The sequence below is a fragment of the Stegodyphus dumicola genome, chromosome 4 (genome assembly GCF_044657685.1).
Source record: "Stegodyphus dumicola isolate Sdum_Otavi_A_Nest chromosome 4, ASM4465768v1".
Classification (NCBI taxonomy): domain Eukaryota; kingdom Metazoa; phylum Arthropoda; class Arachnida; order Araneae; family Eresidae; genus Stegodyphus; species Stegodyphus dumicola.
In genome coordinates this window covers 228,848,893-230,002,325 of record NC_140771.1, presented here as the reverse complement: position 1 = coordinate 230,002,325, position 1,153,433 = coordinate 228,848,893, and the positions used below count along the sequence as shown (strand labels likewise).

Here is a 1,153,433-nt window from a genome sequence, read left to right as displayed (position 1 = left end):
CTCTTAGCACAGATGGTAGGGAAATGATCTGACAATTTTTAAATTATGAAATATTATGTATTATTATGTAATATTATTTTAAATTATATTTTTTTGATTCTGAAAATAATCTTTTAAAAAAATCGAGTGTTCGCCAACTGTAAAATAAGTCCAGTTATTTGGTGCTTAACAATACGAAGCGTTAAAACTAAGAATATGTTTTTTAAGCTATGAAAATGAAGACAGTAATCTGCGAAGAGAGTGAGATTGTTCAGGAATGATCGAGAAGACGCCCGTGACGGATGGCAGGAGATATATACTTGGAATATCCGTTCGAATTTTCACAAATTGCAAGGTCAGTTTCGTTTTGAATAGTGTCTAAGAAGTTAGAATTCAAGAAATTGCGCTCACAATGTGCTATTGATAGCAAAACACAAACAGAAAAAATTAGCAAGTGTTTTAAAACTTTTTACCTTCTTTAACAAGAAACATGATCATTTCTTGAGTTCTACTGCCACAGGACATAAGGCATAAGTATCTTGCTTGACTTGAGTCAAACAATCAACCAAATAGGTGACGGCATATGCTGCTGGTTGGAGGAAAAGCAAAAGAGAAAGTTTTAAAGCGCGAAGTCATTTAAATGTGCTTTTTGGACAGATAGGGAGCATTTTAGTAAACGTTTTGCCACAAGCCATGTTCATACCGTGAGATGCTAAGAAAACGTTATCGATCTATCCAAAACCAAGCATTCCTTAATCTAGATTAAACATCTTGCAAATCAAGGTCTTCAGGATCATGATAAAGCAAGACTGTGGCTCAAACTCAAGATTTGATCAGCTTGTTTGTCTGAGAATTTTTCGATCATCCACCATACTGTTCAGACTTGAGCCAGATATTGAATAGCTGGCTTTCATCCCAGGAGCCCATTCTACGATCTAGCGGATATAGTATTGACTAAAACAAACCGGTAGCGCCTATTACCTCCAACTTAACGGAGAAAACCGTCCTGTGGTCCTCGGTAGATACGCGGTCATGTCTATTTGATTTCATTGAGAGGGGAACGTCTTTACGTAGTTTTAGACCAATTATAGTACAGACAAATGACCAAGTTTATAGTGCGCGGCTAAAGTTATAGGAATATTTGTTTGAGCGCGTTTCCCATCGTTTTACAGTGGGCAGGTAGAGGTGTAACTAGGCATATTGTCGCTCGAAGCGGTCCCTGAATTTACCGCCTTTTTTGATATACAAACAAATAACTAAAAAAAATTATATATTCGTAAATAAATTAACGTTTATTTTTGAGGAAAAATTGTAATTCTAATATTTTAAAATTATAACATTATTTTGCTGTTTTTTTGTTCTCGAAACGCTCTACGAAGTCGTACAAATATACTTGATTGCTGAAGTTTCTATAATGGAGGCAGAAGAAGGATTTCTTGAATGCGTAACATTCAATGCGTAGCTAGAGTGGGACAAGGGGGGGGAATCTCTCCCCGGGTACAGCTTTCAAGGTGTGCCAAATTGATGCTACAAAATTTTAGAATTAAATATTTTCCGTTCTTGACAAGCATTATGGAGCGCGAAATCTGTTTTCACTAGGCGCTGAAAATCCTAGCTAGGACTCTGTAAACATTTATAGCTTTTGAATACTTCTTACATGCAAAATAAGCAGTTTGTTCGAAAATACTTTGAAAATTGTTTTTATTTAGTAAATTCTTCTCACAAGCATCAGCGCTTATGTGACAAATGTTCATTATAATATTTCAAAATTTGGAACTTATTCTGGAGATTGTATTTTAGAATAAGCTGCAAAACTTTAATAGGACCACCCTTCCATGTAACACGAGAAATTGCTCTGAATTAAGCTGACTAACTGCGAGGAAAAATTCATTTGTTCTAGACTAGTGACATCATTTACAAACAAAATACCATATAGCAAAAGATACCTGAAATTATGACAATTATGTATTACTTAATGAAACGGTATATAAAATTAGCAATAAAATTATTTGATATATTCATAACCGCACGGGACCTAAGAAGTCCAATGAATTGAAGTTGATAATATATGGGATTGGTTTGTTATGCATAAGTTACTTCAAAGAAATTTTTTATATGACATATTGTTCATGTGATCTCATATATTAATAGTTTCAGAGAATTATTGCAGCCCTCTACGCATGGTATGAGTGGTTATCCCATCCATCTAGCAAATGTGATATCTGCGCTTTTAATTCCGACATTAACCCATTGATTTCTCTTATGACAAAATATTTAAATTAACGGTAGCACCCGAACTAAAATGTGAATCAGATTTGGTAAAATAAAGCTAATGGCTTTAGCCGGTCACCCTTTAACTAGGGAAAATATAAAGAAATTATCGAATTCCCCCATTCATACTCTTGTGGTTAGCATATTCAACTGGAAAATAGAAGATCTTGGCTCGAGTACCAACAAGTGAATAGTTAAATTCTCTAGTTTCCCAAATGAATTATTTATTATCAGATAAATATGTTTATTAAAAGAATATCTTTATTATTATTCATTTACGTATCCACTAAAGCTAGAGAAAGACGGTAATCTTCGCCTCTGCGTTTTTGACTAATCTTTATGAAATTATGAGTTGGAGAAAAGGTAAGCCACTTTATTTTCAAATAAAATTATTAGATAATCAATAAATAATTCTAAAATTCCACTAAATTTTTCTCTGGCTATGCAAATGAATAGAAAGACACCAATATTTAAATTCACATTTTATTTTCATATTTGATTATCACATCATGTTAAAAAGTATGGAATAATCAGCACTTTTGTAAAAGAGGATAAATGCGCAACCAGCGTTTTATAATGTCATATATACATTAAAATGTCATATATACATGCATGTATGTATACATATATCTAACAATAAACAAAAAACTGTAATAACAAACTAACAAACAGCATCTATTTTACAATATAAAATTGATAAACTGTGCTATAAACAGTAAGCTATTGTATTTTTTAAGTCTGTTGATAAAAATTATTATGTTTTAATACTAATTAATTAGGAAATACTATTTTATGAAGAAAAATTCTGTCTTATTGTTACATTATAATATAATACTAGTCATAGCAGATATAATATAATACTTGCTAAAATTCTTAGCGCCTAAAAATAAATTATGCAGTTAATCCATTCAGTTTCAGTATATGTTGTTTAAGCTTTTGTATCATCTGCTACCCCTTTCTTTTTTCTAATTTTATTCCATATTATTAGCAAGCGGAAAGGGTATGGTATATGTATTATTTATGAAAGCTGCTTTAAAGGTTAAATCAGAGCAGATTAAAAAGTATATATAAAAAACATACTAATACTACTGTATTAAACACGTCAAAAAGATCAGTTCTGTTTTTGGTTTCAGAGTTATTCGTTTTAGTTGCACATTATGTATTCTTACTCATCCGACAGACTACTTGCATCGAAAAAATTGTCCTCTTGGGCTATGCAATTTGCACTTAGAGGTTGTTATCTGTTTAAAATAAATTTAAAGAACTTAAGAAAAAGAAAATCTGCAATATTTTTAACTTATGATAAAGATCTTGTATACCAACCCTTAGTCCTGCAGTACTACAAAAGTTTATTTTTCAAACTAACTGATCCAATTCTTAAGCTATCAAACTGGACTATCCGCGTCAGATTTTGCGTCATCTGTATCGCAATCTTCGGTACTACAGATTTCTTTCTCGTAAAAGTTTTCAGAACCTTCATGAGCTATTGCTATTACAAATTTCCTTGAAACAATTCTCATTGCCCAAGAGTGCATGCCAAGAGTGCAAACAATCATGCCAAGGAATTCAGCAGAGGGCATTCTTCCAATTTAGATTAAATTGCTGCTTCGAAAACATCCATTCATTGCAAAAATACAAAACCAGTTTTAAATTTATGAATGACCGTAATCGATTTCTGAAGGTGAAATATGTATTGTTCCATAATAACTACTGAAATAATGTTTGATCATCTCATTGCTTTCTTTATAACTTCGCAAAATATGTATTAAATCACTTTTAATTCTTTTCTGCTCAGCCCAATTTCAATATCCTATAGAATTTAGAGAACCTCCGCCATTTATTTAGATTGTGAGATTCATTTAAAAAATGTGAGTAACCAGTTCGTATTATCACCCCTTTCTTCATCCTCCGCCTCATAGAGAAATAACTTCAACTTTTTGTATTTTAAACATTTATTGCACAAACACAAAACTAATACTAAACTGCAATACTAATAACTGAAATATATAAAGTAATACAGTTTCGGTTTCATTAATGTCTCCCACGAGCCATCCTTATGACATCTCTCTCTCTCTTATGAGTACCAGAGCATTAGATGACGGTAGAGAAACTTCAAGAGAAGCAGGTAGGAAGCTTTTGATTTTATTTACTTAAAGTATAGATGTATTGAAGATATATATATATATATATATATATATATATATATGTATGTATGTAGGATATATATATATATATATATGAATTGAAATGTATAAGAATACTAAGAAAGAAGATTTAGTAAACCTTCTTGGGGATTTGAAGTTACACCAACCGTTGGCTTAACAGTGGTTCAATTTAAAGGTAAAATTGAGGACAGTAAAATATTTAAAGATGATTCAGAATTTGTAATTGGATTATTAAACTCAGTAGTTGAGGGAAGAAAATTAGAGAAGAAAATGAAATAAAAGCTAGAGATACACAGTTAGCCCTAGAAGCTCAAAAAATTGAAAATGAAATAAAAGCTAGGGATGCACAGTTAGCCTTAGAAGCTCAATAGGTTGAACTTGAGAAATAAAAATTAGCGCAGCTAGAGAAAGACGGTAATCTTCTCCTCTGCATTGACTTTAGATCCCTTAATACAGTAACGAAACCAGAAGACCTTCCCATGGAAAATCCCAAAGAGCTCTTATTCCACATTGGAAAAGCCAAAGCTATCCATCATTGATTTACTCAATCAAAGGCTATTGGGCCATACCATTAGAAAGAGAAAGTCAAGAATTAGCATGTTTCAAGACACTAGAGCGTGTAATATCACCTCTTTCTTCATCCTCCGCCTCATAGAGAAATAACTATAATTTTTTGTATCAAAATACAAAAAATTATAGTTATTGCACATTTATTGCACAAACACAAAACTAATAACTGAATGCAATACTAATAACTGAAACATATAAAGTAAGACAAGTTAATTTCAGTTTCATTAATGGCTTCCAAGAGCCTTCCCTATTACCTCTCTGTCGGTCTCCCTCTCTGAAACTAAACTTTTGGAGCCTTCAGATTGAGAGCCAGTGCCTTCTATACATCTATTTGGTTGGCGTCACCCATACATCACACAGTTATTTTATTCTTTGCTTTTGTATTGCTACTTTTATCTCTCCGCTTTCCTGCCAGAATACAAATTAGTTCAAATATATTTATGTGGTGGTTTAATATTGTTAAGATAGTGCGTGTTCTGCCACTTGTAACCACATTACAAGGTTTGCTACTTTACGTAAGGATTCCTCTCTTCGTTCTTGTATTATAAATGTCGATAGTTGAATCCGCGGCGATGAAGTTCTGAGTCAGCTTCGCGTAAATTGCTGTGTGCAACCTTCGCTATTAATTTCTTTAAATTTGAGCTTTACATTTGTATTGATTGATTTTGTTTTTCTCACCATAAAAGCTGACGAACAAGGCGTGACTTCTGTCCATCATATTTAGTTTTAAATAAAGGGTCCCTTGAACCCCAAGTTTCTCTTATATACAGACATAGCGACAAGTCTTCTAAAGGCTGCATAGATTTGTAACTATAGATGTTAGCCATCGTTTTCTTTATGGGCTTTAAATATGATAACTCTCGATAGTCTATGATTTGGCAGCGGCTTTCCTTTCAAAATTATAAAATACAAAATTTATCATCGGCTATAGCTACCAGCATTGTCGTTCATTGCAGCATATACAGTGGTGGCCAAAATTGTGGACACTTTTGGAAATTTTTATGCTTTTGAAGTTTGTATGCTTATAGAAAACGTTACGTTTCGCAAAATCCAAACTTGTATCTATCATTTTAAAGAGAATTTATTACTGAATTCAATATAAAACACAAAATTCTATTATTTGTAATACAAAGAAAGTTAAACGTTAATAGCTATCAATATACATTAGATAGTGATGACTGCAGTGAGTTATCAGTACTTAGTAGGGTACACTTTATTTTTGATTACAGCTTCACATCGACGTTTCATTGAGCTGACAAGAGTTTTAAGCTCTTCTTTCGTTATTACATGATGCCAGGAAACAATTATAGCCTCAATTAGTTCCCTTTTATTTGATGGGCGCCTTATTCGTACAAGAGTTTTCAAACGTTGCTACAAATTTTCGATAGTATTGAGGTCAGGACTGTTCCCTGGCCATAACAACAATTTAATGCTCTTTGTACGAAACCACTCTATCGATATTTTGGTCGTGTGGTAAGGAGAAGAATCCTGCTGAAAAATAAACGAAGCATTGTTGGGAAAGAGCTCTCTGATGGAAGGTAAAATTTTTGGTTCTAGAATAGTGTCAATGTATTTTCTGGCATTCAGTGTCCCATCGATGACATAAAGGCGCCCAATGCCATCTGCTGACATGCATGACCAAATCATAACACTAACTGTGTTCTTCACAGTTGCTTGAATGCAGTCAGGATGTAGCTCTTCTCCTATTCTACGTCTTACATATTTTCGCCGATCACTACCGAATAACTATATCTTAGTTTTATCACTCCATATAACTTGTGACCACTGATCATCTGTCCAATTAATGTGTTCCTTTGCCCACTGTAGTATTTTTTTCGTTGATGAAAATTAAGATAAAACTTTTTCTGTGGAATTCTAACTCTCAGTCCAACATCTGCTAATCTTCTCCTTATTGTTCTTGAACTGACAGAAACACCAGCATCATTCAGATCACTTCTAATGGCCGCTGATTACATTTTTCTATCTTGGAGACATAGTCTTTTTATTCTTCTATCATCAATAGATTGGTGCACCTTTTTCGGCCTTTTCCTTCTTTGTTTTTTATTGAATTTGTCTCCTGATATCGTAAATAAAACTTTCGGACTCCAGATGTAGTCACTGAACCCCCACCTGTCTTGCAATTTCAGCATAGGAAAGACCACTTTCTCGTAACACAATAATATTACATCTCTTTCTAGGTGTCCAATCTACTTTTTTATTTGACGTCATTGCTTCTTGACTAAATATTAAAAGTTTTTACAAAAATTCCTACCTGTAATTGCAGTGTATAAGAAACAGGTCCTCCTTTTACAGAACAAAGCAAAATAATGAATTGTTTCAACTGTAAACATGATGTCAGCTTCTACTGGCAGTCACTAACATTTGATTGGTTCTCAGAACAAGAACAGTGATTGGCCAGGAAAGCTAGACATTACAAACCACTTCGTAACTGCGTTCTTTATTTATATTAAAGTACATATAACGTTTTTTGTATAGCAAATAATTGAATTTTGTGTTTTGCATTGAATTCAGTAATACATTCTCTTTAAAATGATATATACAAGTTTGCATTTTGCGAAACGTAACATTTTCTATAAGCATACAAAGTTCAAAAACATAAAAATTTCCAAACGTGTCCTATACTGCTCTGATATGTTCAGAAGGCACCCTTTTGAGAGTTATCTGGATAATTCGACGAAAATACGGGATTTTGTTCATTGTTCTTTGATATGAGAGACATTGAAGAGGAGATAGCAAAAATGGCCTGATGAGATGAAATATGATAGTAAATATGGAACAGAAGGGAAAATAAATTCTTGACAGTCAGACTGGTCATGGAATTAAAGAAATTTTAATAAAGCTGTAGTCATTTTTACTTATATGCCAACCGGATAGTAATTTACAACCAATATATGGCTTTCATCATTGTTTGATGATGTGGCAAATATTGCACTTAACATGTTTGCTCTGCGGGACCCAAACAGAGGTGTAGCTAGGGTAGGGCAAGAGGGACATTTGTCTTGATTGCAGCATCCAGGAGGCGCCAAATTGATGTTACAGAATTTTAGAATGAAACATTTTCCATTCCTGGCACACAGAAGGAGGCGCAAAATTTCCATTTAGAAGAATCATATCGTTGTTTGTGAAGTGATGGGACAATCCCTAAATAAACTACATTTCTTAAATTTCGGGATAGTGTTGAAAATTGTTGGACTCATCCTAAGTATCATGTACTAAAGGAGACAGCAAGAGATTCCTGATGACATTAAATATACGAGTAAATATTGCGCAGAGAAGAAAATTAATTATTTACAGTCAAATATATTTGATTATAATATATATAAGATTTTATAATAACATATAGCCTTAATATAAAAATTAGCAAACATTTAGTTATTTTTACTGACATGCCAAACGGATAGTAATTTATATTCAGGAGGGAAATAAGATTTCACAAGAAATATTTAGTTGCTACCAGAAAGAATCAGAAATGCAAAATCAGTGCACATCGAAGAAAGTTAAAATATGAAGGGAAGGTGCATTATAAAAATCTATATACCTTACGAATTAATTATTGAGTTTTATAAATCTCTTGAAAAAACTCTGATATTATTTCATTTATTTCAGGAAAAATAATACGCATCGTATAGTGATAAGTTGCTTATGTCGCTGATAATGATTGATGGAAATTCATATATGTTAGTTTTATTTCGTTTTGAGCATAATCGTTAACTCGAGATTCTTTCTACCAGCAGGAATGATTTACCAAAGAAAGTCAAAATTATTTTCAAGAAATCAAACGACGTTTAGTCAAAAATGGTAAGATAAAGTAGAGGTACAGAAGAAATAACATCTATATCAAAACCCAAATATTTATCCTAAATATCACACATTTTCGATAAGATGGTTAAAATATAAAATTAGATTATGCTGTACTATTCCAAGAAATATCCCATGATTTTAAAAATTAAAAAATAATGTTCTGAAACTGAAAAAAATGTTTGTGAAAATTCTAGAGAACATGGTTTCAACAATCAAGAAAATTTCTTTTTGTAAAAATTCCGACATTCATTAAGAGCTCTTGAGTAAAAGTAAGTAAAAGAGTAAACCATTTTGCAATGATTCTGTTTTTTTTCCTATTTTATGCGAGATGATTTAATTTAAAATCATCATTACGCTGACGAAAGAAATTTTGAAGTATTAGAATATGAGTAAAATATCTTAAGAGTTTGTGAGTTTGTAAAGCAGAAAAATAATTTTCTAAGTTCATGAATAAATTCTACTTAAAGTACTCTAATGTTATTTTTAGTTCAGAGTAATTAATCCAAACTACGAATTATTTTCACGTAATTAAGCAGTTATGAGCCTTGATATTCTTAGTTATTATGGTAACTTGAAAATGTTGTGGCCGCTGCTGATACTGAGTGGTTTCTAATTTAATTGCTAAGAAGTTTTTCTACCTTCTAATAATATCCTGTTTCCTAATAAACTATTATTACTATTAAAATAAAACATTAAAAATTACATGATATATAAACTTCTAAATTAATTACAAAAGAGCTTTATTTGATTTGATTTCTTCGAATAAATATTAATTTATAATTAATTTAATATGTAATTTCGATTTTTCTGCTTCAGCTATTTTGCACCATTTAAACACATATTATTTTCACAAAAAAAATGCACAGTAGAATCCAAATTTTCTGTCATTCATTTTTATGCAGCATACAGTACGAACCAAATTCTTGATAGAAATTGCTCGAGAGGTCCGCGGTTCGAGTCTCAGCAAGGGGGAATTTTTCATCTCTCCTGCTTCAAAAATACCTAAAGTCTCTACAGCATAATCGACAAGGCAGATCGTTTTTGTTTTCTCGAGTATCAAAAAAAAAAAAAAAAGGCTAAAGAAAGTACGCTTCATTTTACTGAACTTTCCGGTTGAAAACAATTAGTTTTGATCTTCTTGGTGCATTTAATAATTATTTTCGGTGGCATGGTTTTGAATGGAAGAAATAGGCAATTACAAAAGTCAGAAATGTGAGTCATCTTTTATCACGGCCTCGGTGCTTATTCTTTGTGAGTACTGGTATGTCGATCCTGAGGTACGCTAGCCCTTCAAGGGCATCTTGGTGAGACGTTAGTCACGATTCTGGAGCCATAACATTCTTTTCTTTACATCTCTTCTTATCTATACCTTTTATGATTTTTCTTCCCTTGCTATTTCCATTTCGGTTGTAGTGGCTCAAAGTAAGATGCTGCTACATCCATCTATTTCTAATTTCTTACGAAGAGAAACCCACTTACATGTTTTCCGTGCAATCTGATCCGTACGGCTAGAAAAAAAGGGTTCTGATAATTTAAGTATCTCAACACACTGCTTAGCCTCTGTTTTGAATTAAAACGGAAGGCACTTAGCTGTCCCCAGTAATGTCAATCTTCTGATCGCTAGTGCTTAGTGTCAGTCGCTTGGGAAAAAACGTTCATGATTTTCTTCTTCTAGGGAACCAGGTTACGAAACTTCAGATTGCATATAAAACTTTTTAACCCACAGGGAGGGACTTGTGGACTTTTCTTGTTTGACTCACGCCCGGATCCGCATAATTTTTTCTCTCAAAAAGAGCTCAATTAAACAAAACCTTTGAAAGTTATTTTCTAACGTGTTTTCAGCAAAAAGGCAGAGACACATTTAAATGCTGATGATACTTCGGGTAAGAACCCTTCTCCCTATATTGTTGCAAATAATTATCTATCCAGGCGAGTTGCAAAAAATTTCCCCATTCTAGATAAGTAAATAAAAAGGTCGCACGCTAAAGCACATAAAATGGCGAACAACAGAAAAGACGTCACCTCTGAAATGGACCGCCTATAGGTGTTAAAAGACGAATTAGTGATGAAATGTCTAAGCAGAATGTGAGTGTTGCTACAAGGACCAAGACTGACAGTTAGTTGATCTACGCAAAGCACGTGATCTTGATTTTCAGTTCATCGGATCTCTGAAAAAGTGTTGTGATGAAACCAAAGTACATGTCTGCCTATTAAGGCCCTATACGCAAAACCTCTTGCGATGCTTTCAGTGTTAGTGCTTTTACCACTCAAGGATATCATGCCCCAGAAACCGTTCATGGGCATCCTACTCTGCGAGTGCCATAATTATGATACTTGCAGTGCCGCACCACTTTGCATAAGCTGAAAATGAGAGCACACTACATTCTCGAGGATATTCTCTAGATGGAAAACATAGAAGGAATTTGAAATACTGAAATATACTAGGAACATCAAAAATGTCGAAGCTAGAAGGATCGTTAGGGTCTCTCATTCAGGAAATAAAAGTTCCTATACGAAAGTCACAAATCCATTAAAACAGTAAGTAATCAAACTGCACTAAATATTCAGAATAAACAAATATCGTTTTTTGTAGGAATTACCTCCTATCAAAAACCAAGCTAATAAATTCTCAGAGGCAACAAAAGAAAGTAAGAACACAACTTTACAAATATTATTAAAATACTCAAACTTCATTAGTCCAGGTAACACTTCAGTGTGTTCTTGGATGAAGGTGATTCCGAAATTGGCGGGATTAAATATTTACAAACATCTTCTTCGCAAAGCAAAAGAAAAACAGCACGATTAAAACTAAAAATTCTTAAATGGCCACACTCATATCTTGAAACTCTAGTGGATTCCATCAGAGTCTTACGAGCATTAAAATAGTTTAATGGGCATCATCCAATCTGTTTTGCAGTGCAAGAAATGTTTCTCAAAGCAAGTGATTTTCCAGAGTTTCGAAAGTACTCTGTCCTCCACGAAGGTTAATGTTAGTAATGATGGTGCCTGCGGAGGTATTGCTTTTTTCGCCTTCATGATCATTCTTCTATTGTCCTTCCGTTAGCAACATACCTTGAAATGGCTGTTAATTTAGGATAATGTAAAAAGATTTTCTTTGTGGTGTGTATCCGCTTCCGAATGGAACCTTAGATAGTAGAGACTAGGATGATTTAATAAAGCTAGTGCCATGATTTTTTATAATAATTGGGGAATTAAACAGAAATAACCGGCTCTGGGGTAAAAATGAATACAAATCCGCGACTCGATCATGACTAAGTCGCGTATTTGCATTCTTTCTGTCTTCTACAGAATATCTAGGATTGGGGAAACAGTAATAGATTGGATAAGTTACTGCAGTTAGTTTAGACTTTAAGTAGAGCTTTCAGTAAAATACGCGAGCCTAACAAAATTGTAGAAACTGGCAAAAGCTTTTTTACGTAGAGCCAAAATTAAGCGCTTCTAATATTGATTATTTTTACATAAAAAGGCGTCAATTCCTTCAGAAATCCACAGGATCGACTAGCACAGCCTTCGCCGGATATCTGCCAAATTTTATGGTTCGATGATTACCAACATTAATGTTCGACGGAATAATATGTAAGTGCTTATTTATTTTGTGATTTATTTACCTATTATCTATTTTATGAATATTTCATCCCAATTTTTGGACGCTATTTACATTGGACTTCATGAAACTTATTTTTAATACAATACTATTTAAGATTTTACTGCATGTTTAAATAAAATATATATACTTATTTATATACTTATTTTTATATTTTTTATATTAAAAACTTAATCCTTTTAAATTTTGTATTACAATATGAAAGATTTAATTTAATTTATTATTATTATTGAAAAAAATAGTTAATTATGGATGTGGGATAATACCCGCTAACCATTGATAAAACGCAGGTATCTCTATTCCTCGTCACCTGAACTGAACTGCTGCTACGTTGCATTTTAAAATGTGTATATTTGAAGAACATTCTTTAAAACCATTTTAATATCCCTGTCTTACACATTTACCATTTATTCAGAAAAGAGATCAGTTTTAATTTTTTCAGTATCTGACGGAAACTGATTTCTGTTGTTTTATCTGAAAGGTTTTAAATAGCTTAATTCGAATTTAGTTGTAATAACTTAAAACTCAAATATCATCTCAATATAATATATATATAAATATTTGAGTGATATCTGAATGTATATTTATATTTATCATGTTGATCTGTTGTAACTAATTAGAAAATGAAGTAAATGGACCACTAAATAATGTAGTAAATGCAGCTATAAATTCCACCAATCAAACAATCGTTTACGTCTATATCGTGGGCATGTTATAAGGAAAAGATTTGAACTTTAGATTCAGAAAAGAAATAGATTAGATTTGCAGAAAGTGCTCTTTGATAAAACTGTAAATGAAATTCGACCCAAAGCTCGCAATCCTTCATTATTCTAGACAATTTGGAAAGAAATGAACTCTCAAAACATTAACTTTCACCTTCTTGCAGAGGTGAGAAGGTTATCAAAATATAATACATTAACTCGATCTTTCGACACTCGACAAGAAGCCAGGTTATTCTTCTAGGAGCAAAATATTTCCAACTTCCAAAGTTTCCTGATCGTCGATCAATGGCTAACCAAATTGCGTTCCACACAGATAAGTTCCCACTAAGTACATTCTTGTAACGGCTATTACCCAACGTATTTACACATAGAGGTCAAATGCACGCAATTCAAAGCCTACGCAATACAGATCAGTGCATCTGTGGTAGCATTTCAAATCTACGGACAATACAGATGACTAAATCCCATACCAACGCAATATCTTAAAGGAAAAAGCACTCATTCATAAAACGTAAGTCTATCTTGGACATCCTGGAAGCACAAAATCTGGATCTGTGAGTTGTCACTTAATTTTTCTTCTTGTGCAGTCGCACGGCATATCCTCATATCAATATGCGGTATCTTTTAACATCACATACACTGTTACTATTTCATACTCATTGCCAAAACGCAGTGTTGGATGCTAGCACAGCGTGAAACTTGGGTTTACATCTAACTGTTAAATATGATGGCAAAGTACTCGTGTTCCCATCTCCCGTTACCTGTTATATGTAGCAAACTTGGTTGGCCGTAGACGGACTGAACATTTTTCTGAATCTTGAAGAATACGGGGTAGGTAGCAAAGGGTACTCAACAAGAAAAAATAACAGTTGTTCAGCAGCATTTATGTTCGCTCAGAGAATGTGTAGCCATTATTTGCGAAGCTAAGAGGATCCTGGACATGGTAATATGTGGTAAATAGATTCATTTGCAGCGACAGTTGAAGATAACAATTTATGCATAAAAGAAAACAAAAACCTAATCGATTTAACCTCTGAAGACAGTTTTCAACGCTAATTTCTACTAGATCTAATCCAAGCACTCACTCTTAACTCTCAGTAGAAAGTCAATATATAGATCGCATTAAGAAAACCAAGAAAATTTCAGTTAACAACAATCTATTTGTGTGAAATGAATTTCTTACCTGTCACTGCAATTCAAAATCGGTACTTCTATCACCTTCAAAAAATCGAGAAACTTACCTATAACTATCAATAATTGGTACACTGAAAATTTTGTTATAATGAATTATTCTAATAATTTTTATAATTAAATAATGAATTTTATTTTGCATTAATATTTGGACATTTTTAAAGTATTTTATAGATATTCGTATTATTTTTTATTCCAAAGGGGCTTTTTCCCTGAAGGACTATTGTTTTCGTTTTGCGATTTTGCGTTTCTTTCACTATAAATGTCCGTTTCACTTTTCAAACTGTTGCCACAAATGGTTAGAGTCCTGCATTATATTTGAAGAAATTAAATAATGAAAAATCTGCATAAATAAATGTGTGTATATTTCTCGCACTATGTAAAAACAACGGTACATAGAGCTGTCTAATTTCGAATGACGTAATCCTACTGCAAATATGGACATCTGGAAGCCCAGATTTGAAATTTGGAATTTGTTTTATTATCGATTTCATATTTTAAAGAATTTTAACAAATTCAAGGATTTCAAAGCAATTAATGGCAACGTTGTACAGAGAACATTATCCACAGCGCGCTATGGTCTGTATCGGAAATTCTAAAAATATGATCAATTTAAAACTATTTTGCGATATTGCTCTTGAAATGAATTTTATGGCTTAAGTGCGAAGAACGTGATATTTATTAAATAAAGGTAGCAGACAAAATGTTAAAAAAACGCCCCTTTTGGACGTAATTTAAAATCTGAAACCTTTCAGAATTTTTATTTCTATTTATTTATTTATTTAGTGGCCTAATATATTCAGAGCTGTGATTTTAATAGTCCTCAAATTCCGAATGTTTGACAGCTGCTGCTTTAGATCATATGTCTGTGTAGAAGTAGTGAACTAAACATACAGTGAGTTGAAAATCAAGAAGTGTGTACTGGACGGTATAAAGGAGATATAATAAAAAAAGCACAGCAAATAAAGCACAGCATGGAGATGCTGGAAACTAAATTTACTGTGGATACATTTTGAGACAACCATAGTGGAAAAATATATATCTAAAAGGGATTGATCTGACGATGTTAATATAGCGATCTCATATGTTACCATAAAAGACCGACGCACTTAGCCTTGATTTTCGGAACATACTTCTATTCAAGTCATTATAGCAGGCATCTGTCTGTCCAAAGATTCGCATTTCTGTTCTTAACATGGCGCCATACCATAAATTATGTTAAATCAATTTTATCGGAACGCTAAATAAAGAATCATGAATCGGCGTGAAATTTGGCAAGAACTGAAACAAGAATTGAAAAATTTGAAATTTTAGCTAAATAAATTGTATATAATCTATATACTTACCATTTAAACCTGATTTCCGTTTCATTAAGTATTTGAATTTATACACTGGTTATCACTATTTAAGTAAAACCAAGAAAATGCCGATCAGTCAAAAAGTTACATGTAAAACTTAACGAAACTGAACAACACAGATTGAGGTATAAAATTATATGAAAAGAAATTAGCAGACAGTTATGGTGTTCCAGAAATCAGCATATACATAAGATGAACAAATCGGTTATATCAGTTTGATTTAGGGCCACTCACTTGGTATTGTGATTAGGAAAGCCGACTGCGATACCGAAGTGCCCGGGTAGTAACCATGGTGTAATCATGATTGTAACTGTCCGTCCCTTTATAAGAGGCAATGTTGGCCGCCTGTTAGGTGCTTCTGGAATAAAGTGGCCACCACGTTCGGCCTTAGGAGTGGCTAGTGTCGAAACGACAAGTGCCCACTGTCTGACAAAATGTTTGAAACAGGAACATTAACTTAAGTTTGATCTCTTATAGAGACAGTACAGCACATAACAGAGATGTGTGATGCAATCAATTATGCTGTTTATCAGTTCCGTAGGAAATGCAAGCGATTGCTTTTGCGAAGGAGTGAGAGCAGTTATGCATTTTCTAAGTCACCGCAAACATGCTCAATAGTATTCACGTCCGGTGATTGAGCTGGTCACTCAAAGAGTTGAATTATTTGATGCTGAAAATAATCGTCCAAGATGTGAGCACTGCGCGGTCTAGCATTGTTATCTTGCAGTAGGAAATCGTCTGCTATTGTCCCGGAATACGGGTGCACGTATGCATCAAGAATGCATCTTTATAGACGTATGCATACACGCTCCCACATGTAACGACACTGAGGTCTCTGCGTCCACCCAATGAGATACCACTCAAACACAGACACTGCCTCCTCCGTATGCGTCTCTTTCACGAATGTTTAATGCAACATAACGGATCTCAGGTCCTCCAGATATCAAATAACGCTTACTATCGCTTTAGAAGTTAAACCTTGACTCATTCATGAAGAGGAAATCCCTCCACTATTCAGTTGTCCAGTGGATATGTTGACATGCACAAATCAAATGTTTCCTTGTATGATGTGACGTGAGCCGCAAGCAAATGGTTGGCCGCCTTGCTTACAGAACCCCTTCGTGAAGCCTCCTTTTGGTGGCTGCAGAAGGAAGGATCTGAATTGAGTCGGAAATACGGTTCTATACCTTCTTGCGCATGACAAGAAAATATGGGTCATCGGCGCTCATCGTAGCAGTTGGAGTCCTTGGCTGAAACACTTGAATCCGAATCTATGGTTAGCAGTTATTACCAAAGTCCACGAATTACCGTAAGGACTTATATTCTGTCTGACTTTTTCCTGCCTGTACTCTCCCAAAATATCGCCATTGCAGTTGCTCGGGCAAATAATGCCTGGAGCTGGCTCAGTATCACAGAGAAATTTAATGGCCTTTCACTCAAACATGCAATTCTATGGTCTTCATAGATGACGCATTCTGATTGCAGCGCCTTTAATTTGCATACTGTGGTTTTCTTCAACAACTCTTATTTGACAACATATTCAAATTGGATACGGATTGGCTACAAACGTGAACAAATGGTGGCTTATTGACCCTTAAACAACTTTTAAATTGTTAGTAATTCTACGCCTGTTGCATGTAGATTTACCTAAAAGCATAAAAACTTTAACGGGAACATAAGAACAACATTCAGTCACTTTTAAAGCAAGAAATGCACACTTTACCAATATATAAGAATAAAAAACTGAGCTCACTGAGCGAGCTGACAGAGCGGGTATATATATATATACATACATATATATATATATATATATATTTGTATATAGTTTTTTACTTTTGGTGCGGCCAATTGCACCCAAAAAGGGAAGTTCACAACTACATGTTAAAGCTTTCCCATATGCAAAATTCCAAAGTTCTGAGGTTTCTCGTTTCTGAGGTTAGCGATATAAATACATACGTACGTATACACGTCCCGGAAAATAAATCTGTCCTAAATACATTTTAAATCCATTTTACATTCCGTTTCAGAAAAGAGAGTCCTTTATTCTGCCCTTACGTACGTAAGGGCAAAAACATTACGCAAAAACGTCATCCAAATGGATTCTAAAGCGTCCGAAATGAATATTTTTTTAAATATGATACTCGAAAATTTTCGCGATTAAAGTATTTTCTTTACTTCCTATAAGGATGTAAAAAGATGAATAAATTTTAATAGAATTTAAAGGTTTTAAAATTAGTGCGAAATGTACCTGAGAATACTTCATAACCTTTTTAATACTAAGGATTTAAATACAAAATTTATAAAGATGCAACATAAATAATTTTTGTTCATCAAATCCTTGTAAAAGAAATGCTATGTTTGTTATTATTTCCAAAGATATGCTTCAGTGCAGGAAGTTTAAAGAAAGAATTAATGAATATCACTTATTATCTTTGAAAATGTTATTAATGATGAGATTATTTAACTATTAAATTTTACAAGACTTTATTAAATTAATGAGAAATTTACTTAATCTGGAAGTCGAAGTTTAGTTGCCCTACGAGTTATGTAACTAATAGTCGGACTTAGCTAGAAGTTAAGAACTTTCAGACGGTGTCTCAAATATTTGTTTAAGTGTTTATTAAAACTGCGTCTTAGAGATAGAAATAAAATGTAATTAAATTTTTCCACCACTGCTTAAGTGTTTCTTAAAGTACAACTACTTAAAAAGTAAGTAAGTTCACTGTATAATCAGTTCGAATAGAACTATCTGAAATTTTTAGCTTTGGTACTTAACTCAAAGAATTTACTTTCGAAAAATGAAGTGGTGTGCAGGTGAATGAATCTGAATATGATTTGCTTTTTGTCTCGTTGTCGAAGTCATCTTTTTAAACTAAAAATTCGCTTGCTGTGTCAGCTCAACTTAATTTGCATTTTCAGGAAATCAGAAATCTGAGAGATATTTAAGTTGAAAGAAAGAATTAAGCATAGCTGAAATGAATATAAGTTATACTTTTAACTAAGAAATTTTAGCTATTACACTAGTTTTCAAAATTTAAACCCGCGATGGTAAAATCAACAAAAATGGAAAAAGCTTTGATTAACACCATATTGCATACGACGCTGCAGCCAGTTGGAGTGGGAAGAGCAGGAATGATATATGTAGCTTTAATTTGACTGAAATGTAAACTGTGTGGCCATACATAGCAGTTCCAGATACGATAGTGTGCATTAAAGTTTCCACCTATAATTATTCGATTGTTAAATGCAAATATTGACTGAATATTTGCTTTGGACCAGAATGAACTTAATTATTAACGTAGTTAATACATTAATTCTCTTTAAAAACGTAACAGTTTAACTGATAAATGTTATACATGTTTGCAACTGACTGCTGAATCCACTGATATCTAACTCATGTCAGAGCCAATCAGAATAATTTGTTCGAACGCAAATGGCCTATCCCACTTTACAAATGAGTATGACCCTGATGTAGTATTCATACAGGAACTCATGCTTGGACCGCATCTCACTGTTCGAATCTGCAATTAAGAATTTTATAGAATGGATAGACGAAGTAGAAGTCATACCACTGCAGGAGGATTTGCAATTTTAATTAAACGTCCCATTCCCCACTTCCAAATTCATTACCTCAGCTTTCAGCTGGAGAAGCCATTTCTCTCACAGTCGATTCACACACTGCACGACCAGTTATCTTAGTCTCCATCTATGTAGCCTCCAAAAAATCCAGATGTGGTATTGAAAATGATATACAATCAATATCCGCACCTACCAATTGAATAATTATAGGTGAGGTTCACACAACCGTAATTGAAACTTCAGTATAACTAACACATATGGATATGTAATTCATAAATTGGCCAATCGGGCAAACTTTACTATTGCAGCTCTGCCCACCCTAACACGCTATAACGACCGTTAGACTAGTATTATTGATTCCTTCTTAATGAGAAGTGTTAGCTACCCGGCTTATATTGCTAGTGAGGATTAACTTTCATCTGATCACAATTCTTTTATTACGGTCATTACAATTAGTCGTTATAGCACATCAGTCAAAAGAGTGTTTTTAACCAATTGGTGTAGCTACACCAAATGTTCCAACAACACACAGAACACTAAACCCACGATACAAGACCGGGAAAGAGTTAGATAACTTAGTTAATGCATTCACGGAGAAACTTCATATTGCACTGAATGATAACAGTAAAAAAGTTCCTAGCTGAAAAAGATGGAAAAACGCTGAAGTTAAAGATCTTATACGTCAAAGGAACGTCGCTCCCCGTGTATGGCAACGTTCAAGATGTGCTGATGATAACGCCACGATGAATCGACTTCACAATGAATTCAAAGCCCTTACCTAAAAACATGCACAAGAGAACTGGTTGAGGTACCTAGGGTCATTACCTCAAGACGATAACTGTCTGTGGGAGGCGACTTCTAGATACAAGAGAAGCTACACTTCTATTCACCCCTTAAAAGGCCAAAATGGGATTGCATGCGTTAAGAGGACTCATACACCTTAAAACCCATAAGATGTTCGAATAGGTAACTGCTGCAAGAATTGGGAAAACTTATTTAATTTTAAAAGCAATTACTACCAACTTTTTACAACTGACTACATAATATAGCTGTTTTCTGAAATAATAATCAGAAAGTTTGTGTTGCCACAAATATTTTTATAATTTAATCCGCTTTGTGACAAAATGTTTCGTCATGTTTCCAACTTGCGCGCACAATTTAAAACATTCTGTTTCATAATTTAACTCCATATTTAATATATAGCTTGTATAACATTTGGAAACTACTGTGAACCTAAAATTCTAAAACTTTCATGTTAAATTTTTATTTTGTTTTGAGTTGAGTTTATAAAATGTGTTTTATTAAAATAATTTAATGTTTTCGCCCATAAAATTTTTCAATATTAAAATATTCATCAGATTGTTGGTTCAGTTAGAAAATAGTGCCCATGTAAAGAATTCTATCAAATTTGAAGTATGTACCATTAGCCATTTTTAAAATATCATGCGCGCAAGGTGGAAACACGGCGAAATATTTTGTCACAAAGAGGATTAAATTACAAAAATATTTGTGGCAACACAAATTTTCTGGTTACTAGTTTCCAAAGCAGCTATATTATGTAGTCAGCTGTAAAACGTTGGAAGTAATTGCTTTTAAAATAAATAAAAAATATTCCAATTCATGCAACAGTCACATATTCGAAGATCATGAGGGGTTTAAGGTGTATGAGTCCCCTTAAGCTGGAGAAAGTTGAGTCCATAGCGGATCACCGTGTGTGTCCCAATTAACCATAAAAACATATCAGATTTAGAAACAGAACAGGTGTTTCAAGTATACTTACAGAATACTTTTCAAAATCACCCACATACAACATCATCCAGTGCAACCCTCCGAGATTCTGAGTTTTACTGAGAAGAGGAAAACCAAGAAAAGCTCTGGAACAAATTAAATATTTTTAGCCATGACCTGGCTATTTCCTACACTGGTTAATTCGTCCTCGGTTAATCTCTATTTGAGTGTAATAAACATGACTTTTGCATACTTTTCATCATCTTTACAATTGTAAAACATAACGTAAGTTGCATATGGGCCACATCACATATGCGTCATTATATTATAGCATAGTCACTATGCTGATTTAAGCATAAAAACTCATATGCGATGCTTACCGTATTATGGATCATGTAGTGTTTGTTATAAAAATTTTATCGCCTGTTTATTTGAGATCAAATTTTAGTTCATTTTAATATGAAAAAGGATAACACATTAACAAGTTAAAAATAGTTATAAACCTTATAGGCAATAAAATATACCTTAATTAGGCGATAAAATATTTAAGATGAGCAGGTTATGAGTCATACTACTTCATATATGTCATTATGCTGTTTTACATAAATTTCATTTAAATCAGCGTAATGAGGCATATGTTATTATCCCCAGAGTATGGGGCATATGTTGCTAATGTATATTATTATTGCATCTATAATAGAAATCTCATCTGAATAATTCAGTTTCTAAGACAAATGAGTTCTTATTTAATTTCATCATATGGCAGTGTAAATGTGTTTTTATTAATATATCCATTATCTGAATGTTATGCATCAATGCTTCGAATGGCTTTATTCTTATAGAGCTTAATGTATAGTTAGTGTAAAAGGAATTGAATTAATATTTTTGTTATGATAATGGAAATGGAGGAATCCGATTTATTTCACTTACATCATTTTGCGTCTAAGCAGGAAGAATAATATATTTTCTTCTATCTTGACAAGTCCAGCGACTCAAAAGCGCACAGAAGAAAAATTCCAAAAGCACCGCTGAAAAAATATATATTCTCCGATACCAAAGTTGTCAACTTGCTCAGGAACATGACAATTCTCCTCTCAGATCTTCAATACTCGACAGTAGGAAAAAAGTATCCTTTTCTGCGTTTCACTTTTATTTAAATCCCCAGGTACCAGGACGATGCGTTTCTTGCGGAACGAAGCGCTGTTAAAGGTTCGCTTGTTTCTATTTCGACTCAAATTCGATTTTTCATTTCTTACCATCGGGTATTTGTTAAAAAAGCATTTTCGTGAAGCCATTTTATAATAAAGAATTTCCAATCCGTTAAACGTTCTTGCCTTGCTTCTTTGCTTTCGCGTATTTGTGGATATTTTTTTGCCTCGTTTCTGAAAAGGGAGAATCTAATGTTAGGATATGAAATGGAAAACTGATACATGCATCGCAATGGTGTATAAGTTTTTCAGATAAATTTATTTCCTTTTTCAGCAATTTCTATGAAGATTTTTAATTAATTCTATAATTTTATTTGCTCAGTGATCAGATACTAATAGGTAACAGAACATTCGTAGATATTTATTAGATAAAAAGATTCTGATTCAGAGAATAGCCTAAAATTTTATTCGTACCCCTCTATTTTAAGCACCTATACTTTTTAACGCCTTGTATGTCACTTATGTAATGAAATCTACTTATTTTTAACTCATTTGCATAACTCTAAATAGATTTAGCGTTGAAAATTTAATATACTCTTATTTATGCTTAATTATATACGTATAAGTTCCATGTTCGTATGGCGATACTGCTTTGGGCCGGGATTCGAATCGTGGAGAAGCAATTAATATTTGTAAATGTACTATTTGTTTTGACATGGAGGTACTTAAAATACTCTCAAGCCGAAAGTCCTCTCGGGAGGTTGATGGAACGGAAAACGAGTGAAATAGCCTCAGATTCTTCCTATTGGGGATTCTCCTTCAAAACTAGGACGCAGCAAAGCATTTCATATTGCCACATATAAGGTGCTCAAGATGTAAGGCAACCAGAGCAAGCTTTACATGATGGTCACATTAAATTTGTGGATGTAATCCGATCCTAAAACGGGCAAGTGAGAAAAATAACAGCACACACTATAAGTACAGAAAAGGTAAAGGAATAAATAAGGATTTTTTTTCTTCAATAATCTCTGTATTTCGAATTAGAAAAAGGGAAAATTCTGTGAAAAATAACAGTACAAGAGTCAAAAAATATCTTTCATTTTTAATTTTAAGTAAGTGGATATTACCCCTTTGATCAGGTAGTTTGCTCTCAAATTTACAGGGCCAGAAAGTTATCTCAAGATTCCTGTCTATGGGCTGGCATTAGAGGATGAAGAGTAGCATACATTTGAATTCACTCTATAGAACTGTTCTCGATTAAAACTGGAGACAGACTGTATAAAATCTTGCATTCGTTCTCAGACCCACACCTAAAGACGAAAACAACTACGCTAATGACGAGACCTACATGTAAGGCTACTATTGATAATTCGAATAACCCAACGTTTCTTTCACAAACATAAACACAAATATAAATAGAAGTGAGTGTGTGTGTGTGTGTTATTATGGCAAAGCTTCGTTGGCTATCTGCCTAACGGGAGGGATGCCTTCGTGGAGGGCTTTATAAGGGAAACTGGCTCGTATACACGTTACACATGGGGAAAACCACGAAAACACCCATGCAGCCAGCCCGTTCGCGGGATTCGAACCTCGGACCGAACTACCAGTGTTCAGCGACTTTACCGCACGGCCGCTGGTGGGCAATATAAATAGAAGACAATTATATTATATTGTCTATCGAATTATGTTTTGATAACTGTTTAGTTTACTTAATTCTAATCTCAACTTACATTGAATAAATTCGGCATCATTGAACACTGGGATTGAAATGATACTGTAGAAAACATAGAATAGCAAGCCGTTTATCAGATATGTGAGTCAAATATAAAATGAATGAATGATAAGTGCAGTGAAAGTAAACGAAAATAAAAAAAGATATTTTACGATTGCTTTAAGAAACATTTCTCAGAAGAAGGATGCACTTAATCTAAATGATATTTTTTTTACGATTTTTAGAACTGGATTCCAATAAGTTACATATTATAATAAAAATAATCGTAAAAGAAAGTAATCAAAAAGCGCTTTTTAAGTGTTTTTACTCTCAACATCTTTTTGTTTTCAGCCCAACGGAATGAAAACAAAAAGAACAGAAAAAAACAAAAAGAACAGAACAGCTATTAATATCGCTTTGACATTTTGCATTAGTTCACTATAAAGGTCGGTTCACTTTTCGAATTGTTGCCACAAATATTTGAGTCCTGTATTATATTAAAATTAAATAGTGATAGACTATAATTAAATAGTGCAAAATCAGCATGAATGTATGTATGTTTCTCTCATTTGATAAAACAACGGTACCTAGAGCCATCAAATTGTGAATAACGTACGTTTCCACCCGAATATGGGCATCTAAAAGCCCAAATTTATATGTTTTATTACCTATTTCATACTTTGTAAAACTTTAACGAATTTTTGATTAACATACTTAACGATTTCAAAGCGAGGAATGGCAACAGTGCAGCCCCCCCCGAAAAAAAATCCAGAGCGCGAGAATAAACTTGCGAATCCGATAAAAATTCCAAGATTAGAAATTCTAAATACATGCAAATTTTAAAACTATTTTGTGATATTGCTGTTGAACTGAATTTTATGGTTTAAGTGCGAAGAACATGATATTTAATAAATGAAGGTAAAACACAAAACGTTAAATAAACGCCCCTCTGGGCGTAATGTAAAATCTGAAAGCTTTCAGTTTTTTATTTTTTATATTTTATTTTAATTAATCTATTTTGTGACAAAATGTTTAAAAGCTTCCTAGCAGCATATGTTTATAATTTCTGATGCTGTGTTATGTTTTGGTGTAGCATTTTTATATTTTTTCAGTTTCTATCTGATCTTATCAAATTTCAATTTCTCTCACATCATGTCAAAATTAAGTTCTTCTTAGCAAGTTGGCAAGCAACATTTGTTTTTTCATTTTAATTATTTAATTTTTCTGTGCTAACTTTATTTCTTAAACAACACTTGCTTCCCACTTCCGCCGCATAAAATGAGATACATTCCGATGACCTCATTGATCACGTGACTTATGCATACCTTTTGTAAACAAACAATGCAGATGACGTCAGAGATAACGTGACTTATGTACAGCTAATGTAAACAAGCAAGGTCATTCTTCCTCTTCTTCTCTTGCGGAATGTATCTCATTAAATTCAAGAGCAAAATCAAGAAATAGTATTTCAAAACTGCCTGTATTTGAATTCCTGGTAGAGTGTTACAGATTGTGATATATATATTTTTATATTCGCCATTATTACGAGTATATTTTCAAAACCTACCTGCTCAGGCGACCAGCTGACTAAAATATTTTTCACAAAAAAGAAAAAGTATATATTCATTTTAATGAGTGCATTTCCATAAAAATATTGAATATTTCTAATTAGACATCTCGTTATTTTAACGCATGATTAATTAAATGTAGAAAAACATATTCTTAAGAACTATGTTTTTTACTTTTAAATCGTTTAGTTTATTACTCAGTAACCTTCCAGATTAAATTTTTAAAGTATTTTATCTTTACTGAATAGCAACACGTTGGCGCGTTGAAGATTAAAGTATTTTATTTCTAGCTTGCAACGCAATGTTGTTGCAGGCTAGAAAACATACCTTGATTAAAACTGAAAGCTAAAGATCTTACATTTTGGCAAAAGTATTGCGGGCTGGAGATAAAAATGTTTCATTTCGAGCAGTGATCCTTGAGTTTGTTATCCAGAAATTCATTAAAGGTTTACAAAACGTGAATATAAATATGTAATACATAAAAGAATAAAAATAAGTAATAAAACAAAAGCGAAATTCAAAATTCGTGCTTCCAGGTGCACGTGTTCGGGTGGAAATTTGACGGTTCTAAGTAACTCAGGTTTTCGTAATGCAAGGACACATACGAGTGAATTTTTCATGTTTTAATTTCTTTAAAAATTGTACAGGTCGGTAATATTGGCAACAATTTAAAAGTGATACACCGATTATCGTGAACCAACGCAAAATCCAATTTCAAGACTAATATAGCTCCTTTCGGGCTAAAACTCCTTTTGATTTTTATGTTTTATTATGGAGAAATAGTGCCGTCACAGAACTTTATGCAAATATGAAGTGTATATATTTGCACTCTTGCTCTAAACCTTTTCCTGAAGCTTGAAGTTACTTCTTAAACATTGGTACAGAAGGAAAAGAATTAAAAGCAAAACAGATTATGCTTATTTTTGACTTGAATGTTTTGAAAAAATTGAGCTCAATTTTCAGTAAATCAGCAAAAAATATTATTGCAATCGGGAGCATTTTTGTTATTGTAGAGTATTGCTTATCATTAAAGTTTAGAATGGATTATACGTACGTTGATGAATAATAAGGCATAAATGGATGTATTAATGGAAATAATTGACGTGAATAATGATATAAAATAATTAAAATATGCCACATAAGTTAGTAAGTATATCGTAATATCTTAGCTAAAGCAAGTCTAAAACCTGTACACAGCGAAAAAAAAAAGTGGGACAAGTCTATATATCCCTTTCCACTGGGCAGATTGACGAAATTCAACGTACCTTTTTCATGTCTCAAAAGCGCGACTTAGGATATGTATTAGATTTATATACAGCATTGTTATAATATAGGTATTTTGAGACAAAGTCGAACTTTTTCTGAAATGACATGCCAACGTTTTTATATATTTCGATTTTACGATTCAAATTATGCCAAACTGCCAAGTTTTGTAAAAACCACACGAGTAGGTTTTTAAAAAATTAGCTCTCAAAATTTTACCTCCTCAATGTTAGTTGAATTTGGTATATTTATTAATATTTTTTTTATTAAATTTATTTGATCCTTATTTCTTATTTCGAAATTTAGGTTCATTTCAATTAAAATTCTCTAATTTTTTTCTGATTTATTTTTAAAATTTGCATTTTTAAATAATTTCTATAAATTTTTCGTTAAAAGATTTTGAATTATAACTTACAAAATTTTTGCTATCATCTTAAATTAGATGTATTTCTAAACATACCAGCAAAAAAATAGAGTTTTTTATTCAAAATTTCCTAAGATATACTTGAATTTACATTTTGGCACGTTTTCAAATTGGACGTATTTATTATAAGCGATAATAACGATGTACGATAATAACGATAATAATATATAAATGTGGTTTAATTCTGTTAAAATTATTTGAAAGCATGAACGCTGATTATTTTTACGCTCCTGTATAATGAAAAATTACATTTAAAGAAACTTTTCATGCACAATAAATTATGCATCTAGTACTTAGAAAATGGCTATAATTTAGACATTATAATTTATTCTTGCTTAAGATGGAAACAATTTCAAAGAAACAAATTGGATAAGAAATTTTATTAAAAATTCGTTTGGATGAAAGTTCCACAACATATCAGTCACAAAGATTGATTTCTGTCTATTCGAAGAGACACTTAAGTAGGCACCGACTTTAGAGACAACTAAAATTAAATTTGTCAGCACTGTTTCCATTTTTGCAATAGACAACTTTAGTGAAATTACACGTAAAATTGTATTATCTCTTGTGTAACGCAACATGAAATGCCTCAAAAAACGAAGCTCCGCCGGAAAAATAAGGATACAGGAGTTAAGTCCATTTTACATTCAAGTAAATGTCTACCTCGGCAAATCTGCGAGGTAGATCCAAGCTGGCGATGGTTTTAGCAACTGGTTTTGGTCGCCAAATTTGGTGAAAAGTTCTGAAATGTCACCAAACGGGACGAAATCTGTGTATAATTGTAACTGGTATTGTAACGGATGCCTATATATTATACTTGTATATGTCTTCAGCAATTTCGAGAAATCGAAACCACTGGAAATTTCTCGCGGTAATATAAAAGTACATAAGACTGGAGAGAGAGCATCAAGTCTCAGTATTCACTTCAGTGTAGATTTAGGAGTTTTGAGAGATTTCCGTACGAGCTTTGCTGTTTAGTAGATGCGCTTTGCATTGCTTTGTGTTTAACATTCTCAACAGTTTGAAGTGATAACTACAAATTATGCTCTGTCACACTGAGGAGCAGATATTTACGAGTATTTTTGTTTGAAGTTCGTAAAGTGTTTCTTTTGGGAAAGTATTTTTTTTTATCAAGATATCACCGGTTCTGTGTGCATTCATTTTATTACCAACGCTTACGTACGCAACAATACGATATCATGGAAACAAAATGTTTTACAAAAAACCACACGCACCATTAACGAGAATGAAGAAAAGCATTTATAAAAATAGCGTCACACTGAAGCTCCGTTTAGTGGATAGGAAATTATCCTTATCTGATACATAGTTAGTTTTGAGTTATTTAGACATTTCAATTTATCATTTTGACTATCAGATACTTCCCTACATGGCAGCGAACTTGTGATTAATTATATTTCAATTTCTGTAATAAATGAACCTGTCTGCTGATTTCCATATAAAGCATACGCTGAAAGACAACTTAAAGAGTGTCATAAATTTAACATAATGATTTTAAATGTCAATGTTCATCGTGTATCTTCATACCGCATTCTACGTCGGAAGGATAATTTTTTTCAATAGTAATTTTCTTTCAGATCCAGAACATTATCGTTCATTCACGAAGACGAATGTTGCTATTATTTGATAATTATGGCCTCCGACCATAACAGTTCGCGAATAATAATGTAACTTAACAGAGTTATGTTACTTCGCATAATAAGATAGTTATAATTATCGTCTTCACACTCTAGGGAACTGCAAAGCACAAGGTAATGTATTATAGCTCTCCGAAATTTCTTTCCGTGGTTAATTATCTTCATATTGTAAACAAGTCACGAATACAAAGCAAGCGGCTGTTAAAAATCACACGCTGAGCGCTATGTCCTACTGTCGGTGTTAAGAATCAAACCGCAGTTAAATGTAAAAGGCGAGGGGTTATCTCCAAATATTCAAAAATATTTTTGCAATTAATTTCAGAATGTTACTTTAAGTTACTTTAACTATGATATTAGCTATATTTATTGAATAGCTTGAGTACGCGTAAAGAATTCGAGAACTATTGACTACCTTTAACGAGTTTTTTGAATGCCTTTACAGTGCTGTATAAACCAGTGATGACTCACAAGGTGAGCGCTTGCAATTCTATTTGAATTCTATTGAATTTAAAAACTATATTCTATTGAATTTAAAAACTGAAACTGTTAGGATACTGAATTGTCTGGCTGAAAGTAAACAGCATCTTTCCTAGATATATTTCAGTCTAAAATCTTCATCTTAAGTGAACTTTGTAGTTTTTTACTTTTATTTTCTAACAAACAGCTATTTCTATTTGGCACAATCTATTCTTTACTTTCTAATTTTCCACCTACATTTTCCTGCCAGAATGAGTTTTCACTTTTACGATTTATGCAAATAAAGTAGAAAAAGGAAGTATTTAATCTGAGGTCTGAGTTTCGTCAGTAGGAAAGCGTGTTCTGCCTTTCGGTAACGTTGTTGCTATTAGGTAAAGTTTGATATTCTACGGCAGTATTTAATAGGTGCTTGCTAGTATACGCCTGTTATTCTTAATTAAAGGCAAACTCTGCGAGTTGGATTCTGTGCAACTTCGGCTGATTAAATTTATCTAGTATTAGTTTAGTTTTATATTTTCTATTCGGAGTTAAAGCCAAAGTAGAGGTTTCTTCTACGCCCAAGAGCGACCATCTGTAAATATATTTTGAGTTGGAATAAAAGGGTAGTTAATCTTTCACCAGTGTTGTTACTTACCTATAAGAATTGAGCGGATAGTCGCTATATAGTTCTTCAGATTTATCTAAAATATTACAACTTAATTGCCGGCATCTTTAAATGACCATCGAGTTAAGTATTAAATGAAATAAATTAATGATGTTCTAAGGAATTTTCTGAATCATTTGAAAAAAAAAAACTTTTCGTACTATGATGGTTAAGAGATCCACTCAGTTTAAACGTTATTTCATCTGATCACATATTTAAATCTTGAAAACCGTTCCTTTCTTAGCACATGTTTATGAGTCTCTCACAAAATTCAAATCACTTACCGGGAGAGTTCACATTTAAGGCATATAGAAGGTTTGTTATATAAAAATTTAGACATTTTTTCTTAAAACTTTAGACACTCTGTTTTTACCGATACAAGGTCTGCAAGCACATTACCTCACAAACCTGGAAATTTTATGAGAGCGTGATACATCCCTGCATCAGTCCTTTCTTTACGTATCTCATTTCTCTTTCTTCCTCATCGTAACATCTAACCATTATGACCGTTCCATCGACTGGTCCCGGACTTCTGTAATCATTAATCGTTGGGTGATAGCGCTCCAGTTTCGAATATCCAACGTCGTCGAAATCGCTCACATTCTCAGTGTTACAGTAAAACTTAAGTATCTATTTACATTATTCAAAAGATAACTGAATTCTATCACGTCAGTTATGATCCTGCAACAAAAGAAAATGGCGTTAAGTATACATATATATATATATATATATATATATATATTTTTTTTTTTTTTTTTGCTTTCTGCAGTTTGTTTCTCAAAAAATAATGTGTACTTGCTTACTAATATATTAATTAGTGATATATTCTGTTTTAAAGAGCATATACATTGTGCTTTCCTCATTATTTAATTAGTGAATTTAAATGAAATTTTATAACCTGTACTTAAATAAATGTCCATAATTTGTTGAACATTTCCTGTTCATGATGCATTTTTTTCAAAGCATGCTTATTCTCGAGCGATATTGTTCGCGTATGAAATGTACAGAAAAGTAAAATAGGGGCAAAATAATCAAATGGACAACATTCAACATATACACGCTCCGCAGACACTGATTTGTTTACCAAATAAGGTTTAAATGCAATGATTATAAAAGATTGTCTGAGCGTTTATATTAAAAGTGGTGTACTTATTTTTCCCCTGATGTGTGTCTTATGGATAAGTGATAAATCAAAATCTCTTCTGTGAAGTTTCCTGCTTTTGTTAATAAGAGCTTATAATAACTACCATGATGTGAAAAAAGACTTGAATAATTATGGACAAGTAAAAATTGTCACATTTAAGCATTCGATATAAATTGCTAAATTTTTCTCTTTTGTAGTGAAAATTAATCGAATTTTTCTATTGTGTAGCAATGATTTATCTACTTAACATTTATCACATCACTGATTTCTGTAGATGGAATTCACATATAAGGGGCTAATGGTCTTCTAAGACATGGATTCCGCATTGTCAGCAATGTCTGTTGGATATTACAAAAATTATTGAATTTCAGCTGAAAACTATTATTCGAGGATATTAAGCATCAGTATGTTGCAGCGGTACATTGTAATCTACAATACTTTAAGTTAAATTAAGTTAAAGCTTGACAGCACGAAATCATTGGTTAATTATAGTTGCTAAACCAAAACGTGCTCATCTTTGCCTTTATTCTAAGTCGCTCATATTATTTTCAAGTCGGTCATCTTTGCCTTTATTTTAAATGCGAAACTTGCTTCTTAAGGTGGCTCATACACCTCAAACACCTTGTGATCTTCGAATATGTGACTGTTGCAAGAATTGGGATATTTTATTTAATTCTAAAGCAATTACTTCCAACTTTTTACAGCTGACTACATAATATAGCTGCTTTAGGAACTAGTAACCAGAAAGTTTGTGTTACCACAAATATTTTTATAATTTAATCCGCTTTATGATAAAAGTTTTCATCATGTTTCCACCTTGCGCGCATGACATTTTAAAAATGGCTAATGGTACATACTTGAAATTTCATGAAATTCTTTATATGGGCATTATTTTCTTACTCCAAAAATCTGATGAATATTTTAATATTAAAAAAAAATTATGCACGAAAACATTACAGATTTTTTTAATAAAATACATTTTATAAATTCAACTCCAAATAAAATAAAAAAATTAACACGAAATTCTTAGAATTTTAGGTTCACAGTAGTTTCCAAGTATTATAAAATTTATATATTAAATATGGAATTAAATTATGCAACAGAATATTTTAAACTGTGCGCGCAATGGTGGAAACATGACGAAAAATGTTGTCACAAAGCGTATTAAATTATAAAAGTATTTGTGGCAACACAAACTTTCCGATTACTATTTCAGAAAGGAACTATATTATGTAGTCAGCTGTAAAAATAAATAAGTTTTCCCAATTCTTGTAACCGTCACATATTCGAAGATCTTATGGGTTTTAAGGTGTAGAAGTTCCCAAATATGCAATGATTTTAAGTTTTTACCAAAACATTTCTTTCTGTAGTATGCACAAATGTGTAATATACTTAGAATTTGCATCCTTTCCTGCTAAAAAGTATAATTAGATGGCTAATTCCTAATAAAAGTGTTACTTAAAATGCGATAAGTACTTCAACTTTCACTCTTCATCATTCTGAAATATTTTTTTTTCCCCGCTGTAAAAATACATAATGTAATAAAAGATTTTTTTGTAGTGACAGAAGATTCCTTAATTAAATTTATACAAAAGCCTATGCTGCCTTCAATATGCGCATGATTTTTAACTTTTGGATATTCTTCGTCACATTCGTCAACTTCTTTGTCACAAATATCATGTATGCGACAAGTTCACTACCTGATAAAATTATGCCGGGGATCAATTTTAATATTTAATATTTATTAATACCCAAAATAAAAAGTAAATTGTTATCGCGTCTTGTGAAGATACATTTGCTTTTTGAGAAAGTTACGTTTATTTTTAAAACCATACGACCATAAAATTTTAATGAGAGCATTAGGCTCGATTTGTGAATACATAAAATGGTAGACGGCTTGTCTGGTGCTGATATTGATTAGAAATTTTACCTTTTTACTTTATATTTTAAGTATTCATATTCAGAAATATGTTGTTTCTAAATGTGTGCATGTTTTCAAAAAGAGATATGATGAACAGGGATTATTTGCTTCGCATTCTTATCCGGATAGGTCAAATTAAAAATTTTGCTTACGTAAATTATTTTTGTATTTGCGTATTAGACTTTAACTTTGTACTATCTGTCTGTAAATTCACGTGTACATTTAAGGCTAACTAGGAATGAAATAACAAATATATTGAAATACAACCGACTAGAGTTTCTGGAAATTATTTCAGATTCGTCTGAAAAATTGCAATCAGCTTGCATATTTTTGCTTTATCCTTATCCAAACATATTTCAAGAACGAATTCAGTCGTTGCACTGTCAGACTATCACAGTTCCAGGCTTATTTCGAATGCTACCATTCTATCAAGCATTATTTATCAGTTATATTAAGATTAAAGATACATACTCAGTTCTTTAAAATAAATAGTCAGATCCACTATTAACCTGATTTATGATAATTTGAAGCAGAATTTTAATTTCAATAGTGCTATAACTGTATTATGCTAAGACTGTATTAATGGAATTGTCCCCTTCACTGATCTTCCTCATCCCGCTTCTTTAGAACCTATAAATTTCTGCGATTATAAAGAGACTGCTGAAATAAGTTTTCATATGGTTTACTTTACAGATGGCAGCAAGATGAACAACAAGGCTGGCCTTGCATTTGTTATTTTTGAAGGCCATTCCGAGATTTGGTTTCTTAGACACCGTATACGGAATGAATGTACAGTTTTTCAAGCAGAACTTCTGTGCATTTATCTTGCCGTCAAGTGGATCCAGGATCATGGGACAACATCCTCAAAGTACCTTATTTGTTCTGATTCTCTTTCTTCTCTTCAACTTTTGAACAGTATTACCAGCTGCGATAAATTAGTTATCGAAACCCTAGTAACTGTTACTTCACTTAGAATTATCTGCTTTGCTTATGTGCGGCTCATCATGGTTTCTACGGAAATGAAAGAGCTGATTTCTTAGCTAAAGATGCCTTAAATTTACCCATTGATATCAACATTAGCATTCCAAAGAGTTATTGGAAGTCCTTTCATTATAAAAAGCTTTTAGCTATGTGGAATGAGGAATACATTTCATCTTGTAATGCTGAAGTCACCAAAAAGTTCCTTCCTTCTATTTACCATAGACTGAATTCCGAGTCTTTCCTCTCGTTAAATTTAAAAGTGTCTCAGTTTTTATCTGGTCACGGTAAATTTGCAAGTTACCTGTTTCGTTTTAATCTACGATCAAACAATTTATGTGAATGTTCAAAAAGAGTTCCTCAGGATGTGGAACATTTGATTTTCTTGTGCCCTACATTTGATGGCCCTAGATTATGCTTACAGAACGATTTGAAAATGTTCGGAGTGACTTGGCCAGTGAACTTATCTGTTTTCGTGAAGTCCAGACTGCTGTTCTCTGCTTTTGTTCGCTTTATTTATGCATGTAATTTTTAGTGTTTATTTATACATGTAACCGTTAATATTCTAGTTAACTTACTTCTGTAAGCCCTGTGTTGTACATATGTGGTGCACGGGGAGTCTGTACGTTCTCAAAGGAAAAAAAATAGTGCTACAACTTACACACAGCAAACTATAACTCTAACCCTTTTAAAATTTGCCATTTTTAAAAGCTAAATATTGATTAATATCATGAAGATTACAATCTGGAAATTCTCATAAACATCCGATTTTGCATTGTAATAGCATAAGTATTTCTTACTACTAAGTGCTTTTTCCTTTATTTCATAAAATGTAACTGGTTAATCAAATGGTAAACATATGTTGAGTACTTATGAATAGTTTTATCAAAAATTTGAGAAACAATCTTTTGTTCTTTGCTTGAATTTGAAATTTGTTACATCTTTGGAAAGAAGCTCACTTCTTTTTTATTGCATAAACCGAATAAAAGAAAAAACAATAACGGTATGAAGTATAGGATTTCCACCGGAAAGAGGCTTCCAGATGGGCGCCTTTCGTGATAGTATACCAGTTGCTTCAGTTTTGATCGAATAGTTTTCTCCCGCAGGCCTTTCTTTATTCCTTCTTTTGATATTCGTTTTCGACCGTAAACATCTACTAGGCTCGTAAAATTCGTGCAGCTTTGAAACATTGTTGAAATATGTACTTCATCCTTTTCTTTCCTTCGTTTTCTGAGTGTTTGTCGTTTTTATGGGAAAATATACAACTGCATGCCTGCTGTCTGAAATGCGTGTTTTTTGTATATTATATTCTAGAAACAAGTTTATTGTCGGTATCTTCAAAATACAAATTTTGAGCTGTTCCAACCTTTCCCGTAATATGCTCATATACAAGAAATTATACTATGTGTTTTATTACAAATTGTACAATTTCCTAACTAACCTTAAATGCCACTCATTAAGAATTAGGCTAATCAAAACACTAATAGCTTAATAAATTTGAGCTTGGGAAATAAAAACTTTCATAATTGTCAGTGAAATATCTGTTGAATGACACTATCCCAACAAAGGTAACACTTACAAATTAGGATAACTAGAAATTCATCTCCGATAAAATATGTAAATAAAATTGTGCAGGCATTAGGTTATTTCGAAGCAGGAGAGATGAAAATGAGCAATGTCCTCGCTGGGACTCGAACCTCGAATACGCGCCGACCGTGCTGACCACTACACCACGGAAGCATGTCAAGAAGACGGGACAAATACCTTATATACTACCCATTTTAAGAAGCGACTGGAGATTAGTGGTCCCAGTCCCCAAATCCTGGTGATGAAGAATCATCATCCACAATCATTTTTAGTTCGGGCGCCACTGTAGAGACATTAGGTATTTTATGAAAACAAGGGACAACTACACCACAAACGCATGCTAAGAAGGCAGGAGAAATACCTTATAAAATATGCTCTCTCTCAACTTCTATAAAACGTAGCTAAAAAAGAAAAATGCATCATTTTTAACATGTGCTTCATGACATGTACAATTATTTACAATTTTTAACCCGTATGTAACAACTGAGAATCTGCTTTCACAAAGTTAAAGTAAAAATCTAAAGTGTACACCACATGACTTACTTGTACGGAACATTAAATGTTTCTCAGCAAATTCCAGTATTTACCAGTTATCGAAATGTTATAATTGTAATGGATTTGGACAGTTATCTAAGCTTTGTCCCGACAAGCATCGCGGACCCAAATGTTCATGTTGTGGAAATTTCGGTCATAAATCCTTTACCTGTGTTAAGAAAACTCAAAAGCAGAATTCTGACAAAAACAACAGTCCAACATCTCAAAAAACGAATGCTGTCACATCAATCAACTTTCATTAGCCGAACTTACTCTATAAAGTAATGAAAATGAACGGTATATCACTCACCGCTATCATTGAAACCGGAAGCGAAGCAACGGTTTTGTTTAACGACATTTATAAACAAATGGGGAATTCCTCTTTAAATGTGTTTCATAATATGTTGACTGGCTTTGGTAATGACAAAATTAAACCAATGGGTTATTTTACAGCTGACATTTTAATAGATACGGAATTATTTACAACTAATGTTTATATTATAGACAGTAATGTAATGCCATTTGACTCTATAACTGCCATGGATATTCTTAAACAAGGTAAAGTTAACATAAGCAAATATGGTGTTCATATTTCTAAGCATGTTTTTAAACAAAATGATCCAGAAGATGTGTACATCAATAATATTTCCCTTAATCAAACATTTGAACTAGAACTAGTTCCTACTGCTACAAAAGAACAAGGTAGAATTATTGAAAATCTTGTTTCCGATTACAGACCTCTCAAAACCAAAACTACGAACTATTCAAGTAAAAGATAAAACATCTACTTTTCACAGATCTGGACGATTACCTTTTGTCGAGAGAGACATTGTAGACAAGCAAATTCAATCTTGGTTACCCTACGGCATTATTGAACCCAGTTTTTCCGAATATTCTAGTCAAATTGTAGTAGTGCGCAAAACAACCGCAACCCTAGCGTTTGTATTGACTGTCGGAAATTAAACAAGAAAATAGTTAAATATCGGCATCCCTTACCCTTAATAGAAGACTTATTGGATAAACTACAAGATGCTCGTACGTTCACCACATTCGATTTAAAAAATGCTTTCTTCCATGTTAGTGCTCACAAAAACAGCCGACCTTATCGCAAAATATTGAAATTTAAAACAAATTTCTTGAAACTGGAAAACAATGGAAAATAAAGTTCAGTAAACCATAAGAACATTTTTCGGACAATCAAAACATAAACTTAGCAGGGATCTAAATGATTCTTTCATGTGACGATCTTCAAATTATTTATATTAATCTGCTTCGAACTGTATTAGCATGTAAGAAATAAAATGTTTAAATTTATATGCATGTGTCATTTATTATTACCCATGGTTTAGGTTCCTATTAAGCAACCATATATTCATAACATTGAGAATAAACGACCCTCTAAAACACTCTAAAAACCACCAACGGTGTTGACCCTTGAACTCTCGCGTCGCCAGGGGCATTCCGGTGTACCGGTTGAACATTTGAGAATTGTTTACTCTAAGTATAAAGAAATAAAACTCATTGCTCAAGTGAAAGACTTCATTAGATTTGAATTTTCTTGCATTATCTGCACACATGAATTTATTTACTATTATATACTTCAGGTTAATAATTAAAAGTTTTTAAGATGGAAAATACAGCAGTCTATTTAGTTACTCTGTTGAAATAAAGAAGGTTATAACTGAATGTTAAATTTGTTTAATTTTCAAAACTTTCACTGCCCGTATGATTGATATCAGCTGAATGCGATGGATTTCCATTGGAATTCACTGGAATTCATTAAAAATAATTTCCATGCAATTTCAGTTTCTTAAGCTTTTAATTAATCTTTAAATTTCCAGTCGGCAGGATTTTAACAACGTTATGTATTACTATAAATAAGGACAATCTCACTGATTTAAATAGAAAACCCTATAAATATGCTTGATAGGTTAAAATTAACTTTCAAAATCACTCAATAGTAGTGAAAAGGGCAAGAAAAAAACGAAAGATTTTTAAATGACTTCTTCCTATTATTATCATATTAAAATACCTAGATTCCTGTCATCCCCACTGAAATAAAATAGTAATTTTTTTTTCCTTTTTTTTTTCTCATGTTGTGCTCATTTTATGTGAAAGTCTAAGGAGTTATATTTCTCGTTTAATCAAGAAAATAAAGCTTGAACTTTGAAGTCAACCCTCCGCATACAGCTCCTGCGATTTCCACGGGATACGAAATCCGTCTCGCAATAAAGGTCGCGTGAAAATAGCGTGCGTAAGTATTTTTCTTTTAAATTAAGAAGAAACTATTAAAATTTCTGCATTATACTAATTTTGTTTATAAAGATATGAACAGTAATATATGAATAGAGATAATAATAATAACAATACTACTAATAATAATAAAAAAGCTTCGGATTTCAGAACCAGAATGTGTCCAAATCGCACCGTACGCGGAGGGTTAATATAACTACCATGTTACTACAATTTAACTAATACTGAGGAAGATATTAATCTTTATCGCTAAGATGTCTCATAATGATAACTGCACACTAAGTATTTTAATTGCTCTTACAAGTTAGGATGCATTGATATTGTTGTTGATTCTAGATGCGGTATAATCTTGAAATATTCTTTTCAAAAATTAACAATTGATTATATATAAACTTAGAAAATAATGAGCTCTAGTTAATTTTCTGGCATTGATAAGACATACATATATACGACGGTGTTAAACAAATGATCATCCTTTTCTTCGCCAGAAACCTTAGAGAACAATATAGTTACTCTAAATCGAGTTTCCTGAGATCTGTGTGTACACAACCGTTCTTCTGCTCAGTAACTGCTCTTCAGATATGCCAATTTAAGTAACCAAAAAATGTATTATTTAGATCCATACAGTACAATGTGAGAATGGCTATACTTGTAAAGTCTTTTGTTCTAAATAAATACTATTTGTAGAAAATTGCTCAGAATCTACCAAAAAAAAGTACCTATTGCTGATGAATTAAATTTTTACTGACGTAAATAAAATTATCGTTCATTACAATGCAATGCTATAAAAATATCACAAGGAATGTGAATTAAACAAAGACACTTCTATTACACATTTTGCAAATAAATTTAATTTAAAGATGTTAATCTTGAAACTGTTACAAATGAATGGCTATTTTTCTCAGTAAATAATGCGTAACCGATGAATCATTGCAAATATTCCTTTGCTAATTTTTATTGCAAAGCTTATTCTATGTCGAATTAAATTTTCTTGTCTATAGATTTCCATGTAAATAAACTAAACTACGGTATTTACCGTTAAAAGATTTAAGCTAGAAAAAATATTTAGACATGTATTACCATTTTTATATTTATACATGAACATATTTAATTTCAAAAATAATCTCAAAATTCTAAACAGTACGACAAACTGTCTTCCTCTTTAAAATTAAATATTATTCACTTCACTTCATGGTGAAATTTAGAAATATCCCACAGGTATGAAAAAAGTACTGTTAAAGAATATTTAACTATTAATTCGTAAAACGTCAATCGAAATGAATTTCTGAACATTAAGGTACTTGGCATTTCTGTCATATGGATAAATTTAGCCTTATAACTGTTATACAAATTATTCAGTCTTACTTTTCTATAATTTTGTAATACATACCAGCATATAAACCTATATATATATATATATACGTATCTGTTGTAAAAAACCTAGCAAAATATAAATCATGTATGAGCAAGTCTTCGAATATTAACAATGTTTGAACATAAATTTCAATCATTTTTAAATGAAATTTGTTAGAAAAAATTACAAGTTACAGTTTAAAATGTATTTTTTCAAATAATAGTTTCAGAGTAAATTATACATTCTTTCAGAAGAAAATATACATTTGTCAAAATTTAAATATATTTATGTTGAAAGCAATCTTTAACTATTATGTATAGAAAAATATTAAACATAAATTTTACAAAAGCACATTTTTACATGTATCACCATTTTCCCCCGTTGATTAAAGCCAAACTATTGAATTTAAAGCTGGATTTGTGAAAAATTAAAACATTGATGATCTCACCTATTTAAATGATCTATGTTAATTATTTTAATTATTAAGAATGATCTCATCTATTTTGCAACAACTATTTCTTTTATTCATGGTTACATCTTCCAGAAAAGTAAATCTCGTGTCTTGATTTCCTGGAATTCACTAAAGTGATATGCGAAAACTGTCACTTTTTGTGCGAAAAGTCTGCCCTTTTCGAACCCTGGAAGATACGGGCAGGCATTTAACGCATTGTCATTTGGTGGCATACTCCCTTCCTTACATTCTCAAACAGGCCCATGTCTGGTAAGTAAGCTGGCTAGTCTATTCGAGTGATATCTTCCATGTCCAAGTATTCTGACACCACAGACGCTCAATGTGGAAAATTATTGGCACTCTTAGCAAAACATGTGTGCCAATAGCGACACTATTCAGCGTTACGTAAGTTCCCAAGACCTCTCACATATATCTGTGACCGGTTACAGAATGCCTATTAAAGTATGCAGATGAGTGCTACCATTTTTGATGATTCTAACTTAAACCATGGACTGCTTCCTTGGGACCAAGGTCTTTCATAAGCAAGAGAAATAAAGCTCGTGTCCCTTGCTCCCTCTAAATGACAGCATGGATATGATCACAGTCCAGTTTATATCTCGACTCATGAGTAAACATCGCATGGTTCCATTCTTCTCGCTTTCTCTGAAAATGATGACTTATGGATTCTTATGGGAGACGGGATGAGTGGCCCACAGCCACTGATATTCGCGTTTAAAGTTCAATATATGAGCCGCCAAGACGGGAAAGTGGTTAGTGACACTAACTGCCTTACCGAAGGGTCGCGGTTCGAATCACTGGTGTAAATTGTCTGTCATTACATCACATAAGAGGTATATACAGGTTGTACCGTAAATGTTGCTAAAAATTTCTAGGGGAGGTATGGCACATCATAAGGATTAAGAACTGCTTATGAACCTACACCCTGTAATGTCAGGGGTAAGTGGTAACAGAGGTAGAAGATGGAAAAAGCAGCAAGAGTGATTAATTTGAAACATTTATTTGACATGAATACAAATCGTGTCCGTCTAATTGAATGTTACAATAGATGCTCGAGGACCACCAGCAGAATCAAAACATACCTCACACCGACGTACTATTTGAATGCCGCGAATTATTTGATATTTCTGGAGCAGATTCTTCCTTATTTGTTTTACATTGTTCCACCAAATGTGAGGCGTAACAGGTGATTCCGACATGATGAGGTCCCTGCTCATTTTGGACTGGATGTTCGTAGCTATTTGAACAGATTATTCTCGCATCGCTGGATTGGGCGTAGTGGACCAGTTCCCTCGTCCCCAATGCTCACCGGATTTATCGAGCTTTGACTTCTTTTTGTGGAAAGCCATCAAAAGTGTCGCGTATCACGATCCTGTTGTGTCTGAAATGGACCTCATGGCAAGACTCGCCTGCGCAGCTGCTAAATAAATAAAAAAAAAAACTTCTGCTGTGTTTGAACATGTCCAGCAACAAATGGTTCTTCGGTGTCAGGCATGTTTGACGTCTGATGGTGCCAACTTCGAGCATCTGTTCTAACTTTCAAGCTGTCGTATACCATTTGTATTCATGTCCAATAAATGTTTCAAATTATTCACCCTTGACTCTTTTCCCATCTTCTACCTCTGCTACCACTTAACCCTAACATTTCCGGGTATGGCTTCTTAATTCATATAATTCTTAATCCTTATAATGTGCCCTACCTTCCCAAGAAGTTTGTCGCAACATTTACGGTACAACCTGTATATTACGGTAGCCGCCTATTAGGTGCCTGAATAGTAAAATGACCATTGTCTTAGTAGTGACGAAAGCCTAAAATGGCTAGTGCCCACCGTAAAAAGCTAGTTGAATATCATGAAGCTTTTCTGCAGGAGGTAAGGCAGTTAATTCAAGTTACTGTGGCAGTAAGCCTAAATTATTTCTGTCTTAATCGTTTTACGATTTCTTCGAATAGCTAGAACGTTCTTGTTTCTCCCGGCCGCTATTGACAAAGTTATGTACTGATTGATTCGCTGCCTAAAATGCGGTATTTTGCCTTGACACTTTAAGGAATGCTTAGGTCTTGGTTGACTTCCATTTCAGTTTGCCTCTCTCTAGCCTATCGATCTATCACTGCTTATGTCTTCGCTTTTGAATGATAAGTCATGAATATCACTTTAAACAACAGAAGCTACACTGACTTTCAACAACACTAGACATCTGATTTGTAAAATCCGCCTGTTTTTCATGATGTTATCGATCCTCTAGTTTACATATTTCATTTCTGATATATGAATATAAGTACAAATCAGTTGCACATAATTTACATAAGTAATTACATCTTTATAGACTTGTTGAAAACTTTAATCAATGACCATACTTTTATATTTATCTTTTAATTTTGGCAGGCAATGTTCGTTTTGGAATACATCCAAAACAAAGGATATTTCCATTGGTTGTTTGTTCTACTATTCCTATCAGTTACTTCAATTCCAGTTTTATTCCATTCAATTTGTAAACACGGTGTACAACATAAAGCAAAGCAATTTTATTTAAATTTCTTCCTTGGACTACAAGAATTGTATTAATCGTAAAACTAATATGACAGTTTTTGTGTTTTTTGCTACTCGATGTATATTTATCGATTTAAAAATAAGCGACAAAATAAATGGTTCTTCAATTTTGAATACAATAAAATGAAATAAAATTTAAAAAGTATATGAAAAAGAGAAAAAGAAATGGTTCTGCATCTAACCGTTCTACTGGACCGGCTGACTAAATTCAGCTATTCAAATACGTGTTTCATGCCTCGAAGGCGCAACTTAGGATATGCATTACATTTGTAAATAGCATTTTTTTCATATAGGTATTTCGATTCTACGACTGTAATTATGCCAACCTGCCAAGTTTTGTAAATATCGCACCAGCAGGTTTTACAATCCTTCAAAATTTTAGTTCCTCAGTGTTAATTGAATTTGCTACATATTTATTAATATCTCTTTTTTATTAAACGCACTTGATTCCTTCTTAAAGAATTCGAAATTTAGATTTATTCCAAATACAATTCGCCTATTTTCTGTGATTTATTTTTAAAATTTGTATTACTAAATAATTTATTAGAAATTTTTTGAAAATAAATTTTGAATCATAACCTCTAAACTTTTTGCCATCATCTTAAAGTAGATGTATTTCTAAGTAAAACTGAAAAAAAATTAGAGCCTTTTATATAAAATTTCCTAGGATATATGTGAATTTACACATCAGCGCGTTTTGAAATTTGGCATAACTGTTATGAGCGATAGTAACGCCAAATGTGGTTTACGCACTTTGTTAAAATTATTTGAAATAATGAATGATGATTTTTTCCCTCTCGTTTAAAATGTAAAAAAGAACGGAAATTAGTTTGCTATAAATTATGTTCTCTAAGTTACTTATTCTCGGTGCAAACTGAAAAAAAATGCGCCAAGATAAATGTTTGAATTTCTCCGTAAATTCCACATCACATTTAATATTTAGGCATACATGGAATCGTAGAATCGAACTAGAAAAAAATTCAGAATGTCTTTTCTGAAAGTGGCGGATTTTTTGTCAAAATGCCTATATTTGAAAAACGCTACATACTATAATTCTAATACTTATCCTAAGTTGCGTTTTCGAGAACTGAAAACACGATTTGAATTTCGTTAGTAGAATGGGAGGTATAGAAATCCTCCCCTCCGCAGTGTCCATCGAATTTCCTCCATCCTTTTCATCCGATTTATGAAGAAGACATTGTTTATGAGTACCAAATTTAAACAATCACGGATAATATCTGATCCCATTTACGATTATGCCCTTTGCTAGCCCTAGCTCTCTTTCAAGGACTCTCAACATCAACTTTACATATTTTTTAAAAAGTGAATAAACATGATTGCGGACCAGAATATTATGATTTGGAAGACCTCTGTAACCGGGGATTTCAACCTACAGCCTTGTAAACCTAAGCGGTAGTCAAGTACTAATTGTGATCTTTATAATACATGTATGTATGTCCTATCCCTCACGAGATATGACCGAAAGAAGTGATGAATCACCAAAATTATACCATTGGGTATATATGTGGATCTCTCGCTTTTTACTTATCCTCGAGAGACAGTTAGATGTCTGCTGGGATGTGAGCAGTCATAAAGAACCTAAAACTTTAAACGTATTTCTGTGGTTTCCGTACACGGTCGGATTTATAGAGCTTGTGCGATAAAGAGAGGCCTCCATTTCTTCCGGTATAAGAGAACATAAGAATTAAAGTACCTCTTAACTGCACTTACAAGGTGATTCTCCCACCTTCTTAACATGCTTTTGTGGTGTAGCGGTCAGCACGTTTGGCGCGTATTCCGTGGTTCGACTCCCGGCAAGGGCATTGCTAATTTTGCATCTCTCCTTCTTTGAAAAATAACCTAATGTCTCTACACATTAGATTACGAAATTCACAAAACATTTCTAAGTCTTCTCTCAAGCCCTCGAAACAAGCAAACCAGCAATGCTACGAAAGGCTAAATGCGATACATTTCAGTTTAGAAGTAAGACTAAAACAGTAGTGAGGTAAGAGCTTGCTGCCAAAAACTCCCTTCTAGTATTAGAAAACTATGTCTGTATACATTAAATAATTTAGGGTAAGTAAGTAAGGGTCGATAAGTAAGGCCTAATAACGGTCGGAGAAAGTAGAAACGATAGTACAGGTAAAATACTAAAGAGTTAATTAAACATAAAATCTTACACATTACCGCGAAGACCTGTAGGTGCGTTTAGAAAATATTCAGAGGTTTGCCAGAGTCAAGATTATCGTTTTCGAGACAAGATGTCTTAAACAAATAGTCTCTTTTTCAGCGACCTTAACTTACTTCTTTATGTTTTGAGGATAATTATTCTCTCTGTTATGATCTTTAATAGTGCTTTTGATTTCGATAAAAAAGTCTATTAACTATCGACTGATAACCAGCACAACGGCATTACATTACTGATGAAGCAAATATTTAACAATTACTTTGAAAGTAATAGTCCATTCTTAACTTCAGTAAAAGTAATGCACGTAAAATAGTGATTCTGAATGAGGATGATGCAATAATGCCTACTTTTATCTGGATCAACTGGAATAAAATGTATGAAAAACTTTAAAATATCTGAATTCTGATGTACTGCATATATATTACTGTACTTTATTGCTTTAAACATTTGGGAAGAAAGCCAAAGCAAATTTCACTTCAAAAATGACTTTCTACGCTTCTGTGTAATTACAGTCATTTATTATTTTATCACTTCAGTCAGATACTTTTGTGAGGATTCCAAAGTGCTTTGCAACAAATAGGAAGATGGAGTTGCTATGACATAATTTTATGTAAATCTCGAGATAATTTCTCTGCGAATTTGATTTAGGCTAATAATTTATTTTCATACTGCCGTGGCGGTAATAAAGGGATTGTAAAGTTGCAGAAAATGTGAATAATAAGTAAAATATTTGATGAATACTTTCTGAAGCTCAAACTAAAGAATAGGCATTTAAATGAAGATTTTTTTATTTATTTTGAACTTTGCATTTTATCAGGACAAGTCAAAGAACGTTTCTAAGTTTCTCTCTCGAAATACATTCAATGCTTATTTAATAAGAGAATAATGTTTCAAGTAAATTAATTTCTCTGCATTTAAGGCTGTGGAGTTACTTTTAAGATACTTAGCCATATTGCATATCAATACACATTATATAGTCACGGTCAGATTTTGTTAGAAAGGCATCAATTACGATAATTTACTAACATAATTCAATCATCTACTTTCAGTAAGTTGAGGCTACTAAGTTGGTGTTTATTACTAAATTCGAGTCGATAGAATTCGAAAATTGTACATCTAGGCTCTTATTTTTGTAAACCTCTTTCCAAATCACATAATTTTTAGAAATTCTCCTCGAAATCATTATTTATAATAATATAGGCATTTTAATGGAGAAAATATTACAATATGCGATTTTGTTTTCATAATGCATGTAGTTTGTGATAACGTTCCTGTCCTTGAGCAAGGGATATGCAAATGAAAGAATTTTATTCCCATTACAAACATTTTAACATTGAAAGTCTTGTATTAAAAGGCTGAAACACATTTTGATATCTACGCCAATAGAATTTTATCAATTAATTTTTCTGCCAATTATTTACTAACAAAATTTTCAATTAATATTTACGGTCTTAAAAACGATACATTATTTGCTACTATCTACAAGTTAGCATTTATTTAATGAAAGTTAAATTTTAGAAGCCCTATTCAGCCCTTTTGGAGAAATATAAGGCGCCAACGTGTGCTCCGATACATAAATGTGCGCAATTATTTGAGAGAAATGCAGAGAAAACAGCATACAGTTTTTCAAAGCAAAATAATTGTGCATGATTTTGAGTGGAACTATATTAACACTAGTTCAGAGAACGACATTTACTCCTTTTAAATAAAGGTTTTGTAAACTTTTAAATGAAGGTTAATGTAAAGCTCTCAAATATCAAATACAGTACATTGTTGAACAAATTTAGCATTTTATTTGGTAAATGAAAGTGAAAGTTTGATTTATACAGACATCATCTTGATGATTTCAAATCTATGCGTAACGTTTTCCTTCACCCAGATTATTTGAATAATAGTACTTATTCTAAAAATATAAAAGTAATGAAGTTATAGCTATTATTATATTATAATATTTTAAATGAAATATTATTTGCATATATAAAAGGAAACAGAAATAGACGTTTGGCTGTATTTCGTTTGGAGAAAATCCATTTGAGGATCTGTAACAGTCAGCCGACATGTTCGGACTGCCTTTACCTTTGCGATCGAAATATTCTCCTAATTCATAAAACAAAATGATAAGGAATTCTGGAAAAAGCTAAGTATGGAAACTTTAAAAGTGTATTTAAAATGCATTCTTTTTTAGTTCTGATGGAGGTGACCGGTTTTTCTCGTAATTTCCAAGCCTGTTGTTTTCTAGAACATTCGTGATAACGTTTTTGAAAAATAACCACTTCGTGCATTTTTAGCCCAAATAGCTTTAGACCAGATTAATTTCGTTTTGGCATTTGGGGTTGGAAATTTTAAATGCCTTTCAAATTGTTGCCCCCAAATATTATGGTCCGGTGTTATATTTAAAGAAATTAAGAACCTGCATAAATGTATGTATTGTGATAAAACAACGGATGCTAAAGCTATCAAATTCTGAATAACGTAATACTCCACCAAATATGGGCCTCTGGAAGCCCTAATTTTGAATTTTGAATTTCTTTTATTATGGATTTCATATCTGGTAATGCATTAAACGAATTTTTGATTAACAAACTCAACGAATTCAAAGCAAGCAATGGCAACATTGTACTGAAAAAAGAAATATTTTTAATAAGATATGCTCATTTTAAAATTATTTTGCGATGTTGCTGTTGAATTGAATTTTAAGTTTTAAGTGAGAAGAGCATGATATTTAATAAATAGAGGTAACACAGGGAACGTTAAGAAAACGCCCCTTAGGGCATTATGTAAAATTTGAAAGCTTTCATTTTTTTTTACTTGTTTTCGAACATTATATATTTTTCATCAGCTCATATGAGAACCTAAAAATGTACCTTTACGGTTTAAGTTTCATTAACATTTTAAGTTTTTTTCTTCCTGGGGTATAAAAATGCATTGCTTTTAAAATCCATTATTCCACAGAATTCTTATGCAAACTTTGTTTAATGTCAAAGAAATCGGAAAGATGTTTTAAGATCTTAAAATAAAACGATAAAGCCCTTTTTCTAACACGGAATAAATGATTTTTCTTGGCCAGTTCCTTTTAAAATAGGTTTTTCTTTTATCTAAGTAATATCGTGTACATGAGAAATATCAGAAATTAGTGGTTCTTATTGATTAGTAGTAAACAGGAAATTGGGCTATCTCATTTAAATCTCCATATGTCTTCCAAAAATAATTTCATAGAGGGTTACTGTTAGAAGAAAATTCATATTTTATATGCTTCTTCACATCAAAAGTAGTTACTACAGGAACTGCTGGATATTGGATCGCTTTCCGAAACAGCAGTTGCTTTGTAACTATCGCTTTTACTTTGTCACTATTGTTTAGAAAACAGATAAGTAAATTATTGACTTAGTCGAAAGAAAATGGCTTCCATCTACTTCAGTTGCAGATTTACGCCTTTCAATATTTAAGCGCGTTGTTCTGCTTTACACTTAGATAAAAAAATATGAACATAAGTCTTTATTTCTGAAACTGACACTAAGTGAGGCTTAGAAGGATAAAGAACGTTTTCTGAAATTACTGGGTCACTTAATTCATGAGACATAACTGATTCCCAAATTCAAAGTTTACTAATCTGATCATCCTGCATTGATGATTTTGATGATATTCTAAATATGTAATTCAAGCAAAAATAGCAGCCGGTTAAAATCCTCGGTTCTTTGTTTTGTATCAGAACTGCAAAAAGCCATATGACGGAGTATATTCATATACCCAGTCAATAGTCCAGAAACATAACACATGTTAGGCGTCCGTTTTTGATTCTTGTCAGTTTGCAGTCAAACCTATAACTCATTAGTTTTCTTCAATGTAAGTAGTTCCATTAAGTTTTGTAATGTAAGTCATAATTTTAGAATGAGTTAATGACTTATAACATTTTATGTAATAATATTTACACTCTTTGCTTTGAAACTCTAATCACCCAATATATCAGAAAATATATTTGAGAGGATTATTATATGGCTGAGAATATAACTTCCATATAATATTAACATAGGCATCTATATTTTGGCGCAAATATATATATATATATATTTTGCATCGAAATTTGCGGCTGAAGAAACCTCTCCCGGTATCATTTTTAGCATCACTTTACCTGTCAAACTAGCATAACTGCAAGCATAGGTATATTGCTGAAAAAGCAACAAAAAGGGTAAACGTAAATTAAAAAAAATCCTATTGTGGGGACATTGCTGCTGTAGGGAAAAAAAAAAAAAAAAAAAAAAAAACATGGGTTTCATTTTCTGAATTTTGAGAGAACAAATATTTTTAAATTGTTGAAGAAGTGCACACACTTGGTTTATTAAGCTTGGCTTTTCGTTTGCTCAGATTCATTTCTATTGCAACTAGTTTTAGGTGAAGCCTATTTGTACCAAATAAAGAGAAAATTTTTTACAATCTAGCATAATTTTAAATACTTCCATGATTGGAAATTCTCAGTTTCTTTAGCAACTACAGCAGTCATTAATGTTTTGTTAAAGTAAAGAGTGCAATAATTCATTACCATCACCAAAATTTTGGAGAAGTTTATTTAACCAGAGTTGCACAGTTATTTAGATTTTTTACTTTTTTAAAAGCACGAGGAATCTTCCATGCCCTAGGCGGGACTTTGAATCTTTGACACCCTTCGACAGGCCTGATTGAAAGTCTCTCGATTGCTAGCCGGACTTGCTTTTCAATTCCTTCGCGAAGGCACGCGGTATGGATAGAAACATGTGTTACATTGTTACACATGCATTTGTTTCTACATATACGGCGATCTTATTTTTTTTACTAAGCATTTTCTGTGTGTATTAGACATATGAAAAATTAGACGTAACAGTTTTCACTATAATTTACTGAATCCTGTCCTTAGAAAAATACGTATTGTTCACTTTCAAACCCAAGATTATTCCTTGCTTGGCGCTTGAACAAGCAATTCAGTACAAACGTTTCCAGTGCAAACAAAATCAAACAGACAAAGAAACTGGATTGTTTACACAATTCAATACAAAATATCGAGTACAAACAAAAGTGCATATCTTGAGTAATTAAATCTTTTCCTTTAGTAACAAATGCAACATTTCCACAAAGCTTTGCCTTGGATGGAATAGTATTTTAGTAAAATTTGGTTTTGTTGTAGCAAAATTTGATTGGTACATTTAATGGTTTTTTTTTTATGTATATGTAAGATGTTCTCTGGCTTGACTCTACAGAATGATCTCACTGAACTATTTCTTTCCGTTTAATTACAGAATTTATACTATACATATGTCTAATCAGCTGCATGCTGGGAGGTCACTTTTCAAACCAACTCAATGTGATTACACTAACTTCTGATCCTCATTCACTTCTTATTTGGAACAATTTGATTGCTACTTTTTATCTCATCTAGCGGCGGAATGATAAAAACCGTATGAAATATCTGCATTACCTCTACCGTATGAAATATCTGCACTACCTCTACCGTATGAAATATCTGCATTAAAACTGATATCTTGTCTGCTAATATAAACCACTTACAGTCAAGTTACTTTTAACTAGTTATTAAATACCTGAATTACTTATGCTCATAGCCCACCAGCGTCAGAGCGATAAAGTCAATGAGCTCTGGTAGTTCCGTGGGAGGTTCTGTGTAACGTGTATACGAACCAGTTTCCTTTAGAAAGTCCTCCACGAAGGCATCGCTCCTTTTAGACAGATGGCCCTTGAGGCTTTGCCGTAATTGCATAAACCAAACCAAACCAAATCTACTTATGCGCATATAATCAAAATGTACTCTTAGTTTAATTTTAACTCATAACGGAAATTGGGAAGTAAGAGATTTGGTCAACTTACTTACTAAGTTTGGTCAACTTACTTTGAAGAAAGTGTTATACAAAGTATTTCAATTAATACAAACTCTGTGTCTTAAATAATCATTAAATCACATGTTACTAAACCCTGCAAAGTGCTTGGTACCAAGACTGCGGGAAGCATCCTGATGTCAAAGAATCTTCAAATGTTTGCTAAGAATAAGCAATAAATGTCTAACACATAATAGTTATTTATACACATCAGGAGAAAGGGAAAAGTCCAAATCATTATTTATTCATCTGTTTCATCAACGAAATACAAGAAGTAATTGAAACTCCTACGTGAAATTTATAAACAGATTTCAAAGTTTCATCAATTCTCTAATACTATTACAGATAATTTATCAATTGATGGATCCGTCCTAGCCATATATAATATATATTAATTATTTATAAATTATATACATTATTCGAAAAAAATATTAATGTTTTCAAGCAGTTGTTCATTCTTAATATAATGGATGTTTCAAATTTATATTGGGTAAACTTGTATTATTTACTATTTTTATCATTGTACAGCTTTTGAAAAATTTAGGAACTGAAAATTTGATTTCAAATATAAGTTGTAAATTCTATTTCTATTTTATATTTCCGATAATCTCTTATTTTATTATTTATGAAATTATTATTTTTTCTAATAAAACTATAATTCTAGGGCCTCCAAAATTCTTTGGAAAAATTCAGATTGCTTTATGGAGGTTTTACATTGTTTAATTTAACGTATTTTTTTAGAATATTATTTAAGTTTCTTTGCCGGGGAAATAATTAAATGATTAGACAAGATGAACAGCACCTGAAGATTGATGGTGTCTCTGCAATTTACACCTATTCTTACAGACTTTTACATTACCGTCACGAATTTCTCGAATATGGTTCTTAAATTTATAGATTAGCCCATCAGCGGCAGAGCGGTAAAAGCCGCTGAATACTGGTAGTTCGCACCAGAGTTCGAGTGCCAGCGAACGAGCTGGCTGCACGGGCGTTTTCGAGGCTTTTTCCATGTGCAATGTGAATAGTTTCTCTTGAAAAGACCTCCACGTGGCATCCCTTCCTTTCAGTGTAGTGCCTAAGGGCGGTGCACTTGATAGGTAAAAAAAATATAGATATTTTGTATCTACCTGTATTTACTTAAAACAATTAACTAGTTCATTTTTTAAATTAAAAACGGAATACAAAGATGAGATTCCATGTGTTATAAAAACAATGTACATATTATTTTGTACTTCTTTCTACGTACAAAGAAATAAAAATTAGGATAAAATAAACGAAGTGGAAAAATACTTTATTTTTTTTTATTTGCAACAGATTATCCATACCACAGTTTATTATACCCGGCAATACTTTAATTCGTATTTAAAGAAAATGTGAATGAAAATAGGTAACGTTTCGTAATGACAGTCCCTAATTACAAATGAATTATGTGGATATTTCGTTAAATTATCCAACAAAAGAACTCAAATAAATGCTTCGTAGAAACCTTTAGTTATTGGATTAAACTCACATTCAGAAGGTTTTTCTGTCTTTGAAAAGAAGCGGAAAAAGAAATTCATTGAATGTTTTATTAAATAACCTGTCTCAATCTAAATAACAGAAATTCATTGCCCATTCTGAAGTATTTTTACTCATTCATTTGAAGAGTTTTTACCTACGAAAATTGTATAAAAAAGAGATGAATATAAAAACAAATTTAAACAAGTGGGAGATATTTTAAGTATTTTAGCTGCACAAATAAATAAAGCAATTTAGTTTGCGCTCAAGATGCTAACGAGTGTTTTTATTGATATCGTTTATTGTCAAAACTGTTGTTATTTTCTTACTGCGTAGTAACTTTTTTATTTGCGAAATGCTTGTTCTTAAGCAATAATCGTTAACTTTAAATAATATAAGAGTACTTAATAATTTTCTGATGCGACAAAAATCCGTTTTTACATTTTTGCATTTGATGCAGTAAAGAACGACTAATATGTGTTCTGTAATGCTTTTTATTTGCTGTTTAAAGACATTATTCCTCCTCGACAGAGCACTTGAAAAAATTCTCAGAAGATGTTTTTAATGATTTTGAAGAAAAAAAAAAACCTTTCACAAAATTTGCTGAAATGAGGATAGTCAATTTGTTACGGATGCGAAGACATAATTATTCTCTATTTATGTATTCCTTGGTTAAGTGTTTTGGGAAACCTTGGTAAAAATTTTTCAGATACCTGTACAATAATATGGTGATTATGAATAATGTCTTTCAATTCCCTCTTATATTTTAATATTTGCTTATTACTCTTGTAAGCAATATTTATAGAATACGCTTTTATTTCACCTATGACATACGTACTGAACTTTATTTTATGGATATGAAGAACGTAGAATGTTGCTTTTGAAGAAATTAGAACATGTAGCTTTTGTCACGAAACTGTATGAGATATCTCATTTTGAACAAAACCTGCATTTTATAGCATCCAAAAATAGAGATTTTGTTTTGCTAATTATAAAAGGCGTAGCACTGAAACAAGCAGAATGGCATCATTCTGAAAACAAGAGGGGGTTTGAGGCGTGAGAATAAAAAATACCTCGATATACTACTCCAATTAAATGTTAAATCTCTGTAGACACTAAATCTAATTGGAAATTCGAATTTAGTGTTATGGATAGTGAAAAGGAAGATTATTAACAAAAACAAGATTGCCAACGAGATGTGAAACTTGATACACATTGAGTTAATTACAGTGTATCTTTACAGTGTAATTACAGTTAATTACACTGTAGTGGTGGACATCTCCAGTTCCTCATCACTTAACACATTCGTATCATCTTGAAGTGTGATTGTTATTCTCGTTCACAGAAGTCTGTTTGTCTGAACGTCTGTACTCATCATTATCAGAAGCATAGAGAAAGGAAATGTTGTGCCGCTTTTTAACAGTAAAGGAAAAACATTTTAATATAAAAATTAAATATTGATGCGTATCGGAATACCAGTGGCTTAAAGTTCTGGAAGGCAAATAAAACGCGGTAAACAGGTAGTATACTTTGAAACATACTCTAATTTCAGCTAGATTTTAACACTTAGTACATCTGTTGACCAATAAATTAATAAAATCTTGTTTTTGACAAATGTTGAAACAGAAAGATTTTAATTACAATTACGATCACCATCAGCTTCATACATCAAAAGAATACACTATAGCTCCGTAATAAATGCTGAATATCTGAGCTATTATAATTAAACACTGCCTGAAAAACAGTGATTGTAATCAGCAATCTTTAGAGACTGTCGGTCGCGAACATCTCGAGAATTATAATATAATGTTGAATCAAGATTTTTGGATAATATTTTTATTTATGTATTTAGATTTTGGGTTTGTGATTTCCAAGACAAATTAGAAAAACTTTTTGATGCTAATCTATTAAAAATAATTTTAATAATTTAAAACAATATTATTCTTTTATTTCACTGGAATGAAAAGCATAAACAAAATAAATATAAAACATGCAATAAATTTCATTTTTTTTATTTCCCATGAGTTTCATTATGTCTTTTGCTTTCCTGCATAAAACAACTCCTTTTTAAACTATATTTTTTCTGCAAGCTCAAAATTTCTGAGGATTTCCAAAGGAAATCTTGGATTTTGAGAAATGAATTGCACACTATTAAACATATTCACGAATCTTAAGAAAGCAGAACTTTCTTGAAAGAATAATTTCTGTTAATTAAGATGTGCTGCTGCAGAAAGATATATTTACAGGAAACATTGCCACTTTGCATCGCGAAACGTCATTTCATACTGTCAGAGAATCTGGGTACATTTTGTACGTATGTCCATGACGTCAAATGACGAAGAAAGATATGTTCACTGAAAACATTGCCACTTGGTGTCGAAAAACGTTATTTCATACTGCCAGTGAATCTGGGTATCCTTTGTATGTACGTCCATGAGGTCAAATGATCCTGTAGTTCTTATATCTCATGGGGAGTTCTTATATCTCATGGGGAGAATTTAGTTCTGAGTGGCCATGCCAATCCGAAGTAAACTTTTACTTCACTGTTTCCGTTAACAATTAAGAATTAGTTAGAAGCAATGTCAAATAATTCTCCGTCTAATATGCATTTAATTTCCAAAAGGAATCTTGAATTTTGGGAAATGAATTACTTGATAGTTCACAACACTCAAGAAATCAAAATTTTCCTGAAAGCATAATTTCGATGCATTAAGATGTACTACTGTAAAGAGGTATGCGTATAGGAAATATTGATACATACAAGGTCTGTTCAGAAAGTAAAGAGACTGAATGTTTTGCGCCAACGAGAAGGTCAAAGGGGGAGTGTTTGTCGGCGGTACGGGTGGTGAGGGCTATCAGATATCTGGTGAAGTGAATTGGCCTTGAACCTTTATAGCGCACGGATCGCTTGCGAAGCAGGCATGCATTTGAATATGGCGTTAGGTTTTTAGAATGCAGAGGAATGATGAGCAGCGATACCTTGTAAAGTTTTGTGCAAATTAAAACATCGGCTACTGAGATGCCTGTCATGTTACAAGAAGCCTACGGGAAGGATTATTTCTCCAATGCAAAAGTGTTTAGGAGGCATAAAGCTTTCAAAGACGGAAGAGAGGACGTTGATGGCGAACAAAGCCCTGTGCCCAAGAAGTTTTGGAATTTCAGACAATGTGGCTAAAATTAAAGTACTTTGGGACTCTTATCATCAGATAAGTGTTTGAATGATTACAGAGACCTTGAGATTTATAAAATCAACTGGAAAACATGCAGAAAACGCGGAAGTGTACAGAAGAACTCTTATTCACTCAATACAATTTCACTGATAGCGCTAATTGGGCGTACATAAAACCAATACTTTTGGCTTTCATCAAGCAAGTAATTTAACAAAACAGGTGACAATGATCTTAAAATAAAGTGTATTAAGTTCAGTCTAACAGCTCACAAAATATTTTAAAGCGCATGAAGGCTCTAACTCGTAGAAATCGGCATAGAAAAGCTTAACCCGCGAAGACGCGCGCTACTTTTAGCTACACGAGGACGCGCGTCGGGCTCCGTAGGCCCGAAGCGTTTTTCTCATCAAAACAAAAATAAAATTGCTTGTGTAATTGAAAAAAAAAACATCTAAATAATAAAACCAGAGTGTATAAAATATAAAAATATACGTTTAATTTAATAATTCTAATAAAATTGTATTTTAAAACAATTTTAAGACTGAAATTATTTTTATCATTAACAACAAAAATAAACTGATTTCTTTTAGAGCGCATGGGAAATTTAGTACTAATTTATGCAATATTAAATTTTTACAGCAATAATTTCAAAATAAAACTTTCATTTCACATTTTTGTTTGCAAATAATCGCGCTGTGTTTACCGCAAATATTTTTCTCGCACATAGCACAGCAAATTTGTGATTTTCGGTCCGTTAGGCCAAGACTGTAAACTTCTTTGCCATTTTCAACGAACCTTTCAAAGGCATATCTTATCGCAGCCAGTTTATTTATTTGCCTTCTAGACAAGCGATCTCTTTTGTCATCAAATCTCAAACATCTCATTGTAAATACAAAACGTTGTTAGACATTGTTCGATGAAAAATGTCAAGCATTGTTCCGTCAGTCACCCAAAGGTCGAGAACATTTACGTGAGAAGCCTTGTGGAGTCCTCCAAAATAAAGAAGACCGATATATGTTCTGATTTCTGTAATATTTGTGGGTCGAGCATATCTCTATCTTCCAAATTTGACGGCAATGGATTTGATATAAATGTTTGCACAATCTACTAGAACTTTTACTATTATTTCATCCATAAGTAGTTACCAAGAATTCATAGGGGAGGACACAAATTTTGTTTCACAAACATTTCCGAGCAATTTTCTCACAATGTTGTGAGCAAGAGTTCTCACAGCAAGTCTTTTTTTAAATTTTTATTTCATTTTGTCACATTATATTTGCCAAGGTAACAATTCGCTGACGGACACAAAATTACTTAATTCATTACTAGATTCATCGCTTGAGTATAATGCCTCTTCAGAATTCGATTGGTTATCACTAAACTGTTCTTCACCATCTATTTCTTCGTCCTCTTCATTAGTCGTATCTTTATCGGTCGACACTTCGGCTAATAGTTTCTGTAGTCTTCTCATTTCATCGTCATAACTCAAATTGCAACACCTTTTTGCAACTGCCTTATCTCTTTCATATTTTTCACAATTTTAAATGACAATGCGAGCGAGCGCCTCGGACCTGGGAAGCCCGGTTACTCAGTTTCTGAGAAAGGATAAAGGATTCAATCACGGAAATGCTTGTGAATGACAAGTACATGACTTTAAACGCAGCTACCGAGAAGGTCGAAAAATTTCACCAACGGCGAAAACGTTTTGTATTACGTTTTCGTAACGAGCGGGCCTCGCAGGCCCGACTCGCGTTCTAGCAGGTTAATGGCTAGAAGCGCTCAATGCCACAGAAATCTAATTCCTAGTAATTCAAACTAGCAGGTATAACACGCTCTAAAATCAACTTTTCAAACCTTCTCTTAAGTACCACTTCTTTCTATCTCATTTGAATACACATGCGTGCTAGTTTGCTAACATTCTGTCAAAAAAGCGTGGATGAAATCGAGAGTGAAATTCCTTAAACATATTACGTTCTTAAACATTTTATACAAGTAAGAATACGTTTGCATAAAATAGGCATTAAAAAGCACTGCTTAGTGATTTATTCAGTGATTTATTGTTTCATCATACATCATACCATAATCAATTTTAATTAATTAAAATTACATAGTATTTGCCGTTATTACAGTATTTTACTTATTTAATAAATGGGGAAATTTCAGCTATCATTAACCTAACTACTAATGCTAACGACTGCAATATACAAGGCATATAACCTTCTTAAACTATTTAATCTGAAATTTTGTAAATGCCTAATAATTTCGTGTGAAAATGGTTGTTATGTCGTTATGTTTTTATTGCAAATAATTTCACGAAAAAGGATTATATTTTAAAGTATACGCCTTGATGTGAAAATATTTGTTAAATGAGAAAGAAATGTACAAGCAAAAGAAAAAAATACACTTAAAAGGATCCGAATTTCATTATCCAAAGTAATTATAAAAAATAACAAATTATTTAAAGTTTACCACCTGGAAATATCAGGAAAAATATGCCTAAAAGGCAGCTACAGCAAAGTATTTACTTTAATGAACCAAAGTGGAAATGCATGTACAAGTGTCTCTTTGGTGCAGGATTTTTTATGATGAGAGACACTAAAATTTCATAGTTTAAAGCATCTTATCTTTTATCTTTAGAATCTTGTAAGGAAACATATTTCCTATAAAAAGTAAGATTAGGTCCAGCGATTATGTCGGGAATAATGAATAGAGATGCTCACAGCAGGTGGGTCTGACGACATATAATTAGCTGCCGTCTCAACTCTGAATATTGATCCTTAATTATCACATTTTTAAACAGGTTTTTCTTGTTTGTTACCACTGCTTTTTATTTATGTTTTCGGTTACCAGAGTAGGTGCTAATTGTTTACCCAAATCTGGAGCTAAAATTACTTTCCGATGACATCCGAGTAATTAGTGCACATCCGTAATATTGATCATGTTACATCATCCTAATCGTGATTAATTACTGGTTATATTTATTTTTTTAGAAGAAAAGATTGGAGATTTTCCTGAAAGATATTTCTAATCAGAAAATGTATGAAACCGTGTTAAATGAAAAATTAAAATTTTCACCCATGAATTCTAAATAGAAAAATTAAACGTTTAATATTTTCCACGCAACTGGAGACTTACTGTTTATGTATTTCATACGATTTCGTGTTCACACGTAATGACGTGTTATTATAAGTGTTATGATAAATGTTTGTGTACCTGATGTGTGAAGTTTATCTGTAGGCAATGATGTGTAAAACTCTGGTACATGCAATGGTATGTAAAACTCATCTAGTGACATGTGAAATTCAGATATTGTAATAATTGCCGGTTTTATAGCTTTTGTGCAAAATGCGTACGCTAGTCCTGCTCATTTTATAAAATAACGAATCGACGTTATGTAAAAGACTAACATAATGCTGAACTTTTCACGTTTTTCAATAGAGTTTATTTCCGCAGATAAGACGACCTTCTGAGAAGAAGTGAAATAATCAGTTGAAGCTGCAGAGCGATATTTAACGCATAGTTGGCTCTTGGCCCTATAACTGACGTAGACTGACCGACAATCAATATGCACGGCCGTAAAATAATAAGCTTAAATAGAGGAGAAACAACGTGGACGACACCAGCTTGAATAGTTCCTTTCTACCCTATTCTACATAGCACACGAAACTGAAATCTCATTCTTGCAAGAAAGCAAGGATTTGAAAAGAAGAGGAAAATGTGCTTCAAAATAAAATTATGTGGTAAATAAATTACATATATCCCTACAAATACTCTATGAGTACATCTTTCCTAAGGAGCATAAATCTCGTGTGTTATGTCATGCTAAATGATGCAACCAGTCTAATAACTGCCAACTTGTTCGTCGTGTCAAATCGGGTGGCCTTTCTAATGTTGCCTTCGTGGTTGATTCCAGTCTCATCCCCAGTGACACAACGCGCATAATAGACCAGTTATTCAGATTTTTTTAACATTCATTTTACGAAAGCACTCAACTTGATTCATATTTATTTCAGATGTCATAATGTAGGATATATACACTGACTACCAATAAGTATTTGGAAACCTGTGATAGAAAAGAAAAACTAACTTTATTCAAAATCAATAGTCGGTAGAGCCTCCACGAGAGGTAATTACAGCGTGGACCATCCGGGCCATACTTTCCACAAAGTCTTTGTATGACAGCTAGTGGTATTTTCTTCCACTCGGCTTGGAGAAGACATAGAAGTTCCTTCACCGATTTTGCACGGGTAGTGCACCCCTGAATTCGGTGGTGCAACTCGTCCCAGAGGTTCTCGATAGGGTTCAGGTGTGGACTCTGGACAGGCCAGTTCATTCGATGAACTCCATTGGCACCATACCAAGCCTTGGTTAACGTCGAGCATGACAACCGACATTGTCGTCCTGAAAGTAACAGGGGTCCAACCCGTAAAACTGCCACAACGTAGGAAGCACATTGTCATTCGAAATAGTGCAGTAGGCATCGGAGTTGAGCTTACCATGAATGGGGACCAAGAGTCCCAGCGCATACCAGGAGAAACACCCCCAGACCATAATTCCACCTCCGCCGAACTTGACTGTTGGCACAATGCATTCTGGCAGGAGACTTTCTACAGGTAGACGCCAGACCCAGACCCTGCCATCCGAACGGTAAAGGGTGAACCTTGATTCGTCACTCCAAAGAACCCGTTTCCACTGATCTACGGTCCAATTTCGATGTGCTTTGCACCACATTAACCAAACAGCGAGGTTGGACTTTGTGATTAAAGGCTTATGGGCAGCAGCACGACCATGAAAACCAAGCAGATGTGCTTCCTTACGGATGGTATTCTTTGAAACAATACTCCCGGATGCCTGTTGAAGCTCCTTGCGGATGAGGGCCATCGGTTGGGTGCGGTTCTTCTGAATTTCTCTGGACAGCACTCGTCGGTCTCTGTCTCCCAGTTTCGTTGGTCTGCCGACTCGGGGAACATTCCGACAATCACCTCTCACCTTCCACCTCTTAATCACATAGGCCACTGTCGATTTTGGGTACTTCAGATCGCTAGATATGTCCCTTAAGGATCGGCCACATTTGTGAGACCCGATAATTATACCTATCTAGAAATCAGAGAGCTCCGAACTGCAAGGCATCTTGCATGCGACTAAAGCCGATGCTGTTTCCTACACGATATATACCAGCGGAGTCCGTGACGTACCTTAGGACCACAGATATCGTCATTTGCATAGGTGTCCAAATACTTATTGGTAGTCAGTGTAGAAGCCTATCTCCAGTATACATTACTTGCAATGAGTATGTAGAGACATTAGGTTATTTTTAAAGTAAGAGAAATTGAAAAATTAGCAACACCTTCGCCGGGAATCTAACCTCGGACCTCTGAAATGCGTGCAGACCTCCACACCACGAAGGCATGCTACGAAAGGCGAGAGAAATACCTTATTAATCCAAGCTATAATTTCATTAATCAGAAATCTGATATCACATTAATCTTAAGAAGTCCAATCTCTAAAACTCTCTCATTTTTCTAACTTCATTAAAATGCATCACAGAAGTTACCGAGAGCAAGCAATTAATCACTGTTAGAGTGATAAAGAATAGTCGTATAATAGCCATATTAAATATAAACTACTGAATTATTCTTTGAATTATTCTTGGGCTCACATGACAAAAAATTATATTTAATATACATTTGAGGTTAAATAATTTGCTTAATTTGAGAGCTCCACCAGTGATCGACGTTGATTCCTTGATCTGAGTTCGAGTCCAGGCAAATGGGCTGGCTGTAGGCTTGAGCTTCGTGTTTTCTTCATGTGTAATACGAGTACGAGCTTATTTCTCTTGGAAAGTCGTCCGCGAAAGCATTTCTCCCCTTACGCAGATAGCCCTCTTGTGCTTTGTTGTACTCAAACATAATCTATTGCTTAATTTGGGTTGAATAGTTAACATTAATTGCGTTTCGAAAAATAAATAAAACTTTAAAATGCTCAAAACAGTGAATCTGACCATGCCAATGTATTTGAGTGTCAAAATTTCGATAAAAACTGTTTTATTGTTGCACGTTTGTTTTTGTAAAAATTTGAAATACACAATGAGAAAAAACAAACTGCAGGAGCAATCATTATTCTTATTCTACTGGTAATATCAGATGTAGTGAGGAAAAATATTAAAACTGAATTATTATATAGTAACTACTATTAGCTCCATTTAAATGAGCCATGCTCCAAAACAACTATTGCTTGAAACATTTATCTATTCAGAAATGGTTAAATATACATTTAGATCATAGAGATTAAAGCGATTATCACTAGGTCCATTATATTACGCAAACTTCTCTGTTTATTATTAATGCAAATTATATTCAATGGTACTTATTAAATTTAATCTCCTTTCCCTAGCAAATTATGTTTAAAGCTCTACGTTAACTACAGTTAGCTTATCGTTACAATGATTATCCATTTTTCTGATCTTGCACAATATTAATATCTATAACCTTGGATATTATAATGATTTGGCATAATTTCGAAGTTAATTCTCACTATTTTGATTTCCTGCGATATTAATTCATGCCAAACCTTATTATTGAAGCCATTAAAGCAAATTAAGAATATTATAGCTCTCTAGGTATTAATTCATGGAATTCTTGTTACAAATACAGGGTTATCCAAATTAAACTTCCCCAACTCAGAGGCTTGTGCAGAGTGTTGTGTGGGTCATAATGTGATGAAATTTTAAAAACAGACACTTCAGATCATGCGCTCGAGATTTATTAAACAGAAAATATTAGTATAAGAAGTTGCCGATAGGTGGCGCTGCAGATCAACAAGACATTCTACAGATGTTCTATATGTGTGCCGTGGTTCTCCACAACTCTTTCCATTCGCAAAGCAGTGTGTTCCACAGCGGAACGCAGTAAGCCCACATTAATTCCACGAACATGTCGAATAATTGCGTCTTTCAGATGTGCCAAGGTTGCTGGGTGTTCTCGGTAGACACTATCCTTTAAGAATCCCCATAACCAAAAGTCGCATGGCCTGAGATCAGGCGAGCTGAAGGAAGCTGTAGGGAAACAGCGGCTGGCCACACTTGCATCGGTAACACTTGTTGAACGCCACCAAGAATATGGGGAGGTGCACCATCCTGCATAAATATCGTGTTCTGGAGGCGGCCATGTTGTTGCAGTTCAGGGATCACAAACGTTGTCAACATGTCCTGATACCGTTCTCCTGTTATAGAGCAGATTTTGAGCCCTGTTGGGGTCACCTCTTCAAAAAAATATGGCTCAATGACGAATGTTGCAGTGAAACCGCACCATACAGTACCTTTGGAGGGTTAAAGGGCATCTGATGGATTGCGCGCGGGTTTTCACTTGCCCAAATGCGGCAGTTGTGCGTATTCACTTGACCATTCAGGTGAAAATGGGCCTCATCCGTCCAAAGGATGTTCCACGGCCAAGCAGCATCGACTTCCATTCTGGCAAGGAACTGCAACGCAAATGTTTACCGAACTACAGGATCCCCTGTCTTCCAATTTTGTAGGGCTCGTCTTTTGGATACGTTGCGCAGAAGCTTTATTTCTGCAAATCACGTTGCTGCAATATGCACATTAATAGTATTACAGCGCTACCTATCGGCAACTTCTTGTACTATTTTTTTTTTTTAATAAATCTCGAGCGCATGATCTGAAGTGTCTGTTTTTAAAATTTCATCACATTATGACCCATACAACACTCTGCACAGGCCTCTGAGTTGGGGAAGTTTAATTTGGATAACCCTGTATATTATATAGATTACGTCAGCTTTTATATATTCTCCACTTTATTTGCCTGACAATTAAAACATCACTGATGAATTCGATGGTTCCCTGGATGACAAAATGTATGAAACGTATAATCGCAAAAAGTTCCTATAACTGGATTGATTGTCCCTCATCCCTTTATAGGCTAAATTCATATCTACTGGAATCAGCTGAGGATGTTTTATTCATTTTTGATTTTTTTTTCATTTGTACATTTATTTATTTATTTGTTTATCGTTTTTTATGTCGATGGTTTAGTTAGTTAAAATATGTAGTCCATCCAAAAAAAAAACATTTTATTCTCTGAAAAATATTTCACACATAAAAGGGAACGACGAACACTAAATATATAAGGATATGTAACAGTCTATATTTACTTTACACTGCAAAAAACATTCAGTAGAAGAAAATAGAAGACACAATAGAAAAACTGTTTCTCTGCATTTAGAAAATAATCACTTGTAATAGGAAACCAGTGATTTGTTAAGAAGGCAAAAGGACACAGATTTCATATGTAATACACGTTAGCTATTCTGTAAATTTTGTAATCTACTTACTTGCCAAGTAATATGTGAGGAATGCTGAGTAAACCATAGAGATTGTCGTTGTTCCTAATTTCACTTGTCTGGCAATAGTCAGCACGATTCAAATGCCTCTGTCGTTAGCAAGAACCTTGAGCACCATGTAGGAGACAGCCCGATTTTAGCTGACATTCAACCCCCAGTTTTCAGAGAAATCACGCTGACGCGTACGAGGCTGTCCCACCTCTCTTCGCTAACCAGCAACCTCTCAAGAGGACTTTCTGTTCGCCACATGTGTAAAGTGCTCCATGCTGCACAGACGCTATACATTTGCAAACATCAATGAACCGGGCCCTACGGCAGTCAGAGTCACTAACCAATATCGCAGATGGGCGGAAACCTTAGAACCTTGCCTAAAAATATATGGTGATATATTAAAAATAGATACATGCATATCACACATAATTATTTATTATGCTAATTAAAGTGTTTCTTAAATCTGTATGTGAGAATATCTTATATTTTCGCATTATTTTCTAGTAAGTAAATGTACGGAAAAGCAAGGTAAACCATACGTTTATGCCTTATCCAAAGATGCTTTACTAAACAGTATTTGTTCTTTATAGGTATCATACAAAAGAGTTTGGTTTTGTGATTGTAAAGTTCTCCAACTTGCAGAACTTGAAACTGCTTTCATAAAGGTATCTCTAATTACATAGGATAATTACTGAAAATGCGATTTAATTGTCTTTCAAATTACCTTTCTTGTTAAATTACGATAAAGCCTTTTTCAGGAAGTGCAAAAAATAAAAATACCTATTAAAGCTTTTTTAATCCTTTTCCTAATTAGTGCCCTGTTCTTATTTTCTCTGTTATATTTATGCATTAAAGCACTCACCCTCGCTTTAAATAACATGTGACATCTTAACTGTGACGATATAAGCCGTTAATCTCCACTGACTGCCTAATATTTCTATCTAATATTATGCAGTAAATCTTCATAAGCAAATTTGAAAAGCTATGAGCTTGTAATCGAATTTCCTCCCAATATAGGAGTTGTTACGTTTAAAATCATGCTTACTCTCAACTGGTTTAAATTTTCTTAAGTTTTCAAAATATTCAAAGCTCGTGCCTAAACTTACACTTATATGCTTTGCATAAACTTAAGATGAAGCTTTCGTCTCTAGAGTGCCACTCAGAGCTAAAGCGTCCGCTTTCATATATATATTCTATAACGAAAGCTCTCTCATCAGTGCACTTAATTTTAAAACATCTGCCAGAACTCTAAAATTGTTCCCATGTAAAGTTTCCGTATCTTGCTGAAAGTACTTAGCAGTATTGCGCCTTGAGGTCATCCAAGACACTGATTAATTATGATAGGCAAAACTTACTCACCTCTTGGGTCCAATACTAACAACACTCGATAACTAAGTAAAGCATTAATTAATAAAATTTTTGGCGGCACAAAATGGTAATATTGAAACTTTGATCGAGAAGGAAGATAGAAAAGTTAATTATAAGGAGACATTTTAATGGTTCTCCACTTAAAATGTGTCACTGAAGTACAAAATTAATTATCTGCTTCTAGAGTAGAAAGTAGTGTAGTTGTTGATATCCGATGAAAACTCTTCCCTTCTGGAGAACGTACAATGCGGCATCGCATAAACTCTTCAGGGTTTAAGATTTCTGATAACCCCACTGTTAATGTGACTTCCAGTAACGTGGGATGCGATCCTAACACGCGGCAGTTATAGCCATAGGGCACAAGAAGATAAATTGATTCAGCTGCATCACTTGATCGAAATGCAAATGAAAAATGTTACCATTATCAGAAATGAAACTCAAAACAAACTTCTCAGCACCTTTTTAATATGAGGATTCTTTGCCTTATTTTAAGCGTAAAAATTTCTATTCTTCAGAAAATAAATTCCCTTTGGGCTATTTATAAAAGTTTACTGTCGAAGAGTTTATACACTTATCCTTTTTTATGCAAAAATTAATGGAATACATCTCGTTTCGCAGAGGAATGTATATCATATATATCTGGTGGTGGTGTATTTAATTACGGCAAAGCACACGAGGGCTATCTACCTAAGGGGAGGGATGCCTTCGTGGAGGACTTTCTAAGGGAAACTGACTCGTATACACGTTACACATGGGGAAAACCACGAAAACGCCCATTCAGCCAGCCCGTTCGCGGGATTCGAACCTCGGACCGAACTACCAGTGTTCAGCGCCTTTACCGCTCGGCCGCTGGTGGGCCTCATATATACGTATGTAATCTTTATCAGGGCTTCTTAAACTTTTTTCTGTCGCTACCCATTTTTATCACTAAGACGTTTTGGCCACCTCTGGCCCCCTAATATTTACGTAACATTTGTGGGACCCCGTAAGCATTTTGCAAGTCCGACACACGCGCGAATGAATCTGTCAATGTTTTCAGTTGCACACTATACACTACTGCAGTTTAAGGTCATTAATTTCTCATTTTAAGACATAGAAGACTGTGAAAATTGTAAATGAATAACAGAGGAAATGCTAGCGTCTTTTGCGAAGGAAGTAAAATGAACATTTACATTATAAAAATAATGTGTCGGAACGTTTTCCTTTTTTCTTTGCCTGTATTATCTTATATTTATCTATTTTCAGATACATGGTGTCAAAATATTTAGTAATTGCAAAATTATTATAATAAGTTAAAAAAGTATCGAAACTGTTGAAATTTTTGGCGATCCCCAGCTGTAGGTCCCGCGACCCTCAGTTTAAGGAACTCTGATCTACATTATACTGAAGAAATATGATAATAATTGTGACTAGTATAAGGATATGAAGAAAATGCTGGAGCTTCCTAGAATATATTGATAAATATAAAAAATACGTTTATATATTAAATTATTATATGTACACAAAATTGAGAGATTTCAGATTTTATATTACGCCCAATAGGACGTTTTTTTAACGTTTTGTGTGTTACCTTTATTTATTAAATATCATGTTCTTCGCACTAAAACACATAAAATTCAACAGCAATATCATAAAAATGTTTTTCTTCCGTGCAGTATTGCCATTGCTCGCTTTGAAATCGTTGAATTTATTAATCAAAAATTCGTTAAAATTGTACAAAATTTGAAATAGATAATAAAATAAATTCGAAATTTAAAATTCGGGCTTCCAGGTGCTCATGTTCGGTTGGCGGACTACGTTATTTGATATTTGATGGCTCTAAGTACCGCTGTTTCTTCACAATGCGAGAAACATCCATGCATCATGCAAATTCTTCATTATTTAGCTTTTTTAAGTATTATACTTGGCGATAGTATTTAGTGCCAACAGTTTGAAAAGCGAATCGGTCCCAAATGCCGTTTTGAAATTAGTAGCTCTTTTGGGTTAATGCTCTTTGGGATAAAAATACGGTTTTGTATTAAATTATTACATAAATATATGTTTTTATTTTAAATACTATTCATTTAAATACTTGATATTTAATGTATAGTGCAGAGATTTGTTGTGATGTGAAGGGAAAAAATATTTTTTATGAGCTTTATAGAGATTTTATTAAAGATTATCAAAATTTCTTTTGCATAAATCAGCTTCTTATCTTGTCATGTTATTGAGTCCAGGATATGTACAAACATTTAGAGTAAATACAAAATTTCAGAAGGAAACTACATTTTACATTTACTATTTTCTGTGATAGTTTCGAGCCCTAATGAAATTAGATAGAGAGATGCTTCTTAAAGTATGCTAAGTTAATTTTATTTTATATACGTACTAATTGTTATGAAGATAAGCAGAGACATCAAAATTTAATCGAGACGAACGTTGGTTGCATAATTTTTATCTTTTTAACAATTTATGTAATAAAAATGCGCTCTTTAAACATATGAGGGTTGTGGAAATAAAATAGTTATTTTATATTAAGGAATTATTAAAAAAATAATGACAAAACTCTTGAAAAATTTGATGTGAAAAACGTAATTTACGCAGGATATAATTTTTCATTGAAACATTAGTTTAATATTTCTAAAAATGTAATAGGACAACGCAATGCGCAAAATATTGCAGCATGCAGCGTGCTCCGGTTTTCTAGGTGTAGCGGGATTTTTATTTTTTTCACAATGGGCAAATACATACAAGAAAGCATTTTACTGAATTGCCAAATCCTATCATTACCTAGTCGTCTTATCACCATATACCTTACCACTCAAATTAAGTAAGTGATCATTTTGAACGCGAACGAAAGAAATTGTTCGTATTGTCTTAATTTTATTTTTAAAAATTTTGATATATATATTTTTTTGCTTTTCCTAAATGCATACCAAGATGACAAAATAATTTATTTGACCTGTTTGAATGATTATTTTATACGTATACACACCCATCTTGAATTACTACTAGAGGTCATTTTCACTGTCCACCTTCCTGTTTAGAAGAAAGCTAACACGGCTTGGTGTAGCAGCATATTGACACCATTTGTTCAAGTTTTCCTTTTGAAATGAGGCTTTCCTTCGAAAACAAGAAATATCCGAAACTAATTTCGTCTTTTTTGTCTGCCTGAATGTTTCAGCAGGTTTTTTTCCCCCTTGTTCTGCATCACATTGCTCTCTCCATTTTGTTTGCGATTGTTTGAGGCTTCTGACAACATTTTCTAATCAACAAATTATTCTCTGTGAGAATTAATAAAGTCGAGAAAATTGTCTATCAAAAGAGGAAACGGTAAAAGTTTAAATGAATTGTTCGGGTCCAGTTTGGAAATTAGTTCTTATGAAAATTGAATATAGAAATTTAATCTGTTTTTTCTGATGAAGATGGGAAATACGATTCATCAAATTATGGTTTTATTATCCCTTAAGAAGTAAAGTGCCATAAAATTTCTCCGTCTGGTTTTGAGAAAGAACAAAGCATTCCTTCATCGTTACTGTATTGTATCGATTTAAAAAATGAAATTCTAACGAAAGAAAGTTGCCAAGGCAAGGGATCTAGACTTGAACACTAATTTAGTCAAGGAAGTAGTTGTGGTTCGAAAAGCCGACAAAGGACCATAATCCAATAAGCAAGCGAAGATAAATATTTTGTAAATGAATAAAATCAATCAAAAGACAAAGATATATTAAACCATGGCACACTGTGGAAAAAGGAACTAGTTTCATCAAACGCACTTGGAAGATTTCGAAATGCCTTGAGAAAAGAAGGTGGGCCAGCTACTTTTGCGAAGAGAAAAATAAATGATGGGGATATAATTAGATCATGGAGCTCTTTTAACAAATATTGGATCTTATGGAGCAATGCACAGAAGCTGAGGTACGTCCAAATCTAAATTTTAGCTTAAAACTTGATGAGCTTGAGGATATTATTTCTCAATTGTACATACTCGTGGCATTTTGGCTGTTAAATCGACTTAATTAAGGTCAAACTCTTGGGGCCTAAAGTTCTTCAGCAAAACAATGTATAGTGGCAGATTTTTGCAAATGATGAAATACTTGGGATTTCACTTGAAGTCAACAAGATCGCAAAGATCACACTGAAACTAATCCCTTTGCTCTTTATTCAGAGATAGAGAATACTTTATTGAGATTGTTTGTTGTATCACAAATAGATGAAAACATTACATTTGCTGAACATTTGAGATTGGGTTAAATGTTCCACTGAGGTCCGAAAATGTAGTCCCCCTTTTCATGTGACATGTAATGTTTGTATATTACAAAATTGCAGCAATTACTTCAAGTAGTTGTGACTTAACAGTTGTAAAAATTGCTGCAATTTTGTAATAATGAAAACAAATTCATAATAAAGCTAGAAATTAAGAAATATTAAATAAGAAGTTACCTATCTATAAAATAAGTAATAAATAAGGATGATTTGCGAAATTGTTGAGAGTGTGCAATAATGTAGCTTGCTGGTTTAGAATGCGTTTGTTTCAAATCAATTTTCTCCTTCCTCTTGACTCCGTAACCACTATAAAGCTCAGCTAAGGAATGTGATTGAAACATTGTTTTTTTCAATTTAATTTCTGTCTAGGATATTAATATTCGCGAAATACGTGCGAATACATCCTACAAATTTATGACTCTTTATTTACTATATGCTTGAAAAATTTGGATAAATTTGGCATAAAAGCTTGATTTTAGCTAATATAAAAACACAATGTTTTAGTGAAATGGTGCCTTTATTCAGAAAAGGATTAAAAGGAAACACGAAACTGCTTCATGCCATTATTGGTTGCTGGTGTCCTTTTATAGCAGCACAAGAAATTGTTATGTAGCGAATTTAAATTATTAATATGTGTTTTAAATTATTATTATTCTAATATTTTTATTTGTATTCATGTGTATTTTAATCTGGAAAAAGAAGTATTCTTAGGCTCTTAAGGTGTTATTTAACTTGTTGTTCTTGAGTAGGAATTGTAACAAAGGCGAGAGACGGTTGCGAGGACACACATCTGGTTTATGGCCTTTTCACTAACAATGTCGCCCTTTTAGCTCATGCGTGTGAAACGGAAGTTGTTTTCTTGTCGCTTTGTAAGTTTGCAGTTTTATTACTTCAAGACAGTGGGGGTGGCTGGTAACTGGAATTTCGTAAAAGCTTAGTTTCACTTGTTAGTTGGGGGGTCTATTTCTTTTCTCACGTTATGAGTGCAGATGTTTTTCGGATTGCATTGTCAGATTTTCTGGTGTTTGATTCGTCATGGGTGTGTCATTTTCTCAATTTAGATAACTTAAAATTCCGGGATTGGTAAGATTTAATTTTATGTTTTTTTGAAAGCCTATGAACTCACAGAGGTGGAGAAACCGAGTTTTCCTGGGTGCTTGCACCAGGCTAGAGTTCATTCTGTTTTCTGATTCTGATTTTCAAGAAGAGTAAGAGGAGAAAAAGCGGGGGCTTGACCCTTAGCCTTAACAGCCGGCAAAGGGTATGATTTTTCTCTCGGCTTTTAGCTGGCGAGAATTTGCGTTGGTATAAGGCATAGAGCTCAGCAGAAGAATTTCGATTTCTCTTATCCCAAGAATTGTTCGGCAGATTCTCTTGGTGATCCTGACATCCTGATGCGGTATTCCTGTTTTTACCGGCTTTGACTTCCTAATTAGATTTTGTTCCAAAGGTGCTCTACGCTTATGGTGAGTTTCGGGGCTTCCAGAATGAAAGAGACTCGTGTAGGACCCTTCTAAGGTGTGCATTGCTGTTTATTCTGCCTGTGCCAGCTGCGTCGTTTTTTTTTCATCATTCCATGCTCTGGAATTTATTTATTGTAAGGACAGCTTCAATGGTGTTGCAACCAAGTCATCTTTAAAATTCGCAAGAACTGTCTGCCTCCATTAACGATGATTTTGTGAATAAAGGACAGCAGGAATAATGTGGTGCTCGAGTAAACTTTGGACGCGGGACGATCTGTTGAACTCTCTAAAACTCCGTATTAATCCGTCGATGATGGCATTCTCGATCTCTTCGAATGGTCAACGCAATGAGTAGGACGATCTGTTGAACTATCAGCACTCCATATTAATCAGTCGATGATGGCGTAGGAGTTGAATGTATGAACTTCACCCTGTGAGTGAATTTTTTTTCTGTCTTTTGTATTTAAATTGTAACCGAGTAATGATACTATATTAATATACGGTACAACCGCCTAAATTGTGAGTTATGTAATGTTAAAAAAAAATTTAGTACACCTAACATGAGTATAAGATTTAAAATGATATATATGTTAATTTACATCTTAAGGTTAATTTGTAGGGGACTGATCAGTTTACCTAGTTATCATATGTTTGAATATTCTAGAAATTAATAAATGTGTTTGATATGTATTTTATGTTTCATTTGTTTAATTTAGTGTAGTTTCTGTGGTCTGTCATGTCCCTCCATTTGTTTGAGCCGGGGGGCTTTTAAGAAACATGGAGTTTACTTGAATTTGGAGTTATTGATTTTCCCTTTACATAGGTTACTCACAACGCAAACCTAAAAGTAAATTGTACTATACCACTATACGATTGATTGATAGATATGATATACGATTGATTGATAGATTTACTATACGAATATTTTTAAGAATGTCGAAATGATATATGAATATTATGAATTAGATTTTGAATGTTTTGAATTATTTGATATTTGATTTTTGATTTTGATTTTTTTTTTTTTTTTTTTTTTTTTTTGTTAATTTATGTGGCACCACAGTGAGTCAGTTAAGTTTAAGTTATAATGGAATAAAGTATTTAAAATTACAAACATAGAATTTTTTCTATATAACAAAATGATACTACGAACAATTTCTTTGCTTCTTTGAATTTATTCAAAAAACGAGAAATAAAGGAATTAGATATGTAGGCACAGTCAATCGTGGGGAAAAATAGTCCACACTTTCTCTTTGGCTTTCAATATGATGAGAACAACAAACAAAAAAATTCACCTAGACCATTTTACATTAGTACGTGTTCAACCGATTTCACAAATTAGAGAAATTACTGCGAAGGACTAGAGCAGAGAACGCCATCACAAAATTTTCTACATTGAGTACAACCTGATAAAATGATTTACCTAAATTACCTTTACTGTAAATTAAATTCATAGATGGATCATAGTAGATTCTCTAATCCTTCTTGATGTTGATTGCAAGCATTTCTTTTCAACAGATCATCCATACTTAGATCCTCCTTGAATGAATCTCTGGGATGAGAAATTTAAATTTAAATTCATTTCCCGATCAATATTGGCACCAAATTCTTGATGAATATTCCTTTATTTACTATCATTTAAAAAACGTTAGACATTCCTTTATGATGCCATATTTGAATGACATAATATATGCATTACCCGCCGGAAATAAATCACTGCTAATTTTGTACCAAAGTAGTGGCCAAATTTGATAAGAAATTACTAAAAGTCGTAATATGTGGCGACATTTTGGTTCCATCCCTGTATAACTGTAATGGATATTGTAATTGAATATCTGTATTTGATTCCTATATTAGCTGTAATCTTATCCGGCCCTCATATGCTTTCCAGTAATTTTGAGAAGCAGAAAGTTAGAAATTTCTCGGCGTCCGGAGAAAGCTGTTTAAGACCCTAGACAGCATCAGTTTCTTAATTGTTAGTTGTTAGTTCAGAATTAAAATAGGAGTATTGAGATATCTGAGAGAGCTTCGCGTTTTAGATGCGCTTTGTATTGAATTGATTTTATCATTCTTAGTACTAATTTGAAATGTAACTACTAATCGTACTCCGTGGTACTGTGGAAAGCTGTACGACTATTTTTTGTTCGAGAACCATGAAATATTTCTTTTGATAAAATAAATTTTATCAACCTATCATTGGCTCTGTGTGCATTCAATCTTTATGAGCCGGTACGCAAGCAACATCATTATATATTATTCGAAGAATGATATATTGTTTGACTATTGTTTGACTAGAATGATATATTGTTTGTTGTTTGACTTCTGAATTAGTATTTATTCGGCGTGTTATTGTGTCTTAATATAAGGTGACTCTTTAAAACTTTTATTTATATTTAAAGCTCGTCAGAATGGTCCATTTCAAAGCACTTGTTTTCCAACCTTTTATTATATAATGTAAGTTGATGAAACGTAGATTAATTTACACAATATATCTATGCATCAGACTTTTCATTTTCTTACTCAAACCATGCCCAAACTGTGTAAGGATTGGGATCCTTTCTACTCGAAATACCCGGAAATATCCCAATATTCATTAATGAATGAAAATAAATATAAATTTAAACATAATATTCATTCAACATTAAGGTACACATTATGCGGCATTAGAAATATCTTTTATTAATTAAAATAGTTTCGAAAGATTTTCATTTTAGTGTATCATAAACTTAAGGTTAGACTACATCAATTAAATATGAAAAATATAAATTAATAAGAAAAAATAAGTTTATTAAGCCAATGAGCTTAAACATTTAAAGACAGAAATCACATGAATTGTGGAAGGGAAACTTTCTGAAAATTGACTATTTATAATAAGTGAGAGATCTCTTAAATTTAGCTTTAAAGTTATTATGTATTGTGTGCTGGCAACATTATCCATTTCACTCTTGGCGTGGCGACTTAATGTGATGAAACATAGTGAGAGAACTTTGGAAAGTCTCCTGAATGCGCAGTTCTAATGTGAACTATAATTAATTCAATACAGTAGAATTTACTTATTAATAAATTAAATTGCGTAAATTTTCAATCAACTAAAGCAAATGGTTGAACTGAATCTTACAAATGACAATAATATTCAGCTTCGTGGAACGCGAAAATATCTCAAACCAAATTGTTGTCATAATCCTGTTCAATTATTCTCGATTTCTTGGATGTGTATTTATTTCACGAGGAAATAAAAGATTGATTTTTAAACGTGGAAAGTTATAAAAATAACTGTCATTACCATTTAATGTTTGTGTAAGAATTTCAATCTAAAAATGTCAAAATATATATTATTACTGTTTTGTTTCCTTCTGAAACGTTGTTGCTTTATCTTTCATGCGTGTAGAGAGATAAACATTTAAACAGAAGAATAAATAACCTTTTGTTTGTGGCATTATCTCCTCCGAGACGGCGGGGAGTTTGGTTTCAAAATGGATATACCCCCTCCCTGAATCCAAAAATTCTCGAGAAGCCAGTTAGACCATTCTCCTTGACGCATAGTTTAATCAACCCAGATATTAATTAAAAACTCTGAAAATACTAATTTTCGTCATTATTTTTCCGAGTGGCAACACTGTCGCAAGCTGGATATAATAATCTTATTTATTTGGAAAATTGTTGCCACTGCTCGTTTCAAATCGTCGAGTTTGTTAATAAAAAATCTGATGTGTACACCACATGACTTCCTTATACGGAATATTAAATTATACGTATTTTTTCTTGCATTTTATTTAAACTTATTAGATTGAATTAAACCTACTTCGCCGACAGTGCATAAACCCCAATAGAATAAATGCATTCTTTAAATTTCACTTTGTTTATCATAGCGACACTCTGGCGCTAGGTTTACTTAACAGTATTATATTTCGTTCATATCATAACTCAGAATTCACAAAATTTATATCATTTAAAGAATTATCTGATCGTTGCCACATATTCTATTCAAATACTATAATAAAGCTAAAACGATGTATAAAAGAAATTAAGCAAACAAAACAAAAAAAAAAACAGTTTTTCACAGACGATTGAGTATTTCTCATTCAATTGATTGAGTTCTCACTTCGCAGCAAGGCAAAAATACATAAAAACTTTAAATATCTGTATTAAAAATTACGAAGTAAATCTTAAACGCTTATTTCCTCGAAAAATTCCAGAAAGGATTAAGCGTGATTTATTGGCAATAATAAATGAAGACGTTATCTTTGTTGTTGCGAACCTAAGTTTCTCTAGATTGGCAACAAATCCATCCACAAGTCTCCTGTTTCAAATGTAAACATCAATGGCCGCCATTAAAAAAAGGCTTAGCGGCACTTAGACAACTTTAAAATTGTTAATAATTCTAAAAATATTGCATACAGATTTTACTAAAAACATAAAACCGTTAACCGGAAGATAAAAACAACATAATACAATCATTTTTAAAGCCAAAAATGTACAATTTACAAACATATAAGAGCAAAGAAACTGAGATTACTGAGCCGGGTAACAGAGTGGATATATATATAAGTATATTTATATATGTTTGGTGCTGCCGATTGCAACCAAAATACGAGCTGCACATCTACATGTTATAGCAGTCCTATATACAAAATTTCAACGTTCTGAGGCTGCTCGTTTTTGAGTTATGCGAGATACGTATGTACGCACGTACGTTCATACGCTCGTACAGACGCCACGAAAAATTCTCTTCAGAATTCATTTTAAAGCAGTTTTATAATTTTTTGAAGGAAAAGATATTTTATTCTGACCTTACGTACAGATATCACGCAAAAACATCGTTAAATTGCATTCGAAAGCGGTCAAAGTGGAAATATGTTGTCTGAAGCTTTTCGCGATTACAATACCTTCTTTTTACTTCGTACACATATTATAACTCAGAATTCACAAAATTTATATCATTTAAAGAATTATCTGATCGTTGCCACATATTCTATTATATATTCTACTATATATTCGTACAAGGAAGTAAAAATTGTAAGTTTTACAAAGTATAAAATAAAATTAGCCATCTCAAACATTTAATATTTTGTTAGTGAAATAAAAATAACCTTCTCAAACGAAAGTCTTCTCGAATGAAATTAATATTCTCGAAATATATTATTTAATGTTTGTTTTTATTAAATATTTTATAAAGTTGAAGGGCCATTAGGAATTTTTGGAAGCAGGCAAGATGAAAAAGTGAGCAACGCCTTCGCCGGAAATCGAACCGCCGACCTCTGGAATACGGGCCCAGCGTGCAGTCCACCACACCACGAAGGTATGTCAAGAAGGCGTGAGAAATATCTTATAAGGTTATGTTACTGCTTTTGAAGAAAGCATACTATTTCACGTGACATCATTGCATGTCGAACATGTTTCGTTAATATCTGCATTTAAATAAATAGCTGCTGTTGGCAACTGTTTTGTTTCAGATTAAGATAGTTAACATGGTATGTTACTACCATGTTAATTATTTTATTCATATTAAGAAAGAGTTGTTACATTGCATTAAATTTTAATCATGACGTCATACGTATACGTATTAACCTGAAGTGTCCAATGTTGTTGTTTCCTGGTTTGGCAACAAAAAATATTTACGAATTGGTTGTTGATTGAAAAGAATGAACTGGCTTCATTCATAGTGAAATGCTTTTATGCACTTTGTTTTCAGGTGTACATAGAACTCATAAATTTTGCTTTGGTCATAGTTAGTAACTTGGTGTACAGTACGTTTAATTAATAGTTCATTTTATTTTTAGTTCTTCAGTATATAGAACTTATAAATATTGCTTCGGCTGTAACCCGCTAGTCCTATTTTAATACATGAATATGCGTAAGTTTTAATTATCATACTATTCATATTTGATCATGTTAATGTTAATTACTTTCTTATCTTTGAAAGGGCATCACTAAGAGAACCCTCAAGCAAATGAAAAAAAACAAAACAAAAAAAAAAAAAAAAAAACAATGTATATATAACTCAGGGTAAGGTGCGTCATTTGAAAGAGATTAACTGATTTAGATTTACTGCTTGTTCAGGTAAACATGCTAAGAGATTAAGAAGCATTGTGCTAGTAATATAAATGTAAACTGGGGCAGTGATTTCTGAGTTAATTAACTGTTGATCTCAAATTTAGCCTGATTCGGATTAAAATTACAGTGTAACGAAACGATTTAATTTAGGGTACGGTAGCGATTGTTTCAGATTAAAATTCCTCCGGGAAGGAAATTCGGTTCATCTGACTTAATCAAATCATATTAACGCGTTTAACTCGTCGAATGTTGTTTTTAAATTGATATTTTATTGTGCGTTCTATTTATATGTTTATATTTAACACTATATACATTCTTTTTAATTTATGTGGGATTTAAAATACTTTATGTATTAGCTTTACAATACTTATGTACTAGCTTAGCTTGCATTAGCTTATTGTATTAGCATTTATTTAATATTTATATTTGTATATAAGTTTTGAACTACTTAGAGTTTATTTCAGATTATCATGATAATTTTTTGAATAAACGTCATAGAATGCATTGATAGAATCCGAGAGTGCATTATACCAAGAATACTTCATTAGGTAAATAATAATAATGTGCTTAGTTTCTTAAAGAACGTTTGAAAGTTGAAGTTTCAAAATGCGAATTTTGATCGTGCATTGAAAATTGAAGTTTCATTTAAGGGGGCTTATACACCTTAAACGCCTTATGATCTTCGAATATGTGACTGTTGCAAGAATTGGAATAACTTATTTATTTTAAAAGCAATTATTTCCAACTTTTTTTAGCTTACTACATAATATAGCTGCTTTCTGAAATCGTAATCAGAAAGTTTGTGTTGCCACAAATATTTTTATAATTTAATCCGTTTTGAGACAAAAAATGTTCGTCATGTTTCCACCTTGCGCGCACAGTTTAAAATTATCTGTTGTATTATTCAATTCCATAGTTTATATATAGCTTTTATAACATTTGGAAACTACTGTAAACCAAAAAAACTGTGAATTTCATGTTAATTTTTTATTTTATTTGGAGTCGAGTTTATAAAATGTATTTTATTAAAAAAATCTGTAATGTTTCCGTGCATAAAATTTTCTAATATTAAAATATTCATCAGATTTTTGGTTCAGTTAGAAAATAGTGCCCATATAAAGAATTCCATCGAATGTCAAGTATGTACCATTAGCCATTTTTAAAATATCATGCGCGCAAGGTGGAAAAATGACGAAAAATTTTGTCACAAAGCGGATTAAATTACAAAAATATTTGTGGCAACACAAACTTTCTGGTTACTAGTTTCCAAAGCAACTATATTATGTAGTCAGCTGTAAAAAGTTGGAAGTAATTGCTTTAGAATTAAATAAAATATCCCAATTCTTGCAACAGTCACGTAATTCGAAGCTCATAAGGGGTTTAAGGTGTATGAGCCCCCTTAATCAAAAACCAGTTTAAAGATAAAGTAAAAGCATCATAACTTTAATCGATATAACAACATCATTAAAAGCAAGCAAGCTTCACGAGCTGGAGAACTATTAACTTCTGAATACATCAGTTAACTCTTCCGCAGTAAGATTTATATGGCAGTTTGCTGTCCATTTCATTAAACAAATTAGTATTTTACCTGTTCGTAAAACGCTTAGTATATAAATGCTCCAAATGTAAATGGGCATTTTGCCTGCAAAATTGGTTGACGAATGGCGATCAATCAACTGTTCTCAAGGCAAATGAATAAACACCACATATATTTTCTAAATATTTGTCAGACGACCGTCGAATTAATTCTGGCATGTATCCGGAAATTAAATTACATAAATGCTGAATTGGATTGCATCTCGTAATTAAACTCATGCTACGTATTCTGGGATTTTCCAGTAATAAATAACTAATTCATTATATTCATTGTTTATCTGAATCTTGTTACCGCATAACCAAACAGTAATATACTATTAAAAAAACGCAATGTTTCATTATATATATTACCTAGTTCTTCTATAAAACATTAAATAACAATAACAGTAGGTACTTAAATTATAAATTAAAAAATATATATATTATTTTGCCTCTTAATCATAATGCTTCCGAATATATTGATTTAACAATTTTTAAATATTTTTTAAACCTTAATTTTCCAATTTTCCTTCGTATATAAAACATAATTTGAATTTTATTCGCATACGTTCACATGTTTCTGTCTCCATTTTTAAAATTAAATATTTAAAACTAAACTTATTACATCATTATTCCATGCAATTAAGAATGTAGTAGAGTTCATTTGTTTCCATGCTGAAACTCGGTGCAAATTTTTCAGAGTAGTATAAGTCTGGAGACCTCCGATGAATAGGTGAGCCGATCCGAATCTTTTCTATACCGCGTTGGCCTAAGACGTTAAAATCATAATACGTCTCACAGAACGCTTGCTACTATAATTATTTTAATCATTTATCTTCGGATTACCTTTAATATTTTTAAAACTAACAATCTTTATCTTTTGATATTCAAGTTGAGCAGGTTTCTTAACGTCAAATAAAGTTTTTTACCCCTTACAACTTGTGCTATTCTTCTTTACCTGTGTTACAATTATCAGCGCCCTTGTAGCAAACCTAGCAGCTTCTTAAAGCATGCATAGGAAGAAATTTTATTAAAGACTTTTAACTATTTGCGCAGAAACTGCGCCTAAAATTAAGAGCTTTATGGTTGCTAGTTCATTTATTTTCATGCTCTTATTTTTCTTGAATTCCTTTGATGCTTCTAATTTGGTACTTTTGGAATAAATCAAGAGAATCAGTCAATTAAGAAAATTCCATTGAAAACGAGTATTTAATGGCATTAAGGTAAGTAAATAGCAAATAATGCATTAAAATAATAAATAAATATGCAATACAATCAATATATACTCTTTTGCAAAAACATCGAAGCACCATGAACGAAGTGGTTGTTTTTGATGAAACTGAATATGTGTATATCTCATACACAGATAATAAAATGAGTAAAAATTCAAGGTCATAGTACAAGTTTACGGCTCACAATCACCCACTGAGTGTTTCATGGAGGTAGGAAAGGGAGGAGGGGCCATTCCGAGCTAGAAGTGAAGCACTGCTTTGAAGCTTGGGTCACCAGACGGGGTGTTCTTTGTTTACATTCAGAAGCTCGCTTGACAAGATTCTGATAGTATTTCGACACACGATAGTTCCATAGAAATCGAAAAAGGGACACTCTCGCATGAAAGAAACATTCATAGTGTAATGGATAATAGCAATTTGTATAGTTTACTGACATTTACGCAAAAATCACATCTTGGTTATTTTTCGATAACTAACAACAGCGATTTTGATTATGAATTTGTTTTATAAAATTCTACAAAAATATAGATTTTAAGAAAATTGCTAAAAGAGATCTGCCAAAATTTATTTTCTAGAAGATTTGAAAAGTTTGAAACTTGATGGCTAAATGTAAATATAAAATTATGTAAGTTAAAATATTTGTAATTAGGCACATAGGTCAGATTGAGTTTTTATTAAATAGAGTAACGCATGCAAGGGCTATCTGCCTAAAGAGAGAGAGATGCCATCGTGGAGGAATTTTGAAGAAAAACTGACCTTTGAGTGGGTATTAAAAATAATACTTATAATTTTCATTCAAATTATATTCATATATATTTTTTATGTAAAACTTTCGGGTGTATGCTAAATTAGTGTAAATTATTTTACACGAAAAATATAGTGAATGCACAGAAATTAAAGATTTGCGCATGCCGGAAATGATAAATAGGAAATATGTATGGGTATTTATGCATGTGCTTGCAAAAAGTATGTATCTGCCTTTGTCAAAATACTTAAATATTCATTAAATTATTTATAAATGTATTTGAAATAAAGAATTTATTCACTTATAAACAACTGTGAAAGTACTGTGAAGAAATCTAATGATTAAATGTATCTAATTTATAATGATTATAAGTGTTATCTAAATATATAATAACCTTAATATTGAATTGTAAACATAAATTGAAATCCTGTGGACAAATACGTTATAAAACTATTTAAGCATACCTATTTAATTATTAGGAATTAGCGAAATACTTATTTAAAGTATTCCTAATAATTCTCTGATTTAAAATGAACCGAATAGAGCATTAATTATAAATTGACTTACATTTTTCGATTTAAAAGAAGCCAAAAAATCATGTCATATTTAAGAAAGTATTTTAGGAAGAAGCTCTATAAATAGAAAAGAAATAATGCATAATTTTAATATTAATAATACAATAAACTTTGATCTTAATTTTTGTACCTTAACCGAATAAAATCGAATTACCTTAATTTTTTTTTCTAATGTAATTAACGAAAACTTGTGAAAATATTTCATTCAAATTAAACCATTCTGAGAAAACTGCCCTGTGAAAAGTATAGCATTTAATTCCGTTCAGAATGAAATGTTGTTTAAAAATATGTTGTTTTCACATACTTAGGACTCTGAAGTGTTGTAGAAAAAGAAAATATATACATTTATATGTATATTTGCGACGTAATTACAAAATATTTACACCCGAACGCGTCAAATCCCATAGAACTCAATGGTGTGGTGTGGTGGTGGTGTATTTAATTATGGCAAAGCACACTAGGGCTATCTGCCTAAGGGGAGGGATGCCTTTCGTGGAGGACTTTCTAAGGGAAACTGGCTCGTATACACGTTACACATGGGGAAAACCACGAAAACGCCCATGCAGCCAGCCCGTTCGCGGGATTCGAACCTCGGACCGAACTACCAGTGTTCAGCGTCTTTACCGCTCGGCCGCTGGTGGGCTTAGAACTCAATGGTAAATGACCCAATGTTTTGGTCACCACGTAGGGATCGCCGGTGCTTCAGAGCAGGGTACGGAGAAACTTGTTTAGGGCGACTCCATCTTACTTCCTACCTCCATGGAGTGTTTAAATTGGTAGCTGGTCGAACCGCCCCTGGAGGCAATGCGTGCTTGAATTCATCGAGGCAAGGAGTGGTAGAGGTTTCTAATGACATCCTGCGACACATTCTGCCAGGCAATCATCAGTTGTCGCTCTAAATCTGCGATATTTTGTGGTGCCCGAATTTGGCAGCCTACCATGCTCGAGGCATGCTAGATTGGTGAAACTTTTGGTGTCCTTGGCCAAGGAAAAGTATCAAACGCACGGAGACAGTCCAGAGATATGCAAGTGGTATGTGGATTGGCATTATCGTGTTGGAAAATGGCCCCAGGATGACGTGCCATGAAGCCTTCTCCGGGATACGAACACGGGCCCTTCGTTACGAGAATCGGCGTAGCTAACCAGTATACCGGTTGGGATGCTCAACTTTAGTCAAGTACTTAAAGATTCAGATCTCTACGATTGATAAAATGAAATCAAATTTCATAACAGCTGTGATTTTTTACAGTAGATGCTTTCAAATTAATCTTTTCAATTGGTTTTTAATGTTTTTTGTCGAGAAAGGCAATCTTTGCAAAACGATTGTATAAAACTATTTTCAAAATATTTATGATCAAAATTACTCAATGCTAAAACGGCAACACTGGCAGATAAATTGTGTTTTTTGTACACGAGAACTCTTGGTGGAAAGCAAAATGATGTGAGAAATATTTTTTGTAATTTACATATAGCTTATAATCAACCATTTCTAATTTACATTCCACAAATGGATTGTAAATTTGAAATACCCGTCTTTGGGTAAAGATTTATATTTTATATGCATATAGCACTTGCGGTCGAAAACAAAAATTAAATATAAATAAGACTGGCAAAAAAATCTAACTGTTGCGAAAAAAGATAACTACTTCTTATATTACAGAAATTTTAATTTGAAAGAATTTTATTTCAAATATGATGATAAAAATCAAGTAAATACCAAGCGCTCATTAAATAAAAGAGGAAAAGCAAATGAAAACCCAACTGGTGTGGTGTGGTGGTGTATTTAATTATGGCACACTAGGGCTATCTGCCTAAGGGGAGGGATGCCTTTCGTGGAGGACTTTCTAAGGGAAACTGGCTCGTATACACGTTACACATGGGGAAAACCACGAAAACGCCCATGCAGCCAGCCCGTTCGCGGGATTCGAACCTCGGACCGAACTACCCGTGTTCAGTGACTTTACCGCTCGGCCGCTGGTGAGCCCGAAAATCCAACTGGATAAGAGATAAAATAAAGCAGTCTTCTCGTTAGCGTGCCACTTTACGTAGAATTTTCAATTCTAAGTGCGCATTGCAGTATCGCATTTCTAATCGTATAAGAACTGATTTGTTCCTTTGATAAAATAATTAGCAGAATATAATATTATACAAAACTTGAATATTAATTGTCTTTTTCTACTTTTTCTTAGAAAACTTCTGAATTAAGTGAAAATATATTTTTATAAGTGTGTTGAATTTATGGAATATGCATATGATTATATAAAATTAAGATTAATTTATTAACAGTTCAATATATTTTTAAGTAGCTCTTGAATATTCTAATCTATGTTCTTTATATGATTTACATTATACGTTTTTTCTTCTAGTTCGGGTTTTGTAGTTGTCCTATTATATGAAATTTATGGATATTGAGTATATATATGAGTATCGAATATGGCATATGGAAAATTGAATATGGAATTATTAATGGATATGGAAAATTATTAATGGATGAGGTAATGCATAGTAAATGTCTTATGAAATTTAGTAAACTTGAACATTTGGAACATCTTGAAGCTTCCCATTTTAAAATATGGATTGAATGTTCGGAACGTTTTGCAAGGGATTTAAGAAGACGTAAGAAAACACACGTTGTTGTTTTTAAATAGAGTAACTGCTCAAAACATTTGAGTAGCGAAGATGCTTTCAAACAACACGATGCTTCTTCTGTTAGAAACTGCACTCAGTATGCACAACTTTTTAAAAGAAAAAATGGTCTTTTACATCATATTCGAACCGAGCACGGTTTAACCCGAATCTCGGAAAAACGAAGAAATGATGACCCTGTCAATGCACGTAAAGCTGCTAAAAGTCACAGGTCTCAAGGATATGTTCTAGAATTCAGGGAATGATCAAGAATTAGATGTGTTTATTAAGTATATAAAATTGCAACTTGCAGAAAAGGTCAGTAATAATATAACTAAAATCGATGTCCGAAATGGGATGCAATTGTTACCGTCATGAGTGTGAAAATTACGAAACTGAATATATATTTACCCACATTTTCGTATCAGCTGTTTGCAATTAGTTAAATGGTACGGTATAGAAAGAGAAATTAAGTTTCGAATGAAAATACAAATGAGCTATGATGAGTAAATATAACATGGCTCAGGATAGATTCTGGAAAAAGTTATTGAATTTGAACTAAATATTATCATTTTTAAATATATATTTATTTATTTTGCGGAGAATCTTTCTAAAGGTCGTTTTATTTAACTCCAAAACCATTTTTAACTTCAAATTTGTACAGTGTGGATAAGTGACATGAAACAGTTCATGTTTAATTCGTGTTCTTTACTGCTTCCTCAGGCTGGTATGAGATCATGCGCCATTCTTATAAAAAATTTTAATTTAAAATTAATAACAAAATTTAATTTAAAATTAATAACATAATTTAATTAATAATTTAATTTAAAATTAATAACAATAAAATTAATTTTAATTTAAAATTAAAATTTTTATAAAATTTTGCTAGAGAGAATGTGTTGGATGATACTTAAAATTCATACCAAAAAGGTATTTGACATTCAAACCAAGAAGGCATTGGAGTTTTGTATCATTTTATAAAGACCCAAAATTAGAGAAAAATTATATTGTTATATCATAGCTCATTTGTTATATCATAGCTCATTTGTTATTTTGGTTATTTTAAATTCCGAAACATTTTGCACTTCACTACGGTGAGTGCTCTGCAAAATTTAATATTTTTTATGTAACGTGAATTCTGCCTAATTTTTATTAGTTCAGAACAATTCCACTTAAAAATTTATTACGATATATATCCGCATAAGAAGGGAGTTGCAGCTGATAGAATGATATGTGGAAAGAAAGTTTATATTTAAATTTATAAATTTATTCTTCCCAGTTAAAGTAAATGCGAAGTTGGTAATTAAATAAACTTTTGTTGATTCTTTAATATTGAAGCTTTTCTTTGAGAAGGCTGTCCATCAAGTAATTCAGTGAAGCAAAATAAAGCCAAGTCTTTTTACACCGCATTTATTTAGCCTCAGTTAAGGCACGAGAATAACACCTCCCATGTGTTAACCAAACTATTGTCCGTCGAGAAATATTTTCTGGCTGCGAAAAATAATCGAGGCGTTATCTCCTCGCCAGATAGTCATTTGCGATAGTGAAGTTTTAATGAAAAGGTGCAACGAAGGTGAAAATCCGGGCTCCGCTTAAAATCCGTTGTCATGGTGATAGAGTGTTCTTCACAGACAAGCAAAGAGGCAACTAACAAGTCCATCGGAGAGAGTTACAATACTTTTTCCGTTATTTCATATGTGATGCTTTTGAAGTGGTTCAGAGTTTATTAGTTCCTTGCTTCATGGAGAGAATATTAGAGGAGTGCTTGCGCAGGTTTATTATTATTTAATGTTCTGCCTTCAAAGACGTTTTGTAATATGATGATTTCTATTGATCAGAATTGTGAAGATTCGTCTTGCAATCCACTTCCTGGGCCATATTTTAAGCGTTTTGAACTACTAAGTGCGTGATATATATTTCTGAACTTCGACCTCTGCGGTTTCGACTACCTTTATATTCTAAAATAAGAACCAATAGTTGCAAAATGACATTTCTATCACCCTAATTAAATAAAAGTTTTCAGGTTATTGTGGTATCTTAATTCCCATCCCGTTATCTTAATTTTGATCAACTGTCAGTAAAGACAAGCGACATGCGACGGGGGACGTGGGCACCACCCCTTTACCGTCGGTTAATTGGTGCAGCACCACGTCCACCAATATCTAGAGTTGAACCTTGAGTCTTTCAAAAGAGCAATTACATGGCCATACAAGGGCTGTTAATATTTAGTATTACATTCTTGTTTGCTGGTTAACATATTCTATGGATAACGTGATTTACAGAGTTACATACTGACTTTGTCTCTCATTTCCGGCATACAATGCATATGCATTACCTGAATTACATTAATCTTACATTGCGTTGGATTACTTTTGTGTACAGTTACAGTTTTTAGCTGTACATTTCAATAAATATACCTACATTACTTGTAGATTGCATATAAATACAGTTTTCATGTACAGTTACATATGCCAATATTACATGTGCCTTGCATTACATTATTTTTATATACATACATAGTCAGGCACGCCTGCTTCACATATTACTTAATTTTACCTACACTGCTTAACCTTAAGTTACATATACTTGCAGTTGCATATAGATACATGCAGATACATTCTGATTAATTTTTTTAGATACAAATATTTACAAACATAATAGTCTTACAGGTTACTTACATTGCATGTTATTTGGGCACTTATTGCATAATTTTCCAGTACATTAAATAGACATTCCAATACATACATTGCTTTGCGTTAGACATCCTATATCCCTTATTCATAATACAAAACATATATGTTACCCATGCATTTTTATTAGACATTTCTGCATTTATATTGCATTACTTTAAATTGCATGACTTACTTATACATAGCTTACTGATACACAAAAATATTTACATATATTACATTGCTTACAGATATATGCACTTTCATACATTCGTTATGCCTACATTATATATCGGTTCATTATATATGGTCTTACGGTATAATTTGCCGAAATTTATTTACACAGTACATGCACATTGTTAAATGCAACTCACTTTCCAGGTATGAATACAGGCAGTCTTTATACTGTGAGTTTCTAGTCTACATTATAGTTTCTTACAATTCACTTGAATGACAGTTTTCCTACATTGCAATACATGTCCTTTTTAAAATGCTTGAATTGTTTTTACACGCTGGGTTGTTCTATGGCTGACACAAGTCTGTATCTAAGTCGGACAGTCTGTCCATCAACTGTACCAGCTTTTTAATAAAGTGCCGCTGTTTTATCATATATTTACAGAACGGCTGGCGATTTGTTTCAAGGAGATTGATATGCAGTCCTTCGGTTAATGGGCATGACGTTAGATAGTGCTCTGGTGAGCCTGAGTCGCCGCATGCACATTGACTTGTGTGACTTATGCCACGCTTGAAGAAATATTCCGGGTAGGGCCCATGCCCGGAAATGAACCTTACTAACTGTGCGTTCGCTACATTTCGGCTAGTGTCCACATAGCCGATGAAGTAGCGGGTCCTTCTCCCTGTGGTGCTTTGGTCCCATTCGTTCTGCCACATGCCAGTAGCCCTTAGGCGTAGTGTCTTCTTTAAATACGAATGCGGCCATGGGATGATAGTAGATTCATTAGATCAAAGAAGCAATTTTCCCAGAAATGCAATTAAATTCTTTCAGCATTTTGCGTTGACTCACTATCAACGGCGCTCCACTTTTCAGATTGTTGCCACCAAATATTAGAGGAAATATAACATTATATTTAAAGAAATTAAATAAAGAAGAATCGTCATGAATGTATGTATGTTTCTCTCATTGTGAAAAATCAATGACACCTAGATATATCAAATTCTGAATAACGTAGTCCTTCATTCGAATATGGGCATCTGAAAGCCCAAGTTTGGAATTTATTTTATTATATATTTCATATTTTTCAAAATTTTAACGAATTCTTGATTAACAAACTCAGTAAGTTTAAAGCGAGCAATGGCGACATAGTATGAAAACAAAATCTGATGTGTACACCACATGATTTCCTTGTACGGAATATTAAATTATACACATTTTTTTCTTGAATTTCATTTAAATTTATTGGATTGAATTAAATCTACTTCGTCGACAGCACATAAACCACAATAGAATAAATGAATTCTTTAAAATCCACTCTAGTATTTGTCTACCATAGCGATACTCTGGCGCTAGATTCACTTAACAGTATTATATTTCGTTCATAACTCAGAATGTACAAAATTTATATCATTTAAAGAATTATCTAATCGTTGCCACATCTTCTATTCAAATAAAGCTAGAACCATGTATAAAAGAAATTAAGCAAACAAAACAAAAAAGAAACAGTTTTTCACAGACGATTGAGTATTTGTCATTCAATTAATTCACTTCTCACTTAGCGAGAAGGCAAAAATACATAAAAACTCAAAATATCTATATTAAAAATTACGAAGTAAATCTTAAACACTTATTTCCTCGAAAACATTCCAGAAAGGATTAAGCATGATTTAATTGGCAATAATAAATGAAGGCGTTATCTTTGTTGTTGCGAAGCTACATTTCTCTAGATTGGCAACAAATCCACTAGTCTGCTGTTTTAAATGTAAACAATCAATGGCCGCCATCAAGAAAAGGATTAGGCTTAGCGCACTTAAACAACTTTAAAATTGTTGATAATTCTGAAAATATTGCATAGAGATTTATTAAAGGCATAAAAACCTTAACCGGAAGATAAAAACAACATAATTCAATCATTTTTAAAGCAGAAAATGTACAATTTACAAATATATAAGAGTAAAGAAAACTGAGATCACTGAGCCGGGTAACAGAGTGGATATATATATAAATATATTTATATACGTTTGGTGCAGCGATTGCAACCAAAATACGAGGTGCACATCTACATGTTATAGCAGTCCTATAGACAAAATTTAAACATTCTGAGGCTACTCGTTTTTGAATTACAGAATACCAATAGTATACACAGAGTAACAATATAGATCACAACACATATATCCGTATCAGGATGGTACTTGGTAATATATAGTAAATCAGATAATTGCTTTAAGGTAAAAATAGCAAATGCATGTCTTAATATTTAGTGCTACATTTTAATGAGCAATAAAAAAAAACAACAGCATTTTATCTAAAAATTCAGAATTATGTACTGAACTATGAGCCAAATAGAGAAAGAAAAATCTGATTCAAAATATTGAATGATATAACAGACTCAGGAACATTTACAAGACAGTAAACTAGAATTTAATATTTTTATGGAGCAACTATCTACATAAGAAACGAAGTATACTGTTTCATTAAATGGAGCTACATAGGAGCTCCATTTAATGAACTTTCTGTGGAAAATTTGTAAAGCTCATGATTAATGTTTGAGATTTAAGGTGACATATTTGTGTCAATTAATGACGAGTTATCAGAAAATAAAGTAATTTAAGATGCATTTTATACAATCCGATTGTTTCATTTGTGACAACAACATATTCCACTGAAGCTGTAAGATGACGTCTAAAACGAAGATAACAGGGGATATAGTCATTTATAAAAATATACATATAAGCTGATATTCATCATCGAATTAACGAGACAGTTGGTGAGCTCCTGTATCAGCTGCGCTAACTCCTGAGCCAGAGCAGTGCTTTTGGATGGTTGTCGGAGGCATTTGGTAAGTTATGCCTCCGATATATGCCTCCGAATATATCGGGAGCCTCCGAATTATGCCTCTGAATATATCTGGAATGTCTTCCCATACTCATTCCAGATATATTTCATCGCATTCAGATCTGGAGATGTGACTATTGAATCTGCTCGCCGAGTACATTTACTCTGGAAATATTCTTCCATCAACTGAGCTGAAAATAGACGAGCTTTATCATTCCTAAAAAAGAACTGACAGCCAACTGTGTCCTAAAAATTTACGTACAAAGTTGTAAGATGTCTTCTAAGCAGTCCGTAACAAGAACCAGTTAAATACATGGATGTTTGTGCAGCTAATCTATTACGATGACTGCCCAGAACATAATACCTCCATACACAGCGGTCCTTTTACCTGATAATGGAAGAATATTAGTGAGTTCTAGGTTTGCTCCAGACGGAGATACATTGAGAGTCAAGCTGAATACAGAACTTTTACTCAAGAAACCGTTGGCCCACTGAAGTTTGGAAGATGTGCTTTGTACACTCTCTGGCCTGCTGTCTTATATAAGGTTATGAGAGCCATGCGAATGGCAGTCTTTTCCTAAAATGCCCTCTCTCATGAAGACTCTGGTAATCAGTAAACCTTAATTAAAGTACATAAATATTTCATTCAGGCTATTAATTACTATTTGATATTTCTGTTCTGCCAAATAATCGATTATAAAACTGAATAATATTTCATGCCTGCCCCTCAGCTCTTATAACGCATATTTACATATACACTGTAGCATCGCCTTACATATTACTAATATATTCCATATCATACATTACAGATCTTAACCTCTTATAGTACCAAATTTTTAAATAAATATTTTTTTTACATTTATATTGCCAAATGTTTGCGCTCGTCTAACATACACGCATGCCATATTTTCATACAGTCAAATATGCTATCGTCTATTTTGACAGAGTCCTCATCACTATACATTGGTCTAGTTGATGTTTTCTGCATTATTGGAATAATAATATACTGTACAGTACTAGATAAGTTACTTCTATACTTTTCACGACGTTCTACTGAATGTAGCAATGTATGTTACACTAACTTTACTGTTGAACTAATGTAATACTCCATCACAGTATCTCTTTATATTGTCTAATAATACATTACTCTAATACTAATACTACATGTTGTTCCACTCTTATGTTATTTATGTTTTTACTGAACACTCTTAAAATTCTTACTAATTAAATGCATAAATGTTATTTATGTTTGTACTGAACACTCTTAAAATACTTATTAATTAATTGCCTACATGCACGTTGTTTCTTTGCATTCTTCTTGTTTTAAAGTTCCTGAATTGTTATAAATAATGCTTATAGTGTCATTAGGGGTTTTGTTTTGGGGGGGAGAAGTAGAAGAAATGAAAAAAATGGGCAATGTTTTCGACGAATTCGAACTCTGGACAACTCAAATACGCTTGGAGTGTACTTCCAGTTATACCACGAATGAATGATGAAAGAAGGGAGAAAATACCTTATGCTATCAATATTCTAATTGTGTTTATTGCTACAGTTTCTTATACAACAAGTACTAGCTTCATGCTATTGAATTACCTTATAAGCATGCTATCATATTTCTTCCTTCTGATATTTCTTTTATACTCATATATTCACGAACAATCGCATTATTCAAAATAGTTTGTGGTTCGTAATACCTGAAACTAAAACTTTAACACTTTCTAGTACACTGACACTATATATGTATATATATAGTGTCAGTATATATATATATATATTGCCTGCTTTCATTAAGCTCTTGCATTAATTATCTTATACATTATTGTATAAGCGTCCTAATTTTTGTATGTCATTACATTATAAGTATTTTTTCTGTACCTTACACAAAATTTTTAATTCGTAGCACAGTACGAACTGCTTACAGTGTAGAGACATTATGTTAAATTAAACAGGTGATGTGAAAAATGTTCAATGCCCTCACCAGGACTTTCGAACCTGGACCCCTCGAATAGGCGCCGAATGTGCTAACCCTTACACCATGAAGGCATGCTGGAAGGAGGTCAAAAAAACCTTATATACTTCCCCATATAAAGTACGACTGGGGATTAGAGGACCTAGTCACAAAATCCCAGTGGTAAAGAATCATCATCCACCACCTTTTAGTTCGGGGACCAGCGTACAAACATTAAGGTTATGTTAAGCAGGAGATGTGAAAAATGTGCAATTTCCTCGCCGGGACTCTAGCCTGGACCTCCTGAATACGCGCCGAGTGAGCTAGCCGTTACATCACGAAGCCATGCTGGAAGGAGGGAGAAAGTAATAAGGCTCAATCAAACCCTAGTAATAAGGCCCTTCACAATATGTTTCTATAATTCCGATCACCTGGCGTGAAATTCATGTGTTGTTGCAATCAATACTACAAGAATATACCATGGTATACTCTCTAGGTTCTTATTTTATACATAAAATTTTACATTTTTTAAATGTACTACAATATTGCAATTTTGCAGATCCTCTGCTTCTGAATCAAAAATTATCTGAGCTTATTTATTAACTGTCATCACATGTAGAAAACTATAACTAAATCATAAACAAAATGTGACAGCTGTCTGTATTTTTGATACCAGAATTTTTTCTAAATTAACATTGCTCAACTTGTCTTTTAAAATTTAGGAGCAACATACTTTAGTATTTGCATGACACTTAAAGTTCCATTTTCATCGGCACTTTAATGTAAAATCAAACTCAACAACAACTCATTGCATCGAGCCTTTTTTATCTATCTTAGTTTTTAAACATTTAACATGATAAGCGCACTTTAAATGGCCTTAAAAAGCATTTGACTGAAACGAAAAAAGAAAAAAAAATAAGATTGTTTTTGAAAAGGAAAAAAAATCCTTCTTCGTTTTATCTTTTCTTTCTTACAATAAGATAAATAGAATTTCTAAATAAGAAGTACGCCCCGAAAATCTTGCATTAGATGACTTTATAAATATGAAAAGAGAAATTTGGGAAAACATTTAGGGATATAAAAGAAATGCAATTTCAAAATTCATATTGAAAAAAAGATAAAATAAGTGACTTAAAGGCTTCTTTTGATTTGTTTAGAAATTTAAAAGATTTGTTGTATTTTCGTCAAAATAAATATCGACATTTATAGTGCCACATGCAAGAATGGTACTGGGCGTACTAAGTACTGGGATTACGTCATTTTTATAACCTATTATAATCCCGTCAGATTAAAGCAAATATTACGAAGAGATTTGGGTAGTGTAATTAACATTTTTGTTATCATTATTATTATTTTATTCTCTTAACCTATAAAACTACTTTACAGCATATTTTGCATAGGAAAAAAACAATTTCTGCCATACTTTAGATGGAATATTTACTATTTATTTGAATTCCTAAAATATTTATTTATACACTGACTACCAATAATTATTTGGAAACCTATGCAAATGACGATATCTGCGGTTTTAATGTACGTCACGGACTCCGCCGGTATATATCGTGTAGGAAACAGCATCGGCTTTAGTCGCATGCAAGATGCCTCGCAGTTCGGAGATCTCTGATTTCGAGAAAGGTATAATTATCGGGTACCACAAATGTGGCCGATCCTTAAGGGACATATCTAGCGATCTGAAGTACCTAAAATCGACAGTGGCCTATGTAATTAAGAAGTGAAAGGTGAGTGGTAATTGTTGGAATGTGCCCCGAGTCGACAGGCCAACGAAACTTGGAGATAGAGGCCGACGAGTGCTGTCCAGAGAAATTCGGAAGAACCGCACCCAACTGATGGCCCTCATCCGCGAGGAGTTTCAACAGGCATCCGGGAGTATTGTTTCAATAAATACCATCCATAAGGAAGCACATCTGCTTGGTTTTCATGGTCGTGCTGCTGCCCATAAGCCTTTGATCACAAAGTCCAACCGCGGTGCTCGGTTAATGTGGTGCAAAGCACATCGAAATTGGACCGTAGATCAGTGGAAACGGGTTCTTTGGAGTGACGAATCAAGGTTCATTCTTTACCGTTCGGATGGCAGGGTCTGGCGTCTACCTGGAGAACGTCTCCTGCCAGAATGCATTGTGCCAACAGTCAAGTTCGGCGGAGGTGGAATTATGGTCTGGGGGTGTTTCTCCTGGTATGGGCTGCGACCCTTGGTCCCCATTCATGGTAAGCTCAACTCTGATGCCTACTACACTATTTTGGATGAAAATGTGCTCCCTACGTTGTGGCAGTTTTACGGGTTGGATCCCTATTACTTTCAGAACGACAATGCCAGTTGTCATGTTAACCAAGGCTTGGTATGGTGCCAATGGAGTTCATCGAATGGATTGGCCTGCCCAGAGTCCAGACCTGAACCCTATCGAGAACCTCTGGGATAAGTTGCATCGCCGAATTCAGGGGTGCACTACCCGTTCAAAATTGGTGAAGGAACTTCTATGTCTTCTCCAAGCCGAGTGGAAGAAAATACCACTAGCTGTCATACAAATACTTGTGGAAAGTATGCCCTGGAGGGTCCACGCTGTAATTACCTCTCGTGGAGGCTCTACCAACTATTGATTTTGAATAAAGTTAATTTTTCTTTTCTATCACAGGTGTCCAAATACTTATTGGTAGTCAGTGTATCGTACTATCTATAACTTACTATTTTTGTAATAGGCTTACTATTTTTGTAATAGAACCTTAAATGAAAATTGAAATTGTAAAATAACTTCTTTATTTTCATTTAACTTGGCGCGTATAAAGTTAAAACCATCCAATGTGAGCTACAGAAATATACAAATAGTGTCACGTATTAAGTGTCTTTCACATTCGTAATCTAGAAATTAAGCACTTTTCCTTGTTTCTGATTAATAATACACTAAATGGAAAAAAAAATCATCCTGACTTGAAAAATATGAGGAAAGTTCCTCATCTAAAAACTAAAGGAATACTTCAGGAATTTAAAAATAGTATTATGCACAAACAATGTTAGAGTTAAGACACGACGTGCAAAAACGTTAGAGTAACAATATATAATGAGAGTTCTGTAATGAAAAATACAATTTTAGTACATTCTGTAAAAATTATATGTGTATTTAACAGGGTGAATATGGATACAAGCCTTAGAGAAAGTACTAAATTATTAGAATCTAGTTTAACGTTTACATCAGCAAATATTATATTTGCAAAAGTAAGTTCAGTGTCTCCTGTCCAAGAACTCGTATAACTGCATTTCTTTCAGAAATTATATTAAATGTAATAAAACATTTTCTGCATCAACTTGAAGTTTTCATTAAATTCTAAGTAACACTCATTTTGTTTTTCAGAATAAATAATTCACTTTGAGTTTGTTTTATTTATTTTTCTAAAGTAATTAATGAATAAATAAATATAATTGAAAACGTTGTATGTAAAGGAACAATGCAAAAGAATTTTTAATTAGAAGTTATGGCATAATAAAGAATTTTAAAAGATTATGGAGTTTTATATACTTTTTTCGTAAAAGATTTATTTTAATGGTACTTTAATACTAGTGTCTCTCAGAGAACACTTAAGTTATAATAGCAAGTTAATGAAGAATGATCAGATTACATCCATAAAGATAAATTTTATGAGAAATTATGTAGTTAATTTTCCAGTCAAGTTCGGCGGAGGTGAAATTATGGTCTGGGGGTGTTTCTCCTGGTATGGGCTGGCACCCTTTGTCCCCATTCATGGTAAGCTCAACTCCGATGCCTACTGCACTATTTTGGATGAAAATGTGCTTCCTACGTTGTGGCAGCTTTACTAGTTGGACCCCTGTTACTTTCAGGACAACAATGCATTTAACTTACGCTTTCTTCCATATATTCAAGTGGCATAAAACCTTGATAAAACAACAGAAAACTTGTACTTTTATTTTTAAAGTCTTCATGTATTTTTTAACCTTATTACCTCTTTCACACATATCGTAAAATTAATGGGCTTGCCGGCTTCTATAGAGCTCTTTTGGAAACAATCGTGATATTTGTAACCCCGATGAGCTCCGAGATAAAGATCAGTAACTACTTAAATAAATTCGATCATATACACTTAGATATTCATGCGTATAACATGTATTAAGTTTATTCATGAGAACTATTCTGTTTGATAAACAGACTTGCTGTATGATAATGAATAATATTTGGAAGGCTTTAGTTATGTCAAACTGTATTAAACCGAAAGATCGATTGTAATTTAGAGATGTAGCGAATGAGATGTATGCCACCCAACACATTTTCGCACATTTAAAATATACACAAACAACATCCCTTATCTCTGGAAAACGTTTTCCCAAAGTAGATTAGCTAGGAAGACAACTGACCGTGATAAAACATCTCATCAAAAATGGTCATATAGATGCATTGGTAAAGCCTTCTGAACTCATAATTTCTAATAGATTTTCTTAGCTAGTTATCTTTAATTATCTAGTTGCTAGCTGAAGTACCCGATGCCAGTTAAGTTAGATTAAGAGTAATGTATCTAACAACAGAGAGAACGATACCGCTAGAATCTTTCTCTAATAACGATGCAAAAAAAAGGGATTCTTCTTTTTGTATATATATATATATATATATATATATATATATATATATTATAAAACTGACAAATTTTTGTTAACATTTGATATAGATTTGGAAGCAAGCAATAGCAACACTTTTAGAAAAAGCATTTTTAACTCTAAAGAGCGAGACCGTTGGCACTCAGAAAAATTAGTGCAAAAATTAATGTTTTTAATTAATACCTCGGCTGACTAAAAGCGTATGATAATGCGAATAGTCAAAATGGCTTGCCACGAAGTTTTGAATCCGGGAATAATATATTTAGTATTTGGCAATGCTATTTTTATTTCATTGTAAACCTTCGAAATATTTTATTAACAAACGCTATGATTTGAGAGCGAACAGTAGCAACACTTCTCGAAATAAAGCAGATTTCTATATCCAGCCAGAGACTGTTGCCACTCCGAAAAATGGATTACAGCCAAAAATATCTAGGCAAAAACATCGCGGACGAAAACTTCGCGGAGAAAACATCGCAAGGCGAAAACGTCATGATACAAAACATCGTGGGAGAAAATAAAGCAATGAAAAAACATCGCAGATCTAAAATATCGTGGTCGAAAATAAAGCAGTTCAAAAAATTCGTAGTTTAAAAACATCGTCGTTGAAAATATCGTGAAATAAAAACAAAATGCCTATAAATGATCGCATGACGATAACATCTCACACATGCGTTATTCAAATCCCATACTGACATATTACATAACTGACTTTCATAAATAACAAATTGACATCCAAAAATATTTATTAAACGCTATCCATGAAAATGTTAACGACACTTTAAGGATAAACGAAAACAAAATAAAATATAATTTTTGCTAAAAACACTATCAGACTAAGAAATGTGAAAGAAAATAATTTGATAATTACATAAGCAATTTTTATAGAGGTAACCATATGCAGTTACTTAACTTCCTTTTTCTAAGCATTTTTAGACTGTATTTTGCATAAACGTTGTCATTAAAACTGTATAGAAAAAGGTTAATTTATTACTGATATTTGTTAATTAACTATGTAAATTTAAAATTCTATAAAGTTGTATAAGTTGTGCTGATTTTCTACTCATTTTCAATTTTTAAATGCTTAAGTTTCTTTCTTATTTGTTCAGCAAAAATTTATTAATTTATTCAAAAATATGAAATATCGAAGTAAAAGAATCCTTCTTTCCTTCTTGCGCTCCCAAATAATTAGCAAACATTACAACTTTAAAACCTGAAAACGCATGTGTGCGATGTTATCGTTTGCGATGATTTGCAGTTAATTTATTTTTTACCACGATATTTTCGACGACGATAATTTGTACCACGATGTTTTAGAACTGCAGCGTTTCCTTTTTGCTTTTTTCCCTCCCACAATATTTTGCCTCACGTCGTTTTCGCATTGCGTTGTTTTCTCCGCAACGTTTACATCCGCGAGTTTTTTAGCGGACACCGAAAAATGAGGGCGAAAATTAGCGTTTTCTGAGTGTTTAATTAATGTCTCTGATTTTACCATATTTTTTTGAAACAAAAAGTGTACTTCGGCCTCTTCCAAGATCCAGAAAAGAATCGTAGAAAGTTTGGTGACGATAGCTATAGCAGATAAGAAGCTTAGTAGATATCCAGCTATCAAAATCTATGTCAGAAACTATCTTAGGAGCTTTAGTTATCTTAATAATAAAAATGCTTCACTCAGGCGTTGGCCATCTCTGCTAGGACAGACAGCATCATGTCGTTTGAATCAGGCTGTCTTCTATGCTTGTAAATTGATACAAATCCATTGACACCCCAAACCGCAAAATAAATTGTTATCTTTAGTTTCACAACTACTTCATCTGAAGTAATGAGCTATTGACCAATGTTCTTTCAAGAGCATAAATACTATGCCTAGTTTAATTCCAAAAGGCAATGGATTTTATGTGAGCACTGAATTATTTATTGCCACGAAAAAATTATTGAAGTTGATTGCGTGTTGAGATAATTATCTAGTTACTCGTGTCATGACCTGTTGTTATTCTCAGGAGCTTGACGAAGTACACATGAGGAATTTTAACATGGCTTTTCGAAGTTTATTCGAACTTTATCTCTGATGATGCCCATTATCGAACTTAATTATGGACTGTCCTGATGGGTAGTAATTGCATTGATTAAAACTATCATTCCACATATACTTCCAACGCATAAAATATTCATAGGATCGTCTTACAAAGCGCATTAACGTGTAAACCTAGGTACAAACAAAGATTCCAAAACACGTTTTGGAAGAACTAGAGAAACTCTGTAAAATATTTTTAATAACGTAGGATATCATACATGACGAAATTGCGAAACAGGTATGAAATTTAATTAAAATGAGACCCGATAAAATGATATCTTCGGGTTAAAGGTAATTTTTATGAGCCCCTTGATAATCGTTAAGTAATTCTCATATATTTAAATATTGAGTGTAATATAATCGCAAATCCAATCATGAGGATGATAATAATAACATTTAGTAGTAGACAATATCAAATTGTCTTGAATTCATATTAAGTACATAAAATTTATCTTCTCAACGCCATACTCGTTTTCATACTATTTCTTTTTTAGTAAATGAATCGATTAACGGGATTCATAAAACTATTTTAAAGCATAAATGTCTTAATTATAACTGAGTTCACCAGACGACCTCATCCATAATGAAGCACAAAATGCATTATGCTGATAATAAACTCTGAAAATGGCAATTATCATTAATGGTCCTGTCCTAAAGAGAAGTTAAAATATATCTACTCCATTAACATCAATTGTTTTAAAATCGATGATATTTCTTTCTTTCTAGCGTCTTAACGTATTGCCAGTGACATTCAGTGGTCTTTGTATACTCGTGATTACAGGTAATTCGTGTGCTCGTAACTTCATAATAAAAAGTCATAAAATCTTAGATATGGAGAGCTAGTCGGGCATTCATACTGAAAGTGACTGTTTATGAATCCATTTTTGCAAATTTTGTAAACGTTAAAGCAAGCGAGAAACTCTGCATACTGCAATGAATACCAAACATTTAGTGCTTACTTTTCTTCCAAGTTAGAAAAAAATATTATCTCTCTGCGGGTCACCAAAATGCTCACTTTTGGCACTGATAGTTCAAACATAAAGCGATACAATCAAAATTACAAGGTATATCAATATTTGCTAGACATTTTAGTTGTAAATATGATATTCTGCCTGTCATAGGAAACATCACATCATGAAGGAATGCTCAAAAATAGAAAGGAACCTGCACTGAAAGCTAGTCAAACTGGAATCAGAAAAATTATTTGATTTTCAAATACATATAAAAGTTCAGCGGCCTCATATATGGAGTAACCTGTAAGAACTGAAAATTTTGTTTTTAGATATGTATTGCTGAATTTGACATTGCATCGATTCGTTAACTATGCGAATAATATCCAGAGGTATTATGGACCATGTGGTACGGACTGAAGGTCAGAGTTCACCTTCATTTTGTGATAATAAGAGGAAATTCAAAATAGTATTGAAACGAAGAACCAATTTTGTTCTTCAGATTTACCGTTAATGAGATATCAGATAACCAGACTACACAAGAAAACATCTGGCTTCTTTAGAAAAATTGAAGAGAATTCCAGTTGTCTGAAATTAGCCATTTAAAAATTTGACTTTGGGACTTTTTGTTGATATGGTAATGCATGAGCCACAGCATCAGCATGGCATAATCACATAATTAATGTTACCGCCATTCATACTAGAATTGAGTAATTCTGGAAAATTGGTCGGTGGACGCATTGCCTCCAGACACTCACACAGTAGTTATTATCGATGAGACAGAAAGCACGATTATCGCTAACGCTTAACTGTTCCATGCTACACCATTCTAAATGTTGTCATACCATTCTAAGCGATGACAATGTTATGCTGTTAAGAGTACCCTTCGAAAGTGATAGGTGGGCAATAAATCCTCTGTGAACTGACTTAGCTCTGCAGTTTTGATATAGGAGCATCCAAAACTCCTTGCAGTTTTCTCCAAATTATCGACATTCAAGGTTTGTGTGCATGTTGCTTCATGGCAGAGAAAACAGTATCTGCACTCTGAATATTCGGTTCTGAGTCCCATTGCATTGCACTTCCCTTCCTGGGATATCGAATCTAAATGAAACCGAAGCTATTAATATTGCAGTTCCTTTTTCGACAACGAGCAGTAAGAACCAGTTGACGTTAGAGAGTAAGGCGAGTACGATAGCCAGACCGTCAAAATAAATCGCCAGCTATTGTTTTCACTTACTAGCAGCTGATTGTGTATTGCATCGTTCTGCTGACCAGTTGACGGTACGAAGATCTACGAAAATCCTCTAGTGAACGCAGCCGTTTAAAAGAAACTGCTTGCAGAGATGTCTTAAAAATTACTACTTCTGGTCGTCAACTCTAAATTCTTAAATGATAGTTTCAAATACCAGTTATCTATTACATATTATTTTATTTTTTGACTTCTAAAGTAATACCAGTTATCTGTTTATGTTACGAACCCGTAATAGTTAAAACTTTTTAATCATTTAGACTATTTACAAATATGAATGCGATATGCAATCGGTATAGTACAGCTTAAATTTGTATACCATTATGTAAAGTGCTTTGAAATATTTTAATTACGTCCAACAGGTAATTGTAAAATCTAATGCTTATTTCTAAAAACTATCTCAAAGATCCTTTGTATATGTCAGTAACAGTGTGATGCAAATCGGCCCGGCACTCAGTCTCGATTTACGCTCAAATTAATGTCAACTGTTTGCTCTTTAATAGAACATAATAAAATGCACGAGGGCTCTAGCAAACAGAAGGGCTTATTGAGGATTCTGTAAGGCAAGTAAGTTCGCACACAAACTACACGGAAACAACCATTCAATCAAGTGATAATATTATATTTGTATTATATTAAACTATCATTATTAAAAGGTCGTATCCATTCAGTTGATGTAGATATTCTTCAATTATAGCAGCATTTATTTCTCATGTATAGATAAAATTCAGAATTTTTCCATTTTTAAATACTTAGTAAATTAATACTTTCACATGACCACAAACGAAGCAAAGATTAAAGTGGTTTTTGTTCCGACGACATCATTGGGCCAGTTTTCTTCGAAAATGAGCAAGGGACCGCCGTTACCGTCAACAGCGAACGTTACCGTGTCATTCTAAGCGAATTTTTATTTCCAAAAATTTTAAGAGAATGACACAGGTGACATTTGGTTTCAACAAGACGATAAGTCTTGTTTGTCAAGTAGCCCCCCCACTTGCCACACAGCCAACGTAACTATCGATCTTTTGCGCACTGTTTTTGGTAATCGAATAGCCGAAATATTGATGTCAATTGACCACCTTGGAAATGTGATTTGACACCGTTGGATATTTTTTTTTTTTTTTTGAAAAACCTTAAGGATAGGTGTTACGCTAACCACCCATAGAAGATTGATGAAAGACGAAATCTAAGTTCCCATTCATACGATTGGACCCCAAACAATCGAAAATGTACTGCAAAATTTGGTTGATGGGACGGGGTACTGTCAAGTTAGCAGTGGCAGTCATTTTAATGGTGCTGTGTTTCATTATTAAATGAATATATCCAATCTTTCTAATGAATTCATAATTAAAAAAAATATTCATTTTTTAAATAGCCGTTTCAAATTCCAAAAGTTAGATTTTCCACTCTTTATTAGCTCTATTAGTATATAAACATGTGGATAATTTACGTATAAATTTATATTACCACGTGCTCAAAATTATATTATTAAAATGCATAGTAGTAACCATAAAAGCTATTTAAATATTGATGAAATTTCATTATCATTTCTTATTAATTAACTTATATTCCTTTCCTCACTTCAAAAAGCACGGATCCTTAGACACCCCTGTTCTTTGGGCACGAATAGTCGGACAAAACATTATATTGCTTCCTGAAGACACCTGTTTTTAGGCAGGTAGAATTGAATGCTTTCTCAGCCATTAAGGCACATTTTGAATGAAACTTATGCCCATTGCTTTCTTTGCAAACTGAATTTAGTTATATTCCGCAAATAGTTCCGCAAATATATAATTTATATTTTAAATAGTCCCATTGAAATGCGTTATAGCGAGCATAGTAGCGAAGAATTTCCATGTACATAGTTTGCTCTATATTTAATATCATGACTGCAATTAAGATTAAAAACAATGGCTATATCAATAGCATATATTTCGTGGATAGTTGCAACAAAGATATAAATACTAAAACTCAAAGCATTATTTTGTGTATAATTTGTTTTATTTTTAAATTATTTATTTCGTAACTAGGGTCTGAACATTTCTTTTCGCAAACTGGTGTCGTAATATAGCTGATTTTGTAACTAGCCGAAAATTGCATTCAAGTTTATATTTTCCTGAGAATTCCAAAATGCTATACATGCATTCGCTTTAAGCATTGGTTTAGTGATTGGATTTGCGATTGAGGATGTTGAACTGTATTTTCTACGAATTTATGTGTCAATTTTGCGCACTGCCGTAAAATTTTCCCCTGAGAATTCCTTTATGGACAGCTAGAATTAAACCTTGACGCTGCGTTTTATGTAATTAGTTGGATATTATAATTGCTCCATACAGTGAGTATGAGTTGGTTATGGAAAGGGACTAGATAGATGCTAATTTAATTTTCAGAGAATGCAATTCCGATCCTCATGTGGGTTTTTGAATTTTATTTAAAGTATAATTTGTTTTTGATGCAAAAAAAAAGTATCTTTTTCTCACATTTACAAATTATCATTCCACGTCCGTCTGCTGCATCTACGTAGTTAAGCATAAAATAGTTATCACAGTTAACTAAATTGATGCTAAATTTTAACGATGTTGTAAAATTTGATTTAAAAATGATGCCATTTTCAAAGAAACAAATCTCGTCACTCTAAAATTACTTCAGTCTGATTTAATATAAACTCTGCAATATTTTTTTCCGCTAAAGCTTTCAAAGATTTTTTTTCTTTCACTATATTTTAATGCTGAATTTGTTGTCTGCTTAAGGATATATGCCTCTTTGGAACACCCTATTAGAGAAAGTATTTTTTATATTTAAATTTCACATAAGCAAAACTCATAAACTCTCCTGGTTATCAACTTTTACAAGTTTTACAAGTAAATTACCAAATCTTCGTAGCTTAAACGAGCCATTATTTACTGAATCGCTGGTCTCTAGAATGATTACTAAAATACTGAGCACAGCTTTTTTCAACTTAGGCATTTTATTAACTAATTTCTAAGTAATACATACTTGTGTTGCATAATAATTTCGATTGTTATGCAACACTTCCAGTCATAATCATTGCAGAATCGATGCTATTGGTGTTGGTAGAATAAATAATTGCCACAACATAACAACGTCAGTTAGGCAAGCTTTCTATCACATGTCTGATGATTGACCTTTGTTGACAGTGTTTGGTTGCGAAAAGATCGTGCTACAAAGTATTCGCGTAATAACAGGCAGCTTGTTTTCTTACTAGGTTCTATTTCCTTACTTTACTACCATACTGTTACTTACTTATTACTTACTTTCTTACTACTGCAACGAGTGGCCAGCATAAACTTCCGATTTAATGGCTCAGAATTCTATTTCTTGGGTTGCGTGAAGATCAGCGGCTGTGATACTTGATCTCTTTGCATTCAGGAACTTTCATTGTTTTTGAAATTGAAAATTGTATTGCTGAATTGCAAAGCTTTATGCAGAACTGCTACGCTAAAATACCAACTTGTATTAATTCTAATAAAAACCACATTTGTATTGTAATTTTTAATATGTGATTACGTCCCTGTAAATAGTAATAAAACCTCTGCAGATTTACAGAAGTGACCATGTATATTCCTAACCAATTCTCGCATTACAAGTAATCCTACCTATAGCTATTATTTTATTTTTAATGAAATTAAAATTGAATTCAAATTTATTAATATATTATTTATAAATTTATCGCTAATATTTTGATTATTGAGAAATTTTCTCAGAGTTATGTTTCATTAAACTAAGGCATATTTCAAGATCATATAGATATCTGTATGCATTAGAGACTTTTGGGTATTCTTCATAAAAATAGTTCTTACTGTAGTATATAATTATTCCGCCAAACATAAGCATCCATTAACGCTAATCAATAACGTCAGCCACTTGATGTCACGTGTATCCGGAGCTGTCATTGAAATATTTTTTCTCAGGTTAAACACGTTATTCTTTTCACTTAGCACATTATTATCAGATGTTCCTGCAAGCATTATGGTTTCTTCCATGTGTAACGTAATTAGAGTCGGTTTTCTCAAAACGTTTCTAATGAGAGCATCCATCTCTTTGTCTACTGTGCTTCTGTGGCTACTCGTTCTTGAGTTATGCAAGATACATACATACATACATACGTACATACAGACGTCACGAAAAAATTCGTTTAGGGAAAATGAGTCCTTTACTCTGCTCTTACGTACAGATGTCAAGCAAAAACATCGCTAAATTGCAATCGAGAGTTGTCAAAATGTATATTTTCGTTGAAATATTATACCCGGAATTTTTCGTGATTACAATTCTTCCTTTACTTTGTACAAGAAAGTCAAAATGAGCCATTACCTCGAGACATAACACTTATGTGAAGTGAAATGTAAATTTTACTTTTAACAGATATGCTTTTTAAAATTTTATTTTACCTATTTTATTCATGCCGCTTAACCAATGAAGAAATTCATAATTTCAGAGCTTTTTCTCTAGAATCAAGTAGTAAACAGGGGAGATGGAAGATGTAATTTGTTATGCATAGTGTTAAGAGAAATAAGTTTTATTAGCATTTTATGACACTTCAAAAATAATAGGAATCCTTTTCTTCTGTCTCATTGAAATTAGATGTAATCCGAATAAGCAACGTGCAATTTCTCGCTGAATTCGAAAGCAAAATAGTTATCTTCGCAAAGTTGACGTTACGTATATGTTACCGTGAAAGACCGAAATTGGAGAATGTCGACTTACACAGGGGAATGTCAACATTCACCAAATACGTCGGTGAAAGATCGATTATTTCTTTACATTCTTGTACTTTCGGACCCTCACCAGTGTATGTCGACAATCACAGATATGCTCCGGTTGTAGGTCGAAAAGAGAGGAGTATATGTACACGCTGCCATTCCAAAAGGAAGTGTTCCGCAAATAAATGCAGTTGTAAAAGCAAGGGCCTCTTGTGCAATTTAAAGTGTCATAATAGTTTAAGTTGTTGCAATAAATAAGATTTGAATCACATAATTTGGTAAGTTTATAACTTCTATTATTTTCCTTTCTCATTTTCAATGTACTGTGTGCTTTAAGTTCTTATATTCTGAAGTTCTTATTCTGAGTCTCAAGTGCGTTTTTTCGCGAATGAATTACGGAGAAGGAAATATAATATTCTTATATGTTCAACATTCACCATTAGTACATGGTGAATGTCGACATTGACCGGTGGAATTCAGAAATAAGAGTATTTGGAAAATACTTCGGACATACATCAAGCGACTATGTGAATGTTGACATTCACCGGTGAAAGTCGACATTTTCCAGATTTCGGTGTTTCACCGTAACATATGTACACAACATCTTCAAAGATTAAAATGATTATATCTAACAAAAATCAATTTTCTTTTACTTGCATAAACCTGTTTATGCCACTAGCATTTTAGATAACTTCTATATATACTTTTAAATTCTATTCAAATTCTGTGGTAAATGGAGTGTTCATCAAAAGTGATAAATTAATGATCTAAATTGTGGTAGAATATGATATATAGGTGTAAAGCAAAAATAATGTTAATGTGCACAGAAACGCATTAATCATTTTTATTGTTATTTTCTCAATCTGTCTAAGAAGTAAGATAACTTAATTATTGGTTGGCTAATTCATTAAGGAAAACTCTGGTCTGGAATTATATTATGCAAATATTTTTCTTCAGAAGTCTAAATTACCTTTCGCTCATTGAAGAAAACTGCACGAAATAATTACAATTTTATATATTTGGAAGTCAATTTCCGGAAGTGATGCTTTTATAAAGAATCATAATTAGTTTTGTGTAAGAAGATAACAACAAAATACGTTAAAATGCTACGAAACAGATTTCAAGGAAACAAGTTTAATATTCATAAAATGAATTTAAAATGAAGTTTGATGCAAAGTGGTGTATGTTCGAACTTTAATCTAAAGTTTGATTAATAATCCTGTACAGTCACTATTTAATTTAAAATTTGATTAATATTGTTCAATTTTTAAAACTTAAATCCTCAGCTTGAAACAAATAACCTCATTAGTTTTTAATTTATTATTTTCTAGTTAGTTTACTATTACGAAGAAAAAAAAACAAATCTTCAAAATCAGCAAATTATATGTAATAATAAATTGCCTTTAAAATTGCTTTCGTTTTTTTACTTATTTAGACCGCTTCGCTTTACAGTTTCTGAGATTTTTCGTTACTCATTACAAAACTTAAGAATCCCTTTTACTCTTTTTGCAGCTGACAGGCGTGATTTTGATTTTGAACCACCATACTGCACATAAGAGAAGTATGCTAACTGAAACATCTTGATGCAGATGCATCTTATCATGCCATGTATCGTGTCATGTATATGATACGAGTCCATAATGCAAAGCTATGGACTCATATCCTATACATGATACCTTTATGAGTTACCGCTGTGGGTAAGGGGAAACAGGTTGAATTTGACTCCGTATAATGATTAGTACATTTGTAACGCTGCGTAATACTTATTTAATTTTAAACTCAAAACATATTTATTACAATTACGAGAAACTGTTTACAAATATGTATAATTCATGAATAGGGTAAAACAGTTATTGAAGTGAATTATAGTCCTCGTGTTGTGAGGAGCCTGCTACGAAGTTCCCTCTAGTCAAGAGTCCAACAGCATTCTGGGACTCTCTATTCGAGAGTTCAAGAGCATTCTGGGACTCTCTATTCGAGAGTTCAAGAACATTCTGGGACTCTCTAGTGGAGAGTTCAGGAGCATTCTGACGTGTTGTTCCGATGGAAATACAACTTCAGATTGAATTAGCCACGCCTCCTTAATTTTCAATTGTATTTTATACCCTCTAATTCGTTATATCTGCAAGGTTATCAGAGAAAAAACAAGATCATTCGTTCGTCAACCCTCCTGAATTAAGATGCTTTAAAGACAGACACAGTGCAGAATCCTAAAATCTCTTGACATTGGTCGTGAAGTTATGTCTCTTGCACTGTCAACTGCAACGAATTAATGCGCCTGCGATGTCAGAACCATGTCGTCTGGCACATTATAAAAGCTTGAAAACTATAACTTGAGGGGAACGCACGCACTATTTTCTCATCCCTGTGGGGTCCGTCGGTCCTTTAAAGTCTGCAGAATGGCCAACTTTTAAAGGGTCGAGACTATTTTTAGATTTTTAAGCCTTTATTCATATAAATACGAAAGACTTTTAGGACCCAATTTCTACGGTTTTCGTAAAGGCACGTGTCTCCTAACCAGAGAGACTTAAAATATTTTCCTGTAATTAATTTTAAAACAACTTAAATTGTTAATACTAAAGGTAATTATAAAACAAGATCTCAGATTACTGTTATATTTAATTTTAGTGACAAAAACAAATTTGCCCAACTCTCTAATTCAAAATACTAAACTATTAGAAAGGTAATGACAGTCAGATTACTTATCTTGCAATCGTTACTGACTGATCTTATCGTCTAACAAAAAAATTCTCAAATTCAAGTCGAAGTTTAAAATGAACCTATTTCTAACAAGTTAACCTACTTACTAACACGTTTTGATGATCACGCAGATTTGGAAATATAAGGAAAACAACCATCGCAATTTGTGTTGCGATGCAGAATTCATGTTCAAATCGAATAAAATGTGAAATACAATTTGATATGCTTTTGAATGACCCTTGGTTTGAGACTTAAGTTTTCGTGAAAGAAATGCAGCTTCCCGAGGCTTAAGCTGATAAAACAATTCAAGCATCAACGAAGCGTAAAAAGTGCTACTGAAGTCAGCCAACACTGCCAGAAGCTTTTCATCAAATTCAGCAATTCTGCGCCTATTTATTCTTTAATTAGTTTGCATTCTGGCTATAGGACAAAAGTAGAAAAAAGTAAAAGCAAACGAATAAAATAATTAGGTTAAATAATATAAAACTACTAGAGTTAGAAACAACATGGAGGTAAATGTGTGGGACAAAAATATTTAATTTATGTGGAATGAAATTAACAGTTGTCAAAAAATATGCAGAAGTTAAAAAGCCTATGTTTCCGTAAATCAGCTGATACAGAATGCAGCGGAAATACAAATAGTGAACAGAGCAGAATTAAAAGTATATTATATTTTAATTAAATTTATTTATTAATTTTGTTTATTTTTATTATTTATTTTAATTAATTTTATTTAAATAATTAGTACATACTGCAATCTTCTCAGAAGCGTGCTTACCGTTGTTTAGACTCAAAAGAAGGAATTTTACATTTTTTGACATTTTTGAAGAAATTTGACTTACAAGTAGAAACGCTGTCTGAGAGACAGCTCAAATGTGTTTGGTAAATGTTCAGCGGTATTTAACAATCGACAGAAGTCAAAATCTGCTCTCCTCAGTCATCTGAAACGCCCTTGTATACTAATTTATAGTGAAATCGATTGCTTTACCCTCTAAAGTAGAATTGTACTGCTTTAAAAATAAAGTGATTTCTTCTTTCTTGAAAATCGTTGTGCGGTTTCATCCCCTGTGTGCAGTTTCAACTTATGACAGGATTGCATTTGCGAGCATCAGTAGCTAAACATTGACCTTAAACAAAAGACAGGAAAAGTACATTCAAATAAGACAGCTACTTCAGTCTCTTCAATAGCATGTCATTTAAAAACTCTCGAAATCAATGAACCATGTACTAACGGGATGCGGGGAAGTCTCCCAGGCAGAAAATGGACGCAGGTTTCGGGTCACTTACCGAAGTTTGAATGCACGGGTGGTATGGGCGAATACGCTGTGAATGAGTTAAATCCGACTATTAAAACAGTTGTCTAAATAGACCACTTCACGATCATGTTCCACAAGCCATAACATTTTCTTTGTGAATGAGAGATTTATTCAGTTGAAATGCATCTAGAAGAATAAATGTTAAAAAATGAAGATTTCCACTTATTAAAAAACAAATTTTACATTCACAGTGGCAACATTCACTGTTCAATAACATATAGATCTAAGCTATGTCCGGGCACATTACAGAGTGCAAAATCCTTCACAATTGGAAACGAAACTAATCTATTCATTCAGGATTCTATCACATAGGTGCTATATGGTTTACAACAAAATTCAGACTACGTAACATACCTTCAATATTATATTACCCTCTTAGTGTGATCATTGCATGGTTGAAAGCAATGGTGTGCGTTGTCGAGAACTTTATTAAGTAACTGCAGCTGTATATGTTCTCAACGCTATGCTTTCTTTGATGACCGATGTAGAACATTCCAATCTAACGCAATTTTGCAGAATGATTCTTGCTTATTATGTGTAAATTCATCTTTTCTGATCACTAGAAACCGACCACTGTCTGGCTTCTGCGAGCTTCTTGCCAACAGTTCACCATGTAGAGTTTATTTATTTGAACCAGTTATTTTAGTTTAAGGGACTTTACTGTCACTTCTCACTTTTCATTTTCCAGTCAAAATACAGATTACTATGCGTGTATTTAAGTGAAGTTTTGAGATGATTTAGGCATGGCACGTTTTGCCTAGTGAAAGCGCGTTGCTATTTTCTGATAAGAGATTCTGTCTCCGACCGTGCATTAGAATTGCCAATATTATTTCACGCTGGTGAGAGCCAATTTCAAGTTTAAACTATTTTGCTTGTGCTTTGCCTATTATATATTTACATTCAGTTTCGTAAACATGAGTAAGCATGAGATGTGTCTTTTGGTCATGTTTACTTAATTTTAAAACAAAGGGTCTTTTACTTCCTTCTAAAGTCTCTGTAATTTGAAGATTCATCGATAAGTCGTTGACAGCCTTATTAAGTATTTATCATAAGTTGAAGTTAGTAAAAGGTTCATCCCTTACAACCTTTCTTCAAATTCAGTAAAGTCTCTTTTCAGTTTCATTCTCATGCACAATATCCAAAACATCTTCGATAACATTTATATATATATACAAGTTCTTGGACTATAAGGACTGCAAGTGTAGTACTAATCACAAATGGCATTTCGTATCAAATATACCTATGATTAGTTTATCAAGCATAATTAATCACGGGTTAATTTATCACGAATAAAGTGACAAAGTGTTTGGTGTTTTATTTTTTTTTTTTTCTTTTTTTTTTTTTTTTATAGCGAAAATGGTGTTAGCCAGAAGGGCTATTAATTTCGTTTTGGTATTTTGCCTCGAAACGTTGTCCGTTTCACTTTTCAAATTGTTTCCGCCAAATCGTATCATCCAGAGTTATATTTAAAGAATTTAAATAATGTAGAATCTGCCTGAATATGTGTATGTTTCTCGCATTGTGATGAAACAACAGTACCTAGAGCCATCCAATCTTGAATAACGTAATCCTCCACTGAATATGGGCATCTGGAAGCCCTAATTTGGAATTTGTTTAATTATCTATTTCATAGTTTGCAAAACTTTAAAGAATTTTTGACTAACAAAATCAACGATTTCAAAGCAAGCAATGACAGCACTGAATGAAAAAATGTCCTTCTTATCTCCAGCGCGAGATTGTGTATCGGAAATTCTAAAGATATGTCCGTTTTACAATTATTTTGAGATATTGCTGTTGAATTGAGTTTTGTGGTTTAAATGCGAAAAATATGATACTTAATAAATAAAGGTAACCGTTCAAAATGCTAAAATAGGCTCCTTTAGGCGTAATGTAAAATCTGAAAGCTTTGAATTGTTTTAATTTTTTTTTTTTTTTTAAAGCCCAAATGGTCGTTAGCCCAGAAGAGCTATTAGTCTTGAAACAGCATTTTGCGTCGAATCGCTTTTCAAATTGTTTCCATCAAATATTATCGCCTTATCTAATATTTAAAGAAATTAAATAATGAAAAATCTTCATGAATGAATATATGTTTCCTGCACTGTGAAACAACAAATGTACCTAGAGTCATCAGACTTTGGATAACATAGTCACACTTGAACAGGTCCACCTGGGAAGCCTGAATTTGGAATTTGTTTTCTTGTCTATTTCATATTTTGTAACATTTTAAAGAATTTTTGTTAAAAAACTCAACAGTTTCAAAGCGAGCAGTGTTTACAGTGCAAAGAATAAATAATTTTTATGTCCAGCGCGCAAGACTGTCTATCGGAAATTCTTAAGATATGCTGTTTTTAAATAATTTTAGCCAATGGAGCGTTAACTCAAAAGCTGTTAAAACGCATATCTACGTCTGTAAATGAAAAAACACCCTTTTGGGAGTAATATGAAATAGCAAATCTTTTAAATTCCTTTTTCTTTAATATTTCATTGTAGCCCAAGAGGGCGTCATCCGAAATGGTATTTTCATCTCAAAACGGGATGTTCCTTTGAATTTCTCTAAGAGGTTGCATCACTATTTAAACTGCTGCCACGAATTACTATCGCATTGCATTATTTTTAAAGAAATTCAGTAATGAAGAATCTGCATGTATGTATGTATGTATATTCGTGGCTTTCCGAAATAATGACGGTATCTAGAGCCATCAAATTTTGAATAATGTAGTCCACCATCCCACCTGGAAGATCGAATTTTGGAATTTTGTATTTTATATTTTATAAAATTTTAAAGAGTTTTCAGTTAATAATCTAAAAAGATTTGAAAGAGAGAAGTGGCAACACTGTGTGAAATGAAACATTCTCATCTCCAGAGCCCAATATTTTTATCGGATGTTCTAAATTTATGCTGTTTTAAAATGTTTTGTAATTTTGTTGTTGAACAGAATTTCATGCGCAGTAATTACGAAGAAAGTGATACTGAATTGCGCAAAACGTTAATAACAAAAAGACAAAAAAATAATGTTTTCCAAGCCATCTTACTAAGAAAACTGAACATTGATTTGATGAACTAAGAAACTATTGATAAAAATATAAAGATATATGACAACACTTAGCACTGCATCAGGAAATCTTAAACAATGTTGCTTTGCTGCTTTTAAAATTTTTTGAAAATTAGAAAAAAGCGTAGAAAACTTTAACAAATTGTTTTAGGCCATCGTTAAAATCTGAAATCGTTCTTTTTTTTTCCTTAATCAAGCGGTTTGTGTGATTTCCGTTTTTCCCAATTCAAAATAATTTGTGTATTATTACCTGAAGATAGGTTATGAACTGAATCTAAGACTTTTTCCTTACAGCTAGATGCTTTAATGACCTCATCTACTGAAAGCCAGATGATTTCTACACACCAGATAATTCCTACGTAATCATTTATTGAAACACTGCGAGGACGAGGAATAAAATTTTCGCCCGGGAATCAAGTCCATAAAACCCTTAATTACGATCATGTGTGCAAACATTTCCCCACGGCATTTATTTTTCAAGGATTTTGTGTTCATTTGAAATTGTGCACAATACATTTCAAGATTCATTTTATACGTTTATCTTATTTCTGTAATGTTGCAACCTTAATTTCTTTCATACTCTCTTAAACAGTTACGAAGAAGGTATCGCACATTAATGATGCTTAAAGAAGTAGCATTAACCTTCCAGCACGCGCGTATTGTCAAAAGTTACGACAAATTCAGTTTATAATGCACATTTTTCGCATATCGAAGCTGAGACGTCTGAAGGTCATTTCTATTCCTCCTTTATACCATTTCCAACATCAGGGAATGTGCCAAACAGGAAGTCATTTGACTCTTTTTTAACTGGACTTTTGTGCTACATGGCAGCTTTCTCATAAAAGTCACCACACCCGCGTAGTCGTGTTTTAAAATTCGGAAAATATTTTTTCTCTCAAATATTTTGTAATTTTCTGTTATTAATTGATGTGAAATATTTTAATTTGAATGCATTTGGCTCTGTAAATTTTATATCGGTTTTCATGGCCAAAAAATATGTGCAACCAGCTGATTTTGCTCGGATTCTTCAAGAATTAGCTGATGAAGAAAAGGAAGACAAGAAAACCTTTGGATGGGAGAACAATAGCGATTTCCATTCCTTATTTTCTGTTATTTACATTTTTCAGAAATAAATAAAAACATTAAAGTTAGTTTTAAATGCGTTTTTGTAACCGGTAAGAAGTAAATTTCCTTGCAGAAGTAAGTAATAATAAACATACTTTTTCTCCTACCAAGGTGTTTTCCTTTTTTATTTGTCTATACTTGTCTTTGATGAATATTAAAATTAGCTTCGATTTTAAAATATAATTAAACAAGTAATAAATTTTTAATTTTCTATAATGAAATACATCATTGCTATTCCATCTCACTAACATAAGACCTTAAAATAATTTACTTATATTTGAATGTGATATCATTTGTGTTTTGCAATAATAAGATTAATATTTTATTTCTTAACAAATTTATTATCAATATTCACTCATTTCTGCCGTTTTTGGTGCCCAAAACGGTAAAATAACAGATGTCGTAAAAAATAAGACGCGCGTGCTCATGTAAAATTGCCAAGCCAGCGTGCTGGAAGATTAAAAAGATTATAAGACATTTCTCTTCAGTTTCTTGTAAGCATGATTTTAAATGAATGATAAGATTTATCATTAATTTTTAAAACATAAATGAACACATTATTGATATAAATATCTCTAATAAGACACAACGCTTAGCTGTCATTTTAATAGAATGAGTGATAGGTTCTCAAGAACCTAATGTGATCACCCTTTTTTATTCTCTTTTGTCTTACTGATGTTTTTGTGCTTAACGACACTTATGCTACTCTTCTGTAGTTGGCCGTTCAGGGACCATAAACGACAAAAGGCGTAGAAAAATGGTCTTTTCCAAGGATTCTTTCGTCTTATAGCTTCGCATTTCCTTTGATTTGCGTTGAGCCGTTTCGCAGTCCATTGGGAGTCTCGGAAACTCTCTTGTAACAATGCACTGTGGTGAAGTATAGGTCTTTGCATTTGATTGGCTAATCCCTTAGCTGCACTTTCGCAAATGGTTGAAAGACTCCTATTGTTAAGAGGTTCTTTCTTGTTTTCTGTCTCCAGAAGTTAATTGCTTTCGACCATCTTGCTTTACCGTTTTAGGTCGAAACTTTAACAGAATAATTGTTGGAAATGATTACTTCCCCCAGTTCTACAAAGAGTGGAAGACCTATTCTGTGAAACATCTGATTTCCTTAGTAATTAAAAGTTTTAAATGAAGCTGGGGAACTCATTTCCGAAAAGATTTTTCTTACAGATGCTAAAAGAATTCTTAAGAAATGGGAAAGTTGCTTTGCGTTCGAAATTTTATTTGAATCAAATGTCCTTAACTTTGGTAAACAATTAATGCTGCAAGCCTCATTATTTTGTTTTAAAATATCTGTTTCTGTTGTTTGTCTGAGTTTTATAGCAAATTACGGAAGACAATATTTCCATTTCTCTCTCCTTCTATATAATACTGTTTTAATATATTTTTGAAAAATTTATCGAACAATTTAAGATAGGATATTCAACATTTATTTGCATAATTTTGTAAATATATTAAACTAAGTTGCTGTATATTTTCGCATACTGTACCAGGTATAGATTATTAATAAAATATGTTAATATCATTCAATGTTTATTTGGAAAACTAACAAAAAATTAACGTAAAATAGTTCACAGCTTTTATTAAGCTACCAATTAAGGGATTTGCTCACTCATTTCCGCTTGCCCTCGTGGTGTAAATGGAAGCACTTCCAGCTAGCAGCATTTCTCTCTTCCGTTATTTTCTGCTCCCAAAGAAGCCAAATTATCATACAAGTGGCGCCAGAACTAAAATGTAATTTACTGTAACTCTTCATCACTAGCGTTTGACGATTGGATCCCTTCTTCCCAGTCGCCTTTAAAGTCTGTGCGTGGTTGTATGATATAAGGTATTTTCTCCCTCTTTGAAGCGTGCCTACGTGGTATAGGTGAAAATATGTCCGTCTAGCGATAAGAAGTTCACGAATTTGAATCTGGGCCAGGGCACTGCACAAATTTCCTGCTTCTACAGTATAAATGTAATGAATCCACAGTCTCACTTATCTAATTAGAATCCAATTGTACACTTCGAAAGTAAAATGTAATTAAAAAAGCTTTTCGACCTTGCGTAACTGGCCCATTACATTATGTCTGCTTAAATAAGATTGACACCCATTGTCTGAGTCTCTTAAAATCACTCAAGTATTCTAGCAGATAAAGTCCAGCCTAAAGGAGACATTTTGTGAACTTTTTCAGTTAGTTTAAGAATGTCTCTCTTTCTGTGTTTTTTTTTTTTTTTTCCTTTTGATGATTGGGATTGTTTTTTTCTCTTTTGGTGAAAGATTGATCAGTGTTCAATTTGCTTGGCCAAGAGGAAATTTATTTTATCTGCATTTAGTTCAGATTTTTTATTTATTTTAGTTTTAAAGTTTAAATTTATTTTAGTTGCATGTCATAAATACGGCTGACATAAACGTTCGCACTTCATAGAAGTTGTACTTACTATACTTTTTCTTTCCTTTAGTCTCGACGTGTCGAAATTCTTCAATCTCGAGAATCTTGTCGAAATTCTTTAATCTCGACAAGTCGAAATTACACTCGACGTGTCAGAGATACGTCGACACCTCGACGTATCTCTGACAGTTTCGAGTGCCACTTACGTATGCGATTTGAAAAAAAAATTCTAATCTGAAATCTTAATTCTTTCATCTGTAAGCGTATTCACAGGAGTTATTCAATTTCCCAGCAAAATTTTAAATATTTATGAAGCATGTGTGATAAATTTAATAAGTTGAGTGTTGAGGCAAAAAAAAAACTAAGCAAATATGTTTCTACTGAATAAATAAACTGAGAATAGTCTTCCAGTGAGAAATATTTTGCTCATTCTTATCTGTATTCAACTTTATCTTTTACTCTCTTTCTCTTAGAGGATCTCTTACGAATATTAATAAATACCGAGATTCTCCTACAATCGGAGATCAATTATGATCTCTATTTTCTTATCCTTACCAGATCTCGAGACGGCATACCAAGTAGCATATTTCTGGGACCTTTTTTTAAGATACCATTTATCATAAGCATGCTCATATATAAAAATTATTCTCCTCAGACTTTCAAATAATTTGGTTTTCTTACTAATGCATTTTATTATAATAATAGCGAAGTATTTTTAGGTTATTTTCTAAGGTTTACTTTAATTAATACATTAATTTTTAAGCAAAATTATCTCATGTAATCTAACTCTCTCGTCTACTTCATTATAAAATGTAAATGAAGACAATTTAAAAGAGGAGCAAGAAATTAACTTTAAGACAATGCGTTGGCAGCTTTAGTCGATCACATCGAAATTTCACTGCTTCTATGGCGTCTGCATGGTGTGTGTGTGTATTTGGTATTTTCTTTAAGTCATATAAATAGACGAGCCAGGCGTTAAGATTTAAATTTAAACTTTCGAACTTTAAGTAACGTAATGTATAATTGTGTGTGATTACCGACATAAGTGGAAGTGAATTTGTGTTTCTTTAATTATCAAGTTTATGATAAAATCAAAATAAATCTTTAGTCTTTTTTAATTTATTGTACGATGTAAAAAGGAAATACAGTAATCGCGAAAAATTTTGGGTACCATATTTCAAGGAACAAATCAATTCTGACCGCTGTCGAATGCAATTTAACAATATTTTTGCGGGCCATCTGTACGTAAGGACAGAATAAAGACCTTTTTTTTTCCCGAAACGACTTATAAAACGGATTGCAAATGCATTCAGAAGAAATTTTTTCGTGGCGTCTTGTACGGACGTATATACGTATGCATGTGCCTCGCTTAACTCAAAAATGAGTAGCCTCAGAGCGTTCAAATTTTTTATAGGACCGCTATAACATGTAGTTGTGCGCCTCCCTTTTTCGTTGGAGCCACCGCACCGAAGGTGTGTATTATATATATATATATGTACCCGTTCTGTTATTCCACTCATTGAGCTCAGTTTTTTATTCTTATATTTTAGTAAATAGTGCATTTTATGCTTAAAAATGATTGAATTTTGTTATTCTTCTCTTTCTGTTAAACAATTTTGCGCTTCCTGTTAAGCTTTATGCACTGCATGCAATATTTGTAGAATATACAATAATTTCCATGCTGTTTAAGTACGGCTAAGCTTAATTTTCTTTTTAGCATAGTTGCCATTTTTGTTTACATTTGAAACATATTAGAACAGTGAGTTAATTATTTCTGCACCTTCAGTGTATTTTTGCAGAGTGGGCCCAAAAGGAAACTTTAGTTTTGTGCTCCGAAAAACCTGCTTTCGTGCCTGTTGGTCAAATTGCTTCTTTTTGCCTAAAAACTGTAATGTTAATTGTAAAAAATGCTTTTTAATTGTTTTAATTGTATTTGGTGTTTTATGTTTTTTGATATCTTTCAATCTTGAAGGAAAATATTTTGAATTTTTATGTATTTTGGCCTTTCAGTGAAGCGAGAACTGAAATAATTTAATTAGAAATATATCTCTAATTAAAGTCGAGAAATAATATTAAATAAAATGCAGGAATAAAGCGTATAATTTAATATTCATTAAAAGGAAGTCATGTGTTGTACACATCAGCGTTTTTAAAAATGAAACAAAAGATTTGAACAAGATTCTATGTATGTTGTAAAATATGATTTCTTACAAATAGTCTTGATCATGAATAAAAAAATATCAGACGACATAATCAAACAATTCTTATTCATATCTAGACGGTATAAAAAGTGTAACTAAGTTTTCACCAAATGATACAGTTAATTGAATTATATTGCCTTATAATAATATTTTCAGGCAAATACTAAAACATTTTAGATATATATATTAAACACTTTTCTATTTTTTTCTGCTTCTTATATGCCATATCCACGAAAATATTTATCCTGCTTTTACTTTAACAACCGCTGGACGTAGATTACATTGCCAATCACACAAACCTTTCGAATGATGCAAAGTTTCATTTTGTTATATATTTAAAGTTCAATGTATATATATATTCTTTAGTATAATCTAATTTTTCATACATTACCCCGATCCCTAGACTTATATAAAGTATATGCTAAACATGCTAGATAATAGAAAGCTAACTTATTAAAATACGTTTTAGAAAGTCTAATTTTTTGTATAGAGATCTGATCAGGCGCTTAAAAATATGGAGAAATTCACACAGGAATATCACAACGTCGCAGAATAACTTTCTTCCGAATTCAAAAGTAATTTTTGACTACACTGCGCATGTTCACAGGCATTTCTGATAAGCACTGAAGTATTCTCAACAGTTTTCGTAAGTAATTTGACTTCGGAATATTTTAGATTTGGAAAGAAAAATTGATGAAACTGTTTAATTTTTCGTTGAACTTTCTTATCAAATAATGCGTTTGGTTTAACATGTCTATTAATTAACGGCTGAAACTTGAATTTTGAACACATTTTGATTATTGCAAGCATTATCCACAATCAGTAGAGCATGCACAAAGACTTATAAGTGTTTATTAATAATGAAATATATATTAATACTTTTAAATTGCCAACGAATTCATTTGGAGAGTAATATAAAGTAATAAAACAATGGAAAGATAAAACTTCTATTACTAATATAATCTCTTTATTTCGCATGCTTGGTACAAGATGCCGGTTTATTTACGTAGCTTTCTGGGGGAGCAGGTGGTTATATTAATCTCCTTTCATCTTTACATGAGGAAAAGATGTGGATTAGGATTGTCTGCCATGTTCGTTATCGCATTCGAGCTAAAATAAATGCATTTCATTAGTGGTAATGCTTTTTTGTGATCAGAGATTTCATATTTAATTCTGCGTCATATGAAATAGTTTTATCATATTTTTAAATATTTCTTTCCCCTTGTACTTAAATGCATTTTATAATTTGCACTGGATACCGTTTTGCATTGGATTGCACTAGATGTGCATTTTCTGTTTTATCTGAAAAGTAAAAACTGAAAACAAAATGGCAAAGAAATATTTATTCAAATTGTCATTTATGTCATTCGTAAAATATTATGATGACAAGGTAAGAGTCGAAAAAATGAGGAAACCGGTGATGGGTATGTTGTTAAATAAAACAATCAGCTTGCTGCTTCCAGGATAGACCATAAAATTTGAGATAAAGTATATGAGATACGTGCATGGAAATTCCATAATCCATTATCATCTATCAATCATAATATTAAATTAGCAATAGTATCATGAAAGTAATAAAATAAAAGATATCAAGGTATCTTCACTCATTTTTGACAGAATTATATTATTAGTTACTAGGGCCTAGCTTTTTAATCACAGAGTCCTAAAAGTAACGAAACTGGGATTTAATGACAAAAAACTTGACTATAATGCTCATATGCGTTAATAAGTGATAATGATTTATTAATATGAATTAGCGAACAACAAGTTTATACACCTACCTTAATTCTACAGCTGATTTTTAAATAAATATTTACCAAATTTCAGCATAATCAGACACATTAAATCGAACAGAATTTGTTATGCTTGAATTTGCTATGGTTGTCTCAATGATTCAAAAAAATATTGACGTTGTACGGTATTTCTCACTTTCCTAGCGTGCCTTCGTGGTGTAGTGGTTCTGCGCACTGGGCCGGTATTCTAGAGGTCCGTGGTTCGATTCCCGGAGAAGGCGGTTGCTAATTTTTCATCTTGCCTCCAAAATGCCTAATGTCTCTACAACGTAAATTACGATAGTATGCTAAACAATATATTTGATTTTGAATTTAAAAATTGTGAAAGTGTATGAGTAATTATAAATATATTAAGGAATATATTTATGATTGCTTGCCGCTTTTTTCTTACAGAAATAGCTGCTGGAAAACGCTAGATAGAAATATAAATAATAGCTAATAATATAATAACATAAATAAAAAACAGAAATAACAGCTGCTAGAAATAATTAAATTATTGAATTGTTGATTAGACTGATTTATTGAATCTGGTGCAAAGACTGTGAAGTTTGAACTCTATCATACTAAACGGCCTTTTTAAGGTATTTTTCCCTCAGCGCTTTATATTTTCTTAAATTTTATACATTTTACTTTTTTATATTATGCAATAAATAGAAATTAACTGTAATTCGACTGAAATTTATTTAAAAAAAAGGTTTTTTTTTTTTTTGTGATAACATCTGAAATTGGGTTTTCTGGCATAAGTTTTTCATGTTAAAAATATATATAAAAAAAAATATTTTCTAGGAAAAAAAGTGCAATTTTAAATTATATATATTGAATTAAAATATGAAAAAAAAAAAAAAAAAAAAAAAAGAGCCCAATTTTGGAAGCGATTTTGGGCCACAAATTGAGCAGTAAATTTAAGAATGCAATTTAATTACCTTTACTTTGCGTTGAGTTAAGAGTTTCATCAGTTTCAAAATAATGATATTATAATAACTGATACCAAACCTTTGAGAAGATAAAAGTTGCTTTCGTGTAATTGGAAAATTTAAAAAAAGACAATGTAAAATGTTTCATGGTCATTCTTCCCGCATTTCCGAAAGGTTGGAAAGGAAAGTGTCTGTAAATAGACAAGTTATCTATAAATGGGACCTAGGACTCTTCGTCATCGCGACTTTTCCATGGACCTTATAATAGACTAACCCAGTGGAATAGACTAACCCAGTGGGCGGGGCGCGCGTCACCGACATGTGCGTAAGAAAGAGTAGGGACGATCTGGTTTACTTTAATACTGAAACCTATGGCGTTTGTACCACATAACTGTTTTTAATTATTAAATGTGATACGTTGTATAGTGATGAGATTATGAAAGGCACAGTTTTTTCCAAATAAGTTTTAATAAATCTCATTAAAGCACTTTTTACTATATTTCGCGCATTTTTTTCACGCGTAATTCTTGTACAAACATCTTTACTTTGGTAAAATGGTAAACACTCTAAACACAAAATTTATGAACTTAATTTTGCGTAAAAATAAAGTAAAATTAAATAATATGGATAGTACGTGATGCTTTGAAATAAATAAGGTAAAATTAAACAAGATCTGATATATATATATATTTAAATTTAAGGAATATTTTCAGGCAGTGAATTTAAAAACTATAACATTACAAAACAATTACTTATTTGATATTATATCATCATTAAATTATTAACATTAAAGTGGATTATTTATTTTAGTAATTTCTAAAATTCGGAGCATAAAATATTCTGAGTGTAATGAAGGGGAAAAAAAGATAAAATAAAATCTAGATGCACTCAGATTTTATATTAAAATAAAAAAAAAAAAAAAAAAAAAAAAAAAAAATTTAACGTTTTGTGTGGTACCTATATTTATTGAATATCATGTTCCTCGCCCGTAAAGCACATACATTTGAAAAAAGCATAATTTTAGTATTTCCGCACTGGAGATAAAAATGTTTTTTTGCGTGCAGTGTTACCATTGCTCGCTTTGAACTCGTTGAGTTTCTTAATAAAAATTCATTACAGTTTTACAAAATATGAAATAGATTAAAACAAATTCGACCGTCCATATGCCCATGTTCGGGTGGAGGATTACATTATTCAAAATTTGATGGCTCTAGATTCCGCCGTTTTTGTCACAGTGCGAGAAACATACATGTATTCATGCAGAATCTTCATTCAATTTCTTTAAATATAATACAGTGCTGTAATATTTGGTAATAACAATTTGCAAGGAGACACGGACATTTATAGTGAAACAGCGCAAAATGCCGCTTCGAGCTAATAAAGTAAATTAACAGTAAATAAAAAAAATCTTATGTAGAACTAAAAATAAATTAAAAAAATAATCACTATAAAATACAGGCAACATTAATTATTACGGTTAAATACAATTTTAATATTAGAATTAAGTGTATAGAAATTAACTAACGTTATTTTGAACTCTAAAAGATAAATTTATTTATCTTTAAGATATTTTTATTAGTTACTTTTAGATACTTTTAGATATTTTAGATATTATTATTTTATTCTTTTAGATATTTTTTTAGTTATTTTAAACTCTAAAAGATTTTTGTTAAAAAAGGAGTCAAAAGGGTTTATCACTATGATGTATAAGAAATATGATTGAAATAAAATTCCTTAATAGAAATTGTGCTATAATACTCATCTATAATTTTAACAAAGCAGCACAATTTAGAATATTAAACAAAACTTTCAAAAATTCATTTTTAAATATTTTAGTATTTTTTATTTATTTCCAACAATAAAAAGCATAAAAATTGCAAGAGAAAATTGCTTGTTTTAAATTTTTTGTTAGTTAAGATTTAAAATAGTATTTTCTAAAAGAAGTAGTTACAAATTTCCGTACAGCATAGGAAGAGGTAAAAAAAATATCCAGCCCTGAAAGCATGCAATGGCTTTATAATTATTTGGAAGGATAAATATGCTCGATAAATATGCTAAAATTTTTAAAATCAATCTGTTTCAAAAATAAAAATATGGAGAAATTCTAATTTGTGAAATGAGGCGCTACAACCAGCTTTTTCTTGACAATTATACACGCTGCAATAGGCAATCACTGTTAAATTTCTGCAAGTCGTCCCTACTCCTCCGGATGTGATCAAGGTGACAGCCGGGAACGCGTAAGACGAGGGAGAAAACCCATTTGGATTGGTCTATTTCTTATAAGGTCCATGGACGTTTCGTCGTCGGGATGTTTCGCCGTCGGTACGTCTCGCCGTCAAGACAGATATTTTTCTTTACATGACTGTACTTTATCTTGTGTTAGTATACTCGTATTAAATTTATTTAGTTTAATAATTCTGTTTGCCTTTTGTATGCTTAGTAAAGGTTGCTTTTATTATATATAGTTATTTGCAAGTATGAGATATAAAGAAATTACACATAGCTGGAAAATTATGTCAGTATCAAAGAGAACTGAGGTTAAATTTTTGATATAACAGAAGTTATATTATCGATTTTAAAATTATACGAGTACCATGTATACATGATTCATCAAAATTTCTAGAAATTTAATCGGGTAGTTCAGAGAAATAACTCATACAAGTTGGAAATTTACATTTTTATGAAAAATAAATGGAAAACTGATTTATTTTGGCACCTTACTCTGCTGTCAATCAGCAACTTACTCTCTTAAAATTAGTATGTCATGTGTAACGGCGGATTTGTATTAAACTGTACTCAAAAGCATTTTATATATTATTTTACATAGAAATACTTATTAAATTAAATTAAACTATTAACCTAAACAGAGTGGTTAATTTAAATTAATTAATATAATACAGCAAGAAAAGAAATTTATGTCTAAATTAAGAAAGAAAATTATGTCTTGACGGCGAAACGGCCACGTCGAGTTCGAACCCGTTCGTAATTTCACATATGTAAATGCATTTGTAAATAATATTTGAAACCAGGATAACTCTTTATTATGTATCTCTACAGTTAAATATTATTGTGTGATGCCTTAACAACCCAAATGTTTTGCCAGCCGAGAATAGGAATCTCACAGAAACTTCCATCATAAAATATCAGTGCTGAAGGTAACACTGGTAAGAAATTAAAAAAAAAAAATTAGATTGGAAAATCAAAGGAAAGTGTGAAGAAAAAACAAACGTATTCTCATAAATAACTCCTAAAGAAGATAAATTCTTTTATTAATTTTTAAATTTTTCACTTTTTCATATTGACACTTTTTCTGCTTTAGACTGAAATGTTGCTGACTTTAATTTTTTCTATTCTGTAGCGTTAATTAGGAAATATTAAGTCTTGTGCTTTTATAAAAACTAATATTATTTTTAAGCTAAAACTGCTATAGATACAGACATTTTGCGGCTAAGACACAGAGGTGGTCGCGCCAATATTCTAGAACTGCGAAACTGCTTATACAGTTATTCTTCTCCTTTTCAGTACTTCCAAGTTGAAATAAAGTATAAATAATCCTAAATTTTTATTAAACTCTATCCATTATTTTTTTTAAATATTTTTTTAAATTGGGCCGCGGTCATATAGGCCTCACCTCCGCGTTTATGTTACTTTTTTCTCGCTTGAGGGGGGGGGGACTGCTTGACTCATTTCAGCAGCTTTCCTGATAAGAGTTTGTTTACCGCTAGAAGTTTGACATATGTTGGTACTATGAAAAAAAAAAAAAAAAAGAGAGAAAAATAGTTCGACCGCCACATCCGCGACCATGAGAGCAAACACGCATGCGCCATTCGGAGCAAATTATTCTCAAAATGGGGTGGAAGAATAGGGACTTTCTTTTCCTCCAGCATATCTCTTTCCGGAGAAGAGAAGACTTTCACATGACCTTTCACGTCACAGCAAGTGATAACGCCCCTTTTGGAAGAGTCTATGTGTTTTGCCATTCTGCCAAAACACATAGAATGCCAAAACACAGAATGAATACACAGAACACATAGACAGAATCTTTAAACAGAATAGACAAATAGACAGAATTTTTTAGCAGAATGCCAGCCAGGGTTGCGTTTGAGACGGTCGAACTATACCAGGTAAATGCTTGCCAAATAAAATGAAAAGTGAAGGATCTTTCCTTTATGCATTCACAGATAGGATGACTCTCGTTTCATATGTGCCTCAAAATTTAAAATGTGTTATCCTCCTTTCTTCAATGAATCATTCGAAATAAGAAGATTTTGAAACTGGAAAACCAAAAATAATAACGTTTTACAATTTGTCTAAAGGAGGTGTAGATGCGCTAGATGAAAAAAGTTCTAAACATTCTACAAGCCGAAGAACAAGACGATGGCCAATTGCCATATTCTTTAGGTTGCTTGATGTAAGTGAAATTAATGTACATGTAGTAAATCAATCATTAAGAGATAATACCAATTCGGAAAAAGCTGATTTTTTGATAGAATTATCGTCAGAATTAGTGAAATCACATATGGAACGGAAGCTTCAAAAGCCAACTGTTAACCGAGAAAAAAAAGTGCATTCAGAGAACGCTAGGAGTTTCCACCGGAATCTATTCTAGGCCATATATAACTGATACCCTTAAAACGCATACGACATGCTCTCTTTACCCCCTTAGACTGAGTAGAAAAACTACCTATCTAAATTTAAGGGGGGTCATACACCTTAAGCCCCTCATGATCTTCAAATATGTGACTGTTGCAAGAATTGAAAATTTTATTTATTTTAAAAGCACTTACTTCCAACCTTTTACAGCTGACTACATAATATAGCTGCTTTGGAAACTAGTAACCAGAAAGTTTATGTTGCCACAAATATTTTTGTAATTTAATCCTATTTGTGACAAAATATTTCGCCATGTTTCCACCTTGCGCGCATGATATTTTAAAAATGGCTAATGGTACATACTTGAAATTGGATGGAATTCTTTATATGGGCACTATTTTATAACTGAACCAAAAGTATGATATATTTTATTATTTTAATATTGAAAAATTTTACGGACGAAAACATTACAAATTTTTTAATAAAATACATTTTATAACCTCAACTCCAAATAAAATAAAAATTTAACACGAAATTTAGGTTCACTGTAGTTTCCAAATGTTATAAAAGCTATATATTAAGTATGGAATTAAATTATGCAACAGAATATTTTAAACTGTGTGCGCAAGATGGAAACCTGACGAAAAATTTTGTCACAAAGCGGATTAAATTCTAAAAATATTTGTGGCAACACAAACTTTCTGATGACTATTTCAGAAAGCAGCTATATTATGTAGTCAGCTGTAAAAAGTTGGAAGTAATTGCTTTTAAAATAAATAAGTTATCCCAATTCTTGCAACAGTCACCTCTTCGAAGATCTTATGGGTTTTAAGGTGTATGAGTCCCCTTAAGCTGCAAGAACTCTCGAGAAAAACCTATGATGCTCTTGACTAGAGAGAACTTCGTTAGCGATCTCCTCACACTACGAGGACTGTAATTCATTTTAACACCTATTTTAAAGAACTGTGAATGGCAATGACTTAACTGAGTAATACGCATGCGGAAAGAGAAGAGACTTTCTGGTCAGTCGCCTGTCAGAGAGGAAAGAGTTTGGGAAGCTCCGCCAGCGAGCTGAGGTGTGGAGACTAAATTTGTCCAGTGATGACGAGTGCTATCTTCATTAACGTCTCTGATCGTGTCACTAACTCGGATATGTACTCAAGTTTTTCTAAATGTACTAATTAAATGTTGTATCTGTGGTATGTGCTGTAATTAAAGTGATGCATCACCAATACCAGTGTTGATTCCGTTCCCACTGAAGCATTCACGACGTCACAATAGTTTAGCTTGTACTCTAGCGTTTATTTTATTTATTTGATTAAGTGTTCCTCACTTTTTCATATGTGATTTAAAAATAAATTTTTAATGCATTAATTTTAGAGTTTTAAAAAGAAATAATTACTTCAATGTAACAAGCAAAGTGTATTAATGCTTATATAATAACAATAGTACATAATTTTAAAATTTTATGTGTTTAAAATGCATAAAATAAAGCGCAGTCTAAAAGACCCCTCCTCTGTGTTTTTGTAACAGAAAATGAACGTTCTTACTCAAGGGTTAAATTTGATGCTCTAATTTTCAAACCTCCTGAAAAAGTTTATGCATGTTTACAAATTATAGTCTAATTTATTTTATTTTAACTAATTGATGTATAATGAACTCTTTGTAAACTTTTTTTAACCAATACAATGGACTGGCATCACACTACTATTCTTATCACAAACTTACAGGATCAATATCAATAGAGATATAGGAAAACACCACTCACATTTATAAAAAACAAATTTTTTTAAAAACAGAATCATGGTTTGCCAAGTCGTGAAGGGAAGAAACCGCTGCTCTCAATTTAAAAAGAAGTAAGTAGCGTAAAATTGTTTTTCAGACGTGGAGGTATTTGTGCAAGGCTTCGCTCAGAATTTTAATCATTTTCTAACTTCGAAATGACTTAACAGTGCTTCTCTCCTTCTGTAGTTGGCAGCATAGTTTTATGGAAGAAGATCATGTTTTTGATCCATATCTTTTTAAACCATGTAATGTACGTTACCATGCTTTTTATGTGGGAAAAATAGCTAACTTGGAGCGGAAACCAGAACCCTTACTGCTTTTCTTTAGCAAGCTTTCGCCATTGAAAAATGTCTGCATCAGATAAAAAGAGGAGGGGGGAGAATAAAAAATTATCTTTACCAAACTTAGTTTCTTATAAAGACGTTGCATTCTTTTTATTGCTGTTCTTTGAAAGACGCAAATATTCTGTCTCGGGTATGTATTTTTTTAAGTAGCAAATTTTTTGATGTTGTTTGAATGCGTTAAGAGATGAAACTAGTAATTGTGTTTAAAGACAATTAAATTAGTGCTAATTCATTAAAATTATATCAAGTATTACCGTATATATTATTTTAAATTTTGACTACACAACACTTATCTTATTCATTGAGTTGTTGGATATGCAATTTTGTAAATTGCATTATTGTAAGAAAAGTTTAAAAACATTTCTTCATCTTTTGTCAGATGCAATAGTTTCTTAACTGTATGTTCTTTACTAGTCCAAAGTGGCAATTTTCCCAGAAGTATTATTAATTTCCTTTTGGCATTTTGCACTGATTCACTATAAGCGTTGTTTCACTTTTCAAATTGTTGCCACCAAATATTCTCACCCTGTATTATATTTGAAGAAATTAAATAATGAAGAATCTGCGTAGATGTATGTATCTTTCTCGCATTGTGATAAAACAACGGTGCCTAGAGCCATCAAATTTTGAATAACGTAATCCTCTTGCGAATATGGGCATCTCGAAGACAAAATTTGGATTTGGAATTTGTTTTATTATCGATTTCATATTTTGTAAAGCTTTAACGAATTTTTTATTAACAAACTGTAGTACTTCAAAGCGAGCAATGGCAACGTTGTAGAGAAAAAAAATCTCAAGCGCGCGAGACTGGGTATTGGAAATGCTAAAGATATGCTCCTTTTAAAATTATTTTGCGATATTGCTATTTTATGGTTTAAGTGCGAAGAACATGATATTTAATAAATAAAGGTAACACACAAAATGTTAAATAAACGCCACTTTGATTGTAATTATAATCTGAAACCTTGCAGATTTTATTATTTTTTAGTATACTGCATTCTGTTGAAAGCTTACTATTAAAAGGCCACAAACAATACTTCAGTATTATGTTGAATTTATTTTATTAGTTACTTTAATTTTCCTCCGTCTTCCTGTTCTTTTTTTTCTTTGTGATTTGTATATGATTATATCTCGACACAGTACCTCAATATTTATGCCCGGTGGATGATTAGCCCAAGCGGATTTATTGTCCCTTAGGTTGCTTAAAAACGAAGGTGGAATTTAACTGAATCATTGTACAATATTGAATCCTACAAACTTGTTTTACCGGTTAATTTAATTAAATGAATAACTGAAATACAATATAATAGTGTCTGATATGAGAGTCGCATTAACCTAAATTCTGATAATTATGCTTTTAAATTGTTAATAATTATATAACTAATTGCATGAAAGAAATATATTATAAGTTTCTCTGGTTTATACTCTTGTCTAAAAAAAATCAAAACAAGTTTACTAATTTTATGGTAGCGAAGATTTCGAGATTGCACTTGTCGTTGGCAAGACTTCCGGTATCATACAATGCGATAGTACGACTTTTCCTAGTTCCGTTCCAGTTTCAATAGACGAAATCTCTAGGACTGTGTCCGATGTTATTGACCCCTCTTCCCCTACCATTAAACCATTCGAGAGGATTTTCGGCTCACCGTATGTTTTGAGAGCTCCTATGTCGCATATACATTTATACTTACAAACATCCATGCGTTTTCGGGATTTGAACTTCATCCCAACAAGAGATACAGCAGCCAGGAGCACAAACTACTGTACCGATCAGGGTGACATATTATTTTACTAGTTATGCCATTAAAAAACTTGTCCTTTATACACTGCATTGAACATAAGGGATAACAGAAGATTTTAACCGAAATAAAAACTAAAAGGTTTTGATTATATATTTTGCTTAGTTTGAGTCAGATATTATTTTATTCAGAGCACTTAATCCCATTTTAAATACCTACATATTAGACTTTATGAATTTATTAAATAGTTTATTCAAGAATAAATTTTTGAGTATAAGATTTACAAAAAAAAAAAAGACGGCTCATGATCTAAATCAGAATATTAATACCCCATAGAAGACTATCATGCAGCTAATATGATTTCTGTAATTATAATTAAAATATTGTCACTTTGCAATAAGTATTCAATGGAACTTCAATGGATGTTTTTTTTTCAATATTCAAAGGAACTTTTGTTAAATAATGATTTGTATATGATTCTGAAAGTAAGTTTCCTTGTTTTTCTTATTATTTTATTTATCAGTTGATAAGCTAATTCTTGTAATCTTATTATTTTATCTATGAGCTGATAAGATAATCCTTGTTTTCTTATTAATTTAACTGTGAGTGGATAAGGTGAGGTTAGATCTTTGTATGCTGACTTGGGATTTCGTTATATAGCGAGACTCATTCAGAAGAACGCCAGAGAAAGCAAAAGTTATGATGAGAAATTATTAACGTTTCACCAGTTGATAAAAAGCCGCCCAACCGGTATAGTGGTTACTGTCGCTGACTGCTGTGCCGAAGTACATGGTTTCAAATCGCGGAGAAGGCATGGATGTTTGTAAATATATAGGGTGGGGTGCGGCATGGCGGCTTTCTAAATATGTATTCGGTGTATTTATTTATGGCAAAGCACACTAGGGCTATCTGCCTAAGAGGAGGAATGCCTTTCGTGGAGGACTTTCTAAAGGAAACTGGCTCGTATACACGTTACACATGGGGAAAACCACGAAAACACCCATGCAGCCAGCCCGTTCGCGGGATTCGAACCTCGGACCGAACTACCAGTGTTCAGCGACTTTACCGCTCGGCCGCTGGTGGGCCTGCTTTCTAAATATGCGGCGAGCCGAAAGTCCTCTCGTGCGGTTTGTTGGAAGGGGAGAGGTGGTGGAGACCATCTTCCCCTTTCCTCCGGGATACTCTCCATCAAAATTGGGGGCGGAAGAGCTAAATCGCACTGTCACCTGTAAAGTGCTCAAACTGTTGGCAACAACGACAGGCGTTTCTTGCGTTCCTTACCAAGAGGAATTTCATTGGCTTTTGCTGAAGTTACTGTTAGACAAGTGAGCATAAGTAACAACAAGAATAACACAATTCATAAAAATATTCTACTTGAGTAAACAGATCGCTGCTATCAAAGCAGGTAACGTAAACCACCGGTTTCAAATTCAAATTCCGTGTGTAAACAGCAGACAAGACCACAATTTTTATAGCAAAATTTTTAAATAAATTATGAATAAAAAAAAAAAAGAAATATAAAAGGTTTCAGATTTTAAATTACTTCCAAAGGGGCGTTTTTTTAACGTTTTGTGTGTTACCTTTATTTATTAAATATCATGTTCTTCGCACTTAAATCATAAATTTCAGTTCAATTGCAATGTCGCAAAATAATTTTAAAATGAGCGTATCTTTAGCATTTCCGATACACAGTTCCGCGCGCTGGAGATAAAAAGGCTTTATATTCCCCGATAGATTGTTGCCATTGCTCGCTTTCAAATCGTTGAGCTTGTTACTCAAAAATTCGTTAAAGTTTTACAAAATATGAATTCGATAATAAAACAAATTACAAATATTAAATTTGGGCGTCCAACGTGCCCATACTCGCAGTAGGATTACGTCATTCAAAATTCGATGTTTCTTATGTATCGTTGTTTTATCACAATGAGAGGAATATACTACATACATTTATGCCGATTTTTCGTTATTTAATTTCTTCAAATATAATGCAGGACTGTAACATTTGGTGGCAACAGTTTAAAAAGTGAAGCGGACATTTATAAAGGTTCAACGCAAAATCGCAAAACGAAAACAATCCTTCAGGGACAAAGCCCCTTTGAATTAATAAAAAACATATAAAATGATTTTTAAATTTTTTATTAAATATTTTCCAAAGCACCAATAAAGAATAATAATACCACGAAGGAAAAATATTCAAACTTATGTTTATTTTCCATCTGAAATGTTCGGTGCTTTCAAGACATTTTTGTTGCTTACACTTTGCAACTGAAATATACAAACAGCTAAATATTAAATTTTAAAACTGCCGTTTATTTAAAATTGTTCTAATATATTTAAGTAATCATTAAACAACTTTGTATTATTTAAACTAAAAGGAAGTATAAAAACTTTCCTACCTTTTCAGGGAAAAGTTTTTAAGTAGGAAAATACTTGAGAATAAATAATGACAACGTAATCTCTTTCTTTTATTTATTACAGATTTTTATGCATAAGTAAAAATAAACATCTCTGTATGCCATTAATTATAAACTTCTTTATCCCTTACAACAGCTTGACAATGAATGGCGTTTTGATTTGGATAAAGTTTTTAGCCTTTGAGAAAAATTATTAAAAATTATCTTTATCATGGAATGTTGATAATCGTCGGTCAACAAGGATTTTTTCTTTTCACATCTTTCAATAAAATGATATTTCACGCTAAAATACTCTTCCATTTATAAATTTTCTGATACTTTATTCGCGTTAGTTTTCAATCGAAATGAAAATAATGCAAACTTGTACTTAAAATAATTAAAATCTTGTAATCTTTGTGACACTTGCAACAAATTCATAATTAAAATAGCTTCGTGGGCTGCTTAAAATTGCTTCGAGGGCGACCACTTTGAAATCACTGACGTAAACAATCATCCGTGATACAGTCAAGGATTGAGTCACAGATTTTTAATTAATTGTTGGATGTGTTATCCATTAAAATGCATGTCTTGATATAATGCAGTGATTCCTTACACTATTCTCCTTCTAAACAAAGTTAGGTTAATGAAAGTGATGATCGAATCCAGATGATTTGAAGCATACCACGTTTTATTTCAAGCGCTGCTTCAGAAGCACATTTTTTTAAAGTTGAGAAACAAGTAAAATGTATTGCATCTTCAACCGGGAATCAAAATGGAAATATTTGGATTGTGATCTAAATGTGCTAACCAGAAAATTAGATGGAGACGTAAGAAAAGAAAGTGTTACTTTTTTTCACATCAGTTATGTTGAGCAACTGTCCTTTTCCATTCCAAATTATGAATGAATATAAATTAAATATGAATTTAATTATGAATGAACATGGATCAGATATAAATAAAATTATGAATGATCACGAATTAAGTATGACTTAAATAAACATGAATTAAGAATGAAACATTAATTAAACATGTAAACATGAATTTAATAAACACAAAAATATGTTCAGTTACAAAACAAAAAAGACACAATATTTTAAACTAGAACTAGAAAAGAAACACGCTAATGTGACACTCAAAATTGTAAAAAACAATCTTGTATTTAGCGTAGGTATCATGAAACACTCAATCGATTTCGAGGACAGCTAAAGGTCCCTCCTCATCAGGAGAAAGAAATGCATAGAAAGAAGAAAATAGGAGAAGGAGTCACAGAAACACGTGGTCCTTATCAGCACTGCATGTGGTTATAACTAGATTTTTAATCAGAGTTGCACTGGTTGCCTACTTTTACTAAGCTACAAAAATCTGCAAAAATCATCCAAAAGGCTTCTTCCATAGGTGAATTGGATTTTCTTGAGACTTTTCCCATTCACAAAGATTTAGCAAGTTTAGTTAATGATTTGAAGTCCAATCCAATCCTTCCTAATGCCTTTAAAATTCTACTATCTTAATTCAGTTATTTTTGCCGATAGATGGCGTTACCTCCTCGCGTTTGGTACTACCAGAGGATATAAAAATCCGTTCAGTGGTTGCTTTCCATTATTTGAAGTTCAGATTTTGAGCGTAAGGTGCATTTACCCCTCGCTCCCTATTTTAACTTCGCTAATATTTCTATAAAGGAATATCAGATATACTGGCTCAGTAAAAGTAGGCGGCCAGTGCAACTCTGATTAAAAATCTAGTTATAACCACGTGCATTGCTGATAAGGACCACGTGTTTCTGTGACTCCTTCTCCTATTTCCTTCTTTCTATGTATTTCTTTCTCCTGATGAGGAGGGATATTTAGCTGCCCTCGAAATCGATTGAGTGTTTCATGATACCTGCGCTAAATACAAGTTTTTTTTTTTTTTTTTTTTACGATTTTGATTGACACAATATTTTACTCATCTAGCTATCCACCTATATATATATATATATATATATATATATATATATATATTAGGTCATCACACTCTGCAAATTGCTGCCATTCCAAATTAACAGCATGATGTGTGATTATTTGGTAAATATCTAAATCTAATACAATAACAACCCGGTAATCTTTCTACTGGTACAGTAATTTTCTTCTACACTCATGGGAAGATAAAGAATAAGGATTCACAAAGGCTTAAGAAGCTGTTCTGGACAATTCCATTCTTTCTATTCGTTTACTCTAATTTCAATCATAGTACTAGACGTAGCCGATATGTCTTTATATCCTATTTTGGCAGATATGCAACAAGGCACACCAATCAAATATTGAATTTCGAGACAATTGCTCGAAAAGAGGGGAAACGAGTGATCACGATGGAATTAGGCCAAGACGGGCGTCAAAATTCGCAGATCGATTCTTTTGACGTATGTAGTAATGGTATAATCCATAATAGGAGATATTGCACTGGACGTGTGGCAAAATCGGTATACCATCACTGGTATTCACGTCGATTAGTTAAGTCAATTTTCCAGATAAGCTCTTCTTTGTAAAGATTATCACTAAACCTCAAGCTATTCTTACGAAAGCTTGAAGTAGTGGTTAACAACATTTAAGATTCTAAGGTCACAAATTGCAAAATGTATATATTACTTTTCATCTCCATTCTATCTCACAGATGTTATCACCGAAAAAGCCCTTGCAACTTAACTGTTCCTTATTCCAACATCGCACTGTCCATTAGAGATAAGTGATTGTGTGGAATGGTTTCAGCAAAATCTGCTAGTAAAAATAAGTAACAGTTAACATAACAGGAGTAACGATGGCATGCCATACTCATCAGGTAGTGCAACCCATTGTACTATGGAGTCTTTTCTGCACGCACATGTACGGCCGTATAAGACTAACATCAGAAAACATAATATTTGATGAGTCTAGATGGTGGTTTTGACAAATAAATTCTTTAGATCTTGTTAATCAAGTAGTTATAGGACACGATTTGTGGTTGAACGAATACTCTACATTTCCCTAGTGATAAGAATTAACTAAAGGCATTCTTCAAGAATATAAAAACATAGTCTAAGTCAATAGTCACTGAAAACCAGAATTAGAGAATTTATTGCATTATTACAACTACCGAGGTAATGATTTTTAGTCTTAATTTGGAGTAATGGTTTTATCTCCTGCTGATCACCTTATAAGAAGTTTTCTCCCTCCTTCCAGCAAGTCTTTATAGTGTAATGGTACGCATATTTCACAAGTGCACATCAGGTTAGCCACTGAGGGAGGGGTTTCGAAAATGGACCAATGAGCTTCTATTGCTCTTTTAACGTTAATTCTTCATGCAAGTGAGCGGATGTTGTTTATGTTTTAATTTGTATTTGTTTCGTGGTTATAAATAATACAATAGTACAATATCTCGTAGTGCTTTCGTTTCATGAGTTTAATTAATCGCTGACATTTCACTTTCACGATTTTTATCACGCCTTAATATCTGGATTGATGTTCACTGCATATTATCGCTCTCGAGAAAATGAATCAAGCTACAATTAGCCTCAAATATTATGGATTTACTAACATCTGCGGATTAAGAGAATTGAATTCAAGTGTATAGTTTTTGTTTTAATTCAACTGAGAAAGGCTGGAAGTGTTACAATGAATCTAGTGTTTTCTTGTTTCAATGCTTGCATTCTTTTTATTTGTTTGTATTTATTTCAAATTCTTTCAGCCAGGTAGCGAAATGTTCACAATTGCTTACATTTGATCTAATTTCGCAATGAAAATTTTCAGAAGAAATCGACGATGCTATAATTATTTTGTACAGAAAATTGCGTGGCAGAATATTTTCAACCATCTTGTTTAAATCTTAAAGCAAGCGAAAGATCGTGACGGAAATATTACTGGATGCCCATTGGTTCATCCTAAAAGCCACTCCCTCGGTGGCTACGCAGATGTGCACTTGAGAAATATGCTACCGGTACCATACTCGGCGCATATTCGGAAGGTTCACGTCCGAATTTTGGTGAGGGCACTGATCCTTTTTTTATGCCAGTCTGCTTAAAAAATTGACTCTACAGTGACTCCATAACTAAACTGTGGTGGACGATAATTCGTCACCACCAAGACTTGGAGACAGGGTCCCTTAATTCCTCAGTCATCCTTTATAAGGGGAAGTGCATAAGATATTTTCTTTCTCCATCCAGCACGCTTTAGTGGTATAACGGTAGCGCATTCAGCGCGTATTCGGGAGGTCCAGGTTCGAGTCCCGGTGAGGGCATTGTTAATTTTTTTATTTATCCTGCGTCAAAATAACCTAATGATCCACATCCGTGAAAATGGCGGCTTTATTTATTACTGATTATTTTGTGAAATAGGTTGTAAAAGAGGTATTATTGTTTGAGATTAAAATCGTTTCTAAAACTCCTTTATCTCTGCATCAAATATCCTGTTTGAAGCAGTGGACACTCTAGAAAGCACGACTAGGGATGGAAATGTAGTAAATTGAAGTTTTCAGAGTTTATAGATTTCTTTATCTTCATGAGAGTCACGAAAATATTTTCATTCTTGTTATTCAAGATGTATAACTAAAAGCATTAATTCCACTAGTTGCTTTAGTTGCTGCTATTTATACTGTAGTTATTTGATCAAGTGTGATTTTTATTTACGTGATGGAGAAGCTTATTTTGATACAGTGTGTGTCTATGCAAAGCAGTTGCAGAGTTAGAGATTTTAGAACTAAGCAATGAAGTCTTTATTTGGATTAAAAAAAAAAAAAAAAAAAAAAAAAAAAAAAACTCGTTGAATTAAATTATGTATGTCTTTTACTTTTATAATTAATATATGCGATACTTTAAATTATTATACTATATTATGGTTTTATAATTTACAATATAATATGTTTATATATTATATTTTATAATATGTTTTTATTATTATACTTTTATTTATATTTTAAATGCGAAAAAAATTAAATGTTTTTAAGTCTAAAACGTTTTTAGTTTAAAAAACACATAATATTATATAGCTGTTTCCTTTTACGTAAACACTTCGTATACTTAGAGAGCTGTAAATGTAAACCAAACAATAGTCAAAATATAACAGAATTTGGCAGAGTGTTATTGAATACAGAATTCTTGTAGCAGTCATTAGATTAATAACAAATAGATGAAAGGTTAGAAACTTGATTAACAACTCATATGGATTTATCCCATTTTAGAATTTCATCACCATAAGCTGATTTCGAACATCAGGTAAACCTTTTGAGTCTTATGTCAAAATTCCTGGTTATTAAATATACGAAATCCCAACACTTATGCATGATAGGCTAGAATTCTCGAATTTCTGTCTAACTTAAACCTATATGACGAAACTCTGTTTGCCACATATTCATTAGTGAGATATTTCGTCATTAATTTAAAATTTGTTCAACATTTAATACATGCTAGTTTCTGAATCCATTAAGCCTGATTGATGCGTGCCCCTTGTTGCATTGATCTATTAATCAACTCTGTCACCATTCATTTTAAAAGTGAAATGGTTATATTATCGTTTGTGTTCAGGCTACTTCATAAAAAATATTATTCAATACACAGATGGGTCTATAATGAATTCCTGATGTGTACATGTAGCAAGCAGTACTTGATGATAAAAGACTTCTATACGTTTCTATAGATTTATATATGTTTTCAGAAATCGTTAGCAGAGAATTTTCCATCAGTCATTTGAAAGAAATTTTATAAGCGAGTGGAATTTCTGCGTGTTATTGATGTTTCACATACTTTTCATTGCATTCATATTTTCATGTTAACTGTATTTCATAGGTATTGACAATTTACAGGATATAAATTATAAAGCTTTTCATTGTTATAACTATTTTATCTCTACACCCACCACATTGCCTAAATATAAAATACATTTTCTCTGCCTTAAATGGCCTTCTCAGAATTGCTGCAATCTTACAAGAGCAATATGACATTTAAAAATATATTAAGCTGACTCATCAAATACATTTTTAAATTTTAAAATTTAATATACGTGCGTAGCTTTGCATCCGAATCCGGAACCTGAAATCTGAATTGTGTATACCAGCTAGTTTTCCTTAGAAAGTTCTCCACGAAGTCGTCCCTCCCTTTAGGCAGATAACCCTAGCAAGCATTGCCATTATTAAATAAACTAAGCCGAACCCAATCGAGACCTAAAATATCCTTCATTCTTCCAAGTTTGAATCTGTCATATAAGATCCCCCCCCCAAAAAAAAAAGAAAAGGATGGGAAATTATTTATTTATCGTTGAATCTTTAATTAAAGAAATATTTTTAATTTACGTTTAATGGAAAATTCTAAGAACACAGATATTTCAAAAATGCACCTTTCAATTAAATTTAGTAGATAGAATAAATAATTAAAACTCTTGAATTTCGAATTTCATTTTCAAGATATTTTTAAGTGTAATACATCATATTTTCTAGGAGTTAATGTTTATAGGAGTTAATATGCTAAATACTGGATACTTAATAACTTTTGTGATTCGAGTACCACTGAAATTATAACTCTTGCACTCCATTTTAATGAACGCTGTTATGAGAATCACATGTAACTAAACTTTCCTATGTTTTCAATTAAACCATTTAAAGTTATTTTAACTTACGACATGAAACGTTCAAAGAAACGAATAAGAAAAAATATTGTAGTTTTCAAATTTGGAAATTTTAGCAAGGTCAATGGGGTTCGAGTATACGAATCCCGATTTAAAATTTAAGCCATTTAATTATCTTACCTGTAAATAATTTTCAGTATATCAAACCGATATATCAGAGACCATATTGTTGGTAAATCATTTGCTTTTCTTGAGAAACACTTTAAAAATACAAGGTCAACTTATTCGTCAGACTACCTTATTCGTCAGACATATTCGTGAACTTATTCGTCAGCCCACTGCAGCTGATAAATTAGATTAATTTTTGTACGAAATAAAAACCATCTGATGTACCACATGATTGCCTTGTATGGCCTATTAAATTATACACATATTTTACTGCATTTCATTTTAGCTTTTTATTTCCTCGAATTTCATTAGAGATATAATTCTCATTTAATTAATACAGTTCTCACTTTGAAGTAAAACAAAAATACATAAAAACTCAAAACATCTTCATAAATAAACTGTAAAATACAGAAAACGTAAAATGCAAATACAGTGAAAAGAATTATTTGTTTTCAATTAAAATTAGAGTTTCTACTGAAAAACAGGTAATATATTTTTTAAAATCAGTTCTTACTTAGGTTAAAAAAAAGAAATTTAACGGTCATTATTTGTACGTTTTTACTATAATATATTTGGAAACGGAATATCTTTAGTTCTGATAAACAGGAATAAATATGTAGGAATTAACTTTAATGTGTGAGAAAATTATATTAACATCAAGTGTCATCCACTATAAGTTTAAAAAATGTATTTGAACTTGATGATTAAAAAGTAAAATCATATATATGGGAAGTTAAAATATAAGCATCATGTCTGCATGTGCCGCTTGAGTCTAACAGAAACCCCAGCTGCTGAATCCGGTCGCAGGACAAGTTATCATTTAAACATCAGCTGATAGAGACCCCAGGAGTGACGAAGAAGTCAGGAACAGTTGGAAGACGGCGACATTAAATCCATAATTGATCTGAAGTCTGAAGTATACTGGAGTGACCTAAGAATCGAGCTCCTCTTACATTATGCTAAGAAACTAAATAACAAATTTAAAAAAAAAATCAATTCAGAATTCTCTTGGAAATTACTGATTATATCTTCTCCCTCAGAGGAAATCTCGAATTAAAGCAGCTACCGTACTATCTCTTGAAGAGTAGGGAACAGATTCATATAGGTGTCAAGAGCCCTCCAAAAAGCATTACAAAGAAATGATGCAGGTCTTTAAAATCAATTTTTGTTTGCCGTATTTATAAAGTCGCAGTTTTTGTAAGTGAAAGTAAAGAACTGGGCAACCAGTCGTTCATTTCGTCGATCACTCCTGCACTAATGAATGACAGATGATACACGGTTTATATCAAATTCTATTTGTTACAACAATTATTGAAATTAATAGATCACAATTAAGCCTAACGCAGTGCGTAAACTTCCAGCATTTCGATAATCTTTGGTTAGATATTTCTTTCCTGTAAATTTATTAAATGCATTGGAGGCTACACTCCATATGTCTAATTTCTGAAAAGAAGTAGGAAGCCCATTTGCTGCAAACGTAATCCTGAAAACTGCATTTTCTTCGATAAACTTTAAAGTAAATAGGCTTGCTTGTAAGTTAAATCTCTAGAAGCTAAAAGAAAAATCTAGTGAAGTTGCAGAAGGTGTTTAAAGGCTTAAATCATTTGCTTGACTTACTTCATATACACGTTTAAAAACGGAGACTTGACAAAGAATTTGAAGATATCTAAGTCTCTCCTTGACCAAAGGAGAATTATTTAAAATTGCCAAGGTGATAATAAGAATGACAAAATATTTTGATGAGAGTGATTAATTAACGTCTCTCTTATTTTTCAGACTTAAGATAGTTCGAATTTTTCTATCGTTGAGCGGTATTTAATGCACTTGATTTCTGAATGTCCGAGAAAGTCCAATCGACGATTAGAGATGCAGACTCCGTTAAATACTGTATCAATGGGTCCCGTACTGTATCGAGTGATCAGATTATAGGTAAGTGGCAAAAACTTTTGATGATTAAAGTAATTTCTAACTCCGTAAGTTTTTATTCTTTAATTTCTTCCTTACTACGATTTAAAATGTTTATACAAATTTTATAGGTTTAAGTATTATTATTTTTTGCGTTATTCAAATAGGAAGATGCGCACTGATATGCCTTGACTACCTAATTTCGAAGTTGGTTTTGGGGGGGGGAGGGGTTTAAAGGCATTTCTTTACATTTCCCATAGCCGGGTGCAACTGTCGCCAGCAGACGATATTTTCGTTTCTGGACAGCGAACCTTACCACCGTTGATTAAAGAATTCAAACGCCTGTATCAATAGGGAAAATACAAGGACATTCGAAGACTAAAATGTAGACAACCTTCACTTATTTAACGTGAAATACGAAAGAGGAACAATTGTTTTTATGAGAAATTACGTCAAAACTGAAAACATCAAATTTAAAGGCAAAGCAACGTTTGTGATACACAGATTTAGAAGTAAAGAAGCAATTCTTTCTTACTTCAAATTCAGGTTTCTTACACCAATCCCCTGAAGCAATTTTCGTTGCTGCAAACATTAATAAACGCAGGAACGTTAGAAAATTCTTCTGGATGAGTCGACCCCTGTTTGTTAACAATTTTTTTTTTCCTGTAACAGGCAAAAACATGGCACGACAACGAATGCCATTTCCAGAATACAAACTTATTTCGGCTTTTCTTTTGTCAATAAACGCGTTAGTGGGTAAAACACTTTTTCTTAAACAAAATTGTACGACGTTTTCGTGCGCTGTAAGCATGTCCCAAATTTTCATCATATCAATATTCAAGGGTTAGTTTTGATTAACAATACCAAATTACTAAAATAACGTAAATTTATGAGTAGGGTTTCCTTTTACAAAAGTGTCATCATATAGGTTCACAAACACTATATGTCCTACATATAGGTCCACAAACATTTTAGGTCCTACATGTAAGTCCACAGCCATTTTAGGTCCTACATATGGGTCCACAAACATTTTAGGTCCTACATATAGGTCTACAACCATTTTAGTCCTACACATAGGTCCAAAACCATTTTAGGTTCTACATATAGGTCCACAACCATTTTAGGTCCTACATATAGGTCCAAAACCATTTTAGGTTCTACATATAGGTCCACAATCATTTTAGGTCCTACATATAGGTCTACAAATATTTTGGGTCCTACATATAGGTCCACAACCATTTTAGGTAGTACATACAGGTCCACAACCATTTTAGGTTCTACATATATGTCCATAACCATTTTAGGTCCTACATATAGGTCCACAAACATTTTAGGTCCTACGTATAGGAACAAAACCATTTTAGGTCCTACATACAGGTCCACAACCATTTTAGGTTCTACATATATGTCCACAACCATTTTAGGTCCTACATATAGCTCAACCATTTTAGGTCCTACATATAGGTCCACAACCATTTTAGGTAGTACATACAGGTCCACAACCATTTTAGGTTCTACATATATGTCCACAACTATTTTAGGTCCTACATATAGGTCCACAAACATTTTAGGTCCTACGTATAGGAACAAAACCATTTTAGGTCCTACATACAGTTCCACAACCATTTTAGGTTCTACATATATGTCCACAACCATTTTAGGTCCTACATATCAGTCCACAAACATTTTAGGTCCTACGTATAAGAACAAAACCATTTTAGGTCCTACAAATAGGTCCACAAACATTTCAGGTCCTACATATATGTCCGCAAACATTTTACCTGCTACATATAGGTCCACAAACCGGCATTGTACGAGTCAGAAATGTTGGTCCATAAATGGGAGGAATATTACTAGGAAAATAGTTGTAATTGTCTCAGCTGCCTAAGAACTAACCTATAGTAAGTGAAACAATTAATAGAAAATCTTTCACCTGAAAGAGTTATTACATGTTCCGAATTTAAAAACACGGGATTTGATTTTTTTGAACTATTTTATACGAAAATTAAAATTTCAAAGACAGTGCAAATGCATAATGTGCAAGATACCTGGCCACCTATATATATTTTCACATATGTTTATATACCATGATCCAAATGTTGCTATTTTTTATGCCGAATTTATTTGAAAGATATCTTCTTTCCATATAATAACAACCTGCCTAGAAAATTGTTATTATTTTTGTAAGAGCATTGCTATTTTTTTTCGGAGCGTGAGTGAGAATAACTTTAAAACAATTTACGTTCTGAGTTAAAAAAATGCGGTTAGGCTCCCTGTTTTAATTTTAAGAGCGGCTGGTGTGCATAGAATTACTAATCGAAGCGTGAGGTTGTTATAGTGCATATAAAGAAAACGAAAGATTTTACACACAGATTTATTTTATTTTATTTTGTTTTTTATTCATTAAAATGTTTTATTCAAAATAACCCTAGGTATAATTGATCGATGATATGAGAAATAAGACACATAATTTAAGACGCTGGCAGTTATATTCGTATAGATATTAAATCTATAAATGAATTGCCAAGTGTACATGGATAGTCACTTGGCACCATACTGAGATTAAAATGATGTTTCATAAAACCAAATGCCTTTTCATTTCGTTTGGTACCTACATTGAAATTTCCCATCATAATAATAAGAACAGCTACAGACTACTTGGCAAGGTAACCACCCGCTGTTTACGCGTTACTATGTACCAGACGACCTGGCCACACACAAGGAGCTTTAACGTTACCAAAATTTCGTTATTTTTGAAACGCTGTTATGCGTATATCTTTGTCCAATTTAAGAAATGTTTTTGTTTGAAAATGTGATCTTCCGTATATCTACTGATGACTTTAGATTGACAGTAACATTCGTACTCATTCGAGCACAATCCAAATAACGTCTTAAATTTTGTTTCCCATCGGACCATTATGGAGGAACGTAAACCTACGTTAACCCGGCGGAAGGCGCACCAAGAAAAGTTACTAGAACGGGCGCGTGGGGTATCACATACCCCAATATTTAAAATACAATAAAATAATATTATTTAGTTTTAAAACTGTTTCTTTTTTTGTTCTCGTGTATTATAAATAAGTGAATAATAATTGGGTTTCAAAAAATTAATTTCCGAAATAATCTTAGAGTTAAAATTAAGATAAATGAAAATAATAAACATCATGCCTCTAAGTTTCATTGCATCTCTAATACACCATGCTTTTTTTTATTTCTTCACACTTTGAAAGAAATACATTCACGTGTTCTTGGCACAGAATGTTTTCACATTTTAAACATTGCATTCACGTTCTTCTGTCCTTGGCGCGAGGGCAAAAAATTTAACACATCTTTCATACTTAGTTGTTTCTAATTTCATGTATTCGTTTTAATTCTTCATCGAAACTTCTGCTTTTGTTTTGCATGCAGTACGTCAATTTCTTGGAAAAGTATTAATCTCTGATCTTTGTTCAATACTTTTTTTTTTCATTAATTGTAATGCTAAGTCCTTCAAAAACAGACTTCGTTTTCTTGTTGGTGGATTAGCAGTTGAATGTAATATAATTCAAGCATTTATTACGGCAACATTCAGTGCAGGAAAGAAAATTACCATTGGGAACCTTCTCGTTATTCTGGCAATTGAATAATTGGCTGACATTTCATCCCCCATATCCACTGCTCCTTTAGTCATATTATTAAAACATATAATTCCCAACGTTTTATTTTCTCCAATAGTATCATCTATAGTATGATCGTTATATAATGTTATAATGTTATAATGATCGTTATATAAAGCATACGAACAGTTTTTCCTTTTTTAGTAACATCAGGAATTAATGTTTTATCTTTTCCGAAACCAAAACATTGTAGAAAATATTCTTAGTTTCATCTTCAGTTTCCGAAATGCAATCTTCATCGCTTTCAAATATTTCTAATAAATCTCGCATGCGTTGCATCTCCAGTTCATAGGGACTCATTCTTTTTACCATAATGCAGTTAGAAATTTTTAAGAATTTAATGTCAAGTACTTTAAAATCACTTGCGAGTAGAAATATTTACTGTTACACTCTAGAAATAAATTTCTGAACTAAATATTCAGTCAGAAAAACACTTACACGGACAGGCGCGTGGGGTGTGTCATACCCCAGTTCCAACAAAATACCGATAAATATTTTTGTGAAACACACAGGCAAAGAAAAAGCGGTTCTGAAAGTCAACCACAGCTAGAAACTCAGCTACTGAAAGCAGCACAGAATTTCAGTTTCACAAGTTAGAAATATTCCACTTTTATGTAGGGTTGGGGTATGATACACCCCACGCGCCTTCCAGCGGGTTAAAATAGAAATATCTATTACAATAAAATCTATGCATGTCTGTCTGTTTCTTTGTTTGTAATATCATCTTCTCTCGAACCGTTCACTTCTGGGCTTAGCGAAACACACCGTTGGATTCCAAAAATTCCTGATATAGTACGAATTTTCGTTATCTATAGGCTAGCTTTTGTGTTTTTGTATTTCCCTGAATATCGAAGTTTTGTTTTCTCTTAGACAGATGATGGCATTTTGGTAATACAGAAGAGATACTTTAGGTAAACTGTGATTTTCTAGATTCAGAATTTTAAGGGGACGGTGGCCTCTAAAAAAGCTAAAGGGCAACCAAAATATTGAATTTGTGTTTTAATCTCATAATATTCCATATACATCGTATGCCAAAAACCGAGTTCAAATATTCTAATTTTTAAAGAAATTGCAAGCATTTGAAATGTGTAAAAAACGTAAACTTTGCCCTTTAAATTTTGGAGAAAAATCTAAAAAAATGTATTTCAGCAGTTATTTACTGATGTAATAATTTATATACTTGCCCCAAAAAGTGTTTATTTCTGAAAAAAGGCTAAAAATGTCAAAAGTATTGACAACTATGAATGAATTTAACTTTGGTTATGTGAATGTTATGCGCTTAGAACAGGAAGAAAAAAGCGTGATCAACGTCGCTTGAACCAAAGCAAAAAGAGAAGTTTACTTGCTTGGAAAAAAAAAAAAAAAAACAGAAATAGTAAAAAAATCTATTGTAAAGCATTAAAAGATAATGTAAATGTAGAAAATGAAGGTAAAACGTATTATGCGAGTGATATAATGCATAATTCTTTGGATATAATGCATAATTCTTTTTCCCTATAACTTGGAATCACATACCAATTTGCGATATGTTTATATTTGTCATATTTAATATTATGAGATTAAAAATAGTTAAATGATACGAAAATGTTATCTAGTGCCTACATATGCATATTAAAGTTAATTTGCTGTTTCTCATGACCATGTATTAAAGGTAAGTTTGAAGAACAACTTTAAAATCGGTTTTCTCAAAACACAATTTTCCGCAGTTCGTATGTCTTCAAAATGCTCCATGCGTCTCATTTTTGTTTAAAATTAAAGGTATCTGGAATAAACTATCTTGTTACATATTACAATAGATTTGTATATGCGTTTTGGAATATGAGGTTTTTAAGAAGTTTAAACTTGTGATAATGTTTAACAAAAGGTGATATTTTTCCGAAAACAAGGTTTAAGTCCACAAAAATTCTTTTTAAAAATTTATGATTCATCATATTCAATAAAAGATGCACAAAAGCTTTTGTCAAGACTTTATAACAAACTTAAAGGAAAAATTAGGAAAAAATATTGAAAATTAGCACCCAAGGAGCATTTTAAATCTTTAATTAAAATAATTAATTATTTGTTTTAAAAATGTTTAATTTAAAATGAATTAAAATTTTGAACATATATTTTATAAACTGATGTTATAATACGTATATGTGTAAAATTTCTTGTTGAAAACACAAAAACTTAAAAAACTAATTTTTAAAGTCCACCGTCCCCTTAATTACATTTTAATGAAAATTATTTGTTTATTGACGTTTAAAGAAAATATTAACATATACTTAGTTTCAAATTTATTTTCTAATGACTAGAAGAAATGAAGCGCATGGTGCGACGAATAATTATTATAGGAAACGACCATTGCTATGTCTCGAAAGTTTTCATTTTTTTCATGTTGTATTTATTTCAGCCGCAGTTAAAATGTCTAGTTTTTAGAAAATGCTGCGGTAAAGAAATGAGAAGATACTATAAAATTTATTCACATTAAACTTGCACTTCTGAGCATTTTATTTGGGGTAAAAATGAATACCGTGGATTACATTCACAATACTATTACAAATACTTGTGTGTTTATGTGAAGATAGTCGAGGTTTGTTAATCAGAGCTCGTTCTATTACGGTAATCTTGATTTTCTGCAAGTTGATTTCATTTTCATGAGTTAACATGCAAGAGGGAATAATTACAGCAAATTTGTTCATACATGAATCTTTATGCGTTTCTATTATTTAGGAAACCACTTTTTGTAGTTCTTTTCTCTTTCACTGAATTACATCTGACGCATTTTAAGAAGTTTTTTTCACAGATATCTTCGCAGTCTCGATTTTTTCCCTTTTTCTCTCCCTTTAAAAAAAAAAAAAAAAAAAAAAAAAAATACGCATTTTTTTTTGCTTATCTGGCATTCACTTTTTATTTACATTTCGTGAAAGCTAAAAGAGCAAGATTTCCCCTTTAGAGCACTCAGCGGGAATTCAGGGAACTTTTTTCCTCCTTTCAACGTGTTTTTCCCTATTCATCCTGAAAGAATATTATATTTACATCTGTGGCTCACGGCATTATTTTATTTTGACTCAGTAATTCCTTTACTTTATTAAATAAAACTCTTTGCGCATCGATTAACTAATCTAATTATTTACATTTCCTGTAAGTGCATTTCTTTGTAATGAACAGTTATGAGGATCAAAACCGAATTCAACATTTTGCTTATTCTTATGGTAATGAAGTTACACCTTTTCAGAAATCCTTTTGCTCATAGAAAACTAGACTGTTCCTGTTGTTCTCGAAACGAAAATTGAATAATCTGCTTCTTCATTTTAAATGGATTTTTGTACACTTGGTGGAGCTTCCAAATCTAAATTCCATGTAAGATAATCAGTTTGGACCAAAAGATAAGCACATCCATGTGACGAATACAAATGTTTTAGTTTTATAAATATTTGAAATACTTAACAGAAATTATGCCATAGACACTGGTCGAAATTTGTAATAAACACATTAAACAATTATTCAACCATTGTTCTCATCGTTTAATTGGCGAACAGCTTTTACCAATTTATGAATTTTCGTTACTGTGTCATTAACAATGTAAAAAAGAAAAGGAAGCGTATATATGAACGACAAAAAAATTAAGAAGAAATTAAGTCTCAACTAGCTAGCTTTACAGCTTGGAAAAAGCAGTTTTTCTTCAAAATTTAAAAGAAACGTTTAGGGGAAAAATCAGTCCCTCATTTTTCAAAGATTTTCAGAGTAATATTTACTTTTTTGTTCTCGTTCCAACTTTTATAAATAAGACGTAGAATTCATTGAAAATAACGCCAAAAGAAACATTGTCACGTGTATGAATAATAAACATGACAATGGAAAATATAAAAATTCTGCTTTGAATACCACATAACGTCCTTGTACTGCCTATTAAATTACACACATTTTTCTGAATTTTACTTAAACTTATTTTCTCGCATTTCGGATATATATTTCTCATTCAATAAATTCAGTTCTCATTAAATTACACTTTTTTCTGAATTTTACTTAAACTTATTTTCTCGCATTTCGGATATATATTTATCATTCAATAAATTCAGTTCTCATTAAATTACACACATTTTTCTGAATACTTAAACTTATTTTCTCGCATTTCGGATATATATTTCTCCTTCAATAAATTCAGTTCTCACTTCGAGGCAAGACAAAAATACATAAAAACCCTAAAACATCTTCATTAAAAATTGTAAGGTACAGAAAAACAAGAAACACTAAAACCGTTAATGTTTTACTATTAAAATTAGAGTTTCTACGCAAAAACAAGCCATTGGGTCAGCGGGCAGGAAAACATATTTTTCGGTGCACAAAACTAAAAGTTTACTTTTGGTCCCACTCTGCAAAAAGACACTGAAGTTGTTGCAGAAACTAATTTAATGCACTGTTCTACTGAGAGTTTCAAATGGAAACAAGTGCCAGCTTCGTTGGACTTACGAAGTAGCGCGAAGTAGAACTTACGAAGTGACTTACGAAGTAGCGTTTAAACAACGTTTAAATTGTTGACAATTCTATAACTATTGCATGCATATTAACTAAAAACATAAAATCTTTTATCGAAACATAAGAACAGCATAATTCAATCACTTTTAAAGCAAAAAATGCACAATTTACCAGCACATAAGAGTAAAAAACTAAGCTCACTGAGCCGATTAACAGAGTGGATATATATGTTATATCCATTCTGTTAATCGGTTTTATGTATATATATATATATACATACATATATTATATACATATATATATATATACATACATATATATATATATATATACATATGTACTTTTGGTGCGGAAGATCGCTAAAAAGGCAGGTTTTCAACTACATGTTAAAGCAGTCCCAAACACACAATTTCAACGTTTTGATTGTTATGCGAGATACATAGTACATACGTAAATAATTACAGAAGTCACGAAAAATTTTGTAGCATTAGCAATTGATTTTTTAAATTCTACTATAAATTAGTTTTTAGTTTAATTTCATTTTAATATTCTAATTCTTTCAATTTTTACTGCTCTTGTTATACATTGAACCTCGATATTTTGATATTTCATTCTACATTACCCATTACTATTGTTTATAATTATATATTAATTGTTTCTAAATTGAATAAAATTACATTAATGTACTTTTTTGTAATTATTTATGCATATGCGTCGATACCATTACTTTGATTAAGATTATAAGCTGAGGTTCCATCAAGCCTTATTACAGGTCTAAGTCTTCCACTAAGTTTCGTTTTAAGCACTTTCCATATTACCTTTCTTCTCACACTTGTGAAAATGTTTTTTCAAAATTCTCATATAGTAGATTTATTCTTTTGGAGAATTTGAGCTCGAATTGCCTTTCATATATCGCATTTTGCATTGCATACATTGCATTGACATACACTCATGTCCGTAAATTAAGGATAACTCGGAGTCACGCGGAAATTGAACTCTAAAATAAATATATCACCTGTAAAATCACTACACACATCTTCAAGAATCATATGCAAATTTCAAGAAGTAACCAGATGACACCGATGGTAAGTCACAATGACGAGAGTGTAAGAGAATGATAATATAAGGATTACAGGCAAAGAAGTAAACTTGTTCGCAGGCGCTTTATAAGCATTTCGGTGCAATAACCAAATAGCTATGACACAAAGGACGCATTTGGATGATTTTTTACGTGGTAGAAATATCGGCCGTCTGGAATGGGGGCGTACCCAACTTGAAGTATCAGACGAACTTGGAATTGCCCAGAGTGTCATCTCCAGGCTTTGGCAACGATTCTAAGATGATGGTAACGTGAGTAGACGTTACAGCACAGGTCGCCCCAGAGTTACAACGCCGAATGAGGACCGGTATTTGGCAGTTACTGCCAAAAGAAACAGGCGGAACACAGCCTCAGACATGTCTAGTCAGCTCTCTTCAGCCACTGGTACGACAATTTCAAGGCAGACCGTGTACAGATCAGATTGGTCTATATGCTCGTAGAACTGTCAGACGCGTTTCACTTCCTGCAACTCACTGTAGCCTGCGGTTATTCTGGAGTAGAGAGCATGCATTGTGGACACCGCAACAGTGGACTTGTGTGATGTTTTCCGACGAGTCCAGGTTTAACTTGCAGTCTGATTCTCTCCGGACTTTCATATGGAGAGCTCCAGGTACCCGTTACCCCCAAGAAAACATCATTGAACGACACCGTTATGGTGGTGCAGCAGTGCTCGTTTGGGGTGGAATTATTCTGGGTTCCAGAACTGACCTGCATGTTCAAACTGGAACCATGACAAGCGAAATCTATCGGATCGTCATTCTGGAACAACATGTACGGTTGTTTCGGGGCGCAATGGGCGCACAATTTGTGTTTATGGATGACAACGCCCGTCCTCAGCGTGAAATATCGCAAGCGAATGCCTTCAATCGGAGGATATCACCCGTATGGACTGGCAAGCATTCTCACCGGACTTGAATCCAGTAGAGCACGTGTGGGACATGGTTGGCCGACGAGTTGCAGCCCGTCAACCTCATCCTACATGTCTACCGGAACTTCGGAGAGCATTGCTTTTTGAGTGGTGTAATATCTCCCAAGATCAGATCAATAATTTGATACTCAGCATGCCTAGGTGTTGTACGGACTGTATTGCATCGTCTGGGAGACATACAATGTATTAACAATCATATCAACCATGTAATATTGGTTTTTTGTAAATAGGTTTTTTTTTTTTTGTAATTTGCTCCAGGGAGAAAAAATCGCTCATTTTTTTAATAATATCAAACATATAGCATCTTTCTTTGCTCTTTACCTTTTGTTTAATAAATAAGCTTTACAAATAAGTCAAATTTGTTTTGCTTCTAACTCTTCCTTTGCCTGATTTCGCATTATCCTTAATTTAGGGACATGAGTGTATAATTGCATTGCAGACGTTTACGTTACATTTATACTTTATTTATTTTGAATCTGGTATATATTTACATTATACTGATCATTTATATTACTATAGTTTACTACATGTTGATTATTTAAAATACGGCAAAGCACACGTAGACTAACTGCTTAAGGACAGAGATGGCCTCGTGAGCTTCCATCGGTTGCAATTTAGAACTAGATTACTCAAAGTTCTTCAAAACTATACACAAACAGAATATGGTGATGATTTTCCTCGTAGTACTATTATCTCGCTTAGCTCTGCTACGTTAGTTATCCGACTTTAGCCTATCTACTAGCTTAAGTAGACAGCTCATTTAGCAAATGTAAGTCAACGCTTAGTTAGACTATTTACACTTGTAGTCATTTGTTTCAGAAGTCATCATCTATGGTAAGAGCTGATTTAAAATTTGGATTTCCCGATTGGTAGCCGGACGTGCTTTCATTTACAAGACGAATACATGTGGTAAAGAGTAAAACCTTAGACAACTAGACTGACACTGAATACTGCTAAAAATCATTAAATTTTTCATTTCCCTTTTCAAATTTTTTTCAGCTTCCAAGTTTACAAAGTGAAGCAAAATTCATGTTAATGGAAATTTTGATGAAGAAATGGTTTATAGGATCACTTACATATCCAGACTTAAAGATACCATTCATGATATCAATGTCGGGGCACATCCGGTGTTCCTTGCCATTATGGCTTAATACATTGGTCACATTAAAAGACCCTGAAATTTCGCCCTAAGGAACACAGATGTATGTTAGGAGAAAAGAAATATGTAAATTCCTTATTGCCCAATATTGCTGGTTAAAACTTCACATCTTCGCTCTATCTGCTGTCGAAATTACTCAAAAAATATCTTCTGTTGGCGAATTAAGATTGCAAAAGTATGTTTCATAGTTATAAAAATATTCAGTTTAAATTAATGATACCGATTAATATTCTTCTTTACTCTTTGCTTGTTTTAATTTTTTGTCAAGAGATTGACCCAGTAGTTTTTCCTTTTGCTAGATGGAACATTCTTGAATTTATTCTCTATTCTTAAGGCTTGGGAGTCTACTTCTTCATCCTTTTCATACCCTTCGAAACTAGTCTGCGAAATTTGTACAGGAAACTCTGATTTTTGTTTGTTTGATTTAGTACTTTCAGCAAATATTATTGATATGTTGGTTAATTAAGCATTTTCGCAGACCTGTGGTAAAATCAAATTTAAGATAAGATCAGCATTTACTACTATTGAGAAAACGGATTTACATGTGATTCAATTCTAGATCATGCTTAATTTTTATGTCTGTACGAATGGGTTGCACTTAGTCATTTATTTTATTTCATGATGTTTAAATATATTTAGCTATTAGTACCAGCTGCTTTTGAGGAACTGAGCTATGGTTTACCAAGCCTGGGAATTTTTGATGAAATATTAACTTGCGTTTCAGTTCCAAATATTGATGTGTGACTAACTTTTAAGACTTGTGGTAAATCATTTCTTGTTCTGATTAATTGATTAATGCTTTCTTAAACTTTCTAAGTAGTAAATAGCTGTTGTGGTAACTTTCAGAGTTTTGTTTCTAACTTCCTGCTTGGATTCATTCGAATGACATCTGCTTACATTAGAAGATTCTGGTCTAAGATTTTAATTTCCCAATATATAAGGACAAGAATATTCATAATTCCTGACTTTTAGTAAATTCTAATATATCTGCTGTCTGCTCTCAAGAATTCTTTTGAAGTTTGTGCATAACATTAGTTCAGAATTACGTTTTTTTTTTCTTTCTAAGAATTACTGATTATTTTTTAATAAGTATTTCTAAGTTTAGTACTTTTGGTTCTTAATGAATAAATGATGAATACTTTTACAAATCTTTCATCATATGTAAAAGTGCCTTTGTTTTATAATTGAGTTTCTAAACTGGTTGCTCACGGGATTTCTTTGGCTACGCGCATTTAAGTTCGTTGTTTGACTTTGATGTTCCTGGGAACATCAAGCCCATCTTTCCCCAACTCCCACAATCCTATTCCAAGTTTAACAAGATTTCACTACGGCAGCGTCGCTTTTGCTGGCTTTTCCTTACGAGATGTAAGCAATTCAACAAATATCAACTTTCCCTCCCATGACTAGAGCTTTGCAAGTCTTACCACGTAATCTGTATATATTCGCTATTAGATTATTTTCTTTCATCTGATCTATGATGACAAGTTATACAGATCTAGATGAATTTAGTTGGATACTCACACTAACAAAGCTTCGCCCTTGGTTATTCAGCTTCCTTTAAAGCAAAATAGCTACTCTGATATGAACAGTAAAGTGAAAAATTTATTTGAAAAAATTTCGATATAGATAATCAAAACAATTTGGAGATAATTTGAGAATTTAGGAATAGACGTGGTTCGAGGTAACCACGTCTTACAAGTACTCACATCTAAATATTTGGTGCTAAAAAAGTATTACGTCAAAATTACTTGTCGTGCTTTTTATTTGCCAGCGCAGAGCAACTCTGCCTGATTAAACACAATAAAGGTATCTCGGATAATCAAGATGAAATAAAGCTAAAAAAACTTTCTAATTTCTAATTACAAAAAATGCAAAACTTAAAACCTGCTTCTAAAGTTTCATTTCTGCGTGAAATAGTTAGAAACTAAAATGTTTTAAAATGAAATATCTGGTTCAGTTGAACTTTGCTAATGCTAAACTTGTTTTCTATTAATTTACTTTCTCTTTAATTCCTAAAATTATCATTATCAAATTATTCTGTCTTACATACTAGAAAATATATTAGAACTGCTAGAAAAAGATAGTCATCATTGGCAAAATTAACTGAATATTCTGCGATATTCTACGAATACATTGCAGTAATTTTGGAATTATAAAAATCTAAAAGCTTCCCAAGAGTTGAATTGAGTCTTACAATTAGGCAAAATTGATTAATGCTTAACAATTATCAGAATCTAAACACGTTGCAATTAACTTCCAACACGCGCGTATGCGCAAAATTTACGACAAATTCAGTTTTTAATGTACATTTTTCACATATCGATGCTGAGACGTCTGAATTTCATTTCTATTCCTCCCTTCTACCCTTCCCTACATCATGGAATGTGCCTACAGGAAGTCATTTGACTTTTTTTTTTACTTGGTATTTGTGCTACGTTGTAGCTTTTTCGTAAAAGTTACGACACGCGCGTGTTCGTGGGTGAAAATTCGGAAAATATTTATTTTTCTCAAATATTTTGTAATTTTGTGTTATTAATTGCTGCGTATTACTTTAATTTGAATATATTTGGCTCTGTAAATTTTATATCAGTTTTCATGGCAAAAAAAATATGTGCAACCACCTGATTTTTCTCTCATACTTCAAGAATTATCTGATTAAGAAAAGGAAGACAAGGAAACCTTTGGATGGGAGAACAATAATGATTTCTATTCCTTATTTGCTTTTATTTCTATTTTTTAGAAATAAATAACAATATTAAAGTTAGTTTAAAGTGCGTTCTTTTAACCAGTAAAAAGTAAATTTCCTTGCAGAAGTAAGTAATGCTAAATTTACTTTTTTCCCTACCAAGGTGTTTTCCTTTTTTATTTCTCTAGACTTGCCTTTGATGAATATTAAAATTAGCTTCGATTTTAAAATTTAACTATTCAATAATAAATTTAAAATGTTCTATAATGAAATATATCATTGCATTTCCATCTCACTAATATAAAAACCTGAAAATAATTTACTTATATTTGAATGTGATATCATTTGTATTTTGTAATAATAAGATTAATATTTTGTTTCTTAACAAATTTTTATCAATGTTCACTCATTTCTGTCGTTTGTCGGGCCAAAAACGGTAAAATAACGAATGTCGTAAAAAATTACGCCTGACGGCTGCTCATGTAAAATTGCTAAGCGCGCGTGCTGGAAATGTAAATAAGAAAAAAAATGGCAAGACCAAACTAAATTTGCTGAATTATATAGCTAATTCTCTCAACATGAAAACAGCTAGCTATTAAATTAACATTGCTTTTTAATAAATAATACCGAAAGGTTTAACTGAAAAGGATGAATCTCGGAATAGAATAGGGATTCAGAATAAAAAACTGTTTTCATATGCCTCAAAAAGGAAATTCTTTGGACTCGTATGCTCGTCTTATCATTTTGAACTCATCAGTGGGCATCTGCTAAGTAACTCAAGTGAACCAAGGAGTATTGTTTTACCTATTTAGCATATTTTAATCAGTTTTATGCTTTACTTTTTGCTTTTGCATATTACCTATTCTTTTAAATACAGATCTTTCCCTATCTGACTTAACTTGGGTAACTAATTGCTAACATTCGCAAATTATTAAAAGATACTATATTTATCCACTTCCACTTTTACTGCAAGACATAATCATTTAAATACATATATTTCATAGCTTATGTTTATACTTCACATTATTTTATATTATTTTATAATTTAAAGATTTTTTTAATTTAATTGTGTATGAAATAGTTGGCCTAATATTATTTTAATAAACCTATTGGATATTAATATGCTATTACAATCAATAATATGCATAGAGCTCAAATATTATAACCTGAGTTTTCCCAAGCAAATCTAACTGACCAATACTAGCAGATATAAATACTAATATAGATGTCTTTTATCATTAACAATGCAAACTTCAATTAAAATTAATACTTCATGATTTAAATTCGTATACAAAAAGATAAGAAATACAAAGTTAAGAATTTAGCGTACATTTAACCTCAAAAACATAAAACTGCGAATTGATGCCAATGTTACATATCAGTGAAATAAAAAAATACTTTCGTTCCAAGACTTACAAAAATCTATGTCTAAGGAAGAAATAATGTCTCTCTTAGTATACTGTAGCATAAAAAACGCCCTGCGGTGGCCCACCAGTTCCCAAGAGGTAAAGTCACTGAATACTGGTAGTTCGGTGCGAGGTTCGAATCCCGGAACAGGGTGGCTTGCATAGGCATTTTTGTTATTTTTCGCATGTGTATACGAGTCAGTTTTTCTTAAAGTCCTCCGCGAAGGCATCCCTCCCCCTAGGCAGACAGCCCTATTGTGCTTTGCTATAATCAAATAAGCCAAACCAAAGCAAACAAAGCCCTTCGATGGAATATACTAGTGTGCAAAATTTAAGCAACTTTTCTGATTTTAGATATAATTCCGCAAAGGATGAGAAAAGGTACAATAGCAACAAATGAATATAATGATTACAGTACATGAAGAATAGGAAATTCTTTATTGGAAGAATGGTGTTGGTACAAAAATCTGTCTGGCAAGAGGACGTACAACACACCTCAATATAACAAGGCAGTCAGTAAGCCTCAGACTTTCTGTAACTGCAATGGTTGCGGTGTACCGTCAGTCGACAATCAACACCAGATTATGTATAAGTTACTTAGTGTAATAGTTCTGTTCTTCAAACAGCATCGGTCTTAGTTGTCTGGTGTTATCCGAAAGGTAAGATGGTGCCGCCGAGGTTCTCTCTGAAGTATCACTCACACATCCAGTGGGATTTTAATCAGGGAAGCATGTTAGCCAATCTATTCTGTGGATACACTCATTTCCCAGGAGCTTTCCATAAGCATGAATCCCGTACCGCAGTGCACTGTCTTCCTTAAAAACCAGTTCGTGACTAAAGACACACAGGAAAAGACTCATGTGGACTAGGATACCTTCATCACAGAAGCATTCTTCTGATATCTGAACCTCTTTCCAAAATGTGGAGTTCCTTTTGTCCGCATTCATCATAATGTATCCGCATACAAGTACTCCGGAGGGAACAACCTCAATGGCCTCTTTCTCCGACATCATTATGGATGAAAGCGTCTCGCTCCGTGTTAACTAACGCACGAGATGTCAGACTGAAGTGACTCTCATCGGGAAAGAAGGTGTGACTCAATAATTGAACTATTCAGCCTTTTTTTTTTCCGCTACTATAAACAGTGCCGCTTATAGGTTGATGTCATTGGTATGCAGTTGCGAGCACTGGACGAACATGCCACCTTTATGAAGTCATCTGGACATAATACACTGCGTCACGTGTCTTCCGATTTCCATGCGAAACTGCTGAATAATGTTACGTGCTCTCTGATTTCTTTCTCGTTTCGCCTGTAGGTTGATGTATCGGTCATCGGTCGCTGCAGTTTTCGTTGAATGACTGTCAACAGACTTTCTTAAAGCTGTACCTGTCGCTTGAATGGTTTTCGAAGCTCCTGAAACAACACTTTTTCCATTCCAAAATCTTTGGCTACAGACGTCAAACTACGTCCCTCATCAGGCTTGCAAACCACTCTAACCCCCCCACGTGCGCAGGTGTTCTGATGTTTTGCTGTAGCTATATGATACGTACTGTCTCACTTTTACTTGCAGAAGGGTGCCTGGGAAGGGGCCTTTCTTTCTTCTTTTTAAGTTGCCTTGCACAGAGCGAGCTTACTCCTTTTGCGTGCTCTGGCGTACCCTCTGGTCTTATGATGCCATACGCGTCCTCTACCTATTTAGATTTCCATTGAGCTGATTACGAAACTCCCTTTTCAGCAATTTCATGGTTGCAATTTGGAAAAGGTATTTGTTTTTTAAGTTTTGCACATTAGTGTATGAACATGTTTACATCGTAACATTAACGTCATGAAAGCAATGATTATTAAGGTACGTAGGCAGGAGAAAAACTTAAAATATGATTTTAAATAATCATCTGTTCAGATATCTTACAAAACCTTCATTTGTGTGGGAAATGCGGAAAATATTTTAATCTTTGGAAAATCTTAAGCAACATCTAGCTGATTTGTAGTGTCAAATCTCTACAGAACCCACATTATAAAATAATTGCTTTTTCTCTAATGAAAGCTGTACTTTATTGTGCTTATAGGTTTCTCACGAACATTCCGCGTAGGATATCTTCAAAATTTATATGAAATATATTTTTTAAAGAAATCTTTGACACATGGATTAACAATTTGCGTATCTATAATCTGAATAATCAGTCAGTCCATATGCTCAGAAATAATAAAAAAACAGTGGTAAAAATCACTTAAGCTTCCGGATGTTTTGCACAGATATCATTCATATAGCTAGTTTGAAAATCTCTTCCGTGCCTTTAAGGATTTTGAGGGTTCAGAAATGTTTGAATAAGGGGAATATTGAACTGTTGAAGCTTTAACTGGCAATGATGCTTCCAATTTAAATTCAAATCTGAGTGAAGATAACACGCATTGAATCTTCATTCTGAATTAAAGTTCTCCTGGAATGAATTAATCGTGCAGCGTCATAAAAGCCACGAGAGGCTGGCCGATCCCGATGAACGCATTACAACCGTTAAGCGTTTAATGGGGAGAATGGTTACAGCAATTTGTTAATGTTGTGGGAATGGGAATCCTTAAGAATACAATTCTAAATCAGACGAGCCTTCTGGAAGAGATGGAGAACTGTTTGATTATTTCGAAAATAACTGAAGATTTAATGATTGGAAACTCAATGTGAAACTTCAAAAAGATTTATGAACAGAAATTACAAAAAAAGAAGAACAAAATAGCTTAGAAATGTCTCCTATACCCAACGAAACTGAAATTTGCTGAAATATAAAGATATAATTCAGAGACAGTATCAAAAGAGGTTTGTGGAAGAATATTCTCTTAACTAATTTTATAAAGAAAAGGATTTGGGGAAGCTTATTTTCTATCAAAATTACTGTTCTTTTTGATGCACCGCCATCGAAAGAATACTCGTATATTGCCAATAGTGTTTACTGAATTTCGTTTCGATTCCTTTAGAAAAGCGATTTTGCACTCCTATTGAAATTTTGTTGATAGTATTACCCATAATTAAATTCAATCTATATTGATCTACATCTAATTTGGGTATTTTTAATATCAGCCATTAATTAATCACTGTTTACTATATTCTGATGGGTTTTTGGCTTATTTAAAAACGTAAAATGTTGCTATTTTGCACTGCGTAATGATTTATTTAAAATTGTCATAGAAGCCTAAACATAAAATAATAATGATTCGTTACCTAAATATTATGTTTATATGAGAGAAATAAGAAATGCAAATTTAAAATGATTAACTTGTTTGCTTATATTTTTATTTAAAATATTTGCACATTAATAATTAGATAATTGCAATTCTGTTAGCATCTGACAATTTGGTTACTAATTTCAATGACAATGCCTATTAATTTCATTTTGGCATTTTCACTATATAAATGCCGGCTACTTCCCATTTTATTTTCACATAATATTATCGCCCAGTGTTATATGTAAAAAAAAATCAAATAATGTAGAATCTGCATAAAAGCATCTAGGTTTCTCGCATTGTGATAAATCAACGGTACATACAGTCAAATGAATTCTGAATAACGTTATCTTTCACAGAATATGGACATCTGGAAGCCCTATATTTTGGAATTAGATTTTTTTTTTATTATCAAATTCAAATTTGTAACACATTAAACGACGTTTTGATTAACAAACTCAAAGATTTCAATGCAAGCAATGGCAATAATGAACGGGGAAAAATATCCCCAGAGCGCGAGACTGTATGTTGGAAATTCTGAAGATAGGCTCATTTTAAAATTATTCTGCAATATTTGTTGAACTTAATTTTATGGTTTAAGTGCGAAAAACATGATATTTAATAAATAAAGGTAGCACACAAAACGTTAAAAAACGTTTCTGGGTGCAATATAAAATCTGTAAACGCTCCGGTTTCTTAATTTTCTTTTTGTTTTTTTGTGAGGCGTTTCAAAATACGTAAATTCGTGAAGAATGTTTGGTATTACCTATTAACATTAGATATCTGTTATACTAATTTTCATGTTATAGAAATATTTACTTTATGATGAAGTGACAATTATTCTCTTATATTAGACAAAATGTGTTTTTCAAAATCTATGCTAGTGGTACTCACAATATTTTCTTTTCATAGTGTTCTTGGTGTCTGAATTTTCTACGTAATGGGAAAATAATATATATGTCTATCTAAAAATTTCACAATAGATAACTAAATTAAGAAATATATTCGCCTTGTGCGGCCTATTATATTATACGCACTTTTTCTCCACTTCATTTTAACTTGATTCCTTGAATTATTTTAATTTAATTAACCTAACCCTCAATGACAGATGAAAATAACATCAAAAACTGCAAATTTTGAAATTAAATATTCTGGTCAATTTTTACGTTACAGGATTTTTGCCTTTTTATAATTGTATTTCTTCATAACGAGTGTAAGACGTTCCTAAATATAAATACAGGATCCGGAAGACCTTATTGAAATTTAATTTTACTATTTGTCGATAACTTATCTTTTTTAAAATTTTATAGTGCCAAAACATAGATATTTTTGTCTTTGAGTACTTCTATAATTTCCAAATATATGACAGCGACCTAGGAGTAAGAATGTAAGATCCGAGTAAGGAATTTTAAGTAGGGTAAGGGGTTTGATATATATATATATAAAGATGATAGTGTCGGGGACGGTTACTCGAGTTTTACAGCATTTCTCTACAGTAATTGATTTTTACTCCAAATTGAATTGACTAAAATGCTTCATGAGACTACTCAATACTGTTCTTTGAGTAGCAACTATTCGCGGAAATATTTGGCCTGACTAGAATTGCCGGTTTGGCTTTAACTTATAACTCGAGTAAAGACGAAACACTTTCATATTTACGCACTTTTATCAATTATTGTTCATTGAACGGGAGTTGGTTTGTTCCCCTTGAAAAGTCAACTAATTTCCGATCAATGACAATAATTACATGTTTTAATTTTCCTTTTACAATTGAAATATTATTCTTCGTGATGCTTTAACTCCAGTCCCCGTTAAAACATTATTAACGTTTTGCTTTCAAATTACTTCAAAACATCTTTCAAAATATAACTTACCAGTATGGATGCACACTTTTAAAATAATTCTACTTTAATTAAACTTAGGAGATAATATAATCAATTAATCAATACTGTTTAGGAAATAAATTATTATTAACTAACTTTGCAGCAATTGCGCAAGTAATAATAACTTGTATTCGCACTAAATGGATTTAAGTTCATACAACATTATATATATATATATATATATATATAAGTAGCAAGACAATATGAATTAGAAAGACCTTAGTGGTCAAGTATTTTGCGCACTGAGATGCAATTTTTTTTTTATATATTAGAAGTAAGAGGAACGTTTAAAAGCTTATGCTAAAAACGTACATGTAATAAATGTATTTGTTAGCATAAGCTTTTAAACGTTCCTCTTACTTCTAATATGGGCCCACCAGCGGGCAAACATTAAAGTCGCTGAACACTGGTAGTTCGGTCCGAGGTTCGAATCCTGCGAACGAACTGGCTGCATGGGCGCTTTCGTGGTTTTCCCCATGTGTAACGTGTATACGAGCCAGTTTTCCTTAGAAAATCCTCACGAAGGCATCCCTCCTCTTAGGCAGATAGCTCTCGAGGCTTCGCTATAATCACACACACACACACACATTACTTCTAATATATATACGTATATACAAGGGGTGATCAAATGAAAAGGTACGAAACGACACGGTGGGTACAATTATAGACTTTATTAAAAATATACACCATAGGTCTGAGCCCACTGATGAACAAGCCGCAGGATCATTGTTCCCAGAATTCCTGTGGCTGTGACGAGACCCAGTCCTTCACAGCGTCCTTGAGTATGTCGTCCGAGTTGAAGCAATTTCCTTTCAGGTGTTTCTTCAGTAGACCAAGCACATTGAAATCGCAGGGCGACATGTCCGGACTGTAGGGCGGATGGTCCAAAGTCTCCCACTTGAACTTGGCCAGTTCCATGTGTGTGACTCTGGACACCTGCGGGCAGGCGTTATCATGGAGCAGAACCACACCCTCCGTGAGCAGTCCCGGTTTTTTGTTCTTGATGGACCTGCATAGGCGTCGAAGTGTCTCACAGTACACATCAAAGTTAATGGTTTTTCTGTTCTCCAGGAATTTTACAGGTAGTGGACTTTGAACGTCGAAAAAGACGGGGAGAAAAACCTTACCTGCTGACGGCACGGCTTTGAACTTTTTAGGGGTAGGTGACGACGCATGCTTGTCTGCTTTGTCTCTGCATGCTGTCCCGCTTTGTCTCTGGCTCGTAATGATGGCACCAGGTTTCATCACCTGTGACGATCCGCTCCATGAAAGCGGGGTTTTCCTGATTACCGAAACAAATGTTGCAGTGTTAGCCCCATACGCAGTTCCTTTTGCTGGTCGGTGAGCTGCTTCGGAACCCAAGCGGCACACACCTTCCGATGTCGCAACCTGTAGTGAACAATTTTTTCCACCAATTTCTCTCTCTCTCGTATACATTCAGATCACATTTTAAATCGAGTCTTGACAAATCATGGTAACTTCCTGCAATATATGCAAATATTTCATAAAAAGAACACAAGATGTGGCTGCGGGACAAGTGGAGAGCTTGCAGGAGCTCTCCATTACATCACGTCTTGTCCAATAACAGTAAAAGAAAAAACAACTCTTTTTCCATCGCCATTGCCTTCACTGGAAATTTTGGCAAAATGCAATTCTACTCTTAATGCCATGAAGTCAATTATGCAACTTATACATGTAAATGACTCAGACTTTATTATTTATCGTTAATCCTACAATGTTTATATCATTCTGATTGTTATTTTTCTTCCATTCACTTCAATGTAATGCTCATTTATTTAGTCACTGTAGTGTTTACTGTAGTGGTGTAGTGTATACACCTGCAGGAAATTGTATATCTGTTTTTAAGTTTCTTTGAATTTTTCTATTATTTTGTTATTATTGTTATTTATTATTTATTTTTGTTATTATTATTATTTATTTGTTATGATTATGATTATTTATTTATGATTATGATTATTTATTTGTTATGATTATGATAATTATTTTATTTGTTATGATTATTATTTTGTTTGTATATATGTTTATTTTAAATTTTACTCTGCTTTAATTAATTGTTCATTTATGTAAAAAGTTTTTTTTTCCCCCTAAATTAGGCTAGCATTGTAACTTTACTGGATGTCCCTTCACTTCCTGTTTTAGACGTCATGACTTCCCCCCTTTTTTGTTTTAAGTTTACAAAGCTTTCTCTAAGTTTAGCCTTTCCTTTCAGCCCCTTTTAGTCGATAGGCTTTGCTTCATTTCGCCTGTTCCCCTTCTTTTTAGCCGTAATAGCTCTCCCCTTCTTAGACTAGTTTTTGGCTTTTTGTTTTTTTCCTTTTAGCCGAAAGGCACCCCTGCTCTATTAGCCCCTTGGATGTTTTTTTTTTTTTTTTAAGCTCTTTTGCTTAGTTGACATGCTCTGCCCAGTTTTAGCCTATTGGCTTTTGCCCACTTTAGTAGTTAGCACCTGTCTCCTCCTGCCTAATCCGGAGTCAGATAACGGAGTGGTTAGAAACGTGGATTCCAATCGTTACACTTTAATAATTGTTTTGTAACAATTAGAATAGTTACAAAACACCGCAGTTGATTCAGTAGCAGGATCGGTTATAAGAGTTTGTTGTTGTTGTTGTCGTGAACAATTGTCCACACGGTTCCATAGCTGACATTCACCTTCACCATTCGCATTGTCACATTTGTCACATTTGCAACGTGACACGCCGATCACTTCTCACTAGGTCGTCCACCTTGTCGAGATCGCTCATGATGACAGTGTTTGCCTGGCCTGGTCTTTGATCATCCCCCACACTCTCACGGCTGCACGAAAACGGGCACTCCATTTTCTGACAGACTTGTCAGAGACACATTTCTCCCCGTAAACTGTCACCATCCGACGATGAATAGCTGCCGGTTTCTCACCTTCCGCTGTCAGAAATCGGATAACATCTCGTTGCTCCTCAGTCGTCGAATTTTGCAACGCGAACGCCATCCTGTCCTCATACGGACTGCCGCATCATTTGGACGCCTCTTTTGGTAAGAGCTTTTCTCTCTCTTGCGCATGCAGGCGTCAGCGCATGCTCCGATCCCAATCAGAGATTCCTATCGCATACCAAGATGTCTCGCTATGTTCTCCCATGGCAGAATATGCAAATATTTATCTGTTACGTTTCGTACCTTTTCATTTGATCCGCCCTTGTATATATCTTGATACCGCTGATTGCAATAGAGATGGTTGTTACACAAGTAGATGCTATAGCCGTCCCATATACAAAATTTCATCCTTCTACGGATAATTATTTTTGAGGTTTGCCAGATACATACATAGTTACATATTACATACGTACAGAGGAAAAGAAAAAATGTTGGATTGTAAATTGAATGGCAAAATATAATCAGATGGAACAAGTCAAATAAAATTCATCAGTAAAATGTTCGAAGACTAAAAACTTCTCCTTTCTGTTTTAATTTGAAATAAATATCATTCCCGACGTCTATACTATCGACAGGCAAATGGAATTCAGACTTCCATGCGGTACTTGGATATTCTTACCACTAAAACACAACGTCGTAGATAACTTGTTTCTAACTACTTACTTAAATGTGAATTCAGAGAAGATCTGCAAAACGAGTTGTTTTAATAAAGAATTAAATTTCTTGAACAGGCAGAATAACTCCATTATTGCGATTTGGTGATAATCGAAGTCGGTTCATTTTATTAGCTATTTGTTTGAAACCACCTCATAAAATATAAAATAAAAATGGAGGAACATCACTTTAAATAAACGATCCAATTTTATGACAATATTGAAAGTTAAGGAATTTGCTAATCTGCGGAAATCGTTAAGATGTTTAAGGACACAAGAATGAAACTGAGAAAATGTAAGATTAATTATTATGAAGGTCGAAAAGCTATAACAAAAAAAATATCTGAAATATTAAAATATATATATGCTTTAGATATTTCAGCCAATTCTTTATTAACTGCTCCAATGAACTCCTGAGAGACTGTCATTTTGCAACTCTATCTTCTTCTTCATCGCTTTTACGTAAGAACTTTTAACGGTCGATTTCTTACCTGGTTATTGCTTATGGCTTCGTGGTTCTTAACTGATGCAGATGGGAATGATTCTTTGCATTTCTAATTACATATTATATTGACGTTTCGAGAATACACGTTGCTATTACGACGTCTACACTATCGACAGGGAAAGGGAATTCAGGCTTCCACGTGGTAGTAGTTCTTTCACTGTAGTTATTTATTTTCAGTTAACTCTCTAGTACACAATCAATAATATGAATATAAAATCATTTTGTGAATCTGGCATGAAGTCGTGTTAAAAGATGGTGCTATGACGAGCTTTACACTCACTATCTCCTTCAGTTCAGACACATGTTCTTAGATTAGCTAGTTAGATACATCGTCAGATTATTTGTTTTCTCTACATCTTCTTGCAATAAAAAAATTGTAAGCTTCCTCTAAGCTTATAAATTTGTTCAGTGTCCTGTAGTTCCTACTAGACTGGGAAACGAGTTATCGCTTTAGTCTGAAGTACCTGACCAAGATATAAGAAAGTTATAATAAACTTTTTTAATTTAAATCGTAAGTGAACTGAAGATGCTAGTAGTGCTAAATATGAACCTCTGCTACTTGCAGGTCTTCAAATTAACGTAAGATAAAATTAAATTGAAATGTAGGTAATGCAGACAAAAGTATGAACTCAAGATAGTTTACGGCGTGTAACTTAAACGTCGGCTAGCAGAAAACTGAATCCATAATAACTTTGGCAGAGTTGGTGATAATACTTAACTGTAAGGAAGCAGTAACAAACTCTAACACTAAAGCATTCCAATCCTCGGCAGGGTAAACATTAACCAATCTGCATTTGAAGACTGAATGAATAAGTTACAGTAAAGTTCTTATCATAATAATTGGATAGTTAACATAAAATCCTAAACTCTTCTCCATTGGAATTTAAAAAGAAAGCACAACACGACTTCTTAATGACCTTGGATATGATTTTGAATTCTAAAGTCTAAAAGCATGATCCAACTCTTATAAAAACTTAATAAAATTCCTAAATTTTAAATTAATGTTCTACAAAATTTTATTTGATTTTCATATTTTTAGGATCCATCGTTGTCAATCAGCGCATACCATCTTACACGTTCTGGAAAGAAAAATAGTTTAGAATAGAAATATTTAAGCTGCACAGTGTGCACCTACAAAAATATCTTTTCACAATTTATTTTTCTTTGTGAAAACCCCCTTTCAGTTTTGTGTTCGGTGAAACAGTGTGTTAGATTGCAGTATTTTGATAACTAACTTCTAACAGAATTCGAAAATGGCCATAAACAATAGACATCCTAGACCAGCGTTTCTCAATCTTTTGACTAACGCGTACCATTTAAACCAAAATTGAAAACCTTTAGTACCGCCTCTACAAAATACTACTACCACCACCACCACTCTTAAACAAAACTCAGATAGCATAAATTTACAAGAGTTAAAGAAAAATACTCAATCAAGTTGTTGGAGTTTTTAACTTTTGAATTTAATAGTTAAAAATACTTTGCTTCTTTGCATACCACTTATTTTTCTCTTGCGTACCACCAGTGGTACGCGTACCACCGGTTGGAAACACCTGTACTAAACCTCAAAGGCACACTGTTTCAAAATCTTTACCTGGTAATCTAAACTTTGAATTTCATTTAACTTTATTTGTGTTGACTGAAGAGTCTAGCTTTAAATCCGTCGTTAGCTTTTACAATACACATTATTCAGAACACAATTTGCCTTTACACTGCATTAGTTTATATCATATATATTTATGCACTCAAGGTACTAAAATTCATTGAAAATACTACAGTTAAAAATGTTAGCTTTGCTTAATTTTAACTTTACGTAGAAATGTAAGCTAATTGCTGTAATTTGATTTACATTCGCGTCAAGTTTTTCTCGTTACAGTCATTTCAACTGTAATGAGTTGAAAGAACTGTAACGAGCTTAAGCACCACAACTCAGTTTTTCAGGCTGAACTGATTGCATTAAAAGCTGCACTTGTCTACGCACTGGAAAATAACTATTCCAGTATATATTCAGACTCAGCCTCTAGCCTCCAGGCAATCCAAGGCACATGTAGTAAAAATCCACTCGCTCGTCAGGGCCATACAAAAACTCTTACTAAGAACACCTAAATACTATAGGCCTGAACCCCAGTGGGTACCTGCCCACATTGGAATACTGGGTAATGAAATTGCAGATGCAATAGCCAAAAGAGCAGCAACTGATCCCCACGTTCGCACACTTGACGTGCCTCTCCCGGGTTCGTTCTTAAAAGCTGAGCTCGACAGAGAATTACTCAAACGTTAGCAACATGTGTGGCAGACGGAGACCACCGGCAGAAGAGTTTGGCTTCTAAAAACTGGCTCGTCTCACTTCACTCAGTATCCAACAGGACATGGTCTCTTCATGACTTACCTGCGTCGCTTTAGACGACGCGAAAACGAGCATTGCTCATGCGGGATGGTAGGAAATCCGGACCACTATCTGTTCGCTTGCAGAGAGACCGCCAAATATCATCTTAGGCAACCAGTAGCAAACCACATCCATGCATGGGCCAAAGCTATTTCGAAAAATCGCAATGAATTAAAACGCATATGCGATTGCATAAATATTGCACGCAAAATCTCAGACAGGCTGGAGTAATTCTCAGCTACCATCCTCGTCACCAGCACAGCCCCTGTATGCTCTGTACCTGTAATGAATTAATTTTATCTTAAGTTAGCTTATTCGGCTTTTCTTATTCCCTGTATATATTTATTTCCATGAACTATAAACCTTGAATTATGTATTTTGGCTTATTTTATGTATTGTTTTCATTGTTTTGCCTTTTTTAATTTTATGCATTATATCACTTTTTAGTATTTTACTTCTTATTACTTTTAGTATTTGTAACCACCTATCAATTACTCTGTAAATATGTAATTGAAATTGTTCTTCTCACCCGCAATGCACCTTTCTTCCATCACTGCACTATCGTCTTTGTCCAGCATTTGTTTGCTCTGCCCCCAAGCAGTCGTCTTGAGCACAATATGTATTTATAAGTGTGTTATTTTGATCAAGTTATTTCCGTCAGCGGGGCTACCTGGCCGATATGCTAACTACCCAGTGGCCCGGCTGTCTTGCTGTCGGTGGAAAGAAAGAAAGAAAGTCCTGTCAACTAAAATGACATAATAGCGTTTAACACAGAACTACAAAATTCTTAAAGTAAATGAATGCATTAACTAAAAAGAAATCTTTCTCACTGTATTTAATTTAGATATCATGAAAAATGATGAACTTATTTCATTTATGGTATAAATTGAAACTGCTGTATGAATAGTAGATAAACATAACTGAAATAATTGATAAAATTGGATTTTATCCTAGAACTGACACTGAAAAATAAAGTCAAAATATAAATTTGTAAAGTTGATGGCAAACGCTGATTCTACATCTACAGTTGCATAACAACATTTTGTTTTATGAAAGATTTTTTAATATTTAGAAGCATTACACTTCGCAACTAAATTTCTGATCGGGATTTATTTGAGTATCAGAACAATTTTCCATAATGATTGTCTTGTAAATTTAAAATTTCTTTCTTTTAATAGTTTATCTAATGTCATATTTATTTCCTGATTAAGATGCATGGAATTAATTTCAATTCCCATTTCTGAAATCAAGGTACGTTTTTACTAATTAACTAGCCCACAAAGATAATTCAGAATATAATATCTTAAAAGTAACTACTTCGTACATATTAAGCTTTACGTTTCTGGAAGAGAAATGCATGCTCTTTCTTTAAATCTTCTGCGATAGTGTGATTAAGGTGGAATTTAATGGATTAGAGTGGAATTCCTCTCTTCAGAATACAAATCTATTTCTTATTCATTTAAAATTAATTCCTTTGAAACTCAATAATGATATATTTTTAAATGAATGCATATATGTAGTTTTTATTTCAAAAGTCTTGCACAGAAAATTTCGTTTTAATAACATAATATGAATAGTTTTATCTTTCTCTCAACTGCCTTTGAAGTAGTTATATTGTTTTCTTAATGTATATAAATCAATTTGAAAACTTAAATAAATATCGAAAATGGTTTTCCCATTAAAAAGAAATACATCCAAGGTTTACAGCTCAGAAACGTGATAAGACATTCATAAGCAACTGCCTGATCACGGTGATAGTGTTATGTTCGAGTTGACCCTTCATCTGGAAAAGCGATAAGTGTGCACTTTTCAGAAATGCTAGCCTATCGATATGTATCACGATCGTTAACTTTGAAGCCCGATAGCTATTTCAACTATAAATTTAGGAAAAGCAATGCAATTATGATAGTATAGTTAATGGCTCAGTGAAATAAATGGCTTTTCAGTCACAGTGGTGTTACTGACTAGTGGGAATTAATATTGCTTCATTTGAGTCCATTAGGAGGCATTTACGTTGTTAAAATATTCAATTACTTTAATAAACCTTTACATTCATGGATGTTTGGGAGGAAAGCCTTTGATAATAGCTATTTTTTTTCCCTTTAGTGGTAAAGATACAGATGTCTTCAATGTGAGATTAAGTAATTGTTAATCTCTTATCACGTTTCGTGCTTAGTTGCGTATTACCTTATTTTATTTTACTAATTTTGCTATTAAACACCAAGACGAGAAAACCGCTATGTGTACTTCGTTTGAAGAAAGCAAAATTTCACCTTTGTTGTTCCTAAAATGCTTAAATGGGAAGCTAAAGTTGCATTACTTTTAAAATACTCTAACTGGCAGCATGTAAAATTAAGAAAAAAAATTATTGTTTACTAAATTTAGGAGAGTGTATGTATAGTGATGTGACAAATTGAACTGACTGCTGTGTAAATATGTTGTTTAAAGTCTTAAAAAAAGGATTTATTCTCCATGAATAACTTTCATAATAATGAAAGAAAAGGAAATACGTACAGAAGAGTATAGTTCATTCTATAAGGAATACTGTTTGTAAGTCATGATTACGTTGAAAGTTTTCTTTATAGTGTGGTATAGAAAATTTATTTTGAAAAGTGTTTATATTTTTATTCTCCTGTGCAGCAACACATCGAACATTTATTATTTGCAGATGATTTAAATTCTAAAGAAACAACACTATTTGGAACAATATTTTTTTTCAAGAAGAAAGTTATCACGTCCACCAAATGTTCTGGAACTGCTTCACAAACTCTAAGTGTAATAAAATTTGCAAAAACATAACCGTTTTAAATGTTACAAGCTACAGTGAAATGTTTAGATATTTGAGAAAAAGCACTTTTTGTGCATCAAAATATTTCAACGCCAGTTACAATAAACAGACGATTCTTTGCAAGAATCCTCAGTGAAAGATCTGCAAAATGCAAAACGCTAAAATGATTACACAGGCACAAAATTTAATTAGAATATAAGCTAGGAGCGTTCTGCTTCCGAAAACGAAATATGGAGATAAAATGGCACTACTAATTCCTTTTACTCCCGAGATAAGTGATCTTCATAAATAGTTTTTCATAACTTGAACGTCAATTTCCTTTCTTCAAAATAAACACCCGACAAATTACAATTATTTTTTTTTCTTTTAAATATAATATAAAAGGAATAGCAAGCGGAATATTACAGCCCAAGCTCATATTTCATAATATTATGTAATGGCGCTTCCAGACGACCACCGCGCAAACATCCTTTTCTTTTGCTGTCTATCAGCAGTGGAGCAATCCATTTTCATATGTGAGGAAGGAAGGAGAGTAATGTATCTCCAGCAAGTTCAACCTCAGAATGAGGGAAGAATAGTTAACAGTTTTCGAATAGTTAATGCATGTAGCCCCAACGATGAACCAGCAGTAGGTTTCTTAGCACGTCCTTATCTGCAAGGAGGTGATGAATTTGAGTCAAAGTAAGGTCTTAGGTTGAAGAATGATGCTCAACTAATGGAGTAGCTCGTTCACTTAAGTTTGAAACTTCATAAGTAGTCTGTGAACTTTGAGTCATAATAACGTAGTGGCCGTCTCAATGAGGCATAAAGTTGGAGGTTTTCTGTTCAGCCGATTCGCAATTGGTGCTTAGGATGTAGAGCTATTAGGTTATTTCGAAGCAGGAGAGATGAAAAATGAGCAAAGCCTTCGCCGGTACTCGAACTACAGGCCTCTCGAAGCCTCTCGCCGAGTGGGCAGACCACTACACTACGAAGGCGGGAGAAATACCTTATAAGGATTCCAAACTCTATCTCCAGCTTTAAACTAGTATCCAGGTCTTTGAGCTGTATCAGCATATTGTGTTCGGTACTCTTGTTTCTTTTCAACGATTTCCTTTACCTGGTTGATTGTGGTGGCAAAACTCTCCAAATATGGGTGAATAATCTTCTACAGAATTATCATTGGAGATAATATACCTAAGATCATGTTTAACATCGTCAGCTCTAAGTAGTTCTCTTCTAAACTGGAGGAATGCAGCAGTTCGGCTGGTGGTTTTGCATGAGTATTCATTGTAAAACAAATTGTCAGAAGGTTTTTCTGCCCAAGAAATTGTTTATCGTGCACAAGTATGGGCAACCTATGTTTCAAATGTATTCTTTCGCTCTACTGGATTTGCTTAGGTTTGATACTCTAGAGTGAACACATGGCCAATGTTAAGAAGAAAACACACTTTCTGCCTGGTAGCTTTAATGAACTTAGTCCCATTATGATTGATTACTTTTCAAAACAATCGATATCCTAAGGAAAACTCTTCGATTAATGCAATTGGACTTTACTTTGTAGGAGAAAGGAGTAAACCGAAATGTTTCACCCATTTCGCGTTGCAAACTTTAACAATAATAATCCATTTTTCCCCATTAGTACTTCCAGGTAGTGGACCAAATAAATCAATGGCAAGCATTTCGAAGCTTCAGCCACATGTTGGTGTTTGGAACAACCCGGATGATTTCTGATTCCAAGGTGTGTAACAGTTACACTCATCGTAATTTTTATGCAATCTGCAATGTATTTGCGTATTTCTGGGGAATACTATCTTTGGGAAATTCTGTGGTATATTCCTTCAGTACGATAATGTTCTGCTGTAGGAGCAATATGGAAGATTCGGGGATATTAAGATAATAAATATGCTTTGCAAATAAAAGTTATTGTCTTAGTTATTAACTTAGGTAATCAACTCTAACTTCTTCTTCAGGAAGACAATACCTACAGAAATTAATATCTTTCATATATTTTTCTATCTTGCGTGTATTTTAATGCTTCAGTAATGTATTTATTAAATTCATTACCATTTGCCGCAGAGAATTCTTATTTTATTTCGATACTATATTAACAGATTCGTTTCAAGAATTCAATTTCCTGAAAAAGTTACTTTTAAAATAAAAGTTCAATCACATAAAAAAAAACTGTTTTGTTAAATTGTTAAGCATTGAGGTTATTCCATTGCCCAACAGAATATTTTCCCTTTGCTTTGCAAGCATGTAATTTAAATGTACGTAGAATGTAGAAATTTATTTATAAAAATATTTTACTTTATTTTTGTGGAAATATATTAAATCTGAAGTCTACTTTAATTCTTATATATCGCATATTGATGCGATAGTTACCGTTTCATTGATTATTACAATGCAATATTAAAATTTTTCTAGTAACTTCAGTTTCGCCATAAGCAGCTGTATTTGTTAGTAAGAAACTGCAATCGCAGAATAGTATCGCAGTTTCTTTGTCCATCAAATCATATTTCAGTGCCATAATGAGAATGCCCGAATTTCAATAGAAGAGTTTAACTTCAAGGTATGAAAGAAAACATTTATTTTCTTGATGAATGGGTATGTTATATTGTGAAGCGCATGTGAATAAAAAAATAACTTGATAAGGAAGGTGTATGCTGAATTATTCCTTCTAAAGAATGACCTCGATCTTTTGAAAGAATGCCGTTACGAGGCTAAATTTACCTGAATCTTTGTCACCAGAAATTGTACCTTACTCCATTTACTATTCTCGTTTTCTTCATGCTTCCTTGACTTCATTTACAGCTCGTTAAACAGCCTAATAAGCGGGTTCTAATTACCACGTACCAAGGAAATGTGTAAAATTAAGACCGAAGTGCCTTTCTCTACAACCCTCTTGGGATACAGGTTGCATAGGAGCAATCCCGTATACTTGTTTTCTTTCAATTTCAGTTTTCAATCAAGACGTAACGTTACAATATAGGACAGTCATTTCCCCCCACCGAACAGGAAGAAGGAAGGCGTCATAAAATGTTGTCGTGGAGGTACTTTCATTGCGGTTATAAAAATTTTATTGCCTTGCGTTGTGCTGCCAACCTCCTCCATTCACTTAGTGAGTTGGGTCCTGATTTGCTAAAATCCAGTGTTGGGAAATACTGCTACAGCGTTGAGGCGGGGATGAGAGGAACTAAGAACGCTGTCCCTGCCAAAGTCATAAATTATCTCTTTACTCGCTATTGTAAAAAACAAGCGCAGCTGTTATATACACAAAGACATTAAAACGAAAATGACTTTAATGCGAAAGGAATTAGGAAATAGTTATTTCGCAAAAAGAATTTAATTTTAAAATTCCGTGCTCACACCTTTTACAACTCTTTAGTATTTGTGGGAGTTTCGTAAACAGCTGTAATGTATCATATATTGCAGCTGTAATGTATCATATATTCTTTAGAACTGTTATGTATCATATATTAGTTTTGTTTCCTTTTGTTTCAGGCGAAATCAATTTTATACCGCTATAGAAGAATAACAGCAAAGGCTACTTCATGAAGCTAAAAACTACTACATGAAATTATCGTAACATTGATATCAATACTTTATTTATATCCTTTTGTCAATTGTTATAATTGTAAAGTTCCAATTGTTATAATTGAATGTTGCAAGATCATGAACTTCGTATTTATAAATCATTGTGTTTCGCAAAAATTAAAATTGAAATATGACATGAAACTTTTGTTTACAATTTTTCTCTTAGCACTTTTAATTAATTCTTAGCATTAATTTACGAAAGCCTATTGTATTATCTAATTTCTAAAACTAAATGTAACTCCAAGTGGCCAAATGTATAAGAGTTATTTAAAAATAAATTCATCTTCTTATTAATTTTTATATTATAATAAGAAATGTTAGTTTGGGTATAACAAGATTTTATCGCAAAAATTTCAAAATTACTTATTATTATGTAAGATTCCTATTAGTTTACTACTTTAATTAAGGCACCAAATTCATGTGTAAATTAATATTTATTAGTTGTATTTAAAGATATATTTGACATCTATTCGTAAGTCTCCTTAAATCCTAAGTGCTTGATGTAATTCATTGTAGATGGATATGCTGTCCAGAGGATTACACATTAATTTATAAAATATTAAAAAAGGGGGAAATGCATGATACACCGTGATACTATTTATTCATCTTAAAGACTTAGAATTGATTTTTTTATAAAATGGAAGAAAAGGTGCAATTCTAAATATTTCAAAATGTCAAATGCAAGACCGGTCTGGAAATTCAGTACCATTCATCAAATGATTTAGAGTGACAGTTAGTGCCAGTTGGATTCCTCACAAGGCAAATTGAAATTTCTTCTTTGGTCACAGAGGAAAAGTGAAGTTTTAAATCGCATAAATGCTTTTAAAAAAGATGGGTGGCTCCTTTTAAAAACAAAGAGAATTCAGGTATAGAAAGGAATCACGCCGACCATAGCTCCACATTTTGATCTTAATGCCACAAGATTGTGGACGTGATAATAAATCATCTCCCTTCATAGAGGAAATAAAACAAATAAAACAAAGTCCAGTCAGAGAAAAAGGGAAGGAAAGAAGAAAACATTAAAAATGTATGCCTAAATGTATTTTTCAGGCATTGCACTTTGTGAGAAGGTCTGAGAGCGGCAGAACCTTCAAAAGACATGGTGGTAGGGAATTGTGTAGGCTTTATACATATACGACAGTAAAGAATCTTGAGTTAGAATAAATATTAATGCTAATGGCACATAAAAGCAACCTCCATTTCATGTATTTTTGCTTGCCTTCGATTTGTTGCTAGTTGCATTTCGATGTCAGAATTGAATGAATGCGATCGATGAAGAATAATAAACAAAGGGAGAAAGATATTTCTTCGATAAGTGACTTTCCTTCTCATATATTTTCCCCTTAAGTTTGATGTCTGCATACGTGACTTGTCTTATTGCAACTTACTCATGAATTATCTCTTTATATTCATGAATAAATCTGATCACTATTAAGAGCGGTATGCATAAACAACACACGTGTTTACGATTTATCCGCATTTTCTACCGCTAAGCTATTGTAAATAATGCAAGCACATCCCACATTACATTCAAATATTATATGTGTAACTTAAAATGTAATATGATGCTTGGTACCAGTCTACCCTGAAGAAATGTTATGAGACATGAAGCGAGATATTTTACTGGTTGATACAGAAATAAATATTTAAATTTCTTTGGTATTTTGCATCACAAATTTCGATATTCACGAACACGCTCTTAGAAAGACAGAAGATATACTTATATGTTATGTTGTTTAGTTTCCCCAGGTTAAACATGTATTATGATGTTAAAATGAAGGATCTTTTCCCCTTTCAGTATTTTTTTCAATAAATATTATAATAAATATAAATGAAATTCGTCTATTTCCGCATAATTTATGATAGCATATTTTATTTTTATTTAAGTTGCTGATAGCACACTTTATGTTAGGTTTAGAAAACGAGTCCATGATTTAAATTTTAAAAAAGTCGAAATTACGAGAGCAAATCGGAAACAAACTTCCGTTTCTTCGTAAAAAAAAACCACCATAGATTCAGCACATTTTTTATTTACGTCTGAAAGGCACACCTATCCTCTATTCTTCGACATAACCACCATGCACATTCAAGTTATTATCGCATTGTTTTACCAACTAACCTATGACTTCTGAATAAAATTCAGCCGCCTTCGACCTCAATCAACTTGTCACAGTGGTTTGAAGATCCTCCTCGTCAGCGAAGTGCTGTGTACCAAGCCAAGTCTTCATTGCAGGGAGCAGATTATTATCAGAAGGATCCAAACGCGGGTTGTAGGGAGGATGGTGAAACATGTCCCATTTGAATTGGTGCATAAGATCTTGTGTTAGCTGAGCGCTGAAAGGGCAAGCGTTATCGTGCAGGAACACAACCCCTGATTTCAGAAGGCCTCGACTTTTTTTCTGAATGGCTCTTTCAGTTTTCAGTTTTCTCAAAGTCTTGCAATACTCTTCAGAACCCATTATCGTACGAAGATTCCATTATCACGCCCAAAACACCATAACTTTCCTCGGGGACAAAGTTCGATGGGCTTTATTCAGAAAAGTTGAAAAACTGTTGTGCCCCCACTCTTGTTTCGTCTCAACAATTGCATGCGTTACCTAAGTCTCGTCACCTGGCAGTGTTCTTTCAAAACCTTCTTCCCCTTCCACTTAGTACCAGCATAGAAAGTCTAAGTCAGCGTCCGCTGGTTTTGTGGATCTTTTTGAGAAGTTTCGGTACCCGTCGAGCACAAAGCTTCCAGTAGCTTATTTTTCCGGTTACTGCCTCGTATAAAACAGTCCGAGAAATGTTTGAAAATTTTTTTCTACGAGCAAATGCGTGATTCTTCTATTCACATTGTCAGTGTGACGGATGCAAGGTACACTGATATGTTGCAGAATCACATCATACCTAGTCTGGCTGATAAACATCTGTTGGAAGGTATGACTTTTATGAAGGATAGCGCTCTCCCCATATTGCTCAAAGTGTGAAAGGTCTCTTGTGCACATTGGTGAGAATCCGCGTGCTGGGCCGCCATTTCCGTCATGTCAGGTGTCCTTTCAGGTCACCAGATCTCGATCCGTATGATTATTGGCTGTGGAGTTATTTGAGATTCCAAGTCTACCGCTACCATTCTACCTCATTAGGTACGCTAAAGGACAACATCCTGACGGCAATTTCTCACCATACCTACAGATATGCTGTACAACGCTGTATTCAAAATTCTGCAGGTATTGTTAATGAATGACGGCCGACATGTTGAAAATTTGTTATAAAGAATATAGTCTTTGCTAAAAATCAATTATTATGCTAATAAATTGCTTTTACTATCATATGAAGTGCCATCTGTTAAGCATTCTAAGCACTTTTTTTGCTTTCAACCCAATGACATTTCAAGCGTGTGTGTCAGGTTTTACCTCTCTACCTACATTAGTCAGCAAAATATTGAATTTGCAAATGTTAACGGACTTTTGGGTCACCCGATATTAGTCTTAGAAAAATTTTTATTGGTACACTTTATTGGTGTCTATTAGTACAACTGTTTATAAAATTATATTATATTTTGTTAAAATTACAATTAATTTGTTCAATACATTTTTTTTCCACCCCAATAAATTACATTTTGCTGCTATAGCATTTATATGCGCCCTTAAAAATTTGAGCTACAATAGTAAAACCCACTGAGTTGCAATAGAGATACCCGATGTATAAGCGCAATTTTAAAGCTATATATTTGATTAGAATTTCACAGCAAAAAAGTTTTAATAAACGTTAGAAAGATTATTACTGTCATTTTGGCGCCTTCAGATTTACTTTACAGGTCTGCATCTCTATTTGTGAGCTCAAGCTGCTGAATTTCTCTGAGTTTCTTAATTTCACGTGATATATATGCACATATTTTTACAAACTTTATTCATTTAATAAAGTGGGCTAAACGTGTTGTATACCTACTCAGTCTAGACCAGTCGTTTTGACAGCGTTATGGGAGCCAAAAAGAAATATTTAACAACTCCTTAAAATTTATTTACATACCAATATCCCAACTAGGGAGTTTAAATATCAAAATATATTATCCGGATCTACTAAAATAATGACATGTGCAAAGCTAAATATGAAAGATGAAGAGGATTTACATGTTAATTACAATTATTTACAGGTGTCTCAATAAGAAAAATAATAAAAGAATAAAAAATAGAAAATGTTATGTTTAAAATAATAGCAATTCGGCTTCATTAGATAAACTCGATGGGTCTTTTAGCTCCTTTATTACACTTGAACAGTAATACTTGTTGTCAGAGTCTTGACGTTATTGGTAATGCCAAGAAATTCCACAAAATGCACGTTTTATGTCTCTAAAAACATATTCTCTAAAAATATTTTTGACAAAATGGTTAAAAAGTATCGAGTAAAAGCAGTATCGAGTAAATCCTGGAAGTCACAAATCGCCGATGTGCGAGTTCTATAATATTTTAAATTTAGCTATAATCAGTGCTTGGATTGTGTTCAAAGAAGCTACAAAAAAAGAAACACAATTCTTTTTCTGCAACTTTCCGATAAGCTTTTACAAGAACTTGTGACCACCAAACCCATTTTACGCGTTATTCCGTAAGTTTCTGTCCATAAATCTAAATTAATTTTTATGTTCACGGTCCTAAATCGGAAAGTGGAATAAAAATAGAACTGATATATGCTACAAACGATAATGTTAAGAAATATAGAGAAAAGTAGTAAAAATATAATTTGCACTGAATTTAAGTTGAAAGCATAAATATCACTTATTTTAGTGCTTTATCAATGAAAAATGATCGTTGAATCAACCTTTTCTCTTATAATTGTGCAATTTACAAATATTTTTCATCAAATTAATATCTTTTGTAAATTCTATTTTATCCGTATTAACTATACAATATTTCATGAATTTACGTTATCCTATTCATACATTATGAGAAATAGTGTCAGTTATTACTATACTTAGAACCGGTTTTCGGGTTTCATTGCACATGCTTATATTGATATTATACCCAGATATGTTACAGCTTAGTGCGTTTTGCTGCAAAATAATTCTACATTTAAAACTGTTACTGTTATTATAAATTTACTACTGTTATTACACATTAAAAAATCTTAAGTACATTACATTCTCGATTTAAATCCAAGATTTCAAAATGATGGCTTTAGACATTTTAGAAGTAAAGAAATCCTGTCTTTGTAGTATTAAGGGGGATCTGGGACAAAAAAAAACCTTCAAACCTCTTTTTATGGGTAATTTTTTATCAACCATTAAAAATATCACTTCAACTAGTTATTCTGTCCATATTTTATAGTTTCTTTAAATTTAAGAAATTAAAATTTAATCCTTTCATTTCGGACATATCTAAATGAATTTTATTAGTTAATTTTCATTTTTGTACTCAGAAAGTAGTACTGTCAGTTTATCTTAGTTTCAAGATTCATATACAGTGTTAATTACACAGTTTTGTTTTTTAAACTAAAGCATGTGTAGCTTTGCAAATCATTACATTTCATTACCTTTGCAAAGGCATTAGAGTTGTAAAAATGTGCAATATCCTAACCGGGATTCGAACTCCGAACCTCATATTTGGTACCCGGACACCATGACGGCATGCAAAGGGAGAAAACACGTTACACCTATTCATTTTCACTCTCAAAAAATTCAATCTATTCTCTTAGATTCAAAAGTGTTGAAGGCAATTTACTTGAAACAGAAGAAATGAAGTCCTTAAAATTTTCTAGGCTTATCCAAGACTTTAACATTTTTGCTACTTCAAGTAATACTTTTATATATAAATTCTGTATTTGTAATTCATTTTATGTAATTTGTGAATACTTTTATATACGTTAGCACTTTTTATATGTTTTTATTTTATTATTAATTATTAATTATTTATTTTTTATTTGTTTTTGGTTAGCGCTATGCTCCTATATGTCACGGGAATTTCTTTCGTTCGCGCTTAAGGCCTGATAAATCTAAATTCTTATTCGAATCCTATGCTGAAGTGTTTGTATGAGTTTATATTTTCACAAACTTGTTACATTAAGGTATCCGACCTCGTTCGGTTACCATTTTTTTAAAAATGGTTTTTATTTTAACTATAAACATATTAATTTGAAGATAAGCATATTAATGAGTGAAAACAATTTAAAACGTAATGCTAAGTAATTTTAATTTTGGAAAATAATGAAAAAAAGGATAATTTTTGCTTAAATTTTGCCTTTACGGCAACAACCACGGCGAACAATGTATATATAAATATGCAGTTTTTTTAATTTGTATTTATATTTACACTTATTTTGTATGCAATGAAGTAAAATAATTAAGAAATATTCATATCTTCTTGAGGATATGTCAAAATGTATAGTATTTACTGTATATTTTCCTATTATTGCATCCAAAATCTAAAAATAAAAAGTAACTATTCAACTTCTAATTAATATTTCTAAAATCGTTTGCTTCAGAGCATGCATCAGATTATATGAAACATGTATAGAAAGTACCATTAAATTTTATCCATAAAATTTTGAGTTATGGCTGTTACCATTGGCAATATTTACAGAAAAAACATTTTTCAGAAAACAGGTTTAAAGTTTTCATAAAAAAATTTCTTAGTGAAAGAAGCATCCCTGATAATTAAAATTCCCCTGCTTTGTAACTTAGCACCTTGTTTTTTTCTTCCCACACTTTGCACCTTTTCTTTCGAACAAAGCGTAATTTTTTCTTTGGGTTTTTGTAAAACTTGTGGAATGCCACCAAAAGTCATGATTTTGCACTTTATCATATTTTCGAATTCCCTGCTCAATGTAAAATTCAGGGCACATACCTAACCTTGAAAATGCTTCAAGCAAACCTATAAATCCATCATTAAATAACATTAAATAACCCAACACTTACATTTGCTCCAAACATTAATATTCGCAAGTTTATGAATGTTTCTTTCAAAACAATTTGCAATAAAATGCCATTAAAACGTTCCTTGATATTTTGACTTTTGCCATGTAGACACTTTTTAATAACTCTTGTTTACGTAGTCAACTCCATATATGTAGGTTTAATTAAATTCAAAATATATATTGATATACCAGAGGTTTTTGAATTTTTTTCTTTCTGATTTTTTTCCTGATTTCTGCAATCACACATTCATAGTTGCGCCAATTCATTGATTATTGAGGAGGGCATTGGCTTCGAAGAAGAGCTACAATGGAACAAGCAGTTAGTACAACCTGCTGCATCTCAATTAAGTTTCAAACATGACTTCTAATTGCAATCCCTAATTCTGCAGTTTATCAATAAAAGAGTCAGTCAGTTTACCTTTTCCTTTCAATTCAGGAGCGGAGTTTTTACTTTTCGTAGTCCACTACTAACCCTTTTCTGTACATGTTCAATGCATTCCACTTTCTTGACCGAATCTTTACCATATAATATCTTTCAAAATTAAAAACCCCTTAGAATCCCCGTCCTCGTAATACTCCGTGTCGTAATGTAATAGATCATTCAAACAGGGAATAAGCACCAACTGCTTCCATACCCAAAGCTGCTTCTTTATAATTTGCAGAACAATTATATTACGCTTTACATATGTCGTGCTGAAGATTGCATGCCATTCTGTTTATTTTGTTGCAAATAATGCAAAAATGTGACATAGCTTTCAAATCAAGCCCTTTGCCAATGATAATCGACACAGCAGCAACACATACATTCAACATCGAATACCCTTTGCGTCAAACTAAATACGAAATTAAGGGAAAAAACTAACACGATATTCTTAAAATGTATTACAAAATATCTAAACTTAGTACTCAGGTTTATAATTTAGAAAATCTTGATGATAAATAAAGATTCTAAATAAGTATATCTATTTAAACGCTCACTTCCGGCCCAGAATATTGGAACTTCCGGTTTATTCAGTTACAGAAAAATGCTTATAACTTCAGTTCTAATTAACCTATCGACAAGCAAAAACTTGTATTTGATAGCTAAAGATGTATTCTTTAAGATAATGTAATAAAGTAAAATTCGAAATTTTGACCGAAAATCGTCTTTTGTACGAGCTCGGATACCTTAATACAATAATTAAGCGCTATTCCATGCTTATAAAATTTTCAGTTTTTCAGTTTAAGTTTCAGTCTTATTTTTTAAGCTAATTTGCGATGTAAATGTTTTTAATATGCAGTTATAAAGCGAGCACTTTAACCAGTTTATTTTAATATATTAAAATGCATTAATAATGATTATTAAGGATTGTATGTGCTCCGAGCCTAACTTTAATACATCAGTTAATTTCGTATAAATAGAAAAAATAAATAACTTCAGAAAGTTTATAAAATATGTATTAAAAAGTGGGTTTTTTTAATTATTCGATATTGCATTAAGGCATCCTGGGAATTTATAAGTAATTAACGCAATAATAAATCCCCTGTAATTATTAGTACAGATACCTAAAAATTATTTTTAAGATTAAAATTCCACATTAATTAATCTTCCGACTTACAGTACAAATTAATATGCTGATAAAAAATACTAATTACAGACGTCAAATTAAAAAATACCCAAATTCTGTATCAAGAGATTAATTTTAACCTGTCTTATACTTTGAGACCTATGATCATAATACAATCGTCGAAGCAAGTTGTGAAGCATTTTTTTTTTTTTTTAATTTTCTTGCTTTTTTTATTTTATTATATTAACATATTTTATAGATGATTTATTGTTTTTGTGACAATGTTTTGAATGGAAATTTTTTATAGTTTCCTCAGCTGCATTATTTTTTGGACGTTTTGTTTACACTTGAAGTTCTTTTCTCTAAAGCATTTTTGTTCTGGGAGTTTTTATCTGACAGAAACGTGAGTAATTATTTGTCGATTACCTGATTCGCGAATTTCCACACACGTAAAAAAGTATTTTTTATGTATTGTATTGAAAAATAATCCAATCTTTCAAGGGACATGTAATATCGTTGTTTTTGTAAGGTTGCTTAAATTTGTCCTGAAATTACGAGAACTTCTTGAGCGCAAAACTAAATTATGTTGTAGCGTTGCGCGCCTCCAACTTGCACGCAACCAAGAGGTGACTGTGAAAACTGGATAAAAGACAGAGTCTTGTTAAGGGTTTAAGTCCCTTTTTATTCAACGTAATAAATTACAAGTGCGTACTCTTGACGCTCACAAACTGCGCCAACTCGGCGGTCAAATAAAAATAATAACCTGGAAAGAAACTAAAGACAAGACTCTAACTACGAGGCTCTCTAAAAGTAACTAACCTCACCGCGTTTTACAATACCGGTGCTAATTCAACAAACTTGAAGATCACGTTGAACGATTAACAATACATCCAGGCAAGCACACAGGCCGAAACGCGGGGTTCTTCAATTTCTGGCCAACTACCTCCGCGCTCGTGAAGTAAGAACAGCACACCTTGAACTCGTTTCCTTTCTATTTAACTCAGAATACTTCCGCTGATAATTTGAATCCTTGCGCGTTCTACTAAAATTTACATACTCTGGCATTGGCAGTTCCAGGGGAAAGTAAGGCTTGACAGGAAAGGTAGTTTAAACTTAAAATAAATGTTAGTTAAAATAAATATAAACCCTACAATGTATTAATTCAGAACAAATTAATATAAATTAAACTTTTAACGAGACGCATTTGTAGGCAAAAATTTTCCTCAGTATGTGAGGATACTGGTGCAGTATGTTAAGATATTCAGAAAGTGTATTTATAACTCAGTACATTAGGAAAGTTTCTCGACATTTGTAATTTATACTGAAAGTTTCTGGATAATTTTGGAATTTTCGTTGACGTAATTTTTATTTATCTTTACAGAAATTATATGAATTAACGCACATTCTTTCTCTAATTGACAATAAGAAAACCAGCAAACAATCATGTTGCTGTTGTTACTTATGCTCACTACTCTGATAGTAACATCAGACCAAGCCCACGAAATTCCTCGTAGCAAGCCTTGAGCAGCTCACAGCTTCTTGCTGCTTTTTTAGAGTGTCGCCATGTCGCACCGACACTATACATTTAGAAACATCCATGTCTTCTCCGTTATTCGAACTCGATCCCTTAGGCACAGCTGTCAGCGACTCTAACCACTTTACCGGTTGGGCGACACAAACAATTCTAATTCACAATTAACGAACAACATGCACCTTTTTTTTTTTTTTTTTTTTTTTCATTTATAATTCTGCCATTGCATTTGAACTTTCTCTCTTTAAATCAATGCATTTTTACATCCTTGTACGAAGTAAAGAAAGTACTGTGATTGCAAAGAAGTTTCGGGTATCATATTTCGAGAAAGGTACTCATTCAAGGGAAGTGTGTCAAGGCGAGAGTGCTTGAAACTCCAAACTGCGCGACTAAAGAGTTCCGAATACATGTTTCGTTCCTCTAGACCATATGAAACATAAAACCGTTCTAAACAAACTTTGGTTATGATAATTAACCTTTTGAGGCCGGGGCTTTGGTAGCAGTAAAAGCTACCAAAGGACGGGGAATCTTGAACCGAATGCTTTCCCAACTTTAAGAAATCACCTGCTATTTGCAATAAAGATTCTTGTATTTAGTTTAATGGATTCTCAGAGGGGTGCATCTATGTCGCAAAAGGAAGACCTTTGAAATAGATAAGTGGTTAAAACCGCAGGGACGTCAAATTTGACATTTCTCACCAATTTTCAGCCTGGAAAATGGGGGAAAAAGACATGGTCACTAAAGTGGACAACCCTGTCTTTTCAAAGAGAGGACTCTATGGCCACTATAATGGCCATCCCGTCTTCAAAAGGTTAAGATTACAGTGAGTTCCAAATGAGTCTAGGGCTTTCCCTACAGGCATTTCTACTCTTAGATAACTCACAAGAGGAATAAAAAGAGCAAATACCTAAGTACTAATCATGCTCCAAAACTGAGCAAAATATTACTAATTACAATAAACTGAAAAGAAATAAAGTTCCAAATGAGTCTAGGGCTTCCCCTACAGGCATTTCTACTCTTAGATAACTCACAAGAGTAATAAAAAGAGCAAATACCTAAGTACTAATCATACTCCAAAACTGAGCAAAATATTACTAATTACAATAAACTGAAAAGAAATAAAGTTCCAAATGAGTCTAGGGCTTCCCCTACAGGCATTTCTACTCTTAGATAACTCACAAGAGTAATAAAAAGAGCAAATACCTAAGTACTAATCATACTCCAAAACTGAGCAAAATATTACTAATTACAATAAACTGAAAAGAAATAAAGTTCCAAATGAGTCTAGAGCTTCCCCTACAGGCATTTCTACTCTTAGATAACTCACAAGAGTAATAAAAAGAGCAAATACCTAAGTACTAATCATACTCCAGAACTGAGCAAAATATAACTAATTACAATAAACTGAAAAGAAATAAAGTAGAAATGTACTGGTAACCTAAAAAACTTTAAAAACGTAATGAACTAATCGAAGTAAACGATATAGTAAAAAACTTTAAGTCCTTTCTACAAATAGTAATTGGCCATTCTCGACCACTTAAAGTGTGAAATTTTTTATTATTAAAATTTAACTAAAACTGAAAAGAAAAAAAAAATTAAAAAATTGGTTTTATTATCTAAAAACTATAGGACCAGCACACTGAAAGAAGCTGAAAAAATTTTCAAAACAGAAGCTCATTTTTCGTCAAAATGGAGGTAAACATTAAAACTGAAATGCGCGAGGAAATTAGGGTTGCCAAATCCTGCGGCTCTTCTTTGGCTGGGTTAGCACACTGGAAAACATGAACCGATCTCTGAAGAAAGAAGCGAGAAGAGACAACTGGGGTGAAACGTACAAGAAAAATGCGCGTCATCGTTGGTCGGAGACATATATTTCCAAATACATAAGTGTTTTAAATGACGAAAATATTCATGTTTTGCCAATGTCAAATTAATAAAAAAAAATTATTTTCGCCAAATAACGAAATTTAACATTCAATATAGTCTCTCACTCCCTATACCTATATTTAGAAACGTTTTGTATGTGTTACGACAATATAAATTTAGAAGTTTGACTCCCGTACGACAAAAGTTGGCCGTAAGATTTAATTTTAAAATAAAAAAAAAAATAAAAAAAAAAAAATTGATGTCATTATCAACTTGCCTTGACAGATCGGTTGGCAAAGTCAAATAATTCGAAAAAAATAAGTTTAATGGGACTGCAGAAAGAAATGTGTATAATTTAACAGGCCGTACAAGGAAGTCATGTGCTATTCCCATCATTTTGGGGGGAAGTGTGGGGGTGCTAGTTACCTTCCTCTTCCCTCAGAATATTTGCAGAAATGGAAAATCTGAAAAACATCTTACATAAAAACGCTGCAGATCCTTAGGTTAAAATATGAATATAGATGACTGATAAAATATCGTGGTTATTGGAGATTGAGTAGCATACCGATCATAACGAAAATAGCTATTGTGAACCTCGTAAGTTCTCATCTTCGAAAAGAGAAAGACTTAAACTTCAATGGAACATTCTCAGAAGTAGAATGGTGCACTTAAATTTGATAGATTTTGTCGTAAAGAAAAAATATTCTCTGACTAACAAATACATGGACTGTTAATGGCCTCCCATTTCTTCATTCCAAGTATTCGAGCACGACACTGACGGTCTGTAAAGAACTGTAATGTCATAGATCGATCGCAGCGCCCTCACCTGAAAGACATTATGGTCAATTGATGCTACATACTAGACGGGAATGGAATATTAAACCATAACCTTTGATTTATATATATCATATACGCAGATTAATCTATTGTTAACCACTATATAATGTATGAATAAATATCTACCTTGACCAAGTTTTGAATTAAGCATAAGTTATGTTAAGTAACTTAGGAACAGTGCTTACACTTATAATTTGAAATACGAGGGGAAATTTGGAAAGGAACAAGTTGTTTCGCTTTTGAACTGCCTTTTGCGTGTTTCAGCACAGCACTAACGGTCAAAGAATAAAATACCATCATTATAACGGCTGGATTTCCATATCATGTTTTGGGCGTCTTCAAGAATTTCGATGGATCTGTCGAAGATGGATATAAATCCCACCCAGTACCTATATATTTTATTTATTGATATTTACCAATTTAGAAGTAAACAACCTTTTAATTAAGATAATCTTGCAATCGAACGTCATAGGTTACAAATCGAATACATTCTGTGAACTAGAAGGTTTCTCTGGATTGTCGTGATTTGGCTTTAAAATAAATTAAATTATCTGGTATGACATTTGTTTGTAAGTAATTATCATCAAAGCTAACTGCAGCTGATGCCGATTTTTCGAAACCGTACTTCTATGAGAATTCCCCACTGAAACAGCCAAAAATGCAAGTTTCATGATTTATTTATGACTAGACTTTTCCAGAGGTTTTCAGGGTGTATTATCACTGCCAGTGTTAATAAATTGGCTACCATACTCATTTCTTGACTTATATAGAATCGCAACTTAAAAGGTCCTGCCTTCTTAGTGAGCCTTCGTGGTGTAGTGGTCTGCATGCTCAGTTTGATTCGCGGTGAAGGCGATGCTAATTTTTCAAGTATCCTGCTACCTAAAAATAAGCTAATGTCTGTATAATCTTATTTACGTAAATTGGCAACATAACGCGACATAATACACGAGAGCGAAATAAATAACATTCAGACTGAAAACAGTTACAAATAAGGAATTCGCATCTTTGACTGTAGAAGTAAGATCATGAAGAAACAAATCTATGATCATTCTACGATTATTTTGAAGGAATCGTAAGTGTCAAGATTTGAATTCTGTTAAGTAGTTGAGTATACATCTGAACAGATAAAAAAGTAAGAGCTAACGAAAGGGGCTCTATTGCAAAGCTTATCAGTAAAATAGATAAGAATGTTGAAAAAAAAATATAATTCTGTGAGTAATGCAAAAACATTATTAAATCAGTTGAACGCTAAAATTGAAATTATAAAATTAACTAATAATTCTACACTGAAAGAAACAGATTTAAGGTATCTGCCTACGTTCGGAGCACTTTTTTTTAAAAACATAGAATTCTGATGAAATATATATTTATTTAGTCAAAATATGATATCAAATCATGAAAATAGGTAAATTTTTAGAAATATTTTTATAAATTTGAAATATATGCAATTTTATGCAAATTTTTAGGAGAATTTAACACTTACGTTAAATGCCGTATATTTTTTCTCACAGCATATATTTCAATTTTTTTTATACTGTATACTACTACAACACTTATCTGTGTTATGAACTAAAATGTATATGATATTTCTAAAATTTACTAAAATATGTGTAATTACATGAAAAAACACAGTTTTTTGTAAAATATTTCTTATCGTTTTATATAGAAATACTTATAAAACAATTAAATTAATAAATATTACTTAGATTGTAGCTTAAAACCTAATAAATAATATAGAAAACATTTTAGTGAAATTTAATAGAGATATCTTTAGAACATTTTGAGTAATTACATTTCTTGTATGTAAAGACACTAGAAAAATTAGTTTTTCAGAAAACGCATTTAAAGATTTCACATTAACAGAAAAACTGTTCTGTTGTATTTACACACTTAAAATTCTCCACATTTGTACATCACACCCTCCATATCTTTATACTTAAGTAATTTTGATTTCCTATTTGATTTTAATTTTTTTCTGGCTATTTTCGAAATGAGCGACGAATGAATTTTCGAGTTCTTTATTCTTTCGTTATCAATTCCAAAGTAATTTTTAATCATTTGTTGTTCAATTGATATACCTAAATGTTCAAACACAGGAAGTAATCCAAGATACCCTGAATTAAAAATTAAAACGGCTATATATGCACCCAGCAACATAGTCTTTATACCTAATCGCAATGTTGCCAAACCCAGTTAAAAAAACCGCAATGTTGCCAGTCCCAGTTCAAAGAATTAAGGCAAATAATTATTGCCAGTAACAAAAAAAAAGTACCCAGAATTGAAATGAAATGTTTTAGCACAATTTTACACACAAACAGTTAAAAAAAAGCACGGATAACAACATTGTTTATTTTTAAGTTGAGCCTTTTAAATGGCACTTCCGGTCTTTCTGCTTTCAATTCCAGTGCAGTTAATTGGCTATACCTTCTCTTCTAATTATCACAAACGTAAAAATGAACCATTTTCGGAATCCTACAAAATTGACCTTTCAAATTGGGCCATAAAAAAAATCGAATTTTTTCGCCGAAATCGTTTTTTTAACGTAGGCAGATACCTTAAGAATTTTGATGAGAAACTTAATTCCGTAGAATCATATCACAATAATCTATAATACAAGTGTAGTCTAATTGTCTAAACAGAAGAGTATTAGAAAGTACTACAGTAGGTAACAATTAATAAAATCACTACTTTATAAAATCAACAGCTTATTAAAATTAAAGCCCAAGGAACGGGTTCAAATAAATACAATATAATTATAAAATAACCGCTTTATAAAACCAATGCTATAGCCTTTAAAAATAAAATAGCTTTTAAAACTGTAAAGTCAAAACCCCAAGTTTGTGTCTCAATTTTAGTGATTTTGTTCAAAGTCGATTCCCTTTCGCACGTGGAGGCCCAAACGCTACAATTTTCTTATCTGGAGCTGTCAAAACCTCCAAGTTTGTGTTTCAAGGTCAGTGATGTCAGTCAAGGTCGATTAACTTTTACAAGTGAAGCTGAATATGCTAAAATTTTCATATCTGGACCAAGCAGGGGGGGGGTTACAACAGAACAGTCAAACCTGGCTCAGAGCAGTGGCAGAAAAGGAAAAACATAAAAAAAGACGTGAGAGTGAATCTGTATGAAAATTGTCTTTTTTGCTCACACAATTCGTTCCCTTCATCGGAAAAAAAAAAATATCGTACATTTTTTCTTGTTTGGTCGTACCTCAAAATATCCAAAATCAAGGATAAAGAAAAATTGTTGAAGCAATAAAATGATTTACATAATGCATCCAAAGCGAAGCTTCCGTACAACTTAGAATTTCACATTCTGCATTAAGTTCGTTGATGAAAGAAAGAAGACAGTTTCGCATGAACTGTTGGGAAGTGCAAATGTCTCATGCAAGCGAAAACGAAGTATTTGTCCCTACCATTGGATGGCTCACAAGATGGAAAATAAGAAACAATATTGCTTTCAGAAAATTACATGGAGAGGAACAAGAATGCAGAATTTTATGAAGCTGATAATTGGATAGAAAAGAATTTAGCCGAACTTTTGCAAGAATATAAACCGCATCACATTTTTAACACTGATGAAAATAGTCTTTATTATCGAATCCTACCTAATCACACTTTATTGCTTAAAAGTGAGTCATCAACTGGCTGTGAAAACATGAGACATCTTGTACTGTAAAATTAAAAACTAATATAGACGGAGGAGTTAAAAAGACTCCACTAGTCATCACTGCAATCAAAAACCCTGGTTGTATGAAAAGCCTCAAGTATTTGCCTATGACTTATTGTAGCATAAAAATGATTGGATGACAAAGCAATATTTGAAGTGATTATTTGACGAAGGGGGATAAAGAACGTCAGCAAGGAAAGGTGGCGCTCTTCTTAGATAACTGCGCTGCCCACCCAATTGATATCTCGTTGAAGAAGATAACATTAGTTCTCCTTCCTCCTAATAACACTTACATTGTTCAGCCATTTAGGTCAAAGTATTAAAGAGTCATTATAGAAAGGAAGTGGTTCAAAATATAGTTAATGAAATTGATACTACTGCTACAGTTTGTTCTGAGGAAATTAAGTCGATTTCTCTCTTAGATACCACGCATGTTATTTAAAATGCATGAGAAGAAGTAACTTCGCAAACGTTTTCAAATTGTTTTAGAAAAGCCAGATTACATGCAAAGCAAATTTCTGGAAACTCTCAAGAATTGCCAGAAGACAAGAATGGCAATGAAGAAATGTATGATGAGACCTTCCTCGAATATTTGGTGATCGATGAAAATATCTAAACTTGCTGCGAATAGAGTGACGCTGAGATCATCGAAGTTTTTAGAGAAAACAAAGGAGTTAGCTAAAATGAACTTGGGTCCGAAGGTGAAACTTCCGATCCTATACCAACAGCAGCGGAGTCTCGACAAGCATTAAAATTTTTGAAAAGAAGCCTCGAACTTAAAGGTGGAGGTACGGAAAGTTACAAGCTATGTCATGTCTTGGAGACTACCGTTGAAAAACTACTAATCTCTACATATAATAAAAGGAAGGGTCTGTATGTGTGTGTCTTTTCTTCGTACTGGGCATTCGTGCTAGCTAATAGACATAGGGCTACGGAATTTGGTACATAGGTGCATCTAAACAACAGCCAATGCACCTGGAAGAGATTTTGTTTTCAAAATTCGAATGATATATTTTAATTTTTTTTTCGATGAAATCGCATCAAATCGATAGTTCTATCTCATTATCTGATTATATCAGCAACAATGGTTCGCAGCCGTTGTTAGTGATATACCACTTGCTATTGTTGCTGATATCAGCACTGCTGCCACTCGAAAAAATTAAGGCAAATAATTCTGTGCAGTTTTTAAATTTAATGTTTCTCTTGGATACTAGACGTTTGTCGAGAGAAGGCAGCGGGAAGTCGATTAATTTATTTAGTAGGATAATTAATAGTTGTATTAAGGGATATTGCTTATTCCATTGCAATGTTTTTTGATATGTGATACATTTTTATAGAAATTCATCTTTTATCTACTTGTCTTATTTAATAAATTTGTTCTGCAGAGTAAAATTCTGATCAGTTTTTAAATTTAACGTTTTATGTTCTCTTTAGTCATTTTACCAGTACATTTAAAAGGCAGGCGAAGGCATTCAGTGTAGCAGCTAGTAAGAAATAAGCAACAAACTCGAATGGATGAATTTTAAAATAAAGTTTGATATGCTTACGTATTGTATTGATCTGCGTAACTTGTTGAAATAATTACAATTTTTCTGAATGAAGCTGGCTTTTGTCAACCACGGAAAATAATTAATAAATATCTTTATTAAGAGATATGTATAATTTGTATATTAAACAACATATCGGAAAAGAATATTAATTTCAATAGCGTGGACATATACCAGGTTTATGCACATTTTCAGGTTTATGCACATTTCATCCATTAAAAATTAACTCATATATAAAATAAGTCTATTAAAAAAAATATTTTTTGTATCACCCCGCCTGAAAATATAGAACCGTGTATCTCAAAACAAAACTAAATCCTGCATATGGCTCAGCACCATATATAACACTCAACCGCTTTATACAATCAAATAAGATCCGAACGTACGTGATCATACTAAGCGGTATCCACTGCAATTCTAATGAAGGAATAAACGTGTCAAGCTCTAATTATATTCCGAATCAAAGTACTGAAACTTCATTAATAAAATTACCTAAATTGACAATAAATAAATTTTATGGTGATCCTTCGAAATGGGAGCTTTCTTGGTGTCTTAGCTAATTCTGGATTCTTCGTTGTTATTGAAAATAATTACTGCTCTTGAACTGTTGCCTTGTAAATCTGAACAAACGAAAATATCTTACTGCCTTTTGGGACAACTCTTATGTAATATTTCCCCTGTTAGAAATCCTAATAATGTAAACGAACTAAGGGAAATTCTCGACCCCACCGAAGTGCGGATAAAAAATCTTGAAGCATTAAAAATAGACTCTAATTCCTACGAAAATATTTTAACGTTCTTAATTTTGAAATTGCTTCCAAAATAATTCGCTCTTGATTCTAACCGCAAAATTAAAGATGGATTTAAAAGATTTATTACAGTTCTTCAGACGCTAAATATTCACTAGGGAAGACGCGGTTTTTCTCTATTGTAATTATTGCGATTACAATAGAGAACGAAAGAAGTTCTTGCGATTAGAAAAGCGTATTATACCACTACCTTTCAAACAGAAACTTTTCCTCCGTGAAAATAAATAAACTGTAAACAGTTGAATTTTTAGCAACGTTAGCCGATTTTCAGTGTCTCTTTTGTGACGAGGGAAATCATAAATCGGCGGATTGCGAAATTTTAAGTTTGGAGAAGAAAGAATAGCTTCTGAAAAATGAAAGCAGATGTTTTTTCGTGTCTGGATATAAAGTATAGAATTGAGAACTGCAAGCAAAACGAAAAATGCAGTTTTTGTAATAATAAACATTCGAAAGCGATTTCTTATTCATTTCACCACGGAAAAGCTAATGATAAAAGTGAAACGAAAATGTCGGATAGAACTTACTTTCGCAGCTTCGTCATGTAATCAGATGCAAACAGATCTAATAAAATTTTATTACAAACTTCTTCCGCGTCGATTCGGAATAATTGAAAATGTGACAATTCTTTTTCATAATGGCTCAGTGAGAATAATCATAACTAAAGATGCAGCTATTAAAATTAATCTATTAGGAAAGAATCAATTAATGTTTATTTATTTGGAGATAAAATAGCGCTAGAAGAGAAGTTTGATGTCGTTAAAGCAAAACTAGAAAATACCAGTGATCACATATTTGTTGTTGAGATACTAGACTTATAAATGTAAAACTGCTAGAAAAGGAAGTATCTCCAGTACTTATATGTTCCTCGCAAGATTTAAATTTTGCTACAGAAAAATTCGTTTTGACAAATTTACAATTATCTGACTGTAGTAAACAAAAATGACAAAATTGGTATTCCATTAGGAATAAATTTCTACTATTCGATAACAGGTAGAATTAAAATAATTTCAAAAAAAATGTAATAGTCACAGAATTATTAATTAGATGGTGTTTGTAACTTAAAATAAATAACTTTAGTGAATTATTTAAACTAAGAAAATAATAGTAAATGCATTAATAACTAAAATTCTGGCAGTTGAAAAACTTAGGTTTAGAAAGTAATTCTCAAAACAGCAGAACTGTTGATTTAGAAACTGTGAAGTCTTTCAAATCAAGTTGTGGGTATTCATTTAATTTACTTAACAATTAATTTTATTTTTAAGCAGCCTTTCCTATCGTTCTTGCTTTGAACACACGTTTTCTTGCTAGAATATGAGTGAGAGTTAACAAGCATGGATTCAAATGAGGTACAAAGAAGCTAGTATTTAAGGGAAGTTTTTGGAAGGTGAATTTAGAGTGTGTTCTGCATGTCGGAAGACCACGTTGCTATCTTTGATTTTGATGTTTTGTAATCAGTGATTAGATTTTGCAGCCTTGAACAATTCTTACCATTAGGCTTGAATACGTCGTCTCCTACGAATGAGAGCCTGCCTCTAGAAGGTAAAAAAGAAGGGGAGAAAAATCTTTCTGCGCAGATCTAGCGGCTGAGTGGTGTTGTAATGAGCTTAATATTTTCCAGCCCCATCTTCAAATATTTGTACCAGTAATCGGTGCAAAATTGCCAAGCATACATACAATGGTGCTGTCTACATAATTGAACCGCATATGTTTTTCGATGAAGGCGTAAATTTTCAGCTCTACACACTGATTTGCATTTCTCAGCTCACCTTTAGTTATCAGGCAAACTATACATGGGTGAATTGTAAGCGATCTGTAAATAATTGAATAACACAAGTGACTACTATGAATGTGACAAGCAAACACTACACAGAAACTCTGCAAATATGTGAACAGCATATATGATGTACATTAATTTACTCAGTTAATAATTGTTCAGTATTTTATGCATTTGAATAACTTCTTATATCTAAGTTACCACCGACTTCTAGAGTACATTTTATCTGTAAACGCAGAATCGCAATGCCTAAAACTTTGCTAAAATACTCATTCAGCACAGTCAAAGTCATCACAGAATCGCTTTAATAGTTTTATTAATCATAGTTCACAAATACCTATCGTCTCCCCAGGGGGTCGACGAAGAGTACTTTGCGAAACTACTGGCTGGGATCTGTACTTAGGCAGGTTCGGTCACGAGGGTATGTCATTCACATAATGTCATTCAGGTGACGAGGAGCGTATAAAAAACCGCTACTGTTACCCATCTTCCGAAGTAACTTTATTAATTACATTACAAATTTTAATATTCCATAGAGAATTTTGGCTGGCCCTAGCGACAACAGAATGCTATACCAACTAAGCACAAATGCTAATAGTCTTCTAACAGCCGGTGGTTGGTAAGTAAGTAAGTAAATGAGAGTCTGCCTGCGGGATAAGTAAGCTGTGAAAAGCCGTTAGGCTGACTTTATTCTATTTAACTTTAAGTTACTCGTTTTTTAAGTTAAGCCAAAAGTGTTGCCTTTTGTGAGCACGAGTGGGTGTCACCTGTGATCATATTGAATAAAATGAGTTCTTCGCATCATTTCTCTGGACTTTGCGCCGTACTTATTAATAATTATCTACACAGTCTGATAACGTCTAGTCTTCTCGAAGTGGAAACCAAATTTAAAGCACTTAATACGAGTCGCATAGAAGACTATATAGACATTTTGCAGTAGAACGAAGGAAATTTAAAATATAGCATTTTGACGTATTATGCAAAATGTAAATGTGTTCAAAAGCAGTATTTAAGCTGCATTTTCGTGAGGGGTAGGAGCGGAGTTAGTTCCTAGTTTATGCTGCGTGTATTGAAATAGCTCTGTAGTTGGTGTTAGTCACCCTCTTCTGATTATATTTATATTTTAGGCTCGGCTTTGCTGTGAGCAGCTGATTTAGCGGTTTAGATAAATAAGGAGCCAGACTTTTAGCCATCTTAGATTATTGTGATTTTACATTCTTTATTTTATGTTCCAAAAGTGGTGGAAATTGTGAACACCAAGTGAGTGCAAACTTTGTTACGTTTAGTTCAAATAAAAAAGATTATTTTAACCTTCTTTTGCAACATCTATTCTTCAAAGACATAGCGAGAATTCGCTGCGCAGTCTTTTTACGTAGGGTCTATTGTAAATGCTCTTGAAAGGAGCACGAAGATTCTCGAAGCATTTTGAAAACAGAGTTATATGAAAAAGACAGGGACGTTTAACGGTTCTTTTGGAAAGATTCTCCTTATGATAAAACGAAAATTTGGAATATTCTTCGAAGTATAATCTGGTTCCTTTCTGTGTTTTGATATCATTAAACATCACCTTAAGCAATATATCTTGAAATAGCACAAGGCTTAAGAAACTGCTTGTGTGTTGACGATATTATTGGTAATATCCCTAAATTTATTAAGACTGAAAGAAACCGGTTACGCAGAAGCTACAATACTACCTGGGATCCGAACACGAAAGCCGAGCTCAATAGAATAAGTAAAAGACTCAGGAAGGAAATACAGGATTTCAGGCAAGAAAACTGGAAAGACAAAATCGCTGAGCTTGAGATGGATTGCGATGCTTTCTCTGGCGCTTCACTAAAATGCTTAGTAGCAAATGGTATAACAGCCTACACTTATAATGATAAATGTAAAATTTTCTCAAATCACTTAAAGAAACAATTTAGTCCCAACATAACACCATGCAATAATTCGTTTGCACAGCAAGTTCAAAATGAAGTAAATGAGTGGCTGAAGATGCCTTCTGCACTTAATGCTAGCGGGCTCACTACTCCAAAGGAGGTTACGAAGATAGTCTCTAAACTTAATCTAAAGAAGGCGCCAGGCATTGACGGGATCACGAATCTCATGATCAGGAATTTGCCTAAAAGTGGCATTACAAGACTCACAGGCATCTTTAATGCTTGTATTGCGTGTTGCTACTTCCCAAAAAGCTGGGAATGTGCAAAAATATTTTTGCTTCCCAAACCCGCTAAAGACATCACTAAAGTAGAAAATAACAGGCCGATTATTCTTTTATCCAATCTTACCAAGATATTTGAAAGGATTAACTTACAGAAATTTCAGCCCTATTTGCAATTCCTACCTGATAAACAGTATGGCTTTAGGAGTGAGCTGTCTACTGCAAAACAACTAATTAGACTTGTTAATAAATTGGATCCGCACTCCATCATAAAAGCTGCACAGCACTGCTGATGCTAGACGTGGCCAAAGCATTTGACCGCGTCTGGCATGAGGGTCTAATCTACAAATTAATCAAGTTTAATATTCCCAGAGAGCTTATCTGACTGGCACATTCTTATATCACAAACAGATTCTTCACTGTGAGCTGCAGACAAAGTCATTCTGGCTACAAGATGATGTCAGCAGGGTCCCACAGGGGTCCTGTTTGGGGCCAATTCTATATTTATTCTATGCGACGGATTTTCAAGGGACAAATTAAATTGGAACACGTTACTCGCTTGCTATGCGGATGATACGGCGGCAGCAGTTAAATCAGTAAATCCTAACAGAGCCATTAGCGTTTTGCAAGATATTGTCCTTGGTATTGAAGAATGGTGCTCCAACTGGAGGATTTCTATTAATGCTGATAAGTCTCAACTGCTTATCGTACGCAGGAAGAAATTAAAAGTTGTTATTCAGCCACTGTACCTATTCGGTCAGCGGGTACCCACAGTTGACAAGGTCAAATATCTAGGAGTTTATCTAAATCAAAGGCTAACCTGGAACACCCATATCAACTATGTAGCTAACAAAACTAAAATTGTTGCGCAGCAGCTGAATCTTCTACTTGGTAGATGTTCTCAATTTTACGTACGCAGGAAGCGACAAATTTATCTTTCCATTTTGCGACCTATCATGTGTTACGCCTCGCCAGTTTGGGCTACGGCAAAGAGCAATGAACTGCACAATTTACAAGTTGTACAAAATAAAATCTTGCTCACCATTACAAACGCACATTTCTATATTAGGAACAAACTACTGCATGATGATTTGAAGGTAGAATACATTGATGAGTACCTCCATAGATTAAACAGTAAATTTTATGATAAGGATTTAAAATGCACGGCTGGCAATTTTAATGCTTTCTTTAAACAACATATGCGTCCCAGAAGATGTTACACTAAGGCTATTTACTGCTCACAGAATGCAAGACCATAATTTTGTCACTTATGCATACACTTTACTACATTTCTCATTGTAAATATCATTAATTTACACTTTATTTGTTTATTTGTTCATTTTTCTGCAACTTGATATCGCTACATTTGCACATGTATATGTTTTGGTTAAGAATTTTTTCCACAACCTCTTCAATAAGTGGTAGTTATGTAACGATTATCTTAAACGCTTCGCGGCCAACGCGCCCTCTTTCCTACCTTGATCCGTTTCCCGGCTGGGATTTAGTTGATAGTTTACATTGTGATGGTCCCTAGGGATTAAAAGAACAGAGCTTATAAAAGCCGCAAGGCTACATAAGCATATGCAATTCGCATTTAGCATTTAGGCATTTGGTACCTCCATAATTGCCTGGGTCCACCTTCGTGGGTTCCATCGAGGAATCGAGCTTAATAACTGGTCAGTATCTTGGACGTCGTCTTCGTCATCATCATCATCAGAGATGGCATCGCATCTCCATGGTTTCATTTGGTGCACATGAGCACTGGTGGTGAAGTATAGCAACTTCGATTCTTCGCTTCATTCGGCCTCGATTCTTCGCCGATCAAACTTGTCAAACTCTGACCATAGAATAAGTGTCTCCTGTTGTTTGTGATAAGGTATCTATGGGCTAATAACTGTTTATACATTTTTCTTCTGGTAGCGAATTTGCATGATGTGTATTACTGTTCATTAATATCTTGGAAAATTTTACTTTCCTGTAAGAGATCTGTTTATTTTATGGCAGTAGATGATGAAACATACTTGCATCCATGTTATATATTCATGAGGTGTCTTACCTAGTTTCCTTATGTTTTTTGATATTTATAGGCCATGTGTTAAAGTTTACTAGCTCTTTCAGAGTAAATATAAATCCTCTAACGAAAAAAATCCCTTTTATTAAAAAAACTGTTCCACTCTTAAGCAGACATTCCCAATTATGTTCCATAAAATTTAAAATGATGCGCTGAATTTCTTCTGTATATTTTATAGATAAATTACAATATATATGTATATATATAGGAGAGAATTCTTACTTGAATTTTCAATAATTTGCAGATTGACTAATCCTTGCTAATATCTTTGACTAATCCAAACGTTCGCTGACCTTGATTGCTATGTCATAGCTGGTAGAAATATTAATTAATTTACATTTTTATGTATATGCGACATTAACGCAATTAGATAAGATCTAATTAATATAATTCATACTTTTCACATCGAGATCATGAGTTATGCATTTTTGCATATGCCCAATTTCCTTCGGATGCTTTTGTTTCTATGGGAGTTATCCAAGCTTAAATGAGCAATAAATTTACTGGACTGATTACAGAATTACAACACCTTAATATAAAGCTGCAACGATAATCGATACAGCTTAAAATATCTGTATAAACAAAGAAATTATAAAACAGAAATATCGAACGACAATAGAAATTATGTCCGAATATGTCTGTAAATTAAATGTGATTATTTGTAAGTTTTTTTATATGATTTCTTTTACATACTTGTCATCAATACATTATATAAAAAGGACATAACGCCATTACATTGACCTATTGTAATTACCCATTATGTTATAAATCTCAGCAGTTCTCAGTTTCAGTTATTAATATAGATAATAGTGTAAAAATGTATCTTTAATGGTGTGGGAGAATCTCATCGTATACTATTTGACTCTGCCCTTCAAAGCATTCATATATTTAAGTTTCAAGAATTCAAATACGAATACGTAACAGCTTTCTGTCTGCCAAACATCGCCAGGGAATGGATATATTTCCTACATTAGGTATACAAAAATATAAAGCCCCAAAGTTACTTAAACCTGAATATTTCAATAACATACCAGGAATTCAATTATATTTTTACTCAAAAAATTTATATTTCATTCTGGTTTCCAGGAAAAAAAAGAGTACTTTATTGTATTTACAGCGGAAATTTACTTAAAAGTTTTTTTCAACCACAGACTGTATTTTCTTTTCGGAAGCATATGCATTCGAAAACAAGAAAACATACCCTTATTTCCAAGGTAAATACTGAAATGTTTTTTACTGGTATATTTTTATAATAGTTATTTTATTCACTGTTAGGAAATGCAACTGAGGCAGATCGCAACGCAGTCGAACGACATTTGCATGTTTCCTTCCGCTTAAATGTAATCCTTTTCATACCTTTTGATACTAACCTTCATTTTTAAACTTTACAAGCAATCTTTCTTCTTAAAGAAGTAACGTTTTTAGATCTGCAGTGCACAGAATTGAATGCAAAATTGCAGTACCAGGAATAATTCTAAAATTATTGTGATGTTACCATGAGCCATCATCTGTATTTTAAAACTAGTACAACGATTTTCTGTTTCATAAACGTAAGTGTATACAAATATTCAGTACTAAGTCTTTCCATTGGATACAGAGACGCTTATTCTATGCAAAGAAATCTCATTTTTAAATTCTCCCTCTTTGTACTGTAGAGTCATTAGGAATTTTTGGAAGCAGAAGATGGGAAAAATTAGCGATGCCCTCGCAGGGTCAAAGCTTTGTATAGTATTCGCTGTAGTTCGAAAGACTATTTCAACATAGCTCGAAAACGAGAATACATAACAGTAAAATGTTTTTAAGAACAAACATAAATAAAATGTGTGTTTTGTTATCATTTAAAATAAATCTTAATTTTGAGAGTAACGCTTTAATAATATAGTTTCGAAACGGTTACTGATGCGAGAAAAGTTAAAGGTGCTACCTTAAATTTAAGTCATGATTATCCAAAGTAATCATTCTTCTCCTCAAGCACTCCACTAAATGTTCAAAATTGTCTCATATTGGACTGCACCTTTTATTATCCTTCAACACTTATGAAACATTGTCTTTTACTGACAGTTTCAGTTTAAGAAGTCAGCAATACACAAGTTCGAAAAGATGGTTGAGCCTGAGAAGCTTGGGCTTAAAATGTGCTAAATGTACGGTGTAATGAATTGTTTACCGTTATCGCTAATGACTTTTATCGGTGCACCGTATTTTAAAATGTATCTGTGTAAGAATGCATCTGCGACTGTTTTGGCTGACGCGCATTTAAGAGGAACAATTTCTGTCCATTTTGAAAAATGAGCTACGATTACTAAAGGAAAACGATTTTTATTTAACTCACTCTGGGGGAAAGGACCAAGAAGATCTATGCCTAAAATTTCATTCGGAAATATAGTGCGAATGCTATTTAAGTACCCGGTCGGGCTGTAATTAATATCATTTATTAACTGACATTGATTGCAGAACCTGACATACGCAGTTACTATTTTGTATAATTGCGGGAAATATACCGCCTCGCGTACCCTTTTTAAAGTCTTTCTGACCCCTAAATGAAAAGCTGTTTTCGCGTCGTGTAATTCCTTCAAAATGCTTAATCGAAGCGAGGCTGCGATGACTGGTTTGTACTCGAGATTTTCGTTTGTTGTTTTCGTATAAAATACACGGACCTCTCGAATATGCTCCGAGTGTGCCACCAGGAAGGCATGTTAAGAAAGCGGGAGACATACTTTACTCTCACATTTAAAGGGCGACTGGGGATTGCGGAACCCAGTCACCAAATCCTGTAGGTGGAGAATCACCATCCACCAACCTTTTAATTCGGGCGCCACTGTAGAGTAATTAGGTTATTTTGAAGAAGACATGAAAAATGTGCAATGCCCTCGCTGGGACTCGGAAAGGCCATTACACCACGAAGGCATGCGAAAAAGGCGGGAGAAATAATTTATAATTCTAATTTTAATAGCTGGAACTTTCTTAAGTGTTTATTAATCAGACATCATTAATCATATTGATTAACAAATATGTAGGAAGAAAATAAGAATATGGCTTTTTGATGGGATGTTATTTTAAGGGGACTCATACACCTAAAAATCAATAAGATGTTCGAATAGGTGACTGTTGCAAGAATCGGGATAACTTATTTATTTTAAAAGCCATTACTACCAACTTTTTACAGCTGACTACATAATATAGCTGCTTTCTGAAATAGTAATCAGAAAGTTTCTGTTGCCACAAATATTTTTATAATTTAATCCCCTTTGTGACAACATTTTTCGTCATGTTTTTAATTTGCGCGCACAGTTTAAAACATTCTGTTTCATAATTTAATTCCATATTTAATATATAGCTTTTATAACATTTGGAAACTACTGTGAACCTAAAATTCTAAAAATTTCATGTTAAATTTTTATTTTATTTTGAGTTAAGTTTATAAAATGTATTTTATTTAAAAAAATTTAATGTTTTCGTCCATAAATTTTTTGAATATTAAAATATTCATTAGATTCTTGGTTCAGGTGGAAAGTAGTGCCCATATAAAGAATTCCGTCTAATTTCAAGTATGTACCAATAGCAATTTTTAAAATATCATGCGCGCAATGTGGAAACATGGCGAAATATTTTGTCACAAAGAGGATTAAATTACAAAAATATTTGTGGCAACACAAACTTTCTGGTTACTATTTTCCAAAGCAGCTATATTATGTAGTCAGATGTAAAAAGTTGGAAGTAATTGCTTTTAAAATCAATAAGTTATCCCAATTCTTGCAACAGTCACATAATCGAAGATCATAAGGTGTTTAAGATGTATGAGTCCCCTTAATTTCCTTAAAAATTGTAAATTGCATTTATACAAAAAGTACATACATCTATTTTTTAACTAACCCTCTCGGATTTTAACTAATACTTGAAATATAAAATATTTTGAAATTAATTTTTAAATGTTGTAACATCTGAAATAATAAAAATAAAATATGAATTCAAAATTTCATTTAAAACAAAGGCTATGAGAGGTTTGAAAGCTTTTATTAAGCATATTTGTAGGGTTTCCTTTTATTTTCCTAACAGTTAATTTTACTTTTGAAACAGCGTTTCTTTAAAACTCTCATTTACTATTTCGGTTCTCATTTCTCATTTCAGTTTCGGGCATAATGCAAAATAGGGTAGAAAGCCTCTATTTAAGCTGAGGTCTGAGTTACTTCTGACTTAGCGTGTTCTGCCTTTCAGCCACGTTCTGTTTCGCTGCTAGTTGAAGCTTGTATTTAACGGGCGTGGATATTAACTGTCGGTTAGTCTATATTGGTAGTATTAGCCAAGAGCCAACTATGCGTTAAAGAGCTCTGTGCAACTTCGGTCGATTATTCACATCAAATTTAGTTTTAATTTTAAGTTATAATTTTGAGTTACAGTCGAAAGTGTTGACGAGATACTTGTAAGCACAAGAAGTGCCTTTTGTGAACTGTTCTTGAGGGAATAAAAGTATCTTTTCGCCCTTCTTCGAGTATAACTACTGATAAAATAGAACTTATCGAATAGTCACTTTATAATTCTAAGATTTAGCTTTAGAGTAATTTTTAATTTAGCTAGAATCCTATATATAAATTTAAAAAATGGGTTAGAGCTTTTTAAGTTATCTTGCCTTTTTATATGTAAAATTTCAGACCTCTTTAAATTTGCCAAATTTACAAATATATATAAGCAACAAAGTATCAGATTTTAGAAATATCGGTTTGCTCTAGTCGTATTTCAATTCATGTAAACTCGTTGTATCACTTGCAATTCAAAATGAATTTGTATCTACATTCATATTCCAAAGAATTATTGTTACGAAGTTTAATGCAATATCTTAAATCAGAGGAAATTTTATCTCCTCGAATTTAGATAATATTTCGTTTCAGGTAGTCATATTTCATTCGTGCATTCATTCGCATTTAGCACGAGAACAATAGATATTTAACTTACATTATAAACGTTTAACAACAATAAAAGTATGAAAAGGGAGTTAAGGTATCTGCCTACGTTAAAAAAACGATTTCGGCGAAAAAATTCAATTTTTTTTAATTGCCCAATTTGAAAGTTCAGTTTTGTAGGATTCCGAAAATGGTTCATTTTTACGTTTTTGATAATTAGAAGAGAAGATATAGCCAATTAACTGCACTGGAAGTGAAAGCAGAAAGACCGGAAGTGCCATTTAAAAGGCTCAACTTAAAGGTAAACAATGTTGTTATTCGTGTTTTTTTTTTACCTGTTTGTGTGTAAAATTGGGCTAAAACATTTCATTTTAATTCTGGGTACTTTTTTTGTTTCTGGTAATAATTATTTGCCTTAATTTTTTTAACTAGGACTGGCAACATTGCGGTTTTTTGAACTGGGTCTGGCAACATTGCGATTAGGTATAAAGACTAAGGTTGGGTGCATATATAGCAGTTTTAGTTTTTAATTCAGGGTATCTTCGATTACTTCCTGTGTTTGAACATTTAGGCATATCAATTGAACAAGAAATGATTAAAAATTACTTTGGATTTGGTAACGAAAGAATAAAGAACTCGAAACGTCATTCATCGCTCATTTCAAAAATAGCCAGAAAAAATTAAAATCAAATAGGAAATCAAAATTACTTAAGTATAAAGATATGAAGGGTGTTATGTACAAATGTGGAGAATTTTAAGTGTGTAAATGCAACAGAACAGTTTTTCTGTTAATGTGAAATCTTTAAATGCGTTTTCTGGAAAACTAATTTTTCTAGTGTTTTACATACAAGAAATGTAATTACTCAAAATGTTCTAAAGGTATCTCTATTAAATTTTACTAAAGTGTTTTCTATATTATTTACTAGGTTTTAAGCTACAATCTAAGTTATATTTATTAATTTGATTGTTTTATAAGTATTTCTATATAAAACGATAAGAAATATTTTACAAAAAACTGCGTTTTTCATGTAATTACACATATTTTAGTAAATTTTAGAAATATCATAAACATTTTAGTTCATAACACAGTTGAGTGTTGTAGTAGTATACAGTATAAATAAAATTGAAATATATGCTGTGAGGAAAAATATACGACATTTAACGTAAGTGGTAAATTCTCCTAAAAATGTGCATAAAATTGCATATATTTCAAAAATTTATGAAAATATTCCTAAAAATTTACCTATTTTCATGATTTGATATCATATTTTCACTAAATAAATATATATTTCATCAGAATTCTATGTTTTAAAACAAGTGCTCCGAACGTAGGCAGATACCTTAAGCTATTGACTGTTTGGTGTAAATGCACAAGTTAAACGTTACTGGATATACAGATTAATTTATTTATAACAGATTGAAATATACATGTTGAAGAGAGCAGAATTTTTCATCGCTAATATATTTTTCATGTAGATTTTGCATGTAATACATTTAGAAATCCGTATTTTATTTACTTCCGTTTTCATGCAAACAAAACGTTAGCGTATTGTTCAAACCCTGAAAAATCAATAAAATGAATGTTATAAAATTTACGGACATCTTAACAGCGGGACCAAATAAAAGCCAGGAAGCGTTGATAGATTATAACCTATATTAAGATTTGATTGATAACGTCTACATCTTCCTTAAAATATAAATGTATTCAAACAGCGCAAATGACATGTTTCTAACACATTAACTCCATTCGTGATTTTGAACGCGGAGAAACTTGAAACTTCCCGAGACAAGGTTTCGTGAGTTCCTGGATTCTCAATAGCCCGTTCGCTCATAATACGCTCCACTTCCTCTTCATGACACAGAACGGGCCTGCTCCCTTAAAACGAGTATTGATTGGTCCATAGAGATTGCCTCTAACAACCCCACTTTATGACCTCATTTGCATAACAGTGAAGGCTCGTAATATCCTGCTCTGACCGCTACACTGTCCCCATGACAGCATGTCCCGGACGCAAAGCGTCGCAGATGGAATTAAACGTTTGTGACAAGGTTCATCTTAGGACGATCCGAGTGGAACTATCAATTTCTAGGGTAACATGTAAATATCAGCGCTCGCCATTTGCTATTATAGCATCTACAGAATCATTTCAAGAGTATCTAGTATAACAAGACAAGATTAAAGATACCATGGCTAAAAGATGTGTGCCCCATTTTTAAAATAGTCAACTCATCCACTGGTAGATCTTGCTGGTTTTTAACAATGCATAATAATATTTTTTTTTTTTTGAGAATAACTGAAAGTAAAATATGAAGGAAAGATTCTATTCACAGTCTACTTTGACGAACTCAATAATATCTCGAACTTTAATTAATCTTTATGAAAATATACTCTGTATTTTACTAGATATTTTGAAGATACAGTCGAGAAATTTCTATGTGTCTTTATCAGGAAATTTGAGATTTTAGTTTTAAAACATAGGATTAATCTGGGCTATTAAGTTCTTCCTAAACTTTTAAAAAGATGCTAAAACAAACACAAAATTGGATTGGATAAAATACACATTATTTAACTGATAGATATGTGCAAAAATATTAAACACTCATTCAAAAATAACAATTTCAACGTGGTTAAAATTAGTACGTGCAATGGGAATCGAAAAGAAATAGAATTATTACGGTCCTTTAAATCTAAGGCATTTTATGTGGATCATCTAACTACAAAAATGGAAATTATGAGCCTATTGCATCTGGCTCGCTTCAAAGAAATTCAGCTCGCTATTAATATTGGCATCCAAACATGATTCCGTTAATTCACTGATGGAATCCTTGTAAGAAGCTGTTCTAATGTGGTCAAACTATCAGCCTGTTTAAATTTCAGGATTCGTCATCAAATTTTCATGATTTGCATAGGTATCTCATATCTCAGACATGTTCCACCTATTAGAAACTGACATTCGGTTTATGGTAAAAAGACACTGATACTACATGGCATTATACAGTACATCGCTTCAAGTTTCATCAAAGATTACCTTATAAAAGTATCGTTATTCTGTGATAAAAACGGTAACAAAACCTGTCATAAAATCATGATACACAATTTGTCTTTCTCAACAAACTTTGATGCTGTGATAGTGACAGGGAATATGGTCAAGCTGTTTAACTAAATACACTAAAATGACCCTCCTGTTACGCCCTTACTTCATGCAAGATATGTCTGGTCTGATGGACATATTAGTATATGGCTCAGAGAGTCCCATTCTGGGACACATATGGGCACATCAGTATTCAGGGTGAATCATGAAAATCATATGATTGAGATCGCAAAACTGCCTCAGTGTTATTGCAGTAGTCACTCTTATAAACAATAGCGTATCAGTTGATAGGAGATATTTTATAACCAACAGATGAATCCACATGCGTAATTGCAGACTGTTAGGTATGGAAAAAAATCGTGAAAAGCAGTGTGATGGGGTCTGGTCACAAGAATCCTATCATATAGTTCTCTTGAAATTTTGGCTGCTAAGATTACTTTAGCAGCCAGAGTTTGTCAGCCACTACGTTTTACTGGAAGATGCAAAAACAATTTGAAAGCTACGACGAACTATTGAAACTCTGGTCCAAACTCAGGTTTCTGAAACTCAAACTGGTTCTTCTATGACTGTTTTCTACTTCTGAAAGGCTTTCGGCGATAGAGTAAGATATATATGATTAAATTTCTTCTTTGCTCTGCTGACGAAGTGTGCTACACAAAGAATGAATTATCTCGCCTCTTTCATCCTGATAATATGGCCTCCTTGCACGTTACTCGAATGGCTTGTATTGCGTTTTCTTCTGATGTCGAGATCTTTACAGCTTCCTTCTGATGTCGAGATATTTATAAAGTGCTATGAGTTTCATAAAACCGCGTTATGGTAGCCATAGTAGCTATGTTAGCTTCAGAGGTTTGCTCTGTAGGTCTTTGCATAGTTTCCTTGTTTTGAACCTACCTCAAAAATATTTGTTGATATTGATTGAAACTGTGAAGGAAGTATCTCAGGATCGAATGCAGAAAAAATTAAAGTAACACAGCAGGTGACTAAATAATGACATAATCTGCATTACAAATTAATGTTAAATTTTACTGGTAAGATGATGGTGTATTTGGTGGTGTATTTAATTATGGCAAAGCACACTAGGGCTATCTGCCTAAGGGGAGGGATGCCTTTCGTGGAGGACTTTCTAAGGGAAACTGGCTCGTATACACTTTACACATGGGGAAAACCACGAAAACGCCCATGCAGCCAGCCCGTTCGCGGGATTCGAACCTCGGACCGAACTACCAGTGTTCAGCGACTTTACCGCTCGGCCGCTGGTGGGCTCCACTGGTAAGATGAATTTCTTCAATTCAAAATCAGTGACGTTTTTCACATTGACACTAAAACTGTTTTCTCTCAGTAATTCAGAGCTACACTTTGTGCAAAATCAAGTCTCAGGTGTCCTTTTTGGAGCACATAAATGTAAATAAATTATAATTAACCTGTCACTTTAAAAAAATATTTTATTTCTTCTCACATGCTATAAAGATTTGTTTTTCTAACTGGACAAAACTGCATTTTGAAGAAAATCTTTGTTTTTTTTAGTACAGTATGTGCTTAATTTTGGTGTTGGTGTGTTGGTGTATTTAATTATGGCAAAGCACACGAGGGCTATCTGCCTAAGGGGAGGGATGCCTTCGTGGAGGACTTTCTAAGGGAAACTGGCTCGTATACACGTTACACATGGGGAAAACCACGAAAACGCCCATGCAGCCAGCCCGTTCGCGGGATTCGAACCTCGGACCGAACTACCAGTGTTCAGCGACTTTTACCGCTCGGCCGCTGGTGGGCCTATGCTTAATTTTGGAATTAACTGAACTAGATTTCCACGGATTTTTACGTTTATATAATTTTTCAGACGTTTCCTTTTAGAAATCAAGGTATCACGTTTAAAATATTGTTTATTTTTTGCATTTATTACATTATTTTTTCTAGTAAAATATATGTTCTCCAAAGAAATAGATTTATGAAATGCAACAGAACTATTTTATTACTCATTTTAAATATTTTGCTTTATAACTTTTAAAAGGAACTTCGTCTACATTTCTGCTAAAAACGTAAGATATCATGTTTTATTGCTTCCTTCAAAACTGCTTTCATCATTATCAGTACAGTAAAACTTCTTGTATCCGGCACTGACTTATCTGTTCATATCAAAATGACGACATTTTGATGGTCCAAATTTAAATTTCAAATTTAAACCTGCAAGATAAAAAAATATATATATAATGAGTTAACAGTCTGGAGATTTAAAGGGGAAAACATTTCTGTTATTGTTTTGAGGCTCAACGTAACATACCTTATCCAACGAATGCACGAAGGAATCATCCAGAATATAAAAATGAACAACCAGTCATCTTTTGCTAGTCCATGTCATCCTGAAAGCAGAGCGCCTGACTTTAAATATTTAGACATGAATTAAACGATTCACTTTAAAAGAGGGAATATTTACTTTGTTTTGCTTAGAAAAATATAAAGAATATTGCTTTATGTCGTTCCTGGCGTAAATTATGCTCTATGATCTTGTTAGCGAATCGAGAGATGAATGTTCCCCTGATGCTAAAGCACATTCAGAGGTCGTGCTGGACATTGTATTTAGTTACATTTTCAGAAAGGTTTAGTAATTGTATAAGGTATTTTCTCCCTTCTTCCAGCATGCCTTCGTGGTGTAACTGTAGCATATTCGAGAAGTCCAGGCTTCGTGCCCGATGAGGACACATGTCTTCTGCTTCAAAATAGGTGGCGCCAGAACTAAAAGATGTTGGACAATTATTCGTCGCCACTAGGATTTGGCGATTCCAGCATGCTTTCGTGGTGTAACGGTCGTTAGTACACTCGACGCATATCGAGAGATCCAAGCTGGAGTCCCGGCGAGGATCAACTCCTTTTTGTTAAGGATCTAATGACTCTTACGATCGAGAAAAGGAAATGCAGCGTTGGTGAATGTTAACAAGTGTCTTCCCGTCACATTATCTCAAGATAATTATAAAATAGTTGGATACGTAAGTGTAAGAAAAAAAATGAGGAGCAGAATGAAGATGTAGACGACGCGTAAGAATAACAACGTTATGTGAAACGAAGCTGAAGGAAGATTGCAAGATTTCTTAAGATTTGGTCAGAAATGCCCACCTTTATCAGCATATAATGTTATGAAACTTCACTATATACACAGATATTTTTTAAAACTAATGTGACAATCGTGTATGTAGGCAGGTAGTCAAAGCTATATGCTGTCATCCTAAGCAATTCGCAACTGCATATGTGCATACAATCCAACCCGAGTTGTAATATATATTTACAAACAGTTTTTATGTTTCGTTCAAAAGTAATTAATTTAAAGATTACTTGTCGAGTTTTTGTTATGAAGGAAGAAAACTTACATTGCATAAGTTTTTTTATGAAATTGTGAGGTTCACTTAATTTGTTTAACTGGTTATTTTTATGTTTGGAATCTTAACTATTCTTTCTCTTTTTCTGTGTTTTCTCCAGAATGCAATTAGTTTAGCGTTTATTTAAGTGAGGTTTTTGAGACTGTTAAGACTTTTCTGCCTATTCTAAGATAAGAGTTTGAGGCTTCGGTTGTGCATTATAGTTGCAGATAGTTAAAGTTACACCCTTGAAGTCCGAGCCATCTTCGCGTAAATTACTCTGTGTAGCATTTAAATTCTATTCACTTTTGATTTTCTGCTTTGAGGTTCTCGCCATAAATGCTGGCGGATTTGTAAGCATCAGATATACCTTTTGCAGCTCTATTTTAATTTAAAATAAAGGATTTTTTTACACCCTTTACAAGTCTCTGTTGCATTCTAGGAAACCTCGAATTTTAAAATTAGTAATTAGATTTTAAACTGTACTGAAGCTTTCATTTTTGCCGACCTTATTAAGTTTGTTTTGAAATTAAACAATGGTGTAGGATTTAAAACTATTTTCGACTCGTGGTGGTCACGTCGAAAAACACAATGACTATTCTTGAAAGTAAAATATGTTTATGATCTACAGTTTGGAATACTAATGTTATACAAAATTTTAACTACTAAATTTTGTTCTACTATTTGTGGTTATTTTTGTTCTACTATTTGTGGTAAATTACTCTGTGTAGCATTTAAATTCTATTCACTTTTGATTTTCTGCTTTGAGGTTCTCGCCATAAATGCTGGCGGATTTGTAAGCATCAGATATACCTTTTGCAGCTCTATTTTAATTTAAAATAAAGGATTTTTTTACACCCTTTACAAGTCTCTGTTGCATTCTAGGAAACCTCGAATTTTAAAATTAGTAATTAGATTTTAAACTGTACTGAAGCTTTCATTTTTGCCGACCTTATTAAGTTTGTTTTGAAATTAAACAATGGTGTAGGATTTAAAACTATTTTCGACTCGTGGTGGTCACGTCGAAAAACACAATGACTATTCTTGAAAGTAAAATATGTTTATGATCTACAGTTTGGAATACTAATGTTATACAAAATTTTAACTACTAAATTTTGTTCTACTATTTGTGGTTATTTTTGTTCTACTATTTGTGGTAAATTACTCTGTGTAGCATTTAAATTCTATTCACTTTTGATTTTCTGCTTTGAGGTTCTCGCCATAAATGCTGGCGGATTTGTAAGCATCAGATATACCTTTTGCAGCTCTATTTTAATTTAAAATAAAGGATTTTTTTACACCCTTTACAAGTCTCTGTTGCATTCTAGGAAACCTCGAATTTTAAAATTAGTAATTAGATTTTAAACTGTACTGAAGCTTTCATTTTTGCCGACCTTATTAAGTTTGTTTTGAAATTAAACAATGGTGTAGGATTTAAAACTATTTTCGACTCGTGGTGGTCACGTCGAAAAACACAATGACTATTCTTGAAAGTAAAATATGTTTATGATCTACAGTTTGGAATACTAATGTTTTACAAAATTTTAACTACTAAATTTTGTTCTACTATTTGTGGTTATTTTAACAATATCTCTCGCTTGAAATGAATTGATTCAGCTGAGCGAAATTCTGAATGATGAAACGTGTAACGGCTATAAACAATAAGCACCGTATCTTTTAACAACATTCTGCGAAAAACTGACCCACATACAGTACTTTGAGTTTTTTACTTCTGCATCGGAATTCTTAATAATCTCCAAAAAACAGCAAGCTTTAATTCATTCAGTAATTTGTGTATTATAATTTCTAAGCTTATGTTGGAATATAATTCTATAAAGTAATAAATAAGAATGTGATCTAGCAAACGGTATTAAATTTACATTCTTTTTTAGGATTCAAAAACAGTTGTTTTACACTGACATAAAAAAAAAGACAAGAAACCGTTTCTTGGGGAAAAATATTTTTGTTATAGAAAGGGGAATTTAAACTGAAAAATTTGACATGCGTTTCAAAAATTGTTATTTGCTGAGAAAAATAATGATCTAAAATTTATCCAGAAGAGCTTTATGTCCATAAATAATAAACTTCTTTAATACTCAGTGTTTGCGAACAACTTATGAACACAGTAAATATTAAAACCGAGTTCTTTTCGTAAAAATTCTAAATATTTAATACTTGCGTGGAGCAAAGTGTAATATATTTCAAAATTTGGGTAAAAAAGGTATAGCTAATAAATATTTGCCGAAACATGCTTCTCATTTTATTACAACCGCGTACTAACTCAACATGTCATTTCCAAATCCGAGTTTTGTTTAATTTTTGCTACTATTTTTTTCTTCCCCTCACGCACTTAATCCTGTTTCGCAGCTGCGCCATATACGAAGCCTGGCATCTAGCGGACCCCATTCAATTTAATCCTCTTGTAAATATTTGCCACTGCTCTTGCTATGTTTGTTTTGCCATTCTTAGCTGAGTTAGCGGATTTGGAATATCGCGACCTTTCAACGTTAAGACGTTAAAACGATGCAGCGATGACAGGATTATAATGCCTTAGGGAAATGTGCTCTACAAAGAGAATTACAGTTTATATCTGATTGCGTGACTACACTTCCAGCAATGAAGGCAAATCCATTTGGCGGTGCTTTAAGTAAATCAGAGCTGCAAGACATAATAGAAAATAATTCAGCTAAACTCAAACCATTTAACTTATCCACTGCATTTCTTAGCTACTGTTTTTCTTGTTTATTTTGGGTATAGAGCCGAATTAGATGTTTCTGAAGTAACTTGAACTACGAGAAAAGCGATTTTATTTTCATCCAAATTATTATTTCGTTCGTTTCTTGTGTTATTTACGCGAAAAGGTATTTTTGGAATGCTTATCCTCAAGCGTCTTCTTATCAAACTAAAGGTGATATAATTTATAATCACATTATGTCTACAGTTAAAATTGATAATTTTATATTACTACATGAGGAAGAAATCAATTTTACCTGCACAATTCATCGAAAAATTATTGTCCCTTGTTAAGGTTATCCTGTTGGTACATGTTCCTCTCTATGAAGGCTTGTCGCAAGTATGAAGATGAATAGTTATTAATTATTACATATATACTTATTAATAATTACATGTTACCTTTTTCAATAGGTAGGTGATATGCATGACAGATTTAAAAAAGTAGATATGTGATCCCATTTTTGCTACGCCTCTCTCTATATATATGTACGAAAAAAAAAGAATATATAAAAGATTAAATTAGCAACGTAAATTAATTTTCCTTCTGTATTCCAAAAATAGTAACCCCTATTTGCACTACGTTATTTCGAAACTAATCTATGTCATATGATCCTTACGTAATTCTGATGTTGTAAATGGAACTAAAACTTAAACAGCCAATAGTAATTTTACAGCAGCATTAACTACCCAATCAAAATGCACTGAGAACCGAAACTAACTTTACCTTTAGTTTGCAGCCTCCAATTTCTTATTCATTCTGAATCGAAACTTCTAGAACATTAAAATTCCTGCTGGTCATTACTTCTGAGTTTCATTTTACCACATATATATATATATATATATATATATATGTATATGTGTGTGTGTATATAATATATATATATATATTGAATAAATGCATTGAATAAATACAAATTTAATTAATTCTTTGCGCCATTGCTGCATGGAATGAAATTTAAATTTTAACAAAAATGTATATACGTAAAAAACCAAATTTAAAGTTAAAGTAATGTGCAAACATATAAAAGAATTAATTTGCGAACTAATTTACAATATCATTTAAATTCAGATTGCATAAGTAAATCAAGTGCAAAACCAAAACATGAAAATAAATTCACCAATTTAGCAAATTAAAATTAATCTAATTTTTTTAAATGCATAAGTGAATGACTGTTGACAGGAGACAGTCTTATCAAGGGGAAGTTGCCTCCTAACCTAACTCTTCAATCATTCAATTCGTGTTTCGTCATTCATGCAAGCAAGGGTAAAAGTCAAAACCAAAAGTAGTGAAGAATGTCCAAAACGAAATACCAACTAAGTGGTACCTTGAGTAATTAGAATTAAAGGTCTAAAGGAAGCAGCAATTAAAATTAAAGGTAATTAAAATTACCTAGCAATTAAAATTAAAGGTCTAAAGGAAAATACCAATGATGAAGTATTAAAAAAAAACAATGAAAAGTTTAGTATTAAATTAAACTTTTTTTTAAAATTAAATTTTCCAAAAAAAAATAATTTAGAAACCCTTGTTTACAGAAACCTCCCCGACACGAATATGCATATTGATCAAAAAGAAACTAAAAAGGAACTAGACAAATTAATATAAACCACTAAGTAACTAAAAAGATCTGTCAAACATTTAGAAGAAACTTCGATAACAAACCGACAATAATTAATCCCCAGTTTCAAAAACTCTGAAAAGGTGTTTGCTATAATACTAATTTCAAGAGTGATGAACAGAACGTTTTTGTATTATAAAACATTAATATTCTTTCAAAAGCTAACTAAGGATTTGAACATGTTGCAATATTCCTACAATTTCTACGCTGTGGTGGGAAATTTAAAAAGCATTTACAGGTCAACTAAACATGACTGGCGTTCACTAGATATGACCTAAACACTAGAAAAATTTGCTGCTTCAGAAATTCGAAAGATAAAAATTTATATATAAAATAAGAATTGACATGAATCTTAATAAGTAGAGTTTTGAGCAAGCAATGGAAATTTTCGAAGCCATTCCTGTTTCAATTGAGGCAATAATTACCTACAGTAAAGTGGATAAATTTTAGGAAGGTAAGCTAAATTTATATGAATGAGTGTGATATTTTTTCGTTTTGCCTTGTAGGGTTTATATTTATTTTAACTAACATTTATTTTAAGTTTAAACTATCTTTCCTGTGAAGCCTTACTTTCCCCTGGAACTGCCAATGCCAGAGTATGTAAATTTTAGTAGAACGCGCAAGGATTCAAATTAATTCTGAGTTAAATAGAAAGGAAACGAGTTCGAGGTGTGCTGTTCGTACTTCACGAGCGCGGAGGTAGTTAGCCAGAAATTGAAGAACCCCGCGTTTTGGCCTGTGTGCTTGCCTCGGAGAATTGTTAATCGTTCAACGTGATATTCAAGGTTTGCTGAATTAGCAGCGGTATTGTAAAACGCGGTGAGGTTAGTTACTTTTAGAGAGCCTCGTAGTTAGTCTTGTTATTATTTCTTTTCAGGTTCTTATTTTTATTTTACCGCCGGGTCGGCGTAGTTTGTGAGCGTCAAGAGCACGCAATTGTAATTTCTTAAGTTGAATAAAAAGGGACTTAAACCCTTAGCAAGACTCTGTATATTTTCCAGTTTCAACAGTCACCTCTTGGTTGCGTGCAAGTTGGAGGCGCGCAACTTTACAGCCTTAAAATAGAAAATTACTGCAATCCTATGAGCTTGAATTAAAGCTTTATGCTCTTTTATACCTCGAGTAACGTGAATAACATTATCCTCAATGACTCAACAAGCATATAGATAAAAGCAATTACATATTGCGTGCAAGATGTTTATTGCGTGTCCTTTTGTTTAATCTTCGAATTTATAAAAATGCCACCTTTTTTAAATTACATAAAATTAATGTTGACCTTATGTCTCTCCTTCTTTGAAGCAGAGAATATCTTATTATTCTCATTTTCTGTTAATTTTAATATACATTAAGGTTAATGCGGTATGTGTGAGTGAAACTCTTTTTTTTTCTTAAAATTTTGAAATAAAGTTCTACATTTTCTTTTCTTTAAAAGTTCGTTAAAAAGAACACATGAAATTTTGTATCCAGTTTTGTCAATAAAGATTTTTTTAAGCATATATGGAAATTTACATCATTTTAAGCCTGTCATCGTAGGTGGAAAAAGAAAATATGATTCCCTCACTAGTATCTCAGTAAATATTCATTTAGCTTTCAGGAAAAAATTTTCTCGATCATTTGCGTCAGTCGTTTCTCTGTCAGTCCAGGTAATTGCAGTACATCGAAGAATGACAGCAAAGGATATATGCTGCCATTATTAATGTAACCATTGTCTGGACAGTTAGTTATTAGTATAATTTTGCTCTTATTAAGTAGAAAGAGTTACCCTATACCACAAAAGAATTACACATCTTACACAACAATCCTGTAGTAACAGGCGAAGAAAACCTACAAAGTAACTTGAACTCTTTATGCCATCATGTGTGAATTCTTGGAAATAGTTTCTTAGTTATTATTTCTTTGCTATACAATGTCTACGTTTATTTAACTATAAACCATATTTTTTGCTTTTGTAATGATGCATACATATAAAATTATGCTATACCTTGATTTTTCAGTTGCCTTAACTTGTGTAAGTTTTCTAGGGTAAACTGAAAATATTTTAGGCTAAAAAGTTGAAAAATACTTAAGAAAGAAAATTATAATCACTGAAGTTTACCACATTTAAGATGTAAATTTAAATAGTAAATGTATTTGAAATAAAAAAAATATCTGTGCAATAGGCAGCTTTCAAGGAATAATATTAACAAAATGTATTTTATAAAATAATTTCACTCAAGGGAAAACAGTAATAGAAAAAGTGAACAAAGTGGAAATGGTACTTTGTGAAGGAAATAGTAAAAGGGGTAAAAATGTTGCAATTATTTAAAATATCCATAAAGAAATAGTGTAGAATCATTAGGGTTTTTAGTTAAAGGGGAATTTTTCCAAGGGCGATTAATTTCGTTTTGGCATTTTGCGCCGATTCACTACAAACGTTGTTTCAATTTTCAAATTCTTGTCACCAAATATTATCGCCCTGCATTATTTAAAGAAATTAAATAATGAAGAATCTGCATAATGTATGTATAAATAAATGAATGTATGTATGAATAAATGTATGTATGTTTCTAGCATTGTGATAAAACAACGGCACTTAGTGATAAAACAACGGCCATCAAACTTTGAATAAATAACCCTCCTGCGAATATGGGCATCTGGAAGCAGAAATGTGAAATTTAGAAGTTGTCTTTTATCGATTTCATATTTTGTAAAACTTTAACGAATTTTTGAGTAACAAATTCAATGATTTCAAAGCTTGTTGCCATTTCTCGTTTTGAAATCATTGAATGTTTTATCTCCAGCGCGCGCTAAACTGTTTATCTCCAGAGAAAAATGTTTTATCTCCAGCACGCGACACTGTGTATCGGAAATTTTAAAGATATGCTCATTTTAAAATTATTTTGCGACATTGCTCTTGAACTGAATTTTATGGTTTAAGTGCGAAGAAGAACATGATATTTAATAACTAAAGGTAACACACAAAACGAAAAAAAAAAAAAAAAAATTCTTTGGATGTCATTTAAAATCTGAAACCTTTCAGACCCTTTATTTTATTTTATTTTATTTATTTATTTATTTTTATGCGGGAGACGTGGAAAATGAGCAGTGTCCTCACCGGTGTTCAAGCCTGGATCTCTCGAATACGGTGTCCGCCGATAACATCGCGGCAAAAACATCGTGGACGAAAACGTCGCGGAGAAAACAACGCAAGGCGAAAATGTCGTGCTACAAAACATCGTGGGAGAAAACATCGCAGTTCTAAAACATCGTGGTACAAAACATCGTCGTAGAAAATAAAGCGGTTCAAAAACATCGCAGTTTAAAAACATCGTCGTCGAAAATATCGTGGTAAAAAATAAAGTATCTACAAATCATCGCATGACGATAACATCGCAGACATGCTTTTTTCAGGTTTTAATAATTGTAAATGGATATTCCTATAATGATTTGTGAGCGCAAGGTGTAAAGAAGGATAAATGTTACTTTCACATATTTTATTAACTAATAAATTTTTGCTGAAAAGGTAAGAAGGAAACTTAAGCATAGAAAATTTAATGTAACTTATAGATTATACTTTTCATGAAATATTATCAGTAAAAGCTTTATAAAAATGATTTATTAATGGCCTTTGTTAGTAACTATGTCGGTTTAAAATTCTATTAAGTGCTATAAGTTGCATTAATTTTTTATGCTTAAGTTTCCTTTTTATTTTCTCAGCAAAAATTTATTAATTAATAAAAAATATGAAAGTAAAAATTATCCTTCTTTCGATCTTGCGCTCACAAATCATTATGGGAATATCCATTTACACTTATTAAAGCATGCCTGAAAAAAGCATGTCTGCGATGTTATCGTCATGCGATGATTTGTAGATACTTTATTTTTTACCACGATATTTTCAACGACGATGTTTTTAAACGACGATGTTTTTGAACCGCTTTATTTTCGACGACGATGTTCTGTACCACGATGTTTTGTAGCACGACGTTTTCGCCTTGCGTTGTTTTCTCCGCGACATTTTCGTCTGCGATGTTTTTGCCGCGATGTTTTCGGCTGTAACCCTCGAATACGCGTCCACCGTTACGTGTCCTACCGTTACACCACGGAGGCATGCTTGAAACAGGGAGAAAATTCCTTATAATAGTTAAAAATAGCCAGAAAATAAATATTTCTTCATTTTAACTGCATTATTCACAATATTTCAAGAATGTGAACTTCCTTAAGAAAAGCGTTGCCATTTTTGTAAGGTCATAGAATTCGGTTCATCAGTTCCTTATACTTCAAAGCTATTTCTGTAACACATATTTTTTTTCCCTAAAAGCAAACACGAAGTCTAGAAAAATTTTAAGACTTCCATGAACAAATAAGACTAATAATAACTCCCTGAGTGGATTTTCAAAAGAAGTTTCCAATTATTTTGGAGCAAAACTTTGAGAGGAAATAAGATTTATATTTTTCTTAATCAAAAGAATTCTTTGCAGAGTTGGTAGTATACTTACATTTTTATGCTCTTGTTTGATTATATTTTTTGTACACAAAGTTGGCAACGCATGACATTTTTATCTTTTTTCTTTTCTACTTCTTTGGATAAAATTTTTAAAATATCTGTATTTTAAATTACAGCTATATCTATATAAATCATATGATGATCTTCATTTCACATTCAGTCATCAGCGACAATAACATTAAAAACCTAAACATTCTTTTCCGATTTCTAAATTCCATTTGTACGAAAGGTAGTTTTGTCTTACTTTCGCATTGCCTAAAAATTTGCATTTTTGCCTTATGCACAACGCGAGAAATTTTATTTCCTGTCATAGAACATTTATAAGCTTTCGCAACATGTTGCATTGAATGGTTTGCTTTAGCCCTTGTTAAATCATTAAATTTTGCCAGCTATACTTTATAAGGTATTTCTCTCGCCTTCTTAGCATGCCTTCGTGGTGTAATGGTCAGCACGCTCGGCGCGTATTCGAGAAGTCCGTGGCTCGAGTCCCGACGATTGCATTGCACATTTCTCACTTCTATATGTTCAAATAAATCCTATTGTCTCTACAGTGGCGCCCGAAATAAAAATGGGTGGTGGATGATGATTCTGCACCTTCAGGATTTGGCGATTGGGTGCCGTAATCCCCAGTCGTCCTTTCAAGAGGGAGTATATAAGGTATTTTTTCAGCTTTCTTATCATGCCTTCGTTTTGTAATGGTCAGCACGCTCAGCGCATATTCCAAAAGACTGTGGTTCGATCCCAGGGTTTGCTCATTTTCACTTCTCCAGGTTAAAAAAAATCCTAATGTCTCTGCAACTTAACTACTCAAATGTGCATTAGTAAACTTAATTAGGATTAGAACAAATTTAATATCTAGCCTGTTGTAGAGACCCGAAAATTTAATCACACAATTTGTACTATTTAATTCTTTTTCCTGTTGCACAACAGCAATTTTTTTACAATTAAAATGCAGACATTTAGATACTTTATTGCGATACAGTGTGGACACTTAAATATCAATAAATTTAGAACAGAAACTCCTGTATATAATGCAGATATATGTCATGTCTAGTGAAAGGAATAACTTGGAATCATTAGCTTAGTCACTTCTGATCTGTCAGAAGATCTGTGTCTTTTATTTTTCTTAATATTACCGAGCATTTTTGAAGATATGCATCATTTATTACTGAATTTTCAAAAATACTAAAGCAGTGTTCCTAAAAGTATCTTTGCACTGACTCGATGAGATTATGCGGTTGTGTTGTATATTATTTTCGACATTCTGCATGTACTTGAAAGTCCATCTGGATGTTACCTTGGATTGCTGAACTTCAGAGCCTAAATTGAGTCGCACACTTGCTTTTCGATCATTCAATCCTCAAGAAGTCAATTTGGTTACATTACTCGGCTTCTCACTCCGTAGTGTATCAAAAACATTTTCCATTATAAAAGCCTACTTCTTTACTCATATGATACTCGCAGGCGGGGTAAAAATTTTTCAGCTTCTTGGATACTCATTTGTTAACTGGCATTTAGATGCAATATACTTCGCAGCTGTTTCCAGTTGTAGTAGAAAATTGTCTCTTGATAGGGCTTGGTTCCTAAATTAAACTCCTTCGGAAAAAAGGTTTTTTGAAAAAAGAAAAACCTTTTTTTCCTTTCCTCTTTGATAAAGTAAAAGAAAAGAAGAGAAAACTGTAGGCACTTTTGCCTCTGAAAGTCTTTGTATATTGACAGGGTGATCTGGATAGCATTGCAGTTAGTTTGGCTGGAGAAGGTGATTTGCGTCGCTTACTAAGCATTTTACGATTCATTTTTATCTTCTAAAGAAATGCGAAGGAAGGAGGGCAGAAAATTCTCATATTGCATCACTTCCTAACTTAAGTATGGAATTTAGCGGTGTTACGTTACCTGTTCTTGCTTCACGGAAACATTTTCATCCATCTTGTGTAGGTATTCTTTTACTTACTCAATTTTCAGGTCTTTTTGTAGATTAGTGTTTCTTATGCTCCATGGAACATTCATGATGAGGTGATGAAACGTATTTTCGAAGACTTAAAGTTTTGGGATATTTCTGCCACTGGCATTTGCCCATGCAGGAGAAATATAAGAGAAAACTGGACCGATAATGGGCCTATAGACTCTGCATTTCCTCACCGGGCTGAGTGTAGAAGACTTAAAAACGGCGGCTGTAATTTCAGAAGAACGAACATCACTTCCCACCTTACTTGCGTGTGCTGTCCACATAAATGAAAGGTTCGGAGTTACTCCGAAATATTTTGCTGAAGTAACAACATGTGGAATATTTTCCCAACAGTTTAAACGGATTACCAATACTGTAATTCTGCTTGTATTTCCTTGTATATTGAGATTTGTCAGGGTTGCTGGGAATCTTCCAGATTGTGCACCATTTCTCAATGGCAGATAGATTTTTGCGGTCTTAAGTAGATGGTAAAACTCGGCGTTTTAGGTTTCATCAGAATAACCGTGCCGTCGGTCTAACACGCCAACAATACATTGCGATCCATGGAGACATCTGGAAGGTCATTCGCATGTACCAGGTGTAAAATTGGTTCCAGGATCGATCCTCGCGGAACCCCTGTTCGGATGGATTTTGGTTCAGAAATACAGTCTCCTTCGTTGACAGAAAATGTCCTGCACTCTAGAAACGAGATAATAATTTTAATTATTTTGATTGGAAAGTTTGTCATGGTGAGCTTGAATATGAGTCCACCATGCAAAACATGGTCAACAGCTTTGGCCACAGCTAGTATCACGATGGCCATACATAATTTATTGCTCAGAGCGGGCATTATAACTTATTAACTGCTTAGTTATTGAAAGTCCACTGCGCTAACCATATTATTTGTCTGGTAGAAAGAAGAGATCTCTTTTCATTTGTTGTAGATGAGACGCTGAAAAGGATTTTCCAGCCAGAATGGCAGGCTCACAGGTCTAAATCCTGAAAGTAATTTAGCAGATTACTGTGGTTTCGACATTATGAAAATATTTGCATGCTCCAACTTCGTCAGAAAATAGTTAATTCATAAACAGGCATTATAGATTTTATAGAGTTTCACTAATTATTTGTTACGGAGATTCTTTAGCATCGTATTCGTTATCAGCTTACTTTCTGCAGCTTTATTCGGAGATATGATTTTCTTCTATGAACGAAAGGAATACATTTTTTGGAAAACGTGAATGTTTCTAAGCGTCTAACGAAATCAGATATTTCATTTTTGATTTCCGTTTGCTGGAAAATCATTAGTTTTGAATCGTTTTGTTTAGGTGTTCAGTAAAGAAGGCTGCGTTCTCTTTATTTGTGAACGCAGATTTGTTTCTGATTAGCTGCGGGTAGCTGCGATGTGTTTTGAGTTGTTTGACGACGAATGCCAAGAAACTTCTGCTTTTGAAGTTTAGGTTTTCTGATCTACGGGCACCAGTTTTCATTTCTATTTTTCAGCTAAGCCTATTGATTACAGGTTTTTCTATCTCACGGTTTGTAGAAAATAATCCGGAATTTATTTCTGTGCTTGCTTTCCTCTTTGATAAAGCTCAGTGTGGGCCATGTGCGTACTTATCCTTTACGCTATGAATGGTTAACTCTAAGAAATTCCGGAATTTTTTAGTATTATTGCCATAGATTCATTCATACACTAAATATATTTGAGACCACCTAAACGGGATGTGCAGGTGAGGAAGATATTATGATATAGATTTCAACCAGTTATTTTCGTCTTAGGAGGAGGATCTTTGGAGTTTCTTCGTCTGACTGGTTCCTGGACAGGCACGTGATCCCAGGAGAGGGATTTTATCACTTCGATATTGAAGTGAAATTTTATCTTAAGATAAATAGTCCAGGATTTCATGTTTCATGTCGCCTATTCATAATGTTCGGCCTATTTATGACGATCCTAGCTGGCTGTGCTACCAGTTAAAAAAGGTAATGCGCGGGCGCAGTGATAACGCACCATAATTTCCTTCTTTAAAGATCCAATTGAGAAAAAGATCCAATTGGCCAAATAAAATTAGAGAAAAATTTATTCTTCGTCACATTTTAGTCGGGTGCAATGTAGAAATATTAGAGTTTATGGAGCTAAGAAGCATGAAAAATTAGATATGCCTTCAACCAGCTGTCTTCCTACTACTTGTACTAATTACGCACGTACGGTGAAGGCCATTCCTATAATTTTACTTACTGATTTCTACATCAGAGATGTCTGAGTCTATAATATATATAGGTCTAGATACATGGCCAATCCACTAGCTTCATCGAAGGCAGATATACAAACTATTGATTGACATTTTTCGAAGGTGTTGCTGCATGAATATTGTAGCTGGCATATTGTTTCACTTAAAAGACCGTCGTTCTCTGACTCAACTACGTCAATTCAGAAATTATCATGTATTGCATTGATTTTTGTAAACTGTATTTTTTGTTTTATTGATCGACATATATTTGAGAACTCCGAAGTATATCTAGCATAGAAAGATGCAACACGAATAGCAGTTTTTGCAAACTTATTAACATATTTGCAAACTTATCTATTACTTGAGGGGAACATTTTGCTATGGGATTTGTCCAATAAGAAAAGGAAAGTATATATAAAATCTACTCATTTTTAGAAGATATCTTCAAAGGGTGATTTAGAAAAGAAGCTGATCTGTGATCATTACGGTGTCCGCCGAAAGCATCGCGGACGAAAATGTCGCGGAGAAAACAACGCAAGGCGAAAAACGTTGTGTATAAAACAGTGTGGGAGAAAAGAAAGCAAAGAGAAAACATCGCAGTTCTTAAAACATCGTGGCACAAAATATCGTGGACGAAACTAAAAGCGGTTCAAAAATATCGTCGTCGAAAATATCGAGGTAAAAATAGCTTCTACAAATCATCGCATGACGGCAACATCGCGCACATGCGTTTTCAGGTTTCAAAAGTTGTAAACGCATTTTCGAATAATTATGTGGGAGCGTAAGTAGGGAATCTTTTGCTTCTATATTTCATATTTTTTAATGAGCTAATAATTTTTTGCTGAAAAAATACAGAAGGAAACTTAAGCATTTAAAAACTGAAAATGAGTAAAAGATTAATGCAATTTATAGAACTTAATAGAATTTTAAATTTACGTAGTTAATTAACAAAGGTCATTAATAAATTAACATATTTTTATAAAGTTTTATTGGTAATTTTTTATGGAAAATACAGTCAACACGCTTAGAAAAACGAATATAAATAGTTGCATGAAGTTACCTCTATGAAATATGCTTAGGTAATGAACAAATTATTCTCTTTCGCATTTGTTAATCCTTTATTTGTTTTAGTAAAAATTGCATTTTGCTTTATTTCCGTTTATTCTTAAACTGTAGTTAACATTTTCACGTATAGCGCGCAATCAAATTTTGGATGTCAGTTTGTTAGATACGACGAAAGTCAGTTACATAATATGACAATATGGGATTTGATAAACGCACGTGTGCGGTGTTATCATCATGCGATAATTTGTAGGTGCTTTACTTTTCACCACGATATTTTAGACGACAATGTTTTTAAACAGCTTTTTTTCGACCGCGATATTTTCTACCACGATTTTATACAGCTGCGATATTTTCTCTTTGCTTTCTTTTCTCTTACGATGTTTTGTGCCATGACGTTTTCGCATTGCGTTGTTTTCTCAACGATTTTTCCAGCTACACATTCATTACTCTGGTGAAAAAAGAAAAACTCAATGCGTTTAATTCATCCTCCTTGCTTTAGATAAGGATACAATTAGCTTATTTAAGTAATATTTATTCGCTTAACTCGTGATATATTACGAATTAATAGCGCTTAATGGGAAAGCGAAATGATGTCATTATTATCTACTTTATTATCATTATTATCTACTTTGAAGAAGAATATTTACAACCGCGTAACTTTAAATAAATAGAAAATGAAAAATAATTCCTATAACATAGATTGGGTGAAGAATTATTTAAAATGACTGGCACAATTCAAAATGGTTTTCTTTTTGACAGTTATAAATACAGAATAATAAATAGTAAAATAAATTAATGCAATAATATTCAAGTTTTACTGAGAGTATTCTGAGGGACTTTATTTAATAAAAAGGAAAACCTAAACACGATAATCCAATTCCAGCTAAATGTTGTCTAGTATATCCTTTATAGTTTCCACATCAATTATAATGTGGTTTTCGAGATAATGTAGACTTGTGAGCTAAACAGGCACCAATGCAACTAAATGTAGAACAACAACAACATCCAAAGGAAAATTTTCTTTGCATAATATTTACTGACTTAGAAGATCAGCTGGAGAAGGGCAAGCAACCGAATTTTCTACAACAAATACATCACACTCATTGACCAAATACTATTTTCAGCAAGCGTTGCATTTTGCTACAAGGTATGAGGATGGTCGAAAACTCACAGACATCCTTTCTTTATCTACGTAAATGAAATGAATGTAGTCTTAATATATACGAATCTTAACTACAAACAGATATGTCATTTTGTTTAATCCTTAATAATTTCCCCGATGTTACACGAGGAGGCATTCTATTTGTTATAAATAAAAACAAAAGCAAAAGACGATAAAAGATCTTTTATAGCTCGATCTACAGATCCCTTTTGTGTATTGTCGAATAGAACTTATTGTAAGACACACAAAAGCATTTTGTAAATATTTGATTTCTAACGCTTAATTATATTAAAGGATTATTTGTATGGCTTTACAAATATTTCCTTCCACTAAGAGGGAAATAAAATCTGTATGAGAAGTACATTTTAATAGCATGTTAATCTAAAACTCATGAAGGAAAGCCGAATCTAATTTATTTCTTCAAAAGCTATTGCAATTTAATTGATATAAATGGTTTTTTAGTATCTGGAAATAAATTAAAAACATCCTTGTTGAGCTTTGAGTATGTAGTGTAATTCTCTTTCATATATTTAGAAACAAGTTAATTATAGTTAAGCTACTGAAGGACTAAGTTTCAAATGTTATTTTATATGCAATTATAAATAGCTTCCCCCTGACATAAATAGCCGTAGATTACTAGAACGGTAGATAAAACGGAGGACAACCTAATGAGAGCAATTAGTGCCAAGTTTCAACTGAGCAGAGTTGTTTGCAGTTGGTTGAGGTTTTATCACAGCGATGTTATCAGGATTTAATGGAGAACTCCATTGTTTTGGGCGGAGAATCATTCTGTAACCTAGTTCAATCTTAATCTCCTGTACGATGGACTAGACTTGCATTCATTATACCATTCTAATTCCGCATTTAGAATTGTTTGTTAGTCGGTATATAACAAAATGTAGTCTGAGTTTGCCTTAATTGCGAAATTTATTGATTCTAGGGTATTCCATAATATACGTTCAAATTGCTAAATTACATTAATTTTGAAAAGCACTATTTAACAAGCGTGAAATTTAGATAAATCTACGGGAACTTCGTTAATAAGTCAGAAGTGTCGGTTTTTGTTGTCCATCAACATTTGAGGTAGTCCGAAGAACATGGAAAAGCAAACAATAAAAATAAGTACCTAATTAAATCCATTAAAATTTGAAACAATTTAATCTAATTTAATCTGTGCAATAAAACACTATTGCATGTGTATGGATTCATAATAGACTGATTCACTTAGGTCCAATGATAGCTTGATAAAATTTATTTTATCAAAGGAAACATTTGCAGTTCTGGAACTTTCCACAAAAATAGTTTACACCTGTTTACAGCATCACAGAGTTACACTTCGAACTATTTGGAACGTTAAACACAATGCAATGCAAAACGCATCTAAAGAGCGAAACTAATCCGGAGTACTCCGAACTAAAGTTGAGTTACCAACTACAACAACTAAGGAACTGTTCCAAGTTCCGTTATAAACCGAAGATATAACACAGGTGGTGCTGTTTGTTTCGAATCATTTGATATAGTGCCCAATGGTCTCATGACGGTGAAAACTTTGGATCATGGTTCTTCAAAGGAAGACGCATTGAAGGTGCAGAAGATCATGTACGTATCGCAGGTCTAAGAACTTATAGCATTTTGCCATGTGTTAACTGAGGAACGGATGCTGTCGCCGATCTTATATAGTTTCCTCCCGTCCACAGAGAAATTTCTAGTACTTTCTGCTTCTCGTAATTACTGGAAGGCATATGAAGCCAGGTACGGCTATACTTGCATATGAAATCAATTAATGTAATGCATATGAAATCAATTAATGGGGAAAGGCAACGACCATAGTTGATAATACACTTTTATTACTATTTACAAATATAGATTACATTAGGATTAGAATTAATGAAAATGGTACACGAGCGATCGAGCGACGTCTGCTCCGCTCCCCAGCTAATCCTCGTTTTCTCCCGAAGGCGGGAAACACATGCTGACGCAATGCATACGTCACACAGTAGAAGATTAGGGAATATCATGGCATAACATTTCCCACAATACTTATTAGTTTAATGCAGGGACAGGACTTAAATATCGCCAAATGGTCGCAAAGTTTGGCGACTTTCGGCGATAAAAACTAGTCATCAAAACAGTTGCCAGCTGAACGATATAAGCTGGCAACTGTTTTCAGCTGGCAACTGCAGATGATATTTTGTGTTCAGTTATGTTAGTGAGATGGTCATTTACTCAGCATTAATTAGATTTGCCCCTGCATTCTTGCTTTCCATCAAGCTTTTCCCCCCTCTATTTTGATGTTGTTGTTGTTGCTAATGCTTACTTGTCTGACCTATTATCTATACATTTTCATATTACATTATACAGAAAAATAAAACAGTTTCATATATAAATGCATTTAAATCATCTGTCTATGTACAAAATTCATCATAATATGATTCTTTTGCAGCTGCATTTAAAAGGTTAACATATTGTTTTCAAGAATACAGGATTGGATTGTGAAATTAAAATATAACGAAGGTATTTTTCGTTAAAAATTACAATGTTAAGTTCATAATGAATACATGTTGCATGCTTCTTGAATAAATTACAAAGCATTTTAAAAATAATTGGGGCATATTAGAAGTGCCTGCTGTGTGTTAATAAAAAAAAATTAAGTTAGTGTGCAGGGTTTATTTTTCTAATATTTATTTATTTAAAAGACAAACCTTTCCTTTCCCTTTTTATTTTCCTACCTACGTTTTCCTACCAGAATGAGTTTTCAGTATTATGCTTTATGCTAATAGGGTAGAAACTACCATTTAAGCTGAGGTCTAAGTTACTTCAGCAGGAAAGCGTATTCTGCCTTTCGACCACGTTGCTGCTATTAGTTAAAGCTTGCTATCCTATGGCCGTACTTAATACGTGCCTACTAGTGTACTCCGATGGTACTTAATTAAGGGCCAACAACGCGAGTTTAATTCTGCGCAGTTTCGGTTGATTAAATTTAATCTGTGTCTGCATTCGCATTTAATATCTTTGTAGTAAATAATAGTATATAGTATCTGTTTATCAATATTTTTTAGTATCTGTGTACCTGAATCAGTATTTAGTATCTGTGTAATATGAAGTAGTGTATTTAGTATCTGTGTAATATGAATTAGTGTATTTAGTATCTGTGTAATAGGAAGTAGTGTATTTAGTATCTGTGTAATATGAAGTAGCGTATTTAGTATCTGTGCAATATGAAATAGTGTATTTAGTATCTGTGCAATATAAAGCAGTGCATTTAGTATCTGTGCAATATGAAGTAGTGTATTTAGTATCTGTGTAATATGAAGTAGTGTATTTAGTATCTGTGTAATATGGAGTAGGGTATTTAGTATCTGTGTAATATGAAGTAGTGTATTTAGTATCTGTGGATTCGTGTCAAGACTTGGATTAGTGTATTCGTACTTACTATCTGTGTAATATTATATTTAGTATCTGCATAGCTGAGTTCTCTCGTATCTTATCGTATCTGTGTATATATTTGCATATATTTGTATATCTGAGTAATATCTTGCATTAGTATTTCGAATCTGCGTCTGCATCCGCATCTAATATCTGTGTATTAAGTAATAATGCATATAGTATCTATTTATCAATATAATATAGCATATGAGTATCTAGTATATGTGTATTATGTAGTAGTGGATTTAGTATTTGTGGATTTGTGTAATGACTTGCATTAGCATTTCAAAGTTGTATCAACATTCGTTTTTAATATCTGTGTAGTATGTAATATAGTATTTAGCATCTATGCATCTGCATAACGTATGCATTAATATTTAATATCTGATTCAGCATTCCTATTTACCTGCGAATTTTCATTACTTCCCAAATTAGCTAGCACAGTAGCGTCGTAAAGACGTTGCAAACGCGTCGCGGATGTCGTTGCAAAATGGTTGAAATATGTCATCTTTAAGACGCCCAGATGTCCACGAACATCCACATTTTGCAACCGTTCAAAGACGTCTTTATTACGTCTTTGCAGATGAGAGTTTTGTCGCATAGACGTCGTTATTGTGGCTTTCGCAGGTGATATTTTGGTTGTGAAAGCATCGTATCACGACATCTTAAAGACGCCTAAATGTTCGCCAAATTCCAACTTTTTGCAACAGTTGTGAAAATGTCGTTACTATGTCCTTGTGTTACATATTGATTTATGCAGAAAAATAAGTTTAATAATTAATATATTTTTCTTCTTTTTAAAATGTTTGTATTCTTTGTATTTTTCTAAAGTTAAATATTTTATCATTTCCTGAAAACCAGAAGATAAAACAACGTTTTCTCTTTGGACTAAATATGAATAATTAATAAAAGTCTTGATTATTTTCAGTACTTTAAACTATATTTTTTAAATAACTTAAATTCTAAGTTACGATTATTTAAGATCTCATATTTTTTTTTTCCTTTAAGTGAGAATAATTATGAAAGTGGTTATTATAAATATATAACATTAATAGTAGGTTTTAAAAGTAAATAAAACTCAATTATACATAAAGTAAAGATATATATGTATAACATATATGTATTCTGATAACAGCATTATCACATTTATTTTTGTTAAATCTCAGATACATTGAAAATTGCCGCTGTCATGATAAGTTAGGAAGCGGTTCTTAAGGTAATATAAATAGTATTTTACCTAAGCTCAAGTATAAATAAAATTATGCGCGTTTCAGAGTAAAAAAAATATAACCATTAGCTTCTATGTCTTCAAGATATGCAAATGAAAGACAGTATAAAGTAGTTAATAAATGTGATAAAAATATACCTAAATCTGATAAGTTCCCATATTCATATCTAAAATGAAATAATAACCTCACAAAAACACACATGACAGCACTATTTAAAAAAAAAAAAAAAAAAAAACATTAACTAGCAGTGTTTGAAAGTATAAATAGCAGAAGGAAGGTAACAGAACTTAAATTTCCAATTAATAAAAAAAAATATTTGTGTTTTTTAAATAGTAAGAAATTAAAACTGCAATAATTATGCATTGCAGTATTTACTAGTAATGATGACGATTCTTAACACCATTTCTTTCGATAATATGTTAATGCATTTACTTATTTTTAGTTTCTACATTTTACAATAGTGGTAGATTATAATCATAATTGCTTGCACTTTTTATAATCAATAATTTTCCTTTTTGTTACTGTACAGAAATAATTAAAATAATATAGTATACGATAGTAAGCCAAGTACGTTAAAGTAAGATCTTCGTTAACTAGCACACGATGAATCTTATTGTTTCTATTTATTATGAATTTCTTTGTTATCACAAGCACATAAAATGTAAGCGAAGAAAACAGAAATATACTTAAATTTAATAAAAAATAAAACCTGATTTCCAACATTCATTTATTGAGATAATCTATTAAACCTACATAACAGCAATATTTAAAAAAAAAACGCGAATTACACAGTTTTTGAAAGAATATATACAAAACGAAAAGTAATAAAACTGCAATTTGCAATCAATAAAAAATATTTAGTGTTTTTTAATATTACACAATTAAACATCACATAATTATAGATTACAATATTTCATAGAAATGCTAATGTTTCCTTAACACTAGGTTTTCGATCATACATTTCATACACTGTTTAAAATGATTAACCTTTTCTGCATACTGTATAAAAGACAATATACTATAGAATGGGTATTAGTATTAATATTATACATATATCTATTTCAACTTCAGCAGTCATATTAAGAACAGGTACCAGTCCATTAATTTGTTTGTATTTTGAAAATAATGAACATACCATAACAGTTTGAATTGTTGTTGCTACTGTATTGATTGCATTTTAAGCAAAACCAGAAAGTGGCTTACCGTTGTATGTTATTTTTGGTTTTATATGAATTAATTCTGAAAGCCAACTTTTCAATATGAACACAATAATCGATTAATATGTATGATATGCGATATAGCACTTAGGACGTTATAACTCAAGCACAGAGCTAGTAAGTTTATCCAAATATTGCACCGCTGGTACCACAGCGATTGGAGACAGATACTATTTCCACGGAGACAGTATTTCACAAACCACAGAGACACTATTTCACAAACACTATATTCCACAGACCACTATAGACCACAGAGACACTATTTCACGAACACTAGATTCACCATAGCAGATATTCACACACAAAATAAGCAGAAATTCAGCATTCTCACGATAATTTCACTCGCTGAAGTCAATTGAAGTAAATAGATACAGAACAATGAAAAGATTCACAATGCGTTCCTTGATTGACAGTGCATTACATTTACTTTTAATATAAGCAATATTATTTATATCAGCCATTGCTTGATTCAATTTCAAACATGAAGTAAGTCTTTTCAAGTGCCTTACAGATGGTAGCTTTACCCAATGACTTGAAGAACTGCTAGAATCTGAAATAATTGCGCAGTTGTTCGAATTTAGCAGCTAGCAAATCTCGAGATGTTCGTATATGTAAGTATCCAATAAATAACGTAAAGGTCTACTTCTCCTTCCGGCATATATATTGGACAGCCGTGAATTGGCCCTTACTTCTAAAATAAGAAATAAAGACATATTTCAGTAGTGAAATAGTTGCTAACACGTGATTTGAATTATTTTCGGTAATATGATGTTTTAACATGTAAAATGCATAACTCAATAACTTACTTTATAGATTAGTTTCATTTTTAAATATTTTGCTATAATATTTATAAAAAATATTTTAAGTATTAATTATTTTAACAAAATTTTAAACAATTATTTAGCACGTATTTTTAGTACTAATCAAATTTAATAAATCAAAAGTATTTATATTAAATTTACATTTCATTAGATGAATCTACCTTAGATTGATATATTTGGATGAAATAAAGTAATGAAACATTGCAAAGTAAATCTTATGCTGACTTCAGATTCTTGAAAGGGCAGATTTAGTCTCTTTTCATTCTAAAAATAATGCTGATGAACTAAAAAAAAATGCTAAAACGACCACGTCTAAAAGCGGTCATATCATGACGTTTCACCGACGTCGACAAATTGCCAAGATGCAACGGCAAATATTTTCGCAACAGTGTAAAGACATCTTAAAAGTTACCACGATCACTTTGCAACCTCTCGGACCAGTTTGCAACGTTGTGTGCTACTTGGATTAGTATCTACATTTTAGTTATTTAGTATCTGTGTGATAATGTGTAAAATGTATAGTCTAATGTCTTCATCAGCATATAGAACATCTTAATAAATTCCCCATGCGTTCCTTATGGGGCGCCGGGGATGCTGCACTAAAAATTTGCAGGACCCTGACAATATTCGTTAAGTCTCTGTGGAGCGCCAAGGTGTCTGGACCCGATTTCACCTGTAACCTGATTAACTTTGTTTAGCATTAGTTAGTTTTATTATATGTTTTCTATTTTGAGTTAAAACCCAAACCCAAATGGAGGCTTCTTGTATGCCCAAGAGTTGCCAATTGTTTAATAAATTTTTGAGATAGTGTAAAAGGGTATTTTTAACTCGTTTTTCTGGAGTTGTCATTTACGTACAAGAACTTAGCGAATAGTCGCTACATGGTACTTCAGTATTCTAGCTTTAAAGAAACTCTGTATTAGCTTATAAGGTTTTTTTCCCACCTTCTTAGAATGCCTTCGTGGTGTGGTGGTCTGCACGCTGGACGCGTATTCCTGAGGTCCGTGGTTCGATTCCCGGCGAAGGTGTTGCTCATTTTTCACATCTCCTGCTTCCACAAAATACGTAATGTAAATACAAGCTAGGATATTACAACAGCAAGGCATGTAATACAAGCTAGGATATTACAACTGCAATTAGTAAAAAAGTATTGTATCACTCTTTATTTTTAATTAAATTAATTTTTTTTAAATTAAATTTAAAATAAAACTATGCAAGAAAACAACATATATTTTATATGTTGTTATATATACTATATCGTGACGTGGAAAGTCTGCTATGGATTTATTTTAGTTGTATATAGCTCGGAATGTCTCTTAATTTCTTTAAGTATATACTAGACTAAACTTTTAGATCTGTTGATATAATATACCTAGTGATTAACAAGCAGTTTGTAACTCTCTGTGAATATTTTGTTACCTATCTTTGCGTATACAATACTTAATATAAGCAAAATACAAAATTATAAACTAACCGATTTCAGTTTTGGATTTCTGAGGCTGTAAAACAATGATCTTGATGCTTCTGCAAGACTGTAACATGTACTATGCTAAAGAAAGCTTTTTATTATCGACTCTTCGTATCTAAAGGTAACAATGAGAAGAGCTTTCATTATCCGTTTATCTTTTTATCTTACAAAATGGCTTATTCGACACCGGTACTTTCGAGTACTTTTATTTAAATGAAATAAATGAAAGTATATTCAAATAATATCGTATACAAGACCTCACCCAAGCTCATTTCTAATGCGTAAATATATTCAACTGTTTTAATCTTTTTAAAATATTTTATTTAGGACACAAGAACCATTGCTACAGAATGTAAAAAAAGAACAAGCTAGAAATTTATATCAAAATGAATCCTGAAATATAGAACAAAATTAACTTTTCAACTTGAAATTTCAAATCGGTTGCTCGAATAGTTTTTAGTTTTTTTTTTTTTTTTTTCTCTTTCTTTGATAAGTTGTAATCCAAAGCTTTCAAAGGTATGGTCACAGCAAGACAGAATTCAGAAAATTGTAAATGACAGCAGGAAAGAATGTGTTTAAATGAAAAAGATTTTTATAATAACAGTAACTGACAAAACATATGTTAAATAGCTACTGCACCAATGTTCTGTTTCTATACTTATATCCCATGCGTTCCTTATGGGGCGCCGGGGATGCTGCACTAAAAATTTGCAGGACCCTGACAATATTCGTTAAGTCTCTGTGGAGCGCCAAGGTGTCTGGACCCGATTTCACCTGTAACCTGATTAACTTTGTTTAGCATTAGTTAGTTTTATTATATGTTTTCTATTTTGAGTTAAAACCCAAACCCAAATGGAGGCTTCTTGTATGCCCAAGAGTTGCCAATTGTTTAATAAATTTTTGAGATAGTGTAAAAGGGTATTTTTAACTCGTAAAAATCAAAAAATCATGGGCACCAATGCAGTGTTACTACTTCCTCTTAGGGAGGAAACTAATGCAGAAACAGACAGGTGAAACCGCAACTAACCAAAAAAACAACTGAGAAACTAAACTCTTAAGAGTTTGCTAATTACCCAAACTTTTAGTGATTGTAAAGTGAATTTTTAATGCATTGCGTTGTGAAAATGCATCCGGGACCGCGCCGTCGAGACCCATCCGGGACCACCTGAGAGGATCGAATAAACAACATGTAAAATCAATATATATATAAGAAAAACACATAACAGATATAAAGAACACATCAGTAATAGGTTTCCAGATTAAATATCAGTTTATTCAAATTCCTCACAATAAAAATTAAATCTTATCCTCATCCGAGAGTCAAACTTCTTATTTTTGTTATAGTTACAATTTTCTTATTTTAGACACAGGGAATACATCAATTTGTCATTTTCTTTTGTTACATTTTAAATTCATTATTTGCAAATCTATTACATGACTCTTTTAATTTAACAGGTACCCGATCTATAATTTCTAAGAGGTTAAGGAAAACATATTATTTGCAATACACATCTGTTCTAAGGAAGATTACACAAACAACTTTATTATTACACCCTAATTCATATAAAAACCTTAAGGTTTGTCTCGGTAATTTAGAAGGGGAAAAAGGAAGCAATTCATTTTCAGTAGACTGAATTTAAGATTCAATTTTAGGTAAAATTCTAATTTCCAAAAGTTCTAAGGACAATTGAGAAAGCACTTATCTGTGATTTGGACGACTTGAAACGCACCCGGAAAGGTATTGGGCTGGCCTTGCATTCTGGGAGAAAATTCAAAGGATTATAAGTCCCACCATAATTTCTGGAAATTCATTCCGTAAGGGGAACACAGGCGTCTAAGGAGTCTCACGCTTTTCGGTGTCACTGGCCGCAGGTCGCACAGCCTTGCAGAAAACAAGCCCTCGAACCAGCACCCGAGCAGAATCTTCAAGCTCGCAGTCAGGATGTCGAGTATAAAATCTCACGTTGGCCGGGATGGAACTTGGCCAATAATTTTGGAAATTAATACTCGCTGGATCATTTTTTTTTCTTTTCGACAGCAAGGCGACGGCCGGATAGTGTCCGCCGTGATCCGCCTGACTCACCACTTATTCATCCACAGAAACTTAACAAATCCTTCAGCCTTGGAAGTCCGGCAAAAAGTCTTAATCCTGAAAGTCTTAAATCCTTCAACAAAACTCATCCAAAGTCGGGCAAAAAGTAACGTCCAAAAGTAAGTTCAGCAAGCAAGTACGTCTCGCCAAGTCTCGCACGAAATGTCAACGAAAAAGTGATTCAAACTCGAATTTTCTTCCTCTCGTTCACAAACGTGGGCTCCCACTATGGCTTCAATTATCGCCCCCTCAATTTTGGCAAAATTTGCGTTTTCAACCCCTGAATGCGGAAATAAGGGTGATCGCGCATGCACGCCCTTCTTCACTTAGCCAACAACCGGACCCTCAATCGCCAAAAACCTGAATGACTTACATCGAAAGTCAAGTAGCAACCTCTGACCCTTCTGTCACGTACTTCCTGTCTTAAGGTCAACGACACAATGGAATTCCTTCTAGAACATTCTAAAGGACAAAGCGCGCGAAATCATGACTTAGCAAAAATTGCTTCCCTTTCCCTGCTTCTTTTCACAATGAATCAAAGCTTGTACAAAAATTGCAAATAAAAGAAAAATAAATAACATTCTTTTAAACTAAATAATATTCCCAGAAGCATCTGTTTTTCCCAAAAATTAAAGCATTAAAATAAATAATTCAGAATCAAATAAAATTAAGATTTCCATAAATCAGAAAATCATTCACCTAGTTTTTAAAACCCTATCAGACAAATTCTCTACACAACACATATAAGGATCGTTGAAAAAGATGTTGAAAAACAAAAAGATGTTGAATCGTTTTAAAAGATGTTGAAGAGGACTGACAGTGAAGGATAAATGTCAACAATGGGACAGGAGTTCTGTGCATGTTTTATCTCTGACTTTAAGCTTCTAGGCGACTGGTAATACTTTCTTTTATAATGTGAATGTATTTTAGCAATAAAGATTTTTGGTTAAAATAGGAATGCACATACTTTCAGTAAAGTGTTAGTTTTAAAGGAGAAGAAAAAATAGTTAAAAAACTAATGATGCTTAGATTACTGACATTTTGGTTTTATTACTCATTTATTTATTTTATGATTAACATGAACTTTATGATTAACATTCTTAAATACGGAATAGCGGAAGAATGTTCTTTCATATATCAGGGATTGTATGCATTTCATTTCACTTTACTAATTCATTTTCAGGTAATATTTAAAATAGTACCTTAGGGCAATTTTTAGACTAAAATTTTCTATGTCGTAGAAATACATCCATTTTTACTTTGCTCTTAATTTGCGTACTTATGGCAAAGTAAATTAGGACTGTAGAAGTCTTCGAAGAGGAGAACTAAAAAAAATAAACTCAGTGGCGCAAACTGTCCTGATGGGCCAAGGCCTGCAGTGCCCCGAAATCTGCTTTCTTGACCGTGGGCCTCGGGGTGCGTAAGCATATGCCCTGAACATGTAGTCAGCCTGGTCGCAGAACCTCCAGTGTTTAGTCCCCAAGTGAACTTAGTACTCATTTTATTGACCCAAGGGATGGAAGGTTGAGTCGACCTTGCCCAGCATGGCGTTCGAACTCCGGACCCGTGGTGTTGCTGCGCGATGCGCTAGCTACTGTGCCATCGGGCCTCCTTCGAAGAGGATAGTCCGAGGAAAACTGGTTTGAATATGCATTACATATGAAGAAAGCTATGGGAAAACGCACGCATCCGGTTTGCAGGGATACAAACTCTGGTATAACTGCCAATTTTTATTTTCACGGGTCTTACCCAGTCCGCCGCTAGTGGGCTCTTAAACTCCGTTCAGACGGTGGTATAAATGTCATAGAGACATAGTTATATGTCAATACGGAAATTTCTCGGATGAGGCCAAATTTATAGATTCGATGATATGTTCTACTATTATTATTAAGAAACATTATTGACTTCTTACAGCATTTTTGCCGAGAAATTGTGAACTTTTGCAGACTATCCCCTTAGAAGTTCTCAACCAACTCGATATCTTCCTGCATCCACGTGACCACTGGTCACACCCCTGCCCTGTACTAGCCTGTCCTGCGGACTGACTCTGAAGCACTGAATACAGGAAGCGCTCATAGAAACAATATAAAAAAAGACAGAAAAGCATGCATAGCGCATGCTAATCGCGGCAATAATTTGGAACTTAAAACTAATACGGCATAAGATGCGGGAATTCCCTTCATAACTGCGAATAAGGGTCTAAGACACAGACAAATAGAGAAGTTAAATTTGGGCATGCATGGATGTGTCTACATAGCTTTCTTGCTGAATAAGTTTCGCGAGTTCACTCTGATTGGTCGACTTTTATAGCAAGTCGAGATAAAGTTGAAAACTTCGAACTTTATGCCAAAACCATTAAACCAGCTTTTGTGATATAACAAGGTTGGGTTACTTAGCAATGAGGCCTAATCCAGGTATGATATTTATGACACCGGGTCTGAAAGGAGCCATAAGGAATAGAGCAGATATAATCAAACTGTGTTTGTTATCATACATCATTTTCCTCTGTTACAGACTTATAAGGAACGACAAATAATTGGTAAGCTCTCTTATTATATGCATAAGCGCTTTAAATAACTATCTGTCTGGTGTGTTTCCAGCTTTGTGAAAGGCAAATATTTCGATCACATTCAGAGAAAGAATCTGTGTATATTTGACATAATTTACACATATAGTTATGATGCAGATATATTATATTATTTTCTGTGATGCTTAAAAGTACCACGACATATCTCGGTATTGAAGCATCCGTTCAATGACCTTTATTTGGAAAAGGTGAGCAAGATCTAACTGCTAGTGCCACTAGATTAAATATTCAGGAGTCCAACTTAATTAATGAAAGAGGTCCATTGGCCAGGTTAATGAGTACTTACGCAAATGCATGCAGATGCATTAACATTTTGTTGTTTATTCGATGTATATAATGCACAAAATGTATTAATAACTATTATTCTTAATTGCAAGACCATAATATTAAACTCTCAGTACAGTCTGGTAGCAGAGATTGTTGACATACCTTATATGCAACATTTTTGGTCACAAAAAATCAAGCAAGTAACTTCGTTTTCGTTTTCCGTGAAATAAATTGTGGTTTATGTATTTATTCTGGTTTAGATTTAATAGTTTCCTTGTATAATTTTTAAACATCCATTAAATAAATAAAATTAATCTCAAGCAGCAGGTACTAGGTTTAACAGCTGAACATGCAGAGCTTTCGCCGCATGTATAATATGTTGTACAAATTACATTATTTTCTATATGATGTTTACAGCTTCCTTTTTAAACAATTTATGCCATAATTTAAAACTCCCTTACAAAATTAAGTGTCCTTTGTAATGTTTTCCAAGAATTATTTCTATTATATACTTAAAGCAAAGTTATGTTATAAAATTTCCCCATATATTTTGTCATTTTATATCTATTTTTATTATTTTAGAATTAACTAGTCTACATCTCAATAATTTTTAATCTACATATTTTCCAAGTCCGAATTTTAATGAATCCTCTAGTGGGAATTTTAATGAATTCATTTTCTTAATTTAAAAATAACAGAAAATTTGAAACTGAAAAAACTGAAAACTAAAAAAATTGAAAAACTGAAAGTTGAAAAACTAAACTGAAAAAATTTGAAACCAAAAAACTGAAAACTTAATATAAAAACTGAAAATAGACAAAATTGAAAAACAGAAACTGATAAACTGAAAACTGAAAAAATTGAAGAACAAAGCTAAGAAACTGGAAAAAAAAGATTCCAGTGAATAGAAAAATATATTACTTTACAAGTTCCACTTTGTTTTGGCGCATATATTGTCGAAAATATATGGAAGATTTTAAAATTTTTCTGTGGAAGGAAGGGTTAAAAATAAAATTTTAATGTTATAGAAAACTTTGAAAATTTATACTGTATGGGAAAGATAAAGTTTAAACTTTACAAAAAATCTAAAGCCTTCCTAATTTTTTTATAACATTTAAAGTCACAAGAAAGTAAATATTAAAAACCTATGTAGTAATGTTTAACAAGAAAGTCAATCAAGAAACTGGAATACATAATCTTTAATTCAAAAACGAGTTCTGTTACGCACTGCTGGCATTTCGGTATCTCACTACCTGATATGCGTCTAATTTATATTCAGTTTAAAAATATGATCAGAATAAAATCGATGCTATGAAGATTTTCCAAAAAAATGCATTTTAGTTTTAAAAATTAGAAAACGTAGGATTATAAGACTAACCTTATAACGTTAGCACACTCAACGCGTTTTCAAGAGGTCTAGATTCAAGTCTTGGCGAGGGCATTGTTCAATGTTCATGCCTCTTGCTTCAAAATAGCCTTTTGAATCTAAAGTGGCACCTGAACAAAAGTGGTCGTCAGCACCAGAATCTGGCGATTGGAGGTCCCATAATTCCCAGTCGTCTCATTGCTCATTTTTCATGTCTCCTCCTTCATAGTAACCTAATGGCTCTACAATATAACTAAGTTTAAAAGAGAGATGGTGTTCTTTGAAAGCATAAACGGGTATCAAAACCCGTAAAAAACTTTGCGCTAATTATCACTCCTCTGAATATATCGACAAAGGCTTGAGAAGACTACAACATAAACATTCAATTAATTGAGAAACTTGAACATCAGATATAGTCCTTTTTTGTATGTTTAAAAAAAAAAAAACAGATTTGTAAAAGTAAAAATTTTAAAGAAAATAGCTAATATAACAAACAGCTTTCTAACAATAATACAAAGAAATAGTTTAGACAATATTACTTTTTATGCAGCCATCAAAAATGTACTTTCCGGTACATAGGACAATGGTAAAATATGCGTTAATACCATTATAATTAAAGGCTGAATTCTTTATTTGATAATAATGTTCTCTGCATAAAAAGAGAATATGAAATTGAAGTTTCATCTTTGGAAATGTGTTTTACGTTTCTTCAAATGACTTTCAGTTTAGAATTATACCATTCTAATAAACTCTATCGGAATAACTTTCCGAAAGCCCCATTCTAAAACGAAAAGCGAGCGAACGTTTATATCATCAATTAATCCAAAACAGCATTTCAAATATGTACGCAGAGCTTAATTTTCGAAGTATTCAATAAGGTGACTCTTTTCCAGTTGAAATCACAATAGGGCTGTTCTTAGATTTACACGAAGAAAGGAGCAAGATCGTATGCCTTTTCTGAACACGTTTGATTATCGTCGTCAATGTGTATTGGAGTAGAACCCATCCCATGAAATTATTTTTCAAGCGCTTTAAAACGTACGATTCCACCAGTCGCAGTTGCGTTAACCCTTTCCGGATCGCTACCTTTTAAAGTCGGATTTTGATTAAAAAAAAGGTAGGCAGTCTAATTAGGTCTAGAGCAGTGCTCAAGTAAAATTTTGTGAAGATAGCACTTATCGTTTTAATTCTGTGAGTGTGCCAAAAGTGGGCATACTGATTGAATAGAGTATCGAAAAGAGTGCTGAAACGAGCATTGTTGTCAATGAACTGACTGATGAGATGCAGAGAAACAAAGAATTCAGACTCTCAGTTGTCCTAAATTATCGGTGAGCCCGGTCTGGGCACACCTAGGGTTCGCCGTTTTATTTTAGGCAAGATTTCAAGGTAAAAATTTAAAACTAATATAGAATAAGGAGAATAGCATACAGCCAAAAACATAACATAGAAATTTATTTTCAAACAATTCCTTTTATAGCCTAAAAATTTCTGGAAGATTTCTTTGAAAAATGAGGGTCTTAAAAAACTAAACATGGCTAAAATATATGGACTGGTTTGTGTTGAGCTGCCATCTGTAAATCAAATATCAAATAAAGAAGGTTCAGAGTAACCTACAGCAACCTATAAATCCTTTTTCATTCAATTTTTCTGTGCATACAGAAGGAAATTTTTAGCTGTGTCCAGACCGGACACACTGTGCCGTAAATGGTTAAATTTTGTTAATAATTTGCTCTTGCTTTTACGTCCTTGTACGAAGTAAAAGAAGTATTGTAATCGCAAAAATTTTCCAGTGTTATATCTCAGCGAATATATCCATTTTCACCTTATTATTCTTTTATGTTGGAAAATTGTACATTTTTGTTTTAAATATTTTTTGATTATGTTGTTCTTATCTTCCGGTAAAGGTTTCTATGCCTTTAGTTAACCTGCATACAATATTTTTAGGATTATCAACAATTTAAAAATGTTTGACTTCGCTGGTGCTTGGAAGATCTGCATCACGAATGAATGATTACATGGAAGATGCATGACGCATGGTTCCTGCATCACGGTCCGGGTTGTAATTTCAAACACCTATGATGATAATCGTTGTCTCTATGTTGTTTTGACTTTGTATCTGTTGTACTCCGAATGATAAACATGTTTTTCGCACCCCTTTCAGGTCCTTTTTTTCTTGACTTTTGTGTTGTCACTTCTGCGCCAGGAAAGCGTTTCTGCTCATGCATTGCTATGTAATTTCCTATCGTCTAGGTGTACTCTGGCTCTCCTGAAAGTTTATCACAACTGTACTGATACACAACGTACCTAACATTTGGGCCCCCCTTAATTATTGTGTACCTAATGCACGTGTATTAATATCTTTGTACATAGATTAATGTACCTAGGAAACAGCACAAATAATCCGGTAGCAAGACCCTGTACCACACAGTACTAATCTAGGGTCTAACTTTTAATTCACCGTACTAATTACTTTTCTAGCATAATATTGTGCACCTAATGTTTCAGTATGTACATGTCTTGTGTATCAAATGATAATGCTTCAAAGGATCATAATGTAACCAACACATAAGTACACACACCATGTATATAAGCATCCATGCTTTTGCAAACACCTTGTAACATGGCAATGCATTATCTAGTGTCTAAGATTAATTAGCTTTAACACTCTATTAAGTACCAAATTTGTATGTATGTTTATGTCTCAGTGTATTAGCACAATGACTACGTATGGTTATCTAGATAAAGGTGGATGTGGAGCTATACCGATTAACCGTATTTGTGGAGGGGTGGTGCCTACGACCTCCGTCGCATTCCGCATGTATTAATACATCCTGTATAAGTCGAGATGGATATAACACACCCTTCGGACTGCAATGATTTCATTTACATTAGGGAAATTAAATTCTATGTTTAGAAGGAGCGAATATAAAATTTTAAATAGACTGCAAATAAACTGTTATCTGATACGCAGATCGTTAAATCTATCTATTCCAAATGCTAGTTTGAAGCCAAATTGGTACCAATTAACAGATTTTTTTAAACAATCACAAAACTCAATTATTAAGCTGCCGACAATCGACGCAAAATCTCATTTCGAGACTAATATCCCCTTTTGAGATAAAACATCAGATTTAAAATGGTTGTAGAACATGAATATAGTTGAATTAATGATGGGAAATAACTAAAATTTGGCACAGTTTATTTTTGTTTAAATAAACTTCCCTAAATGAAAAATTCGAATTTGTTAATTACCTGAATTAAGGTGATATAAAAGCATAAAAAACTTCATATAGACCATAAGTAAGGGACACTAAATATACTAAATACTACCTCAGCTTTTTTTTTACTAGAGCGGTTTGTTTTATTTGATACGACAAAGCACACTAAGGCTATCAGCTCAAGAGAAGGGAAAATCGTGGAAAATCCTCCAAGTGAAGTGGACTCGTACCCACATTACACATCTAAGAAAGCGCCCATGCAGCCAACCCGTTCACTGGGATTTGAAACCCAGGTGGAGTTACTAACGTTCAGTTTTTTTACCGCTCAGGCTATGGCGGGCCTTCTTCAGTTTGAATAAAATAACACTGTAGTTTATCCCATGAGCGGAGAGCTAATCTGTTAAATTACCGGCAAGATTATTTGCACACTTGCTGAAATAATGCTCCCTGAGTTTACGCTGTTAAGTAAGTCAGAAGGAAGAATTCTAGGCGAGACGGAAAGAGGCTAATTTATCTAAGCAATAAAATATAGTACTGTATCTGTTTATATTAATGTAACACAGAATAACATTTGTACAATATATTTATGTCACTAATAGCTTAGATATATTACATAATTTATAAAGATGAGATATCTGGCTGTAAACCTAGGAACAAAACCATACCCAGCTAAATAATCATTATAACAAACTGAGTAAACTGTGAAATAAATAAAAAATATAGCATGAAAATTTAATATTATTGCAAACATTAAATATGCAAAAGGAATTCTAAAACATAAATGTGAAACTAAAGTTATAAATGCATATACTATTTGCAGAGCTGTTTACAATATGTTTGTGTATAGCGGGAAGGATTGCCGTTAGTCTGACGTTACTGCGAGGCATATGCCAGGTTTAATTCTAAAAGAAAAGAACTTATAACGACCTGGCATGCAAGTGCATGGTGATGCCGCAAACATGCAGCCAAGTAATAAATATTTGATGTTCCTTTCTTCTCTTGACGTTTGCCCAAATCTCTCCGGGTATAGTGAACCCAGCAAATGCTTCGTGGAAACAAATGGAATATCTACTGGGACGATATATGATGGAGGTCTTGCATCTTTGAGAATAAAAAAAGGATTGAAATAGTTCATAGGCTGAATTTTTCAGAAAGTAAGAAAAATAATAACTAACTCGTCAGTATATCTCCGCGTGTTCCCTTTAAAATTGTGCAAGCATATCATTGAAAATATTTTAGAAAAATGTTAAATTTTGCCATTTTATGCCTTGGTAATATTTCCTCAGCTACAGAAAGCTAAACTTGCTCTCCGAATGACTTGCACATCACACCTTCTTGTTGCAGGTATTAATTTGACTGCGTTTTTATGTAAAAAAAAAGGCTATTGTTTCTCAACGACAAAATAGGTGAAAGAAACGTTTACTGTTTTTTATTTTTCAATATTATTCTGGGCTTGGCGACAATATGTATCTTTGAAAGTATCTGATTAGAATATGGTTTTTATTTGTGCTCTTTAACATCGTTGAATAATATTTTTGAGATTAAGGAACACATTTGTAAACTTTCTTTTTTTGCCTTAATATTTCCTTAGCTGCTTAAAATTAATTATTGTAAAGCTTTATTCCCACATGAGGTTTCATTATAGTTTAAATTTTGTCATGATTTTTAATCTACGCTTTAGTAAAGTACCAAATTCAAACCTTGTACAGATAACTGTTGGTCGATGACAGTGCAGTCGGATAAAGGATTATTTTCAAAGTTTGAAAGATTTCTTTTAATTTGATGTGTAAGCGACTGTCAACACATGTCTTCGTTTAACTAATAAGCTAAATATATCAGAATTTTACTGTTTGCATCATCGAATATAAAGAAAAAAAATCTTTTCAATCAAACTCGTTTTAAATTTTTAATTTATATTGTGAATTTTTGACGAATGTCTCAAAATCGCTCGATTTTTTCGATTTCGAAGTTTATGATTTTAAAATTTCAATATATAAATTTATCTCAGGCATTAAGTTTTAAAATTTCTTAAATTATGAAACAAATATTCAGCCCTCTTTTAAAATAAGAATAATAATAATGTAAGAATCAAGCGATTTTCTATATTAAAAAAATGTTTCAGTCTAAAGCAGCGTTTATGTCTGAAAAATTGCTTTTGAGTGGTGCAATAAAAGCGTCGGTCGTCTAAATAATGAAGTCTATTAATTTTATTGCATTGTTAAATGTATAAATTCATTATCTTTTTAACTTATCATGGGCTCTGTAACTTTTTATTATTCGCGATATGAAATTGTAGATGAGTTTTATAAACATAATTATTTATTTATTTATTGTTATCTTTAAAGTATATGATAAATTATTTTTTATTTGGGGCATTAATTATCATAAGCATTTTAAACAAAAGTTTATTTTATAAAATATTTTATTTCAAGAACTTGCGCATTTATATATAAAACAGCTGTAAAATTTCTTACTTTTTATTGCATTTTTATATATGTGCTGGTTAAATGTGTTTTCTTTTGCTTTTATTTCTTTTCTTAATGCAAATAGAAAAATTTTTCATAACGCAAGAGGGAAAAGAAAATTTGAGTAATACTTTATGCATTGCAAAAATTTGTAATTATAAAAAAGCTCTGGTTAGAAGAATTAAATCATCATTATTTACCCATCAATTCTGATCAGAATAATTACAACATCATTACTCACATACTACGTTATTTAATGCTAGCTAAATCTTGAATTATAAAAAAAAAAAAAGAATCTAAAATAATTTGTATAAAAATATCACCATCTTGATGTTAGACGCAGTGCAAAATATTTTTCTTCATCAAAGTATGCAATTCATTCAATTAGAAATATTTTTATTAATAACAGTGAAGGTTTAGAAGTTATTAATTAATAACGTTACGAATGACGTCAAATATATGTATTTATTATATGTTGTAGATGCCCTAAGGATTTTTTTACGCAGGAGACATCATAAATAAATAATGCTCTTGCCTGGACTTGAACCTGGACTTCTCGAAGACGCGTCAAATGTGCTACCTTTACACCACGAAGTCATGTCAGAAGGAGGGCGAAAATACATTATATACATCTTCTTTTAAAGGGCGAATGGAGATTCGGGAAGCCAATCGCCAAATCCATCACCTTTTGGTTCGGGTGACACTGTAGAATTATTATTATTATTATTATTTTGAAGCAGTGGACGTGAAGAAAAGGCACTACTTCCCTCGCCGGGTCTCGAACCCTGGATCTCTCGAATACGCGCCGAGTAGGCTTCCAATTACGCAATGAAGGCATACTGGAAGGAGAGAGAAAATACCTTGTAAGTTTTAAAAAAGTATATAAAAAATAAGATATATAATTTTGAAAATTGTTTGAGATATAAATTATCTTAATACATGCATACATATATAAATTAATATATACATATATACATATTTTATATATGTACTTTTGGTACGTATAAAAATTTAATTATTGTTATTTGAAGGTGAGTGATCGATATTTTGGTGATTTAAAACAATATAGCTCTCACGGTTACAGTTACAGTAAAAATAAATTTCGAAATTATCGAATAACAGCGCCAATTGTTTTCCTGTGTAAGCTGATTAGCACATTGGAAAACTACAAATGACGCTAGAACGGTACACATAGGAAAAAAATTGCTGGTCTAAAACATTTGCAAAGGAGAGCGTTGTAAATAACCAATCACAACACAGAGAGGAGGTGTATTGACTCACTTTGCATCATTCACATCATTAACAGGGATAGACATTAAAAGGCGTAATCACAGAACACCATACGCAAGGAGTTAATTATCCTTTAATAAATATCGCGGGAAGATTGTTTATTCATTCAGGTGTTCGAACATACTTACAAGATGGCACTTACAGGAAAACAACGAGGTCAATTGATAAAGCTGTTTCAACTGAAAATGCTGTCGATTCAATACTATTAAGCTGAAGCGAGGTCTATGCTTCGTTAAATTGTACATGATTTGGTAAAAATATTTGACGAAACTCAATGCATGTGTATTAGACCACGATTCAGACGACCATATATTCCTATTGAAGTCGTTGGCGATTACTGAAAGTCCATTGCATACTGCAAAAATTGTTGCCGGCAATTTAGATACACTGAAAACCACAACCCTCAAACTTCCACGCTCTTTCTTGCGGATATTACCTTCTTTAATTACTGCATATCCTGATACTGAAACATGGAGACGAAACAGTTTTTGGATTTTGCGAGCGGATTTTTCTTCATCAGATATGATGAAGATAGAAGGTGGTTATTACGCCTCATACCTCCATAATTTTGGGAACGTAAGCTCCAAGAACTGTATTCACTGGGCTGACGAAAATCCTCACGATGCATCACCATCGCCTTTATATAGGAAGCTAAACTGATTGTCTTGTGCGGTATTGCAAGTATATTCGTTCTCTGTTCGCAATTATCCAAAGAGGTTACTACCAGAAGTATGAAAACTTGCTCCATCAAGAAGTGCTAGATGTACAACAATGCTACTTACCACCAGCTGAATTGTTCTGTCGCCTGCATCACCATCGCCTTTATATAGGAAGCTAAACTGATTGTCTTGTGCGGTATTGCAAGTATATTCGTTCTCTGTTCGCAATTATCCAAAGAGGTTACTACCAGAAGTATGAAAACTTGCTCCATCAAGAAGTGCTAGATGTATAACAATGCTACTTACCACCAGCTGAATTGTTCTGTCGCCTGCATCACCATCGCCTTTATATAGGAAGCTAAACTGATTGTCTTGTGCGGTATTGCAAGTATATTCGTTCTCTGTTCGCAATTATCCAAAGAGGTTACTACCAGAAGTATGAAAACTTGCTCCATCAAGAAGTTCTAGATGTACAACAATGCTACTTACCACCAGCTGAATTGTTCTGTCGCCTGTTTGGCTGCAGAGTTACGTAATTCCAGAACTGCAGCAGCGAAATATCGTTAACGACATTGCATGAATGCAAGTTGGAGCTCCTCCACACTTGACCACATGTGTTCGGCGGGAGCTGCAATAGCCCTTTGGAGATATTGTCGACTCTCCTATCTTTTCTTTCTCGTGGCCTCTGTAATCCTCTAACCTCAATCCAATGGACTTATGATTCTCGGATTATATGAAATATAAGGTATACACATCAGATCCATGAGATTTGTCAGAATTAAAAGGTGCCATAAAACGTCAAGCTATACACAGATTCCTCCTGTGACATTGTTGTCGCATGTAATGCAATATCATCTGCAAAGGTTGTTGTTGCTATTGAAAAATTTCTAAATATTTCCACTGTACCCGCAACTGTGAAATCTCTGTTATTCTGAATCATCACAATCTCAACGAAATACTTTGAAATAGCAATGTCAGAAATTTCATTTCTATTGGTTGACTGGCTAGACTGCTTGAGGTTAGTACATCGGAGAATTTTTTTTTGTGACTCTGTATATACATATATATATATATATATATGCTTCCGTGTATATACAGGTTAGTTGCAATTTCATAAGGTAGGGAATTTTATTTAAATGTACACAGGTTGAGGTTTTAATTTTATTTTACTTTCTGTCCAAATTTATGTTATACTTATCAGTAGATATGGATAAATTGATTAATATATTCTGCAGTATTGCGAAGATTAATGCTGTTTTCTAAACCAGCACTTATAAAAATGATATAAAAATACCTTAAACATATTGCCTAGTAATCAAGTTTCTCACTGCATTCCTCATCTTTACTATACTTCAAAACATTACGAAAAACCTGAGGGTGTCACCCAAAATATTTCTGTGCAGTGCTGTTGAGATATTTTAACTGTATTCACAGGATTTCTCTATGAGGTTAACAAATTTCGCTAATTTATTTCTGAGGAAGCGAGACGCTTGAATGTTTAATGCAAGAGCCATTAGGTTTTTAATCTGACAGGATTCATTTTTCATGACTCTGTTCTTACTTCATTTACATACAAATGACGTACTTACGATTAAAAAGGACAATTTTAACTTAAGGCACGTGGTATATGCCATTATAAACATCTTTTGATAATTATGGTAATGCCGTAAACGTTCATAGAAATTCGCAGTGTACTTAGCAATTTATCGTATTTCATTATGTTTGAATCATAGAAATGCCTTGGATTTCAATATGATTGGATAAACATCTATGCAGATGATTTACATACTTGAAAATAAAGATTGGAAATTCGTCAAGTTCATGTTTTGTCATCTGTGAGCCTTCTTCCCCAGCGACGGCGACTGCAAGCTGATTCTTCTTCTATGCTTCCATAATTATTATATATAAAAATGAACGGTCATATGTGTTGAATTCCATACTTTTTATCAATTTTACCTGATATGTAACTAAACGATTTATTTTCTTAGTTAATCCGAAGAAAGCAGGTTATCAATTATGTTCACTGTAATACTGCGAAATTTAATATAAACGTATATTAAATTTCAAAATACTTAAAATATTTAGTTTTACTTCTAAATTAATAATATTTTTTTTTTCATTTCAAACTCTTTAATGGCACCGTTTCCAGTTTAACATGGGATCAAAAATTTAGTAATTTTATTGAACATCAGGAGCAATAAAATACTTTAATTTCATAAACAACAACAACGGAGGATTATTTTTGTTAGTCCAAAGAGACAATTTGCACAGAAGGGCTATTAATTTCGTTTTGCCATGTTTTGTAGATTAAATATAAGCGTTGATGTACTTTTCAAATTGCTGCCACCAAATCTTATCGCCCTGCGTTATATTGAAAGAAATTAAATTTTAAGGTTATTTTATTTTTATTAACAGTTTTAATTTTGAGCTAAACTTCTTTCCTATCAAATCTTATGGCTTCCGGCCAGAACGTAGTTTTAGAAACACGTCTGAATACTTAATGAGGAGGAGCTGTATTTAAACCGCGAAGTTCTACTTGCTGAGTTAGAGAGAATCAGAGTTTCTCATTTGCGCGCGTCTGCCATTTTTGCTATTCTCTCTCAAAGCTGTTATTACGCTCGGCCGTACTCAGGCCTTTGATAGCTTCGTAGTCAAATAGAGTTAAGGGGCCAGCTCGGTTAGAATCTTGATAGTTTCGGCTATATCTCTTTTAGTTTACAATTAGTTTTAGTTTATTTATTAATCTTTTAAGTTCAAGCCCAAGTGTCGGCTTTCATTGTACACTCCAAGACGGAGTTCTATTAAATGGTATTGGAATAATAAAGGGTTAGTTACCCTCCCACCTTGTTGTTTCTTGTCACAGTAATTGCTATAAGTTGGTACAGTCACTGCAGCGCAGACACTATGTTAGGCACTGAAATTACTGTGCCTAACATAGTGTCTGCGCTGTAGTGACTGTACCAACCTATAGCAATTGCATTAAAACTTAGTGACTGTGCCAAACTCCAAATTTAGTGCTATTAGTACCATAGTGTACACTAAACTTTAGTGTAGCCTGAACTCTTGCAAATTTGAACTATAGTGCAGACTGTACTTTCAGCGAAATCTAACACTAACTCCTGGCACCATAACTCGACATCCGGTACTAATAGCTTCATCTCTGTGTTTAAGTGCTCACAGCACATTTGCAACCCCAAGGATACCAGCAATACACATATGACTTTATAAGTATTTATTACTCTTGTTTTTACTCTTGTATCTTACATATGTGTCTCTCTTCATATATATCTTAATATCAATGCATCCTTATGTTCGTATCTGTTAGAATTTGTTTGTTTTTGCCTGTATATGTATCTATTCTTGTATTTGTTTTGTATAATTTTATGTATCTGTGTTATTCCAACAGCCATGCACACCCACAAAGTTATTGTCACGCAACCATTGTCAAACAATAATCCTCAGGCCCTGTTTGGCCATGTATTGATCTTTAGATCTGTATTATAAACTCCCGAGGCAGCCTCACGGGGCCCCAGGGAGTTGTTATTCCTAGATAGGGGAGGGCGTGGGACACACGCCTGTTTACCTATGTTAAACCCCGTCCTCCGTCACCTGTCACCTGTCACACGAACTTAAGCGATTATTCGCTTAGCACTTGAGATTCGCTTGAGATTCTTCACTTTCTACAATAACTGAGAAATACACAAGTGAGGATCCCACAAAATAATGAAGAATCTGCATAAATATATATATGTTTCTCGTATTCTGATGAAACAAAGGTAACTAGAGCCATCTAATTTTGAATGAAGTACGTTTCTACCCGAATATAGGCATCTGGAAGCCCAAATTGTGAGTCTGGAATTTTTTTAATATCTCTTTCATATTTTGTAAAACGTGAACGAATTTTTAATTAACAAACTCAACGATTTTAAAACGAGCGATAGAAACACTGTAGAAAGGAAAACTTTTTTTTTTTTTTTATTTCCAGCAAGCGAGACTGTGTATCGCAAATTCTAAAGATATGCTCATTTAAAATTAATTTGCGATATTGCTGTTGAGCTGAATTTTAGAGTTTAAGTGCGAAGAATATCATATTTAATAAATAAAGGTATCTGAAAGCTTTCAGATATTTTTTCCTTTTTTTTTTTCATACCTCTTTTAGAAGATTGCAAACATTCTTAGCTATATTTAAACAACAGGAAATATTAGTTATGAAATTGTGATTTATAGCGTATAAGAAAAGGTAATTTGATGAAATCTTGCTTTCCAGCAAGCGTATTCAAGAAATATTTTTAGAGGAAACAATATTCTTAATTTACGTTATTGTTCTAAAAAGCGGGAAAAAAACGAAACATCTAATTACTTTTCATTGTAACTTCTAAAAATGGCTTCCGCTTGTACTTTTGCATCCGTTATTTCAAAAAAGGCTAATGTTGTTAAGCTATGGGAAGGCCAAACCATGTTTTGCGTGAGAGTAACACCTTTTCTTTGCAGAAAATCTTTCAGTTCCATTCTGCACGCAATGAAGTGATGAGTTATCGATTTTGAACTAGTGCAGACGATAATTGATTGCATGTCTAGACCATAATAACACAGTAAATGTAACACGTTCCAAAAAAGAAAAAAAAACATAATAAACTAAAGGTTTAAGGTCACTACTTAACAGCCCGCACCTAACACTGAATATAATACTGTGACTTTCATAATTATAAACACTAATTAACTAAACCTATCGCTTGCGTGTTCTCCATTAATTTTAATTCATATAGAACATAAATTAAAATCGTTCTTAAGTGCTCAGAATAGATGCATAAATGTATGATCTGAATTTTATTTCATAATATCTCAGCAAGCCATTTTGGAAAATGTAAATTATAAATAAGAGTTAATGCAAAAAGGATTTTATCAGGAAGGATTAATACTCGCTTTTAGTTCTTAAAGCTTCTTTAACAGATAAGAGGGCATCTTTTATTTATTAAATTCAGGTAATCATTAGTGAGTCATACATATTTAAGTAATTTTAATTTCGCCATTGTCAGAATTATTAAATGATTTTATCCAAACTTTTATACTTCTTTAGACACAAACTCCTGACTTAGTAAGGAGACACAAACTCCTGACTTAGGAGACACATACTTCTGACTTAGTAAGAAGACACAAACTCCTGATTTAGTAAGGAGAAGCAAACTCCTTACTTAGTAAGGAGAAGCAAACTCCTGATTTAGTAAGGAGAAGCAAACTCCTGACTTAGTAAGGAGAAGCAAACTCCTGACTTAGTAAGGAGAAGCAAACTCCTGACTTAGGAGACACATACTTCTGACTTAGTAAGAAGACACAAACTCCTGATTTAGTAAGGAGAAGCAAACTCCTGACTTAGTAAGGACAAGCAAACTCAGTAATATTTCTGGTTAAAAAATATTTTAAAAGATTAGTATTAGATACGGGATAAAATTAACTTTAATATTAACCAACCTGCCTTATTTCTACTAATATCTAAAAAACATAGTGCTCTTATTTGCTGTTTTTCTGTAAATAAGTTCTATATGTATATATATATATATCTTTGCAAATAATTTCTGTAAATAATAATATCCGTTTTTCTGTAAAATAAATTAATAAATCATTTTTTACGTATCCGAAAACACTTATTTATTTACTTCTAAAAAAGTCACTTTAGTTAAAATTACGAGGGATCACGTAACTTAAATAAGAAAATCTGATGTGTACACCTCATGACTTCCTTGCACGGAATATTAAATTATACGCATTTTTTCCTGCATTTTATTTAAACTTATTTAATTGAATTAAATCGGCTTCGTCGATAGCGCATAAACCACAATAAAATAAATGCATTCTTGAAAATTCACTCTATTTGTTTACCATAGCGACACTCTGGCGTAGGTTCACTTGACAGCGTTATATCTCAATCATTTTATAATGCCCCAAAAATATATCATCTGAGGAATTTTCTAATCGTTGCTACGTGTTCTATTCAAATACTATAATAAATCTAAAATGATGTATAAAAGAAATTAGACAAATCAAATAGCAAAAGATGTTGTTGCGAAGCTTAGTTTCTTTAGTTTGGCAACAAATCCACTATTCTGCTATGTTTCAAACGTAAGCAAATATGGGTGCTATGGTAAAAAAAATTAGATTTAGCCGCACTTAAACAACTTTTAAATTTTGATAATTCTACAAATACTGCATGCAGGTTAATTAAAAGCATAAAAACCTTAATTGGAAGATAAGAACAACATAATTCAGTCATTTTTAATGCAAAAAATGCATAATTTACCATAATATACGAAGTAAAACGCTCAGCTCACGGAACCGAGTAACAGAGTGCGTATACATTTATATATATATATATACTTTTGGTGTGGCCGATTGCCACCAAAAAGGGAGGGGCACAATTACATCCTACAGCTGTCCTATATACAAAATTTCATCGTTCTGAGGCTACTGGTTTTTGAGGTATGCGAGATAATTTTATATATACGCACATACGTACGTAGAGACGCCACGAAAAAATCATTTCTGAATCCATTTTAAATCAGTTTCATAATATTTTTGGAGAAAAAGTGCCTTTATTGTGTTCTTGTGTACAGATGTCACACAAAAACATCGTTAAGTTGCATTCAATGGCAGTCAAAATGGACCTTTTGCGTTGAATTATGGTACCTGGAATTTTTTATGATTACAATACCTTTCACTTCGTACAAGGAGGTAATTCGTAATTGGTAAAAATACAATTTTTTTTTTTTAATTCTGGTGTGACCAACAATTACCTGCAGCCAATAATTTGTTTTAAATACAACGAACATTAAGTATTGTATCACTTCCGGTATATCATCTATAAATAAAAGATTTGTTTACGAATTTTATGGCTGAATGCTAATTATAAGTAGCATAGCTTCTGGGTATATAACTCTTCGAAATCAAAAATCTATACCTTAGCATTTAAATATTTTTAAATGTAGCGCATCACTGCAATTATCAGCAGAGTATTAAATTTTGCCATACAATTTTCAGTCATCTCTGAGTTCAAAATATCCATTTTCCGTTGTTTTAATAAGAGATCAACTTTTTTATTTGACATTTTAGCTTTTTATATTTATTAAACACCACCTTCTTATCATTCACGCCACATAAAATTCAACAAAAAAGGCATAAGATCGTATAAGGTGTATTTTAATTTTATAAAGGGGGAGTATATAAGGTATTTTTAACGCCTTCTTAGCATGCCTGCGTAGTGTAGTGGTCAAAACGCTCGACGCATATTTGAGAACAAAGTAGATGTTCGAGAGGTTCGTGGTTCCAGTCCCGGCGAGGGCATTGCTCATTTTTCATCTCTCCTGCTTGGAAATAACCTAATGTCTCTAGAGTGGCGCCCGAACTAAAAACAAATGGTGGTGGATGATGATTCTTCACCACCAGGATTTGGCGATTCGGTCCCCTAATCCCCAGGGAGAGTTTAAAAGGTATTTCTCCCGCCTTTTTAGCATGCCTTCGCATTGTAGTGGTCAGTACGCTCACGCGAACTCGAGAGCTTTGTCTTTCGAGTGCCGATGAAGGCTTTGCTCATTTTCCATGTCTCCTGCTTACAAATAACCTGATGGCTCTACAGTGAGGCCGAACTAAAAGGGTGGTGGATGATGATTCTCCAGCCCCAGAATTTGGCGATTGAATCCCCTAATACCCAGTCGCCATTCATAAGGGGGAGTATATAAGGTATTTCTAACGCCTTCTTAGCATGCTTTCGTATTGTAGTGGTCAGCACGCTCGACGCGAATTCGAGAGCTTCGTGGTTCGAGTGCCGGCGAAGGTTTTGCTCGTTTTTCATGTCTCCAGCTTCCAAATAACCTGATAGCTCTACAGCGAGGCAGAACTAAAAGGCTGGTGGAAGATGATTCTCCACCCCCAGAATTTGGCGATAGTGTTCCCTAATACCCAGTCGCCATTCAAAAGGGGAAGTATATAAGATATTTTTCCCGCCTCCTTGGGATACCTTCGTAGTGTAATGGTCAGTACGCTCGGCGCGTATTCGAGAGGCCCGTGGTTCGAGTCCCGGCGAAGCCGTTACTCATTTTTCATCTATCCTCCTTCGAAATTACCTAATGTCTCTACACAGTTATTTTTAATTTGGAGCCCTTCCCTTTCATCTTGTTTCCCACTTACAACTCCCTACCATAATGAGTTTTTATAATCTCGTTGAATGTAAATGAGTTAGGAGTAGTATTTACATTAAGTTTTACATCGAGATAGTTCTGCTTCGACTCTTCAAGAGAGATAGTGTTTAGGAGTTCTTTGTGGTGCGTGTTTGCCATCTAGCTATTTCATTCTTGAATCTATTAAGCTTCGTCGTATTTCACGTACCTGTTTATATTCGCCGACTAATTTAAATTTAAGAGCCAACTACGTTAAATATTTGCGTCTTGCTTTGGCTGAATCTATTTTAGTTAGTAATAGTTTAGTTTCTTCTTTTCTTATTCTGATTTAAAAGCCCGAGTTAGGCTATCCTGTAAGCCCGAGAAGGGGGGCATCTTTTATCATTTTTGCGAATAAAAGGGTATTTTAACCATCCTTAGTCTACGCTGTCTACTTGAGCACAGCGATAAGTCGCTACTTAGTTCACTAAGTTTCTCGACATTTTATTGTAGCCAGAGTAGTGAAGAACATGGCAATCTTTAAAAGCAATATTAAAATTTCCAATAGAATATTAAACTTTGCAATACCTTTTTTTTACATTCGCTATATAATTTATATTTTCTGCACTGTTTCATTGGAAAATAATGCATAGCAATATCATTTGGTGGTAACGTTGTTTTATTTGAAAAGTGATTTGAGACAAAACTGAAAGCAAAATCGGGGATCAAATTGAGTTTAATACATTTAATCGCTTCATAACGAGAGTTCATCTTAATAATGATATCTTTGTATATACCATAGTGGTAAGAATACATTTATAACTTATAAATGTAATATATTTTTCTGAAACACATTGTGAGTTCTAAGTGCCAAATCATTATATATATTTTCACGAAAATCTATTCAGATATTCAATTAAAGTATCATTTCCGGTTTATAAATATTAGCCAAAATATAATTCATTGTTCCTATTAATGAAGAAGTCTTAAATGCCTAAAATTGAAAAGTTTCGGACCATATTGTATATGGTTTTGCATTAAAACTTTTATGGACTTAATTACCATTTCTGGTTACCCGTTATAAATTGTTATGAGCGGAAGTACTATTTCCGGTGTCATTTAAAATCATTTATGAGCTTCATGTACGTTCCGGTTGTGCAGTTTGACACCAAATCTAATCAGATCTTCATATGAATGTAGAACGTTTAAATACGCAAAAGAAAAACTTTTAGATGCTTCATATGAGAGTTATATTAGACGAAAAATCCACACGCACATATACACGCATATTATTCTCATCGAAAAAATAGTAAAATCGTGTTACGCTTACCCTTAACAATGTATATTAGTTAGCAGAAAATAATAATATAATCTCCAATATAAATTATAATCCAATATAAATGATCTCCAATATAAATTTATGAATAAAAGTGTTTCAAACAGAAGAACAAACTGCAGGCTATTGTCTCAAAAGAGGATAAAGAACACGTAACACATATACCTATAAAATGATATTTTTAACATGAATCTAAAGCTAACGACAAAAATTCAAACAAATATATGAAAATATAAAATATTTATTCTGTTATTTTCAGAGAGAAATGAACTATCATCCTTCAGATATAGTCAATAATCAGTACATTTTTTAAAGCTTTCATTTTCCTTTCTGTTTTCCCACTTATTTCTAATCCGCAAATTCTTAAGAAAAATACCTTATCGTAAACTGAGATATTTCTTAGTGCCACATTTTAGATCCTATAAAGTGTTCTTTATAAAATCTAAAATGTGGACATAATCCGACATACAATTTGGATTATGTCCTTTGTAGAAATTCTTTATATTTTCCTGTTACTATATTTATATATTCCTTTATACTTATTATCCGACATACAATTCGGATCATGTCTTTTATACTTTCCTGATATTAAATACATTACCAAATTTGTATATTCAGTGTCTGAGTTACATATAAAGAAAGTATCCTATATAAATAATGACAAAATCTGGAAGATTTTAGATTTTACATGAAGCAGAAAGGGGCGTTTATTAAATGTTTTGTGGCTTATCTTCATTTATTTAATATCATGTGGTTCTCACATAAACCATAAAATTCAGTTCAACAGCAATATCGCAAAATAATTTTAAAATGAGCATATCTTTAGAATTTCCGATACACGGACACGCGCGCTGGAGATAAAAATGCTTTTTTTTTTTTTTTTTTTTTTTTTTTTTTTTCGTACAGTGTTGCCATTGCTCGGCCCAACAGCGGCCGAGCAGTAAAGTCGCTGAACACTGGTAGTTCGGTCCGAGGTTCGAATCCCGCGAACGGGCTGGCTGCATGGGCGTTTTCGTGGTTTTCCCCATGTGTAACGTGTATACGAGCCAGTTTCCCTTAGAAAGTCCTCCACGAAGGCATCCCTCCTCTTTGGCAGATAGTCCCCGAGGCTTTGCCATAATCACACACACACACACTATTGCCATTGCTCGCTTTGAAATCTTTGAATTTCGTAGTAAAAAAAATCGTCAAAGTTTTACAAAATATGAAACAGATAATAAAACAAATTCCAAATCTTTGCTTCCAGATGTCCATACTCGGGTGGAAACGTACGTTATTCAAAATTTGATGGTTATAGGTACCGTCGTTTTATCACAATGCGAGAAACATACATACATTTATACAGATTCTTTATTATTTAATTTATTTAAATATAATACAGGACTGTAATATTTTTTGGCAACAATTTGAAAAGTGAACCGTCATTTAAAGTTTTCAAAGCAAAATGTCGAAATGAAATTAATAGCCCTTCTGTGCTAATGCCCTTTAGCAATTAGTTAAAATATTTAATATGTGATAGTATTCAATTGTTTTTCCTATATGATAATATATAGCAAATGATAATATGATAAAACATAGTCCTAAAAACCATCGATTGAAAATCAAAATTCACGTTCAGAAACTGTGGTTATACATTAATCCAAACAAACAAATAAAGCTTCTTGAGAGTGGGTGCAAAAAATAAAATATTTATATAAAAGTCTATAGAAGATAACAGTAGACGTTCAAAAAATACCGCAAAAGTTATGCAAATTAAAAATAATAATAATAATAATAATAATAATAATAATAATAATAATAATAAAAAACTTCCAAAATTGACTTTACAGCAACGAAATGGAATCTGAAGTTAAATTGTCTACTCAAGTATTCTGTCGCCTTTGCTTACATGAAAATATCGAAATTATATTGCTAGAGATAATTTAAGTATTTCCCTGAAGCTAAAGAAATGTACTTTGAAGTCTCAAATAAATACCTTAAGCAAATATTGACAAAGCACCTGATAGGTTTGTTTTGATAGAGAATCAATTACCAATGTTTGACAGGCAGGAAGTTCATGTTTAATTTGTTAATTAAGTATAATGTATATGCTTGCACTAGTAGCAAACTAAATATATTTCACTTTAATCTAGCAAAATAAAAATGAAATACGTATTACAGACGAGGATTTCTAACATTGCTTGTATGTTTTAAAAATGTATTTCATTTCGTAATATGAATCGGTGAAATTAATGTACTAATTTCAGTAGAAAGATTAAAAAACCACAACAAACTTTTGAATATTGCATGCGTATGGGTTCGTAATATATTGAATGCACACAGAACCAGTGACAGCTTAATAAAATTTATTTTGCCAAAAGAAACGCTTTACAGTTCTGGAAATTTCCACAAAATACGCGTATAACGTTTCTCAATATCACAGAGTACAATGAGCAGTTACGCTTCAAACAACCAAGAACGACGTGCAACGCGAAACGCATCTGAAAGAGAAAGCTCGCATGGAAATCTTAATACTCATCAGTCACTGCTGAACTGAACAACACAATGCTGAACTGAACAACAGTCAATGCTGAACTGAATAACAGTCAATGCTGAACTGAATAACAGTCAATGCTGAACTGAATAACAGTCAATGCTGAACTGAACAACTAAGAACTAATGCTCTTTCCGGGCGTATATGTTTTTCTCCGGTCGCCAAAAATCTCCAACACCATTTCACAAAATTACTGTAAAGCATATATGATTAAAGCTACGTATAACTGTGAGATATGGTACAGTTGCATATAGGGATCAATTATAGTTATTCAATTACAGCAGCAATTACATTTATACAGGCATCGAACCGATATTTATAGTACTTTCTACTCTCAAAATTATTGGAAGGCGTATTAGGGTTGGATACGGTTACAGCTGCATATGAGATCAATTACAGTTATTTAATACTATACCTATTATGGTGACACAAAGATCCGAGCAAAACGGCGACAAAAATTAGCCTCTAAAATCATCGAAATCTTGAAGATACCGTGCCAATTTAGCGAAAGAGTTATTTATCCCAATGTTAGACTTGTTTCTGAAATCTTATTTTTCCGGCACATCTTCTGTCTCTTCAGATTTTTGCTGTTACATAATACAAAATATATTACACTTTCAAATGTAATATGGCTAAAATTACTTACATGGAAATAAAATTCATAACAGTATTTATTTTTATCACTCATTAATTAATAATACGTAATTACTAACTTTAAAATTAGCATTGAATATTCATGTAAATTGAATTGACTAACTAGTGTTATTTGGCAATCGAGGAAGAAAATAGTCATTTTAAACAAGAAATTATTCTAAGCATCAAATGTGTCATTTGATTTAAGTAAACGATTGATCATATGATTCTGTATCATTCTCTGCACTTACAACTATAATTATGGACAAGGAATCAGTAAAGAAAATATAATAATTACTTTCGCGAGACGTGGTAGCGTCACATTTTCTCATTATCTAGATAAAAAAAAAATGCTTCTTCACCAGTCATTTTACATACACGTTTTGACGTCCTTGAAACATTTGCAAATTTTTAAATGCTTCATGACGCTCTAAATTCACTGAAAGTATATCAGTTTAGTTTAAATCCTTAGTACCTTAGTTTTATGCAGCTTATTTTGTTAATCTGATTACAATCTTTCGTCATCAAAAGCTGAATTCCTTGTATAGAATTATTGTATATTTCATTTATGTTTTCCGATCTAGCTCATGTGAGCTTTACTCGTTCAAGCATCCTATCTATCTGCGATTTCACTTTTTTGATGTATGATTATGTACCATTTACTACTTCCTTATACCATGTAAAGGAAGTATAGTAATGGCGAAATATTTCGAGTATCATACTTCAATGGAAATATCCATTTTGACCGCTATCGAATACAATTTAACGATGTTTTTTGCACCACATCTGTACGTAAGGACAGGATATAGGACTCGTTTTCCCAAAAGCGATCATAAAATAGATTGAAAATGGATTCAGAAGGGATGTAGATACACATAAATCCAAAACAAGTAGCCTCAGAACGTTGAAATTCTGTATATGGGACTGCTATAACATGTAATTTTGTTTTTGGTTCCAATTGGCCACACCAAAAGTATATATATATATATATATATATATATATATATATATAGCCACTCTGTTACTCGGCTCGGTGAGCTCAGATTTTTTTATCTATATGTTGTTGAATTTTGCATTTTTTGCTTTAAAAATTATTGAATTACATTGTTTTGATGTTCTGGTTAAGATTTTTGTGCCTTTAGTTAATCTGCATGCAATAGTTGTAGAATTATCAACAATTTAAACCTTATTAAATTGCAACTAATTCCAACGGAGCAGTTATATTTGTTTACATTTGAAACTTAGAGAATTAAGCTATTTCCTGCTGTTTCAGTGTATTTTGCGAGTGGGATCAATTGTTTTAACTGTATTTTGTGTTTCATGCTTTTCTGTATTTTTCAATTTTTAATGAAGATATTTTAAGTTTTCGTTATTTTTGCTTTGCCGCGAAGGTAAAACTGAATTTATTGAATGAGAAATATATCTCTAATGAAATTCGAGGAAATAAATGGAAATGAAATGCACGAAAAATGTGTATAATTTTTGTGGACCGTAAAAGGAAGTCATAATGATGTCCACATCAAATTTTATCTACATGGTATTCTGTTTTAGTCCAGCTTCGGATTTTAGTTCATTTGTTTTTGTTTATTGAGCCAAATAATATTGATCGCTAGCTGGGGAATTTACCTGTTCTGTATGAAATATTCCAAGCCCATGTTAAAAATAATCCATTTAGTCTGTCCAGTGTGTTTTTCTGTTCTTGAGTTTAGTTGAATAACTTCCTTGATAAAATTCTATTGTATTGTTAGCTGTAAAAACTGGTTTGTTTCCTTAGATTAGTAGACTTTCTTATCTTTTGCCATTACAAAACAGAACTCGCGAACCTCGAACCATTCTTCTTATGTAATGCATGGCGCTGAGAGTTAGAATTTAGATAGCTTTTCGTACAAGCAAGTCTCTTAGCTCCAAATTAAATTTCCTAAGCTTCAATTTCCTTTCCTCTTGATTATCGCATCTAAAAATAGAATCTTCCTTCCTCTTCTGAGGTAAACCAATACTGTAGTTGCCATGGTAAATTGTATTGGTTTATCTTGGCTTATTAAAAGTAATAAGAAATCCTTCTGCTTATTTCATATCATATTGTCATATCCGAAAATTACTACCTGCATTACGTAATCACATTTTCTTTTATGTGGTACAAGGGGAACATTTCTTTTCAACATCTTCCGTATATAAGATCGAACATAAGGGTGAATTTCAATTCGTTCTAATGCTCTTTCAGTTTCTCCAGCTATGTCTTGCATAGCAGATTAATAAACAGTGTTCGTAAGGGCATTTTCTTACATCAGAAACGCTTTTTAATTAATGTAATTCTGATTCTTTCTTTACCTTCGTGATGTACCATTCGGTTATTATCCTGTTATTATTATCCACCTATCTGTTTCTTTCTTAGTGCATTTTCACCCCGGGTAATAGCAGTAAACATTTGTAATACGATGTATAAAGCATATTACAGCATTATGAAATATGATTTCGTTAATAATAAACTCAAGTCTTAAATATTTGTAATTTCTGTTATATGTTTGTCATAAGCATCTGCGATAAATTACTTCGTTCTAATTTTTCTGAATTGGTAATTTTTTTGCTATAAAATCTGACATTTATTTTAGTGAAGTGTATTACATTTATTTAGTGCATAGGCGCAAAATTTACGAAAAATTCAGTTTTTAATGCACATTTTTCGCATATCGAAGCTGAGACGTCTGAAGGTCATTTCTATTCCTCCTTTCTACCTTTCCCCACATCATGGAATGTGCCAATAGGAAGTCATTTGATTTTTTTCCTACTGGGCTTCTGTGCTACGTGGCAGCTTTTTCGTAACATTTACGACACGCGCGCGCTCGTGGGTGAAAATTCTGAAAATAGTTTTTTTTTCTCAAATATTTTGTAAGTTTGTATTATTAATTGCCGTGTATTATTTTAATTTGAAAACATTTAGCTCTGTAAATTTTATATCGGTTTTCATGGGGGAAAAAAATACATGCAACCAGCTGATTTTGTTCGGACTTTTCAAGAATTATCTGATGAAGAAAAGGAAGACAAGGAAACCTTTGGATGGGAGAACAATAGCGATTCTCATTCCTTATTTTCTTTTATTTCTATTTTTTAGAAATAAATAAAAATATTAAAGTTATTAAAGTCCAATATTAAATAAAATAATATATATAATATTATTTTATCCAATATTAATATTAAAGTCCAATCTATTAGACAATAACATTTACACCATAAAAAATTCAATAGAGTTTGTAAAAAAGGTTAAAAACATTTCTCCTCGTAATTTACTCATGGTTTCTTTTGATGTAAAATCATTATTCACCAATGTCCCAGTGGAGGGTGCATTAAGATGTCTAGAAACCAGACTTCGCGAATTTCATTTCTCTTGCATCGAAATTGATGAGCTAATTTCTCTCACTCAACTCTGTTTGAAACAAACACATTTTGTTTTCCAAAATAAATATTACAAGCAAACTGAGGGATTAGCCATGGGAAGCCCCCTCAGTCCCATCCTGGCTGATATCTACATGCATTATTATGAATCAAAATTGTTTGAAACTTTAAACTTCCCGGCATGGTTCCGCTACGTAGACGATACTTTTACCCTGTTTGAAGGTAATAAAGATGATTTAAATAGAGTTCTTTCAACAATGAATTCTATTCATCCTGCTATTCAGTTCACTTTTGAACTTGAGACTTGCAATTCTCTTCCGTTTCTCGACATTCTGGTCACACGTAACACATCCAACTTCAGTACTACAGTTTACCGTAAACCTTCATCGGTTTGCCTTCCACCACACTTTAAATCATGTCATCCGACTAAACAAAAGTTAGCTTCATTTTATTCCTATGTTTTCCGTGCTCTTCAAGTTTGCTCCTCCAAACTAGCCCTTGATGAAGAACTAAATTATTTAAAAGCAATAGCTATTGACAGGGGCTTTTCACCCAACATTATTAATCAAGCAGTTAAAAAATTCTCATCTCAACACACTAAAAGCTACACTCTTATTTTAGGAGATTATAAAAATTCTGTTGTCATTCCCTTCTTTCCATCAATTAGCTATAAAGTTGCACATATTTTGCAGAAATTTAACTTTCGGGTTGTTTACTCTCCCACCAATAAAATTCCAACTTCTATACTCAAGGACCCCATTCCGGATATGAATTCCTGGGGTATTTATAGGATTCCTTGCCAGTGCGGTTTAATTGACATTGGCCAAACTAAGAGAGCCTTAAAATTTCGCGTCAAAGAACACGAGGCATATGTTAGAAAAAAGGAAACACAGAAGTCTTCTGTTGCTCAACATTGTTGGTCCGAAAATCACACTTTCAATTTTTCTGCTGCCAAAATTATTCAAAAAACATCTTCCATTGGAGAACTGGATTTCCTAGAGGCATTTCACATTCATAAAAATCTTTCTGTTCTAGTTAACGATCCTCATTCCAATCCAAATTTGCCTTCGGCTTTTAGAGAAATTATGTTTTAGTTCTGGTTTCGCCGACAGATGGCGCCACTTGCTTATTCTTGTCCAGGCTTTCTTATATTATCTAAACATTATTTCCTATCTTGTTCATTTGCGGTTTTGCAGCTGAAGATGATGGTTCGGTAAAACCATCGAAACTAGTCCTGTGAAAATTTTGTAAATTAACGCTGATTTTTGTTGTTTGACTTCTGAATCAGTATTTATTCGGCGTGTTATTGTGTCTTAATTATTAAAGTTAGTTCAAGTGCGTTTTTGTAACCAATAAGAAGTAAGTTCCCTTGCAGAAGTAACTAATGCTAAACTTACTTTTTTTCCTACCAAGGTGTTTTTATTTGTCTACACTTGCCTTGGATGAATATTAAAATATTAAAATTACCTCGATTTTAAAGTATAATTATTAAATAATAAATTTAAAATTTTCTATAATGAAATACATCATTGCAATTCCATCTCACTAACATAAGAACTTAAAAATAATTTACTTGTATTTGAATGTGATATCATTTGTATTTTTCAATAATTAGACTAATATTTTATTTCTTAACAAATTTATTATCAATATTCACTCATTTCTGTCGTTTTTCGTGCCAAAATCGGTAAAATAACGGATGTCGTAAAAATATGACGCGCGCGCGCTCATGTAAAATTGCCAAGAGCGCGTGCTGGAAGGTTTTTGAATTTTGTTTCAACTCCTTTTTTTTCCAGAAAAATATGTTAACGGTTTGTTGACGGGTGAGTGTGTTTACTTAACTTGAGGAACTGAAAAATGTAAAAACAATCAAATACAAAAACTTCAATAGAAAATACCATATTTACATCAACAGAAGTATTTTACGTAAGTGATATATGCAACTGGATGCACAATATATCATGGCATTTTAAAATCATAACCTTTCAGGTCTTTTCTTTTTCTTATACATATTCTTCAAACGATGACATAAGAGTAAGGTACGTAATATAAGGTATTTTTTAAAGGAAGGGATAGATTATTTTACATACAAAAAAAAAAAAAAAAAAGATGGTAAAAGAAGTTTTGTGTTTAAGAATTTAAAAACTCGCTGGGCGCGTATTCCAGAGGTCCCCGTTTGCGTAATGGCAAACCGCACATTGAGTTGAACAGTGTTAAGCGAATTTCGCTTACTGCGCATGCTTGATGCTGTACCTTTGGCGCGGGAAGAAATATTGGCGACTAAAAGCAACCCTACGCTAGCTCATTCGTGATCTCCATGGCTGTCGAGTGTGGTCGAGTGATGTGTACAACTGCAATGTTGTGGAACTTTGTTTATTAGTTATTTTAACGTTCATACCGATTGCACTTGCTTATTTTTCTAATATATGTTTCATTTTAATTTGTCTAACAGTGCATTTAATAATTGTTACCATATATTGTGCTTCATAATTCGTTATTTAGATGTAATTTGTTTACATGTTGTAATTCTCAGTAATGTAAACTGGATTTTCCCGCTTAGTTTGTTAACGTATATTCGCGCTTTTATTTCTTAATTAAAAGAATTAAATAAACAGCATTAAGGAATTGTAAAATTTCTTCAATGTTATTTGCAAACACTTGCTATATTTTTTACGTATGTCCGTGTTTCTTTGCGTATGTACGAATGTAACGTATGGTAAATTCTGAATTGTTTTTATTCCTTAAAAGTGTAACTAATATATCCTGAATTTCAGTCTTTTTCTGAGCGAAAATTCGTACAGTTCCAAAGTGAAGTGCAGAATTTCATAAGTATAACATCTTACATTTTGAATGCAAACATTACTTCACATTATTTCGTAATAATTATTTACATCTCCTCCATCTATGCCTGTATCAATTTTTTCATCGGGTTATTTATCAATAATTCCTGATAGAATTAGAAGTATATTATTTGAAAAGGTTTTTCCTGTATCATCTGCAAGGAACAGAAATTTAAAGTGATGAATTATTGGAATGAATTTTAGCCAGCATTTGAAGTTATTTAGATTTCTGTTGCATTAAAAATTATTTAAAAGCTGCATAGAAATATTATTTTGAAATGCAAACATTTTAAGTGCCAAAATTAAAAGTATTTAAAAGGTAACTATTGTCATTGATGTTAGATTAATTGACTTGTCAAGGGAAACAAACCAAGACTTCAGTACATAAACAATATATTTTTTATTCTGGGGGGGGTGAACATTGTTATTAATGGTGATATAATCAAATAAATAACAAAGAATCTGCAAGTGAAACGTATTTTACCATTTCTTTGAATTTAGATATTTTTACGAATATTCCAAGCATTTAAAAGAAATATATTTTACATATTTTGTAACTGTGAATGTATTCGTAGTTCCGGAAGTTCTGAATATCTGCAGAAACACATATTTCGGTCTATGACTTAGCTGGCTTAGTTAAGTTAAGAAATAAATTTTTCTTTAATATTAACAAATGATTATATATTAATAAGAAATTGGTACATTTGTAATTCCCCCCAAAAATTCTTTAAGAGTGGCAAATACGTACATAAATTTGATTCCCCCCCAGTATGTGTGAGGAGTACGTTCCATTAGACTTCATGATTATTTTGTAACAGCTCTACTCATTGCCAAAATTGGGTCTTTATGCATATATATATGTATAATGCATACAACATACATGCAAAGTTATGATAGCTGTTAATATATCATAATTGACTAAACACTACGAATACTGTTTCTCATTCAAGACATGTACTTTCAAATGTTTTCATAACAACTTCTGTATTTATTTAGGAAAAATTCTACTGATAAAATACTACACACAGAAATATTTTTAAAATGGTGTTTAAGAATGCTGTTGATTTTTCAGAGACACAGTAACAATTTAACTGGTTATAACCTTAACAGAGCAGAGATGTCAAACGGAAAAAGAAATGCCATTAGAAATGCTCAAATGCCAAATTAAAATATTTGATCATAAAACAAATGCAATTACAGTTAACTTATTTTCGAACTTGAAGATTGATTATCAAGTATAAGTTAATGTTTAATAAAATAATTTCATGAAAACAACCTAAATTTGAAGTACAATGAAAATAGTAGATTTTATTTTACCAAAATAGCTTAGTACAATGATTTTGTCAATGTATTCTTTGTTTATTTATGGGAAATTAACAGAATGTAACCTATGTTATGAATATAAAGGTAATTTTTATTTTTAACTCTTGCTAATTAAATATAAAACAGTTACAAAAGTCTGAATATTTGGTGTAAAATTCGATTTTTCATTATTAAGATTAAATGCCTTTTCCACCGATTACTTTTCTTGATTTAATAAATCTCCTTTTGGTCTTTCTTACACCTTATACGAGTTAGTTTCACCCACTTTGGTAATATATACTGTGTGAGAACTCTGGAAAACTTAAGCGACTTCTCGTTATGTTTTGGAAATTACAACAGAGGTTTGGAATAGGTGTAAAAAAACCCTTTTATAGAACTCGCACAAATTAACAGAGTGCACAGCTTGTTCATACAGAATCAGCCAGCATTTATGGCGTAAATCAAAAGTAACAAAATGAATTCACCTCATTTGAATACACTCAAAATTAGCATTCTGGCAGGAAAATGGAAAGGAAGAAAGAGAAGCTAATTATCATAAAATAGCTGGTTAATAAAAATAAATGAGAACTCTACAACCTCAATTCACTATTTTAATTTAGCCATTTTCATTTTTATGCAGCCTTTACATCAAAGTATGCATTTGTTTTGGTGTCAATAAACTTAATTCTTTCATTTTTTACCCAATTACATAACATCACATGCAACAGCTGTAAATATGAAAAACACATGCATATATCCAGCAGCATGTTAATTTCTTTTGAATATATCGTGTCTGTCATCTACAAAAGAAAACTGTAAATTCAAAATATAAGATGTGAACATAGGTCTCCTGTTGGATAATATAAGAAAGTCACACTTTCTGGTATTACTATTATTTTTTATTATTTGTAGGACCTAAGGTCCTACAAATAATAAAAAATAATAATTAAAAATTAAACATTGTGTAGAGAGTAAAAAGCATAACGCAGAAACTTGTTGAAAAATTAACATGTATATCACTTTGCCCGAGTGTTATGGTCAGAATCCCATTCTGTATAATAATATATGCATTTGACATTATTAGGTATTGCTAATTAAATTAACATTTAAATACTTCAATGAAATATTAAGAAAATGAGAAAAATTATGACTACTTACTATATGATATGAATTTTTTAAAAGTGAGCTAATTAATAAACAAAGAGCAAAATATATAGTTCCATATTCCTTACACTGAAGTCTACTTCATGCTTATTATATCATCATTAGTTATGAGGGCAGAACATTTGTGGTCTTCACCTTGCAAAATCATGAGAAACATTTTAATAATATAGGAAAATTTCATATAATGGCCAGTAGCTGAACTGAATGAAATGAGTATTTTAAATTCACTAGAAATTTAGTGTCGTGTAATGTTTAAACATTTCAAGTTTTGGAAGAAACTATTTAAAATGTCTTCTTTTTTGGGGGTGGGTTGCTTTAACTGCTTTTGGGTTACAGATTTCAGTCATATAATCTCATAAATAGGATTTAAAGATTAATTTTTTAACCCAGGCAGATCATATTTCTTCATATGAAATTATTGTTCAAAATTTATTCACTGCCTTACTTATTCATTACACAGAATATATTCATATACTAATTAATCATATATTAATACAATATTCAAATACTAATAATTAAATCCTTAAAAAATGTTCCTCTATTAAAAGGAAAAACATTTTAAAATGTCCAATTGAGCATTATTTATTTTACCTCAAAATATGTCACTATTGTATTATTTTTCAAATTCGTTATTAATACATGAATTAAGTAAACTCAAATATTATTTAGAATTGAGGATTAGTGATATGGGATGTTTAGAATGTTCAGGGTTTTATGGAAAAGTACTACTGAATGGTAAAAAGGTTTATTAAAATTCAAATACAGTAATTCAATGATGTAATATACACATATAATTAATATGCACAACAAACGATTAGTATGAAATGCATGACAGAGCAAGAATGAAAACATACATGAATTTACAATAACATAAGTTGCAAAATAAACAGAATACAGGAAAACTCGCATAAATTTACAATAATATGAAACAATTAAGTGTTATGAGTAATAATATTAGTCAGATTTTTCTTTATAGTTAAATCTTCATTTTCATTGCTCTTTTAATATCTTGTGTTGGTGGTTGGCCTGCACGCATTCTTTAAGTGATAATCTCTGTGGCACTTCATCAAACCCTAAATTGTTGAAACAAACATTATCAAATGCTAACTTGTAATGACATTAATACATGCATCATAACAAATACACAATGAATATTAAGAAAATGTTAATGTACCAATATTTCTTGTTTCAGTAGTATCAATTATTGAAATATCATAAAAGAGGAATTAGACATTTTTGATTAAACATTCAATTATACATCTATCAATTTCAGTGTTATAGTGTGGCACCAGGGTAACTATGCGAGACACACTAATCCCCTCGAAGATTTCTGATTTACAAAATAATTCAAATTATTTACGAAATAATTTGAATTATTTTGTAAATAATTCAAATTATTTTGTAACAAGTACAAGTTACTGCCAAAATAATTTTGGCAGTAACTTGTAAAGGCTAAATAAATAATATTATCAAAAGGATACAATTCTTAAGTAATTACGTATATTTTGCAGAAATACTTTGGAACTGTTTGAGCTGGTATTCGTAAGAATCCTTGAGTAATTTTTTTGAATGCAGAATAGTTTAACTGAGAAACAACAGAATGCAGCCAAATGATATCCCTAAGTATTATTTCATTTCACTTTCTAATGCATGCATAATAGCATTAATTAAGAATTTAATAAAAACATTAAAAATAATTACATGAAGCAAGATCTCTAAAATTTCAAAATTGCATATAAAAATCTAGTTTAATATCTGCAATACATTTTTAACTCATCATATTTTCATAAATTTAACTTTACAACCTAAGACTAATTACAATAAAGCATACTTTATGACAAAAGAATATGAACTTCCAGATAATGTGTATCATTTAGTCTGAGATTAAAAACTATGCTAGGAAACATTCTGGAAAACCATGTTTAATACGTTTTAAACTATTTTACTCTCCTAGATAATCTCATCAAAATTATTAAATATTCATCAATCTTTTGATCGTCAGTTTCTGTTACCTGCCAGCGAGGTAGAATGTATTCACCAAGACACAAAGAATATGTATTATATACATGTAAAATATAGAAAATACAGCGGCTCTGCTCTGCGCGAGCATGCAACCTATAATTAACTTACTGCAGTTTCAGGATCTTATCCTAGACCAGTACTTTCGAGAACATTCTGGCATGTTATATAACCGCTAGTACACATGCTGAATACGTGCCATTTTTCGTCAGACTGCTTTCTTCTACCGCTGCTCCTCCCATCTTGTTCTTTCCTTTGTTAAAGCAGATATGACGTAAAGTCTAAATTTAATCTTACTTAGTTTAAATCAATATTGAATATGTAATTTTGAGAATTTCATCTAAAGGCAAAATGATCTGCTGGGAGAATTGAATAAAGATGTGGGATCTAAAAAAAGCTAAATCCTTCTTTGTCGTCATTTTGCAACCTTCTATCCAGCCATAACAATGCATGGCCTATGATGTAGTTATATTGTCAAGCTTTGGTCATTCCTGTGCCTGCCAAAATATTACATATACACGTATGAAAATTATTAACATAAGCTACATAATGTAATATTAATAATTTTCATACGTGTATAATTTTCTAATGATTGTTTTGTCACAATAATTAGAATAAAAGTCTGAAATATTGCCATGTCTTGCAAAATATCAACTAAATCTGTACACAAGATACAAAATATGAACTAAATCTATACACAAGAATTTTCCATTAAAAATTTCTGTGCAGACCTGATAATCATTATATATACTGACTGCTCTTTGTATAATGTACTGAACTGTAAAGCTCCAGGTATACAAAACATTTCAAGACACTCGATATTTATTCTGTTGCAGAAGCAAACTGTTTATTTTCAATATATATAATAATAAGCAAAGATGATACATGACAAATCTTTCAGTTCTATAATTTTTATATCTAATATTCAGTGCACTATTATGCTAATAAGCAATCTTTATTCTCAAATCCTTGCATTATATGTTGGTGATTATGGGTGGTCTATTATTCATCTGTTTTCTTATCCGTCATGGCGACTACACTAAGTCTGTTAATCAAAGGTCAAATGTATGCCTGTCTCGTGTAATTTTAAAGAAATATTTGAAGGAAAGATAGGTTAAATTACATAATAATTATACATACTTTGCCTGTGTGTTTACAGTCAGACATAATATTCAACAACTAATATGCTTGAAAATGCCCAAGTGGGATTTGAATGGCTTCAATAACATATACTGGAAAATTAAATAAAAGTATTATAAAAATATTGCGCCCATTTGGATGGCTTAAATAATAGTTGTGTAATAAAGGAACATTTTAGGTTTGATATTAACTAATTATTTTTTTTTGTTTTATCTCTTTGACCTTTAAAATGAAGAGGTAATGTTTCTAGTTGATATTATGTGAAAACCTGAAAAGCAAACAAAAACTACACTAAATCTAAAAATGTTTCCAAAGTTCACACATCTGCAAGAAACTAATAAGGTCAACAATGCCTGATTAACTGAATTTGTTGGCAGATGATGATTCAAATCTGAATATAGAAGACATGTAAACAGTATAAAAGCATATCAAATTTATATCGATGTACGAGTCATCATATGTGTGAATGAGTGCATACTATAAATTAAGTACAAGTCTTACTCTGAACTATTTAGTATGCTTATATACTAATTTTTGCATTTTCTTAATTCATATTTTTAATTAGCATTATTACAAAATTAAATAATATCTGTAATAATTGTAACTGAAACAATTGTATTTGAAATTTCACCTCTTTCATAATAACCACAATTGCCTAGTACATATTCATTAGCAAAGCATACAATTAAGTGCTTCACAGTATTATTAACAGTAAGGATGCTATCACACATCAGTTTGTTTCGGAAGAATAACTGTTTGGCACAATTTTTCTGCTTTTTCACAACAGCCAATTATCATAGATCACTTTGGGGTTAACATGGGAAACTGGTTCCCCATTACAAACAAGCTGATAGCTGATTGATTGAAAACGAACAATTTGCAATTTTTTTAGAAAGGAAGGAAAACACTGCATGTCTTTCTTTCAATAGTAAACCAGGCAGGAAAACTGTCCGAAACAAGTTGTTCATGTGAAACAAATGCCGTGTGATAAGGGTCTCAAACATCATTACTTACATCTAACATTTCACTTTCAGAAACAAGAGTCAAAATTTTTCAGCTGCCATTCACTGTGCCAATGCCTGAAATTAAAAAAAAAATCATTTTATAAAAATATTTAAAAGGATGATTCAAGTATTGAAAAATCTTAGATCATAACTTGGTCATACATACAAAATAATATGTTGTTCAGTGCTGAATGAATTATTTAACAATAGGAGAGGGTCAATGGTTGTGAAATCACATCATAATAATAAGAGAATTTATAAAAAATGAAATAAGGGGTTTTATTTAAATTTTATTATTTAGTTAAGAATAATTATCCTACTAACTTTAATTCATATATTCAACTCTGAAACACACTTTCTACAACTTATCTTTGGCTACTATAGTCTGTGTAGTCAGCTTGACAGATACAGTCAGCAAATGATGATTGACAGTCATAATTGTTATCTTGTCTTCCTGGTACATGTGCAGTACACGTACATGTTTTCCTACAACTTGCATGATTGCATGCATACTTTTTCACAGCAGAAATATACAATTTTATGGAGAACTAATTTGCAATAATATATAGCATACATGAAAACAATCCAAGCATACTTTATATTTAAGTGCAATGTTATGTAATCATTGATGAAAATTACATACATCAAAATATACTTTATTGTTGACTTTACTATTACTTTAGGGTTATTAAAAATCATCATCAATTCCTACATGCTGTACAATCATCTGCCTTTTAAAAATAGAACTTGTTACATTTAATATTTCAACAGGTTTTTCTATTCAATAGATATTTGATAATATAAGGAGTTAAGTAAATTTGAGCTAAGAATATTTTATTTTTACCAATTCTTTACAGTTATACCACAATTCATTACATTACGAGTTCATTGCATTATTTTATATTAACTTCAACCAAAACATTTCAGCACATTTTGAGATAAGACTCAAGTACCTTGCATCAGTTTTAGCTGTAATAAAATTACGCTAATAACTTTCTTCTTGAAGTTTCTCGAAAATGATGTTTCTTTTCGAAAAAAATTAAAACAGTAAGGAAACAAATTTCTTAAAACATCTTTCTTAATGCTACATTATATAGAAATTTAGGAAATGTTAAAAAATGTTAATGAACTGTATATGTGTTAAAATACAATATATCACATATTGCACATATAACATATCAAATTTACTGAAATGGGAAAATATATACATACCTGAAAGCAATCTCGCAATAGCATTTGGTTTGAAGCTCGCGCTATCTACTGGAGCATCTGCATTTCCGCTGACTTCCTTTACCCTTTTTTTGCACTCTTCAATCGAATTTAAACTTGATCGTATCGTTCAACTTTCCAGTTGTTGGAGCAGTACAGGAAAAAAATCTAATTTTACACAGTAATTCCTTTACATTGCACATATACTCTACGAAAGACTTAAACGCCGGATTTGTTTACAATCAGATGGCGGTACATCTACCACATACCGTATTTATCCTCTTTTCAAATCGCGCCAACATAATAATTACGCCAAATTTGTTTCTGGGCATGCGCAGTGTGCGACATTCGTTTAACACTGTTCAACTCAATGTGCGGTTTGCCATTACGCTCCCCGTTTCGATTCCCGGCGAAGGTGTTTGCTCATTTTTCATCTCTCTTGCTCCAAATCACTCTTGCTCCAAAAATTCCTAATATCTCTGCAACTTCAAGAAAAAGTTTTAAGATTTTGTTTAGAAAAAAATCAAAAAGGAAAAAAAAAGTAAAACTTCTAACGACATAATTTTATAAAATTTAATGCCTTGTGCACAAATTCAAATTTGTTTTCATTAATGTTTTTTTTTTTTTTTTAAACTGAATGTCGTAGTTACAGTAAGTTAATGTGTGATAAAAAATAAGCAAAAGCAAGACTGGATACCTTCTAGCACAATTTCAATTATATTTTAAGATTTAGTATTTAATATTATAAAATTGAATAACATTGTAGGTCAATGTCATTTATAGGTCTGACAAATAGAAGCTGATGTTTGATTGTGTTTGTCGAACAGTTAAAACAAGGAAAAAAATTGTAGATTAATAATATCTTTAACTGATTACAATTATAAACGTTCACAAACAAAAGTCTAAAACGTGAAAAATTAGTTTAAATAAAAATTAAATGTTTCTAACATCATGGTCTATCTTACGTAATTTACCAGTTTTCTGAAATACTATGTTTTCCAGGAAAAAAACTGCTAATTCTGTAAACTGCTAATTTTATATAGTTTTGGATAAGTATTTATCGCAGAGAAATTATCTGATTTTGAAGCTACGTAAATATAGTATAAATCTGGACGAAATTCTTTAACTGATTTTAAAAATTAATTCAAAACTTGCTTAGAGTTTAAACTCATTTTTAGTTTTCTAGAAAATAAGAAGGCAGTTTGGGAAATGAAAAACTTCAAAGATAACCAAAATTGAATTGGATTTCTAACATATTTAATAGAATTTGTCTTCAGTATAATCAGAAAGGTGGACTACAGTTACACAAAAAAGTTTCAAACGTGCATCTATATCACATTTTGAGGAAAGGTACGTCGAAAATCGCCAAGTTAACATGGTCGGAATAAGGGTTGCTGAATGCTTAATATTGTTAATAGTCAATTAAATGAATGGCTGTTGCATTTTGAGCAGAGTATGTTATCTCATTGACGATAGATATTTGAAAATAAGAGTAGAAATATTCGTTTAATTAAATCAAAGAAGAAAAGTAGTTTGAAAGGCATATTATAAATGTTTTTCAGCCTTTCTAAAAGTAACATAAAAGACAGCAAAAGAGGAGTTGTAGATCCACTACGCATCTTTCCTTTACTTTACTTATCGAAGGATTTGAAACCATTGCATATTCGTTATGCAGTAAGCATTTCTTCAAGTAAAAATATCTGCCTTGAAAATAAACTTGAGTTGAAAAATTTAATCTTATAATTATATGAGGAAAAGGGTGAGGTACGTTAAACTTGGAGATAGTGTAAATCACAAAATTAACGCATTCAGATTTCTGACATGAATTTAATTTATTTGGAAAAATCAATGTTGAATATTCCTCAGTGAAATATATTAATTTTGTCCTTCAAGCATCATAATATTTGCCCACTCCAGTCACATTTAATGTGATCACCATCTACTTTCGACGGGAATGTGAGATAACCAATAATGAAAATCAGGTCACAGAACACTGCAGTGGAGCGTTTGTAAAGGGTGTCTGAGAGAATCAAGAAACATACTGTACTACCGTCTAATAGAGCATGATCTTTGGCTTTCGGTTCAAGGGTGGAAGCGTTTCCGAAACGGCTGAATTTGTAAGCTATTCTTGTGCCTCCATGGTAAAAGTATACCGTGCATGGGAAAATGGCACTATCCAAAATCAGTGACGTGACAAATGCGGTGCCTCACGGGCCATAGATGACACTGGTGAACGACGTCTTCGGAGATGCGTTCGGGAGAATAAACGTGTAAGAGTTGAGCATCTGACCGTCCAGATAAACCAAGGGGCTACCAACAGTGTCTCCTCAACGAGGGCTTAGCGAACATTGCTGATTATGGTCCTCAGTAGGAGATTGCCTGGTTAAAGCACCTATGCTGACAGCAGTTCATCAGCAACGAAAGCTGAAATTTGCACTCCAGTACCTCAACTGGATGTCCATTGAGTGGCGACAGGTGGCATTTTCCAATGAATAAACGTTTATGCTGTCGGACAGATAGATATTAGCGTATACGACGTGAAATGTCCGAAAGCAAGGACGAAAGGATCTGTAGTTGTCACAGTGGATCAACAGAAATACGCAATTGTTCTTGCGGACCATGTCCATCCCTACATTCGAGTTGTTTTCCCTCAGAATGATGGCAACTACCAGCATGATAGTTTGAAGTGTCATACAGCTCGCAGTGTGCGTGCGTGGTTCCAAGAGCACCAGGATGCGTTTACCGTACTCCCCTGACCAGCAAACTCCCCGGACGTAAACCCAATTTGGAATCTGTAAGACCACCTGAATGGGATTGTTAGCGCCATGGGTCCTCATGCGCGTAACCTAGCGCAGCTGGCCATTGCACTGGATTCGGCATGCCTGAACCATTTCAGTGGACCTATTTTGAACCTCCAAGAACCTACTCTACCCTCTTCTTTCGCGTCTCTTCCTGCGAAAGGTGTTTGTCCTTGCTTTTTACAGGAGGTCACATTAACGTGACTAGACCGTGTAAATTGTTGAAAAATAGCTATATCTCTTTGAAATTTGATTCAAGAAATCTCCCTTTCTTCATAAATGTTTATCTATACCACCAGGACTGGATATTATAGTTTTAGTGTATTCTCTAGACACATCCCTGCTAAAAATGCCCCATAGAAACCATTAAAACTTTTTATGGGTACCCATAAGATTTTATAACTTTCTATTGACTTTTACTGGTCTCTGTGATTTTTTTCTTACTGGTTTCAAAATAACCCATATAAACCAGTAAAACTTTCTGCTGGTACTTATAGAATTTTTGTTGGTCTATACTGACTTTTACTGGTTTCTATTGATCTCTGTGGGTTTTTCATACTGGTATCAATTAATACCCATACAACCAACATCAATGTCAGAGCTTTCTACTGGTTTGTATTGGTTTATATTGAATTTTACTGGTTTTCTTACTGGTATCAATATAATAAAAAATCTGCTGTTGGTTTATATGGGTTTATGCTAACTTTCTATCTGACGTTAATAGCCTTCTTGTACACAATAAAATTAATAGAATGAAAATATGATCTCTTTAAGACCATCAGACCTGGAAATGCAGGTGGTCGTTTTAGAGAGAGTTTTTAATAAATATGCTTATTTATTTGATTTAAAAAAAATTGGGAAACAATAACAGTAATCATATACACCACACACAACGAGGTCTCTCTAAGGCGACCAGCCGCGAATAAAAATTCATCTTTGCAAGTGGTCACCTTAGAGAGGTGATACACAATATTAATATATACTCACGTTCTCAGAAATAAGTTTATCTTTTAGAGGTGGTCGTCTTAGGGAGGTTGCATCTACGAAATGAATCTCTCTAAGGCGACCAGCCACACTTGCAGAATTTTCTTTGTGAATGGTCGCATAACAGAGGGAATGTTCAATACGAAAATATACTTGTTTTCAGAAATACTGGTCTCTTTGAGAGGCGGTCGTCTTAGGGAGGTGTTTTGTGCTACGAGCTGGTCTCTGAATACACAGACATAAGCACTTACATTTCTAATATTACAAATAAACACCGGTATCAATTAACATCTCTTTAACGCGAACAAGTTCATTCACAATCGGAAAACTTTTCTCCCTGTTAACGCTGACGTGAGGAAAAAAATTCCCCTCCCTCCCTCACTCTCAGAAGTTTCCCAAACAAGCAGTATGGTGCCGCTCTAGTTATTGTTGTGCGATGGTGGTGTTATTTTCTTCGTGGTTGTAGTAATGCAATATATAATTTACTATGATTTACTGTATTACAAATTTTACTATGTTTTACTGTTTAGAAATTAGTAATAAATAATAAAATACCAGCACTGACTATGAATATGAAAGCAAATTCCACTAAAGCCATGCACATGTAATCGTGTATAATGTTTGAGAGAACTATGCGGATAGCTGATTAGTTGTGAAATGGAGTTTCTGTGCGTGAAATTGATATTCTATCTTTATTTTTATCCTGAAAAGCAGTGCTTAAAGACTGAAAAGTGATAATTTGGTTCAGTGTGTTCAGATCAGATGCACAAATATAATTTTTGCATCTACTGAAACTGTATTTTTAAAAATTTGTTTCTTTGATTACAGTTTAGAAATACTTTTTAAAGCTTGTTCATGTAGATGCTTTATCATTTGAATATTATGTACTAATAAATTTGAGCATACCTTACTTAAAAATGATCTTGCATGTTTCAATTTTTTGACTAATGTGATGTGGCCGAGCAAAAAGAATGTTTTTTTTTTTATGTCTTAAAAATTCTACTAACTTATTTCGCGAGCAAAAAAGGTAAGTTTTATTAATGAAGTAAACATTGAAATCTTTAATGTGTTTATTACTTATTGAATGGGGTAGACAAGACATACAAGCTTAAAGAATCTTTTTTCGATTACTAAAATTATGTGAAAATTTAGATGGTCATAGTAGCTTACATTGTTTTTTCTTTTTGGTCTATTTTTCTTTACAAGTATGAGACTAGAACCACATTTTTACATTAAATATTTTGTGTTAATTTGTTAAAACACATATAATCATTTTTATGCATATTTTAATTTTCATTATTATTAGTTTGATGAAGAAAATTTCAAATGTGGTTTTCATAAATTTCTTTTGAAATAGAAATAGATTTGTAAATAAGATTTATGTAATATTAAATGTACTAGTCTTGGGAGTATAAAAAAAGAATTATTTATTTGAAAACTTTTACATTAAGTTAAACCTCATATAGTGATTATTTTCTTAAATGACCACCTCTGACAGTGACACATTTGTTAGGAACATAATTAAATAACAGTACTTAAAATCACTCATAATTTTGTCAGGCTACAGGAAACTGGCATTATCTGGAATTGTGGAGTTTATTGTTAGTAATTTTTTGTGTGGGTATTAATTTTTCAGAAGTAATTGGAAGTTTTTACAAGACAATTAAAACCAAAGCTTTTCGGATCATGAGTCTCGTAAGGGCACTGGTTTAGCTTTGCTTTCATAGAGTAATATTTAAACATTATTTTCTTTCATTAGTTATACTGCGGATATGGTAGTTACGGTTTTCTGCACTAAATTTATTTGTTTGTATAGATATTAGCGTAAAACGTTTTGTAAACGAATGTAACTATATGTGCTATATCCTCTTAATTGCAAAGACTGTAATTTTAACTGCATTTGTATAAGGCTGTACGGAAGATTTATTTATATTGCTAAATACTGCACTATACAAATTTCATTTGGCATTGTAAATACAGAAAATGCTCAGCATGAGGTATTTTTATATTATATAATCTATTGGCGAAAACAATAGTTACCTTTTCAGTACTTTAAATTTTGCTATTTAGAATTTTTATGGTTCAAAATAATATTTCTATACACTTTCTAAAGTATTCTTTCTACAATAGAAATCTAAATAACTTATACCTAAAACACTGACTCAAATTTATTCCAATAATGCATCGCTTTAATTAAATTTATGTTCCTTTGAGATGGTATACGAAAAGCCTTTTGTAATAATAAATTATTAATATATATAGCACGGATTTTTGGCGATTTACATTGGCGCAATTGTTGGCGCGGTTTTTATAGTCATCAGCCATCTTGAAAAATGCTGTTTTTACGTATTTTACGCATATATAATAGTAAAGTATTAGAAACTTAAAAAAAGAAATATCGTTAAAAATAATGAATTCATTTTTTGTTGAAAACGTTGTGTTTAAGATGGTTGGCAAATGTAAATAAATACATTTACTAAGAGCATAAAATGCTAAAGTAAGCTTAAATTATTATTTTCATATAAAAGAATAAAAAAACCGCTATAAAAACATTGCGCGAACATTTAATTGGATTAAAATTTTGCTTAAATTGAATATCTAATTCAAAACATCATACCAACGTTTAAAAGAATTAAAATATTACTTAAATACTTTATAATAAGTTTTATAGGATTTAATTATTTAACATTAAAACATATGTGGCAATAAATATCTCAGGAATTTTTGAAAACATTGTATTAATTTTTTAATAAAAGTTGAAGTATACAATTATAAAGTAAAAGAAAATTATGTACTTACATTTTTTTAAAGTATTTTACCTGTCGTATATTGATAAGTACCAGAAAAAAACGATCTTCATCTGTGATCCACATCTCTCGCACTTCATTGGAGAAGCAATTAGCGAGGTTTTCTCCAAAAATTTAAAATAAATTTCCTCGTACGCTATTAACAATTTATAAATAAATCTTTGATTAGGAAAGCCAGGTTGGCCAAAATAAGGTCTCAAAGGGCAATTTTTTTATTCCGATACCAATAATTCTTGGTAATTACCAATAACAACATTCATCTTCGAAACGGACAAATCCATTCCATTTGAAATTTGAGGAATTCGAAGAGATGAATAATAAAATTTTAAAATGGCGCGGTAATGCACAAATATTCAGTAACCAATCAGGAAGCTGATTATATCACGCATAAATTTAAAATTATTTAAATAATCATTCATAATAATATTTTTAAAACAAATGCAAAATTAAATTGCATTTTAATATTTAACAGCCATAAATAATGTTTAAAACATTAGATTAAATTTATAGATATTAATAAAACCAATTACGTTTTAAGTAAGGTGACGTCATTGATTACATCATCCACAACATAAAATTATATAAAATATTATAAACAACAAAATTTTTATTCAAATAAAAATGCAAAATTAAATTGATTTTTATTATTTAGAAGCCATAAATAATATTTAAAACATGGAATTTATGCATAATAAAACGGGTTACTTTTTAAATAAAATAACAACAAAGTATCGGTTACCATAAATAACTTATCCAGCAATGGGTTTACCATAAGTCATATTACTCGCCAAAAGAAAAATTACCAAAATCCGTGCAAGCGTCTACCAAAGTAGCACCAAAAATTACAATGAAATAAGCTATTTCCCTTAATACAAATATTAATTATCCTAATAAAAAAACTTTCCGTTGAAGAAAAAAAATCATGCAAAACTTTTCAATATATTACAAACAGTGAAATAAGCAAAAAATAACATGAAAGAAACTCAAAAAACAAAAAATTCCGCGCACAATTTTACTCTGCAGAACAACTTTATAAAAAGCATCAATAAAACGTATTATATATATAAAAATGGCCATGAAATATGCCAATCTCTTAAAAACAGTGACATACGATGAAATACTATGAAACATTGTTGCCAAACCCATATTTCTAAAAGAATGAAACTATTAAAAAAGATGCGATATCATCAAAAATCTATCAACGACAATAAAAAAGGAAAATTGTTGCCAAAACCACATTTGTAAAGATGTGAGATGTGAGAAGTGTACTCGGAAGCTTCATTTAATTTTTTTTTTTTTTTTAAATACAAAATATTATCATTTTTCCAAAATTCTTTTTGTATAGGTAGTCGCAAGGATGAAAGTTTAACGTGTCCAAAAAATCAAAGAAAAATAAACTTTTTTAGAAAAAATCCCGTTGAAGGTGTTAATCTGACTTAAAAATTAAATAATAAATTCGTATTGAATCGATTTATTTTAAGTTCGTAAAATAGCTAAGTACCTACGTTTCAAGACGATGTGAAAATGCAGTGTGTAGAGTAAAATCTCGCTTTCCTATAGCCCATTATGTCTCAAAATGACGCGATTTCGTCACAAAACATAAAATAAAAAAAAAATTCGAATTCGAATTTCGAAAAAATCGCTTAGAGGTGCACTGGCTCTTGTCTAGATGCACCTATGTACCAAATTTCGTAGCCGTGGGTCTATAAGCTTACGCGCAGCGCTAACGAAAGACACACACACACAGAGAGACTCTTTGTTTTATTATATGTAGATATTTCATATTTTGATAAATTTCAGAATAACAAACTCAACGATATGAAACCGAGAAGTGGCAACACTTTACGGATTAAAATCTCTTATCTCCTGCGCAGGAGACTATCTACCGGTAATTCTAAACATATGCTGTTTTTAAGTGCTTTGTGGTTTTGATGTTGATATGAATTTTATTGGGCATAAGGGCAAAGAACGTGATATTTAATAAATAAAGTTAACAAACAAAACTTTAATAATAAAAAGACAAAGAAAAGGTTTTTCTAAGCCACTTTACTAAGAAATTATTGGTATGATGAACACCTTGAATTGATATCAGGAGCTGTGAAAAGTGCAGAAGTAGAAAAAATATATGCGAATACTTACCTCTGCCTACGTAATTTTAAATATATGCTGGCATGCTTCTTTTAAAAATTTGTGATTTTGCTGTTGAATTACAATTGTGGTAAAAGTGCGAAGAAAACGATGCTTAGTGATAAAGTTAAAACAGGAAAGAATGTGTTAGCAGGAATGAGTGCAACAGCAGACTGTGAATTCAGAAGAAAGCATAAGAAACCATAACAAAACCTGTTAGGCGACCATTAAAATATGAAAACTTTCAGATTTCCATACCCCTCATTTTTTTTTATCTTCATCTTACAGTTTCGGGAAACTTTGTCACTTCTTTGAAATTAAATTTTTAATTTATTTTTTTAAAATCTTATACATCGTTTGCGAGTGTAATAAACTGAGAGATTAGAAGCAATAAATAGATGTTTCGATATATTTTTATATAATATTTATATAATATACTGCTATAGCGAAAGACCCGGGTTCGAATCTCGGAGAAGGCATGGATGTTTATAAATATATAGTGTCTGCGCAGAATGCAGAATGGGGGCACTCTAAATATGCAGCAATCCGAAAGTCCTCTCGTGAGTGATTGATGGTAGGGGTAGAGGTTTGGGAGACCCTCAGACCCATCCCCCCCCCGCTGCGCTCTCGTTCAAAACTGGGAGGGGGCGGAAATGAGCGAAATCGTACTGTCACCCGTATGGTGATCAAGGCTTTGCCAATGATAGACGCAATCTTGCTCTCTTTGCCATGGCGAATTCCGTGGGCTTGTCTGATATAACTGTCAGGCAAGTGAGATAAGTCACAACAACACAATAGTATATTACTTATTCGTTTAACAAATAGAGCTATTTAGAAAAATAATAATTTTGAAGAAATTTATGTAAATATAAGTAACAACGTACTTATAAATATAATTTATTATGCTGCATAATATGTGCAACTAATAACTGACATGCACATTTCCGCCACTAGTTTAATTAATAACACACATTACTTTTACTTATCTCAGTTGCAGAACTGCATTTGTTGATGCATTTATATGCACGTATATTTTGGTATTGCTATGTACAGTAATGGAATGGTTTCATTATTTTTTTCAAATTTATTATATTTTTATTAAGCGTGAATATAAAGGAAGATAATGGAATAATTTTCTTCTGTGAATATTCGAATCCAGTAAATATTCATAAAGGAAAATATGTTTAAACCAGCCGTAAAATGTCTCTTAATCAGAGTTCGCGTGAAGCACGTGAACCAGTGTTTAATATAAAGTAAATCCATGCGACACGGAGGAAAAATAATGATCAGACATTGCGTGAGTCAATCCACTTCTAAGGTCAATCTTACTCTATAATTTGTTCCACAATTTCCCTCTCTCGATACATGATTTATTCATAAAAGGGACTGGAAAAATGCATCGGTTTCTCTACGCACGGAAGGTACTCTTTACTTTGCATAATGTTTCTATCTTATCTCTGCTTCCAGCATTTTACTAGCCTATCACTTACTTTTAGGAAAACATTTATATTTTCATCCATAAAGCTAAAAAAAAATCACTTACCGTATATACTCACGTATAAGTCGATACCGCGTATAAGTCGACCCCCCACTTCGACATAAAAAATTTGTAGAAAATAAGAAACTCGCGTATAAGTCGACCCCCCCCCACTTCCGAAATCGATCGAGAAACTTCGAAAAATTTCTTTTAAGTACTACATTTATTCAAAATCATCTGAGGAAAAAAAGTAAATATGCGATAAAAAATGCCTTGGTAAATAAATAAAACCAAAATCCCTCAACGTCCGATTCATGGTCAGATTCGCCAAACATTTCATTGAGCTCTTCTGTCGTCATTGGCTCGTCATGATACATATTTTCAGTCTCGAACTCTGTATTGTTACAATCACTACTAGAGCCTTCGTCGTCATTTTCAATTTCAAAAACAGCATCATCTTCCGTGCCGTCTAGTTCGTTGCTAATACAACATTTTTTAAATGATTTTATAATCATTTCACCAAGCATCTTTAACCCACTGAGCAATTAATGTAATATCGGGCTTTTTAATGTTGCCTCCCTTTGTAAATGTTGGTCGACCGGAACTAATCCACTCTGCCCAATATTTTCTAACATTTACTTTGAAGGGCTTATTGAGGCAGACATCTAGGGGTTGAATGACGGATGTTAATCCTCCCGGAATTACGTCGGTTTTAGGTGTTTTCTCACTTTTGTCACTTCTTCAGAAAAGTGTCCACGAAAGGAATCGTATACTAAAAGCGAAGGTTTTTTGAAAGCTGCTCCCGGTCTTTTATCCCACACATTTTTTAAGCCAATCGGCTGTTCCGTCAGCATCCATCCATCCCTTTTCATGGGCGCGAACCAGCACACCTGATGGAAACACAACGTTTTTCGGTAAAGTTTTCTTTTAAAAATGATCAACGGATGACCTTTAAAAATGACTATCTGCATTTCTCTTTTCTTGGCGTGTTGGCGAAACTTTATTATTGCTCGATATTGATCAGTTGTTCGGGGGCCGAAAATTTTTTGGTTTATTCGAAACGTACTCTAGTTAAAGTATCAAACTCTGTGATTAGTTCGTTACATAATTTAAGTCATGAAATTACTTCAACTAAGTGGCTTATTTGATAAGTCGTCCAATTTGAGCGCTGGAAGAAAACAACTGCATTATATAAAGAAATTTTTGAACTTCCGATTCTTTTAATTTTTTATGGCCCTACGTATAAGTCGACCCCCTACTTTGAAGTGTTTGTTTTTGTCCAAAATATCTCGACTTATACGCGGGTATATACGGTAATTTGAATTTATAATAAAAAAAGAAAATGAAAAAATCTGAAACGTTTCAAATTTTAAATTACTTCCAAAGGCGCAATTTTTACCATTCTGTCTGTTACCTGTATTTATTAAATATCACGTTCTTCGCACTTAAACCATAAAATTCAGTTCAAGAGCAACATCACAAAATAGTTTTAAATTGAGCATATCCCTTTAGAATTCCCGATATGAGTCTCGCTCGCTGGAGATGAAAATGTTTTTTTCTGTACAACGTTACTATTGCTTGCTTTGAAGTCCTCGAGTTTGTTACTCAAAAACTCGTTAAAGTTTTACAAAATATGAAATCGATAATAAAACAAATTCCAAGTTTCAAATTTGGTCTTTCACATGCCCAAATTTGTAGGAGGATTACGTCATTCAAAATTCGATGGCTCTGTGTACCGTTGTTTTTTCACAATGCGAGAAATAGCATACATTTATACAGAATTTTCATTATTTAATTTCTTCAAGTATAATGCAGAACTCTAACATTTGGTGGGAACAGTTTGAAAAGTGAAACGTACATTTATAGCGATTCAACGCAAAATCGAAAAACGAAAACAATAGTCCTTCAGGGACAAAGCCCCTTTGGACTAATTATATCTTCGTCATATATCTAGATAATTATTTAATCATACGCATGTTCTAGAATTTCTGCACACAGAACATATTCTTAGAAAATGAAAATAAAGGCAACATAGCCTCGATTAACAGAAGCAAGAAAAATTTTTTTAAAAAAATATTTTGTGAAATCGCTCTTTTGTGTTGTTTTAACTTTATAAAGCCAAGTTTAGGTTTTTGTTTAGACTCTCAAATTCAATTAGATACTTTAAAGCCTTAATTAAATATCCAATTCGGTGATATTTGTTCTATTTTTTTTTTTATTTTAAGCATTATGCATATACTATATGTGCCAAAAGGCATGCATTTATGCTTGCAAGGGCAAAACAAACCAAACAGCTTATACAATTTAGCCGCTAGTAAGTTGCCAGCTGTCTGTGTGATAATATATTTGTCCATCACTATCATCGAAAGTATTACGAGCGAATCTAAACATAGCCATACTTTACATTAATTTTTAATGTGCGTATTATTGATAAATTTAAAATGTTCATTCACACAAAGATTCGATAAAACGTCCAGAAAAGTATTTATTTTGATTCTATTCAAATCAATACAGAAAATACCTATAAAAGTATAGAATTACATTGACTGAATTACATGGTATAGAATTATAGTGTATAGAATTAATTATAATTAATTACGACTCCACTTATCTTGCGTTTGCCATTTCATTGTTATCATAAGATAATTAGAAATTTCACGCGGCTAACATCTTCTTCTATAGCTACGGATAGCCTAGGATCCTTAGCTATAGAAGAAGATGGCTATAGAAAATCCTTAGCTATAGAAGAAGATGGCTATAGAAAACCCTTAGCTATAGAAGAAGATGGCTATAGAAAATCCTTAGCTATAGACGAATAGCTTAGGATCGTTTAACTCTTACCTCACTAACATTTACTAACGTTCTTAAAAACCGGAAACTCCTTCTTTGTATTTATAAGATTAAAAGTATAGTCCTTATTCTATTCTTAAACGTAGTGAATTCATCTAAAGCTTGCTGAGTTTATTATAAGTAGTGTAAACGAGTTATAGCCTTGACCATAATTAGTATATATGCAAGCACAGATTTTAAATTTAACAAACTTTATTTAACAATTCATGTTACGTTAAAACTACTCAAGTAAATCAACCCATCGTAAAGACCTTGCAAAATGGTGCGAATGTTTGCAGTAAGGTCGTGGTAATTTTCACGACACCTTTCCCGTGCAGCTAAATGCGGAAAGATTTACGATTCTGTGTTAGTAATATATTACTATGCGCTAAGATATTTTTAGTGCGATAATTTTTCATAATTTGTTCTTCTATTAAATAGACTATACAAAATATAATTCATAAAGTATATATTCATAACGTATATACATACTATTCATAAAGTAATGTTTTCTTGGAGTTTAACTAATTATTATCATGTTTTCACATGCAACATTTAAGAAATTTGATAGAGATATAGCTGCATAAGAATATTAGTATAAATCTTTGAACGTTAAATTTATGACATTTACATTAACAGGCAAAATAGTATTTACAGTAGTGAGGGGCATATGAGTGGGAAATTGTATGAATCTTCTGAGCCAGTCAAGACAGTTAAAGCAATTTGGAAGTTGGAATATGGATACCGCAACTGTTGTTACTAAACTGTTTTTCTCTAAAAAATCAAGTGGATATATTAAATATTACATAAAGTTACTAATTATGATCTTTCATCCTTTTTGTTTTCAAAACAGAAAATCAATTTAAATCTTCAAACTAATTGTAAACTAGCAGCATAAAATGTGTTACCGATGCATTTGTGTTAATATGAACTGTCTGTTCTTTCAGGGATTAGTGATAATAAAACTGACTACAGAGGATTCTGAAGAGAAAACTAAACATATGTTTATGTCTTGCAAAAACTTTGTTCTTTGTTCAATTTGTCAAAAACAGAATTCAATTCAAACTGTGAAAGTATTAAGTTACTTAGTTTACTGATGAATTACAGTTAGACCAATAAATGAGTTTGAAAAAAATCTTTAATGCGTTTAACTCATACAATGAAGAATTATACGAAAAAGGATATTTTCTATTGATTTTTAGAGTTATGCCAATAATTTTTAAAATTATAACCTGGAACTTAAGACCAGATTTAAATTTACTTTCACTCAATACGCTATTTTAATTTTGCTTTGTAATTAACAACATCTATAATTATAATTGATTTTATTATCAGTAGCTTTAAGTTATACCATAATAATATTTCTAACATAATTATCTTTTTCTTACTGAGTTAGAAAGTAAATAGGAATATTTAATCAAACTTATGAAGTGAGTACTTGAATTTTTTGTGCACAGTATTATGCACAAAGCATTTATATACAGTTCTTTGTTATAAATAAGTAAAAAGATGATCTTTGTTTAAATGAACAATACATAATTTAACAAATTACACTTTTCTGATTCATAACCTTAAAAAGCATACTTTTACAGTACTATTTAATAATTCAGTATTCAATTTCCAGAAATATGCATATAATTTCACTTTTATTTATAACATATACATTTTAAATACCATAATAAACAAGTACATGTTCTGCATCTGAACTATGGTTTGGTGAGTACCCTTCCCATATCTAGTCTATAGCCCAACCAATCCATAGGCCTTGCCAATGTTCTACTAGTAGTGCACATGTAGTGATGGCTCCAGGTGTCCTTTTTTTTAATGTTGGGTGCCAAAAGTAATCCATCATTTCGTATTTAAATTAAATTTCTGTGACCTACAGTCACTGTTAAACGAGTTATCGCCCCGACTATGGAAATAAATACCGAGTCATGAAAAGGTTTAATCAAACGGTTTTTATTTAAAACTCAATAGCCGCAATGCTATTAAGTATTAAATATTTTGCTTCCAGTTAAATTCTAAGCAGCTGTGAGACTTCAGAGAACGCTGTGAACTTAAAACTCAAAGCAATTTTATGTTGGAAATTTCTGATTGCAAAAGTGTGCACTCGCTGGCCCTAACACGTGCTGGCTCAGTTTAAATTAAATGCGCGACTGATTTCGGGTAGGAAATAGCTGACGCTGGATGATTAAACTCTCATTAAAGCTGTCTGCTCGAGGGTAGGAATGTCTTCTTGGTGGACCTTCTAAGGAAAATTGGCTGTTATTCACTGTATATAATGAAATGATTAAATGTTGTGAGCCTAAGGAAGAATTAGGACTAATTTTTTTAAATTTTGCGGGATGTCAAATTTGAGTTATATTTATGACTCAGTGTGTGAAATTTTTATGAAACTGATGTGTTTTTTTTCTCTGATATTTTTCAGGAGAAACTGAATGACGGAACAGATAAAAAATCTTTCAAAGAGGTGTCACTGGAATGCAAATTCACCAGAAATGTCGTAAAGCTTAGAAAATAAAGCCCATCATTTGCAGAATGTGGGCCATTTCTGTCAAATGTAGCTGTGAAAAACATTTTAGTATGAGGCCCGAAAAAGACTTCCAGTGGCAGCAACATCGCAAAAAGTCATCAACACTGTGTCCGTTGTAATCATGGACGATAGTTGAGTAAATGCTAAAATAGTGTCTTAATGTCATCAGAACTCGACCAAAGGTATGCGACACATCAATAACTGTTCCTGATAAAGATGTGGTTTCGCTGGACCCTAGAAATCTATCCCTAAATAGCGAGAAACTTCAGTACAAGAAGCTAAGTGCATTGATATTGGAGGGGTTTATGTAAAGGAATCATAATGTGACACTGTAAACCAAAGCACTTTCTTCATTGGTGGGCGCAAACAATTATACCCTTTCCTCGTACATGAGCAAAACACGAAACCTCCCATGAAACCAGTCCATTTTTCGCGATATGAAATCTAGCTTTACTTACAGTGTTCCTACTGCTTCGTCACTCACCGGTCTACGGGTTATAACATCAGGCAACAATTCGTATATGGCCATTACAATTTAAACACATAATAGTGGAGAATTTGTTTTTTCTGCATAAACATTTTCATATCTGACAAATGTTAAAATATAAACTTTTCTTCTATGATGTGCGATTCCTAATCCTTTACGTATTTTTACCAATCAACATAATAAATGCAGAATATGCTTTTCCAGCTATCAAAATGCGGGTATGATATTTTCATCATTTTCTAACAACGGACCTCAAATATATTAATTCCGGTTCCATTCGCTTCCGATTACTATATGCAGCCTATGGGATATTTGGTTGACATATAGCCAAACGAACGAAAAACTGGAGTGACTTGATTAATTGTAAGAGATTCGATTTATGTTTCTTATTACTAAACAACTAGACAACCGGGTATCGCAGTTTACATTTTGGTGTCAAGTAAAAGAAATGCAGTTTAAATTAAATAAAAGGAACAACTTTCATTAAATATGCATGAAATATTTGCCTCAAAATACCAGGTGAATTACGTAGGCGGAATTTCAGTCGTCTACGTAATGTCTGCCATTAGGTAGAAGATCAGAAATTGATCTCTCACTCCCCAAACTGGAAATGGAATTAGAATTATTCTCGTAAGGAATAAAATATGTATGCTATAACTTCGTCTAGTAGTCTAGTTTTGAAAGATGAAGTATCAATGAGGAGAAAATGAATGTCTCGAATTACATGTTGTTTAAAGAAAATTAATATTTGTCGTACAGACCAAATATTCAACTGCATAAATTGCAGAATAAGCTCAGAAAGAAACTGTTTTCAGATAGGTAGAAGTTTAGTTTGTTTGAAAATAAAGTTTAGCGTTTATTTTTCTTAAGATTACCTTTGTTTTTACATTCTTCATTCTTTCACTATGAAATGTTTCCACAAAGACTGCAGAATGGTTTTATTTTGAAATAAGAAACTAAAGGAAGCTGAATTTTCCCAATCCAGTTTCACCCTATTGATAACAAGAAACTTTCAAATCTCTAAAACTTCTATAGGCTCTCCACAGAATCCAGAAAGCGAAAGTTTAGGGAGTTTAGTTGCGAAAGTTTAGGGAGTTTTTTGAAGGCCCAGTTTTATTTTCTACGTGCGCACTTTCTGGGTTTATTGTTTGTTCCACTGAATGACATGAAACATCTCGAACTGATTTAATTTTGTCTTGCAACTTTACTTAGATTGGTACTATGTTTTCGTTATATTCATCTACAGTGGTAATTTAATCTTTAATTTCGTTTTCTTCTTTCAACAATTCATCAATATCACTAGTTAGTATGCTAACAATCTCGATTTTGCTATTCAACGGTTATTCAAATATTTGTTTATTTTTCCTCTAAACTTTGTTTTTGATGTGTGCCCCGTTTAATTCGCAACTTTAACAATTCAGTCATTTTAACATAGCAGAACTACAACAAGAAGACAATTTTATACTGCCAAATAATACTTTAGTTCAACTTCTCAGAACGTTGAAATTTTGTATACTGCTATAACATGTAGATGTGCACCTCCTATTTTGGTTGCACTCGGCAGCATCAAAAGTATATAAATATATGTGTGTGTATATATATATATATATCCACTCTGTTACTCGATTCAGTGACTTGAGGATTTTTATTCTTATATGTTTGTAAATTGTGCATTTTTTGCTTTAAAAATGATTTAATTATTTTGTTCTTATCTTCCGGTTAAGAGTTTTACGGCTTTAGTTAACCTGCAGGAATTAATTGTGAAATTATGAACATTTTAAAAATTTTTAGGGGCTGCTAAGCCTAATTTTTTATTGCGATAGCAGCCATACTTGTTTACATTTGAAACTTAACAGAATAGTGGATTTTTTGCCCATTTTTCCCACAGAATTGTGGATGTTTTGAAAATATGCTTCGCAACAACAAAGTAACGTCTTTTTTCATTATGACGAGTTAAATTATGTTTAATTAATTCAGGAATTATAATTTTAGTTATTAGCTTGTTTTTGCGTACAAACCGTAATTTTAACTGTATGTTTTTTTAATTGTATTGCCTGTACTTGGTGTTTTATGTTTTTTTTTTTTTTTTTTTTTTTTTTTTTTTTATATTTATATATATATATATATATATATATTTTTCAATTTTTAATGAAAATATTTAAATATTTTAAAATATTTTAATTTTTATGAATTTTTGCCTTCCGCGATATGATAACTGAATTATTTAGTAGCGCATACACATTAGGTAAGCGGCGCTGAATCATCTGCGAAAAACTGTTTCTTTTTTTACTTGTTTAATTTCTTTTATACATCATTTTAGATTTATTATAGTATCTGAATAAAACATGTGGTAATTCTTCAGATAATATGATTTTTGTGCAATCGTAGTAAAAAATGAATGAGATGTGACGCTGTTAAGTGAACCTAGTGCCGAAGTGTCGCTATGGTAAATAAATATAGTAAACTTTAAAGAGTACATTTATTTTATTGTGGTTAATCCACAAAGTAGGTTTAGTTCAAAATTCGTTAACTGTTAATTCAATATGTTTAAATGAAATTCAGGAAAATTGAGTGAAAGTTAAAATTCCGTACAAGGAAATCAGTGGTGTACAAATCAGTTTTGTTTTTTGTTGTTGTTGTTATTATTATTATAAACTAATATTGCTTTTGTTAACAATTCCAATTTGTGGCAATCACTCTATAAATTGGAAGCTTACTCTTTTTGAGAGCCCCAGGGATAAACACACATTGATGCAAAATCAGAGCTAAACTTATATTTATTGAAGGCTTAAAGAATGATATACACGGAGACGAGATCAAGACAGTGAATACGTATACAGGGTGAGAAGAATTATAGCAGTACGTTCTTGGAATTCGTCGTTAAATCGGCATTTGCCTGGCTACGTTTTCTTACAACTTCGTGAATCAGCAGGAGCATCATCTGTGTCTCATAGATGCTGCCATTCCGAAATATTTTGCTTATCTTCTTAAAATAGTTTTAAATATGCATATTATATGTATGTTCAATATCATCATCATTTTTTCACCGCTTTTCCTGATTCATCAATATTTATAGGTGCGAAACCACACAATTTGATTCTAAGTTTTACATTTTCAGTTTGTTATTAAAAACTGATGGTATTTAATAATATTTTACCAAACTATTTTCTCCATTCAAAGAAAATATGATAGTAGACATTTTCTAGATGTATTTGATTTAAAAAATTCCGTTGTTCATGAAAATTTACCGTTAATATTGTTACGGTTTTTGTACTTATTTAGCTATTTTTAGTAGAATTTGTAATTAAATTCGTTTTATACTCCCGTGCAATGCAGCACGAGACGTATTTGAAGAGAAAATTATGCCGGAAAAATTAAAATACTGAAGCACGCTCATTTAACATTTAAGTGAATAGATATCTCGTAATTATACACTTTTGCTATCCGGAAAAATCGAGAGAACACCAGGCTATTCTCTTGTAGTTTAAAAAGCTTATAAAAGCTGGAGGAAAACATCTCAGTTCACTTGTTGTTTGGATAGCTGTAGTTGTTTACTTATTGCTGCTGTTGATTGTAGCGAATTCGCGGTCAGATCGGATTAGCTTCCTTAGATTGCGATATTGTACAAATATCTCTGAAGAAATTTAAGCATTTTAATTGATTTGTTGTGATAAAAATGAATTTTATTTATTTTTCATCGGACTTGTGCATTCAGTTTATTACGAACCCGTACTTACGCAACAAAATTAAAAGTGATCACATTAATACGTAGCGTATTCGGAAACTAAGTACCGTTTCATTCTAGCAACGTCGCAGCGCTGTGGTAGGCCTCCCGCGCATGCGCACTAGTCTTTCTTGTTCACCGACTTCCAATTGTCGCCATTTTGGTTGCTCTATGTAGTGTTTTCAGTTTGCTGCGCACATTCAAAATGTTTAAGACAATTAGTTCTCCCGCTGACTGTGACATTCATGCCGTGATTAAATTTTTGAACGCGAGGAATGTTAAACCGGCCGAAATTTATCGTCAAATGACAGAAGTTTACGGTGAATACGCGATAAGTGATGGAATTGTGAGAAAGTGGGTAAGAATGTTTAATGTAGGTCGAACAAATGTCCACGCCGAGGCTCGGATTGGTCGGCCTTGTGGTTGTCACCGATGATTTGGTAAGGAAAGTTGATGAAGCAATTCATGAGAACAGACGCTTCACAGTGACAACTCTTTCAGAGACATTTCCAAAAATTTCACGTACTGTTTTGCTCGAAATTGTGTCTGACCGCTTGAATTATCGCAAACTGTGTTCCCGATGGGTCCAAAAATGCTCACTGATGTTCACAAAAGAAAGCGACTTGGTAGTGCTTTGACATTTCTCACGCGGTACAGTGATGAGGGAGAAAACTTTTTAATCCAAATTGTGACAGGTGATGAAACTTGGGTGTGTCATTTCACACCAGAATCGAAACAACAATCGATGGAGTGGAGACACATTCTCCGAAAAAACAAAAGTTCAAAGTGACAATGTCATCACAAAAAATCATGTGCACTGTCTTCTGGGATAGGAAAGGCGTTTTGCTTACTGAATTTCTTCCCAGAGGTGAAACCATTAATGCGGCACGATATTGTGAGACTTTAACAAAGCTAAGGCGTGCCATTCAAAACACACGAAGAGGAATGCTCAGTAAAGGAATTGTGTTGCTCGATGACAATGCTCGGCCCCATACTGCTGGGGTCACTCAATCGTTATTTCGACAGTTTCATCGGGAGCAGTTCGATCACCCGCCGTACAGCCCGGACTTGGCGCCGTCCGACTATCACTTGTTCCTGCACATGAAGCACGAGCTTAATGGCAAGCGCTTTGGATCTGACGATGACACGAAAAATGCTGTGGAGTCGTGGTTATCGAAACTGGCGGGAAGTTTCTTTGACGATGGTATACAAAAACTGGTCACCCGCTATGACAAGTGTTTGATCATTGGCGGAAACTATGTTGAAAAATAGTTTAAGACATGTATTTTCATGTTAAAAAAATATTGGATTTGAAAAAAAATTGTTTTACTATTTTTAGTCCAAAGGGGCTTTGTCCCTGAAGGACTATTGTTTTCGTTTTGCGATTTTGCGTCGGACTCATAAACGTCGGTTCACTTTTCAAACTGTTGCCACAAAATGTTAGAGTCCTGCATTATATTTGAAGAAATTAAATAATGAAAAATCTGCATAAATGATAGTCTATTTCTCGCATTGTGATAAAACAATGGTACATAGAGCCATCGAATTTTGAATGACGAAATCCTACTGCGAATCATCACTGGGCATCTGAAATCCCAAATTTGGAATTTGTTTTATTATAGTTTTTATATTTTGTAAAACTTTAACGAATTTTTGATTTACAAACTCAATGCTTTAAAAGCGAGAAATGGCAACGTTATATAGAAAAAAAATACTTTTATCTCCAGCTCGCGAGACTGTGTATATCGGAAATTCTAAAGATATGCTTAATTTAACATTATTTTGCGATATTGCTCTTGAACTGAATTTTATGGTTAAGTGCAAAGAACATGATATTTAATAAATAAAGGTAACACTCAAAACATTAAAAAAACGCCCCTTAGGACGTAATTTAAAATCTGAAATATTTCAGATTTTTTTTTTTTTTTTTTTTTTTCAAAATGGTACTTAGTTTCCGAATACTCCTCGTAATACAGCAATAACTTATAAAGTGCTTTATGTGCGCATCTAAATCATCGGTTTGTATTTGCTGCAGAAAGTAACAGAGATGACGACGCAGGTAGAAAAGTAGAAAATTTATAAAACTTGTCAAATTTAGAAAATCTGCAAGAATTAAAGCAAAAATTTAAAATAAAAACTAATATGAATAAAATGAATCAAAAGAGCTTCTCTACAACTGCATATTTTTGACATTAAAATTTCAGATTATTTCTCATGAATATTGGAACGGCATATCAAATACTTTGAAAGAAAGGAAAACTTTCATTTCATTTTAAAAAAGATCTAAAATACGCTTACGACTTCAAATAGGAAATGAGCTCACATATGTATACTTAATAAGATTTTTCAAATCAATAAATTACTTCACACCATAAATTACTTCACACAAGTCTTACCGACTGATATAATTCAAAGCCCCCGCTGCCACTAAACATTTCTGAAACACAGATCTTCTGAGTCAGACGCGAAGAGAACACTTTGCCCATTCCCAGCTAGAAAGAACGTAAGTTAATGCTTTTTCTGGCCTTTATATCTTCATGTACAGTCACTTTTCTTATTAAATATTTTTTAAAAGATTTTTTTTTAATTTTGATTTGTTTTTACAAAAATTGCATTATTTTGCTTATATTTTGTAATTTTCTAATATTTATTTCAACTACTTTGAATTCTATTTCATAATGACAATTTCCAATGTTTAATTTTTACAAATAATATTGAACTAAAATGCATAAACACCAGGGTGTCGGGGGACAGTTACTCGAGCGATATCAATTTTACTGCAGAAATTGCTTTTCACTCAAAATTGAATTAGCTAAAATGCTTTATCGAAATGAGTTCTTTGGTTCTCTGCATTGGTTCTTAATCCCTTCTAGTCACGGAAATGTGCACTGCGGTACGAATTAACGTCTTACAACTCAAGCAGACATTCTTAATCATCAGTAGGAGAAACAAATACAATTAAATATTCACTGGGAAAGAAAGCTGTCACATACAAATTGTATCACATACAATATGTATCGCAGTAAAGTCAGTACGATTTGCTGTAGTTCTATGTATAAGTAAAAGTGAAGTTCCTTAATATTGTTTTCACAGTAGCAGTATATTTCTTCATCTTAAAATAGCTATGTAACGAACTGAGAAGAAAGTAACTTCGGGTTTGTGCAAATAAATAACGTTACACGACAATTAGCCAGAAATTAATTAATTTCCATTCACTAGTATTTTCAAGAAAACTTTAACAGACGGTTTCACTCAAATAAAACATACATACGTCCACAACATACGTCCACAACATACGTCCTTTACATACATACGTCCTTTACATACATACATACGTATACATACGTCCACAACATACGTCCTTTAAGAATTCCTAGTCCCTCCCACTACCATAAATTACTTCACACAAGTCTTACCGACTGATATAATTCAAAGCCCCCGCTGCCACTAAACATTTCTGAAACACAGATCTTCTGAGTCAGACGCGAAGAGAACACTTTGCCCATTCCCAGCTAGAAAGAACGTAAGTTAATGCTTTTTCTGGCCTTTATATCTTCATGTACAGTCACTTTTCTTATTAAATATTTTTTAAAAGATTTTTTTTTAATTTTGATTTGTTTTTACAAAGATTGCATTATTTTGCTTATATTTTGTAATTTTCTAATATTTATTTCAACTACTTTGAATTCTATTTCATAATGACAATTTCCAATGTTTAATTTTTACAAATAATATTGAACTAAAATGCATAAACACGAGGGTGTCGGGGGACAGTTACTCGAGCGATATCAATTTTACTGCAGAAATTGCTTTTCACTCAAAATTGAATTAGCTAAAATGCTTTATCGAAATGAGTTCTTTGGTTCTCTGCATTGGTTCTTAATCCCTTCTAGTCACGGAAATGTTTGGCCTAGCTTGAATTGCCGACTTGGCATTGCCTTATTGCTCGAGTAAAGGATGAAACACCTTCGTATTTATTTCTTAATTATTGTTCATTGAATGGCTGTTATTGATTACTTGCATTTAATTACTTGCTTTTAATTTATTTTTTTTTACAATTGAAATTTTGTTATTTATGATTTAATTCAAGTCCCCGTTAACATTTTTAACAATTTACATTCATCAAACAAACAACATTACATCATTACAAACATCTTTCGAAATAGAACTTACTAAGTATGAATTCACTCTTTTAAGATAATTCTACTAAAATTAATATCAGGAGATAATATAATCAATATTATTTAGTAAATAAATTATATACATAGGTAAGACATAATAAAATATGATAGCTGTTTTAAAAAATAATTGGCGATCTCAAAATTAACATTATAAATTTGGTAATCTGCCCCTAAATTCATCTCTTCTCACAGGTTCCAGATTTTCCTATTTTACGTAACGTTTTAATGCAGATACCTCTTGTCCAATCGAATTGTAAACCAAAACTCTGAACTGAAACGTTTCCTTTACCCACCCTTATTCCTCTGAAGGTACTGTAACTTTTTCCCTTTTCCGCATAAGCTCTCCTGCCGGCAAGATGCTTTTTATGTATGCTACTGCCGCTTACTTCTTTAAAATGACGTTGTACTTCAAAATGCATCTTACTATATTCAAATATAATTAGGAAACATCTTGTCTGGAAAAAGAATGATTTGATATACATAAAAAAACATAAAGATTGTGATTTTTCAAGATGCGTCGTGCTAAATTGCGTCATCATGCTTTCCACTCTGCCACCTTCAAGCCACTACGGTCTTCTCTGTCATCTACGCAGTATCGTTAAGTGGTTAAAGTTCCAGTGCCTTCGTTTACGCATTTTAAAATTATCATATATACATATATATATATATATATATATATATATATATATATATATTTCTTTTGAGATTTGACAGCCGACACTTTTAGGTTTCTATAGAAAGAAATTTGGTGTATTTTTGTTTACGGTCAATTTCAACATGCGGTGCAAAAATAAGCATTTTCGACATTTTTACTTTTCAGTTTCATAAAGGCAAGAAAACGGTTGAGCCTCGCAAAGAGATATGTGAGGTTTACGGTGTTTATTGCTTAGCAGAACGTATCAGTCGGAATTGGATTAAAAATTTTCATTCTGGAGTCTTTTCACTTGAAGATGACTAGTCTTGTTGCAAACATTCTGAAGTTGATGATAACAAAATTAAATCCGTAATTGATTCGAATATTCAAATAACTGTGCGAGAAATCGCAAAAAGGCTAACTATACCACACACATCAATTCAAAATCACTTGAGATGACTTAAACGCATCTTGAACTGAAAGAAATTCACTTAACTAAACAATTAAATATTTGAAATATGCATTTCGAATGAAATGCAATCGATGTTTTTTTTTAATTCATTGGTGATGTATAATAGATCATCTACAATACTCGGAAAAATATCTTGCGGTAAATTTGGTGGCATTACAGACGTGTTCTATATTTTGAGCTGCTTCCAGGCAACCAAACAATCAACTCAGATGCTTACAGCTAACAGCTTAAGAAAGCAATGAAAGAGAAGCCTCGAGGTCGATCTGCCAGTGATGGCTTCGTGGAGAACTTTCTAAGGAAAACTAGCTCTTATACACGTTGCGCATAGGGAAAACCACGAAAACACCCATGTAGCCAGCCCACTTGCGGGATCCGAACCTCAAATCGAACTACTAGTATTCATCAGTGACTTTACCGCTCAGTCACTGCCAGGGCAATAGAAACGCCATTTCCGCCATCAAAATCAAACAAAAATGGCCAGAGTTGGCAAATAGCAAACGAATCGTGTTCAACCAAGAAAATGAGAGTCTTCATACATCTTTAGTAACACGTACAGACTTATTCGAGCTTGGAAATGACATTGCATAATGACATTGCAATAATTCACCATTGGAATATCATTTATTTCGAAGTTTGAAAAACTTCTTAAGTGGTAAAACTTTCAGTAATAACGATGATCTCAAATCCACTTGGTTGAGGTTTTTGCTGATAAAGATAAGAAATTCTATGAGCAGAGAATCGTGAAGCTACCAGAAAGATACGAAAAGGTCATCGAACAGAATGGAAGATATTTTTTATATTTATTATTAATATTAGAATTAATTTTTATACATAAAATACTAAGTTTTATTTCACACACACACACACACACACACAAAAAAAAAAAAAAAAAAAAAAAAAGATATGGCAACGAACCGATGTCAACCAGATACCACTTCAAAATAGCTAAATTCATACTATGTGAACACAGTTCGATATAATGCAAACCTAATTTAATTAAAATACAAACATAGTTTGATCTAAAAAAGAATTTTTATAGGTTAGAAATAAATAAAGCCCAGTCTTTTCAAAATTTCTGGACTGTTACTTTATGTGTTTTTACGCTACGTTACGTTATTGCACATTTATCATCCATGCAGTTTTGCAAGTGTTGCCGTGTGATACATAGTCATTTCATCTTTCACATGCATGTCAAATAGTCATTCTTGAGTGTTGCCAGTCGATGTGACGTTATGGAATTATGTTTACGAATTTATATTTGAAATTATAATAATTTTATTAATGGAAAAAACACATTTCATAATACTAATTATTTTATTTTACGTTTTAATAATAAATTTTATTGATACAAATGGAGGCATGTTTATTTGATAATATATCTATATTTCCTAACATTTGTATATCTATATATTTTCACTGAATATGCTACTCATTTTAATAATTTTCAATATATTTATTATACGTTAAGCATATTTGAAATCGCCAGATAACAACATTTAAATGTTAAATTCAAGTTTTAAGTTACAGATGCGTGCATTAATTGCTAAGTTATTTCATTTGAAAAGTAATTTAAAACTCTGAGTGACACGGTTTTAGCATTTGCTAATGAAGAACTGTATTTGAACAACATTTGCTTGCTAAATTTATGTAATTATTTATTTTTGTATCTGTTTTTAATACGCTTTTATTCATTAAGATAATTAAAATCTATAAAGCTAATAAAACAAATATGAAACTAAATATAAGTAACTAATACAAGCTAATAAAACATATATGAAAACAAAATATTTTAAACAGTAACATAATATACCCCAAATGACAAAATATTTCATGAAGACGAACACGTCACTCAGATATCTAAAATTATCATGATTAGAAAAATGGCAACACTTTCACAGACACTTGGGTGGTAATACAAAGTAATACAAAGCTACGTAACGTCCAAAATTTTCACGATTACTTCTCTAAAGCTGTTTCTGATTTCGAACTGGGAAAATCTATGTGAGCATATTATAATGCTAGAAAGTTACAGTGCCAAGGTGATTAAATTTCGTTTTTATTACTAAGACACTGTCCAACATTTTCATATCTATACACAAAGAATTTGTAATACAAAGAAAAAGAATATCCAGCGAAATGTCTGGAGTAGTAGATAATGTGAAATGTGTAAAAAAGGAAAAGGAATTTATTTCGAAAATTTTATATTTATAGTTTCTCTCAGTTTTCATCAAACATTTTATCCAATATGCATCAAAAAGTTTTCAACCACATGTGACTAAGCGTGAAACTTACATTACGCTTTCTCGCAGGTTTCAATGATGGAGAAAATTGCAAGTTGCTGCTTTCAAAATTTAGTGTATTTTAAACTCTCACTTTGGCTATAAAACAACGATACATTGGCTCAAACACAGTGGAGCCTTAACCGCTGAATGCATTAGAATTGCTAAAAAAAGTCGCAGTTTAGGAGGAAGACGTGAACTCTGAGTTACTGTGACGTGTAAAAGAACGGGAATAAAGTGAAACGCTTTAAAGGAATGAAATATTTATAGAAATCGAAAAATGATGGGCTTTGCAAACTAAAAACTCATTTCTTATTCAGCTTTCAAAACCTGTTCCTAAAGTATCCCACTTTGTAAGGAAATTTTCTAACTAGATAGAGTTTTCAACTTTAGAAAAAATTTAAGTTAAATTTTCTACCCTCTTCCTGTAGATTTAGGTATAATAAATTATGCCTTAAAGGGTGAAATTGCAAAAGAATCGCTTTAATAAAAACATCGGTTAAAAAAAGAATTATGAAAAATGCTCAGCAAAATGGATTTTTAAATTTCCATGATATATATATTGACATCTAGAAAATCTTTTTGAGCATTTTATGCGGCACGAAAAATATTTTTCTATAGTTTGAAATATTCTGCTTGAAGTTTTTGATTAACCCTTAGCCTGTCGAGTTATTTTCTACAAATACCTTTAAAACTGTCACTAATTTTGGACCGAGCTTCCCTTAAAATGTCGGGAAAATACCCTAAACCTCTGAAAAATGCCAGCTATTGCTATTGTTATTTCTTTCCCCTCCCTGAATACTAGATCAAGGGTTCCGACTGTAAGTAAGATGGATTACTACCATAAATATTAGTACCTGTAGATGCGAGTTGTCAAGAAAGTTGCAAATGACTATAATAGCTTCTCCGTGATGACCGTCCGAATGCCGCAGGCTACAAGTGCGAATACTATCTTAAAGGATTTTCTTTCCTAAAAAGACTCTTATTTTGAAATAACTTGACTTTAAAATTTACCCGCTTTTCTTTTATTATTATTTTTCATGTTTAATCTAAGTTACCTAAATCGCTGGGTCATTGATTATCATCAGAATTTCAACGCAGATTGGTTAAACTGCTATTAATAAAATCCATATTAAAAATATCTGGTGCAATATTCATTTCTTCTGTGAGATTGCTGAAATATTTGAAAAGCAATGTTTATAGTTCGATTGCATTTGATATTATTTCTGAGTTTCCATGCTTTTGTCATAAATTAGAAATGCATTTACATGCAGATAATAATTATTTTAAATTTCTTTTTATTTAAATATTACCTTTAATTTAAGATATTTAGCATAATATTTGAATAATTACTATGAAAATATCTGTTTTATTATTTCTGGTAAATTTAATCAACTTAACTTAATGTGACTTTTACACTTGCTTTTAGAGAAACTATAGTTAAATATTAAGGAGATTTCAAAATTTAAACTTTTAAAGCATATTTAATGCTGAAATTTACTTAGTTTTTAAAACGGATGTTATTTTCTGAAAAGATTTCGTTTTTGAATGAACAATATATACTTAATATATACCAAATATGTTCTTTTAAGTAAAGTTAATTATTCAGCGAGCTAAGATTTGGTAACTGAATATCTTAATTTCAAGAGCGGAACAAGATTTTCATGATTATACCTGGATAGCTAGCTGATTTGAAAAAGGGATGGGTTTCAAATGTGACTTTTTCATTTGATTTATGACAACAAAAAATTAGGTGATTTCAGGATATAACAGAAACATTTGCTTTAAAATATCTTCTCGATCTCAAAGAAATTAAATTTGCCTAGGTATAAATAAATAATAATGCCCTTGTTTCTGCTTTTTCTTTAGCAATAATTTCGAGATTTTTTTTAATACAAAAATTATGGTATTAACTTTTAAACACCTGATCTGTTTTTAAGAGCAATAAACAAAACATTTAGGAGTTATTTAATGGCTGAAACAGTGATAATATCAGTGTCAAATTTGCATTTCACTTTTTTATATACGTTCAAGATATTCTGAAATTGAATTTTAACCTGAAATAGTTCTTCTTTATGAATTTTCAGGTGATCATAAATTTATTGACTAAATTTAAAAATTCTTGCCTTCCCGTCCTTGAAACACCAGTACACTTTGTCTGAAATAGGATTAAAAACATTATCCTATAACAGAAAGCTGAAAAGGAAAGATGACACATAGTTAATAAGAAACAATACAATCTTGTTATTTTATTAGCTTATAATATAATTGTTCAGTATATCATTTTTGTAAATAAAGGTTATTATTGTACATTTTGTAAAAAATAAGTAAGCTTTATATTTAATAATTATAACAATTATTCATTATTTAATAAGTCATTATAAGAGTATAATTCAATATTCTTTGTGGAATATACTTTTTGAGGATATTTTCTTCCCTAGGAATCCCAGCATTCAATTGTTTGAAGCATTAAGTTCTAAGAAATTGTCTTGCTTCAACGTAGAATTAATTATTCACATGAAGTCCCTTAACCAAAGAAAATGCCTTACAAGGGTGTATTTTTGAACAACAACTTTTATTAGAATAAATATTTTAATTTTAATACTATTACTAATATACAAACAAATATTTACGTTCACTAGAGTGAATAAGAGTACTGGATGTTGATGTTTGTTCTGGATTTGTCGCTAGCAACCAAACAAGTTAGCGGCTTGGTGTGTTTTTAATTTTTCCCATGCGTTATGCGAGTTCAAGCCAATTACAATTTGAAAATTTTCCAAGAAGGTATTCTCTTAAAACAGATAGTCCAGGACTATTTTTAAAACTGTAAAAAATAATCTATGTATATTTTTTGTTATACGGCAGCACGAGCAAAATGATTTTCTCTGCAAAAACATATGCACCAGCACTGATTATCGGCCGCTGTTAAGTTAACTATATCTCTTATTCTTTGCAATAGTTTTATTTTTTTCAAAGAAAGTTTTGTCAGTAAAATGCACTATTTATAATCTGTATTTTGTTTTTATGTTATGTAAATAACCAACTTAAAATACATATTTCGTAAGCTGAGAAAGCCCAATAGCGCGTGAGCGGTTTCTTTCTATTCAAAACTGTTTAGCGCATGTTACCTTATTGTAAAAATCTGATGTGTACACCACATGACTTCCTTGTACGGAATATTAAATTATACGCATTTTTTCTTGCATTTCGTTTAAACTTATTGGATTGAATTAAATCTACTTCGCCGACAGCGCATAAACCACAATAGAATAAATGCATTCTTTAAAATTCACTCTATTTGTTTACCATAGCGACACTCTGGCGCTAGATTCACTTAAGTATTATATTTCGTTCATTAGTATCATATTTCGTTCATTAGTATTATATTTCGTTCATTAGTATCATATTTCGTTCATTAGTATTATATTTCGTTCATATTATAATACAGAATGCACAAAATTTATATCATTTGAAGAATTATCTAATCGTTGCCTCATGTTCTATTCAAATCCTATAATAAAGCTAGAACGATGTATAAAAGCAATTAAGCAAACAAAACAAAAAAGAAACAGTTTTTCACAGACGATTGAGTATTTCTCATTCAATTAATTCAGTTCTCAATTCGCGACAATGCAAAAACACATAAAAACTCAAAATATCTGTATTTTCTTCTTAATGACTTATTTCTTCGAAAAATTTCAGAAAAGATTAAGCATGATTTAATTGGCAATAATAAATGAAGGCGTTATCTTTGTTGTTGCGAAGCTACGTTTCTCTAGATTGGCAACAAATCCACTACTCTGCTGTTTCAAATGTAAACAAGCAATGGCCGCCATCAAAAAGGCTTAGCGGCACTTAAAAGAACTTTAAATTTGTTGATAATTCTAAAAACATTGCATAGAGATTTACTAAAGGCATAAAAACCTTAACCGGAAATAAGAACAACATAAGTCAATCATTTTTAAAGCAAAAAATGTACAATTTACAAACATATAAGTGTAAAGAAACTGAGATCACTGAGCCAGGTAACAGAGTGGATATATATATAAATATATAAAATATGTCACGGTGAAACACCGAAATCTGGAGAATGTCGACATTCACCGGTGAATGTCAACATTCACATAGTCTGTTGGTGTATGTCCGAAATATTTTCCAAATACTCTTATTTCTGACTTAACCGGTCAATGTCGACATTCACCATGTACTAATGGTGAATGTTGAACATATAACAATATTATATTTTCTTCTCCGTAATTCAGTCGCGAATAAACGCACTTGAGACTTGAAATAAGAACTTAAGAACATAAGAACCTAAAACACACAATACATTCAAAATGAAAAAGAAAAATAATAGAAGTTAAAAACTTACTTAATTATACAGTACGTTCTAAATGAGAAAATAAAATAACAGTAATAAAAAACTTACTAAATTATGTGATTCAAATCTTATTTATTGCAACAACTTAGACTATTATGGCACTTTATGATCTCTCTTTTCGACTTTCACCAGAGCATATCTGTGATTTTCGACATACACCGGTGATTAGAATTGTTCACAGCACTGGAAGATTATATTCCTAAAAGGAGTTGCGTCTCGTAAAGGACGTTTAAAGGGAAAGAATTCGTATTCGTTCACATGAGGAAAAACGAAGAAACCTCCCCTGCAATAAATTCATTTGCCGAGATTTGAATTCCTTCAAATTACCAGTCTTTAACGAGCTTACCGATCTTAGCGCTCAGGGGTCACGCATATTTAAAAAATTGCTTATGTATTATAAGAAAAGGGGAACAGAAAATTTAGAAAAATTTAATAAGAGCACAATAAGAATTTAATTCACTTAAAAGAGCATCCTTTTTGTTGGGGGGGGATTTACAGAAAACAATAACGTGTTTTCAGCTGAGTTCATTCATCAGAGAAAAACTTTGCATGTAAAGCTGTTTTTTGAAACGTTTCACTATACAAGTAATACAAAATGAAGCATAGAAATTTTTTTTTTCTCACATGCACCCAAATGCACGCATTACCCTTTCCTGGATTTGAAGAACTCACAGAGAGAGAGAGAGTAGAAACACGAACAACAGATTTTTATTGGTGTCTGACTAATAGCTTTGGGAATAAGTAGTCTTTCAGTCACTCAAGCTCCGACGCATTCAAATGGGAACGGTTCTCAGAAGCTACAAACAAACAGGGCCAACGGGTTTAGTTATACTACATTACAAAGAAGATAAAAGTGGCGTGCACTATGTTAGAGAAAAGGCCTTTTGGTGGTGAAATCTGTCAATGCGTACATATAGGGTTGGCCTCTTATCTGTTGATCTACGTCTGTAAAGAAATACCGCAGAAACATGTGTTCAAAAAGACCACTTTTATACTTCTAAATACTTTCGTTCTGACAGCAAGATTTTTTAAAAAAATCAAGTTGTTTTAAATAAAAAAAAAAAAATGTAATAAGCTAATTTAAATTGTTTTCACAGAATCAAGTAGGAAGATAAAGTATTATTATATTTTCGTAGAGATTATTTTGCGAGTAATGTTTTTCAAGTTACGAAAATCTCACCTAAGTGCATGTATTTTCAAATCAGATTTATTTAATGCCTAATTTACTAAGTTGTCTTAATTTACTAAACAATTGCACTTTCGAACATATAAAATATACATTAATACATACATAAAAATGAAATAAAATTTGAAAATAATGCAATTTAGGAATTAGTGTATTAAAAATAATAAAAAATGTGTTGTGATATCACTTTTTACGTTATATGCATTTATTTTATTTTTGTAATATGCGTTTAAATTTATTTTATTTCGGTATATGCATTTATTAGCCTTTGTTGTCAAATTTTGTCCGATTATTTGAAATATGGCAAAGCAAACGGGATCTGTCTGTCTAAGGATAGACAAGTCGCCGTGGTAGGCTTTCTAAGTAAAACTCACTCATATCCATGTGACTCATATCCATGGGAAAAACTATGAAACCCAACTATGCAGCCAATTTGTTCGTTTTGGTTTCATTGCGAGTGGAATTAGTAGTAATCAGCGGTCTTAGCTAGGCGGGCCATTATTGGGCTCTGATAGAATTTGAAAACCTGATAAATCGTATTTAATAAACATAATATCAGTAAACGAACCAGATTTATAAAACAAAAATAAAATGCTGGTATCGGGCATAACTAAATCTCGATATAACACATAATTACACTGATAAAGTGAGGTGTTATATCACTGAATTCTAATACTAAGCGGAATATACATTAATTCTACATATAGAAAATTTTAGCAAATTTCGCGGGGAATGTCTGTCGGCAAAAGCCTTATTATATACATCGTTATTTTAAATTCATTGCATATCTCGTATTTTTACTCTTGCCTCAAAACACATTTAATTTACAAATAACTTTATTTTTTATTTAAAATTAATAACTTTATTTCCCTATAGAAATTTCTCTTGATCTTTTCAGTTATAGGATAACACGCGCGAAACAATTTTCTCTTTACAAATATATGCGCTAGTAAGAAAATGCACTTCGACAGCAACTCATTTCGATAATGGTAAAATTTTCTAAACATACGAAATTTGTTACTTAAATTCATTTTTTCATTAAACAAAAACAAAACAGAATGAGACATTATTAAAAATGTTTCATTGACATTTCCTATTCTGAAAACAAGAACATTGCTATAAAAGCAAAGAAAAAAACAGCATATTTCATTTAACGGGGACCAACTTTGACGCATAAAATTTTCAATACAAAATATTTTAAGCATGTTGTGCTGTAATAGTTTGGTTTATTTAATTATGGCAAAGCACTCGAGAGTTATTTACATAAGGGAAAGGATGTCTTCGTGGAGGACTTTCTAAGGGTAGCCGACTTGTGTACACGTTACACATGAGAAAGACACGAAAGCATCCATGTAGCTAGCATTTCGCCGGGATTCGAACCCCGGATAGAACTACCAGTATTCCATTGTGGGCTTGCTTCGATAACGGAAAAGATTAAAATCTCATAACAAAGGCAAAATGATAGCCTGTATAATACGAAGTTATTGCCATTTCAATAGCATAAAGTGACTTTCGCGATATTGTATTTTATTTTATTTAGCTCATGACAAAATATACGAGGACTATTTGATAGTTTGACCTGGATTGAAACCTCTGTGAACTGACTCACCACATCTGCGTTTTCGTGAATTTTACCTATATGTAACACCGGTACGAGATAGTTTCCCTTAGAAGGTCTTTCACGAAAGCATACCCTCTTTAAACAGATCGCCCTTTGCGAGCTTTGTCATTAATCTAACAGTCAAAACGTAATCCCAAGCGAGGACTCGTAGTCTGAGCACGTCTTCGTGAAGGACTTTTTAAATGAGATTGGCTTATATTCGCGTTAAAAATAGGCAGCAAAAATCCACGAAAACTGCCATGTAGCCTAGCATCGCGAACACATAGTTATTGGTTTTTAATTTGGTTTGGTTTTATGTGATTACGGCAAAGCCTCGAGGGCTATCTGCCTAAGAGCAGGGATGCCTTCGTGGAGGACTTTCTAAGGGATGCTGGCTCGTATACACGTTACACGTGGGAAAAATCACGAAAACGCCCTTGCAGCCAACCCGTTCGCGGATTCGAACCTCAGACCGAATTATCAGTGTTCAGCGACGTTTACTGATCGGCCGCTGGTAGGTGACAATTATTGAGTACCAACGGATTAATTAAGTTAGGAATTTAATAACTTTCATTCGTAGTGCTGCTATCAGCACTGACATTTGGAGAGGTTATTTTCTAACGAAATTCTTTTAATGTAATTAATTTAATTCGTTAGCTAATTGTTTTTCTGACTAATTTTTGTGCGCAGTATATGTAACTCTTTCATACATTAACTGTTTTACTTAACTTACACTCCATTGATTTTAAGCAATTTTATATCGGTAGATTTCTTTCCAAAAAAGTTCCAAGAAATGCATACTTTTCCCCTAGATTTTAAAACTAATTTGGATTTCAAATCTTAATAATAAAATTTTTAAAAACAAATATTTCTAGAAATTCCTGCGGCATATGAATTTATTCGATTTAATTGAAGTTTTCGAGTAGAATATCTTCCTTTCGACATCCAAGAAATTTTTATATGTCAGTTCGCGGTTACAAGGAACACACAGCCACATATTCGAATACAAAAATCAGACATACTGAAAGCCCATTTTTAACATTTCAAAATGTAAAAAGGAAAAATATACCATTAGAAATACCCGCACTTGAAATACGAGGACAAACAAGATAGTTTGCAGCATTTTATATTTTATCCTGTTCTTGATGTTGTAGTCAACTTTTAATACATTGTATAATATATGGTTTATTAAAAAGTACGTCTTACGTTACAATTGTTACTTTTTCCTGTTTCTTCTAAATTTCGGTAATGTATTATAACAACGAGCGATTCTGTTTAACTTTCATTTGTATAAATAACCACAAGGCAAACTGTTGTAAAACGATTTATCTTTATTCACAAGCTTGCAGTCGTTGGAAAGATAATGCACACCTGCTCTCTGACAATGATTCTTCCTTCTCAGGACCCATCCGTAAAGTTTCTTTTCAAACAGACTTCACACCCTATTAAGACTTTTGTGTCAACTGACAGCCGCCTGCAGAAAGGTAGGGGAAGGAAGACCAGATCGCGTCGTCTAAACACGTCTTAAGCAATCTTCGCGAAATTCGGGCTTCGTGTATACACGTCTTAAGCATTTTTCGTGCGATTTGAAATTCGTGTAAAGACGTCTTAAGCATTTTTAAAGAAACTCCAAAAACGTTTAAACATGTCTTAAGCAGTTAAAGGGTTAAAAATGAATCATGGAAGAATAGTTGTAATAATTATTTATGAGAAGTACATACAAATATTTGCCAAACATCAACATAGTACTAAATTAAAAGTGATAAGAGGGAAAAGATCTTTTTCTTTTTTCTCTGTCTTTTCACATTTGACTGAGATAGAAAAGCAAACAGACTGAAGCAAATCACGTAGGCTATAAGATCAGAAGGGCTATAAATTCCGTTTTGGCATTTTTCGTTGATTCATTATAAATGTTGGTTCAACTTTCAAATTGTTGCCACCAAACATTAGAGCACTGTATTATATTTAAAAAAAATTAAATAATGAAAAATCTGTATGAATGCGTATATGCTTCTCGCGCTACAAAAAAACAACGGTACCTAGAGACATCAAATTTTCAATATGTTGTCTTCCACCAGAAGATGGGCATCTAGAAGCCCGAACTTGGAATTTGGAATTTGTTTTATTAGCTGTCTCATATTTTGTAAACCTTTAACGATTTTTTTATTAAGAAACTCAACGATTTCAAAGCGAGCAATGGCAGCACTGTACCGACAAAAAATATCTCGAGCGCGTGAGACTGTATCGGAAATTCTAAAGATAGGCTCATTTTAAAATTATTTTGCCATATTGTTGTTTAATTGAATTTTATAGTTTAAGTGCGAAGAAAATGATATTTAATAAATAAAGGTAACAAACGAAACGCTAAAAAACGCCCTAAGGTGTAATATAAAATCTGAAAGCTTTCAGTACTTTTTTTATTCATAATAATGTATTCCCTAAGGCGACAGCTTCAGGAAAGATTGAATTATTCTGCAACCGTGTACGATCGTTTTAGGGTTTGGTCAGAGTTAAATAGAAAGGCTAGCTCATTCCTTTGTACGACTGCCCTGCTAAAACTGTCCCGTAGAAACCCATCCTTTTTTTTTTTTTTTTTTTTTTTTTTTACAGGAAATTGGTCTACGGGTACCCGTACTGCTCTGCGGTTATCCATAGGCCAGATCCCCGTAAAAACCCATAGAAAGAAACCAGTACAGCTAATACTGGTACCCGTAGACCGAATTCCCGTAAACACCCATTGAAAGGAACCAATACAACTATACAGGTACCCGTAGGACAAATCCCCATAAAAACCCATAGAAAGAAACCAGTACAGCTGTACGGGTACCCGTAGGCTAAATCCCCGTAAAAATCTATAAGCAGAAACCCGTACAACTGTACGGTTACGAGTAGGCCCAAGCTCCATGTAGAACTGTAGGCACCATAAACGAAATCCCAGTAAAAACCTATAAGCAGAAATCAGAGCTTTATGTGTATCCATAGGCCAAATCTCCACAAAAAATGGATATTCCGTAGGTCTATTACTCATAAAAACCAGCAGACAAAACCCGTACCTATATAGGTACCCATAGAGCAACTGCCTATAAAAACCAGTGCACAAAAATCTACAGACCAATAAGGGTACCTCTTATCAAACTCACTGCACAAAACAGTAGGCAAAAACTCATAAACAAAACCAATAGAATTATACCGTAGCGGAGTATCCATACACAGAATCGTACATACAACGGATATCCATATACAGAATCCCTATAAAAAACAATACACAAAAATAGAACTGAAGATCAAATTTCCATAAAAACCAGTATTTAAAAACATAAACCAGCAGTCCATAATTAGCATAGATGGACTAAATGGCGGTGAAAGCATGTAGAGTAATTTTAAATAAAATTCAATGCGAATAAACTTCATAAAATTTTAAAGGTATCTAGAATCCTATGAGCTCCTGTCCTTCTCAATGCATGTCAGCATTTATAAACATATTACAAAATATTTGTGTAATTTCGCTTTTCAAAATTTTAAACCCCCTTTATATAATTTTGAAAATAATAGAAAGATAATAATGAAATTCATAATTCACAATCATCGAATGATATATGTACATATATATATATGTAAGAAATAAAAAGAATATGTAAAAGATTAAATTAGCAGCATAAAAAAATAGTAATCTCTCTGTTTTGTGTCATGTCGATATTAATCCATGTGGTTTGCCTCTCGTATAATTCTGATGTTGTAAACTGAACTAAAACTCAAACAGCCAATAGTAATGTTACTGCAGTTTTAATTATCAAATAAAAATCTATTGAGAACCAAAACTAACTCAGTCTGAATTAAAATTTCACCTTCAACATAACACACTTGCTTTCCACGCTTTGGCCTAGCTGGACTGCAATTTGTCCGCTCCGTGTTTCTTGCTACAAATTTATGAAAAATGTAAACTTTTGGAATAGGCATAAATAATGTACCAACTTGTTTGCGGGTACAACATATTTGCTGAAATAAAAGTTGAATTAAATCTACCTCGACTGCCAAATTTCTTATTTATTGTGGATTAGAGTTTCAACATCTCTAAGCCATCGAAATTCTTGCTGTTCATTACGAATTCAACCGCCTGCATTCGACTACAGAATATATTACATAACTTTGATTATATATATATATATTATTGATTTGATTAAAAATATATACTGTATCTCATTGCATATATTTGTATTTCAGTTCTTTAATTGGAAAATTAAACAATGGCATTTAATCACACCAGCTTGTTTAACAATTTGATGCCTAATGAGAAATGTATTGCCAAGAGATGGTACTTTCTAGCATCTGCTTAAATTTTAAGTTAACTACAAAACACTAAACCAGATTTGAACAAAACTAGACAAAACCCTAATTTCCAGGAAAAGAAACACTATTACAAGTAAAAATATTAAATAAACAAACAAGCAAAAGAATAAGAGACTTGCAAATTAGAAACTTAACAGAGAGTTCAAATTTAGCATACTTGCTATCCCCTTACAACTCGCTTACCGCTGATAGCATCACCCTGCAACTTACTATGACACGCATGCACATAGATGTTTTGTGTGGAAGAAAGGATGAATCCTAGAATATAATGTAGTGAAGAAATAATAATATACAAACACTGTGTCGACCACCTCTTTACAATACTTTTAATCAGGGTTCCTTAAACCTTTTTTCAGTCGTGACCTCCTTTTATCACTGAGATTCTTTCGCGACCCCCAGGACCCCACAATATTTACGAAAACTTTGTGGGACCTCATAAGCATTGCGCAAATCTGACACACGCGTATGTGAAACTGCCGATTTTTTCCTTTGTACACTAATATACTTTTGCAGTTTTAGGTCATTAACTTTAATTTTTAATTTTAAGACACAGAACAATGTGAACATTTTAAATAAGTAACAGACGAAATGGCAGCGTCACGTGCAAAGCAAGTAAAATGAACCTTTCTATTATAAAAAGAATGCGTCGAAATATTTTCCTTTTTTCTCTGTCTGTATTGTCTTATCTTTAACTATTTTCAGATACATATAAATATTTGGTAATTGTAAAATTATTATAATAAGTTAAAATAAATATTCAAAACTCCTAAATTTTTAGCGACCCCCTGCTGCAGGTCCCGCAGTGTAAGAAACACAGCTTTGAATGTTACCTGTATCTCTCAGAATATAGATGAAACATCAGTATAAAAATAAAATAAACTTAATAATACCCACAATTAATTATATTGTAAGTCTCAACAAATACCTATTTTCAACCCACAGTTCGGGAATTAAAAAAATATCTCATACCTTATAATGTTTTATTCTGTATCTCACTTTTAGTGCTATATAATCTTCCACAAATTTTATATAAATAAAATCAATAACATAATAGGTATTTATACTATATGTAGTTCTCGATGTAAAAAAGATTAATTATTAACTTCCGTACTGTAATCATTCCAGCTCTGTGAATAAGTTAGAATATACTCATACTCTATACACGTAATTATAAGTATCTATTTATTAAATAAACTAATTTAACTCCTTCACATCCAATCCGCCCCACACGGCCCTACATTGAAACAACCAGAACCGCCCGAAAACGGCCGATATTGTAATCTTGTTTTCATCCCTTCCTCTAAGATATGCTGTAGCAGGTGCAGTTTCTCCAAATGCATTGTATCAGTTTACTACAGACAGCTTATCCTAAGAAATTTTTTATCTTTTGGTTGATCGTGACATTTGGTTGTTGATTCTTTTGTGCTACAGTGTGCTTTTAAGCTTTAAACAGCAATAAAAGAGCAGTTTAAAAATTTAAGGATTATATTCATTTTTAAACAATTTATTCCTTCTTATATAAATAATGGAAGTAAACAAAATCTCAGTCGTGATCATAACAAAGCCAGAAAGGCTTTTGGTCTGACCTTCATAATAGTTTTATAAAGAACGGGGTAAAAGGCTAATGGAATCTTTGTTAGAAAGCTCAAATGATGTCATTGGAAATCTTCACACTTCTTTCCTGGGTTAATGGACGGGGAGGGGAGGAAATTGCTGTGAAACTGGAAAACTATTTCGGGCGTTTCGGTATTTTGAGGACACAAGTTAGCGAAGGGCCTAGATTTCAAAGAGTTAATGAAACTAAATTCCTATAGAAAAATATATAAAAATACCATTTACCTATATATATATAAATAATTTATTATTACAAAAGGATTTTAACATATCATCTCCAAGGAACATAAATTAGAATGATGAATTATTGAAATAAATTTGAGTCAGTGTATTATTTTCCTGACATACGTGTCACTGTCAGAGGTGGTCATTTAAGAAAATAACCACTATATTAGGTTTCATTTAACGTATTTTTTTCAAATAAATAATTATTTTTAATACTTCCAAGACTAACACATTTAATATTACATAACCTCTATCAATTATTCACAAATCTATTTCTATTTCAAAAGCAATTCATGAAAAAAAAAACACATTTGAAATTTTCTTCATCAAACTAATAATAATGAAAATTAAAATATGCATAAAAATGATTGTATTTGTTTTTACAAAATATTGCAAAATATTTAATGTAACAATGTGGTTCTAGTGTCATACTTGTAAAGAAAAATAGACCAAAAAAAAAAAAAAAAAGAAAAAAAAAAAAAACAATGTAAGCTACTATAACCCATAAGAATGTATAATTTTTACGATGGCCCGAAAATTTAGGTATTATCTGTTGAAGCTTAGTCATCTGTAATTTTCAGATAGACGTCAAATAAAATGCATAGTGGTTCTTACCCTCTCGACTGGAAAAAATATAAACCATCATTTGTAACTCCAGGCACAAGTCCACCAGGTAGATAAAATTTGTTGCGAACCATTGTACGAATTTCCTTCTTTAATAAGCAGAAGCTGAGATTTTAATACACTAATGCGAAATTTTTATTTCCTGCATCAATCCTAGCAATGATAGTGTTAGATTGCAGGTAACTGTGATACCCATGTTACCCTGTATTATGGCCGAACTGCTGTTTGAGAAAGTCTGCTGCATACGGCAAAAACAGAATGGAGACCAGGGAATATTGGACAGACACAAGCCCTGTAAAAATACCACCAGTAACAGCCTTGTAAGCAGAGTTTGGAATTCATTTGATTACCAATGAATCTCAAATTATTAGAAATAAATTTTTTGTTCTCTACTAAAGACTGTTTTACTTAACTTTCAAATTACTCCCTTGTGCCACATAATATCGAGAATTATTTGGTGTAACTGAAAGAACTCAAAATATGAATAGTATATTTCTTAGAGGAGTAAAACAATTCCAATGTCATTTACTGCTTAGTAAAGGGGCAGATCAGCATTATTAATGTTATTTGGTTTGCTGCAAACTTACACAAAATGCTTGTCTACGTGATGGTGGAATAACTAGCCTTTCACCATGGTCCAAATAATATACGAAATCTGAAATTAGATAGTTTAATAATCGAAAAAGCTTGAAATAGAAATTATTTTTGAACAGAATGTTTGAAATGAATTTGATTATATTCAAATCATCTTGTCACCAAGTCTTGTCTTGTCAATCAAGACAGTTCTCCCACCTTCTTAGCATGTCTTCGTTGTGTAGTAGTCAGCACACTCGGCACGTATTCAAGAGGTCCGTGGTTCGAGTTCGAGCGAGGGCATTGCTCATTGTTCATCTCTAGTCTAATGCTCTACAACATAGATGCGGAAAAATGCAAAATGGATAATAAAAGGAAACGTAATCGGGGTTTCTTGATTCGTGTTGAGTCTACGCGTTTTCCACAGAAATAATTATTAATATTTGTAGTATATGAAACACACCAACTTTGTTGTATAATAATAACTATTTAAAAGTTTTAAGCTTTAAGAAATTTGACTGGAAGAATTTTATCTGTTTCTAACAATAATTACAGATCCGTTTAAAATTCCCTGAAATTCGTAATCACTCAGATTATTTGAATCATAAAACTTTGAAAAGAAAATATGACTGCAGAAAGAGTGTTAAAATCTAGGAAGTATTGATAAATGTTACTAAGGAAATAATCAATATTTAATTTGCGTGAAGAATTAGCGATTATTTATTGAATTTCCAGATAAGTAAGCTTCCTCCTTGATATAAAGTAAAATATTTAAATGTATTCTAATTTATTCCTGTTTGTTTAAAAGAGTGATTATAGGATTTTAGTTTATCCTAATCCTTAGAAGTCTAGGCTAACAAAAATATGGTAATGGACTTTTCGCCGTGGCCATTTCGCCGTGGCCGTTTAGCCGTCGGGACGTTTCGCCGTCAAGGCATATTTTTCTTTACACGACTGTATTAAGCTGATTTAGACTAATAACTCTTTAGTTTAAAAATTTAATTTAATTTAATAAATATATTACATAAAATAATTAATAAAATGATTTTGTGCACAGTTTTATACAAGTACACCGTTACATATTACATATTACGTTACACATGACATATTAATTTTAAGAGAGTAACATGGTGACAAGATGATTTAGCCGATCACAATTTCAGGAAATTTTGACGAATAATATAACATGTAAATATTGTACCCGCATAATTTAAAAATCGGTAATATAATTTCCTGTTGTAGCAGATGTTTAGTCGCATTTCTCTTTGACACTCACATAATTTCCCAACTAACTATGTGTAATTTATTTATATCTCATACTTTTAAATAACAACATATGTTACCATGAAAGACCGAACATGGAGAATGTCGACTTTCACCGGAGAATATCAACATTCACCAAATACGTCGGTGAAAGACCGAATATTTCACTACATTCTTGTATATTCGGACTCTCACCGGTGTATGACGACAATCACAGATATGCTCTGGTGAAAGTCGAAAAGAGAGGTCATAAAGTGCCATAATAGTTTAAGTTGTTGCAATAAATAAGATTTGAATCACATAATTTAGTAAGTTTTTTATTACTGTTATTTTATTTTCTCATTTAGAACGTACTGCACAATTAAGTAAGTTTTTAGCTTCTATTATTTTCCTTTCTCATTTTGAAAGTATTGTGTGTTTTAGGTTCTCATGTTATTAAGTACTTAATGTTATTAAGGACTGAATTACGGAGAATAAAATATAATATTGTTATATGTTCAACATTCACCATTAGTACATGGTGAATGTCGACATTGACCGGTGTAAGTCAGAAATAAGAGTATTTGGAAAATATTTCGGACATACCCCAAGAGACTATGTGAATGTTGACACCAGTGAAAGTCGACATTCTCCAGATTTCGGTGTTTCACCGAAACATATATATTAAAAGCAACCTTTATTAAGCATACAAAAAGTAAATAGAATTATTAAGCTAAAGAAATTTAATACGCGTATAATAACGGCAAGATAAAATACAATCTTGTAAAGAAAAATACCTCTTGACGGCGAAATGGCTACTTCGAAACAGCCACGGTGAAATGGCGAAGGCCAAAATTCCTAGACCCCAAAAATTATTGTCAAAATGTACAGTACAACATTTTCAGTAATTCATTATATTCGTTAAAAATCCTATACTATGTCTGAAATTGCATTAATACAATAAGCTTGTTTTGCATGTAATTCACGTAAATATTGAGCGGTTCTACGAAAAATTCTTAAAAAAAAAAAAAAAAAAAAGTCGAAGTCTTTTAAAGCCTTTAAGAGAAAGAAACGTTAACTGAAAAATGGCTGTAAAACAATGAAACAAAATCTTTAAACAAGAGCATAATGATTATCCACAAAGCATTAAAGCCTCATTTTTATTATTCTTGGCAAAGAAGTGGAGCGAACTGGAGAAAAACAATGCGAAGATGAATAACCCATCACTCGTTTGTTGACTGAAAGCTAATGACGAGTTGCATCTAATTGCTGTGACGTTGTTATCTTTCAACGTACCATCGTGCCTGGTGGGTCGTAGGAATAGGCTATTAACATGGAGCCGATTGTTAGCCAAGCAGTGACTAGTTGAAAATAAAGCTTTTGTTCAGTCCACCTTAACAGGAAGCTTTTCAAAACCTGAACAAAGAAAATATTGATTTTCGTTAAAAGTAACTTTTTTTGCCATTGCTGGTTCTGCTTTGTTATGTATACGCTTTTCTGAGCAGTTTATGGGTTATAGTTCTCCATTTTCTTTCTTGTCCAACTAGAGAAAGTAGGCATAGAGCCGTAGTCAGCTATCGATTTCATTGGTTATTTACGAGTTTGGTGTATAGCTGTAGCAGCAAACAGACAGTTATCCGTAATCGTTTTTATTAAATAAGATCTGTGTTATTGAGGATTCTCGAGAGCTTATTGTACATTCGAGTTTATTGCATCGCTAACAGAATTTCAAAGCCCTCTCCAACTTTTTTTTCTTTAACTTTATCCATTTCCATAGAAAAGAAATTTTTTTTCGAGAGTTTTGTTGAACACAGTTGTACAAATGTAGTACAGATGGGATAAAAATTTGCTTTCAAAAAGTGAAACGATATTTCTGTAAATTAAGAAAATAAAGAAATAATATGTAATATACGCATTTATGTATATTAGTATATTATCTTATATATATATATATATATGTGTGTGTGTGTGTGTGTGTTAACGATGTAATCCAGGTTATTATTTTTTTCCTTTTTACTTTTGCCAAAATTCCTTTTTGTTACATCATTTCTGCCACAGCACACTTAATGTTGCATTGGAGGTTTCTTTTTATTTTCTAATTATTTTTATTATGAAACTGTTTAAAATTCTCAGTTTGTCTAAATCTATTACTTAACACATTATATACTTAGCAATGGTATGTTGCTAACAAACTGAACGAATATATAATTTTCCTCTAAAACTTTCATTGCTGTAATGTTATAGATTTTAAGAATCAGCTCCTTCTTTTATTTCTGATTTTGATTTTTATTCTTATTTACATAATTTTAGATCAAAATTCATATGTCGGATTACTTCTGCTTTACATGTTTCTCCGACTCAATCCGTTAAAACTGAATTAGAGGAAGCCCGCAATGTGTATCATGAAAATGAGTTTAGTGGGAATCTTTATACACCTGCATATTCCCCCTTGTCAGAGATTAAAAACCCGCATTTGTGAGTGTCATTTCTTTGCACTTAACGAAAGTGCACCAAGGCTTTTTTTTAATGCAGAATATTTTAAAAGTAAGTTTGTCTAATTGCATTTTGTTTAAATTCCTTTTGGATTCTAAAAAATTTGCATATAGCTTAAACATTTTCATCTTAATACAAAGTATGTCATGTGTTTTAAATATACTGTTTTAAACTAAATTTTAAAGTTCTTCTCCTTGGTATATCGCAATCTCCGATTTCCAGGAATATTTTGTAAAAATAAATAAAGTTTAATATATTTGAACATGAAGCAACCTAAGAATAATATACTTGGCTATAACAAACTGATTCTTCAAAAGTCAAATGATTACGCCTGAAGTTTATATTGATTCTTGTAATATCGCTAAGGTTACGAAGACAAAATTATTACAAATCCTCTTCCACCGCCGAATGGACAATCGCCGAAGAGAAGCATCTAGCAGTTATTGTGCAACCAACAATGGATTAGGACCTCAGATTGCTCACGCAATAAACTTCTAAAATTTACCATATTTTGACATTATGTTGCATACATTATGTATAAATATTTCCCATTATATTTGCAACACTTCGATGTTCATTACATAAACGTGTTTCAAATTCAGTAGTTTGGTATGTATTGTACCTTTATATAAATTATTATTATGCATACAATTTCATTCAATACACAAGTCGTACATATTTCATATTACTTAGAAATTGAAATTACGACTGCCTTATATACTGATTAGTTGAAGTGGGTTTGATATGCATACGTCACATTATATTTGTAGTACCTCGAAGTTCGTTACACATGTTAGTTACAAATTCAATTGCTCGAAATATGTTCGTTTTAATATTATATTGCATATTCACTAGTTCTATTAAACATTTGTTAATTAATTCGTGCTACTCCTGCAGTGGCCCAATAATAGATTACTGAATTATGAATATTACTTATTTTAAAGGTATAGTATACTTTTGATAAGCAGAAGTGCCATACCTAGATTTCAGCACTAGCGGTGCTATGTGTATAATTCTGAGCCTTTGGAAATCTTGTGAACACTGACTAGATTCAATGAATTTTGCATGCTCTCCATGGGAGAGATGCGGGAAAAAGTAATTCTGAAAGCCCATAGATATTTTCAAACTTTGGTAAATCTGAGCAGCTTGTACAGATTCTGGAATGGCTATGTACTTTATTGTTGTTTTCTTACTCCCGGAAAGGAATATATAAAATGAGAGCGGAGTAAGTGTGCTCTTTGTCAGTCGAGGCCCTTGAAATATGCTTATCCTGATTTACTTCTTTATCATGAACTCGAGATCTAATGCAGTGATTGACCTAGAGCACTGTAGAATAGATTACAAAAAATTCAAAAACATCTAAGAAGAGAACTTTCGTCATAGACACGACCGATGGAAATCTGCTGTTGTACATAGATCGGTAGATTGGGTTCTATCTCTCGAAAGCCCGATGGCGGGGGTTTAGCTTCTGTCCTTTTTCTAAGTTCTATGTTCTATGCTGGACAGCTAACGGAATGCCTAGTGGCAGCTGCAAGCATGTTCTGTAAACGCGTCTTCCTCGGTAGCTAGAACAGAAAGACCGATCTGTATACTTTACTTTAAAAAAAAGGCTTAAAACAGCAAAGCTTTTATAAATTTAATCTCATAGCGGATGACAGTAGAAGACAATTACGATACATTTAAATCAAACTATTACGTATATGTTCGCAAATATGTTTTGGTGGAGTCTAGGCGTCTCTAGGATGACCTTGGGGACCTAGTGAACCAGTATAGTTCAACCGTCTCAAACGCAACCTTGGCTGGCATTCTGCCAAAGACGCGTCCAAAAGGGACTATATTACTTGCTGCGACGTGAAAGGTCACATGACAACCTCCAGATAAAGATAATTTTTATGCTCGGTATAGAAGGTCCCCATTCTTCCAACCTATTTTGAGAATAATTCGACCCGAAGGGCGCAAGCGTGTTTGCGTTCATGACCGCGGATGAGGAGGTCGAAGTATAACATCTCTTATTTTCCCCCATCAGTACAGATTGTATACTAATTATGGATTCCAGATCATTTAAGCCTGTCTTCTATAGCCTTTCTTAGAATAATTACTTTCTCCTGTATATTGCGAGTCATGAAAATCATTTGTATGCTGGCGGAATTATGGTTTGTGTTTCATTGACACAGGCCCACCGTGCTGCCCGCATAATGTGGGCGCAGGAACATCTCAGATGGGGATGAGATGAGTGAAGAAAACTGCTCTTCACGGACTAGTCCCGCTTTAGTGTACACCCTGACGATAGGCAGATTCTCATCTGGTGCACGGAATATTCCTGCACTTGTTCATGAAAGTGTCCAATTGGTGGAGGCAGAGTGTTAATCTGGATCGGTATTTCTATCAATGTCTGGACCGATCCGCACATTATCAGGAATGGAGCACTAACGGCTCATAGATACAGGGATGAGATCTTCAACCTTATTGTGATCTTTTATACTGCAGCAATCGGGGAGGAATTTATTCTCGTGGATGCCACATCGTGCTCAGCTAGCGGACAATTTCCTTTTCGACGAAGGAAACTTTCGAATGGGTTGGCTGGCATGTTCCCCAGATATGAACCCAAAAGAACATGTTGGGACATTCTCGAGGGAAGGTTTGTTAGTCGCTTATCACCTTAGAAACAGTTCAGCAGTTTAAAAGCTGTCTTCTACAGAAATGGGAAAGAATACAGCATTCCCTCATTCGTAACCTCATTTTTACATGCCTCCTAAGGAAGCGACATTTCTTTCGGTTGGGGTAAAGCATACCCTTTATTAAAACTCATTTCTATCTAAAAAATCACGTGTTTTGTTTGTTTGCATTATAAGGTATTTCTTCCGCATTCTTAGCATGCCTTCGTGGAGTAATGGTCAGCACGCTCGGAGCGTATTCGAAAGGTGGGTGGTTCGAGTCTCGGTGAGGGCATTGCTCATTTTTCATGTCTCCTCATTAAGGGGGGGAATCTTAATGTCTCTGCAGTGGCGCCTGAACTAAAAGGTGGTGAAAGAGGATTCTTCACCACCAGGATTTGACGACTGGTTTCCGTAATTCCCAGTCACCCTTTAATAGGTGAAGTATGTAAGGTATTCCCCAGCCTTCTTAACATGCCTTCGTGGTGTAATGGTCAGCATACACGGCGCGTATTCGAGAGGTCTGTGGTTCGAGTCCCAGCCAGGGCATTACTAATTTTTCATGTTCGAAGAAACTAATTTCTCTACATCATAATATTCAGAAATTGTGCATTTTTGTTCAATGACAAATATCATCAACACAATTTAATTATTCCTTGTTAGTTGCTTCTTTTCTTTTCAACACTCATACATCATATATCAGTAAACAAAACGTCTTCTCACCCGCAGTTTATAGCCAAGATCATAATAAGTCTTAACTGTTTTGAGCAGTTGTATATAAAAATGGTCTTAGAAATGCAATCTGTGAAATTGCAGTTTTATCAGTATTATGACAGTTTATCAGTATTATGAGTGATAACAACAGTTCACTGTATCAGTATATATTAGACGATACATTTTCATTGATTTAAAAAAAAAAAAAAACTGGTCTATTATTTTTTCAAATAATAAAATCATATTTAATTATTTTTTAATTAATTAATATAAACGCGAACTCTATGGGGGGACTAATTGTAATATACACCACCTTAAATGGAGCAATTCACATGAATATATAGAATAGTAATTTGATGATAATATTATTTCAAGAAAATTGCAAATAAAAAATAAATATTGCGATTTTTTTTTTTTTTTTTTTTTTTTTTTTTACCAAAAAAAAAAAAGTTTTTACTTATTTGTAACATAGGCTGAAACTTCAAAGAGAAACTAAGGCATTTAACAACAATAGTGATAATAGTATGTAATATGCAGGGAAAAGTTTCAAAAGTAAGACTTTATGGCTCATTTTTATTATGCTCCAATTTTGTAATTTTCGAATTGAATCTCTTAGTTCACCTTTCCGAAATAAGAATGCATTTTTTTCTTTAAATAATTTCTTAAATTCTTCATTTAAAACATGCCACGATTATTAAATTCCCTTCTTGCTCACTGCAGTGTTATAAAAGGTAAAACGATATTTTTCTTTCTTGAGTGAGTCGCCATCTTTTCCAAAATGTTATACCACTTGTATTTTTGTTCTCTTTGTTTAATTACTTACTCAAATACTCTACAAATATTCTTTCCGTTTAAAGAGCAGTTTTTATAATTAATGATATTCATGCTTTGTTACCTTTTGATACAAATAACTTTCAAACTGTAAGTTTAAAACTCCCGCCTTAAAGCAAAAGATTGTATTTTCTAAATTAAAAATGTGAGGAAACTAAAAATAATTTTTTAAATTCCATATAATGCACGTAGAATGTTTCAAGTTCTGCGTTCAGAATTTGTTTCCGCCTCAAAATTTTATAATTCTTTTAAAATTCTTAATCATATTGCAAAATGCAGTGCATTTTTAAATTCAAAACAGCGTTTACTTAAACCTAGGTTACACGATTTTATTAGCTTGCGTTACCTAGAAAAAATGTTTTGTTTGCATTCTTTGCCTCCCGATTGCAATGCAATAGCTTAAAAAAAACTGTAGTTTTGTTAAATGTGTAAGAAACTGCAGTTTTTATAATTATGAATGTTTAACTTTATATTTCTGCAGTACTTTGAGATTACAGGTGTTTTATTTGGATCTGTTTTACTTTAAATTCCAAAAACAACGATTTAAAAAATGCGTAAACACATATCAAGTATTTAAAAAAAAATTAGCGCATTTATGTATCAATTTCGTGTTGTGAATGCATTGCACATATTTTTCTGAAATATTGTTAGATTAAAAATTAATTTGAAGTAATAACAATGTTAATATTAATAAATAAAAAAAGGACTTAAAAGATACGTATACACTTTTCAAAGTGTTGCTACCAAATATTAGAACCCTGCATTGTATTTAAACAAATTAAATAAAGGAGAATCTGCATGCATGTATGATGTGTTTCTCGCACTGTGAAATATCAGCAGTACCTAGTGTGTGTGTGATTACAGCAAAGCTTCGAGGGCTATCTGCCTAAGGGGAGGGATGCCTTCGTGGAGGAATTTCTAAGGGAAACTGGCTCGTATACACGTTACACATGGGGAAAACCACGAAAACGCCCATGCAACCAGCCCGTTCGCGGAATTCGAACCTCGGACCGAGCTACCAGTGTTCAGCGACTTTACCGCTGGCGGGCCCCAACAGTACCTAGAGACATCATGTTTTGAGTAACGTAGTCCTCCACTCGAATATGGGCATCTAGAAGACCGAATTTGGATTTTTTTTTTATTATTATCCGTTTCATAGTTTGTAAAACTATGAAATGAAGGAATGAAGGAATTTTTGATTAACAAATTCAACAATTTCAAAGCTAGGAATGGCAATATTGCGCGGACAAAAAAAAAAGATTTTCATCTCCAGCGCGGAAATTCTAAAGATATGTTCTTTTAAAATTATTTTGTGATATTGCTGTTAATTTTAATTTTATGGTTTAAATGTGAAGAAAATGATATTTAATGCATAAAGGTAACACACAAACATCCCTTTGTTTGTAATATAAAATATGAAAACTTTTGGGGGTAATATAAGCCTTTGGTGGTAATATAAAATATGAGATTTTATTTCATATTTTGAAAAAGTTACAAATTTTCATATTTATTTTTATTTAATAATATTTTTCAGTTTTTATTGCTAAGAAGTGAAACTTCAGTTATTTTTTAAAATCAATAAAAGCAATACGACAACTTCACTATCTTTTTCTTTGCAGAAAATGTAATTATATGTGAGCAAAATGAAAACATTGCTAACGACCTATCTTGAAAGTCGATTGTAGTTTTAGCTCATATAAGAACGAATTGGCTGACTTGAGTATGCTATTCTTCCCTATTTGCAGCATGATTATTAGGGTCGGGATCTATAATTATAAGGACATGACATGACCAGATGCGGACTACGGATCAAAAGGACACATAATACGCAAGGGAAAAGTAATCTCCGGTCAACTCGCAGAAACATGAAATTGATTTGTTACGTTGCTAAGGAGAAAATCGTAGGAAAGGAAAAGAAGTTGCGCGCTTCAAATCACGACCCTCCCTTTGTCTACATCTCCCTTCTGAGTAGTCACGTGATCATGGTACCCGAGAAGGCAGCCAACTATTCTTTTCTAACTATCAGATATTTTGCTGCTATTTTTTCCCTTACCATCGCAAAAAAAGAGAAAGAAAACACATCCAGAACATCCTGAGGTTGGTACGGACAAGTACAAAAAGATATATCTGTATTAGAATGAAGCGTACAGAGAACTCGATGAAGATTTATTAGGACGAGAAGAACACGTTACGGCGGGAAATGTGCCAATCCATTTCCAAGCGCAGTTAGATGGCTTTCGTTAGCAGTACTTCAGGTGTGTTTTTAGAAATCAAAGAATTTGCTTCTTTTGGAAAGAGGCATTTTAAATATCCAGCATTATGTTACATTTCTCACAACAGTTTTGCCGGTAAAAATTATCACATTCTTTATGGAAAATATCATGAACTTCAAAATAAAATAGTTTATTTTACTGCAATATGGAAAATTAATTACGAAGAATGTTTGATAAGGAACTGCAGTATTTTTATGATTAGATGCTCACTGTGATCAAAGATTACATTTTGTTACTTACTGTTAAATGTACTTTAAAAAAATTAGCTATATTCAATTTAATCAAAATATTTGAAATAATATTTTGTAATAGTTAGGTCATTTTGTCTTAATTTTCTGGTTTATTTAAATAAAATTAATATTTTATTCACTAATAGCCTGCAATTATTATTTGAAACACGTCGTACATTTTTTTAAGATAATACAGAATTGAATAGAAATCTCATCTTTGAGAGACACTAGGACTTTTTGGAAGCAAGAGACATAAAAAATGGGCAATATCCTCGCCGGGACTCGAACCTAGGACCTCTCGAATTCGCGCCGAGCGTGCTGACCATTACACCTGGAAGACATGCTAAGACGGGAGAAATACCTTATATACTCCCCCCCCTTTAAAGGGCGACTGGGGATTAGGGACCCAATGGCCAAATCCTGGTGATGGAGAATCATCATCCACCACCTTTCTTAGTTCGGGCGCCACTGTAGAAATATTCGGTTATTTCGAAGCAGGAAACATGAAAAATGAGCAATGTCCTCTCCAGGACTCGAACCTCTGTAATATGCGCCGAGCTTGCTGACCATTACACTACGAAGGCCTGTTAAGAAGCCGGGAGAAATACGATAGTCTTCTTGCCTTCACGAACACTCAGGTTCTCAAATAAATAAAAAATGTTTCGAAATATTGTTTTATTGCTAAGCATTGCTGAAATAATAAAGGTAAGCCGTTCATTTCTTAAGAAGAAGTAGTTTTAAGTAAAGAGAAAAAAGCAAGTCCTACTACAAGAAACCATGTACGTGGTAATAAAATTTAGCATTATCCACACTGGATATCTACTTCATAGTGCAAACTTTAGGAGATTAAAATATAAGCATTTATAAAAGGCAACCTTACAGTTTTTGGTTAAATTAAGGGAAAAAAATAGAATAATAGGGATTTTTTCATTTCTTTTTTTTTTAATTGTTGAAGAAACAAGTTAGTAAAGAATTATACTTTTGAATAAAGTTTAAACATAAAAAATTAAGTAAGTAAAATATTCAGTTCTCTTATTCGTACCATATACATGGTTAAAAAACATTTACATGAATTTCTTGAAAATAGGGGACAATTTAGAACAGAAATAATAGAAATGATACATTAGCTTTTTTTTTTTATCAGATTTCCTTTTCCCAATAACTTCGTGACCCGAAGCAGGTAATTGAGCTATGATGCTAGGAATGCAAAGGCGATATTGCGTTTTGATCTCGGAATTCATAGTTTTGTCATTTGCTTATGCGCTAGAGAAAAGAATTCTCAGAAATACCTAATAAGACCTGAGGCATTTTTATTAAGGCTAGAATTTTCTGTTGTCTAATGTACGCGATGAAAAATTAAGAGATCGCCTGAAGCAATTTTTAGCTGAAAGAAAATATAGCAACTTTTTGTGAAATGCTTTTTAGTGTTCGAAATGTATTCGCAAATGTGAATGTTCGAAAAAATTATTTGTGTAATTAATATTTCTAAAAATAAAAATTTTTAATTTTTACTTATTATTCAATATAGAACAATTAATCTAGATATTATTGGTTACTAAGAGAATTTAATACTAGGAAATCTTGTCGAAGAAAACTGCCTATGTAAAGGAAAAATTAAAAAAAAAAAAAAAAAAAAAAAAATCATAAATATATCTTCCTGGAAAATTGGCCTTGGAAGACCATTGACGAAAGTTTCAACGTGGAGGCGAAGAAAGTGATCATCTTAACGCTAACTCGTTAACGTTCTACCTACCACAAATTAAAGTGGACCCGCTATCATAAGCTATGGTCCCTAGAACATAGCGCCTGCTGTGCGGGCAGTATGCGCGAGAGCGTGGAGCTAATTGTACCGTTCAACACGGCGCCTACGCACCCGTCCGCGGTTATCATCTGTCTCCAAAAACTAACCGGGATTCATCACTAGCGTCCCTATTCGTAATTTTATCCTGGAACGAATCAGTGTGCGATTCACGAGCACTTACCACTCGATTCTTTCGCCTTGTAATCTTCTTGGTGGTTCAGATCCGTTTCACTGTACGCAGGTACTATCTTGTGTCCATTGCTCCCAACATGCTCTGATGGCACACACCAAGCGATCCACCTGGGGCAAAGAACGGTGCCTTTGTCTAGCTTAAAAGGTATTTTTTGCCTGGTGACGGCGCGTCAACCAGTCTGTGCGTCGAACATGCCGATGATCAGGTCCCTCTCAAACTTGCTTAACTATGAGAAACGTCTTCTCACACATCTACCTGGCTTTCTTCACTTACTAAAGCCCTCCTAGAGTCGGAATGGGATAGTCACGTGTATGAGCATTCCAATACCAATACCAATAAATGAATTATTGCTGGTTTATCGCGCAAAGCGCGACGTTACCTGCTCTGCTGAAACAATGCCGTAAGAGCCGGAATTGCGATTGTAATCTGCGTGAAGGGTATTGTGTTCGTGGGACGGTGATTTGAGTCCGGCAGAAGAAGGGGATGTCGATGTTACACCATGAAGTGACGATCAGCGTGGCTACACCTATCGTCGCTCAGGAGAAACTGAAGCTCTGGCAAAGAAAGTCTAACAAATATTAAGACAGTTGAAAATGATTACAAATAAATGATAGAATGAAAAACTATGTACATTATATAAAGATACGTATGTATAAATTATACAGCAAACATTAATTTAGACATTAATTGTGTGGCAAAGTTTTCATTTGTCAGTAAATAGGCGGCGAAAAGTCAAAGTAATTTGTCGTTGTCAAGAATCTCATAACCGAAAATTTCTGAATAGCTGACAATCCGGCAATTTATAGCCTTGGTGAGAAATCTGTCATTCAGATCATTAAGTAGTGTATGCATTCTCGGGATCTTAAGATCTCGGTGCAGAATGTCCGTGCTTACTACGAAATGCGCGTTTGTGATTATTCTTAACACTCTATTTTGGAAGTTCTGCAGAATTTTTTCATTGGCTGGTGTGTGGGCAGCCCATGCTGGTGATGCATAATTAATAACCGGTCTGATAACCGAGATGTAAATATGACGTTTGCATTTCAGACTTAGGGTTGAATTTCTACCAAACAGGGGATATAAACTTTGGATTATGTTATTCACTTTTCTTCTTATAATCTGAATATGACCCGTCCATGTTAGCTTTTCGTTTAGGATAATTCCAAGATAGTTGACTGTTTTTACCCTTGGCACAGTTTCATCGAAGAGTTTGATGTCACATTCTTAGTTGCTTTTAATTTTATGTCTCTGAATGTTGATAAGTTGGGATTTTGCAGCATTTATGCTAATTCTCCTTTGCGTGCACCAGAACTCAATATCCGTGATCTTGTTTTGGAGCTTGTTAAGTGCAAATTTGACATTTGCAGACTTTATAGCAATCGCGGTATCATACGCGTAGCATGCGAGGAATGAGTTATTATCTGCTCCTGGTTTGGCGAAGTCGTAAATATAGTACAGATAAAGAATTGGGCCAAGGATTGAACCCTGGGGAATACCCGGTCTAATTGGTCGAAGAGACGAAAAGTCTTTACCTTGTTTGACGATGAAAGTTTTTTGCCTGAGGATAGTTCGCAAAGTTCAGCTTAATTAGTTTATATTTATTTACAAAGTTTCCTCGATTGTATCTTTTTGCTCCATCACGCGCTATATTCAGTGTTCCTGACTGTATTTATACATATAATAATATGCTTCTTTTAACCTATATGAATGGCAACGCTCTAACCAACGAGAAAAAACAAGATCACATGTCCACTTCTCCGAGACACGAGATAGGAGCAAAGATGAAGCTTTAAAAAAAAAAAAAAAAAAAAACACTGAATTGATATTATGATGATATTTCAGTTTTTTATGAAGCCATGAGCCGAATTGCTCTTTTTATTCTGTTTAATTTTTTATGCATCATATATATATGGCAAATATACAATTACAGAACATTTTTAATTAACATTATGTAATCATGTAATCATGCCTAGTATTTTCGCAGATTAAGCTGCTGAAAAATTATCATTAAAGACTTAAAGTAAGAAATTTAGAATGAATTCTACTCAAGACCAAAAACTGAAATTCATAAGTAATAAATTTTAAAAAATTCTGTACATCTAAAAACGAATTTAATAAATGTTAAAACTACAATATTTCAAGCAAGTAAAACCTTAATTTAAAAATAATTTAGATTTAAAGGATATATAAAGAATATAAAAGAAGGGGTATTCCTTCAACTTTAATGCCACTTCGTCAGGAATAACATTGAAATCAATTGAAATATCTCTTCCCTAAAAAATCCTTGTTTTGCTGTATCCAGAATTAGCTGATGAATTAGTCCAATATATTTTAATTATAATAGTTCACCCAAACATTCTGACTTCTACAGAAAGCAAAAAAAGTAAATCCATATCAAAATTTACTTTGATACAAAGAGAATTCTATCCAAAGTATTGAAATGTTCCTCCTTCTGACGAATTTGCACTATTGTTGATTGAACTCCTCTTCTTTTATATTCTTTACATCCCTTAAATTTCCTTAATTTTTTTACTTCGGGTTTTACTTGCTCGAAGTATTGTAGTTTTACCATTTATTAAATTCTTTTTTACATTTATAGGATTTTTTAAAAATGTATTACTTATGAATTTCAATTTTTTGTGTGTTTGGGTAAAATTGTTTCTTAATTTCTTACTTTATGACTTTATATATAAAGTCATAAAGTAAGAAATACATTTGCGGTGGAGCCTGGACACATCAACGGTAAGTTTACAACACTGATGAATTTTAGCAACTCAGTCAAGGATCAAGTCCTGGTGAACTAGCAGAAAGTATTCTCGATCAAGGATCAAGTCCTGGTGAACACACAGGAACTCTCAACTTTGTGTTTTTCCATGTTTGGCATTAGAATTAACCCCGACGATTTCTCTTCCATTAAGCTAATATCCATGATGTAATTTCCCATAATCCAGCAAGTTAAGCTGTCATGACATGTGTGTCTTTTTATTTGCTTTGGAAACATGATGTGTCCTGAATAGGAATAAGGAGCTTACTCAAGTTATGTTCAAATATTTGTGGAATAGATAACACCAGCAGGGAGGGGGGACTTTACCCTTTATTCTCTATAAGATCACAGGTGCTCCCGTACTTCGGGATACAGAGACCAACCACTTGTGGTCTGAACGTAAGAATATAAAACTAGTAACTAAAATTGCAAATAAGAGCTAACTTTGAATTAGTTTACAAATGCCAAACAATAAGACTGGCCTTTTAAAAGATAACGTATGTAGTACGCAAACTGCCGAAACTACAATACGTTTTAAATATGAAGAGGACTAAACCTCTGGCCTTAAAGGCAAGCAGCAACTGATTGAAAACTCACGTGTAATGCAGTGGGAAGGCGGCAGTGGGAAGGACTCCCTCTCTCTTAGCAAAAAGCCACAACTTAAGTACTTGGGCGTTAGCAAGTACAATTTGCATAAACAAGTTAACACATTTAATTTTGGCCAGAATTGGAAAATAAGAAGTGATAGTACAGTTTTAAAATAAAATAATCATTAGTAAAACTTAAGATCCTTACAAATCATTTATTTAAGAGGAAAAGAAATAGTATTTCCATATGCTTTAGAGTAATTTATTAAACAGAAAAGCCATTTCAGTGTGCGTATGCATTTTCTCAGTTTTCTGAGATGATGCGTTGTCACAATATTCCTGTATGGATAATATCATTCTATTTAAAATTTAAAAAATGAATCGCAGAAATAAAATAAAAAAATTATAATTCCTAATGCTGTAATGCAGTAAATAAAACTTTACTAGGAGATTTCAACGAAGTCATTCCAATGACAAAATCGATACAAACTATTCAGAATGAAGGATAATAATTACTTTCTTTAGCATTCCGAAGTTAATGTAGTCATTTGTGAGGAGAATAAAATATAAGAAAAAAATTCTGAAATTTGTATTCTTTGAGGATGAAGTAATATTTATTTGAAAATGGTTTTTTTGAAGGGTCTGCAAATGCTTTTTGAAAATTTTCTGCATAGTCTGTTATTAAAATGAACCGTTAAATTAAATTCTACCGTTTCTGAATTATTGCGTTCTGTCAACGTATTTAAATAGTGTTAACATTATGTTATCCTATATTACCCAAGTTATAAAACTAAAATCAGGCATATTAATTAATCAATAATGTAATTAGAAGTATTACGGAATTAGAAGTGGAACTTCTTCTTAGATGAGTAAGAATTACGTGTTTTGGTTACGAAATTAATTATATTAACTTATGGCAAAAATTCGGTATTTATTTTCTTCCATAACCTCTGATCACTGAATGTAAGTCACTGTAATACTAATTAATTTTTATCTTACTGTATAGAGATTTAAAATATATGTAAAAATGATCCTAATTCATTAATAATAATCAAATGTTGGCAACAATTTTTTTTTCGTGCTTGCATTTAAAATTAAAGAAAAAATATAAATTTCTCAGCAATTTTTTGTATTTAAGAGAAATCGGAACCTCTTACGATTGAGCTTGTAAACTGAAAAACTTTAAAATCATTCGGTTCTAGCAACAGATTAGTATATTTCAATGGCTGGAACATTTGTTTCAGGAATAAATGTGGACTGCTTCAACAGAAACTCTGATAATAATATTAACTGCAGTTTATTTCCAACCACAGCAATCCTGACATTGATTAAATTAGTTGTTAATAATTTTTAATTATCTTACAGCATAAATTTTATGTTGAAAAAAAATAAAGATAAAATATATTCAAATCTATATTTACATTGTTGTTGAATTTAGAAAAATTGTCCATATATTTCAAAAGAATCTATAACATTTTCTCTTCTTTCATGCACTCATAAATTGACCCTCTTCAGATTATCTTAGAATGAATTGAGCCTGTCACTCAATATAATGCTAATGTAAGGTAAAATAACATCCAATTTTAAAGCTCAAATTCTTATATTTTTTTCTTGTCAGAGAACAACGTTATAACATTGAAGACAAATTAGGATTTTTTTGGAGGAGAGATGAAAAATTAGCAACCGCCTTCGCCGGGAATCGAACCACGGCAAGCAGGCAACACGATTAGAATATCGAGATGAAATTCTGCATCCGCTTGTGCGTCCTTTTGTCGCTGCAATGGGTATTGACGCCATGTTTATGTATGATTACGTCCGCCTACATAGAGCTCGAGTGATGTGGAGTCATCTGGAGAGTGAAACCATTCCCGAATTTCCGTGACCTGATAGGTCACCGGAAGTGAAACAGATACAGCATGTGGGGAACATGTTAGGATGAAGGATAGCAGCTCGCAGTGTGCCTGCATTTTCACCATGCGTTACTTCGGGAATTGATGCTACTTCCACAACAAGCGATCAGCGACACTATTGCCAGCTTGCCATTGTGAAGCATGCATTTAAACTAGAGGGTATCATACCTGTTATTAGCATGATATTGCCATTGGAAAATTCTTCCAACCTATTCGGATTTTCGGGATGTGATGGTAGTAATACCTGTATTTTTATATGTCTTAGCTTTATTGTTTCCTGTGTGGTCCAGTAATACCACACTAACTTCTGTCAATTTTACACATATCCATTAAATGCATATACAGGCCAATGAATTAGAAACCTCTGAGACTTTAATTTGAATGCATACTGGAGATAAGGTATGCAAATTTTATTTTATGACGTGGGTTACACGTGGTTAGATTGTTAGTATAGGAAAGCTTTAAAAGATTTTTCATAGTGAATAACGTAAAAAGTGAAAAACGGCAGATCTTTCAAAATCTGAAAAATGGCTTATTGTTGGTGGCCGTTTAGCAGAGCTTTCGATTTCTAAGACAACATATTTCACTAGGTTTTCAAAAGCAGCCATAACCCTCAGTCCTTCTCTAGAAGACGTAACTGCGGTTCGACCACAGTTTTGCAAGAGAATGGTCAGCTTCGTCTCCGACGAATTGTACGGCAGAACAGAGATTCTACTGTGCTTCAGCTGACACAGGATTGTCAACCAAGGCTCTTTCCAAGAGATTTCAACTCAAACCATGTGCAGAGAATTGCAGAGGATAGGAATGCATAGTCGGATGCTTGTGAGAAATTCAGTCATTTCCTTTCGACATGTAAGTATTCGTTTGGAGGAGTGTCTGGAAAGAAGACACTAGACATCTGAGCATTGGGAAACGGGTAATGTGGTCGGACGAATCCCGCACTGATTTTGCACTGATGGAAGACGTCGAATTTGGCGAGAATTCCATAAAGCCATGAATCCATCTAGCCTTATTCTCACTATGCAAGGATCTGGTGGGAGTACGATAATATGTGGCATATTCTGCTGGCATGGAAGTAGTGCCTTAAGGTTCTTAGAGGGTAAACAAACACCCACGAGATACCTAGATATACTAGTAGATCAAGAGCACCCTGCAATGTTGAATTTTTACACTGATGGAGACGGGTACTTCATGGAGGGTAATGCAACTCTACATCATGTCAGAAGTAATCAAATTTGTTCGCTGAACATCAGTCTGAATTCGAACAACTTCCAAGGCCACAGCATAGTCCGTATCTTAGCCCCATAGAAAATACATGAGATATAGTGAAAAGACGCATCCGAAAGCACTCTCCTCTCCCATCTAATTTACAAGATCTAAAAAGTTGAATAGCCAATGCATGCATGCAGCTCTGGACGCAAATACACTTCAGAGGCATGTAGACTCGATGACCGAACGAGTCATCGCAGTTATCCGTTTTGGCCAGTGTGTGTAGTTTTGGTTTTATTCCAATTTTCCCTTTGTTGCTTAGTTTTTGAGCAGGAGTATAATTATGTATCATTTTGTTTGCATGTTCAATTCAACAACAAACTCACAAAATTGCGAAAAGCAGCAAAGAAACATGTCTTTAGAATTCTCAAGGTAGTGTTAAGAGTTGGCATACATTTTTTTTTTTTCAGATTTTTTCTGTGTTAATCGTATCAGTGTTCAATTGTCTTAGTAATGTGACTTACAGACCTCTTTTTTATTTGCCGTGTGTTTAATTTTTTATTTTAATTTCCGTGTGTTAACTTTGTTTATTAAATTTCACTTTCTTTGTACTTAAGCCACATGCAATTCTCAAAATGTTTAAAAACAGCATATTTTTAGAATTTCCTACAGAATTTTCCGAGATTTTCAAATCGTTGAATTTGTTAATCAAAAATTCATTAAAATTTTCTAAATAGGAAACAAATACTAAAAAAAAAATCGTGGTAATATTCCGTCATATCGAACCGACGCAAATTCGCATTTCAAAATCAACCCCGTTTTGAGCTAAAAAGGTTATGTTGAGAGTTATCATCCTTTAATTCTTTTGTTTCCTTCGTTAGGCATTGAATGCCGAGATAAAGTACGAATTGGTTTTCATTATTAATAAATAAAATAAGCACACGAGATACTTTCTATTTGATTTTCAAATGCATTCGTGGTATGACTGGCAGTTTGGATTTCGAATTTTTGCCAGGTAATTAAATAATTTTCATGTTTCCTTCTTCGAGAAACCTAACGATTTTATAAATGTGTTCAGTTGAAATCTATTCATTTGCTTTTAAGTATCTCAGAGTTCACTAAATACACACATATCTCTTATATGTTTAAAATATTAGCGACGATTTATATACTGTTTGATGAAATTAAATGCAAAATTCATGAAACTGCTCAACTAAGTATTTATTATTTTAAAGATTTCTTAGCTGAAGCAATTCTAAATATAATTTAATCATTAAAATACAAGACTATAACTTCTAAGAAAATATGGAATAATCCAAAACATGAATGTTTCTCGCTATATTAAAGTAACATTTATCAATACAGGGCACTAGAAATACCTCTTATGTCGATTTCCTACAGGTATTTCTTTTCAATTCTGGAATTTGTATATTATAAGCTGAAAGAGATGTAATAATCAAGTATTAATATTGTAGCTACCTTTAATTCGATATAATAAAATTAATTTGGTTTTTAATTTTTATTTAAGGAAGTAGATGAGCATAGTTAATGAAAGACATAATTTTTCCATCGAAACTCTTAAAATATAATTCATGTCATTTTATTATTTTTTAAAATACGATGATAAATACTCGTACATGATAAATGACTCAAAGCTTCCATGATCAGAATTAAAATACCTCGAACAGTAGCTTTTTTTATAAATAAAGTTAGCTTCAACAGAAGGTTGGTTCACAAAAATTTATTCTTATTTACAAAAATTTAATGTAATTTATATATAAACAAAATGTATCTTTGCATTTATACAAAATTTTCGTACTTGTTTTTACATAAACAATATTTTTAAACTAATGTAATCTGAACTTATTAATTGCTTCCAGATCAATGTTTTTAGGTTATACGGTGACACTTGATCTGGCAATGCCATTTCACTCTAATAATTCTAACAGACGACAAGGAAATTATCGCTATGTCTGAAAACAACAACAACAAGTTTTGAAAAGATTAAAATAACCTTTTGATTGAAACAGAATTTAGGACGTTAAATAAATCGAACAGTCTAGTTTAAATCCAGCTAGTAGTCAAGGACTAAACAATTTAATACTGTTAGAAGCTGACTCACTAATTCTACCAAAGCATCAGATAATAATGGTGGCAGCTATAGAAAGCCAAGCCAACTATTCGAATTCGCAGGAAACTAACCACATAGTGCTCACGCGATGTCAGAAACATTCTCTTAAATTCTGCTGAACATTTTAATATTCTATAGAGATTTTTGGCTATTTCTAGCGACAGTGGAATGCTGCACCAACAGAATACAAATGCTGATAGTCATATAACAGGTGATACAGCAATTCAGCTGATGGTAAGTAAGTAAGTAAGTAAGTAAATCTAAATTCCGAGTAACTTAGTTTAGATGCTCTCTATTAATTTGCATTCTGGTGAGGAAAGGAGAATTTAGAGTAAAGATTGAAATTATAACTAACTAACTAACTAACGTAAGATTCTCTGCAAGGTAGTTACATCCTGCTATATATAAAAATAAATTAAGAATTTACAACGTTAACTGACTTATTATCGTTCACCACCTTTTAGTTCGGGCGCCACTTGTAGAGTCTTTTTAGAATTTTTCGAAGCCAAAAAACAAAAAAAAAAAAAACATTCGTAATGCCCTCGCCGGGATTCGAACTCTGGAGCTAACGATTATGTATATCAAACGTTCTTTCAGTTAAGAATGAAGGTCATACAGAAAGGAAGTAGAAACAATCGTATAAAATTATTTTAACATGACTTACATTCTGTTGTTGTTGCATGGTCGTCGCTTTCTATACCGCACATGATATTTCTCAGAGAAAGCACTCAAAACTTCAATAGCTGAAGCTGATGCGAGCGGCGTTGCATCTCTGAATTATAGAATACCCAGCACATATTTCGAAAGACTAACTAAAATTTTCACAATGAGCTTGTGTTCCGAAAGTTACTTATTACCTCCGTTACTTGTGTAAAGCAACTGGCCTTCTTGAACTGCACTAAACATTCCGTTATATTAAAAAAAAAACCTCAGTTCATTATATGAAAAAATAAAAATAATTAGATACGAAAAAAAATTATATGTTTTCATAAGGCTAAAACATTTGAAGTTTATTTTAACATATTCTATCTTTGCATTATTAAAATTTTTAAAAGTTATTTCATTCATTTTTCATATCCAAAACTTTCTTAGAACAATTATAAAATTCTTAACAATGATTCAGAATTTTCAGCATAAATTCAAAATATATGTATTTATTTTAATTGCTTTTCCTGAAATAATTTAAAATTTTAAAATTCGTTACTTGATTTACTAAATGTAATGTATAAAAACTGAATTCGTACAAAGTAAAATTTTAGTTTGGTATTTCTAATGTACCACTGAATGGTTCAGTATTCAAACGCCATTTCCTTTACATTACCTCGAATGTATTACGCAAGCGACAATTTGAAGAGCTAGTTAAATACATTTTCCATGGGAACATGGTGCGGCGCGTAAACATCCTTGTCCACTAACTAAATATAATATAATTTCTGCAGACATATTGAGAATTAGAAAAAAAAACTGCTTCAATACATAATAAGACATAACGTTAAAGAGAAATTTTCAGACGTAACCTTTGATTCAAAATAATTTTCTAAAGCAAGCTTTGATACGCAAAAATAGCTCTACATCAACATGTATGCTTGCTCTCTGCACTCCGCAATATTGTACAGCTTTTAAGCAAAAGACAAAGCGAAACAGCAACGTCGCTACCAGGCGAAGCAGGGAAAAGCACCATCAAAGCGCAAGATGTACTGTAAAATGTTTACTTAATCTGATTGCATAAAATCCATCTGCATTGAATGCATCTGATTACATAAGAAATATGAAATGCATTAATTTGGGAAAACGCAGTCCAATAGACAATATTCTAATAATGTTATAAACACTATTACAAACAGTTTTTACTTTTAGAACAGAAATAGATGACAGTTAAATTAAAATGGTGAAGAAAAAGGACTGCCAAATTAATTATTCTTGAACTTTTTATATCTTACACACACTCACAGACATACATGGCACGACTGTGCTTATTCACGTTTTCGCTGATATAAAATACGAATCCATCCGACACAAAAACTAGACATGTAGGTCAGTGTTCGTCATTGAATAATACTTCTGCAATTTCTACATGAGCAAGTATATCTGCATCAAAAAGCGACTCCATCATTTGAATGCGTTACGGCTCCATTGTCAATCGAGCCGAAGGAGCCTTAAAATACTGGTCTGCGGAATTCCCGTTTCCAATAATAATCTCATACTTCACTTTCCTGGGCTCATGATCATTGTGCCTTGAACATTTAGGATGCTTTCTTCCTTTCGAATACTTCTTCGATGTCCACCGTTTCCTTTACAGTTTATGGTGGTAGATCCTGTGCGCACAAATTTCTCATGTCCTCGATGGATAGTTAAACGGCTTGGGGTATCCTTCTTAAACCATTCCCGAAATTTCGTCCTTACTATTGTAGGTGACCCAAATGCTTCCATCTAAGCTGCTATCTTCTTTCTCTCTTCCAAAGTCAGTCGGGCGGCCATGTTTAGTCTGCAACGATAGAAAATTAAAAATTCTGTACTACCATATGATTGGTTACATCTTTCGGACAATCTTATGTATATATATAGAGGGAGATATATTTATGGAGTAGAATTTTCTTTTTTGACATCCCAAAGTGGCAACACGGCAATCAGCGAGTCAAGTGACTTCTTCTCCAAAGCTGCGTGAATGAACACTTCCTTCTTTGCGTGAAAGAATTCCACCATTGAGACGCAGAGGAGCGTTGGAAGGCTTCGAAGGAAGCATGGATGATGGAGCTTGAAGAGCAAAGCAGAGAGACCTGTTAATCTGATGATACTCTGTTGTTATTATGCCACAGACTGAATTTCACATATTATTTTCTTTTTACTTCTATCTCTGTGTTAACTGTGTCCATGTGTGTGTTATTAAAAAAAGTTATAATATGCCACTATCATCCTCGTCATTAAGCCTAACTACATCTCATATATATATAAATGTGTGTGTGCATTTAACGAAATATTTCTTCATAATAAAAAATATACAATTACATTTAAATGACAGATATTTTACTGTAACTAAAAGAAATTAAAACCTAATATTTGAACAAGAAGAATACTAATTGAATTTTTCTAGACGTAAATGCCTGTTGCGTCTATAGTCAAAGTTAAATGTGTATTATTGAATTACAATTATTATTATATTTTTCTAAATAAAGAACGCTACCCAAAACAGTATTTTGTACGTGACAAAACACAATCAGTTTTAAAAACCGCAATGCTGTACACTCATGCTATGATTTTATTTTTCTCTAAATATATCTTTTCCTTTGAAACTTTTATAAATCTATTAAGAACTTTACAGAATGACTTATATCTGGTGTAAAAAATTCTACATTACGTATTTTTTTGTTGGTGATGGCGGAAGGACTTATATCATGTTTCTCTGTTTTTCCAGCAACGCATACTTATATCTATTGTCCAGATTCTTTGCTCACATATAATGCTGCAAGTATTATATGGTATTCCAAAGCCATGAAAACAGTTATTTTGAGAATGAATGTGCATTTTTTTAAAATAAGAATACAATTTCAAAAGATTTTCATGAAGAAAATTTTCAGATAATGTCGTGCATTTGGTTTCAAAGCGAAAAACTAAGAAACTGAATGTAGAGCTGTTTTTTTTATCAGATTAAGTTCTGAAAAAAGAACTCTACAATTTTTTGTATAGATTATGTTCTGGAAAAAAAAAAAAAAAAAAAAAAAAAAAAAAAAAAAAAAAAAAAGGTAAATTTTCGGAGAGTTCTTTGTAAAACAGAGCCGCTTCGGTTTGAATGGCTATTTGTAGTGCCAGGTTCAATTTAAACAAGATTTGCTTCAATATTCAACTTCAAAACTAAATTTTGTGTTTCAAATTTTGCTTCATACTGAAGCGGCAAATTCCGAATTTTTTAACTCTAATAGAAAACATACCCATCTTATATACGAATAAAGAGAGTTTAGAGATATAAGCTTGCGTTTTCTAAAATGTTACTAATGCTTCAGTTATTTATACTATTTTATTAAAGCATGAAAATTCAAACAAAAGAATGTGGATTCAACTAATTAAAATTGTGTTGATGTGTAAATTTTAAAAATAAGGCACAAGAACCAGCCTTATAAATTCCGTATAAATGAAGGGCAATCAAATTGGAAAAGAAATTTAATAGGTAAATACAATGCCCTTCATAAAAAATGGTGGTATACGCGAATTGGTTTCGAAGTTGAAATGCTTTTCTATATGTAGTATCATGTTTATTAAATATTACATATCGGTACACTAATGCCTGTGATGTGCGACGAATGGTGTATAATATTAAATCACAATGACTTTCAGGGCCCTTGAAGTGTTTGCTTAGTGCATGAAATTTGATGTGCAGAATCGTCTATGTGTCTGGCAGCTAATGGCCGTTATTCGGATACCTTGAGCACTATAAGTAATTGTTCAGGTACAGATGCATGAAGATTCTTTTGACTTAACCTAAGCTACGATATCTACGATTTCACTAACCCATGATTATATCCTTTTCTAACACACAATAAAGATATTTCTTCCGTTAAGTGTGTTAGAATGTTCTGACAGATACTTTATTACTCAAAGAACATGCTGCAAACTCTGCACAATAAAACAGCAAAAATATTCTCGCTGAAGCAGAGGACAAATTAAAGAATTCAAGTTATTATTTTTATTCAAACCGTCACAACGATGTCTGATAACTTCAAGGTAAGAGAGAAAAATGAGGTTTTTGCATAAATGTTATGAAATCATCAGTTAATTCTATACGGTTATTTCCAGTTAGCTTTTATCGAACTGATTTTATTATCTGAGAGTTCTTTGGCGAAAGCTGTTTTCTGTAATTCGGTCTCTTAATCCGTAAGATGCTGAGCAGTCCATTTGAACGATATTTTTCAGGTTTTATGCATTTTAGGTTCACTAATTATTTAGACGGGATACAGAGCCATCATCTCATACACAGAAATCTGAGACGACAATGTCTTGAGAAGTTTGATATAAAGTAAAAAAATCTTATCTCCTAGAAACTGAACTTTTTGCAAGTAGGAAGGAAGGAAGGAAGGAACTGAAGTAGTTCTAGGAACTGAACTTTTTGCAAAAACATGTTAAGTCAGAGAAGACTTTATAAAGTATCTTCCGATCTAACCAATCAGTTTCCATAAAAACTAGCTCTCATTAATATCTGTGAAATGTCATGAGTTCAAAGTTGCCCTCAGAGAAGTATTCGGCAAGATTTCATACTTCGAAATTAATCGTGATTCTTTCGAAAAGAGAATAGTTTCTGAGTCATCTGAGTTCTTCAGAAAATGATGTATGCTGAATCTTAAATTGAAGAAGTTAGTTGGACTATAATAACATGTCGCCTCGCGTAACAGCTTTCGCAGCCTAGAGTAAACAGTAAAAATATCTGCTTACTCTCGTTTCTGTTACTCTTTTGAAGAAGTTAATTAATTGGGCTAAAATAGCATGTTGCCTTTAGTAAAAGCTTTCGTAGCCTACAGTACACAATAAAAACATTTGCTTATACTCGTTTCTCATGTTGTTTCGGGCTTCATAGCTGTTGATAATTTATTCCAATATTCAAATCTTAAAATGTTGAATTCAGAAGTAATTTACTGGAAATGAAAAATCGGAAGATTTTCCATCGATATTTTATTTGTATTTGTCGTGATAAAGATGATTTATTATAGTGGGTAGAGTATACAAATTATAGTTTCGGCATTTAATGCGTTACATTTGTCTCTTTGGAATTATGGAGTAATATCGTAAAAAATATATATACATGTCAGTAAAAAATAAAATAGGAAATGATCTTGTAAAGATATGGTATAACAATGATCTGTTAGTAATTACAATGACCTGAATGCTTACAAAATTATAAATTTTATATAAAAAAATAAAAACGACTTATTTTACAGTTTCACCAGAGACGTTAATAATACCATTTAACAACCGTCTTTTTGCAAACAACATAACTAACATCTGCGCTAGACTTAGTAATGGTAATACTACTAAGCGGTACATGAAGGAATGTCCCTTCCAGGTAATAAACAGAGTTAGATGAAGGAATGTCCCTTTCAGGTAATAAACAGAGTTAATTTAATACACGTAAACACTGCAAATGATTGAAAAACTACTAGTTAGATATGTCACTGAATATACCGATTAGAGGGCTTATAAATTACATTAAAATGTTACTAAAAATAAAGATTAAATTATTAAATAGGATTCAGATTACTTTAAAGCTGCTCACTCAGCGAAGCAAAGTACCATCTATGTCCAAAGTTATGAACATAACCGTTAGATGTATGCAGTTGCCATTTGTCAACATACTCATATTTAATCATGTAAATCAAACCAAAACACAAATTTTAGTTTACTGCATAGTGTAACCAATTGGATACATACTGTTTACGTATATAGATTTGAATGTTTAAGTGTGGTGTAGTGATCATCGTTGTGAGTTCATGTGCATGGTGTGGACATCATTTGTGTTTACGAATGTTTTGATTTTGTTCTTGTTATTTTGATGTATTCAAGTTTTAAAATTATTTGAGCAAGTTTATAAGGCATATATTATTACGCAAAATTGCTATTTCACATTTGTCTATCATATTTTTTCTTGCATAATGTAGTCATTTGGCAAGAATAATATTTTTACAGAAATTGAAATAAGAATTTAGTTTAGATTTTTTATAGTATTTTTCCTATTTCATTTCATATCAGTTCTAATGTATTTTTGACTCGAATTAAAAAAAAATAAAATAAAAATAAAAATTCATGCATTTAAGGGTTAAGCCAGATAGAATGGCAAACCGTCTAAGCATGGCAATTTCGAAGAGAGCTAGGATCATGAATATCCTCAAGGAAGAAGAACATAATAATAGCATATCTGAACAAATATCTGGCAGTAACAATGCAATAAAGAGGGAAGAACAAATGACATATACGTATTTTAATGTCAACAGTATAAAGCAATAACCAATGAATATAGTGAACCATCGCTAAGACGATTACCCATGGTTCCAGATATCTTTTGTCTTTCCTGGATGTAGTCACCTTAAAGACATGATGTTCACTACCTAGATTTTATTATATTTAGGTGATATCTTAGTCAGGTGGCCTTCATGAAAGGTTTCACTACATAAGAATAAATTCAGATATATCAATAAGAAATTCAAAATGTAAAGTCTCTACTTAAATTAAATAATTTTAGAACCTTATTAAGCAAGAAATTCAAATGTATAATAAATAAGTACATAATGAGACAGTTAAAGCAATGTTACGTTATTATTATTAAACTTGGTACTACCTAAGAAAAACTAAATTTATAATAAACTAAAACTGCATTTGTATTAAAGAAGTTCAGCTAAAAGTGAATGCGAAGAACCATTTCGTACAAACCACCTCCCAAAATGAATATTCTTTCTAAGAATATAATAAAGATACACTGCAAAAAAAGGGGGGACAATCTATATCTATAATAATTCACATTTTCCAAAAACATCTTTTTAGGGTCTCCCGAAGCGGTAGACAAATTGTTCTTTAAAAAACGTATGATAAAAGTTGTATTTTATTTTTGAGGAAGGATGTTTATTCATGAAAAAACAGTACACTGCTTTATATATATATATATAAAGGGGGGCACAGTTTATCTTCCGTTCTACTGTGCCGATTGACAAAATTCAACTTGCGTTTTCATGTCTCGAAAGTGCGACTTAGGATATGTATTAGATTTATATATAGCATCGTTCCATCTGTATCACATCACTACCTGAGGTACTGTAACATGACTTTGTTATAGCGAATATCCAGTTTATTACACTGACTTTCAATATGTTGCTTTTTCAAATATATGTACTTGGCTATGCAATGTATCCCGATCCAGTTGTTAGTCTTCTGAATTCAGTCGAATTCTGAATGCTTTACGCATTTCCCATTTATCAGTACTTCCAGTCACACACTGAAGGCTATTGTATTCTTATATTTTTATTCCTTTTGGTATATCCTCTGTGTATTGCTGTAATCATTTACATTCATTATGTCACTATGTTCTCTGTTTTTATATTATATTGTCATTAAGTCTAATTCTACTGTCTATATTTTACTCATTGTATATTATTGGGCTGCCCAACATCAGACTGTACTTTAGCTTATGTATATTCTATATTTGTGTGTATTACACCTTTGTAAAATTTTTGCTTATTGTCAAAACTCGCCCTTGTTTGCCCTGTACGCTTTTGTTATTTTATTTAATAAATGTGTGGCCTGGGCGGTTGTTGGGACTGTCTTTCGTGGGCATTTGGTCTGTTGGACTGCCCTCGAGTTGAATTTGGCTTTGGGTTTGGGCGCCCGGTGCGTGGCGTGTTGCGATTCCTCTTTAGGCTCTAGATATAGATGGACGTGGTGCTATACCGATTAACCTTTTGGTAAAGGGACAGTGCCCACGTCCTCCGTTGCTTATCGCTTATAGGTATTTTGACATAAAATCGGTCTTTTCTAAAATAAAATACCAATTTTTTTTCCATATTTCGATTCTACGACTCAAATTACGCCAAACTACTAAGTTTTGTAAAAATCGCACGAGTAGGTTTTGAAAAAATATCTTTCAACATGTTAGTTCCTCAATGTTAATTGAGTTTGGTATATATTTATTAATCTCTCTTTTTTATTAAACTTACTGTATTCTTGCTTTCACATTTCGAAATTTAGGTTCATTCCAAAACAAATTCACCCATTCTTTATAATTTATTTTAAAATTTGTATTTTAAAATAATTTTTATAAAATTTTCAAAAATGTTGTAAATTATAATCTGTAAAAGGTTTACCATCATCTTAAAGTAGACGTATTTCTAAGTATACCTGCAAATATTTACAGTTTTTTATTCAAAATTTCCGAAGATGAGCGTGAATTTATATATTAGTTCGTTTTGAAATTTGGCATATTTGTTGAATGCGATGAAAGATAAAATGTGGTTTAGACACTTTGCTAAAATTATTTGGAAGTAGAAACGATGTGACATTTTTCCCGTTCATGCACAATGTAAAAAGGCAGGAACGAGGTGCCTTTTCCTCTGGTTCGGCGTAATGGAGGAAGAGGAAAATTGGTTGCCATATAGTAAGACGTTTGCCAAGTGAATTGTTCTTCGTGTAAAGTGAAAAAAATTATGCCAAGATCAATTTTTGAATTTCTCCGTAAATTTTACACCAAATTCTGCAAAATTTCATATCTAGGCATGATTTGAGACGTAAAATCAAAATATGAAAAACAATTGGTATATTATTTCAGAAAAAGTCAGATTTTGGGTCAAAATACCTTTGTTAGAACAATGCTATATATAAATCTAATACATATTTTAAGTCACGCTTTCCAGACATGAAAATTTGAATTTTGTCAATCGGCCCAGTAGAACGGGAGATATAAAACTGCCCCTTTTCTTTTTTCCGCAGCGTACATCAGTTTTAAACATTGCGGTCTAAGGTGAACTCGTCAACATAATTTTCAAATCATCTGGAAATGTGAGCAGTCTTGTAAAACAGTTTATTTATTTTTTTATTTTTTTTATTTAGAAAAGAAAAAGAATATGAATTGCGGTATAAGTTAATGTAAGTATTTCGCTAAGAAACAATAATTGGTAGGTTAAAATGTTTCTTTTAAGAAGTTGTAACTTCATTTTACTTATTTAATAACTTTTTAAATAAACGTTTATGATCATTATTAAGGATTAAAGTCTTTAGGCAGAAAGGAACCAGGAATTTAAACCTGTAGAACGTTTTTTTGAATGCTCTGTACAAGGTATCATACAAATGTTTTGCGGGGTGCGTTTAAAGAAAATGTATGAATGATTGTAGAATGATGTTATTACGAAAATCTTTTCCAGATTTACCACGTAACTAAACATATATTATCATTCTTTTAATTCTTGTAATTTATCTGAAAAGAGCTAAGTTGAACTAGCATGCTTCCAAGAAAGATGATCGAACGTTTCTGCCAGGACAAAAACCAATTATTCATCACATATAGTTTTACCTAATATTATATATTTCGTATTAATATTTGTAAATATAGCAAACTGTTGAAGTAATATACTCAGAGTCATGCATATAAAATACATTTTTACAAGATCAGTAGGAAAAATGCAACGTTAATTAAGCTTAACCTAATTTACTGTTATCAACTACCTTTGTGGTTATCAGATGCAGCGTTAATGTTTTATTATAATACAAACAATTTATAATGATCAAATTACGGAATCATATTTGAGGTGAGTAAAATTTGATGCTTCTCGCGTTAGCCAAACTCTGTGGGCAGTGTTAGTAAAGGTACTATGTCCTTAAAAGCAGTTTTAAACAAGAAATAAAAAGGGGATACGTCCTAATAGAATCTTTCTTTCTACACCAAATCTATTCTTACATTAGTAAATACTTAAAGCGTCTTAAAGATGTGCGAATGTGACTTGAATAATTGGGCTATCTAATTAAAGAAAACTTTTTTTCTGTCCTTAATTCTCTTTTTTCTCCCATGTGGACAAATGAACATTCTTAGAATTTGAATTTCAAATTACAAAGAATTTTGCTTGCTGCCGTCTTGTCTGGAAAACAATTAGCAAATTCAAGAAGGTCAACTCACTGTGTTATAGAGCAAAAGAAATTAAACCAAGAGTATACTAAAAGATCTATATACTTATCAATTAGAATACATTGATTCCACTACCCATAATGTTTCTTAGTGTAATGAATAAGGATTCCGCGAATATTCCATCAAACACTCAGAAGAGCCTTTTCGGGATGTAAACCCTTTTAACCCCTATTAAAACTACATTTTGAGTTTTGTATTATTATATAGGATTTATTTTTTTTTTGTCTCCACTAATCAAACCATCAAAAAATGGTTTTGTATGGTGCCGTTGAAGCAATACGTTGCATGTGATGGATAGGTTGGCTTTGTTCTTTTCGGACAGAATTAGGGGGGACTCAAACACCTGCTTTGCTTATTTTTCCATTCTACTTTAAATGTTCTTGGATGGTCGACCAAGGTTGGTTAAGAGTGCTTGACATGGATTTGCTTCCACTTCTGCTCTTAGCATGTTGTTGTCGACATGCGCAGAAATGACATTACTTTCCGGTCCCCTATTAGTTGGCCCCTAAACATCAACTGAGCTTGCTAAGCTATAAGCTATCGAGGGCCTTAAATACGGACGAGTATAGTAATACCTTAGAGAGAGTATAGTCAAATGGCAAACGGCTGCTAGTCAGAGTCTCTGGCACTATAACGAAGTCAGTATTAATTCCAAATTATGTATCTATTTTGTTAATCATCAATAAACGGATTAAGGTGGCTCATACACCTTAAAGCTCTTATGATCTTCGAATATGTGACTGTTGCAAGAATTAAGATATTTTATTTATTTTAAAAGCAATTATTTTCACCTTTTTACAGCTGACTCCATATTATAGCTGCTTTGGAAACTAGCAACCAGAAGGTTTTTGTTACCACAAATATTTTTGTAATTTAATCCGCTTTGTGACAAAATTTTTCGTCATTTTTCCACCTTGCGCGCATGATATTTTAAAAATGGCTAATGGTACATACTTTAAATTTGATGGAATTCTTTATATGGGCACTATGTTTTAACTGAACCAAAAATGTGATGAATATTTTAATATTAAACAATTTTATGCACGAAAATATTACAAATTTTTTTAATAAAATACATTTTATAAACTCAACTCCAAATAAAATAAAAATTTAACATCAAAATTCTTAGAAATTTTGGTTCACAGTAGTTTCCAAATGTTTTAAAAGCTATATATTAAATATGGAATTAAATTATGCAACAGTATGTTTTAAACTAAGCGCGAAACGTAGGAACATGACGAAAAATTTTGTCACAAAGCGAATCAAATTATAAAAATATTTGTGGCAACACACACTTTCTGATTACTACTTCAGAAAGCAGCTGTATTACGTAGTCAGCTGTAAAATTTTGGAAGTAATTGCTTTTAAAATAAATAAGTTATCCCAATTCTTGCAACAGAAAAATATTTGTGGCAACACACACTTTCTGATTACTACTTCAGAAAGCAACTATATTATGTAGTCAGCTGTAAAAAGTTGGATGTAATTGCTTTCAGAATAAATTATATACCCCAATTCTTGCAACAGTCACGTATTCGTAGATCTTATGGGTTTTAAGGTGCATGAGTCCCCTTAAGGTCACAAAGTGGGGAGACGGCTCTAAACCAATTACCAAAATGGTAAATGTGTGGTGCCCGTCTTCCCCGTTCCTAAACCTAAACCTAACGAAGTCAGTGGAACTTCCCCCTAAATACTGCTGTTCCTCATTTGCATTAACAGCCATTCTAAACACATTCTGGTGGGAAATTGTAAGCTGAAATTAGGAGAGATAGAAAAGTAGCTTTAACTAAAGGTAACTGTTAGAAACTTAGAATAAACTTTACAAACATATTAATGTTTGCAAAATTAGAAGCATATAAATCTAAGTTGTTTACAATATAATTCAATAATACTTTAATGCAGCCAAAACGGGATAGTGGTTTCTGACTCTGACTACTACGTCAAAGGACCTGAATTCGAATCTCGCAGAAGGCGCAGATGTTTTTAAGTGTATAGTGTCTTTGCTTCAGGTGACACTCTACATATATGGTGAGTCCTTTCGTGTAGTTTGGTGGTAGGAGAAGAGGGGTGGGAGACCCTTGGATCCATCCCAATGGGTGCTGTCTTAAAACTGGGCAGGAAGTGGCCAAAATTCTTCTGTCACCTGTATTATGCTCAAGGTTCTTGGCAAGGAAAGGTGCAATCTTGTACTTCTTGCCACGATAAATTTTGTGGGATTATTCTGATGATGAGGTCAGACAAGTGAGATTAGTCACAACAACAACATAAAATCTTAATATTTTCAGTAAGCTGTACACAGTTGTGTAATTTGTTATAGTTAAAAGATATGACACATAACTAATTAGCATTTAAAAACACCTAATGATATCACTAGCAGTATTTTTAACAACCTCTTCATAAATTGATTCATAAAATTGATAAAATATAATTCTAAAGTGTATCACAACAGTTGAAATAAATTAGCTTAAATTATCCTAGTCAGTCTCAATGTCAAAAATAAAAGTTCCAAAAATAATTGCTGAATGTTTCTTCAGCATCTTGAGAAGGTTACAGGTACAAGCTTTGAATAGTGTTGCATAAATCTAGAGTCTTGGAAGAGATATTTCAATAAACATGTGGCATTATTGAAAATGAAGACTGTGGAAGTGATTTGGTGTATTCAGTACTAACATAATGCTGATAAGGCATTAATCAAAACAGCACATCTTAATCTCAAACTGCAAAGATTTTCATATTTAACCACCAAATTTCTACGCATTCACAAGGAATTTTTTCCTTGCAGGAAGTAAAGGAAGTACTGCAATCTTGAAAAATTTCGAGTAACGTATTTCAACAAAATATCCATTCTGAAAGCTCTTGAATCCATTTTAAAGATGCTTTTGCATGGCATCTGTACGTACGGACAGAATAAAGAATAGTTATCTCCAAAACGAATTCTAAAATGGAGTCAGAAGAAATTTTTTCGTGGCTTCTCTATATACCTACCTATGTATCTCGCAAAACGCAAAAGCGATTAATCTCAGAGCGTTGAAATTTTGTACATGAGACTGCTATAACATGTACATGGGATATCTATAACATGTTTCCCCCGGTGGTCGGCGTAAAGAACTCTGCGAAGCTACACGCTGGGATCTGTACCTAGGCAGTCTCGGCCACGGGATATAAAATTTCTGAACTTCGGTGTTCTGAAGGCTTCTGAAAAGTCACTCATTGGCCGGCCCGGTGGTCTGGCTTTTCCTAGAGCGGCGTGGTTCTAGTAGCTCGGGGAGTAGGGTCCCCGGGTACGCTGGGTAATGTCCCGCTGCGACGGGCAGCCCGAGCGACTGGTATGTAGCAAATCTACGACCAGTGTCGTCTGATGATCCCAGGGGGTGAGACATGTTCCCCAAGGTGCGAGGGCGGAGCTTGAACTTCCCCGCCTCGCTCTGAGGGGACGGAAATTTGCATATGCGGTTAAGTCTCGCGCGCAGGGCAGCCCAAAGTGTTTAAGCATTTTGGCATGTAATTGTAACATGTAGTTGAGCACCTCCTCTTTTCATTGAAATCGGCAGCACCAGGACGCATATGAATATGTATATATATACATAATTTATTTACTAAAGAAATATTGATAGTATATATATATATATATAATTTATTTCCTAAACAGTATTGATTAATTGATTATATTATCTCCTAAGTTTAATTAAAGTAGAATTATTTTAAAAGTGTGCATCCATTCTGGTAAGTTATATTTTGAAAGATGTTTTGAAGTAATTTGAAAGCAAAATGTTAATAATGTTTTAACGGGGACTGGAGTTAAATCATCACGAAGAATAATATTTCAATTGTAAAAGGAAAAATTAAAACATGTAATCATTGTCATTGATCGGAAATTAGTTGACTTTTCAAGGGGAACAAACCAACTCCCGTTCAATGAACAATAATTGATAAAAATACGTAAATACGAAAGTGTTTCGTCTTTACTCGAGTTATAAGTTAAAGCCAAACCGGCAATTCTAGTCAGGCCAAATATTTAGACTGTCTATTAGCTCTTGGACAGCGAAAATGCCTTTTTACTTTCTTAAATTCTTAATCATTGCGACACGAGAATTAGCCAGAAATTAATTAATTTCCATTCACTAGTATTTTCAAAAAAATCTTAACAGACGGTCTCTCTCAGATAAGAACTCCACAAAATACATCCCTCAAGAATTCCAAGTCCCACCCACTACCATAAATTACTTCACTTAAGTCTTACTGACTGATATTATTCAAAGCCCCTACTGCCGCTAAGAATTCTGGGACACCCTACACTTCTGAGTCAGACACGAAGAGAACACTTTGCCAACTCCCCCACTAGAAAGAATGTAAGTTACTTAATACCTTTCTGGCCTTTATATCTTCATGTACATTCACTGATCTTATTTATATTATTTTCTATATTATTTTTATATTATTTTTATATTTTCTTTAATTTGTTTTTACAAAGTTTGCATTATTTATCTTTTTTATAATCTTCTATGTTTTTTCAACTTTACTTTGAATTCGATTTCATAATGACAATTTCCAATGTTTAATTTCTACAAATAATACAGTACTCAAATGCATAAAGATGAAAGTGTCGGGGACGGTTACTCGAGTTTTTTCTCTACAGTAATTGATTTTTACTCCAAATTGAATTGACTAAAATGCTTCATGAGAATAAGTTCTTTGAGTATTAGCATTGGTTCATAATTCCTACTATTAGCGGAAATATTTGGCCTGACTAGAATTGCCGGTTTGGCTTTAACTTATAACTCGAGTAAAGACGAAACACTTTCGTATTTACGTATTTTTATCAATTATTGTTCATTGAACGGGAGTTGGTTTGTTCCCCTTGAAAAGTCAACTAATTTCCGATCAATGACAATGATTACATGTTTTAATTTTTCCTTTTACAATTGAAATATTATTCTTCGTGATGATTTAACTCCAGTCCCCGTTGAAACATTATTAACATTTTGCTTTCAAATTACTTCAAAACATCTTTCAAAATATAACTTACCAGAATGGATGCACAGTTTTAAAGTAATTCTACTATAATTAAACTTAGGAGATAATATAATCAATTAATCAATACTGTTTAGTAAATAAATTATTATTAACTAACTTTGCAGCAATTGCGCAAGTAATAATAACTTGTATTCGCACTAAATGGATTTAAGATCATACAACATTATATATATATATATATATATATATATATATATATATATACCCATATAGAGAGAAATTGAGACACAAAGAAAGAAATTTAGAACAAGTCAGTTTTATTCAAATTTCTATCCAAAACGCGAAACATAGTGGAAGTGGAAGACTACTGAGAATCAGCTAGGATACCTGAAGCTAATCACTGAGTCGATACCCAAGCCCCGCATAAGATCTCATTTACCAAAATAAGTCTTAAAATATTAAGAAACGAGTACTTGTGATCCTCTAGGATCTTACTCCCTGTTGCTTCAGCATTGCTATTATTTGTTTTGTCACACTTGCTATTGAAAAGTATATATCATAACTTTATCCTTAATAAACGGCACTGACAATTTCTTTAACCTTCTTTCCTGCTGTGGTTTTAACAACATTTGTGAGTATCAGACAGAAATTTGCTGAAACTAGCGCATTCATTTCATCTTTTTTTTAAACTTGGATTCCAGGATCGAATTATTCTTCATTTGTAGAGTTAGTGAAGAGTAACTCTACTCAAAAATATTAATAATTATTAATATTTTGATTGAGCAAACTAGGAAAACTGCTATAACATGTACATGGAATATCTATAACATGTTTCCCCCTGTGGTCGACGTAAAGAACTCTGCGAAGCTACAGGCTAGGATCTGTACCTAGGCAGTCTCGGCCACGGGATATACGAGTAAAATACTGGTGACACAGTCGACACACAGTCGGGAAATCCGAGTTTATCCATTAATTTAAAACTGAATAAGAAGAGACTTACTATTTAGATTATCTTATAGAGACACTAAGGTTTTTTTTTCTTTTGCTGGAGACGTGAAAATGCGCAATGCCCTCCTCATACTAAGTGATTAATGCTAATCCACGAGACAGCAAGTGAAACTCATATCAACAAAGTTCTACTTCTACAAATATTTTTGATTTTAATTTAAAAAACATTTACCAAAGCTTTATTAAACTTTTATCATACTTAATAACACAAATGCAATAGAATGTATATCATGCATTACACTTAAATAACCTGATATGGTTGTATATCCGTGACTTCAGAATTATAAGAAAGGAAAATTGTGAACAGTAGTTTTGACATTACGATTACGCCTCCAAAATTAAATTCTTGGCAATCTACTGTCAGAAACAATGAAACATAAATGTTTTCGCAGTTAATTTATCTTCTACCGACATTAAACATGATATCTTAAAACTGTTAGTTGTAATGTAAATAAGTAAGAATTTTTTCTTACCCTTCCCAATGGCGGGTTCTAGCCGTTTATAGGCGTTGGCCACTATTAAAGTCGAAAGCGGTAGTCTCTTTGTTATGGAGGTACCTAATAGTTACGGGGGCTCATACACATTAAACCCCTTATGATCTTCGAATATGTGACTGTTGAAAGAATTGGGATATTTTATTTAATTTAAAAGCAATCACTTCCAACATTTTACAGCTGACTACATAACAAAGTTTCTTTGGGAACTAGTAAACAGAAAGTATGTGTTGCCACAAATATTTTTGTAATTTAATCTGCTTGTGACAACATTTTTCGCATTGTTTTAAAATTGGCTAATAGTACATATTTGAAATTTGACGGAATTCTTTATATGGGCACTATTTTCTAATTGAACCAAAAATCTGATGAATAATTTACTGTTAAAAATTTTTATGCCCGTAAACATTACAGATTTTTTTAATAAAATACATTTTATAAACTCAACTCCAAATAGAATAAAAATTTAACACGAAATTCTTAGAATTTTTAGTTCACAGTAGTTTCTAAATGTTATAAAAGCTATATATTAAATAGGAATGAAATTATGCAAAAGAATGTTTTAAACTGTGCTCGGAAGGTGGGAACATGACGAAACATTTTGTCACAAAGTGGATTAAATTATAAAAATATTTGTGGCAACACAAACTTTCTAATTACTATTTCAGAAAGCAGCTATGTTATGTTGTCAGCTGTAAAAAGTTGGAAGTAATTGCTTTTAAAATAAATAAGTTATCCCAATTCTTGCAACAGTTACATAGCTCAACAGTTCGAAGATCTTACGGGTTATAAGTTGTATAAGTCCCCTTAAGCCACTGTTGCCTTATATGAAGGGATGACAAATTACATACATGCCTTTCAGGTATTGGAACCCGGGCCTCTCGGTATAGCAGTCAGAGTCCCTAATCACTTTCGATTCTGAGCAGCATATAAATAAGAATACTTATAAATATATGCAATAGTTAAGAATAAAGTAGTCATAACGTTATTATACTTTTTTTTGAAGCTTTGAGAAATAGCAAACACATCAAAGACCAGTCATTAATTAGGCCGGAGTGTAATGACAATAATATGAAAATAAGAAAGTAAAAAAAAAAAAAAAAAAAAAAAAAAAAAAAAGATATAATTCCAATTATCCTTTCAAAATTGTCATGAATTATTTAAAGCTGAGGAGGAGAACTTTTAATACAGCTTGAGGCCTTATTCAGAATTAGGAACTATTGAATCATTAGTAGATACATTCAAATAATTTAGAGCTGAGAAATCATTCGATTCTTCCGAAGTAAGACGGTTAAATACATCAATGGACGAACAATGGATCCATATCACTAATTATCCTTTTATGTTGCTACAGGCAAGTACTGTACAGGCAAGTCATTTGTAAATTTAATTTTGAAACTCAAAATAGCAAAATATGCCCATCAGCGATAAATCAGGTACTTAGATATTGGTCCAATGATGAATGGAACTGTAGAATTCTGTTACCTAATAATGAATTTTTATTTGCACTCGAAAAGGGCAAGGTTGCAAGTAGATTTCCTCATCTCAAATAAAATATTCCAATTATAGATAATTATGGCAAATCAATTTAAGTTACGAAAATTTGAGAAATGCATTTCTCTTAGATGTTTCTCATCAAAGGTAGAGGAATCTCATTTGTATTCTGAATTCATTTCATTCAAATATTCGAAACAACGTCTCATTTCCATAATGAAGCCATTGTGAAATTGAATATATTGAATGATTTCATTCGTTAACTACATAACATAATAAAAGTATAAATTAATCAGGATGATTGTGTACATTAAAATTATTAATTAAACTGTAATAATTAAATCCAAGTTTGTAATTTTTTTATACTTGCACGACTGTCAGCTTCTACCAGAATGCAAATTAATTTTACGTGCAGTTTAGTAGTTAAATCCATAGTGTATCAGCAAATATTTGCCGGGTTAGTCAAACTGTCGCTCTGAATTTCGACCGTTTGTTAAGCTTGGTGTGAATCTTCATGAGTAATAAATCAGGGAAGCCAAGATTTACGTAGACTTTAGTATATGAAGGTCACCCTGAAGATTTAGAGATGCGCGCAGACGACAAGAGACAGAAAAGAACAGTTAGCTATGAAAATATAAACTATTTTAGCTTAGTACACGAATTTTGTTGGCCATTAGCAAGTAGTTTAACGTAGAATAAATTTTAGGCAGATGGAACAGAAAGATTTGATGAAAGAATATTATCACGCTATGATTTTAAAGGGGGATTAAATCAAGAAGATTGCGTTGAACGTCTACAATTAGCGTTTAAAAATAAAGCTTCATCTGGTGCTACTGTATTCAAATGATTTGCAGAATTTCCCAGATGTCGTAACTCTCTTTAGCATGAAGAACACATAGGAAGACCGTTGTCAGCAGTAATCCCGGATAATCTGCTTGCTATACGAAAAATGTCACTTGATGATAACCGCTGCATTTACCAAATGATATAGAAGGAACTTAACACTGAAACTACCGACATATATAAAAATATTCGTAAAGAATTACATACGAAAAAAAACTATTTTGCTGTTGGGTTTCCCTTAATTTAACTGAGCTCCAAAAAGAGAACCGTTTCAGAATCAAATAAACCCTTAAGATGGTGGCCAGAGCATTATTTCTAAAATTGCAACTGGTACTGAAACGCACATATTTTTTGATGTTCCAACCCGTCAAGAAAGTAAAGCAAGGGTCTTTGAAGATGATCCCACGCCCGCAATGCTGAAAAGACAGCTTGCCAAAAATGAAAAAGGTAATGTATGCCGTTTTCTTCATAACGACAGGAAGGTCAGAGCCATCAAGCTGGAAGGACAGACACACCAGACGAAGGACCTTCGTCCCAGATCCTCATCATACGGGACCCATTCAGAGTTTGGGGTATCCGACGTTCGTGAGACCTTCTTCTCGCGGGCGCAACCCCCGCAGTCCCCGCCCGGCTTTTACTAAGCATTGGGAAGAACAGTAACGTTTCTATGTTGAAACTTTGTCACCTTGCATCCGGGCACCACTCCATCGGCAAAAACACATTGTAAAAAGGTGTTCTATCCTCTTTGTCAGTCCTCGCCACGAGAACAGAATGGGGTCAAACCCCCGGGGACTTAGTCGACAAATCTTCCATATAGCTCCAACACAGCCGAAGGAACAGACACGACAGTACCAGTACGGTCAGTGCCAAGCCTGAGCCAACCTGAGTACAATACTCGGACTCTAGTCCTGTGAAGTCAAATTTTATACCCCCGTGGTTGAGACTGCCTAGGTACAGATCCTAACCAGTACTTCCCAGGCGTTCTTCTGAGTCAACCCCGGGGTGGGGTGGGAAGCGGAAAGGACAGAAGATAGTTACCGCTAACTGATACATTATTAAATGTCTTTAAGATATCCTTCAAGAAGTGAAAGTTAGGAGATTCATTCTTCGCCATGACAATGCATTTTCTCTTTCAGGAATATTGCATTTCTCATTCAGCAGAACAGTTGAGTTTCTGGAATAAAAATACATTAAAGTGGGAAAACATCCATTTAGCTATCCAACCCGATTTAGCTATGTGGAACTTTTGACTATTTTTTAATCTAAAAAAGAACATTCGTGGACGTCGCTTTCATTCTGAAGATGAGGTTGAAAAGGCTGTAGATGTATATTTTTTTCTTCGTTTCCAAGAAGGAATGTTTTGAAACACTTAATCTTCGGTAGATTCGCCTAAACAAATGCACTAATGCTGGAGGAGATTACTTTGAACACTCCCAAAATTTCGTCAGTATAACTTTAAAAACCTACGTGCATCTTACAAATTTTAGATTCACCCTCGTATTTGGAAATTCCAGTCTATTTAGCTCAAGTTAGCTTTGAAAAGAGTTATTCTACCCCCCCTAGTTACTTTCAATCTGTGTAACCAAGAAGTCGACGTGCTGATAAATATTTTTTATTTGACTTTTACTTTGAATAGAATAATTATACTTCCGAAAGTCAGACAGGACGGAAGGTCTCGTCCGACAATTTTTAATGGTAATATGTGATGAACTGAGACTTATATATTTAAAGCTTAATCGTATAAATTCGTCAAGATTTAAAAAATAATAAATATAAGTATATCTCATGCCTACTGAAAACGTGATGCAAAATATCTTTATTTTTCACTCTTTTGTATGATATAATAAAATTAAGATTTTATAACGTATTACTAGAAATTTCGTGCCTCCACGGCTTGAAAAAGAAAGTCAGTTTGTGCAGTTTTCCAATTAACATATCTTTGAATTTTATTTTATCAATATTGCTGTCGATTCCTACAACAAAAGTCAATAAAATTTAGAAATATTAGGAAAGATAGTAGATTGGACTGGAAATAAAGGAACGAGATTGAGAAAATATTTCCTTATTCGAAAAGAATTTCATTCACATGCAAAACAAATACACACTAATATCTTGACAGAATCGAAGAAAGCCGTTCCTTTTTACCGACAGAGTCCTACGTTTTATTTCAAATAATCTGAGCTATAATTACTAATCATTGATTCAGTTACTTATTCTGCGTAGTTCCTTGAATACTAATTGTTTGCAGTGTTGATTAACGCATTTAAATGACAAATGATAAAGTTACTTTCGGTTTGTTTAAGTTAAAATTTTATCTTTCACCATTTCAGATATTCAGAAGAGAATATAGATTGACAGTTAGCACGCTATTAGCAGCATTTAACCAAATTTCTAAAAATACGAATATCAAGCGAGAAAGAAATGTAATAATGCACACACTCTTCGAATAATGTACACGCGATGTTAAACGACCAAAAGTGAAATTCTGTTTCCTTTTTCCTTCTATTTATTTATTTAGTTTTAGTTTCTGGCTTTTGCTTTTTTAGATTTGACTGCCAAAATGTAAATGGATAAAAAGAAATTACTTTCACATAACACTAAATTAGATTTATTGAAATGGTGCGAAAATATATCAAAATTTGACTTCCGCTACACTCTTTAAAAAGTATACGTTTTAACTACAAATTACGTTTGTCACGTTCTCGTCAACTATAATTACAAGAGTATGACCAACAACAAAAAAAAAAAAGATCTTTGACAATTCTAAACCCCAGCATTGTGATGTAAAAGTAATGTACTACGTGTAATCTCTGAAAGTATTATAAATTTTGTGTTGTATTTACATTAATGTAGTCTTTCTATTTGTATTTGTGTTTATTATATATATGTGTAAATATGTTATTTACTGGCATTGGGTGATTAGCATTTACCTTATGAATTATGCACCAGCTTAGCAGCTTTCCTTTTCTCCTTCGCTCAGTTTAGTATTCTTAATTCAGTTTTGAAAATTATTAATATTTAATCATTATTTAAGATAATTGATCTAAATTATTGGCAGAATTTAATTCTTAACTTTCAATTTAATTAGATTAATGGCAGTGTCTCAATCAGCCTAGTGTTTGACACAGTTAAACTTGACTGACGTACTGATTTTTGCACATCAGCTTTTTTGTTTCTTTTGTATGTACATCAGCTTTTTTGTTTCTTTTGTAACCTTAAAAGAATATAAAAAAGCGTGATTAATGCTTTGCTAATCAATAATTCATAAAGCATTGCGTTTTACTTGAATTTCCAGTTTATCTCATAAAATATTTAAAGTCCATTTATATAAAAATGCTCTGATATTTGTCATTAGCAGAAAAACAACAAATTATCAGAACTTATTACTAAATAAAATTTTTAATTGAGCATATTTTTCATTAAAATGTAACAATATGAAATTAATTGCGCTACATTTAATAACTGCACTATTAACTTTAGCTTTGAGACAGTTATTTCTCTATTAAATCCTCTGCAATGACCATAAGATTTATTGCTATAACGAAATTTTATGGTGCAGTACTTCGTGATATAATTGCATTGATTCGCACGAAATCTGGGCTTAAAACTGAAGCTCAATCCCAATTATTAGAGTTTAGAATAATTCGCTTATTAACGTGATGTTACACAAAAGAAATATTTCAGTTATATATATATATATACATTATTTATTCGCATACTCTTCCGATCTCGTAATCCCCTCCTTTAGCTCTTCAGCAAATAGTTTAAAAACCTCTGGTTTAGGACAAAAATCTAAACTATATGAACAAATAAAAAAAATATTTTGTTCAAGTGAAAATAATGTTATTGAAGATGATAAGCCCTTTGAAATAATATTATAACAATGCTAATGTGTCTTTACATTATGTGCTTTCTTATCATTTAAGTCATCCATTCACAAAAAGTATGGACCAATTAATATTTCCTCCTTCCAGTTTTCAAGCAATAGAGTTAGCAGGAAAAGAGGAAGAATTCGCGAGTAAATATGGAATTTATATATATTAAGATCTAAATATTATTTCAAAGTTCCCTGGAAATGTTGGAGAGGCAAAAAAGTAACTTCTCTTCTTAAGAGTATATTATCTCTAAGTTTATATCTCGAAGTTTATTACTTTCATCTAGCAATAACCTCCAAGACTTTATTACTAGATGAAACTATCTTGAATACGATCGTCACCTGTACAAATGTATATATTGACACTATGACACTATCAGCGAGAACTTTCAGAGAGAACGCGATACAAAAAATAAATAAATAAATAAATAAAAAATTTGTTAAAATTTTACAAAATAAGAAATAAATAATAAAACAAATTTCAAATTTGTGCTTTCAGATGCCCATATTCGAAGTAGGATTACGTCATTCAAAATTGGATTTGTGTACCGTTTTTTTTATCACAATACGAGAAATATACATACATTTATGCAGATTCTTCATTATTTAATTCGTCAAATATAATACAGGGCGATCGTGTTTGGTGGCAACGATATGAAAAGCGATAGAACCTTTTAAAGTTTTCAACTTAAAATCGCAAAACGAAAACCAATAGTCCTTCAGGGACAAAGCCCCTTTGATCTTAAAATAAATAAATCAACAAAAAAAAAAAAAAAAAAAAAAAAAAAAAAAAAAAAATCTGAAATTTTTCAGATTTTAAATTACTTCTAAAGGGGCGTTTTTTTAACGTTTTGAGTGTTACCTTTATTTATTAAATATCATGATATCATGTTCTTTGCACTTAAACCATAAAATTCAGTTCAAGAGCAATATCGCAAAATCATGTTAAATTAAGCATATCTTTAGAATTTCCGATATACACAGTCTCGCGAGCTGGAGATAAAAGTATTTTTTTTTCTATATAACGTTGCCATTTCTCGCTTTTAAAGCATTGAGTTTGTAAATCAAAAATTCGTTAAAGTTTTACAAAATATAAAATCTATAATAAAACAAATTCCAAATTTGGGATTTCAGATGCCCAGTGATGATTCGCAGTAGGATTTCGTCATTCAAAATTCGATGGCTCTATGTACCATTGTTTTATCACAATGCGAGAAATAGACAATCATTTATGCAGATTTTTCATTATTTAATTTCTTCAAATATAATGCAGGACTCTAACATTTTGTGGCAACAGTTTGAAAAGTGAACCGACGTTTATAGGAGTCCGACGCAAAATCGCAAAACGAAAACAATAGTCTTTCAGGGACAAAGCCCCTTTGGACTAATAACATAAAAAAACTCTCCTAAATTAAAGCTATTATTGGATTACTATATTTATGAGGTATAAATAAATCATCCCATGCGCATGTTAGAGATTTATGGCGCAATGATGGAATGGAAATAGAAATATTTCATAGAACCATGGTCCCATAATCTTTTTCTGTTTCTTATGAGATGCATAAGATTTGACGATGTTAGAAACAGGCAAATGAAAAAGAGATGAAAAACATTCCCAAATAAAGTATGTATTTGATTCAATTTGGGCATAATTGTCAGAAGTTTTACACAACTGAATCATACATTACAACTGATGAAAAACTCGAACCCTTTAGAAAACGCTGTTCATTTCGACGGTACATGCCAAAAAGCCCAGCTAGGTATGGGATAAATATTTTCGCTCTTGTTGATGCAAGAACATTTTTTGCATGTAATTTATAATTTTATGCATGTACTATGCCCCAAGGTCCGTATTATGTAAATAATATATTCGTTGAAGTCGTCAAATGGCTAACAGAAATGTTGAATTCTGGGAATAACTGTTGCTGCGTATAACTTTTGCTGAATCATTCTGGGAAAAATGATGCAGCAAAAATTAGATATTTAATTTAAAATAAAATGCGCTACTAAGTCTTAAATCTTAATATTTTCACGAAGAAATGGTGACTAGTAAAAGAAAAAGCTGCTAAGTCTATTCAGTATCATTTACTTAAATGAACCGGCCAACGAGAATTGCAAATGGCTATAAGGTATTTCTCCCACTTTCCTAGCGTCCTTCGTGGTGTAGTGGTTCTGCACACTGGGCCGGTATTCTAGAGGTCCGTGGTTAGATTCCCGGCGATGGCGATTGCATATTTTTCATCTTTTATGCTTCCAATTAACCTAATTACTCTACAAGTGGCGCCCGAACTAAAAGTGTTGTGGATGATGATTCTCCGCACCCAAGATTTGGCGACTAGGTCCCCTAAAACCCTAGTCGCCCTTTCAAAACGGGAGTGTATAAGGTATTTCACCCACTTTCCTAGCGTCCTTCGTGGTGTAGTGGTTCTGCACACTGGGCGGTATTCCAGAGGTCCGTGGTTCGATTCCCGGCGAAGGCGGTTGCATAGTTTTCAGCTTTTCTGCTTCCAATTAACCTAATGACTCTACATGGCTATCTCTCGATATCAAAGGCTTTGTCTTAAATGTAACTGATTCGCATCCTCATGGAAGTGGTCGGAAGTTAGTAGTAAGGGAGTAATAATGGAATAGCTGTAATTATTAACATCACACTGTGAAAGTAAGGTGAAAAAACCAATAGAAATAATTCTGATGGCAACGAAACAATTCTTTATTTAATCATTTTTTTTTCCCATAAGAAAAAAAAATTGTTTCGTTGTCATCAGAATTGGTTTGTCGACAAAACGAAGAATCCAACTTAGGTAGTGGTGGTGTATTCAATTATGGCAAAGCACACTAGGGCTATCTGCCTAAGGGGAGGGATGCCTTTCGTGGAGGACTTTCTAAGGGAAACTGGCTCGTATACACGTTACACATGGGGAAAACCACGAAAACGCCCATGCAGCCAGCCCGTTCGCGGGATTCGAACCTCGGACCGAACTACCAGTGTTCAGCGACTTTACCGCTCGGCCGCTGGTGGGCCCAACTTAGGTAGCATAACCGATTGAAGATGGGTTTTGAAAAGTGCATAGAATGGCCAGAGTGACAACTGCATTTGGATCTGTGTGAAGGTAGTGGCAACACAAAAAGATGAATAATTTACTTAAACGATAGTCCGTGACTAGTTGGATTTTTAAGTTGGAACCTGCAGAGGAAGGGAATAAGGGAATAAGGATGCATATAAAATCCTCGGTAGCTCGCTTTTACCTCTCTAGACAGGGGGGATTTGGTTATAATAATTTAATGGGAACTATGCTTCCGCCTGGCTATGTTTCTGCTTAATTCTATTTCAGTAAAGCTGACTTAACTGCAAGGTATTTGTATAAAAACTTAAATAAATACATAAAATCCATTTATTTTGATTTTTTATGGTTTATTCCGTAATATAAATAGTTTTAAATAGTATTACAAATAGCTAGAGCACGCTACAGTAAAAGTAAAAGGCTTTAATTTATTTACTTTAATTTTCAAAAATAAGCTCTAGAATTTAATGGCAAACCAATACTTTAAATTAAGTAAATACGAATTTAGTACTTTGCTTCGTGACCTTTATTAAACTTTACGCATTCTTGCTATATACTTTCCACTAAAAATCTGGTAAAAGATTAAAGATAATAACTAAACGATCATGTAATTTGGCAGTTTGATCAGTTTGAAAAGAAGAATTTCGTATTCTCTCTGTTGTAGGAAGTTTTTTATTATTTAAAAATTCTCTGTATTATAAAATACATATAATAGCATATATTTGTTTAATTCTAATAACAAAACGCTTCTTTTTAATTCCTTGTACGAAGTAGAAAGTGAGTATTGTAATCGCGAAAAGATTCAGGCAGCATATTTCAAAGAAAATTTCCCTTTTAACCGCTATCGAATGCGATTTAATGATGTTTTTGCGTGATATTTGTACGTTAGGATATAATAAAATACTCTTTTTATCCAAAAAATTATAAAACTGCTTTAAAAAGAATTCTGAAGAGAATTTTTCGTGGCGTCTGTACGAACGTATGTACGTACGTACGTATCTCGCATAACTCAAAAATGAGTAGCCTCAGAACGTTGAAATTTTGTATATAGGATTGCTATACCATGTAGATGTGCACCTCGTATTTGGGTTGCAATCGGCCGCACCAAACGTATATAAATATATTTATATATATATCCACTCTGTAACCCGACTCAATGATTTCAGTTTCTTTACTCTTATATGTTTGTAAATTGTACAGTTTTTGCTTTAAAAATGATTGAATTATGTTGCTTTTATCTTCCAGTTAAAATTTTTATGCCTTTAGTAAATCTGTATGGAATATTTTTAGAATTATCAACAATTTTAAAGTTGTTTATGTTGTTGATGGCGGCCATTGATTGTTTACATTTGAAACAGCAGGATAGTGGATTCGTTCCCAATCTAGAGAAACTTAACTTCGCAACAACAAAGATAACGCCTTCATTTACTATTGCGAAATAAACCATTCTTAATCGTTTCTGGAATTTTTTCGAGGAAATAAGTGTTTAAGAGTTACTTCGTAATTTTTAATGCATATATTTTGAGTTTTTATGTATTTTTGCCTTGTCGCGCGGTGAGAACTGAATTAATTGAATGAGAAATACTCAATCGTCTGTGAAAAACTGTTTCTTTTTTGTTTTGTTTGCTTAATTTCTTTTATGCATCGTTCTAGCTTTATTTGAATAGAACATGTGGCAACGATTAGATAATTCTTTAAATGGTATAAATTTTGTACATTCTGAGTTATGAACGAAATATAATACTGTTAAGTGAACCTAGCGCCAGAGTGTCGCTATGGTAAGCAAATAGAGTGAATTTTAAAGAATGCATATACTCTATTGTGGTTTATGCGCTGTCGGCGAAGATTTAATTCAATCCAATAAGTTTAAATGAAATGCAAGAAAAAATGCATATAATTTAATATTTCTTACAAGGAAGTCATGTGGTTTACACATCATATTTTTTCACAAAGTATACCACGAGGCTTACATAAATTAGTTATAATACTAAGAAAATAGATAAATATGCGCACAATAGCGCTACAAAGCGGGAATAGCTTAAAACATAATTTGAAAGATCCAGTGGAAGATGATTCCATGATGCGTATATCATCATCATCACATGGCATTGATTGATGTTTTCTTTTAATTGATGTTAAAAGCCTAATAAAATCCAATGTGTCTTGTTGACTGAATTCTGAAATTTCAAGGTATAATGTGCTAACAGACAGGCTATCAGGTGGATAAACCACTGAATTTAAAAACCTATGAAATATTTCAAAACAATCAAAAAAGAAATGTAGTTGTTTCCTGCCCAATTTTTAGATCTTTACATAAGATTTAAGAGTAGATGAGGCACAGTACCTCATCGTCTTTTTCAGTTGATATATTTGATAAGCGACTGCATAGATATCAGATAACTGTGGATTCAAAATGTAAAAGTACAGATTTATATTTTCAATAACAGCATAACCTACATTTCTTCAATGCACCCTCGCAGGGAGTTTCCAGCAGACCCAACTGAGGAATTTTCAGTTGTCTTCTGCGTGTACTCTGCTATTCAAGAACTATGCAATTTATAAAAAGTAAGGAACTTTGATATTCCTCGTTTGTGTGCCAATGTGAAAAAGCTTCTTAATAGCAATTGATCCCCGCTTCGATTCACGGTACGGGCGCGAGTGATGTTACATCATGCTACAGCTTCAGGAAAACTTAACGATAATCTAAAAAATACCACACGTAATGTGAAAGTAACGTAACATATAAAAACATAGCCATATTTTACACAATTGTGCTAAATGTCAAGTTTTACATTTAATAAACCAAAAATTCTTTGTTCCTTAATTTTTGCTTACCTACCATTCAGTAGAAAACCTTATGACTGCGCTCTTTGTTAGAAGAGTCCACTAGCGGCTTAGCGGTAAAGTAGCTAAACACTGGTAGTTCGGTCCGAGGCTCGAATCCCGAGAACTGGCTGGCTGCATGGGCGTTTTCATGTATTTCCCCATGTGTAACGTGTATACCAGTCAGTTTCCATTAGAAAGTCCTCCACGAAGGCATCCCTCCTCTTATGGAGATAGCCCTGGTATGTTTTGCCATAATTAAATAAACCAACCCAACCCAACCATTTTAGAAGTTCTTCGCATAACAGATGAAATGTATTTACATATTTAAAAGTTTGTAAATACATTTATTTCTGTTACAAATTACTATGTTTAAAGTATCCCAGGTATTTAACTTTTTCGAATATTACGCTTACGCTTTTTAACATCGTTCAAAGGGTTAGAGGCATTTACTTTTTATCTATTGCTTATTTTTGCTAAGAATTCGGCAACGATTTTAAATTAAATAAAATGAAATTCCTAGGTATAGTCTGGGGATATTTCTATTGAAATGAATATACTAATGTTAATTCAAAGATGCGAACTGTTATAACAATTCGCATTCAGAGTTAAGGCAGGATTAGCATACATTCAAAAATTAAAAAAAAAAAAAAAAAAATATATATATATATATATATATATACTATTCTCATTCTGAAACACAGTTCTTACAACTATAAAAGACTTTGTATATAAGATTAGGTATTTCATAACATTTTCCTACCTCTATATGAACGGATTATGCGGGACGAAACTAAATCTTATCTAATATATGATGCATAATTTGAGTATTTGAAACAAATAAAAATCTTTCACAATAAAAGCATATGTTATGGAATTTTGTGGTGGCTGGTTCCCTAAAATTTACGTCCAATAAACATGATTAATTGATTATTGAATATTTTTCTGATCTCATCATTTTCGTGATCATTTGGGACGGCATTAAAGAATGCATACCAATGATATTTACAAATAACGTGAATATTTACAGGGCATGAAGCATTTTTTTAAACATATCCTTAAACAGGACACTGAACTGAAATGCTAAAATATCCTGCATAATATGAGTAAAAGATAATGTATAAACTCTCAAAAACGGGCTGCATCATTGAGCTAGTGTTTCAGTTTCTTTAAAAGCCATTGTTCTGGGATCAATAACAAAAGATCTAAAATAAATTAATATTAATCGATCTGATAATACAAAGTGGAATGAAGCTTATAAGGTATTTCTCCCACCTTCTTGGCATGCCTTCTTGGTGTGGCGGTCTGCACGCTTGGCGCGTATTCCAGAAGTCTATTCCCGGCGAAGGCATTGTTCATTTTTCAATTTGTCTTGCTTCCAAAAATACCTTTGGCACCGAACTAAAAGGATGTGGATGACGACTCTCCACACTCAGGATTTGGGAATTGGGTCCCCTAAAAGAACATCAATCGCCCTTTAAAAGGAGTATTTCTCCCGCCTTCTTGGCATGCCTTCGTGGTGTGGTGCTTTGCACGCTGCTATTCCAGAGGTCGCGGTTCGATTCCCGGTGAAGGCATTGCTCATTTTTCAATCGTTCTTGCTTCCAAAAATACCAAAAATATTAGCCAAACTTGAACCGATACATCACCATGCACTTCGTATATGCACTGGTGCCTTTAGAACTTCTCCAGTGGAAAGCTTATATGTGGAAAGTAATGAGACCTCCCTGCGGTTAAGACGAGAAAATCTTTGTTTTAAGCATTATTTCAAAGTCTTATCACAAATCGAAAATTCTACGCGGTCAAAATTGCTTAATGACCAATACTCCCGTTTATATCAGGCACGACCATCATGTGTCCCATCTTTCGGCTTGCGGATGAGTGCTTTGGTGGAGAAATATAATTTGTCTAATATAGATATACAGATGGAGGATTTTTTTGGAATTCCTCCCTGGGAGGATTGGAGAATCCATTCTCTGGATACTTTTCGACACTGGAATAAATCACAAACTAATGAAATCATTTACAAGCAGATGTTTTTTTCAGCATAGAAACAAATGTAGGAAATATATCCCTATATATACAGACGGATCAAAATCCCAGGATCATGTTGGTGCTGCTTTCGTCACAGAAAAAACAATAGTAGGGGATAGATTACATACAGTTTGCTCTGTGCTTACTTCTGAGCTTACTGCAATCCATCTGTCTTTGACTTACCTTTCAAAACAAAAGTACATAAAATTTATTATCTACACAGATTCCATGAGTGCCTTAATGTCATTGAAAAATCACGTTCAATGTACTCATCCAGTTGCAATCAGAATCCTAAAGTTGAATCATTCTTTAAAAATTCGGGGATACCAGATTCTATATTCGTGGATCCGTGGACACGTTGCCATTAAGGGGAATGAACTGGCAGATATTGCAGCTAAAACTGAAACCACAATGTACAATCTTCAGATTCCACTAGCAGACATCAAAGGGTTTGTCAAAAGCAAAATCCTCAGCAAATGGGAGAAGCAATGGGATGACAAAGTATATAACAAGCTGAGAAATGTAAAACCCACCATTGGATACTGGCCATGTATGGCTAATAGAAAGGAAGATGTCCTCTTGACTCGACTGAGAATTGGCCATTGTCGCCTGACCCATGAGTATCTTCTGAAGGGAGAAGAGAATCCCAGCTGAACAAACTGCAATGCAGATCTGACAGTCCATCATATCTTGGTGGAATGCCAGAGTTTTAATTATTTTCGCCAAAAACATTCAAATTGTTCAGAACTGGACTTAGGAAATTTAATTGGAAAAGCACATCATCGTAATTTGTTTCTGTTTTTAAAAGATATTGGCTTTTATAATAGACTTTAACCTGTTTTTTTTTTTTTTTAAAGATATCAGCTCTTATCATAGACTGTAATCTGTCTCTTGCCTAAGCTGGAAGTTTTTACAAATGACTAATTGCATTGTTACCATTTGTCTGGCGCAGATAACCTTGACAGGTTTTGTGCCAAATTACAATAATCCAATCCAATCCAATCCAAAAATACCTAATGCCTCTACAAGCTTGTGTGCACCTTTAAACTAGAAACAATAAGAATTAGCTTACTTATCATGTTAAAATTTAAATCAGCCGCCCAGTCCGGGTAGTAGTTAATAACTCTTACTGCCGCAACAAAGGGCAGGGTTTCGAATCCCAGGACATTCAAGGTTGGTGATAAATGCATAGTACCTGTGCGACATGGGAGAACTATAAATATGCGGGGAGCCGAAAGTCTCTCGATAGGCTAATGGTAGAGAAAGAGGGATGATAGACCCTCGGGCCCGTCCCCCGCGGGGTGATCTCGATCAAAATTGGGTGCGTAAATCGTCATGTCACCTATATGGTGCTAATAGACACCTGTATGCTGCCAACCACAGGCGCAATCTTGCACGCCTTGCCACGGTGTATTTCGTGCTTCTTCTGATGTTGCTGTTAGACAACTGAGATAAGGAACAGCAACAGCAACAAACTTAAATCTATATTTTCGGTTCCATAATCACTTTTCCAGCTTCGTAAATAACGTTAATTTTCAGCTTTGTTACAATTGGATTATCTAAGAAATTACAGAAATCTACTACTGTTGATGTTTCCCTTGCATCTGAATTTAAACTAATATAAAACGCATTCGAAGGAAGTACGTCATAAGTTTATATTTTTAATGCAATGTTTTTATAAATTAAAACGCTACTGAACGGTTATGGGACAGAGGTTCCTCGGATAATGTACAAAGAAATAAACCTAGGAAATAACTATCTAATGTCATGAACTCAAACATTATTTTCTTTTGATGTCAGTATTTGACTTTTGATGTCTTTATTTGAGGACTTTCATCAGGGGTAAGAATGAAAAGGAAAATTAAATCCTACTGCATTAGTAATCTAGAGGGATCATTTTCACGGCAATTAAGTTTCATTTAAATTCGTTAATAGATAAATGGTAATTAATTTAGAAGTCAAACAACAAAAATAAGAGTAAATCAGCTCAAAATGATTCATTTTACAGCTGAAGATGATGGTTCGGTAAAACCATCGAAACTACTCCTGTGAAAATTTGAAAATATAACGCTGATTTTTGCTGATTGACTTCTAAATTAATACTTGTTCGGCGTGTTATTGTATCTTAATTAGATAAATGGTAACTCTAGCAATACATTTTCCATCCATTCGATACTGGATTCACCTTTGACAATTTCTAAAATATACGGTTCCTGTTCGATATCTAGTTAGTAGTAGTATCAGCTGCATGGCATGCATGCCATATCATTCGTCAAGCTGATAATATCATACAAATAAGGTAACATGGCGAATGTAGTTGGAAGGTCTGGACGTAACTAAATTTCCCTGGTTACTTCATCAAATGTTTCCGGTCGGAACGACAAAATCCTCCGGCGTGAGCTTATCTTGCGCTTATCTTCCGAGTGCAAGAAGATTGGATTGGATCCAGTAGCGGAGCAGTCGACTTAATCGATCGAGCGTATCGTTTTCATCTTCATCGTTTCACGAGCTTATGGTACAAGTTCTATTTGCAGTAAGGGCTTAAGTGAGGAGGGATTACTCACATTGCTTTTTTACTTTGCTCCGGTATTTCTTGTAAATGTAGTTTATGCGGCTTAGGATCATTTGTCACGCGGTTTTCAGGATATTCTGACATTTCAGGCGGTATATTTACCGCTTCGTAGATCAGAGAGAATCTTGTTTTCTTTAGCGTATGCTCGAAATGCATTTCATATAAACGATTCGCTAACTTTCTGCTACTTCATGCGCGTTTTCCAATAAATGTATAGGATAGCGTTAAGCATCTTTTTTTCTGTGAATGACATTTACATAAATGAAAACGGAAATGTTTCATAAAATATATGAGAGTGTCTAAACAGGTGTATCTTATCATAATTACCTCTGGCATCATCATATGTGTTTCATCCTCAACATGCTTGACAACAAATCTCTGCATTACTTCTATAGTTATTCATATGAAAAAGCAGAGGTTAGCCCAATGTGATCTATATTCACTTTTCAAACAGTATATTTAAACAGTTAAAAATGTCGTGCATGCGAGAATGCTGTAATGCTGAACTGTTCTTTACGTGCATCTAGAGTTTTACAAAATGTTTCTGTACTTTGGGTTTCTTAGTAACATTTCACTAAGCTGAATTTCAATCTGAAATATACTGACTTCACCTTCAAGGACTTACCATTACACTGAAACTACCGTTAATATCCTCGAATAATAGGCAAAGGACTTACCGGTAAGATTTTAGAAAGCTGTAGGACTGAGCAGCCCCGGATCGAATAGGTGCGGGGCCCGATTAGATTTTTTTTCGGGGCCCTCTGTATATATTGAATATTTAAATAAAATTCAAATTCAGATATATATACTGAATTATATTATCTATTAGGATCATCAGACAGGTAAACTTCGACATAAATGAAAAAATAAAAATGTTCAAAATACAAAAGCATTTATTGAATATAAATTTATATCACCGAATATGAATACATGAATTTACATATTTCTAAGTTTTTGTTCTGTAAATTCTTCTAAATTTGTTTGAAAACTAATTTCCTTGCGTCTTCACTTTTAGTCGACATAATTGCTAAACTATTTAATCTATCCTGATTTATTGTCGATCTCAGATGGTTTTTTTTATTACTTTTAGTCTGCAAAATGATCTCTCTCTAGAAGCAACGTTTCCTGGAATTGTTAAGAATATTCGGACAGCAATAAACAAGTTTGGAATTGCCGTTGCTCTATCATTATCCGATAAAAATTTGAATATTTTAAACGGATTTTCAAAAAATTCTGAAGGAAAAATAGATTTCAAAGCTTTCATTTCTTCAACTAACATTTTTCCGTCTATATCAGCTTATTTCACCTTTGGTACATCATTTTCCGTTAACTTAGAATCTGTTAGAGAAATTTCTAATTCAGCTGCATATTTTTGAAGTACTTCTTTTTCCATATTTTGAACTTTCCAGAAACCCAAATAATTCATTATATTTTTTAATTGTTCAAAACGATCTGTTAATGATTCTGTAGCTTTATCTAAAACAACACTAAAAAAAGATATCTTGCATGCATTTATCGGGTCTTCAATAGGTTCATCATCGCCTTCATAATTGAAATGTTTCTTTCTTTTCCGAAGCCTTTTATTTCGAAATTCTGTTGATACTTCCAAATCTTCTACAATAGTTTTTGCCTGAACTAATACTTGTTCGAATCCAGTATTTCTGTAGTTGCTAAACAATTTAAAAAGTTTTTCAAATGAAGAAAGTGCAATGGATACGTCTACAGATTCACTTTGAAGTTCCTTGCTAACATAATTGACTTGGAACAGTAAATCGTACCAAAAACCCAGTGATACTAAAAATTTATAGCCTTTCATTGCATTTCCCAGAGATTCTGCTTCGTTTTTAATTTGTGAATCTTCGGAAATTTCTGATATTTCGAAAAGAGTATCATAAAATTCACCTGTTTGGTATCTCACTGCTTTTACGTTTTGAATTCGATATTTCCTCCTGGTATCGCAAAGCGGCTTCACAGTAAGCCCTTTTACATATTTGAGAAGTACTAACCATCTTTTCGAAGATGAGAAAACAAAACATACAGGCGTTGGAGAATACCAAAGGTTAAAGCTTCTGGGCAAATTTTTGCTACATCTCCCAATACTAGGTTGTAATTGTGACAAACGCAAGGAGTAAAAAATACCCGTGGATTTTCTTTTAAGAGTCTAGCTTGCAACCTGGTGACTTTGCATTTCATGTTAGAACCATTACCATAGCCTTGTCCTCATATATTGTTGATGTCAAGTCGTAAACTTTGAAACTTTGAATTTCCTTTTTTAACACAAAAAATATATTTTCTCCTGTGCTGCTCTCTACATGGATAAATTTTATGAATTGTTCATATATTGCAATATTCGATCCTGGTAATGTTTCATCCGAAACATATCTGATGCTAAGAGACATTTGTTCTTAATGACTGACATCTGGAGTAAATCCAGAATCACAGCAAAATATTTTCTATATTTTATTCTATCAATAATTTTATTTTTTAGTTTGTTGCCTATTAAGTTTATTATTTCATTTTGTATTGTTTTGCTTAAATAAATTTGGTGCATTGGTTTGGGGGCAATTCTCTGTATATGATCCTACATTACTGGATCAAATTTCCAAGTAATTCAAGTACACCTAGAAAATTTCCATTTTGTGTATCGCCTAGGTTGTCAATGAATCCTCTAAACGCGATATTACATTCTGCTAAAAACTGAACTACAGAAAATAATCTTTCAAATATCTTATACGAACGAATTTTTTCTTGGTTCAACAACTTCTGTTGAACATTATCTATTGTTTGCTCAGAAGAAAGTCTTTTTTGAAGCTCTGTGCATCTTAACATAGCTACCAAATGATTTTTTAATTTTTCATATGTGACTAATCTATGATATACTTGTATATCTGGCCAGTTATTAAATCCTACAGTGGCTAGTGCAATTCAGGCACCCATACTGAATAGCTCACAATAAAAACAAAATATTCTGTCTTCTGATTCAAGAATATATTATCCAAGGACGGCTTATTATTTCGCCATTCGTAAGCTTTCTATGCAGATGCACTTTTGAAAAGTGTGTTCTATCCTCATGGCGTTGAAACTCATTTAAGGTAATTTTTGCAGGACGTTTTATAACTAAATAATCTCTTATTTCTTGAGTAATAATATCGTTCCAAGACGCGGGATCATCAGTTATATTCTGTGATTCCATTTTCATTCCAATATTTGCTTCTTCCTGTTCCGGCTCCGGTCTGTGTAATTGTGTTTCTTGTTCATCTTTTACTTGTTCTTCTTGATCTTCTTCATCTTTATCATTAACTTCTTCATTTTTGTCATTTTCTTCTTCATGTTTGTCAGTACTTTCTTCTTAAACTTTGTCATTAGTTTCTTCTTCACCTTTGTCATCATTATCTATTTTTAAAAAATTGTTTAAAGCACCTCTGAGTTTTTCACTTTCCGTTTTCCTTTTTGCACTTAATTTCCTTTTTAGACTACCACTTTTATATTTTCTTCCCACATCTCTTTCTCGTTTCAGTGGATTCGACATCTAATGATAAAATTATATGTTAGGTATTCATTTTTAATTCCATAATACAACTTAAATTTTTAATTTTAAAAATAATTGTTTGTTAATAAAGATAAGTAAATAATTACGTAACATAATTATTTACTTTATTCAAAAATTGGTAATTGTAGTTACAAAATACGACTCTATTAATTTCAACGATTAGAAAAATAGCGAACTACAAATGCAAGAATCAATTGACATTTGATACTACCTATACATCCGCCACTGGCTGGTACGGTTGCGCAACTAGTTGCGCGTGCATATACCTGCATAGTAGTTTACTTACTCAGTGCAAAATCTCTCTAATATAGGACTATCCCGATTAAATTCAATGCATTTGACATGAACTTTTACTGGTATCAATTTTCTGTACTATAAAGTATATATTATATAATAATAAACACATTAATAAATCTCATCGAGCAATGAGAACTTAAAGCAAATATATTTTTAATTATTTGAATAATTCATAATTGATCCATTATTGTGAAAAGCAATTTGCTTTACATTTCGAAATTTTTTTGTTCATTTTGATGGTAACGCGGGGCCCTTTCAAATGCGGGGCCCGATTGGGCTCAATCGCTCCAATCGCCCTTTATCCGGCCCTGAGTCTGAGAGTTCCTCTTTAAAAGAACATTTTTTGGCTGTGGTCCATAATCAAAGAACAACAGCACAGATAATTAATGCTTAATTTTCTTTTAAATTTCGTGTTTGTAATTTTGTTTTCATGTGCATAGTTATAATTTTAGTACTTCGCGTGTGTCATTTATTTCTATTCTTGTGACATTTCTTATATTAAGGCACATTAAGAATTAGTATATTAAATACATAACTTCAAAAGTTGAGGTCATTATATTAAATGCTAATTTTAAATGGATTTTTGTTACTGTAAAATCAGGCTTAACTGCTGAAAATGCTTGGGACGAGGGCGAGGTTCCAATTCTGGGGTTTTCCTTCACGTGACTGCACTTCATTCTTCGCGAGGTGGTCCTGAAGTCTTTAATGGCATTATAAAACCCAAAAACGTAGTGATACTGCGTTTGTACAGACAAATGTGCAAAACTCAGTCCTCATGACCATATAATGATATTTCACGCAGAACAGACACATTCTCATATCTTTCATGTAATGTGAATATTCCGTAATCTATTTAAATGATCACAATTAAGACTGCTTGCTGTTTCGCAAAGATTAGACATTAACTTTAACCATTTTGCACTTCCATTAACTTTGACCATTTTGCGACATTAACTTTGACCATTTTCAAGTCGAATCTTCGAAGTTCAGCTTTCTAACTGTGTTTGAAAAATCTGTTGGCAATTCATGAGAGAGCAAAATCTCTTAGATGTGTCTGATTCATGTCTATTTGGCTGCTTTAAGCCAAGCACAAAATCATAGGCCATCACATAAAACTTTGTCTTATTAATTGATTTTAAAATGCCCTGCCATAATGAACACGAAATTGCATCACCAGTATAAAGCAATGTGCTCCAACTTCTTTTGCGTATACACCAGTACCGAATGTTCTAGAATCATTGAAACGCGTATTCCAGAAATTACATAGAACGTTTCCTGACGTTAGTAGTATATTGATAATAATCACGGTCTTACGTTTAATAGTACACATAATCTCAAATTATGTATGCACGTGTGTTCGTATGAATATAATTAACTGTATGGTGTCACACAAAGAAAAACTTAAGTAATTTCTGGTTTTTCAATCTACCCAAATTAAATACTTCAGATGAAAACGTGAACTTATCATACATGGACTGAAAAAATGTTAAACGGTTATACAAGAAGAAATTGAATTATTATTTTTATCGAGTTAGATAATGACAGCAATAAAAAACTTGGTTAGTATATTAAATATACTGATATGAAATTAATTAATATATAAAATTTTTCAGTTAAAATACTAAGACACCTTCAGCATCTGATAAAACTTTTTTGAGCACTTTAAAAACTGTTTGCCAAGCATTATATGTTAAAGATCACTTTAGTCTTTTTGTAGCGCAAAATTAAAAAAAAAAAAAAAAAAAAAAAAAAAAAAAAATTTACTTGAATATGTGTGGCAAAAGTAGTCTGCAATTCGTTTAATGTCAGTTAAGCAATAAAATTATTGTTGGTTAGACAGTCTTCGTTTGCGCTTTAATAAATGTTCTAATCAACTTCATCTGTCCATTCCACAATTATATCAAAACATTACCTTCCTTAACAGTAATCACACTAAAGAACCTCACAAAGTTCTTTGGAAGTGTTATAATCGCTTAATCTCTGCAAACCATTAAGAAGACATAAATCTTCCAACTAACACAGTTTGTAACTTTACGCAATCAAGCTTTCTATCCAGTCTTTCAGAATACAAAGGAAATGCCGTTTTCATACTCATTATTTTTAAATTCGTTTTACGGAAATGTTTCTTGTTTGATTGTCAGGCCACAAAATTGACTGCAGTTTCACATGTATTTGCTTTGTGATTATTTCCCTTTTTGATGGATCCACCAGGGACCAAGCAATCAAGTCCTGAATACTAGTAGTTCAACCTCGGCTCAACTCCCGGCAAAGTGGCTGGTTGTATGAACGTTTTAGCAGTTTTTCCGTGTGTAATATGCATTGGAACCAATTTAACTTCTACGAAAGTCCTCTACGAAGACATCACTACACTTTGGCAGATAGTTGTCGTTACTGTCATTTTTATTTGATTAACGGGGCATTTTGGGAGACCCCCGGATACCCCCCACCCACGAAGTGCTCTCCCTTAAAATTGGAGCTGGAAAATAGAAGTCTAACCTCTCTTCGGAGTAGGCTCTGGCAAACCATATAATATGGACACGACAACAAAGAGGGCATTTCTGCTACGGAGATGGTTGCAACAATTTGTTTGCAAAAGAAGTTTCACTCATTAGCCTGTAGAAACTGTAAATGTAACTCCATGTTGCCATTACATTTCATCAAAAAGGAGTATAATAATATGCTGTTCTGTTAAACAGCTTTTATGGTTGCAACAACGAAACATTCCTGTAGAATTTATTCTAAATGATAAACTATAAGCATTGGAGCATTGGTAATGTTTTTGCTGCTGTTTGAGGTGAAAGAAATGCATTTTACTACAATGAAATTATGCAATATTTTCCAATGTTAAAAATAATAGAAAATGCTTCGATAATAATCTATATTTGGATGCATTTCTTTATTCATAGAAGAAAATATGAGAGATCTCGTCACCCTATCAAACAGCTACCATTTAATATTCAGTTATAAATCACATTCTGGGAAACTTAATATTAGAGTTTAAACCAGACGTGATACATTAAAGTTATATTAGTGCTGAAGAATATTCTTACAGGCTGTATTATTATGCATTGTTTCATTATAGTAATATTAACTCATATCAGTAAACTGATTCAATCGATCTGACTTGTCAAATCAATGGTTTACGTTAAAAATTGCAGAATAATAAGCTCAGTTGCTACTAGTTCAAAAATTCCAAAAATAGATATTAAGCCATATACCATTTTTGAGTAAATGACTAGTGTTTTACACAGAAATTCTAATAAGCGGTTGTCAAAACATATCAAATCTTTCTTTATGAGGCTGGCGAGTCCATAATTATAGTGCAATAGTGAACTTCAAATCCTCACCCATGTATCTATGCCAATGCATACAACGCCCACTAATTCTCTCGCTTAGAAATAACAGCGTATTGCAGAGTAACTGAGACTTTTATGCAAAATGAAAGAAATATATGAATGTATAAATGGAGAGAGAAAAAAATCATTCGAAAAATTGTGCCAGTTCTCATTCGGAGAGAAGATAACTTTTCATGCCTTTAACTATTATAATTCGTAAGTGCTAAGAGTTCTAGAAAAGTTTATTTAAGTAATTATAACATTTGTTATAATGGAAAATAATAGTTTTATTTCCACCAACTATTTGCAGCTTACATTATAATATTCGTTAAATATTTTACACAATGAGAAGAAACACAAAAGCATACTATCATTCCCCTTAACGCGCATTCTGATACGACTCAATTGTGTTGTTTGAGACGTTATTATAAATAATTGTTTTATAAATGATAAACTTATTCCGTTATAATGCACATAATATCTATTATTCTGTTCATAGTATTTTATGAGAAAAACCAATCTTGGAAAGACACAGGCATGTTTTCCCGATGCAGCCTCTAAATTATCTTATCAACCAAGTTTGCTTGTATATCTTTCTTAGTTGAAATTTTATCATGCATTTAAACAAAATACGAATAACCAGTGAGCGATAATAATTTTCCAAGAACTGGTTTACAAGTAAAAACCAGACTAATAATCAACAAACTGATAAAACCCTTTACATTTCTTTTTCACATTTTATTCAATTAGCCGTAATAGATGTGATTTAAGGGGGCTCATGCACCTTAAACCCCTTATGATCTTCGAATATGTGACTGTTGCAAGAACTGGGATATTTTATTTATTTTAAAAGCAAATACTTCCAGCTTCACAGCTGACTACATAATATAGATGCTTTGGGAACTACTAATCAGAAATTTTGTGTTTCAGAAATATTTTTGTAATTTAATCCGCTTTGTGACAAAAGTTTTCGTCATGTTTCTGCCTTGCGCGCATGATATTTTAAAAATGGCTAATGGTACACACTTAAAATTTGATGAAATTCTTTATATGGACACTATTTTCTAACTGAATCAAAAATCTGATGAATATTTTAATATTAAAAAAATGTATGCACGAAAACATTACATACTTTTTTAATATAATGCATTTTATAAACTCAACTCCAAATAAAATAAAAATTTTAAATGAAATTCTCAGAATTTTTGGTTCACTATAATTTCCAAATGTTATAAATGCTATATATTAAATACACAATTAAATTATGCAACAGAATGTTTTAAACTGTGCCCGCAAGGTGGAAAAATGGCGAAAATTTTTGCCACAAAGCGGATAAATTATAAAAATATTTGTAGCAACACAAACTTTCTGATTACTATTTCAGAAAACAGCCATATGATATAGTCAGCTGTAAAATGTTGAAAGTAATGGCTTTAAAAATAAATAAATTATCCCAATATACATGCAACAGTCACATAAACGAAGATTTTATGGGTTTTAAGGTGTATGAGTCCCCTTAAGGAACATAGTTTATTTTCAATCTATGTACAGAAGATTAAAAGAAAAGATTGAAGATCATTTGATTATTGCCACTTATGAGATTAATTTGAAAATTATGTAAATTTTTAATATTCACTTTTATTAAAGATCTCATTGAATTGAACATTATGTAAATTATGTAAATTTTTAATTTTCACTTATATTAATGTAATCATATAATTAATATCACTTATATTAATGATCTCAAATGAAAATGTATTGTTTTATCTCAAATGAAAATGTATTGTTTTATCTCAAAGAAAATATATTACTTTCGCATTATCATAGAATAGTATTCATGGAAAATAAATCTGATGATATGTAATATCTAACATTTATATTATAAAAAAAATGTTGTTCGGTGTAGTATAAGGTAATCAATTAAAAATTATTTCACCTGCGTTTTCTTACAATATTATGCGACAAGTATTGTTTTATCATGTATATTATAAGTAAAAGGCGCTTTTTTTAAACATTCTATAACTAGTCAGGTGCCAAATATCTAATTTACTTTTGCGTGCGCTGTCCTCGACATCCAGTTTACAATATAATTATCGTAATAATATTCAGCCAGATATATATAGACTAAAAAGTTCTATATGAATATCTGCAACATTTTTTTATGCATAATTTGTACTACATTTTTTATTACAATTGTTTACGGTTCGTGTACATCCGTTTATTTTCATACCAAAGTGCAGAAAATAATGGAGCTTTAGTTTGAATTTTAATCAAAATTAAAGATTTAGTTTCATAAACTCATAATAGAAGGTTTTATTTTACTTAAGAAGAAAAATGGTATATTTACATAGTTTTTCAAATCTAAGTTTTTTTTTTTTTTTTTATTTTTATTTTTTTTTTAATTTATTTATTTTTTTTTTATTTAGATTTTCTAAAAATTAAATTCTTATTTGAAATGTAAGACAAAATTTTTCTTTCTTCTTGATGCTTCTAGAAGTTTATGTCGAGTTCTAGAGGCTGATGTCGAGCAAGAAAGTACCTATACATTATGTCACAGCGAAAATAGATCTAATTTCTCAGAGACGTGCAATGTTTTACTATATTACAGCTTTGCCTTTAACTCTTTGAAATCCAGACCTTTCGCTAAGCTGTATCCTCAAAATACCCGAACCGCCCTAAATACTTTTCCAGTTTCACAGCAATTTCCTCCCTTCCCCGTCCATTAACGCAGAAAATAGGTGTGAAGATTTCCAATGGCATCCTTTGTACTTTCTAACAAAGATTCCATTAGCCTTTGATACAGTTCTTTATAAAAATATTCTGAAAGTCAGATCAACAAGACTTTCCGGCTTTGTTATGATCACGACTGAGATTTTGTATATTTACGTTATTTTATAGGAAGGAATAAGTGTTTAAAAATAAACATAATCCTTAAATTTTTAAACTGCTCTTTTATTGCTGTTTAAAGCTTAAAAGCACACTGTACCACAAAAGAATCAACAACCAAATGTCACGATCAACCAAAAGATAAAAAAAAACCTCTTAGGACAAGCTGTCTGCAGTAAACTGATACAATGCATTTGGGGAAAGTTCACCTGCTACTGCATACCTTAGCGGGAGGGAAGAAAAGAAGATTACAATCTCGGCCGTTTTCGGGCGATTCTGGTTGTTTCAATGTAGGGCCGTGTCGGGCGGATTGGATGTGAAGGAGTTAATCCTCTAAACGGCTAGACCGTATATACATTTTCAAAAATATCAATATTAATATTTCTTGATCAATATTGAAATATATCCCAGAAATTAAAGTAGCATATACATTGCGAAAAAAATCAAGGCTCCATTTAGGCGGTTCATTAAAGCATTGTAATCAAGAAAATGCATATTACTCACAGTTTTGTGGAAATTTAGGAAATCTTCTCACCTGGGGGCCATTGCAGAATATTCTGTTTTTATATCATGCATCATTCACTGTAGTACATAAATGGAGATAGGTGAATTTTTATCTCTGTTATGTAATTTATTGCATTAATTCCTGAGTCTCCAGAGCAACTATCTGATTTGGTTAAAATTATTCCTGCGCAAATTTCAGAAACTCATTTTTAGAGGAAATTCGTTACTTTATCTATTTAAATTTGTTACTTTATCTATTACAAACTCCTACTATGTATCGCAATTATTTCCATTTTTGTAATACATCGAAAACAATCACACAACTTTTTCTAGTGTCCTACAAATATTAATATTTTTTATTTTGCAGTCAATTAACTATTCTGCCAGCAAAAAGTAGAGCAATAAATCCACAGGACCTGCTCTACGTCGTTTAAATAAAAAAGTTTAAAAATTTGTAGTAGATTTAATTTCTTTGAGCTTTATTCATAATGGCATGAGTCATGATGACATGATGACATAAGACATGATGGCATGAGACATATATTTCCCAGCCCGAGGAGAAAATTTAAGTATCAAAATATCAGCTGTTGCTGAAAAGTATTTACTATTTCACTAAACACTGCCTTGTCTTATATTTCATAAAACTTAAGTGATGGCTTTTTACTTCCTTGTACGAAGTAAAGGATTTATTGTAATAGCGAAAAATTTCGAGTATTATACTTCAACGAAAATATCCCTTTCTACTGCTCTTGAAAACATTTAAACGATATTTATCCGTTACATCTCTACATGCGGCAGAATAAACGATTGTTTTTGACTAACCGTTTTCTAAAATATATCCAGAAGAGATTTGTTTCTTCAGGTCTGTTGGTACGTAACTTCGTACGTATGTATCTCGTATAACTCAAGAACGAGTAGCCGTAATCGTTGAAATTTTCCTGCACCATATATATAAATATACATTCTATATATGTAAATAAATATATATAAATATACCATATATATATATATACAATATATATATATATACAATATATATATATATACATCTAAAATAGTTAATCTAAAATAGTTAATCTAAAATAATAATCTAAAATAGTTAGTTTTCATCTTAACTTTATTTTATTTTAATTACAGATTTCTAAAATATATAAAATTATAAATCTTTAAGCTTGCAGGCCCAGCCCGTATGTTATTGTATATTTTGGACTAATAGCAGACCGCTATTTATTTTTGTTTTTGTTTTTGTTTTTATTTTTATTTTTATTTTTATTTTTATTTTGATTTTAGTCTCCATTTTAGATGTATCGGAATAGTTTTTACATATTTTAACACCTTAATGTGTCATTTTGTGCGGACGCGTCGGGAAATTGGAACAGAGAATTGAGACTATTAAATTTTCCAAGACACTTTGTCTAAATTAAAAAAAAAAAAAGAATTGTAGCGAAAAAGTTTCAATTGTCTGTTTCGGCGAAACGCGTAATGGGGTTAGCTTGATTCGACGTTCAAACCAAAAAATTTCCCTTGAAAAGCCAGTTTGGAAGTCGAGTTCGGCTAATTTACCATTTTCCGCTTACTTTTTTATCTGATTTTTTTTTTTTTTTTTTTTTTAATGTTTTACCTGTTAAATGGTTTGATTTTCATGTGTATTATTTTTTAAAACGTGTTGAACTTTTTGGAGCAACAGCTCCTGGTAACTTTTAGGCGAGCTTACTACAATTTCTAATTTACTTATTTTGCAGCATATTGCGCAAGATGTTTTCTAGACCAAATTGGTCATTCAGTATTGTAATTACTACCTTACTTGATATATATATATATATATATATATATTATATATATATTTGTAATAATAAAATTCCATAGTCAAGAATACACTTAAATTTCTAACTGTATATTCTTTTTCATTTTTAATGGCGACGTTCTCTTATTAGAAAGTACGTGGAATTAAATCCACAGCCCCGTAGTCAAGTTATTTTTCCCGCCTTTTCTACACGTACAGTTATAGAATGTTCTGGAAATATTTAAAGCGAACTGGATTGGCTGACGTCATTTCTTGGAAGCTCCGCCTTTCCACAGGCTATAAAAGGACTCGCAAAAGAATATCGTGGGCTTTTTCTTAGATATAACGATGCAGTAAACTTCATACACAAAGTTATTAGTAATTCTTTTTTATTTACTCCGGAAATATGATTTTGTAACTGCTATTTCTCCTGACCTGCTATTCTCCTGATAAATGGATCCTGTTTTTTTAAACTTATCGTCTGATAATTTAAGCTACGACTACATTTATGATTCTTCACCATTCTATTTATTACGAACAAAAGCTGGCACATCACACATATATATATATATATATAAATATACATATACATTCCCACTGTGTTACCTGTCTTTGTCAGCTTTGTTAGCCCAAAGGAACAATTTGCCCAGAAGGGATATTAATTCCGTTTCAGCATTTTGCGTTGATTCACTAGAAACAGTGAATCGCTTTTTAAATTGTTGCCACCCAATATTGCAGCCCTTTATTATATTTAAAGAAATTAAATAATGAAGAGTCTGCATAAATGTATGTATGTTTCTCGGATTGTGATAAAAGAAAATTATTTAGAACCATCAAATTTTGAATAACGTACGTCTCCACCCGAATATGAGCATCTGGAAGCACAAATTTGGATTTTTTTTATTATCTACTTCATATTTTTTAAAGCAGTAATGAGTTTTTTATCAAGAAACTCAAAGATTTCAAAGCGAGGAATGGCAATAGTGTATGGGAAAAAAAATATCTCCAGTGCGTGAGCCTGTGTATCGGAAATTCTAAAGATTTGCTCTTTTAAGTATTTTTAGTCTACAATTTTCCCAGAAGGACTATATTTCGTTTCGGCATTTTTTGTTGTTTCGTAATATTGCTGCTGATTTTAATTTTTTGGTTTAAGTGCCAAGAACATGATATTTAATAAATAAAAGTTACACACAAAACGATAAAAAAAGCCTGTTTCGGGGTAATATAAAATCTGAAAGGCTTCAGATTTTTTTATTATATTTATATGTTGGTAAACTGTGCAAATTTAGCTTGGTGATTGATTATTGATTAAAAGGGTTTGAATTGTGTAGTTTTTAGGTGCCAGCTAAGGTTCTTTTGCCTTTAGTTAATCTGCACGCAATCGCAGTAGCACGCAATCGCAATTGCTATATCAACAATTTAAAACTTAAACTGAAGAGTTATGCCTAACGAACCACAATCTCTTTACATTTGAAACTCCGTAGAATAACGAATTAAGTCGATTTCTGCACCTTCAATGTCTTTTCGCCGAGCGGGACCAAAAGTAAGCTTAATTACCGAGTGGGTCCAAAAGTAAATTAATATTCGCAGGTCACTGGAAAAGGTTATGTGATTGTTTTCGATATATCATAAAAATGGAAATTTGTTTAATTGCGATACACGGTAGGAGTTTTTAAGAGATAAAGTAACAAAATTGCACTGAAAGTCACTTTCTGAAATTTGCGCAAGAATAATTTTAACCAGATCAGATAGTTGCCCTGAAGACTTAGGAATTAATACGACTTAGTTTTGGTCACCAAAAAATCTGCCTTCTTGCAGGCTAGTCGAATTGCTTGTTTTTTTAGCAGAAACTCTAATTTTAATTGAAAAATTCCTTTTTTTTTTTTTTTTTTTTTTTTTTTTTTTTTTTTTTTGATGTTTTAACTGCATTTGGTGGTTTATGTTTTCCTGTATTTTACAATTTTTAAGGAAAATGTTTTGAGTTTTTATGTATTTTTCGTTTGCCAAGAAGTGAGAACTGAATTAATTGAATGAGAAATATATCTCTAATGAAATTCGAGGAAATATGTTTAAATGAAATTCAGCAAAAAATGTGTATAATTTAATAGGTCATATGAGGAAGACTTGAGGTGTCCACATCAGTTTTATTTTCCTTTTTTCTGTGATGAAAACAGACTGTGGGATAAATTTAATCAAGTTCTTTATTACAGCTAGACATCATAAAAGGCAATAACAAAAATAATAACAACACTCAAGAAAAATCATTTAAGAAATTAATACATTTTTATCATGCCTGTATTGTCAGGAAACAAAATATTTTGAAATGCTTATAAGTTCTATTGTTGATTAATTTATGATGCAGTGAATAATATCATCAATACATGAATAAGGCTGTTGTTGATATACTTTCCTTTTGAACATCATCAGATTTTCTGTTTACCTAAAACAAGTTGACGAAAAATGCCTACAAATGTTTTTATTAATATTTTCGAAAGTGAATGAGTTCTTTGCAAAATCAAAAAAAGGAAAGAGAAAGTAAGTGACAAGCTTATACAAGAGTAATTATCTCACTTCTTGGAAGCAGCAATAATAAAAATTATTCATTATTTCTTTGATATTTTCTATCACATTCTTTGACACATGCCAATTTAACTTCTCGAAATTTTTACGGCATGCTAATAATATTTAACTAGAAACATGCACAGTCACAAAGAGAATATTTCTTAACAAATTTAATACTATATTTTTCAGCAAAAAATACAAGCAACTAATTAAAACTTTCTACAACGTTCCTATTTCTTTAAAATACTCATTACTCAGTTTAACACATCAGCTAAAGAAACGACATGAAGACTATTATTGTCACCTGATGTTGGAAATTTACATAATACTGAATTTTTCGACAGTACGCTGAAACGTCAAATGTAAAGAAAGAAATAAAATTAATGGGAGGTATATAATCTTCTTAAGTAACTGGAGTTACATTTTTGTGGACTGCAAGATTTTCTTCGCACAGTAGATTATTTGTTTTACTGTGTAGGATTTCACTTGATGTAGTAATGCTAATTAATCTAAAATCCCTCACAAACGGAAAGCAAACTATCGCTATGTTTGAAACAACGACACTCGTGAGAAAGTGAACGTTTTTTATTTAAATGGAATTTAGAACACAAAGGCCCTCAGTTGTGCTCGAGTATAAACCACAGCTCGTGATCATGCAGCTAAACAGAACAGTCAGATTTAAAACAAACTCTGAACTACGCATTTAAATATTACTAGAAAATAGCTGACCGTTCTACCAGAGCGTCAGCATCAAAACATCAACAACGATAAAACGTAAAGTTGAACAATTACCAGAACTGGCAAGAAACTAACAGCTATAGCACGCACGCTATGCCAGAAACACCCTCTGTCTTAAAATCCAAAAACTCTATTCTAAGTACTGGGTACTCATTTGCAGCTGGCGAGGAATTCTGATGAGATTAAGTTATAGTAACGGTTGAAATTATAAATAACTGGTTAATTTGTAAGGATCTTAAGTTTTACTAACGTTTATTTTATTTTAAATCTTTACTATCACTTCTTATTTTCTACTTCCGGCCCGAATTAAAAGCGTTAACTTATTTATGCAAAATTTGTCTGGCGAACACCAAGTACTTAAGTTGTGGCTTTTTGCCAAGCGAGAGTGTGTGTGTGTGTGATCATGGCAAAGCCTCGAGGGCTATCTGCCTAAGGGGAGGGATGCCTTCGTGGAGGACTTTCTAAGGGAAACTGGCTCGTATACACGTTACACATGGGGAAAACCACGAAAACGCCCATGCAGCCAGCCCGTTCGCGGGATTCGAACCTCGGACCGAACTACCAGTGTTCAGCGACTTTACCGCTCGGCCGCTGGTGGGCCTGCCAAGCGAGAGAGAGGAAGGAGTTAGACGAAGCAGGCCGCTTGCCTTAGAAGTTTTACTCAGTTGCTGGTTGCCTTCCAGGCCAGAGGTTTAATCCTCTTGATAATTTTAAACGTATTGTAGTGTTAACAGTTCTCTGTACTACATACGGCTTCCTGTTAATATAAGGTCAATCTTCCACGTTTATTATTTCAAAGTTAAGTTAGCGTTTAGTTATATTTTTATGTTCTTATGTTTAGACCACAAGTAGTGGGTCTTTGTATTCCGAAGTACGGAAATTATTGTAAATGGAGAAAAATAAAGGGTTTTGTATACCCTTCTTGTGTATCCTGTCTACTTCCCACAGTTATTGAACATAGCTTTAGTAAGCTCTCTGTTCCGAGTCAGGTCCTTGCATGTTCCCAAAGAAAGTAAGACGGAACATTGAACCTGATAAATTAACATAAAATTCCTCACATTTTTCGTCAGCAGAATTTAAATAATTACAACGAAGGTCTTTAAATTCTAGTCTTTAAATAACTAGTGTTTAAATTTAAGGTTTTACATTCTAAACCTACAACATAGCCAACTTTTACAAACCATGAAGGTAAATGTCTGAAACTAAAAATAAATTTTTACAGAAGATTCACTTTCGCTGTGGAATTCTTCGCATCATCTCAAGTCAATTTCTCGTCCTTCCAAGCAAACATGCAGTTGATATTTTTATATTTCAACTTGCCCTTTACAAAAAACTTTCTTAACTTTTAGTCTACTTTAAACTTAGTTTCTCATCCCTAAATTTTAACGTTGTATTGTATTCAAGTATATGTAAGAATGTGCAAAGTTTTCAACACATTACTTGCTAACCGAAATCCTTAGACACTAATCTCCAACGGCACGCTGTTTCAAAATTGTTTTTATAAAATCTTGCGTGTTGTCTAGAAATCCTAACTTTTAACTATTTGAATTCACTACGTTGGATTTTACATCTGTTCTGTTTAAAGTTTTAAGCAAAAAGTCTGTTTAAACCTGCTTTTGACTTAGCTGGTATTTCATTAATAGGGTTGAGAATTTATCTGACAGTTTCAGTAGTTATCACGAAATCAAGTGCGCTACGAACCTTTATATTAACACTGACTCATGAGTAAGATCGGTGCACGTCACGCACAGTTAACATCTATGCTTAAAAATGGCATACGAAATGCTTATAAAATTATATTCCGGGTTTGAAGTTACGATAGCCCTTCGAGGTAGCTGAATCTTTGGCTCAGTTCTCTTACTAGTGAATTATGAGTCATATTACTCGCAGTCTCAAATCTGGTATGCATCATGGTAAGTTCAGCCACTTTGTGTTGCTTTGTTACAGTATACCTCCTGTCTCAAAAGAGATTTAATTAACAATGCTTCAATGAAGAACTAATATAATTTCAACAATAGAAATAACAGTTACTTTCAGCTTGTATCTTATTGGAATAATAAAAGGTTAGTTACCTTTCCATCTTGTTATTTCTTGTCACACGAACTTAAGTGATTATTCGCTAACTAGTTCTTAAGATTCGTCACTTTCTACAGTAACTGAGAATTACACTAGTGAAAATCTTACAAGCTCATAACAAAATGTGTAAATTGATGAGTTTTATGATTTAAAATGAAAAAGTCTTTTCTTTACGAGTAGCCTCTATACATATGCCTCCATTGATACATGAAAATTACATCACGGTTACCCATATTTACGAAAATGTAATTAATTGCATATTTTATAAATTTTTATTTGCCGCCCAAACAGGAAAGTGGTAAGTTACTCTGACTGCCGAATCGAAGTGCCTAGGTTAGGATCCCGGAGGAGGCATGGATATAAATTGTCTGTTCCTTCATAGGTGGCAACAGTGGTCCACCCACTTGGCGCCTATTAATAAAGAGACCACCAATTCCCAGCCTTAGTAGCGATCAACGTCTAAATGGCTTCAGTCCGATATTGGGAAAAAAAATTCCATTCATTGGTTGCAGGTATCTGGAAAGACAGTACGCTCAAATGCGTTTTATTTCATCTCGTCTTTACGAAGAATATTTATGATAAGAAAAGTAATTTTATAAAGTGGCAGTGGTATATTAATAAAACGGTCAAACTGGCTAATATTGTACTTCTAAATATAGACATCTCTGAACTCGAGAACATATTTGGTAGTTTACATGCTGTATATTTCGTTAGTTTTAGGATAAATCATGTAGTTTCATCCACTATGTTAAAACAGTTTTGAGGATAAGATATGGAAAGCATACTTACGCACCAGTCAGTTTCATACCAATACTTTACAATACTTTACCGCGTTTCAGTGTAAAAATACTGAAACCTAAAAAAAAAAAAAAAAAAAAAAAAAAAAAAAAAAAAAAAAAAAACTGAAATGTTTCAGATTTTAAATTACGTCCAAAGGGGCGTTTTTTAACATTTTGTGTGTTACCTTTCTTTATTAAATATCATGTTCCTCGCACTTAAACCATAAGATCCAGTGCAACAGCAATATCGCAAAATAGTTTTAAAACGAGCATATCTTTAGAATTTCCGATACAGAGACTCACGCGCTGGAGATAAAAATGTTTTTTCTGCACAACGTTGCCATTGCTCGCTTTGAAATCCTTGAGTTTGTTAATCAAAAATTCGTCAAAGTTTTAAAAAATAGGAAATCGATCCTAAAACAAATTTCAAATTTCAAATTTGGTCTTCCACATGCCCATATTCGTTGGAGGATTACGTTATTCAAAATTCGATGACTCTATGTACCGTTATTTTATCACAATACGAGAAATATACATACATTTATGCAGATTTTTCATTATTTAATTTCTTCAAATATAATGCAGGACTCTAACATTTTATGGCAACAGTTTGAAAAAAGAACCGACGTTTATGAGTCCGACGCAAAATGCCAAAACGAAAGCAATAGTCCTTCGGGACTGAAATCCCTTTGGACTAAAAAAAAAAGAAACTGAAAGCTTTCAGACTCTATATTACGCCCAAAGGGACTTTTTTCTCAAAAAGCTTATCTTTAGAATTTCTGATACACAATCTCGCGCGTTGCAGATATTTTTTTTCCTTATAGATAATAAAACAAATTCCAAATTTTTTCTTCCAGAAGCCTATATTTGGGTGGAGACGTACGTTATTCTAAATTTGACGGTTCTGGGTAATGTTGTTTTATTACAATGGGAGAAACATACATACTCTTATGCAGATTCTTTATTATTTATTTTCTTTAAATATAATATAGGTCGATAAAATTTGGTGGTAAAAATTTGAAAAGTGAAATGCCACAAAATTCCAAAACGAAATTAATAGCTCCTCTGGGCTAATGTCCTTTGTTCTAAAAAAATGCACTGCTTACAAAAACAAAAGCAATATTTGAATAATATGATAATAATGAAAATGTCACTAAAATAGATAATTGCTAAGTGTCCCACAAATCATAAGTAACAACAATATATTAATATGTAAATATTTTGGTGAAGAATAAAGAATATGATGACATAGCACATTCATTTCGAACGCTATATAAGTAAGTGTGGATTAAAGAACTTACCACAAGTACATTTTAGTAACTTCTTACGCCTCTTTAATAACATAACTGCTAAGTCATTGAATTGTGTTATTAAAGATGATAAGAGGAATAAACATGTAACTGGAAATGAAAGTGACAATTTTTTTTTTTTTTTTTAAGTGCTTTTTTTTATTTTTCCCCAACTTAATCCTATCTTGCTGTAAATATTCACAATGTGCAAATGGACTAGAACAAAGAGCATTAGGTATACTCTATAAATACAAAAGCATTAGGAACCCAGGTTCCAAATGCTTTTATATTTTGTAAATGCTATGTTAGGTGATGAGATGACAAAGATGGAATATCTCTATTCACCGCCTTTGTCGATTGATTGAATTTGGGGTCACGTTGAAGTGCTAACCGAAATCCTTACTTTGATGGATCCTTATTAGGCGAAACAGGGTGATTGATTGCAGGTTTAAGAACGATTATTGTTATTGGGAGCCATGCGGAGAATTGCCCTATGTATACATGAGATATCTAGCAATGATAAGAGAACAATAACTGACTCCTACTCCTTAAGCCCTACTGATGAATATTTGAACTGATAATTAGTCCATCATGAATGTGATTAAGAAGCAGATTCTTATTATTAAGAATCTGCTTTCTAATCATGTACCGAATAATTACAATGAATTTAATTAAATTTCAAAGCTTAACTGTATGTAGTTAGACATGTAAAATTTAATTGTTTCTCAATAAAGAGGTTTAAATGTTATCGTACTAAATCTTGTATATACGAAAGTAATATTTTTTTATGAATTTCTAAAAGCTTTCTATAATAAATATTGAAATTTGTTTTATGAAGTCGTTAAGATTTTTGTACATATATAAATAATTCTATGTGAAATTGTAGTATCTTTTGTATAATTTAACATGAAATGCTTGAAAAGCGGAGCTCTGACAAAAAATAAAATTACAGGAGCAAGTCTACTTAACTTTGAGGTAAATGACTATCGCCCTAAATTTTCGAGATATCGCGAAAGGTCTCCAAACATTTCTACCATTTGGCGAAATTTGGCTCGGTATGTGTATAAGACTGTAATTTATCCCTATATGTAATCGTAACCTTATATGTAACTTTAACAGTACATATCTTCCGGTGATTTCGAGAAATGGAAAGTACTGGAAATTTTCCGGCTGCAGCGAAGAAAACTATATACGCCCAGAGAAAGCATCAGTTCACAGTTTTTATTTCACAGTTGACTTTCGAGTATTTAGATCTCCGTATGAACTTCAAATCTTAGATGCGCTTTGCATTGCTTTGTTTTTAGCGTTCTTAGCAGTTTGAAATGTAACAATTGATTGTGCTTTGTGATACTGAGAAGGAGCTGTACGAATACTTTTGTGGAAATTTCTAGAGCTGTACATTTACAGGACACAATGTATATATATATATACATTGTGTCCTGTAAATGTTACTACAAACTTCTAAAGGAGGTAGAACACATCATAAGGATTAAGAATTGCATAGAGAGCCGCCAGAGGGTGTTGTAGAGGAGAGTGCTAGTGGAAAGTGGGAAATGCCTCCCTCGAGTGGTAAGCACCATAGGAAAAGCATGGCACGCTGTACGAACGGAGAGCTTATGAACATGTGGTTCCAACATGATGGGGCGCCAGCTCATCTAGAACTGGATGTTCGTAGCCATTTGAACGGATCATTCCGCCTCCATGGATTCATGGTGGACTAGCTCCCTGGCTCCCACACTCACCGGATTTATCAAGCCTTCATTTCTTTTTGTCGAGAGCCATAATTTCTTTTTGTGAAGAGCCATCAAAAGTGTCATGTATCACGATCCTGTTATGTCTGAAGTGGAAGACTTGCCTGCGCAGTTGCTCCAACCAAAGAAACTCCCGCTGTGTTTGAACATGTCCGGCAATCAATGGTCCGTTTGGCGTCTGATTGTGCAAACTTCGAGCATCTGTTGTAGCCTTCAAGCCGTCGTGAAAAATTTATATTCATGTACAAATGATGTATCAAATTAATCACTCTCGTGTTTCTTTTCCTATCTTTTACCTCTGACATCGCTTACCCTTGACGTTTCCGTGTATAGGTTCCTATACAATTCTTAATCCTTATGATGTACCCTAATTCCCCCAGAAGTTTGTCGCAACATTTACGAGACACACAAACTATATATATATATATATATATTATGCAAATTTTCGAAGAAATCATTCCGTGAAATCATGAGTGCTGGTTCCTAGTTACTTGTGTTTTTAGCTCATGTTCCTTGCTGTGCAATCCAGCGGTTGCATTTTGGTTTACCACCAGATTTAATGTTGCTTTACCAGAAACCGTCTGCTGATTTGTATAATATATACTCTGTCACAAGAAATATATGCACCCAGAAGAAATCGAGCTGCTGTCAGAAAAACTTGGCAGGAATTATTCTGCTAAGAGATATGCAAATGATTTAATTTTTGATGCCAATGGGACAAGGGAAAGCGTGCTATGCGCATATGAAATGCGCACCTGGAAGAGATTAAAAGCACGATTGTTCGTGCCGTAGGACTATCAAATTGAACTTATGACGTGACCTATATATATTTCTCTACCGTCTGCATTTTTTTGTATTTAACTTCGATGCGACCTATTTCTCAACTTCAATCTTTTGTTATATACATCTTTTTCATACCGAAGATCAGTAAAGGACGGTCAACTGAAATTATTTGTCTTGTTACTTAAAGTATATTTTCAAGCAATATTGTATTTTTGTTAATTTTTAATGACTTTGGATATTTTTATTAATATTTATTCACGCATTTGCTCATTCCAGAAATAAAGACAATTTGTTTGCAAATGCCGAGAAGAATTCTTTGTGTTGTTGCCAAAATAGTTCAATGCAGAAGCATTGAGTTAAACTACAGGTATTGTTAAGTATTACAGTATATTATGACGTAGTCAATTAAAACTTTCTGTCAATGAAAATGTCTTTAATTTTTTGATCAGCAATGTAATTTGAGTATTAAGTATAAGGTATGAACCTTCATTCATATCACTGTATAATATAAATGCAAATTTATGCGATATTCTGATATCCATGATTGTTTTAGCAGGTATGGAAAAATAATCAGTGAAACTTCATTTCTAAAGTGTTGTGAAACTACATAACTCTCCATCTATTCTTTGGCTAAGAATATAATTCAAGTGAGAATGTTTGTATTGAAAGTAGCAAATATTGCCGTTACGAGTGTTGAGATTTGTAATTTATTTTTTACGTACCTTCGCAAATAACCAACAACAGAGCAATAATCGTATTTAAAAAAATCATTCTCCTTTTATGTACTTTATATGATAACTTTATGAATATTTAAGGGGGCTCATACACCTTAAACCCCTTATGAGCTTCAAATTATGTGACTATTGCAAGAATTGAGATATTTTATTTATTTTAAAAGTAATTACCTCCAGCTTTTTACAGCTGACTACATAACATAGCTACTTTGGAAACTAGTAACCAGAAAGTTTGTGTTGCCACAAATATTTTTGTAATTTAATCCGCTTTGTGACAACATTTTTCGTTATTTTTCCACCTTGCGCGCATGATATTTTAAAAATGGCTAATGGTACATACTTGAAATTGGATGGAATTCTTTATATGGACACCATTTTCTAACTGAACCAAAATTCTGATGAATATTTTAATATTAAAAAAAATTATGCACGAAAACATTACATATTTTTTTAATAAAATACGTTTTATAAACTCGACTCCAAATAAAATAAAAATATAACATGAAATTCTCAGTTTTTTTGGTTTACAGTAGTTTCCAAATGTTATAAAAGCTATATATAAACTATGGAATTAAATAATGCAACAGATAATTTTAAACTGTGAGCGCAAGATGGAAACATGACGAACATTTTTGTCACAAATTAAATTACAAAAATATTTGTGGCAACACAAACTTTCTGATTAAGATTTCAGAAAGCAGCTATATTATACAGTCAGCCATAAAAAGTTGGAAGTAATTGCTTTTAAAATAAACAAGTTATCCCAATTCTTGCAACAGTCACATATTCGAACATCGTAAGGGGTTTAAGGTGTATGAGCCCCCTTAATCAATCTAATAATATTAATAATATTGATTATGATATTGATTAATATTGATAATTTATTATTATCAATATTAAATTAATAAAAGCTGTTTCCAACGCCTATGTTACATGTCTCGAGAGGGAAGGTTCAGGAACATTTTACTTTATATTTATCTTAAATCCAAAATTAACTTTTCCGTTGCATTAAAAATATGTTTTGGGAAAAACGGTACGAACATCTTGCTATTAATATCTTATTGTCATTTTTATTTATCACTTCTTAAAGGCCCGCCAGTATTAGAATAAGGTGACGTAACTCTGGTAACTATATCCGAGCTCAGATAGCAGCAAAAGCTTTGGCTGTATATTTGTTTCGTGTTTTTTTCCTATTTGTGTCCCGGATATGACTAAGTTTCCAGTAGGATATCTTCAGCAAGGCCTTCTTTTCCTTATTAACGCAGGATCCTTTCTCGTGCTTTGCCGTAATCGAAACAGTCGAGTGAAATTTCATATTTGATTATTTACCTAATTTCTAAGCCTGCCTGTTCCATTGTCATGAACTGAAGCATTTTCTTCGCTTTACGTGATTTGTGCTTTGCTTCTTGTAGTGAACGCATGAGCGGCTTACATTCTTATGATCGACACCACTTATAATCGGAGGCTGGGGACTGACATAGAGTAACTTTGAGGTTTGGGAATAGAATTGAAACTACCACAGCCATAACATTAACATATAACAGAAAATAGTTACGATCATAAGATCGATGCAAGAAGAAAGAACTTGTGGCAACAATTAAATTCATAGTAACGAGTTGCTGTAGTTACGACAAGACTGGAACAACAAATTATTATATATTTCATCTTTGAGTTTGTATGATCATGATATGTTTCTTTCCTGTACTTAGATATTTTAAGTGGTTAATAAATAAATAATTATATATTTAAATACCAAATGAGTCATAAAATAAATAGCATATGCAGACCTCCCGAAAATTCTTTATATGAATGTAATTTTAAGTAAGAAAATTGTGCAAAATGTTTCATCTACCCAAAATTATCACATGCATTCGAATGTTACGGAATAGAATCGACATGCGACATGCGACGGAGGACGTGGGCACCACCCCTCTACCAATACGGTTAATCGGTATAGCGCCACGTCCACCTTTATCTAGATAACCATACGTGTTCATTGTGCTAATATACTAATATATAAACATACATACAAATTTGGTACTTCATACACTGGATAATACATTGCCATGTTACAACGTGTATGCAAAAGCATGGATACGGTAGCATATATACATAACGTGTGTACTCATATGTTGAGTACACTATGACCATTTGAAGCATTATCATTAGATTACAGAAGACATGTACATACTGAAATATTAGGTGCGCAATGTTATGCTGGAATAAGTAATTAGTACAGTGAATTAAAAGTTAGACCCTAGATTAGTACTGTGTAGTACAGTGTCTTTGGTGCAATTAATTTTAGAGTGGGGCTCTAGTTAGTTCTTTGCTATACGGTGCCGTGTTACAGGATAAAATGTGCAGATGCATAGTTACATTGTCATATATACAGAACATAAATTCATATACATATATACAGACACATTAGGTACGTGATTATTCAGTGCGTAATAGATGTATATTAACTATACAGTGCCAAGATATGTGATAACACTAGTAGATACATGGGTACAATTACATATAAACAAGGACATACACAATTACATATAGACAAAAGCGTATATACGCTTATATTTTGGTACACAATAGTCATTGGTGACATAAACATTTCGTACTTACTTCATATACTGAAACTCTAGATCCATAAAATAATGTTATAACTAGTAATAGGTGCTTATTTAATTTCATAATAGGACACTACGTTGATATTTTGCCTTACTGTGTCACGTTACGTAGAAATGTATGCGGGTGCATGGGTACAGCTTCCTATTTACAATGCTATACTGTTTTCCTATTTACAATGCTATACCTATTTACAATGCTTATATCATTCGATTTCATAATCACTAGGTACATGGCACATTTATATACACGAGTAGATGGTACATTGTAGAGTGCCGTTGAGGATAATTGATGCAATTAATTTTATAGTAAGTAGAATCGACACCAGCATACCATCCTTGCGGCATAGGGTTGACTTAGGCATGGGATCTGTTGTTGTTGAACTTAACTCGTTAGCCATTAGGCCAGGCCAAATCCATGAGTCCAGGAGCAGTCAAAAAATACGAATGTAGATCTTTTTTATCGGTCTCGTTTTACAAGTGCCAGACAAGTTAGAAGACGTACAGAAGTGAAATGATCAATATTACATTTCCTACAGATGGGGCAGAACTTATTTCCCCTGTCAAATTTAAGGCCTTTCAGGTGTCCACTTTGGAGCCTCGTCAATGGAATCTGCTGAGCATGATTACCCCAAAAGCACATCCCGGATGTTTCCCAAAGTACCAATCATGAGCCGGAAGAGGATACCAGAAAGAGGCAGCACTAGATTTTTAAATCTAGAGGAGTAGATCTCCAAAACGGTCAAGATGCCAGTGGTCAGAGTCATTGAAGTACTTTCCTTAGACAGGACAACAGCCATTTTATAACTACCGATACCAATATGTGAAGGGACCCATCGCAGATGTACATTATAACGGAAAGAGAGCTTTTTGCAAGAAAGCCGTTGCGTAGGATCGATAAAGGTACATTGCATAGAAAATATATAGGTACAAGATCAACACCGGCATGTGTTGAACTTCAGTATAGAGCAGACAAGGCTTATAATTGCCAACTGCATATATTCAAGTCTTAAATTTAATTGAATTATTGTATAAAGGCTGCTGCGCAGGGTAGGCATCCTAAAAAAAAAAAAATCTACGTTTGTGAGGATGAGTTCCATGTCGACTATGTGCCAGCAGAATATCGACCGATACTGCTTGGTGTCAAGCCTATGTCATATGTAAGGCTTGAACTCAGAATCAATTTTGTTAGACTGATATATATATATATATATATATATATATATATATATATATACAAGACTGAATATATATATATATATATATATTCAGTCTTGTATTTAAATATTCGTAGAGGCAACCAGCCTACCCTTGGCAACTGTTCTAAATATGCTTGTTATACTAGAGAATGACAATTGACCATAAAGTGCAACACAATTTGCGCCTTTGCTTTCCTTTGTTGTTGTTGTCGTGTCCATAATACATGGAACAATTGTTGCCAGAGCCTACTCCGAACAGAAGATGGAATTCTATTTTCCACCCCCAATTTTGATGAAGGGACGTTTCCGAGGGTCTCTCACATATCTCCACTCCCACCAATTCACACGAGAGGACATTCGACTTGCCGCATATTTAGAGTGCTGCCATGTCGCACTGACATTATACGTTTACAAGCAACCATGTCTTCTCTGGGATTCGAATCCGGGTTCTTCGGTAATGTATACTGCTTTCCTTTGAACTTCTAAAATTCGTAAATAAGTTCTCATTAATTTAATCAATAATCCTTTCAGCTGGGATAAAAATTAACTACTAGAACGCGTATGAAGGTAAGCTAATCTCAAAATACATTCTTCGTAGTCTGTTGCAACTACCCTAAAAAGATGTAGAGTCAAATAAAAATTAATTTAAGATGTAAATGACACTTGAAACTCTAATGAAATATTTGAATAATATTTCCTGCATTCTCAAAAGAATATATCTGCTTAATATATTCGTAGTTTTGATGTGCGCAATGCTTCTCATGTTCAAGAAATTTGAATTTTCTTCCTACCGAAATGTAAAACTAAAATGTAAACTGTAACTATATAACTATAACTTTCTTAAACCTAAGATGGAAAATTTGAATTTAAAGAAAGAAGAATTTATAAATTTTATTTGATTTCATGTTATCTGTGCTTTATTTTCATTTCCTCTCTAAGACTTGTGTTATACAATGTGGTGTACGAAGAATTAAATGTTTACAAAATTAAAAAAGGGAGGGGGAAGAAATGTAAGTATTAAGATTTTAGATTGTACCGCCCAGTCGGTATAGCGGTCAGAGGAGCTGACTGCGATGCCGAAGGCCCTGGGTTCGAATCCCGGAGAAGACATGGTTGTAACTGTTCGTCTCTTCATAGGAAAGGCGATGGTGGCCCACCTATTAGGTGCCTCCATAATAAAGAGACAAGAGACCACCATATCTGGCCTTGTATAGATTAAGGGACTGGGTTACATTTGTAATTGTTCACAATCTGCCATTGGAAAAAAAAAGATTCTAGCTTGTGCAAAAGGTTATAAAATACAAAAATCTAGTCCCTTAGGAATTTTTTATGAGATTCAATAAAGAAAATTACAAATACTAATTAGTCAAGCTTTTTGTCTTTCTAATATTTCGTCCATTATGTGTAATATATTATTTGATGCATATAAATGTACGCAAGTACTTCATTACAACGTTTTAAATTATATCCATTCAAGTAATTCCGCTCTTCATAAAAAACGAATTCTAGTAATATTTGGTTTTACCCCACCTTCTGCAGTTTATGCCCTTCTGTTTATTCTCTTTCCCGTTTTTAGTTTTTGATGGTGCACAGAACCTCCTTTCAAGCCAATTTTCACTTGAGTATATACATCGTAAAATAATCTACAAACTTCTTGCGTTATCAGTAGGATTTTTCTTTCTCCTGCTTAACTATGCAGATTCATCCGCTAAGCTTGTTCCGGGACCAGGTGGATTTTATGTGAACAATAGTGAATTACAATCTTATGTCTTGGCCCCTACATCTTTAGTATTTCTGTCAAATGCAAAGGTCACATACTCTTCTTAGCACTAGTTTTCGAAAACAAATTTTATGCTTTCATTTTACTTGCTATAAATAATAATTCACGGTGACATTTAGGCTTATATATGCCTGCATGAATTATTTACATTACTTATTTTCTTATTTATGCAGAACACATAATTAAATATCAAGTGAAATAAAAGCGAGTAACTTTGACTTACATGTAATAACTGTGGAAATATATAGTAAGGAAGAAAAGTATTGAAGCAGAAAAAAAAAAAAAAAAAAACATAAAAGATACTGTCATAGAGAACCTTGTTAACGATTAGAACTTTTTATGGGACGAGACCCGGAATTCGATCTGGACCTTCTGAGAGGGGGTACGGCTACGGGGATAGTAACGTGCACCACATACCCTCTCCTGTCAATATCCGATGAAGGCCTCCTCGTGGCCCCGTCTGGTAACCAGTTTAACCGTGGCCTTCGAGATTAGAAGGCCACGGTTTAACCTGGGTTGACTGTGATATTATCCTAGTTCGGATATTTATATTATTATTTAATACACTAAGATTTACATTTAATGACTTTTAAGATGCATTTTTGTAGTACGATCTTTAACTTTTAATATTGCCTAATTAGTAATTTATGTGAATGTATTATTAATAACATGAATTCAACATAAATAACATGACTTCATTAATAACATGAATAAAGAATATTAAACATCTTTCTTTTTAGCATAAGTGCTCGAAACACATGTGTAAATACCATGTAAGAAATGTTCCTTTCGATTTTTCGGAATAATTATTAAAAGTTAAGCTTTCATTATATATATATTGTAGAACAATTTTAAAAAATGCTATGGATTATAGGACTGTTTAATTATTTGTTATTTTTCTGTCGTATTTTCTTATTTGCAATATTACAAAAATTATTAATTTAACAAAGATTTTTGAAAGACAAAATTAATATAATATCTTCATTCAAAATTAAAATAAATGAATTTCTTCACTAAAAGTTGCAGAAATCAAAAGTGGAGGAATACTACATTTATAATCAGTAAACAATAATAACAATGGTTCTAAAGAATATTGTTTATCATAAGAGATGTACGAAAATCACTCCAACTTGAGTTTACAATTTGGGACGATACAGTTTAACAATGTTTTGAATGAATGGTTAAAAGGTTATGAAAGAATGAGCACAATCTCTCTTTCAAAATGCGTATAAACCTTTTATAAAGTTAACACCAACATAGGATTTAATTTTATCTTACTATAAGAGATATTACAAGAAGAATCTGGACATATTTAACCAACAAATGTTTCCTTCATTTCACACATTTTTTTTACGTGTTAATATTATTCTGTGAAAACGAATATGAAAAAGTGAAATTCGTAATATTTTTACATTGATATTTGAGGAATAACCTTGCTTAAAATGCTTCATTAACTTCATTATTTTGTAAAGAGAATTCTTAATCTGAATACAAAAGTGAGTAATTTCCGTCTAAATTAAAAACAAAATTAGATTAAGATAATTTTCTTAGATGTTTAAATTCTGGCCGTGTTTATGGCCTGCGGTATATTAATACTAAATATTTTTAGAAAATCTAAAATAGCACACTATTTTGGAGCTACATAAAAAAGATTATTTATAATTGTTATATAGCATCATCCAAATTAGTAACGGAATTTATTACGTCAAAATTTGGTATTAGATACAATCATAGAACTCGGCAGAAATTATACAAATATAGTCTTAAATCAGACGAAAAATTTCCATTTTCAACTTATCAAGTCTTAATATCCGATGCATTAAATTTCTTCTATGACATTCATTTTATTTCCGTAATTAAGTAACTGAGCCTGCATAAAATTTAATGACTTTAAACTGTCGGAAACTTCAGAGTGAAGTTCATTACTAATATAAGCCATCTTTCTTTAGGTTTTAATTACGATTTAAAAGATCTTCTTAAACAATGCTTCAGGCCGTCAACTTAAGAAAAATGAAAATTAGTCTTCTGTTTCTGTCCTTAATTAGACTTTGAATAAAGTGCGCAAATTTAAAGTAAAGTACTCGCTTTTAACTTTTAGATCGATATTTTGGGAACTTCTTCAAGTACCTTGAAACATCAAGAAGACATTTTAATTGTTAATGTCATATATATAAAACAAATATAATTTCAGACGAAGGAAATTTATTATTTTTTGCTTTTGGACTCAGATTAAAAATATGAGTTTAATACTGGGATATATGTATAGTTATTTGCACTCGTTTTTTATGAATCATGTCATAAAAAAGTTACTTTAATAATATTATGCAAGAAACGTAAGATTAAGTTTAGAAGTTACTATTTTTAAGTCTCTTATATATATGTAATCTATACTTATAAGAAGTTTAAAAAATCTGACTTAAAATTATAGGATTATTGTAAAGCCTTGGATTGCTGTCGTACTGCTACAACTTCTACTAATATTAAAGCTACTGCAGTTTCCCCTTTAATATAACCAGAACTAATATTATCATTTATATATCGGTTGCAGAATTGTCTAAAACGTGCAGTTTTGTATACAACTATGTTCCGAATTTCTTTAATCAGTTTTAAATTATCAAAATGAATAGAATTTTTTCAACTAAAATAAAGACTCGAAATAAGATGTTTTTCATTTAAATAAATCATTGCTAAATTTAGATAATCGTACTGTTATTTTTACAAAATGTGTTACCACTATTTATAATGTAATTAAAATAATTGCATTATTTTAATGTAACTACACACAACAAATTAACGTAATGACCTGAGTAGAAAAATTCGATTGATTAAAAAATCATAATTTACTCCATGAATAACATTACTAGTTTTTGATAATTAGACTTTGAAATAGAATAAGGGAATGAAGAAGGTCCTTCCAATTAATATGACAAGGCACGATATGAAAGCCTTTCTAAAGCATATTAAAGTTCAAAATCGTCAATAAAATATTGCACCCATATTTCAATCGCGTAATTAAATGACTTATTTCAGTCTGAATCTTTCATAACGTAGAAGATAGCAATGCTAAAATCTTTCCAACAGCAGTATTAAGGTATCCGAACACGTTGAAAAGGCCAATTTTGGCAAAGAATGGCAATTTTCTTTTATTCGTTCATTGGATCGACTGTTTATTTAGCTTTCCAAAACTGGTATGATTTTGTTTATACGTTAATTAGAAACCAAAATATTAAGGATTTCATAAAGACGCAAAAACCGGAAATGGGCATTTAAATCACCGAAAGTGCCATTCAAAGGGTTGAAAAGAGCTAGAAATGGACATAAATAATTTGTGGTCTTTGAAATGTAATGTAAAGACTTTTAAAGAGAGGGAATTTATAGAATCTTATCTGTAGTCTGTTCAGCAACATGGAATTATTTCCAATAAAATGCAATATTTTTATTAATTATCTGTGGAAAGCCTTATGTCCTCGCTAGCATACGAGTTTGATTTGATTCGACACATTGCATATTGCAATTAGATTTAGCTTAATCTTTGATTATTTTTAAAAATATTCTATTTAAAAGCACAATGAACGGTCATAAAAAGTCGAAGTCGTGTGTTTGTAAACGAAAATGCATAAGGAACAAATTTATGAAACGTGTTGCGAAGGAAATAGAGAATAATATTAATAAAGCAATTTCCATCGAGTGAACTAAAAATAAAATGTTTCTCATCGGCAGGAGATATTTTTGAAAGTGATTTGTGACGTAAATATTTATACATAAATAGTGTCACTAAATATGAATGCGTAAGTCATATTCAGAAGCCCCATTCCAGAAGAAAAAACAAAAGGGGGAAAACAAATATATCTTGATGGCGGGGTCAACGGCGCTCACTAATGATGTCTTTATTGACAAACTTTAAAATGGAATTAGAATCAGGAACAATGAATGGAAAGTGCTATAATTGCTCCATTTTTCACACTTTCTCTCGCGCAAAACTACTTATACATGGTCAATGCCCAGATGGACCAGACATTTTTTTGTAAATATCAGCGAGCTGTATGAGTTAGAAGAGTTTACACAAACAAATCCAAAAGGCCTGGGCCGAAGAATGTAATTAATATTCTTCAGAGTGTATATAGAACTATGTGATCAGAAGCTCTTTTAAAAGTGCTTATTAAAAAAGACAGGAAATGCAAACAAAATCTTAATGAAATGTTTTGGAAATTTATACCGATGGTTGCCATTGTGGAATTACAAACTCTTAAATTGGGGGCATATATAGCTAATATTCACTTTAACAGAGGGCTTTTAGGCTTACTAGATATTTTAATTTATATAGGTATGCAACATGGTGAATATGCAGTCGAGAGATTTAGTATGCTCGACATGGAGCGATTAAGGAAATCAAAATATCACTCACAACCCAGAGTAAAAATTGGCACAAAAAACAAATAAGCTGAATATAAACAGAAAAACAGATAAAGTTGAACAAACTGAAGGTATAAGCTATAGATATGGGGAGTTTTAGGTATCTGGGTCAAGATTTAATAATAAAAATAAAGCATTTTAAACTTTAAATGCATTTTTCTCAAAACCTATTTTTTCTAAAAACTGGCTCACTTGGTCACGATAAATCAAATTATTATTACTTAATTTTTATGAAACTTTGTATGCTTAATCTATATATAGTTATCTAGGGAATGACATACCAGAATATTTATATATTAAATATTTTTGAAATTGTGGTCTGTTATTTAAATAATGAGACCGTGAATTTCTCGAAAATCTTATAAAAAATTTTCAAAATTCTGGAATTTTTTTACTATTTGAGATATCTTTAAAATCCTATGTCATTCCCTAGATAAAAACTTGTAATTTATTATTATATGACTTTTTTAACATAACTTTAATATTTTTTCATATAGAATGCTTCAAATTGTTTTAAAATTTGCTTAAAATTTCACGTAAATTTAATATTTTTTGCAGGATAATAATAGAATATATTAAATTTTGATATTCCATAATTAATCTCTGTAGATAATAAATGAGAAAATGTGTTTATAGTATACCTATACTGCTTTTTTGAAAAAAAAGTGCTTCGAACGTGGTCGGATACCTTAAAGATACAGAAATACATCCAACAACGCTCGCTCAAACATATGCATAGCAGATGAGAAACTTTATGAAGATGTTGATAATTTATATGGAAGATAAGGACGCTAAAATAATAGATAACTAAAATATAAAAAAATGTAAATGTTTAGAAACACTATGAATATGCATGTTTTTTAAATCAAGCTATCTTTTGAGTTATAAATGCAAACAATGCGTTGTTAAAAATTTGTGAACTTTTTTAAGTAATATAAAGTTTAAAAATGAATTTACACATTTATAGTATACTTCCAATAAATTATTAAAACGGGATGAACATGTTTAGAGAATGTTTTCACCGATTTCTGTTACCATTTGGTTAACGTCATCAAAATACCCATGTGCAAACGTGATTATATAAGGCGACGACTTTTGTATTGATATTAATATTCAGGACAGTGCCAAAAAATCGTGAAATGATTTAATTGGAAACAGTTAAAAAAGAGTTAAAATATGTAAAAAAATTCGTATTAGAATAACAATAATAAAAGCATTTAACTATATTTCTGATTTCCTTATGAATTCATTCTAGTTTTCTTACTTTTATAAAATCGAATAGTTTAATTACTTAAATATATTTAACTGCTTAGTCGACCACTATAATAATTATAAACACACTATAAACCTCAGGTAGTTATTATTAAAATTCAAATATTGTCGGACAAGAATTTGATTCCCTTCTTCCAAAAATGTCAGGGTGATGAGATGGAAAGGAAACAATATATATTTTAGCTATTTGACCTTTTCACATTGCAGCGCCATTTGTAGCGTTAAGAATGACCAATCTTAGGAGGCAAGCTAATGGGCTGGCTGCATAGTTGGTTTGTATGGCTTTCTCTATGTGTAACGCGTGTAAGGTCAAGAAATCTTCTTTTACCAAGTACTCCATGAAGACATCCCTATAGGTAAAATTTCTTGTCAGCTTTGCCACATTCATATGACCTAATTTGACCTTTTCCTTCCATTGGATCCACCAAAGTGAGCTGGAAACTGAAAATAGATTTCATTTAACACGGTAATATGAAGACTATGAATATCAAGAATATAAGTAAAACTGATTTATATTTAAAACAGATCTTTATGTATCGGAATTAATGTAAGAGCAGCAACTAAATGAGATCATTTTCGATGTTGAATGCAGGAATTAATATGTACAACAGCGTTTAGTAAAAGCTTGTAATACGAAGTGGCTCAAGATAATCCGAACTCAAAGGAAGTGAACAACTGTAAGGCGATATTATATAAGGAGATGGAAGACAAGATAAATGTGCATCACAGGCTCACTGCGTGATATTTGAAATGTTATTGCTTTACACCAATGCTTTTTGCTTTCTACTTGCCCATGTTCGGTTTGGATTATTTTGGGACACTTTGTATGAAATATTTTTATATCTAGTACTTTATCTTAAACCATGAGTGAGTGTTCTTAACTTTTCACTAGCAAATTTTACTAGAAATTCTGCAGTGCCATATTTCAAAGAGAAATTTAAATGGAAATAACTTCCCAGACTGAACATTCATAATTTATTATTTTCGATATGTGTCAAAATAATTCATTTTCATTCTAAATTACGAATGCTTATGCTTCAAAACATTTGCAAAATATGCTTAAAACTATTACCTGTACATAGATTCATATTACTTTATCCCCTCCAAAGTAATATCAATAGAAGTACATTCACTTATTTCAAAGCCCCTGAGATTTCCGAAAATGGTTGCATCGTGCATCTCCCATAGACAGGCACATCTCTTTTGACCATTTGAGTTATCTGAAAATAGTAATATCATGTTGATATTGAGATAATAGTGAAGTTAGAAGTTAAGAAACCTGGCAAATAAGATTGCACTGTCCCGAATGATGTCGTTTCTTTAATAATATTTTATATGATATTTTTTATATAATAAAATAACGCCTTCTAACAATGGCAAAATAAGAATAATAATATTTTATATGCATATTTTTTATATAATATAAAAACGCCTTCTAACAATAGCATTCACCTACTGAACCTTTCACGCATGTGAGTTTTTCTGCAGTAAGCAATACTTCCTTTCATACTTTATTGAACCGAGCGATATTCTCTAAATGTAAATGAAATGATTATTAAAATTTATGATGTGAACACCACATGACTTCCTTGTATGGCCTATTAAATTATACGCATTTTTGCTGCATTTCATTTAAACGTATTTCCTCGAATTGCATTAGAGATATATTTCTCATTCGATTATTCAGTTCACACTTCGAGAAAAGGCAAAGATGCATAAAAACTCAAAGCATCTTCATTAAAAATTGCGAACTAAGAAAAATATAAAACACTAAACACAGTTCGAAACAGTTAAAAATTTGTTTTGCAATTAAAATTAAAGTATTCCACTGGAAAAAAAAAAGAAGGAATTCGGCCAGCGGGCAGGAAGACAGATTTTTAGTTGCACAAAATTGAAAGTTTACAATTTGGTCCCACTAGACAGAAAGGACACAGAAGTTGGTGTACAATTTCACTTAATTTACTGTTCTACTAAAAGTTTCGAATATAAACAAAGGGGACGTCGTTAGGTTTAGCAACACTTAAAACTTTTAAATTGTTGATAATTCTACAACTATTGCATACAGATTAACTAAAGAATAAAACCCTTAACCGGAACATAAGGATAACGTAATTCAACCACTTTTAAATAAGAAAATGCACAATTTATCAACATATAAGAATAAAAAACTAAACAGGTAACAGAGTGAATATATATATATATATATATATATATATATATATATATTTATATAGGATTGCTGCAGCCAATGGCATCAAAAAAAGGAGATACACAACTACATGTTATAGCAGTCTCGTATACACAAATTCAAAATGCTTTGGCTACTCGTTCATGAATTATGCGGAATACGTTCGTACGTACGTCAAGCAAAAATCTCTTCTGAATCCATTTGAAATCCAATTTACAATCCTTTTTTGTCAAAAAACAGGCCTTTATTCTCTCCGTACGTACAGATGTCTGGCGAAACCATCGTTCAGATTGTTTCGAGAGCGGTTGAAATGGATATTTTTGTTGAAATATGATACAAGAAGTACTCCTTTTACTTCGCACAAAGAAACAAAAATATTGATTGAACATTTAATTGATGTACTAGTTTTATGGATCACAAATCCAAAAATAGTTTTTCTCTGCCGTTATAATTATGTGGAAAAATTATCTGTATTTAAATATTTATTAAATATTTATAATTAATTATTACAGCCATTTTCTTCTGAGTGGCTACAACTGCTTCGAAGCCGGAGACGAAAATAAAAGCATGACGCATATAAAAACTAGTCACTCAGGTAATAACAATTAAATTTGAATTTTCACTTTAAGACTACAGTGTTATTTCTGGTAAGTGCAAATTACATAAAATTTTAATTGAAACCCTTTTTTATTATAGGTGAACTAATCCCTAATTAACAGTTAGCAGTCGAAATTATAAAATAAAATCTTCGTCTAGACTACTTATTATTTGTCAAAATAAGAAGAAAACATGGATAAAATGTAATAATATTTAATTTTCTAGTCTTCTGATGTTAAAAATTAGATCTGCAATAGCAAGTTAATATTATAATTATACTGTATTACATTTTATTCTATATAGGTGTAAAGTTGTTTCACAAGTCAAAGCTTCGTTATACACAGACAAAAATTTAAAAATTATATTTGCCAAGATTTGTTATTAACTTTGTTCCCACTTTAATGGGATACTCTTAATTAATGTGGATTATATCGTAATCTCTATTTGTAATGAATTTAGCAAGCATTCATTTAAACTTTTAAGTAGTGCATTAGAGTGACGTGTTAATTTTTTCCTATTTTATCAGAGGTTTTTCACACCGACCCTTTTAGTCTTAATTATATTTTCGCAAGAGTGAGACTTCTTAATGCTCATGAACATTTATACGCTAAAATAAAATAAGAAAGAATATTTAATCACTTTTCCGTTGAAGAGGAAATCTGTACTATAAAGCGCCCATTTTTTAAAATTCGTAATTAGAACGAAAAAAGTATTCGATCGGTCTTTGAAAAAGTAATTAAGTTGTCTTACCTTTCAAATTTGTTTCGAAAAAATATATTAATTAGTTTTTTTTTATTTATTTTTTTAAACAGAGCTCAGGTATTCATCAATTGCAGAGAAAGATTATCGCCAAGTACGATAAAAGGCCCTAAGGACAGAAATCTTATTTCTATATGCCTTTAAAAAGAAAAAAAATCCTGCTCTAAATTTCTAAATTTGGTAGAAGTGAGGTAGAAAAACCTGGAGGCCATGGTAATGAAATCTTAGAAAACGTAATTGTACACAATAGTATTTTATTTGTAAATAATTAATTCATATGTTGTGAAATAATTCAATTTATTACTGTTTTCGAAAGTCCAATTTAAAATTAAAATGGAAGGAAAAATATTACATACATATATTATGCAAAATGTGTTGTACGTAAAAAAATATATGTACAAATTTGTTTATTAATCACATGGAGTGGGGATATTTATAACCATAAAAAATTGCTATACATCTCTCTGTAAATGTATTTCGTATTTCAAGTTTCTAGCAATTTTTTAGCCCTAGAGTGTATTAGCCACAATGGGTTATTAGTCCCGAAGAGAGATATAGTGGCATATCACTTTAAATGTCTGAATATTTTTTAAAAGTACTGCCAGGAAATATTATCGCCCAGAATTATTTTTCAAGAAATTAAATAACGAAGAATTTGCATTTCATGTATCAATGTTTCTTGCACTGTGAAAAAACGGCGGTACCCAGGGACATCAAATTTTGAATAACGTAGTCCTCTATCCGAACATATCCTAGAAGCTGGAATTTTGAATTTCAAGTTTTTCCTATTTTGTAAAACTTTAAGGACTTTTAGCAAGCTCAATGATTTGAAAGCGAGTAGTAGCAACACTGAGCGAATGAAAACATTGCTATTTGCAGTGCGCGAAACTGTATATCGGAAATTCTAAAGGTATGCTGTTAAATATTTTATATTTTTGCTCTTCAGCTGAATTTTATGTGTCGAAAGTGAGAAAAACCTGATGCTTATTTAATAAATTTAACACGCAAAACGTTAATAATAAAAATACAAAGTTTTGCAAGTCATTTTACTAAGAAAACTCTACATTGATAAACTGAGAAAAGACAAAAAAAAAAAAAAAAAAAAAAAAAAAAAAATGAAAAAATGTATGCCAACACTTAGCAATTCATTTGCAATTCTAAACACATGCTGCTTTTAAACTTTTTGTAACTTTGCTGTTGAACTGTGTATGGCATACGTGCGAGTAAAATGGTTCTTAATAATAAAGCTGAAACCACAAAAAGAATTGGGTTAGCAGGGTGTGAGTGCAATAGCAGACAGGTCGACTGACAGCTCAGCAAGAGCGCAATATCTTTAGAATCTTAGCTCTTGCAGATTTTTTTTTCTTTCAGAACCTTTAGAATCTTAGCTCTTTCAGAACCTTTAGAATCTTAGCTCTTTCAGATTTTTTTCTCTCAGAACCTTTAGAATCTTGGCTCTTTCAGATTTTTTCTATCAGAACCTTTAGAATCTTAGCTCTTTCAGATTTTTTCTTTCAGAAAGTTTAGAATCTTAGCTCTTTCAGATTTTTTCTTTCAGAACCTTTAGAATCTTAGCTCTTTCAGATTTTTTTCTTTCAGAACGTTTAGAATCTTAGCTCTTTCAGATTTTTTCTATCAGAACCTTTAGAATCTTAGCTCTTTCAGATTGTTTCTATATCTATAAAATCTTAGCTCTTTCAGAACCTTTAGCTCTTACAGATTGTTTCTATACCTTTAAAATCTTAGCTCTTTCAGAACCTTTAGAATCTTAGCTTCAGAACCTTTAGAATCTTAGCTAGATTTTTTCTTTCAGAACCTTTAGAATCTTAGCTCTTACAGATTGTTTCTATATCTATAAAATCTTAGCTCTTTCAGAACCTTTAGCTCTTACAGATTGTTTCTATACCTTTAAAATCTTAGCTCTTTCAGAACCTTTAGAATCTTAGCTCTTGCAGATTTTTTTTTCTTTCAGAACCTTTAGAATCTTAGCTCTTTCAGAACCTTTAGAATCTTAGCTCTTTCAGATTTTTTTCTCTCAGAACCTTTAGAATCTTGGCTCTTTCAGATTTTTTCTATCAGAACCTTTAGAATCTTAGCTCTTTCAGATTTTTTCTTTCAGAAAGTTTAGAATCTTAGCTCTTTCAGATTTTTTCTTTCAGAACCTTTAGAATCTTAGCTCTTTCAGATTTTTTTCTTTCAGAACGTTTAGAATCTTAGCTCTTTCAGATTTTTTCTATCAGAACCTTTAGAATCTTAGCTCTTTCAGATTGTTTCTATATCTATAAAATCTTAGCTCTTTCAGAACCTTTAGCTCTTACAGATTGTTTCTATACCTTTAAAATCTTAGCTCTTTCAGAACCTTTAGAATCTTAGCTTCAGAACCTTTAGAATCTTAGCTAGATTTTTTCTTTCAGAACCTTTAGAATCTTAGCTCTTACAGATTGTTTCTATATCTATAAAATCTTAGCTCTTTCAGAACCTTTAGCTCTTACAGATTGTTTCTATACCTTTAAAATCTTAGCTCTTTCAGAACCTTTAGAATCTTAGCTCTTTCAGATTTTTTCTTTCAGAATCTTTAAAATCTTAGCACTTTCAGACTTTTTCAGCTCTTTCAGAACCTTTAGAATCTTAGCTCTTTCAGATTTTTTCTTTCAGAACCTTTAGAATCTTAGCTCTTACAGATTGTTTCTATATCTATAAAATCTTAGCTCTTTCAGAACCTTTAGCTCTTACAGATTGTTTCTATACCTTTAAAATCTTAGCTCTTTCAGAACCTTTAGAATCTTAGCTCTTTCAGATTTTTTCTTTCAGAATCTTTAAAATCTTAGCACTTTCAGACTTTTTCTATCAGAACCTTTAAGATCATAACTCTTTCAGATTTTTTATTTTACCTCTAATTTATTCCTGCGCTTTTACATATACATATCACTTTCGCTGCTAAAGAATATATAACATAATTAAGGTAGGAAGATAAGCGTTTTCTATGTTAACTCCGCCTATTTTCAGGTTTAAATTTGACTTACATTCTTTTACTTTCAGAGGCCCACCAGCGGCCGAGCGGTAAAGTCGCTGAACACTGGTAGTTCGGTCCGAGGTTCGAATCCCGCGAACGGGCTGGCTGCATGGGCGTTTTCGTGGTTTTCCCCATATGTAACGTGTATACGAGCCAGTTTCCCTTAGAAAGTCCTCCACGAAGGCATCCCTCCCCTTAGGCAGATAGCCCTCGAGGCTTTGCCTTAATCACAGACACACACTTTTACTTTCAGAACATTATTGCATTCAATACACGAAATGACGCTAGGGACATCTGCCTACGCGATTATCCCTTCCGGCAATGCATAACCTATTTATGCAAGAACGTTCTGCATTCCATGTCAATTTTGTTATGCTTTAAGGCAGAGTGTCATCAATGATTTTTTTTCAGTTTTTCTAGGACACAAAAATGCCTTGACGATACATGCAAATGAAATCTAAAGTTGACTAATGCTTTTGTTAAAAAAAAGAAGCAGCATTTTGTTTAACGGTGCTCTTATGAGAAGACAGAAGAACTGAGAATGAACTTAATGTTGAGACATGCAGTCTTAGGGTAGATTTTGCAAGGTAACTTCATTGCTTATGAAAACTCTAGCACAGAAAAAAAAATCACTCTAAGTAGCCGAGTATACGGATGCATATCAAGCCTTTCACATCGGCAAGAGAAAATATTAACGTCAAAATTCAACGCTGGGAAAGGGACACTAATTAAATTTAAAACTTGGACATAAAAGTGGATCCTAAATCAACTCAGCTTGGTAAACCTGACGAGTAACTAATTAGTGATCTGATGGTTAAACTCTCTTTTTCCTGAACTATACCTGCCATCACTTAATCTCCGGTAACTCAAAGCAGAATCATCATTTCCATGGCTTCTAAAATTACTATTCGAAGCATTTGTGAGACCATTTTTGCCTTTACTGTTATTCGAGATTTTGTGCAATATACCTGGTATTTTCGGATAAGTTATTATTTATTTTAAAGTATATTAACACTCAAGCGAATACTCCCGCATACATCAAAAATGATTGTTCTTTTGCTGAAGATTAAAACAGTTTGTCATATTCCACCGGAAAAGATGATGATATAGCTACTCAGGAAAGTTATTAATAAGGAGAAATGAACCATCTCCGGACAGGGTAAACAGGTTCTGAAAGACGCCGTTTTGCACCCTTATAATGCATCCGCTTAGGCAAAAGGATATTTTATCGAGGGCCTCGCAGCATGTCGCTAAAAACAGTCTTCTACTCAAACAAGGAATCCATTCGTTTCTTGCAGAATTACAAGCAAGTACATTTCTTATGGCTACTAAGATGGTTTTCTAAGGTTTTACTTAAAATTATTTTTCGTATTCTTTTTTGTTTCACTTCTAGCATTTTATTTTTATATTTTCAATTTTACTTTCTGTTTCTGCACTTTTCATTTTACAAATATAAGTATTTTTTTAATATTTTCTTTCTCCTTTCACTTTTTTACACAAGTAAATTTTAGTTTTAACTTTTACTAGAGTAAATCTTATTTTCGTAATTTTCTTTTTACTTTACTTAATTTTGCAAAAGCAAATTTTATTTTCACTTATTTTTTATCAATTTCGTATTTCTACTAATGAAATAGTTATTCTTATTTTATTCCTCACCAGTTAGAAGTAGTTTAAATTTTTTTTTATTTTACTAATAGAAATATTATTTTTATTCTCATAAATAAATTGATTCACAGTTTTGCTTCTGAAATATGAGTTTTTTCATTTTTCTTAATTTAACCTTTTTATATTACACAAGTAAATTTTCTTCTCACGAGTTTAAATTTTCTTTCCACATTTTAATGTTTACAATCTTGAATTTTTACTTTGACACTAAATTCGGTAGAAAGCCTAATGATGACTTAAGGAAAAGGATACCGTGCGTGAGGGTAAGTTGTGAAAGATACCAATAGGAGTAAATGTAGTGGTGCTGTAGCCTATATAGCTGAGAATTAGGCAAATGAATAACAAAGATGAAATTTCAATGCAACGTCACCTTAAAGGAGCAAGTGAACAGCCCCAAAGTCTTACAGAGACACTATTTCATCTCACTAAAGCACTTTGTTTAATAAAAACACTTTCTCGTCTATGACATAGACCTCTTTCAGTGTAACTACCCTTCTCGTAGACCTCGCATTGCAACCTGTACACAATTATTCCTGACGGCCGAATGTAATGCTTCACTAGGAATGCTCCGTACAGCCCGTAATATGTTGTTCTTTCCGGTTATCGGGTTTGGGAAACTCAGTAGAATACACCTTGGGGTTTAAATAAGCCTTATAGAAAAATATCACATGGGATTAGATCCGGGGCTTGTGGCCGTCAGGCAAGCGAAGAAAAAAGGCTTTGCACATTTTTTTTTCTGTGATGGAGCATCAGCTTTTGCACCCGTAAATAAATATGCCGTGGTGTTCTATACTGCATAAAAGTTACCTGATTCAGGAACTACGTCTGTAGAAATTGTGGAATGATTAGTCAGCATATCATGATACCTTTTATGAATGTAATGATCTGTGGTCTATAGTCTATAGTCCTGTTACAATAATGCTCTAAAAAGAATTGTCAGGAAATGTATGTCTCTTCCCTTGTTTCGGGAACATACTGTATCCTGAATAAGAACAGTGAGCTTCCTAAAGTTCTGTTCTAGATTGTGTGGAATAGACGACACAAGCAGGAAGGGTATACTAAACCCTTTATTCTCTATTACTTTACAGGTATACCCGAACTTCGGGATACAAAGACCAACCACTTGTGGTCTGCACGTAAAAATATAAAACTACTAACTAAAACTCTAACTAAAAGCTAACTTTGAATTAGTATATAAATGTCTAGCACTAAGACTGGCCTTTATTTAAAAGGGTACGTATGTAGTACGCCGAGCTGAGGAAACTGCAATACGTTTATCAAATATCAAGAAGGCTAAACCTCTGGCATTAAAGGCAAACAGCAACCGAGTGAAAACTCGTAAAACTGCAGTGACAAGCGGCTCGCTTCCTATATCTCCTTCTCTCTCTAACTCTTGGCAAAAAGCCACAACTTAAATACTTGGGCGTTAGCAAGACTATTTGCATAAACAAGTTAAAGTATTTAATTCTGGCCGGAAGTAGAAATTAAGAAGTGATAGTACAGTTTTAAAATAAAATAAACGTTAGTAAAACTTAAGATCCTTACAGAATGATCTAATGATGAAATCTGCTGAGAAGCCACGCCAAACAATGTCTTTTGAGGAATGCAATTGGATTATCGGACTGCATGGGACTGTTTGAATGCCTAAATTCGACAACTGTGACACCAATCACCAAACTATATCTCTAAACTTTTCATCACAAGCCTTACGTATACGCGATGCAACGATACCACTCCTACCAGCCCAGCGTCCCGTATACGCGACGCAACGATTCTGCTCCTACCAGCCCAGTGTCGAGTATATGTAACATTAAAACGGAAGGATTTATTTGAATTTTCACAAGCCAGCAGACGGAGATAAGTGGTAACTGTTTTCACATGGGTTGATTCATACGGCATTTGACCTTCATGTACTGGCATTAGTTTCTGTTTTGTGCTTCTGGTTTTGATAGATTTATTGAAATAAACAAACTGGGAATCACGGCTCTTTATAAGTGCGTCTGTGAATTAAAGGGACACAGCCGTTTCTGTTTATTTCATTAGGATTATCTTTCTTTTTTTGTTTTGTTTTATATTTATTTTGAAACTTAACATAAGCTATCTTGGCTTAATTAAAAAGTAACATTACAATATTATTACAGAAGGGAAAAGGACTCAGCTTTCTCGACGTGTAATGCGTCTTACTCGCTTGCATTTCTCAATAAAGAGTCAGCGTCTTTTTTTTCCTTACTCGATTTAATAGGTCATTGCATATAATGACACAGACATTTTATTTTGGTATATAGTGTATTTACTTTACATATAATGTAATTATGTATAATGTATATATTGACGTGATCAGTAACAGATATCCAGCCAATGGGGTCTTTTCTTGATCACTTTCCGGCCATCGTGAACACTGTTTTCGATTTAGAAAAACAGTAAGTTTTCTAATATAAACCTAATGTCACCCAGGGTTTGAGGATGAAATATTTCTGATTGTCTTTTGAAGAAGTTTTGGGGCATGAGTTGGGATTATATTCAGCTTCATTCCGTTAGCCATGGCTAAGAGTCCTTACTTAAAAACTTAAAAATTTGTTCAAACTCACCGGACACTCGAACTTTCCGTTTAACTGGAAGACAGTTTCCGAAAATTTATGTAGACGGAAAAGGTAATAAAGGTAGGAAAAGATGCGTTGTGTGTGCTAAAACCAAGGAAAAGCGAAAGCAAACAACATATTTTGAGTGCAAAATGTGCAATGTAGGACTGTGTGTCGATCCTTGTTTTGAATTATTTCACACGCAGAAGAATTTTTAAATTGGAATTTAATTACCTGCAGATAATTTTTTTTTAGTTTCGCATTTATAATTTGTTTCTCGTGTTTATAGTATTTATTTCTGTGTGTATAGTTATCATTTTAGTATTTGTATTAATGTGGTATTATTTATATTAATATGCATTAAAAACAAGTATATTAAATACGCAACTTCAAAACTTGAAGTCATAATAGCAAAATGGTGATTTAATACGATTTTTGTTTTTTGTAAAATTAGGCTTAAGTGTTGAAAATGCGCGGGAAGACGGCGACGATTCATTTCAGCAGATCCGGTCCCGTGACTGCACTTTGTTCTCCCGGCGCTAGTCCTTAAGAGGCTAAACAAAGTCTTTTGGGTCTAACAAATTTTAATGTTTCTTACAACAGCAACTTAAAATATTTCTGTATTTTGCACGAAGAAATGGACTTCTTAGATAGCCGCTGTAGCCAGGGGTTGCACGAGGCCGAGTGTTTCTCCGATTTTTTTAAAGCAAAAAACAGATCGCTGTGTACTTCGGGAGAGAATCGAACAACAAATTACAGAAATATTTTAAGAAATTGTTGTTTAGAATTACAGTTTCGTAACTCCAAACAATGTCTATAAACAATGTCTTTTGAGAAACGCAATGGGATAATCTGACCTGTTCGAATACCCAAATTCAAGGACTGTGAGTTCTAGCAGCCTCATTTAAGTGAGAATCGGCCTCATCTCCCCAGACGATTCTCGACGGCCATTCACCGTTGATTCCATCCCGGCAAGTAATGTCAGAACAAATGCCACCATTTTATCATAATTGTTGCGTTTTAATTCCTGCGCATAACGGTTTTCATATGGACAGATGAGGAGAAATGTTCCCAAGCTTTTCCATACAATCGTAAAGACCTCTTGTACATACTTATTTTTTTTTACTACTTAATAATGATCAGCTTATTAAGCTAAGTATTTCTGTAATTCAAATTATATGCTATGCAGATTATTTTTATTTTGTTGAGTCATACTTTCAAGTGAGTTTTTGATGTACCTATTCAGATAGTATTCATTGTTACGATTATCAGCAGAATTTTCAATGCTAATATTTCAAAACTGTTGATTAAATTATGTAGCTTTAAATAAGTTCCTTGCACATAATCAATTTATTGACTTACTGCAGATGAAACTTGCACACATATCATAAATTATACTGAAACATAAAAAAATAGTTGCTCAATAAAAGATTTTATTTAAAAAACGAAAACCAATTTTAACTCTGACGTTTTACTTTGCGAAAATTCTTCACGAAGAACTCCATAATTTTTATTCTTGAGTAAGTTTATTATATTTGCCTTGCCTGGAATTTCTTAGAATATATGTGTAAGATTTATTATTTTGCTTGCTAGTTGTTAAGTGCTTTTAGCGAAAATGGGAAACGAATTTTCTAATTAAAGATATGGCGGATTAGGGTTCTCTACTTTATGCAAATAACCAAATATTAAAATGATGTATGTGAGAAGACTAAGTAATAAAACGATACGAAAAATATGAAATATGACTTCAACTTCTTGAAAATAATTTTACTTTTTAAACCATAATTCCCTTAGCTACATATTTGGTTATTAAATAGAATGTTAGGAGAGAATTACGACTAAGCTAAGTGAAATTTTTCAGTTTTATTACCTTATATTTCTGCATAATTTATTTAAATAAAAGTAAAACACCACATGTACACATTAGTTAGTTTTAAAGATAATGGAAAAGATAAAATTATCTATACAAGTTCCTTACTTCTAAAAATGTAATTTTCCTTTTGTTTGTGAAGTTATTTTCTGTCATTAATAACCTTAAACTGGTTTTCTTAAGAATGCGCCTTCCTATACCCATAGTTAATATCTGCTCTCTTGGTAAGATATTTCACTTTACGACTAAATGTTGTTAAGTAACCTTCTTTTAGGTATATCAAAGAAAGTGCAATAAATTACCAGCCTCAATGTAACTATATGATAACCTAAATTTAACTTCATCTAAATACTGAAAAAAAAAAAATAAAAAAAAAAAAATAAAAAAAAATAACAAAAATAATTAAACTGCGTTGAATACGTAGTATGGAAATTAGATTTCTCCAATAATTTTAAACCAATTTTTTCTTCTTTGTTTTGTATATAAAGGGTATTTATTACTTACTTAAGTACTCGACCCTTATACATTACAGGAAAGGGAGGAATGCCTTCGTAGAGGATTTTCTAAGGGAAATGGCTCGTATACATGGGGGAAACTACGAAAACGACTATGCAGCTAGCTTATTCGTGGGATTCGCTAAGAGGTATATGCATATTTTACAATGAATACTAGAGTCTAGCATATTTACAAAAAAAAAAAAAAAAAAAAAACTGGCAAATTGTTCCTTTTATGTCCAGAAAAAAAATCTGTAGTAACTAGGTTCATTAGTGGATTATTCCACTTAAAATATTTGTTGTATTTCTATCTATTAAATTTTCATTTTAAAAGGATTCAAATTAGTTAACTTGTTGAAATAAATATAGCATATTCCTTAAAAATTGAATCAAAATTTGAATAATTGTACAGTTTCTCTCATGAGAATCTGCATCATTCTGTGAGGAAATTTGTCAGTGATGTAGCAGTAATAATAATCAATAAATAAAACTGTATTCTTTAAAGAAATAAGAAAACTTACCGATTTTTCTGCGACAATACAAGTCGTCTGTAATATAATGGCGTCTAAAATTAAACTTACAAATAAGAAACTTGTGATATCTCATAAGTTAATTGGTTTCATTGCAGTCAAACATTGTACTGAGGTGCCGTTTTTTCCAATTAAAATATTTCATTGGCTGAACTAATCGTTAGTAAAAGATAAAAATAAATAAAAGAAAATAAAATAAAAAGACAAAAAAATGTCTGACCGGTTTTCAGATTTTAAATTACGTCCAAAGGAGCTTTTTTTTAACGTTTTGTGTGTCACCTTTATTTATTAAATATTATGTTCTACGTACTCAAACTATAAAATTCGTTTCAACAGCAATATCGCAAATTAATTTTAAAATGAGCTTATCTTTAGAATTTCCGATACAGAGTCTCGCGCGCTGCACTTAAAAAATGTTTTTTTTTCATATACTGTTGCTATTGCTCGCTTTGAAATAGTTTATTTTTTTTAATCAAAAATTCGTTGAAGTGTTACAAAATCTGAAATCAATAATATGACATATTTCAAATTCGAATTAGGGCTTCCACATGCCCATATTCTATGGAAGATTACGTTATGCAAATTTTGATGGCTCTTGGTACCCTTGTTTTATTACAATGCGAGAAACATACATACACTTCTGCAGATTCTTCATTATTTAATTTCTTTAAATATAAGGCAGTGCGATAATATATGGTGGCAACGATTTGAAAAGTGATACAGCCATTTTAAAATTTTCGACGCAACATGCCAGAACGAAATTAATAGTTCTTCAGGGCTAATTGTCCCTTTGGACTAATAAAATTAAAAAAAAATCTGAAAGCTTTCAGATTTGTATTACGCCAAAAGGGGCGTTTTTTTAACGTTTTGTGTGTTACCTGTATTTATTAAATATCGTGTTCTTCGCACTTAAACTGTACTTCCTTTTTATAACACCAACTGCCGAAAACCAAGTTTCGCACACATTCGAGGTCGAAAATGGAATTAAAATCCGCTGAGCCTTAGAACGCGATATTCATCTTTAATTGAAATCCAAAATTTTATCACTTCCATCCTGCCAAATATTGCTTTCAGACTGTTGTCGTAAGATAACTCGATAAGTCTCTTCTTCCGCAAAAGAAATTCAGACGCAGCACTAGTGTTAAATGGATCTTGAACCCATACAAACTTATCGAAAATTTCATTTTGAAATATTTCTCGAACCAGATAAATAGCTGTCATAAGTGCCCTTCAAACCCGGTTTTTATATCTTGAGCAAGACCAAGTCCTTTTGATGTCAAAAATTGATGCAATATTAAAAGTTAATCTTTGACTGCATACTTTTTCTTTACTAAAGCTGATAATCTTTCCGTTTGCTTCCAAAGGTGTATGTTTTGTCCCTGCAGGGATACTAAAATAATTCAGTTTTAAAAAAATGTCGCATAAATGCTCTAATTTTATTAAAAATTTCTTGCCTCAATTCAAAGGTACATCATAAACTTTGTTGCAATGTAGCATTAGAGGATTACCACGAAACAGTCATCCTCTAATGCTACATTGCAACAAAGACAAGTGTTTGTCTCCCACATCCAGACACATTTTTATTAAAGAAGCTTGTTTCCAATCGACTACATTTTATAAACTTTTCTCCATTTACCACATGTTCTAACACCTGATTCAGTACAAGACACATATGCTTTGATACAAGCGACTCTTTATGAATAATGCAGCGGACTCGTAGCGCATTTGGTGATTTGGTTCGAATAAGTGCCTGTAACACTCCATAGCAACCACACATGGAGAGAGCTCCATCAGTACAGACACCAATGCACTTAGCCCATTCAAATTGTTTCCAGATATGAATGCATCAAGAATTCCGAACAGGTCCTCAGCCTTCGTTCCTGCAACGACATTCACAAAACAAAAGGTCTTCTTTAATATCAATACCATCTATAAACCGTGTATAGCATATCAAATGAGCATCTTTATTATTATCCGTAGCGTCGTCTATCTGCAATCCAAATTCCACACATCTTATTCAGTTCCTGTCTTAAACCTGTAACGGTTCTCTTTCTTTACTGTTTAGCTAATGCTGTGTCTTATCTAATTCGTTTAATTATGATGTGCAGGTTATTGCAATTAATATGCAAGTGTACTCAGTAACCAACGCCTTGGTCCTTGGTCCAAATTCTACTTCTTTAATTTTTTCAGTTAACTGAACGTTGATATATTTGAGCACATATTGTATTCTCCGACTAATTGTGTTACTGGAGAAAGACACTTTTAAAAGGTGGTGTGGTGTGGTGTATTTAATTATGGCAAAGCCAACTAGGGCTATCTGCCTAAGAGGAGGGATGCCTTCGTGGAGGACTTTCTAAGGGAAACTGGCTCGTATACACGTTACACACGGGGAAAACCACGAAAATGCTTATGCAGCCAGCCCGTTCGCGGGATTAGAACCTCGGACCGAACTACCAGTGTTCAGCGACTTTACCGCTCGGCCGTTGGTGGGCCCTTTTAAAAGGAGCTTTCCATCAGACTCATCAATCACGATGTTCACCATATCTACAACTGCAGGTAGAATACGCTCGTCTGCGATGGTACGAGATTTCTTACATTTTGCAATTCTGGAAGCCACTTCGTATGATGCTAGTAAAGAGTTGTTTGGTGTCGGCTTAAAAAAGTGTATTTCTTGTGTGTTTTTTTTCGGGGGGGCGTCAGTTCTTTTGACTTTCTGACCAAAAAATTAAGAGGTAAGTCAACCATGCTTATAGTGAATGAAGCTTATAGTGAGAATTTATTTACATCATTTTACTGTATCATAGTGAGCATTTTTTATTTAAGCATAAACTTGCAGTGATTTTTCGTATGCTTGTTTTTAATTTTTAATTTCTTTTCCAAAATTTGAAATTTTGTTATTCATGATTTAAATTCAAATCCCCGTAAAACGTTTTTTTTTTCTTTTTCATAATTTACTTTAAAGTTACTTTAAAACACAATTTTAAGAATTAAGCTTCCTACATATGGGTTCACTCTTGTTAGATACTTCTACTAAAATTATATTAGGACATAATATATTCAATATTTCTTTGGTAAATAAATTCTCTTATCTAAAACATATATTTTACACGGAAGGTTAGAAACGTCTTGGAACGTTTCACAATGAATGTCATATATACAGATTCTAAAAGTATTATTTTAAGAATACTTAAGTGGAGAGATTTCATTTGAAATTAGATACGCAGAAGACAGAAAGAGTTAACTAGGAAAATATCAGGTAAATTAACAATGATTTAATTCGGAAAATGAGGTTTCTAAACATTCTAAAAGTTTCAGCCGATTGTGACTTTAGGAATACTGTACCATCTTTATTAAACTTTGAAGTAGACATTTAAAAGTTTCCAAAATAAGTCTAAAAAGCAATAGTAACTACAAGGGCATCAACAAGCAGTTTTAAAATTGAAGCAATTTCCCTTCTGTTTAGTAAGTGTTTCATTCATTACCATGGTAATCAATGAAATACCGAAACTTTTAAAGTAAACAAAAATACATTTCGAAATGCGTTTCTTAGCATGGCAGTAATTTTTATCAATAAAAGTGCTGTGCATACTCTAAATTTATTCTGCAAGAGCATCGAAATTCAAAATTATTGAAATGTAAAGGCATGCAATTCAAATACCTAGTATTTAAGGATAAAGTTAATATCAAAGCATTTTATTTGAATGGTGTTTGATATTTTATTCAAAAATCAAGTATTAAAGGGCAAATTAAATAATAAGATATTTCATTCGAATAGTATTTTATATTTTATTAAAATACTAAAGAATAAATCGTAAACTAAATACGAAGTACTTTAGACTAGAAGAGAAACACGTTAATGTGACAATCAAAATCGTAAAAACAACCTTGTATTTAGCGTAGGTATAATGAAACACTCAATCGATTTCGAGGGCAGCTAAAGGTCCCTCCTCATCAGGAGAAAGAAATACATAGAAAGAAGAAAATAAAGGAGAAGGAGTCGAAAAATCTCTCGAAATCGATTGAGTGTTTCATTATACCTACGCTAAATACAAGGTTGTTTTTACGATTTTGACGAAGTATTTTATTTGAAAGGTGCTTGGTATTTTATTCAAATACCAAATATTAAACAGAAAATTAAATGACAAGGTATTTTATTCGAGTGGTATTTTGTATTTACTCAGTATTTCTTATTGTATTATTGTATTTGTACCAAATATTAAATGGTAAAGTAAATACTATTCTTTAAACTGAATTGATAAAGGACATTTATGCAATTTAATATATGCATAAGAAAGAAAAAGTATTCTTTTATTAAACTAAGAAATAAATATGAAAATGTTTTGCTAGCCCAAATGGCATTGCCCCAGAAGGTCTATTAATTTCGGTTTGGCACTTTGCGTTGATTCACTTTTCAAACTGTTGCCACCAAATATTACAACCCTGTATTATATTGAAAGAAATTAACCTTTTGAGGCCGGGGCTTTGGTAGCAGTAAAAGCTACCAAAGGACGAGGAATCTTGAACCGAATGCTTTCTCCCCCTTTAAAAATCACCTCCTATTTGCAACAAAGATTCTTGTGTGTAGTTTAATGGATTCTCAGAGAGGTGCATCTATGTCGCAAAAGGAATACCTTTTAAAGAGATAAGTGGTTAAAACCCCAGGGACGTCAAATTTGACATTTCAACCCACTCATCAGCCTGGAAAATGGGGAAAAAGGACATGGCCACTAAAGTGGACAACCCCGTCTTTTCAAACAGAGGGCTCTATGGCCAAAATAATGGCCATCCCGTCTTCAAAAGGTTAAAAAATGGAGAATCTGCATAAATGTATGTATATTTCTCGCATTGTAGTAAAACAACGGTACCTAGAGCCATCCACTTTTGAATAACATAATCCTCCACGGAATATGGGCATCTGAAAGCCCTAATTTGGAATTTGAAATTTGTTTTATTATCTACTTCATATTTTGTAAAGCATTTATGAGTTTTTGATTAAGAAACTCAACGATTTAAGCACGAGCAATAATAACACTGAAACGAAAAAAAAAAAAAAAAAAAAAAAAAAAAAAAATTATCTCTGTGCGAGACTGTGTATCGGAAATTCTAAAGATATGCTAATTTTAAAACTATTTTGGGATATTTTTGTTGAATTGAATTTTATGGTTTAAGTGCAAAAAACGTGATATTTAATAAATAAAAGGTAAGGCAAAAACGGTAAAAAAACTCTGCTTTGGGCGTAATGTAAAATCAGAAAGCTTTCAGATTTATTTTTTAGTTAATGACATGACGTAGAACATTTATTGCTTTTTCAGAAATATTTTCAGTAAATTGAAAAACAAAGAAAAGGAAATGCTCAAATATATTTGATAATTAAACTAGTAATTCTGCTTTCCTCTGTAATTAAGTTACTACAACTTATTTTCAAGAACTTAGTGCAAAATTAGCACTCAAGACCTCATGCCTCTCTGGTCTTTATTTCCTCCATAATTATTGCAAAAGATGGTGATATATTTTTTCTCCCTTGCTATTCAGAAACAAGCGCCCAGTCGGTGCCGCATTAAAAAAATTAGTTTTCCCAGTTAAACGCAACACGCCGACCTTATAAAATATTCCCTCCTCTAGCTTCGCGAGCAGTCACGCAAGACAGGCACTTCACTAATTTCGTACATCTTTAACATGAGCCGCCCCTCAGCAGAAGTGCATGCCCTTTTCTTGCGATATCGGTAACTCGACATTCGGTCGATATCGGGCACGCTGAGGAATAACATACGCGCCAGCCTAAATAGCTGAGATCCAGACTTTGGACCATCACTCATGTCGTTTCCCGCTCTGCTGGGTATCAAGTTGATAGGAGGGTTGCCGTCAACGTTTGTCACGTCCGAAGGTCTGTTAGGCCATTAATTTTGAGGTTCCTGGGGGTATATTTATTTTCGGGGAGTTTGTGCATGTGTGCGGGAGAAGACGACGCATGAAGCTGGCGCTCGACTCTTGCCGCCAAACTACGTATTGTTGGTAAAAGATCCAGCAGTTTGGCACGGGAGATAAGGCTCCAGAAAGCTCCGAAAAGCAAATTGGTTGTGACGATCGCGCGTAAAATCACTCTGACATGGAAAGAAAACGGAGTTTGTATTTTTTTCCCCTTTTTCACTGGCAGAACTCACTTGGAGCGTAAAGAACAAATTCGAGGCGTGTGTCAGGAGACCGTTGGTAAAATTTTATGAACAAGGAATCTTTGCAAGAATAAAAGATAGCTTTGGTTTGGGGTTAAAAAATCGAAATATTTGTAACATTTCAAGTTATTGACATCAGTTACCGTTCGTGTTAGAACTGCTAGTCTATCTCTTTATCTAAACTGAGCTTATGGTATGAAACTTTATATAGTGACGAGATGGTTGGCAGCTAAGCCAATTTTTGATGAGCGAAATTGCTGCTGCACAAATTGTATTCCAGTTCCTTTAGAAAATTATTGAATTTCTTGAATTTTTGTTTGTTTGAGGATTCATTTAATTCGTTAGCAATAAGCAATAATATTAAATGGAATGTCGCATAGTAATTAATTACATCTTATTTTAAATTTCTTCTGCGCACCCGACTGAAACTTTTTAATTAATTAATTTAGGTTATTGATAAACTATTTTAAAAGTCAATATCTCAGTTAATTATTTAATAGAATTAAAATAATTTAACTCAGATTAATTTGCAAATTATTTTGAGTTCCTAAATTTAAATCTCCTTTTATTTTAAAACCAAACGTGTGGCTAGAGACTAAACATCCTAAGTAATATTTTACTATTATTCCAGTTTAACAATGCGAATAATTAATTATTAAATTAAAACTTTTATGCAGTGTATATAAAATTTTTAACCTTTTGGTGAATTTCAGATTTTAAGTTAATCAGTCGAGAAATTATTTGCATTTAAGGAATTTTTTTCTTTTAATTTACTGTATTTTTGAAGACAACAATTTTTGCACCCTTTTTAAGCGTCAGTTGCAAAGGCAACCCAGGTGTTAATCCGAGTGAACCTGCCAGTTTCATAGGCGAGATATTCACCCGAAAATAGGGTAGTCTGGCTGCCGTTAAAAGAGAAGTGTTTGAATTTTTGTAGGCGAGAAATACAAGTTATTTGTATAAGCTTCTACTTGATATCAAGAGTTTAAAATTCTTTACCTTTTTGTCCCACTGAAAGGAATGTATAGTTTTAACCATTGAAAATATGGGTATGCACTCCTTGTAGCAGATATTCGATTGGTATTTCGAGGGAAAAATAATTATCATCTCTCTAAAGTCACTGAGTCTTCTTTTGAGTGTTATTAGCTTCCTTGCCTTTAATTTTTTGGGAGAGTGACAATGAGTGCTGTTGACTTAGTCTCCTTAAAGAGACAATAATCTCGTGGTAATCGTCTTGTCAGCTGGAAGTAAAACCAGAAACAATCATCTAAAATTAAATAAACGTTGAGTCGCTTTCATCTTAACAGACCCTGAGAAGCTTATATAAACGTCGGCACCCGTCCAAGCTCCAGCGATTTTAGTCAACCGGCCGCTGTCGGCCCATAATCCGTTTGTTAAGCTTAGAAAACTTCTTGGCAATCATAATATGCAATTAGACGGCAGCGAATTATCGCTAAGTCTAAAATAACAACTGAAACTCTAGAAACGTGTAAAAGACCATTTTATTTAAAACCAAGAAGAAAAAAAGACACACCTGCTGCTTACAAATCAGCCAAACTCTTGTGGCGATGCACAAATTCGAGGCAAAATTTTCCAAAAAATTTGCTTGTGGCGATGCAAAATTTTCAACTTGGAGAAACAGTTGTTGAAATCTGAAATTTAAATGAAATAATTTATTAAATTTAATTTAAAATATTTAATTTAATTATTAATTAATTTTATTTATTATTTAATTATTAAATTAAACAGCTACACAATTCAGCTCAACGCGAAGTTGGCTCAACTTAAAGGGAGTGAAGATTCTACATCGTTAGATTATAGTACAAGGCTGAAGTCTACAGATCTAATCTAGCAACCTAACAACGTAGAGAATAAGCTCTCCTACAATCTATAAACCTCACCTTAAATGATTTTGAAGTAGTTTGTATTATGGCGGGAAATCGGAAGGGAGAAGTGACAGTAATGATCCCAAACATAAAATAACTCTTTAATCTATCATAAAGGAACCTTACAAGTTTCATAACATTTTGATAGAATTCAGAACCGAAAGCTATTTAAACCATATTTTGTGAGGTATAATTTCATTTTCAAAAAATTTCTTGATATTGAAAGTAAGGAAGAAAACATAGTTCAAGACCAGAGCTCTTTTTTGACCTGCTTAGTTTCGGAGAAATGTCTAAATCTTCCTCATATAAAAGTGCAAATCGAAAGTAAATCCTTTCTTCAAAAGTAACGTAACAACATTCTACTGATCATATCATACATTCCGCTTTTCCGAGTAGTGTGAAGAGCTGTTTACTTCAGAGCTAACTGAATCTGCATTTACAACGCATTTGGTTGAGTGAGTAATCAGTGGATTTTAAAAGTCTAATAGTAATGCAGTTTTTCATCAATAAATCCGCCCTCGCATTTCATTACCATAATAAAGGTCGGGACAGATCAAAGCAAATGAATCATTTGCTTTTACTCAGAAAATTTATTCATTTATATACTGAAAGGGTTAAAATCCTGTTAACAGAAGGGTATCATGAAATCAGGAACTTAGCGCAGAAGTTTTACATGCTAGACATATGTAAGGATTTAAAATTCAAAAAGTAAGGCATTCGATTTAAAATATTTAACTTGACATGCAGTACAGTTCAGTTTCTCAGAAAATTATATTCCATTGAGAAAGACATTAGAGAGGAAACTGAGATACCAGATTTTTAATTTATTTAATAGTAATATAAGAATAATTTAGTTAATAATTAATTGATTAATTAATTAATTAATTTAATAATAATTTATTAAATAGTAACATAATGATAATTAATTTATTTAATAATATGGTTGCAAAATGTCCAGCTACTGTAGGATAGCTTCCCTGCAAAGTGGTTTTAGGTTTGCCTGAAATGACATGGGAAAGCAAGGTTGCCAAATTTGGCACGAAATCTCCCATTTGACAATATTTGGCGACAAAATTGCCTATATGCCATAGACGCATGGAGAACATCCTGGAACGAATTCTTATCGGTTTGGTCGAGAATGTTATCGAAGGCAAGCCAAAAGCTATATACGCGGATTAGCAGTCTAGCGTCGAGGTGTCTCGTCAGTGAATCGCGAGCTAGTGCATCGAGAGTGTGCATCGTTGAAGCTATCGAGTGTATCCTCGAGTGCATCGCGAGTTGTAGCTTGGGGAATCTCCAGAAAACGTTGAGTTCCCAGAACGAGCGAACCGAGTTGGGAGCTGTACTCTAGTGCAGCTCCCAACTCGCCATGAAGCTGTCCTCACCGTTACAGCCTAATAGCTTGAATGCTGTGTTACTGATTGTTTCAACGTGTTTGTTGTAGTTTTTCGACGACTGTAAACGTGTTTTTCGAGCTGTCTTGAGTAATCATGGCTAATAAATTGTCATCAATAACTCTAAACCCATGAACCCGTAGAAACGCAAAGATATTTTTATTGCACATTAGAGTTTCAATCAAGGATGGAAAATATTTTCATAAACTGACAATACGGGAGATTTTTCATTATTTTAAGAACAATCTAGTTGATTTTTGAGGAATAGAAATAACAAAGCCTTCAGATAGTTCAATCTCAAAGAAGCCTTCAGTGAATAAACTAATTTTGAAAAAAAAATACATATTTTATTAATTATTACGTCTTCCTTAATTTAAATTTAAATGAAACAGAAAAAGATCTGTCATTATTTTATGTTAAAATCATCTTCATTATTTTAAAGCATAAAGATAAGATATTATGTTAGAGCAAAGAACAGGAAATTTAAAGATGGAAGCACTAGGCACTGTTGCCTGAGTTATGCATATGAAGAAGAAAGCACTTGCCTGAGCATTCAAAGAAGAAAACATTTGTCTGAGTTATGCTCATGATGTGATCAAAGAGATTGAACAGTATGATATTACATACAGAAAGAATTCCTTCTTGTAAGCATAGCAATGGGCTCTTTAAATAAAACAGAAATAAATGCTGCTGTCTTCTCTTAAAAGTCAGCTTGATTGTTATGTAGAATAGCTTATTAGAATATGGTGCCCACCAGCGGCTGAGCGGTAAAGACGCTGAACACTGGTAGTTCGGTCTGAGGCTCGAATCCTGCGAACGGGCTGACTGTATGGGCGTTTTCGTGGTTTTCCCCATGTGTAACGTGTATACGAGCCAGTTTCCCTTAGAAAGTCCTCCACGAAAGGCATCCCTCCCTTTAGGCAGATAGCCCTCGTGTGCTTTGCCATAGTTAAATACACACACATTAGAATATGGCAAATTGTTTTCTCATTCTTTAGAAAACCGTTAAGATTCTGATCTCATAAAGATCTATGTGAAGACAAAAAGCCCATTCTAGTTTTACATTTTAAGAATAATAATGCCAGTTGTCCCCACTCAAATTATTTTTTATTCTTCAGTTCTCTGTTTGTGTTTAAAAAGTACTTTCTTACCTTCTGATTTTGTTCTGTTAATTTTATAAGGCATCTATTGGCAGGATTTACACTTAACCCTTTTTGTTTTTATACAGAATATAGTTTCACGTCTTTGCGTGCTGTTGAAAAGATCTTTTTTTTTTTTTTTTTTTTTTTTTATTTAAATGTTTTTATTTCATATCATAGTTGTTTCTTTTAGTTTATTCTCTTTCCATTCATATAAAGATTTTGTTAGCACTTCAAAACTGATGAAAATGTCCATAAATCTGTTGCAATGTAATATCTATACCTATATATGTCTTCATATATATTGTAATACAGAAATATATATGTAATAATTGCTTATATATATATATATATAGGTAATAATACTGATGGGTAGTCTTGATGGCAGAATGGCAAGACGAGACAAATATGACGAAACTGATTTTTTATACATCACCAATTTTGATTTTCACACATATCCAATTAGTTCGCCAGACACTTATTCAATCATAATTAAATATGATAAATTTCTATGTATATTCAGTTTTTTAAAGAAATGACGTAGGCATTTAGAAATCGAAGTAGCCGGGATATATTAGCAGTGGCGAGGCTCGACGAAAAATGACGTATTTTTTTGTGCCAAGATATATTTATACTAAGTCTGATGTAATTGTAGAAACAAACCATGACTGGTTAATTTGAAGTTGTTACATAACATAGAAGGATCTCGAATTTGGGAGAACAGAGGAATTTAGGGGGAGAGCACCAAATCTAGACTAGTTAATTTTGAGGTCGCCAATTATTTTTAAAGCAGCTATCATATTTTGTTATGTCTTACACAAACGTACATATATAAGTAATTTTGAGATAATGGGTTTTAAAATTACGCGTTGTTTGCAATAGGTAGTTCTGCGCAAAGTTAATTTGGTGCCGTTTCAGTACATTTGCTGCCCCTTATTAGAAACATTTATACTTGATTTTACTTTTGCGCAGCATAAAATTGTACTTTTCTTTTCCGGTTTTTGAAGAAAAAATGTTAAAAATTATCTTTAAAATTTAATAAAAATTTTTATAGATTGCCCATTGATTTTATTTTTTAAAATAAACTATCGCTGCTTATAGCCGCTATGTACATCATATTTTGTTGCTATCGTATTTCAAGTACATCAGTAAAGTAATCACATCACCTAGAACAGTTCCGTGTCGTATTATAAGCATCATCTAAATTTTTACCATATGCATTAAATGCTATTGCATATTATGCATCACATATAGTCATAATATATGTGCTGTGTAGTATCCTATTTTAAGCATTGTATATTATCGTAATTAATGCATCATATGAATTGTCACTATATATATATCTATGCTATTATATATTTGTTTTGGCTGAACTGAACATATAGCATGCATTTCTCCGATATTTGATGTACTGTTCGTGAAATATCTGGGCAAAGCGATAAAATAGTTATTATATATATATTATTTCTACTACTTTGTTGTATGTATTGTTTTGATTATTGACCATATATATTATAATTATTACTTGATTATTGATCATATACTTATAATAATGATTACTTGCTGATTATCTTCTGTACCTATTTTACACACTGTGAACTACCATATTTCTATTTTGTTTAACTGTGCGTCGATGACAGTAGACATAACTTATATTGTTTTGATTATTGACCATATATATATTATAATTATTACTTGATTATTGATCATATACTTATTATAATGATTACTTGCTGATTATCTTCTGTACCTATTTTACACACTGTGAACTACCATATTTCTATTTTGTTTAACTGTGCGTCGATGACAGTAGACATAACTTGTTTATACTGTGCGTCGATGACAGTAGACATAACTTATATTGTTTTGATTATTGACCATATATATATTATAATTATTACTTGATTATTGATCATATACTTATTATAATGATTACTTGATGATTACCTTCTGTACCTATTTTACACACTGTGAACTACCATATTTCTATTTTCTTTAACTGTGCGTCGATGACAGTAGACATAACTTCTAAATTTAAAGGTGCAGGAGCCTCAATGAAAACTGGATTAAACGAGAACAAAGTAAAAAATTAATAAAAAATAAAAATAAGCAAAAAGTTTAATTAACGACCAGTAATTAAATAATTAATTAAATTTTCAGAAGTTAATGAAATAAATCTATTATTGAAATAAATTTGTCTTGTAATGGAGTACAAATAGTAACCAAAACGTTCCTATTGTTTTTAAAGTATCATTTAATAAAGCGCTCATACAGAGGATACTCAGTCACGCTGTGGGAAAGAGATGAAAGATTAGTGTAATCATTAACAAGCACTAGTGTAGGTATGTCGCGCAAACAACTATCACATTACGTCCAGTGTCGAAGAAAAATGGAAATATCTTAGCAGCTCTTTCGTGTTTGTTTGCTGAATGACATATAGGCAGACTTGTGAACAGCCACATCAAATCTTCGAATATGTCAGGGTTCTTGGAAGGATGCCGTATACGAATACACCGCCAATCATTGGTTCCGGTTGGGAGATCTTTGTGATGACTTCCGCAATGAAGGGACTAGAATGTTGAATAATGACGTCTTAAAGGCGGCCCTAGAGGAGGCCAACAGTCAAATAATTTGTGAACTTGTCGAATGCTTTCAGGTTTCCCATGAAAGAGTAAGACTTCATCTGCATTGGATAGGGAAGATGTATAAGTTGAATAAGTGTGGTACCCACACATTGCCAGCAACGACAAAGAAAAACGAGTAAAACACTGTTAGTTGCTGGTATCTCGGCAGCGCAAAGCACTTATATTTGGTTAGGAGTTCACGAATGAGGAAACGTGGGTCCCGTATGGCACGTTCCAAATCTACTAGACGTTGGTAGTGAACCATGTGGCCCTGTGCCTCATACCAGCAAGACCAGCTATGCACCCAAGCAAGATCACATTTATTGCTTGGTGAGTTAATCGCCACGTAATGCATTACGACTTATTACCACCAGGCCACATCACCACTAAAAACCTGTATGCGTAGCAGTTGCCAACAGCGCAATGTGCATTGCAGTAAAATAAGGCAGAGCTTTTTAATTGCAGCGGTGTGCTGCACCTGCAAGACAGTGCGAGATCACTCATGACATGAACGACCAGGGATATCATTCAACGACTTGGGTAGGAGATTCTTTATTTATGGACCTGATACCCAGAAATTACCATCTATTCCGTTCCTTGGGCAACTACCTTCCGTGGGAAATCCTTCGACGATGGACATGCTTACAATTCAAGACTCTTCAGAGTTCATCGATGGTGTACTCTACAGCCGCAGGCCGCAGGAGTGTTAGTAAAGTGTGCTGAATGCTGGTGGAGATTATGTGGAGACCTAACTCTGACTATTGTGCACTGTATGTTTGTCAGTTTCATAAGATCACAAGAACGTTTCTGGTTGCCTTGTACGGTTTCATTTAAAAACTGAAAAAATACCGGATCCATGCTTCCGCTGAATCTAAGGTTTGGGTTTGAGTAAAGTATGTTCCGACTCTGTAATTCGTTTTTGAATTTCAATCTTTCTCTGTGTTGTATTTAATGTCTGAACATAATTGCTGAAAAACGTTTATGCTGACATAGCTATCCAATCGAAGGCAGCACAACCGTTTAATGAATGCAAAACAGTTTTACAGAGACATAATATGTAAAGTTGTGTACGTATTATATTTTTACACACATTGACTTAAACAATGTCAAACGTGATGCATAAAATTGTTTAAAAATTCATGTCATTCAAACCTTTTCTTCTTGTTTCCAGGATAGCTATTAAGTGTCTACGTTGTTAGTAATCAGACACTTTTTCAATAAAATAAAACCTAGATTTATTCCTATCCAATCTTTTAAACAACCTACACTTTCTATGCCTATTTAGAAGTCTCTTTAAAATGAATAATTTATATAAAAGTTTCATCTCCTCTGATACATAAATAGCAAAAATTTCCGTAAATATATGAAATTTAAATAAATTTTGATCATTCGTATCATTTCAGTTCATTTTAATCCTCAGTGGTAGGTTTTCTTCATCTTCACCGCATAGATAAATGATTTCTTAGAAATATGATAGTGTATCTTCAAATATATTATAATCAATTTCGTTACTATTAAGCGAATTCCTCTTATACTACTTATAACAAAAGCAGATACCTGTGTAAAATATAAGAAATTTTTCATTAAGGCAAAATATAATGTTGGCATGTAATATAATATAACGGCAAAAATGTAATATAATGTAACGGCATACTCTAATGCTGAAAGCAGTTCGGGTATATATTTTACGCAGATATGTAAATATGGAATATTACTAAATTGGAAATATATGCATTTTGTTTGATAGAAACATCCATTCAACAGATCTAATTTGCTTTATATTAATTAATGCTGCCTTCGGTTGAATCAATTTATAATTTCGCTTTCCTTTTTCTTTGATTCGCTCATTGCGTTCCAAAATGAAACTTAGGAATGAATTGAAATAAATATTAAGTCCAGGTGTATTTAAATTTAATCTTACACATTTACATTTGTATTCCTTTTTTCAAAATTTAATTTTTTTTAATAAACAATTTCTTAAAATAATGTTTTTTAGGGCAAAGGAGCAATTTACCCAGAAGAACTATTACTTTCATTTTGCCATTTTGCCTTGATTCACTAGAAATGTCGATTCACTTCTCAAATTGTTGCCACCAAATATTACTATTATAGTCAAAAAATTAAATAATGAAGAATCTTCATAAATTTATGTATGCTTCTCGCATTGTGATAAAACAACGATACCTACAGCCATCAAATTTTGAATAACGAAATCCTTCTGCGAATATGGACATCTGGAAGCCCAAATTTAAAATTTGGAATTTGTATTATTATATATTTCATATTTTGTAAAACGTTAACGAATTTTTGATTAGCAACTTCAACGATTTCAAAGCGAGCAATGGCAACACTGTACGAAAAATTAAAACATTTTTATCTCCAGCGCGCGAGACTGTGTATCGGGAATTCTGAAGATATGCTCATTTAAAAATTATTTTGCAATATTGCTGTTGAATTGAATATTAATGGTTTTATTTCGAAGACCATGATATTTAATAAACAAAAGTAACCCCAAAAACCTTTAAAAAATACACCCCATTGGGCGTAATGTAAAATCTGATATCTTTCAGAATTTTATCTTTTTTTTTTTTTTTTTTTTTAATTATTACTATTACTGAATAACACTAGCACAAAACAAATCTAAAATTTAAACTGCAAAAATAAGACAGGAAGTTTTATTTCCATTCTTTAAACAGGAAACAAAACTGAAAGATAGAAATGCTATGGAGCGTTAAACATGAACAATTTTTAAATGAATGTTTGTTTCTTTTATTGTTGCTGAAGAATTGGAATATTATGTTTGCTCTTATCACATATCTGCACTTAGAAAACTCCTGGCTTTTAAACGTAAAAGAACATATTTCGTGTTTCGTACTATATAGCTTGATCTACACTTTACTACAAATTTCGATTTCCATAAACATATTATTTAAATTTATGGGGCAGAAAATGAAACTTAAACCAGCAGTTTAGAAGTGTAGTGTACGTATTCCTGAATTTTTAAAATAACAATTCATTCTTCCCATATATCTTTTCTAGATTCAGTAAATTTTATGAAAAATTATTAGCTATAAGCAGACTCCTACAGCGTGCTCGTACGAAAGCGTGGTATGTTTTATTTCCTATACTCACTTAAAATGGCCCACCAGCGGCCGAGCGGAAACTCGCTGAACACTGGTAGTTTAGTCCGAGGTTCGAATAACGGGAACGGGCTGGCTGTGTGCGCGTTTTCGTTGTTTTCCCCATGTATAACATGTATACGATCCAGTTTTCCTTAGAAAGTCATCTTCGGAGGCATCCCTCCCCCTAGGCAGATACTTTCGAGGCTTTGCCGTAATAACAAATCACAGAATCACGTGCATTTTTTTTATGTAATTCCATATGACTCTTCCATCTAAATGGGCGAAAATAGGTATGACTATCACAAATAATCAGTGACGATCCGTGAATCATTATTTACAGCATTTCTTCAATCTGTTACAACAGACCTAACCAAGATCTTAAAAAAGCTCCTTAACAATTCCAAGCGACTTATTTCTGTTTTAAATGTAGTTGGGATGCAGGTGTTAGAAACAGTGGCCATAACCGTTTAACCTCATTTAAAAAAATCATTCAAGTTCAAAAGAATTGCTATTATACTGTGAAGAATTCATGGTACACATATGCGTGAATTTGAATTAAAAAATTATTCTGTATTATGAAGTTTGAATTTAGAAAATTTTCATTTTCAAAGTTTGCATTTGAAAATTTAAAGTTGCGTTTAAATGTGTAGTTTAAAATTCTGTGTTTCAAATTTCCAAGACATTTATTACGTATGCAACTTTTTGATTGGTGTAATTTTCAATAGTTAAATAATAATTTATGATACCAAAATTTGAAATTTCTAAACTGTTTGGATTGGTTTGGTTTATGTCATTACGGCAAAAAAACTAAATTAAATTAAAAAATAATTTTCACTTGTTAAGTGGATTTTTTTTTCGAAAATTGGAAAACTGTAGTTCAATTTTACGCAGCGCTAAAGTAAAATCAAGTGTAAAAGTTTCTAATAAGAGACAGTAAAAGTACTTAAATGACATCGCTGTTTTAGGTTTGGTTTAGTTTATTTGTTCGAGGCAAAGCATATGAGGTCTATCTGCCAAGGGAAGGCATGCCTTCGTGGAGGAATCCTAAGCGAAACTTACTCGTATATACGTTACACATGGGGTAATTACAAAAATATCAAATCAGCCAGCCCGTTCGCGGGATTTGAACTTTGAACCGAACTACCAGTGTTAAGCGACTTTACCGCTCGGCCGCTGCGGATTGAAATTTCTAAACTAACGCTTTTCTTAGTAAATGTATCACTTGCAAATGTGGAAATACACGTAATCCGTGCAATCTCATATGATATTGTTCATAAAAAATGGGGAAAATATATTCGTGTTTCAACTAGTCAATGATGATGCAGCAAAAAATATTAAATTAACAAATTTAGAGATAACGTTTAATCAGAAAACAACTCAAATGTATTCAAAATTCAGTTCGATCTTTCAGTACAGTTTAATAATAAATAAATTTCATTTTCTTTCTTTCCCTTCCTTCTTTCTGAAGATTTAAGACAATTAAGATTAAAATACGAAGTATATTAAATATGCCGAAGGAGAAATGTTTTCTAGAGACCGTACATATATGTGTTCTTTAAAAAATTAATAGACAATGCTTATTGTTGGATGTCTGTTTCCCACCATAATTGCGATACTGTAATTAGTCATTAAGTATATGATTTATTCTTTACCGTTTGTTGCAAAGTAACTGCATGTCAAAAAATAGAAATTATCGCAATCAAATGCATTCTAAAATTTAATAGGTTACCTGAACTCTTAAAGCAAGTTATGCAAAAGGCTTGATAAATTTCAAAGTTATTTAAAGAGAAATAACACTTGAAGGGATCATAATGGGTCAAGTAGATGTCATCGTTAGCATAGTTTGTCCAACGTTGTCGAGAAAGCGCAAGTTTCGAAACTTCCGTAAATAAGCTGACAGGAGTGCTTTGCGCAATATTTGAACACTTTTACGCGATGATGAATTAGTACTTTAAGAGGGTTTGAGTGTTCCCTAGGGGGCATTTCGATCGCTCGATCCATCACCTTTATGACGAAATTTAATCGCCAGCTCTGTCAGAAGACACTATTATTTTCCAGAAAGCTGGCTTCAATAACGCAAGAGGAAAATATCTTACGATTATTATGGTTAGGCATTAAAACAATATTTTTAAGAGTCTGTTTTATGGTTTTGTCCTGACTACTGTTAAAGAATATAATCCATCTTCTGGCACATACTCATTGCGCTTGGAAAGCAGTCCAGTTTTTGTTTAATTTTAAAACGTTAGACAATAAATAAATAAATAAATAAAAAGTTGTCAAATTAAAAGTCATGAGGTATTTTTTTCTGAATTATGTTACATTTATAATATTGAATACCCAACATTTTAAGCATAAATTTGCAGTTTTTTGGCAAATACAAAGCTCTTTCCAGTAAAGAAATGAATAATTCAAAGACTTTTATTTTCTCACCTTGAAGATTTTATTCCTGTAGTCTTATGTAGTACTAATGTATACAGTGTCTTCCAAAAATGTCACACGATTCGATATTTTTAACAACAGTTTCAAGTTCAAAATTACAGTTTTTCTTTCTTTGTACTACTTTTTCTCGTTTGATACATTTTTGTAAACATGTGCAGAATTTAAAGTTTTTTATTAGCTGCCCAGAAAAGTAGTTCAAATGCAGTAAAAGGGTTCTATATTTCTATATTAATCAAATGGAAGGAATCCGTCCTTATGAATACTCCAAAATTACTTGGCGTATCGTTAACACTTCCAGATTTAACCCATTACGGTCAAAAGTATTTTTTAGGAAGCAATCGGATGAAAATCTTGATTCTGAGTAGTTTGCCTTCAGTATGGATATTATAATCCAAATGCATCCAGATTTCCGGTAGCTTAAAAATATGACTATATGAAATATAAATCAATTAAATTACTTAGTCAACCAGGTTTCATAAAAAAGCTTCAAAAAGTACAGTTGTGAAGATATCGTCTTTTTTTAAATTTATGATAAAATAAACACAGTTCTGCAGCCCTGTTGCAGATGGGAATGAAGAAGTAAAACGAAATGTCACAGGAGAGAAACGCGAAGGAAAATCCTCATAGAAAGCAAAATAATTGGAAAAACATCTCAATTTTAAAACATGATAGTAGAAATTCAAGTGACGATTAAATTTAATAGTTTTAAAACTGTCACTGTAAAAAAGATCGAGATAAAAATACAGCTGCTAAATAAATCATCGCATGACAGTAACATCGCTTTAAAAATTTTCAAATGTGTGCTACGTTGCTCAATATACAAAACCTTGTAAATGTGAGAATAAACAAGGAATATATATTATTTTAAAATTTTTTAACTAAGTAATAACTCGTTAATAAAATGGTAAAAAGGGAGTTTTAATCTTCAAAACGTAAACAGATTTGAAATTGCTGTTAAGTGTAGCAGCAGTTAATAGAACTTTAAGCTGATGTATTAGTATTAACAGACATTAAATAATTTATAATTTTAATGAAAATGTTTTTCTGTTTCATGAAAGGATACGAAATAAAAAGAGTATAAAGAAGTAGATTCCCGTCTAAGAACGCTTAGAGAAACAACACGCAACGATCCCTGCATACGGACAAGTATGAACGAGCTACACTTCACGTCCTAATATAATTCGTAAATAATGTTTTCATTTACATATATTTGTATAAGGAGTTAAATAATAATTGGTCAAGTATTTTACAGGAAATTATCATTAGAGCGAAAGAAGCTTCAGGTTACTTCTGTAAAGTCCTTTGAAGGTGATAATTCATTTACTATTAGTAGAACGCAGTTAACACATATAATTTATTACTTCAGGTAATTTTCTGAACAACAAAAGGATATTCTAAAAAGCATTAATTAGAAGAAAATTTTGATAACATTCCCTGATCATAAAATGAAAGAAGCATTTTTTACTTTCTTGTACGAAGTAAAAAGGAAGCATTGTAATCGCGAAAAGTTTCAGGCAGCATATTTCAACGAAAATATCAATTTTGACCGCTATCGAATGCAATTTAACGATGTTTCTGCGTGATATCTTTACGTAAGGACAGAATAAAATACTCTTTTTCTTAAAAAAAATATTATAAAACTGATTTAAAATTAATTCTGAAGAGAATTTTTCGTGGCGTCTGTACGAACGTATGTACGTACGTGCGTACGTACGTACGTATCTCGCATAACTCAAAAACGAGTAGACTCAGAACGTTGAAATTTTGTATATAGAACTGCTATAACATGTAGATGTGCACCTCGTATTTCGGTTGCAATCGGCCGCACCAAACATAGATAAATATATTTATATATATATCCACTCTGTTACCCGGCTCAGTGATCTCAGTTTCTTTACTCTTATATGTTTGTAAAGTGTACATTTTTTGCTTTAAAAATGATTGTATTATGTTGTTTTTATCTTCCGGTTAAGGTTTTTATGCCTTTAATAAATCTGTATGCAATATTTTTAGAATTATCAACAATTTTAAAGTTGTCTAATTGCCGCTAAAGCTTTTTTTATGGCGGCCATTGATGTTTACATTTGAAACAGGAGACTATTGGATTTGTTGCAACAACAAAGATAACGCATTCAATTATTATTGCCAATTAAATCATGCTTAATTCTTTCTGGAATTTTTTCGAGGAAATAAGTGTTTAAGATTTGCTTCGTAATTTTTAATATAGATATTTTGAGGTTTTATGTATTTTTGCCTTCTCGCGAAGTGAGAACTGAATTAATTAAATGATAAATACTCAATCGTCTGTGAAAAACTGTTTCTTTTTTGTTTTGTTTGCTTAATTTCTTTTATATATCAATCTAGCTTAACTGTAGTATTTTAATAGAACATTTTGCAACGATTAGATAATTATATTCTTTAAATGATATAAATTTTGTGCATTATGAGTTATAATATGAACGAAATATGTAAGTTAACTATTATATAATTATTATATAAGTTAACTGTTATATAATTATTAATACTGTTAAGTGAATCTAGCGCCAGATTGTCGCTATGGTAAACAAATACTAGATTGAATTTTAAAGACTGCTTTTATTCTATTGTGGTTTATGCGCTGTCGGCGAAGTAGATTTAATTCAATCCAATAAGTTTAAATGAAATGCAAGAAAAAACGCGTATAATTTAATATTCCGTACAAGGAAGTCATGTGGTGTACACATCAGATTTTTTCATAAAATGTGTCTTATTTTTTTGTAAAATCTTTGTCAATGAACGGGTATTGAGATTTCTAATACAGAGATAACCTATACGTTTATATCTGAAGCTTAAATGAAACCTTATTAAGGAATGAATAAAGTTGAATTTTTAGAAAACCAAGTAAGCTTTGCACCCATTTTCATTATACATAATATTTTTATTGCCCCCCACAGTGGTCCCTCGCTTGCTGGAGAAAGGTGCGTGTACGATAACGATACTTGGTTTGACTATATGTCACTTCAGAAAGAAGCGAATACTAAATTAAATAAGCTGAAGTTTAAAATACTTATCTTTAAATAATGTAGGCTGTATATTTGTTTTAAGCAAGATCATTTATAAATACGAAATATTTATTACAGTTCATCATGAATTTGAAAAGAATAATGAATTTGGTTTTTTAAGTAATAAATGTTTTCAGCAGCAATTTTGATATTTTTAAGGCTAAATGCTTTAAAAACAAATAAAAATGTTTTCTACATTTTTATTTGTTTGTCAAATAAATTAGTCAAATAACTTTAAAAAAATATAATGGAATAATTCACTAATTTGCTGAAGTTATTTAAGGTTTTATTTTATTTTAATGATTATATAGTTAGACGTCTTTATAAAAAAAAAAAAAAAAAAAAAAAAAAAAAAAACATTAATGCATTTCTTAAACACAATACTATAATCTAAATTAAAAATTTTTCGTTCGTGTAATCTCAAATCGAAGCACATGGATGATTTAAAGATCAAAGGCTGATTTACAGTGTCCTACAGATACTACTGATACTACAGTGTCCTACACTTCCGTCACCAGCATTTGACATGGTACTTATCATTAAGATGAACTCTAATATTTATTGGAATAAACACATGTTAAATAAGCTACTGCACCAATGTTCTGTTTCTATACTTTGACGTATTACAACTTCCTCTTACGGAGGAAACTAATGCAGAAACAGACAGGTGAAACCGCAACTAACTAAATATCAACTGAGAAACTAAACTCTTAAGAGTTTGTTAATTACCAAACTTTTAGTGATCGTATAAGTGAATTTTTAATGCATTGCGTTGTGAAAATGCATTCGGGACCGCGCCGTGAGAGGATCGAATAAACAACATGTAAAATCAATATATATATAAGAAAAACACATAACAGATATAAAAAACACATAAGTAATATGTTTCCAGATTAAATATCAGTTTATTCAAATTCCTCACAATAAAAATTAAATCTTATCCTCATCAGAGAGTCTAATTTCTTATTTGTGTTACCTTTTAATTTACTTCTTTTAGACACAGGGGGATTCTTCAATTTGTCATTTATTTTTTGTTACATTTAAATTCATGATTTGCAAAATTATTACATGACTCTTTTAATTCAACGGGTACCCGATCTATAATTTCTAAGAGGTTAAGGAAAACATATTATTTGCAATTCACATCTGTTCTAAGGAAGGTTACACAAACAACTTAAATTATTACATCCTAATTCATATAAAAACCTTAAGGTTGTCTTGGTAATTTAGAAGGGGAAAGGGAAACAATTGAAAGCCTGAGAATTAATTTAAGATTCGACGTTGTTATTTTACATTCCAAGGAAGTCGTTGAAACCTTACTTAAAGTTCAAACACAAAAAAATAGACTTATCTTGTAAGGACGTCTTGAAGTGGAGGACTCGTATCCTAATAAGCGTTGACGTCGGCGGGCCTCATTTTTAAGGTCACAAATGGAAGTTTCAGAAGACATCGTCCTGTCCTGGCACTATTGACGAAACACACACGCAGGTAACTGGTTTTCATAACGACGAAGCTATTTTTACTCTGGAAAACAGAAAAAGGAGCACTGCTGCCCAGCACGGCTGTCCGCCTGGTCTTGAAAATCTTAAGTCACTCGCCTGGTTCAATTTCGCCTTTTAACCAGAACGCGGCAGGGGAGCATGTTTGCAGCTCACGGCCAGAAACGTCTCTCTAGGCAATTACGGCTCGCCTGTTCTTGCTCATCCCAAGAGCAAGCTTCAAGAGTAAAGTCCAAAGTAAGTTCCGCAAGCAAGTCTTTCCAAGTCTCGCACGAGAAGTGATTCAAACTCGAGAACGCGGCAGGGGAGCATCTCTCTTCGTAAATTACATCGTTTAGAACACTCAATCCCAGAGCAAGTTTCAAGAGTAACGTCCAAAGTAAGTTCCGCAAGCAAGTCTTGCCAAGTCTCGCACGAAAAGTGTCACACAAAAAAGTGATTCAAACTCGAATTTTTCTTCCTCTCCTTCACAAACGCGGGCTCCCTTTATGGCTTCAATTATCGCCCCCTTTATTTTGGCAAAATTTGCGTTTTCAACCCCTGAATGCGGAAATAAGGGTGATCGCGCATGCGCGCCCTTCTTCACTTAGCCAACAACCGGACCCTCAATCGCCAAAAACCTGAATGACTTACAAAAGTGGCAACCTCTGACCCTTCTGTCACGTACTTTCTGTCCTAAGGTCAACTGCACAATGAAATTCCTTCTAGAACATTCTAAAGGACAAAGCGCGCGAAATCATGACTTAGCAAAATTGCCTCCCTTTCCCTGCTTCTTTTCACAATGAATCAAAGCTTGCAAATAAAAGAAATGAATCAAAATTGCAAATAAAAGAAAAATAAATAATATTCTTTTAAACTAAATAATATTCCCAGAAGCATCTGTTTTTCCCCAAAATTAAAGCATTAAAATAATTAATTCAGAATCAAATAAAATTAAGATTTCCATAAATCAGAAAATCATTCACCTAGTTTTTATAACGCTATCAGACAAATTCTCTACACAACACACAACCAATTACCTCAACTGATCAAGAAAAATGAATGATTGTGTGTTTGTTATTACTAAAGATGTAGTTATCTAGCAGGTATATCATGCCAGCATTTTTGGCACAAAAGGGTACATAATTCTATATGCACATGCAAAAGATTTTATTGACATTCTTCTTCACTGAAGCAACATTTGGTAGTGATCAAATAAAACTAAAAATGTGCATATCCAACTCAAAAGCGTTTACTGTAGGAGTTTTGCTACAAAGGAAAAATTAAATAGTTCTTCCTTTCTGTGATCTTGTTTTTTGGATGAAGCAATGCAGTTATTTTCAAAGAAAGCCGTAATGAGGAATTTAACCAAGAGTTTGTGACATCTTTGTTTCTCCAGCTTTCCTAACACCATCGCGAAAGGAATTCGAATTTTTACGAAACCAACGGCATCTTGTTAATTTGTCACTTCCTTCACGTATTTTTCTTTTATAAAAATCCAAAAAAACCAGTCTTCCGCACTGTCGAACGAGACCATCGAAAAGGAAGGACAAAAGGCAGATTCCTTAGGGATAATCGATGCCGAGTCAAATCGTTTAACTAGGCGAAATCGAGGCAAAAAACAATCTGCCAAAGAGCTCACCTACCAAAGGCCATCGACAAGGCAGAAAAATAAGTACAGGAACGACAGGAGTAAAAAATTCTATCTTTAAAATATCTCCCGTGAGGAAAAAAAAGGGATTCTCACGGGATTTAAAAAAAGCTTAAGGAAAGAAATTCTTCGGAATCGAGAAAGTAAGCAGAAGAAGGTTAAAAGTCACACTCCGCCGTGGGCCTTTTCGCGAAATCCAATCAAAGCCATAGGAATCTCGAAAAGAACGAAGCTTTACGAATTCTGAGGATACCAAAAAAAAAAAAAAAATCCAAAGTTAAGTTATTAATACATGAAACATATATTGATCTACAATCTAAAGCTACCGCTAGAATTTTTAAGACACAAACACTTGTTTTGTGACTTATAGAACTTGCCACTTCAGAAATAAAATTTCGCTCTATTCTGCTCCCAGTTCTATACCTCGGCAATGGATTATTGCACGAATCTTAAGAATTTACTCCTCCTTAACGTAAGTAAAAATAATTTTTCTACGTTACAAGATACAGAAATACTTCATCCTCCTTTCTAAGCTTTTATTTAAGTGTAAATAAAGGATATTTTAAGAGGAATTGATCTTTTCAAGTAAGTCACACGCACTTTCATAAATTATCTATAATGTACATATATCTACTAAAAAACTATACACAGTTTAAATAACGTTATAATTTATTAAAAATTCATTCAAAAAGCGAAAATTTCTTATGCTGTACATAATGCTTATTAATATGACATTTTACAAGTGATACAATATTCGATGCATCAAGAAGTCTATGTAAGCATTAACGCAATTCTTATATTGATTCTTTTACCTACATGTGGATATAGAAACGCATATGTAATTTAAAATAAATTTTAATATAAAGGAAATTCAGTTATCATATTCGGATATGGCAAAGAAGAACCAAAAGTATTTAGTATAAAACGGAGCCAGCAATTAGTCAATAAAGTTAACAAAAGTGAGATAGCTTTAAAACTTAGGCAAATTTGTTTTAAATTTAAATGAAGCAAAAAATTGAAATAGAATCCAATTCCAAAAAGCACACGTATATAATCTCAAGCTAAACAAAAATAAAATTCAATCAAAATAATAACTTAAAGACTCGAGAAATGTGAATAAACAAAATTATTTCTAAATGGTTATCACATTGCCCGTGATATATTATTAATAAAGGTGTTGATATCTGCAAAATATAAAATACAATTTATCTGTTTTTGAGCTAACCAATAGAGAATTCAGAAATTAAACTAATATTTGAAAAATTTTAATTAGGAAAATACAAATTAAATTGCACATTAGTAGCCCAACACTGACAGGTCGGAATCAGAAAAAGCACTTTGCACGTTTATAAGGTATTGCTCCCGCTTTCTTATCATGCATTCGTGGTGTAATAGTCAGCACAGTCGGTGCGTATTCGAGAGGTCCGAGGTTCGATTCCCGGCGAGGACATTGCTCATTTTTCATCTACTCCTGCTTCAAAACAGCCTAATAAATCTACAGTGGGGCTTGATTTTAAAAAGGTGGTGAATGGTGATTCTCCACCACCAGGATTCGGCGATTGGGTCCGCTAATCCCCAGTCGTCCTTTACAAGGGGGAGTATATAAGGTATATTTCCCGCCTTCGTAACATGCCTTTATGGTGTAGGTGTCAGCACACAAGGCGCATATTTGGAAGTTCCGTGTTTCGAGTCCCGGCGAAGGCATTGCTCATTTTGCTACTGCTTTGAAATAACCTAATGTGTCTACACATTTAAAAATAGTTAAATTAGACAAAAATCAAAGTGCAGTCAAAAACAGAAAAAAGCATGTAATATATATGTTAGATTTTCAAAAGTGTGTCAAAACCAGAACCTAAAATATGGGAAAATGAAAGCACTATCTGACACTAGATCACGGTCATGAATAAACCAGGAAATTAAAATATTGTACCTATGCCAATAATTATTAAAATTTAAAAATCCGTACAAAGGCAAATTGTTAAATAAATAAATCACGAAAATCTTCGTGTTTTAAATGCATATTAATTAAATTTATCATTAAAAATCGCTAACAAAAAAAAAAAAAGAAAAGAATCTATCAGAGTAATTTAAACCTACATATGCTTTACAGTATATACAATTTAACGCCTGCTAAAGTCAAATTATTTATACTAATTCCAAAAATTAAAATATACTGTTCCCGATGTAACAACTGAAAAATTTAAGAATATTATATTTAATGTAATTAGAAATAAGGAAAGTGAAACATAATTTGCCCTAATAGATTTTAATGGAGTACGAAAGTGCCAATATAACAGCAACATTAGCAAAACAATGCATAATCTATTTTAACTAATTTTTTATTGCAGTTCCTTTTATTTTCAATTTAATTATATTTTTTAATCTCAGCTAAGTGCTTTTTCCGAAATTCCGCTTGTCGTTATTAACTTGCTAATGTACAATTTAATTTGTTTTATTTCCTAATTAAAATTAATCTAAATTATTAATTAAAATTCTGAAATGTATGCAGGTTTGCTTAGAAATAGGCTAAGTTCATTTGGCATTTCTTGAGGCACTTGCCTCCAGATGAACATGACTGGAGAAATGGGAAATCTATTCGTTTTTTGTTTAAACACACGCAAAATAAACAAATAAAAATTAAACGTGGTGTGGTGTATTTAATTATGGCAAAGCACACTAGGGCTATCTGCCTAAGAGGAGGGATGCCTTTCGTGGAGGACTTTCTAAGGGAAACTGGCTCGTATACACGTTACACATGGGGAAAACCACGAAAACACCCATGCAAACAGCCCGTTCGCGGGATTTGAACCTCGGACCGAACTACCAGTGTTCAGCGACCTTACCGCTCGGCCGCTGGTGGGCCCTAAAAATTAAACAATAAAACATTTTTGTTTATTCATATTTCTCTGATTATTATTTTTGATTTCTCTCATATATATATATTTTTGATTTCAGAAGCTACAAATACTCCCCCCCTTTCTGTAGACCTTTTTTAAATCATTGCATGAAGCTTCTGTTATCACTAACTAAGCGCATTTCTAGATTTTCCCATGCAAGAGAAAAACATTACATTTAATTAATTTTTAGCACATGATTCCAAAACCGTTTTTTTAATAAATATCACGATTTTCGTACTTAAACCAATCTTAAGTACCTTCGTACTTAAAATTTAATTCAACATCAATATGAAGAATTATTTAAAGATAACATATCTTTTGAATTTCCAATAGATAGTCTCGCGCGTTGGAGATAAAAATATTTTTTTTGGTCATACAGCGTTGCCACTTCTCGCTTTGAAATCATTGTGTTTGTTAATCAAAAGTTTCTTACAATTTTGAAAAAGATGAAATGGATAATACAACAAAGTGAAATTCAAAATTTGGGCATCCAGGTGCCCATGTTCGGATGGAGGATTACGTTATTCAAAATTTTATGGCTCTGGGTACCGTCGTTTTTTTCACAGTGCAAGAAACATACATGCATATATTTAATGTAGCTTCTTCATTATTCTGTTTCTTTAAATATAACGATAATATAATAATATATTGTGGCAACAATTCAAAAATTTATTCGCCGTTTAAAGTGAAACCCACAAAATGCCGATCTGGGACTAATAGCCCTTCTGCGTTACCGTCCCTCTGGTCGAAAACTTTATATTAAAAATACTGCTCAAAAAATAATGTATCATATGTTGAAGGGAAATTACTGCTGAAGTTTTCCGCCTATGTCGCGAATGGTGTTCATCAACGTCTTCAGTAATTTAGTTTAGTACTTAAGGAACACTAAAACGGAATAAGAATTTAGATTTTTCACCAGCATTTGTAGTAGAAATATGATTCATTTAACTTATAGTATTTGTTTAATAATTTCGCATAATGTTTATAACATATTTTAAGCAAATAAATTGCAGCAAATTGATTAGTTGGGCTCTTCAGTCATAACTCTGCATAAGATAATTATTGCGTTATATTTTGGGGACCTAGCTATTTAGTTACTATTAATATTGGATATATTTTTGTATTGTAAGTTTAAATTCGTTTCAAGTTTTCCTTTACCTTACACCTGAACTATTATTATATTTTCTTCAGTTTCCTTTTATTTCTACTTCGAAACATATTGTATATTTTTATTGTTTCGTAGTTGCGTTTGCCTTTAAAACTGAAACCAGTTGAAAAAATTAATTTTACTTAATTTAAAAACTGGAATGCTTTTGGTTTTAAATCTATGATTTTGTTTATGGAGGGCAAATAGGCAAGTCTATATATTGGGTTGAAACATACGTAATGGCCGTTTATGTTGTGTTTAAAATTACGCGTTAAAAATAAAATGTATTGCCATAATGTTTTGTGTTATTCGAAAGAGAATCTTCTTTCAGTCTACAAGATGAGTCTTTTGTCTGAGCTAATTTTTGTTATTTTTCAGATGACTGAAATGGAGGGTCAAGTCGACAAAAATAAACATTTCGATACCTTCTTCTTTTTGCGTTTAATAGAAGCGCCAATGCTGCAGAAGTTGCCCGAGAGATTTGTGAAGTGTATGGAGAAGTGCAATGCCTAAACGATCTGCAAGAAATTCGTTTGCCAAATTCCAAAAATGGAAATTTTGACCCCGAAGACGCTGCTCGTCCCGGACGACCAAATGAGTTTGATGAAGAGCGTTTGAATCAACTTCACGAAGACGCGCGTCGGACCACACGAGAAACGAATGGGTTGTAGCCAAATGACTAATGTTCAACATCTTGGGTCTGTGGAGAAAGTCTAAAAACTCGGATATTATTGACTAATTTATCATTTTTTGTTTTTTTTTTTAAATAAAAATTTTAAAATTAAGAAAAAAAAAAAAAAATCTGAACTTTTTTCAGATTTTAAATTACGTCCAAAGGGGCGTTTTTTAACATTTTGTGTGTTACCTTTCTTTATTAAATATCATGTTCCTCGCACTTAAACCATAAGATTCAGTGCAACAGCAATATCGCAAAATAGTTTTAAAACGAGCATATCTTTAGAATTTCCGATACAGAGACTCACGCGCTGGAGATAAAAATGTTTTTTCTGCACAACGTTGCCATTGCTCGCTTTGAAATCCTTGAGTTTGTTAATAAAAAATTCGTCAAAGTTTTAAAAAATAGGAAATCGATCATAAAACAAATTTCAAATTTCAAATTTGGTCTTCCACATGCTCATATTCGTTGGAGGATTACGTTATTCAAAATTCGATGACTCTATGTACCGTTGTTTTATCACAATACGAGAAATATACATACATTTATGCAGATTTTTCATTATTTAATTTCTTCAAATATAATGCAGGACTCTAACATTTTGTGGCAACAGTTTGAAAAGTGAACCGACATTTATGAGTCCGACGCAAAATGACAAAACGAAACTAATAGTCCTTCGGGATTCAAATCCCTTTGGACTAAAAAAAAAAAAAAAAAAAAAAAAAAAAAAAAAAATCAGCGATATTAATTTAAAACTCTGAAAACGCGAATTTTGCCCTCATTTTTCCGAGTGCAACGCCGTGCCCTCGAGGGATAAAAATCTGCTTTATTTCGAGGAGTGTTGCCATTGCTCACTTTCAAATCGTAGAATTTGTTAATAAAAATGTCGAAGTTTTACAATAAATTAAAAATAGCATTGCAAAACATTAACCTCTTCGTCGTCCGTAACGCATCTAGCGCGTTCAAATTAAACTTCTGCAGAGCGGCCGTAACATTTCAAGCGTTCTTCTACACTTTAAAACTTTTAAACGTTTGAAACATTTTCTAAATGTTTACTTGTTTGAGTTTTCATTTGTGTTTGTTTTAATACCTCCTAGAGGGCAGTACTAATCAGGTATTGTATTTCAAATTGAATTTCTCCCCCCCCCGCGGATTTTATGAATATTAGCGCCATTTTACATAAGATAGAAGAGAGTGAGAGATATTCAACGTCTACTCAGCAGAAAAAGAGAAAAAATTATGTTGTGTATTGGAAAGACAAGAAGGATATACGTTTAATCAGTACAGTCCATAATAATTCTATGACTGATGTTGAAAAACGGAAAAGAACTGTAAAAAAAAAAAAAAATAATAATTGTAAAAGATTGCAACAACAAAATGGGAGGAATGGACCGCCTGGATAATATGTTATCAAATGAATCCTGCTATTAGAAATAAGCAGAGATATTATGACTTTTTCACTATCATTTATTTCCTTATAATTTTGCTTAATATTTATTTAAATTCATCCACTGCGAAAGTTATGTATGTACAGAGAAAACAACATTACACCTTGCGAAAAGCAAAGGGCCGCTGTGGAGAAATTTTCGCGGACAGGAGAGGGCGGCGAAAGGGTTAAATACATTATTCCCGATTCCAAAATTTTGTGGAAAGCCATTTCGACTGTTTCCATCTTCTTACGACTTTAATCGGTCGAGATATTAATTAAAAAAGCCGAAAACAATTTTCGCACTCATTTTTCCGAGTGACAACAGTCTCGCGCGTTGGAGATAAAAAAGCTATATTTACAAATGTGCTGCTACTGCTCGCTTTCAAATCGTAGAGTTCGTTAATCAAAAATTTGTAAGTTTTACAAACTCTATATATATTGTTACGAATTTGGTATTTAAAAAGCTAATGTTAGTTCAATTATAAATTAAATGGTTTTATTTCTCGCGCAGTGCAGCGCGTGACGAATATTAAAAGAAAGCTAAGCCGGAAAAATTAAAAATACAAGAGCGCGTGCGTTAAATAAATAAATATCTCTTTTTGATTTCGAGAAAGTACTGGAAAATTCTAGCGCGTGATTTTAAAATCTTATAAAAGGAGGAAAACATCTCAGTTTGTAGTAGTTGCTTAGTTTGTTGTTGTTTAGAAAACTGCCGTTGTTGATTATAGCGAATTCGCGGATTAGCGTTCTTTAGCTGTTTTGAATTACGTTCTATTGTACATTCAAGTAGTTAAACGATAACTACTGTGAGATATTGTGATACTGCATGATAATTTGAGAAAATTTAAGCATTTCTGTTGTGATAAAAATAAATTTTTGTTCATTTTTCATCGGACTTGTGCATTCATTTCATAACGAACCCGTACGCACGCAACAATTTTTTGTGTCAGAAGTGGGATTTGAATGCCAATAACAAGAGGGATGGAAGAACAATTGAGACAGCTCATTACTGCTTTTGCTGCTTTCCAAGAAAAGATGGAAGCTGGCCAAACATCTTTTAAAGAAGAAATGAAATTGGGCCAGGAATCCCTCAAGTAAGAAATTAAAACGGCACAGGAACAAATGAAGTTGGGCCAGGAATCCGTTAAAGGAGAAATGAAATTGGGCCAGGAATCCGTTAAGGAAGAGATGAAATCTCTTAAAAATGAGATGAAAGCAGGTCAGGACGAAATGAAAAGAGAAATTACCAGCGTAATAGAAAATAAATTTGAGGCTATGGAAGGCAGAATAGACGCGGTTGAAACTAAAGTTGGACAAATAGAAGAAAGAGTTTCTTCGGTAAAAGAACAAGTAGAAGAAAGAATTTCTTCTGTAAAAGAACATATAGAAGAGAGAGTTTCTGCCGTCGAACAACAAATTGATGATAGGGTTTCTGCTGCCTTCGCCAAAGAAGTTGACAGCCTAAAGAAGTGCATAGCGACGGTAGGAAACAATTCTGAAGGTTTCAAATTTTTATCGATGCCTGCTCGTTCCGTTCTGAAACTATCTACATATGATGGGAAGACCTCCTGGCAGGTGTATAGGACACAATTTTCTATCGTTGCGGATGCGAATGGATGGGATTCCCAAGCTAAGGCCTGTCATCTCGCCGCTTCTCTGAGAGCAGACGCAGCGGATATCCTGCAGACGCTTCCCGAAAACCAGAGACTAGACTTTGAAGCCCTATCCGGCGCATTGGAACTGCGCTTTGGTGAAAAGTGTTTGAAAGACTGCAGCAGGCTTCAACTAAAATCCCGTCAGCAGAGGCCCACCGAAACACTTCAGGAGCTCGCCACGGATGTTGAAAGGCTGTCACATCACGCCTTTTCGGAGTGCCGGACAGAAACAAGGGAAATCCTATCCCTGCAATATTTCATCGACGGCATCCGGGATCCTGAAATACAAAAAGTTCTTCGAATGGCAAATGTAAAGGACATAAAAAGCGCTCTGTTGTACGCCATGAAATTGGAGGCAGCCCAGCAAGCAACTCTTAGAGATCGCTACCCAGTCAGAGCTGTGCGAGTCCACGACCCAGGGGACCAATTGATGGCTCGTTTAGATGATTTATCCAGACAAGTCGAAGCTTTGATACGAAGTAGGAGCGAGAAGAAAGTGGCTCCAAGGTGTTGGAGATGTGGTAGTGAAGGTCACCTAAGACGGAATTGCAGAACGCCCCAGGGTACGGAATATAAAGCAGATGATTTTACCAGACAAGTCAGTGGCTTGAGACGGAACAGAAGTGAAAAGAAACTGGTTCTAAAGTGCTGGAACTGCGGAGTTGAAGGCCACATACGAAGAAACTGGAAAACACCCCGAGATACGGAAAATAAGACCATTTCTCAGCAACGACGCAGTAAACAAATTAGCGACCATATCGAGGAACGGAGGTTGCCAGATAATGAAAAACCTTGTTTTAAAGCGCTTAAAATTTATACAGTGAGTGGCAACAGTAACGGACTGTCCATTAATGGGAATATCGATGGAGTTCCTTGCAATATGATCATTGACACAGGAGCTAATGTTACCATCATTAGGAATGATTTAGCTGAACAGTTTAAAGATAAACTTATTTGGACGCCATCCTGTGTTACACTTCAGACTACGTCTGGTAATAAGATCGACATAACTGGGAAGTTAAACGTAAGCATCACGTTTGGAAATGCCGCCTACCATCACACGGCTTATGTGGCGGATATCACACATCCATGCATACTCGGATTGGACTTTTTAAGGAAATACAATTTTTCCTTAGACTTGAAAAACAACAAACTGCTTTCAGCATCTGATGGCATGACTATCCATCCTCAAGAAGGATCCTCGCCTGGAAATGCTAACGCCTTGTCCGAAAGATCCAGCTTGGGAAGCTGCCGAAATCATACCAGGGTCGAAAAGAAACTCAAGACTACCAGCTATTCTCCATCACAGATGCTCTTCGGTCGTGACCTTCGTCTGCCTTGTGATCTATTGTTTGGCCGCCCTACGGATGCTCCTTCATCGTCTGAGGAATATATTCAAGATCTCCAGGCCCGGTTTGAAGTGATGCACAACTTTGCACGAGAGCGAGTCAACTTGGCGACGAAGAAGATGAAGACCCGCTACGACACAAGAGCTACTGAACATCAGTTCCACGAAGGAGACGAGGTGTGGTTGTGGAATCCGACTCGACGGAAAGGACTTTGTCCGAAATTACAGTCACCTTGGGATGGCCCGTATATAGTCCTAAAAAGGCTGAATGACATCGTGGTTCGGATTCGTAAGTCTTCGAATTCTAAACCTAAAGTTGTTCATTACGACAGGTTAGCTCATTACTATGGCCATAGTACGTAATGTAAATAATTGTAAATAGTATCAGACCATGGTCCTTTTTGTTTATAAATGTGTATTTGATTTGATTTGTATTTAGTATTTGATTTGCATTTAGTATTTGATTTGTATTTAGTATTTAATTTGTATTTAGTATTTGATTTGTATTTAGTATTTGTTTTGTATTTAGTATTTGATAGCATTTGATTTGTTTAAGTTAGTTATTGCATTTATTGTTTATATTGTTTGATATTGTAATGTAATGTTTATGCCTCAGTTGCATTTATGCCACAGTTGTAAGTTTAGCTTCCTGTCCAGGGATTGTACTGCCCGGGACGTGCAGTCCTTGGGAAGGGGGCAGTGTTACGAATTTGGTATTTAAAAAGCTAATGTTGGTTCAATTATAAATTAAATGGTTTTATTTCCCGCACAGTGCAGCGCGTGACGAATATTAAAAGAAAGCTAATCCGGAAAAATTAAAAATACAAGAGCGCGTGCGTTAAATAAATATCTCTTTTTGATTTCGAGAAAGTACTGGAAAATTCTAGCGCGTGATTTTAAAATCTTATAAAAGGAGGAAAACATCTCAGTTTGTAGTAGTTGCTTAGTTTGTTGTTGTTTAGAAAACTACTGTTGTTGATTGTAGCGAATTCGCGGATTAGCGTTCTTTAGCTGTTTTGAATTACGTTCTATTGTACATTTAAGTAGTTAAACGTTAACTACTGTGAGATATTGTGATACTGCATGATAATTTGAGAAAATTTAAGCATTTCTGTTGTGATAATAATAAATTTTTGTTCATTTTTCATTGGACTTGTGCATTCATTTCATAACGAACCCTTACGCACGCAACAATATAAAGAAGAATTACTGTTTGTGTATTTGTTAGTTTGCGTTATTTGTTTCTGATCAGTTATGATCAACCTTTTGCCACATTTAATCGACTAAAATTGAATATAGGTGAAATATTGGATATAACTTGAGCTTTTACAACCATTTAAGTAGAAAGACGAAAATCATTAAAAACTGCGTGCCCTTTTTTGCTGATATAAGGAGAGAGAATTAGTTCATTTTTATCTCGAAACATTTTATGTTGTTTCCATATCGCATCAGACTGAAAAATGTATGACTATGAATCGTATTTTCTGCATTGTTATTAGAGAAGTACTACAGCGGCATCCTTCTCTCTGCTTGTTAGATACATAACTTTGAATATACTATACATAACTTTGAATAATATGGATACTTTCGATAGTATAAACGTAAAATAATATTTTTGACTTTATTATTCTACAGTATAGCCTGAAACGGGTAAGTTTTGTTTTTAATTTTAATTCGCAATACCTAAAAATGCATTTTTCTTATATATGCAGCAGAAGTTTTAAAACCTGTGATTTCCATTATAAGTTTAGTGTTAAAATTTTTCGCGAGTTCAACCACAAACAATGTCTGAATACTTCGGTAAAGGTATTTAAATTGAAGTAGGTTCTTAGATTGAGAGAAAGAGAATGAGAGACATAGAAATGAGCTTTTTCTCTAGGGATAAAAACGCACCTTAGTTACTTGAAATGCAATCAAATCACTGGTATTTCGTAAAGAGAAAGCAAACATTCCAAAGAGAGAGATATGGAGAATGATCAAGATTAAAGATCCTTGAAGAGAGACACGCAAGGAAAAGAAAGAGTGAATATCCACGGATGAAAGATTTAATAAAGAGGAAAATAAACATTACAGAGGGAGAGATTGGTATATCAAACATTCATTAATCTAGACACTGACGGGTCTGAGACATATTGGATTATTTTTAGTATGTGGAAAAATCGCAGAAGCCAGTATATGCACTACATTCTTACGAATATAGTCGTTGAAAAAAAATTACCATTTACGCTGAAGAAATTTTGTTTTAACTTTATAGGTGACTCTAACCAGATTTATAAATTATGAAACAAGAAGTTTTTTTAGTGCAAAGTGAAATAGATTTTGCATCTTGATTTAAATTTATATATCAAACATCTTATCTTAAGCCTAATTATCCATAGCTAATTGGCCTCTTTATATAATCAGCTAAGGCCTTACTTAATCAAATTACATATTAACCGGTATAGTGGTAGAGTCGCTGACTGCCGTGCCGAAGGGCTCGGGTTCGAATCCCGGAGAAGACATGGATGTTTTTTAAATGTATAGTGTCGGTGCGGTATGGCGGCATCCTCAATATGCGGCAAGCCGAATGTTCTCTCGTGTGATTTGGTGAAAGAGGTGAGGGATGGGAGATCCTCGGACCCGTTACCCGGGGGTGCTATCCAAATTGCGGGGGGGGACTAAGCCAAATCACACTATCACATGTTACGTGCTCAAGGCTGTTGCCAGCGATGGGCCTAATCTTGCGCTCCTTACCACGAGGGACTTCGTGGACTTGAGCTGACTATTTCGGACAAGTGAGCATAAGTAATAACAACAACACCACACATCAATGTCGATGCAATAAGTAGTTAAAATATTGTTTATAAAAATCATAGTTTGTACTTGAGAAAACTAAGAAAGCAATTAAGAGTATAAAGACTATAGAACAGTTTACGCAGTCAAATATTATCTTAAGTATTACCATGCATCTTCCATTTGCTTCTTGGGCATGCAACCATTTTACATAATGACAGCACACATAGCGAAATGCCATATTTTTTTACAGTCGGAAGAACTACAATCAAAAATGCAGATAATTAATTGATTAATAAACTGAAAGAAAAAGTTATTTTTAAAGGAAAATAAACATTGGATAATTATCAATAAATATGAATTATGTTTTCCTGAGTTCGCAACTTTTTTGACATGAAACGAAATTGCGATTTTTCAGCAAAACTACAGGAATTTCAGTTTGCTTTTTTGCCACAAGTTTTATACGTCTCAGCATTCTTGAAGAATGCAAATTTAACTCTGTTAAAAATCCAATAATAATATATTAAATGCATAAAAAGATCGAAATATCCCCCTGACTGGAAAATTCGTTTCCTCTAAGAAAGAAGAAAATTTGCTATAGCTCTTTTTCATGAAGATGTAAACATTTTGTCACATAGCAACCGGTTTACTCCCATTTCCTGAAAACAATAAATACTGTTTAATGATATTAAAAAATCTGATGTGTACACCATATGACTTCCTTGTACGGAATATTAAATTATGCGCATTTTTTCCTGCCTTTCGTTTAAACTTATTGGATTAAATTAAATCTACTTCGCCGACAGCGCATAAACCACAATATAATAAATGCATTCTTTAAAATTCACTCTAGTATTTGTTTACCATAGCGACACTCTGGCGGTAAATTCACTTAACAGTATTATATTTCGTTCATATTATAACTCATAATGCACAAAAGTTATATCATTTAAAGTATAGAATTATCTAATCGCTGCCGCATGTTCTATTCAAATACTATAATAAAACTAGAATGAAATATAAAAGAAATTAAGCAAACAAAACAAAGAAGAAACAGTTTTTCACAGACGATTGAGTATTTCTCATCCAATTAATTCAGTTCTCACTTCGCAAGAAGGGAAAGATACATAAAAACTCAAAATATCTATATTAAAAATTGCGAAGTAAATCTTAAACACTTATTTCCTCGAAAATGTCCAGAAAGGATGATTTAATTCGCAATAATAAATGAAGGCCTTATCTTTGTTGTTGTGAAGCTAAGTTCCTCTAGATTGGCAACAAATCCACTAGTCTGCTGTTTCAAATGTAAATTATCAATGGCCGCCATAAAAAAAAAAGGCTTAGCGGCACTTAAACAACTTTAAAATTGTTGACAATTCTGAACATATTGCATACAGATTAACTAAAGTCATAAAAACCTTAACCGGAAGATAAAAACAACATAATTCAATCATTTTTAAAGCAAAAAATGTACAATTTACAAACATATAAGAGTAAAGACACTTCACTGAGCCGGGTAACAGAGTGGATATATGTATAAATATATTTATATACGTTTGGTGCGGCCGATTGCAACCTAAATACGGGGTGAACATCTACATGTTATAGCAGTCCTATATACAAAATTTCAACATTCTGAGGCTACTCGTTTTTGAGTTATGCGAAATACGTACGTACGTACGTACATACGTTCGTACTAACGCCACGAAAAATTCTCTTCAGAATTAATTTTAAATCAGTTTTATAATTTTTTTGGAGGAAACGAGTCCTTTTATTCTGCCCTTACGTACAGATATCACGCAAAAACATCGGTAAACTGCATTCGATAGCGGTCAAAATGGATATTTTCTTTGAAATATGCTGCCTGAAACTTTTTGCGATTACAATACTTACTTTTTATTTCGTACAAGGAAGTAAAAAAGAAGACTTTATTCACAAAAAAGAGGTCATCAGTTTATGAAACTTGCATCAGTACCTCATATTAACTCAGATTTTGCACAATATCTGAAAGCCAATATCATCTTTTAACCTGTAGAATGAAATTTTTCTATAAAAATAAATACTATTTGAAACTGATATTTTTCCTAATATTCGCAGTAGCTTTACTAGCAGGCAAATATGTTAAAACAATTGGAAGATAAATAAAACATACATCATTTGAAGTAACATTATGCGAACAATGCGTGACCTAAATCTTTGCTCTAACTAAACGCGATTTTTTAAGTCCTTGAAGAATAAAATTATTGATCAACTCCTTATAGCGAGAATCATCATTTCTGCTTACAAGTCTACTTGCATATCATCTCACGTCATTATCTGTCGACAGGCCGGCAAGAGGGACAGTTTCAACCTTTCCATTTAAAGTCAAATTTAAATGGTAAAAGACTAAAGGAAGACACGTGATTGTAAAGTGATGTCATAAGTATGCTGCGCCCATTAAAATTTTAGATGCAATATTAATATCACTAAGAGTAATATCCAGAACTCATTGACATGAAATTCTTTTCTTATTATACTGCAATTCGGTAATATATTATCTTCAAACGTGACAGAACTCTCACGAACTCGAAGGAAAAGAAATAACAACGTCTGTGGTATATTTTGTATACCACATGCTTATTCACAGACTATTCTAGAGATATAAGTTACAAAATATAGCAAGTATATTTTATAATTTATATCTATGTCCCATCACCAAATAACTGAGATTCAGGATGTAGACAGTCTAAGGTGTGTTGCTAGCCTTTTAACTGTCATGCCCGAGATAATCTCGGGCACAGCACCAGTGTTCGAAAATGTCACGCCCGAGTATTACTCGGGGTAATTTTTTTTTGAGTGCATCGTATTGTTATACCCGAATATATATCGGGAGACGTTTATTTCGGCTTCATCTCTTTGTCAAACCGGACTGTATCTCGGAAAAAGTTAATGTGCGCTCAGTTCAATAGATGACAGCACTTTACTGAAGATTTCAAAGGTTAGAGGTTATTTGGTTCAAGGTGCATGGGATCTTTTTGTTGTAAAATAACGTCCAGTTTTTGAAACGTTATATAGATGATTTAGATTCTTCAACCGAAGATGAAGGATGTGTGTTTGATGAGCAGTATTCATGATACTTCCATGGTCAGCCTCAAAAATAAAAAATTGAAGATATACTCAAGCCGAAGATTGTTTCTAATTACGGTCTAACTATGGGTGTAGATCGCTGTGATCAGGAAATATCCTTTCATCCAACAATCCGAAAACGTCAGGTAAAATATTATAAAAAGATACTTTTAGATTTACTAGACAAGGTACTCTGGAACTCATATTTGCTCTATAAAAATGTAGTTGAGAAACGTATTACATTTTTAGAATTTCGAATCCAAGTTGTAGAAGAGCTTTTACATAAATATGATGATGCAGCTTCTGGACAAATGAATGTTGGCAGACCACCTACAATAGATAACCCTGCCCGTCTTACTGAACGACATTTTATATCCCATTTTCCTCCTATTCCTGCGAAACGTGAGCCTACAAGATAGTGCAAAGTGTGTTGTTCGAAAAAGGATAAAAATGGGGAAAAGATAAGGAAGGAATCACGATTCTGGTGTAGTGATTGTGGAGTTGGTTTGTGCTTGGAAAAGTGTTTCCAGTTGTACCACATAAGACTGAATTACTGAACTACTAATAGGTATTCACTTATATTTATTTATGTTTTAGAAAATAGTTATTTTTTTTTTTCATTTTTAGAAAATAATGCTCCACTAGAAGCAAACATTGCAACTGCCATGTTAAGTGACAGCTGCCTCAAAGAAAATATGCAGTGGCTATAAAACTTTAAAAATTTTACCCATGTACGTCAAAATATCAATTTTTAACTGCTTAAGTATATTTTATTTTGTACTAAACATTTGGTTTTTGCAATAAAAAAATTTGACAATTTATATACCCAAATCATCAAAATACCTTGACAGTTAAAGGGCTAGGGGAAAGCAAGGGGAAACATCCGTCCCCAGGTACAGCATCCAAGGGGCGCTAAATTGAAGTTAAGGAATTTTAGAATGAAATGTTTTCCATTTTTGCCAAATAGGAGGAGGACGCGAAATCTTCAGTTGTCCCCGGGCGCTGGAATCTCTAGCTACGGCTGTGGACCGTCTTATCTAAAAATCAACATGTATGTTGAAATTAGTCCATCATCAAAATTGCGAAGTATCGCATCATGGACACAGTATATTTGATACTGCCATTTGCTTTTCTTACTGGTGTAGCAGTTTTAATGGCGAGCAGTGTATATATACACTACAAATTAAGTATTATAACATTTTATTTTTTTTTTTACCAAAGACAATGAACAGATTTCAAAATCATCTCGAATATAACAGAGGAACTCAAAAATGCAAAAATATTACACTTTGAAACAATGGTTTCTCACCTGTGGTGTTTCCAGTTTCTCGCTCGATAGCAGAGTAGATTCTCTGCGTACGATGATATAATATGCTACTGTTTGGCGTTTCTGCGAGGGGACGGCATTCACGGCATATTCTACAGAAATGTCTTTGTCGCCTTGCCGAAATTTTAGCACGGCGCATTCCTGAGTGCCTTTTTAAATTTTTCAAACACCGTATTGCCGTCGATTCTTTAATTGTAAAATCGGTTCCGCTATTTGAAAGAGGTCTTTAATGAAAGTAATTTAATATAAACCCATACCTAAGAAGGAAGATAGTTCCTTTGCAATATTTTTGCAGGGGATAGCTTTTAAATCGCAATCACTTCAGAATCTTCTGTTCCCATGCTTTTACTGTATTTTCAATGCCTTTACCAATATTAAACCTTTAACATCTCAACTGAAATTCTGAGTTATAGGAGGTCCTTATAGACTTGTTGTATCACAACGAACAAAAAACCATATTACAGAACCAAAATCTGTTACAGTTTCGGCTGCATATACAAAATGAATTCGGAATTGTGTTTGAGAATGCAAATTTAGTATTGCTGCCTTCCCCAACTGTATATTTATGTGAACTGGCGTTCTCGGTGTGGGCCAGAAATTATAACCACACATGTCCCTTTAAACGTTTATATCTTATTTTATGCCGGAAGTTAATTTACATCCACTGCTTCGCTACAACGCATTCTAATTAGTAAAATTAAATTGAAATTGTTTTCTATAAGCAGTAATACAATTTTTTACAGAATATTGAAATATATATTTTTTTTTCCTTCTTGGTGGGAAGGGAGTTATGGTAAAACCAATTCTATTGGATGCAAAACCATTTGAAATAAATTTTTGCTATGGCCTTGATGAAACTACAGGTGTTAGTTGGTAGATGAGAATAAACCGAGATATTATCGCAAATTTTAAAGTTCCTAACTTCATTACACAGATATTGTGCTGTTGTCCACATATGCCTTGGTTTTACATTCCTTTCAACCACTCCCAAGTAATACATGACTTAGCAAAGACGTTGCAAACTGGTACGAGAAGTTGCAAAGTGGTCGTGGTAACTATTATGACGTCTTTACAACCCAGCGAAGACGCAAAATATTTGTCGTTGCTTCTTGGCAATTTGTCGACGTCGCTGAAACGTCGTGATTTGACCTCTTTTAGATGTGATCGTTTTAACATGCTTTTCATAGTTCATCAGTGTTATTTTTAGAATGAAAAAACACTAAATCTGCCATTTCAAGGATCTGAAGTCCGCATAAGAGTTATTTTGTAATGTTTCATTACTTTATTTCATCTAAATATATTAATCTAAGGTCTAATACTAATCTAATAAAATATAAATTTAATATAATTACTTTTGATTTGTTAAATTTAATTAGTACTAAAAATACGCGTTAAATTATTGTTCAAAATTTTGTTAATGATTAAAATATTTTTTATGAATATTATAGCAAAATATTTAAAAATGAAAATAATCTATGAAGAAAGTTATTAATTCTATGCATTTTATATATTTTAAATATTCATATTTTTTAAATCAATGCAAATCTAATTCTCTGCAAATCACATGTTAGCAATTATTTCACTACTGCAGTATAACTTTATTTATTATTTTTGAAGTAAGGACGAATTTATTTGAATTAATATGCTGACATAATACGTAACATTTTACCGCACACAGTACAAGAAATTCCAAGTTTTACTTTTTAAAATTTATTATTTGAAAAACAGAGTTTTTAATGTCAATTAATTCAACTAAAAATTAAATAATTGAAATATAAATTGCTGCTCGGAAATTACATTCACTATTATTGATGCCATTATAAAGCACAGTCCTAAAGTTCATTAACTGTAGGTACATACACTTTACAACTGTTTCATTGAGAAGTTTATTCCTGTGGGAAGGAACTTAATACAATATTTCTACATTCAAAACTGTAATGTAATCCCTGCCATATTAATGAACATTTCGTAAATAACATTTCGTAAATAATAGAATGCACCTCGGCTTATAAATACATCCTTCATATTCGTTTAGCCAAGTGAAAAGATTTGAATGCGTGAGACAAACGGACAGGCAAAGTAGACACACTTGTTTATAGGCTCTGTCAATCACTATGCACAGTTACAGATAAATTAAACAACAGTGATAGATATGCGTTGAATCTTAAATAATATTTATTCTTCTAATGTCACTTGCATTCAGCAAAATTATGATGAGTTAAGTTTGCTAACTGTAACTGCATTATTCATAAAACTGGCACCGTATTTAGTTAAGATCCAATTTATGGCCCTTATGCGTTAGCAGAGGTAAGTACTGTTTGCAACTAAAAAATTATTTTTTAAAATAGTTTTTACTTGAAATGATGTTATTTTGATAAATTATGTTGTTTTCTTTATTCTCTAAGTGCACTGATTATTATATCTTGTTAATGATGAGTGATTAAATGTTGGAAACGAAATGCTGTTAACGAACTTCAAACGGCTGTAAAATATGTTTTTTGATTTAATCCTAGTATCCGGTGCACACGGGATTTGGCTACTTTTGGCGACTTTATGATGAGCAGTAAAATCGGGACATATACGATAAGTAGTAAACGGGCCATTCAAAGAATGTATATAGTTATACATATTATATACTATGTATATAGTGATAGTATATAATGTATAGTATATACATAGACATTCTTTGGGTCATTTTTCGTGTTGGCGATAATTTTCAAAATCGCGCCAAGGCTGCACCGTATACTAGGATTTTACCTTCTTTTTTCTTGTAGTTATAATATTAGATGTTATAATAATTTTAATATAGATTAAGAAGAATAAGTACTTGCTTCGGATTAATTAGATAAAAAGAAAATTAAGTTTAAAATGTTTTTGATCTAAGCAATAATATTAGTAAATTATATGTATTTAAAGTTCTACAATTAATTCATCAAAATGTAAACTAAAACAAAATGCTTTTGCCATAATTATTAATTCTTGGATTCATATCAATAAGCAAGTAAAATTAAAATCTCAAAATATTGGATTGATACTGTCATGAAAGTTTCACGTGACTCTAAGCAACTTATTTGTTTTTTATTTAATTTTATTAAACTTAAATATTTGACAATGAAGTACTCTATTAAGCAATTTTTCATCAAAATTTCCATTGATAAATTTTATTTTTCAAAACAGTGTTCTAACTTTGAGATGGAGTTTGCAAATTTACACAACTGCTTTAATCAATATAAATAAACTTTTATAATGGATAAACATAATTTTTAATTGTGAAATGATTTAGAATTTAGTGTTATATTGTTATAGTCATATAGTCTTCGATTAATATTATACTTTTCAAATGGAACCTTATCAGTTAGAGTTTATATATAATGAATTGTTGGGATTAAACAAACACTAAATTTTTTATGGCGCATCAATAACTACTATTTTGATATAAAAGTTTTATTACTTCATGTATTTTGATTGATATCTTTTTTTTAAATTAAAAGAATTTTTTTTTACTTATGTTAATAATATGTGGTAAAGAAGCTTTAACAGTAATAATTTACTATCTTCGAAATGATATGGCTATTTTGAAAAGCTGTCTCTGAGTTTAACACAAAAGAATGTGATAATGCGTGATAATTCTGTTATAATCAGAATCGCTCTTTTTTCCCCACATATTTAGCTTTACTTTTAATTATGCCTGTTTGAGTTTTATTTACTTAAAACCTACTCTTATTTTTATATATTTATAATAATCACTGTTTTCATAATTACCCTCACTTACATACTAAATGATTAAGAAATGAAAAGATAAAATATTAAATTATCGTAACTTAGAATTCAAGCTATTTAAAAAATAGAGTTTAAAGTACTTAAAATAATTAGGGGTACTTAACGAATAATATATAATTAGATATAACGTTGAATTAAAATTCTGAAATAAATTATTGTTACAGGCTGTATACGTTTCCCATTTTGTCACTTTATGATATATTTGGCCTATTTAATGGTATTTTATTAGGAAACTTCCAGGTAACTTAGTATTGCATATCAATCAGGGGGGATAAAAGATGGGGCTTCTCTTGACCATTAATGTTTTTGGTTTGTAACCAGACAAATGAATGAAATCCTAAATCATCGATACTTCGTCCCCAATTTAAATCTCGGTGTTATTCTTAAGGACGCATATATTTTTTATGATTTATCTCTATGTAATATTTGCTTAGAAAGTTTTCCAGTAAAACCTACCTTTTATATTTTCAATATAATCGTAATTTTAAATATCTTTATTTGATGTAAAACTAGCTTTACAATCTAAAGTTAATTTAATTCACTTTCGAAATTATTCGGAGAGTTTTCCGTATTCTTCACACCCCAAGTATATTTTTATCAGCATTATTTTAAATAACATTGTACTTCCTTTAATTTTCATGGGAAACCGTGTTTAAACAGGTTATAAAAATATCTGAATAAAAACTAAAAATCTCAAAATTTGAACTATCCAAAATTTTTAGAAATATGTCTTGTCATAATCATTGCCATATTTTACACATATTGATAACTAACTAACATAATCTTGAAAAGCATGCTTTTTCATGTATGGTTATAACTTTTGTTGTATTTAAACAGGAAACTGAAATTGATACTGAACTGGTATCGCTACTGTATTTCAGGTGAAAACATTAGTTATATGTAGGACGTAAATACAGGTAAACAAAAATTTCTTATTGCAGAATATCATTAGCAAAAAGTATGAAAAGGTACAATTAATATACACTATGATAGCCAATGTCTTTTGCAGGCCGTTTAAGAACTTGAACTGACGTTCTACATCATTTTTTCTTTAAAGAAATAATAATAATAAAAAAAAAAATCTGAAATGTTTCAGATTTTAAATTACGTCTAAAGGGGCGTTTTTTAACATTTTGTGTGTTACCTTTCTTTATTAAATATCATGTTCCTCGCACTTAAACCATAAGATCCAGTGCAACAGCAATGTCGCAAAATAGTTTTGAAACGAGCATATCTTTAGAATTTTCGATACAGAGACTCACGCGCTGGAGATAAAAATGTTTTTTCTGCACAACGTTGCCATTGCTCGCTTTGAAATCCTTGAGTTTGTTAATAAAAAATTCGTCAAAGTTTTAAAAAATAGGAAATCGATCATAAAACAAATTTCAAATTTCAAACTGGGTCTTCCACATGCTCATATTCGTTGGAGGATTACGTTATTCAAAATTCGATGACTCTATGTACCGTTGTTTTATCACAATACGAGAAATATACATACATTTATGCAGATTTTTCATTATTTAATTTCTTCAAATATAATGCAGGACTCTAACATTTTGTGGCAACAGTTTGAAAAGTGAACCGACATTTATGAGTCCGACGCAAAATGCCAAAACGAAACTAATAGTCCTTCGGGATTCAAATCCCTTTGGACTAAAAACGTCTAATTAAATGTTAATACAATTTTGTAGGATTTGAGATTACATTAATATATTCGGCAATGAGCTGTCAAATGCAGGCAAAATCAAATGAAGCAGCATTAAAAGGTGATATTGATCAAAACACAAATGTTATGTATGTGGTACGAAGGATGGGATTCAAGTGAAACTGAATGGATTACCTATAATCTGTGTTAAGACAATGTATATTATTAGTGTCAAATAGTGAATCTCATCAAAAGAATAAAGACAATGTATTCTACTGTACAATTAACCCTAGCCCTGTATTTAGTACATATTTTCAGATATGCGTTAATAAAATCTTTGAATGTTATTGTATAAAGATTGGTTCATGCAAGTCTAAATTGGATGCTTCAACCTGTTCTATTAAAGGGAATAAGTAACTTTCGAGATTTAGTGGTGGTAAAGTATATAAAATAGTTATTTACTTATGAAGCTTCTTCAGGTATTTACTGCCTTTGTCATCACGCAGATCTATATACATATTTATATTGATTTTATGATAAAAACGTGTGCAATACAGTTACACATTTACACCGAAGAGAAATTGCATTATGACCACCCTGTTAATAACATATATGACCGCCTTTAGCCCTCAAAACTGCCAGCACCCGGCGTGGCATGGACTCCACAAGGTGCTGATACGTAGTCTGAGGTACCTTGTACCAAGCGCTTACCAAATAGTCTCGCTATTCTCGCACATTGCGAGTGGGTAGCGTGGCAGCTCGAATTTGGTTTTTCAGGTAAGACCACAGATGCTGTATTTGATCAATATCAGATGAATTTGAAGGCCAAGACATGACTTATATCACGTATATCAGAATCAAATCAATATTGATTGTATAATATAATAACATGTAAATATGAAAATTGCAGAATATCATTACCAATTAAAAATAGTAAAAAAAAGTATTAATTTAAGGAACAAGGATAAAACAAGAATAAATGGGATAAATGAACAAAACAAAGATAAAGGGAGCAAGGATAATTGCGTTACCATATTTAAATTTTTACGTTTTGCGAAATAGTTCATGTGTTTATTAAAAATGCTTATTTCCATGCATTTTAATGAGTATTAATTTATTATATTATCCTTAAAATCTTTATTTTTATCAGTTCCGAGAGTATTTAGTAATCATACTAGGGAAAAGCAGTAACGATTTAAGTAGTAAAAAAAAATTCTGCAAATAATTTTAATTGCAGTAAACATATTTTTTAATTGCGGTAAACAAAAATTATCTTAAATTTTGCTTTTAAAGGGCAAGAATAGGAAATTGTTATTGATTTTAAATTGCTTCCCTAAATTATTTTTAAATAACTCACTCACTTATAGTTAAAATTCGAGTATTAAAATTAGTCTTTTTAAATTTCAATTAAAATACTTTTCATTCTTATAATAATTAATTTTCATTCTTACTATTGTAATAATTACGAAACAGAAAAGAAATTCATTAAGAAACACTGTTATAACGTATACGTAACTAAGTTTAATTAAATTTTGAGCTCTTTGAATTAAAAATCCCCATAATGTTTTAAATGTACATAAGCTATTTAATGACTATAAGTATTTTATAAGCTGTAAATTCAAAGCATTTCTTATGAAATTTAATTGGCTTTGTGAAATTAATTTAATTGTGAAATTTAATTAATTATTATGAAACAAGTGAAAGATTCTGATATGCAAATATTGCTTTAATGCTAAATGTACGGCTCCTTGCCAAAGTTTGAAATGTTTTAAATCATTGCCAAAGACTGTAATGTTTTAAATCCTTGCCAAAGTTTCAAACCTGGTGTTTGTTCTAATTTTTCTCATTTTTGCTGAGAAAGAAATTGTAGTTGCAAAACTGGGGGCTACATGAACCGTTAACTATTACTTTAATAAAATTTAGTATGGTAGTATTCGGAATGCATGCGAGCGGATAAAATACAACCACCTGCACAACTTTGTAGAAAAATCAGTGCGCGTGTGTTTAAACATATTGTTGATAAAATCCAGACACAATTTATCCTGTTCTAAATGAGAATATTAACTACTGAGAGCTCTAAACTATTTATTAGCATTTCACTCAGACGGAAAAGTAGTTCGCTACTCTGACAACCGCACCAAAGGGTTGGGGTTCGAATGTCGGAGAAGAGATGGATATAAATTGTATGTCCCTTGATATAAGGTAACGGTGGCTGCTTGTTAGGTCCTCCATAATAAAATTAACATCCATTTGGCCTTATTAATGTCCAAATAACTATAATGGCTAGCGCTCGCCGTAAAAAAATAGTATATTTCTAGTTTAAATAAGCTTTATAATTTTTATTATCCATTTAACTCTAAAAGTCTCAAAAATAATTTTTAAAAATGTATTGCCAAATACCATATGCATTAGATTACCACCATAAATGACACAATAAGTAACTGTATATGTTCACATATTCTGTTACAAATTCTTCTAATGTGGAAAATAAACACACCCTTACTCTCTGAACTGTTCGTATTCCCAGATGACTTGAAATTAGAGCATCATGCAGTTCCTGCAAAATGCTTAATATTATAGTCACTGGGATTACCGTTCTTGATTCATTAATATTATTTGTTTCTTTGGACTATAATAATAGATTTTCAGTAATTCCAAAACGTGGAGCTTAGATTATAATACCCATCATATCATGGTGTTGAAAGTCGTCATGACCTTTCAAATACATACAAATATATATATATATATATATATATTTTTTAATTCAGTCTGTCATTTGTTTTGCTATAATTGCTTCTCGACCAACAATTTTTTTTTTAAAATTAACACTTCGCATTTCACTTCATTTCCTCATCATCTAGTTTAATACTTGACGGATCATCCGTTACAACATTTTTCCCCCAGAAGTTGTATTCTTGAAATTAAAGAACTTATCGTATGAGTCACAGTGATAAATTCATCTCAGAATACAAGTGAACGACGGTCGCATGATCCTTATACACATTAACTGGTGTCTTCCCAAAATACACTCGGAATTTTTGAATCGTCAAAAGGAGTGCGAATATAATTACTCGGTAGTGTATCACATAATTTCTTTCAGCCAGTTTACGTGTTTTGCTAAAATATGCACCCGGCTGTCCGTCTTATATAAGTTCGACTCCTACCGCAAATTCCGATGCATCTGCTTAGATTTCTAGCTTGCCGTGCGCATCAGGAAATTTGAAGACAGGAGCTTGAATTAATGCCTTAATAAGTCTTTTTTGCCTACCAGGTAAACCTGGCTTTTCCTCCTTAAGTTTAATATTAGCTCTTCTATATGAGCAAAATCTTTGAAGAAAGTCCTATGATAAGTGAACAAGCTTAAAAAAAAGGTCAACTTTTTTGCGGTATTAGGGGACGGATAAATGTTATTATTATGATGTTCGAATCGTTAATTTAATTTATCCTTTGAGATATCTTTATTGCGCATATAACGAAGATCTTTTGCCGCATATTTATGTTCGGCCGCATTTTCCAGTAAACTTGTTTCTTTAGGAAGCGAAAATACTCGCGCAAATCCTGAATATATTCATTAATTGTCCCACTAGTGACTATTATATCGTATATCTAAATAAACATAGATTTTAAATGGATAAATTTTAGAGTAACATGCGTAGCTCTTTGAAACCTGGTGAGTGCTCTCTACAAGCCGAAAGGCAATCTAATTACAGCTTAAACTCCTGATAGGGAAATAACTACAGTTTTGTGGACATCCTCTGGTTTCAGGTATACCTGAAACTATCCAAATACAAGTATGAGGTTTAGCTTCATCATGATCTTTGCTGATTTTACTTTCCTAAGTATTTCCTCTTTTATTGATAATATGTAAATTGGTTGCCAATGATAGTACGATGGATAAGGAGAATAAGTAAAATGTATTGAAATTGCAAGTGAGGATGCATAAAATGATAAACTACAGACACATTCCCCTGAAATTATGAGCAAACATGATTATTGGTTAAGTTTAAATTTTAATTCAACTATAGTTACATCACATGCGTGACTTTAGCTTATTAATTGAAGTATTTTGAAAGAAATAGCTGTTAATGTTTTTTACACTCAACAGATTTCGTTTTTTATAATCTTCAAAATATCTTGTTCAAGATCCGGAAAATGTCATAACTAATAATTGCAACTGGTTGTAATGTAGCTAATTTTTTACCTTTAGATAATGTCTTAGCTAAGTGTATTCAATATGTATTGTACCGTTAATGCATTTACCGGATTTTGTTTCTCATATCAACAAGCGTTTTTTGGAAAGGGAGATGTCTTATTATTTACCAGTTTTTATAACGTGATTCTGCTTTTACATAAACTAAATTAGAGACACGTGGGAGCCAATTACGCATTTGCTCGATAAATAAAATACTGCACATGATTTTATTGCTTGGATTTTTTACGCTTAATAGAGAAAGCAAGAGAAGCTTAGAAGCATGCATTTTTTAAGCGTCTTTGGAAATCATACTTCCTGTTTCAAACGCATCATCTGCATTTAATCTTCCAGTCAATGAAAGAAACTACCTGAATAAAAAGTGGAAAGTGTAGAAAAAACTTAATTTGCTTGCAATTTTTGTGACAGCCTTCTTCTAATCAGATTTCAAATAATTGGACGCCTGACGAAAAGTAACACTTACATAATTAGGTTGCTGATGAAATTTCTCCCAGGAGGGAAAAAGAAATCACGAAAAACAAATAGCGGAAAATATCAAAATAAAAAGCTTATAAAAGAGCAATGTTTGACGTAAAAATTAATTACAGCTTGGAAATAAGATGCAATTTTTGTTCTTCTTTTATCTATGACTTTAAAACAAACTACTGGAAATTTCAAGACATGTTAATGAATTTGTAGACAGTATTAAAAGTATATTAACTAAATTTTACTTTTATTTTTTCCACCTCACTGTAATTTTGATTTTAGTGTAATTAGCAGATCTGAGTGAATTCATAATCTTTTATTTTTCTATTATTCCGAAACTCTGCAATTTTCTATAGCGTCTAAAAATACCGAATAGCGTTATTTGGAACACTTAGCTAACTGGATGTTCCAAAATATAATTATCTCCTAAACAGTAGACATGGTAATAAAATATATTGTTTTTTGCTATACGAATCAAACTATTTTCGTATCCAAACAATGTTAGGTATTAAAAGCGGATTATAAACTCGCACCAGAAGCAATTATTCTCTCGCAGAGCTTCGCGAATTTCCAATCTGCTGATATGCAATCCTGATAACGCAATTCTCTTTTGTCCTTTTAGCTTTATTATAAAGCATAGCTTTCTTTGAACTTATGACACTTAAAATTTAACAAAAGAAACCACAAAATATTTTTTTAAACGCATTTTATAAATTCCCCATAGTGTGTTAGGAGCTAGGGTATATTTTCTTTGATATACCCTCTATTATTTCTTTTGAAATTAGTCACTATCCTCAAAGCCGCCTGACATAATTATCGTAAAAAAGAACAATCGTAAAAAGCATAAACGTATCGTAAAAAAGCATAAATATCGTAAAAAGCATAAACTGATTTTAAAGAGTCAAGCTGGTATAATTTCATAAAAATAATTATTATTTGACTAGATTTCCCATGATTTTAATGCATTTTTATTTTAATCAATCAGATCAAAAATAAAAATGATATTCTTAGGAATTGTCTTTATTGCTTTTAACTCGGAGAGTTCAGTAATTTTTCGTATTAAATTTGAAAGTTACATATCTCAAGATTTACTGAATGACAACGTTGGGACATGGAAAATAAAAGCATTTTTTCCCTGCTGTGGCAATATACTGCTTTCAGCAGCCAACGTCTATAGTTCTTCTACAGTCATTGCAAATAGCCGAGTTTGTTGATTAAAATTGGTAGAGAAATAACATAACATTTTGCCGATTCACAGCAATCTGTTGCACTGGATATAAAAACATTTCATTTTGAATAGTGCTGCCATTTCTTGCTTTAAAATCAGTGGCGCTACCTGAGACTTTTAATTAAATATTACTTACATTTATGCACAATAGGAAATAAACAAAAACAAGTTTGGAATTCAAATTTCCGGGTTTCCATGTTAACCCGGCGGAAGTCGCACCAAGAAAAGTTACTAGAGTGGGCGCGTGGGGTATCACATATCCCAATATTTAAAATGAGAAAAAAATAGTTTTATTTAGTTTTAAAGCTGTTTTCCTTGTTCTCGTGTATTATAAATACGTCAATAATAATTGGGTTTGAAAAAAAATTAATTTCCAAAAAAATCTTAGAGTTAAAATTAAGATAAATGAAAATATAAAAAAATAAACATCATGCCTCTAAGATTCATTGCATCTCTAATACACCATGCTTATTTTATTTCTTCACACTTTGAACGAAATACATTCATGTGCTCTTGGCACAGAATGTTTTCACATTTTAAACATTGTATTCACGTTCTTCTGTCCTTGGCGCGAGGGCAAAAAATTTATCACATTTTTCATACTTAGTTCTTTCGAATTTCATGTATTCGTTCTAATTCTTTGTCAAAACTTCTGCTTTTGTTTTGCATGCAGTACGTCAATTTCTTGGAAAAGTATTAATCTCTGTTCTTTGTTCAAATACTTTTTTCATTAATTGTAATGCTAAGTCCTTCAAAAACAGACTTCCTGGTTGGTGGACTAGCAGTTGAATGTAATATAATTCAAGCATTTATTACAGCAACATTCAGTGCAGGAAAGAAAATTACCATTGGCCACCTCCTTGTTATTCTGGCAGAATAATTGGCTGACATTTCATACCCCATATCCATTGCACCTTTAGTCATATTATAAAAACATGTAATTCCTGACGTTTTATTTTCTCCAATAGTATCATCTATAGTATGGTTGTTGTATAATGTTGAAAGCATAAGAACAGTTTTTTTCTTTTTTAGGGACATCAGGAATTAATGTTTTATCTTTTTCGAAACCAAAACAGTGTAGAAAATATTCCTAGTTTCATCTTTAGTTTCCGAAATGCAATCTTCCTCGCTTCCAAATATTTCTAATAAATCTCACATCCGTTGCATCTCCAATTCATAGGGGTCAATAAAAAGCGGTTCTGAAAGTCAACCAAACCTAGAAACTCAGCTACTGAATGCAGCGCAGAATTTCAGTTTCTCAAGTTAGGAATATTCCATTTTATGTAAGGGTGGGGTATGATACACCCCAAGCGCCTTCCCGCGGGTTAATGATTATAAAACTGCCCTTTGGAGATTTTCTTTTAACATTCAAGTTCTCACCTTTGCAAGATCTGAAACCTCTCCTTTTTTTCCTTGGATATGTATTTTGAAGGATTTTTCTCCTTTAAGCCACACTTTGACGTTTTTTTCCTGTCTTATTGACAATACGTGTAATTGCTTTAGATACCGAAAAACAAGATTTTTCGGTGCATTTTTTAATAACTAAGAATAATTTTCTTTGAAAATACAACAAATGTAGCCTTCCGTCCACTGCTTCTTTAAAAGCGCTATTTTGCATGAAAACAAAATTGTCAAATAGAGGACAATAATTTACAATTTCAAAAATATACCTTCAGTTAAAAGAAATTTTCCAAGTAGGGGAACGTTCACTTCCGTGTACGAGGTAAAGTAAGTATTGTAATATTTACAATTTTCGGGTGTCATATTTTAATGAAAACATATATTTTGATCGTTATCGAATACAATTTAACGATGTTTTTGCGTAACATCTGTACGTAAAGAAAGAATGAAGGATAAAACGGGTTACAAAAAGGATTTAAAGTGGATTCGGAAGAGATTTTTTTCTAGACGTCTTTATGTAAGTATGTATGTATCACACATAACTCAAAAACGAGAAGCCAATCAATTTTATTTAGTAAATAACTTATATATATATATAACTTTAGATCATTTGATATAATAATATATAGATATATATATTTAGATCATTTGATATATATATATATATATATATATATTCCCACTCTGTTACTCGGCTTCATGAACTCAGTTTCTTCTTATATGTTAGCGAATTGTGCATTTTTTGCTTCGAAAATAATTTAATTATGTTGTGTTTCTCTTCCGGTTAAAGTTTTTCATGTCTTTAATTAATCTGCATCCAATAGTTGTATAATTATCAACAATTTAAAAGCTGGTTAAGTGCGACTAAGCCTAATGATTTTTTACCATAGCAGCCACTTTTGTTTACATTTGAAACTTAGCAGAATAGTGAAATAAGTCAGTTTTTGCACCTTCAGTGTCTTTTTGCCGAGTGGGACGACAGTAAACTTTTAGTTTTGTTCACCGAAAAAATCTGCCTTCTTGCCGGCTGGCCGAATTGCATGTTTTTGCATAGAAACTCCAATTTTGATTGTAAAAACTGTTCTTTAAATTGTTTTAACTGTATTTATGTTTAATATTTTTCTATACTTTTCAATTTTTAATGAAGGTATTTTGAGGTTTCAGGTATTTTCGTGATAATTGAATTAACCGTTTGACGCGCGGTGGTCGCGCCCTGAAACCACCAATTTTCGAATTTTTTTCTCCTCTTCTTTCCGAAATTCTGGAGTGAAAATCAATTGATTACTGATCTTTTACCTCTACATAACACAGAATGACTGCAGAATCATGCATGTTTTAGGTCTTAGTACTTCAAATCAGATGCCTTTTAAAATTCGTTTTCAATGAAACAAAATAACTTCTTTTTATTAATATAAACAACTTTAAATTACAAAAGTTATTCATCGCACATCATGATTTCTATCATAAAGAATAAAAAATAGTAATAATTAAGCTGCATATATAAAGAAAACCCTCTATATGTATGGCATTTGCTTTGTCGTTTCAGGGCGCGACCACTGCACCACTAGAGCATTGTGTCACAATGCTGACAATGTTCAAGAGGCACGGTGGTCGCGCCTTGAAACACTGCTCTTTACAATGACGTTTGCTTGCTTCTCAAATAGGAATGTTTAATTTACCCGGATATAGATAAGGGGTTTTGAAATCACAGAGTTATTTTATTACTAAACAATACAAGCACCTGCCCAGTAAAAAGGTCTTTCTTTTCCAGAGATTTTTCTCTGACGTCAGCCCCCAAGCTAGTATTGCGATTTTATAAATTATTTCCTGTGGTTTAAATTTAATGTAAATATACTTTGCTATAATTAAAAATCAAGCTCCCCAAGCTAGTATTGCGATTTTATAAATTATTTCTTGTGGTTTAAATTTAATGTAAATATACTTTGCTATAATTAAAAATAGAAATCGCGTAAAGTTTTATTTAAATAAAAAATATTTTCTAAACATTTTGGAACGAAATACTAATAAAATAAATATGAATGTTAAACGAATGAATGATCCGTACCAAAGCCAAAAAGACAAAGCCCCCTCCCCATTAACATAAAAAAACCACAAATTTCATGTGCCAGATGAAAAGAAACTAAATAACGCTGACCATATAACAGTGAAATTTAGATCCAGGCAGTGTAATTTTTGTAGCAGAAGGAAGAAACCTCATAGAAGATACATGTGCGAAAAATGTGCAATGTGTGTCTATGCTTTGAACAGTGTCACCAAAAAATATTTAAAAAAAAAAAAAAACTGAGTCTTTTATCCTTATTTTACTGAGTATTTATCCATTTAGCCAACCGTTCTTATTATGTAGATACTTATATTTCACTGCTATAGAAAAATTACATAAATGTTTATTTAATTTTGCCTGACGATTTACTTTGTAAAATAATGTAAAAAATTACATATAATGCAATTCTTACATGCATTTTTTTTTTTTTAAATTCGTAAATTTCGTCATTTTTTGGAAACGCGCACGGGAGAAAGGTAAGTTTTATTTATTTATTTATTTATTTTTTTTTTTTTTTTCCTACTACTTCAGTAAGTTTCAAAGTCCTAGACGCGCGGTAGTTTCACAGTGCGACCACCACCCATAGAACAATGGGCGAGTGTAGATTTTTTTTAAAATTCGTATATTATTTGTCTCTAGGATCATAATATTCAATTTCTAGAGTTTTTAATTAAAAAAAATTATAAAAATAATATCGCGCGGGTCAAAGGGTTAATTGAATGAGAAATATATCTATAATGAAATTCCAGGAAATAAGTTTAAACCAAACGCAGGAAAAAATGCGTAATTTAATATTCCTTACAAAGAAGTCATGTGGTGTACACATCAGATTTTTTTTTTTTTTTTTTTTATAGCAAAGCAAAGTTGTCTGAACAATGTGCGAACAGCCTCTGTAGAAACAACTGAGCATTCTCACTTCTAAAGTTATTCTGAGTTATCTCGCCAGATGGCGAAATAATCAATCCAGTGCTTCCTAATCAAATGTCTTCTTAGTATACGGTCTTAAGGAAAGCAATTACATGGCCAGCCAAATAGTACATGGCGTAACAAAGATGTCGTAAACCGGTTCTCAGAAGTTGCAATAAACGTGATAACTTTACAGCAACCCTTTTGTGCAGAATATTTCTCGCCGTATCTTGGTAATTTATCGACGTCGGTGAAAAGTTGTGAAACGACCGCTGTTAGATATAATCATTCTAAATATCCTGTATATAATTTATAAACGCTAGTTTTTGGAAGGAGAACGGAATAGTTCTGTCCTTTCAAAATTTTGGACACTCCATAAACTTAATTAATAATATTTCATTAAATTATTTTAAGTAAATGTGTTAATTTCTACTTAATATAAATTAAAGATGAACTGCTGATAAATTATTACTCAACATTCCATTAAAATGGGTTACTACTTACAATTTTGTTTTTGTAAACGTGGGAGAAAATCGTTTTAAAATCAAAATAATGCATAAAATATTCTTCTTAATTTATGCATTTTAACTATTTAAAAAAAATATAATATTAATAATGTACAATATTTAATTCTACATAGCTAAATTTTTAATGTATTGTTACGTTTTTCGTTTCTAACACCAGTTGTTGCGTTATTTTCTTCCTTCACGTTCGTACGGGGTTTGTAGATTTGGAGTGAATAACGGCGGCACTACTTGATGAAGTATCGAAACACACTTTATTTATCAATATTAGTCAGGACAGCTCCAAAACACTTTTATTGTCGTGGAATATCTATTATAAACAAACTGGAACAATCAGCGACACAGCCTTCAGGCTAAGACGGTGAAGAAATCTTGACTGCAAAGCACCAGAGTACAGCTCCCGACTCTGGTCGGTCGTTCTCGGAACTCCACGTACTCTCGAGACTCTCCACGCTACAACTCGCGATGCAGTTAACGACACACAGAGTACAGCTCTCGACTCTTCGGTTCAGTCGTTCCCGGAGCTTAACACACTCTCTCGACGATGCACTATAAACTAAACTAACCGCAATAAACTAAGAGACTCTTCGATGCACTCGACGAAAAACTCGGCGCTAGACTTCGAGACACTCGCTCAATGACTGACTATCAGCTCGCTAGACTAGGCACACACTCCCACACTGCGGACCAGCAAGGTTTATATAGCTTTCGGCTTGCGTTCGAGAGCATTCTGGGCTAAACCGGTAATAATACCTTCCAGAAGGTTCTCCATCCATTCATGGTATGTCGTCAATATTGCTGTCGCCAAATGGACGATTGCTTGCCAAATGTGGCAACCCTGCATTCCCTTGCCATATTATGGCAACCCTAAACCTTCTTTGCGGGGAAACTATCTCACCGCGCCTGTACATTTCGTAACAATATTAATAAATTATATACACGTTTAACCTTTTTCGGCGCACTATACGTTAACGTCGGAATTTCAACAAAAAAAGTTGTATGCCGTCTATTTAGTCCTAAAGGAGTATACAGGTAAAATTTTGTAAAAATTGCACTTACCGTTTTAATTCTGTGGGTGTTCCATGAAGTGGAACACTGCGCCGCCAGAGCTTTTAAAAGTGCGACTAAGCGAGCATTGCAGTGAAGCACGAAAATGAGTAGAAGCGTTTGTATAAGAATGAAAAAACTCTGTATTATGGCTGTATACATGGTTTCCTGGATATACACAATATTATTGAATATACACGGATAAATGAGATAAATATCTATATACACAAGTCTTATATACAAAAATATTTACAAATTTTCGGAAAGAGTTAGACCTCTCCGCGCCATTTATGGAAAACTAGAAAATTCTGTGTCTCCTTGTGATATGCTGCTATCTACTGTTTAAAAAGAAAAGTTCAAAGTATATTATAAAGGCATTTTTATCTATTTACGGTTGAATTTAAAGGTTTCAGAAGCGATTCAATTTGGGTGTTCCATGTAGTGGAACACTGAGCCGCAAAGGGTTAATCTGAAAAACGCATGTAAATCTAAGTTATTAATAAATCTTATGCTAAAACTTATAATACCGTAATAATTTGGTTAGAAATATTCTTACATAACCTGGTTATCTTTGATACACTTATGTTGTTGAAAGACATGAGAGCTCTGGTATTAAGGGTGTTCGCATATATTTGTAACGATTTTGATTTTTAATAACTGAATTTAAATATTAATTTTAAAATGCAAACGTGACTGGCATCAATTTGGAATAAGTATTCGAATTAGAATAAGGTGGAATAGTACAATTTAAGTGTCTATTTTAAGGCAACATATTTTAGCAGTATGATATTGTTGTGGAAAAATATGTTTTTGTTGCATAAATGTTAATTCTTCTTTTCTTTCTTTCAACTTTTATTTTGTTTTGTTTTGAAACAAATCGCAATGAAGTATAATGTCTGGTGTTCTTCGGTAACATAAACTAACTAGACCTTAATAGACAGTGTAAGGAACTAGACTTAAGTAATACAAAGTTCACAGAAAGATTGTAAATTACTCTTTATTAACTCAATATTATTCACAGATGCCACTGAATCTTACAAAAGCCAACACTTTTCGGTTAACTCAAAAGGTAAAAAGTAGCTTAAAATATTATAGAATTGAATTAAAGGCTTTTCACAGGTTACTGAACGCGCAGGCAGGGTCTGACTCCCAAAAGTAGGCGTAAAGATGCTTAATGGATAGAAGCGCTCAAGATAACAAAGTCGCCTTCAGGCAGGCAGAACACGCTTTTAAATCACCGTCCAAAAACCTTCCTTAAATACTGACTTCTTTCTGTTTCATTTGAATACACGTGTGGTAACTCATTTGCATTCTGGCAAGAAAGCATGTGTTGAAAGCAAAATCAATATAAAAGGTTGCTTCAAAAGAAAATTAACTGTTAAGTAACTTAAATGAACTCCCCAAATATATTTCACAAAACAACGCATAAAATAATCATTACAAAGCTTTTACATCTATAATAAAGTAAGTATCTAAAATGTTCATAGAGATACACTTAAGTCGCTCAGAAGCCAATTCGGTTAAGTTCAATTTTTGATATTTTCTGATTTTGTAAATTTTGCTGGAGTAAATAATATTCTTCTTAGTTATTAAAGGATTTACTCATTGCTTCCTTTTTTCTAGGTCACACAGCCATTTTTTTATATTTTCTGAATATATTGTATAATAATTTCAAAAGCCATTGTGAATAAGTCCATCTTTTATCAATATTTTTTACATAAACTTTGAAATAAAAATTAAATTCTTCTTCTTCTTTCGATACTTGTTGGCAACACTGAAAAACAACAAATTCATAGTAACTGCAACTGTTAATTCTATTATTTACCCTTGTTCGAGTTTTATGTACGCGCTTTCTTTTAATTTTAAATATCTAAACTTTGGTTAAAACATAAAAATATTACATTGGAGTATCTGCGAAAATTATTGCGTTATCAAAAATATTAAACAGATTTTCTTTAATAACTGTAAAAACTGTGACTGATAAACATTTCAAGGGAAATAGAACACAATTAGATAAATTTCTTAACTTTTTCAACTGCCATTTAAGGACTTTTTCAAGTCCTTAAATTTCTAAAATGCTGTCATCGTTCCAATAAATTCTTTCGCTTTTATTTACATATCCTGTACAATCCTTGTTTTTTGCAGAGTTTACACTTAGAAAAAAGACTTTATGTATTTTTCTGATCAAATTAATAAACCAAGAATTTAAAAAATCAGTGTATCAAAAAATATTAATTTTTTTCAGCTTTTTTTTTTTCATGGACTTAACCACATTGGCTTCTGAGCGACTCACTTGTCTGTAAAAAAGTAAAATCCTTGAATATTAAATTTATAATGTTTACAATAGTGCCAAAAAATGTCTGGAGTAAGGGAGAAGCAAGCGTAGAGATGGTTAGAAAAATGGCACATCATAAAATCACCTTATCAGAAGCTGCTAGTATTTTTTTAAGTAGAGATGCTAGATAGCTACATTTTGCAGCAAAAGTAAATAAAACTGCGGGAGAGAACGCTTTGAAGATAAGGCAAAGATAGGGTGCCTTTCAGCTTCAAATAATGAAGCAAGTGTCGAGGAAATATATTCTTTGTTAAAGGCTGTTAGACGTGTAACAATGCAAAAATATTCAGACATCTTGGAGCAAGAAAACAAAGAATTAAATTAATTTTAATTGAAAATCTGAAAATGAGGAAAGTTTGTGCTGTATTTCAGCTTTGGAATTTTGACACAGAAGCCAAACGAAGACAGATAAGCTTACAGTGAAAATTTGCTGACTACTCGAGATAGGACTCGAGTCCGGAGAGAGAGAAGACAAGAAAGTTACCCAGCCATCTACAGTGTGATCACTAAGCAATTTCTTCACACTCGACCAATACGGGGTTTTGCACATTTTTGCATGGGGACAATAGTCTAAACATTTTCGTTTCTCTAAAACAGGGGTCATTTGCAGCTAAAGAATTTAGTGGTAATGGACATTCGTGAGAGTACATCTTTTATGCCTTGGGGATAACTCTGTGGAAATTTATTTTAAGGTTTTAGTCAGTTTTTCAGGTCCCAACTTAAGAGATAAGTTGAGATAACTGGAAAGTGCTATTTCAAAATAGCAACGGAATGCCAGTTTAAATCCAAGAATCCAAGAAATAAATATAGAGCTATCTGCATCGAAAATAATGTTGCTAAATATTGAGAAACTGTTAGGTATATCCTAATTTTATAACGGTTATTTAAGTTTATGAAACTTTCCTATCTCTTTTAGCTTCAGCTTACAATTCCTTACCAGTTCCCTGATCCCTCCAGTTGAGTTTCTAGGATAGCGTTAAATGCAAATGAGAAGTAGAAGGTAATTAAGTCAAAGCTCCACTGACTTCGAGAGAGAGAATTAGGATTACTGAATAGCGCGCGTTTGCCTTTTGACTACGTCTCTCTGAGTAGCTAAAGAACCAGGCTCCCATTTAGAAATACTATCTCTTGGAGAAAAGAATATCTATGGAGCTGTTTTCTGTAGAATATTATTTTTCTGTCATGTGAGCTTTAATTGAGTAGTTTCAATTGATCAAAAATATTCTTTTATCACTGGTGGTTGGTGCAACATACCTTCTTATCATTATTTTAGTGGAATTTAATTTACTTTTTATTTTTTATCAGTTTTAAGAGGTGCTTTGTTTAATTTAATTAATAATATCGTAAGTAAATCTAATTATAATCAAATTACAATTATTTCATTTATCTTTTTTTTTCCTTTTTTAAACTTTAATTTTTAATACTTTTTATTACATAATACTCTTCGACTTTCTTTACGGCTCTTTATAATATTGCAGGGCTTCTAGGTTTAGAAATTAAGTTCTGAACTTGTAGTAAGTCAACTAAATACTTCATAAGCGCGCAAAAATTACACTAATCTAATAGATAAATAAATCTTTAATAAGGCCTATCAGAAGAGTGTCTTGGGAATAACGCCTATGATATTCCTAAATGTACCAAACGAGCTCATCCATGCTTTGCTTTGCATATGTGGTACCGTTCGTACTGATGCTGTAGTTGTACTTCAGAGTAAACTCTTAATGTACTTGCGAGTTTATATATGTAAAGAATCATATATTTTCACCATGCATATAAATCTGAATTTTTCTTCATTCGTTTCTAAATATTATAAGCTCATGATTTTATTTAAATTCATAATTTTATGATTAGTTAAAATGTTTGACTAATTACATCGCGGTCTTTTGCTTAAAATAAAAGTGAAAAGTTATTTCTGAGTAGCTTTAATGAAAACCATACTTACTTTTCCACGAAGCTGCAAATACTTCCTAATAAAGAACTCAAAATAAGCAAGAGTTGACAACAGCTCTTATATAAGCTGAAAATATAGTCTAATATTGAACATGGCTTGTCTAATCACAAGCCAAGCGTTAGTAGAACTACTTATGACATGCCTCAAATTCATTAATTTCTAATAAACGTCATCATTTCATCTAAGTGCTTATTTCCATTTTTAGAAACAATAATTCATACGAGCAATCTATCAAGTTTTATAGCGCTAAGTATGGAGACTACATTAACGTCGTCGTAACTATTCAAACTTAAAGTACTTAAAGTCAATTTCATTTGATAATTAGCAATCAAAGCAATGTCTAAAGCTTTTAAATACTGGTAAAAGTTTCTAAAATGCATTCAATATACTTCCAAATTAATTGTCAAAATGTATATTCCTAATCCGAAAATGTATATAAATCTTAATGTTTCTTGATTTCGTCATGATGCCGATATGTGAAACTTCTCCATATTTTGGAGGGATTTCTTTTGAAAAGAATTGCATAACTTATATTAATGCCCAACAAATCCTCTGGCATGTATTCTATTCCTAATAATAAAACGTGTTAATTACTTATTTAATTCATTCGCAAGTAACAGAACCTTGAATCAAATAACACAAATCAGGAATTACGTTTTTTGTCCTTCTTCAGAGAATCGTTTTAAGATTAGAAAACAAAAGACTTCCAGCAGCACTTGTGATAATTTAATCTTTATTTTTATTCGCACTGGATCTTCAACAATTAATTGATTTAAAATCCTGTGGGCGTACTCATCAGCGATTTCGAATGATTCCACTTTTCTAGCTTTCGCTAAAGATCATTAGCGTAATGGTAAGATTAATTTCTTTAACTGGAGTTATTGGCTGCATTTCTTTCGTATTTATTCACATTGACAAAAGCAAAATGGGTGAATGTGAATGAAATCTGCTAAAAAGGTTAAAGCTTTCCAGCTGGAAGGGCAAACAATTTTAAGAGGTAGAATAATAAAACATTTTATTCTTTACGGTAGCCTTCTATTGTTATTTTCTTTTCATATTGAATCTTAAATCTAAAATATTATACTTACTTTTAGTAAAATCAATTTCATTCGTATCCCAAATTTTGTTCCCTAAATATTATTGAATATGTAAGTGATGATAATTTATTTCGTTGCAGAAATTTATTATTAGATGAGTGCTTGAATAGAAAAGACGTTATTATTTTGCAGTCGCAAATAGATTGAGGTTAGAAGACCTCTGGAAATTTCTATTACGCAGTGGAAGATGCCGGGACATTTGAAGAATCACAAAATCTCTTGATAATCCAAATATATCTTTATTACATGTATTTATAATGGTACAACGCAATAGCGGGCAATCCACAGCCTCAGGTTTCAATTCGACGTATTACATTTTTCATAATGAAATGGACATGGAAAACAAATCGGAAATAAAACAAAGTTTATACTAAAACAAATCAATAATTAAATACCGTTAAATGTTAAATATTCAATTATGATTAACGAAGTTAAAATAGGGAGTGCGGGACAGTTCAGATTTTGAGCGTGAAGGTGCATTTGCCCCTCGCTCCCTATTTTAACTTCGCTAATTTTTCTTGTCCTTTATGCTTGATCAGATACCTGGCTCAGTAAAAGTAGGCGGCCAGTGCAACTCTGATTAAAAACCCAGTTATAACCACGCGCAGTGCTGATAAGGACCACGTGTTTCTGAGACTCCTTCTCCTTTATTTTCTTCTTTCTAGGTATTTCTTTCTCCTGATGAGGAGGGACCTTTAGCTGCCCTCGAAATCGATTGAGTGTTTCATTATACTTACGCTAAATACAAGGTTGTTTTTACGATTTTTATGTGTTTTGTCTCTGTTTCTAACAGAAGCAATTTTATTCCAATCCTATTATACGCCAAACAGGTGAAGATCGTTTATTGTTAATCCACCGTCTTTCATTCCTTCAAATTTCTCATAATCCACCTGCCGGTTTGTTTTACATATTTTAGTAAAATAAAAACTATTTCGCAGTTATCTTTTTGGTCTGGCTCAATTTAAAATTTAAAAAATCTTTTTCTTAACTAAAAATTAACACTATTTTTTTTCTTTTTCTATCAAAGCTGCACCCTTTTACAAAACAATATTTTTGTGGATTTTGCTAGTTCCCTAGATATCCAAAAAATACGATTGCTTGATTAATGAACATATTTCTGATCTAACAAAAAGTATCTTCATGTTGGTATGGAGAGGAAATAACAAATTTCTTATCAGTCGTCTGTACAAAATCTGTACATCCCATGTGTAACGCTGATACGAGCCCATTACCCTCAAAACGTCCTACATGAAGGCATCCCTTCCAAAGGCCGATAGCTCTTGAGTTGCTTTGCCTTAAACAATTAACCTAACCCAACCAATCGTAAAAGACAAAAAGCAGGCAGTTACTGTAGCAGTTGAGCTTTATGTTATAATCTTAGCAGTCATAAGAACGGTTATTTCCTGCCTATAATCTCTACGGATGGTTACCTAACCATGAATTGCGTCACAGAAGGTAACACTATATATAGAACGAGCTTTCTATCCTAAATAAAGACTTCTTAACTTGTAGTACATAAAAGTAAAGTGAACGAAATGGAAATATGTTTTAGATTTCTGTCATTATTAAATTAATTCACCTGTCATTCAAATTGTTTAAATTGCACAAAATGCTAAAATTTTCTTTTTCAGAAAAGCGAAGATCTCATTTTCTATCTAACTCAAAATAAACTACTGCATTGAGCTACGACAGAAATACACTCAGAAAAAGAAAAACATAAGCCTATTTTCTAAGAGTAGTTCTTTAGGGACATGAACCTTCAGTGAAAATGCAAACAAAATTATTAATTTGGTTGCTTCCTACTGCTGGCCTTTTTAAATGAAGAAGAAGGAAACAGAGAATTCTAGACATCATTTTCTCTAACGTATCGCAAGTCCTGGCAGATTTGAAAGCTCTACAGTTTTTTATGCTTCTCAAATATCATGACATATTTACCAGGTTTTTATTTGCTAGGTTTGCAGACCGTGATATCTCCAGCTGTCAAAGTTATTTACACGAAAAGTCAATATGAGTTGAAATTTCAGCACTGCAACTAATACAAAAGCTGAGAAAATGAACATAGATAGCAAGTATATGGTTGCAAATATTTAATTTTGCGTATAACTGAAACAAGATCATATACAGATTATATATATTTCTAAAACGTATATACACCTATATAAATGGACAAAGTATATATTTTAACAGCATATTCTTAATACAACTATGAATGAAGATGAAATCTTGCAAATCAAAATTTGAGTTATTTTTATCATAAATAGCTAATATTTTTTTTTTTTTTTTTTTTTTTTTTTTTACTGAATGCACATTTTTATTTCAAAGGGCTTTGTCTCTGACGGACTATTGTTTTCGTTTTGCGACTTTGCGTCGAATTGTTCTGAATGACCGTTTCACTTTTCAAACTGTTGTCACCAAATATTATCGCCCTGTAGTATATTTGAAGAAATTAAATTTTGTCAGATGCAATAGTTTCTTAACTGTATATCCTTTATTAGTCCAAATTGGCAATTCGCCCAGAAGTATTATTAATTTCGTTTTGGCATTTTGCACTGATTCACTACATGCGTTGTTTCACTTTTCAAATTGTTGCAACCAAATATTGTAAATTGTATGTAATGTATAAATTTAAAGAAATTAAATAATGAAGAATCTGCACAAATGTATGTATGTTTCTCGCATTGTGATAAAGAAACGGTACCAATTACCAATTTTGAGTGAAGTAATTCTACTGCGAATATGGGCATCTGGAAGCCTAAATTTGAAATTTGGAATTTGTTTTATTATAGATTTATTATAGATTATCAATTTCATATTTTGTAAAACTTTAACGAGTTTTTGATTAACAAACTCAAGGATTTTAAAGCGAGAAATGGAGACGTTGTAAAGAAAAAAAAAAAAAAAAAAAAATAGTTAAAGCGCGCGAGACTCTGTTTCGGAAATTCTGAATATGCTTAATCAATTTAAAACTATTTTGCGATATTGCTCTTGAACTGAATTTTATGGTTTAAGTGAGATATTTAATAAATAAAGGTAACACACAAAATGTTAAAAAGAAGCCGCTTTGGAGGTAATTTAAATTTCATTTTTTTTTATAATTTCTTACATGAGAACAATGTTTAATACATACAGAAAGGAATAAAGGTTTGTGACCTGAACAACTCGGCTTGTATTATGAGAAACATTAATCGGTATTATTTTTCGGAAGCTTTAGAAAATCGTAACTTTCACTGTAAATAATAAAAAACTCGACAGCCATATTATTTGTCCAGGTATAAGTACTTGGGCGATAATATCAGTGTTCATTAATTGATAAAATGTCTGCTACTCAAAAATTATTCCTTAATTTTCCGAAAGTTTTCAAACAAACTGTTAATATTTGAACTAAATTTAACGAATCGTATCACTTTATTAACATTAAATATTTATTTCTTTGTTGATTAAATTGTATTTGTTTTACATGTCCCGTATTCTGTTTATTTATTACATTATTATTCATTGTGCTATGCTACAAAACGTACTATTTAAAAACTACTAGCAATATGAAATAATGAATTATTAAAAACTTAAATTGAGAGGTTTAACTTATATTCGTTTTATCTTCTTTTTTCCCTGTCTTCATGGAATATTACGAAAATCTGCAGCAATCTAAAGAAAACTCGTAAATCCAGGGATAAGGTTTTCTTTCACCCGCTTGTACTTGAGCTCTCTTTTCTATCAGGTCTTAGCATTTCCTGTGCTGATCCTCTTGCCAGTTTTTTTCCCTATTTATTTATTTTCCCGAGGGCTCGTTCGATAACTCGAGGTGCGAAAATCCCACCTGAAAGTTCGGAACAGAAATTGGGGCCGCAAATACTCGAGAGAAAGCAATAAACCCTTTGTGTGCGAAGTCAACTGCAAATAAGACTGAAGTTTGTTTGACTGGATATTGCCTTTTGCCTGAGAGATGAGGCTGAAAACAGTTCAAAGAAATGCTCTTTGACTTTAAGATAAAATCATGCAGATCAGAACTGCATTTGCTTCGAATTAACATGTCAGAGACGATTTCTGAGAGAGAAAATTTTACGTTCGAATAGATGAATACGATATACTTCGAATGATCATTGTCATTTGGCGTAAAAATCAATACATTCAAATGTCTCAACGTATTTATTTCTATTTATGCACTATTAGACAGCTATTTCATTGAAATGTATTTCGTGTTTCTCTTTTTTTAATAACACTTACAGGCGAAAAAAATGGTAGGTACAGCAAATGCATTTTGTTAACTATACTATTATAAAGGTAGTTTTGTAGATGTTTGTAAATGATTTGTAGAAGTTTGTAGATATTTGTTTTCTGATTTATTTTAATGACTTGAATTATTCCATGCAGTCTTCCTGCACTTAATATCGAGCAGAAATAAAATTACTCATTTTTATGAACAATACCTAAATAAATAAAGTGAGATGTTTTTTACTTGACAATGTTAGAAATGTAAAGCTTCTGCTTTAATTTGTACAAAATATAGTTGGCGATAAGTATGAGAGAAAAGTAATTGAAATGATTATTTCGCGAAGTCATATTTGAGCATGTTACTTATCCTTGCATTAAGCAGAAAAAAAAGAAGCAAGTTCATCCATTTTTTTTTCTAAAATGTGTTCTTCCATTTTACTCTACTAAAATAAATGTTGAGAAATTTAGTAAAGCTAATAATCGCTTAAGTCTAAGAACAGAAACGTAAACTCAAGAAAGATTAGATACCCTTTATTTGTCCTCAAGGAAACTGTAGAGCCGGCGCCTTTCTCAGAGCGTACAGCAAAGACTCCAACTGGGCTTAACTTCCATATTAGTTATACCTCAAGAGCAATAGCAGGTTTTTAAACTAAAAGTTATAAAATTTTAATTTTGAAGAACTCAATATTCGTATGCGAAATTCGGTCATCACATCTCGCGTTTGAGAAAAAAAAAAATATTGATTTTGCTTTCATGATGTCTTAGCTAATTTATTTAATGGGATTCTGTTCAGTAGTCAGCTGTTTTTAAATGCTACAAATACAATGGTTGATTATGTTGAAAAGCAAATAAGAAAGCTTATAACTAAAACAAAACTTTGGAAGAATCTCCGTAAGAATACGACTATTTCGTAAGAGATGTTTAAATAATAAGAATGAAGTAATTTTCTTTCATATTAATTTATACGTTCAGAATTCATTAACCTGATTATTTTAATTTCTGGAGCTCCATTATTCGAGTCAAATGATGTGATATTTTTAAATCAGCAATTTGAGTTGAAGCGGGAATTTTAAGTAGAAAAAAATATAATTGAAAGCAACGAATATATTTCACTCGTAAATTAAATCCTAGTGCGAAATTTTATAAAATTTATTTTGCTCTTCTCTACTTTTAACTAAATTAATTTTGTAAAATGGTATCTTATATTAACAGAAATGCATGCAAGCATTATTATTGCATCTTAGAATTTTTTTTTTTTTTTTCAATCAATGAAACAGATACAAAACTCTTTCTGTTTCACGAAATATTCCCCAAGGCTTACAGATATAAGTAAATAATTCATAATATAAAAAGATACAATTCAACAATAAGAACATAATATCTATATCTGGAGAAAGCAAAGAAAAATATAAAATACAAATACTAATATAATAAATATACTAAACTATACTATGAATTATGCTAATACTCCTATAAAAGAAACTCGACCAACGTAATAATAATAAGAATGAAATAATACTTAAAAATAATATTGATACAAATGAAAAATGATACATCAATACATAATGTAATCATACGTAGCCAATATGCAATTCAGTGACATATAAAACATTAAAATCCAATCATATAAATAGTAATACTAAAAGTTCAAACAACAAATAAAAGTCGCGCAATACTACAAAGGATTCTGAGCTTCTAACAAGATCATAGAAAACAGGAAGCCAGCAAAAAGAGAGCTGCCCTAAACTTATTTTAACTGTACTTCCTGGCACTCCCATGCAAACTGCAATGTAATAAAATATGTTCTACTTCTTCCGCAGCATCGCCACAAGCATAAAGTTTACTGGTAACAATATTGAAACAAAGTAAGTAAATTACAATATTCCCATGACCCTGTCATAATCTGAGTAAATTTACAATCCGGTTTAATATGTCTACATTTATTGGATTCTTCTGTTTAAGCATTGAAAAACAGGATAAAAATGTCGTTTCATTTCAAGAAATCTTTTCAAAATTTCCAAACATGATAATTCATTTGTGATCTAAAAGTAAAACTAACTGAAGTTTAGTACTGACGATACTATACTGACAGTGAAGTATGGTAACCGAAGTACTGAATTACGGTAATAATCGAAAAATGAAGTATTTAGACTCTTTAGACACGTCTTCATTACCTTTTACGATTAATTACCCTTAACGATTTCACCCTTCACGCCTTCATTTCCTTTTACGATTAATTATTTTAATTTTTATAATCATCAATGACTAAAATTATATAACGTTTTTCTGTATTGACTATGATTGGGGTTGTTGCATGAATTTCATTGTTTATCTCTTTTTTAACTTTTTACTTTGAATTGAAATTCTTAAATTTTTGGGTAAATGTGCACAGTTATATATATATATTAACCCATTAACCGCTGGTGTTGCGTTGACGCAACAGTCAAAATAAATGCGTATATAAATATAACTACCTAAGATATTTTATACCAGCAAATGATTTTATGTAGGGAATATTATGGAGATTATTTCTGTAAAAAAAATGTTTTCCCTTCAGCAATCATTTTGTTTATAATAAATAATCTCATAGTTTAAGCAAAATTTAAGCAAAATTTTCGACCGGGTATTTTTGCTGAAAATATTTAACAAAAGAATTGCCGTCTTTATGAGTGATCTATTTTTAGTCAAGGTCACCGTTTATCAGAACTTTACATCAGTCAGATGTTTATATTTGTGTTGGGAAGAAATGGAAAACAGGTGTTGCGTTGACGCAACGTCAGCAGGAAACGGGTAGTAAATGTCCTTTTTTCACTCATTCCTTTCGATGTTCTGATTCATGTTCTGGTTGTTTAAAAATGCCTAGAACGAGGTATCTTACATTAGAAGAAGCCCTTCAAAGATTTTTTTGATGAAGAAACAGATGATGATAATGTTAATAATGACCAGAATGAAACTGATATTGTTGTTGTTCCCCCAGAGATTGCAGAGGCTAGTGACGAAGAAGAAAGGAATGGCAATGTTTTAAATAATGATAATGATATTTTACTAAATGATACTGCTGGCGAAGTTGAAGTTGAAATTCACGTAAGAAGTAAGTTTCAGCTTTCAAAAAGCAGCTATAGTCATACTAAAAAGTTCAAAAAGCAGCTATAGTCATACTAAAAAGTTCAAAAAGCAGAAGACTGAGATCTTGAAGTGGATAAAAAAGGAACTGTTAGTTATGTCTCAGGAAAAACATGAAGAAAGAGATAGAAGAGAAATTATAAAAGACAAAACACAAGGTAAAACTAGTGCACGTATTTTCGATTTTCTTTTTGGTTTAGACATTTACTCTCTTCTCGTTGAACAGACAAATATATACGCTCAGGGGAAAAAATGCCCGGAATTTATTGCATCTGAAGCCTATATGAGAAGATTTATTGGAATATTATTGCTTACAGGATATCATTCTTTACCTCAAGAAAAAAATGTGTTGGTCTTTTGATAAGGACATTTCTGTTCCTGTTGTACGAGAATTCATATCACGTTTGCAGTACAGGAATATGAAGCAGAATTTGCATTTGACAATACTGATAAATTATATGAGGTGAGACAGTATCTAAACTTACTAATTATCACCACTTTTTACTACTGAAAATATAAAGTCTCTTTTAGATTGCAGACGCGAGAATGCATTATTTCTTTTGCAAACTCCTATTGAGAGTGTAGAATTAGTCAGAAATAGATCAGCAGCAGGAAGACTTAGTAAATTCAGCATTCAAAAACCATTGCATGGAGATGGTAGACATTTTATCGTAAAGTCCGCTGATAACAAAAGACTTTGTTGTAAAGAGTACCATAGCCAGACTGTTTGTAGATGCAAAGTATGTATTGTAACTTTGCATCATGATTGTAATCAAGCTTTTCATGCTTGAATCTTTCAAATGAAATAATATGTATTTGTAAAAGAAATAATACAATGTATATTTTAATATTAAATTAATTACAAGTAAAGTTATTTGTAGATTTATAAAACGTTATAAAGCTAAAATGTAATCCTGCGCTCCACTTAAAAGAAACATCACACGAGTACAATCCTACTCACTAAACATCCGCTGTCTTATTCCGCTGACGTTGCGCGAACACAACACTCGCTTTTTTCACAGGTAAGAGCATTTTTTTTCATTTTCAATGTAAATTTATGTTATAAATGCTTAATTTAATATTTGTTATTATTTTCATGAGAAAAGAAACATTCCTTGTAGTTTTGGCGGTTAATGGGTTAAATTCATTAATTATATATATGTGTGTGTATGTGTTAAAGTAAATATTCCATTATATGAAAAATAAGAATAATATTTGTCGTTTGAGTCATTTCATGTTATTTGCATATTTTCATTTTTGAGAAGTAAATGTAAAAGCAATTGAAAGACAAGCGAATAAAGTACAGATTATTTAATTTCTTTCTAATTTGAGAAAAGTCAATTCCTGTATTAAATTATTTCATTTTATGAATCTAGGTAACGTTTATTTCTTGTTCAATAATTAAGGAATTCGACTTTCGAAAAATATATATTTATAAATTTCACGTGACTTACTAAACTGTGTTAAATCAGCTTATGTGCTTTTCTTAAAGCTTTAGGAAATGTGTGTGTACATCCTTCCAAATTCATTTCATAACGAAAATCGTTCTCGAGAATTTATAATTAATTTATTTTGCAATAATTTTGAATAAATAACAGTAATGTGAATTTTTTAGATACACATCTAATATGTTTCTTTTTGGACATTTTCGTCTTTTTTAAATTTAAGATTGCTATGCATTCAATAGGTTTCCTCATTAAAAACTGCGATTTCTAATTATAACATCTAATCTATTGCATAAATATATCCATGATCAACCAGCTAAACGGCTAAAGCGAAAAAGCCCAAACAAATATAGTCTAACTAAGACTGGCATGGTGAAAGGACAGGAAACAACGGTCAGGATATCAGAATTTAGTCATCGGGATTGTATCGATACATTTCCGACGCACTAACTGAAAAGCTTCATCAACGTTTTGATGGAGAACATATCTACGGCACGGATCAGAAGGTCTTACACCCTTCTTTTCCTGCCAATAAGCAATTCAAGAAGATATTCAACTCGTCACTATTTTAAGTGCCTTTACGCTGCACAGACATTATATGCTTACAAACACCCATGAGTTCTCCGGAATTCGAGCCCGGCGGAAACGATAGGGTAGGCAGCATCGTTAACTACTATACTGATCGGGTTGGCTAGTGTTATGGCAGATTTATAAAGTTATCTATAGTTACACTTAATCAGAAAAACTGAATAACTGTCCTAGACTGTTACAAAAGCCACCTTATTGGCGTGATAGTTGGAGCCATAGCGTTGGATCACTGTTCCAATCCCGAAAAGACATGAATGTTTGTAAATGTGTAGTTTCTTTGCGACAGGGGGGCACATAATAGATTGCAGAGCCGAAAATAATTTCAGAAAGCTGGTGGCTGTAGAACCTTCGGATTCATTTCCCTGAATGTTCATCCTCAGAACTGAGAGGGAGCTTCCTTGTTCTCGCGTTTGCAGTTCCGTCATCCCATGTGCTGTATAACTTCCTCTGTATAACTTTTTCGGTGACGATACAGTTAAATGACAGTTGTATTTCGACGAATGCGTTCAGTTGCAAGTGTCCGGCCAATTGAAACAACATATTGCTAGACGAATTATCGTCCATCTTTTACTTAGAATCCATTAAAAAGAAATAATTATACGAAGCATAAAAATATCTTAAGTATTTATTTGCACGGCTCGAAGTTGCAAGTAGTACAAATAAACATTTGAGCTAAAGAAACGAAAAAGCTAAAATGGTTATGAAAACATCTGCTTCTAAGAACTCGTTTCTTATGTTAATGGGCTTTTTAACGTAACTACAAATGGAAATTAAACTCACGGCGGTCAGAATCAGAGGTACATCTCTCTTGGTTTGATCCGCTGTCATTCAATTTAGATTCACTTGCTATTTATTACATCTAATTTAATTTGCATTCCCGGCAAAGTAGATGCAAGGTAGAAGGTGCAGGAAATATATTCATTTCACATGAAAATTTCTCCTAGCTTTTAATGTATCCGATTTTGGTTTGGATGTATATTGGAAGAAATGGAGTCTAGGTACAAGGTGAGAGAGTCATTTTGTAATTAAAATGAAGAAAATACCACTTATTTATGCGATATTTTAGGAATTTGGAAATTTCAAAGCTAAACCTGTAACGCTCGGAGGGTTAATGTAAGAAGGAACATTTACTTAAAATAAATCTCACAGATTTACTATTAAAATATATTTACAATTTGAAGAAAATATTGCCGGATACAACATAGATGTTAAAAATTCAGTAATTTAACTAACCAATAACTAAAACTACTTATGCTTGTCGTAAACGGACTACAATATCCAAACAGCGTACTTCCGATAATTATATTACCTTATAAGGCACTTCTCCCGAATTCTTAGCATGCCTTCTTAGTGCAGTGGTCAGCACGCTCGGCGCGTATTCGAGAGGTCCGTGGTTCGAATCTCGGCGAAAGCATTGCTAATTTTTCCCGTCTCCTTTTTCGAAGAAAAAGTCTCTACAACCTTTGAAAAAATGTCTGTATGCATCTGTACTTTTAGAACGGATGATGTCTATAGAAAGTGTTGATAAAACACATGCATTGATAACAAGCTATACCGGAAATTATGCTTTGAATCACATGGAAAATACTACAAATAATTTCAACTTATATTATAAAATTTAAAAATATTTGCTGATCGAGATTGTAGATAGGGAATTAAATGTACGAGTTATGTTAATCATCATGTTTGTTGCATGTTTAAAACCAAATTATTATTTTTATATAAAAACTCCAGTGCCCTAGCAGTTTATTTTAAAATAATTTTCACATTGACTGTAATCTCGTTTTAGCGACTCCGCATTTTTTTCCTTCTTACCAGAAGGACTGATTAAAAGTAAATAAAAGTCGCTAATATTCTTGAAATTGGATTGCCTTTCTTCGCTTAAATGAAACTATTTTACTTTATACTAAAAATAACATGACAGCTTCTTTGAATGTGTTCTTTTAAAAAATCATTTGACATTTTTAATCAAAATAAAAAAAAATTAATCTGTAGAAAATACTTGCTTTTCTCTACGGAAAAAAATGTGTCTAATACAGTGCAAAAAAAGTTTAGAATTTCAACTGAAAGAACATTCCTTTATAGAAAGTGACAATAATAAGAATTGTTCAGCCATATTAGTAAAACTAACATAATTCCTGTCAGTTCATATGGAACATTTCTTTCTACGTATAATATATTTTCTGGAAAATAATAGAATCATCTATTTGCGGGTAGATAAGACTACTGAAGATTTGGTAAAATAAACCTGACGTCTGAAATAATATGCTTCTTAATCATTTATGTTTCCTGATGTCTCGAACAGAGTACTTTCTCGATGATTTATTACTCTTTCGGTTTTTATTAACTAATTATAAACTAATGTAGCACAGAAATAAAAAGAAAAGAAAAATAAAGTTTTCTGAAAGCTTTCAGATTTTATAGTACGTCCTTAGGGGCTTTTTTTAAAGTTTTATGTGTTACCTTTCTTTATTAAATATCATGTTTTTCGTACTTAAACCATAAAATCCAATTCAACGGTAACATGAAAAAAACAAAAATCATCGCGAATTAAATATCCGTGCTTGAAGATGCACGCGAAATTACTTTAATGGAGCACTCTGAAATCATCGAGTTTATTAATAAAACATTCATTAATGGTTCACTAAATACAGGGGTTGGACAAAAATATGGAAACACCTTTAAAAAAACATGTTTCTTTGCTTAATATGGTGTAGGAAACCCGTTGGCATCCAAAACAGCTTGCAGTCTTCTCGGAATGGATAAATACAGTTCCTGTATGTTTGCCAAGGGAATATTATACCATTCTTCCTGCAAAACGGTGGCAAGTTCAGATAACGATGTTGGCGGTGGATAACGAGAACGCACTTTCCGTTCCAATGTAGACCACAAAGGTTCGATAATATCCAGGTCTGGTGACTGTGGTGGCCAGGGAAGATGGGGCAACTCATCCTCGTGCTCAGAAAACCAGTCCTGGACAATGTGAGCTGTGTGAACAGGGCCTTTGTCGTCTTGGAAGACACCATCACCATCGGGGAACAAAGTTTGTACCATGCGATGAACTTGATCGGCCAAAATGTTCACATAAGTCTTGGCAGTCATGTGCCCTGACACAGTTATCATGGGGCTAGCAGAGAACCACGATATGGCTGGCCAAACCATAACAGAACCCCCGCCATGTTTCACTCTTGGCAACAAGCAGTCTGTATTATAGGCTTGAGATGGCGTTCTCCAGACGTAAACTCGGCCAGAAGTGGGAAACAATTTGAAAGAAGACTCGTCAGACCATATTACTCGCTTCCACTGCTCTATAGTCCAGGCTTTATGACTTAAACACTACCTTTTCCTGTTACGGGCATTAGCATCATTGATGAGTGGTTTCTCGATTGCAGCACGGCCAGCAATTCCCTGTTTATGAAGCTCCCTTCTAATTGTTTTGGTACTCGCAGGGTTCGGTAACACGACATTCATTTGAGCAGTAACTTTTGCAGCTGTGGTCTTCTTATTTTTCGTCACAATTGCCCTTAATGATCGTCTGTCACGATCACTCAGGACACACTTTCGTCCGCGTTGTGATTTAGCATATGATGTTTTTCCGCTTTTCAAATATGCGGAATAAATCTTCGATACAGTACCTCTTGAAACACTAAACACCTCGGCTACCTTGCTTACGGAAGCACCTACCATACGTGCTCCAACAATTTGCCCACGTTCGAAGTCTCTTAACTCTGACATAATGCAATGATAACCTCACATAACAGTACTCCGATAAACAACTGAACTGTTTAGCACATTTACGAAGTTGTATAGGTGGCGTCAGTAGTCAAAAACGCCAGCGCGACCTACATATTTCATTAAAATCAATCTTTCTTTTCAAACATGCATTTCACAAGGTGTTTCCATATTTTTGTCCATCCACTGTATGAACTAAATAATAAATTCCAAATTTGGATTCCAGGTGCCCATATTCGAGTGTATGACTCCTTTTTTTAAAATTTGATGTCTCTAGGTACCGTTGCTCTAGGTGCTCTAATATTTGGTGGCAACAATTTGAAAAGGGATTCAGACTTTAATAGTGAACCAAAGCATAATGCTTAAACGAAGTTAGTATCCCTTCTGGGCAAATTGCTGCTTTGGGTTCAAAAGGTATTTCTTAAAGCTTCGCCTAGGTTGCTGCGGATCAATATTGTTACGGATTTTGTACTTATTTAGGTAATTTTAGTGGAATTAGTAATTAAAATTGTTTCAATTTCCCGTGCAATGCAGTACGAGACTTATTTGAAGAGAAATATCTACGATTTTTCCCTTTTTCTTATATTTTGCTATCCAGAAAAATCGAGAAAATACCTGAATGTTCACATGCATGATTCAAAAGCTTGTAAAAGCTGGAGGAAAACATCTCAACTCAGTTGTTTACATAGTTCTGTTATTGATTGCAGCGATTTAGCGGTAAGATCGGATTAGCTTTCTCTGTGTTTTGAATTGAGTTCTACTTATATTTTAGTAGTTTATAATATAACTACTACGATATTGTACGATTATCTCTGAGTAAATTTCATAATTTTGTTTTATTGCTTGGGATAAGAATAAATTTTATTATATTTTTATCCATTTGAGCATTCAATTCTTTACAAACCCGTTCGCATGCAACAATATACAAGAATGGCAGAGTGACGACTTTTGTCTTAATTTTTAAATCCAAATCTACATGTATTATCACATTAGGAAATAAAACCACGGCATATAGACACAACAAATTTTAAATAACATAAACTTTCAATCAAACATGTGCTCTTGGAAGCCCAAATTTTGAGTTTCGAATTTGCTTTATTATTTATTTCATATTTTGTAAAATTTTAATGAATATTTTCTTAACAAACTAATCGATTTTAAAAGTGGGCATTGGCAACACTGTTCGAAATCAAACATTTTTACTTTTAGAGCGCAATATTGTTGCCATTCGAAAAAATATAAGATAAGATATTTATCTTTCAGTTTTAATTAACAAACTGTGCTCTATGTCTGTTGCCGCGACAGAAAATAGAATGCATCTATCTTCCAGTTGTCAGCCTGTTGCAATTCATTAAAGCAAAGATTCTTTCGAATTTAATTTTTAAGTTTACTGAGTAATAAAATAAACGATTTAAGATCAATAAGCACAGTTCTTAAGAATATTTTTCAACTTTTCAATATGATTGAATTAAATAAAAATGCATTTAAATCATCAGATGCATAATTAAAAATGTTGAATATTTTTTATAAATGTGTTTATAATAATAAAACGGTTATAATTTAAGGAAATAATATAGTGAATATAAAAATATGTATGGCAACATCTATTGTTCTAACGAGAATTCTAGAGATTTGTTGTTTTTAAATATTTAATGGTTTTGCTGGTGAATATAATTTTATGCAGTATAAATACGAAAAACATGATATTGAATTAACAAAGTTAACACACAAAATGTTAATAAAAATTAAAAAAAAAATATTTAGTGAATATATCTTAGTAAAAAATTTAACATTGATGAACTGAGAAAAGACTGAAAAAATAAATAAACAGAAAAATGTATGCCAACACTTAACGCTGCATTGGTAATTCTAAACGTATACTGCTATGCTACTTTTAAACATTTTGTGAGTTTGTTGTTGAACTGCACGTGACATACGTTTAAGCGTTCGCTGGAAGGATTTTAAGAGGAAACTGGTAGATTGTGAGCTCAGCAAGAATGTCGAAACCTTAAAAATCCTTTTCGGCGAGTGTTAACATCTGAAACCTTTAGGAGTTTGTTTTGTAATGGAAGAAGCAGTTCTGCAGCTAAGCTCTCTGGGTAATATTTAACATTAAACTACTCTGAATATAGTTGCTCAGTTTATCACTAACTTGAGTTAGTTAAAACTTGAGGCTAGTCGTTAAAGATACATTTTTTCTCAGCGAGAAAGCAAAAAACCTTCAAAAACTCTTTTATGCTACCGTTACTTTTTGAATGGAAGTAGGTAGCACTTCTGAAGGTACGTTGTGTGGATTAATATTGAACAGTAACCTGATTTGTCGGTTACTTCTCAGTTTATCACTAACCGCAGTTAGTTAGAAAACGAGCCTAGCAGAAAATAATTCTTGAAAGTCAAGGAAACTATATTTCTCGACTGCGCAATTTGCATATGAAAGTCGAGAATATAAATTCATCATTTTTCTCAAAACAGAAAAGGGAAAAAAAAAAACTGTGGCTGTGAGCACAGCATAACCTCTTTTATCCCAAATGGCGATTTAACTGCAACAGAGAATATTCCAACTGACGTGCGCCATACCTTTTTTTGAAAGTAGGATAAATAGAAATAGACAGATCAATATCCGCCAAAAATATCGCGATAGAAACATCGAAAACAAAAACTTCGCCGAAGAAGCAATTCAGGCGGAAATCGTCCTCATAGAAAACATCGCGAGGGAAAAGGCAACAGAGAAAATGTCTCAGCTTTGATATATTATAGCATAAAGCATCGTAATCGAAAATAAAGCGATGCCCAAACTTAGCAGTTTTAAAATATCGTGGTAAAAAGTAGACGTGACATGGAAAATCCGTAGCGCCCTCACAGGATTCGAACTCCATACCTCCCAAACACGCGTCGTGAATGCTTTCAATTACACCACGAAGGCATGGGAAAAGAAGGGAGAAAATACTCTATAGAGTGATGTCACTGAATCCATGTGTACTCAAAATAAACTAAATAACTCAAAATAAACCTTTGTGTCTTCCTGCAAGTAAGTCTTTCTTGTCTTCATTTCTGTAAGTTAGGGACATCAGCGTTGGCAGAGCATATGCTTGTTTCTGTAGTGATCTTATCTTAACCTTGGTTTTCTACTGATCTTGTTTTAATCTTGAATTTTAAATCGGTTACGTGGTACTTAAGCAATCGCACACATATTTTTTAACATCTGAGAACAGGAGGAATTTCAAAGCTAATCGGGTTGGATCAAGGAAGTTAAATTTACGATGTACTTAGTCACGGAGCCTTTATCTCCATATCAAAAACATTAAAATATTATCATCAAAAGATGGGTTTATCAAATAATGTAAAATTTTGAAAGCCAAAGTAAAATAAAAGCTTTCAAGAATAATGCCTCCCGCATGAGAGAAAAGCTAAAAACTCATAAAAGGTGTCTATAATTAAATTTTGTGTCGAAACGTAAGGGCCAGAAATCAGGTTAAAGACATTAATCTGGAGAAGACAATCTTCGTTTTGCATTGACACAGAATAGTAAATTCAGTTTTGAATTCGTACTCAGTATTTTCAATATTTCAAGGTATGGGAGTTTGTAATTTATGCTCTGTAATGGTCTCTAACGACCAGAAGTTTTGACTGAGGGTAATCTCGTATTTTAGGACTGAATGTGCAATATTTGGTCATGTTTAAAGATGACTAAATATTGAACATTCGACTTTCCGCTGCATTATGTACAGACTGGCCAATGAATAAAAACGCTTGAGATTTTCATTTGAATGCGTGCTAGGGATGAAGTATGTAAATGTTTTTGTGACGTGGGTTACACGTGGTTAGAATGCTAGTATAAGTAAGGCGTAAGAGTATATTTTTACGATAAATGAAGTAAAATGGGAAAACCGACTAATCTTTCACCATCTGACAAAGTGCTTACTTATTGTTGGTGCCCGTTTAGCAGGGACCTCGATTTTGAAGACAGCAAATCTCACTGGATTCTCAAATGCAGCCATATCAAAGGTTTCCAGAAGCTGGAAACAGAACCCACAGTGCTCCTCTAGAAGACGTAACTGCGGTTCCAGCACATTTTTCCAAGATAGAGACAGGCTTCGTCTCCGACGAATTATACGGCAGAACATGGACTCTACTGTGCTTCAGTTGACACAAATCGTTAACCAAGTCTCTTCCAAACAGATTTCAGCTTGAGCTGTGCGCAGAGGTTTGCAAAGAACAGGAACGCATAATCGGTTGCTATGTGAAAACCACTCATTTTTGGCCGACATTCAAGAATTCATTTGCAGTGGTGTCGGGGAAAAAGACACTGGACATCTGAGAATTGGAAACGTGTAATGTGATCGTCTGAACCACGCTAAACCTTATTTTGCACTGATGGAAGACGTCGAATTTGGCAAGAGCCCTATGAAGCCATGAATCCATCTTGCCACATATCATAGTGGGAGCATCATGATATGTGGCATGTTCTACTGGCATTTAAGTAGTGTCCTGGTTTTCCTTGAATGTAAAAAAAAGAACTATGAGATACCTAGATATACTGGCAGATCACGGGCACCCTGTAGGGCTGCATTTTTACCCTGATGGACTTGATGATAATGGAACTATTCATTGGTTAGCTGACTTCCAACACCTTCCCTGGCCACTGCATAACCAGGATCTTATTCCGTAAAAAATGTGGGGGATATGCTGAAAATTCGCATACAACAGCACTCTCCTCTTCCATCTAATTTACAAGATCTAAAAATTTGCATAGCCAATGCATGGTATTCTCTGGACGTAAATTACACTCCAGACGCATATAGACTCGATGCCCAAACGAATTAGAGCAATTATGCGTGCAAAAGTTCGTCCAATAAAATATTGATCTTGGGTTTCTAATTCATTGGCCAGTGTGTGTATTATTGTTTGAGATGTATTTATTGCTGCTTATATTTTGCGATGACTACTTTCACTTGGATTTGCAATAAAGTATTACAACTCTCGTTTCTGTTTGTCCAGGAAGTGAACAAGCAAACAAGCGATATTATTATAGAGTGATTTCTAAAAGGTATTATCCATAATTAATTCTTCAAGCATTCTGTGAAAGAAAAATATAACTGAAGACCGAAGGTTAGAAAATGCCAAATATTCAACTCCTGTTATACGACATTGCTTTGCTTGGAATGGTATATTAATTTCAGAATTCTTAAAACTTCCTAAAAATTAATCTTTCAGTAATTTTCAGATGCTCGAATCATGTAAAAAAGATTACGTGATAAATTCCAAAACATCGATATCTTAATTTATAATACATACATACTTTCTTTATGGTAATTATAATTCAACATAAAGATTTCTAGATTTAAAAGTAAATATTATTGCTGAAAGCGGAAACATAATTTTACCCCTTTCTCCAAGCTGATACTATACGTATATACCAGAGTTAAATCTTAATAAGGTACATAATGCATTGATGCCTCATACTTTTTAAATTGCATTACGTTTTCTCATCGCTGCCTCGAACTTTCATTTGAGAAAGTGAGTTTCTTTAGACGTGTTTTAAATATTTTTCTAGAATGCTTAAAATACTAATCCTAACAAAGATGCTTGTATACACATTCTGAAACTGTCTTAACATTAAACTTCGAAAGCAAATGTTGTAATCCGATTAAAAGGTTAAGCCTCTGTCAGACGCAGAAAGAATTCAGACTTCATTTCGTGAGATTAAAATTATGTTTAAAAGTGTCGCCTTTCAATTTTTCTTTTAATTTTTCATTCTATAATGAGATTTTACCTGTATTATAATAGAACAATGTTGAAAATCTTTCCTTCATTTAATGCAAAATAATGTTTTGATAACGTATGTTTATTCTTTTAGAAAGTTTTGAAATAATGGTATGAATAGGCATAGGATTATTTTCAAAAATGCTGTCAAAGAACTGAGCAAAATAATTTCTACAGCCACTCGAGTTAACAAAACGATGTAAAACGTTTTAACTACCTTTGGCAATATATTCGTTTAATTACGTCCTCGTACGAAGTAAAGAAAGTATTGCAATCCAAAAAACAATTCGGGCATCATATTTCAACAAAAATATCCATTTCAGCCCCTCTCAAAACCATTCCAACGACGTTTCCGCGTGACATCTGTACGTACGGATGGAATAAAAGTCTGTTTTTGACAAAACGGTTTGTAAATTGGATTTAAAATGGATACAGAAGAGTTTTTTCTTGACTTGTGTACGTATGTCGTACGTATGTATGTGTCTCGTATAAGTCAAAAAGCTGTTAACTACATATTATAGCAGTAGAACTTTGCTTATAACATGGAGCTGTGCGCCTCCCATTTCACCAATTGTATATATATTGTATATATATATATATATATATATATATATATATATATATATATATCCACTCTCTTACCTGGCTCTGTGAGCTTAGGTTTTGTTTTCTTATATGTGTGTAAGTAGGGCATTTTTTGCATTAAAAGTGATTGAATTATGTGGTTTATATCAGGGGTGGCCAACAAGTCGATAGCAATCGAGCGGTCGATGGCGAGGCTAATTTTGGTCGATGACAATGGACATTGAAGCGATTGTAGAAGACAAAATCTTTTAACAATAATTTAATGCATTCTGGGAATTTGCCGAGGCCATAAATTCCTAGAATTCCAACAGCCTGACACTGTGATCACCGCCCGTCCAGCACAATACATTTTGACTTATGTTTTACACTTGTCGCCGAACGCAGTACGTGAATGCAACTTTTAGGGCTCATTGAAGAACTCAGCTTGAATATTTGGTAGTGTGATACGGTAACTTCCTTTCTTTTGTATTAACAATGTTATTATTAATCAATATTATTTATCCTCAGTGACCACTTTGGATTGCAATTTGTCTTCTGTTTAAAATGTAAGTACCTGTTCTTTGTTTTAAATCAAATCGCTTTTCTTACAGATCTATTTACTTGAAAAGTGAGCATTCTCGGCAAGATATCTCTAAACTGAGAGAAAAATAAGGAACAGTATTAGAAATATATTAGGAATAGCAATAATTCTATTTAAATTAAGATTTCTGTATTTAAACCGTAATAAATATATTGTAAATTTAACAGACTTCTTGTAATTTGAATATATCTTTATTAGATTCTAATACACTTGCATTGCTATGTCCGATCGTAGTATGCAGTACTGTTATCATTTCTCTCAATGTAACGGAGATAATAGCCACAGTTCATGATTTTTGAATTTTCTAGAAAATATTTAATTCAGTATTTAATCTTTAAATTGTCATATTTCTTTGCATTCCAGTATACCCATTATGAACATGTAAACCGAAGAAATTGAAAACTTATCACCTCAATAAAGGATGGGAACTCGATTACGTTTTTACAATGATGAATGTGTAGAGTCATTAGGATATTTTTGAAAGCAGGAGACGTTAAAAAAGGCACAGTTCCCTCGCCAGAAATCGAACACAGACCTCTTGAATACGCGTCGAGCGTGCTGACCACTATACCGCGAAGGCATGCTAAGAAAACGGGAGAAATGCCTTATAAATGATTTTAATATGCCTTACCCCAGTAGCCATTGCTAGCAAGGGTACTATGAAGAGATATTTTTTTTTACCTTTACATAGCAAGTGTCAAACAGATTATCCACCAAATTCTGAACTGAGAAACTTAAAGTTAGGGATCTTAAAACTCAATTAAGGGGACTCATACACTTTAAAACCCATAAGATGTTCGAATAGGTGACTGTCGCAAGAATTGGAATAACTTATTTATTTTAAAAGCAATTACTACCAACTTTTTACAGCTGACTACATAATATGGCTGCTTTCTGAAATAGTCATCAGAAATTTTGTGTTGCCACAAATATTTTGATAATTTAATCCGCTTTGTGACAACAGTTTTCGTTATGTTTCCAACTTGCGCGCACAGTTTAAAATCTTCTGTTGCATAATTTAATTCAATATTTAATATATAGCTTTTATAACATTTGGAAACTACTGTGAACCTAAAATTCTAAAAATTTTATGCAAAATCTTTATTTTATTTTGAGTTGAGTTTATGAAATGTATTTTATTAAAAAAATTAATGTTTTCGTCCATAAAATTTTTCAATATGAAAATATTCATCAGATTGTTGGTTCAGTTAGAAAATAGTGCCCATATAAAAAATTCCATCGAATTTCAAGTATGTACCATTAGCCATTTTTAAGATATCATGCGCGCAATGTGGAAACATGGCGAAATATTTTGTCACAAAGAGGATTAAATTACAAAAATATTTGTGGCAACACAAACGTTCTGGTTACTATTTCAGAAAGCAGCTATATTATGTAGTCAGCTGTAAAAAGTTGGAAGTAATTGCTTTTAAAATAAATAAAATATCCCAATTCTTGCAATAATCACATATTCGAAGATCATGAGGGGTTTAAGGTGCATGAGTCCCCTTAACAAATGTACAAAGCGTTTTTAAAAAGCCAAGGTTGAAGTCACAAGTAGTAAGTACTCCATCATTCAAAGTAGGCTATCTCTTAGCAAAAACCTTTGAAGTGAATTTGTAAAGGAAATTTAGAAATGTCAAATTCAATTATTAACGATTTTGAGAACAAGAGTGAAATTGTTGCTGCAATTCAAGATCTGCAATTGTCTCGAAACACAGTGATGCGACGAATTGAAAGGATGAGTGGGAATGCAAAACAGCAGCTATATAATGATATAATTGTTTTTCTTTATTGTGATGAATCGACAGATAAAAGTGATGCAGCATAATTACTTGTTTTCGTTCGTATGGTTTTTTAAGGATTTTACATCTAAAAAAGAATTGTTGGGTATGACTTCTCTGAAGGAGAGGACTAGAGGTTCGTGAGGTGTATATGTTACGGTGAAACACCGAAATCTGGAGAATGTCGACTTTCACCGGTGAATGTTAACATTCACATAGTCGCTTGGTGTATGTCCGAAATATTTTTCAAATACTCTTATTTCTGACTTACACCCATGAATGTCGACATTCACCATGTACTAATGGTGAATGTTGAACATATAAGAATATTATATTTCCTTCTCCGTAATTCATTAAAAACGTACTTATGACTCAGGAACTTAATACACACAGTACATTCAAAATGAGAAAGGAAAATAATAGAAGTTATAAACTTACGAAATTATGTGATTCAAATCTTATTTATTGCAGCAACTTAAACTATTATGACACTTTGAATTGCACAAGAGGCCCTTGCTTTTACAACTGCATTTATTTGTGGAACACTTATTTTTGAAATGGCAGCGTGTACATATACTCCTCTCTTTTCGAACTACACCAGAGCATATCTGTGATTGTCGACATACACCGTTGAGGGTCAGAATGTACAAGAATTCGATCTTTCACCGACGTATTTGGTGAATGTTGACATGCTCCGTTGAAAGTCGACATTCTCCAATTTCGGTCTCTCACGGTGTACAGTTGCTCGCCTCCAACCTGCACGCAACCAAGTGGTGACAGCTGAAACTGGAAATTAGACAGAGTCCTGCGAAGGGTTTAAGTCCCTTTTTATTCAACTTTAGAAATTACAAATGCGTGCTCTTGACGCTCACAAACTACGCCGACCCGGCGGTTAAAATAAAAAATAAGAACCTGAAAAGAAATAATAACAAGAGACTAACTACGAGGCTCTCTAAACGTAACTAACCTCACCGCGTTTTACAATACCGCTGCTAATTCAGCAAACTTTGAATATCACGTTGAACGATTAACAATTGGCCGAGACAAGCACACAGGCCGAAACGCGTGGTTCTTCAATTTCTGGCTAACTACCTCCGCGCTCGTGAAGTATGAACAGCACATCTCGAACTCGTTTCCTTTCTATTTAACTCAGAATACTTCCGCTGATAATTTGAATCCTTGCGCGTTCTACAAAAATTTACATACTCTGGCATTGGCAGTTCCAGGGGAAAGTAAGGCTTGACAGGAAAGATAGTTCAAACTTAAAATAAATGTTAGTTAAAATAAATATAAACCTACAACGGTAACATATATACAAAGCCTTTAAAAACTTGCTCAATGATTTGAAAGTACCCCTTTTTAAATTAGTCTCAATAACAACGGATCTATGCTGCAATGATAGATAGGATAAATGGATTTATAGCCCTATGTCAAAAAGAAGATGAATTCCCTGACTTTGTAAGCTACCACTGCTTAATTCACCAGTAAGTGTTAGCTAGCAAGAGTCTAAACAGAAAAGAGGTAATGGACATAGCAAAATCGAGGAAATTCCCTCGGCGTCTCTTCCAACTGCAGTTCGATGGATACTAACCTTAATTATTACTACATACCGATGTTAGATGGCTAACCAAAGGTAAATTTTTGCAGCGATTTTGTGATTTATTGCCTGAAATTACGGATTTTCTTTACGAACATGATAGAAGCTGTGAAAATTTAAGTGATGAAACTTGGCTTGGTGACTTAGCATTTCTTACTTATTTTACTTCAATATTAAGTCATTTAAATTTAAAATTACAAGGTAAAAATAAAACCGTAATTGATATCATCAGCGGCATAGACGCATGTAAAACAAAACTGTACAGGAACATGTACGGATAAACAAACATGTACGGAATGTTGCTTTTAAAAGCTGGGTCCAGAAATTTTATTTTCTTCATGAGTCTCGAAAACTTAATAAGTGGTTTAAAAAATAAAAAATAAATTTGAACAAATAGTTTATTTACCTCGCTGTAACGCACCTTATACTGAAACACAGTACATTAACATTGCTTGCATTTTACACCCTTCTCCCCCCTTATACTACACCTATGACAACAAGTCGATCGCGACACACTTTTAAGATAAAAAGTAGATCTTATATAGAAAAAAGTTGGCCATCCCTGGTTTATATGTTCCGGTTAAGGTTTTTTGTATTTTTTGTTAATCTGCGTGCAATGTTTTAGAATTATCAACAATTTAATGTGGTGAGTTCAGCCTAACGAACCGGAATTTGTTTACATTTGAGATTCAGTAGAATAGTGAATTAAGTCAGTTTCTGCACCTTCAATGTCTTTTTGCCGAGTGGGATCGAAAGTAAGCTTTCAGTTCTGCGCACCGAAAAATCTGCCTTTTTGCCTGCTAGCTGAATTGTTTGTTTTTGCATAGAAACTCTGATTTTAATTATAAAAAATCATTTTTAACTGTTTTAACTGTATTCGGTATTATACGTTTTTCTGTATTTTACAATTTTTAATGAAGATGTTTTGAGTTTTTATGTATTTTTGCTTTGCCGCAAAGTGAGGATTGAGTTAATTGAATGAGAAAAATATGTCCAACGAAATTCGAGGATATAACTTTAAATGAAATGAAGCAAAATGTATATATATAATTAAATAGGCGTTACAAGGAATTCGTGTGATGACCACATCAAACTATTTTCTTCTGTGATGAAAATAGACTGTGGGGTAAAAACACCTTTATGATAAAGTTATGTTTATGATATGATAAAGTGAAAAGAAATAGTAAGTATCAATCATCTTACCCATATTTATTGGAAAATAATTTAGTAAATTTTAGGCTTTGATTGTCCAACGCCAGCAAGTTCTCGGGTATTATTTACTCGAAATTATCTACTTGCCAATATGGAGTACCAATTAAAAACTTTGTGGGTTTCCACCCTCTTATCTAACAACTAAATGTGAAGGAACCTGGTGAACAGCTAAGCGAATAATCGCTTTAAGTTCAGTAACATAAACGTAAATATTAATTAACCTTTATTTCTAAAAAATAAGAATGAACAGTCGGCTCCTTTCTAGGGCGTACAGCAAAGTCTCCACTTACGCTTAAACTCAAAAATAAGGAATAAGAACTTAAATAATGCTTAGCTAAAGAGATGTAACCTCACCTACCAAACGTCTAAGTAGATGGTCTCTAAATATGGAATTAGCTAGCGAATCTACCAAGGGCCTGTAATATGGCCGAGCGTTGTAACAGCTTAGAGAAATGTGGCCAAAAGGCAAACGCGCGCTAGTCAGGAACTCTGAGACTCTCTCTCTAGAAGTCAGTGGAACTTCGCTACTCATTTACATGAAACGCGATTCTAAAAACACATTCTGTAGAAAATTGTAAGCTGAAATTAGGATGGATTGGAAAGGAGCTTTAACTTCAAAATAACTGTTAGAAACTTAGGATAAACCTTACAGTTTTAACATTAGCTCGTATTCTTCTAATGGGATTTTATAAACTTAAAATTCTTTTTCAAAGCTATATTCACCCATATATTATTACACTCATCACAAATATCCGTGCCAAGAATTGATTTCAAAATTTTAAAGCTAACAACCATGCCTAGAATTGTTTTCGAAATTTTAAAGCTGAGAATTCACAGCACAGTTAAAGATGAAAATGTATACTCGCATAATTATTTGGAAGCGATATATTTTTACGTATAATTTTTGGATTAATTATTAATTTTTTGCTAAAAATGTAAGTAAGAAACATAAGTACTCAAAAACCTAAAAAGGTGTAAAAGGTTAATCCGACATACAGAAGTTAACGTAATTTAAAATTTATGTGTTCAACTATTAAAAGCCATTATTTAATTTATATCTTTTATGAAGCTGTACTGGCAGTTTTTCATGTAAATTTTAGTATAAAAAATTAGAAAAGGGTAGGTAAGTAACTGCGATAGTTATAAAATTCTAAAATTATTTTCTTTCACTCTGTTAATATGTTATTATTTTGGTAAAAAATCATGTCTCGTTTCGTTTTAATTAGCCAATTAGAATGTTGAACTCTATGTAGTGAGCTCTGTTTTTTTCATATATGTTGGTATTTGTGCATTTTATTTGCTTTTCGAAACAAGGAAATCGAACAGATCCTCAGTGCTCTCACCGGGACCCGAACCCCGGACATCTCGAATACGCGCCATGTTAACTAACCGTACACCACGAACGCATCTAGAAAAGAGGGAGAAAAAAAACCTTAAAATAAAAAAGCATAAAATGGAAAAAAAAAGCTCTGACGTCTGTGGGAACATATCTATCACCTTAAAGAGACACCAGGTACTTTTTGAAAGCAGGATACGTGAAAAATGTGCAATGCCCTTGTTGGAACCACGGACCTCTCCAATACCCGTCGAGCATGTTGACCACTACACCACGAGGGCTTGCTAAGAAGGCTGGAGAAATACCTTATACACTCTCCCTTTTAAAGGGCGACTGGGGATTAGGGGACAATAATGGCCAAATCTTGGTGGTGGTTGGTTGGTTGGTAACGGAGGACGGGGACGCCTGATGTCTAACAGAGGTAAACAGGCATGTGTCCCGCGCCCTCCACTAACCAGGAACAACTCCCTGGGGCCTCAAGAGGCCGCCTCGGGAGCTTTTTAGGATGTTAACAAGATCATTTACATGGCCATACAAGGGCAGATTGCATTCGTTTTACCGTTTTGACATTTGTTGTTGCAATTTGCTATGGTAATTTTGCACATTCACAATAAAATTCTAATAAAATACAAATTAAATATACAGATACAAAAATACAGTTACAAAATAATAGGATCAAAATACACGCTCATAGGGAAAAATAAATAAATAAATAAATAAATAAATAAATAAATAAACAAATAAATAAATAAATATAAATAAAAATAAAAAAAATAGTATTATGCATATACAGAAGAGGAAATGTTAAATACATTTGATTGTGCATTATTTGAAAGGTGTCTGTAATAGGGACTTATGTAAATTTTAGGAGTAGTCTTATGTGTCTGAGAATGTGGAACTGCATGCTGACTTAGTTAGTGTATCATGTCTTGAGAGTTTTGGTTAATGAGGAGAGCACAAATCTTGGCCCATTCTCTTGAGCTTGTTAACAACTTTGCAAATTGTATTTACTGCCGGTTTGTGCTTTATAAGGAAGCGGTGATAAGCTTCACTATTGTTGATAGGAAGAGGGAGGTGATTTCCTGCTGTCAGATGGCATTCAAAAACATAGTGGTCTGGGGAGCCTTCCGCTCCGCAGGCGCATATGTCCGTGGTTGTTATGCCATGTCTATTGAAGTAGGTCGGGAATGGGCCGTGTCCCGTAATATAAGCCGTAAGAGGAGCATCATCCATCACCTTTCGCTTCGGGCGCCACTGTACAGTGTGCGTATTTTGAAGCAGGAAATATGAAAAATGTGCAATGCCCTCGCCGGGACTCGAACCACGGACCTCTCGAATACTTGTCGAGCGTGCTACATCATGAAGACATGTTAAGAAAGCGGGAGAAATACCCCGCGAACAAAAGGCATAAAGCAATTTGTATTTACTAATCTCTACGACACATAGTACAAAAAAAAAAAAAAAAAAAAAAAAAAAAAAAAAAAAAAAAAAACCTTAATGAAGCTTCCTTCCTTATTTTTACAACGTTGCAATAAGAAGGTGATGTACCGTATATACTCGCGTATAAGTCGATACCGCGTATAAGTCGACTCCCCCCCCCCACTTCGACATAAAAAATTCGTAGAAAATAAGAAACCCGCGTATAAGTCGACCCCCCACTTCCGAAATCGATCGAGAAACTTCGAAAAAAAATTTTTTTAAGTACTACATTTATTCAAAATCATCTGAGGAAAAAAGTAAATATACGATAAAAAAATACCTTAGTAAATAAACAAAATCAAAATCCTTCAACGTCCGATTCATGGTCAGATTCGTCAAACATTTCATAGAACTCTTCTGTCGTCATTGGCTCGTCATTATACATATTTTCAGTCTCGAACTCTGTATTGTTACAATCACTACTAGAGCCTTCGTTTCAAAAACAGCATCATCTTCCGTGCCGTCTAGTTCGTTGCTAATACAACATTTTTTAACTGATTTTATAATCATTTCAGAGGGTATTTCGTTGCAAGCATCTTTAACCCACTGAGCAATTAATGTAATATCGGGCTTTTTAATGTTGCCTCCCTTTGTAAATGTTGGTGGACCGGAACTAATCCTCTCGGCCCAATATTTTCTAACATTTACTTTCAAGGGCTTATTGAGGCAGACATCTAGGGGTCGAATGACGGATGTTAATCCTCCCGGTATTACGGCTACAGTCGGTTTTAGGTGTTTTGTCACTTTTGTCACTTCTTCAGAAAAGTGTCCACGAAAAGAATCGTATACTAAAAGCGAAGGTTTTTTGAAAGCTGCTCCCGGTCTTTTATCCCACACATTTTTAAGCCAATCGACTGTTCCGTCAGCATGCATTCATTCTTTTCATGTGCGCGAACCAGCACACCTAATGGAAAAACAACGTTTTTCGGTAAAGTTTTTCCTTTAAAAATGATCAACTGATGATCTTTAAAAATGACTATCTGCATTTCTCTTTTCTTGGCGTGTTGGCGAAACTTTTTTATTGCTCGATATTGATCGGTTGTTCGGGGGCCGAAATTTCTTTGGTTTAATCGAAACGTACTCTAGTTAAAGTATCAAACTTTGTAATTAGTTCGTCACATAATTTAATTCATGAAATTACTTCAAGTAAGTGGCTTATTTGATAAGTCGTCCAATTTGAGTGCGGGAAGAAAACAACTGCATTATATAAAGAAATTTTTGAACTTCCGATTCTTTTAATTTTTTATGGCCCCACGTATAAGTCGACCCCCCATTTTGAAGTCTTTTTTTTTTTTTTTTTGTCCAAAATATCTCGACTTATACGCGGGTATATACGGTATATCATCAATCTTTCGATAAATAAAATTATAGCCCTTTTCTTGAACACACTGCCTAGAAAAGCATTTGAGTGAATGCCATAGCAACTTTGCTTATTTTTTTTTAGAAAATAGCAAAGCCGAAATCATTAAAAGAATGATATTTTGTAAGTAATACGCTATACAATTTACAGTTCTATTAATTAAGGGGAAAAAAGTGGTTATCTAAAGCACGGCCTTTCTGATACGCATCAGAAAAGTTTCATTACTTTATCGCTTTTCAATTATTAAATAAATAGTTGAATGCTTCGCAAAATATGCAGAAAAATTCCCTGAGCTCGTTAACAAAGAAAAAAAAATAGAAAATAAAGAATTGTTTGCTGGAAAGTAACGAGTATCTTTCGTTTATGACAGCGTTTATCACAGGAATGATTTATTTCCTAATTTATTTAATACGGTTGCAATTTCTCTACGAAGCAACAGCGACGAAGTGGAAGATTCATTACTTAGAAAACTGAGTCATCAACAGCCTTAAGCAATATTCATCGTCATCTTAACGAACCTGCTGAAATAAAAGAACTCAGAAAACAGAAATACAGGCACATCTAGAGGAGATAAGTGTTTATGTGCAAACAGTGAAAGGAAAAGTGCGCTGAGTCCAACAAAATAATGCAGTTCTACTCTTTTCCCTTTATTATGCTGTATAAACCAAAAATCTCTAACGAGTGGTATCATCAGTGCTGGCGATAAGCGAAGTATTCCTAAATAAGTAGTACATTCTAAGGATAATAATAATAATAATAATAAATTTTACTAATGTTCAACAGCAGTTATTCATTTTTAATAATTATGTAAAAAATTAAAATTTTATCATGAGCTTTAAATGCAAGTCGTATTTGACGTTGTCAATTCCTTTTATTGATAATCTTAAGGGTATGCTTCGCTTTTCTGAACACGAAAGTATTTAATTAACTTTTTTGTACCAGTAATAATGTCTGGAATAACAACTAAAGATGAAAGAAATAGAGCAAAGAATTTATGCTTTTGAAAATTTCTTTGCGTGATATTTCTTATCTCAATTCGAATACGCAGTGAAACCATAAATTACTATAACTAATCTTCGGAAGTTTTGTCATAAATTTTCGTCTCAAAATATTCAAAATAAATGAAACTTATAATGCTAAAGCTGTATTTCGCCTTAATGATTTACATGCAATTTATATTTAAATGAATATACTTATCTATATTTTTTTAAATGGCCGCCCAGATGGTATAGTAGCAAAGGAAGCCGACTATGATACCCAAAAGCCCGGGATCGACATGGCTATCTGTCTCTTCATAGGAGGTAACAATGGTCACCTGTTAGGTTGCCTACACAATAAAATGGCCACCACTTCCGGCCTTAGGTGTGGCTAGTGTCGAAGAAAGACAAAATGCTGCCCGCCTTTCGAATAAAAGGAAGAAAAAATATTCTATATGAAAATTAATTTTATTCTTTTGTGGTACAATGTTAATGAAATACTTTTCATAAGTACATGCATAAGTAATAAGTATTAAAAAGGATTGAGAAGGAATTAAGCTGTCCGTTATGTTTATTAGTGTCTCAAAATGCTCAACTGGTCAGCTCATTCGAGTCCGTGTCCAGCTCTAATTGTTGAGTGTTCCTATCAATTCTACCATTGCTGTGTACCTATAGAATGTTAAATAGAGCACTGATAACTCGAAATAAAAATTTGTCGATAAATAGTCATTTTCTCTTTCCCTATGAGGAAGTTGAAGAAAATCAACTATTTTCCCTACCACAAGAAAGATCTGGGCACTAACCCGATCTGAAAGGAGTTGAGTTCGCCGGAGATGAGCAGACAAATTCTTCTGATATATTGCTTCTTTGATATATAATTGTTCTTTGATATATATTGTTCAAAAAAAGGTCTATAATTTCTTTGAATTCTTTTGATATATATCTGTTAATAAGATATTTTCTGTAATGAACTAACCTATTGTTTATGGAATTTTATTAGGGCTTTTATAGGCTTGCTGTCATTTTTGAAAGAAGGAAGGAATATGAGGAAGGCATTTCTGATTGTTAGGCTGTTAACTATATCTTGAAATCCGAAACAGCAGATATGAGTTCTTTGTACGCCTTAAAGAAAAATATATCTTTGCATTATCTATAGTCATGTATTAAGTTTAGATGTTACTGTTTCGAATGTCTGTGTTTGTTCAGCATTATCTAGTATGATCATCTGTTCCGAATGTCTACAGTGGTGGCCAAAATTGTGGACAATTTTGGAAATTCTTATGTTTTTGAATTTTGTATGCTTATAGAAAATGTTACATTTCGCAAAATACAAACTTGTATATATCCTTTTAAAGATAATTTATTACTGGATTCAATACAAAACACAAAATTCAATTATTTGCAATTCAAAAAAGTTATATGTACTGCAATATAAATAAAAAACACAGTTATGAAGTGGTTTGTAATGTCTAGCCTTCCTAGCCAATCACTGCTCTTGTTCTGAGAACCAATCAAATGTTAGTAACTGCCAGTAGAAGCTGACATCATGTTTACACTTGAAAGAATTCATTATTTTGCTTTGTTCTCTAGAAGGAGGACCTGTTTCTTATACACTGCAATTACAAATAGGAATTTTTGTAAAAATTTTTAATATTTAGTCAAGAAGCAATGACATAAAATAAAAGAGCAGATTGGATACCTAGAAAGAGATGTAATATTACTGCGTTACGAGAAAGTGGTCTTTCCTATGCTGGAATTGCCAGACAGGTGGGTGGTTCAGTGACTACATCTGGAGTTCGAAAGTTTTGTTTACGATATGAGGAGACAAATTCAATAAAAAACAAAGAAGGAAAAGGCCGATAAATGTTCACCACATCTATTGATTACAGAAGAATAAAAAGACTATGTTTCCAAGATAGAAAAATCTCATCAGGTGCCATCAGAAGTGATCTGAATGATGCTGGTGTTTCTGTCAGTTCAAGAACAATCAGAAGATTAACAAATGTTGGACTGAGATGTAGAATTCCAGGAAACAAGCCTTATCTTAATTTTCAGCAAAGAAAAAAAAAGACTACAGTGGGCAAAGGAACACATTAATTGGACAGATGATCAGTGGTCACAAGTTATATGGAATGATGAAACTAAGATATCGTTATTCGGTAGTGATGGGCGAAAATATGTAAGACGGAGAAACAGGAGAAGAGCCACATCCTGACTGCATTCAAGCAACTGTGAAGAACCCAGTTAGTGTTATGATTTGGTCATGCATGTCAGCAGATGTTATTGGTAGCCTTCATGTCATCGATGGGACACTGAATGCCAGAAAATACATTGACACTATTCTAGAACCAAAACTTCTACCTTCCATCAGAGATCTCTTTCCCAACAATGCTTTGTTTATTTTTCAGCAAGATTCTGCTCCTTGCCACACGGCCAAAATTTCGAAAGAGTGGTTTCGTACAAAGAGCATTAAATTGTTGTCATGGCCAGGAAACAGTCCTGACCTCAATCCTATCGAAAATTTGTGGCACCGTTTCAAAACTCTTGTCCGAATGAGGCGCCCATCAAATAAAAGGGAACTAATTGAGGCTATAATTGTTTCCTGGCATCATGTAATAACGAAAGAAGAGCTTAAAACTCTTGTCAGCTCAATGAAACGTCGATGTGAAGCTGTAATAAAAAATAAAGGGTACCCTACTAAGTACTGATAACTCACTGCAATCATCACTATGTAACGTATATCGATAACTACTATCGTTTAACTTTTTTCGTACTGCAAAGAACTGAGTTTTGTGTTTTGTATTGAATTCAGTAATACATTCTCTTTAAAATGATATATACAAGTTTGCATTTTGTGAAACGTAACGTTTTCTATAAGCATACAAAGTTCAAAAACATACAAACTTCCAAAAGTGTCCACAATTTTGGCCACCAGTGTATGCTTATTGAGTTCTTTCTTAATTAAATTTGTAGGCTCATTAGATTATTTTGATGCTGGAGACGTGAAAAATGTGCAGTGGCCTAGCCGGGAGTCGAACCTGGACCTCTCGAATACGCGCGGAGTGTGCTACCATTACACCACGAAGGCATACAGAAATGAGGGAGAAAATACTTTTACAAACTAATCATTCACCTATGGAGTGTCATTTGTCACCACCTGCGCATGGATAAGCAAATTAAATATTTATTACATGTAAAATTTACTTAATAGTTCTAGTCTATAAAATAATGTTATTTGTAATAAGGAATAATTACTTTTCCCTTTTACTTAAGAGAGTAAAGTAGATAAGACATTTAGGCTTCGAATGTGTAAAACGTATTTATACTACAATTATTTTTCTCATCTTAATGCACGAGATCTTAAATGAGACCAGTCAGATATGACTGCATAGTACTGAATACATAAACGAAAAGCACATTTTTAAGTGATCTAAAATATTATCGAAACGCATTATTTTCCTACTTCTACTCAGAGAAAATTGTACAGAAGGAACAAGAGAAGTAAAAGTGACAATTGGGACTATTTCCATAGTTTCCCGATATCTCCGATTGTTTCCAATTTATGATCAGGAAACTATAAATCTGTGAAATTAGTTGTTTACGAGGAAACTACGTTTTGGTATATATATTTTAATTTCGAATTGTTAAGCAGAATTACAGAATTATTATTATTACTACTACTATTATTGTTATTATTATTATTATTATAAAATATTATTATTAGGAAATGGTAGCCACTGATAAAAAAAGGCAAAAGACTGCTTGTCAAGGAACGATGAAGTGTTAACAGTGTTCGTGGAAAAAATTCCCCATGTTCATGAGTCATGGTTCAAATGTACATATTCAGAGAAAGTTGAAACTTAACTATGAAAAAATTGTACATTCAATAATTTTCATAAATTCATACAAGCAGAATGTGTTAGGAATCCGGAAACGAGATTGGTTTTACAAAAATATTTGACAATGTAAACGAAGCTTTACAAATATTAACACATTTTTAAATTCCTCCAGCCTGTTTTTGTAAAGAGCTTCAGTTAATTCGATGAAAAATTCGCAAGCATTTGCTAGAAACACACACCTTTGCATCTACAATTTTTTTTTTTTTTGGGGGGGAGATGTAATTACTAATGCTGCCGATATGAATAATATAAATATAGGGAAAACAAAAAGGTATTCATAATGTCTTTCATTGTTAGAAATATTTCTAGTAATTTGTCATGCATTATTTCCTTTAAAGATGAAAATAATGTTTAGATATGCTATAATAACCGATAAATAATATATTAATCTTAAATACATAAATTTGCATCAATAAAAGGTAGTTAAGTCAATTATGATAAACTGTCTATATTGTAAGCGACGTATCATTTTTCCAATATAGTTTTTTTATCCTTCATCATTTATTTAATATTTTTCAGTATAAAGTAATATAATGGTAGTAAATGTTATCAAAATATAGATAAATAAATTTTACATACTTATTAAATAGAAAACCAAAATTAATATTTGGATCTCAAAACACCATCAGTTTAGTTCAGTCCTCTTCAGACCAAATTTAACGTTCATGAAGAAAGAGTTCAAAACTTTTAATGATGTTTTTTTAAATTACTTTAACTTTTTGCACAAGCATAGTAGATACAGCCATGTGAAAGTCGAGAGAATGTACGCCAAATTTAACAAAATCCTGCTTTTATTTCCAAACGCTGAATTTAATGCTTTAGCATGCGTAAAGACTATATCCAAAAATAAGAAATAAAATGTTTTAGGACTATCATAAGCCTGATTGCGTTTATGTTCCATGCAACTGAAAACACGCACGTCTCCTTTTAGCGAGCAAGTTTGGGCTTGACAAACAATCATGGCTTATATTGTACTTAGCTGAAACTGAAACCATATCATGTTAGTAAATGGGGTAGTAAATGGCGAAACTTTCAAGCACAATGCTTGTTTGTGTTCGAAATGGATTACAGCTTATTCTGCTGGATTTAAACACAGGTTAAATCTGAAACTTGGATCTAGAAAAGGATTTATTTTTTTACCTTTACAAAATAGTTCCTTTCGAATGAAAATTAAAGAGAATAAAGACTTTAACAGCCGAAAAGACAACTGAACAACAAATTTTGAAAGCCTTTTCTCCCACTAAAGAAGACAAGAAAAGAAAGGTACCGAACAACTTTGATTCATCAACTGTTAGTCACATATAATGATTATAAAAAAGAATTAAAACACGAGCAAAATGGTATAATCTGGAAAAACGACGATCCTCATCAATAGCATTTGGAACTACTTTAGTTCAATGTTAAAACCTGTAGAGTTTTTTTTAATGATTCAAAATTGGGGTTTGATTAGAAAGGATATTTCGTATTTCAATGAACACCATAACTCAAGGTAATGGGTTTTATCTTAGAATGAATTTAAACCTTACTTTATTCTTTACTTAAAAAAATTGCATTGACAAACACTTTTTTCCTCCATTAAAAGATTTAGCCGCTGTAAGCGGTAAAACATCTCAAGTAAATAAATAATTAAATGAATAAGAAATAAAATGAAAATCGAGCTCATTTGTTTCATGCAAACCATTTTAATTACAGCATTTTGCTATGCATTCAGCATTAAGTGGAGTCGAACCCCTTTTTACCGACCGTGTTAAATTGACCATTTTCCATGTACCTTTTCTCAAACAGATACAGAAAATATTTTGACAATTAAAGAATATCTTTCTCATTATAATGAAATGAGCTTTTGAAAAATTTTGAGTTTTAGAATAATCTATAGAATATTGTATTAGGCATAGTAAAATTTAGCTTATTTTCCACACACACACACACGCACACGCATAAAAAAAAAAAAAAAAAAAAAAAAAAAAAAAAAAAAAAAGACAGTTCTATATCTTCCGTTCTACTGGGCCGATTGACGAAATTCAACTTGCGTTTTTCATGTCTGAAAAGCGTGACTTAGGATATGTATTTTATTTACATATAGCATTGTTCTAACATAGGTGTTTTGACACAAAATGAGTCTTTTTTTTAATGGCATGCCAGTTTGTTCCATATTTCGATTATACGACTCGAATTCTGACAAAATGCCAAGTTTTGTAAAAATCGCACAAGTAGTTAAAAAATTAGCTCTCAAAATTTTAGCTCCTCAATGTTAATTGAATTTGATATGTATTTACAAATATATCTTTTTTTATTAAACTTACTTGATTCCTTCTTCCAGAATTAGAAATTTAGCTTCATTCCAAATAAATTTCGCCCATTTATATGATTTATTTTTTAAATTTGTATTTTTAAATAACTGTTATACATTTTTCGAAAATAAATTTGAATTATAACCTATAACATTTTTACCATCATCTTAAAGTAGATGCATTTCTAAGCCTACCTGCAAAAAGTTCGAGTTTTTATTCGAGTTTTGTTATAAGCAATAATAATGCCAAGAGTGGTTTACGCACTTTGTTAAAGTTATTTGAATTAATGCTGACTTTTCTCCGCTCGTTTACAATGAAAAAAAAAAGAAAGCAAAATAGATTGCTATAAATTAAGAGTTCGCCAAGTAAATTGTTCTTAACGCAAATTGAAAAAAAATTCTAAAAGATAAATTTTGTATTTCTCCGTAAATTTCACACCAATTTTACAAATTTAATATTGAGACATAATTTGAGTTTAAGAATCGAAATATGAGAAAAAATTAGCATGTCATTTCAGAAAAAAATTGATTTTGTGTCAAAATACTTATATTAGAAAAATGCTGTATATAAATTTAATGTATATCCTAAATAGCGCTCTCGAGACTTCAAAAACGCAGTGTGAATTTCATCAATCGCCCAGTAGAACGGGAGATATAGAACTGCCCCCCCCATTTTACTTCCTTGTACGAAGTAAAAAAGAAGTATTGTAATCGCGAAAAGTTTCAGGCAGCATATTTCAACGAAAATATCAATTTTGACTGCAATCGAAGGCAATTTAACGATGTTACGATGCAATTTAACGATCTGTACAGAAGGACAGAATAAATACTCTTTTCCTTCAAAAAAAAAATATATAAAACTGCTTGAAAATGAATTCTGAAGAGAATTTTCGTGGCGCCTGTACGAACGTATGTACGTACGTATCTCGCATAACTCAAAAACGAGTAGCCTCAGAAAGTTGAAATTTTGTATATAAGACTGCTATAACATGTAGATATGCACCTCGTATTTTGGTTGCAATCGGCCGCACCAAACGTATATAAATATATATATATATATATATCCACTCTGTTACCCGGCTCAGTGATCTCAGTTTCTTTACTCTTAGTATGTGTTTGTAAATTGTACAATTTTTGCTTTAAAAATGATTGAATTATGTTGTTCTTATCTTCCGGTTAAGGTTTTTATGCCTTTAGTAAGTCTCTATGCAATATTTTTAGAATTATCAACAATTTTAAAGTTGTTTAAGTGCCGCTAAGCCTAATACTTCTCTTGATGGCGGCCATTGTTTGTTTACATTTGAAACAGTAGGATAGTGGATTTGTTGCCAATCTAGAGAAACTTAGCTTCGCAACAACAAAGATAACGCCTTCATTTATTATTGCCAATTAAATCATGCTTAATCCTTTCTGGAATTTTTTCGAGGAAATAACTGTTTAAGATTTACTTCGTAATTTTTAATATAGATATTTTGAGTTTTTATGTATTTTTGCCTTCTCGCGAAGTGAGAACTGAATTAATTGAATGAGAAATACTCAATCATCTGTAATTTTTTTTTTCTTTTTTGTTTTGTTTGTTTAATTTCTTTTATACATCCTTCTAGCTTTATTATAGTATTTGAATAGAACATGTGGCAACGATTAGATAATTCTATTCTTTAAATGATATAAATTTTGTGCATTCTGAGTTATAATACGAACGAAATATAATACTGTTAAGTGAATCTAGCGCCAGAGTGTCGCTATGGTAAAGAAAGTGGATTTTAAAGAATGCACTTATTCTATTGTTGTTTATGCGCTGTCGACGAAGTAGATTTAATTCAATCCAATAGGTTTAAATGAAATGAAAGAAAAAATGCGTATAATTTAATATTCCGTACAAGGAAGTCATGTGGTGTACACATCAGATTTTTTTTCGTAGTGTACAGCCTTAATCGAAAGTAAATTTTCATTCGAATTTTAATTGCATACATTGCTGGCCATCCACAATTCAAAATCATTAAGGTGTAGGCTTTATATTTATTTTAACTAACATTTATTTTAAGTTTAAACTATCTTTTCTGTCAAGCCTTACTTTCCCCTGGAATTGCCAATGCCAGAGTATGTAAATTTTAGTAGAACGCGCAAGGATTCAAATTATCAGCGGAAGTATTCTGAGTTAAATAGAAAGGAAACGAGTTCGAAAGGGTGCTTTTCTTACTTCACGAGCGTGGAGGTGGCTAGTTAGAAATTGGAGAACCACGCGTTTCGGCCTGTGTGCTTGCCTCGGCAGTTTGTTAATCTTTCAACGTAATATTCAGAAGTTTACTAAAGTATCAGCGGTATTTTAGAACGCGGTGAGGTTAGTTACGTTTAGAGAGCCTCGTAGTTAGTCACTTGTTGCTATTCTTTTCTTAGTTTCTTATTTTTATTTTACCGCCGGGTCGACGTAGTTTGTGAGCGTCAAGAGCACGCATTTGTAATTTCTAAAGTTGAATAAAAAGGGATTTAAACCCTTCTCAATACTTTGGTCTATTTCCAGTTCTCAGCAGTCACCACTTTGTTGCGTGCAGGTTGGAAGCGCGCAACTTTACAAAGGAAACATCCAATAAACTTAACATCTGCACTTTCTTTAGCCACTGACAAGACAAGGAAATGATTATAATGGAACGGAATATCAAAATTGTGTACCAATTAATGCTATCTATAAATTCTAGTGTAAAAAGGCTGAAGTTTGCATGATTTTAAGTACTGATATTGTTGATTTCATTCAGCTCCTTTGTTCGAGGAGCTTCAGTATGGCTCCTCGAGAGAAAAAAAAATCTGAGAGGATTCAGATTTTAAAATCACACTTAGTGTTAAGGTTTATTATGCTCTCACTGAGGTGGCAGTTCACGAGTTTCCTCTTGCACTTTCTTCTGTTAACACAATTTATTATTATTATTATTATTATTATTATTATTATTATTATTATTTTGTTCTTTTAGATTTACTATTAAGCATCGCTTTCTTCGCACTTCCGGCAAATGGAATTCAATAGCGAAATCACAAAAGTTTAAATTTAGTCTAGCAACATATGTTTAGAATATCCGAAATATTGTTAATTGCTGTCTATTATTATTATTCTTTTTTTTTCTCCTGTCTTTTTTCATTTTATCATCTCAAAGTTCGGCATTCTTAGTAGAGATTTTTGTCCTTATGAACGTTTTGAGCTTTTAACATTTCTTATTAAATATCACTTAGGCCATATAAAATTCAACAGCAAATTAACAAAATATTAAAAAAAACAAGTGCATCGTTGGAATTCTGCTAAGTATTAGCTGTGGCCATACATTTTCTTACATTCACTATATTATTTCTTTAGAAACTAGTCGGTTGTGGTGCTAGTCGCCTAAACAATTACCGTGAAAAAATACAATGATTTCAATGAGTGCAACTAGTATAAATAAATATTCATACCTCTAACTAAATATTCATATCTCATCAAAATATTTCATATCTCTAACTAGGCAGCTCATGATATTACTGCATTTTTGATTAAGTCAATCATATTAAAATGTACCCTCCCCGGGGGTCGACGCAGAGATCCGTGTGAAGCTACTGGCTAGGATCTGTACCTAGGCAGTCTCGGCTGCGGGAGTATAAATTCATTGAGCTTGCGGTTCGCCGTTACACTGTAATTTGTAACATTGTGTCAAAGTTCATGTGGGCTTTGCCGCCAAGGAGAGGGCGGACGAGCTGGTTAAGGAGGAGGCCATGGTGGAAAATGAAATTTTATAGACATATCCGTTTGAAAGAAATACGCAGTTAAAGTACTGTAAAACTATTATCTTGATAAACGATCTCAACATTGGAAAAGTTCAATAAGAAATACGGGATTATTGAAAAATATAGAAAATGCCAACATATGCAAATCAGTGCATATGGATGCAAATCAGTTTGTTACAAATTATGTAGATTTCCGGAGAATCATACTAGATTTGGTATTCAGGGAAATTCATTATGCTCAGCTTGTAATTCGCCAGATCACTTTGCGTTTGAATGTAAATTGACAGAAAATGTACGACTAAAAATGAAAATTGCAAATTCTGAAAATATGAGTCCAGGAGTTATTAACGGTAAACGGAGTGCATGTGGTGTTTTATATAATCAAATATATAACTGTGTTGACTAAAAATTGTCTTTTATTATCTTTTTATCTTTTATTATCTTTTTATCTTTTATTATCTTTTTATCTTTTATTATCTTTTTGTCTTTTATTAGTGATCTTAGAATTTTATAGATTTGATTTGGATTTTTTACTTGTAATTCTATTCATTTTGACTTATTGAAATACTAATGATTTTATGCCTTATGAGGTCTTATTCTATAAGCTCTCGTTTCTGTTTACTTGATATGTGTTAATTGTGTGTTTATAGTTTGTTTTTTAATGTTGTGATTGTGCTTGAGTTTTATTTTGTGGTGAACGTAGAGGTGACCGAAACAAGATCATACGGTCTATTTTTAGGCCTGGTGGATCGGGTCGTATTCTTTTCATTCGTGCCTTACATAGTACCCCGTTTTAAAGAGTCGCTGGGAAGACGGGACGCAATCGTCAAATTCTGGTGGTGACGAATTTTTTCCACCACCTTTTACTGTAGTAGTGCCACTGTAGAGTCAATAGATGATTTTGAAGCAGGTGACATGAAACGTATGCAACGCCTTCGCCAGAACTCGAATCTGGACCTTTCGAGTGTGCTATCGTTACACCACGAAGGCATGCTCGAAGGAGGGAGAAAAAGCAAATGATTAATTACATTTAACGAATGAGTGAGTGAATCAATAATAACGAAAAATAGCAGACAAATTGAAAGAATTTGTCTGCATTTTTCATTATTATTGTTCGGACAATGAATTGTACCTTCCTCCCAGTTCACGGAGAGATTTTTGTAATGTTTATTTTAAGACGTCTTCAAGAAAGCTGATCTAATCCATTGTGCAGCCGAAGCACGTATAGCAGGACAATTCTGAAGAATATCAAGAAGATTAGACACTAGAAATTCGCTAAGTTAGGTATTTCATCTTGTCATAGGTAAAGAAAGGAAGAAAAAACTGTTGAATCATCAACTCACGTCACTTGCCCTCTAAATGATAATTATTGATCTTCGCCCGAGGGTAAACAGCCAGTTTGCCCGGTGCCTGTTAATATGGTCGAGATGGCGTCAGGAGCCCCGGTAAACAGAGAGAGGTACCCTCAAATTAAATCACCCAAGAGCACTGACGCAAGTGCATAAACTTGTTTATTTAATGAGCCAGAGGCGTGCCACAATTTACTGCTATATTGATTCTGAGAATTTTTGAAGCTCTATGAAACTTCAGTTTCTCAAGGAATCATTAAAAGACTCAAGATGTTGAGAAGTGCGCGTTACATATGAGTAAAGTACACAAAATTTCCTTCGAACTTTTCGAAACTTTCGATATTTAATTTAGAATTTGAAACGCCAGACGTAAGATGTATTGAAATACGTCTAAATTTCAAAACTTGACTGAGCGTTCTTGGAGTTAAATTGTATGCTAGCAAACATAATAACACCGTCAACAGGGCAAAAGCTTTAGGATCCTATGTTATTAAAGTTGATAAATTAAAAGCATAAAGCTAATAACTTTATTACATCTGCGTTACTTATTCTTATTTATGTGGGTATATCTATGTGAGTATCTTTGCACTAATTCAAGAAACAATTATATCAGTGAGAAATTTTACAACTGATATATTTAATGATAATTCGATGATATTTTTTACGATTAACAAAAGCATATTTATGCTTTTTAAATTATATTAAAAATTAAGTATATTTTATTAATTGATTCATTCCATAAGGTCAGTACATACTAATACAGTCTTCTATTATCAGGTAATAAATCCCTAATTACTGTCCAGTTTATGGTCAAATCATAAGATAATACTTGGTTAAGTAAGTAGTGTTACCTTTTGTTGTTTGTTTAATACCAAGCTATGAAATGTATCCGTTAAAACGTGTACATGTTGAAATAATCCATCTCTTAAATCCCACAAAGCTTGGCTTATTGCCTTTGGCTTATTTAATTACGGCAAAGCACACTAGGGCTATCTGCGTAAGGGGAGGGATGCCTTCGTGGAGGACATTCTAAGGGATACTGGCTCGTATACACGTTACACATGGGGAAAACCACTAAAACGCCCATGCAGCCAGCCCGTTCGCGGGATTCGAACCTCGGACCGAACCACCAGTGTTTAGCGACTTTACCGCTCGGCCGCTAGTGGGCACAAATCCCACAAAGAATGCCATGAATTTAAGTGACTTTAACTTCCATGTAAACACCAAATTTTTCTTTCGAACATAGGTATTATTATTATCAAAGCAGATTTAAGACTGAATCTTCAATTTTCAATGCATATTTTTGAACACCTTAATCGTACTTTGTTCCATCTTTTGGAAATGAAATCATTTGAATTTATTGCTGATTGTCTGCGGATTTGGAACTATCTTCAGTAAAATTTGGAATTATCCCTATTTCACACTTCTTCCACGATTATACTGATTATAGTTGTAGTGCAGAAATAATAAAAAGGCAAATTTATTATTATAAAAATGTTTATTTGTTAAACGAAGGCCCCGAGATCTAGCAGGTAATATTAACAGAAAACATCGCAAATATATTCTACGTTGTGCGTATGTAATCATTTTATATCACCTTAAGCTGTTTCTTTGTTTTTGTGTTAATGATTTTTCGTTAGGAATTAAAAACTGAAAACTTAAACGGAGAAAACTCCATTAAAACGTGTAAGATTCATTTGAAATTCCTAACCCACTATTTTAAATTACTTTTCAAGCATCGTTTCATCTCTCTGCCAGAATATAAGTTTTCAGCTCGCGCGATCTAAATTAGGTAGAAAGAAGGAAGTATTTAAAGGGTAAGGTTATGGAGGATGCAATCCGAACGTGTTCTGCCTGCTTGAAGGACACTTTGCTAACTTCGATACTTTGAATTATAATTCTGCTGTATTTATTCTTGCCATTAGACTTGTTTATGTTGATTTCGGTCAGAGCCAGCTTACGCACCAGTTAAACTGTGATGCCGTTTGGCTATACTTAAACTTCAATTAATGTTAAATTTATCCATTATCCTTGGTTTTAAGCCAAAAAATATTGGCTTCTGTAAGCACGAGTTGGTGCCGTCTATTAACATTTATTTGGATTAATCAAAGGGGCCTTTATACTCTTTCCCTGTCTCTTTGGTACTTATATCACACTGTAAAAAGTCACTAGCTGTGTTAACGTTACTTTTGTGACATTGGCATCGATATTTGTAAATTTACCTAGTCTCAGTAAGAAATCGGGCAACCATTATTGCGTCTTTCGCTGATATTGCGCAGAGACGCTGATGCAGCAGAGACAGACGCACCTGCACCGGTACATTTTCAGAGGAATCTCAGTTTCGCAATCAGCAATACGAAGGACGTATCTGTATATGGAGACACTGAGAAGAATGGACGTTGCCAGCATGTATCTTTCATCGTCATACGGGCCCAATATCTGGCGTGCTGGTAAAGATGGCATCGGGTACACATCCGCATAATCTTCTGGTCCCGCACGCGTCCTCTTGTCTGGTAATGTGAACAGTCATAGTTACTTATCTGACGTGACTGTTTTGCGCTAGCTTAGAGGCCTGCTTAAAGACACCTTTTTACCAGACATTGAAGGATTGCATATCGCTCTTGATGTCATGACTATCCTCGCAACAGAGTGTGTTCGACTATTGCTCTGGCCAACACGTTCTGTGGATCTCCTGACCCATTGAAAACATCTAGACATGTAGTTGCCGGGAGATGTTCACGCTAGCATTTGCCAGTAACTATGATTAATGAACTTTTATATAGAGATGAAGCGGCATGAAATGAAGTACTTATATATGTTATGCAAGCTCATTTCGACTCTTTCCCTAAGAAATTATTATCTATACTGAATTCTGCACGCTATGTGTTCCAAAATACTCGCAAAGTGAATCATGTCTTCCTTCCACTGTACTATTAAGGTACAGTGAATATAATTCTACAGTTTTTGCCCTTCCTGGTACACCAGTTTTAAAAGGACAGCAATGTATTATTATTGTTGTTTATTATTGTTATTATTATTGTATGTATAATATAAGGAATATATAAACAAAAATTGTAATTAATTTTCAGTAACCTTTATCTCTCTTTTTTAATTTCGTTATTTCCACATCCTATCTTAAATCTATCACTAAATCTCTTTAAACTGCCTCATTTCTAAATTAATACATGTCTTATTTTTCTTATATAACACTTAGGCAATCATAATAGTTAAGTATGCAGAAAAAAAACTTATATTAGCTAATACAAATGAAATGAAACCATAATTGAATGAATCATATTTTAACTTGCGTAATATAATTATGCATTGCTTCTCTGTCTTGCAAAACTATCAGTTCTTGCTTCATTGTAAATTCCTCTACGGAAGTAGATGCAAAAGTCATTTTTATTAACGTAAAAAATTGCTGAAGAACTGCATAGTTTTTCATCTAATTTAACTGTCTAAATGTGCATAAAAAATGTTTGCTTACAGTGAAAAATAATCATCACCTGGCAATGACTGTTGCTTTTATGATGTATGCAGTAAGCTACATCATCATAAAAGCTATATCATATATCATCATTAACATTCATGATGTTATCAAAGTCTAAATTATTATATTTTGCTATATGTTTACATAAATATTCAAATTCATTTGACCATAATGTTGTTTTTCCGTATTGCTGTAAAAGTAAATGTTATTTAATTTAGAGACCTGCTTCTTTGTTGCTCTTAGGGTGGCAATTAGAAGGTTTATTTCAGTGCAATTAAATTCTTAGTTGTATATTTTGTTTATAAATGCTCATTTTTTGAATATAATTGGATTGCATGTAAATACTCACTTTTTATAGATCTGCAGATGCTATGATTCTGAAATTAACAACTTTTAAACTGTAAAATTAGCTAAACAACGCGAAATATAGACAGAAGCACTCCTGACGTATGGTGATTTATCTTTGTTTTTACGATTTCCAGAGATTTCGAGAAATTGCATTTTTTAAGTTGTAGTAGCGATTTTTCTTGAAGCTTCCAGAAGTCTGTGCAGTTTCTTATAAATATGGCATGAGAGCTAAGTAGAGTCAGTTGTTAATCAGTTCTGATTCAGCTCTTCGTATTTCAGAGAATGTGCTTCTTCCTCCAAGAAAGCATCCCTCCTCTTAGGCAGATAGTTCTTGCATGCTTTGCCATAACCAAATAAAATCAAACTCTCAAAAATATATTAGCGTGTATGTTCCTATGTGAATGTGTATGTATGTGCGTGTATCTTTTATTGTTTGTCCTCTTAGTTTTTTTTTACTTTTGCCTGCTTAGTCAAAATTTAACTTAATCTATCTATAGACGCATATACATACATACGCAGAATATTATAATTTCTTTTTATTACATTTAATATATATTCATTAATAATTATTGAACTTTTTACATATAGTTTTATATTTCTTATATATATATACACATACACACACTTTTGCGCAAAAGTAAGAGATTTTGCAAATTATATATAGTTTTACGAAACTTATTGAAAAAAAGTTTACGTCGACGAAGGATTATACCAATATTCAGAATCGAATAAATAAATGTTTGCTAAGCTATGATTATGGAGGAGACATAAACGCGCGAGGAGTTTCCTGCGATTTGTGTCTCGTACTCCTTCACTACATTTGTCTTCCTTCCCGCAAAATCTGGGTTACTGTTATAAGGTATGAGTTAAAACAACTAGCCACGAGCATACGTATGATGGAATGAGAATTGTCGGCAGGGCAATCGCAACCAGAGCTCAGTGTTATTTCCAATTTGTGGAGATAGTTTCAGGACATTGAATCCATATCGAGAAATTCTGTACAAAGTCGACCAAGATCCACAACGACAGATGGAGATCGTTATTTCGCCTTTCAGCCCCGACAACACAAGACTTCAGTCCGACAGCTCGACAATTTCACAGTTGACACGTCAGCAATATGCTGACACTGGAACTCGAGTTTCATCCACGGTTGCCCAAATGCTTCATGATGATCCACAGTTGCCCAAATGCTTCATGAGATAGCCATTTGCTTTTCATTTACTGCAGCACACAGGAGAGTGCGTTTGGCATGAAGCCAAAAAATCGAGCCGTATGCTTTTTACATTTTTACATATTCAGACTGGACACTGTTCTGGAAAGAGTATCTGGAGAGGGCCTGATACTCGATACCATCTCTCCTTCATCCGAGAAAAAGATCATTACGGAAGTTGGTAGCGTGATTGTTTGTGCAGGCATTATGTAGGAGGGCAGCATTCCCTTGCATGCGTTTCACAAAGGCTTCTTGACGGCAGTGAAGTACAGAAGATGATTTAGAGACCTTTTTTCCCGACTTTTAACGAGAGCAGTTAGTCCTGAATTCCTGTTAACGGATAATAACGCTCGTCCACATAGGGCTGAGTTGGTCGACGATTACCTGGAAAGTCAGGATATTCCCATCATGCATTTCCCAACTAGATCACCTGAATTTGAACTTATAGAACATGTCTGGGAAGACTTTCTGTCCACCTGTCCAGTTTGTCTGGTTGTGAGAAGGATGTATACCTCGTTATTAGTTTAATTTTCAGTTCGATATGACAACATGGATTTTGGACATCCCTGCACTATGAGCTCTATGTTATTTATGCCTACATAAAATTACTTTCAGTGGCTCTGTGTTGTAAATATATATTCATACCAAATTTCATTCAAATCTGAGCATTAGTTTTTCAGATATTCTACTTGATATGCAAATTCACTTAACATGGCACGGTGTGTGTGCGTGTGTATACATATTTATGTAAGATATAATAAAATACGACGGCTGCTTTAACAAACGATTAGCGACCTCAAAATATTAATATTCTAAATTTTATGTTCTCCCCTAAATTAATCTGTTCTTCCAAATGCGAGATCTTTCCATATTACAACCCAAAATTAACCAGTCACAGATTAGCTGTACTGATGCATCATACTTAGTGTAATTACTCTTTGCAACACAACAACATTTTTCTTTTTCCTAGCTTCCATCATGCTGACAACTCTGCGGTGTTATTCTTTTATGTCTAAGACGCCTAAAGTCGTACCTTTAAAAACCAGTTCACATAGAGATTATTATATTTAACTATGATTGGATAAATGTCGTGTCAACCAAAAAGTGATTTGATGCGAATTATAATAGAATAAAATTCAGTTTAGAAATGGCTAAGTCTGGAAGTTAGTGGTTTATGAATCCATCTATCTAATCAGGTAACTAAAATACTATTTATGTATTATTCACTTTATATGTGCATTATTCACATTTTTAAAAATATTTAAAAAAAATTTTACTATATTGCTGTCCTTAATTTAATTTCTCCTTACAAGAGAGATATTTTTATCTTCTGTTTGAAACTCTAATCATGAGAATATATCAAACATGTTTGTTTTGTCAGGTTTAGTTCAAAATTAAGAAAAATCAGAAATAAGATACTAAAATTAATTGATTGAGTTCCTCTGTATTTTAGCATTATTTACATCATAATATTTTTGTTTGTCTTTGAAGTTTAATTGAATTTATTAAAAATAATAATGCATGTAGCCCTGGTACTGTGAAAATGTACGAATATTGTTAAAGCGTTGTGAAATGTTCAGATACTTGCTATATTCTATTAGTATACATACTTTCTGTACTTAATAGATTATATAAAATTTGACTGATTGCTCAAGTCAAATAAAGGTGTTTGATTCAAATAATGTTGGTTTTATATGTCAGGCAATAAAATTGTGCTTGCGGTATATAATTGTGTCAGCTACAGCATACTGGAAAGTAATGATTATTATACGAATTAAATAAATTATATCGTATTTAAATAAATTATATCCTTATGCAATAATTTTGAATAACAACCATGAAATCGTAGCTTAGAATATTACAATGTTCTTATTTTATTCATCAATCTTAAAATTTGTTCTATGGTTAATTTATTTACTATTGAAGTTAACAAAATGTATTTAGTTTCTCAATATTCTATTTATTCTCAATGTTCCCAATATTTTCAAGAGCCTTCAGCTCTAAATTCATCTACTGAAATATTGTTTTGAATATATAAGAATCCATTCACCAGAAACAGTTACATCATACGTTATTTCATACAGTTAATCATCGTAAAATTTTAGAATAATTTAATTAATTGTATGTTGTATTATTTGGCTGAATATTAACTCATTTAGAAGCTTTTATTAAGCTGTGTTATATGCTAATTTCGGCTTAATAATTCCGATATTATTTGCTATAATCTGAAATTTAACGAAAATATTACGCAACAATAATTCTATTATATTCATAGGAAATACTTATTATTATTCGTTAATTCTATTCAAGAGATGCCTTCCATGGGGAGTTGATTTATTACGAAAGGAAAAGATGAAATATCTCTTGTATTATAATATTTTCAATTAGCTTCTCGAATAACAATCGTATTTGCTACAGATAATATAATTTGATTTTTTCAGATAATGTATGATTCGAGTAAATACATTATATTATACTGTTCTATTTTTTCATCATATAAGTAGATTATATATGTATTTCTTTCATGTATGTGTGGCCAAATATTTAGATTTAAATGCACTCCGCACAATTTAAAACGTTTGCAATTCCTTCCTTTGATAAAAATTGCATAGAACAATTGCGAAAACTTTAAATCAGGAGCAAAATACACGAAAATTATTATTATTTCTATTAGTATTATATAAAATTGAGGTTTTGTTTCAGTTTCTTTAAACTGAGATAACTAGAAGTTTTAGAAAATAATTTTTGTATGAATTATATTTGTATTAAATGTTTGTGTGAATGTTTTAAAAATTTAATTTGTTGTGTAAATTGTTGCATTTCAGCATTTTACAAAGGTTTACTCAAAATTTACATTGATTAATTTGGAAAAAAAATAGCAAGAAGGTTTAGTAAATTTTACATCTGTACTCTTCAGATACTCTACAATTCATAGTAATGCAAAGAGAGAATACATGAAATAAAGCATTGAAGCCTATCAGGTTCAGTGTTCCGCCTTACTTGCTTTGGGAACATTCAAGAACCTGACTCGGAACAGGGAGCTTACTAAAGCTATGTTCAATAAATGTGGGAAGTAGACAAGATACACAGGAAGGGTATACGAAACCCTTTATTTTTCACTCTTTACAATGATTTCCGTACTTCGGAATACAGAGACCAACCACTTGTGGTCTGAACGTAAGAATATAAAAATATTAACTAAACTCTAACTTAACTTTGGAATAATAAACAAGGGCCTACGTGGAAGATTGGCCGTATATTAACAGGAAGCCGTATGTAGTCCAGAGAACTGTTAACACTACAATACGTTTAAAATTATCAAGAGGATTAAACCTCTGGCCTGGAAGGCAACCAGCAACCGAGTAAAAACTGCTAAGGCAAGCGGCCTGCTTCTACTAACTCCTTCCTCTCTTTGCTTGGCAAAAAGCCACAACTTAAGTACTTGGCGTTCGCCAGACAAATTTGCATAAATAAGTTAAAGCTTTTAATTCTGGCCGGAAGTAGAAAATAAGAAGTGATAGTAAAGATTTAAAATAAAATAAATGTTAGTAAAACTTAAGAAAGCCTATTGAAACATTATAAACTTTCACAATATTTATATGTTGTTTTAATTTTTCATTATGCAATTTTTATATATTTTACAGTTTATGTTCTTAGTCTATTTAACTTTCATTTTTTTATATCTGAGAATTTTTCTACTCTTTCACATAAGAATCCATTCTTATAACATTCATTTATTTCGATTTCCAACTATTCTACGAGTTTTTATTTTCCTCAGGAACAATTTTTGGAATAAAGTTCTCTAAATTTTATTCGGTGTTTTGGAAATCCAGGCTGTGTCTAGCGAACTGGAATTTTTTTATTTTGATGTTATTCCATAATTTCAGAAAAATATAGCAGCAGTCTGATAAACTTTTGCTGATTGATTTATGTTTCTACCTCCCTGCAAAAGAAAAGTACAGACCAGTCCTTTTTTCTTGGAACTTTTCTCTCTCAATTTTTTTAAAATTCCTCTGTTTTATATTCTGATTTTTTAATTTACTTTCATCTCTTTAACATTTCCGACATTTCTGAGTTTCTAGATTTTTATTTCTACCTTGTTTTATTTCTACGTATTGTAGTGTTAACAGTTCTCTGGACTACATACGGCTTCCTGTTAATATACGGCCAATCTTCCACGTAGGCCCTTGTTTATTATTCCAAAGTTAAGTTAGAGTTTAGTTAATATTTTTATATTCTTACGTTCAGACCACAAGTGGTTGGTCTAGTTGGTCCGAAGTACGGAAATCATTGTAAAGAGTGAAAAATAAAGGGTTTCGTATACCCTTCCTGTGTATCTTGTCTACTTCCCACATTTATTGAACATAGCTTTAGTAAGCTCCCTGTTCCGAGTCAGGTTCTTGAATGTTTTAATTTCATTGTCCATTTAATTTTCGAGTTTTGTCTGTTTGATAATAGTTGAAAGACTTTAGCCCAAAGGGACGTTAAACCCAAAAGGCTTTTAGTCTCAAAACACCATTTTGCGTCGTTTCACTTTCTGCGTTGGTTCACTTTTCAAGCTGTTGCTACTAAATGTTATCGCCATATATTATATTTAAAGAAACTAAATAATGAAGAATCTGCCGTAATGTATGTTTCTTGCATTGTGATTCATTATATTAATTCAGTACTCTTTGTCTAATTCTTTTCTTCTAGATAAATTTTAGAAAAAACTTCTTAGCATAATAATTTATTTACAATTTATACGTCAGTGTTCCAAACGCATAGTAATGTTGTTGTAATAGATTTCATGCTAAGCTTTTTTTAATTTAACTATTAGTTTCGCCAACATTTACATGATTACTTTAGTTAACGAAAAATATTTCTAGCACACTTTAACACACTTCGATTCGGAATAATATTTTGCACGCCAGTGAACTGTCTTAAATTTCCCAGTTTAGATCAGACATCTTGACTATTATTGATGCAATTTATAAAAAATATAATTGGTATGCTTTATAATTATTTAATTTATGATATTATTATAATACTCTTTGCTCTAATATTGTAATTAATGAAAGCTGTTTGTAATGCTAATATGTATGTTAATAACATTTTATTTTCTTTGTTAGCATTCCCATTTATTACTGTTATTCAAGTAATTAGCCGGCTTGTTAGATATTCTTTACTTGTTCTTCTGATTGTCGATATGTAATACTACTTCTTTATTTTCATTTTCCTCTTGGCTACAATTGGATTCGTAAAGTTAAATTGTAACCCTGTAGGCAACGGGGGAAAGAAGCGCAGTTGGACTATAGCAGGATGGAGTTAGGATTTTCATTCGCGCAGTTGGATCCCACCCGAGATAGCAATAAATCTCACAGTGCAACAATAAGTCGTAAAAGAATTTTACTTTGCTCTTATGGAAAGATGTGTGGGGAACTGAAAACGAATTCAACCCAAATCTGCTTCTCGATCGACCTTTAGGTAATGACTAGGAAAACCACAGCAAGCAAAGTAATGAATAAATAATGGCAGATAGGCTATTAGAACAAATTTCTGTTGCTTATGTTGTAACATTGCAGTATGTAGCATATTTTAATAGATTACAAGTTCGAAAGGAAAAACTAATTCTTACATAGTTATGATAACAGTTGTTCGAATAGTTGGCGTTATAGGATGCATAGCGTGAACAACTTATTTTGACTCTTGATGATTAATATCTTTTATTACTCTTCAGATGTATTTAAAATACTAATTTTAGAAGTAGTCCCGTTAAATAAATGCAATATCCTAATTCATACTATATGGATATATATTTATTCTCTCTTTTTTTTTTCTTTTCATCGTCTTTAATTTGTCACTTAGATTTGATAGATTTTCAATGTTTTTATAACAAATCAGAAGCTCCAAGACATTTACCTTAAATTAAAATATTTTTGTATCGTTTCTCATTCCCCTGTACGCTTTAGTTTAACTTGTTTTTCAGAAAGCATTTTTAGTTATTTCCCTTATTTCTTCTTTTTTCAATTTTGTGGTTTTCTTCATGTCTCCTTTTTAGCAATAATAATACCTATCTTCTTTTGCACACCCATTTTCTACCGATGACGTCCAAATTGCTCGAAGGTGTACGATGTCTTTTAAAAAAGGATCCCCCATTCAATTTTGTTCTATAATGACATAACTTAGTGAAATGTGTTACGGATATAAGTCGATAAAACAAAAGGATTATTTTCTATACGAGCTGAAATGTTGAAACTTTGCTCTTAACTGTAACTATATTGCACATTTTATCTTCACCATCAATTAGCCAATGTAAACAAAACCACAATATATGCATAAGAAAGTTTATATAAACCCTAGTGAGACATCTGCAAATTTCAGGCATACTATGAGTATTTTTAATTGCATTATCTGTCATTATGTGCCTTAATCATTAAAAATCAGTTCAATTTTGAAATCATATTAAACCAAATAAACACCAGTTCCGCTACTCTTCTGCTGTCGAGTCGGATTCAGAAACATATGAGTGTATGTATGGATGGATGATTATAACTGTTCATGTATGCATGTATATATGCATGTATACATTGTATCTATGTATGTATGCATTGTGTGTATACACACACACGCCAAATACAATTCTGAATCCAATCCTCATAAAAGAAGGGTACCCCAGTTCCTTTCATCATCAATATTATTATTCAGAGATTTGTATGCGTATTTCCTGTAGTATCATGTACTGAAAACAGTCAATAACAGATTGATTTTAATCTGTAAATTTTATAAGAATTTGTCAGAGATTTTTTTAATCTGTATTTACACATGTAACTGACTGAAATGCTTCTATACTCATTTTAATTTCACCGTTCACTTTTCAAAATGTTGATTTTCATCCAAAAGTGTCAATTTTTTTAGCTTTCTTAATAATTTGAAGTTCAACTCTCGAGTTAGGCATTATTTGTGTTATTTTGTTATATTTGATTAGAAGTATTATCATAATTATATGTTCTGGAATTTCAGTCCCATTTAATAATTAACAAATATCTACACTAAATCAAATATTTAACATAAACAATGTCTTTCGTATGAATTTTACTTTGGATAGTAATAGATATATGAAGATAGAATAGGATAGAATGCACATAAATATCTCCAATTTCGATTTTGTGTAGTGACAACAAGTTCGAATTTAATGAAAAATTGTATTTCTGTATGTATTAGACGGTATTTACATCATACAATTTAAGCTGCTCATTAGAAAAATTTCTTGGATGACAAAAATTTCGAGGTGCTACCATTCTTAGCGTTTTTTTTTTTTTTTTTTTTTTTTTTTTGATTCCGAATTTTCAGCAAATGTGGAGGAAAAAAAAAGAGAATAGTACGTTTAAGAAAACGGCATTTTGTTCTGGAAATCAGAAGCTTACTGGACCACACTTGGATAGATGCAGGTGGAAGTGGGCGAGACACCAGAATTAAATTAATGGTAGTACAGGTAAGAACTCATCTGGCCAACTGCACAGTTCCACGCCAGTTTTGAGAATGGAAACTCTCTGAAACCCAGAGTGGGAAGGAGCAGTGATCTACTTTCAACTTACAGAGAGACCTTCGGCTCAACGTGTAATTTGGGTTTCCCCATAATGCATATACACTATACCCTTAAAAACATGCTTTCGTTCTCCAGGATTCGAGCTCGAAGTACGGCAGTCAGTGTCACTAGCATTTCTTAACATGAATACAGAATTTAAAGATATTATAGTCGTTCTCTGACTCTGCGGCATGAGAGAATTAAAACAACTACATTCGCAATACCTTATACGCACCCACTGACCCATAAGCAACTGCTCTTGAAGGTGAAATTGCTGCCAATCCACCGAGCTATGCTACAAATACAGAGTCACCGGCAACATTTTTAAATGCGGTATTCTTATCAGATTCAGAGCCGCCGTTCAAGCTACTGACTTACAGAGTGATTCCCACTCTTCAGCTGTCGATTACTGTTTCGATCTTCTTAGTAGTCGCTCTAATAATGATAAAACAGTTGTACTTCAGTGGAATACTGCCCATTGTGGAGTTAGCGGTACTAAGGCCGCCCATTTCTTTTCTAAGAAAGGAGCTTTTGTCCTTTAAATATCAGCCTCAAGGAATCCATTTTCCAAGAACTCGCAGATATGGAAATAAATCATTGTTTCCACAGATTCTTGAAGTAGCCAAATGATTTAGAGAGAAATCTGTCGCATTGTTCCTCGGTTAACTAACGTCCAGTTATAGTTGGTTCCTGGGCGAAGGCCTATCCCAGTATAGTAATGGTATCTTTTTTCAAACGTCGAAAATTGCATCGTACAAGTTCACAAAAAATAGTAATTCAATGAGCAAATTGAGGCGTGAAGAGATAGCAGATCTGACATATCCAGAAGTAATGGCAGTGTGGAAGAGTACTCCTATTGGGTAAGATGAGATCTGCAGTGTGCTAGGGGGAGGGGCTAGGCTCTTTTCAGTTCCACGCCAATTTTGGGGAATAGCCGAATGAATGAGGGGGCAGATGAAAAAGTTAAATTACGTAAGCATCTCTAGCTAATTCGCTCCTGACGCTCTTTGTTCGGTACGCAATCTTAAGGAAGACATGGACTTGCCACATTTCCGCGAATACCCTGCCCTTCGGCGTATTTCAATTTGGGAGCGCTACAAGGTGGCCAGGAACACCCTGAGTTTATAGATCTATTGATGTTCATTTTTTTCATCGATGTTTCTTATTTTATTTGATATTCAGTTATGTTGTCACGTGTCATTAGACTTTTTAAAAATTCGCAATGTCAGTAAATACCATTTTTTATGAAGTTGAAAGGTATGTCTATAGTATGACTATTGCTATAAAAACCCATGTTATGAATGAGTGATTAAAACGCTAAGAATATTATACAGATATACAGAGCGATAGAATCACTGATAACTAAGATGACATGCTATACGTCATTTGTATTACAATATTACATCTTAGACTGTTGTACAACTGCAGATGTCATAAAGCAGTATTTTTAATCTTATTTAATTAAAGAACATTTTGTTCAAAGAAAACTATTTTGTTTAAACATAACGTTATTAAATGTACAATAAAAACTAAATAAAAGCTGCTACTGAAATGTGCTTGTGATTTGAATTTTGTTCGTACTATTGCTGTAATATTTTTTTGCAAGAGTAAACCACTTTGTGAGATACATTGCCTTTCTAGGTTTTGATTATGTAAAATATTATGCAATAAATAGTAATATGTTCACTCCATTCTGTAATAAATAGCCCAATACAATGTATATGTCATGCATTCAGTTTTATTTCTCATACATATCTGGAACAAAAATCACACTGACTCAATCTTGATAGTCGGATACATAGGATCCATATATTATTTGAAGTTTCATTTAGTCAACACACATACAAACTCATGAAGACAATCAAATATATAGTTACTTATTGTATCACTGGCATATTTCATACACCATACTGTGCCTATTAAATTGAAAATAAGCGAATGTACACCATTCAGTTATCGTCAGAATGTAAATCACACTTCAAACTTATTTTCGTTTTTAATACTATAATTAAATTTTAATAACATATTATGAAACAAAGAAAAATGAGAACACTCTCGGAAAAAATTGCAAATTCCTCTTCTTTAGATAAAAATGTTTTCAAAGAATGTTCGATTGAAGTTTTTATTTTGTATACATTTAAAATGTAACTGTTCATATTTATATACTCATCAGTATCAGTATTCAGCATGCAATTTCATTATTTCAACTTTAGTTTTTTTTTTCTAAAATCATAGAAATTTTAAATTGATTTTCTAAAATCATATAAATGTTTCGGTAGTTAATATAACGTAAATATTTTCTATACAAGATGTGTTTTGATCTGAAAGCTCTGCTACTCAACCAGGTTTACTAAATTTAATAATGGGTCAACGAAGAAGACAGATATTTTAAACAAGAGGACACTATTCCAATTGATTAATTTCTTATCAAAAATATTCTGGAAAAACTCACATCCTTTCAATTCGAAGAATATTTTTTTTTCATATCTTGTCTGAAATAACCCCCGTATTAAATTCTAGACCCGTATATTGAATTTAGACATTTTAGATGTTTAATTTACTTCCATTGGAATTATAACACAATCTCTTATTAAAATTTCTGTATAAAAATTAATTAATACGATCACAAATATTTTACACAACCTGAAATAATAATAAATTTTTAACTTTTTATTAAAAGTATTCTATAAAATATTGAAACCTTTCCACATTTTTATAGTCTTTCTAAAATGACCATTTACACTTTTTTAGATTCCGTTTTAATTTACTTACATGAAAATTTTACCACTAATATTTATTAAAGTTTAAAATAAAGAAATAAAATTGCCTACCTCACAATGAAATTGCATGCGAAAATTTGCAGAATTAGCGGGTATACTTTGCAATTTAAAATATTCATCATATATAATGTATGGAAAACATTATTTTAAAATATAATAGTTGCTTATAGTAAGCCTCCTTTTAAAAATGTATTGTTGAAATTACGAGAATTTGTAAGAGGATGATTACAGGATTAGAGAAAATAATATTGGTTTTTAATAATATAGTTGCTGGTACATTTAAAAAAAATAAACTAAATTGGAATTCATTGCAAATTAATATAAACTAAATTGGAATTCATTGCAAATTAATATAAACTAAATTGGAATACAAGATTAAAAATTAAAAGATGAAGATTATTACACTAAATCATGGAATAAAACATTTTATCTCATAAAAAATAAATTATATAAATTTGAACAAATTTCTATTCCGAAATAATTTTAGATGACCTTGAATATATTTTTTAAATACTTAAAGACAGGTTTTTAACAACCTCTGTATTAAACATTACTGTAATTGATATTTTTCCCAATAATGTATAATACAGAAGAATAATATATGCTCGGTTATACATCAGTTATTTTCCGATTAATTAAATAATTATCCGACAGGTTTGTTACAGAATGCAGATGAGGGATAACTTGACATTTCTTGATTTTGTTATATTACATGTAGTGTCATTTGTTCTGTTGAATTTGTACATAATTGAATATTTTCATTTCTCAAGATCTATTGAAAAATTCACAATATTTTCCAGTATTATTGAAGATCTTGTGTTTGAAATGTAAATAAAATTTGTGTTTGAAATGTAAAATCATTTTAGTATTTTTAGTGGTAATTGAGAAATGTTAAAAACATGTGTTACATTACATAAATACATAAAATAAAAAAAAATTAATATATTACATAAATACATAAAATATATAAAATATTCTTAAATATTATAGCCAACTATTTGAATTTTTCAGGTGTCTTACCAGTTAAACAAAATACATAAATTCAATTTTCAGTTAATATTTTTTACTTAAAAAACAGAGAGGTATTTGACTTTATATTTTTAAATAACAAGTCACATAATCAGGGTTTTTTATCTTAAAGCTTTATCTACTTATATAAAGATATTACAACAAAATAAATAACATGAACTTGCTATGACATGTTCAGATAAACTGATAATTGTTTCTTTCATTTTAACACAAAGGTTTCAGATATAAACACGAATTTATCAATGAAACTTAACAAGAATACTTCATTGAAATTATTTTTAAATAAATCACAGATCAAAGCATCAGTATCTATAGCTCTAAGTTAAATATTTCGTAATGGAATAATTTAAATTTTACTGACATATATAAAATTTTAAAATTAAGTTTTGAAATTAAAAATGTATTTTTAATGGTATTATTTTATTTATTGAAAATTAAGTTATTTAAAATTAAGGTTTATCAGGCTGTGAGCCATTTTAGTTTTATTGACAACATGAAACGGTGCTGACATTTCATAAAATAAATTTAAGATATGTAGTTCAAATTAAATAAATTTACAATTTAGCCGAAAGCGAAATTACATAAATGATAAACTGATTGTAAACATATACATTACTAATCCCTTTCACTTGTGAACTATAACTTTCTCTCATCACACAGATTATATGTAAAAATTTAATATATTATGATCAAATACTCATACATTTTATACGTATATCAAAGAACTTTCAAACTTAATTACAATAAATTTACACTTCGGAATTTACAACCACATGCAAAAAAGGAATTACAGATTATGACAAGATTTTAATGCATTATTTTGCACAGAACATATTCAAGACAGGAATGCAAATGGTGCAATTTCCAAATCCTTTTACATATAAATCGTTCTGATATAAATCACTTTTACGTACTATGTAATGCACTTTCATATCTTATATACCATACATATTTATATATTTAATCATTTTTTAAATATCTGAACTGTACACCATTGCTGAAAAATACACAACAAGCAGATATTTAAACTCCTTTATCCATTGATTATAGAATAATTTACAATTATACAAGTTTTATAGAGTTCGAAAGAGATGATCTCCGAAGTGTTGTGGAAAGTTTCATATCCGAGCAATTCGTGTGCCTGTGATTTCTGCCTTCAGGCAAAGCATAACGGAGTTTTTCCCAGAATCTTCTGTCTCCCCAGTGCACAATTAGAGCAGACTTGAAACAAGCTCGGACATCAGGATCAAGTTCCTTCATATCAACTTTGTTCAAAAGGATGATGATGACTTTATGACGTCTGTTACACTGGCTCTCATGATGCGATGCCTTTAGTTCAAAAACGCACCATTCGCTTTTGAGATATTGTTCCGATACCACAGCAATACTACAAAAGCTACATTCCACAGCTTCAGAAATCGTCTCGGCTATGTAACGCGATACGGGAAGGTCTCGATATCTTAAACATAATCTTTGAGGTGGTGATCCGCACTCCAATTCAGGTGCTACCATTTGAGTCACAAAAGCTTCGTCTTTTTTGCAATAAGATACAAATACGTCAAACAATTTCTCCCCATCTGCAGGATAATCATTCTTTTCGAAAAGCTTTATACCATATTTGTTATATATCCACATTTTCATGTTGTCGCGATACTTACAGAAGAAAAATACGGCACCTAAGATCAGTAGCAGCAACATGGGCACCAATATCATCACAGGCATGTATTCTTCAACAAATTCAGCAGATGGAAATGGTGTAACGCTAAAATTCGAACAGGATGAGTTACTGTATTCTAAAAGATGCATGGTTGTGGAGTTATTGTACGAGCAACGGACACTACCTTCGTCTACAATGATGGATTTATGCTTGGTTAACCAATATCTGAAACGTTCGATAAAAGCGCATTCGCAGTTCCATTTATTATGTCCAATTTTTACTTTAGTCAGTGCTCGATTGTATTTGAGATTCCAGATATTAAAATCGACAATATGATTATGGTCTAGGAATAGAATTTTGAGATATACTAGGTTTTTGAAAGATTCATTCTTAACCGTTCTTAAACGGTTGTGAGACAGGTACAGTTCTTGCAACTTTGTTAAATTCATGAATTCGTGACCTTCGATTATAGTGATGTGATTATTTTCCAAGTGCAACACTAGTAGATTCTGCAACCCATTGAATGTTCTGTTTCGTATAATATGAATATTACTGTTATTCAGATGCAAAGCACGCAGATTCTTCCTACCAATAAATGAATGGCTTCCGACATGGCTCATATCATTACCATCAAGGTATAAATCAGTTACATCCATAGGCACTCTGTGGGGTACGTGAGAATAACCTCGAAGACTGCAATCTACCATATTGGTATTCCACGTCTGATCGGAATAACAGGTGCAATTTTCCGGGCATACCATTTCACAATCACAAGCATCGAAATCGCAGCAATGGCAAAGAGCAAAGCAATGAATCTGGTATCGGCATAAAAAGTCTGATGGTTTTATGAGAGACATAGCTACTACAGTATTTTGCCGTGGAAGAGTTACATGGCACAAGACCTCTTCCAAATCAAGGATGTGAGGATATTGGCGACTTTCATCAAAATGATTGATCCTCTGTAACCATTCCATACCACAGTCACAAGTTAAAGTGTTGTTAGAAAGAAGAAATTCCGGCAACGGGTGGTTCAAAGGAATACTTTTAAGACGAAAAGCATTTATGTCAAGATGACGGATGGCATTGCCCCTCAGGTCGACGAATGACAAATTGGTTTTTTCCATAAACGTGAAAGGTCTTATAACAGAAATTTTGTTCACTCGAAAAGATACAACTTCTAAGCTGTTAGGCAAACATTCTGGTTGTAGTTCTCGAATAATATTATGCGATGCATCCAAATTCCTCAGATTCATTAAATTTTCAAGCTCGAAATAGTTGCCCAGACTATCTATTTCGTTATCGTGAATATCCAACGTTTTAAGATCTGTTGGTACAAGAGCATAATCAAACCATGTGAGTTTATTCCGAGAGATATTTAAAGTATGAAGGAATCGGAGATTCATGAAAAGTCCGTTTATATCTGTCAAATGATTGTCGTTAAACTTAGCTACTCGTAATTCAGGAACATCGTCAAATAAGCTGTGACCGAGTGATTGTATCTTATTATAGGAAAGATCTAGTGTTTTCAGTGAAGTTAAGTCTTGAAAGCAACCTTTTGACATATTTCCAATTTTATTTTTTGACATGTGTAAGCTTACCATATTCTTCAGTCCTTGAAACGTTGCATTGCTGATGTTATGAACTCGGTTATGGGTAAGATCAAGATGTTTTAATAATGATAGACTATTCAATGCCTTAGGGAACTCTGTTAATTTATTCGATCGCAGTTTCAAATTTTGAACTGATTTACAAGATGCAAAAGCAAGGGGATGAATATTCTCAATATCATTGTTGCTGAGAGATAAGTAATTTAAAGATTCCAAACCGCTAAATGTATTCGAACTTATGTGTCGTATCTTATTGCCAGCTAATGTCAGGGTATGAAGATTTCTCAGAGAAGCGAAGGAATTATCAGTAATATTACGAACAGAATTGAAACTGAGGTACAAAATCTGCAGGCTTCTAATTAAATGGAAATTAGTCACCGTGACAAGTTGAAAGCGGTTGTGATTTAAATCCAGTACAAACAGGCGACTTAAATCCGCGAGAGTTTCTGATGAAATAACATTTTCGAGGGCATTGTAACTCAAGTTTAATCCAACCAGCTGCCTTAAGCCTTGAAATACTCTCGGCGTTAGTGAACTCAGAGAATTATTTTGAAGATAAAGCTCTAAAATGTCAGATGACTGTTGAAATATCTGCTCTGGTAGATGGCTGATCCTGTTATTAGATAAATCCAAACTCTGTAGTCTACTAAGGCCACTAAAGGCATAAGGATAAAGTTCCGACAGCTGATTATTATTCAAATAAAGTATTTTCAGAGAAACAAGCGAGGAAAATATGCCATCGGGGATACTTTTCAGTATATTATACGATAAATCCAAAACAATCAATTCGGGAAGACATTGCGTGGTCTCAATGGAGCCGAGTCCTATATTTCGTGCATCATCCAGTTCACTGTGCGTAAGGTTTAAAACTTTCAGGTTTTCCAAGTTGCAAAATAAATTAGGTGGTAGCACTACGAGATTATTATAGCTTAATTCTAAACGTTGAAGTTTTTGTAAGTTCCCAAACGTCTCTTCCCTGAAGGAAATAATTTTGGAGTTTGTTTTATTTAAACTTATCGATAAATTGACAAGATTATACAAATCCCAAAACGCATTATCTGGGAAAGCTGGAATGTTGCAGTTTTCTATTCTTAAAGCTTCGACGTTACCAAACTTGCTAAATGTTCCGTTAGATATGATGTTATCTGAACTGTAATCATCACAATATATGCTTAGAAATATGGATGCGTCCAGATTAGTTTTGCTGGCATCAGACAAGTGTTGCAACGTCCGCACGCGGCAGGTCATAGCAACGCTGGACGCATCATCTATTCTAGATAAATCACATTCATTTGCAAAGACTTGTGCGTTCGTGAGGTTGCATAAAATGCAAAGCAAACAAAATACGAAATGTGTTGCTTTCAGTTTGTTGCCAAGAGGAACAATGCGGGGAATATGAAAATTACTTGACCATATAAGGCACATCAAGCAACAGTTCTTAAACGATGATAAAAGGTATTGAAATACTAGAAAAGAATGGCTCCGATTTAATGTCTCGAGTGATTTATTCATAGCTTACTGAGGAGAAAGGAGAGTATATCTTTAAAAATACATTCTTCCTTCAGTTACTTACATTTGATATTTATTAATGTAAGCCTAGCTATAAACGAATCCTTAAAAAACCTCATGTTATTTTTTCTAGCATAGCTCCCAAGCATTTGAACGTTTTGAAATCCATAACATTTCATGTGTTCATGTAGAAGTACAATAACGCAAAATCGTCAGATTGCAAGAATAGCCATTTCAAAAGCGGTCGACTGAATCATACTCTAAAATCTCGTGTTTCCTATTGATTTAAAACTACATATCCCATAAAATAATGGACTTAGTGAATTTCTGTGCCACTGGAGACCATTTTGACTGACTCTTTCAACTCGTGTTCTTGATTGGCTCATAGGAAATACTTCTCCAGTTTCATTTTATACTTCCTTGCATCCATGCAAGGTATTTTCGTGAATCATGGGATTTCTTTCCTGTTTTTGAGGTGAACTGTAGGTCGATATTCCAGATTTCTGTTTTCTTTTTTCTGCGAGAAGAATCGATTTAAAATAACCCACTTTAGCAGGAATCAGGGTTCCATCTGGAAGAAAAATAAAATAGCGTTAACGAAAAAAAGTGTCATGTTAATTCAGCTAAGCACAAAGAAACTCAGAATACAATTTCAATTGATGACGCATAAGGGAACTTTCCAAAATTATATTTTTCACTCTCGGTAACAAGTAGCAGTAGAATGTATGTGGGATTAGATAGAAATTAAGCTTCAATTTTCGGATATAATTATTTTCTCTCATTTACAACTTACCCATTTGAGGTTACAAGAAAAAAGTAATCGGTATAATTTTTATATATATATATATATATATGTCATAATAAAAGCACAAGGAAAATGACGGAACACTGTAGATGCGTGATTAGACCCATATTGAAGAAGATTTTGATTGCGTAGTATGGTAGTAATGCTAACTTGGTAACATCTAAAGAACTTGGCAGTCGAAGCAGTTTTAATTCCATTTTTATTTCCAATTGATATTTGTGGCCACAATCACTTGGCACTCTAGTCGTGCCTTTCCACAGAAGATTTACATTTTTGATATTGTTGGGATAGAAAGCAAGCCAGCGAAATCACATCTTAGCACAGTAGCGAGCAAAAGCTGAAGTGCGTAGTTATGAAAGATAGAAGCACGCGAAGAGAAAAGTTTTGGTTTGCAATTTGGTGATTGGTCGAGAGGGATCTGCATTATCGGTTAAGTAAGATCGCATGATTCATTTGAATGACGCAGTTTAGACTTAAGCGCTATTTTTAGGACAGATAGAGGAAGTTCTCAAATGAAATAGAAAATAATGGAAGTTATAGTGAATTAAGTTTAGAAGTTTGCTTTCATATTTTTTATCTTACATATCCCCCCCTTCAAAAAGAAAAAGGCGTAGCGACAGTGAAGCCTTTTTAAAGAGAAAGAGTTAAAGCACTAGCAAATGTAAAGAAAAAAAACAAAACACATAAGTCATCAAATTTTTGTTCTGTAAAGTATAATTTATAAAGATCAATTTTTTTTAATAAATTTTTAACTTTTAGAGTCCTATTGAATTTTTCAGCATTTCAGTGCAAAAGTCTTTTTGTTTGAGAATTCACATAATCATAATTCTTCAGGGAAGGTTCTTGTTATTACAGAATATCACAAAATAAACTGTTACTTAATGATTACTTATAAATATTTATGATATTAATTTTCATACTGATAAATTATAATTTAACATCATAAATAATAGGATTAATATTTTCAGAATTTATGGTTTCACCTTTATCATCTTTCCATTTACAATTCCTGATTTTACCAAACTGGAAGCCTCGCAATACTTCTAAACAAACATATCCATCAATAGGGCTGTCCTCTTGAGCTAACCAGTGTATTCTCTGCACTGGTGGCCCAGGGTGCCTAGGCAGTTACTTGAAAAGGCCTCCGTTCCTCGCATTAAGGTAACTGGCCTTTGAGAACTGCACTAATACATTCCATAATAAAAATATATAATAATAATAATAATAATAATATAAAAATTTTACATGCATTCATAAAATGAGAGCCTCCAACATTATCTTGCATGAAGAGGGTAAAAGGAACAACTGTACAGAGGTAATTACAGGCCTCTGTTGAAGGAACCAGTACACCCTCATCATACTATACTTAACACACAATAACCCATAAATTTTAACATGCATTTACCATAATTTCATATTTCATTTTTAGAATAATTATAAAATTCGTATTCAAAATTCTCAACAAAATTTCAAAAACATAAAAACTTATCTTAATACCCTTCCCTATGAATAATTTAAATAGCTTAAATTTCGTTACTTAATTTGCTCACACATAATTATGAAAAATTAGAAACATTAATGAACAAGAATTTCAGATTTTCTCAAAACAAATTGCAGAAATTTTAACCAAAGTTGAAATGAAAACTATTGAATCCGCAACACATTAAATAATTTAGTTCCTGAGCTAGATTCACACGAATGTAATAATTTTTGACCTGTTGAAAAAGCAGAAGTGCAAATAATTTTCTGTCGCACATACTTGCACCACAGCAGAAGAATGATCTGTTATTTTTTAAACACTGAAAAAACAAATTTGATGATTCACTTCTTTCACATTATCTTGGAGTTATCACAAAACGATGATTTGGAGAGCTGAATTAAATTTTCCATTGAGGTTTCAGGCTGCAGGAAACTATCCTTGCCGGCTTAATTGTCATAATAAAATAATAAAAGCACAAGGAAAAAAGACGGAACACTGTAGATGCGTGCTTAGATCCATATTGAAGAAGAATTTTGATTGCGTAGTATTTAAAGAACTTGGCAGTCGAGGCAGTTTTAATTCCATTTTTATTTCCAATTGGCATATGTGGCCAATATATATATATATATATATAATTGGTATAGTTTGTTTATTATATTTGTTTGTTCATATAGTTAAAATGCGATATTTTTTAAGTAAAAAAATTGTTAAGAAATGTCTAGCCTCGGTAAGATAGCTTCCCTGCAAAGCAAGTTTAGGGTTGCCAGAAAATGCCAAGGGAAGTCAGGGTTGTCATATTTGGCGAGAAATCACCCGTTTAGCGACAAAATTGGCGATATGCCATGAACGGATGGAGAACCCTTCTGGAACGAATTCTTACTGGTTTAGCCCAGAATTTTCTCGAACACAAGCCAAAAGCTATATAAACCCTGCTAGATACGCGGAGAGTAATTCCGTGCGGAGTTAATGTCTCGTCTAGAGAGTCGATCGCGAGTCCGTGCGGAGTTAGTAGCCAGTTGACCGTCAGCGTGTCATCGAGAGTATCGCGAGTGAGCGAGTGCATCGTCGAGTTTGATCTTAGAGCATGTTGAGCTCCGAGAACGAGTGAACCGAGGAGTCGGGAGCTGTACTCTAGTGTATCGTAGAGTGCATCGCGAGTTGTAGAAGAGTCTCGAGAGTACGTAGAGTTTCCGAGAACCACCGAGCAGAGATTCTGGTGCTTTGCCATGAAGATGTCTCCACCGTCATAGCCTGGAGGCTGTGTCTCTCATTGTTTCAGCGTAATTTTAGTAGTTCTTCGATGTCTGTAAACGTGTTATCGGAGCTGTCCTGAATAATACTGGCTAATAAAGTCTATTTTGATACTTCATCAAGTGTCGTCGTTATTTACCTCAAATCCATGTACCCGTATCGTACGTACGTAAAAAGAAGAAAAACATAACAATATTTATCTTAAATTTCTAAAGTATAAAAGTATTTAAATATTTTTACAAATATTAATCTATTAATCAAAATGGATTTAAACACGCTTTGCTGTTGCTGAAATATGTATTAAAAGGAACCAGCGAATTTAATCCGCTTTTATTTCTTTTTCTTCTTTCTCCTCTCATCTCTGAAAAGATAGTCTTATCTTAACAGCTCAAACTACCTTTATATGATGAAAAAATAATATATTTTTTTTTGTTTTTGTTTTTAGTATGCAGATGCTAAATTAAAAATTAATCGCAAGATCCTTTAAGAATTTCCAATTCCAAAGCCTTTAAAATTTACCACATTCATCTCGTTTAAGAGAACACTTATTAAGATAATTCTGCAATACAGCTAATAACTTCAACAGAGAAAAGACAGCATGGAAAATACACTGTCAAAGAATATATAAACTAGAGATAATGTTTTAGAAAATTTTGAAAATGTGAAATATTAATATCTGGAACCACCTATTATATCGTAATATTGCAATTTACTAAACAATTAAGAGTAAACATCAGGACTCACTAATAAAGGCGGCTATTTAATTCATCACATTTGGAATTTATACTGTATTTAAAAGCACAAAAAAAATTCTTTCAAACCCACATTTGAATAATAAATATAAGTAATCACTTATTAGTTTTCAATAGTAAATGTTAACATACTTTAACTACTTTTCTTCTTCCTAATTTTTTTTTTTTGCTCAATTTTGGGCGATGTGATTTGTATCCATCAAAATGAATAAAATTTGATGAAAATAAACACTAAAAATACTGATATGAAATGGCTTGGTGAGAAAATTAAAAATATTAATATAAAAACCTTACTGCGTTAGGACGAAAACATTTTTAAAGCTTAATCGCAATTTAATTATATCGTTTCACGATCGTAATTTAATTACACCTATCATAATAATTATCTTAAATTTAAGTTACACCACATTAATCTTGCAAGACAGCAAACGTTAAATTAAAACACTGAGAATGTAATGAGGAACTATGTTATTTTATAATTTAAAACATTAATTTCTGTAAAATTTAATGTATCGAAAGATTTTATTATTGTACAAAATGAAGGACTAAGGAATAAAATAGAACAATACGAGTAATAATAAAGGTATTAAGCAAACAAAATCAATAAATGCAAAATACACATGGTGGTCAAAAATATTTCTTTCCGATATATGAATTTCTATCGGGAAGAAATCCGTTCAACCAATCGATATGAAATTTCAGACACTGTTATTCAAAAGCGTGCGCTCGAGAGTGTAATGATTTAAAATAATAGAGCTGTCACGGTTACAGTCACAGTGAAAATATTTCGAAGTTTTTGAATAGCAACATCCAATGTTTCCCTGCATAATTTGATGAACGCGTTAAAAAAACCAGAAATGGCATTGGAACGATACACGTATGACGAAAATTCCAGGCTTAATATATTTGCAAACCAGAGCATTGTAGCAGATTAATGGCAACAAAAGAGAAGAGAAAGAAAAATTTCTTTGGAATTTTATAAGTTTACAGCGTACCCAAGTTCCAGTGAACTGTAATGGGAGAGGGAATCATTGACAATAATCACGAAGGTAACATCGCTAGAGAGATCTGTATATATTCACGTTTTATGGCATCTTTCAATTCTGATAAATGCCGTGGATTTGATGTGTACACTTTAGGTCCGAGATAACCCCAGATCCAGAAATCCATCGGGATGTGGTCGGGGGGGGGATCGCCAGATGACTCTACATTCAAAGTGCTGTTGACGCAATTGTTGAACACGTGTGGCACAATGAACAAAATTTTTCCATTCTAGTGATTAAAGTTTTTCCACAACAATTGCTTTGCAGACGGTTTCTCTGATTCGTGGCTTTACTGTATATCTTTGTGACGTCGATACGCCTCCACTCTGTTGTGACAGGTCCTTTGCAACGGTCTTCTTTAACAATGTTTTACGCCAGCAATTTTCATCATACGTTTAGTGTTCCAAAACCATTTGGCGTTTTTCAGTGCTCTGATTAATTTGCGCAGGAAACAAATCGGTGTTGTCAATCGAAAATTTCGAAATATTTTCATTGTAACAAAAACTGTCAGAACTCTGTTGTTTCCATCAGAGTCTGAAGCCTACGCTTTCAAATAACAATGTCTGAAGTTTCATTTTGAATGGTTGAACGGATAGGTCCCTAAGTATTCATATACCATGGAAGTGTTTTGACCATCCCGTAAAATATATTAAAAACTTACTGAATATCTTTTCGTATTGAAATAGTGAAATATAGTGCTTTCGGAAAATTTAAAATATAACCATTTAATAGTTTTTAAATGATTATATTATTGAAAGGTTTTGGTTATTAATGTAGTAAATATGAACTTTAGAAAAATATTCTCCTGTCTTATATAGAGAGAGTTTAGAACGCTTCAGTGCTGAAAATGAGAAAAGCAATTAGACAGAAAAGAATCAGAAGAAAACATTAGGTTATGAGAAAGGAATGAGCGCAAAAAAAAAAAAAAAAATTCCTACAAAATGACGGGGTTTTTGTTTCTTTCTTCTCAGGTTTAAAAGTCTTGTACGATAAAATTCCACTGCTTAATACCGTTCACTCTGATTGAATGAAATACCCTGTTTTCTCCCCTGAAATCTGCCACATGATTAGTTTGAAAGTTAAGCACCAAATACATAATGCACTGGAAAGCACTTCACATCGATTTTTGAAAGATAAATATATCTTCAAGAACACTCCAGAATTGTATTCAGCTTAATGATGTCCCCAGGCACTGATAATTCGTGTTTGGTACAGGCAAGCTCAAAAATTAAATATTACGGAGATATCCAGAGAAACCGGATTTAATTACGCTGTTATGCACTGATTCAAGATTCAAAAGCAAAATTATGAGAATAAATAAATATCTCTATTAGGACCCTAGAGCTAATTACATATTTTTCAGTAAACACATATACTTTCTATGCCGTTTTGTTAAAAACTAAGATTTTCTTTCTTTGTACATTTCTATGCGTTATACATTTTTGCTCGAAGTATTAGAATTATATTGGACTGGATTGAATTACCTAGATGGGGCAAATCAGATAAAGCCTACGAGTCTATGCAGACACATGTATTTTGTAGAGCTGAAGAGACGTAGGCCGGTATTTATATTACATCTAAAAAAAAGTAAAATCTTTGTGCAACCACCAATTAGTTCAGCCACCGGAAATAATAGCTGGAATGTCTTCGTTCATTATTTATTCGAACAATGTTGGTTGCCACTGGTCTGTTGTCTTTGATTCAAGTTACAGTACGATTTTCTGAGTGTGTACCATTAGTCTTACAGTAAGAGAAAATAAGACAATTAAATAAATAATAATGTGTTTCCTTATTCAAAGAATTGAACAACTCTAGGAAAAACTCACAATATTTATAGTAATGTGACCAGAATTAAATTAAATTTTATAAAAATAAAACTATTAGTTCTTAACACACATCTAAAAACATTCTGATTTGGATACCACAAGACATCCTTAGTACGTCGGTTATATTATACACAATTTCTGGTGCAGTTCACTTCAATTTATTTCCTCGAATTTCATTAGAGATACATGTCTCATTCAATCAATTCAGTTCTCATTGAATAGAAATGCCTAAAAACTCAAAACATCTTCATTAAAAGTTGCAGAATGCAGAAAAAAATACTAAAATCAATTTTTGCGATGAAAATTAGAGTATTTTCGGCGAAACAAGCAATTTAGCCAACGGGTAAAAAGACGAAATTTTCCGTTCACCATTATTTAAAAATAACTTCTGGATCAGTTGGGCAAAAAGACAGTTCAGTTGGTGCACCAACTGTCTTAATGTACTATACTGCTAAGTATTTTAAATGTAAACAAAAAATCGCCACGTTAGGCCTAACATCGCATACATTTTTAAGCTGCTGATAACTCTACAATTTGCAAGCAGATTAACTAAAGGCATAAAAACCTTCACTGGAGCATAAGAAACAACATAATTCAATCACTTTTAAAGCAAAATATGTGTAATTTACCAATATACGCTTGCTGCGGTCAATTGCAATAAAAAGAGAAGTGTACAACTAGATGTCATAGTAGTCCCACATACAAAATTTTAACATTATGCAAGACGCGTACGTACGTAGGTATATAACTCACGAAAAAAATCCCTTCTGATTCCATTACAAACCCATTTTATGATCCTTTTTGGAAACAAGAATCATTTATTCTGTGAGGGATACAGATGTCGCGTAAAGAAATGTTCAAATGGATTTGAGAGTGGTCAAAATGTATATTTTTGTTAAAATATGATAACCGAAACTCTTTGCGATTACAGTAGTTCCTTTCGCAAGGTGATACAAGATCTGCCTTTGAAAATGTTACAGCATCGGGTTTTGTTAAAAATAATTTTTTATATTCACGGTTTTTAAAATGTTATTTAAATAAATTTTAGGGAAACCGATAGAAGCAAAATGAAAGGAACAATGATTTTGTTGAAAACATTCTGTTGGCAATAAATCAAGAGGCGCCAACAAAGCAATGGATAATAAAGACAACGGATAATAAAGAATGAAACAACGGTCAATGATAAACCGAGGGAAATCAGTGCGTTGCGAAAACAATCCCTTAGGTTACGCTAGATATAAAATGAATTTGAAATTAAAAAAAAAGCACAGCTTTTAGCAACAATCATCAAATAGTCTGAAATAATTTCTGCATTGGCGCTATTCAGCGAACTTTTCCCGAAAGAAAGAATTGATAGTCTCACTGAATTTTATAGAAACTCTGTTTTAAACATACACCATTCCGTTATAGACTTTCTTGAGTTTATTTATTGCATAGAATGAGTTTCTTTATTGCATAGAATGAGTTTCTTTATTGCATAGAATGAGTTTATTTATTGCATGAAATTTATTGCATAGAATGACATTTTTTGCACACTTAAGTAAAGGCAGCTCAGTGCATATATTACTGAAACTTTCATAAGTGGGGCATTTTGAGGATTGTTTTTAATATGCTCTGTCTCGTTTTATACAGTATTTAGTTATTTATTTTGGGTCAGCAAATATTATTCCCTTTGAAATGCCGTTTATTCTCAGATTTGTATAGGTTAAGATTATTAAGATAACTCAAATCATAATATTCGTCAAAGATCTAGTGCAAGCACACTTGTCATTTCTTCGTAAAAATAATGTTTGTACAGATGCAAAAACATACAAACTCGTGGGTCTTCCGATTTTATTTGAATCTGTCTCATAATCAGAATAGTAGAAATTAAATAAAAGTTCTTCATACATACACAAATTTTTTACTTAGCAAATTTTAATTTTTCGCTTTCAGAAAAAAGAAATGCTATAGTAATTTAAAATCGAAAGTACGGTTTTAGGATAAGAAATGTATTTGTATGGCTTATCAGAATATTAAAAAATGTCTTCGTTTCAGAAAGTACAGAACTTTCAGGATTAACAATTACTCTTCCAATGAAAAGAAATAAAAATGAATGGTTAAAGATATAAATGGCGCAGTGCATTTATGTATACATGACGCTGCGCAACGCTATGTATTTTAGAGTCGTTTTTCTTTAGCATACTGTGATCTGTATGTCTTAAGAAACTTACTTAATCCTTGTAAAAGTGCTACTAGAAAGGTTTTTAGCCCAGGAGGGCTATTAGTCTCAAAACTGGATTTTGCGTTGAATCACTATAAAAGTCTGAATCACTTTTGAAATTGTTGCCACCAAATATTACCACCAGGTATTAAATTGAAAGAAATTAAATAATGAAGAATTTGCATAAATGTGTGAATGTTTTTCGCATTATCAGAAAACAACGTACCTAGAGCCATTAAAGTTTGAATAAGGTAGTCCACCTATAAGGTATTTCTCACACTTCCCTAGCGTGCCTTCGTGGTGTAATGGTAGCACGCTGGGCCGGTATTCCAGAGGTCCGTGGTTCGATTCCCAGGGAAGGCCGTTGCATATTTTTCATCTTTTCTGCCTCTAAAAAAATCTTAATGACTCTACAAGTGGTGCCCGAACTAAAAGGGTAGTGTATGCTGATTCTCCGCACCCAGGATTTGGCGACTAGGTACCCTAAAACCCTAGTCGACCTTTAAAAAGGGGAGTATATAAGGTATTTATCCCACTTCTCTAGCGTGCCTTCGTGGTGTAACGGTAGCACGCCGGGCCGGTATTCCAGAGTTCCGTGGTTCGCTTCCCGGCGAAGGCGGTTGCATATTTTTCATCTTTTCTGCTTCTAATTAACCTAATGACACTACACACCACCCGAATATGGACACCTAGAAGCCCAAATTTTGAATTTCGAATGTTTTTATTATTTATTTCAAATTTCATAAAACATTACCAAATTTTTGATTAACAAACTCAACGATTTCAGAGCGATCCATGGCAACACTGTACAGAAAAATAAAAATATCTCCAACACGCGAGATTGTCTATCGGAAATTCTAAAGACAGGCTGTTTCTAACGCCCAAAGGAACATTAGCCCAAATGCTCTCGAATGTATGTGTATGTAAATGAAGAAAAGCTCTCTTTGGGCGTAACATAAAATCTGAAATCTTTCAGAATTTGCTTTTTTAAAAATTCTAACATGAACTTATACTTGTAATTATAATTTGATTTTCATAATATAACTAACTGCTGTTATGTATTTCCTAAAACGCTTTCATAGAAGATGTGAAAGACAAAAGTTTATAAATGAAAAAGTCTAAAAGTTTTCGTTTAAAATAAAATAAGTTACAAAATAGTTTCGACCAAAGTTTCTTTAAGGTAAACACATAATTAATGTATTTATGAAATTCACTATCTATGTTTTGTATAAAATATATCTAGTTGTTTCAGATATAAAGGGAATGGAAAAACACGAATCCCTAAAAAGTAGCTAAATAATATTCATAGAAACACAGAAAATGCATATTCCCAACAACAGGGAAAACGACAAAATTTGAAAAATGCAAAGACAGTCACAAGAATGAGAAACCTCTTAGAAGGAGAGAAATCCTATTATGAAAGGTTAACCGAGTGGTCGAAGTCTGGAATATCTCCTTTATCCGGTCTGGCGTAAACGTTTCTCTAGCTTATATAAACTCCAGTTTTCCTTCGAATTCCATTTTAAGCTTCTGAATAATAACCAAACATGTATGACATATTTTTATATTGTTTTCAGGAAAGCGAACACAAATGTAAGCGAGATTTTGATTTGGATGCGGTTCTAAGTATGCCACGATTTGCAGTTTTTCAAGAAATTGTTTCTTCCATGAATTTTACATAGCTACGTCACATAGCTACGTCTCATGACCATTCCTGGTTTTGCTTTGTTGAACTATGAAAGACATAGAGTCCATTACACCATTTTGGCTATCATTGTAGGACATTACGGTTAGTTCGCTGTGTGTTGTGACTTGACTCACTTATCTGATAGTAACTTCGTAACAAGCTCAAGAAAGTCATAGTGGCAAGGAGGGCTAGACTACGCCTGTCATTGGCAAAAGCCTTGAGCACCATACAGTGCGATGGAGAGAATAAGGGTGAAGGGTTCGAGGATCTCCCATCCCTCTTCCAGTGCCAACAATCAATCCAGAGGACTTTCAAAACGCCGCATATTTAGAGTGCCCCCCTGCCGCGCAGTACTCATTTACAAACATTGACGCCTTCTTCGGGATTCGAACCCTCACCCGCCGGTACGGCAGTCAGCGACGCAAACCGCTGTCTCTGTTATCGGTGGTATGTTCGTAAAATATTACGCTGTTCAAACGATTCTTGGAAAAACGCATTTCGATAAAAAAACTGCCTCCTGTGTTTTGTGTAAGTAAATATGATACGGGTTTAACCTTTTGAGGCCGGGGCTTTGGTAGCAGCAAAAGCTACCAATGGTCGGGGAATCTTGAACCGAATGCTTTCCCCCTTTAAGAAATCACCTCCTATTTGCAACAAAGATTCTTGTGTGTAGTTTAATGGATTCTCAGAGGGGTGCATCTATGTCGCAAAACGAAGACCTTTGAAAGAGATAAGTGGTTAAAACTCCAGGGACGTCAAATTTAACATTTCACACCACTTTTTAGCCTGGAAAATGGGGGAAAAGGACATGGCCACTAAAGTGGACAACCCCGTCTTTTCAAATCCCGTCTTCAAAAGGTTAACTCAAGATAATCCAAATCTCTAGTTCATGAAAAAATACAACATACTTTTTGAAATTCTACAACTCCAGTGAAAATTTTTGAATTACTTACGGAATTCATTAAAGAATAAGCTACTTTTACTTTTCTAAAAGGGTATTAAATTTTCCAATTACATGAATATAAGGTATGTGCCTACCCTAAATTCATCGTTTTGGTGAAAATTTTCGAATTTTTTTTTTTTTTTTTTTTAATTTATTCATTTTATAGGCCATACATTTAAGTTTCCCTAAATGCTTTATTTTTGTTTTTACGATAACTAGAAGAAAGTTATAGTATCAAAAATAAACCGCAAGTGAATTTTTGGATGCCGGAAGTTGGCATTTAAAGGGTCGTAAAAATGTGAACAATAAGTTTAAACTATTTTCTAATTATTAAACAATATAAAAGCTGTAAAAGCAATACATCTTTCACTGTGTGACACTTTGCTGATAAAATGCCTACATGGGAAGACTCAAAACAATAATGAGTGTTTTAATAAACTTTTGAGGACTATTTTACCTAAAGAAATTCTTTTCCAACTGAAAACATTGCTTTTATATTTACATATTGCTGTATTATTATTTAATTTAAGATATTTAGGTCTTTTACCTATTTTCAGGTATATAGAAATGGAAATTAATTCCATTATGCTTGAAAGCTACATGGGAATAGACAAACAGCGAATTCAGAAATCGAAACGTCAATCTCTACAAGCAATAAAGTTATCCAGAAAAATGCTAAAAGAAAGTCAAAATTAGTTAAGAATGAAATAAAAGAGGGCTTAACATACAAATATGGCGAGTTTTAAAGGTCTAAAGTGGCTACAAAATTTTTTGTGCTGTATTAAAATCTTTAAATGCATTTTCTGCGAAATTGTATTTTTCGTTACATTTGATTGCGATTACGTTAATTTCTCAAAATGCATTTAGAATATTGAAATAAAATTTTGCCAAAATGTTTTATTCGTCTTTAGCTGCGTTCTGTAGCAAAATCTGACCTCTTCGTATTTATTTATTGATTTTATTGACAGTATTTTGAAGAAAAGAGGATTTTTTTTGTTTTAATTTTGAGTTTTTGTACTAAGTTTTGAATATTTAAAAAAAATTTATAATTATACATTCATTAGAATCTCTTATAGGAGATCTGGCGTAAACGAAAATTTTTACTAAAATTTTACTAAATATTGTCTATATTTAAAAAAATAATGAAACGTTTTATAAAATCTCACTTAAATTCATAGTTTTATATCCCATCTTACTCAAAAACATGTGTGTTTAATTAAAATTTTATGTATTTTAAAAAAAGTGCTTCGTATGTAGGCACATACCTTTTGCTTATCAGGCACAAGTTTAAAATCGGTAGGTACAATTGTAATTCGTATTTTCATATCATGATCAGACTATTAAATTATACATACATCTGTTGGCACAAATCGCTATTGGCAGAAACATAAAGGTTCCAGTTCCTTAGTGGAAGTGCTTATTAAGAAAGGTACACAACTTGGAACAATAGTAATTAAATCTGTTGACATAAATCACTGTTGGCAGAAGTAAAAATGCGTAAATATTTGAAGCGCGTTTGTAAGTTGTTATTCCAACATGGAATACTTATAATTAAATCTGTTGCCACAAATCACTGTTGGTAGAAACATTAAAGGCTCCAGTTTCTTACTGGAAGTATTTTTCTAAGAAAGATACTGTCCCAACTTGGAACACTTGTACTTAAATCTGTTGCCATAATTCCCTGTTGTAAGAAATATAAAGGTTCCAGTTTCTTACTGCAAGTGCGTTTCTAAGAAAGATGCTGTCCCAATTTGGAACACTTGTAGTTAAATATGTTCCTATAAATCACTGTTGGAAGAGATGTAAAGGTTCCTGTTTCTTACTGTAAATGCGTTTCTAAAGAATGATGCTGTCCCAATTGAGAAAACTTGAAGTTATACCTGTTGCCATAAATCACTGTTGGAGGAAATATAAAGGTTCCAGTTTCTTACTAGAAAAGCGTTTCTAAGAATTATGCTGTCCCAATTTGGAACACTTGCAGTTAAATCTGTTGCCACATATCACTGTTGGCAGAAGTATTAAAGGTTCCAATTTCTTTCTGGAAGTGCGTTTCTAAGAAAGATGTTGTCCCAACTTTGAAAACTTGAAGTTAAATAAATCTGTTGCCATAAATCACTGTTGGCAGAAATATAAAGGTTCCAATTTCTTCCTGGAAGTGCGTTTCTAAGAATTATGCTGTGCCAATTTGGAACACTTGTAGTTACATATGTTGCTATAAATCATTGTTGGAAGAAATGTAAAGGTTCCAGTTTCTTAGTGGAAGGGCGTTTCTAAGAAAGATGCTGTTCCAACGTTGAAAACTTGATGTTAAATCTGTTGCCATAAATTACTGCATTTCTAAGAATGATGCTGTCCCAATTTGGAACACTTGCAGTTAAATCTGTTGCCACAAATCAGTGTTGGCAGAAATATTAAAGGTTCCAAATTATTACTGGAAATGCGTCTCTAAGAAAGATGTTGTTCCAACGAGAAAAACTTGTAGTGCCATAAATCCATGTTGCCACTCTGTAAATAACAACAAAATTAAGGTTCATGTTTCTTATTAAAAGGGCGTTACTAATAAAGATTTTATCCCAACTAGAAATAATTATAATTTTGCATCATAAAATGCAGAATGAATAGAACGATATTTTTTATGTTTTTTCAAAGAATGGAAAGGACAAGTAGGCTAAAGGCTCTGAAGTAATTCATATTACAGCTGACAGGTGCAGTTTAAGAATAATGTAAGCTATTGGAGTGCACCCCAGAGGGCTTAAAACTAAGAAACTATTAACAATATTTTTCTAGACGATATTTATCATGTCAAATAGCGAAAAATATTTCAAAACACTGTTAATGAAAGAATACGCTCCTTCAACACTAATTTAAGTATTCTTAAGTCTAAAAAGTCTCTTACTGCTTTTCATAAATTGCATTTCAATTTTGATTTATGAATAATTTAAATTTCTTTTTAATTATAATTTAACACTTCTAGTTTTTTAACTTTCTTCATTTCAGAATAACTAGGCGATAGTAAACTCGTTGAAAAATTAGCTAATATTAGAAATTAATTGAATAGTATTAGAAAAAAAATTCTTATCCAGTGCAATGTTTGATGGGCATGTATTTTGGTTAGGGAGACCGAACAGGAGTCATTGTGTAATGATCATCGAAATCAAGAAAGGGCATTTGGAAAGAAATTGTCACTTTAAATTTTGTACTAATGATTCATATTTTCAATAAATATTTCACTGTAATCAATACTTTTTGTAAACGGATTTTCCCATAATTAAACAAATACTAAAAATTTTATACTTGTATACTGATTCAGTATCAGCGGCATCCCTCTTGGATGTCTAGAACCTTTCTTAGCTTTCAGTAATTTTGCCTAATTCGTATAGATTTTTAGAAAAATATACAGCCGGATGTTTACAAAAGCAAAACGACTTAAGGCAAGTCTGTAGAATCATTAGGTATTTTGGAAGCAGGAAATATGAAAAATAAGCAATGACTTCGCCGGGAATCGAACCCCTGACCTCTGACCAGGAATATGCTCCCAGCGTAAAGACCACTACACCACGAAGGCATGCTAGGAAGGCGGGAGAAATACCTTATAAACTCCCCCTTTTTAAAGAGCGACTAGGGATTTTAAGGGAACACTCTCCAAATCCTGAGTGTAGAGAATCATCATCCACCACCCTTTTAGTTCGGGCGTCACTGTAGAGACATTAGGTATTTTGGAAGCAGTAAGGATTTCAAAATCAGCAACGCCTTCTCAGTGAATGGAACCACAGACTTACGCGCACAGCGTGAAGACCGCCACACCAAGAAGACGGAAGAAATGGCTTATAAGTCTCTTTAATTTTTCGTATTGCTGCGTGTGTAAGGTTCGTAATGGATTGAACGTACACAGAAACGCTGACAACTTGGTAAAATTTATTTTCAAAAAGAAACACTTTACTTTCTAACTTTCCATAAGAGTACTCGTACTGCAATTCTCAGTAAACAGAGCACAATCAGTTGTTACCAATTTAAAATGCTAAGAAAGTTTAACACAACTTAATGCAGAGCATACGTAAAGAGCGAAGTTCGCAAAGAGATCTCTCAGTACTCCGAAGTAGTTGTGAATTAAAAACTTAAATAATGCTCCTTCGTGTCTTATACAGTTTTCTCCCACGAACCAGAAATCCCCAGTCACTTTCATTCTGGAAGTTACTCGAATGCATATATGGTTAAATTTGCATATAAGGGGCGGATACGGTTACAGTTATATATACAATTCAATTACACTAGCAATTAATTACATACGGAATGTCGCCAACATTCTGTATCTGCCGTTGGTGCTCACCCGGCGGACGTAGTCATCCCAAGCTCACGAAATTCCCCGTGTCAAGGAGCGTGCGATTACGCCTATCGTTGGCAACACCCTTAAATACCTTACAGGTGACAGTGCGATTTAGCTCCCTTCCACCCCCAATTTTGATGAACAGCACCCCGGGGAGGGGGACGGGTCCGAGGGTCTCCCATCCTTCTCCTCCTTCACCAAACCACTCGAGAGGTCTTTCGTCTCACCGCATATTTAGAGTGCCACCATGCCACATTGACACTATACATTTAGAAACATCCATACCTTCTCCGGGATTCCATCCCGAGCCATTCGGCAGAACAGTCAGCTAACCACTATACCGGTTGGGCGGCACACACAAATCTGATCACTTGAAACAAATTATTGAAGTTTTAATGAAAAGTGTTGTCAAGCGTGCCATACACGCCGGATCTTATGCCACTAGACTTTTACTTGTTTCACTCTCTTCAAAACTTCTGTCATGGTACAACATTCAATTCAATTGAGGCCTAAAATCTGCACTTTGTTCAGCGTTTTGCCCATAAAGCTAAGTTCTTTCGTGAATGAATAATTACGAAGCTCATTAAAAGAAAGCAAAATTATTGAGCAAAGCGGGCAATGTACTATTAACTGATCATATAAATAAAAGAGGAAAATTTATAAATCGAATCATGACCTTTCAGTCAACCCATTAATTAAAATCATTAAATAATTTTATTGGATTTCATTACATATTTTTGCACTTTTTAGGTGTACTGAAGATATATAACAGTGCTATGTTAGTCTAAATGCTGTTCATCTAATTTCCCATAAAATGTTTTGCAATTACACTTGGGGCCAACTTCTTTGACAATCCTTTCTGATAAATTGTATTAAATTTCTTAAAGAACCTTTTACGGCTACCTTTAAAATCTGAAACCATTCGAATATTTTAATTTTTAATTTCTGTTTATTCATTTATTTTGTGAAAGTATGAGCTTTAGGTTAAAAGTGTTCGTTGAAAAAATGTATGGTTGAGTATAAGTGCAAATAATTGGATGCTGATGTCTAATACACACTTTTTTAACGACTTAAAGCTAGTAAAATGGATTTTTAAACTAATTCCACTTCAATCATGAAGAGACGAGAAAAGACTTTATTCTCATTTTATTCAGTGAATAAAAAAGTTACTTGGATCAAATCATCAACAGGTATTAAGGTATATTATACAGCCCAACCGAGACAGTGTGCTTTACCGAAGAACCAGGGTACGAATCCCGGAGAAAGCATGGATGTTTGTATAGTGTCTGAGCGACATGGGGCACTACAAATAAAGTCCTATCGAGAGGCTGGTTTCAGAGATAGAGAGGGGGGAACCCTCGGATATGACCTCCCGGATTGCTATCCATCGCAATTGGGGGCGGAACTGAGCGGAAGTCGTACTGGCACCTGTATCGTGCTCAAGGTTCTTTCCAGTAACAGGCGCAATCTTGCACGCCTTGGCAAGAATAATTTCATTGGCTTGTTCTGATATTGCTGTCAGACACGTGAGATACGTCACAACACAACACAGGACATGTTACAAAAATCAATTTACTTTATATATATATATATATATATATATATATTAAAAAAAATGTCGCTTGTCTCAAAGTTTCCTGCCTTATTAATTTTCCTATATCATGATTTGTGCGTCAAAAACTCGAAGTATGTAAATAGGATACATATATTTAAGTTTTCAAGAGTTAAAAAAAAACATACACCTTCTGAATTTTACATGAGTTGCCAAAATCTAAATTAATAAAAATTACCCTGAGTGATACAGAAGAAATATCAAATTTTATTAATCCCTTCTCAGTTTCTGCTTCTTAAATTAGCAAAATGCATACTTAGTTTAATTACATGCAAGCTGTTCATACGCAGTAGATGTCTGTAAAAATTCAAAAAAAACTTCAAAAGTTCTGCATGGGGAATAATCAAAACACAGCGTGGACTCTCTGTCATTAATATCACAAATAGCGTAATAAATAAAAGTAAAACATGAATAAATTTAATATATTTCAAGCGGAAATACTTTACAGGGAGTTTTAATCTAATAAGTATTCAAAATAGTTTCTTAAGAAAGGTTTATTATTTTTCTGAGTAATAGAAAAATATCAACAATATGAAGTTTAATAACGGTTTCCTGAGTTACTGAACTAGGCGTATTTTTTTTTTTCTGCACCAATTTATTTCTGATGTTTTGTAATTTTCACTTTATACAATGCCGCTCATGGAGAATTCGTTATTGTATTTATTTTCTTAAACGTTAATTTATTCTTTCTTCTACCTCGTTTCCCGGGTTCATTTGCATTATGTCTTTGTAAGTACTAAAAGCCGAAAAACGTGGGATTGTTTTTTATGTAAATTCATCATCGATTTCTATAAAGTATGAATCAAATGCAGTGTTTTAGAAATAACATAAAAGTTACCAAAATAGTCAGGTAGTTTTTCTCGTCTCTTCTTCCTTACAATTTGCTCAGTTCCATTATTCCATGAAAAAAAAATCAGAATAGAAATAACGTTTAACATTAATTTCCATTTTATCATTTTAAGAAAATTAAAGCGATATTAAAAGACTATGCGAAATGGAACTTATTTAACTCCTGAAAGGGAAATCTTCAAGGTGTTATTTAAATTCGTTCGTTTCTTGCCTTCGTAAAAGAGAAGAGTATTGATTACCGAGAAAATTGCTTATTGTAAACTTCATGAGCAAACAATTATGTGAAACAAATGTATAGGAATTTTTTGAATAATTGAACGTTGTTTTTATTATTATTACCCTATAGAGTCGTTTATTATTATTAGCCTATAGAGGCCTAAAGGGCTATTAGTCTCAAGACAGCATTTTGCGTCGTTTCACTTTCTGCGTTGGTTCACTATTCAAACTACTGCCACCAAATATTATCGTGATATTTAAAGAAAATTAGTAATGAAAAATCTGCATGAATGCATGAATGTTTCTCGCATTATGAAAAAACAGCGATACCTACAGCTATCAAATTTAGAATAACTTTGGCCTCCAACTGACCTTGGGCACTTAGAAGCCCGAATTTTGAATTTCGAATTTGTTTTATTACCTTGTAGAGTTATTAGGTTAATTGGAAAAGCTGAAGAGATCAAACATTAGCAACCGCCTTCGCCGAGATTCGAACCACGAACATCTGGATGGCGGCCCGAATCGCAGAACCACTACACCTCGAAGGTACGCTAGGAAAGTGGTAGAAATACCTTCTATACTCGTCTTTTTAAAGTGCGACTGGTTTTTTTTTATGGGACCCAATCGCCAAATCCTGGGTGTAGAGAATCCTCATCCAACACCTTTTTTTTTTAGTTCGGGCGCCACTGTAGAGACATTAGGTTAATTGGAAAAGCCGGAGAGATGAAAAATCAGCAACCGCCTGCGCCGGGAATCGAACCACGGACCTCTGGATAATGGTCCAGCGTGCAGAACCACTACACCACGAAGGTACGCTAGGAAAGTGGGAGAAATACCTTGTAATCTATTTCAAATTTTGTAAAGCTTTAACGAATTTTTGATTAATAAACTCAACCATTTCAAATCGAGCAATCCCAACACTGTACGAAAAAAAAATATCTCCAGCCCGCGAGACTGTGTATCGGAAATTCTAAAGGTATGCTGTTTTACAATATTTTGTGATTTTGCTGTTGAATTAAATTTTATGTGTTTTAAGTGCGAAAAACATGATATTTAGTAGGTAAAGATAACACTCAAACGTTAATGAAGTGCCTATTTAGACGTAATATAAGATATGAAAGCTATCAGAATTTCTTTATTATTATTATTTTTGTTATTATTAAAACGTGAGATGAAATGATATCATAGCATAACTTTACTGTTTTGAACAACTCATTTTTGATACAAAATTGTATTCTACTTTCAGTAAAACCTAGCTTATCCAAGGTAACAGGGAACATAACCATCTTGGATAGCTTGATTAATGGAAACTAAATTATAATCATGATAGTTTTTCTTTCAAAGATTTACAGAAACTGTTTAATCGAAATTCTATTATAGGTTCACAACTATGAAATTTTAGCAAGCACTTCCATTTGTAAATAAAATTTGTTTTCTTCATTTAAACAAATAATTCATACAACATTATGTTTCAGTGCAAAAATATACGTAAAAAGCAAAAGTAAATAAACACCATCAAAATTTATGAAAATTTACGTTTACAAAATATTTTCGGCTTTGTGAAATTTTCTTAAATTTCATACATGCATTTTTTTGCATTAATATTGAAAACAAACCTGCTATCATTTTTTTCTGATAGTTTAGAAATATTTTATCTCTGTTTGCGCTTTTAATGTAATTATCGTCATTATGCCACTTTTCGATTAAGGAAAGTTTAATATTAACAAGAAATGGCTCATTGCAGACGACATAGGCAGCCTCCTAGAACGCCTTTTGTTGAAGCGAGTCAGATAAGGCTTTCTTTTTAGGTACTAATACAAAATATTATTTATCTTTGAATTATTAATATGCTTAATTTATTTTGAGTGTTACTTTTACCGATAGCTTATGGTACCTAAGATATTAGAGACGGATCTATGCACGAGCACCAGGACGTTGTTCTATACATTAAAGAGCTTAGGGCTTTAGGATGATTAATATTTACTTTTGTCAGTTTCTATTTTATCATCATCCTCAGCAGCAATCTCATCTCTGCAATTTTTACTGCATTCTGTATCTATGGCGCAATTTTTTGGGGTGTGTATGTGTGGGGTCTGGGTCATAATCCCGACAGCCGAAATCCCGACAAGCCAGAATCCCGACAGTCGGAATGCCGACTGTCCAAAATCCCGACAGGACCGAAATTCCGACAACCCAAAGTCCCGACACGGTCGAAATCCCGACAGGGTCAAAATCCCAACAAGCCAGAATCCCGACAGGGTCAGAATCCCGAGTGTCCAGAATCCCGACAGGGTCGAAATCCCGACTGTCCAAAATCCCGACAAGTTAATATCTAAATACAAACACTCAATTTAGCTTAATAAAATGTAATTTTTAACTATGACATATTACTAATTAAAAGTTTAAATCAAAAAATCATAAAAATTATGTCATTACTTAAAATAACTTTTAACAAATTGAAATGACCGTTAAAATTTGAAATGAAGATTTATAAAATTATTTTTATTAAGAAAAAGAAAACATCACTTACACATGCAAACGACATATTTACAGTGACACATTGCGAGCGATAGCACGAAGATATTCCATCACAGGTCGATTATCACGATCGTTCACAACAGTCATAATTCTCCTTTCTCTGTCACCATCTACCTTCCTGCGTTTTGGTTATTGTTCTCCGCGAAGAATGCATTCAACTTGGTATTCCACATGCTCCTGTTCTTTTTGAAATCCTTCTATGATGTTATAAACGCCAACATGGCCCGTCCAATTAAGGTCTCCCATCTTCTGTGCCAATCCTCGACAGCATTTTGAGTGCGCGGGGCATTTATAGCTGCCTTTTCTAGATCACTAATGATTCTAGATGGCCTCAGTTCAATATTATTTTCTTCAGCGAAATCAATTAAATCTTGGAATAATCTTTTGTAATTTTCTTCAGATTTGCTAGTCATCAAAGCATATACTAGTTGCAGCTGTGTAAGTATGTTAAGGGGTCATTAGGCCTTATTGGGATTTCGCCCGTGTCGGTATTTTGACTCTGTTGGGATATTGGACAATCGGGATTTCGACCCTGTCGGGATTTTGGCTTGTCGGGATTTCGATCCTGTCGAGATTTTGGCTTGTCAGGATTTCGACCCTGTCGGGATTTTGGCTTGTCGGGATTTCGACTGTCGGGATTATGTCCGGATACCATATGTGTGTCTCAAAGCTAATAGCATCACTTTTTGTTTTCTAAAATTACCTATTCCAAAACATCCAAACATTTAGTGCTGCTTTCATCTTTAACACATGTAAATCGTATCTTTTATCTAATAAGAAAGCCATAAATTTTGGTATATAATTATAAATATCTAATAGGAAGACCATAAATTGGTAGACCATTTTTACGATAAATGATAAAAAGGCACAAAAAATAACCACTATTAAGGTAATTATCGGACGATGTTGAACTTGCATTTTAAACTTTTATTGAATTACTACATGTTGAAGATCCTAATACCATTGTCAGAAGACCATTACTAGATTGAGAATCTGTCATTTCTGGGGAATCAAAATTTATAACGTAGGTACAGATCATATAGAACTTGTAGAAATTGCCCCGAAACCGAGTTTTCTCCAAAACACATCTTCATCTGTCCAGCAATACTTGCAGCTCTGTACAGTTTTGGAGAACTTCCCTTGTGTATAGTGAAAAAATTGTATAGCGGGCAAAAGCTGTGATTTCCACACATGGATCTATTTGACCTTTCAAAGGACACGAAACCAACCAACCAACATTATCTCAATGATTTCTTAAAATTAACTGGCAGCTTGATTAATAGAGACCTCGGTAAACAGATTATCAGTTAGTAGAGGTTTGACGGTACTTTAATTCTAGAGGACACATTCTTAACTAAGTAAAATTATCATAACTGCTTTTCTGTTAAAATTATTTTAAGTGTTAAACTGAAATCCGCATACTGAGATCAGACTTCACAATTTTAGCTTATAATTTTATACTTCTAAATTCGTTTTAAAAGCACGACGGTAAACTAAATCTAATGGCAAACTCTTTTTCATGTCAATCTGAAATGGTCAGATTGAAGTATTATTATTTCTGTTTAATAAAGAAACCGATTTATCTATTTTAATGTGATTAATTAAAGGATTTTTAACGTGTATATTATATTGAGAATTGGTTTAAATTTCAAATAAAACGAAGCCTCTGTCTAACACTTTCATTTAACTCTAAATAAAATTTGTTTCCTTGAATTGAAAAATTTTATCCCTTGAAAAATTGCTTTCCTTGAAATTGAAAGTAAGCAAAATCAGCAACCACTTTCTTGTAGCTTCCGTCTAGACAGGAAAGTGGTTAGTGACTGACTGCCGTATCGAAAGGTCCGGGTTCTAATCTCGGAGAAGGCATAGCTGTAAATTGTTTGTCCCTTCCTAACTGTTAAGTACATCCATCAGAAAGTAACCACAGTTCCAGTTTTAGTAGTGTCCAAAACTTATAATGCCTAGTTCCCGCCATTGAAAAAAAAAAAAAAAAGGATGACAGCAAAGCTACATGTTGATATCCATATTTCACTTAATAGTTGCCTTACCAAACAGACAGAAACCACGAGTTATATCTTAAAATGTTATTAGAAGCTTTAAACTATACCTTCTATACTAATAATCAAGTATTTTGGAATTGTTTTCCCTAAAATAAATGAGTGTATTCTAGCTATAATTATAATCTTGGACAATTACGAAATATAAGTACAGTATCAGATTGGAAATTAAAAAAAAAAATGACCGAATTCGAATATTTTATATTTTATTGCTTAATTTGCTTCCTTAGTCCAAAAGGGGCTATTAGTCTCGAAATGAGATTTTGCGTCGGTTCACTGTAAACCGCGAAACACTTTTCAAATTGTTGCCACGAAATATTATCTCCCTGTATTACTTTTAAATAAATTCAGTAAAGCATAATCTGCTTTAATGCATTAATGTTCCTCGCATTCTGAAAAAACAACGGAATCTGGTGCCATCAAATTTTGAACAACGTAGTCCTCAACCAGAACATGTGCACCTGGAAGTCCAAGTTTTCATTTTCGATCTTATTTCATATTTTGTAAAACTTTAATGAATATTTTATTAACAAAATAATCGATTTAAATTTGAGCAATACTGTAAGAAGTAAAATATTTTTTATTTTCAACGCGTGACACTATCAGAAATTCTAAAAATATGCTGTTTTTATACATTTTGTGATTTTGCTTGAATTTATGAATAAAATGCTGTTTTTATATATTTTGTGAATTTGTTTCCTTGAATTGAAAAATTGCATACCTTGAAAAATTGAGTTCCTTGAAATTGAAAATAAGCAAAATCACTAAACAGAATTGCTTATGAATAGAATTTTATGTAGTGTTAGTGCGAAGAACTTGATATTTAATAAATAAAGTTAACACACAAAGCAGTAATAATAATAAGATAAAAAACAGTTTTTAAAGCATTTTCGTAAAAAGAGTGAACATTGTTCTGATGAACCGGAAAAAAAAAATAGAAAAATATATGCAAAAACTTGCATCGAGAATTCTAAATGTATTCTTCCTTGCTGCTTTTGCAAATTTGTGTGATTTAACTGTTGAATTGTATATTGCGTAAAAGCGAAGAAAACGACGTTTAAAATAATAAAGTTAAAAAGACAAAAAAAGTATTAGCAGGGAGTGATTCCACTTGCAGACTGGTAGAATGCGAGCCCAGCGAGAGTATTAATCATCTTCAAATCTCTTTATTGGTGATCGTTAAAATCTGAAAAAATTACAGGCTTTTTCTTCCTCTCTCCCTCTCTTTTTTGGTAGAAATTTCTGAATATTTTTTAACTTAATTTGGAAACACATTTGTATCACAATTTTATTTCATAAAGCACATATTTCACCATTCTCATTTAAATGTAACAAGTTTTGAGTTATTAATATTTCATATTTCAAATTGGGGAGTTGAAGAAAAAGTGTTACGTATTCATCTTTTAATAGTATATGAAACTGACAGTCAGGATGTGCTTAAATGTTTTAAGGAAAAGAAAAAAAAAATTGTCGCTTGATATGTTTAGAGACACATGGTCTAGTTTTACCTAAAACCCAAGAACCTAGTTTTACGTGTTTTCCCTCAATTTCTAGTAGTGTTTCCTTTTTCAAAAGCATTATTGTTGCAAAATAAAAATTCACTGAAATTGGTATCCCAATTAAGAACACGTCGTTCATTGAAGTCTATTCGCCCGGTAAATTCTAATGGGTGAATCTCGTTAGGCGTATAAAGTTCGCATGGGAATAATGGACCTTCCGGCACTAATAATGTCTTTGACAATTTTTTCCGCTGTCTTTGAATAGCTGTTTTTTTCAAAACAACGTACAAAAGTAACTACGGCTTACAAGTTGCAAAGAGAACAGGAAAAGAAAAGCCAGTCAGTCTTAGTTTATTTGTTTTATAGCAAATTGAATACAGTAATAATAGTGTTACTATTTCTGATTTGCTCATTATTTGTTTCAAATGTAATGCTTACAAAGAATAAATGTCGTGCAATTTGTAAATGAATCGAGCCTTTGGATTAAAAGAAGGAAATTTATATTTATCATACGCATAGTTTAAACGCTAATTACCAATATGTATGCATGTAAAGTACTATAGCGATAATTACAAAATAAGATAACTAAATTCGAAACTATTTTCTTTTAATATGCGCGAAAATTGAATTAAATTATTCTCGTCAACAAACTTCATGAGATTCGTATGCAAATATAATGGACTGCATCATCTTTAATGCTGTTTCTATTAGCAGAAATTGAACACGCAAATAAGAACCTATATATTATATATATATATACAGACAGATACAGATTTAACATATTTTACTCAGATGGGCACTCCAGCTAACTGCACCTTAAGAAACATATTGCATAATCAGCATTACGTCATTAGAATAGCATAATCAGAACACCCAAAATAATGGCGGCCGGCTTACCACTTTTTCTTTCTGCTAGATGTTGCCAGATTCGTCAAGTTTAACAGTGTGCAAACATTAGATCTTGGTGTCACATCGTTTCTGCATTGACACAATATATATTATTTATTATTATTCCGACTGCTTTATCTCTCAATGGGCACCACAGGTCAGTCATGTTATCTTGATCGTTGCAACAGCAAACCTTTTCAGTTGTTTATCTTTTCAACTTTGTTATTAATAAACAGATTTAACATTAGATTTAACTTTTGTTGGGTGCTCCAACTTACAATGTTTTGGGTATGTTGGTACAAAATTAGCAAAAAGGGTTAGTTATTTTACAGATATTTACACATATACATGAATGAAGGCCTTCTACCTTTACATTTCGTCAGCTGCCTAGACCTGATTATCAGCTATGATTATGTTTCTCTTAGAATATACGTACTCTTTGATGGTTCTGACGCCCTGCTGACCGTAATAATCCTGACAAAGATCTTTGAGTCTATGTGATCCCTAGAGCTGAGGAAGGGAGGCTCTGATGGGGGAAATGAGTGGACAGTCGAGGATGTAATGCAAGACGTCTGCTGAAGAAGCTGAGGCACCGCAGGCGCATTTGACGTTTTGATGGCAGAAGGTAGGTTTAAAACGTTTTGATGGTGTTTTGAGGAAGGCGATAAATCTTCTATGATTTGTGAACGCTTGTTGTAGATAGAAGTCTGTGTTGAGCATCTTGGTGGAGACCATGGGAAAGATGGAGCAGGTATGTCGACAGGTGTCTGAGTCGTCCCAGAGAATTTGTCATATGGACAGGAGAAATGCGCAGAAAATCTTGTGTTTGGCAGCAACTATCGAGAGTGGGTACTCTGAGTAGATGGAAGGGTGACTTGTGCCTTTTCTAGCTAAAATGTCTGCTCTTTCGTTACCTTGGGTACCTTGATGACTACGCACCCAGCATGGAGACACTTGTCTCGAAGATGTTAGGTTAGGTTAGGTCATTTAATTACGGCAAAGCCTCGAGGGCTATCTGCCTAAGGGGAGGGATGCCTTCGTGGAGGACTTTCTAAGGGAAACTGGCTCTTATACACGTTACACATGGGGAAAACCACGAAAACACCCATGCAGCCAGCCCGTTCGCTGGATTCGAACCTCGAACCGAACTACCATTGTTCAGCGACTTTACCGCTCGGCCGCTGGTGGGCTCACTTGTCTGGAAGAAGATAGGGTAATAAGCACTTCTTTTAATGAGGAGATGTGGAAGGCTTGCGGTCCGTCCTTGTTCAGTAACACAATATATGTGGCCCGAAAGTATATAATCAGACACTTAGTAGTGTTTGTAAATACATAATGCATATAAAATTAGACTAAAAGCCCCTCAACTGCAGAAAAACAGTATTATTAATTATTAGGCGATTTAAGCAAAGACTTATCACTTCATCTTTCTTCTTTTCATCAAGCAATATAAAAGCAAATTTTGTGTTAGAGCCATGAAATTTCAGTTTAATTGCTTGAATTTCGTGTCCATCATGTAAAATTTGCTTAAAAGTAATAGTAACTAAGTTTATTAATGTAAAAACAGGCTTTAAATGGTTAGTATATGTAATCAGAACTTGCATAGTATTTATACGTCACCAAATATTTGGAATTCAATAGCTCGTTCGATTACTGCATAACTGTATACAAAACAAAGAATATGCAAGCTTTTAAATTTTATATTACGACCAAAGGAACATTTCGTAATTAACACATACATACATGCTTCAAGAGCATTTGGGCTAACGTCCCTTTGGGCTAAAAATATTTAAAAATACCCCATCTTTAGAATTTACCGATAGACAGTCTCGTGCGCTGAAGATAAAAATATTTTATTACGTACAGCTTGTTACCACTGCTCGCTTTGAAATCGTTGAGTTTAATCAGTAATTCGTTAAAGTTTAAAAAATATCAAACAGATAATAAAATAAATTCGAAATTAAGGATTCGGGCTTCCGGGTGCCCAAATTCGGAAGAAGGACTGCGTTATTTAAAATTTGATGGCTCTAGGTTTTGCTAGTGCTTCGCTATATTCAAATAACCAGAGTTAAAGTAACCAATATCATATTACCAAGTGCATCTTACAAACTAATGAAGTAGGTGTTTTAAGGAAAGATGAAAAAGATGTCTGTGTCAGTTAGAATATGTTTTAATGAAAAAAAGATAGATAGTTCTATGCAATAATTGTCTGATTGCTAATAAGTTTGATATTAAATATAAAATAAATTACGAATTTGGGATTGAAAAAATAATGTCGTGCAATGCTTCTTACATGTATAATAAACTAAGTTTACCTATTTTAACAAAGATGGTCTTCAACGTAAGATTTAAATTGGTTTCATAGGAAAACTATTTACTGGGAAGGAAGCACGGGATCTTTCTTAGGAAACGGAATATTCTAAAGCTCAAAGTTCCAATATTTTGCGGAAGGCCGAATTTTTTTTTTTTTTTTTTTTTTGTCCGGAGACATTTCGAAGTTTGAAAACTGAAATAAACTCTGTTATTGAATCTCGCATGAAGAACATAATCTTATTTTCAGAGTAAAATTTGATTTGTGCTAGATTTGGCAACCTTGGGATGATCTGATTTGTGACAAATATAACGGATGTTTATAGATAAAAATAAAAATAAAAATTACCTAGGAAGCTACGAATTAAAAGGTTTCATAAAAAGCAAAAAACACAAGGATTATCTTCTATGAAATAACCTGCATTCCTTCATCAGCGTAAAACAACAAACACAGACGCATTTGTGTGCACATGATAGCATAACATAGCATAACATGAGAAACTTAACTGTATAACCATTTCGGACAGATTACTTTAAATATATTTCTAGTGCACCAAAACTCTGATCTATGAATAATATAAGTGTGTGTATAATATAAGCAAAATTGTTAATATGTAAAAGCTCCTAATACCCATCTTTGTCTTAGTTTTAATATAGATTAATGCCTTTAAAATAACTTTCTGATGTTCATCATTCAAAGGAAAAAGGCACACATAAGATACTTGTATAAAACCACTGATGCACAACAAGCTTACATTATAGAAAGAGATAAAATATCAGTTCTTTGACCAATAACATTTCTTAATTTTAAAATAATCAGATTAATGGAACTGCCTATTTGAATTAGATAGGTGCTTATAATTTAAGTAGGAAATTTATCTTCTTTCGATTATCTCTTTAATGAAACACGTAAATCAGAATTTATCAAATTTAATTCAATGAACGCTAAGCTTAGCTTGTGTATATTCATTTGTATAGGCTTCTTTACATAAATAGACGTTAAATAGAGAAGAAATAAAAATCCACAAGTGTTTTATTTGTTTGGCATGTTCCAAGCGCTTCATGAGCATCAACTATCTAGGATCATCCTGTCCACACACTACTATTACTATACGGTAAAATAGCTTCCCTGCAAAGCGGGTTTAGGGTTTCCAGAAAATGTCAAGAGAATGGCAGATTTGCCATATTTGGCGAGAAATCTCTCATTTGGTGACAAAACTAGTGATGCGCCATAGACGGATGGAGGACCTTCTAGAACAAATTCTCACAAGATTAGACCAGAATGTTCTCGAATAAGGAGTCCCTGCATGCGGAGTCCCAGTCGGTCAGCCAGTGTCTCGTCTAACGAGTTGATCGCCAGTCTAGTGTCGAGTTGGTCGTCAAGAGTGTCGTGAGTCTACCGAGTGTATCGTCGAGTGCATCCCGAGTTGTAGCGTGGAGAGTCTCGAGAGTACGTTCCAAGAACGACCGATCAGAGTCTGTAGCTGTACTCTGGTGCTTTGCCGTGACGATGTCTTCACTGGTATAGCCTGAAGGCTGTGTTGCTGATTGTTTCAGCGTGTTTATAGTAGTTTTTCGAAGACTGTTAACGTGATTTTTGAGCTGCTCTTAGTAATACCGGCTAATAAACTGTCTCTGATTCTTCGTCAAGTGTTGTCGTTAATCACTTCAAATCTAAGAACCCGTGCCGAAACGCAACAATATATAATGGAAAAAAAACTTATTCATTCCATATTAAAATTCATCCCGTATTAAATTCGGAATAAAAACATGCAACCCCGCCAAAAAAATAGAGACATTGTGGTAGACCTTAAGAAATAGAGAGGGGCGCAAATCTTAAAAAACTGAAAACTAAAATAAACATATACATCTTTCGCTTAATTGTGATCTCCGGGTTGGTGCAACGAAATAACTAGATAAATATATTAATAAATAAATAAAAAATAAACAATAAATTATATAATAAATTAAATAAGAATAAATAAACATATAATAAATAAATCAATTACATAATTAATAAATAAATAATATAATAAATTAATAAATAATAAAAAAATAAATTATATAAGAAATAAATAATAAACGAAATAAATAAATAAATAAAACAACCTATTTCTAAACTGACAAGGACACAATTAAAACTTAAAATTTAAAAATAATCTTTGAATAAAAATAACTTTAAAAAAACAATTAAAGTAATCAGTCAAACTCGTACAGACCGAAGTAAGCCGTGCAAAATTTGTAGCATAAAAAAAAAAAAAAAAAAAAAAAAAAAAAATGATTGCGGATTAATAATGCAATTTAAAAACTGAGTAGAACGAGTCCCCAAAAGCAAAAATAATAATCTAACACTTGAAAAAACAAAACCATATGAATAATGAATATTCTAAAATTCAAACTTGTGAAAATAAACTAAAATGCATGCAAATTTTGAAAATATACAGGCCGCGTTAGAAATCAAAGCATAATTCATAAACAAGCATAAAGCTTAAAAATCTAATAACACATTTTTTTTTTTTTTTTTTTTTATTTTAGGAAACCAAGTCCATAAACATGCAAAGCAGAAGTTATGCATGCAACATGTTCAAAAATACAAGAACAATTAAAATTTTATCTAAATAATGTTAAATTACAGGCCGAAGTAAGGAGTGCAAAATTATAGCATCAAAAATAAAATAAAATAAAATGTTCAAAACGATTGAGAAATAATAGACAATTAAAAAAAAAATGAGAAGATCGATATATGCTATTCTAGTCATATATATACTACACGTGCCAGTGTTACACTTCTCATAAATATATATATGATGAGGTATGCAAACATACTCGCATGCATACATTCATACATATCTATGCTTAATGCGTGGAATGGAGTTTTGATGAATACTTGTCCTGCGGCAATGTAGTGAGAAACAAATTACTTTCCAGCATTTAATTTAAATGATATAAATAATTTAGTATACTATGTACATATTCAATGCTAACCTTAACTGGAATATATTTTACTAATGCCTGTTCTTACTTTGTATGCTTTATATACATTAGAGAAACAACGCAGTAGGATTGCAATTATCCTAGTTCCAACTAACTGAAATTTCGTGAGATTTATGACGAATACCTAAGCTTAACTTTCTGTCTTTCTTTATATTTGGAAGTGTTTTGTCGTAAATATTCTACAAAATGCAGAACAGAGCTTCCAATTATTTTCTCACTGATTTAAACACCAGCGAAACCACACTTTTGCGTACTGGACTGCGGGAAGACATTTGCGCATGCCCAACATTTTAAAATGTTATGCAGCGTAAAGACACTAAAGAAGAATACGTTACAGGAGCTTTTTGAGGAAGTTCAAGATAATAAAATGCGAACAAAATATTGTGCTTCTATGAAGTATAATAGTTTTAATTTTAATATCATTAAGGCACAAATACTGATTTTGAGCATTCAAATGCAGTTACAACATTGTCTAAATATGACACGTCCAGAGCAAAAATTAGTTCTTGAACTGGTCCAGTAATAAAGGACGTAAGCAAGAATGTCAATCTTAGATTCATTATATATTTCATCTAGAATCTCGCAGTATTTTGTTTTGCCAGAGTTTTGTTTTAGAAGTCAAGGTAATCTCTGAATTCTAGACACTTCTTTTTTCCCTGTACAGGAAGGGGTATATATAGCTTTAACCTACCTTCGAGAATATTCCCGAGAAAACTGCTAAAAATGCGTTTTAGAATGTTCTCGCTACGTCTAAGAAATATAACCAATTGTATCACCAAGTATCGCCAAATGGACGATTTCGCACCAAATCTGGTAATCCTGTCTTTCCCTGCCATATTAAAAATATCTTGTTAAAATGTTTTTGTTGTAATAGTATTTTATTTCAGAATAAAATTAAAAGCTTTAAAATATTTTACTTCCATGTAGCAACACCAGAAACATACCTATTTTTGACAAAATTAGTAATAAAAATATTTTTATTTGCCTAAATACGCCATGCATTCCTTCTGTTTGAACTAAAATTAACTAATTGTTTACTGTTTATTTACGTAGACGCTAAAAGTAAACATGCATTTTTGTTTTTAATTTCATTTATTTTAATGATTTATTTGCACTAATGCAAATTTAAACAAAGAAATCATTTTTATTCGCGAAAGGCAAGCTTCATTAGTAATTTTTATTTAACGAAAAATAAATTAAGACGTTGTTTTTAATTGCTTACTACAATAATTAAAGAAATAAATAAAAAAAATGATATAAAACATGCAATGCATACGATTAAATTTTTTCATTTATAATTTAATAAAGAATTAAGAATGCGTAAAATATAATAAACGTGCTTAAATGCTTCTTAAATATACGTGCATTTAGCAAGTTAAAATACATATGGTAATAAAAAACAAGCTTAATACTAACGGCAAATTAATTTTTTATTCACAGCTAATAAAATAAATATTGCGTCGGACAACTGAAGGCCGGATAAATGAATGGTTTTATGAACGTTTTCTTTTGCTTATATTCTGCAGTCTTATCCTTATCAGTTGGCTGATATGCGTTTGTAGTTTCCAGGTCTTTGTTGTAATTAATTATTTTTAGTCATATTTAGGCTTTATATTTTCATTTCACTTTTATATACACAAATGTGCATCACAAACATACGTAGGCTATCTTCTAAAGCTTCCGTAAACTGCACAATAAACATTTTTAATTTCCTAAACTTACCAAATGTTCAGTAAGAAAAGTATCCTTGATATTACTCGATAGCATGGTCTTGAAAGGATACTTCAAAGAGAAATGACTTCCGGCATGCTGCAGCTTGAAAATTTGCCAAAGAATGACTACGATTTTTACTTCTGAAGGGGAAAAAAGATAGTACCTTATCACGAAACGTGCGAAACAATAGCAGCCAAGTACATAAAAAATGTCTCACGCAATCTCTGTGGGTTTTAATGACTAAATGCCTTCAGCAATGCGCCTGTAAATATTGCTTTACAGGATTACTCCCTCTGGCAATACTGCATCTGATACGTCAGCAGAGATAGAAAAATATTAATAAAAAATACTTGAGATAGATTGTCGTATCTCTGCAGTACTAACTTTTTTACGTTATCTTTTTGAAGCTTTTATCAGTTTTATTAAATATCTTCATGGAGGAATTTAACTTCCTCTTTAAACTGCAGGATCCTGCTTTCAGAGAGATAAGTTCGGCTATAACAGACTGAGATAAAAGTTTAGAATTTTTAGTTTTTATAGAGTACTGATATGTTATAAGGTGTAACTAATGTAAAGAAGAGGTGTTTCCTTTCAGAAAAGTTTCAGGAAGTTGAACTTATTACCGTCATTATATATTTTTTAAGTTTCTAAGCTTATTACAAATTGTTTTATCTTTAATTTTTTTATTTGGTATTTATTCTTTTGTGTATATGTTAATTTTTTGTTAAGGCTATAGATGCACTAAAAGAAATTTACTTTAAGGTAGAAAACGAGTAAGGAAATTAAAACCGTTTTAAGTTTGCTATATAAAGGAAAATGCTTTAGTAAATGAAACTCGTATTTAGTCTTCAATTCAGTATAAGAAGAAAAAGGTTGTAGGGTTTATATTTATTTTAACTAACATTTATTTTAAGTTTAAACTATCTTTCCTGTCAAGCCCTACTTTCCCCTGGAATTGCCAATGCCAGAGTATGTAAATTTTAGTAGAACGCGCAAAGTATTCAAAATTGTCAGCGGAAGTAATCTGATTTAAATAGAAGGGAAACGAGTTCGAAGTGTGCTTTCTTGCTTCACGAGCGTGGAGGTGGCTAGTTAGAAATTGAAGAACCACACGTATCGGCCTGTGTGCTTGCCTCGGCAGATAGTTAAATTTTTCAACGTAATATTCAGAAGTTTGCTGAATTATCAGCGGTATCTTAGAACGCGGTTAGGTTAATTACGTTTAGAGAGCCTCGTAGGTAGTCACTTGTTATTATTCATTTTTAGTTTCTTATTTTTATTTTTCCGCCGGGTCGGCGTAGTTTGTGAGCGTCAAGAGCACGCATCTGTAATTTCTAAAGTTGAATAAAAAGGGATTTAAACCCTTCTCAAGACTTTGTATACTTTCCAGTTCATAGCAGTCACCACTATTGTTGCGTGCAGGTTGGGAGCGCGCAACGTTACAAGGTGAAAAAAAAAAGTGTTATCCTGAAACTAAGGCTTTAAATATTTGCTTTTATGAATGATGTACAGGAGTGGTAATCAAAAGTCACCTTTATGTAAATTACATTGTATCTTTAGTAATAAATATTTATTTGACATTAATCTAGGTCGTCATATTAATTGTTATAGTGTCTCTTTTTGGCTTTACGTTTGCAAATTTAAGCTTTTTAATATTGCATAATGCTATTCCATATATGCTTAGAGTATCACGAAATTAATAAATAAAACAAAATATTTAGTGCATAGTAATATTATATACACGCGCAGCGGCGTAGAAGTATACATTTGTAGCAATATAATAATACTGAACACATACGTTCTTGTATGTGCGAAATATTTTTACTCTGTAATGCATTTTTATTACCGCACTCAAATACTCATACATCCGTTCAAGTTATTCCAAACCTGTCTTTCCGTACGTACGTAAACATGTGCGTATACTTTTAAAAACTGTCTAATATTAATAAACTTTGAATTTGTCCCTATAGACCTGTATTAAAGAAATTAATATTTCGAAAAACTAAAAATTCTTAAAATACTTTTTGAATTATTACTCCAAAAATGAGATAAAATTTAAACCGTTGCAGTAAAAAGTGTATGAATGTTTTCTTTGAGTACTAGACTATTAATATCTCTGTTAGTTCAGAATTAAAAGTGCTTCAGTTTTTTTCCAATATTAGCAATCAAGAACTTGGACTTAAAAATAATTTAAGATTTAAGATTTAATTTTGTGTCTTTATTATTACATGTAACATGAATGCAAATTTAGAAATGTAAATAAAATACAAAGTTTTTTTATTTATATATAGAAATATGTAAGATAAATACGTCATTGTGAATTATACATTTAATTAGCAACATCCTCTTAGTGCTTCTTTTTAATTTGGACATTTCCCCCTCTCCATTTTAAAAATAATATTAACTTTTCCGAAACGGCGTCATATCTGAAACCTAATTTCGCATTATATTATCTTAAGCTTTTGCCCTGCGTATAGTTCTTAGCCAATAAGGTTAAAGAAAATTTTTAATATAAATACCACTGCAATCCAACTACGCTTTCTCTTTCTAATCTAACTAATCTTTCGCCCTTCATTTCTACTCTGGGTTACACGAAAGCTTGGCTCGCTGTATCGTCCATTGTTTGAAGAAAGGCTAAGTTTTAGGATTATGGCTGTAGCCCATCATACTCTCTGAAAAACGCTGAAATGTCAACATGACAGATTTCCCAAAATTTTCTTAACACTTTTAGCAGAAGCCTCGGTTTCGGAATAGTAAATCTTTTTGGATGTACAAGGAGTAAATTATTAGCTATAAAACAATATGCACGAAACCCAGTAAGATGGCACCTTTAGTGCACAACAATATGCAAAAGGTAATCTGACCTACAAGATGACCTAAGATGAATCAAGATGACCTTGATTTGATTGATTCTCTGGTGCGACTTTAAAATCTGAATCCTTTCAGAATTCCCTTCTCTCTTTTTTTAATAATATACATAATTTACAAAAATATTTGATGAAAATTGTATTCAGAACAGTAAGCAATATACAGAAAATTCAACAATTAGCCCAGCATAATATCGAATTCATATAAACGGAAGTGCAATTTTACCCCTAGTTTTGTAGAGGCATTAAGTTATTTCGGAAGCAAGAAAGATGAAAAATGAGCAGCATCTTCGTCGGGAATCGAACCACGAACTACGCGCCCAGGGTGCAGACCACCACATTACGAAGGGATGCTAAGAAAGCGGGATAAATATCTTATAAACTTTGTAGAGGCATTAGGTTATTTCGGAAGCAAGAAAGATGAAAAATGAGCAGCATCTTCGTCGGGAATCGAACCACGAACTACGCGCCCAGGGTGCAGACCACCACATTACGAAGGCATGCTAAGAAAGCGGGATAAATATCTTATAAACTCCCCCTTTTAAAGGGCGACTGGGGTTTTAGGGGACACAGTTTTCAAATCCTGGGGGTGGAGAATCTTCATTCAACAACCTCTCAGTTCGGGTGCCACTGAAGAGACATTAAGCATTTTTTGGAAGCAGAAGTGATGAAAAACGAGCAACGCCTTTGTCAGGTATTGAATGACGGAACTCTGGAATACGCGCCCAGCGTGCAGAACACTTCACCACGAAGGCATGCTAAGAAAGCGGGAGAAATACCTTATATACTCCCCATAGGCCGACTTGTATTTTTTCAGAGGATCCAATCGCCAAATTCTGGGTACGGAGAATCATCATTCAACACCCTTTTAGTTCGGGCGCCAATGTAGAGATATTAGGTTATTTGGAAGCCGGTGAGTTGAAAAATGAGCAACGCCTTCACCGGGAATCGAACCACAGACCGCTGCAATACTCGCCCAACGTGCAGATCACCACACTACGAAGGCATACTAAGAACGCGGGAGAAATACCTTATTGTCTAAACAATTATTTCTAGAAATATATAACATAAATAACTAAACTCCGCTTTTGGGAACAATTACAATAACTCTGCATATATTTCGATGATAAGTACACCGAAAACCACCTCTGAAAATGTACAGTATTTCTGTGAAAATAAGTATACGTGAGTGGTGCTGAACATCAAAGTTATACTCTGTAAGATGACCTTCTTCTAAGAAAGCAAAAGTCGTTGGAAATCATGAGGTCTGTTTCAGAGTCTTTGGTAATGTCTGAACAACTGAAAAATATAGTATTAATTCAGAAGTCAAACAACAAAAATCAGCGTTATATTTACGAAATTTTCACAGGACTAGTTTCGATGGTTTTACCGAACCACCATCCTCAGCTGCAAAACCACAAATGAACAAGATAGGAAATAATGACTAGATAAGATAAGAAAGCCTGGACAAGAATAAGCAATTGGCGCCATCTGTTGGTGAAACCAGAGCTAAAACATAATTTCTTTAAAGGCCGAAGGCAAATTTGGATTGGAATTAGGATCGTTAACTAGAACAGAAAGATTTTTATGAATGTGAAATACCCCTAGAAAATCCAGTTCTCCAATGGAAGATGTTTTTTGATTAAGATTTTTATGAATGTGAAATGCCTCTAGAAAATCCAGTTCTCCAATGGTATCAAAAACAACTTTCATTGGAGAACTGGATTTTCTAGAGGCATTTCACATTCATAAAAATCTTTCTGTTTTAGTTAGCGATCCTAATTCCAATCCAAATTTGCCTTCGGCCTTTAAAGAAATTATGTTTTAGCTCTGGTTTCACCAACAGATGGCGCCACTTGCTTATTCTTGTCCAGGCTTTCTTATCTTATCTAATCATTATTTCCTATCTTGTTCATTTGTGGTGTTGCAGCTGAGGATGTTGGTTCGGTAAAACCATCGAAACTAGTCCTGTGAAAATTTCGTAAATATAACGCTGATTTTTGTTGTTTGACTTCTGAATTAGTATTTATTCGGCGTGTTATTGTGTCTTAAATATACGTATGTTTAGGCTAATCATGTTATAATATGAGCACATTTCAAACAACTTTTTCGCTGATGATTTTCTTCTTGATCATAGGCTTCGGATCATAGACATTGTAACCAATTTTTACTATAAATGCTAACGAAACATGGGACAAGTGAGATGGAGACAAATAGTTAAAGAATAGACAGGCAAAGAAAATATGCATAACTTATTTATCCAGGAAAAACAAAATTTATACCTAATTTCCTGAAACGGATAAAAACTTTTACGCAAAAGTATTTTCCCATAATTTAGCCATTAGGAAACAAAAATCTCGAAACGTGGCTTTCCGACCTTGTTTTAATGAAAGAAATGATGTCTTTTACCCGGACATGTCAGTAAATCTTTCATCAACAACACAAATGCAAGAAGTGACACTTTATCCATTTAATGGTTCTATGCAACGCTCGACGTCCTCTCCGTTACACCACTTAATACACAAATATACACTTTTTTGCGGTCATGTCATCTAAAGTAATAACAGATGTGCGGAAACAATAATGAAATTACGTCGCGTCGTAAAAACTTGAAACTCATTACGAGAGATTGCGCTTGCATTAATTACCAATTAATACCCCAAGTTCCCGACCATAATTAAATATCTCGTGGAAATGACGCATTTTGATGAGACAGTAAAATCGAGAGCGTCCAATACAAATGTGGAACGGGCTGAAATCTGGATGCACTCTTAATTATACAGAATGACTTGGATGGAGGTAATTCGAAGAATGCACACTGAATGAATGACATAATTTATGAGGGAGATTGTCATTCGCGAGTTAAAAAAAATGTTCGAAAGGATTAGTCCTTCAAATCCACGCTTTTCAATATTTTTCCTCTGATTTACTTGACTGAGTTATTTGAAATTACTGCACCGTAATATCTTAAATAATGTTTAATGTTTTTGAAAAAAAAAATATGAAGCTGTTTATTTATCTGAACACGTTATAAGCAAATATGTTTAAATATTAATATTTTCATCACATTGTAGCGAATATTACAAACCGTTGCATATTATAAGACTAATTAATTAAGAGCTTATTTACTTTTCACTCGGCCGCCGAGATATTTCTAGTACTTTCTGTTTCTTGAAATTACTGGAACGCATATAAGGGCCGAATTATTGTTAAAGCTATTTAGGTCGTAATGTAATGAATGACACAAATGCTGCCACAGAGCGAAATACAATTTATTAGCAAAAAACTGATAGTACATCAGTCAGAAATATCTCCCCCCATGTCAATACACTTCTGCTATCTCTCTGGAAGATCCCGAAGGGCTTTGGTAAACCAGTCCGTTGGGGTGTTGGTGCACCACGTATGGACAACATGTTGGCTCCTGACTGCATCGTTCATCTTGTCAAGCAATACGTAGTCCGAGGTCTTGGTTCGAGGTCCGAGGTCCACCTAATCTGCACATACATTTGTCATCTCCAAAATCACCATGCACAATTGCCTGCAATGTTCCTTGCGCAAGCCCTGTCTCTTCCTGCATCTTATTGAATGTTATGCGCCTACTCGCCATGATCAAATCCGACACGGCTGCCAAATTTGCTGCTGTATGCGATGTTGCTGGTCATCTTGCGCTGGCACCTTTGGCTGCAGTCCCCACTCCACTGTTGAACGTGGCCAATCAACAGGATACGGTACTCCTTGAGGGTGCTTTGTTCACTCACACCAAAACCATACGACAGTGGATGTCACTACCCTATATACCTTTCTTCCATAGGAACCACGTTGTGCAACGCTGATCGGGATAATTACCTTCCATCATTGCTGTCCACGCTCAATGATGACGTCGAAAGGGACGGGCGCTGACTTATACCGTTCGGGCTTGCGGCCAGCTCCATCTATGCACTCTGAATAGCCCACGCCCCCTTGTGTCTTTCCACTTGTTTTCCTTTCGCACAGTGTAACAGTTCCGTTGTGAAAGCCATTGTGTTAATTATTTCTGTACGGTACAAATACATGGAGCATCAATTACAGTTAATTGCAATATCTATTACAGTTATACAGGGACCGAACCAGACGACTTCTGGCAATTTTTCGCCAAATTAGTGCGATAGCCATTTAATCAATGTTAACTAGACGTATCCATGTATGCTTACATTTCCGGCGAGCTTCACTCGTTTATATTTTCATGTTACTTCATACAAAAGAAATACAAGAGTTTCACATACAATTGCACTAAAATAATCTATCTATGTGAAGATTTCGTAACAATATATACGCTTCACAAAACGGCAAAATGCTCCACATAAAATAAGAAATTATTTCGGATTGTGAGTGAACAATACCTTACAAGCGCACTTGTTAATTTTCGGAAACTATTTGTATGCTAATAAACTTATTTATTTATTCTCTTCACTAAGTTCAGATATAAAATGCAAAGAGTAGGTTAATGAACTAGCATATACTAAACGTGCATTCAACATTATTCAGGTTAAATGTATGTCTATTTTACTTACACAGATGCATTTAAGGGGCATTAATATGTACCAAAAATAATTCAATAAACCCTCTTATGTTTCTAATTCTCAGGTGATAAATATTGTTGAGAGCGTATAATGGATTGAATGCCCACCAAAATGATAGCCTGATAGAATTTATTTTCCCAAAAGAAACAATTTACAGTTCCGGAACGTTCCATAAATAACTCGTACGAGTACAATCTGTAGTCACCACCAATAACTAATAATGTTAAGCACAATATAATGCAAAGCACATTTAAAGAGCAAAGCTCGTATGTTCTTTATACACTCCAGTGTCAGCTATGAATTAAAGCCACTGAGAAATTGATGCCTTATATAGTAGTTTTCCCCGGCCCCCGAGAAATCTCTAGTATCTTCCATTTCCAATTTCTAGTACTTCTAGTACTAATATGAACTAAAAACGCTTAGAAACGGATTTTCTCTCTGACCTTATATAGCTTTCATCCGGCTGCCGAGAAATCTCTAGTATCTTAAATTTCCAATTTCTAGTACTCCAAAGTCAAATATGAACTAAAAACGCTAAGAAACGGATTTTCTCTCTGGCCTTATATAGCTTTTATCCGGCTGCCAAGAAATCTCTAGTATCTTCCATTTCCAATTTCTAGTACTCCAAAGTCAAATATGAACTAAAAACTCTAAGAAACGGATTTTCTCTCTGGCTTTATATAGCTTTCATCCGGCTGCCGAGAAATATCTAGTACTTTCCATTTCTCGAGATTACTCGAAGGCATATAAAGTTACATATAAGGACCAGATACGGTTACAGTTACATAAGTGTCGGGCCAAATTGTGCTAAATGGTCGCCACGTTTGGCGAATTTAAGCGATATCTCGCGAAATGTGGTGACAAAAACCGCTGAATCCATCGCCAGTTGGCGATATCTCGCCAATTTAGTCAGAATGGCCATTTACTTCAATGTTAAATAGATTTGCCCCTGCAATCTCATTTCTCCGGCACAGTTTCTTCGCTTCAGACTTTACATTATTCAGAAGATACTACGATATCACATAGAATTTCATTTACATATATACAAAATTCATAACAATATGTTGAGAAAAATGGTGCATTTAAACCAAATTTTTAATTTTACATTAAGAAATGAAGTTCTGAAATTAAATTAGATTTGCATTTGAAGTTAGTAACTGCTTCTTCCTTGCCGTTTTTTCATTTATTATATATTTATTGCTTCATAAACATCTATGAGGAAATTCTGAAACAAGTCTCCTAACTAACTCATTTTGTATATTTTTAGTACACATAAATACCATACATCGCAGAATATGTCTGGTAACTTTAATTAACTTATCAAATATTCCTAGACTGCTTCAAAGCAAAGGCATAGCATTTCATTATGCTTACCTGCAATTTTAGAATTATTTATTTGGATACATTATGTTGCATTTTCTACATTACCCTGGACTTCATTTAAGATTCAACATTTTACATATAATGATGTTTACCTAGTTTCAAAGTCCGCAAGAATTTAAAATATGCTTATTGTGCATTCGTGCGTAAGCAATAGTATATTGTTATATATTCTTTAGTTTTCTAATTTTATGTTCTGCTAAATATGTCCAAGGTCTCAAATAAAGATTTGAAACTGTTACATTTGCAGAAGTAAATACAATGAAAAATAACAAAAAAAATCTGAAATGTTTCAGATTTTAAATTACGTCCAAAGGGGCGTTTTTTAACATTTTGTGTGTTACCTTTCTTTATTAAATATCATGTTCTCGCACTTAAACCATAAGATCCAGTGCAACAGCAATATCGCAAAATAGTTTTAAAACGAGCATATCTTTAGAATTTCCGATACAGAGACTCACGCGCTGGAGATAAAAATGTTTTTTCTGCACAACGTTGCCAATGCTCGCTTTGAAATCCTTGAGTTTGTTAATCAAAAATTCGTCAAAGTTTTAAAAAATAGGAAATCGATCATAAAACAAATTTCAAATTTCAAATTTGGTCTTCCACATGCTCATATTCGTTGGAGGATTACGTTATTCAAAATTCGATGACTCTATGTACCGTTGTTTTATCACAATACGAGAAATATACATACATTTATGCAGATTTTTCATTATTTAATTTCTTCAAATATAATGCAGGACTCTAACATTTTGTGGCAACAGTTTGAAAAGTGAACCGACATTTATGAGTCCGACGCAAAATGCCAAAACGAAACTAATAGTCCTTCGGGATTTAGAAATTGTTTTATTATCTATTTCATATTTTGTAACGCACTTATGAGCAATAGACTTTGGACTAATAATTCATAAAAATTGTTTTCTGTCCTCATTTATATTTATGTATATGCTCTGTCTTTCATCTTTATCAGCACAGGAAGAAAGATAAATTTATAAAATTGTAAAAAACAGATAAAGATGATTTAGACTTTTCAAGCACGAAAAAGATGAAGAAACAAGTTCTGAAAAAAGAAACCTACCTTAGGTTTGGCAATGTACATTTTGAAACACAGCTGAAATTACATGTAGCGATGCTTTAGTTAAGTCACACATTGTTTTATCAAATTATTTTTCTGATAACATTTGTCGTGATTTAAAAAGCGCATTTTAACGTTTTGCGTGTTACCTTTATTTATTAAATATCATGTTCTTTGCACTTAAACAATAAAATTCAATTCAACAGTAATATCGCAAAATATTTACAAGCGCATATCTTCAGGATTTCCGATACGCAGTCTCGCGCGCTGGAGATAAAAATGCTTTTATTTTCCTTTAAGTGTTGCAATTCTCGCTCTGAAATCGTTGAGTTTCTTAATCTGAAACTCATAAGTGCGTTACAAAATATGAAATAGATAATAAAACAAATTCTAAATCCCAAATTCGGGTTTCCAGATGCCCGTATTCGTGTGGAGACGTACGTTATTCAAAATTTGTTGGCTCTAGGTACCGTTGTTTATCGCAATGATTATCGTTGTTTATCGTTGAGAAACATGCATATATTTATCCAGATTCTTCATTATTTAATTTCTTTAAATATAACACGGGGCTCTAATATTTGGTGGCAACAATTTAAAAAGTGATTCGCCGTTTATAGTGAATCAATGCAAAATTCCAGAACGAAATTAAAAGCCCTTTTGAGCTAACGCCTTTTACGCTGAAAATAACGAAGAAGAAGTAGGAATATTAATAGCAAAATATAATTTACGATGAAGTATTAAAATGTTAACTATAAGATCCTTGAAATAAAAAAAAATAGTATTTTTACTTTCATGAATGAATTCAAACTTCTTTGAGTTGCATTAGAATATACTCAAGTTTACCTTCTTTCCCTCTGTAGTATTACAGATATCTGGAGATATTAAAATATGTGCTAATTTAGCAGATCTTTATGTTTGTTGCTCTAATTTCTATCTATTACTTCTACCATTTTCTAATTATTTGCTAATATAGTAATAATGCTGTTCTTCACTATCTCTATAAAACTAAAAAAAAAGACGTAATTTATAATTTAAAAACGAAACAGATTCTCTTTGGAAGTATACCGTTACAGAAAACAATACACCGGTGCTATATATAGAATCATTCTAGAAAGTAATTAAAAGTTAAAAGCACGCAAATCTTTTCTGTATTATATACCTACCACTTTCATCAGTTTCGCAAAGGTCATAATCACCTTTTCGCAACAAGCATTCTTTACGAACGCGCAAAGTTGCATAAATAGAACTGTTAATTACCTCGATTACGCTAATGAATAACACGGAAGAAGCGTTAATGATGACTCGCTCTCATTAGAACAATTGTTATTGGCTTAAGTTATTAACGAAACGTAATTACCTTGCCTAAACTTATAATGGGTGCAAGAGAAAGAAAACAAAAAAACAGGTGCAACTTTTTCACGCGTAAATTAAGAGGAAGAGCACGCGACACAAACGAAATCAACTAATTACCGTAATTGGAAATTCATTCAAACACAACAAATTAGGTGATACCCGTAACGCATTAGTTACAAAGCATCACATCCTGTGTGCCCTATATCAACAGTGAACCTGTAGTGTCAAATATTGTCAATGCTCGGAAAGGTAAAATGTAAAATCTATAATTTTATGTTCTGTAAGTAAAAGGAAAGTGAGAGAATATTATTCCAGTATAATTCATAAAGTTCATCCAAAAATTGAGTAAATAAAAAAAAATCTGATGTGGAAATTTAGGTCCTCTTAATTTACCAGATACCCATCTCAGTTTTTTAAGATTATATTGGGGAATGGAACCAAGTTCTGGAACTCCTTGTACTTTAACGTTAACCTCTCCAGCGAACTTAGAGAGCGACAAATTTTATGTGTCTTCATTCTGCAAAAATTTAGAGTCACAAAGTCCTTGAGGAGGATTTCCCTTGATTTGCGTTTAGGTAAGATTCTTATGCCTGTCAAAGCTCTGCAAAGAACATTAATTAGCATATTTTCTGGGGAGTAACGAGGTCACTTTGAAATTAAACTACATTTAAAATTACAAAATTTAATCTTTCACTTCAATGATCAACATCAGCAGGAAATTGTACTTAATAATATCATTTCTATGATAGTAAAACTCTTCGCAAAGGAAATATTCGTGTTAACTTTCAAAAACTTAATCAAGGGGATCTTACCAATTAGTTGTACCTAGATATATTAATATTTACTTTTCAAATGGTGTAGCGGAGACAAAATATTCGTGGCACGATTCATAATAAATTTTAACTGCCATCTGTTATACAGTGCGTTCAGAAATGTAGATAAAATATAGACAAAAACGTTACTGAATATAATTAAAATCCTAGAGAAATGAAAACTGGAATTAATTTCACTTCAGTCTGTCTTCTTTGGTGTACATAAAATGTTCTTGGGAAAGCTAAGTTAAGACAAGTCGTAAATCAGGTTTCTTATTAAAATTGTAAACTTCACAATGCTTATATTTCTTTTTCTTTTTTTCCCTAATCCGTAAAGCAAAATTAAAATTTGATGTAGTGCTCGTACTATATTTGCCAGATGCTACCACGTGATTGGTATTTTTCTTGGACTGTGCCCAAATTTTGAGAATGCGATGCAATGAATTTAAAAGCAGGCACAATGATTATGGAGGCTTAAATTTACGGCTGGTTTATTATTGCTTCATCTATTTTAAATAAAATAATAAAAATTGGAGAAACTCACAGGCTTTTAACAGCAGCATAAAAGTGCAAATAACAAATTCTGTTAAACGTTACTTCCACTAACAGAAGATAAAATCACCTAAATGGGAAAAAGCGAACTTCAAAGTAAGCAATTATTTTTCATATTTTAATATGAAAGATGGGTATTGGCATCAGAAAATTTTGTACAATATTCTTTCGTAGCCCATTGAAATGAAATGAGAAAAAAATAATTTTAAGAATACTTCAGCTGTTTAAAATGATTATACGAGCAGTTAGTGTCGGCCATATTTTCAGATGTCCGTTTCTTCCGTCAAGTTTACAATAACAAAACATTATTGTGAAATTTTCGATAGGGAAAGTTAATATGCACAGATAAAAAAGTTAGTATTATATTTATATAAAACATGTTTTGAGTGCCTTTCGGGAATCACAAATTGTCAAATAGAGTCGAAAATAATTCCTGCTCTGAAAAAAAAAAAAAAAAAAAAAAAAAAGGAAAGGTTTCAGATTTTAAATTACGACCAAAGGGGCCTTTTTTTAACATTTCGTGTGTTACTTTTATTTAATAAATATCACGTTCTTTTAAAACACAAAAATTTTTGTGGTTCGTTTAAACCACAAAATTAAGTTCAACAGCAATATCGCAAAATAATTTTAAAATGAGTATATCATTAAAAAAAAAAAAAAAACTTCTGAAAGGTTTTCAGATTTTAACGGTCGTCCTAAAAGGTTTGTTAAGGTTTTTTACGTTATCGCTGAGCTTTATTATTAAGCATCGTCTACTTCGCACATATAGTTTAACAAAAAAAAAAAAAAAAAAAAAAAAAAACCTAATTCTTTTTAAGTTGTATAGAAGCTTTTGTTTAGAATTTCCAATGCAGTGTTAAGTGTTGGCATACATACTTACATTTGTTTCGCAATTCACATAAATATTCAGTTTTCTTAGTAAGATGGTTACCAATTTTCTTTTTATTATTAACTTTTTATGTGTTAACGTGAGACAATTTCAATTCTTTGGAAATATAAACTAATTTCGAGAATCTAGCTGAACCTAAGAGTAATATCACTATGTCCAGTAATCAGACAGAGAGCATCAAGAGAATGTAAAATACCCCTTTTATTAAAACTCAGTAATTTAACATAAGGCACTTCGTGTGTAGAATGAAATAAGTCGTAATTTAGTCAAACGCTACACAGAATGATTAACGAAGCTGACTCAAACCTATGCAAGCGGGTCAAGCTCTAACTGCAAGAAGAACGCAACGACGCAGACACACTGACATCGAGGAGATTAGACTAGTAACTTGGCTTCAGCAGGCGAAACATGCCCTGATTTAACAATATAAAACCTTCCTTTAAATACTTACACTTTCTACCTCATAAAAATACGCGCGAAATAAAAATTAGCATTTTAGAAGGAAATTGAAAAAAAAAAAAAAAGAAAAAAAGAAAAAAACTGATAGTAAGTTTATTTAACATAAAATAGCAGGTTATATAAAAATAAATCAATCCTTACATCTTAAGTAATTAAATACCACGTTCTTCGAACTTACACCACATGAAATTCAATTCAACAGAACAATCCGTAAATATTTAAAAACAACATAGCTTTAGAATTCCCTATAGAGTGTTAGAGGTTGCAACCCATATTTTTAAATTCGTTATATTATTTTTTAAAAATATTCGCTCTCATCACCACGTCCCTATAAGAGTTAGCCAAAAAAAAATGAAAAGAAAAATGTATATAATTAATTAAATGAGTCCAGCTTGTAGAGACATTAGGTTATTTGGAAGCAAGAGAGATGAAAAATTAGCAATGCCCTCCTCGAGACTCGAATATGCGCCGAGCGTGCTGACCACTACACTAGGAAGGCATGCTAAGAAGGTGGGAGAAAAACCTTATAAGCTAGTGTAATTTTCTACAAATATTGAATATTTCTAATTAGAAATCTCATGATTTTTAGTGCATTTTTATTTAAATCAATTACATTAAAAAGCATAAAAAACCGTCATAAGAACTGTGTTTATTTCTTTTAAATCGTTTAGATTATTACACAGTAACATTCCAGATTCAATTTTGAAAATATTTTAGGCTTTTCCGAATGGCAACACGCTAGCGTATGGAAGATAAAGATATATTGCTTTAAGCAGCTGCAATACCTTACTTTTATACAGCCGAGTTTGTTAATTGAAATTGAAAGGCAAATATTTTGAATTTTTCCGAATGGCAACAGTCGCGAGCGCTGGAGATGAAAATGTTTTATTTAAAGCAGCATTGCCAATGCTCGCTTTCAAATCGTTGAGTTTGTTTATTAAAAATTCTTTAAAATTTTACAAAATCAGAAATAGAAAAAAATCAGAACTCAAATTTCGAGCTCCCAGGTACACATGTTCGAGTGGAGGACTACGATATTCAGAATTTGATGATGGTAGGTACCGTCATTTTCTCATAGTTCGAGGAAAACACATTCATATACGCAGATCCATCATTATTTAATTTTATTGAAATAATACAGGGCGATTAGCAAAAATTTGAAAAGTGATATGCTATTTACACTGAGCCAACACAAAATTTCATTTTGAGATTAACAGCCCATTTTGGACTAACAAGAAGATATTAAATATTATGAATGCGTGAATAATATGCAGAATGTATGTAGTGAAATACCTGAACAGGAAGCACAGAGTGACTTATGTGACTGCAATGGAAATGGTTCGGTAAATTGAGTACTTAGCTTTCGTTAGGGGGGAAAAAAACTAAGTAGAAGTGTGAGAACAAAGATCACCTGTTAATATCTAATCACCTTTGTGTACATCAGGTCACTATGCATTTCTATGCCTTCCTGCCTAATTGTCTAAATTCACAATTTTTCATGTTCTGGCTAGCCTGAAACAGTGGTAAATTTAATTGCTGACACATTTTCTTCTATCACACAGTTGTTGAGGCAATTGAAAATAGTGAAAATCTTTTGTAAGCTGCATTGAAAGATTAATAGTCGAAAAGAAACGATAAGTAGCAATATCGCGTTTTGTTCTAAAATCCATCATATTTTAGGTTAAAATAACTCGCTAAATAACGATGATTGGAGAAGTGAAACAACAAGATTCAGAGTAACATTTGTAAATTTTGAAGGACTAGTTTCGATGGATTAACTGCAGGCTCATCTTCCTCAGCTGCCTAAGTGGAAATGAATGAGATAAGATACGGTGACAAGATAAGATAAAAGAAATATGTCTGGATAGAAATTAGGCTACTGGCGCCATCTATTGATGAAGCAAGAAAATTGTAACATAATTTCTTTAAAGGCTGAAGGTAAAGGCAGATTGGAATTAGGGTTTAGGGTCGTTAACTACAACAGAAATCCTTGTTCTTCCGCTAATTCTTCGTGTTTGACTTTACAATATTCCATCATATTATAAAGATATATTTTTCTTTCCGAAAAAGACGTCAGTATATGCCCTCCGTAAAAGCAGCAGCTTTAGCAAACTAACTGTCACATGGAACATACTTGTAAACAATTATGGGATCATTAGAGTCCTACACGTGATTAATTTTCGCTTTGAGAAATAAATGTCAGTTTTGAGCTGAAAATATCTTAGTAAAGATTACTGATTTATTTTTGGTAGCAACTTCTCAACGCCTTATGTGGTACGATGACTGACAAATGGGAGTTTAACAGCTTTTATCCAAGTAATCTTAGCAATATAACTTTGACGTGCATGGATTATCACCTCTTTGGGACTAGGAGTCTTTTACATAATTTTAGGGAAGTGAAAATATTGAAAACCAAGTTAAAAGGAAATAGGCATTACTTTGTGATGAAGCTTAAAAGCATGATGAAAATAGATATCTATTATTATGTCACAGGAAGCTGCATATCCATTAAGTATTTTACAGATAGACATAATACGTAGCCTGCGAATAATATCACTCCACACGCAGGCAATAAATAATTTCATCACTTTTACTGCTAAGTCAAACAAATCTACATGCAAGCTTAAAATGTACTAAATACTTTCGTTACAAATAACGCAAAATACCTAAATCAAATGAAAGTAAGTAGATGTCAAAGCAAACTCAGATTTTGAGATTTTTAATTTTCATCAGCATATGTTACATATTGTTCTGAATTTTATGCCACTAATTGGGAGAATGTTGAATCAATAAATGTGTTTCCATGTTCAAGACTATCTGTATTCTTCTAAGGAAGTTATTCTTCTGATAAGATCACGATTGCGTTCGAATTTTCGATCAGTCTTTCCAATGTTTCCATACTATATCGAATTATCCTAATTGTTGACAGATTAAAGCAAAGGACTGGCTAGATTAAATTATCTGATAATGGAAAAGCACTCAAGGACTTTCTGTCTCTGAGAAGTATGTTTAAGCAGAAATTGGTTTGCATTTAGCTACACAAAAGAAAAACCGCGAACACCATCTTTATGCAACAAGAATGATCTTTTGAAGCGAATGGTCCCAATGTGGAAATATTAGGCGTATTTCGCTTTTCCGCAACTTGGCTACAAGATAATTTAGAATTCCTCGAAGCTAAGAAACTGAAAAATGCACATTGTCCTCGCTAGGATTCAAACTCTGGATCTCCTTGTGCTGATCAGAAGCACTTCCAGTTACGCCATTAAGGCATATGGTAAGAAGGGTGAAGGTACTTTACACATTTTTCACTTAAAGAGCTATTGGAATTTCAGGTACGCAATTGCCAAATCCTGGTTGTGATGAATTATGCTCCACCACCTTTTCATTCGAGCGCCAATGTAGAGTCATTTAGAATTCAGCGAAAACTAGTCGGACCTACTTCCAATTAGAGTACGAAGACACCCAGTAAAGAAAACAGAAGATACCTTAAAGATAGCTTACAGGCCGGATTTTAATGCAATAAATATTTGCTGTTCATTTTATTACAATGACTCTATAATTTCGGTTTAGGGAAATAGCATAATTCCTTTGAAATCTGATTATGCGTTAAGAGTATTTACAAAATTAAATTGTGTTTCCTTTACTTTCCAGAAATATTTCCAAGATTGAAGAAAAAGCTTGTGTCTAAATTGAAATAAAATTCATGCTGTTTAAAATTCTGCGTTCTTTTTTATTCTTTTCTCCTGGAAATAAAATTCTTATGCCCAGTCATGTAAGATATAATATAAACAGAAGAAAACCTTATTTTTAACTCTAACCAAGATTTGTAAAGAGAAATAAAATTATATATTTAAAATATAATGTTACAAGGCGTGGCGATATTAAATCAGCTGTCCAAAACTCTAATTCGACTGAAATTTCGGTTTTAAATTTGGAAAGCTAGTCTTTTTTAAGTCGGAAACATTCTTTGAATCTTATACTGAAACATATAATTATACTCTATATATATAATTTATACCTATATACAAATTTTTATACACAAAACGAACATAAATAATCTCACGAAAGATAACGAAACCTCTACCATATGCTGTACACACGCATTATTGCTGCCACTGTATTAGCAGCAAATGCTCCATTGATTTTCTGGCTACATACTTTTAGTAAGACAAGTTTTATGACTTCATAAATGCCGAATGTAAAAGAAAATCATTAAGGTAAAAATTCATTAACGTAACCAATCATTAATCATTAATATAAAGTAAACATTAATGTAAAAATCTTAAGCTTATTGGATTATTTCAGACTCTGGCAAAGCACGCGAGATCTATCTGCCTAAGAGCACATATTCTCTACATAGGTCTTTTTAAAGGACATTGTTTCGTACTTTAGATTTGGGAAAAGCGATTAAAAACGATGAAAACTCTCTTGTATCTAGCCCGTTTGCCAGACATTGACCCCGGTTCGAAATACCAGTGTTCGTCGATTTTATACTTGGCTTTCGTGCGTTCAAGAAAAATATATGTGGTTGACATGTCGAGCATTTAACACAGTTAAGGCATTTGAATACACTATCCTTTATTCAGCACAATTTTATTAAAGAATCATAAGTTAGAATAACTGTGAAATTTTTATTTAATAAGTTAGTGAGTTAATTTCACTTGCAACATAAATTGAATACAAACCAAAGCTTTACAAAACATTTAAAATGAAGTGCTGAATTAAAGGACTTACAAAAGATATTTTTTTAATGTTTTGTTTGTTACATTTTCTTATTAAATATCATATTTTTTCACTTAAACCGTAAAATTCAATTCATCAGCAATATCACTAAATATGCAAAAAGAGCTTATTTTTAGAATTTCCGTTACACAGTCTCGCGTGCTGGAGAAAATAATGCGTCTTTTTTTCCCGTAAGTGTCGCCATTGCTCGCTTTGAAATTGTTGGCTTTTGTTAATCAAAAACTCTTTAAAGTTTTACAAAATATAAAATATATAATAAAACAAATTTCAATTTTGGGCTTCCAGATGCCCATATTTCAGTGGAGTGCTACGTTATTCAAAATTGGACGTCTCTAGATACCGTTATTTTTTCACATTGCGAGAAACATACATACATTCATGCAATATTCCTCTTTATTTAATTTCTTTAAATATAATGCAGGGTTCTAATATTTGGTGGCAACAATTTGGAAATTGAAACGCCACAAAACGCAAAAACGAAATTAATAGCCCTTCTGGGCTAACGCCCTTTTGGCTAAAATTGTAAGTACAAAATCTTTTTAACAGTTCTGCATCTGAACATAAATAGAATCCTCTCTCGTTAGTATATATCGTTTGGCCCTCGTTTGGTTTTGTCGTTGCCGAATTTCATTATGGAATTGTGACACTAATTTATTATTAACAGTGACATGATGATATTAATGCATGCGTAGATTGCAGTGATCATGTTCGTAATAACAATGCAAATTATTATTTCTGTTATTTCTTAATTACGCTTAATACTTTCTTCAAACAATTAATATGTTATTGATGACGAAAAAATCGCAGGCTATTTTCTTATAAGATTATAGATTCATTGCACTGGGATGAATAATTTAAGCAATAATATTATATACGAAATCAGAACTACGTTTATGAAAAATATTTAGTAAAAACTTAAGAAAAATGAATGTTATAATGTCTCGCAATTTCACACAAGTCTGTGGCGTAAATTATTACGGGGAAAAATTTAAAATTAAGTAAATGAAACTAAGAATTAAAAAAATCCCTTTTCAAGTTAATGAGCAATCCTAGTTTCCATTTAAATCCGCATTTTATTTTAAAAATACTTCCTGTTTTTATTTGATTTCCCGAGGGTTTCACAAAAGAAGGAAGCACTTAATATCTCAACTAGACTGTATATACAAACATTTACTCGGAATTAATAGAATAGCTTTGGGAAAAATATTGCAAATTTACTCACCGATCTTTTAACGCCTTTTAGCAGTTAATTGCGTTTTAATTCGGCTTCATTTAGACTGTTATCAACAATCAAATAGTTAACATTAAGCTTCTGTTTCTCTTTTTTGTAAAACCATATCCTCTTCCTCATAAAATCATACAATTATAATACAGCAGTTCGTTTTGTTTAATTCATAAGTATGTAAGCTGAATTTATAAGGCAAAAAATTAACAGCTATTTTTAATGGATTGAATATCATCGTATTAGGTAAAGTTAATGCGTATTGTTTCAGATATGTTTTTTTTTTGAAAAATAGTTTTGAATCGCTTTGTACACTGTAATATTTACACTGAAGGCGGTATTATCTAGGAGGTATGTATTTAAAGAAGCTATCTTTTATTTAAAATTTCGGTAATCTACTTTGAAATACTATAGTTTGAGATTTTATTTTTCTCTGAGATTTCTATGAACTCCCGCTTGGAATTGACATAAACTTGATATTCTGCATGGAAAAGTTAATATACTGGAGGTCTGTTATTTAAGAATTACTTAGTATATTTCTGCATGTTTGCGAAATAAGCTTTTGACTATACAAAGAATGTAGGCTGAACATATCTGTCATTTATAACGGGTACTCCAATATCAAAATCAAAATATAGGTAATTTCGAGTTCTTTTTTTTAAATCTAATGTACACTTTAACATGCCAATAATTAAAAGGGAATTATAAATTTAACAAACTGAAACATATAGAAACATTTCGTAGTAATGCATTATAAAAGCACTCAAATATCGATTTTGATCGAAGTGATAAATGCATCATTCCCTTATTTAACAAAGATTTCGTATGAATTTGCTAAATGAAACTGATGAAAACACTAATATTAATCTAGATTAGGGATTCCAAAAGTTTTGACTCGTGGAACTCATTTTAGAATGAATTCTGTGGCGGAGTACTTGAAAAGCCTACAGCCTACCAACCATCTAACATTAATGCTGCTTAAAGAGTAGTGTTACAGGGAGGGGGATGAGAGATGGGGATGAAGATTTAAGAAGTATTTAAATATTATGTAGAGAAAAAAATTCAGTTTTATTAAGGGGACTCATACACCTTAAACCCCTCATGATCTTCGAATATGTGACTGTTGCAAGAATTGGGATATTTTATTTATTTTAAAAGCAATTACTTCCAACCTTTTACAGGTGACTACACAATATAGCTGCATTAGAAACTAGTAACCAGAAAGTTTGTGTTGCCACAAATATTTTGGAATTTAATCCTCTTTGTGACAGAATATTTCGCCATGTTTCCACCTTGCGCGCACGATATTTTAAAAATAGCTAATGGTACATACTTGAAATTTCATGGAATTCTTTATATGGGCACTATTTTCTAACTGAACCAACAATCTGATAAATATTTTAATATTGAAAAATTTTATGGACGAAAGCATTAATTTTTTTTAATAAAATACATTTTATAAACTCAACTCCAAATAAAATAAAAATTTAACATGAAAATTTTAGAATTTTAGGTTCACAGTAGTTTTCAAATGTTATAAAATCTATATATTAAATATGGAATTAAATTATGAAAAAGAATGTTTTAAACTATGCGCGCAAGTTGGAAACATGACGAAAAATGTTGTCACAAAGCGGATTAAATTATAAAAATATTTGTGGCAACACAAACTTTCTGATTACTATTTCAGAAAGCAGCTATATTATGTAGTCAGCTGTAAAAAGTTGGTAGTAATTGCTTTTAAAATAAATAATTTATCCCAATTCTTGCAACAGTCACCTATTCGAACATCTTATGGGTTTTAAGGAGTATGAGTCCCCTTTTAACCAGTTATTAATAAGCTTTCCTGTTTTTCTCGCTTTTCATTTTCCTGCCAGAATGCTCATTTCTAGTTCGCGCGTTCTCAAATGCGATAGAAGGAATAGTATTTAAAGGAAGGTTTTAGATGGTAGAATTAGAGATGTTCCGCCTGCTGAAGGCCACGTTGCTATTTGATTCTCTTGAGAGAAGTTTATTTACGGTCATAACATGGTCATACATAGAAAAGATATAAAAATTCGATTGGGGAAACTGATGTTCAGATGGTCATTTACAGCTTTTCATTTTTGATCTTATATTATTTCTTATTCCTTAATTTCATTCAAGTGTTATTTGTTTTATTTTCCTGGAGTCGTCAAGGAGCTCACGAGAATTACATCTGGAACCGTCAGGGCTCCATGGTGCACAGACTGCGAACACCTAATCTAGATCAACGTTTTCTAACATTTTCGAGAATACAGAAAAAGATTTACACCAAGAAAATGTGATGTTAAACAATCTGCCCTTCAGGAAAATTCATGATACGCTTCTGAGGCTGAACAATGGAAATGTGAGAGTTTTTATCTCACTACCACTAAGAACGTACATGAATCTAAAGTCCGATATTTCAAGTGTTTCAATCGTACATGACTGCACGAATGCTGCCCATTTTTCTTGATTTGATAAAGGACTTACACCCTATTAACAACGGACATCGATACAGAATGGTTATGTGGCCCAGAAGTTTAGCTCTGAAATGCCACATGGGGTCATCATGTGAAAATCAATCAAGGAAATATCAACAAGGCATGCATTCTTGGCTTTTGCATTATTGGCTTCTTTGCATATAACCTATGAATATCAGTCCTATGCATATAACCTAAAATAATTTGAAATCAGAATTTCTATATGTTAAGTATGCGACATTGCTAAATGCTAATATTCCGACGTCCTTTTAACTCTCACGCTATCATTGCTAATATTCTCACGTTGAGTCCTGTGCTATTAAAGCCTATGATATGTTAAATTCGTTTGGCTCAGCTAATCCCACTCAGCGTCAGTTTATGTTGACATCAGTTCTATGCAGAGTTGACCATATACCGGTGTCAATCACATACTTGTGAATGCTTCGTACAAGGGAGAAATATGCATTAATCATTTTATCAAAAACTTTAATTACTCCTTTTTTAACATACCGATTGTTTACTGATAAATATTAACTGGTTTTATTTCGGTGTCGTTATATCATATTGACGTTACGCAAAACAAATTCTTTGTAGTATCTCTGTACAACCGATGGCAAGAAGTTCCGATCATATTATAAGGTATTTCTCCCACCTTCTTAGCATGCCTTTGTAACGTAACGTCTAGTAGACTCGATACGTATTCGAGAGGCCCGAGGTTCGAGTCTCGGCTAGGGAACGGCACAGTTTTCATGTCTCCTGCTTCGGAATAACCGAATGCCTCTAAGTGGCGCTCGAACTAAAAGGGTGGTGGGTGATGATTCTACACCACCAGGATTTGCGATTGGATCGTCTGAATCGCAGTCTGTCTTTAAAAGGGGGGTATATAAGGTATTTCTCTCGCTTTCTTAGCATGTCTTCGTGGTGTAATGACCAGCATACTCGGAGCGTACTCGAGAGGTTCGAATCCCGGGGAGGGCATTGCACATTTTCCATGGCTCCTGCCTAATGTCTCTACATGCTGAAATGTTTACTTTTGCATTTTGAAAATAATAGCATTTAAGTGCTAAAACGATTTATATAATGAGCAAATTAATAAATGCTTTGAAAGATATTTAATTAGTATTATTGTTCTGAGGTTTCTAATAATGTTACTGCTATGATAAAATGCATCGATGATAAGTCATAAAATACATTGAGTGCGCATGTCACATCAATATGTACATTACAATACTTCAAAAAGGCCGCGGATGGTTTTCTTAGTATCCCCACCACTCCCAAGGCACACTCGCATAATAGCATATGTTGAGTTGTTGCTCGTAATTGTCTGACACAAACTTCTGAAAATTAATTTTGCCCACCAAATTTCAGGATTTGTCGCCAACTATTGAAATTCAATCTCGCATTCCAGGTTCAAAATCCATTATCTAGTGATATATTTTCAACACAACCATTTAATATTTTAAATTCTAACATGTAATACATTTGCATGACGCACATATGTATACTAACGTAATTTTCAACCGGTTTGTAAAAAGAAATTTAATTAATCACATATAATTATTTGTTTCACATACTGTAATTAACATCCATTACACGAATAGAAATTTATATTTATAATTTAACAAATGGATTTACAAAATTTTATGATATCTATCATTAAATTAATTAGCAGATTTATAAACGCGTACTCTGTGATCACAATTCATTACTTCGTTAAGAAACCTACATAAGAAAATTGACAGAACTAAAATAACATAAGGATAACAAAGAAAAGACGAATAATTGGTTCATTTATGTAATCTCATATGACAAGTAAAACAAATTACATTGCTATGAGTATCTCCCTTCTTGAAAGAGAAGATCTATTTCTTAAGAGCAGACGTTTCATAAAAAATGCCAAGTTGTCCGAGAAGCCTTTTTCAGGAAGTAATCATAATAAATGCATCGAAATTTGAGTTCTAACACTTAAAAAGCAAAATCATACTTATTAGATAAGATAAATAGTGACAGAGCATTAATTAATTTAACCCTGTCCCTTGAACATCTGTTAAGTTCTGAAAGAACTTTCTAGCCCCGAAAATAAAATAAATGAAAGTATCTTTGAACTCTTGCTTTCTGCCTTAAAAGACTGATGAACTAGAATTCGAAAACAGACGAGGAGCGTAATTACAGCTGTAGCCCTATCGTGACAAATGAATATTGCGATGGCGGCATTTTTTCCCCTTAGAAAGAATATTCGCACAGTTGCACATTTCTGAACGAAGAGAACTTTCCCATTCCATACAAATGTAAATTATCTTATTTGAGAACACTCTCAAGCCGTCTGCAAAGCCCCTTTGATATGGATTAACTAATGCGATTGAAACAATAAATAACCAATTTCTTTAAATTAATACAGAATAAAAGTAATTATAATAGATTCATTATTTCTGAATTGATTCAATAAATTTCTCTAGAGTACATATTATTCGTACAGTGGATGGAGAAAAATATGGAAACACCTTGTGAAATGCATGTTTGAAAAGAAAGATTGATTTTAATGAAATATGTAGGTCGCGCTGGCGTTTTTGACTACTGACGCCACCTATACAACTTCGTAAATGTGCTAAACAGTTCAGTTGTTTGTCGGAGTACTGTTATGTGAGGTTGTCATTGCATTATGTCAGAGCTAAGAGACTTCGAACGTGGGGAAATTGTTGGAGCACGTATGGTAGGTGCTTCCGTAAGCAAGGTAGCCGAGGTGTTTAGTGTTTCAAGAGGTACTGTATCGAAGATTTATTCCGCATATTTGAAAAGCGGAAAAACATCATCTGCTAAATCACAGCGCGGACGAAAGTGCGTCCTGAGTGATCGTGACAGACGATCATTAAGGGCAATTGTGACGAAAAATAAGAAGACCACAGCTGCAAAAGTTACTGCTGAAATTAATGTTGTGTTACCGAACCTTGCGAGTACCAAAACAATTAGAAGGGAGCTTCATAAACAGGGAATTGCTGGCCGTGCTGCAATCGAGAAGCCACTCATCAGTGATGCTAATGCCCGTAACAGGAAAAGGTGGTGCTTAAGTCATAAAGCCTGGACTATAGAGCAGTGGAAGCGAGTAATATGGTCTGACGAGTCTTCTTTTACATTGTTTCCCACTTCTGGCCGAGTTTACGTCTGGAGAACGCCATCTCAAGCCTATAATACAGACTGCTTGTTGCCAAGAGTGAAACATGGCGGGGGTTCTGTTATGGTTTGGGCAGCCATATCGTAGTTCTCTGCTAGCCCCATGATAACCGTGTCAGGGCACACGACTGCCAAGAATGTCTTATGTGAACATTTTGGGCGATCAAGTTCATCCCATGGTACAAACTTTGTTCCCCGATGGTGATGGTGTCTTCCAAGACGACAAAGCCCCTGTTCACCCAGCTCACATTGTCCAGGACTGGTTTTCTGAGCACGAGGATGAGTTGTCCCATCTTCCCTGGCCACCACAGTCACCAGACCTGAATATTATCGAACCTTTGTGGTCTACATTGGAACGGAAAGTGCGTTCTCGTTATCCACCGCCAACATCGTTATCTGAACTTGCCACCGTTTTGCAGGAAGAATGGTATAATATTCCCTTGGCAAACATACAGGAACTGTATTTATCCATTCCGAGAAGACTGCAAGCTGTTTTGGATGCCAACGGGTTTCCTACACCATATTAAGCAAAGAAACATGTTTTTTTAAAGGTGTTTCCATATTTTTGTCCAACCCCTGTATTTAGCCACTTTATTAAAAACGATAATTATAATTTACAGAAAATTACGAGCGCTTCCCCACACCCCCAGTTTCGAATAGTCATCTTTTCAAACGTCCTTTCGTTGGATCATTTTTATTTGTGGTCACATACCATATGCCAAACAACCAAAATTAATAAAAATTTCAAAAATGTAAGATAACTGTACTTTAGAGCAATATACAAGCGCTTGCTTGCACCCCAGGTTTTCATGGTCGTGGTTTCACTGCACCTTTTCACCCCTTCACCGTGTCTTTTCACCCCAGTTTTTGATGGTCGTCTTTTCAGCCCAGTTTTTGATGGTCGTCTTTTCACCACAGTTTTTGATGGTTGTCTTTTCACCACAGTTTTTGATGGTCGTCTTTTCACCACAGTTTTTGATGGTCGTCTTTTCACCACAGTTTTTGATAGTTGTCTTTTCACCGCAAATACAAGCGCTTGCTCTCACCCCTAGTTTTTGATGGTCGTGTTTTCACGGCACCACCGCACCCACCGTTTTTGATGCTCTTCTTTTCAAACATTCTTTTTTTCGAGCCTTTCTATTGTGATTACATACCAGTTTAAATTTAACCAAATTATTAACCAGTTTTTGATGGTCGTCTTTTCCCCTACCTTTTCACCCTTCACCGCGTATTTTCACCGCAGATACAAGAACTTCCTCGCACGCCCAGTTTTTGATGCTTGTCTATTCACCGCACCCCAAATTGTTGATAGTCCTCTTTTCAAACATCCTCTCTTTCGAGCCTTTCTATTTGTGATCACATACCATATAAAAATATATGTGATCACAAATAGAAAGAAAACCAAAATTAACTATCCTTTTTATTTGTAATCATTTACCATATGGGAAATAACCAAATTAATAATTAATGAAATTTCAAAATTTTCTGATAATTATATATATTTCAGAGCATAATACAAGCTCTTCCTCTTAGCCCCCAGTTTCTATTGTTCATCTTTTTCAAACATTCTTTCTTTTGATTCTTTCTATTTGCGATCACATATCATATGCAAAGTTACAAAAATTCATTAAAAATTATGAAAAATTATCAAATAAGAAATAACCGAGCATATTTAACCGGAACATGAATAAAAAAGATACGGAAAATTGCTTCGGACAAAGAGTAAGTGCTTTTGTGTCGTAAAATATGCAATGCGGCGTAACCCCAGCGTCAACAATAATACTCAAACATCATTTGAGGCTTTCAGCGATATCATCATTATGTTCTAATGCCGGCGTAACATATGTAATTTCATAATATCAAATTCAGACAAGCAGATATCCTTGATTCCAACTGGTTCCTCCGTTTAGAGCGAAATCTGAGAGACTAAAGTCATCTTTAACATGGCAGAACGTATACCTGTGTGTGTGTGTGTGTGTAATTATGGCAAAGCCTCGAGAGCTATCTGCCTAAGGGAAGGGATGCCTTCGTGGAGGACGTTCTAAGGGAAATTGGCTCGTTTACACATTACACATGGGGAAAACTACGAAAACTCCCATGCAGCCAGACCGTTCGCGAGTTTCGAACCTCGGACCGAACTACCAGTGTTCAGCGACTTTACCGCTCGGTCGCTGGCGTGCCAGAACGTATACCTGAATTTTCGTCGTCAGAGAGCACGGTACCATATGGACAATAACGATCGCAGTATTGAAAAGACTCACTCAGAGGCAAGAAATCCATTGCAAGTCATAAAATAATTAATTATTTAAATCGTACAACAACAGGAAAAATCTATTCACTAGCGGTTTCAGAGTATTTTAAGTGCAATCGTTACTACCCATGGAGATAATGGCACTAGCGGTAAAGTAGCGGCCCTCTTTCAGAAAAAAAAAAAAAAAATCGATCTAAATATTTACTTTCTGTGGAAACAATTTCCCGTCTTACTACTTACATTTGATATTTTTATTTTAAACCAAACACTATCTCTTCCACTATATATATATATATCCATGTATGTATTAATACATTTTGTAAATCTTTTAAGACTTCTAGGGCATTCTGCATTCGATGAAATGTATCTTTTTAATTATTAAATCCGTATATTTCGTAATGTTTAAAAATTAATATCTGTTTTCTCATTTAAAACATATTTATATTTCATATTTTAAGTAACATTTTTAATTTTTACGAAGGTAGATACGTGAAGAAAGATGCAGCAATTGCAGAAACGGTTAATTAAACATGAAAAATAATAAACGTTCAGAGAAAAGAAAAGTGTGCAAACCCTGAAAATGCTTCAGGAAGAATTTTAAGAAAAATCCTAAAAATAAATAGAAAGATTAAAATAATGTAATAAAAAGATATCTTTGACATTTGAAAAAATCGCAATTAAAAAGAAAAACAATAAAAGTAACGCAAAATTATAATGATAAACTCGTTAGAAATGCCTATAGAAAGAAAGATAGGAATGCTTATCAACTCTTTTTCATATGTACAAAAGTATAAACGCCGAAAATATGAATGCCATAAGTAACTGAACTTTAGGCAGTAGTTAAATATATTAAAGAGCTTTTATATATTTGAAACTAAGATAGAATATTGAGAAACTACGCAAACGGAAAAAAAAATATCTCAATATTAAGATCTCAATATTAAATAAACGCTATGCTTTGCAGGATTGAAATTAGCGTGAAATAGTCTAATATATACTAAAATATAATAATAATAAAGTCTAGTAAAACATAACATAGTTAACTTAACTAGACGATAATACAGGTCTTGAAATTTGCACGATATTACTTGTTTAAATTTGGAAAATGATAAGATGCATCATAATTTGGATGAAAGCATATATTTCATGTCTTCTTACAGAGAATAATATGATATATTATGTAAGATGTAATTTAAAGTAGACTACAAGATCGGTATTCAGAAACGTTAAGAGATGAGAGACATAAAATGTAGAAAAAAAACAAACACAGATTCAGATTAACATGCATGAAATCGTTAAAAAAAGTATCTTTTGTTAATTAAAATTTGTACATTAGGAAGTAAAGTAATTGATCCTGAAGAAAACTATATTACGTAAAGAAATTTATACTAATTAACCAGTTATTTATAATTTCGGCCATTAGTATTGTACAGACATTAGGATATTTTTAAGAAGCCAGAGAGATGAAAAATTAACAACCGCCTTCTCCGGGAATCGAACCACGGACCTCTGGAATACCGGCCCAGCGTGTTACTGTTACACCACGAAGGCACGCTAGAGAAGTGGGCGAAATACCTTATATACTCCCCTTTTTAAAGGGCGACTAAGGATTTAGGGGACCTAGTCGCGAAATCCCGGGTGAGGAGAATCATCATCCACAACCCTTTTAGTTCGAGCGCCACTTGTACAGTCATTAGGATTTTTTGGAAGCCAGAGAAGATGAAAAATATGCAACCGCCTTCGCCGGGAATCGAACCTGGGACTGGGAATACCGGCCCATTGTGCTGACCACTACACCCCAAAGGCACGCTAGGGAAGTGGGAGAAATACCTTATAGTATAACTTCTCCTTTCCGTATCCCTTACCAAAATGCAAATGAGTACCTAGTATTTAAACTGAGTAGCTAGTATCGTGTATTCATTCATAATTATTCCAAGCTTAAATTACATTTCACTGTTCCGTTTAGTTGCATCACCACGAATGGTGGCTTATATTGGAACACAAAAGAATATGTTTTGATCTAAATTTTGATTAAATAAAAAGGTTATTTTTAATCTTTTTAAGACTTGGCACCGTTTCACACATAGCAATAATTCACTTCACGTCTGCTAGGGTTATTGAGTTCTGATAGAGTTGTGAGCCAGCTTCTAGTATAATAATTAATTGTATAATCTTTGACTACTATTTCACTTTTAAATTTAGATCTGACTGTTCTATTTAGTTTAATTACCACGAGTTTTTGCTTATGTTGTAGCGGAAATGAGTGACGTTGTGTTATAAATTCTATTTAAATATAAAGTTAATTTTTAACCTCTTTAAACTTTGTCAACTTTGTCAAACTCCTCCTCTTAAACTTTGTTTCTGTTAAGAAGATAATTTGCTTCACGTCTGTTAGGGTTACTGGGCTTTGGTAGAGTAATGAGCCTTGGTCTAGTATAGAAATTAATTGTGCAGTCTTTAGCTTTTCCACATTGGCATAGGTTTATGGGCTCTATTTAGTTGTATCAACACGAGTTGTGCCTCATATTATAGCACGAGAGAATAACTTTGTGTTCTAAATTCTATTTAAACACGAAGGCAATTTTTAATCTCGCAATTTTATAATTGTTTAAAACATACCGATAATTTGCTTCCCGTCTGTTAGGATTATTGGGCTTCGGTAGAGTAATGAGCTAGGTCTAGTATGGCAATTAATTCTGTAAGTCTTTAGCTATTCCACATTTAACATAGATTTAGCAGCTCTATGTAGCTGTATCAACACGAGTTGTGACTAATATTATATCACAAGAGAATAAATTTATGTTCTAATTCTATATAAATACCAAGGCAATTTTTAACCTTTGCCATCGTTTCAAAACACACCGATAATTAGCCGCACGTCTATTATAGTTATTGGACTACTTAGCATTACAAGATGAAGTCAAACCCTAAGACCAAAATCAATTTTTCAAGAGGAATTTCACTTTATTAAGTTTTAAATATCAGAATATTTATACTCTTTTTTGAAATCCAAGGCTTCTTAGAAGCAAGCTCTTTATGGACTCACAACAAGCTTTGTGTTAATGAATGTGATTTATGTCATCGTAAGAGACTCACAGTTTTGAATGTTTGGCAAAGGCGTATTTATTTAACATATGCTTGGGCCATTTTAATTGCTGTTATTTATATTTCCGTTTTGCTCTCCGAAGGCAAAATGAGAGTTCGTGTTAATTTTGGATTTGGCAGATTTGTATAGACTGTTTCGTTGTGTGCGTAAAGAAACACAAAATATGAAATCTGCCGTCTTTGGGATTCGAAAAACTTAACTTCCAGCTACTTTTTACTGACTACTTATATCATAAGAACATGAAGTTTATACATACATGTAGGGGCTTACTCCACTCACTTTGATGGAGAACTGAAAGCCATTCACGTAGCTCTCCAACAATTATTATTGAGACAGATCTCGTTCAGAAGGACTGTTGTACTGTCTGATTCGACTTCAGCAATACAGGCCATCTCCTCTTACCAAGAGTGTAAGAACATATGCCTTCAACAATTTCAGGAAGCCATAAATGAACTTTCCCACAAGATATCTTTTCAATGGGTACCTAGGCTATTAAGCGTCTGACATCGCTAACATATCAAAAGAATTTTAGAGATTTTGATACTCGAGCTTGTGAGGGCAAACCTTGGCGTGTTCTCGTAACAAACCCAGTTTTTCTTCCTGACCACCCGCAAACAGTTCAGGTTGCATCTTTTAGACTATTGACAGGACATGACTGTCTACAGACTCATTTATTTCGCATTGGACTAGCTGATTCGCCGTTGTATGTTTTATGTAATAGTGGACGGCCAATGACGGCGGAACATTTGGATGAGTGTGAAGCACTGACAAATTTTTCTTGTAGATTTCAGCGCTATTGGCAAGCAAGGAGTTTAATAGCCTAACAGCCAATGTAACTAACATTTGACAAATAAAATCGTGAGAACACGAAACTTACTTCTCCGTCACATAAAGAGACATACGAGAGAGGCATTAGAAGGTGGCTACATCTTCCAAGAATTAGCTTGCTGCACTAAGCCATTAATGCTGCAAGAGCACGTAAAGGAAAAAAGGTTATAAGGTTTTACCTGTTTTATATACTACTTTATAAGTATTTCATGGCATACATATTACAGCACGTCAGTTAAAATGAAAAAATAAAAAGCAGCACCAACGATTAAAACGAATATTGTACTGTTATAAGTGTCAGAAGTGTCTACTTATTAAGGAATAACACAGTGAGTGGAATATGAAAAATTAAAGAAGCATATCATGTGCTTATACAAACTGAGTATCTCCCTAAGTATAAAATTCACAATAATAGTAAAAGGAATACTTGGTAACTTCAGTTACTTCAAATCAGGACTTAATTGAAAGGTTTAAAAAGTGCCTCGTTTATTAGAAAGCATTTATGTTGTCAGGAGAAAAAGATCTGACAAAAAATTAAAATCGCTTTGATGAATTATTTGAAGATTGCATTAAATTAATCATAAGACATTTAGTACTGCGTCTATAAATAAATGTGTTAACGACCCTAACAATTTATTTTATTCTACACTCTTGAGCAATTTCGAACAAAGAGGAATAATATAAAACTTAAACGTTCTTGGTAAAATTTTATTAGTTTTTATGATACATAAAAGTCCATGCATTAAGTAAAATGAAACAAAAACTCTACTTAATAAAATTAAAAGCAAGTGTGTTGCGGGGAAAGTTAACAAAAATCTACTAAGTTGCGAGGAAAGCGAAATTTCACTCTTCGCTGAGTTTTGGGGGAAAACTTTTTCTCGTCTGGAATTTTTTCTCCCTCCATTCGCAATTAAGAAGAGAAGGTACTTTTTCTCACTTATATTTTGTTGCTTTTTCTCATTACTTTACTTTCCACTACCCTCACCATTTATTCGCCGTCCAATTAAACATTCTCGGTCCGGCAAGTACGTGTAAGGTGGTGAAAAAGTAAAAAACAACAACGACGCTTGATAATTAAACAATGGCTTTGTCCGAGGATATAGTTTTTAATGAGGAGCATGCAATAGACTAGGCTTAAACGTTCAAATATATAAATATTTTTATCTCTCAAAAACATTCCTAAAATCTAATATTTGAACGAAATACTATAAAAGCAGCATTACGCATTATTTATTAAGTAAATAATCCGAAATTAAATTCTTGCAAACGGGTTGCTGAGAGGGAAGTTTCACGGTTTCTACCATACGTAATGCGGATATCAGTCAATTTTCTTTAAAATATCCTCCAAAAAAGCACGCCTTCTTTGAGGCTCGCATTACTTCGCTATAATCTAGATTGATTTATTTTTAGCCCAAAGGCCGTTAGCACAGAGGGCCTATTAATTTCGTTTTGGCAATTTGCGTTGATTCACTTGCCAAACTAATGCCACAAAATATTATCGTCCTCTATTACATTTAAAGAAACTAAATAATCCAGAATTTGCCTGAATGCATGTATGTTTCTCGCACTGTGAAAACACAACTGTACCAAATTTTGAATAACGTAATCCTCCACCGAATGTGGGAATCTGGAAGTCCTAATTTGGAATTTGGAATTTGTTTTATTATCGATTCTGTATTTTGTAACACTTTAGCGAATTTTTGATTAACAGACTCAATGATTTCAAAGCAAACAATGGCAACACTGTACGGAAAAAAGAAAACATTCTTATCTCCAACGCGAAAGACTTCGTATCGGAAAATTTGATGATATGCTCATTTTAAAATTATCTTACGGTATTGCTGTTGAATAGAATTTAATAATTTAAGTGCGAAGAGAGCATGATATGTAATAAAGAAAGGTAACAAAATTTCAAAGAAACACACTTTTTAGGGGAATATAAAATCTGAAAGCTTTCAGAATTTGTCCTCCTTTAATTTTTATTCCATCAAGTTACTGCAATGTTAACCTTATTACTTTTATTAAAAATATTAATTAATTAACTAATTAAACGTTTTTCATTCATCTACATTCTTGCATTAACTTTTAAGCTTTAAAATGTGCTCGTATAAATAAAAAAGCACTTACCTATTATTTTACAAAATCTCATCATCCGAATGCACCTTAAAATTGCTATTTAAAATATATACTAATAATAAATTTCTGTTTTCGTATATCAGAAATTGAGTAATTTTTCATTTTACGATATAATATAAAACGAGGTATAGGTTAGGTAAATTTTGCCTTTTTTCTCTTTTTAGGTACTATTATTTGTCTTAAATTATAACATTTCCATCCTTATAAAGACACAAATTATTTTCTCAATTAATTTACCTTAGTTATAAAATCTACTGTAGCAATTATACAAGTATTCATTAAACAGGATAACTTGTTTACTATCTTTTACTATATTACTATTATATATTACATTTATTATATCGTTATTATCATTTATAATATTATTATTATATGTTATATTTATTGTATCACTATTATCATTTATAATATTATTATTATATGTTATATTTATTGCATCATTATCATTTATTATATTATTATGATATATTATATTTATTATATCATTATTATCATGTATTAGAGTATTATTATATAATATATTCATTATATCATTATTATCATTTATTATATTCATTAAAAATAATTCAAATTTTTTGTAGAAAGTCGGTTACAAAATTTTTAAACGATTAATAACATCAAAACTTAAATCGTTTAAAAATGTAATAGTTTTGGTAAATTAAATTTTAAAAAATTAAATAATAATTTTAAATATTGCTGCAAAAGTTTATTCGCTTTCTACCTTTAATAATTTTATCAGTCAGGAAAACTAAAATAAAGGGAGCCTGAAATATATTAAAGTAATATAAACCCTTAAAAGAAGATCAGTTGCAGCATGACTTCAAAAACCGAATAAGGCAGAAGCAAAATGAAACTAAAGTCGAGTTTCGAACATAAAAGAAACTCAAGTACTCAATGTATCACATTCTGAGGTAGAACATCTTCAAAGTCAAACATGAATTCAAATAAAATTCTTAGTTTACTTCGTATCAAGTATTAAGGGCAGCCGAGTTTTAGACTAAACGGAGAAGGGTAAGAATGTATAAAAAAATTCATATGAACAAAGTAACCGCTTGAATCTTAAGTACACTAGAAATGATTATCTTGCAAACTGCGTTTCCAAAACAAGAAAAGGGAAACACGAAAATTTTTTTCCCAAGTATTTTTTGTCTACCATGCGCGTGTTGAAATACCCCTGGGGACAGAGAGAAAGCTTTTTATTCCTTACTAAACATGACAAACAGAGAAAAGTGAACAACAGCAAATAAATATGAATTGCCTGGAGAATCCTGAAAATAAAAAACGATGTACGTTAAGGGAACAATCAAATTATAATAACACATAGCAACGGAAGAACCTAAGCATAACACGACAATAAGCATTCTCCATAGCTGGTTCATAGATAAAACATTTTCCGTTTTTTATATCAAATTTCATAGCAGATATTCTTAGAAAAGTAATAAATTGAACGACTGCTAAGAGTTTGTTGAAATAAGAGGGTAAAATAATATTTCAGAACTTATTTATTGAATTAAAATTTAACCGCAATTTGAAAGAAATTTCAATTTAAAAACTCTGGAATGTACCTGAAATTTCGAACATGAAATGGTAATACGACAGGACAATAAAAAGGTAAACGAAATTTAAACGCCTTTCGAGCAACATTTAAGCACACATAAATATATATGTGTAACCTCACAGACGCATCGATATACATGTAGAGTAAATAAATGAAAAATATCTCTTGTGAAATGTGAAGTGAGATTTAAATAGTAAATATGTACCAGGTGTAAATAAAAATCTGGTCAATAATTAAATTGGAATTGTTAATAAAATGCAAAAATAAATAAAACAAAAAAATTGTTGCTGATTCCATATAAAGATCCTAACTTATCAAGCGGGACTGGAAACTCTCCATGCAACCACAAACAATTCATGAGAAATACATTTCGTCAATTCACATTTCTAAGAAAAATTCCTATCCAAATTTTAAATTTCTGTACAATTTTATAAAAATTCGAATTTGATTCATGAAAGAAGTTCTGAAATGTGAATTAATTCCCCGATGCTCTGACAGATAATTCATTAAAAAAATAATATTCATGAAGGACAATCCTTAAACTAAAAAATTAGAAAAAATGAAAAATACATGGGAAATGAGATGAACATCAAGATACAAATGAAATGAAAATACATACAAATAAAAGTCTAACAAAAAGGGAATTTTAACAAATTAATAAACCAAAATTAATTATAAATTTTACTTGCGTTTTACTCTAACCAAAGGAGATTTAAACACAGCAGCAAGCTTACGTTTTTTTTTTATTTCAAATGGACCAGGGGAAAGAAACATATTTTCGAAACATATTAATCGACTTTTATGAAGCTTTAATTCCTTTTCCCCTGATGAGATCTGAATTGGAGTTACAAAAAAGTGATTAATTTTTGATTTGCATATTATTGTATATTTTTATTTTCGCATTTTTATTTTTCGAGATTGTTCTACTATGAATTCCCTCTTTAATACTATTAGTTCCAAAATTATGTTATGACTCTTATACACGGTTTCAATTATTATATTATATTGGAATTGCCTTGCTTTTATTTCAAATTACTAATTAATTTAGATGCTTTAAGTTTATATAGATATAGATATAGATAGTCATCGTTTTTATTTAGTCATTCGATTTTATTTTGGACAGAAAGGAATGCGAAAATAGAAAGTGGAACTTTCACAATTTGTTTAATATAAGAAGTTAGTAATGTATTTTTTTTTTCAATGTACTTGTGCTACAAGACAAAAAGTGTTGCAAAATAATTTAAAAGTTCTACTAACTTATTTTTAAATGATTAATTTTGTTGAGAACAGCGAATTTGTAACATCAGAGAAAAGTAAAATTGATTATGCGTTGCATTTGGGAACAGCATCAGTGAGTTAAATATTTGTATCGTCTCTTACTTAAGAATATGAACAGCAAGAAGCTTTTTTTCTTTTCATACCATGAATCTTACGTATGGCGTGACTGCTGCCGAAAAAAATGTGGAATTTCCCGAATTTACTAAGATTTCATAATTCTCTTTAGTGCGATGATGACGATACGCGTTACGATCATAAATAATGGGTGGGTCTCTAAATTATCACTTTAAGGTGCCTATTTTAACTCTTTCGCATCGAAGTCGCCCGTAACGCCCGTTCATTCAGGCAACGGCAAACCGCCCCAACGCCTAGTTTATTTTCTACCTAGTTCTTTCCCCTCCACGTTAGTGTATGGCTCATTGGTTTCGCAAGTTGTTAAAAGACATGTCAATCATTCTTTTGAAGCAAATAAAGGAGAAATACGGAAAGCTATTGACATTCGCAGGTGCTATCCGGCCCTAAGGTGAAACTGCACACAATGGATGAAACCGCAGGGGGAAAGAAAAACTATTCCAAGACAAATTCGTAAACACGGGCGTTTTCGATGTTTGTTGAAAACAGATTTGGTCGTATCACGATGCGAAAGAGTTAAAGTAAGAGATTATAACTAGAAACAATAACTTTTTTGAGGTTGTAAGGCTTATGTTAATTTTATTAACAGATGAATTTTAAGTTAAAGTGCCTTTCCTGTCAAATTTTTACTTTCAACTTACTACTTCCGGCCAGAACGTGTTTTGGAATCATTCTGAATACTTAATGAGGAGGAACGGTATTTAAACCGCGAAGTCTACTTGCAGAGTTAGATACACGTGATTATTACTCTTGTCTCAGGGGTGAGAGTTAAGTTACTTTGATGATTGGACTTTGTCACTATGGCCGATGGGCCCTCTTTTCCTTACCCGCTCCTATTTCCCGGCTGGGAACTAGCTGATAGTTGACATTCTGATTGTCCTTAGGGGATTCGATCAATATAGCTTATTAAAGCCCAACTGGGCTAATATAAGCATAAGCAATTAGCATTTAAGCAAGCAAGCAAGCATGCAGAGTTAGAGAGAAACAGAGTTTCTGATTGTCGCGCGTCTGTCTTTTGGCTAATCTCTCTCAAAGCTGTTATTACGCTCGGCCGTACTCAGGCCCTTGATAAGCTTCGTAGTCAAATAGAATTAAGGGGCCAACTCGATTAGAATCTTGATAGCTTCGGCTATATTTCTTTAGTTAATTTTAGTTTTAGTTTAATTCTTAGTCTCTTAAGTCTAAACCTAAGTGTCGGCTTTTATTGTACACCCCAAGACGGAGTTTTCTTAAATCTTATTGGAATAATAAAGGGTTAGTTACCTTGCCTTCTTGTTCTTTCTTGTTACACGAACTTAAGCGATTATTCGCTATCTAGTTCTTAAGATTCGTCACTATCTACAGTAAATGAGAAATACACTAGTGAGAATCTTACAAGGTATTAAAAATAATATAACGCATTAACAATAATATTAAAAAGAGAACGAATAACGGCAAGACTTTGTTGTACTCATTGGTTTAAAACACACCTTCACTCATTTGTTTACAGCTCTTTGACTGCACGCATTATTTATTGTGTCCCGACAAAGCTCTATCGACTTTTAAATGCAAAATATGTTACCAACCCACTTGTAATAACATCTACAATACGAGCTTTGCTCTTTTACTTATTGATTATCAACCAAAGCGTAATAGTTTTCAACCCATGTACCTTTGGAAATGTTGTTAACTCACATACCCTTGCATACGAAATGTTGTCAACTCAATTGCCATAATCTTCGATTATTACTCTTAACTTCTAATTTTAATCTAGGTTTTTTTATTTTTATTTTAATTTTTATTTGTTATTTTTTGGAGGTTATGTGTATGTATGAGGAAATATTTCTCTTTTGTAACAAAATCAGCTTCGAATTCGTTGATCTCCGGCTTAAGAAACTACTTTAGGCGACCGCTAAAACCTGACCCTTTCAGATTTATATTATTTTTAATTATTATTTTTTTGTTTTAATATTTATTTAATTTGTGATAGCACAGCATTTCACTTACTTCGGTAAATTTCAACCCAATATAAAATAAACACTATTTTAACAAGTAATGTAAAAAAAAATTTAAGAGTCTATAAATATTTTCTCCTGCATAATAGAGATTTTTTTTAAAGAAAAAACAAAATATTGTTTCGATGGATTTCAGAAGAAACTACAAATCTGTGTTTTAACATTGAAAACAATATTATTAGATTTAACATGAAACTGGGTTCCTATAATAAACAAATGGCGCATTTAGAACCAATCTCTAAGTACTTTTACTATCAAAAACGAGCAACGACTTCCAGACCAAAATTCGAATATAAAAAAAAAAAAAAAAAAAAAAAAAAAAAAAAAAATTAAAAACTGGAGACGTTTCATCTTTCCTTAAATCTACATTCAAGTTTAGGTTTTGGATCTTACCCTGTTTATAACAAGAATATGTTGCCTAATGAAAATCATATCTGGCAGTAAATCTAGATTTCATGTAAATGTGTTACTTTCTATCCAACAAAAGCATGTTCTTTATCTTTCGACGTTAATTTTTGCACTTCGTCCAAATTAACTCAAACACCATTTGGAATGTGAATGCTTGCGAGATTGCCAAATATACGTTTTTATGAAAATTTCGGCTAATATATCATTAAAGCCCACTCATGCTCATTACGTACTTTTTTTCTCAATTTCCAATGTGGTTTTTCACATCGTCATAAATAATGTAAATTTACTTTCCTTTCTGCAAAATGAGTTTGGCGGACATGGAAAAGCACTTAAAAGTAATTGCCTCTACACGTAGTGTAGAACATAGATTTGCATAGAATTCTTCGGACATGGATATATAGTTAACAGTTCTTCAAACTACTGTTCAAGTAATACACTTTCTGTGTTGACAGAAATGCAGTTGATAAATGTGGCAATCTCAAGGAAATGTTGCTATCTTCACTGCTGAAATCCAATCATTAATTGCCAGGTAGAAGTACCTAATTTGTTCGTGAATCACGCTACTTTATGATGGATGAATACAAACTCCCAAAATGGTGTGAGAGGGAGGGGGAAAATATTCATAAACATAGGCATTTTTATTTCTAACTACAATGAGTAACGAAATTTCATTTTACATTAAGATCAGCCTCAGAATCAGTGTGGCTGTTTATTGATATAATCATTGTGTTTTCTTTTTACAATATGGATTTTTTGATAATAAAAAATATAAAGATTTTACATTAAGCCCGAAGGGGCCATTTTTTTCACGTTTTGTCTGTTCACTTTATTTAATAAATATCAGGTTCTTCGTACTTAAAACATAAAATTAAATTGAACAGCTATATCACAAAGAATTTAAAAAGAGCATAGCTTCAGAATTTTGATACACAGTCTCGAACGCAGGAGATAAGAATGTTTTTCTTTCGTAGAGTGTTGCCCTTCCTCGCTTTGGAATCGTCGAGTCTGTTAATCAAAAACTCATTAATTCTTTACAAAATATGAAACAGATAATAAGACAAATTTCAAATGTAGGATTCCAAGTGCCCATATTCGGATGAAAACGAACGTTATTCAAAGTTCATGGCTCTAGGTACCGTTGTTTTATCACAATACGAGGAACATGCATACATTTATGCAAATTCTTCATTATTTAATTTCTTTAAACATAAACACAGGGCGATAATATTTGGTGGCATAAATTTGAAAAGTGAAACAAACATTTAGAGTTTTCAATGCAAAATGCCAAAACGAAATTATTAGCACTTCTGGGCTAACGGCCTTTGGGATAAAAATAAATAAATTAAAAATAATCTTTATAATTTTAAGTTTTATTTCAACATTCGTCATCGAGGCATCACTTTGCTTTATGCTAATGATTTCACATTTTTGGTAATATATTTATTTACTGAACAGAATTTGCATCCGGGTGACTAAGCCAAGAGGTTAAGATAAAGCCACTTGTGATTTGCAAAAAAGAGTGTAAATTGACAAACTTTTTCATTCTGTTTATTTACTCATTAACACATACGAAACAATACGAAATGTTTTCCAATATCAAATTAATTATAAACCAAGTTTATTTTATTCTTCCGAGAGGATGCAGTTTTAGTTTCATCACAAATAAAATGCTAAATAATTTAGATGTAACATAATCATTAGGATAGCAGTAATGGGGGATAATAATATACTTAAACACCATTAAAGTAACTGCATTGTTATTGCAAATTTATAATAAATTAATAAATACACTTATTATTGCAATCATGCGTAAATCATTTGAATTAAGCCAAATGGTGAAACAAATACTCGCGTAATTAAAATTGAAAAGTTTTGTTCTTAGAAATAATTTAAACCATATTATACGTACTTATTTTGGAGCATACTCATAATGGAAAACGTCATAATAAATTTTGAGTAATATTCATAAAGTGAAATAAAATGTATGCTTATAACATCAACAAGGAAAAATCTAATGAATAATAATATTCAAAAGCTAAAATTTTTTCAGAAAATATCAAAACATTTATTCTGATATATTCAAATACCTCTCCATACAAAATTAATTTAAATAAAAATAAATTATTAGAAATTAGAATCAGATGAAGTTATATGAAAAGTAGATAGTAAAATTTTACCCATAACCAAAGTAAGCATTAAAAAAAATTCAGAAAAGTTTTTTAAAAAACTAACTGAACTGTTAAACTGTTTATTTGTATGTAAACTCAGAATGACACAACATTCGTAGTTTTAAAAATGCCATTAAAAATGATTAAGAGCATTAAGGGGACTCATACACCTTAAAACCCATAAGATGTTCGAATAGGTGACTGTTGCAAGAATTGGGATAACTTATTTATTTTACAAGCAATTACTACCAACTTTTTACAGCTGACTACATAATATAGCTGCTTTCTGAAATAGTAATCAGAAAGTTTGTGGTGCCACAAATATTTGTATAATTTAATCCGCTTTGTGACAACATTTTTCGTCGTGTTTCCAACTTGCGCGCACAGTTTAAAACATTCTGTTTCATAATTTAATTCCATATTTAATATATATACAGCTTTTATAACATATGGAAACTACTGTGAACCTAAAATTCTAAAAATTTCATGTTAAATTTTTATTTGATTTTTAGTTGAGTTTATAAAATGTATTTTATTAAAAAAAAATTTAATGTTTTCGTCCATAAAATTTTTCAATATTAAAATATTCATCAGATTGTTGGTTCAGTTAGAAAATAGTGCCCATATAAAGAATTTCATCCAATTTCAAGTATGTACCATTAGCCATTTTTAAAATATCATGCGCGCTAGGTGAATACACGGCGAAATATTTTGTCACAAAGAAGATTACATTACAAAAATATTTGTGGCAACACAAACTTTCTGGTTACTAGTTTCAAAAGCAGCTTTATTATGTAGTCAGCTTTAAAAAGTTGGAAGTAATTTCTAATAAAATAATTGAAATATTCCAATTCTTACAACAGTCACATATTCGAAGATCAAGAGGGGCTTAAGGTGTACGAGTCCCCTTAATACTGCTACTGTATTTAACTTATTAGCCCTAATGAAAGAAGAAAGTTTTTTTTAAATAAATATCAGAATATACTAAATTAAATGGTATCTTTAAATCAATATATTGGATATCCTTTGAGCTCTCATTTGTCCATAGGGGCAATTTGCCCAGAAGGAATCTTAATTTCGCTTTGACGTTTTGCGTCCTCCACTACAGAACGGTGCTTCACTTCTCAAATTGTTGCCATCAAATATTAGAGCACTGCATTATATTTAAAGAAATAATGTTTTGAAGAATACACATAAATGTATGCATGTTTCTCGCATTGTGATAAATCAACGGTACCTAGATACATCCCATTTTGAATAACGCAATCTTTCACTCGAAAATGGGAATCTGGATGCCAAAATTTGGAATTTGTTTCATTATCTATTTCATATTTTGTAACACTTTATCGAACTTTGATTAACAAACTCAACGATTTCAAAACGAGCAATGGCAATGCTGTACGGAAGAAATAAATTATCTCCAGCGCGCGGAACTCTATATTGAGAATTCTGAAGATATGCACTTTTTAAACATTTTATGATAATTTCGTTGAATTGAATTTTATGCTTTGAATGCTAAGAACAAGATTTTTAATAAAGATAACCCACAATGAAAATGTTTCTGGAATTAAAATGAAAATACATCACTTTTTAAGGGGACTCATACACCTTAAACCCCTCATGATCTTCGAATATGTGACTGTTGAAAGAATTGGGATATTTTATTTATTTTAAATGCAATTATTTCCAACTTTTTACAGCTGACTACATAATATAGCTGCTTTGGAAACTAGTAACCAGAAAGTTTGTGTTGCCACAAATATTTTTGTAATTTAATCCTGTTTGTGACAAAATCTTTCGCCATGTTTCCACCTTGCGCGCATGATATTTTAAAAATGGCTAGTGGTACACACTTGAAATTGGATGGAATTCTTTATATGGGCACTATTTTCTAACTGAGCCAACAATCTGATGAATATTTTAATATTGAAAAATTTTATGGATGAAAACATTACAAATATTGTTAATAAAATACATTTTATAAACTCAACTCAAAATAAAATAAAAATTTAACATGAAATTTTTAGAATTTTAGGTTCACAGTAGTTTTCAAATGTTATAAAAGCTATATGTTAAATATGGAATTAAATTATGACACAGAATTTTTTAAACTGTGCGCGCAAGTTGGAAACATGACGAAAAATTTTGTCACAAGCGGATTAAATTATAAAAATATTTGTGGCAACACAAACTTTCTGATTACTATTTCAGAAAATAGCTACATTATGTAGTCAGCTGTAAAAAGTTATTAGCAATTGTTTTTAAAATAAATAAGTTATTCCAATTCTTGCAACAGTCACCTATTCGAACATCTTATGGGTCTTAAGGTGTATGAGTCCCCTTAAACTGTTTTTATCTGAAGTACAGGTCTTGGAAGCAACCAGATAAATTCTGTCAACTGAACTGTAGAACTACTTTTTTTTTTTAAAATTAAACTGCGTACTTAGTACGTCTCGCCCCAAACTTTCTGAATGTTGCTTTCAACGCACTCTTCAGCCGAAGGCATAACCTTCCATTAGTGGAAGAGCACTGATCATACATAATACGATTCCTGACGTTAATTACAATGACAGTAGTTTGGGGACAGCTACGAAACGGTAATAATTCACGTTATACTCTGCGAAATTTACTAATACTGACAAGTGGCTTGATTGCCTCATTTCAACAAGGATGGCTAGAAATTTAAAAACAGTTTCATCATTGACCTACTTCCATGACTGGCAATCAATCATCTATCTCATTAACAATGATTTTTAAGCAAGGACTTGCCGAACATTTGAATGCTATACTTTTACAATTTCGGAAATGGAGGTTTGTCCAGTCGCATAATATCTAAAGCAAAATATCTCTGAATTATTTTTCTTACATTTAATCTGAAAATACCTCGGAGTGACAGTTTCGAACCTGAAAATCAGTACACCCTGCCTTATTAACAAATCGATCCCCCAGAGTGAATACAAGATTTTAAAGACAGGCTAATGATATGAGTTCCATGTTCGGAAACAGTGCTTTTTCACTCTGACATGTTATTTTCACATCTGAATATACTTTGCAAATAAAAAAAAGTTGCGAATTCAAAGATCTCAGGCAGTGAAATGTAACACCTCAAAGAAGTTTTTATCTTTAAAACAATTTAAAAATTGAAACAATTAAAATTTCAATTAAATGTTAATAAATTCAACAAAATTATACTCTAAATGATTAGCACGTTGCACTAAATAAAGCACAGTTATCATATCGGAGATAAAAGAATCTTATATCAGATGTGAATTTATCGAAGTTGAAAATTAGCGGACTTTATCGAAGCGTTTATTTTTTATTTCTTTTTTAATTAAAAAAAAATCTGAAAGCTTTTAGATTTTACATTTTGCCCAAACGGGCGCTTTTTTAATGTTTTGCGCGTTACCTTTATTTATTAAATATCATGTTCTTCACACTGAAACCATAAAATTCAATTTAGCAACGATATTGCAAAACAATTTTAAAATGAGCATACATTAAGTATTTCCGATAAACAGTCTCGCAGGGGTGGCTGGATATAACTTCTTTTTCCCGTATTGTCATTGCTCGCTTTGAAATCGTTGAGTTTGTTAATCAAAAATTCGTTAAAGCGTTACAAAATATGAATTCGATAATAAAGCAAATTCTAAATTCCAAATTTGCGCTTCCAGATGTCCATATTCGGTGGATGATTACGTTATTCAAAGTTTGAGGGCTCTAGGTACCGTTGTTTTATAACAATGGAGAAACATATATACATTTATATAGATTATTCATTATTTAATTCCTTTAAATATAATACAGGGTTCTAATGTTCGGGGGCAACAACTTAAAAAGTAATTCGCCGTTTAAAGTGAATCAACGCAAAATGCCAAAGAAATTAGTAGCCTTTCTGGGCAAACTGCTCCTCTGGGCTAATAATTTAAGTGAGATCGTTTCGCGTTTTAGAAAGTATTCTGGAAGGAGTTTTCTAACATTCCAATGTGCTTATATTATATAAATTATCCCTTTCAACAGCTTCTATAATTGTCCCCTAATAGAAATTCTGAGTAATTACATTCGAGTTTATAATCCTGTACCATTAAAACGTTTTGGTTTCTAATGAAAACTATTGCGTTGAAATATCACTTCATTATTTACAAAAACAAATCTGAAATTTTATCTGGTATTAATTTAATTTAGAAGTGCACTTTATTGACTCAAACTGCTGCATGCATTTGTAATAAAACTGATGAATAATACTTTTTTTAAACAAATATTTTCTGCTTAAACGCAGTTTCAAACACTGCTCAAGTCAAATAACATGGCAAAAGCTTTCATTGTACTTTTATTTTTCCATTTTTTGGAGCAAACAAGGAAGAAAATAAAGTTTCAGTTCAACTTCGCAGTTCTTATTCATATTAACAACGACTTGTAAAGCTGAAAACATAAATACCAGAAATATTTACGTATATCGCTTATTTGTGGTTAAATGAAGATTAACACCGCTAACAATCGAATTCATTTTGTTAAGCGAGAATAATTGAATTTTGATAATATTGCATATTTTTGTCTTAAAATTCACCTTACGAAATGATATTATTTCTAACTTCTTAAAATGTAACGAGTTCCGGATCAGCTACATAAAATTAATCATTATTAAGGAGGAAAAAGGTTTTCTTACCCAAGGGTCTGTCATCTATCCTTCTCTCTCATCAACTTCTGGAGCGGAATTTTATCCTGAACGTACTTAAAGTGTTTCCATACCACAGAATCCGAGCACAAATACAGGTTACAGCCGAAAATATCGCGGCAAAAACATCGCAGAGAAAACAACGCAAGGCGAAAACGTCGTGCTACAAAACATCGTAGGAGAAAACATCGCAAAGAGAAAACATCGCAGTTCTAAAACATCGCGGTACAAAACATCGTCGTCGAAAATAAAGCGGTTCAAAAACTTCGCAGTTTAAAAACATCGTCATCGAAAATATCGTGGTAAAAAATAAAGTATTTACAAATCATCGCATGACGATAACATCGCAGACATACTTTTTTCAGGTTTTAATAATTGTAAATGGATATTTCCGTAATGATTTGTGAGCGCAAGATGGAAAGAAGGATAATTTTTACTTTCATATTTTTTATTAATCAATAAATTTTTGCTGAGAAAATAAGGAAACTTAAGCATAGAAAATTAACGCAACTTATAGCACTTAATAGAATTTTAAACCGACATAGTTAACTAACAAAGGCCATTAATAAATGATTTTTATAAAGTTTTTACTGGTAATTTTTCATGAAATGTATAATCTATAAGTTGCTTTTAATTTTCTATGCTTAAGTTTCCTTCTTACTTTTTCAGCAAAAATTTATTAGTTAATAAAAAAGTGTGAAAGTAAAAATTATCCTCCTTTACATCTTGCACTCACAAATCATTATGGGAATATCCATTTACAATTATTAAAACCTGAAAAAAGTATATCTGCGATGTTATCGTCATGCGACGATTTGTAGATACTTTATTTTTTACCACGATATTTTCGACGGCGATGTTTTTAAACTGCGAAGTTTTTGAACCGCTTTATTTTCGACGTCGATGTTTTGTACCACGATGTTTTAGAACTGCGATGTTGTCTCTTTGCGATGTTTTCACCCACGATGTTTTGTAGCACGACGTTTTCGCCTTGCGTTGTTTTCTCCGCGACGTTTCATCCGCGATGTTTTTGCCGCGATGTTTTCGGCGGACACCCAAATACATAAGCGCCGGCATAAAACTAACGGCTACACCGATTAAGAAAGCAAGTATTACTTCCCCCACATTTAGAGAATTTGCAAGTAGTCTGATGACATTTTAGACTGCTTTACGAAAGTACAATTATTGCCTATTTCGAAACAGTTGTGACTGAATAAGCACTGCAATTGGTCAGAGACAGGATTTCTCTACGGTGAGGAAATTTCCTCCTGTGGATAGTTTTTCGAGTTCAGATTGAAGGACATATACTGTAACAAAAACTCAAGGTACAGTGCAGCTATAAAGTGATTGAAATCGTACTACCCAGAAAAGTAATAAAAGTTCAATTTAACGTCAAACTCTCTTATTAAAACCAAAGGGCCAAAGCAAATAAATTCTTCTCCTACATATATTAAATATAGTAATATTCTATATGTTAAAAATGGATAAATAATGCATATTCATTATTTATAATCAGCTTTTTGTAGTATCCTAAGAAAAGCTAATTTACAGTTTACATTATTATATACGAGGGTTGGAACTTTGGCAACACAGCTGAAAAAACGCTACGCAACAAAACCAAAGAATATCGCGTATACCACACGTAAACTACATACCTACCTTACCTCTCAGCAAAACGACTCGTCCTGCCTACGTCACGCGCATGCGGAGTGACGCGAAGAAGGAATCCTTGTATTAGCTCGCGGTCTAAAGTAAGTGTTGTCACCATGTTTTCAAAACAAGAACAACGATGTTGGATAAAAATTGAATGTGCCAGAGGTCGTACAGCACGACAGTGTCATCAAGGGCTTCAAGAGGCTTGCGGGGAATCTGCATTGCCTTACAGAACCGTAGCAAGATGGGTCAAAGCATTCAATGAAGGACGCCAAAACGTGGCAGACATGCTGCGGCCAGGTCGTCCGAGTGTCAGCGATGCAGACGTGCAAGCTGTTGCCGCACTAATGGACAGTGATAGCCGCCAAACGATTCGTCAGCTGGCCGGACAAACAGGATTAGCGCATACGACTGTGCTGCACATTCTGAAGAACGCCTGTCCATGAGAAAAATTGCTTACGCTGGATGAGACTTGGGCCTGATCGTACGAGCCAGAACTGAAACGCCAATCAAACGAATGGCATCATCACGGGTCACCACGACGTTCGAAATTTCGTCAGAACCCCAGCAATGTGAAAGTTATGGTGATTCTCGTGTACGACTGTGATGGTGTCATCCTAACGCATACCGTTTCCTCACAGCAGACCGTCACTGCGCAGTATTACTGCTCATTTTTGGAGCACAATCTCCGACAAGCTTTGAGGAAAAAACGGCGACACTTTCTGCAGAACGCTCCTCTCATTTTGCATGACAATGCTCGGCCGCATGCAGCGCAAGCAGTGATTGATTTGTTCAAGCGATGGGGCTGGGAAGAGCTTTACCATCCGCCATACTCCCCAGATCTAAGCCCTTGTGACTATGACTTAATTCCTAAGATGTAGGAACCACTTCGTGGCACTCGCTTCCAAACTGTTCCTGAGATTCTTGTGGCAGTAGACCGGTACATTCAAACTATCAACAAAACAGGCGCTGCTACAGGTATTCTGCGACTTCCACATGGTTGGAAACGGGTTGTACACAATGCTGGCGACTATATTGAAGGACTGTAAAACATGGTGACATGAATCACTTTTGTATTCCTTGTAAATAAATAGTTGCCACTATTAATGTTCCAACCCTCGTAGTATTTAGTATGCATTATTTGTATTAAAATCATAAAAGGTAATAACATTCTGATACATAATCAGAAGAATGTAGCGGGAAAAAAAGGTGCTGAGAATAGCTGATAAAGGTGTTGAGAATCAGACAGACATCATTTTAATTATGAAGATTCCAAAGAATTCTGGAATAATTTAAATTTTCCAGATTCTTTGTTTGCAGTTGACGTAAATCACAGTGCGTTTAATACTCGTTAATTTCGAAACTGCAGTTAGACTCAGTAAAATTGGAACTCCCGAAATTCCTCATTAAGAAAGAATAATTTCCATTAATATTTTAAATAATTTTAACACCAGATGATACAAAGAGTTTTGTTAGTCCTATGAGTAAGAGTTAGTAATATTACAGATTTGTTGATTTAAAAAAAAACGAACATATCTTATACTTTTTAATATATTACAAATTAAAAAATAGCTTTTGTCTTCTTTACAGATTATGACGTTTTTGTAATAATTGATTTTCTGACAACCATACCTAAATTGATGTGGATAAAAGGAGACCAATAATAAATTGTTTTCTTTTAATAACGTATGAAAATATGCATAATTTTGATAGTTCCTTTCGAGTTTTAGATTACATAGTTATCCTACCACTTATTTAACGTACTTTTCTAACCTTCTGCTCTGCTTTTCTTTATATATGCACATAAAAGAAAATAATCTATAGATTTCTTAAAATTAAGAAATTAAAGAATTTTTTTACTCTTTAGAACTGGCACTGGTATAGAATTCGATACAAATATTTTGTACATTAATTTCAATTAGTCTATGCGATCCTATATTAAAGAAGAAAAAAGTGAAATAAGGAATCATTAGCGAAAATAGTTAAAATGAGCTTTAAAAAAATAAAATAAGCTTTTTTAAAAAACTTGCTTGAGCCATAACTCTATTTTCTTACGTTTAAAAAAAAAAAAAAAAAAAAAAAAAAAACTGAAAACATTCAGATTTTATATTACGCACAAAGGGGCTTTTTTTCATTTATATACAAATACATGCTTCGAGAACATTTAGATTTATGTCCCTTTGAGCTAAAAATAATAAAAAAACAGCATAATTTAAAACGTTTTGATGGAAAATCTCGCGCGCTGGTGTTCGCCCCCCCCCGTACAGTGTTGCCATTGCTCGCTTGGAAATCACTGAGTTTAGTAATCAAAAATTCGTTAAAGTTTTACGGCATATCAAATAAAGAATAAAACAAATTCGGGCTTTCAGGTGCTTATATTCGAGTAGAGGACTACGTTATTCAAAATTTGATGGTTCTAGGTACCGTTGTCTTTTACACAGAGAAATATACATACATTCATGCAGATTGTTCATTATTTAATTTCTTGAAATATAATACACGGCGATAATATTTGGTGGCAGGAATCTGAAAAGTATTATAACGCTTTTAGTGATTCAATGTAAAATGACTTTTCGACACTAATAGCCCTTCTTGGCTAACTCCAATTCGGACATAAAAAAAAACCACTTTTCTTTCAATATTCTCTAAAAGCATACGGTATTGTATCTAATAGCAAATCCTTCCATTTCAAGTTTTAAAATGAGTTATAGTAATTTTTTGTTTACTTTAACGTTTCATGTTTGCACATTGATTTCATAACTTTGTTATATTAGCTCTATTTACTTGATAACTATCTTATTTTATGTACATATTTTTCTATACTAACTGTGCAAATATTTTCAGAGTTTTAAATCAGCGATCATTGATTTTCCACGTTTCCGATTTGATTTTGCGTCATACGTATCGTTTGCATTAACATTCAAAAACATGAATTCTTTTCAACTTCGATTGTATTTTTTATCGTTTTAATTAATCAAAAAGAAGTTTTATTAAAGCTCAGCATTAAAATAAATTGCTAAATACAACTCTATTTTATTTCTACTTAAATGAATTTAGTAACATAAATTACTACACTATGCTACAGTAGTGTACTAATACGCTATACATCCGCTTTGAGGAGGAGGATTATTATAATTATATGAGTATTATACATCCGCTATGAGGAGGAGGATTATTATAATCCTATGAGTAAAAGACGATTGTTTCGTATGAGTTCTCTTATGAAATGCTAATAATGCAGGAACTTATATTACACTCCAGACGTTCCTAATATTTAAATATCGGAAATAAAATTTAAATTAACTAATCAAAGTGGAACTGAAACAAAACTTAAACAGTATTATCCACACCTTAGGTATATCATATGGGCATTAAATATCGGCTGCTCTCATGTGAACTTGTTGTCTACCGCTATCATTGTTTTTCAAAATGTAAAAATATCAATGAAATTATTCAATAAAAGTTGTTCTTTTTGCGTAAATGTGGCTGTCACTGTATCATAAATATCGCCGCTAAACTAGTATTATTGTTAGTGACGCTGACTGCTGCACCGATGGGCCTGGGTTCGAATCCCGGAAAAGGCTTAAAAGTATAGTTACAGTACGCCAAAGGAAGCCCTCAACTGAAAGTTCTCTTGAATGGTTAGTGGGAGAGGAAGATGTGTGGGGAACTCTCGGACTTCCCCCCAGGGCGTCTATCCTCAAAATTTGGGCGGGCTTCACATTTGATGCGGCAGGACTAGATCTGTACCACCAGGCGTGGAATTCTGCAGTCCCGCCCATATCTACCTATACGTATCATAAATGGTTTATCAAGAAGAATTAAAAAGTGTTCAAGTTTTCATGATTGCATCATCCTTCTTCACGAATTAGCTTTTATCGTGTACATCTTCGATCTCAACAAGAGCTAAATCATCATTTTATGCACTCGCAAACATACGTGCATATCTATATAGTAAATCTTAAGCATCGTAATAGGTACTTAAAATTTCGACTAAATGAAACCGAAACAATCAACTCAAGGGTCAAAAAGCGCATTTTAAAAATGTATTAGTTTTTATATTTATTTATTTATTTTATTTATTTATTTAAGCAGCTGTCTTTGCACGCTTACATTTTGTACTTTAAACCAATTCCCAAATACGGTTTTTAGTCTAAAGGATCAATTTGTACAAAAGGACTATTAATTTCGTTCTGGCATTTTGCGTTGATTTACTATAAATGTCGGTTTACTTTAAAAATTGTTGCCACCAAATATTACAGCCCTGTATTGTATTTAAAAAAACTAAATAATGAAGAATCTGCATAAAGTTTTCTCGCATCGTGATAAAACAACGTTACCTAGAGGCACCCAATTTTGAATAACTTACGTTTCCACCCGAATATGGGCATTTGGAATCTGGAATTCCAAATTTTTTTGGCTTTATTATTTTATTATTTATTTCATAATAAATTTTATGTTTTTATTTTTTGTTTTATTAGTTATTTCATATTTTGTAAAACTTTAACGAATTTTGGATTAACAGACTTAAAGATTTCAAAGCAAGCAATGGCAACACTGCAGAGGGGGAAGAAAAAAGCATCATCTCCAACGCACGAGGCTGTGTATCGGAAATTCTAAAGATATGCTGATTTTAAAATTATTTTGCTATATTGCTGTTGAAGTGAATTTTATGGTTTAAGTGCAAAGAACATGATATTTAATAAATAAAGGTAACATACGAAACATTATAAAAAAGCCCCTTTATGGGTAATATAAAATCTGAAATCTTTCACATTTTTTTTTTTTTTTTTTTTGTTGTTGTTATTTTCGTTGAAATACCGAAAGTTAATCAATCACTAAAAACATGTATGAATAACATGCTAAGATTCATTTGTATAGAATAAAATAATACAAGATATATATATATATATACGTGCCGCCCGGTTGTAATGGCTGCACCACAGGTCCGCGGATCGATTCCCGGGCTGGGCGAGGTTGGTTCAGTCTTTCATCCCTTGAATGGGCCAATGAAATGAGTACCAAGTTCACTTGGAGATTAAACACAGGGAAGGGGGTCTTGCGACAAGTTGACCACAGGGTTTATGTTGATGCTCTCCGCGGCCCAAGTTCAAGAAAGCAGATTTCGAGGTGCTACGGGCCGTGGCCCACTAGGGCTGTTGCGCCACTGAGTTTAGTATATACGTAGTATTGCAATGATTTATAGTTATCTTTTGGCTTACAATCTGATCAGTTTGTTACTACTGAAATTTCTTCCACTTAGTGGTTTTGCTTAATATTCTATATAGTAAGATTCTGAACTATGGACTTGTTCGACTTAGGATTGCCATGACAGGCATTTTGGCTGAATAACTTACCTTTCATATTAGTATCACGTACACTGTTCATTTTATTTTGTATGTGGTTTAGAATTAAAAATTGCCTTTCAAGAATTATGGAAATTGAAAAGAAATCAAAATCTTCGGAATAATGTAATCAGTTCTGTGTTCTGAACATTGCGTTGCCTGATTTGAATATGCATTAAATTACTTCCAGAAACTAAAATGCAAAGTGATCAATCTGCGTAGAGAAAATGTCTTTTGGGAAACCAACTTCGTAGTCATTTTGAATAAAAATAAACCGTAAATGATCACGCACTTCTGAAGGAAAAGCTGTGTATTTTTCTTTTGTGCTACACGCTTCTTAAGGTAGCACAAATGCGACTGCGAATAGTAGCGTATAACGATGAAAAATCGTGGACTGGATGCTTTTAAAATCACCTTCATTTATTCAGGCTTCTATTCTCAGCTCGTTAGATACTGCTTCCCCATCTCTCATAAAGAACAAAATAAAACGAAATGATGCAGGTAGAATATAATGGCACTCGAAGCATTGTTCTTGAGAAAAACGACTCTCGAAATTTTTTCCACAGAGGAAGAAAATGCTACTTTGGATTTGAAGAGGAGTTTGACCTCGAAATTCAGAACTACGATGTTATATTTTTGAATTTTAAATTTTCGGGATGAACATGTTGGAAATGGCAGTTCAGATCTTCCAAGAAAAGCATATTTTACTGTGCATTTAATAACAACTACCAGTATATTTAATGGCAGCAGATTTAAATTCGGTAAAATCGAATGTAAAAACCGCATTAAGTTAAAAAAAAAATTCTAAATATATTTTTTCCCAATGGCGGGCACTTACTATGCATTGGCCACTCCTAAGGCCAGATGTTTTGGTCTCTATTATGGAGACACCTAATAGGGGGGGCCTGCTATGAAGGGACAGACAATTTTTACATCTATGCCTTCTCCGGGATTCGAACCCGGGTACTTCGGTATAGCAGTCAGGCTCCACTAACCACAGTACCGTCTGAGCGGCTTATATTTCTATATATTAGTACATGTACAATTGTAGGGTCTCCCTTATTTTGCATAACAAATTATTTTAAGTTTCATACCCTTCCTGAACTCTTCAACTTCCCCTCATCGTTCCTCGCCAGGATGTAAATTTAAAGTGGGTCGGTGTTATTGCAAACACGAAGATAGTGCATTTTCTGTTATTAATTGGAATTAATAAATGGTCATTTTCACCCTTCTTCTGTGCTGGTATTTCATTCACGCCTGAGCGAGAATTCGCCAGGTTCATTGTAGGATCTACTAGTATAGTTTATGTCGAATAGAAGAGACAGATCTTACACATTTATGTATTTCTATATATGTACTTTTACTTCCTTGTACGAAACAAAGGATAGCGAAAAATTCGGGTATCATATTTCAACGGAATTATCTATTTTTATCATTTCCGAAAATGTTTAGACGATTTTTTTTGCTTGACGTCTGTATTTTACTCATGGTAAAAGTGCTTTAAGTTGCCAAAATTAAGCACTTGTCATTCTATAACAGTGTTTTAATTTGTAAAAAAAAAAAAAAAAATACAGTGTCAAAATACTTTATAACATCTATATTGTGCCTGTACCGAAATTTTATACTTGACAGAAAAATGTATGTAAAATCTCAAATTCTTTGTAAAAAGCGTGAAAGACTACACTACAGTACTGTGTTAAAGCACAAAATAATTTAACAAGTCACAATGTATATAAAAATGCTAAAAAATAAAAGGTACAAAGATATAAAATGAACAATAAACACTTATAGTGCACAATGAGGCCTGAACTAGAATTTATCAGCGTCTAGCGTTTCTTTTGTTCTGCCAGCAACCTCTCAAGAGAACTTTCAATGCTACAGTATTTTAAGTACTTCCATGTCACAAAGACATTATATGATTACGAATATCTATGACTTTGCCGAAATTCGAAAACGGAGCGAAATCTGTGACAACTGGCTTCCTTACTGTCACCATGCCAACCCGGCAGCCAATATAATAATTAGAATTCAGAACTGATTCTCAGAAATAATGCACATCATCGCAGTTACTGATTTTACAGATTTTCGTCAAATTTATAGTCTGTAGTAAATACATCAATAAAGAAATAATATTATATCGCGACTAACATGAAGGTCTTCCTTAGCAATATTATTTTGCTTTCAGTTCAGAATTCTCATATAATTTTCAAATCTTCATCATCTTAGCAAAACAGTCAGTCCTACACTGAGTTCATACCGATTTTATTGCCGTATTTTATTTGAGCATAAAATAGCTAGATCATTTATTGAAGCGTAGTACCTTATAACTCAAAGTACGACATGTCTGTTCTTGTTGTGGATTTATCCTTTTGTCTCTTCTTAATTTATTTTTAGCCTTAAAGAATTACAAGAGGTTATTTCATACGTGTTTTTATATCAAAATAAGTTTTGCTTTTTTTTTTTTTTTTTTTTTTTTTTTTTTTTTTTTTGCATTGAAACATCTTAAAGCACTGAGGAAAGCTAGAACGTGGATCGATAATTTTCAAGATACAATTCTGAGTCTTCGAAGGCTTAACGATAAAGACACTGCAATCATTAATCTTGGAAGGTTCAATATACGCAATCCTGTCTCCCGGAAGTCTAATAAAATATTTTATGTTTCAAAGAGGTGCACTTCTAAGAAGCCGTCTTTTCTTTTAAAGCATCATTACTTCAAAACCATTTTCTTTCTCCAATTTAAAACAAAGTACAAAAATATTGAAATGTGCTCGAATTTTGAAGCAGACAAGGCCCCAAATTTCTTTAATTTTAAAATTTAAATATTGTGTTAATTTATTGAAATGTTGGACGAAATTATTGGAAATGTAGATTAAACTCTCTCAATTTCGTTATGTGACTTTGAGATGTAAATGTACCCTGTAGAAATCTTAGATAGTGTATAACTAAGGCTCTTTAAATTTTGATGAGTTTGATCCCTTATCCAACACCCTCCTCCTTATTTTCAATCGTTGTATTATACTGTATTTAATATTATGATGAAGAGTCAACTGCAGGCACAATCTTTTAAATGTAAGTATTGTTACTTGATACTGCAAGATAATGCCAGTCAAAAATTTCAGTGAATGTTTTCTCAAACAAATTAATTTTAACGTTTTATAAATTAAGATGACAAACAAGTGAAGACTGAAAATACTAAGCTAAAGTACTTTTAATTAAGGTACATTGTTAGACTAAGCTCTACTATTATTATTAAAAATTTTACAGCAAGCCTTTCAGTCTTAACGGCCTTAGGTATTTTTTCTCATTTGCGAAACTGAAAAATGAAAATTTCGTCTTAGCTGCGAAATTTCAAACTGAAATTTTCTTCTAGGTTTATTTCGAAGTTTCTATTAAATTATTGATTTTGAGAAGAGGGACAAATAAGTCAGATGTTGTATCTCGCTGTCTAAGTTTCTATACTGCTTAATTTTAAATTCATTTCGCAATGTAGAAACGGTAGTCAAAATGTTATTCGTATTTTCTTCAGAGATTGAACTTGCTCTGTTTCCCAGTTCAGTGATCTGGTCAAGTGATCAAGATAGTCTTGTTCCTAAGGGCATGACATATTTTCAAAGTCCAGTTCATTCTATGCTCTTCCGGGTCATCAGTGCCGAGCGGAAAGATAGCTGACCAAAAAGTAGTCCCACACAAATACAATGCAAGTATTACCACGTAAGGCAACTATAAGGTTTGTTCTTGCGAGACATCACTGACCGCAAAAGGAACTTCTTCCCTACTCCTTTTGTGTCTTCTTTTCTCCTACTTCTGTAAGTCAGTGACGTCAGCGCTGGGAAGAACCAAACCCTGCGGGACTACTGATCTTGCTTTGACTCGCTTTCAGATCCTGACTAAAGGGTTGGTTGTTTGGGAGATATCTTAGTTTACGCTACGTATAACCAGAATGCAATCAAAATTCCTTTAAAACGTCCTCCACGACGCCAGTCTACCTCTTAAGCAAAAACCCGTTTTGTACACTTTTATAATCTAAATTAATTCAATCCAAACCCTTTTAGATCAGTACAGAAGAAAATGGGTCCCTTTTTCCATTCGCCTCTTTTCATCTGGTCTCCAGTGAAGTTTTAGTTTAAAGATATATTGCACATAAAAGCTGCATCAGTGGACAAAGATCAGGTTTAGCTAAAGTGCTATTAAATAGTAGCCAAAATTCAGTATTATCACTAAACTACTTCCATCCATCATCAACGATTTAAAGAAAAACTGCCTAAATAAATTTTTGGAGTTTTAATTTGAGGCTTATTAAATTACGATATTTAAAGCTCAAAATTAGTTGGATTCATTTCATAAATTCGTAAGGAAAAGAAAAGTGAAATGTGCTGATAGAATGCAGAAAAGACAATTAATATTTAGTTTTATTTAGTTTTTCTTGTATGGTGGTTCTGATAATAAAAGCATTTTGCAGACTGTTTCAAAGTACAAGAGACTATTAAATATTATTAGCATTTTGACTAATGTTTTAAATCTGAAATCTTCCATCATTGTTGTAAAAAACTCGTGTAAAGTACATATTTACATACCGACAGATTCGCGCAAGCCAAATCTCTTTCCTGTTTGGAATAATTTTGAAAATTTATCAATCACCTGGTTTAAATTCATTTTCTGAACACTTGTTGATCAATGAATGGAACGACAAATTTCATTTTGATACTTTGATTTCAAAATGAATTTACCATTATTAATAAAAGCCGTACGGATGCATTAAAGATATATAATAAGAAAAAGCGCAAATTCGGTTTATTTAAACCGTGAGGAAAATAATTTTGTTTCCTAAAATAATACCAATAATATACGTTTTTCAATTTGTTTTCAACCAGGTGAGTCATTTCATCCGCGGATGAACCAGTTTTTGTAATTCTGCCTGTCAAATAGATTTTTAACCTTCCAGCAAGCGTGCTATGCACAAAATTTACGACAAATTCGGTTTTTAATGCACACTTTTCGCATATCGAAGCTGAGACGTCTGAATGTCATTTCTATGCCTCCTTTCAACCCTTGCCCACATCATGGAATGTGCCAAAAGGAAGTCATATGACATTTTCTGTTTATTCGCTGGGATTTTGCGCTACGTGGCAACTTTTTCCTAAAAGTTACGACAGACGCGTGGTCGTGGGGGAAAATTCGGAAAATATTTTGTTTTCTCAAACATTTTGTAATTTTGTGTTTTTAATTTACCTGTATTATTCTAATTTGTATAAACTCGAGTGTATAATTTTTATATCGGTTTTCATGGTAATATATATATATATATATATATATATATATATATTACCATGAAAATATATATATATATATATATATATATGCAACTAGCTCATTTTGCTCGCATTCTTCAAGAATTATCTGATGAAAAAAAGGACAAGGAAAATTTTGGATGTGAGAATAATAACACTGTTACCTAAGTGGAAATGATAGCCTACTTTGGATTGTTATGTATGATAGGAATAAAAAAAAGGACACCATGTAAATGCAAAAGAATTGTTCTGAAGTGATGGAACTGGAATTGAAATAACAACAGCTGTGATGATCTACAAGTGATTTTTATTTCTGACAAGTTGTTTTCGATTCGACGATAAATCAACAGGACAGGATAGATGAATATTAAAACTAGCTTGGTATTTAAGGTATAGTTATTAAATATATTTTTTTTAAATTTGTATAATGAAATACATCGTTGCTTTTCCAGCTGACTGATTTGAACGTTTAAAAATAATTTACCATCATTTAAATGTGACATCATTTGTATTTTGCAGTAATAAAGTTAATGTTTTATGTTTTAACAAATTTAATATCAATATTCACTCATTTCTGTCATTTTTCGAGCCCAAAACGGTAAAGCAACAGATGTCGTAAAAATACGACACGCGCGTGCTCATTTAAAATTCCCAAGCGCGCGTGCAGGAAGGTTAAAAAAAGCTTTGTCAATAAAGCATTCTGCATAAGGCAACAATATGTTCCAAGTTACTTCATTCTTTAACTATCAGCATCCTAGTATAAAATGGCCCTAATCCTTTTTTTGTAGAGTTCTTCACTTTTACTCTGCTAAATTAAATGTCGAGGAACCTAATGAACTGTTAAGTGAATTATCACTTAGTTAAAAGGAGCAGAAATCGTAAACTCAAGAAGGGTTAATAATCCTTTATTTCCCTGAAGATAAGATGAATAGTCGGCCTCTCTCTTTTGATTTACAACAAAGCTTCCACTTGAGCTTAAAAATAAGAACTAAAGATATCTAACTAAGAAATACAGAAGAAGCTAATACTATACTAACGTAGTTGGCCCGTAAGGTAAACTAGCCAGCGAACTACATAAGACACATAATATCAGTAATGAGTGTAATATCAGCTTAGATAGAATTACCCCAATACCTACTCAGAATTCCTAGCTCTCTCTCTCTCTCGAAGTAAGTTAAACTTTCCGTTAAAACTACGTCTTACTCATTTGCATTCAAAGTGATTCTAAAAGCTCACTCTGGTAGGGAATTGTAAGTTGAAACGAGGCAAGATGGGAAATGTTCACTAAATTAAAATAACTGTTATAAAATTAAAATATACCTTACAGTTTTAATAATTAAACATTTCACTTCAGGTTTCAGCGAGGAAATTTCTAAAATTTAAATATATACACTTGAAGGTTAATTTAGAAGTCAAACCACAAAAATACGAGTTATATTTTCAAATTTTCACAAGACTAGTTTCGATGGTTTTACCGAACCATCATCTTCAGCTGCAACAGCGCAAATGAACGAGATAAGGTATAATGATTAGATAAGATAAGAAAGCCTGGAAAGCCTGGACAGGAGATAAGCCAGTGGCGCCATCTGTTGATGAAACCAGAACATAATTTCTTTAAATGCTGAAGGCAAAGATGAATTGGAATTAAGGTCGTTAACTAGAACAGAAAGATTCTTTTGAATGCGAAATGCCTCTAGAAAATCCAGTTCACCAATGGAAGATGTTTTTTGAATAATTTTGGCAGCAGAAAATTTGAAAGTATGATTAATCGGACCAACAATGTTGGGCAACAGAAGATTTCTGTGTTTCCTTTTTTCTAACATATGCCTCATGTTCCTTAACGCGAAACCGTAAGGCTGTCTTAGTTTGACGAATGTAACTTAAGCCACACTGGCAGGGAATTCTGTGAATACAGGTAGGTGAAGATACTAAAAGTATCTTCACCTACCTTTATAGATTTATTATTACTTGAATACAGTATAGAATATAACAGAGTATAGAATATAATAAAGTCTTGAATAGAATAGAGTATCTTTACTCCTGAGTACACATTTAATATTTGAAGGTATTAATAAATATAATCTAAGCATTGTAAGATTTAAAAATTTTAAAACTATCCCAGATTTTCTATATAAACACTTGTACGAACAAAGAAGGAAGATACAACACACACACGCAGAGAGTTATCAGAAAGCATACTTGCAAAAGATAAGCATGCAAATCCTGTAGGTAATACACGCAAAACGATAAAAAAGCTTTTAAAAGAAAACCTTCTTGTCTCATGTCTTTAATGTGTTAAACATGTTTAATTTTCACAAAAGGCATTATTATAATAGTTTCTTACCGAGCTTAAGGAAAATAAAAGTGTCAGAAAATAAAAGCATTATTTTTTTAACTCTTATCTTTTCCTGCTCTTGGATAATGTGTTTCCCAGTGCATGCAGACAATAACCTTTCTGTCTCAGTGAACTAGGAACGATTCTTGGGGTGGGTTTGCTTTTCGCTTCATGTCACGTACAAATTGCTAAAGAAAGCGTAATTAAATGCTTTTCACAGCTCACATTGTAAGAAAAAATGGAAAAATGGGTCCTTTATGTGTGTCAGCTCGCTTCAAAATGCTTTAGTAATCTATACTTAAAAAAAAAAAAAAAAAAAAAAAAAAAAAAAATGAGTGACTACCTAATGATGATTATTATTGCATTATTGATTGGTAAAGACATCGTGCTTTCAACGCCACGATTAAGAATATTTTATAAACATGCATTTAACACAAAGAGTCAGATCTAAAATATAGCAAAATACGCGTGATAGAATATTTATAATGCGTTATCAATTATTATTCGTTAATATTTAAGTTTCTTCTTGATAATATTCTATGAAGCTCTTATACTTTAATTCCGAAAAACGGAATTTGAACGTAGTTCTTTATAAATAAATTGCTTCCGAATTTGCACCTTAGAATGAAACTAAGAAATATTGGAAAGAATGTCCATAGTCTACGCAAATCTCACTATAGCGGAAAAGTTAATTTTTCGCTCAAAATATTTATTATAATTTTCGTTTTTAACCCAAAGGAGGAAATTTTCCCAGAAGGGCTACTTATTTCGTTTTAGCATTTTGCGTCGTCCGCTATCTAACGGCATTTCACTTTTCAAATTGTTACCACCAAATAATAGAGTCATGTATTATATTTAAAGGAATTAAATAATAAATAATCTGTATGAACGTATGTATTTTTTTTTTGCATTGAGGAAAAACATCAGTACATAGAGACATCAAAATTTGAATAACTTAGGCCTGTACTCTAACATGGCCATCTGGAAGCCCGAATTTGAAATTTCTTTTATTATCTATTATTTCATATTCTGTAAAATTTTAACCAATTTTTATTTAACAAACAGAACTATTTCAAAGAGAACAATAGGAACGCTACACGGAAAAAAAAATATCTCCAGCGCGTGAGACTGTGTATTGGAAATTCTAGAGATGTACTCTTTTTAAATATTTTGTGACTTTGCTGCTGAATTGAATTTATGGTTTAATTGCAAAGAAAATTATGTTTAATAAATAAGGTAACCCACAAGACATTAAATTCACAAACGTTAATTTCCTTTTAGCGTTTTGCTTTGAAAAGTTTAAATGTTTGTTCACTATTAAAACTGTTGACACGAAATATTAACACCCTGTATTATATTTAAAGAAATTAAATAATGGAAAATCTGCATGAATGTATGTATGTTTCTCGCATAGTGATAAAACGAAAGGTACCCAGAGCCATCCAATTTTGAATAACATTAGTTTATGGGCATCTGGAAGCCTAAATTTGGAATTTAAAATTTGTTTTATATTCAATTTTCATATTTTGGGAAACGTTAACGTATTTCGTATTTTTTTATTAACGAACTCAAGGATTTCAAGGCAAGCAATAGAAATACTAAAAAAAAAAAAAAAAAAAAAAAAAAAGTGCGCGAGACTGTAAAGATATGCTCATTTTAAAATTTTTTTTGCGATATTGCTACACATGATATACATGATATTTAATAAACATGCTCTACATGATATTTAATAAATAAAATTAACCCACAAAACATTATAAAACGCCCCTTTTGGCGTAATGCAGATTCAGATATTTCCCCCCATTCGTCTACATTCTTATTTAACGTTTAAGCCTTAAAATGCGCTTCTATAAACAAAAAGGCATGCTAATCATTTTACAAATTCTCATTATCCAAAGCGGAATCGTTCGTTAAAAGTATATTCGTTAAAATATACACTGATAATAAATTTCTGTTTTTGTATATTATAAATTCCTGAGTAGCCTGAAATCTTGTTAGCAAACTGAAATTTGGCGCAAGGGAATTATTTAAATTTTAATTTAACTTTCTTTTGATACAATATATATATATATATATATATATATATATTCGAAGGTTTGTAGAATATATATATATTGAAATATAATACTTCGAAAATATGCTATTTCTTTAAACAAATTCTCCCATTTTAGCTTCAAATTTTAAGTAAATGTTATGTTAGCTTTAACTTCTTGAAGATTATTTGCATAAATTTGAATGTTATTTATATTGCTGATCACTGATCTTCAAAACTTTCTTTAAAGCTTTCTAATAAAGAAGCGATTATTTATTAGAAAACATTAAAAAAAATTCATTGCTTTACTTCCCAGTTACAGCATAACGTCATTCCCGAATTTTTCCAAAGGTAATGATTTCAGTGCATATATTTGAACTAAAGGACAAAAAAATTCAAAATACAAACTAATATGGAAAACTGTAAACACTAGGGGGGTATTTTGTTGATAATTTAATTAACATATTAATTAAAAGTGTTTGATAAGTATCAGAGAAATCTTTGCACCAACTGCTAAAAAACTGCAAAGTATTTCAGTTGCCGCTTAAAACGAATTACTGAAAAATATAGCTTTTCTGAGAAGTTACGCTTTAAAATTTTCTTCGAATAGATATCACAGGCCCTTCCTACCGGGCAGTATCAACTTATATAAATTTATTCATTAAATATTTTAACTTCAGCTTATCAGGATTTTTTATTGGAACACGGCCCACTAGCAGCCGAGCGCTGAAACTTTCGTTTTTGTAAGTCGCTAAACATGAGTAGATCCAACCGGGTTTTCGATTCCAGGAGAATTGCATGGGCGTTTCCGTGGCTTTCCGTAAGTTTAACCTTTATATGAACCAGTTTCCTGCAAGCCCTCCACAAAGGCATACCTCCCTATAAGTAGATAGCTCTGTTTTGCGTTGCTATAGTCAAACCACAACCAAAAACAAATCTTTCGCAACAAACAGAAGATTAGGTGTTCGGATCCCGGGGAGAGCGTACCTAAATTTTCATGATTTTCGATCCAAAACTGTATCATCTGTTAAGATTTTTCCCGAAAGCTGGGAAACAAGATCCTTGTATCCTCGAATGGCATCTCCTCGGTTTCAAGTTGCTGATTGGCCATTTCACCGACTACAGTACAAGAGCATGAAGTGGGGAAACTAAATTTCTCTATAAATTATCTAGTAATATCGGAAGCGTACGTACGTTGAAATATTTTAAATAAATGAATAAAAAAAATCTGAAGGCCTTCAGATATTATATTAAGCCCAAAGGGGCGTTTTTTAACGTTTTGCGTGCTACATTTATTTATTAAATATCATGTTCTCTGTACTTAAACCATAAAATTCAATTCAACAGCAATATTGCAAAATAATTTTAAAATGAACATATCTTTAGAATTTTCGATACACAGTCTCGCGCTGGAGACAAGATTTTTTTTCGCACAGTTTTGCCCTTGATCGCTTTCGAATCGTTGAGTTTGTAAATGAAAACTTCGTTAAAGTGTTTCAAAATATGAAATCGATAATAAAACTAATTCAAAATTCAAAATTAGGGATTCCAGATATCCATATTCGGTAAAGGATTACGTCATTAAAAATTGGATGGCTCTAGGTAGCGTTGTTTTATCACAACGCGAGTAATGTACATACATTTATGTAGATTCTTCATTATTTAATTTCGTTACAGGGCGATAATATTTGGTGGTAAAAAATTTGAAAAGTGAAAAGAATACTTAAAATTTTTGAAGCAAAAATGCCAAAACGAAATTAATAGCCCTTCTGAGCTAACGCCCTTTGAGCTAAAAACACACTTATCTGAGTAGGAAAACTTATTTCTTTATTTCTTGCTCATTGAATAAGCAAATTTAACTGTCACATATATATTTTACGGTCTCGGGAAAGAAATGTCGTGCATAAAAATTAAAAATAAACATAAAATAGTGGAAAACGGCAATACTTCTTCGAAACAAGAATAGGAAAAATTATATTAATTTCTTCTTATAAAGTAAGAAAGCCTGAACTTAAGCTGATGTAATAAAGGATGCGGAATAGCATTTTATTAATTTCTTCGAAGATTTGTAGACTATGCTTCTATGACACAATTCGTCATTCGAAATTTTCTGAGCGTGTTTTTGCATACATGCTTTTGGCAGTAGGCCTACTTTTTAAGGAATTAAAGTTTATTTTATGTTAATAGTTCAAATTAATAGCTTTAAATTAAAATGCATATTTTTCCTGTCATCAAGCTCAAGACAGATCGAGATTTAAAACTTATTACTTGCGCCTTGTATTTGATCTATTAGCAGTTATTTCAGGTTATCGAAAATAAAATTCAAAAATATCGCTTTCAATACCGATAAGACGGATAGTTACACTCCCACCAACGGCCGAGCCGTAAAGTCGCTGAGCACTGGTAGTTGTGACTTGTTTTCGATTCCAGGCGATCGGCTGACTGCATTGACGCTTTCGTTATTTTCTATGAGAACCAGTTTTCCCTCGAAAGTCCTCCAAGAAGGCATACATCCTGTTAGGCAGGTAGCCCTAGAGTGCTTTACCATAATCTCAGTAAACCAAAACAAACATATAATTACATGTCATTTTAGCAGAAAACATCCTCTTCATAGTTTTCTTATACTGTAGGTAATATACAAAGAATTCTACATGGTTTTTAAAGAGACTTATATATCTTGTAACAGCAGAGAGATGATTTCTAATTTTTACACTAAAATTCCCATTCATGGAACAGAAATTCACTGTGTCCATTGGCATGAATCGTGGAATTTCAAATGCTAGAGTGACACTTTAAAACCTTTGCTGTTAAAAATGTGTATTTCCAACAAATATTATATTCCAATGTGGCACAATATTAATTTCTGCATTTCAGCTCGCTGAGATATTATAAACCTGCCATAAAGTCCAAGCACACAATACATTTGGTTTTTATTTGTACGTCAGTGTATATGTATGTAATATAAAGAGAGAGAGAAAGGCATACGCACAAAGTGATTCTATATTCAATCTGCACAGAAAGAGAAAGAAATACCAGAAAAATTTTCTTTGTAAAGAAACTTCTGAAAGCAAAGTTCTTAAACGTTCTTACTTCAATTTTGCAAATTATTAAAAATGGCTATTTTGCAAATATTTCGCTATAATCCTTTTATTATTTTTGATAATGTCTTTCCTTTACATAAATCGCTTTAAGGAAAGTATCTAGCAAGCAAAAAATTGCCAAGTAAATATCTTGAAATAAATTATCGAAACTTTTATCTTCTATAGCATTATTGTTTATCCTTTTTTTACTCATTATTTTTATCGCAATACCATTCAACCCATCAGCTCCTCTTGAATAAATTAACTGGATATTGAATTAAAAAACAAACGTATTATGCTTTTGCTTCTTAAGGTCTTAATTAGTGAATAGTTTTTATCTTTTTTTTATTTTTATCTGTCTTGACTTTTGCATTCAAGCAAAGAAAATAGAAGTACTTTTATGTGGGATAAAGAAAAATTCTAACTAAACTTATTATCTTTAATGGGAGAGTTGCACGCTAGAAATATCACAGTCATTTGTTTTCTAATCTACAGCTATGTTTTTGGTATATTTTTTCTCTCCGCTCAAAGAAAAATCAGCGATACAAACAGTTAACGATGTTTTGATTCTAGCGGCCTTGCTATGATGTATTCTCAAATAATGCAAAAGAATTCCTAACGGGAAAGGAATAAATATCTAATTGCTCGATTAAGATATGCTTAGGAAACAATACTTGCGATTTAATAAATTAAACTAAAATATACAAAATATACGTTTTTGGACATTTGTCCTGAGGAAATGTATTCAAACAAACGTATATCTCTTTAAACGTTATGTCTTTAGTATTTGTGACTCTTTAACGATAAACCAGGTTTTTATTTATGACTTTTTATTGGAACATTCTGATTCTTTTTTAGTGATAAATATTGAATAAGCAAGACGTGACTGCCTGTTGACCACATAAAACCATAGACCACGGCAGGTTTAACGCTTTTATCATTGCTGTAAAATGAATTAATATTATTAACCGTTACATTTCTGGAGTGAATTTTCATAATTTCATCTAACTTATCTTCAACACTTACTGGAAATATCAGTTATTTTACTGTAAAACGACTATAAAGGAATTTTTTCTTGCATGGATTTCTACAGTTTTCTCTTAATATTTTCTTTTCTGTACGCTTGAAAATTAATATGTTGTAAGTTTCATAGACAAAAATATTTAACTGAGCATGCAGATTAAAAATGTCCTTTTTTAAATATCTTACATCTATGATCTTACTTTTAATTTTGGTGCAGAATTTATGAGCAAAATATTTAATAAACCTAATTTGAAATACGTGTGTAAATATCATCTTTAACACACTGCTATTCGTTATTAAAAGATGTATTCTAGATAATAAATACTGCATAATATAACTTATTGCATATTCCAAAGTAGCAACAAAGTGCTTGGTTTGTCCTTTCGGTGAGGCTGCAATACCTTATAGGGTATGAGCTGAAATCTGAAATATGTGAAGTTAATCTGTATAGTCTCACGCGTTTCGGTTACATATACTACGTCAAGAATCTAAAATACTTATTACTATATCTAGAATACATCCAGAAACGTAAGGAGTGTGTAAAAGAACCTTTTATTCAATACTCAAATAACTAAACAGAATGCACTTCTGGAACTTACAAAACCAGGCAGCATTTATGGCGTAAACCAAAAGATAGAACTTCAAATGCATTAAGGCAAATCTTTAGCCGAAAGGCTACACATAAATAATTACTTCACACATTGGATCAAACTTACACCCGCATGACAAGCACTTTCGGCAAGAATAAAGAAACACTGAAGAGAAAATGCTGGTGTAAAGTTTCAACTAGTAACGTGGTCTTCAGCAGGTAGAACACGCTCTGTTTTAGTAATCTAAAACCTCCATTTAAATACACTCTCTTTCTACATCATTTAAATATTCGCGAGCTAAAATTTGCATTTTGGCAGTAAAACGGAAAGGGAGAAGCGACAGTAAAGATTCATATCATAAAAAAGTTGGTTGGTTTAAATTAAGTAAACAATTAACAAATCATATTTCTAAAATTAAAACTCTTTATGTAAATTCTTTAAAGATCACTTTTGTTTCTCAGCGTTTATGTGTTTAGAATATTTAAATTGCAATAGATTATCGCATTAATCTAACGATAACACGTAATTCGAAATGTTCATATATTGGATATAGAAGAGAGGTATTTATGAAATAATGCATTTGATGTTATTTTACTTACTTTTTTTTTTTTTTTTTTTTTTTTTTTTTTAAGAACATACTTAGAATTTCATTCTACCGTGAGCTTTAGAAATCTACTTATCGAACGCATTTTCAGTATCTATTATAATGAGAGTACACAGGTTAAACTCTAGAGCATGTTTACCTCGTTTCTTGTGATAAATTGTATGGGAAGGGTTTTAAATGCATTTTAATGTAATAAAAATAAGTCATTAAATGTTAAAATTATTAGCTTATAGAAGTACGTTAATATTTATTCATCTCATGGAGAATTAATTTCAGGTCTTTCTAAAAAATCGAGAGAAACGTCCGCAGAGGTTTCTGGTCTTATGGATTCAATTTTAATACTTTTACGACTTGCATGTACAATCAGTTTTTAATATCTGTTGTTAAAAATAAGCTATAATTTATGTACTCGTAATTCTGTTAAAATAAAAAGCAGTATTAATGTTAAATAGGAACAGCATTTCGGTTCAATTAAAACTAAGCAGTATCTGTATATTTCTCTGGTCGGTATCGTATTTATTAGGTGCCAGATTAAATAATCCATTTCAAAAGGAAGAAACATATTAAAACTGAAAGCAAGTCTTTAATTTCATAATCATAATTGTTTTCAGCCAATAACCATGGCCCACCAGCAGCCGAGTGGTCAAATCCCTGAACACTAGTAGCTCGGTCCGAGTCTCGAATCCCGCAAACGGGCTGGCTGCATGGATGCTTTTGTTAAACACTGATAAGAGGCGGGCAGTAGGACAATAGCCACCAATGTTTAGCAGAAATGCAATTTAAGTCTAGGCATGCATTGTGTGTGCCTCTTTGCGCAGAAAAGAAATACAGATGATTTTTGATAAACAAAATAATAAACACGGTATGTATTTTCTCCCTTAAACGAGGAAAAATAATTTTTTATCAAATTTTTAGTTATAATTAACCGAAGTGATAAAAATTTAGTTGGAATTAATGAGATATGAACATTAATTCCAATACAAGTTTTGGGGGCTTTTGGATTAGTTCGAATTAATTGAATTCGAATTAACGAGCGTCCACTGAAGAAATGTTTTGCAATGAAATTCATAATTTTTATTTTGTATTTTAAAAAATGAAATGAATTTAAAGTGATTTTTTTCGATGCATGAGCTCAAAATTGCAATTTAGTTCTCAGAACATGAATTGTTCTCGATTCAATATAGTACACTGATTGCTCTGGAATATTTATTTCAATCGTAAGCTTAATACACTGAAATGTGAGTCATTTAATATGATGCATCATACGTTAAGTTACATCCTTGCTACACTACAGTTAAATTCTCTGAATTGCGTTTTTGTAGAATTCAATCAAAATATATTATTAGAACTTAAGAAATCAATCATATAAAACACAAAATTTAAGCACTCAATTATACAGCTTTGCTGCTTTTAATGTACACTCCGCAGAAAAAAATTTACAGTTATATATTTCCATTTTTACTAAGCCGACGAAAATTAATTTGCGTCTTTCTTTTCTCGAAAGCGCGACTTAATATATATATATTATATTTATATATTGTTTCATAAGAATAAATTGAGGTTAATTAAAAAAAATTAAATTTAAATACATATTTAATTAAATATTCTTTGCGCCATTGCTGCAAGGAATGAAATTTAAATTTCAACAAATTTAAATTCTTAACAAATACGGATAAAAGTAAAAAAGTAAAAAAGCAAATTTAAATTCTGAAAAAAAAAAGCCAAAATAATTTAAAATATTTTAAAAATATGCAAACATGTAAAAGATTTAATTCTCGAACCAATCTACAATATCATTTAAATTCAGAAGCATAAGCAAATCAAGTGCAAAATCTATCCATGAAAATAAATCTACTAATTTAATAAATTAAAATTAAATTAAACATTTTTTTTTAAATGCATATGTGAATGATCGTAGAGTAGGCAGGAGACAGACTTATCAAGGGGAAGTTGCCTCCAAACCTAACTCTCCAATCATTCAATTCGTGTTTCGTCATTCATGTAGGCAAGGGTAAAAGTCAAAACCAAAAGTAATTCCAATAAAGTGGTACCCTTAGAAATTAATCTTCTTCTTCTAATTTTAATCTTCTTCTTCTAATTTTCCATACTTTAGCCAGTATTTAGTTAAGTTTTGATATACCAATTAAATCAAGTTCATTAAACTTTTAATATTTTCTTTCATCAAATTTAAGTTTTATTTAACTTCCTAAATGAATTTTTGAGAAATTTCTGGGAATTTTTAGAGGTTTTTTAAGGACTTCATTTCAAAAAAAAATTTGAAAAATTTTACTTTAAAACTTTAATATTAAAACATTTCAATTTTTTTAATTACTTTAATTTTTTGCAATTTTCACACAAAATATCTTTCACTTAATTTTTTAACAATTTTCACAATTTTTCAACAGAACACACATTTCAAATTACAAACAGTTTACATTTTTTTCACATACCACTTCACTTTAATTTCCTTCAAGCAAACATACATCTCTTGATTGGCTCAGTTACTTAACTCCCTAAATAATTGATATTACTACCTTTAGGATTTTTAATTAAATTAAATTAAATTTAATTAATATTAATCTTTACAAAAAAAAAATACTATAATAAAGATAGCAGCTTGACACTCAACTTTACTTACATAAGCGCTATCTATATAATTTGAAGAACACACTTACTTCTCTTTCACAACACTTTTGTAGACCCCAACACTCATATAGTAGGTAAGTTAGAATTAAAACTTACTATTTACTTGCTTTAAGTATTTTTTTTTAAATTATGTAGTATCTAAGTATTTTCTAAATATGAAATTATATTTTTAAATATATATTTATCTTGAAAATTGTGCATTAGTTCTTTTTGTTTCTTTTTGTTTCTTATTTCTTATTGGTTTATATGGATTATGTATAGTTCTTTTATAGTTTCTTTTTATTGTCATGCATATTCGTGTAGAGGAAGTTTCTGTAGACAAGGATTTCTAAAATACATTGGTTTCTAGATTTTTTTATTATTTTATAAAAAATTAATTTTTTAAGTTTAATTCTTGACTTTACTTGCTTGTTTCTCAAAAGACTTAATTAGTATTTTCCTTTTTGAACTTTAATTCTTAAATGTTAATACTTAAATGTTAATTTCTAAGGGTACCACTTTATTGGAATTACTTTTGGTTTTGATTTTTACCCTTGCCTGCATGAATGACGAAACACGAATTGAATGGTTGGAGAGTTAGGTTTGGAGGCAACTTCCCCTTGATAAGTCTGTCTCCTGCCTACTCTACGATCATTCACATAGGCATTTAAAAAAAAAAAAAAAAAAAAAAAAAATGTTTAATTTAATTTTAATTTATTAAATTAGTAGATTTATTTTCATGGATAGATTTTGCACTTGATTTGCTTATGCTTCTGAATTTAAATGATATTGTAGATTGGTTCGAGAATTAAATCTTTTACATGTTTGCATATTTTTAAAATATTTTAAATTATTTTTGCTTTTTTATTTTTTTACTTTTATCCGTATTTGTTAAGAATTTTAATTTGTTTAAATTTATATTTATATATAACATTGTTGTCACATAGGTATTTTTACAATAAACCGGACTTTTTCTGAAATGGCATGGATATTTTTTTTTTCCATACTTCGGTTCCACTGCTCAAACTATGCTAATGTGCCAAGTTATGTAAAAATCAGATTTGGCTTCAATCCAAATAAAAGTTAATGATATTTTTTAATTAATTTTTTAAAATTGTATTTTTTCTTAACTTTTATTTTTTTTCGAAAACAATTTTGAATTATAACCTACAGAAATGTTAATACCAATTTAAAGTAGATGCAATTCTGGGCATTCCTGCAAAAATATAGAGTTCTTTTATTCAAAATTTCTCAAGATATAACTGAATTTATATATTGGCGCATTCTGATATTTGGCATATTTCTTATAAGCAATACTAACGCCAGATATGGTTTAACACTTTATTGAAATTATTTGAAAGAATGAACGCTACACCATTTTTTTCTGCTCGTGCACGATGAAAGCGAAAGGGAAATAGGTTACTTTAAATTAAGAATTTTCCAAGTGAATCCTTCTTGGTGCAACCTGAAAAAAAGTGTGGCGATATAAAATTTGTGTCAAAATATCTATGCTAAACCAATATTATATATAAATCTAATAAATATGTTATATCGCGCTCTCGAGACATGTAAAATCCAAGTTAAATTTCATCAATCGGCCCAGTAGAACGGGAGATATAGAATTGTCCTTTTTTAGTGCACAGTGTACGTATTTATAGACATATTTTATATTTTGTAGAAAGGTTTCTCTTCATATCGTTATCAAATAACATTGAGCGCACATTAAATTTTAATGACTCATGTCTTAAGACGAAGCAAAATATTCAGAAATATATCTTATAAACATTTATTTACACAAAATTAGAATCTGAATTACTAAGGAAAAAAAAAGTAAATGCAAAGACCGTAAGGGGAGAATCATTCAGCTAGAAGTAAAAAAAAATATATAAAGTTGGAAAAAATAATCCTAGATGGTAATTTGGGAAACTTTTAGCAGCAATCTAAAATATCAGCTATAATGTCCAAGAGGAAAGAATCATGATAATATATTTACCTGAAAAAAATAAACATTTTTACTAATAGGAGAAGAAAAAAATCTGGAAAATACAAAAGCAGCGTAGAAAAAAAAACTTAAGGAAAAAAAACACTTGATGGAATTGCTGGAATACTATCTCACAAGTATTAGCAATAATACGAATAATCTAAAGAATGAAGAAAGAAAAATTTTCACCGCCTTTTTATTTATCAGGTTTCATTATTTACTAGAATTTGGTCTTAAAAAATGCTGCAGTGGTCTAACAATGCTTTTTTTAGTTCATTTTTCTTAAAGTTTTGTCTCTCTTTATCAAAATAAGAGTAGCTACAAAAATAAAACTGTAAAATTATCTCGATTTTTTTTTTATAAAATTACGACTCCAATAGTTTTCTTCAACTCTTATTTTTTTACATCTGTTCTAATTTTTTTTTTCCTTTGGATACATATACTCGTATATATATCGCAACTGCAGTTTTGTATTAAGTTTAATATATGGCTTTTAAAATTTGTTTTCTTTTTAAGCCATATTAATGCTAAGAATTTTCTTTTCCATTCCTAAAAGATAAAGAAAACATGCCAGGAATTTCCTAAAGGAATATTCTCGGATATTTATCTATGAAATTTATTTACGTTACCAATAACTTGACAGTTTCGCGCATTTATATTTTTTGAATAAACAAATTTCTCTTGCATCAGATAATTATTAGCAGAAGAATATGGAATTATAGCATATCAGAAAAACTGATGTATGACGTTTCTCTAACCATTTCTAAATCTGTTTATCAATTTCACGCTGCTCTGCGGAAGGGGGGGAACATCACGACGCGCAATGAACTGGAAGTTGATCTGTCAGCACTATCCTCATCTTCAGAGAAGATGTTTTTATTTACATATATTTTGATTTTAAACAAATTAAAATTTTGTAATATTGTATTTTTAATATGTCTGTGCAGTTTTCTGATGCACAAACATATCAGAATGCATTGGAAGCACGTTTGTCAAAACTAAATGCACATTTTCAATTTTAACATAATTAAATTTAAATTTCCTAAAAGATATGTTCTCAAATTTTCTGTCTGTGCATCTTCCTCTTGTATCTAAAAATATTTCCCAGTTTCTATTAAATTTTTTACTTATAGCAGTCTATAATATTATACTAATGCATTACTTTGCAGCCCTCCAAAGAACGCTCTACAGGTAGTAGAGACATTAGGACTTTTGATGCTGAGATTCGTGAAAAATAAGCATTGACCTCGCCGGGACTCGAATCTCAGACCTCTCGAATACGCGCCGAGTGTGCTAACCATTACACCACCAAGGCATAATAAGAGGGCGAGAGAAATATTTTATAATGTTAGTAATAAAAAACTCTCAAACAATACAACAATTAAAAATACAATATAAATTTTCAGATACATAATATGCATAGTATAGTAAACTCAACATAGATGACAATAATACACTACATCGTAATTTCTCCCCATATATATATATATATATGTGTGTGTGTGTAAAAGATAAAATATGAAGGAAAATTACTAACAAATTACTAGCTCAATTGGCAACATCCTTTATTCTTTCTGATTTTATTTGCTTATGTCTTCATCAAAAAAATCTGTAGTGAGCCATTGACGTCATTAGTTCTTCTGCAGTCGTCCGTCATTTGCACTCATCCAGCTGAAGAAGCCAGTTTTATATTTCAACCTTCGAAATCCGTTTTGTAAATTTATAAATATTACGCTCATTCTTGTCGTTTTAGCACCTACAATAATCACGGCTCGAAACGTTGTTTTTTCTCAGAATTGTAAAACCCAATTTTCTAACGAAACAAATAAGCGTGGAACCCTGCCAAGATGCTGACGTCACTGCTAATATGGAAATAATAACTAACGTAACAATAGATAATAGCTAAAGTAAACCCCAACTAAAGTACGCACGAATATGAAAAGAAGGATTGCAACACTTAACACTCTGTAAACGTAAATATTCATTAGCTGAGTACGTCCGCGCCACGTACATTTTAATTTATTTACCTTTTCTAAGGTACGTTTACTCATAATAGAAAGGTAAGCCTGTTTATTCAGCACCGTGTTTACTAATTAAAATTTTTTTTACCGCAGTATTAACTGTAAACATGACTCAATGTTCGTCTTAAAACTCATTCATTTCTTATCTTAAAACAAACGTTAAAAGAGTCCGTTGAAAGCAAATCATATTTTCTTTTATCATAAAAAAGAATTATTGTAACCTTCTGACTATATTATTGGAATCTCTAATTTCAAAACTTTAAATATGTAAAACTAACAATTTACTTTTTTTTTTAAATTTGTTTTCAAAATTACAGCTTAGGATTTTATTTTAAATTGCTATAAAAATTGTTACCATCCTCAACTTCAAAAGAAAGAATAATGAAACTAATAATTTAGTTTAGCTTTAATATTTTCCAGTGTATTAATATTTAATATTTAGCTTTTAATATTTTCCAATGTTTTCAGGTACTGTTAATAGTTCGTACAAGCTTTACAAATAAACAAGCCAGTTAGCATTTTTGTCTGTTAATAGTTCGTACAAGCTTTACAAATAAACAAACCAGAAGAGAATAAAAAATAACCCAAAATTTTAACTTTTTGTACACCTCCAACATTAAAAATATTTTAGCAGTTCCGAAGCAAATCCGGGTGCTTCGGTTAATTTATATCCCAAATATGAAAACAGAGAATATGAAAAGAAGGATGGCAACACTTAACACTCTGTAAACGTAAATATTCATTAGCTGAGTACGTCCGCGCCACGTACATTTTTCTTTTATTTACCTTTTCTAAGGTACGTTTACTCATAATAGAAAGGTAAGCCTGTTTATTCAACACCGTGTTTACTAATTTAAATTTTTTTTACCGCAGTATTAACTGTAAACATGACTCAATGTTCGTTTTTACCTGAAAAAGCAGGAAAATAATTAATTCCTTAAAAACATGTCACTCTTAAGAAGCAATGTAAATGTAAACTTATCAAATTTTGAAAAATACGTTACTTTACTATAACCGTTATGGCCAAGAATCACTCTAAATATCCAACGATAAATATCTAGAAAGCTGCAAGGCTTCACTCATCTCCTTTTCCAGATTTGAATGTGCATTCGCATTTTCTAAATCACCCCTTCTCGGATATCTTGGGCAGAGAAATACCACTGAGACGTGAAAAGGCCATTTCTTAAGGATTCTAGTACGATTTCCCTCAGCTTAGAGCATATTCCGAAAATCGTACCGTAATCTTGCTACATTTCCCACCAACAGAGCTCTTGCCTAAAATAAAAATACCTAAAAAATGTGACAATTTCAGGAAGAATCTGCATTAGAGGGTAGGATTTAATGCTTTATTGGAGGGACTTTGGTTTCACCGATTCTCTGTTTTTTACTTGCTTTTCTTTTTTTGCATCTTTCTCAATTTTCCGAGAGGAAATCTCTATTTTCCTAGGGGAATGTCGGTTAAAGGATAGAAATCTGGAACCGAACTATCTGTACTTGTGCATAAAAAAAACTGCTCAAATTCTCATTATTAAGTTGATATTAATTGCCAAAATATACAAAATACAATGTTCACAGAGTGACATGGTGGCTTTTTAACCTGTTTTTGAGAATTTTTATCAGTTGGTATATAATACTTTATAATTAAAAATATTTTTTCTCACATTATTTGCTATGTAGGGATCTTAATGAATGGAATTTTATGAAACCACATTCTAAAATATATAATTTATAAAATTTAGCAAATTGACACTGTTTGAATGTATTCATGAGGAAATACAAAAATATGTGCACCTCAAAGTCAAATCTCACTTTCCATTTTGCCCAGATGACTGCAAGGTCAGGGGAAAAATTGTATTTATGGCACTTCATATTACAGCATAAGAACTTAAGGTGCTACTTTGGTAGACGGTTGCACGGATTTTTGGCGATTTACGTTGGCGCAATTGTTGGCGCGATTTTTACAATCGTCAGCCATCTTGAAAAACGCTGTTTTTACGCATAGTAAAGTATTCGAAACTTAAAAAAAAAATAAATATCGTTAAAAGTAATGGATTAATTTTTGTTGAAATTGTCGTTTTTTAAGATGGCAGGCAAGTGTAAATAATTACATTTACTATGAGTATAAAGTTCTAAAGTAAGGCTATTATTGCTTTCATACAGCAAAAAAGAGAATAAAAACACCGCTATAAAAACATTGTGCCAACGTTTAATTAGATTAAAATATTACTGAAATTGAATAATGAATTAAAAACCATCCTACGAACATTTAAAAGAATTAGAATATTATTAAATTCAAATACTTTAAAATACGTTATATAAAATATAATTAACATTAAAACATATGTGACAATAATTATCTCAGCAATTTTTGAAAATAGTGTATTAATTTTTTTAACAAAAATTGAAGTATATAATTATAAAATAAAAGAAAAATATGTACTTACATATTTTTTGAGTAATTTAACCTTTTGTTTATTGATAAGTACCACAAAAAAAAATTGAAATCATAACTGAATCGGCTCTTTTAACCATCTTCATCTGTTATCAAACATCTCGCACTTCATTGAAGAAGCAATTAGCGAGGTTTCCTCCAAAATTTCCTCCGACGCTACTAACAATTTATAAATAAATCTTTGATTAGGAAAGACAGGTTGGCCAAAATAAAGTTCAAAGGGCATTTTTTTTTTATTCCAATACGAATAATGCTTGGTAATTACCAATAACAACATTCGTCTTCGAAAGGGAGATATCCATTCCATTTGAAATCTGAGGAATTCGAAGAGATGAATAATAAAAATTTAAAATGGCGCGGTAATGCACAAATATTCAGTAACCAATCAAGGAGCTGATTACATCACGCATAGAATTAAAATTTTTTTTAAATAATCATTCATAATAAAATCATTTTTAAAACAAATGCAAAATTAAATTGTATTTTAATATTTAACAGCCATAAATAATGTTTAAAACATTAGATTAAATTTATAGATATTAATAAAACCAATTACATTTTAAGTGAGGTGACGTCATTGATTACATCATCCACAACATAAAATTATATAAAATATTATAAACAACAAGATTTTTATTTCAAATAAAAATGTAAAATTAAATTGATTTTTAATATTTAGAAGCCATAAATAATATTTAAAACAAGGAAGTTATGCATAATAAAACGCATTATTTTTTTTAATAAAATGACAACAAAGTATAGGTTACCATAAATAACTTATCCAGCAATGGGTTTACCATAAGTTGTATTACTCGCCAAAAGGCAAATCGCCAAAAAATCGCCAAAATCCGTGCAACCGTCTACCAAAGCAGCACCGAACTTAATAATAAAAACGTAATAGATTAAGTAATAATAAAAACATTAATTTTATTCAAATTTCGTTTTAAATAATTGCTACAGTTTGTTCATTACAGTGGACAGCATGCATATATAACGTACATGCATACAAATCTCTTTCCAACGATTTACGGTCATTGCATTTGAAATCATTTCCTGCCTTGTTTGCAGTGATCATTACCGTTTTGTAAATGGTAAATCTACAACTGACATGTACCTACAAATCCCTCAAATTACCTTCTTTTCGTCGATTGTGATTGAATTCATTTTGCTACGATTTTGTAACCTGTACCTATTGGATTCAAATGTCAAATGTTCTAGAAATTCCTTGCCAAACATAAACGTTTCCAGTGGTGTTTTGGCTTGATAAGCAGTACACTTGGGTTTCAATTCACTCTTTTTGGTAGATCTTTATCTAACCACTCCACAATTTTCTCAAACTGACATTTAAAATAAAATGTCTAAAATTGCTAATTATGAATAAAAAATGGCAGTATAAGAAAGTGTAAGCAATATTATATAATGTTTACTATGAGAAACTGTACTAACTTGGAAACAGAAGTAGCAACCATTTTCCAAATAACAATGCTTTAGTTAGTGATGCTATAAATAAAATGTCTAAATGTGCTATAAATAAATATTAAAATAAAATGTCTAAAATTACTAATTATGAATAAAAAATGGCAGAAGCAATATTATATAATGTTTACTATGAGAAACTGTACTAATTTGGAAACAGAAGTAGCAGCCATTTTCCAAATACAGTCAAAAGTCGTTAATCCGGACTCGTCGGGACTTCGGCGATTCCGGATTATCGATTTTTCCGGATTATAGATCATCAGTTTAAATCTCGTAAGATGGCATGCAGAAATTCTAAAATTAAAAATATGAAACCGTAATTTATGAAATAAAGCACAATTATGATCTAAAGGGTATCAAAATTTACCAAAAAAAAGCTTAATATTTATTTGTTTACTTTATTAAACATTTCTTTCAATGTAAGTTGTTTAAGTTGCTTCGTTTTATGTGATCATACTTTCTCTTTAATTCTATAAACAGACATAATTTCTTGATCAGTTACAAAGTTCCGCTGTTCAAGTCCCGTTAATTGCTGTGCCGAGAATACCGACTAACTTGTCAATTGAAATTTTTCGTTTTCACTAACCTCTCTGTCACATTCTTCATGCCTTTATCCATTTTTTGGAGCAATTCCACTTTTTGTTTGTTGGACATCGAAACATACTTTCGTTTTGTAGATCCTTTGGAAGTTCCAGCATCGGAAATTCTATATGACATAATCGAAATTTCAAGTTTACTTTTATAAAATTGCTCTTACAGTCTGCAAAAAATAACAAGCGGGATCCAATTCGAAGATTAAGGAACAACGCAATCATTAACATTAATTGAAATAGATAATTAGATAATTTTAGCTTACACGGTCCGTTATACATTAAACGCGCAGGCGAAAACGTATTCTGCACTTGCGCACACGCATATGCGCAGTAGTCAAGGTCTTTAGCGCACGCGTAAAACGCCTGTGCGCATGTGCTAACGCGGCACATGTGCAGAAAGTTTTTAGCTTTGAGGTCCGGATTATAGATCATTCCGGATTATGGGTGTCCAAATTAACGACTTTTGACTGTAACAATGCTTTAGTTAGTGATGCAATAGAGCCATCTATGTTCGACAGTTGAAAGTTCTAATAATATAGAATGAATAAACACAGGAATGGAATCTTCTAAGGCATTTACAGAAGAATAAACAAATTTAAACTTTTGTCTACTAGAGTGGACATGGTGCAACAAAGGGTTAAAGAATGAAAAGTTACAAAAATCAAATGATTGAAAAAATAATTGCATTCTAATTTTAGCATGCAAAATTTATTTTACACTGCTCACCCAAAATATAGAAATCTTTAGGAAAGTATTTAGTTATTAGCCCAAGGGCGTTATCCCAGAAGGGCTATTTATTTCGTTTTAGCATTTTGAATTGATTCACTTTCTGCATTCATTCACTTTTTGAAATGTTGCAACCACCTATTACAGATCTGTATTATATTTAAAGAAATTAACTCGGCGGAAGGCGCACCAAGAAAACTAGAACGGGCGCGTGGGGTATCACATACCCCAATATTTGAAATACAATAAAAAGAGTATTATTTAATTAAGATAAATGAAAATAATAAACTTCATGCCTCTAAGTCAAAAACAGACTTCTGTTTCTCGTTGGTGGATTAGCAGTTGAATGTAATATATTTCAAGCATTTATTACAGCAACATTCAGTGCAGGAAAGAAAATTACCATTGGCCACCTTCTCGTTTTTCTGGCAATTGAATAATTGGCTGACATTTCATCCCCCATATCCACTGCTCCTTTAGCCATATTATTAAAACATATAATTCCTAACGTTTTATTTTCTCCAGTAGTATCATCTATACTATGATCGTTATATAATGTTATAATGTTATAATGATCGTTATATAAAGCATAAGAAGTTTTTCCTTTTTTTAGGAACATCAGGAATTAATGTTTTATCTTTTTCGAAACCAAAACATTGTAGAAAATATTCTTAGTTTCATCTTCAGTTTCCGAAATGCAATCTTCGTCGATTTCAAATATGTCTAATAAATTTCGCATACGTTTCATCTCCAGTTCATAGGGACTCATTCTTTTTACCATAATGCAGTTAGAAATTTTTAAGAATTTAATGTCAAGTACTTTAAAATCACTTGCGAGTAAAAGTATTTACTGTTACACTCTAGAATTAAATTTCTGTACTAAATATTCGGTCAGAAAAACACTTACACGAACCGGCGCGTGGGGTGTGTCATACCCCAGTTCCAACAAAATACCGATAAATCTTTTTCTGAAACACACAGGCAAAGAAAAAGCGGTTCTGAAAGTCAACCACAACTAAAAACTCAGCTACTGAAAAAAGCACAGAATTTCAGTTTCACAAGTTAGGAATATTCCACTTTTATGTAGGGTTGAGGTATGATACACCCCACGCGCCTTCCCGCGGGTTAAATAATGAATAATCTGCATAAATATATGTATATTTCTCGCAATGAGATAAAACAACGGTACCTTGAGCCAAAAAATTTTTAATAACATAATGCTTTATTGAATATGGGTATCTTGAAGTTCTAACTTGGTATTTGGAATTTGGATTGTTATCTATTTCATATTTTGTCAGACATTAAAGAATTTTTACTAAGCGAATAATGGCAACACTTTGCCGAAACAAATACCTTTTTATCTCCAGCGTGCGAGACTGTGTATCGGAAATTCTAAAGATATGCTCATTTTAAAATTATTTCGCGATATTGCTGTTGAACTGAATTTTATAGTTTAAGTGCGAAGAACATGAAATTTAAGAAATAAAGATAACACACAAAACTTTAAAAAAGTCCCTTTGGGAGGAATGTAAAATCTGAATGTTATCAGATTTTTTTTAATTTTACTTTTATTAGTCCAAAGGGGCAATTTTCCCAGAAGGACCATTAATTTCGTTTTGACATTTTGCGTTGATTCATTACACGCATTGTTTCACTTTTCAAATTGTTGCTAGTAAACATTGTTGCCATGTATTAAATTTAAAGAAATTAAATAATGAAGAATCTGCATAAATGTATGCGTGTTTCTCGTATTATGATAAAACAACGGCACATAGAGCCATCCAATTTTGAATAACGTAATCCTCCTTCGGATATGAGCATCTGGAAGCCCAAATTTGGAATTTGGATGTCTTATTATCGATTTCATATTTTGCAAAACTTTAAGGAATTTTTGATTAAGAAACTCAAGGATGTTAAGGCGAGCGATGACAATATTGTACGGAAAATCATTTTTATCTCCAGCGCGCGAGACTGTGCATCGGAAGTTCTAAAGAAATGTTCATTTTAAAATTATTTTGCGATATTATTATTGAATTGAATTTTATGGTTTGTGTTCAAAGAACATGATATTTAATAAATAATGGTAACACAAAAACTATTGAAAAACGGCCCTTTAGACATAATTTCAAATCTGAAATCTTTCACATTTTTGTAAAGTTAAATCAGTATTTAATAACAGTTTCTTGTTGTTCTAAAATGAATATTTAATAAGAGGACATGTGGTTGTGTATAAGTCAGATATTCTGAAAGCAAAAAAAAAAAAAAAAAAAAAAAAAAAAAAAGACATTTTAGTGCTGTTTCTTCTTCGGGAACAGGGCCCACAAGCGGCCGAGCGGTAAAGTCGCTGAACACTGGTAGTTCCGTCCGAGTTTCGAATCCGGCGAACGGGTTGTCTGCATGGGCGTCTTTGTGGTTTTCCCCATGTGTAACGTGTATACGTGTCATTTTCACTTAGAAAGTCCTCCACGAAAACACCCCTCCTCTTAGACAGATAGCCCTCGTGTGCTTTGCCATAATTAAATACACCAAACTATATCTTCGGGAACGAAAAATGTTTAGGAAAAAAAGCATTTTGCGTAATATAAAGTTTTATTTACGGAATTGAAACGCATGTTATCTTCGAAAATCTGAACTAAAATTTTGCAAAAGAGTTCTTTTATATTTTAACTCAATAGAAAGAAGTAAAAAAAGCCCACACACACAAAATAAGTATATTGCGAGTTCCCCACAGAAGGGTTCAACATAATATATACTACTGTAAAAAGAAGGAACTGTTTTGAAGCCAATGGAATTTCTAGACATTGTGCTAAAAGCATAATGGCACTCAGAGGAGAGAGAATTTCCTTAAAACCGAATTTACAACAAAAATACTTCAGCAGGGATGCTTAGCTCAAAAGAATAAAAATGCACTTAGTTTAAAAGGTACTTTTCACGAATAGCACGAAACCGTATCAAAGACTTTCCATTATTAAATGCCTCGGTATATATCTTTAGTCTAATACTTGTTTAAGGTTTCAAACGTTTCACTCTCAAATGCTCAATCCTTTATTCGTGTTACACCTCTTTTGATTCCCTTGTTGAACGACCGATTACGGTTTGGAAAAAAATAAAAACTGAAGATAATTTTCCAAAAACAAATATATACTACAGATAGGGATTTTAAAAAATGTTGCAAGAAAACAGGCAAATAATGGTTACTCAAAGGTAGGATTGGAAAAGTAGAAAGTCAAAATTAAAGAATAAGAAGAAAACTATTGAATAAAAATCTGATATTTACACCACATGACTTCCTTGTACGGAATATTGAACTATACGCATGTTTTCTTGCATTTCATTTAAACTTATTAGATTGAATTAAACCTACTTCGCCGAAACCGCATAAACCACAATAAAATAAATGCATCCTTTAAAATTCACTTTCTTTATCATAGCGAGAGTCTGGCGCTGGGTTCACTTAACAGTATTATATTTCGTTCATATTATAATTCAGGATGCACAAAATTTATATCATTTAAAGAATTATCTAATCGTTGCTACATGTTCTTATCAAATACTATAATAAAGTTAGAACGATGTATAAAATAAATTAAGCAAACAAAACAAAAAAGAAACAGTTCTTCACAGACGATTTAGTATTTCTCATTCAATTAATTCAGTTTTCACTTCGCGACAAGGCAAAAACACATAAAATCTCAAAATATCTGTACTACAAATTACGAAGTAAATCTTAAACGCTTATTTCCTCGAAAAAATTCCAGAAGGATTAAGCATGATTTAAATAATAAAGGAAGGCGTTATCTTTGTTGTTGCGAAGCTAAGTTTCTCTAGATTGGCAACAAATCCGCTATCCTGCTGTTTCAAATGTAAACAAAAGCAATGGCCGCCATCAAAAACGTTATCAGGCTTAGCGGCACTTAAAAAATTTTAAAATTGTTGATAAATCTAAAAATATTGCATACAGATTTACTAAAGAATTAAAATCCTTAACCGGAAGATAAGAATAACATAATTCAATCATTTTTAAAGCATAAAATGTACAATTTACAAACATATAAGAGTAAAGAAACTGAGATCACTGAGACGGGTAACAGAGTGGATATACATATAAATATATTTATATACGTTTGGTGCGGCCGATCGCAACAAAAATTCGAGGTGCACATCTAAATGTTATAGCAGTCCTATATACAAAACTTCAACGTTCTAATGCTACTCGATTTTGAGTTATGCGAGATACGTACGTACGTACGTACATACGTTCGTAACGATGCTACGAAAAATTCCCTTCAGAATTCATTTTAAAGCAGTTTTATAATATTTTTTGAAGAAAAGAGTATTTTATTCTGTCCTTATGTACATATATCACGGAAATACATCGTTAAATTGCATTTGAAAGAGGTCAAAATGGGATATTTTCGTTGAAATATGCTGCCTGAAACTTTTCGCGATTACAATACTTCCTTTTTACTTCGTACAAGGAAGTAATAAATAATACTACTGCATAATTTGGTCAAAATAGGAAGAAAATAATTGATTAAAAATATGCAAAGTTAAAGTATTATTTTAATTATCAAAATCAAATAAAATGAAAAAAAAATCCACAAGAATTGCTTGGAATGAAAAAGAAAGTAGGAGTTTTATACAGTAATAGTCCTTTAGCAGTAGACGTGGTATTCTTCCGAAATAATTACATGTGTTTCATTCTGCAATTAAAATGTATTGTCAAGAATGTTTTATATATGTGCTTCCGTAAAATATTTGAATTTGCCACAAAATCTGTTCAACACTTTTAGAGGGATATTTTAGCTGAATGAATTTGTTGTAATTACTATACTAGCAATTAGCACAAAAGTGCTAAGTTCATCGCCTTATACTGCTTTTCAATTCTTCAAAATGTGATTTTCATTCGGAACATATTTCAATTTAATTATATGCAACAAATACATAATGAAAAAGATTAATAGCCCAAAGGTCGTTAGCCTAGAAGAGCTATTAATTTCGTTTTGGCATTTTGCGTTGAAAACATTAAATGTCGGTTCACATTTCAAAATGTTGCCGCCACCAAATATTACAGCCTGTATTATATTTAAAGAAATTAAATAATGAAGAATCTGCATAAATGTATGTGCGTTTCTCTTATTGTGATAAAACTACGTGCCTAGAGCCATCAAATTTTGAATAACTTAGGTTTCCAATCTATTTCAAATTTTGTAAAACTTAACGAATTTTTTATTAACAAACCCACCCATTTCAAAGCGAGCAATGACAACCTTGTACGAAAAATAAACCTTTTTATCTCCAGCGCGGGAGACTGCGTATTGAAAATTTTGAAGATATGCTCATTTTAAAATTATTTTCCGATATTGCTGTTGAACTGAATTTTCTGGTTTAAGTGTGAAGAACATGGCATTTATGGTAAACCACAAAACCTTAAAGAAACCGACCCTTGGGCGAAATGTAAAATCAGAAAGCTTTCATTTTTTATGAGATTTTACTCGAAGCAAAATAATTTGCAAATTTAATTAAAAATTTAGTTTAACATTTAAATATACACCTAAACCTGAAACCAATATTACAAGTACCATATATATTGCTCTTGTAATTAGTATATGACATTCCTATCACAAAAGTCAATTAACCCTTTTTCCGAAATTATATTCTAAACAGCAGCTTTGATAACATTAACTAAAATTATAAGTAAAACTCTAACAAAGCAAATACTTACCTGAATCTGTGTTTCAGATACGAGGCTTCCTAGATACAGAATAAATTTAGTCTCTTAAATGCAATCTGAAATTTAGTTTGAATTTTATTTTATGCACTTCTACAATTAAGCTTTCCAGTGGATTCAAATGTCTTCAGCATATGTCACGCGTTTTTATAGTGGATAAATACATTGAAACATCAATGTAAGAAAGAAGTAGAGCTACTTTTACTTTAAGGCGATATCATTCAAATGATTCCATATTAACGGCATTTTATTGAAATGTATCATGCATGAAGTTGTAAAGGCTCATTCGTTCCAAGTAACTTCGGTCAGATAATAAGAAAGTGTAAATAATGGCTTCGGCTGCAGAATGTCAGTGCGATCGACTAGGTAAGAGGAAGTGGAATTGATTTCTAGTCGAAACAAGCCCTACGTAATCACGAAAGCCACGATAAAATCATGTAACAATTGTGACAACTTTTCACTACCGTCACTCATGGTAATATATAAATATATCCTTATAAAGTTTTTTAATTGCAGCATAATCCTCGGAAGTTAAAAATGTATGTATATATATAGATACATTCCCTGACAACTGCTTAGGTGAAGCTAGATTTTGTGGAGTAACAGATAGTGGATATAATCCTGGGAAATGATATGTGCCAAACAAACATTATGGAGGCAGAAAACGTTATGAATCCGAAATGACAGATATCGCTTACCCAGTTAAATATAAGGATAACGAGAGTAAAGCGAAGGTCTGTAGAGTCTCATGGAATAATCACAAAAAATGGAACCTACCATATAAATATTTTTACATCGTGAACAATTAATAATTAGTATGGTTCCTTCAATACACGTTTTTCAATAGCTTGTCATACTATATACGAAACTATTCAAAAGAGATGTTAAGCTGTTTTCCGATCTTCCTTGGAAAGTATTTTGACGTTTTCACCCATTTTGTGTGACGATCTTTTCAGTGGCTTTCTTCTACGTACAGCGTCATATAAAAACATTCCATGAAATTGAAAGCCGGAGAATTTCAAGCCAGATAGTCGACTGATATATCAGGATACACATTCAGCGATCAATTTCCTGAACTTTTTTACCTTGGTAATGTGAAATATCTGTGAAGATTCTTATTCAGAGCATATCAGTGAAATATTTCTGATTCAGATGGCAAAAGCATACAAGGTGTCTTTTCAGGGTGTTTCTTAAATTCAAAACTTAACCATTGGGCTAACATTCTTGGGTAACATAGTATATTTTAAATATTTTATTAGAAAAACTCATACTGACAAATTCCATAAATAATCAGATTTCAAGCATTCTCCCTTCTTCGTTCTGTCTTCTGTGTTCCTCCCTCAAAAATTAAGATGCAGATTAAAAAAGAAATCCCCACACTTCGAACGCCTCTTCCGATCATTCGAAGAATCGGTATGTGAAAAAGCAAACTGACTCCCCTTAGAGGAAATAATTCACGGGCGTACCAAGTTAGTTAATATAATGTAATATACGTGTGTGTTCCAACCCTCCTGGCCGATAACAATCTCCTTCATGGTTAACTCAGCATACCCAACACAGACACGCAAAAATACAACTAAAAGATTAAAACATAAGCTTAAAACGCAGATTAAAAAAATACGGTTTAAAACACCAAACCAAAATCTCCAGTATTGTTCTAATGCCATTCATAAAGCTCATCAAATCCACCACAAATTGAAACGTCTATCTGAAGATATAAGGGCATGGTTAGGTATAAGTGCAAAGTAATCATAAGTGAGTGGGTGGTGACGTTCAGGCATATGCACCCATCGGACTTCCATGTGCTTAATGAGAGATATCTGTTTGTCAGAGACAGAATGGACAGCAGACCTTTGGAAGAAAGGTGCAGCGGAAACCCCCCTGGTGTGGTTTCCGGACATAAGAAACTGATTATTTTATTTCCAGATTTTTAACAAAACGAGGAGAGAGTTTATGTAAAAAGCTTTTGATGCTGTAAACGAGTGAAAGGAGACGCATTTTAGCTTTGTCGCCGCGTCAGCGGCCTTTGTAGGAATTATGGCTGTAATGATTCAATTATTTTTATATTTAATCAAGAATTTCTTATTAAGTTTTCAAAATATATATTTTAAAAGACAACCTGTATTTTCTTTCACCCAGCACGGGTGTTCTGACGTTACAGGGTATTGACTTCATACACTATATATTCGGATTACCAATAGACTTTCAGGACACCTTAACGTCTTCAGGTAGCGCAATGATGATTCAGACGAGCCTCATATCTTCTGATGGCGCATTATGATGGTAATTAACTTTGATAATGATTCGTCTTAATTAAGTGGTACTGCAAAGTTCTTGGCCACTATCAGCTAAGCAATCCATAATTTTCGCAATTTGTTTCTTGTATGCTTGTGTTTCATTGTTAAATCTTAACTCTTAAATCTTAGGTAAATGGTCTGGCTCTAAAGAAGGCTTATTTAGGTGTAATGAATTTGTTTGTGGGCATCAAAATATATAGCGTTTTGATTCTTCTCTTTGTCCACATACATAGGAATTTATAGATGAAGTGGTCGTTGCATAGGAACATGTGGGAAAGGGGCTGTGTCCAGTGGTAAACTATGTGAATTGTTTGAGAGTAGATTGCTTGAAGAAAAACCCGTTTCTTGTTAAGAGGTTGTAAGCTTTTCTTGCTGTTTCGGTGGTATCCCACAATTGCTGCCATACATGTTTAATAGCAATTCGTAATTTTGATTTTAGGCCAGGAAATATAAATTTTTGTAGCAGATAAACCTTGGGCTGCTTCTTTGGCTAACTGATCAGCCTCTTTATTGCCTTTGTGTCCAGTATGAACTTTTACCCATATTACGTAAATATTAACCTTTAGATTTCGAGAATTTATCTAAAATTTCTTGAATAACTTATCTTTTATCTTTGTGTTAAAATGCCTTCCGATATTGAAAAATCTACTTTCTGCATTTTTAATTCAGACATAACTAGATATTTATCGTTTGTACTAGCGATGGCATAGGTTGCAGATAAGCAGTCAGAATAAATGCATTTATTTGGGAAACGTTTGGTTCTGTTGTTTGAAGAATTGCATAGATTTCTGATAGAAAAGCACTGCTATCTTTGCCAAGTAGGTATTCAAAATCATCCGATTCTAGATCATTGTAATATATTTTAATTGCGCATTCTTTCCCATTGTTCATGCCAGATTTACCAGTGCATATTTTTGAGAAAACGTTTAGCAGTTTATCACATTTTATGTGTAATGTAATATTATTTTTACTAGCTTATATAAGGATGTGCTGGGAAAGAATAAGATTGGTAGTTTTATTACTTCATTATTGAATTTAAAATTTTTCAGTTAGAAAATTCATGTTTTTGTGGATTATTAACATTCAGTTATTGAATAATGCAATATAATTTGTTGTTTGGTACACTGCAGCTTTAGACGATGTTCGATATATATCAGAAAAGTTTAGGAAGAAAGGTCTTTGTATAGATTGTAGGAGTTTTTGCTTTCTTATTGTCATCGTGTGAGTGCAAACTGCTGTACTATATAATACTATTTTTTCTATATTAGACTGGCTATTACTGAAGATAGAAATACCGCTGAAACGCTATATTAGTAGTTCCCAACCTTTGGCCTCTCGCGAGCACATTTCCAAAACATCAACGTTTTTGTTACACATATTTCCAATCTTATGTGATACACCTGAAATATTAATTTCGGGAAGTGGGTTTGAGATGAATGATAATATTGGTTGAACTTCATGGAAATCAGAGAAGCGGAGTTCAAAATGTTTTTTCAGTGCATTTAGGTTTCTCTGTTTCAATTGCCTTGTGGTGATTAATATGGCTTGATAAATTCTGTAAATGGTTGAAATTTGTTTCTTTCATCTGATTTATCCACAAATTCAACTTTATCTTAAAAGCAGTTACAGTCCCAGTCAATCAAGAAAGGGTTTTTCCTTTTCCTTGGAGATCTTCGTTCAGTTTTTGTTTTCAGTTTACCTGTTATATACGTGAGAAAATACAGATCGGATAACCAATTATTATCGTTCAGTTCTTTATAACTTTCGTTTCCGTATTCCAAAAACTACTTTATTAGCTAAAGAAGTTCTATAAATCGTTGAAGTACTTTTCCCCTGCTGAGCCATCTAACATCGGAATGAAGCAATAAGATTCCATATTAGCTATCACGGTCATCAGTCAGCAATCAATTACTTTATAACATCTTGCAAGATATCTCTTATGACTATGAATGCTTACCATATTTTAACAATTAAGAAATATAAATGAATGGTTATTTTTAAAGTATGTTTTGTTCATAGTACCTAATCGGGCTGGCAAACACATACAAAACGATCGACCTGCACAAGTTTGGGCACCGCTGCGCTACATGTAGCACTAAATACGGCATTTGGATTAATCATTGACATTGGAGGTATGCCGCGCTAACATCTGGATCATATCTCTGACCGGAACAGTTTCGTACAACTGTAAGGATCCTAAGTTTTACTAACGTTTATTTTGTTTTAAATCTTTACTATCACTTCTTATTTTCTACTTCCGGTCAGAATTAAAAGCTTTAACTTATTTATGCAAATTTGTCTTGCGAACGCCAAGTACTTAAGTTGTGGCTTTTTGCCAAGCAAAAGAGGAGGAAGGAGTGATTAGAAGCAGGCCGCTTGCCATAGCAGTTTTACTCCGTTGCTGGTTGCCTTCAAGGCCAGAGGTTTAACCCTCTTGATAATTTTAAACGTATTGTAGTGTTAGCAGTTCTCTGTACTACATACGGCTTTTTGTTAATATACTGCCAATCTTCAAGTAGGCACTTGTTTATTAATCCAAAGTTAGTTTAGTTAGAGTTTAGTTAATATTGTTATATTCTTACGTTCAGACCACAAGTGGTTGGTCTCTGTATTCCGAAGTCCGGAAATCATTGTAAAGAGAGAAAAATAAAGGGTTTCGTATACCCTTCTTGTGTGTATTGTCTACTTCCCACATTTATTGAACATAGCTTTAGTAAGCTCCCTGTTCCGAGTCAGGTCATTTAATGTTCCCAAAGCAAGTAAGGAGGAACATAGAACCTGATACAACATGTTAAAAGATGCTGTGAGTTTGATGGAATTTTTGGAATTCTGGTACCATCGGAAGACGTGAAAACCATGTGTCATTGTTTCAAATTAATCCGTAATAGATCATCACATTAAGCTTGTAATATTCAATCCTAGAATTTACAGCTAAAAGTATGGAACCTTAAGAACTGGTAAGCGAATAATCGCTTTAGATTAGTAGACAGAGAATAGAAACTTTGAAAGGGTTAAATACCCTTTATTCTCAAAACAAGTGTTGACTCCTTCTCGTAGTTTACAGCAAAGTCTCCACTTGGGCTTGAACTCAGGAATACTAAGAAATAAAACTTAACTAAAAAGGTATAGTCGAAGCTATCAAAATTCTACACGAATTGGCCCCTTAAAGCTAACTAAACGGCGACTATCAAGGGCCTAAAGTACGGCCGAGCGTGAAAATAGCTTTAGAGAGAGAGTAGTCTAAAAGGCGAATACGCGCTATTCAGAATCTCTGGCTGTCGAGCGAAGTCAGTAGAACTTCACCATTAAATACTTTTTCCTCCTTCATTTTCATTTAATTGCGATCCTGCAAACACGGTATGGCAGGAAATTTTAGGCTGAAATTTAGGAAGTAAGCTTTAACTAAAATTTAACTCTTAAAAGCTTAGGATAAATCTTAAAAGCTTTTGCAATCAAGATAATTAATCATCAATTTAACATACTGCAAGAAATGATCGTGTGTAGAGAATTTAAAATTCTCTGTAAAGTAAACGAATATTATTGTGTTACAATTTTATCTTTTGTGTTAAAATGCCTTCCGATATTCAAAACCTACTTTCTGCATTTTAAGTTCACATATAACTAGACATTCAGTGAGTAACTTTTAAGCACTTCAGAAATATATTAGGTAAACTAATAAGTAAGTTAATAAAATAAAAAATAAGAAACCCGAAATTTAATTAATTTGCTGTGTAATTTCGAAAGATTACTTTAAACAGCGCCCAAATCCTTCCCTTAATAATTTTCACACTTTTAAAGTTTGCTTCTGAGGAGTAGTTTTTTTAAAACAGCTTCATCGGCAACAAATTAATTTACCATTTATTACTTCGTTCATTTTTTCCGACTAATTTCCGACTAATGTAATAAGAACTTCCTTCAGAAGCATTAATCAGCCTTTAATAAAATTGTGTTGCGTAATTTATCACATTCATTTAATTTTTTGAATAAATTAATTATGCATTCGATATAAATATTTATGAAGCTTTTTCTGAATTTTCTCATGAAGCTTGATTAATTTTTTTAGTAATAATCACTGACTGAAGTTAAAAAAAAGAACTGTTTAATATGATAATGAAATATTTTGGAAAATATTTTTATTACCAGAAAATATTACTGCAATACATTTTGTACAATAATCAGTCTAGTTTAAAACCAGGTATTTTTGAGAAAATGGGACTTGCAAATATTTTTGCATATAATTAATATAAATGTGAAAAAATATATACGAAATCTCGTTATCGTTAGTAGCAAGTACTACAGTATCATTTGCTTCTAAAATTTCCATAATTGAATTATAGAAATAATTACATGATATTAATTAGTGAACCTGACTGTCGTACTGTTAAGCCCATTTTTGAATTCAAGGCATAGTTATTTGTAAATGTATAGTGTCTGTGCGGCAGGGAGCATTCTAAATATGTAGCGAGCCGAGTGTCCTCTCGAGAAGATGATGACAGGGAAAATGAGGTGGGAGACTCTCGGAATCGGTCACGCAGATTGCTTTTCTTCTAAACTGGGGCGGAAATGAGCAAACTGGTACACTCACCCATATGGTGCCCAAGGATTTAGCAACGACAGGAGCAATCGTGGCTCCTTGTCTCGATGCATTTCGTGAGCTTGTTCTGATATTAGACAAGTGAGCTTAGTCACACGAACAATACGACATTATATGATAATCAAATTTGCATATGCGCTCTTGACATTATAAATCATGCGTCTAAAGAGAAAGAATCGTTTAGAGTTTTAGAATAAACAAACATTGCAATTTTGAAGTAATATCATTGTAGTGAATAGTGTAGTGTAGTGTAGTCAACAGTGTAGTATAGTAATTATATTGTGGTGCATAGCGTAGGGAACTAATAAAAGCATCTCCAAATAGTCGAAATAACTTAAAACAATTTCCTGGCTTTATGTTAGGAAGTATTGACAGTAAAATCATCACGAACACAAATCAGTAACAGATAAATAACAAACAATTTCTGCAACAGATCGAAGTTCCTGCTGTAATATGTTAGTGGAGGGAAATTAGAAGAACTAAATGTAATCAATTCCGGAAATTTCCAACACAAAGAGAAGCTCTTTCAACTGCAATTCTACCCTAGAAATTATGCATAGCTGGATATAACAAATTGGTAGCTTTACACACCTTTGATCACTTTAATCAATGCACATCGTTGCATTCAAAAGTGAAAAGGTCACAGAGAGGGAGCAATTAAACAATAGGCAAATGACGTTTGGTCGATGAAACCCTACTCCATCTTTCTGACTACAATTCCGCGAATCCATATTTGGTTCCAGTCTACAGAAAGCTCATCATCACCGATAATTAATTGTATACCAAACGGGAAATTTACCCAAAATGGCTGTTAATTTCGTTGCGATTTTTGTGTCGGTTAAATATAAATGTCAATTCACCTTTCAAATTGTTGCCACCAAATATTAGAGCCCTGCATTATATTTTAAAAATTAAATAATGAAGAATCTGCATGAAAGTATGTATGTTTCTCGGACTGTGAAAAAACAAGTTACCTAGAGACATCAAATTTTGAATAACGTAGTCCTCCATTCGAATACGAGCACATGGAAGCCAGAATTTGGAATCTGGAATTTTTTTTTTTAATCTATTTCATATTTTGTCAAACATTAAAAAAATTTCGATTAACAAACTCTTCAACGATTTCATAAAGATCAATGGCGACACTGTGCGGGGGAACAAAACATTTTTATCTCGAGCGCGGGAGACTGTGTATCGGTAATTCTAAAGATATACTCTTTTTAAATTATTTTGTGATATTGCTCTTGAATTGAATTTTATGGTCTCAGATCGAAGAACATGATATTTAATAAGCAAAGGAAACATACTATAAGGTATTTCTCCAGCCTTCTTAGCATGTCTCCGTAGTGTAGTAGTCAGCACACTCGACGCAGATTCGAGGGGTCCGTGGTTCGAGTCCCGGAGAGGACACTGCTCATTTTTCAATGTTTCTGCTTTCAAATAACCTAATGACTCTGCAGTGGCGCTCGAACTAAAAGGGTGGTGGTTGATGATTCTCTACCACCAGTATTTGACGATTGAGTTCCCTAATCCCCAGTCACCCTTTAAAAGGGAGGAGTATATAATGTATTTCTCACGCCTTCGTAGCATGCCTTTGTAGTGTAGTGGTCACCACACTCGACGCGTATTCGAGAAGTCCATGGTTCGAACCTTTAAAAAAAAAAAAAAAAAGACTCTTTGGGTGTAATATAAATTCTCAAAGCTTTCAGATTTTTATTTTATTTTAAAATAAAATTAAAATAAATTTATTCCAAATTAAAATTGTTTTAAAAATTATTATATGTTACACAGTGTAGAAATTCTTTGGTAATGAACTGCAATTAAAGATAGCATAGTAAAATTTCTGTAATTTTTCATTAGTAAAAATCAAATGAAATTCTCCATGTTTCTCAAATACATCTAAGAAAGGATTTTCAAAAATTTTAGAAAAAAAAAAAAAAAAAAAAAAAAAACAGATAAAATATAATATCATTAATATCCTTTTTAATACCTACGAGTCCTTTCCAAATGCAAGTGTAAGTCCTGTACCAAAGAAAGTAATTTGCAAAAAGCTAAAGAAAAATACATTTTATTCGTAATATATATTTTTGAGACTCAAAAGAAAAAGAATATCCCCCTGCCAAATTAAAAATGTCCTATTTACCTTCTTTATTCAATAATCAGAAATGAAGTTTAATAAATTTCCCTCGCTTTTAGTAAGGTAAAATAGAGAAGGAAACGGTTTTCTTAATTAATCTTTAATTCTCTATCTCAAGCAGAAAATACGGTTTTATTTAATATTTACCGCAATAAATAATAGTATTCAAATTTAAAAATTACAAAAGAAATTCGTAGCATTATAGTGTAATGTAAATTTATATTCAATTCCATTATTTTCTTCATTAAAATCTTAAAACCGAGCATTAAAGAGAAGGATACGTTGAAGACGCAGTTAATGGAAGAAATGGGCAGATAAATTGCCTGGGAAAAGAGGAAAACGTGTTCAATTACTGTCTAATGTAATAACTTACTTTCCGTTAAGGGAATGGAAATAGGCTTTTATAGGGCTGCAATTTATTTCATAAACGTGTAAAGCAAGTTCCAATTAAAAAAAAAAAATATTTTAATCTTCCCTAAAAATTTCCTTACTTGAGTCTCTATACAGAAAATAAAAACTGAAGCAAACCCAATTTTAATTCAGAAAGTTTCAGAGATTTATGCTAAATGTGGTTCTACTGGGTAACTCGCTTATTTCTTTTAAATGGCGATGTTACAGTAGAGAAATTAATGCAGGCAATTAATGTTTCAAAATTCTGAAGCATTTAAATGAATATCAATAATAGAAATTTAAACTGATTTTAAAAAGCGAAGACTCGTGTTTTCAGTTACAGTTGTTTCAGTAATCACGTGGCTTAAAATTAGAAATAAAAACGAGAATAAAGTTTGAATAAATTTACGTTTGCACTATCAAAATATAAATCTCAGTACCTGTCTAAAACTGCGCGGCGCAGAACAAAAACTAATATTATTCGTGGCTTAATATTAGAAATAAAAAGATAGTAAATTTAGAATAAATTTACCTTTGCATTATCAAAAAAATACATCTCAGTACTTGTTTAAAACTGTATAATGCAGAATAAAAATTAATATTATTCACATAAAACAGAAAATGTGCTCTTTCAGAATGCAAAGAGTAAAGACAGAAGAGTAACACGCAAAAGTTAAACATAAAATTAGGCATAGCAAAAATCTTCTGTTTGGAATATATTTTTATCAACACTATGGATTTTGAGGACAACAGGTGCAGGTCCGTTATCTTCAGGAGAAAGTAAATTTTTCCAAGATCCTCTCTAAGCCGCAATTAGTACGCAGAATTTGCGTGCTATGTTCCAGCTGTCTTGATATTGCTTCATATACGACATTTATTGAAGGTGAAGGTGAAGGACGCTGAAGGTGTTTGTGCTCGGCGGTGCAGAAAGCTGAGATGGTGAAAGGGCTGTGACCAAAGTCATGTGTGCGCTGATATGACAGGACATTTTTCAAAGAGACTTGTATTTATAACAAAGACAATAAACAATAAAACGAACAGGCACGCAGCGCCATCTGCTGACAAAATAGTAACGAAACTTGAAAAATTAAGAAAGAACACTTTAAAAGCCCTAGGAGGAACATGATTGCAATTGGGGTTATTAACTAAACATGCTAAATCTTTGTGAATGTGAAAAGCGTAAGAAAATCCAATCCACCGATAAAGAAGTTTTTTTGGATAATTTTTGCAGACCCAAACACAAAACTGTGATCAGATTTCCATGTTCGATTAGCTGTTGAAGATCTGTTTATTTCTCCTTTTCGGACATAAGATTCATGTTCCTTGATGCGAAAATAAAATGCACTTTTGGTTTGGTTGATATATCTGAAACCACATTAGCAAGATATGCTATAAATTCCGAAATAATTAAAGGCAGAAACGAAATCTTCGAAAATCGAAAGAAGAATCGAATAGTGGATTTTGTTAGGTGATAAAATGACTTCAAAATTGAACTTCTGGAGAATACAGCTCGTACAATTTTGTAACTGACAGAAGACTGAAATTGAAGAACAATAAGTACTATATTAATGTTACTTCTAATAGTGGAATGCCTTATTTCATGACAAGAGGAATGTTTTTAAACGCTATATCAATAGACATGGGAGAAAATCCTCATTTAATGGCAACTGATTTCAAATAATTGAGTTCATTAGCAAAAAGAGATTATGAGGAGGATAATTAATTGAGCTTTGAGAACTTCAACCTTAAGAATGAAAAATAGCCTCCAGTGGCATTATTCATTATGGGATTTTTCCATTATTAATGCCGGAAGTGGTGGTCACATTATTATGGAGGTATCAAATTGGTGGGCCACCGTTGCCGCCTCCTACGAACGGACAGACAGTTTATGTCCATGTCCTCTGCAGGATTCGAAGTGGGCCATTGGTGCAGCAGGTCAAAGTCACTAACCACTCCCATCTTGGTAGCAATTACATAAGAGTAAAAAGAACGTATCTTTATCAATTTTCTGTACACTATGGTAAGAAGTGCTAATATCAGTTTCATTGTAAATTATAAGAATGAATCAAGGAACGGAAGGATATTACCGCATTAAGTTTCAAAAGTGAACTCGATAGCTGGATCAATCAAATTTATCATAGATAAAATTTGGGATAAATCTAATTTATTACCATCAAAAAGCGCTAAAGTGTGGGCTACGTAGTGCCGAATTAAGCGACTTAGACGAAATAACACTTCCTCAAATGATTTGGCCTCAAATTAGCGCACGTATTTGTCAGCAGGTACAGTACTGCGGTGTTTACCCACAGATAATCTTTCTTAATTTCACTTAAGCGACAATCTTTGTTTTTGAAAACAAAGAAGGTTTGACTCAAAGAGACTTTAATGAATGATATTAGCTCCAGTTTCAGTATGTGGAAAAATGGAAGTTTCAAAGACTAGCTTCAAAGCACTTCAGTGCTTCTTCGTCTGCAATATTAGATAACATTTAATGTAACATCAAAAGAAACCATAATTGTGGCTAAGTGAGGAATAGCTTTAAGTTTATGAATGATTTCATAAGAATATTCAATAGCGTAAATACTGTTATGTAGTAAAGGAGAAAAATCTAGGAACTACATATTTCGCCGAAGTAGATAATGCTGTCGCTAAGTTAGAAAATGTAAGTCGATGAAGTCAGTATTAGAATGACTTCACGTTATGAGTAATTAAGTGGTGGTTTATATCTTTCTATGTTTCTGAAATTTTATAGAGTTTGAAAGTTTTTCATAAGAAGCAATGATTTGATGAGCTGAAGGTTCAGATTATCTTTGAGAAGTTGAAGATATCATCGAATACTTTCATCTGATTCTCCGAAAGATAAAAATTATAGATATTAATAATGGGAATAACAGAAGGGGCAGAGCTAGACGACTGGATTATGAGATTTTGGAACTTAAAAACAAGGCCGTTTTTACTGCGTTGACAAACAACTTCTGCTCTAAACCAAGATTTATGATCCGAAGAGGAAAACTTTAAAGTAGAAATGGTAATTTTCAAATTAATTTAATATAATTCATATTTAGTTTTAGACTAATTACTGCGCGTGTTTCCTATAATGGGAGGAATAAGTGGCAAGTTGAATTTAAGTATAACTTTCGAAACTTGAACAGAAGATTTGAGATTGCATTTGACTTCAGAATAAATTTGGGAAAGATATTCTGATGTTTGCATTTGAGTAAAAAATGGCGATGGTTCATGAATTTTATACGCTTAAAACGTAACCTGCAAAATCGTTTCTGGTCTGTTGACATACTAAACAGAAAAGAGAATAAGCACGAAAAGATGATCACTAAATGTATAAAATAGCACAAAACAGTGAAAATACGGAACGAAAATAGGAAAAGTTTTATAACGAGAATTTTAAAGAATGCAATACAAAACGAAACACGATTGATGCACCAAAGAATTAACGAACAAATACACAAAAGAAAATACGACAAAGTGAACGAAGATTAGAGAAGTAAGAGGATCTCGTGAAAGATCCTGAAAGTAAGAAGATTCTGAAAATGAAATAATCCAGCAACTACCAAGAATGGCGGTGCGAAAAAACAAAATGGCTCGAGTGGGAAAACAAGAAAAATAGAAGAATGTTCTCGAAAATACCACTTTGTAGGAAAAATTAAGAGAAGAGAGAAACATGTCTAACCACATGATTAACACTACTGTTTACTGCAACCACTTTCCGTGTTTGTTTGCCTCCCCATATAAATCATATCACACACTAAGCAAAATATGACTTATTTTTACTTTAATTACTCAATATCAAAGTTTACTCCTCAGAATCCTAAAGGAACTACATTATTTAAAATAATTTGCCACTGACTGAGGATTTTCTCATGTGGTTATCGATAATCCCTTTAAAAAATGTATCTTGCCATGAAATATGACATCCCTCTGTTAGAAATAATAGATGTTGTTCCATTTCATTTTTCCATTAGTTACAATATTGCACGGAATACATTCTCCAGAAGTTCATTTTTCAAATCATTCACTCACCTATCAATAAAATCCACTGTTAGATTCTAAGTGTTCTATTCCATTTTTAATTTTAATCCTTTCAGAATTTATAGCAGGTCCTGATAACGTTGTTTGACATATATTAGTCAAACTGAAACAGTGTTAAAATTTCGCATCAAGGAATATGGATCTTATGTCCCAAAAGAAGAAATAAAGAATCTTCGATAGTTAATCATTGATGGAAATTTAACCTCAAGTTTGAATTTGGTTCTGCAAAAATTGTCCAGAAAGAATCTTTAGTCAGTAAATTGGATTTCCTTGAAGCTTTTCCTACGAATAAAGATTTATATTGCGTACTTAATGAATTTAATTCCAATCCAGTTCTTCGTGACTCTTTAAAGACACCATTAATGTTAATTTTCCCGTGGCCAGATGGCGCTACATCCGTGTTCGTTTTACTGTTTGACTTTTAATACAAATGCAGCTTTTTTCTTTGAAGAACATCTTTTCACCTGATGATGAGGGACCTGCATTTGATGCCTTCAAAAAAATTAAACAAACGCCAAACAGAAGTGTTTTTTTTTTTTTTTTTACTTTGTTTAATTTTGTCCAAAGAACAGTTATAACTAATATCAAGGAGTATTATAATCTTAAAAACTATTCATTTTTCTTAGTGTATGTAACGAACTTTCATCTACCGTTTAACTCTTACAAGTTCACTATTTTTTTTTTTTTTTTTTTTTTTCCCAAGCGAAATCGATTTTCATTTGAGATAACTGATAAAAGCCAGATAAGTAATGTTTTCCTTTTTGATATAAATATTTATCAATATTAAATTCTGCACAGTGTTGTTCAATACTGTTTCTGATACATATATTGTTCAATGGTTTTTTGAATGGTATTTTAAAAACATGGAAATAAATTACATAATACAAAATTGACCGTGTAAGTAGGATTGAAAATGTTGATTTTATTACACATCCCCACTCTCTAACCGAATTCTTCGGTGAGCTTAGAATTTTTATTCTTACAGGTTAGTAAATTGTTTATTTTTCACTTTAAAGGCGATTGAATTATATTGTTCTTATCTTCCGGTTAATGTTTTTTTGCCTTTATTTGATCTGCATGTAATAGTTGTAGATATTATTAACAATTAAAAATTTAAGTGGCGCTGGCCTTAGCGATGTCTACACATTTTACAATTGAAACGCCTAGTTAAATTGTGAATTAAGTCAGTTGGTGCACCAACTTTGTTGTATTTTTGCCAAGTGGGACAAAAAGTTAACTTCCAGTTTTGTGCACCGAAAATGTTGCGTTTCTGCCCGTTAACGGAACTGCTTGTTTTTACGAACATACTCTAATTGTTTTGTAAAAAATGTTTTTTAAACTGCTTTTAACTGTGTTTGATATTTTAATGTTTTCTGTATTTCACAAATTTTAATTAGTAGTTTTTGAGTTTTTACGTGTTTTTCCTTGCCGCGAAATGAGAACTTAATTGATTAAATAAAAGCATATTTCTGACGAAACTCGAGGAAATAAGAATAAATGAAGGACAGCAAAATGTGTGTCCAGTTTAATAGGCCGTACTATGATATAGTGTCCACATCAGACATTTTTTTTTCAACTTCACTACATAATGTGGTATACATAAACTGAGTTCATCTTTTTCTCTTTTGGAAATAGCTGTTAAAATACTACTAAAATAATTAGTTGAAGACCAGCTAACTTGAAAACACGTATTTTATATTTTAGTTCACTTACTGCATTAGAAGAATTAGCCTGCCAATACTATCTTAATGAGTTTTTTCATTAAAATTTAAATTTTACTTTAATTTCACATTTAACATTTTACAGAAAATATTCCGAGTGTTTCTCATAAACGTAAGAAAATCAGTTGAAATTGTTTAAGTATTATCATTCGACATCCTAAATACTATATTCACTTATACTTCACTTCTTAGCTCGTGCACTTAATTATCATAAACTGGTCAAACTAATGAGGATCAGTACGGAAATATGTTATTGGGAAATTTCTTTTTCTCACGTAGATAGATCATACTTTGAATACATTCATCGAAACTATAAATAGAAAATAAATAGTTGTGCCAAAAACCTCATTTTAATTGGCAAATAATTTGATTCTGTACTAAAGCAATTAATATTAATTAAAATATGAGGTAGCATTAAGCAATATAAATATCCACCTTTGCATGTGTAAAATAAAAATTGTATTTTTTACAGAATGCTTTTATATTTCTATGAGCATAATTGGTAATAAATTAACACATCTTTGAAAAATAGCAATATGTATGATTTCAGAAATTAACTAATATTTCATTTACCTCTGTTGAATGAAGGTGTAGTGGATTCTTCATCCAACCATTCTCAAGCGCAGTCCAAAATGCAATCTATAATTAGAGCACTAAATTAGACATAGCATAAATAGCATAAAATGTACAATTTGATTTCATATTATTAGGATTTTAAATGATTATTTTATTTATGTTTAAAAATACCAGTTTTTATCTGATAACATATATTATTTAATATAAAGATTATGGATTTTTTTTAAATCTTGCCTCTTTTATTTTATAAACGCTTTAATCACTAATATGAGTACTATCAGTTTTATATGCAGTTTATCAGAAACCTCCATTTAAATTATTAAAAACATGCAAGTAATGCAAACAATCATTTTTATGCAAATATATAAACAAGTACAATAATTAGGGATTTAGACTGGTTTTTCTTATTTGTTCTTTAGAAATTGCAGCGGATCACACAGAGATAAGGAAATCGTGTGTGCAAGCCACTGTTTTCAAGCTGCTACGATGCATGAGGCGACATGATCTGAAATCGCAATAATTCGTTCCGGTTGACAGTATAAACAAGAGACATAGTTTCATGGCCAGAAAGAGATTTTAGCGTTCTGCAATTTGTCTGTCGTCAAAGCCATTCGATTTCAGGAAGGCTGACGGACTAGTGATCTTGTATTTCTTTTCAAAGATCAAGAATCAAGGAAGTTAATTTACGGAGTGCGCTAGGCTAGGACGTTAATTTACGGAGTGCCGTTAATTTACGGAGTCCGTTAATTTACGGAGTGCCTTTAACTCCATAAAATACAACTGAAAATTTAAGGAGGCGTGGCTAATTCAGTCTGCAGATTGTTTCCGACGGAACAACACGCCATAATGCTGTAGAACTTTCGAATAGAGAAACTAGCCGCTAGCAAGATCCTCACATAACGAGGACGATAACTTTACCTACAATAATTGATCTATATTTTCCATATTATCGGATATTGTAATAGAGGTTGCACAAATTTTTAATAAATATATTTTGCGCTCAAAAATGCTGGTGATGTTGATGCTGATTGAAAAATGCTGGTGATGTCGTTAAGAAGAGCTGGACAATTTATTTGTGAATAAGTTAGTCTTCACTTGACATTGTGTTTTAGTGTTGGCTTCTCTCGAAATGTTTAGTTGAGTTCTATTTATAACTCTGTTTCAATATTCGCTGTTATTTTCAAATCTTATCTTAATCAATCTTTTAAAATATCACCGTCACGATAAACCAAAGTCACTTGATAGTTGTCTTAATGTAGTTGACTTTACTTGAATTCACTTACAATTGTTGAACCAGTGTTTCCAAAGTTTTACTATTGCGACCAAATTATAAATTTAATTTAATTGCGAACCGCGTTTAGAGTTGGAATTGCAAGTGACTCACAAAGTATAGTTTCTCTTGAAAAAGAAGCTAAGTGAGTAGGAAACTTAGAAAAAGAGCATTGTAAAATGAAATAATATTAAATAACTTGTTAATATTTTCCAATTTCATTATATACATGTATACATAAAACTGAATTGTTTAAAATAAAAGTATTATTTAAATACTAGTAGTTTTAATTTTATAAATAAAAGTAAATATAACTGCTTATATTTACTTTTAATAACTACTTACATATATATATATACATAATTAATTATTTTAAATTATTATGGCAAATATATACAATCACTGCTGAATCGGGTGCCATACCGCTGAAACTTTTGAATTAAATCTTTGAAACTAACAAATGTATCTTTGACGAATGACAAATTTATCAATGATTTCTATTAATGTATTTGGATATTCCGATAAATGCAAGTGAAGCAAGTCCATTCAATCGAGGTTCAGGTGTTATCATGGTTAGTCCGAAGCTGCTATGATATTCGTAGTGAATTTTATTTTAATCCACTTTTCTTTTCGTAACGAATATTATTCTAAAAGATTTTATTATAACTCACCTTTATGCAGAATTTCAGAAGAATATTATTTTTACTTAAGGAAATTTAATCTTTTAGTTCGTTGACAAAATCATTGCAGAGTTTGAACATCTGTTTGTCCCCTTTTAAGTACAATATTAAATTTTCTAAAGTAATAATAATATTCTTCTGAAATTCTAAATAAAGGTGATCTTCATTCATGGAAAGATCTGAGATAGCAAATACTTTCCAATTATCTCTTTTAAAATTTCTTTTTTTTTTAATCTAATGTTTTATTTTTTGCTTTCCTATAGAACGGGAGAAGCCGAGGCCCAGTTCCCCCCCCCCTTTGGAAAAGGGGATTGATGAAGATTGATGATTTCGCGGAAACAGGAACGTTTTTGGCAAACGCGGAAACAGGAAGACACCATTTTAAGTGCTTCAGAAAAGAAACGTAAACACATTTTATAATCGTTGCAGTATCTGAAAAGATAATTTTAGATATTACAACAACATAAATTTGTTATATCTTAAATTCATATAAAAATGTTAAATATGAAACTACTTGCCGTTAAAGGTAGTAATCGTATAGTGAAACGTGTACAGCATTTTTGCGTTGTGAAAAAAATGCATTCCAGGACCGCGCCGTGAGAGGATCGAAAACATAAAACATATACAAGATATAAAGGAAAAGTTCATATTAAATATATAAAGAAAACATACTGTAAGAGGTTCCAGATTAAATATCAGTTTATTCAATTACAACACAATAAGAAAAATCTTAACCTCATCTGAGAGTCTGTTCATTTAAATTCATAAAAAACTTAAGGTTTGTCTGGTGATTTAAAAGAAAGGAAAGGGAAACAATTTATGGCCTGAGAGTTAAATTTTGGATTCGACGTTGTTTTTACTGCTAAGGACGTTTTTGGAAAAACTTGCCTAAAGTTCCAACACACCAAAAAAAATAATACTTATCTTGAGGGGACATCTTGAAGTGGAGGAGAGCTCATATCTTAGCTCTATCCTTACGTCACTTGGCAAATCCGCAAGACAGAAACTCGAATCGGCACGACAATAAATTACATCAGCTATACCGTCAAATCTTACGCCTGCTACTGGTTTCCATAGAAGAAAATTGTTCCCACTGGAAGCAAGAGAACAGCTTACACCGCACGGCTGTCTGCCCAGACTCTCAGCTCCACCAAGGAAAACGTAGACAATTAAGCTAGGCATTTTAGAGAACGGCTAACGCAGGCTTCCAGTTGACTAAGGTGACATAATTCCTTCTGTTTTCAAGTCGAAGTTCAGAGGACATCGTCCTGACTTTTCCCGATACAGATAGAGACCCAAGTCTCTGTTAATTTTTTTGTTATTCGCTCAACAGTTTTTTTTTTTCTTCGCATTTTGAGAAAACCCGCGGACAAGGAGCATAATTGCCGCTCCCCGCCGGAAGCACTGCTCGATGCCGACTAAATCTTTTCCTTTCTCCGGTCAAGAGTAAGTGTGTCTCGCCTCTTAACCAAACGCGGCCGGGGAGCATATTTGCCGCTCCCCGCCGGGAAACACCTCTCGGAGTCACTTACATTTTGTCCAGCAAGCCCAAAAATCAGCGAGTCAGTCCGAGAGTCAGCCAAAAGTAAGTGTGTCTCCAACTCGAATTTCCTTCGTCTCCTTCCCAAAACGGGCTCCCACTATGGCTTCACTTATCGCCCCCTTAATTATGGCAAAATCTTCGTTTTCAACTCCAGAATGCGGAAATAAGGGTGATCGCGCATGCCCGCCCTTCTTCACTTAACCAACAACCGGACCCTCAATCGCCAAAAACCTAAATGACTTACATTGAAAGACAAGTAGCAACCTTTGACCTTTCCGTCACGTACTTTCCTCTCTTAAGGTCAACTAACAAATGAAAATTCTTTCTCGAACATTCTAAAGCGCGCGAAATCATGACTTGGCGAAAATTGCCTCCCTTTCCCTGCTTCTTTCACAATGAATAAAAGTTTGTACAAGATTTACAAATAGAGGAAAATAAATAATACTCTTTTAAACTAAATAATATTTCCAGAAGCATCTGTTTTTCCCCAAAATTAAAGCCTTAAATTAAATAATTCAGAATCAAAATAAAATTTAAATTTCCATAAATCATAAAATCATTCACCTAATTTTTTTTTATAATGCTATCAGATAATTTCTCTACATAACATTCCTTTCCCCTAAGGAATTAAATTTTGGTTTACCAAAATTTAGCAGACAGATACTTCTTGAAATACCATGACTCATACTGTGCAATAAGGCTAAAGGATAACATAATGTAACAATATTTCATACGACTCCTTGGTACAGTGACGTTACTGACACATTAAATGTAAAGTCCAAAATGTGCAAGTAAAACAACAAGATTAATCAAAGCAATTACTAATTAAAATACTCAAGGAAGATCATCAAAAATAATTAATCAAAACATCAATTAAATCACTTAATTAATTAAACCTAGAAATACTCAGAACACATACAAAAATAAAAATAAAATATAAGGCGTTAATCACAAACAAAATATGTCTAAGATCAATCAATAAGATAATTAACGCGCCGCAGATACATAAAATACGTTCCTGAGAAAATAAACACACTAATAATTCAAACAATTCCAAATAAAATATGTCACATGAACGTATTCAAAAAAAGGAGTAAAGACCCCCTTAAGTACTACGAAATTCAATAACTTCCAGGAATGAATGCCAAACAATCACGTCTAAGAACAAAAGCGGCCTGATCAGGGCCAAGCATTAGAAAAGAAAAGAACGTTACAACACAAGGAACCTCGGAACCAGCCGAAAATACCCCACACAAAAAAATCAGAAAAAAGGAAAACGTGATTGTCCAAAAATTCAATCCAACCAAAATCAATTCCGAGAATGAACATAACGAATACGCTGTGCAAATACCAATTAGAATTTTATCCAAGACACACAAAAATAATAATAATAATACAACCTAATGCATGTACAAAATAACGTTTGGCCAAAAATTTACAAATACTACCAAGATACACATATACACATAAAATGAAAATACAATTAAACTGTAAAAATTTCGTACATAATTCAAATGAGCAATGAGATCGGTGATACCTAAACAAAAAAAATTTTAAATTGCAATACCTAAACAAATACACAAATAGTCATTACGTTAAACCCTATCAAGTCAAAAATATTTCACTGTAATTCAAATCAAGCCAAAAAAAATCAACCAGCAAGAGTGAAGTGCCGCTAAAAATTTCAAACCTCAAAGTAAACACTAGTGAGTAACAACACCATATTTAAGTCCCCTTAGTTAGACAACAAAAATTTCAGTAATTCTAAAAATCCCTTAAGTCCACGAGAAAAAAAAATTCAACCTAGTCAAAGAAATCAATCAAAGCTGGACTGAAGCACGTTACTAGAACACTAAATAAAATATCACAAATCAAAAAACTGTTCAAAACAAACCCCCCAATTTTTGGCAAAAACTGAGATCTATTCTGCATCAGACTCTTCCAAAACGTTGTATAGTAACCTAAGTAGCAGCCTTCAGCAACACCTCCACCCAAACAAAAGAAACAAAGTAACTCTTTACCGCGTCCATGTAAGCTGAGAAAAGCGCTGTATTATGAATGACAGACCCAAACTTTACGTATCAAGCAAACCTCCAGACACGTTGAAAGAGAACATAAGATCTCTTATCTCGGAAAGAAAAGTGCGCTGACTGAAACGTTAACAGTCTGAACCAACACAATGAAAAAAGATACAACAATAGTTTTCTCAGATAACAAGTTCCTGTTTCTCCCGGTGTAAGAGGTCAAGTGCCACCATGAAGTGCAAGTATTTACAAGAAAACGAGCTTTCAGGACATTACTTCACGCAAGACCTAACTGCAAGCAACAAATGCAAAGTTCTCAAAAGTGCTAAACTAAAAAAAATACTCATAACTCGTAACTCAAAATCCCTAAAAATCACACAAATGAAATCCATAACTCAAATTCTACTATTTTCCTATGACCACAGAAATCTCAATTCTTCCACAGAAACCAAACATCAGAGAACTTACATTTTACGGACCTTGGCAGAAACCACCAAAACAAAACAAAAACCTGATACAACTATCTTGATACTACCAATTCAAATACAAAACTTAAGCCAAAACAAGAATTAACCCGAAATTCAGCAACAAGTCCAACCAAGAAAGAAAATTCAAGAACTCAGATCAAATCTATTACGATTCACTAGCAAATTCAAGACAAACTACTTGTAATCAACAGAAAATTCCCACACATGAGTACGGAGCATAAGTAACTAATCTTCTCAAACTTATTTCAAACTTTTTCACAAAACAAATTCCCGTTGTCACAAAATTCTCATTAACTTCACTTTCTACAATTCACAAGACTAAATTTCTACTGTTTAAAATTTTCTCACATGACAACTCTTCACAAACTTAAAAGTCAGAAGATAAGTAATCTCAATTACTCTGACTCATTAAACTAATTAGAACTTCACTCAAGCTGAAGAATTCAATCCAAAAAAATTAAATATGCAAACATCACTATTGCTGATCTCAGGCAAAAATTCAAATCTAACCCATGTTCACTTAAAACAGAATTTTGCAATTGAAAAATAACCTTCAATTTTTTTAACTCATTCATTTGTATCATTATGCCATCAGAACTTATAAAATTCATTGCTCAATACTAAATTAAATTTTCTAACACATTACACAATATACTGGAATTATAACAAAACATTGTAAATCAAAACGCAATAATATACTACGCTAGAGAATCATGAAAACATTACATACATTTCACAAAATATTATTCAAATAAGTCAAAAAAATCAAAATTTCTCTAACGTTACCCCTCACAATTATACATTTCACAAGATTCTAGGTTAAATAATTAGCAAAAACACACACAAAAAAAATTTCTAGCTACGCATAGCTATGGCTTGTCTCATTCAGTAAAATAATTAGAGTCTTTAATCTCTTTTTCTTAGAAGTGCTCAAAAAAATGAGTCCAGTTTTTACCGACAAGCACTCGAAACTTTATACAAGGATACACAAATAGCATAGGATTATCGTGAAATAATTCATTTTCCATCTTGTATCAGAAATCAGAAATCAAAAGTATACATCCAGAAAACACTGAAGGATTTTCTACAGTAAAAATATACAGTATCTATTCTCCTACATTAAAAATATATATTTTTCCTAACTTTAAAGTTCAATTCTGTGTGCCTAACGTTAAAGTCCAAAATTCCTGAAATTCACACACATTTTCAAACTTTATCACTCTCGTATTAACAAATAAGCAAACACAAATCAAAAACTCTAATTAATCCTAGCACATAAATTTTAACTCCCTCCTTAAAAAGTAAATTACACAAAATAAATAAATTCACAAAATCAGTTACTGATTCGATCCTTCACTAAGCAGAGGTCACGGCAACAATGTTATATCTTAAATTCATATAAAAATGTTAAATATGAAACTACTTGCCGTTAAAGGTAGTAATCGTATAGTGAAACGTGTACAGCATTTTTGCGTTGTGAAAAAAATGCATTCCGGGACCGCGCCGTGAGAGGATCGAAAACATAAAACATATACAAGATATAAAGGAAAAGTTCATATTAAATATATAAAGAAAACATACTGTAAGAGGTTCCAGATTAAATATCAGTTTATTCAATTACAACACAATAAGAAAAATCTTAACCTCATCTGAGAGTCTGTTCATTTAAATTCATAAAAAACTTAAGGTTTGTCTGGTGATTTAAAAGAAAGGAAAGGGAAACAATTTATGGCCTGAGAGTTAAATTTTGGATTCGACGTTGTTTTTACTGCTAAGGACGTTTTTGGAAAAACTTGCCTAAAGTTCCAACACACCAAAAAAATAATACTTATCTTGAGGGGACATCTTGAAGTGGAGGAGAGCTCATATCTTAGCTCTATCCTTACGTCACTTGGCAAATCCGCAAGACAGAAACTCGAATCGGCACGACAATAAATTACATCAGCTATACCGTCAAATCTTACGCCTGCTACTGGTTTCCATAGAAGAAAATTGTTCCCACTGGAAGCAAGAGAACAGCTTACACCGCACGGCTGTCTGCCCAGACTCTCAGCTCCACCAAGGAAAACGTAGACAATTAAGCTAGGCATTTTAGAGAACGGCTAACGCAGGCTTCCAGTTGACTAAGGTGACATAATTCCTTCTGTTTTCAAGTCGGAGTTCAGAGGACATCGTCCTGACTTTTGCCGATACAGATAGAGACCCAAGTCTCTGTTAATTTTTTTGTTACTCGCTCAACAGTTTTTTTTTTCTTCGCATTTTGAGAAAACCCGCGGCCGGGGAGCATAATTGCCGCTCCCCGCCGGAAGCACTGCTCGATGCCGACTAAATCTTTTCCTTTCTCCGGTCAAGAGTAAGTGTGTCTCGCCTCTTAACCAAATGCGGCCGGGGAGCATATTTGCCGCTCCCCGCCGGAAAACACCTCTCGGAGTCACTTACATTTTGTCCAGCAAGCCTAAAAATCAGCGAGTCAGTCCGAGAGTCAGCCAAAAGTAAGTGTGTCTCCAACTCGAATTTCCTTCGTCTCCTTCCCAAAACGGGCTCCCACTATGGCTTCACTTATCGCCCCCTTAATTATGGCAAAATCTTCGTTTTCAACTCCAGAATGCGGAAATAAGGGTGATCGCGCATGCGCGCCCTTCTTCACTTAACCAACAACCCGACCCTCAATCGCCAAAAACCTGAATGACTTACATTGAAAGACAAGTAGCAACCTTTGACCTTTCCGTCACGTACTTTCCTCTCTTAAGGTCAACTAACAAATGAAAATTCTTTCTCGAACATTCTAAAGCGCGCGAAATCATGACTTGGCGAAAATTGCCTCCCTTTCCCTGCTTCTTTCACAATGAATAAAAGTTTGTACAAGATTTACAAATAGAGGAAAATAAATAATACTCTTTTAAACTAAATAATATTTCCAGAAGCATCTGTTTTTCCCCAAAATTAAAGCCTTAAATTAAATAATTCAGAATCAAAATAAAATTTAAATTTCCATAAATCATAAAATCATTCACCTAATTTTTTTTTATAACGCTATCAGATAATTTCTCTACATAACAAATTTTGTCAAGACAGCTTCAAGATATGGGAGATATTTAACGTGCTAAGTCAAAGTAATTGAAAAACCGTAACTTTACAAGATAAACACAGTTATGCTTCAACATTTATAGAGAAAATTTTAAATTATGATAGCTAAGCATATTCCACTCAAGACTTGCATACAAATGCAGTTTCTCAGCTCTAGGCTATATGATTTTCTCTTCCCCTTTCTCCCATTTTGGCAACAGCGCTTCAAATGGAGCTTTCACCACGTTAGAAGAGACAGCATTAGGTACATGTTTAGTGAGGAGTTGCGACTGAGTTTAATTACAGTGGAACTTCGGTTTTCCAGACATTTCGGGGACACAAGTTATCTGGATATTTGAAAATTATGGGCAATTGGATAGTATTTTTTTCCAGTGCCCAATTATCGAATTAGTTTCATGTGCTGATAAACTATTTCGCTTTTGAAACTGTTAATAGCTTTACTACCTAGACATGTAAGGATCTTAAGTTTTACTAACGTTTATTTTATTTTAAATCTTTACTATCACTTCTTATTTTCTACTTCCGGCCAGAATTATAAGCGTGAAGGAGTTTATGCAAAGTTGTCTGGCGAACGCCAAGTATTTAAGTGTGGCCTTTTTGCCAAGCAGAAGAGAGGAAGCCGTGAGTTCGAAGCAGGCCGCTTACCTTAGAAGTTAAGCCGTTGCTACTTTGCCTTCCAGGCCAGAGGTTTTAATCCTCTTGATAAATTAAACGTATTGTAGTGTTCACAGTCTCTGTGCTACATACGCTTCCTGTTATTATAAGGCCAATCTTATTCTAAAGTTAAATTAGAGTTTAGTTTTATTTTGATATCTTTTAAGTTAGACCCCGAGTGGAGGGTCATTGTATTCCGAAGTACGGAAGTCATTGTATATAAAGAAAAAAAAATAAAGGGTTTTGTATACCCTTCGTCTGTATCCTGTCTACTTACTACAATTAGTGAACATAGCTTTAGTAAGCTCTCTGTTCTAGTCAGGTCATTGTATGTTTCCGAAGAAGGTTAGAAGAAACATTGAACCTGATAGTGGCGCCCGACGAAGAATAACCATGGCCGAGTTTCAAGAAGAACCTGTGCTGCCTGCAGAAACGGCTCAGAATCCAGAAATGCCAGCTGCCGCCCTGGAAGGATTTGGGTACATTGTCCAGACCATGCGCGCTTCGATGAAACCAGAAGCAACGTTTAATGGAAACTCACAGGTAACCAGTTTTTTGGAAAAATTGGATGACCACTTCATGCTCTACCCCGTGCACGAGTTTCAAAAAGTTACCTTAGCTACCAGCGCTTTGAGGGGCCAAGCGCTTAACTGGTTCAAATGTATCGGCAGAAGTCTCTTGGGTCAAGCAGGAAGTCCCACCTATACCTACGAAAATTTCAAGACTGCCCTACTAAAAGCCTTCCCTGTTGTAAGGGATCGTGCGAAATTAGAAACAGAACTTTTCAGTATATATCAACAAAGAATGGAAAACCTCTCGAGTTTTATTTTAAGAAAAATTCACGTTTTCAAGCTCTTGTATGGAAACCGTCCGGATCCTGAAATAATTCAAGTGATTTTGCCGAGGTTACTACCCCAAGTGCAAGACTTTATTGAATTGAGAAATCCGACTACACTGGAAAAATTATTTGAGCTAGCAATCCAGTTTGAAAGTAGAAGAACGGCGGACGTCGAAAGAAGACGCCAATATCAACAGCGAAACCAATTTGGTACGCCAAGACTACAGCAAACTCAAGCACATGGCTACGGAGAAAAAGCGAATCAGTGGGCAAGGAAACCCGAGCATTCAAAAACAGCCGGCGAACGTCGACAGTTCAATAGCAACCCAGGAAAAAAGTCTCAAGGCCAGTGGAGAAAGAAGGAAAGCACCGAAAGGAAAAATAATTTAAACTAAAACGGATTTCTGCTGACGAGAGGGTGCGGAAATCCGAAGGCCACGAAAACCCCTCTTCCTACAAGTTAAATACAGTAATGGTGAAAAATTTAACTCTTCCGAAGATTGAAGTCTTGGTAAATAATATCCCGGCCACCGCACTCCTGGATACCGGCGCGCAGTGTTCCTGTGTGGCAGAAGTCTTTTTTAGAAAGTATTTTCGCAAATACCGCATATATAATGCGGATAATACAACAGTATTAGCGGCGCAAGGAGAACAATGTAAGTGCGTAGGTAAAGTACCTTTGTACATCCGTATCAAGGACGAACAAGTAAAGGTGATGTTTTTTATAGTAAAGAATTTGCAAGCACACTTAATACTAGGAATAGACTTTCTTTCAGACGCACAAGCTACACTGGATTTTAATGAAGCGTCTCTTAAGCTGACGATGAAACCAGTGCGTGTAGAAAAGGTTGAACCGCCAAGGTTAAATCTTGACCACCTGCCTAATGACGAGCAAGATAGAATCCGACAAGTGGTAAATGAATTTGCTTCCTTATTTAGTGATATTCCAGGATTTACCCAGGTTACTAACCATAGTATTGACACCGGAGATGCATTGCCGGTTCGTCAAAAACCATACCGGTATGATAAGAATAAGGAAAAAATTATAGAATGGCATATTACCGATATGCTACGTAAAAAGATCGTAACGCCTATCTCAAGTAGTTATGCTAGTCCGGTGGTTTTATGTAAGAAAAATAATGATTATCCTTTGGAGCATCCAAAAAGGTGGAGATTCGCTATTGATTACCGTAAATTAAATTCCATAACGAAATATCCGGTATATCCGTTACCGATTATAGAAGAAATTTTAAGGAACATAAAATCAACCAAATTTATGACGACTTTAGACTTAACGAATGGTTATTTTCAAATAGGGATCAGGCCTGAGGACGTGCCTAAGACTGCTTTTATAACCAAGTCTGGCACTTATGCATTTTTGCGAATGCCGTTTGGCCTTTCAGGCGCCCCAGCAACATTTCAGCGATGCATGGACATTGTGTTAAGACCTGTTCTTGGAAAGTCCACATTTATCTATTTAGACGATATCATTATTACTAGTGATAATCTCGACCAACATATACAGGATTTAAGACAGGTGTTTTCTTTATTAAATGAGGCCGGTCTAAAAGTTAATGTCGAAAAGTGCAAATTTGCAGCCCCTGAATTAAAATATTTAGGTTACAAAATATCGCAAAAAGGGATCGAGACAGATGAATCAAAAATAATCGCTGTACAAAAGTATCCGACTCCAAACACGGCAAAGAAGCTCTCTTCTTTTCTAGGACTTTGTTCATATTATAGGTCCTTTATAAAAGATTTTGCGGCTATCGCTGAGCCATTGTTAAAATTAAAAAGGAAAAAGGCAAGATTCTCGTGGACGGCCGAAGCCAATAGTGCTTTCGAAAAATTAAAACAAGCATTAACGCAAGCCCCTGTGTTGAAATTTCCTGAAAAGGATGAAAATTTAGAAATTTCAGCGGATGCTTCGGATTATGCGGTAGGAGCGGTACTTTCGCAAAATCAGCAGCCCGTGGCATTTTTTAGCCGAACTTTAAATTAAACACAAAGAAACTATTCCGCGACCGAGAGAGAGGCACTTGCAGTTCTGTTAGCAGTGCAAAAGTTCCATTTTGGAAAGGCGCCGATAACAGTATATTCTGATCATGCGGCGGTAACTATATTGTACTCTGGAAAAAATTTATCCCCAAGGTTAATATGATGGGCACTCAAGCTGCAAGAATATAATCTGGTAATCAAGCATACCCCCGGAAAGGAAAATATCGTAGCAGATGCCCTATCACGAATTAAATTAGACGAACAGGGTAATACCGTAAAAGTTGCAATGCTGACAGCGTGTACAATAAATTCCCGAGAAACTGTAATAACCGAACTGGGTAAGGATCCTGAGTTTGGAAGTATTTATGAGTATTTGAAGGATCCTGAAAATTTTAGCCACCAAGATATTGTGGCGATAAGAAATAGGGCGGCCCATTACGAACTAATAGATGGTCTATTGTTTTATACAAAAACTACGAATTCCAACAACGAATTTCGACCTGTTATCCCAGCTAGTCTTAGATTAAATATCCTGCAAGAGCTCCATGACAGCCCTTTAGCTTCTCATGCTGGTATTCGAAAAACTACTCAACGCGTACGCGAGGCAGTCTACTTTCCTGAACTGCAAAAGTTAACAAGGGCGTATGTCCAGTCCTGCCCAACATGTCAAGCCGTTAATTATATTAATTTCCGCCCGGCCGGGTTTCTAAATAGTATTAAATCCGAATTTCCAAATGAAATAATCGGCATCGATTTATTGGGCCCTTTCCCAAAAAGTCAGTTAAACAAAAGTCGCTATCTCCTTGTTATAGTTGATCATTTTAGTAAATGGACCGAAATTGTTCCCTTAAAACGAGCCTCCGCGAAATTAGTTACCGATTCTATTTTAAATAAATATATTTTAAAATACGGGGCGCCCCTAAAAGTTATATCGGATAATGGTCCTCAATTTGTAAGTAATATATTTGAAGACATGTGCCAAAAACTGGGCATACGTCATTTAAAAATGGTCCCGTATCGGCCGCAATCAAATATAGCGGAACGGGTCAACAGAAATATAGTGAAAATTATCCGTAGTTATGTTAAAAATTTTCATAAAAGCTGGGATAACTATGTCAATGAATTTGCTTTCGCCCTTAGGACCGCAAAACATGATACAACGGGCAAAACTCCTGCTGAGTTATTTCTAGGCAGAAAGGTTATAACACCGTTAGATAAACTATTTTATGTGCAACAAAGAGCCCCAGAATTTAAAATGGGTGATATAGAAAAACTAATAAAAGAAGCAAAAAAGAATACGGAAGTAGCACAAAGAAAACAAAAATTGTATTATGACTTGAAACGACGGGGAGTAACTTATAAAGTAGGGGATGAAGTACTAAAAATTAAGCATTCACTTTCTTCAGCACCAGAAGATAAAACTGCCAAATTTTTTCCACGCTTTGAAGGACCATATGTTATAGAAAAAATAACTCACGCTGTTGTAGTGTTAAAGGCAAGAAATGGTGAAACCTGTTCCGCAAACATTGATCAAATCAAGCCCTACTTCGATCGTAATAAAATGCAAATCTTTTCAGATCTTTTGCAGGATCCGGTACGGCAGACACCGCAGGTACAAGTTCCAGAGGTGGGAAAACGACAGGTACAAGGGCAAGCCAATGAGAGACAGAAGCAAGTGAAAAGAAAATTGCCCCGCGGAAAAACTGAAGGTAAAAAGAAAAAGAAGCCGTTCCACCGTCCAAAAAACAGAGTTCACGAACACCCCCAGAATGAAGAAGGGAGAAGGACGACGTATGTGGAAAAGACCGGGAGAAAGGACGGCAACTATAACCCGGCTGTGAAACGGAAGATTGACTCATCCGACAGAACTCTCCGCAGCAAAAGTCGCCGAACTGCGGAAGGGCCATCAGCGGCGGAGGAAAAAGTACAAGAAAAATTTGAACGGCCAACAACGAGGTCCAAGCAGGATCACGACAGAAGTTTCCCGGTTCCACCAAGACCAGCCGCCTTCAAACGGCCAAGACCACAAGCAGAGCACAAAAGGAAGATGTTCAAGGGTGGCCGTAGTGGTGAAAAACGGAAGCTTCCAGAGGAAAGCACTGAAGGGCGAGCCCGTACAAGAAGGAGGATCAACCAAGCTACGGTCTGCAGCACCTTTAAAGACTGGGCCCAGAAAAGGATGTCTGAATATTACAAAGATAAGTAAAATTTTATGTTACTTTACAAACTTAAGTTAATCTTTCATTCTTACTGCAAGTGGCAGATTTCAAGAAGTTTTACTTCATGCGAGGTCTACCTTTATCGCCAAAAGGGCGAGAAATGAGTTGTGACCGATTTTCTTATTATGTTTTTCAATTACTCGCGCGTAAAACTAAAGTTGATGTATAATAGCGTTGTATAAAGACTTAAATATTGTAAAAAGTTATTGTATAAATTTTATTTAAAACATTCTAACAAGAAAGAAGTTTTAGTCTGAAAGACTTTTTGAAATGTAGTATTATTTCAATGTAGAAAGAATTGGCACTTGCTTTGAAAAGAATAGAAGTTAACAATGTACTACTAATGTATGTTTTCAAATGTGTAAAATTAACGGCATCTTGATATGTTCTTCTATACATGTGAACTGTTATTTTGAATGTTTAGAAATACCGTGATATGGTAAAAGTGAAAGTAATGTTAAAAATTTGTTATTCGTGTGACTGTAAAGATTAAATCATGGTGAATATGTGTTAAAGGTTGAATGATGTAGTTAGGATCTCTGACGCTACACTTTAGAGTTAGCCACTTTCAGAATAGTACCTCAGGGTCTAGAGTTGAAATTAGGGTGTGTTAAGAGGTCTCGTATGTTGAATTTTAACACGTTAGTGTTTTGATTGTAGGAGGAAGTGTTGAACACATAGACAGAAACACATTCGTGTTTGGTGTTTTTACAACACATGTCAGAGAGCACGGGGAGAGATAATTAAAATAGTCATGAATGAAATAAGAATGTTAAGAAAAGTATATTCTATATGTTATTTGCAATGTCATTCTGTAACATTTCATTAAACTAGTTTTCCTTCCAGATCTCTGGAAGGAACCAGAATTGAATAAAGCTCCTGTTTAGATGCAGTACAGATGAAAAAGAAAAAGATTGTTGTATATTCCGGGAGCTGCTATTGTAACAAATTTCTTTCTTTTAAAATTTTCTAGTTTCTAGCTAAGTTATGATTGTAAAAGGTTGGCCTCGCGTTAGTTTCTAGAGCTAAAAGTTTTCAACAAGGTCGTTTTAGACCTCAGTTTCAAACTAATTAACTCTGGCGGGAAGTATGTAAGGATCTTAAGTTTTACTAACGTTTATTTTATTTTAAATCTTTACTATCACTTCTTATTTTCTACTTCCGGCCAGAATTATAAGCGTGAAGGAGTTTATGCAAAGTTGTCTGGCGAACGCCAAGTATTTAAGTGTGGCCTTTTTGCCAAGCAGAAGAGAGGAAGCCGTGAGTTCGAAGCAGGCCGCTTACCTTAGAAGTTACGCAGTTGCTACTTTGCCTTCCAGGCCAGAGGTTTTAATCCTCTTGATAAATTAAACGTATTGTAGTGTTCACAGTCTCTGTGCTACATACGCTTCCTGTTATTATAAGGCCAATCTTATTCTAAAGTTAAATTAGAGTTTAGTTTTATTTTGATATCTTTTAAGTTAGACCCCGAGTGGAGGGTCATTGTATTCCGAAGTACGGAAGTCATTGTATATAAAGAAAAAAAAATAAAGGGTTTTGTATACCCTTCGTCTGTATCCTGTCTACTTACTACAATTAGTGAACATAGCTTTAGTAAGCTCTCTGTTCTAGTCAGGTCATTGTATGTTTCCGAAGAAGGTTAGAAGAAACATTGAACCTGATAGACACACAATATTTATTGCAATGCAAGTTGCAGTTTTATTTTTGTTTTTGGATATTTTGTTCTGACAAAAGTTATATAGTTATCAAAAATAAAGTAATATATATTTCTACAGTTCAATACTGTTTTAAAGGTGATTTCTCAAAATTATGAAGTATTAATTACTTCGGGTGTTTCACATTTCATTATGTAGAAGGACAAGGCTAAAATATTTGGTAGCATTTTAATATGTAAAATATAGCCATGTAAAATATTGTCGACATGCTTCAAAAAGCATCATTATAGAATTTTAGCTAACTCAGCTCAAATTTTGAGTGTCTTAAATTGCATATGGTAGAAATGGCTTCACATGAATTTTTGGAATCGGGAATAATGTGTTTAATGTTTGGCAGTGCCATTTTTATTTCATTATAAAACTTAGAATTTTTTTATTAACAAACTCTACGATTTGAAAGCGAGCAGTGGCAACACTTCGAAATAAAGAAGCTTTTTATCTTCGACTTCCGAGACTGTTGCCAATCCTAAAATTTAGAGCGAAGATCAGAGTTTTTAATTAGTATCTTGGCTGATTAAAGTCGTACGAAGATGAGAATGGCCCAAATGGCGTCCCATGAAATTTTAGAATTCGGGGGTACCTCACACGAAACTGACTTCCTGCCTTTCCGGAGGAGATAATTCCAAAAACAAATAAACAGAGAGACGCTCACAGATTTTTAATAGTATAAATTGTGATGTTTTTTATTCTGTTAAAAATAAGCAGTATTTACAAAAGAAAATAATGAATAAAAATACGAACTTCCTTTCCTTAATTAAAAAGATAAAAATAACTGTCGAATTACAAGAATGGAAATAAACAAAGCTCTGACTAAATGTTCTGGCAAGCTTGTCTTCAGGGATAAAGCTACGTGAGCTAAGTTAGGAAAGAATACCTAAGAGAGAGTTGCAATAACAAGAAAATAGAGAAGGTAAGATAAAGACAGATGTTGTGTATAATAGAAGCAAAGTTTACAACTCAACACATGTGAAGTCTCTTTACTTTACGAGAGACAAACACGAGATTTGGAGATTTCACGAAATAAAATCCGCGACACAGGTGCAAGTGTCCTTTTTTGAAGAGAAGTACAAAGCATGGCTATTTTCTTTTTAGTTTCGTTAAGACATGCCGTGACTAAAATCCAATTGTAGATAACAAATGTTATTGTTTGAGGAAAGTAGGCTCTTATTCTGTCTTCTAAACAGTTTCTTTGAACTTAAGTAAGTTACTGAAAAAAGTTAAAGATGTGTGTGTGAAATGCAGCAAAAATTAAATTTAACAAAGATCTTAAAACTGTTAAATATACATAAAATTAATTTTCAATTTAATGCATGTTATTTATAGGCGTTGTAAATTAATACACTTATAATACATATTTTAATATGTGGAATTTATTATAAATGTACAATATAATTTCATTCAAAATTTATTAGATTATTAGCTAAGTTTCGTTTCAAAGTACATAAATACTTAAATAACAAAACAGTTCTTTTAATGCCATTTTTGCTAGCAATGGCATAAATATTTTTTTTTTTTTTTTTAATTGAACAGAAGGCAAATAACGCCTTACATTATCGTAAAACGTATTTGTTAAAATGTGAAGCAGGTAGTATAATAATAATCTATATTTGTTATTAGTAGTAATCTATATGAATATTAATAATCTATATGAATATTAATAATCTATATTTATTATTAATAATAATCTATATTTATTCTGTCTAAAATTAAAGTGTTATAGTTCGAACTTTCATGTAATTCTCTTCTATTTTTTTGTTTACTAGTAAGATAAATATTTTAGTTTTGTTTCCTTTCGATTAAATATTTTTAATTTGTTCATTTCTCCGTTTCTCAGTTATATAATTTAATTTATTCTTAATTTTAGTACATACAATATTTTAAAATATATATTAAATTTTCTATCATGCTTTAATGTTATAAATGATTTAATTATTAAGTGTCACTTATACTTTGTAACTTGTAGAGATATTAGGTTGATTGGAAAAGCCGGAGAGATGAAAAATGATCAATCGCCATCGCCGGGAATCGAAACACAGACCTTTGGAATACCGGCCCAGCGTGCAGAATGAACCACTACACCTCGAAGGCACGCTAAGAAGGCGGGAGAAATACCTTATATACTCTCCCTTTTAAAGGGCGACTGGTGTTTTAGGAGACCCAATCGCCAAATCCTGGATGAGGAGAATGATCATCTAACACCCTTTTAGTTCGGGCGCCACTGTAGAGACATTAGGTATTTTTTGGAAGCAGACAAGATGAAAAATGAGCACGCCGGGTATCGAACCACGGACCTCTGAAATACCGGCTCAGTGTGCCGACTATTGCCCTACGAAGACACTTTAGGAAGGCGGGATAAATACTTTATAAACTACACTTTCTTCAATTTCAGCTTTTAATGATCATATCAAGCAATTAAAACTTGCTAACTTCTTTGATTCTTCCATTGATCAAAATTGTTATTATCCCTATTGTTTTGATTCTGGGCAACTTAAAATATTTATTATTGTATTACCGTATGTTTAAAGACATTTATTAATAACATTAAAACAAACAATTTATTATTTTTTATTTGAAAATGTTTGTTCTACACAAAGGATTTATTTTATTCTATAGAAAAAAGATTATTCTTGATAAAAGTTTAATCTGTAGAAGCTTGCAGTTTCTAAGTCAAATACTTTCACAAAAATTATCACTTTTAGATCAAATATTTATTCTTTTGCCATGCTCAAACATATTATTAGCCAAAAAGAGCGTCAGACCCAAATGACTATTAGTCTCACAACGGCATTTTGCGTCGTTTCACTTTCTGCATTGATTCACGTTTCAAACTGCTGCCATATTATCTGTTTCATACTTTATAAAACTTTAGAGAACTTTTGATTAACAAACTCAAGGACTTCAAAGCGAGCAATGGCAACACCGTACGAAAAAAAAAAAAGCATTTTTATCTCTGGCGCGTGAGACTATATATCGGAAATTCTAAAGACAGGCTGTTTTGTCGTATATTGTGATATTGCACTGAATTGAATTTTATGTGGTTTAATGGTTTATATGGCTAATTTTCATTGATGAATAATAATATAATAAATGGTCTATTGACAGGTTTGGACATGCCCAATGAGAATCCATCTGACCTGTACTTTTATGGCAGAGAGCTAATAAATATGATAACTATTACTATTTCCCAATATGTAGAAAAAATTATCATTACTTATATTTGAACACATTCATATATCTTTTCTATTTTAACTGTCTACTCGAATACTAAAACCATTATTTAGTATTATCATTATAGTTGTTTTCCTGTCTTATGTTATCCGCCCCGATCATATACTGGTTATTAGAGCATGGTTTGCATATGACACTGGGTCCGAATCACAGACAACAGAAAGAAATTTAAACTCTTTTATCTTGATGGAAAAGTACTTTTAATGTGTCAATAATAAGAAAAAAAAGAAATCTGAAATGTTTCAGATTTTAAATTACGTTCAAAGGGCGTTTTTTAACATTTTGTGTGTTACCTTTCTTTATTAAATATCATGTTCCTCGCACTTAAACCATAAGATCCAGTGCAACAGCAGTATCGCAAAATAGTTTTAAAACGAGCATATCTTTAGAATTTCCGATACAGAGACTCACGCGCTGGAGATAAAAATGTTTTTTCTGCACAACGTTGCCATTGCTCGCTTTGAAATCCTTGAGTTTGTTAATCAAAAATTCGTCAAAGTTTTAAAAAAATAGGAAATCGATCATAAAACAAATTTCAAATTTCAAATTTGGTCTTCCACATGCTCATATTCGTTGGAGGATTACGTTATTCAAAATTCGATGACTCTATGTACCGTTGTTTTATCACAATACGAGAAATATACATACATTTACGCAGATTTTTCATTATTTAATTTCTTCAAATATAATGCAGGACTCTAACATTTTGTGGCAACAGTTTGAAAAGTGAACCGACATTTATGAGTCCGACGCAAAATGCCAAAACGAAACTAATAAAACTAATAGTCCTTCGGGATTCAAATCCCTTTGGACTAAAAAAAAAAAAAAAAAAAATTCTAGAGATGCGTAAAGGGAAGTAGCGCAGGGAACATTCGAATTCCATCACTGAAGTTCTTCTCAGTCAAAATTTGCACGAAGCTTAAGAAGATAAGCTTATTACGCTTCTCGTAATTAAATAATTTGGTATTATCTAACATATCTGCAGTTATAAGTACAGTGCAGAACAAAGTGTAATTTAGTTAATTTACTAGATGATCGCATTGCCCGGATTTTTAAAATTATACTCAGAACGAAATCAAGCCTCTACAGAAGAAATTTATTATGAGATACTTATATGACTCAAGTAAGAAGTGTAGCGAAGAATGTAACAGCTCTAATTGCACAGTATAATAATTTGACCTATGCAAAAACACTTAAAAATCAAAATCGTAAAAACAACCTTGTATTTAGCGCAAGTATATTGAAAGACTCAATCGATTTCGAGGGCAGCTAAAGGTCCCTCCTCATCAGGAGAAAGAAATACCTAGAAAGAAGAAAAATAAAGGGGAAGGAGTCTCAGCAACACTTGGTCCTTATCAGCACTGCACGTGGTTATAACCGGAGTTTTAATCAGAGTTACACTGGCCGCCTACCGGTTATAACCACGTGCAGTGCTCATAAGGACCACGTGTTGCTGAGACTCCTTTGCCTTTTTTTTCCTTCCTTCTAGGTATTTCTTTCTCCTGATGAGGAGGGACCTTTAGCTGCCCTCGAAATCGATTGAGTGTTTCAATATACTTACGCTAAATCCAAGGTTGTTTTTACGATTTTGATTATCACATTAGCGTGTTTCTCTTCTTGTCTAAACTTAAAAATGTTGAGAATGTTTCTGGTTTACAAGAAAGCATAATTAAGGTCAAAATATTTTAATAATAATTAAGGTTACTTGCCATAATTAATCATTTTAAAAGTTCACGTTAATGCTACTCACAACTTATACAAGCAGAATCGGCCACCATGTTGACAAAGTAGGAAAGCTGGATACCATAGTCTTAGACGCGGTTTCGAATCCTGCACAGGACATGCATATGTGCTATGCGTAATGTTTTTATGGCATGGAGGCACTTAACGTATATTGCTATATCGAAATACCTCTCGAGTGGTTGATGGTAGACAAATCTCCTGGATTCAGCCCCCTCAGCATGTGCTCTACCAAAATTGGCTAAATTATCTTTATGGTGGATGTAATTCTGTCACATCCTGTGGTGTGCTTTGGACAACATTCTGGACAGCACAGAATAGATAGCTAAAGGAATGGTGGGTTTGAACTTTCCAATTAATGCTTATAAGGTATTTCTCCCGCCTTTTAAGCATGCCTTCCTCGTGTAATGGTCAGCATACTCGGCGCGTATTCGAGAGATTCGTGGTTCGAGTCCTGGCGAGGGCATTGCTCATTTTTCACGAGTCCTGCTTCGAAATATCTAATGTCTCTATATGCTTAACTAGCCACGTGTCTGGTCGGTGGCGAAGAGGACTTTTTATCTGTTTTTATAATAGTGTTATAGTATTAGAAATACCTCTGAAATTATCTATCTTCCTCAACGAGCTATATCGAATTGCTCATGTAAGACAAGGCAAATTGGTACACATCAGAACCTCTGATTAATCATCATATTTGTATCAAGTCCCACTGAATCAATAAAACTGTCTGCGATAAATTACATTTAGGTGAGTGACTATGGATAAATTAACTGTGAAATTCGGCAGCTGCTGCATCTAAAAAGGTCGCTGTGTACATACAAATAACAAATGACCAACCTCGTAAATCCCCACGCAGATTAAATTATTTCAGCAAACTTCCAGTTTTACAAATACCGGCACTAAATAAACAGAAAAGAATCCTTACCCCCGAAACGATCCATAATCTTACAGCAGCTGGGTGAAGTTTCGAAGTCTTTCATTTATCTTTGTAAGTTGAGATGCATCGACATTCTGTATTACCACCTGCGTGCTTAGCACATAATTTACCGCTTCTCAAACGCGTATTCTGACAGTACACTACACATAATTCCTTTCTCTGTAATCGATAACACAAAGATAATCAACGAAAACGACTTGCCCTTCAAGAAAAATTGGCACGTATGAGGCACATAAGTGATACATGTCTAAATTATGTACTTACTATTAATGTAGAGGCAATGCACATGCTTAAGGTGGTGAAGGAAGAAATTAACTACCCAGAATTCAAGTATACTTGATTTTAAATTCCAGTTATTTGTTATAATAACGAAGTTTAATTAAAGTACATTTTTCAAATTTTCGTTTTGCTTAAGCTGATATATTAGTTTGATAGAATGTGAAACAAACATAAATACTGAAGGTAATGTGAGGTTGATTTAAAGTTTTTTTCTCTGATGAAAGATTTGTTTTACCGAGAAAATCCGCACATTTTAGGTAATTTTCGTTGTATTTCGAGAAATATTTTGCCTAAACGTTTTGCATTTTAAATGTTCCATTTGATAACTCTTATTCTTCACTGTATATTTTCACTGAAATTTTAAAGACAATAAAGCCTCTTTCAGGATCGAAAGAGTATTTTATCCCATTCTTCTTGAACAGCTTTACAGAATCCAAGGATGGTTGTAGGTCGACGTTTGGACAGTTTGGTTTTAAAAATCCAAAAGCGTAAACATCCGTGGATGATACATCAGGAGAAATTTAGTAGGGACATGAAGGTTACGTCCTTGATACACGTTTCTTGTTCCATTTTTTCCAGAAATTAACAGTGGATTCGTAAACATCCGTGGATGATACATCAAGAGAAATTTAGTAGGGACATTTGTGAAGGTTACGTCCTTGATACACGTTTCTTGTTGCATTTTTTCCACGCATTAACAGTGGATTCGTAAACATCCGTGGATGATACATCAGGAGAAATTTAGTAAGGACATGTGTGAAGGTTACGTCCTTGATACACGTTTCTTGTTCCATTTTTTCCAGAAATTAACAGTGGATTCGTAAACATCTGTGGATGATACATCAGGAGAAATTTAGTAGGGACATGTGTGAAGGTTACGTCCTTGATACACGTTTCTTGTTCCATTTTTTCCAGAAATTAACAGTGGATTCGTAAACATCCGTGGATGATACATCAAGAGAAATTTAGTAGGGACATTTGTGAAGGTTACGTCCTTGATACACGTTTCTTGTTGCATTTTTTCCACGCATTAACAGTGGATTCGTAAACATCCGTGGATGATACATCAGGAGAAATTTAGTAAGGACATGTGTGAAGGTTACGTCCTTGATACACGTTTCTTGTTCCATTTTTTCCAGAAATTAACAGTGGATTCGTAAACATCCGTTGATGATACATCAGGAGAAATTCAGTAAGGACATGTGTGAAGGTTACGTCCTTGATACACGTTTCTTGTTCCATTTTTTCCAGAAATTAACAGTGGATTCGTAAACATCCGTGGATGATACATCAGGAGAAATTTAGTAGGGACATGTGTGAAGGTTACGTCCTTGATACACGTTTCTTGTTCCATGTTTTCCAGAAATTAACAGTGGATTCGTAAACATCCGTGGATGATACATCAGGAGAAATTTAGTAGGGACATGTGTGAAGGTTACGTCCTTGATACACGTTTCTTGTTCCATTTTTTCCAGAAATTAACAATGGATTTTGTTGTTTTCTCTTGATACAGTTCTACTGATTGAGGATCCTATGGAATAGAACGTATTTCATATTTGAAAATTGTATACAAAATATATTCTGATAATGTGTGGAGATGACTTCAGCAGGTTTCTGGAATCTCTTTAATTTTACTTGGGCATTATATGAAAAACCATCAACGAGCATAAATCCCTTTGAAAATCTTACTTTAGATTTTTTGAAACCAAGTTCTAAGATTTTTTTTCCTTCTCTTTGATGGTAATAAGTGGATCTCATTTTATTGCGATCCTTTAAAACCCAAGATTCATATTCTGACAACATTTTTCGATTTTTGTCCCAATAATTATTTCTCATAGAGAATTATGCGGCGCGTTCTGTTTTCGGTGATATTTCGTGCAGAAAGACGATGCATATTACGTTTCTTCGCCTTTTTAAGATTCAAATCAGCATTAATCACCCAGTGTGAACTTTAAGCAAAGTTCCCTTTAAAAGGGAGTCTATATATGGTATTTTCTTTCTCCTTTCTGCATGCCTTCATGGTGTAATGGTCAGCACACTCGGCGCATATTCGAGAGGTCAGACGTTGAAGTCCCGGCGAGGTCATTGCTCATTTTTCTTGTCTCCTGCTTCTAAATAACCTTATGACGCTACAACGTGACATCATAGATTATGTGCCTATTGCATCAGACTATTTAATATCATTCGTTTCCGAAAGCACTTATATTTCGTAATGTTCAGAATTAGGAACCAAAATGTGAATCAACATTCTTATTTGATCTTTGATATCCTAGATCCTCCGTACTTTTGCTATAATTAAGGATCACATACTGCAAATATTAGTTATGTTACACTGGTGGCAATGTGATATACAACCTCATATTTTAATAATATAAAAATTAAAAAGATAAACAATTAATATGTCCAAATGTTTATTTTAAGATTAGTGTGATGTTTAACATTGGGAGTTTTTTTTTTTTTTTTTTTTTTTACTATTTTAACAAATAATATTTATAATTGCTACATGTTATTCTTAATACTTTATGAGTATTAAGCTACATGTTATTCTTAGTACATTTATGAAGTAGCAAAATCAGTAAGACAATTTATTTTAATATAAACTTCTTCATATTTAATTTGTTTTAGAATATTATAATTCCCAAAGATATGTTGAAGCCAAAAGCACGAAAACGTTTGTGCAAAGACTTGTGTTTTTTTAGCTCCAACTTTCAAATTTCAGTATGCTTCTCTTTCTCCTTTAAAAATAATCTTCAAATTCTTCTCGGTTTTGAGTTCGATGAATTCTTTAAATTGTATTACATAATAATATCCCGATGCAGCTATTTAGGAGACAACTTCCGTTTCCACATTCTAAGACAACTTAGTTTCCACATTCTTACAAGCAAACAGGTAATTCTTAATATTTCTGAAATCTTGAATTCTGCTCTTAAATATCTTTAAAAATGCAGCTAAATAATTTGAAATTATTGCATAGAATTCTGGACATATATGTACACGATCAAGGTCTAGCCTTGTTATTGTTGGAAAATTATGCTGCATTTTTTATGAGTTACTTCTTCGTAATAAATACATAGTTTAAGTTTAAAAGCAAGTACTAGTTTGTCATCCGTAGACAAATTTTATTTGAATTACGTTAACCACAACAGAGACTGTTAAGCTTTTCTGTGAGTCGCACAGACGGGAAACTGACTAGTGGCGCTGACTGCCATAACGAAGCGCACGGGTTCGAATCCGGGGCAAGGGATGTAAATAGTGTATCCTCTCATAGGAGGTAATGATAGCTGCTTATAAGTAAATAAATTTTGAGCATATACGTTTCGTCAATTTCGTCCGTTCCAATCCAACCGCAGAACCAGGCCCAGGGGTTCAGCCCTTCTCCTCACACATTGGAGAGGATCGACGCCCCATCGCCATTTGGCGACACTGGTCGTCAAATTTGCCACCCAATCGCACGGGCTGCCCGTCGCCCAAGGACATCACCCAAAAAACCAGGGCCACCACCCCCAGGCAACTATCTGGAATATCACTTCAGACTACTAGAAACGTAAGCTCTAGGACGTGCCGCACCCACGCGCCGAAAGAAAAGCAACCTTTCCAGGGCCAGAGTTCGTCATTTGTATAGCCTTTGTGACCATCCGTAGATCATCGGAGCGCATGCGCAAATGAATAAACCAGACTTGGCTTTGCCTCTGTTGCCTTTTGGATATACACAGACCAAGCCAGACGGGGTTTCCGCTTGGCGTTGCTGTGCTGTCGAAGCTTTATTTCTTCTCCCTTAAAAATTCGTTGTTGTGTTTGAGCCTGCCTAGGTACAGATCCTAGGCAGTAGCTTCACATAGTTCTCTATGGTGACCTCCGCGGGGGGGTGGGTCCTTAATGAAATGATGGCCACTTCTGGTTTCAGTTAATGCCCAAAGCCCAAAGTGGTTAGTGCTCGCCATTAAAAAAAACGTTTTCCTGTGATATCGATAGGAAAAATATAAGTCATAAGTCACCACCCATTATTTTTGCCTTTGCGATACACTTTACTGTATTTTTTGCATAAAGAGCATAGATTTGAGCATAAAGAAAAAAAAATAATTAACAGCTTTTTATTATTTTAACTGAAACTGTTATTATTTTAACTTTTTATTATTTTAACTTTATTATTTTAACTGAAAGCTTGAAGTGGATAAAAAAGGCACTGTTAGTTATGTCTCAGGAAAAACATGAAGAAATAGATAGAAGAGAAACTATAAAAGACAAAATGCAAGGTAAACTAGTGCACAGATTTTCGATTTCCTTTCTGGTTTAGACATTTATTCTCTTCTCGTTGAACACACAAATATATGCGCTGAGCAAAAAAAAAAAAAAATGCTTTGAATTTGTTGCATCTGAAACCTATATGAGAAGATTTATTCGAATATTAGTGCTTATAGGATAGCATTCTTTACCTCAAGAAAAAATGTATTGTTCTTTTCATAAGGACATTTCTCTTACTGTTGTAAGAGAATCGATATCACGTTTGCAGTACAGGAATATGAAGCAGAATTTGCATTTGACAATAGTCAAATTGACAATACTGATAAATTATATGATGGGAGTATCTTAACTTACTAAATATCACCACTTTTTACTGGTGGAAATATAAAGTATCTTTTACATTTCAGACGCGAAAATGCATTATTCCTTTTGCAAACTCCTATTGAGAGTGTAGAATCAGGCAGAAATAGATCAGATTACATTTCAGACGCGAAAATGCATTATTCCTTTTGCAAACTCCTATTGAGAGTGTAGAATCAGCCAGAAATAGATCAGCAACAGGAAGAATTAGTAAATTCAGCATTAAATTCATGGAGATGGTAGACATTTTATCATAAAGTCCGTTGATAACAAAAGACTTTGTCGTAAAGAGAGCCATAGCCAGACTGTTTATAGATGCAAAGTATGTATTGTAGCTTTACATCAGGATTTTAATCAAGCTTTTCATGCTTGAATCTTTCAATTGAAATAATCTGTATTTGTAAAAGAAATTCAATGCATATTTTAATATTAAATTAATTACAAGTAAAGTGATCTGTATATTTATAAAACTTTATACAGCTAAAAAGTAATCCTGCGCTCCACTCAAACGAAACATCACACGAGTACAATCCTACTCACTAAACATCCATAGTCTTATTCCGCTGACGTTGCGCGAACGCAACACTCGCTTTTTCCACATTTTTCTTAAGAGAGCATTTTTTTTTTTATTTTCAATGTAAATTTATGTTATAAATGCTTAATTTAATATTTGTTATTATTTTCATGAGAAAAGAATCCTTCCTTATAGTTTTCGCGGTTAATGGGTTAAGAATCATCTTAAATTAAAAATTCTTCTTTCGTTCATACTCTTTTTAAGAATTTATAAAAATTGAAAAATATTTTCCAAATTTAAAATTCATTTTTATGTGAAATAGACAAGTTTATGTAGACACGCTATACAGGAAATTTAAGAAAAGATGCTACAGGCCATAATTACAGTTGCTAAAATATTCGTTTTGTTTTAGTAAATTAGAAACAAAACAGTAATTACCTTTACTTCCAAAGGGCAATCTATAAATTGAATGAAAATTTCTGTTTATGCAAAGCGGACTAATTAATTGCCCAGACAAAAAGTTTTGTTTTATAGCTCCTTCTTTAATTTACTCAGAAAATTTTGAATAAAGTCAATAAAAAATGATGTCATAAAAAGTAGCTCAAGCCGTTTATTTGTTCTTAGTTGTCAAACTAATGTAACTAAAGTCGATCCGGATGTCTTCTCGGAATATGCATCGAAAGTTTCATTTTTATTAATGAAAAAAAGGTTTTATGTTCCCGAATTATTAATGAAATTAAACCATTTTTCTGCATCATATCGCGTCTTATAAATAGATCATAAGTTCTATTCAGCGCTAGACTTAGATAAAAAAAATGACAGCTTCCTTTTGAGTACTTATTTCATTAATATTGTTCAGGATAGCATAATTTTAAACACATCTTAATTTAATATCACACTATAATTTAATTTAATTTGATTGATTTTAGTCTAATAAATGTGCTATGAATAAAAATTATTAGGACATTAATTGATCGTGATTTTGAGTGTACAGGAGTCGGTTTCTCTTAAAACGTCCTCCATGAAGGCATTCCTCCCTCTCGGCAGACTCCTCCAATGCTTTCCCATAATAAATCAAACCAAATACTGGTTTTGCTAGGTACTGCAATTTTCGTCCATCTTCTTTTGTTATTAGGTTTTCGTTTGCCATATCTTCCTGAAAATGGTATTGTTCAGTAAAAGAGACTTAACATATGACAAAAAACAAGTTCAAACACTAAGAAATTTCTTTTACCGGGTGCTCGTAGCAATATGCAGAATTGAGCTGGACAAAGTCTTGTTTCCATCGCAGATTCCCAACATATTTGTCAATGTCAAGCGCATTCTGACACGATTAATAACTATTCATGCAGTCATTCGGATGGCTGTATGTTTGGCTATAATAAATAGCAAAGGCAATAACGTTTTCAATATATATTTCCAATTTCTTCAGAAATCATAGTCTGCCAAGATTTATGAAGGAAAAGGAATGTAGCCGAGAAATACGGGCATAAACTCGAAAGCAGAAACCATGGAATGAAAGCTTCTTATTTAAATGTTCTTAGCAATCAGAAATAGATATAACATATCGATAAGTATCGACAAGAAGGCATATGTAAGTCTGAAATTGCTATTGATAGGACTTAAAAAATGAATACAAAATGAAAACATCCAAGTTTATCAGCAACCCCTATACCGACAATGTTAAATTGGCCAATTTCGATGTACCTTTTCTCAACATATGTTGTAGATATATGCTTGAAATTCTTTGTGTATATAAATTATACATATATGACTATACTGAAATTAGCTTTTGAAACATTTTGAATTTTAAAGTAATTTACAGAATATTTTGTTAAGCATAGTAAAATTTAGCACTTTTCTCACATATATTTCTTTTAATAATTTTTTTTTCTAAGTTTATCACAAAAAGCTCATTTCAGTAAATATTAGGAAACCTAATAAATAAGCCAAAAAAAAAAAAAATAGATACTTGTGAGCAGTAGTTCTTGAGAAAAGGTACATCGAGTATGAAAAAAATCACGTGCGGAGAAAAACGCGCTTTTAATGTAAAAGTTCTCATTGATCAAAGAAGTCAATGACAAATTAAAACTAGATTTTTATAGTTCTAATTTTCATAGAGATTAAAGAATGGTATTTTTAGAAAGATAAAAGTGTAGAAATTTTGAAAATGCAAAAATCAGAAATCACATTTTTTTTTTTGAAGATTTTGGGGTTCCAACACCCCTTAAATAAAATTTATACGTGGATAATGAACCCTTTTACACCTTAATTACCTAAGAGGGAAAGCAAAACGTTTTTAAAAAAATACAGAAATATAAAGAAGTCTGAAAGCTTTCATATTTCAAATTACGTCCAAAGGAGCGTTTTTTAACGTTTTGTTTATCAAATATCATATTCTACGTACTCAAACTTTAAAATTCAGTTTCAACAGCAATATCGCAAAGTATTTTTAAATAAGCATATCTTTAGAATTTCCGATACACTCTCGCGAGCTGGATGTAATTTTTTTCCCTTACAGTGGTGTCATTGCTCGCTTGGAAATCGTTGAGTTTGTTAATGAAACATTTGTTAAAGTGTTACAAAATATGAAATCGATAATAAAGCAAATTCTAAATTTGGGCTTCCAGATGCCCATATTCGGTGGATGAATACGTTATTAAAAGTTTGAGGGCTCTAGGTATCGTTGTTTTATCACAATGCGAGAAACATATATACAGGGGTTGGAGAAAAATATGGAAACACCTTTAAAAAAACATGTTTCTTTGCTTAATATGGTGTAGGAAACCCGTTGGCATCCAAAACAGCTTGCAGTCTTCTCGGAATGGATAAATACAGTTCTTGTATGTTTGCCAAGGGAATATTATACCATTCTTCCTGCAATTGGTGGCAAGTTCAGATAACGATGTTGGCGGTGGATAACGAGAACGCACTTTCCGTTCCAATGTAGACCACATAGGTTCGATAATATTCAGGTCTGGTGACTGTGGTGGCCAGGGAATATGAGACAACTCATCCTCGTGCTCAGAAAACCGGTCCTGGACAATGTGAGCTGTGTGAACGGGGGCGTTGTCGTCTTGGAAGACACCATCACCATCGGGGAACAAAGTTTGTACCATGGGATGAACTTGATCGGCCAAAATGTTCACATAAGTCTTGGCAGTCATGTGCCCTGACACAGTTATCAAGGGGCTAGCAGAGAGCCACGATATGGCTGCCCAAACCATAACAGAACCCCCGCTATGTTTCACTCTTGGCAACAAGCAGTCTGTATTATAGGCTTCAGATGGCGTTCTCCAGACGTAAACTCGGCCAGAAGTGGGAAACAATGTGAAAGAAGACTCGTCAGACCATATTACTCGCTTCCACTGCTCTATAGTCCAGGCTTTATGACTTAAGCACCACCTTTTCCTGTTACGGGCATTAGCATCAATGATGAGTGGCTTCTCGATTGCAGCACGGCCAGCAATTCCCTGTTTATGAAGCTCCTTTCTAATTGTTTTGGTACTCACAGGGTTCGGTAACACAACATTCATTTCAGCAGTAACTTTTGCAGCTGTGGTCTTCTTATTTTTCGTCACAATTGCCCTTAATGATCGTCTGTCACGATCACTCAGGACACACTTTCGTCCGCGCTGTGATTTAGCAGATGATGTTTTTCCGCTTTTCAAATATGCGGAATAAACCTTCGATACAGTACCTCTTGAAACACTAAACACCTCGGCTACCTTGCTTACGGAAGCACCTACCATACGTGCTCCAACAATTTGCCCACGTTCGAAGTCTGTTATTTCTGACATAATGCAATGACAACCTCACATAACAGTACTCCGACAACAACTGAACTGTTTAGCACATTTACGAAGTTGTATAGGTGGCGTCAGTAGTCAAAAACGCCAGCGCCACCTACATATTTCATTAAAATCAATCTTTCTTTTCAAACATGCATTTCACAAGGTGTTTCCATATTTTTGTCCATCCACTGTACATTCATGCAGATTCTTCATTATTTAATTTCTTTAAATATAATACACGGCTCTAATATTTGGTGGCAACAATTTGAAAGTGATTCGCCGTTTAGAGTTTTCCACACAAAATGCCAAAACAAAATTAATAGTCCTTCTGAGCGAATTGCTCCTTTGGAATAATAAATTTAAGTCATAGCTATTAATTTAAAATTAACAACTATAACTGAAATGAGCAAATCGAAGTTTGTCAAAGTAAGAATAGAAGTACTTCAGGCAAAATCAAAATGATAGTAAATTTGTGCACAGCTGTCGTAAGCAGTTGTTAAAAATTCTAACAAAATACGGTTTCTAAAGTAGAAGCAATCATATCAATATTTAAACTAGCTATCTGATAAATATTTCCATTACACACCATATTCTTTATTTTCTTTTCGACGACAATATTCTTAAGATTTTCAAAACATCAATTATAAAATTTCGTTATTGTTGTTATGAATCAAGAAGCTACTAATCATTAAAGTGACAGAAACTTCTGCTTCCTCAAACAAAGTTTAATTCATAGAAACGGAATTAAATCGTTGACATTGTGACACGAACGCGTTTATGAATTGAAAACTGCATCCATAAATCGAGACATCGAAACAGTAATTAGTTTCATGCCGCAGACTCTAGATTAATTTCTAATTAATGAAAGTCTCATTTTGAAACCTTGTTTACAGTTGCAGATGAACATTATATGAAAAGCACGTAACGGTAAATTCTTCAAATTTCTGAACTATAATTAAATGCGTGATTCTTATCGAAATGGAAAGGTAAATGGTAATTCTGACTAATACAAGGTACTAAAAATTCTATTTTATTACAGAATTGTCCTTAAAATTTGGAGCTCTTTTAAGAATTAGCGTTACGAATTAAAATATAATTTGTTATAAAATTATTCAACATCATTACAGGTATAGATTTGCTCTACGCAATTATATAAAATCCTGTTGAACATATTTCCTTTTTTTTCACAACATTTAAGCTGCAAGGTGGGAATTTCATCTATTTATTAAGCCCACAGATTACGTGAAATTAGTTATATATTCTATTATTAACATGCAGGCCAGTTAATGTAGTAATGAGACTTAATGGATTCATTTATTAATGTTGTGGCTCGCGGGTCACAACTGAATGTTGTGGTGACAACTGAATGTTACAACTGAATGTCACAGCTGAATGGTATAGTCCTTCAGGGCAAACTGCTCCTTTGGAATAATAAATTTGAGTTATAGTTATTAATTGAAAATTAACAACTATATATGAAATGAGCAAACCGAAGTTTGTCAAATGAAGAAGAGAAGTACCTCAGGCAAAATCAAAATAATAGTAAATTGCGCAGCTGTCGTAAGCAGTTGTTAGAAATTCTAATAACATACGGTTTCTAAAAATTTTTCAAAGAGCCGCATTTTTCAAAGAGCCCTTTGAATGGCTCTCGCGAGCAAAATGCGGTTCTTTGAAGGATTATGTGTGGCTCTCGATAAATGAACCCCAGTTCCCTTTTCATTTTTGTGTTATATTTAAAAAAATATTATCGTTCCGTATGTGTTTCAAAATGTCTTCCAAATTACAGACAACAAATATGAAAGATTAAGTGTAACGTTGTAACAAATTTTATTTCCGTCCATCACCTCTTGATTTTTTTCTGAATCCATTTGAAATTAACATAATTCATGTTAATAATAATTCAAAGTGAGTTTTCCATTTCCAATATAATTACGACCCAAAATGTATCTGGAGAATTAGAATTAATAGAGATGCTAGAAGATCAAGCTCTACAAATCTAAATCGACGCCGATTACTGAATTTTGGAAATTTGTACTAGAATCGAAGTATCGTGAATTAAGAAAGGCTGATTGTCGAATTATTTCAATAATCGGAACAACGTACTTATGTGAATCATTTTATTCCACTATAAAATTCTTGAAATACGAACACCGATCAGTATTAGCTAACCAGCATCTCAAAGAATTACCGAGAAGTGCTGTTACCAATTATTTACCAAATTTTAAAGAATTATCAAGAGAAGTAAAATAAATGTGTTTAATTTTTAATATTTAAATTCAGTATACATATTTTGTACTTTTATTTATATGATTCGAATAAATATAATTTCTGTAAAAAACTTTTTTAATACCTTTTTTTTGAATACCTTTTAAATGCGTATTTAACTGCGGCTTGCGGAAAATCTCAAATTTTGAAAATTGGCTCGGACTATCAAGGAGCTTGGCCACCGCTGTATTAATATAATCGTTTCCGCTCAAGCGGGATAGTGCTTTGTGACGCTGGCTGTCACTTCAGAGGGCGCGGGTTCAAGAAAGATATTTGTACATGTATAGTGTCCGTGGGGTAAGGGGGCGCTCTAAATATGCGGTGGGCTGAAAGTCATCCCAAGATGTTGGTGCTAGGGAAGAGGGATGGAAGACCCTCGAACCTGTCCCCTAGGGGTAGTTTCCATCAAAAAGCGGTATTGTCACTTGAATGGTGGTCAAGACGCTTCTCAAAGACCGTTGCAGTCTTGGACTCCTTGCCACAAGGAATTTGGTGGGTTTGCTCTGATGTTAATGTCATACAAGTGAGATAATTCACAAAACCAACACAATTCTTTGAAGTCAAATTAGTCATTTGTCGTAAAAATACTAGCATGTTGTGATTAATTATGATATGTCTGCTAACACAAATTGCAAATTCTGTGCATAGGAAAGCAAACGTTTTCGTATAAATTTGCCACCGAAGTTGCAATTTAAAGGCCGACTCAAAATAGTCAAGCCATGAAGATATGCGAGACACCCTGCTGTGACATTGCAGAAGTATTAACTTTTCCAGGAATGCTTCAGCTTCTCATTACAAATGCTGTAACATCAAGATCAGTGCCAGAAGATCTTGTTATAAAACGCATTTACCATTGTAGCAGCTCAGTTTCAAGAACATCTTCAACCAATAATACCACAACACCTCAAGGATCAAGGAAGGAATCATTTACGAATTACATAGATATGAAGCCTTTACCTTCACATGATTTTAGAATTAAAATTTACTTCAAAAGGGGGGGGCTCATAAAATAAAGTAAATCTCTTGAAAGTAAAATTAAATGGTTTAAGGGGACTCGTACACCTTAAAACCCGTAAGATGTTCGAATAGGTGACTGTTGCACGAATTAGGATAACTTATTTATTTTAAAAGCAATTACTACCAAATTTTTACAGCTGACTACATAATATAGCTGCTTTCTGAAACAGGAATCAGAATGTTTGTGTTGCCACAAATATTTTTATAATTTAATCCGCTTTGTGACAACATTTTTCGTTATGTTTCCAACTTGCGCGCACAGTTTAAAACATTCTGTTACATAATTTAATTCCATATTTAATATATAGCTTTTATAACATTTGGAAACTACTGTAAACCTAAAATTCTAAAAATTTCATGTTAGATTTTTATTTTATTTTGAGTTGAGTGTATAAAATGTATTTTATTTAAAAAATTTTTAATGCTTTCGTCCATAAAATTTGTCAATATTAAAATATTCATCATATTGTTGGTTCAGTTAGAAAATAATGCCCACATAAAGAATTCCATCAAATTTCAAGTATGTACCATTAGCCATTTCTAAAATATCACACGCGCAAGGTGGAAACATGGCGAAATATTTTGTCACAAAGAGGATGAAATTACAAAAAAAAAAGTGTGGCAACACAAACTTTCTGATTACTAGTTTCCAAAGCAGCTATATTATGTAGTCAGCTGTAAAAAGTTGGAAGTAATTGCTTTTAAAATAAATAAAATATCCCAATTCTTGCAACAGTCACATATTCGAAGATCATGAGGGGTTTAAGGTGTATGAGTCCCCTTAAAGAGAAGTGTCTTCTAAAATGAAAGAAAAACATAAATTTTGCCGTTTAAAGTTCGTGCTGAGGAAAGGATCAAGGTTTTTTAATTTAAATTTTGCATCGAAATTTAAGGATGATTTGTCACTTACCGTACATGATATGAATATTTAAAATATTTCATGATATTATAAATAACTCTACAGTTAAAAGAGTTTATTTAATGCTTTAACTAAAGATCAAATTAGTATATTTCGTATATGGATCTTAATGTAATAAATGATCTATTTATATTTAGTTAGTTAGTTAGAGCATTAACTAGTAGAACATTTTATAAAAAGTATTAAACGATTTAAATGAGAGACCAGATTTTGTCTCTCGTTGGTGTACACTACACATGAACAGATTAAAAGGAGTTTCTGCTTAGTAATTGACGTTTTCTTAAAATTTCGTACAGTCGATATCAGATCCAGAACGTCGTGCATAAAGTGTAAATTCAACATTAGCATTAGACATATAAACGTAAATTCTTTCTAAAATTTTGAAAGAACCATTTGAATTCAATTAACAGTTTAGTTCCATGTTACTGAACTGGAAACGTCAAATGTAAGTTCAAGCATATGCAAAAATATGCCATGAATAACAATTAGAGATTCCCATTCTGTTTTTCCAATTTGTGTCAAGAGACAGAAACTACAAACTAACAGAAAATGCAATGAATATAAATGAATGTTGATATTAGGTAAACACAATGAATGCACAATTAAACGCGAAGTGTTTTTACTAATCGCTTGTATATATTATGGTCTAAGATTAAAATTCAAATCGAAACCGAGGAGTAATATATTTGCCTCGGCACGAACTTTAAATGGCAAAGCAAAAGAGAGTAAGTATATCGACGTATACGGAATTCTGGATCGATATCACAAATGTCGTGGAAGCTCATTCACCCACTGGGAGAATGGTTCTGGCACAGGTGTGGACTGCTCTTGGGCGGAGATTGAACACATGATTTATTTTTTTTTTTTCATCTTTCTGTAACTTTGCGAAATAAAATCATCTAGACAAGCCGTCGGCCTGTAAGAGAAACTAAATAACCCAGGAGAATTGGTTTTCCAGAATAACCATGCTTCTGATCCATAGGAATATTTCCGAATATAGTGTTTCGAATTGAATTCCAATACTTATTGCACCATCCATAGATTCTAAAGCCTTCGTAAGATGGACTCGGAAAATCACTTAAATGTCTTTATGTTATAAATCATTTTCTACCCTGCTATGAGAAAAGCCACTGAGAAGTGTAATATATCAATCTTGCAGTTTAAAAATGAATTGACTGGATAGAAATCCCTTGATATGTCTATAGAGTATTCGATGAAAGTAGATAATGATTTTATATTTTTTAAAACATTGATTCTAGATACCGTATACAGCTGCGGAGTTTCACAGAATTTTGTAGAAATATGTTTAACACTCAGGGGGGGGGGAATTCTGTAAATATTAAATGTGTCTTGTTTAGAAATATTTCCCGAAGACCAAAAATCCCACAATTTCTGGAAAATTCACTGTGGTTTTTAAATGCAATATATTCTATACATTTACATGCATATTTTTTAAAGATTTCTTTAACTTATTACATGCTCCGCCCTTAAGTACCGGGAAAGTGAGGGATGCCCCGTGGAGGTCTTTTTAAAGGAAACTGGCTCATATCCACGTTACACATAGGGAAAACCATGAAAAGCCCATGCAGCCAGACCGTTTGCTGGGACTGGAACCTCGGACCGAACTACCAGTGTTCATCGGCTTTTACTAGTCGACCCCTGGTGAGCCCCGCTAAGATATCCGAGAATGAATTGCGTAAGATAACGTTTCATATGGTATTATGAAATTTTAATTAAATAAGTTTCTGTATATGAGTCTAATGAGATGTTTATGCGTGTGTACTGCGAAGAGTATAATGTTTTAAGCAAAAATTTCTGATTAGTTCATTAAATAAAGATTCACTAAAGAACATTTCTTCTGAATGAGGAAAAAAAAAATAGAAGAATCATAGAATATATACTGTTTTAATATTACCCAAAAAATCCTATATATTAAAAACTGTTATTATTTATTCTGTAATTCGTCTACAAGTACCTGTTAAAATAAAATAATGTTATCTTTTGCTTGTTACTTCCTTGTACGAAGTAAAAAGGAAGTATTGTAATTGCGAAAAGTTTCAGGCAGCATATTTCAACGAAAATATCCACTTTGACCGCTTTCTAATGCAATTTAACGATGTTTTTGCGTGACATCTGTACGTAAGAACAGAATAAAAGACTCTTTTCCTCCAAAAAAATTATAAAATTGCTTTAAAAAGAATTCAGAAGAGAATTTTTCGTGGCGTCTGTATGAACGTATGTACGTACTCGCGTACGAACGTACGTACGTACGTACGTACGTATTTGGAATAACTCAAAAACGAGTAGTCTCAGAAAGTTGAAATTTTGTACATAGGACTAGTATAACATGTAGATGTGCACCTCGTATTTTGGTTGCAATCGGCCGCGCCAAACGTATATAAATATATTTATATATATATATATCCACTCTGTTACCTGGCTCAGTGATCTCAGTTTCTTTACTCTTATATGTTTGTAAATTGTGCATCTTTTGCTTTAAAAATGATTGAATTATGTTGTTCTTATCTTCCGGTTAAGACTTTTATGCCTTTAGTAAATCTATATGAAATATTTTTAGAATTATCAACAATTTTAAAGTTGTTTAAGTGCCGCTAAGCCTAATAACTTTTTTGATGGCGGCCATTGCTTGTTTACATTTGAAACAGCAGAATAGTGGATTTGTTGCCAATCTAGAGAAACGTAGCTTCGCAACAACAAAGATAACGCCTTCATTTATTATTGCGATTTAAATCATGTTTAATCCTTTCTGGAATTTTTTCGAGGAAATAAGTGTTTAAGATTTACTTAATTTTTAATAACTTAATTTTTAATAATAAGTAATTTAATTTTTAATAATTAGTAATTTTTAATACAGGTATTTTGAGTTTTTATGTATTTTTGCCTTGTAGCGAAGTGAGAACTGAATTAATTGAATGAGAAATACTGAATCGTCTGTGAAAAACTGTTTCTTTTTTTGTTTTGTTTGCTTAATTTCTTTTATACATAGTTCTAGCTTTATTATAGTATTTAAATAGAACATGTGGCAACGATTAGATAATTCTTTAAATGATATAAATTTTGTGCATTCTGAGTTATAATATGAACGATATATAATACTGTTAAGTGAACCTAGCGCCAGAGTGTCGCTATGGGAAACAAAAAGAGTGAAATTTAAAGAATGCATTTTTTCTATTGTGGTTTATGCACTTTTGGCTAAGTAGATTTAATTAAATCCAATATGTTTAAAGGAAATGCAAGAAAAAATGCGTATAATTTAATATTCCATACAAGGAAGTCATGTGGTGTACACATCAGATTTTGGTTATAGATTTTTATTTTTATTTTTTATTTATAGGCTGTAAAATTATGTATATTTTTGTGTGTATTTATCGATTTTTCATCTTTCATTTTTAATTTAAAAAAACTAAACAATAAACTCAATTTCTAAAATTTTGAATTAAAACTAAATTAGAGCTTAGTGTTTACGCTTAAAGGAGAAAAGAAACAGTGCAGCTACACATTTTCCTGTTTCTGCGATTAGCGACCATTATGTTTCGTGTAATATTGGCAGCAAATCTGGTAGTTGAAGTACTGTCTTCAGTTGTTAAAGTATGGTACCTTTAGTAAGGTTCCGTATATATAATATGCAAGTTTACCAGCTGAGATATTCACCAACATTAGAAAACGAAATTTATGATTTCTTGGCATCGTAACTACATTTTTAGCCATTTAATTTCCCAATTAATTAACCAGTCTACTCTACTGTAGTCTGTTACTTTGAAAAAGGCCCTTCAAGGCCTATGGCAGCCTCTTTTCCCTTTTGTGACCGCAACTCGTGACATCATCACCACAAAGTATTTATTTTCTCCACCTCATTTGAATTGTAGTTCATGATAGCCGTCATTTGCATTTTATTAGTTAAGAGAAACACGCTAAACGGAAATGGAGAAAACAAATTTAAGCACGTCGCCCTTCCTTCCGCAGCTGTTGTTTCCTTAGTTACGAGTCACATCTGACGGCCTGAAATTTTTGTTTTAAAGTAACAGACTATAAATATATGACTATGTAATATAACCTAATTACTCAGCAATAGCTTTACCTTTCTCAATTATTTCTCTTTGACAGCAATTTTTGGATTCTTTAAGTCTCAGTTGTGCTACTTCAAACTCCTTTGGATTTCCGTGATGTGCGTATCTTCTTAAAAATTCAGTACTATCCATCCATTACACATGTACACACATTTCAGCTTCATCAGTTTTTAAACTTATTCAGCCCAGTTAATATGTGCTCTACAACAATACACGTGAGGAGCTGAGAAAGAATAAATGAATAAATACGTATGTCATTCTTGTTCTTTTACTCAACTCCTACAGCATTTCCGTCTCCCTATGGTATATTAATCTACATTCACGTGACATCTTACACAGAGGACATTTCTTTTGTTTCTGTTTAGTATTCCGTTTGTCGTAGCTTCGCTTTCATTTTATTAAGTGGGATAAATGCGAATTTTTTTAGGAATAACCTGCAATACACTAAAAATTATACTCATAACAGTTAGACTACATTGTAAGTTTGATAATAAATTTTTGAAGAACGTTCTCATATTTAGAGCTGAAAGCTTCTCATAATGATGAAATTTTTAACTTGTAAAAGTTTAAATTTGTTAACTTGGAAAAGTTTACAAAGTTTGCCTAGAAAATTTTGTTTTTATGTATGGAGTTCCATCTATAAAACATTTTAAAAACTCTAAAAAGAAGCTATGTAACTGTTTCTACTTATATATTGAACATTATGTATATATATTGAATATGCCATTTCTGCTTATGCTGTTTAAGCATCAAACGGCTGTACAATGTCTAGACAGAATAAATTTGAGTTTTAATAAACCTGATACATATATATACATAATCTGTATACATAAAATACAAAAGCTGAATAGAATCTGAAAACCTGTAACCGGAATTTTCGGAAAGTAAATGCAAGCAAGCATATGTCATTTGTTTCATAAACGTAGTATATTCGTCATACATAGAAATTTTGATTTATGTTTAGACCTAAAAACCACATAATTTGAACTTTTAACTATTTTCAACGGTAACTTAAATATCATTAGATTTATGCTGATGAAACTCAAAACATATATTTTTCTTCAAGGTGGACGTTTTGAAATAAATTATATGATTAAATCTTTGTGATACTGCATAGGGTTTCCATTAGTTAAATTAACACATTATTCATTTTTTTTTAATCTTCCTGAACTCCTCAACTTCCCCTGGCATTTCCTTGCCAGGGTGTTGATTTAAAGTTAAGTAGTGAATTGAGTATCTGAAAGGTTTCAGATTTTAAATTACGTCCAAAGGGGCTTTTTTTAACGTTTTGTGTGTTATCTTTATTTGTTAAATATAATGTTCTTTGCACTTAAACCCTAATATTCAGTTCAATAGCAATGTCGCAAAATAATTTTAAAATGAGCATATCTTTAGAATTTCCGATACACAGTTCCGCGCGCTGGAGATAAAACGGTTTTCCCCCCGTAGAGTGTTGCCATTGCTCGCTTTGATATCCTTGAGTTTTATTAATCAAAAATTCGTTATAGTTTTACAAAATATGAAATCGCTCATAAAACAAATTCAAAATTTTAAATTTGGGCTTCCACATGCCAATATTCGCAGTAGGATTACGTCATTCAAAATTCGATGGCTCTATGTACCTGTACCGTTGTTTTACAAGAATGCGAGAAATATACATACATTTATGCATAGTTATCATTATTTAATTTCAAAAATGCAGGACTCTAACATTTGGGGGCAACAGTTTGAAAAGTGAAACGGACATTTATAGTGATTCAACGCAAAATTGCAAAACGAAAACAACAGTCCTTCAGGAACTGAGCCCCTTTGGAGTAAAAATATTCAAATGAAATCTTAAAAAATGCCATCGAAAAACACGTTTCCCCCCCTTCTTTTTATTTTACTTTGATTCATTTATTTATTGGTTCTTTCAAATTAAATCACACACACACATATATATATGCGAAATAAATTCAAAATGTATTTTAGAAACTGAGCGAAATCTAACCATTAAGAATCATCACTTTCATTCTGATAAGTTATGTCATTCAAACAAAAATATTAATGTACTCAATATTTTGTCTCAAACGGGAAGATAGCCATTCATAGATTAAAATAGCCAGTTATTGCAAAAAACTGGCTATTTTATTCACTTCCCGCTCATCTGTTTTTAATCAAATATAGGTTTGTAACAGTAGCGGTACCATATTTATTCTAAGAAAAGAGAAAAGTGGATTGTCTTTGCCTTCTATCTCTCAACAAATCAAAGCTTAATTTCTTGACTTAATATATCAAATCTTTTGCGTATTATGAAATCCTCTCAACAATCCTCCTCGAACTTCCCATAAGCTACCTTAATCCTCACTTTTATTTGAATAGGGAGTGCAAAATCAGAGGATTTATGGGAATGATCCAAGCTTAGGTTTTCTCATCTATTATCTTCGATTCGAGTAGGCTGCGTAAAGTCTGCTTTAGACGAGATATAATTCTTGCAGTAATGTAAGAATGTTATAACCGTTGCATTGTTTTTTGCATCCCCTACAACAGTAAGGGAAAAATGTTGCAACACCCGATACTTAATCTATGGTATTTAGCCTACTAAATCATTGTAAGCGATCTGTTAAAATTTAATGAGATATATCTTAAATGTCACGAAAAATGTGTTAATTGCAAAGAAGTATTTTGTCCAGTATTATTCGAAACTTTCATTCTGATAAGTTATGTCATTGAGACGAAAATATTAATGTCTTACTTAATATTTTGCCTCAAACAGGAAGATATATAGTAATTACGGGGCTTTGTATACATTTCCATTTCATGCCAATGGTAAAATAATCACTCTAAAATAAAAGAAATGAAATATATCTCAAAAGTCCGTTACCGATTTGATTACAGTTTCAGTGAATGAAATATTATGTAATGTAATTATTAGTAATTATGTATAATTATATGTATAAATTAATTCGAATAAATATAATAAACTTGAATAATTATCCATATCAGGGTGTTTAGCTACTTAACATGAAAAAAGCAACTAGATTTTTTATTCGCTTTCACAGCGCGGACGAAATGTGTATTTTTTCCAGGATTGGTCTGGTTTGGTTTGGGGGAATTCTGGAACATAGTGACAAAGAACACTTTGTTCCAGGATTGGCTTGTGAGCCTGTGCTTCATTTTACTCGACTTTTGCTTTGTTTATATTGTGTAAATGTCCATCTTACAGTAGACTAACATTCAAATTATTATTCATATATATATATATATATATATATGGGTTGGCATCGTTCATTTATAATCGGATGACGCGACAAGCTGTGAGAGGAAATCTTTCACTTTCTCGATGATAGAAGGCAGACGATTCCGCCATTAAGACGATGACGCGATTCAAAGATGTTTGCTTATAAAATACGATTCCTTCTCTTCGTTTGTAAATAATCTCATCTATTTCCTTCTACGTATGTAATTACTTTGTAGTTTGTAGCAACTATTCATGTTTCATTAAATATTCAAGTTTTACATAAATCGGACTAGTTTATTGGCCCCTAGACAGACACATCGGAAGTAAGTTTACGAACATCATATTCCTATACAGTAAGTTCCGATTCTACAGATTTGGGCGCTCAGGCCGGTATGAGCCTAGGAAGAGGCATTATGAATATTACAAAATAAGAGAAGTAAGTTTTGTTTCGATTATTTCCACATTGTTACTTCTAAGAATAGTGCTCTATGATACTGTGAATTAAGATGACTACCGTAAATTCTATTCCTAGAATTTCAAATTCTTTAAAGACTGGGCCTACTAAGTCAATTAAACTTTTGCATCAAATTGTGTTTGGCACTTTGGGTGATCGAAAAAATAGAGCTCGATTGCGTAACTTTTGTGGTTTTCTATCTGATTTTAATATTGAAGAAACAAAACAAAAATTACTTAAAACTCTTACTCCAAATGATTTTATTTCTGTGTGTAATTTGTTACATCTTAATTATGATTCAAATCCTGATAAAAACTGTGATTTAATATTGAATAGTTTTTGTGATTTTAAGCTTTTAAAATCCGAAAGTGATGACGATGATGAGTTATCTGAAAACGAAAGTGTTTATGATTCTGATAAAAATGATGATATTAATTCTGTTCGGTCAGAATCACCTCCCATAAATAACTCAGTGGATGAAAACATTACAATGCCTAGCAATATTTCCTTACATTTTCGTGATATTTTAGAAACTGTTTCTGAATTTAATGGCACTGATACATATCCAGTTGAATCCTTCATTGGTGATTTAGAAGAATCTTTTAAATTATTTAAGTTATCGGAATTACAGAAAATTGTGTTTGCTAAAAAATTGCTTACTGGTTCTGCTAAAGTATTTATTAGGTCTTTGAAAGGTATAATATCATGGAAAAAATTAAAAGAAAATCTTTTATCTGAATTTGGTTCTAAAATAAACATTGCACAACTTCATAATTTGTTACAGAAACGACACTTAAAACCTGGTGAATCACTTTCCGAATATTTAATTGCCATGCGTGAAATAGCCAGTCGCGGTTCTGTTGATGATTCATCGATTCTTGATTATGTAATCAATGGGATACCAGATCAGAGTAGTAACAAAATTGTTTTGCATGGGTGTAAAACTATTTCTGAATTCAAAGAGAAATTAAAAATATATGAGAAAATTCGTGTTCCAGATACGAAGAATAAGGGTTATTCAAGTACTAAAACACGCGCTGTACCTAGTAAGATTAAAGAGCCAAGATGTTACAATTGTGGAAGTTTAGGTCATAAGTCGAATTTCTGTAACAATAAGAGTAAAGGATTTAAGTGTTTTAAATGCGATTTGTTTGGACACAAAGCCGTAGATTGTTCGAAACCATCATCTAAAAATATCCAAGATGCCAAAGCTGTTACTCCAATAACTCAGACTTGTCAGAAAGAAATGCATAAAACTGTTAATTTGGGTAATTTGCAAACTGATGCTTTAATAGATACTGGTAGTCAGGTAACGTTAATCCGAGAAGTTATACTTAAGAAGATAGGTTCTCCTGAACTGAAGTCGGCAGAGCTACAGTTAACGGAATTTGGCAACAAACCTATAGAGAGATTTGAAGGTGAATTTCAAATCGATGGTTCTTTATTTAGATCAAATATTTGCGTTATCGCAGAAAACAAGAAATCTGAGAATTATTCTGAAGAGCATAAAAATGCTCATTGCAATGGAAATGGTTCTGAAGAAGGATATGGAAAAGTTGTTAATTATGGTGTTTTACTTCCAAAACCAGAAACTGATCCTGTTAGTATAGTTCCTGTTACAGTACAGAATGTGATCAAACTGGACACTTCATCTACAATCAAAGCAGGTGGCATTGATTCCCTGATTGTGAATTCTGACGACGTCCTGAGTGATTCAGGTTCTGATGTAAATGAAAATGATATTATTGAAGATGCATTAGTGCAAAAAGGAAACTCAAGCACAATGCAATTAGCTCTGAAGCCAACGAGGAGAAACGACACTGCAGAAGGAGATTCTGAAGAGAATCATTTTTCCGAAGAAGAGTCAGTTGCTAAAGATGATGAATCAAATGTGAATTCTACTAGAACAATTTCAGTGAAATACCTTACAATAAAGAAGGAAAAGAAGCCGCTGGAGACGAAGAATCTACAGAGACCAAAGAAGAAGAGAAGATTGAAAAGCAGAAGTCAGTCAGAAAACCTGATCACAACGACGCTGATACGGAAAGCAAAGACGGAACAAAAAAAATTAAAGAAGGTGAGAAAAAAGAAGCGAAAAAGCAGATTCAGAAGATCCAGGAAGAAAATTGAAAATCTTTGATAATGAAATATCAATTTTGATGATTCCTGATTTAGACGTTTTTCCCGACTAGACAAATTTCTCTTGATTTGACTAATGGACTATTGTTTTAAAGACGTGAACTAATGTAAGAAGACTGAAGATGATGTCCAAGGATGAAATGTATGAAGGAAGACGGCTTAAAGAAGATGATTTTGAGAAGACGCATTCGAATGACGGAATATCTAAGACGCATTTAGAAGACGTATCCAGACGGTATCTAAGAAGACGTATCCAGACGGTATCTAAGAAGACGCATTCAGAAGACGTATCCAGATGATGTTTAAGAAGACGCAAATACGAAGACGAATTGTTCCAGACAACATCAAAGGAAGACGTGTTTGTGAAATACATGTATTCAGATAGATTGTTAAAGAAGAACGAACACTGAAAGAGCATTTAAGAAGAGCTAACGCCGTTATTTCTGAGGATGTTAAGATGATGAGAAAAGATGGCTGAAATAAACCATTTAAGACGACTTTTCCATCAATAGTAACTAAAAATCTCTTTTTTTTTTTTAAATTTTATTTTTCAGATCCCTAGATGTAGACAGTGGTGCTACGAGAATGTGAAGCCGCATTCCATCAGGATGGACGAGCAGTTGTGGGTTGGCATCGTTCATTTATAATCGGATGACGCGACAAGTTGTGAGAGGAAATCTCATTTTCTCAATGATAGAAGGCAGACGATTCCGCCATTAAGACGATGACGCGATTCAAAGATGTTTGCTTATAAAATACGATTCCTTCTCTTCGTTTGTAAATAATCTCATCTATTTCCTTCTACGTATGTAATTACTTTGTAGTTTCTAGCAACTATTCATGTTTCGTTAAATATTCAAGTTTTACATAAATCGGACTAGTTTATTAGCCCCTAGACAGCCACATCGGAAGTAAGTTTACGAACATCATATTCTTAGACAGTAAGTTCCGATTCTACATATATATATATATAATTTAATGCGTAGGAGGAATCCGATACTTTAACAATCTGTAGGTGTCATAAAACGATACTGACATATAATGAAGATAACGAAACAGTATTTCGAAAATCACGAACCTTTATATTCAAGCATATCAAACCTTTTCTTAGTGGATGAAATATTTCTGAATCACAAGCAATTGCAATGATTTCTTATATACACAAGTTAACCGGGGCGACATCATTTTAGATGGACAAGCAGAGCAGCGGCGAAGGTAGGAAAAAAAATGAAGTAATTTCTTGAGAGCGGTATTTATACCGAAGCAGATGCAATTGTAGACATCTATGGTTGGTTAATTTAAGTTTGTTATGTAACATGGAAGGATCTCAAATTTGGAAGAACAGATGAATTTAGGGTTAGAGCCCCAAATCTAGAATAGTTAATTTTGAGGACACCAATTATTTTTAAAACAGCCATCGTATTTTGTAAAATCTTACACACACATATATATACATATAATTATATGTATATATATAATTATATGTATATAATTTTATGTATATATATAATTATATGTATATAATTATTTCTGTATATATATGTAATGATATTTTTAAATCAATTGATTAAATTAAATTCTAATAATATTGCTTAATAATGTGTTGGCGATTCTCTACGTAAATTGCATCCCTGTTCCTAAATTTTGGCGAAATCCTTTCTTTATTATAAATTATATTAACCTGTTGGCTCCCGCCAAATCGCCAAATTTATAAATCTGTCATATCACATAAAGTCCTCAAGAACACTCATGATGAGAGGATAGAGTCACCTCGTGATTTCAATTAATATCGCTGATTGGATGAGCAGCATGACGCACACATATCTATAAATAGGGCTTCTCCTCGAGGTACAGAACGCTTGTGAGATGGATTCTAAAATAAATGTATCACTTTATATTCCAAAATTTGTCTTATTCCTGTTGCCACGGCTGCACAATACAAATAATGTGTGAGAAAATACATTTCATATATCTAAGATAAAACGAAATATATTAGCTGTTATAAAAAAATGGCGACCTCAAATTAACATTCTAAATTTGGTAATTTGCCCCTAAATTCATCTTTTCTCCCAGGTTCCAGATTTTTCTGTTACGTAACGTTTTAATGCAGATACATCTTGTCCAATCAAATTAATTTTAAACCAAAAGTCTGAACTAAAACGTTTTCTTTTCCCACCCTTCTTCCTCTGAAGTACTATGAGACTCTCCCCTTTTTCGCATAAGCTATCCTGCTGGCAATACGCTTTTCATGCAATGCTGCTGCTGCTTACATGAAGATAACATCGTACTTCAAAATGCAACTTACTGTATTCAAATATAATTAGGTAACATCTTGTCTGAAAAAGGATGATTTGATATACGTAAAAAAATAAAGACTGTGATTCTTCAAGATCCGTTGTGCTAAATTGGGCCATCCTGCTTTCCACTCAGCCACCTTCAAGCCACTACGATCTTCTTAGCAATCTACGCAATATCGCAAGCTGTTAAAGTTCCAGTGCCTTCATCTACTGATTTTCAAAATCATTATATATATATATATATATATGCTATGCATATTTAACCTGGCGGAAGGCACACTAAGAAAAGTTACTAGAGTGGGCGCGTGGGGTATCACATACCCCAATATTTAAAATGCAATGAAAATAGTGTTATTTAGTTTTAAAACTCTTTTTTTTTTGTTCTCGTGTATTATAAATAAGTGAATAATAATTGGGTTTCAAAAAATTAATTTCCGAACTAATCTTAGAGTTAAAATTAAGATAAATGAAAATAATAAACATCATGCCTCTAAGTTTCATTGCATCTCTAATACAACATGCTTATTTTATTTCTTCACACTTTGAACGAAATGCATTCATGTGTTCTTGGCACAGAATGTTTTCACATTTTAAACATTGCATTCACGTTCTTCTGTCCTTGGCGCGAGGGCAAAAAATTTAACACATCTTTCATATTTAGTTGTTTCAAATTTCATGTATTCGTTTTAATTCTTCATCGAAACTTCTGCTTTTGTTTTGCATGTAGTACGTCAATTTCTTGGAAAAGTATTAGTCTCTGATCTTTGTTCAATACTTTTTTTCATTAATTGTAATGCTAAGTCTTTCAAAAATAGACTTCCTGGTTGGTGGACTAGCAGTTGAATGTAATATAATTCAAGCATTTTTTACAGCGACATTCAGTGCAGGAAAGAAAATTACCATTGGCCACCTCCTTGTTATTCTGGCAGAATAATTGGTTGACATTTCATACCCCATATCCATTGCACCTTTAGTCATATTATAAAAGCATGTAATTCCTGACGTTTTATTTTCTCCAATAGTATCATCTATAGTATGATCGTTATATAATGTTGAAAGCATAAGAACAGTCTTTCCTTTTTTAGGAACATCAGGAATTAATGTTTTATCTTTTTCGAAACCAAAATATTGTAGAAAATATTCTTAGTTTCACCTTCAGTGTCCGAAATGCAATCTTCATCGCTTTCAAATATTTCTAATAAATCTCACATGCGTTGCATCTCCAGTTCATAGGGACTCATTCTTTTTACCATAATGCAGTTAGAAATTTTTAAGAATTTAATGTCAAGTACTTTAAAATCACTTGCGAGTAGAAATATTTACTGTTACACTCTAGAAATAAATTTCTGAACTAAATATTCAGTCAGAAAAACACTTACACGGACAGGCGCGTGGGGTGTGTCATACCCCAGTTCCAACAAAATACCGATAAATCTTTTTCTGAAATACACAAGCAAAGAAAAAGCGGTTCTGAAAGTCAACCACAGCTAGAAACTCAGCTACTGAAAGCAGCACAGAATTTCAGTTTCACAAGTTAGGAATATTGCACTTTTATGTAGGGTTGGGGTATGATACACCACACGCGCCTTCCCGCGGGTTAAAAGAATACAGTTAAACTTTAAATTTGCTTTTTACGAATAGAGAATGTTTGCTAAATTGTATGCATATTTAATTATGTATATACAATTATTTATATTTATACATTTAACTATGTATATATACATGGAATGATTATATATTATATTTAAAAAAATTTTTTGTTAATTATATATATATATATATATGTTGCACTCCAGAGACTACACGTTCATAACATAGTTATGAGCTGGGTGTCTGACGAATATTAATGTTTGACTGTATGAATGAGGCTTCTAGGTTTCATCTGTAACTGCAAAAAGAGGAAGAATTATTAGGAAACAAGGGCATACCTGCATGAAACATGGAAAATCCTGAATGGCGGTTAAACAAATATTAATGTAAAGGTTCGCACATTTATAGCTTTTACGTCCGAAGAAAGCAGGTGTGTGCTTTACAAAGACAACAGATCATGCTATAAGCGTAGTGCAGATAGTGTTGTCGTGTGATCGTTATAGAGTTATCACATCTAGTGATGTGTGGCTCTAGAAGAAACTTTTCCGCAAAACGAACTTCCACTTCTCCTATTATAAGAGGGTTTCTAGACGAAAAAATGTCACTGGGGCAGATGTCCCGGCTATGTGTGCGAGAGATTTTGTGACTGATGGGAAAACATTTCGCTTGTAGCGTTGTTCCGTGTAATCCCCCTCCTCAAAGAATGTAAATGTGTAGAAGCTTTTGTGTAAATCAATCAATCAGATATTTCGAAAGCAAAGATTTCCGGAAATGTTTCTTTTAAACGATATAACGTATGACGCAACTAGCTGTAAAATTAAAGTGCTGAGAACTTGGAGCATGTTTTGCGTAACAGTCTCCTTGAAATTCTGTGGAAGACGTAAATTTACCATCTGACCTCTTCATCCACCCATTTTCCTTCAACACAAAGTCCTTTATAACGTGCGTAAACTTGTCTACCACCTGTTAACAATATAGTTTGGAGAATGTTGTTTTACCATCATTATTTTCCATATCTTATTTAATCCTTGACGGGCATTTTTGTCCGCACAATTCCGAACATATAATTCATTTTTATGACATGGTCAAATGTTGAGACGATTCTAGTCAGTGACAATTAATTATAATGCCAAAGCAGCAAAGAAAGAGGATCATGGGTAATGCTGCATAGTTTATTGAGAAACTCTGAAAGTTAATTTTATGTTACACCTCATACTTTATGGGCAGATATATTTGTATAAATTTCGTCAAAGCTAACTTCGTATGCGCGAGTTGTTTCATGTATTAAAGGCATTTTCCCAAGAATATAATATAAAGTTCTTACTAGCGTTCTTTATGCAAACCTGTAAATAAATGAGATGACTGCTGAATTTTATTTACAAGTTAAGGGCTAAGTGGACATTTTCTTACTATTTTTTTAGAGGCGAGCTTTGGTTAAGTGTTATTAAGCGATAAGCGATAAGATATTAACTAAGCAAGAAATTAAATAAAATTAATTAATAATTAAATTAAAGAAAGTGTCGTTCAATTATACTCGGGTCCTTGTGGTATAAAAGTTTTTCTACTGGTTTATTATTATCGCATTCTGCAATTTCTAGGCAATCTAGAAAAACAGATAATAATTCAAAATGGTTGTTTTATTTGTTTAAAAATTCTTTCTGTAGCATATAACAAACAGCTTTATTCCTCAGTGACATTCTATTATTTTCAATGTGAATTTTTTCAGATGTTCGAAATCAACAAGTCTATAGGAACATTTATAGTACTGCCGAGATACATCTCTCAACCCCGTTTCAGTTTTGAAGAAGAGCTTCTCGACGTATATTAATTGACATTCAATTATTCTAGTCCAAAAGTATAAGGAACCTGTACAAAAATTATTCTGTTTCAGATTTTATTCTTAATTTTACGTTCCTGTATGTGGCTTGAAGGGAATTGCAGATGAATGTTGAATTTTGATGCTTAGAAGAAAAATTTAACAACGTGTATTTAATAAATTCACGCGAGTAATGTAACTGACATGAAAATTGAATATAGTTGTAGAAAATACGTACTCAGTTCATAAACATTTGCGGAATTAGCAAAAAAAAAAAAAAAAAAAAATAAGACATAAATCTGTGAAAGAGATGGATGAGAAAGTAAAGTGTATTTTACTTTTTTTTTTCTTTTTTCACGTTCTCAGAATTCTAAGTTTCAATGAATAAACATTATACTTCGAGCTGAAATACGAGATAGGAATATATGTATGACAAACAGACTGGTACATGAAAATATAAAGCATATATTTTAAACATTGCCTGTAGGAAGAAAAAGTGCTAACGTTTCGATTGCTTCCGTACCAAACTACTTCAAAGCTGATCGAATTTACGGATATCTTTGGAGGGAGGGAAGTATCTGCAGAAAAGGATGATCTCAAAATATTGCGAACGTGATGCGGTGCCAGAAACGTAATCTTACATGACATCCATGGCTTAGCAAGTATCTCCGAACTTTTCAACTTTGCTTTTTATCAAGAGGCAAATGAAAATATCCAGGCACAATTCTTTGAATTGCGGGTTTCAAAATTGCCTCACTTCATTTCGTTTTCTTTGCTATTGAAGGTGACGATTAGCTTTCTTTGTGAAGTTTGTAATATTTATCCTAAGTTGTTAGCAGTTATTTTTAGTTAAAGCCACTTTCATGTCTTTCCTAATTTCATCTGACAATTTCCTACCAGATTGTGTTTTCAGAATCGCGGTTAAATGCAAATGAAGGAAGAGCAGACGAAGTTCCACTGACTTCGTTAGAGAGCCAGAGATTCTGACTAGCGCGCGTTCGACTTTTGGCTACACTCTCTCTAAGCTATTGCTACACTCGGCCATATTTCAAGGTCTTGCCCTTGGTAGCTTCGCATTTTAGTTACCATTTAAGGGGCCAACTCCTGTAGAATTTTGATAGCTTCGGCTATATATATTTAGCTAAGGATTACTTACATTTTATTTCTTAGTTTTCTTGAGTTCAAGCGCAAGTAGAGGCTTTTATGTACGTCTTGAGAAAGAGCTATCTGTGAATATTATTTTGAGCAATAAAGGGTAATTAACCCTTCTCACGTTTATGTGTCTGTCTACTGAACTAAAGCTATTATTCGCTTACTAGTTCTCAAGGTTGCACACATTTAGCTGTAAATTCTATGTTGGAACATTATAACTTCATATACTAATTTCATTTCAGTCGTATAAGTGTTCGCAATAATAAGCATAAACCTTTTCAAGGTAAGAAAAATTGTAGGCTGTAATGCTTGAAATAATCCTGGAAATGGGGTAAAATATTATAGTAACTAATATATAACTCGCTGAGTAACGAAATATTTCTATTGTAAATTTTCACGTACACCAACGATGCACTTAAACCCTAAAAGCGTACGATATTAATTAAATTATTTGTCACATATTTAACTCCCCTGGGACTGCTCGTTTGCTGTGGAGGGAGTAAAACATATTTAAAATGCAAATGGTATTCATGAAATTCCTTAATTCCTTAGAGATAACGCATTACGTGCAGAATACTTACAGATGGGTTTTTGAATAAAATAAGCATATATATATATATATATATGAAAACACGGCAGTGTATTGTTTTCGAATTTTATGAAATGGGTGAAAATTATTTTAATTTATGATTGTATTAGAGTATACATCAAGGGAAAAATAGAGATATACGAGTACAATAAAACAAAAATTTCGTCTTAGCTTTAATTTATCACATATTTTATTGGTCTGGTTTGGTTTATTTAATTACGGCAAAGCACACTAGGGCTATCTGCTAAGGGAAGGGATGCCTTCGTGGAGGACTTTCTCAGGGAAACTGGCTCGTATACATGGGGAAAACCATGAAAGCGCCCACGCAGCCAGCCCGTTCGCGGGATTCGAACCTCGGACCGAACTAGCAGTGTTCAGCGGCTTTACCGTTCGGCCGATGGTGGAACCCATATTTTATTGAAATTATTTCTACTGTAAAAAGTGGTTTCACATGAAAGGACAATAAGACGTGCTTTTACATAGTAATGTTTACAATTTATATTTAGAAATGAACTCTGAAAATAAATATGGGTTAATTATAAGATACAAGATTAAAATTATTTCTTTATTAGTGAAACCATTTTTGCAAATAGGGGTGTAACAATCCGACCATTCAGGTAACTAAATCCTATTAAACGCACAAATTGCACTTACATATGCCTTATATATCTGCATCATGCCTTACTAATTCTATACTTAACAGCACTATATTTAAATATAAATTCTTAAACCCGCAACGGGCTGCGAGGAAGGATTTCACAATTATCTGTTGGCCACCATTCTTCATTTCACAGCTGCATAAGAAACATCAGTTATTCCTAGAGTGTCGTATCAAAAGCATTTGAGAAATTATTTGAGAAACTAAACTATTAAAAATCTGTGCGCGTCTGTCTGCCCGTTTGTTTGTTTGTTTGTGACATTTTCTCCTTCGGAATGCCAGGGAGTTGAATTTCGAGAGAGGTACGCGAGGATTCCAAAAATTTGTAGGAAGCCATTTCGACCTCATCTTCGTACGACTTTAATCAGATGAGATATTAATTAAAAACTTTGGAAACGCTAATTTTCGCCTCATGTTCTCAAGTGGCAATAGTCTCGCACTCTGGAGGTAAAAAAATGATTTATTTCAATATGTGTTGCCACCACTCGCTTTAAAATAGTAAAGTTTGTTAATAAAAGTTGGTAAGTTTTACAAAATATGAAATAAAAAGAGCAGTTCCAAGCATTAAACATATTAGTATTATATAATGTCATATTCTGACTTGAAGAAAGCACGCGATTATGTGACGTCACTGTCTGTCGAAAATTTCAAATAAATAGCTGATGTTGGCACTTTTTTACTTCCTTGTACGAAGTAAAAAGAAAGTATTGTAATCGCAAAGAGTTTAAGGCAGCATATTTCAACGAAAATATCTATTTTGACTGCTATCGAATGCAATTTAACGATGTTTTTGCGTGATATTTGTACGTAAGGACAGAATAAAAGACACGTTTCCTCCAAAAATATTATAAAACTGCTTTAAAATTAATTCTGAAGACAATTTTTCGTAGCGTCTGTACAAACGTATGTACCTACGTACGTATCTTGCATAACTCAAAACGAGTAGCCTCAGAACGTTGAAATTTTGCATATAGGACTGCTATAACATGTAGATGTGCACCTCGTATTTTGGTTGCAATCGGCCGCACCAAACGTGTATAAATATATTTGTATATATATCCACTCTGTTACCCAGCTCAGTGATCTCAGTTTCTTTAGTTTTATATGTTTGTAAATTGTACATTTTTTGCTTTAAAAATGATTGAATTATGTTGTTTTTATCTTCCGGTTAAGGTTTTAATGCCTTTAGTAAATCTGTATGCAATATTTTTAGAATTATCAACAATTTTAAAGTTGTTTAAGTGCCGCTAAGCCTTTTTTTGACCGCGGTCATTGATTGTTTACATTTGAAAAAGACGAATAATGGATTTGTTGCCAATCTAGAGAAACTTAGCTTCGCAACAAAAAAGATAACGCCATTATTTATTATTGCCAATTAAATCATGCTTAATCCTTTCTGGAATTTTTTCGAGGAAATAAGTGTTTGAGATTTACTTCGTAAATTTTAATGCAGATATTTTGAGTTTTTATGTATTTTTGCCTTGTCGCGAAGTGAGAACTGAATTAATGTAATGAGAAATACTCAATCGTCTGTGAAAAACTGTTCTTTTTTTGTTTTGTTTGCTTAATTTCTTTTATACATCATTCTAGCTTTATTATAGTATTTGAATAGAACATGTGACAACTATTGGATAATTCTATTCTTTAAATGATATAAAATTTGTGCATTATGAGTTATAATATGAACGAAATATAATACTGTTAAGTGAATCTAGCGCCAGAGTGTCGCTATGGTAAACAAATACTTGATTGAATTTTAAAGAATGCATTTATTCTATTGTGGTTTATGCGCTGTCGGCGAAGTAGATTTAATTCAATCCAATAAGTTTAAATGAAATGCAAGAAAAATACGTATAATTTAATATTCCGTACAAGGAAGTCATGTGATGTACACATCAGATTTTTTTATTCCGGTGAGTATAACTGACACGCTGTGTTACTGCAACGTCAATTATTTTATTGATATTGGAAAATTTAAATTATGACGTAATATGTATTAACGTGAAGTACGAGTATCAAAAGCTTTTTTTTTCCCTGGTTTGGCAGTAAAAATATTATTTAATTATTCGTTGTTGCTTGAAAAAAATGAATTGATTTCATTCACATTGAAATGTTTTTATATATTTGCTTCTCAGGGGTATAAATGTTGCTTTGGCTGCAGCCCACACATCTGGCGAGCTTGCTCTCCAGTCATTAAAAACAATTCGTACGCAGTATATTGAGTTAAACAAATTATTAATTTAAATTAATGTAATAATTGCATTATTTTGCATTTTTTTGTTGTATAATTAAATAATATAAAAAAGGTATGTTCAACAATATTTGTAACGATGATAATGCTTGCAAATTAATACCGCGATTCAAAATCGTTGTCATTGTCAGTAAAACGTATAAACATTTTACACTGTGGCAACATTTCCCATACAGAAGATAAACATACATCTGAAATATTCGGTCTAAAAATACACAGTGATGAAAAATGAACTGCTATAGATAATAAATTAAAATACGCAATCAAGAACATCAAAAATGTTGTTTTCTGACTTCCCTGATGATCGATTAATGGAACAAAAGTATAAATTGATAAATGTTTAGAAGCAATAAGGAAGTTTATTTGCGTTCATATATTTATGTGCATGGTTCATTCAATATATTTATTAATAATTCAAAGTTTGTAACATATTTGTTTTAAATTAGTGATTGTTTATGCGTTTACAACAGATCATGATCGGAGATATATTCTTTTTGCCGACACGAATTATCTTACTTGCGTTAACAGAGAAATTTGAGGTTTGAAGAATGCGATCAGAATTTATTGAGCTTTGGTAATCGTTTAGCAAGACGATCATTCATACTGCAATTTTTGTGCTATGGAAACGATGTCACGTTTCAATCAATAAACTAATTATGGATTTTATGAATAGTTCAGATTAGGTATAGTGAAGATTGTAAAGCTGTAATAAATTTTGCAATAATTACATATACCGAAGTAAATAAAAATATATTGCAGGAAATTGAGTTTTGCCTAACTAACGTAAATCAGTTGTAGTAAGAGATTGCTTTTATTTCAGCATATACAGGGTGTCTCAAAAGGGCGTTGCCAAATTTAACATGCTGGTCTGTCATACAATGTCAAACAAGATTTACGTAGGAACTTGTACCCGAAAATGCGAACGGCAACCGCTAGAGGGCAATGTTCGCAGGCTTATGGGCGAATGGATATCTGATCATTTCAAACGATGACGCTGCAGGAGAAGGATGAATCGGTTTATTAACTCAGTTTTTTATGGACATTATGTTGACCTTCCAGCAGATACACACCGAAACGTCTGGTTTCAGCATGATGGAGCCTCTCCACCCTGTAGCAGCAACTATGTGGGAATACCTCATGAGAACATATTTTGATCACTATATTGGCAGAGGCAGACCAGTCGCATAGCTACCGCAATCCCCCAACCTGACTCCCCTGGATTTAACCCTGTGAGAGTACATGAAATCTATGATATACGAGGTCATTGTACCATCGGATAAGGACCTCGTCGCCAGGATCGTGGAAGCGGCGGCAACACATATGCACATTTTGAACATATTGTCCGCAACACACCTGCCCATTTTGAACGGGTCTGCGAATCCATGCGTCGATGCTGTGAAGCATGCAATTGGTGAATGGAGGGAATTTTGAACACCTTTTATGACTGAAACATGTTTTTTAATAAATTTCATATTAATAACACTTACGACTTCCTTTCGCCTTCTAGCTGTCGCCGTAAGCATTTTCGGACATAAGTTCCTATGCAAATCTTTTTTGTCATGGTATAACACACCGTCATGTTAATTTTTGCAACGATCTTTTGAGACACCTTGCATAATATATTAGTACATTTTAAGCAAGAACTTATCTGAATGAACTATGACTATGCACAGGAAATTATAAAAATATGTTGCTTCGCTGTTTTTAAATATTTTGTGATATTGCTGTTGAACTGAATTTTATGTGTTTTAATTGCGAAGAGCATGATATTTAATAAATAAACATATCACACAAAACATTAAAAAACGCCCTTTAGCAAGTAATATAAAATCTGAAAGCTTTGAGATTTTTTGTGAAATTCGGGCAGGTTTAGTAACAAATGTAACTTGGGTTTTTGTTTTATTATTAATTTGACTAACATTTCTATTCGGCAAAAATGTGTGACAACCATAAAATCATCCACATATGTGTAGACACATTAGGTATTTTTTTTAAAGCAGGAGAGATGAAAACGAGCAATACCCTCGCCGGAACTCGAACCTGGACCTCTCGAATACGCGCCGAGCGTGCTGACTACTACACCACAATGGCATGCTAAGAAGGCTGGAGAAATGCGTGCGTAAATACGACATAAGGGATTAATGCTGTTTTATATCTAACTCTTCAAAAACGGGAAATTTTGGGTCAAGAACTATATGCAGATATCAAGAAATTTTATCCAAATCTCTTCTGAGTTAACAAAAGTGATGATTAATAATGGATCAGATAAATGCCAGATTTCTTCCATAGAAGTCAAAGAATTTTTTATACAGATTATTAAAGAATTACTTTAAGATTTGTTTTAATTCGAAATTTTTCATGTTGAATTTAGAATTTATTTGTCATTTGATCAATGTCTGAAAAGTATCACTTTTAATTCTTAAAAGAAATTAATATAAGCATTTTATACTTTCAATTTAAGATTCTAAGCATGTACCTCTTACCTGATCTTAAGCTGATATTTTTCTCCAAGTTTTTATACTTATATATACTAAAGAATGTTATTCGATTTCAGAAGCTTTTCTATTCTCAAGATACCATTCTTGGAAACAAAGTTCGCAAGAGAAAGCTTATATTTCCTTTTTCGATTAAAACAATTTTGTAAAGCATACTCCCAAGAAATACAGCAAATATTTCGTCAATTATCTCGTCTTTAATTAAGAATATCAGTCCACAAGGAATAAGGCAATTTCCTAAATTTCTGCAGAATTTTATTTATATACATGTATTCTTCTAGAACTGTAATTCAATTAAATTAACAACCACAAAAATGTAATAATAACGACAATTTGCAGGATTTCCGATTTTTATTTATTCCTGATATATATATATAAGTTTGTGTGTGTGTCCGTGCAAAGGAATTAAACATGGTAGTGTTCAAATCTCAAGAGTTGATTACTCATAACACGAAATGTGAAAAAGAAGTATAATTTTGTTAATAACGAAATGTGAATAAGAAATATATTTTCGTTAAGTCTTGTTTGATGTCCCTAATGTTCTTGATTTCTATAATATGATTTATTTATTTTGTGCATAATTATTTGAAAACATCAATCTTGAGCAGAATTTTTTTAAATTCAGCTCATTTTTTAATTTAATTTTCTGATAATATTTCTAATTCATATTTAAATGATGCGATATTTTAACAAATTATAAGTATAATTCTCAAGGTGCTTAAATTAAAAAATATGTTTAGAATTGCTAAGGAAGGATGTTGTAATGCTCTGGTTCTTTTAGAGTACTCTTTTAGAAATACTTCGTCGGAAGGAAAAGAAATATAAATCCTTAATTAGATAATCCGCACGAAATAATGATAGCTTTTAATATTGATAACTTATAAGGTATTTTCTCCATCCTTTCCGTACGCCTTCATAGTGTTACAGTAAGCAAACTCGGCACGTATTCGAGAGGTCCTGGGTTCGAATCTCGGCAAGGGCGTTGCACATTTTCATGTCTTCTGCTTACAAATGGAAGCACCAAGTTTTGGCCGTCCATCACCAAGATTTTACAGGTCCGTTACCATCGTCAGATTTGGCCAAGTCCAAGACGACCAAGATTTGGCGACTGAGTCCTCTACTGGCCCTTCAAAAGGGGCGCTATATAAGGTATTTCCTCCGTCTTTCCACATCCCTTCGAAATGCAATTGGAAGCATATTCGAGAGGTCTAGTGTTGGAGTTCCGGGAGGGCATTGCACATTTTTCACGTCTTCAGCTTAATAAAACCCTAATGACTTTACAAAATGATTAACCATCTCTTCTTCTCTAAAGGCGGTAGATCCATTCGGCCTTCATGGCAAAAGTATAGGGGAAAAATGAGCTTAATTAAGTCTTATAACTCAAATGTGCAAAGTTTTTTTCTTGATATCAAGTGTTATTGCTTTAATATATTCGCCACAAAATAGAGGAGTTTTATTGTTCCACTCTAAAATATTCGAAAGATGTTTTGGCGATTATAATATATCATATTTAAGAACGTATTTCAACAGTGTTATTACTGAACACTGTGTTAAGCCCTGCAGCTGGTTCTTTTCTTGGTGTTTTCAGAGCATCTAAGAAAGAAGACGAATATCGTGCCGAGATGCTGATTGTTAGATGACCAAGATTTTGACACAAGACGCCAGTAGATTGGCTGGAGTACTTTCCTCTTAATGTCTTTAACATAAATTTCGAATAACAGCAGCAATTTTTCGTGCCACAGAAATTGTGATAACGGTTCTGTTAACAATTAATTTACTTTCATGTTGCTGTCGCGAATTTCAACTTGCTAATTCTCGAAGACTTTATTTTGTGGTTCAGTGTGTTTTATAAATTCTAAGTTTGCAAGTTATAATTCAAAAGGAAATCAGAAGACACGCTAAACATATACTTAATTTAAATAACGCAGACGCACATATGTTTACAAAAATACATGCTCACCACTATCGAACACTATATATATGAATCTAAAGAAAATTATCAAATATTAAGCATAGTGTATCAAATATCAAAACAAACGCATCGTCTATACAAGTCTTAATCAATTTTATCTAAATTTGAGCTTCGTGTATATACGTCTTAAACATATTTAGAACGATATGAAATTCGTGTAAACACGTTTAAAGCATTTTGAAAGGAAACTCTAAAAACGTTTAAACTCGTCTTAAGCAGTTCAAGTGTTAAAACAAGCATCGTACGTTTCTTTCAACGGCATGTCACTCACAGTTCAAGTCGAAAGTTTCAAGCTTTTATTGCGGTTGCTAAATAAAATACCGAACAAACAAAAACGAACTGTAAGTGTCACTGATCGCTCTCGTTTGAAGATGAATCCGTAAAGTTACCCTATCACTTTTTACGTTTCATCAAAATAATTCACATTTTCTACAGTTTATGAAAATTAATGTATATTCTAAGTACGAGTATATTAACATCAACATTGGACGTAACTTGTAATGCAGTAACGATTTGTTTTTTATCTGAAAGCTTTCAGATTTTGTGGTGGCTCAGAAGTGTTTGTTAAGATTTTAGCACTCACTCCTGCTAACCATTTTCATTTTGTCTTTTCAGCTTTATTTAAGGATTTCTTCTAACTTACGCCATACACAATTTAACAAGAAAATCACAACATATTTTACTACCCAATAGTACCACATGTTTCATAATCGAGATGCAAATTTTTTGTATTTTATGTGTTAACTTTTTTATTAAGTACCACATTCTTCGCATTTACGCCACATAAAATTCGTAAAATATTTAAAACATCATATCTTTAAAATTATCGATAGCGTGTTAGATGTTACTACACGTATTTTCGTAATTGCTATATTAGGTATTTAAAACTAGCCACTCGCGAGGAAGCCGCCTGAAATAGTTATGAAAAAACGAAACTGCATTTAATGATTTCAATGATTCCATATAGTATAATCTCATAAAAATATTTGATATTTATAATTAGACAGCTCATGGTTTTGTTGCATTTTATTCAAGTCAAGCATATTAAAATGAACAAAACGTATTAGTAAGGAATGTGTTTATTGCTTTTAAATCGCTTAGTTTATTACTCAAATTTTATTTGAAAGATTATATTTGAAAATATCTCAGACTTTACACTAAAGTCTGACAATGGCAACGCGATGATACGGGGAAGATAACAGTATTTTTTATATGGCCCCTGCAACATATACTTTCATAGCGCTGAGTTTATTATAAAAATGTTTTATTTCTAACACTGTTGCCACTGCTCGCTTTCAGATCGATGATTTTGTTAATCCAAAATTTAAAATCCAAACTGCATGTTATTCAAAATTTGATGGCTCTAGGTACCGTTGTTTTCTCAAAATGCGACAAAAATACATACATTCAAAAATATTCTTCATTAATTTAGAAGTCAAACAACAAAAATCAGCGTTATATTTTCAAAATTTTACAGGACTAGTTTCGAGCTGCAAAAGAGCAAATGAACGAGATAAAGATATAATGATTCCGTGCTCTTCAAGTTTGCTCCTTCAAACTATCCCTTGATGAAGAACTAAGTAATTTAAAAGCAATACCTATTGACAGGGGATTTTCTTCCGACATTATTAATCAAGGAGTTAAAAAATTCTCATCTCAACACACCAAAAGGCACACTCTTATTTTAGAAGATTATACAAATTCTGTTGCCATTCCCTTCTTTCTATCAATTAGGTATAAAGTTGCATGTACTTTGCAGAAATTTAACGTTCGGGTCGTTTATTCTCCCGTCAATAAAATTCCGAGTTCCATACTCAAAGAACCCATTCCGGATATGAATTCCTGGGGTATTTACAGAATTCTTTGCCAGTGTGGCTTAATTTACATTGGGCAAACTAAAAGAGCCTTAAAATTTCGCAATTAAGGAACATGAGGCATATGTTAGAAAAAATGAAACACAGAAGTCTTCAGTTGCCCAGCATTGCTGTTTCGAAAATCACACTTTCAACTGTTCTGCTGCCAAAATTATTCAAAAAACATCTTCCATTGGAGAATTGGATTTTCTAGAGGCATTTCACATTCAAAAAAATCTTCCTGATCTAGTTAAAGACCCTAATTCCAATCCATCTTTGCCTTCAGCCTTTAAAGAAATTATGTTTAATTTTGGTTTCATCAACAGATGGCGTCAGTGGCATATCTTGTCCAGGCTTTCTTATCTTATCTAATCATTATATGTTATTTCGTTCATTTGTGCTTTTGCAGCTGAGGATGATGGTTCTGTAAAAACAAGTGATACTAGTCCTGTGAAAATTTGAAAATATAACGCTGATTTTTGTTGTTTAACTTCTAATTATATAATACTATTTTTTCGGCGTGTTATGGTATATTAATTATATTCTTTATTATTAAATTCTTTTATATAATATACAGAGCGATATAATTTGGTGGCAAACGTGTGAATAAAGATTGTTATAAATTAAAAATTTCAAAATGTTATTTATTCCTGGCCCCAACTGAAAAAAGTGCACCAAGGCGCCAAAACAAAATCTTTAAATTTATCGTAAATGTCTCACCAAATTGTACAGAATTTAATATTCAGGCATAACTTGAATTTCAGAATTCAAACATAGAAAACCAATTCAGTATGTCATCTAAGGAAAAGTCCGATTTTGTGTTCAAATACCTATGTTAGAGCAATGTGCCATATATATATCTATTATTATATCCTAAATCATGCTTTCGAGACATAAAAAATACAATCTAAGTTTCGTCAATCGGCCTAGTAGTAGAAGAGATATAGAGGATATAGAGCTTTCAAATTTTGAATAATGTAATCCTCCTCCAAATATGGGCATCTGGAAGCCCATATTTGAAATCTGGAATTTGTTTTACTATCGATTTCGTATTTTGTAAAACTTTAACGAATTTTTGTTTAACAAACTCAAGGATTTCAAAGCGAGCAATGGCAAAGTTGCAAAGGAAAAACATTTTTATCTTCAGCACGCGAGACTGTGCATCGGAAATTCTAAAGGTATGCTCATTTTAAAATTATTTTGCGATATTGCTATTGAACTGAATTTTAGGGTTTAAGTGCGAAGAACATGATATTTAATAAATAAATGTAACACACACACACAACGTGTTAAAATAAACGCCTCTTTGAACTTTTTTTTTTTTTTTTTTTTTTGTGTGTGTGTGTGTGTTATTTTAGTGGAAAATTCAATTGAAAGAAATGCAGTAATTTAAAGAAAAAAGGGCGAAAACCTAATAAATTAAAAAAAAATAGTAGTAAATAAATAAAAGTTTTTATTAATACCGTATTGTTTTAATTAATACAAAATTGTAATGATGTGCAGAAATATTTCAGGTTGTAACGAAAACAGAAAAACGGAAAATATTACTTTTATAGTAAGTTAAAGAACAAGCTCTAATCTATAAATTCTCTCCCACACCATTTTTAAGTACGATGAAATTAATCCTGCATTATAGCAAAAAATACTAAATTTATTTTCTGAATACCAGACGAAGCAAACTAAAAATAAAAAAAAAATAATAATAATAAAAAAATAGAAAGAAAGAGAGAAGGAATAAGCAGAAAAACTACCATTTACTTTGTATTCCAAAAGCTTTAACAGTGTTTCCAGGAAAATAATTATCACTTAATATCAGCATTCCTGTTGCTTATTTAACATATATGTCTGGTTACCTATTAAATATAGTTATGAATTTATGCTCGTTTATTTCGTTATTCTTTATATACACGGAGAAAACAGCTAATTAATTCATTTACCCACATTTTACATACATGGTTTAAATAATCATGTTTCCTCTTACTCCTTTATAATTTAAAGAATACTAAATACAATTTATTATGCTAATACATTCGCTGCAATCACAAAAGCATTTCCACCATAGAGGGCTCTTCAGTCATTAACAGATTTTAAAGATCTTCGAAATTTACATTCCCTTTTGCCATGCCACCGAACAACATACTTACGAAAGGAGGAATTCTGACCTGCATATAATTACAAGTTAGTAAACCATTTTCCTCATTCCTTTCTTTTAAATCATTTAAAGGAAATTTCGCCGTGATCTCTCTAGAGCATAATAAGTTGTCTTTCCTGAGTCTTTAGAAGGTGCCTCTCAGGTATTAAGGATGTTTGCTTTCCGCGAGAAATGCCTAGGTTTAAAGCTAATTTGATTTACGTTTCAACATCTTCAAACAGAATTTTGAATAACGTATTGCAGGCTCTTTTTCCATTTTGTGTAATAACTTAAGATAAATGTTCAAACTTGATTTAAAGCAGCTTTATTTTGTAAAATTGCAAAGCTAATAAATATTGCACATAATTAAGTTACAACTTTTACTTCTAATGAAAATTAAGTGTTAAGTCTTTCTTTAAAATGATTTCCAAAAACAAGAACTAATTTTTTTGTGCGAAAAATATTGTATTTCACTTTATAAATTTGAACTTTATGGTAGTATAAAAAATTAATTTTAACATTTAAAATACTGTTACGTGTGTACGGGTTCGTAATGAATAGATGAGGGAAAAATAAAACTGGTGATGTATTGATAAAATGTATTTTCCCAAAAGAAACACAAACACTTCACAGTTAAAGTATTTTTCACAAAACTACTCGCATAACTCATCTCAGTATCATACAGCACAATCAGTAGTTACTCTTTAAACAACTAAGAACGTTAAATACAAAGCAATGCAAAGCGCAACTAAAAAAGCGAAGCTGTCACCCATATTTCAATACTCCAAAGTCAGCTATGAATAAACACCTGACAAACTGAACCGTCTCCGGGCTTATATACTTTTCCTTAACCGCCGAGAAATCTCTAATTCCATTCCATTTCTCGAAATTACTAGAAGGCATATGTGGTTAAAGCTACATATAAGGGCTGAAAACAGTTGCAGTTATATATAGGGATAAATTACGGTTATGCAGTTAATTCACCAGTTATAGTTATACAGAGACCAGACCAAAATGTCGTCAAGTTGTCAGCAAGTTCGGCGACATTTGGCGATTTGTCGCCAAATTTGGCTACAAAAATTATGCCTGCTTGCATGCAGTTTTAGCAAGAGAGCCATTTAATCGGGTGCAAAATAGACTTGCCCCTGTAATCTTATTTTCCCAGCAGGACTTCGCCTCTTAAGATATTATACAGAAGATGCTACAATTTCACTAAAACTAATTACATATGAATAAAATCCATAGAAGTAACTATTTTCCTGAAAAAGAGTTATTACTTGAGACATTAGTGATATATTGATTTATAAAATTGCATCGAAACGGTTGCAATAAAATGTGCCATATGAATGAAACTATATAATAAAATTAAATAAACGCTATAAATTCTATACTCACAGCCTTCCTACAGATCTAATTATTATTTTTTAATAAATAATTTTCACACTTTAAAATAAATTATAAAATTTCGATCTTCGTTAATTCCCGATTCCCACATATTGTGTTACTGATTATTAAATGCGAAGTAGTATACAAGTTAATGTTATCAAAACAATAATTGGTTTAATCAGTCATAAGATGATTTGAAACTTATAAAAATAGACAGCATAAATGTCTAATGATCTGTGACAGCACAATGGAACACCAAACTAATTTTTAATGTTCATTTATTGCGATTAGGACCAATTCAACTCTCATACAGATATGGTGAAACTTCACATATTTGAAACATGGTTACTCCTATATGTATGTGTATGTATATCTATATCTATATCTATATATATATATATATATATATATATATATATCACATATATGTATACACATATACATATATTATATACATACATATATATATATATATATATATATATATTTAACATATATGTATACACACACATATATATATATTTAAACACAAGTTTAGAAATTTCAGATTAAGGTAATATATTGGCTGCTTCCTGAGAATAAAGAATTAAAAAATATGTATTATGCTATAATTTTTTATCAGTTTGGATATGCGTATTTCCTGTTACAAATTTAATCTTTTTCATCATTTAATTTAATTAGCATCCTTTCATTTCATACACATAAACACAACGACACATATATATTGCGTGTGTTACAAACTTTATGCACAGTTTGAAATCACCTTTACCTTTTTCCTCAGATAAGAAAATCAAGATTTCTATTCCTATATATACAGGGTTTCTCAAAAGGTCGTTGCAAAACTGGTCTGTCATACCATGGACAAAAAAAATTTACATAGGAGCTTGTGTCCGAAAGCGTAGAGGGAAGAAAGGAAGGATGTCGAAAGACGTGTTAATATCACTTTTATTAAAGAACATGGTTATCTACCAGATGTTCAATATTCCTTCTATTCGCCACAAAACATTCTTCACAACACTAATGCGTGGAGTCATGACTCGTTCAAAATAAGCAGATGTGTCATGGACACGTGCCGCCGACTTCACGATCCTGGCGACGAGATCCATGTCCGATATTATTCGTCTTGTACACCATAGACTTCATTTATCCGCACAGGGAGAAATTTAGGGGGCAGGTCGGGCGATCGCTGTTCCTATGCAAATCGTCCACCTTTCAATATCCAGAGAGAACAGAATACATCCTATTTCCACTGCTAAAATGCGAGGCGCTCCATTAAGCTGGAACGTCAACCATCAGATCTGTCAACACGTTTTACACGAAGTATCCATAAAAAATGCAGTTAGTAAACCGATTCGTCTTTCTTGAACAACGTCGTCGGTTGAAATTGTCTCACTTCAGTCTGTCCTGCGAACTCTGCCCTCTAGCTGTCGCATTTTCGGACACAAGTTACTATGTAAATGTTGTTTGCCATGGTATAATAGACCAGCACGTTAAGTTTGGCAACGACCATTTTAGACACCCTGTATATGAAATGAATGTCTTACATATATGTAGTGGAATCTCGAGATGCGATTTAATTCGTTCCAAAATTGAGCTCGTATAGCGAATTTATCGTATCTAGAAACAAACTTTCCCAGTGAAAATAATGGAAATCCAATCAATCCGTTCGGCCCCCCCCCAAAAAAAATTCAACATAAAAATCAATTTTTTTAATAAATAACACTGGTAAGTAATATAACTGTAGTTTACCTTTATGAAGAGTCCTGACTGGTGATAAGGATGTGGGGCAGACGAAACGGGTTACTGTGGGGATTTAAGAGTCCCTCTCTGATTCAGGAAGGCTCTCCCTTCTTGAGAATTTTACCCCACTGGAAGCAGATTCTAGGTCGGAATACCTTAACTTTCTTTTAGTTGCAGGTTGCTTTACCAAAAACTTATATAATAACACTCGTTTCCGTCTCCTCTTTAAGATGTCTCTAAAATGCGACACTACATTATCACAACACAGGCTTATGGTGCGCACACACACTGCTTTATTACGGTGATTCTCTTCAAAGAAAGTTTTCCCTTCCTACCATTTTGCCAAAACTTCTTTAACCTTATCAGAACAGAGTACCTCAGCTCCTGTTCGCTCCTCTTCTAGCGAAAGTTCTACCACTTCTTGCTGCTGCTCTTTGTGAAGTTATTTAACTCTTTCGGATGGAGACAGGACTAAATCTCTTTTCCTCAAACATCGAAAGCGTCCGTGTTTACTAATTTCTGTTGGAATGCTTTTCCTTCCCGCATGACAAATTAAATACTACAGCGCTAACAATAACCTACTTAAGTAAAGCGAAAACTTCTTTCTTGGACGCTTTCACCCTGGTGTGAAGTTCCCCCTTGGGACGGAGTTGCAACTTCAGGAATCAATAGCTAAATATTGAGAATAACCAAAGGACAAAGAAGGTTTATTAAAATAACATAATTACTTTTAGTCGCTTGAAAAGAATGATTGAGATGTCATTTAACAACTTTTTGAAAGAAATGAGCAATGCAGTAACGTGGTGGGAGAAGGCACTAGGTAGAATATTAATCAGGCGTTCGAGGGGCGACCTGCCGCTCGGGCGTTTGGGGTGACTTCGATGTGAAAGTGTTAAGTTCGTCCGCTGTAATTTCTTCACTATGCTCATCCACTAACTCATCCAGATCAGCACTATGCACATCCATATCCATACGGTTCCGAATCGGAAATGGCGTCACGCATACCAACAGCCTGGCTCACTGCTCATTACTCGAGTCAATACTCGTATGTAGAGACGAATGTTTCGCTCATATTTTACTCTTATCTCGAATATCTTGTATATAGAGGTGCTCGTTTACCGAGGTTCCACTGTACGTCATTTTACATCTGACATATATATATATATATATATGTAAGTTATAAATTATATAACTCAATATTATTAACTTTAATTTGCCAATAGCCCTTTTTATTTCCCATTGTAATTTGTCTATCTCGGATTTCTGTTCCCTGTTTATTGCAATAATAATCTAATAGAAATGTAGATGATTTTTTAATAAATAGAATGATAGAACAGCGTGTGTGCCTGAGGTGCATAACGGATACAAACTAACAGTCGTGGCTGACGGGTTAAGGCAACGGATAGAAAATCCATTAGAGTTTCAATCACAGGTTCTAATCCCGTATATTCTATTAATTGTTATTCTGTAAGTACCTTGATGTTTCTTTAAGGCGCTTGAATTGAATGACAGAGCTATGAAGGCACTTGAGATTCATAACGAAGAAAATTTAGCTATACTGGATGATGGGAAATCCACTGGGGTTTCCCGCTCAAGTTCGACTCCTGTCGATTGTAGTAATAATAATTCTTTCGAGATAGCAAGACACAGTTTATTTTTATGAATTTTTCTTCGCACATGATTTTGTGTGCGAGAAGGACGCAACAGTTTCATATATATTAGATATCTTGAAATAATGAACAAAGAGTAAGAAGTACGTACATTATATAACTCAAAGTTATTAAATTTCATTTGCCAATAGTTCTTTATATTCACCACTTTAATTTGGCTATATCTTGTTTCTGTTCTTTATTAAATGTAATAATAATTCTGTAGATATCTTAATCATTCTTTACGGAGTTTAGCGCAATGCAAGAACTACGTAAATACCTGCGTGTATAACAAAGGAAAACTAGCAGTCATAGCTGGAGATAACATATTATTCATGTGTATTCTTCACAGTCACATATGACCTTTACCGGTGCGCTCTGCATTCCACAATTCTGTAGAGTTTACATTTTTAGACAAAGGACAAAGCAGAGCAGCAAACTGTACGTATCCGGACAGTAGACGAAGCAGGAAAAGAAACGGCTGCGCAAACAGTAACATCGGTATTTATAGACTTTGTTCTTTTGCTTAAATTTTGAGCTGCGATTGTGGGAAAGCCAAGTGCAATGCAGAAGTTTTATATAAGCAAGCTCAAACAAAAAGACGCAATCCAGAAAACATATTATGAGCAATTTTGAACAGAAAGGGGAGACACACAAATTAAAATAAAGAATTACCGGTCTATTGTTTAACCTCCATTGTTAAGAACACCTCCACTCTTAATGTTTAACCTCCCCTGTTAAAAATTAATGAGTGATTTGAAATATGGGTAATAAAACAAAACAGCATAAGATCTGTACCTCTTCCTTTTCAAAGTCTAGACCTAAATGAAAAATTTCCTTTCCTATCTGCTGTTCTTTTACATGAAGATCAAATTTTCTCTGTTATGTGACTACCGATTATTGGAACAGATTTTCTTTTTAACGGTAGTCATTTATTCTGACCTTTAAAAGGGCTACTTTTCCAAAGCAACTGTATGTGTAGCTGGAAACACAAGAAGAACAAGCTATAAAAACAAGTGCGTACCTACTTTTATGATGTAATAGACATGTATTACTGCCTCGATGGCACAAATCAGCGGCAGACAAAGCTCAGAGTGATTCCATAAATAGACAATGTGACTTTTTGAAATGTCATAGTTCGCTGTAAAGATACTTAAGTTTCAAAATTTAGATCTGAAGCCATTTTCCCTTCAAATGCAGTATTTGTTTTTTTGTTTTGTTTTCATAAAATACAGCGTATGCATTTCAAAATCAGTGATTTTACATCTGACTCCCTTTCGGCCTAATAATATGTACTAAACATCTTTGCGATATTTCTTGAAATGAAAGTCTGTGAAGGAATTATTTTTTGAAATCTAGGTGAGGAGCACTGTGTTCTGTCTCGTATGGGTCGAATATAAAGACGTACTGAAGGAATAAACAAGTGTTTTTTTATAAAATGTAGCTGTCGTTGTATTATTTGGTATAATGTTTTCTGTCAGTTTGAGCGCAGAAAGGAAAGTAAAGAGGGAAACAGGAAGAAAAAGGACTAAAATACTTACAAATTTTGTACAGTTAAAAATTCTGTCAGCAACATATGAGATAGAATATATATAAAATATATATATTCTATCTCATATGTTGCTGACATATGAGATAGAATAGGAAATATATATAAAATATATATAAAAGGAAATATATATAAAATCCTTTTATTTAATAATAACTCGGAACTTAAAATATTAAATTTGCACCTGTATTCCTAACTTAATTTTTTTAAAACTGTAACGTATAGCTTGAAACACCTATCTGAGAAACAGTGCTTTTAATGCAAAGAGCTTCCATTTCAACACTGCATCTGTATTCGCTATAATGTAAACAACACTATGTTTACATTCAACACTATGTTATAATGTAAACAACACTATGTTTTTTTTTCTCTTTTAAATTAAGATCTAAGATTGAAATTTTTTTACAAATTTCAATATAAAGCAAAAAGGGTTCTTTAATATCATTAAAAACATAATTCCCTTTTTCTCTTTTCCCATTTAGTTCATGCGTTGTTCAATAAAAACGCATTAATTAAATTTGACCTTTACACAAATGATAAAATAAATAATTATAACCTTTGAAATGCTAACGCATTTTTTTATTATTTATTTATTTATTTAAAAAAATTGTTTAAAGTTTTCAGACAAAGAAATCCTCTAAACGATGTTTTTAAAAGCTGAGTGACATAGTTTCATATTTTATTGAAATGTTCATAAAAAGAAGTATAAAATACAATAAGAAACGCAAGGGATTTCTTGTCGTGTTAAAAAGGACCTATAAACTCCAACAATATTAAATCATAATTTTAGGATATGGAAAAAAGCATTTTTAACCGATAATTGTCAACTGTTGATATGACTGACGGAAAACTATTCGCATTTTTTGATGATACAATAACCTATCCAAAACAATGTAAACATTTAGACTGCAGTGCAACTTTTAAAATAAAAGTTTAATATGACAGGAAAAAAATGAAAGAAAATCTGAAAGCTTTTAGATTTTATATTAGGCTTAAAAGGGCGTTCTTTTAACGTTTCGTGTGCTACCTTTATTTATTAAATATCACGTATCATTTAAACCGCATAAAATTCAATTCACCAGCAATCTTACAAAATATCAAAAAACAGCGTATGTTTATAACTTCCGATACACAGTCTCGCGTGCTGGAGTTAAATATGTTTCTTTCTGTACAGTTTTGCCACTGCTCGCTTTGATATCGTTGAGCTTATTAGTAAAAAATTCGTTAAAATTTTACAAAATATGAAATAGATGATAAAACAAATTCGAAATTCGAGCTTCCAAGTGCCCGTGTATAGTTGGAGGCCTAAGTTATTCAAAACTGGATGGCTCTAGGTACCGTTGCTTTTTCATAATGAGAGAAACATTCATGCACTCATGCGGATTCATCATTATTTAGTTTCTTTAAATATGATCCATGTCAATAATATTTGGTGGCAACAGTTTGAACATTGAGCCAACGCAGAAAGTGAAACGACGTTAAATGCCTGTTTTAGACTAATAGCCCTTTGGGCTAAAAAGTAGAAAACTTGTAAAATCATGAAATATTTCTCCTTTTTTATCTATTGGCAAAACATATATTGACAAAGTTGATACTCTGCATCGTTGACATTTAGAGTACTAAAGAAAGAACTTCATTTTACATCTAAATAAATAATATGTTAAATATCATGTTCTTCGTACTTAAATCACAAAATTCAATTCAACAGCAATATAATAAAATATTTAAAAAGAACATCTCTTTAGAATTTCCAATACACATTCACCCGTGCTGGAGAAAACCTTTCTTTTTTCGTACAGTGTTGCCATTTGCTCGCTTTGAAATCGTTGAGTTTACTAATAAAAAATTCATAAAAGTCTTAGAAAAAGTGAAATAAACAATAAAAAAACTCAGTCTGCGAAAATATTAAAAATTTTTAATTAGACAGATCATGGTATTAAATAGGTTTTAATGATTTAAATCAATCCGATTAAAAAGAAAAAGAATTCTTTTAAAAACTGCATGAATTCCTGCTTAATTCGTAAATCCACAGCAGAAAACAGGGTCGTATGAAAAGTGAAATTAGGCATTTGTAGTCATTTGACTACAAATCTCATTTGGAGACTAATACACACTTTTGGTATTAAATGAAATAATAAAATAAAAAAAATAAATTGAAAATTTGAATTAACAGATATCTATTACAAACAACAATCAGCTTTATATTAATGCTAAATTATAGGTAATATCAGTTTTTTTTTTCAGATACAGCTTTTCGTTTGATAAAAAGAAACTCATTCAAATTTAACTGCCACACAAAGTTACTCAATGTGCATATTTTTGCTGCTTATCTAAAATAATAGAAAATACTAATTATCAGAATAAATATTGTTCTCTCCTATACGATAAAGAACAGAAATAAAAGCTTAAAAGATTCTTTCCAATTATAAGCATTGTTTATAAACAGCATATAAAATAAACAATGGACACGTCACTGACAAATAATGGGCAAATAGTCATTTAAATTACAACAAAAACTAAAAATAAATACTGTGTTTAAAATAAGGCTTTTACATATCACAATATTATTAAAAACGTAAATAAGATCGAAGATGCTGCACCTCAGTTCTTTTGGAAACAAAATCAATTCATCTACCATAACATTTTTTATGTATTCTTGAACAAATTTTCGATTTAATTTTATTCTTTACCATTAAAAGCCAGTGGAAATTAAGGAAATGGGAGAAAAATCTGAAATGGGGAAAATCTTTTTAAAAAATTTGAAGTTTCAAATTTTAAATTACTTCCAAAGGGGTGTATTTTTAACTTTTTGAGTGTTATCTTTAGTTATTAAATATGTTCTACGTTCTCAAACCTTGAAATTCAGTTCAACAGCAATATCGCAAAATAATTTTTAAATGAGCATATCTTTAGGATTTCCGATACAGAATTTCACGGACTGGAGATTTTTTTTTCTTTTCGTACTGTGTTGCTATTGTTCCCAAAGCGATGAAATCGATAATAAAACAAATTTCAAATTAAAATTAGTTTCCAGATGCCCATATTCTATGGATGATTACGTTATTCAAATTTTGATGGCTCTAGGTACCGTTGTTTTATCACAATGCGATAAACATACATATATTCATGCAGATTCTTTATTATTTAATTCTTTAACGATAATACAGGGCGATAATATTTGGCGGCAACAATTTGAAAAGTGATTCGCCGTTTATAATTTACAACACAAAATGCCAAAACGAAATTAATAGTCCTTCAGGGCAAATTCAAATTACGCCTTTGACTAATAAAGTAACTTATTGGGTTTTATATAGGGAATACGATTGCAAAAGATAAACGAAATCCTCTATATACATATAAATTCCTGCCATGACATCCCTTTCGTCAAATTAGATAGTCCTGATGTACTTTCTGGTAATCAGTTAAACAAACAAAGTCATAAAGTATTTAATAATTGATTTTGAAGTATTTTACCAGCCTTAGATCTTGCTTTAAGTACCTGTAAGTCGAAATACTCACTTACTAATTGTACATATAATTATTGTTACATGTTATATTAAAGAATATTGTATTTACATTGCAATTTAAAACACGTGTATAGCTCTAATAAGAGCTGTTATTATAGCCGCTAGATATTTCAAGATCTTGACAAAATTCAATGATGTATCATAAGTATGGTTCCAAAAGCCCGACCAACTAATCAGTTCTACAAGTTCAATCAGTCAATCACTATTTCAGTTGCAAACGCGATTGCAAGTTTCCTAAGATAAACTAAGCACCCTCGAATTCCATTAAATAAAGCGCTGTTGCAAACTAGTTATGATCGATACCGACTGAATTCTGCTCTGAGCGCTTCAAGTGATGTTAAACTTCAAAACCACTGAAAGCTTACAAAGTCTTTAACGCTGTTTGAATCTTATAAACTAGTTCTGAAGTATTTTCAGTGTATATTTAAAGGTATTTTCCCTTTGAAAATTCTGCCTTTCGTATGATGTTTAACGTAAGTAATATAAAGTTTGGAATATACTCTATAATATTTTCAAAAAGATTCACGCCATCTGAAATGACTACTACTTATGATTCTTCACGAGAACATTTCGTTTTGATTTTATAAGGGGCCTCATACACCTTAAACCCCTCATGATCTTCGAATATGTGACTGTTGCAAGAATTGGGATATTTTATTTATTTTAAAAGCAATTACTTCCAACCTTTTACAGCTGACTACATAATATAGCTGCTTTCGAAACTAGTAACCAGAAAGTTTGTGTCGCCACAAATATTTTTGTAATTTAATCTTCTTTGTGACAAAATATTTCGCCATGTTTCCACCTTGCGCGCATGAGATTTTAAAAATGGCTAATGATACATACATGAAATTCGATGGAATTATTTTTATGGGCACTATTTTCTAACTGAACCAAAAATCTGATGAATATTTTAATATTAAAAAATTTTATGGACGAAAATATTACAGATTTTTTTTATAAAATACATTTTATAAACTCAACTCCAAATAAAATAAAAATTTAACATGAAATTCTTAGAATTTTAGGTTCACAATTGTTTCCAAATGTCATAAAAGCTGTGTATTAAATATGGAATTAAATTATGCGACAGAATATTTTAAACTGTGCGCGCAAGGTGGAAACATGACGAAAAATGTTGTCACAAAGCGGATTAAATTATAAAAATATTTGTGGCAACACAAACTTTCTGATGACTATTTCAGAAAGCAGCTATATTATGTAGTCAGCTGTAAAAAGTGGGAAGTAATTGCTTTTAAAATAAATAAGTTATCCCAATTCGTGCAACAGTCACCTATTCGAAGATCTTATGGGTTTTAAGGTGTATGAGTCTCCTTAAATGAAGTTCTTTTCATTATATTGTTACGTTATTTTCTTCTTTCACGTTCGTACGGGATTTGTTGGGATTTGGAGTGAATAACGACGACATTTGATGAAGTATCGAAACACACTTTATTTGCGAGTATTGTCAGGACAGCTCCAAAACACGTTTTACAGTCGTCGATGAACTACTACTATAAACAAGCTAACACGATCAGCGACACAGCCTTCGGGTTATCAGACTATCACTGTAAGAATTCGTTCCAGAAGGTTCTCCATACGTCCATGGCATATCGCTAATTTAGTCGCCAAATAAGCGATTTCTCGCCAAATGTGGCAAAACTGCTTTCCCTTGCCATTTTATGGCAACCTTAAAACTGCTTTTCGGGGAAGCTATCTCACCGCATTTTACGTTTCGTAACAATATGAAACATTAGTTGGAAAATTCACGAAACTGAAATCCTTCAATAGATATTCCATAGATAAATAAACCGAGATATATGATAGATATATTCAGCAGAAAATAGATAAATTCTACCATGAAATATTGTTGCATAAAAAAAGAGATCTTGCTGTAATTTAATTGTTTTCCAATTAATATAATAATAGTATAGTCTGTAGAGACATTACGCTTTTGTATGCTGAAGGCATAAGAAATGAACAGAGCCTTCGCCGGGATTCAAACTTGCACCTCTCAGACATGCCTCGAGTGTGTTACCGTTACACCACGAAGACATGTTGAGAGCAGACAGAAAATACCTTATAAGTCCTTAAATTTAATGAACAGTTGACTTTGATTATCAAAATAATATTAGTATTATTTCATTCCGTTCCAGTTCCAAACTTTCCATTCCTGTCTTATCAACTAGAAGCATTACTTCCGTGAATCCCATCAACGCCCATGTAGTAAAGCACTGAACTTTGGTAATTGAATTCACATTCAAAACTGACAAAGGAGGTGGCACCACTAGTTAACTCTGTGTAAAACGTCAATGCAAGCCAGGTTTCGTTAGAAAGTTGGGCCCGCAAGCGGTACAGCGGTGAAAACACTAAAGGATGGTAGTTCGAGTTGGATTCAATTCCAGGCTAACGGGCTGGCTGATTCGCGTTTTCCATTATGTGTAATGCAGATAGGAGCCTTAGTAAGTCTCCCAAGAAGGCACCTTTCCCTAAGGGCAAACACACGCTTGCGCAACGTGCCCTTGCATGCTTTACCATTCCACGAATGGTACTTTACCATTCTAAGTCAACCAGACCAAATCAATAGAAAGTTCTTCTTGAAGGCCTCCCTCGAGTAGGCAGATATAGCATTAGTGTGTTTTGCTAGAATTTATGAACCTTATCTATTCATTCTGTTTCCATGAAATAAGGAGTTGAATCCCTAACTATTATTCATCCCGAGAGCATTCCTGACGTTTTGGCTAGATCAATATCTTGATAGACTGGACTTCTCAGTCCTCACAGTGTATAGAACCATCATTTATGCGTTGGTAGGTTCAGGTTCGTTAGAGACCATAGTGGTACTGTCTCGTCTGCCCCCTGGTTATGGGGACGTTGCATGGTTTGATATCGAAGGTTGTCTTTGGCTCCCCTTGGTCAACACTGGGGGACGGTTGATATCTAGCTAGGACGTTGTTCTTTTTATGGCGATGCGTGGGACGTCCAACCTTGACTTGTGTCCTTTAACCCGCACTGTGTGAACCATTTAGGTCCCTCTGGGTTGACAGGAGTGCTATGCCTTCTCAGATCGTCTCTATGGGGCGTTTAACTGTGTAAGGCTGCCTCTGAGCAAAGCCAGGTCAAGGTGCCCCTTCCTCCTAGTGTACTACTAGTATTCCTAACTATTATCTGTGTTTTTTAACTCTTAGTTTAAGAAATATTTTATTTGCTATCTGATAACTTCAATACTCTTGCAAAAGATTGCATTTTTCAAAATCAGAACACAGATATGAGAAATCAGAATTCATAGATATGAGGATTCCAATCATGCGCTGAGGATCAAGAGTAGCAAGTTTCACGTATTCTTTGGCCTACGGAATCACAGTAACCTAAACGCTATATTTTTTAATAAGATTAAAAAAATAATTTCCCGTTCAATCTCAATTTCTTTAATACCAAAATTACATTATCATCCTCCTACACCTCTCAAAAGATTGGAACTGTTTTTGCGTGAAAATAATTAAAAGAATGATTATGCTACTGAAGGATACAGTGTTTTTACATATGTCACACAGAATATGCGTGAATAGATTGTTGTTATATTATTGATGAATCATTTGGAAAGAAATCCAAATTAGGTCAGTAAATTTGTTAAGTTTTGGAAGAGGTTGGTAATCATACTCGAAATTTAAGTAGCACCAAAATATGTTATAGTTTATCAATAATTTAGGAAAACTGCTTAATACATTAATACAGAGAAACGCAGAACTACTCATGCATAAAACATATTACTACCGTTAGAGAAGTAAAGACGTGAAATCATAGTCTACTTCTGTCAAAATTGTTTTTCCACAATTTTCACAATTTTTTTCACAATGCGAAAAACTAGATACATTCATGCAAATTCTTCGTTATTTAAATTCTTTAAATATATACATGTCGATAATTTTTGGTGGCAGCAACAAGAAAAGTGATACATCGCATTTAAGTGTTTGACGCCCTTTGAAGACTAATATCCCATTCGCGACTGACATCCCTATTGGTTTAATAAATAAAATTTCTGTAAACATATTCGTTTCTAAAAAAAATAGAGTGCTTATTTATTGCAAACGGAATTTGTTTTTTTTTTAACTAAACGTGCAGCTTAGGTTTTAAAGAATCAAAAAAGACGAAACTTCAACTGAAATTGGATTTTTTTCCTTGTCAAATGTCATTTTTTAATTAATTCTGTAACCAAATACTTCCTTTTTTATATTCATTTACATGTAAAAAATTTTGTTTTGCCTTTTTATATAAAAAATTGAAAGTATAGTTAAAAGGCATTTTTTTGCTGCTTAAACTAAGCTGCCAAGAATGCCTTAATATATTATTCGTTAATGCTTAATAAACGTTTAGTGTTTTGCATTTGTTTTGAAGGATTTGACTGATGTTTAAGTCTTTGTTAATAAAAGGAAGATGATAAAATTAATTTAATTAAAGGCATTACAAAATTGTAACACAGTCAGGCATAAACTTTTAATAATTTTCTTCAAATATCGACAACGCTTTAAGATTTTAATTAGCGTGGAATCTTTTTTTCGTCTCCATAACACAAACCTTAGATACTAAATATTTAAAAAAAATTAAGTGTAGAAAGGTAACTTTAATTTCTGAGTGATGTGCAACCTACTAAACTTAAGTAAAGAACGATTATTACATTCCATCCTAAATTTTTCTTAATTAAATTAATGTATCTTTTTGTCATTTTTTTTTTTTTTGCTTTATTTTGATAGTAATAACCACATAAGCTTCTACGAATATTTCAGAAACTATTAAGTGGAATTTTTATTCTACTTTAATTTTGGAATTAAATTATCATATAGTTTTAAGGCTAAGTATGAATTAAATTTTGCTATGTAGAATACATTCAGGCCCATTTATTTCCAAGATAATGTCTGAAATTTAATAGTATACAATTTACAGATACTTAATGGAGATTTGCCAAAGCCTTCGAAGCGGAGAAATTGTTTTCTTTATTCATATAAGCGGTGATAAATCACAGTAAACCTTGCCTCAGAATAGCTTATGAAAGGCAAAGAACAAAATTCTTTATTAATAAATTGTCTTAATATTAAAATGAGTACAAAAGAAGAGAACTAAAAATGTAGTATGTTTTTAGATTTATGTTTGTCAAATTAGTAATTCGTAATTAAAAATAGTGAATCCGATATCAAAATCTATTACAGAATCCATGATGGAAATTGAATTAGATAAGAAATGTATGTAACTAATAAAGAAACGTTGTCATTACCCAGAGTTTCTTCAGTACAGTCCCAAACCTGAGTTTAAATCAATAGAATGTATCACTTTATTACATGCTTTTAAAGTTAATCAATCACAGGTTAATCAGAGAAATCATTAGTTTTACATAATTTGTTAACCAAACAAAAAGCTTTAGGAAATTGCATGATTTTGTTTCAAAAGTATCCCAGAAATTTCTTTCTAATTTATTTTAGTACAGTATATATTAAGAGAGTTTTATGCCTATAATCACAAATGTAATTTCTCCAATGTGAAATTAGAGAAAAAAATTGAATTTAAGTTTTACGGTTTCGTGAATTTTGGAGTAACTGATGGCAACTTTTCACGAATAATTAAAAAAATTTATTATCCAGTATTACACAGGATAGTTCCAAAGACACGTTTACAGTCGTCGAAAATCTACGTTAAATACGCTGAAGGAAACAACAAGACAGCCTTCAAGCAATAACTGTGAAGACAGCGTCACTGCAAAGCATTAAATTGTAGCTCCTGACTTGGTCGATCGTTCTCAGGCTAACCTCTGAACACTACTACTCGGCTACTAAAATCAAAATACTCTACTACTGCTCAAGATACTCTTCTCTGCATATATACAGGGTATTTATAGTTTTGCCATACCTCCTAGAACATTCGCGAGGAAAACGAACAAGAATGCGCTCTAGAATGTTCTCGCTTCGTCTATGGTATATCGTCAACTTTGGCGATTTCTCGCCAAATTTCGCAACCCTGCCTTCATCTGCCACCTTTCTGGCAACCCTAATCCTAATTTCCAGATCTCTGTCGCACAAAAAATAGCTTTATTTTCCCCCCTTAAAGTTTTCGTGCTGTGGAAGTTTTTCCATCGCAAATACTTACTCCGAACCTCAGGTATTTGATATCGGTTACTATTTTGGGTATTCCTTTTTCCTTTTGCTAGTTATTATAAGTAATCGTTTAAAAAAATAGCTTCGTTAGCTGTACAACATCGTTCAGAAATGACGGAAGTTTAAACTGCAAGTTATTTTCTCTCTTATTAATAGCCCTCCTTCATCAACTCTTTAAGGATATCTTTTCAAGATTTTAATTTCAGAGAATTTATTGCAAACCTCTTATCAATGTTAACATACATCAGCCAGACCAGAAAATCACTGTAAACGAAACATGTATTATCTGTCAGAAATGGGGAAAAAATAAATCTTCCATTGCTAAGTACTGTTGCCATTTTAGCCATATTTTTAATTTAAATTTCGCTATATTATCCAAATAGCTTCTTTACATATTACATTACAGGGCTCTAAACACTAAAGCTTCCCCAAAATTTACTTTATTCCGTTAAGACGTTATTAACAATCCAATTTTCCCCAAAGCTTTTAAAATTCTAATATATCAGGTTTAGCTTAATCTTTATTTTTTGTATTGCGAAATACGTAGCTAAAGTTTGTGGAAATGATATCCCTTATTTACAGATCCTTTCTATCTCACTTTCTCATTTCTGAATTCTTCGAGTTTTATTGGATATTCTAGGATACGCGCGTTCACATTGTAGAAACATTTGGTATTTTTTGGACACCAGAGAAATGAAAAATTAGCAACGCCTTCGCCGGGTATCGAACCACGGACCTCTGGAATACCGGCCCAGCGTGCAGAACTACTACACCATGAAAGCACGCTAGGAACGCGGGAGAAATACCTTATATACTCCACCTTTTAAAGGGCGACTGGGGTTTTTCTTAGGGAACCCAATCGCCAAATCCTGGGTGAGGAGAATCACCATCCAACACCCTTTTAGTTCGGGCGCCACTATAGAGATATTAGGTATTTTTTTGGAAGCCGGAGAGATGAAAAATTAACAACGCCTTCGCCGGGAATCGAACCACGGACGTCTGGAATACCCGCCCAGCGTGCAAAACCACTACACCACGAAGGCACGCTAGGTTGGCGAGAGAAATATCTTATAACATAAGGCTGATTTTTGCGTACTCTTACATTTCATACTTACAGTATATTCTCTGTATATTATGTATGTCCACAAACTGAATTAATATTTTACATCATTTCCAGAGTAGTAAACATATGGAGCAGCTATAATAGCTACAACTGCATCGTTTTGAAGATTTGTATTTTAATATGAATAATATTACAAACCTTAATATATATATATATATATATATATATATATATATATATAATTTATCAAGCAAAGCAGTAAAAACAGTAAAAACAATTTTAAAAAAAACCAATTTTGGTCTAGAAAACATCTTGCGCAATATGCTGCAAAATAAGTAAAATATAAAAATTGTAGTAAGCTCGCCTAAAAGTTACCAAGAGCTGCTGCTCCAAAAGGTTTAACACGTTTTCAAAAAATTAATACACATGAAAATCAAATCATTAGACATGTAAAACATTAATAAAATTAAAAACAGAAAAAGCTAAAAAGTAAGCGGAAAATGGTAAATTAGCCCAATTCGACTTCCAAACAGGCTTTTCAAGGGAAATTTCATTTATTTGAACGTCGAATCAAGCTAACCCCATTACGCGTTTCGCCGAAACAGACAATTGAAAATTTTTCGCTATTTTTTTTTTTTTTTTTTTTTTAATTTAGACAAAGTGTCTTGGAAATTTTATATATATATATATATATATATACGTCATTTTTATTCCTTTGTGCGTTTACCTGGAAGATTACTTCATTTTCATTCATAAAATCCGATCTGGAGTTCTTTAAGATTGTTAGAACTTGAAGAAAATTCCTATGTAATATCATGAGTACCGAATTACTAAGTAGCTATTAAAACGTACATTAGTGTTTCTATACAACTGAATATTAAGCTTTTAATATATGTTACAGGTATAATCAGTTTAATCTCCCTTTGTAAATAAATGCGCCATTTGGGCTATGGCGTATAAAACATTAATCATTCATACTGGTATTAAATTCCACAACGTTTACATTACCACTAAATCATCAGTCCACGTAAGTGTAAATTTCAATATTAATGTGAATTTATAAAATGCATTGCACTTTCGCGTATTTACCAAATATAGGCTGATTTTAATCGAAATGTTTTTGACAGATGTCCATTTTATATGTATATAATTTATTCTACACTTAATTTTGGAAATAAAGTGCGGGTCCATTAGTCTACAAAATGCAAATAATTCATATTAGCTCTGTTATGCAAAACAGTTTCCTTCACGTATTGAATTAATTACTTCTATAACAAAGAATGCATTATAAATTCATTTCAATTTTTTTAACATTTATACAGGAATATTAAACATACACACACACGTACACAAATATATATACACACATATATATATATATATATTGTTACTCAGTATATTCGTATTTATATACTCGGGAAAACCGGTAAGAATTCACTCTAGAATGTTCTCGTACAATATGTGGCATAGCGTTAATGTTCTCGCCAAACAGACGATTTCGCGCCAAATTCAGGCATCACTGCATTTCCTTGTCATTTTATGGCAAACCTAATCCCTCTTTGCGGGGAAGCTATCTCACCGCAGCTGAGCATTTTGCACCAATATATATAATCCGTAAAATTAATATTTCAAATAACAAATATAGAAAATTTAAGACTTATTTCAAGAAATACTTACAAATAATAAGATGGAACTTTAAAGTGCTGTATGGGCAAGATAGAGTAAATTTAAATAATTTTTTTGCACTCAGCATAATTTTATTTTATCTGAAAAACAATTATGTTTAGTTTAATGTGCATAATTTTAAAAATCTATTCGCGCACAAGTAGTAAAAATATAAGATCATTTTCTGCTATGATTAGACGCGCTAATTGGACATGTAAATGTATGATTAGACGCGCTAATTGGACATGTAAATGTATAATTAGCGTTTACATATTCCTAAATGTTTTGTAATTGTTAAATACATGAACTTAATTAAATTCAAGATTTAAAACTGAATGATTTTTTGGTAATTCTACAAATAAAATCCGTCTTAAAATGTATTACTCATGCTGGTATTTAAAAGAAACTTGGACTGGATTATTTCATTTAAGGGGGAAAAAAAGCATATATGTGCTTTCTGTCTAAAGAGAGATGTGTCTTCTTGGATGGCTTTCTAAGGTAACTAGTTTATAACAACTTTTGCACATGGAAAAATACAAAAAAGATTGGCATGTGGCCCAATAAAACTCTGATCGTACCTACCAAACAAGTTAGAGAAAAAATTGTTATTGAACATCTTTTCAAGCCGTATCTCTCTGTCTTATCAGTTTTCGAATCTGGAAAAGAAAATATTCCTTTCTTAATTTTTGCATCAGTTACAGAAAGAAACGCATGTTTGAAAATTAATACAACACTAGTGTGAAGGGGGTGTACTAGAATATTTTTGCAATCTACTAATTGATTATTTTGAATATTTTTTAATCCAAGTAATAAACTTATCTGGGATGACAAATTTTAAAAGTGACTGGTGAGCAAGCCCGCTAGATGAGTGGCCTGCAACCAAAGGAAAATTTATAAGTTCTATATACCCCTGAAAAGCAAATGCATAAAAACATTTCAGTATGAATGTATTCAGTTTATCCGTTCCAAGCAACAATGAATCCGTAAACAATATTTTTTATTGCCAAACCAGGAAACAGAAACTTTTGACATCTCATGTTAATACGTTTGACATTATGATTTAAATTTAATGTAATATAACATTTTCTCAGTATCAATAAAAGAATGAACTTGGCATTAACATATAGTGCCCCATACACTAACCTGAAGCAAGGAAGGTGCCAACAACAGCTATTTATTTAAAATGCTAATATTAAAGAAAGATTTTCGACATGCAATGACGCATATGCAATCGTGTGCTCTCTTCAACGTAAGAATGTCACCTTTAGGATGGACCAAATAAGACCCACTAACGTAAAACACGGATAAATCATGTAATAATCATTTATTTTGATTAATTGTTTTATACATTAAATATATTTTATGGAAATCATGTATGAAATATCACATCAGACAAATGACCACCATTTTCTTCGATACAGAGATTGGCTCTTTTTCACTCGTTTTCCATTACACCACGCAATGTTTCTGTTTGAAGGCTTAGTATTTGGTTTCGAATACTCTGCTTCAGCTGTCTAATAGTCTCTGGTTTATTAACATACTCTTTGTCTTTTAAATATCCCCATAAAAAAGGATTCTGCTCCTGTCATTGGCAGCAAAAAGGTTTCAATCATTGTGCTGTCAGAAGCTCCGAAAATCGTTTCCGGCGTTCCATTCTCAATCTCCAAGAAATATGAGCCGGTATCTCTATTCGCCATAACACCGCACCAAACAGTACACTAGAATTAAAATACTTCCGATATTTACACTGAGTCATAACAATTGATCGTTGACAAGAATAGAAAAACTCGATAATTTTAACGCGTTGTTTTGCACTGTATGGCTCAATAACCGAAACAGCACATGATGTAGCAAAAACGCTGCAAACTGTTCCGAGAGGTTGCAAAGTGGTCGTGGTAACGTCTTTGCTACGTCATGTGCTACTTGGGAATAAATTTCCAAGAATTCAATTATAACCTACAAAAAGAAAAAAAAAATAATTATATCAAACAATAAAAACGTTATTTGTGCTTAACATTGGTTTGTCTTATTTGGCCCACCCTATGTAATAATAATACGTGTAATGCTTGTCCCTGCTTATTATTATTTCATATTTTGTAAAACTTGACACATTTTTTATTACGAAACTCTACGATTTGTGATAAAACGTGATCACAAACGTGATCACGATTTGTGATCACGATTTGTGATTTACGCTTGAGATAAAAATATGATTTAAATCGAACAGTGGCAACACTGTTCGATTTAAATCATATTTTTATCTCAAGCGTGACAGACTGTTGCCTTTCGGAAAAATAAAGGTGATAATTAGCGTTTTCAGAGTTTTTAATTAATATCTCGGGTAATTAAAGTCATACAAAGATGAGAATAGCCAAAATGGCTTTCCACGAAGTTTTGGTAACCGAAGTTACCTCTTTCGAAACTCAACTCTCCGTCGTTCCGGAGGAGATAATACGACAAACAAACAAACAGACGGACAAGCACAGATTTAAATATATTAATTCTTCCTGTGTTCCCTTTGTGTCATTTACATGAAAAATAGGAATTTTGTACATTCCAATTTCTGTCTTAATGTCATTGCAACGATTTTTATGTTACTGCCCCAAAGCTATCCTATTCGTTATATTTATTTCATTAAACACTAAAGAAAAATTATCCTTCGGTTCTTCTAAGTGTATAGACGCGCATTCAATTTCATTGTAACAACTTAAAAAGGCTTTCAAACTTCTTTTACGCTAATCAAAAGTAGCATTGAGAATATGTTAAATTTTGAAATATTACAAGTGTATTAATTATAATAACATATTAAGTTTTTCATTACTTCGTTTATACTGTTGAAATAAATAAATTTCGGGTCTTTAGAAAAACATTAAATCCAGCTGCTATTCCTGGTGCTTTGGGTTAAGAAAGCTGAGTTTTTAACGGTACTCGGTACATTTTTTTCTTTTTTTTATTTTACATTTTAGTCACGAACCAAAATAAATTCAACGCTTTCGTTCAGCAAATTCAACTCTGTTTAATTATTTAAAGTAAATCATTTAGTTCTCGTTGCTTAAATAATACAGGTATAATGTGGTTTATTTCAAGACTTTATGCACATTTTTTACCTAATTCTGTTCACGTTTTTAGCAGTTTAGTTTCTGCAGAACAGAGGACGACTGAGTAGAAACATTTTTCTTACAGCCACAATATCTTGGTGAGTTTGATATATTGGTCAAAATATGTCTTAAGTCTTTTAAAAGCTTAATCACTTATACTTGTGATGAAGACATGCCAGTTACCAGAATAATTCGTTTTTTTCCCTCAAAAGCCATTGAAATAAGAAATATTCACTAGAATTATTTTATTCTCCTCTTAAATTAGAAAGATTCAACGGTGTAAATAGCATGCTTTGTGAATACGCTTTTTTCACTTTTGTCCTCGTTTTCCACTCATTGAAATATGCTTCATTTTTAACGAAGCACTTAATATTCTTCACTCATTATAAGGTATAACAGCTCTTGCAGATACAAATTTAATATATCAATACATTTTCTCATTGACAAAAATCCATTTTTGACAAAACATTGACCACCTCAGGAAAATGGAAACAGAATTTCTTCTAGTCAGTGACATGCTCATCAAGACTAAGCAGAGACTGAAATTTCACTCACAGATTACGGATCATTTCTTTATTGCTAGGTATACAAATACATAGAATTTTAGCCAGTACCTTCGGTTTACGCCGTATGGCAATTGCGATGATGTAAAGTAAAGTGCACTTGTACCATCACCCGAAGGTGAACAATTCGGCTGACAAAGTCATGATATGAAACGCGCATACAATTATAAATCATTAAGTCGGTAAACGATGAGAAATTTCAAATGAGCTTTCAGTAGTACTAGAATGCCCTGGATTCACTAACTTTACATTTCAATTTTAGGTGTGAATTCAATCAGGTCATTGTTGATGAAGGCGAACTTTCAGTGATGAATATACAATTACATTACAGAGTTCATATTAAATTGTTGCATTTCAAGATAATATAAACATGACATGTAGGATTTTCCTTAGTTCAATTAACTTAGTATCCAAATTTTTGTTATCTTTTCTGAGCTCCTCAACTTTCCCTCGCATTTCATCGTCAGGATGTAAATTGAAAGTTTGAGTATTTATACGGGGGAATCTTGGAGTTTATTCAGAGTGTGTTTTCGCTAGCCAGCGTACGTTTCGTTTCTGACCTTGCCGTTACGCGAAGTTGCTGATACACCTTATATGGTATATCTCTCACTTTCCTAGCGTGCCTTCGTGGTGTAGTGGTTCTGTACACTGGGCCGGTATCCAGAGGTCCGTAGTCCGATTCCCGGCGAAAGCGTTGCTAATTTTTCATCACTCCTGCTTTAAAAAAATTCTAATGTCTCTGCAACCTTTTTGGGCATCTGAATAATTAACACACCGGGTAAGAAGAAGTATACCTTTGAAGAGTATACCTAGTGAGCGGTATATTAAAAGTGCTAGTCCAACACTACTCTTTTTAAACTTGGATTGATTTCTATAACAACGCTTAAGTTCCATCGCAAGTTGTCGATGTTATCGTAAAGTACCAAGTACCTGCCTTTCTATTGAATAGTTGAAAATAATGAAGGATTATTTTCACACTTCTTCTGTGCTGGTATTATTTCACGCTTGTACGAGACATCGCGAGTTTCATTAGTAGGATCTAGAGTAATTTATGTGGTCAAAAAGAGTCAGACCCTATAGAATTTTAAATTTTTTTGTTCAGTTTTTTATGAGAGAATAGATTGTAAGAGTAATGAATAACAGTCCGTTTCACTCAATATCAGCCAGTTTAATATAGCTATAATGGCGCCGTCTAATTGCCAAGTACATACAGCTAATTTTCTAGAACTGTTAAAAATGTACTATTTAAGAAATTTGCTTCGGCAGGATGAAGCTAATTACATTTTTGACTAAGGCATATAAATATACATTAGGAAGAACATTAAATATTCAGTTATCAAAATACAAGTAGACAAGTGCTATTAAAACAAATAGAAGGAAACTGCCTAGTAATGCAAAATCAAGCATTTTTCCAATAAGTTTCACTTATTATTCTTTACAAATTATCTCGAAGTTACTGCAAAAAGAAAGTAATTACGCTTATACTACAATTAGTTATGCAGTAAAATACAACGATCCATCCATATAAATAATAGAGATATCAACAGCAACAAGGCACAGTTTTTCGATATGGTATAACTGAAGCAATAGCAAAAAAATCGACATTATGCTGACATAAATATCAAAATAAAACTCCCATTGCATATTTTAGGGAAAAGTGTAAAGCCATCTTGTTGGACTAAGCTTTCTCTTAAAATACATTTAGATAATAGTATATTTCGATATCCATACCTCACACAAAATACACAAAGAAGTAGATAAGTTACTTTATTTAAGATCTAAATATCGCATTCAAAATTAAAAAATAAAGAAATAAAATCAATACATTAAATCTCCCTTTGTTGCGAATGGTATAACCTATTCATAGTTTATCAGTTTTGCATCAGGCGCAGTTTTCAGGAATCTCCCCGGCAGGAGAATGGGAACAGAGATGAAAAAAAAATACCCATTTCAAACCGCAGGGAATTCATTTTTATTGTTGGGCGAAGAATACAAAGATAGTTTGGCTGAAAGCGACGACTTTTTGTTTTGTTGATCTTTTATTGAGGATGAAAGTTTCTGAAACTGGGAGGGTTAGTGGCATTATTCGCTCATATTTTATCCTATTTTGTATTTTTTGATAAAAGTGACAGGAAAAATCAATATGACCCATATCAATTTTGGACACGCTCTAATTCCTTATCATTCGAAGTTTATTAATTGAAGATACGTGTTTGTGTCTGAAACATTGATATTTTTTAAAGCATTAAGTTTCATACATATATAACGCATTATTTAAATAATATCAATGTACAAGTAAACAATAATTCTATATGCAGTTAGTTGCATTAAAAGTACATAGCCAAGATGACATCCGTCTGAGATCGAGCCATGCGGACTTGGACATTACATCAGCGGAACCATGCGGAACATTTTATCGGGGTGGGAGCAGAAAGAAAAATTAACATAACGCGAAAAATAATAAAACATATACATAAAAGAGCATATAACCTGCATGTAGAGCTTTTGCAGTGTTTAGCAGTAACGATGTTGCAAATTGAACATAATCATCGTTATCAGTATCACTTATCGAAATTGTTCACATGTACGGTACCGGCACATAACATTATGCATATTTTTAAGTAGAACATAATCATGCTTGTTGTAGATATTTACCTTACATCAAGATATATACAAAAGTATATTAGAAATTAACATAAAAAAGTACTTAAGAACAACTATGAACGCGCTTTGGAACTATTATGACAGAATACATGCGGTATAAAGGACAAAAGTCACACAAACTCACACAATAATAAACACGTAAAATAAAATGCAAACTAAACTTTCAAATACTTACATAATAATACGCAATACATACATAATAATACACTATGAATATGTAATAACACGTGAATACATAATAATACACTATGCATACGTAATAACACATGAATACATAATAATACACTATGCATACTTAATAACACATGAATACGTAATAATACACTATGCATACGTAATAACACATGAATACATAATAATACACTATGCATACGTAATAACACACGAATACATAATAATACACTATGCATACGTAATAACACACGGATACATAATAATACACTATGCATTCGTAATAACACATGAATACATAATAATACACTATGCATTCGTAATAACACATGAATACATAATAATACACTATGCATACAAAACACAAAGTACACAACACATACACAAAGTATCATAATGCATAAAATACATAACATTACATAAAACAAAGTACATATTATTACTTAATAGAAAATAATGATACAAATTTCATAAAATTAAATTCATAAATATCATAATTTTTTTTCTGAAGATAAAGAATATTGGCATCTGTGGAAGCACAGTAATTATTAGCGCTTTCAGTCCTAAGCTGTGCAACTTTATTATAGTGCGTTTTTCTGTCCAAGTCGCCCGAAGTTCAAGAAACTATCACTTTAGCGCATTCCATGACTCTGAATTGCTAGAATGCCACTTAAGCAATGAGTTCTATAGCGTTGGTCCCAGACGTGATCCTTGAGTAACAACGCGTTATGTAGGTTTCTTTTCAATGAGGTCGTCCAGCATAAATTTCAGTAGATACTTTCGTGCGAGATCGATTATAATAAACGGACCACCAAAGCGAATCGATTCCTCTTTAATGCCGATAGTAATATTGGTGAGTACAAATGTAGAGCAAACTACAGCGTACTCAAGAAGATTCAAGAGGAATCTTCTATTAGAATAAAACCATTAGAAGTGGCAAAACTGTTAGACTACCAGCAAAATTTAAAGGTATATGAGACTAGTATAAAGTACCTTATTTTTTAGAACAAATGTTTTATACCTTATATTTATGTTTTCGAAATTTACCTGGTATTTTATAAATTCTAAATTTATGATTTACTGCTAACTTTGAATTTGACGCAAATATAAATATGTTGGTTTTGACTATAAGCTGCATAATCAAATGGTGAAGGTGTTACGTAAACCATCTAATATTTTTATTTTCTTAAATAAATAGTTTTAATTTTGATGTGAGTATTCAAAAACTGGCAGTACACAGAAAACATTTTGATTCTAAAAGCCGAAGTATAGAATTTTTTTAATGCATACGGCGTTATGTCATCTGAAGGTGAGTACAATATCCTTTGGAGGAAAGATAGTATGTTGAATAAGTTATTAAATTCTGGATTACAATAAACTTTGGAGACCGAAATTTTCAGATAGTCAATTTCTTAATACTGGCCGCGACATTAAATTTGAATGCTGTCAGAAATTAACGTGGCAAGAGAGTTAATTATGCGCTTTTAAGCAGGATGACTGGATATTTGCCACTGTTTTCACAGTAGCAAATTTCCAGAAAAGGGCTTTGAGAGACGTGTTTCATGATGGCAATACAAAGAACACCTATACCTGTATCATAATATTCTGTAGGGAAATTGGGACCTAGAATTCTCAGAGCGATATTGTCACAAAATATTTAAGAACAGTCTGTCTTTAGAATTTCGGATATACAGTCTTTCGCTCTGGAGACAGACACGTTTTATTCCGTATAGTGTTGCCACTGCTCGCTTTTAAAATGTTAAACTTGTTAATAAAAATTCATCAAAGTTTTTTAAAATATGAAACAAAATTCGAAATTCAAAATTCGGACTTCCAGGTGCACATATTTGAGTTGAGGACTACGTTATTCAAAATCTAATGTCTCTAGGTACCCGCTTTTTTTCATAATGCGAGAATATTATAGTATATTTCATTGCGACAAAGCACACGAGAAATATCTGCCTAAGGGGAGGAATGCCTTTGTGGAGGACTTTCTAAAGGAAACTGGCTTTTACAAAAGTTACACATGGAAAAATCACGGAAACGGCCATGCAGCCAATCCGTTCGCGGGATTCGAACCCCGAACCAAACTAACAGTGTTCAGTGATTTTACCGCTCGGTTGCTGGAGAGCCTACAATGCGAGGAACATACATACATACATGCAGATTCTTCATTACTTAGTTTCTTTAAAAGCAATACACAGAAATAATATTTGGTGGCATAAATTTTAAAAATGATTTATAGACCTTTATAACGGTCCAACGCAATATCCCGTTTCGTGATTAAAAGCCCATTTGGGCTAACGATAATTTACCCATAAACGGGAAGGCTGTGCGACCTGAAAATAATTTAAGAATGAGTATTGGAGTTCCGAACGAATGCAGTGATTATAAAAATGCAATAATCGTCGTTTAAAAAAAAAGTTTTATTATTTTGTGTATTTATCTCCAGTAAAATGCCTTACAAAACAAAATATTAATTTATTGCATTAGCTAAAGTAAATGACGAACGTATATAAATTTATTCTGAAAAGAATATAATGGAATAAATTAATAGGGAAGGAAGCACGCAGAATATTTCAAACAAAAATTCAAGTTACTTATCTACACAAAAGTTCTTCCAACACCTATCACCTAAGTAGTAATAAAAATTTTCAAACGCAAAATTTTAAAACCACTGTGAAAATAAAAGTAGGTTTACCTTCTCAAAAACCAATTGCGGCTTCCTCTGATTTTCCGTTTTCGTTACTTTCTAAAACTGCATTTTCTAAGAATGTATAATCCCTCAGCGATATTTGAGTATTTACCAAATTCAACACGTGTGTGGCTCTAAGAAAAACATTTTCTTCAATCTTTTAACAGCAAAACTAAACATGGAAAGCTGTTTTATTTTTCTTCACACGCAAGGATTTAAAGTTAGCTCTGCATAAATTTATATATTTCCCTCTCGTTCACCCAAAATAGCATTTAGCTAATATTCTTTTTGCATAAAGAAAGAAGAAGTTTTATTTGACTGAAAGCATTTCACATAAACCTGAATTTAACAGGGTTATATGCAACATATTCTTCCGGATAAATTTCCTTTTTATTCAGACTAAGTGCATGGAGAAGAGTGTTTCTAACAATAAATTTATAGTTTGAATCATAAATTGGTATCCTATGATTTATTTGAATCACGTGGCATTAACTATTTTTTTTTTTCATTTCATATTATACTCTTATTAAATTAATAACACAAAGAAGTATACAGAAACACAATAGGATTTTAGATGCTGCCCAAATGGGATAGTTGTTATTGACACTGGCTGTACTGCACCGAACGGTTCGTGTTTGAACCCCGGAGAAGGCTTGTATGTTTGTAAACGTATCGTGTCTTTGCGGCATGGGGCCATTCTAAATATGTGGTGATCCGAATGTCATGTCGTGTGGTTTAGTGGTAGGAGAAGAGGAGTGAGAGATCTTCGCAGTCATTCCCCGCGGTGCTGTCTCTGAAAATTGGGGGAGGGGGTAATCGTACTGTGACCAATATGGTGCCCAAAGTGACAGACGTAATCTTATTAGACTTTCTTTGGCTTATTCAAATAATCAAAAAATTAGATTAGTCACAACGACACAAGACACGTTTAGGCAACAAGTTGCTACGAATTTCTAAAGAAACAGCAGTAGTTTTAATGAGATATAAATTTCTAATAATAAACTCCAGAAAAAAACATTAAGCGCAATCATCTCACACACTCCCCTGCAGCTTGATATTCCTGCAACTGCTTCTAAAACAAGCCTGAAAGTAACCTAAACCATACTGCTACATGTTTATAGAAATTTTTATTGTAACATATTTAGTTAACAGCTGTTTTAATTTCAAAACGAATTTTGTTGCATCATAATGTTGCCAGAAAGTTTCATCTACTAAGAACTAAGAGGAAACCATTGAAGGGAAAGTCTCCTTGAAATAGTCTTTAATTTTCTGACCTGTAGTAGATTTTATTAAATCCCTTTTACATATTTTTGAGATAACAAATGCGTGCATATCAGAGTTGAATTTGAATAAGTACTTGATCGACGGTTTAAATAATGTACTGATATAACTATTATACATTACAAACAATTCTTATATAAAAAAAATCTGATGTGTACACCACAAAACTTCCTTGTACGGAATATTAAATTATACGCATTTTTTCTTGCATTTCATTTAAGTTTATTGGATTGAATTAACTCGACAGCGCATAAGCCACAATAGAATAAATGCATTCTTTAAAATTCACTCTAGTATTTGTTTACCATAGTGACACTCCTTCGCTAGATTCACTTAACAGTATTATATTTCGTTCATATTATAACTCAGAATGTACAAAATTTGTATCATTTAAAGAATAGAATTATCTAATCGTTGCCACATGTTCTATTCAAATACTATAATAAATAATAAAGCTAGAATAATGTATAAAAGAAATTAAACAAATAAAACAAAAAAAAAAAAAGGAACCGTTTTTCACAGGCGATTGAGTATTTCTCATTCAATTAATTCAGTTCTCACTTCACGAGAAGGCCAAAATACATAAAAACTCAAAATATCTATATTAAAAATTAAAGTAAATCTTAAACACTTATTTCCTCGAAAAAATTCCAGAAAGGATTAAGCATGATTTAATTGGCAATAATAAATGAAGGCGTTATCTTTGTTGTTGCGAAGCTAAGTTTCTCTAGATTGGCAACAAATCCACTAGTCTGCTGTTTCAAATGTAAACAATCAATGGCTGCCATAAAAAAAGGCTTAGCGGCACTTAGACAACTTTAAAATTGTTCATAATTCTAAAAATATTGCATAGAGATTTATTAAAGGCATAAAAACCTTAACCGGAAGATAAAAACAACATAAATCAATCATTTTTAAAGCAAACAATGTACAATTTACAAACATATAAAACTAAAAAACCTGAGATCACTGAGCATCATGATCACTGAACAATATGCATCTAAAGTGTTTAACAGAAAAGCGTGAAAATGTATGGAACGCATTAGCTTCATGCAAAACAATTCAACAAAACAACGACAGTGAGATGCAAATGATTCCACAAAATGAGCTTTTGCAATTAATCAGAATCCAATGTTAAGCTTCTCAAATACGCAAAATTAACATTGTGTGTTTATTAATTTCATACTGAAGCTAGAGACGGAAGAAACGTTCCTTTAAGGGATCAGACCATAACCGTTCGCTCACTGAAGTGAATCAAGAACTGTGTGCAAAAATGGTGAAAAGCAGAAAGAACTGAACAAGGGTTGGGATTGCAGAAACCAAATGAACCAAACCACTCACTCCATTAACTGATTTCTTTCAATTGTACTTTTGAGATTCCCTAAGAAAAACATTTCTACATAGAACAACAACAAAATTCTGGTGTAAATAATGCTAAATGTTAAAAAAATAAATAAAACTAAACTCACTTTTGTTAAATATTGCATTATTTTATTACAATAATTGATATTTTGTTACTACCACAAAGCACAGCGTGAAAAATAAATGTTTGAGATTAGAGGCAGATACCAAAGAACAATAAATTGTCTGCTGGCAATACTGCCATTTTCTTTTCTTATCTAATTTGAGAAAGCGATAGCAAATATTGCTCGAGGTTCTCCTCTTCGGTGGGTCCATATTTTATTCTGCAATCTTGAAAAAACGCATTAGATGGAAAAATCAGTGTTCGTAAACATATACTAATTCTAAAGAAGATCAAAGAGAAATTCACAACTTTTGATTACAAGACGTTAGTAAAATAAGTAAATAAACAAAAATATAATTTATTATTTTACATAAGTATTACAGTAATATTGTACAAAAAAAGGTATTACCTAATATGCATAGCTAAACTTTGGCACAGTATTCAAAGAATCGAAATGAAACTCAAAGGAACAGGAAACAAAAAGAGCAAATAATCAAGACTCCGCGGGAGCCAGAGCTCCGCGGCTAGAGCAATGAAAGAGCGAATAATCATGACTCCGAAGGGCCCAGATCTGCAACTAGCGCGGCGCGCTGACAGCTGAGAATCTAAGGAACTAGTTCCTGCAATTTATGTACCTTAAAGAAATCATCGTACTACCAGATGGGAGGGAAAATTCCATCCATTTGTAAACAGGGGTGGTCAATTTCGCTGAGATGAGTCGGTTTATTTAATATTTTGTTTTTAAAATACCGGGAGGAACAGAAGCAAAACAAAAGTATATATGTTGTTACGGATTTGGCATTTAAATAGCTAACATTGATAGAATTATTAAATTAAATTCTTTTAATCCCCGTGCAGTGCAGCGCGTGAAGAATATTAGTAGAAAACTAAGCCCCAGAAATTACAAGAGCGCGTGCATTTAACATTTAAATAAATAAATATCTCTTTCTGATTTCGAGAAAATAACAGAAAATACTTGCGAATTTAAAAGGCTTACATAAGCGGCATGAAAACCTCTCAATTCGTTGTTATTTAGTTAGTTGTTGTTTTAAGAGTTTGTTTAGAAAACTGCTTTTTTCGACTGTAGCGAATTCGGGGATTAGCTTTCTCTAGCTATTTTGAGTTAAGTTCCCTTGAATGTTTGAGTAGTTAAAATATAAGTACTGTGAGATATTGTAATACTGTGCGAATATCTGAGAAAATTTAAGCATTTTTGTTGTGATAATAATAAATTTTGTTAATTTTTCATCGGCTGGTGCATTCAATTCATAACGCACCCGTACGCACGCAACAATATATACATACATAACACACATGTGAAGTGCTAAAGAACTGAACTTCCGTTTTCGCCGGAGACCTGACTATTCGTTCAGTAAAGTGATTGGGTTCTTTCAATCTGTTCCAAAGCGGATCGTTCATCTCTAACTGAAGCAGCCCATCCGGGAAAGTGGTTAGTGACACTAACATCTGCACCGAGGGATCCGGTTTCCAATCCCGGAGATGGCATGGATGTAAATTGCTTCTTCCGTCACAGGAGATAACGCTGGCCGCACATTAGTTGCCTCCATAACAAAACGACCACTGGCCTTATTTGTGGTCAAAACCTAAAAGTACTAATGTCCACTGTACATCTGTAAAGTATAACAAATACGATGGCTTTGCTCTGCGCGATCAGGCAATCTACAATTAACTGTCCGCAATTTTAGGATCTTCCCCTAGACCAGTACTTTCGAGAACATTCCGGCATGCTATGTAACAGGTAGTATAAATACAAATTTCGCGCCATTTTTCGTCAGACTGCTTTCTCCGCTTGCTACTAAAACACTTCTCTGCTGCTCTTTCTCATTTATCTTTGTTCGAACAGTTATGAGGTATTTAGCTTAATACACTATTGAATAGGTAATTTTGACGAATTTCATCTAAAGTAAAAATGATCAGCGGTGAGAACTAAATAAAGATATGGAATCAAAACAGCTAACTTCTATGTCGTCTCTGAATGCCGCCTTACAACGCCCGGACTAAGACACAATTATTTCGTCAAACTTTGACATTCCTGCCCTGCCTACCAAAATATATCTATCTATCTATCTATCTATCTATCTATCTATCTGTCTGTCTATCTATCTATCTGTCTACCTACTTATCTATCTATGTAGCTCGCTCTCTATATATGTATGTATTAATATCATACTGAAAAATACGAAAATCTCTTTTTCTATTATTTAATTTAATTTTTAACTCTGAAAATAGAAAATCTTGCATCTCATGACGAAACGAAAAATATACTTGTCAAAAATATACTTGTCGTATACGAAAAATATACTCTAAACGAAAAATATACTTGTCATTTATCCTAGAGTATAAATAATGAAAAAGAATATTATGATCTTCTTCACGATTTAATGCTACGCATGCAGCTCTTATGTTTGTATACATAACATGAAATACTGAAGTGAAATATCGTTTAAATATGGTTTGGATATGATAAAAACCCCTAAAATAATGCAGAAAATAGCACACAATGCGATGCTTTGAATTTTTTATGTGAGTTAAAACGCCGATAATAGCTGTCCTACGTATTCTATATATTAGCTCTCTATATATACGACTTCTTATCATGTATCAGAGAAAATCCCTGCAAATGTTTCTGTATATTTTGTGAAAAGCATGCCATAGTTAGAGCAGTTTCAGGTATTTTCATGCTTTGTTTATGGTTCATTTAATCAATACTTCTCTTCGCCTTTTGTTCTTGAAGTTTAGATCATTTGTAAGATTCATTTTTATGGATGAAATACATACCAAACGTATAATGCCTTTGGAGTGCATTCTTATGATAATTTTCTACCTCATCCATATTTGTGGAACTGCTATTTAATATGCATATTCTAATAGAGTTGATGCGAATTCTTAGCATACATTCTCGCTTATTCTTAGAGTTCTTCAAAAATGCAAGACTTTGAAACCAGGGGTTTACAGAATGACTCAGAACATGTAGTTAGTGGCACTAAAAATGCATATTTACCGATATTCTGGAAAACGTAAATACTTTTCTCGACTTTGTGCACTATATTATGGATCAAACGTGAGACGATGGCAATACCAAAACGAACTCTGACACCTTTAGATGAGCTATTCGCAAATGGAAATTTCTGTTTAAAACTATTCTTTGAAATTATGAGCCTGATATTATGTTTAATGACAATAATGAACCTGTCTGTGATGTAAATTTTATGATTATGGGAAAAGAGAAACTATTTGCATTTTGAGTTATATTCGCGAAAACGTTTTAAGCATTTCTTGATAATGTGTCATTTATATAAGGAGCTCATTAAATATATTATTCATTACCTATATACGTTATTTATTCTTCATGTAATGGAAATAAATTTTTGGAAAAATATTGTATTTCCAACACCTAAGTAACGAATAATTGTCGTATTGACACATATGATAACTGGCTGGGAGTAAACATTGGATTATTGAGCTTTTAATATATTGTCTTAATATGCGAACACATTTTAATTTAACTCTAATATATCTAATATTAATTTTATAATCAATTTCGCAAGCCTAATAATTACTTTCATTATGTCGGATTAAATAAAGAGTTTTTCTCTTCATAATACAGTATATATTAAAGACGGAACTTCTAATGAATGTATAATGTATACCAAACATAAACGATTGCTAATATGATTTGCAACGTCACAGTATTTTAGCATATGCATTGAAGGGACGAGATAAGCCAGGTAGAGAGTGCAGAGAAATCCTAGCGAAGAGCTAGTAAGAGTAGTGAAAGCATGCCAAAAGTAACAGTGTAGCAGGCACATGCCACTTTGATTAAATACTATAACGTGTAAATTAATGTAATATCTCATGTTTATCGTCCCCCTTGTGTAAATTGATGTAATATGGCTGGAATAAAAATATATTACTGTTCACTTGCCTGGCTGACGCGTTCTTGTGAATACCAGCACAGATATAACGCTATTACATCTAGATAATTCCTCGAGCTAGAATCTTCGAGGAAGGAGGTAGTGTACGCAAATATTCCATTAACTTAGCTTTGGTTTGAGGCCTGGTGGCGCAGTGGGTAGCGCGTCGCGCAACAGCACCACAGGTCCAGGGTTCGAACCCGGGCTGGGCAAGGCTGATTCAGCCTTTTCGTCCCTTGCGTGGGTCGATAAAATGAGTACCAACAAAACACCTGGCGACTAAACGCCGTCGGGTCCTAAGACAAGCTGACAACCTGTCCAGGCAAAGACTTTTAAGCACCCACGGTCTAGAAAGCAGATAACAGGACACTGCCCGCCATGGCTCTCTAAGGGCTGTTTGTGCCGCTGAGTTTAGTTCAGCTTTAGTATTAATTTGGAAATTATAATGCAGTAAGTTGCATTTTGACTTACCATAAAATGAATCCAAAAGATGTATTGAAGAGAAAGAATACAAGAAGCATGCAAAATCACAAATAACGAAATATAAGAAGGACTTTTTGCTCAGAAAATCTGGACTCAAATGCATGCGAATTATTTGGAAAAACGTGTCATTCAGCCAATAATGGACTTTTGGCGGGATATTTGCATTTTTTGAGGTTTACATGCAGCATCCATGTTTGCTGTTTGCATGTGTCACTGAGCACTCATTAAGACATAAACATTTCGCCGAAAGACACACTTTGCATTTATTCTTCACTATTCCTGCTTTTTCATGGTCGACATTTAGCGGCGGCTTATCATCACGTATTTAGTTTTGTGTTTTGCCTTTGAATTTTAAATAAAGTTAATTTTTTGGTTTACTGAAGTCTGGCTTTCCTTTCGATGAACCTTCTGACAAGTTTGCAGTATTGTTGCGTTAAACCATCGCCACAATTAGTGACCCAGACGTGATTTGAACACGCAACCTTCTGAATGAAATGAAATGGAATTCTGAACTAATTGAAACAGTATTTCATCAGATTTGCGCAGTATCTAATGGCAAAAATACTGAAATATTTGCTGAAGCTCAGTTTAATACTCAAGAAAACCTAGAGCTTGAATGAAATTTGATATAAAAGCTAAAGGAAATTCTTAAAAAGTGTTAAGCTCCCAAAATTAAACATTTACTGGAAATTCACAGAAGTGGGTAATTTTTAATGACCTTTTCAAAGTGTGCGCTCATATTAATCTCAATCTGCCAAATGCTCAGCATTTTAGTATTAAAACTCTTCATTAAAAGGTGACACCTATCGTATAGTGCAACTGTTTGCAATATCGAACAACAATTATAACATAATATGTACATCTAACATAATATGAGAGTTTTTACAAATTAATTATTCTAACAATGGCGATATAATACTTGCAAATATTAGAAGATTGATATTATTAAACTCAATCGAAAATGACCTTCCTTAATTTTTAGTTTAGTTTTTAAAGTGAATAAAATTATTCGTGTCTTGTTATATAAAATGTTTTAAAAATTAATTTCGTTAACTAATTTCTGAGGACAAACAAATGAAAAAGGGCTAAATTCAAAGATTATGTGAATTAATTCAATTTTTAGCAAGGTCATTTCAATACAGCAATATGGTCGTGAGAACCATTGCATACATAAATATAATATCTGAGGAAAAATTCATTATAGCATGCTGCACAATGAAAAGTTAAAGAAAGCGGAATGTATACTTTTTCCTTCTTCACAAGCCACCCCATTTATTTCTAAATTTTCTAAGCGTTCAGTGACAACTATTAGTTCAGAGGAATTACCAAAATCTAGAATTGACTGCCCGAGCGCTTCAAATAGTACGCACTGTCATATTTGATTCCGTTGTACAGTGATTAGGGCTCGCAATATAGAGGAAGAATTAGTGAAATACGAATGGATACTGGTAATTGTATATTACAAGAAAATGGACAGTTAGTTTTCTTTGCTCATTTTCCAAAAGTAGCTTTTAAAATGTCGCTACTACTTTTATAATAGAGTTTTCATTATTGCTTTTATTATTATATTTTTATAAATAAAAAAAAATTAATGATAAACATTGTTTTTGCGTTTTTACTTTCAAGACTTCTTAAATTTACAACAGAAGGTAAACAAAAAGCAAAATTGCTGACAAAGTAAAGTTCTTTGGATTAAAAATCCATCAAAAGTTTTATTGAGCCGGAACATCATTATCTCATGAAATCAGAAATTTCGAAAATTTCCAATAATATAAGAACAATTTAGGACATAAATTGTGTCCTTAATCTACCGTATATGCCCGCGTATAAGTCGAGATATTTTGGACAAAAAAAAAAGACTTCAAAGTGGGGGGTCGACTTATACGCGGGGCCATAAAAAATAAAAAGAATCGGAAGTTCAAAAATTTCTTTATATAATGCAGTTGTTTTCTTCCAGCACTCAAACTGGTCGACCTATCAAATAAGTCAATTACTTGAAGTAATTTCATGACTTAAATTATGTGACGAACTAATCACAGAGTTTCATACTTTAACTAGAGTAAGTTTCGATTAAACCAAAGAATTATCGGCCCCCGAACAACCGATCAGTATGGTGTTCCAAACACGTTTCGTGCATCAACACATTGGTGCACTAAATTTATGAATCGCCATGGTTTGTGTTTACGCCAACGCACCAAACAGTATACGATTTAGTATACGATTCTTTTCGTGGACACTTTTCTAAAGAAGTGACAAAACACCTAAAAACGACTGTGGCCGTAAGTCCGGGAGGATTGACATCCGTCATTCAACCCCTAGATGTCTGCCTCTATAAGCCCTTCAACGTAAATGTTAGAAAATATTGGGCAGAGGAGATTAGTTCCGGTAGACCAACATTTACAAAGGAAGGCAACATTAAAAAGCTTGATATTACATTAATTGCTCAGTGTGTTAAAGATGCTTGGAACGAAATACCCTCTGAAATGATTATAAAATCATTTAAAAAATGTTGTATTAGCAACGAACTAGACGGCGCGGAAGATGATGCTGTTTTTGAAAGGGAAAATGACGACGAAGGCTCTAACAGTGATTATAACAATACAGAGTTCGAGACTGAAAATATGTATAATGACGAGCCAATTACGACAGAAGAGTTCTATAAATGTAGTATTTAAATACATTTTTTCGAAGTTTCTCGATCGATTTCGGAAGTGGGGGAGGGGTCGACTTATACGTGGGTTTCTTATTTTCAACGAATTTTTTATGTCGAAGTGGGGGGGTCGACTTATACGCGGGTATATACGGTACATACTCAGAACAGCCTACTCAACTCAGCAATGGGGAAATATAGTATTATATGGCGAGGAAGTAGGTGCACAACCTATGACCAGTAAAAGAAAAAAGAATGTAACTAGAGGCAATTTTGCGCCCAGTTTTCCTTCAACTAACAAGATGCTACAGAAATATATCCAAATTAACAATCTGTGTATTAGTTTATTTCCCCTTCACCATCATAGCTCTGACTGAATGCGCGCAAAGATCATTTCAAGACTCACAAAAATTATAATGTAAAAGAAGAATAAGTAAGAAACAAATATGAACCACTATACAAGCATTATTAGGGACATCCAGGTACATGTACAAAGTCTATCATGCATTCCAAGATACAGAGAATAAAGAATCATATAGTATGTGTACTTATAGAGAGGGATCTAAAAGGAAGCGGATGTACAATGTGATTGTGTTTTTCAAAAATCTCCTTAATATAAATTTCTTCTAAAATTTCGTTTACTATGTGATGCATATTTCAAGCTGAATTTTCTGCAATTAAAATGATTCTTACATATTTCGCTGAAAATAATCTAAAAAATATGAAAATATACGCAGAATGTCTTCTGCAGTACTAGTGCTGAAAAACAGAAAATATAAATCAACCATTAATACAGTGAATAGGAGGAGGGGCTTCCAGACCTGGCTGTCTCGAGACCGCCTTGCATGGTTAAAAATGCCCCAACTGAATAGGCTATCCAAGAGGGCGCCACTTCCCTCGGTCCACCCAGAGGGACCTCAAATATCTCAAATACTGTGTAAATAAATCAACGCTTTGAAACAAAGTCAACGCACGCACAAAGCCAAACACCGTCCGTGCCCAAGTGTTGACCAAGCGAAGCCCATCCCCCCTCGGACAACCTAAGATATCTGACAATGTACCAGTACGGTCAATGTCAAGCCTGAACCTACTATCGGATAAACAATGGTTTTAGTCCTGTGGAGGCAGATTATTTACTCCAGAAGTCGAGTCTCTCAAGACATTGGTCTATCCAGTTTAAAATTTTACATCTTATTGGCTGAAATTGCATTTCAGTTGAAAATGTAAGTATCTACGAAAGAAAATATGGGGAAAAGAATGAAAAAAAAATGAAGAAACTAGAATACATATTTTTCATTGCATTCCTGCAGTTAATACTGAAAGAACTTACATATTCTTATATAGTCCATATAAATTGGTATTTAACAAGCCATGGCTTGTACCTCACATACTTCCAGAAAAGGAATATTGTATCCTCAGATTACATGCATATATGAGGAAAGGAGTTAGCCATATCACTGTCTTATCAATTGCTCGCTAAAAAAGCATGCATCATACAAAGCTCGCAGAAAATAATATCTACGAACACATTAGCTAAAGAATAAAAATCAGGCAATTAAGAAATACGAAAGAGAGGTGATCATCAGCTATCTCTCAAGTAAAGGAGAGAAAATATGTGCACTAAGATAAACAAAAAGCTATAGCATATATTCAGGAAAAAGTAAACAAATTTATGATTCTTCGTTATTAAACAATGAGCGATATAATAAGTAATTCATATCTTGCACAAAATAATTTTACAAAAACGAACTTTGTACGAAGACACGTTGTGTATGGTAACTTCACACAGTATTAATGAAATTCGAATAAACGAAATTTTAACAAAATAATTTCTACACAAAAAAACTTCTGTAAAAAAGAACTGTAAGTAGCTAAGAACTTTATATATCATAAAAGAACTTTGCAAATTAAGAGTTTTTATATAAAATAATTTTTCAATTCACAATCCTTGCATAGACGAAGTAATAAATAATATATATTACGCACAAATGCTTTTTGATGAATAAGTATTTTATCTAAGTTACACATGGGTTATCGGAGATTTATAATAGTACGCTTTTATAAGTTCAAAACGTGCCAACATTTCTGAATCATTAGAAGTTTTAAAGGCACAATTTCAATCAAAATGGCGTAATTTTTATAAGTGCGAAAAGCACCAACTGCAAAGCATTTTTTGAAAGAACTGGAATATTCTTTGTGGGGCCTTTTTACTGCAGCTCAACTAAACTCACATTACCTATGGTTAAACATTGCGTGGTTAACAATACTTTATCTTAACTTTCCTGTTTCTTTACTTTCAGCTAATTCTGGCAATAGTGGAGATTAAATTAAGCAGCGAATAAATTAAGGATTGATTCGCAGTTTTTTAAATAAAACCTAAATTTACTTTCATCTAACATTAATAATCGGGGAAAAATTATAAAACGTAATTCACACTTTCCTTTCACTTTCAGTTCAAAAATAGGTCGAATAACTTTAAGTTTAGTAGCTTCTAAAATGTCCCAGCAGTTTAATCCAGTGTCTGTAAACAATAAAATGCCCACCAGCAGCCCATCGGTAAACTTGCTCAAATCTCATAGTTTGGTCTGGGGTTCGAATCCCGGAAAACGGGGTGGCTGCATGGTGTTTTCATGGATTTCCCCGTATGCAACGTATAAACGAGCCAGTTCCTTTAGAATGTCCTCCACGAAGGCATACCTCACCTTAGGCAGATAGCTCTCGAGTGCTTTGTCAAATTAAATAAGCCAAGAAAAATTAAATAAATATAAAATGTGAAGAATTTGTTAAGTCATTCTGGAAATTGGAAAGTATTCTCAACCTCTAACAACAAAACAAAAACCTTATGAGATTCATTTTGCAGAATTTTACACAGAAAGGGTAGATACTTATTCTTAATTTCTTTCATAACTAATATAAATGTTTTGGATGACAGTTGGGAAACACCTTTTCGCAGATTTGTTGATTTAGAGAAAATTCATTCTTCAGGTGCCGAAACTTTATAATTAGTACGGGAAGTGATTTAATTTAGGTTACATTTGTCAAAATATTTTTTGGATAGTTTTAATGAAAATCTTTCTATCTGTGAAAATATAGGGTATCTTCCTAAGATGGTTTAAATAGTGTAACAACTGCACTTGATAAAATTCTTGTAGAGAAATTTTAGACAACTGTTACGTTTCACTATGAAACAAAATCCCTGATTTCCAGGATTTTATCCCGTGCATTCCTTCTTTATATATTTGTGACTATTTAAAAAACGTAAGATATCAATACTTAAAACACTCCTTTTATTTATTTATTTATTTTGCTTAAATGTATAACGCTGATATCAGTTTAAAAGTTACACGATTGCATTTTATAGTAAAACTCTAGTATTATTTAGAGAAATCTTTCTAACTAATATTAATCATTTAAAAATAATGACTTAAGTGCTCACAGATTAGAATTTTTTCCAATGCATTAGATAGGGTTATTTAAATGTAAGAAAACTTGACAATGTAATGCAACTTTATGGATATCTTCCTAAGGAAAACAATACTACGTTTACGCCATACATTATCAATCATTTCAGTTTTAAGTCACTAGTAGAGAAGCTAGAAAAGTAATTATGGTTTAATAGTGTATCTATGAAAATAAGTAATATTGATTTTACATACTAATCGAGTTCATTTCATTTGAGATATTAGGAGTAAATTGAGAATTTAAGGTTTGCTGTATGCTATGTTCTAAATATTTTTTTTAATTCATATAAGAGTTAACGTCTTAAATGTATCATTTAAGAAAAAACAATACTAAAATGAATGTATTATATACTTCCGAAACACAATTTTTCTAATTTTCTTCATTTCCAGGGAAATGAGTAACGGATAAACATTAGAATGGCTTAATAGAATGAAAACAAAAAACTACCAACTGGTCATTCTTCAATCTGTGAAACTTTTCTCGCATTTTCAAATTAGCAAGAGGAAACTACCAGCATTAAAGCGACAGTAAAATAAAGAAAAGTATTTTGAACTTTCTCTTATTTGAGGTATATTCTGAAGCCAAGTGGAATATTGATATTTTCTTTAGTCTAAAAGCTGTCATCGATTTAAAAAGTGAATATAAGTGGTAACTTTCTCAAGTTAAAACTTGTGCAGGGAAGGAAGGAAAAGAGGTTTCAACATTTCCAAGAAATTTTTAACTTGTTCCACAAATAAACTAAACGATGTAAATAAGCAAAGATAAGCCATGCAAGCAAGAACGAATGACTAAATTACTGGTGAGCAATGATACGATGTAGCACTAGGTAACCATTTTATGCATCATAAGTACTATAAGTTTATTTCTCTCGCCTTCGTGGTGTAATGGTCAGCACGCTCGGCGCGTAGCGAGAGGTCCATGGTTCGAGTCCTGGAGAGGGTATTGCTCCTTTTTCATCTCTCCTGCTTTGAAATAACCTAATATCTCTTCAGCGGCGCCCGAACTAGAAACGATGGTGGATGACGATTGTCCACCATCGTCATCTACCAGTGGCGACTGGGTCCCCTACTCCCAAGTCAGATTTTAAAAAGGGGGATTATATAAGGTATTTCTTTCGACTTCTTAGCATGTCTTTGTGGTGTTCTCGGCACGTATTCAAAAGGTCTCAGTCCCGGCGAGGGCATAGCTCATTTTTCATCACTCCTGCTTCTAAATAACCTAATATCTCTACAGTACCTTTTATATAAGTTTTTCTTAATTTTATATCTTTTTAAAACAATATCCCTTAATAGAAAGTTAACTTAAAGCATAATTATAAATATACAAAAGACTGACTCAAGAAGTACATGGAACTGGCAATCAAAATATAAATAATTTATTGACCAATATGTATATATATATATATATATATATATATATATCTGAGTTCATGTTATCTAATAAAAGTGTCTGATGTTGAAGGCATGTATTTAGATCAAAGAATATTGGCATTCATAATTTAGTTTTCTAAATTACAGGAGAAAAGTAATATGAAAAACAACTGTAGAATTCATGCATAGGTACACATCACACATTAGGACCACTCATTCGCTTTTTATGCAAAGGAAATACATATTTCGTTTGGAATCTTAGCCAAATTTTGTGTAGTTTTATTACATAATTTGAAATGAGATCTGTTTATAATAGAATAAATTATTCAGAAGAGAAATGTAGCGAAACAAAATGTATTTTTTAAACTGAGAGAACAATAATAAACCCCAAAATATGCAAGCATGGAAGAATGAATGCTGTTTCATATTCATTTAAAAGGTTGATGCAGTAATTGACTTCTGGCATCTAATTTCTAAACGGTAAAAAATGCAAATGCTAATGACGTAGTCAGGGCTTATACCAACTAGTGGGACACAAAAGCTTATCCTTTAATATTAAATATGCGCAGCTTCCAAACTCACTCCAAAAATATGTACCGGACTGTTCCTGGCGCATATCGTAACGTGACTCATATCTTTCTTCTTCAAATTCCTAGGACTTTAAATCAATACAGTCTACAGGTATTGCACAAGAACTTCTTTTCAGAGGGCGGGAGTGGTGCGTGTTAGTCACCATCAAGCTTTTGCAATACACAAAGGAAAATATGAATAACCCCTCAAGGGATTTTGGATCGATTCGAAGGCACGGCAATAAATATTCGAACTTTTCATGAAAGCCGCATTTTTCGGTCATTATTATCAACACTGGGTTTCTCAGAACTTTCAAAATGACGTCGCTTTAGAAATTACTCAGAAAAAATTTCATGTGAAATAAACAACGGATTTCAGGGAATATTTTGTTTGCATTTGCTACTTTGGATAAAAGGGGCTTTATTTTTAATGTGTCGTATTTTTGAATAGATGAAGTTTCAGAAAAAGTGCATGCATATAAAGAAAGGCCATAAGCTAAAGAACGTAGCATTCTGCAAATAAGCTTCTTCTATTTCAATGTATACATTGTGCGTTTTATACTTACATGCTCGCAAATTAGATTGGGACTTAAGTTTGTCGCATTTCTTTTTAAGACTTTGTTTTGTAAAGTTAGTTATCGATGAATGCCAAATGAAACTGGAAATAAAAATACTAATTTTAATTAATAAATACTTATGATACTAATATAAATATTAATGATGTGTTTACTAATTTTGAAACACGATTATGAGTTTATTTCAGTTGACTACAACAAAGCCTCGAGGGCTATCTGTCTAAAGGGAATAATGCCTTCGTGGAAGCCTTTGTAAGGGAAACTGGCTCGTATGCACATGGGAGAAACCACGAAAGCACCCATGCAGTCAGCCTGTTTGTGGGATTCGAATCTCGGACCGAACTACCAGTGTTAAGCAACTTTACCACTCGACCGCTAGTGGGCTTCACGATTATGGGAATTTATGTGTTCAAAATTTAAAATGCATTTAATAAAAGTCAGAGTGCACTTAATAAAATATTAACATTGTATACACACGAAATAGAGCCTGTTTGTGGGATTCGAATCTCGGACCGAACTACCAGTGTTAAGCAACTTTACCACTCGACCGCTAGTGGGCTTCACGATTATGGGAATTTATGTGTTCAAAACTTAAAATGCATTTAATAAAAGTCAGAGTGCACTTAATAAAATATTAACATTGTATACACACGAAATAGAGCATTATATCCCTTTCGCAAATATCAACTTTAATTTCTCTTGCAAATAATGTACAAAGACCAAGTATTATTCTTTATATAATCCCTTATCAGATTTTACATGAAGCAATACATCGAAATTTTAATGAGGAATCACCCGATAAATTCGTTTGGAAATATTTGGTAGCTTGTAAGAAATTATAGTATACCTCCATGCGTGCTTTTGTAGAGTAAATGGTATGAAAATCAGATTAACAGCAAATTGATCCATGATTCGAATATTTTGCGAAGACACTGTGTTTTCGTTTTTACATTTATCACTCCGAAAACTTTACAGTTCCTATAAGTTCTTGCAGTTAAATTTGAGAATAAATTTTCAACAATTTAAAAAAAAAGTCAATTGTACAGATCATAAATCCCTTTTGGAATTTAAGCTGGGAGGGATATCGGTAATCATCAGAAATATTTTCCCTACGTTAGAGAAGGTAATTTGGTTGGTCCCGCGTTTACCTTCAGTTCTTTATAGCTGCTATATTTTGTTATAAAAATTCTAAAAGCAATAAAGTTTCAGTTTCTTCCTGTTCATCGAGCTTGGTTGGTGAAGAGATCTGAACGAATCAGCAGCACGCAACAATATGTTCGAATCAAAGCCTATTGTTAACCCATTAGCATCGGCTCAGACGTTTTTCTGGGAAATAAAATCACAATAAAGAATTTTACTTGCATTGCATCAACACTGACTATATATATATATTTTTTTTAATTTGGGCAAATATCTATGCAAAAAAATTTTGCCATTTTAAGTTTTTATGTATTATTGCATTCTTTTGCATTATAGGTTGTTGATTTATCTATTACAAGAAATTTGTAATTGCTTATCTTTTTCTGTTTGTATTACTTACCTTTTTACACTAATTGAAGTCAGGATTTTTATTTTATCTCTATATGGTTATTTCAAAGCTGTTAATGTTTAGTCGATTGATGCTAGAGTTGTAGAAAAAAACAGATAGACTCAGATTACGATGGAAGCACCCTATTGACACTTACCCACAAGCCGCCGACCGATAAAGTCGCTGAACACTTGTAGTTTGATCTGGGGTTCGAATCTCGGGCTGACTATTTGGGCGTTTTCGTGAGTTTCCCCGTATGTATCGTGTATACGAGACTGTTTTAATTAGAATGTCTTCCACGGAGGTATCCCTCCTTTTAGGCAAATTTGAGCGCTTTGCTATTGTAGAATGATTAGATTACATTCATGCAGGAACGTGAAAAATGTGCTTTGACATCGTAGAGATTCGAACTCCAGACCTCCAGAGTACGCTTCGAGCGTGCTTCCAGTTACGCCACGAAGGCATGCGGAAAGGCGAGAGAAAATTATACCGCAATAAACCAAACCAACCCTATTGACACCTAAAGAAACTATTTGTCACCAAATTAACAAAGTATGGTGATTTCGCACGAACTTAACAACAGTCTGAAGTTTCCCAAAAGGGTATTTTCTAAGCTCTAGGAACGACATTATTGGAAGTTTGCTTACGTGCTTTTTACGCCCTTTAAACAATAGTAAATAAAGGAGACTTTGATTAATCGCGGGACACTAGTATTCCAGTTGATACATGCGATTTCGGGTATGCTTCAGCGATTTTGGGAATCTGCAACATATGTGTTAATTTGAATATCGGCTCATATCTGCTTCCCTTTGGGTTATTTGTAATTGACAGCATTATCTGCAAGAGCATTCATTTATTTCGAAATAGATAAAATTTCAAGTGTTCCTGTTAATAGGCCTTAGTTTTTAAAGCAAATTTCTACGAATTCGTAGCATGCAATACAACTGATTTAATGACATTGAATTATTATGGAAGTCGAATGAAATCTTTTATTACATTCTCCCTTCGGTTTCTGAATTCTTCAGTGCAGCATGAATTATATCATCTCTTCCACGAATTTACTGTCTTGCTAATTTAGTAATGGGATCTAGTAATTAGTTAACAAATGAAATATAGCAGTTATATTATGTGCGTTTATCACTATAAATAAAAGGATTATTTCTATTACTTAAAGTACATATCTTTGTTCTTCGAAAATGTTTTTAAATTACATGTTCGCACGACTTGCCGTAGTAAAATACAAATTAAACTAGAAACACATATGATATTTTTTACAATACTGAAGAAATATTTTTCCATTATTTTATGCTTTTAATATGAAACTTTTAAGGATAACAAAACTTACGATAAATTAAAGCATTAAAATCATTGTATCCCTAAAATGAATAGTTCCTCTGTTTTCTGCAATGGACTCTAAGAATAGTTTTAAAATAGGTAAATTTAAATTAGGTACTCAACGATTGCTATGTTAGTGTTATTCAAAGTCTCTGACTGGCTTTTAAACCGTTTTGCAGTGTTGCTGTAAAACGAGAATAAAACATAATCTCTGAAGCAGAAATACATAAATGCATCTCTGCGTGAAATGGAAAAAGAATAAAAACATTTGTTTTGCAAAACTCGGGGATCACCTGTATGAAAGCGTGGTACACAATTCTCCCAACAGGTTTCGATTCTGCCTACATAAGCACTCTTGTATTCATTCACATATTTTTTTAAATGCATTGCTTTTCAGAGTGAAATGCGTTTTCAGTTCGCATCAACAGATGAAAAGGAAAGTCTTGTCAATATTCATTTCGAAGTGGGAATCCAATATTAAAACTAATCATTCATTATCCCTTGTAGCAAATTTAAATAAATTTTACGAATTTAGTAATAACAGGCTTGAGCTTAAAGCTCCTATTTTAAATCAAGAGCCATCGGGCTGGGTATTATTGTAATTAAATCAATTCTCAAATGACATCATTCAGTTTGAATAACTTACATTTCGCTCTAAATAATATTTATTTCTTCTTTAATAGCAGCATTGTGCATCGCAAGGTCATTGAATTGCATATTTTTCAAATATTCCTAAATTCAGGATCATACTTAATGGATTATGCGTTATTGCACTTATAAAGGTACATGTAAACATGCATGTATGTAAACAGGAAAAAACGTTAAAATACGGCACATTTACTTTCGTAATTCTAAATGATTTATTACCACAAAGTGCACATTTGCTTTCTAAATTTCAGTTATAATTTTAGGAGTTAATTTCCTTTATATTATCTAATATATATATATATATATATATATATAATAATTCTATGCGTAGAAGGAATCCGATACTTTAACAAATTTCGATATCCGTCATGGCTGATTGTTAAGGCATACCGATGAAGATAACAAAACTGGATTTTTATAAATCACCAATCTTTATTTTCGCACATATTAAATCATTTCTTAGTAGATATGATATTTATAGATCATAAGCATTTACAATATTTTTATATGCACATTATATCATCTTAAAATAAGAACAATGAAGGTATAGCAGCATAGTGATGTTTGCATGGCGGAATGAGGTAGGTACTGTGCCAAGAGTATTTATACTAAGTGTGATGTATAAGTACGGCTAATCTGTAATTGATTAAATATAGGTTGCTATATAACATGGAAGGATCTCGAATTTGGGAGAACAGATGAATTTAAGGGGACAACACCAAATCTAGAATAGATAATTTTGAGGTCGCCAATTATTTTCAAAGCAGCTATCGTATTTTGTTACAACTTACATGTTGAGAGGAAAACCTGCAACACCATGTGTGTACGCGTCTGATGATAGATTTAGTTCCTTGCAGTAATTCGATATGATATTAGTGCTGGAATATGGGAGACATTATTTTGCAGTCGCGAGTGGATCACTAAAAATATCAGTTACGTAGTAGAATATGAGAGAGCATTTGAATAAAAATAGAATCGCTTGATAACACAGATATATCTTTATTACTTGTTGATTGACATATAACACAGCACATGGAGCGAATCTGCATCCCACAATTTTGATTGTGACGCATTATATTTTTAACAGAAACAATCAAGCAAAAGACGTCCTTTAGCTAGGAAGTGTAGATAGAGATAGATGAATGGTGGTTGAATTGCAAAGGTATTTATAGTGCAATTTTTCATTAATCTGATTGGTTAAAACTTATAAGCAATGCGGATGTTTAAGATGACATAATGCGGATTAGTTTTCAGATATGATGCAGTTTTGAGAATGTAACTGCTAGAGAGAAATTACACAAATTAAAAATGAGCAATTAAGAAGCTTTTTAAATTATAATTTTGATTTACTTATTTTTATGTCACATACATATATATTCACCGATTGCAATAAAAATGGGAAGTGGGCAACTAGACGTTATAGCAGACCGTATACAAAACTTCAACATTCTACAGCTAATCCTTTTTAAGGTATGCAAAATACATTCATGCATATGTACATAGGGACGTCATGAAAATATTCCTTTTGAAGCCATTTTAAAATCCGTTTTGGAAAACAAATATCGTTTATTCTTTTTGTATGTAGAGAAATCTATAAAAAAATAGTTCATACGGATTCCGCAAAGGTCTAAATGGATATTTCAGTTGAAATATGACATCCGAAATATTTTGCGAAATCCCTACGTCCATTACTTCCTATAAGGAAGTAAAGGAATTAATGCGGATTAATTTTACTTCCTATAAGGAATGCGGATAATATTTACTTCCTATAAGGAAGTAAATATTTTTCATAAATATATACTCTAAAATTTTGAAACCTTTTAGGTGTTAAACTTAAAAGACATGTTTGCAATTTCAGCATTCAGTTTTATAATTAAATATTAATTAATGTTTTAGAATAAAGCTAATTTGCACACCTTACTCCATATAGCTGATGTCAGTCTGACATAAATTTCCTATGACCAATAAAATTATAATAGAAATGTAAAAATATATCATTTTACTTTAAAATAAATATAGCCAACAATGTTTTAGTTGCAATAAAAACAGTATTTTAAAAGTAATCGTCTGGATAAAATATTTCAGTCTAAAGAAGATGGTATGATAGCAGAACATTCATTGCTATCCTTTTCTTACATCTCTCTGTCTTCCTATTCTTTTATCAACGAATATTTATTCTTCCTTTGTACTCCTATTCACTAACTTTGTTACTTTTCTTAACTCTTTTAATATTCTTAAATTTCTTCCACGCCTCATAACTTCGCTATTGTTCTTAAAAGATATCTTTAATAATTCTTATCTTAAGGGGTATCAGCAACCCCTACACCGACAATGTTAAATTGGACATTTTCGATGTACCTTTGCTTAAAATCTGCTGTAGATACACGCTTGAAATTTGTGTAATTAAAGTATACCTATCTGATTATACTGAAATGAGCTTTTGAAACATTTTGAATTTTAGAGTAATTTACAGACTATTTGTTAGGCATAGTAAAATTTAGCACTTTTCTCATACAAATTTTTTTTAATTTTTTTTTCATAGCTTACCACAAAAAGCTCATTTCAGTAAGTATTAGGAAACTTAATAAGTAAGCCATAAACATATTAGATACCTGTGAGCACTATTTCCTCAGAAAAGGTACATCGAGTATAAAAAAATCTCGTTTGGAGGAAAACGCGTTTTTATGTAAAAATCCTCATTTGCCAAAGCATTCGATGACAAATTAAAACTATATTTTTTACAGTTCTAATTTTCATAGAAATTAAAGAATGGTATTTTTAGAAAGATAAAAGTGTAGAGAATTTAAAAATGCAAAATTCTGAAATCACTATTTTTTGAAGATATTTCGGTTCCAACAACCCTTAATTCTTTGCAATTTTCATTGTTTATTTAATGAATTAAAAATGTTAGCTACTATAAAAGTGTTTATGCAGTTTTTTCTAATTTTAACATTTCAGCTTAAACAAAACTGATGCAGCCCTAGTTACGTCATGAACATATTTCAGAATATACTTCTTTTCCCGCTTTTTAAAGAAAATGTCTTTCTTTTAAGTGAGTATGAATCTGAAATGAAAAACAATTCATTAGCGCAAGACATCCCGCTGACGAGCGTTTGAAGCTACAACTGTTTAGAAAGGTTTCATTTCGTTCATTTGCTTTTATTCGGAATGAAGAAATTTTAGAAAAAAATGAAACAAATTTCGCTTGGAATTAAAAACCTGCATATATTTTTAATGTAGCACTCAGAAATTTTAATCAAATTTCTAACATTGAATCCATTTATTCTCAGATACTTATGATAAAAACTATGTGACAAACATTATGTGCGAATATATCAAAATCTGACTTTATTCACGAGTTTTGGGTAAAGCAACGTTATCATCAAACTAAGTCCTCGACAAATAGCAATCACTAAAATACTTGTCTAAAATAGGTATGAGGTAACTATAATTAACCCAAAGTACGTTAATCAAAAGGGTTATTAATTTCGTTTTGTCATTTTGCTTCGAAAACTTTAAAAGTCTGAATCGCTTTTCAAATTGTTGCCACCAAATATGTATTATATTTAAAGAAAACTAATAATGAAAAATCTGAATAAATATATGTATATTCTCGCACTGTGATAAAACAACGGTACCTAGAGCCATCAAAATTTGAATAATGGGGCAGTCATATCATAGCCTAACATTAAGGCACTAGTATAAAATCTGAGGTACTAGATGGAACTAAATTAATACATCCATATATGAATTCTAACAGGGGCTAATAAATTTCTCATTTCACAAATGTCCGTGAAAGAGTGAAGTGCAAAGTTCAGCCAGCCATACAGAAGGAAACCAAATTAGCTTTAATATTTCTCTGTTTGAAATCTTAAAATATAATATAAGTTAGCAGTCGAAGGACTGGATATTAGTTATAAAATAAAAGTTTACGCTCCAAGAATTACAATTCATTTGCATCTACTAGGAATTACAGTGTGTTCTAACCGATAATAACGCGATTAAACTTTCATTTGCAGCTTACCAGATGGACAATCATTTCGATGGATTTACTATCAGACATTCGTCAACAGCTAATTCAACTCCAAAAGCGGCTCCATTGTTTCTCGTTCGCTCCTTCGCTCTTTTCTACAATTTCTATTAAACTTTCGTACATCTGCGCTTATCAGATAAAAATCTATTCTCTGGAAAGAATGAGCTGCGTAACTGAAGTAAGATAGGGTAGGAAAAACGCACATTGAAACAAATTGCTAGTTAAACAAACTAAGTTGCCACAAGATGTAAAAAAATAAAGTGAGTTAATGTAAAATTCTTATTGTGAAAATATTCAGCAATGTTTGAATGAGTCATTCAATTTTGAAATGATTATACAGAAATAACACCTGCATATTATTTCAAAATATTCATTTATGCCATTTCGTCTAAAAAAATTGAGAAATTTGAATGTTGTTTTGGAAAATCATAAGCAATCCTTATTAGGACAGTTATATATGTGGTGATACGCTTCTTTTTATAAGTAAGAATGGCAACGTGCTTACCAACAAGATCACGTGATCCATTTTCAGACAGAAGTAACGATAAAGTTCTAAAGCGAAGGAGTCTGAATTCTTCTTATGATGTTATTCCGTTTTTATGATGCCATGGACTGGCTTTCTATTCTCATTTCTTTTCATTTTTATGTGTAATCTTCGTGTTAATTACGTCTGTTATGTTCGTGGATTTTCGTTATTAAATTACTAAATGTTACTACAGTTGTCATCAATAAAACTATTCCTATAGTTCGTAAGTACAATCACATCCTAAATATATTATAAGCAATTTAAAATAATATAACTTTAAATTAGCATTAAAATACAAATATGGCCCACCAGCGGCCAAGCGGTAAAGTTGCTGAATACTAGTAGTTCGGTCCGAGATTCCAATCCCGCGAACGGGCTGGCTTCATGAGCGTTTTCGTGGTTTTTCCCATGTGTAACGTGTACACGAGCCAGGTTCCCTTAAAATGTTCTCCACGAAGGCATCCCTTCCCTTAGGTAGATAGTCCTCGAGGCTTTGCTATCATCACATAAATCAAACTATAATACTATTATACCAATTATAAGTATTTTATGAATTATTACGCAAATAAAAATGTATTTATAATGAAGTTGCCTGCTATAAAAAATAGGCTGTAAAACATAAAATTTTATACCAAGATATTTATCCAAAAGTGATTAATTTTACGTTTATTCAAAACCTAAATATTTTTTTGTAGCGTAACCTGAGTAACATATAGTTTACATAACATACTGGAAATATTTCGAAGTGTGCCAGCATTGAACGTTGAAAATTACGTTCTAAGAGCACTCACTATTTTTAACTATATGTAAATGGACATAATAGCAGCATTGAACGAATATGAATGACATTCACTTTAAATATACTCCCTAGGGGTATTTCGAAATATAAAATTTTCCGAAAATTATGTTTAAAGATTATATTTGGAAATTCAACATTATTCTCGTCCAACAGCTCAATCTTTAATTCAAATGCATTTACAGAACAGGCACTTCAGAAATCTCATAAATTCCGGAAAGCAAGATAAATAAGTAAAAATAAACAACTAGTACCTAAATAAGTGCACTTATTACATCATTTTATAGTAATTATATTCATTTGTAATAATAATAAAAAAATTAATTTCAGTGTGTTTCGTTACAGACAGATTTAGTTGTTCATTCAGATGGAATCAATGTATGCAAAGCTATTTGTGACTTCAGGAAAGGAAATAACTTGAACGTACCATACAGTTGCATTGTGAAGAGTTGTTGTAATTTCTCATAGCTATATTGCGGAATGATAGTTAGGAAAAAATGGTATACTAATAACAGTAGCAAAACTCTTGTGAAAAGAAGCAAAATACAAAAATATTAAAACATTTAAAAATAAAATTCACTAATTGTACTTATGGCTGTTATACGAATACTCTGTTATTTAAACAAAAACAAAGATGTATTATTTTCACTGAGAAATACATTTTGCTAAATTTATAATATAGCAAAATGTAAAAAAATCTCTTTTTTTTTTTTTTTTTTTTTTTTTTTTTTTTTTTTTTTGAAAAAAGGAAATTTTATTTTCTACCATGATAAAAATTGACTAACTTTTACAAAATAAAATATAGGTCATAAATTAAAAATAAAATAATAAAAGAAAATTAAAAGATTTAGATTTTATATTTGATTTTAGATTTGAAAGATTTTAGATTTTATATTACGCCCAAAGTCGTAATATAAAGAGGCGTTTTTCATTTACATATACAGACACGCTTCGAGAGCATTAGGGATAACGTACTGTTGGGCTAAAGCTATTTAAAAACTGCCTTTCTTTAGAATTTCCGATAGAGAGTCTCGCGTGTTGTAGACAATTTTTTGTAGAATGTTGCCATTGCTCGCCTTAAAATCGTTGAGTTTGTTACTGTATATTTCCTACAAAGTCGACGTCATCATTCTAAAAGCTGTTGCTGTCTTTTCGGAAGCAATTTCAAAACCACTTCCAAATCTTATTTGGGTACGATATCTCAGACTTTGAAGTTCTTTTCCTCGTGGTTGGACGTGATGGCCTGGTGGACAACAGTGAGCCCAGGTTGGAGGCAACATGGTTGTTTATTTCGCAGTGTAATTATTGAAAACCTATAGATATGAATAATCTCCGAAAATGTTAGCGGTAAAGCAAGGCACGTTAAGTTGGTACTAGAACACGAACATTTTGAATCTATGGCAGGATATGTGATCTATCCCTCGGATCCTTTTTCGTATGAGGAGCTCGTGTATGAAACTGAATAATGTAGCTCTCGTTTGCCTTGATTATATTAAACAAAGACACTTTCGAAATAATGACACACTTCTTTAAACTTTAGTTTGAACATTTTGGTCCTACCCAAACAGTTTTAAAGTAGAGGTACTGGACCTGAATGAGCAGTTCCTGCATGACAACGAAATATTGCATCAGAGCTTAAAAGAAACGTAAGACAGTTAATCCGACGCGAATAGTATTTATTCCGTTATGACCATGATGCGTACGCCAAATACGCTCGGTATTGTTAATATTTATGTTTTCATACGATAATAAGATAGCATCATTTTCTGGATAATGATAATGTTTCCAAGTTTGCATATGTCCATCGTAACAATCATGTCTCTCATGACATTTTAGTGTTTGTTGTCACTTATGAAATCATCTAGTCGTTCCTTCAGTTGTGATATATGAAGGGAAAGTTTGACTACACAAAAACGCATAAACACTGTATGTTTTGAACTTGCCTTCCATTTCTGCTTTCAGAATGTTTCCGTTACACAGATGTTTTTATATGTTACATTCTACGAGGAATATTGTGGTCCAGTCTACTGAAATATCAGCTTTGTTATACAATAATTCGAAAGAAGTGGCTACCGATAAGTACTGGGGTCCTACATAAAATTTCTCAAAACAAGGCAGAGAATTATATGTGAAAGGTTTTATCACAGGATACAAACGATTTTGAAAATACAAAATTTAATTTTTTACATGGCAGCCATAGACAAAATGTCTAATTATAAAATTTATAACTGTTTGAAAAAAATTGTATACGTGTAAAATTCAAAGAGATGGGAACAATTAAGGGGACTCATACACCTTAAACCCCTCATGCTTTTCGAATATGTGACTGTTGCAAGAATTGGAATATTTTATTGATTTTAAAAGCAATTACTTCCCACATTTTACAGCTGACTGCATAATATAGCTGCTTTGGAAACTAGTAACCAGAAAGTTTGTGTTGCCACAAATATTTTTGTAATGTAATCTTCTTTGTGACAAAATATTTCGCCGTGTATCCACCTTGCACGCATGATATTTTAAAAATGGCTAATGGTACATACTTGAAATTAGATGAAATTTTTTATATGGGCACTATTTTCTAACTGAACCAACAATCTGAAGAATATTTTAATATTGAAAATTTTTATGGACGAAAACATTAAAATTTTTTTAATAAAATACATTTTATAAACTCAACTCAATATCAAATAAAAATTTAACATGAAATTTTTAGAATTTTAGGTTCACAGTAGTTTCCATATGTTATAAAAGCTGTATATATATTAAATATGGAATTAAATTATGAAACAGAATGTTTTAAACTGTGCGCGCAAGTTGGAAACATGACGAAAATTGTCGTCAAAAAGCGGATTATATTATAAAAATATCTGTGGCAACACAAACTTTCTGATTACTATTTCAGAAAGCACCTATATTATGTAGTCAGCTGTAAAACTTTGCTAGTAATTGCTTTTAAAATAAGTAAGTTATCCCAATTCTTGCAACAGTCACCTATTCGAACATCTTATGGGTTTTAAGGTGTATGAGTCCCCTTAATAATTCCTCGACTTAAAGCTACCGAAATTCCTAGGCATTTCCGTTTAGGAAACATGAAATTTCACTGAGCCCCACCAGCAAAAAAACCCAGAACTTTCATCTAGAAACTAGAAGTGCCAATCACTACGAGAGTTCTCAGAGATGAATGCAATAATTTTTTTTATTAAAACCACATATTTTAAAATTATCACTATTTATCTAACACTATTTCATTTATTACCAAGTCAAGCTATCTTTATTCCTGAGCTAAAGAAACGTTTTGGAGATCATATCATTTCATTTGAAAATATGTACTGAAGATCGATCTTTATCGGCGATATATTTTTTTGCAATATCTTTGATAAATTTACGTATAAGAATTAGAAAATTTTCCTTTAAATGTATTTCAAAAATATGAAAGTAATAAAGAAGTAAATATAATGTTGAATTTCTTGGTTTCAAAACCGTTCTGTTTCAATATACAATGTTAAAATATTCATCACATATAAAATGTAGTAGGTATTTAAAGCGCACCTTTTATCGTATTTACAGCGTATTGTTAAGAGGTAAGAAGCTTTGCTAGCTCAATACGATAATGCTTTTAAATGCAAAATCTAATGATATATTCTCATTAACCGTAAATTATATGCCAGTCAACCGGTATAGTATTTAGCGTCGCTTACTGCCGGGCCGAAGGTCCCGGGTTCAAATCCCGGAGAAGACATGTCGGTACTCTAAATATGCGCGAGCCGAAAGTCCTCTGGTGTGGTTTTGAGGAAGGGGAGATAGGTGGGAGGCCCTCGGATCCATCCCCTTCCCGGTTGCTCTCCATCAAAATTGGGGGCAGAACTGAGCAAAATCGCACTGTCACCTGTAAGGTGCTCAAGGTTGTTGCACACGACAGCCGTATCTTAAGCGCTCTTTCCCACAAGGAATTTCGTGGGCTTGGCCTGACAGACAAGCGAGCAAAAGTAACAACAAATTATATAAATCAAAGTAAAAAAAAAAGAACTGGCAATTAAAAAAAACATTGCAGAATTTTAAAAAAAATTGTCCTAAATAAGTTTTAAATTACAAAAGTGTTTTTTTTTCCTAGCTCTTAGATTCAAAGTATTCAGACAGAAATAAGTGCTTGAAAGTCTCAGCAATTTCTTGTGCACAAAGTTTACTTGCTTCGGACATTCACGAAATTTATGCAGTTCACAGCTGTTAAAATTCTAGATAATCGTTTCTTATAGCCATTTAGCTGCCACAAAATGGCGGGTCATCAACATTTAGCATTGTTAAGAGCAAAAAGAATGCAAGACATTCAGACCAACAAGGCAAATGCATTTCGGAACAAGAACGAATTCGGTGGCAGAACGAGGAAAGGAAAGAAATTGATTTCCCTGAAGAACAAAGCGCTTTAAGAGAATATAAATGTCAACCTCTTGGGTGCTATCAGGTTGTTTTTCAACCTGTTCCCCTTGAGTACAAGAACATCTTTCAAAAGGAATAGTCCTTGGAGATCGATGAACATTTGCAATGTCCCCTAAGGAAAACAAAGCATAAGCTCTATTGCAGGTATTTTTATTTTGCCCGTGCTTTGAATAAACCACGATGATTATTTAATTATTTACATTATTTATCTTGATGACAAATTTTCAGCGCAAATAACAGTACATGGTAAATTTAGTTTCGTAAGGCTAAGGACAACAATATCAGTCTCGAAATAAAAATTTTAGAAATTGCTCTGGAATTTCCCATGCTTCTAACCTTTACTACGTTTTATTTTTTACTACGTTTTTTACTACGTTTTACGTTTAAGTAGAATAAAGAATAAAACTAGTAAATCTATATTAATTTAACCTCGTTTTATGTGCTATCATAAAGAAAGAGCAAAAATTAAATACTTCTTAAAGCATTTTTCGAAAATTTTTAGAATAAAATTAGAAAAAGTAGAATTTGGTTTAAAACAAGTTGAAATGCATGTACAGATGCACAGAAATCATTACAATAATGATATTTCTAAAAACGTTTACACAATTAGTTATATCATAACATAATTCTTGATATTAATTATAGAAGACAAATAAATATATGATTTGGAAACAATAGTTCGGAATGTCTGAAGGTGTGTATCTCTAAAATGTTTAAAAGACAAATATATTTAAAGGAATTCCTCCTTGTTATTTAGCTATAGGAGACACATAAATATATGATTTAGAATCGACTTGTTCGAAATGTCTGAAGGTTTGTATCTCTAAAATGTTTTAAAATTCAAATATGTTTAAAGCAATTCCTTCTTAAGTAATTTCATTAAGTGGGAATAACAAATTAAATTCTGCATTATTTCCTTCAGAATATTAAGCATTTAGAGCCTGAGAGGAATCTATTAAAATGCGAGTTCTGCCACGAATTTCTTCGTAAAAAGTATCAACAGATTCGTTGTATACGCTATTACTCAAACACATAGCTCAAAGTGCATAGTGTAATTTTCGTTGTAATAAAGGATGAAAGTCCAATTTCAAATGCGTTTCTAGAGTTTATATGAAATGAATATTTTTCTTGCTACGTTCTTTATTTTTATCAGTTTCTACGGATTCATACAAAGAAAAACTATTTTATCTGACATTTGAGTGTCTTTTTTTGAGTAAATTTAAACTAGTCTTTCTTGTAAATAAATTTCTTATAAGCTCTTTTTTCTTGTAAATAAATTTGACAAAAAATCACAAAATCTTAAAAGGCAATCCCAATAAACAATGCTAAACGCATAATCATCGTTAAGTTGTATTAAAATTTATCTTAGTATTAGACATTTCAGAAAAATTTTAGAAAAATAGGCCTATCTTTTACTGAATCAGAATAAAAATATTTATAGTGTAAAGACATTAGGTTTATTTCGGAGCAGGAAAGATAAAAAAGTTTGCAACGCCTTCGCCGGGAATCGAACCACGGTCCTCTGAAATACGCACCCAGCGTGCAGACCACCACACCACGAAGGCATGCGAAGAAGGTGGGAAAAATACTTTATATATTCCCCCTTTTAAAGGGCGCCTGTGGATTTAGGGGACTCAATCGCCAAATCCTGGGTGGAGAGAATCATCATCCAACACCCTTTTAGTTCGGGCGCCACTGTTGAGAGATCAGGTAATTTGGAAGCAGGAAAGATGAAAAATTTGCAACGCCTTCGCCGGGAATCGAACCAGGGACCTCTGGAATACGCGCCCAGCGGACAGACCATCACACCACGAAGACATGCGAAGAAGGGGAGAAATACCTTATATAGTAGCAAAATAATGCTTATTTATTTTCAATCTTGTTCACCTCGAGCAATTGTATGTTTTTAAATGTACCTGATATCTTTCTTAAAAGTCTAAAACATGCGAGATGTTTTCTCTCTCCTTTCCGCATGGCTTCGTGGTGCGATTGGATGCATACTCGAAGCGTATTAGAGAGGTCCAGGTTCGATTATCGGGGAGGGCTTTGCACATTTTTGCATCTCCTGAATCAAAAAAAACCTAACGACTCTATAAACATTATAATCGAAAATGAGTGAATCTCATTCATACCTGCTATACTTTGCGCACCAAACAAAATGTGTTTTAATAATGTAAAATAATATGCAATATTTTGTGTTACTGATTTTCATATTATATTATTGCAGTCCATCCATAATAATGAACTCGTAATATGGATCTGAATTAATATGATTAGCTATTAACTAATGCTGTAATAAACATAAGTTGTTTAGCACTTGCAGCATTTTTGCTTAATTCATGATATATTTCCTACTTGAATAATTATTTCTTTATAACAAAAACATAAAATAATAGTTTCTTCCTCAATTTGTATGTATAAATGTGTTCTATTTGACAGCTATTTCAAGTAGATAAAAATTATACATATTTTAGGCTTTATTATTTTAAAGGCAACAGACTGGAAAACTTTTTCCCCAACGTTGAAAATTTTGCCATATTTGCGTTAGACGTTGAAAAATCGCAAAAATCCTATGCATATATCTCTTTTACTTGGAAGCAACAAAACCACGTATAAGCTACTACTTTCTTCTAGAGCATCCCTCAAAATTAATATTATTTATTAAGTCAAAATTTCATAAAAATGTTGAAAACAAATTAGATATGGTACTCTAAAATTTTATAGTTATAAGATTCAATCTGGAACACTGCTGAAATTCTATACTGGAATGCCAGAGCTTTCATGAATTTCTTGCAAAGCCTACATCTTCTACGTACATTTCCTTGTTGTTTAAATTTTTAGCTTTTTAATTTTGTTTCCGTGTTCATTTATTCTGATTCTTTCTTTAAATGTTTACTGTTTTTTATTATATATCACTGTTCTTGATACTTGAGCTGTATTATTTATTTGGACTGATCTTTCCAATAAAGCCATATGTAACAATAACAGCTTCAAGTAACAATCTACAAAAAGCAACGATTCCTCTACAACTAAAATACAAACTGTTAATTTTTTTAGATAGAAATTAGATTTAAATTTTGTTCACTTAATAACCATTAGAGGTTTGAAGAAAATGTGCATGGAATTGTTTGAATTGAATTAGAAATTTTACCGCTTGTTATTTTTTTAAACAAATTAAATTAAAAATTAGAGCAATTTTCCTCGTCTTTCACTAGGCATAAGATCAAAAAGATTTCATAAAATGTAACAAAACAAGTATATGAAATATTATGCACTATATTGTGCAGTGAAAATTAAAGAATGAGAAAAATTAAGAGCAAAAAATTTAAAATTTTGTGAAAACAATTAATAATAGTAAATAATAGTGATCTTCCTTGAATAAATATATTCCTGATTAAAATATAATATAACTCCATTTTCCCTATAAATATGAAAATGAGAAAAAAATTTTGCAGGCGCATGGTAGTTCCTTAAATATATATTAAATTGATCGGAAACACATTATAAGACAAGCGAATGACACTAAAATGTCTCAATATATACTTTCTCGAAAACCTTGCAAATTATTCCATTTGAAACAAAAAATATTTTAAATGCTCTACAACAGGCACATATAGGTCTGATGCAATATTAAATTAAAATATTTAACAATTCAAAGATAAAAATAATATTGTTGCGTGCGGACGGATTCGTAATAAATAGAATGACAAGTTAGATGAAAAGTGAATAAAATTATTCTTAGCACAACGAATAAAATCAAAGTACTTAAATTTCCTCAAACATATTTGTGCAGTGTCGCAATATCTCACAGAAGTTATATTTTAAACTACTAAAAATTCCAGCAGAGCTTAATTCAAATTATAGAATGTCCGATTTCACCGCTAGTCCAATTTCACCGCGAATTCGCTACTGTAAACAACAACAGTTTTCTTAACAACTGAATTGAGATGTTTGCCTCCAGCTTTTATAAGCTTTTTAAACACAAGAGAAATTTCTCGTATTTTCTTGAATTTTTTCTTAAAGAGAAAGCGCACAATTACGAGATATCTATTTATTAAAATTTAAATGCGCTTGTTCATGTATTTTTCCTTTTCTGGCGTAGTCTCTTAACATTTGTCGCGCGCATCATTGCACGGGGAAATGAACAATTTAGTAACAAATCCATTAAAAATAGCAAAATAAATAAATGAAAAATCCGTAACAATATATTTAATTATAAAAGCCATTCAAAGTAATAGTTTTGTTTTTAAATACAAAGATTAAAAACTAGAATACAAAGACAGAGATTAAAACTAGTTTCGGTTCTCTTTCAAATCTTCTGCTTCCTGCATTTATGCAATGCAATTTTGATTTCATTTAAGCTTAGGATTTTCACGTTATTATGTATTGAAAAGCTAAAGCTCACGGAATGTTCTTTTCCCTCTTCTTTCAATATTTACTTCTTTTCAACAACAAGGAATGAAGGAAAAGTAAAATAAAAACTAAAAAGAAAGACTTTTTTGATTTAGAAGCCGTAAATACACGGGAATGAAACCACCATGTGTGTTTATTTTTATACAAGAAACTTCGCATTTTCCCATTCATTTCGAAACCAAGAACAAACGACATACGAATTGCGCTGGCGAAAATTGCTGGTTCCACTTTTATGACTGGTGATTTCAGTAGAAGAAAACCCGAAGTAATGGCGTTGCAGAGCACAGTGCCTTAAGAATTTATTGACAGAGTCTAAGCCAAAAATTTCTATGCACTCTGGGGAATGAGATAGAATAAAATGCGATGAGACCTTCGAGATCATCTTCGATTTCATTCAATTTCAATTTCGATTTTTTTTATTCGTGCATCTTTAAAAATGTGATTCCAAGTTTTTGCAGCTTTAAAAGAAATGTAAGTTGTAATAGTTTTAATTCTCCCTTTGCTGTTTTATCGTAATGAATCACTGCACAAAAGCAAATTTTATATAAAATTTTAAATGTTTCTTACGTTACAGATGTATCGGTATTATACAACAAAGCAAATTTCAGATTTCAGTAATGATAGTAATATGCTAAGGGCAATTCCTCTAAAGGTTTAATTATGGTTATAGTGTAAACCTAATTTCGTGATCTATATTACATCGTGCAACAAAGAATATGATCCATCACTGAGTAAACGTTTTTTGTAAGAGTGTTTTATAATTGAATTTCATGTTATTAGGTGCTTGAAATTATATAGTGGTATGGTGAAAAGCATTGGCAGTGATAATGATTACGAAATTATTTAAAGTGTTAGTTGCTGCAGGAAACAGTAAATACGCTTTTAATGCTTTAAAAATATGTTGATCTTAAAATAAATAATAAATAAATGGAAATAAAATAATCAAACAAATTCGAAATTCAAAATTCCGTCTTCCAAGTGCTCATGTTCGGTTGCAGGAATACGTTATTCAAAATTTGATTGCTCCAGCTACCGTTATTTCTTCAGAATGCGAGAAACATTCATGCATTCATGCAGATTCTTTATTATTTAGGTTTTTTTTTAATGCATGGTTATACTATTTGGTTATAAGATATTTCTCCCACTTTCCTAGCGTCTTTCGTGGTGTAGTGGTTCTGTACGCTGGGCCGGTATTCCAGAGGTCCGTGGTTTGATTCCCGGCGAAAGCGGTTGCATATTTTTCATCTTGCCTGCTTCCAAAACATACGTAATGTCTCTAAAGTAGCGCCCAAACTAAAAAGGTTTGTGGATGATGAATCTCCACATCCAGGATCTGGCGACTAGGTTTCCTAAAACCCTAGTCGCCCTTTACAAAGGGGAGTATATAAGGTATTTCTCCCACTTTCCTAGCGTCCTTCGTGGTGTAGTGGTTCTGCACGCTGGGCCGGTATTTCAAAGGTCCGTGATTCGATTCCCGGCGAAGGCGGTTGCATATTTTCCATCTTGCCTGCTTCCAAAAATTACCTGATGACTCCACATGGTGGCAAAAGTTTAAAAAGTGAATAGACGCAAAATGCTGTTTTGAAATTGATAGCCGGTTTTAGCTAATACACTTTTTTTAAAAATGTGCAAATATTTATAGTTCGAGATCTAATTTTGTAAAAGTGTTTACAAAAGTTAAACTAATACTATTTCAGATATTATTTTGATCATAAAAAATATTAAGCATAGTGCAAATCTTGCAAATTATTTACAAGATAGTTGTGTAGAAAGAAATGTTGGCAAAAGAGTCACAAGCAATAGCAAAAAGCGGAGAGATTCAGAAAATGAAAGCAGACTTATTCGAAGCATAATGTTCACACTGCAAAGCACAAATAGTTAGAGAACATATGCATTGTATATAAAGCAACCAAACACATCTTTGTTTCTTGAAACGCACTGAAAGACAGCATGAAAGTCAGTGATAGCGATGACTAACTTTCATATAGGCGTAATATAAGCTCTGGAAATATGTGAGAATATTGTATTTTTAATGGAATGTGAAATAATATTAGTGAATTTCATTAACATCCAAATGCAGGAAATTGGAGTCTGTTCAAATGCCAACCGAATTCGATAACCTGACATATTAACTTATCCCCAAAAATCAAGTTAAATATCCTGTCATGGTGACAGGGATATGCTTAAAATTCTAAAAAGGACAAATGTTAGGGGAAGAAAACTGCGCTATTTGTAGCGATATTCTACAGTTTCGAAAATAGTTCTAGCCCAAACACAGACAGTGGAACATAAAAGACGTTACATACAGTTCTGTTTGCACTGATCCTAGTCTCGGTTCTACGAGATCTGCCAACAACTTGATTCGTCTAAAGCAGGAGTTCTCAACCGGAGGAGAATTTTATAGCTTGAGGGGAGGAAAGCTTTTAGCCTGACACCACCTGCATCCTCTTATACTGGTAAAAAATTACCTAAATATAAATAAATGTATCTGCATTTTTCGAGTATCGGAAAGAAATAAGGGAATGATCTTTTACCAGTGGTGAAAGGGATGTATGGTGAAAAAACGTTGAGGGCCACTGGTGAAAAGTAACCATCTTCATATGTAACGTGTCTAGCCTACGAGAATTAATAATAAAGAAATGAGGGAATGATTTTTTACCAGTGGTGAAAGGGATGTATGTTAAAAACACGTTTCGAGCCACTGGTGTAAAGTAACCGTCTTCATATGTAACGTGTGTAGACACCAGAAGTAGTAATAAAATTGGTGACAATTAAAGAAACATGTACGTAACACAGTATCAGGAAAGTTAGTAAACTCACGAAGTTAAGCACACTACACAAAGCTAGGAGCTTTCATATATTGCATGATATGTTTTCTAAAGCTTCGAATTTTGTATTGTATAACATTTGCTTACCACCTTGGCTTTGGCTATATATAATCAATAAATATTATAAAAGAAAGTACACAGTGTGCATGCCGCTAAAACTCAGAAACGAGTCCTGGTACTATTAAGGGAGTTATATGGCGTGGTAGCCTTCTATGCCCCATCCATGAAGAAGGTTCTCATTTCTACCTGAAGGGCGTGTTTTGAAAATATAATTGCTGGATGTTTCTTCCTCTAGAAAATTCTAGAACAGTCTAGAACATTTCAGAGCATTCCATAACACTACAGACTATTCCGAAACATTCTGGAATGTTGTGGAATGTTAGGGAATAGTCTGGAACATTCGGGAACATTCCAGATCATTGTGGAACATTTCAGGACACTCTTGAACGTTGTGGAATCTTCTGGAACATTGTGTACCATTCGAAGGCTTTTTTATGGGTGGGGTTACCCATTGATAAGGGTACATAATCCGTCGTGGGTTCGATCGTCAGTTTCTTATCAGTGAAGCACAGTAAGTGAATAAAAACAAGCAGTGAAGTGTGAGTAATCAAAGTGGTACAGTGACTGGATATAAATTCGAATATAAATAAATTTATTTATATATATTAAAATACATAATATGTGTGTGTTTCTGTGTGTGTTCTTCAATGTCATGAATATGGGTTTATATTCCAAAAGGTTCCCATGATTAACTCCAATAATTATTACTTAAATGAAAATGTTAAAATTACAAAATTGATTTTATTTTAGTTACTTAGTACATTCATCGTAGGAGGTCGCTTCATTTTATTTTAGCTAAATAGCTGTTTAACTTTATCTATACAGGAACAAACCTAATTTTACCTTATATGGAGTATACTATAATTTATTTAATTGATGTTACCTTTATGCTTAGTTTGATGTTAAAACATTTATCCCTCTATTTTTTTTTAATTCTGCGGATTGTTTCGCTGAGAGATGTGCCGCAGTATTTTATATATTTATTTTCGCCAAGAAACCAAATTATTTTGCATGCCACATAGAATTACTGCAGTCATTGACAGAAATAAAATTTGTGTCTTAGCAGTCCATAAATTATTTTTCTACTCAAACATCTTAAGTTCTATGAATAAGTTCTTAAGATCTAAGAATCTTCTGAAGTATATTTTATAACAATATATTACATATTTAATTCTAATGTAAGAGCTTTGATTATGAAACTATACTCGTACTTGCAGAATAGTTTTTCTATATATTGAAGTTAATTAAACTAAAGTTAGTAAGCTATCGTAAGATAATTAAATTACTTTAAGAAACATCTTTTACATCACAATTGCTTACGATTTCATTTTTAAAATCAACAGAGGTACTCAACTTGTTTTTCCTTGAATTCAGGTAGTACATTCATTTTCAATTAATACCGAAAATATTTTAAAAACAATGTTTTTAGATCTTTTTGCAAGCAAGAGTGAACGATGCTTTTAATAAAGAAGATTGGGAATTATTTGGCAAGAGATAACATGCATGCAACTTAAATTTAATTAAACACATAAATAAAATAAAAATAAATATATATTTATGCTCTTGTACATAACCTTTCTATGAACCCTGTTCTTGATACTTATGACGACGTCACAGATTTCTATAAACCGTCTTCAGGATATTCACGAAAATAGTATCTAGGACACTTTAATATCAGTTTTGTAGTTATTTTTTAAACTTCTATTAAAATTTAATGCAGCTTAATTTAAATTATACTAAAATGTTATTAACAATTTAAAACTGTCCGGTAATTTCATGCAGTATAATGTTGAGAAATGCGCAGAATCAAAAGGTAACTGAAGAACGAATATGCAAAGACTGAACATACGAAAAATCAGAAGGAGCATGAAACTGAACAAAACTAAGATAGGGAGACAAAAATAGTTCAGGCTACAAATATTAGTCTCTAATTCTGTTGTCTGGAGAAAATTAAACACCAGTTTTCAAATGACATTAAAAAAGTAATTTTGAAAGTTTTTTCAGTCTTTCGTTATATCTTGTAAATGGTTTATTACTCTATTCCTTTCTACTAAAAATCTGTATATATAACAAGAACATAAAATCATGAAATTTTAATTTTTTTTTAATGATTGTAAAAAAGAGGATCAATCATCAATTCTTTTTCCACCAATAAGCTAAAAAATAATTCTTTTTTTTTTCAGTTGCAGATGTAAAATGAATATCTAATTTAGAATTTAGCAGAAGTTATGCCTCGTATTAACTCAGATTTATTATTCCTGTCTGTTTCTATTATGAATCTATTTACAACCACTTATTTTTTACTTACAGGCAGTCCGAAAGAGAAAGCTTGATGCTATATTTATTATTCCTTGCAGACTTTTAAAATATTATTTCTGAGATGTTTTAAATTATGTGATTATTTTATAATTATTTCTCTTCATCATGTCAACTAAACCCAAGGAAATTTATTTTAACTTTTTTCTCCTGAAAATAAACGGTTTATTTAAAGACAAATATAATTTAATTTCTAATATGTGGTGATTATTCTAGCACTTCTTAAAGCTTAATAAACATACACGCAAGCTTAAAACTTACGAAATAAATTTATATAAATCAATCACATGCTTCAAGTACGTTAATATGATATATCTTTTTGATGAAAGGGGAGTACTTACCCTATATTCACAAGACTGTTCTATCGTTTCTTCCTGTCCATATCTGAAATAAATGAAACGAAAATCTTACACACATTCAAAAAATTATTTCACAATTCAAAGAATAATTAAAAGGTGAAATGAAGTGTATCCTCTCTCAACATTAGAAAAAAAAAGATATTTTTAGTTATATTTCCATATAATATTCAAATGTTCAAACGTACTTCATATAAGAACCAACACAATAAATATTCCAATAAATACGTTCATTGTCTAAGTTCTAATACGAAAGATATACGAATAAGAGAAGTAATTCATACAAGTTCAGATTAAAAGAGTTAAAAACATTAAAAGAGTTTTAAAGTTTATACTTAGAAGGCTAGTCGAATATACAAAAACCATTGCCAACAGTATGAAACATATTTTTTTTCTTTCTGGGAGGTAACCGAAATAAGGTACGTCCACCATTTGATTTTTTGACAGAAGCAAGTTTTTAAAAGAATGGTAAGATGTTAACTCATGGACGATATTTCTAAAATTTAAAGCTAAGGAACTTCACTTTACCATTTCATGTCACGCTGAATTTGTTTTAATATTTAAGCTGTTGTTAGAATCAAATAAAATTAATAGCTGCTCTGTTAGTGTTCAAATATATGTGAATGTTAAAAGCGCTTTTGCACAAACCTTACAGTTTGAGGACAGCGACTTTTAATGTTATTCTTGAAATTTGTTTTTATATCTATCATTCAAATGATACATTAAAATATTTTAAAACAGTTTATGTAATAATCTTATACGTTATGTATCTTGTTAATATACTAAATTAATTAAGTAAATGTTCTTTATAAATAAAATACGTAAGCGTTTTGTAAACGAAACACTTAAAATGAATTTGAATATCATTCAATGAGTAACTTTTCTAAGCCCTCATCGATAAAATTTTAATTTATTAAAGATATGTTACTTTACATAACAACTATGAAGATTATGCTTTCTAAAATACAGTTTCTATTTTAAAAAAACTTAGATATATTTGTATATTTTAATTTATTTTAAGTGTTCTAAAATATAAAGCACATCTTTACCATACAAAAAGCAGTGCAATCAATGTTTAACACATACGGGACATATAATCTACTGTGCAAATCTTAAGCAACAAATTTATTTTTCAACATACAATTATGAAATTTTTGAAAAGGGCTTTATGCAGTCAGTACAATGGAACGTCAACTCAGTAGGAAGGAGATGCATATGAAATTATCAACAACATACCGTCAGAGGGTTAGTCAGGGCACTCAAAATGAGAGAAGATAGCGCACGCAGTGCAGGGCAAATTCAGATAGAAAAAAGGAATGCACAATTTCCATGCATTCTTCTGCAGGTGAAAGTGAGATTGTACTTGCAGTATGGCTATAAGAAAACATCAGAATGCCTCTTACAAGCGGTAGAATTATTGACAAACATAAGGAAGGGCGTAGTTTGACGCAATTTAAACTATTATTACGCAATTAAATAACTTCGCAATTTAAAAACATCGTCATCGAAAATATCGTGGTAAAAAATAAAGTATCTACAAATCATCGCTTGACGATAACATCGCAGACATGCTCTTTTCATACATGCTTTTCGCAAATATGCGTTAATAACTGTAAATGGATATTCCCATAATGATTTGTGAGCGCAAAATGGAAAGAAGGATAATTTTTAATTTCAAATTTTTTTATTAACTAATAATTTTTTTCTGAAAAAGTAAGAAGGAAACTTAAGCATAGCAAATTAATGCAACTTATAGCAATTAATAGAATTTTAAACCGACATAGTTAACTAACAAAGGCCATTAATAAAAATTTTTTTATAAAGTTTTTACTGGTAATTTTTCGTGAAAAGTAATCTATATGTTGCATTTAATTTTCTATGCTTAAGCTTCCTTCTTACTTTTTCAGAAAACATTTATTAGTTAATAAAAAATGTGAAAGTAAAAATTATCCTTCTTTACATTTTGCGCTCACAAATCTTTATGGGAATATTCATTTACAGTTATTAAAGCATGTATGGAAAAAGCATGTCTGCGATGTTATCGTCATGCGATGATTTGTAGATACTTTATTTTTTACCACGATATTTTCGACGACGATGTTTTTCAACTGCGAAGTTTTTGAACCGCTTTATTTTCGACGACGATGTTTTGTACCACGATGTTTTAGGACTGCGATGTTTTCTCTTTGCGATGATTTCTCCCACGATGTTTTGTAGCACGATGTTTTCGCCTTGCGTTGTTTTCTCCTCGACGTTTTCGTCCGCGATGTTTTTGCCGCGATGTTATCGCGGACACCATTCACCCGCTGTCCTAAATGCTATATATTAATAATAGCAGTCATCCGGCGGCACCATTTACCGGTGTGTAGAGAATACAAACACAGAACACCTCATCAATGCACTCAAGTCCTCTTCACCGATAAGAGTCGTTTCAGTCTGATAAACTATTCTAGTGAGCGGTTGATATGGAGAAGGAAGGGACTTGCTTTCGTACCACGAACAATCAGGAAACGAGACCGTTGGGATATTCCCGGCGTATTTCCAGGGGAAGACGTTATAACGGACTGGCGGAGCTCTACATTTTTGACAGAATTTCATTTACCGTAAATAGTTACTGAAATCAAGATAATCTCTCCCACCTGCGTCGTTTCCGGCTTGAAATTAGTCTCAACTTCGATGACGATGCACAACCAAAAATAACTCCTAACTAATAACCAAGAATATTAGTAAGAAGCTCTTGAAAAGTGAAGATATCACAGAAGAGATTGGTCAACATTCATTCGGTTCTGATTTAAACCGCTTTGAACATGTGTGAGATAACTTAGAGAGAAGCCTGGCGGCACGATCTTACCGTCTGGAGAAAATAGCAGACAACATCACTAAATGCTGTTTGAAGAATGAGAAATCCTACCTCAAGGACTGTTAGCTGTTAGATAGTCTGGTGTTTGTTATCGACAGATGGTGCAACAAAACCTTTTCAGTTACCTACGTTATGTAGCTCACTAATGCTCTTTGGTTTGTTGTTTTCTCATTTCACCAAACCGCTTTGTGTATCAGCGTTTTCTATGCGAAAAGAGAAGCGGAATTTCTTCTTCAACGCGCTTCATCAACATCACTGAACATGGTAACTTGATGTGGTTTTACGTTTTAACCAATAAATGTAACTAGCGCTGCAGTACTTTTCCCGTGTGATAGTTGAATGAAATCCTACCCTAAGAAAACATACTTGAAGCCATTACTTCTCTTAGGCAAATAGCCTTAATGTGTCCTATCATAATCCAAGAAATTCAAATTCAGAATATTAATTTCTAACACTGAAAATGAAAAGGATAATTAAAACACCGTTCAGCGCATTCTGAAACATTTCATTATGAGTTGTGAGCTATTTTGTTTTCTGAAGAATGATGTACAAATTGTAATCTTTAAAGTACCGAAAAGAACAAATAACTACTTCAATGATTCTAAATGCAATAGATATAAAAAATGAATATAAAATTAATTTTAAAACTGAGAAGTTTAAAAGAGTGGAATATATTTATGTTAAATTAAAATAACAAAACTTCAAGCCAGAGAATGCAAAAAAGAACACAGTGATTTGTTCATAAAAGTACGTATTAAACACATGAGATACCTTAAGTTGTACTGTTTTGAAAAGCAGGCATTAGTTGTTAAATTAATTAAAATGAAAAAAACCTAATCTAACTAAAAGAAAAATCTTGCAGAGTATATAGAAAGACAAATATAAAAAAAATATGCCTTTCAAAAAAATTTTAATTATTTCTTATTTAAATTGAGCAGATTTGAAGTTAAAAGATACTGATGTCTTTATTGAGACGTCATTTATTATTACAAAGTGTAGGGTTTAATGATTAGAAATCTTTCTCTTAGTTTTAAAATTCGTTAATACAGTTTACCTTGTTAATTTTCATTTAAATAAGCAGTTCCTACGCTTATTTAAATGAACGTTTAGCATACATATGATTAATAACGTAATACATCAAATGTAGAGATTTTCCTAACACGCTCGTGGATACTTTATTCTCAATTTATAACAGCTTCAAAGATTACTAAATGTACTCAGAATACTTCTATTTACGATGCCATAAATTTATTTCCATCAACAAGATCCTTCGTAAGATTACATGCTTGCGTTTCTTAATTTTAAACTGAAAAAATGCTGGGCTTCAGTTTATTACTGATTTATAAGTTAAATGGACAAATGTTTATGAATTTATTCATTATGGAATTTATTCATTATGGAATTTATTCATTATTCGAATAGAAAATTTCGAAGTTAATTTACAAGCATTTTAATTCTAATTATTTATACGTGGGCAATACAGGTAACCTAAATTCCCAATATATATGTACCAAAATTGTCTTTATGCTAGTCATCGCATATATATTTTTGTTTATATCTGCAGATACTTTAATTTACGGATATATACGAACATTAACACAAACTGTGCTTTGAAATACGTTATATGAATGAACATTTCTCAAACGATTGAACTTAGATTTACAGTTCTATTTAAAAAATATATATATATAGTTTGCCTTTATACGACAATTTTGGCTACATAATATCATTATATATAGCACTTAAGTTTAAATTTACATATACATTATCTAGTTTTTTTAACAGTTAAATCATTTCTTAACTTTCGGAACAATATTTTCTTAAAACTCCAACTAGCGATAATAATGTACAAAATTGGCCCTGAAATAAAGTTTTCATATTACTGCATTTAAGCCAGTTTTAGTTTCAGTGAATATTTTTTTAAAGACTTGAAAATATAGAGTTGGCAAAGCATGCAAAGTAAAGCATAAAATGTTTTTTTTGGGGGGGGTTATATACCATTTCTATTAGTGCAAAATGCAAATCTTACTTGTGCTTGGTATTGCTAACGTAAAATGCTAAAAAAAATTACTATAAAATTTTTAGTCAAAAACCTTTCATGCATAGTTATGTGTAGTAATATGTGATTCTCTTTGAAGTTGCTACTGTGTACAGCACACGATTGCATAATATGGTAACTTAAATTTATAAATATTTAAAATTAAAGTTGTGTAATCAAAATATGTACACTGCCAGAAAAAGAAATATACCTCTCGTACTACTGTGAAAATTAACGAAATTCAACTTGCGTTTTTCATGTCTCGAGAGCTCGGCTTAGGAAATGCATTAGATTTATATATAGCATTGTTCTAATATAGGTATTATATTGTTCTAATATAGGTAGTGTGTTAATAATATAGGTATTTTTAACACAAAATTGGACTTTTACTGAAATAACATGCCAATTTATTTCCATATTTCGATTTTACAACTGAAATTATGCCAAACTTGGAAAAATCGCGCGAGTAGATTTTTAAAAATTTAGCTCTAAAAATTTTAGCTCCTCAGTGTTCATTGAATTTGATATATCACCTTTTTTTGAAACTTTCTTTGAATATTTACTAACATCCGTAAATTCGCACCAAATTTTACAAAATTTAATATTTAGACATAATTTAAGGTCGAATCCAAATATGGAAAAATTGGCATATCATTTGAGAAAAAGTCTGATTTTTCTGTCAAAGTATGTATATTAAAACAATGCTATATATATATATAAATCTAACATATATCCTAAGTCGCGCTTTCGAGATATGCAAAACGCAAGCTGAATTTTCGTCAATCACCTCAGTAGAACAGGAGATATAGAACTGCCGCCTTTTTATTCCTCAGTGTACATGTTTCAATTACACAATTTTAATTATTGTATAGTATTTATTATCGCAACTAGTATTAATTGTTTGCGGAACTAGTACATGGACCCAGTGATTGTAGAATAGGTGTCCAGGATGCAATTCAGCAGATGAACCGATATTACACATGTAAGAAGGAGGTGCATACAACAAAGAAAGAAACCTCACGCAAGGTTCGAACCTGCATTCTTGCTTTCGGTAGGCCTTCCTTATCTACTGTAGTGTTCAGCAAATATTATGTTCTGCACCTTCATTTTGCATGCACTATTTCCTATGCCTTCCATTTTCGTTTATTCAAACAAGTTTAGTGTACAATTACGATTCATTTATTGTTTCGTTCAAGCATTTCACATTCGCAAGACACAACTCGTTTTTGTTAAATCCTTGGTCTTCTCTGAGATACCAACTATTGTCGTCAAATATACCATCTAACCCTCCCCTGGGGTCATCATATAATGTGAAAAAATACACCTTTGTTTGTGCCCTTAAAATACAAAGGTATGCTTCTTTAATGTGAAATCAGTTTACACTGTACAACGGGCGTTATTCCTTCTTCTTATAATTTGCTTATCCTCTTTTCTTTGTAAACTCCTATAAAGCTTGCTTGTACTTTTTTTTCAATGTTTAGTTAGCATGGTAAGGCATTATCAGTTGATCCATGGTACATAGCTGGTGTTCCCCATACTTTTACCTCTACCTGCACCTATCATTCCGTTCCTTCTGATCAAAAAGATTAATAATTTAAAAATAATTTTGAAATAAGTTGAAGATAATACATGAAGATAAGAATCGAAACTAATTTAAGAAATATTCCGAAACAAATGAAACAATTAGTAATAACCTTTTATTATTCCATTCTTCCAGATCAATTAATACCACTTACAAAATTTATTTCATTTCTTTCTTGAGAGGCATGTGATTAGAAGAAAACAAAATTATGCTCAGTAAAAAATAAAACTAGCGTAGTTTTGTTAACACGTATCACGCATGTGAAACAAATTTATTACAAATCATAGTAATCTGGTTTTAACAACATGGTACAAATGCAGCAAATTGCAAGTAAAAATTAAAATTTAGATTTCTACCAAGCCTGGAAATAAGAATTTAATGTTAGAAGTTAAAAGACAGCGTAATAAAACGGCTTAGGTAGGTCCAATACTGAAATCAAAATCTTTTGGAATTTCGACTTCTTGAGCATTCTGGTACTCTTTTCATATTTTATGTTATGTAGAATTGTCAGCTAAGATTTACAAGAGACGAATATCTGGTAAAAGAAACTAGGCATAGAATAATCTTAAATAACAATATACATTGAAAAGCACAATTTTTGTTACATTTTCTACAAATTTAGGGTTTCCAAGTCATAAAACACGCTGAAAGATATGTTCTCAATGCACCGAGTCGGGATGTCGAAGATATGCCTCATATAATTTTATGAATAGGAGGGTGTGAAGTGTTCCTTTTCACCATTTCTTGTGATAAAATCTCAGATTTTAAATGTCTTCCTATCTGCGGACTGCAAGACGTGTTTCCCAATAGTGACAAGCATGGAGAAAGAACAGGAAATGGACCATCACAAAATTATGATTTATTTCATCGTTTCCAATTTTATATTGCCCATCTAGATTCGCTTCTCTATTATCTGATACGCGCAGCATGTTCTCTGGCAACCAACGATATTTCTTTTTCAGCGTTTTAAAAGGCAATAAAATAGTCTGAGAGAGTATTCAAAATATAAAATCGTCCAGCTCAAAATGGTAACATGTTTTCCTTCCTAGAAACTAGAGTTTGCAGTACGGGCATATAAAGTACGGTAGCATAATTTAAAAGCACTTTGAAAAAATTTAAATGAGATGTTTAATCAATCACTGCAATAAAAGTATATGTAATACCATTAAGATGTAAAACACCAAGGTATATTTATACTTCATTACATACTTTTGAATATATATGTAATATTAACACAATTTTGGAAGCATTGGAACACTAGGACGTGGAAACGGAGAAATACTAATGGCGTAGATACTTGATGCTTAGAGAGTCCATCCATATTAAAGAAGAAACAGTTGAGCCAGATTAAATTGCTTATTTACTTAAATTCACATTTTGTGGCCACAATTAACTTGGCACTCCAATCGTGCCCACTTTCAGAACATTCACAATTTTATACTATACCGGTAGAAGCTATCATAGCAGCACATATATGATTGCAGCAAAATTACTTAACAGGATCAAAGCTTAAGCGAAGACAGAGTGAGCGTCGCAGCAGTAATGCAGAGGAAGTAGGGGGGGGAGGAAAAAGTTTGAGTTTAAGTTTTGGTTTACAATTATTTTGATTGGGCAAAAGACATCTGCATTAAGCGTTACGTAAGATCGCATGATTAATTTGAATGACGCAGTTTAGACTTACAGCGCTATTTTTAGGACAGAGAGATGAAGTTCCCAAATGAAATAAAAATAAGAGAGGTTATAGTGAATTAAATTTAGAAGTTCGCTTTCATATTTTTTTAATATTATATATATATAAATTTGCTTTTTATAGGTAATATTATTTTCAAGAAAATGATCATGCATTATATGCAGCTGTAATGCACAGCATCGGAGAAAATGAGCTTATGTATCGACTTCAGTGCTATGTTAAAAATATTTTAAGATCAAGCACCATAGAAAACATTTTATGTAAATCATTAGATACATTTAAAATAATTTAGGATGATTTTAGGTTATTGTAAGATCGTTCAATTGTAAAGTATTTTTAAACGTTAATTCTACAAACTTAATTAGCATACCTGAATGGATATTTCTATCTCTCCAGTTGAGAAATGTGATGAAAATCTAAAAATTGCATTCCTAACAGAACAGGACATACGTTTATTTGCAGAGAATACGAGTATTTGCCAGCACTGAAAATCCAAGAACAAAATCTCGCACATTAAAAACATAACAGCAACTGTGTCTCAGTTTACCGAAGACCACTGAAAATGAATACAGCCCTCATGGTATAAAAGCTCTAACGAAAGCAAGCATCCTCTATTTTGGCAAGTCGAGAATGATTTATTCTAGACAAATCTAGAACAATGAGAACAAAATCCAGAATTTAGGAGCAATTTAAATTTTGAAGCATTACATTTTTTAAGCTTTTCATACTAGTCCTACTAAAATTGCTAAACCTTTTTCTCTCGAGGATGCTTTCATACATTTTATTATAAATGATATCATTAAAGAAAGTAAGAAGAAAATAATAAAATACTTTCTAATAAAGAAAGTAAGAATCTTTACGTTGTAATAAGGGAGATATGTAACGGAACTGAATTCTGTTCTTATTTTTGTGTTTTATTTTGTATAGAAATATTTGAAAAACATGCTCATTACTTCGTTTTGATGTCCAACAAACAAGATCCTTGACAGAAAATTCAGATAAACTTGCAAATTTTAGCTACATCCGGGAAGAATTTTGAAGGACTAAAAATATTCTTTTATGCCAACGATATGTTAACGATGAATGAACACCTCATTCCTTTCAGGAAGTGTTGTAAATAACATTGATTTGTGTATGAGATCGAGGTACTCTGAGTATGTATACAAGATACTTTGGATTAATGTACTGTAGATGATGGAATTTTTATGCAAATATACGAAACTAAAAATTTTGGAGAAAACTTAGGGTGCGATAAATATCCGTTTCTTTCATTTTATTCAAGCTTTGACGATGCTTCTACTATCAAACTAAAAGGTGATAGAAATATTTTATATTCAATCCAATAAAGCACAAAACACATATTCAAATACTATTCAGTCCTATAGTGTGTATAAATGCATTTCGAATTGCAAGAAGGCAGATTTTCTTTATTTTAAATACCGAGAAAAATGTATTAGTTTGGGAAATGCCAAATTATTATCAGGTATTTTGTTGTTTTGGACTTGTAACAATATTTTTATTTATGTCAATCATTAGATAAAAACATATTTCGATTATGCTACACATTTTAAAATTTTAGACCTTGATCTACGATATGCACCAACGTAAATGCTTTCAGTTAAGCATCTCGGTCAAAGATGGACAACTCAAGGTCAAAGAATCTCTTTCGTGTATTGTCTTTCAAGTTATCAGTAGGAAATATTTACATCGCTAATTTAAATAATAGTTTCCATCTACTGGACTTTTTAAAACGGTGATTTGACTTTAGTGCACCATTTAATTCGTAATCTTAGGCTATGCTTTTTATATTCGTAACTTGTCTGCGAGCTTTTGTAAGTAAGTTTGAGAAAAGGATAAAATTCACGTTATTGAGAGATATTCATTTTGTACAGAATAATTTTTTACCATTTCCCAGTGGCAGGCACTAGCCATTATAGGCATTGGCCACTACAAGGCCGCAAGCAAGGCCACTTTATTATGAAGATACTCAGTGGGTGAGCCGCCTCCTGTATAGGGACAAACAATTTTAATCCATTCCTTGGATTCGAACTCGGGCTCTTCGGTACGGCAATCAGAGTCACTAACCACTTTTACGTCTGGGCGCTACACCGCCTCCTAAGAATTGCAAAAATAAATCTGACTTCAGGTCGATCGTCAACTTACCAATCGCTGCAGCTTAGATTTCTAGAAAAATAACTAGAATTTAGAGTCAGAGGAAGCTTTGAAAAAAGTATTTTTATTGAACTTCAGTTAAATAACTAAACATCACGTGTGTCATAAATTATTCATCACTCAGAGACTCATCACTTCATTTTCAGACTGCAAAAATATGTACAGTAAAATTTTAACAATAAAATATGGAATTCACATAACAAATTCATTCTACAAGCTTTGACTCAGTATTTCTCAATATTCGAGTAACCACGGCTAGGAAATTGCTAACGGTAATTTAGGTAATCCAAGAGCTACGCATAAAATAGCACAAATATCAGCATTTGTAGTCAAAAGCCCTCTTCTAAGTTCAAGAATTTTGCTACACATTAACTAATTCGCATCCTGGTAGGAGCCGACAAAAGTAGAAATGAGAGTAAGGATAAAAATGCTAAGATAAAACTTTACAGTCTGACTCCTTCCCTTTGTTGCGAGCTAATTTGGAGCAAAACTATTAACTAGATTAAGCTCACTTTATTTTTCTGGTATTTTTTTATTCTACGCAAAATTACACTTTTTAAATAAAAAAGAGCTTAAATTGAGAAATTTTTACTTTTTAGCATCTTGTGTGTGGGGAAAAATGTAGAAGTAAACTCCTAATTGTTTAATTTCCCTTTTTCTACTATTTTCTTCTCACACCCGCCGTGATAAATAAGTGATTGAAACGTAATTTTAAATGTTTGCGTATGTTAGAGCTTCACTGCGTAAACTGTGACGTCAAAATTTATTTTTTAGGAAGCTGCACATTTGCTTTAGTTACACTGGCACACTTTCAAAGTAAATCCTGGAATGAAAATTTCTCATACCACCACGAAAGTATTTCACCGAAATTGGATATTAGTTTGCAGAAAATATCCTCAATTCTGTCTCAATGATTTCGTCGCAAGTGGAATTTTTATGGAATTTCAGGAATACATAAAAAAATAATACAAAGTTTTGGCCATCGATCAAGAGACGCCAGTTATTCGGCTCAAAATACGAAAAAATCACATAGATGTGACTATTTCGAAAGTACGTAATAGTTTTCAGAATAAGAAAGACTGAAGTAGTTTGACAGAAATTTGATTTATTGGGTAGAGTTTAACGTTCAGAGAATCTCAATTCATAGCAGTTTTTAAATCATCAGAAAACTTCATATTAAATGGAGTTTATTATACAAACTAATTACTTGAGACTTTATATATACCGAATGAAATATAAGTATTTTATTCAGGGATATTACTGCGTGTTCTGTAACATTTAAATAAGCAGTAAATTAAATTTGAGACACATGTGCAAATTGACATTAAAATTAAGAGGTGTGATATAATTTTGAATATTTATACTTACCAACGAAATTTATATTTTCTAAAGAAATGTTTGTATCACATATGAAGTTTTACTCTTTTACGAGCATTATTAATGTGAAATAACTATTTATTTATCGGAAATGATCCGAAAATTCATACTGAAATGTATTTACAGTTTGCTTTCCTTAAAATGAAAGTGCATGTTATAGATATAATACAGACAGGATTTGTGTTATAATTAACATCTCTAGTTAAGAAATTAGGAAAAACCAATTTGATCATTTTAATTGCTAATGCTCTTCTTCCTTTCTAGTTCTATTTAAAATTGACTGTGCCATGTGTGATGAATAAAAGTAAAATATTTTCTGGTGTATATTACTTGGATAATAGTTTATAATATTAAAACAGATTGCGTATCATCTAATACAAATAATACAATTTACATTTTGACTTTAAAATTGAATTTTAATACAAAGTAAGGTCCACCAGGGCCGAACTGTAAAAACCGCTGAACCCCGGTAGTTCGCTCCGGGGTGGGTGCATAGGGAGTTTTCTCCATGCGTAACGTGGATACTCGCTAGTTTTCCTTAAAAAGACCTCCACAGGGCATCCCTTTCTTCCGTATAAGTGCTTGAGGGCGGAGCCCGTAATAAGTATAAAGAGAATATTAAGTAAGCTAATTTTCGTAAACATTTACGAACAAGGGTTAGATCGACTTAATCTTAAGCAAGTTATATTTATTAACATAGAAATTGTGTTGCAGTTAACAGCCCTAATTAAGAAGTTAGAATAAATTAATTTGATTATTTCAGTATCTAATTCTCAGTGTAATGTAGCCAGTGAAATCTAAATTTAGTACAAGAGCTTAAGAATACTTTATAATCTCGACTTTCGCATTAAGCAAATCTCTAGTAAATAAATTGTGGAGAAGGTATATGGGCATAGCAGCATATAACGCATTCTCTGAATGAATGATTGTGATTGATGAGAAAGCTTGACTTGGAGCTTTCAAATGATACATCGTTAGCAATATGGAATGGCTAAATCCACACTAGTGACTATAGAATAATCACTAATGATAGAAACGGAAAAGAAATAATTAAATAAAGCAATTTACATAAATGAAAAATAAAAGTTCATAGATTAAATTGAAATATAATAAATTTGAAAAATATGTACGACAAAAATAATAAACTCATTTTTTCAGCTATGTTTGTGTTCATGGAAATATAGTTTCTGAAGAGTAAAGTCATATCATAAGAGAATACTCTGCAATTATATATATCATATAATAGTTATAGGAATGATAATTGTCAGATAGTATTCGAATATGATCTTTCTCAGATGACAACCCAGCTTCGCTACATGAACAAAAAGCAGGAAATATGCTGCCTATTACTCGCTGCTATATATTGTTAGGGATGATAATCATAGCATTTTTGATGCAGTCTTTCAAATCCAAAGTCGTAACCCAATGTGTTTGAAAACATTCCATCTCAAAGTACTTTTATAAGAAAAAATCAGCGCATGTTAGATCGGAGAGCTGGAAGTATGTCATCATATTTCGAAATTAATCTCAGAGTCTGCATGGGAAAAAAATCCATTCAAATTCTAGCTATGCATTAGATTTTGTTGGTACAATATATATGCCATATCTACAATCGACATTCAACATTCTTAAATGAAGAAGAAAGATATCTTCCAGCATGCTTATATAATGTTCGCAGGTGGCAGTTACAGACAGCCATACCCTCATCTTCGCTGTAGTTGGGCCATCATTTGACAGAGGTTGTATTCAAATACTGACTGATAAATGACGTATTGTAACTATTCATTGACTTGAGAATAAAACGTCAAATGTGGTTCTTTGCTAATGTTTTATTTTCCTAATGTATTGTGAAATTTTTAGTACCCTACATATCCTAATCTGTCGAAACAGCATAATGAATATAAATTTCGAGATCATAAGTTTATTTATGCAATTTGTACGCATTTCCAAAGTTCCAAATTTGAGTTTGTCCTTCATGGTAGACGCAAATAAATGTGTTTGCTGATAATGTCTGATCTTGTCTATAATATAGCATGACGCTATGAGCAAACTGTTGCACTTTCAATCATGTTTAAGGTATTTGCAGCATTTGGCAAGTTTTGCCAAAATTGGAACAGATGATATCAAAACACAGATAATTCTGAAGGTGCGAATCTCATAAAAACTCAAAATTCGGCGATAAAAGCAGAAGTAAAAGAAATAGAAAATTGTTTTAATAGTTTTAAGATGATTGATAAACTTTTAAACCTCCTTAAGACTGCAGCATGATCTCGACCGGTTTTTTAGAGAAGGTGTGTTAAATACCAATGTATCTCTACGCTGTAAGAAATATTTGAACGTCATGAACGTGTAGTGAAGGATAAGTGACATTTTACTGCAGTTATTCAGAAGATTTCACACACTCAGTTTGACTACTTTTGTGATAATGAAAGCATTGAAAACAATTTCACTGTTTGCTGAATATCCATTCAGAAAACTGATCAGGTCGTAGAATTGGTTTTTAAATACATTGTGACGGCACAGTTTGAGAATCAAGCGACCTTCCCCAGAATAATATGATGGTTGCAGCTTAATCTGTTTACTTAAGTTATGTTTTTAAGTATTATTTGGGTTAAAGATTTCAGTGAAAATAGTAAAATGACACGATTTGCTGAAACTGCGTAAGTTCACTCAGAATCATTTACAACTTTTACATAAAATTAAATAGTCAGAATGAGATAATAACAAGTAGTATTACGTAATGATCAGTATGTACACGTGCCTGAGTACATATATTCAGCTCTCATTATGAAATTAAAGGACATTTATACAAATATAATCACATATTTCACACTTAGTAAAATCAAGAAAATATAAGGCTTCAAACACAAGGATCCTACCAAAAGAAGAAACACAAGGCACCTATCCCTATGTACGTATGTGCAATCGCAGTTATCATTAAGGTATTGGTATGCATAATATATATAAGTGTGTAATTATACTTTAAATCAATTCATTAAATTAAATTATAATCACATTCCTAAATTATAACAAGTGAACTTAATTTAGATACTTAAAACTTACTCCGTATAAGGTACAGTTGTAAATTTATGTCATAACTTAGTACATAACTAATTTCCAAAATGTATACCATATTTTTTACAGAAGGCGTATGTTTGGGAGAGCTTGTATATTTCTCAGATGTTCTTGGTTTGCTACCTTCAATTTAGTACTAATATAACCTCCGAAAGTTTGAATTCTAAAATTACACGCAAACAAAAAACTATCAGACATTGTACAATCCATTTTTATGCAGGACTAGAGATTATTATTCAAATTGAATATAAATTTTATTTTGAATACGTTTTGCATTTTAACGGGTCAAAAAGGCAAAACAAGATTCCAAGAATCATAGATATACCATTTGCTTCTTAATGTCGTTGATGTAATCCATAATGTAATTTTTCTATAAATTTAGTGGTACTGTACACTGAATAAAAGCTTTCTGAAAAACATTCGTTTCAAATAATGTAACTGATCATCAATATCATTTAACGTTTCGAAGCTGGAAAGTTAACAATTCGTATAAAATCTCGCTTTCAAAGAATTAATTCATGTCTTCTCTTGCTTCTAAATACGTAGCACTCTCATAGCAAAATTATCACAAAGACATTTCATTTATAAAGTTATAGTCGAAAAAGATCATTAACTCAAAAAGATCAGACAACTTTCAATAAACTTTTCCTATTCAATATTACATTCCACATATGTTGAAATTAACTAAGTTATAAATTATAATATTCGAGTATAACTTTACATAATTTCAAGTTGTATTATAATTTCATTTTCAGCATTATTATAAACGCTACTCATTTACACGAAATTTGGAGTGAGATTGTACATTCTGTAAAAAAACTAAAAGCTTGCAAATTTAAATCAGGAAGCATTTTTCATTACCACTCGAAAAAAAAACTTATTTGAAATTACGGACAAATATCTGCTGCAGTTTAAATAATGTCGAACTTTTATATCATTAATAAAATCTCGTAGGAAAAAATAATTATTAGATTTTTTTCTTCCAAGCAAAGCAATTACTGACTCACAGCTCTCTCATTACCGTTTAAAATAATTAAGCTGTACTGAAAACTTGAATTTAAGAAAAACATCTTTTTTCCATCATCATTAGTACTGTGTGTTGGCTATCTATTACACTATGTATACTAAATGAAATTTAGTTTACTTTTATTGGGAAAATTTATTTCGTAGAAATGATATCAACACTGGCGGGGATAAATTTTAACAGAAATTATTGATTACTCATTATTTCATAAATAATGTCATATAATTGACATGGATTGGTTCATTTATTTATGGAAAATGCTTGTACTTGGAAAAGGAACTTGATACCACAGCGCTTACATGCAGAAACTGCGTCAAACAGTTGAACTAATTAGTTACTAAATCTGTGGATTTAGTCACTAAATGATGTACTTCCATTAACTTATAATAAACGTGCTCTGACCCTTAGTTCCTTTCCTAATTTCTAAAGCCGTAATGGTTTTTCCTCAAACCATTTTGGCTCCTTAATTGCTCCAAAAGCACTAATAGAAGATCAAGATTCTCTTCTTAGACTTTGGGTAAAAGAAATTCATAAATGAAAGAAGTTTCGAAACTTGGATAAAGTGTACAGTTCTGAGCGTATTGTGCTGGAAACGGGTTTTAGATATTTCTTGCTATCATGAAAAGGGCAACGTCATAAATGCTTCGTCGAGAAGAAACCATTTTGTATCCTGTATTTAGATGTTTACAGAGAGGCATAATATACAAGCATGATTCATTTAAAATTGCATCCTTAAAACTGAACTTAATATTTTAATTAAATCCGCAAATATTCTTGATTCTTTTAATTTTTAGAGATTTTAGAAATAAAAAGTTAAAAAAAGGAATTTTTTTAAATTACCATTTTGTGTGTTACCTTTATTTATTAAATGTCATCCTCGCACTTAAACCATAAAATTCAGTTCAAGAGCAATATCGCAAAATGACTTTAAATTGGGCATATCTTTAGAATTTAAGATACACAGTCTCACGAGCTGGAGATAAAAATACATTTTCTGTACAAAGTTGCCATTGCTCGCTTTGAAATCCTAGAGTTTGTTAATCAAAAATTCGTTACAGTTTTACAAAGTATGAAATCGATAATAAAACAAATTCCAAATTTAAAATTTGTGCTTCCAGAGGCTCATATTCGCAGTAGGATTATGTCATTCAAAACTAGATAGCTCTAGGTACCGTTGTTTTATCACAATGCAAGAAACGTACATACATTTGTGCAGATTCTTCATTATTTAATTTCTTTAAATAAAATACAGGGAGATAATATTTGGTGGCAACAGTTTGAAAAGTGGAACAGACATTCAGAGCGATTCGGCGCAAAATCGCAAAACGAAAACAATAGTCCGTCAGGTACGAAGCCTCTTTAGACTAATAATAATACACTACAACAGACTTTGTCAAACATTATCATAAATTTTAAAAAATGCATAGACTAAATTATTAATACCAATATAGCATGAAACAAACATGTATCATAATCTTCGAAACATCTTTGTGTAAGTTAATAGATTAATAAATGAACATTTCCATGATATTTTTAAAAAAGAAGCTCTTAATTACTTCTTTTTAAATGATAGTGAAAATATCAATAATAGAGGTTATATGGAAAATCCTATGAGAAAGTGATTTAACTCAAACAATGAGTATTGTATTTAATATTAGGTTTCTGAGAACAACAATGTGCTTGTTATTGAGTTACAGCTGGAGAAACTTAAACAATATAGCATGCAGATGACCAGTTGCATTCAAGTAGCACTGAATGCCTGTTTAGGAAGTTAAATATACCGTAATTGGGTTCGTGTCCTACAGACCAGGCGTGTATAACCAGCCCCTTTCCTCATTCGTTGCTATTTGCATGATATAGGACTGTTGAAACAGAACCAAACCAGTAATTATATAGCAGTTGCTGTCACAAGGGAAAATGGGTGGAATGCAAATAAGTTGCCGTTACCGTGTTTACTGTGTTACAATAAACAAACCTTAGGGCATATTTAAGCAACGATATGTAGAAGACATAAGCATTATCAAAGGCAGGACATGCAAATGACAATTTGTGACAAGCATCTCTCCAAGTCCAATTACCCTAACAGTCTATCCGCAAATGTATCTAAATTTTTATCGCCACATATGTTCTCGTAAGAACTAACTGCTATTTATTGGCAATTATAAATGCTGAAAATAAATAAATGTTAGTAAGAAAAACAAAGTAACAGTTCCAAGCCCGATACATAATAACCTTTAATCTAATTTTGAAATAAAGCTAAAAAATATGTCTAAATAATTCTCTTGAAAATGTTTTAATAAGTGTTGTAATACTTCTTTGGCGATATGAAGCAACTCCAATGATGGAACACAGCAATAACTTTTATTTAACACTCAAAAATGGCGACATACAAACAAGAAGAGAAAACATATTCTAACATTTAAATATAAATTACATTCTTCGTGCGAGAGTCGCACGTCACACTCGAGTCTGGTTTCAAATATTGCCATTCACAAATATCTTAATGTTCATCTATTTAAATTATTTAAACTACAAGATTTTAATACTATTTAAAGCTGTTACAACCTCTCCCCCAACGGAGAGACTTTTTCCGAAGGGAAAAGTTCTGTAAAATTTGACAGTTTAATAAGCTCTTCTTGCTCATTTGCTTAAAGAGAAAAGGTAACTTCTCTCATAAGTTTCCAAATTTCAGGTCAAAAATTTAAAGTTTTAAACAAATACTTTTACACCGCATTTAAAGAGGAAGAAAATGGACAGTGTTCAAATTAGTCTTCCTTTTTTTCCTTGACGGCGCCTAGATCTCTTCCATGTTGGACCAGATCCTCGGCTATAATTCACAATAAAAGCCTTTCCTCAGTTCATCTGTGCCTTTCGGAAAATATTCAATTGTCATTTGCTTTCGACAATTGTTTTCTTCGTCTATTAGTAGCGGCTTTGATATTAAATCAAAAGCCGAAAGATGATGATAACGCTGCATTGCAAAATGATTCTCAATATTAATTTCTTTATCGTTTTTCAAATTTTCTTGAACATCTTCCACGTTTAATTCTGGTGATTTAACTTCTTCTTCAAATACATCTCTGGATGCTTTATTTTCTTCCTTCATCGGTTCCAAGATCTGCTCTTCAGCTATTTTTCTTTTCCTTTGAGCTCTAGTTGATACGGCAATAAAATGGTATCACTAAGTTTACATTCAAGTGATAAAATAATAAAATAAGGCAGTTCAGTGTTAACAGGAAGTAATAACCTGATATCACTAATATTACGTTCAGTGATGAACTAATAGATTATAGCAATTCAATATTAACAGGAAGTAATAATCTGGTATCACTAATATTATGTTCAGTGATGAACTAATAAAATAAAGCAATTCTTTATGAACAGGAAGTAATAATCTGGTATCACTATTATTATGTTCAGTGATGAACTAATAAAATAAAAATACGCACGATTATTCGATCTCGGTCGGTGCCTCCAAAATAATTAAGACTGTAATACTTCTTTGGCGATATGAAGCAACTCCAATGATGGAACACAGCAATAACTTTTATTTAACACTCAAAAATGGCGACATACAAACAAGAAGAGAAAACATATTCTCACATTTAAAAATAATTTACATTCTTCGTGCGAGAGTCGCACGTGGCACTCGAATCTGGTTTCAAATATTGCCATTCACAAATACCTTAATGTTCATCTATTTAAATTATTTAAACTACAAGATTTTAATACTATTTAAAGCTGTTACAGTGTATGAACCTGAGTTTTAAAAATATTCCTTTCCTGCAACTAATTAGTAATCAGCATATAAGGTATTTCTTTCCTTTCTTTCTGCATGCTTTCGTTGCGTAATGGTAGTACACTCAACGCGAATTTGAGAGATCCACGTGCGAGTACCGGCAAGGATATTGCTTATTTGTCACATTATTCTCCTGCTTTAAAAGAACCTAATGAAATAAATCTGACATATTTGTTTCAATAAATGAAACATTTAGGCATCAAGAAACAGCTTCATATATGTAATGTTTTGGCAGGCAGGCACAGGAATCGCAAAGATTGATGATCTGACTAAAGACATCAAAGTCCGGACGTTGTTGTGGCTGAGTAGAAGGCTGTAAAATGACAACAAAGAAGAATTTAGCTTCTTAAATTCCACATCTTTATTCATTTCTCACCCCAAATCATTTTTCCTTTAGATGAAATTATCCAAATTATATTTTCAATAGTGATCTAAACTACGTAAGATTAAGTTTAGACTTTCTACATCATAACTGTTCTAACAAAGATGGGATGAGAAGCAGCAAGGACTTCTAGCAGAGGTAAAACAAAGCAGTCTGACGAAAAATGGCGCGTACTCTGTATTTATACTAGCGGTTATATAACATGCCAGAATATTGTGGAAAGTACTTGTCTAGGGGAAAGATTCTGAAATTGCGAAAGGTTAATTACAGGTTCCCTGTTCGCGCAGAGCAAAGCCGTCATATTTTTTTATATTTTACATGTATTTGTCTTTGTGTATGTAATAACAAACCATTTTGTCCTCAATTTGCAGTGAGTGCGTTTTTATGCTTATGCTAGATTAGATAAATTGGCAAAGCTCTCATATTTAGAAGCGAAAAGACATCAAATAGATTACCACTGCCATGAGGAGAAACAATGCTTGGTGTGATTTGCACGATAACTTCACAAACAATGATATAATTGAGATAATTACATACAGTTTTAACATAATGGTAGAATTCGTAATTGACGTATAAGGTATTTCTAACAGTATTAGTAAATCTCACATATTATTGAAATAACAAAAACCCGAGACTAAGCATAATACCACCAAATGCAACGAAACATGACTTTTTCCTTTTTACTATCTTGCACGAACTAAAGTATTGTAATCAAGAAAAATTTCCGGTATCGTATTTCAATGAAAACATCAATTGTTAACACTCTCGATTCAATTAGAACGATGTTTTTGCGTTTCATATGTATGTACGGAGAGAATAAAGGATTGTTTTTCCCTTGTGAAATGGATTTAAAATGGATTCCGAAGAGTGTTTTCGTGACGCCTGTACATACGTTCATACTTACGTATGTATACATCTAGCATAACTCAAAAATGACTAGCGTCAGAAGGTTAACATTTTTCTATTTGTCTGTTATAACACGTAGATGTGCACCTCCCTTTATTGGCTGCAATCGAACCAAAAGTATATAAATATATGAATATATATCTATATATATATATGAATATATATATATATATATATATATATATATATATATATATACCCACTATATTACTAGGAAAGTAATTGAATTTTATTGTTCTTATGTTCTGGTTAAGGTTAAGGTTTTTATGCATTTAATTAATCTCCATGCAATATGCAATAGTTGTAGAATTATCGACAGCTTGCAAGTTTTTTAATTTCCACTAATTTACGTTCCACTCTTTAATGGGGCAGCCACATGTTCATATTTGATACTTAGTGGAATAGTGAATTTAAGTCAGTTTCTGCAGTGTCCTTTTGTTTTATGAAGCCACACGTTTTCTGCACCGAAAAATCTGTCTTTCTACCTAATTTTAATTGATTTTAATTTTAACTGTACACTTTTTTTAACTGTATTTGTTGTATTTTATATTTAATACTGTATTTTATAATTTTTACGGAAGATGTTTTGAACTTTTATGTATTTATTTCCATGCCGTGAAGAGAGGACTAAATTGTTTGATTGATTGAGAAATATATGTTTAACAAAATTCGGGGAAACAAGTTTATGTGAAATGCAGCAAAGTATAATAGGCCGTACAAGCAAGTCATGTGGTTTCCTCATCATATTTTTTTCTTGGAAATGCATGGATATAAAAATGACTAAATCGTATCATCAGATTTAAATATTAAAGGCATAACAAATAATCATGTGGATAGATATACGTTAAATTTTTGTATTTTAAAGCTGTAAACTTTTGAACAGTTTTTTAAACATAAAAGTTTGCATTTGAACTAAAATGCATAAATATGGTTCAGTTAATTTTTGGTGGATTAAATGTGGCATAATTAATTTTTCTTTTTACTGAAATCCGTCGAAAGATAATACATTCTACATTTAGAAAATGTTTCAATCGCAATCAGTATATTTCCTTTAATGTTCAGATCCAATTATTCTTTAAAGATATTTAAATAAACCTTGGTATGTAATTATAAATTAATTGCATAACGAAACATACAAACAACAATATGATCTCAGTCATATTTTTGCAAAATTTTAATTTATGTGAGTAACTTCAGAAAAGTCTTTAAATTATAAATGGTTTTTCGCATTGAAAAAGGTAAAATATGTAATAATAGTCCTTTGCTTCTTACAGCTGAAAGGAAGATATATTTCAATTGAATCCATTAGAAACGCATTCATTAAGAATTTAAGAAACGTCTCAGAAATGGAGTTATTGAATTTTCATATCTTTTAATTCGCCCTTGCTTTTATTCTTCTTTCAGATATTTTGCGATATATAACTGATTGGCTTTGATAAATCTGAATAAAATGATATTCACGTTTTTTAAAGTAGGGAAAATTCTGAAAGTTTTCTTTACGTTTTGTATATTTGAAATTAATAGGAAACCTTTTTTAAACTATCAACAATGTATAGAAGTCGCTCTCTTATTTCCCATGTATATATATATATATAAATGTTTACATATATCTATATATATATATATATATATGTTTATATATATCTATATCTATATATATATATATAAATGTTTATATATATCTATATCTATATATATATATATATATATTTCGTGGAAATTCCTTAAATTTCGTGGAAATACTCTGATGATGAAATAAGAATCACGTTTGAGAGCGTGTTTTTCTAACCCACTTGAGTTATATATATATATATATATATATAAATTGTAGAAAGCTCGCCTAAAAGTTACCAAGAGCTGCTGCTCCAAAAGGTTTAAGACGTTTTCAAAAATTAATACACATGAAAAGCAAATCATTAGACATGTAAAACATAAATAAAATTAAAAAAGAGAAAAAGTTAAAAAGTAAGCGGAAAATGGTAAATTAGCCCAATTCGACTTCCAACAGGCTTTTCAAGGGAAATTTCATTTATTTGAAGCAGCAGCAGCTCTTGGTAACTTTTAGGCGAGCTTTCTACAATTTTTATATTTTACTTATTTAGCAGCATATTGCGCAAGATGTTTTCTAGACCAAAATTGGTTTTTCAAAAATTGTTATTACTGCTTTGCTTGATAAATTATATATATATATATATATATGTATGTATTATATATGTTGAATGATCTAAAATTCAAAATTCACTTAGTTCGGAAACAAGTTTATATATATATATATATATATATATATATATATAATATTATATTAATTTAACAAATTAAAAAATTAAATAATGCTTTCAGAAAGTTTAATAATAAAATATGAAAAAGAAATAATGTAAACGGTTCATAGTTTTTTCTTTTAAGCAGGAGAAGTGAAAAATGTGCAGTTCCCTCGCCGAGACTCGAACTCGAAACTCTCGAGTACACGTCAAGTGTGCTTCCAATTACACCACGAAGGCATGTAGAAAGGGAAGACAAATTGCTTTAAAGTCTCACCCGTTTAAATGGCGATTGGGGAGTAGGGATCCCAATCACCAAATCCAAGGCGTTAAGAAAAGAGTGAAAAATACCTTATAAATTTACTAATATTAAGACGGAAAACGTTTCTGAAAACTGCTAAAATCGTTTCTTTAAAAATGATTTAATATGATGTTTTAAAAAGAAACAACTGAAAAATTAAAAATTTAAACATTTAGTGAAGTAGCTAAGTGAACAAATTCAGATCAGATTTGTCAGGGGGCATTTATCTGAAGTTATCTCTTAAACTAACACGCAGGAGTCCTTTAAACGTTTCTATCAATCTCGATATCTGAAATTCACTCCTTTATATACTTCAACTAATTTTAATTGTGTATGCTTTCAGATATAAAGAATAACACCCCCTTTATATATATATTTTTTTAATTTCAACATTTTGAGAGCTTAGTTTTGGAAGCCTTCTTTACAACTTACAACTTTATTATACACATACATATGCATATATGTATATATACAAAGAGAAAGAGAGATACATATACATATAGACAAAAAGGGCGAAATTTAGAACCAATTCCACATTGGATTGAATTAAATCTACTTCGTTGATAGTTCATAAACCACAATAAAAATAATTCACTCTTTAAAATTCACTACATTTGTTTACCATAGTGACACTCTGAGGCTAGGTTCACTTTCATTCATTTTATATAGTGACACCCAAAAGTGTTCGTATACTTATGATTTTCATTGAAATAGAGCCCTATCTATTAATTAAAAATAAACTCTCTGAATGAGATTTTAATAATAAGATCTATAATCTATTCGTAACAAAATTACATGAAATATTTTTAAAATATAACGAAACTTTATTTTTAAGAAATAAAAAATTAAAAAAAATGACAAACATTTGATCGCACAAAAGTTAGAATTAGAATTATCGTTTGTCATTTTTTTTTATATTTGCATTGTGGTGGCATTTAAAAAATCGTTTGCTTGAATTTTTTATTCTTTACTTTATATTATTCTATTTGTTATATAAAAAAATGGGTCGAAAGAAATTATAAATAGAATTCGAAAATTGATGATTTTTCACCATAGTAGTGGTAAATCATTTCGAAATATCGCTAGATTTGTTAATTCATCCCATTCTACAGTGCAGTATGTGATAAAACTCTTTAAAGAACAAAATCGGATTGAAAACAAGGCAAGAAAAGGTAGACCGAAAAGTTAACTAAATGTGATGAGAGATTTATTATTAGAAAATTTGTGAAACGTTTGAGTGCTGTGAAAGTTTTTGCAGAATTTAATGCAAAGTTGTCTACTTCAATTTCACCTGAAACTGTACGAAGAGTTCTCAGAGAAGCTGGATTACATGGGCGTTCTGCCCGCCAAAAAAAATCTTTTTTATTGTGAAAAATAGAAAGCTTTTCATTCGCAAAATCAATTATAAATACATCCGAAGCGTACTGAAATAATGTACTATTTGCTGAAGAAAGCAGCTTTAACATTTTTTTTCTTCCACTAGTCGAATAACTGTATGGAGAAGAAAAAATGAGGAATTTCTTTCTAGAACTTAGTTGGAACAGTTGAGCATGGCGGTGGAGGTGTTCTTGTATGGGGGTGCATGGCAGCAGCATCAAGACTAAGTAATTGTGTACTTATACGAGGTTTGGACCTTTAATAGTGGCACCTATTTATTTACAAGGAATACAAGAGTGATTCATGTCACCATGTTTTACGGTCCTTCAATATAGTCGCCAGCATTGTGTACAACCCGATTCCAACGATGTGGAAGTCGCAGAATATCTGTAGCAGCGCCTGTTTTGTTGATAGTTTGAATGGACCGGTCTACTGCCGCAAGAATCTCAGGAACAGTTTCGAAGCGAGTGCCACGAAGTGGTTCCTTCATCTTAGGAATTAAGTCATAGTCACAAGGGCTTAGATCAGGAGAGTATGGTGGATGGTAAAGCACTTCCCAGCCCCAACGCTTGAACAAATCTGTCACAGCTTGCGCTGCTTGCGGCCGAGCATTGTCATGCAAAATGAGAGGAGCGTTCTGCAGAAAGTGTCACCGTTTTTTTTCTCAAAGCTGGTCGGAGATTGTGCTCCAAAAATGAGCAGTAATACTGCGCAGTGACGGTCTGCTGTGGGGGAAGGGTATGCGTTAGGATGACACCATCACAGTCGTACCCGAGAATCACCATAACTTACACATTGCTGGGGTTCTGACGAAATTTCGAACGTCGTGGTGATCCGTGATGACGCCATTCGTTTGATTGGCGTTTCAATTCTGGCTGGTACGATCGGGCCCAAGTCTCATCCAGCGTAATGATACGGTGTAAAAAAACATCTCCTTCGCGCTCATAGCGCTCATAGCGCCACATGTTCTATTCAAATACTATAATAAATCTAAATTGGTGTATAAAATAAATTAAACAAACATACAAAAAAGAAACAGTTTTTCACAGACGATTCAGTATTTCTCATTCAATTAATTCAGTTCTCACTTCGCGACAAGGCAAAAATTCATAAAAACTCAAAATATCTATATTAAAAATTACGTAAGTATAAAATAAGTAAGTCTTAAACACTTATTTCCTAGAATTAATTCCAGAGTGGATTAAGTATGGTTTAATTAGCAATAATAAATGAAGGCGTTATCTTTGTTGTTGCGAAGCTTAGTTTCTCTAGATTGGCAACAAATCCGCAACTCTGCTATGTTTCATATGTAAACAAAAATGATCGCCATGGTAATCAAAAATCAGACTTAACTGCATTTAAGAAACTTGTCTAGTGTTGCTAATTCCACAATTACTGCATGCAGGCTAACTAAAGGCATAAAAATCTTAACCAGAGCAACATAATTCAATAATTTTAAAGCAAAACATGCACAATTTACAAACATATAAGAATAAAGAAATTAAAATCACACAGCCAAATAACAGAATGGATATATATATATATACAATTTTGGTACGGCCGATTGCAACTAAAATACGAAATACACTTCTACATGTTATAAAAGTCCTATATACACAATTTCAAAGTTCTGAGGCTACTCGTTTTTGATTTATGCGAGATACGTACGTACGCACAGACGACACGAAAATTTCTCTTCAGAATTCATTTCAAATCAATTTTATACTTTTTTCGGGGGGGGGAGAAAGAGTCCTTTTTTCTGGCTTTAGATACAGAAGTCACGCAAGCATTCGATAGCTGTCAAAATGGATATTTTATTTGAAATATGTTTCCTGATTTTTTCGTGATTACAATATTTCCTTTTTTCTTCGTACAAGGAAGTAAAAACAGCATATTCTTAATTCCAATAAACAGGAATAAATAATTAAGAATTGACTGTAATATGTAAAAGAACTGTATTAATATGAAGTGTCATCCACTACAAGCCCACCTGCGGCCGAGCGGTAAAGACGCTAAACACTGGTAGTTCGGTCCGAGGTTCGAATCTCGCGAACGGGTTGGCTGCATAAGCGTTTTCGTGGTTTTCACCCATGTGTAACGTGTATACGAGCCAGTTTTCCTTAGAAAGTCTTGCATGAAGGCAACCCTCCTTTTAGGCAGATAGCCCTGGTGTGCTTTGTCATAATTAAATAATCCAATCAAATCCAATCCATCCACTACAAATTTTAAAAAATGCAATTTGAACTCGAGTGGATGAATAATAAGTATTTTATTAACGATTAAAAATTTGAACAAGATATAGGGAGACTCTGAGCTAATAGTAGCCATTTAGAAAAAAATATGAGCAGTATCTTCAAAACAATAGCGGAAAATTACTTTTTGTTCACACTAACGGAAATTTGCTCGAACTCTTCACCTGTAAATCCGTTTCCCTGCCTAATTCCGATAGCTGCAGGAAAAACGCACACGCACTGTTTCAAATATTCCATTTTTGTTAACATTTCACAGATGTGAATTTTCACATGAAGAAATTAACTTTAATATGTAAACAAAAATGTATTATCATCAAGTGTCATCCACTAAAAGTTTAAAAAATGTATTTGAACTTGAGTGGATGAATAAAAAGTATTTAATTAACGATTGACTATTGGAGATTGGGAGTTATTAGTAGGAATATAATAACGCTGAACAGTGACTCCGAAATCCAGTCGTTATCCATTTTATATTAAATCATATATCTTCATTATGGTTTTATTTAGAGATAAATACGTAGTTTCAACACGGTTATAAGGCCACTGCGCTTTATCCCTTTCGAAGTGAAGTCAGTAGGGGGAAAAAGAGGAGACTGTGAAAAATTTTAACTAGAAGATGATTTTCCGATATCTGGTTTCATTAATGGGTAATGTCAATTAGGACATTACCTAATTGACTTAAGGAATACTCCTGTACTTAAGGACTTAATTCCTGTACCTAAAGGAATTCAGCGAACATAAATTGATTATAAAAATAATAATAATAATAATTTAAAAAATTTACATTGCATAAAAATAAAGTTTGTCTGTCTTATAAGAAATTTCCCACTGATGGTCTTCGATATATTGAATATTAAAATTAGAGGAGGGATGTCTTAAAATGAGAAATTACAGCTTACGATTTAAAAATCGCTCCGAATTTCATATTTCAATTTCATGTTTTTTATAAGCTGCATTTTTGTCATAAATAGTTAAGCATTTATAGATTAGTAAGATTGATTTATTAAATGACGGCGAAGGCTCGAGGTCTATCTGACTAAGAATGCCTTAGTGGAGGACTTTCTAAGGGAAACTGTCTCGCCATCTCGTTAAATAGACAGCATGAAGACAACATGAAGACCGCCATGCCACCAGCCCGTTCGCGAGATTCGATCCTCAGACCAAACTACCAGTGTTCAGCGACTTTACCGCTCGGCCGCTCGTGGGCCTTATAAAACAGCAGGATTAATTTAAATTTTTCTATCATTCTCTGTGACACATTAGTTAAACTGCATAAATGTGATCAAATACTGAACAAGTATGTTTCTAATAAGTTATCTACGTTATTTCTTTTATGTTATCCCACAGATTACTCAGAGGTATATACCGCTAAATACATGAAATTACACCCGGCTTTTCTCAGGGCGAAAGCGCTGACTGCTGGGTGGATTCCATGTTTTTCCCGGTTGTAAAAAACGAATTCATGTCAGTTTCCCTTAAGAAGACTCCGTGAAGATGTCTCTCCTTTTAGGCAGGTACCTAAATTATCTTTATGCGATTTTCATACAAATTAAAGATTTATTTAGAAAATTCTGAGGTTTATGTATATTATACGAAACATATCTAAAATAAAAATTTTATGAAAAACTGTATGCTATTTTGAGTTATTATCACTGTTTATGGAAGATAATTGTCCAACATTTTATAAAATAAGTGTTCATTGAAATAACTTCGCCGCAGTTAATCTGGATGAAGAGTGCTGCAAAATAAAATTTTACAAATTTCAGTTGAATGAGTAAATAATGTAGGAGGTAATTTTGTAAAATTTTGTACATTTTAAGATTACGTGAACTTAACGGCTATTTACTTTATATGTGTAAGTTAGTGTGTGCGTCACATTTTAAAATTGTGATTGTGCTTCAGTTATATAATGTAATTCTTCTTAATATACTTAATTAGTTACGCGTCACGTATTGATCAGAAAGATTGTTAGGAAAATAAAAAAGTAAGATTATTCCTGAAACTAAACGAAAAATGTAACGTGAAAAAGCTTAAATATATATATTCAGTCAAATTTGACTCCTTTTGTTTTATACTAGCAAAGTAAGTTTCTGTTTCATTTCATTTTACTGCCGGTCGCGTGCTATAGACAATGAGAAACCAAATTAGCTTAAAACGCTTTAGGCTATTAAAACATTAAATTATACGCATTTTTTCTTGCATTTCACTTAAGCTTATTGGATTCAATTAAATCGACTTCGCCGACAGCGCATAAACCACAATAGAATAAATGCATTCTTTAAAATTCACTCTAGTATTTGTTTACCATAGCGACACTCTGGCGCTAGATTCACTTAACAGTATTATATTTCGTTCATATTATAACTCATAATACACAAAATTTATATATTTAAAAAATATAATTATCTAATTGTTGCCACATGTTCTATTCAAATACTATAATAAAGCTAGAACGATGTATAAAAGAAATTAAGCAAACAAAACAAAAAAAGGAACAGTTTTTCTCAGACGATTGAGTATTTCTCATTCCATTAATTCAGTTCTCACTTCGCGAGAAGGCAGAAATACATAAAAACTCAAAATATCTACTAAAAATTACTAAGTAAATCTTAAACATATATTTCCTCGAAAAAATTCCAGAAAGGATTAAGCATGATTTAATTGGCAATAATAAATGAAGGCGTTATCTTTGTTGTTGCGAAGCTAAGTTTCTCTAGATTGGCAACAAATCCACAAGTCTGCCGTTTCAAATGTAAACAATTAATGTCCGCCATAAAAAAAAATGTTTAGCGGCATTTAAACAACTTTAAAATTGTTGATAATTCTAAACATATTGCATATAGATTTACTAAACGCATAAAAACCTTAACCGGAAGATAAGAACAACATAATTCAATCATTTTTAAAGCAAAAAATGTACAATTTACAAACATATACGAGTAAAGAAACTGGGGTCACTGAGCCGGGTAACAGAGTGGATATATGTATAAATATATTTATATACGTTTGTTAAGGCCGATTGCAACCAAAATACGAGGTGCACATCTTCATGTTATAGCAGTCCTTTATACAAAATTTCAACGTTCTGAGGATACTCGTTTTTGAGTTATGCGAGTACGTACATACGTTCGTACAGACGCCACGAAAAATTCTCTTCAGAATTCATTTTAAAGCAGTTTTATAATTTTTTTTGGAGGAGACGAGTCTTTCATTCTGTCCTTACGTACAGATATCACTCAAAAACATCGTTAAATTGCATTCGGTAGCGGTCAAAATGGATATTTTCGTTAAAATATGCTGCCTGAAACTTTTCGCGATTACAATGCTTAATTTTTACTTCGTACAAGGAAGTAAAAAGACATTATTTAAGGTGTCAAGTAAAAACCAAAATTCTGCTAACACGGCATGAATATTGCATTTTGGATGATAAACATCACAGAATAGAAGTAACATTTTCTTAAACTTTGATCAGTATTTTATGTCAAAATGATAACAAATATTTGCTTAATAACTCACTGAAAATATTCACATCATTTGCAGTCAACATTCCATTTTAATTTAGCCATTTACTTTGTGTAATGAACAATATTTTTAAACAAATTTTGTGCACATGAACAAGTTTTGAACAAGTTTTGTGTACATAAAGAATTTCAAATTGAAATTCTAGAAGATAATACTGTGAATATTTATGTAAATAATTTCATTCTGTGTGCAGTATAAACAAAATAAACTTTAAAGATATCTCACCAAAGCTAAATTAAGAAAATAGATCGAAAGTTAAATAAATTTGAAACATTGTTTCAAATTTCTGATAATAATGTTCAGATGAATATTCAATAATATTTTAATAAATTCTTGTCATCAGTAAAGACTTTTTTTAATTACGTGAAGCATCTGAAATTAAATTTTGAACTATTTCTTACATCAAATATATCCACTAACCCTCAGGATACGAAAAAATTACACATATTAATTATAGAATGAAATAAGTACTGAAACGCAAAACCTCAAGGCTTATGTAATTTTGTAATACATTCTATCTATCGTATTTTAATGTCACAAATAATTTCAGTGGATACTGTGAAATTTTACCCTAATCGGGGAATTTTTTCCTTGAATCTTTTTCCCGAATTCATACAGTCATTGTGTTAGAATTTTTAGCACAGCTAAAATCTTCCCTTCTACTTAAGAGAAGCTTGGGAATTGTTCAATAGTTTATTTCAACCCTCTCGCTTCAATTTACACCTACCCCATTAAACTCTGAACATGGATAAAATTCTCTGGGAGTTTTTCCATTACCAACTGTATTTTATCACTACTTAAACTTCTTGCTATAAAAATTTAATAAATGAAATGTGTTTGAAACGTTATTTCCACCATCACTCAAGTGATTAATCTTCTCTTTCAATGGAGTACCATCACAGAAAAGTTTAACTGTATCTTTTTAGCGTATATTGTTTGCTTTGCAAATTCTGGAAAGATTGCGAGTCGTTCTGAATATTCCGTGAATAAAAACCTTATCAAGGAACTTAAATTAATGATTAAAATGGAATAAAACGTTCCGGTCTGTATTTTTCAAGTTTTTGGTTTTCGCCTGATATCCATTTTCATGCAAATTTCTCAGCTTACAAGATGGCATCAATTCGAAAGGAAAACATTACGCACGAATTTAATTTGCCGCAATTTAAAAATTAATCTTCGCTATAATTGTCTTTAGAAAATGAAATCAGAGACTATATTAATATATTTTCTTACGTTAATGGAATGAAACAGACAAAAACCTAAAAACGGAACTGCAGAAACAGTTATATTTCAGAATTTTTGCGATGCTTCCGCCATTAAAATCGTTTTGATATGTTTTAAATTATTTAGAACTCTGCCTTCATTTATTATCAATGAAATCATTTCAATGTTTTTTTTTAAATCAAAAATAAAATTTTGTCCTTACAAATGATTTTTTCTGTTTATGAGTTGCGGCATATTATTAGGTGGAAATTTATAAATGGATGCATTTATTACTATGATATTTCAAATATTATTGTTATGACTTATCTGACAGTACCATAAGAAAAGGCGCACGAAATTCATCGTGGCCAGGAGTGCAAGAATGTTTCTGTCGTTGGCAATGGTGTGATCCATCAGCTGATCAAACTGACGAATTGGAATCCATACCATTTTGCCTATGAAATTGACTGTGTTCTTGATTAAATGGCAAGGAGAGTCGTAGGTTTCTCTAACCATTTTACCGTCTGGGCGGCCTACGATGGATATAAATGTAACATACAATTTACTAATCGTAAGACATTATTATTTTACATAATATTGACTTAATTAGGCTACGGATGTGAAACCCATGCAACAAAGGAAAGATTTCAGTTTTGACAAAAGAAACGTCTATAGCATCGATGTAGCAATTTTGGGGTGTTATGTTACGTTAATTACTTTATCAGGACAGTTGGCAACTTGGTAAGTGTTGCATTTTGGAGTAACAGATATATTGTATAAACAAAGTTTGCATTTTTTTAATATGTTGGCGAAAGTTTCGGGAAGCAATATTCTAAAGTAAGAAAATAAAACTCACTCTTATGAGAATCGTATATTCCGATTAGAAGATTGCATTTCAAGTTAGACAGAACTGCCAATTTCTTACTGATTACTAATTATCAATTTAAATAATAATAATAATAATAATAACTTTAACTCAGTCTTACTAAACAGCTTTTTTAGACTTGATTCTTACTTGAGAAATAGACACTTTCGCAGCTAATAATTATTATTATTAATTATTGTTAATTGATCTGTAGTTAGTTTGTTCCTCTTGAATAGTCCACTAATTTCTTATTAATGACGATAACTACTTAGTGTGTTGGTTGCACTTTCGATTTTAATTATACCATTTTAATAAGTAAATTTTATATATGTTAATAAGTAAATTCATTTCAATAGAATTCTAACTACTTTTTTTTCCAAAGGAGATAATATATTCAATAATCTACTAGAAGATAACGTACTATACATATATTATCTATTTAATTATTTGTATGACTGAGTTACTTTATAATGCATATAATTGGTTTAATCCTTAAAGTACCTAATAACTACTTTAAAAATATTTTCATCATTATTTTAACAAATAAATGGTGTTTTAACTATACTTATTGCATACACTTATACGGAACAATCGCTAGCTGCTACTTTCATTAGCTGAGCAAGCATTATGTTCTAAATCCTTTTCTACTCAAGTCACTTCGTAGGATATTCATCAGCCTTTCAATAAAAATGGAAATAAGATTTAAACTCGTTGACGTTTACGAATAGGTAAAGCATTAACAAACTTTTATTAATTTATTCGCCACGATGTGTTTACAAAGAAACTGCGTCATTCAAATTTCGTAAATTCTAATTAAAATTCCCGCATTTCAATCAATGGCTTGAACGCTGGCATTCATATAATTTGAACAAAAAAGAAATAATATCAATATAAAATATTCTTTCATTTTTAATCTCTTGATGCAAGAGCTTAAAACTCTGTATAGTGAATAATTGTCTTTGTAGTAGTTATGCATTACTCAACTTCAATAAGCTGAAAGTTCTAATAAAGTTCGCATTGAACAGACATTAGCAACATAAACAGGAATAAAGCTTATAATTTTAATGATTCTTTTATTAAATATTTCTGAGACGTTTAATTTTATTAAAAATCTTAGAATAGTGTTTTCAAAACCCAATAAGAGCAATATTGTTGTTCACTGCAGTTTAGAATCTGAAATTAAATAAATTATTTCGTTGTTGAAAGCAATGTATTATTTGCGCGGCATTTTTAAAAGTTCAACAAAGCATTAACAATTTATTTTACAACAAAGCCTTGAAACTTGAGCTACATTCTCATGCACAATAAACTAAAGTGCTGCTATCAGTTAGTTATGTTCAAATCTTAAAATACTTTGTTTTAATTGTTTAATAAAATAAATTGACTCAACGCGAGAAAATTCAATAGCATAACTTCCGCTTCTAAACGAATCTTTATATAAATATTTTATAGTCTTTTGCGGAAGGCTGGAAAAATTATCTGCAAATTTTCCTGAAAGTGAATAATTACATATTTAAGGCCCATATAATATAAATTAAGGCTTTGTACTTTTAAAGTAAATTGTTTAGTGAAATTGGGTTGTTAGTGACTTTTAATTCCAAAAATTAATAAAAAATTAATATTTTGTTACCTTTCCTTTGAAATTTCTTCGTTAAGGCTGCATGAATTATCTGTTCGCCACGTTTTAGACGAATGTTTATTGCTATTTAAAAAAAGGCCTGCTTGGAAAATTTTTAACCTGCAACTACATTTTTGAAAGGAGAATTTTGTTGTCATGCAACATGGCGCTTTTAAAGATGCAGTGGACGGAAGGCTATGTTTGTATTCTTTCAGAAGAAAATTATTCATATGCATAGTTACTAACAAATGTCATGAAAGCCATTTTTCTGTATCTGTATCTAAAGCAACGATATATAATATTTTCAATAACAATGGAAATGAACGGCAAATTTTGATTTCAAAGAGAAACATTGTTCAAAATTCGTATCCAAAAGCAGAATACTTTGAATGTTGTAAAGGTAAGAACTTGAATGTTAAACGAAAATCTGCGAAATCAAAGGACAGCTGCATAATCATTAAAATGTTCAGTGTCTATTGTAAATAGAGCTATTTATACTGATTTGAATCTAAAAAAAAAAGGGCTAAAACACGTAATGTGCATCGTCTTTCCCACTACATAGCGCTGAAAGCAGAAAGCGCTTCAGAATTCTCTTTGAGAAACAATTATTTGGACAAAAACGGAAAAATATTGTCCCAATAGATTAATCTTAGATATATTTAAATAACCGCAACAAGAAAGATCCACTTATACAAGAAAGAAAAAAATCCTTAGAGTATGGTTCAACGTATCTAAAGAAAGTTTTTCAAACGGTTTTATGATTGCTGCTGGTTTTTTTTATATTGAAGAAAGTGCAGAAAACTGTTAGATCAACTCTCTTTATTATCAGCAATATATTTTGTGCCGAATTTTCAAATATGAAGTAACTTGTCTTTATCCACATTTCCATCAATCAGTAGCACTGCTGCAGTTATTTTGTCTTGATGCAGTGGAACTGCATCAAGACAAAATAAGCAATCGCACGTCAAAATTGAGTGTTAATTTCCTGACAAAAAAATGGTACAAGAAACTGGTATCAAACTATACTAATCCTATATCCCTGCTAAATGTCTTGATGCATCACCCATCGAATCTTGCCCTTTTTGACTTTTAAAATGAGGGTTGTCCATACGTCGTCCTACAACCCTACTTGGACTTTGGAAACTTGTTCGAGAGGAACGGGATATTATGCATGCTTCGATACTAAAAAAGATTTTATTGGCTTTGAAATTGCAGAGTAGAAAGTAAGTAAAGAATAACGGTTATTAAATGGAATATATATATATATATATATATGTTTAGGTAAAATATTTCTATAAATTAAATGAAAATCGTCTAAAAAACGGTGTGCCAAAAGCCTCTGTATTCTTCTAACTATATTTTATGCGTCACAAAGTTATGTTTTGAGCCAATATAAAAAGCTTAATATTGCTTTTCATAATTGGTTTCTTTTTATAATTGTCTATTGCTTTTTATAATTGGATAAATTCCTTTAAATCTTCGCCCACAAGTAGCTGAATGAAAGTACACTGAACGATTTTTCTTTAAGACCCTTTAACCAGCCGGGGTTTTCGCTGACAAAGCATAAATTTTCCACAACTACTATGAGAATTTTTTTTTTTTTATTTTAATGTAAAAATTCTCCTGGTAGTTTATACCTGGATTTCTATACTTTTACTGTAATGCCATAATTTCTTTGACATATTTTAATATGCATATATTATAATATACGTTCTTACAGATATCACAAAAATATTATAGGTCGTATATATACGGTCTTGCCGGTTAGAGGGGGTTAACTGGGGTTCACATCTCGCTGAGAGTTTTTTCCTATGGATATTATTATATGTAAATCTAATACAAGTTAGTTTCTTTCAGAATATCCTCCGCAAAGGTATCACATAGACAGCGCCACACATGGTTTGCCACAACCATTTAGAAAAACAAATATAACAGTCTTCTGGATGTGTATCACTGTTTGTATGACAGACACTCTAAAGATTGTTTATGGTTATACAAAAGTAATTATGTTTCATTTTGTATAGAATATCACCTGAAACAATGGAATCCTGCAACCTTAATTTTTTTATTAGATTATAAAGCACAAAATGTGTCTAAATAAATGCAGTGGAAAACTATCTTGAGTTTACTATTTATTGCAACTAATTTATTTTTCTCTTTTTGTCTCTCAAAATTTTAGCTCCTCCGTGTCAATTTAATTTAGTATATATTTATATATATATATCTTATTTTCTATGAAACTTACCTAATTCTTTCACATTTCGAAATTAAGGTTCATTCTTAATAAAATTCGCAGATACATTATTATTTATTTTTTTAATTTGTATTTTAAAATAATTTCCATGCATTTTTCAAAAAAAATTTTTAATTGTAACCTGTAACATTTTTACCATCATCTTACAGTAGATGCATTACTAAGGATACCCGCAAAAATTTAGAGATTTTTATTCAAAATTCCTAAGATATACGTGAATTTATATATTGGCTCTTTTTGAAATTTGTCGTATTTGTTATAAGCGATAATAACGACAAATGTGGTTTGCAATCTTTGTTAAAATTATTTGAAAGTATGAATCATGACCTTTTTTCCGCTCATGTGCACTGAAAAATCGAAAGAAAATTAGCTTGATATAAATGGAGAAATTCGCTATTTGAATTATTCTTGGCGCAAAGTGAAAAAATGCGCGAAGATAAATTTCTTAACTTCTCCATACGTTTCCCACCAAAAATTACAAAATTTACCTTACTGAATTTCGACAATCGATCCAGTAGAAAAAAAAAAAAAAAAAGATAGGGAATTGTCTTTCAAATTCAAAAAGAAGTATTTAAAGTTTTTGTTTTCAGTAAACTGTAACAAATTTTAAAATTACTATTCTTGAAGAAAAATGTTTAAATATGGCCGGCACGAATTAATTTCGAGACGAGCCAATTAAAATTAACCCGGTATTTTGATAAATCTATTGAAGACCACTGACGGAGAGCGAGCTGTATTGTCAGCATCTTTCACGACATCTAATATTAACACCGGTTATTCAACAAAGTTTGCTATTGTACTCTTCCGTGCTAGAATGAATAGAACGGACTGACGTTGTATGACTTCCGTTAATTAATCCAAGTTCCTACTTAGCCCAAAAGCGTAATTCGTTAGTGCACATGGGTATTGCAACTGAGGGAGACGCTTATTGAGCAAATTATTCAGTTTCCAGCGATATTTCCTATCATGTAACGTGACCCACCTCGCCTTCGAACTTTGCTATGCTTAATGAGGATTCAAAATATTCTGTCGACCAATTGCCTTTGCCAAATAAATAAACAAAATAAAACGACGAGGATTTTTTGTGGAAATTCCTGTACGAAATTAGGTCAAATATAAGTAGTTTCGAAGATTTCAATACCTGATTGAAAACATTTGATAGGAACACCAGGAAACACATATTGAACAGTGCTGAACATAAAAGAAATTAAATCTAAATAACAACTTTCTGAGAGTCGACATCACAAAAACACTAGTGCTACTGCTCAATGCTCGAATCACATTTCTTAATTGTTATACCGATATGCACTTTAGAATTATGTAGTCCACGTCTATGTGTAGAGGCAGGCATACGGCAGGGCTTTGGACAAGCAGCCATACCCTAAATCGCTATACAGAATAATATTTCTAGTGAGGCAGGCAATACCATATGAAGTGCTGTTGCGTGTGATATCCGACCTCATCCTGTTTGGCACGATTATCTCAATGCCATCCTGTAGCCTAGTTATATTAGCCATCCTGTCGTCCTGTCGCGGCTATTTTACAAGATAATAATGCCCATCCGCAAGCAGCAATCGTAGATAAAATGCTCGGCCGTGTTTCTCGCAATGCAGAGCCATCCCGCCCACTTGGTCAATATCCCAATGAACATTATGCCACAGTTGGCGACCAGATACAGCTATCGCAAATCGCATTTGATCTGACAAACATAAATTAAACTAAATACGGCAGTGAATCCGCCAGAGCAACATTAGTAACTTTTATGCAACTATGCCACATCGCACGGCATATTCATCAGTAGCAGCTGTGAACCACTCTTGTTGCAGTAAATGACGTTGCGATTCTCATGACACTTTTGTATTTTCCTCATTGTCTTCACCATGATATGAATTTTAGAGGTGCACGTATTCGTTTTTGCTATACAGTGCATTTTACGTGTTGAAATTTATTTATCCCAAAATGCGTCAGAGGATTAAACCATACTGTGAATGCTCTTAGACTAGACAAATTATGATTTTATTTTCTCCGCCGCAATGAAACAAGTAGTGTAACAAAACGATTTCTTTGCTTCACAGTGTGCATATTAAATTTAAATAACACAATTACACCTATAAGTTGATAAGCGTTTTCCGTTTTCTAATCATTTTTGAGAGAGTTCCTATACGAAGTATTTTATCTCAAGTAGCTAGTTTTCCTTCCAGGAAAGTAATTTCACTTGAAACTTTATATGGAGAATAGCAAAAAAGGTATAAATAAAAACTAAAGAAGAAGAAATACTTACCCCTAAGTAGTATAATTAACAGTAAACAATAGCGTAACAGACTTTACTGTAGCCGCTTTCCAGGGCACGCTGAGAGGCAATAATTGTCTTAGTCAGAATAATATTTATACATATGGTCTGAATATGGTTCGATGATATTTATGTTTAAAATTGTATGTATTTAATGGTGATACTTTATTTAATATTAAGATTTCAGAATTATACCAAAGGAAATTTCGTTACCTTGAGTGAAAAGACTATTATCTTATATAATATCGAAATTCAAAATAAGATTTATAAATGTAAAATAATAAATGCACTGATAAAATACGAAGGTAAACGGATAAAATACGAAGGTTGAATTGTTATTTATTAACAATTCAACATGAGGAAATTTATTATGTATGATATTAAACAATGAGTTTCATGAAATCTATAAATCAGCAAAATAAACAAATAAGCAATAAAAAATAAATGCTTATATTCAAATTAATTTAATAACTTTTCTTGCGAAATTCATGTATTTAAGAAGAATGAATTTTTTAGAAGTGCAAATAAATAGATGATCTTAAATTCAAAGAAGAGATGAAGATAATTTTATGAACTAATAAAAAGTGTCTCAGTAAGCTACGTTTTATCAGTTAATAAAATTCTGTTCATTTATTCACCTATTCTTTGCCCTTAAAAATTATTTCTGTTACTGAAGTTTTTGTTTAAATATCTCAGAGGGTATTTACTATTTCTAATAAGAATATTACTTGTTCAGAGAAAACTTAATATGCCACCACTTAAGGTTAATATGTGATGTAAGCCTCGTGAGCAAGCAGTCTTATGAAATATATGCATAGCTACAGGGGTTGGACAAAAATATGGAAACACCTTTAAAAAAAACATGTTTCTTTGCTTAATATGGTGTAGGAAACCCGTTGGCATCCAAACCAGCTTGCAGTCTTCTCGGAATGGATAAATACAGTTCCTGTATGTTTGCCAAGGGAATATTATACCATTCTTCCTGCAAAACGGTGGCAAGTTCAGATAACGATGTTGGCGGTGGATAACGAGAACGCACTTTCCGTTCCAATGTAGACCACAAAGGTTCGATAATATTCAGGTCTGGTGACTGTGGTGGCCAGGGGAGATGGGACAACTCATCCTCGTGCTCAGAAAACCAGTCCTGGACAATGTGAGCTGTGTGATCAGGGGCTTTGTCGTCTTGGAAGACACCATCACCATCGGAGAACAAAGTTTGTACCATGGGATGAACTTGATCGGCCAAAATGTTCACATAAGTCTTGGCAGTCATGAACTTGATCGGCCATAAGTTCACATAAGTCTTGGCAGACACAGTTATCATGGGGCTAGCAGAGAACCACGATATGGCTGCCAGAACCATAACAGAACCCCCGCCATGTTTCACTCTTGGCAACAAGCAGTCTGTATTACAGGCTTGAGATGGCGTTCTCCAGACGTAAACTCGGCCAGAAGAGGGAAACAATGTGAAAGAAGACTCGTCAGACCATATTACTCGCTTCCACTGCTCTATAGTCCAGGCTTTATGACTTAAACACCACCTTTTCCTGTTACGGGCATTAGCATCACTGATGAGTGGCTTCTCAATTGCAGCACGGCCAGCAATTCCCTGTTTATGATGTTCCCTTCTAATTGTTTTGGTACTCACAGGGTTCGGTAACACAACATTTATTTCAGCAGCAACTTTTGCAGCTGTGGTCTTCCTATTTTTCGTCACAATTGCCCTTAATGATCGTCTGTCACGATCACTCAGGACACACTTTCGTCCGCGCTGTGATTTAGCAGATGGTGTTTTTCCGCTTTTCAAATATGCGGAATAAATCTTGGATACAGTACCTCTTGAAACACTAAACACCTCGGCTATCTTGCTTACGGAAGCACCTACCATACGTGCTCCAAAAATTTGCCCGCGTTCGAAGTCTGTTAACTCTGACATAATGCAATGACAACCTCACATAACAGTACTCCGACAACAACTGAACTGTTTAGCACATTTACGAAGTTGTATAGGTGGCGTCAGTAGTCAAAAACGCTAGCGCCACCTACATATTTCATTAAAATCAATCTTTCTTTTCAAACATGCATTTCACAAGGTGTTTCCATATTTTTGTCCACCCACTGTATGTCTTAATGATTTCCAAGTTTTAATCAAGTTTCTTTTCTTTTCAATGAAACGAATGAACGTCTCCACATGATATTAACTGATATCATATCAATCGCTTAGTACTACTTGGCTGCGCTGATATTTTAAACAGCTCATTTTAGGAAATAAAATTTTATGTTTTATGTGTTTAATTCCCGAAAGACTATTTCTTAAACAAGTAGACATTTTGTAACTTAGCTTCAAAGTGCTTTAAATGTGAAACTAAAATCTGTAATTGTTTTCATATTACCGTTTTTATGCCTATTAATTTTTAAACATTGTTGAAAGTTTTGAAACTTCTATTTTAAATCTTTCGACCTGCTAGACTGTAACTCGAATTGTTTATAACGCAAATCTTGAAATAAAATGAAATCTACGGCCTCATATATTCTTTTTACTTAAAGTTACTTAGGTTAGTAGCAAACTTTCCATTTTAATCGTAGGACGGTTATTATGAGGGGCTTTTACTTTCCGTCATGAGACGTTTTCCATTTGTTATGACCTGTTTGCTACATAAAATACAGTTTTATTTTCTTTAATAATCTAAATATCATATTAAAGAATGGATGGCTATGAAAACAAGGAGTAAATTAAGCGATTTTATAAATCTGGGAAATAAGCGTTATTTAACTACAGATTTTCCAATTAGATACATTACGCCTTGCGGATTCCAGTTTTGAAATTATTGTTTTTGGTTGTAGGCAGTTTTGCAACTTATAACTGATTAAGAATATAGGTTGAATCTGAATAAGTGGGTAACATTTTAGGATGGTTGATAGAAGGCAGCTATACGAGGAACATTCGTCATGGAATGTATGGTCGGAACGCAAGCGGTGAGAAGGGTAGTTTTCCACTGTCATCTTTATCTCAAGAATGAAAGGAGATACTTCAAAAAATAATTTATTAACTGAACATGCTCATAGAAATTGCTCAAACTTGCTTCCGTCAACTGTAATACAGGTTCCACACCTGCGGAATAGGGACTGACGCACGTTAGCTAAGACACTAAGCGTTTCCCGAATATTTCCAGCAACAACGGCGATCCTGGCGACTAGATCCATATTGGTTTCAATGGAGCACTCGTAGATTAGGCTATTCATACGGCCTCAAAGGAAAAATTCTAAACAAGAGAGATCCAGTTATCTTGGTGGCCAGGTTATTGGACCACCTCGACCAATCCATCGCCCTGGAAATTTCGTGGTTCGCATAACAAGCAATTCTTTCGGCAACCCACGAAAGAAAATATAGCTGGAACCGAACCTTTTCATACGATTTATTTACAATGCCACCTGGCGGCTTGCCATTCCGTTCCGATCATACATTCTATGATGGATATTGCTCGTATAGCTGCCTTCTATCAACCCTTAAAGTTTTGCCCACTTGTTCAGATTCACCCTGTATAGAGGGATTTTAATTAATGGTAAGCTAATAACAGAACATTAATAAACAGCGATACAGATATTTTACTTTTAACGCTTAATATAATAAAATTTCTTCATCATAACATGCATCATAACATTTATTCATATACAAAATAAAGTAACTTTAATGCACTTTATTTAGTGGAAGAAATGAATGAAAACACTGAACTGGAAGAAACGTTTTAGTGTAAATCAACTTTTGGAAGAAACCTTTTAGTGTATATCAATAACAAACTCCGAACGCTTTTGAAAAGGTTTTATAATAATTAACATAGATATGACAGAATTAGTTTCTTTCCTACCTCAGCTAGCAAATGCTTTTGCCGTTAATAAAGATGGCCATAATCATGACTGGCGTTAACAAATTATACAATTGTAAATTATGAAATAAGAAAACATTAGCTACAGCCATCGAACTTACAATACCTATTGAATAAATTTTAAGCATTAGTATTACGCGTTCAGCTTTGCTTTTCCAACTTATTTTATATCCATCTTTCTTAACTACTGTCATCTTAGAGATTCAAGAACACCGCATTTACTTTCTAAATTATCACAAAATAGTATTAAATTGTAACGTTTCGCAATATATAGACATGAATGGTAAAATGTGACACATATTCATTTTTAAAGTGATATCTCTATAAAACGGTAGTGATTTAAGATGGTTAGCAAGAAAGCACTTAGCAAATGATTCATTCGATCATTCCATCAACCATCAGAATGCTTCAAACGTGTAAAAAATTGCCAGTCTGTACCGCAACAAAATCTGTTAGACTAAGTGAAACTAATTCTTTTATTAATGTACCACTAGTTTTACACCATTCTTAATACAATTTATATAGACCAGGAATGGGCCAACCACGGCCCGCGGGCCAACGCCGGCCCTACGGAAGGTTCTATCCGGCCCTCAGATAGAATTTTAATTTGCCGGTCCGAAGCAAATTAAAAGAAATATACATTTATATATTATCTATCCATCTCCTTTTCTACTTTGTTTAAATATTATTTTTGCTTTCCCTTTCTTTCAAAGGACTGATGATCTTTTTACTTTCTCTACTTTTTTCCTACAAATCGATGGAAATAGCAAGCACAGACAGCTTTCAATCGGTATTGTGTTAAAAAGCGGAAGTTCTTCGTTAGTTATAGCCATAGATTGGCGCCAACAAGAGCTACCTCTTTCTCAGGGAGCAGACATACACGAATTCAATATAGGTGAATTAGACATCACATGGGGCAGACATTCGCATTTTAAGCTCCAGCAAGCAACTTTTTCTTTTGGCGCGAGTTTTAATATTATTGATAGTGCATGGAAAAATTGCGAACATATAGCATCATTGTGAATAGTGGTGAAATTATTATGAGTATAGCGTAGCTAGTGCTTGTTTGGGTTATTCGTAAATTATTTCAACCCCAAAATGGCTACTAAAAAATGTAAAGATGATTCAGAGTGCCGTGCTTTAAATGATAAATCGACCTGGAAATATTTGTTTACAGTTTTGAAAGATAAACCAGTGTGTCTCATCTGCAATGAAGCTATAGCAGTCTTCAAAGAATGTAACATTTTGCGTCATTTTAAATCTAAGCATAGGAATTCCAATTACAAAGCAGTATCCGAATGTGAAAGAAAACAGAATGCAGAAAGTCTTTGTAAAAAATTATCAGGCCGACAAATTTTTTTTTCAGGAAGGTAAACTGTATTCAATAAGCAGCTACACATGTAAGTTACATTGTAGCATACAATGTAATAAAAGAATAATAAAGCTAAGAATAATAAAGATCTCAGTGATAGAGAGTTCGTTAATCAATGCATGCTCCATATGTTTGTGATGTTTTATGTCCTTACACTTAAGACTGATAATATAACCGAGTTATTGCACAGCGCAACGTTTGTGTGAAGCAGTGAGGACAGATTTGAAACTCGAATTAATTGAATTGCAATCTGACAAACATCTCAAGCAGTTGTTTCTAAATATGCCAAAGTTATAATTTTACAAATCATTATCGAAAGTAAGTTTTCCAAATTTAATATATCACTCCCAGAATATCAGTGCAATGTTTGCTTTATCTTATATATGTGAACAAGTGTTTTGTGACTATGTACCTTAGAATTATTTCAGAAGTAGACTAACAAATGAGCATTTAGCCTCGTTCCTTAGAATCACTTCGAACCTCAATGTAAGGAAATTTTAAAATTGAAATCGCAATTTCATTCATATCATTAACATATTTAAATTGTATCACTTGTATATTATTTTTAAAATTAAAAAAAAAGTTATTCTTGGTCCGCCAAACTGTTCTAATTTTTACTTTTAGCCCGCGACCGAAAATGTTTGCCCATCCCTGCTATAGACGCAAATTTGGAAGCATTCACATGTTCGACCATTATAGTCGTTTGAGCTTTTGTAGTTACGTTAATTATAATTCAAACATTTCAGAAATCCATTGAGCAAAAACATTTTAAATCAGAATCATCACAGTGGTGTCATTATATCAAATGATATCGATTAATAAATCTTTTTCTGATGGATCTGTGAAAGATGTTTGATATGAAATCTTATATCTAGAAAATCAAGCAAAAGGCTGCAAAGGAATTTCGTTATTAAAGATGAAAAGAGAGACAAAATTGCAGAAAATGAAGATTAATTCTTGCTTGATTAGAAGCAAGACGCTGAATATAAATAAATAAAGAAATAAGTAACATTAAATAATAACATTAACAGTTAAAAAAATACTAGTTAGTAGCTTTGCAATACAGTGTAACGAGACACTACTTTCAGAGAATTTATTCGATATGGATATAGAGAATAAATCAAATGTGTTGAGTTTCCTCACAGCAAAATAGAAACAAGTGCCAAACTAAAAAACATATCCAAAGGATAAAAAGGTTTTTGCGGCTTCTTCATGATAGTATTCGTAATTAATATCTCACGGCTACTTACAGTGTGTAGATATCGTTGATATCAAATTGAAGTACAAAAAAATATGGAGTGGTAAATCGCATTCAGAGAACATTTTCAAGATAATATGTTCCTTATTTATGATGCAACAAATTGAAAGGACCATAATGATGATGTTTCAAAGTGACAAACCAAATAGAACCATTCTTTTCAGATCTTGAAAACCCTTTTCACGCAAACAAGGAATGCCAGTGTATTATCTAAGAAAATATTGTATGGTATTATGCAATGTATGTATGTATGTAAAGCCTGAAACACCAGGAACGAAAAGCATTTTAGGGGGAAAATGTTGTAAACCTTATACTTTACTGTAGAAAGAAAGGTGGAACACTTGCATTTTACAATACAATAAGAATTATATTTTTATCCAGAAAAAAATATGTATTTTCAAAGAAAAAAAGCACAAAATTTATTGTGGTTAGTTAATTTATTATGAATTAATTTATTATGGCTTTTTAACAAACCCTGGATACTTCTTTCACAAAATGCAAAATTAAGAACAAAGGAAAAAAATCGGCGTGCGGTCTTCGTAGTGTAACCTAGAAATGTTTCTGGAAAAAGGAGTATTATGTGGTATATGACAAATGGTCTGCTTTTCACATATATACGTATGTTTCACATCTACACGGATGTTTTTACGCCTAGTTAGCATTGTATATACTCGTGGGTATTCGGAAAACTGCTTTTGATCGCGAGGTAATGGCTGTTTGTGTGATTCTAAGACAGATTAATGTCCCACATTTCAACTATGAAAGAATGGACTACATAGACTACATAGAACCTCAGAGATAGAGGGGTACTGAAGGTGGTGGTGACTGGTGACGGAGGGCGGAGACACCTAATGTCTAACATAGTAGGTAAAGCAAGTGTATGTCTCACGCTTTCTCCAATTTAGAACAACAACTTCCAAGGACAACAAGAGAGCTGCCCCAATTTTTATACATATTCAGTACAAGATCTTGCACCGCTCTTGCATCGCTATTGGTTTTTATAATGGTAATAGTAGTTGTCACTACTGGAGGGCTAAAGGCCAAATGATAAGGCGTTAACTTTTTATATTGTTTATCCTCTCAAAAAACAGGGCGGTACTACAGGTTATTGGATCAAGCTCTGTCAAATCTCAGAAGAAACGATAAATTCTTTTCGGAAAACTGAGACTAGGATGTAAAGAGATTGTACTACAATGGATTCCTGGGCGTTGTAGGCTGTATGGTAAAGATTAGTCTGACAGACGGGCAAACGAAGGTACAGAAATTGTTCAAAAAATATCTATAAATTGTGTTTATCATTCCGCAAAACTGTATTAACGTAAGGTTTTTGAAATAAAAAACGAGAGGTGAACTTATAACGCGTGTTTCAACAAACATCAGGGAAAAGCTAAAACCAGATTTAGGCTTGTGTTGTGTAGCGAATTTAATTTAATTAAGTGATTCATAAAAATCAAAATTTTAATTTGTAATTATTCAAAATTTGAGCTACACAAGTTTGGTTATATTCTTTTTGGGACTATTAACTCTAGTGTAATATATTTTGGCTTTCCGAGTTTACGCGAACTGCGTCTTGAATCTTGTACACGCAAACAATGGATAAGTGAAATTTTCACGTAATAAACTCAGTTTTTCATATCAAAAATTAATTTGATTTCTTAGTATTTAATATCATTAGTTGCAGAAAAATTAGCTCTTTAATTTGGCATAACTTTCGTTTTTCTATCTTTAATTGCATTTCAGTTATGAGCTTTAATTAGTAGATTTTTCTTCGTTTGCTTGTGATTTAGTTAAAGGGGGATGAAATGCCTTCCTTCCGGTTGAAAAGTCACTTTTTGCGAGTTTCAGCGTTCTTTCGTTGGGACCCCTTGCAGGGTTGTTGAAATTCCTAATTTTCCCCCTGTCACAGGTGGTGTTTATTTGGCGAGGGTTTGGCGACATAGATTTTCCGTTGAGGTTTCAAAGTAGTGGATTTGGCGAGTCTGATAACATGAGGGTATGTTGTGGTTGCAACTATTTTAACTTTCGGCGAATAATGGGTTGTGCCAACTTGGCAGTCAGGCGCTCTCCCTTTTAACGGGTTGTTTTGTTGGACGAGGTCACTTTTTTGACACTTCTTTTGCCCTTTGAATTGCTTTCCGATGCTGCCGAGGCGACAGCTGACTCCGACGAAGAAAATGGAGCTTCGCCCCGATATACCTACGGGCCTCTTGGCTAAGCGCTTTGAGCGCGGGCCGTAGGTATGGACATCTATGTCTTCGCAAAAATTCGAAATTCTTTCATCAGTTTTTTTTGTTGTGTGTGTTTGTGCATCTCAAGAAAAATATACAGAAGTAAATTTCTAGAAAAATGATGCGTGCTCCCAGCTCAACCATATGATTTGTCGTTATACTCTGAAATGGAGCGTTAATTTACAACCGTTGCTTTTGGAACCTGTTAGAATTTGATTCGTTATTTCCCGCTGAAGATGTCCGGGAATTGGTTTGAAAATTAGTTCCTGTTTCCTGTTAATCTCCTCGTATCTCCAAATCCGGGACTGTATTCAATTATTTGGCATGTTAAGATCCTCATTGTTCATCATAATCTTCTCGTATCTCCACATCCGGAACTGTATTTCACTTATCTTACCGTATTAGAACCTCATTTGTTCATCCTAAAATCTACTAGAACTTCTAGGCTACCGTAATGACTCCATCCAATTCGACGAACATTTTTTTCCATTCAACAGGCTGCCAGCATTCCTCATGAGCTTCAATGGATTTTTTTTTTTTTTTTTGTTTGACTTTCCTTCTACTCAGCGAACAGATAAGTTCTTTTCTTTTTTTTGGTTAATTCTTGGTTAGTTAAATATTATAGATTTCTGCAGTTAAAATGATTGAATTAACTTAATTTGTTGAACCTTAAATTTTTTGTAGTTGATAACTAATCCTAACTCTATAGAAATCATTTTTCTTTGGTGTATCAATTAAGTAAAAGCATTAAATTGAATAAAGATTTATAACCTTATTAAAATTATTGTAACTTAACTTAATGGTTAAGAAAATTAAGTTCTTCAGGAAATTATTTAATTGATTTTTTTTTTTTTGAATTACTCATTAGTGAGGATGATTTGTAATAGTGCTTGTATTAGAGAATTCTTGCTTCTCTCAGGACGATCTTGTTTGTAGAAGTGTAAATGTGTCAGTACTTATCTTTATCCGGTTAAACCATATTTAATTAATCAAAGTAAAAAAAAAATTAAATAATAATAATTATTATGTGCAATAATAGTATTTAAATGATGGTATTGAGTGCAATATTAAGCAATATTTTTTGTTGTATTGATGAATTCTGTGTGAAGTGGAAAGTGTAACTTGTTAAATTTATTTTTTTTATTATTTTCTCCCCGGGGAGGTAGTGTTCTTAAATTTATAGTTTATTTTGGTATGTTTTACCAGATTTGCAATATTAAATTTAATAGTAATTACAAGGATGTTAAAAAAAATAATTACTCAGAAATGTTGGATGTGTAAAACAATAGTTCAAAATTTTTTGAATATATTTTGATTTTTTTCAACTAATGGATATATATATATATAATTAGCATTAATAGTTAAATAAATAAGTTTTTCTAGATCATTCAATGGTTAAATTTATTTTGTGTGTTCATGATTTTTACCAGTCTTTACTCAAAATGAATTTTAAGAGTTAATCCGGAATAAACACAACGCAATTTTTTTTTCAACTTTATTGTTACTAGTATTTTTCTGTGGTAAGAGTATTTTGGAGTTATGGTAAATTAGTAGGGTACCATTTTGGTAACTAAGGAAAATTATTCAGATCAAATTAAAAAAAAAAAAAAAAAAAATTTTGGTGCCGTGACTCTGGCCATAACACTTGAAGTTGGACACGACTGCTTCGCGAGCCAGGTCTATCGTATTGGTATTTGTAAAAGCCCACACTGCCCACTTTGCGGCTTGATTGAAGAAATGGACAGTACCCACATCCGAAGGTGTTCGACGCCACATAGAACCTCAGAGATAGAGAGGTACTGAAAGTGGTGGTGACTGGTGACGGAGGGCGGAGACACCTAATGTCTAACATAGGTAAGCGAGTGTATGTCACACGCCCTCTCCAATTTAGAACAACAACTTCCAAGGACAACAAGAGAGCTGCCTCAATTTTTATACATATTAAGTACAAGACCTTGCATCGCTATTGGTTTTTATATTGGTAATAGTAGCTGTCGGTACTGGAGGGCTAAAGTCAAATGATAAGGCGTTAACTTTTTATAATATATGTTCACAGAGCTTTCTTCTATTTGTACAATGTTTGCTTTTTCTTTGCCATTGGAAATAAAAATATAATTTTTGCAAAATATAGGTCTTTATGCTTAAAAAATGAGGCAGCTTGAATCAAAATTTAAAACTGATGCATCAAAAAAGAGTAAGGCTGAATTTTCCGAATATATTATGCATAGCATTTGCAGATAAAAATTACATAATGCTCTTGATAGATTCTAAGATATTCTTCAAATTGCAAAAACTTATGGCGGTGAAATATACAATGTTAAATATCGATAAGCATTTAAAAATATCATTTGCTCTGGGAAGAGCATAGACATCATTAATCTGTTAGGTTAAATGCACGCATTTAACTTGGTGATGCAGATTCCCTTATGCATAGGTTCAAATAAAACCACCGGCGCCTAAGAATGTATGGACCGTCAACTGAAATGAAAACATGTATAGGTATGAATAACCTCTGCAAATTCATTTAAAAAGTTAGAAAATTTATGATATAAAATATTTTCAAAGAATAATGGAAAGAAAGACCTTTGCCTCAGTTGAAAATTAGGAAATAGAGAGAAATCTTCTTTCAAATTTTCATAAAAAATTATAAGCTTGTACGGAATTAACGTGTTCACGTAGATTTTCTTATGTTAAAATAAAATCTTATGTTAAAATGATATATAGTTTCATATGTTAAAATAAAATCACTGCCACTTAAAAACATATAGACTGCCAACTGAGGTAAAAAAAGGTGTAGAGGTGTGAATAACCTTTGCAAATTAATTTAATAAATTGGAGCATTTATAGGATAAAATATTTTCAAACAGAATAATGGAAAGAAAGGCTTTTGCCTCAGCTGAACATTAGAGAGTATCGAAAAATATTCTTTAAAACTTTCATAAAAAATACAAGAAGAAGAATTAGAAGCATTATTCTGAGCTACCACACATTATGTTTCCGTTGAGGAAGTATTATGTAACAAATCATTTTTAATACAATTGAAATGTCCAAAATAGTGCACATAAAATTTCATTTTTAAATTGAAGGAATTGTAAATAAGTATTCCTGAAGAAATATGATACAAATTTCGCGGCTACATAGTAACAGGGAAATTTATACGTACTTTCATTGAACTGATTAAATAACTAGAAAATAAATGTTTGTTTTAACTATGTATGTGAGCTTCTCTTTTGCTTAATTATACTTTTAATAAAGAGGGAAAGACAAGAGGACGACAAAGGACTGCTTATAACATCAATAAATGGAGCAAATTTTAATCAGGCCCAAAAATAGACTCCTATTTTTGACAACAAAGGCAAAACACAGAGATAAGCAACAAAGGCAAAACACAGAAAAGCTATTTAATGCATACGCTTGAAACTGCTCCAAGATGTTAATGTGGAGTTGTCAGGAGTACTTTTCCTTCTAACTGATTTGGGATACATCAGCGCAATCCTGCGTGGGAACAGGTAGCTGACTTAAGCTAGGTTCGTGTGTGTGTGGAATAGACAACACAAGTTAAGAAGGGTTAACTTTACACTTTATTTCTCATAGCGTACAGGCGCTTCGCACTTCAGTATACAGAGACCAACACATTTGGTCTAAAATGTAGAAAATAAGAAATATTCACTTAATAACTAAATAAATAAGAACTAAACATAAATGCTTTACAAAACCTATTAATTCGGAGACTGACCTTTTGACACCACGTATGTAGTGAGCTAAATGCAAATACTGCAATACGTCTAGTATATCAGCAGAAACTACGTTCTGGTGTTAAAGGCAGAGACGAACTGACTGAAAAGCAGGGCAGCAGGATAGCTCTTCACCCTTTTGGCTAAAAGCTACTTTTTAAATACCTATACAGTTTACAAACTCATTAACCTAAATAATCCTACTCGCAATTATTTTGCCGGAAATGAAAAATAAGAAAGGATAGCAGCAAAGTTTAAAATAAAACAAAAGTTAGTAAAACTTAAAATCCTTATAGCGTCACTAGTTGATATTGCAAACAATAAACAAAGAAATACAGAAACGCATGTATTACGATCTCATATGACAAAAGACCAGATGGTTCGGAAGAACGTGCAATGGAAACATCACGCTAATAATAGTTTCGAAAACCTCTAGGTAAAATACATGCTTGAGAACAGAGAGGTAAGTTAGGAATAGTGTCGTTGATCTTCTGTTTGGCAGTAGCACCCATTCCTGTAGTACTGCATTTCGGATCTCGTGGAGGGTGCCTGGCGGCACACTGCTACCTGTTATCCCAACATGCTTCCCACATAGTCTAAGGAATTCAGGTCCAATGATCTAACAGACCACGAAAGACGTGGAATGGTTTCACTCTTCAGATAACTCCGCACCACTCGGGCTGCATGCGAGCGGGCTCTATCGTCCGTAAATATCGCGTTGATATCCACTGCAGGGATAAAAAAGCCCAATATAGTGTAGAATGTCATCACGATATCAGACGTCTGTGACAGAATCATTTGTAATCACGTAGATGTCGGTGTAGCCTTTCGTTGTTATCTCACCTCATGCAAGTAAGCATCCTCCTCTGTAATGATCTCTTTCGACGATGTTCGGTGTCCGATAACATGTTGGTGGCTCTCGCAATATCATTGCCCTTCGGGAATCGTTCTGTGTGTTAAACCAACACTCATCCTTAAAGAGTGCGTTCCCCACTGCTGTGGTGTACAACTGCAATGTCCATCTGCCCATTTCAACAGCACGTCTGACATGTGAAGGGGACAAAGGAACACAACCCACATGTTGTCGGGAGTACAGTCCATTCGGTCGACGCGACAAAATTTGGAGGGATGTAAGTTGTTCTGCAGCAATAGAGAGATGCGACGCTTGTTGTTGTCCTATCAATGATCTACGGCATCTTTCACATAGGAATAGAAAGCTATCCTCTAATGTTTTGTTAATCCTCGCGCCAAGACCCACTTCTTCTACAAGGTGTTTGATCCATTTGGTTGCGATTCCACAGATGACACTAAGATGCACATTCAGCTGTCTTGCAACATCAGATTGTGTTGTACCAGCATGTTTCATCCTGACAGCCCTCCAACGCATTTTATCGTGTCAATGCTGTTTTCGGCTCATACTTTCAGTTTTGGCTATCTCGAATTACACGAAACTGTCGCTGCTTGCGAACTCACTCATAAGTCCAACATGCCCCCTAATATTGCCTTACAGTTCCTATGTTTTTTTATATGTATGTATGTATGTATTTTGTGATTTTGCAATTTAGTGAGCATTTGAATAGTTTCGCTTCAAGCTAAAGTTTGCTGGCTTAAACAGATGTTAAGTAAAGAAATGGTATTCCTTCCTTCTTAAAGATAAATTGTTCAAATAACGATAATATTGGAAGCAATTAATCTGCAGACTGCGAGACTGATCTACAGTTTATATCTGTGCAGTGATGAATCTTTGATACATTTATCTCCCTTCTGAAATAATACAATCAACTTACTTTCTTAAAGTCAAATGTTTCGGCGCTATAGAGTTATTAAAAGTTTATTCTTTCAAGTTTAATGCTCTAAAAAGAAGCGTGCATCATTGTCACAATGGTGCATTTGCAAGGGATATGTGCATTCAACATACGTTTATTTGGAAACAAACAATCCGTACACTGCTTAGTCTAATATTTAATTTCCCATTCTTAATTACTAAACTAGACATTTCGTTTATTAAATATAATCAATAGTTGTTACTAACAAAGAAGAATACTCTGCTAACATTACCAAGTTTTGTTACATAGGTAATGAAGAAAACAGATCTTACTAAAGAAACAATATACTAGTACTGGTAGAATACGCTAGTACATGTCTTCTCCCAAATTTTCTGCACATGAATATTTGTAAATGAAATAAACTAGTAGCTTTATTAGCAAAGATCATTATGCCACTTCTAACTTCTACAGTGACAGAGGATTGAAGCGAATATTGTAGCGTTCATATCGAAAATTTCTATCAAATGGTTATTTATTTGAAATATTTTTAAGTTACATTGTTTTATTTCGCTTCAATTTTTCTCATTGACACATAATATTTGTTTCGTCTGATTTCCCATAAGCCTTGTCGTACTGGATATTTTGAATCAAAATACATGTTAAATTTAAGGTTTTGAATAAGTAATTCAGAGTTTACCTTCCAGCTGTCTTATCTATCAACATTATCAACACTTGCGCTTCAACTTCAGACGTTTCAGTAATGTTACAGCTTTTATGCAAAGCAATAAAGAATGATGAAAGGCGGCTGTAAATTTTATTTATGTACATCCTTCACTGCAAGTTTTTATTTAATTTTTGCTCTTTAGATGAGAAATGAAACATGCTACAATTTATATTTATTGCGCCGAGAATTTTTTTAACGTGCAAGACTTTCACAAATGCTAAATTTAAAAATTTATTGCTGATGCAATATATAACACCTTGCTTAAACAACAGTTTATTTTAATCTGCTGGATGATAAGCACATTATGCAGTTATATTTATAGCGCAAGAGTGCAAGTATAAACATGTAAAAAACACCTTTACTATATAGACTATGAACAGCTATACAATTCAACATTTGTCTTGTCTAACATATCAGTTAATAAAAGGCAATGATATTATAACTAACCATCTTACTGTAAATTAAATAGATCCAATAGACATATTCAGTAGTTAAAAATTTGGTATCATAACTACATATTGTATGTTTAGAAAACTCAACGACGTGGTTAAAAATAATTAAAACAGAGTAATTGCAAGAATTAAGCAAAATAACAAATTCACAGAGATCAAAACACATAAGATGGCAATTATTTTTCTGTGTAATGCGTTTAAGTTGCGATGTTCACGATTATTCGATACGCGAGTTTCCAAATACAAAATGTACCGCAAATGGTACACTAGCTAAAATGTCCAAATTTATACATTAACTTATTATAGTTATTTATGTATACAGTAAGCATTTATAGGCGCATTCATGGGAAAGGTGAGAATCATGTATTTCAAATATAATTCAGTGTAAGTTGCGTATTGGCCAACTCACTTGCCTCGTAGGTTCTATTCATGTAGACATTTAAAGCAATGTTTTTCAGACCCTACTAGATTCACAAGCCAATTATGATTAAATTCTGAGGAGGTTAAAATAGCCCTTTTATTAAAATTTAAATTAAACAAAAATCACTATTTGTGCATACAAATAACCTATATAACGTGCAGATATTTCAGTAAAAATAAATTAGAATTCAAATTCAAATAACGTAGGCGGTGATAACACAAAGCTTTTAAGGAATACAGATGAGAAGTTTGTTGACTTCTTGGTTTCAGATATCAAAAGCTATGCAGCGCAAATTGGCTGTCAAAGATGCTCTCCAACAGCAGCGAAAGGAATCAGTTAAATGCAGGTAGAATCTATGGATGTGGAGAACTTCACAAGAATGCAATAAATACGACTAACAAATATAAAGCAGGACTCATGAGAAGTGTAAAAAGCTAATACCTGGTTACTTAGGGTAAATAATTGTTGGCCTCCATGCTTGTATATAATACAGCTCAAATATATTCCCTATATATATACATATAAATAAATATAGATCCCTTTTATCGTCAATTAGCAAAATGGCTAAAGCTGTAATAATCTCTGGGATAGCTTGCGTTAGGTATCAAACTGCAGGCTAGTCTGTCAAAAGTCATGTCACTGAAGCATTCAAAACGCTCGACCTAAATGCTCAGCCAATTAATATCGAGGAATACGGAAAGGAGTAGCTATAGCAAAGCTTTAAATCATTATCATTGTTTAATTTACATAAAATACCTTACACATTAAAATCCATATATTTTACTGAATTTAAAAAAATCATCAAAATATCTTTAGGAACAGACTATTTTTATCTTCGAAGTGTTACTGTATCTGTCGGATTGCACATTTACATCTGCATTGAAATCTCTCAGAGCGATCGGTTCATCACTGCCTGGGGTAAGTAGTCAGTTAAGTTTTTAGATTTTCTTGCACATGAATGCATTTAAGGTGACACCCCGTGAACAGCATCCGTATTAGATTGGAGCGCCGTGCCATGTCCATAGAAAAACCTGAAAAGAGGAATTTCATAAAATCACTTGCTACCTTACGGGGTCTGCATGCCTGGAACACTGACCTTTTAGACCTCTCTCTGTCAACCTCCAAGACCGAACCAGGCTGTGTGAGTTCATCAAATTTCGGGTCTTGGAGACCACCAAGGGAAAGGAAAACTATGAGCTCTGTGTTTCTGGCTATCACGCTAGCTCATTCGGATGGCTTAAGCCAGACCGTACGGACAGCAGACACTGCCCTTTCTGGGTGTAGAAACAGATCCATGCTCACGATTTCAACCTACTTCCTCACCCAGTATATTTCGGGTCACGGTCCCTTCCCCAAGTATTTTTATGATCACAATATGGCTAAGTCGGATCGATGCATATGCGGGGAATGCGGAGACCCTGAACATTACATGTTTCAGTGTCCGCTAACGTCAGCCCATCACAGTCGCCATCCCACCGACACTGGAATAGAATTTAGAAGATTCATTATTAAGCACAGTAAAGTTTTCTAAAACATCAAAAATATTATTGATTTCTTACACCGCCAAGGACTGGACCTGTGTTATCCATAGCTTACAACCCCAAATAATCCTCTAAGTTCATAAAACGCAACAATAAGAATATACACTCTCACCCTCATATTATACAGGAGTGCCTTTAGAAAACACACTTAAATATATTCATTTATTGAGACAACCGTAACTTTTCTCATACCACGAACTATGAACTACTTCATATCGTGCAATGTGTGACAGATGCACCAGTACTAAGTACTCAACACTATGTACCATGAAATGAATTCATAAACTGTATGCTGTATTATGAACTGCACTATAAATGATAACTTATAAACTGTGAACCGTGTAACAAAAAACCAAACAATCAACGAACCACATACCATAAACACTCCCTCCCACCAACAAAGCTCCAAACCGAAACACAAAAGAAATATGTATATACATCTGTAAATAACTTATTGTAATTATCAATTGTAATTATTGTGTCTTATCCATCCAGCTGCAAAGTACCCGTGTAAAGTATATCTGAGACAATATTGTCTGCAATGCAAATTATGCACCATTAATATATAACAGTGCATTATGAATGCTGCTTGCTGCAATGTAAACTAATTCCCGAGTATGGTGTTAGCGTGCCCGGTCAGGGTACACTTCTTTAGATGGTTAGTGCAGTGGGGCGATACCAGTTTCGCCCATGGCGATGTTTTGGTGCCTCCTGTACTTCTTTCTTTCTTTCTGTCTGTCTGTCTGCTATTGTGACACCAGAGCCGCTACTGTAAAAGCAAAATATCAAGCCAGTGTATGCAACCATAGGAGATGGCTGGGCGAGTACGTCAGGTTAGTATTGGTAATTTAACTATATTTCAAATCAAGTAATGTGCTATCTGAAGAGTATTTTCATAGATTTTCTGATGTGCTATACAGATACGAACAAGTTTCTATTAAAACGCCTTGTACAAAGCCCCTTTTCCTTGGCAGATAACCACTGCTTTGCAGTATTTTAATGAACCAATTAACCAAACCGCTCAACCGGCATATTGGTTAGCATCGTTGATTGCCATGCCAAACGGCCCGGTTAGGATCCCGGAGGTATTTAAACAAAGACTTACAGATATTGAATTTTTAAAGTAAAAAGTGTCATAATTATCTTGATGATTCTTGTAACAGTGCCAATCGCATTAATGTATTGGTAGTTAAAGTCTAAGTAAAAAATCTGAAATGCGTTTAACGTCTACCTAATAATTAATTGTAACCGAGGAAAACTAGTTTTAAAATGGTCAATTAGTTTGGCTCGGATTTGCAATAAAACACTGTCAATTCTGAGAGGAAATGGGTTTTACTCTATTGATGGCTATCAACGTAAAATTGTTGAACTGCGCCCATTTTATGCAAAACCACTTTTGCCTCTGAAGAAAGGGCATCGTTCTGTTTGATCGCCCTTGAAAATGGTTGAGTTTTGTTGAAAACTTCGCAGGTTTACTAAGTTTGTCTTCGGCGCAAAAGTAGCTCTCCAACAGATATCAAGTCCATGCAAAAAAACCGTCAAGCAATCTTACATCATTTATTAGTTACCACCGTTACCAATATTACACCCTTTTTAAAAACTGTATTCATAATTTTCTAGGTTTTATAATGGTGAGGCGGATCCATTCTGGCAGTCAAACTCTTAGTAAAAATTCGAGCGCTAAAAGTTAATTTATCATTTTCATTATGTTGCTTTTCCCGTTTATTGAATTTTATAGCAACATAACTGAGTTACAGACATACACAGACGAATGCTTAAGCTTCTTCGGCACTTCTTATTTAACAACCGTTTTAGCTAAGAAAGTATTTTAAAGCTCTTTTAAAAAAAATCTAGAAATTAGGCTGTTACGAAGCTAATTTTATGCACGAGAAGATATTTACAGACAGTCCTTAAAAATTAGCTTTCAACCTAATAACATGTAATCTAAATGCACAAAACTAAATAATTTACAACAATTAGGACAGTGAAGCTGCATTTCTTAGCGTACACATGACTTATTCTAAGAAACCTGTAATGATTCTTTTTATGTTACTTAATTAAGTTAATTTGCTGGACTATGCTTCAGTGCCATTAGCAGAGTTTAAATAACCTTTTATTTACCTTTTGAAAATTCAGGTCGTGAACGTCAAAGATTTTGGTACAACCTTCTTAGTACATCAATTACAGTTTATTTTGATGTTTGATGCATGTAACTAGTTTTTCTCTTCTGAGATTTACCTAAAATATTATTATTATACTTTGCAGTGTTATAAAAAATCGCTAATTCCATTTCACATGTCAAATGATCCAAGGAAAACTTTGCTTATGTCTTTTACCTCTGTTTCAAATGGAAATGTTTTAACGACAATTAGATTCTAAGGTATTTATCCAGCTGATAGATTTCGACTTTAATGATAGGTAAAACATCTATATTTAGCATTGGTTTCAAATTAAAACTCCGAATACATTTACGCATGTAAATGAAGTAAATACACTGCGAAAAAGAAAAAATGGGGCAGCTATTTATATCTCCCGTTCTACTGGCCTGATTGACGAAATTTAAATTTCGTTTCTCATGTCTCGAAAGCGCGACTTAGGATATATATTACATTTATATACAGCATCACTCTAACATAGGTATTTTTACTCAAAATCGGATATTTTCTGAAATGACATGCCATGTTTTTCTATATTTCGATTCTATGACTCAAATTATGCCTAAATATTAAATTTTGTAAAATATGGTGCGAAATTTAACGAGATATTTAAAAATATATCTTAGTGTAGTTTCAGTTTTCGCCAAGAATAATTTATTTGGTGAACTACTTAATTTATAGCAACCTATTTCCCTTTCCTTTATTTTTTCATTATAGACGAGCAGAAAAAAAGTATTGTTCATACTTTCAAATAATTTTAACAAAGTGCGTAAACTACATTTGGCGTTATTATGACTGAAAAAAATTCCAAATTCCAAAACGCTCCAATATGTAAACTCATATGTATCTTAGAAAATTTTGAATAAAAAACTCTAATTTTTTGCAGGTGTGCCTAGAAATACATATACTTTAAGACGATGTTAAACATTTTATAGCTTATAATACAACATGTTTTTTGAAAAATTTTTAAAAAAATCTTAAAAATAAAACAAGTGAAACTATATTAAGCCTAAATTTCGAGTTCGGGAAGAAGGAATCAAGTAAGTTTTTGTGTGCTTCAGTCGGCAGCGAGAAGTGTTAGTTTGACCGTCAATTAAGAAAAAAAAAACTATGTTCATGACAGTTCCAAACAGAAGACATAACCTGATGCCGATGAAAATAAGTGACTGAGTTCTTGAAAAAATTTAACAATTTATTTATCTAAGTACAATTGTAAGTAATAAAAAAGAAAGAAAACGAAAAATCTGAAAGCATTCAGATATTATATTACGCCCAAAAGGACGTTGTTTAAATGTTTTGTGTGTTATCTTTATTTATTAAAGAGCATGACCTTCACACTTAAAACACATAAAATTCAATTCAACAGCAATATCACAAAATATTTAAAAAGAGCATATCTTTAAAATTTCCGATACACAGTCTCACGCACTTTAGATAAAAATGTTACTTTCCGTACAGTGTTGTCATTGCACGCTTTCAAATCGCTGAATTTGTTAACCAAAATGGATAATAAAACCAATTCGAAATTCAAAATTCGTGCTTCCAAGTGCCCATGTTTGGTGAGGAATACGCTATTCAAAATTTGATGGCTCTAGGTACCGTTGTTTCTTCACAAAGCGAAAAACATTCATGCAGATTCTTCATTCATGGTTTCTTTAAATATAATACATGACGAAAATATTTTTTGGCACCAGTTTGAAAAGTGAATCTACGCAAAGTGCCGTTTTGAAATTAATAGTCCTTCTGGGCTAACGCCCTTTGGGCTAATAATGGCATAAATATGGAACTCAAGAACCAAACTAACACGGCTAACATATGCTGCTATGGATTAAGAAACCGGTTTAAATAAACATACTTAAGAAGTAAAAATAAAATACAATTGTATAAGACCTTAGTAAGACGTTAATAGTGAATTGAAGTGAGTGCTGTGCGGAGAAAAATATATAAATTTGAACTAAACAAAAATTTCGAGAAACAAATATAATACAATTTATTAAAGCCTCTCAACTAAGATAGCTAGGCCATGTGCACAGATATGGAGACAAAAACCCAGTGAAGAATAATTATAAAACCCAAAGAAAGAGAAGGCGAGGAAGACAAAGAACGAGGTGGCTAGACAATGTGGAAAAGTGCTCAAAGAACGTTGATGTCAATTTGTGAAGGATTGTAGCGTTGGATGGGTCAAGATGGCACAAGATGACTGACCTAACCTCGACCGAAAATCTGCTTCAGAACATAAGAAGAAAAACAAGTATTTTATATAATATTTATCTTTAATAAAGCATTTTTCTGCGTGTGCTCTGAGGTCTTACTAGTAGCATACTCAGCTAGTAATCAGAAGATCCGTGGTTCGAGTTCTTGTTCAGGCGCCTTTTGCAGAGTTGTTAGGTTTCTTGCATGTGATGCCTTAATGATTTAAGTATCCTGAAACATTTCATATGGACATTATCATAGCAACGCTATTTCGTTTTCAAAACCAGAAGCTATTTATTATGCTCTGGTCGGAATTCAAAGTCCAGATCTTCTAATAATCAGCCTGGCGTTCTGACAAATTAACCAGGAAAGAATGCCCTGGAAAAGGGGGGATTTTTTTATAATTATTTCTCAAATTAGCATGACACGAAATACGAGTATATACTCAAAGGTAAAAATAAACGCTAAATATGTTGAGTTATCTAGAGATTTAGCTATATTTTCAATAGCTATTTATCTTATTAGCATATACTAGGATTACTAGTCCAAAGGGGCAATTCGCCCAGAAAGGCTATTAATTTTTTTTGGCATTTTGCGCTGATTCACTATAACCGGCGAATCACTTTTTAAACTGTTGCCACCAAATATTAGAGCTCTGTAATATATTTAAAGAAATTAAATAATTAAGAATCTGCACAAATGTATGTATGTGTTTCGTATTGTGATAAAAAAGTACCTAGAGTCATCAAATTTTGAATGACGTAGTCCTCCTGAAAATATGGGCATCTGGAATTTCTTTTATTATCTGTTTCATATTTTGTAAAGCATTTATGAGTTTTTGATTAAGAAACTCAACGATTTCAAAGTGAGCAATGGCAACATTGTACGGAAGAGAAAACATTTTCATCTCCAGCTCGCGAAACATTGTATCGGAAACTTTAAAGATATGCTCTCTTAAATATTTTGTGATATTGTTGTAGAATTGGATTTTTATATTTTAAGTGCAAAGAGCACGATATTTAATAAATAAAGCTAATTCACAAAACGTTAAACAACGCTCCTTTGGGGGTAATGTAAAATCTGAAAGCTTTCAAATGTTTTTTAGTTGTTATTTTTTTTCTGTAAATTCTCATTACATCAGACTTTTGAATTCAATACTTAACTGTAAAGAACTACATTTTTATTCAAAGTAATCCACATTTTTTGCTTTTAAATATAACGAGGAAAGTGTACGAATAAAAAAAAAATAAAGTATGCTGGTACTAGAATTTTTTTAAGTGTATTATACATTATATTTAGAAAGCAACACATTAGTTATTTAAAAATAATTTTATGCGATTCTTTTTTCTTCTAATGTGTTTCTAAAATTGTGAGAAATACTTTCGGAAGAATTGGCAGTGCTTCAAAAATACGCCGACGATTCCACGTCTTACATCAATGCGAGCTCCACCCAAAAGATTTTCTTTATATTTCTCGTTCTCGTACCTTCGTCTTAAATGTATTTTTTTATCCTCGCATGTACCAAAACTAATCGCATCAATAATTCGTTTTGGGGTCAAACGAGACATTTGTACTAACGTCTTTCCCGCCTTTTTCTTTGCCAATGACTTTTTTGGGCTCTTTATCGCTGCCGTTTTTATAAAGAGGTAAGTTACGTTTATCATATTACTATTTCTTAACCTTTAGTTTCTTGATAGACACAGATCTTTAATTTTTAAAAGAAATACGTAAAAAGTTATATTTTTTATATTGTATCATCTTTCCGTAGCTTAGAACTTCCAAAGGTAGCCTGCAACAATGGTAGCCAGCAGATTCCTGCCCCCATGATGATAGTGCCACTTTGTAACAGATGTCGTCTTACTTTAAGAGAAATAAAATATTTTTTCTTCTTGCAATGAAATCTTTACAGGTTACTCTTACATACTATCTAAAGCAAATGAAGATTTTTGAAATCAACTTTTTTAATCGTTTAAAGTTCACTAGCCAAAATTTCTTTTATGATTTCTACGCATATATGCCAATTTTAAGAAGTATTAGAGAAGGTGAAGTAGGAGCACATTAACATATGTAAAATACAGCGGACGAGAGATAACATTACTTTTTTATATAAGCACTCCATTGGGAAAACTTCTTATCATTAAGGCATTGAAGGTGTGCATAAGCGTTTTTGTCTCTTCCTAAATAATTAAGTATTCCATAAATGCATATTGAAAAGGAAATAGATAGCAAATCTAAATAATGTTTTTAGGTACATTACAAATCTTACAAAAATATTGTTCGTATTTTTATTCCCTGTAAATTCTTAACAAATTACACAATTTTTGCTTTAATTTAATGTTTTCTAAAAGTACACAATGGGAATTTCTATGTTTTCTACTTTAATTATCCTGATGCTATTTTTTGCAATTTTCTTTTTCAATTTTTGCAATCTTGATGCCTAATTTAAATTTCAAAGTCGAAAGAAATCAGATAAATATCATTTAAATATCATGAATAATAAAAACTGCTTCACAGTAGGAATAATTTGAATGTAGGCTAGATATTTTGTATATGAAATCCTACAAATTATAATGTTTTAACATAAGTAAATTTTACAAAATTTTAACTCATAGTTTACAAAATTTCAACTCATAGTTTACTCAGTTTCAACTCATAGTTACTCATAGTTACAAAACTTCAACTCATGGTTTAACATGTATTGTACAAAAGGAGAAAAGCATATCGCCTTCTCTTCTTTAGCCCTGCTATAAACGTTAACTCAATTTTTTCTGTTGGTTGTACAGATATTAATTTGAACTAACTTTCACACGTATTTGGATAAAGAGCTCTCAGTTACTCCAGAACCCAGCACGCTTTGGTCCTTGGTCCAAACCTCTGAAAATTATTTTCCTTTTTCCAATATTTTCGTTTACAAAATTTCAACTCATAGTTTACTCTGTTTCAACTCATAGTTACTCATAGTTACAAAATTTCAACTCATGGTTTAATATGTATTGTACAAAAGGAGAAAAGCATATCGCCTTCTCTTCTTTAGCCCTGCTATAAATGTTAACTCAATTTTTTCTATTGGTTATACAGATATTAATTTGAACTAACTTTCATACGTATTTTGATAAAGAGCTCTCAGTTACTCCAGAACCCAGCACGCTTTGGTCCTTGGTCCAAACCTCTGAAAATTATTTTCCTTTTTCCAATATTTTCGTTCATTCCAGACATTGATAATATGCAGGGTTATTATAAAGTACCTGGAAAAAATACAGGGTACCGATATCAAGAAATTTTGTAATAGGAATTGGGTACAAAATTACCGCATGCAATTTCTGATATGCATGGAGGGTATGAACAATGGGCAAGTAAGAGAAGGGCAGGTAAAAGAAATAGAAATTACGTTCACTAATTCACCTTTCCAAAATAGGTGCTCCAAAAAGCGTCTATAGTAAGTACTAGAATATTTCAGTGTTGACGAATGGACTCAAGTACATTAGCAAAGATCTCAGGTATTTTAAGAATATTTCAAGTTGCAACTTACATTCTGACTACTAAATCGTAGTTGAACTCGAAGGGGCATGCATTGATCATGCTTTTAATGGGCCATCAGGAAAGGAAATCCAGGTATGACAAATGTGGTAATCTTGGTGGACGAGGAACTTATCTAACGTGTCTGATACAGTGGAAGCCATAACTAACACAAGGTAATTTATGAACGTCACTACTGAAGTGCACTGGCCCTCTAACGTGTTAGAACAAAATTTTCTGGCGAACGATTGGAAGAATAATGAAAATAAATTGAAGAAAAAACTTGTAAGAAATTTTGTACACAAAAATTTCTAATCATATTATATATTCAGATAGTTGTGATTCTACTAGTGCAAAGTTAAATTTGGAGAATACGTATGCAAGGGATTTAATTGACAATATTGCTTGAAAGCATCTATATAAAATATTTGCGCAAAAACTCCACTTAATAAATATAACTCATACCAGTTGATAATATACTATTAATATTAAAAATAACGTACATTTGTAATTCAATTACATTACAATTTTAGAGATGTTTTTAGATTTTTTTGTATTTTACAGAAGGAAAAAAAAAAAAAAAAATCTTTATAATAAATTAACATTTTTGAAATGGTGACGTAAAATTACATGGAATTTTTTAAATCAATTTAGAACACAGTGTAAAGAAAGTACCCTTTCACAGTGAATGGAATTACAGTTTTGTATTTAGCTCGTTATATAAATAGTAAATAACGTATTGAGATATAATGTAAAAAGGGTGGTGGTTGATGAATCTCGACTTCTAGGATTTGGCGATTGGATTCCCTACAAACCCCAGTCGCCCTTTAAAAGGGGGAGTATATAAGGTATTTCTGCCGCCTTTTTAGCGTGCTTTCGTGGTGTGGTGGTCTGCACGCTGGGCGCGTAATCCAGAGGTCCGTGGTTCGATTCCCAGCGAAGGCATTGCTCATTTTTCAAGTCTCCTGCTTCCAAAATACGTAAATTTTCTACAATCCATCTCAAATAACTCAAAAATATAGTCTTTTCTTATAAGCAGGAAAGAGAACAGAAGCATGACATCCAAACAATGAATATGGTAACAAACATTGGCACATATTTATGCCATGCTTAAAAAACTATGCTTCATCTGACATCAAATCAGGTTACGCCCAAAAGTTTTCACTCTTGTCTTAGAATTCTTGTACTAATAATTTACATTAGCTTTTATTTTGTAAATTACTTCTTTACCCCAAGCAAGTAATACAGAAAATAACTCCTTAGAAGGATTGCGCCGCCATAAATACTAGGGTTTCACTTACAACTTAATAAATCTTCTCAAATGGAAATGGTTAAGTATAATGCACTCTAAAATCAATGTTGTTTGCACAAAAAGTTGCATTCAAAGGAACCTCTTGCCTGCTTTTAATTTACAACTATGAGCTTCTATATGCTACACTCGTATCTTTTCAAAACCTTTTTGAGACACTAGTAGGAAAGTATTTTTGTCGGTATTAAATTAATTTAAATAGTTTTTGTTTTTTTCTGACTTGTAGATACCATAGCCAGGGCCACAGAAAAATATCAAGATAGTCTTTTAGTGTAATATTTCAGACTGATGTACATTAATAATAACATAACTTATTACAGGCATCTCCTAGAATAATTTAGACTGATGTCTGTGTAATAGTTTAGACTGATGTCTGATAACTGAAATAATTAACAGGATAAGCGTGTTTTTAACTTATCGGTATTTAGTTATTGAGTTCTCATTTTTTATATCTACGCTTTACATGACAGAGCTTAATTATATTTAACAATAGAAGAACTGCCGCCATTAGGTGATGAATAGGCACAAAAAGAATTCACTTTATTAAAATTATTCAGGAAGGCGTTTTAATGAAAAATTTCTTGTTATTAAAATGCTGAAAACTTTGATAAGGATATAATGGTCCTCATCATTAAAGTGTTCCGCTAGCAGGCACAATGAATATCATGTGCGATAGTCTAATTATGGAGTCAAAGAATGTCGACTAATTAAAGCTACCCGTACAAAAAGATAAAAACAAGTTTCAACACAAATAGGTAACTCATATATGTGCTTGTATTTATTATCGTGATTTCTTTACCTTTCAGAGAATATGAAATACTTATGTCTTCACGTATAAATTTCGTATGATTGATATCAAATAAAAGCTCGAATAAATCATGTAACACATAATGTGCAGATGATTTAGTTTTGTTAAGCGTTTGTTATTGCAGTACGATACACTATTTTTCTTCGAAAGAAAATTGTATTTCCTTAAAGTATGCTGTGGCAACAGTTGCTTATTTTTTTCATTATAAGACCCTTTATGCTGCAAGATGGTAAATTCAGAATTTACTGCTTTGTGTTAAATGTAGACCAGTAGTATTAAAAACGTAGAAGTTCAGTTAAATGCATTTTTTTATGTAGAGATTCTGGCTTCAGGGCCTATTCTAAATATTGTGCGAGTCGAGAAATTAGGGATATCAGCCGTAGAGTCAGGCACCACTAAAACTAAATAGTCAGAATGGGGAATGAGGGACTTTTGCACTTTCTGTGCTTGTCGCAGAGAAAGAGAGAAGGCTTTCTTTTCCCGTGTTATAACAAGAGAGTCCAGGAGACCCCGCTTAGGGAACGGAGGTACTGAAAGAACACCTTTTATGCGTGGATTGTCTGAAAGCCTGAAGGGAAGGTTAAAATTTATAAGGATTTAAACGGATGCGGTAGCTTTGAGAAAAGATCTGATTGGATCATGGACCGCTTAAATGGTCCTTGAACTGTACTGGAAACCAAAGTGCATTCTGACTTCTAATAGACGTATTGCTTTATTGAGAGATGATTGTACGGGACGGGAAATTATCATGGTGAAAGATATGACATAAATACCCTACTCCCACCTGACCGGTATAGTGGTTAGCGCCGCTGAATATAGTAACGAAAACCCGGGTTTGAATCCAGCAGAATCATGGAACTTTGTAAATGTATACTGCTTGTACGGCATGGGCGCACTCTAAATATGCGGCGAGCCAAAGTCCTCTCGTGAAGTTCGTGGTACGGAAAGAGGGGGCGGAAGATCGCCGGATCAGTCGCCACGGGGTTCTCTCCATCAAAATTGGGGACGAAACTGAGCAAAGTGGTACTGTGACTTGCATATTGCGTAAGGCTCTTGCCACCGAAAGTCGCAAACTTGCGCTCTTGCACGATGCAAAGCACTTGCCACGATGAATTTTGTGGGCCTCCTGATGTCACTGTAAGGCAAATGACATCCGTCTCAGTAACATCTTTTTGGGGGATAAAAATATGTGCGACGCCTAATTTTAATTGCTACGTGGCTAATGGATAAAACATTTTGGATGACAAAAATTTACCAATTAAGTTCAAGTGAGGTGTATTTGCGTCAAATGATGGCTTATAATTAATAATTAGGTCAGGTGATAAATATGAAAGATTTTTTCGTAGATTTGTCGTCTTTTTAATCTTTAGCTTTGTTCTGAGTGAGATCAGAATTTAGCAATATAAAGGAATAAAAGTCTGGCGAATGATAACTTGTAACAAGATGTGTAGTTTTAGAGATGGCGAAAGAACATTGATTGAAAGTAATTGAAAAAGACCGAACGATAAATGTTCCTACCGTACATAGATGAAGAACTTCAGTTTTAAGAAATGACTGAGCGATAAAGATTCCTGCTCTACACCGATGAAGTGTTTTATTTTTTCATCCGTTTAAGAAATGGTTGAGCGATAGAGGTTCCTTCTATACTCTGATTAGATATTCCAGGTTAGAGACGTTAAAAAATTGTTGAGAGATAAAATTTTCTTCCCTACACTGATAAACTGCCCCATTTTATAGACGTTTAAGAAATAACTGCCAGATAGATATGCCTGACCTACGCGAAGGAAGCGTTACAGTTTTACAGACACTTAAGAAAAGACTAAGAGAAAAAGTCCCTGACTGAATATGGACAAAGTTTTTGTGTTTGGGAAATATTATAAAAAGATTGTTCGGGATTGATAATTAGTTAAAAATTTAGAATATTGTCTTCCGACTGTTAAAATGTGCAAGTACATTGCTGGACACCTCAAATTACAACACCAAGAAAGACAAGAGACATCACAACAGAATTTATTTAGTAGATAACATATTGAACAAGTATCAAATGATTAAATTTATAGACTTCTGTGAAGTGCGGTTCCTTCCAGAATTAGTAGCCAGAGTAGTCACCATTGTTGGAGATCACCGGAGTCACATGCCTCGGCATCGTTTCAAACAGACTTTGGATGTGTTCTTGGGGTACAGCAGACCAAGCAGCTTCCACACGTTGCCAAAGTTGATCTGGTGTGGTAGCTTGGGATGTAATCTGGGTCAATCATGGACCACATTTTTCCTATCGGCAAAAGATCCGGAAAGCGAGCCGGAGAGGGAAACAATTCAATCTCGCGATTGACGAAGAACCCTTGGACAATGCGTGCCACCTGTGGTCGTGCATTATCCTGGCTGTAGGCAAACCCTGAAGGTAAGAGAGGGCAACTGTATCCAACACCTCGGAGATGTAGCGCTGGCTGTTTAAAGTACCGGGAATGCGTACTGGAGGAGTGCGAGAAGTGATATCCAATACCGCCCCATACCATAATATCCGGTGCAGAACCAGTGTGGCGGTGAATAACACAGCTGTTCAGCATCCTCTCTCCACAGTGTCTCCAAACTCGAATTCGACCATCTTGGTTTTGCAAACAGAAGCGTGTCTCGTCTGTAAAGACAATTTCATTCCATTCTGCCGTCCACAATCTTCTTTCATCGCACCCTTGACGCTGGTTCTGCGTCAAAGGTAGATGAAGACGTCTTGCGAACAGACCGCTCTTCTGTAAACGGCGTCGAATGGTACATGAAGACGCTGGATGATGCATTATAGACTGAATTTGCTGTACTGTGGTTCGTGATGTAACTGAGCGATCCATCACTGCTATGCGCACAATGTTCCTGTCGTCACGTGAAGTGGTGCACTGAAATGGATGCAATCAAACACGTCGGTCTGTCGTACCCTCCTGCATCCAATGGTCACATATCCGCATTTCAGCTGTTTGGTTTCGACTATTGATTTCCCTGAAAGATAATCTACACTTTCGGTAGACCACTATCCTTCCTCTGTCGAACTCGGATACTTGTTCAAACGATGATCGCTGTTTACTACGAGGCATAATTGATCGTTTTTTTGAAAAAAACCACAAGAAAAACACAATTGCCGAACTTGAAATCGTCGAAAATTCCAAGCCTTAAATAGTGCTTTGATGTGGCGCCACAGACGCGCGTGATGTGCGTCTGCGCTGAAATTCTAATTACTTATATCTCACCTCCGCTAATGCATGTTGTAAATTTCATGTTATTTGCATGCTTCTTTCAGGGCGTTACATTTACGGTGGCCAGCAGTGTATCTGAAGAGGCTCTTGTCTGCGAAGTGTAATAGAGAGTTCTTTGGAGTTCAGGGTTCTGTGACCTGTTCAGGGTCCCATTTTGTATTATACACGGAAGAATACTGCCTTTCATTTTCGTAAACTGTCCGATACGTAATATCCCCTACGTTCTCTATGAAGTTAAAATCGGAATTCATTGATTATTGCTCAAGCACAGTGACATTTTACATGCCTAAGTAAGTTTTTGTAGCATCAGAGGTATGAATGGGAGGATTTTTAATCGCTAAAATTTGAAGAGATCCATTTGTTATCATATGCAGTGTGGTTACAGGCTCATGGCAATATCATTCGTTTGTGATCCTTTGAGAGCGGTAATGTGGTTGCGGTTGTCTGTCACTCACAGTCGTCCTGAACGTGGTTTTGGCTGATATGGGGCCTTACGAGACACACACGATAAATTATGCTAACAAATCGATTTCGAAATTTCGTTAACAGACCTACTGCGCAATTTAAATTCCAGAATCAAATTATCGTAACAACTTCAGAAGCAGAAAGTTGCGTAGCCTTAGGCATTACGTAAAGGGAATACAAATGATCTTTTTTTTTTTAGTCCAAAGGGGCTCTGTCTCTGAGGGATTATTGTTTTCGTTTTGCGATTTTGCGTCGAATCACTCTGAATGTCCGTTTCACTTTTCAAACTGCTGGAACCAAATATGATCGCCCTGTATTATATTTGAAGAAATAAAATAATGAAGAATCAGCATAAATGTATGTATGTTTCTCGCATTGTGATAAAACAACGGTACCTAGAGTCATCCAGTTTTGAATAACGTAACCCTTCTGCGAATATGGGCATCTGGAAGTCAAAATTTGGAATTTATTTTATTATCTACTTCACATTATATAAACCTTTAACGAATTTTTGATTAACAAACCCAACGATTTAAAAGCGAGTAATGGCAACACTCTACGGGGGGGACCTTTTTCATCTCCAGCGCACAGAACTGTATATCGGAAATTCTAAAGATATGCTCATTTCAAAATTATTTTGCGATATTGCTATTAAACTGATTTTTAGGGTTTAAGTGCGAAGTACATGATAGTTAATAAATAAAAGTAACACATAAAATGTTAGAAAAACGTCTGTTTGGACGTAATTTAAAATCTGAAAACTTTCAGATTTTTATTTATATTTTATTTTAATTTTTAATTCGAGGTTTGAATGAGCGCATTATCCTATAAAAGGCTCAAGTTCCTTATCATGATTGTTGCTAGCAATTTGCATAAAATTATATTTGCCTATAAACTTTTGGGACACACATTTTGTTTTGTATTTTTATTGTTCTTGAAAAGACAAATTGATATTTATTTGAAATAGTTACTCGAATGCAATGCACATATGCTTTAAATAAACATATTTTATTCTGCAATTTTATACATTTCTGTTTTTATTTAACATGGAATTACTTGAGTCTTATAAATGTTGGGGGACAAACTGTACACAAAAATCATTTTTAATACTGAAATGAGAAAAAAACATATAAAGAATGAAATTAAGGAATTAGAACAGGGAAGTTTTGTTTACAAACATAATAAAGCTTTTGTTTTTAAACCTATAACGTCCTTCTTCCTATGTCGTCTCCAATGAATGATAGCTTCGTATAAGAGATGTTCCCATATTTTCTAAGAAGGTTTTGATAAGAGTCAGAATAGAGTATGCATGTACGAGCTTGACATGATTAGAGTGTTATAGGCAAAGATAGTTCATTGATTAAACTTGCTGAGTCACTAAGTTATTCTGATGCAGGAAGATATGAAAAATGAGCAATGCTCTAGCCGGAACTCGAACCTGGACCTCTCGAGTATGCACCCAATGTGCTACCGTTACATCACGAAGATATGCAAAAAGATGAACATTATCTTTACCCCTCTTAAAGGGGTCTGGGGATTAGGGCACGCAATCGCCAAATCCGGGTAGTGAAGAATCATCAACAGGCACCAGTGTAGAGTCATTAGGAATGTTGAAGAATTAGCAGTGTTATATGAAACACTAAAAATGAGCAATGTCCTCGCCAGGACTCGAACTTTTTGAGTTCGCGCCGATTGTGTTACATTTACGCCACGAAGGCATGCAGAAAGGGGGGAGAAAATACCTCATAAACTACCGAAATTAATTTTCAGGAAGTAAAATGTTTTTTGGAACATAAAAGTACGGGGAAAATCACAAATTAACTTAATGTGAAACTTAACTTATGAAATACTACCTGTGCAAGGGAAAGAGGTCTCGATTTCAGAAAGGATTTTTGAATGGAACACCTTTGTTTCCTTGGTACATACTCAAATGTTTAAAGCAGATAAGAATGATATCACTAAATTAGTTAGCAGAAATAAGTTAAATACAGGTGACAGGTGACGGAGAACGGGGACGCCTGGCGTATAACATAGGTAAACAGGCATATGTCCCACGTCCTCCACTATCTCGAAGAAGCAACTCGCTGGAGCCCCGTGAGGCTGCACCAGGAGTTTACACGGCCATACAGGGGCTAGATGTCGGGTAGTTTTTACATAGGACGTTGTTAATAACACAAAATAACTTAAAAAGAATATAAAGGATAGCATTAAAACACTACTCATATAAGCTGAAACACGTAGATATACAAAATTAAACGTAAAAGCATAAAAACACACTCGTAATTACGTAACATAAAGACATAAAAACACACACGAGAATACATATCATGACACATAGAATACATATGGAAACACGTAGAGCACATAAATGCAAATATTACACACAGAAGAAACATATGAGACATAGTAAGGTGTGCGTAAAGCAGTAGCGCTGTGCGGAAATATGCTCAGTTCCCATAATACATAATGTACATACTTTCATTAGGGGCTTCTGTTGCATGAATTACATATTTCGTTGCATACACTACATTCGTGCATTGTACGGATATTATATATTTCGATTTACGATAACACATCATTCCATTGGATGCCCAGTGCTTTACACAGATAAACATGTCAGTAACATTATTTCTGCAAGTTGGTGGCTATTGAAAGCAGATGTTAACACGAGGCTCGAAATTTAATGTGGAATGTGTATTACATAGTCACTTTTTATGACATCATCTATCATTTTTAAGAATTGTATCTGCTGAAAAGTATCTGAAATCTGTCTGGAAAATATGTGGCTTCGTAATCGGCAGTACATTAAATACGAGCTTCGAAGCAATTTAAATTACTGAACGCCATTCGTTTCAAAATAATTCTTAGATTTTACAAAGACCACAAAATTATTCCAATTATCCAGTACCAAGTAGGTTTATTTAGGGAAACGGTAATAAACAAATGTTATACTGAACCTTTTTATTACGTTAATATTTATTTACTTGAGCGAAAATTATACAGCACGTACATTGACAAAAGCCGAGTATTTATTTATTGTCATGTCAAGTAATTCTCATCTACAAAGCGCTCTGAAAATCGAAATCAGGACTTTCAGTTACGAGTTTATGCGTTTATCGGTTATACTCAGCGACCTGCACGTCACCGGTGTACTTAGTTTATTGAACGCGTTCTATCGACAAGAGCCTTGCGTGCGGCACCTGCTCTGTTTACGACATGAATCGGCGCAAAAGCAGTATGAGATCATGAGTTTGGAACAGTGCTGTTGCACCACGAGTTTCAGCATTCTCAGCTGTAACTCTTTCATTTTCGGAAAAGCTATTGATATTCTTTCTGAAAACTGTACGTTTTCTAGAAGGTTCAAGTACTGAGAATGTTGACAACTGATATACGAAATTCATATTTCACAATTGCGGTATCAGCCATTATAACAAAATTTCGCTTCCGCGGAATATGCACTGCACTGAACAAGTAAAATGGTACTATTTTTTTTTTTTTTTTTTTTTTAAATTTTCGAAACCCGTTAGTGACAGGAAAAATCAAATAAATGTTTGAAACTCCAGAAATGGCAGATTGGACAGCACTTCAAATGATTGAAATATTTTATATATATAAGCAAGTTAATTTATTTTAAGGTTAATGCAGTTAAAAGATTCTGAAGTTGATTCCAGTTAATATTATTCTTCATGGTGTTAGAAAGAGGTTGATTTTGCGCTTTAAATAATTTGCTGGAAATAATTCATGACACACAAAATTCTTAACTTATATTTCTCAGCTAACTCGTTGCTCTTAGTAATTGCATGGCTACCATGTTTTCGATTTACATATTATTTACACATATATTCCTTTTATTTAAAATTTAATGATACAGGAGATAAAACTTACATTAACAGAACATTCCATTTCCTGTTCTCACTTCATTCTGAAAAGACAAAAATATATTTTTATTTTTATTTTCAGTAGTGAAGATAATTACAAAATAAAGCCGTTAAGATACAGCAAACTTTACATAACCACAGAGATGTCCTTCAATAATTTTCAACATTATAGCTTTTGTAAAGTATATTGTTTTTGACATGACAATTTTTATATAGTGTACGTTATTAGTAAAAGATTTAAAGAATCAAAACAGTAAACTGAGACAGTATCTATGTAATAAATTTGAAAGCGCCACCTAGAAGGTATATTGGTTAGGGCAACCTGACTGCGATACCCAATGGTTCCGGGTTCGAACCCCGGAGAAGGCATAAATGTAAAATTGTCTGCCTCTTCATATAAGGCAACGGTGGCCATCTATTAGGTACATCCACAATGAAATGCCCACCAATTCTGGCTTTAGTTGTGATAAATGCCGTTATAAGCAAGTGCTCGCCATTCGAAAAAAAAAAAAAATAAAATAAAATAAATGCATTACAAGTTTTTACAGAGCTTGTACGTTTCCTTTTTATGCTAGATAAATTTTGGTCCGCAGAGTTAAGAGACTGCAAGTCTTTCTTGGTGGTAAATGTATCATGTCTGAAACCGCGTATATAATTACATGAATGATAAAATGCCTCATTAAAAATATCTTCAATTTCAACTTATCTTCTTCTCTAATATGCTCGCTATATTTTTCATCAGATACACATGACGTTTTATAAAAATACGCCCCCCCACATACTTTTTGAATTCCTTTGCCTTGATGCATGCCCATTCATAGTACACAAAATAATCCTTTTTATTGCTTGACTTCCTCATCAGGTCGTCCTATTTTCTCGTACTTCATATTCCGACCGGTTTTTCTTACGACTGCATGAGGGAAAAGAATGATCCCGAGGACGTGGAGCCCTCAGGATAAGTAGCACGTGGGAATTTTCAGGTTAAGAGGGGACACCTGAGGTAGGATTTTGTAATTGCAGATTTTAAAAATATACAAAATATACACTTTATAATAGAAAACAAAAGAAGATAAAAGAATGATAACAAACTCATACTTAGTTCTTACGTGATTAGCCCAAAAGAACTATACATTTCGTTTTGGCATTTTGTACTGTTTCACTATAAGCGGTGTTTCACTTTTCAAATTGTTGCCACCAAATATTATCGTCCTGTATTGTATTTAATAAAATTAAATAATAAAGAATTTGCTTAAATACATATACTTTTCTCTCACTGTGACAAAACAACGGTACCTAGAGCCATCAAATTTTGAATAACGTACATCTCCACCGGAATATGGGCATCTGAAAACCGAGATTTGGAATCTGGAATTTGTTTTGTTATCTATTTCATATTTTGTAAAGTATTTATGAGTTTTTGATTAAAAACCTCAATGATTTTAAAGCGAACAATGGCATCCCTGTACGAAAAAAAAGTATCTCAAGTGATCGAGACTGTGTATCGGACATGCAAAATATATGTTTCTTTCAAATTATTTTGCGATATTTGTGATGAATTGAATTTTATGGTTTAAGTGCGAAGAACATGATATTTAATAAATAAAGTAGCACACAGAACGGTAAAGAAACGCCTCTTTGTGGGGTAATATAAAATCTGAAACCTTTCAGAATTTATATTTGTTTATATTGACTGCCTTTTGAAACAGGCCTTCAATTACGGTTATACCCATACCGAATATTTATAGAGAACAAACCTTAATCTGTATTAATCTGTAACTGCACATATGCCGGCTGTAGGGAATCTTCGGAATAAAAAATGATCCCCAAATAGTCCTAACTGGAAATGCGTAAATTAGTGATTTTTCCTTCCCCAAAAGAACAAAAAAATTTTCCAGAGCATGGCGTATTTCTAGCTGGGTAAGTTAGGAATTTTTTATTCGAAGAAAAAAAAAAAAAAAAAAAAAAAACATATACACTTAGAATTGCCGAATGCGAAATTTACTATTTCAAATATGGCAATTGCAACGAAATTTTGATATTATAAAAGTCATGGAATCAAACATCTTTAGTATTACCACTGACTACAATGTAAAGACAGGTCATGTGAGTGTGCAGATTTTATCTTTTAAAAAATTCTGGAAATCGACCACCTTTCAGTGCCCTTAGGCATTGAGCTGAGAGCCTAATTTTCGCATGGCTTCTGAAGCTTGTTCTAGTGATACAAACTCGCCATTAATTTCATTTTTTGGAGAAAAAAATCACATAGCTACTTTTTACGTCTACATATTCAATTAAAATATGAAAGTTAGAAAAGCATAGTAAAGGAGATGAAATAATAAGAAGATTACGAAGCACCAAAACTATAAAAAGTGTAAAACAAATTTATAGCAGGAAAGCGTAAAATGTAAAGCAGAATTAAATCTCAGATACAGGTGGGAATTACATAATTCAACTGAGCTGAAATTTTCATTGTTGCACTTTCAGTACTTGAAGATACAATATCCTCTCTGTATGATAGTTAACTAAGTTGATCATCGTTAAAATAGTCACTTTCTTAAACGTTAATAAATAATTCTTGGAAACAAATCTTTGACATATCTTATTTATCTCAACTAGAAAACAAAGGGCGAATAACAAACCGTCAACTGTATCCATCAAGTGATTTCACATTTGAAATAATGTTATTTTTACAAGATCATCAATTTAAATCACTCGTGAAGTTTTCCGTCACACTTGCTGTTCAACCTATTCAAGCTACAATTTTATTCCTATATAAAACTTCAAAGTAATTAATAGACTACCCTCAGACAGCGTCGCTAGGTATAGTACACCACACCCATTAATGTATATGCCAGTCATGTAATCTAATATAAAATCTCCTGGTCGAGCACTGCCGAGCTGATCCGAACTTGATATGAATTCATTACTGCGAAATTAGTAATCAAAACGCAGTTCAACTTTGAAAGCCCCCTGACTGTAATAAGCCGAAGATCCTCTTAATTACATTCTCTTATTTTAGATACTCAGGTAGAATAAAATACGAAATAATTATGCCTGTCACTTCGCAAATTAATTGTTCAACACATGTGACATTAATGCATAATGTATTTTTGCACAAAGTAAATATGTATCAGTATGCTATTCAAAGGTCAAATAAATAAGGGAAATTCATTCCATTTAACTCTATTTCAAAAAGAAAAAAAGTTCTGATGTGGTCACCACATACCTTTCCTCTGCAGTCAAATAAATTATAAAAATTTTTTGGTTAATTTCATTTTGAGACATTTCCTCGAACTTCATTAGAGATACATTTTCACTCGATTAAATCCCTTCTCACTTCGTGGCGTACATAAAAACGCAAAACATCTTCATTATAAAATTGTAAAATATAGAAAAACATAAAACATTAAATACAGCTAAAACAGTTTAAAAAAACGCAATGAAATTTAGGATTTCTACTGAGAAACATGCAATTCGGTCAACGGGATAGAAGATAGATTTTTTTTTTTCAGTGCACGAAACTGAAAGATTACTTTTGGTCCCACTCGGCAAAAGGACACTGTAGGTGCAGAAACTGAGTAAATGTCAACAATCGGCGATTCGATAGGTTTAACTCATCATTTTTACTTTTAAATTGTTGATAATTCTACAAGTATTGCCAGAAGAATAATTAAAGGTATAAAATCCTTAACCGTAACATAGAAACCATATAATTCAATAACGTTTAAAGCAAAAAATGTCCAATTTACCTACGTATAAGAATAAAATATCTAAGCTCACCCAGCAGCAGAGTGAAAATATATATAACGGGTGGCCATAATTAAACTGACAGTGCTCACAGTGTTCTGTAGCACGGTCTATTTGCGAGAATGACGCCACATTTTGTAGGAAGATTAAACAAGACGGGTACGAAGGATTCCGCGAAAAAAACATAGATCCAAAAGTCACCGCTAGGGGAATATTTGGCGCTGTGTAATAGAAAATAGAGTGTTAACAAATGCAAATCAATACCGACATTACCTTTTATTTTGCATTCAAATGAGTTTCAATTTGGCTGCCGTTGTTGTGGACCACATATTGCATTCTGTGCACAGTATGCACAACAGCAGAAAGTAACATGTCTGCAGGAATCTCCCGTACAGTCCGTGATATGTTATCCTTCGACGTAGCAGGTCCTGGACCACTCCTTGATAGACCTTGGACTTAAGATAACCTCATAGCCAGAAGTCGCATGGGGTAAGATCAGGCGACCGAGGTGGCTATGCCGTTGGAACGTAGCGGCTAATGACTCTTTCTGTTGTGAACTTCTGTCGTAGCATCTGTTGCACCCGTTCAGCAACGTGTGGAGTGCATGAAAATGATTTCCCCCAGGCATTATCTTTGCTGAAGTGCCGGAATGACAAAGCTGTTCAACATGTGGCGATATTTCTCTCCGGTAACAGAACAGGTTTCCGGTTCTGTCGGGGTAAAGTTCTTATAGAGGAATGGATCTACGATAAATTCCGCTGTGAACCCACACCAAACAGTTACCTTTGGTGAATGTAAGGGAATTGCTGTGACTGCATGTAGTGATTTGTTATCCCAAATTCGGCAGTTCTGGGTATTCACAGTTCCATTCAGGTAAAAGTGGGCCTCATCTCCCCATAAGATTTTCCACGGCCAAGCATCATCCACCTCCATTCTGGCAAGAAAGGTGAGAGCAAAAGTCAATCGCTTATCATGGTCTGGGTACAGTAACTCCTGTACACGGCTGATCTTGTACGGATAGAAGTTGATAATCTTTCATAAGATTTTCCATACCGTAGTGTAAGGCATACCCATATTCCATAAGGCATATTCATAATAAGGTAATTTTATTCCGTATTAATTTGCATTTGTTAACACTCTATTTTCTATTACACAGCGCCAAATATTCCCCTAGCGGTGACTTTTGGTACTATTTTTTTTTTCGCGGGATCCTTGGTCCCCCGTCTTGTTTAAGTTTCCTACAAAATGTGGCGTCATTCTCACAAATAGATCGCGCTACAGAACACTGTGAGCACTGTCAGTTTAATTATGGCCACCCGGTATATATAATATTGAATGATTTTTTGATACTTCTACTAAATTTATATTAGGAGATAATATAATCAATATTTTTTTAGTAAATAAATAAATATATATAAGGTAAAAAGAATATTCTTAGTGCTTCCGCTAAAAAGTTGCTTTGATACTGTGGTTCCGGTGAATTTTAACTTAAGTAAAATAAAGTGCAATGAAAAGTGTAAACACTAAACAAACAATATTATCACTAGAATATTTACAAATAAAAAATAAATATATATATATATAATTTATATACAATGAAAATCGTTTAACATGAAACTGAAGGGATATTTTTTCGTGTTAAAAGAATTTCGTGTTAAAGGATATTGAAAAAAAAAATAACATATATTCAACAAAATTAAGTTTATTAGAGTATATATTATTGTTAGAGTATATGTATATATGCATGTATTTAATAAAAATCAATTAAACAAAAACATCCACAAGCAATTAATGAAAATTAATACAAAAAAATTCAAGTTTTTTGAAAAACAAAACATTTATTGAGTTTTCGGAAAATAATCTGATATTTTTATTTGCATTGTTTTTTTAGCATCAAATTGTTGAATGCTGTCCATTTTGTTATTTATTTAACCATTGGAATGGGCGTCTAAATAACTGCGCATACGTTTCCTGATGCTCCTGATTTCGGATGACGTGGGAACGGAAGCTGAATTATTCATTTCATTTTCGTCGTCGGAATCTGCATCAATGATATATTTTAGTTTCGTAGAAAATCCAAAATATCTTTGTCTGCATTAATTGGGGCTGTACGCAACAATATTATCATCAACTACTTCGACGAATTCTTCCGATAATACAGTAGGGCAGTCCAATAATACAAAAACTTTCTCAGAGATTTCATTAAGCGTCAGCTCAATTTCAATATTCTCCTTCTCCATTTCTTTTGGCACGAAAGAATCTGATACTTTTCAGAATCGCGTATGACAAAAACAATTTTCATTCGTCTCTGGAGTCACTGAATTCCTTGCAGAGTGCAACGTACGAACCAAACACACAGATTTTTACTCACATTGCGATGTACTTGTCACTGAATTCCAAAGCCAACTGATAAGAAATGAGATGTCTGTGTGCCGCGTTTAGGGGTGGAAGGCAAAAGTAGCTAAGATAAACAAAACGGGTTCGTGTCACAGGCTATTCCAAGCATATTTCAAAGCCAAGTTAGCCTCCTTTCTACGAAACATGTGAAACCCCCTCTCTTTCATTTCACACCCATCTTAAATCTCGCCTGGGAGGCCGGTGTTTTTCATATTTTGTTCATTCCCAGAGAGGATATCTTTTCGTGTTAAACAATTTTTGTTTCGTATTAAGAGAAACAAAATGCATGAAAAATATAAAGTAGTTTGTAGGGACCGTTGTATTATTTCGTGTTAACTGATATTTCGTCTTAAGCGTTTTCGAGTTAAATGTATTTCACTGTATATATACCTATATTAGAATCTTATATTAGTCTCTCTGTATATATATATATATATATATATATGATGTACCAGCTTTTCTCCGGAATAAATAGATTGGTGAAGAATCATAAATGTAGTAGTAGCTTAAATTATCAGACGATAAGTTTAAAACACATGATCCATTTATTATTATTCAGGAGAAATAGCAGTTACAAAAATCAGATCTCCTCAGAATAAATAATAAAGAACTACTAATCCTCAGAGTAAATAATAAGGAACTACTAATAACTTTTTGTATGAAGTTTACTGCATCGTTACATTAAACAAAAGACCCCGATATTCCTTTGCAAGTCCTTTTATAGCCTCTGGAAATGAGGAGCTTCCAAGAAATGACGTCAGCCTCGTCAGCCATTCCAGTTCGCTTTAAATATCTCCAGAACATTCTATAACTCTACGTGTAGAAAAGGCGGGAAAAACAACTTGACTACGAGGCTGTGGATTTAATTCCACGTAGTTTCAAATAAGAGACCGTTGCCATAAAAAAAAAGAAAAGAACATACAGTTAGAATTTTAAGTGTGTTTTGGACTATGGAATTTTCTGTATATATATATATAGAGAGAGAGAGAGAGAGAGAGATAAACACTTTGTCTATATATAGAGAGAGAGGAAGTATGCAGTGTGCAGCCAATTGCAACGAAAAAGGGTGGTGCACAACTATATGTTATAGCAGTCCCAAATACAAAATTTCAACGCTATGCGGCTACTCGTTCTTGAGTTATGCTAGATACATAAGTAGGTACGCAAGTACAGAAGTCAAGAAAAAAAATATCTTCCAAACCCATTTTAAATTCATTGCACAATCCCCTTTGGGCAGAAACAGTTCTTTATTCTGTGAGTATGTACAGACGTTACGCAAAAACATCGTTTAAATGGTTTCGAAAGACGTTGAAATGGGTATTTTCGTTGAAATAGACCCCCACGAATATTTTTCGCAATCACAATACTTCCTTTATTTCGTATAAAGAAGTAAAAAGCAATATGAAACTTTTAAGTCACAGCATATTTCTTAGACGAAGAGTTACAATTAAAACTTAGCAGAAAATGTAAGGACAAAACTTACTTTTATGCAAATATTTTCCATTTTTTCTTGAAAAAACATCTAATATTGCTATGTCATAGAAATATTTTTTTTCTCTTTAATTAAAATTAAACTTATTTCGAAAAGAATTTCAATTTTAGGAGACTCAGAAACAAAATGTGTGAAAACGATTGCTTCTCCACATCTAGCAATAAAACTTGTGGAATTAGGAGTTTTTTTTTAAGTAGGAGATATGAAAACCGTACAGTTCTTTCGCTGTGATTCGAACATTGAGCCTCACGATAGCTAGTTAGACGTACTATCCAATTACACCACGAATTCGCGCTAAATAAAGGAAGAAAATACCTTACAAACTTCAACATGCCTCTTGGATTTTATTTCTTGCTTAGTTGATATTGCGTTTAAGAATTATAGTTAGAAATTTTGCATTTAGTATGTTATAGATTATCAGTATTCCGTTTTACTATATATACTCATGATACAAAATATCAGCTACTGAAAAATGTTACTAAAGTATTCAGACAAAATGTATTTTATAATTGTTTCATTTTAACATATAAAAAACTGTAACTATCTCTAACTGTAAAGTCCTGCAATTAAATTAGGTAGCTAGGCCTTTTTAATGGTTAACGTACGTTCAACACAATGGCGAATGAAATTCTTTTCCTCATTGATATTAAGGGGTCACACGACCCTTGAATGAGTCGAAAGATGAATTTTACCTTTTTTCAATCTTGTGCAACTTTTTTAATTCTTATCAAAAATACTCAATATTTTGTTCATTATTAATTTAATGTCTATTCTTTAATTAAATGTACTTGAAATTTGAAAATTATAATAAAAATTGTAAAAACAAATGTTAAATTATAAGACATTTTTCACATCTAATTAATCTGTACGCACACTGCGCGCACATGTACAAGAAATGTTTTGTACCAAAATGTTTAATTTTTCTTTTTTTATGCAGAAGAATGTTTGAGAATATAACTGAACTAAAAATATTACACAATTCATGCATTTTTAATTTTTTTATGATATATATATTAAATATAATTTTTTTGCTATATTTTGATTTTTACATACCTTATAAAATTGAAACATTTCATTAAAATACCAAAATTTTAGTTTAATTAATTTAGTGTAACATGATAATACTATGGTACAAATTTCATAAAGATACATTAAAAAGTTTTTGAAATATCATGCGCAACGCATTAAAAAAACACGTTTTGAGATAAAGACCTGTAAAGTTTGCATCGCTATAAAAATGAGTAACATTGTGACTTAACTCGTAGTATTTCGTACCTAATTTGTATTTTATGCTTTTTGTTTGTGTTTTGAATAAAGTTAATGACAGAATATATATTTATAATAAGGAAACTGCATCTGAAAAACAATTAACAATGCATTGTTTAATGAAAGTGATGACACAGTCAACCGTTATCAAGGATACATTATTGCAGATAAAGATATATTTTTCATATACATGAAAGAGAATGCAATGTGCAAACTGTGTTATAAACCTATAAATATTTTTGAGAATAAAAATATAATTAATAATCAGTTTCTTGAACAAGATGTTTAAATTTTTCTCGACACACATAACTTATCACAAAATACTGTTACTATTCATAATATTTATATACACAAATTAAAAACCTCCAGGTTCATACATTATTCCTTCTTGATCAATTTGCTGATGTTCTAAACTTGTTTTGGATCTTTTCCTTGCTTTTCGTGCTTCTATAGTGTTTTGCATTGCTCTCTTCTTAGCAGTATTTACACGTTTCATATCACTGCGAAGTTGAGATTTTATTGCATTTATACCTGGATGGATACCCATTTGCCTCATGACAGATAGCCTACTCTTTTTGCCCATGTTAAATAAAATTGCTGCTTCATATACAGCAATTTCTGCAATTCGTTTCCCAGATCCAGAAGTTTTCGGACACATCTGCCATATGAGGGAATTAAAAGATTCATTTGGATTCTGAGTGAAGCTACCAAGGCATCGTTTCAAAAGATCTGGACTTGATAAAGCTTTAAAAACAGGTTTTATAACATCCATGACTGAAGATGGCAAAGTAACTTTATGATGAAATTTACCCACTGAGCCATTTGAAACTGCTTGTTGATATTTACACCATGAGTCTGCACCAGCAGGACAAAATGTATGTAACGGTTCAGCATCAGTTGATCTCGTATGAAAATAAACTGCCCAAATACCCTTACGCATTTCATCAACTGACAAAGCATTTGAGCGAATTGCATTTCCATAATACTGAGTCAGCCTATTTATCATGGTGTCTGTCAGTCGTCCTTTGCCTGATAAAGGTTTACCGTCCTCCAGCTTTTTACATCTATAGTCTTGTTTTAGCTTTCTCAGTCGAGTTCCCATTCTTTTTTGTACGTGACCAACACATTCAAGTTTTGAAACAGTTTCATCATCATATGGTTTGCTGTCACGTATAGCAGGGAATGTTCTAGAATCACCATCACCAATATAATTAATATATTTGAGACCTCTTTCAGCTTCTGATCTGTGAAAAATTTTTATCATACCATCGACTTCCATTTTTCCTGAAGAACCGATATGATTTTTCTGACAATTTGGCAAATGTTTCATTTGCCACTCTTCGAAAGCTTTCCCAGATTTTTTTGCTTTCCATAGATCACATCTTTTACAAGTGGACGAGAGAACTTCAACATCTAAAACCTTCCCTGTTTCAGCACCTATTACAGAACATACTCCAATATGTGAAGTATGTCCTCTCGTTTTCCATGTTCCATCACCACTTACGGTGACATAATTTGATGCAGTTTTGCATGCCTCTTCTTCTGCAGCAATTTTCATACTTTGAATGGCGACAGTTTTTGAAGCTGCATTTATATGTTTGCAGATTTTGTCATAAGCATTCTGTGTCACAGGTTTACCTAGATCCATTACACCACAAAATGTTTCCAGAGGTTCCAGACCTTGACCAATGCATCGCATAGCATAAACAATTCGTCTGTTTAATTCAGGAACATTTTTGTGTTCACCAATCAACTTTGAATTATTGAATTCTGTTTTAAAACTACACTTTTCACATTTCACAGAAATTGTTGAAAATAATCCAAAGGGTTTTCTCTCAGAAATATTGACAGAATTATAGCACAATTTGCACATTACATTCTCTTTCAAAAATGCAAACAATATGTCTTTATCCATAATTATATAGCCATAAAAACGATTCATTATGTCAGTATCACTTTCATTAAATAATGCATTGTTAAGCTTTTTCTCGGATGCAGTTTCTACATGTTCAATTTGAGTATTATGGTCATCACCTGATGAAACCAAGCTTTTATCAGAAAGTTCAGATCTGATATTCGTGTAGCGGTTGCCGTGGAAGCGACGTTTTTTAGCTCGCTTCCCAGAAGCTCTTTTATTATTTGCCATCACAAATATAATATATAAATATACTTATTATTGCAGCAAAAAGACTAACGCATCAAAAATTCAATATACACCAAATAAATGCTGCAAACGTCAATACAACTTTGCAGAATCAAACAACGTAGTAATAGCTTACGGAAACACGATGTAAACATTCAGAATAAGTATTAAGTTGAGTAGAATCATTGCTACTGATTGCTGACGAAATAAAAATAAGACTTGTAGGCTAGAATGTAGCAACACTCAGTTATATAACGGCTAGGACAGCTGTGAGCAAATGACGTGTCCCTTTAAATGTTTATTTACATACGTGATGAAGGATTCTCGTGTCAGTGACCTTTACGTTTTTAATGATATCTCCTAAACTACACGGAATATTTTAACACGGTTTTTTTTTAAGTGCGCAGAAATGTTCAAACTAAAACATATATGTTTTTCAAAAAATCGATATTTTTGAAGATTTAAAGGTCGTGAGACCCCTTTTAAATGTTTCGGACATAAACATTGTTTCTAAGTGGTTTGACAGAACGCATTTTTAGAAAAAAATGCCATTTGCGTTTCGCGCTTGTTGGTAGGGCATTTTAACACTAGAAATGGTACTAATAAGTTTAAATTTAACGTTAGAAAGAAGAATAATACAAAACTATTTTATTAATATTTCCTTTATGGATCAAAGGCCGCATTAAATGCTACTTCAAAAATTTCTTTCAGTAAGAAACGCGAGAGCTAGACTTCCTACAGGATGATTTTGTATTGCTGTTAACAATCGTTCATCAATTAATTAGCATGCCCAAAATAATAACAGTAATAATAATAATAATAATAATAATAATAATAATAATAATAATAATAATAATAATAATAATAATAATAATAATAATAATAATAAATAATAATAATAATAATAATAATGGTAATAATAATAATAATAATAATAATAATAATAATAATAATAATAATAATAATAATAACAATAATAATAATAAATAAAAAAAAATCTGAAATGTTTCAGATTTTAAATTACGTCCGAAGGGGCGTTTTTTAACATTTTGTGTGTTACCTTTCTTTATTAAATATCATGTTCCTCGCACTTAAACCATAAGATCCAGTGCAACAGCAATATCGCAAAATAGTTTTAAAACGAGCATATCTTTAGGATTTCCGATACAGAGACTCACGCGCTGGAGATAAAAATGTTTTTTCTGCACAACGTTGCCATTGCTCGCTTTGAAATCCTTGAGTTTGTTAATCAAAAATTCGTCAAAGTTTTAAAAAATAGGAAATCGATCATAAAACAAATTTCAAATTTCAAATTTGGTCTTCCACATGCTCATATTCGTTGGAGGATTACGTTATTCAAAATTCGATGACTCTATGTACCGTTATTTTATGACAATGTGAGAAATATACATACATTTACGCAGAATTTCATTATTTAATTTCTTCAAATATAATGCAGGACTCTAACATTTTATGGCAACAGTTTGAAAAGTGAACCGACATTTATGAGTCCGACGCAAAATGCCAAAACGAAACTAATTGTCCTTCGGGATTCGAATCACTTTGGACTAAAAATGAATTGCTGAAAATATTATATTTGACGTTAACCAGCGCAACATTAAAGAAAATATTGGAGTCAGAAATTATTTAGAAACGCTTCCGATTTTGTACGGTTTTGAAACTTTCATGTATAAATGAAAATTCTGTTGCTATAAAATGAAACAAGTTATGAAAGAGTACCTTCTTCGGTTTAACATACTACTCTGTTACATAATATGATGTTGCATCAGAAAGAATTAGCTTATTTCACTTTTCTTCTAAGAGATGGGTGTAAAAGGACTCATCGGTTAGACACTATTTACTGACAGAGGCTTCTTTTCAATGATAAGGCAAGGACGTTTCTTTTGATTTACACAATGGTTTTCCTCCACTCGTGCTCCTACTATTTGAGTTTCGTTACGAGAAAGTCGATAGAGAGGCTGACAGTGTTGATAATGGCTACGTGTCCTGCTATTATTTTAAGAAGTATAGAAAGACAGATAATAGACACCCTAAAATTTTAGAGAAAATCTTTATACTCATGTTGTTTGTAATCAATGATGAAAAATAATTCATTTTGGTTAATGGCAATTTCATTTCATTTAAGCAAAATAAATCCTAAAACATTGGTATACTTGCACAAAATTCAAATTAGGAGTTATCTACTGCACTTTATGTATCAAATATACGTTATGATTACAAGTCATTACATAGTTGTAAATATAAATTTATAAAAGAATATATAATGAAGTATGCATGAGAAGACACTAACCAATTACCATTGCCATTATGTCAGCAAGAAGCTTGTTGAGAAAATTAAAATTCTTTTTTAGAGGTATCAAGCGCATCGGGTATCAAGCGCATTACATTAGCGCATCGGCTTGTAAGTATTATGTTAAATTTATTAACAGTTAAAATTTAAGTTCCTTTCCTGTCAATTCTTAACTTACTACTTCCGGCCAGAACTTAGTTCTAGAATTACGTCTGAATACATAATGAGGAAGAGAGGTATTTAATCGCCAAGTTCTTCGGTCTTAGTGAGAGAGTTACCAAGTATTTCTGTCTGCACGCTCCACCTTTTTAGGGTACTGTCTCGCAAGCTATTCTTACGCTCAACCGTAAATTAGGCCCTTGATAGCTTCGCAGTGAATTAGCGTTAAGGGGCCAACTCGGTTAGAATCTTGATAGCTTCGGCTACATCTCTTAAGTTTAGATTAGTTTTAATTTAATTCTTAGCTTCTTAAGTTCAAGCCCAAGTGTCGGTTTTTATTGTAAACTCCAAGACGGAATTCTGTTAAATCGTATTTGAATAATAAAGGGTTATTTACCCTTCCATCTTGTTGTTCTTGTCATACGAACTCAAGCGATTATTCGCTTATCAGTTCTTAAGATTCCTCACGTTCAACTGTGAATTAGCATTTACAAAGTGAGGAACTCTACAAGCTTTCTTCTATTATTTCGAAAAAAATCATCGTTTTTTTAAATTTCGAGTGGCATAGAGTTTTACTTCTCATGAGAATTCGAACGATAATTTAATTTTTAACTTGATATAAGTTCAATAGACTCTCACAAACACACGTGTATGAAAATGGGTAAATATCGTTTCGTTTTGTTGGCACAGAGTGGTAAATTTCCTTTTTGTCTTCCTATATATGTAAATTGAATCTGTAGAATATGGTACATTAAGAATTAACAATATGGGATCGCATGGTTTTTGAAAGAAACTCGAATTTTCTATTTCTGTTTGATAAGCATCACATGAAGCGAAATTGCGGTGTTCATATACTGTCAACAGCTGACTTGCAAGGTTGCTCAACTCAGAGTTCTAAACTGAGGGAGTTCAGTGATTTTCTTTTTTAATCTCCCGATAATCTACATGCACAGCTAATAGACGTAATGCTTACTGTACTAAAAATTTTTTAGTGAGTTTTCAGTGAGTAAGCAGGAATTACATGCACTGTAGCACGTTTTTACTATTTTTACAATAATTTCTGTCTAGCTGTATGCACTACTGTTTTGTCCACGGTAAGTCTTATATGAAACTCTCAAAATTTTACCATTTCCTGCATTTAAGCTTACTGTATTCGTGTAAAAAGTTGATTAAATTTGTGTCAAACCTGAACAAACGAAAGTGTTTTTTTTTTTTTTTTTTTCATGATGCCCATAGCATTTTTAATGCCCAAACGGAAGTTATATTAAATCACATAATATGTTGCAGTAAGACTTTTATATCGATGTGAACAATATACTACGTTTTGATTTAAACTGATAAAAACGAAGTGATGCTTTACTTGACGCTTCGAACAGATTTTCATGAAAAATATACGATAAGATAATTCAAAACTTCTAAGTACGTATATGGTTGAGAAAAATGTATTGCATCTATAAGGAGAAGTTCATTAGGAATATCAACTCTCATTATGAAGCATTTATATTTATTAGTCTCAATTATTCTTATGTTCAAATGACTTTTCAAGTAAAAAAATGAAGTCACCGAATGTTATAATTTCTTATTATTTTTAAAGAACCAGTATAGCAAATATAAATAATATAGCGAATGCAAAAAGGAACATATGGCACCAATTAACACCTTAATTGGGAATTATAAAAATATGTTGATTTTAACCTTTTCCAGGGGGAGGGAGATATCTATCCTACACCTTCACTACTTTAATGTTTCTCAAGAAGTATCAGTAAATTATGAAGATTTAAAATTTACTTTTTAGTATGGGTTAAGAAATATAATACACTATTGATTTGTTTTTCTGCTTCTTCCTGTTAACATAGCTGACAAACTCGTCCTACAGCAGCTGTATATACGTAATGTTATGTTCACTATGATTGAATAAAACTGCTAGATCGGTAAACATTAGTAGCGCGTTTGCTTTATTGTTCCGTCTTCCTTTCTTTATCTGTCACATAACAAATACTTACTCCCTGCGTTTATTAACAATGAAATAAACCATTTCCATTATACACTATGTACCAATAAGTATTTGGACACCCATGCAAATGCCGATATCTGCAGTCCTGATATATGCCACGCCCTCCAATGTTAAATAGCGTGTAGAAAACCACATTTGCATTAGTCGCCTGCAAGATGCCACGAGGTGCAGTGTTATCTGGTTTGCGAAAGGTGTAATCGTCAGGTGTCACAGAAATGGCCGATTCTTAAAGAGCATATCTAGCGAGCTAAATTATCCAAAATCGAGAGTGATTCAAAAGTGAAAGGAGAGCGATGATTAACAAAATCTGTTCCGAGCCGGCAAACCCACTAAGATGGACGATAGAGACCAACGGGTGTTCTCCAGAGAAACTCGGAAAACCACACACAACCGATGGCTTACATAGTCCAGGAGTTTCAAAATGCATTACGGACTGTTGTTAGTATGAATATCATATTTAAAGAAGCTAATACGCTTAGCTTTTACGTTTGTGCTGCTGCCCATAGGTCTTTGATCACAAAGTCCAACTGCCCTGATCGATTAATGTGATGCAAAGCACGTCAACAGTGGGCCGTAGATCAGTAGAAACGGATTCTTTGGGCCAATGAATCAAGGTTCACCCTCTAGCGTTGTATTAATAGAGTCTGCCTCGAGAAAATCTGCTGGAATCCACAGTAAAGTTCGGAAGAAGGCGAATTATGACCTTACTGCGTTTCTTCTGGTATGGACTAGGACCCTTGGTCGAAATTCATGTTGAGCTCCGACATTTACTGTACTGTTCTGGATGTCAGTCTGCTTCCTACGTTGCGGTAGTTTTACGGTCGGAACCATGTTACTTTCAGGATTACGACGCGAGCTGTCATGTTGGGACGTCACGGACTTCATGTCTTCGCCAAGGACTGGTATGGTGACAATGGGCTTAACCGAATAGACTAGCCTGCCCAGAGTCCAGACCTGAACCCTATCGAGAGACTCTTGGACGAGTTGGAATTCAGAATTAAAGCGTGCATCATTGGTGATGGAATTTACAAGTCTTTTTTTTTAAAGATGCAATGAAAGAGATATGATGTTGAGTGAAAGAAAGTGCCAATTGCCTTCATGCAAAGACTTCTGGTAAGAATGCCGCGAAAGGTTGACGCTGTAACTGCCGCTCGTGGAGGCTCTACCAATTATTGAATATGAATACACTTTGTTTTTCTTTCCTATCACAGATGCCCAAGTACTTACTGGCAGTAAGTGTATTAAAGCAACATTTTCCCCGTATGCGACTCTAATATATCCCTTAGAAAATTCTCCGCAGTGGCACTTTTGCTAAAGTAATCAGTTAAATGGAACTGAAGATCAAACATTAACTGAGGTTTAATTACTTGCATTATGTATCTAACCATCACTCAACCGTTGATTTGTTTTGAGTATTTTAAATTAGTTTCCATTTGTATAGAGAAATGCTTAGCTGGATTTGGAATGGTTATGATACGTATTTTTTTTTTACTTTCCTTTTTAGGCACCATATTTAATTTTCTTAATATCAGCGCTTAAGAAAGGGTGAAAAAATACGATTCACTCTCTTAAATTTCGTTTCATTTTCCCTTACTAAAGCGCATTTACTTTTGTAAATTTCCGTTTGGTAATTACATCCCTATTACGCAGAAACATTAGGTTTTATGGAAGCAGCAAGCGACAAAAATCAGTTTTGTCTTTGGAGAACCACGGGTTCAGCGACTGCTACTTGGGTCTTGCATCACTTACAGAACGACAGCACACAAGAGCAAATGCGACAGTTTCTTTCAACCATAGCAAGAGAGACACCGGTGAGTTTAATTGAAAGAAAAGCGTGGTCCTTTATATTATGAAAGTATTTATTGTAGATAGTAACCATGTGATCATTTTATTAGTTCTTCATGTTACCTAAGAATCAAATTAATTGTTGTAGGAAAAATTTACATTACATCCGTAACATTCACTTTGCTGTACCTTTCGAAACTTTAGCGAGAGAAAAAAATGCTTGGTTAAAAAAAAAAAAAAAAAAAAAAAGTGTTTGTAAAATTTTCATAAGAATTGCATATTTAATCATAGGCATCCGAAGGGTACCATTCTTAATATGTCTTAAAGCTGGTTTCAAAAAATGATCCTGCTACCTGCACCTCCTTCCAAAGCACATTACCACAGGGTAGACTGCTTACAATAAACAGAGTTCCCTAAAAGAACCGCTTTTTTATTATATGAACGATAAGCTGAATCATATACCACGTCCTTGGATCTGGCTTCAAATCCCAGGTAAGGGATAGAAATTTTCCACTGCAGTGTCTTTATGTCGGACAAGCATGCAAAGTCTATCGTCGCTTTGCTTGATAGTAGGATATAAATATCAATGAAGGTGTAAGGTATTTATGGTAATTAACCAATTATTTTACTTTACGAATCAAAACTGTCTCTTTTTTTTTCGTTTTCCTATCAGAATTCAAATTAGCTCGCACGTATTTAAGCGAGGGTTTAAGATTTTTTCGTTAGAGAATCTTCTGCCTGCTGAAGGCAACATTATTAATTTTTCTGCGATAAACAATTATGTCTGCGGCGTTGCTTTTATTCTTGCAGATAGTGCTGTCACGCTGGTGTAGACAAAGAGCCAATTTCAGCGTTTAAATATTGATATGTGGCCTTTGTCTAATAAAGACTTAAATTTAGTTTTAATTTAAAATCATACTTTTGATTTTACACCATAAATGCTGGATGATTTTTCCGTTCAGTTACTAATAAAAGTACTTAATAAAACGGTCTTTTCCACCCTTCGTATGTTTCTGTTTGCTTATCTAGACATAGCAATAAATCCTGTAACTCTATGTAGGAGTTTTGATTTAGTGTATGTTACCAAAACAAGTGGGATTCTATAAAAATTAAGTTAAAAATTGACTTTTTATTCTTCAAATTTTAATTTACAAATATTTTTACTTGAAAGTAATATTTATTTAAATAACACTATATTTTGGCAATGGATTATTTAAATAATGTCATCTCCTCACCCACCTGTATGCCCTGAATTCTTTTGAATACTTTATATGCTCACTTGCATATAATTTTCCTAAACGTTTAAACACATTCAAATGCAGTTTTCGCATTAACAGCACATATCTGAAATGCAATGAGACAGATACTTGAAATATGTGAAATAAATTATCTATGAAATCCGCGCACAAATCAACTGAATATGTAATTCCACAAAATCGCATCGGATTCATTCTACTTGAAGTCCATTGCTTTATTCATAACTCTCAAGAATTGGGCTCTAATCATTTAGCAAAGGTCTTCCATAAACAGTTAGTTGACTCTTCTCTGTTTGCACAGGTAGGAGAAGCGTTTACCAATTATATGTATGAATGTGACAGTGAGATGGCATTTATGACATTTCTGTTCTCCAGCATCGCAGCTATGTGGGAAGGAAATCATCCCCAAGTGAACTCGCTTAAGCTGAACAAAGATATACGGATTCAGAGAGCGAAATGATGAACGAGAAAGGGTCTGGGTCAGATAAAGAGAGACGGGACTTGAACATTTGCTATTCACTGATGACACACCAATCATCTCCACGCAGTGGCCTTTTATTACTGCGAAAAAGAAAGATCTCGATATGAAAATATAACAACTCGTATTTAGTCCTATATGACATATTTTTCTATACTGATTAATATTCCGAGATCTGAAATACAAAATTTCTATTATAGTGTTGACATTTAAATAACGCCGCTATATATTTACTAAATTTATATAGTGATATTAAATTTGAAATAATATGAAACTGATAATTATGCATTCAACATGTCACTAATAAATTGAATCTGATATGACCAAGTGACATAATTCAGCATATAAGTGCACTTACTACTTGTCCAAAAATAAATTTTGGTTCCCCTACTGGCCGAATGGCTAAGATCTCTGAACAATGCTAGTTCAACTTACCTTCAAATCCCAGAGAGCAGGCTAGCCGTAAGGGCATTTTCACGTTTTTCCTGTATACAAGATGAATAGAAGCAAGTTTCCTTTATAACATTCACCATTAAAGCATTATTTTCCTTAGAAAGATAGCTCTCATTGCTTTGCCATAATTAAATAAACCAAACCACAAATAAATCAGTAAATAGACATATTAGGGCATTTATTATCTACTCTAATACTACTATGCCTTCATTTACCTTGCCTTCTCTTACCGGCCTAAGAGTTATTGAAATATTATTATTTATTTGCTCTGTATACAGTGTAAAATATTCACTCCAAGTTATAGAGTCACATGACTTGCTTTTCAGACACCGGAAAATGAACTAAGGTCAAACTGACATTCGCAGCGTTAATACTGGATCAGTAATGTGTGACGTTAGCAATTTCTGTGAATATTCTGAGTTTAGAGACTGTTGTTAGTCTTTTTTTCCTATTGATTAATTTTTTTTGTGTTTTTGAATGTATCGATTCAGCAGTTGAAGAAGTACATATGTTTCCAATACATGTTGATGTAATTGAAAATTTGACTTACTCAGGTTTTTGACAAATGTAAACAATGTAAATGTTTCTGAAATAAGCAAACAAAGGCATTAACACAAAATTTTTACAGCATCTTAAAATAAAATTACTTAATTGACCTCTAAGAATGAATAAATAAATTAGCAAATAAATAAAGGAATGAATGGATCAATGAATTATTTAATAAATAAAATTAAAAAATATGCTAGTTTATGCAAATTCTTGGCAGGTATTCACATTCTCTTCTATTCTAGATCTTTTGTCATGTATGCTGATATGGTGGTCGTATAACAACACGTAAATTAAACTATCTACTTCATGTAAAATGCACTACATGTAAATTAAAATTTTACTAACATTTTTCTGCCTTAAAAAATCACTGAAATGAATGATTTAGAAAGGGATGTGGGTTTATATAAGAGTACATTTTACATTCGCTAAAGGACGATTTATTCCTCTTTTTGTTTTAAGTATTTTGCTGAAGACTGAAGCATGAAGTGTTTGAAATATATGCATTAAGTTATTAATGACTTTAATTCAATCCATAAATTAATCGTATAAATGAAAATACTTAAATTCGATGCATGCTTGATACAAAAGGGAAAAAGAAACACTTTCATTAAAAACAAATCGGTCCTTTCATCTGAAGTTAATTTTCATCACTAGTTCCCATTTAAGTCTCCAAAAAGTATAGAAAATTTACTCTTATATTAAGACAAATTTTACTCGGATAGATTAATATGATGGTATGCGAAATAACAGTTACTTCAGAAATAAACGTATTCTTATTTGAACAAGTTACATATTGTTCCTTTTCATTTACTTTTCGCACGAAAGAGCAATTAGGTATATTTCAAAACATACCATCCAAATCATCATATATAATTATATGAAATGGCAAAAACTATTAAATACCAAGATCAGAGTAATAGAAGAAAATACTTTTATTTCTGAACAAACAGGTAAAATAACGAGAACAAATGAAATTTTTCACTAAATCACGTTCATTCATTTTTTGTGATACAGTGAATAAGAATAACAAACGATCTAAGAGACACACAGACAATAGAGGAATAATTTTATTTTTATAAATCTCTACATATAAATAAAAGAAAGAGTCTGTCTGTGTGTGTGTGTGTGTCTTTCGTTCGCGCTGCGCGTAAGCTAATAGACCCACGGCTATGAAATTTGGTACATAGGTGCATCTAGACAAGAACCAGTGCACCTCGAAGCGATTTTTTCGAAATTCGAATTTGAATTTTTTTATTTTATGTTTTGTGACGAAGTCGCGTCATTTTGAGACATAATGGGCTATAGGAAAGCGTGATATTACTCCACACTCCATTTTCACATCATCATCAAACGTAGGCACTTAGCTATTTTACGAACTTAAAATAAATTTCGTGATTCAATAAATCGATTCAATACGAATTTATTTAACAAAGGGAGATTAAGACCTTTTCAACGGGATTTTTTCTAAAAAAGTTTATTTTTAAAAATGTACAGTTTATTTTTCTTTGATTTTTGGACACGTTAAACTTTCATCCTTGCGACTGCTTTTATAAAAAGAATTTTGGAAAAATAATAATATTTTAAATTTTTAAAAAACATTTTAAATGAAGCTTCCGAGTACACTTCTCAGATCTCACATCTTTAAAAATGTGATTTTGGCAACAATTTTCCTGTCTTATTGTTGTTGATAGATTTTTGATGAAATCGCATCATTTTGAACAGTTTCTTTCATTCTTTTAGAAATACGGGTTTCGCAACAATTTTTCATTGTATTTCTCATGTCACTGTTTTTAAAAGATTGGCATATTTCATTGTCATTTATATATATAATAAATTTTTATTGATTTTTTTTTATAAAGTTGCTCTGTAGAGTAAAATTCTGCGCGAAATTTTGTTTTTGAGTTGCTTTCATGTAATTTTTTGCTTATTTCACTGTTTATAAGATATTGAAAAGTTTTGCATGATTTTTTTCCTTCAACGGAAAGTTGGTTAATTTTTATTAGGATAATTAATATTTGTATTAAGGGATATAGCTTATTTCGTTGTAATTTTTTCTCTTGAAAATATAAGATAAAATATCATTAATTATACTTTGCTTTTCAGAATTTTTTGTTTTTATTCTTTGATGTTATTTATTGCTCATTTCACTGTTTTTAAGATATTGAAAAGTTTTGAGTGATTTTTTTTAGGAAATAAAATTCTTAACCTTCTTTATACCATTTGAGTTCTTAAGATTTTGCAAAGGGAAGTTGGTTAATTTATTTATTAGGATAATTAATATTTGTATTAAGGGACATTGCTTAATTCATTGTAATTTTGTTATACGTAATAACTTTCTTTTATGAAGTTGTTCTGCAGAGTAAAATTCTACGCAGTTTTTAAATTTAAAGATTGGTGTGTCCTTCAGCCATTTTTTCGGTACATTTAAAGGCCAGACGAAAGCTGCCAGCGAAGCTGCTAGTTAGATATACATACGTTAGAAGAAATGCTGACAGGTAATGAAATCACATTTTTTTATAAATTCTTGATATTAATTTGTTTTTATTTAAGATGATGTGATAGTGAAATATGTTAAATATGATTTTTTAAGTTTTTCATTAGTAGAAAAGTTATGATTTGCGATATGTTGGGAAAGCAAACATTCAGACGCTAGGTAGGCGCGAATGCTAATTTTTCGAAACTACAAATGATACAAAGAATCTGAAACATCCTTAGAGAGATGAAAGAGCACATTAGCTAACATACAAAAAAAAAAAATTAAATCGGAAAAAGGGTTTCCGCATAGTAACGGGTCAAAAATTGCAAATTTTGGTATGTCAAAACTTCGCGTTCATGCGCAACCTCGTGTGAGCGTGACCTTCATGTTCATCCAGTTGGCTGTAGTGCGAGTGGCAAGGTCGTTTGGAAGGCAGTTGCGCATTGACAGTCAGTTTGTTGAGGTGGTGTTTTCTGTATATTATTTCGCCAAGCTAGTGGTGTTGCGATTTACAGAAATTCGTCGAGTGTAGCAGATTGTGTACCAACAACAATTACTATTAAACAACATAAGAGAATGCAGGCGATATTTGTATGGTTAATGTAATGTTAATGGGCAGTCAAAATTTATTCTAACATCCGTATATATTCCTGCAACAATCAATTCAGGAGGTTTGAAGATGTTTTTGTTTAATGAACCGATGAAACATTCTGAGACTACTTTATTGATCGATGAAGAGTTTACTATAGATACAGATGTTCGTATTATTATGATAGGAGATTTCATAGTAGATTTCAAACGAAATTAAAATGCATTTGATTTTGCGAAACATCATTTTAATCTCAATATGGTGCCAAATAACTATTCAAATATACTTGGCACTTCATTTTTAGATTTAGCATTGTCTAGGAATATAACTGCAGACATTATTTCTCATATAATCGATTGATTTTACATAGGGTCATTCTGAAGGAATAAATGTAACAAATATAAAATAAAATATAAGTGTGTGTAAAATCTTTTGTTTGTTTTATTTGTTCTATAACATCCTTACGCTTCCAGTAGTAATCCTATGTATTAAACACTAGTGGCTCTTACACTAAAAGAGGGAGAATCTACCGTCATTTCTTTTCCATTTTCAAAGTATAGGTATTAATTTTTATTCATTGTTGCTATATAATTACCTTGTAAAATCTTTCTCAGCTCTTATAAAGCGTTGTTCTGAAGGACTTGATACTGCGAGATAAATGTTAAATTTTTCTTTCTATTTTATTCTTTGTTTGAAGACCAAATTCTCTTAACAAAAATGTCACATTTTCATAAAATCTGAACTTAAGTTGTAAACACGCAAGAATATTCAGCGTCTATTTACCGCTAACTCGGTAGCTGCATACAGAAAGTCCTTAACTCTTATTTTTGTGTCCTGGTTTCTAACATAATGAAGCGCAGGATTATGAGACAGGTCATGTTTCAGCCACTACAGTTACTCTGTTAATATATTCAATTTGCATTTAACCCGAGACACTTAACTTAACTAAAAGAGAAGTCTCAAAATCCACATTCCGAACTTTTTCTTCGAGTTCTGTAAGAGTACTAATTAGTCTCATTTTTCTGAAAGTATGCTTCGCAAAAGCGTAAATAGTTACAAAGTGTTGTCAAGTTTCACGAGTACACGAATGCTAATGAATTATTAATTCTTTTGTTTATTCTTTAGAAAAGCATTGCACCGTTTTTTGCAACTTTTCAACCTTTCGAAGTTCTTTGCTCTACAGCATAATTTTAAATGTAAAATATGCAAAGATATAACATTTATTAAACTGAATAGCATAAAGCGAGAAATCTGGTATATAGAAGATGTATTTACATTAGCATTTTTACTGATTGCCTTAAGCAAACATGTAGCTCATATCATTTCATATATAGTAAAGAATTTTGGTACTGGAAAAAGCTATTGCTCTACGTGAAGTTTAATTATTTTTTTGTTGTCCTTGACCTGAAATCGAATCGCTTTGATGCTCATATGAAATCCTGCAATTAATAAGAATTTTATCATTTAACCTTGAAGGAAGGTATTCCAAAGAACTTCCGTTTCCAATTACCATGGGAGAGTAAGGAAGCATTATTCGGTTATAAATGCCATCTATAAGCAAAATGTCAGACTTCCTTCTTGTGTCACGCGTATACTATCACACCGTGTTCATAACCAGTGAGTAGAAAGCTCTGTATTTTGCTGTGTATTACTACTGCACATTGCGGCTTGAAGCTTGAATCATGTAGGTTGACATTTGAGTTCCAAAACATTGGACAATATATTTTCCAATATCTTTCAAAAATCTTAACCCACATCTGCAAGAAATTAGTTAATTTTTAAGTAACCAGTTGTTTCTTTTAATATGCATCTTTTCTAGCACATCTGACTTGAGCGCACTGCTCCTTTCCTCCAGAATGTTATGCAGATTTTTTTCAGACGAGCGAAGAATATAAGTAGGTTATAAACGGAACCGGAGTGTTGTGTGATGTCTAAGCCTGTATGAAGTTGGCTGCCAACTGAAGAACGTCCACCAAGTCTGGGCCTAGGTGTGGAGAAGCAAGCTGGAGGAAGGAGCCGCTAGAAAATAGTTGCTACTGATTATTTGATATTTCAATCCTTGCCCGGGTAGATGATTCAGGGGAAGTCCTGGCCAAAATGGCAAGCTTAACACGTTAAAATTAGAACTGTAGCTCCTCTTTGAGTAAAACTGAAATGTGAATTTTATCAAGTTTATGAAGTAGTAGTCAAGTGATTTGTTATTTATATTCTTACAAAAATTTTCAAATAAAGACCAATTACAGTTAAATTAAAATTTAGTGTGTTCTTGTCTGCATGAACTGGGAATTATCATTTACATCACGATAACTCGTGTAAGAAAAAAACTTGTGGTACTTAATAATTAGATCGTTAAGCGTACATAGTACAATAATTATAAATTGTACTGATTTTTGTTAAGATCCATTTTACTTGAACGCTGGAAGGGGATATTTTGCAGGTTCAAATGTCTTAAAGTTGTAAAATATTGAACAAATCAACAAGGATTTTAAGCAAAATTATGATTCAACATACTTTAAAATTTCCTTGAAATCTAATATCTACCTCCAAATTCAATATTTTTATTTAGAAATCCCTAGTATCACTATTTTATATAGTTCTAAAATTTATTCCTTTGATAACAGTTTACCCAGCTCAAAATTTTAAATGAAAAATGTACGATGCAAATATAGTTTTGTAACAGATGAGATTGATTATTTCCAAAAATAGCATAAGATACACAGATCAAAGGAAAGATGTAAAATATGCCCAAAATTCAAAAAACATTTTTGCTATTCCGTGAAACGTAATTAAAGTCAGGAACATGTTTCAATACCTTTTCACAAAACACAAAAGAGCGTAATAAATGAGCATCTGCATTCTTACGGGATAAAATATTTATCATAAATCTGCAGATATGAAATCATACAATTAAAATAGGCAGAGATACTTTCATGGATGACGAAGTGACTTGATCAAATTGTTGAGTTTTCTCAAAAAGAGAACTCATGAATACTGTCGAATAAACCACATGTTCGAATAAATTATGACAGCTACCTTTTATTTGCATAGGAGTAATGGAGCAGCATATGTTTATAAACAAAAGTAAAAATATTGCATTTCCTTTTCGTAAAGGAACTTTTACGACCTTCAAATGGATCACTTTCTTTTTGTACAAAATAATAAAAATTTTTACTAGTATTTTGAAATGAATTGGATTTTGTATAAGGGAATATTACTGATTTTAAATACAGATTTCATATATGAGATATTTGTTATCAGAAGTATAAATTCCGACAAGTACTTATCTAGAATTATGTACACTCATGATAAACTAATTAAATATATTAACCCGACATTTTCATGTTGAAAGATTTATATTTTACAGACAGTATTTATTTTTACACTTTAGAAATGTACTTTCATGAAAGCAATGATTTTAGAATTTTAAACCATGTTGTAAAATATTTTTTTTTTCTCCAAGAGCATATTCGTAGAAAATGGTGCAATTCTGACTTGCATTGATTACTAGAATAACAAATGATTTCTCTCAAAATCATACAAAACAATACCGGGAATTTCTCATTCATTTATTGTCATTTTTTAATTTAATGCTCATTTACGTCATGGAAAAAATATTTAATCCCTATAAATGCTACCCAACTTTATTGAAATGAGTAATAGAAAGTCTTGTAATGGTGTGTTCGAGTACAGAACTGAGTTTTGACAGTTTCTTCGAAAATGTAAGTTTAGCTGTCTTTATTAATTGTAACAGCATTTAAAAAAATGCCTTCTTTAAGGAGAAATTTAGAAAATTCGTTAATATCATACATTTATATGCTTCTGGTTTTGTAATTTTTCCGTCATCTCAGTAGAATCCCGTTTAGCCGTGATCTTTCAAACGAATCTGATTGGGCTGTTCATGTTGGAAAAACTCACACAAGTTAAAAAAAGACTTGTTGTTTTTGATGCTATTGTTTTACAATGCTTTAAGTTAAAAAAAGACTTAAAGCATTGTAAAACAACATCATTAATTAAAATACATTGATATAGCCGTGTTACATTAATTACGTGTCATCACATATAAAGTACTCGTTTAATTATTCTGAATAAAAAGGTGAATTAAGACGCAAATTTGAATTTTTATTTGAAAAACGTGAAACTTTAAGTCTTTAAAGCAGTTATTAAATTTATAGAGCAAAATACATTAATACAGCATAAAAACAGCGTAACCGAGCATTAATACAGACTGCATAATGCTACAAAATACAGCCAGATGTACCAACATATAGCATTCTAATCCTTGAAACAGAATTAAATTTAATGGATTCTCTCTTCAAACTACAGAATCTTTACGAAATAAATTACCATATGTTGAATTCAAAGCAGGACTCCAGCACTGAACTGGCCAAACCATAGGCTTTTTAAATTTTTTCTCTTTTCGCCAAAGTGGTATAGGTAAGTGGCACAGGTAAAAGAAGCGAAGAAGAAAATATTCTGAAAACATTTCGTATTAAATTGCTTTAAGCTGACAAAAAAGAGTTTTATACAACCGCGCAAAATTTCACCTTATTTGCCAGACAAACTCGAAATGTCGTCAACACAACTGAAATTTTGAATGCTAAATCTCAACAATTCTAGAGGCCAGTATATTCGATTCTGTTCATGTTACGTTAAAAAATTCAAAAAATACGTAAACAAAGTTATGGACACTAAATGATAAACTAATCAAACGCTCTAAACATTATTTATACACGTAAAGAAAGTAAGTGGGGGAACACAAAAAATAATACCAATGTTAAAATAAAACAGAATGCAAAAAAAAAAAAAAAAAAAAAAAAAATATTTTATAATAATTAAACATAAATGCATAATATTACAAATTAGATAAAAAACAAAATACAGAAAATTTGTGTAAACTAATTAATACAAGTATTTGTAGGACAAAAAAATTAAATGATCGACTAACTAATAAATCAGAGTAATATATAGTTTAATCATATTTAGAGTTACTATTAATATATTCTTAGAGTCGGCAACAAGAGTAAAAATACAAAGCAAAATGTAAAATGTCAGCAGTTTTCTATTAGTGTCTTGCATTTTGTATTTTGTGCGCCGTATCTATATTTAGTGTGTTTTCTGGTTCATTAAAATTTCTTCGTAAATCAAGAAGCCCCACAAATTTAATTTCTATCATCCACACTGACTCTACATATTTACATAAATTTAACAGAATAACGTCTATTTTATTTAACAATTAAGAACAGGGTGACGCACAGTAATCACCCAGTACAATGTCATTGCTAAATATAGCAATACTGTTAGACAATGATAACGTAGCAAATGCAGTTCAATTACAGTTGTGAACGACATTAATGTAAATATTGAAAAAAACGGAAAAGGGGTCAATTTTCAACTTGAAACAAGTATAACCAAGAAAAATGGTATCAACTCAAGAGACTCGAAGCAGGAAATGCAGAGATCGAGCAAATACACAACGTTCTGCTTAACGAAGTTATAATAGGTCATACCAATCTTGATGCCAAGTCATCAAGTCTTTCTGCGCACTTCAAAGTGTTGCATGCAGATTTAGAACTGCATCTAGAGGTTTTTGCATGATAGAAGTTTCAAAAATCGGAAAACGTTTGCTGACACATTTTTAGCCAAATGTAATGAAGATCCAAAGTTCCTTGAAAATTTGTGGATAAACTCAAAACTGCGATATGTGAAGAGATTTGATCAGTTACTGAGAACGTACTGCCTAAAGTTGTGAGAAATGTCCATTTGCGAATGCAGTACTTGTTCCTTCTTTCCAGATTTACATAAAAATATATGTAATATTATTGTGCATTAAAGCATTTTCAATATCTCCCATCTCTGAGCCCCACACTGCATTTTTAATTGGGATTACGTTCCTCCATAATGGTCTGATGGAAAAGCAAAATCTAAGACGCTATTTGATGTGCTCGCGGATGCTTATATCTGAAACTGCAAATCTTACACTCAGTCTAAATACATCATTAGATAAACGAAAGCTCATATTAGCAAACATATTTTATTAATTGGAAAATATGTATACGCATAATAAAGCTTCAAAAGTAGCCAAATTTCGGTAACTTGCGCATGAGTTCAAGCTCTGTGCACATGAGTTACCGCGTATGAGTGGCAAGGTCGTCTGGTAGACAGTCATTGTGTTCGGGTAGTGTTTGCTGTATTTTATTTTATTTCGCCAAGTGGCTTACAGATGCTCCCATTATTATGATGGTAATTTCAACGCAGACGCCAAAGTAAACAAAAAGGCATTTGATTTTAAGAAACATCATTTGATTCTCAATATGGTACCAAGTAACTATCCAGGTATACTTGGAAATTAATTTATAGATTTAACATTCACAAGGAATGTAGCCTCAGACGGCTGAAAATTTGTATCTTATTTCTCATATAATCACTCAATTTTACATAGGGGAAATTTGAATGAAAAAATGTAATAAATAGAAAACAAAATAAATAAAATATATGTGTGCGGTGTAAAATATTAGTAATCCTATGAACACCAGGGGCTCTTTAAACTAACATTCACAAGGAATATAACCTCAGTAAGCTTAAAATTTGATAATAAATTAATAAAGAGATAACTTACCCTCACGTTTTGGAAATTTTATTATTTCCGGGGCATTAACTGTCTTATATATGAAATTTGGGTTAGGAATGATTGTGATGGCCAGGCGACGAAATCCTCTTCAGAATACCGTACAGAGCAGTGATTCGATCTGAACTGGGAATTGACACATTTTTAACAGAATGTTAAAAATCCATTTAAGATGTCCATAGATCTTCATAATTAATTAAAATGTTTCACTTTTCTGCTTTCCTCAGATTGGGATTTCAAATTATCAAATTTAAAGTTATCTTTTAGCTGAAAGAACTCTCAAATGAATATGCTACATAACTGAATACCGTCATTGGTATTACTTATTTCCATCATGAAATAACTACCTTCCTTTAGAGAATTAACCGGAAAAAGATTTTAAACATACAGGCTATCAGGTTCAGTGTTCCGCCTTACTTGCTTTGGGAACATTCAAGAACCTGACTCGGAACAGGGAGCTTACTAAAGCTATGTTCAATAAATGTGGGAAGTAGACAAGATACACAGGAAGGGTATACGAAACCCTTTATTTTTCACTCTTTACAATACTTTACGAACTTCGGAATACAGAGACCAACCACTTGTGGTCTGAACGTAAGAATATAAAAATATTAACTAAACTCTAACTTAACTTTGGAATAATAAACAAGGGCCTACGTGGAAGATTGGCCGTATATTAACAGGAAGCCGTATGTAGTACAGAGGACTGTTAACACTACAATACGTTTGAAATTATTAAGAGGATTAAACCTCTGGCCTGGAAGGCAACCAGCAACCGAGTAAAAACTGCTATGGCAAGCAGCCTGCTTCTACTAACTCCTTCCTCTCTCTTGCTTGGCAAAAAGCCACAACTTAAGTACTTGGCGTTCGCCAGACAAATTTGCATAACTAAGTTAAAGCTAATTCAGAAGTCAAACAACAAAAATCAGCGTTATACCTACAAAATTTTCATAGGACTAGTTTCGATGGTTTTACCGAACCATCATCTTCAGCTGCAAAACCGCAAATGAACAAGATAGGAATACTAGTTTCGATGGTTTTACCGAACCATCATCTTCAGCTGCAAAACCGCAAATGAACAAGATAGGAATGTTCCTATCTTGTTCATTTGCGGTTTTGCAGCTGAAGATGATGGTTCGGTAAAACCATCGAAACTAGTCCTATGAAAATTTTGTAGGTATAACGCTGATTTTTGTTGTTTGACTTCTGAATTAGTATTTATTCAGCGTGTTATTGTGTCTTAATTAAGTTAAAGCTTTTAATTCTGGCCGGAAGTAGAAAATAAGAAGTGATAGTAAAGTTTTACAATAAAATAAACGTTAGTAAAACTTAAGATCCTTACAAGGCGACTGGTTTAGGTTTTATTAATTCAGTATTAATACTCATGTACCGCTTCGATTGTACCTTTTATGCCTAAACAATTTCCGTTAAGTGAGATTTTACTGTATATGATAAAACTATCGCTTATTTCGGTACTTCTGCATCAAACTGAATTTATACGTCACACTTAAAAAAAATTTTACTTGCTTAAAATAAACTCTACAGAGTTTTCTGAAATCAATCATAAATATCTGCATTGCCAACAGAGAGGTCGATCCGGTAGGGTGTTAGCATATCGGCCATAGATCTCCGATGGCGTAGAATCTGTTTTTCTAACTTGTAGCTGTTTTTCCTCTGAGGCTGTCTTAAATATGTGGAAAAATACCTAAGGCTCGAGATCATAGTTTCTAGGGTTTGGATTTTGCTAAATATGAGAGACGCTTGTGGTGTTGCATAAAAAATAGTGTCTCTAACTCGAGCAAGATAATTTTGATGAAAGAAAAAATTTTTCAAAAAACAGTGCAATTTCTATCAATTAGCGAAACATTATTAGTTGCTAATTTTCGATTACTGATATATGAAACGAGTAAAAAGGTCGCCATTAATTAAAAATGTTGTGTCTACCGAAAACGTCGCAGAGAAAATAGCACAAGGCAAAAACGTCATCGCACAAAACATCGCGAGAAAAAAAGAAAATAAGGAGAAAACATCGCAGTTCTAAGACAGCATGGTACAAAATATCGTCATTGAACATAAGGCAGTTTGAAAACATCTTAGTTTTAAAACATCGTCTTCGAAAATAGCGTGGTAAAAAACAAACCGCATCACATGACGATAATATTGCAGAGATACGTTTCAGGCTTTGAAAATTCGGATATATTTTTTTTTTCCTTTGAGAACATACAGACTCCCCGTGCACCACATATGTACAACACGGGGCTTACAGAAGTAAGTTAATTAGAACATTAAAGGTTACATGTATAAATAAACATTAAAAATTACATGCATAAATAAAGCGAACAAAAGCAGAGAACAGCAGTCTGGACTTCACGAAAACAGATGAGTTCACTCGCCAAGTCACTCCGAACATTTTCAAATCGTTCTGTAAGCATAATCTAGGGCCATCAAATGTAGGGCACGAGAAAATCAAATGTTCCACATCCTGAGGAACTCTTTTTGAACATTCACATAAATTGTTTGATCGCAGATTAAAACGAAACAGATAACTTGCAAATTTACCGTGACCAGATAAAAACTGAGACAGTTTAAAATTTAACAAGAGGAAAGACTCGGAATTCAGTCTATGGTAAATAGAAGGAAGGAACTTTTTGCATTACAAGATGAAATGTATTCCTCATTCCACATAGCTAAAAGCTTTTTATAATGAAAGGACTTCCAATAACTCTTTGGAATGCTAATGTTGATATCAATGGGTAAATTTAAGGCATCTTTAGCTAAGAATCAGCTCTTTCATTTCCGTAGAAACCATGATGAGCACGCACATAAGCAAAGCAGATATCAATACCTCTAATTCTAAGTGAACTAACAGTTACTAGGGTTTCGATAACTAATTTATCGCAGCTGGTAATACTGTTCAAAAGTTGAAGAGAAGAAAGAGGATCAGAACAAATAAGGTACTTTGAGGATGTTGTCCCATGATCCTGGATCCATTTGACGGCAAGATAAATGCACAGAAGTTCTGATTGAAAAACTGTACATTCATTCCGTATACGGTGTCTAAGAAAAATTCGGATATTAACTTAATGATTTGTAAATGCAAGAAAAAATGAGGAATTCTTTTACTTCTGTGTTTCATATTTCTGAATTAATTATTAACTATTTGATGAAAAATAAGACAAAAATTTCAGCATTCAAAATCTGAAAATGAGTATAAAAATATTTCTACGTCTGGCAGTTAATAGGAATTAAAATTTATTCAGCTGACTAAAAAATCTTATTAATTAATTAACCTCTTTCATAAAGTTTTACTGGCAATTTTTCGTGGAAAGTATGGTCCAAAAATGATTAGAAAAAGAGAGATAAATAACTGCTTGCGGTTACATCTATTAAAATTGTTTAATTAGTTATCAGATTTTGAAATTCTCTCAACTGCTATGAGCAGCATTAATTTTCTATTAATTTTCAGGTTTAGAATAGGTCATACAATAGTTTGTAGGTGCTTTATTTTTCATCATGATATTTTTTACGACCATGTTTTAAAACTGCGATGTTTTTGAACTGATTTACATTCAACCACGATGTTTTGTATTACGATGGTTAAGAACTACTATATTTTCGTCTTGCTTTCTTTTCTCCCACGATATTTCACATGGCGACGTTTTTGCCTTGCATTGGTTTTTCTGCCACGGTTTTGGGTACGGTGGTTTTGCCGCAATGTTTCACCCTGTAACCAGAAAGATTACACATCAGAAGATATCTAGGAAATTTATTGTTGATGAGAGTGCCACGAGGAAGCCGATGCTGAACCGCTGGAAACTATGCCAACACTCAGGCTATAAAGCTGGTTGTCCTCGGACAATTTTAGGCTATAAAGCTGGTTGGTATAGGCTAACGGATGCTGAACAAAGATCTCTGTGGCTCGGCTGAATGGGATTTCCGGAGCCGACCATTTATGGGAGGAGACACGGGGTTCTTTTAGATCACTGGCTAGACTTATGTGTCTAGACAGCTCCGAAATACAGTGTAAAGTAACATTCTTCACAGCGAAAGACTAGAGCCATTGATTATTCGATGGTCGTTCAGGCTTCACAGGGACTGTTGGTATTGTCTTGTATGCGACCAAAGCTGTGGGGAGCTACATAGTGGATGGTAGTTGCTGGTCTGGGAGGATATGATTCCTCATGGTCGGTGTGGAGAGACGTATGAACTCTATTTTGGCTTGAACTTGAGAGTAGTACCTCGACGGAGTGGTGACCCGTTCGGGGGAAATTTGAACTTTGGATTTTTCTTTAACTTGCGTAGCTAGTCGTTGCAAAGCACTGACGACCCAAACTGTGAGGGAAATTAACCCTCTGCAGCGATCGTGAGGGGTGGCGCCGTACCAGATCGGCCCTGGAGTTGCAGCTCATTAAACCTTGAAAGGAGAGCCAAGAGCTTTCCAGGGCAGGGGCTGTTTCTCTGGTGTTAATAATAATGTTGATGAGAGCCTCCAAAATTTCTCCGAATCTCATTAAAATATTCGACGGCTAGTCTACTTGATATCAAATAACGGAACAAAATTATATTTCATTTAAATATTTCTCATCTCAAAAGAAATTTTTACCAGCATTATTTAATCAGCTGGTATTAAATATATGTGATAAGAAATTTCCATTTTCCAATTTACGCAAAATTAAGAATTCAGATCTCTGCCCAGAAGTATTATGACTCGTCTAAAACATCACAATGAATTCCGAAACGGGCATTATAACCACTATTTTAGCCCATTGTTCAACGAGCGGTGTGGAAATACCTGCCTCATAAACATTTGAAGATGGAGCACAGAGCGATGATTAATGAGGCGACCACAACGGGAAGATATTACCCCCAGTTCGTTTTGCAGTTTGAGAGAGGGGGAAAATTTTACAGAGCGTTAATTACGGAGACTTTCGCTTTCAGGCGCTTTAAATGGAAACGCCTTCGGGTGCAATTTGTGCTATGATGTAGCGTTGCTTTTGTCGATTGCAAGAACGGAACGGTGATGAGAGAAAATTGCACCAGCCGGCGAGTTTGAATTTCCATAGCTGATGAAGCGTCTTCCGCATATTCTGGAAAAGAGAATACGCTTAATTTTACAAAATCAGTGGCGCATTAAGCTTAATTTCACCGAGAGTATGTACTGATAGAAATTCCACAGGAAATTAAGAAAATATCTGGGGGAAATGCAAATCAGTTACTTAAAGAAAACTACAAACTGGTAGGTATTAGTTGACGAGAAACATATATTAATTTACTATCAAGATTCATTTTAGAAACAGTTGGATGTTTTCAGAAACTAGTTCCACAAATCAGTCATTTCATGCTCAGTTTACAATATTTTTTTCATCACAGTTTTAACTAACCTCCTTAATCACTTATAATTCTAATAAAAAATTCTATCATATACTTACACATTTTCGGGAAGAAGACATCATAAATTAAGATTTAAAAAATCCGAAAACTTTCAAATATTATATAACCCCCAAAAGGGCGTTTTTTTTAACATTTTATGTGTTACCTTTATTTATTAAATGTCCTGTGCTTTGCACTTAAACCGTTAAATTCAATTTCAATTCAGTATTTCAATATTTCAAATCGGGAAATATCTAAACAGAACATATCTTTAGAATTTCCGATACACAGTCTCGCGGGCTGGAGATTAAAATGTTTTTATTTCCGTACAGTGTTGCCTCTGATCCCTTTTGAAATTGTTGAGTTTGTTAATTAATAATTCGTTAAAGTTTTATCAAATGTGATATAGATATTAAAGTAAATTCCAGACTCCAAATTTGGACTTCCAGGTGCCCATATTCGAGTGGATGACTACGTTACTCAAAACGGGATGCCTCTAGGTACTGTTGTTTTTTTCACAATGCGAGAAATATACATACATTCATGCAGATTATTTATTATTTATGTCTTTAAATATAATGTAGGACTCTAATATTTGGTGGCATTAATTTGAAACGTTGTTTCATAGTGGATGATGTAAAATGCTAAAGCGAAATTAATAGCCTTTCTGGAGAATTTGCTCCTTTTGGCTAAATATTTTACTTGAACAATTAAGGTTAATTACTGTTTATATTTTGCATTGCTACTGTCCTTCGTGTAGAGTCATGCACTGATGAAAGTAAATACAGGCATACTTAGTTTTTCGAATTTCGTTTCACTGAAATTCATTTTACAAAGGGTATATGATAAATTAACAGATGATTTCTTTCATTTTATTTCGTAGGTCTTGCATTTCCAAAATCGAATTTCTGACGACGCCATGCGATATTTTTATACACACCACTACACTTGTTTCCTCTTTCCAGCTTTCTGATGACACCTGTATAGTATGTACGCTATTTCTCATATATAGTAGTATATATGTATATATAGTATACATACATACTTATTATATATAGTATGTTTATTTTGCTGTTATTTACCTCCTACTAATTTGAGTTCTTAGATATGTTCGGTAATATTTAGCAATTTTTAAGGCTTAGTTTGGTTATTTTGATTACTGCAAAATACACTAGATCCGCCTAAGCATAGGGATGCCGTCGTGGAGAATGTTTTAAAGGATATTGAGTCGTACACACGTAACACACGGAAAAACCATGAAAACGTCCATGCACCAGCCCGTTTGCCTGGAACAAAACCCAGGTGGGAACTACCATTGTTTAATGACCTAACCGCTCTGACTCTGGTGGGTTTACTGTAACCAGCCCAACCCTTAAATAGCTGTAACTTTATCCGCCCCTATATAACTGCAGCCGCATACGTCTTCCCGCAGTTTCGAGAAGCCGAAGGTACTAGAAACTTCTCAGCGGAAGCGGGCAAATTATATAGTACAGGAGACAGCAACAGTTCCTAGTTTAGATCAGAATATTGTGAGTACTGAGAGATGACTGTGGTAATTTACGTACTTGGCACTTTATATTTATTTTGTGTTTAACATTCTTAATTGTTTGAATGCGTAACTACTGATTGTGCTCTATCATAATGAGCAGAGTTGTACGAGTACCTATATGAAAAGTTCTACTATAAAAAGGTTCTTTCTCTTTAGGATTTTACGTTGGTTACTATAAAAATCTGAATCTCCTTTCAAATTGTTGCCATCTAATATTAGAGCTCTGCATTATAATTAAAGAGATTAAATAATGAAGGATCTGCATGAATGTACGTATGTTTCTCGCATAGTGGAAAGAAAACGGTACCTAGAGACATCAAATTTTGAATAACGTAGTCCTTTACTCGAATATGGGCAACTGGTAGCCCGAATTCGGGCTACCAGTTGCCCATATTCGAGTTTATTATTATTTTTTTATCTATTTTATAGTTTGTAAAAATGTAACGAATTTTTGATTTGCAAACTCAACGATTTCAAAGTGTTCTATTAATATTAACATTGCATTCATCGTCAAACACCAATATTTTATATGTCAGAGTTCTTTACTTTTCTTACTGGTATTATGTTGGTACTGTAGCAACGCAAAGACAATGTTACAATGCCTAACGGCATTTTGCGTTGAATGACTCTGAATGTCTATATCATTTTTCAAATTCCGTTTTGAATGCCCCGTGAAAAATCGCCCCTTTGGACGTAATATAAAATATGAAAGCTTTCGGACATTTTCTTTTCGAAAATAAATTTTATGATATTATCATCGGTTCTGTCTGCCTTGAATCCATTACGAATCCGTGCACAAGTATCAATTTTATAACTAATACAGCTATAATTCTGGTTCTCATTTGTTGAACGTACTTTTGGTCGGTTCCTCGATGTTAAGACTCGTTGAGTTTCGCAAAATTATCTAAAGCATATTACCTCTTAAAGATTTTTATAGTAATATACATATCGTGACCTATAAATGCATTTGTACAAAATGTATCGCATGAACCATTCACAACAGGTACCATTAAGCATTAACCTGAAAACTAATTTTCTTTAGTATACTGAAAATAACAGTCAATCGTATTTTTCAAAGCAAATGCTCACAGACATAGAACACCTAAAGCGATTGCTTTGCTAAATGGAATATATTTGCTCTAATAAATGGCACTACACTGTTTAAAAATAAAAAATAAAAAAAAAAAATAGCAATTATTGTGGCATGCAAATGTATAATTATCGATAATAGAAGAGACATAATATATCGAGAAACTCCTTAATGGCTATGATGGAATATAGCAGTGTTTATTTATTTAAATTCAGAAGCATAAAACCAACAGTATGCTAGAAAATGTCATTAAAAGCTTTAAAAATAAAACCTGGAAATTCTTTCAGATTTTTTTTTTTTTTTTTTTTTTTTTTTTTTTTTTTTTTTTACGAACAAGTGGGCAACAAAAAGACAGAACTTCAGGTTCTACCGTGGCTTTAAATTAACTAAAGACATTTTTTGTTTACGCAAAAACTTCTATTGTACTTCTATCGTCATTTGAAATAAAATTCTTATACTCGTTCGATTAAAAAACCAGGGTATATCAATTTTAAATAAAACTTTTCATAATAAACACATTAAATTAGATTGTAACAAATTCTTCAGTTTTTAACATTAACTTGATTTAGGTAATAGCTACATTTCATTGGTATTGAAATAATGATTGCTTTATCGTACTATATATGGCTCCATCCTGAATTATTTCTCAATAGGTACACTTCGTTACTTGAAAACAGAACGGTTTATTTTCAGATAAAACACAAGTCGAAATATTCAGTGTCTCATCTTCTGAATTCGCACTTTTGTAATTCATTTAGTATAGATTTTCATTCGCAGGATCAATGGTAATTCGCCAGAACCGTATTGTCACCAAACATTTTATCAAGAGAGTAAAGTTATGATTTCCCTAACGAAAAGTACTTTTTCCCTATGGTTTATTTTGCTTTTTTATAACTCTGAGATACTGCATATATCCACTTACAACATTTCTTTAGAGCATGTGAAACAAAAAACGATCAAATTTATGGGGATATTTCATGTCAAATCCAATTTTCTGCTATGATGATAAAAAAAGGTATAAGGAACATAATACCAGTTTTGTGATCAAGAGGAAAATGGTAAAGGGAAGAAAACTGTTAGAAAGTATTTTTTTCCGGAAAGGTTAAGTAGTACTTAGGAAACTTCCGAAAATTCAGAATTCGTTGATGTGAGTAAACATAATTGTTTCAGTGATCTTAAAGCAAAAAAAAAACGTACATTGCGTGACATGGCAAAAGGGAGAAAATTTCAAAAAAACTACTTTTAGCTCATTTTGAAGCGCTCATTTTATCAAAAATATTTTCTTGACTTTAAGGAAAAAGTGCTTTTACACGAATAACTTTAAAAATGACGAAACATTTTAATGCAACTTTACAACTTACACCATTTATTGATTTCCAGAAAAGTCATAATTTCAACAGCCACCCAAAATAACTCATGTAGTATGTGTGGAAATTTGTAATAAAGATTAAATGAAATGTTTTACAATTATGAATTAATGATCAGTATGAAAGGAAGGATATAGGTGTCCTCGTTTTCTTATACATGCTTTCAACTGTGCTACTTTCTTAACTTATGTTGTGTTCATGCATTTTGCAATGTGAACGTGCACTGATAAAAAACAACCTTGTTTATAATTTCGTGTTTATTGGGCATAAATGTTCAAGTTCTAAATCAAATACTCTTATCAAAATAGTTCTTATCAAAATAATCAAAATATTTTTTATTTTAATTCTTGCTTTGGTTTTGTCAATAATATCAAATTTAACTTGAGTTATTAGTTTTAAAATATGTTTGTTATACATCATGTGTTAATTTATAAAGTTATCTATTTATGCATATTAACGGTCAAAACCAACAATACTTTTATTTTTCCCAAAGTGGTATTTATGTAATCCTATATCGATATGTCTGTGTAAAGAACCAACGTAATAAGCAGAATGCTTGAGGTGATTTATCTTGAGTAGGTTATCTTTAGGATTCTGCGATAACAAAGCAAGAAAAATAAATATTTCTCTACACTGTCGAGTGAGTCAGACTGCATTTTCTTATGCACTTATCTGCCCAAAGGAGCGTTAGCTCAAGAGTTCTGTTGATTTCGTTTTGGCATTTTGCGTTGGTTCACTATGGAAGTCTGAATCACTTTTCAAACTGTTGCCAACAAATATTATCGTCCTGCATTATATTTAAAGAAATTAAATAATGAGTAATCACCAGGAATGTAAGTATGTTTCTCGCATTGTGAAAAAACAGCAGTACCTAGAGACATAAAATTCTGAATAAAGTTGTCCTCCACTCGAATATGGGTGTCTGGAAGAATGAATTTGGAATTTGTTCTTTTTTGTGATCTATTTCATAGTTTGCCAAACTTTAAGGAATTTTTGATTAACAAAGTGAGCAATCGAAAAGCATTCCATTAAAATTAACTTTGCGTGCATCTTCCAAGCAGGGATATTTTATGCGCACGGGTTTCGTTTTTCGCTATATTGTTGTTCAATTGAATTTTATAGTTTACGTGCGAAGAACATGACATTTAATAAATAAAGCTAACACACAAAACCTAAAAAAAAAACTCCTCTTTGGGCATAATATAAAATTTGAAAAATTTCAGATTTTTTTTTTAAATTTTACATTTTACTTTTTATTTACAGCGCGTATTTGTGTGTGTGTGGTCTGTTTATCTTAGATTAAATTACATAAATTTATAAAATCGTTAGGTTTATCGAAACAGGAAACATAAAACTGGCAATGTCCTCTCCAGGACTCAATCTTCAGACCTTTGGCTTGTCATCCGGACGTACTTCCATTTTCACTCCAAAGACATGCAGTAGGAAGACGTAAAATACCTTAAATTCTACTCAACGTTCAGGACAATTAAGGAGGAGGGTACCCATTCACTTATATTCTGCTACTGAAGAATTATCTCTAAATTGCAGTTTAGTTTGGGGCGAATGTAGAATCATTAGAATAATGTAGAATCATCAAAGAAGAAAATATAAAAACACAGCAATGAAGTCGCGAAGATTCGAACTGCGAACCTCCCACTTACTAAGTAGGTACGCTTCCAATTACACCACGAAAGAACGCGGTAAGAAGGGATAAAATACCTTCCAGATTCATTGGTTCGTCCGCTCTCTTAACAAGAAAGATTTAACTTAACCCCTTAACTGCCGCGGGCGTATATATACGCCTTGCTCAGCCAATGCGTTAACTGCCCCAGATGCGCAGCCGATGCGTTAACTTTGCGAATAATTTTTGGTGTAGCAGCGCAAAGCAAATGATAGCAGTTTGGAAGGACGTATATATACGCCTGGGGCAGTTAACGCATCGGCTGAGCAAGGCGTATATATACGCCCGCGGCAGTTAAGGGGTTAAGACTAAAATGGAATATTACCAGTTATTTAAACTAATTCTTAGTTAGGAAAAAGCACCTACACATGCATTATTGCTCAATAAAACTCAGTTAACAAATACACTACCAACGTTTAGTGAAGTATTAAAATGTAACCACAGTTAATGTGAGATCTACTGTGTTCCCTGATAAAAACAGTAAATAAATGTGGGTTAGAAGGATGCTCGAAACTACCTATGCATATATATTCATAGCTTTTATTACTTGATTGTGATATACACATAGTTTTGATTACGCGATCGCTAACTGTGTATTTACTTATTAACGCAACCACCTGGCTCAATGTGGTAATTTCAGTGATTTAAAAAAGATTGCCAAACTTTCGATGATTATTGTAACTGGGCAAACATTATCAATGTATCAAAAGAAAACACAGTTTAGCAATTTAAAAACAAGCAAATTTATACATTAATTAGGCATTATACGATAAATGAAAAAAAATAATACTTATAGTTTTCGAAATCTTTTCCTGTGATATTTTGTTTCTCTCTGTTCTCTTTCCGTATACATATCAATCTGTTTTCACTTGAATAAAATCAGAGAATTTCTCAGTCTCAGCATTGTGCAGTGGCTATCCATCAAACACATCACATAATTATACCCTTTAAAGATTTTGCAGCAAATACAGAAATGTTAGCTCTATATCTTCATTGTTGGCAAGTTCCACAAGTACTTATTTTAAGATTGAGTTTAAGGCAAAAATTACCACGATTTGCCTGTAAAAGTTGCTGGAATACGGCAAAAGGAATGTGTACGTAAATAGCGACGTTTCTTTTCTGAAAAACTGTTATAAGAATAGGTGTCTGAAAAATAATTATGTGCGCTACTGCCAGAGTTTAGCCCATTTTAAGAATCTAACGACTTCTGCTATGATGGCTGCGATAACATATAAGTAGCACTAAACGTAATTAATACTAATTCCTATAAAAGCAAACTGAAATCGTTTAAAAATTCATAGCTGACTGTAAATTTAACCGTTTGCTTTATTGACATCACTATAAGTCACTAATATTTTCGGTTTGTTTTTAGATATGCAAATTTTACGCGCCACCATTATGTTCAACAATAGCCATACACATCATTTTGCATTAATGTACGACTGTAATTCTTACGTTTTTCTTCTGACTACTGATGATAAAGCGATGTTTTTCACTAAAGTTTTATTCAATATTTTCACATAACTCAGTTTTGAAACCAAAACGTAATTTTTATTTGCAGTTAAAATAAACTCAAAACGCTATAATACCGGTATACTTCTTTGTGATTTAAAAATCGCAAACATTTGAAGAGACGAACATAAGAAATATAGAGCATTTACATCGCAGTTTTCAAAAATCCAGTATTGCTATTTGACACTAATATTTTAATTGTGATTCGGTGGCAGTAATGTAGAAAGAAATTAGGATCTTTGATGCATTTATGATCGAAGATGTAATGATGTTGCCTCTACTTATTGTTTTTCTAGACAATAAATACTAATTAGTTCCTCTAATTTATGCTTAAAGGGCTAAATCTCGGGCAGACATTTTCAGGAACTAGTCAAACTAACTTCAGACAAACTAAGAGTATTATAGGTTTCACAGATTTAAATTCATTTCAGTTTTAATCAAAGTAATAATATAAGCTTTTTAATATAATGCGAATTGCAGTACTTTGACGTCAGGAAAAAAACTGTAAAGGAGGAAAGGGAATTTGATCTTGCAGTCAAGATTGTGTTTTGAAGACTTCTCAAAGCCAAATGAAAAATGATTAATGAGCTAATAAAATAGGAGAGATTCCTCGAGATTAAAGTTTCTTGAACCTCAGAAGAATTTTTCTTTTCGAGCATCTGTCTTTTAATTACTCACAGAAAGATCAGAAGATGAAATGAAATTAGTTTCCTCGGATGAAAGGAATTCCTCTCTTTTCAATAAAGACTAATTGAATCAAAAAGATCCAGTATTAAGGTAACTAATGCAGTAAAAATTTATGATTGATATATCCTACCTCACGTTACTAGCAAAAAAGAAATTAAACTCAATTTATATGCGTATGTACTATACATACGTACCTAATTACCTACCTAACTGCATACATTATATACATATACCAAGACACATACACTCACGCATATCCATTTGCCCTTGCTATAGTTATATAGCTACAGGGATTTTAGAAATACCGTATTTACGCGAATCTAATGCGCATCGTTTTTGGCCAAATGTAGTATTCAAAATTGGGGTGCGCATTAGATTCGAGTGCAAAGTTCGCCGATGACCGTGAATTGACCCCGACAGGTAAAATTAAGCGTGCTGCACCGCACATTGTTGCACTGAGTTTCTGCTGCCTGGAAAAGCATCGAAGCACCAAAGATTGTGAAATCTTTCAAGAAATGCTGCATTTCAAATTCATTGAATGGCAGTAAAGATGACGAGCTCTAGAACGCCGAGGATGACGATGCTGATGATGATGATGAGGAAAGAAGAAATGAATCTGCGTCTGACGAAAAGAGCTGCGAGGATTCCAGTGATGAAAACAGTGAATAAAGACGTTTACTATTAATCACTAATTGTAGAAACTGTTAGCTAGATAGAAATGTTACGATTTATTTCATGTTCATATTTTACGATAGATACTGTATATACGGTAGTGGTAGTTAACAGTGATTGCTTCACATAACAATTGCCCACTAATAGGTTAATTCTATGTTCTACTACTTTATGTATAAATCCATTGTTGTATAAAATATGGTATCTAAATTTAAATAAAATTATCATACCATTAATTGATAGTTTATATACAAATCCATTGTTGTATAAAATAAGATTCAATAAATTCCTCATATCATTGATGCGCATTACATTCGCCGACAAACAATTTTTTTATTATTTAAAGTTTTAAAATGGGGATGTGCATTAGATTCGATGACGCATTAGATTCGCATAAATACGGTATACTGTATTCCAAAATGTTAAATTATCATAACGTATTGCAAATAAAAGCGAGTATTGCATTAAATAATGTACACATCTTCTAAATTATACTTAAAACATAAAAAAATCATTTAAAAAAAAAAAAATCTGAAATTTTCAGATTTCACGAAATCCTTTCTGATCTAAACGAAAATTTTTCTCCTGCCTACATAAACGTTCAGAGGTATTTCTTTCTCGAACAATACACTAATTTCGGATCCCTCTCTTGACTGCATAAGTGATCTTCCATTTTATCTTTACTTTTAAAGTGAATTTCTGTAGCCACATTTTTTTCTCAATTTCTAGAAAGACATAGTTTGTTCAGGTTTATAGTTCTGGTTCTATTTTGAAGAAAGTTCATGCGACTTTCAACTCTTCATTCTGAAAGTGTATCAGTACAGCGGTGACAAACGTGCAGGAGAGAGAAATGATGTGAAAGACGATGGGAAATCACATAGCAATTGCGTGGTCGGAAACGCTTTCCTGGTGCGGTAGTGAAAGTTCAGATTCCATAAAAGAGTGATTTTTCCCACTGTTAACATATTTACTTTTATGCCTATTATGTAGCTGCATAAAGATACAGGCTTAATTGTCGAGTTGAGCGAAGAGCGTTTCTAACGTTAGATGTCATGTGACTATGTTAATCATTATTGATTAGCCAGTGAGATCTCGGGTGAAAAAAATTGCCATGAATGCAGGGGTTGGGCGTGTTATCCCTATTTTACTTCATATACGTCATACTCGCATCATTTTAAAATTAAAATGATTTTATCTTCTTTTAGTTAACCCTTTGACGCGCGGTGGTCGCGCCCTGAAACCACCAATTTTCGAATTTTTTTCTCCTCTTCCTTCCGAAATTTTTGAGTGAAAATCAATTGATTACAGATCTTTTACCTCTAAATAACACAAAATGACTGCAGAATCATACATGTTTTAGGTCTTAATACTTCAAATCGGATGCCTTTTAAAATTTGTTTTCAATGAGACAAAATAACTTCCTTTTATTAATACGAGTATAAACGATTTTAAATTTCAAAAGTTATTCATCGCCCATCATGATTTATATCATAAACAATAAAAATAGCAATAATTAAACTGCATATATAAAAAAAACCTCTATATGTATGGCATTTGCATTGTGTCACAATGCTCTAGAGGCTCGGTAGTCGCACCTTGAAACCACTGTTCTTCACAATGGCGTTTGCTTGCTTCTCAAATAGGAATGTGTATTTTTACCCGGATATAGATAAGGGTTTTTGAAATCACAGAGTTATTTTATTACTGAACAATACATGCACCTGCCCGGTAAAAAGGTCTTTCTTTTCCAGAGACTCTTCTCTGTCCTCAACACACTTTCTCCCCAAGCTAGTATTGTGATTTTATAAATTATTTCCTGTGGTTTAAATTTAATGTAAATATACCTGCTGTAATTAAAAATAGAAATCGCGTAAAGATTTATTTAAATTAAAAATATTTTCTGAATATTTTGGGACGAAATACGGATAAAATAAGTATGAATGGAAAACGAATGATCCGTATCAAAGCCAGAACGACCAAGCCCCTCCTCATTAACATAAAAACATCACAAATTTCATATGCCAGATGAAAAGAAACTAAATAACGCTAGACATATATCAGTGAAAGGAAGAAACCTCATGGAAGAAGATACATGTGGCGAAACGTGCAATGTGGGTATGCATGTACCAAAAAGACAAAACATTCTTTGAACAGTGTCATAAAAAATATTTGTTCTTTGAAATAATAAATAAATAAATAAATAAATAAATAAAAAAAACCACCGAGTCTTTTTTTTTTTTTTTAAATCTTTATTTTACTGAGGTTTTTTAATCCAGTAAAATAAAGATCCTTGGTACTTTCACTGCTATATAAAAATTGCATAAATGTTTATTTTTTATTTTTTTTGACGATTTACTTTAAAATAATGTAAAAAATATATATATTATATATTATGCAATTCCTACATGCATTTTGTTTTAAATTCGTAAATTTCGTCATTTATTGGAAACGCGCACGGAGAAAGGTAAGTTTTTTTCCCCTACTTACCTCTGTAAGTTTCAAAGTCCTAGACGCGCGGTGGTTTCACAGTGCGACCACCACCCACAGAACAATGGGCAAGAGTAGATATTTTTTAATTCATATATTATTTGTCTCTAGGATCATAATATTCAATTTCTAGAGTTTTTAGTTAAAAAAATTATAAAAATAATATCGCGCGCGTCAAAGGGTTAAAAAAATTTATTACACTATAAGGTATTTCTTAGCGAACCTTCGTCGTACAGTAGTCTGCACGCTCAACGCGTAATTGAGGGGTCCGCAGTTCGATTCCCGGCGAAGGCGTTGCATATTTTTCATCTTGCCTGCGTCCAATAAATACCTAATGTCACTACAAGTGGCGCCCGAACTAAAAAGGTGTTGGATAATGATTTTCCTCACGCATGATTTGGCGATTGGATACCCTAAATTCCCCAGTCGCCCTTTAAAAGGAATAATATATAAGGTATTTCTCCCGCCTTCTTAGCGATCCTCCGTTGTGTAGTGGTCTGCACCGCTCAGCGCGTAATTGAAAGGTTCGCAGTTCGATTCCCGGAGAAGGTGTTGCATATTTTTCATTGTGTCTGCTTCCATAAAGTACCTAATGTCTCTACAACACTAAAACCTTAAAACAGATCAAAACAATAAATGTTTATATTCTTGTGAACTTTTTTCCAACAAAGGTATCTCTAGCACAAGACAAAATAGTTAATATAAAGTAAGCATTTAAGTAAGGTATTTTGTATTGTTGATAAATGGCTGACTCAAAATTATGTTTCATATTTTTTTTTACTTTCATTAAAAAAAAACGCAGGCTGCTCTAAACAAAGGTATGTTTCCACTGCTCATACATGTATTGAGTTTTTCCGACCTTACAATAGAGGAAAACGGCACATCGCGAAGTTTTCCTGTTTAATTTCGATGTTCCAACTCTACATCTATCCCTGCCAATTTTTGTTCAGCAATGCTTATGTTCCTTGGAGTGTTTTTGAGACTGCTCTTTAATAAAGTATTCTGTCAAATCGAACATGAGTTTCTTAAAAATTGTCTTCTTTTTTTGGCATCAGCCTTATCAGGCCCATTTTATTTGAAACTCTTAAAACAAATGTAGTGATGCGGCCGAATCATCAAGATTATGGAGATTTAAATTTTACTGAAGTCCTACAAATACATAAAACAGAAATTGAGTGCCCCAGAGTTGTCTAAATTCCAAAATTTAGAAAAATAAAATAAAATGGAATTTTGAAAAACTTACATATTTGGACAGGTTAGGTCTCACAGACCCAAGACCATTAATACGGTGAAATAACTCTCGCCTGAAAGAACATTCTTTGTTGGCAATGCTTATGTTAAATGATGTACTAAAGATAGGAAGGTACATGGAACATCAGCAATTCAGTTGCTGCCCTTTGTCTGAAATAATAAAAAACGCATTTGCCTGGTCTCACAGACCTAGCATATACAATGCCGGTTTCAGGAATACTCAAGTAATCGTTGATTAATTGGTACATCTTGCAAATTCCGAAAAAAAATGAGTAGACTTTCCGGGTGAAAGTATCTAATAACATGAAAATTAGATACGAGTACAATACGCATACTAGTACTACATACAAAAACTAGTACAGATACTGCGAATTTAGAAGCAAGCGGAAAGCTAATCCCAGTTGCATATTCAGAATTATTGCCAAATCAAACTAACTATACGTTCCATATTTTATCTCTGAAATTGGTTTTTAATATTTTCTGAGTATTAGTTTTAAACATGCAACTATTACCTTTTAAATGCATTTAATAATTTATATACTTATTCAATTAGATTATTTTAGTTATTGATTACTTTTTAATAACTCATAAATGTTGTTTTCAAGCATTAAATAATTAAAATTAATATAGTGAAACGTACTTCTGTTAATCTAATGGAACATTGTCGTTTAAAAATTTATATTGCTAATATTAAAGACAAAGAATTAATGTAAAAAGTACGCTTAAATTTTTTGATAAGACGTATTAAAATAGAAGCTCCATGAAAGAGTTTTGATGAATTTGTTTTACATTATTAATGCAATTTGAATCTGAATGCACACTTAACAGTAATAGAAATATTTTTTATTCGTGAAAGAAACTCTTTGCTGAATATAAAGTCAAATATCATTGCAACAATTCTCTCAATGAACTCTAGAAACCCAATTTGTGCATATTAATTAATAATGTAAAAAGTACTATTTGCGCAGGTAACTAATTCATTTTTTAATTAAATCCTAAGATTAAACATGAAGCGAATTATCCGTGAACTTCTCTTCGCACAATGCAAGTTAACATTTTAATTCCATCTTTAAGTGAATTTACGTTTTTCGTTCGATGATAAAATGCATTACAGCTATTTGTTTTAAGAGTTTAAATTTATTTTTATGAAATAATTGCATTATTAACGAAACAGATACAGCAATGAATTACTAAAGCTCCATTTGTTACTTTTCTTTTCAGTTGATTCAGACTACTTTGCCTACACTTTAATAATTAAATAACAGGACGTTTTTCTAATTTAGTCTGCGATTCAAAAAATAACAATATAACAAAGAGTCGAGAATGTGTACTATTTTTTACTACTGAAAGTGCTATTTTTATTAGTATTGTTAATTATATTAAGTTACATTCAGAAGAAAATCCAGAAAACTTATTTAATAGCATTTTAATTAAGCAAAGTTTCATATTTCCATGCAGTTATTAAATTTGATGTCACTGATTTCATCTCGAACTAGAGTATATGTTACTAGAAAAATATGAAACGCCGACATTCTATAGAGTGCATGGATATTGTATATAATGCTAATTTTTTAAAAACTACTCGTGCAATTTTTACAAAACTTGGTATTTTGACATAATTTGAGTCTTATAATAGAAATATGGAAAACGCATTGGCATGTCATTTCGGAAGAATTCAAATTTTGTGTCAAAGTACATATATTAGAACAATGCTATATATAAATATAATACATATTCTAAGTCGTGCTTTCGAGAAATAAAGAATGCAAGTTGAATTTCGTCAATCGGCCCAGTAGACTTCAAACACGAGTATCCTCAAACCGTCGAAGTTTTGTGCATGGGACTGCTATCATCTCTATTTTTAGTTGGAATCAGATGCGTCGAAAATATATAAATAGATATAGCGTCAAGTATTATATATAGTATAGACCAAACATAAACGTTCATTTTTTTTGCACCAAAAATATCTGTCTTCCTGCTCGTGGCTTGATTTTTCGTAGGAACTCTAATTTTTATATTTTTCTCTATTTTACGTCTAATTTTCATATTTTTCTCTATTTTACGTGTTTTAATGAAGATGTTTTGAGTTTTTGTATGTGTTTGCCTTACTGCGAAGTAAGAACTCACATTGATTGAACGAGAAATATATCTCTCATGAAATTCGAGGAAATAAGTTTAAATGAAATGCAGCAAAAATTGTGTAAAATTTAATAAGCCGTACAAGGAAGTCATTTGGAGTCCACATCAGATTTTTTATAAATATATTTGTACGTTTTAACTTAAGTAGAAGAAACCATCACTTGTAATGCCATCACTTTTAATTGATTCTCAACCAACTTTGAACAGGGTTTATGCAATAGGATGGCCAGACCTAACTAAGTACGACCTTATTTCCACTAGAACGTCATCCACAATGGCATCTCTCTTTACACAAGCTTTTTCACGGGTGAAATATTAATGTTATTGGATTAAGATATAAAGGTATATTTTAGTAGATATGTAGTAGTATATAGAGTTAAATGTTAGGGCTAAAAGTTTTAAAGTTACTTTAGTTCTTATGTATAACTGTTATATACTAGACTGAGCTCACTAAGGCCACGGAGAAGGCTGTTTGTATGTTTTGAAAAGGGCCAGCTTAGCATTTAAATATCTAATTCACATAAATACTTAAAAGAATCCATCACAAATGTTTAATTTTAGAAAATTCCGTATTTCAATAATTCTAGTCCAAAATCGGTTCTTTTATAGAAATTTCAGAAATCTGAATTCGGAAACTGTCTTCAAAATGTTTTTAAATTTGGTAATTTGTATTCTTAATCTCAAAGAAACTTAAAATAACAATACAAAAGTGTATAATCTTCTCTGGGACAGCTTTTGGTCTGAAAAAAGACTTTCAAATATTACTATTTGCTCTACAGATTGTAAATTAAATGATCGAGTAAATTTTGAAACAATCATTGCCAGTTTTACTTCATTAAAAGCAAGAAAAATTGAACTAAAAAAAAAAAAAAAAAAAAAAAAAAAAAAAAAAAAAAAATTTTTTTTTTATATTAGTTTGATGTTATTTGTTGTTTATCAGAAAGTTACTTTTTAATGTTTTCATCATTAATTAGTAAAAGTGTTAATTTTCTAAGTACGTAAATGTATGGTTACAAATGTTAAAAAAAATGCATAGTATGATACAGCGTAGCATGCACGTTTTGTTGAATATATAAATATACAGATAGAATTCATTTAATTGTATATAAAGACGTGCATTTACCTTTCTACCGTAAGTGAATACATACGCCGGCAAGACTTAATAACGGCAAGACTTAGATGTTTCGGGTTAAATTTGAAATTTTCTGAATTTTCTGTATTTTTTTTCTGAATTTTCTGTTTAAGATAAATAGCTACATGCTAAACAAAAATATGCTTACCTACCTCTTAACTCAAGATACCTAACAACAACAACAAAAAACAGACACTGGCTTCGTTATGAGATATAAATGATGATCTCTGAGCATAATTATAACGTTGCCTAATTATTTATTGAAAGCTTCCACGATGGATTCATTACTTTGTTCGCAAAATCTCTTCCGGTTAGCGAAATATACGGGTACATGTTTCCCCTGTATACAAGCCAGCTGCCTAGGTATTTTAATTTCACTCACGAACTTCCACCGCAATAATAAATTCCGAATGGAACATTTAAGCGGTATAACCACGCATGAAGTAGAGCCTCGAAGCGCTTGGTGCTCTTCCAAGAAATTTATGAGATGTACCGACTGCTGCGAGTAGTAGTAGCTGCAAAATTTTTCTATCGTATGTTTCCTACATTTGAGTTGATAGCGATTCGATGTATTCGATTCCAAGGTTTCTCGTGATGTAGCAGAGAGTTCCAGTTGAATGTCCTTCGTTTGTAATTTAACATAATATGAAATGGGTACGTCTACGTAAGAATGCCAAAATTTTAATTTATGATATTTCCTGGAAACTGTAACGTATAAAGTTTTAAGTATTTTCTGAAATTAGGTACTTTTATTTTATTTTCTATACTTCGAACTAAAGAGGCATTCTCACAAATTGACCATTAACCAAAATTAAGGAATTTATTAAGGGGATTTATACACCTCAAAACCCATTAGATGTTCGAATATGTGACTGTTGCAAGAATTGGGATAACTTATTTATTTCAAAAGCAATTACTGCCAACTTTTTACAGCTGACTACATAATATAGCTGCTTTCTAAAATAGTAATCAGAAAGTTTGTGTTGCCACAAATGTTTTTATAATTTAATCCGCTTTGTGACAACATTTTTCGTCATGTTTCCAACTTGCGCGCACAGTTTAAAATATTCTGTTTCATAATTTAATTCCATTAGCTTTTATAACATTTGGAAACTACTGTGAACCTAAAATTTTAAAAATTTCATGTTAAATTTTTATTTTATTTTGAGTTGAATTTATAAAATGTATTTTATTAACAAAATTTATAATGGTTTCATCCATAAAATTTCTCAATATTAAAATATTCATCAGATTGTTGGTTCAGTTAGAAAATAGTGCCCATATAAAGAATTCCATGAAATTTCAAGTATGTACCGTTAGCCATTTTTAAAATATCATGCGCGCAAGGTGAAAACATGGCGAAATATTTTGTCACAAAGAGGATTAAATTACAAAAACATTTGTGGCAACACAAACATTCTGGTTACTAGTTTCCAAAGCAGCTATATTATGTAGTCAGCTGTAAAAAGTTGGAAGTAATTGCTTTTAAAATAAATAAAATATCCCAATTCTTGCAACAGTCACATATTCGAAGATCATAAAGGGGTTTAAGGTGTATGATTCCCCTTAAATGCAAATTAATTTATGGTTTCAGAAGTTTACCTTCCTGACGTACCTGCTTCCATCTAGACAGGCTTCTATTCTGAAAGGCAGAAAAATCATAAAATATTGTTTAGAGAACTTATAAATATAAAGATGTTTGGAAAAAAACAATTAATTTAATTTAATATTAAAAGAGTGTTTTTCAGGAACTTAAGACACATGTAAACTGAGAAAAAAAAACATTTCTATATCTCCCGTTTTACTCGGCTGAGTGACAAAATTCAAATTTCCTTTTTCACGTCTAGAAAGCCCGAGTTGAGATATATATTAGATTTATATATAGCATTGTTCTAATATAAGTATTTGGACACAAAATCGTTTCCTGAAATGGCATAGCAATTCTTTTCCACATTTCGATTCTGCGACTCCAACAGTAAAGTTTGATAGATAGTAAATTTTGTAACCTTTGATGAGAAATTTACCGATAAATTTAAAAATTTATCTTGGCGCATATCTTTACAGTTATTTATTTTCCTTTCCTTTTCTTCATTGTACACGAGCGGATAAAAAGGCTTCGTTCATACTTTCAAATAATTTTAACAGAGTGCCTAAACCACATTTGGCGTTATTATCGCCTGTAACAATTACGCCAACTTTCAAAACGTGCCAATATATAAATACACGTATATCTTAGGAAATTTTGAATAAAAAACTTTAATTTTGTGCAGTATTTATTCGAAATACATCTACTTTAAGATGATGGTAAAAATGTTATAGGTTATAATTCAAAATATTTCGAAAAATTTATAAAAATTATTTAGAAATACAAATTTTAAAAATAAATCATAAAACGTGGGGGAATTTTATTTGGAATGAAGCTAAATTTCGAAATGTGAAAGTAAGAGTCAAATAAGTTTAATAAAAAAAGATATATTAATAAATATATATTAAATTTAATTAACATTGAGGAGCTAAAATTTTCAGAGCTAATTTTTTAAAAACTACACATGCGAATTTTACAAAATTCGGCAGTTTGGCTTAAGAATCGGAATATAGATACAAATTGGATGTCATTTCATAAAACGTCCGATTTTGTGTCAAAATACCTATACTAGAACAATGTTATATATAAATCTAATACATATCCTAAGTTTGAAACATAGAAAAACTAGGTTAAATTTCGTCAACCGGCCAAGTAGAACGGGATATATAGAACTCTCCCATTCTGTTTTCGCAATGTACATTAAAAATTTCAGACATTTATAAATTAAGCACTTGTGTTAATGCAGATACTGTTGAATTCATGATGTTGTCAATGCGTTTAAACATCATTCGCTATTTGTTTTTCGTGCAGTTTTATATTGCTATGCTACTGTAAAGCCGAAAGGGACGATTTTATGTCAAAATACTATAAGGGTATTATTCCATTTTACGTTCGCGTTTATTGCAATTCGGCAAAATGTAAAATATTTATCATATATGTATGACATAATTATGTGTTTTCTTTATTAAATATTGCAAAAGTTCCCATCTAATGTTAATTTACATTTGTATAATATCTTTCTGCTCCCTTTTTATTCTGCCCTTTCAGCAACTATTTCTAAATTAAAAAAAAAAAAAGTTTTATTACCCTAATTTCGGGACACAGCGGCAGTTCTTAAATTAATAGGCTTATCATAACCGTTTAACTTAGTAAATTCATATACCGAGCTGAAATCTGGACACAAATCCTGATTTTTGTTCTTTCTTAATCGCAAGAATTTTGCATTTTTAATATTTTTTTTCCCTTTGAGAACATACAGACTCCCCGTGCATCACATATGTACAACATGGGTTTACAGAAGTAAGTTAACTAGAACATTCAATGTTACATGTATTAATAAACATTAAAAATTACATGCATAAATAAAGCGAACAAAAGCAGAGAACAGCAGTCTGGACTTCAAGAAAACAGATAAGTTCACTGGCCAAGTCATTCCAAACATTTTCAAATCGTTCTGAAAGTATAATCTAGGGCCATCAAATGTAAGGCATGAGAAAATCAACTGTTCCACATCCTGAGGTACTCTTTTTTAACATTCACATAACTTGTTAGATCTTAGCTTAAAACGAAAAAGGTAACTTGCAAATTTACAGTGACCAGATAAAAACTGAGACACTTTAAAATTTAACGAGAGGAAAGACTCAGAATTCAGTCTATGGTAAATAGAAGGAAGGAACTTTTTGGTGACTTCAGCATTACAAGATGAAATGTATTCCTCATTCCACATAGCTAAAAGCTTTTTATAATGAAAGAACTTCCAATAACTCTTTGGAATGCTAATGTTGATATCAATGGGTAAATTTAAGGCATATTTAGCTAAGAAATCAGCTCTTTCATTTCCGTAGAAACCATGATGAGCACGCACATAAGCAAAGCAGATATCAATACCTCTAATTCTAAGTGAACTAACAGTTATTAGGGTTTCGATAACTAATTTGTCGCAGCTGGTAATACTGTTCAAAGGTTGAAGAGAAAAAAGAGAATCAGAACAAATAAGGTACTTTGAGGATGTTGTCCCATGATCCTGGATCCATTTGACGGCAAGATAAATGCACCGAAGTTTTGCTTGAAAAACTGTACATTCATTCCGTATACAGTGTCTAAGAAAACAAATCTCGGAATGGCCTTCAGAAAGAACAATTGCAAGGCCAACCTTGTTGTTCATCTTGCTGCCATCTGTAAAGAAAACCATATGAAAACTTATTTCAGCAGTCCGTTTATAATCGCAGAAATTTATGGGTTCTAAAGAAGCGGGATGAGGAAGATCAGTGAAGGGGACAATTCCATTAATACACTCTTCCGAAGCATGAGTTGCAAATGACTCAAAAATATTATTCTTATGTGCAATTTCAAAATCAATAGGCGGAACTCCTGCAAGAACAAAAGTAGCTTCATAGCTTAAATTTTTAATACTTCAGTGCATTTTTTTAATGGAAGATTTTAAGGCAAAGCTCTCGAGATGTTAGCCCGTATTCCGAAGTTTTAAAAATTCAGTTTATTCAGCAAGCTTTTACATGAATGAAAGTTTAAACGTTTTAAAATATTTTCTTACAAACTATAAATAGCAAGATAAAATCTTTTATACTCTCATCATTCCGTTCTCTTGTTTTAGTAAATGACTGGTTAAACCTTCTGAAATGAATAACAATATTTTACGACAAAGTAATTTAAGATTATTTTTTATATTCGAAACGAAATTGTTTATTTTAGTTAATTTTTTTTATCCTTTTCCACCAGTGAATATGGCGATTTAAAAAGGAAAAAAAATATCCTCAAATTGTACCATAATACATACATATGTGTATGTATAAATGTTTATTACATCTTACGAATGGTACGGATTTAAACACAAGTTAGATAAACTTTAAATTGTCTCTCTCATATGAGGCGCGAACTGGCTTCGTCGCTGACAGTATCACCCTTCACCATTTATTGTAGAAATACTTGCTGAGGAGGATGCCTATGGCCTCCGGCTACTACGAAAATTAAGATGAAAGGTGAGAGCCCGAATTACGAAGCTCTTACTTTTGTTAAAAGGTCTTTAAAAGTTTTTCGCCAACTTCCCTTTACTTGCTGTTTTAACTAGAGTAATTTTATTTTATTTGCTGATACTTTAAGGGTTATATTTAATATTGAGATTGTTAAAACGTTCAATAGAAGTATTATTGCTACTTTAAGAATATACCTTACTTAATAGTTTAGATGCTGATATTATCAGAATCACTGCTATCTAATTAAAAAGAAAAAAGTCAAAGCCTACAGATTTTCTTCATTCCACACATTTTAAACTGGACTACGACTAAGTACTTACACAGAGACTACCTAATGACATTATGTATTAATAATTATTTCAAAAACTGCTTTGTATGCGAAAATGTAATTGTTACTCTACCCTCGCTTTTTTCAGCCCAAAGGCGCAATTTGCCCAGAAGGGCTATTAATTGACTTTTGGCATTTTACGTTTGTTCACTATAAACGACGTTTTACTTTTCAAATTGTTGTCATCATGTATTAAAGTCCTAAATTTTATTTAACAAATTAAATAATGAGGAATCTGCATTATTGTATAAATGTTTCTTTCACTGCTATGTACAACGGTAACTAGAGACATCAAATTTCGACTAACATAGTCCTCCACTGTAATATGGGAATATGGAAACACAAATTTAGAATATGAAATTGGTTTTATTATCTACTTCATATGTTGCAAAACTTTAACGAATTTTTGATTAACAAACTCCACAATTTCAACGCGAGCAATGGCAAAACTGTACCCCCTCCAAACAAAAGATTTTTATCTACAGCGCAAGAAACTAATCGGAAATTCTAAAGATATGCTCTTCTTAAATTATTCTGTGATACTGCTATTGAATTGAATTTTATGGTTTAAGTGCGAAGAACGTGATATTTAATAAATAAATGTAACAGACAAAACGTTGAAAAACGCCCCTTTAATTGTCATATCAGATCTGAAAGCTTTCGGATTTTTTTTGGGGGGGGGGAGGCATTTATTTTTACTTTGAAAATCCTATAATTGCAGAATGAATTTTTTTTTTCAAATTCTGCAGATAATTTTTTTATCCAAGTTAAAATTTAAATGCATTAAAAATAAGTTAACTAAACTTTGATTTATATATATATATATATATATATATATATTATAGAGAGAGAGAGAGAGAGAGAGATAAGTATGTATTAAGATAACAACTTTCAAAATTAATCTTCAAGTGGCCCTTCTTCAAGTTCTTCAAGTTCCACCAGCGGAACCTTCAAGTTCAATTAATCTTCAAGTTCCACCAGCGGCCGAGCGGTAACGTCACTGAACACTGGTAGTTCGGTTCGAGGTTCGAATCCCGCGAACGGGCTGGCTGCATGGGTGTTTTCGTGCTTTTCCTCGTGTGTCACGTGTATACGAGCCAATCTCCCTTAAAAAGTCCTCCACGAAGGCATCCCTTACTTAAGGCGAGGTAGCCCTCGAGTGCTTTGCCGTAATCTAGTAAACCAAAAACTAATCTTCAAGTAATCCTTTTCAATTGCTTTTTACACTGCATTTTTCATATTCAAACATCAGAATAATTACTGTTTTGAAGAGTTTCGAAACTTCTTTCAGTTAAAGAAAATATTTGAATTCAGAAACCTCAATGCAATCAATCAAATAAAAATATGAATCCATATTCATTCTTTTATATCTTATATATCATTGTTTATACACACTTTTATTAACTTTATAAAGAAATCCAGTAGAATTATTTACTCTTATGTTGCGTGTTTTAATGAAAGATTTAATGGTGTTTTTGAAGCACAAGTTTCGTGCAATTATTTCCGCTCGTACGCTTTTTACTTGGAACAACATTACATAACGTTCAATCATTTCTCAAAATGTTTCATTATTTGAAGAAGAATTAAGAAGATATGATTTCTTTAAAACTTACAAACTTGTTAAGCTATTTTGTGTTTGAAACATCTAACTTTGTAAGTGAAATACAAAGATGATAAGATTTGTGACTAATTTAAAGAGATCCTCATATTCTGAAAAATAGAATGAAGGTATTTAGTCAACCTAAAGGATTCTGAATAATAATTATTGTTCACTATGAAAAATTTGAAAATTTATTGCAGTGCAAGTGAAAATATCGACAATTTTTCTTCCTGTAAGAGAAAGATGTGCATATTCGCACTTGTTTCAAATTAATAGGTATGTGTTTAAAATCGAAAATATATTAAAATGATTTTTTTGAATTACAAGGAATTAAAATATATGTTCTATTGCAGCAGATAAAATAGTTATCCTAAAACTGTCACGTTAGATTTTCTGCAAAGGTAGACAAAAGTTGATGCTGGAAATCGATAAATTGTTGCTAAGCGTATTGCAATTTTATCACGCAATGCATATCTTTCCTAACAATGTGTCACTTTTTATCAGTGTAAAGAAGAATCTTCCATTCTTGTCGGTGGCAATAATATTGTTAGTAAGATATTTATCGCTCAAACGGCAGATTGAGTTTTATTTCTGTCATTAGAGGTCGAGGGGTTTGAGATTCATATTTATGTGAGGTGGCTTTAAATTACAATTAAAATATGATTTCTAAGACAGTTAGGTTTGAATTATGCCATTAAATTTGCAAGTAAAGAAAATTTAATCCAATTACTGACGATTAATTGTCTCACCGCTACCGAACGGTGTCCCTGAACATTGCTAGTTCGGTCCAGTGTTCGGATCCCCCCGATTGGGCTGGCCGCATGGAGTTGTCGTGGTTTTCTCTATGTGTAACAAAAACACGAACCAGTTTCTTTTAGTAAATCCTCCTCGAAGGCATCTCTATTCTTAAGCAAATAGCCCTAGAGAGCTTTGCCATGACCAAATAAACGAAACCAAACCAAACGGATGATTAACTGTGCAACTGTGTTTAATCAATGTGCGTTATTGAGTTGAAAAATAATGAAAAATTGAAAGTTTTAAATAAACAGTTTGAAGATTAAGTTTTAAATAGCAATAACATTTGTAAATATTAGATTTATTTATGTTCTTCAATTGACTTTATACATAAATAAAGCTGAGAAAAATATCACAATTTTAACAGAAAAAAGTGTGTATACCGGAGAGCGATGTAAAATATGATTTATTTTTATTAAAAAAAGGAAACTTATGTAAAATATAAAGACATATTTTTAACATGGAACATGCCCAGTCAGTATATTTCAAATATCGTCATTACTAGCTGAGGTTTCACGATTGTTGTTCAATACAGGAAGTTATTTGCATCAGTGAAAATTAATGCATAAATGCTGAAAACAGAATACTGATACGAATTCATCGTTCTATACAACATGTATGAAATAAAAAGTAATTAAATATAAAATTCTAAAGCCTTCAGATTTTATATTACATCCAAAGAGGCGTTTTTTCTCCGGAGAATCAAATCAGATTTGAAAAATCATACAGACATTCAAAGTCATTCGACGCAAAATACCATTAGACATTGTTACGTCTTGTAGCGTTGCTACGCTATCAGCATAATACCAGTAAGAAATGTAAAGAGATCTCGCGCATAAAATATCCGTGCTTGAAGATACAGACAATGTTAATGTTAATAAAACGCTTTGAAATCATTGATTTTGTTAATCAAAATTTCATGAACGTTTTTCATTAAAATCTCTACACATAGCGAAAGAAAAAGTCTGTGTGTCTTTCGTTCATGTTGCGCTAATAGACCCAGGGCTACGAAATTTGGTATATAAATGCATCTAGACAAGAAACAGTGCACCTCGAAGCGATTTTTTCAAAAGTCGAATCAAATTATTTTTATTTTATCTTTTCGATTTATCGCATCACTATGAATAGTTTCATTCTTTTAGAAATGGAGTTTTGGCTACAGGTTTTCATTCAATTGTATACTGGACTGCTGACTGTTGTAAATCAGCAGTGTTGCCACTTGGAAAAATAAGGGCGATAATTCCGTGCAGTTTTTAAATTCAATGTGTCCCTTGGATACTGGATGTTTGTTGAGTGAAGGCAATGGGAAGATGGTTAGTTTTTTATTAGGATAATTAATATTTGTATGAAGTGATATTGTCTATTTCATTGTAATTTTGTTAATAAATTTGTTTAATTTTTTTCTTTTGGTAAGTCCAAAGGTGCTTTGTCTATGAAGGACTATTGTTTTCGTTTGCGAATTTTGCCTTGAATCACTATAAATGCCCGTTTCACTTTTCAAACTGTTGTCACCAAATGTTACAGTCCTGCATTGTATTTGAAGAAATGAAATAATGAAAAACCTGCATAAATGTATGTAATGTATATTTCTCGCATTGTGATAAAACAAGGTACAAAGTACAAAGAGCCATCGATAAGAGCCAAGGTACAACGGTACAAAGAGCCATCGAATTTTGAATGACGTAATCCTCCTACGAATATGAGCATGTGGAAGACTAAGTTTGAAATTTGGAATTTGTTTTATTATCGAGTTCATATTTTGTAAAAACGAATTCATGAGTAACAAACTGAACCATTTAAAAGCAAGCAATGGCAACACTCTACGGCGGGAGGGGGGGGGAACTTTTTATCACCAGTGGGCGCGGAACTGTGTATCGGAAATTCTAAAGATACACTAACTACCAATAAGTATTTGGACACCTATGCAAATGACGATATCTGCGGTCCTAAACTACGTCACGGATTCCCCTGGTATATATCGTGTAGGAAACAGCATCGGCCTAAGTCGCATGCAAGATGCCTCGCAGTTCGGAGCTCTCTGATTTCCAGAAAGGTATAATTATCGGGTATCACAAATGTGGCCGATCCTTAAGGGAAATATCTAGCGATCTGAAGAACACAAAATCGACAGTGGCTTATGTGATTAAGAAGTGGAAGATGAGCGGTGATTGTCGGAATGTGCCCCGAGTCGGCAGACCAACGAAACTAGGAGATAGAGGAGACGAGTAAACTGGGAGACGAGTGCTGTCCAGAGAAATTCGGAAGAACCGCACCCAACCGATGGCCCTCATCCGCGACGAGTTTCAACAGGCATCCGGGAGTATTGTTTCAATGAATACCATCCGTAAGGAAGCACATCTGCTTAGTTTCATGGTCGTGCTGCTGCCCATAAGCACAAAGTCCAACCGCGCTGCTCGGTTAATGTGGTGCAAAGCACATCGAAATTGGACCGTAGATCAGTGGAAACGGGTTCTTTGGAGTGACGAATCAAGGTTCACCCTTTACCGCTCGGATGGCTGGGTCTGGGTCTTGCGTCTACCTGGAGAACGTCTCCTGCCAGAATGCATTGTGCCAACAGTCAAATTCGGCGGAAGTGGAATTATGGTCTGGGGGTATTTCTCCTGGTATGGGCTATGACCCTTGGTCCCCATTCATGGTAAGCTACACTCCGATGCCTGCTGCACTATTTTGAATAACAATGTGCTTCCTACGTTGTGGCAGTTTTACGGGTTGGACCCCTGTTACTTTCAGGACGACAATGCCAGTTGTCATGTTTCGACGTTAACCAAGGCTTGGTATGGTGCCAATGGAGTTCATCGAATGGACTGGCCTGCCCACAGTCCAGACCTGAACCCTATCGAGAGCCTCTGGGACGAGTTGCATCTCTGAAGTCAGGGGTGCACAACCCGTGCAAAATCGGTGAAGGAACTTTTATGTCTTCTCCAAGCCGAGTGGAAGAAAATACCAATAGCTGTCATACAAAGACTTGTGGAAAGTATGCCCCGGAGGGTCCACGCTGTAATTACCTCTCGTGGAGGCTCTACCAACTATTGATTTTGAATAAAGTTAGTTTTTCTTTTCTACCACAGGTGTACAAATACTTATTGGTAGTCAGTGTATGCTAATTTTAACATTATTTTGCGACTTTGCCTCTGAACTGAATTTTATGATCTAAAAACAAAGAACATGATATTTAACAAATAAAGGTAACGCACAAAACGTTAAAAATGTCCCTTTGGACGTAATTTAAAATATGAAACCTTTCAGATTTTTCTTTTATGAAGTTGTTCTGGAGTTTAAAATTTTGCGCAGTTTTTTAATTTAACGTTTGGTGTTCCCTTCAGACATGTTTCCGGTAAATTTAACAGCCAGACGAAGGCTGGCAGCGTAGCTGCTAGCAGATAATAAAACAAATTCCAGGTTCCAAATTTGGGCTTTCAGATGCCGATATTCGAGTGGAGGACTACGTGATACAAAATTCGGTGTCTCTAGGTACAGTTTTTTTTTTTTTCACAGTGCGAGAATCATACGTACATTCATGCAGATTCTTCATTATTTAATTTTATTAAATATTATGCTGGGCTCTAATATTTGGTGTCAACCTTTTGAAAAGTGATTCAGACTTTTATCGTGAACCAACGCAAAATGTCAAAACAAAGTTAACAGCTCTTTGGACAAATTGCCCGTTTGGGCTATAGATTATTTCTTCCGCCTTCTTAGCGAGCCTTCGTGGTGTAGTGATCTGTACGCTCAGCGAGTGATTGAGAGATTCACGGTTCGATTCCCGGCTAAGGCCTTGCATATTTTTCATCTTGCCTGCTTCCAAAAAATACAAAATGTCTCTACAGTGGCGCTCGAACTAAAAGAGTCGTGAATGATGATTCTCCACACTCCACACCCAGGATTTGGGGATTGAGTCCGCTAAAAACACCAGTCGCCCTTCAAAAGGGGAAGTGCATAAGGTATTTCTCCCGCCTTCTTAGCAAGCCTTTGTGGTGTAGTGGACTGCAGCTCAGCGCGTAATTTAGAGGTCCGCGGTTCGATTCCCGGCGAAAGCGTTGCATATTTTTTATCTTGCTTGCTTCCAAAAAATACCTAATGTCTCTACAGTGTTAGTAACTAATAATTAACTTTAGTTAGTATGCCTAGTTTTGCTATAGCGTGGAAAAAACTAATATTTTTTAATATAAAGATTTTGCTTAGTCAGCAAAGCATGCATTTTAAATTGTTGATTTTTAAAATATGTATTTATCAATAATACATATCTGAACAAAGAAAATGTATATGTCACAACTTTGAAAGCTTTAGTATGATATAATTTTATGAAATGTATAATAATAAAGGATAAATAAAGCAATTTATTTATACATGAACCTCATGTCTGAAGTGAATTTAATTTTAATTAAAACTGAATTCAAAGGATAGTGAAAATTACCTAATCCACATTTTTCTAATTTTTGAGCCTTTGTAACCATACATGATTACATTTCAAATGAAAAGTTTTTTTAATGCTTGTAATTTTCGAGTGACTCGGTAAGCATTAAACAACGACATTTTTGCTCAGTCTCGTACCTGCATTTTAAGCAAAGAATGCATGTTTTAAATTCTTTGACTTTTTAAACTAATATCAAAGATTTTAAATATTAATATGAAAGCAAAAAATGTGCATAATACAATTGTTGGAGAAATTATTTTCAAAGAGTATAATATTCTCTTATAGTTTTTAATTTTATATTCTTCATAAATTTCTTATCTTTCTCTAGTTTACAAAGAAATACATCAAAGGAGATTTCAAGTTTATTTTATGCATTTTATTGCAAGAATTTTATGGTTACGAATAAAGAGCACTTGAGGATTAAAAGCCTCAAAGGAGTTAATTATGACGAGTAATTGCTCATGATTTTTTTTTTTTTTTTTGTTGTTTTATGCTAGCATAATAAATTTCAAAGTCAAAAACTTTATTTTAAGTAAAAATACTGATTTATGATTTAACACTTAATCGTTATTCAAAGGAATTTTTTAACATAATATTTTGTTCAATAAATAATAAAATTTAACAGCCTTTAAGGGTATTAAGAAATTCGCTATATTTTAAGAACATTCGTTGCATTTTATTAAAGATGTTCGCGCCCTTTATAAAAACAGGATTTTTGTTCTGGAGTAGCAGCTACAGTTACAATAGCAAATGCTAAACAACAGAGCTTATTATCGAAACTGAGTGGAACAAATGTGAGTCCGTATAATTGATTTTGAAAGTTAAAAAGATTTCTTTTCAACATGAAATACTTATTTTCGAACATGAATTCTTTTATTTTAACCAACAACAAATTTTGTTTTAATGAGGAAGTATATTTTATTTTCCTGTAAACTAGATAAAAGGAAACTTGGTAAAAAATAATGCAGTCGGTTGTCTCCCCCCTTTTAGGATCTCCAGCTAAAGTACTCGCGTTTTATCCCAAAACGAACGTTAGTCTCGAACAGTATGTTAGTCTGGAAACGGGATTTTTCCTCGAAACACCTGAATGCGTTGTATGACTTTTCAAATTGTTGCCATCAAATATTATCGCACTATACTACTTTTAAAGAAATTAAATGAGGAGAAGCTGCATGAAATTACTCAGGTTTCTCGCATTGTGAAAAAAAATGGTTTTCCCCATGTGTAACGTGTATACAAGCCAGTTTACCTTAGAAGGTTCTCCACGAAGGCATCCCTTAGGCAGATAGCTCTCGTGTGCTTTGCCATAATTAAATACACCAACACCAACCAACACCGCCTTGTGAAAAGACAACGATACCTACAGCCATCGAATTTGAATAACGTAGTACTCCACTTGAGCACTAGCACTAAAATTTCGAATTGGATTTCTTACCTGTTTCATATTTTGTAAACTTTTAACGACTTCTTGATTAACAAGCTCAACGCGAATTCGCAACACTCTACGGAATAAAACTTTTTTATTCGGGAGGGGATGGTCTATAAAACGCTGTAAAGACATGCAGTTTTTAAATAGTTTGTGATTTGTGGTTGAATTGAATTTTATGATGCATAAATGACAAGAACGTGATATTTAATCAATAAAAGTAAGCGCATAAGATATTAATAACAAAAAAGACGAAAAACAAATGTAAAGCAATCTTAGTAAGAAAACGGAACATTGATATGATAAACTGAGGGAAATGAATTGAAAAACAGAAAAATCCATACTAACACTTAACCTGCATCAGAAATTCTATATGATTGCGTTCTACAGGTTGTTGGATTTGGTGTGACTGATGACAACACTTGATGAAGAATCGAAACGCAATTTATTCGTCAGTATTACACAGGGCAGTTTCAAAGACGCGTTACATCCGTCGACAAACTACAATAAACACGTTGAAACGATCAACAACAGAGTCTTCAGACTATAACGGTTAACACAGCTTCACGGCAAGGCACTAAAGTACAGCTCCCGATTCGGTTGATTGCTCTCGAGTAAATCTATGAACTAAGCTCACTACTACTAACTCAAAATACTGGTTAATCTTTGGATTATGGTAACTTGGCGATTTTTTGGCGAAAATTTGGTGACCAACACTGCTACAGCAACCTGCTAGTTTTTTTTGGGGGGGTGGACGCCATTTTGTTTTCCCGAAGTAAAGACTTTTTTTCTTTTTTTTACTCAGCATTTTTTTCCAACAATCTGCTAGCCGAATTACGCTTATGCTAGAACTTTTATGGAACAAAAGTGCTTAATCATGACGAAGATTAGGTGCGAAATTGGGAGAAAGTGCAGAATCGCCCACTGCTTGCCGCGTTTTTAAGAATTGCACATACACGGTATCATCCATGTACACGTCGACCTATTTCCACTTAAAAAAAAAAAAAAAAATCCCAGAATTGCATAAAAAGGGCATTGCGCACACTCTTGACTTTATCCATGTACACTGCTAAAGTCCCAGCTAGTAACCTTTATCGCCTTACCAAAATGTCGCTAAACTACCTGCTACCATATTCCAAAGATTAGCCAAAGTACTTTCTCAAGATACACGTACTCCGCGTACAAGCTGGATTTATATTACATTTTACCTGCCTTCGACAGCATTCTCGGGAAGACCATTATGAAGTTGCTATGAAATATCGGCAATTTTGTCGCCAAATGGACGATTTCACACCAAATCGGGCAACTCTTTATTTCTTTGCGCTTTTTGGCAACCCTAAGCCCGCTTTTCAGGAAAGCTATTTTACCGCAGCTGGGCATTTCGCAGCAATACGTATACCGCTATACTGCTTTTAAAATTTTATTAATTTTGTTGTTAAATTGTATATCGAAGAAAACGATGCTCCATAACAAAGCTAAAAGAACAAAGGAAAAATGGTTAACAAGAATTAGTACATCAGCAGAATGGTAGACTGCGATCTCAGCAAGAGAGTGAAAAACTTTAACAGACCCTTATAGCTGATCGTTAAAATCTGAAACTTTTTAGATTTTTTTCAAATATAAAAATAAAAATGAATGTCTATAGTTGGTTTAATATATTTTTTTATGTCCGATATGACATTTATTAATAATACTGGTATATTTTTGTAAATATGTATAATGTATTTGTCTTCAGTTCTGTTTATATATATTTTGTACGCATTGTATATTGTTTTTATTTACTTTTTTATTTATATTTGATGAATTTCTATTTTGCTTTTATTGTTATTTATGATTTATTATATCTTATTTCACGTTAATGCTCACATGCTGTATTTGTATGTATTTATTTCCTGTTTTTTGTTTAGTTTTCCACATCTAAGTTGACTGACAATGGAATTATAGAGACAGTTCAAGCAGAAACCAACATATGGGCGAAAACCTCCCGTGCCTACAAACCCACTTCTATACTCTACGATATCTCGCTATTGTGAGTGTATCTGGAGAGCGCATGTTCGAAGCCTAGCCGTCGTAGAAGTATCTACTCCCTCCACAATTTCTAGAAGTGTCCCCTTTTGAGTATAGCTACGTATGTGATGTTCCATTGAAATGTGGAGCGAAGAAATCAATCACTTCAGGCCTGTGAGATGTGAGAAGATTTTGCTTCTCAGCAATTCGTTCAGTAATCATAACACATTCAAATTTAAGTAGTTCAGGGCATTTGTAATATTTTTCAGAAGTTCAGAAAATTTCGCTTTATATCTTCTTCGTTTTCTCATCTCTTCTTTAGGATATTTATCTTGCCTGTAAAAAGCTTCCATTCTTTGCAATTAAGTTTCAAAATTTCATTTTCATCTACTCTATTTAATATAGAATACTTCTATAGTTCTTCAGAAGGTAATAACTTTTAATGTGCAAGATAAAAGACCGAGTCAGTCTGAGAGAAAAAAATAAGTATTGTATATTAATATAATAATATATCTCCCTGAATAATAATATATCGCCCACCAAATATTATCGCTCTGAATTATATTTAAGGAAATTAAGTCATGAAGTATCTGAATGCTATAGGTATGTTTCTCTCATTGTGAAAAAACAAACGGACCTAAAGCCATCACATTTTGAATAACGTAGCCTGCCACCTGAATATGTGCACCTGGAAGCCCAAATTTGGTATTTATTTTATTGTCTATTTCATATTTTGTATGATTTTAACTAATTTTTTATTAACATACTCAACGATTTCAAAGCAAGAAATGGAAACACTGTACGAAAAAAGAAACATTTTTATCGCGAAACTGTCTTTTGGAAATTCTAAAGATATGCTGTTTTTGAATATTTTTATCCCAAAGAGATATTTTCCCTGTCTCGAAAGCGCGGCTTAGGATACAATTAATAGCATTGTTCTTTCAAAGGCATTTTGACACAAAATCGGACGTGCTTTTGGAAACGCATACTGATTGTTTTTCTATATTTCGATTCTACGACTCAAATTATCCATCGATGTCAAATGTTGTAATTTTTACTGAGAAATTTATAGAGAAATTTAAAAATTTATCTTTGCGCATTTTTTCAGTTTACGAAAATAAAAATTCACTTAGCTATTTTCTTAATTTATAGCAACATATATTCCTTTCCCTTTTTACTTGCTTGTACGAATTAAAAAGGAAGTATTTTAATCGCGAAAAGTTTCAGGCAGCATATTTCAACGAAAATATCCGTTTTGACCGCTATCGAATGCAATTTAACGATGTTTTTGCGTGATATCTATACGTAAGGACAGAATAAAAGACTCGTTTCCTCCGAAAAAATTATAAAACTGCTTAAAAATTAATTCTGAAGAGAATTTTTCGTGGGGTCTGTACGAACTTATGTACGTACCTGCGTATGTGCGTACGTATGTACGTACGTATCTCGCATAACTCCAAAACGATTAGCCTCAGAACGTTGGACTTTCGTACATAGGACTGCTGTAACATGTAGATGTGCACCTCGTATTTTGGCTGCGATCGGCCGCACCAAACGTTTATAAATATATTTATATATATATCCACTCTGTCACCCGGCTCAGTGATCACAGTTTCTTTACTCTTCTATGTTTGTAAATTGTACATTTGTTGCTTTAAAAATGATTGAATTATGTTGTTTTTATCTTCCGGTTAAGGTTTTTATGCCTTTCGTAAATCTGTATGCAATATGTTTAGAATTATCAACAATTTTAAAGTTGTCTAAGTGCCGCTAAGCCTTTTTTCTATGGCGGCCATTGATGCTTACATTTGAAACAGGAGAGTAGTGGATTTGTTGCCAATCTAGAGAAACTTAGCTTCGCAACAACAAAGATAACGCATTCATTTATTATTGCCAATTAAATCATGCTTAATTCTTTCTGGAATTTTTTCGAGGAAATAAGTGTTTAAGATTTACTTCGTAATTTTTAATATAGATAGTTTGAGTTTTCATGTATTTCTGCCTTCTTGCGAAGTGAGAACGGAATTAATTGAATGAGAAATACTCAATCGTCTGTGAAAAACTGTTCCTTTTTTGTTTTGTTTGCTTAATTTCTTTTACACATAGTTCTAGCTTTATTATAGTATTTGAATAGAACATGTGGCAACGATTAGATAATTCTACTCTTTAAATGATAAAAATTTTGTGCAATCTGAGTTAAAATATGAACGTAATATAATACTGTTAAGTGAATCCAGCGCCAAAGTGTCGCTATGGTAAACAAATAGAGTGAATTTTAAAGAATGCATTTATTCTATTGTGGTTTATGCGCTGTCGGGGAAGTAGATTTAATTCAGTCGAATAAGTTTAAATGAAATGCAAGAAAAAATGCGTATAATTTATTATTCCGTACAAGGAAGTCATGTGGTGTACACATCAGATTTTTTATTGTACATAAGCAGAAAAAGGTCATCGTTCATACTTTCAAATAATTTTAACAAAGCGAGTAAATCCCATTTGACGTTCGTCGAAAAACAACTATAAACAAACTGAAACAATCAACAACGCAGCCTTCAGCCTATCAGCTTATAACGGTGAAGACAGCTTCATAGCAAAGCATTAAAATACAGCTCCCGACTCGGTTCGATCGTTCTTGGAGCTGAAGACCCTCAAGATACCCTTCACGGTTAGACTAACGATTCCCTCGATGCATTTCGGCGACCAACTCGACACTAGACGCTATTCCACATGCAGGCAGGGTTTATATAGCTTTCAGCCTGCCTGCCATCGAGAATGCTCTGGGCCCGGACCGGTAAGAATTCGTTCTAAAAGGTTCTTCATTCGTCTAGCATATCGCTAATTTTATCGCCTAATGGGCGATTTTGCACCAAATCTGCGAACCCTGCCTTTCCTTGCAATTTTCTGGCAAAAATTTAATTTTACTAGTGGCTCTCCTAGAGCAAAATGTAGTAGCTTTAATAATATAAACATAAAATTTTCCATAAATGGAAAAGTAAGAAAATAGTCATTTTGGGGGGGGGCGAGAGACCAACTGTAAATGTTTAACGGTGCTATATAAAACAATACTGAATCATGTATCACATACCTATCACAGAAAATGATTTTCTTCTTTGAATTTCATTCTAGCTCAGATTTTAACTGATAGAATGCATGGTGCTGCATTTATCTCAAATAAAAATAAAAATAACTTCTTTAAAATAAAATTTGTGACTCATGATGAAATATTATTTTAGTAGTGTAATATAATTCCAAACAAATAAAAGCTACATTTTCTTAATTCCTTGCAATGTGTTACTTTAGCAGCACGAACAGGTGAAAATTTGAACAACATTACATTCTTAAGCCTTGTATCCTCGAAAACAAACCTCCTTCTTCATATGCTTTTAGGCGCAGCAAACACCATATTAAGGTATTTTGTTGATTATACAATGAAGTCAGGAAAATTAACATTCAACACTCTTCCTTATCAACATTCTTGCACCATTCTTCTGAAAAGGTAATTTTCGATCTCTATGACTAAATGAATTATTTATCGTATATTCCATAATGAATGCAAGAGTTAAAAGTTTCGTAACTATTTCGTTATTATTACTCATAGAATACGCAGCCTAAATAGGAAAAAGTTATGTTTACAATTTACAAGTTTTTATGCTTACAATGGCTGCCTAGGAAATGATATTAAAATAATTTTAAAGGAGATGAGGTAAAAATTCATCCTCGGGAGGGGAATATTTAAATAATGCGTTGCTTAATTATTTTTTCTCAAAAGAAGAAAGTTCTTCTTCGCTCATTCATGCACATTTAGCTGTATAAATTTCCTTTTTAAAAGTAAATTAGCATAAAAGCATTATTAATTTAAGAGTAGAAATTACTTGACGCGTTATACTTTTAAACAAAAGAGAACTTCCATATATTTATGACAGAGCATTCAAAAAGTTTTTCGACATCATTAATATAAGATTTGTTCTTATTACCTAGTTATATATATATATATTGATAAACGGATTAATTTATGTAAATGTTTGCAAGCGAGGACTTTATTCACATGCAGTATCAGGACATACTGATATGAAATACTGTTGTACTTCTTTGCCTGAAGTAAAGGTTGTATTGTAATTACGAAAACGTTCTGGAATCTTATTTCAACGAAAATACTTTTCTGACCTCTGTTGAACGCTGAAATTTGACCGCTGTTGACATTTGAATGATTTTCTTGTCTGTCATCTGTATATATCCGGCAGAATAAAAGACTCTTTTATCCAAAACGGGATGTAAAATGGATTCAGAATATACATTTTGGTTACATACCTACATGCGTGTGCATGTTTATCGCATAACGCAAAAGCGAATAGCCGCGGACCTTTGAAATTTTGTATATGGGACTAATATAACATCTAGTTATGCACCTCTCGTTTTCATTGCAATTGGCCTTGTCGCCCGGTCAGCTCAGTATTTTTGTTCTTGTATGGTGGTAAGTTTTAACTTTATGCTTTAATAGGGATTCAGTTATGTTGTATTTAAATTCCGCTTAAGTTTTTTATGCTTTTAGTTAATCTGCCCAGAGTAGTTGTAGAATTAGCACGAAATTAAACGTTTAGGTGGCATCACGCCTAATGAAGCTGTAATTTGCTTATATTCAAAACATAACTGAAATTCACAACTGAAATATATAAACTGACAAAGTAACATTACTTTGGACCATCAGTTTTAGACCACTAACTTACGACAGTTCTTTAGTAGTAATGAGTTGCCTCATTTTACTATATTTTATTACGTTTTCTTATTTACACAAATAATGTTTTCAGAAAATATAAACTTTTTTTCAGAAGAGATTTTCTTTACATCCCCATATAAAAAAACCTTGATAATGCAACATTGTTAATACGAATAATTGATACGTTGATAATGCAACATTATGCATTATACATTATTATATTATGCAACATATATATAATGATATATATATACGTTGATAATGCGACATTGTTAATAAGTATAAATGATCTCATTGTATTTCAACGAACAACCTTTTATTAATATTACTTGAACATCCTTTAGTTATATACTAATAATTTAAGTCATATAACTCTGTAATTGAGTTGATTATTTTATAAGATAAACTGAAATAACAATAACAGCATTAATTGATGCAAATTCGCTATGATAAATAATTTGTGTCTTTAATATAAAAATTTGAAAAACGTAGTGACAGAAATTTAAAAAAAAAAAAGAAAAAAAATGGCGCAACAGAAAACATTAGCAGTAATAATTTCTAAAAATAACAAAAGCGTCATATTAAATGATTAATAAAATTGCTAAACTATTTACTTCTCCTCTAACCAATTGTGTTACATACTTGAGAAATATCCTAAAATGTATAAAACTCTCCCAACGATGCTTACAAATTCTATTTAAAAATTTGCTCTAGGTAGAAAATATTTATGGCTTTAAGTTGAAATCCACTTAAAGTTGAGGAAATATTCCTTTTTCCACATGTGTAAGGAAATTTTAGATAAAAATGTGCATTAAAGACTGGACGAAGAATTTCTAAAGAAATTCATTAAAAACATTTAAACTTTACGTAAAGCTAGGAAATTTTCAAGGGAAAAAAAAAAGAATGTTTCTAAATATAACAAGCAGGTCTGCCATATGTCGAACTTTTATCACATCATTAAATCATGCCTTAAAAATAAAATAAAAGTATTCGAGACAGATTTTAATAAAAATAAAAGTTTTTACTCGACCGTGCGCAAATAATTACACTTCAGAAAAGGATTTAGCGCTGCTGACAGAATTGCAGTTAATGAGTTCTTCACAGGAAAAGCAGGGTATATAAAAAAAAGTGGGACTAGAAAAATGTTTCGCGGAGATATGCTAAATAAGTATTTTTCCATCGCAATTAATTAGAGTGATTCTCAATTTGATTAACACTTCTCAAGAACGTAATATGAGCTTATATGAATACAGGAAAAGTTTCACGTAAATGCATACAACTTTTTGGCGTGTGACATAATTAAAATTTTGAACTGAGACTTTTCACTTTTCTATGACTCAAGGAATATAAAAACGTTCTCTGACAAGAGTGCTTATTTTATGAATTATTTGCATAAATCTTTCTATTGGATGCCCAGTGCTTAGCGGAATGGTGCATGTGCTACCAATCCCTTTGATTTAGGTTGAATTATGCAGTTAGTATGAATGTTCGTAAATTTGTTATACATTCGAAGAACAGAGGGTTAAGACGGGTTTGCCATTATAGTGCCCATAGAGACTTTTGAAGACAGGAGGGCCATTATAGTGGCCATAGAGTCCTCTCTTTGAAAAGACGGGGTTGTCCACTTTAGTGGCCATGTCTTTTTCCCCCATTTTCCAGGCTGAAAAGTGGGGTGAAATGTCAAATTTGACATTCCTGTGGTTTTAACCACTTATCTCTTCCAAAGGTCTTTCTTTTGCGACATAGATGCACCCCTCTGAGAATCCATTAAACTACACACAAGAATCTTTGTTGCAAATAGGAGGTGATTTCTTAAAGGAGGAAAGCATTCGGTTCAAGATGCTGCTACCAAAGCCCCGGCCTCAAAAAGTTAAAGAGAATGTTAGCCAGCTTTATGAAAAAAGGGTGATTCAGTTAAAATGTCCCAAGCACGGAAACAGCAAAGGGGGCGGAGAAAACGTAAAACAGCAGTGAATGTAGCAGTGATATCATACATATATGCTATAAAGAAACGTAAACCAAAATATTAGATTTTATTTACAATATTGCTTTAACTCTATGTTTTAGTCTGTGGATTCCCCTTTTCTGTGTTAAAAATAGATATTGCTTATTATAAATCGCTTTAACTGCGTCATTTCAAATTTAATGCATTGCATATTGTTCTTGTAATATAATGCTAATTACCCGGGCACTTAGATTAGATATAAGAATTCTTTAAAATTTAATGGTGAACAAGTAGATGGAAGAGGTGCTCAGAATTTCATCTACCGAAATGCTGCATAGCAGAACTCGCATAGACGTAAACAGAGGCGTTCTCCTAGTACAGGTATAAATAAACGTAAGGCTTTGTTTTCTGCAGATTTTGTAAGAAATGGTATGCTAAAGACAGGCACAAATATGTATATGCCATATGTATATTACTGCCATATATAGATATTTCTAAAAGCCGCCTAGGCGGTATAGTTGTTTGGGGAGCCAACTGCGATACCATCTCGGTTTCATACCTCCGAGAATGCATGGATGTAAATTGTCTTTCTCCTCAAAGGAGGTAACGGTGGCCGCCTATTAGGGGTCATAATAAAATGCCATCATTTTTGACATGGCCTAAAATGGCTAGTCCCCGCCATTTAAAAAATGCGCCACACATTCCTATTACATATTTGAAAACCAGCGAGATACATATGCATCTAACCACTGTACTAAAACCAATTATTTTTAGGGGGTTCGGGAACAGGAAGGCATGTGGATACAAAATGAAAAGACAAATAAAATTCAATAAAAATGTAGGAGTGGGGGAGGTCGCAAATAATAAATGCAAATATGTAAGTCATCATAAAGGAACGCAAAGCTTTGTGATTAAAATGACTGAATATGGTGAGGATATCTGTCGTAATACTTTTTTAAAATATATTAGTCCTTTATAGTTCAGTCTGTATAGTTTATTATAAAGCGCAGAACATTTTCAACAGTAGCAAAAGGTTATGCAAGGATGGAAATTAATATATGAGAGAGAAAGAAAGGTACATTTTAACTTTTTTGTCTTTAACACGTAGAAAAAAAGAGGGACTTCAATAATTACTGAAACGTAATTTCAAATGTCAAAGGAGTATTTTTACTTTATGTAGCAGCACAATAGCCTTATATATATTTATATTCTACTAGCTTCAGAATACGAATATTTTCAAATGAAGTATTCGTAAGTGCGAACATCGAGAAATGCAATGTGTCTTTTCATCGAATGCATTATCCGCAAGAATCCTTACGAAACAATTATTATTTTATTTTATTTATTTATTTATTATTTATTTATTTTTTGTATTTTATTGTCGTGACAATAATATACCAAGATCCTGAAATTATTTTACCCTGAATTCAGCTATGAACTTTTCTCAGTCCCAAAACACATGTTACACAGGTATTAGTCACGTTTAAAAATCTAAATATCAGGAGATTAATTTATATAATCGCCAGAAAATAATGATTCGGTTTTCGTAGTAATAAATATAGGATTTGCAAAAAGCTATAAAATAATCCTAGCTTGACGCTTGCAGTAACTGAGATTCAACCGAACGACAAATGTGCACAAAAATAAGGAGAAAAGAAAAATAGATTGATTTACAAGATAGCATCGGCATTATGCCGAAACCAAGAATCTCTGTTTTTTTATTGCTTTGATATTTATGCAATTTCTTTGTAGTTTCTTTTATCTCTCCTAAAGCGAAACGCTACATATTGTTACGAATTTCTTATAGAGAGGTTATTTTAGTGCAAGTATATGTGAAATATATGTGAAATTGTTTTATGTTTCTATGTAATGTAACATAAGAAAAATGTATAAAGAGATAAGCTATGCCGGAAAAGTAAGAATACAGAGGCAAGCACATTTAACACTGGGTAAATGGGTATCTTGGTAATTTGGCGAGATATCGCCAAGCTGACAACAGTTTTTGCGACTTATTTAATAGAGCATTTTGCCCAAATCTGGCGCCTTATTTTGTGGCCAAATTTGGCGACATTTTCGTCAGGTCCCTATATTACCGTAATAAATACTGTAAATGGTTAAATGTTATTGATCACTATATTAGCTGCAACCGTCATCACTACATTAGCTTCATACCTCATTGCTTCCCAGTCATTTCGAGAAGGAGAAAGTACTGGAAATATCTCGGCGGCCTGTTGAAAACTATATAAGGCCAGAGAATGCATCTGTCTTCAGCCGTAGTTGTTATTGCTGCGAGTTGTTAGCTGCAATCCTCATATTGCTTTCTAGTCATTTCGAGGAAGAGAAAGTACTGGAAATATCATATCGGCCGGTTGAAAGCTATACAAGGCCGGAGAACGCATCTTCCCTAAATTGTAGTTGTTGTTGCTATTGTTGCGAGTTGTTAGTTCAGCGTAAGATCGCATTAGCTTTTTCTTTAGAAGCGCTCTGCAATACCTTGTGTTTAACGTTCTTAGTAGTTTGATGTGTAACTATTGATTGTACTGTGTGATGTTGTGACCAATTGTAAGAATATTTCTGTGGAAAATTCCAGAGTTCTGAAATATTTCTTTCAATAAAAATAAATTTTAATAATCTATAATTGGATCTGTGTGCATTCAATCTACGAACACGTATGCACGCAACAGTATTCTCTGAATTGCATATGCATGGATATGGAAGTCATAATTGATGTATATATAGAAGTCACTAACTGTATGTAGAAGTCACAACTCGTGTTCTTCAAACTGAATACACTACCAAAGGGGTTTTGTATATTATCTGAAAGTGGGATGAATATTCTTTTAAACATTTTTTCTGTGGAGCTTTTGTTATCATTTTAAAATTGATGACACAACGACGACCAATAGTCTCACACCTAGAAGCAGTCAGGACTCTATTCTCGGGCTTGAAAGTGCAGCTGTGTATGAGGGGATTTCTTCGTGTTTATAAAAGCAGGGATAGTTTCACTTTAAAAACGTTTTTTATCCTTATGTATAAACGGATATCCTTAGTATGGTTTGCCGTAATTCACCAATGCAATCAAACACTTTTTAAGATTTAACTTATTTATTACTTATCTTTAACAACAAATCACAACTCGGCAAGAGTAAGTAATTAATGAAAATTCTAGAAAATTTTCCGTTGTTGCATTTAATATATTGTACAACAACTGTTAACACTGCAGACTTTAATCAAAGAGAGAAAAATAAATTTCTAAAATTTAGAATAATCTTCAATGATACTTTTTTGCCAATGCTCGTTAAATCATAATACCGCCGACATTTCTGAATCAGTTCTTATGTCCCACAGAAAGCAATTTGTAATTTATATTTGACAAAGGAAGATATTACATATTATTATGCATGAAATTTCTGATGCTAAAAATTTAGATTCTTTTTTGGAGGAAGGGGCAGTAGAGTGACGTTGCACGAAAGCACCGGGCTGCTTTCGTGCAGTAAAAAAAGTAAGATCTAGTTGTGTAGTAAGAAGAGCTCAACATTTGTAAACAATGGTTCTTCCTGTGATGTATGATTATACATATTGCAAAATATAGTGCTTGAGATACTTCTGGGATCTTAGAGTACAACATCTTGATATCCTAGTTTTAGAATAAACATAGAATTCCTCGAAAAGAATTTTAACTGCAAAAATTTTCTTCAAAGAAACGTGTTTAGGGTGCATGATAATTGGTATACGAAGAACATAAATTTTCGATTTCTATTCTTCTGTTTTGGTTGTCCATTCTATTTCTTGAATATAAATCCTCTGGAATGCTTGAATTATTTTATATGCCTTTATATAGGGTATTTCCTCTTTACTAAAAAGGCGGTGCTTTATTTTTTTTTTTTTTCGAAAGGTACAACGGTTAATTTCTTTCGAATTTATTATATGAAGCAGCTCCTTGGATCTGCATTTTTTTACCTGAACACTTGAAGGAAATGAACATTTGTAAATGACATGTTTATTTAGGAACACAAATAGTTTAATAACGTAATATCCTTTTCTTTCGAGTATCTATTGCATATGATTTCACGCTTCACAACATACTTCATTTCGCAGCATTAAACTCCTACATTTGGAAACGTCCACCCCTCTCCCCTTCAACCAGATTACACGACAGGTCTTTTGGCTCGCCGCATGTTTAGAGTGACGCCATGCTGCAACGACACTATACATTTACAAACATCCATGCGTTCTGCGGAATTTCAACTCGGGCCCTTCGGCACAGGGGCAGCGAAGTATATCTATGAATTAAGATCTAAAGATTATGTCTTATTAGCCAGATATTACTTTTATTAGAATTTTATTTCCATACTTATTTTACAACAGATTTTTTTCGATTTTTTTTCCGACGACATTAGATGGAGTCACTTCTATAGACAGATATTCTAATTTTTCTTTATATTCTTCCATAGTTATGAAAGAGAAAGATATTGATTAGATTCCTGCTCTAATATCATTAATAGACTATATTTGCTTAATTGTATTTTAAAATTTAAATTCTTTTGAGAAATTCGTCTTCCGGCCTTGGTCCTGGAGAGACTAAACTCTAGGCTGTATTCCTCAATGATTACTAGTTTAAAATGTGAATTTAATTTTTTTAAATGTGAATATTTCCGAATTATTTTTTTTTTAATTTTTCTGAATTAATTGTTTGTTCTGCCATAAACGCATGTTTAACACCTGAAGATGAAACGAGAAAGAACTGTAACAGTTCATCTTCCGCCTTATGTCTTATCTGAATAGTGTTAATTATAACATATCTGCTAAATTTACAAAAATTATAAATCAAGTTAATATAACTGGTTATTTACTGGGTAGACAACAGCTATGTAAACTTATAATAAAGATGATTCTGTAATAATTCTATCCTGTTGACCTGAGTGTAATTAATAAACCAAGATTCATTTGAAATTTATGTCATGTTTGTATTGATGAAGTACATTTCATTTTTTCTTATCCGATCCTTACTCAGCTCGGTCCCGGGAAAAGACATTACTCACAACACGATGTCTCTGAATATATACGAAAACAATGAAATATTTCTTGTTGCTAGCACTTTTATTTCTAGGTTATTTAAGTTTTGCCTGCTTAGATGGTTTAAATTATTTAACTTATTCACGGCTTCAACAGACAATATTGTGATCCCCAAACTCACAATATTACACTCGGCGCATATTCGAGAAATCCGAGGTTCGAGTACCGGTGAGGACATTGCTCATTTTTTTCACTTTTCCAGCATCAAAAAATCCTAATGTCTCTACAATTTTATAAGAAGAAATATGCGTGAAGCACTATGTAATCCAAAACCTTGACCCAACTTGTTTTATTATAAGCTCAAAATGAATATGGATTACTTGAAATATTGTTTAAAAGTTATTGAGAAATTGCGATGCTTGTAAGCCGGACGACTCCTGTCACCTGTGACTAGAAGAATATAATAATAAAAAGCATAATTTAATACCTGATTATGGTGTGAATAAAACTCAACAGCAGGAAGCGGGACATTGGATATTAGATGACAAAATATTTGGAAGTGTTGACATAAGGTACGTGATGCTAATGTAATTTCGATAACACGGACATTTAATTTTCCAGAAAGGGAACTGTAAATTAAAGAGCTATAAAAAGTTGCTAAATTTAAAATTATGAAAACGATATATTTTTTATTCTCATGAAATAAAAAATTGGAATCTATAGAAAATATTAATTAAAAATTTGAAATAATTAAATAAATTTAAACTACGAAAAAGGGTGACATTATTAATTGAAGATATGGTACTAATTCTGTTTCAGACGTGATTGTAAGTTACTTTTAAAGTTTTAAATAAAATGTAAATAATATGCTTGCACTTTTAATTCAAATAATATATTAAAATAATATTCAATTCATATTTTAATAAAAATAAAAATAATGTTAATTCAGATTTTAATAAAAATAAAATAATTTTAATAATAATAAAAACAATCTGAAAATTTCAAATTATATATTACACCCAAAAGGGGACTTTTTTTAACGTTTTGTGCTACCTTTTTAAAATTAATATCATGTTTTTTGCATCCAAGCTATAAAATGCAATTTAACAGCAATATCAAAATAATATTTAAAAGAGCATATTTGTAGAATTTCCGATATATAGACTCACGCACTAGACATATTTTTCCCCGTACAGTGTTGCCATTGCCAGAATCAAAATCGTTGAATTTCTTAGCCAAAAACTCATAAATGCTACCATATATGAAACAGATAATGAAAAAAAAAAATCCAGATTTGGGCTTCCAGATTTGCATATTCGAATGGAGAAGTACGCTATTCAAAATTTATTTATCTAGGTACCGGAGTTTTTTCACAGTGCGAGAAACATACTTACATTCACGCAGAATCTTCATTATTTAATTTCTTTAAAAATAGTGCAGGGCGGGATCTAAATTTGCAGAAGTGTGAAAGTTGAACCGACATTTATGGTGAATCAACGTAAACTGCCAAAACGAAGTTAGCCCTTGTGAGCGAACGGCCTTTGGTCTAATAATAATAATAAATGTAACTAAAAATCATTTTAATTCAAATAATATTTAATTATAATTCAATATTTAATTATAATTCAAATAATAATTAATTATAATTCAAATAATATTAAATTATAATTCAAATAATAAGCTTGAAATTTTAGCTATTATGTCAAATTGCCTCAGTCAATAACTGAATCTGAACATGACAGTATATTCTAAAATTTAAGTTATTTTTTATTCCAGAAATAACAAAAAAATGCAACATGCCAGCAAAAATATCGTAAATATTTCACAACTTCTTTTCCAATCCTCCAGTTACAAAGAGGAAATTCTAGGATGTTTGAAAGGATTTGCAGAAAGAAGTTAAAAGCATCATTCGGTATGAAATGTGTGGGGAATGTTCCACAAAATCTAAAAAAATATTCGCCACTGATATAAAACTTTAAATCTCTGTTTTACCGCAGACAAACTGAAAGATTTTGTATCTTTTAAAAGTAGTAAAACTTAAAAAAAATAACTGAGCGGCGTCTTAAGACTTTTCTACTTTTTTTATAAAAGATGGTCTGTATGATTGTTAAGAAAAGAATGAAATAAATATATCATCCGTCTTATACTTTTCAAAAACCTCTATCGCAGATGTTTTATTCCCAAAATATATATGAGACCGCTTTAAAGTGTATCAGAAAAAAAAATGATTTATTTCTTTCACAAAATGCAACTTTTTCCTCATAAATTTCTATATATGCTTTTTTACGGATTCGTCTTTTAACGAGCTGTTATTTTAAACCAAAGTTGCAAATTTTGTCTGATGCAGAAATTGATGATCAAAGCTTTTCATTAAACTGATACAACATTCTAGAAGAAATCTCTTTGATGGAGATTAAAAAAAAAATTCATTTCAGATAAATAAATTTAAAAAAAATTCAGATAAATAAATTTAAAAAAATTCATTCCTTTAAATTTCAAATTAAATGATGCTCACTTTTTTTTCTTTTCTTTGATAGAAATAATGAAGAGGTAAATGAAATGTTGAAATAAAGTGCATATATGTTTTTGAAGTAATACATATTTTACATTACTGAGTCGGATGTATTTTCGCGTATTATTTTTATATTTCTACATTAGGGTTTCAAATTAAAAATATAAATTCAGCAAGATGATGAAAATCTCGGTATGAAATGAATTAATGAGAAATATAATAAGATAATTTTTTTTGAATTTTGCAGTGACTTTGTATAATAGTGAGGGATAATTGAGATTTTAAATGGAGTTCTGAAACTTCCATATTTACCAAGGAACAAACTACTAAAATATTTTAAATCATAATTTCAATGAAGATAAATTTTCTTGAAATACCTGTTTTCTATCTTTATTAATATATCAAGTAGACTGTGATGGAAAATCCATGAAGTTCAATAAACTGAAGGAAAAGTTAAAAACAGCAATTTAATCCAGTATACATTCGGTGTATTCAGCTTTAGAATAAATATTAAATATGGCGTAATGTAATGCCAAGTCGTACACTTTTTGAGAACAACTTCATATAACGTGAATACGAGCCAATTTCCTTTAGGAAATCCTTGACGAATGCAATCGTCCTCTTAAGCATACAAAAATAGATATAGTTTCAAAAATATGCAATTAAACGATTTACAGAACATTTTGTCATTCCCTAAATAATAAATTTTTTAATACTACTTCTGTCATGTTTCAAATCTGAGATAAATATTCCTGTTTTAGTCTAAAATGCATGTCCTGTCTTTCTCTGCTAAATTTTGCTGTTTTCATTTATCTCACTTGGTTGACTTAATCAGAAAAGTCTACGAATTTTATTGTGGCAAGGAGCGCAAGAGTGTATCTGTCCTTGACGTAGACCTCGAGCACTATCAGATTGCTAGTACGACTTTGTTGTGTTCCTTTCCAGTTTTGAAACAGAATCTGCGAGGCATCGACCCGAAGATCTCCCGCCTATTTTCCCCTGCCACAAAATAATTCCACAGAACTTTCGTCTCGTTCTGTATTTTGAGTGCCTAAAGTGACACAGACATAATTTGCAAACATCCACGCCTTCTCCTGTGTTCTAACCCAGCCCAACGAAAGATAATGCAGCGAGAAACACTAGACAGCATACCAGTCAAAGCAGTCGGATAATTCTTAATGTTAACCTTTAGAAAACAGAAGCATTCGCTAACATGTATGCTTAAAATTCCGAAAAGCCCGTCCCCTTTCATTACCTTCTTTGTCCATTTCCTCCCCTTTTTGTCTATTAATGCTATCGCCGTGTCTTATATTTAAAGAACTTAAATAATAAAGAATCTGAATAAATGTATATATGTTTCTCGCATTGTGATAAAACAATGGTACCTAGAGCCATCAAAATTCGAATAACGTAATCTTCCATAGAATCTGGGCATGTGAAAGCCCTAATTTGAATTTGAAATTTGTTTAATTATCGATTTCGGATTTTGTAACACTATAACAAATTTTTGATTAAAAATTATTTCAAAGCGAGCAATGGCAACACTGTACGAAAAAAAAAATATCTCCAACTCGCGAGACCCTGTATCGTAAATTCTAAGGATATGCTCATTTTAAAATGAATTTGCGATATTGCTGTTAAATTGAATTTTCTAGTTTGAATAGTAAAACATGATATTTAATTAATATATGTAATACACAAAACGTTAAAAAACGCCCCTTTGGATGAAATTTAACATCATAAACATGTCACATTTTTAGTCCAAAGGGATTTGAATCCCGAAGGACTATTAGTTTCGTTTTGGCATTTTGCGTCGGACGGATAAATGTCGGTTCACTTTTCAAACTGTTGCCATAAAATGTTAGAGTCCTGCATTATATTTGAAGAAATTAAATAATGAAAATCTGCGTAAATGTATGTATATTTCTCACATTGTCATAAAATAACGGTACATAGAGTAATCGAATTTTGAATAACGTAATCCTCCAACGAATATGAGCATGTGGAAGACCAAATTTGAAATATGAAATTTGTTTTATGATCGATTTCCTATTTTTTAAAACTTTGACGAATTTTTGATTAACAAACTCAAGGATTTCAAAGCGAGCAATGGCAATGTTGTTCAGAAAAAACATTTTTATCTGCGGCGCGTGAGTCTCTGTATCGGAAATTCTAAAGATATGCTCGTTTTAAAACTATTTTGCGATATTGCTGTTGCACTGGATCTTATGGTTTAAGTGCGAGGAACATGATATTTAATAAAGAAAGGTAACACACAAAATGTTAAAAAACGCCCCTTTGGACGTAATTTAAAATCTGAAACATTTCAGATTTTCTTTTTCTTTTTTTTTAAATTTTTTTTAATCTTGTTTATTTATTTATTTATTTACTTATTTATAGAAACAAAATTGAAAGAATGTTAACATTGCCACTGTACATTTAGTTATCTCAATATGAAATGCCAAATCACTTTGCCTAAATAACGCATTTTAGAGGTACACTAATTAAGAATGTTATAAAGGACACTAGGACGCAGTTTGAGTTTTTAGAAGGTGTACCCAAAATGTATTTCAAAAACAATGTTGGAAGTTCTTTAACTTAGTTTTCTCATTTTCATATTCCGCTACGTTAAGTAATGCGGCCGTCTTAGCAACAGTTTCCTTTCCGCAAAGCATAAGAGCTTTAATTTGTCATCTACGCGTCAGGATAATTTGTTAATTCTTTGGAGCGTTGCGGTTTGACGTAGCATTACGTCGTTTTAGTTCTTTCCCGAGATCTAAACTGCAGCTTTGAATGGGTGATAAAAAACCATTTTCATGTTTCCAATTTGCAAAATCTTGAATTTATATTTCAGTAATATTTATGACTGATGCAGTTCATCAGACGTATAACTTAGGTGGAACATATTAATAACATATATCGGAAGAAAGTTCATCTCCATGAATACAAATGAATGAATTCATGGGTATGGAAGATCTGGAGACTGTTGTTCTAGCTTAACACAAATTTAGAGACGAAATTAAATGGCTCAGAAATCTTAATTAGTAGTTTTTCTAAATACTTATATTATTCATAAATACCTAATTATTAATTAAGACACAATAACACGCCGAACAGATACTAATTCAGAAGTCAAAAAACAAAAATGAGCGTTATATTTTCAAATTTTCACAGGACTAGTTTCGATGGTTTTACCGAACCACCATCTTCGGCTGCAAAAGCGCAAATGAACGAGATAATGATCAGGTAAGATAAGAAAGCATGGACAGAAAATAAGCTAGTGGCGCCATCTGTTGATGAAACAAGAACTAAAACATAATTTCTTTAAAGGTCGAAGGCAAAGATGGATTGGAATTAGGATCGTTAACTAGAACAGAAAAATTTTTTTGAATGTGAAGTGCCTCTAGAAAATCGAGTTCTCCAATAGAGGATGTTTTTTGAATAATTTTGGCAGCAGAAAAATTGAAAGTGTGATTTTCGGACCAGCAATGTTGGGCAACAGAAGACTTCTGTGTTTCCTTTTTTCTAACATGTGCCTCATGTTTCTTGACGCGAAATTTTAAGGCTCTCTTAGTTTGGCCAATATAAGAGCCTTAAAATACTAAGAGAGCCTTAAAATACTAAGAGAGCCTTAAAATTTCGAGTCAAGGAACATGAGGCATATGTTAGAAAAGAGGAAACACAGAAGTCTTCTACTGCCCAGCATTGTTGTTCCGAAAATCACATTTTTAATTTCTATGCGGCTAAAATTATTCAAAAAACATCTTCTATTGGAGAACTGGATTTTCTAGAGGCATTTCACATTCAAAAAAATTTTTCTGTTCTAGTTAACGATCCTAATTCCAATCCATCTTTGCCTTCGACCTTTAAAGAAATTATGTTTTAGTTCTTGTTTCATCAACAGATGACGCCACTAGCTTACGTCGTCCAGGCTTCTTACCTTATCTGATCATTATCTAGTTCATTTGCGCTTTTGCAGCTGAACATGCTGGTTCGTTAAAACCATTGAAACTAGACCTGCGAAAATTTGAAAATATAACGCTGATTTTTGTTGTTTGACTTTTGAATTAGACCTAATTAGTAGTTTGTATAAACATTTGCACTAAATATTAGATGTTTTCCAATGTCGTAATTACGTATTTCATTAAAAAATTATCATTTGTGTATTAGCAAATATGATTATATTTTATGTTTCGATGTATTTGATAGTAAACAGTTGTACTGGATATTTTTAAACTTAAACTGTATAGATATTACAAAATTAATTCTAGGTTTTTAGTGGCTAATCAATCGTTATCATTTTCCCCAAGAGATTTAATTTATTGAAACTAAATAGAAAATTGTTTTGTAATATTGTTTTAGACGAGTAATTTTAAATATATAAACAACTGTTTTTTTTTTTTTTTTTTTTTTTTTTAGCGGTCTTCTTGAGTAAATAAAATGTCTCCCCAAATATCAGAAAAAGAAAAGAAAAATACACATTTCGAAAACTAAATTTTAACGACATTCAAGCAATCCTAAATTAGAGAATGGAACTTTTGTACTCGTTATTCACTTAAAATAGGAATACCGTTAACAAATACCATTCTTTCTTTTATATTTGTATTTGTATTACTGAGCGAAATACAGGAGCGAAGAATTATGATTATTACTTTTGTAGCAAAGATGAAAACGTGGAAAAGGCAATGCTATATAAATGCAAATTATTATTATTCGAGAGTTATGAAACTATAATAGATTGAAAAAATAATAATAGCTCATAAATTATTTAATTATTTCTGGTTAAAAGACAGGTTATTAATAACGAGAGTTTGCGTTATATAAAAAAAACTGGATGTGGACGTTTTTCGAAAATCTCGCCGAACAGTCTTTTACTGCTTTTAGCAAGAGAAGTTTTATAGCAGTTTAAAATATCAAATATTCGATTTTATTAAAATAAAATTTGGAATTCCTTTAAACTGCTAAACAAACTTGAATTTTCTCACGAAAATAAATATATGTGCCAAATAATTTCCGTATAATGTTAAAATGGCGTAATACATGCATTAAATGATTGTAAAAGAATTTGAATCACATCAAAATTTTAAAATGTTCTCAAAAAACCTAGTTTTTCAACTAGCTCTTCAAATGAATAATTTAAAATTGTGTTTAGAACGGGATTATATAGAGCGAGTTGAAAATTTTCAAACATTAAAATCAAACAATTAAATAATTAAGATATATTAACACCTATCCACTTAAAATCAAGCATACATATCAAAAACACAGCACACGCGAAAAGGCTAAAAGGAAATGCCATATTTTCCAAAACCAAAATTGTATTAGCATCACCAAAGTTCCAAGCTCAAGTTTTTTAATATAGAATACAACACAGTAAATGTAACCAGTTTAAAACTATATAGAATCAGTAAACAGCACTAAATTAAAATTGAGAAAAAAATTCTCAATATAAAAAAGTACACATTTTATGATACTATATTAACAAACTACAGAATAACTATAAAAAATAAGCAAACGAAGGAAATCAGCTTATTTATCTTTTGTTTTATATAAAAGAACAAGATTTTTTTTATAGTAAGATAAATCTAGAATTTAGTTTCCTACAAAATTACATATAAAACTATCACTAATAACATCCTCTTTTTATTTTAATATATCACGTTCATCTATGAGAATTAAAAAAAAAAAAATCTTAAAAACGTTTTTATCCTTAATCCGAATTGAAAATAATGCCATCCGAGCTGATCGGGTTTTCTCTAAATCATTTTTGATCTTCTTGTAAAAGAATGATTTCTTTTAGAAAATAAGATTCGACTTCAAAATGTTAATATTTAGTAAATTTATCAAAAGGTAAAAAAGCAAATGTTGAAGTTAACGAAATATTTAGACAGGAGAATTATGAAAAATAACCAAATGAAGAAATTAACATAGTTACTTTTTTCTATATTCTCTTGTTACCACCAAAAAGATATATGATGTAATTTCATAATTAAATCTTGAGTTTAGTGAAGAATAATTATGCATTAATTATGAGAAGCGGTAATAAAACTTTGGCTTTTTCAAAAATTAAGTTTTTTTTTTTTTTTTTTTTTTTTCCCAGTTAACTTATACATTTCAAGGATAAAACTAAATGATTGCTACAAACAAAATTAGCTGTTGTTTAAATAATGTGATTTTAGGAGGTTTTAATTAAATCTGTAATTAATTTAAATGCATTTGAAATTTTATTTTACAAGATATATAAACCACTAAATAAAAAGTATTTCTTAAAAAAACTGATTTTGCAATTAATTAAATTAGGAATAATTTCTTTAAGAATGCCATAGAACGTTTATGAATAATGAGTGATAAAAGTTAATATTTATTACAGTGAGTAATTACAGAAAAAAAAATATTTGCAAAATATTTAGATTTTGCTATAGAGATTAAATTGAAATTCCCACATTATTGCTAAGGATGGTTGAGAAATTAAAGCTTCAAAGTAATTAATCATAAGAGAAACAAACGTACCATTCTTTCACTAAAGAAGTATAATACATTTAATCGTCTGAAATTTTGCTTGCAGAATATGCAGTAAAATATGCAGCAGAATAATAAAAAATTTTTTCTTAGATATTTCCGTTAAATTGGGTAGCATAAATTAATCATTATTATGCTGCACATTTATAAGATTTAGTAATTGTTATAATAAGAAATTTTTCCTCCCCTAGGATTCAGACTCCTAATGAGTGTTTCCACTTTTGATTTGCAGCATATATAAAGGTGAAATTTACACACAATTCAGTAAATGTTTATAGCAAAAGTAGCTTTTATTTAAAAAATATATTCACAAAACGAGAGTGACTTGATTTTTAAATTTTCGTTACAAATGATTTTTTTTTTTGTTTTGTTTTGTTTTTGCCATAAGGGGTTTTTTTAACAAATTCTTTTAATACAAAAAAATTTTTAAAAAAAAATCTAAAGAAAATTCCATATTTTTTAATACGCCCAAAGGGATTCACGGGATTCAAAATGGGATTTAAAAAGTGATACAAATATTTAAATTCATTCAACACAAAATACTGTTAGGCATACGCTGCCAAACTAAAATCAGTAAAAAATGTAAAGAAACTTCGCTCATAAAATATCTGTGCTTGAGGATGGACGCGATGATATTGTTAATGGAACGCTTTAAAAACATTTTGTTAATCTAAAATTCGTTAAAATTTTACAAAATATTAAATAGATAATAAAACAAATTCCAAATTTAAGCTCCCAGATGCCTATATTCGAGGGGAGGACTACGTTATTCAAAATTTGACGTTTCTAGCTACCGTTGCTTTTTCACAGTGTGGGAAACATACCTATATTCATGCTGATTCTTCATTATCTAATTTCTTTTAAAATAATGCATGGCTCTAATATTTGGTGGCAACAATTTGAAAAGTAATTCAGCTTGTATAGTGAACCAAAGCAAAATGCCAACATGAAATTAGGAGCCCTTCTGGGCTAACTCCCATTTGGACTAAAAGGATAAACTTTCATCTGACTAGAATCAGTAAAATTTTTAAATTGAGAGAAATAATTTTCAGTCTTCAAAAGTTCAGAACTGGAAAAATGGCAATACATTAACTTATTGTGCCATTAATTAATTCTTTATTTTCAACTTAAAGATTGCTGATAGAATTTAACCCGGCGGAAGTCGCACCAAGAAAAGTTACTAGAGTGGGCGCGTGGGGTATCACCTACCCCAATAATTAAAATAAAATAAAAATAGTATTATTTAGTTTTAAAACTGTTTTTTTTTTTTTTTTGTTCCCGTCTATTATAAATAAGTGAATAATAATTGGGTTTCAAAAAATTAATTTCCGAAATAATCTTAGAGTTAAAATTAAGATAAATGAAAATAATAAACATCATGCCTCTAAGTTTCATTGCATCTCTAATACACCATGCTTATTTTATTTCTTCACACTTTGAACGAAATACATTCATGTGTTCTTGGCGCAGAATGTTTTCAAATTTTAAACATTGCATTCACGTTCTTCTGTCCTTTGTGCGAGGGCAAAAAATTTAACACGTCTTTCATACTTAGTTGTTTCGAATTTCATGTATTCGTTTTAATTCTTCATCGAAACTTCTGCTTTTGTTTTGCATGCAGTACGTCACTTTCTTGAAAAAGTATTAATCTCCGATCTACGCTCAATACGTTTTTTCATTAATTGTAATGATAAGTCCTTCAAAAACAGACTTCTGTTTCTTGTTGGTGGATTAGCAGTTGAATGTAATATAATTCAAGCATTTATTACAGCAACCTTCAGTGCAAGGAAAGAAAATTAACATTGGCCACCTCCTGGTTATTCTGGCAATTGAATAATTGGCTGACATTTCATCCCCCATATCCACTACTCCTTTAGTCATATTATTAAAACATATAATTCCTGACGTTATATTTTCTCCAATAGTATCATCTATAGTATGATCGTTATATAATGTTGAAAGCATAAGAACAGTCTTTCCTTTTTTAGGAACATCAAGAATTAATGTTTTATCTTTTTCGAAACCAAAACGTTGTAGAAAATATTCTTAGTTTCATCTTCAGTTTCCGAAATGCAATCTTCATCGCTTTCAAATATTTCTAATAAATCTCGCATGCGTTGCATCTCTAATTCATAGGGACTCATTCTTTTTACTATAATGCAGTTAGAAATCTTTAAGAATTTAATATCAAGTACTTTAAAATCACTTGCGAGTAGAAATATTTACTGTTACACTCTTGAAATAAATTTCTGAACTAAATATTCAGTCAGAAAAACACTTACACGGACGGGCGCGTGGGGTGTGTCATACCCCAGTTCCAACAAAATACCGATAAATCTTTTTCTGAAACACAGAAGCAAAGAAAAAGCGGTTCTGAAAGTCAACCACAACTAAAAACTCAGCTACTGAAAGCAGCACAGAATTTCAGTTTCATAAGTTAGGAATATTGCACTTTTATGTAGGGTTGGGGTATGATACACCCCATGCGCTTTCCCGCGGGTTAAATTGCATTGTAAATGGAACGTTTTCAAGCTTTTAACTAAGATGATAATTGTTTTCTTAACTAATGGTTGAAAATGGGTAGTTTCTATATACACCATTTGCGCACGAAAAGTATTTAAATATTTTATTTTAATTTCTTGCATCTCGGAGAACGCATTTTTTAATATTTCACTTTAATAAATTTCTAAAAAAAATGTATAAAAAATCCGCGATAAAATTTTAAATGAGTAATTTTGCATTTACATTACTCACAATTTGTAATATGACCAATTTTAATCGCGATATGTAATAACATAAAGGCCTACGACAACCCATAATGTATTTATTGCATTACAAGCAACTGTATTTCAAAAAGCAAAGAAACTAATACATTAATTAATATAAGCGACGACAAAGCACTAGGCTTTCCAGTATAATACAGGAAATAAATATTAACTCTAATATATTTTAAAATTGCTCAAACATATGTGTTAGACCTTCAGTAAAAAATCCAAAATATTGCCTTAAGTAATCCAAAATATTACATTTAAGTTACCATCACTCTGCAGGTATTATGGAGACACTATATTTTATCTATATGACAGAAATAACGGTTTTACTATTATTGTGCACCGTTATTTCTATCAACGGGTGTTACAAATGTAATGGCTTCAACGGAGTTATCATATGAGATATTACAGTCACGCGCAGGGTATTTTTGTTCAATAATCGGTCGATATATCTGTTGGAAAATATTGCTCGGATACGTTGTCGAATATAATAATGTAAACGTATATATTATACTTTGTTATATCTATATAGAATAAAAATTAACAACAGTTTGCCTTAGCCTAATTTCTTTCAGTTTGATTAGTTTTATAATTTTCTTAAATTACATTTTTGCCTGTTTTCAGATATTTTCAATTGCATTACTCATTTACTTCTTAAAGTATTTTACACATTTTAGAACTATTCAAGTTTTCATATTTATTTGCTTATGTAGTGTAGAAGCATGTACATAGCATTATATTCAATCAATGGTATTAACACCAGACTGTTAACTTGCTTTGTGAATTTTTTTGAGGTTCTGTAACCAGAATGGCGACACTGCTGCGCTTATTTCTTCATCAGATATTTTCTAAAGCTTCTGAGTTATAAACCATTGCCACATTTTAATTATATTATTCACAATGCTGGAATGAATTACTTCTGTTTTTTGCTTAACATACGCATTTTTTGACTCTTTTTTAGTTTATCAGGAAAGGTAAAGCTATTTAATATTTCCACCCTACTAGATTCATTTGTCATTATTTATCAACTCATATTAATGAATATTTTCATATCCTACTTCAATTTTAGTTTTATCAGTTTGAATAGGAGGGATTTATCGTTTTTAAGCTTATACGATCGTTACTCTATATTTATGTTTAAATCTTGAAGTGACATAAGGTTTATGCTGTACACTCAAAATTGTGACATTTTTCGATGTTCCGCCCACCAGCGGTCGAGCGGTAAAGACGCTGAACACTGGTAGTTCGGTCTGAGGTTCGAATCCCGCAAACGGGCTCGCTGCATGGGCTTTTTTGTGGTTTTCCCCATGTGTAACGTGCATACGAGCCAGTTTCCCTTAGAAAGTCCTCCACGAAGGCATCCCTCCCTTTAGGCAGATAGCCCTCGTGTGCTTTGCCATAATTAAATAATCCTGATCCTAATCCCGATGTTCCCATTCGCGCATGTGTTTATGTGTCATGCCTTCCCCTTATGCACGCCCACCAGCGGCCGAGCGATAAAGTCGCTGAACACTGGTAGTTCGGTCCGAGGTTCGAATCCCGCGAACGGGCTGGCTGCATAGGCGTTTTCGTGGTTTTCCCCATGTGTAACGTGTATACGAGCCAGTTTCCCTTAGAAAGTCCTCCACGAAGACATCCCTCCTCTTAGGCAGATAGCCCTCGTGTGCTTTGCCATAATTAAATACACACACACACACACACCCCTTATGCTCGATAAAACAGCACACGATAGATGATTTTTGTCTTGTTTGAAATACCGGTACTATTCCGTTTCGAGGACCGTAAAAAATTGCAGCGAAAATGTATGCGCAAAAGCGCCAAATCTAGCAAACGCGCCCATTTAACAGCGCTCCATACAAATATTTACTGCAAAATTGGGAAAAAGTGCACAATACCATACTCCTTACGCGTTTTTCAAAATAACACATACACATAAACCATGTACACGCCGACTTATCTTTACTTAAAAAAACATCCCAGAATTGCACAAAAATGACATTGCGCACACTCTTCACTATATCCATGTACACTGCTTTTTTCTCATAAATTAGAAAAATTTCACGAAAATACATGACAATTTTCTCAATCTTTAAACCCGGTAAAAAGAACATATATGAAATTACCTGATCGCGAAAAAGTATTTACCCTTTCCAAATATGAACATTTCCACATATAAAATAAATAAAATATCCAAAAACTTTTACCTCTAAATCATCTATTACATTATACACGTCACCAACGAATTCATACCGCAAGCATTGCAAATACTTAGTATCAAATATTTAAATTATTTCCATGCACGTTTACTTCAACTAAAACGTATACCAAATTCCTACAAACATAAAATTCACAAAATAACTATCATTTAATTAAAATATAATTAAATTCAAAAACACTACTTAAAATATAAATGAGCACATACATTAAATTAATACATACATAAATACCCATTTCGAATTCACTTTACTTACGGCCATGGGATCCAAAAATTCACGAACACTGTTTCACACAACACAGAATAAAGCCAAATACAAAATTTCCAGATTTTTTCCCGATTTCCCCCCTTTTCCGACCGTAATTCGTCCATTAATATCACATGACATATCCCATGATCTCTCATTTCCCTCACACAAAATAATGCGTAATCGGAACTGAGTACTGCTCACATTATTACCAAAGTCTCAGGTAGTAACCTTTATCGCCTCCAAAATGTCGCCAAACTACCAGTTACCATATTGTAAAGATCAACCCAGAACAGGTTATATGAGAACATGTGCAGGTGACGGAAGACGGGAATACCTGATGTTAATAGGGATCAGCAGGTAGTTACGTCTTTTCTATTATCTGGAGATATTAACACATGCTATGGAATCCTTAAGGACGCTGTTTGGGAATATATAAACAAGAGATTTAAACAGAAGTATGGAAATGGAAGAGGTTCTGCTCATGGGCAATAGGTTTTATGTTTACGGAGTAAAGTCCACTGTTATAACAAAACAGACCTTCGCTCCGTCTTCCAATGAGCTCTAGCCTGATATCACCGAAGTCGCTGCGGCAGTTGAGTGGTTCCCCGTGTGTAGCCGAATCATGGTCTTCTTGAGATAGTGCAATCAGTGACCACTACTGCCAACATGCATACACAATCGATATATTCCTGCCAATCTATTCTGCAATATAGAAAAAATGCATCCTTTCGTAGTCCTACTACACAGCTTCGTTCAAACTCAGTAAAGGTGTTGATACTATCTTCTTCGTCTACTTAGAGGAGCTCTTGATTCAAATCGCTCACGCTTACGCTTCGGTTGGGAAATAAAGTGCGCAATCACGCATTTAAAGCAAAAGTGTTTTTTGCATATTTATGTTAGTGCTACTAGCGCCGCACTAATTCGTCTATCGCAAAATTTGGACAGACATCATCTTTCAAATGTAAAAGCAAACCTCGCAAATTGTGTTATCTAGCACATTTATTAAGATAATTAAGGATCGCTGAAAAACTTGAATTTATTAGTCAACTAAAGTGACACACAGCCAATCCTCTATAAACAAAAAGGCCTCTCTTTTAGATATAATTTGTTCTTCTGTAGAAATGATTATCTTATAGACGTGATATTAAGTACTAGTACTGAAATTTTTCAAAAATCGATATTCCGTGTTTTCGTCTTAGGAAGTTAGTCATAAAATATTCACTATAAATGATAACATAAAGTATTGTAGCATTAAGTTGATTTCATTTAGAAATCATCACCTTTTCTATACTCCGAAATACTTTTCCTTCGGAAAGTCATTTCTCAGCATCACATGCTGCAGTAGAAATGAAAGTTCACTACATCCTAGACAAGCAACTTCCAAATACTACCAGTCATTAAAGCAAGATTGAACTTTGTGCGACATGCTCAGCAATCATGGAATTCGCCATGAAAAATTTGGCAATCGAAGTCCTTGTAACTTCGTAAAGTTGGTATATACACTATTACTAAGCAATGGCTATCGTCTTATCACTAAGAGATGGGATCGAGAGTAATTAATGAGTATCGACATTGTTGGTACAAGAGATCAAGACCATTCCATGTCTTTTAGCTGAGCAGCAATCGATCAATTTATAATCAGATAACGCAAGCGAATACTTGCATTCCTTGAACGCAAGCGAGTACAAGAAAATACTTTTTCATATTTTCCTTATCGAGTAGTATAGCACACACTCTCTAATTAGGGATTTATTATCTATTTTAAAGTTAGCAAAATCCTGTTGCTGCTTTCTAGAAACGCCCTGTAGACATACGTGTACAAAAATTACTGCAATATAACATGCAAAAGCATATGCAATACGCAATTTAGTGTTGAATGTCCCATAATCATTAAATTTAAAGGATGAATTAAAACATATTTCGTGTTTCGTATTATCTTGACTGAATAAATATAAAGAATGAATTAAGACATATTTCGTGTTTTGTATTATATTATCTTGACTGAATTTAAAATAGAAGAAACTTTGAATTTCTTGAAAACAGAATTGTATAACCATATAGAAAGAAAAATAAACCTATTACCTTACAAATTTACAAATTTTTGTTGTAATATTACAGTCAAGTCAGAAATAAATTTCCATGTCATATATCTGTTCGAAACTAAAGGTGCGCAGAAAAGTAAATCTATTGTGGAAACAAAGAGTGTTAGCATTTTGTTCAATTTATTCCAAAATCTGGTAAATTTATTGTTATTTTGTAGTTTTTTATTTATTGTTATTTACTATGAGAACTTGCGAAGTAAAATTGAATTTTCACGCGTTGAAAAAAATTACTATTTAAATAAATGGAAATTTTACTAAAACGAAAACATTAAAATCACTCTGGGAGGATTTCTTAAAATCGAATTTTATTGGTTCAATAGACTCCAAATAGTAATTTGCTCATAAGGTTCATTTAAAATCATATAAAATCATTCACAAGCGTTCATTGAAATAAAATGAAGGGTATGACTAATATGAAAGACTCAGATTTAAATTGGTGTAGATGTTCAAATCTGCGTTCGAGAGAAATAATTAGGATTTATATCATAACTGGAGAAAGTATTCTGTTATGGAGTTTAAATTTATCAATAAAAGAAAGCTGTAAATTGAAGTAAGAATTTAAAAAGAAAATGCAATAAATAGACGTAAATATCTGAAAACGTTCGAATTGACTTATGACATGATCCATCTCTTCACGCATGAGTTACACCAATAAAACAGAATATTGTTGTTTATCCTTCAAATTTCAGTTTTCTCCGGTAAGATTGAATTAACTTGGACTTTAAGCTTTGTGTAAAATACTTTTTCCCTGAATAATTTCATTAAGAATGATTGATATACATAATACGCCTACATCAATCAATCAATCTGCATGAATTTTTCAAGTCAGATATTCAAATTAATATGAAGAAATTTATAAGGTAGTATCCACGTTCTTATGCGGATCACTCTAATTCAAAATTTCTTGCCATCATTACTGCCATTATTGTAAAGAACTTAAAAATTCTTGTTTACAGGAGTCCACTCTATTAGGGCTGAAATAATTTCTAAAGAGCATTGAGTAGATTTGTTTTTAAAATAAAATTTAATTTATTTAAATTTCCTTTCTATGTCTTCATAAATTATCTTTCTAAGTTTGGTCCTTTATGTACCAGACCATACCGAGAACGCGTGAAACTACTTTTGTTTATTATAAATTCCTTCTGTAGATAAACACAAAGATAGAGTAACTGGCAAGATTAATGCAATAAGAGCAAACCTAAAGCACGAACATTTTGTGGAGCTTCAAACTCGTATAATGCTTTGTATCTTTAATGATGATGGATACGCTGAAACATAATAATCTACAGACTCGATGTTTTGGAACGTGAATAAATTACCTTCCTGAAACAGTTGAAGTTTATGGAACTTCGTTTTGTGTATAAAGGATATATCTAATAATATTTTATTCTAGGAATATTTTATAATAATTCTGTACTTAGTTATAAATAAAAGAAGACGATTGAGAATTCTAATTTCAAGAAAAAGATAATCTCATTTTCTCAAAAACGAAAATCCACTCTTTCAGAAAATAAAATTCTTAATGAATGAGTTTTTGGTTTCCTTTACATCTATATTCGTAAACTTTATGCTGCTTCCGAGGATGATGGGGATTTCATGTATTAATTGGTCAAACGCACAGCAGAACGCTGAACGGGAAATTGCTTAATAATATATTTCGAAATTAAATGTCTTAATGGGGTAGCTACGATACGATATTGATGGTTGTTTGATATAAGTATGCAACTACCTAAGCCTAAGTGATGCAATTACACTGTTAAATATTTCGCAAAAATGAACCATTGAGAATCCGTTATTAGCTCATGATTCCTTTATTTTTGACTGGAAATAAGATTACCCAACATAATCCTCTACGTAATTAAATTGGATTGCTTTCTAAGTATCTTAATAAAAGTAGCAAATAACCTGAATATCTAAGAGAAGCTTGATTTTCGATCATTAACTGCTTTTAAGGAATTTGTGATAGAATTGAATGGACTTTCATGAAATGTGCTTTGGTGGATCAAACAAATATTTTGTCAAATAGATCAGCAATACGCATCAAAATTTAATCGTTTTGAAGCGTTTAGAAGAAATTAAGTTTAATTAATTTTAATACTGCTATCAATCAAACTTGGTTCAAATTATCCATAAAATTCCCTTTTAAATATTTTGAGAGTACATAACATTATATATTAATTTTAGAGAAGCAATTAGTAACATTAATCCATATATTTGCCTTATATGTTTAATGCTCGTTTACATAAAATAGTATACGCAATTTAATAAAGATAATGCTTACATGAATCTACTATTTCAGAAACTCAGTTAAATCTATTCAATGTTTCTGAAAAATTATGGGAAGAGGTATGTATTCTTTAAACAATAAAATTATGCTGATTGCTTTATTCGGTAGATTGTTGTTTAATTTTTTTATTTGTGAGAATAATTTCAATCTGTGAAGACGGTAAACTTTGGGAAATTCATTTGAAGTTCTTTTCTTACATTCATTACCTCAAATCAGCCACATTTAAGAAGAAATGGGAAAAGTGTTTTATAAACGTATGCTCAAAACTGTGATTTTAATGGTTTTGCATCAATCTATATTTAACAACAATATTTATGCTTGAGTACTGACGGAAATAATTCTTGTGTTAAAATGTATGGAAGTATACGTGTATATGTATGTATCCATGAGTATCCTCACAATTTCCACTATTTTTAAAAACTGAATCTTATATTATGCTTTTTAAAATTTAGTGTCTTTTAGGTATTAAAGTGTGAGAAAATTCAAACTTCATAACCCATACGATACGGCTATAACCTAAACTAATTTCCAATTTATTTTTTAGTCAATAACATCCCAAGCACAAACAAAAAGTAAGCATTATTACTCACTAATAATTAAAAATTACGAACAACAGAAATCAGACAATTTTTGAATAAACATATTGCAGTATTTCAAGGAAGGACCATTTTGATTTTGGATAGAAAACATTTAAATGAAAAAATATTATTGCGCACGTTCGCTGGAACATAATAGTTTAATAGTTATTCATGCTTTTATTTGCTAGTTTAAATTGTCATTGCAATACTTGTTAGCAACCATGTCTGAAATTATCTCTGTGAAGAAAAAGAAATCTAATTGAAAACAATTAACATTGATTAAAGATTATAGATAAATGAAAGACCACGTGGGAGCCAATACAACACAAACGACAAATAGATAGTTATACATATATAGAGAGAGACAGAGGGAGAGAAAGATACATCCCACTGCCTTTCACTGTCTAATGCACATGTCTAATGTGCTTTATACGGACGGGTCAAAAATTGATAACGCTGTAGGCAGTGCCTATATAGCCTATATAGATGGAAACATAGCAAAGGAATGGAAGGGCCGTCTGCGCGCACAGAACTCAGTGTCCCAAGCGGAAGTAGTTGCCCTCACAAAGGCAGTGAAATGTGCAATTGGCACACGATAGAGTCGAGCTACAATATTTACCGACAGCCTGTCAAGCATTTATGCTATCAAAAACCCTCTCCATCGCTCCGCACTAATCTCGCACCTGCAAGAAGTCCAGAAGTCCTCCGTCTACAAGACAAGTCAATGAGAATCTAAATTTCCTGGGTGAAGGCGCACACCGAAATCCAGAGAAATGAAGCAGTAGACGCTCTTGCCAAGGAGGCTGCACAAAATGAGGAAATGGAGCAAATTCAGGTGCCCCTGCCCCGGTCATGCCTAAAGAGGCAAATAGAGGAGACCGCCATTGGAAACTGGCAGAAAGAATGGGACCAAATCCCGCAAGGCCGCAGAGCATATGAGTTCCTGCCCAAGGTAGAGGTGGACCGGCTCATCTCAGCGTCCTACCTCACGCGATATACTCCGACGTACTTTGCAGAAAGGGGTCTAGCAACAACTAATATGTGTGTCTGTGACAACTTGGGCTCCCCAGACTATTATGTCACGGAGTGCCTATTAATAGCAGAATGGCACATTAAATTCCCACCCACCAATGTTCTGCCTTTCAAACGCCTCCTCGTAAAACATCGAGGCACGCGGCAAAAGCTTAAAAGCATAATGGACAAGCTAGAAAAAATGGGCATAGACCTCTGCAGGCCGGAACAGGGCACATGCAATAAACATAAATGGCATAACGATTCTCAAAGCTTACTAAAGTAGCTAGGACAGCAATGGTATGTGTATCCGTAGTATGGAAATGTAACTGTTTTTAGTTATCCACGAGGCCGACGTGCCGTTCAAGGCTATTAGCACAGTAATGGACAGTGCACATATAATACTGTAGATGTAACGTGGCATGTATTGAGCACACATCTGTTAAGCGTCTTACAACTGTGAAGTCTCTAGATGGTTGCAGGGCCAGGGTAACACCCGAGTAGTTATAGAGAGCAGTACGGCTGCCCTGTCCTGCTGTCTCCTGTCACCTGTCTATTGCGAATGTCCCCGGAGGAAATCTGGATAGTTGCTTGTACTACATGTCTAAACAATGCGCACCTCAATATTAAAGAAAGAGTGGATAGAGCAGGGTTTCTCAGACTGCGGGGTAGCTTGTCATAGTTTCAGGATTCCAATAAGATCAGCGTTGCATATATCTGTTATATATTTAATTTTAGTTTATGAATATAAAAACTACATTTATTCAAATGTTGGTATTTATCAACATTTTTTACACTCTTTGTAGTTCAATTTATAAAACAAGTTGAAAAAATATCTAAATCTAGATAATTATATATATATCTTTCGAGCTTCGGAAAAGAGAGGGAGAAAGACTTTCTAACAAAAATGAAAGAAGTGTATTGGGCAAAAGTTTGCAACTTTCGAAATTTAAATATGGCCAGAAGATGAAAGGTTTATGTTTAGAGTTGAGATTGATATAATATATTTTAATTGTTCAAAAATAAAACAATTTTCTAATTTCTAAATTAAACATTTTTTACACCTAAACAAATTAAAAATATAGTTTGATATTAAAGGTACTTCTACACGACTATATGGATACATGTCTGTAATCACCATATTCATTCTGCTTTAACTATTATTATTAAAATGTAAACTTTTCACTTATTTTCTATATGAAAGTTAGTTTACTTTTTTACGAATGTTTCCATTTAAAACACTATATCAATTTTTTTTACCAGTATATATATACATGTAAGATATACTAAAATACGATGGCTGTGCTAAGAAATGATTGCCGACCTTAAAATTGACTATTTTAACTTTTATATTCTCCCCCTAAGCTCATCTGTTCTCCCAAATTCGAGATCTTTCCATGTTACATAACGCTGCTTGAATGTTACATAACACTGCTTAAAAAAAGATAACTAAAACCTAAAATTAACTAATCGCATCTTAGCAGTATATATGCACCGGCTAAGTGACGCAGTATAAATACTACGTGGAGAGCAATTACGTCACTTCACTTTCTTAACTTCCACTGCCATGCCAAACCACTGCGCTGTTATGCTGTCTAAGCTGCTTACGTCATAGTTTTAAAACCCGTGTACATAAAAGTTATCGTATTTAATTATGAATAAATACCCTGTCTAGAAAAAAATTATCTCATATGCGTGAAAATAAAGATTGCGGCTATAAAAATTCAGTTTTTTAGCTGTATCATCACACCTTCACCCTCAGTCATGACGAATACCAGAAGTTAAAATATCACACACACACATATATATATATATATATATATAACTTTTAAGTTATTAAACGATTTTCTTCGAATGCAAAGCATTCCTTTTTAACAAATATTATAAGTTTACCAGGTTAACTATATCATAATTGTATCATAGTTAACTATATCATTTTTTTTACGCGTATTAGTATCAAAATATAAATTTAAAAAAATCCAGTTATTGATGAAAAAGTACGTATATTGATGAGTTCAACGCAAACCAGAAGCTAAAATTTCTCCGTTTTATTTTCCGAAACGTATTTAAATGAAAATCAAAATAGAAAGCAATTTGAAAGACTTCCATGCTTCAAATAGATTGAGCCACGTTAGAAACATCAAAAGGCAAATGTGAGAATAAATTAGTTGAAGAAACTTCGATTCTAGAAGATGCATTAAAAATTCGTAAGTCAAAAATACTTAATTGCACCCAATTTTAGAAATAATTGCGATAGCTAGATGGATTCTCTTTTCTTACTCGATCGCATTAGCATCCCATTTCCTTTTTCTTGTGACATAATGAAGAAATTTTATTTATTCAGTCATATATAAAAAATAAACTACGCTTAAATGCAAACTTACGTTTGGTATATGAATTAATTTATTTATAAGAGCTATTTAAATTGCACTACTCTCTCTCCATTTTTAATATCATAACTAAAAAAATATGAAATGTTGTTCATAAAAGTAGAATTTAATAAAGGAATCACGTAATATTAAAAACAAAACAAAAATTAATTACTAATGACGTAAGGAAAGTAACTGAAGTTTGCACGATAAACTTTCGCCTGTTTCTTCTGATTCATTAAATATAAATGGTTGAACACCGGCACTGCTGGAAACTTTCTAAAGCTGCATCATGCACAAAATCTGCACATCTGAAATATCGCAGCATTGTTTTACATTAAATAAATAATTTGATTGAAGGTCAGTTCATTAAATTTAAGCTCAATTTCGTGGAACAAAATTGTTGTCTAAAATATTTTTGTTTTCTTCGTATTTAGGTTATAAAAGATTAATGATGAATAATTAATGTCTAACGAATATTTTAATGAAGCGTATTTTTTGTTAGATTACTAACATCTTTTGAATAAATAAATGCTTGCTGGTTTCTTCTTTTAAGTAAACTAACATCTTCAAAATAAATAAATTTCTCCTTTTTTTTTGCTGCGGCTTGGAAAGCGAAAATAAAATTTGGCAACCCAATTTTTCATTCTTTCAAAAATTTCTCATAATGCTCTTTTCTTTTCTTCTTCTTCTACTTTTCTTCTTTAATTGTTTCAAATGCGCATTACGTACACTACGTACAAGTAGCCAGAACATGTAACGTTGTATTGTCTGTGACTATGACTACACTACAAGCGGTTTGAATTCTAGTACATCTTATATTAAACAATTTTGAGTAAATAATGAACAATAGCCGAAGAGATGGTATAAGGGTTAGAAGAGCCTACTACTGAAGGGCCGGGCTCGAATCTCGCAGAAAGCATGGATATGTAGCCCCTCATGCTACAAAGGCCCATGGTAGCCTTTGTGGCATGGGGGCTTTCTAAATATATGGCAACCCGGAAGTCCTCTTGTATCGATTGCTGATAGGGATGAGGGGTGGGAGACCCTCGAACCACCCTCGGGATGCTCTGCTTCAAAACAGGGTTTGAAATAGAAGTCCAACATCCTTGAGGTTCTTGCGACCATTCTTCCATGAAATGCATGGGCAAGACAACTTCAACAACAACAATGAACAACATGTCTCCTTTTGATCTTGATATCTTACTTTAAAACACAATTTATAATTAAAGTTCAGATAATGAAATCACTAATTATCGTCATGTGAAGCAATCATCAGAAATTTTACCATGAAGCAACGCTAATATATATTGTTACGCTTTTGCAAATAAATATTGGATTGCTAGGCTAAATTCGACAGCCTCACGTGCATACCAAAAATGCTTGTTTTACTTAAAACCAAAAGACGTTCACTACGAAAAAATACAAATTAAAAATTTTTCTGTCAACGATCTAGGAGAATTCTGTTCCTTCTTTCTGTGAAACTTAATAGAAAAAAAACGCATCTTAGTTCAACGGATTTCATTTCAGTTCTTATATTAAAGTATATTCTTTAAGCGGAAAACTCAGTCTTTTAGAGCAAATAGTGTATTAACGACTGACAAACGGAAAGTACTTATCTAAGCTTCGGTAACAAATTATGGTGATGTCATACAAGCTACACGAACTCTTATGCTGTCTTGAATGGAACTGGCACAGATTGTCTGGACTTGACTGAATAAATTTGTTAATGAGATGAAGAAGCTGAAAAACAATGCGTTTTGGCGATGTCTGAAGTTTAGCAGCAGTTCTGAATAACATCTGCCACATAAATTCCACCAAGATACACAGTAATATTTTTCACAGGCAGATTTTTGTTTCCGTTAATGGAAGAACAATTCCTGTTTTTCTAAACATATTCGCAACGGCTTTCGATAAAGAGCTACCATTTCTAGAAGGAATCCAAAGGCGGTACAAATTATAAAAATACACCGGAAAACAGATGCTTTTTTCACAAATATTATCGCTATAAACAGGGCCGAATTTAGACTTGATGGGGTTCTAAGATATTTGAGATATGAGACCCTATATAAATCTGTTATACTATACTATATTTATGTTATATTTTACATTTTAGGAGCCCCCAAGAAAGTGGGGACCGTAAGCTATAAGCTTGTGTAGTTTATACGTTAATCCTGCACTGTGTACAGTTTCGGATTTAGACTTGATTTTAAGGCTCTAAGCTATTTGAGATATGGGTCCCTTTATAAATCTTTTATACTATCTTTTAATACTATATTTATAGTATATTTTAATTTTTTGGGAAACCCCAAGAAAGTGAGGGCTCTAAGCTATAGCTTGTGTAGCTTATACGTAAGTCCTGCACTGGATGTAGACATCGTCTTGGTGCTGCAGCTGGCTGACTTAGCACAATTTAGGAAATAAATATACTTTGCAAATTATCCACGTAATATCACTTGTGATGTAATTTTATCAAAATCATTTAATTATTTAACACAAGTTGTTGTGCCTCTCACAATCCGCACCTGAATAGGTCGGGAGTTGAGAGTATCTGAGGTGAGAGATAGTGTTTCTGCCCATGGGATGTGGGTAGGTAAGTTTTGGTTTGGAAGATGGCATACGAAATGTAATCAGCTGTGTATGTTAGGGTGGATTTTAATTTGCTATGTTCAGAAAATGAAGTTCCTTGTGTTTGAGTTCGCAATGTTCGAGTTCCAAAACTTTACATATCTAAGAACAGCGCTTCAAGCTTACTTGCGGCATGCAGATAGGTTAGAGATTTTATATTATATCAGGCGTGCATAACTTGTAAATAGAATTGTATCAAATATTGAAAAATTCCAGAATGGCAATTTTATTTTTTCATAATTTTATCTATGTCAGAGCCTACTGCAGTCAGGATTGTAAAGAAGTAATTTCTGGCAGTAACGTATATTCTGAGAAATTTGCTCATGACGCTAGTGCCTTAAAATAACCAGACGACAATTAGATATGCGTATTATTATGATGTAAATATTTAAAAATCTTATGAAATGATGATCTAAGAAGTAAATGCTAACGAAAACTATGCTAATAATATTTGACTCCACTGCTGGATGAAATGAACATTTAGCAACTGATAATAATTGAAGTCAGTTTAACGAATAATGCAAATACGAAAATAAGTTGCAGTGTGGCCAGATCATTGCATTTTTGTCAAAAATATCATCGTCTTCTTACTTGGAATGCAAGTTTGTTGATTTTTTATGGTGTAGAGTCATTAGGTTATTTTGAAGCAAGGGGACATGAAATGTGAACAATGCCTTCGCCGGGACTCGAAACTGGACCTCTCAAATACGCGTCGAGTGTGCTGACCCGTACACCACGAAGGTATGCAGAAAGGAGGGTATCAAGGTATAAAATATAAACAAAAAAAAATGTTTCCTCAAGTCTTTTGAAATGCATCAGTTCAAAATAAAAAAATAGATTCTCTGTATAATTTTAATTTTTATTTAATTATTTATTCATTCAAGTGCTGATTTTACATGATAATTTATTTCTTATCTTTCAGTTCCGTTTCTCAGTTTAGTAAATGTGTATATCTTAAATGCATTGCAAATAATATGGTCATGTGTCTAAGAGCTGAACACTTGCTTCAGATCAAAGAGTATCTTACGTTAATCTAATAAGATGTAACGTTTAACATTAAAACATGTTACAACTATGTGCAAAATAAAATGTTTTTTGTCCTCAGAGAAACACTATCAAAGAAAATTACGATCGTAATAATTTTAATCATGTCACAGAGTATAAATCGGATTTGAGCCATTTAATGTAGAAAAGAAATTCAATTCTATTTTTTTTATAATTTTTGAAAACTATATTCTATCTAGAGCATGTTCATTTTAAATTAATTACAACTATTATTTTTTGAATTAAATAAGCATATTTAAGAAAGTCTCAGTTTACGCTATTATTCAAATCATAGCAAAGTAATAAAAGATTCCATTAATCCGTATTTCATAGACATATATTTGATTAGAATTCAAAAAGATATATTTGATTAGAAACAAGTGAGTGGACTCCAGAGCGAGTGCTTTTTCTTTAACTCAGTGATTTCCTTCTTACTGTGAGTGGATTAAAATGTAAGTGACAAAGCTTAATCCTCAACAGGTCTCGAATTTTTAGTATTATTACGGAAATAAAAGTAAACTTGTCCTTGGAAATCACATATTGACATGTCGAGGATAGGGCTCGAGATGCTGGATCTGATTCTTCAATACCTGGCTATGGTACAGGACAACTAAACAACGACAAAGAACTATGTATCTAACATTATCCCGTTCCAGGTACCGTGGTTTATGGTTCTGAAATCTCCAACTGTGATTCATCAGACTTTTGGGTCTGTTTAGAAGAAAAGCTACTCAACAGTACTGCAGAAAATGAAACAGTTTAAAGCCATTGAGAAAAAAACACAAATTTTCAAAACTTTCAAGAAGTAAAATTGTTGAATCCTGTAACCTGATATTAAAAGTCCACTTCAATCATTATTCTACTAATTTGCAGTTATTCGTCGTTGCTCAAGTATGCCTATTTTACTCGACGACATTAAAGTTCAAGAGATCGGCTGCATTTCCGTCTCTTTCTTTAAATTAAAGCTAATAAAATATATTACGTATATTTCGTTGGTGTTAAAACATTCATGAAACTGGCTTATATTAACATGTTACACATGGAGAAAATTACTAAAATGTCCATACAGCCAGCCCCTTCACGGAATTCGAACCTCAGACCGTTGCTCAGGGCTTTACCGCTCGGCCGATGGTGGGCCTGTTAAAGTAGGTAGTGAATACATTCACGTCCACTAAATTCAAGTACTCTGTGTGGACGTTAACGTTTATATTGATTGTCTAGTCAAAGCGTTTATAATGTATACATTTTCTCATTTCTGCTTGCCTTCGTGGTGTAAAGGTAGCACACTCGGCGCGTATTATAGAGGTCCAAGTTCCAGTCCCGGCGACTGCATTGCTCATTTTTGAAGTCTCTCCTGTTTCAAAATAACCTGATGACTCTACAGTGGCGCCCGAACTAAAAAGGTCGTGGATGATGATTCTTCACCACCAGGATTTGGCGATTGGGTCCCCTGATCTCCAATATCTCTTTAAAAGGGGGAGTCTATAAGGTATTTTCTCCCTCCCTTCTGCATGCCTTCATGGTGTAACTGTAGCCCACTCGGCGTGTATTCGAGAGTTTCAGGTTCGTGTCCCTGGCAGGGCACTGTTCATTTTTGACGTCTCTCCTGCTTCAAAATAACCTAATGACTCTACACGTTAAATCCTTGCGTAGTTACAGTTTCGTAATTCTTCTCATTAACAACTAAATGTTAGCCGGAAAGCCATAAAAATATGGAATTAAATTTTAAATCCGGATATTTGCGTCATTCATCCATAAAGTATAAATTAATTACTCTTTCTCCTCACGGATAGCCCATAAGCGAAATTTGAACGGAGTGTTTATTTCGCTGTACTGCATCACTTGTTTAACTCCCTGGGCTCCAGTTGGGAGGCGCGCGCTGATTTATTAAAGTCCCAAAAGGCTCAAATAAATTGCTAATACAGGGAATTTATATTCAAACCATCGGTCATCTTGACAACTTAACTTACGCTGTGACAAACTTGCACTGCATACATAAGACAGTATATATATATATATATATATATATACATACATTGCATATATCGCCCTGTTCGGGAAATAATTTATGCTTTATGTGTTTCACAGATTCTGCATGAGTGCTAAAAGAAGATTTTTATAATATAATGGCGGAAATAATTAACAGGAAAAGTTTTACTTCCAGAGAAGAACAGGAAGGAAACGTTCCTTCCTTTAACAATAACTGATTGCAAAATTAAGCTAGCCATTCATTACAGATATATGCGTTGTTAAATTCTGCAACATTTCAAAGTGTCAAATTATTTCCTGAAATGCAAATATATATAGTAGAATGTATTATAATGGTAATCCTGAGGGATGTGTGTGTGTGAAATCCGAAAGTTAATCTCCGTGAGCCTGCATTAACGGTGATTCATCCTGTCTTAAGAATTTCGACTGTTCTATATATAACTGCCCTTTACTTATATTTTGGGTCTTTGAACAAGATTATAAATACTTAATTTAAAAAAAAATCTTCCGGTTTACTTTTCCGTTTTAAATAAAATGTATTAACTTAGTTTGTAATTGAAACTGGATGTAATTATACCGTTAGTCACACACAAATTTGTTCCCTTTAACCACATACTCATTTGTTTTTCTATATCATGTCTTAGTATTTTAACATCTCATGTAAATCTTTGTTTATCTTTTGAATACTTCACGTGAGGGAAAATTTAATTTAAATCATGTTCTGAATTATTTATATAAGAGGAAACTGGTTAGTTAAAAATCAGTTCTGAGCTTAAAATAACATGTATTACTTTAAATAAATTTATAATTTTTACAGATGTCTATGCAAACAGGAATCTCTCCTGCTAGAAAAAAAAAATAAAATTAAATATGCAGCCTGTATCTGTAATGCCAATAGTGTTGTTTAAAACAGAATGCCATTGTGTTTGAAAGAATAATAAACCATCTAATTGGTTCATATAACTGCTATTCCTTCATGTTTTAATGCACATTCATTTCAGTCTACAGGGAAAAGAGCATGATAATTTATGTAGTGACTTATCTAATTTTTCGGACAATAAAACCTTAAACTAGGTCTACTTCAGGTACTACTACTAACAGGTCTACGAATTTATCGTGAAGAAAAGTGCAGGATTGTTCTATCGTTGGTTTAGTCACCTTGTAAAAGACAACATGTCTTTGTCCAATTCTGCCACAAATTGTAGGAGAATTTTCTGGGGGATACTCCAAGGGTCTCCCACCCATCTTACCCTGTTATCAAACAACTCGAGAGGACTTAAAGCTATTCAGGTATTTAATGATATTCCATTCCTTAATGATACAATAAAGTTACAAATATCCTACACCTTCTCCAAGATTCGAGCCCGGAATCGAAAGATACAGCATCCAGCAACTCAAATCAGATCAAGGCACCAAGGAAAAAAAATCTACTAAATGGATTTACGGAAAGCTTTAATAAGTATGTCGTCTATATTAACACCGCCAGATTCTGAAGTGTACAGGAAAAATGGCAGAACGCAGAAAAGGAAGGATGCCTCTAATGTCAGTATCCACCGCAAAGTATATACCTTAGTTGATTAAGTTTATTGAATTACAATAAAACATGCGAGGACTAGCTTTTTTAAGAGAAATCAACCGTAAGGAAATTCTAATAGAATCTGGCTCACATTGATATTGTAGAAGGGAAAAAATACGTAAAACTCAGATGACGGTGTTGATAATTAAAGGTTTGGGAAATTATTTACATTATAAGGCTGATAAGTGGTTTTAGAAATTGAAGAGATGGAGTATGAGTATTTTTTAATAGGAAAAAAAATACATGACAGTGTCTCTAATTCCATTAATTTCTGTATACATTCTGTGCACACAGCCCTTAATGAACTTACTGGAGACATTTTATAAATCTCATTGAGTATAGTTACGTTTGTAGAAGGAACACTCAATGGAACTTTATTCCACATCCTATGCAGATAATCTGATTTTCAGTTACAACCAACAGCATAACTTAAGTCAGCATAACTGATAAAGTAAAAAAAAAAATCTTATGTGGACACCACATGACTTCCTTGTATGGCCTATTAAATTATATATATTTCTGCTGCATTGATTTAAACGTATTTTCTCGGATTTCATTAGAAATATATTTCCCATTCAATTAAATCAAGTCACAGTTCGCGGCAAAGCAAAAATCCATAAAAACTCAAAACGTCTCGTTAAAAGTTGTAAAAAGTAGAAAAACATAACACAAAATACAATAAAAAAATTTTAAAAAAATAATTTTTACAATTAAAATTAGAATTTCTACGCAAAAGCAAGCAATTCGACCAGCGTGCAAGAAGGCAGATTTTTCGGTGCACAAAACTGAGAATTTACGTTTGGTCCCAGTCGCAAAAAGACATTGAAGGTATAGAAACTGAGTTAAATCACTATTCTAACTCAAAGTAATCAAATGCCGGTCCGTTAGGCTTAACTCGTCACTTTTAAATTGTTGATAATTCTACAAATATATTGCATGCAGATTAATTAAAGGCATAAAAACCTCAAATGGAACATGAACACTACATACATCAATCACTTTTAAAGCAAAACATGACCAATATACCAATATATAAGAATAAAAAATCTAAGCTTACCGAGCCAGGTAACAGAGTAGAACTATATATATTTATATATGACTGGTGAAGCCGATTGCAACGAAAACGGAAGGTGCACAACTACATACATTGTACAAAATCTCAACATTCTACGGACATTCTTTATTGAATAATGCTAGACACATACATATGTAAGTACAGACGTCAATAAAAATATCTTATGAATCAATTTTAAATCCATTTTGCAATACATTTTATTAAAAATGTCACATGCAATACTTGATCGGCACTGCAGCCTCTTTGCCAACACATTATCAACACAGCTGCTCATCACTTGGTATCGATCACACATCGACACTGGGCCTACGCTAAAAATATTAATTAATTGAGTTATCTCTCTTAACTTTCCCTGCAATTATAAGCGTTTTCAGTGGTAATCAAATTCGATCGTATGCCGCTATCGTTCGTATGCCAGTGTTGTTTTTAAGATCTTTTGCTTGTGCAGATTACTTTCTTTATCTACCGTGTAAATCCTACTCCTGTGCAGATATTATACCGTGGCGGTAGTATAATAATGGGACGCCTACGAAATGATTATCACGTTGCTATGATTGCTCTGCGAATGTTCAACTATGCATTTATTATTTTACTTATTGACATTTGTTTGTGGCCGCCCAACCGGGACAATAATTGGAATCGCTGACTACCATGCAGAAGGGTCAGTGTTCACATCCCAGAGAAAGCATGGATAATTGTAAATGTTTAGTGTCCGTGCGACATGGGGACACTCTAAATATGCGGCAAGCCGAAAGTGCCCTCGGGACGTTGGTGGTAGGGAAAGAAGGGCGGAAGACCCTCGTAGACGTCTCCCCGGAGATGCTCTTCCTCAAATTTGGGGTTGCAATCGCACTATCACCTGTAAGGTGCTCAAGGCTGTTGACAATAGAAGGCGTAAACATGCGCTTCATGCCACGAGGTCTTTCGTGAATTTGGGCTGACTATGGGTCAGACAAGCGAGCATTAGCAACAACATTTCTTTGTTGAACGACCAGTGTTGATTCTATTCAGAATGAGTCCTATGCTTGGTATGATTTTAAGCCATGTAAAGGAAATCATGATGTCTATAATGTATGTTTTCATATGCTAAGTCACCGTTAATCTTTTTACTAACTGTTGAATTAAATGTGTTTTTATTGTATGGTGGTAGTTATAGGTTATATGCCTGTCCATCTCGATATGGTGTCGATCCTGAACAATATCGATTCTAAGCAGTGGTAATCCTAAGTTCTTTGTTACGCATTATTAAAGGTCTAACTACTAAGTTATACTAAAATTCTTTGTTACGCAATTCATCAATCATATTTTATTTATGCAGATATTCATCATGGTAAGTTGATTTGGTTTCTTTTAACCTGAAGGGAAGTTTTTTTTTTTTTTTTTTTTTTTTTTTGCTATAAAGCTGTCAACTAAAATCGATTTCTTCATCTTGTCAGAAAGTACACCAGAAGTCCATCATCAGCACAAAGAAAGAAACAGCCAGCCTTTATTAAAGAGAGGTAGAAGAGGGAAAAAATATTATAAAGCTTCAAATTATCGAGAAAATATTATTTTTCTTCTTACATTCGCATAGTCACCATTCCTCAAACAAATGATCTATTTAAGTAAGCGGAGAGAAAAAAAAAAAAAAAACTTTAAGTAAACCAAAATAAAATATATCTTTGAAATAGAGAAACGTTGAAAGAAAAAAAAAAAGTGGGGAGAAATGAATCGATGAAGTAATCATCGCCTGGGTGTCATTTTGCATTTTGGTTTTATTTTGGTTGATGACTGCGCATAGATGACATCGCTGCTACCATCGATTGCCATTTATTGATTCGAAATTACCTAAAGAAATGTATTCAAAGCGTAAACTATATTTTTGAGGTAATTTGGTATCACTCCAGTTATTGCTAAAAAAATTTCAAATCCGCAAGCTTAAATGCACCAGATTTATTGATAATTAAATTTATTTATTATTCCCATACTTGTTAAATACAACGAGTACCTTTTATAAGGGTTATCTTAATTTTGTTTATCTTCTTAAATTGAAGAACAGTAATCAAATTATTTATTCTCTTTTGTTCTTTTTTTATTATTTTAGAATATTCAACTCAACTATGAAGTAACAGTTTTCTTGCAACTACTACACCTCTGATTTATCATAGCTATAATGCGTTATCATACGAACATTCAAGAGAATGCTTCCCTCTGGTGAGACTTGAACCCACAGTCGTTGGCTCCGGAGGCCAACGCCTTATCCATTAGGCCACAGGACCCCTTCATTCAAGAGAAAATGACTTGAATTAGCATATTACTTTCTTTATCAAGTTGTTATTTGATAACAATGCATAGCGTAATTCTCTATAAAATTGAAGGGTCATGAAAGGAAATGAGGAAATTCTTTAAAATATACTGTTTGATAATTCATAGTTCAATAGATGCAATTAAAAGAACTATTAGTTTAAACATAAATAAAGATTAATATATACATTTCTATCAATTTGATTAGTACTTATAACCCGAAGAGTACAAAAATAAAAGAATGAACATAAACTTCCTTGCTTAATCTAATTATATAATTCTCCATCGCAGAAGTTTTCATTAAATGGCTTTATACTGCATCTCCTTGTTTAATTACAGCATTATGTTCTGGGGCGAAGCTCCAACATTATTAAACTACTCGAAAATTTCCATTTTTAATTTATTTCACCCATCTCTAATATGAATACGAGCTAAACCCCTTTAGCAAATACTACACGAAGGTATCTCTCCTTTAAGTAGACAACTGTCGTGTTCCCTGCCAAAGCTCATATAGCATAGGGAATCCATTTGAATTTTACATACTCCCATTGTAATTAATTAGCATTTTCTTTAGTACAGGTTCCAGCAGCGTTCATAGCGTAATTTGACTTAAGTAGTACAATGACGTACTGCATGAATGCGCGCCAGCTCGTGCCGCATTCGAGGTACTAATGAGATGCCATTTCGAGTGTGACAGGGATATGGATCGGTGGAGTGCCCAGCATCGTGCCTTTGCTGCTGAAAGTTATTTAAAGAATAACTACTCTGTTATTGCTACCCAGCGTCTATTTTGGCAACATTTCAACTTGGGAAGTCATGGGAAAGTTCCAGATGGACGGACCATTGTGAGGTTGGTAAGTGCATTTCGAACAACAGGTTCTGTTTGCAATGGCAAACCGAGAAGAAATGAAAGAACTGTGCGGAGACCAGAAGCCGTGGGAAATTATGGTTTCAACAAGACAGAGCGACCTCGCATGCAGCCAGAATTTGCATGGATTTTTTGCGATAGACATTCCAGGTACAGTAATTTTCCGTTTTGGTGACATTTCCTGGCCGCCCGCTCACCTGATCTTTCATGTGCAGACTTTTTCCTTTGGGGGCACCTGAAGCAAGAAGCTTTCCGAACACGTTGTATCACCATTCCTGAGTTGAAGGACCGCATAAGAACTGCTGTCGGTAGTGTCCTAGAGAATACGTTAGGCCGAGTTATGGCAAGCTTCTAACGCCACCTAGATGAATGCGTTGTGCATCAATTGACACGCATCATATTCAAAACGTAATTCACGCAATGGACTTACACATTAGTAAATGGCATACCTTTAACTATTAATTGACATAAGAGGTAATAAATAAATTACAGTTACTGCCTTATAGTGTGTTTTTAATATCCTACTATGAACGCTGCCGCACCCTGTACTGCACTGAATTTATAATTCATTTCAAAATAAAAATTTGTTATATACAAATTTAAATGAAACTTATGCAGCACACATGTGAGTCTTCCAACTGTCTGATATTTATTTTATTGGTTTCTTTAGTGTTGTAATATAAAAAATATATATTATAGTGGTTTATGATTAAAACGTTCATGTTTAAGGGGACTCATACACCTTAAACCCCTTATGGTCTTCGAATATGTGGCTGTTGCAAGAATTGAGATAACTTATTTATTTTAAAAGCAATTACTTCCAACTTTTTATGGCTGACTACATAATATAGCTGCTTTCTGAAATCGTAATCAGAAGGGTTGTGTTGCCACAAATAGTTTTATAATTTAATTCACTTTGTGGCAAAAATTTTCGTCATGTTTCCACCTTACGCGCACAGTTTATAATTATCTATTGCATTATTTAATTCCATAGTTCATGTATAGCTTTTATAACATTTGGAAACTACTGTAAACCAAAAAAAAACTGAGAATTTCATGTTAAATTTTTATTTTATTTGGAGTTGATTTTATAAAATGTATTTTATTAAAAAAATCTGTAATGTTCTCGTGCATAAAATTTTTTAATATTAAAATATTCATCAGATTTTTGGTTCATTTAGAAAATAGTGCCCATATAAAAAATCCCATCCAATTTCAAGTATGTACCATTAGCCATTTTTAAAATATCATGCGCGCAAGATGGAAGAATGACGAAAAGTTTTCTCACAAAGCGGATTAAATAAAAATAAAAAAAAAAAAAAATATTTGTGGCAACACAAACTTTCTGGTTACTAAATTCCAAAGCAGCTATATTATGTAGTCAGCTGTAAAATGTTGGAGATAATTACTTTTAAAATAAAAAAAAAAAAAAAAAAATATCTCAATTCTTGCAACAGTCACATAAGTCGAAGCTCATAAGGGGTTTAAGGTGTATGAGCCCCCTTAAGAGGAATAAGGAATATAAAATGCAGTAAAACAGAAATTATACTAAATTCTTATAATTCCAAAGTAATTTTTTATTAAAATCTGTATTTCTTACCTTAAGGAAAAAGGTTAATGACAGGAATCTGAGAAGTTTGAGATTGAAAGAAATACGATGTAAATTAATTCAATAGAACCAATGTGGTTAAAATTTGATTCGAATAGTTGTTTATTCCTCAAAATAGAAGTATATGAGTCGTTATTTATAATCTACAATTTCTCTCTTGCATATACTTTAAACACGTTTTTTAAATATTCTCTGCTATTTATGAAACACCTGTAGAGTATGTTATACAGGTTTTATATGCCTGTTTGGACCATGTTGATAGAGATAACTGCACTTGCTTTCTGAAATGTTATCCTGAGTTCGTTAATATGCTACCTTTATTGATGCATATTTGAGACTTAAAATCGCTCCAAAAAATAATTCTACCCAATCGGAATAGTAGTTATCGTCGCTGACTGATGTGCCGAATGGCCCGGGCTCGAATGCCGGAGAGGGTATAGATGTTTGGAAATGTATTGTGACTATGAAGCATGGGGGCACTAACATATGCGGCGAGCCGAAGTCCTCTCGAGAGGTTGCTGGTAAGGAGGAGGAGAGAAAGGTCCGAAGGAGGAGGGAAAGGTCCGAGGGTGGGAGACCCTCAGACCTGTTCCCGGGGTGCTTTCCATCAAAATTGGAATCATAATTGAGCTAAATCGCTCTGTCACCTGTATGGTGTTCGAGGCTGTTGCCAATAACAGGCGTAAACTTGCGCTCTTTGCCACGAGGAAATTCGTGGGCTTGGCCTAAGTATAGGTCAAACAAGTAAGCATTAGCAACAACAACAACAGAAAAATCATACATAGTTAAAAAAACAAAAGTGTTGAAACATGTTGGCCCCCTGTATTTGTTCCTGTTCTGTCCTGTTGGCCACAGAACATATCCCCCTTTAGAAATCCTATTCCGGGGAAATACTTGCTAACCATCAGAAACGCATGTTCTGACAGTTCTGACACCTCAGCTATTTGACAGAAAATTCAAATAGCTGAGGTGTCCTATCTTGCTGGAACTGCAGATTTTCAAAATGTAATATTTCATGACTGCGCATTCTTGAATTGAATTACACATCATTTTTATTATCGAGTAGCTATCACTGCTGACTAATTGTCCATCCTCTTCTTTTTAAAACGTGGCTGCATTGCATCACGCAGTAATATATAGAATAACGAGAAAGCGGTTATTTAGAAACTAGAGAGAAAAAGAAGCAGAGAAAACAGGAAACTGTACTATACTAATGTTGTTTACATTAATAGCATTTTAAAAAATTCAAATAGCTGAGGTTTAAAAAAAATTTGGAACGTATTTTCGAAATAATGAGAGTTTAGGGAAAGTAATCTCAAAAGAGAAAAAAATTGCATTTTAGTTCTATCTTACTTCAATAGCTAAGCGTAATGCATCGCCGCTAATTTGTAAAATATACATCACATAAACTTAAGGAATAGGCAGTATTATAAATTTTACGGCTCTTATAAGTGAATTTACATACATTAAATTTTACTCACCCATGCTTAATATTTCAAATTAATTCTTTGTAACTACGTCTTACACATAGCCGATAAAACCAGATGCACTAAAATATATTTCAGTAATTCACTGAAACATTATTCAGCTTTTTTAATTTGTTTTAGTCAACTTTAAAGCATTGCAATTTATGTACATTATTAAGGCGTTCTAGTGTAATGAAAACTATTCTGCTTTTAAATTAATTTCACCCCAAGCTTTTTATTCAAGCTTTGATCATTAACTACGTATAATTTCAGCTCTTCAAGTGCATTTTATTCGCATCATAGGAATTAATCAGGTTTTGTAATTATGTCTGCCATGCTTTCGATAAAAATCATGAAAAGTGAATATAATGCGCATATTTGTGTTTTAAAATATGTAATATTTGTGGTTTAATATATGTAATATTTTTGCTTTAAAATATGTAAGAAGAGAGGAACAATTCTGAAAGAAAATTTTTATTGATTAGAAACAAAGAAGCAGTGATTAAGTAAATAAATAAAAATAAAATATTCTTTAAGTAAGATTTTAGTTTAAATCATAATTTCATTTCTCAATGTAAATTTATGAAACATTTAATTTCATTACTTTCTATGAAAGTTATTTGAGATAATTTAACAGAAGCACGTGTACTAAAACGGGCTTTTATTTAACATGAAATGCAAGAATTCTTTATACTTTTTACTCAATAAATGATGATTTTACTTCGAACAAATCGCTTTACCTGTATAAATTTAATGGCGTAATCACACACGTTACAGTGTCTTTTATTTTAGTAATGGAACTAATTTATTTCATTATTTGATGTAATAATGAAACTTCCGTAGTGGTTTTGATGAGATAGATTTTGTTCGAACACTTGTATTAGCCTATTACATTTGTCATTAGTTGAGATATAATAGGAAAAAGGAGATAAACTAAGAACTAAACTCAGTGGCGCAAACAGCCCTAATGGGCCAACGCCTGATGTGCCCCAAAATCTGCTTTCTTGACCGTTGGCATCGGGGTACGTAAACATATGCCCTGAACAAGTAGCCAGCTTATCGCAGGATCCCCAGTATTTAGTTCCCAAGCGAACTTGGTACTCATTTTATCGACGCAAGTGATGGAAATCAAGGGATGAAAGGGTGAGTCGACCTTGCCCAGCCCGGTGTTCGAACCCGGTGCTGCTGCACGAAGCGCTAGCCACTGCGCCTCCGGGACTTGAAAAAAAGAAGATACATATTACAAAATATTAATTATATGACACGTATTTTGATTTTTTGAAGTGTTTCAGACAATGAAAAATCCCTGCAGAGTCATTTCCATGCGGAACTGTTTCATAACTACGCTAGCGACACAATATAATATAAATATAAAATAAATAGATTCGCCTAAATTTCTTTAGTAATATTAAGTAAGTAGCAATATTAAAATAATAGAAATAAATTACAATATGAAAATTGCAATTTATTTTCTTGGAACGGTCAATTCTCGGAATGGTCAAACATCTCGCAAAGCTTAACAATAAAATCTCAAAAAAAAATTAAAAATATACATACATATATTTCGGAATATGAAAACATTATCTTTTGCAATCTAACCTCTGCGTATTGATTCCACTTTTACATTCAAAACATTAACCTGTATATATACGACTAATTTTGTTTGAGTGTAGATCTTCTTCGAATTTAAGCTATAGAAATGAAAACATATATTTAAAATCATTTATTAAGAATGACAACAAATAATGGGAGAGAGAAAACATAACGAGATATTATTTCACAATAAATTATCTCCTCGCTTATTTAATAAAGAAAATACTTCATTTTTCAAGATGCATCGTCTCATTTACTTCAGTGAATCGCTTGTGGGAGAATATATTTCCCTCGCGTTGCTGTATGTTTCATTCGCCAGAACATCAAGCTCGTTTCATGAAAACGTAAACAATTTAGAAAAAAATTCCTTCCAGATATTTAATAAATTAATACAGTCAATTAATATTTAAAAATTTAAGTAATTGAAACTTTCTATAAAATTGACGTTAGTGACTTTTTAGGAGAAATAACAGATTTTCCATTTTTAGCGCATGCATTTATTTAGCATTTAAAAACAAGCATTCCTGTTGCCCATCTGTAGCAGTAAATATGCAACAATTTAAAGCCAACTTTTAAGCTCGTGAGTTTATTTTTTGCGTAAAAGAATACTGTTGAGAAGAATGGCAAAAAAATCTTATTGAAATTGGTAATATTTTAATGCTATCTTTATCAAATATGGGAGCGGAACTGAGCTCAATTGCACTATCGTCTGTAAGGTGACCAAGGCTGTTTCCAATGACAGGCGTAGCTTGCGCTCTCTGCCACAAGGTGGTGTGGTGTATTTAATTACGGCAAAGCACACTAGGGTTATCTGCTAAAGGGAGAGATGCCTTCGTGGACGACTTTCTAAGGGAAACTGGCTCGTATACACGTTACACATGGGGAAAACCATGAAAGCACCCATGCAGCCAGCCCGTTCGCGGGATTCGAAACTCGGACCGAACTACCAGTGTTAAGAGACTTTACCGCTCGGCCGCTGGTGGGCCTCTGCCACAAGGAATTCCGCGAGTTTGGGCTGACTGCAGGTCAGACAAGTGAGCATTAGTCAACAACAACCGAAATATCACTACATCCGAATTGCGCTATTGTTAAAAAAAAGTATACGAAAATATAGTACTCTAATTTCATTTTCACTGTCTTTGTCGAGCGGGAAAGTTCTAGAATTAATGATAAAAAAGAATTAGGTTTCCACTAATGTGTGTAAGGCATTTATGTTTAACATGCGCACCACGTCTACATGTAATCACAGTACAAAATTTTACAGTATACGTACTTTGAGCTATACAAAAGGTTTCGTGACATTTGTTTTAAAAATGGGGGTTATAGATTAAAAGAATTTAACATGATTGAAATGGTATGAATTACTTAACTAAATCTTTTTTCTTGCTTTATGTGTCTGCAGATACCAAGGTGTTTGTTCTCTCTTGAAAAGGTGCTTCTTTGTGCTGATGTAATATTATTAAAATAAGTAATTGTTTTAAAATTATTAAGAGGCCATCAAATGTTCAGTAGTAAAGAAAACTAGTTTCCTTAAAGTATTACTTTTACAAAAAAAAAGCATCAAATATATTACAAATTAGCACAGAATCGCCTCAAATACATTCGGTTTTTGAAACATTTCTAAATCTAGGAAACATTCTGAATAAAATTCATTTTAATTTAAAATACTGTAAGTGATCTTTCATTTTATGGTTCGGATTGTGCAATGCAGACTGATCAGGTGCAGGTAGAAGTGTGCGGGGCACCAGAATTCCCACATTTGCCATGCAGGTGATTGATTCCACTGCTCAAACTCTGCAACACTGTTCGAATTTTAATGGAGAGTACAGTAGCCAAGGGTCTACCACTCCTTTACAACCAAATCATTCAAGAATGATTTCTTTCGCCAGTATGTTAAGTGCCTCCCTATTCTAAAGACAATATACAGTTACAAACATCCTTGGTATGTCTTATCCGAGATTCCAAACAGCTTCAGCAATGCAGAAGCAAGCATCGTTAACCAATTGCACCAATCTAGATGGTAGTGCAGATTAGGCAGCTGTGCTAATTGTGATTGTGACTTGCATTGTGTGCTTATTGAAATTGCATTGTGTGCTTATTGAAATTGAATTGTGTGCTTATTGAAATTTCATTGTGTGCTTATTGAAAGACTTAGACAATATAAAGAATTAAATTTGAAACATCAACGAAAAAAAATAATATACTGCCACTATAGCAAGTATGCAATACGTAACAGATATAGCAGGTAACAGATATAACAGAAAACAAGTACAGGTAACAACGAATATGTACAAGTAACAGACACAGACAAATAAATTTTTCAGCAGATGAACTTGTAATTTCAACAATGTAAACTGACACAGTTACAGTATAATAATGGAATACTCGAAATCACCGAAGAAACTATATTTCACTTTGATGTATTTAACAGAGGTAGGTAACAAATAAAGCTATATGTGAGGTCAAAATTGGTGCAAAAGGAGTAGTGAAAATAACAAGAAGCTAAAGGGTGGGCAACAAGTGTTTAACTTGTTAAAAGCATGTTCCAAAAAGTGAAGTGTATTGCTTGCAAACATGATTAAGTAAGACTACAAACCTAAATAAAGTAGCCAAAACAAACCTAAACAAAAACGCAAAAACGAAAAGATAAAAGACAATCTGAAAGATTTCAGATTTTAAATTACGCCCAAAGGGGCGTTTTTTTAGCATTTTGTGTGTTACCTTTATTTATTAAATATCATGTTCTTCGCACTTAAACCATAAAATTCAGTTCAAGAACAATATTGCAAAATAATTTTAAATTGAGTATATCTATAGAATTTCGGATAGCCATAACGAGATAAAAATAAAAATAAAATAAAGATTAAAATGTTTTTTTCTGTACAACGTTACCACTGCTCGCTTTAAAATTCTTGCGTTTGATAATCAAGAATTCGTTAAAGTTTTACAAAATAAAAAATCAATAATAAAACAAATATCAAATTTAAAATTTGGGCTTCTAGATGCCCATATTCGTAGTAGGTGTGTGTGTGTGATTATGGCAAAGCCTCGAGGGCTATGCCTTCGTGGAGGACGTTCTAAGGGAAACTGGCTCGTATACACGTTACACATGGGGAAAACCACGAAAACGCCCATGCAGCCAGCCCGTTCGCGGGATTCGAACCTCGGACCGAACTACCAGTGTTCAGCGACTTTACCGCTCGGCCGCTGGTGGGCCTATTCGCAGTAGGATTACTTCATTTAAAATTGGATGGCTCTAGGTACCGTCATTTTATAACAACGCGAGAAACATACATACGTTTATGCAGAATCTTCATTATTCAATTTCTTCAAATATAATACATGACGATAATATTGGTGGCAACAGTTTGAAAAGTGAAATTGATATTAAAAGTGATTCGACACAACATCGCAAAACGAAAGCAATGGTCTCTCACGGACAAAACCCCTTTGGACTAAAAATTCTCGTACAGTTATGTTGATATGGAATATTACAATAGTCCTTTAATTAATACATTTTTTAGAAGAATTATTAATTATTGGTGGTATTTTTGTACCTGTTATGCCATATGATAAACGCACATAAAAGAGTTCAAAACTAAAATATTACTTTCTTTAATCTTTTATTTTTGGAGATTTTCAAGCAAAATATACAGTAGGTAGCATAAGGATAAAAATATGCGTACTGAAGTAGTAAACAACATTTTAAAATGTCCTTTGGCAAATCGCATGCAGCGCAGATATAATTCTGCGACGCAAAATCAAATTATTACAGCTAAGCTAAAATTACAGCTAAAATTCGGATCGGCATTTTTAGATCTCGCACATATATTTAAAAGTAAAAATGCCGTTTATTAAGTACTGAGGACAAGATCTGCATAGCAGTATGACTTACGTTTCATTTCCTTCCACCTCTTTTTACTTCGACAAACTTGAATAGAAATAATAAGTAGGAAATTCTTTTTTCGAAGAAAAAAGCTCTGTCATCATTTTAGCCAGACGCTTTAATGACATCGAAGCTAGATGCGCAAAATGCTACGTTGCCGGTTTTACTGCTTATGCTTCTTTCGTGAAAGTCAATGTAGCTTCGAAATGAAAGGGAATGCTAAAATATGGAAGTGAATTTTTACATGAATTAAAGCTTTCACGAAGAATTCCCTTCCTTCATTGAATAGATTAAATTCTGGTAGAAAGTAACTTCTGAAAAATATATGTGTGTCAGTTTATAGTAAAGTTAAGTGTAAAAGTTAAAACTTCTTTTGAAGTAAAATAATAAGAAATTTTCAAAAGTTTCGACTGAATCTTATTTCTTATATCTATCTTAGAAACGAGCTTGGAATCTTTTAAATATATAAATGTATATGTCTGGAATTCTTAGTTTTATATAAATAAATTTAAACGTTTAAACGTTTTTATTATGTTTCTGATATCGTATCTGAATAATAGTATGTATATCTAATACCAGAGAATGTGAGAGCTTCACTAAAATCCTTTGTCATGAGAAGTGTCACGTTTAATGTGAGTTTTTCTATTGTAGCCGAATAATGCAACAGAAATAAATTTATGAGCGGTTTTTCCATAATGCGTAAAATTAGATTAATCAAATTTGACTTTTCAGTGCTAAAGATGATAGAATGGTTATATTATTCTCGGCATTATAATGCTTAGACAGAACTGTATATTTTTCCACAGAAATTGCAGCAGCAGGAAATTTTCACGTTGTGCAGGTGATAAATATTTATTTTGTATATTTTCTTTGCTACCATAATATTGAAAAAATATTTTTTAGGTATTGAGCCCTTAATTGTAATAAAAATATCACATAGCTAAAACGTACACTTCTTAATATTGTAAAACATTTGTAATATGCTTAGTGATCAATACGTCAAAAAATTAGTTTTTCGTATCTTTAGAATAAAATTTAGTTAGTTAATTACTAAAATTATTTTAATTTTCGAAGATGTATTACATTTAAAAACTGGGCAGCAAATAAGCCTTTTGTTTAAATATACTGGATGTAATTCTCAAGCTATCCTGACTCGATCTATCCGGCTTAAGATGTAAATTACTCTTATTTAAAATCATCAAAATCTGTTTTGGCAGTATTTCGTTTTTCTATAAATGTTTTAATTTTATTTATTTTTTTAATCCCTTCAATGGCTTTGAAGATTAGTTAAGAGCTAGATGCGGAATAGGAATAATTTATTACAACCTTGTATGAAGTAAAGCCGTAGATGGTTTCGATTTTGTGCATGCATCTTCTATAACATGTAGCTGTGCATCTCCCGTTTTCGTTGGAATCGGCTGCGCAAATCGTATATGTATATATTTCCACTCTGGTTAGGTGAGCTCAGCTTTTTTTTATTTTTTTATGCAGCTAAATTCTGCATTTTTTGCTTTGAAAGGAATTGAATTTTGAGGTTTTTATGTTACAGTTAGTGTTTATGCCTTTAATTAATCTGCATGCAATAGTTGTAGAATAATTAATAATTCAAAAGTTTAAGTGGCGAGTTAAACCTAACGAACCGCCATTTATTTACATTTGAAACCCAGTAGAATAGTGATTTAAATCACTTTCTGCACCTTCAGTGTCATTTTGCCGAGTTCGATCTAAAGCACGCTTTCAGTTTTGCTCAACGAAAAATGTGCTTCTTAACCACTCCCCGAAATGCTTGTTTTTTGCGTAGTTGAAACTCTAACTTTAGTTGTAAAAATTGTTTTTAACTGTATATGGTATTTCATGTTTTTCTTCATTTTACAATTTTTAAAAAAGATGTTTTGATATTTATGTACATTTTCGTTGCCGCGAAGTGAGAAATTTATTAATTGAATGGGAAATATATATGTCTCTAATGAAATTCGAGGAAATATGCTTAAATGAAATGCAGCAAAAAATGTGCATAATTTAATATGTCATACAAAGAGGTCATATAATGTCCACATCAGATTTTCTTAATTACACCTTTATTTTGCTGCTATCTTTTCACTGTCCTGCTGGACAATTTCCCTGTATATGGAGTAACAATTAGAAAGAGAGAACAGATTCAATTGTGCTATTTGTGAAAAGTTCTAGAATGGATTCCTTACATGTCGAAAATCAACGAAAACCAACATTTTCAATCAAACAACGCATCTGGGTTATGATTCATGGTACTTGAACGTTAACGGCTCTTACAACATATTGAAATCTCGCAACTAAACTAAACTATTACAGCATATTTAAATCTTGTAACTAAACTAAACTCTTACAACATATTTAAATCTCGCAGGTAACAAAATAATGCATGAAAGAAAACGTTGAAAGACTAAAAGTTAGAAAGAGAAAAAAACTAATTAAGCATTTTTTAACGTTTTTAATATTTATATTTATTTATACTATTATTGAAAATGTATTTGAAGTAATATATGTTAGTTCACTGATGAACAAATTAGAAACGAGGTACTTCCTCTCTTCTTGCCGCACGCTTTCGTAATGTAACTGAAAGCATGCTGGACGCGTACTCTCGATGTCCAGACTTCGAATCCCGGCAAGGGCATTGAGGATTTATTCTGCTCCATGTTACCGAGAAATTCTAAAAGACTGTACAGTCGCCCTGTACAGACTGGGTTCTTTAATCCCCAGTCTCTCTTTAAATGGGGAGTACATTGTCAAAAAAGAGAAAAAAAAGAGAAAAAAAAAAAAGAGCGCAAAAAGAGAAAAAAAAAAAAAAAAAAGAGAAAGGGGAAGTTCTATATCTCTCATTTTACTGGGCTGTTTGACGAATTTCAACTTGCGATTTTCATGTCTCGAAAGCGCGACTTAGGATATGTATTAAATTTATATATAGCATTGTTCTGATTAATATATGTATTTTCACACAAATCGAACTTTTTCTGAAATGGCATGCCAATCGTTTTCCATATTTCGATTACAAGACTCAAATTATGACAAACTGGCAAGTTTTGCAAAAAATCGCACGAGTAGTTTTTAAAAACTTAGCTCTCAAAATTTTAGCTTCCCTGTATTAATTGAATTTGATACATGTTTATTAATATTTCTTTTTTATTAAACTTACTTGATTCCTTCTTCCAGAATTCAAAATTAGGGTTCATTCCAAATAAAATCCGCCCATTCTTTATATTTTGTTTTTAAAATTTTAATTTTTAAATATTTTTTAAAAATTTTTTGAACAAATATTGATGCATAATCTATAAAAGTTTTACAATCATATTAAAGTAGATATATTTCTAAGCATGTCTGCAAAAAATAAGAGTTTTTTATTCAAAATTTCCTAAGATATACGTGAATTTACATATTGGCACGTTTTAAAATTTGGCATGCTTGTTATAAGCGAAAATAACGTCAAATGCGGTTTACGGACGTTGTTTGAATTATATGAAAACAATGAACGATGCCTTTTTTTCCTCTCGTGTACAATGAAAAAAAAGAAGGGAAATAAGTTCTTATAAATTAACAACTTCGTTAAATGAAATTATTCTTGGCGCCAACTGAAAAAATGGGCCAAAATTAATTTTTAATTTCTTTATAGATTTCTCATCAAAAATGACTAATTTAATATCTAGGCATAATTTTAATCGTAGAATCAAAATATGGATAAATATTGGTATGTTATTTCCGGAAAGTTCAATTTTGTGTCAAAATACCTATGTTAGAACAATGCTATATATATATAAAAATATATATATATATATATATAACCTATTTCGCGCTTTCGAGGCATGAAAAATGCAATTTGAATTTTGTCAATTGATCCAGAAGAATGAAAGATATAGAACTGCCCCCCCCTTTTTTTTTTTTCCGCAGTGTACTTTGTTTCCGCTTGCTTTCATGTTGTAACTAGAAGCGCGCTCGATGCGTATTCAAGAAGCCCAGAGTTCGAATCCTGGCAAGGGCATTGCGAGTAGCTTCAATTTCATGTTCTCGAAATATTCGAAGTCTCCTACAGTAGCTCCAGAAACGACTGGGTACCCTCATCCCCTGTCGTTCTCTAAAGGGCCATTTACACTGGGATTTAGCTGAGCTAACGGAGTCAATTCCTTGTGTCGACTAACCTTTTCATCCTAAAGCCCGAATATGTATATGAAATAGCTTTCAATAAAGTGCTTTTCATCAAACTATAACCATTTTGCATATGCAATTTAGTATTTCAAATGTCCGTTAACATTTCCAAAAATAGTTCCTTTCATAAAATGATCTTATTGCTTTTAATAGCGAAACATGCATGTTAATTAAAAGTTCTTTATATGTTCAACTAGGTGTTCATCTAAAAAAAAATTGTATAATTATCCTTTTAACGTATATTAGGATTCATTAGTGTAGGTGGTGAATTCCTTTAATTTAAAATTTTACTCAGTCCGGTTTTTTGATGTGTTTTTCATTTCAGAATGAGTTTAAATTATTTACTTGAATAAAAATTTAGTTTGCAATTAACTAAAGAACAAATTGTAAAGAAGATGATTTCTGATTTGAAACGATTTCAATAAACTCAGACAGATTTACATAGTAATAGAAAAGCCGGATAAGTTATGTTAATGAAAACTTCAAAAATTAAAATATTCTCTTAAGCATTTTACTTCTCAAACTATGATCCCAGATGTTTACTTCTGACAGTTTTAATTGCAATTATATAAATGTTTTGTGAAAGCAGAATCAAACTACGGCGAAAAGTTTTAAAAATGTAATAAATATAATCAGTATTTACAAGAACTTTCCCGTCGATAATAATAGTTTGCTCCTGTCGACAGAGAAAGATGGCGGACTTCCAAAAAAAGCTGCACCAAATATTCGGGCGTATATTTTGAGGAACGGTTATTTCTTCATTTACTTAGATCATTACAAATCGTTTTTTATTTAGTTATACAATCATCCAAATAATAAGTCCAAATAAGTAATATAAGATATAAAAGAATGTAAATAAATATGAGTTTAAATGTTTTCATTATCTGACAACAACAACAAAAAAATCATTTAAAGCCCGCGCCAGTCATTCCGGCGGCTAAAAATCCCTAATGGCATTTAAAAGAGCTGCAATATAGATATCTTCTTTGTCAACTCGGTGTCACACCTCAGTTCACTTCAGAACGCATCTAAGTTGTACTGAGCTGTTCTTTATTGCGCCATTCGCTGAATTCCACTCGATGTTTGAGTACGATGGCAAGATCTGAAAATACGCGTCTGCTCTGTATAAGTCCAATTTTTAATCATTTTCTCACAATGCTAGAGAAAAACAGAAAACAGCAGTTAATTTGTACCCTTTTTTACAAAATCAAAACTGTCTAATCTTGGATTAATTGAGATTACATAAAAGCGAAGATCTTAAGTGTGTGTATGACGTCACGCTTAGCTATTGTTGGAGTGAAATCGTACGGTTTAGTGACAGTTCGTACTTGCAATGGTATTTTTTTTTTTTTTTTTTTTTTTTTTTTTTTGTATACTCAACGGGAAAATACGTAAGTACCTAATAATCTTACATTTCGCACAATCTTCAAGAAGAAAGCATTCCGATTAGTAAACACATTATAAGGTTCCTTTATGTAAATGTGTCAATTATTTTATGCTTTCGATCTTTACTGTCATTTGCCCATTCCCTTTTCTCGCAAGAATGCAAATTTAGTTTGCGTGTGCTTAAGGAGAGGATTTTAGATTATAATATAGAGTCTGTTTGTCGAGGTCACGTTACCAGATTGCTAGATAAGATTATTAGTCTTGGGCCTTGCATTATAATTGCCGGTAGTTGATATCCATACCGGTTAAGTTTGAGACAACTTCCCGTTAACTGATCTGTGTAAAATCCAGCTGCAAGTTTAATGGTACTATTGCTAACTACTAGATACTGAATTTAAATTTTACATTTAAATTTACTGTACTTTAAGTGATCTCACCGCAAGTGGTTGGCTGAATTGTAAGCACCAGATGTGCCTCCTGCCCTTCTTAGATCGCAATAAGCTCTTTTCAAGTTTCAGATGTTACTTTCGACATAGCAACAAAGATATCTAAACTTTACAGATTCAGTGTGCTGTTATTACTTAACATAAATTTCGTAGATTTATATGAACATCTGCGGAGTTATTCAAAAATAAATTTATTTACTAAAATCATATCTTCCTTCTAACGTATATTCATGATATTTAAAACTACTTAATGAAGCAGTAAATTGATTTACATTTCTTAGAAGGGAAGAAATTTAACTTCTTTACAAGAGATTGAAATGAATCGAATATGTCACTTATTGAAATTTATGTCCTAAGCATGAAATGATTTATAGCATCTGCCCATGCGTGTTTTTGCTTATAAGTGATTAACATGTCTGGCTAACAATTAAAAGACTGATTCGAGTTATGAAGAGGGCTTAATTTATTTATTACCTTTAATCTTTTTATTTATTTATCCTTTCTTTATTTATCTTTTTTAATTTATTTATGAAGATGACTTAATTTATTTATTACCTTTAATCGTTTTATTTATTTATCTTTTTATCTTTTATTTATCTTATTTATTTATTTATATCTTAATTTATTTATTATTTGTATAATATCTAGATTACATAACATTCGGTTTTATATTATATAGCTCTCAGACATGCAAAAACGAGCTGATTTAATAAACCATTCTAACTGAAGAAACATTTAAAAATCTGTTTAGGGTGAATATTTTAAGAAATAAATAATGCATTGATATCGATTGTTGAATATATTGATTCTTGAATGCATGACATAACCAATGTTTTCGAGCAGTTTGTGTGACCTGTTTCCACATTTTGAAATCACGCCATTACATGCACAATATGTGATGAGTTATTTTGATATCTAAATAAACTTTACAGAGACATCTAAGAATGCAAAATTGAAGGTAGCTTATCGTAATCTACAACTAATGCACTAGCGTAATAGCAAGCATTACATAAAGAAACGTTATTTTTATATGTGTCATTTCGTGCTTGTTTCACACAAACAGAGCTGCCAAATAAGCTGTTGCTCTTCTATTATTCCACAGTGTTTCTTGAAATAAACACGGCTCAGTTTCTTTTTGTTAGCATTATCAGATCTCTTTGTTAACACTGAGTGACAAATATCTCGAGTTAAAATACAAAACATTCCAAACCTATAACTGTAACTCACTGAAAATATCAGGGGATTGCTTGGTCAACGTTTCCCGTTTTCGTAATTGTCACGAACACGCTAAGTGCAAGGGTCTAATAGTGTATGAACACGCGAACCTTCTAATACAGTCCAATTTATGCAAATGCAACTTAAGGTTTGTCGCAAACAAATTTTCACATACAAATGTAGCTGCTGTTAGTACTACTGAACGTGAACTAGTGAAATGATGATCCAAATCTTAATCACAATTAATTAATGAGATAATGATGCTTAGATATCTTTGTCCTTACATGTGTTACCAAATATGATATAATTTAAAAGTATTAAATTACTAGCCAGTCACGTTATAGAGAAAATAGTGATTTAATTCTGAAGATGTGAAAAACGTGCAATGCCCTGGCCAGGATTCGAACGCCGGACCTCCTTAATGTGCGTCGAGTGTTAAGTGTCAAGTTAGGCACGCGGAACGGGAGAAGAAATTACTTATATACTCCCCATTTCAACTCCCGCGGGGGTTCACTCAGAAGAAATCCTGGGAAGTACCGGCTAGGATCTGTACTTAGGCAGTCTCAACCACGGGGATATATATTCAGTCTTCACAATACCAGAGCCTGCATCCTTTCGGAAATTGGCTCAGGCTTTGCAGGGAGTGAACTGGTATTGCTGTGTCCGCTCCTTAGGCTGCTGCGGATCTACATGGGAGATGACCAACCAAGACCTCGGGGGTTTCACCCCATTCAGGTCTCGTGACAGGGACTTGTAGAGTGGACAGAACGTCTATTTGACAACACTGATGCCGATGGAGTAGTGCCCGGATGCAAAGGTGACTAGCGTATTCAAAATTGCATCGTATTTTTATTGCTTTGCCCAATGTTTTGTATAAAGCCGGGCGGGGATAGCGCCCTCGTGGATGAGGGCCTCTGGATCATAGATATCTAAACTCTCAAAAGGTAGTTCTTTTTATAGATCCAAGACGGGGAATCACGTTTAGAGTTCAATTTCCCTTTTAAAGGGCTACCCGAGATGAGTGGACTCAGTCGCTAAACCCTGGTGGTGAAGAATTATCATCCACCATCGTTTTCAGATCGGGCGGCACTAGTAGTTAGGTTACTTTCAAGCAGGAGATAATGAAAAATGTGCAATGCCTTCGCCTGGATTAGAACGCCGGACCTCCTGAAGACGCGTAAGGTGTGCTTCCAGTTGCACCGTGAAAGCATATGGAAAGGAGGGATCAAATACCTTACAGTAAAGTATCAAACGAGGCGTAAAAAGAACTGCTGGATGCGTAGTATGTATTTATATGTAAAAGATATCTATAATTATTATATGCAAAATTGATTGTCTTTTAACATAAACAATGCAATTACATATCCGTCTTTTATATCAAAGAGTAATAAGTTACTGTCATTAGGTACTTGGAAAATGTAGAGAATTATCATGCTACTTTCTTATTATTTCTTCTTTAAAATTCTAGTTTCTTATTTAATTCCAAGTCGGTCGTTTTAGGCCATAAATATTATTAGATTTTAGGTATTTCACGCATAAGCTAGATTTAATGGAAATATATATTTTAACGTAACAGAAGAGTTTAAGTTATATTAAGAATTCGCAGACTTTTACGTTTCAGGTTTGAAATTAATGGCAACAACAAGTAAAAGCAAACTCTTTATAGGAATTTCTTTCATTTTTTCTTTTATTGTTACTTTAGGTAAAAGCAGTAAATAAGCTTTATCAAAACGTACACAATTAAGCTTTGAAAAGAAAACAGATTGGAAAATTCAATTAAAAATGACAAACAGTGTACATAAAAAAATGGTAGTAAGACATATCTTTCAATTAAAAAAAATATAGGATTCGCAAAATTAGTAATTTACTACCTGTATAAACTAGCATGTGTGTATTTAGAACTATATGTGTAATGGATTTGATGGATAGAGTTCAAAATTAAAGAGCCTCAAAAGCTTGTTAATTCCTGCATTGCCTTCTGATGATATAAACTTGCTTTTTGGTCAAAAGTATAATTTTGTAACTTAAAAGCAATCGTAGTTCTTAATGCTTTCATTTACCTAAAAATTAATCAAAATTATTTACAACTGTCGACATTTCTTTCCTTTTATTTGCCTTGAACGTTTTGTATGACAAAGACATAATCTTGTTTTTTTTTTCGCCACCCATTAGATAAAAGCATTAGATCTAAGTTAATACGAATACTCTAAAAATACTATTACTGCAAATTTCCCTAAATGGTTTCGTTTTAATTTATCATGGCAAAGCACTCGAAGGTTACCTGCCTCAGGGAAGGGATGCCGTCGGGGAGGACTATCTAAGGGAAAGTGGTTCATATGCGCGTTACACATGGAGAAAACTGCGAAAACGCCCATGCAACTAGCCTTATTGCGGGATTCGAACCTTGGACCGAACTATCAGTATTCAACCATTTTACTGCTCGGCCGCTAGTGGGCTTTTCTTGAACGAACAACGAGATATGCTCAAAAGGGCAGTGCAGTAAAAAAAGGGACTGCATTGAAAAAGGAGAAAGCAAAATAGGCAGTGCGTTGAAAAGGTATTACCAGTTAAATTGGAATTACGAATCACGAAGGAAGAACAATCCTCAATCATCAGTCATAAATAACGAAAAGAGAAAATATCTGCGTTAAATGTAACGACTTTAGATTGTGCAAAGGGAAGTGTAGAATCTTGTAAATAAATTTTATTTTTCATATCAGTATATGTTGTTGCGTTTTAAATAGGTCACAAAAAAGCGAAGCTATTCGTGCTGAACTTGTATTCTAGTAGTATATACCTGTAATAGGAGGCAGTTTGGTCACTTTCTCGACAACTCATAAATAATCAATAAAAGTTAAGATTAATTTATTAGCTGGGACTAAAATAATGACAATAGGCTTAAATACCAAGTGTTCCCACAATGTAAGAAAAAAAATCTGATGTGTACATCACGGAATATTAAATTATACGCATTTTTTCTTGCGTTTTATTTAAACTTATTAGATTGAATTAAACCTACTTCGCCGACAGCGCATAAACCACAATAGAATAAATGCATTCTTTAAAATTCATTTAGCTTACCATAGCGACTTTCTGGCGCTAGGTTCACTTAACAGTATTGCATTTCATTCATATTATAACTCAGAATGCACAAAATGTATATCATTTAAAGAATTATCTAATCGTTGCCACATGTTCTATTCAAATACTATAATAAAGCTAGAACTATGTATAAAAGAAATTAAGCAAACAAAACAAAAGAGAAACAGTTTTTCACAGACGATTGAGTATTTCTCATTTAATTAATTCAGTTCTCACTTCGCGAGAAAGCAAAAATACATAAAAACTCAAAATATCTATATTAAAACTTACGAAGTAAATCTCAGACTCTTATTTCCTCAGAAAAATTCCAGAAAGAATTAAGCATGATTTAATTGGCAATAATAAATGAATGCGTTCTCTTTTTAGTTGCGAACCTAAGTTTCTCTAGATTGGCAACAAATCCACTAGTCTCCTGTTTCAAACGTACAAACAAACATTGGCAACAAATCCACTAGTCTCCTGTTTCAAACATCAATGGCTAAAATTGCTGATAATTCTAAAAATATTGCACACAGATTTACTAAAGGCATAAAAATCTTAATTGGAAGATAAAAACAACACAATTCAATCATTTTTAAAGCAAAAAAGTACAATTTACAAACATATAAGAGTAAAAACACTGAGATCACTGAGCCAGGTAATAAGAGAGTGGATATATATATAAATATATTTATATACGTTTGGTGCGGCCCATTGCAACCAAAATACGAGGTGCACATCTACATGTTATAGCAGTCCTATATACAAAATTTCGACGTTTTGAGGCTACTCGTTTTTGAGTTATGCGAGATACAGGGGTTGGACAAAAATGTGGAAACACCTTTAAAAAAACATGTTTCTTTGCTTAATATGGTGTAGGAAACCCGTTGGCATCCACAACAGCTTGCAGTCTTCTCGGAATGAATAAATACAGTTCCTGTATGTTTGCCAAGGGAATATTATACCATTCTTTCTGCATAACGGTGGCAAGTTCAGATAAAGATGTTGGCGGTGGATAACGAGAACGCACTTTCCGTTCCAATGTAGACCACAAAGGTTCGATAATATTCAGGTCTGGTGACTGTGGTGGACAGGGGAGATGGGACAACTCATCCTCGTGCACGTACGCACGTACGTACGTTCGTACAGACGCCACGAAAAATTATCTTCAGAATTAATTTTAAAGCAGTTATATATATATATATATATATACATATATTTTTTTGAAGGAAAGGAGTACTTTATTCTGTCCTTACGTACAGATATCACGCGAAAACATCGTTAAATTGCATTCGATAGCGGTCAAAATGGATATTTTCATTGAAATAAGCTGCCTGAAACTTTTCGAGATTACAATACTTCTTTTTTACTTCGTACAAGGAAGTAAAAAGGATCTATTTTAAATATAGCATTGATAAATTTGAAGACAAATCAACATTATCACAGTTTAGCTTCTGGATTTACATCTTCTAATAGTTTAGGTTTCTTGGCATTTTCATAGATGTTTGGATGCTCTGTAATGGTGAGCGTTGTGGGTTTTTTTATATCTTCCTGAACGTTTTCTAAATTTAAGAAATGTTTTAAAACAAGCACTCATTAAAGTGAGATTTCACAGAACATAATCGAAAGTAGTTCGCAAATACGACGAGAAAAATTGTAGTGTTTTAAAGAATAGTAACAAATAAATGCTTGTATAAAATAAACCTATTTGGCGATAGTTTACAAAGAGGCGTTGTTAAGTATCTGAAGAATTTCTTTTCTCCTTAAGGCGCTAATCCTTTTCTTAAAGAAGATCAGTTATTTCTTACTAAAACATGTACTTTACCATTTTCCTTTTTCGGTGATATACTTTATGAATTATTGTTTACTGGTGTAACATAACCCCCATAGCAATTCCTCGAGGCGTATTAGCCTTTCATGTTTGTAGTTTAACGTGTTTGTAGTTAATGTTTGTAGTTTGTAGTTTAACACGACAGATTCCCTAAGAATATATAAAAGCAATTCCGTTTTTGAAACTACATTAACGCCTTCAATAACACCTCTAATGTTCTAACTCAAATTTGGTAATAGTTCAAATTTAATTTACCTTATGTAGTGCCTCCAAAATTGTTAACATCTTTATACATATAAGCGGCTTAAGTATGTGTTGCCAATATTTTATTGATGCCACTCCGAAAAATAAGCGCGGAAATTAACGTTTCCGCAGTTTTTAATTAATATCATGCTCGATTAATGTCGTGAAGATGAGAATGGTGTCGATGGGTTCGGAGAATGTTTTGGAATCCGAGGATATGCGTCTCGAATTTCAACTCGGAGCCGTTCCGTAGATATTCGAGAAAAAATAATTTGGCACGTAGCCAAATCCCTCTAATAGGTAAAACCCAAGAAGTGGAAAATGCATGGAAAACATAGGGGAAAAATTAGTTTTTAATTAATATCTCGGCTAATTAAAATCCCACGAAGACGCAAATAGTTAAATGGCGTGCCATTTACATGCGGAATCCAACAGTGGGCTTAGCTAAGCCCGGGAGCCAGCCTTTACGGAGGAGATGATGTTACTTCACCCCATATACATATATATATACATATAAATGTTAACAAACTTGTATATACGTAAAAAAGCAAATTTAAAGTTAAAATAATGTGCAAACATATACAATTAATTTTCGAACTAATTTAAAATTAAAATAATGTGCAAACATATAAAAGAATTAATTTTCGCACTAATCTACAATATCATTTAAATTCAGATAGCATAAGTAAATCAAGTGCAAAACCAAAACATGAAAATAAATTCACCAATTTAGCAAATTAAAATTAATTTTTTTTTTTTTTTTTTTTTTTTTTTTTTTTAACTGCATAAGTGAATGACTGTTGAGCAGGCAGGAGACAGACTTATCAAGGGGAAGTTGCCTCCAAACCTAACTCCTCAATAATTCAATTCGTGTTTCGTCATTCATGCAAGCAAGGGTAAAAGTCAAAACCAAAAGTAGCGAAGAAAGTCCAAATAGAAATACCAACTAAGTGGTACCTTGAGTAATTAGCAATTAAAAATTAAAGGTCTAAAAGAAAATACCAATAGTGAGGTATTTTGAGAAATAAGCAATGTAAAGTTTAGTATTAAATTAAACTTCTTAAAAAATTAAATTATCCAGAAAAATTAATTCTGAAACCAATGCATTTTAGAAACCCTTGTCTACAGTATTATTGTATTTATTCAATGTATTTTTTCAATTTATTCTTTTGAAACAAATATATATACATACATATATATATGCGGCCTAAGTGCCTGTTTGTCGCCGAAAGTTTATTGGTTGCTTGCGTAACTGTACTACCCAATGGGGTGAAGTTGCCGCGGCACAGGTTTGCCGTTGTTAATTGAGACGTAGACAATTTACTGTAAAACTTGCCTTTGGACCATCCATAAGTCTCAGGGCCAAACCATCAAGCGTGCTAGCATTTTTTTAACCTGAGATTGCATTTGGATACGTTCAACTTTATGTTAAATTTGAATTTTTGTATCCTTTTTTTTTTTTTTTCTATCAATCAAATTCGTTGCTCCATCCTTAAAGATCCCATTCCGGATGTGAATTGCTAGGCTACATACAGTATTATTCGCCAATTAAATTTATTATACATTGGTTAAACTACGATAATCTTAACAACGATTAGTTCTATGCATTGGAGAACATGAAACATACGTTAGGAAAAAAACGAAATACATAAATCCTCCATTCCCCAACATTACTGGTTTATTTTCTATTTTTTATGGCAGCAAAAATTATTACCAAAAATCTTTTATAAACATATAGGTCATTTTCAATAAACCCCTTTTAAATTGTATAATAAATATGAGGTCTCTCAGTATAGAGAAGACTAAATCGTATTTATCATTGAATTTTTATGCATAGGCGAGAATCACCTTCTGATATTTTAGACAACTCTTCAACAAATATACCGCTAAAAATCAAATTCACTTTCCTCATTAAATAAATTTATATCAACATATAAGGTTAAAAAGGCCTTTAATCAAATAGTATTATCTGTAAAAGAGAATGCCAAAAATGTAATGCAACCTTGGACACTCTAATGTTTACATTTATCCAAAATAGATTAAGTAAGTCATAGAATTAATGACAACGCTTTAAGAAATCATTGCCGATAGGTTGCATAAAAAATGGCATGCAATTACAAATATTTTCACATTAGATCACGATAAATCTAATGGATTTTACCTGCAATCTACGTTTATCATTCTTCTTTATATAAATGACTAACATCCAATTAGAGTAGCTAAATATTTGAGAAGCTCTAATTACGTTTATCGATTGCGAAACGGAACTGTTTAGATTTATCCCAAACGAATCGGAAATATTTGCTCCAGGGAAAAGTTTTCCCTTTATTATATTTTATTTTGCCTCCTTAAAATTCATTAATTAGTGTCAGATCTCTTAAATCTGAAGTTGGAACTAAGAAAACATGTTAGAGAAATGCAGTTTTTTTTCCTGCTAATGAGCTGATGACATATTTATTATTTGCGAAATCTTCGGATAAGGTAGCATACATTCTTTTAACAACTAAACTCAAAACTTGCTTCTCGGAGCTGTCAGACACTACTTACCATTAAATGTAATATCGAAGCTTCTCACCTGGCACGAAAAAAACTGATTAATTAGATTGCACAACATGACAGCCTGGTTTATTTGACGTTATCTATTTTGTAAAGAATTATATGATTTTTCTATACGTGCTCTAGCAGTTTCAGTGGATTCCGTGTGGAATGTCCAGCGAGCAATTAAGAGATTAGCGATTCAGACACTAGCTAGGGTACAATTGATTTTTCACGTTTCAGTCTTCGAAAGTCTTAATGATCACTATCACTGCGCCAAAACTAAAACGCAGTGATAATAATTCTTTACTACCTAAATCTGGTGGGCTGAATCTTGTGCCTCGTGTTAAGTAATTATCGCCTTTCCGCGCTTATGGGCTGGGAGGTAAACTGTTAGGATGTCCAAACAGCAATTCTGAAATCCTTTACTCAAGTACTGACGATGACACTATTGATTTTTAAAGTTTGCGGTTTCGATTAATCTAATAATCGAAGTATTTTCGGTGACTGCGTGGTCCACAGTTTACAGAGATCACAATTCCTTTCAGATTGTAGAGACATTAAGCTATTTTGAAGCAAGAGAGTTGAAAATTGAGCAAGACCCTAGCCAGGACTCGAACCACGGAACTCTCGAATATGCGCCAAGTGTGCTGACCACTACACTACAAAGGCATGCTAAGAAGGTGGGAGAAATACCTTATATACTCCCCCTTTAAGGAGCGACTGGGGATTAGGGGACACAATCGCCAAATCCTTATGGTGAAGAATCATTACCCACCACCTTTTTTAGTTCGGGCGCCACTGTAGGGACATTAGGTATTTTTTGAAAGCAGGATAGATGAAGAAATGAGGACAACTACACCGCGAAGGCATGCCATGAAGGCGGAAGAAATACCTTATAAGATTACTGAATTTAATGAAATCAGTTAACGCCATAACTCGTGATGATGATGTACGTATGATATACACAAGTTATCTTCAGATTCTCAAAAGTCTAATTTCATTCGCTTGACAAGTTATTTTTATTTTCTTAGATTTTGCGTTTGGGCATCAAAATACTCACATGCATCTTATTTTACTCATTTGAAACTAAATATATTCGGTTCGCTTTAGTAAACTCCATGAAGTAGGATAAACTTTTTATATTTTTCAAAATGCATTATCATCCTCTGGTATATTTAGAGGGTGGTTAAATGGCTATATGAAGGCGTTTGTTTTACTTACTTCTGTATTTGTTCACTTCTTCTGCGATCTTGTTAGGTCTTCGTTGTAATATTTATGATATGACCACTTTATGATATGACACTAACATAAGTTTTAAAGAACTGGTATTCGTAATTCTTCCAGTACACTAGGTTGAGTATTTACCGCTTTGAATAAATATGACACTGAATTCGTTGGATATCTTAACATAACGTATTAGAGCGGCTCCTGTGGAGAGTTATTGGCACGTTCTGGAAATAAAACGCAGCATACTTTTCGCCTACCTATATGTCTTTGCATCCAGTTTCTATTAAGTTAACATTTCTTTTTAACTCTTTAAATTAGCATTTTTAGATCTAGGTGTTGAAATTGATGATTTTATCTTATATATTTGCAATGTAAAGCTGCATTACTGAATGATTTGTAAACGCGCATCAGGGGCAATATTTTAAACGAGAATTTAAGTCAACTTAATAAAGTTACTTAGAGTTAACTTTAAATGCACCTAAGAGACTAATAAATTTTAAGTATTCCCATATAGTGTTAGAATGTATATATTTCGTTAATGATGAGAGACTTGCCATAAATAATGGTGGGAGAGTATTATGCGTAGTTGAGATATAGACCTATTTTCAGTTGTTTTAATTTTACAGTCTGCGGCTGAAATGAGAATGAGATTTTAAAATGTAACTTGAACGAACTGAATCCTTAGAGGGAGAAATATTTCGGAAACTTAATTAGGGTCTTGCAACATAAATCTTCTAATTTACGTGTTGAAAACTATCACTCATTCTAAATGGGGGAATACGGCTTTATTTGTCCCAGGAGGTAAAAGATGCGAATGTTGTACAAGTTAAATGAATCATGGGAACCATCTTTGCATTTAAATTGTTAAGCTGTAAATATACGTTAGTCTAAGGTAATGGGCATGTTTTCCTAAAATATTCCATTTTCTCGGCAGACTTAGTTAAAGTGTAATAGAATTCCATTTCATGAATTCTCTGTTGGTCTAAATTTTAATGCCAAAATTTGTTTCACTATAAATCTAAAAATTTTCTTAAAGCATAGTTATTATTACAGTCGTCATTTATTATTATTGAACTATTCGATCGCGGTAGGCGTTTATATACAGTTTTCGATTTCATACCTTGCACAGAATTGTATGTTGTATGAATCAATTTCTTCCATGACTTAGTAGACAAAATGCAAAAATTAGACAAAACTTCTATAAAATGTAGACGTGGAAATAGTAATACAAACTTTACATGAAATATAGACACGGAAATGGTAAAACAAAATTTACATGGAATAGAGACATAGAAATAGTAAGGCAAAACTTACATGAAATATAGACATGGGAATAAAAAGGCAAAATACGCGAAATATAAACATAGAAATAGTAAAACATAACTTCTATGAAAATAGGCATTGGAATAGTAAGGTAAAACTTCCATGAAATATAGACCTGGAAATAGTAAGACAAAACTTCAATGAAATATAGACGCGGAAATAGTAAGACAAAACTTGCATGTAATACAGACATGGAAGTAGTAAGACAAAAGTTACATGTAATACAGACATGGAAATAGTAAGACAAAACGTCCATGAAATATAGACATGGAAATAAAAAGACAAAGCACATGCAATATAGACATGGAAATAAAAAGACAAAGCACATGCAATATAGACATAAAAATAGTAAAACAAAACTTCCATGAAAATAGACATTGAAATAGTAAGATAAAACTTCCATAACATATAGACATGAAAATTGTAAAACAAAACTTCCATGAAATATAGACATGTAAATAGTAAGACAAAACTTCCATGAAATGTAGACATGGAAATGGTAACAAAAAACTTCCATGAAATACAGCATGGAAATTGTAAGACAAAAATTCCATGAAGACATTAAGAAGTTCGCCAAGTGAATTTATCTTGGCGAACTGAAAAAATTCGCCAAGATAAATTTTTGAATTTCTCCTTACATTTTGACCCAAATTTTGCAAACTTTAATATTTAGTCATAATTTGAGTCATAGGATCGAAAACTAGAAAACAATTGGCATGCCATTTCAGAAAAAAATCCGATTTTGTGTCAATCATCAGATATCAGAAGTCAATCATCAGATTCTATAACAGAAAAATGCTACATACAAATTTAATACATATCCTAAGTCATGTTTTCGAGACATGAAAAACGCAATTAGAATTTCCTCAATCGGTCCAGAAGAGCGGGAAATGTAGAACTGTCCTCTTTTTTGCGTAGTGTACGTGATTAATACTATTTGAAGTATGGCAAATTACAAAATGTGCAAGTTTTCATTCTTTCTTAATAAACTGGCGGTAGGATGAAAACTGATTGTCTGATTTAGTTTCCGCTAAAAAAGCGTTCGATTTACAATTTGCTAGTATGCAGAGAATTTGTCATTTGCTGGTATTTTAATATTATTATTTGAAAATGGAATGAAGCAAAATTTATGATGGATTCCCAAATTTTCGTGTGAAAAGGCAGTACTGGAAAATTTCTTTACCGTAATACGTCCAAACATCTGATGCATAATTAATTTACGAGATAGGGATGAAAACCCAAAGAAGCTCATAAGATAATCTGGATTGCTAAAATTGGAAAATATAAAATCTTTCTGTATACTTGCCACTAGACGGGAAATCTAGCTATACTTTTTCTATAAACCCATTAAACCGTGTTTTAAAGATAGCCACAGCTTTCACTTTTAAATCAGCAGGTCGTGTTAGTACGAGTGCAAGGAATAGGAGTGAAACGAAAATATCCGTTTTAATCGAAACTACTGAAAGCGGTTTACCTCGAATATTCAGAAGAAAAGTAAATCTAACCATATCTATCCCCAAAAATATCCAATTTCAATATTTCTGTTGATTGAGGAAATGCTTGAACATTGCATTTTTGAAATGTAGATCAGTCACAAGGAAAGTCTATAAATACCTTATGACATGAAATATGTTTTTAACTAAACAGCTAAGGTTACGCAAATAACAGAGGAAATAAAACCGCGTTATGCAGTAAGATTGCAGTACTAAAGGTGATCAGTTTGTTTTGTGATATAGCATTAGAAATTTTTAGGTATCTAATGGAAGTTTTATTTGAAAAGAATCTGGTTCCAAATCCGCAGTAATGTTTTCCTTACGCGAAAAAAAAGTTTATTAAAAAAGTATAAAGCAAAACAAAGTAAATAAGACATGTGTACTTACTTGTAAGTATATTCTGTACTTACAAATTAGAAACTGTTGCAAAAGTTAACCCGATTCCGTAAGAAACTATCAACTTTGAAAAAGTAACTCAGTTTTCAGGCAGGCAAGAAAATAATTTTAACTAATACAAATTTTGGTGAGTGACTGACTGTGACTATATTTTTGTTCTAAGATTTCTTAAAAGTAAACATTTCGTTTATAATTTTATAAAATTCGTTTTATCTCTACGCGAAAAAATGTTAATTAAAAAAGTATAAAGCAAAACAAAGTAAATAAAACATGTGTACTTACTTGTAAGTATATTCTGTACTTACAAATTAGAAACTGTTGCAAAAGTTTACCCGATTCCGTAAGAAACTATCAACTTTGAAAATGTAATTCAGTTTTCAAGCACGCAAGAAAACATTTTTAACTATTACATATTTTGGTGAGTGACTTACTGTGAATATATTTTTGTTCTCAGATTTCTGAAAAGTAAACATTTCGTTTATACATTTATAAAAATCATTTTACCTCTCTAATAAACAATATGTCTTCTCCAAATATTAGTTTTAGATTTTATCTTTAATTCCAATGCTATAGTTAAAAATATTCAAACCATTATTACGTATAAACAGGTATATGTGCATGTTCACATGATCAGATTCACAAATCAAATGTAAAAGCACATTTAAACTGAAACGCTTTTATCTTGTAAAATGTACTGAAAAAAAGATAAACACTTTTTCGTATTCAGTTACTTCCTGCATTCATCGTAAATGTGTTGCCTAACTACGTTAATTATAAAATGGAGGCTGGTATATTTAGTACCTCATTCTTCTAACTAAACTGTTATTCTTTATATATTTATTTATATATTTAAGGCACAACGTGCAATAAAAGTGTCGTCAACTTTCTTGACAGTTTTATAAAGTCTGTCTGTCACCACTGCATGTTCAATTTGAAAGATAAAAAATGCAGCAAATTAAAAAATAATAACAGCGAAGAGTTTACAGTTTTATCTACTATACTTGTTATAGTAGGTAGGAGACAATCGTGCATTTAGTATAAAACTAGGTTCTTTTAACATTTTTATTAGATCGCTATTATTTATAGCAGATTTTTACAGTGACCATAAGGTCCTTTAACATAACGAAATTCAATAATTCACTGAATAATGTAGCTAGAGAGGTAGAAACTGACACACATGCTTCAAATGTCATGGAGGTTTTATTGAAAGCAAAAAAAAAGTGCTTAAAACGACCAACAGAGGGCGCCTCATATAATAACAAAGGCAATAATTACCGTAGCAATGGATTTTTATTAAAGAATATGTTCTCTATAGCAAGTGTTCAACATGTTGGCCGTCCCTCATCAACAATACCTGTAAGCGAGGAACAATATTATGAACAATACTGTACAGCATATCCGTAGGTATGAGGAGAAATTGCTCTTTTAGCATTCCTAATGAGGTTGGACGATTATGGTAGACCTTGCACTTTCAAGTAACCCCGCTACCAATAATTCATACGGATTGGGGAGTTGAGGGGCCAAGTATGGCGGAAGTGGCAATTCAGCACGCGATCCTCAACGTTGTGTTCAAAGCATCTTTCACACTTTGTAGCGGTAATGAATGGAGAGCTAAATTGCATAAAAGGCATACCTATCAGCAGGTGCTTATGAGCAGACTAGGGATGATGAGATTCTGTAGCATATCAGCGGATTTCGTAACTGACACACACACAGTTTGAATAGTAGAACCTTACATTTCCTCGAAGAAAAAGGGTCCGATCACGAGTACTGTAACAAATCCACATCACTCCAACAACCGATAGAAAACGACAACCGACTGGCGACGATAGAAAAGTGACAAAGTCATGAAGGGACTGATTCTCTCTCTCACTACAGCTCATTTCATACTCGATTCTCATGCGGCCTCACTCACATTACATTTTGCTCCCCAGTGCCATATGCTGGCTTTTTTTGCATTTTATTTCTTTTTGCTTTCAATAAATCCTCACGTCATTTTAAGCATGTGCGCCAATTTTTACCTCTCTACCTATATTATTTTGTGAGTTATTAAACTTTCAAATGTTAATGACTTTTGGGTCACTCGGTATTTTAATTCTTAAAGTCTCGAAAAACCGTGTAAACTACTAAAATACTTTTTAATGGTCAGTTAAAGAAGATCAAATTCCTTAGTATTAACACGCACACAAAAAGAATTTAAAAGATAATCTTATTGGAGTTTATTAAAATTATACATATTACACTAATTGACTGCAGAATTTCTTTCGTTAGATTAATTTTTCCTAGTATCCGATGTAGAACCATTTTATATACACTGAAGTGCAAAAATTAAGGACGAAGTCGAAAAATTAGCATATCAGCTGAACGAAGAGGCAGAGCAGACAGAAAGACCAATCAGGAGATTAAGTAAGGTGATGTACGGTAGCACATGCGCAGATATGCAGGTAGACGTAATGGGGGAGTGTCTGAGTAGTATAAAGCATGTTGTCGGTGTAAGATCAGTATTTCTGGCAAAGAGATTGCACGCCGTATAGCAGTTAAAATCACACCGAGTTGCTGCCTCAGCGAGAAATGGCGAATAATCAATCTGTTAGACGACATCTGGATGCTTTTACCCGAGGTGGAATCATTGGGAATTTGGAGGAAGGCCGCAGTGTGACAAGTGTGGCTGCAGAGTTCGGAATTACTCACAGCATCGTTTCACGACTTTGGAGACAATTTCATACTACAGGAACTGCTATCCGGGGGTTTAGTAGTGGTCGTCCACGAGGAACCACACCCGCAGATGACCGGTATATTGCCTTACAGGCCAGAAGAACAGGCGGCAGACAGCGGGAGAAATCGCTAGACACACGACACAGGCGACTGGACGACCGATATCGCGTTTTACCGTGGCGAGAAGACTGCACGGTGGTGGTATGTTTGCACGACGCCCAGTACGGTGTGTACCTCTAACGCCTGCCCATCGGAGAAGGCGTTCTCTGTGGTACCGGGAACACCGGAATTGGAGAGACAATGGGGAAGAGTATTCTTTACAGATGAGAGCAGATTCAGTCTGAGTAGCGATTCTGATCGCATACTCATCTGGAGAGAGCGGGGAAGCCGCAATCATCCCTCGAACATTATTGAAAGGGACAGGTATGGAGGTGGCGCTGTTCTCGTTTCGGGAGGCATCATGCTTGGTAGTAGTACAGACCTTCACATCTTCGAAGCAGGTTCAGTCAACGGGACCCGTTATTGTAACGAAATTCTTCTTCCATATGTGCGTCTTTTTAGAGGCGCTATGTGTCCGCAGTTCCTTTTCATGGACGACAATGCACCATCTCATCGCACAGTAGCTGCCGAACAGCTCTTAGAGAGTGAGGATATTGAACGCATGGATTGGCCGGCACGATCTCCGGATTTCAATCCCGTCGAGCATGTATGGGATTTTCTAGGCAGGCGCTTGGCTGCTCTTACCTTACCACCAGTAACGATTCCGGAGCTTCGATTGGCGCTGCAAGACGAATGGGCAGCAATGCCTCAACAACTCATTGACACCCTCATTCTCAGCACGGGCAGATGGTGCGAAACCTGCCTAGCAGTCAGGGGAGATCATATCCTCTATTAAAGACCGGATTTTTCTTGCTGGACACCCATCACAGGGATGTTTCGGCCTTCATTCGCATTGCGCTCCATGCTACTTTTTCAATAAAGCTTTTTTTTAATCCCTCTGATTTCTCTTTTAGTAAGTGTTGCTTACATTATTCATGTCCTTACGTATTGAGGATCTTACGGTATTAAATGTGTTGATTTGGAAAGCGTTTGTACAAAGTTATATTGAAAAACCGTCTCGTCCTTAATTTTTGCACAGCAGTATATAGATTTGGATCATTGTTCGTCGAGATACACATAGACTCAGAGTAAGTCACTGAAATTAGGTGTAAGAGGAAATTCATAAACAATTCGTAAAGAATTAACAAATAATTCACAAACATTAAGTTTTGACAGTGCACTAATTCCATGCGTGCAAAACCTAGTAGCAGAATACATCAATTGAGGAAAAACGCTATAATTTCACGAAGCCTGCATGCACAATTATAAACTTGTAAATATTGTGCACTCAGTGTTTCACAAGTTTTATAACATGGCAAATATTTAGTCCCAATAAAATAATTTGCTGTAGCTATAAGCTGACGTACGAACGTAAACTAGTGCCCGTCCTTAGATGCCAAATGCAAAATTTCATTATTCCTGAGAGAGTCATCTAGCCGCAATTGCTAAGAAGCATAAATCCACCTATAACAGCAATTTACCAAAACCACACTTGCCTAATGCAAAACTGCTGTACCACAATAATTGCGAAGTATGGCTCTATATTTGCGAAATATGGTAAAAACAAGGTTTCCTCAAAAGTCCTCAAACCGCGGTTGCTGGTTCATCAAACTTTGGAAATCAGGTTTAGATCTAAAAAAAAAAATCATGTTTTATTAATACTCCTTCCGATTAGAGAACTTGTTTTAAAATAAAATTCGTCATCCAGCTCTTAAACGAACTGGTTTGGTTTCGTTTATGTAATTATGGCAAAGCCTCAAGCGCTATCTGCCTAAGGGATGCCTTCTTGGAGGACTTTCTAAGGGTAACTGGAGCGTATAAACCAGCCCGTTTAGGTGTGCCCATGCAGTCAGCCCGCTCGCGGGTTGAGAAAATTCTTAAACCTTGTTATTGTTGTTATTTTGGTTCGGTACCTGTATTACCGAAATATGTATTAAAATTTAATAAATGTAATTGACCACTATGTTAGCTGTAACCGCAATTCCATCCTCGTATTGCTTTGCAGTAATTTCAAGAAGCAGAAAGTGCTAGAAATATCTCAGCGGCCGGTTGAAAACTATTTAAGGCCGTAAAAGAGAGCATCTGCTTTCAGTTGCTTAGCTATTGTTGTTGCGAGTTGTTAGCTCCCCGTAAACTGAGATATCGGAGTTATCTTTCTATTTAAATGCGCTTTGCAGTGCTTGTGTTTAATGTTCTTAGTAGTTTGATGCACAACTATTAATTGTACTCTGTGATACTGTGAACTTCTGTGATACTGTAAAAAATTATAGAACTTTGAAGTGTTTATTCTGATAAAAAGAATTTTTATTAACCTATCATCGGGCCTATGTCCATTCAATCTATTATGAACCCGTACGCACGAACAACATTTTGAAAATATTAAAGATTCTAGAAAACATAGCATAATATCATGAAATAATGAATTTAGACTTAAGGAGAATAGTATGAAAAGTAATTTATGTTACACTTCAAAATGCTTACCCCAATTAACAAGAAATAAATGAAAATACACTGATTGTTCTACAGAAAAGATCTGCTCAATTTATAATTTTAATTGACATTTTACTTAGTTTAATCCAGCATATTACTTTCAAAACTGTTATTTTAAATAGCCATAAATATTGAAGTATTTGAAATAAAATTATGCTCTCGCATCAATTAAATTTCATTTAGAAAAAAAAGTACTCACGAAAACTCCTCCGATGGTTTCATTAAAAGCAGAAAATTCGCAGCTTAGCATGGCATGAGGAATTTAAATGACTTATCTGTCTAGCTATGTGAAATAATATACCTTCTTCCTCTGAAAATACTTCGTCTGCTAACGCGAATAAATTCTTCATTTTGATAAAAGCGAAGTATAAAACAAGATGTCTGCTACTTTTTTAGCATAAAATTAGGCATTACTTAATTTCATCAATTTTGGTTTAAATTCTGGCGATTTTATGATCTTTCGCTTATTTTATTTTTAAATTTTGAAATATCAAAGTAATAAATAAAAATTACGCTGGTCTATAGTATTGATAAACATATTTTCCCTTAATTAAGACACAATAACCCGCCGAATAAATACTAATTCAGAAGACAAACAACAAAAATCAGCGTTATATTTACAAAATTTCCACAGGACTAGTTTCGATGGTTTTACCGAACCACCATCCTCAGCTGCAAAACTGCAAATGAACAAGATAGGAAAAAATGATTAGATAAGATAAGAAAGACTGGACCAAAAAAAAGAAAAAAAAAATCTTTCTGTTCTAGTTAACGATCCTAATTCCAATCAAAATTTGCCTTCGGCCTTTAAAGAAATTATGTTTTAGTTCTGGTTTCACCAACAGATGGCGCCACTTGCTTATTCTTGTCCAGGCTTTCTTATCTTATCTAATCATTTTTTCTTATTTTGTTCATTTGCGGTTTTGCAGCTGAGGATGGTGTTTCGGTAAAACCATCGAAACTAGTCCTGTGGAAATTTTGTAAATATAACGCTGATTTTTGTTGTTTGTCTTCAGAATTACTATTTTCCCTTGTTGTTTATCATATAAATCAAAATATGTGAACATCACACAACTGTTTTTTAATTCATATGTCTCAGAGGAACGTAACAAATGTGACAGAAATATAAGTCAATGCAACTGAATTTGAATACAACTAATAGGAGTTAATAAAGCTTTTGCTGCATGATTTCTTCTATGAGTCGATGCTTTTGCGTTAAAGTATGGATATGAAAATTTAACTCAGCATCTTATAGCAAATCATCACGGAGAAGACACGGATGTTTTTAAACATATAGTGTCCGTGCGGCATGGGGGCACTCTAAATATACGGCGAGTCCTTTCCAGAGGTTAGTGGTAGGGGAAGAGGGATGGGAGACGCTCGGATTCGTCCTTCCGCAGTGCTCTCCATTAAAATTGGGGCCGGAATTGAACTGAATCGCACTGTAACCTGTAACTTGCTGAAGGCTGTTGCCAGCGGCAGGCGTAAACTTGCACTGCCTGCCACGAGGATTTTCGTGGGGTTGGGCTGACTATAGGTCAGAGAAGTGAGCATTAGCAACAAAAACATAGTAAATCATAGAAACCCTTTCCGCACTGGAGTACTGCTATTGAAAATTAAATACAGTGTTTCCTCGCTATAAATAATTCCTCCGTTATAGATCCTTTGATGTTTACTAAACCACATTTTTTTATAAAATGTAAAAGAAAAATAATTAATCCGTCCTTTAAAGGAATCATATTGTTATTGTAGCAATATTTAATATTAAAGTACAAATGCAATGGGTAAAATATATACTCTACAAAAATGGAGCACTGCTCATAATTCTGTACATAAATATTTTCCTGCTATACAGATCAAATGCATTTATTCAACATACCCTGACGACTCTTATCTTTATTTGGCAATCAATTCTCAACGCTTCTCGCAACACAAGCCGATTTAATGGTGCTTTTGTTTTTCACAGTCGTAGACACCATCGTACTTGGCATGTACTATGCAACAGCCAAGTCTCGGATACATATGCCATCTTCATAATTTTCAGCTATCTCTAACTCACCTCCATTGCGAAGCTAACAATTTTCTCCGTTGCTTGACTTTTCTAATTGACTGTTAATGAATTTACAAAACCTTTACGCGGACAAATCCAAAATTACTTGACAATTATTATAGGGCAGGGGCGTTTACCGAATAGTAACAACAGGCATACTAATGCTAATGAGCAGTCGTAGCTTTGTTTTGGAAGAGCTGAACTAGTATAGAGCGCTCAATCTTGGTTTATCGAGCTCGAGTCGCATTCTAAAATGTGTTGTATACACTTCCGAACTGGACGTATACTAAGTTGGAAGTATTTCAAAGCGAGCATATGCAGAAGTGCCATTGACTTTCATATAATTGCTTACGTCAGGAACAAGAAACACCGTATTGAATGATTCTCGGTTTTGTTTACTTACGTCAGGAACAAGAAACACCGTATTGAATGATTCTCGGTTTTGTTTACTTACGTCAGGAACAAGAAACACCGTATTGAATCATTCTCGGTTTTGTTTACTTTAAAATCAAATTCAGAAGACTCATTGATCCTCCGACTTTAAGCTGTAGAGCATAACAACAGAAGTAAACTCTTGAAATTTTCCCCCAAAAAATCCTTGTTTCAGGATATTAACTCCGATCGTTCGGGATTTCGTGGAATGTAAACGCAAGAAGAGAAGTTACTATGTCGCAGCTCGAAACATTAATTTTTTAGAAAGAGAGTGAAAAATATTTGCATCATTATATCATAACAAATACCTTTCTTGCATATGGATGTATAGTTTAATTTGATGCAAAAGCTAATCATCAAAGTAGTACTCCTTCACAATGAGGACACTTAACCATCAATACCAAGCTGCAATCGTTAGAAATTAGAGAAAATAATAATTAATTAGTAAAGAAATATATAAAGGTTTGTCTCTGTTTCTAGATGTGACTCATATAATAAATAAGGTTTACAAATTGGTAGACTAAACGATCTTGTCGATGCTATTAGATCCCCAAAGAATATTTACAAAATTATATTGTTAACTTTTCAGAATGTACGGTAATCATATCGCACTATATTATGAACGACTTGCTTGCACATAGACAACATAATGTTAAATAAGAAAGAAATACAGCATAAAATTAGATAGAAAGGCCACCATTAAGTAATTAAAAAAACGTATTGCTATCATCTAAATTATAAAATTTGGTCTGATAAACAATTTGTTACTTTAAACAGGAATAGAGAACATTTCGCGTTTTCTGAAAAAATAATTTCTTCAAACCAAGACATTCAAAAGGAAGAAAAGGGAATATGAGCCGACTTTCTAATTCGAAAACAAAAGCAGAAACTGAAGGCCTGGTAGGTAATGAAGTAGTGCAAGTATTTTCGATTTATTGAGCGATTTGGCAGAAAATTAGTGACACAAAAACTCATGATTAGCTATCACGATCTAGGATGCAGAATGTTTCTCAAAGTTCACTTTTTGCACTTTTAGTTTGGGAACTAAGGATTTGTGAATTATGACAGTGGTTATTCAGAATATGTAGTAGAGACATTAGGATTTTTGTTGGAGGCGAAGAGATGAAAAATTACCAACCGCCTTCGCCGGGAATCGAAACACGGGCCTCTGGAATACCAGCCCAGCGTGCAGAACCACTACACCACGAAGGCACGCTAAGAAGGTGGGAGAAATACCTTAACTGGTGTTTTTAGGAAACCCTATCGCCAAATCCTGAGTGTGGAGAGTCATCATCCACAACCCTTTTAGTTCGGGCAACACTGTAGAGACATTAGGTAATTTAGAAGCAGGAAAGATGATTAAGTAACAACCGCCTTCGCCGGGAACCGAACCACGGACCTCTGGAATACCGGCCCAGCGTGCAGAGCCACTACACCACGAAGGCACGCCAGGAAAGTGGAAGAAATAACCTCATAATGTGAGGCCGAAACATGGACGATTACTGCCAGTTTTCAGTTAGAAAAATTAACACGCACTACAAGACAAAGATAAAATAAAATATTAAGAATATATCTCGTCTCCAGAATACTATATACTTAGATATTTTAGTTACCATCAGTAACATAATCATACACAAATAATGCTGTGCTGGCTTTGATAATGCAGGTCGGTATTTCCTATTTGTTGTTTGCTATGATAAATTATTCCTAAATATCTGACGAATCACATGTTTTTCAACATATCATGAGGTTAAAAGGCGAGCTTTTCAATAGCAATATTGCTTGATAATATTTCGTGTTTTTGTCTGTTCTAAATAAATATATTATGTGGAATATAAGTTATAGTTACATAACTAGAATTACATTTTAAGAAAAATAAATCTATATCTATTTTACCAAAACTTATTTCCTTCAGTCGCGCAAAAATGTAGACTTTTTTTTTTTTTTTTTTCATTATCGTCGTGCTCAGTTTATAAGCTCGTGCTTAACATCGTCTTCGTGCTCATCATGAGTCGTTTCGAAACTTACGTTTCTTTTCGTCAACCTTTGCCGGAAATTTCAGCAAGGGTAGCCAGTCACCAGTTCCGGAATAACCTACCATTGGTGGTTACTAGGGAATCCTAAAGGAAGTGGTTATGGGGCTAAATAGACGGAATGATAGGTAAGTACCATCGTTTACTAAAATTAACTTGTTTCCGTAGTGTTGATTAATGTAATAGGCTAGACGAATTCGCTTAATGTGATTAATTATATTTTCAACAATGTTGCTTGAAAAGTTAAATAGAATCTCAGCTGTGGAATGAATGCTACGAAAAACAAGAATGCGCCTATGTGAGAACAGAGCTATCTATTGATCGAAAATTAAACAAAACGCAGCTAAAAATGTCTTTCCTAAGCTTGACATTAATGAGAGATTAAATGCGGAGTTAAGCAGAACTAAAAATTTTCGACCCAATGAATCTCTTTCAAGAAATCTAATTCGCCATTTTCTATTACGAGAAGAATTTTTATGTTGAGGAAGGAAAACATCCATTTACTATAATCTGTCGTTAGGATCAAAACATTTTTTTTTCCTCAAGAACACAGGAGATGTCAGGGATCATGCGTGGGTTTTCCGTAATCCTGATATCGCTTCTCTATATCAGACATTTTTTAACGAATATTCTAACCATGTCATTGCTAAATTCTTCGAGATTAGTAAGAAAACATTCCACATGATCTGAAAAAGAAATTAATTTTTATAGCCATTTTGCACCTCTAACTATCACATCTATTTTGTAATTAACATTCTTCTCTGCACATCTCCGTCAAATATTTTAAGCCAAAGCCATGGAAATATCCCAAGTGATTAATTGATCAAGACAATGCGAACGAAGTTTGCAAAGATTTTGAAGAGATTTGTTTGTGAGAAGAAAATTTTACGGGAAAACTGACTTAATTTTACTTTAGATGAGAAATATGAGAGCCCTATGAATTCAGCCTTCTGTCTGAGATTTGAAACTGAGTCAAACAACCAGCTGTCAACGGTATTATCCACGCTTCCATTAATGGGCCTTTCTTAAAAAGAATTTGGGAGATGATTAAAACACAAAGATATTAGATATCTTCCTTGATTTTTCTATAATTTATGTTACTAAATTGGCTTCTCGGGTATGCGATTCTTGTACATTTGTACTAAGATCAAATTTCTTTGCTCGATTTAATTTAATATGTAGCGCAGAAAGATATAATTTTGCAAAATCCGTAAGTGTTCTTTGATGATATTCAACTCACTGGGATTAGTGATAATTATTTGCCTAATGCTTCTGGATGATGTTCCTTTTTTTTCTGCTCCTTTTGAAAATGAGTAAAGACTTTTTTGTGAAAAGTTATTTCTAAATGTTAAAGGTTTTCGGCGCTTTTATTGGAAACGTTCTCAAATACTAATAAATTTATTTCATACTTTCAGCGTGCTTTAATGAAAATCCTAAGAATTATATTTGCTATCAAAAATTCCAGTTTTGTTTCTAAATATGATTAATTAAACGATGAGAAAGTGAAGAGTGTAAGAAAGTCTCAGATACCTATAAACATATAATACCAACGATATACTTTAACTCAGAATACATAGCACTCACAGTACAGTAGAGAACACGCGCATTTGAACAAAGATACATGAAAACATAACTCTGCCTTCAACAGAATTAGAATCACGGATCAACAACTGCTAGCTGGATGTGCTGACCGTGTACACAGTTACAGTACGCACAGCAGAAATGTTATAATTTATTACATACTCCTACAATTAAAAGATGGCTGTGGAGAATCCAAGATTCAATGGATGAAATCCAAGTAGTGACAGCCACGATATAATCAGTTTAGACGCCCTTGTTACTTCATTTAGATATTTAAAACTACGATGTAACGAAACAAACAACTAGTCTGTCAGTGGAAATCGAATTCTGGGATCTCTTACTTGTTTGTAGGAAGTGCGAACCATTTTCACCAAGACAGCACGTACCGGCAAATAATTCATTATAATGTGACAGCAAAGCTCAAGTGGCATTTCTGAGATCAGGGAGAAGATATAACTATCCGGTAACAAAATGTATGGTTACCAGTCAAAATTGTTAAAATCTATATTATTTTATATTGCATTTTTGCTGCCTAACCGCACTGAACTGAGAACTTTTAAGCAAGTAATGGTTAGCTGATGTCCTGAATAATTCCCTTTTCACTAGCACTTAACACAAACAAGCGACGGGGCATATAAAGGCTTTCTGAGTATTAACTTTTAAATTTACTTTCTTTAATGTATACGTAAGGAAAGCTAAACATGTGAATCAATATAGTTTAAATGTGCTTGTGAACCACAGGATATAATAATATAAAACAAGAAAGCTTCAGGGCTTAGTATACTATCTTAAATAAAATAAGCCGATATTCTCTGCATATAAATGAGCAACAATTGCTTTGCAATCTTCTGAATGGTTAAATAAAATAAATTTTGAATTTTACTTTGCTGGCTATTCGTTCCTAAGCAGCTAATCAAGTATATGTTCGCACAATAATTTGAATGATAAATTGGAAATCATTTATAGTGTATTTTTAAAATATGCAATAGTAATAAATATGTCTAAATAAAATAATTATATGCACAATTAATTCATTGCGTAAAAAATATTTTTATATAATCTCAAACAGAAATAAGAAGTATAGAACATAGCAGAAGAAATGCCTGCTAAATGTTTCGAACATTGTTGTGTTCGCTGACGTTCATTTCCTTTTTTACCAGTTTTTCTCAAAACAATCCACACAAATAACAACGAATGAAGCACAAATAAATATGCACAGCCAAACACAAAAGTTTTTTTCTAATTAGCAGCTATTGATAATTGTGAGTGCAATGCTGATACATAAACAATTTAACTTAACAATTTAACTAAAAAGCATTATTGAAAGAGAGAGAGAGAGAGACTGTTAAATTTTAAAGATACGATGATGTTATGATATCGATAATATTTGAAAAAGCAGTTACAATAGATAAAACATTATATAAATTTAAAGCATAAAAATATCGACTGCTCTTAAATTCTAAATATAAATAGAGTTTTAATGTCTCATTAAGGCAAAAATCACTCTTCGTCTCATGTCGATTTGGCAGACTATATTTCCAAATCTGGTGTTGAATATTTAATGTATACATAAACATATGACTTTACATCTCACACCCTTTAAAATCTTCACTGCATTGCATTTTTTATACTCAATCTAATTAATAACTCGTCCGAAAATTTAATTTCTGCAAGCGTAAAAAGCCGTAAAATATTTTATATGAAAGTGGATCAAGATGCCTGCTTCATCCCATTAACCTGCCTCTTTGCAAAAAAATACCATTTCTCGTTAGATTTCTCGAATCAGTAAAACTTGACATGTAAAATTGCGCACAAAAATATATAAAATGAACTTTCCTGTTCTTTTTACACATTGCATAATGATGGAGCAGTATTTTAGGAAAGCCACCAAAAGCGTAAATAATTATGCAGAGGTAACTGGCACTGAAATAATTTTTATCTTCATAAAGTGTTATTGCTTGGAATTAAAAAGTGAGAAATTAATTTCGCTATTTGAATATAAATATTATAAACTAGCAATTTGAAGATTTACATGATCTTACAAAGCAATTGCTTTTAGATAAAACTGGTCACTGAAAAATATTCTTGATAAAATAATAATTTATTTTCATGAAATATATACTCTAACAAGGTTAAAAATTGTGTCCCGATGCTTCTTTTGATTCATTAATTAACATATACAAAAACTCTATTATATGTTGCAAAACATTATTGCAGTATGGAAAAACCCTATTGAACATCCATTTAATCTCATATTTTAAATAATATTGAGTATTAAGCAGTAAATATTCATAATATTATAGATATAGAAATATTAAGGAATATAACTACATAAAGACCTTTTATTAGAATGAGATCATTCATATGATTTAAATAATTTTCCATTAGAGATGGTAATGGATTACCATCTGTAATGGAACAGATTCATGGTAAGATACTTTTAAGGGGACTCGTACACCTTAAAACCCATAAGATCTTCGAATAGGTGACTGCTGCAAGAATTATAATAACTTATTTATTTTAAATGCAATTACTTCCAACTTTTTACAGCTGACTATATAATATGGCTGCTTTCTGAAATAGTAATCAGACAGTTTGTGTTGCCACAAATATTTTTATAATTTAATGCACTTTGAGACGAAAATTTTCGTCATGTCTCCACCTTGCGCGCACATTTTAAAACATTCTGGTGCATAATTTAATTCCACATTCAATATATAGCTTTAATAACATTTCATAACTACTCTGAACCAAAAATTTTAAGAATTTCATGTTAATTTTTTATTTTATTTCGAGTTGAGTTTATAAAATGTATTTTATTAAAAAATCTGTAATATTTTCGTGTCTAAAATTTTTTAATATTAAAATATTCATCAGATTTTTGGTTCAGTTAGAAAATAGTGTCCATATAAAGAATTCCATCCAATTTCAAGTATGTACCATTAGCCATTTTTAAAATATCATGCGCACAAAGTGGAAACATGACGAAATATTTTGTCACAAAGGTGATTAAATTACAAAAATATTTGTGGCAACACGAACTTTCTGGCTACTGGTTTCCAAAGCAGCTATATTATGCAGTCATCTGTAAAAAGTTGGGAGTAATTGCTTTTAAAATAAATAAAATATCCCAATTCTTGCAACAGTCATATATTCGAAGAGCATAAGGGGTTTAAGGCGTATGAGCACCCTTAAATACTTCATAACATATAGCGTAGTATTCGAAAGAAATTTGCTCTGGGATATTTAAGGTATATTCAAGCTTCAGAGTCCTGTTTTAAGGATATAAATTTGTAAAACATTGCTAAATAAAACGTTAGGCATTTTATTTTGTATAAACGCTTTTCTTATGATGAATGCTATATTTGTCATAGAAAACTCACGTATCAATATCAGTTATATACCATAGAGTTTTACTACATCCGAAAATATTTCATAATATAATAGGATATAAAAATTCACATCAATTTTTTTAAAGTTTTTTATAATTAATTCACTTTATCTCACTTACGCGTACTTATGTTTTATACACTGACAGTCTTAATACATTTTAATTAAAATGACACGACATAATGTTACACATTATAAAAATAAATATCAACCAGTTAACGGAAAATTCGTCTAGGTTTGGCAAGAAAATAGTTTCAAAAAATGTTTTTTTGTTACATGCAATCACTTATTATACAGGAATGAAATCAAATTTTACTTACTCACATGGTCGTGTTTGAAAACTTTGAATTGTTGATGGTATTGGAAATGAAAAGTTTTTCAGCAAGAAATGCTTAATAGCCTCTGAAAGCTAAGTTTCGAGTCACACAGCAAGAAAATCCAATATATTGCGAAACGATTACAGTTCTAAGTCCAGGCTCAATTTGCAGTCACCCGACAAAAATTCCTCTTACAGACAGTCAGAGAAGTCACTTTTGAATTCCGTAGCATCCGCTGCTCAGATTTTGAATGTCCGGTATGCCGGATTCGCGGCTCAATTTATGGGGGCTGCGTATATCGCCATCTATCGGCAGAAATGTCACAGGGGGGCGCGAAAGATCGCTCGAGCAATTTGTTTTGCCGGGAGCGTTCGAGTTGACGTAGGTGGGCGACTGAGCCTGCAAACAACTGGCACAGCCAGCAAGCACCAAGTGATAATCGACACAGCCTCTCCTATTTAATTTTATTCAAAGGCCGATGGATGAATGAGACCATTTTGCAAAACGGTTTGTGAGGTAATTAATTTGCGTAATGTTGTTACACAAATTAAATGCTGCATATTTTGGTCTCATTAGGCTACTCAGCGCTATGAATTTCAGTAGCTCACATTGTGCGAAAATTTATCTAAATTAGGTGTTTAATGAGCTTGAGGATTCTGAATTTAAGGTAATTTTATCATGGAAACATGAAAAATTGCATATGAGCGCATAAGTGTTATTTCTAAAGTTTTGATCCGTTACTTTGCTAATTATTCCTCAGGCTTCATTGCAAAATTTCAGCACAATCGCAGTTTAATTATGTGTACTACTCACATAGGAAGTAATTAATCTGAAAAAAAATTAATTATACACCTTATGCATCAATTTCTCTTTTATTTTCCCGGGTATTCAATGACGATGCCTTCCACCTGTGCTTAGTGATAACCTCCAATTGATTAGTAATTTTAAGGAAACAATTTCTTTTTTTTAATCCACATCATAAAATACTAACTCGATGAAACTTTAACCAGTTTTCTACACTTACGGCACTAAGTAATTCATTTACGTCTTTGTCCTCGAATTGCTATAGGGGATACTAATGCATGTTAAGTGGAATTTTCTCCTTTCTTCCCGCGCGCTTTCACAGTGTAACTAGATCCTTGCCTGTCTAACTTCAGAACGTGCGGAGTTCGATTCCTGGCAAGGCCATTGCTGATTTCTCACATTTATTACCCTTAAATTTTTTAAGAGCTGTATTTTGCAGCCCGGAAAAAAAGTGTGGTAGATGACAATTAGTTATTTTTTGCTTACAATTAGCGAATAAATTTCTTCTCTCTCCAATGACCCTTTAAATGAATAAATGGATCTGTCTGTATGGATTAGCGCTTCGAATTTGATATTCATAGAGAGTGAGTTATTAGAACCCACTATTGGAACTCCAGTTATTTGTATCGCCTTTCCTTTATCTGATAATTGCAATTAAAGAAAACATGTTTTAATTTATTTACATAAGTACTTGGTTTAAATTAATACTTACCAATTTAAATGGCTGTTGATTTCGGTTTGCGATAAGATTTTGTACATTATGCCAAATTTCGTAAATTGTATTGGACAGATCTAAGTAAAATTAGTTATGCATACGAATTTATAACAAGAAAGAGATGTACCGTTTTAATAAGCCGTTTCATATACGTATGAACACTCAAAGTGCACGTAAATTAAAAATCTAGGTTGTACTATGAAACTGGACATGAATTTTAAATGACGTATGGTCCGCTGTCACAGTCAGACAGACTGCACAGCGTAATGATATACAGGGGAGGAGTTAGTTCAGGAGTTCATGTAGCAATGGCTACCATACTGGCAGGCAACAAGGCAGTTTTCAACTATGAGATGTTTCTGGGAGGTTTCACCTCAAAAGTCGTGTATATATTTTGAGAAATGCTAAATTTCTAAAAATTATAATAACAAATAACATTATGCAAATCATGTGTGGGGGAGACAAATCATACTTATCCTAGTTTTTCGAAAATATTCAGATGGGCTTCGATTATTTTTAAACCAGTGTTTTGTAATTCTACAGTGAAAGGTACTAAATTAATGTGAAAAGTGTTACAACATTAGAAGTTAGGCTATATTTAATAACATCAAAGTACTTCTAAAAGAACTCCTTTATTTATCAATGTAAGATAAAAGATAGAAAACATATAAATAAAGACTACAACTTTGAATGCTAGATATAAAGCTAAAAGCCCCTTTAGAGAATAAATGAGTCTGATATTAAAGGTTTATGAGTTGTAATAATATATATCAAAAATATTTAAAAGGAAATATTAAATTAAACTTAATAGCTAACTTCAAAATTTGATTGAAATTTCTGAAATATAAAATGTAAGATTTTAAATAACATCCGTATTTTTGGTGCTATTATTAAGCATATAAAAAGGCTTTATTATAAGTGACAAACTTATGCTCTGAGTTTTTATGCTGTTATGAGCATATGCAGTTTAAAAATTTTAACATTAGACTTCTGCATAAATGTGTTCGCGCTCTAAAATAAACAGATTTTAAATTTTGTTAACATATCTTACAAAGTTCGAAATCCATTTCCAGAGTACATTTTTGTGCATCATCCAAAGTAACGTGCTTCTTATTTAGAAATTCATATTATACTAAAAGTGAGGGTACATTGCATTTTTCAAGATTTTTAACTCTAACACCTTCACGCTTTTATGTAAAAACATAGTTCCTAGAAATTAATTCATATGAGACTGTTAGCTTCGCATAGAACCAAAAATGTTTAAAGATACACAGAGATAAAAATTTTCAAAATGTGCATCGAATGGCTTCTGCGCAACAAAGATTTCATCCTTGAAATTATTTCCTGTAAAGTCAAATCAAAATATGGATTTAGGAAGATTCTCTTAATAAAAATCAGAAATTGCTGGTGGAACAGCAAGGCTTCCATCCGCACAGAACCAATTTCAGATCACCATATGACAGTACAATGTTGAATGACAATACAATGAAGAAGGTAAATAATTTGAGCTACATTTGTAGACAGACGTAATGTGAGGTTTTCCCAACATAAAGGCTGATAATTACATTTTGATATGATAATACTATGCAAATTACACATTTTGGACTGTGAGGTTTAAATCTTTCGCATCGATAGAGACAAAAATCTCTACTTATCAAGCACCTGAAACGCCTGTGTATAGGAATTTCATTTGGAAAGGATTTCCCTCCCCGCTTCCCAAGAGAAGCTACAGAGTTAACAATAACTGAAGTGATTACTTCTCTGTTTGGGATCTTAATAGGGTTTCACCCACAGCGTGCAGTTTCCCTTTAGGACAGAACTACAGCTGGAAGAATCAATAGCTAAACGTTGACGCTAAACAAATTGCATTTAAATAAGAGAGCTATTTTAGTCGCCTCAAAAGAATAACTAACATGTTATTTAAAAACTCCCGAACTCAATGAGCCATGCACTAACGTGGTGGGGAAGGAACCTGATAGAAAATGGACGCAGGGGTTTTCGGGCGACCTGGAGATGTCAAAATGCACGAGCGGTAAGGTCGCTTTCGTTGTGAAAAGGTTTTTAAGAGTGTTTTATAAAACAAAAAGTCAAAACTGCGGAATTCAGAAATGGTCTAATGCACATTGTGAATCCTGCTTTAACTGTTAGAGTTATAAGTTATATTAGTATTATATTAGAGTTATAAGTTATATTAGTATTATATTAGAGTTATAAGTTATATTAGTATATATAAGTTATATTAGTATATATAAGTTATATTAGTATCCTTTTCAATCATTCGGTCATTATCACATAAATAACCTTTACATGTAAGGTTCGAAAAACATCCATTCTTCAGAAAAGAATTATATTTGTAGTACTTATTGATATTGGATACAATGATGATATAGTGTATTTGGGGGGAGTTTGATCAAATAAAAGAAGCTTTGAGAAAAAAGGGGTTCAGGATCGGATGCCAATCTTTGTAATGTTCCCTTATAAAGACGTATCCTATGTTTCTTTACTACTAATATCAGGTTCAGTGTTCCTCCTTACTTGCTTGGGGAACATTAAATGACCTGACTCGGAACAGGGAGCTTACTAAAGCTATGTTCAATAAATGTGGGAAGTAGACAAGATATACAGGAAGGGTATACGAAACCCTTTATTTTTTCTCTCTTTACAATGATTTCCGGACTTCGGAATACAGAGACCAACCACTTGTGGTCTGAACGTAAGAATATAAAAATATTAACTAAATTCTAACTAAACTAACTTTGGATTAATAAACAAGTGTCTACTTGAAGATCGGCCGTATATTAACAGAAAGGCCGTATGTAGTACAGAGAACTGTTAACACTACGATTCGTTTAAAATTAACAAGAGGATTAAACCTCTGGCCTTGAAGGCAACCAGCAACCGAGTAAAACTGCTATGGCAAGCGGCCTGCTCCTAATCACTCCTTCCTCTCTCTTGCTTGGCAAAAAGCCACAACTTAAGTACTTGAGGTTCGCAAGACAAATTTGCATAAATAAGTTAAAGATTTTAATTCTGGCCAGAAGTAGAAACTAAGAAGTGATAGTAAAGATTTAAAATAAAATAAACGTTAGTAAATCTTAGGATCCTTACAAACTGTCTAACCGGAAATACACACAACAAAATTGAAACAAAAACTTAAGATCCTTACACTAATACTAATTTTGCAGCACAGCGTGCAGTTTCCCTTTAGGACAGAACTACAGCTGGAAGAATCAATAGCTAAACGTTGACGCTAAACAAATTGCATTTAAATAAGAGAGCTATTTTAGTCGCCTCAAAAGAATAACCAACATGTTATTTAAAAACTCCCGAACTCAATGAGCCATGCACTAACGTGGTGGGGAAGGAACCTGATAGAAAATGGACGCAGGGGTTTTCGGGCGATCTGGAGATGTCAAAATGCACGAGCGGTAAGGTCGCTTTCGTTGTGAAAAGGTTTTTAAGAGTGTTTTATAAAACAAAAAGTCAAAACTGCGGAATTCAGAAATGGTCTAATGCACATTGTGAATCCTGCTTTAACTGTTAGAGTTATAAGTTATATTAGTATATATAAGTTATATTAGTATATATAAGTTATATTAGTATCCTTTTCAATCATTCGGTCATTATCACATAAATAACCTTTACATGTAAGGTTCGAAAAACATCCATTCTTCAGAAAAGAATTATATTTGTAGTACTTATTGATATTGGATACAATGATGATATAGTGTATTTGGGGGGGAGTTTGATCAAATAAAAGAAGCTTTGAGAAAAAAGGGGTTCAGGATCGGATGCCAATCTTTGTAATGTTCCCTTATAAAGACGTATCCTATGTTTCTTTACTACTAATATCAGGTTCAGTGTTCCTCCTTACTTGCTTGGGGAACATTAAATGACCTGACTCGGAACAGGGAGCTTACTAAAGCTATGTTCAATAAATGTGGGAAGTAGACAAGATATACAGGAAGGGTATACGAAACCCTTTATTTTTTCTCTCTTTACAATGATTTCCGGACTTCGGAATACAGAGACCAACCACTTGTGGTCTGAACGTAAGAATATAAAAATATTAACTAAATTCTAACTAAACTAACTTTGGATTAATAAACAAGTGTCTACTTGAAGATCGGCCGTATATTAACAGAAAGGCCGTATGTAGTACAGAGAACTGTTAACACTACGATTCGTTTAAAATTAACAAGAGGATTAAACCTCTGGCCTTGAAGGCAACCAGCAACCGAGTAAAACTGCTATGGCAAGCGGCCTGCTCCTAATCACTCCTTCCTCTCTCTTGCTTGGCAAAAAGCCACAACTTAAGTACTTGAGGTTCGCAAGACAAATTTGCATAAATAAGTTAAAGATTTTAATTCTGGCCAGAAGTAGAAACTAAGAAGTGATAGTAAAGATTTAAAATAAAATAAACGTTAGTAAATCTTAGGATCCTTACAAACTGTCTAACTGGAAATACACACAACAAAATTGAAACAAAAACTTAAGATCCTTACACTAATACTAATTTTGCAGCAGTTAATATTTTCATTGTTTCTACTTTTAACGAACGAAGTTCTTCCATTAGGACTGTTTTGAGTACTAAGTTTTGTCAGTACGAATTACGTATCGAACGAACTAGTTACGATTGCATATCATTGTATAGTTATTCAAAATGTCAGAAAAACATGAAGATAGAAAAGAAGCGCTGAAATGATTAATGAAAATGTTGCATCGTAACATCTTCAGCTATTTTCTAACGATCAAGCCGAAATTATCGGGAAAGTTATTTTCTAACGACCACTTAGCAATTCTCTGGAAAGCTGAATGTAACCTATAATTACGGACCGTTCTCAAGTCTTTGTAGTTCTTTCACGATGGTCCGGAAGAGAGTATTGTTTCATTCTTGAGAAAACTAGTAAAATGGAGTCTTTCGGTTTAAAATTGAAGGGCATCTCTTTATAGGTGTACTACTATGTATCGACTGTTCGTCACCGAATATCTAGATGCGGATGAATCCCAGATGATGTTCAAAGTCGAAGATTGAGAATTCTCAAGAAAATTGTCCGAGACCTCTTGGCATCATATCAGACTCTCTAGCCATTCGAGAGGCGCTTTGAAAATTTTGGGCAAATGGGAATTCAGAAAGACTTACGGAGAAGCCCAGGAAATTTTAAGCAAAAATGGAGAATGCCTTTCCAGAAGAGAGTGAATACAAAAACATCATTCAATCATCAAATCATCAATTTGTTTTGTTTTCTCTCTCATGAGCATTTTCATGTCTGCGGAGAGATCCAGTAACCGGTAGTCGGATTTTCAGGTAATTTAATGACAACTTGCTAGGAGGGGCCAGCTTCGGCCAGGAGAGGCAAGACTGTTTGCCTTGCACATGAATTTCACACTGTATCAAAAAGTAAAACCCTCTGTGAACTTTAAACCGACTAACGGATAAAAAATTCAGGAGACTTTGTTCATCTTCTACTTTTTTGTTTCACCATTTTCTTGACGAACGAACATGATCGTGTAAATTGTTTTCAAATAGCGTAGACTATTAAATAAATTCAATACGCTATCTCTTTGCTTTGTTTCAACTCGCTACAATATGGTAGTATTATTTGAGTATATTTAATGAAGAAACTAGCAACAAAAGATTCACATGTTTTCTTTTTGTCAGTTCTATGAAATGGTCTCAAGATTCATTCTATAAAGTATGCTAAATGTAATGCATTATGAGGACAAGATAAGTTCCCCTGTACTTTTGAAAAATGGTGATGTATGTACGTATGCATTTTGCCTACGAAAGTCCTTCTCCTAACCAGCCTTTAACTTAAACACCATCGGTCTTTGATTTAATTATTATCTCTTCAATTTCTGTGTACCAAAGAGTGAATTAATCAGTGACGATTATTACATTAGGTGATATATATTCAATATTACTTTTGTAAATTAATTTATATATGTATGGGGATTAAACGATGAACAAAGAAGGCATGTAGAGTACCTCACTTTGGAATTCTAAGTTAATGTTGGAAGTGAGGAATCTAAGAACTGATAAGCGAATAATCGCTAGAGTTCGGTGACAAGAAACAACAAGATAGAAGGGTAACTAACCCTTTATTATTCTAATAAGATTTAACAAAACTCCGCCTGGGAGTGTACAAGCAAAGCCCGCACTTGGACTTGAACTAAAATGATAAGGAATTAAACTAAAACTAAGATTAACTAAAGAAGTACAGCCAAAGCTATCAAGGTTCAATTTCAGTTTGCCCCTTAACTTATTTTACTACGAAGCTTAGCAAGGGCCTGAGTACGGCCGAGCGTAATAACAGCTTTGAGAGAGAGAGTGGCCAAAAAGGCAGACGCGCGTAAATCAGAAACTCTGATTCTCTCTGACTCTGTAAGTAACTTCGTGGTTTAAATACCGCTCCTCCTCATTAAATATTCAGCAAATTCCAAAACTACGTTCTGGCCAGAAGTAGTAAGTTGAAGTTAAGAATTTGACAGGAAAGGAACTTAACTTAAAATTTAACTGTTAATAAAATTAACATAATCCTTACAGACATTTTAATTAGACAAACGATTATTACATTAATTTAACATTTACAAGACTTAAAAAGTAATGATTCGTCAAAGTTCGTTTTAAACAGAAGCAGCGTCTCTGCTCTCACGTATCCGAGGGTAGACTGGCCCTCTAGGATACTGCAAAATACAGAAAAAAAAAAAAAAAAAAAAAAAAAAGAAAAACAAGCAAGGATATACAATGATAGAAGTAAGTGTTCGTGAAACATTTTAAAGCGCTGTCCATTTCTTGAGGAATTCGGCACATGTGGTTTTGCACATGGCACTCTTCCTTTATTACGTCATAGATGTTGCCACCCTTAACTTTCGTGATCTTATAAGGTCCGAAATACTTCGCTCTTAATGTTAAATGAGGTTCGAATTGAGTCCTTTTGATTGCCACTATGTTACCAATTTTGCACGGCTGTGCTTGTCTTATTTTGGCATTATGTGTCTTTTTATTTTCCTGTTGGAAAATTTGCTTCTTGGCTTGCTTTCGCAATTCTTCTCTTTGAGACTCGAATTCAGATTTAAACTCGCTTTCTATCAATTCTTTGAGCTGATCGGCCCCCTTACTGTACATTTTAGTACCGAAGGGTAATTCGAACGGAGTGGTGTTAAGTCTTCTTTGATATGTTGAGTTGAGCTTTCTCTGAACTTCATGTGTTTGTTTATACCATTCGGTTGGTTTTTTTAATATCTTCTTTAGCACAGTAGTCAGTAAACTCACTGTAAATAAAAGCCGTTTCTCTATCAGAAATGATCTGACAAGGGCTTCCAAAAATGGCCTTTTGATTCTCTAACTTCGCTATCACCACTAAGAGGTCGTAGATTTTGTTGGATAAATTCAAGTAAATTTAGTAAACGCGTCGACCACTACTAATATGTTCTAAGAGTTTTTATGGGTACTTTCCAGGGGACCCAAGTGATCTGTGTGACAGATATGCAACCGTCCTCCTTGAATGGCGGACGTAAGAAATCCTTCCTTTTTCCCTACTTTGCGATACATTAAGATGCAATGAGGCGATAACGGTTTCTATGTTCTGCCGAAGTTTGGGAATGAAATAGTATTCATCCAGGTGTTTCTCTGTTTGCTCGATACCGGTGTGCCTTTTCTCGTGAGCATCTTTTATGATTTCAGTTTGCATACTTTCCGTTACGACTATCAAATCATAACTTGAGGTTTCCAATAATTCCTTACTGGTTTTTACTTCAGGGTCATTTTCTTGGGCAAGTTTTAATTTAGGTATATATGTACGAACCCACTTAATCAAAATGGTTGCAGATTCTAATAAATCCGAAACCTGCTCATCTCCTCATTTTTAAGGAGTTTGCTCCCATTTCTTTTAAGCAGGTAATAAGTTTACAATTAAAACACATGATCTCAGTATATTATGTACAGATGTAGTCGCATATGAAATAAACTTTTCTCCTTAATTGAGGACTCATGTTATTGGAACTCATATCAAGTGAAAACAAGCACCTAGAATTTAGCAAATTTCCGGAAATGGAAGCCAAACCTGTTTTTGGCAATTTAATCATAATACAGTTTCTGTAAATTAAGGATAATTTTGTAGAATATCCGAGCAAATTGTCATCCTTTCCTCCGAAAATTTCTCAATCAATAACAATTATTTAGAAAGTACCCAAAATAGGATTTTGAAACTAAAAACTTATGCTCAGTGTCCTTGGACAAATGAAAAATATTTTACCGCTGTACCGTAATTGAGAGATGAAAGGAATTGCATCATTTTTCAAGGATTTTCTATTCAATAAGAAATATTCTTACTTCCATTCTTTAATAGGAAATGTTCTTATTATTAAAGGAATAGTCTTACACACGTTGATATCATGATTATTAACTTATGAATACTTCACAAATCATGCGTGATTAATTTAAGTGTAATGTGCATGGGAAGGTTTTGACGTAATCGGAAAATGGAACATACCGACATTTATTTTCAGTTTTAATTTTCTAAAACAACTACCAAAGGGGTTACGTAAAATGACGTTTTATGTTTTTTTTTTTTTTTTTTTTTTTTTTTTTTTTTTTTTATATTAGCGAGTGGAGAATTGGTTTAGGCTCTTTTGGACTGCTTAGATGTTTTTAAATGCATAATAAGCAAAAGGTTTCCTCGATGTGTAAGTTTGTAGAAAAATAGTATGGCTCATATTATGAATTTCGAAGTAGAATATTATGGCGTTAAGTTTCATTGATGCAATATTTTATTTTTTATTGAATAAAATGAATTACAATAATGATTATGCATTAAGACCATTCATGAATCTTTGGAAACTATGAAACTTCATGCAATGATAAAGTGCACGCACGAATGTTTAAGGTGAAGGCATATATAATACTTTAAAAATCACAGGACGATTAAAATGTGCATTCACAGTACATAATTTACTTAAATTTGGATTTTAGCATACTTATATGAATTTACTTCAACCCCAAATTTTAATTAAAAAAAACATTTTGTGGTAAGGCTTCTGCTTCTGAAGTGCAAAGCACTGTAATGGTACTGTTATGTCATCTGAATTTCAAGCTGGGAATTTTCTTTTTCCAGTCACTCTGCACTTTAAGAATTGTATCTTCAATATTGTTATTGTGCTAAATAGGCATATTTCAATTTGCTGAAGTTATCTTCGTCTGCTGTATTTTTTGTAGAAATTCAGTCCATCAGTGCTAAAATAAATGTTGAAATTTACCCTGCACTTGAGCAAATTTTAGTTTAGTTTACACAAATCCTCAATATTACTACCCTATCGATACAATCAAATTAATACATGCATATTACTATCGGTACAATCATTCATACATATATGTATATTTTATTTTGGTTAAATTCTCATTAGTAAATGACTAAAAAATTACGGCAAAGTAACTAATTAAACCGATGCATAATATCCTATATAATCACTGATTTCGGGTCAAAAATTAAATACTTACAAAAATTAATTAATGTATCATTAGTTAGTGTGAAATTTGTATTTTATCAGCAAGTGATCCATTATTTTATCTGGAACACTTCTGATACGTATTCCCTTAAGTTCTTTAATCTTTTTTTTTTAATTTTTCCAGTTATTAAGGATATAGCGAGCGAAATTCAGAATCGTTTAAACGAAAATAAATTTAAAATGAACAGATGAGAAATTTTATATATTAAATTTACCAAATTATTGCTTATATCCTTTAATTCATCGATTTTAAAAGAAATGAAACTGGAACCAAAAATAAAAATGGTATAATAAATATAAAATATAAATTCTCAAAGAATTAATAGAGTTTCGTTTCCTTTGGAAACATGAAATGCGCAAATCCTTTCAAAGACTAGGCTTGAATTATCACTATGTCTTGCAAGGTACAACAGAGATTGAAAAGTTTGTAAAGCACCCTTTATTTAACTCAAATGAGAATTCACAGAGGCCACTACTCGTGCTTACAACAAATACAACCATCAGTTAGTGGATTAAATCGAATGTATTAAATTTGACTTAACTAGGTAAGTAAGTTATCCTAAGGGCCACATAACTCAAATAACGCGCAATTTGGCTCTGACCTAAAATTTCTTCTTGACTCTGCAAGCATAAAGTCTACGAAACGTAGTTATTACTTAATAGTGAATTATCGCAATTTTTTGTAAATATGGCAGAGATAGGAAAATGGTCTAAAGACCTCTTTATTTGACTCAAATAAAAATTAACAGATAACATCACTCGTACTTACAAAAGCAAACAATTATGGCTAAAATTAAAAAAAAAATATGACTAAAATAAAATAGACAGCACCACTCGTGTTTATCGGGAATGGTCGGGGTTTGTAAGCACATAAGACCGTGCCGTCTGTAAATTATACTATGTTTAATAAAAGAGTCTTTCACATCAGTCGCCTGGTTGTGTTCATCTTCAAGGCTTGTGTGAAATTCACAAGGTTAAACACTTATATAAATCTAGTTATATTTTATAATAGCTAGAAACATTATATCTTTCATATTCACTTGCAAAATATATAACCGCTTTCTTCAATTAATATACCATCACTCAAAAACCGTTCTTTTGTTTCAGTTTTATAAAAAAACAGAGAATCTTCTGCCACTATGTTTTGGCTGTTAACTTATATCTGCTTTGTGCTCAAGGGCCAAGTTTAAACTGTTATTCCGTGCATTACAGAGCAACTTTGGCCATCAATATAAGAAGCCTTTGCTCTCAAGAAACGCATTGTGGCTGTTATTCTGTGCATGACAGCAAAGTTTTGATCGCTGTTCCATGCATGGCATCATACTTTTGGTCATCACTATTACAACTCTTTGTTGGAGGCTTTTCTGTAAGCCTAAAAAAGGAGCCATCTCTCTTCCTTGTTTGATATAATATGAATAATTCTTCTCTGGACTTTTTATTTACACACTTGGACTCAGCGATAAGTCGCTACACAACTCAACAAGGTTTCTACTAAGTTACGCGTAAACAAAGTAGTTAGAAACATTGGAAGTCTAACAAAACTTTGAACTCAAGAAAGAACACTTCATCACTATTCCGTGCATAACAACATAGTTTTGCATCAGTATAACAATCGTTGCTCCCAAGAGACGACTGGACAGAGACAGTTTATATTTCGTCCGTTACAGTAAAGCTCTGGCCGTTAGTGTAACAAGTCTTAACGCTAGGAAACTGTCCATTACAGTATACAGTGGATGGACAAAAATATGGAAACACATTGTGAAATGCATGTTTTAAAAGAAAGATTGATTTTAATGAAATATGTAGGTGGCGCTGGGGTTTTCGACTACTGACGCCACCTATACAACTTCGTAAATGTGCTAAACAGTTCAGTTGTTGTCGGAGTACTGTTCTGTGAGGTTGTCATTGCATTATGTCAGAGTTAACAGACTTCGAACGTGGGCAAATTGTTGGAGCACGTATGGTAGGTGCTTCCGTAAGCAAGGTAGCCGAGGTGTTTAGTGTTTCAAGAGGTACTGTATCGAAGATTTATTCCGCACATTTGAAAAGCGGAAAAACATCATCTGCTAAATCACAGCGCGGACGAAAGGGTGTCCTGAGTGATTGTGACAGACGATCATTAAGGGGAATAGTGACGAAAAATAAGAAGACCACAGCTGCAAAAGTTACTGCTGAAATGAATGTTGTGTTACCGAACCCTGTGAGTACCAAAACAATTAGAAGCGAGCTTCATAAACAGGAAATTGCTGGCCGTGCTGCAAGTGAGAAGCCACTCATCAGCGATGCTAATGCCCGTAACAGGAAAAGGTGGTGTTTAAGTCATAAAGCCTGGACTATAGAGCAGTGGAAGCGAGTAATATGGTCTGACGAGTATTCTTTCACATTGTTTCCCACTTCTGGCCGAGTTTACGTCTGGAGAACGCCATCTCAAGCCTATAATACAGACTGCTTGTTGCCAAGAGTGAAACATGGCGGGGGTTCTGTTATGGTTCTGGCAGCCATATCGTGGTTCTCTGCTAGCCCCATGATAACTGTGTCAGGGCACATGACTGCCAAGACTTATGTGAACATTTTGGCCGATCAAGTTCATCCCACCATACAAACCTTGTTCCCCGATGGTGATGGTGTCTTCCAAGACGACAAAGCCCTTGTTCACACAGCTCCCATTGTCCAGGACTGGTTTTCTGAGCACGAGGATGAGTTGTCCCATCTCCCCTGGCCACCACAGTCACCAGACCTGAATATTATCGAACCTTTGTGGTCTACATTGGAACGGAAAGTGCGTTCTCGTTATCCACCGCCAATATCATTATCTGAACTTGCCACCGTTTTGCAGGAAGAATGGTATAATATTACCTTGGCAAACATACAGGAACTGTATTTATCCATTCCGAGAAGACTGCAAGCTGTTTTGGATGCCAACGGGTTTCTTACACCATATTAAGCAAAGAAAGATGTTTTTTTAAAGGTGTTTCCATATTTTTGTCCAACTCCTGTAAGTACCTATTCTGTCCATTAGAGTATAATTTTGGCCATTAATGTAAAAACATTGTGCTCAGCAAGCTATTCTCTGTCATTATTTCATGCATTATAGCATAGTTAGTAAAACAACCTTTTTGTCCAAGAAATGATTATCCGCCGCTATTCTGTGGATCATAATAGCGCAAAATGTTAAACGCAGGTATATGCATCTGTCTTCGGCATGATTCTAAATAATCATTCATGGTGATTTAGTAATTTTCAGTATGAAGCAGAAAAATCCAAATGCTTTCAAACAAATAAATATATTTTTCGTTATCTTTACATTTTGCGTTATACCATTTAAGAATTACTAACACAGACTTTATGAAATAACGCTTTAATATTATGAAATTTATATAGCACGGAAGCAGACGTCTTAAATCAAGTAAGATATTTATAATTTACTGACAAAATTAATCCAAATTTAATTTCAGAATTTAGGATTCCTAACATTGACAGTCTTCATGATAGGAGCATGTAACTGTTTTCAACAAAGTAAGCAAAAATCTTGGAAAAGATGTTTCAAGTATGTCTTATAACAAAACTCTTTTTGACCTGCTATGCACATATTATTTAGTGCAATCAGGAAATAAATATACCATGCGACATAGATCCGGTAGAAATTCGCGAGTGACTCTGAATCCTGAGTCTTCTGATCTTCAGGGGATCTTAATGGCCCTCTGGGGGCGTAATCGTTGACTGGATGATTTATTTGTTGGCCACACCAACGAGACAGACATCTTCAGAAAGTAAAAATAAAAAAGCTGCTGTGATACGAATGGGTACTGGATATCAAATATCTCCAAGGAAGGAGAAAATGGCTAACTATTGCTGCCGTGGTGTGCTGTTAGGAAGAAAGATGACATTTTTTGAAACAAAAATCCAGCTTCTTTTGTCAACCAAATAGTAACTACAGAAATATTACCTCGTGATAAACTATAACATATTTCTGACAAGCTATGTATCAAACAACTTTTCTGTCACATCGTTCTAGGTGCAACGAAATTCAGTATTTAAGCCTAAAGTGTGATAGGGGTAGTTATTATCCATTATGATGAATTTCGAGCAATCACCTAGAGATAAATTTGTCGGTGGTGTAGAAAATATACATATAAATAATTTTGAAAGTATATTTGTACTTGATAGAATTTACAGGAATTTATATTTACTTTTAAAATAGTGCATATGAACATTACATTTGAAGACCGTTATTGTTTCAACATTTAGTGACCCTTTGCAAAAGGAATTGCATCTACAACATGTTAGGTACTATGTGATTATAAATTAATAATAAACTAAGATATATGTGAATTAATAATCCCCAAAATACGATATATGCTATCAATTATTGAGTTAGAAAAGTTTTAAGCAAGTAATGTAGGTAGTAGATTTAAAACAGCACCAGCATTAATGTTTAAGTTTTAGAAACGAAATGTTATTTAATTATATTCTTTCTGTTCCTTTTTGCCATGAGATTTGCTCGTTCCAGAATTTTATGCAGATTTGAGTGGCAAACAGTTTCATTATTAAGTTTAATGTTTTACAAACAAGAGTACTAGCGTTTGGTCTGCGTTCTGTTGTCATGTCGGTTGAAGAAAACAGGGTTTTGGCGACGCTAATGCTGGTCTTACTGGGAATGTTATAACTGAATAAATGTTATAACTGGGAATGTTATAACTCTGTTTATAACAGAATACTGTTATAAACAGAGATTAGATCAAGTTTAGTAAATGTATATTAGATATTCTCTTGCCGTCTAGGCAATCTATCATTGGTTAGCTGATAAATTTGCGTTTGTATATTTTAAGTACTCTCAACTTATGAGGTAGAGTGTACTTAAAAGTATTTTAAGTCTGTGTCTGTGGGGTTGATTGTCAGGTGATTCGTCCCACAGATTGAACGTAACACCTTATTTATACGGCAGTTGAAGTCTCTAAGTTGGTTATAATCCACAGCAAGTGTTAGAATACGTCTTACAGATTAGAATTATTACATGCAGAAATATAGAAAGGCTAAAGTAAAATATCATGTAAATGACACGCTTTAAAGCCCAGGAAAAGCAAAAAGGACTAAACTTGAAAAGCTACTGAATTTATAAATACAAATGTGAATCAAAATAAAACCGCTCTTGTAACAATCGTTTAACATGAATACGCAGTCTTCTGAAAGTATATGAAATGGCCTGAAAAGATGACTTCAGAAAAATTCAGTCATACTCAGTTCGTAATGGATTGAACGCTCACATTACCGATTATTTATTGATAAAATTTTATCTTTCCAATAAAAATACTTTGGAGTTCTCGAACGTTTCATAAAGGAACTCATGCAGGCCATCTCGGTATCACAGCGCACAATCAATTATTCCTTCTTCAAAGTGCTAAGGACATTACACACAAAGAGATGCAAAGCGCATCTAAAGAGTGAAACTCACACGGAGATATCTCAGTACTCCGAAGTCGCAACTAAAAACTGAGAAACTAATACTCTTTGGGGTCTTATATAGTTTTTACCTGTCCTCTGAGAAATTTCCAGTGCTTTCGATTTCTCTAAATTGCTGGAAGGCATATACAGTTACAGTTTCTATAACATATGGAATTTGACCAATGACAGCTACACAGAGACCGAATAAAAATGTCGGCAAATGGTGTCCACAATCACTTTCGGTGATTTCGCTCCAAATGTGGAACAAAATGTAGCGAAAACCATCGCTGGCTTGAAGCAGCCATTTACCTCAGTGCTAAATGGACTTACACCTGTAGGGTTATTTTTCCGGAGGAGCTTCGCTTCTCTAGGTCTTTCGTATTATGTTATACAAGCATTAATATAATTTCGCATATAAGTCCACTAAAACTATTTACACGTACACAAAATTCGTAACAAAACTTTGCAGCTGAGTAGATTCAAAATTAGAGATTATAAACTTGTAAGATGCAGTGCGCGAAAAATGAATAAATTACACCTTATATAAATACCTTATATAGTACCATAGAGTACCTTATATAAATAGAGTACAAAGGGAGAGTACTCCTTTGTACCCTCTTATACATAGAGGGTACAAAGGGTTACGCTATGGATAAAAGTTGCGTCTCTCCACTTCAGGAATCAGTTAGTCGTAATCTTACTGAAATAATGATGCAATGAGTATTTAGACTATTTACTGAAAAGGAATGAAAACATGTGATAAAGAGAAAGTTTCTTTAGAGTAACATTTGGATTTAAAATAGTTTTATCATGCTTTGTGCGTCAAAAATGAGACATTAAATATCTTTACATTGTACATATATTTAAATTACACAGGTTTGAGCGAGAAAAATTAATATTTCTCAAAAGAGCTGACTACCTGCTCAAAATCCTTTAATGATTTCCTGTCAGTCAAACTTTTATCAAAAACCGTAGCTCTAAAATAGACGTATCTAAGCTCGAATATAGATAAATAAGATATATAGTAATCTCATAATCTCTAAAAATATGCAAAATGTAAAATTATTTTAAATGAATATAGTGCTTAAAATTATCATTGAATCCAAACTTTTACGGCCTATAATTTTTTTTTAATTTTTTATTTTGTATATTCAAATTATATCTCTCATATGTTGATGCTTTAATGCTTTTTCTTTCGAAAATGCTTCTCTATCGGTCCGTCTTTTTCTCTTTGAAAAGAGGGAATGTATAAGATAAAAAGTGCGAAAGCAAACTTCTAGTTTTAATTGGCTATAACTTCTTTTATTTTTTATTTAATTTGGGAACTTCATATCTCTATCTTCAAAATAGGTAAGTCTAAACTGCGTCATTCAAATTAATTATAAGATCTTACGTAACGCTTAATTAAGGTGCCACTTCGCAATCAAATAATTGTAAACCAAAACTTTTTTAACTCTGAACTGAAGCTGTTGACTTCTTCCTCTGACTTAATGCGTCCTTGTTTTCACTTCGGCTTCTCTCTGTGCACTGCTTGGACGTAATTTCACGTGTGCTCACTTCCTATCGCAACAGTTACAAAAATGTAAATGTTCTTTAATAGGCATTGGTAGAGTGCCAAGTGGTTGTGGCCACAAACATGAATACAAATATGAAGGAATTTAAGACAGAGGTGAATTTACGAAGAGGAAAAAGATTTTTCCATAAGGGAGTTTTCCAGTACAGTAATTTTCTTATACATATGTTGACATGTTCTTTAAACTCTGATTACCACTCTTAACAGTTAAGTATCTCATTGTGCTAAACAGACAAAGTTTATAGTTAATGAAGAGTGGTAACAGATTTATCGATCTTTTCTGCCCTCTCCATTTCTGGTCTACGGTATTGAATTATAATATATGTAATACACTGTAATACTAACATATGTCAACATATGTATAAGAAAATTCATAGCATGAAATTGCTGCAAAATTTGAGAAATAATATTTTATGATGATTTCTCATTTATGTATAAAAATTAGAAATTTTTTAGACGCGTGTAGATTAACACTAGAACAGCCGAATTTCAGACTAACCGAAAACCGCCTTTGGGGGTCAATTTGACCCTCATAAGAAATGTAAGTAGAAACACAAATGATTGAAATGATGCTGAAATGACCACGTAAAAGAGGGTTTAGAGGTTTTTATTTATTTTATATACTTTAGAAAATTTTTTTTCGTGCAATTAGCGCGAATTAGCACATATCTTTCAATGTAAGATTACAAAAACAAAAACAAAATCTTTGAAAAACAAACAAAAGATACAAATGCAAAAAGAGAAAAATAGAACATATGCAAAGAATTACAAAAAACATAAATTGGGAATAAACACGCAAAGTTTTCCAAAGTTTGTTATACATTACCGCACGTGATACAATATGAATGCTTGACAGTGACAGCAACACATTTACCACAAATTGGTTTCTGGCATCCCTCACAGCTGACAACAGTCTTGTTTTGTCCCTTGTAACTTTAAAATGCACATTTCTTTCCTTTAAGTGTCTGTATTTGAGCAATTGGGGGGCATCTGTTACGGAGTGCACCAACTCGTAGTTCTTCCAGAGTGCAAGAATAAATTCTCGACGGGAAATAGAGGTGCCCAAGGATTCTTTGAATATAATCCAAGCATTAAGTTCAACAATGTCAAGGACGTTGTAAAAAAATGTACAGGCCACCTGCGACTTCCACTACTTGTACAATATTTCCTCAGCATCTGATCTGCGACATCAATGCCACATTTTGTATTGTTGTAGTAAGTGACAGTGTTCGGTTTTTCTTTATGCTGTCGTCAACAAACACATTACTGTGCGTCGTGCTTAGAATCACGACATTCGTTTTGCTCTTGCACTTATATATTGTGAGTGTTTTGTCTCTTTTTCAGTGCAAAAGATGAATATCGTGCCAAAGAAGTGTCACGAGCAATAGGGGGTAATTCTCGCTTATTCAGACGCATCGTCCAGACAATTGTGGTTTTTTTTCGCAGGAAGTTCATCTGCAAGTTTCACAGAAGTAAAAAAAAATTGTCAGTTGTGACACTGAGTCCGGAGTTTAGTTGTGGTTGCAGTAATTTGAGAACTACACTTTCTTCAAGTTGTAAATTAGTTGGTCGTTCTTCATCCTTGCCCAGACAAGGATAACCATTCAAAACATATTTGGATTTTACATCAGTTGCTAGCCAGAATTTGATACCAAACGTGCCCGGTTTATTCGCCATATACTGAATAAATCTACATCTTCATTTACAAGGCAACAATTGTTAATCAACGGTTATTTCTGGTCCAGGATTATAGCATAAATAACAGTTTTCCATTAGCTTGTACCAGGTTACAGAAGCGAGAGCAAATTTGTTAGTGGAGAGACGATCAGCTCTGGTGCTTCGGACATCGAATCTGAGATACCGCATTATTTCACGGAACTGATTGCGTGACATTGTTTCTTTGAACACAGGTGGTCCTCAATTCTTGTTCCACAAATCATCTGCACAAAGTTTTGAATGGCCTAGTGCTCCTAGTGTCGTTTTTCTTATGAGGGTCAAAATGACCCCAGTTGGCTGTTTTAGGTCTATCTGCGATTATTTGTTTAAATAATTAACGTAGAAATATGAAAAATTGGCATAGTATACTTGGAAACATTTTAGAAAAAGTAAAAAAATATCAGCTGTATGTTAAAAAAAAACGCGTAAAATTGGGAAAAAAGGTCAAAATGACCGCAACGGCGCTTCTAGTGTTAATACATTTTGCATCGCAAAAATGCATTTGTTTACATTTCCATATATTATACTAAGAATTCTCATGTTTTTTTCTAATGATAAATAAGAACTAATTAACAACAATGATAAGTGTAGCAGAGATTAGATATACTTCTTTGTATATGTATGAACTAGTCATTTACAGAAACGCCTATTTTTTATATTGCCGGAGTAATGTTAAAGAACGTTGAGAAGAAACTTTCATATTCTTTACATAGTATTATATTACTTCAGGTACATTTTTTGCTTTCAATCATGTATGCGAACTTATAAATTTTTCATTCTTTCTCTGAAAAGAAACTTTAGGGAATACCTTGAGTAGTATCTTGAAGATCATGCAACAACTATGATATAAAAGGATATTTTTCTGAACAATGCAAGAGGAAAAAATGGAACATTCAGCAAAACTTACAAACCTAAACACTGACACTAAAGGAACAAAATATGAGACGATAAATTATTCGAATCATTCTAAAGGAAAATTTCTTCTGCGTTGTAAAAGGAGTAAACCTAATGTTGGAAACGTGGCATCTGGAATTCTGAATTTAATGCCCTTTGAGCAGACTAATTTGATTCAGGATGCTTAATTTTATGCAAATACTGCAGAACCTTCAAAATTTATATATTGTTGACGTTACTAATTATTATTATAAAGTTGCACAGTTTTGATTCTGTATCATACTTGTAAATGTAACTTTCATTCTTTATCCTATTCTGAACTTCAGCTGATTTTAGAACTGTCTCAGTGTTCTTATTTCATTTTTCCGATTAATAGATATACCTTAAAGGAAACACTTTCCTAGTTTTCTTCAAAGATGACAATAGATTTATTTTCGTGTTTTATAATCCCGGTCGAAGAAATCTAGGAGGATTTTCAAGACATTTGTCGGAAATGAAATAACACACTTCACATAATTGAGTCATTGTAACAGTTCACTCATAATTTTACGATTCTTCCGTGTTTGTCATTATTAAAACATACACATGTCAGATTTTACTTAACCCCCATGATATTTTTGTTTTATTTGACGCAATGTATCTTCGAATTTTCTTCCTTGAATCCAAACATACTTATAGGAACAAAGGACAGACTTTTTAAATTTAATATCGTTTATTTCATTAAATGTTTGTAAGGAGTTTTTCCCTTACCTGCCGCCTTCGTAGTTTAATGGGAGAATGTACAACTACCAATCGAAAAATATGTTCAAACTCCGGCGAGAGCTTGCCAATTTTACCTGTTTTCTACTTCTGTGAAAACATAGTCGCTATACAGGTTTATTTCAAGTAATGAAACTTAGAACTATTTCTTCCAATAAGATTTCCGAAGGCCAGAAATATTTATATGAAAAATCGATTAATCATGTCAACATTTACTATGTTTATAGATCCATATCTTACAGATTTCACATGACGTGTGTTTAGATATTCTTTCTCACATGAATACCATAGTTTTAGCTCCCGCAGATATGTTTTCATAAGAAGTAAGGACGTGAAATGCAACTAAGCTAAAAATCCATTAAATCCCAAATTAAATTTCACTGGCATTATATAATAAAACAAATACATATCTTACTGAATAGTTTGTAAAGTGATTTTCCTATTTTATTTTGTTATACTCAAAACATAATTAGAAAATTCAACGAATAGTTCCCAAAATTTGTTTTATTTTCCTAGTCAAGTTCATCCGTCATAATTTAAACATTTAAAAAACTCTGATGTGGATATCACATAACTTCCTGATAGGAACTATTAAATTATACACATTTTTTGTTACACTTCAAGGTAACCTGTCCCTCAACACAAGTTAAAAATAACATTTTATATTTCATATATTTTCATCATTTAAAATGGTTCTGTATTTTTATGTTATCAAAAGTGTTATCAAAAATTGCAAATTTTGAAATTAAATAGCTTGTTCAATTTCGTCATTTAGAACATTCTGTAATTGGAGGTATATGACTATAAATAACGATTGACAAAATAAAGCCCGGGTAAGGACTTTTAAGCTGGCTAAGAGAGTAGGCGTGTGTATGTGTGTATGCATATATACACGCTTCGTACTGCCAATTCCAAAAAAAAAGGAAGTGTACAACTTGATGTTACAGTCCCATATACATAAGTTAAATTTCCCTATGACTAATAGTCTTTGATCTATGCGAGATACATACATATGTAAGTACGTAACTGGAGGTGTCATGGAAAAAATCCCTTTCGAAATCATTTCAAATCTATTTTACAATATGTTTGGGGAAAATGTGTCCTTTATTATGTCCGACCTTACAGGTAACATAGCAAGGAGGACGGGAGCACCTGGCGTCTACCAGTTGTAAGCAGACGCATGCCCTTCGTCCTCCACTATCCAACGTTTATGGAAGAAATTAATAATTTAGGCATGACACATAGCAGCATTAGAGAGGCTAGGTTGCTGTGAAATGGCTGCCAATTTGGGAACAGAGGATGCAAGAAGCATATTGCTATGTCCGAGTGTAAAACAGAGAACATAATGCATAAAGGTAATACAATATATAAGTAGTACAATATGAAAGCATTATATACATAGTAAAATTAATAAGTACTACAATGAAAGAAGCAGTACAATATAAAAGTACATTTAGTGGATAGGTGATAGAGGGCGAGGATACCTGGCCTTTAACGGAGGTAAGCAGGTACACGTCCCATGTCCTTCTCTGACTGGTAGCAAACACTCCTTGGAGTTCATACATCGTACAGTGAATTTGTTTAAGCTCGTGGATCGCTGTTCATTGTGATTCGCATGATCAAATTATATCGCGTTAAGTGTTTAGATTGCTGACGTATTGCGGAACAGCTCTGCATTGCAGAATAAATGCAGTTTTGTGTACTAGATGTTACAGTCCCATATAATGAATCCTATATATTAATATATAATATCCAGTAGCTGAGCGAGAGAAAGACTTATATGACCTTGAGGCTTTCCTGCCTAAGTGCTGTAATCTTTATGATAGTCTGACATATGTTAGCCACAGTCGTACGATTTTGAATAATACAGCTCTATGAGTGTCCACATTAATGAAGCGCTGACGTAGTTGAGCGGCGTTATGAAAGGACATTAATAGACCATAGCGGTCTGAGGAGCCGTCTTCTCCGCGTAGTCAGGTTGTAATTTAAAAATTCCAAAGCGAAAGAAATAAACAGAAAACTGTCCGTCATCCGTGACAAAATTGGTGATTTGTGGGACGGACACGTGTGTTTAAATGTTACCTTTCGGGAAGAACTCGTATGTACGTCTCTCGGTATCACTTAAGGGGACTCATGCACCTTAAACCCCTCATGATCTTCGAATATGTGACTGTTGCAAGAATTGGGATATTTTATTTATTTTAAAAGCAATTACTTCCAACTTTTTACAGCTGACGACATAATATAGCTGCTTTGGAAACTAGTAACCAGAAAGTTTGTGTTGCCACAAATATTTTTGTAATTTAATCCTCCTTGTGACAAAATATTTTGCCGTGTTTCCACCTACGCGCAGGATATTTAAAAAATGGCTAATGGTACATACTTGAAATTTGACGAAATTCTTTATATGGGCCTTATTTTCTAACTGAACCAACAATCTGATGAATATTTTAATATTGAAAAATGTTATGGGCGAAAACATAAAAAAATTTTTTAAAAAAATACATTTTATAAACTCAACTCAAAATAAAATAAAAATTTAACATGAAATTTTTTAAATTTTAGGTTCACAGTAGTTTCCAAATGTTATAAAAGCTATATATTAAATATGGAATTAAATTATGAAACAGAATGTTTTAAATTGTGCCCGCAAGTTGGAAACATGACGAAAAATGTTGTCACAAAGCGGATTAAATTGTAAAAATATTTGTGGCAATACAAACTTTTTGATTACTATTTCAGAATACAGCCATATTATATAGTCAGCTGTAAAACGTTGGTAGTAATTGCTTTTAAAATAAATAAGTTATCCCAATTCTTGCAACAATCACCTATTCGAACATCTTATGGGCTTTAAGGTGTATGAGTCGTCTTAAGTCTAATTAATGTTGGAATTTCGGAGCGCCCTTTTGAAGTAGCTTATGAAGTAGCTCTTTCAAGTAAGAAGGGGGTGCAGAAATATTGATTTTTTCTGAGTTTATATTGCTAACTGCCTCTTTAGCAAGTTTGTCGGCCGTTTCATTGCCTATCAGACATGCGCGTGCTCTGACCTGTACCAGCTGTATGTGCTTATGGACATTGCTTTGCAGAATATACTGCATGTTAGTAATGAGAAGAAAAGAGTGGTTATGACTTAAGACTGCCAGAAGAATGAACATGCTCTTTGAGTAAATAGTGATATAAGGACAAGAAAATGCTAGATCATATTCAGTAGTTGCTGTTATGGCTAGTGCTTCTGCCTCGAAAACGCTTTCTGTCGATAACCTTTTCAAGTGTGAATTGTACGTGCGCCAACGGAAAGTGCAAAGGCGCTGCCTCATAAATTGGAGGTCTTGAAACCATCTGTATAGATGGTAAGGTCTGCTCCTTGTATGTGTTAATGGCGTCGATTTCTGTTTATCTCAACATGTGTGCTCAAGCCTTCAAGTACTGGGTGTTTGAGCACGGGGTTGAATATTTTATACTAAACTGCGCTGTTGTTATATTACGGAAACTGACATCTCATTTTAGCTGAATAATCCTTGCGTAAGCAGCCTCTTGTTCTGCTCGAATATGGAGGGAAATTTGTCCTGTGAGGATAATGGCGGTGTTGGTGGCTGTTGTTCTGTATGTCTTTCATCGGTTTAGAGAAAACGGCGGTTGGATTGGTAAACAATAGTTCTTGCTTCGGCCCCTAATTGGCTGAGCCTAGACGGCAGCTGCAAAAAAACATGATCTTCTCAATAACAGTGGTGTACAGAATGCTTGCGAATGTGGGGGTTCTGTTCCCAAGTCGCGCCTTGTAATTGGCAATCCTTTCGTGCTACAGCTTTAGTTTTGGTTCTTAACTAATGTAGGTGCGAAATCCATGTCAGTTCCTTATCCCACATAACATCCAGGAATTTTAATTCCGGGACGATCTTCATGCTCTTTCCCTCAAGCTTGATGCACGACTTTCCATGTGCGATTAGTACGCGGATTAGTGCTTATCAGGTCCGTTGCCTTCACTGCAGAAATCTGAACTTTGAGATTGCAACATAGGGGTGGAAATTGACTACACATGTTGGTGCTCCTTTACTCGAGTTTGTTCCGAGTGTGTCCTTTGAAGAGAAATGCCTCGACGTCTGCATATGCGATACTCTATACGTAGTCTGACTAATTGCCAGTTAAAGTAGCATTAAAAGGTATGTTCCAAAGAACAGAGCCCGAACATTCACACTGGGCGCAGCCTCGTCGTGTCACTTCGGTGGTTATACCGCGGTTGTGGAAATTAAGCAGAAAAATCATCCGAATGCATTCGGGAACTGTGAGAATGGAAATTTCTGTTAAAATATAATATCCAAAATTTTTCGCCAATACGCTACTTTCTTTCTACTTCGTGCAAGTAAGTAATAGAAATGTAACGATTTCTTTACTTCAGAAAACCAAGTGTGTTGCAATTATTTTTAGAAGTGAAAAAAATAATCATACATAAAGAATTTTCTTAACACATTAGCAACTTATCTACTCAGATTTCAAATGCTCAGTTTGTTATTTGACAGTTGTCATGTTGGTATATTAGCATAACAATACTAGGCCGTTTATTCACTTTGACATAAGAGAAGGGGTACTTATATTAGAGGCAGAATAAAATTTCTTCTTAAATTTCTTTAGTATCCTCATGTTCCATTTTTATCTTGTAAGATAAACATAACGTTTTGGTGCAAGTAAATCTTCACTTTGTTTTATATTAAATGCCAGATTGACGCAACTGTGCATTTGAATTTAATATTAATTTCTTTTTGCTTTCGTCGTACGGAAATAACATAGTTAGTTGTTCACGTCATACAACAGATAAGCCAAACCTCACTTCAGTTAGATGTTTCAGATAGCAAAAGCTACATGCGCGAAGGCCTCAATTTTTACTCTGATCACTCACTGAATATTCACAATAAAACTGAATACATTTTCAGTTTAAAGAATAGAAATCTGTCTTTCGTTTTCAAGCTCCCACTCACATGATATATATTATACAGATTGTCCGAAGCATAATTATTTGGCCTGTTCTTATACCAAATAAAGCATTTTTAATCTAGTTTTCATCTGTTCTTTTAATTAAAACAAAAGTTTTATATTATAGTTTAATTACATAAAATCAATATATATCCAATAGAATGTATGCATATATATTCAATTTTATTTTGCATATATATTCACTATCCAATAGAATTATTATATTAATACTGCATTAATTTTATATTTAGCATATATTTGCAATGTAATATTCAAAATGCATTCAATAGAAGAGTTTTTTTTAACTGCTGATCAAATAATTTGCATATCTTAATAATGGTTCATTTCAAATTAACTATGAGAAGCCATTGAGGACATATTTTTCCCTCATTTACACTTCACAGTTTTTGTTTTCACCATTCCAAATTACTCGCATTTCAGCATTAACGCCCATAGTATCTCTAATTATGCAATTAGATGTATCGAGAATAATTTAATTAGCATAATGTCATTATAATAATAATTAGCATAATAATAGTATAATTAGCATAATGTCAAATTTTGAAATAGTTATTATTTTACTAAGCTATAGATCCCTGTATAACCTTTTAATTCATTTCAAGTAAAATGTTCTGGCAAAATAGCTCATCTTACGAAGTATGTTTCCCGAATGTGAGACAATGAGCATTACATAAACAAATCACTAATTTCTTCGAAACCGAATTAGTAATTTTAAAGACAAAATTTTATAGTTTTATTTTAAGCTTAATACGAGCATGGCTGTGAGGTGATCGAAGAAATACATTTAGAACCTTAATGTTTCGTCTTTTGCTTAACATTATTAGTGTTTTAAAATATTGAGATAACTTCTTGTATATTTCCAGCACGTTTAAAATATTTTTCTTTTTAAACCCAAAAGGGATTTATCTTGAATGGGCTATTAAGTCTCGAAACGGAATGTTGCGGCCTCCATTATAAACGGCGCATCACTTTTTAAATTTTTGCCACCAAATATTATCTCCCTGTATTATTTTTAAAGAAATTAAAATAGTTAAGAATATGCATGTATGTATGTATGCTCCACACATTGTGCAAAAGCGACGGCATCTAGTGCCATCAAATTTTGAATAACGTAGTCCTCCACCCGAACATGTGGACCTGGAATTTCTAATTTTATATTTCATATTTTGTAAAATTTGAATGAATTTTTTAAGGAAAAACTCAAGTATCAAAAGCACTGTACGAAAGCAGCACTGTACAGAATAAAAATCTTTTATCTCTAGTTCACTAGACTACATATCGCAAATCTAAGAATCTAAAGAATCTAACGATCTAAAGTATGCTATTTTAAGTATTTTGTGATTTTGCTGTTGAAGTGAATTTTATGTGGCGTAAATGCGAAGAAAATTATGTTTAGTAAATAAAGTTAACACAAAAAATATTAATAATAAAGCACAGAAAAAAATGTTTGCAAACCGCCTTTACTAAGAAAACGGAATATTGATATGAGAAGAAATTGAGGAAATCGATGAACAAAGGGAGAGAATTGATGAAAAAATTGAGGAAATTGATGAATGCATTGAGAAAAGACTGAAAAAAAAAAAGAAAAATGTTATGCCAACACATAACATTACAGCATTAATTTTAAACATACGCTGATATGCTGCTGTTAAATATTTTGTAATTTTTCTTTTGAATTGTAGTTAAGTGAGAAGCAAATGATGCTTAATAATAAAGCTAACAAGATATGAGCTGGTAGTAGTGCAATAGCAAAATTTCGGATCGCGAACTCAGCGACAGCTTAAGGGGAATCATACACCTTAAAACCCATAAGATGTTCGAATAGGTGACTGTTGCAAGAATTGGAATAACTTATTTATTTTCAAAGCAATTACTACCAACTTTTTACAGCTGACTACATAATATAGCTGCTTTCTGAAATAGTCATCAGAACGTTTGTGTTGCCACAAATATTTTTATAATTTAATCCCCTTTGTGACAACATTTTTCGTCGTGTTTCCAACTTGCGCGCACAGTTTAAAACATTCTGTTTCATAATTTAATTCCATATTTAATATATAGCTTTTATAACATTTGGAAACTACTGAGAACATAAAATTCTAAAAATTTCATGTTAAAGTTTTATTTTACTTTGAGTTAAGTTTATAAAATATATTTTATTAAAAATGTTTTTAATGTTTTCGTCCATAAAATTTTTCAATATTAAAATATTCAACAGATTGTTGTTTCATTTAGAAAACAGTGCCGATATAAAGAATTCCATCAAATTTCAAGTATGTACCATTAGCCATTTTTAAAATATCATGCGCGCAAGGTGGAAACATGGCGAAATATTTTGTCACAAAGAGGATTAAATTACAAAAATATTTGTGGCAACACAAACTTTCTGGTTACTATTTTCCAAAGTAGCTATATTATGTAATCAGATATAAAAAGTTGGAAGTAATTGCTTTTAAAATAAATAAAATATCCCAATTCTTGCAACAGTCACATATTCGAAGATCATAAGGGGTTTAAGGTGTATGAGTCCCCTTAAAGAATCTTAACAAATCCTTTTGCTCGATCTTAAAACTCTGAAAACTTTCAGACGTTTATTTTCTTAATTTTTATATTTTTTGTAAATTTTTAATTATCAATATTATAATCATTTTCTACTTGCAGCATTTCATCTAATCAAAGATTTGGATTAACTAATATATAAGCTTCAAATGAAAATCTGTTTTTTTTGCCTTACGTTTTATTTAAATTACTATTATATTTATAAGAATTAACATTTTACTTCCGAAAATTCCGCATCAAAATCTAAATTCATCATATTATGCTAATAGAAAATTAAAAATATATTAATTTTAGTTTCGCTGATATTGCTCTTTCTTTTAATATTCAAATATTCACTTTTCCTTACAGAGAACTGCATTTAATTTCAATATTTCAATACTTACTTTTTCCATAATTTGAAAGTCTTCCTCACATTCACTTCCTTTGATTCAGTTCGTTAGAAATCTACTTTTGATGCAAATCTCACTAACTTCGACAAATTTCTGAAAGAGAAACACTTTTGAAAATTTTAAAGAAATTGCATGTATGTGACCGATTTAAATTTTTCTTTCATCATGACCATATAGTGTATAAATGTATAAATGATTTAAAGTGTATGATTTGAAAAATAGCTGTTATAAGGAAGACATACAAAAATGACACATCTATTATTCTGAGGAACAGAAATGTAAATTTAGATTTCCGTTAACAATCTTACAGGAACTGATGCTGCCCTTTGGTTTTGCTCGCTAATAACAATAGATTTATACTTCATTGAATAAAGTTTAGAGAGTGCATTCGAGTTTCCTTTTGAAATTTAAATCATCACGACGCAAAACCTTACGAATTCGCTTGCTTTAAGTATGTATACTAATTTAATTGTCAGCATCATAATTACTTTATTGATGACTCAAATGATAGTAATAAGGTACTTCCTATGCTGAATGTTATTTTACGTCTTTTGCTTTCAATGTTTAACTCTCTAATCAGGCTTAGATGAAGTAACGCGTACATACAGTTGCATAATACATTAAATTCCTTCTTGGTGTACGGTTTAATCTGCTTGATATTATTTGCTATTTCGTTCTAAAATGTCAGAGATATGCTGTCTATTCAAAACGGTCTTTCCAAAAATCATGTAAAAATTGTTAAGTTAGGAGAAAAGTGATTTTAAAATTCTTCCTCCGGCAGTATGCAAAATATGATTATGCATCACGATACGAGACGTTAACTGTTAGTAAAAACATGCTTTAATTATTTCAATGCGAATGAAAATGCTTTTTTTAAATTACCAGATTTGTACGTTATAAACGTTTCCACTTAAATCCATTTTAAATTATGTCAACTTTATATATCAAAGTTTATATAAACTACATATGTACTAATGAAAAAGAAATTAAAGAAATAAATTGTCAAGCAGTTATATACATTCTTTACTGAGAATGCTAAAAAAATAGAGTTATATTTTAAAAGAGGAGTTAAAAGGTACTTCTCAGCATACCTTCGTGGTGTAGTTGTCAGCAAACTCGGCGCGTATTCGAGCGGCCCGTGGTTCGAGTCCCGGTGAGGGAATTGCTCATTTTTCCACATCTCCTGCTTCCAAATAACCTAATGTCTCTACAGTGGCGCTCGAACTAGAACAGGTGGTGGATGATGATTCTTCACCACCAGGATTTGACGACATGGTCACCTAATCCCCTGTTGCCAATTAAGAGGGGTGTATATAAGGTATAAATTCCGTTTTCATAGCATACATTCGGGGTGTACTTGGCGTGTATTCGAGAGATCCGAGATTCCAGTCCCGGTGAAAGTACTGTCATTTATCATGTCTCCTATTTTGAAACATAACTTAATGGTTGTTCAGAGTAAACATCATATTATTCCATCGAATGGAACTCTCCGAGCACTGGCTGTTTCCTAGGCGTCATGAATCTTAATTAAATATCTTACGACTTATGGAATAAAAATAGGTATTCGGCCGACTGAATGATAAATGCATTAGCTGCATAACGTAGTTTAACATCTATTTGAGAAGAATTATATAGATCCTGATGTCGTTTCGCCTAATTAGTAAAAGTTATTAAAGCTGCAATTTATATGCATGATTATTCCTTTTTCTGTTCTCAAATAAATAAGTAAACTAATGAGTAATGACTAAAATTAAATCACAAAATAACAATCATTTCAAAAATGGGAGTCATGTCATTCGAAACCCATTCTTTCTTGCAAATGAATTAAATCAACAGAAAAAGAAAGTTCTGAGAAACACAGCGCAAAAATGCAATCTTATTTTTAATTCACTGATTAATTACTAGTTAATTAAGTTACCAGTAATACTTTCTAACTTCAAATGTTCCAAATGTTACAATCAGAACAAGCGTGCCAAATTCTGACCATTGGATACTTTTTGCTAGAATAATTAATTATAATTTACCATTGAAAATATACTTTTAACTTCTTTTATTGGCTTGAGTAGGAACTGCACTAATTGAAAAGGTAAAAGTGAAGTAGAACAGTAATTTTCTGTTGAAAATTATGCTTTCTGTTAACGAACGCTTTGATGAAATAAAATAAGTATTATTATCTCATTTATTTTAATTAGTATATGGATTATATTCGCTATTCTGCTTTTTGTTTGGTTAAATGATTGTTAACTTTCACTGATGATTTTTTTTTTCTAATTTAAAACATACCTTACAGAAACCTAATCACATATTAAGACTATATTAATACTTTATGAAGTGGATATTGAAACTTTATCAGGTAGATTCATATGCACATCTTACTAATTTAAGATTTCTGTACTGACAACAGAAGTATCTATAACTCAGTCTGTCTGTTTTTCGAGCATTACATTATGCCATTTTATGCTTCAAAGTTATTTATCATCTACGTAATTTGGCAGATGTTGCCTTCCAATAACTGAACACGTTAATGTTAACCAAAAACGCGTTAAATTTTATATTTACTTTCCACTTGATTTCGTTATTTCAGAAGTTCTACTGCTGGGAATGGGGATGAGATCTTTCATTTGTTCATGGGAAGCATCCTTAAATTTGTAAATGTTTTAACCTGTTTTTAAAATAAAGCATGTTTTTTAAACTGTAAGGTTGTCCTTAGTTCGTATAACCAATTATTAACGTTTTCGTTATTTTTCCTGAACTCCTCAACTTCCCCTCGCATTTCTTCTCCAGGATAATTTAAAGTTAAATGAAGGGAGTATTAAAATTGGTGAATCTTGGAGTTTATTCAGAGCGAGTTTTTGCTAGCCAGCGGACGTTTCGTTTCGGACCTTGCTGTTACGCGGAGTTGCTGATACGTCTTTTTGGCCATTTGAATAATTAACACACCGGCTAGGTTTGTCGGGTCAATCTAATTAGCCGTAACTTAAAGTGCTAGTCCAGCACTACTCATTTTAGACTTGGATTGATTTTTATAACAAACTTTAAGTTCCACTGCAAGTTGTTGAAGTTATTTTAAAGCACGTGCCTTTCTGTTCATAGTTGAAACAAATTTAAATGGTTATTTTTACCTTCTTCTGTGCTGGTGTTATTTCACTCCCGTGCGAGAAGTCGACAGGTTTATTAGTATGATATAGGTTAGTTAACGTGGCCAAAGTTAAATCCTGTAAACTAATTAGTCTGTTTAAAAGCAATATAGATGCTTCTTCATAATTTATATTATTATTTCATTTTAATAATAATAATTGGTCTAATAAATAATAATTCAAATTAATGTAAATTATAATGTACCTAAATAATAACTTTAATAAACATTTGCAACAGTATTCCAATTAATATGATTAAACAAGGGACATTTCTAACGCGGTACGTTGAGAATCTTTTTGGGTTCACAGTAATACCTTTCAAGCCACTTCGCAACAAATTTTCGTTTATTTATTAATTTATTTTTTTATGAAAATTATAGTCTACCTAATAATTCTGTATGCTTTTAAAAATGCGGCCATAATTGACAGTTACAATTTCCTTAATTAAACAACCGAGAAATTGTTATTATCTGCTATACACTTTTGGCATTTTACTGAAGTATTTCTACTTAGGTAGTCATCAAAATAATTTTCCTCCTAAGCGGGAATGTAAAATAACATTTGCTTAAATAAGAGTAACACATTCTTTTTCAGTTTAATTAATGTTTTCTATTTTGCACAATTTGTTTCAGTTTCCAACTGTAAAAATGTCCTCCAGTGTCTTATTTGTAGTTCTAAAGAATATAATTTATAGGAATATTTAAATTTCCTTTGATTAATATTGCAAACCACACATTAAACTTGAGTAAATGAGAGCGAATACATTTTTGAAAACGTACAGATGAAAGAATTCTGAAAAGATTTTTTTCAGCTAACAAATATTAGCATGTTTAACTTCATCGAAGCTGTCACAAAGAAAAATGTGCCATCGAACGTATGAGTAAGAAGCAATTTGTGCGGGTAAATTAGCATTTTTCCTAGAGGATATGTTAATTTCCCCGTGCTTCCCAAGTGAATTTGCTTGCATTTCTAAGTGTAATGACACAGCATTAATTGAAATGCCAATCTCTCGCTTGCATTTAGTGAAATTTATTTTGAATTTTTATTGATTCACTTTGTTAATTAAAAGTATTAACAAATAAGTGCATTTATTTGTTTGGCGCATTAATTTTAGATTCAAAACCAAGTTGACGGTTGCTGTGAAAATGTATTTACATCATAAAATGTTAAATACGTTCCAAGACAAAAGCGAAATTTGAGTTTCTGGTACAATAAATATTATAGTATAATAATTTACTATGCTCTAGTATTAATTTCTTTTCAATCAACAATTATTATCCCCAAAGGAACATTAATTCCAAATGGGATATTAGTCTCAAAATGGCATTTTGCAATGAATCAGAATAAAGGTCATATAACATATTTAAAATTTTTGCCAACAAATATTATATTAAAAAAAATAAATAATTAAGAACCTGCATGAATATGTTTTTCTCACAGTGTGATAAAACAACGGTGCATAGACCCATCAAATTTTGAATGACGTAGTCTTCCACTAGAACATGGGCACCTGGAAGACCGAATTTTAAAATTCGGATTTGTTTTATTAATTATTTCATACTTTGTAAACATTTAACGAATTTTGGTTAACGAAACGATTTCAAAGCGTGCAATGGTAACGCTGTACAAAAAATATATCTCCAGCCTATCGGATTTTCTATGATAATGCTGTTTCTAAGATATGCTGTTTTTAAATACTTTTTTATTTTGCTGTTGAATCGGCTTTTAAATGGCGCTTTGATAAATAAAGAGAACACGCAAAACGTTAAGAATAAAAAGGAAATAAAAATTAAGCTTTACATTGTAAAATTTGTGTACTTTGTGTACTTGCTCGAATAAAAGTATTTTGCTAGAATATTAATATTATAAACTGAGAAAAGACTAAAAAAAAAAAAATCGAGAAGAGTGTATGCCAGCAATTAACGCTGCACCGGGAATTCTAAACGTACACTACTGCATTGTCTTCATATTTTTTTTTTGCAAGTTTACTGTTAATTGTATATGGCATAAGTGCGAAAAAAATATTCTTAATAATAAGCAAGAAATGAAAACAGAAATGTGGTTCATTAAGCATAAGCAGATGGGTAGACTGCGAGTTCAGCAAGAGGGTAAGATACCTTAACAAACCTTTTTGGGCGACAGGTAAAGTCTAAAACCTTTCAGATTATTATTTTTCAGTTTATTTCATTTGTACTATTTCAATTAATTCACCCACCTCGAAGCATAAATTTTCTATAAACCACCAGACCATGCAAAGATAATCACCTGAAGTATGATGATTATCTTTACATGGTCTGGTGATGGAAAGATGATTATGATGATTAACATTTATTCGTGTAAATAAAAGAGCTTACTTTGAACTATTACTAATTTTCTAAAGCAGCAACAGATGTCACTGTTGTAGCCTGGTTGCGTAAAGAAGAAAGACAGTTCCCGGCTCATATATAATCATATATGGACCAGGATAAATTTTTGGGGTGTGAGAATCGCTAATAATTATGTTTATGTTTGTTTAAAGGATTATAATAAATTATGAGGAAACCATTTCCTACATTAGATATTGAAGAATATGTTTTCAAAATATATTTTATTATATCATATAAGGAGAGATTATGATGTATTAAAAATTTACATTTAAATTACATTAATCTTTTAAACATGGTTCTTCAACTTTTGGGTTTTATATTGTTCACCTAATTTAAAGAAAATTTATTTCATTTCTCCTGTGAAACGTATTTACTGTAATCAGTTCAATAATTAAGTTTCTAACAATTGCTTCGAACTCCAAATGAATTTTTAATTTAAACAATTAATTAAAAGATTTCATTAAATGCCCGATCCTCAGAATGTTTTTTAACTTATGAAAGTTAGTTCCATTTAGTTCGGAATGTTCGATGTTGTAACAAAGTTATCGGTGCATACGATTTTTATTCAAAACCTGGATATAGTAAAATTACCTTAAATAAATAGCGTTTGATTCTTTAAAATAATTTGTAAACATCCAATAATACAAAAATATTTTCAAAAATAGTCAAAAATCTTTCTTGGACTTCTTAACCTGTAAAACCGGCTTTTGTATAATACTATATTCTTTGCAGGAAAACCATGTTTATTTCAGGGGTTCAGAAACCATTCATTCAACTTTCATTTGATTGATCATCGTTTCATTTGATTGACCGACCTGGTTCAAAGGGCTTTTCTCAAAATCTTCGTAATATTTTATTAGGTTTTTTTTTTATTGTATTTCCCTCAAACTTCAATATAATCAATATTAAAGTGATAAAAATTCATTATTTTGTGAAATTCATGTAAAAACTAACTATATTACATAGAAATTAATAAAAACGTCAACCATCACCCACAAGAAAATAATGATGATATAAACATACTTTTGACATTATGTTATGTATTTTAACTACAAGCATATAAGGAAGTAAAATAATTGAAAAATATGGATTCGCTAGTAATGTAAAGTTAAATGTTGGAAAACATATCAAAAAATAAAAATAAAATTGCATACATTATTGACGAAAAACTGTGATTTAAATTCTGTGAGGCTAAATTTTAACACTTAGTCTACATCATGCATAATAATATACAAATTCCGTGTGCAAAATTTCAAGTAATTCTATAAGGAAGTATTAGAGCTATCATGGTTGCTGTGAATATAAATCATAAAAAATGATTTATCAAAAATCGCATTTAAAATTCTCAGATTAAATTTACGTAACATTTATACACAACCACTCACCTTGCCATAAAATTATCAAGAAAATGAAAGTTGTTTTCGATAGCTAAGAGCTTAGCCTTTAAAAATGTGAAATAAAAAAATGAGATATTTAGACAAAATCGGCCTTTTGAATTGCGGGATAAAAGTCAAGAGTGTTTTTAAATTACTGATTTATAGTTTCAGTAGTGATCATATTGTTGCGTTTTTCTTTTCTTCTGACACCAGTTGTTACGTTATTTCTTACTTACTTCTGACACCAGTTGTTGCGTTTTACCGCACGCTTGACACCAGTTGTTACGGATTTTATTCTTCCTTCAGTTCAGGATTTGGAGTGAATAACGACGATACTGGATGAAGTATCGAAACACACTTTATTTAGCCAGTATTGTCAGGACAGCTTCAAAACATGTTTTTGCAGCCGTCGAAGATCTACTATAAACACGCTGACACGATCAGCGACGCAGCCTCCAGGTTATCAGGCTATCACGGTGGAGACAGCTTCACGGCAAAGCACTAGAGTACAGCTCTCGACTCTGCTTGGTCGTTCGCGGAACTCCACTTACTCTCGAGACTCTCCACGCTACAACTCCCGATGCACTCGACGACACACGAGCACAGCTCCCGACTCTTCAGTCGAGTCGTTCCCGGAGCTCAACACGCTCTCTCGACGATGCACAAACCGCGATACACTAACGGACTCCTTCGGTGCACTCGACGACCCACTCGGCACTTGCTGCCCAGATGTCAACTCGATCGACTCCGCAGGGGTTGAAACGCTAGACGAGACACTAACTCTCCGCGTACCAGCAGGGTTTGTATAGCTTTTCACTGCTGTTCCAGGACATTCTGGGCTAAACCGCACGCTAAACCGATAAGAATTCGATCCAGAAGGTTCTCTAACCGTCCATGGTCTATCGCCAATTGTCACCAAATGGGCGATTGTCGCCAAATGTAGCAACCCTGCCTTCCTTTGTCATTTTATGGCAACCCTAAACTGCTTTGCGGGGAAGGTTATCAGAACTTGTGTTCCTCTTTACTTGCTTTGGAAACATGAACTGTCCTGACTCGGAACAGGGAGCTTACTAAAGCTACGTTCAATAAATTGTGAAGTAGACAATACACACAGGAAGGGTATACGAAACCCTTTATTTTTCTATCTTTACAGAGATTTCCGGACTTCGGAATACAGAGACCAACCACTTGTGGTCTGACCATAAGAATATAAAAATACTAACTAAAAACTCTAACTAAAACTAACTTTGGATTAATATACAAGTGCCTAACTTCAGGATTGGCCGTTATTTAACAAAAATACGTATGTAGTACAGAGAGCTGCTAAAACTACGATACGTTTAAAATTATCAAGAGGATTAAACCTCTGGCCTCGAAGGCAACCAGCAAACGAGTAAAACTACTATGGCAAGCGGCCTGCTCCTAATAACTCCTTCCTCTCTCTTGCTTGGCAAAAAAGCCTCAACTTAAGTACTTGGCGTTAGCAAGACAAATTTGCATAAATAAGTTAATTCTGGCCGGAAGTAGAAAATAAGAAGTGATAGAAAAGATTTAAAATAAAATAAACGTTAGTAAATCTTAGGATCCTTACAAGCTATCTTACCGCGCCTTTACATTTCGTATATGAAAAATGGAATTAATATAACATTTCCACACAGTTAATTAAGTTTTATTTTGATAGAAAACTATCGAATATCAAAAGAAATTAAGTTATGATGTTACAGAGGAAAATGCATGTGTTGAAAACGTTTCACAAATATTTAATCTGAAACAGAATTTAAGTTCTCTAAGATTCCAGTTTTGATGTTGTATGATTTCTTCCTTTCACAATGAGCAGCTGTAGCCAGCCCGCGTGCAGGTGATTGCCACAAAAGGTGAATTATTTAACAACTTAATCAAAAGATTTTAGTACAAATTGGACATTCAATGAGCCTACCTCAAGACAAATGGCTTTCTGTCTCTCTTTCCATGGTACTGAATGAGCTGCAACATTGATCAAGGCAATTAATTCGTAAGCAAGTAGTTGTTTCATTACGGTGACATTTCACGGGTCATATATGAAAGATTATCCTTCCGTACACTTACACCAGATGCTTAATAACCAAGATATTTTAGACTTAACGCCAGCAATTCTCAACCGGTGGTACGCACAAAAAAAGTAGGTTGTACTTAGAAACAAAGTAGTTTTAACTATTAAATTCACAAATCTCGTAAAGAAAAAAATTGATAGAAATTTCCTGTCATCGAAATCTAACTGAAGATTTAAAAAATAACACACTTGGTGACATTTAGCTGAACCGAAAAAATTGATTTAAAAGCATTTCGAATATAGCTATTAAATTTTGGTTGCCATTTTGCACAACCTATTTGTGTGAATAAGGATTCTTTCATGTTATGTTTGAAAAATAAGTACAGAATTAAATTAAAAGTGGATACTGGTTTACGGTTAAAACCAAGTGATATAAAACCAGACATGTATAAACTGATCTCTCAACGGTAAGCAATTTTTAATCTATTTTTTTATGTGTGCATATTTAATACAATAGCCAATAAGTTGTGCAAATGACAAAATATTTTTTTTTAATATTTGTATTCAGAAACTGAAAAATAATAATTGTAAAATTTAGTGGTGGTAGTAAAGTTTTTCAATTTTTGTTTAGGTGGCACGCGTTAGTCAAAAGGTTGAGAACCACTGCTCTGGGCGATCAATAATTTGGTAAAGTAGTTAAGAACGATGAATAGTTATTTTAAACAGGTCTCAAATACTGCTGAATATGCTTACTATATCAGTGTATAGTGATTTTATAATCGACAATATTTCTGCCGTCAATTTATAATAGAAATTATATAAAATTGAGTCAGCTTCGCAGTAAACAAATATTCAGCTAACCTATCTCGATTGCAACTGAATATAAGAAATATACACTGGTGTGCAAAAATTAAGGACGAAGTCGAAAAATTATTATATCAGCTGAACGAAGAGGCAGAGCGGACAGAAAGACCAATCAGGAGATTAAGTAAGGTGATGTACGGTAGCACATGCGCAGATATGCAGGTAGACGTAATAGGGAAGTGTCTGAGTAGTATAAAGCATGTTGTCGGTGTAAGATCAGTATTTCTGGCAAAGAGATTGCACGCCGTATAGCAGTTAAAATCACACCGAGTTGCTGCCTCAGCGAGAAATGGCGAATAATCAATCTGTTAGACGACATCTGGATGCTTTTACCCGAGGTCGAATCATTGGCAAGTTGGAGGAAGGCCGCAGTGTGACAAGTGTGGCTGCAGAGTTCGGAATTGCTCACAGCATCGTTTCACGACTTTGGAGACAATTTCAAACTACAGGAACAGCTATCCGGGGGTTTAGTAGTGGTCGTCCACGAGGAACCACACCCGCAGATGACCGGTATATTACCTTACAGGCCAGAAGACACAGGCGGCAGACAGCGGGAGAAATCGCTAGACACACGACACAGGCGACTGGACGACCGATATCGTGTTTTACCGTGGCGAGAAGACTGCACGGTGGTGGTCTGTTTGCACGACGCCCTGTACGGTGTGTACCTCTAACGCCTGCCCATCGGAGAAGGCGTTCTCTGTGGTGCCGGGAACACCGGAATTGGAGAGACAATGGGGACGAGTACTCTTTACAGATGAGAGTAGATTCAGTCTGAGTAGCGATTCTCATCGCATACTCATCTGGAGAGAGCGGGGAAGCCGCAATGATCCCTCGAACATCATTGAAAGGGACAGGTATGGAGGTGGCGGTGTTCTCGTTTGGGGAGGCATCATGCTTGGTAGTCGTACAGACCTTCTCGTCTTCGACGCAGGTTCAGTCAACGGGAACCGTTATTGTAACGAGATTCTTCTTCCATATGTGCGTCTTTTTAGAGCCGCTATGGGTCCGCAGTTCCTTTTCATATACGACAATGCACCATGTCATCGCACAGAAGCTACCGAACAGCTCTTAGAGAGTGAGGACATTGAACGTATGGATTGGCCGGCACGATCTCCGGATCTCAATCCCATCGAGCATGTATGGGATTTTCTAGGCAGACGCTTGGCAGCTCGTACCTTATCCCCAGTAACGATTCCGGAGCTTCGATTGGCGCTGCAAGACGAATGGGCAGCAATGCCTCAACAACTCATTGACACCCTCATTCTCAGCATGGACAGACGCTGTGAAACCTGCCTAGCAGTCAGGGAAGATCATATCCCCTATTAAAGACCGGATGTTTCTTGCTGGACACCCATCACAGGGATGTTTCGGCCTTCAGTCGCATTGCGCTCCATGCTACTTTTTCAATAAAGCTTCTTTTTATCCCTCTGATTTCTCTTTTAGTTTTGCTTACATTACTCATGTCCTTACGTATTGGGGATCTTACGGTATTAAATGTGTTGATTTGGAAAGCTTTCGCACAAAGTTATATTGAAAAAACCTTCTCGTCCTTAATTTTTGCACACCAGTGTAACTCCCAGTCTTAATTTTTGTCGTCTTCTAATTTCTGAATTTCTGAATGGCAATAAACATCCATTGAATTAATAAAATCAAAAGAAGTATTTCTGAAGAAGTACCTAATAAAACTCCCATGCCATAGTAAACAAATACTTTCTTAATTTCACGTAACAATTCACTTCCATCGTAATATGCTAAGATGGAAAACCAAATCAGTCTTTTAAGTCACAATGTAAATATTTTAACAGTAAAGAAGTGTACAGATTTTGAATTACATCATATTGAAATTTAATTATTTTAAATTTTCAATCATAGTTTAAAACATGTATTGCAAAATATAAATAGGGATTTCAATATATGTCGGATTTTACATTAAAAGGGAATTTTACTTCCTGAATTTACAGAGGAATTTCTATCAACCAAACCATAATTAACTAAACCTAAAACTAAACTCAGTGGCGTAACCGCCCTAATGGGCCAAGGCCTGCAGTGCCCGAATTAACTAATGAAGTGATCCTAATATGCTTCATCTTCATCACTCGTAAAAATGTTAAGAAAATTTGCAAATAATAGATATTGGCAGAATTCATATAGCCTAGCAAAATGTTAATTTTTGTCAAAGAATTTAATGTATGCCATTAAATAGTTGAAACTAGGAAACAAAGCTTTTCCGTCATGGAAAATACATTTTAAGAATTTCAATTTAATAGAAAAAAATGCAACAAAACTGGATGTAGAAGATTCCAGAATTTAAAGAATATCCATTGTATCTCCTTTTTTTGATTTCATGATGGCAAACTCTATGAAAGATGAATTAGTACTATGGATACAAAGCGGAATGCCTTTATTAAGATAACTTTTAAATACTCTTAATGAAGAGAGATTTGAAATGTCTCGAATGGAATTATATTTCGAAAAATGTTAATTCCATCCGTATTAGTCGTTACGAAATTTCTGAATGCATTAGATTAATTTAAAAATTTTAAACTGCTAAGATTAAAAATAGTGAATCCTAGATATAGTTGCTAATGGTAAATTAAAACATAATGAATGTTTCGTGAATTAACATCGTTAAAAACAATGCTTCATTTTATAGAAAGAATGTTTATTAATTTAATATACGTTCGTAAGACGAAACCTTATGCAATATTATCGTATAACTCGTGGAAAGTGTCAATTCATAATGTATAAACTACTGGGGAATAGGAACCCAAAATGTTAAAGACGAAACCTTTTGAAGGCGGCATTTAATTTTCATTAAATTGACATCTAGGGAAATGCATATATATATTGTATGACGTTTTAATAGAATTTTTGTTAGTTTTATTAATAGTTTACAAAATATTTTTAATTTAAACATTTATGCATGTAAATATTATAAAAATTTAATACTTGTACATATTCCTTAGTAGTTGCTTCTAATTATTAACTTTTGATTTCAGATAAAAGATTTTCGTTCGTTTGAATATTTATTACGTATGATATCATCAAGAGATTAATAAATGTAAAAAATAATTAAAAAATTCTGAAAGCTTTCAGATTTTACATTATGCGGAAAAGGGCGGTTTTTCATGTACACACACATACATGCTTTGAGAGCATATGGGCTAATGTTCGTTTGGGCCAATAAAATTTAGAACAGCCTATCTTTACAATTTTCGATGGACAGTCTCACGCGATGGATATAATTTTTTTCCCATACAATGTTGCCACTGCTGGCTTTAAAATCGTTGAGTTTGTTAATCAAAAACTCGTCAAAGTGTTACATAATTTGAAATACACAATAAAATACTTATAAAGAGCACATCTTTAGAACTTCCGATAGACAGTCTCTAGCGCTGAAGATAAAAATGTTTTTGTTGTGAAGTATTGCCAATGCTCGCTTTGAAATCATTGAATTTTTTAAACAAAAATTCGTTAAATATGAAAATTTATTATTTGAAATTTCAAAAATTCAATCAAATCAAAAATTGAATTTTTTAAACAAAATATGAAATACACAATAAACCAAATTCGAAGTTCAAAATTCAGGCTTCTAGGTGTTCATATTCGGGTGTAGGATTACGTTATTTATAGTGTGATGGCTCTAAGTACCGTTGGTTTTTCACAATGCGAAAAACATGCATAAACGCTCAATGTACTGCACCAATGTCTTTAGAAAGTGCATAAGTGATTATTAATTTTAGGGATTTGATTCGTCGTTAGCACAATATTCAGACCAGGACTCATCTCTTTGGTAGCCAGAGCCTCTCTGAGGATCATAAAATCTGTCCAGAAACATTGTGGATAATATGGTTTCACAAGTGCTTGTACATATTTCAGTACCTTCCAGATAGTGAATGAGCACCATCGGTGAATATTCCGACGCAATTTCTTTACTTTATGTTTGCCTCGTTTATAAAATCCTTTAAGACAGCAATTAATACGAGTACTGATGCTTTGAGTTCTGTTGGTTTTCAGAAAAGCAATTCTTCTACTTCTTACATATCATCACAAAATGGAACATACGCAAAGAAATGAGCAACTTGTTGCCTGATTGTGAGCAGCAAATGATCTGTTGTAGATCAAATTGAATAGTGAAATTTCCATGCAACTTCCCGAAAAGTTAATAATGCACATCTTTAGGTATATCACTAATGCGACCGGCAACAGTATAATTTGATACAGTTATGGACAAAAGTTATTTTGGAAAAACTGTCTGTTGTTACTTTGTGAGATGGGGGCTCGATGAAAATTATCATTGAAAATTGTGTCGCAGATACTGAAAGGTTGAGAAATGTTGCATTGATATTCCGCGAAATTGTTTAAATAATTAACTTTTCCGATTTTGTTATAAATTTGTATACATCTATTTTACAACAAAATGCAATTTCTATTTAAAATTTTACATTTATATCATAATTTCTTTTTTTTTTACCACGTTCGGAGATCGTTTTGCAAAAATAAATATTTATAACAGAATCCTGTTCGCAAATTATTTCCAAACCTTAACATTTATTTTCTTCTTGTTTTTTCATGTAGTCAGTCTACATTATGTGGTGCAACCTGGGTTTAGTATTAGACTAGGCCTTTCGGTGTCCCTTGGGAAACGTTCTTGGTGACTAGGTGACAAAAGAAGCAATGGTCGCGGCCAATGCCAACCTATGAATAGCTATAAAGTTTAGACCGGCCTGTGGAGGGAACGAAAAATTTTAAAACAGCTGTTTTTAAGTAATTGAGCCAAACAATGAAACAGAATGATATTACATAGTGTCCATCTGCACTTTAAGGAACTCTGTGTAATGCTTAAGTGTAACGTGTGTCTCAGTTGCGAATATCTTATTTCAAAGTATGCAACTGTATAACCATGTTTTAAGAATAATAAATTATTTCGATGTTTGTTTTGTGTTTATTCATATTATATAACCTTTTATGCATACTAAAACGTTTACTGATATATTTCATCCAAAAGCGTAACTCATATCGTGCACTCCTTGGTGAGAACGCGCCCTTTGCTTTTATATATGAAGACATAGAGTGATTTATTGCTCAAACAACCATTTGATCTCATACAGTAAAATAGCACATGTTTTAAACCTTTATATTTTTTTTATTTATTTTTTAATTTCAGCAGCCATTCTCTTGTATACTTCGTCTATTCTCTCAGTAGAGCATTTCAATCTTCAGTAAATTTCTCTTTTTCTTTTACAGGAATTGCCATTTCATGAAGTTATTATCTAGTTATTATCTAGTTCTCACTAGAAATACAAGCTAAAAGGGCAAAAAAACAAAGTTATTAAAGTGAATGTAACATATATATCTCTACCCACCTTTCATAAAGCTGTTGAAATAAATTGGCGACATGTTGGACAGCTCTAATTCCCAGTACAGATGTGACATGTTTAAATTTATCTTGACTACCCATCTATCAATCTTCAGAAAAACTTTCTAAACGTTTGAGACAAGAAGCTTTTATATAAGTTTCAGATTTGTTTCTTCTTTCCATCTAACTCTGTACTTTCCTTCACTGTTTAAATAACAATAAATATTTTGTAGAATTATGGGACTGAAAGCAAAAATAATTTTTTCTCAATTGATGTAAATTCCAAATCTAATATTGCCTTCAAACAATATTTAAGACAAATAATTCCCTCTCTGTTTATTGTTACATTAAGAATGTTTGTTTTTAAACTTATTACGTGCTCCAACCTTAGGCACTACACGGAAAGGGAAGAATGCCCCGTGGAGGTCTTTTTAAGGGAAAATGGCTCGTATCCACGTTACACATGGGGAAAGCCACAAAAACGCTCATGCAGCCAGCCCGTTCACCTAACTCTAACTCCGGACCAAACTACCAGTATTCAGCGGCCTTACCACTCTGCCGCTAGTGTGCCAATTAAGAATATTCAAACCTATTCACCTATGGTGAACATTCAAATTACATTTTAAAAATAGACATCTCCTAAATACTCCTTTAAACTCTTATTTAAAAGTGTAGTAACCATTAAACTCTTCTGCGAATCTTAATGGTACGTTACATTTCAGAAAATGTAACTTACTTAAATGTAACTTATTTTAAGGTAGTTATAACATATTTTGTAAATAATAATTAAAGTACTAGAAGTTTATAATATTAAAACCTATTTTACTTTAAAGTCTTGGTGAAAGAGGAAGTATTTTCAATTACATATTACTTAATATACTGTAACTTATATTACACATTACATAATTTCTATTCCATATTACATAATTTCTATTACATACACATAATAAGATAAATGTAAATTAAAGTTATCCAAAAACAAAATAAGTAGAATGTGTGTCCTAAGCAAATTGTAATAAATTCTGTGAAGTTCCCTGCCTAAACGAAGATTTATCCAGAACTTTTTTATCCGCGAGGGTGAGACATTTAAGGGAAGTGACGTAGCTACCCCGGAAAAACCTGTCGAGGTAGGCTGGTCAAAGAATATGTATTGTTAGGTCAAAGAATATGTACATAGACTTTCTTTGGGCTGGTGGGATGAATACGGGACTTGGAACTTTTGGTGGTTGGACCAGCAGCCATGCCGTGTGGAAAAGCGATAACTTAAACATGGTTTGCGCGCCTTTATAATGTATATATGTTTTTGAATGGATAATAGTGTTTTTTTTCTTTATTGTGTATCGTGTACCGTACCGTTATGTATAATAAATCTGTGGATAAAATTTCAAGACTAAATGCAGATTATTTTCCTACTATGGTGAATATGTGAGAACTCGACGAAACCGCCTCGTGTCTGAACGGGCTCGAGGTGTGATAAATTCCGTATATAATTTGATAATTCTTTATTGCACATAAATATAATGGGTTTTAGTACATAGATCTCCTTGTATTAACTTGGGAAGGTGGTAGCGTCAGGATAAATAATAGGAGAAATAAAACTTCAGACGGATTAGTAGATTCAACACATATTTTTATTTTTTGATAATTAATTCTTAGGACTCTTATACTTCTTTGCAAGTTGACCGAGATATCTAATTTCAAAATTTGCAAATATCTGACATCATTTCGAATTTGCATTGAGGGTTTGGTGGATGAATGTATTAAAATAATTCAATGTTGATTTTTTTCCCATTCAAATGCCATTGGATAATATTCTTATAAAATACACTATTTGATAATTCTGTTACGTTTGGTATAAATAATTTTCACACAAGTAATTCATAAGTTTTCAAATTTTAAAAACACATTAATAATATTTTTTAGAAATTTTATTCATTTATATTCATAATCTGGCGATCGAGGACAAAATCCAGATATTTTTTTTTATCTTTAAAATAATGCAAATAATATTAAGAGTTATCTAAAAACCAACACTTCAGCCTGCCGGTGTTTTCTATAATAAAGATTCTGCACGATTTTGTCAGCAAGACCTTTATTTTGAAAAAAAAAAAGTATTGATCAATAAGTTTCACAATAATCTGTCTAGAAATGTTTGTCACATAATCTCTCAATAACAGAAAACTTTGTCTAAATGATATTATATTTTTATATACAAGTGCAAATATTTTGACTTTTAATTTTTGTACATGTCCTGAATATGATTCCCGATTTCAGTATCAAATATCTCAGCCAGTTTTTGTCTTATTTTTTAAAGAAAAGTATAAAATTCCTTTATATATATATACGTAAATATAGGAGGAAAGAGTAAATGAATATATTTCATAAATTTCAGCCCAAAGGTCCAATTGGCCAGAAGGGTTATTAATTTCGTTTTGGCCTTTTTGCGTCGGTTCTCTAAAAACATCGGTTCATTTTCAAATTGTTGCACCAGATACTAGACAGTTGCATTATGTTTAAAGAAGTTAAATAATAAAGAATCCGCATGAAGGTATGCATGTTGCTCGCATTGTGAAGAAACAACGGTTACCTAGAGACATGAATTTTAGAATAACTTAGTCCTCCATTCGAATATGGGTATCTGGAAGACAAAATTTAAAATTTGTTTTATTTTCTATTTCATATTATTTCAAATATGAAATAAATTTTGATTAAAATGCTCAACAATTTCACAGTGAGTCATAACAACATTGTACGGACAACAAACAGTTTTTTCTTCCAGAGACTGTGTATCGAAATTTCTAAATGTTATGCTCTTTTACGTATTTTGTGGTATTCCTGTTGAATTTAATTTTATCGTTTAAGTGCGAAGAACATGATATTTAATGAATAAAGGTAACACACAAAACTTCAAAAAAAAAAATATACGCCCCTTTGGGCGTAATATAAAATTTGAAAAACGGCAAATGTTATCAGAAAATCATTTAATTAAAGTATCAAAGTTAGCTTTTATTTAAATTTTAGTTAGTCAATAGTTTTTATATTTTTACGTTCAGGTCTTTGTATCCCGAAGTTCGGCAGCACCTGTAATATCGTGGAAAATAAAGGGTAATTTAACCTTTCTTATCTTGTCATCCTTACTGTATTCCACAGGTCATAGTTTGTACTCAAACTCTCTCTCGATTCAGGACACGTCATGTTCCCAAAGCAGATTAAGAGACATACAAGTCCTGATAATCCGATCATCTTCATTACCTGTTTTTTGAAGGTGTACTCAGAATGAGTTCTTAAAGTATTATATCACGGTTATGTATTCGCTATTTTCCTATTAACTCTGTAGAGAAAGCCTTTAAAATATATATATATATATATATATATATATATATATATATATATATGTAATAAGTGCAGTTTTCTGCAATATATATTATAAAGCTTAATATTCCTCTAATCAAAATCGTAAAAACAACCTTGTATTTAGCGTAAGTATATTGAAACAATCGATTTCGAGGGCAGTTAAAGGTCCCTCCTCATCAGGAGAAAGAAATACCTAGAAAGAAGAAAAATAAAGGGGAAGGAGTCTCAGAAACACGTGGTCCTTATTAGCACTGCACGTGGTTATAACCGGATTTTTAATCAGAGTTACACTGGCCGCCTACTTTTACTGAGCCAGGCTATCTGATTAAACATGTAACACAAAGGACAAAGAATTAGCGAAGTTAAAAATAGGGAGCGACGGAAAACTGCACCTTCACGCTCAAAATCTGAACTTTGAAAGTTCGTGATTATTAGTTTAATTTTATATTTTTTTCACATCAAAATGACTAAAGAAATATGAATAAAACAATTGTATTACTAAACTATTTCAACTATATATTTAGAAATGAACGTCAAATCATTAGTGCAAATTTCGGCGTAATTAAGCTAATAATCATTCGAAGTTCAGATTTTGAGGGCTTCTTCCATAGGTGAATTGGATTTTCTTGAGGCTTTTCATATTCACAAAGATTTAGCAGGTTTAGGTTATGATTTGAAGTCCAATCCAGTCCTTCCTAATGCCTTTAAAATCCTACTATCTTAATTCAGTTATTTTTGCCGATAGATGGCGTTACCTCCTCGCGTTTGGTAATACGAGAGGGTTTGGTAATAATATAAAAATCCGTTCAGTGGTTGCTTTCCATTATTCGAAGTTCAGATTTTGAGCGTGAAGGTGCAGTTGCCCCTCGCTTCCTATTTTTAACTTCGCTAATTCTTTGTCCTTTGTGTTACATGTTTGATCAGATAGCCTGGCTCAGTAAAAGTAGGCGGCCAGTGTAACTCTGATTAAAAATCCGGTTATAACCACGTGCAGTGCTAATAAGGACCACGTGTTTCTGAGACTCCTTCCCCTGTATTTTTCTTCTTTCTAGGTATTTCTTTCTCCTGATGAGGAGGGACCTTTAACTGCCCTCGAAATCGATTGAGTGTTTCAATATACTTACGCTAAATACAAGGTTGTTTTTACGATTTTGATTGTCACATTAGCGTGTTTCTCTTCTAGTCTATTCCTCTAATATTACACATATATGTAATCTTCTTTTCGAATGGTAATGAAAGTAGCATTTCATGGTGACCAAGTTTGCAATGTATTATATACTTAATAACATAGAATTAGGCAATTTTTTTCTAGTTTCTTACTGTATATGCGTCAAAATGAGCGACATATAGCCGAAATTTAAACTAATGATTTGACGTTCACTTCTAAATATATAGTTGAAATAGTTTAGTAATTCAATTGTTTTATTCATATTTCTTTAGTCCTTTTGATGTGAAGAAAACATAAAATTAAGCTAATAATCACGAGACAAAAAGGAATTTAACTCATGAAATTTGCAGGAATTGTGAACGAATTATTTAGCACAGATAATAATTTTGGAAATATTTAGAAAATGCTGCTTTTAATGACATAAAGGGAAAAACCCCATCAGTTACAGTTAATTTTAATTTAGTTTCTAAGCAGTTAGCCTGAGCTAATTTATTAGATCAGTCAGCCTGAATTGTATTTATTAGCTTAGAAAGTACGATGTTTATGCAATCGATTGGAAAGTTCTCTGACTTCCCATTAACTCTGCATCAGGAAAATGCCAGGAAAACGTTTCATATGTCAGGAAAAGGGGAAGATCTGTTTAATCTCTGTGGTTAATAAAAGAAATGCTTGGTGACAAATGCCACCCTTAATCAACTGCTTCAAAATAAATTATCCGCCTGCATAAAAAATACTGTAAGTATCTAAATCTCATCCTGATATAAAAAGGAGTAATCATCTGTGAGAAGGTTTTTTTATGTGCCATATTAAATTATCACATGTGCCATATTAAATTATTTACGCAAATACGTCCTCCTTAAATTTGTAGATGCGGCATTAACATCCATCCGCTTTTTTAATAATAATACAGTTCTTTAAATATATCACTAAATGGTTTGGTCATAATTTTATTACACTTTGTTAATATATCTCTTTAATAAGTTCTTAAGTTAAAATATCTGTTTATTAAATTAAGTTAATATATATATATATATATATATGTTATAATTTAATGCGTAGAAGGAATCAGCTTGCAGTCATCATGGCCGGAGTTGAAAGCATAGGCACGAAGATGAAGAAACTGAGTTCATACAAATCATCAATCTTTATTTCCACACATAACAAAAATCATCCTTTTTGCAGGCAAGATATTTTTAAATAATATTTGAATGCAATAAGTTCTCATATGAGCAGGTTAACAGGGATACGACGTCAGTTTAAAATAAGAAGAAAGACAGGCAGAGAAGCATGTAGTTGACAGCGTGGCAGAAGCTAGGAAAAGAATGACGTAATTTAACTCGCCAGCGGTATTTATACCAAGTCATAAGTACAGCTAATCTAAATTTTAGGTTGTAATATAATATCGGAGGATCTCGAATCTGGGAGGACAGATGAATCTAGGAGGAGAGCACCAAATCTAGGATTAATTTTGATGTTGCCAGTTATTCTTAAAGCAGGTATCTTTCTTTCTTTCTTTCCACCGACAGCGAGGCAGCCGGTCCACTGGGTAGTTAGCATATCGGCCAGGTAGCCCCGCTGACGGAAATAACTTGAAAAAAATAACAAACTTATAAATACATATTGTGCTCAAGACGACTGCTGGGGGCAGTGCAAACAAACGCTGGACGAAGACGATAGTGCATGATGGAGGAAGGGTGCATTGCCGGTAAGAAGAACAATTTCAGTTACATATTTACAGAGTTATGGATAGGTGGTTACAAATACTAAAAGTAATAAGAAGTAAAATACTAGAAAGTAAAAGAATACATAAAATTTAAAAAAAAAAAAGGCAAAACAGTGGAAACAATACATAAAACAAGGCAAAATACATAGTTCAAGGTTCATAATTCAAGGTTTACAGTTCAAGGAGATAAATATATACAGGGAATAAGAAAAGCCGAATAAGCTAACTTAAGATAAAATTAGGTCACTACAGGTACATACAGGGGCTGTGCTGGTGACGAGGATGGTGGCTGAGAATTACTCCAGCCTGTCTGAGATTTTGCGTGCAATGTTTATGCAATCGCATATGCGTTTCAATGCATTGCGATTTCTTGAAGTAGCTTCGGCCCATGCATGGATGTGGTTTGCTATTGGTTGCCTAAGGTGATATTTGGCGGTCTCTCTGCAAGCGAACAGATAAAGGTCCGGATCTCCTACCATCCCGCATGAGCAATGCTCGTTTTCGCGTCGTCTGAAGCGATGCAGGTAAGTCATGAAGGGACCATGTAATTTGTTATATCTTATACATACAGACACACACACACACACCGTGTTAAGAGAAGTCCTTACCAGGCGTTTCATCTTAGCAAGCGCTGATCGTGCACTGCATTGCAATTTTAAAATGATAGCAAGTGTCGCAAATTTTGAAATTAAATATCTTGGCTAATTTTTGTCATATGTGAGCCAAACATTTTGTGTTTATTTGTTATAGTGATTACAAAATTTTCGTAAATGTAAGTATAGGAACCAAAGTAACGTGTAAAATTTTGATTTCGTATTATATGATAAATTAGCATTTTTTAATTTATAAACGTAAAAGCTTGAATCTTTGCCTTATTTAAAACAAATTTTTATATCTTTTACCGAACGAAGATGGAATGGACCTGTGAAACCAACTCCAATTGCAGTAAATGGGAGATTTTCCAATATTCCATAATTTTTCAAATGAGCGAGTATAACAGTATAAGTGTCACAAATAAGACAGTTATTAAAAATTCATTTACAGTTTCCCTAACCTGTGAAATCTAAAATTTGTTTCTTTCATCTTTGGAAAATCTTCTTTGCTCAAGCCTAACCTATAAGCGCAGACCTTAAATGTGGCTTGTTTATAAAAAGACGATTCTTTGGGAATTTGTTAGCAGTTTCTAAGGTATTCTAATTCAGAAAGGTAGAAAAATCCTTGTTAATACTTTATGCAATCCTGTTCTACATTTACAAGATTATTGTAACGTCCCATTTCCGCATTTTGTTTTATAAATTTACCAAAGAATCTTTTGACTAATACTGGAAGTTTGAATGCCCTAGTTAGGATACTATAGTTATTCAAAACTAAAACTAATTGAGAATCTGTCTAGCAGACCGTATTGTATGTTAAGGACATTATTCGTAAATCCCCGCAAAATGTTGCTTACTCTAGTCTAAAATTTTAAACCAAAGGTTACAGGTGAAACATCCATAACTAACACATCAATTTGCATCACAGACTAAACACTCACTATGTAGGGTTTTTCCTAATTTACGTAACAAATTTATTTAAAGTTTTCCTGTTCTCAACTTCTCAAACTTCTCCTCACATTCTCTCACCAGGATGTAAATTTTAAAATTAAGTGAAGTGCTATTTAAACGTGTGATAGTTTGATTCAATAAAGGGTTATTTTGCACCCTTCTTCTGTGCTGGTATTGAATTCACGCCTATGCGAGAATTCGCCAGGTTCATTGTAGGATCTAAGTCAGTGTATATGGACAAGTAGAGATAGATCTTATAACTATTTAAGACTCAGCAAATACTGTGAAAGGAAATGGCATAACAAATGACATTTAGCAGTTATCTCTTTATCTATCTATTTAGCAGTTTAAATGCAAATCTAATTTGAATTATCAAAACAGAAACAAACATGCTTCTAATAAGTACCATCATTAAGAACATTACGAAGTATATTATAAAATGTGCTTTAAAACAGTATTTGTAAGAAAAGTAACAAATTTAGATTTTCTTTAGAAAGTAAGAGATATCATTCTTAGATTTAAGAAACGTTAGATTAAGAAAGACTTCTGTGATTCCGAATCACTAATTATTTCACTTACGTATGCTAATGTATTGTTGAGTGTGTACGGGTTCGTAATAGCTTGAATGCAGTAGTCTGATGAAAAAATAATAAAATTTATTCTTATCACAAGAAATGAAGCAAAATGCTGAAATTTTTCCTCAGAGAAATTCGTACACTATCACACTGTAATTAAATTTTAAATTAATAATATAGATTTTAAACTACTAAAACGTTAAATAGAACACGAGTCAAACGCAGAGAAAGCTAATCCGATTTCACCGCGGATTCCCTACAAGCAACAACAAGAACTAAGTAAGCAACCGAACTGAGATGTTTTGCTCCGGTTTTCATAAGCTTTTTAATCATGCACGAGAACATTCTGGTATGTTCTCGAGGTTTCTCGAAAGTACAATTACGAGATATCTATTTATTAAATGTTAAATGCACGTTCTCCTGTATTTTTACGTTTTCGGCATAGCTTTCTCTTAAAACTCTTCACGCGCTGCATTGTACGGGGAAATGAAACAATTTTAATTACAATTCTACTGAAAATGGCTAAAAAATACAAATTCCGTAACAATATAAATATACAAAACTATTAGATGATAACAGAAATTTCGATTAAATTCTTCTGAGCATCCGTGTAAATAAACAAACGTGATCTGCAGCTGAGAGCATAAGATTTCATTTCAGCATTGCCTATGCTTCTTACATATATAACGCTTTGAAACACTTATACTTACTTGCATTCAAATAATGGTGACTGTTGAACTGTTTTACCGTTCTGTGTAAAAACATTTAAAATTCAGGTCATTTTTAAACTGTGCAGTGCCAACCGTTGCAGCTCCATTCACTTAGCATTCCCAAATTCCATCATCATTGGAAATGACATAATTTGCTATTTGAATATATCTAATAAACGGAATTTTTCCTTTCATTGCAATATTGATTTAAACTGCGAATATATGAAAGTTATACTAAGATGGTGAATATGATATAATTCATGATTAGTAATGGTTTAATTGTCAAATTATTTTTCGAATACTGAATATTCATGACCAGCTTTTATATATTTACGCAACTCTTACTTAGTGTGAATGTACATTGCGAAAAAAAGGGGACAAATCTGTGTCTCCCGTTCTACTGGGTCAATTTATGAAATTCAACTTGGGTTTTTCACGTCTCGAAAGCGCGATTTAGGATATGTATTAGATTTATATATAGCATTGTTCTAATATAGGTATTGTATTTTGACACAGAATCAGACTTTTCTGAAATGACATGCCAATTGTTTTTCCATATTTCGATTCTACGACTCAAATTATGCCAAACTGCCAAGTTTTGTAAGAATCGCACAATTAGTTTTTAACAAATTATATCTCAAGATTTTAGATACGCCATGCTAATTTAATCTTATATATATTTATTAATATCTCTTGTTTTATTAAATTTATTAAATTCTACTCCTGGACAAAAAAAACTTTCAAATATTCTTTCATAGGACGTTTCAAAGGGACGGACGGGGAGGCAGAAAATTTATTTCTGAAAAATGCTTTGTGTATACTTCGAAACTTAAACTCATTTTTCCGTGCCAATAAGGAAATTTAATTTTCTTTCTTTGATCGTCATCATACAGAGACATAAAAATTTTAATTTAAGTACATTAGAATTAAAAATGATATGCAGGTTTATGAATTATAGATAGAGACTTATTGAAGACAAAACAATTAAGACAAAGAAAGAAAATACCTCCGAATTTTAGATGTTTTAACTGTTAGAGATAATTTCTATTTGTTCTAAATTATAAAACCATTTAGCGAACATAATTGTTACCTGTCATATGAGCAACTAACCCTGAACTGTACTCAGAATCCACGACAGAAGGAAAGGTTGTTTTTTGCAATATACATTCATTCTTTATGAAGTGTCATAAAACGAGCGTTACAGTATGAGGCAAAACGAAATATAACTTTTCATAATAATATCTACATATATTTCCGTAACAGTAAGTTACTTAAAACTCTCAGTTTACCGACAGTATTATAAGTAAGTTCTTTCTATTGCTTATTAATTAAAGGCACAGTCAGATGAGAGTGGAATCTTGTGAGATTCGTAAATTATGGAACTGATTTGCGAAGTTTGTGGTTTTAATTACACGAAACACACGTTGAATAAATGCTAATATAATCTGGATGAATAATAGATACATTAATTTAATATTATGAAATATTCGATATTTAATACGTAAAGTTATCAAAGAAACGTTGTCTCCGTGTGCAAAAGTATTGCTACTTTAATTCAAAATACTTTACACGTAAAATTGAACACGTGAAATGTTCAATCCTCTTAGCTTTTAAGTGACTTGCGATTAGGTGTTTAGTATATCCAAATCAGGTATTCACAAACGCATTTGTGGCCTTTTTATCGGAAATATTTCATAACTTGGCATCTGTAAGGTTGGGAAAATGGAACAGAGTTCCTTTTCGATTTGCCAATTGTGGCTCTTTTCTTCGATTGCTTCCTACAATTTCATTAGTTGTTGGCAGTACACATCTGAGTAATTATTTGGTTGAACAGAAGCAGCTCAAATGCACAAAACCTTTGTATCTCACCAAATTGACAGCATGAGCATTTTTTAATGCAATTTGGCTTTCGATATTATTTGTGCTGATTCAATATGCTTGGACCATGACTTTTTTGCATTAATGTTATGCTAGATAATCCATGTTTTTATCACCAGTGATAATTCGTTTCAAAATCGGTGCTTTGCGTTTGAAATCCCCATCACAAATATTGATTCATTGCGTTATGTGAATTTCTTTCAATTCATGCGGAACCCAAATATCAAGCTTTTCAACAAATCGAAGACACCTTACGTGATTATCAATTATTTTGTGGGATACAGTTAAACTATTTTGCAATCTCTCGCTCAGTTATATGATGATTTATTTCTGACTTTGTCATAAATGAATTATTTATGAGTTTCTTATCATCATTTCAAAAGGTCGAACAGGTCGAAAAGATGATAAAAGGAATTTAAAATTCCGAAGTGGAGCTTTTAAGTGTCCATGTTCGGTTGGTGGACTACATTATTTAAAATTTGAGGTGGCAACAGTTTGAAACGTGAATCAACAAAGGGAGTGAAACGACACAAAACGCCGTTTTGAGATTAATAACCATTTGGGTTTAACGCCGCTTTGGGATAGTAAAAATTATAACATTTATTGAAAAATGTTTACTGTAAAATCATTTTGATTTTTACAAAATTAATTATTTAAGAGCCGATCCATAAGGAATGACAGTTATTGGTTATAAGTGTTCGCTTTGAATTTAAACCACACTCTAATTTTAGGCTTAATTTCAAGTTAAATTCAGTACTGCTATCCTATCAATTTAACTGTAAATAAGCATTAAAATTTAGAAAAAAAGTAAGCACTTTATATTATGAGTTCGTTGTTTATTTTAAAAAAAGCTATTAAAAACAGACGATTAAAAAATAGAAAATTATACTTTAAGTTATTTAATGAATATAATTTTCTAATTTCTTCGCTGCTTTTTCTTACGATTTTCTCTTTTCCTTCTTCCTCTTATTCATATAAGATTTTCAAATTAAAATTGTATTCATTTTATTTGTCACTTCTTTCTTATCACTTATAAAACTCTCAGAAAGAGATTATTGTGATATTCACCCATGAAAAAGTTTAACGTAAAGGATTATTGACAATAAGAGATTAAAAGAAATGAATTTTCCTCTCATTAATAGTTTTATATGCATTTTAAATTAATTCTTTTCTATATAGATTTATAATAAAAAGGAATACTAAATTAATTACCATATTTCATCAGCTGTTTAAAAAGAAGCGATATTTTCTCCATCTTAATTGAAAATGTACTCTTAAAGGAAATTTTATACATGTATGTGCATACGTATACGATTGCATGCATAAATGTCATTTACTAGTTTTCTGTTCGTGCTTGAAATATTTAAGTTGAATGAATTTAACATATACGTTTCCATTCTAAGCTTTACGCAATAGGTGAGAATTATTTTTGACGCGGTTTGCGTGATTTTACGTGACATACTATCTAAATGGTATGCTTACACGCGTCAAATAAATCGTTGCCAAGTGGTTAAACATTGTAACAAAGTACAGACCCAAATTGTTCCACGTTGATTTAAATGTCAGTTTTGTTTATTTGTAGAAACTTTCAGTACAGTTTTAATAATGTATATATAAATATGTAACTGGATATCATAATCCCCTTTCTTATTTTGTTTAAAATTACATTTTCTCTCAAAAATAAAAACAAAACAATAACATTTTTAGAAGAAACCATAACTCTAATATTGAACTTTGGCCATTTTTGGAGTTAGAAATACCAACTAGATATATGCGCAGACTATATGAGCAAAAGCTTAAAAAGATCACGATAAGATCTTTCTGAGAATTAAAGACATACATAGCAGTAATAAAAAAAATTGCACAGTTAAAATCTGGTATTTTCCGTTACGAGCATTCATTCATTATGAGTGCTGACAAGTGTTGATATCTCAAAATCGCGACATTTTTATTCAGTTATTCATTTAAACTTACTGCTTCAAACACTTTAATACTTTTGCTTTCTCCTGCATAACGAGTCATGAGCAATGTGTGTTCGTACATTATGTTCAAAACAATATTTAGGAAAATACTCGATATATAAAATAATATGGTTAGTCTATATTTTAATGTGCCCCTTGGATTATTGCCAAGTTGTTTCATTTATAGGCATGTTGTTTCATGTATGGTAACCTGAAAAGTTGAATGCTATCGAAACCCTATTATGACGTGATTACGGTTAATTTGCCTGATAGGAAAATATTTGCAAGGGCTTATTTATGTGTTGGACGTTGGTTTGGAAGTACGTTACAGATCTTGTGTTTTACGACTTAAATACCTGTATGTGATAAGATTAATCTGAAGTTTCTGTACGATTTGGAATGAAAGGGGGAAAGCATTAATTGACTGTTGTGCGTATGGAGGCTTAGCTAGTAGTCATTATCAGTGTGCTGTTTGTACGAAATAAATGCGTATGGTCGTACGTAAAGATCGTTCAGATGGCTTTGAATAGGTTTGTCTGACACTACGGAGACATTTTTTATTCTTATTTTTGTGAATTTATGGGGCGACATCAGTACACAGATTCTAGTTGATATAATTTTAGAATATTTTTGGATGCTGTTAAGGAACTTTGGGTGCCACAGACTGAAGACACCGAAATTTATAAATAAGGTAGTCGATATTTCCTTTCTATAGTACATAGATGTGATAACATGTATTTCCTTTTTATGTTATTTCATTGTTTGATTTAAAATGCAGTTTTTTGAGATGATATATATTTTTAATTGCATTATGTTTTGGACGCCATTTTGCTGGAGAGAGTGTTGGAGGTAAATAGGTATGGCGCCAATAAATCGCAGATTTTCGCCAAAGGTCTCGCCTTAAATATATTTTTACCAATATTGTAAAATATAGTTTATAATATTCCTCCTTCTTAGCGTGCCTTCGTGGTGTGGTGGTCTGCATGCTGGGTGCGTATTCCAGAGGTCTGTGGTTCGATTCACGGGGAAGGCGTTGCTCATTTATCATCTTGCCTGCTTCCAAAAATACCTAATGTCTCTACAATTTTTTTTTAATTATTGCTCAAATTTAGGTATTATAAAAATTTTAAGATATTTAATGCAGTCTAAGCCACACTGAGCCTAGAAGGTCTAGGCCACATTAAGGTTAGGTTACATTGAGCACGTCCGGGTAGGCAAGCACGTCACGGTAGCAATCGGAAATTACGAAGTTCGAATCCTGGCGAGGGCATAGACTATATTTCACTTCTCCTGCTCCAAAATAAGATGCTTAATAACTTCTAGAATGGTGTATAAACAAAAAGGCGGTAGATAATAATTCATCATCACCAAGATTTGGCGATTATGTCCCGCCTCCCAGTCACCTTTATGCGAAGGAGAATATAAGGCGTTTTTGCCTCTGTAACACATGTAGTCGTGCAGTAACTCGAAGCACGTGTGGTTAGAGCATCGGAAAGTAATGAGTTTGAAACACGCCATGAGCTTTCCGGATTTCTGCGGTTCCCTGTTTCGAAGAAAATCTTAATGAATCTACACAATGGTCCCGAACTAAAACCTGATGAAAGATAATTCATCGCTAGGATTTATCGATAGAGTCTCGTTCTTCCCACTTAGCATTTCAGGGAGAGAGAACATAAGGTGTCTTCTTTACTGTTTTCCTTCGTGCCGCACCGTAAAAACGTTCGGCTAGCAGTGGGAAGATTCGAAATCTGGGTGACAGCATTCACATTTTTCTTCTTATTTGCTTCTGTTAATGAGACCATTTTTTTCTGCACCGATAATATTAAATCGAAATTCTGGAGCAGGTTAAGTGGCGCAATCTTGTAAAATGCTCTGATAATTCCAGCATCAGAAATGGTAGAAGACGTTAAATTCTGGAAAGAAATTTCAACATATACAATTTTCATATCAAGTGACATATATAATCAACAATAATTATATCATTACAAGTTAAGGCTAATAATATAATCATTAACGTTTGAATGAATCATTAACGCAGTGATGCAATCTGTATTTTTAATAACCAACTTTAAACATTTTTTACAAGAACAATTTTAAGTCTCAAATTCTGATAGCAATAACATTAATTTTTTGTCCGCAATCGTTTTTGTTTAGCATCAGGATCCCGGAAGGCAAAGAAAATAAGCGTGATAGCTTGAATTACGTATTTGTACAGTCTAAATAATTAGTGTTCTTCAACTGCTTATATATCGAATTTTAACGAATTCTGCCACCGCAAATAACGTCTGCGCAAACAGCTCGCGTTTGTGTGTTTAACCCTATCTTGTCAAATGATTTGAGGCATTTGAAATAAAGGGACGTGCTTCAGAACACTCTGTCGTGAAATGTGTAAAAATATATCGTTATTATTAAAAAGGAGGTGTCTGAAATGAAACTATTACGCTAACAGATTAAAACCGTCAGTTACTCCCAGTTCTGTTGCAAAAAGTCAACTACAGAATGTCACAAAATCCTGTGTACAGCTTTAGGTACTAATGTTGCATCATATGACAATGTGAAGGTTTAATGCCGAAAGTTCAAAAACAAGGACTATGACATTCAAGAAGGCAGAGCTCTCTGGTCGGCCTACTGATGTGGATGAGGCCCGCCTGCGATAACTTGAGGAAGACGAGCATTATGCAACCAGTGGAGACCATGCTATGGAGTTAGTCGTTAGAACCAGCCCTAAGCATTGCAGAAACCTGAAGTACAAATTCAATCGCTGGGTGCCGCATGAAGGGACTTAAGCAGACTAAGACAAATGTGTTCGGGCCTGGGCCATTCTGATCGAATGTCAATGCCAGGACGAATTTCTGGACCGTATTGGCACTTGTGATGAAAAGGGGATTTACTTCCACAACACAGGTCGGAAAGGGGATTCGTCTGCGCCTGATGAGCTCGTCGGCAGTGTCGCAAAGCTCAATTTGATTAATACTAAGATGCTTTGTATCTGGAGGGATTGCCGTGGTATTACCCGCAAAGGGTATCTGGAAAAAGTTAAAACCCTCGACAGTATGCTCTGCAGCAAGATGCTAGTCCGTGATGACTCTTCTATCACAGGAAAGCGTCAAATTGTGTTCTAGCGCAAGAAGGTAATGTTCCATTAAGACAATGCAAGACCACATGTGTCTGCATTCACCGGTTGGACCCTGAGTACGAACTAGAATGGGATCTTTTTCAGCACACACCATATTACCCCGACATCGCTACTTCGAAGTTCTACCTTTTTTCACACCTTCAGCTACGTCTTGCTGGTGCTACCTTTCAATCTGCGCAGGACGTCCGGAATTAGGGTGATCCGTTTTGGGACACGCAGTCACCACGTTTCATGTCGATTACTTTGTAAAACTGCCAAAACATTGGCAGAAAATCATAGATCTGTGTGGTGATTACTATCCGCACTAAAGCTACTTCTTTAATTTTTTGAACTTTATTAAGAAGTTTTTTTGATGGAAAGTTTACTTTACAACCGGATAATAATGACTCAGAATTCGAAGTCTTAAATGTTTCAATATATTTTTAATTGGGCTTTGCCAGGATTCATTGCTTCTCAGAGAAATGAATAGCGGTGAATTAAACAAGATGCTTCTATTCAAATAATTGCTTATCTCGATCCATCGTTTTTATTTCGCTTATACGATAAACGAATCTTTATTTTTCGTAAACAAATTCTTTGTTAACATTTTTCTGGGAGTTTTGTTCTTTTAGGATATGTTTTTAGAAACAAAACGTTATTATTTATTTTCGCTTTTCTTAAAAGCCATTTTAAAGGAACTTGCTTTGGATGTAGTAGCATTAAAAGATGGCGTATTTTACAGTGGCTTAACCTTTCGTTTTTAAAGGAATACTTGTTTAAATTTTATTTCTTTGTCTCTATGATGTACTCAGAAAACGCAGCAAAATCATTGAAAGGCTGTCCCCGTTTTTACAAATACATACATTTTAATGCTGCACTATTTCCTATTAACTTTAAAAGAATGTCACGGAGCATTAAACTGAACATTCAAAGTCATCAAAGAATGGCCTTAAAAAAGACTTTTTCCAAACTTAAAGAAAGGTTATAAAGAAAAAATTGATTGACTAGCTATTCTCTTCAGACAAAATTGCTTTACCTTTGTAGGCTCTGTTTATTGCCAAAAGCGTTGACAGTGTGTTTGACAGTGCGGATATACTTTTTTCTTTCTAGAAAGTTTGTAACTTTATTACTACTTTTTTGGACCCAGTAATAGATTTATTTTCTGTGTTAAAAAGAACAAAATCTATTTCTCCTTCCAGCCCGAAAGAATAATTTAGTTACCGCAAAATATTCAAGTCATACGTTTAAACGAAGTCCTGTTGGAATTGTTCTGGTAAGCTTCCAATGCATTAATGCCCCCTTCTCCCTACAACTCACTATATTATCTTAGAAACAAAAAGTATGATTTAGCAACGTAAATTTAAAAAATAAAATGCATTTATTTTAAGACAGTTATGAGTTTCATTGTATAATACACCAGTTATAGGTAATTTTTCAGCTACATTTATCATAATCAGTTTCTCCAATTAAATGGTAATTTGAAATTTGTGTTGGGGCTAATAAATGTTTCAGGTAATGCTTCTTTTAACTGAAGGTTTAGCATATAATTCTAACGGACTGTATAGATAAATTCAATTAATTTATCTCTACAGTCTGAACTAAAATTTAAAAGTATTAATACGTATTTATAAAGAACAGTCAAAATTCTGTCAATGTAATCCTTTAAATTGAAACATCTATTTGTAATATTTACAAGTGTTTCCCCATTATGTTGGAGGAAATATCCATATAATTCTCTCTGTATAATGGGCTTAACATGAGATCATATAGCTTAATATGGGAACATCTATTTGTAATATTTACAAGTGTTTCCCCGTTATGTTGGAGGAAATATCCATATAATTCTCTCTGTATAATGGGCTTAACATGAGATCATATAGCTTAATATGGGACATTTTAAGAGATCATTTTTCAATATTGAAAAACACTTAAAAATGATAAACGATAATCCGCACTTTAACGAACTCAGTTAAAATGTGTATTTTGTTCATGAAATGGCTAAAGCGCCTGCATTAGGTTTCTTTTAAATTTTTTTGTTCCTATAATAAAAAAGGAAAGAAAAATAAAAAAGAATGGAAAAAAATCCGCGGATGCATTGAATAAGAAGTAGAATCATCTCTACATATATTAGTAAACCAAACCTCAGTTCTACTTTATATATTTTATTTATATGTTTAAGGTAAGAAACTTAAATTGCTATTAGAAGGCGTTTACTTAATATTCTAATCTCTGCTCCGAAAAATACCAGCACTTGACTTAGCGTTACGTTACTGTATTACGAAATATCTGATTCAGATTCTTTGCTTTTAATGTCTTTCTATCTCGTTTTACGTTTTACTTATTCTTTCCAATTTATGTGTTTTTAATTTTAAATGAATGGGGCTGTGTAACATTAATCAAAATACACTAATCCACGCTATTCCATAAATATTCAAGACTAATTAATACTCTTAGTTGCTAATAAAAGAATAAAATTTACACAAAAGTGTGTTATACTCCGATTCCTCCAAAAAATCCCTATCAAAAGATCTGCTACCCTCCAAGCTCTGACTTCGTTTCTTTAGGGTGTTTTTGCTTAGTATAATTAATTACATTGTAAATGCTTAATTATTTCGCATGGGTAAGAGGCCAAAATCTGTTTCTCTCAAACATCTGAAACGTCCGTACATACCAACATTTGCTGAAATGGATTTCCTTCGCCCATCCCATGTTGAATGCTACATTAAAAATAACTTACTTAAGTGAAGCTATTACTTCTCTCTTGGGGATCTTTGTGCAGTTTCGCTGACTGTGTGAAGTTTCCCTTTAGGAAAGGATTGCCACTGCGAGCAGCAAAAGCTAACAAATTTCACTCGCTTCAATAGAATGACTGGCATGTCATTATCTAACCCGAAATCAATTAGCGAAGCACTAAAGTGATGGGGAAAACCATCAAATAGAAAATTGACTCAAGTGTGCGAGCGACCTGCTGATTTCTGAATGCTTGAGCGTGTCAGGCGATTTAGCTGTTAAAGGGTTAATAATGTTAGTAGTAATTATAACAATTAAAATGCTGAACGGAATCCTTAGATCAAACAGAAGATGCTTTATTTGCAAGTAAATGGTAATGATAAGTACCAATATATTGTTAAGAAGCAAACTGATCATTTTATTACTGATGTTCAAAATATCAAAATATTGAAAAGAAAATGCTCATCACTCCGCAGATTTGCATATTATAATATTTAAAATCGTTTGATAAGGAATGAGGTTGCTCAAAAATCTGTCCAGTGATTTTATGCATAAAATCTAAAAAAATTTTTGAAATTAGGTACCGAAATTTTAAATTAGGTAAATTTACTGATTTTTTTTTAAAATCTGTAACTCTTTACCCTAGTTATATCCTCTTACGAATCACTTATCTTTTGTCTCCTGTTTTTATTAATTTCCTTCAATATTTTCTCTTTTAACTCCTTTTCCCTTTAACCTCTTTAAATCTAAGAATCTGATTTAATGGTTTTAATCTTTTATCTTTTAATTTCATTTTTGCGAGTTCGAAAGCCCAAGAAGGGCTTCAAGAAAAGGAAAATAAGGTGGTTCATTGCAGTTGGTTTGCGAGAAGCCGAAGGGGATTCCTTTTGCCTGCGTTGTTTATGTGAATGGTCAGTCGAACAGAAGTCGAATTCTGGAACCGCGTTTAATGTCCGGCTAAATAAATTTAAGGTTTGATTCTTTTTATTTTGTCCAAAGAAGCGTTGATTTTTAGGTTTTTGGAAGTATGATGGGCGTGATGGAAACATAAAAATTCTTATATTGGAAGCAAAGAAAGAGTGTGGCTATATACCGCAGTGAATTTGCTAATAAAGTTAATCTTTATTTGTATAAATGAAACACTATTAACGAAGGGGTATGTATATCTGAGGTTTTTCTGTCAGGATTCAGAAGACAAGACAGTTTGTTTAGTCGAGAGATTAGTGAAATACATTTTGTTAGATATTTTCCTGAACTGTATAAATGCGCGATGCCTGGGCTCCTGCAGTCCTTCGTGTTGTGGAATCATTTCCTGGCATGCAAATGAATAGACGACTTCTCTAAGATAGGGCTGTGAGCTTCTCCAGGGCTTGGTTCAGACAAGCGTGACCTACGGCACTCTCCGATTTCTAAGGTAGTATTTCAAAGAATGTTCTTAAGTTGGAGAAAAATCTATGTGTTCATTAGCAAACTATACATCTTCCTTTCTCGTTAGAGAAAGAAGTATAATTTGATCATTCCCTTCTCGATAAAGAAGAATTACATGACTCAGGGCTCCTAGATTCGATCATTGACTTTTGAAATGATCATATGTATCGACATAATTCAATCCAACGACATTCACGAGATTCATATACTATACAACATAATTTAATGGAAGAACGCATATGCTGGCCTTAGAGAATAGATTGAACCTGAACTTTTGGTGCAAGTGTCATTTGTTCCGCGAAAGTTATTTGAGTTGTATAAGCCCAGTATTTCAACTAGGAGGTACTTTACTGTTATTGTTTACTTTTTTAATATTTGCTTGTAACCGTAATTTAGCCCTTTAAGTGTTTTAAATTAATAATAAATAGAAATCGTATTTGAGGTTTACAAAGACTTTAAAAAAATAACTGATGAGCGAAATGGCATTTTTAGTGCTTACCAGAATGCTGATTAATAAGTTTTAAACGGATAAGAACTTAGTAAAATTTAAAATTTACATATTTTAAGAAAATTGAATTCCCAATCTGGAATATCTTATAATAATTTAATATTGAATTGAAATATGGATGCTGTGTATTGCAGTGACTTAGTAAAATATTTTCTTAATTGTAGACTGACCATCTATCTAATCAATACATTTAATGAAATTGTTGTAGAGTATTAAGCCTTGTATTTTAAATTTTGTGATCTGTGCCTTTCCCACGGGTAATTGTTTTGGGAAATCTTGGGTCCATTGAATGCATGAACTTGGGCAACCCTAAATTCGCAACATAGAAATATATTAGACTAAATTGTGTGATTGCGGCCGCTCTAAAATTGCTTGCGTCTTGAAAGCTGTGCAAGTGCTAACGAAGCTGCAACTTTCGAGGTTTCGATAACGCTTTATTTATTCGCAGTTTAGTCAAACTCGTATCGTGCGTAGGTTTTTTTTAACCGTCGAAGCGAAACAGTTACGTTTGACCGCACAGCGGTGGTGAAGTCTCTGACTTCTAAAGCCTTGAGTTCTGACAGCACTAATACAGCCATAAATTCCAACCTCGTCATAGTAAAGTGCGTAATGAGAGCTACTTGTGATTTGCTACAAGAAGGTCTGTAGTAATTGTACATTAGATGAAATTGACAATGCTCAAACTAGTACGAAAGCCTAAATTTTATGAACCCAAAAGTCCATATATAATTACACTGTTATCATAGGGAGGATATCTTGGAATGACAATAGTTTCAATACTTGGAATCTGAGAGAAAATGTTGTCAATTTTCTTTCAAACGCATCCGGCAGTGGTGCTTCCTATACTTAACCCATTAACTGCCAGATTTTTTTTTAAATATTTTTTAATATATAGTTACGTATTTACATGTAAACCAATGTAGTACATTAAATTTTACAATACAAAAAGAAAATGTTTTTTTATGGATTTAAAAATCAATCCCCATTTGGGGATCACGGTACATTGCATGTAAATAACTGTAAATTTTTTTAAGAGTGCCATGGAATAACACATTCTACGTGTAATCCTACATCACACTTCACGCACTGTTTCCGAACATTTTTTTTTACAAACCGCACATTTTTTTTTTGTTTTCCGTCCAATGTTCTTTCTAAATAATGTCCTTGAGGATTTTTTCTTACGTCTTCTGGTACGCGCTTCTGTGAACTCACACTGTACGATGGTCGTTCACAATTTTCCGGTTTAGACACGGAATGTAAATTCAAATAGAACCGTGCAACTTCTCGTCTGAAATTTAATAGCGGCATTTTTCCATTAGCAATACAATAATATATTGTATGAGCATTAACTAGAGCCACATCCACTGCATTAGTGAAAATAGGAAAGTACCATTTTTTGCCTCTAATTTTTATCCTATACTTTTGCACATTCCAGTCAAGCTTGTCAACACCTCCCATGTTCTTATTTTAATTTATAATGGCATTGGGTTGTGGAATTAATATTTTTTTTTCTCAGCCCTAGACCATCTCGGCACACGTCCCAAAGGTAAAACTTCCAAATGATTTGATAACATTTTAACAATGCTGTTATCTTTCCAAACAAGACCAAATATTCCATTTATTTCATCATATCTATAATCAAAAGCCCCTCTAAATTCTTTCTTCATTTCCTTATCTGTTTTTATAGGGCACTTATTCATCCTATTACATCTCACCGTTCCTGTCGCAGGTATATTTCTCTCTTTTAGATTTTTCAGCAAATCAAAACTTGTGAAAAAATTATCGAAATAAAAGCAGTGTTCCTCTGGTTTGTCTATGGTTGCTATCTTATTCAATATTACTGATACCTATTCTGATTCAATATTACTGATACCAATGATTCAATATTACTGAATACCTAATCCATAAGTATCTCCTTCTAAATTATCTTCTTCTGAAATTCTACTTGGCTTACCTTCATAGTTGTCAGCATTATAGCAATATCCGGTCACACCACAACACATTGCCCATTGCTTGAACCCAAAGCGAATGGGCTTTCCTCTAATAAACTGCTTTAGAAAATGATGACCATAATAACGTACCATTTGTTCATCAATACATATGTTATACGAAAATACGCCGAACTGCATAAATGCTTTATTCAGCTCATCCAAGATTGGTCGTATTTTAAATAATATGTCTTTGTTTCCATTTATTAGTGGTATATTTGTATTGTCACTGAAATGTAGATTTATTTTTATTTCAATATAACGATTTTTCGACATACATTTCCTTACAATTCCGATATCTATATCTTCTTCTTCTGACCAATACATCTGCTCTTGAGGCAAAGAGTGATATCCAGTTAACAGTAAAAATCCCAAAAATTTTTTGAAGCAGTCTGAAGAGAGCGTAAATTGGTGACGATTATTTTGAGTTGCATAAAATACACTTTGCTGTACGATGTGATTTACAAGATCATCTGTGAAGAACATTTCAAAAATGTCTACTGGTCTTTTATCTTTTACTCTTTCTATCATGGTCATTCTACGTTGCTCGCACTCTTCTTCTCCCTGACTAGAAATGTTGAATGATGCTCTTTCTCTTTTCCACCTTGATATGGGTTTTTCTTTTTTAGGTTTCTTTTTTCTTTGAACAGTAACTTCTTCATTACACCTACCGCCATGAATTTCTAATGAACCTGGAACATCGTTAGGAATTGTATCTTCCAGAATGTTGTCATCTATATCTTCTAAATCAGACACATCATCCGCTCTATCTGGTGGTAATTCAACTATGTCAATAGTACCTCCTGGGTTATCATCATCTGTCAAATCAAGATCATTGTCCCAATATTCTTCAAGCTCTCTTAGCGTTGAAAAGTTTCTTCTACTCATGATTATCCATGGCCCACCAGCGGCCGAGCGGTAAAGACGCTGAACACTGGTAGTTCGGTCTGAGGTTCGAATCCCGCGAACGGGCTGGCTGCATGGGCGTTTTCGTGGTTTTCCCCATGTGTAACGTGTATACGAGCCAGTTTCCCTTAGAAAGTCCTCCACGAAAGGCATCCCTCCCTTTAGGCAGATAGCCCTCGTGTGCTTTGCCATAATTAAATACATCATCAACATCATGATTATCCAAATGAAAGAAAAAAATATTTAAAAAACACAAATTATAATAATACTGACATTTATCAAAATCCAACCATGTTGATCTTGCGGATAAAACTCTCTAAATGACACAACTTCTCAGCACAATGTTCATGTCCATCTGCTCTAAAATTTTAAATATCTTGCCCAATAGACGAAAAGGACTGGCGACGTCCCACCCCAATTAGAAGCAGGTGCGTTTCAGAATCACCTGCTCTCAACACCTGCTATTTCCACCCCCACATCTTGTTTCTATTATTATTATTAGTGGGCAAATTCAACATTTTCGTTAGAAACATTCTTTCTGGAACTCTCCCCCTTTCTTTCCCCCCGTATCAAGTCTATATTTGTCATTGGAAGCATTCCACACTTTTGTGGGTAACAGCCTTTTTGGAAATTCCGGAAACATATTGCGCCAGATAACTGAACAAATGAAAATTTCAATTGTAGCATAAATAAATAATTTTACATTGCAATAACCGTGAGCCCCAAATGGGGATCATTGTATTTTACAGGTGCTGACGGCATGAAGTAAACAATGTGCTCAATTTTTATTTTATATTACTCAGAACTCATGTGCAAACAACCTCTGTCAGAAAAAATAATTCATTTTAATATAAATTAACAGATATTCACTTAGAAAATAGACATATGTGAAAAAGCGTTGTTTACAGGAAATTTTTCGAAAAAATGTCATATATGTATTTTATTTTGCAAATAAAACTAATAAATTAGCTATCTACATTAAGAGTAGACTATTATGTAGACACATGACTTTAAAAATAAATGAAAACCTAAAATTTAGGGATGAACAAGATAAAAATTTTCGTGATCCCCAAATGGGGCCCATGGCAGGGAATGGGTTAAACAAGCAGCCAGAGGCTTTGAAAAAATACATTTGTCTTTGCCGCAAGTGGAACTATAAGTCTTAATGGATAGAAAATTTGAGAATCATCCGTAAGGTTCGTTTCATACAAGTGTTCCGAGGCTGAATTCCCACCTTGTAAGAAAGCCTGTCAAGATGAGGGTTCTACACTACATCTAACGTCTTAGCAGGTTTTATGCAGTCAAAATTATCAAACGGATAATGGAAAGCTAGAAATATTGTTACGAAGTTGGTTTATCACTTGAAATCCACTTATTTTTCCACTTTCAATCAAATGCACCAATTGATGATGCACCTATACATGTCATTAAGTTACATTATATTACATGTCTATAAGTTACATTATATTACATGTCTATAAGTTACATTATATTACATGTCTATAAGTTACATTATATTACATATATGTCTTTATGTCTATAAGTTACATTGCATTTGATGTCTTCAAGTTACATGTTTAGTTTTGAGAGCCATTAAGGATATTGACCATATCAAATTCCTTTCAACCAACAGCCGCTGCTCTTGGAATGGTTTTTACTGACCACCGCGCAGCTACTTTAATGCCCTTGTTGTTAATTAAGAAACAACTTCGGTACGTACGTTTTAGTTGTTGGAAGAATCCAAGAAATTGTATTTGTCTGCAATTCCAATTTTTTCTTTTTTATTAATTTAAAAATTTTTATTTATATTATATTTATACCTTATGGAATTACTTCAGGCCAAAACATAGAGTTATTTAATGTTTTAACCCTTAGAATACCTAACAAAGCTTCGCTCGGACTTCGGTACGTAACAGAACAAAAGTTATGGGTCCTAACATGTATGTAATTGAAATATTCAGAACTGTGAACATTCATTAATAAATAGTTTTGCATTTTTAATGATACGAATTATTTTAAGAATAGCTTGAGTGATATGGGCCAGCTTGAGTCACCATTTGTAAAATGTATTAATTGTATCGTTTATTATTTATCTATCGTATAATATCATTTATCATTATTATAGTAGAAAGGAATATTTATCAACTGTGGAGATAGTGTTTTCTTTTTCTTTCCTTTTCTTTTTAGTCCAAAGGGGCGTAATCCTCGAAGGACAATTGTTTCCGTTTTGCGATTTTGCGTTGAATCACTATAAATGTCCGTTTCACTTTTCAAACTGTTGCCACCCAATGTTAGAGTCCTGCATTATATTTGAAGAAATTAAATAATAAGAAATCTGCATAAATGTATGTATATTTCTCGGATTGTGATAAAACAACAGTACATACAGCCATCGAAATTTGAATGACGTAATTGTCATTTGATTATGTGTATGTGGAAGACCAAATTTAAATTTGGAATTGGTTTTATTATCTAAATTTAAATTTAGAATTTTGACCAAATTTTGAATTGAATTTAAATTTGAAATTTAAATCTGGATTTTTTTTTATTTAAATTTGGACCAAATTTAAATTTGGAATTTGTTTTATTATCTATTTTGCAAAACTTTAACGAATTTTTGATTAACAAACTCAAAGATTTCAAAGCGAGCAATAGCAACACTTTACGGGGGCGACCTTTTTATCTTGAGTGCGCAGAACTGTGTATCGGAAATTCTAAAGATACTCTCATTTTAATTGCTATTACTATTGAACTAAATTTGATGGTATAAATGCAAAGAACATGATATTTAATAAGTAAAGGTAACACACAAAACGTCAAAAAAAACGCCCCTTTGGACGTAATTTAAAATCTGGAACCTTTCAAATTTTTATTTATTTAATTATTTATTTGTATAATTCAAATGTAAATGTTTGAGCTTACTGTTTTTAGAAACTGTTATCCATTCGCTAAGAACATAGAATGGATTCACAGATTAGTTCTCTCTCTGCTTTGCTCGAGTTACCTCGGGATAATGAAACCATAACGCAGGAGTTTGCCCGAGTATACTGGCTGTTGTCAAACATATAACACACGAATAACGTGAGCTCTAGAAGTAAATTCCTCCAGTTTTCACTGCAAAGCATATTTTCCTCCCCCTCCCATCAAAGCAGGGTGCAAAATATAACCACAGTAGTTTTCAATTTAAGGAAATTTTACAGAATGACAAAACTGTTCTCTCTTCTTCGGATGCTTACGATGGTTTAGAAGTTGTTTGGGTATAGAAACCATAGAATTACGGTTTTACAAGAGGAAGGACACAGATTTGGAATGCAGTATCAAGAAGGAAATCTAACTACATTTGAAATGGACGACAAAATATTTCTGACCTTTTTTGCTGCGACTGCTTGTCACTGTAGAACGAAATTCATTTGAACTACCAATAAAGGATTTAGCTAGATATGGAAATCGTTGTAAAGTGGATGCTAACGGAACCAAATGTAGTAAAATTATGTGTGCTAAATGTTAAAATATTTATGTTCTTAAATCGTCAATTAATACTAAGATTACGCTGTCTCCGCAATAACCCATAGATACTGTTGCGTTTTTCTTTTCTTCTAACACCAGTTGTTACGTTATTTTCTTCCTTCACGTTCGTACGTGGTTCGTGTGGATTTGGAGTAAATAACGACGACACTTGATGAAGTATCGAAACGCACTTTATTAGTATTGTCAGGACAGCTCCAAAACACGTTTTACAGTCGTCGATGAACTACTATAAGCACGCTGACACGATCAGCGACACAGCCTTCAGGTTATCAGGCTATCACGGTGGAGACAGCTTCCTGCAAAGCACCCGATTCTGCTTTCCGGAGTACAGCTCCCAACTCTGCTTGGTCGTTCTCGGAACTCCATGTACTCTCGAGACTCTCCATGTTACAACTCGCGATGCACTCGATGACACACGAGCACAGCTCCCGACTCTTCGGTTCAGTCGTTCTCGGAACTCAACGCGCTCTCTCGACGATGCACTCACCGCGAAACACTAACAGACTCCATCGGTGCTGTTTTGAGGTCGCTGGTTAGACTGTATGCTATAGACAACTTTACAACAACAGCAACAACCAATTTTATTTCGTGGACTGTATCATAACTAAAAATCTAAATCGAAAATGATGCGCTGTGCATAACTTATATTGCCGCATACCGCCCCACGTTGCAATATCTATGACATGCAAACTAAATCTAAGCATACAATTCAATATCAGATGCTAACTATTCAGCTATTCAGTTTTTTTAAGCATTAGCAAAGGACTTAAAGTTAGTAAATAATTTACAGAATGAAACAAACAATTCAGAAAATTCGATAAAGTTTGAATATTTGCAAATTTTTTCAGTAGTTATATATATCAACATTTCAAACAGTAAAAAATATTGACATTTTTCATCAAAATTACCAAAATGTAAGTATAATAAAGAACAATGTATATTTTATTAACAATAGAAATTAATCCTTGAAGTTATCCTCAATAGGCAATAAAAAATTTTTAATATTGTCCTTTTAATTGGACCAAACTTTGTGTTAATGACTGCTACTCGTATCTTACCATCTTTACCAGGAATTGTCTGATCAATTCTTCATAGTAACCATTTAAATGGAGGTAACTGATCATCTTTAATAATAACCATTGTATTTTTCTTTATATTGTCCTTTGAAAAATACCATTTCCTTCGTTGTTGCAAGTGATTAAGATAGTCAGTTATCCATCGTTTCCATATAATCCGTATCATTTTAGTCAATTTTTGCCATCTTGACAATCTGATTTCTGACAAGTCTAAAATTGGGGGTTCTACAATTAAGTTTAAAGGTCTGCCTATTAAAAAGTGACCTGGCGTCAAGGGTTCGTAATCTGAAGGTTCAAACGATAAAGGAAAAATAGGTCTCGAATTTAGTATTCCTTTAATTTGATCAATTACGGTTAAAAATTCTTCATAGGTTAGTTTAGCATCAGAAAACTTTTAAGATGAAATTTTAAAGGTTTGATTCCCGCCTTCCAAATTCCACCAAAATTGGGGGCAGGAGGAGGAATAAATTTCCAAGAGATATTTTCAGATGCCAAATACTTACCCAAAATTTCATCAGGGACAGTAACTAAAGAAGCGAGTTTCTTTAACTCTTTGTGAGCTCCTACAAAATTAGTTGCATTGTCACTAAACAGACATGAGCTTTTACCTCTACGCCAGAAAAATCGTTTTAAATATGCAATAAATGCTTCAGATGTTAAGTCAAATACTATTTCTAAATGAATCGCCTTTGTAACTAAGCAAACAAAGATTGCTATATAAACTTTATGTAAACTACCTTTCCTTTGATTTCTATATTTGATTAGAGAAGGCCTGCAAAGTCTATCCCTGTGTTATGAAAGGTTAGATGTGGATTTACACTTTCAGGAGGTAAATCGGCCAATAATTGATCTGAAATGATAGGTTTATGACGAAAATAAATTAAGCATTCATGAACTGTTTTTCTAGCTACGTCCTTGCCACCAATGGTCCAAAACCTTTCCCTAAAATAATGTAACAATGCTTGAGGACCCGCATGAAAATTTTTCAAATGATAATGAATAAATATTAGCTTGGTAAGCTTATGATTTTTTGGCAATAAAATTTGATGTTTAGAGTCATAATTAATTGTGGCATGAGTTAAGCGACAGCCCACACGTAATATATCTTTTCCATCTAAAAATGGATTTAAAATTTTACCTGACTTTTGATTACTCTCTGATCTTGAAGTGATTTAATCTCCTCTGCAAATTCTATTACCTGAACCATTTTATCAAGTGCATTTCCGCATCTTGAAATTCAGTACTACTAATGGGGCCTGTTTTCTTCACTGGACCTTTCAGATTAGACAGAAACCTGAAAATAAGACTTAAAATTATAATTAGTTTAATATAATTATTTGTTAATTCAAAAAAGGTATTCCAAAACAAGTTTAAATTGCAGTTCAAATTAACGTCTAAAGGTTTTTTAAGTTCATTCTGATAAGCAGGAGAATCTATGAGAGAATTGTCAAGTTCAAATAAAGAAGCATGACTAAGTTCTTTCTGTTCAGGACCATTCCACCACAAAGAAGATGTCACAAGCTCATGAGGATAAGCACCACGAGAAATCAGATCTGCTGGATTATTTGCTGATGATACATGCTTCCATTGTCGTGGCTCTACTAGTCTTTGGATTTCGGAGACTCTATTTGCAACATAGGTCTTCGAAAGATGAGGAGAAGTATTCAACCATGACAGTGCTATTTTTGAATCAGTGCACAGAATGATGTCATCTAAATGCATCTTCAATGAGTTGCTAACTTTCGAAATCAGATGAGCCAATAAGAAACATGCACAAAGTTCCAATCTTGGAATAAATTCCAATCTTGGAATAAATGATTGGATGAAGTTTTCAATGGAGCCACACGAGATTTGCTGGCTAGTAGATGAGATGACGAGCCTTGATCTTCATCGACACAAATTAAGTAGACAACTGCACCATAAGCGGCTTCCGAAGCATCTGCATATCCAATGAGTGAAATCTTGTTTGGATGACTGGAGAGGATGCAACGATTAATTTTTACGTTATCAACAGCCTTTAAATTTGAAACTATCTGTTGCCATTCGTGAGCAATAGTAGCAAAAAGTGGTTCATCCCAACTCAATTTTTGAACACATAATTTCTGTAAAAATATCTTGGCTTTGGTGATTACCGGACCAATCAGTCCTAAAGGATCATAACGTCTGGCAACTGTTGATAAAATGTATCTTTTGGTATATGATGATTTCTCCTTGATTGAGACTTTAAAGCTAAATTCATCCTTCTGAGAATTCCATGTAATTCCTAAAGCTTTAACCACATTATCACTTTTGGAGAAGAATGAAAGCTCAGAGCTTGTAGAAGGGCTATCCAACAGTACAGGAGAATTAGACTTCCATTTGTGCAAAGTCATTCCACAACTACGAAAAAGCTGTATAAGCTGACTTTTCAATTCCCTTGCTAAGTTTGATGAACCAGAGATGACATCATCAACATAACAGTCTGACAAGACAGCTTTGGCAGCTTTAGGATATTTATACATTTCGTCATATGCAACTGGCTTTATGCATCTAATGGCTAAAAATGGAGCACCTTTAGTACCATAAGTTACCGTTTTGAGTCTATATGTCACAGGTGAGTCGCTAAGGTTTCTCTTCCATAAGATTCGAAGTAAGTCTCTTTGGGATTCATCAACTAAAATTTGCCGGTACATTTTTTGTATATCCACAATAACTGCAAATTAATGTTTTCTAAATCTTACAAAAATGCCAAAAGTATATTCTTGGACTGCTTCCGCTAAAAGTAAATCATTCAAACTTAAGCCATCTGAGCTTGGGGCATTAGCATTAAACACAACTCTTAATTTTGTACTTGACTTCTCTGGTCTATATACTCCATGATGGGGCAGGTAATATTCAAGTTTCGGTTTTGAATTATCATCGACCCTTTCCATATGGTCCAAATTTTCATATTCTGTTATGAAATCGTGATATAAATGTTGCAATGCAGCGTTTTTGCTAAGACGTTTAACTAATTGATTGAGTCTAATGTTGGCTAAGTGCTTTGAATCTCCTAATTGTTTGTCTTTCATAGGCATTTTTACGATAAATCTGCTATCTTCATTTCGTCTGTAAGTGCCTTTGAAATGTTGTTCACAGAATTATTTTTCTTGGCTGAGCATTGGCTTTTCTTCACCAATATTTTCCACTAACCAAAATTTTTCTACCAATCTATCAATATTATCAACATTACCGAGAAGTCCACAATAATTCTGACAATTTTCAAAGGATGGTTTCAAAGAACCAGTAGCTATATAACCAAACACAGAATTTCTAAAAACGAGTGATTTCGTAGATTTAAATTCTCCATTAATAAAAATGTCATAAAATATTTCTGCTCCTAAAAGCAGATCTATGCTAGATGGAGTTACAAATTCTGGATCAGCCAAACTTGATGTATTAGGAATATCTATATTTTCAATATTTAATTCTGTAGAAGGTACTAAATCTGTGATTTTATTTACAACTAAAAAATTTAATGAAGCAGAGAACGAATTATTTCCATTAAAAATAGAAGCAAAAGTACGAGATTTAATGTTTCAAATTTGCCCATTTAACCCTTTGAAGCGCGCGATATTATTTTTGTAATTTTTTTAACTAAAAACTCTAGAAATTGAATATTATGATCCTAGAGACAAATAATATATGAATTTTAAAAAATCTACTCTTGCCCATTGTTTTGTGGGTGGTGGTCGCACTCTGAAACCACCGCGCGTCTAGGACTTTGAAACTTACCTACGTAGTAAGAAAAAAAACTTACCTTTTTCAGTGCGCATTTCCAATAAATGACGAAATTTACGAATTTTTTAAAACAAATGCATGTAAGAATTGCATAATATATATATATTACAAACTAAATCGTCAGAAAAAATTTAAAAATAAACATTTATGTAATTTTTCTATAGCAGTGACAGTATAAGTATCTACATAATAAGGACTTTTGGCTACATGGATTAAAAAAACTCAGTAAAATAAGGATAAAAAAAGACTTTTTATCCTTATTTTACTTTACTTAACTTGACGGGTTTTTTTTTTTAATTTTAAAGAATAAATATTTTTTGTGACACAGTTCAAAGCATGTTTTGTCTTTTTAGTACATGCATAGACCACATTGCATGTTTCGCACATGTATCTTCCATGATGTTTCCTCCTTGTGATACAAAATGTACACTGATTGGATCTAAATTTCCCCGGTTTATGTCCAGCGTTATTTAGTTTCTTTTCATCTGGCAGGGGACATTTCTGGTTTTTTTATGTTAATGAGGGGGAGGGCTTGGTCTTTTTGGCTTTGGTACGTCATTCGTTTCTCAGTCATACTTATTTTATTCGTTTTTCGTCTCAAAATATTCAGAAAATATTTTTAGTTTAAATAAAACTTTACGCGATTTCTATTTTTAATTACAGCAACGTATATTTACATTAAATTTAAACCACAGAAAATAATTTATAAAATCACAATACTAGTTTGCGGAGCAAGTGTGTTGAGGTCAGATAAAAGACTCTGGAAAAGAAAGACCTTTTTGCTGGGCAGGTGCGTGTATTGTTTAGTAATAAAATAATTCTGTGATTTCAAAACCCCTTATTTATATCCGGGTAAAAATAAACATTCCTATTTGAGAAGCAAGCAAACGCCATTGTAAGGAGCAGTGGTTTCAAGGCGCGACCACGAAGCCTCTAGAGCATTGTGACACAATGCTCTAGTGGGGTAGGGGTCGCCCCCTGAAACCACAAAGCAAATATCATACATATAGAGATCTTTTTTTTATATATGCAGTTTAATTATTGCTGTTTTTTATTGTTTATGATAGAAATAATGATGTGCGATGAATAACTTTTGAAATTTAAAGTTGTTTATATTAATAAAAGGAAGTTATTTTGTCTCATTGAAAACGAATTTTAAAACGCATCCGATTTGAAGTACTAAGACCTAAAACATGTATGATTCTGTAGTCATTTTGTGTTATTTAGAGATCAAAGATCAGTAATCAGTTTATTTTCACTCATAAATTTCCGAAGAAAGAGGAGAAAAAAATTTGAAAATTGGTGGTTTCAGGGCGCGACCACCGCGCTTCAAAGGGTTAAACTAGAAACGGGAATATTTATTCTTTCCTTTTTTAAATTTGCACGTTCACAGAATTCATTTGTAGCAAAATTTGACATTGATACTGAATCCAGAACAGCTCTTGCTTTAACGAATTGGCCATGAATATTTCTAACCCAAACAATCGCAGTTGAAAAGAGAACAGTTTTATTTTTCGAAAAAAGACACGCCGATAAGGCTTTTTCTGTTGATTCATTGCTATTCAAAACAGCCTCATTTTTGAGGTTCTCTGGCGAGGGCGTAGTTTCACTTTGCTTTCCCCCACTTTTTGCAGACGGCATGGAAGCTTCATTCCGATGAAGTGAATTAAGTTTTGATTTGCAAACCGAGCGAACGTGTCTAGACAGACAGGAAGCTACTTTATGATTTGACTGTAAACAATTAATGCAGAAAGAAAGCTTTTTAATCATTTCGTATCGTTCCATTGGATTTAATGCTAGAAATGTTTCACATTTAAAAATTGCGTGATTATCTTTGCAAACCGGGGGGGGACACATAAATTTATTATTATTATTCGATTTTGTCACTAGCGATCGAACTTTATTTGGAGGAATGTTTTGTTTTGTTTTTGCAAATACAGTTTTGTTTTGCATATTTTCTAACATCTGGCATCGCTTTTGAAGGTCATGAAAGAATCCCATTCACATAAATCATTACTATTTAATGACATTTCAAATTGCTTACGCGATTCTTTATCTATTTTATTGAAAATAATATTAATCAGCAAAGCTTCGCTTAATTTATCCATATTTAATTCCGTAACTTTTAATGCTCTTAAATGTTTCTGAACTTTATCAGTTAATGAGCGTAAATCTTTAGGATTTTCATGAACTATTTTTTCAACAGAAAGTAATTCATTGATATGAGAATTTACAACCAATCTCTTATTATCATATCTTTCTTCAAGTGCCTTAAATAAGGGAGAAAATGTATCCTCTATTGTTTGTATCTGCTTTGCATCACCAATTAAACAAGATTGTAAATAAAACAATTTCTGAGAATCTGTTAATTGTCTATTAGATGAAATTAAAGCTACAAATTGGTTTTTAAATAAATTCCAGTCTTCGAAATTGCCAGAAAATTTAGGTAATGTTATTTCAGGCAATTTAAAATTCAATGAATTACTTCTTTTTTCTGTGATACTATTATTTGCATACTCATTATTTGCATTCTTATTACATAATGAAGTATAAAGACATTTCAGACCTCAACATTGGTAGTATCCATCTCGATTTCTTCAAAAGTAGCTTCGATGTCTGATATTTCTTCACCTTTGCACACTCTGTAATAATTCAAGCGAAGTTCATCAATTTGTTTATTTAACTTGTGCACTTTTTCTTGCAATACTTATATTTGTTCAAAACCAAAATCAGCACTTTTTCCACTGACAGACGACTTTAATTTCGTTATTTGAGCTTTAATACCGCCACGTTTTCTGTTCAACGTAGTTATGCTTTCATTAGCCATTTTTTATTCTAATTAGCTCCGGCTCGACGGTGACCAATGTTTTGTGGTCGCTGGTTAGACTGTATACTATAGACAACTTTACAACAACAACAACTAATTTTATTTCGTGGACTGTATCATAACTAAAAATCTAAATCGAAAATGATAAATTCCCGACCATACGGGATCAAAACATGTATGCTACGCTAGGTGTTCGAATCTTAACTAACTGAAATTGCGCAGAAACAATGCGCTGTACATAACTTATATTGCCGCGTAGGAGGAAACAGGTGCACTCGACGACCCACACGGCACTCGCTGCTCGGGTGTCAACTCGATCGACTCCGCAGGGATTGACTCGCTAGATGAGACACCAACTCGATACTGACATTCTCGCACTCTATACGAGGCACACACACTGAAACACTAACTCGATGAAACACACTCCCTGAATGCGGACCAGCAGGCTTTATATAGCTTTCGGTTTGTGTTCGAGAACATTCTGGGCTAAACCGGTAAGAATTCGTTCCAGAAGGTTCTCCATCCGTCCATGGGTTATCGTCAATTTTGATGCCAAATGGGTGATTTCTTGCCAAATGTGGCAACCTTGCCTTCCTTTGACATTTTATGGCAACCCTAAATTTGCTTTGCGGGGAAGCTATTTCACCGCGCTTGTACATTTCGTAACAATACATATAAATGTGAGATCTAGAAAGGAAACATATAACTAAGAACTTTCCCAGAATGAGAACCCCCCCAAAAAAATCACATGCGTAATTATTTTATTCTTATTTCTAACCATCACTATTTTACTTGAATAGATATAAATGGAGAACGCATTAAATTTTGCCAGATTTCAGTTTACCAGACTTACTGAACAAGTTCCTTACACATGACGTGACAAAATACACATACAATGCCGTAGAGTACTTAGGAACGCGGCAATCTTAATTAATCTGCACAGACTAAATGTCTTGAGAAGGCAGAACGGAGAACATAGTCTGAATGCCAGATGAAGCGAACACAGGGTTCATTATTTGTAAAAATGTCAGAAGCTCGTCATCGCAGCAAGCACGTAGTTTCACAAACCCGAAGCAGACGGATTCAAAATTAATGGTGTTTACACCTCATTCCTTTTGCAATCGCGTAAATGAATCAAGAATCAGTTTATCAATACGAATACGTAGTTTCAGAAAATCTCACAGATCTCCCAGCTCGATGCACTTTTCTCTATGTTGTTCACGAAATTCTTCACGGCGTTCAGCGCTGTAGCAGTCGAAGAAACAATAACATAATAGCAAGACGGCAGGGAAGGAACTGGGCCAGAAGGCCGAACTCCAGCTGCAGAAAGAGGCGGAGAAACCGGTTGTCCGATCCCTTCAAGAGTTGTCTTCGTACGGTCACGATTAACCTTTTACACGCCAAACTATGATGCGAAAGTAAATAAAAAAAAAAAGTTTTGTTGTGAAAAATCGATTTAAAACTCACCTATAAGAATTATGATAAAAGAAAAAAAATTTTTTTTAATGATTTATAACATGTTCCATAAATGGAACATTGGCGAGAAACAGTTAGTTTTCTTGCATGATTTTTGTAAAACATGATTATTGACAATTTAATTCGAAACTTCATTTTTGTCCTCACTTTTTCAGCATTAGCAAGTGAATTTGTCAACGTTATTCGGAAGTAACGTAGATTAAGCAGAAAAATAGGAAGCTTACAGCTTTATAACCGCAAAGCTACTCCACCAAAATTTCTTAGTAGAAGATATGAAGCTTCCACAGAAAAAAAAAGCTTTCCTAATAAATTAAAACAAAAATTACATAGTTGATAAGCAAGAATTTATAAAAAAATTACATTAATTGTTCACAGTTTATACTGAAACAAGGAAAAGAGTTGTAGAAATAAGTAACACGTAATCTCCATACAAAAATTCACACTGCAGGAATTGAAGATACCGAACTATTGAAAGTTTTTTCCAGTTCTTCATAAAAAGGAGAAATTTTTCCTGCTTATCTTCTAATACCAACTTTGTATTATTTATAGTATGAAAATATTTTTTTAGTTTTCAAAATCTATTTCTTGGCATTACAGAATAAACTACTGGGAGAAATAAATCTTCTTGAGTGCTCTAGTATAAATATTCGGCGGGTACTCGATGATACCCGTTAAACAACAGTAATCCAAAAAACTGTCCAATATGCAGCAAATATTCTCTAATTAGGAACTTGTGAAAAATCTCAATTGGAGATAAAGTAACTAGTTCAGGAAACACTTCGAAAATATTTTCAATGCTGCCAGTTTTTAGAATTTTGTTAAAATTTAAATTTTTCCCCCACCGATGTTCAATGTTTTTCTCTTTCGCATTTAGTTTTCGCTTCAAATTCTTCCTTTCCTTTGAAGATGAAGGTTCTTGAGGATCGAATGAAATTTCCTTAGATATTTCATCATCATCTATTTTATTAGAAATTTCGATTTTTCCACATACCTCCGCTGGCAGAACAGGCTCAAAAATATCTTCATTTACATCTTCCTCATCTGTCAAACATCTAGTTTCTTCTGGAGGCAGTTGACAAATTTCAATACACTCTTCATCATCTGATAATGTATATAAATATTCTAATACTTCTTCAATAGTCTGAAATGGTTTTCAATGAGCCATCTTATCAGCGTAGCGTATCTTCACGAACTGAAAAAAAAATTCCAAACAATGGGAAAATAATGAAATCCACACTCCAAAATATACACCTTTTTCACTGAGTCATAAACAACCTCTAGCGTCTAGCCTAGCAAGAAACGCCACGTGCTTTTCTCTAGCAACTGTGAGTAACTCACTTCAAACCCTTATGCGAATGTGTGAAAGGAGAGGAGGGGGTATACGGGAGTCAAAAACAGATTAACAGTCATAAACATCTGTTTTCCACACTTACTGGAAATTTTCACATTTGGAAAATCTTTCTCCCTGCCTCTATTCACGGCAATCAAGGTAATTTCATCATGTTAAAAAATATACCTTTACACGCCAATGTTCCATTTCTGGAACATCCGCATTTCTTACCTCATAGTAAAAAATAATAATCATCTTTCTATGATAACTTACTGTGTATGCATAAAATGATCCTTTTTAAATATCCTCATTGAGTTTTAAAAACATTTGTTGAATTTTTAATTTTATATGAATTTCTGAATTTTGCTTTTAGAAAAGAAGGAAAAAAGGTGAAATAATGAATTTTTTTATCAAGATAATTTTTCTTTTAGAAGAATTATATTGCTACTAAAACAGCAATCCATATTTACTCTCCATGTAATAATTTATACAAAGCAATATTAATAAAATTGTGTTTATTATGAAATTTTAAATTCGATGTTCCATTTATGGAACATTGGCGTGTAAAAGGTTAATAAAACGATGCGTAAATAAAATGGAAGCTTGCCTGCACAGAAATACATGAACAAGTTTAAGATGTTCTTTTGCTTTTAAATTTGTTCATCCATATTTTTACAAAATTGCTGTATTTATGGGTAGTTCATGCCTACTTATTTATTTTAACTTTCAGTTTTATTTACGTTTGCAAACTAATGTGGAGAAAAAGCAGTTAACTAATTATCTATAATAAATAGCATCTATGCCTTCTTTAGTCCCTTTTCTGGGGAACAATTACACCAGAAATGGAGAGGAAAGATGCATAATATAAAATACCAGCATCCTTTAAAAATGATTTTTGAATCCTGCAGTAAAATATCCACATATAAATTCATAATAAAAATTTCTCATTAAATTTTTATATGCAAGCGCTTTAATCAAATTTATTACAGAATATGAAGTACAGCAATTTTTTTTATTCCCACATAAAAAAAAATATTTTGAATCGGGAAGATACAATTAAATAAATGAATCAAGTAGTTGAAGATTTTTCATAAGTTTCAAGAAACATTTTTCAGTTATCCCTGTAATGGAATAAAATATTTCGAAAAAAGTTATGAATTTTTTAATACTATCCAGAGAATACAGATGTTTTCATCAAATTTCTTTTCATTACGAAACTTGTTTTTTTTTTCTGCGCCGGCAGGTATTGAAACGACAATGCGAAATTCAATAATAACTGTTTATTATAAAAACTTTCACATTTTGTTAGGTATTCCAAGGGTTAAAATATTAAATAACCCTATGTTTTGGCCTGAAGTAATTCCGTAAGGTATAAATATGATATAAATAAAAAATTTAAAATTAATAAAAAAGAAAACTGGAATTGCAGCGAAATGCAATTTCTTGGATTCTTCCAGCAACTAAAATAATAATATATTTTGTGTAATGATTAGGCTTTGTTCTTATTACATTCTGTTCAAAAAAAGAAAGAAAGAAAGAAAAGAAAACAAGAAATAATTTAAGTTTTAAGAGAAATTTTTGAGCATGAGTTTTTCAAATGTGATATGATATGTTGTCATAAATGTTTTGTAGATCATATTTACTTTTCTAAATGCTTCTAATAAATTAATGTCGTTGGAAAATTATTTGGATGTATGAAGAATATGACATTTTTTCCTTTTATCAGATTTGATTAAACAGTATCTAAAAATATTTGCTTATCGTAAGATGTTTTATATTTATAAAATTGTTAATAATTGTTTTCGGTCAATATTTCTCTTGGTAAAAGTGAAGAAAACAATGTATTTATTTTGTTTTGCTTATTTCATTTACAAAATAAATATTTTTTGCGCTGATTAATGAGTAGGGGGTAGAAAGATTAATCATGCAAATCTAAAACTTTAGTCAAATTTATTCGTTTTAATACTGATATCGAAATTAAAATCTACGCTTTATTCAGCAAATTACTTTTACATTATTTTTTTATATTATTTCATTCTCTTTTTAGTAATCATAAAACGGATATGGGGTAGCATAGTTTACGACATTGAAATCAACATATGTTCATATTTTTACTTCCTTCTACGAAGTAAAGGAAGTGCTGTAATCACGAAAAATTTCGGGTATCATATTTCAACGAAAATACCCGGTTTGATCGCCATCGAATGCAAATTAACGATGTTTTTGCGTGACATCTGTACTCAAGGACAGAACAAAGGACTATTTTTACCCAAAAGAATTATAAAAAGGATTTATAATGGATTCAGAAGACCTTCTCGTGGCATCTGCACGTACGTACGTATGTATGTATATATATCCCATTGTTCAAAAATGAGTAACCTCAAAATGTTTAAATATTGTATATAGGACTGCTATAACATGTAGTTGTGCACTTTACTTTTTGGTTGCAATCGGTCGCACCAAAGGTATACAAATAAATATATAGGTATACCGACTCTGTTACTCTGCTCAGTGACCTCAGTTTCCTTTTATTCTTTTCTGTAGGTAAATTGTTTTTTTTTTCTTTAAAAATAATTAGATTATGCTATTCTTATCTTCCGATTTAAGATTTTAATGGCTTTAGTTAATCTGCACTATATAATTGCAGAATTATCAACAATTTAAATGTCTAACAACAATTTAAAATTTTATTTAAGTGCGGCTAAGACTATTTTTTTAACCACAACAGCCATGTTTTTTACATTCGGAACTTAGTAGAAGAGTGAATTAAGTCAGTTTCTGCACCTTCAGTGTCTTTTTGCCGAGTGGGACCAAAGCGAAACTTTTAACCGAATTGTTTGTTTTTTCGAATGTGATACTTTTTAACCACAACAGCCATGTTTTTTACATTCGGAACTTAGTAGAAGAGTGAATTAAGTCAGTTTCTGCACCTTCAGTGTCTTTTTGCCGAGTGGGACCAAAGCGAAACTTTTAACCGAATTGTTTGTTTTTTCGAAAACTAATTTTTAACTGTAAAAACTGTTCTTTTATCTGTATTTGGTGAATAAAGTTTTCCTATACCTTTCCATTTTTAATGAAGATATTTTGAAGTTTTATGTATTTTTGCGATGCCAGGAGTTTAGACCAGAATTAATTGAATGAGAAACCTATCTCTAATGAAATTCGAGGAAATAAATTTAAATGAAATGCAGCAAAAATGCGCATAATTGAATATTCCGTACTAGAAAGTCATGTGTTGCAACTAAACATTAGATATTTTTTTAATTGAGAAACCAAAAACAAAACTCCTCGTGTTCCATGAAGTATTCCACGAGGCTTACAGACGTAAATAAATAACTCATAATACAAGGAGATACATTCCAACAGTGAAGACATTATATCTAAATCTGAACAGAGCAATGAAAAATATAAAACACAAATACTCTTGTAATAAAAATACTAAAATATACCATGACCAATCAAACTATGTTAATACTCCTAGAAAAGAAAATAAGCCATCTTGAGGAGGAGTAATAAATATTAAATTACACTTAAAAATAATACTCATACAAAGGAAACATAACACATCAACAGTACAATATATCAATACATAACGTATTCATGCATAGAGAGTGCACAGAGTTATACAATGAAACATAAAATATTAAAATCCAATCATATAAATAATAATAATAATAAAAGTTCAAACAGGAAATAAAATCGCGTAGTAATGTGAAGGTTTCAGAGCTCCTAACAAGGTCATAAGAAACAGGAGGCCAGCAAATATAGAGCTGCCCTAAACTCCCTTTAAATGCACTTCTGGCATTCGCATGGAACTTACAATGCAATAAAATATGTTACACCACTTCCACAGCATCGCTACAAGTATAGAGTAAACTAGTAACAATGTTGAAAGGAAGCAAGTAAACTCCAAATTTCCCATGACTGGTCAAAATCTGAGTAAGTTTATAATGCAATAAAATATGTATATATTCAAGCTGTCGTTCTTTGCTGAGCATTACTTCATTATTGATTGATTATTTTTAAAAATTCATATAAACATGTTTATAAACGCATTTAACATGTATTTTCCATTCCGTTGCATTAGCATATTTAGCTATTAGTATGCCCCGACGCAGGAGGAAATAAACAAGAGAAAAAAATAAAAAAAAGAAGGAGGATAACGTTTTGCCCTTCTAAAGTACAATGGTCAGCTCACATTAATAGATTAATTGTGGTGCGACTTAGCTACGTGTAGCCTATGGATGAGAAATTTAAAAAGAATATAGCGTTGTTATAAAATAAATAAATTAGCAAATGTATTGTAACATAAATCTTTACATATATAAGCGGCTAAAGTGTGTGTCGCCGATAGTGTATTGTTTCCACTTGGAAAAATGAAAATTAACGTTTCTGCAGTTTTTAACTAATATCTCGGCCGATCAAAGTCGTACCATAATAAAAACGGTATCGATGAATTCGGAGAATTTTTTGGAATCCGAGTATACGCGTCTTGAATTTCAACACGGCGCCGTTCCGTAGATATTCGAGAAAAATAATTTGGCACATAGCCAAATCCCTCTCTAATAGGGAAAACCCGAGGAAAAAAGTGGAAAATGTATGGAAAACGTAGGGTAAAATTAGTTTTTAATTAATATATCGGCTAATTAAAGTCCCACGAAGACACGAATGTTCAAAATGGCGTGCTACGGAACTGCGGATACCAACGGTGTGCTTCGCTAAGCCCGGGAGCCAGCCCTTTCGGAGAAGATAATGATCTTTCACCCCGTATATACGTAGGTTGATCCAAAAAAAAGTTTACAAGCAGAAACATTTCAAACGTAATAATTATGGAGCGAATATTTCCACCCAAGGTGGTTGACAGATGGCGCTAGGTGTCCTAAAGCGGTTCTACGAGTAAGTAGCGTCAGTACACAGACACCTAACAGCGACAGTAATGGCGCGAAGTCTAGAAAAGTGGTCTCGCATAGAGGTGCGAGCCGTAATTCAATTCTTATGGGCCAAGAATATGGCCGCATCCGAAAATCACAGAGAAGGTATACGGGGACAAAGCAATGAGTAGACAACAGGTAACGAAATGGTGTCATTCTTATCAAGCGTGCAGGGAGCAGGTTTAAAACCGCAATATGGAAGCGAGCGGCTGTCCAAGTTCTTTCAAGGATGGATATCAACACGGCACGTGTTGAAAAAACCATCCAAAGGGATCGACGAGTAACCGTGCGTGAGATTGCCTCAGAGTTGGACCTGAATTATGGTAACGTTCAGCGTATCGTAACCGATGAGTTGCGATATTCCAAAATTTGTGCCCGTTGGGTTCCAAGCGCGTTGTCCGAGGAGCATAAGGACACTCGAATGATGTGCAGCCTCACGTTTCTTCAGCGATAACCATTCAGACGGCCAACACTTCATTGATCGCATCATTACTGGTGATGAAACATGGCTTCATCACTTCACCCCCACATCCAAAAGAGCCACGATGGAGTGGAAACACGCTGGATCACCGACGAGGAAGAAGTTTAAGATCACACCCTCTGCCGGTAAAGTGATGGCAACCGTTTTCTGGGATACAACTGGTGTTATCCTAATCGAGTATTCGGAGCGTGGCCATACCATTAAGGTCGATCGTTATTGTGCCACCTTAACGAAATAGCGTACAGCCATCCGCAAACGGCCTGGATTACTGAGCAAAGGCGTCATTCTTCTGCACGACAATGCCAGGCCCCATACAGCTCGCCAGACTCAGGAATTGCTGCAAAGGTTCAAGTGGGAGGTCTGGAACCACCCCTCATACAGCCCCGTTTTAGCTCCAAGTGACTATTTCATTTTTCTGACGTTGAAGCGATATTTATCCGTAACACGGTTCACCTCAGACGATCCAGTGAAAACAGCTGAGGAGAAATGGCTCAATGAGCAGGGTCCTGATTACTACCAAGACGGGATAAACAAGTCGGTCGAACGTTCTGACAAATGCCTAAACAGGTTTGGCGACTATGTGGAAAACTGAAGGCCAGATGAGTCCCTTAATTCCCATTTGTATCTTGTTTCTATTGTTAATAAATACTTTTTCATTTGCCTTGTAAACTTTTTTGGATCATCCACCGTATATATATGTAGCTTAAGTGTCTGATTGTCGCTGATAGTTTATTGGTTGCTTGTGTAACTGTACTATCCAATGGGGTGAAGTTGCCACGGCACAGGGTTGACGTTTCAATTGAGACGTAGACAATTGCTGTAAAACCTGTCTTTGCTATGACCATCAATACGTCTCAGGGCCAAACGCTTAAGCGTGTTGGTAGAGCCTGCATTTGGACACGGTCAACTTTACGTTGCCTGTTCAAGACTTCGTGAAAGAACGGAAGTAAAATTAAAAATAATGGATGATCCTCTGCATGACGAGTTTAAAAAAGATACACAAGAAGGATCTACACAAGAAATGTTGTGCACAAAGAGATCTTTGGCATGTGAATTAACATTTTATTATTTAAATCACCTTTATTTATTGAGCTAGCGGTGGCTCTTAAGAAATGTACCGCCAGTGCTTTCCTTCATTGCACTCTACTTTAAGCAATTAAGCAAGTAGAAGGGGGAAACCCAATGGGGAAGTAAGCAACGAGGCGTCCTCACCGCCTGCCCTGGGTAATTCAGTTTGAATTAGCAGACATCTTTGCACAAATAATTTTAATTACAATTTATAATATCTAGAACAGCGGTCATTTCGTATGACCGCCGGACTTCCTAGTATGAAAATATACATATATAAATATGTCACTAAAAGATGCAAATATATATATACACAATAATTTTTACAACACATATCCGTACACATAACTTTTAAGTTATTACCAAAACTGGCAGCTCCGTTGCTCCCAGTAAATACGTTGCTACTATTTTCACTTTCTCTGCTTGGTACAAATATTATTGAAGACTCTATTTTACTCTCATATGAAAGGTTTTATACATCTTAGGTACAAAATAAGAATTTTTGAAAATATGCTTTTTTAGTTACACTTAAGAGAAGTCTGAAATCTTGAACTGACTGAAAATAACGGCCGCACAGAAAAGTAGAAGAAAATGAAAATGTGAGTAGACAATAGTCTGAAAAAGAGATAAAAAAGGTCTGAAAGCTTTCAAGTTTTATATTGCACACGAACGGGCATTTTTTAATTAATAGACATATACATGCTTCGAGAGCATTTGTGTTAACACCACAACCATATTTTTAAAATTTCCGATAGGCAGTCTCGCTCGCGGGACATAATTATTTTTCGTGCAGTGTTGCCACTGCTTGCTTTGAAACTGTTAAGGTTTTAATCAAAAATTTGTTAAAGTTTTGCAAAATTTGAAACAGACAATAAACCAAATTCATGATTCCCAGTTCAGCCTTCCAAGTGCCAATGTTCGCGTGGAGGACAATGTTATTCAGAATTTGATGCCTCTAGGTATTGATGTTTTTTTATAGTGGGAAAAACATGCTTACATTCATGTCGGTTCTTTATTATTTAGTCTCTTTAAATGTAATACAGAGCGATAATATTTGGTGGTAGCAATTTGAAAAGGGATTAAGACATTTAAAGGGATTCAACGCAAAATGCCGTTTAAAGACTGGTAGCGTGTCTGGGGTAAAACCAGTTTGGACTAATTAAATTTTAAATTTTTAGTGATCATTTGCAAAGAAACTTTCAAATTTGCCTGCATTCATACGCAATTTATAAAGGTATTTCTGATATTAAGAATAAAGGTAGAGTCAGTATTCCAACTGCAGAACATAACAGCTGCGTAGCAAATTTTAGCTCTTTAGAAGAAACTTAGTGTCATTTTTCTAAAATATGCAGTAATTAGTGTTGAATGATTTTATGTAATGCAGTTAGAACTATTTGTTTAATAATGAAAGGTATTAATGCTTAATATAAATAAATATGTTCAAGACGATTATGCCAAATTGCCTAATTTTTATGCACACTGGATTCCAACATTCAGTTAACTGACTTTAATTAACGAAGAATTTCATGTTATTCTGCACTCCTAAAATGTAGAACATACACTAGTTAGAATCAAAACGAAAATTTAATTTGATAAGGCCATGAATTCTACGCATAAAATATATACACATTGTAACACTTGGAGGAATAAGAGAATAATTCTGTATTCTCCTGATCGCATAAGGGTAAAGATATTTACCAAGATGATAACGATATTATATCTTGTGCTAACTAATACGAGTGTTAATGTTTAAAAAATTCATAGATTTGATTTCAAAATCGTTTCATAAAATGGCACTCGAAAATGACTTCTACAAACTGAGTGACAAATCTACAAAGTCAACCTATAATCCATTGAAATATTTTAATTTAATGTGCTATGAAACTGTTCATGGTATTTACATTTATCACATCCATTAAATAAAAGAGAAACTTAAATTGCGTTCTCTTAACAGTAAGCAGTTTCAAATTAAATAAATCTGAACATGATAGTTTCTCTTATAATGAAGAAAAGATAGTATAAGACTTCTTGAAAGGACTTTCCTTATACTATACTGAAGTCCAAATGAAATACCTCAGGGGAATTTCTACTTTAGGTGGAAATAATGGTGTTTGTGATGACTTGTTTGATAAGATATTCCATTAAGAGTAAAAACTCTGTAAACTATTTCTTCAGAATTTCTTGAAACGCAATGAAAGTTACCTAAGAAATGTAGTTGCGCCATAGGCTACTGGAAAACATATATCTGATACAAATTATCTTTCAAAATAGAAAACTTTCTTTGAGATGTCTGAAACCTTTTTATACGAAATAAAAGCAACATTTTATTCTAAGATTTGCCATAAGTAATCAAGCTAAGTTGAAAGAAAATAAGCAGTAGGTTTATTGCATATAGTTAAAGAAATATTTTAAAATACAGAAGGATATTATTAATTTTAAAATATTAATTAATATTAAAACTTTACTATATGACACCATTATTTATCAGTCTAAGATGAAAATTTATTTAGTAGAATTTAATAGATATTTACATAGAAACGTTTAGTTTAAAAAATGTAGCATCACAAAAGCATGAATCATCAAACATGAAACAATTCTGGTTTTCTTATTATTGAATAAAATACAGAAATATTATAATGAAACGCAAAATGTATTTAGATATTTATCAAATACTGTTGTAACTCAAAGGATACATTAATAATAAAATATAAAGCAACACCAACATTAAAACTAGTACGTTTTTCGGAAGGAAATTAAGAAGTAAAATGTATCCAAAACATAATATTTATAATAAATATGTCACTAAAATAGTCCTATATGGAAAACCGCAACTAAGTTCACCAATTAAAGTACAAGGGGTGATCAAATGAAAAGGTACGAAATGAAGTAAAATTTTAACAGTTAAATATTTGCATATTCCGCCATGGGAGCACGTAGCGAGACATCTCGGGATGCGATTGGAGTCTCTGACTGGGATCGGAGCATGCGCGGGCGCCCACATGCGCAGGAGAAAGCTGAGGAAGACCATCCTTCATGGAGCGGATCGTCACAGGCGATGAGACCTGGTGCCATCACTACGAGCCAGAGACAAAACGGGACAGCATGCAGTGGAAGCATGCGTCGTCACCTCCGCCTAAAACGTTCAAAGCTGTGCTGCCAGCAGGAAAGGTGTTGCTCACCGTCTTTTTCGACGTTCTAGGTCCGCTACTTGTGGAATTCCTCGAGTACAGAAAAACCGTTAACTCCGATGTAAACTTTGAGACACTCTGACGCTACGCAGGTTCATCAAGAACAAAAGACCGGGGCTGCTCACGGAGGGTGTGGTTCTGCTACATGGTAACGCGCGTCCACACGTCTCTAGATTCACACACATGGAACTGGCCAAGTTCAGGTAGGAGACGTTGGGCCATCAGCCCTTCAGTCCGGACATGTCGCCCTGCGATTTCCATGTGTTTGGTCTACTGAAGAAAAACTTGAAAGGGAAGTGCTTCAACTCGGACGACGTACTCAAGGACGCCGTGAAGGACTGGATCTCGTCACGGCCACAGGAATTCAGGGAACAAGGAATCCTGCGGCTTGTTCATCAGTGGGATCGTTGTGCTCAGGCCTATGGTGTATATTCTGAATAAAGCCTACATTTGTACTCACCGTGTCGTTTCGTACCTTTTCATTTGATCACCCCTTGTATGTAAAGTCTTATATAGATGCATAAGAAAGGCAAAGTAATATAAAAGCAAACTGATCTCTCAAAGTATTTAAAAGCTTCTTTTAGTTCAAGAAATTTAAAAAATGGCTGCAAAGTACGTTACACATTCTCAATCGGATATAGGTTAGAATATTGATCTGGGCAAGTATCACATGCATCTATGATCTGCTCATCAGCCTCTGATGCTTTTTTGCCATAATTTCTTTGAGATATCCTTGCTGTGTCTGCATTACAAAGAATGAAAAATATAATATTTATAATTCTATCTGTATATATTTGAATACTGAGGCTCAATCCTAAACATAGAGATGCATACGAATTTATCAAAATCAATATCATGTTAAGCTCATATTGAAGCACTATTTTTTAACTTTTTGTAAAAAAATGTAGCTAAAAAGAAGATTCGTTTATTCAATGTTCAGCATAACAAGGCAGAAAGAGAAGGTAGTGAAGCGATGAGTCTCTAGTGGGTTCGTCAGTTATTATTCATCAAACACGACTGAATCGAATGTTATGTACAGGTTACTTTCTAGCAAAATGTGATATAAAGAGAAAAGCAGAAGAATTACAGCAGACAAACACAAAAATTAAAGCCTAGATTCCGAAAAGTATTTACGACCCCATGTCCAGTAAGGCATTTGATGGTATGCTATTTAAAACAGTTTGAAAACTGAGAAGCAAAATTTTTAATTAACACCACATTTAATTGGATACGAGAGGGTTTCTTTCACCCGGCAATGACTGTACTCTCCGTATAGCAACACCCACACCTAGTTTAAAGGTTTTCTATTTTATCTTCTAAGATTTATTTTGGCGATCACTGTTATAGGACAAAGGATTTTGCCAGTTATCAAACCTCTATTGCCATCGCACTTTGGCCTTCCTTCTGTTACATGTGTGCGAAAATATCTGCTAAAATTTTAATCTTATCTTATTGTACGTGTACTTATCGCAAATCACCTAGTTTCAACTTTTACGGCTAGTTGAAATAATTGTTCTAATGTGCCAGGATTTCATAGCTTCAAAAAGTCCTGAATTTCAGGCAGCAACCTAGACAATATTCTTTGAACAATTTCCCCGTTAGGTTTTATCTCACACAGAAACTTTATTAGCAACACCTTCCTCAAGTTAAAATCCACCAAATCCTCCACCCTTCTCTGATAGGTATGAAAAAGATTGGGTGTGAACTTTGTGCTATAGGCCAGACCATCTAGATGGAAGATAGTGAATGTTATCGAAAAACACGTGCGGTGCACTACTGGACGCTTCGTAGTTCGATCAAGGCCAGGATATTTTAGTCAAATCGTTTATTTGTTAACAAGTACGATTTATAAGTATTTATTGTATGCGGCATTTTCTGTGGTGACGGGAGCACAAGGAAGACGCGCAAGAGCACAAGAGAATATAGATAGAAGAGGAATAAGGGGCTGATAAGAGATGATTTATTTTCATTTGTGGTTCTAAACACTTAAACGTTTGTAGAGAGCGAAGAACACGTGGTCATTATTCCGACATCTTCAAAACACAATGGTTTGCAGCCTCCAAAGTTCACTGAAGTGGCGTTATATTTTACAGTCGTACTGAGCGCCATATCTTTCAAGGAGGCTCAGTCACTAATACCGCGCCAAGCTGTGCTGGACTCTAATTTTCTCTGCATGGTCAACTACACTATACTTTATCACGGAGTGAATGCCAATTGAATGAGTAGTTCACAGAATGAATATCTTCTATAGAATCTAATAGATCAAATCTAATAGAAACCGTGAGGGATTTTTCTCTAAAGTCAAAGCTTGTGACCATACCGCAGCAGCGGTTTCCGATTTGCAACTGTTAGTTTATCATTCTCATGAAATATGAAGAGGAATGGACTCATGAACATGGAAATCCTCATGACCATGGAAATATAACTTTCAATCGATAATGACCAAAGTACACTAATTCTCTGGTCGGAATAAACTTTTGTGTAATATTCCTCCCTATCCTTTAGATTACTAATAAATTAATTTTATTCATATTTTCCATAATCTTGCACATGAACAGTGTTAGCCCATACATTTTGGAATGCTGCCCATTGTTTCATGTTAACATGCATCCCTCCGTATGTTTACATATTATTCTGCTCTGATGATCTGCTCGAATTCTGTCCCATTCTTGTGAAGCTGCTTTACATTTTCGCGCATGTTAATGGCGCTATTTTGGAACATGATGTATGGCCTTCTCATCCGTAATGGCGCAATTAGTATGTATAATATTTTAAATAACAGAATGAATTGAAGCACAGCGTCCACTGCTCCACTCAGAATTATAATGTCAAGTTTTAAAACATTTAAACCCTCAGAAAACATGAAATCCCTAAATTGCAGCATATGCTGAATGAAGGGTTTGTTTCTGTACTTCATGTTTTTGTAAAGAAAGGAAAAAACAAACACAAACGTTGAACATGTTCTAAAGCTAACTAAGATGGTGCTAAGGGTCACGTTGCATTATATTTTCGATTCTGATGGCTTTTCATTCTGACATAAAGAGATCTGCCGATGTTTTTTATGTAATATTTTTTATTGAACAACCTCTGTATATTATAAACATTCTACCACTGTTTTATAATGCATTGCAGCAATACTATGTTTCGTAAGTGCGATTTAAATAAATGTAAAGCAACTGTTGATGGTTTCAGCTTTTGTCAGCGTTTGCAAATACACTGTTTAATTGCTTAGTAATTACATTTATTTTGCATTAAAAAAACACAATTTTAAACTTTTCTCTCCCATTATACTATATTTTTTTACACCATTTATCTTCCTAATGTAAGGAAGCTTCAAATACTAAAAAATATGAGAACTGTGAAGTGCCTCTAAGATTCTCTACATACAACACAATGATAAAAGAGAAATGAGTTGAATACAAGATTCTTTTAGGTAATTAAAATCTCTAGAAAGCGTAATAATACATAAGCATGACTTCAGTTGCCTTTAATACTTATCTCAAACGTGCTAGTTTATTTCCTTTAATAACTTTTATAATCCAGCGAAGTGTATCACCGAGTCTAGTACGATGATAAGACGGCTAAAGTATAGCAAGGTATAATTTTAATGGTCATCTAAACTTAATCTCATGTATTACGCTACAGCAGATTTTGAATTTAATCATGGCTTGCATCATGTCATATCGATCTAGTCAGCAGACTATGCATTACTTTGCTAAAGATTGCCTTACTTGGAACTTAGAAGCAAGATAATTCCGTTGCTTTATCAGAGATCTTTGCTTCAGTGAAAAGACACAGATAAGGAAGAACATGATATTTTAATTTAATATCCTTAGGCGTACATTAAAGTAACAGATTTAATGATTCAAATAACTCAAAGCTGTTTATAATGCAGTTCTTTGAGAATTTAAAAAGAACAGACATAATGCAAATTACTAAAGACTGTAAATAATATATAGTGGAAAACTTATTTAAGCATTAACAATGTAAAATTTGTTTTTACTCTAAAATTTTCTCATTAACTTGTTGTACATTTAGTATAGAATACCAAAATGTTTGCACGCTTTAATAAAATTTAAAACTATAAAGGTTTATAAACATTTGTGTATTTTATTTAAAGGTTCGAAAGTTACTTCTCAATTAAGTTTATTAAAACGAAATAAAAATATGAGAATGAATTTACATAAGTTATTGCACATCCGTTCATTTCAATAAATTGTGTAACTTCTGTCATAAAACTAAACAAAACGTTAGTATTCAAGAAATTTGCACATAATAGTAGGAATATGTAACATATCATTTACAAATACACATTATAGTCAGTCTTTTGTATCATGGATTTGTTATACATTTTACTTCCTTCTACGAAGTAAAAGAAATACTGCAATCGCAAAAAATGTTGGGTGTCATAATTGTAAAGACGTTAGGTTATTTCGAAGCAGAAGTCATGAAAAGTCACCAATGCTCTCGCAGGGACTTGAACCACAGACATCTCGAATACCTCTCGCCGAGTGTGCTGGCCATTACACTACGAAGGCATGCTAAGAAGGCGAGAGTAATACCTTATAGCAGGAATACATAAAAGAGCAATAATTTTATTTTTTCCCTTTAAAGAAATACAATATTGAAGGATTTGCATGAATATATGTATGTATGTTTATCGCAATGTCGAAAACTCAAGGATACCAAGAATCTTCAAATTTTGAATAACGTAGTCCTCCACCCAAATATGTACGCCTGGAACTCTGAATTTTAAATACGGAATTTGTTTTATGGTATATTTTTAAATATTTAATGGACTTTTGAAACGAACTCAACAATCAAAGGCAGCAATGGCACCACTGTTCGGGGGAGGGGACATTTTACCTCCAGAGCGGGAAGATGTCTACCGCCAATTTTAAAGCTACACTGTTTTTCAATATTTTTAGGCTGAAGTGTCGTTAGCCCAAATGCTTTCAAAACGTGCATGTGTGTGTAAATAAAAAAAAGGCCCTATGGGCCTAATATAAAATTTGAAGGCTTTCAGTTCTTTTTTTAATTTTAAGTTACATCTGTGCATGTTAAATTTTAACTGATATTTTCGTAGTGATTTAAAAATCGCTTCTCTGCGGTATAAAGAGGACATTCCAAATTCATAGCATACATATATATATATTCATTTAACAGTAAAATGAAGCCATACGTATAGGCAGTATGACTTGAAATTTTGTTATATGTCTCAAATTTTGTTATAATTCTCAAAAAATTAATAATTCTTAAAGTGTGAGTAAAAATAAAATTATAAATATAGTTAAATTATTAGATATAGAGCTATAATGACATAAATAAATTGTTAAACATAAACGTACATCAGTTGGAACACAGAGAAGAAACATCGGCAGATAGAGGGTAGAAAAAAAGACAAACGTGAGTTGCGAAAACGTCCCAAATTCAACCTCTATATTTATAGGCCAACACCTCTATTCGCCTTATGAAATTGTATTTACATAGTTTACTAAAGGCTTTAACTAAATATTTCGATTATATTTTAATATGCCATCAATTAAAATAATTCATGACAACTTATCGATACTTACTTAGCTTCTAATACATTTGATACAAAAACAAAATAGCGGCTTTTCGATTAAACTGAGATTGACTTGAGGAAAAATATATATATATATATATATATATATATATATATATATATTCAAAATAAAAGTGTGCTAGTTAATATATGCAAATTTAAAAAATAGATATACTTAAAAAATACAAATACAAAACCACAAATGTAACCTTTTTTTAATGAAATAAATTAATTAAAAGCTATCAAATTTAATTTCTGAACCAGGTTGTTAAAACTTTACCTGCTTCAAAATAGTTCTACTAATGCCATATCTCATTTGATAGAGCAGTCTAAGATAGCCAGAAGTTCTCTCTTTAAAAGTCACAAAACTAGACCTGGGAAATTCATACAATGATGACAATTCATGCGCTTTAATTATTACTTCCATCCTTCAATTTCTTAGGAATGATCCTTATCCATTCGAACAAGCAATGCAGATGCAGCTATCCTTTTTTAATAAATTTCATCTCATTCTGGCCTCCAGTACGCAGATTTCTTACTATAATGTCTATATTTCGGAAATCTAGAAACAAGTAATTTAAAAAAATGAAATATTCCCTTGAAACCTATCACTTATTGTGTTACCATTATACGTTTTTACAGAAATACAGATAGAACATAAACATGGTTTAATTCCATGCGGTTCATCTCCATTCATTGTATAAAAGAAATTAATCAAAGTTAATCTGTTCGCTTGTTGGAGAACTGCATATGTAACGCATACGAAAGGCACAAATGAAAATTAACTTCTCATTATCGACGGAACCACATTATTATTTAGAATTATTTGAAATTATAATTCAAATCAGCCTTCGTTTGTGCGCTTTTCACAAAACGATAAACCTAAACGGAAATGAAAGAGGAACAAAAAAATATTTAGGAGACTAGACTATCTGTCGTAGTTATCGTTACCATAATTACAAATCAAATTGAGTAATGAAAAATGACCTTGAAATGCCTATTGTAAAGTAACATATCATATTGCAGGGCCCCTCAAACTTCAAAGGAAAGGAAATATAATAAAAATTTGCTGTACTGTACTATCTGTTATTGATTTTAATTCGCCACAAATGTTTTATGAATATTTTACTTAGAAAATGTTGTTGTTTTTGCTCTGCACTCACGCTTCGAAAAATCAAATATGTTCTGAAAAAAAGAGAAATGCGAAATTTCGTATTTTCTTGAGAGACTCTTATAAAATAATTACAGATTTTTTTTTTTTTTTTTTTTTTTTTTTTTTCAGTGGCGGACTTTAGCCGTTTATAGGCATTGGCCGCTACTAAGGCCGGAAGCAGTGGTCTCTTTGTTGTGAGGTACCTAGTAGATGGGCCGCCGTTGCCACCTATGAAAGGATGGACAGAAGCCACAGGGAAGGACTCTATTACTCGGCAGCTCTTTTAAGCCTGCCTATATAGTTTTATCATCGAGGCTCTGGAGGCTGTTCGGAGAGGCGCCACTCCCTCCAATCTACCCACAAGGACTTTCCATTTTGCCATAATCCATCGCCTAGTATCCTTTTAAAAGTTTTATAAGACTACATTTCGACCCTTATAAATCTACATGAAACGTCCCCACAACCAAGGTCACAGACACAACAATAACAATACGGTCCCTGCCAAACCTGAACCAACCACCGTATATACGATGGCTCTAGTCTTGTGAAGACTATTTACTGTGCAGGCCGAAACTGTCTAGACACAAATCTAGCCAATTGTCTGGAAGAACTCCGGGTTTCCTTCATAAATGGTCGGTTTTGGAAATTCCGCCCAGTCGGACCACAGCGATATTTGTCCAGCACCATTAGCCTAGGCCAGGGCAGCCGACCTGGTTTCCAGCGGGGGGCCACGAGGAGGCCGATGCTGAACTGAGCGAGACGAGGCTAAGCTTTCATCCCTCGGAAGTTGCACCCTCAGATCAAACACCGGGTCTCTTATCGCCAGCGATAGGTTCCGGATATTTGCTTTCGAGTACAACAACTCCCCGCCTGAAGGGTTGGACACATTACATCTATGCCTTCTCGGGGATTCGAACCCGTCGCCTTCTTGGAGGCAGTTAGAGTCACTAACCACTTTCCCGTCTGCGCTGCATATATCATATATAAGAAATACAAATTTTCTTTGCATAACTTCCTTTCATAAAAATTTCAAGAGAAAAGAAAATAAGAAGTTTTTTGATGTGTAAGATGTAACAAAATACGATGGCTGCTTTAAAAATAAATGGCGACCTCAAAATTAACGATTCTAGATTTGTTGCTTTCCCCTGAATTCATCTGTTCTCTCAAATTCGAGACCTTTCCAAATTACACAACACTGCTTGAAACAGGTAATTAAAAGTAAAATTAACTAGTCACGGCTTAACTTTACAGGAATCACCTACATAGTATACATACGGCTTTGCGAGGTACTGCGTCTCTTTTTTCCTGACTTCTGATATGCAAACAACTCTGCGCCGCTTATGCTTTTCGCCTGAAATGAGGTCGCATCTTTTTGCCTGCGCATATAAAAGATTTTTGTGTTCAACGATGACTGAAAAGTAATTTGTCTGCCAAAAGATGATTTGTGATGTGTCAAAATAATGATGGTGATTCTTCAATTCAATTTTGTCAACGTTTTATTCCTGCCGTTTCCCCCCAATCATGTCTACAGCCAGAAGTTAAAGTACCGGATTCTTACTACGCATTTAAAATATTATCTATAGATTATGATGGCAAACCGTTTCCATCAAAAACACGAAAAAACGATCAACTTAAAAATTTTTCTGCTGTGGAATTGCAGGTATGATAAATATTTTTTATCTCAGCTTAAAAATTATTTATACTAATTGATACAGAACAAACATTCATTAGAAGAAAGAAAGACTTGGGGGTTTATTTTAGAATTCAGCAAAATAATTACAAAACGAGACAAATAAAATAAAAGAACACCGTTTGCTTTCCTTTTGCTTTCAGATATTTTGTTAGATAAAAATTCAGGTATGCAGTATTCAAATTACATCATAACTTAAGTATGAAACATTCACAGTGTAATTTTAAAAAAAGGCAGCCTATCGGATGAGACAAGCATACATTTCTCAGAATCCTAGAAAATATTATGTTAGTGAAGCATAAATTTATTTTTTAATTTGCTTAAATTTATCATTCCGGAAACCTTACACTCGGTTTGAAGAATTTTATATCTTAAAAAAGAGCATTTCCTTCAAAACATTTGAAACTCAGATGCTATCTTCTTTTAAATTCTTATCATTTTTCAAATTATCTAATTACAAGTGTTCTCGTTTTTATACTATAAAGTACACACAAAAAATACCTTCATACTGCTTTTAAGCGATCTTCACATAACTTTATATTTTTATTTGGAAACATATATTTCATATTTTTATTTTCTGCTAGTATGTAAGCATGTCGGTGACTTCTATTTCTTTTACGCTTTTTAAACCATTATTGTAAATAATGCATGTATTTAAGCACTTTTTTCCTTATTTCTTGTATGTTAAGTCTACTTATTCACTAACATAGCTAATAAATTTCATTACTCATGTCATATTTTTTCTTTAGTTTATAGGTATTTTCTCCCTTCTTTCGGCTTCTTTCTTCTTCTCCTTTTTCTTCTCGGTTAGCACATTCAACGCGTTCACTTAGGCACACATAACTTGAAGCACACTCAACAGAGTTCGAATCCCAGCTAAGGAAATGCGGATTTCTTCAGTTTCCTCACACTAAAAAACTCTAAACAAGTGGCTCTCGAACTGAAAGATGCTGGAATATAATTCCTCTCCAACAGAATTTGGCGACTGGGTCCTCTCATCCCAGTCGCCCTTTATAATGGGAAGTATATAAGGTATTTCCTCTTTCCTTTCTTTCCCTATGTCTTCGTGTTGTACCTGGAAGCACCCTCAACGAGTATTCTAAAGTTCCGATGTTCGAATCCCGGCGAGGACTCTGCACATTTTACATGTCTCTAGAAATAAAACAAATCTAATGACTCTGCAAGTTAACACTATAATGTTAAAACAAATTAACCATTAAAAGCATTTTTGCTTTGCTTTATGTGTACCATTCCTGTACTTAGATGGATTATTTTTCCACATTCACTAGAATGCTAAATTCAAATAGTTCAGTTAAACGTAAAACTGTAGCACAATTTAGCTGAACTTTTTAAACTCTACATTCCGTAACACAATACAGATGTAATGAAAAAATAGTCGAAATTTATGTCCCCCAAACTGTGTACCTTGGAACACTGGTATTCTACAAACAGTCAAATGTTCGGCTGAAAATTATAAAAATGAGTTTCGAAAATAACAAAATATTGTCTGCTTTTACGTATTCAATTTAATTTAAAACAACTCTAAAAACGTGAAAAGAGAAATCATTAAGCAAAGTGGTTTAGATAGCGCACGTAATAAACTTAGCAATGTAGCTTGATACCAGATGACATATTATCAACAAAACCGGCAGAATGCATTTCTGGTTCAGCGTTTCTGTTCTGTGCTTCGAAGTAAAAAACATTTCAGCGTCACCTTTGTATTTTAAAAGAGTTAGTTTTTCTTTGAATAGTTTACTGAATTATTTTACCCTCTTTTTGAATCTGATAAGGAAACAGGAAAATTTTACTATCTGTGTAATATTTTTAATTATCGAAAGTATCATGTTTTTAGAAATGAATATTTTAGATTCCCGCTAATATGGAGTTAAAACAGGAAAGTGAAATTTCACTTGTTACTTCGTTATCTCACAAAACTCCTTTAAATTTAAGCTTCTGATATATCGAAGACATTAGAAGCTTAAAAAGTACTTATATTATTTTTTTGATTTAATTAATTTCATGTGTCATGTTTTTGTAACACTGAAAGTTGAAAACGTTTTCTTTAATAATAAATTTTCTGCATGCAGAAAGACATTAAAATCAAAGTTTCATATATATTGAAGTCATTGAAAACTAATAAAAATTGCATTATTTGTTAACTTAATTAATCTTTTGTGTCATTTTTGTAACATTAAAACTGAAAAAGGTTTCTTTTAGGTGTGTTATGTAAAGATTATAATAAACGCTCACTTATTATATTGTTTATCTTGTTTACCTGTGTTTTCTTGCATTACAACTAAAAACTAAATTAACCTTAGTAGTCTTTAATTATATCAGAAGTTTAAACTTGTTCCTCAATGAGGAAAGTTTGAGTAATGCTGATTTAGGGAGTATAACACCGAAGGTAATTTTAAGTAAATTACATACATGGCTTTAATCACAGCTTCGAATCTCCTAATCAGAAGGTTGCGTGTTCATCATGTTAGGGTCACCAGAATTTTAGTCGTTGAAGTAACAACAATAACAACATATATCTATGATGTTCCTGCGACTAAGCGCAAGTACACGGAATAAAGTCCCAGATGAGAATCTCCATATCAAGCAAGGAGTGGTAGTCCAGCCAAAAGCCCGTTAGAGATGATACAATTTTTTTTCTGATATTAGGTTCCCACACCAAATCCTTACGGACTTTAAAAGTTATCCTAATCCCTACCATTAAACCGGGTCTGAGTGTTAACACTCCCTGTCCTCGGTGTAATTAGTGGAGTGTGATCAATTCGACTGGAAGGCTGACTAACCATCAAAAAACTTGCCTACCAAAACTACACAACAAGTCTAGGTGTGCTGCGCAAGCCAGTCATGTGTTTAATACAGGACCACCGTAAATAACCACGCAGGGACGCGGGAACACAGGTCCCAGCCTGGACTTTGGAACGGCCAGTCTCAAAGTTCCCACTCTGCCAAGACTGTTCCCCCTCTGTCAAGTTTGCTCCATCTGCCAATTCGTTCCCTCAGTGCCAAGTTTGCTCCACCTGCGAGTTCGCTCCCACTCTGCCAGGTTTGCTCCCTCTGCCAGTTCGTTCCCTCTCTGCCAAGTTTGCTCCATCCGCCAGTTCGTTCCCTCTCTGCCAAGCTTGCTCCATCTACCAGTTCGTTCCCTCTCTGCCAAGTTTGCTCCATCTGCCAGTTTGTTCCCTCTCTGCCAAGACTGGAAAGTAGAGATTCGCGCCAGTAAAATAATTGACTTTCGAGTATAGGCGTTGGATGAAGAATCAGAATCGAAACAACAGTAATGGGATACTGTCTAATAATAATTTTTAATTTTTGTAGCCACAGCAATCTTTAAATCGCAAAACCATTATTAAATTATGCTGCTACTAGAAGTTCGCAAACTCAAACTCACACACAAACAGCCGAATGGTCACGCAAGTGTTCGTCTCAGGGTAAATCGCTTTACGAATTTCCATGGACCTTTCTAACAATTCCAATACCTTGCTAGTCTAAATTCAACCTAATTTCATATAACTGCCAATGGAAGAAAAATGAGATACAGAAAGAGCATTCATAAAAATAGCATGTTACTTAAACCTTCCACAATTGTATTAATTATAAAATATACAGTACTACTTTATATTCATTTACTTATTAATTGTTACATAGTAGCTAGAAATATTCTTCCGTTTGCATAGAGCAAATTCATCAGTAAACTGAAGGAAATTTGTTAAAGATGTAATTGATTTTACTAGTAATATGTGCTTCTGAAAAATATGAGAAATATTTACACCTCCATTTCCTGTGGTTCTTTTTTACTATGCACAAAATCGTATTAATATAAATCGTTATTGAAGCACTGGTTTCAAGAAAAAGCATATCGTCCGCATTTTGTAAAACAAACCAAGAAACAAAAGTTAAACAATATGTCTTCATTCGAAATGGTCCGCTTTTATTATCTTGAGGCATATACCTACACATCTACCAAAAGATAATGATATATTTTCTAGATGTATGCATAATCTTCTGATCTGAATTATAATTTCGAGCGGTAATGTCATGCTTGATTACCATGCACAATGACTAGATGCGACACTTCGCAGATGCGCTATTATTAAAATATGGCGAAAATAAATTAAGTTAACTGTTGGTAAATTAATTCTGTGTTAGTCTTGCACACGATGCTTTATCTCAAAATATGGAGGGCAATAATAATTGAGTTTCCCTTAAAGAATTAAGACAATGTCAAAAAATGTGTTAGAAGCCATAAAGTTCCATTAGTCTACACTGTCAGCCGCAAATTTCTCAGCTTTGTTTGGAATTCTGATCAAGTAATCTTCATTATCTTCTCCAAATATTTTATATTACAGATTAACTGAGGGCAAAAGTATCGATTTCTATAAAATAATAGAATCTGTTGAAATGGTTCATGTTCAAATCATTGTAATGGGGAAATTTTCTTCTGAAAAACGTGTTTTACGTGATTTTATATATTCCTTACACTATGTACTTATTTTCTTTTCTATAATGTCGATAGCTGAAACGTAAAAAATTGCTATTCGTCTCAGTACACTAATTTGCAAAATGAGGCGACTTTGCAACTCATGTCGAAATTCTAAAAAAATTAACCTGCCAATTTTAATGAGATTTAGTATGGATAAAAATTTATATCAGGGCAGGAGACGTAAAATGCAAAAGTATTTATATATACGCATGAATATCATTAAAGCTGATAGAGCCGGAATACCCAAAATTATCTTTGTGATATGGAACTGAAAATGCTGAGGAGATCTTGCGTGGCAGTTAGTGCATCTCTGGAGGAAATGGCTAGACGACAGTGCTCACAAAGGAGAGTCACAACATGTTCTATAAAGTTCAGGAGATCTAGCTGTCGAATTATTGCAGAGCATTCTCAGGTACATCATTTCTCAGGTACATCATTTACATCATTTCTCAGGTAGTGGTTGACCAGCTGAGCACTATGTGGACGATCACGCTTGTCTATTAACAGAAACTCAGGACCAGCTGCTCCCTTGAAAATTTGAAAGTAGGACTGTAAAATTATAAAATCGTCTTTCTACATGTCATAGCAGTCAGGGTGCTTTTTTCAGACACATGCAGGGCTGTGCCGCCGTCCAACATAATGCTTGCCATAACCATTACACCTCCGCCACTGTAATGATCATATGATCATTTTCACTGATGAAGGAGTGATGGCATTGCGTTCCACATTCTATCCAGATATAGGTATGTTTAAAAGTAACGTCCAGGATGAATCTCGGATGACCCGAAAAATGTACTGTGTTCCAGTTAAATTTGGTCCAAGGCGCATGATCACTGCACCATGGTGTCTTCCAGCGTACAGCTCTAACTCCTGAAGTCTTCAAGTAACTGTAGACGGTGAAACGCGGATTGCAGGGAAAGAATACAGCTTACACAACAGCTGTGAAGCTGTAGTTATCACGCTGATACTGATGCTCATTCGTGGTTTCGGATCTTGCCCGATCTGTTCCAAGTTTACACGATATGGATCCAGTGTCCTGAAGCATTGAGTGCATACTGTGCAGTATCGAAGTCTGCAATCCACCTTCGCTTATTCTTCTCCTGCCTTTAATCTACCGACAATTTTGTATTTTATTCCGTCATCCATAGGTTCATTGCTACTCATTTTATCTTAAAAAATTTTAATGACTTTAGAAACTGTGAGAACAGTAACTTCTCACACCACGCAGTTTGCCAGCATCAAAATTTTAATCGTAATAGCGGAACTGCACATGTGTATATAAGCACCGGTCAGACTGGTTTCTTCCGTTCTTTGCCCGTGTCCTTCCAGCAGTCGTTTGCCAATCGGCGACGCCCCACGTTATGCGGTTTTTGGTTCCTGCATATCGCGCTGAAGGAGTTTTATCGTTCCTGATATTTTCACATGGAGTGTCGCCGTATTTTTGCATGAAAAGAAGCAGAACTAAAAGATTGCAATATATTTAAATGAAAATGCTCAGCTTGACGTTAACGTTCTAAAACATCTCAAGCAGATTATCAATAGGTGATCGACTCCAGAATGTGCGTTACCAGCGGTGTTTCGCTACGTGATGATATTTTATGTGTGCTAAAGATTGTGAAAGTGAAAAAAAAATAATGAGCTTTCACGTGTATAATAATAGGTCGTGCACAGCACAAAATTAATATGAGAAAATTTCGACTGCATAAATCTGTGATGTAAGCTGTTGATTTGTTAGCTAACGGAAACATGTATAGTATTCGTCTACTATTCCAATTTTAGGTTCCCACGTTTTGTGTTCTAAGTTACGATATTTGGATATTTTATATGTGTTTGATAAGTGTTCCATATTTAATCCAGAAAATGTGTTCTTGATACAATAAATGTGAAATTAGATAAGAAATGTGTCTCCACAAGTCTCATGCATGTGGGTTATTGGGCAAGAGAAATATTTAATTATTCTTGATGCTAAGGTTTAATTCGCAACGTACGATCACTAAGAATTCAAGCCAGTAAATATTGGGCACTAAATTAATTAAGGATTTTTAGATATATATTTGGATAGATTGTCGCATTACAACGCCTCCTAGTAGTGCACACCACTACAGAAACATGGGAATGTCATGAATGAGTACGAGCACAAAATTGCCATAAACCAGTCTACACTCATAGCTCTGCAGACACACACGTGTACCCTTGCATACTCTGAATTTATTTGCACAACTCTTCGACGGCATAACTAGTCCGTTTTGTCCAATACCTTTGCCAAAAATAGATATAATTTGCAAATTATTTTAATTTTACTCACCCGTGTATAAACACATGTCTTCGAGCATCCATTTACGAGACATATACTTATATTGATAAATTATTAGAAAAATATTTAAGTAAGTAGAGGGTTCACAGTTAATTATTTACAAGAACGAGAAGCAACAGTGCTCAGAATTGCCTCAAAGTTCCTTCAAATAGTAATTCTGCATGTATAATATTTTAAGGGGGCTTTACTTCTTAAGCATTAGCTTTTGACGGATTTGTGAGAATCACTAATTAGCATATGCGATGTTAGTATTTTTCAGCACTCACTATATATGTGACTGTTTATAAACTTCCTGGAATGTAAGCTGTGAGAATAAGTGAAATAGAAGCTAAAGCTTTATTTATGTAGTGTGTAGAACATATTTGAGAAGAAAATGTAGGAGGAGACTTTTCAGCGTGTTGTTTGATTGAGCATAAAACATTCTTTCTTAAAACTGACTTAAATCTCTGTTGTATGTTTGTTAATATGTTTAATATTTTGATGATGTTACTTGTGACCTCTCCTTTTGTGACATATTTTAAGAAATGTATATATAAAGACAGCTGCAATGAATGAAAAATATGGCGGCTCTTTGCCATTGAACATTTGAAGGGTAGACTATCTCGTAAATCTTCGCAAATGCAGATACTAACTGTTGATGAAATCCTTTGAGACAGGCCATGTATGTATGCCTGAAAAAAACCTGGCTATTTATGGAGTGCTATAAGTCTATCTGCACCCATTTTGTTAAAATTTTGAAATTCGGCCTACATTTTTGTATCACAGTCCATTTTTGCTCCCATCATCTTAATGCGTCTTCTTGTAGATGTGAAGTAAGAATATTTTTTGGCCATAGCATTTACAGCATGACACTATTCATTTTTGTTGTTGTTTACGCAATTCCGTTTATAGGTGTACCTGTTTGTTAAATTTTTTATTATTATTATTTGTGTGTAGCCCGGCAAGTGTAATGGTTAGCGACGTTGACTGCCCTTCGCATGGACCTGGTTTCGAATCTTTGAGAAGGTATGTATATTTGTAAGAATATAGTGTCTGTGCGGAGAGGGGAAACCCAAACTAAACGGCTAGCCACTAGTTCTCTTCAAAGGCTAGTGATAGAGGAAATATTGAAGGAATGTGCAGTACCTCTGTTTGTCATATAAACTCAGTTAACTCATGATAATCAAGTATAATCAAAGTTTTTTACGTCATTAAGGAATAATACAAACTGATAACACGAGAAACACAATGAGAATTTAGAGACATATTTGTTATTAGCTTGTGGTGTTGCGTGGACCCAACTTGCCCGCAACAGTAGTAGTGACTGCTATGAACTGGAAATTACACAAACTCTTAAGAAGGGTTTTTTACTCCCTTTTTATTCCACTTTAGAAGTTACAGATGCGTTCACTTGACGCTCACAAACTACGCCGACCCGGCGGTGTAACAAAAAAAAAAACAAACAAACAAAAAAAAATAGAAAAGTACAACTAAAAATAGATAACAGGATGACTAAATAACGAGGTCACTACCTACGAGGCTCTATAAACGTGACTAACTTAACCGCGTTCTAAGATACAGCTGAGATTTCAGCAAACTTTCAGAATAAGAAGTTGGAAGATTCCACTAACTGCCGAAGTAGGCACACAGGCCGAAACGCGCGGTTCTTAAATTTCTACCTAGCAACCTTCACTTTCGTGAATCAAGAAAGCACACCTACAAACTCGTTTCCCTTCTATTTAACTTAAAATACTTCTGCTAAAAATTTGAAAACTCTGCGCCCTCTACTAAAATGTACATACTCTGGCATTGGCAATTCCAGGGGAAAGGCTTGACAGGAAAGATAGCTTAAAATAAATGTTAGTTCAAATAAATATAAACTCTACAAGCTGTAAGAAATAAAAAATTATCGCGCGCTGTTACAAGAATTCTAAACTCTCCATCTGCCGAGTATAATAAGTTGAGAAATTCTGCACGATCAATTTACAGGGTGATTCCAAATTCGTGGTTCAAACTTGGAGCGGAGTTACAGAAAAAGATACGAATAATATTCACGTAGGGAACTCAGGTCGGAGTACATTTATCTAATCATAAGTACAACATTAAGCATTGTGCATTTACAATAAGAAAATTTTAATTAAATTAAATTATTATAATTCTAATTAAATTAATGTCGTTAAATGGAAATTTATTCACTTTGCAAAGAGAATTTTGAATAATTCAATTTCTGATCAATTAACAATAATTAAAGGACGCAATTATGTTTCATAGTTTATATGCAAGAACCAATTTTAAAATTTCAAATCATGAAAATATTGAGGCAGAATTGATGGCAGGTATAAGCAAAGTCTTAAGAGGAAGGATAATAAACCATTGAGCATTTGGGTCAATACGATTCAAGTTATACTCAAGTACAATGCTTTAACAAATTATTGAAGTAAAGATTAAAGGATTTTTGCCTAAAAAGACCATTCCCTGACATAATCGCTGTCGTTCAATTAACAAACTATATAAACATAAAAAGAACAAAATCATTCTAAAAATGTAAAAATTAAGAATATTAAAGACTAATTTTAAATAGTTTTGCAATAAGTACTGAAGTAAAAGTTATGCTAACATAAATACGTGAAAAATAAATACTGAAAAAAAAAATACTGCTAAAATAATTGCGTAGAGAATTTTAAATATAATAATACACATTATAAATGCCAGAAATGAATTAAAATAAACCTACATATTGATTAAAAGTAAACTTACATGCAAACTTTACATGTTTACAACCTGAGATACCAACCTGAGTATGTATCTATGTACGTACGTACGTATGTATGTTATATATATATATATATATATATATATATATATATGTGTGTGTGTGTGTGTGTGTGTCTATGTATGTTTGTGCATATAGATATGAATTTCTCATGTATTTATATATATATATGTGTGTGTGTGTGTATGTGTATGTACTTACACATACGCACACGGTCCACAAAATTCCTTTCTAAGCCTTTATATTTGCAACTACTCGCCATAGACACATACTAACTCCCAGTAGTTACAAAAATGTTTAAAAAGATGCAAATATTCATGTTTTCGACTTTTTAAAGAAGTCAGTGATGTATAATTACGGAAACTAACTTTTATATGACAAATCAGTCGATTTGTTTGATATGGGAATCAAAACTTCTGTAGTCTATAATGTTTTATAATAAGTAAAAAGTTTCCCTGAATATAAATATAATATTGGGAAGAAAGTTTTCATGCTTTTAAAGGATGTTTTGCACGCAGTATCATATAAAAATCATATTTCTCCTAACAGAAATAGAAGAAAACTGCTGAGGTAAAAATACATAACGAAGAGGTATTTATATAGAAAAGCTAAAAGTATTTGCCTTATTAATAAGACGGTAGTTTGCGAAATTTTATAGATAAAATGTTCAGTAGAAATGAATGCTGTCCTTCTTTTACAGTTATATTTTGTAAGGAGATTTGAAGAAATATCTTATTACTTGAAAGGATTGTAAAAAAAAAGAAGAAACACAGTTTTCAAATGATCTGCAAAATATTTTTAGAAAACTGGAAAAGTATATATCTGAAGTGAAATGATAGCAGAAGAAACTTATTTATTTCAAGACGCTATTGTAAATTCCATCAACATAATAGCCAAAACTTGTTTTACATATACGATAATGATCTTAAGGAATACATTTCTTATGCTATAAACGACCGGATACTTAGCAGGAAATAAAGTAGTACATTTTGTGTTACATTGGCATCCTTATTGAATCATTTATATTGTCTGATAACTCGCGATTTCTGCATAAATCTCTCGTCGTAACTTTATAACTGAGAAATTATATTAGTTTTAATCTGGTATATGAGCTTCTCATTATGCACTGTTAGATATTTTGTTATAGAAAAGTAAGTACTTGCTAAAATTAGGTTTGAAATAAAGACTCGAAAGAAGCTGCATAATTGTGTACTTGCGCTGCGCAACAACTTTTTTTTTTTTTTTAATTTATCAATGCTACGAGAAATGCATTTTAATTCAATTAATAACAACTATTTATAACATAATTATAATAATTAATTATTAACAACAAATAAAACTTTTGTAGAGACATTAGGATTTTTTGGAAGCAGCAGAATTGAAAAATTAGCAATCGCCTTCGCCGGAAATCGAACCATGGACCTTTGGAATACCGGCCCAGCATGCAGACTACCACACCACGAAGGTACGCTTAGAAGGCGGGAGAAATACCTTATATCCTCCCCATTTTAAAGGGCGACTGACGTTTTTTAGGGAACTTTAGTCGCCAAATCCTAGGTGTGGAGAGTCATCCTCCAACACCCTTTTAGTTCGGGCGCCAGTGTAGATAAAATAGAATTTTTTGGAAGCCGGAGAATTGAAAAATTAGCAATCGCCTTCGCCGGAAATCGAACCATGGACCTCTGGAATACCGGCCCAGCGTGCAGTCTACCATATCACGAAGCCACGCTAGGAAGGCGGGAGAAATACCTTATACCATTAATAAATGGCAATGCAAAGAGCAAGTATTGCGGATCAGATAGTTACCATTCATTTAAAATCCCAAAATTATAGATTTTCGTTTTCAGTTTGTTAAACTGTACTATAAATGAAGGGATTTCAAATATACCGGCTCATTATGAAGAACAAAATTAATATTTACGCTATAAAATGTAAGATCTCTTTTAAAGTAGTTTATTATAACTATGCAGATTTTGTTTTTAGTATCAAAAGTGCTAAAAGAGAATCAACCGAAACAAACTGGAGCCAATTATGAAAACTCCTTATGTGGTTAGAAGACCTAAATCTACTTCCCTTTTAAACGTTAATACGGATACTTCTATTTTAGGCAAAAATTTCCAAAGTACATATGTAGGCATTGTTCAGTTGCATTACACAAATTTTGTACAGAAATATGTTATAAAGAAGCATATTTGAAAGTTTTTCTAACCCTTTTTGGACCAAAGAATTATTCGCCCACTAATATTTAAGTATGAGCTTACTTGTTTGTCTTAATACGATACTTTTAATGATCAAAATTATAAAATAAAACGCTTATTTTTCTTATCTAAATTTAATACTTCGATTGAAATCACAACATGTTGTTACGAATTTTGTACTTTTAGTAGAATTTTAAGTAAATTTAGTAGGTAATTTTAGTAACATTATAAGTAAAATTTTGTATTTCTTTTGTAACATGAAAAATCTAAAGATAAGATATGCCGGAAAAGTAAGAATACAGGTGTAAGTGCATTTAGCATTGAGTAAATGGTACCTTGGTAAGTTGACAACAGTTTTGGCGATTTATTTTGTCGCCAGTCTTTACAGAAATCACCAAAAATCGCCAAATTTAGCGAGCATTTGATGACATTTTGGTCTGATCCCTCTATCATCGTAATATGGATTGAAATTGAATAAATGTAATTGACCACTATGTTAGCTGCAACCGTAATTCCACCCTCGTATTGCTTTCGAGTAATTTCGAGATAAGAAATTACTAATATATCTCGGCGGCCAGTTGAAAACCATTTAAGGCCGGAGAGAGAGCATCTGCTCTCGTTGCTTAGATATTGTTGTTGCGAGTTGTTAGTTCCACATGAATTGAGATATATCCGACTAGATTTGTCTTTAGATGCGCTTCGTATCGCGTTGTGCTTGACGTTATTAGTAGTTGAGAGTGTAACTGCTAATTGTACTGTGTGAGATTGTGAAATCTTGTGCGAATATTTCTGTGAAAAAATTCCAAAGCACTGAAGCGCTTATTTTGATAAAAGTAAACTGTACTAACCTCTCATCGGACCTGAGTGAATTCAACCTATTACGAACCCGTACGCACGTAACAATATCGTATTTTAGCACACAGGTTTTTAATCGTTAAGGCTTAAACGACACGCAGACTTCACACATGATACGCCTTCATTAAAAGTGAACAAAGATGGACGAAAGATTGTAATGATCTTCGACGTCAATACACATCGTGGCCATAAAATTTCTTCCACGGCCTTTATTTTCAAAACTTTCCGTTATTGGAAAAGTCCTGCTGTATGACATCAAGCGATTTACTGCTGGAAACAGGAACCTGGATGGCTTGCTAGAATAGGCAGTATAATCAGGTGCAAAAAATCGGCAACGTACCTGCGAGCAGCCAGAGTGCCTCCTAGCACGACTGATGATGAATGGCTGTCTCAGCTGATTGCTCTCTAGATCGTGACACCCTGCGTTCTGGCTGTCTGCCGTTCAGTAATGAATAATACAGTGGACTGCTCACCTCTCCGTCTCCAGACATGTATGTGGCGGTTATCAGCTTTGAAAGAAAAGCGTGATCCGTTGCTGAAGATCAGTATTTTTTCCAATCGTCATCATGCAAGACGACACTCCTTATGGTGGAGTGTCAATGGCAAGTGTCTTAATGGACGTCGAGATCTGAGTCCAGCATCACCTTGTCTTCTGCGAAACGTATGCCTGAATACCCCGAGATCCTCGCGTGTTGTCAAATGGCACTGAATCGATAATAGCGTAACTGTTGGTGTGGACGTTGCATCTCTTCTAATTGCGCAATCATCTCGAGTATTGGTGGTCCGGGCCGTCCTTACTCATTACGGTAGTTGACTATGCCTTCGATGAGTCACTGATTCCAAAAACGGGCAGGGCTGAATTTGTTACATTTTGCAACCAACGGTCAGTTAGAATCATGTAAAAGTAATTTCTATCTAAGCAGAATGTTTGTCTTCAGTTTAGAAATATTTTTCTCATCCCAAGAGTTGGAATAATTTTGGTTTTAATATCACTCAAGGACGGTTAAGTGAAATTTTCCATTTTAAACTGTAGTTGGTTGAAATCTATTTTCAAAACATTCCTGCTTCCTGATTTAAAAGTTTAAAGTTTGTGAAATAAACAACTTATTCATTAGCCTTAATGCATAGTAATTGTTGAAAAAAATTACACATTCGAAGGACATAATATAGCACGTTTCATTTTTGCATTTGTCCTCAAAGCATCTCAAGCCATTATAACAAATTAAAGCGAAACTGGCCTAAATTGTAATTTAGTGACACATAAGAGTTAAAACTAAATTTATTGCTCTTTCGGGATAGAGCTTAGGTCTCATTTTCAATTACTTCTTTGGATGGTTCATTAAAAGCAATTAAAATCAGTTATAATTCTTCGCAACAGAAGAAGTTTGGAAGCCCCAAATAATGAACATTCTAGCTTGACAGAAGAGAATGCGTAAACAAATTAATCAGGTGGGCAAAAAGTACGGGAATTCCCGCGAGATAGTATTTCTAATCCTAGCAGCAGCTTATATCAGTAATCCTATAAATCTTCGGGGTGAAAGACTAATGCCTAGAGTGCCTATAAACCAGATCCCATAGATCCATTAACGACTTATCTTTAAAGATAATGAGCCTAGTGCGTCTGGAAGTCCCCGATG

General features: G+C 32.7%; 1 pseudogene across 4 annotated transcripts; it reads right to left on the bottom strand.

The window, feature by feature from the left end:
- Positions 1 to 537,376: 537,376 nt before the first annotated feature.
- Positions 537,377 to 1,039,302, bottom strand: LOC118187875 (toll-like receptor Tollo pseudogene; annotated as a pseudogene). Of its 4 annotated transcripts, XR_015040894.1 has the most exons (6): positions 1,039,041 to 1,039,302; positions 883,936 to 883,972; positions 810,122 to 810,164; positions 678,642 to 678,707; positions 615,346 to 615,420; positions 537,377 to 544,809 (listed from the first exon to the last, which is right to left on the bottom strand). The product of XR_015040894.1 is annotated as a toll-like receptor Tollo pseudogene, transcript variant X2 (transcript). The 4 variants fall into 4 exon arrangements; XR_015040893.1 differs by lacking the exon at positions 615,346 to 615,420; XR_015040895.1 differs by lacking the exon at positions 615,346 to 615,420 and having other exon boundaries at positions 1,039,045 to 1,039,302.
- Positions 1,039,303 to 1,153,433: the final 114,131 nt, after the last annotated feature.